The sequence below is a fragment of the Daphnia pulicaria genome, chromosome 8 (genome assembly GCF_021234035.1).
Source record: "Daphnia pulicaria isolate SC F1-1A chromosome 8, SC_F0-13Bv2, whole genome shotgun sequence".
Classification (NCBI taxonomy): Eukaryota; Metazoa; Arthropoda; class Branchiopoda; order Diplostraca; family Daphniidae; genus Daphnia; species Daphnia pulicaria.
In genome coordinates this window covers 8,520,872-9,608,034 of record NC_060920.1, presented here as the reverse complement: position 1 = coordinate 9,608,034, position 1,087,163 = coordinate 8,520,872, and the positions used below count along the sequence as shown (strand labels likewise).

Sequence of the window (1,087,163 nt, the reverse complement as noted above, 5' to 3'; positions counted from 1 at the left end):
TAACAGCATTTACCTTCTATTAGCTTCCAATGCTGCCAATAGCTGAGCTCCACGACCTCCAGCTGCAATTCTTCCTCTTCCTATACTACCTTGTTCAGACATTTTTATTCAAATGCTTCGTTAACTTAATTTTAAAAGGATTCCATAAGTGAAGCAAGTGCAACCGACGAATGAATAAAATACATGTATAGGAATCAAGGTCTGAAATGTGGTAAAAAGTGATCTGATTATGAATGACGACTTCGACTGATTGACAAAGATTGTCGAAATAAATCGCCTTCGACTTTAAGAGATACAATACACGTGCGACGTTCGCACGCAGACGGGTGTTTATTTCTGAGATTCTAAAGCACGAGTCGAGTGCACGACTTTTTTTCAGCAATTTTTTTTCTCGGAAACTATGAGGTTGCCATTTTGGTAATATGTGAATTCACCGGCGCAGTTACCAACTTGCTTTTTGTTTAAGAATGAAATTAATTGCACTATGCTGTGTTTATTTTCATTCATTTTTAATTTTAAATGTTGTTTATTAAATTTTGCTGAATTTAGAGATGAGCAGATAATTAATTTTTACTTTCTTTTAGCAGTTTGCTCATAAGACACTTCAGACGACAGATTTAAAATTGCACTTGCAAAATTTGTATTACTGAACGGCTTAACATTTTAAATACCCGCGCGAAAGTAACTTGATTATCAAAACGGGAAGTTAATGAAGACGTCTACTATTTTAGGCTGTTTACAACCAGCTCAAACGGCATATAAAACACGTAAAAATTTATGTAGGTACTGACATGACATGCGAGCTCTTAAATGTGACGTCGGATTTTTAAGGGGAAAACTAAACCTTTGCCTTCATTATAACATTCTAATGGAGAATCACGAAATTTTTAATGGAAAAATGGCAAAAAAACAAACAAAAAAACTATCTCTAGGTGGGATCATAGTGCCAAATATCTCCTTAAAATGAACAAATTTCGGGTGTTGCTAAAAAAATGATCAATCGTTGGTGGTGGATCCAAGACAAATACAACCATTCAATCTGTGAACCATACAGTAAACTGTTTGATTTTTTTCCGGTTGAAGCTTCTTGACGTGGACAAAACATTTACTGTAAAGCTTAACATCAGACGAACCGTTAACCAATTGATGAAGTGTCTTAGGGTCTATTCTTGTCAGGCGCACTTCACACTCTCTCAGCAATTTTTTATGCTTGGGGTCAATTTTTAGATCCTTTGGATCAATTTTGGGATCATCAAGTAGAATCACTTCATTCTCTTTTGGCTTTACAGTTGTGCTACGTGTCCTTTTCACTGACGCTAATTTCTTTTTGGTCACAGATTTTCTGGAACGAGATACTGGCACTTTTTCGGTTTTGGAAATATTTCTTACTGAAACTACTTCCGCGTTTGGATTCGACTCAAGACTATTCTCTACGACGGCTGGTTTGACTTTTCCATCTTTTATGATAGAGAAGACGGTTTTGGGAGTATGCGATGGATCTCCAGATTGGGTGCAATTGGGTTCCAGCATGCAGTCAGGATTTTTGCAATGTTCCACGGGAAGCTTTCCGGCATTCTGCAAACTGGAACAAATGCAACCCAACTCGCAGCAAAGTTTCTTAGTTTGGCAGGGATTACTTTTTGAAGTAGGATTAACAACCATAGGAGCATCTAGGAAAGAATTCGAATGTAATTTTATACACCACCGAGATTCTTAATTTATTACGAACCATATTGTTCTTCGTAAGGCTCATCCATGACGTTTTCCTCAGTTGGACACTCTTCTCCGGATGTGATTGGTATTTGGCCGTCTTCTATAGGAATATGATGGTAAAGGGGTGCTGAACCAAAGGCCTTTTTTGCACCACCGAAAGGGATCAGAACTTCAATAGTCAAAGGACAACCTTTGGATATAGTTGCATCCGAGTCACACAAAGATTGTTCTAGATAAGAAACACTACATTACAAAGGAACGATCCTTCAAGATCTTGGCTTATTAAAACATACCGGACTGCAACAGATTTTGCTGTTGCATTAATTCATCGTTTTGAAACTTCAGCTGGGAATAAGTTGACATCAAATCGCATGCCTGTTGACGTAACGTCGATATTGTTGAAGTAGCCTGATTATACGAATAATGAGAATAAAATGATTTTTTCGGTGATGCAATTCTTTACTTTTTGTAGTATGCTGACATCGTCTCGGCTATTGCAGTGGATAACTTCCGCTAATCGGCTAGTCAAGCACGGAAGAGAAGAATGCTTCCTATCGTTTGGGGGTTTTGGTACATCTTCTGTCGCTTCCGGTTGTGAATCAGGAGTAGTTGTAGGTGCCTCTACAATTGTTTGAGGAATCATTGCATCAGTCAGTGAATCTTCAGCGAACAGCCCAATGGAAAGGGGATCGGGGGATGTCAACCTATTTTCGATTCCTTTATTTGTATGTACCGCATCTGCTACTAAAACAGGGCTCTGCTTTTCAGTCGAAGATGGCAGCTTCCCTGTATCAGAGTCTTTTGAAATAGAAGTTAAGTTTCTGATGAAATAAAGAATACTGAACTGATAGATTTGTGTTGCATAACTCACCAATCTCCTTTTCAGTTCCCAACATACCAAAAAGCATGTCATTTACATCCTCAGTATCCATATTGCACACTAGTTCTTCTTCTTCATATTTATCAGAAAAAGGCACTTTTAGCAGCAGACTATCTAAAATTCAAGAAAATTGCAATGACTTAATTGGGTGAAACTTTTAAAATACACAGTAAAGAACAAAGAATTTGAGAAACAAATGAGTTTTATAATGTCTAAAGTAAAATTTACCAGAGCATTGTGTAAAGGGACTTCCCATGTCAATATCCTGATTACTGTTTTCAAGTTCCAAAACAAGGTTTTCAATTGAATTTGATGGAGATGTTGGTGAAGGAACCCCTGAAGCATCATTTTGTTGGAGAACCATAGGAAGGGAACTCTTCCATTCATCGGGTGACATCATATCACAAAATATGGTACTTGAATGATGAGTTTCAAGTTCAAGCTTGTGTTCACTGGATAGAGACATTTCTGAATGTTGAATAACTCCAGTGCTAGTCAGGTTGTGTGACTGTGAAATCCAGAGAATGTCTTCAGAGATAAGACTCTTCTGGGCAGCCCTGCAAGAACACCAAACGTTTATTGAACAATCATAGCTAATTACAGGAAAATATTGACTAATTCTCAAGGAACACAGCTGCATCATTCAAATAACATTAAAATGTTAATGCAGAGAATGATTTCTGGAAATAGTTTGCAATTGACAACGGGGATTACTGTGGAAATCGGAAGCAAAGAACTCTTAATAGTAGTAAGACTAACCTGACGGAACTCGTTGAACCGTTGTACTGCATGAAATCTCATGAAATAAAAATGTAGTCGCAAAGTAATAATCTTTAAATAGGCAAAAACTATCTGAAAACCTGAAGGGATTTAATTTAGACTTCAGATAAACTTTCAACACGTGTGTTTTTCGTTTTTATTTGAGCCTCTGGGACATCTCGACGATTACGCCACAATAAACAACCGCCCTCTTGAGTGGGAACTCTGAGAAATTCGAAATTCACGCTAGATTTTAATTTTTTTCATATTCGAATATAATTTTAAAAAATTATTATTTTCAATAGAAAATAAAAGGCAATCTTTAATCACGAAACAGTTTTTAAATTTGTTGAACTTTAAAATTTGATTGATATATAATGTTGATCTGGCAAACAACACCCCTCCATGTCCAGACGAGTTTGAAATTGCAAAAATTGGCTCTGCTCTTTTTTCTGAATTGTGAATTCTACGTTGTGTTACATCGAAAAGATAACAAATTTCTGCCTATAACTAATTGTTGGTGAATAAACTGAATATTTATCTCGATGTAGTATGGGACTTGAAATGAACCACTGATTGTGGGACAAGCTTTTTATGAAAAATGAATCGAAATAATCACGAAGCTACACCAGATCGACCAGATCGTGATGTAACTAACGTTTTTCGCACTCCTGTGAACCCCAAACCTTGTTCGTGGAGTCCAATTCTTCATGCAATTACTCCAGATTTAAATGCTCCAGACTCTGAATGTGAAGGCACTCCTTCACTGATTCGAAGTTTAGGTATTGATCCAGAGCTTAATGTTTCTTGGTCAGCCAACATGGAAACTCCTACTCAAACACAAGTGTCTCTTCCTGGATTCACAAGAATTGATGAACAGCAGAGTTTTGACAGCAAAGCAAAGGTATTGTTTTCAGCAAGTTGTTTTATATTTTTGTTATAAGTAGCTGTCTTTGTTTGTTTTCAGCCCTTACAGCCCCGCCATTTATTTCAAAATGAAAATAATCCAAACTTAGGCATGATGAAAGAAATGCTTCCTTCTGGTAAGGCATCTAATCAAAAAAAGTGTGAGAAAACATTTCAACATAATTCAAACACAGAAGATTTGTTCAGGCTTTTGAAAAGACCTGCTTTAAAATTTATTTATCCCCAACCAGTTTACGTAAATATTCATAGTAAAACCCAACCAATGTTTTCAACTAAACAGTTGAACAAACAGACATCTGGGATAAAAACAGAGAATCAATCAGTCACATACCTAGATTCACCACAAAGCAATTTACAAGAGATGAAAAAAAGTCTTGATTTTTCAAGTGAACCTGTGGTTAACGTTCTCCTTGATCGTTCAAGTCATACTCTACCGGCTGTCCCTTTTCAACAAAAAGAAGTTCATGTTATTGACTCTCTCCCTACCAAATTCGCAACTGACGACGAATGTCTGAAGCAAATTAGTTTGAACCTTGATGAGACCAAGGATTTACCCTTTTCAAGAAACCAAGGTGAGGCTGACTACTCAACATCTTCCAATGATGACCAAAAACACTGTGAAATTATAGCCTCACGAAATGTATTTGAAAGTGTTGGTTTCAGTACTGCCGCTGGTAAGAAAGTATCTATTTCTGAAAAAGCCATGATTCAAGCAAGAGCTAGACTTGAAGAAATTGATAAAGAAGATATTGGTTCAAAAACCAATCCGTCTATTCCAAAAGAGTCCAACATTTTAATTAAGAAACAGCTCACCGAAAAAAATTGGAATTCAGAACATACGCTTCAGAATTTTGACCATCTTAAAACTGTAGGTTTCAGCACCGCTAAAGGCAAGCCCGTTCATGTTTCTGACGAAGCTATGTCTAAGGGCCGAGCCATGTTTGCCGAAGTCAATGAAGCTCCATCATCAGACGTTCTCAAATATCAAGAAACAGTTGGATTTAGTACTGCCGGTGGTAAAAAATTCTCCATATCAGAAAAAGCTATGATCAGAGCAAGAGCTAAATTCGAAGAAATTGATGAAGAGGACTTAACCATTACGAAACATCAAGTAACCCGAAGTAACGCAAAAATCAATTATTCAAGAGAGAAAAGGATGGCAGAAAATGATTGGAACTGTGACAATATGCTGCCTCAGAACTCTGATATACCAAAGGCAGTAGGCTTTAGCTCAGCCAAAGGAAAGCCCATTCATATTTCGGATGAAGCAATGGCTAAAGGACAAACAATGTTTGCCGAAGTAAGTGGAAACCCGTTATCAAATCCATCATCAATTACCTCCGCATACCCCGAAACGGTTGGTTTCAGTACTGCTGGTGGTAAAAAAGTTGCCATCTCGGAAACGGCTATCGTCCGAGCCAAATCACTTTTCTCTGAATTTGAAGACGCTAATGTAGATCCTACTGAATTTCCTGCAACAGCTAGTTGTAGCAGGGCCAACGTAAAAAAAAGCGTTGTCTCAAAGGAAGCAATTGCTCGAGGTCAAGCTCTGCTAGAAGATGTTTGCGAAAAAAACACAGAAGATGAACACGGTGGAACTACAAAGACAAGTGAGAAATATGCCGCCGTCCCGAAACAAAATTTATCTAGGTCAGGAGATTCCAGGATTCGTGCCAAAACTTCCTCCTTTAAAGCGCCTAGGAGAGTAACGCCTGTGCCTGAACCAGCTTCTCATGGATTGGAAACTACCGATTGTAACCCCGTTCAGGTTCCACTCACTGTTGGATTCAATTTGGCAAGCGGGAAAGAAGTAAAAGTATCAGAGTTGGCTTTATCCAGGGCTCAGAAAAATTTCGAAGAACCCATTGTAATCGAAGAAATCCCGAAAATTGTCGAAACTGTACAGGCAGTAAACATCAACCACAACAGCAGCCCCTCACCTTTTCCAGTGAAAGACGAAAATGCTGATAAGAAGAGGAAAATGGAAGAGGAAGACGACAAGGATTACTGGGTATCTTCACCGACAATTGGCAAAACGAAAAAAGCAAAGAAGCGAAAAAATTTTACCGACAGTCCTCGATCACAACTAACCCAAATGGCCACCCCAGGAACACCGTCGGCGTTTGAATCTTCCACAGTGTCAGCAAAAATAAGAGCTTTGAGGAGAAAAGCACGCGAAGAACAAAATGCAGTGATCCAGCGCAAACGATCCAAAGGCAGAAAACCTTCACCTAAAGCCGGATATCTCTATCAACAAAAAAAAGACGGAACTTGTAGAAAAACATGGAAAGAGCTGATTGACAACTCCTCATTGCCCGAAATCGTAGCTCCATATAAATTATTAGAGGACCATGGAATGCTTGCTGCAGTGTACCAAGTTCAAGCTTCGAGCGCTTCATCGTTCAATTTTTGTGCGTGGGATCATTTCCCCATTGAAGATTGCCTGCAAAATTCAAAAGGCGTTCAACTTGGTAAGCTAAGATAAAAGACAAATTGATCCAGAATTCAAATGATTTTAATTTATAATAATTTATGGTGTTTACACACTTCATTACAGGTGAATTTCTGGTCATATTCACTGACGAAAATATAATTGGCTGCGAAGAAATTGGAGCTAGTCTACTTGCTTCTGAAAACGTCGATCCAACTCTAATCAGTTATGATTGGATACGCAACCATTATCGCTGGATCGTTTGGAAGCTAGCATCAATGGAGAAGAGAATGCCATCCCTCTTTGCGCGTACGTGCCTGACAATGAGCAACGTACTTGAACAACTTAAATATCGCTATGACAAGGAGATTGACCGCTGCGAAAGATCAGCACTGAGGCGCATTATCGAACAGGTGGAAAAATTATGCGTATTTTGCTTGTTGATCTTGTGTAAATGAATTTTGTTTTTTGTAGGACGACACTGCAGCTAAGACTATGATTTTATGTGTTGCTGAAATTCGATCCAACGGTCCGGCCATGTTGGAACTGACGGACGGATGGTACAGCATAGAAGCCCACTGCGATACGGCCATGCAGCAACTGATAGAAAAGAACAAAATATTCGCTGGTCTTAAACTAGTAATCTCTTGTGCTGAGCTGGTGTCCCCGGGTCCGTCTGCCCCGTTAGAAAAGGGTTCTGATACCTATCTAAAAGTACAGTATACATCAGCACATTTGATTCATGATTAAAACTTTTTCATCCTTACTATCTTCTGTATAGATATCGGCAAACTCCACTCGACGCGCACGTTGGGATTCCAAATTGGGATTTTATTCCAAACCGTTTCCGTTTCCTATCTCATTGGCATCAATTCTGCCAGAAGGAGGTGTCGTATCTCATATTCGGGTGAACGTCATCAGAGTGTACCCCATGATGTACATGGAGAAGGCAGCAGATGGTAATCTCCAAAACAATAAAATATCCTTGTTTGTGTTATTAATTGAAATGCTCTGCATTCTAGGAAAAACGATTTTCCGTGGCGAGCGTCAGTATAGAAGGATAACTGAGAGTGCAGCCATGCGATTTGAGCGAATGATGGAAAAGGTCGTGGAGGATATTGAGCGAGAGGAAGACGAACAAGAGAGAAAGAGAATACGAGCCGATGGAAATCGTCATCGCAGTAAAGAAATCAACTTAACAGATGAAGAAAAACGATCCCGGATTCTTGCCGAAGCCCAAAAGCGTATGCAGATGAGCATGAAATCGGTACGGCTTCTTAGATTACCTTACCCACGAGGAATTTTTTTCTGATTCTGTTTTGATGTATTTACAGATTGAAGGAGTACCAATGCTCAAGTTACGCTTAGTTGATTGTCGTGCTACTCATTTGAACTCCGCAATTATTTCAATTTGGCGACCCAACGAAGAATTGCAGTATAACATAAAAGAGGGACGAGCATATCATTTGTACAACGTCAATGCTGCTGGACTACGATTTGGAGAATTGCAGCTTAATGCGATGAAGAACACTATGTGGAAGGAAATGAAACAATCTAACCTCACTCCTGTAAATATTTCTACATTTTTAGCCTCGACGTATTTATCATGTTTTCTTTTCACTATACTTCAGGATCTCGACCGAAGTGTGATAGCTTTTTCCACGGCAAACCAACCTGGATTCAAGCCCATGTTCAATGAATTGGATATTGTGGGCTTAGTGGTTTTCGTTGGCCTTCAACAAAGGCCGTTTCAGACAGCAATATTATCCGATGGTAATTTTTTTTTGTGAAATATTATTTTGATTTTATAAATCATTTGTTATTTTTTTAAAGGCAACACTTATTATGGCGTCAAATGCTGGGCGAGTCTAGAGGATTACGCTTTGGCTGATATTATTGTTGTTGGAGCGTTCTTGGCCTTCTCAAATTTGCAGTGGAGAGCCACGGCGTGTAGGACCGCATCCAAAATGCAATTCGCTTTCATTCATGAAGGCACATTGGTCAGCTCTAGGTTTGTCCACGATTAGATAAGATGTTATGTTCCAGCTTAATCATTTGGGTTTCTGTTTTCCAACAGACCAGCGCTGAAACATTTAGATGCTGCGCTTAATGATCTCAAGCAATCAGTTAAGGACCCAGCCGCCTGCGTGGCTGAAGCCGAAGGGCAGGTGGACACACTTTTGGGAAGCGCCACTCCTCAGTCGGCCACTCCAAAATATGGGACTGAAGTTTCTAGGAGAGGTGGAATGTTTACTCCTACCGGTGTCGAATACTTTGGCGATGGGAAAAAGAATGAGACGCCTACGTCCTCAAATGTTGTGATAAACCGCGCGCGACTTTTGGAAAAATACCCGAATCCTCCAGCCTTGTCCCCTTGGAACGGATGTGCTTCGCCACTTGTTCGCCAAAAATTCAAACCTCCTGCCAGAAAACCACCTGCTGTGTAACTTTTGTAAGTTTGTTGTGTTAGGGAAATCGTAAGTCCTTAATTATGGATGTGTGTGAAGTTGAGTCAACAAAGGAGCCACAAATTGTTTGATTTTGGGCTAGTTTTTGTACCCATTCTGGTCTGTTAATTTATCTTTCACTTGTTTCAGTTATAATATGTGCAATCAGTTTCTCACCTAGACTATATTCTATCAACACAGATGTATGTTTTCTAATTTGGCGTTTTGCATTTTCTCTTTTAACCTTGACGTGTTAAATGATTTAACCTTTTGAAGGCTTAGGCTTATCTAGGCGAGTTTCAAAAATATGCGTGCGGCTGTACAAAGATTAAGAAAACCCAGGTTCATCTGGTAAAGGCGATAAAAGTATAAAAGTTTGTACTTCAATAAAAGGATTTGCGATAATTCAAGTTATAATAAGACGTTATATACGTGCACGGTGTATTTCCCCAGTCTAGACGAATGCCGTTATCACGAACAGGATGCTTTTATGGTATAAATTCCAAGCTTCCACTGAGAAAAATAAGTTTCAGTAAAAAAATCCGTTTCTCCGATTACGTATCATACTAATCGAGCAGTCCATCCGTCCCATCAGAAACCGGTAAGTACTACTTCCAACATTCCAAGAGAGAAATATCTCATTAAATTAGAGCCTGAGGGTATTGCATGTTATGTTATGATTGTGTGGGGATGGGAAAAGTCAATTCCGGATATCCAGAGTTGGCGCGTTTGCCACTAGATGGCCGAATGCTGGTAAAAAGGAGACTTCCGGTGGAGGAAGAGAAATACGTGAAAGAAACCGTCATTCAGTTCTTACCTTTGTTTTAGCGTCTCAGGTCTCGGAATCAACCGTGTTGAAAGTGTATCTGTTATCTGATGAAAAAAGAAGTGTATATTGAGTGTAGTCGTGAGTTTGTTACCAGGCAAGAATCAAATTTTGAGATGGAGTATTTATTATGAAAGTTGGTTTCTTCTTCTTATGGGCTGGGCATCTATATTTATCTCGGTAGTTTACGCTCACGAGCTTTTTCTAGCCCTTGAGCCGGGGTTGAGCCAAAAAATGATCTGGTAATCAAAATCTTTGCTGAAGATATTTCTTCTTTAAAGTTTCTCACAACCATGGAAGAATGGATGCTGAATGATCTATTGGAATGTTCTGTATGCCTAGAACGGCTAGACATTTCCAGTAGGGTTCTGCCTTGCCAGCACACATTTTGCAAGAAATGTTTAGAAGAAATCATCACCACTCAAAAAGAATTAAGATGCCCAGAATGCAGAGTTCTGGTTTCAACAAAGCTGGAAGACCTGCCACCCAATGTTCTACTCATGAGGATTTTGGAGGGGATGAAGAACGTTCCTAGAACAAAACAAGCTGGAGATACTCAGACAACAGTTCAGACACAAGAAACTACTCACAATGCCAACATACCAGTTGCTTGTGTTCTTCCTCAGCAGCAGCAGCAACAACACCCCAAGATTCATCCAGATGTTCATGGAAAGATAGAATCCACACCAAAGAACACAGTGACACTGCATCAGCCGTGTGCCAAAGCGCTGTATGATTACATGCCCCAAGAACCTGGAGACCTGGGTTTCAAGAAAGGTGACATAATTATTCTGAAAAAGAGAGTTGATGCCAACTGGTATCATGGAGAGAAGAACGCAAGCCAAGGTTTCTTTCCTGCTTCTTATGTCCAAGTCCTAACTCCATTACCCAATGCAACTGTACCCCAATGTGTTGCCTTGTACGATTTCAAAATGAGTGCCGAAGACGAAAAAGATTGTCTAACTTTCAACAAAGGAGCTGTAGTGACAGTCATACGTCGAGTTGACGAAAACTGGGCAGAAGGAAGACTTACTGAACGGATTGGCATCTTTCCTATTTCTTTTGTCGAAATGAATAGCGCTGCCAAATTACTGATGAAAATATCTACAAACTGTCAACCGGGTCCATCTCGTTCAGCTCCGGCTTTACCCGTCACTACTGCCAATATTCAAAATTCACTCAACAGTATAACCAATTCATCAATTTCGTCTTCGTCCACTACACCAGCGACCACAAGTTCTGATTCGTCCCCTTCAAGCGTAACTAATCGTGTTGTACCTCGTGAAAAGCGTTTCAGCCTCAATGTCAACCAACAGACGCATCAAACTCAGTACAACCGTCGATCAGTGGAAATATCAACTCGCCATCGAGGTTTGACGGTCAGCACATCGGAAAGTGAACTTCAACCATTGGTAATAAACAAAATATCATCAATAGTATCATCTTTAGAATTCAGTTAACGTGAATTTTGTTTTCTTTAAAGGTACCGGGTGTCAGTTCACCTCCTCCACCTGGCCCACCGTCATTCATGACTCCACCAGCTCTTTATATTGCACTGTATCCATACAAGCCACAGAAAGCTGACGAGTTGGAACTCAGGAAAGGCGCTTTGTATACAGTCAGTGAAAAATGCCAAGATGGCTGGTTCAAAGGGTCCAGCGTTCGCACACAAAAGATCGGGGTATTCCCCGGTAACTATGTTCAGGCTGTCCGGTCACAGCCACATACTCAGGTTAATCCTCCACCTCCGGCGCCAATCGCTCCTCAGGTTACTACTCCCGTTCGATCCACCAGCCAGCCAAGCACGATCCATCCGCCGCCCAAGCTCCCTCCGCGGGCTCTGAGTCCAGCTGCACAAAATATTGGCTCCGTCATGAGTCCTGTTCTTTCGTCGCAAGGCTACAAACCTATGTCGGCCATGACCGGAAGTACGTCTAGCTCGGCATCAGTTCCTGCAGCGGTCGTGGCACGATTGGCCACTACTCCTGCTCCTGCCCCGGCATTATCTCCTCGGGCCACCACGCTAATCAGCCCACCTCCCAATGTAGCCATAAGTGGAGGTGGAACAGAGCCGGTCGGCGCACCAAACCAGCCGGAAAAGAAAGACAAGGAAAAGTCAAGTGTCAGCTTGATGAAACGACTAACATGCCGGAAAAAATCTTCACCTCCACTCCTGCATCCGTACTCGATCGACAACCCAGTTTTTGAAGATGGTTTTCAAACGCACGTTGTCTCTAAAACAACTTGCCTTACTCCCACTCCAGCTCCCATACACGTTAGGTTTGTTATTTTTGTTGTATTTTCTCATCTTAATAGAAATGACGTTGTATAATTTGAACAATGCAGGTCCGGCTCGTGCCCCAGCCAGCTGTTGCAAGTCGTCCCGGGTCCTGAACGTTTGGAACGAGAAGCGGAAACCAGATCACAGGAAAAAGGAAGGCACTCGATGGGAGGTTCGCAACGACTTCGCTCGAATAAACACCGACCCAACATCCTCCCCGCTTCGGGCAACGTGTCGGTGTTCTCTCGTTCCATTTCGACAACGACCCCCGCCAGCGCCTCAAGTCACGAAGCGATGGCTGCGGCTTCCGTTGCTGTTGTCGCCCCCCGAGACAAGAGGGTGAGAAGCCCCGCTTCGCCCGTCGTGAGTGAGAGGTACGGTACTTACAAGTCAAGTGGCAGTATATTTATTAGGTGTCAAATTTCCTAAAATGAGAATTTGTTGTGGTCAATTCAGATTTCGTTGCATCACGCCCTACCCACCCAACAGCGAGTACGAGCTGGAATTGCGTATCGGCGACATTGTTTACGTGCACAAAAAGAGAGACGACGGCTGGTACAAGGGTACATTGCATCGCACAGGAAAAACAGGATTGTTCCCTGCCTCATTTGTTGAAAGTTGCTAAAAAAAAATCCGAGCCGGAAACGAGTATTTAAGTTTCTCGCGCCCTCCTTTATTTCTCAAAAATCTCCTTTTTTCCTAGAAACGCAGAGTAAAGAGTTTAGAAATCACGTCCTTCTATGATGAACTCTTCTCGAAGAAGAAAACAACAGTGTGCAATTTAGTGCCTTTAAAAAGATTCAATCTTCTCCTTCTCAAGTTGTTGTTTGTTCACTGTTAGAAGCTGAGACTTGTATGTTGGAAGGAACCGGTATGTTCACGCTTTCGTTCACAATTTTTTCTCCCCGTATATAATTGATTATGACGTTCAACTTGTTGCTGAAAGATTTAAACACAAAAAAAACAAAAAAAAAACTGTAAACTTTTTCTCCTCAATCTGATTCGCTCTATTGATCTTCTCTCCCACGTTCTTCCCCTAGCTTTAGGGCGTTATATGTATTTTCAGTTCATTTTTTTTGTATGTTCAAGGTATACCTGCACACTTAAACTGTCCCTGCTTGAATGCCTGGTTTTGACGTATTTATATTCGTCTGTTGATTCTCATTCAAATACACTTGATTCCACTTAATTCTATAGAATCGTGAAATGACTTGCAAAATAGTTGCTTGCAAATAGGCACAAGCTTTAAGGCGTTGATTTATTAAATTTTTTAGATTACTATACAATTACTATACAATTCCACATTTATTTCCTTGTAGGTGCGCACGAAATGCATTTCTTGAATTTTGTTTGGCGCCTTTTTTTCAAACGTTGCCAAAAATAATCGGAAACTGGCAACGCTGTGTTCAAGGCAGACGAAAAAAACTTTGTTAATTTTTGAATTGCTTTCGAAGAGCATTATTCTAATGAGCAGTTAAGCACGTTCTTGCCCATAATCGTATTTAATATCTAGGAAAAGAATGGCGGTCGTTAGATTGTGAAACTATGATGTAGAATGCATTTTTACACTAGTTTGATAACTAATAAAAGAATAGGCCTCTACCGAAATGCGTCACGAAGTGATATTGAGCACTTTGGAAGATAGGTTCTTACATTTACGACACGTGTGCTGAGCACTTTGGATACTTTGGATAGCTGGATTAGCTTAAGAATCCCCTTATAATTATGATGTAACTAAGCCCTTCGAAGCTGTACTCGAGATCGTTGGAAGCTTGTATACAGCCATACAGGTATTATTTACTGTGTTGATATCTAGTGGTAATTGCTGTCATATGTAACCATACAACTGCTTTCTATTCTAAGTATTCTTTAAATGCAGGATAATCTCATTTAACTATATTTATATTTCTAAATCGTAGATGCTGAAATTGAGGATATCAATATTCAACTGGTAATGGGCTCACTTTAACTTCGACAAATCCAGGTATTGCACATCTTTTGTAATTTTGACTTTGAATTATAACTAGCTCTTTCCAAAGCCTATTTGTTTTATTAGAAAATGCAATAACAAAATATCTCACGTTACGAGGTACTTCTGTAAATCTGTCCGTATATATTCAAAAAAAGTAAGACGATTTGTTGGATGCACAATTCGATTTATTCCTACCGATTGGGCCTTTCCAGTTTCTATAACAGTTGCTCATGGTCTGCCATGTCTTCTTGTCGACTATGGAAAATTGAGTATACATTTGACTTGAAAGATGGTGAATCTGATTATTATGGAAAGTGCCCAGTATATAGTAAAACAAAGTCTCTGGGGGGATTTGTTTTTCCTTGTCCAATTCTCATCTCTTTCCATTTTCGATTTCCCTTTTTTATTATCAAACATTCTCTTTTAGTTTTATTTGCTCTATCGATCGCGTTTCACACCGTATTGTTATCTATTTGTCTTGTTCCCAAGTTTTGTGGTGTCGTATTTTGTTATTGCAAATATCTGTTGGCAGGGACGTTTCTTTTTCGGGCCCTTTCTTTACGAGTGCAGAGCATAGCGCATTTTACGAACTTTCATTCGCTAGCAGATGGAATACATCTTTTATGATGGAAATCAATCTTGCAAGTCTTGCCCAACAGGAAAGACCTGCTAGGTCCATACATGTATTCCACATTATTTCCGACTGAAATGATCTGACAGGGATTACTTCTTATGAATGCAGAGAAATATTCGAATTTGGCCAACACAAAAGGGCTGTACATCTCTTTCTATTTCCTGTTTGCAAACGAAGTCCGAGACCTATAGTCAGTCGATGTAACATTGTGAATAGAAGCCTTTATATCCATGAGCTCATTATGCGACATTCATCCATCACCATCGATCGATTTCGTTATCGATCTATCATCATTCAGTTCCGTAGAAACTAGGTCTCTCTCTGGATTGCGGCCTTGATAGGGTGGGGAGAATTGAATGTCTTTTTCGTTGTTTAGAGTGCGTTCTAGAACTAGCAACTGGCCAGACTGGCTGTAAAGAAAACATAGTAAGGGGTGTTGATTCAATTAGCCCGTTCTCGCGCGTCCAATTCTAATGCTTATCGATTAATAGTCAGTGCCATGTCGAAGTAATAGAGGGTCCCGTGTCATCGACATACATCAGGAAATCGGATCTGATCGGAGCCCTGGTACGGTACATGATTGTCTTTCTCGCGCACCACCATCCAACTTGTCCTTCTTGTCGCTGTAATTTCATTGTGGTGTCACTTAAGTGATCGCTGGGGGGTAGAGAGGAGGAAGACTCCAATTAGCCAAAGAGTAGGCAGCCCATATCGTCTAGTATGTCGGTATTACATACACCACAATTGATTCGAGTAAATTTCATTTGCGCCTATAATCCGCTTCCGATATTTGTGAATAAGCCGGCCTTGACAACAGCTATCCCCCTCTTAGTTTTGATCGTTGTTTATCGTCCATTTCTCCGAGCGCAGGGAAAGACATAGGAAAATAGCCTATGCACTGTATAGATTTATGTGCCGTCCTTGTTGGAATTATTGATTTAGACGGCTGATGAGCTCTGTGCACGCTACAGACAAGGAAAAGAAAAGTTATGGGCATTTCATTTAATCAGGTCGGATAGCGAGAATAACGCGTTCACCTATACTCGTCCTTTTTCTCTATATAAGAGAGACTCTGCTTAATCAAATGATGTAGTTGTTGCCAGGCAACGCATCGACGGACGTTTCGATAAACCTCTTTGCGAAATTGCTGGTACCAGCGGGACGGGGCAAGTCAGGGGACAGTTTCCTCGACAGCTTGATATACTTGCCGGGCTAGAAAGAGATATTTTTCACTATTGTCCGACATCCGACCAATCAATCTACATTGACTGGTGGAGTTTCGCTCGAAAAGTGACAGCAGTGGCTATTTTATGTTTTTCAATCTCCTTTTTTTTTGTAACTTTTCCACATACTAAATGACCGGACGACGTTCAGCCGAGTTCCAGTTGAATTGATTTCGGTGCGTTTTTTTTCCCACTCGAGAAGTGTATCGAGTAGTCAATCGACCGTACTTTGTGAACCTCTCGAACAAATGCCTATGGATCTATTCTGTTGTCCTTCTGTAGAAAAGGTCAAGTCGATTCGAGAGTGTCTTGCATCTCTGCTGTTTGACAAACCCTCGAGCTCGATGTAACACCGATGGCCATATCTTTTTGATTTGGTTTCCTCGGTCCCGCGTTCCGAAAGCTTGGCACTTGATCGTTATCGATCGCCTCACGATCAAAGCCGAGCTGGTCTCGTCGTGCGATTTAACGAATAAGACAAAGAAAGATTTGAATTTCTAATCACTGTGACCTTTGATAGAACATTTCTATTTAATGAACTTGAAATCCCCCCCCCCCAGACTGTTAAGCTGCAGTGGGTTTTTGCGTGTGCTAGACGATGAGCCCCAACAGTTTTATAGAATGGACTTGCGTGTGATGTTGGAAGATCAAACAGAACATTTGGGGAGAAAAAAGTTTGGTTGTTGGCAGGAAATGGAATCCTTCAAACAGACGGGTTGGCACAAAGGTTATAAAGGTTCTTTTTGGTTTTTCAAACGGCGTAGTGTTCTACTGATATTTGCAACGTAATCCAATTATCCTTAAAACAAATTTGTGTCGTTTTTTCTGTACTGGAATGACTTAAACCGCCGGTATCTGAAATAAGATTAAATGTTAATAAAATATGATATTAATCTTCGTTAGCGCGTACGTGGCGAATTGATTTAAATTGGCCATTGGCATCTTCCCATCTCATGGGCTTCGCATCTGTCATTTTCACAGTTAGGATGAAAACAACTTTTTCTTGACCAATATCTCAGCACCTGGTTTCGCGCAAACAATCGTGCCGGAATCCAGCGGAATTGTTATCTGAATCACGTCAACAGGACTTTCAAATAATAATTAAAACATGACTATGTGTAGGTTTTTTTTTTAAATTGCTCGATGCGTGTACTTAATTATAACCAAGATTTTGTTTTCGCGAACGAATACCCGGACTTTAGTTACGTGGGACGAATTTATGAAAACCTCCTTGTCATAAATATTAATGATTTATTAATTAAAAATAAATATATGTTATCTAAACGTAAATGCCCTTGTCACTAGGGAGAATATGAGTAGTCACATTGGCTGTAAACGAATAAAGTAATTCCAATTCGTAGAGCATCGCAGAACCGTGAACCCAATTTTCTTATGTAATTCGTGTCATGTACTTTCACGAACGACCCCGAAGATTTTTTAAGGACGATTAAACTTGGTGCCGCTCCATGTTGTGCAAATTCTATTTTAATTCAGTCCTGAACCTCATGACCACTGATAACTAAATCCCACCTGACGTCTTGAGTGCACCCGTACTCTACGATACCAGGTTCGCCGATCTAAAGAAACTGCTGCGTTCATTGAGCTAAAAAGTTTTGTAAAGTGTAGAAACGAATCTATTTTTAAACTATAGGTTATTATGTGAAATATTATGCAAGTAATTCTTTGCGCTTAGCTCTTGCAGGTTCTGTGAAAACGACTTTGAATGGATTTAAACTGAGACACAAGTACTGGAAACAATTCAAGTGCAGAGGGGAATTTGGGACGCTCGAATCCAATAAAGTCGGAATTCTTATCGAATTCCGACACAATTATTTGCTGGTTTTTTTCAACCTAACCTTAAGAGCGCTGGGGAAAGTATTTAAAAAAAGTGTGGTTGAAGCGTGAAATTTACGGCGACGGTTATAGGGATAATCGCTTTTTTTTAATGATTATTTATTATTATAAAATGGCTCCTGATATTAATTCAGATTTTCTAATTCATTTCCTACTGTCCTTTTGATTCCCTCCAGTTGTGTAGGCTATCCTTTACGCATCATTTCTCGTGGCCATGTAAAGGAACAGCGCAGTTTTTTACGACAGGATGATGCCGGGACACGGAAGTCCTGGAACCCCTTCCATCACTAAATGATACTGCTGATCACGAACGTCGGACAATGACACCCGCCATTTCAACCTTCGCCTGACATGTTGCTTCATCGATCGACTAACGTGTGGCATTTATCCTTGTCCTAATTTTATTTTTCGTAAATTCAAATTAATTTTTTTCATTCCAGGTTTGAATTTGATTTTTCTAGGCTTTCCTTGTAGGCTAAACGTTATTGAACCAGACGTAACCGGCTTCGCTTTGTTTCGGGAAAATAAAAGAAAATCAAAATTTAATGTGTAGAGTTTTAAACGGCACCTTAAAAGGTATAGAGTTGACGTTATTATGTTTATTAATCTAATCTGAAGGAAGATCAAGTTTAATATCAACCGGTTTTTTTTTAGTTGATTATTTTTATCGTGTTTTCCTTTTTCAATTCAGTAGTGAGGCTCGTGACGTGAGAAGATCGTGACAAAGCACGTGCTTTTTTCCATTTTTCCACCAAACAGGTTTTTTCACACATCACAAGGTCAGTTTAATCGAGTTTTCTAGCCTGCTCTTGTAAACTGCGTTGTCATTTGTAATTTTTTCTTCACTTGTTGACGCACTAGCGGATGATCAAAGCAATTAAATTATGTGGCAATGATGCCAGTGAGCTGCTAGTTCCTGTAATAAAATTCGTGCCCGTAATATTATTAGAGGGCAAGATCTACAGTCGACTGCTGTACTCGATGAAGTAAATGTAAACATCAGCCGACTGTAAATGTGTGAAATTCGTTTCCATCCGCAGGTCAATTAATTTTTATGGTAATTGCGACTAGCAGTATACATAATTCATGATGATCCAGAGTTTCTTGATGAGTAGTTGCAATTGACTTTCGTAAACTCTCCTTGCTTTCATAATGCATACCTTAGACGTAACATTGCGCCATGCATTTTTGACACCGTTTTCCGAGCGCAATTTATTTGTCTTTCGATTGCACCCGGTCGGGAAAAACCAAACGAATTGGCGAGGGTACCAGTCTGTTCTAGTCACCGGCGAGCCGGTCATTACGTACCAGGCATTATAAAGCACGAAAGAAAAGAAAACCTCCGGAAAAAACCCCTTTTTAACAATGAATCCTAAATAACATTCCTTTTTATTTTCCTTGTCTTTTTTTTTTGTCATCAGCAACCGGTTGAACTCTATATCCTTTGGCTATACTTACGATAATCGTACCTTAGTTAATTTCGCGAAGCCTTGGCAACATGCCCGTCATTATTCAAATCTTTCTCCAAGTTTTTTTTTTTTTTCTTTTTAGGTCAGCCCTTTGTAAAAAGGCTTCGGGCTAGAAAATCAAAATAAGATCCTCGGACCAACACACACACACACACGGATAGAAAAGAAAAACGAAAGGCCTACAAGTAGGTAAAGTCTTGATAAAACCCCGTACATGGTGATGCAATTCTTCCCTGTATCTATCTTGGCCACTTTAGTTTTAATTATGCTGAATTATATTAAGATCTTCTTTTGCGTAGTGAGGCCAGGGTCAGTACGCGTCAATTTTTCCCGGTTGCAGCAGTATGTGACCGTGTCGAATGAATTGACAAGGAGGGCAATGGGAGCTTTGTGTGTTGCGGAATTCTGTCATCGCAGCACGTGATCTTTATTGTCATCAAGGCTATCGCTTTGTAGAACGTAATAGAATCGACGGAATCCTGCTGCTCAGAAAATGATTAGACCGGCTCCTTGTGGATAGGGAGTTGAGTGGACTGGTGTGTCGGGAATTGGCGGCCCGTGAGTTTCATGGCAACTTGATTGACGTGATCACAATATCACCGGGAGGGATAATCGTTGGGGTGACAGAATGTCGTTCGGGATCCAAGTCCTCGGGGCCAATCATCTCCGAATAATCCCAACAATCCCTGCTAGCGACAAGGAGCTTGAAAAACCTTGCGACGTTGCCTTCGCTGGTTGAAAAGTGAAGGTGGAAGAATCACGTGCATCGAGTCAAGGTCGAGAGACTGGGGAGCCCCAAGTCATTCAATTCTTATGTCATTCAATTTTGATTCGACCCATATATTCCATCCAGTTTGGAAGAGGAACCAACATTTAGATTTTGTTATTGTTGTTATGTTACGCTACACACCAATTTTTCTAGGGAGTCTATTGACCTTGCGAGCTGTTCACCCCCTGGGAGAGTGGGCAGGAGAAGAAGAAGGTGACCTCAACAACTAGCCCTAACCGGTTGATCTTTTGTTGAGGATTTTGTGTCTACTACCTACCATGTTCGTCATCCCCTCTCTTTCTCCGATGAATTCTCCCTACGTATCAATTCCACCACCTCTTCCATCCATCCGAGCTGTGGTGGATGCAAGAGGAGAAAATGGGTGGTAGAGAGAGTAGCTAGGGTCCTACAAAATAAGGTGTAGTCGTTAGACTAGACTCAACTATTCTCTATACATTTCATCCCACCAACCCTCCCGACTTACTTTTTTTTGCCCGTCCTTTTATATCTCCTCTACATTTTTCCCTTCCGGAATCTCTCCCTCCTCTCCTGTGCGCCTGTCTTTCGCTCCTCCCTCTTTCCCTCCCCGTTTCTCACTTGACTCCCTCTTTCTCCTCTCTCCTCCTTCCTTCCATTCCGTCCGCATGTTGGACTTAAAAACCGAACCGAGTGCCGGTTGGAGAGCTAGTCGACGCTGAACCACGTCCACCGACGCATCGGCCCCCACCGAGCCCTTCCACCCGTCACTTACCTAGACACCTTTGGGAGAAACGAAAACAAAACAAACCACCACTACCACCACCTAAAAGAATATTCCTTGTGTTGTTTTTTTTTGTTACCCCAGTTTGGATTCTCCATCCGTCTTCCCCACAAGCTTTCCCCCCTCTGAAATTCTTCCTCCGGCTCTCATTTCTCCGTTGTGTACCCGCCAATTTTCAAACAACACAAAAATTGGACTCGTTTCACCAACACCATCGTCTGGTTCTTCTTGTTCTCCTTCCAATCCATCCTGGGTTTTTCCCCTTTTCGTTTTCCCAGTGCCGTAACATTTTCAGTTCGGAGCGAGCGACGTATTAAATTGCCAGAAAAAACTAAAAGCCGTAAGTTTGTGTTTGACGTAATATTTAAATTTTCTTTCTTCAGGAGCTCCGATAGGACTCCTTATTCGGACGATACTACTTTCTGTCGAGTTGACTTGATATGGTACTATCCCATGTAAACTAATCTGTCAGACGTCGGTCAGTTTGCCGACATGTTGCGAAAGGGAGTCGGACATTCTGTCGTTTCTGTTTCTGGCAAAAGAAACAGGATACTGTGCAAAGCGTAACGTAGCAGCACCACCACTCGAGAATTGTATTTCTTTCTTGTTTCGATCATGATCTTTAGTCAATCAATTATCATTGATCTCTCGACTTGTCTACATCTATACCAACAAGTCGAGTGAAAGGGGTTAATGTATTGGAGCGACATTGTTGCACTTGTGTACAACTCGCTCCCTGTTGTCCGTCCAAAAGGAGATTTAGGGGCGATGTTGATCGAAAACTGTTTGTTTTGGCAGATTTATCTGCTTTTCCGGTAGACGTCGTTAAACGCTAAATCAAGGATAAGTGTGCACAGCTATCCCCCTTTTTTTCCGCTAATTATTTGTTGGTACTACTAGGAATAGAACCACTGCCGGGATCGAGGCTTATCGCCGTAATAATTATGGTGCGTACGATTCCCATATTCGGCGATCAAAATTCAGGACAAGGTCGCCTTCAGTCCGTTAGCCATGGTAGAAACGCGATAGACAAGGAAATAGGTGTGCGTGTGCAAGTTTTTGAATATATTTAACTTTCGCTTTTGATCCAATCTCTGTGGCTATCGGTCGGCTGTCGTCAGTCCGTCTAGAGTCTCCCTCCAAACCGGATAGTATTTCATCAAATCCGAAAAAATAATCTCGAGTTTGACGTAAAACATTTTTCTATTTGTCGACGTCTTATCCATTCATCTTTTTTAATTTCTTCTATCCCGTTCGCTTTGAAAATACAGTGTAAGAATGGTCGGTTGTCTCTAAAAAGTAAAATGATGGTGCAAATCTTGATTTCAGTTTGATGGCTCTATGCACTTCATGTCTTCTAAATGTTTCTCTTTTTTTTTCTGCTCCTCTTTTGTGATGACGTATTGTTCCGAGCTGCGGTCGGTCCGGGAGTTTTGTCGCAGAAGGGAAGGGAGGGGCTCGGAGACGTGGTTTCGCCTCTCGATCGATAGTCTACAGCACAGAGTCGTGACTGGCAATCGTTATGATCATCTCGCGCTTTTTTCTTTTCCTTATTGTAACACTTTTTTTTTTCCTTCATATTCCAGCTACTATGTGTGCTGCGCATACAGGGAATTTCGCCCGTCTATTCCACCTGTGTCGTCATTTGATCGTGTCACTGACTCTGTTTTTATTCTTTTTTTTAGAATGTCTTCCCGTCATTCAACGATGCTGAAAGAGGCCGTCGGGGTTTTCTCCATCCTCATTTTAATGGCTACCGGTGAGTTTATTGACACTTTTATTTTTCTTTTCCTTTTTTAAACTCTACTTGTTGTTCATAAGATCTCGCTTTAGTGACCTAATAATGTATTACAAGACTCTTACCCAACTCTCCCTCCTTGTCTACGCTCCTGACCGCCATTTGTCAACGTGACGCAACTAACAACGAACAAAAAGCCCCCCCCCCCCCCCCCCCACATTTTTCTACTACGGTAAACCCTCCCCTGTCTTAAAAAGAAAGAAAAAGCTTTTTTCTGTTTTTCCCGTTCCGTTCCCGGAAACTTATTTTTTACATTTCCGAATCAACGGGTGCGGTTTCTATCTTTACGCTGTCACGGTGCACCAACGGCTAAAGGTTGAATCGACCTTCGTTGATTAGTAGAACGCGTCGAGTTTATTTAGAAATATAACAGCAATACAAAAAGGAACGAATAAAACTTAAACAAAATAAAAGAGGCCGAGGTAGAAGGTATCGCCAATTAGCTCAATCATTTTTGATCCAACTCTAACCATGACCGAATTTGTGTGAACGAAATTTTGGGGTTTAATGGCCGCTGGTGATTGTTCAGAGACACAATTAAGGTGAGATAGAACTAGGCCATTGAGACACCCAACCAGAACGACCAAAATGTCATTCTAATTGTCAGATTTTCTAATTTGCCAAGTGCTTTTGCGTGCACAGCAGCCCAGCAGCAGCCTCTAATGTATTTCAGGGCTCTTTAGGCTACTGGGTGAAATCCAGAGTTTCCTTTTTGTTTGTTTTTTTTTTCTTTGCGTATCCCGCTGGCAACTGTCCATTGCCGGATAACCTTGCGGCTCTTAGTAGCGGACACACACGGGACGGAAACGCGAATAGGAATGACAGGAACGTTGGAATAACGACAGTCACGCACGTAGACAGTCGACTCGGCGGATACCGAATGCAGTTGAGAAGGTCGTTGTCTTTTGCTTTTTGTTTCGTGTTTTTATTATTGTCTGCAACGTGTCCGACAAAATCACGTCGACCTTTTCGATTATCTTGTTTGTTGTTTTCCCGTCGAGTTAATCCGTTAGAAAAAGAAAAGAATTCGCTTTGATGAGGAAGGCGAAATCCGTGGCCAAATCGGGTCTCTCGTGAAATGTCGGGCGGATTTTTTTGAATTGAAGGAAACATTCGAAAATGTGACCAGAGCGCGCCAAATTTGAATGTCTTGTGTGTCTTGTACCCGGAAAGAAAAACTCGCGTTTTATTCTTTTCTTTTTCCTGTTGGTGGTTTCTTCTCTCTTTCGTCCCTCACGCAACTGAAACAGTAAAAGACTTGCGCTGAGTGATTACTTTCCCCTTGTTTCCCCCCTCCACTTTTACTTTATTTTTTTTATACGATCCAATTCGTCCAGAATAACCCAAGAAGTTTGTCGGGCAAGTTTCCAGTTCAATCCAACCGTTTCCTACCGTTTTATTTATACATTCCTCTCGGAAGTGTTTCTTTATTTGCATTTTTAATGAGAAATACTCTACGAATTCAATCCCCGCGTATCCGATTGCTCTCCGTTTCCACCATCTCGCTCGGATGTGTTAGTGACACTGTAAGAGAACTACTGTTTCAGTTTCCACAAATATGTTTTGAATTGTGCACGATGAGTTGGAAGGGCTCCGTCGGCGGCAGGCGTAACGGTTTCATTCTCGTGACAATAAAGCGGTTATTCTTCTTCCATTGCAGCTGTGTGTCAGCAGAGGGGGAAAACCCATGGATAGAAACGCAAAGGTAATAGAATGGAAATGTGTGTTCAAGCAGCAGCCACAGGAATCTGATCGATAGCGCCGCCAAAGGGAGGCCTGTAAAAATCGGAGTATACAGCATACACACAGCCGTGCTGCTTTTATGCTATACTCCCTTTGTTATTTGCAGCACGTAGTAGAAGAGTCAAATATTAGCTTTGCAGTTCTGTTATTAGAAACCGAAGGGGAAATGTTGTTGTAAATCATTTTCGCTATCTTTACATGAGATCAAGAAGAGTTTTTTTATTATTATTTTTGTGTTATGTCTCCGCCTTGGAATTCGTTGTTTTTAGGGTTATCGAGAAATGAATCGCAAATAGTACTCGGAATCGGCTCTCCCCACAGGTCTCGTTTCTCTTATTTCTTGTTGATTACAGGGCAATTCGTTTCAAATTGTTGGGAAGCGAATCGAGTAGTGCTGCGTGTCGCCGTTGGGGTATATTATTTGGGGAGTGATGCATTTCCCCGAGAGGAATGGATCAATCAAAATGTATACGGCGAGAACGGGAGGGGGGCAAAGAGTCGATCTGGTAACTTGAGCCAAGAATTGTTTGGCTATGACAATAGTTTACTCTGCGTCATCGTCACATATAGAGGGATGACACTTGGTTGGAAATTCAATCCACAACCTGCCAAGTATTTCTTTCCCACTTGGAAGAAGGAGCTGGATGGAGAATAGCGGCCCGTTACTACTATTATATAATCGTACATGTCTGACGTCAAATCTTGATCTGGTGACAATGAAATCAAATTGCCGTTGGAATTGTGTTTATCCTGTTGTGCTGTGATTCAATAGCACTTGACCTGCGATCGACCTTTCTCATGAGATGTAACTGACTATAAAGCTGATGGATTTTCAAGTAGTTGCCGGGAGCGAGTCGGCGGCGGTCACGATCAGATTGGTTTTCAGTAGCCGGAATAAAAGGCGATTAGAGATTAATGGGAGTCATTCGGGTCGACTTTCCTTTTCAATTACTGCAATTGTAACCGGAACGGTCTCAAAAGACAGTAGGACTAACGAAATAGATAGACGTACAAGATTGACTTGAATTTCTACCGAGAAAAACATCTGTCCCATTTTCCGCCGATTGTACGTGAGAGACTGCTTCGTGAATACCACTCCGAATGAAGTCGAGCTCGATGATTATGTTGCGTGACGTAAGAGAAAAGAAAAAACAAACGACGAAATCGTCTGATTCTGACATTGACTCGTTGTCATAGACACCACCCACTATCTAGAATGAAACGCGTGGTACAGCGAAGTTCCACCTTTGCTCGGCCAACATTTCACGGTCGCCGAGAACGACCCAAGGCCAATGGGACGCGACCAATTGCTTGTGGCCTCTTCTAGTAAGACAACAACAACAGCCCGTAGAGAGAGCAAGAAATGGAACTTTGGAGGATCAGTTTCGCTTTGTCGCCTGTCGAGATGAAGTAAAAGAAAATGAGAGCTGACGTGAAGTAGTAGCAAAGTAGAAATAGCTAGCCCCCATCGTGTTCCTGTGTCTTTTTCTTTCGTGGGACTGCTGCCGGAGCTAGAGTGCATATAGTATTGATCGCCTCGCATCTCTTCATCTCTCGACGATGTAGTAGTAAGCAAAAGCAGTCGCCATAGAGTGGAGATGGGGATACGGCCTCGTCTATAGTCGGGAGTAGGAAAGAAAGAGCCGAGCAAAATGGGCGAGCTGGTTTAACGTGGGAGGACCGTCAGCCGTACGAAACTCTCTGCCTCTCTCCATATACGACTGAGATATGAGGACGGAAGCTACGACTACACACATTTTAAGAGATAAGATGTGCTCGTCGACAGTCGTCAAAAAAAAAATTGATTCGCTCCTATCGCGTCCGAGATGTGGTGGGTACCACATCTCTGATTTAGTCTCTGAAATCCCCCGGATTTCATCTGCTGTAAATCCAGCGGACGGCGTCTTATTCACGTCAAAATCTACCTCTTTGTAGATGTTGAGATATCAACTTGAAAGCCCTAAAATAACCCAATTATAACATGTGTGTAAAAGATCTTGACAAAAAGATGAGACTTTGAAAAAGATGTCATGTTCAGTTCATCGAAACCTTGAGAGAGAGAGTATCTCTGCATTAGATAGCGGGTAGAAAATTCTTGGGGGACATCGAACTGCGGTAGGCTTCTTCTCGGCTGTAGCTCCCGAACTGATGGAAACCTTGTCGATCGATAAAAATCCCTCGTCGTGAAAAAACCATTTCTTTTTCAAACATTTTGAACGGGGGCCAAAAATAACAGACGCACACTCGAAGAAAGAGCGGAATAAAAGTTTCTTTTTGATTGCGTTGCTCAAAACGGCGAGGAAAGCTTGCCAAATATTATCACGGTCAATGCTCGTATCGGATTTTCCCTTTCGTTCCTTTCACGGCCGAGAATTTCGATCAATTGGACCAGATCGACAGATCGTCTTCAAACCCCCCGCTCAATCGCCGAGTACGAACTTGTATAGTCGAGTGAGTATGTTGGCCATTATTTGATAGTCTTAATCGCCCCAAGGCGGAGCTCTCTTACTGGTTAGAGGCGCCCTGAAATCCTCCGGCGCGCAATTAAAACGAATTTTTTCCTTTGCCCTTTAGAATATGTGTGGGTGTAAGAACCTGTGTGCTAAGATTAAAAGGATTCCAAGTTAAAAGAATCAATAGCACTAAACTCGTGAATAAGATCAAGACCGTCATTATCTTGAAAGTATCAACAGCTCCTATAAAAGAGTGGAAGAAAACAAGGATCGGAAGTGACTCGGTGAGCTCGAGCCCCAGTCCCAGTGCTCGTTAAATCTTTGATTTATCCACATCGGATTCCACGTGCAATAAGCCATACATTTCCCAAGTTTCTCGTCCGGCGATTTATTCCAAAGATAGACGTAGATTGGGATAATAAGAAATACGGGTCCAGAAAAGTTAGGGTGACAAATAATGGGCGAAACGAATCAAACATTCAATGGATAGAGTAATAAAAAATAAATACAAGAAAAGGAGAAAAAAAATAAAATCCCGTTGAGGGGGAAATGGGAAATCAATGGCGGGTATAATATATTTAGGTTAGAGAGGCGCGAGACCTTTCAAATGCCTTTTGCCAGAGAAACTGGCAAAAGGAAACCGGGGTAGTAGTAGCAGCGGGACCGTGACTTGGAACTCTGATGGATACTACTACACCGTGGTAATACGGGGAAACGCAGCGTCAAAGAGTTTCTCTGCTTCTCCTTTTTATTTTTTAACACACAAGACTGGAGATCAATCGGCGATCGATAGATGCTGGGATAGATCAGCGAGAGCTATGTACAAGACTCTTTCCACAAGACCCATCCAACTCTTGTGTGTGTCTGTCTATGTGCAGGAAAAGCCTTTTTTTCTTCTTTTGATCTCTTTCTGCGCTGGAACGAGAAAAGCCATTACCAAACTCCCCTCTCGCCTGTCTTCTTCTTCTTTTTCGTGATAGATGACTGTTTCTCGTCATAATTACCACCCGGCCCCATCTTTATAGAGCAAAAGCAATCAGTGCTTTGACATGCACCCGTGTGTCATCTGTGTCTTAGTTAAGCTACTTATTAATAGCGACGTCATAAAAGAACCTGGCGACATTTCATGACGGTTTCAATTATTATGTGCAGGTATTCTGGCCAGTGGCGGCTCGCATCATTGGGCTTATTCCGGAGAGGACGGTAAGTGCAGAGTTGCCCTTTTTTTTTACACGCAAAGAAATAATTTGATTATCACTTTGTACTACGGTAATCAATTTTCACCTTGACTCTGTGTGACTTTATGTGTTGTATAGATCCGTCCCATTGGTACAATTTCTACGATTTGTGCAGTGGGAACAAACAGTCGCCGATCGACATCGTCCCATCCACAGCCAAGCCCCAAAACTTCCTGCCCATCCATCTGGGAAATTACGATACGATTGGCAAGTCCTTTACGCTGATCAATAACGGACACACGGGTATGTGTGAAATTTCTTAGAACTTTTTCAAACAATTAAAATATAACTTTTCTTGTATTTCGACCGACAGTTTTGTTGAGTTTGCCGAAAAATTACGCCGACTACCGGATGCCGTTCGTCAGAGACGGGGGTCTCACTAATCAGTTCATCTTCGCCCAACTGCACTTCCACTGGGGAGCCGAGGGTGACCGTGGCAGCGAGCACACCGTCAACAACAAACAGTAAAACCCAATTATTCGCAGAATGATTTCGCCTTTCCGTCAACCGTTCATTGTTGTTTGTTTTGTGTCTCTCCCCAGTTACGCCGCCGAATTGCATTTCGTCCATTTCAACAAAAAGTACGGCAGTTTAGGCAACGCAACTTCGCATCCGGACGGACTGGCCGTCCTCGGAGTCTTTGTCGAGGTACTGGAAATGGAAGCCGAGCTTGGCTGATGTCAAGATGGTCATCATTTAATAGTGTGATTATCTTAATTTATTGAACGTCTGTTTGCCTCTCTGTTTGCAGACGTCCAAGGAGGATAATCCGGCTTTCGACCCCATCACGTCGGTCCTGGATCACGTGGTGCACGAAGGGCACGAATGGGAGTTGAACGAGACTCTGTCGTTGCGCGACCTCCTGCCGGAATCGCTTTCCAAGTTTTACCGCTACATGGGCTCGCTGACTACGCCCGGCTGCCAAGAAATCGTCGTCTGGACCGTCTTTGCCGACCCCATCACGGCCTCTGAAAGCCAGGTCTGTTACAATTTTTCATTTTTCCGCTTTGGCCGTCGTCGTTTTAGATGCGCACTCTTATCGATTGTTGGACGAGATCGATGTCAAACGGAATTGTCGAAAGTGCTGACTTTTTATTCTACCATCTAAATACCTTTTCAGTTGGCCGAGTTCAGGCAATTGCTTGGCGAAGACGGAGAAATTCTAGTCAACAACTATCGACCGGCGCAGCCGTTGATGGGGCGCACCGTTCACGTCCGATCCTCTTCCACCAAGATGATCGCTTCCTTGGTCGCCTTCCTTCTGCCCATCGTCGCTGTTTTGGCTCTGTAATTTAACGATAACAAGAAACTTTAGCCAAAGGCCAAAGGGCCTCCAACATCGCAAACTAGTAGTCGATGGTCCGTTAAAAAATAATAAATGAAACCGCCAAACAACACGAAAAAACCCCAAGGGAAAAAAAAGAAAAAAAAGATGCCCTTAAAATCATTTCAACTTTGCAATCAAAACACTTTGTAAATTGGTTAAGGAGGAGCCAATAGTGGCCTGCGCATATACCCCTCTCCCCCATTTCCGACAACACCGAAACCGTCGTGTCACGCTACTTTAATCAGGTTCTCAATATTTTTCAAAAAAAAAACAAACTAGTATTTCAAATTTAAAAGACAGGGGGAATCTTTTCCCTCAACAATTCATCGCCATCGTGAAACTGCTTTGGAGCTTGAAATTGATTAGCTCCAAGTTTTTGTACATAAATAATTATCGAATTCTTTATCCGTTTGACTGTTTTCCTTAACCCAATAGTGATATTAGATGGTGATCTAACAAATAGCTGGACAAGGAATTCAAAGACAAGGCGATCAGAGAATTCTGCGTCTCTTTTTAGTGATTGAAAACAAAAATCGATTCATTTCAAGTTTAAAATTTGGACAAAACGATATGTAAAAAAAAAATTAATTTAAAAAGAAAAAAAAAGTGAAACCCTTACCGGTTAGGCTCAAGGTAGATGTGTAGTGTCTGCACAATCTTGATTATTACCATCCTTCCAAGTTCCAACGCGATTTAAAAAATAATACTAACCTCCAAAACGTTGCGCGTGACAAGTCCTTTTTCCTATTCATTTTTCTTTCTTTTTTCAAGAAAATCCGAAATGGTTCATTTAGAGTTTTCTTGACTTGACCCGTCCTTTTAAATTCATTTTGACTTTTATTTTCGTTTTGAATAATTTGACGTTGACTGTGTCGGAGACAATGCACAATGAGTCGCAGAGAAGATGTTAAGAACTGTGCTGAACACAAGTGGCCAATGATTCTTCCCATGTATTAAATGCATCCTGTTGTTGAGTACACTGGGTCAAAATCTTGTATAGACCTTTAAAAAACGATAATATATATATATGTAAATAGAAGACTAAAAAAAAGACCCTCTTCCCCACACATCTCTCCTGTCCGTTATTCTATCCCATATGAAATTTCAAAAGTGATTGACGACGTGTTTTGATTCCATTCTCTTCTGATTGATTATGAAATAAAAGCCGTCAAAAATATATATATATCTAGCTGTTTCTTTTGTCTCATTGTCTTTTGGGTTTGGCACAATGGCGAAAGTCTTCAGTCTGTTATTGATGAGACCACAGATGGGGAAGAGCTAAGGGCTCCTGAAACTTTGGGTTTCCCTTCACTTGGACGATTGGTTATCATCTTTTGAATGGCTTCTATTCCGAGTCTCTTTCTCTCCACGATTTCCACAAGGAACGCGGGGCGCGCTTATTGTCGTCGTCGATCGTCGTGTCAGCACGTTCTGCGGGCAAAAGTTGCCATCGACTGTTCATGCATGTAGACGAGGGCTCGGTTCCAAGAACTCTTTTGATGGCCGCCTGACGACAAGACGTGTTTGATTCAACGCAAAACCATTTAATCAACATCACCAAGGCGATGCATTTTCTTCATCTCCGTATTTTCTTCGGTATTATTCTCTTTCTTCTTGTTGGCTTTCCTCTAATATTTCACTATATGTACAGGCGTGCCCAGCGTTCGCAAAGAGAAACTCCCCGTCTGTTTCGGTTCGGACGGGACGACGTGACCGGCCTTCCGAAAAACATTCTGAACTTGCGTAACTTGACTGCCGAACTGTGAACGTTGAATAGTCGCCTAAATCCGGTGCAGCAACGAAGCGTCGTCAGACGTCAATAACCCAAGCTGGCTGCATGCGTGTTGCGTGATATAAATGATATTGAACTGAAGCACAAGTTGGCTGAGCGAGTCAGGGTCGGGCTATTATTTTAAAATAACTTTAAATGCTAAACTTTCTCTTCATTCTCCTGAATTTGATGAAGATTTTTTTCCACTATTTACGGCTTAATGAATGCGCTACTTTCAACTTTTTGGAGGTTTATGACTTACGCCAAACTCATCATAGCTGCAAAGGTGTAATTTTGCCACATTGCGGTTAGTCCCGATGGGTTAAATTTCTGTAGGAATTGTGCGCGAGTCGGTCGGTCGATGATGATGTGCAAAAGGCCAAAAGCCCGCCCTTAATGTCGTTTGAAAAAATCCAATTGAGCCACCTAGCGGAAATAGCTTTCACCGCTTTCTTCCCGCAATTTCTTCTGCTACTGCCAAAAAAAAGTTCGTTCGTTGCTTGCGGATCTCAAGATTCCCGGAGGTTTTCTAAATCATTTTCTGCCATCTCCACTCGAATCATTATACCGTTTGTTCCGTTAACAGGAAATTGAAAAGTTTCGCTTTCTAGATTTAGCGTAATTCCGCCAGCATGAACAATGGAAATGCTTATAATGAATCAGATCAAAGGTATTAGAAATGTTATTCAGTGACCCCTGCAGGAAGACAATGTCAATTCGATTAACCTGTTTTACACATTTATGAATTTATTTAGCCTTTTGGAAGAAATTGAAGCACTTGAAGCTATATTATTTTCTGAATTGGATGTCACGTATAGCCCTAGGTAATGCATAAATTTTACACAATTGCTAATGAATGCTAATTTATATGGACTGTCATCCAACTGCTCCACTTCTCTAGTGGAAGGCCAATAGAATTCCGACACACATTATACCCCTCTACTGCTGATGATGCCAATCAACATTATGTCTGCCTGACTCTAGTCATGAAATTCCCAGCTGGTTATCCAGACCAACCACCGTCAGTGAACTTGAAAAATCCCAGAGGCCTTGGAGATGATTTTTTAGCCAATGCTCTTAAGTTGTGCAATGAAAAATGCCAAGATTTTTCTGGGAGCCCTGTTATCTATGAAATAATTGAGGTAGTTATTTTCTCATCAAATTCTACACAACATTTCTAAATCATAACCATTTCGGACCAATACAGTTGTTACGTGAATGTCTTACAAATAGCAACAGACCCACAGGCCATTGCACCATCTGCTTGTTTGACTTTCATCCAGATGATGTGTTTACCTATACTCCTTGCTATCATCATTTCCATTCCCACTGTCTATCTCGCTTCTGTGAGAGTATGCAAACACAGTGGAAAGAGGAGGATGACCAAGAAACTGCCAATAATCCTAGGGGTTCCAACTGGAAGGAAAAGAAAACAAAACAAGTGAGAAAGTTTGCATACTATGCTAATTTATTTGTACAGCACAATTCAACCTCAATATTTTTGTTTCATTTTTACAGTTTACTTGCCCTGTTTGCCGCGAAGTGATAAACGTCGAGTTAGCTTCGCTAAAACTGGCACCTCCTCCGCATGAGGTTGAGAATTTTCAAGAACAGTTTAGTAAAGATGCCAAATTCACAGCTTGGAGAAAAGAAATGGATAAACAATATCACAGACAAAAGACTAGAGGAGGCATTATTGACAAAGACATGGAGGACAGTCGGTTTCTGGTTGTTACGGAGAACACAGCTGCAACATCCCCCTCAACAGCTGAAGCCCCCTCGTTTACAACGGAAAAAGTTGTCCAACAGTCACAGAGTCAACCCGAAATCAAAGCAGCTCCAGTTCAAGCACCTTCCACTAGTAAACCAGTCGCTAGTAGGCCCGATTGGTCTCGTCCACAGCAACACAACAGGAGACCGGTGCGAGGAAAATGGATCCGTTCATCTGACAGCAATGGCAAAGAACGGCCAGTCCCTGCTCAAAATATCGCACGCCCATCGAATCCCCCCAACCGACAATCGTCAACTGAAAAGCAAAATTCTCAACCCCGACATCGTGCAGAAGAGTCGACCCTTTCCGTAGCAGAACGTCCCTACGGTACGGCTCCTCATCCTCCTCCTGCGGCTCGTTCCAACGGTACGACTCCTCATCCTCCATCTGCAGCTCAAGTTCGTCCACCCCCAGGTTTTGCGCCGAGGTAAGAACTGTGTATAACATCACATGGTTTTGCGATTAGCTTTGTTACTCAACACCGTTATTATTATCTGGCGGAATCAGGTGACCAAAGTGGATACTCCCAGTGCTGTTTCCAGTTCATCAAACAAGACATTTGAAGCTCTGTAGATATCCTTTCTCGTTACTAGCCCGTATCTGGTGTATCGGGATACTCTCCACTTCCCTCTCTTTTCATTATTACCTGTTGGGAAATGCTGATTTTACGTAAAAATAAATGTCATCGCGGTATACGACAACGGTTAGTGGAATTCTTTATCTTCTAGTTTTCTTGCAGATTTGACTTTCAGTTGCCGTAACCGTAACGTTAGATAACCGCCATTGTTTATCAAGTGTTGAAATGTTACTTGTTGTACGAAGTTGGAAATAAGTGTGAAGCCACGCAGGTTAATGAAACAGCTGTGGAGCTGCGACGAGTGGAGCAAAACGTTTCACAAGCAGACACACATCCGTAATAGAGGCTTACTCCGTTTCGGAACGATGGTCTTTTTCCTTTTCCCGGAATCGGTCGCTTGCGTTCTGTGCGACTGCACGCTCGACTAACAACCCCTCCGAACTTCGAATTTCGTCGTTTTTTTAAAACTGAGCACGAACGTTATCATCGAAACAGAGTTATATTTAGTGAAAACTAAACGGTGTCTAATTCGTCGTTTCTGTTCGAGGCCGAACTGTTATCTCTGACTCATGTAGACCTGTCGTAATGGTTGGTATTTGTTTTTTTATTAAAGTCCTTATTTCTTATCATCTTTCGTATATGCTTGGCTTAGTTGCCTGCCGGTTCGCTTTCACTGCACACCACAAACATTTGTTTTGTTACGCACACATACCAAGCAAAAGTTTAAAAATATTCACCCGTTGCAAAGGTGAAAACTTTTCATTTGTCGATTGACCATGGAGCTGCAACAGTTAATTGAACCGTCTGATTTTATTGAAGGTATTGCTTTTGTATTCATACTAACGATATTTTCTTCCGATATTTAAAGATATGCTGATATTTATGCCCAGGTGTGCGCAGTCGTTGTGCCTTTATGAAAAATGACATCACGGCCTTGTCAAAAGGCTGCCAGTTTTGGAAAGTTCGGTCCGGAACAGATTGGTATCTACGTCGGTTTTGGTTAGATACGGAACGGATGTGCCTTCGCTATGTTCCTTCACAAAAACCGTTTTGGAATTCATGTCCAACGCACGGTAAATATCCGCTTTTTGTTTTTCGACCTATGCACGTTATAAAATGGAAATTTACTGACCTCCCCAAAACTGTTCACGTGATAAAATCAAGACAACATGCACTATTTTTGTTGGACTTTGGCAGTGTAATAATCATTTGTCACTATATTATCTCGTCTCCACTATTCTATATTGGGCATAAATCTCGTTTATTATTAATTTGAAATGAATTCTCAGTTGACTTGATGGATATCACGGAGGTTCGACGATGGAAAACGGATTTTTATCAACAAATTGAAAAAAGAGGAAATTCAAAAAAGTGGTTGGACTCGGCATTGAGCAAAAAAATGTGCTTCACAGTCGTATTTGGTGAACGTGAATACAATCTAATTGCTCAGGACGAAGACACGTCGAGCTTGTGGCTGTCCACTCTCAAAAGACTTGTCTGCATTGTTCGGAGCGTTCACCATGAAAATCAATATTGGATGTAATAAGTGCCTGAAAGAGAAGTCATGTTTTATTTAAACATTCTAATCCTTTTTTTTTTTCTTTTTTTTTTTTAAATGTTAGATGGTTGAGACTGCAGTTTAGAAAGGCCGACGAGGACAGGACAGGGGCACTGACCTTTAAACAAGTGCGGGATTTACTCGAACGGATCAACATCAAATTGAGTCGCAAATATGCAAAGGATCTGTTTAACGTATGTAACCTTTCTAAGATTTCAAGGATATATTAACGTATTTCAAAATTACATCGCTGTTGCAATTTTATAGGCTGTTAACGTGGACAAGAAACAGATGAACGGAAAACAGGTTTTAGACTGCCAAGAATTCCTCCAGTTTTTTCGTAACCTCACTAAAAGATCCGAACTGGAAGAGATTTTTGAAACGTAAAAAGCCAAATTTCTGATGGGTCCATTTTTTGTTGTAAAATCTATAACTTAAATTATTTAGATATGCTGTTTCGGATTCGGCAGCCATGACCGCTGATGAGTTGAAGATCTTCCTGGCTCAGGAACAGTTTTTGGCTGTCGATACACTCCAAGCAAACGCCCTGATTTCCAAACACGAAGTCTCTGACGCCAAACAAGAAGGACTACTCACCATAGCTGGTACAACAATCATGACAAATTTCATTTTTTTCTTTAATTCTGCTAACATAAGATGGCTACAGGTTTTACTTCATTAATGAAATCATATGATATCGCTATCGAAGACCACCAAAAACTGTTCCAAGATATGAATCAGCCGTTGTCCGCTTATTACATAGCGTCCTCTCACAATACGTAAATACTCTTCAGTTTTATTCGTTTGTTAATTTAGTGACCCTTCGAAAAAAAAAAAACTGTTTTGAAGGTTGAGTTTTGCTAAAGAAAAATTTGCACTCGCATTGATTGACTGTGCTATTTCCAAATGTTCACTAAGAGCGTTAACATTTCTCTTTACAGATATTTGAAGGGTAACCAATTAACCAGCAAAAGTAGCGTGCAAGCATATATAAAGGCTTTGGAGCAAGGCTGCCGTTGTGTTGAACGTTTGTTTTAAAAGCAATAATCACTCGATGGTTTCCTTATGGTAAATTTTACAATTGAATTATTTTAATAGTGGATCTTTGGGATGGTCCTGCCGGAGATCCGATCATCTACCATGGACATACTTTAACATCTCAAGTAATGCTAACGGATGTTCTGATTGACGCTATAAAGCCCTACGCTTTTAAAGTTTCACCATACCCACTGATTCTCTCTCTGGAGTCCCACCTTTCGAAAAAGCAAACAAGGAGACTGGCCTTCTTACTCAGCGATATTCTTGGAGGTCGTCAAGTTATTCACCAAGTTTTTGTTTTTAAATGTTTAATGTAAAGTCGCCTTCTTCCTTTTTTGTTAATAGATATGTTGTATGCAACGCCCGTTGATGATTCAATGAAAGCGCTGCCAACTCCCGAAGAATTAAAAAATAAAATCATCATCAAGGCCAAAAAACTTTCTGGACAAACCGATGGTGAATCAGAAGCCAACGAAAGTAGCGATGACGAAGAAGATAAAAACGAAAGTGACTTCGACGATTCTGATGATCCAGCTGATGGAGTTAAATCGATGGATAATACCGTTTCAGCTTCGTATGTAATAGAAGATTTAGATTCATTAGCCGATAATACAGCGAATGTCGGGCGCTCACCAGAGGAATGTGATTCATTGACGAATAAAGTCACCCCAGAAGAACTTTCGACTGAATACGCAACGAGAGACAAAGAAATACGAATGAAGAATCAAGAAATGGAAAATCAAAGAAAGTTGGGAAGTTCGGATATTGCAAAGTCATCAGATCAAAATTCAAGTGACGTTACGGACAGTGTAAGTTGCTACTGAAATCGTTAGGCTATTACAATTTTTCTGTACTTTTTTAAATGGCAATCAAATGTTTCTTACTCCTTAGGATGACCAATTGTACAATCTGTCAGATTTAGTAAATATTTGCGAAGCGAAAAAATTTGGTGGATTTCATCAAAATATCGAAACAGGTAACATAACATGGTCACTTCGCAAATCGAATGAATTCAAATTCCATCGCTATGATTAATTTCAGGTCGATGTTTTCACATCTCGTCACTTTCGGAAATAAAAGCAAAAAAACTAATTCGCCGTGAGCGATCGAGTTTCATTCAGCATACCAGTAATCAACTAGTGCGGATATACCCGAAAGGCTCGCGAACTGACAGTTCGAACTACGACCCATCACAGTTTTGGAGCGCAGGCTGTCAGATAGGTTTATAACTAATAATTTCCTTCTTACCGTAAAAGAAAAAAAAATTACTATCAATCAGTAAATTAAATTGTCTAGTTGCTTTGAACTACCAAACAAGTGGAATCTATAAAGTTATCAACGAGGCATTTTTTCAAGTTAACGGAAAGTGTGGATATGTGCTTAAGCCAGCCGTATTGCGTAAGCCAAAAATAGGTGAAATTCCGGAAGCGGAAGCTGGATTGTGAGTTTTTATTTTGATTAGAAATGATCGCGTAAAGAAATTACTATTTATTTATAGATCGGGTAGTAAGGTTGTTCGACTTCAAATTATAAGTGGACAAAATCTCCCAAAATTTGAAAAGAAAGTCATTGATCCCTATGTTACGGTTCAAATCATGGGTCATCCGGCTGATCGCCTTAAATTCAAAACAAAGCACGTAGACGATAATGGTATGTTTTGACAAATTTTAAGTTACGCTTTATTAATTTGCATTTTATATTTATCTCTGTCACCCAGGCTTTAATCCCTGTTGGAAAGAGACGACCGAATTTCGATTACGGCAGCCTGAATTAGACCTTCTTGTTATTTCGGTTAGGGACAAAGATCCTATGTCGGACGATGATTTAGTTGGTGTAAAGGTAGTCCCAATTAAAAGTTTAAAATCAGGTGTGTATAGAAGAAATATATGTGTATCTATCATTGAGAAAGTTAACATCCAAGTTCTCGTTTTGTGTAAGGTTATGGACATATTTGCCTATTGTGTCGAGAAGGAAATCCAATCCCGAACGCAACTATATTCCTTCATGTATCAATTCGTGATTTGCCTTCTGCATAGTAGGATTCTACTAGCACTTCTTCCGTACTTGGTTTGATGCCGTGCGGTAGGCGACCATAAAAAAACTAATTAAAAAACTATCCAATCCAGTCCTCAATAATAACAAACGTCCTTTTAATTACTGAAAAGCTTTTTGCGGATTGACTGCTGATGTTATGTCAAATCATTTCCTTACCCTTATGTCTAAAACTGTCCTTTTTTTGTTAAAAAAAATATAAATACATGTTTGTGAATAATTGAATCAAATTAATGAAGATGATGGGGGGGGGATCTCTGAAAACACCTCAGCAGAAATATCTGTGTTTTACACATTCAAAATATACTCTTAATATTTACCATAAAATGAATGGTTACTTGAAACAAATAACATATATTGGTTTGTGAAGCTTCTGAAAGAACATTGGCCAGCCATTTATTTTTTTATTTGTAATGCAACACGTTTCACCGCTCAACGAGCGGCTCACGCTCACGCAGTGTCACGCTATAATTTTTTTCAATGAAAAAATACACCTATTATTTATTAAGCTTAATTATTATAATAATAGTAAAAAAAACACTAGCATCTTGCTTACATTTATAACATAACTTCCAAATCGTTTTTTTTTTCAACCCTGCAAGTGCAACCTTTCAAAACATGGAGAAAATATTTTGACGTCCAATATCGTCTGCTAATTGCTATATTCAGTTACCTCACTGTCACCGGTAGCGTTAGCACTTAGCAGTTGTTTGAATACAAATTCTGCAGTGCTCCATTAGTAGTTTTGCATATATCACATTAGGATGGGTTTATTAAGTAATCCATCTGATAAACAATTGTCTCCTTTATTGTTAAAATTTGTTGGTAAGCAAAAGGTGCTGTCCAGCTTGTTTTACATTGGAAGCATTGTGTGGTTTGTTTGTCTTGCCTATCGCCAGTTCAACGCCGGTAAATTCCTCATTAAATTTCATATTTTGTTTATCATACATTGTTTCATGATAGGAACTTATTTCTCTGAAAATGCATTATTACCTGGTCTTGTACATTCCAATTTTAAGGAAGATTTCCTTGCCCGTCAGTATGTAGCTGCCATCAAAGTAAGACTAGGTTATTTCAAAATTTATTACATATTACATTTCATGGATTTTAACAATGAAATTTTTTTTGTCTCATGTAGGCAGAAGCTGAAAGATACCCAAATGGAATGCCCCATGCATTCATTGCTGCTCAGTTCAAACAATTAGGATTAGATACATTCACCCACAACTTTTCTGTCAAATATCCATTAGATGAAAATGAGGTTTTATTGGAAAATATATATATATATATTTTTTTTTCAAAATTTAGTTACAATGCCATTCTTTTTCTTAGGTTTATTCTGGCAAAAATGTTTATGGCATTTTAAGGGCTTCAAGAGGGGCTAGTACAGAATGCCTTGTAATGTCTGTTCCTTACCGACCTCCTGATTCTGTACTGACGGGAACCAATGCTGGAATTGCCGTTATGCTTTCCCTGGCAGCATCTTTTCGGGGTAATTATGAGTATTCGGATTGTCTATTGATAACCGTTTTTTTTTTTTTTTTAATTTATTATAATTTTTACATTAAAATATTGGGTAGAACTAATCAACGTATTTTTTTTTTAGCGGCCTCATACTGGGCTCGAGATGTTATTTTTGTTGTAACGGAGCATGAACAACTTGGCATGGAAGCTTGGTTAGAAGCTTATCACTATACATCGTCTGGGTCAAATTCAATTGATTTTGGGCAGTTGGATGCCCGTGCTGGTGCCATACAAGTGCGTATATATTGTTCTCGAGTTAACCAGCTAATCCATTCAACAAATATGCATATTAGGCTGCAATCAATTTAGAAATCCCATACGAAAAGATATCTCATATCGATGTACGAATGGAAGGGTTGAATGGGCAACTTCCAAATTTAGATCTCGTTAACCTTGTACATAGACTGTTCCAGCAGGAGAGATTTACAACCACTTTGAAAGAGAGGGTAAATTTTTGTATTATTGTTGTCATCTTGTGGCTAAATCTAAATAATTGTTCTTTTATAGGAGGACTATCCGGATCCACTTAGTATGGAAGGTTGGATATATTCCGCTTCGTCATTACTGACTTTAATGGCCTCTCAAGCAACTGGAGTGCCCACTGGGAATCACGGCCTCTTCCACCGGTCTGTGAAGTCCACTTGTATGTTCTACCATGAAAACAAATAGTGACAAATTTTTTGTTGCCTTGATATTTGTCTCCATAGGTTTGGAATTGAAGCCTTAACAGTGGCTGGCTCGTATAAGAGAGGGTGGCATGGATCAAATTTTCTGTTGATGGGAAGGTAATTTGAAAATGACTGAACGTAGCCAGCCATTCGAGTGATGTGCACTAATGTTATCATTTATATTTTTGCTAGAGCAATCGAGGGTATCATGAGAAGTTTGAACAACCTGCAAGAAAGATTTCACCAATCTTTTTTCTTTTATCTATTACCTGCTACCAATCGCTATGTTTCTATTGGTAGTCATATATTTTCCAACATTCAATTTCTGTAACTATTAATTTTTATTTTTTATTTTAAGGTGTATATATGCCGCCATTTGGGCTTATGATTGGCTCGATGTTATTACAAGCTGTTGCACTTTATATATCACGAAAAGAGAATCCAAATGAAAAACAAAATTGGAATTTCCTTAATTTAGGCTCGTTTGTGTTGTACAGTACGATTTGTGGTTTGCTTTTTTACTCGGCGCCCGAAAAACTTACAATATTTAATCGTTCTATGGCATTGGGGCTAAGCACGGAAGACGTTGTTTTTGGAGGATTTTGTATGCTCAGCGTAATTCATTGCATTTTAACTTCAACTGTTGGCGTCAGGTATTATGATTTTATTTATTTACATTGTTCTTATTTAAAACAAACACTTTCCTTTCACATTTAGGATGCTATCCATACAACGATTATCTGCCAATTGTGTTCAATGCGCAATTCTTTTACTAACATCTACTCTGATGTACGCAGTTGCGATGGGCAATATTTCCCTTGCCGTGCTCACTTGTTTTATAATCAGTCCGGTATTTTCCATTGCCAAGCCAGTTTCCCAAAGGTTTGCGTTCGTTTGTATTAAATTCTTTAAAACCTTGATAGCAATTTTTTCATTGGTATTAGGTTCTTGAAATATTGCCGCTACGCTGTGCTAATGTTAGTACATCCACTATCGCTGCTGTTTATCGCTACACTTATTGATACTTACAGAGTGTTTCCGGAAGAAATAAATCAACCTTGGAAATTTTTAGGCAAAACACATATAGCTGCCCAACGTGCTCTGATTTACGCGGTTGTTGATGGAACGTTTTATGGAAATTGGCTTTTCTTTGCTGTATCAACTCTTTACTTGCCGCTGTGGTCACTTGCCTGGGCAAATTTGAGTAATTTATCACGTTAATAAAATTTTGTCGCCCTTTGTTGTAAATTTTCCGTAAGTCATCCGATTAAATTTTCATTTTTTTATCATGCATTCACGTGTTTTTAGTACAGTTTGCCGAAATCTAGTAAATGCAGAATTGCAGACGTACAGTCATAAAATAAATGCGGCAATGAAACAATGATTAGGCCTACTCATTACCGAGAGAGGATATATCTGGTAGACTGAATGACTATGATGATTGATGACAATGTGACAAAGTGATTGTATTCAATAAAAAAACCCCGTTTTTTTACAGAATTTTGTGTTCTATCCGTTCTGGTTGCTGAAACTCAAAATACCTACAGGCTTAATAACTTCTAACAGATTAGCGTCTGCTCTGCTTCTTAATAAGTTCTGCCTGTCGAAAGTGTCGATCAAGTTATATCAGTGGTCAGCATTTTAACACTTTCTATCTCTAGATATTGTAGAAGGAAATTTATAGCTCAGCTCTTTTAGTTTAACATGAAAGTGAATGAAAAGAATCTCATTGCTATCGCCAATGCCTCTAATTTGGTTATCGATAAAGAAGGCTGGCTTAATAAAAAAGGAGAATCTAACAAGGGTTTCCAAAAACGCTGGTTTGTTTTGAAAGGAAACCTTTTGTACTATTTCGAAAAGAAAACTGACAGAGAGCCAGCTGGAGTGGTTATTGTTGAAGGATGTACTGTGGGTAAGTTGCAAATTTCTGACAAAGTTTAGCCCTAATTTATAACCATATGTTGAATTTGGTTACAGAGTTGTCAGAAGAGGATGAAGCATATAGCTTTAATATAACTTTCCATGGTCCAGGAGATCGCACTTTTGTTTTAAGTGCAGAGAACCAGGAACTGATGGAAGAATGGATGAAAGCAGTAACTTGTGCTAGCTATGATTATATGAAGGTCATGGTAACTGAACTGCAAAAGCAAGTAGATGAACTTACAGGTATTGTTTTTTCAGAAATATTTGTATTTTAACCAATATTGATTGATGCTGTGTTTGAACAGAGCTTGATCGGTTACATAAACTTGGATTGAATAGTGTAACAGATGGCTTGGCAGTACCACCTGTTGTTCCAGCCAGACAACGTCATAATCCTTTTAACTTGATAGAAAGGGAAACTAGTTCCAATGTAGCCACTCGAAAAGTAATAAAAAAACAAAATTTTACCTCCATTCATAATGAGTATGGTAAACAAATCAATAAAGATAGAGATGTATGGAAGAGGGAAAAGAGAGCTAATTTAACCAGTGTTATCAAAGAAGATGTGCTGATAACTTTGTAGGTCTTGTAATTAGATGTGATTGTAATAAGATTTGACTAATGTGGAGGAGCCATATGTTGCCTTCATATATGAACTTTTTAAAAGCATGTTATTTCAAAATAGTGTCCCCTTTTTGATCTCCTGATGTACTGTAATCTATTTTCACTTAGTGGCCTCTGATTCATATCTTCTTAATAGTATTGTCATGTTTCATTCCAGGTGTTTTCAATTTAATTCTGTTTAACAATATCGGAAAAATTTACGACTCAAAATACATGATAAAACAATGTTTTATAACATTTTTGGAATTCAACTTGTCCTTGGCCGCGTCTCTTAGCTAGTACAGTAGTACTCTATAAATATTCCTTGACTCTTACACATGTCCGTTATTTTGTCATCGGTCTCGTTTCAATTAAAATTGTTTTAAGAAACAATTAAATTATGGTTTGAAATTCGATTTTGGATTTTATACAGGGATGTAGAAACTAGAAAGAATCTGTCCGCATTTCGACCCATTTCTTAAAATTATACGGACAATCGGACATACACATACGGTGCTCACTTTGCGATTCATTGTCCTTTTGTAGGCTACTTGGTAGATAGATGATAGCAAAGCTATGGAATAATTATTATTTATTATATTACCTTTTACTCTGAGTTATCAAGGTAACTAACTGGTCATGGTATAAAACGTAAAAAATGTAGAATGAAAAACGGTTCTCGCACGGTCGGCATCGCCGCAACTAGCCCGCTGGCCGCGCCACACGGCGGGCACAGCAACTCTGGTCTCTGGGTACAGATTCGAAAAATGTAGCGTATATTTATCAAACTGTAGCGCAACTTCACTTTGGAGTTTGCATTGGCTTATCATCTTGTCAACTTTTCTTCAGAACATTGAAGTGAATGCACAGTCATGGCTCTCTTTGAAATTTGCGGAATTAATTCTCGTTCAAACTTCAAAAGCACTGAAAATGACGAACTAGAAGGCGTTATGACGTCTCTAAACACCATTGGGAACCCTTGTCAATTAGCCTTGCCACCATTGGGTTGCGTAAGTTCACACATTGAATTTGTCAGTTTTAGCATTATTTCTCAATCTTAATGTAATGTTTTTAATTTTAGCCAAGTAACACATACAGCAAGAACCCTGTTGATGAAAATGGCAGAGAAATGAAGATAAACTATGATCATGGTACCACAACACTTGGTTTTAAATACCAGGGAGGAATTGTCCTTGCTGTAGATTCTCGAGCAACTGGAGGACAATACATTGGTAAATATATTATTTTTCATCAGTGAGTCCATTGTTAATTGTATTTTTCTAACCCCACAGGATCTGGCTCAGTGAAAAAAATCATTGAAATCAATGACTTTTTACTTGGAACTATGGCTGGTGGTGCTGCTGATTGCACTTATTGGGAGCGTGTCCTTTCAAAGCAGTGCAGACTTTATGAACTTCGCAACAAAGAACGTATTTCTGTGGCTGCTGCATCTAAACTGCTTGTGAACATGGTATATAACTACAAAGGCATGGGACTTAGTATGGGAGTCATGATTGCAGGGTGGGACAAAAAGGTATATATATATTATATATTTATGAAATTATGACATTCTTCTAATTAACCTTACTATATTTGGTTTCAACTCACACAAATTTTCTCTAATTTTGCCTTAATTGTTAGGGTCCTGGTTTGTACTATGTTGATAATGATGGAACCAGAACTCCAGGGCAGGTATTTTCTGTTGGATCAGGATCACTTTATGCATATGGTGTGCTTGATTCTGGCTACAGAAATGACCTTACAGATGAAGAGGCTTATGAACTGGGTCGTAGAGCCATCTATCACGCAACCTATCGTGATGCTAGCAGCGGTGGTATTATTCGAGGTAATTAATTGTACAAAGTTATTTATTAAAAGAAAAATAATTATAGTTCTGTTGTTTTTAGTGTATCACATTAAGAGTACCGGATGGGTCAAAATTTCTGAACAAGATTGCACGGAGCTTCATTATCAGTACGAAGAAGCTGAGCGTAAATCCAAATAATTTTTTTTCCCATTTTCATACAATCTGAACATCTTCATTAACAAATAAGAAATACATTGAATGAAACCCTATGTTATAGCAATTATATAATTTGGAGTTAAAACGGAAACTGTTTATCCTCGGTATGTAACAGTTGAAGGAAACGATAGATTAAGTACCTGTTTTGTGCAAGTAAACCTACTCTTGTATATATATGATGTGTGAATGTTAATATTTTCATGCTAAAGCTCAATGGAGTGTATGTACGTACACATGAACCGAAAAAGGGTGTCAATAATTTTCATGGGGAAAAGAAGTAAATCTCTCGTCAATTTACTAATTCGTTTGTCAATATTTGAAACCTATAGGAATGTAATCCTCGTCGTCATCCACGTTCAGAGGGCATGTTTGTTTGTTGTTTCATCATGCGTGTTGCAGAGGGCGGAATACTTAACCGCAGTTCAGCTTTTAAAAGAACATTCAAATGAGAAAAAGGTAATAAGAAACTACTCGTCGTATTACTCGTATATATTAGTTAAGACTTTAAGATGTGGTCCATAAAAATGATTGTGTAACTGACACATAATCACAGTTATATAATCGTTAGTTTAACAATGTTTTAAACATTTTGAGTTCTGTTGCAGCTAAGGCTCAGGCCCAATCTTTTACAGTAAGTTGCCCCGTTTTCTCCGTCGAAAGTAAGCAAATTAAAAAAAAAAACATCGCGGCTTTTCTCCTGTGTTCCATTGCCAGTCAGGAAAAATGTTCTTTTCCTCAGAAAATTGTAAGTTTTATTTTTTGTCTTGACCCCCATACTACATACCTCCATAGACCTTATTCTAATCAAAAGGTATGGGTCAAGCCGACCCCTTTGCGTCGCGTTGCAGTGTGAAGGGGTGACGTGAACAGCAGATTTTTATTTGGCTCGCCCGATGTGGTTTGCGCATAGGCTTGTCGGGTTAATCGTGCCCGAGGGAAGAATAGGGAGGAAAGGAAAGTCTGGTCCCCTCTTTTTTTCATTCTTTCCTTTCCCTATTCTTCCCTCGGGCACGATTAACCCGACAAGCCTATGCGCAAACCACATCGGGCGAGCCAAATAAAAATCTGCTGTTCACGTCACCCCTTCACACTGCAACGCGACGCAAAGGGGTCGGCTTGACCCATACCTTTTGATTGGAATAAGGTCTATACCCTATAATCTCATCAGATTTATTTTTATGTGATGTGTGAAGCTTCGGAAACAGAGTTCGAAAAGCAATCCACCATTCCATCCGTTCTGTACAGCATGTGTACAGTCAAACGTGTTAAATTGTTAATCGTGGAGGAATCTTTTGGGTTTTAGCTGCAGGTAGGTGCCAGGTGGCTAAAATCATGTCCCCCAGCCACCAGGTGACGCGAGTGTCTTCGAGGGATTTGTTTCCGAGAGACCGCGAGACGCTGATGTCGTGCCGTGGCAATAGATTTAACCGATTATAAAGGTATTCCTAATTCTAGTGATGTTATACGGAACGGAACACTAGTGATGTTATACGAAAAAATATTCGACGTGTGTAGAAACTGCTGTCCATTTTGCCGAAAATGTCATCCATTGTTACCTTACCTACCATAGTATATGGCTTTATTTACCGTACGACAACGTCTCATCTCGTGCAGAAACACTTTAAGAGCTGGTAAAGTAATTTTGTTGATCAATTTTCCTTGCAATGCAATAGATTTTATTAGTTTATGTTCAGTTCGGAGATCCCTTTGCTCAACTAGTCAACTGTTGCAGAAATTGAGAACATGACAAATTTTGAGCTTTGTGGGTATGTTATATGTCATTAATGTGGTTTGGTTGCAGCTTGCAGCCAGCTGGTAAAAGGTGTGATTGAGTCAAGTTGAGCTGCAGGTGCTGCTGCTGCACGCAGTTTATCAAGCTGGTGTTATCCCAAAGTGTCACTGCAGGAAGACATCTTGAATTGGTATTATGATTGATATCATTGGTTGTAACTTGGGAAGTCTTGTGGTTTGGTTTCTTTCAATTTTGTATTCAACTGACAAGTTTAACTCTGATGTGATGTAGAAAATTATTGGTAATATTTCTTCTTTCCAAATAATTGTTTCCATTCAAAGATAGCCACATTGTTGGTCAGCTTACACTGAGTTAACAATTTTCTTCCAATCATACTAGAACAAAGTTCCCACTCAGTATTACCAAAGTTTTTATAACAGATTGGAAGTAGATGCACAGAATTCTTTCCTTGTTTCTTTTTCAATTTAAATTAGTTTTAAATTAAGTAAAATGTATTTACACCCTTTATCTCACATTTCAAAATGTTATTGGTTCGCTAATGTTCGTTTGCTTTGTAGGAGTTCATGGTCAGTTTGATGCTGTTTGGAGTACAGAGATACAGTGGTTTTGCAGTCCCTTTCTAGTTGAGAGATGCTCTGAAATGGAGCTTGTGCAGACTTGCAGTTCAACATCACACTTAAATGTGTCATTTGTCTATGTTAGTGTCTATGAAGTGTTGAACAGTTGGGTAACATAGTCATTGTTTCCTGATGGCTGTCGGGCTTATTTTATCGGCTCCGTTTTGTCGTTATGCCGTCTCTTGCTACCGGCGTTGAGGTAATGCTTGATGTACAGTCTCATTCAATTATTGACTTTTAGTTAAAATTTCCCTTCTCATTTCAGTTCAATCGTTTGCTGCCGAACCCATAGATACGATCCATTGGTGAAACTGAGGTGCTGAAATTCAAGACTCGTCAATACATTTTTTAGATGTAGGTCAATTACAAGTGCATATCTGGGCCCTTCTTCAGTGGCCCCGTTTCCCTAACTAACCAACGCCCGCCGGTGGGCACTCACTCGCGGCGACAACCAGGAGGAAGGAAGTGGACTGGTCGAACGGGGACTTGCAAGGTGTATGATTCGATGAAATCTGTTGGGAGGGTCATGAGTTTAAGCCGGAAGCCTACTAAGATTAATTGCTCTTGTAATAACTGTTCCTCGGCTCTCTTCGCTCTTTTTTCGGTTTCTCTTAACCACGGCCGGGCAATCTTCCTGGGCCAGTCAATCGAGGCAGCGTCTCCCCCTGCTTTGATTAGCTGCGTCTTGAACCGAACGGTTTGTTTAGTAAATAAAATTGAATATGGAAAATAAAATATAAACCATTATAGTAGTTTTAATTAAATGTTTTTTATTAACAAACATGTATAATTTGAAAAAGTTTATTCATTTCCTCATTGCATGCCTAAATGCTAGTCTATTTGTTTAAACTCTCACATGTAGTCAATCAAGAAAGAAGAAAAACTGTATTGATTGATTGTGCCAGAGAATTACCTGGAAAGGAAGAAGAGTGTGCAAGGGTGCGAAGCCATTTTAGCTAGGGAACAATTAGACATGGAAGATTTACAGGTTAGACTCTTGATGCTCCAGAAGTTTTCATCAAATCGCCTAAGTCCTCGTTCGACCAGGGCCCTCCTCATCCTCCGGACTGCTACAGACTATCCCAATGGGTGATGAGTGCTGAGTGCCCACCCGTGAGCGTTGGTTAGTGCTGTCAGTTTCCAAACAACTATAACGATTGTGAGAATCTCGCCTTGAAAGGCGAGAATATTTAGTTATAAATTTCAAACTATATATGGCAACAGCAAGAAATAATACCTCAAATCTATCAATGTTACATTGTCCTAAATTAGAACTAAGTGGCGGTCACCACAACCTCTTGAGTGACAGCATTATTTAGCTGTTATCTACAAAAGAGAAGAGATAGCAGCAAAGAATTGCATCTGGGGAAGGCATTAATATCTTGAAGATTTTACCAAAATTTGACAAGGGAAGTTAACCTGAAATATTATCATACAAATTTAATGACAGTAGAAACTATTTAAAGTATTTAGTTTTGGAAGACATAGTTTGCATTATTGGATTGGATAACTTGATTTCTATTGTCACAAGCACCTAAGTCACACGAAAACTTCAGCTGAAATTTAAGCTGAAACATTAAGTCTGAAAGCAACAAGAACCATTAGCTATATGTTGTGTTGTCTACTGATTAAACACAGTCCAACTTACCTAAAAATCCTAATCTAAATTTGTTTACATTTTTGTTTGTAACTTAATTACAATGTGTTTTGTATTGTGTAACTTAGGACCAGACGAAGCCAGACAAGCTGTCACATTCCAATGCTGCTCTCCAATTATCAATGGCCATCGAAACTTACAGAAGAAATTTATCACAGGTAAGGTTAAGTGCAGAATGACAGAAATAAAGCTAAAGGGGTGATACAGGTGATTATTAATTAAATTAGACGCCCAGTCCCTAGAGTGAGGATCAAATGAGCCAGGAACATGCTGTTGTTGTCAGATATAGGTGTGGAAAGGATTTTTCATCTTCACCATCATTGGTGATTGATTGACTTTACATTTGATGTGGCCTTGTAGTATGTAGCTTAGTAGAATGCCACAATGAATAGAAACACATTCTGAATAACTGGCAGGTTTTTACCTTATCAACCGGGTGTTTTCCCTTTCAGCAATCCACTGTCCAGCACTGTTGCCCAGGTGCCGAAACGTCATTAATCTGGAATCACTTGCAGACAACATGAACGGATATCTGTCTTGAGTGCCTTCTCTTCAGTGTAGGCTACTGTAGAAGTTGAAGTGGCGTTCAATATCACCTTGGGGATTTCGTATTTTGTGATTTGTGATGCTGCGTGGTGGATTATTGATGAAATTTTGCATGGACAATATTGCGTGAGTATCAAAGTTATTTGTTACCTACATGCTTTGTTTGCCAGTTCTTTCAAATTTTCAATTGAATGTCAAAGAGCTAGATCGGACATTGTTTTCATGTTACTGTTGAACGTTTCTTCTTTCTGACGCTAGACAGCATAGCTTTTGATCATTTTCCACACAGTTTAAATACGCTTACTTTGCACATCTCTGTAGAATTTTCTCAATGCTACTTCAAAAAAATGTTGAGTGATAAATGTCAGTTTCTGTTTCAGCAACAAAGCTCACTTGTTAGATTTTTAATAATGTGTTTTTTTTCCACTTCCGGTTTTCTCATTTCAGTCAGTAGTTCAGTGAATATTCATTCGACGCACAAAATAACCACATATTCGTGATCCTCGTCAAATTTGTGGTAAAGTTCATGTTTTCTTTTGTACGTTTTCGTACTTCCGGTTTTGAAAATTTTCCCGAAAGTTTTCCTGAAAGTGTTCAGGAAAATTCTCGATTTTGGCCAAAATCTGGATTTCGTTTAAATTACACATAATCGACCCCAAATTTCACGTAGATCACGAATATTTGGTTTATTTTGTCGGCAGCTCAATGGTTGAGGCGCTATCGCCTACTTCCGGTATACTTCCGGAAAATTTGCATAAAACTAGCAAGTGAGCTCTACTCTCTGTACAATTCTAAAGACTCCTTGCCAAATGAAGTAAACAGAAATGGTATTTTTGATTACTTTTTTGACTATCTATAGCCGGTCATTTAGATAGTGAGTTTTGGACGTGTCTAATAGATAGATAGAGCTATTTTCTTCAAGAATTACCAATGAATTTGTTGGTGAATTGGATATATTTTGTATGGAATTTGTTGGGCATCTGTTGTGTTCTTTTCCGTGTATGTGTTTAATAACCCTAACCCTAATATTTCTCATTCATTTCCAGGAGAAAATGTGAAAGGGGCATGTCAACTATTGCTGTAAATCCTGGGATCCTACTGAATGTGTCATCCAAATGACAGAGGTAACAACCAACAATAGCTTAATCAAGTACTGCGGAAATATATATTGTTCTCATCTTTGATTAGGATTCATCATAATTATCGGCTGATTTTTTGGACTTTCACCAACCCTAGAATGGACCAATCTCTCATTCCATCTTCTAGAGAACCTCTGATTGGTGTTTTTTTGTGTAAGTTTATTTTTCATGTCACTGAACCTTTCTGTTGCAGTCTAAAGTTTATTTTAAATGTTGTTCTGCACCAACGTCTATCTAATGTTTAAGTATAATTATTCTTTTAGATCATAGACATCAATCACATTGATGACACAAATTATATATTTTTTATATGTTATTTACAGGTTTCTAATTTTGCATGACAGAGTTAATGAGAAGTCATGCCCTTTGAAGAAAAGGGACAATGACTATACAGTCAACAAGGACCTTTGTTTGGTAACCCGTTTGCTGCTACCCTTCAACATCCCTTTTTACTTCCTTATACATGCCCTCTTCATTTGAGGTATTGCTTTCTTTTGCTAAAATCTCATTTGAAAATATTGTCATCCTAATAAAATGTTCATTCTGCCTACAGGGTAACTCCTTTGCTACTTATCATGGACTTCATCCATTGGTGAAAACTGATAAGAGAAAGCTGTAATTCAGATGCCTAAGCCGGAAGCCTACTATGATTAATTGCTCTCGTAATATCTGTTCCTCAACTCTTCGCTCTTTTTCCGGTTTCTCTTAACCATTGGCCAGGTAGTCAATCAAGGCAGTGTCTCCCCTGTCTTGATTGTGTGTGAGTTTCCAAAGCAGATTTATCACCCAAATGAAACAAAAGGAGTTTGTTAGGTTTGTTTTATTTGGGTATAAACTGCTTTAAAATTTGCACAGAACAACATTTGTCTTGTACCGGACGTTTTGTTTATTAAATTGCAACTATTTTGGCCAAAATGGGAAATTTTGAGTTAATTTAATTAACTTAATTAAATCAAGTTTAATTGTATTAATTTAATTAATTTAAATAATTTAATTAAATTTAATGATTTATTATTTGTAATTATAAAAATTTATTTTTTATTTAATTAAATTGGTAAATATGTTAGTTAAATAATATTGATTGTATTTTTATTTGTTCAAACATTTACATATCGTGATTTATACATAAAGTATAAATTTTCAACGCACAGCGAAATATTGCAAATTAACTTCTGAGAACTCTACAGAAATATTTAAAATACATATGGGTGAGATAAATATCAGGAGTGTCTAAACTAACATCAGATTGCGACATACCATAACAATTGGCAACAACCAACCATTTGATAACAAAATAGCTTAAGGTCACTACAATCACATTCTACATCGATATGATATTACTCAACCCAAATCGAACTGGCACAGTAACTTGATAACACCAACATCAGCTTTGGGGTAACACCAGCATCACAACTTCAGGATAGCAACAGCTTCAACGGGAGGCAGACTGCAAAACGACTGCACAATTACGCCGAGACCTATGAGAAGAAACAGGGATATTATACTAAGTAGACAGGAAAACAATGAATTTGTCTTTTAACTTTTTGTTAATAAAATAATCAAGGGTCTGCTTATAAAGCAAGGTACCATCACTTATTTCCTGAGTTGATTTTTCGACAGGACACAACATTCAATAAAAAACTAGACGTTTCCAAAGTCACAAATAATGTCTCAAGTCGAATTACCATTTCTTTTTCTTGCAACTCTTCTTCTAGTCTTACTACTCCACTTCTTGTTAACCATAATTGCATTAAGCAGATTGATGATCATATTGCCACCAAGTCCTGTTGGGAAAAAGAAAAATCATTAATTAAAATTTGAATGTGTACCAGCTGTAAAAGAAAAACATGTAGTGGAAGACAAGAAAGAAAAGTCTCCAAGTTTAAATTAAAAATAGCAGCAACTAATGTTTAAAATCGCAAGAAATTGCTTCAGAAGTTTTGGAAAAAGGAATACAATGTTCCAGTTAAATCAATAAGAAAATTACAATCAAGCAAAAGCTAGTTGAGCAAGCAATTATCTTTCCAGAAAAACTCTAAACCCGATATAATATTTAGATAGACTTTTTGAAGCTTCCCCAGTTACAACCAAATATCACAATTAAATTACCTATTCAAGATGTTTTCATTGATATTACATTTCAGAATAACACAAGCATTGTTGCCTGCTACAACAAGCTACAGCTCAACTTGAACTTCCTTCCACTGGCTGGCTGCAACAAAGCCACCTGCATGACAGTAATGAAGGCCTAAACTTTGCCGATTTCTCAAATTCATCAACAGATAAGAAATAGGAATCTTACCCTAACATGAACTGCACACCAAAGGGCAACGCATTAATTAGCTCATACATCTGACTATGTAAACCTACAGAGCAAAAGAACATCAGTAAACTGATGACAGTTAGATTTGTGAAAACAAATTCCAATGAAAGATTTACAAAGAAAAACAAAACTTTCAAGTTGAGCTTCAGACAACAAATATAAAATGAATGATTCAAGTACTTAACAGTTAAAGAAATGAAAATAATTCAAACCAACACCAGACAGCATGCAGCACTTCCCCACACCAGCACATGGTCATAATGTACAGCAAATATTTTTCTTTAAAACATTTTTTAAAAGTAATGAACACCCTTCACCAGTTGGCTGCATCAAGTCCATGTGGACATTCCACCGACATGAAAAAGCTCTGCCTCACCAAGCCGTTAATCCTAAAAAAAAAAAAAAAAAACTTAATTACTATACAAGAACAAGGTACTATGTAACAAAAATTTTATTATCTACATTTACTATTACTTGACAACCCCAAACAGAGACAAAAAAGTCTGCTGGGATGGGATAAGACTATGAGAAACAAAATATATCATAGGCATGACAGATTGACAAATATATTTTACAACTATTCTTTAATCAACTTTCTAATCATTTGTACATTCAGAAACCCTAATGAACTAAAAACTAAATTACCTTTGAGATTTTTATAGAAGAATGAAAGTTACAAGCCATGATCCCTGTAAGTTGCCCACAGGAAATATTTAAATTTAATAATCTTAAGGAATAAAGGTAGGAACTATTACCATGTCGAGAGAGAAAGTTGCCTGTAATGGCCAAGCTAAACCAACTCAGACAACAACTCCATTGAAAAAGATGATGTGAGAAAAGGCTCAGCCGTTGGATCATCCATCTCAGGGCCATCTCTCAATTAAACACCAGACAACACCATTAACAGCTCAAACTGAACAAGGAAACCTACAAAACAAAAAGAAATGAATAAACCAATGATATTTTCAATTATTAAAAGAAAACAAAGGAATGCTCCACTTGATCAATATTTCTCATCTCTTCACAACCCGACTTTTTTTCACAAGGTCTTATTTAGGAGCAGTAAGTACTTGACAAATAGATACAAAGAGTTCAATCTACAACCTTAGTGAATTCTAAGCAATCACACTACACACACAAGTGGCACACATTTGTAGACTTTATTTAAGAAAATTCCAACCCTGTTGGTTGTGTTTAATTATGAACTAACAAAACTTTTAACAAAAGCCGTCTTACATGGGAGTCCAAAATAAGATGTCACTTGTCTTCGACATCAAGAAGAAAATGCTAAAAATACTACTTGATAGCCTTATCAATTTAGCCTACTTGTGCGATTTAATTACCTTTTCGAATTTCCTCTTTTCATCTCATTCGTCTTGCAAAATAGTAGACTCTATTCATGACGAGGCAGCGATCACGTGCAAGTAATGCAATGAATAAGCTCACACCAGGCTGTTAATGGAAAAATAAAAAACTCAATTACTATCAGACAAAGGTTTCAAACATACAACATAATTCAAGTAACCACACGAAACACACAAAATTTAAATTCAGTAACCTTGATGAAAAAAACAGGAATTACCATTGAAGAAAAATATGAGGAAAGAACTTAAGAAAGTGACCCTCCATAAGCCCATGGTTTAGGTAACCTTCTCGGACAGCGTCTCGAAGAAAAAGAAAGTTCAGTGTTCTGTTCATGTAGAATGAAGAATTTGGCTATAGGGCTCTTTCACATCTGTTTTATTTAGCCGATTTATCTGGCAACGCAGCATGGCGCCGTCTTTTGGTAGGCAAAAACGGGGAGAATGGGAGGAATGGGAGGGAGGAGGGCGTCCTATCCTATCCTAACCGGGACTGTTATCCTCTTAACTAGCCATGGCCTCAAAAACCCAGCTAAGTGTTGATGAGGTTTCTGTCACTCCGTCTCCGTGAAGTTGAAAAGCATAAGATCAAAATCCTAATGTAGCTCACGTGAAAACACTCTCACGACACTCACAGTCACATGTTAACCAATTGCCCCCACAGATGCCCAGAACATGAAAACCCCTCTGCCAACACTTCAATAAAGAATAATGAAGAAAGGATTGAAGAATGATCACATCAACTTTGCCACCTTAACTTAGTGACAGCCAGAGTACATCAGAGTAACATAATAGAGTTGTAGTTGTACCCAGAGCTATAGAATTATAGCGCTCTGTTGTACAGACACCTCAGAAATGTCAGAATAATGCAATTATGTTATGAGTATGTCACAATCACAAACAAGTAAAAAAATCCATAAATCCAATCTCAACGTAGAAATGTGGTTGAAATCATATTTATTTTTTAAAGATTTCATGAAATTGAAACTAGATGGCGTAAAACATTCCTATCTCGTTTTATTTCTGCTTATTGTGAGTGTTGAAGTTTAGTATTGTTGAAGTTTTCCTCTTGAAATAAAATGAATGCATCTATGCATCGGTCTTCTATTTTAAAACTAAATAGTGATAAGTGAAATCCTGATTCTCAAATAAAAGTTTTCCTCTAAATTTCAACGTGGTTTGATCAAAATCAAAGAAAACAGTATAACAAAAAGAGATAAACAAGCAAAAGCTGGCAAAAGCACGTTGTCGTCTGTCTGTTTCTTCTGCTTGCCTTGGAAACTTGTTGCATAGTCTGCTTGTTGTGAAACTTCAGTAATTTTCCAAATAGTATTTGCGTACACATAGTTAATTTATAAATCTTTTTATCTTATCCAAAATAAAAATTAATAAGTCCATTTAGACATATTTGTTATCATTTTTATCGCTTAAAATATGTAATTGTACTGCTCGTAAAAACTAGTAATCGATTTCCCTAGCGTAAAAAATCGAGTTATATCGTGCTGGACCTGCGACGTATTGCTCTCCAGTTTCGACGCACTTTCCAGTTGTAAATAATAGACTGAGTTTTAATTTTTCCAGATCACCTGCCATACGCCTTCTTCATTTATACGCCGTAAGTTGAGACATATGGTGTTAAGTAAGTTGTTGTCCTATGCATAACATTAAATATTTAGTTATAATGAGATTTTGGTAGTTTCTCTTCGCATAGCAACACACCATATGTTTGATCGCCACGCGGTAGTTCATTATTTTGGTTATCACTATTTTTCTTTTTAGACTGCCAAAATGTCAGCGTCACCAATTGCTCGCCAGGCCGCTCAACCCCAAGGTCAAGCCATCCCAAGACGAATTCTCATCAATGATGCCAGTCAATTACCACATGATTACTCCAGTACACCCAATGGAACTCTGTATTCAACCACTCCTGGAGGTATTAAGGAATGGGTGTTATAATGTCTGGCATGCCCTAATGACAGGCACAGCTGTGTGGTTTCTAAAATAATAGTTATTCTTTAGTTTTTTATTCTTAAGCGTATTCATCATACCTTTCGTTTCTTTAGGTACAAAGATTATCTATGATAGGAATTTCTTGCTGCAAATGCGCAATTCCCCTGTTGCCAGGACTCCACCCAAAAACTTGCCTGTAATTCCTGGTGTCACATGCGATAGTCCTCACAAAGAGAAGTCCAAGTTGATCAATGGGCAGAAAAATGTTACTGTACAGCACAAACCTGTGGAGCTTCCAACTGTTGAAATTGAAAAAGGTTTTTAGAAACTAATTTTTTTATGAATTCATATCTAATAATACTTAATTTTATTGCAGTTGAAGACAAGAAACAGGAAGAACCTCAATTCGAAATGGATATTTGAATTTGTTTCAAGTACAAATGCAAATAATCTGTAGACTTCAATATTCTTTGAACTTGGTCAGCAAACAAGTTCTAAATCAAGATAAAGTGATGCAATTTTTCTGCTTGTAAGAAGCATTGAATTTTTTTTTTCCCAGTTAACATGGTTGATTTTTATGACATTTCACTAGAACATCAAATCAGAGTGAAAAAGAAGTCATGGTTTATTTTCCCTTCTTGGTTCAAGGAGAAGTTTTTTTTTTTATGTGGGGGATTTGTTTTGTGCTTCAAATAAATTGATGGATACAGAACAAGTGTAAACGCGAATACAGACAAGACATACATACATTTAGTAGAACGTTGCAAAGTAATTTAAGGAGAAAATTTTAAATTTAATCAATAGTTCATGCTCACCCTCTCCCGGTACCCGACATAGCCGACCACCTTTCTGCAGGTGCAATAGATAATGGCCATTATTTCTTGAAGATTGGTGAGGTAGATTGCACTGAACATTTCAGAACAGCTTGCCAAGATTTCACAGAAAAATGAAAATTCCACTTCCCCTTATCCATAATACAGGAAAAAAAATACTAAATACCATCGAGAGATTTCGTCTATATACACACGCTTGAAGCTTTTAAATAGAATCCATATTGTTAACATAACAATGGTAAAAACAGAAGCTTTGTCGTTGCTTCGGAATACGTCGTCAATCCATCGCTTTCCTTTTTACTCCATGCTCCGGGAAAGGTAGAGTTGAATCTCCTCCATCAATCCCAGACGAATCGCTGGAATCAGAGGATGAGTCAGAATCAGACTCTACCTCTTCGTCTGGGTCATAGAAGAGTTCAGCACCAGGAAACAGGTACCGACCAGGTTGGACGGTGAGATAAGTGTTTTCTGAATTTTATGCAAGGAAATGCATATAGATGACATAGACAACAACCGAACAAAAATAAATTACCTGGGAGTTGATCGGCAAGATTCACTTTGATTCGCGGCTCCCACCATCCGGTCATGTCATGAGTAACTGGTTCAACATCAGCAGACTCGGCTGATTCCATTTCTAAGCTTCCTGTAGACATCCCACTGTCCCGGCGTAAAGGATCGTCTTGATCTCTTTTGGGGAAAATGGGTGCAGGTACGGCGACAGAAGGAGTGGGGCGTGGTGGTAGGCGACTGATCTCTGTTAGAGGTTCGCGGTAACAAATGTCATCTTTCCATTGTGTACCCAGTCTGATTGTTACAAGAAGATTGGTGAGACAACAAATTTGGCTGATGAAAATTACTGTATACTTACAAATGACACAGTTGGTTGACGATAATATCGCAGTCCCCAAGCAGTTCAACATCAAAGACCATGTGGCGGAGGGGTTCGCGATTGATAAGAATTTGCGGAACATGATTCGGTAGGGCGCCTATTTGAATCAAGAGAAACTTATTGCACATGAACTTTAAGGTTACAAGATGACATTTAAAATAACTTACATGGGATGAGTGCGACAGGGCGGACTTTGAGCGATGACCCAATCACGATTATCAGGTCACATTCTTCTTTATCGAGTACCATAGCGCGATGAAATTCGTCTGGCATTCCTTCTCCAAAGAAAACAATGTCAGGCTTCATGATCGGCTGGGCCGATAATGCCACCGACGACGATGTACTGGCCTCGTCTTCATTTTTCGACACATCCGAGCATTTCGGACAAAGTGGAATGCGTTGTTCCATTATGTCTTTTTCTATCTCGTTCGAGGGGACGCGATGTTGGCAGCGCAGGCAAGTAGCAGTAGCAAACGAGCCATGGCATTGGATAACCCTTTCGATATCTGCTTGTTGTTCTAGTGTATCTATGTTCTGCGTGTAGTTGCGCAAAAGCTTGTTTTGTTTCTCTAGCAAACGAATGAACCTAAACAAAATATCATTTCATTAGCGAAATTTCAAAATTTTCAAGAGAGTTTGTTTACTTGTGGCATTTAGAAGGTGTAAACTGTCCTGGCCAAAGGTCTCGGGCGAATTTAAAGAACGGTCGGGGATCTTTTCGGAAGTAATGGATATCAAACATAGCTTGAGGATCGGGCAAGTCAGGGAAGTCGACGGCTAAGCGAGCGTAAATTCCGTCACGACTACGAAAGTCAGGAATACCACAGGAAACAGAAACCTAAAAAAATTGTGTTCAAATATAATAAGGTAAATTTTTTTATTACAAAAAAAAAAGAAAAATTATTACCCCTGCTCCTGTAAGAACTAGAATCTTTTTACAGCTACGGAGTAATCTGACGGCATCGGATATTGCATTTATGTGGCGTAAACGTTCCCGCCTTGGAGGTTCACTGACAATATTCACGATTATCTGTTTTATTCAATAATTATGATTAGTTGCCTTGACAATGCTACCAATTTATAATTTTACCTTCCAAAGTGTGACATCATCAAGATGAGTGGGGATTTGAGCATCATTTGGTACCAACTCATTCAGGATGGTTCGAGGATTGGTACCAAGAAGCATCTGTTGTTGCACCCAAGACATTGTCCCTGATGATGGCTCCCAGTCATGATTGCTCAAGTCACTCAACCCACTAATGTCTGAAACATCACTATCTGAGGAAGTATCATCATCTTTCTCCAAATTGCCCATTGAATCATCAGCATCTTGAATGGCTGGCAAAGCATAGCTACAAATAAATAAACAATAAAGTTGGACCATATGTTTGTACACAATAGAAAGAAGACATTACCTGGTAGATGGTAAATCATTAGTGAGATTTTCATCCTCGCTGCTGGCTAAAGACGTTAACTCGCTGAAGCCTGAATCCCCAGCGTTGAACATTTCACAGCTTCCTAGTTGTCCTGCATCATTTGCTGAAAATTTAAAAAAAAAAAAATATTTCAAGTAAGCTCAAGACGGATCAACTCTACAGCCATCACGAAATTTCAACTCAAGAAACCAAACAGTATTTGACAAGTGTTATCACACTGTTATGACATTCAAACATGCCGCCCCAAAATTTTGGCAACGCAGCAATCGACCAAAAAGAAGGGCGTCTCCCCTCCCCCCCCCCATCCGCCAATGGCCGCACTAACGAAGCAAAAGGCCATTTACCTCAAAACCGAATGCAATCTTTTGCTGACAATTTTGATTAGGTTCACAAGTACATTAAATGAATGAAATCGATCAATCGGGTACTTACAAAGCTGTTGGCCCTCAATAAAGGACTGTGAGATGTCAATCGGCAGCAAAGTTCTGCTTCGTTTTACGGGACTGTGAAAGTTCTCGCCTTGTTCGTCGGCCATTGCTTCGTCTTCCGTCGATCGTGGGGTAGAGGGCGCTTCTTCTTCTTCACAAATTTCGGGCCGCCAGGTGGCAGGTCAGCGTTGCCAGTATGAATCGAATTCGTCCCGAAACCGGAAGAAAATATGCGCAAGGACATGTTACATGAAATAGGAAGGGAATTAATTCAAGGCCTTTCCTTGCCGAGCTTTTATATCAACCTTAGTCCACTTTCCGCACGTTGCGGTTCAGACAAGGCAATGTGATTTTCGCAAGGAGGAACTGTTGGTTATAATTTTTTTTAATAGGAGGTTTATCAGATATGCAGTATCACCAAATGTACCTGAGAAAAAAATTAGTTCAAGATCTACTAAACATCACGAATGAGGTTACGCGATGGATATCGGGAAAATAATTCACGTATGGCATTTGTACTAGAGAAGCGACCCCGAGGTTTGACTGACTTATATTCGTGGACCATAAAACCAAAACGCATAGGGGTGAGCCCCAAAAGTTGTAAAACACGGTCTAGCGATTTGACGAACTTAATTAAATCTGATAGGCATGGCACACGGGGCCGCCCGATATGGCCGCTCTTGTTTGAAAGCGTGCGTCACAACAATTGCGCTGAGTGTGTGAGGATTACTAGTGCTGCGGGATCCGGTAAGTACTTGACTCCAGTCGAGAACGATCAGGCTTGATATACAACAGCAGCTCAGTTGCTGGATTTACCCTTCCGACAAGGAATTACTACGTTTTTTTCAATGTAAGTGAATTCATTGTTTTCCCACACGTAACCAAACTCAAGTCGTTCGTGTGAATTTTTCAAAAAGACTTTCACAGGAATGGATTTTTCAAACGTCAACTTCCCATTTCCTTTGTGGATTGTCCGTCCCACCTGGGAGTGCGCCTTGAAAATCGGATTCTTCGTTCCTGTCATTATCATCAGTCTGCTTGGAAACGGTTTGGTGGTTTACCTCATGGCCACCAATCGATTTTTGCGCACTTCCATCAACATCTTCATTTGGAATTTGGCCATCGCCGATCTTTTAACTATCCTACTCATCCCGTGGATTATTTTAATCATCGATCTCTACCAGATGTTCATTCTCGGAGAGGTTTCAATACCAGTCAGTTTTATTATCAAATAATTATAATTTCCATTACATTTTTGGGAAGGTTATTTGTCGAACCGAGGGATTTTTAAGAGGTAACTTCATAAAAAGAAATAACTGACAAATAATTCATATCTAATATCGATTTCAAAATTTCAATAGTGATGCTGATGTTGGTAGACGTCTTCAGCTTGCTGGCCGTAAGCTTTGACCGTTTCTTTGCCATCGCATTTCCATTCCGCCCGCGGATGGGCCAATCGGCAGCCTACATTATTTGCGGAGTCATCTGGATCCTTTCAGCGGCCATCGCCTCTCCACTCATCGCAGCCCGCGTCTATAAAGTACGACCAAGAAGCATTTTAAATTGATCATAATTATTTAGAGTTTTATCATCTGCCGCCGCCAATTTGGCTCGACACACAGGAACGACAATGGAAGGATATATTGGAGTCCTGGTGCATCGACAACGCTTCCTTCTCTTTCGTGTACTACATCTCCCTCGACGCTATTCTCGTCTGGTTTCCCCTCATCGTCATGACTGTTTTATTCATTTTCATCTTCATTATTGTATGTAGTCAGCTTCTTTTACATCCTCTTGATTGGTTAAAAGGGCAGCAGGTTTCAAATACGTTTACAGATGAAATCGCGGACTTCGACCTGCTCTGTCATTCAATTGAAGCAGTTGGCCCAGCGTCAGAAAATCATTCGGATGCTTTTCTTCATTCTGATTGGCTTCTTCATCTGCTACCTGCCTTTCACCATTTCCATCATCGTACGAAATAAAATCGTCCTGGGCAACAGCATCAATAGCGTGAGCATTGACTTTTGATTATTCACGAAAAAATGGCAATTGATTGAACATTTCAATAAAACAGATCCCAGATTGGTTGCGCTCCTTGTTGTACACGACGCGCTATGTCATGTGTGTAAACACAGCCATCAATCCTATCATTTACGGATTCTGCAACGATAACTTCAAGAAAGCGGCCGCCAAACAATTCCCGTCGCTCAAATGGGGTGTCACTCCGGTGGCCGCCACCATTTCCGCTGCATCAAACACAGGACGAGTCAATTCAAATTAAATCAAATTGAATTACCTTTCACGTCTAGATTTAGTTGTAGCTCATCTAAAACAAAAAACAATATTTAGTGAAACACATTGGAACGTTGACATTTGTGACTTTATCTAACGGCAAACACGTTAGATCTCTATTTGATTCAATGACGACATTCCATGAAACAAAATTTGCAGTGGAACAGAAATCATATTATATATTATTATTAATTATGGAATCAATGAACAAAATACACGAATCTTGAATAAGTGCAGTCATGTATCATTGAAAGAATTATTTTTTTAAATTTAATTGATTATTTTTTTTTTTTTTTTGGTATTAGCCTTCGGTGTCTTTTGGACTTATTTATACATTTTTTTTTTAAATTCTTCTTTACCATTTTCACCGCAAACATCCGGTGACAAGGTGAGGCGTCGTTGTCGCCGTCGATTTAAGAAATAAAAAAGAACGTCGTCGATCAAAATGAATTTACTGTATACATTTCTAAGAGCGGGCAAATTGACTGGTATTTTACGAAACTTTTTTTGTCCCCCACTTGTGTTTCCTTTTTGCTCTTTTTAACAATTTTATGTCCTCAGGCTTCCTTGGTTTCGTCTAGTAATCGACGGTTCCGGAGTAGTGAATTCAGGAGTAAATTGTCATCAAAATCATCTGCGAGTCAAGGACGAAAATAATTTAAATTATTGTCGGTCCCCTGGAACGTAACAGCAATTTTTTGTCATTACCTCTTCCAACGACAGGGGACTGCCTTTCATTTTCGAGTCAATGCTGAGATATCGCTCTGCGGGAGGTATTTAACGGAAGAATTAATTTATGTCTCGATAAAAATAGCAAATCTAAATGGAGCATATTCAACTTTTTTAAAAGCTAAAGGGCATCGCTGTACCCAAAGTCCGGACGGGAAAAATAAATCAAATTGCCACTAATTACCGTGGGCCAAATGAAGGCGGACGAGTGCCATGACGAAAGCTTCGGCTGTGAGAACTCGGTTTTTGGCGAAGCGCAAGACCAAACATTCGAGCACTTTGTTACTGACGGTCAATCCAGATTCCCACAGGATGGGTCTCAAATTGTAACTACTCGTCTTGCCACCGTGGGCTCGGTCGTACTTGCCAAAGGCCACCTGGAAAAAAATAAAACAAACAATTCAGCCGATGATGGGAGAGAAAATGATTCCAGTCAGACTAGCGCTTAAGATTTGGTTTCAAATGTTGTTACGTACCCGCCAAAAGTGTAGGGTGTGCAAGAGGGCGGGGACGTCAATCAGATTAATCTTGCCACTAATGTTGAAATCCCTGAGCATGATGAGACTTTTGCAGAGCTCCAGACTGGGCGGCTTCTCCGAGCCCATGAGTGAATTGAAACAGGGGACGTTGGCGCAGCATCCAGACGGACTGACGTTGCTGTTGACGCTGACGGGTCGGGCGAGATCGGCGCTGTTGGCCGTCGTTCGAAAACAATTGTAATTTTTCAGGATTTTCATCAGAATGCCGGCGTCAATCTCCGTCGGGTATTTGATGGCCAATTTGCTGAAATTACTTCGAACTTCCGGCTACAAAATACAAAAAAAAATTCACGGCGAAAATATTTAAAAATAAGTTTACTCCGTAATGAAATCCAATTCCAATTCGTACGTGTTTGAAACCATCTTCAAATCCTTCGGCAGCGACGTTCCTGAATATCATGTTGTCTTCGTTGACTTCCCTAAAACCAAAAAAACAAAATTGAATTAAAAAAATGGCCACATTTTAAATTTTAAAATGTAAAAATTAAACATGATTAAGTTAAAAATTTACCAAATGTTGCTGTGCTCGTCGGTAAAGATGCGCAAGAGGAATTTGCCCTCGCAGTGGGCGATGCCGGTTTGCGGGACGACCACGTAGTCTCCCGGCGGCAGCGTGAAGAACGTCACCACTTCCCTGGCCACTGAGTGATTGGTTACATCCAGCGGTTTCTGGGTTCAAGAAGGAAGTCGGAGTAACCAAATAAACAGAAAAAAACAACCAGAAAACCAAATAAATAAATAAACAAACAAAAGTATATAAAAGTCAATGACTCGGACAAACACGTGCACTTGGCCAAGACAAACCAGACGGACCGGTTTCACCGCGAAACACAAAAACTACAGTTAGCCATTTCCACCGAAAAAAATAGAGTCGTAAACCACAATTCCAAATAGGAAATAACGTCCTGTTATCAAGTCGAACAAGTAAATCAATCTAACCAAACAACAACAACAACAACAACCAGGGGGCAGAAAAATAAATGGGTTCAACTTCTTTAGGGACGCAATGACAAGTTGACTAGAATGTGAACATCTCGTCCGGCGGGAGTGACACGGAATTTCAAACGAGAATAAAAGGAAAACACCCAGACCCACCCATATCGAGACCCCCAGAAAACAGTCACCGAAATGGGTCCCATTGTTGTTGTCGCCGTCGTTGACCAAACATGGCGTGAGCGGCTCATTTGCATGCCGACCGCACCGCGTATTCACGTCGATTCAACGGTGACTTATAGCGGGAGCAACTTGTCAGATACCTGACGCTCAGTAGTGTGTGATGTGAGTAATAGCTACGAATGTGGAATGCAAATGATTATTACGTGCTCGGTGACAAAGTGAGCGGTGAGCCGGTTGACGTTGGGTGGCACTTCGTAGACGGCGAAACCGATGGCGTGCATCGAGCGGTTGAGAGTCGAGCCGGAGCCCGAGCCGCCGCCGCCACCGCCACTAGCGCATCCGCCGGCGCTGTTTTTCTTTTGTTTCCCGAGAAGGAGAAGTCCGTCACGGGTCTCGTAGTGCTGCGTCACCGACACGACGACGTGGCACTTGGAGCTGGTGGCCGCCGTCCTGGGGATCTGGACGAAGAACTGCGGGTTCATGGCCGTCGTCTCTGTCGAATTTCATCAAACGTCGTAAAAGGCAATGCAACAACAACAACAACAAGAAGAGAAAAATCAGAAAAATCAGGCGGATGGCAATATGCGATAAGTAATATCTTTCCCGATCGAAAATATAGAAACGACGTATCTAAAAAGTAAAAGAAGAAGGCGTGCTGTAACTCTCTGCAACTCTTTTTTTTTCTGGTATTAGATCCTATAAAGTCCCAAACTAGCGGCTCCTTCACCAGCCATCCGTCGGCTGTATATAATCATAGAATCCCCCTTCCACCAATATGACATACCCAAGTGATGTGGGCCTCCTCCGGCGTTGTATCCGGCTCGCCATCTTCGTCGAGCCAAAACGGCTCGCCAAGGTTTCTTAGAGTGCAGCGCTGGCTCGTTCATCCAATCATCCGGACCGATGTGAACCAAGTCCAAATGTGTAAATTGCTTGGAAAAGTCCTCGAAAGACATCCTGTGGCAATCAAAACAATCCATCAATCCAAAACATGACAATTTTATATTTTTCCCCCCGATTGGAGGCGTACCAGAATTCTCCCTCGTTGCGGACGCGGACCGACAGGAGCTCCTTGTCGCGTTCCGAGAGCGAATCCCACTCCCAGGAGCGCTCCGACCAGGGTCCGCTCCACTCTCCACGACCCCAAGGGTTCCTGAGTCGGACGAGCGGCACTTCGCCGCGGTTGCTGCTCCTGACGCGGGCCAGTCCCGTCACGCTGTAGGCCGTCTGCGACATGAGACCGTTGCGTAGACGCAGAGCCCGCGGCTGCTGCTTGGCGCCGCCCGACGACGAGGCCTCCTTCTCGCCAAAGCTGATGCTGGCGATGAGGAGCGTCGAGCGCGGGACGGCGCTGTTCAACACCTGGTACGTCAGGAACTTGTCCTGCTGCGACAGGCAAAAACTCTGACGGTCGACACGAATTTTTAAAGAAAGTCAGTCAACCCAATCCAAACATGGTCGATACACGCAATTTTTCTAACATTCCCAGGTTGTTGTTGTTTTTTTATTACCTGGACAATGCCGCCGGTCAGGTCTTGTAAGGCTTTGGTCGTGAATCCGGCGTGCAAGTTTTCGTACGTCCCGTAAAGTCTAAAAATGAAGAATATCCGAGACGTGAGTATTTATGCCGTCAATCCCGAAAGCAATCAATTGTTAACACATACTTGGCGTAAGCTTTCTCCAGTAGGGCGGCCCAAAACTCTTGCGGATCCGACGAATGCAGGTAGACTAGTTTGCCGCGCACTGTGGGCAGCTTGTCGTCGATGACCACTTCGACCCAGTCGCCAAAGTGCCAGAATCGGAACCTGCATTCATTTGATTATATTTCATGGGAGAGAGAAAAGGTTATTATCTCGTAATTAAAGATTTCGACAAGCTCCGACGGACTGGTCGTCGTTATTTATTCGAGAGTCCATTAAAAGATTCGTTTCATCGATTTCAACGTCATAATCATCCGCTTGAAACCCGATAACCATTGGCATCTACCTTTTTTCTTCGTTATTTCTTATTTTTCTTTTAATGGACGCATTCAGTGGGCAGTTAAAAAAAGTGAATTTGAAAAAGAAAAAGCCGCGCGGCTCGTTCGTCATCAATGGCATACGTAGACTGGCCCTTTTTTTTTTTTATTTCCCGACCCTGGGCCGGCCAATCAGTGAAAGAAAAATTCAACAAACGTTTCCGTTTTGGGAGTTGCCTAATAAAAAACAACAACAAGAAAAATGAGAAAAATGTTGGCCCTTTTTCGGGACATTGCGGATGACTCTCAAGTTCAAAAGGGACTGGGGGGGGGGATCTAGTGTAGCGCTGCATCAGCCACGGGTCGGCGATTATCTGAGCCCAACTAGCGCATCTCATTATGCATATAGACTCGTAATCGTAAACCTCGATACCTTTTATATGCCACTATAAGTGTACATCTATCTGGTATTTATCTTTTCAATCATAAAAAGAAGAGAATAAAAAGAAACGGGGGGAATGATATGGAAGATTATGCAAGAAAAAGAAAATAAGAAAAATAAGAAATCGCTCGGGACCTGAAGAGACCGCAGTAGTGGAGGTCGAAGGTCTGGTCGGGCGGGACGACTCGATCGAGGAAGCGCGGCGTTAGTGTCAGGGACGAAATGGCAGCCAGTAACCTGTTGTTATTTCGCCAGGCAAAACACATACACACACACAAAAAGAGAAGATGATTAGATATATAAGAGTGGCAGCAGCAGCAGCATCATGTTTCTGCCTTCCCATGTACATTCGCTAATCATTTGGCAGTCGAGAGGGGGGGGGGGGGGGTGAACGACAATCGTGTTAATCGTCGGGGAAATGAATGGGTGTGAGTCAAAGCGGAAATGTCCGCCAAATAAAGGTCGGCACTTCATTTCTACACAGCTAAGTACTAGTTGGGAGTTTGAATACCAAGGGTCGCCCAATTCGCCTTGCTCGACGTCGAACCGCGACGCTCCGTTGGCAATGAACGTCGGCCGCTGGCAAATATCCTTCAAAAAAAAAATTTCAACAAAAATGAAAATGAGACAAAATGAATTTTAAAAAAGTTCAATAATCTCATCATCAACGAGAAAAAACAAAAAAAGTCAAGTCGGTGCGGCGGGGAGATTTGAATTCGTGAATTGCCTCCCGCCGAATGAAGCAGCGGTACACATAGAAACACACATACGGTCACGGTCACGGTTTCCAATTAGGTGGAGACCGGAACGGTGTAACAAGAGTCGCACGGCTCGGCATTTTTGCGCCAAAGTTGTAGTGCCACAGAGAAACAACTGCGATTTGAAATATAATTGCCATTTCATAAGTCCAAAGATTTCCCATGTCTATCTGACGTGAGATGCACTAGTGATATCTTCCCCCCCCCCCCCCAATTTCTCCGAGGCCATTTAGAACAAAAGAAAAAAGATGGAACGATCAAGTTATGCGATGGAAAGGATAGACCGGCAGTTATCACGACCCAGCTCAAGCCCAGCTGATGAAATAATTGAAATAGCCTTAATTCCGCTGCCGTTCTCTCTCTCTCTTTGCTCATTAGTTCACTTCAACGTAACGGAACGTTGTTTCCCCCAATTTTTTTAGTTTTTTTTATTTGCCGGGTCGTCACGAACACACACGTAGTAAGGAGAAGAATAAAAATATGCCACTCCCACTCGCCTCCCATCCCAACAATTTTATTTTTTAAACCGGGAGATTTTGAAAAGAAAGAAAATTTTTTAAAACTATTTTTATTCTCTTTTTTTTTAAAAAAAAGCCCGCGGGTGCGGGATATTCTACCAAACTGCACCGCGCGGCCCCGAAAAAGTTCACGAAGAAAAATAATAAAAGCTTCTACCGTGGTACACGTTTTACCACACCCATTTTTTTTTTTTTTTTTTTTTTTTTTATTATTATCGGGATGGATGCAACTTATCTTATTATTTCCTTTTAAATGTTTTTTTCTTCCAGCTAGGATGATGGGTTAGAATAGAAATTGACTTAACACGGGAATTCGATTTGGTTGACTGACTGACCCCCAAAGAAAAATGTTGCGTCCTCGGTTATCTCTCGTGTAGAGAGAGCTCTTATCTCATCCATCATTCAGACTTTTTCTTCTTATTCTTCTTTCTATTATTAATCTCAAACTGATTTCCCCTTCTACTCCTTATTTTCGGGAAAAAAGAAATAATTTATCTAAATGTACATTTTCTATTTCGAATCAAAAAAAATCTCAAAATGTGTTACGTGTGGTCTGAGCCAAGTGATGGGTCCTCCCAAGTTGGCCGGCTTCTTGTTGGTGTAGAGCGATCGGGCCGTGGTGGGGAAGTCGGGATCGTCGAAGAGCAATCCCCTGTCACGGCAGACCCGTTTCAGCTGGTGGTAGTTGGACGGTAGGTGCCGGGCGCCTCCAACGCTCGTACCACCCGCTCCGCCGCTGGCCAGACCTCCTCGTCCTTGGTCCTTGGTCGTCTTTTCATTCGTCCAGTACCTTTTTTTTTTTAAAAAAAAAAAGGGAAAGCCATTCAACAATTATTTCAGCCTCTTTTTTGTTGTTGTCGTCGTTACTCTAAAGGTATGTTGTTGTTATTTCTTTCAAAAGGGGGAAGAGATGAATGACCATCAAAGTCAAAGCAATCAACAATTTAGCCTGACGTTTGGCGTGCTAACAACCGGGTTGAGACTGTGGAAACCTTGGTACCAATGGATGCTGAAGAGAAGGTCAATTCGAAATTTCATTAATCTTTTCGGATGTTATTTTTTATTTTTTTAACGATTATTTCAATCTGGAAAGGAATGTTTGTTTTTTTCTTTTTTCCAGGTTGTGCGCCCCACAGGTGTACAACAGAATGAATGGGCCATGTTCTTACCGCTCGCACACGAAGTTTACTACATACAACTTTTTTGTTTTTCTTTGACCAAGGGATGTTTATGTACTGGACGTGTGTACGTTGTAAAAAAAAAATACTCTGCTTTTTTTTCTCTCTCTTTTTAACTTACAAGAATATAATGAATAGCAAAAATAAAAACACGCAAAGTCCGTCCACCTTTTCGAGTGTAAGAATTTATTCCCCGAGAATAAGAGAAACCCCCGTTGAAAAAAAAAGAAATGTCCATTTCCATTTTATTATTGTTATTATATTAGCTGCTGCATCTCAAAAACTACCGGCATGCAGGCGTCTAGCTCCGCAAAACGGTGCATTGCGGGACCCACAACCAGTTATGGTGTGGTATGCAAGTCGACGGGCTAGACGTATGCGCGTGCATTTATCACACTTCTCATTTTTTTAAACCTCTATTTCCTTTTCTTTATTTTAAAAAAAAAGGTTTAAATTCTTTTTTCTTTTTTTCCCCCAAAAAGTATTCCGACTCTTAACGGTCGCTCCCGGCGCATCACGAACGGTTGATTGCAGCATGTTCCAATCAACAACAACGGTACACACACACGTATAAGAGTCTGGGAGAAATAGATAAGGAAAAATAAAAGAAAGAAAATCTTTTTTGGGTGAATGCAACAGCCCTGCGGTAGGGTCATTCGAAATCAGATGATTAAAAAAGCCAACTCGGATGAAGCGCAGCAGTGGCGGCTCAAACTTCACGCAGGATCAACGTGATTGGGAAAAGGCAAGCAGGTGGAAGAGAAGGAACAAGGAGCTATACTATCACTACTGTTGAGTCTCTCAGCTCAAACCTGTTGGTAATTTGTTGAACGTATCGATCGATTGTGTTGTCATCTATTAAATGCATCGGGATAAACGACTTTCTTTTTCCTTTTTTCCTCGTCAAGGATCAAGAGGGGCCCAGGTGTTTTCCCTTCGTCTGCCAAATGTTCAAAATGCTGGCACCTGGGCCTGGCCAATGACGGAACCCTGTCGAATCCGCCCGCATCAAAATTGTTGTCAAAAATGATTGCGGCGTTAAATGTTTTAGCGAGAAATTGGAGGTGAAAGTCCGACGAACGGCAACAATAAAACACAAGTCGCTGGACTGGGGGAATTTTTCTCCGGCCGGGAAAAAAATGTGAAGTGAACGACACCCACAGACATACACACCGCCGCCCTACCACATAAAAAGTTCCTCACCATCTCAACACACACACCGCCAATTACAAGACTATTGTTTATTTCTTAACATTCACGCCGAAACACGGGAGAATGTGAAGAATCAAATAGGAAGGAAGGAATAATAAGGACATTAAAGAAGAAGAAGAATTTATTCTTCCCAATGATGGAACATATGGTGGGATTGTTGTTGGGTAGGGTCATCCGAAAAGGTCACCCTGTTAACGAACCTTCTTCTTTCTCTCACTCGTCAGTTTTTTGAAAATGTTTCAAAATGGGGGGGAGACTCACCGGGATAACGTCGACTGTTTGTCTTCACGCGGAGGCGGCCATCCGTTGTTTGCCCACTGCGGTGGCGGCGGAGGTGCTGGCTGGTGCTGCTGTCGATGAACCGCTCCATCTGCTACACATTGGGAAAAATAAGGGAAAAAACAAAAAAATTCTTATTTGAGACCACCAACAATAATATTACGGCCACAAGAAGAAGAATAGGGATAAAACGTGTATAAGGAAGATGACTCGACACCGTTCCCCCCTTTGCCGATGCCAATCACTTGGCACCAGAGTGTTAACTTCTTGATTCGACTGGTCGTCGGGAGCTTGTCAAGTCAACAAAAAAGGCGCGTGTCTTGGCACAATTTGAAGCCCCACCAAATATTGGAAGGACAACCGAAATGTGGGTATATATACCGTACCATTAAAAAAGAAAAATAGAAAACTCGTAGCTGGCAAGAAATACAAAAGAGAGAGAAAAGAACGGGGAATGACTCGGTGAGAAAAAGATCGCGGGAGGAATGCGCCATCCAGCCCAGAATCTTCCTACCCGTTCCCTGAATCAACCAAGGGCCACTCAATGTAAAAACGTGTCGTCTGATAATTTCGAGATGGCCATCTTCTCTATACTCGCCCAGATTTAAAAAAAAAACCAAACAATTCACGTAATTTTGACGTTTCTCACGAACGAACCACATCTTCTTATTTCGCGGGAAATTGTTGACAACTCTTTTTTTTACAAAAAGGAAAACCCCCCTTTCCTTTTTTATTAAAAAAAAATCATATTTCCAAAACCGGAATGAGCTAAAGTGTTGGGATGAAGAAAAAGTGGGGGGGGGGGGGGGAGCCGCCGCCGGGAGGATCTAGTCACGCCACGCCGAACACGTCATCCCAAAAAACTACAGACACCAGCATTTTATTTCTTATATAAACCACGGCGGAGTGTTGGAATAAGAATAAGAGAGAGAGAGCTTTTGCCATCCATAAAGCACACACCTCCCTTTTAAAAAGAGAGAGAAGATTTTCCACTCAAAAACTTTTGCGTGAGAGAAGAAGTCGAAGGACACATACACACACCAAAAACTTGACTCTTCGCACAGCACCATCCAGCCAGAGACTAGTGTCATCCTCTATCATGTTACCTTAAAGTCCCGGAAGCGAAGAAATAAAGCCTTTCAAGAAGCACAAAAAGTAATACATTTCCCCTCCGTCTTTCATCCGAGCGAGGAGAATATTACGTGAAGAAGATGGACGAGATGTGAAATGACGCTGCGAGTGAAAGTTTTGTCGGTTGCCAAAAGAAAAAAAAAGAATAGCAGGAGTAGTTGGGAACGAGCGCCCTTTGACCGTTTCCCGAAGTTGGAGATCAAAAGTGAATCAGTCGCGAGAAAGAAGAGAATGAATAAATATTTGAAGGCGAGCGCCAGTTTCATTCTTATTCCCCCTTTCATTTCCTCCTCATTCTTCAGCTCGAACAATGAAAACAAACGACAAGAAAAGACCTCAAATGACACGCGAACGGCAAAAGAAAATGGAACGAAATAAAACAAGCAGACAATACTCAAGCTGAGACAACTCTCCGCCTGATACATAGTCGTGTATAAAATTTATTTTTCTTGTCTTTTCCTCGGACTAGGGCTGCACCTTGGGTTGAGCGCTGGGGGGTCAAGTGCATCAACATGGTCCGCTTTTGACTTGTATTTATTTATTTATTATTTTTTCCCGACTAAAGGCAAGACGGCGGCGGTACAAATCATTTCCATTAATTCCCGTTAAAATAAGCTTGGCTAAAATATTCACGTCTTACGTGTGTGTGTGTGTGCACAATGGAAAGTTGGGGCGCCGTACCGGAGAGAGAGAAGAGAAATCGACGACATTGGCGCGATTGATCGTTTGTAAATTATCCCTTCGTTTTCTTCTTCTCTTTTCCTATACGGATCCCACCCAAAAATAAAAGCTAAAAAAAGAAAAAGAAAAAGAAACAAATTTTCTTTTGTTCTATTGTTAGGGTCTTCCTACTCTCTCCTCATTACGATGATGATGATCTTGTTACCAACGGCTCCCCATTATCATTAGGGCCGCCAAATAACTCAAACACCGAAGAGATGGATAACATCCAGCTAGAGACAATTCAAAAATGGGCCGACGCCCTGACTGGATCTCCGATGGAGTTTTGGTTATTTTATTGGCACGATCGTGGCCAAAAATGTTGAACGGCAAATGAGTTTTTCGACCACCACACGACGAGTGGTGTGTGGTGTCTTAAAACAAAACAAAAAAGGGGGAAAATGATTTACCGATGGCGGCCGATCTCCACCTGTGCGGCATGGCAGATCTGATGATGAGGAGTAGGTTAAGGACAAGGAGAAGGTGGAGGCGTCAGCCGAAAGAGGAGGAGGACGTGGCGAATGACTGGTGGTGGACGACAAGGGTAAGATGATGATGAAGAGACTGTCAGCAGATCTCATGATGACGATGTCGGCCGCATCGGAGAGAAGTTCATCCTCTCCGTTTCGTGATGTGGCACTAGGTCAAAACCAAACTCAAACAACCCCCCAAAATAAAAAACCTTCGCTGCGACTATACTCTGGTCTATCGAGCAACTCTTCGTAACGAGCCAACGTAATAATCTCTTTCGCCCAATTCACAACGCACACACAAACAAACACAGAGAAATGGAAGGAACCAACTCAAATGCAGGGGAGAGGCCTTGACAGTTGGATATGAGGATAACCCCTTCACTCTCACGATTTTTCACTCTCTCTCTCTCTCGGATGCGGATGATTCGTGATGATGATGACGATGATTATATCCACAACCAAAATAACAGTCGAAGAGAATTCTCTGTAGGGGGAGGAATGGTTCAAAGGTTTTGTGTGAGGTTAAGTTACGAGCAGCCCGAGAGACACACAACACAACACCAACTCACGTCGACGAACCGACAACGACTGTGTGCCCAGCCAGTCAAAGCGAACCTCTGACTCGTGTAGAAAAGTGAGAGAGAGAGAGAGAGACCTGTTGGGCTCACCACTCCCGGCGGGTTCAGCTATACGTCTATTTTTTTCTTTTTTTAAAAAAATAGTCAGAAGAAGAGTTGAGAAAACGACTATAAAGATGCTCTTTTCTCTGGTGTGTGTGTGTGTTTGTGTAGAGTGTGTGTGTAGTGTACTGTAAGCCCCTCTGGGCCTCTTCTTCTTCTTGCAGCTCTTTGGCATGGGCACGATCGAGAGCCAGCAAAACTCGTCAATGGGAGACTCTAGGCACTAAACAATTAGCATAGACTATCTCGGCAGATTATTCGACGTTCCTTTCTTTATGACGCAAGATCCTTACTTGGGATTTGCGGGGGGGTTTGAGAGGAAAGACGATAGCCGGGGCCCATCTTGACCAGCAGCAGCAGCAGCAAGCGCGTCCGTATTCGACGGATAAAATGGCACAAGACACAAAGTGCGTTCAAACCCTCTAAAGCTCACACCGGATCCATCTTCTCACCTGACATTTCATGACCGGTTGCCCATCGACGCGCTTTTTTAAAATTTCTCCCGACGTGACGTCAGAAATTCACGCTAGATTTTGATTTTTAAAAAATCCGCGTGCGCAACTTGTTCCGCCGCGTTGTACTCTACGGCGATGGTCAGTGAACGAGTCTAGTGAACACAACAAAATGAAACGTCGTCGGACTGGATCAAGAAAAGAAAAGAGTGTCGACGTCATTTTTCATCTTTTTAAAGCGAACAAAAGAAACGCGACGAATGTTGTCCATTCTTTCATCTTCTTTCTATTCTGAAATCTTCTTTTAACCAAGACATTCCTCGAGAATGCCAACGTAAGATGCACGGGAAGAGGCCAATGGAAAGTGTACAGCAGCAGCAACAACAACAACAACGAGAGAGAGAAAAAAAGAACAAATTTGTTGCTGGTTGTTGTCGAGACTCAACATTTTCCCGCAGGGCGTCGGATATTACTGTTGTTGTTTTTGCTGCTCCTTCTGCTCAACAACCCCTCCAGTGCTCCCGGTTGTTGTTGTGTCCATCAAACGCTGGAAATAAATTAAAAGAAGCTCGCACACGGCCGAAAAGAATGCTGAAGACCCCAGCAGAATGTTAATAAATGTCAAACGGGAAATTTTTAAAAATCATCCGACTGAGAGCAGGCACCTGTCCAACTTTCGATTTCTGTTTCAGGTGCGTCCCAAAAATGAATCCAAAGGGGGTAGTAGGAGGTGTGAAGAAAGGGTCAAGTCCCGAGAAAAAAGAAAAGATGAACCGTAATTGGTTTTTACTGCTTTTCTTCAACTAATTAAATGTGTCTAATACACGGCGGCGTCGGTGTAAATGACTAACGAGGCTCACAGTGTGAATGTTGGCTCTCCCCTGTCATCATCATCATCACCTGCGCCACCCGCCGGTGTGTAGGGAACGAAAAATAAAACGGGGCGAAGAGGAGCAACAACAAAGTCGTTCGTCGTCGCATCTCTTAAACTAAAACCCGACTAGCAATTAAATGGAAAATTCTCCGAGCCATCTTTTTTTGGTGTAGTCGCCACCCCGCCGTGATTAGCTCACACAGTCGAGTAATAGCAGCAGCAGCAACACAATTCAGTGCGCAAAATATTTTTAAAAAATGTTTTAATGGCGAAGGAATAACGGAATCGGCGACGACGCCGAATGACGCTGGTGGATGGCGTCGTGTAATTGGACGATAGCGGGACGATCTCCAATTGCAGCAGACGCAACCCAAACGGGAAAGTCACAACCGACAGCAAAACAACAACAACAGCAACAAGAAGAAGAAAGAGGAGAAGGACCTCTGAGCTGAAGCTCCCACGTCATTCACACAGCTATAGGCTCATCTCATCCGCTACAATTCCGCCGCCCGGACGAACCACAGCAGAGTGTGTACCGACGCGGATGTGGTTCAACCAGTTTCCTTTTGACAAGCGCCTCAAAGAGAACGGAGGGGGGGAAGACCTGCGGTCTCAATTATTTCTGATTTCCCATCACTTGAAATATCGTTATCCCTCAACATTCCTATCATCTGTGGGGAAAAATAAAATAAAAATGAACAAGGTCTCTTTTCCCTTCTATCAATCTAAGCATTTGTTACATCACTAAAAAGTTCGTTCAACTACTATAAAGATAATATGATCGACTGTATTTCGACCGCAGGGAATGCGAATCCCTGCGCAACAACAAAGTTGCACACGAGACAATCAAATGAGATTCTGCGGCTCATCTCTCACGACATTCGTGTGTCGTTCTCTGCCTCGGCCGCTCGTTCCAACCGATTCGATATCATGAAAAGAGTCGCTCTTGTGTGAGATTTGATTATTCTTCTCCTCTCCCGTTGACGATATGGGAATGAATGAAAGGCATTTACCAAACTGGTGTGTGTGTGTGTGTGTGTCGAGGCTGGCTATAAGCCATGCCAACAAAAAGACGATGGAATCACACGAACGCACAAAAAGAGAAGAATAATTTTAAAAAGGAATACAAAAATATCAAAATGGAGAATGAAATAGAGAAAGAGAGAGAGAGAACAATGCTGCTGGGTGATTGAGCAGAAAAATGGCCGAGAGAAGCAGAGAGCGTGACTGGACAAGAATGTTTCACGTGCACAGGATAGATGGTCGTGGTGTGGTAGTACCACGAATTTCGCTCGTCAATTATTCTTTTGCCTACCATTTCGTGATTAGCGCAAAGCATTTTTACTTTTTTCTCTCCCGTGTACTTTTGTTCTTCTCGCCAGATCAAAACGGCTGACCAATTGGTGACTCACACCAAAAACTCTCTCAAGTGTCATCATCAAAAACTAAAAAAACTAAAAAAAAAAAAGTAAAAGTCGTTCCATTTCTGATGGGCCGCACCCCTCGGCCATTTAGTCGGTGGCAGCTGACGTTCGGCGTGACCTATGAAAAAACAGATCACGGACCTTCTTCCCAAAAGAAAAACAAATTTTTTCATTGGATGGAATTCCCTCCCTTTCGCCATGTTCCTATACAGCGTCCGTGTGTGTGCATATGATGGATGATTTTGTCGAGTATTCGATGGCATAGACTACTTTCTTCCAACCCGTCGAGATTTTCTTCTTCCTTGTATTTATTTTAACAGTGGATTCATCATCCGGGACGGAGCGAAAAACACCTCGTGCCACGCACGCGGGACTCGCGGCTGCGTGTTTTATTTTTTTATTTTATTTTTCGGGGATGCTGGAGCAGAAAAAAATAAAAAGTTTTCACTTTTTTTTTTTTTGGGTTGTTGTTGTTTGGTTAAAGAAAAAATTCTGTTGATCTCGAGATCTTTTGGTGTTGAACGAATTTTGTCTTTTGTTTTTGTTTTCCAGCTTCACTCTCTCGTCTTTTTTTTTTCATATCAAATTTCCATTTGATTGATCATCTTCGGAGGAGACGCGGGAGAGAGATGGAGCAACTCGAGTCGGGAGGTGGTGCGGCCGTGCATTCAATCCCGAAAGGAAATCTTTTTTTCGGGGGGGTTTGACGGTTGATGATTGGAGGCGCGTGGTACGAGTATAAGAAGAAGAAGAGGCTGAAAATAACAATTCCGACCATGTGATAAATAAATAAATAAAATAAAAAATAAAACAAAAAAAACGGGAGAAAGTTCCGAATAACCAAGTATAGTTATTTCTCTCATGTGTGAGCTCGGCTCGTCATTATTGACGTCCAAAATCGGACGGTGCGCAGAAAAATTTCTCTCTCGTCGAAACCAAAATAAAGAGCCCACGTCGACAATGAAAATGAGCTTGTGCCCAAAGTGAGAGAGAAGAGAGAAAGAAAAAAGGCGAAGAAGGGGGCACACCGGCACACACACACACACACACACACAAAACCTGCCTCTGATGGGCTTTCTAGCGCAGCTGCAGAAAACCTATAAAACAACAATTCATGTGTTTTGGCTATGCCCGTCTCACGTCTTCTCCCCTCTACAACTGGAAACGTTTTGAGCGAATCCCACCGCAAGGTTTTCGGAATCTAATTAACCCATTTTCTTCTCATCTCCAGCAGCAGAGGGGGCCCAATGTCAGAGTGACGTCAGCGGAATGCAGGTAGATACTTTTTAAGAAATATCGGGATAAAAAAAAAAAAGGTTTGGCGCGCACGGCGAAACGGTCCGGTGGCGGCGGCGGCGATTTCCCGATGGGGAATAGAATATCAGAAAAAAGAAAAAAAGAGTTATACATAATATACCTGTACAAACTACCTTATACTATAGAGCCGGTGAAAGATCTATCTGTTAACCATATAAGGCCAAGCCCTCGTTTCCCCACCAGCCAGAAAAAAAGAAGCTTTGAACATCGTCCCGATTCTCTTTTTCATTTCCAAATAATAACACACACACACACACACGGACAGTTGGACACATCGTTTTTTTCTGCTGGCTCACGCTTGAATTCACGTTTTTTAATATGGTGGAAAGAAGAAGCCCAACGTCCCACGGATCGATGAGCTCCTTATTTCCTTACACGAGAGGATTTCCAACAGTTTGACAGCCATTTTCAACTCAATCGTCTCTGCTCCGACTTTCCATCTTTTCTAAAAAAATTCTGAATGGAGAGAGAGAGAGACCCGTGTATAATTATATACGACGGGGGGAAAAATAAAAGGGACACGCGGGATAAATACAAGCTGAGGTACAACATGAGCAACGAGAATATTTTCCCTTTCCGAGAGACGTTGGGGCTTGTCGAGTTTTGGCCTCTAACCTTTTTGAACTTATTCCGAAATGTCTTCCATCCGCTGCTCCCCGCACCAGACACAATGTCGAGCTTGGTAGAATGAAAACGTGAACAACCAGCAGCACCCGACCGTACCGAGTGTTGTTTGACTTTGTGCTCCTGCGCTTGTCTGACCTCTTCTTCCCTGCCGACATGTACACAACACACAAGGTTTTTTTCTTTCTTTCTGGTCATTGTCTACACCACGACAGGCAGCAGCAGCAGACAGTGTGTCTATACTCGTCACGCAACGATCTTTAAACGCTCAATCATTCGACTACATTCGTTCAAACTCTTGTAGCTTCTTTCTCTCTCTCTCTTGTGCGGGGTGATGACCTTTAATGAGTGAGTCTATCCATTTCCACCTCGATTATGAGTCATTAGCCACCAGGTAATAGTGATGACTCGAAAAAAAAGTCTTCTTTTCTGTATTTTTCAATTGATTTGATCGATGATGATGGCCCATTGACTCAATTGCTTTGTGACAGTGCGTTGCCCTCGACGACGACAATTGCTCCGTTCAACTCGAAACTCAGCCAACAGCGTTGATTGGTTTCGTCTGATTGCTTATTGTTATTGTTTTGCGCCGGGGATCACAGATAAAACAGGTAAGAAAAAGGGGGCAGGTAGCAGCGCGTGCGACGGTCGGATATCACGCTGTGCCCGTTCGTTCTACAAAAACCAACGAATTATTTTGTTTCGTTGAAAACGACACACAGAAAATGGTAAGAAAAAAAGGAAAAAAAAATTACGAGCAACAGGCGCCAAGAAGGGCCAGAGTTCCAGTCATTGACTTTTGTTGTCTGATTGCACATAGCGATAGTTTTATTTTACCTTACAACAGTTGGTAGAGGGGACCCCGAAGAAAAACAAATTCTGAAACTTTTATTCTATCGTCGCCGCGGCCGCTGTCCGGGAGAAATAGGGCCGATTTAATGGAGTCGTTTATTGTGGGGCCGGTGTGTGTAACCAAAAGACAAAAAGATGGAGGAACGTGCGCACAGCCAGCCAGCGCTGGATGGGGGCGAGGCAGGAAATGGGGCGAAAATTATTTTCTTGTGGTTCCCCCCCCCCCTCCATTTTCTTCTGGAAATTATTTTGTTGGTTTTTTGTTTTGTTTTTTAAAAGGGATCTATCTCTAAATATTCCCGTCTTTATTGTCCAATATCATGGCCTAAGTGCAAGCGTGTGCCTTTGTCTATTTCTATTATCAACTCGACGGGCGGATTTGAGAGCAGTTTACGACCCTGGAACGAGTGTTCAAATGGCTGTCGTCGCCGGTCAACGAGCCTCGTATAATGACGACCAGCGCGGATTGACCGCGGACGGCCATCCTTGTCGTGACTGCAAACCGATAAAATTGGCGATAAAATTCTAACAGAGACTAACCAAAAAATAATACCAGATTGGAGAAAAGAAAAAAGAAACAGGAAGAAGAAGAGAAAAAGGGGAATAGCAACAGAAAGAATAGTGTTACGATTATCCGCATCATTTTATATGAAACACAAAAAAAAAACCCACCACATTCCAGATGGAACGATACGAGTCTTAATTTTCTTCTTCTTCTTCTTTTTTAACTTTGCGGAACTGATAAACAAAAAAGAAAAAACCGGACTGATGGGAAAACATTCGACCGATGAGATTTCAGTTTTTGATTTATGATTTTGTTTACTTGGCTTTGCGACTTTTTTTTTCTTGTATTGGCTACTGTTCGTGAGCGGTTTGGCGGTCAGACAAGGACGCCGAACCGAGGCCACATAGGAACAGAAGGCGTCAAACATATACCCGTCTGTCCACCCACCCATCCGTCCGTCAAATTCTAAATCACGTCCGTATAGTTTGGTTGGCCAGCAGCAACGGAACCATCGGGGGAGAATCCAAAAAGGAAATGCCATCCACCTCTCTGGCTGTGCTAGCTGTTCTTTAATTTTCTGTTACAATTTTTTTTGTTTTTGTTTTTGTTTTTTTTTCAAGCTCGACGACTTCATTTCATTTACCAGTTTTTAGTGCGATTCGTTAGCAAAGTGGGCGAGATAGGATCTCGTCGCCGCCCGGCAATTATTGACAAACAACAACAACACGTTCGACAGGTTCGGGAGGTTTTTTCTCGTTTCTCTTTCTCCGCCAGTGGAGCAGGAAATGTGTGCCATGTCATTAAAAAAAAAAAGCCAAACAAACAAACAAACAAACCCCCCGCCGTGACGTCAAGTCCAAATTGAAGAAGAAAAGAAAAGAAAACGAGAAACAAAAAAACATCAAATATAGTTAGATATGCAATGCGCGTGCATAGACGATGCAGTTCCAGTTATGTTAGTGTGTATAGTACCTTTCGACCTTTTTATTCCCTCCCGCAAAGTGTGTCGAGACGGAACAACGTTCCACTCGGTCGACGACTTTCCCCCCCCCCATCCACAGAAAAACAAAAAGGAATAAACAAGCAAACATAATCATAACATTACATTACGTGCATTCACGTAATGTACGAATAAAAATAGACATTCAAGTCTACCGGTAGCGCGTCATTTCCTTTTTTTTTTCTTTTTTCGTTTGACGGGAAGAAGAAGAAAAGAAATAAAACCAAACGATCCATACCAAAGAAAAAAACACACACACGGGAGGACTTGGCAATTTAATGACAGACACCGTCAGGATTGTTTTTTTTTTTTTTTTTTTTTCTTTGGTGGTATCTCATTTCCCGCCTGACGGGGGTGGATGGGAGGGAAAGTTACTGTTGTTTCATTTCTTTCTTATTTTCGGACAGGTGACACGACCGGAGTTGATGGGTACGCGCATGGCAGAGTCGCGTGAAAAAAAACTGAGAACCGCGACAGAGACGGAAGAAGAAAGAAAAGAGATTTGTTTTTTTTCTTTCCCTTTTTTGAAGGATTGCATGTGAAATTTTCGGTGAAAATATAAAAAACATCGGACAATGTTCTCACGGAAGGAGTATACACATATATATAATATTATATTATCAACAACGGCAACCCAAAAGTATATGGTTGTTGTAATATAGGGACGTGATGTGTGTTGTACACCGAGTCCACAAAAATCCATCAGCCGGTTGTGTGTCGTTAGGCCATTGTCTTTCTCATTTGTTTTTTGTTTTGTTATTCCTCTACTTAGCCGATCCCAGAGAAAAGACAATAAAAATGACTCAACTGCAACTACTTAACAAGAAAGTGGGAAAGGGATGAAACACAAAATAGCCGACCAAAAACAACATCTGTACACACACACACAGAATCTTGAAAGGCTTTTTCCTTTTCTTTTGCTGGAGAAAAGAGAGAGATGGGCGGTCCCTGTCGCTAATAGCCTGGTGCTGGTACATAAAAAAAAACTTTAATGGCATAGCACAAAGTCTACAACTACACTTCTCCGTGTCTATCTGATGACAACCTGTTGAGCGTGTTATCTTTGTGACTTTGGCGAGCCAATGTTTCCGATTCGATTCCCTTTGAAATATTTCAAGATAATACGAAAGTAAAATTCCAAAAGATATATTCAGGCGTGGAGTTAATCATATGTACAAGTCGTATACAGAGGTGTATATTGAATGCTCGGCCAGGGGAATGTGAAATACTAATAAGCCGTGAAAACTGATACCGGCACCTCAGCAGAACGTTGCCCATCAACGTTTCGCTTCAGCACCGCAGCAATAGAGCAACAGGGAAAACGGAAAAAAGAGTCGCCCGTCTGCTTTTCATACCGTGTCAAACCACCACCACCACCACCACCAGCGTTGAGATCAAGAAAAGATAAGAAAAAAATTCACGCGGAATGGACGACAAGAATATTTCGCGCTGTCATATTTGACTCGAAAATATTTTAAAAACCTGTCGGTTTGATGCCGAGGAATTCCGGATCGGCAAGGAAGCGCGTAAATTCAATTTGAATTTTTGTGTTTAAAAAAAGGATTTTTTTTTTCTCTTTCCTCGAGTTCGGGAAAATAAATTCCATGTATCCCGCGTGTGTGTGTAACGTGACCCTCTTCCATTCTTTCTCCCTTTCCGTCACTCAACTGAGTGTGTTTTTTGTTTTGTTTTTTTATTATTTTGTATTCGTTTGTTTGTTTGTTGTTTCATCACGTCTCGTCAATAAAATTATTTATGGAACTCTTTGCACGGCCAGAGAGTCATAAGTGTACGGTACATTTGCCGAGGTAAAAAAAGAAGTTTGAAAAAAAAAGAAAAGAATTGCTTTTACCTGCTGGTGGTGTTGGATGGACGGCCGGCTCGGTCGAATTTTTATACAACATCCTATATCTCTCTTATACTTGTACTAACGGCCACAACGGGTCACGAACGGACGAAGCTCAGAAAAAGCCCAAAACAAAAAATCGAGAAAAAGAGATTTATCTATCAGAAGTTGCCCTTTTTGCAGCGGCAGCAGCAGCAGCAGCAGTTGATGGAGAGGTAGGATGGCGTGTGTGGCCGCGGGCGGCTGATCGTCGTCGGCTCAAGAGACTGAACGAACGCACACCCAAACCGGCAGACAGACAAGACAGACACACGGCAATAAATATCGAGAGAAGAAGTTACGCCAGCCCCTCCACAACAAAACAAAACTCAATTCTCCTTGCGATGATTTGCCACCCAAAAGGAGAACGGCACTCACATAGTCGACCGGGTCGAAAGTTAAAAACAAAAATAAACACACCAAATTTACACTCGAGCGAGACGAGCGCACAGAGTTTTTTTTTTTTAAGTTTGGGCCTCCCGATGGGTATGTAACCGACCACCACCACCGGCCGACGCACGAAAACAAACACACAAAGTCCCGACCGTTCGTTAATACAAAATGTTTGAACGAAAAAAAAGAAGAAGAAGAAGAAGAACAGGTGCGCGACTGCACTGCTTCTAAACTGTTGGTGGAGGAATTTTATTTCGGAAAAAGAATAAAATAAAATAATACAAGTTCTTGTTGCTTGTTACTCTCAAGGTGGATGGTAACCAACTGACGACTGGCCCGTTGCAACCTGCCGGACACTACTACTATAACGACAAACCCCAAAAAATATAACGAACCTAACTAACCGACCAACTGGTCAGTTCTCTTGTTGCTCCCGTTTTCTTATTGTTGGACAAGAAAAAGCGCCGATAGCGCTATGTAGAGAGAGAGACAATCAGCAGTTGTGGAACAGAGGAGCGAAATCCTTGGTCGGTTCCGCGTCAATTCAACGCCAAAGAAAACGAAAGGGAAAAAAATAAGAAAGAAAAAAAAAAAGACTATTGGCCTTTTCGGTCGGCAGTCGGAGCGTGATCAATTGCCAACTGTGGGAAAATCTCTCCTCCCACATACAGAAAATGATGATGGAAAGAGAGGGAAACAATAACCGACGCTGCCGACGTCGTCGACGTCACGAAGGAGAAAACGACGACGACGAGTGCAGAGAAATGCCCCACCACCACTACCAGTGATTTATTAGCCGTCCGTCCGGCGTTCCGATGGCCGTAAAGATTATTTCTACGGGGCAACCAGAGAGGAGCCAAAAGGAGAGGAGAGAGATGAAAGGCAAAACGGATGGACGTTGATGGCCATCATCCTTCGTGTTTGGCTTCACGTCTGATGCGCCCTCCCATCTACGGTCATCATATTCAATCTCCATGTACGGCCCATCGCATTCCAGCGAAAAAGGGGGCCATGACTCGAAAACCTATTCTCCCGACACGGGTCTCTCCTCAAAACTGACCGAACGACCTCTGATTGTCTCCTATCGACAACTGGTCGGGGGAAGCCAACCACAAGAAAATCAAACAAGAAAAACAACAGCACAATTCAAATAAGAAGCAGCTATATCCAAACATCCCAAAATGCCATCACCAGCCAAGCATTATGATTATTAAATCGTTGGCCTTATGTGTGAGAGTGCCTTTCGGGGTTAGCTTCCCCGCTTCTGATTACCTATACACGACTGCACATTGTATGGGAGCTGCTACTACTACACAGCCAGTCGTCGTGTTGGTTCGGTGTACAGGTTAAGAGATTTTTCCCAACCACACAAAACAAAAGAACAGTTGGTTTCTCCCCCTGTTCATTTACTTATCTCGATATTTTATGGTAATTTCCTTTTTTAACGTCAACATTTCAAGTGATCAAGTATCGATTGTTTTTGTTGTTTTTTCCAAGACTTTTTATTCTTCTTTTAATTTCTTGTCTTTTCATGCATGAAATCCCGTTGACGCTACCCCTCTACCAGCAGGATGTGTAGCGATACCGATGAAATAAACGGGAAACACTACAAGAGGTGAGGTCCGCCATTGGAATGGGCCAGGTGGACTAGGCAGGCCGGACAAACGAGAAAGAAATACAAGGCGATCGGACAGGTTCCGTTAGTGGCCAGGGCCAGCAGGGACGCGCGAGAGAGCGGAAAAAAAGAAACAAGAAAACATGTATATATACGCGCCAATTGTGTAATCTAGTCCAACTGTTCTTAACTACTATCTTACTGCTGTATCTCGCCCACCTTAAAAGAAGAGTAATGTATAACCCATTGTTTTTCTTCCTTCTTCTTCTTCTTCTTCTTCTTCTTCTTCGTTACAAGACTAGCTTATCTCATTCGAGTCTTTTTGCTTGGCAAAGTCGTCCGGTTCTTTTATTTCTTTTCCTTGTCGGTATAAATCACAGTCACGAACCGCAAACGGATCCGACCCGTTTAAGAGAGAGAGAGAGAAAAAAAACGGGCCAAATGAATTCGGAGAAACAAATAAAAACTATTATTCGATTTCCCGCTGATAATATTTAATTCGCGGCGTGATGTTATCCCGTCAAACGAGTAGGAGCGAGATTCCCTGGGACGGGATTGAAAACGCCAAAATGGGGTAAACAGAGCAGCAGGCGAAATGGGCGACTTTGAAACAAAATTAAGCGATGCGCCCGAATGATAATCATCCATCAGCGAGTTCCATCAGTTTGTTGTTGATTTCCATGATTACGATTAAGGTCAGAAAATCACGACCAACCCGTTTCCAGTGAGGCAACCGTCGGGCTGCGGGATCTGCCGAAATCATTCCTTGTCACACATCGTGACTCCCGCGTCGCCCTTCGTCTCCCACGCCTGCGCCATTATTACAATCATCAATATCGAAACGCAATCGAACAGCCCAAACAGCAACCGAAAAGTGCGTGCAATCACGGTCTGGCTATATAGAATCTCGCGTTTCGGGACAACTGTTTCTCACAGCAGTGACTTTCCATTTTATCGATTACGGTCGAATCACGACGATGGCGACGTAATGATACAACAACAACAACAAGTTCAGTTTTCGCTCCGTGTCGCGCGTCACATGGTTAAGGCGCCGGGTGAATTTGGTCTGCCGGCAGTCGAGCGGAAAGATTTATTAGCCCGGCTCCCTCCCTTCCTCTATATCGCGCCATTGTTTCTTTTTTACTTTGCCTATAGGTGTACGCAATACGCATCGGAGAGTGAACTGAATCGGCAGGGCCATGTGAAAACGTCGCCACAGTGGGAAACGAGAATCGGAAATTTGTTTTCCCCGATTTTGTTTTTTCTTTTTCATTTTCATTTTGTCTCAGATACTTTACTGTGGTTCTGCTCGGTAATTTTTTGGTTTAACGAAAAGGGAATAGGTCGTGCGTAAGAGTTGCGCATCAGGATCACCAACAAACAGTCTACGATCTGTCACTCTACGGGACGTCTGTTTACATCGGTTGTTCACCTGGCAACGGTGTGTGTGTGTGTTGAGTGTGGGGGGGCTCTTTTTTTTGTAGTAGAGACAATAGACAAATGTGACGTTTCAAAGAAAACTTAAACAAATCTTTATTGACATTTACGTCACTTAAAAAATGATTGGAATGGGGGGCCTGGGACTGGATCTAGATTCTCTCAACGAATCGGTTGCTTCGAGCATGTCAGTTAGAGACATGTATTCCAACAGTAACCTGAACTCGGCTAGCAGTCTTTCTTGGGCCGATGACGTGAGTTTGCTTGGGTCTCAGAACAACAGAGCACCGCTATTTTGTGTCTCTCCCTAACGACTTGACGGGTAACTTATTTTAGACTCTTTTTTGTTTTCACAGGAAGTAGAAAATTATGCCACCATGAAAGTGCAGCACTATCTTGACAATCTGGAAGACTTTCTTCACACAGGCGATCCACCTAGTGAAAGATGTTTCAACCAGTCTGAAGCCGAACAGTGGATGCAGCTAGTCAATCATTTCAAGTAACAATGAGATCAAAAGTTTCAATTCAACCCCTGACTTCAACTTGAAAATTTGTGAAAAAGGTTCCACGGTCTGTTGAAGGAATCTCAGAGACAAGTCAACGAAGAGCAGTGGAGGATGAACCCCATCAAGAAAGAATTGGAAATACAAGGGCACAGGTATGCGAAAGAAAATGAGAAAGTGAGAATGTTTGATTCTAATCCTCTTTTTGTCTGAAAAAAACAGTTTTGTCAATTTGCCATCAAACAACAAGTATGGGATGAGCAGCACATCTATGGGCTACAGCCATTTTCAGACACCGAGAGTCAGGAGTGCCTACCCTACCAAAAAAGAAGTGCAACCAATCAGGATTAGAAGTGCTCATCCGCTCAAATCACCACCTCTGCCAGTCATCGGTCTGCGAACGGGTGCGAGATCCGGCAACGCCAACGAGCGTTCCTACTATCGTCCGCGGAGCCCGTCCAAAAACGCCGATTACATGAAAATTCTAGATGAAACAGCCCGCCTTTCCATCCAAAAAAGCATGAGTGTAACAGCTGGCGACGTTCCAGCCTTTAGCCACAAGAGCATATCGCCCAGCAAGAACTACACTCAACTGAAAAGGATAAAATTGCAGCCGTCTGCCCTTCCCAAGTTCACGGATAGCGTTACAGAGACCATCACCATTTTGCCTCCACTGGCCGAAGCCAAAAATTCTCATCCGCTCAGAAGCAAAGTCAAGCCCAAAACGAATCCTGCCGCGCTTGTGACGAATCTCAAATCGGCCAATGGCAAAATGAATGGAAGCGAGAACGTTGTTGGCAGGAAGCCCACCAGTGCCGTGCAGCCAAATCGGAGCATAGCGTCGCAATCAAAACTTGGACAGCAGCACCGCCAAATGTATAACATTCCTCCATCCACTTACCGTACTGGAAATAGTATCGAATTGGTTGGAACGAGCTTGTCGCTTTTCGATCCTATCGCCAGGTGTGTTCGCCCCATTTCAATACCAAAACTGCGCACAAATTTTTGAATTACCATTCTGTATTACCTTCGAAAATATCTGGTTTTTAAACTGTCTAGTCGTGAAAAAATTGCGATAGAGCAAAAAAAGTTCAACCTGTTCCTTGCCCGGCTCCTACCTCCCTTAATAATTGTTTTGAATGAATAGTTCAATTATTCAACGCTAAAATCCCCTCAGACAAACATGTCGGGCGCCGACGTGTCTAACTACTACTACTCTGTACATTGTGACGATGAATATAATCTAATCTATCTGCAGTCCATGGCTAAACACATTCATTTCGAGAACCGAAATAGAAGGGGCCGTCGTGGATCACACATAGACGGGCTAATTATACGACGGTCGGATGCGACGCTGTGCACAGCAGTTTGACGAGGGACGTCGATCGCGTTGCTAGTCGTTTGTAAACCCGCTGTGACCCGAATTTTTGCCCAGTTGGAAACTTGCGAGAAAAAAAGGGAAAAAATAATTAAAAAACACCTTTTTCGTCGTGACTAAACATGGATTGCAGTGAAAGTTCCTCATGCTGGACCATCTTTCTGCAGAACGTGGAGCTCGTAACGAGGATATGGGGTGTGTTCACTTCAATCGGTAAATGCTTACACTGGCTAGCTAGCTACTCATTTCTTCTTTTGTCTTTTCATTACGAAATGGGAAATCTTTCAACGTGTTGCGGATGCGGAATGATCCAGTGCACACACACACACACATCTTTTCTCTTTTTTCGCCAAGGAAAAGGAGGGAAGAAAAAACACGGTTACAACAGACGAAAGAACGTGATCAGCTTAGGATTGGGCTTGTGGCCAAAAGACTTGGGCCTTTTTTCCTTTCATGTTGTGTCTCATTTGGCTGATCTTTTTTCTTCAAAAACCCATCGGCTCTGAAAATAGACACGAAAGCTTCTTAAAAATCTAGTACGCAAGACGGGTGACGTTAACGGGATGTATGAGTTACAGTCATCACAAGTGTAGTTTCACTTCATTGTGGGTTGCATCGATTTTTCAAAAAAAAAGCCCAGCATTAATTGTAATAATAATTACTTGTTTCTTTTCGGTTATGATATTAACAGTCCTGGTTGGCGTCGGCGTGGACCTTTGTTTCATTCACCAGCTGGCGGGCGGATTCGCCATGTAAGCATAAAGACAAATCACCATCATTTATCCATTTCCCCTCGTTTCCTTCTATCTGAAATCGATTACGATCTGGCCACTTACAAAAGAGCTAGAGAGAGAAGAAAAAAATGAAAGTTGAAAATGAACGTCTCCTATTTCGTTGCGCCGCATAAATTCAAATCGTTTAGTATGCTAGCTACAAAGTGGAAAGACCGTGAATGACTTGATAATTTATGCCGCAGAGCAGCTGCCGTGATCACCCTATTCCTCGAGACGTCGTGGGCCGTGACTGTTCTCCTTCAAGTATGTCTCAGGTATTATCATCAAGTATTCAAAGAGAAAATAACAAGTGCCCTCGGTCGTTCGGTTCACTAATTGGACAAACGAAAAAAAAAATTGGAAAAACGTGAAATTTTAAAAAAGAAAATAAACGAATGTCAGGTATGAACACCATCCCATTTTTAACTGCTGGGACGCTGTCTTATGGTTGGATCATTGGAAACGGACTGTCATCTACACAATTTTGGCTGTCCTGCTCTTTGCACAGCCTCACAGGGCATGGTTTACCACCGTGGGAGGCCTGATGCTAATCGCATTAGGACTCTTGCACGCTGCCAGATGGTATCGCAAGCTCAAATCCGTCCCAATGTCATTAATTGAGCAACAAGACGATGGGTATAACATGTCAAAAGTTGAGCTTTCATACGCAATTTCTGATTTTTAACGCTTTCAATTGATTTCGAAAGCAGTTTTGATGACGACGCCGAAATCGACTTGTCTTTACCAGACCCCGTTCGACATTTGGACAACTATTCAACCTCAGCAACATTGGAGCAGCAGCAACCAAATAGTTACAACATTGGCGATAATCTGGAGAACGGGCATTTACGGGTCGTCGCGTGATAAACCAAATTACCGAACAGCAACAAAAAACGTCCTTTTAGATCATAAAAGAAAAGTACCGAAAAGAATGTGGTCAACACTGCCGTCACGGATGCAAAACCAAATCTCAACGGGTTTCGCTCGCTAGCACTTCCAACACCGCATTCTGTGCCAGTATACATAATATATATAATAATGAAATGAAAATTTTTAACTCGTTAGCTGCAGTTGGATTATTAAATTAACCGTTGGCGACACTACGAAGCTAATGACAAATAACAGAGAACTGTCAAGAGATTTTTCCTTTGACGGCAAGCAATCGGGCATTGAACTGAACAAGTTTCCTCCATAAAAATAACGAGTCACCTTATTACAATAAGTGGGCAAAACAAAAGTGGACTGGAACTGTGAACCGCGTGTTACACATCTTCAGCAAGTATGCAAAATATATGCAGAAACGATGTTGGAACTGACAAGACAGGGGAAAAAAGGCATTTTACAGAGTTTCATGTCAACCGTCACTCAGCCATTTAGTATTTGCCTACAATCTTTGACAATAAATCTAGTCAAAAGTCTGTGTCAATGACACATTAGTTTAGAGAATCAAGACCGGTCAAGACTCAAGGGAGAACACAGACTTATAGGGACCTCATGGCCACTCATGGCACACCGAGAAATCAAAATGAATTTGCTGCTGAGTGCAATCAACAACTCTTCTAGAAAAACTGGGTGGCCCACAGATACCAAAAAACCTCATAGCTCACTAGGCCATACAAAAGTAAAATTTTGCCAAGGGAACAATTCTTTAGAACGTTGTACAACAAGATTCATCATCAAGCAGATTCAAGCATGCAACTCGATCGGCAGACGAGAAATTGAATATATAGTTATGTGTTATATTTTCACTTACTTTACGATGTTCCTCGATGGAATACGTTTTCGGAAATCTTGCAATAGGCATAAAATCACTTAATTGTCCAACCTTTAGACTGTGTTCACAGTCACATGTTGGATGTGTCACATGCGGACACGAGGAGCAAGTCTTTCTCGTCTTTCTCTTAATCTCTTGCCGCCGTTTTACCGTGTGTGAATAGTTCATGATCAGACCACAGGGCGGCATTATTGCATGGAACCATACTCAAATGACTTCGTAAAAATTGATATTTTTTTAGGCTAAAAAACAGAAGTACAGCAAATTCAATGAAAGCTTCAATTTTATGCTTTTAATAAACATAAACTATTTACAACGACATTACAGCAATGTCTGACGAGGCAATTTTAAATTAGGTTAATCTGTTTTGGTAAATGGAATTCCTTTTGCATATTGCCCATAAAATAAGCATGACATCAGGTAACAATCCACTAAACTACAAACGATCGAGCGGGAAAAAGCGATCCATTTTCATATTACTAGACGTCACGTCTTACACCCATCAAATACCAAACACAGCAACTCGCTGCATAAAAGTGCAGTATAAAAAGCGTTTCTTGCTCGCTTTGCTCACAATAGTTAATGTATCCGTTGACTGCCTCAGACACGCAAACATGAACTGTCCCTTGAACATGCTTGTGTTTCCAATCACCATCGTTTTGGTCGTGAGTTTTTCTTTCTCTTTTACCTTTTCCTTATTCCTATTTTGGTTTTAATGAATTGTTTATTTCGATTTAGGTTATTAGCGGTACTCACGCAGCTTCCCTAAATACTGGAAAAGCATTTCAAAGTTATGTTCAAACTAACAATATTCCGATACAAGTTAATGAAGCGATTACTGAAAGAGCAAAACCACGAACAGTTGCCGACGCCATGCTTATTACAGAACCGATTCAAAAACCTCTTAAGGATCCACGTCTGTTTGTTCTATGGTGGTCTACTTTAACACAATCTATTCTGCAATTGTTACGAGAACGTACTTCGACCACTACTTCAAATCTCAACCAAACTTTCATCGCTACTACTCCTTTTCCAGTTTTCCAAACGGATGACCCCACTCATAACGTAAATGACGTTGCAGCTGGACTAGATACGATAATTGTTGATGCACCACCTGTATTTGATTCAATGCCATTGGAATAGTAAATGGGAATAACTTGGAACTGCATTTAATATACTGTTTAACCAATCGCAATCCAAAATCTGATTAGAATATTTTTTATATGCAAGCACTGCAGTTGTTCATTGCAATTAACTTTTAGGGACTTACAAAAATATTGTAAATAAGTCATGGGTAAAGTGACTAATGCTGACTATAAATCAGTACCCTAGGCTGTCTCAAAAGGAAGGCTTTTTAAAAAGAATACTGGAATTAAGAAAATTAGAAAAAGGGAAGCAGTAACTAGATAATGTGTTTGCAAATAGAAAAATTTGCAATTCAAAATACAAGCGTCTCCTACTTGGCGTGGCCGTTGGACACGACGTCACTTTTCAGGTTGTATATGGAATCCAAGAAAACGCTTGCAATTTCCGTCACCATTGAACGGTCAGGAATACTTTGTGCCATTCCATAGATAACAGCCTAACCATGCAATAAATACAGTTATTGAAACAAATCAAAGTAAAATTGGATGAGAAACTTACCGCGCCCTCAGCTTCGGCTTTTGGGGTCTTCATGATCTCCTCTACTGTAGCGCGCATATCTTCAACGAAGCGCTGGGCGACTCCATCACGAGTGTGAAGGTAAGTCACTGTCAAATGAATGCTGAAAGGACGTAAATATTATTTAGATAGTTCGCATAACTTGCTCAATGATTGAAACATTACCTAGAAGGAAATTGGAGAGGTGAAAGACTCCAGCCCTTTTTGGTCATGGCATCTGATACACGGTAAATGTTGAAGTCGATTGAGTCCACGGCAACACAGCATGCTTCGGGATGTCCCATGACGCGGATGCCTTTAATTTGGCGCAAACTAAATGAAGAAAAACATAAAAAATGTTGAAGAAGAAGAATATTCAGGTTATCAAATATTGCTTGCCCTCTTTCAATAAAGCGATGAGTTTCCACAATCTTTTTAGTAGCTTCTACATAACCGCTTCGACCATAGTACATCATAGATGCCCAGCAGGCAGCAATTAAGCCTTAACAAAATTAAATGAGCAATGAGTATTATTTTAAATGTGATAAGTCCACAAGTGTAAATTTACCTCCTGGTCGAGAACCGGCTAAAGTTGGTGATGCGTAAATACCACCAGGCCATTCAGTAGCAACAAAGAATTGTTGCTGGCGATATTTCGGATGGGAGTACAAAATAACGGAAGTTCCCTTGGGCGCATAACCATACTGTAAATGTATCGCATACAAAAATTATAGTGGAAAATCAAATTGAAAGCAAGCACTGTATATCACCTTGTGCGTATCGGCCGAAATACTGGTGACTCCTTTTACTCTGAAGTCAAACGGTGGCAAGCGGTAGCCAGCTTCTTCCATAAACGCGATTACGAACCCTCCCAAACAGGCATCAACGTGCACAGGGATGTCATATTTAAGACCGAGCTGGGCAATCTCTTCGACGGGGTCAATCACTCCATGAGGAAAACCAGGTGCTGATGCCAAAAGCTGAAAACGAAACAACATATAATGTAAAAGATCCAAAAGGTGACCTTACAAATCTCAATAATATTCAACAATATACCAAGCAAGTATTTTTATTTATGGCTTTTTCCATCGCTTTAATGTCTGCCTTCTGGGTTTTTGGATCAATCGGTACTCGAACAAGGCGCATCCTGGTTGTAGCAAGGGTGATTGGTATCAATTTTTTCAATCATTTTAAAATAAATAAAACCTATAAAGTTGAGAAGCTTTATCAAAAGCCGCATGGCCAGTTGCAGGAATAAGGATTTCAGGATTTCTTATGCCTTTTACATTTCGCGCATAGTCTCGATATGCTTTTACTGCCTAAAAAAGAAAGAGAAAAGAGAAAAAGATTAGAAATTTAATAAAATTAATATTTAGAATTGAGTAACATAATTTAATATCAATTTTCATTATCGAATTATTATTTATAGATTAAAATAAATTCATTTACTTACCAGTAAGAGCGATTCAGAACCACCAGAAGTCATCTATATTATAATCGCGTCGGATAACGAAAGGTTAGATAGTTACATAATAATTGGACATCGACATATTTTATCTCACAGTGCCGCAGGTATCGTTCCCTCCGTTAAACATGTGGATAGCCATTTGGACGATTTCAGCTTCCATTTTTCGAATTCCAGGGAATACTTCTGGATGGAGCGGATTAGTCCAAGCAGACATTCCATAAACTTGCGTAACAAGAGTAGTAACTTCTGGATCAACATTGTAAACACACCCTGAAAGTCCCCCAGCTTTCCAGTCACATTCTCCTATAGTTAACAAACAAAAAACAGTCTAGTCCAATCTATTTTCATGCAGGAAGATAAAATTATTTACCTAGCTCTAGATATTCACTAGCTTCTTTAGTAATCTCTTCAACTGATCTTCCCTTACTAGGCAATTGATAATAGACACTAAGGGATTTGGTGCATTTATTCATGTCTTCTTCCATCATATGTCTAGCCTTAAGTCTTTCCTCTTCTACTTTTTTTTTCACATAAGGTACCATACGAATCCATGAGAAGATATATCTCTTTGTCCTTTCCGTCACAGCTTCAATAAAAGAAAAACAATTATTGCATGAGGCTCTGAATTCTTATATAGAGTTGTCAAATATTTACACAATTCTGGATCCGTCAGAAAGTTCTGTAGTCGAGCAATGGAATATGCTGCTCCAGCTGATATCAAAATTACTTTCAAAGGAGACTGCTCCTTTAAACGGTAGTCTATATACATTTTTATTAGACTAGCAACCTCAATTATGTTGGGCTGTGATTAAAAAGAATAATTAGAATGCTTTGTCTTAAATTTCTTGATGGATAAATTTAGTTTTTAGTAAATTGACAGTATAAATACTAAGTACCTACCGGAGACATGGTTATGACAATAACCAAATTTCCTTTGTGGCTTCAACTGGCTAATTTCCAAATGAGGAATGATTCAACCTTGGATCAGCAGCTCAGTACCATACACTTGGACCTATCAGACAGTTAGGTAAAGTAAACAAGATAAAAAAAACACCAGCAATATCACAACATGTCAAGATTGATATACCTCTTCTACACCCTTGGACTGCAAACAAACAACCAGACTCATAGGATTGTTACATAAGAAAAAAAAATTACTTATAAAATATTATGATTAATGAATTTTTAGAAATGTACACTGTACAAATATACATAAAATATATTTTTATGTGTTTACAAACACAACTCATTGAATAACGTGCCATTTAACTTTGAGAATTTGATCATACTTCATAAATTCAGAAAGATACGTCTCAAATTTGGTTTTTCTGCATAATCATTCTATTTTTCGGTTTGAGTCATCATCACTCGAGCATATTTGAATACGTAGCGGATATCAGCCTAAATATTCACAGTTCCTCAGGGCCGATCGAAATCCGCTTTATGAAATCCGCAATTCGTCTGCTTCCGATTTCCTTGTTTTATTTTGTAAAATCTGACAACCATTAAAGAAGAGAAAGTGGCAACGCTGTGTTTGTTTGGAACTCGGTCGAATTTTTAATTTCTTTTGAGAAATTCTTTATTTTCAAATCTAGAAATGAGAAAGGATAAAGAGAAATATGGTATGAAAGTTTAATGTTTACATGTTTTGCTGAATGGCATTTGTACATCACACGAATTGTTTTATTTTATAGATCATGGGCATGAAGTTAGCACAGCCCGTGGAAGATTGGAAGGAGCTCTGCAAATTTTGATCGAAAAAACTGAATCTGAAGATAGCGATGAATCTGACGTAGATGTTACTGATTTAATCCATGAAGGCAGAAGGTACTAAAAAAGATACATTAAGAATTCAAAAAAATTTTGTATTGATTTCTATGATTGTGTAGTCAATCAGCATCTCCCAGGAAATCAGGAACAATAAAAACTCCATTAAGAAAAAGAAGGCGCCTAAATGTGGATAAACATTACAAAAATGACCAAAATTCTTATGTGCTTAAGCTTTATGACCGTAGTGTTGATCTTGCCAAATTCTCTCCTCAAACTCCCCTATATCCTGTCTGTCGTGCTTGGATAAAAAATCAACCAAACAACCAACAATTTGGAGCTGCAAAGTAATTTGACATTTAATTTCTAGCCTTAAAAAAGTATTATATTGTGTTTGATTTCAGTGCAAATTCCCCTAAAAAACTGGAGGATAAAGGAGCTGAGGTTAAAGAGGATTTAAAACTTGAAGAAAATAGTGAAGCTTTTGTAAATAGCTTGCCATTACCTGAAGCAATGCCTCTGGACGAAGAAGGAAACATTGTAGATACTAGGATTCCCCTTGATCTGAAGCCCAGTGGAAAGTCAAAATCACTAGATTTGCTGCTAAATGTGTGTGTAAGTGAATTTAGAACTTCTGTGTAGAATTTTTACTTAACTGTTTACTTTGTAAAAAATCATATACAACAGGAAGATGAGGCGGCTCCATCAGTATCATCGCTATTGCAGGAGGTGGGTAGAAACATTTGGTCGACCGAATGCAGTTTCACTAAATTGTTTTCTTTTTCATTTAACAGCATTGTTCTCATTGGGGTCGAGTACGAGAGCAATGGAGACGGGCGGCTAATGTCAATGAAGTCCGTTATGTTGAAAGTACTAAGATTCTTAAGAATATTTTAGTTCGCCCTTAAATTTGATGTGATCATCATATTTTTGTACTACTTGACAAAAATGCAACAACCATCAGCGTTTGTTTTGTGGGACGTGTGCTTCAATATTATCTTAAAACAAAAACATTAACTTATTGCTTTTAAACTATTCAGTTATAGTATATTATTGTCCAGTCATACCGTTTCCAATCCGATACAAAACAAAAAAAAAAAGAAACAATCAAACAACCTAACAATCGAACAAACAAAAAAGAAACAAATGAGATATTTGAGACAAACACGCACATGGTTCTCGTCAGTTAAATGTAATCAAGAGAAATCTCTTAACAGTTTGTCACACGCCAGGTCACAAATAGGTCGATTCCCCTGTAAGATAAATAAGTGCTCAATTGATCTTTCATTTCTTGGCCAAAAAATAAAAAAAGGTAGGTAAGTTTAAAGATTGGAGTTCAAAGAGATTTCATGTAATAAGAAACTGTAATTGAATGGAAAAGGGTGCAAATCTAACAAGAAAATGCAGTGACGACAGAGTACCAATGGAACTAATCAATAACGAAGTGTGGGAAAAATGTCGAACTTCGGACGCCAATTTTTGCATGGTGTCTCTTATATAAAGGGAGATCCAGGTCACATGTTTATTTCAACAATGAAAAAAAGATTAAACAAGAACTGGGAGGATTTGTTGCGTAACACGAGAAAATTAATGAGGGATCAGAGATAATGTGAAGAGGAGCATGATGATATTGCTCTATACCCTTAGCCGATCCGATTTTGTAAAGGAAAAAGAAACTATTAAAATAACTAGAACCATAGAAACAAAGATGATACGCAAGGGAACAATAAACGTGACCTATAACCCGCAACAGCCATCGCTCACGTCCAACTGCAAAATTGCAACGAACCGAGTACAAACTTTAAAATGCAAAATTTAGTTTTTTTTACGCATATTTCGGAAGTGCTGTTTTCTCTAAAGAAGCCGACATCGGGTAGAATCGCAAAACGTCAGCAGTAACTGATTGATTCTGTCTGGAGAAGGGGACAAAAAAAGGCGTAAAAGGCAGGAGAGTAATACAGAAGTGTGCCAACAAAGAGATAGAAGACGGAGAAAAAAGGGAACCAAATCAACATGCTGCTATTCAGGTGGAAGGCCAACCTTTCAGCGTAAGGTCAACAGACGATGGACTCAGACGAACTATTTCTTGAGTACCCCCAGAGGTGCAAGCCGAAAAGGAGAGTAACCGATAGCGACCAACAGGATCCGAAGAGGTGCAAGTATCATCTACCCAAGAACATACATAGAAACGCTTCAGATAAGGAAGAAAAGAGGAAAAGATGTAGACAATTTGAGGGGGGAAAGAATCGAGTGATGAAAAGAGAAGATAATAATTTAAAGAGGTACGAGAGTTGCTTGTTCATCACCGTGGATTCTAACAATCAATCCAGAGATTACGAACCTTGCTCGCCTTCTTCTTGCTCCTGGTTCGGTGGCTTCTGGAATTGGTTTCGCTCTGACCCTTCTACGTCTGAACTATCATTTTCGGAACTCCAAGTCTGGCTAGAGTCCGAATGGCGAGGTAATTGGTCATGTCCTCCAACTCCTTCAGTATTATTGATCTGAAATGAAAAGGTCATCACAATTTTAATTTGTTTTGATATAAAATTATACTGTGATTATAGATAATGGTAGTTAACATATTGTTTTAGATCGGATGTGAAATTAGAAGTAAAAATGTTACCTCTACGTTAGTCTTCGTTGTCGGATTAGCCCTCCAACAAATCGGACCAAGAAGGCCAAGATTCTGAGGAGGACTCAATTTAACCCCTGGATTTCCACTTGTTGCAATAGTCTTGGGTCGGTTTGAACCATTAGAAGTGGCAGAGGGGAAACGAGTGATAGCAGGACTGCAATTCATGACAGCCATGCTACTGCGGCTAGCCCGGGCAGCGGAATCCATATTCGGTAAACTTCCAACGGTGCTCAAAGGCACCTGTCCAGGACGAGTGAAGTACAATGTCGTCTATTTTTTTTTAACAAGGGGTAAATAAATAAAAAATTCTTGCAACTTAACTGAATACTACTCAAATGACTTGCCTTAAAATCCGAAGGGAAAATTTTATGGTTACTATCTTTGCAAGCTTTATCGAGCTCACGTTTCATTAACGTTACGCTGAGCCATTGGTTAAGCTCCGAGGTAGGCGCAGAGGAGTTTTCCGAATACACTGAATTCAAAGATGACGCCCTGAAAGAGAACAAAAGCATTAAAACGCAAGTTGTTACATCCACCAGCCGAGAAAAGACGCACCTGGATGAACTAGACAACAAGACAAGGTTCGGGCTGAGATGGTTGGTCGGATAACTCCCAGAATGTTCCGGTCGTTCAATTAATGAGCCTATAAATCGATTTTTCAAAGCTAATCCTTCAGCTTTAGTCATAGAAGCGGTACTATCCAATCCGTTGGATGTAAGGTCATTTTTCTCATTGAGAGTTCGACGAGACGATGGGGACGGTGATGGTGGGTGAGTTTGGTCTTTGACGAAATAGGTGTTGAACCAAAAATGAAACATCTTCTCTTTCAGCATTATCACGTTGGGTTTGTTTTTGAGGATCACCCGCACGTCGCCCTTGAGGCTCAGCGGTGTTTTCAAGGTAATGCGTAGCACGCGTCCGACTTTGGTCAGCTCAATTGGTGGGTTCAATTCTTGTTGGCTTTCCGCTTCAAATATGGTCAAAACGGGAACTATCGAAATAAAGAGAAGCGAAAAGGAAATTAGTTGGTACAAGTGCATGTTTGACTCTATCGTCTGCTTTACAAAACAGTACGCAACACACGAATCACTCTTCCGTCATACACTTATCAGCCGTACTAAGCTAAGAGGTTAGATAAGCCCTTACCACAACCACCACTCATATTGGGAATGGGCTGCAGGCGAATTTCACGCAACTCGAGAGGGCACAGTGAATAACCCGACCCGCCCTCTTTGAGTAATTGATCGTAATACTCAACATAGCGTCTCTGGCTAGGTATGGTGACACCCTAAAAGGAGATAAAACAATGATTAATGATTAACATAAAAATATATGGTTATTCTGCTATCAAAGTTTATATATTCATTATTATATTTACTTTAGTATCGTGAGTTCTCGTCTGCCCATAGTGTTTAAGGGCGTCATCTGCATTTTCGGCCCATCCTCGATGTAGTATATAACAGCATATCATTAAACCGGTTCTTCCCTATAACGAAAAAGAAGATTGACAAAAATGAAATATGATTGATTACTCTTCATCCTCAGCGAAATAGACAGAAGTTCAGGCTTTGCCCATAAAAACACATGTCCTAACACAAAATGTTAATATGAATTACTTTTCCAGCTTTGCAGTGAATAGCAGCAACATTTGATTGATCCTGATTAAGCCACTCATCCATGTCCTTACAGAATGGCTCTATCAACCCCAGTTTAGGAGGGTTGTGATCATCAAATGGGAAGGAAGAAACTCGATTGTTGAATCTACTGTAGTCATAGGAACGCTCTGAACACCTAAAAATTCAAAAGAAAAAATGTTTGTTTTCTATTTTTGGATTAAAAATTATTATAGTTAGCTTACAAGTTGTATATCTTGTAGTGATCTTTATGTTTTGTTTCCAAAAACTTATACACATCATCAATGTGATTTCGATAGACTCCTTCTAGCTTGGCAGCTGGATATCCCATGGCAATGACATTGTCAAATATATCTATTTGGAAGAAAAAAAAAGTTGTTTAGCATGAAATATAGAGGGAATAATAATACGGTGGACTTACAAGTCAAGTCTAGATTAAATCCATCTTCCTTATAGCGCTTCTTCTTGCGACTAACCAATCCTTTGATAGTGCTTGCCATTCTTTTAATGAGTTTCACAAATCAATAATCACCATCACTTATTATTTTAATTAATTGTCAACAATATCACACCCATAAAATTGGAAAAAGGCAAACAAGGGACAATTGCACAAACCGACGCACTTTCTTCTTTCAGACGGCACTTTTCTCCCCTTTTAACTCTCACTTGACAACAACTGACGACATGTAAAATTCTTTAAAGCAATCTACAGTCGACTAGTTTGACACAATTGACAGGTGCTTTGTCTCTCGTCTTTCACAAGAGATTATCGTCATTTCCAACCAAATAAAGTTTAAAAAGAGCAAACGGATACGATACAACAGCTTTGCCTCGACTTGCTTTGTTAGCTTGAAGAACAAGTAGTGTTAATACACGAGATAAGGCCAGACTAAAAATTAGTAGGTCGAGATTAGTACACAAAGCATCCGAAAAGGCGCTGCTAGACCGCCGCTTTTCACCGTCTTTAAGACTTACCTACACATTTCCCCTCAAGCAGTTGACTGTTGAGAATAGTTTGACGACGAAGTCAAGTCATATATTCAAACTCGCATTTTCAAAACAAGTAAAATGTATGTTTAATGCTCGCCTCCTTGACTTTCAGACTTTTAGACTTCCAGATGTCATCAACTCAACCTAATTTGTTATGCTATTTTTTAAGTTAACACATTATCACCAGTTTACAAAGAGTTTTGAACGGATGCTGCTATCTTCTCCGTAAAAGCACACGTTATGTAAGTTATGCAACCAACCAATTCAAGCGGTACTAACGGTACTGAGCGGCATGTTTGATGGGCGGTAAACAGTTTACTCCTAATAGATAGTACAATTAAGTACATTTATTGTGCATAGTGAAGCTCGAATATATAAAAAAAGATGAATACAAATTACAAAATATTTTAGATAAGAGAATGACGATATTTTCGACTTGTCACTTCTTCTACTTTAGATTGGAGATGGGAGGCGCGCAGTTGAGAATGACAATGAGACGCACCTTAACTTTTTGTATGAGATTCATGTTCGGTGTAGCATGCCGTGTGAATGTCTGGTAAAAGCGGATTAATATTACAAATCCCCCCCCCCCCCTCCGAGCTTATACTTCAGTATCCTATCAAGAACCATGTATACAGCTTATATCGCTTGAATAGGTCAAAGCATTTAATGTTAATGGAAAATCCGCCGTCAATTGATGTTTTTTCTCTAAAATCCTATATGTTTTCTCACCCCATGCGATTAAGGATGGCCAATAAAGTTCCCTTGTTAGTTGTTAGAAAATTGAGAGGAGTTTTTCCCACTTTCTTTCCGAGTTTTCGTCGAATGATGCTAAAATGTGCACAGGGGAAATACTATACGTGGAGAAATGAAGAGCGCCTGTGGAATAATTGAGTAGTAAATCATTTTCAAAATATGGCTTCATGACTAGGTAATAACGGAATACTTCAGTAGCATAAACTTTTCTTTCGATTATACAGTCATTTGAAATTCTGGACAAGACAGACTAACTCCGGCGAACCCAATTACCGGCTCTGTGCGGTTAAACTTACCTGATCGAATCTGACCTAATGTAATGGCTCTCCTACAATTTCAAGATTTAAAAACGGGCGTAAAATGTCATCGTTACTGTTTCAACGAATTGTACGTCAATACTCAATTACTTGATTGTGTTGAATATTTATGCTGAGGAAAACCAATGTGGAATAGGTCGACAATTTATTTTGCATTTGCGCGATCCTTTCATCACCGTTGACATGCCTGGAATTCAAATTGGTTAAAGGACACCTTATCTCTTATGCCGTATCGACCTTAGAAATCTCTTACACTCTATACCTGCCTTCTCTGTATGATCAACGCCACGTTTTTTGAGAGACGCATCCGAAGAAAGTTCAAAATCAAATTTCACATACGACGATTAACTTTGCACAGCATGTCCACTGTGCTGGAGTAAACTAGCCGGAACGAGATAGACTCGAAGGGAAAAACGGCCAAGAAAATAAATCGAACGCAGAGGGTTTCGACGCAGACGTTGGCAAGCTATTCAGATCGACAGTTGAGTGTTTTATAAGCCTCTCGTATCCAACTGTTAGGCTGCACCTACAAGTTCCCTTGCCATCCACCTAAAAATCCGAAATGAATTCTCTGATCTTGTGCTCGATTGTCCTGTCCACCTTCTTCATTTCCACTGGCAAGTTGCGGCATTCGTCCCTCAATTTAAAGTCAATCTAACGAATATTTTCCATTTTTGAATCTTGTTCCATAGGCGATGCCATTAAATGCTACGTATGCAACTCTGCAACAAACAAGACGGGATGTTCCGACACTCACACGTTAAATCCCAATTTCTTGAGGGACTGCAACGAACTGTCCGGAGGAGCTAAGCAGCACACTGTTTGCAGGAAAATTGACCAAGACGCACCAGATATCGCTGGAAGTAAGTCGTTTTACTTAAACTTGTTACTACTGACTGATCCCAACGATTTTTCGATCTTCTCATATTTTCAGTCGAGTCCAACGTCAGGGTGATTCGCGAGTGTGGTCAAGATGATGTGGCTACCAATGCTTGCACCCAAAAAACAGGAATGGGTGGTCGCCAATTTATTTGCACTTGCGATCACGACGGCTGCAACGCTGGCGCTAACGTCAAGATGGTTTTGTCCACTTTGTTTTCGTTCGCCGTTGTGGCTCTACTAGGTCCAAAATTCCTGTTGTAAATTATTAGATTATTTTAAAGAAATATCGAGCATGATGCAAAACAAACAAAAAATTAGAGCTAAATTAATCAGACACCGCACTGTTATAACATTTCAAACAATTTTGGTTTAAGGACGCAATGGATTTCTGACTATCTTGCTAAAAGAATAAAACGATACATGAGAAAACAGGACAGAGGTCGTCTAGTTGTGAAACAGAAAAGCGCAGCATCTACTGTATTTTTCTTCCGTGCAAAGTTCAACTGAAAACACGATTTTTACAAGAGTTTGTTCGTTTTACATCAAAGGATCTTCTTTAATAAATATTCATAGTTTCTTCATACGTATATGAATAGCGAGGCTGGATTTCCACATTTTCTGAGTGTGATAGAACTGAATACATACAGCTTCGTTTGGAGACTTTCTCTCGAACAGAACAGCCAATATGTTCGTTAATCAACGAATAACTATACTTTCTTTTTGGATGATTGCAAGTATGGTTATTTAAGTCATCAATAGATTTTGAGCGTGTTTTGCCACGACCAGAGAAGTGAACTAAGCTACGTAGTGAAATCAGATTGATTACTTAAGTGTCCTAAATATTAAGTAATAACAAAAAACAAAAAAATAATCAAATAAAAAATAATAATAATAATAAGGGAATGAGAAGGAGAAATGATTTATGCGTGGTACTAGCATCATCATCACTCGGTAATAAGAGTGATTCGTTTTTTCTTCTGAAGAACGCTGGTGGCATTACGTTTTTTTAGCAACTTTTTCTTTTTAACTAGCACCGATTTTGTTTGCGAGCGAGTAGATGCCGAGGTAGAAGGCTGAGAATAGTCCACATCTGTGGGATGATTATTATCAGAGGCAGCTACTACTGCAGCCGCAACCGCCGCAACCGCTACGGGTGATCCCTTAAACTTCCGTTTTTCTTTACAGCTTTCGCTGAGACTGATGGTTCTAGACTTGCGACGCTTTCGCTTAAGCAATTGCTTGGGCGGTGAAGCTGGAGAAGTAGCGTGTGGTGTAGCATTCAGTTCGACGTCAACGACTCCATCCTTCTTCACGACGGGTTGAACCTAAAAAAAAAAAGAAAACAAGAATCATCATTTCAGGTTTCAACCAGTTTGCGTATCAGTGTCACGGCCAAAATCAAAAGAAGAAATGATACTTACTTTAGTTTTCCTCAAAGACTTTTTCCTGGGAACACGACGAGCACTCGGCGGGCTTTTGACCTGCTTGGGAAAGTGCTGGTAGCTGGGTGAGGAGGGTGCAAAGTCCACCGGAGATGGTCCCTGTTGTTTGGGGCTCTGATTGGGCGACTCCTTAATCCGGGGACTGCCAGGCCAAGGCTTACGAACACGAACACGATCTGATGCAAACAAACCATGAAAGGGGTGGAAAAAAAAACAACAATCGACCGATAGGAGGAGTGGTGAGATTGAGACACCACAAAGTCCTAACAATGATACACCAGCAAATGTGGAACTCACTAGTTTTGTCTCTGGATTTGGGTAGTCTTTTCCCTGGCGAAAGTCTCTTTGCCGGCAAGTGGGACATGACAGTCGAAGCCAAATCGCCAGTCGTGGGTGTCGAAGTGGTGGCGAGGGCTAGAGAATCTCGCTGAGAAACCTGAAGAGTGCAGATTGCACGAGTTTGCAGGCAGTTCGTTAATATTAGTTGAATGAAATGTGCTTTGGCAACTAAACGCCACGTGAAAAGACTTCATAAAAGAGCAATCCAATGGGGCCCAGACGAAGGGAATGTATTGTGTTATCGTTCAAAATAAAAATATGAGGACGAAAAGAGTACAAACACACAAAGCGACGGACGAATGTCGAACGAAAATAAAGAGCTGTCAAAATAAAGTTAGGTGGGCTGTAAGCCAAAGCTTGCTGGGGATTTTTTTTTCTTCAAAACTTCGTACTTGTGGACTAGAAAGTGTTATTGACAATATCTATTTAAGAAACTAAAAGCTTCATTCCAAATAAAATTACTTTTTTCTTGGAAGGCAGAGGGAAGAATTATGTATCATTATTCTTGAAAGAAGACCCTATGGACGACATGGGTCGCTATCTTATCAAATCTTTAACAAGTGTACAATACAATTCTAGAATCTCAAAATCTCAAGAGTAGGGACTGTTAAATTTGTCGGTATAGTTGCAAATTTGAAACGATGAAAGCAAGACTTTTCGCCACGCGTAAAAGGTGTGATAATAGACGATAGAAAGGATTAAACGGTTGTAACCTGTTGAAGTGAGTTTGTTGTTGCAACGCTAGAGGGTAGATGAGAACCGGCACTTTCTTCGTCGGCATCGGCTTCCACAAAGGGGAATCGGCGTTGTCCTAGGCAGTGAAGTCGAATCCATTGACGAGCCCCTTCAACGTCTCCGTAAGTTGATTGTGGTAGACGACTCATTGGATTGGCCCCAATAAGATCAAGAAGTGACACGGCCATAGCTTCGCCAACCTAAGAGCGAGAGTCAGCTATTTACATGAAATTCTAAAAAAAAAACATCGATAGTGTTGAACATCTATGATACCTCCTGAAACGATTGCTCTGCATAAGGAACTGGTGGAGCAAATGCATCCGTTAAACTTGGTCCGGCACTGACAGTCCTTCTGCGCGATATGGTTGATCCCTCTAAACGTTCGTCATCTATACCAGAATTTTGTTAGTATTGGAATTTGACAAACAGTAGTGATACTGAGCCCGTGTAATACCTTTGGCATCAGCACTAGTTGCGTGAAACAGTGGAAACTTATCCGTTGGCAGGGGGCTCAAAATATTACGCATACGTCCAGTGTTATAGTTGCATTCGAGCGTGTAACTCCTCGGGATGCCAGTCAACTTCGAAATGGCGACACGACCGGACCCTTCTTTGCTTAATCCGTCACGTTTATCTCTGATAAACAAAATTAATCAATAAAATATATACTGCTGCTAAATTAATTCGACTAACCTTTGCCGCATGTTCTTTTCAGAGAAATTGCAAGCCCAGAAATCAAAGTGTTGGCTGTTGAGCGAGATCAATTTTGGCAGGAGAAGACACTCGACTTGCTGGTTTGCGTCTTTGAAATGATTTCCATAGATAAAGATGCCTACGACACCGAAGAAATTGAGGTTACACTTTACTAACAGTTCGCATGTTGGTGATAAAAACCTCTTTTAGACGCATGGCCATGTAAGTCTATGTAGGCAAACAGTCGAGATTTGCTGGACGGAACAGCTGCAGGGGATGTTGCTGGAGCGACATCAAAATATTGCGCACTAACGTCTCCCTCTTCGGCGCCCTCAAGTGTACTTCCACTAAGGATGGCTGACGACGACATCGATATAGCAGCTCCTTCCGAGGTATTTGGAAATTGAAGTCCAGCAAAGTTCGTGCGGCCGCCATCATTTTTAAAGCTAAGTGGCCATAATGTGTCCGAAGTGTCCCGGCAGTTAGAATCATCTGTTTCTACCGTCAGCGCATCTTTAACCTGTGTTTCGATCAAATATTAGTTTTGAAACAACAAATGAATCTATAAAACTTTATCCAACCTGCTGTTCTAGTTTACACATGGAATTTGTTTCCATAACCAAGTCCTCTTTGGCCAGATCTATCAAAAGCTGTTTGGTGGCAGCAATAGTCGGATGCACTTCAGCGTTCGTCTCAAGGTATACTCTGTTGAGATTAACTCCTCGACTATCAGTTCTGTAGTGTCCTCGGTACACTCCATCAGGATTAAGCATGGGGACCAGCAGAAAAATAAAATTCTCGCGCAGTTTTTGTGCACGGATATCGTCCTCTTTCAAAATAAAGTCCATGAAACCCTTCAAAACAAAACTCGAAGGTGTCTCTCCTAAAGAGAATGATAATTAGTTTACGTTACGGTAAACTACACCTACGAAAATGCTTTACCTGGATGAACTCGAGCGCTAACGAAAACAACAGGCTTATCACGACGATTTTCGTCTCCATTCCGTGTTACAGTTACTAAGTCAACCCGTCGTTGCTCCAAGGAATTGCACAAAAGCTCCCGGCCGAAATAAATGTTTCCTTCTCTGGCTGAAAATCGGGCATCCAGCGCGTCCAAATCACAAAGCAAGTCAGAATATGAGTAAGGATAGCAAAAGGCAAAGTAGACGGTAGAATTCTCCTCCAATGGCATGGTAAACTTAAAGCTTAATACAAAGCTTTGATCTTCCATCTGCAAAGAACGGTTAACAATATTTTAACTCCAAATTACACAAAGAAGGCGTATTAAATCTTACGCTGCACAATGGTTTGTCTTTTATGCGCTCCCACTGTTCTTGATGAGGGAGTACTTTGTATAGAGGCTTCATTCCTTGACTATACAGCTTTGCTTGTCGGTTAAGATTCATAATATTAAACTTTACTGTGGTATTGCATGGTCCTACACACATGAAACAATGTTAGGAATGTTCAGTTAGTGGCTGTGAATAAAAGCATTATTACTGACCTTTAACTCCAAAGTAGAACCATGTCCTGTTACCATTTTCATAAGGTGTGTTGGCACAGTCAGGCAGTGTCCAAAGATGAAATTCATTGTCATTTTTTTCGTTAATCACCACCTTCGCCAAGTTCCCAGAGTCAAAATCAGAGTGAAAGTGGAAACTTCCAATAGTTTCATTCATTCCTGTTACAATAAGCACAAGTAAATGAATATACTTAGACATAGATTGTACATCAATCACTAAAAGAGCAGAGGAAAAGTTACACCAGGATTCACATACCGAATATTGCTAATGAAAATGAGAATTTATGAGAAATTTCATGAATGTTTTTAAAAGAGAAAAAGGCTAACTAATCCAATTTCACAACAACAAGACTTTAATCTTGGTGATTAACAACTAAGAACTAAGAGAATGCTAGCAATGAAAATGTGTGCAATTCAACATGAGGTGAAGTGGTGAACATACAAGATATGCAAGATATTTTCTACATTATTTTGAACAGAGAAGGTTATCGATTTATTCACTACCAGCGGATGATCTTTCACTTCGATCAAAACCCCAATGCCCCAAATAATAAAGAACTAGGAAGCTTTACTAGATAACAGCGTACGGGTTCATCGCCTTTGTTAACCTTGAGAACACTGATACGAAGAAAGAGTTTTATATGAACCTTTTCCTATATTATTGTATTACCAATTCTGGGATGAATCGGATTATGAGCAGGAATGTTGCGAGCCTTTGAAATGATCTACAACTACTGTATTAATTATCGAAAACTAGAAGCAAGTTTTACTGTATCTCTCTTGTGAAAAATGAAAACAACAATGGCGTCTTTTCGTCTGCTATTACAGAAATGACATCTATGGCCGATCTACAAGAATTGATTCCACATTGTTAATTTAGTATCGCGAGAAAACTTTATCCTTGGGTTATCAACACATAATATTTTCGTAAAACGTGCGAGTTATGCTTCGTCGAAGAGTATTCAAGTTGTTCGGCAAAATATTTTAAAGATACGTGAAAACTTTGTCCATCGATGTATGCCTATGTCGACGTTACTGACTAAACCCTTGTTTAAAACTCTGACTGGTATTGTGTTCCCTTGTGCCTTTTTTTTATTGTTAAATTGTGACAAAACAAGTTACATTAAAAATCCTGAAATGGTAGATGTGATAACACAAATTGAATTGGTAAGTTATGTTTAATTTTCAGTTAGCCATCATGTCATGAGAAAAGGATTATATATCAATGTCAACAACATTTATTTTTTGCTTTCACCATGATCTAATGTTGTTTGTTTCAATTCTCAGACTGGTAACATTTAGGATATTGCAAAGTTTTCCTCCGTAACAAACAAGTCAGCTCCATGGCTTTGCTTCATAGGGCATTAGTTGCCTGGTTTGTAGCTCTGGTATTCCTGATACTTCTGGTTCTCCAACTTGGTACACAGTTTGTGACATCATCTAACAATTTTACATTTCAATAATCTAATATCTTTTTATTATTTATCAATATAGATCACAGAACCCAATGGAGCTGGTTTCTGGTCTTGGTGCCTGTCTGGTTCTGGGATTGTCTGATAATTGTTCTGTTGGCTCTTCACATTTTCTCACAGCATTGTTCTCAACACTTACGCTCTAGACCATGGTATTTTTGCAAGAAGCTGGTAACACTCATGTCCCCTATACTGCTCAAAATCACATTTCAGTGTCTTCTGTGTAATAGACTAGACAGTCCCTCTTCTGGCATTGCTCTCTATTATATTTTTATTCCTCTTTGGCTGTTACTCCTGGCTGCCATCGTTAAGTTGACCAGGATATTGATCCCCGTATGTCGCGAATAAAAGGAATTCAAAATGTTTATTCTTGGGCAATCTATTCAAATTAGGGTTGTTTATTTGTTAAAGTGATGATGATCTTCAAACACTTGACCAGGGTAAGACCATAGGAGTTGGGTTTTGAAGATAAGACATGACAACAGCAGAAATGGAAAGCCTAAAATGTTTAGAGGAAAAAGAAATGTGATTCAACATGACAGATAATGTGTTAAAAATTGAAATGAATTACATGAAGCTGCTGAGGATCTGTTTGGTGTCGTCATTGATTTTGGAACTGGCAAAACTAATGCAAGAGCAGTACAGAGCAGCCCAGGCACACCATTTCAACTGAATAAGTTTAATTTGTATCATCAGAACATTGATCAAACAGAATATTGTTGAAATAAAGAGATGTCGCTTACTCTCATCATCAACCCGCACATGCTGAAAACCATACCCAACACATTCATATAATCGGGAGTCAAGTCTTCTCCATTTTGATTCTGGTTGAAAGCCGATGCCTTGTAACTTTGTAAAGAGCAAAAAAAAAGTCTCATTGAATTAATCGTAATTAGAAAGCAATAATTAATATTGATTACCGGTGAATTTTGTCGGATCTTCTCGAATCGGAAGAGTTATTAACGCCAAACATTTCTCTAAGTTACCGGATGACGATCGAGTGTAATTCAATTAGCCAAAATATTTGCTTCAGACGACACAATCGGGCAACGTCAAAAAAACTTTGCCTTGACGTAACAAGCTGACGCCATCTAGCGGTGAAACTAACAAGCTTCAAACAAGGTCATGAGCAAAGTGGCGTGTTTTTTAAAAAAGAGATTGTGGTGTTCTTTTTTCGTCGAAGCGCATTCCTTCCTCTATAATTTCCGCGGCCTTTATTTGAATAAGTGTGTGTGGCAATTTGATGCCCGGAGTAGACCTTGATGACGCAGCTTCTACAGTTCAGCAACTTACTTGTTGTACGCGACGGTTTCAAATTCTCAATTTGGTTACAGTTGCCATCATCTCTCCTTCTCCTGCTTCTCATTCCCTTCATAGTGTGTTTTTCCTCTCTCTCGCTCTAAACCATCGCCATCGCTTTTTTCGACTCTTTTCTCCCTTTTTCGTTCTTGTCAACGTTCAACAGCTGAACCAACTCGACTCGACCAGCCGTTATTTGTGTGCTGTTGGCCGGTTGCTTGTTGCACGCATACACACACACAAGAGAGTGACGCGTCCTCCGATTTCTACAAATATTGACTAGGGAAAACTCCGGTGCCGTCGCCCTGCTACATCGCCAGCGCACACACACACAACACAACAACTCTACATGCACACAGTGCACAAGATCTTGACCTCACCCCCCCCCCCCTCCTCCGTCGTAAAACTGTCAGTCCATTTCTGCCAAAGTTTCAACAAGAAACTTGCAAACTTGAGACGATCGACTCGCCCAGGAAGACCTTTTGAAAATGACAAACCGACCGAAAAACACACACAGACCACATTTTGTTGTTTTCTCGCCAAGCAACACCACCTGGTGGTGGCGAAAAAGTTTCAGTGTCAAAGCCGCCCAGTGGACCGGACGAATCTCCTACTCTGTGTCGGTTCGTTGTCGCGCGTGAGCGTATCGTTTCACTTTTTTTTTTTTTTTTTTTTTTTAAATTTTAAATTTCATTTTTCTTTGGCTGTGCTGTGCATCATACTGGATAACCTTTCCTTTGGCGAATGCGGCACGTTTCCTTCTTGAGCTGTTGAGTGTGTCAAAAAGAGAAGAAAAATAATAAAAGAAGTGACGTCAAGAGGAAGTATGCAAAACACATCAAACGACTCGGAAACAAACAAAACAAAACAAAAGTGAGAAATGTTTCGTACTGGCGAGCGTAACAGCCGGCGAATCGGGAATGTGAAGGTTATTATCATTTCAATTTAAATCAAACAGATTTTCTATAAATTAGATTGTAATCGCAATTATTTTCTAGTGTCTACATCTCTCTTGGCGCATATTTCGCACCTCGCGCGCTATATAACTGTTCAAATAACCGCAATGAAGGTATTCGAATGGAATGATTGGCTGTACTGTGCAGAAAAGGAAAGAAAGAAATGTGTGCGAGTGTTATTTTACTTTTTGACTCTTTATTAGTTGACAGCCTGGCCGTGTGCTGCTGCTCACCACCCGCCATCGCTCCGCGTTCAATGGCCACCAGCCCCAGACGAAATTCATCGTCGTTTCAGTCTGCGGCCGTCAGCCGCTACGATCGGACGCTTCGGTTCGGGGTTGCGCTGGTGTTGTTGTTCGTGTTCTTTTTCGCGTTCGCTAAATAACACACACACACACATACATTTTTTTTTCTTATTTACACACAGGCACGGACAACACACACACAACACCTCTCTCACACACAAACACCCGAACACCAAATTTCAATTTTTTTTTCTATTTTGCGCTGTCCAGACAAGACAAAAGACTCACACACACACACACACATACCCAGTCTAACAGTAGAAAATTCAAAATTTGTATTTTTTTGGGAGGGAAATCTGCTGTACGATCGATATTATCATCGGAAACCGGTCAAACACAAAATCATTTCGAGTCATCGTCGTTTTGTCCGTTTTACGTTTCATTCATAAACTCTTGGACGAAAGTGAAATTGCCAATTTTGAGACCAAGTGAAATTCATTGACAACCCAAATCATCACTGCCACCAGAAGAAGAAAAGTGTCGAGTTCGCCTCGTGTCGAGTGTGCATGTGTCTGTGTGAGTGTAGCATCACAATCGCCATCATCATCCGACCTGTGGTGCCCGAGCCAGTGCGGATTCGATCCTTTTTGAACTTTGGCGCGCCGTCATTTCTTGGCCGTTCATCGCGCGGAAAAAGATTTTCCCGCAACCAAAAAGGGCGACTGCTGCTGCTGCTGCTGCTGCCATTCCATCGCCACAAACTATTATTAGGTGACTGAAAGGAGCGTGTATCTTTTGACTCATTAAAATAAAATAAAAGAAAGGCAAAGAAAACAGGGCGGAATTATCTCCTCTCGTCGCCCGCGTTCATTGTCACTTCCAAATTCGGATATTATCCCATACACGACCGGGTAATTATTCTGCAATTAAATAGACATTCTTTCTTTCTTTCTTTTTCATATGTGTGTGTGTGTGTCTGTCTGATTGCCACGTCCTTTACTCGATTTACGAAGGCCATTGTCTTAGTATTTTTGTCGGCATAACTTTTACCGCTGAAATTCGCCCATTCATTTCCACTTTTACAAGAAAGGCCTCAAGGGGGGGGGGCCTCTCTGTTGTATCTCTCGTATGAATGAGTCGACTTGAGAGTTTTCTGCGAACAAGTTTGTTTGATTGGCGCGGAATAACAATCCAGTGGGGAGTAGGGAAATGATAAGGTGCGGGAAATGGAACGATTAGTCGCTGGATGAAGGACACATACAGAGGCGCACGAGACGGCCAAAGAAGAAAGAACGGTTCCAATGCGGAAACGTGACGGGCACAAAACAAAACAAAAGGGAAGACATGAAAATGGAGAATTTCTTTTTCTTTCAAAATAATAAAATAAAAATAAAAGATGGCTTCTTCTTCTTCTACTTCTACTTGTCTGGGAACCGAGCCAAAAAGACTCAAAACGAACCGAACGCAGCGGGGCGCAGCTCTCGAAAAACCAACAAAAGAGAGAAAAAACACACAAAAATATGACGTTGGTTCTCCTTCCTCTTTAGTTTTGATACAAGTCGCCCAAGTTTTGTCATACGCGCGTTTCCCATTTTCTCACGAAATTTTCTTCTTCTTCTTCCCGTTTGTCCCGATGGGAGGAAAAAAAAAGAAAGATCCGTCATCGGGAGTCACGTAATAACAGATTGGAATCATCTTTCAATTAACCCCGTGCGCAGAAGAAATGGCTGGTCGCCATTTGTGACGGATTGAATCGTAAAATGATGTGGTGCTTGCAGCAGCAGCTCGTTAGACGTTACACGGATTCGTCCGTCTGTTGATTCAATTATGATGTGTTACCATTTGTAATTACCCCCCCCCCAACCCAAAGATACACAACTGCTGCTGCTACTACATCTGCTATACAATCCGCATAGACACACACACACACACACCGGTGGTCCATCGCATAAATCAAACTTAGTAGGGCCGCCCAGTAAACTATACACAGTCCGCCATAAACGGCGACCAGAGAAACGTCTGATTTCTGCTGTTGCGCTCACGCCGGCGGAAATTTTATTTTTTTCTCAGCTCACAAATTTAAAAAAAAAAGGAAAAAAAAGAAACAAAAAATTTTTATTTATAAAAAAAAAAAAAGAAGCGAGCGTGTGTGTGTGTGTGTTTGCACGGCATGTCTGGTCATCGTCTGGAAAAAGCGGCACGGCGGTTCGCGTGCTGTGCAAAATCATTAAAGAAATTTGAAAGAAAAAATAGGATTTTCACGCTGACGGGGCTTCACGTAGAGAGTCTCTCTCTCTCTATTTTACACAGCTCTGTACTACAGGACTGTATATACCGGCCGGCTAGTTAGACACATGTTTTTTGATTATCTTTCTTTCGACTATAATTCGGTCTACTTTTTTTTCTTTCTCTCTCCTTTTCTCTGTCGGTTTGTTTCTCTCTCTTGCCGAGCGTGTGTGTGTTATATAAGAGATGGGGGGGTGGCGAGTTTGGCTGCTGAATCCATTTTGCACGGTTTGTGCGGGCACGCGCAGCAGCCGCCGCCACAACAGTCGGGGAAAAAATGAGGTCAAGTCTCTCCTCTCTCTCTCTCGTGCACACTGTGCGGTGGTGGTGGTGGTTGTTTTTCTCTCTCTCTCTCTCTCCTTCTTTCTTTTTTTTCTGATATAATTAAAGGCGAACCCGCGCGAATAGAACCCGTCCGCGTGTGCTGTTGCGCCCGGCGCTCACGCTGGGTGTGGAGATGAGCCAAGGGTGGCCCCCCCACCAAAAAACCGAACGTCATATTGTGGGTGCTCGAACAACGTGCAGTCAAAAAGTCTGAAAGCTAAGAAGAAGGAGCTGATGTAGTCAACATGAAATTATGGTGTCAATCTATTGGGTATATTTTATTCTTCCTTTTCCTGTCTCGTCTCTCACTCTCGCTTATTTTTATTATTTTTTATATTCCCGCTGGCTTTGGTTCACGACCAATTCTCTAGCGACAATGTCAACGTTCAAAAGACGGGGAAAAAAATGTGTTTCACTTGGCTCCGACCCATCAAAACCCCCTCCCACGTCATAACCCCAATGGAGTGTAAAAACACTGGAAAACAAAAGAGAGAGAAGAGCTCAAACAATTTCAATGGCCCGGGGAATTAACAGCACAGATCCTGAATGATTAGGCCACAAACAGCTGCGCTAATGACCACTCGCCCATCTCTATCCGTCGCGTTTACATTCAAAGGGAGGGAATGCTGTTGCTGTTGTTGTTGTTGTTGTACTACCAACTAGCCTTTTGTGTGTCCAAAATCAAAACATCTTTTCTGAGTAAATATCCTAGACGCGGGTGAGGGTGGGGGACCGCCCCTTTGATCTCTGTTTATATGGTAAGCGACGGTCGGTCGAGAAAAGAAAAAAAGCTCATCAAAAATCATCTGAACCTTTTTTGGGTACATTTTTGTCTTCTTCCCAAAAAAACATTTCCAAAGGGAATATAATCCCCGTGAGCTCGGATGACGTCACATTTGTAGCTGCGGCCACGCCATATTTCTCTGATAATCAGGAGAGAGAGAAAATGTTGTTTCTTTTCTGATTCTTTGACCGAGCTACTCCCTTCACCTGGAGGGTGGAGGGATCTATTACAAAATGAATGATCCATCAACGTCCTCCACATTATATACAGAGACTCATTAACTCCTTTTTCTTCTTCTTCTCTCTCCCGTGTGACTCCCCCGAAACAAGAAAATTCCCGACCGAAAATGCGGGGGTCCATTCAAAAGTCTAGTAGCTGTTGGGCTCGAAAAGATAACAGACACATTCTACTAGTCTTAACTCGTGCACAGCTATAGAGGGGAGAGAAAGAAATCCATTTGGGGTTGCGGAGGACCCCAGTGTGTGTCACACATTCTTCTCCTAATATTTCCATCGACTTCATCTCTCCCTACGGTTTTCTAGAGGTTGGATCAGACTCGCCCTGCAGTCAGCATATCGTAATTCGACTTTGAGAAGAATGTGTCCTTCATATTTCCAGCTCAATATAGGAATGCACAAAGACGTAACGATATGAGGGTCCTTCTTCTTATTTCTTTTTCTTTTGGTTGTTGAAGGGACGAGAGTTGACACGCTACCGCTAAAAATGCGGTTACCCCTATGCACAGTAGGAAGTGAGCAGTAAATGTCACCAAGGGAAGAAGAAAAAAAAGCTTTTGAATGTGCCGCGCTTTCTCAATTTGAAATGGAGAGAATAGAAGGCGTCGTCGTCTTCAGTCGAAATTTTCCCTCCAAAAAAGGATGATGCGCAACTGTGGGAGAAATTTGATTGAAGACGGCCGTTTATCAAATTCACGAGTCTGTAGATGAACCCACTCGCCATTTTGGTGAACATTTCAAATGTCATTGCCACGATGACAGTCAGAATGTTGGGCGTTGATTAATGGACATATAAACGCATCCCTCGCCTCTCTTTTCTTTTTGTTGGAAAAATTGAATTTAAAAATATAATCGGCACTGTATGTTCAAGAAGAGACTGGCACTAGACTACGGGGGGCCATTGGACTCTCACCACCACCATATGGGCCGGCCGGCCACTTTGATGGAGAGCTGCGTGCGCAGAACTGCGAGAGCGAATTATTATTAAAAAAAAGAAACGGAAAATTAAATTGGGTCGACCGCTTGCGCAATGTCTCAAAGTCTCTTTCGTGTTGCAACTGACAACACACATAAGGAGGAGGGGTAGCCTAACGAGGTCTGGCAGCGCCAGCACCCGCTCCTACAACATATACGTACACGCGTTATTTTATTTTCATTTTTTAGGGGGGTTATTTAGAAATCCCGCAAATAGACGACGAGAAAAATGGGCAAATGCGTTTCCTCAACTTTCACAGATCAACGCAGAGGCAGCAACCGAAACCTTGACATTAGACAACTTGCAAACTGCTGCCGCCGGGTGGGTGGGTTTTTGATGGCGATGATTGACATCAAAGCGCTACTACTACTGCCACCCGAAAATATGTAAAAGTGTTTGTGTTATCTTGGTTAATTGGCGGGGGGTGTCGGGGGAGAGAAAAAATGGGCACCCGTTTTTCGTCCTTGACGTCGGTCAGATGTTGATTCCATCAGACGGTTAGTATTTTGCATGTTGTTTTTCACTTGGCGAGGTGTGGCAGGGGGGTAAGGAGAGAACGAGAGAAATCCGATGTTTTTCTCTCTCTCTTCTTCCACCTTATTGGATTAAATGCAGAAAATGGGCGGATATGGCGACTGCACACTGGCAAAAGGAACCCGAGTTGCTGAGAGCCTCTTACGTGTTGTGTGTACTCTCGTTCCTGTACGGGCGGCGGCCGGCGGTGGCGTCGGCCCGGCTGGTAGTCAAAGTGCCTTAGCGGCTCCAGTCCGCCGTCTTCCGGGAGGAGTTGTCGTTACATATATTATCCCTACCCCTCTTTCTCTCTTTCTTTCCTCTCACTGCCAGCGCAACCCACAGGGTGTGTGTGTGTATAGTTTGTTAGAACTGTATGTGCACATATCGTTGGTTCGTCGGGAGTTTATCCGATTCTCCGATTTCATTGGTCCATTCAAAAAAAGGAAATCAGTTGATGGTGGGGGGATCACGGAATCGACCCGACAGCTCCGACATAAATGGCCTAATGTGTGTAACGTCAGACGTCACTCACGAACTCAATCCGCCTGAAATTTGTCACCCAACCCGAAATTAATTATTTTTAATTTTATCCGCAGGAAGGAATAGCCCCTCCAGCAACAGACTGGAAATGTCATCAACTTGAGACGATCGAAATTCAATTCAACGCGCAGAGATCGGAATCAAAAATTTGAGCGAATTGACCAGACCCGAAAAGAAAAAGAAAAAACGTGACTTGATTGCCTTCGTCTTTTTTGATCGATCAGAGTGCGAACCCAATGGCCAGCCAGCCAAACAGTAGCAGCGGCGGCTACGAGATGAGCCAAGATGAGAAGAGACACAAGAGTCGAAGGTGGCGCAGCCTATTCGCCATCGCCATCGCCTCTTGCCTCTTGGCGCTCATCGCCGCACCCCTGTGGTCGCTCATCGCCGATCATCGTCAGTCCATCATCACAGATGACACGACCACCACCGCCACGACGGTAGACACCAACCCGAGGAGGACCAAACCCAACCCAGACGAAATGCATTTCACCTCAGGTAATTTCAGGGTTCAAATAAATTCGGGAAGAGAAATCGTACCCCTAAGACGGAAGAAAGGAATGCGGGAATTCTGGGCTTTGTCTTTCAGTTCCGAGTGTTTACGTAAGAAAAAGTGCACGTAGGTCGTACACCATATTTATTGAAGCCCTCCATTTTTCTTCTCTCTCTCTACAAGTTGGATCGGCGGATTATTTCTGTAAAAATAGGCTGGCGAAAAAATATAGAATAACATTTTTAATACGGGCGCTAGCGCTGGCGCCATTGTTCCGGCACGTGAACTTCAGCACGCAGCGCTCAGCGATACATGTACAGAGTGTTTGTTGTGGCCGGCACAGGACACGCTACTCTATAGCAGCAATCGCTTCACATTTCGCCCAGGGTGGGTCAACTCACTCCCGCACATGAGAGGAATAAATTCAATTTTCATCTTTTTATAAACCAACAGTCAAAAGTTGAAAATGAAATGAATAGGATAATTTATGGTTCGTGATTACAACAAGTTCGTTGACCCGTCCGAATGACTGGAACAAATTTAAAAAAAAAGATAAAAAGTTGAATCGCCATAACACTCAACGATCTACTTCCTCCTTCCGTTGTCGGGCGAAAAATAAAGAATAAAAATGTTTCCCACTTGACGTGGAGATGACCCCGCCCCGATCGGTCGTCCCATTTCTGGAATTGCTCCGTCGTAAAAGAAAAACAAAAAATAATAATTCCGACAGAACAAACAATTTGTCACTTTACATCTTTTGAGTGTCGTGTCGAGTTAGTCTCAATATCAGATAGACTATACTCGTCATTGGGGTTCATTGGCCCCCACCATCATTGGGCGGCCCATTCCGGATGGAATTGTAGAGAGAAATGAAAAATTGAGCAGACGATAAAAACAGACTCACCCTTGGGTTGGGGGGAAGAAAAAAAAGGAAAATATTTTCACGACAAATCTAAAATAAGGAATCCCGCGCTTTGTCTACATCTGCGAAAGAGAGAGAGAGAGAAAGAGAGCGAGCCATAGGGCTATAGCTCACTTGATATTTATATACACAATTCGAGGACGAGCTGGAAGGGCGGGATGGAAGGGCGAAAGAAAAGAAGGAAAAATCACGCGGGATAGTATATTCTGCGCGAACCGCCATTTTTATTTATAAATATACTGCAGATCCACGCACATCGCAAGGGTGGGCCAAAACGTCCGCGTCCAGATTTTTTTTCTTCCGCCCCGGTATGCGTGCGGATTTTAAAATAATAATAATAAAAAAAAAAGATAATTTTTTTTTTCTTGGTTCCCCTCCCCCCCCCCTCGTCGTTTTGCCCGTCACGGTGATGAGTGGGGCAGACTGCGGTTTTCTTAACCGCCAGCCGGCCCATTCTTTTGCGCTCTCCAATGAATCATTCTTCGACTGGGCAAGGGGTTGTGGGGGGAATATTAGCTCGTGATGAATCACGCCAAATGCGACGACCCGCTTTTTTGCTTGGTCCGTTACTATTTTGTTTTTGGCGTCATCCGCAATGATTTATATGCGCGCGAATTACGGAATGATACGGCGTTGATGTACACACATGCAGACGGAGGAGCGGGAGGAGCCGTCTATGTCTGGCCGCAACGGTTGGCCGCCAACGCCGACGTCGTCGTCCAGGCAACCAACGAGCGTCACTATCGTCGCCGGAGGGATCTCGTCTGGCATCCGCATCCTTCCTACCAGCTCACCCTTCAGGTATTCCTTCGCCCATTGCTCTCAGACTTGTGTTGTCCGTCTACTAATTCCCAATTGTCGTGGCATTTGATGTGTACCAACCCTACAGGACGGATCGTCTTGGGGACGGCTGGATCTGGAACCGGCCGGCGACGACCAACTCTTCGTCAGCGGACGGGCCGACGTGATCCAGCTCATTGACGAAGCCAACAACGTGTCGTCGTCAATGAAACCGGACGATTGGCGGCCACTTCGAGGCTGTTTCTACCGCGGTCAAGTCGTCCAGCACCCACCGCCACCGCCGAACCAGCAGGCAGGAGCGGCCGCTCCTGGCCGGGACTCCAAGGTCGTCCTCAGCCTGTGTCACGGACTGGTAAACTTAGAACGCCCTCCCCCAACCAAACCAACTAAACCCCCAACCCAGTCAAACAACCCAACTGCTGGCCGTCAGAAAGTGAAAGAAGCGAAACGGACCATTTGACAACGTCAAACGACTTGGGGAAAAAACATACGAACGAGACGAGGTTCTAAAATTGAGGTTTTTCTGCTGATGATGGCAAAGCCAAGCGTCTCAGCAGCAGTTGGCGTATATGGAGCAGAGAACGTCACATTTGGCTGGACAAGAAAAGAAACAAATGGGGGGGGGAGAGCCGGGCACAGAGAGGAATGAAAACACAATGAAACGTTTCGGGTATTTATAGCCAAAATCGTGAAATTGCACAACATTTCTTTCAGTCTGGAGGGCCGCCGGCACCGTTAAAGAGGGAGGGGGGGGAGCCCTTGGGCACAAGGATCGATACGGTCCGTCAATATAACCATGGCGGACCCCGCGTTGTTTGTTCAAGTATAAATAGTCAAATCGTTAATGGGTTTAGTGTATAAAATAACGGCCCCGATAGGGGGGTCGCTTTTTCTTATTGGGTGGGGTTTGTTTTCTTTTTATCGCCCGTTGTGTGACGTCATTTACACGGGCCACCAGGCCAGTCAGGCAGCACATAAAAATGTCTGATAATTATTCTCTACCCCCCGTCCATTCCACTCGATGTGTGTGTGTGTGTGTGTATAATTATCAAAGGGGGAAAATGGTGAAAAAGGAACTGCCGCAAAGCGTTAAGAGCACCTGGTCGATTCATCAAGCGGACACGCGCCTTGCCCATTAGATAACTTTGACCCGCCCAAAGCCGACAGGTCAACGTGAAGAGCCCCTTATTTTTTTTTTTATTTTCACCCAAAATTTATTTCAAGAGAATTTCACCACCATCTTATTTTGGTATTTTTCTTAGTGAGGGGAAAAAAAAAAACAACCCAAAAGGGCGGCACCCGGTCATCCTCCTCCTCTTGGGTTGTTCATTTAGGAAAATAAATCAAAAGGGGAAACAATTGTTGTTGCTGTTGTTGTTTCTTGGGATGGGGGTATTTGATGACCATCCCCTTCTTAATTGAGAAATTTACGTCGTCATTAACTGAGCGGGAAACACGAAATTTCAAAAAAAAAAACGAAACAAAATAGAGAAAAGTCATTCTGGAAACGGGGAAAGGGGATGACGTCACGGGCATTTGAGGAGAATGAGAAATCTCTCGACTCACGTCCGCACTGACCCGAGTTGTGTATTTTCTTGCGTTTTGATAAAAATTTTGGCGTTGGGAATCCATTGAGAAACGCGCGTCAGGCGAGTCGACGGGTCAGTGTCAGCTGCTGGAAAACAAAAAAACGCACTGCTGCAAAGACCCTGAATTGCTAATAACAAGGTCGTCGTCGCTGCTGGGCCCGCCTTCACTCCCGCAGCTGCACGCCAAAATGCACGTGCGAAAAATAGAAAAAAGGGAAAGGACCCCTCCCACCCATCTCACAGCAGCCTCACACTGTGCGTCTGTGTGTTATTAACAACAACCAAATGCGAAAAAATTTCCCCCTTTCTTTCCTCAAGGATCTTTTCTTAAAAAGAATCGGATGGATAAACTTGTGCGCCAGACGTCTGACTCTCTCTCTCTCTCTCTCCTCTCTGTCAACGACGGCCAGCTAGAGAACGAGCGCGCGGGCGATTTGAATTTCAGATTTCATCTGTTTTCTTTCGCCTTCGATCATCACACAGCCCCTGAACTCGCATGTGTGTGTGTGTAGGTTAAGGATTTTTTCTTTGGTGAGCAATGGAATAAATATCAAGAAAATAAGTCCTTGGGCAACGATGACGGCACTACCGCGCCTGTCCTTTTTTTTTTATAATCTCCCCCAAACAAAAAAAAGTATTACAAGTTCGCGTCTTATCGAAACAAAAAGTAATCGTTCCGGAAGAAAAACAACAAGGACTGTGATTTCCTGCCAAACTCGTCAGTCGTATCATTCAAAATTAGCCAAGGAAAGAAAAGAAGAAGAAAAACATTTGAATAATGATCATCAGCACTCGGGTGAACTGCAAAAGACTCTCGAGCTCTGCTTTGTTCAAGTTGGTTCGAGCTATTTTGGTTGGTGGTTGGTGTGCTTTACATTTTTCAGAGAAAAGAAAAGAAGAAGAAGAAGAAGAAGAGGTTTGTTCCTTTCTTCTTCTCCCGCAGCTCACGCGTGCAACTCTTAAAAAAAGAATAGAAATATGGCCAACTGTGTAATTCAGTTCCAGCCATTCACACGCTTGGCTCGTTCATCATCATACCAACAACCTCTTCTCCCAATGTGGCACTTTGGCGCATTTCTTTGAGTGGAGAAAAGAAAAAGTCCTTTCTGGTTGGGGGGGAAATAATTGTTCTGCTTGGCAGAAGTTAGAGAGGACCCAACTGTTTTCTTCTGAGAACTTAACAAACAAGTGCGGACCCACTTAAACTTGAAAGAACAACGCGATGAGTCACGAGCGGGAAATCAAATTTCCCAGTAAAAAAAAAAAATGGTTTCTTTTTGTCAAGAAGAAGATTTTTGATTCTTTTTGAGAATAAATCGAATTGGGCATTCATTTATTCACCATTTTTCTGCTCACAGACTGGCCATATACGGACGAGTGGTGGCAGTTTCTTCATCGAACCGTCGCCACTGACCGATGGCAATCGAGTGGACGACAGCCAAACGACAGGTGCCGTCCGCCACGTCATCTACCGCGTCCGGCACCCGTTCCGGTTCGAGCAGCCGCTGCCATCCAGTTCGACGAGTCGTCCCGTTCGAGCCCAGCGAGATGATTCCCACCATCATCTGCCATCCGATGGCGCACCTCCAGGTAAGGTCGCGCGCAAATTTCGTCTCGTCTTGTTCGTGTTAGTCATCCCGCGGGAGAAACAACAAAAAACGAAAAAAGGGTTACATCATCGGTGCTAACCGCTTGAACCAATAGAAACCCCTTGCAAGTCAAAGAGGACGAACACATTTTCTTCCCAGATTGTTGGATGACGTCAGACGGCGCGGGGGAGCCCAAGGCCCAGGCCGTTTGCTTCCTCATCCATCCGTCATGGAAACCAAAAACAACAACCAAATGTACAGAGAGAGAGAGAGAAAGACCAACAACAGCGGAGAGTTAAAGGGCGGCTTGTCGGCCGCATATTTGCATATCGAGTCTGCTGGCCAACAGTTCAGCCGATAAAGCCACGGACAATTCCCAGACAGTGAGGGACGATGTGAAAACCATGGATATGGCCAAAACAGAAAAAAGGGTTGCCCGTCGCCGTAGAGAATTCCCCCCCCCCACAGCAGCAGCTCGCGTCAATGAAGCGCAAATGAAAAATGACGTCACCCACCGCCTTAATAGCGCCGGCCGCTTGGCACACCGACAGACAGTTACATTTACAATCTCTCTGGCTAGTACCTGTAGGGCGAACAACATTCCTGGCATCCTCCTTTACACAGTTATTCGCTGCTGTCCGCATCTCCTTTTCCTCCAGTAGTCGATTTTCACTCCGCCAGGGAGAGAAAAATTGTTCAAACGTACATAACCACACAAGAGGAATGTCTTGTTTACCGTATAGTGGTAGTACACCGTCGTACTACTACACAACTATTACATCGTTTGTTTGTTACCGGCAAATAACAACAACAGTCGCTGGGGGAATGTTTTCTTCCCTTTGATTGGGTCCGCACGCCCCTACCACGTCAATGGCTGGCCCATCACTCTTGGTCGTCACGAAAAATAAAAAAGAGTTAAAAAATAGAAAACACAAAGAGAAATCAAGCGGACAAACGATATTCCTCAAAGGGGAGAAGCTTTTATAACAACAACTGAATCTTCCAGTTGTGGCGTGAAAGAAAAAAAAAACAGGTCACCAGTCGAAAACTGACTGACGTTCGTTCGCTCCCCCTTCGAACGAACGTTGACTATATAATTATCAAATTTTAATTCATTTGTTCCTTATATGGTCGTGATCTCTGTGTGTGTGTGTGTGTGTTTGGTGGTGGGGGAAAAATCGGATAGATAGAGAGATAGAAAAAGAGAAAAGGTGGACAGAACTGCTGCGGCATGCAGTGAGCAAGGTTCTTTCGTAGCTATACAGCTCGTGGTATAGAGCCATTCATTAATTTGGCTGATGATGAATGGATCGGTGATGAATGACCTGTCTCTGAATAATTTTCTTTTTTATTTATTTTGCTGAGAATTTTCAAACTTTTTTCTTTCTCTCGGCTCGATGACGCATTAAGAAACTACAAAATTTCCATCAAGTTTGTTTCAAATCAACTCATTGTTTACAATCAGTTGAAATGTTCATTTGCATACGTGATTTTACTCTCAACATTTTTCGCCTTGAAAAAAACAAAAACAGAAAAGAAATAAAAACATTTTTGGACGAGGGCCAGAAAAAGAATCAGATGATGATGGAGTCATCTACAGCAAAGGGGAGGCAGGTAAAATAAAACTTCCTTTTACGTCGGTAACCATCCAAGACTTTTGTGTGGTCTCTTTTGATCTGCATAGTCAGATGATTTGTGATGTGAGCCCAAAGATATACACTCTCTCTCCCAAAAAGCCATTTCGATAGAAAAGAATTATTCGGTTGATCGAATCAGATTAAAGAGTGGCAGTAAGGTGTCGGCGTGCCCATCAATAAAAGATGAAGCCGTTCGATACGGCCAGCCAAGCAAAAAGTCCATCTAGCGTCGCAGCATGATTTATATGCCGAGACTATTATTATACTTTCGGGTATGCAGCAGGTGGACGGGCCAATTTTGGGCTACACGACACACGGCCCGGAGGATGGATGGATGGATGGATGGATGGGCGAGGTAGAACAACAACAAAAAGAAAAGAACCAGTATCACTTGATATGGAATATAGGTAGTATTACATACTGGTATGGAAAAGATTGAAAGGGGGTTTTACCGTACGTGTACAGCAACAACTGTGGTGAGTCATATAGGAAAATATTTGCTTCTTTTTTGAACATTCAATATTGATCCAATCGATTCTTTTTCGCTGTTGATTTTGCATGAGCTTCTGACATATTCGGATATGACGTGGTCAAAGAAGTTTAGAAACAAAAAAAAAAGACTCTAGTGAGAGATAAGACTTTTTGTTTGAATGATGTTTGTTTGCCGGACACAATGCTCCCGGTCTACCTGCCATTTTCTCTGGTGGAAATGAGACAACATTCGAGAACAACTCAAAGTTTTACTATTATATATGACACCGGTGGCGCCGTTGGCTTTTTGGCTCACTGCTTGTCTTTTCTTCTGTTTTATCTATTTATCTGAAATGTCAACATGTCCATTTTCCTACGGGGGCCTTTTTTCTTTCGGAAAAGATTGCACAGCATCCGACAGCAATCTAAAGAGTCGCCTTTACACACGGCCAGAGATACGCCGCGTTGGTTACAATGTTGTTCAATTCTCTTGTCAAAGTTTCCACCCTTGTCGCCACGTCCGCCCTTTTGTCGCTTTGTCTTTGACGTTTTATACATTTCCCCATTTTTAAAATCCTCTTTGAAAAACGACATTTCCAAGCCGACTCTTAAAAAACGTCCACTTTGTAGGAAACATTTTCGTCGTATACATTTCAACAAACAATAAAAATGGCCAAGGTAATAACGTATACGGGAATTTCAGGACTCGCCACGTGAAATTTTCGAAAAGATTGGAGCCAACACGACCTTAGTTAATAGTCAAAATGAATCGAGACTTACCGATGATGATCTCGTCTCGTTGCTCGCCAAAAATCACAATGAGGTCTCCACGTCGTCCGCTCACCTGGTTCATTTGGCGCTCTCAGTTTTTTACTCGCAGTCGGTCAATGTTAAATTTCGTATTTTTGCAGTAATTTCTTCAGTCACTTCTGGTACAGTAATTTCTCACAAGAATACTTTCAGTTCGGGATAGCTGGAAAAATTCACACGACACAACTTACAAGTTGAGTGATTTGAGCAGCTTCTTTGTCACGAGGCAGACGACTGCCATTTTATTCCATCTGGTGGATATTTTTCGCAGATTACAGGGGAAAGGTCAGAAGAAATCGAAAAAACTAAAATAGCTGAAAAAATATTTAGGCAAATACATTAGACTTTAGTGAAATTCCATTAGATTAAACACTAAAAAAAAAACAGAACCCAAAAATTTTCTAAAAATGAATGGGAGATTTACCGATGATGATCTCGTCAAGTTACCCGCCAAAAATCACAATGTGTTTTCCACGTCGTCTGCACAACTAGTGTATTTGGCGATCTCTGATCATCAATAGCAGATCGCAGTGAGCCAGTGTTAAACTTTGTCTCTGCACTATTTTCTTCAGCCACTCAGTTTGATTTGTAAATTTCTCACAAGAATACTTACAGTTCGTTTGGGATAGCTGGAAAAATTCACACAACATAAATTACAGGTGAGTGCCCTGAGCAGCTTCTTTGTTCTTACCACGAGGCAAACGACCGCCATTATTTCATCTGGTAGACATTTTTCGTAGATTATTTTGCAATTAAAAGAGGTCAGGAAAGATCGAAAAATATTATGCAATTACATTAAACTTTAGAGAAATTCCAGCAATTTAAACACTAAAAAAAACTGAACCCAACATATTTTTGTTGACAATCGTTTCGCAGGGAAATGCCAACTCAAAAACGTCTGTTATTTTTTAAAATTACTTTTGAATGACCATAGAGGATGATGTGTGTGTTTTCACGACTTTTGAGCCGCACCTGGTCAGATTTGGGGCGAGTCGGACATTGCAGTTGAAGATGGACATTCGAGAAAACGTAATAAAAGAATCGAGAAAACATATGGGAAAACATGGCGGGACGAAAAAGGTGTGGGGGCCATTCAAACACGCCCTGGTGTTTCTTCTTTCGGGACAGCGCGTGCGTTCGTTCGTTCATCAAAAGGAAAAAGGTTGAAAAATAAACAGCAGAAGAAGAGAACGCCAACGGTAAGGCACAAACGTTGGTGTCCATTTCCAAAGGCGATAAAAAAGAAAAGGCAAAAGAAAGTTGAAAATCGATGAACTTGTAGATCTCGTAGAGTTCATGGCAGTCGTCATTCTATTTGGGTGGTGGGATTTTGCTCCTCTTGGCGTGTCATAAACCGAGCCGTCCCATTTCGAAATCAACATGCGTATGGGTTTGTGCTGCCCCAAAAGAATATCAGCCGGGAGAAAGAAAGGCTTTTGTGGAATTTTTAAATCACCCGCCCTGGAATCTGATTTTGGTGGTCTTGTGCTTTTATTTATCTCACCATTTTCTCTTTTTTTTTCTAGTTTTATGTTGATGAAAATAACGTCCGTGTGGGATTCTTCTTTAAATTGATCCCTTCCACATCTCGAGATTCTTTCGATTCCCAAAATGTCTGAACGAAATTACCTCCATCCATATGGAAATTTTGTTTTTTATTCATTCAACAAGAAGAATTGGTAGTCTGCTCCTCATCCATTGAATTCCTTCCTGTCACTACGCAGCCAGTGTCGTTCGAACCCCTTTAGTGCCCATCTAATCCCGCGTTCATATAATCAAGACATTCCCCCCCCCCACTTCTTTTTTTTCTTGTTGTTTATGCAAAACAGCTTCTTCTCCTTATTTTGATTGCACCGAAAGGATCTCTCAGACAGACACACTCGTCTTTTTTTGATTCCCCGAAAACAGAAAGTGGTTTTCTTGGTGAAGGGTCCAACACCAACAACAAACAAACCCAAGAATCCATCAAACATTGTTGTTGTATTTTCCTTCTCTCCTTCGAGAAAAGAGATAGAACCACTTTTTGAGTGGCACTTTTTGAAATGGTCTCTGCTCTTTTAGTCCCTCCTCCTCCTCTGTGTGTGTGTATATACTAGGAGATAAAGTAATAATGGGCCCACTCTATAATAACAAAGGCAACACTCGTTAGAAAACAACAACTTTGTTGGTGGTTCCGTCTTGTATGTTTGTTTGTTTGTTCAACCAAAATATCATCCATCACCGTCGTTTTTTTTTTTTTGTTTTATGTCGTGAGTCTTCTCCTCCTTCCCTCTGGGCTCGTTAAACAATTTCTATCCGGAGCGAAATTGATGTTATCAGATAAAAACTACTACTACACTGCAGAAAGGGATATGGCAAAACTAGTGTACAGCTTCTCCATTGTTTTTTCCCCCCTAATGGCGAATGTAATCAGCAACTCTTTTTCCCACTTAATATCCTATCAGAGGATTTTTAATAACAATAATAATAGCTTTTAATTCCTTTTTTTTCGTTTGTCAGGCGTCCAAATATCAATAAAGTCATGGAATAAAAGCACAGCCGGGAGTAAATTGGCTTGTTGCAAAAAAAAAGGGGGGGGGGGGGCTAGACCAGACATTGCGTGAAAGTGTGTTGTGTGTGAAAGACAATCGGACAAACCGAGCCAATCCAATCCGCCGAATGTTGTTGTGTTTTATTTGTGTGTGTTTTCTCTTTCTATACATCCGAGTGAGAGAGGCCAGGGCCCCGCAATGGACAGGAGCGATCAATCAAGTGAAGGTGGTGCAACAGCAGCTACTTGTAGAACTTTTTAGATCTCAGCTCAGCTGCTGGATCGAGAAAATCCTTGTTTACATTAAATAGGATAGTACATATTCACTTTTATTTTTATTTTGGGTTGGATGCATTGATCTTGTGCCAATTTTGGATCGGGCCGGACAGCGCTGTTTGCGATGATGAGACGCACAAGAAGTCTTATGAAACTATCCTCCCTCCTGTGCTATCCGGCCATTACTCCACGGCAACAGCTGCTGAGAAGAGTCTGTCTGTCTGGCTCGAGTGTTTTGATTTGTGTATAGTCTGGAGAGCCACAGCAGCAGAAGCCCGGGTCTGCCCAGTCCAGCTAGAGACCAGACATAAATGGACCCACAGTCTGGCCAACTAACCTGACAGAAAGCAAAAAAGAAAGAGAGAGAGAGAGCTGTTGCTGGCCAGTGCTGGAGAAAAATAAAATAAAAATAAAAACAACAGCTCGCGAGACGTAATTAGTCTTTTTGTTCTCATGGTCGACGAGCACAACAGCTACCACTCTCTCATGATGTGTGTGTGTTCTCCTTTTTGTTTGTTGTGTGGTTGGCCGTTGGGGGCCGGGAGAATGGGCCGGTCTGGCCTTGTCATTTTCCTGTTTATTTCTCTCTCTTTTCTTTCTTTCTCTGTTTCGTGTATACAACACATAGACCACATTATTTATTCTCTCTTGGTCCCTTTTTCTTTTTTGGACATTTGCAGATGAGCCAGAAGAAGAGGTTGACGTCGGTGGGCGTCGGCGACGTCGTTCCGTCTCGCAGGAGCGATTCGTCGAGATCCTGGTCGTGGCCGACGGCAAGATGGTCTCCTATCACGGCGACAACTTGGTCCATTACATCCTCACTCTCATGTCTGTCGTAAGTATCTATGACTCTCTCCCAAAACCCATAACCCCGAAGGGAACCTACGCAAACAACCCAACAACAACAACATACAACGCTAGTCGGCGATTAGATAAAACTGCCAATGTCTTGGGAGTTTTAAAAAGAAATCGATTCCTCCCATCGGAGATTTTTTCTTTAAAACAATAAAAGATTCACGAACGAAGAAAGAAGAGCTGTAGGTCGGGGCCGTAAACAGAGTGCCGTAGTCCAGGGACAGAAAAGAATCGATAACGAAAGCAAATGGATTGCCAGTTGAATCCGAGGGACAGGTCGGTCACTATGTGGATTACATCCAGTCGTCGGAGAGAGAAAGGAATATAATCCATTGAACAAAAGCCAATGTAGATTTATTTTTCTAATCACGGCGATCTTTTAAATCGATGAATAATTTCACATTTCTTATTTTTTTCTTTGTTTGTTTGTGTTTTCCGTACGTCCTCAAAAAAAGTCGAATCGAATTTCCCGAAATTTTTCGTTTTTTTTTCCCGCTTGCCCGCCCGGTTTATTAGCGTTGAGTTGGTTGGGTTTTCCTATGCGTGTCGTTTGCGGCGCTGGTTATAGCAGATAATTCGCTTCTCCTGTCTGATGGTGCGCGTTCACGCACAAATGTCTATAAGAGACTGGACACGAAGGCGAAGAAAGATTAGCATGATTTTATGGGCCCCAACTTTTTCTCTTCTTGTTTAATTCAACTTGCCCGCAGTCAGAGCTAGAAGAAAAATAAGAAAAGAGATTTCAAACTAAGATGTGGTGTCATCAGCACATGGCCTTAAATGGCGGACAACAAAGTTGCGGGGTTCTCGACTCTGTTGGTGTTCTGTTTGAGATTGAAATTCTCCTTTTTTTTCTGTTCGTGCAGTTTCTCTTTCTTCTCTCTCAATTAAATAATGACACGCCTTCACCCATCCACACAGCCCACCACTTGTGTGTGTGGTTGGAACGACAACATCACCATATTCTCTAGACTGTTTGAATGTTTCATCTGTCTCGGTTGGTGCTGGACTTGATTATGCCGCCGCTCTGATGATGCCATTCGTTTATTTGCACGCAGCAACAACTCGCGTCCACGTATCTCCGCAACTTCTTTCTTTTTCCCCCGTTATTACTGGACACTCGACTGACAGTTGTGTGAGTCGTTCCGGCTCATTGCCCTCTGCGTCTTCGGAAGACGCCGGTTCAGTTCATTCAACACAAACTTTGCCGGCCACCAGTCGCTGCTGACAGGTGATGGCCAGACGTTTGTTGTTACCGCACATCCCTGGCGTGAAAATCCGCCCAGTCCACAGCTCCGTAGTAACAGCATCTCATCCTTGTTTCTTGTGGTTCCGGTTATGTTGGGGTTCACACCAGACTGCTCGGCTCTCTTAGCTCGCTCTTTTTTGTTTGATTCAGAGAAATTTCTTCTTTTTCCCCATTTTCCTTGCGTGTTTCAAATCGAGCGCCGCTTGAATTTCCTCCGTTTGATGGAACTCCAACAAAGTTCTTTCCATATTCGTCCGTCCCGTGCAGGCGTCATATAACAATAAATACGTAAATATCGCCGAAGATTGCACTATATCTAACTTCAATAAGTAACGAAGAATTCAGGGCAGCCACAAGTGCAGGCCCAGCAAGAGAGCGAGAATAAGACAGCTTACAAGATTTATATACACAACGGGGACGTGAAAAAAGGAGGTGACGGGGGGAGAGCGTGAAAGCCAAATATAGTACCCCCCCTCTCCCTTTTGAGAGAGAGAGAGAAGACTACTGTCTGGCATTTAGTAGTACAACTACTACTACATCAGTACATTAAAAAAACCAGGTTTCAAGATTTTTCACGCAGAGAATTGCGTGGAAAATGTTGAAATGAGTCAAGCGGGAATTGAATCTATTGGCGCCAAAGTAATCATAAAAAACAATTCAAACAAGGAGATGGTGAATGTGTGTTGGCAGCTCCGATTTCCACATGTCGGATCTTTTTTCGGATGGAAAAAAAAGGGCTGGGCCAAGAGAATTCGCGGATCAACAAAGCCACATGAGATGGTGGTGGTGCAGGGGTTGTTGTTGTTGTTGCAATCCCCCCAAGACGCGTGACCCAATAAGTTGCAGCGATAATAAACTTTGCTTCTCGAAATACTTGGCCTAGATACTTTTGAGCGTCCGCGTGATTATATCGGCAATTTCACGAAGGAAAGCGAATCGATAGGAGCCAGAGGGCAAGGGCTTCCATCCTTTTTTATTTGTCTGCCAAAAAACCGCAGCTGCTGGCCCATGTTATTAACACCATAACGTACTTAACCCTAATCAAACTTTTAAAAAACGACCTCCATTTCTTTTTTTCAACCCCACAAAAATTGTACACCACAAAACGCAGGTGTCGCTGATTTACAAGGACGCCAGTCTCGGTAATCCTGTCCAGATCGCCGTCGTTCGAATGCTCTTGCTCAAGGATCAAGAGTTTGTATTGACAACAGCCACCGGTGACGACTCGGCCAGCAGCAGCAAAGAATCGCACGAAATTCTGGACAGCCGCCCCGGCAAATCGGCTTCGGAGATGTTACGTAATTTCTGCAAGTGGCAACGGGTTTTCAACGACATGGACGACTCCAGTCCTTACCATCACGACACGGCCCTCCTGCTGACAAGGTATTTGAATAATAATAATATCCCGCTGACCGAGTGGGAAATAAACAACACCCATTTTTTTTTTATTCCCACAGGGAAAACATTTGCCGGAATCCTCAATTGCAGAAATGTGACACGTTGGGACTAGCCGAGCTGGGCACCATGTGCGACAGCTCCAACTCGTGTTCCATCGTCCAAGACAATGGGCTCAGCGCCGCCTTCACCATAGCTCACGAACTGGGTCACGTGTAAGTTGTTGGTTTTCTTTTTTCTTTTCCTTTTTTTGTTTAGTGTGTCACACTGGAGACTTTGACATTGAAGACAAGTCATTCCGCATTCCACCTTCATTTGTTGTAATTTTGTTTTTCGCTTCGCCGGAACTTGTCTGATGTCGCATAAAATTTCTGCTATTCCGTCATCCGTTCAGCACCTTTTCTTTTGTTATTTGTTGTTTCATTCCTGACAACAGACTGAACATGCCACACGACGACGATTTCAAGTGTCAGCAATTTGTCGAGTCGACGGGCGGCGTTCACAACGTCATGTCGAGGATGCTGGATCACAACACTTTCCCGTGGGCCTGGTCCAATTGCAGCCGCTATTTCATCACCGAGTATCTCGAGTAAGTCACATCCGTACCAGTTTTTATCCTTTTTCTCCTGTTTCCCCTAGCGGTACATTTGATATTCACCAAGTTTCTCTCTTGTCTATCAAGTGGCGGTTATGGCGAATGTTTGCTGGATAAACCGTCGACGGATCTCCTGGATGCCCATCGTGCTGCCAAGAAACTGCCCGGCGAGAACTTTGACGAGAACAAACAATGTGAGCTGGTCTTTGGACACGGATCGAAAATCTGTCCTTACATGGTATAGGAAAAAGGAGTCGGGTAGTTGTTGTTGTTGTTCCGTGACTTGACCTTTTACGTCTCTCCTTTCAGCCGCCCTGCAAGCGATTGTGGTGCACGACGTCCGGCGGCGAGCAGGAAGGTTGCCGAACCCAGCATATGCCTTGGGCTGACGGAACGGCTTGCGGAAGAGGCCGATGGTGCCGGCACGGTACTTGCCTATCCCGCGATGTCAAAAGTCTGGAACCCGTCGACGGAAATTGGGGATCCTGGCAAGAGTAAGACGCACTCTGAATGGTTCATCAATCAATTTCCATTTCAAACAAATTTCTTTTCTAGATGGATGATGGGGACTTGCTCCCGGACTTGCGGCGGAGGCGTCCAGCGATCCACCAGGAACTGCGACAATCCAGCACCGTCCAACGGTGGAACTTTTTGCCTTGGGAAACGTGTCCGTTATCGGTGAGGTTTTCAGTCATCTGTTGTTTGAATTGCCAGTAGAGCGCGTCGAATTAATTGTTTTTTCTTTCGTTCAGTTCGTGTAACATCCAAGAATGCCCGGCAGGCACTCCTGATTTCCGTGAGAAGCAGTGCTCCGATTTCAACAGCAACAACTTCAACATCCAGGGACTTCCAGCCGACGTCAAATGGGTCCCGAAATACGCCGGAAGTAAATCCACCGTTCATTAACTCTTAACGATCGATTTCTAGTGTCTGGGAGGATTTGTCTAATTTCCTTTTTTTCCTTCTCTTTCGTTTCTGGATGGCCGACACGAAACAGTTAGTGTGAAGGATCGTTGTCGCCTGTACTGCCGAGTGGAACAGTCGAGCGCTTACTACCTGCTCAAGGATAAGGTAATCGATGGCACCAGCTGCGGCCCTGACACGGACGATATTTGCGTCAACGGCATCTGCAAGCCGGCCAGCTGCAACCACGTCCTCGGCCGCAAGGAACAACTCGGTAATGAGATCGTCTCGTCAGTTGATGGATTGTCATCCCCACCCCTAAAGTCCTTGAAACCGATCAGTTTGTTTAACGGCCAAAAAACCCCAACTTGTTATCGCATTCAGATCTTTGCGGTGTCTGCGGAGGAGACAACTCGACTTGTGTCATTCTCAACGGCGGCTATAACAGCACTCAGTATGGCTACAACACCGTGACGCGGATACCGGCCGGCAGCTCGTCGCTGGACATCCGCCAGCGAGGCTATCAGGGCTCCAACCGAGACGATAACTATTTGGCTCTTATGGACCCGCAGACGGGCGAGTACCTCCTTAACGGCAATTTCGTCGTCAGCATGTTCCAGAAAACGATCCAATTTGGCGGAACGACCATCGAATACACGGGCTCGGATGCCGTTGTCGAACGACTCAATTCTTCCAAGCCGCTCAAGAAAGATGTCGTCGTCCAGGTAATTTATTTTAATTAAGACAAGAAAAACAAATTTCAAATTCCCATTTCTTTTTTCTTTTTCTTGGGGGGAAATTCAGGTTCTGTCTGTGGGTAATCTCTACTCGCCGGATATTTGGTACCAATACGTTGTGTCTCGAGCCGAAGGCAAGAGTCCGTCGTACCACTGGAAGTTGCAGGAACAATGGTCGGCATGCAGCAAACTCTGCCACGGTATACAAAACATTTGAATCGAATAGAATTTTGAATCTTATCTGATGATGGCCATTTGGATTTCACAGGTCAGCAGTTCCGAAAACCGATTTGCGTCCAGGCAACGGGCGGTTTTCAAAAGATGCCGGAGGAATACTGTTCGGCCTCTCCGCCTCCTCCGCCCACCGAGACGCAACCTTGTCAGACCCAGTGCATCCTCAGGTGAACATTCTTCTTCTCTCTCCTCGGACGAAATTGAAGCGTTATCGTTAAATTATTTGTTTGAAAGAAGGGGGAAAAGCGAAAGCCGCTTGTCATTTTTTGATAAAACGGCAACTCCTCCTTGATTCCGCCCACTCCTTTTTACCAAAATCAATCTCACTCAGACATCCCTGAAGAGATCTCCATAGAGGGGGGGCTGGATCTTGTCGAATCCCCATCATTCCACTTGGAATTTCCAGGGAATTAAACATCCACCGTAGAGGCCGAATCGTTTAGAATTAAATTCCCATTTAGATTTAGAAATAAGGGAAAAGATCGAGCTGGTCTCCCGCTGTTATGAACCGCTCTGTCGACTCTTTCGGACGGATGGATAAATGAAATCAACGAATAGAAGATCCTTTTGTTACTATGAGAATGGAGAGAGAGAGCTAGACGGGGTTCAAAGTCAAACATGCGTCCGCGTACGTTCGTATGACACTGGTCGTCGTCATCGTGTTTCACGCTCGGCCGATCGTGAATATGATTATCATCGCTTACTATCCGTCCGTCGGTCCATCTGTCCCGTTTTGCTCGTTTCCATAAAGTCGTCGACCCATAAAGAGATGGAGGCAAGGCGAGCCGTTTCGGTCTGTGGATCCCCCCCGAAAACATCGTTTCAATCTTGTCAAATGGCACGCCAGTTCCGCCCCGCTTAGCCCAGCATTTTTGCCTTCAAGTGGTGGGGTCGAGCTTCAAAAAGAACAAGGTTCCTAGCTCTGCAATCCCGTTCCGAATCTCTATTCTTTTTTCCGCCCGAGTCGATCGATACGATTTGGGTTATTTTCATTTCCCAAATGGAAAGAAGTTAAAAAAAGAAAAAAATGTGCATTTCTCTTTTTATTGACAAGGGAATCGTTTCTCTGGATGGGATGGATTTATTGTTATGAGCGCAGACAGTTTGGGCCTGGTAGAAATTCGACAAGTCAGATGGGCCCTCGCTGCGTGTCGGATGGCCTCAAAATGCTAATTCGCCCATTGCCTTTGCCTCCCATCAAGCTCTCGAGAATTTCTCGTTGATGTGATTTTTACGGGACTTTTAACATGTTAATACGCTGGACGCATGTCGTGTGCCCATTTGTGTATTTCTTCGGATTATTGGTGGGTTTGTTTGTTGTAAAAATAAGCTACAAGTCCGTGACATATCGCTCGTTAATTCCTTTCCTAACCAACAATCAACTGGTTCCCTGTCTCTCAACTGCCATGACAGTTAAACATGGGCGGAAAGAACCAAAATAGTTTGAGACCAGCTGAATGGAGAAAAAGAAATCCCCCCCATTCCAATGAAAAATGATTATTACGTGAAACGCTTCAACTGTTACACGTGTGTGTGTGTTCTTTCCTTTGATAGATGGCGCGTGATTCACCATTCCGAGTGTTCGGCTCACTGCGGCATGGGCGTCCGCAACGTGACTAAACAGTGCGAACAAGAAACTCTGCTGCCACAGCAACAACAACAACAACATCCTTCGGCTCATACCGTCCCGGTCGACGATCGGCACTGCCGTCACTTGAACGACCCACCGCCAGACACGGAGCCTTGCAAGGGCACTTGCCACTCAGCCCATTGGCAATTCCATCCATGGAGCCAGGTATAATTCATGATAATATTTATTACCAAGGTGGTTAATCAACGGACTTTTTTTTTCCCCATTTGGCACAGTGTTCGTTGACGTGTGGGGGCGGAGTCCAAACCCGAAAGGCTCATTGCGTCGACCTCAACGGCCGCGTCATTGCCGATTCCAATTGCCCGGCTGAGGAGAGAGTCCTTCGACAGAGTTGCCACATGGAGAGCTGCCCGCGATGGGAGGTCGGAGAGTGGACCCCGGTAAATCACATAGTTCTTTTTTCTCCCTCTATCGTCACATGTTTTTCGTCTATTATTTGATCAGTTTTTTTTTAAGAGAATTTAAAGTATATTTGAGACATGTGACGGTGTGCACACGCACTCACCGCTGGTGGCCTGTATTTATTAATTGATAACTAGAATTACCAATTTTGACGAGTAGATTGTAGAGAAACAAATTAATCGTTAGAGCATTGGAGGATGATTTTTGACAACCAAATGATTAATGCGTATGACCACCACGTCCACCACTTTTGTCTGTCTCATGAATGAATACTCCCTCCCCGATAAAAAAAAGCAAAAGGAAAAATAGTACGACAAAAAAAAACAAAAAAAAAACAATATTGAATGTGTTAGTGTTCGGTGAGTTGCGGGACGGGCGAGCGCCAACGGGGCTACTGGTGCCAACTCGAGAACCACGTCATCGCCAAAAGTTACTGCTATCCGGTCCGGCCTCCCGTCCACAAGGAGGCCTGCCACATGGGTGACTGTCCCCAATGGCACGCCACTCAATGGGGCCAGGTACACCGCCAATCAGCCCATCCAAAATTTACAAAAAAAATTACAATCACAAAACTCCGGGACAAAAAACAAAACAAAATGAATGATGAACTTTTTTGTCCGCCGCTATTCTCCTTTTTCTCTCTGACTGTCGCTGATTTTTCTCTATATGGACAGATATACAGTATACGTATATTATATCTTTTTGCGCATCTTTCTATCGCGACTCTTATCTCTCTCTCTCTCTCTCTCTTGTGTAGTTCTCTTGTTAGCGATTCTCCACTGCTGTTTATTACTACAACTGTCTTCGCTCCTTCCGGATTCCGGCTTCCTTCGTTTGAACATAGCGGATGTGTAAATTGTTTATAGAGGCTGTCTGTAGCGCATGATGAATGATGAGCTTTTGAAAATAATGGGCGGAATTCCGGATTCGATTCCGAGTTTGTTAACTTGGAAAAAAATAGCATTTTTCTATCTTCTTCCGTGCATATCCATAACTACGGTTGGATTATTCTAATTGTCATCTTCTTTTATGACCCGATGCCTTCCTTCAGTGTTCCGTCACGTGTGGAGTTGGACAAGCCGAGCGGATCGTCGGATGCCGCATGGAGAATGGCAGTGTCGTCGATTCGACCTTTTGCGCTGGTCAGGACAGGCCGGCGTCCATTCAACAGTGTGTTGAATATCCGTGTCCGACAGAACCACCGACAACGACATCGACTTCAACAACCCAGGCGACTCCTACAACTCAACAACCATCCACTACTGCCATTTTCCCCACCAGTGCCGTTCCGGCGGCTTCTCTGGCTCTGGCCGGTTTCCGCCCACAGCCAATGGAGATCCACAATATCGATCCGGCAATTAACAGTCTCGATCCGACCGACTGGAACCCAGAATCTAATGATATTCCTCGTATTGTTGCTGCCTGGAGGACAGGAACTTGGGGACAAGTATAACACTCTGTTTTATGTATAATTCATCAAAAGATCATCACTCTCAACAATCCTAATTGATTTCAGTGTTCGTCGACTTGCGACGGTGGCTATCGGATGCGGACTGTCGTCTGTTACGACATGATGGCCAGCCGGGAGGTGGATCAAGCTCATTGCTCCGATCCGGCACCAGTTGGCGTCGAGAAATGCGCTGCTCACCCGTGTGCTGCCTGGATCCCACACAATTGGACTTCCTGTTCCGTTACCTGCGGCATGGTAATCGTTAATTATTTAAATTCCCAGGCGAAAACGTTCATTAAGATGCCCTTTGCTAACAGGGAGTATCCGTCCGCGTTGTCGAGTGTCAATTCCTGTTGAATAATTCCGGCGCACCGGATGAGATGTGCTCTGCGCTAGAAAAGCCACCCACCGAGAAGAGCTGTTCCGCAGCGCTGGCCGTTTGCATCGGATCGCCAATCTCGCATTCCGTTTCCGTTGAACACAATCACACTTCCAAAATGCCGCAGTGGAGGACCGGGTCTTGGGGTTCGGTAATGGCTTAATTCAATTTTGCATTCACTCGCTCCAGCAACCATTCAAATAACCTTTTGGTCTAGTGCTCGAAAACCTGTGGCGCCGGATTCAAACGGCGACAGGTTGTTTGCCACGATGAACTCTTCAAGGATTCTGATGGATGCATTCCGGCCAAACGGCCACAGGACACAGTTCACTGCAATACTGACCCTTGCCCTACATGGTCTTCCGGTGAATGGAGTTCTGTAAGTACTCGACCGTGTTTTTTCCGCTATTGAATTATTGATTCCTTTTTATTTTTGTTACTTATTCACTTTTGGTCGGCGCCCGGAATGTTAATGTTGGATGTCGTGTGAATGGTTGTTTTGAATGTTGAATGTTGAATGTTGATTCAGTGTTCCAAGTCGTGCGGAGGAGGGACGCAAACCCGGCCTGTCACTTGCCGTGATCACCTGGGTCAAACTTTGCCCGATCATCGATGTCATCCAGCCGGAAGGCCAGAGTACAGCCAGAGTTGCCACACCGATCCTTGCCCAACCGAGCCGCCAGTTCCGGAGAAAACCTACCGATGGAAAACGGCCGCTTGGACTACGGTAGGCGAACTGAATTCGACGTCGACGGAGACAACGCTTTCCGACGCTCGATCAGACACTAACACCACTGCGTCGTTCACATTGGAGACTTCTTTATCCTCTCCAACCAAAACGTTCGACTCTTTCGATGAGCAAACGACGACGGACCTTATCCCGACACCTACCACAACTGTCCAAATTGTCACTTTGACGTCGGAGGTTTCCGTTGCGGATAATCACACCACTGTCACAACTACCCCGAGCACGACACTAACAACTCTTTCGACTGCTTCCGACCTTGGTCCCCACATTACCAACACTTCCCTTTACGCCACTTCCATTACTGAATTCATATCCGCACCGGTCAATGCCACAACCATCACCAGCATCATACCTACCGATCCCGAGATCCCTGCCACCTTGACTACTACTACTACTACTACTACTCTTGCTAGTACATCGTCAACTATTACTGATCCAACTACAACTTATTCGACTAGCAGCTCTTCTACTCTTGGTAGTACTGTCAGTAGTGCTGAGCTTTCGCCGTCGACGGTATCGACGGTGACGATGGAACCGCACCGGCCAGTGACTTTCGACTGGAACAGTTTCACCAGCCCGTACGGTTCCATCACGCCTTCCACCCGACACATGTCTACTTCCTCATCCGCTCGACTGTCTCCCGTATCATTACCGCACCGTCCTACCTACGCTTATTTCGCCAATTATTACCGCTTCGATTCGCCAACTGTGAGACACTCACGCCGACCTTCCGACTGAATAATATTGTTATCCATCCATTGAATTTCATTTTAAATTTTTTTTAATCACGGTCAAAGCGGATGGGCAAGAAGAACAAACAAATTTAATCACACAATCCTCCCTTTGGTTGCATTATAATATAGTCTCTAACATTCTAACACTCATTGTGATAATTGGTTGATTGCTACACTCCAATTCTGGAGGGGAAAAAAAAAAAAAATCTAATAGCGCCCTTCTTTAAATGATAATCATCTTCATGTTCCATATATATTAGTTTTGTTTTCTGTTGGTTTCTTTCCACACACAGCCTCGTTTTTTTTCCAAATTGTCTTTTTTTTTTCTTATAGTCTTGTACGCAAAAACAAATTTTTGATTTCGTTTTTGGGATGGCATGCGGTTTCCAAAGAAACAAAACCATTTTTGATTGAAAACACATTCTTTAGATTAATCCAAATAAATCCACGGACGCCTACCGCCTTATTGATGTAGCTATACACTATGCTAGACGGTTTAGAATGGAAAAAACGCCAAGTTTGTTTGTGGTGGTGTGTATGTGTGTGTGGTGAATGTGGTGGGCGAAAGCCAAGAATAAAGCATCAGAGGTTTGGACGGTTATAACAAATATATATTATACATATACTACACCTAAAATTACCTTTGATTTCTTTTTCATTGTTTTTGGTTCTTCCTTCTTGACTGGAATTTACTCCTTTTTTTTAAATTTCCTTCTGGTTTCTCTCTAACACTTTTGCAAAAACACAATTTTTTGATCGTACATGTGAATGGTGAATGTCCTTTGGTGTTGGTTTCTACTGGGAGTTGCTCTTGATCTAGATTCCTCTTAGTTGTGTAGCTATGGACGGACATGCTGGTGAATGATGGCGACGGAATAAAAAAACCAAACCCTCAAACAATTGTACATTTTCTGCTGAATGTGACTGTCCTTGGACAACGGAGACTTTGTTTTGCCTCTTGTAGCGCATATATTTATACGCTGCGATCTAGTGTACATCCATATGCCGGGTGATTGATGGACACATTCCTCTAATCCCATTTCACATTTCTTCGACATTATTACCATCCACTGCTGCTGTGTGTGTGTATATCTCTAGACCTTTATCGCCAATCACCATGCGATAACGGTCTCTCTGCTGGCTGAGTGAGCGATGCTTCTCCGCGGGGCAAACTATTCCAATTATGACATTTATATTTTTTCTTTCTTTGTATTTGTCAGTATCAAGAATGTCTTACATTTATCGAGACACGTTTCCTGATTAATGAAATAACTTTTTCGCTCTTATCTCGGTGACGAATGACGGGGGAAGGAAAAGAGTCCAAACAATTCTAATTCCATTTTTTTTTTCTCTTTTTTTTTTGTTTTTCTCCCACCCGATTTGTGTTTTGTTCCTTTTCTCTTCTCTTCTTTTGTGTTTGAAACTATTTTAGTGCTCAAAAACGTGTGGCAAAGGGGACCAGTACCGTGAAGTTTACTGTCAGGAAGTTGAAGGTCGAGTGCGAGTGGACGAGAACCGTTGCCCGGAATCGAGTCGGCCTCGATCGCGGCGCGGATGTAACAAGGCCGCCTGTCCTTACTCGTGGGAAGTGGAGAATTGGTCCGAATGTTCCCATCCGTGTGGCGCGGGCATCCAGCACCGGCGGGTCACTTGCCATCGAGTCAACTCACACGAATGGATCGACCCGGAACCGGTTTCATTCGGATGCAATTCCACCCAGAGGCCGGCCGACCTGCAGGAATGCAGTCTTGGCAACTGTCACGCTCTGTACGCGTGGCGGGCCTCGGCTTGGCAGCCCTGCACCGCGTCCAAATGCGGCCGCCAGGGTTTCCAGAAACGATCGCTGGCATGCGTCAACAGCCGCACCGGTTCCAGGGTCTCGCGATCCTACTGCCCGCAAGAATTCCGACCCATCCGCAAGAGGCGATGCCGGGCCTCTCCATGTCAGTTTTTGCCCTGATTTCGATTGTGATTTCTATTGATTTATCAACTCGGGACAAATGTTGTGAACTACTTTGCAGGCGGCTACGTGTCGTGCAAAGATGTCCAGTTGCGGAGCGCCGCCGGCAAGGACCGGAAGACTCCGCCTGCGGATGGCCCGTACACTTTGATTGTGGCCGGCAAGAACATGACGATTTACTGCCATTTGATGAACACCTCATCTCCGCTCGAGTACCTCACGCTCACGACGGGACACCAAGATAATTACGCCGAAGTTTACGACAAAACGTACTAAACGCTTTTACATAAACTCCCACTCGCTTGAAAAACTTATATAAGCTCCTCCGTCATCATCACGTTGATGATATAAATCATTTCTGACTGGCCTCGTGATGACGACGACAAAATCATTTCTTTTTTATATTTGATAGGTTGATACGGCCTGATAGCTGTCCTTATCAAGGAGCACGCAAAGATTCGTGCGACTGTTTCTTGAACCGGCGTTCAACGGGAACCACCTCCTTCAACAAAATCCGGCTCAATGTCACCTCGTTGCGTGTCGACAGTAAATCCCGTTTGATATTATGCGCTATAAGTTCAAAGCTATTTTTTTCCTTTTCTTTTTTCCTTGCCGGCACAAAAGTTCGTCCGTCAAAGGAAAAAAGAAAAGAAAAAAAAGTTTCGTTTCATTTTCCGTTTTTCCCCGTCTGGGGTTTTTGATTGATTGGATCACAGGTCACGATTTCACGTTCGCCCGACTGGTGAGGGGCCACCAAATGGTGGGCTACGGCGAGGCGGGAGACTGCTACAGCACGGCCAACTGCCCGCAAGGCCGTTTCAGCATCAATCTGCAAGGAACTGGACTGCGTGTCTCGCCGCATACCAGCTGGGCCGGCCACGGTCATCGCTCATCTTTGTGGATCAACAGACTAGAGGTGAACGACAACAACATCCTACACCATCAAGGCGAAACATTTCTAATAGTATTCAAATTGTTAAATTTCTTTTCATAGGACAATCAAAAGATTCAGGGCAAGTGCGGCGGATATTGCGGACGCTGTAGCCCCGATCCTCACGCCGGTCTCAAACTGGACGTTGTGTGAGTCTACCTGTAGAAACTTAATCTTTTTTAAATTTTGTTATCAAAAGAATATCGTCCCCCGGGACCGGCTGTTATATATTCCGTGTCCCCTAGAACAAGTTCCTGAATGGAGTTGAATCACTCTAAAAACAATTCCCGTTTCAATTCAATGGGAGGGCTGTAGGAAGGGAGGAGGGAGTCGTCATACAAAAAAAAGCACAATCATAAAAAATAGACATAAAAAAAAGCTCGCCCAGATACCTGCTCTTATATAACTAACTACCCACTGCCGCGTAAATCAGGGAACAAAAAAAAGACGAGAAGAATTTGTGTTTTGAAACGAAAAAGGCGGCGAATAATGGCCCAGCCATATCATCCCCCAAGTGAATAAAACAAAAAAATCATTCGACAACGAAATTGAGAAAACTAGCGACCCCCAACTGCAAACTATGACGTGTAAAATAAAGAACAAATAAATACTATATGTAAATCAACACAGAAAAAAAAGAAAAAAAAATCTAAATAGCAATACGAATTGTATTATTAATAAATATTAACAATTGAGCCCCAACGAAAAACAGAATTGTATGTATTTTGCAGCATTTGTTATAATGTAAGAGGATTGTTTTTGTTTGTTTTTTTGTGTGTGCAATACTATCTGGACGAAAAAAATAGCAAATTGTTTTTTTGGAATTCGTTGTAACATTCTGTTGAGCTTCCCGCTTCACTTCCGCCAACACTAATGGACTGACTAGTCATCATCAAAACTTTCGTGCTCTCGACATTCGCGCAATTTGAGATTGTTTTTGATTCTCTTGTAAGGGGCTGCTACAGTATAATATCAACTCTACATGAAATTGGAAACAAATATTTCTATGATGTGTGTGTGTGCGTGTAACCTAAATGTATACATTTTGAAACCAGACGAGAAACTACACAGAAAACGATCAATCAAACAAATGAATGAGATGATCAATTCTTTTTTTTTTCAATTCTTTTGACACTTAAAATATGTGACCGTTTATGCTGATATATAATATTATCTCTGCCAAGCCGACAAGAAAGACAAACAAAATCCACCACTGCCATGAAAAATGATTTCCTCCACTCTCTCTCTCTCTTTTATTATCTAATATTTGTCTCCTCTTTCTCCTTCCATACCGTATTGACTTTTATCAAGTTGTTATATGCGGTACTTTTCCCGTCTTGATCCCTTCTTCTTCTGATTTCTTTTTCATCTTTTCTCACTCTCTCTCGCCGTCAGAAGTGGTTGGCTGTGTATGTCTGTGTGTTTAAGTGCGTGTTGTATATATATTAATTCGAATGAAGCCCCACATTCTGTCGGCCCGGCGAACGATGATGGACATGACGCGCGTGCCAAAATGTGGAATTTTGTCTCCGTCTCAAACAATGAACTGAATACATAATGACTCCCGAAACGAGAGCCAATAATAAAAATTCCAAGAAGCAAATTTCCACTAGTCAACGCTAATCTGATTTCCTTTCTGTGATTCTTTTTGATTATTGGTAGGAATTTGGCGCTTGTCACGAAAATAACCCCGGCCAGACACAAAAATGTTGTGAAAGAATCGCTTTTTATTTCTTCATTTGACAGTCACAGTTACAATAATTAAATAATGATTAATACGATCTTTCAGATCCTCTTTTCCTGGACGAATTTAGAAACGTCAAAGTTTCATTTGCCGATAGGAGGCAGAGGAGGCAGAGGTGGGAGGATAGACTGGATGGCATTGGTGGCATCAGAAAAAAAAGGAAGAGGTGGAAGAGACGGAAGCGTAGGAAGAGGAGGCAGAGAAGGAGAAGGCAGAGAAGAAACTGGAATAGCCGAAGAAACGAGTGCAGGCAGGTCCAATAGATTTGATGGCCCGGCTGCTGGAGATGCTCCCGAACTGGATGGACCGGCGAAATTGGGTGCTGTTGGAACCAAATTAGTTGCTGGAGAAGGTGCCGGAGCAGCCGAATAAGGTGCCGGAGCAGCCGAATAAGGTGGCGGAGCAGCCGAATAAGGTGCCGGAGCAGCCGAATAAGGTGGCGGAGCAGCCGAATAAGGTGCCGGAGCAGCCGAATAAGGAGCTGGAGTCTGATAAGTTGCCGGAGCCGAATATTGTGCCGGAGACGGAGTAATAGGTGCCGGAGTTGGGTAAGCTGCTGGGGCCGAATAAGGTGCCGGAGCAGCTGAATAAGTTGCAGTAGTGGACGGTTTGGTTGGGTATGCTGGATAAACAGTTTCGGGAAGAGCGGCAACGGCTGGGACGGCTGGCATGTTCAAAACGAACGAAATGTTTCCAGGTGTTGGCCTGCGTGGCTCATAGGGTCGCTGGTAATAGGGGCGCTTCGTCGTTGGTTTCAGCGCAGAAGGAGTCATCGGTTTGTTGTTGTTGTGGTTGTTGTAGTTGTTGTTTTGATTGTAACTGTAAGGTTTCATAGTAGTCGTCGGGAAGAGGAAATTCAAGAATCGGTCACTTCCGGCGAGACTTCTTCCCTGGACGAAAACCACCATCACGGCGAGTAACAAAATAACCTGCCAATTTAAAAACACCAAATTTAAAAACAATCCCAAAAGAAATTAGAAAAATTCTAATTGAAAAAGAAAAAAAGAAGCACAAATTTACCTTCATCTCTGGAAAGATATGAGAAGCTGATTGGAGCTGATGGAGTTGATGTGTTGAAGCTGAAAGAGCTGAGAAAGATGTGATGATTGAGTTGCAACAGCAGGCCTCTTTTTAAACTGTTTTCCACTCTCATCAAGAGCCGAGGTTCAGCCTACATTCTAAGGTCATTCATTCTATTAATAATTTCATAATCAGCTTTCACCTTGAAATTTACACACCGTTAATGTTTTCCGTGAACCCAATAACCAGCCGGCCGCTCGAGCCTCTTCTGCGTATGTGTTGTTGGTTTTTTTTTTTTTTTAATCCGGACACTCCCATTTTTCATTGACACGGCATGCCATTCGTGTCATTAAGGTAATCTAGTAATTGCTTTCGTAAGTACGTACCAAGAACAGCTCACGCCATTGTCGTCCGACGATTTTTCAATGTTGATCAAAATTAATAATAATCCGACATTCAACAGGGACATGAAATGTACATATCCCCCCCCCCCCTGTAGCAGCAACCAAAGTTCACTATAACACACGCTCGTATATATTCCAGAAGGTTAGATGGGCATGTCTGAACCATCTGGGTCCCCCAATTTCCCTTTTTCTCTCTATGCTGGCGTCTATATAGCCCGGAAAACAAATCTTGATTATTTGAAATGGATATGAAAGCTTTAAAATGGGGTTCCCATACACAGCAGTGAGTGCAGCTCTTATATGACTGCCGTATAAATGTTTGATGGCGATTTATTCCATGAAGCGTTCCAGGGCGCATGATGGGTAAACGTCTCGAGTCCCACTCTGCTTCTAGAATGCCAATGATGAAACTTGAATCATTGATGGGCGAATAGTCAACCAGCAACAGCTGAGTTTCGGAAAAAGTTGAAACGTCAAGATGTTGGGGGCTAACTATCAAACATTAACGAGAAATCCTGTCACCAGCAGCAGCGCGGTGCCTTTTTAAGGCAATGCTAAATGCATGAGCTTCGTTTTTGTTTTTTTTTTGTTTTTTTTTTCATGATTAGCGGAAAAGGATCGAGGCAATAGGAGCGAGATCCGGAGGAGAGAGAAAAAACAATTTGAGGATAAGACAACATTGTAAAACGCGTTTGTATATTAGATATTCCTTTTTTCTTCTTTTTGTGTGTGCAAGTGTCTAGTCTATAATGCAGACGCTTGTATTAGCACCGTTATGGCGTTATGTATAGTTTATTGACCTTTTGGGCCAATATAGGAGGAGCCGGAGAAAGGAGAGTGACGTTGTCTTCTTCACGAAGCGACCGGCTCTTGTGTGTACATCACGAACCAGCGAGATGCCACTCCACATGAATAAGTTTCCGGGAAGAAGTGCGGAGAATCCTTCAAGGATCGCATCCTCTTTTCTTCGCTGTGTATCGCATTTGAAACTCGCGGATCCAGAGAGGGGGGTAGCAAATGCCATGACTCCTGATGGTTTTAAGATGATGGCAAACGCGCGGTTCAGTTGGTGATCTAGTTGATTAGTCAGGTCTATATATGACTAGCGTTTGTTTCACATATGTTTAACAAGGCTTCAGCAGCCGGAAGGTGAGTTTATCTTATTGATCAACGACAGCATTTTTCGACTTTTTCTCTCTTTTGTGTTGCGACGAATTTCTCCAGTCTTTGTTTGACGTTTCTCTTCGTTTCCTCATCGTCCCCTAGTGCTCTCATCATCATGACTGGCTCGGAACGGGGCTGACAGGTCGACAGCTTTCCGATGATGGGCAAAAACCCTTCGTCGTAGTAGCCCCAAAATAAGGCTTCAAATGAATTATCGATTGAGCCAATGGCGCATCTCTGCGTAGCACTATTGTGTATATGTCTGGGCCCAGACTACTTGTTATAAACAGACTGGCCACTTAAGTTCATTTCAATAAGTCTAATGGTACTGTGTGAACGAGGAGGCGGGTGATAGTCCCACCCCGATATGCGCAGCTGGAACAACAAAAAAAGAGCCATCAAATACTAACGTTGCAAATCTAGTTTTGCCAATATCTAGTTTTATCGTATTATTCGGCTATATTCGATAATCGATTTATTAGTTTGATTTAGTTTTTATTTTACCCAATTATTATTAATGGATATTGTTTGAAATACAAAATTCAATAAAAAAAAACTCTAAATTAAATAAACAAACTTTTGAGTTAATTTTCGCAATCTGGCAAAAGCTGGCCATCACAGATTGCAGACAATTAAGCGAACGACACATGAAACGTGTTTTTTTATTTTATTTTGAGAGTGTGAGAAAGCAGAAAATACTAGAAATCATCGATAAAACCTACAAGGAAATAGTTCCTGCACTTCACAATTAACATTCTACTATTTTGGCAGGTATGTGTGTCTTAGTTTTGTAAAACTGAGTGTGCATCATTTTGTAGTGTAAAAGTTGGCAGGGGCAGACACAGAATGCATGGCTTTTGTTTTCTTGTCAGAGGCCAGGTCGAGGCCACCATGGCCGAATTTTAAAAGAATTATGAAGGCTTCAGTTCAGGCATCTCAGGGAACTTTTTCCTATCAAACATTATCCATGCAAGCAAGTTGCTTAGTGGTTCTTGTTGGTGAATCAACTGAAACACTCAGAACCAGTGAACCACACAGATTTTTTTAATTTATTGAGGACTACGATATTATTTATTTAGTTTAAAAACTCATTTTTTAAAACTGAATTATTAAATTTCATTTCGTTTTTTTTTTTTAAACTAAATTTGCGACGCTACGCAGAACTTTTTCAATCCCACTTCTTGTGTATATCCTTTTGACACGATCATCCATCAAAAAGTGACAAAACGAACCTGTGACGTGCATCGAGTGGCTGCTCTGTTCCAGCCGGCCCGTGTATATAATTCCCCATCGTCAAAATATCATACGCAAATAATAAAAAAAAAAAGAGGAAATCTCGAGTGGTTGTTAATACCAAAACTCGACTGCACAGGAAAAACAGGAGGGTTGCGTTTACGAGTTTCCCGTTTTTCTCTCTCGCCAAGTTTGGCCGTTGTAAAACGTACGCGTCGTTTTATAGGAGTAATCACTCTCTCTCTCTTGAAAGGACTTTTGCACCGGGTCATATTATCGATTGACCCCACAGCCCTGCCCTACCCCTCTATAGGCTCTAGCCCCTAAATAGACGAGTCCTCCTACAGCATGTATGTGTAAACGAGCGTATTGTGTCGTGTTGTCGGTCCCGCTGATGACGGCCTCACTAGTTCTACTACCTACTTACACGAGAGCACACACTCTGTAAGGCCTTTTCCCCCCTTCTGCCCACCTTCTATTTATTTATTTTTATTTTTTTTAAGGGACTCGACAGCGGCTAAAATGTAGACCGGGGAAAATAAAATCAAGGCGAGCGTGACACCTTGTCGTTGTCGATCCTTCAAAATAAAAACTCTTTCCCCCCCCCCCCCTTTGGCACCGGCCAAGCTTTTTTGGGGGGAGGCCGTCGTCTACATCCTGGAGCCTCCCATTTCGAGCTCCTTATATATATAAGCAACGGTCGTTATAATAAAACATGGCGTTGGTGGTAGCAGCGAATAACAAATCATCATCTATCTCGACCCAGCGATTTTGATCCCTTTGAAAAAATAAATAAACCGGCCTGAATGTTTTTTTTTTCTCGGGAGAAAACGGTCGGCGGGAGTGAATGTATATGGGCGAGCCGGTTTGATGTATTTGTCCCTGCCCTCCTCCTCCTCCTCCTCCTCTTGCATCCGCTTTTTTAACTCTTCCAGTTCACGAGCGTCACGAAGTGAGGAGAAGAGTGAACTGGCAAAGTCAGTCAGCCATGGTTATTATCCAACAATGAGGATCAATCAAAGAAGGGGGGGGGGGAGGTGGTAGGTAGGTCCGCCTCGGTTGATGTTTGTTGTTGTGACGCTACGGCCTCCTCTCCTTTCGTGAGTCCGTCTAATCGGCTAGGGCGGACGCCGTTTTTTTTTTTTTTTTTCCAATTTGAAACTTTTTTGTTATTTTCTTGTAACTCTGCAGCAGCAGTTGTCCGGGAATGAATTCATCATCTTCCAAATAGGGGATGGAAATCGATTTGTAAAGAGACTGGACAACACGTCGACCTTTTGACAACTCTGCATCAAATGCAATCCATAAAATACTAGAGAGAAAAACACACACACAAGAGGTGCTGGCTCCCGAAGAAGAAACGCGCGGGGCGTTGCCGCCAATTTGTACTGTACTCCCGAACGAGGAAGCGCAACTTTCTCTCTCTCTCTCTCGTCTCTTGTTCTTCCTGACACTGCATTACACGTGCCCGTCTACTGGTGCTCTGTTCCGTTTCATTTTTGTGCGCGTGATGTATTCACAATTGGATCGTGCCGACTTCTCTTCAAAGAGCGAAACCAAGAAGACCCTTGAACGCGTGTAGGCAAGAGAGTTAGAGTGAGAGAGAGAGAGAGAATTAATCATGTAGATGGGATTACATCCATTCCGTGTTCAAGAGATGTTTCATATGCTAATCGAGTCGCACCAAACGCATTCCGACATTGAAAATTCACTAGCGAGGTAGGGGGGGGGGGGGGCTGAGCTCTTTGTGTATGTTGATTATCAGTTACACGGCGGCGGGAGCGGGAGCGGGACAAAAAAATATCCAGCCGTTTTGCGGATGTAGGCGCGGGGGCGGGACCTATCCAAGTCGTCGAGGGGGAAATGAACGGACGCCAAAATGAGTCGATAAATAACATGAAATATGGTAGGGGCGTGTGCTGCTGCTCGTCTGGTTACATGTTAACACCCGCCCGTCGATCCTTTTTTGCGTCATCGCCAGGATCGAATTTCTCCGACGACCCAATGAAATGCCTTTTGATATCTTTGGCACACCGTTTCTTTTAATTGTTAATTAATGACGTCATAATCTGGATTGATCCGATGATTCATTATTCATGACGCCAAAGGCTTCGAAATGTTTTCCCTCAAAGTTTGTTTTAGGCGAGAGCCGATTAATTCACGATGGCGCTCCCGAAAGTTGGCAGAAATAGTTTCTTTTTCAATTCTTTTCTCAAGACAAAAAGTTAAAAAAACAAAAGAAAAATGGGCGACATCAGAAGGTCGATCCCTTGTTCCATAGCGGAGATGTAAGGAGAGATGCTGGGTGGAGGGTTTGTCGAGTGTCGTGCAAATGAGGATATCTCTCCGTCCATAATAATCACGCTCCCTTGTCGTCACCCACTTGCGAGTTTTTTTTTCACCTGCTGTCCTCTCAATTGTCTATTTGATGAAGTGCTTCTTTTTCTTTTTTCCATTTCCCCCCTCTGCTTTCACTTAAGCAACGCTGGGTGGTGCTAAACTTTTCCTCTGTACGTTTCTCAAGTGTTTTTGTGTGTCGGACGGAAAGTCGCGTCGTCGTTGGTTCGTTATCCTCACAGATCTTTCCGGAATGGCGTCTCTGTGTACATTATTATATATATCTTTCTCTCTCTGTGATCTCCATTCGCTCCTCCTGGCTGGCTGGCTGGCTGGCTGACTGTGTACTATACGCGTAGAGTATCTTATCGGTGTTTCACATCATGCACACTCGACTGCATCCACCCTCGCCCAGTTGTTAACTATCGATCGCCTATTGTTTTTTTTTTTCTTATTTCAACTTTTTCTTCTCTTTTATTATTCCGCGAACTTGTTTGCCTGTTTATTTCATTCAGATGCGCTACGTCTGAATCGTATGACCCTCTTTCAAATGTCATGCGGATTGCTGAGTTATTCACATTTCTCGAGGGCAATCTTGGAGGACATGGATTGAGGCCAATGTGTGCAGTTTATAGACGGTGGCGGCCAATGGGCGCAGGTGTTGCGTTGGCACTGGCAACTTGTGGATCTCTCTCCACCCTGTAATATGTGTGAGTCTGTTCGATTTAGGAGCCATCGCTATTTCTACAATGCAGATGACGTGTGTACGGCGTGGAAATCCGCAGGGTGGGAATTCGATTACGTCTCCGACATCTCCGACATTTGTCACATTTCCATTTGCCAAATTTGCATACGAGCATAGACAGTTGGATTAGTATTGGGTTACCGGGCACGACTAGCATCTCTCGCCCAACGGTTCTCAGATATCGCCGAAACAGACAAATGCGGAGAGACGATGGCAGAGTTATTGATCCGCATTTCCCTTCCTAAAATCATCATTGTTCTGTATTCAGTTGGATCTAACGTTGTACACACATACTCTCTCTAGCTATATGCGTGAGTGTATTTTCTACACAACGACTCCTCCCCCGTCTTTTTCTTTTCGGGATAGAAAAACAAAACAAACCCAAAAAGTATGGCGATCATCGCCGGTGAGCTGCTGCTTGCAGGAAAGGCGATCATTATCGTTTTCTCCGACCTCTCTCCGCGCTAGCTTCAAAAAAAGGGGAAAAAAAGAATCAAATCGTCGATTTTGCTTCTCCATAGTCCCGGGCCAAGACACGCGATTCCTTGTTTACCGGCGGGAACTTCCGCTCACGTTTCTCGCTCTAGATCCGCCCGATGGGCAAAAAAAGGAAGAAAATCGAAAAACACTTTGGTCGGCCGCTATGCCGCTGAGCACTGCCGCCCTGTGACCTGTTTGGATTTCCCGCCGAATCCCGAGAAAATGTTCCCGACCCGAAAAAAAAAAAAAAGAAATGGCCATATTTTTCCTTGTGCGTCTATAAAGTTAGTAGCCCCAAATAAGTTTTGATGGAACACAGGAAGGAAGTGGTGGCCATTTGATAGGAAGAGGAACAAAAGGCAAGAGAGAAAAAATGCCCGGTCGTCGTGTGTGTGTGACGCTCTGACGAACCGACGAGTTCCCGTTTGTGAACGCGCAAGGTTCGGCGTGTGTGTGTGCCGTCGGGAGGGACTTGTGGAGTCACGCGAACTGATAGCCCAAGACTGATACACACACATACACGCCCGGTCGGCCACCCAATAATATCAGTCCCGGAATTGTGTGTTTGAGAACGGATAAGAAACAAAAGGAGCCAGGCCCCACATACGGATGGATGAATAAGAATAATAATAAAAAAAGGTTCCACCAACTTTTCTATATCGTCGCATTTAAAGGTCCAAGAAGAAAAGAAATGAGAAAGAAAAAAGAAGAAAAAGGATGACGACGCGATGATGATCGAGTCCACCTAACCGGCTGCCTGCCATCCACATCTAACCGTCATAATAATAATAATAATAATATTACCGGTACTGCCGAGTGCGCTGCACAGTCCCGTATTTTTATTCACTGGCGGTGTGTGTGTGTGTGTGTGTAGGTGATATCTTTCTGCCGTGACCGTTTCTCACCCGCATGACGGACCTTTTATATATAAGAGACGGACCGTTTTCTAGCGCAGACACGATCCGGGGGGGGGGGGGGGGGAAGGAGAGCTAGACTGTCACGAACGTTTATCGTGGAGCAGCTAACCATCGCCCGCCGACCCACAATCTTTTCGACATTCTTCTTATATAAGAACAACATAAATACACAAATATATGGCTGCCGAAAATAGTAGGAGAGCTGGGAGAGGTTTGTCAAATGTTTATAATGTCATCCATCATCGCCGCAGAGTGGAGTGTACAGCAGTCCAACGTAGGCGATATACGTAGGCCAGCGCCTTTGTTTCGCTTGCTGCGAAAAAACAAAAAAGTTGATCGTCCGCAGTATATAAAGAAAAAAGTGCTGAGCTCATCATATCTTTGAGGGGTCCTTTTTTTCTTTTTGACAAATAGAATAAAAAAGAAATCACCCGAGGATATGATGAAATAGTATAAATATACTCCACGCCGGCGTATGTATCACAGGTGAACCATTTATCTTCATTGCTCTCTTACGGCTGATGTCATTAAGTGAGAATTGTGTGTGTGTCGTCGCTTCAACTTTATTGATTAATAGCCTGTCTATGAATTAGAAATGAAGTGCGTACAATGGCGACCTTATATTGTCGAGAAATGTTTGATGATGTCCAATATATCAAACGGCATATTACAACGTATACACAATTCAGAAGGATCACTCAGAAAAAAGAAAGTAGACGAAATGTTTATTATTATTATTATTACATAGCCATCCTCCCACACAGGGTTGCCGATTGAAAATTTTGAAAATAAAACGGGCGAAATTTTTATTTACCGGACGCCTACGCCGCTCGGATGATGTAAACCAAAGCCTTGGAAATCAAATGATCAATAATATGTTTCCTTCTAGATGTAGCGTCTGATACGTTTTCTTTCCTTCTTTTATTCCCCGCATTTCTTTCTTTAATTCAGGATCGGAATATTTGCCGAGAGCGATTCTATTATGTATAGTATATCTAATATCAGATGGGTAGGTGTGTAGAGTATTTATCACCCTCCCACCCACCTACACAAAGTTCTTCCTTCTATTCCCCATTTTTATATATGTGTGTGTATCTTCTTCTTTCTCCAGGAAAGAGAGAGCGAGAGCTCCAATCTTCTTCGTTTCAGCCCCCCCCCCCCTCTCCCAGCTGCTGGACGAGTGATTTATACAATGGGAGAACATGCAGAGAGAGATGGATGGTGATTCTGCCGAAAAACCGGGACTCTATAATAACAACACAACAGCTAGACCGTGCGCGTGAAATACAGCAAACGGTATCCACCTGTCTCCTCTTTCTTCTTTTCGTTTTTTAAAATTCACTTTCCACTTTTCTGGTTGATAGCATTATTATTATTATGATACGTAGTGTGTGTGTATGTATAGGCCTATACAGTAGAGGAGGATGCGCACAACAAACAATCGACAAATAGAGAAGAATAGAGGAGGATTGCGGTGCAACTGGGCGAGCGAAAGAATAAGGAGGGAATCTTTTTTAGATATTTTTATCGACTGTGTTATATTATTATTGTGTGATGTATACCGATATACGGGGTCGATCGGGTGGGATTATTATTTCCTTTTCTTTCGCTTGACGGGGCGAACAAATTGGATGGAGGAGGTGCAACACAACAAACATCCCAGGAACGAGAGAGGTGGGTGGGTGGGATAAATGTTCCCGGTGTAAACACGGCCAATAAAGTATCAACGTCTATGTAATGTGAGTGTCGACACGACAGAGTGCAAATGTAGTTTACAAAAAAGGGAAAAGTTTTTTTTTTTAGTTTTTCAGTTTTTAATCGGGTGTGAAATCAGAGTAAATGTATTTATATGTGAAACAGGTGAACTAATTATATTTGATTTTAACTAAGACAATAGGACGTCATCAGAGCTGTGAAGAGCGTCAGGATCGACCCCATCGCCCACCTTCCAGAGTTGACTGTAAATTTTTGTTTAAAATAATTTGAATTGTAAATTATAAATTCGAATTTTAAAATGATATTTACCGTAAATTAAGATTTCCGTTCGTAGAGTCAGCGATTGAAGAGTTTCGGCGCTGGCGACGTGGCGGCTGCGGAATATTCGCTCGCCGTGCTGGTGACTGTCGGATGCGATCCGCCTCTGGAACTGGTGCGCCGATTCCGCCACGGCGTTGCTTCCGCCGTTGGAGTAGGTGGACGAAGATGACAGAGTGGACCAGTAGGTGACGGAAGACATGGACGGTGCGGCCGCTGCCTTTTGAGTCGAGTAAGGGATGGCGGCCTCGCACGTCACCGTCGCCGTGTTGCTGCTGGAACTGCCCTTGAGGGCTCCTGACGATTTGCCGGAACGCGGGAAATGATCGCGTGACTGCAGTTCCAGGACGGAGAAACTCGTCTCCAATCCGGACGATGTCCGGCTAATGCTGGTCTCCTGGATCAGTTCCGGATTGACTGGCACGTTGTTGATGAGCCACCGGATCTGGGCGGCCGGCCGTGAGGGATCCGTCGTGCAGTTGAGTTCCACCGTTCCGTCTTGCTCGTTGATGACGTAGCCGCCGAAGATTGCCGGTTTCTTCTTGGGCAAAATGACAACCGACAGAGCCGCACCTCCCGAAACGGATCGAAAGGCCGGCCCTTCGCCCGAGGCCTCGCATCGGAAGAATCCCGCCGTTGCCGGAGTCACCGAGCGCAGAACCACCGCCTCTCTGACCGACCGTTCCCTCTGTCCCAAAAACAGAAAACGAGAGCAGCAGCTATAAGTATTTGATGATTTGAAACGCCCTTGGGAGCAAAAGAGAGAGTCCGCCATGTTGTTCCATGTTTCACATTTAATTGGGAATCGGAAATCCATTCCGGCTGACTCGGCAAGTCATCAACTGCGGACGTCAAAAAGTCACAGTCGATACAATTGACAAAATATTTTTGTTTTTTTTTTCTATTTTTTTCTGGTTTGGTTTTACTATTTTTTTGTTACGTTGCCATGACGAACCGGACATATCCTGCATCATGGATGCAGTTGTGCCCTCCTCCTATCTCTTGATGGAAAATTGACTTTTCTTTTTTTTTCCTTCTTATCTGTGTACAGATTTTTACTCATTCACCGATTCTTTCGACGAAAATGGCCGTCATTGCTGGATTGTATTGATTACAGGAAGATGGGTGCCTCGGGCAGTAGGATATTATTCATTGAAATCCTCACTAGATCAGATGGACCTGGATGTGGTTTTTCACTTCCTACTTTTTCTCGATAGCGCCTAGAATTTCCCAGTGAATAAGAGATATAGCTTTACTCCTGTCCATTGTTTGCATCCATTAGCCTCGGCACGTCCCACATGGATACCATAGGGGGGTCACTGTGGCGTCCTACTCTGGCACTAATCGTAACAGGAACGTGAGTGAGTCTTTCGTACTTGTTCTCTTGTTTCACGCCCTCCTTTTTTTCTCTCTCTCTATCTCTTTCGGGGCGTGGTGATGGCTGTAATCCAGCGCGGATTTCTTGGGCGACACAATAAGAATAATAACCCAGTCTGGGTCGTTCTTCTTCAATGGCGAGATCATCGACTGCAAGTCTGCAACTGTCACGTACAGATTTTTGGCTTTTTTTCCCATCAAATTGATTTTGTTTCGTGTAGTTTGTTCCATTCCAGATGGAAAGAGACAACTGGCCCACACGTATTGCTACATGATGTTGTACGGAGCTGGGCACAAAAAGTCGTCGGAAAGCCAAACAAGTGGTTTTGACACTTGATGAGCTGGCCCAGCAGTTTCTTATGTATACGTTGCATCCATTCTGCTCCCGATTTCTCTGAACAAATTTCCCCTTTTTTCATCAACCCGTTTCTTTTTTGTTATTCGCCTTTTGTTTCCTCTTTTCTTTTTGAAAACTCTGACATCGTTCGTTTTTAAATTTCAATGCAGACGCTGACAAGAGAAAATAAAAAGGAGGCAAAAGTTCAAAAAGGAAAAAATGAAAAAGTCGTCGGTTCGGTGGGGTTGGCCAATTTGTATGTCTCTCCCTCCTCCGGTCCGTCGGGACACACAATCGTGTAGCGACTGGGTGCCGGCGCGGTGCTGCACTGCAGTAGAGCGGCAATCAGCCGCGCTCTTGTGTTGATGAACATTAGCGAAGCGCGTTTCCTCTTTCCATCTAACCTCCTCCTTCTTTTTCTTTGCTTCTTGAACAGCCCGCAAATAAAAAAGGCTTTCATCAGTTATTCAACATCAGTTCAGCTGCTCCCTATTATTGTGTACGGATTGGGAAAACCTCCAATAAAAACGTTCGAGTTAAATTTCCATTTCGCTGATGCGCTAGATATTCCCTGTCTATATTCTGAAATTGGGAATTTACATACGTAAAAAGACATTTCTTCTGGATGGAACCGATTAGTGTCAGCACAAAGCCACAAAAAATATTTGAAAAATAAAAATAAATGGAAAAACCCAACCGGAAATCAATTAAATGGCAAATTTTTTTGATCGGTATTCGACTCGATGAAATTGGTTTAAATGCTAACGTATGCATAGAGCACACAGATTTTCTTTTTTAAAACGTGCGGCTTATTTTTGTGTTCAAAGATGAGCTGATTGGCTGTTTCCCCGTACGTCATATTATATATATATAAGCTAACGTGTGTATAGGCCTATCCAATTGAAATAGCTACGAAAAAACGGAATGGAGATTTCGAAATCGTTGCTATAGTGATGACTCTGTCGAGATTCTTTTGAAATTGCTGGATGATATTATTATCGTTCGGTGTAGAGTTTGTGTGTGTGTGTTGGTATACTCACGTCAACTTGGATGCCCTCGACGGGATAAATCTGAACGGAAGGCGTCCTTTTCGGCTTCCACTTTTAAAATGAATGTTTCCATTCGTATGCGCATATGAGATGTGTCGGGCCAGCAGCATCCAGATGACGTTGCCAATATAAGACACGACCGAAAACAGACATAACAATACAAAAGAGAGGGAGAGAGAAAAGAATCAGAAATGCAGGTTATTTAATTAATCATCGCTGGCCTTTATGTATCGGATTGCATGTCATCTTTGATGGCATATTAACTCGCAAAGGGCACACGAGTCTGTTTATGATCTATACGAGTCCTACGACTGCTGCTTACCTCGTAGAATTCCTCGCTGTCTTTGTACCACTTGACGGAGTAGAGTTCGTTGTCAAATTCCAGGTCGACGTCGCAGAGGAAAGCGGCCGGCTCGCCCACGGCCACGACGCTCGGCACTTCCACATGTTCCAGTCGAATCGACTCGGCTGCTAAATAAAATCACCAGGAAGAAGCATAAAAAGAAGAAAAAACAAATTAGCCGAAATTAGCGTTATAACCGGATTCCCTACGCCAGTTTGAACATTTTGAACAATCGGAAAATGATTTCACGTTCAAACGGCCCGCCAATTGATTCGGGCCAAAGCCTCGCCCTCCGTGGAATTGGTGACGGCGGATGAGGAACGCGCAGAAGAAAAGAATCAGATACACACAGAGTCTACTTAGATGTGAAATACGCACGTTAAATAATGATCACAACAGGAGAGAGGGGGAAAATCCCATCAGGGAAAAAAATGAAAAGGTGGAAAAAAGAGAAATACTGAGCGAAGAGTTCTCTCCAGTTGCAGCTGGCAAGTTGCACAACTGATTCCCACGATATAAATACATTGAAATAAATATCTATATCTTATATATATGTATAGAGCTATGGAGGTAGTATGGCAGCGTATACGTATATACGTAATGCAATAGAGGCAGCACGGCTGCCAGGTAAATATCGTGTGCGCTGCCATCAGCCCCTTGGAAGAGAAGAGAAAAATGAAATAAAACTGAAGAAAGAGCTCGAAATCCTATTATTGAATTCGATACAGACTATTTATTCCCGAGTTTTGAATCTACGTGTGTTATTGTTGTTTGGGGGGGTACCCGTCCAATTGATGCTGTCGCGCAAAAAAGCAATCGAAATAACACACACAGAGACGACGGTGGACTCTCTCTCTATCGGATTGCCGGGGGGCTGACAACACGCACATTTATTTATGTATTTATTCTTTTTCCACTTCGACGAGAAAAAGAGAAAGGGCCACAAATCGGGTTGGGGATGTAGCGCAACACGCAGTCCCACAATCGGGAAAATGGCATATCATGTATACCTCTACACACACACACATCCGTTGTTCTTATATAATAATTGATATTGGCTGGTAGGCAGCAGCAGCGAAAGAGACGGCGTTATATTCCTTTTCATCATTTGACGTCCATATAGTCCAGAGCTTCATTTTTTGGTTTTTGGTTTTGTTTTGTTGTTTTTGTTTTCTACCTTTTCAATTATGAAAGAAGGGGAAGCTGGGATGACAAAGGGCAATAGAGCCACGCAGGAAATACACGGGGAAAAAAAGACGAGAGAAAATCCTAGACGCATTTAATAGTAATAGGTGTAATCCTGACTACTTCTTTTATTTGGTAGTGGGGAGGGGATCAATTGGTGCGCACAACTGTATGGCTATTACACGTCATGGGCACTGGGCACTCTTGTATACTAGTAAAAGAGAATCGCCCAGGATATTTGTGATTAATCTTTTTGTTTTTTGTGTGTGTGCGGTTGTGTGTGTCCATCATATCTCCGCGGATTTGGTCGACTGGGGAGCAAAGGTGATGGCCCTATTGTATTCCTTCATTTTCTTTTCATATGACGATCATCCGGAATTGACGATATACGATCCATAATTAAAGATGTTTTCTAGATACGTCCGGATTAAAAGTTCCCTTTAACTTTGATGGCAGTAGAGATCATTCTAATGTTATAGTGATAAGAAAATACGTGCAGTGATGTGGAATTCAGATGTTATGTAACGATAATCCTTTTTTCTTACCCCACCCTTTTCATGTTACTTTGTTTTTTGTCAATTTTTGTTTCTCCGACCTTTTTTGCCTTTTTTATCGCATCATCCAACCCCCACCTCAGTCGCAGGTTTGGTTCGTGGACAAGTGGACAGATGAGCCTTTTCTCTACGACGCGGTGGGTTCAACGTGAATCTTTAATTACGTGAACTCTGTAGCCTCCCTACTGTGATTTTCGACTAGAGTTTTGTGTGTGTGATGGATGGGGTGTGCCTATCCAGTCTGGTTGGAATTTATATCTGGATTGTTATTTTGGGGTAAGTCATGATTCATTTAACTATGCATATATAGCCATGCCCACTGTTTGTATACGTAATCCCACCCACCAGCGTGGCCTCCCGTTTATTACCGCCCCCTCCCCCCTTTCGATTGTGGATTAAACGAAAGGATTGTAATCTATCAGAGACGAAAAGTTAGCTAAAAAAAGGTAAATAATCACAAGAGTGGTAATCTATACGTTTTTGGTTTTTGCCCATCTGTCAGATTTGACGTTGTTGTTGCTCGAGTTGTTGCTCGGCAGCCGATATTTTAAACAGTATGCACGTATCCTAGTCCGAACCGTGGGACCCCCCGAGCTCTCTTCCAGGAACCCAATAACAAGCAAAGTTCTTATCTTTATATCTACGCGTCGTTGAATTATCAAATAATAAAAAAACTCGCCGTCGATTGCGCAGGGCAGTTCAGTTTTCAGCCTATTGAACCTGCGATGTGTGTGGTCACATTTATCCTTCAGATATTGTTAGATCATATCCATTGGAAATTCAACTTGACTCCAGGCCGTTAATTGCCTGGCTCCAACACGGGGACGGACACGAATAAAGGGCGGCGGGAACACAAGTCTATACATGTGCTGGGCGCGCGGGATCGAGCCCGGCGGGATAGTCCTATAGAATCCTTTAGTCTGGGGCGTACAAAGATGTCAGCAAGGAATGACTAATAGAGCAGCTAGTGAGAAGATGTTCCGCCCAGCTGGTGCTGATCTCTATTTTATGCATAGGCTCATCCAACAACCGGGATGGGGTACACAATACTACTAATAAGACCTCCCACTGAAGACCAGCACAGACCGGCGGAAGAGGGGACACTGTTTTGACACGTTAGAATGATCAAAGAGCGCCGTGCGGAGTTGGATTGAAAATACAAAATAAAATAAAATTTTTCGGTTCTTATTTGACTTGGAATGGGAGGGGGGATGAATACATTTTTGTGTGTATCTGCTGTGCAAAGTCGGAGCGTTTCTTTATATGCCGGGAGAATGTATGTAAGACTCTGACGGACCCTTGTGGATGCATCCGCACCATTATCGTCATCCGCCGGTACACACACAGAGGGATGGCAACAGCAAGGGAGATGACGAGAGGAGAAAAGAGAAGAAAACGCCCAAGTGCCTTCCGAGTCCCCACTTGGACACAACGGGCCAGCCAGTAGACGACGAGAGTCCGTTGAAGAATCTGCTTCGCGAGGCCCTGGCGTACATGTGTGTATTTTATATACAAGAAGAAGAAGAACTTGCATCATTAAATCTTGTTTCGTTGACGAGAGCGAGAGAGCGACGCTTTCTGCTGGCCACTCCATTCAAGATTTCTTTGCCTTCATCCAAACGACTCCTCCTCCTGTTATTTCTCCCCTCCGTGCAGTACAGCACAGGTCCCCCGACCCATTGGATTTCGATCCTCTTCTTTTTATTTTATTTCCAAGTCATTGGCGCTTTTCTTAGTTTCAACGTCAGGATTTTTGGGCGTTTGCATCGTCACTTCATAAACGTGTTGGCTCTAATCTCTAACAAGTAAATCTCCCCCGGTGTACAGCACGGTTTATTATGCAGCTTAGTTTTTTCTTTTTTAAAAATTTAATCTTTTTCTTCTTACCCCAGCAGTTGCGTGACGGGGGGTTGTTGTGTAATGAACGGAATTTTCCCTCTCGCTAATTGCGACCCGGGGAATAAGAAAATAAAGGAGAGATATACACGGGGGTAGGAACAAGTGGGCGACGACCCTCATTAATCATTCTTCAGTTCCGCGTGCAGCCGTTGCGGATTTATTCAAGTCAGGGGAAAAGCTCAATTAAATTCCCCGCCATGAATTGTGGTTCTAATATTATCCCCTCAAATAATTATTTTCCTCCTATTTTTAATAATATTATCCCCTCAAATAATATTTTTCGTCATAAATTAATTTTTGCAAGTTCCGTTTCGATCATTATGATTGCGGAATTTAAAAAAAGGGGGGGGGGAATTGTTATTTGATTATTTAACAAATGTCTCTCGGCAATCGGTTGACAATTGATGTCCCGGGGCACCGGATCCATCCGCATTCAGTTGTGTTTGCTGGATATGAGTGTGTTTGTACACGCGCGTCGCGGCGGATGTTTAGAAAGGAATTAATGAGATCGGGCGCTGCTGGCGCGTGTACAAACATGGTGGGCTGGTGGCTCAACAGTCAACAGTCAACAGCAGCAGCAGTTGACTCAATAGGGCGGGTGCCGACTCTCTCTTTAGTTGTTGTATTGCCGCAATGTTGTCGAGTGCTTCGCCGCTGATACACACACACATATGCATACACACACACACACACTCGATGTGGTGTGTCAACAAATGTTCGTGTATCCGTCCCTGGCCAGCAGCAGCAGCAGCAGCGCGTTCTGCCATCCAATCAAGCCACGATGGTTTCCCATCGTCGGACGCTCTCAACGCAACGTCGCCCAGCTTGTCCGCCCGTGTAGACACACACACACTAGGTGTAATGTTACACGACGCCGTGTGACGCCAGCCAGCCACTAGCCAGCCAGCAGACACAAAGCAAAAGAGTCAATACGGGGATGGATGTGTGTTGACTGTGGGAAAAGCGACTAGGATCTCTACTGCCTGTAGTGGTGGTGGTGGTGGTGGCGGGGCTTTTTTAATCATGTCTAACGACGTCGTTTGCGGCTATAAAAGCGACTCGATATACTCACGACCGGCGCTTGAGCTCTCCTTGGCGTCGTCGGCAATTATCAAGGCCTCCTATTTTTCCCGCCCGCGCTCGCCCAAGAAAGATGATTAGTATTCAAAAAACAAAAAAAAAGATAGAGAGAGAGAGATGGATCGTTATTTTTTCGGGATCGAGAAAATGATCGGTTATATAAAAAGAAAGACGGGCGGTCGCTGGAAAACAACAACCCAAAATGTTGTCACCAATTGAGTCATCAACGGCAGCCATCCGAGACGAGTGCTGCACATTTGTCTGTTGATCCTTTTGCTTTTTTATCCGCTCAGAGTCATCCGATCCTTCACGGGAGTCGATGCGCTTTTTTTTTTGCTATTCACCCAAAACTTCCCCGAGCTGTGCATTATACATACAATGAGGGTGGGGTGGGGTGGGTGTCTAGGGTTACCGTCGGTTGGGAGAGAGAGTTGTTCTTACCTTCAAGTAGAGTGAGGAGCAAAAGAAGGAGCGGTAGGAGCAGTAGGGAGCGAGTGCTGCTGGTGGTGGTAATGGGTTGGCGGTGATGGATCAAGTTGCCGACGTCCATTAAAACCACCGCCGCCGTCGAGGAACAACAGCAACACGGTCTCTGATGTTGTCTCGCGTCGTCGTCCTCCTCCTTATTGGCTCCTGATCTCCTTCTTCTTGTTGTTGTCATAACGCCGGCGGATTAAGTTTCTGCCGGGGCGGAGTTGCCAACTAAAAAAACCAACACAATAGATCGCGGGTTGAGGGGGAGCACTTTCTGCGCCTATATCCAATTCACGGAGTACTAGTAGACAACGGCACTGCTCACGAAAAGTCATCCGATACACTTGCAATTTTTATTATTTCGCCAAGGAACCCCCCGAAAAATAACAGACGCACACACGGAGAAGCAGACGACGCCCGAAAGTTTGGTTTTTTGGTTTGTTTGTTTGGTTCACGATCCTCTTTGCTGGGACATGCTGGACGCCGAATGTGGAAAACAAAGTGCCCAACAGAACCCAATGAGAGTTTGTCCGTCTCTGTCAAAGTCTGGCCGTTGAATGTAACAAAGTTGTTGTTGTTGTTGTTGTTGTTGTTGCAGTTGCACCCACAGCACCAGCGGAGACTGGCTCCTTCAATCAAGCGCTGCTGAACGACGAAAATGCACGTCAGCCCAGCACGCCGGGAGTCCTGGAGATGGAACAAACGACGACGAGTGTCTAAAATAGAAGAAGAAGAAAAAAACAAATGGGGGAAATGTCGTTTTATCCGCAAGAAAAGTCTGCGAAAGAGAAAGAAATCAAAGGGAAAAAAGAAAAAAAAATAGACAAAACACAAAACAAAAAAAGGAATATAAATAAATAAACGACAGTAGGAACTTTTCTTTTTGTATTTTTTATTTGGGGAGTTGTTTTGTATTCCCTTTTGCTTCTTTATAGACGCGTAGTCCCCCTCCCTATATACCCTCCCTTGTTACATCGGAAATGAAGCGTCAGAACGCGCTTCGGCTGGCAGCACTTGATCACGCGCCTCTAATAGAATCGATTCCCCCCCCCCTCCCCTCTCCTTGTCCCGCAACGCTCTAAGGGCAGAAACAAGAAGAGAAAAGACGGGAGTCGTGTGAACATTTTTTCAAGCAATAGGAAAAAAAATGAATAACTTTCAGCTGCTATACACCATAAAAAAAAAAAAATAAATAAATAAATCGAGGAGTAATTAATTTCATTCAAATGAGTGAATCCCGCCTATTTGGTAAACTTTGAATTTTGATTTCCCAAGAATGCCGGAAGTCAAAGTTTTGTTTTCAAGTTTGCCTGTTATGTTTTCTTTTCCTTTTTTTTGGGGGGGGGGGGGGGGAATCAAGATAGGATCGTATTTCTATATGGAGCCAGGAGAAAGCGGAATTTTACGAGGGGCCCTGCGGAATGAAACCGGTTCGCAATATAAAAGAAAAGAGAAAATGGGAAAAATGGAAGGAAAGTCTATAAAGGTTTGAAAGTATCCGTCTATTGGGACCCTGGCCGCCTCCAAAAAATAAACCCAACTTTTCCTTCCTATATGTATATTCAAGGGTGTGCGAGTAGTCTAGTATATCTATACATCCTCTGTTTTTCATTAGATTCGGTCTACCCTTATCTCTGATTGGCCCGCGTCCCTGCCAAAGTCTAAAGGAGACAACTCTCTGGACACCTATCTGGCCGCGGTGTGCTCTTCCCTACTAATTCGGAACAGCTCCGACTCTCGTTTCCTCATTTCCTCGTTCTCATCTCTTGTTCTCCCATACAGCAATCTTCTACACACACACACCACCAGGGCTAGAGAGCTCTAGCTAGCTCGCCTCCTCCTGGTTTTAGTGAATAAGGGCGAAGGGGGGGGGGATAGCACATTTAATACGTTAGGACGTTCCAAAAACAGGAGCCGAGATCCAATCACTGGCCGCCGTTCGGGGAATGTGAAACAATTGGCAAGCCACAAGCGTCCGACCGTCCCGGCATCGCCCAGTGATCAGCGCCGGCCAACATCAACAGCAACAACTTGATTCACTAGCCGCGGCCACTAAATCACGACACTACCAAACCCCGCTCATTCCATCGTCCATTATTTACTTAAAAATAAAAGAAACACAACTGGAACACCAAAATAAAATCATCAAATATTTAAGGTTATTCAGTCAATAACAAAAGAGGATCGAGTTAAAACACTGTGATTAATAGGATCATTGGCCCGTCTGAAGAAACTGACCTGCAAAATGCCCCCTCGCCGCTGGACACGAGAGAAACCAGAAGGCCAAAGTGATGACGGAACGGCTTTGCTGCTGGGCGGGCGAAGAAAAAACTGGGACTGCTGACTGGACTGAACGTGAGTGATTAGTATTTAGTCGGCCGGATATTGTTGTATAGCCAGTTTTTTTTTTTTTTTTCCTTTTTTTCGTGTCCGTCTGCTGCTGTCGGTCTGGTGTTGCTCCTTTTATTTATTCTGTTGATGCGGAGAAAATGGTCAAAGAACGGTGCACACCGCCGCAACCCCGCAAGTCCGCGAAATTTTGTTTTTTTCTTTTTCTGGCTGTGAAAATGTCCCGTTCACGTTGAGCCGCACGACGATCTCGTGTAATAGAAGACGAACAACAGTGAGAGGGGAGACTGGCAGGTCGAGAGATGAGGGCAGAACGCGTGCAACGAGTCAGATGAACGTCGGTCGACTGAGTTAAGTCCCGAGCCCAGCCGTCCGACCAAGTCAGCAGCTCTTCTCCTCTCCCGTCGTCTGCGTGAGTGGAACAACGTGCGCGGGCACCACCTACCTCCAATGGGGGGGGGGGGGGAATAAAAAAAAAACGCCCGCTTACCCCAGAATCGAATTTAAAAAGGAAGGAAAAATAAAAATAAAGTGCGGGAGGGATCGACAAATCAATGGCGGAATAATCAGGAAAAAAGAAAAAAAAAATTATTCAAATGGCTTTCAAATTGAGCGGCGAAAAATGGGCGTCATTGTTGCCAAAAAGTCGCAGTTGACTCTTTTGCCCCCGCGTAATAACAAAGCTCTTTCTAATATAGCGCCCAAATGTGTAAGGATTCATTAATTAACTGACGTGGGGGTCCCTTTTTTTCATTTTTACGCCCTTAATATTAAATTCATCCTCCCCCCCAGAGAAAAACGGTGGTGAACGGATGAAACCTTATATCATAGTAACTTTAGCAGTTGGTATAGTCTGTATAAGGCGAAGCAGCAATCTGGAAAGACCCAATGAGAGATCGTGTTTGTGAAACAGCCAAGCCCCCCCCCCCCCCCCCCTAAAAAATAACCTCCCCAGTTAACAGATGCATAATGAAGGGCTTTTCTAAGGATCGGATTTGTGTCCTCCCGTGAAGAAAGGAGGAAATAAAAAGTTTCAGTTCGTTTATTAAGATATTATTTTGATCAGCGCAGAAGAAGGAGAAGGACGTCTCTAGCTGCAGAACACTTGACAATGGTTAAAGGAGAAAGCGAAAACGCTCGAGTGGGGATATCCAGGGATCCTACGTTTTCCTATCGGGCGAAAAAGATCCTGTGCGGACGCAGCAGCAGCAGCACCTTTGAATGCGCTACTCACACTCATCACGACTCCCGCTGTGTCTTAATTATCAGGGAGGAGGGTCGAAATAACACTATGCCATGTCTGTTTTGTTCAACATTTATTGTCCATCGATCGTTTCCGCCATGAGGAAACAAAAGGTTTCAAAAAAAAAAAATACTATTTAGTTTCTAGCCATGGCACTTGATAGACAACGGAAGCGGAAGTGAGTTGCCGGGATGCTGCGCGTGTGGGAGAGTTCGCCCGGTGTGAAACTTAAAAATGCATAGAAATCGAAACAATTCGTAAAGGATTATATTCATAATTTGATTTGATTTTTAAAAAGAATATCTTCCGCTTTAGCAGGTCAGCAAAGGCAATCGACTTTCACACTTTCTTTATTATTTGTTTCGTTGGGAATTTGTCAAACAATGTCCGACAGCAAACAAATAACCACACACGGCGGGAGGGGGGGAGTGATAGTTTGATGGATAATCAATCCCGGAGAAAGAGAGAAGGGGGGAATCCAGCGGAATTTTTTCGTCGGAAACTTCCCGCAGGGCAAATTTGCGTGTTTCTTTCTGTCGCTTAATAAATCCCGGAATTAAACGAACCCGGTAAAATAAAATTAAAAAAAAAAATGCGGTCCATTATCGACAAACGCCAAGTTACAAAAATAACAAATTTTGTCTTTTTTCTTCCCTCCAAAAAATAACCGAAAAATAAATAAAAGAGCTGGTCGGATAAGAAAATATCTATCTGACGTGCGTCGCTTGTTGATGTCCTGTACAATGGAGAGACAGCGGGCGGGGGAAAAAAAAAAGAGTGGGAGTAGCAGTAGCAGATAGTGGATGTAATATAAGCGTTCGCTTTGAATCGATGACAACAGCTATACACTTTCTCTCTTTTCTTTTTCTATCTATATACCCTAGTAGTAGTCGACTGGGCACAGAGTTGGTTGTATAGTAGTTATATAAGGCTACTGTAGAGTCGAGTCTATTGGGACTTGCAACTGCCGAACAACAAAAACGGCGCAGGGGGAAAAAGAAAAAAAGTTATGGCTGAACTGCTGCCCACCGAAATCCCTTTTTTCTATTCTCTGGCGTCTCTCTCTCCGATCAAACCAAGGGGTCATACAACAGCGGCCGTTATATATAAGAGGGAAAAATATCTATCTGAAAAGATCTCAGCTGTTTTGTGAAATCACGTAATTCCGCACAGCCAAAAGCTGCAGCAGTCAGCATTTGGCGGATGGTCGCAATATAGCTCTTGTGTTTTCTTTTTTTTGTGTGTGCCATCGATCAAAATTACTTCCTTCCATAGGGACGTATCAAGCGCTAAATTCTATTTAATCCTCGGTAAAACTCAACGCCCGGGGAAAAAAGAAATGGAAACATTTTGGGATTCTCCACTAAAATTTCAAAGTCTTCGAGATAATCCTGTTTTGCTAATCCTTCGACTCTAATGGAACGGGCAACAGAGTCTGCCGATATGCAAAACGGATCAAGCGGAAATCAGGACAATGTTGCCAAGGCAATCGAATTATTATTAGTAGTGTGGGGGAGGGTTCAAAACTCGGCGCATTTTGCCAGTCGTTCCTCCCCAACGAACATTACCTTATCGCTTGTTTTGTTTTTGTTTCCGGCTTGACGAAAACACCTTTTTTTTGTGATGCGCATCTTCTAAATTCATAGATTTACAAAGTCCACATTATTCTCTATAAATGGATTAGCCTTAAAATAAGGCGGGCATACACCAGCAGGATGGATGGTCTTTCTTTTTTGTTTTGTTTCCCTCCTAAGAGTCTCTCCTTTTTGGAGCTTCGGAAAATTCCAAAAGGCTTGACGGTCTCAGCAGTGCGCAGCTCTAGTAGAGAGCCTATACGTTTGATGGCAAGCGGAGCAGAAGAGAATAGTTGGATCAAGCCTAATATATTATTAAACCCGTCAGCGAGGCTAATCGAATCATTCCGTGCCTTATATTTATATCTACAGTATATCCCTGGATGTGTATAAGCGCGTACACTGTAGCCTCTGCTCCTGCTCCTGCTGCCGACGGTGTCTATAAGGCTCAAGTGTATTTAAGTTGCCGGCAACACAAAAGTTTCCAAACACGCCTTTTCACTCCCTGATCTTTTAGCATGCTAATTATTATACCAACGATTTCTGATGACGCCAAAGCGATCAATCTATTCTCGTCGCTAATCAGCGCCCAAAGTTGACCTTTCTTTGGTAGGCTGCTGCCGTGTCCGTCAGAGTATATCTTCAATTGTTAAGTACGACTGAAAGTTGAGCACCCAATCTTCATTCCAGCGCTGGATGGTTATGTTTTATTTTCAAATTACAGCTGGAAGAATAAGGAGACTCACTGCTATACCAGCAGAAAGTCGTCTAATGTATATATTGCGTAGTGATTTAATTAAACGTTTATATGCATAGTATATAACTTAGTGTCGGTCTATCCACACGAGACTTGGGAGAAGGTCTATATAACCTCGCATGGAGAGTTTGGTTGGGCCATGTAAGACGCAACTTTCAACTCGGCTTCCGCCGTCTTAATTGTTCAACTTGCTGGCGGTCGCCACACTCTGCGCTCCCTTTTGCGCAACGTCTCTTCTCTTATTCTGCGCGGGCCCAATTTTTAAAACGATATTTTGATTGCGGCCCACATGCATATCCGTACAGTGTTGAATCATTGCCAAAAAGTTGTTCGGCCCCTTTGGTCTTCTATTGGCCAATTTTGATCCATTCGCCGATTGATGGGAAAGCTGCAAAAATAAGTGGAAATATGTGTGTCGGTGGTGGGGGCTATTGAGTGGCTTTCTATTGCGTGCGTTAAAATGTCACTACAGACCCCTTTTGTCACAAACCTAAAGTCTAGTGTTTGTTTATTTTTTTACGATCCGTCACTCCCCCCCACCCATTTTTTTGGGGGGCCCCGGTCGAACCTCCCCCTCCACTTTTGGTGCCATACTTTTGCCATGGGGTCATGTTTACATAACATTTGAAACTGAATACCTGCATGCCTGTATATATGTAGCTCAGCTTGTCAGACCTACTTTTTCGCCATGCTGCAGAATATCTAGACCATCTGAATACCAAAAGTGTTCCATAGATCCAAAGGAAATGATATCATAGGGAAAAGGTCAAAATAATTTGCATGGGATTATGGTGGCTCACAGAGGTGCCTCTCCGTTCTAAAGTTTTTTTTTTTTTTACAAGTCTGAACTAACCCGGAGCAATATATTATATGCTACTAATGTTTCAATTTGCTACCCAGCACTGACGTAAGTCCTAAAAACGCGGTTAAGCTTGCCAAAAACGTTTTGTGATTATTTAGGTCGAAAAAGATCTCTGTGCTATTTGTGAAAAGCACTTGGACGAAAAGAATGTCCGCCGGTCGGCGACTAGATACACACAGCCATATTAGCTGCACATAAGTTCTCCCGCCGAGCCGGCGGATTGTGCAATATAGAGCCTGGAACGATCTACACAATATATACGCCCGGCCCGCTCTTTCCTCATCCTCGAGGATTATTTGTCTACCTGTCCAGCACCACTGGTCGTTTTCAATCGGAGAGTGTAAGCCCCGATATTATTTCTCCCGTTCTTTCATATATAATATAGCTAGTCTCTCACTTCTTCCCCTCCACGCACCTTTATTTACTTTCCTCCCACAGCAGATCGACGGGTGATTCTTGTTTGTTTTTTTTGTGTGTATCCGACAGGCATCTAGTTAGTCTGCCTTCGCCGCACAGGTTGCCATCATATATAACTCTGCGTCAGCATTTGCTCGACGGTGTTACCTGTAAACCAATAGCTATAGCGACTCATTTGTGTGCTGCTCTATCTTCTGGGACAAGCGTTCATTCAATGTCCAAAAGGGATTGTCTTGACTGGATCCATATAAACATCCCCCTGCTCCGGCTGCTGGATTGGAAAAGAGGGGGGCCAAAGCCAAAAGATTCAAAAAGTGATAACACAAGTATAAGATGAAACCCCTTCTTCTGTCGCGCGGTTGTTCTGGGTTCAATCCATTTTGCTGGGTGCTGGTCTTTACGGCTCGTCCAATAGCTCACGTTGTTCCCTCTATAAAAATGTCTTGTAAAAAAAAGACAGAAAAAGGAAAGAAAAGAAGAGCTGGATCGAATCTCATTTTCTATCTGCGCAGCGTCCGTCGTAAAATATAGGCCTCGTATACTACACAGGCACACACAGCAGCCGGTTTTGGTTATATACAAAACACAAAAAAATAAAATAAAAATACGAGACACCCAACGTGCTTTGGTTGTATTTCCTTCTGTCTTTTGGCCAGTCGTAACTTGACAACCAAATAGAAAAGCAAAGTAGAGAGACGGACTATTAAAGATTGACGACTTGTTTCGTTCTCAGGAGCAGCACTGCGTGTGTATCGTGTATCTCCTTTCCTTCTGAAAAGAGAGGGGGGGGGGCTTTAAGTTTCAAACTTACGGATGGCCGTGTGCACTGGCAACCATGGTATATTGCTCCTGTGTGTTGCAAAGGGGGTTTGTGTGCAACTTGTGTTTTATAGCTGCTACATATAGGCCTATATATGGGACAGTCGTAGAAACGACTTGCTGCCGCCAGATTTTCACAGTTAACAGCCAGAGACCTGTTGGGTGAGGAGGTTCGCTTATTCTGCTAGCGCCGATGTCCAAGTAGTTGAATGCAGTTCTTTGAATCGTTACGCAATCTATTGACTATCTACAATTATTAACAAGGACGACGCAAGTGCTCGGATTCGGACTCGGACTAAATATTCATTGACGTAAGTTTCCATCGGTTTCCATGAAATCCAACAAGTAGTTGTACCATTTTTGAACTTTCCAAAAATTACTTGTATGATTTCAACAGTCTATAGCCTAGTATCTGTTCAAATGTGTGGGAAAGCTTATCAATGGACGCAAAGATGTCATTCAAAATTTAAATCCGACAATCAAACTTCTTTCAAACCTAATCATTTTTGTCTTCCCTAAATTGGGATATTGTATTGATTATCTTGAAGGTGGATTTTTGATCTTGATACGACATACGATGCGTCCGGGAGATGTAAAATAAAGAACCGCAAAAAAAGGGGGGGGGGACTGCTGACGAGCGATGAATATACATCTTCTTCTTACAGTGCACTGTTCCGGGTCGATGTACGTACTATACGTATATACGTGCGGACGTGTGTAAAGTTTCCAAATCAGTAACACGAGGACATGTGGGATTCTCTCTTTTCTTTTCTTTCTGTACAGATGCGTTTTCATTGCCCGGTGTTTTGTATGCATTCGACACCACGATTTTTATGACACCAGAACAAGAGTGGGAAATAACTCGGTCGCTATTTCTTTTTTAACATAAACTACGTATAGTAGTGAACTAGACAGTCGAGCCGAACGGAGACACTGCTGGGATTTGTGCGCTGCGCTCTTTTTATTGCTGAGCTTTTATTCCGGAATTGCTGCATCCATGAACAAGATCTGCTGCAAGGTATATCCTTAATAGTCGCCGCCTCGCCGGGGAAGCAAAAGATATGACGACGTACAACTTGGTCCATCGTAAGTGTATAAATAATTCGTTTCACGGAATTACTTTCAATCCATCTGCTTGCATTGATGAAAAGACTCTTTTTAATTAAACACGGTTCCATGAATTAGGAAACCATTCGCTCATTTTCCTTTGAACGTGAAACATTTACGGATTTCTCAAAAGTCGATTCTTTTGTATTTTTAACTTTCTGTTTGTATTATTCGCGGCTACTGAGCTTTTAAAAAGCTGAAATTCCAAACTACAAAGTAAGTTCCAAGTATTGCTGATAAATAGAAAACTATAGACGTATAGGCTGCACAACTTTGATTAGGTCTGATTATTAATTGCAAAGAAGGAAAAAGAAAAGCGAAGCAGGTAATAAACTGACGTTCAAGGAATCAGAGCTACAGCAGCGTAATGTCTACGCACATGAGTCTCAACTATCTACAGCTCTGACGGATTCGGAGTTCGGAATCGGAAGTCGGAGCTATAGAGCTATAGAATACGTAATATGCACCCTATTCTATAGCTCTGTCGGAACTCTGATGTTCTCGGAACCAAATTTTAAATATTATTGCAGCACTAAAGCAACCAGGCATTAGCAACTTTGTCGTCTGCTTCTTTCAGGCATGGGATAACTGGATAAGGGAAATATTCTGCTTGATCTCGTCGAAACGTTTCTGTACTATAAAATTCCTAGAGATTGACTCCACAGGTTGCAATTTTATAGCTAGTTTTACGAAAAAAGCCTTTTGAAAATCAACTTATTTGGATCGATAATTTGTTTACAGAAGTAGTGTTTTTCGATTATCAGTTACCACTTGCTTAATGAGTAAACGTAAATCGCTCGATCACAATGCAAAGAGGTAGAGGAAGAGGTGGATTCGATCCATATTTTGACGAACTCGTACCGTGGCCAAAAATACGAACTCGAACTCGAAATCACAACCATGACCGAACAGACGGACCTGGTGGGAGTCGCCAACATAATTTTCACCCTGATGATGTACAGTTTCACAATCCGAGTAGAAATGCTGTGAACGAACATGGTTTTGGGTCACAAATAGGTTGCTTTGCTGTTATCATTAGTAAATATAGAATGCATAATTTTTGTTTTTATTTCTAGGAGATCCAAGGCAAGACTTTTATTACAACTCTCATTTGGCAGCGAGACCAGAATCGAACAGAATGACAAAGTTTATGCCAGATCCAAGGCTGCAGCCAAAGATCATACCTCATGATGTTGATCAGTATCCTTACTCATCAAATGAGAATCCAAACTACACGATGGAAGAACCAATATGTAATGCAAAAGGGAAGTCACTTAGGCCACCACAGTCTGGGAGCCCAGTTGTTGGAATTACAAGGATGGTGAAGCCAGGTGCAAGAAACGATGAAAGGAGGCATGAGCAGCACTCAAACGAAGGAAGATTTGATCGACAATTTTCTTCTATGAGTCACGAATCTTCAGTCGTCGACGAAAACATTCAACCTGACATGAATTTAGATTCACTTGTTCATAATCTTCTTGATTCATTGGATGATGGAATCGTTTACGATAGTCAGTCTCGCCACAGCAATGAGGAACCAGAAGAACCAGAAGATTTTCCAACGAGGTACGCGAACTACCAGAGGTCATTTGACGATTTTGAAAAGTATGCTGTAGCATTACCTTGCGACCCACGCTTGCAGAAATCAACAGTCACTTCTGGCCAACCATCGTCAGGACATTCAAAAAATGACTCTCATCTGACAGCTAGAGTTAAACCAGAGCCTAGGGAGAAAATAACAGGACCTCAACAGGATGTTAACATTCCTGAAAACAATTTAAAACAAGCATTAGAAGATATTCGTCAAAGGCAGCAAACGCCGTCGACCCCTGATCCGAACGTATCTAGTTACGGCAAAATCAACAAGGCCAAAAATAGCAACACTAGCAAGACTACGACTGATCCTCAACCAAAGAAAATAACTCCTCCCAAACCAAGTTCAAACAAGAAAGACAGCAAAGGAAATCACCAGTCGCCAGAGTTGAGCAGTGACAAAACACGTCGGAAGGTAGTCGAAGATTCAGAATCTAGGAATAGTAGTAGATCGAGTAGAAACAGTTCACCGGGAGCAGATCGGCGACGAACTGCTTCAAGTAGAATGGCTCTAGGTAGCCCGGAATGGCACCGTCAAGTCAGAATGGTTGATAAACCTGATCCTCGAAATAGAGATTCCCGCGAAAGAGAAATGCGACGTGTCAGGCGTTTGAGTCGATCCCGTAGTCGAAGTCGTTCGCGATCCCCAAGACGTACTCAGCGCTACTTTCGTTACGGTTCGCCGGAACGCCGTTCACGAAGCCGTTCTCCGCTATCCCGGCGACCCCGCAGAGTTTCGCCAGAATATCCTCACCGCCGTTGGGGACATTTGGGACCTAGCCGAAATTCACGTTCGCCTGTTAGAACGAGAGATCGCAGACGCTCACCTCCTGATCACAGCCATCGTAATGTTGTCGAACGGACCGTCATCATGCGCCAGCGAAGCCGATCTTTATCTCGTTCTCGATCGCCTTCTAGGTCTTCATCTCAGCAACAGCAGAATTCTAAACGTTTGAAGGATCATCACGACATGCCTGCAAGAGAAATTCAGCAATCGCAGCCGCCACCGTCGTCTAGTAAACCGGCTGTCCATGTTGATTCACCAGTTGCCCATCAGACAACTCAGTTGTTTACTCGTAATTATGTAGTAGCTAATCAGGTTGATCATGTTGCTCATATTGTTCAGCCAATACAACCGGTACAGCCAACAATAACCGCAGCAAGATATGTCGCGCCACCCAATATGGTACCTCCTAACGTTTCCACCATTCCGCCTTTGATGAATTATTACAACCACCAACAACAACATTACCAAGCAACGGTGCAGCAGCAAATCGACATTATAACTTACCAACATCAACAACAACATCATCATCATCACCTACAGCAACAACAATTTAATCAGCAGCAGCTCTACCAACAACATCTTCAACAAATGAACCAAAATCCCGTTGCTCACCATGCTCACCAATCCATGCCATCTTCGCCTTTGATTCCAATCATTCATCCAGCAGGTGTAGTTAATAGTCCAGCCCGACATAACATTCCGCCACCTCAAACCTTGCCAAATCTTCCCTCTACTTCGACACAACCAACAACAGCACCTACAACCAATTCAGAAGGAGGGTCTGTGGAAGAACAACGTACTCGGATGACCCGTGACGGTCTATTGGAGAAGCAAGCGAACCTCATCCATCAACTGTTGGTTCTTCAGGTGCAACAAGCTGACCTAGAATTGAAACAAAATTCAGCTGAAGATGGCGAGTATGAGCGTTTATCTAATAATATTATTGAAAAAGCAAAATTTGGGAAAGAAATGATGGTTAGTGCCCAGACCTTGGAGAAAATCATTCAGAAACACACCAATCAACTAAAAGAGGACCTTTCTGAGCTTAAGAAGACGCGTTCCAGTAATCGTTACAACTATTATGATCCTCAACAGCATTGGTGCGAATTGTGTGACGTCATTACAGATAAACTAAACGACTATCTCACCCATCTGCATTCAAAAGAACACGAAGAGAGGCTGCAGTCCACCGGAGTACAGTCTACGCCATGGCACAAGAAGCGTACGATAACCCCCGAGGAAAAAGGAGGAATCCGCATTCCCTTCAATGGATTACAAAACCTTCAACCGGTCAAGGCGTGGTATTGCGAGCTCTGTGATGTTTGGATGGGCGACCTTTTATGTGCTAAGCTTCACATGTCTTCTAGCTCCCACAACGATCAACACATGAAGAGAAGCATGGAACGACCCGAGTCCTTGTTGAATCATGCGACGAAAAAACAAGCGGCGCTACGACGTAATTTGGTCCGTAAGAGGGAAGAGGAAAGAGTCCGAAATCAGCAAAAGCAGGCGGACAAGATGAAGATGGAAGCAGAACGGAAAGAAGCGGCCAAGAAAAGAGAAGAGGAAAATCAAGAAAAACAAAGGCTGATGAAAGAAAAATGGCAGGATTTCGTTAGGAATGAAGAAGCTAATAAAGCCTCTGTCGTTGAACTCGAAGGAGAACCTACCGGAGAAAAGAGCGCGATCATTCAACGATCCACTAGCAGTTTGACTTCGTCTAGTATTCGACTAAACATACGTACTCCCTTGATGACTACCAAAACGATGGATCAAGACGATACCTCCGAGGCACCGATTTCATCTCTGATGGAAACATCTGATTCAATTGAAGGGCAAGTTATCCTCACGGAAAAAGAAATTCCAGCAGAGCTGTCGGCCAAACAAGTTTCCATTGATGGTTCGAATAAAGAGGGCTTCGAACAGCGATCCACCTTGGATGTACCAACGGACGAGCCGAGCGTCGTAAACCCAACTGAAAACATCATCAAATCCAGCGAAATCGGCATTGAGCCACCTCCCTGTCTTGATGGAGTCGCTGAGAAAGAGGCTGTTACCGACTCGTTGCCGATGGATTCCAGTGATAAAGAAGAGCCTGCTAGTGTGAGCCGTGAAGCCGAGGCGTCCAAAGACATTCCGGAAAGTAGCAACCCAAAAGCTGCAAAACTTTTGGTCGGAGAACAAAAATCGAGTGCAATCGTTTTAGAACAAAAAGATATTTGCGATCGAATGGATTCATCCACTTGTTCTAAAGTATCTATGGAGAAAACTGGTGTTAAAACTAATTCAGATTTGATCAATTCCCTTCAACAGATGGTGCCAATTAGTCAAAATAATCTTCCTTCTACAGCATCAACCATGGAATCAGAAGAAACAAAGAGTGCCGACCCGATGTTCCATGATCGTATTTCTGTTCCTGAACAAACCCAGCAGGTAGACGAAAATTCTCAAGAACCATTGGACACATCCGCCCAATCCGGAATGGACCCGGAATGCTTGGATGTCCAAGGAAACATTGAAAATGTTCAAGACTCTCTCGAAAATGCTGGAGTTTCTGCTGAAGTTTCGGGGTGTAACAGTATTGATGGCTCTCAACAAAACTCTGATTCCAATCTGAGCGATAGTCAGGAGAAAAGATTCGATGTACAAGATGGCATACTACTTCCAAAAATTGAACCAAAAGATTCCGAGGAGATCAGCGATTGTTGCGTCATTCTGGAGGTGAATCCTAAACTTTCCAAAGTACCAGAGCTGATTGATTTAGAGTCTTCAAATGAAGAATGTGATCAGCAGGCAGCTAAACTTGAAATGGAAACGAGCGAGAATAGTGAACATTGTGCGCCATTGTCTGAAAGTGGCGAAGAAAAGTGCGATAGTTTACTTGTCGGCGAGAATCGAGCTTCCACGCCGTGTAAAATTCAGTTTGGCGAATTTATTGTTTTGAGTGAAACTACCGAAGATAGTTCAGGTATCGATGCCGACAGTCGCGCCAGCATCAACTCGTCCTCGGAAATGTCATCAGGGGACCGTCTCGTTGTAGTTGAAGAGGCGCCAGGAGATGAAACGGAAACTAATAAAATTGTTTAATTTTCATTATATTGTGTACCCTTTATTTTTTGTAATCAGAAATTAGAATGTATTTTCAGAAAAAAAAAGAATTCCTTCAACTTTGTGTTTATGGCTGTCTGCGTGAACATTATATTTTGATTTGTGTCGTTTGTTATTTAGATCTCAGAAACTCAGGAACTCCCGTCTTATATATAATTTTCATTTACGCAAAGGTAAAGATTTGTGTTGCCATAATTCACAGAAAATACACACGTTGAACCATCTTGGTCAAACTCAAAGTGATTCAAGTAGGTTACAGAAATTATTCAAGAAACCGATGGCCAGATCATGAATATGTAACACAACGATGACTAGTAGAACGGGGAAGTGCGTCTTTTGTGTTGAAAATCTTTTACCCTCGAGACTTTTTCGTTGGCACGTAACTTCACGCTCTCACAGGCTCGTGATTTGAGCCCTCCATATGCAAGATTGACCATAATGAGGGCATTCACGGTCTCTTTTTGAGAGTTGTTAGTCCTTGAAAGCTCTTGGTGCGCTCGACAATTATAGGGCACTATGGATTGGGCATGAAGCAGATGCATGTAGAAATCGGAGCGGTTACACTGCTGTAATCATACCGAACGAGAGAAAGCGCAATCTTATTATTACAGACTACTAGGTATAGTAGCCACTTGTCCTTGTCATGGTTCATGGTGTCATCCTTCATATTTTTCTGGGATCTATTCAATTTTCTCAGTAGGGCGAATTATGGGGCGTGGGAAATGGTAATAGTTTCTCATATGGGAGATGTTTTTATGACAAAAATTCCTTTCACCAGTGCGTACGTATTCAACTAACTAAACACGGACACGAATATGTTTTTTATTTTTAGCTGGCAGCCTGGCTCGAGGAGATTCAGAATAGAAAGCAGACGAATTTGGAAAATTAGTGGAGAAGAAGTCCAGACAACAGTCGGGCATAACTTCCTTTTTAATTCTATCAAACAAAAGTGCTTTTGGCCAGTTGATAATCATGGGGAAAAAATCTAATGGTGACCCTAACCTTATTCGTAAAGGATTGACCCGAGGGAAAAGAGAAGAGTTGAAGAAATTAGTCGATGAACTATTGCAGAGTAAGTCCCAACTTTTTACATCAAACTGCTTATTAGCTGTCATCAAATTCTTATAAACACCAATTCTTCTTTTTTATAGAATGTTCTTACTCAGTAACATCACAGTCAAAAGATTTGGAAATCTACTCAGAATCCTGGACTCTTCTGGAGAAAATATCTGAAATGGAGAAAAGCTTGGAGAGACCGACAGTCAAGAGAAGCGACGCCTTGCCACCTTTCTTGGAGTGGATGACTAATCATGATGTAAAGATGGGTCCAGTGGAATTAGTTGAACTTCCACTCTATGGCTGCTGCGTAAGAGCCACAAAACAAGTTAGCACTGGTGAATTGTTGTTCTCTATTCCTCAAAAACTGATGCTGTCCAATGAAACTGCCAACAGTTCCACTATAGGTAATCTGTCGACAAGTTGAAGCCCTCATTAAGTAATGTTACTCATTTAAAACGACCTACATTTCAGGGCACTTTATCAACAATGATCCTATACTTAGCCAAATGCCAAATGTTGCTCTCGCCTTTCACGTATTAAATGAGCTGTACGACCCAAAATCGTTTTGGAAACCGTATCTTGACGCTTTACCTAGTTCTTATGACACGGTCATGTACTTCACTCCAGACGAGATCACCGAGTTGAAAGGATCTCCTGCTTTTGGTAAATTATAGTGATTTTTGAGCATTTTCACACATGTTTGTTTGGAAAAGAGAGATTGAATCACGATTTTCTCTTTCAGATGATGCCCTCAGGATGTGCCGCAACATTGCTCGCCAGTATTCTTATTTCTACTCTCTGCTCCAGGTATTCGAACTATATAATTTTTAAAGAGAAAATTTGAAATTTACACTCTATTGACGTGTGTGTTTGAAGAAAAACGTGGACCCCGCCTTGTCTAATCTTCGTGCAAACTTCACTTACAATGACTACAGGTAAGTTTCCAAAATTCCAACACATAAGGGTTTCGTGTATTTAAAAAAAAATGGGACAAACAATGAGCAAGGCACTACAGGATATTCACATTCACAAAGGCACACGCACCGGTGAGCAGTTCTAGAACCCAGCTAGCACCTCACAAATTTGGTGGATAAATAATACTAGTTGTCTCTTCGTTTCATAGAAGAGAAACTTTTTTTTTCCTTTTTTTTTTTCCTTTTTTTCCTTTTTAATTTGTTTAAAACAAAAAACTAAAGTCTATGAGTAATGGACTTCCATCTGTCTTACCGATCGGCGAAGGGTCCCCCATAGGGAACTGCTACGTCGCGGCAGTTTGGCGTAGCCGCTTTTACTAGCCGCATGGGAAGTTGGCGTCGTTATTCCGCTGCTGTCGCTTCCGTTGGAAGCGGTCATATCTGTCATTCCTCCCAAACCCAGTAAAGCGGCTGGGTGGCGGAGTCTAATGCGTGTTTTCTGTCGTATCCAGAAGACGAGCAAAATGACGAGAAAGACGACCAAACAGAAGCCTCCAATTGTTGAACTGACGATGATGGCGTTGCGAACGCTTACCGGAAGGTCGAAATACGGATCGTTTTCGATGAGTTCCTCCTCGTTGAAATGGGTTAGAATTGGTGAAGGGGTTGTTGTCGTTTGCGTGTCGTCTTCTTCCTCTTCTTCCAATAGAGTATTGTAATTGAAATTGAGCACTGGTCGATTTTTACGAGGTGGAGGGGGTGTCAGTCGTGACGTGGCTATGGGTCGTTGCATCCCGTAGCTTCCAATCATATTGTTGGAAGAACCTGAACGTGTGCCGTTATTATCTTCATCTTCGTCATCTTCTTCGAACGATCTGCCCAAATGAGACCCGTACTCTCCTACATTTGCTCCGGCCATGTAAGGTCTCTTGGACTGGATCACCATCTGTCGTGATGTCGTCCTTACCGTTGTTGTTGTTGTTGAAGCTGTTGTATCGTCAGCATCCTCTTCTACCGGTCGCCCTCCTCCAAAAATCATCGGCTTCAATTCACTCACCGATTTTGAATTCGTCGCTTTGCTCGGCTGTGAAGTGGTGCTTTTTGAACTGAATTCTGTTGGAAGCCCCTCGGAAGGAGGTGTCGTCGAAGCCACAAGGCCGACCAGTCCTTTACCCCTTCCAGCTGAAAAAGGAATAGGCATTTTGACTCCCGGTTTCAGCGTTGGTCCTCCGCCAACGCTGGAGGGTTTCTCGGTGCTAGAAAGGGCCAGATTGGGATGGATGATCTCTTGCAAAGTGACATTTTTAGCTGCTAGCAATTCTCGCAAACTAATGGGTTTAACCGAAGGCAGCGTGCCTGGACGGATTTGCGTATTAGTCATCGGTTTTGTAGTGGTGGTCGAAGTATTGGGAACAATCGGGGTCGCAGTAGACGCAGTAGTGTGCTCTACTTTCACCTGATTTTTTGCAGGGGCGTCAGGAGAAGAAGTTGTAGTGATTCCGCCAATAACGGGAGCTATTTGGGTACCACCTTTTAACAAATCGGCCAAACTCATACCCTTTTGCTGGAGGATTTCACTCAAACTCAAAGGTCCAGCGCTGCGCAAAAGCGATTTGATGTCAGGAGGTCCATTGGTCGCCGAAGGAGACACAGTTTTGGGTTTCAGTGTTTCGTTTTCGATCGTGGATGCTGGTTCTTTGATCTGGTTGGCCGGGTGCGTTTTTTCCTCCACCTCTTCCTCTTCAATGTCTTCTGATTGATTAGTGTCGGCATTTATATTGACATCTTCCCGTGAAGTCAGCTGGTCCTTCTCGTTTTGTATCTTAATTTCCGACTCTTTTTCGTTTGGTTTTATTGCCTCTGGTTCGATTTCCTCGTCCGTCATTTCCTCTAATGGCGGCTCATTTTCTGTTTCCGTCTCTTCTGTAATCAAATCCAAGTCTTCGTCCTCCTCCTCCTCCACGTCATCAACGTCATGCACATGCTGTTCTGGTTCAGTGTTCTTTTCCAGCGGCACAGTGGTGGTGCTCTTGACTGAAATTGGTCGCCGCTTATAAGGTCGAGGGACGACGCGTTGCCGCAGTCCTCCTGTTCCATTTCTATGCCGTAGGGAAGGCTGGATTCTTGCGTAAACCGAGGCAGCCGTCAACCCGTAACTAACCCGATGATTGTCGATCGCTTTGGGCTTGAACGACGGATGCTCCTCGGCTACGATGACCCGCTTACCTGGCGGAGTCGCTGGAGCCAGTAGCTGCGGATAGAGCTGCTTCCACGTTGGCGTGTTCTGAATGGATGCTGCGGGTGCTTTAACGTTCACCTGCTCTTTATCTTTATCTCCTGTGCCGCTTTCTTCGATGCGATGGGGCAAATTCGATAAACCTGATGTGAAAGCGCTCAGAATTTCCATCGTTTCATCTTCGTCCTCCCTCTCGGGCACTGAAATGTCGTCATTTGATTTAGGTTTGGCCACTGTCGAATGTTGGGACGGCGTTGATTCGAGTTCTACTTCTTCCTCGTCGAATAATTCAGAACTATCGTAAAATTCTTCCTCGAGAATCTCGTCGGATCGGCCATCGGAAAGGATGTCGCTCGTCTCGGTTGATGACGACAAAGCCGCGGGGTGATAGGTATTTTCTCTGGGCGGCTGAGCCACTTCTCGGTGCCACTCTTGACTGGAGATTGAGCCACTGGGCCCATCTCTGGGCGGCGGAATCGCTTGATGGTGTTGAGGCTGTTGCGGCCACTGCTGAATCGCTCCGTCGCTCGGCGGCAGTGGGCGATAGGACTGCTGGTATCCCGCATTTCGCTCCGAGTGATTAGGTGGTTGCTGCTGATTTTGTTGGTGTTGGTAATCATAATATCCTGGCCGATTCTGTCCATAAGGGTTCTGTCCGGAAGGATTCGGTGCTGGAGCGTTCCACTGCTGTTCCGCCGTCCTTAAAAAAAAATAAAAAAAATAAAGTTACGAAAATCATGTTACAAGTCCGTTGATTGATACTTTTCTGACATGGTTTCAATTTCATTGGCAAGTGCCGTGTCTGTCTCTCAGGTGGTAATTGCGGAGAGATGTAACAGGTGGGTGTAATGCAATCTCCCCCATTCCCGCGACCAGTAAAGCTCATTGCTCTCAATTGTACCCATGCATCTACATTCCACAGAATGGGTCTAGTCCCTTTGATTTTGTTGCAAATTCCCGCCCCATTTGGAACCAAAGTCGGAATAATGATGAGGTCCGAGCTGTCTTGATTCATGGGGGGGGGGGGGGGGACCTGCTCCGGCTTTGCATAGCGATGTTGACTTTTTCGTTCAACCTCTTGTTATGTAAAGAAAAAAAATGAGCTCAACTGGAGCTCAGTAGTCCGTGTCAGATCGTGGGAAATTCTCTGTCGCTGCCCATTATAATTCGGACGTTTTCCCCTCTTTAGTCACTTGTTACATATTCGGTCAGATCGTTCACGTCGACCGATCACAGATTTACTACCGTCCTATTGGCTTTTAACGTTGCACCATCCTTTTTAGAAACGGGGGGTTTCTTCTCCCAAAAAAAAAAAAAAAACTTGTAGTAGGCTTATTGGCGATATTGTGGGCCACAATTTAGCCGAAAGCAGTAGAACTGAGCCATGTTTCTTTTACAGCTTAATCAATAAATCAAAAAACGTCAGTCTTACCTTCGTGCGTTGTAGCTGTTCACGGGCATCGGGGGCTGAAGCCATTGTTGATGTTTCTATTGCCGGAGAGAGTGCAACAGCAACAACAAAACGACAACACAATGTACAAAGAATGATTAGGAAATTGTCGCACGCGGACAACAAAAAAAGTCACATCGTTTGAGTCGATTTCACTTCTAATGCACTGTAGGTGTTTCTTTTTAATCATCCTTTAGAGAGAAATTCACCATGAGAAGTCATAGAAATGTTTTACATGAGAATTTATGAAACTATTTTCTCTCCAAACTTGTAAAATAAGAATGATTTCTCCAATGGTGTTTAGCGATGAGAAGAATTTGTTTACCGTTACTTGTATAAATATCATGTCCTCGTTGAAGGAATAAATATTCTTACCTGTTGGCTGGGTTCCGGCTTGGAAAAATCCATCCAGTGTAGGGCTCTAGAGTCGAATCGGATTTCAGCCGCATTGAGGTTGTCGTGGTTCCTAGTCGTTAGGAGCTCTTGGCCTCCTGTTACCCCCATCATCACTGTCCAGAAGATGACGTATCTCATAGCTGCGGCCGCTCTGCCCATCGCAGTCTGGCCGGAGCCGACAATCGGCCTAATTCCCATGTTGCGAGGGTTGTTTTTGTGTTTTTGTTTTGTTTTTAAATAATATTGTTTCTTTTCTTTTTGTTTTTGTCTGTCGAGTAGTTTTCACGGGCGATTGCCTCCGGTCGTTGGGCTAACCTAGTTAGACTGCGCCTTCATCTAGGGAACAAACCAACAAACACACACACAACGTCAATCATAAAAACTTGTGGCTAACGTAGTACATTCTTCTCTGTAATTGCACATTTATAGTGTAAAGTACTCAAGGCCTTATCAGCTCTGAATCAACATGACAAGGTGAAAATCAAACATTCCCAAAATCATCTTTAAAAAAAAAAAGCTCTTTCTGGAAGTGTTTCTTTTCATCCATTCGGTCACGAATCGGATAGACTCATTTTTGGAGGAATTAAAATGCTATTATCATCTTGTTAGCGGTTTTGCGACCAAAGATTCTTTGAATAGAAAAAAAAGGGTAGCCATTTGAATTGAGATTGGTTGTAACACCAGCCGCCTTCTGTTGGCCTAGTGTTACATCTACCGAATCCCTCCCAACACACAAAGAAGCGTTAGATTCTTCTTCTTCTTTTTTATTATATTCTATATATTTTTTCTCTCTTTTTCTCTCGTTCCCTTTTTATGGCGCGCTCTCTGGTATCGGGTAGTATACACGCCATTGAAAAGAATGGATGGCTTCTGGGCTGCAGCGGCCGCCGAGTCAGCTGCTGTTCTAGGTTTCCGGGTTTCATCCACACCCGAAGGAAAACATGTAATCTCACGGCCTTGGCGGCTTGGTCACCACTATTCCATTTAATCGTGTATGCCCCCCCCCCCACTCAATTAGTAGGCCGTCGTTTAATTCGGGATTTTTACACGGTCATCACGGTCAACTGACTGTTTAAAAATATTTTTTTTTTCACGGGAATTTTTCAACTTGGAATTTTGAACATTCAAATTGGGATAGAAAGAAAAAGAAATGTGACTTACAGACGGTGCGGCCCGCATGATGCGTCAATGTCAGTGTTTTGTTGAAAAGCACAGGTGCACTACAACACACAAGACACTATTACACAATTCACTTTGGGGACACAGACGCACGTAAAAGACTAACCGAAGTAATAGTGGATCAAAAAGAAACAAATTGTCGATTTGATGGTATACTGTTGTTGTTGTTGTTGTTGTTCAAAAATGGATGTTGGATACCATCCGCGCGCGCGCTTAGCAAACGGGGGAAGATGTTACTCCGGACGAATTCCGTCAACGACTGGTCTCCATTGGTGTTACCACCTGCCCTGTGTCTGGACGATTCTTCTGCCCGTGGACTGGACTGCTGTCCCACTTATGCCTTCCTCATGGTGCTCACACACACACCAAACGCCGCCCCTGCTCCCATGCGTCCCTCCATACACAGTTACACACACACACACACATACGCGAGCAACAGATGGGATGCAATTTCATCGAGTTCAACACTCGACTGCCCATGCTGCTCCAGTCTTTTGGCTGTAGGGTAGTAGTGGCAGCCAGCGGTAGGCTCTAGGCAGACAGGGTAGGCAGTTGAGACTGAGAATAAGTCGGCGAGATAGATCGGATCCTCCCACCATCTTTTTTCGTCATCTACACTACTTGACCACTCACCTGTGAACGGCATTCGAACACACACACACACACACACGTACATACATAGAGCCGATTGGGACGCGTGTAATAATAACAAATCGAGGGGGTTTCTTTTTCTCTTTATTTTCACTCGCAATCCATTGTAGCCTAATGAGATTTGCATTTTTTAAATGGCTCCGATTTTTTTGGCTGAGATTTCGATCAATTTTTTTGCGTGCGGGGTTTTTTCCGTTTGTTTAGCTTTCCATTAATTGATGTGCATCGGAGAGAAGTTAGAAACTAGAAAAAGGTTGTTATCCCTTTGAGCGAGAGATTTTGATCTTGTTCGAGGAAGAGAGTCGTTTGTAATGGGAGAATGTTTCTCCCAACAGGCGCCTAAAGTTAAGGAAAAATCAGAAGCGATTAAATTAGATCGAGGCGAAAGTTTCTTATAAACATAATTGCGCTTTTCCAACGAGTTTGGCCAAGTCTAATTGCGCATTAAGCATGTAAATCAAGTCAGTGTGTTTCTTCTTGTCGTTTGAATTCGTTCTTTTCTTTGTCAAAGAGTGACCAAGAAGGCACTTTAGGGTACAGAACAATTGAAGAGCAAGTGAGAGGGGGGAGCAAATTGGTGAAATCGCCAGCTGTCAGTGGGGCCGGGCAGCGGCGGTCATTTGGTCCTCGCGTGGTTGCCTAACATCCATCGAAAGACCTAGATAGAGCGCAGTAGTATTTGCTCATACACACGGCTGACGGCCTTCGTGATCTCGGCAACTGACATGCCGCTCTCAGCGGACAGGTCTCGCATATCACGCGGAACAACGCTTTAAGGAGATAAGAAAATTTCATTTAGAAAGCTCTTTCGTTTTTTGGCTTTTTTGTTCTTTAACAGCGACAACAAAAACACGAAGAAAAAAAGCGGAGAAGCCTCCAGTCCTGCGTAAAAATAAACGATCCATGAGAGGAATTATTTTTCTAAAAAAAAAAAAAAGGGAGAGAGGAAAAAAAAAAATAAGAAAGATTTAAAAAAAAAAATTTTATTTCCTATCAGCCACAACAGGGAGCCACTTGGCGTGCAGCCCACATGACGCTCCCGATTTGCGGGGCTTGAGAATGAGGTTGAATTGAAGGAATTAAGAAGACGACGACGACCAAGAGGAAAAGAAATAGATTTACAAATGGAATAGAAATGACACTCGCTTGTTATGACATTGAATTTTATTTATATTTTTTATTTTCTTCAAGAATTCGTATTATATACTTGACGTATTTTTCTTATTGCCTTGACATTTATAAACTGCCGTGCAATCCGCAACGGTATACGAATGTCGAAATCACAAAAAGAAGAGCAACGGGACAAAACCTATCCCGAAGATCTAGATTGTATTGCCTGTCGTCGTCCTCTGGTCGCTCCCTTTCGCTCGACTTGGAAATGTCTCATTTTACACACGGACGACGTCTAACTGATTGCCGCTCGTTAGCGCCTTGAATCACCTGCGACATGGAACAATTTTTTCATGATTATTTTCGTATTTGCCTTTTTTTATTTTTAGTAAATGTAAGACAAAAAAAACAGCTGCCGTAAATGAAGAAAAGAAAAAAGAAAGAAAAAAAAAAAATGAGAATGAAACCGGCCGCGGGAAAAATCGTCCTCCTAATATCTGTGTCTTGGAGCCGGCTGTCGTCGATTGGCCACCCATGGTGGCTGCTGGTCTATGGTTGCTCTAATTCCGGACGCGATTCTTTTCTTCTGCCTCTTTAAGTGTGCAATACCAGGAAAAGGCAAAAAATGTGCGCACAGAAAAAGAAAAGAAGAAAACAAAAAGAGAGAAGAAGAAAACAAACAAGGAATACAATAAGGCCTGAGAACATATCCGATTGCAGATGAGTGAAACGATGAAATTTGAAACCAAAAGAAAACGATGAAACAAATGGTTATTTTAAGGTTTGCGCTTTTACCAGAGCCTCAAGTCGACTCGGAAGAAAAAGAAAACTGCTGCCATTTTCTCTTGTTTCTTCCCGTCGTATAATTGAAGGGATGTCGGTAACTTTCGTCGTTCTGGCACAATCCAAAGAGAAAATCCGATAGTTTCCATTCCTCGTTTAAAGGCACAATTTATGGTGATATGATTTGGTTTCCGTCTGGCTTCTCCTTTTTTTATTGGACATTTTTACTACAATGCATATGGTTTTTTTTTTCATTTCTTTGTTCTCTTCTTTTCATTCAACAGATGGGCCGTTTCGACGGTGATGACCAGACAGAACTTGATCCCCTCACAGGAAGAAATCTCAGGAAATGATAAGGACCAGCTGCCACCTGTCAACGCTTTGATTCCATTGTGGGACTTTTGCAACCACCAGGATGGACAGGTATAACACGTAAAGAAGTGAACACGCAACGTTTAAATAGCCATCCGAATTCTCGGTAGCCTTTCTCTTCAATAACCTATTGTGTTTTGTATACTTGATACCTTGTCATTTATAGTTTTCGACGGATTTCCAACTGGAAAGTCGGCGAACGGTGTGTCAAGCTGGCCGGGATTTCGGGCCTGGAGAGCAGGTCTTCATCTTTTATGGAACTAGAACTTGCGCCGAGCAATTCATTCATAACGGCTTTGTCGACATCAATAATGCGCATGACGCGTTAACCCTCAAAGTGGGACTCAGCAAGAGCGACCCACTAGCCGGCCAGAGGGCAACTCTTTTGTGTAAACTCCGCATTCTGTCGGGTAATCCACAACACATTTATAACGCCGCGTGCATGTTAGATATGGCCCATCACCGATGCTTTATAACCATCATTTATTTCATCTCGTGAATATGTAAGACGAGAAGATTTCGGGTCCGATAGCGTTCCAATTAAAAGCTGGGCCGCAACCTGTCGACGGGAAACTCCTGGCGTTCTTACGGCTGTTTTGCATGACGAAAGATTCACTCGGTAAGCTCGGCTCCCCCATTTCCCAATGAATAATTATGTACCCGATATTCTAATGAAGAATAATGTTTTGCGGTTGCAGATCGGTGGCTCCAGTCTGACAACGCGTCCAACTTGATGCACGAGGAATGTGGCATCGAAACAGAAGTGGATGACAAGTCGTGGTCTTTCCTGAAAGCCCGTTGCCAACTTCTCCTCCAGCTCTATCCAACCACAAAAGAGGTACGTACCTAATGCACACATGTACTGGTATTATATCACTAGTCGTAATGGCCGTGTGATATGTATACGAAAAAAGTATGATGCGCAAATTGGCTCACACAACTTGTGTGTGTGCCGCATATTGTTTCTGTGAAGAAAAAATGAATCCAGAGCGGATTTGATTTGGGTTTCTGGTTTGGCTACAGGCGGATTTGAAGATGCTGGAAGAGGATTTGAGCTCGCATCGTCGGATGTGTGTCCTCCTCCGTCTGGCGGAGAAACGAATTCTGCTCTCGGCCATCGAATGTGCTGCTCAAAGAATCAAAAAGTGAGCTATTTTACCACCTACTACGTCTATCTATCCTTTCAAGAGAGAAAAGAAATGCAAGTCCATGAACTACCAGCTGCTTTGTGATCCCGTTAACAGTTTTTTGTGTCAATTTCATCCGCCTTAATCATAATAAAAGAACAACATTGCTTTTTTTGCCTTCCAAGTAATAAGTTGACTTTTTTTTTATGGCCAGGAAAAATTAGCAATTTTCATTTTGTTGAGCTGCCGTTTAATTCCTTCAGATTTGGGTATCCAATCCAACTTTCGCGTTTTCGATTATGAACGGGGGGCACTATATATTTTACACAGCCGCTTTTCTAGGAAAATGACGATGTCCTTTTACGCTTTTTATCGCCTTAACTCGAGAAGCCTCTCTCTAATGTGTATCACTTTTTAATTTGAAGCCTTCCGGGAGAGGAAAGCGCTTACTGCTGGAAATTTTCAATGGCGCGACGTGATGATGGGAATTTTAATTTTTAACACCGACACAAAACTGATTCAGAGACGTAAAAATGTAGTGCTAGCCGTTCCGCGTTTATCTGACTGGAGGGAAACAAATTTGCCGTCACACGCTTGACGGTGAAATTTAAACATCATTTCTCAAAAGTGCTAGAAATTCATTTAAAGAAAAAATCAACTTGGGATAAAGCAATAAGGAAATATTTTTCTTCAATTCGATCCTTGCAAACGTCTCTAAGACGCTCATTGGTATGGCAGAACTGACTTTTACATCTCCTGGAAATCGTGGTTGTAGCTACTAACGATTTGTTTTTCGACACTATCGTGGTTTACGTGACGGCACGGCCGCCCTCCAATACTGAAACACATCCGGGTTAAGTTTCCTCCGCCCATCGCGATTATCGTGTGTGTTTGCTTAACTTGTTGTTGTTGATGGCTGATTATGATGTCGTGTGACGCAGTTTGGTCTGAACGCTTGACGCACGATAAGTGTCGTCAGTGATGATAAGCTACACAACTACCCAGATGATTACGCGGATTCATCCTTCCGTCTTGGTTTGATGCCCCAGTTTACTTATCCTTCCTTTTGCTGGGCTGATTCTATTTCCAGCATGGCACTGGCCTTGGGATGTCGCGCTGGGAACCAAAGAGTTTTTGAGCTTCAAAGAGCTGTGGAATATGGAATAGACCTCTAATCTCAGCTTTTATCTTAACTATATGTAAGTCGATTCGAGGTCAGTTGGTTCGAGTTAATTAGCAGTTTGATACACGAGAAGATAAACGTTTATGGTTAAAGCTATAAGCTGCCCTCTTTCTGGCAGGTCAAGTGAAAGTGGTTATTGCTTTCGGGCTTGAGGGGGGGTAGAAATGATTTCGATTGTCTGCCCACTTTTTTATTTCGATCCGCCCACTTTTTTTTCTTCTTCTCCGGTTTCTTGGTCGAGACATCCTTTCAATTTTCGGAAGTGGAGTCGTTGCGCTCAAAGAGATAGGTGATCCGGACCGGCAGGCATCGTTAAGAGTTAGCGCTCGCTAGAAAATCACTGGCTAACCTTCAGCATTTGGGTCAGATTAAACAATTCAACTTTGTGTTGAAATAATTAATTTACTATTCGCTTTCACTTCCTTCGTTTCGGAAGTTATCTCTCTCTGTTGTTGTTTATAAGCAGGGAGCCCTTTGTTTTAGTTAGCCTATCACGTAATACGTGACGTCAGAGGATCCCGCGACTAGGGGGGGTGGGGGGAACGCACGAACTTGTACACAAGTATTGGCAGCTTGACTGTAGACAATCTCAGACTGTGATTTGCAAGCGTCCGTGCATAGCGTGATGGAAACAGCAGCTTCTGAAGCGAGTTCCTTTTATCGAACTGGAGACGGTCACCATCATCACGACCACCTGCAAGGGATTGATGCCATTTTCTTCGACCTGGATAATACACTCGTCCAAACCAGAGCCGTCGACGAAAGAGCCTGCAATGAGGTATGTTCATTCATTTCGTTTTTTTTTAATATGCTCAGTTGCCTTCTCTCTTTGGTTGTCGTCGAGTATTAAGTGGACGTCTTCGTCTTTGATTCATTGGATCATCTGTCGTGACATGCGCTTGAACGCGCCGCAATAGCTGCAATGAAAAAGCGAGGAGTTCTATGTGGGTTACATCACGATGAAATGTAAGGCGAAGACAGGAAAAAAACAGCTGTCGCTCTAATCATTATATCCATGCATTCCCCTCCAATCTAAAAAAGCGTGATGAGGAGTGATTGCTGTGTTAGTCCCCGCTAGCAACCCGACGTTCGTTTTCCCCGGTTGGGAAACTGTGACGTCAACAAAGCAGCTGCTCTTACGAACGCCGTTTCGTTTAGCAGACGAATTTGGAGAAGCTAGAAAAAAACAAAACACACACGACAGTCGGGAAGCCCTCGTGTTTTAATTTGCCGCCCCCAAGAAGGCAAAATTCCGGCTGGAAAGCCTAACAGAAAAATCTAATTTTAGAAGTGTAGAAGAAAGAAGAAGAAAACGTTCATACGTGCAAGAAGCAGCCCTTTGGGAAATTCTAAAATTAGAAGAAAGACGCATCGGCACAAGAGTGCAACGTTTAAGACGGGCTGTTTTCATCTACCGGTTCACTCTTGAAAGCAAGAAAGTGTGGCCGGAAGACGTTGAAATTTTCCAAGTCATTTGTTCAACCTTGACAGTTTACGCGCAGAGAAACTAAAATTGTGCTTGTCCTTTGTTTAAAGAGGGACAATCATTTGATCCAATCATGAGTAAAAAAGAGAAAGTCCCTGAATCTGTCCTTCGCTGTGTGGTGGCCCTGAGAAGTGCCAAGTCTGACAATGACAAGTTCGCCTCATTGTTTGTTGTAACCAAGTTGATCAAGGCTGACGAGTGTGACCAGCACTCCCTCAAGCTTTTGTATGATGCCATTGGATTTGATTTCCTTAATCGTCTTCTCAAGTCCACTGAAGTTCCACAAGACTGCCCACCATTCATCTACAAATCGATAGCACTCTCCATAGTGAGTTGCTTCTGCAGTGTACCAGAGATTGTTGAATCTGATTCCATTCTGGGTATCATACCTGTTCTCCTGGATATCGTCAGCACATCTGACACAGATGACATGGAGGACAACTTGATGCTGGTCTCCGATTGCTACACCTGCCTTCAGGCTATTGCCTTTTTTGAGTCTGGAAGGAAGGCTTTGTTAACGAAAGGCTGCTTGCTGAAGCTGACAGAGGTTTATGTGGAAGAAATGTTTCGACATGATCAAGCTCTGCAATTGCTGGTCTACATCACATCAAAGGAAGGCAAACAACTCTGGGCTGGCCACGAAGAACCCTTCAAGCAACTCTTGAACAGACTTGCTAATGAATTCAACGGCGATACTACGGAAAAGAAATTTGAGCTATGCAAAATGCTTGCCGTCTTCCTTGCCAATAGTCCTCGATTGCCAGTCGTCGAATTGCAAAAAGAAGACTGGCCTCAACACACACTGCTAACACTTGAAGGCATCCTATGCAGCCGTATTGGGACATCGCAACGTGATAGCGCCCTGCAACTCATTTCCCGTCTCTTGGAACTCATGGGCATTGGGTGGGGTTTGAAGTTCGGACCCAATCCTCGCCAATTTTTGTTGCTGCTAGTCAATTTGGCATGTGTTGAAGTCCGCATGAAACTCGAAGATAGGACGCTAGAGCAAGCGATAGAATCGGCCGATATTTTAGTGGCTTGTTATTCGGTCGTCGAGCTGTTCATCACTTTCATGACGTCACAAGGCTTTCTTGATTTCGATGCCAAACAGAGAGAGCAAGCATATTGCGCCCTCAAAGGAGCAGTTGGGTCCATTTTGGCTATGCTGCACCGAACGGACGAAGAATCCTCGCACGAATGGACTCGTCCCGTCAACGACCGCCGAACGGAGTTCGTCTGCGCCTCCATTCGTATCCTTGGCTCTTGGCTTGCCGAAGAAACTTCCAGCATGAAAGAAGAGGTCTGTGCCGTCCTACCATTCATCATCACCGTTTGCTCCAGGATGTACGAAGAGCGTAAGTTGGGCTCCATCAGCGACATGCCTGATCCCTTACGCTTTATGCTTCCAGCCTTCTGTCATCTCGCAGCTGAGGATGCCCCTCGAAAAATCATGCTATGCCAAAAATTGCCGCAACTCCTCTATGACTATCTGCTCTATCAATGGGGTATCTTCTCAAAATGGCTGGCCCTCCAGCCCACCGTCGCTGCCGATTGGTTACACGTTCACACGACGCCAGAAGAAGATGACGTAGCCGAAGCCAACCGACCCGAGTCTGAATCAGCAATTATTCTCGTCTGCGGTGTCTTTATGAACCTTGCCGTGTTGGAACCGGAGCTCGTCGCCACCGACGTTGTCTTCGCCCAGCTCCTAAAATTCTGCATCACCAACCTCCCACCGTTAGTCCATCGGCAGGATTTTATCGTTTTGTTGGGTAACGTCGCCGTCTTGGGTCTCCTCCTCCTTCGTCACCACACCTGGAAATACGCACAAGGAGACAGCGCAGCTTTCCGGTACATCCAGGGCACCGTGTCGTTCCTGTGGGATGCGCACAACAGCGAGGAGTCGTGTGACTCCTTGAGCCTCGTCATTTCATTGCGCTACAAAAGGGACTGGCCCGACTTGGCCGAACTCTGGTTTCTCGGCATGCAAGGCCTTAGCAACGTCATGGGCAAATTGGACTGGATCGTCGAATTCATTGTCGATTCCGGCTGGCCCCATGAGATGATGAAGTCATTGTCGCGGATCGTTGCTGGCGCGATTGATGCCAACACACGTACCGCGTACGAAGATTTTCTCTGCTGCCTTTTACGTGCCCAGCCCGACAAAGTCAAAGCCGTCATTTTGGAAAACCGTGGTCGTCACACATGTCGTACTCACACCATGAAACAATTGATCGCTCTGCTTGATGACAACAACCCCGCTTAACTTAATGCGCTCATGTTCTCTTCCGTTTCAAGCCTCAATTCGTTCTTGCTTTATAGTGTAATTCACTTAAATTATGGATTCAATTACACTGCTCATACTCTAGTTGCGTACCAGACTAGGAACTCATTCGTCTTTTTAGTTTTATGTGTCCGATTTTTTTTAAGTTCGACTTTAATGGGCAATGATGCATTTTGAAAAGTGGGGCGTGAAATGACCAAATTTTCTTTTCTGACAGATGAAATTGCTGTTGCGTAAAGAGTGGAGACTTTCAGAGACTGCTGCCCAGAAAAGTTGCGAAGTCTTTCTACGCCAATTTCGCCTCCGTCCCGATCATTCTGAACTGGAATTAGATGCTTGGAGGACACTCCTTTGGGTTTCTGCACTTGGAGATTACCAACATTTAGCAGGTTTGTTTGTTCGAAATATCGTTTTTTATAATTATATTAATAATGTGCTTCTTTTTCTAAATTTATTTTTGCAGAAGAGGTTTATGAAGTTTGGAAGAAACTGCGCTACACTTACATGACGCTGGATGGACCGGCTGCAAACCTTTTGTCGGCGCTTCGCAAACATAACTACACTATCGGCCTGATTACCAATGGACCCTCGCGATCTCAGTGGGAAAAAATCGTTCAAATTGGAGCTGAAGACTATTTTGATTTGATACTAGTGAGCGGAGATCTGAATTACGAGAAACCACAACCGGAAATATTTCACCTGGCCTGTCAGCAGCTCAACGTTCGTCCAAATAAATCATGCATGATTGGCGACAAATTAGAAACTGATATATTGGGCGGCAAAATGGCTGGATTGGCAGCTACGTTCTGGATTCCCTTAAATCCTTCAGAGAGAGCAACGTGTACTGAAGAGATGCCTAGCTTCACCATTGAATCCCTCGCGGATTTGGCTCCAATCTTTGGGATCGCGCCGGAAGAAATCATCAGATGATAATTTTTTTTAAAATTAGTGTTCTACATTTTATTTTATTTTTTTTTTTAGAAAGAACTAGTGGTGACAATTATATACATTTTTATAATCTTCTGCCAACCGTCCTTTATGTCTGCCTTGTATCCCGCGTCTTTTTGATAACGGACAACAATGCCTTATTTTCTCAATTTTAAAGCTCAAAATCGATTGACTATTGTCTTTTTAAAAGAAGGTTTTGGATTAATGATGTTGGCAAATAAAATAAACACCACTTTGCAGAAAAAGAAATTAAAACAATCAATGAAAATCTGCGTCATCGATCAGATATTGTTTAGTACACTTTTTTAGATGTTGTTTAGTACATTTTTTGTTTCCACGTGCAGAAGGAAGCAGAACAAGGTTTTCAATAACAAGCGACATTAGTGTTTCTCAAAATTAATAGTCGAAAAGACGAAAACTGAATCAACTAAATCCATTTATAGTTTATGGGTGTGACATTTATGTGTTTAAAAGAGGGGTGTACTAGGAATTAAGTCTTCAAGACCATTACAATTATGGCTGGACCATTTGTCCATGAAAAGTTTGGGGCAGAATTGGGTAAGAAAGTATTGAAAAGCATTTTCTAGTATTGTAAGAAGTTATGAGTTAAAATGATTTTCTATGTTTACAGGATTTCTGGATAAAACAGATAAGTGGCGCTTGGAGAGCAGGTTTTTCCCAAGCAAAGTAGGTGGGAAACCTGCTTGGCTAGATCTATTAAATTTGCCTCCAACAGAACAACTACTGTGCAAGTTAGTATTTCCATTCTAAAATAACCTGTCACAACTGTGTAGCTGAATCACCTTGTGACAGACTCGTGTAAACTAAATTGCTCTATAATGGTGCTTAATTGAATATTAATGCCATAAATGCCCTAGTAATAACAGCAATTTAATATGTTTTCATTGTTTGACTAATTTTTACAGATGCTGCCAAAAACCTATGATGTTTTTAGCTCAGGTGTATGCTCCTGATGATGACGATGAAGGAGGAACCAGAGTTATCAAAGAGACATGTTATCATAGATCTATATACATTTTTTTGTGCACAACCCAACTTTGCAACAAGAAAAACTCAAATGAAAATTTTGTTGTCTTACGTTCCCAACTGGCCAGAAAAAATGAATTCTACCCACCTATAGACCCACCAGAAGACCCTGATTGGAAAAAAGATTTAGTTGTTTCTAAGTTCACCAAAGTGTGTATGGTGTGTGGTTGCTTGGGAACAAAACTGTGTGGAGGTTGTAGGGGGGTTAATTACTGCACCAAAGATCATCAAGTGTTACACTGGAAGAATGGGCATAAAATGCTATGCAAAGAATGTAAGTTTTCAATGTCATTTTCCTTTGTTAACTTACCTTCTATTTTATTATTTCATTATTCTAGCTGTTCGTGTTGAAGGAGAAGATTCAATGTTTACTCTACCAGGTAATCAGTTTTATCAATTATCTTTGTGTCGTTAATTTCAATTATTGATTTTAAATTTAGAATATGAAATCATCATTGAAGATGAAAAAATTGAGCCCCAAACTGGTAAACTTTCGACATCAGATGAAGCAGAGCTTAAAGAGTTTGAGAAAATTCTTAAAGCTAAAAATCCTACTTTTCAAAATGATGAATCTATTAACGAGTCGCTAGAAGAATCAGTTACAGATGTTAAAGAGGACAAAATGTTTTTGAAATTTAAAGAGAAAATTGACAGCTATCCTGATCAAGTACTACGGTACGGTAAAAATGAAACTCCTCTGTATGTATCAGACTCGAATATTCCGTCGTCTATTCCTGATTGTGAGCACTGCGGGTCTAAAAGAAGGTTTGAATTTCAGGTGAGTTTTTCTATTTCTTTACATTACTGAATACATGAATATAAGTTTATTTTTCTTCAAGATCATGCCTCAAATGCTCAATTATCTGCGACTGGATAACATTTCTGAAGAAGGAGTTGACTGGGGGACTTTGCTTATTTATGTCTGTAAAAATAATTGCGATGACGGTCCTGCCTACAAAAAGGAATTTATTTGGAAACAAGATTTTTCTGGACAAAACTCCATTTGATTATTAAAATAATAATAAACCTTTTGGAACATCAAATTTAAAAAAAGCAAAAATATGTAAAGATTAAAAAAAGCAAAAGTATGTAAAAAAAAATAGATTGATTTCACGTATCCTAGATGTCACTGTCAACACAAAGAGAAAGTAAACATCTGATCACGCCATATTAGCCGATCTAGTGCGACTAGCGCCAGCTTTCCATATTTTGAAACATAATAGCTACTAACTGCGTAGTGCGCCTGATTCGAGTTACTCAGAAGGCTGAGGAACACGAAGTCGATAAGCTGCACGTTAATACAGGCGAAATTTGGTAATTGTAATTCAGTTAATTATTTGCATTTAGTTACCACGTTACCGATGACTACTACTAGGTGAAAATGGTAGATAATATATATCGTACAAGATCTCTTGGCACTGCCGCGGAAGGATTGAGAGATCAATATGCTGATGGAAAGGCTGCCAGAGTTTGGGAAGTTTACATTGGAGACAAGAGCTCAAGAACTGAAAACTACAGGAATTTCATCACTTCCCTGTTGAAAGAGAAAAAATGTCATACTGTTTTGGATTTGGCTTGTGGCACTGGGTATCACCTAATATACTTTTATTCATGCAAGCTAGTTTGCTTGCAGATTATACACAAGAAAATTAATTATGATTTATTTTGCTTTACAGGATTGATTCAATAATGTTGTTGGAAGAAGGCTTTCAAGTTACTTCAATTGATGCATCTGACAAAATGTTAAAGTATGCTTTGAAAAAGAGATGGGACAGACGCAAAGAAGAAGCCTTTGATAAGTGGGGTAACAGACTGAAATTTCACATGTTTAAAAAAGCTTCTCATGCTATTTTCAATGTTATCTGTGTAGTTGTTGAAGAAGCCAATTGGCTTGCTTTAGATTCTGAGGCTGATTTCTTAAAGGAAGGATTTGATGCTGTAATCTGTCTAGGAAACTCATTTGCACATCTGCCTGACTTTGAAGGAGATTTGAGAAACCAAAGGTTTCTTTTATATAGTACTTAAAATATGTCATTTCTATTAACAATTCCTGATTTTAGGACTGCCATTGCTAATTTTGCAAACTGTGTCAAGCCAGGTGGTTTGTTGCTAATTGATCATAGGAACTATGACTATATTCTCAATAACTGTGCAACACCAGCTAAGAATATCTACTACAATGTAAACATTTGAAAGTTAAGTGTTCTATAAGTATTGTGGTGTTATAACAATGTGATGTTCTCTTAGAGCAACCACATCGTTGATATTAAAACTTCGGTTTTGTGCGTTAACAGAAGACCCACTTTGGTCACTATGGTAACAATAAAATTAATAGTTGTTATATAGTAATAACCTTAATCAATATACTCAATTCCCTTCCTGTAGGATTATATTATGAACATTCCATCTATGGGAATTGAACATGGTAATCTTTAATAAGAAGGTACGAGTATTGTTTCAAAGAATTATTTTTTTTCCGTTTTTTGTTTTTGTCTGCAGAGTCGTTTCGCTTGTCATACTATCCGCATCGTTTAGATGAATTCAAGGGACTACTCAAAGAAGCCTTTGGAGACTCCTGCAAACACACTGTTTTTGGTGATTTTAAACAATTGGAAGAAATCACTGATCCTGCCTTCTACATTCATTTAGTAGAAAAGCTGACTGAGTAAAGTAAACAAAAAAGTGATTTGCAAAAAGGAGGGGAAGAAATCTGCATTTTTTTCTTATGAAAAATTCTTTTAATTCTTATGTTTTGTGGATTTATATTTCAATAATTTTTTGGAAGGTTAAAAAAAATACAAATAGTTTTCGCGGATTTTCTAAACGCCAATTTCTGTCGATGGAATTTTGATGAAATAATAATTAATTAATAAAAGAAACATGTAATATTTAAATGAGCACCTAATGCAACGTTTTTCGTACGACAACAAATAGCACATAAGATATCAGGGGTCCGGTAAAAAGTTAACGTGAACGAGTACAGTGTGCAGTGTGCTTTTTTTTCTCCCCAAACTTGAACCAAAATTTTCTATCCTCGTAATGCGTCTCTACTTGCCAAGCTGTTGTGGCCACCTTATTAGTTCAAGAGCTGCAAAAATTAAAATATCAATTGCTCGTGTTTCTTAATTTTTTCACTTGTACGACATGTTATAGCAGTTATATTTGAATTTGTGAGTTTCAAAACACGATTTTGAAGTAGATAAAATCTTTGTGTGATCTGGTAAACAAGCTTAGACTTTATATGTAATATTTGAAATACGATTTTAAATGTTATAGGAAATTTGGCCACTAGATGGTCTGGTCTCCGGACTTCAATAGGCGTGACCATGGGCGCTACCTATTTTGAATATTAAAAATAAATAATGTTATTTTAAATATTTTTTTTTACCTATTAAAGAATTAATTTGAAATGTTTATCGATTGCGCCCCTCGACGATTCGACCTAGAAAAGAAATTATATATTTTCTAGATTGAAGAAATGCAACGCTGTCTGACGGTTAGGGAACAACCGAACGAAGCTATCTTCAGGAAGTGCCATCGTCTTTGATTTTCATTGTATACTCAATCTTCAATTTGCTAACACGTATGTAAAACAGTCTTGGTCTGAACACGTGGTTGTGACTTTTTCTTTGTTTTAGTTCTGTCTAAGTTTTGTCACTGTAGTTGTAGTATATGATGTTTATTTGCAACTCAGTAAACAAGATGGAATTTATATTTTCTACATTTGAATTGTTTTTGAGAGATTATGATGTCTGTCAAAATGTAGTACACAGTAAGGCACTGGCAAGGCAAGATAAATGTGATGTATAAAGCTCTTTTACTTGTTGAGTTCATCTACAATTTTTTCCCCTACAAATTCTTAAATATCCACATGTTGATCCACTTTATTATCTTTTATTTTATTATTACAGTTTGAAATCTTACGTGCCAGGTAGTGGACAAGTGCAGTGGGTTGGAGGAATAAGGGATGTGGTGCCTTGTCGATGAAATATTTTGAAGGTAAAACAATTTTTTTTTTAATGTGACTTAATAGACCTGATGATCCTAGGATTACAATGAAATTTAGTAAACCCAATTTAATATCTTGATTAAATCTCTTGCAATTTACTGCAATGCTAAGTGTTTTGTCATTAAAATTTGTACTTTATTGAACTGAAATGGTATGTAGATTTTCATGATCAATTTTATCTAGGGCGACTCCTGACCTCACTTGGTTTTGCAATGGCTAGTTGTATCTTCTAGAGTTTGCTGTTTTTAATGTAATCAAGGAATTAAGGTTGGCATTGTTAATATTGTTGAATATGCTGTTAGATTTTGCTGATGACACTCTTAGGACACCTAAATATGTACCCTGATTACTAAATGTGCTGAAAGTTTCGAGTGACTTAATCGTCATTTTGGTCTAGTCCTCGACTTAACGTTACTTCGTTTTTATAGAGAAGATTAGACATTTCGTAGACGATGGAAGTCGACTGTTCCGGCTATGGAGGAGGTATAGTCATTTTTACATTTGCATTTGAGCCTCAGAGTCACCGGTTTAACGCACATGTAGTATTCCGGTGCTAGAGGATCTCATAAATTAAACGTCGAACCACTTATGCTCGATCTGTATTTATTGCAGAGGTTGATCACCTCGGTTTGAGACAATTTGTTTTGACTTTACAGGAAGATTTAACATTTTAATGGTGTTTATTTTTATGTTTTTGCAGGCAGTGGGTGTGCTTTACACTAGACGAAATACAATCATGAAGGTGTTTGCGATTCTTCGGTAAGTGGACAGTTTTAATGGTTTCTTTTGGATTTTTGTGATGAACAACAGTTTCCTGTGTTTCTGACAACCATGAAGACCCACTCGAGTCCCTGATAATTCAGGCTTTTTAATATCATTTAATTGGCTGTAAACAAATATTGACGATTTGTTTACTTTGTTTATTCAGGTTGGCTTGTTCAACAACCGCAGTCGATTGTTGAGCTACTGGGCCGAAAACAATCGAGTTTCATTTTCTTTCGTTTCGAATAGTTTGCTGCTGGTGATTTCATGATCTACGTAATAGGTAAGAGAGCATTTCTTGGAATGTTTTCCGTTAATTGAAATGATGAGAACGCTTTAAAGCATTTTCCGAGTTCCATGATGATTCATTCTGCCTTCCTTTTGATCTTAAACTGAGTTGACGATATTAGTGATACAAACTGATGTTATAGATTTATTTTTTTCTGTAGGTTATGTGGTACTGCTTCTTGGTCAATGTCATTGGAATCCGAGGAGTTCATATTATACAAGGTAAAATTTATTTTCAATGCGAGACTCTCGGCAAACAGGTTTGTTTAAGGAGACAATCGTACGCCAGGTTTCTTACTGTCCTGTTTGCAACATTAAAGCGAGTCCCTGAGGCCTTTCTTGCTTTGTTCCCTTGAAGTAAGGGCTTGGGCAACCGGACAAATTCATCAAAATAACTGTTCTTTGTGTGTTCAGATGGACTGGTTTATTGTTCGGTGTTTTTTTTTTTGCCGACGTCATCTTCATAGGATACTAGGTAATAGCTTAATATGGGAAGGAATTAAACGTGCTTCTTATGATGAATAATTGTTTCCTGTGTTTCTGACAACTATGAAGACCCACTCGAGTCCCTGATAGATTATTAATCTTAATCTGCCTTTGAGCTGCTGCTTTCCACACTCTAACGATGATTTTATTTTTGTGTTTTAGATTGCTCGGCCGTTGGTCTTGGATTACTTGGTCGGTGGGGCGATTGGTGGGTATGTTGTGTTGTTGATTAAATTTTTCTTGTGACATTCTTAATCACAACCCATGATTGATATTTTGTGTACGAGAGTATCTAATTTAATGATGTGCTATATCTACAGGTCTGATTACGGCCTATTTGAAAGATCGTTGGAGATTTTGTGTATTGACGTTTTCGTGATAAATGCCTGTTATCGAGGTAAGATTGGTTCGATTATTGCGCTCTTTGGCAAATGATATTTTGTAAAGAAATTGCTGAACATCAGATTTCTTTTTGTTCAGTTTGCAATATGAAAGTGAGTCCCTGAGGCCTTTCTTGCTTTGTTTTCTTAAAGCAAGGGGTTGGGCAACCGGACAAATTTTTCAATCTAATAATTTGATTGTTTCACAGGTATATGCATGTGCGACGCTGGATTTAATAGTGTCGTCCTAGGTAGTTCTGAGGTAATGGAGAAATTAATGTCAAACCTTTATTGTAAATTCTGTGATGACAAATGTTTCCTGTGTTTCTGATAATTATGAAGACCCACTCGAGTCCCTGATAATAGTAGTGGATATGTTGGTGAAAAGAAATTGGTTTTCTCCTAACGCTATTCCATATTTTACTTCTAGGTGTCAATTTTCGATCCGTTGCTTTATGTCCGTGGGATGGTATGGAATTTTGAAACTTGCTAAAAGGTAATTTTAGTTCATAATACTCTAAATAGTTACCAGTGTGATGAAAACGAGTTACCGTTTGACCTTTATGAAACTATTAATATTGGCTGTATATAATCTGAACGTCCTTATGTTAGACATTTACTTTGTGTTTTATAAATTTTTCTAAAGCTTTTTTTTATTCAGGATGTCGCAGTTTTGAAGGTGTTTGGATTTGAATCGTGTAATAAAGTTTCGATATTATGGACGAAAAATTCAATGATAATATAGTGCGAGATGCGAGGAATATTAGTGCTGTATTCAATACAACTGAACAATGGATAAATTTGAATGATCTGTGTTTGTTTCTGTGCCCTTTTCCAATTGCAAAGTACAACATAATCACTGAATATAAGCGAAAAACCTTGATTTCCCCATATCTCCCCGTGGAAAGTTACGACTGACCAGGACAGCCAGCGCATCAAGCGGATGCCCCAATTATATTTTCAAGAATTAGCAGACGAAATGTCTAGCAGACTACAGTTCGTAGATTTCTTATTTATAGATTATGGCCATCGTAACCTACAGAAGAAAAGAAAGATCTATCACAGGTAAGGTTAAGTGCAGAACGACAGGAATGTAGCTAAGAAGATGATACATGTGATAATTAATTTAATTAGATGCCCAGTCCCTAGAGTGAGGATTGAATGAGCCAGGAACATGCAGTTGTTGTCCGATAGGGTAGTGTGAAAAAGATTTTTTATCTTAACCATCATTTGTGATTGGCTTAATGTTTGCTGTTGCCTTGTAGTATGTAGCCTAGTAGTGTCCACGATGAATAGAAACACATTCTAAGTAACTGGCAGGTTTACCTTACCAACTGGGTGTTTTCCCTTTCAGCAATCCATTGTCCAGCACTGTTGCCCAGGTGCTGCATGCTGAACGAATATCTGTCTTGTCTTGAGTTTCTCAGTGTAGAAGTTGAAGTGGTGTTCAATATCACCTTGGGGATTTCGTCTTTTGTGATGTGTGATGCTGCGTATTGGCTTATTGATGAAATTTTGCATGGAGAATATTACGTGAGTATCAAAGTCATTTGTTACCTTTGTTTGTTTGCCAGTTCTTTGATTCTTTCAATTGAATGTCAGCGAGGTAGATCGGACATTGTTTTCGTGTTACTGTTGAACGTTTCTTCTTTCTGACGCTAGACAGCATAGCCTTTGATCATTTTCCAAACAGTTTAAATACGTTAACTTTGTACATCTCTGTAGAGATTTCTCAATGCTACTTCGAAAAAATGTTGGGTGATAACTGTCATTTTTTGTTTCAGCAACAAAGCTCACTTGTTAGATTTTTAATAATGTGTTTTTTTCTACTTCTGGTTTTCTCTTTTCAGCCAGTAGTTCAGTAAATATTCATTCTACGCACAAAATAACCACATATTTGTGATCCTCGTCAAATTTGTGGTAAAGTTCATGTTTTCTTTTGTACGTTTTCGTACTTCCGGTTTTCTCGATTTTGGCCAAAATCTGGATTTCGTTTAAATTACATCTAATCGACCCCAAATTTCACGTAGATCACGAATATTTTGTTTATTTTGACGACAGCTCAATGTTAGAGGCACTATCGCTTACTTCCGGTATACTTCCGGAAAATTTGCATAAAACTAGCAAATGAGCTTTGTTCTCTATACTAATCTCAAGATTTCAAGCTAGGTTTAATAAAGCAAATAAAAGTGCGTTGTTCAAGTTATACAAGTAGCTAAAGAACTGAATTGCTTTAAGTTTATACATGGCAGATACAGAACTGCAGCCCTATAACCAGTGCGGTGAAAACATTTTCGGTACCTAAATATGTAATATTTCTGTTTTTAAGATCTACAATATCTCTAGGATTCAAAAATTTAATGCTGTGTCTCACACAACTAAAATTGCGTTTTTGATTGTTGGGACTTGGAGTGTCAGAGGTGTCCAATAGATGACATAGGCGTCGTCGTTTTCATGTGATGGCGGATTGTTGTGTCGAGTGGTTAAAGTTTTCCTATTTTTCCATGCAAATTATCGATGAATTCATAAAAGTAAATTCAAGTTTATTTCTGTGCAACTTGTTTGTGATGTCATTTATTCCGTATGTGTGCTGGATCAAATTCAAAATTCCTCAATCTAACCTGTAGGAAGGAACAGGAAAGGAAACAGTAGCATACAAGTAGCCTATCATCACTACCACCAACTCTTTTATTAAAAATCTTCATTCTGCTGAATGCATCATACAGTTAATACAGGTAAAAACCAATAATGTCTTAGTCACAATTTTTCTTAATACTTGTTTCCAGACTTAGTTAATATTCATCTAATTATCAGCAGTTTTTGTTGATCTTGGTAGGTCACTACCCCAGTGTGGACATATTGTTTTTCTGAACATGTTTTTCAACAAATAATTCATTGATGTACAAGTATTATTCTTCTTGTTGTTTTAAACTGTTATTTGATGTCATAGATTGTATTTTCTGTCATAGGGAAAGCTATGAAAAATATCATCATCTAGGCCATGGGTAATCTTCAGGTTTATTGCAGCAGCTTAAGAGAAAAATATGAACATATGCAGGGCACATACCAACATGTGTTGTATTTTTCTGAATGTTAAACACAAGCAGTAGGTAGGCATTAAATTTAGTTTATTGGATGAATGTTGGAATATTTATTGACATATTTCCATTAGATTCAACATGCCAAAGTTAGTTGGAACTCAACTCACTGTACGAGTGTACACACTCTAACCCAGATAACTGGTGCTTTTGCCTTTCAGCCAAAGGCAGGAAAATTATTCTTTTCTTCAGAAAATTGTAAGTGTAATTTTTTGTCTTGACCCCCAACATTTTCTGTTAATATTATAGATTTTTGTGTTGAAAGAGTTAAAAATTCTGAAAAGCAAACTAAAAACTGTGTGTATTTGTGTCATAGGGAAAGCTGCTGGAGTAATCTGGTGTTCATGCTCATTTGATTCATTTCGTGCCAGTTAGTGAAAGCCGAAAGGCATGTCGAATTCAATTGAGCCGTGCTGTCTCGAAGCAAGCAATCCAGCCGTTGCGTTCAGTCATTTGGAACAGGAATCTAATGGCTGTCAATAGGTGGCTATGAATAATGTCCACCAGGTGCGCGAGTGTCTTCAGGTGTGAATAGCGGCCATTTTTTTCCAAGACGCAGCAGAAATGGGTTGTTGGTTGTGACGTACCTCGCGATGAAAATTAAAAGGTATTTATTGTTAATTTCCTATTGTTATTGGATGTAAAATGTTGATGTGAAAATTTACAGGTGATTCAGCACGTAGAAACCAATTTGCCAAATCATTCAACTCAGACTTGGAAGTGCCTGTACATTTCCGAAATGGCGTGCCTCGTGCGTCTCGCTGCCTGTTCTTTGGCGTACGTCTCATCCCATTCAACAGCAAAAAGTAATTATTTTGATCAAATGTCTTGCAAAAGTACTACAGAATTAGTTAACATGACTAGAGAGTAGACTAATTTGCTCCGCTACTATGGAAATTTTGAATCAGATATCAAAGTTATTCTGTTGGACTGTGTAGTTTTCTGTTACTCTTTGTATTCTTTGGTTATAATGAGCGTACACAGTGCAAACATAATTTTCTTTTCTTAAATAGGTATAACAAACACTTCTTTAACACTGTTGGTTACCTTGTTGCAGCCGAATGGTGAAAGGTGTGACGAAGACAGATTGAACCATTGTATGCAGCATGTGGTTGCAGTTTAATCCAGAAGTTGCTGTGCTGTTGTAGCTGAGCTGTTCCATCTGAGTTCCTGACTTCAAAATTTTTGTGTTGTCATTTTCATCCATGCCATGAAATTGCTCTGTGCTAACTGCAGTATACGACTGAGGCAACCTGATCTATATCAGGTTTGACACAGTCGAGAACTGCTAGATTAAACAAGCTTTCTGCGCCAAACAAATAATAACTTGCATATAACTTGCATCATGTTATTATCGCGGTAGAGAAAGCGACAGGCCCCCCCCCCTGGGGGCCACAGGAATAATAAATATTTGCATATATTATAAAATAAATGTTGTATGCAATAAAATATTCGAAAAAATAAAATAATCTTTGTTGCAATAAAATATTTTTATAGAATATTTCGCGAAATTTGTTTAGAAACTTTTTGTAAGGGGGAACTTTTTGAAAATTTTTTTCAAAAACAAAAGTCTGGACTTAGCAGAAATAATAGGTATGTGGACTTTGAATTTTTAGAAAAATATTGGTTGTTGGACTTTGAATTTTAATGATAGAAAAAAAAATTATAAAACGGAAAGAGTAAATATTATTGAAATGTAATAATTTTTATTGTTGTATTTTGCAATATCAATTATTTGTAAGTTTACATAGCACACAAGTTTACACATCAGAAATAATTTCTCACATCATGCAATCATCAGCAGAAGGAAAGGTACTTCAGTAGAAAAGAGACATGGACTTGCTATTTATCAATCAATCTTGTATTTCAACACATCCAGAGAAATATTTCAGAACTTCGGTGTAGAGTTCAAAGCAGCTTGAGTAGTGGTGACATAGTCGGGAGAATTGCTGACGTAATACATATGAACCTTGGAAGAAGGCGGCTTCTTCGGTGTCGTACTTGAGGGCAGCGGTGTTGTAGCTAGGTGTAGCGCAGGTCGTTATGTAGTAAACTGGAGCATCTGTAGTGAAGTATTTTTGTTCAATGTAGTACCAAAGAGCAGCTTCTGTGTAGTAAGTCGGGACTGCGTAATACTTGGCCGCCTCAGTTGTGGTTGTGTAGATCGGGGCAGAATAGTACTTTGGCGCTTCGGTGTAGTATTTGAACGTTTTGGTGGAGTAACCAGCGGGAGCCTCGGTGTAGCAGCTGGGAACAGAGTAGTATTTAGGTAAATCGGTGCAATAAGTAGCTGAGAACAGAGTTATACTTAGGAGACTCGGTGTAGTAGGATGGAGCAGCATGCGTAGTCATGTAGTACTCCATCGCCTAGACGGTGTAGTAATTCAGGGTAGAGTAATACTTCAGGGCGTCAGTGTAGTGGCTCGGGGCAGCGTAAGCTGTGGTATAAAACTCCGGTGCTCTAGTGGTGTAGTACTTGAAGACCTCGGTGAGGGACGTTGCGTAAGTTGTGTAGGAAGGTGGCGGCGTCGCCGTTTGGTTTCCGCCATACCAAGGAGACATCGCTACACAAGCGGACGACCCAGCCATAAACAATACCACACCCAACAGGAGCACAACGCCATAGTTGACTAAACAGTAAATAAATTTAAGCATTAATATTGAGTATCAACAGGCAAATTAAAAAAAAAGAAAAGAAATAGAATTGATACAAAACTCAATGTAAAAATAAAAGTATTTACCCATAATTGCGAATGGATTACACGATGAGGAATGCAGTTGGTGACAGATAGGGCACTGCAGTTCGGGCACGACTTCTTTTTTTTTAGACGACTCTTTTAACGCACAGTAAAACTTCGGGACGTAGGTGTAGTAGCTCGGGGGAGCGTAGGTTGTAGTGTAGTACTTGAGCGCTTCAGTGTTGTAGTAATGCAGGGCCTTGGTGTAGTAGGTAGGGGCAGCATACATAGACGTGTAGAATCCAAGTGCCTTAGTGATGTAGTACTTGGGAACCTCGGTGTAGTAAACAAGGCAGCGTAAGTGGTTGTAATAGGCGGTTTCTTCGGTGTAGTAATTAGGGACTGCGGTGTCGTAGCTAGGTGTAGCGCAGGTCGTAGTGTAGTAAACTGGAGCATCAGTGTAGTATTTCTGTTCAACGTAGTACCAAAGAGCAGCTTCTGTGTAGTAAGTCGGGACTGCGTAATACTTGGCCGCCTCAGTTGTGGTTGTGTAGATGGGGGCAGAATAGTACTTTGGCGCTTCGGTGTAGTATTCGACCGTTTTGGTGGAGTAACCAGCGGGAGCCTCGGTGTAGCAGCTGGGAACAGAGTAGTATTTAGGTAAATCGGTGCAATAAGTAGCTGAGAACAGAGTTATACTTAAGAGAATCGGTGTAGTAGGATGGGGCAGCATGCGTAGTCATGTAGTACTCCGTCGCCTTGGTGGTGTAGTACTCAGGGCAGAGTAACACTTCAAAGCGTCAGTGTAGTGGTTCGGGGCAGCATTGTGGTTTAAAACTCCGGTGCCTTAGTAGTGACCTCGGTGCAGTAACTGGTAGTAACGTAAGTTGTTGTGTAGTAAGGCGCCGGCGTTGCGGTTTGGTATCCACCATACCCAGGAGACATCGGTACACCAGTGGTCGACCCAGCCATCAACGATACAACACACAACAGCGGGACCACGCCAAGGTTTACTAGACAATTAATCAATTTAAACATAAATATTAAATAAAAACATGCATACATAAAGAAAAAAGTAGGATTGATACCAATCTCAATGTAACAAACAGAATATTTACCCATGGATGCGAACTGGCAATACGGTGAAAAAGGCAGATGGTGACATACAGCGCACTGCAGCTGTTGCCGTGTCGGAGATGCTCACTCGACTGATTTGCCTTCGCGTTTTCTCTCTCCTTTTATACGATTTTTTTTTATCACCCTCACCTCTTAATTCTTGCGGCTATTGTACCTGTTTGATAATGATGAAACACGTCCATTTCTCACCCAACCTCTCCGCCGTCGCATGATACATTTTACGTAATGATCTCCGTGACCTTCGAGCGTCAAACTGGCCTTCCCTTCTGCAGTTTGAAGTTGTTGGGGATGGGTCGACAAAAACCAATATCAAAATGAATACCAAATGGTTATGGCTTGCAGCTATTTTACCTGCTTGATAATGATGAAACACGTCCCGTTCTTACCCAACCTCTACACCACTGTATGTAATGATCTCCGTGACCTTCTAGATTGAAGGACATGCAAACTGACTTTTCCTATTGCAGGTTGACGTTGCTGGGGTTGAGTCTACAACAAAATATGAAAATGAATACCAAATGGTTATGTAACACATCCCGTTCTCACCCAACCTCTACACCACTGTATGACAAGTTTTACGTATCTTTCCTTCTGCAGATTGTCGTTGCTGGGGATGGGTCTACAACAACCAATATCAAAATGAATACTAAATGAAATGGTTATGGCTTTAAACTCACTATATACCAATAGACATTTGAGTAATTTTATTCGTTTCTTCGGTGAATGAATAAATCTTCCATTTCGAATCGTTTTAAGGACAGTCGGCTTTTTTGAAAATATTCCTCTGCAACCTTATCCTTATACCTTATCCTAAGTTTCAAACACATGATCAATCCATACTCGTTTAATGATGTGCACACAGCTGAGCCTTGTTGGAAACCTCTTTTCTCGGTCAATAACGGTCAATAAGTTCTCAAAAGTTGCAATAATGTTAACACTGGAACAATCCTGGTACTCAGACACTCAGTCCATGAGTAACATTAGAAGAACTAGACAGGAGTGGAATCATGATAATAACAATGCTTTGTCCTTTAATTACATTTAGAGGCCAATATTGTGTGATCGATTCAGCAGATTGTGAACACTGAAAAGAGGTTTCGTCACGCACCATTCGTACCAGACGTAAGTGCAAACCTTGGCGCGCCATCATAGATCTGGTTGCGATCTTTTCGGTATCAACATACCGAGTTAATTAATTTAATTTAAACTTACAAATCAGGCAACTACTATTTAAGAATGAAAGGTGAAACCATGGTGATGTCGCCAGCAGTCCATGAAAGCTGTTTTTAAGAAGTTTCGTTTTCCAGCAGTGCCTCACAAAATTAAATTCTTCAGTAAATTATAATAATTTAAAAAATCATTAGAAAATATAAATATGCATATTTGTAGATAAGAATTCTAAAAATTCTACATACAAAATACACTATCCAAAAAACCTGATCTGGGTCGGGCACTGCAAAAACACGTCAGGACATTACCATATTTATGCCATATAAATAATATAATACCATATGTAAAAAAATTAAGATCCTGATTCAAATTTTTTTAAACTACTAATGGGAAAGATTCACTGTTTTAACAATGACGATTCAATATAACTAAAGACTATATATTCAATACAATATAGACTGCATGCTCCACTTGAATCAATCATATGTTTCATAAGCTAGCTGTAACAGAACCATCTGCATGATTGACAGCAATGAGGTTTAGAATTTGACCGGAATTTGCAGTGGTTTTCTATTAATTCTTCAACAGTTGAGCAAAAGAATCTCCTTCCTGAACATCGACTAATAAAATCTATTGCCTTATTGCAGAGATAGTGATCATCAAAATTACTTGAATAACACTCGATTGTTTCGCCATGGGATAAGACGTACAGCCAGCCCGTACAAGTAACAATAGACATTTCGGCAAAATGAACAGTAGTTTCGGCCCGCGTGATCAAATTATTTGACCATGTGGAAATTATAGGCTGGAGTACGATTACCTGTAAACTCATGCATAAATAAGTAACATTCAGTAAATTTAAGAAAGCCAAACAAGAATAAACCCATTAATTTTCGTGACACAAAATGTAAGACACCGTATATCAGTAATATACAAATTACATTTTCACTGTATCTCGGTTCTCGGAAACAAATCGCGGTAAATTAGTCCCTCACAAAAACAATCGCCCCACCTGGGGTCTAGAGGACATAATTTTAGCCACCTACTGACAGCCAACAGATTCATCAACGATTACGATTGAAAGGAAAGGAACGGTTGGATTGCTTTCCAAAGCTTAACTTAACATCTGATAAGTTTGTGACAGTGCGAAATAACAGAACAAATAATTAAATCTTAATTCGCAAATGCTGTTTTAAATTTCTTCAAAATTACTTTAATATCAATTTTTGCAAATTTAACTGTTTGGTTGGTGAAATGATGTTAATAAGGGAAACCATGAAAAACTCTAAAAATAAAAAAACTACTAAAATTTTAAACTTCATTAAGAGAAGCAAAACTCTCGTCGTCTTGTGTGATGTGTGACACGGTCAATATTTAAAAAAGAAATTATTCGGCAGCCAATAATGAAATGCTATCTACGCGCAGACAAAGAAAATCGCGCGTAGTGTCACAGCCCAGTCCGCCAGTCGGCAATATTTTTCTAAAAGAATAGGTTGTGTGCAGTTGTGTGAAAAGTGAAAACATCATCAGCTAATCTTGTTTCAAACATCTACAAGATGCTGCCACTGGATTTTCTAGTGGAAATGTTGGAGAAACTAGCCCCTGTAGTGCACTTCGAAGGTAATTCATTCAAAATAGGGATGTCGAATCTAAAATGCACAGTGATTTCCTAATCCAATGCTAGATTCTAAAGGAGAGGACAGGAACATTGCCCAGTTTGAACTCGACAATGCAGCTCAAACTGATCTAGTTAGTATTGGGGGCCGGGATTACACATGTGTGAATTCACCATTTCTACGTGTGGATTTTAAATACAGGATCAGTACTTGTGTTTCATGTCGGTGATAATGGCAGACCATGAGAAATTCGCTACTGTAGCTCGTCGAAGTGCAGCCTTTCAACTTCAGCAGCATTTGAACAGTAAAGATCCTGCAACGCTCGAGAAACAGCAAAAACATTGGAAGACGATTGCAGCCGATGTTCGCGACATGATAAAAAACAACGTTCTGATCGCTTTACCAACGATCTCGCCATTTTGTTCAAACGTCGCAACTGAAATAGTAGCCAGCATTGCGGTGATGGAAGTTCCGCTAAAAGATAATTGGCCTGATCTTCTACCAACCCTTTCCTACTACATACGTCACCTTAAGAACGAAGAGAAAGAATGCGCAATGGAAACATTAGAATTTGTCTGCAAACATTTGGTAGGTTTCCCTTCTTCCGAGTTATTTCATCTAAGATGGTCATGGTTTGATTTACAGAAAGCAGAAATTTTGGCCGAATATTTTACTGAAATAATGATGGTAATTGCTGGCTTTCACATGGACCAACTCTCAAAAAAACTTCGACTTGCAACACTTAATATTTTGTTGGCATGTTTCGAGTTTGTTCGTCCCTATTTTGAGAACTCGGTAAAATTTGAAATGCTATCATTACGAATTATAAAAAATAATGCATTTCTTTTAGGGGGAAGGCAGAGTGATCGTGCAAGCAATTTGTGAAGCCGCCGAATCGACCGACATCGATATTCGTGTTACTAGTTTGGCATTGCTGACCAGAGTTGCATCTTCCTGTTATCAGCATCTGAAAGACTACATCGATGTCATCGCTCCAGTAAGTTTTAATGTACAGTTACTTATTAGAAAGAAAGCATCGTTTTAATACCCAACTGTTTTACTTAATTAGATTACAATAAAAGCAATAAGCTCAGAAGATAAAGATATTCACAGAAATGGTCTCGAGTTTTGGAAGGCTGTGAGTCAGGTGGAAAATCCACGTGATCCTGACGGACGATTGAAAACGGGAACTGAAAGAAGCCAAGTAACATGTAGTTACGTCAAAATATCTCTGAAAAAACTCGTGCCCGTACTGTTCGCAGAATTAGTTAGAGGCGAAGGATTTATAAGAGCTGAAGGACTATCTGGGAATCCTTCCGTTTCTGACTCTGACAGTTTCAACGATGAAGCCCAGCCAATGGATTACGACTCATTTTTCAAAACGGAAAGTATGCTTCATAACGAGAATTCTTCTGGCATGACGGAGAACGAACAAAATCAAAACACCCCCAATGCAAACGTAAATAGGAATTTCAAAAAAAAAGAAAAAGAAACTTCACAAAACAAACAATTCCCTGATTGGTGGACACCACCGAAGGAAGTAATCATCTACTTTAGTGAGCAATGCGAAAACTACCCAGAAGCTATAGATCGTTACGTTCTACCTCTCGTCCAAAGAGAAATCCGAGTAAAGTTTTAAATTATTTTAAAATTTTTGGCGCATGATGATTAAAATCAAATAATCTCTAGCAGCACATGGACTGGAAACATCGGCACGCTGCTATTTGGTCGTGTCTGGTTTTTCTCAAGCAAATGGATTCACGCCACGCTGAAAATACTCTTCCACCAATATTTTCTTCAATTCGAGGTTGTGTAAGAGACACATCAAGCTCCAGAATTCGCAGTACTGCCCTATGGGCCATCAGTTGGATGGTCGAAAAGTGCCCGCTTTTACTATTCACTTCAATGACTTCACAAGATTTAGAACAACTCGTAAGCGACTTAGTAACTAGCCTCAATGATGATGAGGGTCGAGTGTCACCTTCAAGCTGCACCGCACTGACATCAGTTGTGAAAGCCGCTTATGCTATAGCTCAGCAAAAGGTGAGCATGTTATTCGACTCGTCTTAAAGTTTATAACCTCACAATCTGAAAACAGGTGGAAGAAAGTAAGCGACCAACTACCTTTTTGCTGTCACCCTATTATGATATGATCGCCAATCAGCTTGTGAAGGCCGCTAATAGACGTCTAACGGCTGCTTTTGACGCTCTCGGTCTGCTGCTACTGAACGCCCCCGACGATTGCTACTGGATTGTGTTGGAAACAATAGATGAATTGCTCCTTTTGCTGCGTAAAGTAAGTTATTTCACTTAAAATTCATGAAACGTATGATACCAAGTAAAATTTACCTTTGTATCGATATGCGTACAGGTGATAGAACTGCCAGATGCCCACCATGTGGGATGTCGCTGCCACGAAGCCGTTCAAAAGTTACTGTGTGGCGTTCTACGACGCGTATTAAGAATATTAAAATTAGGCGAGACTACTTCAAATCAACTTTGTCACAAGTTTATGACTTATCTACTGAGTCTGCTAAACAAATTTCCTAACGGACTAGCACGAGCAGAAGCTGTAATGTCTTTATCAACAGTTTCTTTACTACTCGGATGGGAACTTAAACATCATCTGGACTTTTTGGTCCCCTATTTAACATCAGCAATTAACAAAACTGCCAAAAACGATCCTGCTTTATCTCTTGTGGTGGATCTTATCGGAACACTTTTCCTTGTACTAGATTCAGAAGCAATTCCTTTTGTGAACAAACTTATTGGACCATTGTTAGTTTTAACTGATGGAAACCAAAACTTACCATTAAAAGTGAAAATCCATTGCGTAGCTGTTTTCGGCCAGATAGCGACAGCAGTTGGTCGTCCTGGATTTCAAATGTACATGGCGGCTGTCCTTCGACGCTTGCAGCATTGTGTAGAGCTTGCAATATTGGAGGCAAGAACTGAATCAGACCATGTAAAACCAAATTTTAGGTCTATTTTTCATTGCAGGAAATGTACGAGAGTGCCAACAGCAGAGAACTGAGAGAAAATTTACGTCAAGTTTGTTTAGAAACCTATTCCAGTCTTGTGAAGTCAATCCTACATAGAGGAAGCCTTCCCTTAACTCTTGAACTGTGCTCTAGTTCTCTGTGTCTCAAAAACATAGCAAAATTAACAAGGTCTGTTCTTACAAGCAAAGGCAAACTACCTGCCAAAACCTACACAGCTGCAGCTCACTTGATTGGGTAATGATTTTGTTTTAGTTTATCATAAATATTTAAATTTTCACTACTTTCACAATAAACAATTATAGGAATGTTACCCTTGAGTTTGGAGCAAAGAAAGCATTAGCCTTAACATCTCTGGAAGCTACTGAATGTAAATCTTTACTGGAGTGTGTTGTTCATCAGAACATTATAGACACGGCAGTTCATTCTATTTGTCAAGAAGCACTCACTGAGATAGAAATGGCTGGAATAGGGTTGAGGTGTGAGTGAAGAAATTTTGATTTCAATTTGTTAACAAAGAACAGAAATCATGCCTTACTAGAATTACTTCAAGACTTCTATTTACTAATACCTAGTCACCTTATAGAATTACAGAAATCTATCACGCACGTGTAATTGTAGCCGATTGTAGCTTACGAATGTGTGTATCACTGAGTGCAGATAAATAAATATTTCACTTTTTTTTCCCGGGCACGAAAACGTTTGCAGTCGATGCATATTTTCATAAGACAAGGTTGTCACACGGTCATTTCATAGAACTGTTAAAAAAAAAATTCAAAATAAAATAAACATTTATCTTTTCAGGTTCAGAGTTATTTAAAGAAAATGATATTTTATATATTTCTGAGACGAATGAGATGTTAAGTGGGGAACACTGATCACAGTTGATTGATTAGCTGTAAAGAATCTTGTCTTTATATTTAATGCAAGTTCTAATGTAGGCCTACATGATAAGTTTGCATATTATCTGGTTGTTTCCACTTAATTATTTGTAAGCTCTGGGGGACGGCAGTTGACTTGGCGAATAGTTGATCAATAAATAGCACGAATTCCGTTTCGTTTGACGGGTTCTGTAGTTTTAAAGGTATTTCAAAATCTTCAGCACTTTATTTCTATCAGGCTATTACCACTTCCATTGAACATCTTTAACAGAATGCCACATTAAAAAGGGCTTACCACCGCGCGCAGAAATAAGCAGTAAAAGCAACAAATTTTAAAGCCGCATATGTTAGTGTGGACTGTGGACAGAACATTACTTGAACAGTAAAGATCCTGCAACGCTCAAGGGACATAAACATTTTTTTTTAAGGCAATTGCAACCGATGTTCACGATATTCACGACGTGATTTAAATAGAAAAATTCTGGTCGCTAGAACAAAGATCTCATCATTTTGCCCGAAAGTCGCAACTGATATCGTACTATTTATAGCAGCCTGCTTTACAAGCTAGCAAATGGATTACGACTCATTTTCAAAACGGAAAGTACGTTTTAGTAAGAGACTGATGCTAGCATGACAGATAGAAGGAACAAAATCAAAACACTCTCTTGTAAAATTGTAAATCGCAAATTGCGATTCGCAATACAAAAAAAAATCTTTTCAAGCTGAAAAAATAAAATAAAATAATAAATTAAAAAGTTTTTATGAAATTAACAATTCCAAAATTGCAGCAAGATTGAACACAATCATACAATCAAATGTTCTCTCCTTTTAAACTTTTTGTATACTACAGGTACAGAATTATTCTTAATAAAAAATGTTGATGTTCTAGTTATGTATCGTACCAGCGTTTGAACTTATGTTCTTTTCTCTCCCTTCTCTTTCAGTCTAGGTGCTACTTATTAGAGAATGTAGTGATTATTGATTCCAGATTATTGAGCTCTATCCTTTTCAACAGAAAAACAATTGGCCGATTTCCGGCTTAATTCGCATTTGACTTTAAGGAATGCACTTCCTGTGTGTTACCCGGTGCCTAAATCCCAAAATGATTGCAATTAGAAGAACGTATTCTACCTCCCTTCTCGTTTTCGACTATAAAAAGATATTGCTCACACTGCTGAACGCATCAGTCAAGTAGGATTGACATAACTGTAAGTAACGACATACAGATATCACAATGAATCTTCAAGTGCGTTCTCAATCACTAAGTATTCTGGCCATCTTAATAACCATGGTATGTAATGTTTAGAATCTTAAATATTCATCAGTTCTTAAGGGCGCTAAACTAATATTTCAAAAAAATATTTCAAAAAATTAAAAGGTGAGTTTAGCAAACGGACATGGGCGGCTGCGCGATCCTCCATCACGATCTAGCCTTTGGCGAGAGGGCTTCAAAACGCCTCCCGATTACAACGTGAGTTATACAGACATAAGCGAGATATCAATATTTTAATTTTACGTTTGAAAATGCTTAATTTTTTTCCACCATAGGATACGGAAGGATTTTGTGGCGGTTATGAAGTAAGATCTGACAAACACGGTTTTAATCGATCTCAAATTTGATTGACACAATAATTTCTCGCAGAGGCAATGGCTAGTGAATAAGGGCAAATGTGGTATTTGCGGGGATCCATTCGACGAAGCTGTCAAACCGCACGAGGCTCCTGGTGGAGTTTTCGCCACCGGTATAATAACACGCACTTACACCGAGGGACAGATCATTCCAGTCAAAATTGACATAACAGCCTTGCACAAAGGTATATAAATGTGCTACACTAATTTAGATTCCAAAAATCTTTCCTCCTGGCAGCGACTAAAACGATTTCGCTTAAAGGTTACTACGAGTTTCGACTTTGCGTCAATAATAACGTGAAGCAAGATCCTTCTCAAGACTGTTTCAGGTTAGAATCGTCAATAAACTTCCAAGAAAACGTAATTCTTACACGCATTTAATAAAATTAGTCATGTGCTCCCTTTCGCCAACGGTGCCCCGTTTACCAAGTACAATGTAGCCTCATTGACATCTGGCGTCGATTTTAACACTCGGCTGCAACTTCCTCCAGGAATAACATGCAGTCAGTGTATCCTACAGGTAAAATCTAGTTCATTAAATCATTTTATTGTTTAAACTATCTTTATTCCTCCCATTACAGTGGACTTATACGACGGGCAACCGATGGGGGACCTGTTCTAATGGAACTGGAGCACTCGGTTGCGGTCCCCAGGAAACATTTCGAGCCTGCTCTGATGTGAGGATTCTTCCTAGAGGAGGGTCAGTCAAATCTAATTTTTCCCCACTAATAAAATGTGGCTTAAAGCAATAAAAATTTATTGTGTTGGGGGAAACAGCCTTTCAACTAGTACACCAACGAGTGAAACTGTCAGCCCAACGATGACTCCAATGACTCCGATGACTTCGATTACTACAGAACCAGCAGTAACAGCATCTACAATGACACCGACAATGCCAGCGACAGCCATTATGACTACTGAAGCTCCGGTGACTGTGACTCAGATGCCCATGATAACTAGGCCTACCCAGCTTCCCACGACCATACCGCCCCCCATAGTGGTTCCACCGTCATCCGGCGACTGCACCAGTTACATAGCTGTTCCTAGCCAACAAATTGTAACAGGTATGACGGAGTGGTGCAACACTAACTGTCGGCTTGGCTACTGCCCTTCCAGTCACTGCATTTGCATCCGATAAATGACTTAATTGTTTAACATGTACGGTACAGGGTTATCTAGATTTTATTTGGGGGAGGGGGCGGTTTTACTTACGTAAAAAAAAATGTGGGAATAGAAATAGTTGATCAATGTCAGATTAGCAGTTTAAATAAACAGCATATTCTAATGAAAACTTTGGTTTCTCTCATAATGCTCGAATGGTTCTCGGTGTAGCGAAAGAAAAAAATGAGTCCTTTTCAATTTTCAAAACAAAATCTTCCGTAAAATGAATTAATAAATTTCCCGCATCCCACGACGGGCGGAGCCTATTAAACATGTGTAAATATATAATACTGGAAAATGTTCCAAATAGAAGGGAACGTGCAAGCTCGAAGCTCCAACATGTTTAAAATGAAACAAGAATGATAGAGGGATTGGTGAAAAAGCCCAAGACTGCGCCGAAAGCAGTAGGGGAGAGATGGGAAATGTGCAAATAGAGAAATTGCGCCACCCGATCGATCAAACAGTTCAAAGATGGGCTCACAATAGATCGAGGTAGCATCGGCTTATTTAAAATCTCATTCAACAGCGATCAAAGGGGAAGATCAAATATGAACAGGAAGGTCAATATATGAAAGAATATACCAATATGCTAAATATAAACACTGAACAGGTTCTTCTAGTAGGTAGGCTAGTAGCAATACTACGGAGGTAGTCGAACGCATCTGCTTCAAGGTATTACATGTCCATGATAAAGAAAAAGATAACTCTTCTTCTTTGAACAACACGCTCCTATGATTTGAGCTTGTAAATCAAAACGGATATCCTTAATAATGGAGTTGACTACCCATGCTAGGAAAAAGTCAAATTTATAAGGACCTTTCAGAGTGTTTCCACAAAATGATCTTTGTGGCTCGAAGCACTGACGTTATTATTCAGTAAAGAGAAGGGACTTTTATTTAAAAATTTACAACTGAATGTCCTTTCCATTTGTCCTTTCGAGAATTACTTGAGTGATGAGCTTAGTTTTAATTGACCGGAAGGGCTCCAGCCTACTCGGAATTGCGGAACCTAAACTGAAAAAAGCCTACTTCGCCAGGTAAACCTAACCTACCCCAATACTTATCCTATCCAACAAGGGAAAGGAATCCGAACTGAGTTCAAAGAACTTCCAATTGTTATCTGTTCTTACAGCCAACAAATCATTTCCACCTAACCCCTAGAGTTTCATACCGCCCCCTCCCTCTTCCACCAATTGACTATCTACTTTCGCCAAAGTAACCTGATACAATGACACATGTTACATTTCACTTGCGCTGCTATATAAAAGACATTTGTTCCTATCGCAAAATATAATCCATTCCGTCAGGAACTACTGAGTTGATTGGAACAAGAGAGAACTGTCAACTACAACCACGATGAATCCCAAAACTCGATCCAAGTTTATTCATTTAGTACTGGTAGTCTTCACTGCAATGGTTTGTGTCTTTTTCTCTCTGTTATTTTGGAAGCGAGTTATTTGAGAAAGACTTTTTAAATTGTATCCGTCCCAGGTATGTCTAGCGGACGGGCATGCACGTCTTCGCGATCCACCATCTCGATCTAGCGCATGGCGAGAAAACTTCAAAACACCTCCAGACTATAACGTGAGTCTCATTCCATTTTAAGAAAAGAAAATTCAGAAAATTACGTGTCGAATAACCGAGTTAATGGATTTCTTTAGGATACGGAAGGATTCTGTGGTGGTTTTGAAGTAAGTCCCTTTCCAACACAAAAGTTAAGTTTTCAAACGATCCTTGAAATTATTTTTACTATGTTAATATCCTGGACGGGTTTGAATACAAATTGGACCTCAATTCCTTAGAGGCAATGGATGGTGAACGGGGGGAAATGCGGCATTTGCGGAGATGCGTTTGATGAAGCGGTAAAGCCACACGAAGCTCCCGGTGGAATTTTCGCAACGGGGACTATTGTTCGCAGATATACACAGGGACAAACTATTCCCGTCAAGATCGAGATTACAGCAAAGCACAAGGGTTTCTACGAATTCAAATTGTGTCCTAACAACAACGTCCTTCGAGATCCTACTCAAGCATGTTTTGACAGGTTTAAACCAAAGTTTGTACTTGTATAAAACTCTAGACAAGTACTAATTGCGAATCCGAACCAGATTCCCACTATCTTTTATCAGTGTCGAAGGCATAATCAGCAAAAGGATTTTTGTCGATTCGGTGCCTCAGGGCACGTACGCCGCTGAAATCATATTACCACCCAAAGTCACGTGCAGCCAGTGCATCATCCAAGTAGGTTTTAGCATTAATAATGGGCCATGTTACGTTATTACCAAATTACAATTAAAAACCGATTTTCAGTGGACTTACGTGACGGGCAACCGATGGGGCAGATGTCCTAATGGAACAGACGGACTGGGATGCGGACCTCAGGAGACCTTTCGCGCTTGTTCGGATGTAGCGGTTGTTTCTACTGACGAGTAAGTTTAATAACCCAGTCATCTTTAAGAACCTAAAGTTTTACAAAAAAACAATTTCTAGTTAGTACGGGTGGAAAACGATAAATTATATTAAAACATGTTTAAACTATTTAGACAGATTTCTTTTTATCGACTTACTTCTTCTGTTGAATTAACGTTTCATTTTGGTTTGTCTCAAATTCAAAGAATTCTTCCCACCACAACACAACCTCTTCTCGAAGGATCGACCACTTTCCAGTCAGTTTCGACAACACTTCCGCCAACCGACGTTACCCCATGCAAAAATTACGTTCCAGCTCCAAATCAGAAAGAGACACCCGGAATGGCGGATTGGTGTAAGAAAAACTGCTCCGGCAATAATTGCCCACCAGACTTCTGCGTGTGTTCTGAAAGCGACCAATAGCTACGTTTCAGAGGACGTTAACCATAGAAAACACCATCATAAGAGTTTATTAGAATAATTACAAAACCATAGACCGATTAATTTATATCTAGCGATAATTCAAATCAAGCTAAATAATCTACCAATAAAAAATTATGTAACATTCGAGATCGGTAAATAATTTGAAGCGGTGTTGTCTAAAAGTTTGAAATAGAAACTGATATAACATCCCATTATGCGTCGCCTTCATAACTGGAAAGAAAAGAGTCAGCAGCACCGAAAATTACAAACGAATAACAGACCAAGTAGAGAAAAATGTCAATAAATATTGAAGTTGATGGCGAAAGAAAATGCTTTCTGAAGAAGTGCATGAAAACTCGAATTGAAAGATGGACAATAGTGAACGCAGTTGAAATAGAATAAAGGAAAAATAGACGTCTGCCGAGAAGAGAAAGACTGAGAGAGACAGAGAATCAGAATGAAATGATTAATTTCCGATATTTGAGGGGGAAAACACTTAAAGGAGTAAAAATTGTTTGTGTGTTGTGAAGATTGGTGTCATTTATTGCTGACGTCTGTTGGCATTGACCGTGTCGGGCGCCCGATAAGTGATACCAAAAATGTCCTCCTGATAACGCCTCTCGTTCTGCGCGATTAAAAAAAGAGAAAATCGTCATTACCTCTGTTATGTTTGCCTTCTTCTAATTGACAAAACAAAGGATCCATACTCGCAGTTGCATGAGAAAGTCATCCGATTCTTCGGCATTCAAACTGCCGGCTTTCTGAAACACCATTCGCAAAGTGCTGGCTACGTCTTCGGCCATCGCGCAGTCGCCACACACATAAAAATGACCCATTTGCTGAGTCAACATTCGATAAACTAGAGGAGCGGCTTCCAGCAACTTGTCTTGGACATAAGTCTACATTCGAAAAATGATTTCAGTCTGGAAAACATATTTACAAAATTTGAATTATGCAAACAATATACCTTGCGAACGGGCGGGTGGCGGGATAGAGCCAAAAAGGCGTAGTCTAAAATTCCCGAGGCAACCATGGTCGATTTTTCTTCGACGAACAGATCGCAATCCGGAGAACGGTAGCCCGTGAACAACAGCATGGGCCCCATCTCCTTCCCTTCTAAAGTTGCATAACAGGTTACGGCGGCGATTACTTTAATGAGATGAAACTTGATAATTAGGTTTGTTAACTAACTCGATTGAAGGGCTTGTTTGTGTTGCCAAAAGCCACGGAAGGGAGCCACACCGGTACCCGGACCGACCATAACCACTGGTCTTTCAATTTCGGTAGGTAAGTGAAAATTGGGTGCGCTAACAAACACAGAAAAGAGAGCGTCAATATCAAGTTTTGGGTGAATCAATAGGGATGAATACAATTAATTACCTGCGAAAAAAGCACTGGATTTTATCGCCTTCGTTCAACTGAGACAGGTAACTGGAGCAAACGCCGTAATGCATGGGACCTTCGCCACCTGTCCGTTTCGTGGATGTAAAGATAAATGTGAGAACGATGACTGGCAAAAAAAAAAAGTTGTAGAGTAATGAAAATAAAAAGGACCTTGCGTTTTGAAGGCGATGACTGCTGCGGTAATATCGATTTGGAGTGGATCGATCAGCGGAGATGAGGAGATACTGTAGAAACGAGGTTGAAGTAGAGGAAGTTGAGACACGAGTAGAGCAGCGTCTATGGCAACTGAAGGGAATTCTAAAAGAGTTTCTAGCAGATGAGGAAAGCCCCAGTGTTTCCAATCTTCGTATTCACTAGCGTCCTAGGTTAAAATAAGGCACAAACAACTTCAATCAAATTGAGAGCAGCATTCAAAAGATAGCAATCGAAATACGGTTGCAAGAAGCTGGAGGCGTCGCTTGTCTTCCTCGGAAGAGGCGTGAGCTGCAAGCAGGGCCAGAAGGGTCTGTGACGTCGGAGTTGTGATATCCAGATAATGGGACAAGAGCGTCCGAAAACTGCAAGCTGGCAGGCGTTCTTGATTCTGCCACGTTTTCCCACCATCTACTGCCAATCGAGGAAGATAAAAAATATATCAGGCCATTCAAATGTCTCGTCCGCTCCGGCTGTACCCAGATGCAATAAGTTTGGTTAATAATACATCGCTCTTGAAAGGAGGCTATCTGTAGAACTGCACTGTGAGTGCACTGTAATGAGATGACATGATCACACCCCAGTGACCGTGGCCGCAAAAGCAGCCATACTCAACTTTTCACCAGTACGTTCTTATACGACATTGCTAAGTTGTCAATTAGTATCCCACAGCGGGCTGCCGACCCAAGTGCACTGCAACCCGAAGCAAAAGTTCTTAGCCTCCTCCCCTCTTATTTTTCATTTAGAAACTTGTGAGCAGCGCAAACGTCATCCAACACTAACTAAAGAAGCAATGGAAAGGACCATCTTCGTCGACGTCGATGGCTAATGCCGGGCATCATTTCTCTGCGCATCGCAATCAACTTTGGTTTGCCTTTCACAGCAGTAAACAAATTCCGAGAATGTCGAGCGAATATCAAGAACCCCCTTACGCAGTATTACCATACGGAGTCGTAACTTCCGTATGGTAATTCAATTAGATTCCCTTACTTGCCCTATCGACCTTGCGACAATACCTTTCTGCTCTGCAAGTGTTTGCAGCTGGAGAGGGCCGTCGGGTGGCAGGGTAGAATTGATGCCAAGTCGATCAATCAGTCCAGTCACTAGGGCCTGGTCGTTGACAGCGAACACGCCAACGTGATCACCCGGCTCGTAGGTGACCGCCGACGTCGCCGAGTTGCGAGTTCCGTTGATCCACTGGCTGGTGATTTTCAGTCCAACGTGAACAGTTTTACGACCATCAATGTCCTTTGCTAACGTCACGTTAAAGACGACAGGGCATTCGGTGACGTTCTTGGCGTGCGTCTGCGACAAGCCTGACGAGGCGATAACAAGATAAAATTTCATTGTCTAGGAAAAGAAACAAGAAACGAGGGGGAAAAAACAAGAGCAGCTGCTTCAAAAGCCGAGTTGATGTAGAAGCCTGTACCTGCAACAATATCGAGGATTGGTTTCTCCTGGGAGTTGACGATAGCGAAGCGAACCGTGTCCGAAGTAATAAGATCTCTGCGCAATGTGGCACTGACGTCGTCTATATTGACGTCGTCTTCCAAACAAAAAGTCTCGCAAGCCGTCTAAAAACACGTTTCGAAAATTTCAAATGGCATCGTTATTCAAAATCTGTATTTCTATTTGAAAGAAAATTAAGAAAGATGGAGTTTCTGTTTGACGAGGAAAAAACGTCAACTTCCCATTGACTAACGAGTGCTCTTTTTGAGGACGATAAAATAACGAAGCAGCATTCATTTCGATTGATAATTACCATCCGGGGTCCAAAGGGAATGTGAAACTTCCGACACCCAATTTCTGATTGTGACATTTGTCATATCGTAATCAGTCTCAAACTGTCAAAGGAGGGTGATTCCGCCAGAACGAACTTGGCTTCACCGTCACAAACTTGTCAAATAGTTAATTTTAGCTACTAGTTCCATAGTTGGCCTGATCACTTTATCCGAAATCGATAACGACACACATAACTACGAGGAAACACAGGGAAATGACAGTTTGAATGAATACGCACGTGGAAGACTTGCTGGGCCCATGATTTGAAAGTTTGCTCCTGGCCACTCAACTCGTCGCCGCAAATGACGGAGGCAAGCCTCTCGCCGCCGAGGCTTCCAAGTAGATCATCGATGTAGAGGCCGAAACCACAGAAATTTGGATACGCGCTGGATCCCAAAGCAAACACGGCAAACCTAATGAATTTCGACGTTAATTAAAATAGTCTTCCGCATTTAGCTTAAGAAGCGGAACGACAGGTCAAATTTTATTTATCTCTTCCATTCGAACTTTAATCGGATCAGACTTTTCCAAATGAAATTTTAGCACCAGAATGACAGCTTTAATGGCATTGAAAGCTCAACAAACAAACCTCTTTAACGTTAGCATGTTTAAGTGACTAAAGAAAACAGTTGAATCAATCCAATAGCAGAATCACAAACACAAGTCTCTTTACCTGACATTACTTAGAGGTCCGAGACTGTCGACCGAGGATTGTTGAAGCTGATCGAACGAAAAACTGCGCAAGCTATGCTGATCGCGGTTGAGAACTCGATTAAGAAGCGGAGTGCCGGTCTTGGAAGAACTTGTTCACATCGATAAACGGTTGCAAATTAAGCCTCTTATTAGAAAAAGTTGGCAACAGTGCAAAGAGTGGAGTGAATCCAAACATAATAGGAGACATTTACCCGAGTTGATATTTAGGTTGAGTAGCTATGGGATGATGTGAGTGGTGGTTGTTGGCCATTCCGCGCACTTCACGGGCAAACGCCTAGAGAATACCCGACAATCGTGTTCATTAATAACAATCCAACAAAATGGCGACGGAAAAGCAACGAAAGGCTCGCTTTGGATCAAAGTGTGAAAACCGCGGCGATAGGCCCTCGCTTGTTAAATAGTAATAGATTGCATAACAAATCAAGCAGTCAGATCACGTAAGTAAAAGGTTCCGTCTTATGATTACGTCGTCAATGTAGCTCTGCGACCTCTCCCATGGCAGATTCATACATTATCAGGTTTCACAATGAAACGTTTTCCATGCTCGATCCTCATTAATGAGAGAGAGCTAATAAGCAGCATCTATATTGATCGCTGTTTAACAAGGAAGACGTGAATCGTTTTGTTTTGGGGTGGGTTACCGACTGATTACTCTGTCCAAACTACAGACGAGAGACCGACACGAAAGGATTAAGAATTCCACGATATTCCGGAACAAAGATGGAAGAAAAGGGGAGGGGACCGGAGAATGAAGGCATGGGGGCGGACGGAGATTGCCAACCGAGATTATAAGAAGCTTTTCTCTCCTATTCACATATCCGCACCGCAGTCAGCAATGGAGAGGGAATCTCACAGCTCGCCGTCATTTGTTTCCATTCTTCTTTTTATTCTTTGATTTTCACTCAGCGGTATGTATTGTAATGTACTTTTAGATTTGCAATCAAGGGTAACCAACCTCTCCATTCTCCGGTGGATCTCCGTTGCCGAACGTCGACGTCACGATCATCACCAGCGCTTCGTGCTCAAGATTGATGACGTCGTAATCCGCCATGCACATGACCTAAAAAGATATAGAGCTGTAAATACCCATTGAACTTTCAACACACACACACACAACAGAGGTAAAATGCACGCATTGAAACCCACACAATTGCATGATTGAATTCAAAGGACAGTTAACAGCACGATACCAAACCAACCAAGAATTGCTGCTTGTGGTGTACGGTATTGTAAGTGCGGAGCGAAAGGCGGAAAAGTAACTCACGCAATAAACGGACTATATTGTGTTACTCACTTGTGCATTGAAAGCGTGGTTGAAGAGCTCGGCCAGCATGTGAGCGTACCTTGTTTGATTTGAGGGGAGAAAAAAAAATTTAACATTGTACGGATTGCGAAAGACTCTGTACGTCGTCGTACTACTTTAGCTGTTTAAAGGAGTTTTTTAAAAAAGGACCAAGTATAAAGGGGGGAAGAAAGAAGAAGAATGGAGTGTTCACTTTTCTGATTTGCCCGTCTCGGTGGCGTAGAGGATGGCGGCTTTGATACGACGCTGCAGGGCTTTGCCGAAAAGATTCGAAGTGAACTTGACGGCCCGTGCAACCTCCTTGAAACGATACTTGACACGACGTCCTCCCGCACTTCGTCCGACGGCCAGCAACCCCAACGCCGAGCCGGTATTCGTGTCTTCTTCATCCCACTGGAAATTCTTCCAAGCCACCTCCTTCACAATTTCGTGTGAATAGACAATATGAAATCAAATTCCGGAGAGTCACCAAAGTTCACGACATCATTTCAAGTTTTAAAAAAAAATAATAGTATCTTACATCAGAACATTACGAGTAATTGAAGGACTAATTTGGCAAATAGTACCTGATATTCAAACGATGGCTTGAGGGAATAGCAAACCATTTCCTGATGAAAAACGGGCGTCAGAGAACCGGAGGTTGGTGGGACGATCCAGACCCACTCGGCTGGACAGCCGCCTCTTAGTCGAAACTCCGTTTCCATATGTCTTCGTAGATTTTTTCCCCCCATTTCAGAGAGGATGAGGGATGAAATTGAGGTAAAACGAAAATGAGAGAAAAAAGATGAGAAACGCGGTCAAGTAAATCTACGGATTTCTAGTCGACGGGAAAGACAAGTGCATGCTGGACCAAATTTTCCTCTGGAGACGTAAAAGCCGCTTTCCTATCAGGATACGACACCGACTTCTCATATCGATCCGGTCGGCACGCACAGACATCTGAGAGCCAGCCCAAGCATGAAATAGCTCGTCAGAATCAACAAATTGAGTCATGTGTTGTTCGCACGCGGATTCGCTGCTGAGCCGGCTCCGGAAACGATTTACCAGCTTACACGACGAGCGAAAACGATCATGTCGACATGTCAACTTACTTCATAAAAGATTCGGAAGCTGTGTGATGATCGACGATAGTCACGTTCATTTTCTAAAAAAAAGCGGAAAATCATAAAATAGTAATTTAATAAGAATTTCCATCCGATTTCATTTTTCAACATGTAACTCTGCTGGCCAAGATCCCCAACCTGATAGCTGTAGAGAACGGCGGCGTTGATTTCGATGACAGCCCGATCCTTCCACAGGCTGGAGTGCGTCCGAGTGTCCAGGCCCATTCGCTTAGCCACAATCTATAATAAAATAGCCAAGCCAATTAAAGCACTATGTATGTAAATTGTGTCTCACACAGTCTCATCCAAGCGTTGTCGTGCAATGCATATTACATCATAGGGAAGGTCTATCTGGTCTACCTCAAGTTGATTATATCGATGCGTGTCGCCCAGATCGCGAGTGGCGATCTCGGTGGTCATGTACCAGCCGTTGAAGGGCACGGCCGTAAACTGGAGTCCACCACAATCAAAGGCCATGCTGGACACAGCTGGAAGGGCATACCAGCGAAGCCCGAGCTCGGCGAACCAATCGTACCTGAGTGGATGTGTTGCAAAGTGTACTCATTAAAAATGCAGTCTACTTGTTTTTCTCTTGTACATAGTCGCAGCCAACTTGCAATATAATATGTCTCACAAGCATCATTTGTATCTGTTTGGCTGGCTCTTCACGGTAGGCGCATCATTAGAAAAAACAAACAACAAACGACTAGGCGAGAGATTCAATTACGTCGGGTGATGGAGTGGCACTTCCATGACGAGTTCTGGCGGAAGGGTGAAGACTTCCGGATAGAGACGGTTACTAGCTTGAATGACTAAAGGCAGCAAGTCAAATCGCGTTCCCGCTCCGACCCATCCCAATTTTTGACACACCTATAAAACGTTTCGCGTTAGGCACCAAAAAAGCGGAGCAGCTTTGCACGGAGGCACAGCAATAAATCGTAAGTAGCTTACTTCGGTGAATTCCACCGTCGCAGGATCTCCTATGACGGTGCCATCTTCCATATTCCGATAACCTTAAAGCCAAAACAAATTGAAGAAAAAAAGAAAAAAATGAATAAAAATGTCTATGTCATGTCTTTTAAAATGTTTTGAAAAGTCAATCGGTAAATTTGGCTATCTAAATTTAGAGTACCTGCGTAACTGATCAATTGGGCGTTCCAAATGCGGTAATCACCCTGGCCCGGTTTTCGCTGGCAGAAGACGGTCGCAGCCGAACTAGACAAAACACAACCCAGTGTCGACGAGAGACAAAGGGGCTTTCATCATTATTTGGCCATTATTTTATTCATCGAAGCAGAAACAGTCCATTCAGGAATAAAGGCCACCGTGTTTCTTTGGAAAATTTTCTTTTCTTTTTTCTTTTTACAAAGGGGAAACTTTGGGAACAAAAAGGTTAAAGGGGAAATACACAAGATGGGAAAAGAAAACACGCGCCCCCCCCCCCCCCAAAAAAAAAACACAAAAAAGAATTCAAAATCGATCAAAATGTATAGAAAAGGTATTTTTACCGAATGTTGCCTTTGTTTGTCCCGTATTTGATATGGTTACAAAGAGCTTCAAACATGCCCTGTGCCGTGGTGACGTGACGTGCGTCAAACACCTTGTCCCCATCGATTTTGTCGAAAATAGAACCATTGAGAGAAATCAGGAATTAGACGAATGAATCACACGTAAACACTTTTTTCCCCCAATAAAATCGATAAGTAAAGACGCCTTCCTAACATGAAACAAAAAAGGAACTCCCCGTTTTCCCCGCGACAAATCCAGTTTTCTCTACAATATCGATCCACGACAGATGTTGAATGTTAACAGAAACATGATCGCATTTCTATCGGGCAAGGTATAACAATCACAAACAGCGACGACTCGAGAAAACGATATTTTCGTCCTTCCACCTTTGTATTCGTGTAGGAGGATGTCTAAATGAAATTCAATCTTCGTCTAACAGGACATGTTCACGTCCGAATGAAAACAGATCGGCAAACAAAAGAAATGGAAAAATGGAGGGAAAAAAAAAACGGAGGCTTCATTTGATTCTCCGTTTACAGGAGTAACACCATACGCAACACGTATAGAGTAGTATGCTGTGCATTAACTAGCGCTTTTCTCCTTTTTTAGATCGGAGACCGGCTGCTGAAGCGCTGATGGCCGTCACCTGGTCCGTCTTGTATTTGGCGATAAGGACAGATAGTAATCTCATAAAGTTGTTTATATCCGGTAGGCTTGAACGGTTGCATCAAAAGCGCTACAGCATTCTACACCTTTCGTGCCTATTTCTTTCGCTCATAAATCGTTTGTCGATATGTTTTCTTTTTTTTCCTTACTTCCCATCACGGTCTTTATTGTCGTTCGCCCTATTGCGAACCGTAATGGCGGATCGATTCCGTGTCGACAAAATTATGGGCATCCTATTTACTTATGGACTACTCGGAGATACAACAATGGCACTCGTCTCTGCAATGTCAAAGAATGACGCCCATTGTGAATCTCCATTAATCTCCAATCAATATTTGACAAATAAAAGCAAAAATTTCAATGAGCGTAAAATAAAGTCTAAACTGACTTGTAGTTTGGCCCACTGGATGCGGCCGATACAGCGGGCTGAATTCCTCCAGGCGAGTTTTGCGCCGAACGTCAATTCCGTCTCAGTCAGGTCGTAGGTGCCGGTCAGGTGAACGTCCCGACGTACAGATTCCCATCGGGCTCGATGTGATTCCGTGTCCAACCTATGTGATGTTGGGTATTCCATCGACGAAAAAAGTTTAACGCAAAATCAAATCTTATCCTTAAGCCACTGAAGATGCAGTGTACCCTTTATCCCATAAACTCGAAAAGAAACAAACAAACAAACAAACAACCAAAAACAAGCCCCCCCCCCCTCACCAAAAGAGGAAAGATGAAATAGATAAGCCTATGTAGACGCGATTTATATTCAAATGTTGGAATAGCAATTCAGCGCATTTGATGGGATCCCGATCTCCAGTGACCCAAACATAAAAGAGACTCGGGGAGAAAACATGTCCCGTCGAATATTTCTCGATAGAGTGAACTGCTTACGTCGGATTCAGTTATTCCAAAGGTAGAGAGAGCCCTGACGGCCTAGCAAGATAACAGTGACACGATACACACAACTACAGCGACGCCGAATCATTGATGCCCAATGCACGTAACTTCTCCACTTTTTTACCGACTGACGCAGTTTTCGCTTTATCGAATAGTCAAATTTTTTCGCCTTTGGATGGTCTCGTGAAAGACCTACGTGTCGTCCTCGACGGACGTCTTTTTCCACCCTGTCTGTGCATGCATAAATTTTGGTTATTGACCGATTCCATCGATTTTTAATTGCAGCGCCCCTTTCAATTTCTTAAAGGGCAGTAGACAAAGAGGGTCTTTGCCAATACGCCGTGCACTCAAATCGATCAGACCTCCACCCCAGCCCCATCATCACTTCCGTCCATCGGACAGGGAGCTCGGAAAAAAAAGAGTCAGTCGACCGGACACGAGCCTATTCATCGGGTTTTCGATCCGCATTGACACGCAACGAAGCACAATGTTAGTGCAGAGTCGCCAGATTCCTTTCGAATCTCTCCACATATATTGCCTTTTAGCCTAAAAAATGACTCTGTAATTGTCCGACAGCGATTGAAAATGGAGAAAATGTTCCACGTCTTTTGTGCCCCAGTAGCGGGGGAGTCTAGATATCAGATTAAAATGACTAAGCCTTAAATGATGGGAAGAGGGTTCTGCATCCAAGATCACTAGTTAGCTACCCCCCATCTTACGAATATTTTAATTTCGCACGCTCCTTCGATTATTTCGACCTATTATCAGGAAGCGAAACTGAAGAAAGGGAAATGACGGATTATAACGAGCTCATTCTAGCACATGTGAGGAAAAGGAGGGAAACAAAACAACAATACAACTCAAACTTTCCATTCGCTCATTATCCGGCGAGTAAGGAAGAACACCAGGAATGAACGTGAGCGGTGTACATGATACTAATAATGATGCCGTAACGCGAAAGTACAGTATGGAAAGCTCAAGTTTTTGAGCATGTTTGTTTGTCGTCGTCTATTATTCCGCGTTCGTGAAGCCGTAGACAAATAATCTGCCGCATCAAAGTAAATATCAGACGCGACTCCTCCCTCCTCTCCTCCCGTGCACACGGTACGGTACATGCAGTAGTGGTGCCGGCTTCCTTTTTTTTATTGTCTTCTTACTTTTCTTTCGTGTAGATCTTTCTTTGTATGCTGCAGAACCCCGAGTTTCTACATGGGTGCATTCAGATGTTTCGAGGAGAAACGCGGTTAATTGCGGTCAAGATCAATCAACCCCAGAGCCCCATATCCACCATCCAACTCGACTTTTAGCGCTTGCAACTCCGGTCACCGTGAAAACAAACAAGTTCTTACTGCTATAGATATATAATTAACGCCAATAACCATTATCGCCCCTAATGGGAGGCTTTCATGTCCGGGAGGTGGAAAAAACAAACAAACAAAAATCAAACAAAAATGTAGGTAGGCCGCAACTTGGCATGACCGAAATGTCTCGAGACGCGCCCCCGCTGTCGAATCGTCTTTGATGTCAAAGTTTTTTGGGTTACCTTGGTAATGGAATAGCAAAGTTTTCACACCGAAGGGAATTCGGACGAGACGTCGGCGACAAGAAGAGCGTAAAAACTTTGATCGACAACGCCTGTAAGAGTCTTTAAAGCAACCGTAACACTACCACTACTATTGAGATGTTTTCATTCATTTGAGTGTCGCTACTAACTCTGACTTCTAACTGTAAAGCAACTTAGTCCCTTATGCTCGTGGGGGGGGGGGGGGTTAACTACCAAGAAATGCGGAATGTGGCTGTGCTGCCATCACGAAAGGAGATGAAAAGAAACCAATAATAATAACATTTTACCTTTTAATAGATGAATAATACTGTTCGAGAAATTCTTTGGCGGAAGTGAGAAGGGCTTCTTCATCTTCGGGTAGTAGCTCCCGGGGTGTTGGATAAGACAGACGCGGGTCCGTCAAGTGCCAGATACTCGCCCGACAAACTTGCGATCCGCATCCGCTCTCCTGGTTGCAAGGCATCACATGGAAGATCAAAAGAACACATGCAAAATTATTATTCATGAGCTGTCTCTCTCTCGTTTTCATTAACATGGTAGACATGGAATTGTTGGAGACGGGTCGGGGGAATAATGGCGAGCGGTTCGCCACGCAATCGGGATACACAAGAAAAATCTCTGCCTAGAATCTAAATTAGGCGAAACGCTCTATAAGTTTTTGGATTCCTCAACTGTGATTGATGCTTTGACAAAGGATACCTTTCAATCCTGGATGCTCCTAGAATTCGTTTAGAAAAAGCTCCCTCACTACATGGGCACACACAAAGAAATCCTAGATTCGTGTTTCAATCGAGTTGCTGATCTTTTTGATGTAAAAATGGCATCCACTATGCCCTAAAAGTTCCAAACGAGAGCTGAATATCATTTCTGCCAGGCTTTTGACATCACGACGACGAGTGACTCAAATTCGATATGTCGAGCGTCATCAGCGGCAGGAGGAGGGAACCCATGCAACACACCGCGCTGTGGCATTGGGTGAATCAGTCAACAACGAGGTCATCAAAGATGCAAGGGAGCGCACGTGATGGCGGCTTATAACATGCTTTTGATCGGTCAATATAGCAAGCCGTTTATGTCTGACGTCATTTTGAATCGATGGTCAGATCAAGTGTTGGATTCAAGAGGGGGAGGAAACTAGAGAAGTTCACAAAGTCTTGTTTGATCAAGTTGAATACACATGCAAGACAGGGAGTTGTCCTCGAGTTTGAGTTGTCGTCAGCCACTAAAGACATGGAAAGGAAGACTTCTTTAACTCCCCCCCCCCCCGAGACACATGGGGCTTTTAGCTATCCCAATTAACTAATTGCTCGACGGGACAAAATTACGCGAATCGAAAAAGCTCCCGTGCCGCTGACTCCAAGCCAACGTGAAAAATGTCATTTCACGGGAAAATGGATCATGGAAGTTCTCGTGATAAATCAGGAAATGTAAAACAAAATTCACTGAAGAGAACGTGACAATACAGCAAGGAATGGGGAGTGAAACGGCGTCAAACGCAACCCTCCCCCAACACACACATTTGTTTTATTTCTATCTTCTTCGCTTTTGATATATTTGCCCGACACGAATAGCTAAACGTTTCTTTTTTTTCCATGACGCAGCCGTCACGCTCGTGGGAATATAATGGTCCGCGAGACCTCCCCAACGATGCGTACCTATCCACTCTCATCACTTTGGCTCGTGGGGTGTTGAATTAAAGATGACTCACTTAAAGCGGGCGGAAATGTAACAGCACTCGGCGCTATTAGCAGTCGAATGTCAATGAAGATGAGAAAAGAGGCAATGTTAAACCAAAAAGTATAGTATCTTAATCATGGTTCGATGATCTGTACAAGTAAGTCACCAGGTTTTCCCAATTCGATTATGTTAATTGTAGCAGCAGCCGGCCTGATCCTTTTGCTCCCTTCACGAAGGACGATGCTGCGCATCTCAAATTTTTACTAGCCCTCATGCTTTAAATGAAAGCCTGCTGCACGGACCTGATACGATTTCGACAAGCTTGTTACAAATCACCTGAAGATCATATTCTCAATAACATGAGCTTCGTTTAACCATTTTCTTTTTAACGGATTAGACCCATCGAAAACAACAAACAAAAAAGGAGCCGGATTAATTGAGTCCTGATTAGTCATTTGATTTACGTACCGGATTGGCTGTGCGGTAGAGACTGTCGTACGACTCGATGACAGCGGAATGATTTTTGAGGCGGATTGGTTTGTTGCGTGACGGCGGCGGTGGATGCATTTGCACCTGCTGATGCCCATCTTTCGATTCCAGGCCGCCATTTAGTTTGGAAGTCATGATTAGACTGACTGCTGCTGCCCGGTCTGCTCGTGACCGTCGTCGATGCAGTGGAAGAGTAAAAGTGAAGAGATTCGAGGAAACTCACGACAACTCGTCGGTCGTAGTACCCGCCTCCACCCGCAGCACTTGGCCGCATATCTCGCTCCTGGTGTTGAGGGCTGGGCTCTTCCAGCGTGGTGGCGCGCATGATCCAGCTGGCATCCACCTCGAAGTTGGAAGAATCTATTCAAAAATAATTGCTGTTAGAAAACCAAGAAGAAGAAAATGTCTCTAAACGCTTGTTGCTAAATACATAAAAAAATCCTGGCCTGCGGTTCGAGTTAGTAGGACGCTAAGAGCATTAAGATCTCGTGAGTTGCCGTCAAGAGGCGCCGGAGAACTCAACGGCAATGAGATTAGTTGATTTATGAATGAGGCACACGTTGACTGGCTCTGAGACAACTGTCAGCGTGCATTACGATCTTCGACGGCAGAATAAAGAGACGCGCTCTGTTGGACCTCTTTTTTTCCCTGTACCTTTTTTTTTTGTCTCGATCGATACGCGCTGCTTCTTCTTCATCGAAGCCACTCGTTTGATTGAGTTGTCGGAAGCAGTCGATCGAATCGTAAGATATGAACGTATTCCGACAATTCGTACGTACCTTTTCCCAACCAAATATTGATTAATATTTACAAATGAAGACGAGTCAAGGTATCCAGATGTTACCGTGTTGGATGTTGCCATCTTCCTAGTAATGGGATCAAAGGCACAACACTCGCGGTGATTACTGAATCACAAAAAGTTGTATCGTTCCGTGGTTGGCTATGCGATATTGACCTATTGTACACCATCACCGCATATGGTCTTGATTGGTTTTCTATTACAGTCTAGTGATTTCCCTAGTGATTTAATTGCAATTATTTCATTCGCTCCAGTAGAAGTCATCAATCGTAATTGTCAGCTTATGCAAGAGAAATGAAACTGGTGCATGACTGGATGGTTATGTGGAAATGTCAGTTCTCTCATGTTTTCAATGATGACAGAATCGATGCTAAGTATCACAAGAGGTTGAAGAAGAAAAATAAAAGCTTCCCATCGAGCCAGGTCCCTCACTGGAGAAAGTATTAGGGGCTAAATCACGTTGGCTAGGGAGATAAAAAAAGAGGGGGGGGGGAGGAATGAACACAATAAAAGGCCAAGGAGCTGGTGGAATAAAAGGGCTCCTCTTTAGGTTCACGAAAAGAATTTGGGTTCGGGAGATTGATCTTTCACTAAGTCACGTTCAATGCGTAAATAACATCCCTTCATCATCAAAGCGTTATACCCGAATCCCGATGCAAAGATTATTTCAGACGTCATCGCGTGTTCTACAGCCATCATCAACTCGACTTCCGTTCCGGCGTTCTTTTTTTTTTTAACAACAGGCTTATGGTGTACGTGGGTGTGCTACTTTGACGCCAGAAACCAGTTCTCTTTTAAATGAACGCTGAAAGTCAATTACTCAAGTTGCATCCCCGTTAGACATCAGCATCGCTAGTTTTGCATTTAGCCACAACTTGTTCCCCGAATATCCCTAGCAGTATACTACTGTACTGCGCAAATCGCTTCTAGCACTCGCTACTGACGTACGTTTACAACAGTAGGTCGTGGCATTGGCTCGATAACACACCTGCACCAATACAGATCACTCAAACCTATACAACAGTTGTATTGAGCCGGGTGTCGGATCGAAAAGATTGATGTCGAGGATTAGCTTTAGCATCGGGATAGACATTTTTTCGTGGTTGCCAAGGTTAGCATCTATTTGTCTGTAATGGTAGGCGTGAGCGCTATTAACTCGTGAAGGGGAGCCCAGTCCACAACATTCACATCCGGGGCTTGGGATTTTCTCGTGGGTGCTAATGCGCCCTCAACCGAGGGTTATCTATGTTGATGGATCAGGAGTAATATCGATCAGAAGCGTCAGGACTGTCTAAAAAGGGGGTCGTGAAAATCCCCACAACAGATGCGGGACGAATAAAAGAGCTTTGGTGGCTCACACAAGCGGCAAACGCATTCCATTTAATCTCTAAGGGGTATGGATCGTCATCTTCTAATGGGAAATCCCCTAAACAAACATAGGAGAAACTTATACATAGTAAAAAAATCATGATTAGGCATGCGTTCTTATATGATAAGCTGTTTGATTAAAACTTGTGCACAGGATTTCTTTTTTTTAGAGCTCATAGCTGGTAGTAAATTATTCATGGATCATGGTTCATGGGGTTTTGGCGACTAGGACCAGCTGGGTCGCTTTCTCCATACGTGTTAAACCAGTCTGGCAACACTGAAATCGAAACACGGTGTTTTCTCCGTTACCAAACAAAACATTTTTCTAAAAACCTGTTTTTGTTTGTGATATTTAAGGGCTTAACGCCCGTTTTTCTTTTTGTAAATTTCCAGTTAAAAAGTTTACTTCCATGGTGCTGGGTTGTTATTTCAGAATTCTAAAAGTCAATAACAATTCTTTATAATGGAGTCTGCCAAAGCTAATACACAGCACAGTACCAGAAGCAGAGAATTCTTAACAAAGTCACTTTTAGCAGGAGGTATATAACACAATAATTCTTTAAATCTTTGTTAAATTCTAATGTCTAAACTTTGATCAGGTGTGGCAGGAATGTTTTCTAAAACAACAGTTGCCCCTCTTGATCGAGTAAAAATTCTTCTGCAGGCCCACAACAAACACTACAAGCAGCACGGTATTTCTAATAAGCTGACTCATCATTTCATCAAATAATGTGTTTACAATAAAAAAAAAACAGGAGTGTTCTCGGGGCTGGTCAAAATTGTCAAGTTTGAAAATTTGTGGGCGCTGTACAAAGGAAATGGGGCCCAGATGGTCAGGATTTTCCCCTATGCTGCTACACAGTTTACCTCTTACGAGGTTTATAAACCTATATTTGGGAATTTGATGAGTCAACATCACTTTTCCAAATTTTTATCTGGCTCTGCAGCTGGAATTACTGCTGTGTTGCTTACTTACCCACTTGATACCATTAGAGCAAGGCTAGCCTTCCAAATTACAGGTGAACACAAATACTCTGGAATAACACACACCGCAATCACCATGTTTAAAGAGGTATTTGAAAATAAGTCCCTTACATCAGAGTAATTTTTAATGTTGTGTGCTTGTTAACAGGAAGGTGGAGGCAGGGCTCTATATCGTGGCTTCACACCTACTGTTATAGGCATGATACCTTATGCAGGACTGTCATTTTACTGTTTTGAGGGCCTCAAATATTGCTGCATGAAACACCTGCCTCAATGGACATGTGAGCCTTGTCCCATCAACTCTGGTACTAACACACAAAAAAACAGTTCTTTTTGTTTAATAACAACACATTTCTCAATCTAAAAGGTGGCCTGGTTTTAAAACTGTCTGCTAAATTGCTGTGTGGAGGATTCGCTGGTGCCATTGCTCAAAGCTTTGCATGTAAGAATTTCTTTGTTAGAAAAAACGAAACTAATTGAATGGATTTAAGAATGTTTGACGTTCACCACATAGATCCATTTGACGTCACAAGGAGGAGAATGCAATTAGCACAAGTGACTCCTGACAAGCACCACTGGGGGTATGCAATTTACCTAATACTTATAGTTCTCAGAATTTGATAAAAAGTATAAATTTTTTAAATTTTTACAGCCGTTTGGGAATGGTTGCTACTTTGGTACAAATCTACAAGCGGGAAGGTATAGTTTACGGACTATACCGAGGAATGTCTATCAATTATTTACGAGCTATCCCCATGGTAGCTGTTTCATTCACAACATATGAGCTCATGAAACAGATGCTCAAACTTGATACGGGTATTAAGATAGAGTGATATTTGTTGCCATCCATGGTTCAGTCCTTGTTTGTCAAGCTTAGAACGTAAACAAAATTTGAAATATTTTTTTAAAGGGTTAAGCAGACAAATTTGATAAAAATGACAAGACTGTTTTAACTTGTATACAAATTGTTCATACGATCACGAGATGCCATAGTGCTAGCAATAATGCTCTTGACTACAAACAGAAATGTTTGTTCAGAAATGTTGAAATAGAAAAAAGATTTGTATAGTGAATTGAAATAACTCATTGTAGTTTATTCTTTCAAAATTATGATTTGTTTCTTTTCTATGCTTTGTGGACTACAGAATATATAGATGAAATTACTTTGGCAAATTTTAAACTTTATTAGCATTAAATTGCTACAGCTTAAAGAAGCAGAGCAATAAAAATAGTTTCTACATTTCTGAAAAGTCCTTTACTAGGCGGAGAAATAAACTGACGTTAAGGGGCTCAATGTGTAACTATGCAGCGTAGCACGTTGCATTAGATTACCTACGCACTTAAAGGACTCGAAGCAGTGGGAGACGAAGATGTAATAAAATTTGTTACGACTAACGACCTCCAGCTCGTTCATTTAAAGATTCACGTAGCTCGCTTTAGTTAAATCGGACTCGTGTAAATGCTACATAGTAGCCTGTGGCTATTACGAACAAGAATTTAACTTTACACATACGCGCATGACGGAAAAAAGAATATTATGGATGTATTTCCTACCTTTTAATTGGTGTGAAAGGCCCGATGTGTGCTGATAAAATGTGCTGTGCCTATTATTGATTTAGGTTTACTGCAAGTGGTCATCTTATGTCCTGTAACACCGATCATGGAAAAAAATCAAAATTAATGTCTTTTAGTTTAAACATAAATTGAGGCCTCTCAAGACAAAGGTTTATGTAAAATTGCCCATCTGCTATATTAAAACAGGAAGGAAATGCAAATCAAATGAGATAAAACTTAATGCCAATAAAGTGAACAATAGAAACGACCTCGTGGTGATTAGATGTGTCAAGGTCAAGTAAAAAAATAGTAGATAGAAATTAAACTAAACAATACCTAGTAATGCCTTTCGAAATTCGTGAATATTTACCATACTTTTACTTCAAAATCACATACATTATACACGAGGTTGCTATTGTCATTCTATTGTGAGACTTCTTATTAGCTGACTGGCGAACTCATAACTCACAAAGAACTTTTGTTCTCATGAAAGTCTGCAACGGACCTATGGTGTGTGTGAACTGTGAATTTTGATTTGAAGGTTTTTCAAACAGCGTTGCATTTTTGAAATTTTCCATTAATAGTTTAGTTCAACAACGTCAATTCGCCAGTCACCCTTGTTGAATTGCTGGTAAGGCAGTTTCTTTCATGACATTAATTTTGTGTCTTGTGAAGCAAGATTAATCCAGATTTTGGCTAGATGTTAATAGATACACAATTTTCATTCACTCTGAAATAGTTTAGTTACGTGAATCTAGCCATTTGCAAAACAAAAATGGAGGCTGAACCAATGAAGGACGACGAGTTTCTAAGCATAAAATCTTCTTTGAAAGAATTCAGCGAGGTGAAATTAGTTTTTGATAACGTGACAGATAAGTGAAATGACCCTCATGATTCCCACCCACAGGCAAAGTTCAAGATGCTCGAGGACATTAGAGCCATTCGAATAAAAATCAAGGTGGCTCAGCAGCGTTCGTTTCGACTCCAAAATGAGCTTCAAGAAGGTCGAACTCGTTACGAAGAATTCGCTTCCCACTGCGACCGACTTCGTACAAGACTGCTTCAACTCTCTGGTTATCAGCGTGAGTATACAGTTAATTCTAGATTCCATAACGGCGATCATCATGTAAAATTACCGAAATTCCGTCTTGATTGTTGATTCCCCCACAGTGGAAATCTCGCGTCTGCAATCCCGTTATAGAGAATTGACCGCAAATCTCCATGCCAAGAACCAGGTACATGTGATAGAGTTTTTGCATTCGCTACATGCTGACCATAATTTACACGACTTTAACCAAAAAAGGAAAGCGAGAGCCAGTTGGAGAACCTCGAGGCAGAATTTGCCAGACAGCGAAATGAGACAACAACGGAATATGCAAGAAAGGGTAAGGCCAAATAGTCCACAACCTAAAATTGGATATCCCCTTAGGAAATATTTACCCGTCTATTACTTCCTATTGTCAGTGGAAGAGAAACGGCAGCAACTGGAGCGTGAACTGTCGTCCCTTCGTTCTGATTTAGCTGCTCACGACGATGACGGGATATTAGTGGAGCAAAAGCGGAAGGTAATGTATTACGACAATTCCATTCGACATAGCAAAACCATAGAGTAAGTCTACATTGATATTATTTATTTCTTCTACCAAGCACGACGAGGAGTTGGAATGTTTAAAGACCAACATAGCCATGGAAATGGAACAAGAGAAAGAGACTGTCCACCACAACAATTGCAAGTTGGTGAGTATAAATGTTCACTGCCGTTTCGCGTACATTTACCAAAAAGCTATTTTTCACTATAATTACAATAGAAAGCGAGTAGTTTACAAGAGAACATTCAAGAGCTGGAAACAAAACTTTTCATCCTCCGGGGAGGCCCTTAAAGTCTTTTCACACTTCACCGTCATTTTTTTGTGCCTCCTTTAAATATTGTGTAATCTACTCAGTCAGTTGGATAACAGATGGCATAGCCCACTCTATCATCAAATAAAACGCTAAGGAACCAGATCCATTATCTAACATCAGGAAGAGTCTTAAAGGATATTTGCGGTCATGAAATTGTGATCTTGAAACAAAAAATATAACCTCATAATAGTTATTTTGTTATTCCCCGTTTCAGAAATAACCAGCTAGCAGCCTAGCTTGGAAATGAGATGAGGCCACAGTACTTTGCGTTCGTAAAAACGTATTAATAGACTGGCGGAGGTAAATGTGACGACCTCAGGAAAGTAATTAGAACACGAAATAATTGCTCGGTGCACATAGACACAGTTATTGAGACAATAGCTTTTGGTTGTCGGAGCGCAATGTGCCGGCTGGCCTCGGCGAACTGCATGGCCTACTACGGTGGCTGCATTGAAACTGTAGTCAGCCCAAAACTCAACAATCGACCGTTACGAATAGAATTAAAGGGGTTAATTTCCGTTACTAAATTTGAACATGGCGAAGATAAAACAAGAAGTTTATATCAGAACAAACCCAACATCCTTTGGTTGCCAACACACACAAAAAAGGCACCTACAGTTATTGCAAAGAAGTAACAACTAGAGTCTGTAAAATGAAATCAAATAACAATATGAAAAATACAGCAATTACGCTGTGCTAGTCATTCAAAAAATTCCAATCAATTCTATGCGGTGTCGTGTTACAAGTTGCGCTCAATCCTCGGCTGAGTGTGTCCTGAATTCTAATGAAAGAAGCGGGGGGAAAAGAAATGAAAAGATTCGTGTTTAGATGGAACTGTACGGTTGGTGGTCCTACTTATTGCATTAACACGGTTAAACTTACTGGTAGCGCAAACTTTGGTTTTCTTGAATGACGACCATTGATTCACGAGCTTCATCCTCTCTCAGACTTAAGCTTGGGATATTGAGAAGGCTGGGCTCGCTAGCGGCATGCGGTTGATTTATCATGGACGTGCGCTGCCACAGCGTAACCTGCAAAATAAATTATGAGATGCCAGGGCAAAAGACTATAATCACAAGAAATTACAGCGCGTTCGAGCAGGGTCCAAACATCGTTCTGCCGTGAGGTTTGAAACACGAAAATTTGATCCTGAAACTGATCTATTTCATTCTTCAGAACAATTAGCTGCGGTAAAAAGCTGTCCACGTCGGCCGAAGCCTTCTCCACCACTCTAAATAAAAGAATTTTTAATTTCAACAAACACCAGGACCAAAGAAAAACCATTCGAACAAACCTGATTTGAGTGAAACAATCGGTGAAGAGTTGGCTACGGTTTTTAAATGCCTTTACCACGACTTTAGTCATGGCCACGTTATTCTCCATTTGCTGTTTCTGCTCTGCCGAACGTTTCTGGAGGTTACTATAAAGTTCAAGAGCTAATTGGCTACAGTTATCCAAGGCGACGGAGGGTTTGGCTAGGAAAACCCCAGCCAATTTAGCAGCTTCGGCTACGCCAGATACCGTGCGCTGAACCACTTGTTCCAACGTGGTGCATCTCGATTGCAATTCAGCCAACTTGTTGCTCAAAGTAACTTCTTCTTTGTTCCACTTTTCAAGCAAAGTACAAGAGGCTGTAAAAAGTAATAAACAAAGTTAAAAAACAAACTAATAAGTGGTTTCTGGATCGATATAAATCATTACGCAGTCCTCCTCTTTGAGCTTGCAACTTGTAATTATACTGGTCTTGTTTCAAGCTGCTGGTGAAAAGATCGTGACGTGAAACGGCGTGACGAAGGGCCCCATTGATAAAATCAGTTTGTTGTTTCAACAGTGACGCTCTCACCGTCATGTACGTTCTATCAATTATGAATCAAAAATGTTAAGTGAATACGGTAAGCTGGCGGGCAGCAATTTAGGCAACTGAAAAAAGGCTAGCAAATAAACGTACGAATGAATTTTCAGAGCGTGATTCAGCTTTCGGTAAAGTGTCGCCTGATGATTGATAAAGAAGACAGACTGAGCCCACATTCGTTTCTGAATTCGGTACTCGAATTCCTCTCTTGGATTCGCTAGCATAGTCTCCAGGAATTCCGGATATACTTGCGTCAACTTGCATTCCGATCCGTCGTTAAACTTGGAGAATAGGCAAACATTCCCGAGCTCCTCACTGCCGAAAAATTGCCTAGCGCTTTTCCCTGAATCCGACGCATATCCTCTTGGGAGAACCAACAATTGATATCGGGGGCTGATACCGGTGTCACGTTCGATCCACTCCGTGAATGTCTCCATGGTAACGTCGTCGCTGACAGTGTAGGATAAAAGAGCAAGGCCCTCGACCCAGAAAATGGATACAACCTCAGTAGTTAGAACCTTTTCTAATAAGCCGAAAGCCACGATAGGTCCTGGTGGACGACTAGCATCAGGTACCCAATGACGACCTCGCATCGCAGGGTTCCACTCCAACATCAATTTCAACCACTCTTCCATTTGCGCCTGCACGACACTACAAAAAAATGTTCATTTAGTTGCAATACTAACACATATTTTTTTGAAATAGAACAATCATGTAATTACCTGCTCAAATGATTTTCCTTAAATAACTTTGGGGAGAAAACAATTTCACCACTTGGGTGTGAATAAATGCAAATATCACTGTGCGTTTTCCGTTCCGCGTGCTGCATCCTACAACCGCCAAAGAACCAAACATTGGTAGTCTGTGACTGTATTATTTATTCAGGCGGAATACCAAACAACAGGGGGCTGGCCAGGGAGAAATGGTCGAACTCCTGTAATACACTCGTGGATGACGACTCCCAAACTCCAATAATCAACTTAAATCAAACACAAATGAATAACGTTGCACGCAACTGGAATTTTTAAATTCCTTTTTGTCTCAGGACATACCGGTATTGTTGTACTTCTCGCAGCTAAAAAGCTCGGGAGCCAAATACTGCAACGTTCCGACTAGCGTATGGCAAAGACTTTGTTTGTTCAAATTTTTTGCCATGCCCAAATCAATCAGTTTGTAAAATTTCTATTAAAAGAAAGAGGGATAATCGAAAAGGTAAAAATCTTGGGAAGAAATTATCAATGCCTAAATTTAATCGAACCTTTTCCTCTGTCTGTTGAATGACCACATTCTCTGGTTTTATATCCCTATGTACTACCTTGACTGAATGAAGGTATACAACAGCACTGGAAATATCACGTAAGATGTCTAGAACATCCTTTTCAGGAATTCCACAACAATTGGCTGGCTTGTTGAGTACTTGACGAAGATCCCCTCCATTGCAGTATTCCATACAGAGAATGGGTGCATCACAACTTAAAGATCCAAGATCTGGAGGAACTGGTAGAGAAGCAACTATTCCTGCATTTCATAAATTTTGTTGGGTATTACATAAGTTCAACAGCGGAATGTCAAATCAAAGCAGCAAGTTTTATACCTGGATGTTTTAAATGATGGAGAATGTCCAGTTCTTTGTCCCAATTGTTATCGGCGACAAAGGGAGAATCTCGATGGATCTTTTTGACAGCAATTTTTTCTCCTGTTTGTCTATTTATCAGCAAGAGTACTTTACCAAAAGCACCAGAGCCCAGGAGGCGTTCGAGTTTCCATTCTCCAAATTCAAGTTTCTCCATTTTGTTCTCCGCTTGATCCATTTCTTAACTGTCTCCCATTAATGAAATCAAATGTGGCAAACAGGAATAATCTCTTGGCCCATTAGCAATCCAGATTTCTCAATAATAATAATCCCATAGTCAGAAATTAATCAAGTATTGTGAAATTCTAAGATGTTGTTATTTTCTCTTGCTTCACGAGTTTGCTTCACAACGTTGCCAGGTTTTCAATGTCAACAAGGTACGAAATCATGTAAATTTTTTAACCATTTTCTAGGACAGGTGTTGGCCACCTGCACTAGCCTGAATAAATAAAACTAGCACGCGAACCTACAGACACACACACACACACACACACACACACACAAGTTTCGAAAATGAAAAAGTAAAAGAACCAGAAGTCGAAGGACATTTTTAGATGCTCTTGTATTTTTTTTTTTGGCTTTCTGAACCATTATTATACGCACACACACAAGTGGAACAAAAATCTCAGCAATCAATTCACCACCACAGTTTTTTTGTGTAAAAATGTATACATTCAATGATATAGATAACAGGCTTCCGGGAGGAGACAGACAGACAGAGAGATAGATAGAGAAAAATTGTTGTTGTTGTGTAGTAGTAGTAGTCAGTCGAAAGAGAATGGCGGAGAGAGAAAATGACAGAAGTTGAACGTCAGCCGACGAGAGAGAAAACAACATTTGGTCTTTCTTTAAAAAAACGTTGCATTTCTTCCTTTCTCTCTGCTCATTTAGCAGCCCCCCAAAAAAGACAATAGCGCAGAGAGAAAGAGAGGAGAAAACAAGTGTTTTTGGGTTTTTCTTCGTACATAACATTTTTTTCCTCCTCATCCACCCGATTTTTTGTTGTTGGAAAGAATTCGTCACACACCGGCCTCCATTATTGTCTGGAAAAAACTTTCTCGTAGTAATTGTAATTGAAGAAAAATAAGGGCGCGAATATAAATCCGATCGAACAAGGCCACATCATTTAACATCCAGCGGATAAAAAGTGATAAGATTGGTTTTTTTAGGCATGCAGTAATTTTTTCATCTCACAGAAATTTTTTGCCCGGATTCGAAAAGACTAATTGCCTCCCTTACAAATTCAATTTTTTTTTTGCATCTTCCGGCTGTGACCTAATCACATCGACTCCGTTAAGACGAAAACAAATTCAACAACTGAAAACGACGAAATCTTATTTTTAAAAAAAAACGTCCCAGAAAGAAAGATGAGAGAGTACCCAGATAATCTGTATAATAATAATAATAATAAGTATTTTTTTTTTTGCATTTTAAACTAATTCCCCCCTCCCAAAAATATGGACTTTTCTCTCTTTATTCTTCCCCCACACTATTTGTTGTATTTTTTTGTTAATTTATTGAATATTTTTTTTATTTTTTTATTTTTGGATTTTAAATCTCCCTCCAAAAATAGAAAAAATTTTCGAAATTCCCGCATTTGTTTAAATAGCCATCCAAAAGTGGATGATGTCGGAATCATTTGGTGGTGGCGGTTGGTAGTGGAGGAGGGAAGGGTAGTGTAGTTGTGTTACAAGTAAGTCTCTCTTGAACGAAAATCAACGGGGGGTATGTCTATATATCACCTGGCAAGAAAAGTGGGGGGGAGGGGGGAGAGGGCACGTCGAAAATTGGAATTATATATGGCTAAACCTTGGGGGGAAGGGCTTGGGAGGGCAGGAAATGAGAAGAATGAAGGGAAAAATAAGAAAAGGGGAGCGATTTGACCAAAAAACAATTTTGGTGGATGGTGCGCGAATGAAAGACAAAAGTGTACACGACGTGAAAGCCAAAAACGTAGAAAACAACCCAAATAAGAAAGAAAAAAATTAAGTTCATTTTTTTTTTGTTTTCAAAGGTGTTGTGTGTGTCTGTCTGTGTGTGTGGACAAAAGAGAAAATGCTGTTCAATGGTGGGGTATAGGAGGAGGGAATGACAGTTATATTTCCCTCACTTCTTCTGTTTTTCCTGTCGGCGAAGAATAGGAGGAAAAAAAAGGGAAAAAAATGGCGACCGCCTCATCTATATCGACTTTTGGACACAGCGAGCAAATAGAGAAAGAAAAAGCTTTAATTCAAAAAAGAAAAAATTCCATCCCAATGCGAGGAATTTTCTTGATTTCGTTTGGAAAATAATAATGATAATAAGGTACTGTACGTACTACCCCGACAACAACCTCCCCCTAGAAATGAATCAGAAGAATATCAAGGAGAGAAAAAATGAGAAAAACGGGGAGGGGGAAAAAAATCAAGCTATTATATGGGATTTGGGGAGATGATATCAACAATATGCAGCCAACAATTTTAATGGGTTCTCGAAATCTAAGCTACACACACACGCACAAACAAACGTTCGCTCGTTCGATCTTTCGCAGGCAAATAAACAAAAGGAAAAAGAAAAATGAACAAACAAACAAACACACACACACACAATCTTTAAATCCACCATGGGTTTTACGGTATTATCGATATTCGCGGTTGAAATGACGTGATGATTAGAGTCGTTTTTTTTTCCTATTGTCGTGATTTCGTCGTGCTCCCTTCTAAAAAAAACAATTGCGACAGAGTGCACCGCTACACACCTCGTCCCCACCCCGTTTGCCAAAACCACATCACACAGGGGGAAAAATAATATTAAGGGCCCCCAATGATTAATGAGCAAACCTAAAAAAAAAAAATTTCAACTAAATTTTGTCTTTTTTTTCGATTTTCTTCTTTTTTGTGTTGATGATGTGTGTGTGTTTGCTTGTTGTCTGTTTTGAATTAAATATGAACAAACTTCTTCTTTACCGACAATCTGTTGAGCCACGGCCTTTGAGAGAGATTGTGTAAGAGAGAGAGAGAGGGGGGAGGTGATTCTTTCATAAAGAATCTGGGCGAGAGAGAGAAAGAAAAAAGGAGGAAAAGAAAAAGAGAATAATTTCGATTGGAATCATTATCAAAGAGAGGACAGGGGAGCTGGAGAGAGAGAGAGGGATTGACTAAATCGCCATCATCAAAAGAGATAGGGGGACGATCGAAACAAACAAACTAGGGGGGTCAAGAACGGCAGGTCTGGGTCGTGTCCCATTCCAGCACGAGCCGCTTAATGTGGGCCAACTTTTCGTGAAGGTGATGGAACCGTCGCTTCGCCTCCCGGTACTTGTCGTCCCGCAAATTCTCCTTGTACTCGCGGACGATTTGACTTTTGATGCGCTGCGCGATTCAAAACAACCCGAGTTCATTAGCCATGAATTAGAAAACACACACAAATTACGTCGTTGTCTTTGTCTTTACCTGCCAAGCCGAGGTGCCCTCGTCCTGCTGTCGCAGCTCCTCTTCCAGGTGAGAGAAACGCTTGGAAACTTTGTCGATGGCCTTGTGCAGGTTGCGGTACTCGTTGTACTGCGAGTTGAAATCCTCCTTGTAGCGGCTGCGCTGCTCGCCAGAGACGATCGTTCGGTACTGCAGAGTGTACGGCTCGGAATCCGTTTCCGTTGGCGTCGTCGAGGCTGACAGGCCGACGCTCACGTCCGTCGTGTCCATCATGTGATCGGCCGACATGCTGTCGGGACTCGAGTTGGGCGTGTCGGGCCCATCCGTCGACGACGTGACCCGCGTCGACACCACGGCCGTCGCTTGAGTCGATGACGAAGTCGACAGCGCCAGACTTCCAGGTCTGTAATAATTGTGATTCTCCGATCGGTGGTGGTTGTGGTGATGGTTGTTGTTGTTGTGTTGCTGATGAGCTGGGGGCAGCTGCGGTGGCTGTTGCTGCTGCTGCTGCACTTGGTTGTGTTGTTGCTGGTGATGGTGGTTGTCCTTGTTGTTGTTGTGGTAGTGTTGTTGTTGTTGCTGCTGCTGCAGTTGTTGTTGGTGATGGCTGGGCGGAGAGGGACGCACTTTAAGAGACGAACTAGACCTACTAGCGGGTGCCATCTGCTGTTGTTGAGCGTTGCGAGAATCGGACACGGACGAGTGATGATGCGTCGATTGACTCGAATCGGGTTTCTTGTAGAGCGAGATCCTCTGCTTCTTGGCTGCCTTGGCGGCCGCTTCAACAGCGGCCGCGTCCAGAGCATCGAGTCCGGCCAAGACTTGCTGACTCGGCCGTTTCTCGCCCCTCTCCCGCTTCTCTGGCGCGGCACCAGTGGCCAGGCCGCCACTCGCTAGACCACCGTTGGGACTGGCACTTGTTTTATTGTTATGAATGGCGGACAACGAGGACAGCGACGATGACGACGAACCGACCGGAGAGCCGTTCGAATGCAAGCTACTAGACGGTGGCGAATGCCCACTTCCGCTACTCGAATCACTCACCGGCGGCGTCAAGTTCTGCGGCTTCCGTCTGCAACGACAAACAAAACAACACCCATGTAATGCAATCAATCATTCCCTTTGACTGACTGTTTCTTTCTTTCATTAATTCTCTGCCCTTTTGAATCAAAATCTCAATTAACGTGCTCCCAAAAAGAAAAAGTGAAATGAGCCATCGATCGATCGACTTTCCAAAGAAAAAAAGGAGAGAAATCGGTCACTAGAATTTCATTTCAACGAATGAAAAAATGAAATCTTCTTCTTCTTTACAAAACGGCCGTCCTCAATTCTCTTTCAATGCATTCTGTTCCCGTCCATTGAGTCGTCGCCGATTCAGTCAGCTTATTCGATCAGATTACACACAAATAGCTGAATCGACATCCGACGATGGCCAAACCAGATAATCCGGTTCGAATTTTTAGTTGAAAAATAAATAATATAAAAAAAAAAGACACATAAGCATCAATTCCCCTCGCCCTCATGGCGTAGCACACAAAGGCAGGACGTGCCAAACTGGCCCAGATTGCAGCAGCAGTCAGACCAGTCCCCACTCCCACTCCCCACGCACACAGAGAGAGAATGGCAGCCATGGCAAACAGACAGAGACAGAGAGAGAGAGAACAGGTTTTTTTCGTTCATTCGTTCGCCCCTCAATAAATAAAAGGGCGTGCAGCGCAGAGAGTTAGTAAAAAAAAGACTTTCACTTTGATTGCACGCCATACCTTTTGAGAATCTGCTTCTCCTGGTCCGTGTAAAATGGCCAGTCGTCGTGCACGTCGTTCCAGATATGCCGCGCCAGGTGGTACGCTTGATCCTTCATCAAGCCGATGGCAGACAAGACGTTCATAATCAGTTTCTTGTCCTTTTCCTTGAGACCCTCTGAATCAACGAAGAAGAAGACAGAAATGAAAATGAGGGGGGATGATGTAACACAAAGTAGAGACACTAACGTCATGTTTCACGTCAATCAAACGATCAAATTAGAAGCAGAAAAAACTTTACCTTTGTGTAATCGAGAAACGAGTTCGGGTTTCTTGTAAGATCGAATGGCCAACATGTGAATGAGTCTCTCGCGAAGCGGCCGCTTCATCAAATCCGGATTGGCTTCCACCATAGAACCCGAACCATTGGCGTATCCATCTTTCAATGCTGCAATTGCACACACAGACAATACAAGGAATTGGTAAATGTCACTGGACGAGGGGTAGTGGCTAACTGGGCAACAAGTGGCGGAGCGAATTGGATTGGAAACCATTCCAATTCTCTCGTACGCCCGTCTTCTTTCCCAGCCCAGCAGCCATAGTTAAATAAGGAAAAGAAAAATAGAAAGTTTACTGGAAGATGATGTCATTGACGAGTTGGACGAAATGGAGGAGGCAGTGGGGTAGGATGGCGAGGCGGCGGATCTCGGCAGGGGACTAATGGCATTGCTGGTTGTCCGTTGTCCGCCCAGCGACGGCGAAGACGTGCTACTCCGTCCGAGACCTCCCCCACCACCACCACTTCCGTTTTGTTGCTGCTGTACATGGCTACTGCTGTTGTGATACGTGGACGACGGATAGAGGGAAGATAACGAAGATGAGGACGAGGATAAGGAAGAGGTCGTCGACGACAATGAAGACGAGCCGCCCCGGTGGTGGTGATGATGCTGTGACGTCGGATGGACTCCTCCTCCGGAGGTGGGCGGCGACGTGTCGCCTCGATCCCTCCGAGGCGGAAAGACGGCAGCGGCTTGCTTCCTGATTTTGACTACGCGACCAATATCAGGGCCACAGGCGAGTTTTATCACACGAGTGCTATAGACATCGACCCCAAACAAACCCGAAAGAAATGGGAGAAAAAAAAGAGAAAAAAGAAAATGAGTAAATTATTGTTACATAATTGCAACTTGTCCAACGTCATCTTCGGCAATCATTGGCAGCCGACAGTGTCGGCTCCCAACTTTTTTTTCTCCGTCTTTTAATAAAACAAATTCGATTGTGCGTCTTGTTCAATCGAGATAAAGAAAGTCCGCCAGGCAACAACAAAAACAAAACACACAGAAAATAATAACCAGACCCGAGTCACGTAGGTCGCAATACCCACGGCCCAAAATATTTAAACGTCATCATAATACTCTCGGCTGATAGGTGCGAGAATGGAAAAGAAAGAGCGAGACAAAAAGAAAATAACTAAAGAGATAACACATGAACAAAAAAAACAAAAAAAGAGAGGCGGTGACGCATTTCCAGATTGTGACGCTACAACCACCAGGAGGCGTTGCCCACCAAAGTATTTGCGACGCGCACAGAGATGCCTAAGCAACTAAACAAACAAGCCAAGTCATAGAAAAACTCTACTGGACGAGAAGGAAATAAAAATTTGGAATTAACAAGCCTAGCGCTGTAGCAAAAGCGAATCAACTTGCCACTCACAAACTCTCAAATTCATTTTCTTTAGCTTTTGGCTAGTTCTTTTTTTAATAACAATAGTGAAAAAATAAATTGGATGCGAAGCCCATTGGGCAAGGCCATGGAGACGCCATCAGATCATCTGAAAATATGTGCGTAGAGTGACTAGAGGGACAAGAGCAAACACGCAAATAAAACGAGTTGGAAGTATCCAATTCTGGTTCTCATTTCTCTGCTACTCGGATCCACAGGGTTGGAATTATTTGTCTAGAGAGAAGAGAGAGAGCCCCCTCAAGCTGACAAGAACCTTGAAGTTCGTTTGGGAGCTCTTCGAAGGTTTGTTGCACACGTACGTGTGTTTGTGTGTATCCCATCCATCTATCTATTCGAGTCTCTGTGTTTAGAACGACTCGCTACTTGGAAACATTGACATAATTAAAGAAATAAAAGAAAAGCAGCCACCAATACACGAGACGCATTATTGGTCATGGTAGGGCCCCTTTTGGTTGGTGGGGGGGGAGGGTCCAAATTCCTCACTCGAGTGGAAGAAAAAACCGAACGGAAAAACAATGTCGCAAGATTTCGGTCGGCAGCCCAAAAGCCTTTCACTTCCACGAGACTCTTTGAATGAGAACGGATGACGTCACCCACCGCCTCGAGCCCGTCATAGACGCCGTTCGTGTTTCTTTCTTTCTTTCATTCGGTGTAATGATTTGTAGTTTCGTTTTTGATATTTAATGCAGGTTACCTCGGGTAAAAGGTAAAAGGGGTTCAAAAGGAGGCGTCAAAGTGTCTAATGAAATGTGTGTAACGTACCAGTTTTTCTTGCTCTCTTCCTCGGCGACAGCCATTCGTTGTCGCGTGGCTTCATAGACGTCATCTTTGGCTTTGATGTTCATCTTGAGACCCATGACGCCGAGCGATTCCAGCGACTGGTAGCCGCATTGTTGGACGCACTCGAAACTGCCTTGGGGACCGCCCGCCACGGACGACGACGACAGGTTGAAACTGAACGCCGAGCCGCGACCCTCCTCCGCGCTAGGAAACCACAGCCGCTAAAAATAATGAAAATGGAGAGAAAAAAAAAGAAACAAGTTAGTTTTTTTTTTCTTATCGGAGTTGAGTTACACAATAATAACACACAAAACAAAAGAGAAGAAATGAAAAGTCGCTCATAAAATGACATGAAAAACTCGAAACGGGGAATTGAGACCGAGCGAACGCTGCCCGGCGACGATCATTACGTTGGAACACTATTCCAATTTCCTAGTTCGATCGACGCCATCTGTTAACATCATCTTCCACATGACGTGGCGGCTCATACAGCAGCAGCATGTATGTACTAACAGTCGATCTACATTTGATGTGTTGTTTCTTCTCATGGCCGCCAGCCTCGTTGCCATGTTGATTCTCCTTTTTTTTTTTTTTTTCTGCAGATCCTTTTCAAACCCCTTGCCAGACTCTCTCTCGACGAGAAAAATCAGGCCGCCGCCGCTGCTGCAGTGGGCTACTCGCAGAGAAGGTTAGAAAGAAAGCTCGGAGCTAAAAGGGAAACAATCCAGAACCAAAAATCCAAGACACAAGAGAAATAGAAAGAAAGAGAGAGGCTGGTGGACCAGAGTCAAATACTCCAGACTCGATAACCGTTGCCCAGGTCTCTTTCTTTTTGTTTTTCCCTTCTCTCTCAGGTGCGCCAATGAATACAGGAAGAGACTGTCTCCTCCATCTCTTTTTTTAGGCAACATAGAAAGTTTTTTTTTTTTTTATTTTTTCCAATTTGAAATAAATAACACAAAGAAAAGGCCCTTTCCCTTCTGGAATAACCCCGGAAAATAAAAGACGAATAAATTGTCGAGAATTTATGGGAAATGTTGAACAAAAGATCCCGCTCCCCTTTATATACCTTTAGCCCCATATCCCCCGTTTTCTTTTTCTCTTATAAATAGATTAAGCTGTGTGGGATAAGGACTTGATTCCAAATGTGTCACGACGGGCAACCCACCGACATCTTCCTGGAGTCTCTCAATTCGTGTTCGCACTTTTCTCGCGACTTTATCCTCCTCACCGGGCAGGAGGGGGGGGGGGAAATATTTGGGCATTGGGCGAAAAAACCGAATGAGGGGAATATCATCAAAGTGTTGGAAGAAAAGAAACGAAAAGAGAAGGAGAATTATTGACAAGTAGGTCAATCGTTGAAGGGGCGCACACACGAAGGGAGAATGAAGAAGAAGAAGAAGAAGACGACGACGAAAGAAAGAAAAAGAAAAAACACAAATATCCCAGGCAAAGAGAAAGAGAGAGAACGGTATACGTCCTTGCCCGGTTTTGGGTGTGTGTGTTCAGAGAGAGAAAAGAGAGAGGGAATGATCCGTTAGTCCGAGGCGGCGACTGAGAAGAAGAACGAGACACTCGGAATGTCTTTTTAAAAAAGAGACGACGGTCGGCCGCTCGGTCGTGGTAAGTTGGTGGTGGTGGTTGTTGGCCAGCCGGAAAAATGGGACGGCCGAGCTTCGAGCTTAAATGCTCGAGGAGAGCTCTATGCTACTTTTCGCTTCGTTTTATGTGTGACGTCACACTTCACCACCACCACCGCCGCCACCTACGCATTGCTGCTTCTTTTTCTCGCTTATTACCACCACCACCCCCGAGTCGTCTGCTGCCGCATGTCCAAATGGGTCATTCCCGGTCAGTCAGCTAGACACAAGACAACATCTTTCTACCAGCGAAAAAATATATAAAATATAAAAAAGGAAATGGCAAATGCTTAGCGAAGAAGAACTGGCAGCAGCAGCAGCAGCAGTCGGCCTCGTCGCCAACGGTATCACCGAAAAGAAACAAGTGGAGAAATGAAAAGAAGAAGAAAGAAGTCGTGAAGAAGAGAGCTCCGGGGTATATCCAGGATGTTCGTGAAACACACACGTGTGTGTCGTGACTTTAGTCGGCTTCAGTCACGCTCCAAATTTGAAAATGTAGCGCCGCCACACACACACAGCTAGGCAGACATTCGTACATGTAGCGGGTCACTAGAGCGCGGAGCAAATCGGGGATTTTGTCACCCACCCGGCCGCCTCCTCCCAACGTCCCTGTGCCTTTGCTCTTTTTCTCCCCATTATATTTGTTCAATGTACAATTTTTATTTTATTTTATTCCCCCCCCCCTTTTTTTCATTCGACAGTTTCGTGAACATCTGCTTGCGTGTGTGAGTGCGTCGTCCTATATGATGATTAAACGATGACAGGTGGCCATTAAAATGCTAAACGAGGCTAGATAGTCGCTCGGGTTGAATAAGGACAACAACAATTACATCGACTATTGCTATGCACCAAACGCGGCTGCCTGCGTGATCTAATTTTGGAAAGTCGACGGACATAAACCACTTTCCCTTCTGAGGTAAGAAATAAAAATGGGAGAAGTCGCACACTGCGCAAAAATCGCCATCACAACTTCCTCGTTTTCAAGTGTGACGCCAAGCGGAAATGACAACCAAAAAATCAATTCTTTTCTTTTTACGAGAGAAAAAAGGGGATTATATAAGTATAGCCAGCAGACTTTTTGACAGATCCCCAGACCTTTATTCTCTCTTTCACTCGGTACCTCAATCCCTATAGTCGTTGGGAAAAAAAAGAGGAGAGAATTATCCTGGCTCAAAGATGGACGCTGAGCGTAGTATTGCAATACCCCATGCGGGTCAAAAGTGAAAGGAACCCAAAATCAATAAAGACAGTCGTTCACGCCAGCAAAATAACCACCTCTCTTTTCTCGCAGACCTTTTTTTTTCTTTCTTATTAAAAGGAGAGTTTGGAATCCTCCCCAGACACAATCACGAAGCCATTTTCTGTATTCTTATTTTTTTGGGGGAAAAATTCATCACTCAGCTTAGAGAGATGATTAAAACGACAAAAGATAAAAACAAAGTCGGGTTCTTTTTTTAACAATTGTTGTTGTTAAGGGGAGTAAGTGAAGGTAAAGAGGTTCGCCTCTCAACTGTGAGAAAAGATTTCAATCCTCGATAAGATCAAGGCCAATTGAAATTTTGAAAAAAACCCAAAACAAGAAGCCCAGTAGAGCCAAGTAGAAAAATAAATATATAAATCAAGAACGAGAAGGGAAATTCTGTTGGCGAGTACGTGGAAACCGCACCCAAGTTCACCTTGACAATCTTTGAAAATTTGACATTTTTCCAGTCTCTCTTTTTTTCTTTTCCACACTTGTCTGTGCGCCACGTCACACATCATGTCATCAAAGTGCCATCATAAAATTTCAGGTAAAGCTCCTTTATCTCCCCCCTTAACTTCCGCCTTCCCCCATTTTTCTTTTTCTACGGAGGTAGAATTTTGGTTGGTTTCGGTCCGCAGAGAGAGAAAGAGACAACTGGAAAAAGAGAGGCCATTGACATGGGTGTTAATTAACCTAGAGCTATAGCGTTAGATTCTTTCCTGCTTCTCTACAACCAGATGTCGGTAGACCTTCACAAATTTTTTCTTCTCCCACTAAGAAGCCTAAAAGATCAAGGTGGAAGATAAAAGATGAAATACAATTCAAATTGCCTCGGGTCCGCAATGGCCACACCCTTGATCAAAAAAGGGGAACTCGTTTTTGGGATTGTAATGGAATCCCACAAATACCCCTAATGATGTTGGTGTGTGACTGAGAGAAGAGAGCACAACTTTCTCTCCATTCAACAGAAACACAAATCATCGAAAGGCGATTGCGTTTGGTTTGGTTCTGAGAGAAAGGCCGATTCAATTTTGTTCCTGTCCGCTGTTACTTCACTTTCTAACCTTGCATCGGAGTGTCCGTAGAATATTGGCTAATACGACTATAGCAGCAGAACGAAGGAGCGGATGATATTTCTGCCTATCGAGCGGTCAAGTCGACTCGTGTGGAATAAATAAGAGATTGGTTTTCCATCTTGCAAGGATCTCCAACCCCCCTATTGGCGAGGTCATTCAGAGCAACAATCAAGGACTTTTGGAGTAAAAGAGTTTGCTGTGCTTGCCTGAATGCCTCTCTTTTAGCCCGTGGTGTGTGCGCCGCTGTTCACGTGATAACTTTGGAACGGGAGAGATAGATAGAGAGGGGGTTTCGGTTATTGCGTCACTCCATCCCAAGTCAATTGGATTATTACGCGTCCGCCTTCGTATGAGCGCGGTCGATAGATGGCAGAAGGAAAAAAAAGGCGCTGTACATTCGTTCGAGATAAGGAAGTCGTCTGCCTGTGACTGCACACACACGTATACCGGGACTGAGGAGAAGGGCACCCTCCCATGCAACTCCTCCTGGGTGGGGTATTGTCATCGAAATGGAATCCTACAATAAAGTTCTGTTCTGTAACAACAATTTTAAAAACCCCCCCAGCTCGAACAAAAAGGGGGACCGTTTTCCGTTCCGCCACGTGCATAATATAACGAGCAAAAGAGAACAGGAGAAGAGAAAATGGTAACCGCTGCTATTTTCTTTGCTTCCAAGAACCGGATTTTGGCCCAAGAGAGAGAGAGAGGACTGTGTGCTGACCTCGATAAGCAAGGCCAATAAGATTTCGTCAAGTTCGTGAATTCATTTTCTCTTCATTTAAAAAAAACAAACAGGAGAATTAGATTTGAGTCTCGGCTCTCGGGATTCCAGACTGGCACCACTTACTACAAGGTGAGTTTGGGGGAACAAAAAAAGCTGCTGCTGTCCCTACTAGCAGTTAACAAAGCTAGACACATATCTATTCTTTATTTTATATTTTTTTCCTATCCAGTGGGTGGTGAGTGAGTGATGGAAGAGGCCAATGGACTCGGGGCTCTCTCTCGGGGAGACTGTGGTGGATGTTGACGACGCCAAAGTTCATCCGACCTTGGCCGTCCGACATATTGCCAAGTCCCTCTGTCGACCAAAAAGAGCCAAAAGGGCAACTAACGATAAAATAGAAAAAAAGTAAGGAGCTCTCTGATAAGAAAAAAAAAAGACTTAAAAAATAAAAGAAAAACAAATCCAACCCATTTGAAAACTTGAAACTTCCTCCCCTGAAATATCAAATTATTATGGTTATAATAGTTAGGGTGAGAGAATGCGGCTTTCGATTGTTCCTGTTGATCTAACGGGAGAATGTTTTTCGAGACGAGGAATTTTTGTCGACTGAAAGAGGCCAACACGAACGACGATCCGGAAACCTACGTCAACCTGTTGCGTCACGACACGACCGGTTTCTTTTGTTTTTTTCGCGTGGGTTCTACCCACCCACCAATAGGTCAAATAAGGAATAAAATAGTAGAACTTACCCCTTCATTGCCAAGGAATTGTACACTGGGATGTTGTGACGTCTTCAACTGAAATAGAAAAGACAAACAACACGAAAACAGTTTAGTTACCGTCACTTTTTGGGGGGGGGAGCACAACACACAACACACACTTGTAGCGCCACCGCATTAAAAAAGGATTCACCAGCTCTCTTTTTTTCCAACAACAACTTAACAAAAATTCTTATCAAATTTCTTTTTATCGGTGTTGTGTGTGAATTCACATTGAGGATTCTAACGGTGGGGTATGTCGATCGCCATGTGGCCTTTTCGATCACGAAATCAAAAAATAAAGCAGCAAAATTACAAATAAAAATCCGCACGCTCCTGACTTGTTTCTTTTGGTGCAACCATCATGGACGTACAAAAAAGAGAAGGGGGGGAAAGAAGAAGAAGAAGGGGGGGGGGATTGTAATTTCTTTTATGCTCGACGTTTTCACTCGAAGAGAAAGAGAGGGGCCACTAGCGGCAGCTGCCACGGAAAATCGCCCAGAGCGACACACTCACACACACACCCGAGTTTTTGAAGAAAAAAGAAAAATCTCTTTTTTTTTCTTTCTTTCAACCAGCACATATATATACACTCTCGCACACACACACACACACACCATCAACGATAAAAGAATGGAAAAATAAAGAAACATGTCGGCCGCCATAGTTGTGCTGACAACGTACGCCAATCTCGGGCAAAATGCTGGCGCACACATCACACACACACAGTTACACACCGATTGTGTCGATTTTGTTTAAACGCAAGAGAGGAGACTGAAATTATCTAATTATGAACATTGCCTTTTTTGGCCATATTGGTGTGCGAGAGACAGAAAGAGAGAGAGCTGGGAGATTCCTTTGCGGGCGCTTAAGGGGAGCACACACACACACAGACACACACACACACACACACACGACTTTTGGTTCGACGTTTTTTCCACGTCGCGAAACATCCGGAGCTGCTGTGTTTTAACTCTTTTTTTTTATAATTTATTTTCTTTTTCATATTTGTGTGTCCTTTTTTTGTCAAACAATTCTGTCTCACCTTAATCCTCAGATATTCCTCAATGGCTTTGAACGACGAATCGGTGAGCTTCACGAAAACCAGCGATTTGTTCTCGCTGGAGTGGCCGTGCGCAGAGAGGCCGTATTGAACTCCTTCCTCAAAGGCAGCCATTCCTGAACTAAAAGAACTTTGCCAGACGACAGTGCTGCCGAAGCTCCAAGCTCTCCCGGCCACTATGGCGTGTGTGTGTATCGCCTATCCTATTCTCTCTGTGTGTCTGTGTTCCACTCCTCCATTTCTCTTTCGCTCACTGCACAGTCAGACGGCACCATAGGGGATACAGCGGATGTAACTTCAGACTGGGGATCGATACGCACCGGTTTTCTGGTAAACAGATCACATTACATCTTTCAGCATCTCTTCTCCATTTTATTTGGGTTGGTGTGATGATGCTAATCGAATTTCATTCAACACTTACACAGCTTACACACGAATCGAGAATCAATCGTCGACAACGACAAGTCTGTCCATGTGGATCCAAGTCTGTCGTGCATCGGGGATACTTCCATTCCTCCCGTTTTTTTTTCTTTTTATTCCCCGGCCCTTGTTTCAAAGCCGTCGTTTCGGGAAAGACCGGGAAAATCCAACGTACTTAAACTCCTGGCCGCCAGAGTGCTTATGACGCAATGAGTATATCGTATCGGCAGAAAAAAAGGGGAATTACAAATACGCATAACTAAATAACCAGTGATTTCCAATATGAAGCAATAGAGCCTATTAACGTAAACAAGACTCCTTCTTTTGGCGTTTTCAAAAAAAGTTGCATTATATTATGTTTGCTGCACCGAGAGGAAAACTCTTAGATTCATTGACGGGATTTGGAAAGCAGCTTTTGTACTGCTGCTGAATCCAGCCTTTTTTTCATTTCTAAATTCCAAACTTGTAAACACCGTCTTTAAGCTGCTGACGCAGTGAAAGTATGAACGCTGTATAGACGGCCGAATGTACTACTATGCTAGCCAAGTGTGCTATTATTTTTTTTTCTTCCTTTTTTTGGCTTAGGGAACCAACAACTGCAATTGGGTCAAGTTTTAGAGCGGAATATATAAAAAAAAAATACACCTGAAGGCTATGGGCACAAAGTCAAGCAGTCCCGGACACCAAAAAATAGAAAGGTGCAACTTGCACACCACGTCGCCTACCAGCAGCACTACATATCTATGTTATTCTCTTTTTTATTTAAAAAGAAGAAAGAACCTCATTGTCTTATGTGTAAAGGACGCAGATGGGAAAATGGATCGACATGCATATCACCCACAGGTCCGTGACACTGAAGCCACATTTCCCAGTAATCCATTAGTTAAGCATGATAAAAGATAGGAATTTATTTACCTTAGAGTCCTAGACCTCTTTCTATTGAGTGTGGAGACGATTAACAGTCATTTTCTTTGGACAGCATCTCAGTGGAAACTAATTGTTCCAATTTTATTCTAAAAGAATGCTTATTATTCTGAGAAAATAAGCTCACATTAGTCGTATTTAATTATTTTGGCATTTTCTTCCTTTTTACGTGAGACCTGAAGGAGGATTACATTACCGATTTACAAAAGTCATCGATAAGATCGATTTAAAAAAAAAAAGAAAAAGAAATTGATGGATTCTTTTATGGAGAATTGGCGTCGTTGTTCCCACGCAAACAGACGTCAAAACATTAGGCAAAAATGGCGACATGCAGCGAATCCCTCGTGGATAAGGTTTTGAATGAATTTATCACTGTCACAACGAAACCAGAAAGCTTTCTAAGGTAATAAATAGTTATATTTAATTTTCGTTACCTAAAACATTGTAAATAGAATTCCATTTCTTGTCGTCATCGTTGCTTTTACAAGTTCCTCTGGTTTGAACCTCGTGTTGATGTACTCTACTCATACTTACACTGCACCTTTTCGCATCTATTATATTGTTCTCTATATATTTATTTTTTAAAATTATATTTTCAGTGTACAGGCTGCTGCCAACACAAAATTCAAAGCAATTACAAAAGATCTCTATGATTCTGTTAATCAAAATTTCACACTGCAAGGGCTTACTGGAAGTCTGCCAGAGCTTTATACAGAGGGATTCGATGAAGAACAGATTTGGCAGCAACTAGAACTTCACAATGAACCTTCCTTCAAGATATTAATGAAAAATGTAGCCAAACTTCTTACAGGAAAAGACAAGAAACTTTCATTTTACAAAGTTGAAGTACAAACTGACGATGAAGAGCAAGAAGAAAATGGTTTGGAAAACGAGGAGGATAAAGACAGTGTTGCAAGTGACTTGTCTTTCCAACTTCCTTCTGATAGTGATAATGAAAACGAGGATGGAGACGACTCGGACCTAGACGAAACTGACGCATTGAAATTCGACGAGTACAAAATGCTCGATGAAGAACGCGAAGAAAGGCCAAAAAAGAATAGAGAACAGTCAATGGGGAAAATTCGAAAAACTGAGGTCGACGACGAGTTTTTTAAAGTTGGTGAAATGGAAAAGTTTCTTGAAAAGGAAGAAACTGAAAAACCAGTTAAGGACGACGACGAAGATTCTATCGATTATTTTGAGGACGTCCTTTCCGACGACGATGAAAACGTAAACACATTTTTATTCCTTTTTTCGGCATAAGATTGCTCATTTCCTTCTTTTTTCCTTTAAAGGAAGCCGCTGTCAAAGCCAAGTACAAAGATTTTTTCCGAGGATCCATTCCTGCAGACGACCAACAACAGGAAATGGATGAGGAAGATGAAGATCTGGAAGAGGGTGATGAAGAAATGGAAGATGAAGAAGAGCTAGACGACGACGATGAACCAAGAGAGAAACGTGTCAAGTAATTTTTTAAATAACCTGAATGTTGAATTCTTAAGTAATTCGTTTTATCTAGATTCGACTTGAATGGCTCCGATTCAAGCGACGAAGACGAGTCAGACACATCCAACGATAATCTCACGAAATCGGAAGGAAAATCTAGCTATGAGCTAAGACAAGAACGGTTGAAAGCTAAAATCCAAGAATTGGAAGACGAAGCTGTAGCGCCGAAACCCTGGCAGCTGATGGGTGAAACCAAAGCCGAACTCAGACCTGATAATGCACTTTTAGAGGAAGATCTTTTCTTCGATCACACAACAAGACAAGCGCCTGTCATCACAGAAGAGACCACCAAGACCTTGGAGGAAATTATCCGCCAACGCATCAAAGACCAAGCTTTTGATGACGTGGAGCGCAAAATCAAACCTGTCTACGACCCTACTGAATTCAAAAAGAAGTTGGTGCTGGACCAAGAAAAGAGCAAGTTTAGCTTGGCTGAAATTTACGAACAGGTTTGATTTAATCCATTATTAATAACTCGATAGAAACTCCTAACTTTGTACTGTTTAATTTCCAGGAATTCTTGAAGCAGCAAGAAACTCAAAAGGCAGAGGCTAAATCAAGTAGTCTTGCCGACGTGCCCAACGATGAAGCGTCCGAAGACCAAAACCGTGCAGCACTTCGCAAGAGAATGGCCACTGTATTTGCCAAACTAGATGCACTCTGCAACTTTAGCTACACCCCACGAGCAGTACGTATATTCTTGGTTGGCTTTCCGAATGATTATTTTCATTTTCAAACTTGCTCCTGTATAGCCTGAACCTGATGTCAAAATTGTCAGCAATATGCCTTCGATCGTTATGGAAGAAATTGCTCCCGTCACAGTCAGCGATGCCAATTTGTTGGCACCACAAGAAGTTCAAGGTCAATATTTGATAACCTGCTGCCCATTTTATCGTCTCAAAATAGTCTAATCTCCATGGTTGAACAGATCCCACGAGAGGCGTGTTGAAGGGCACGACGGAAAAAGCGAAAACGGACCGATTGCGAGAGCGGCGGAAGAAGAAAAGTGCCCAGCGAGTGCGGCATAAAGAACGAGAGCGTACCGAGAAGGCCGTCGACAAGGCTAATCCGGGGCTGGGTAACAAGCACGCAAAAGCCCGTGTTTTGCACAATTTACAGAAGGCGGAGAAGGAGGGTACCGTTTCATTGGTAAGTTATCGTTTTGTATTATTGACAAATTCTTTTTTGGGCGTATTTGAAATATTAATGAATTGCAATTCTATGTCGTTTATCATAGATCAAAGACAATAGAACTAAAGCTACTAAATCTTCGACGGCCTTCTTCAAACAATTGCAAGAAGATGTGTCGGCCAGCGTGGACGCGGTTAGACAGGGCAAGCAGAAAACCAATCTGAAAAACAAACGCAGCACTGGTTCTCAGTTTAAACTTTAAAATAAAACATAAACAAGACGAAAAGGCGACATAAAACTCTTTCCAACTCTATGCACTTTGTTGGCTTTCTGTTTCGTCTATACATGCTATTTTTCTTTTTCTATTTAGAATTCCGGGTTTAGTTCGGCTTATTTCTAGTTCCCGGTTCGTGATTGGATTTGTAGTTTTTCAAAACTCAGTTTTGCAACGCCTCTGGGTTTTCGGATAGCGCCAGCCAGAAGGACATGGGTTGAATGGTTGAAAACTTTGTCATTTAACTTCCGGTAAAGTCAGCTGTGCCATCTAGGAAGTAGAATTCCGAGGTTAACGGCAGGAACTAGCCATCAGATTAGCGGGATATTTCCGGCAATCAATGATTGTGGTACCAAACCCAGCAGAGACAGAAAAGTGGAAAAAGGAGAACGGTAACTAATTCATGTTGCATGATTCATCCACACATTTTTTTTCCCCCTTTCTTCGGTTGACGTCAGAGAGTCAGAAGCCCCTGCCTGTAGGACGTTGACAACGGCTTTAATTGATGCGAGTAGACGGGAGAAAGTGCCATGTCTCTCGGGGCTGTAGTTAAGCTTCAGCGAGAATAAGAAGAAGAAGAGATGGTGGGGGTAGTATATTGTAGGAGTTGGCGGGGTTGCGCGGTGGAGCGGCGCGTCGTTCCGGTGACGAGACAGACGTGAATCGGGTATAGAACGCAGTGAACAAAGTTCAACACCAGGAAGTAAGTGTGCGTGCGTTGTGTGTGTCCCCTTTTGTAGGAAAAAAAACCCTCATTTTCCTAGAGAATCATTTCAATTATTCACACACAAGATATTTGACACTGTCAGAAAAAAAAGTTTGAGCCCGCCGACTTTGAATTCCGTCCATATAGAGTCACAATAGCCCCTGGGCTGTGTTGTTGTCGGATTCATAGAAAGACCAACGAGTTGGAAGAGCAATCATCACCACCACTACAATCATCAAGGACTGACACCCTTCGGAGAGGAAATGAAGGAAGGAGACGGGCCCGATGTTGAACCATTGAACCATTGTAAGTAGATCTACTCGTCTGCCGGGCAAGTAGCCTTTTTTATTATTTGTGTAAGCCCTTCGTCTGTGGATGATTTGATTACGGAATCGACTTATTGGGTTCCGACAATCGATATTCCCGCTGGTCTTTTCGAGACGAATAATAACAAGGAAAAAGTGTTGCATTTCTTATAGTTAACGAGGAAAGAAGCTCGCGTAATATTGATGTGACAACGGAAGAATTCCGAAAATCAACCGACTGTTATTTTATGCTTAGAGCGTTATAGGCCCACCAGCTAAGTCTCTCACGATATAGTATAGACAGGAAGCTCTTTATTGATTTCTTTTTTCTTCTCTCTTTTGCGTGCCTTGTTTTCCCGGCGCTTGCCCGATACGCTCCCTTCTGACTCCCAGCTGCGTGTTCGGCAGAGAAAGAGAACTGCTGTTATTGACCAGACCTTCATATTTCCTTCTCCACCACCACCCCCCGGAGTGACGTCAACCGATCCGCCCCCTCTACCGTGTTTCTGAATTTTTACTAGTTCGCGATTAAGGGGTGGGGGGGGGGGGGACATGTGTGACGTAAATGACAAATCCCGAAACAGACCCGCCGTCTCTCCCGTGACAGAGAATGGGAAGAATCTTTCAAGTTTATAGGATTTGTAAGAAAAGAAAAAGATCTTATTCCAAATAAGATTGGATTCCTCTAAGGTCCTGAATGGATGGCCTCTTCTTTCTCCGCGTGTCTTATCGACCAAGATCAGGGAACCGTGTGCCATCACCTTGGTTACGCGGAACAAAGGGCGAGCCAGATATTCTGCCCCGTTTGAATAAAACATCTCAGCCAATTGACATATCCACTCTGATGATTTATCGTGTAGATATGTAAATTGCCGTCTAATAAATGCCGATAATGGGTTTCGCGGGAAAGAGAAACGGCTCATGTTTCAGCGTGTGTAAGAAATATACACCCGGATGAAATGACACGCTCGTTATTGCACAATCGGTATTGTGTGTGAGTCGGCCACTTCACTCAAAGACCCGAGAGGAGCGTGCGTGAGACTCGGACACGTGCAGGATCACACAAAACCTCGTAAGCTGCCGGGCCGCACACCGCATCGTCTTTGTTAAACAGGACAAAAAGCGGAACACGACCAGGATCGTTTATTTTCTTGCCAACTGGAATTCATTCCGGGCGATCCGATTGGCCGTTGTGTAGTCCGTAGTTGAGCTTAACTTTGCCCTCTATCCAAAACGCCATGATAATACAGAGCGACCGGTCCGCAGCGGGAGCGAATTCGTGTCACCAAATGCATTGTTTACGATCAATGCGGTACTTTATCGACGTTATTGACCTCCTTTCAGTCGGCCGTTATTTATATTCCGGTCCGTGTAGACTTATACCCAGGCTGACATCCATCAGGCAAGTTAAACTTTGAATGTTGCAGTTTTTCCATCTCATCGCATCACATTTTCATCAAGAGACTTGGGATAGAAAAGGGCCGACTACAAAGGAAGAAGAGCTTTTCATTCGTGATGTTATATGTATTTAGATTTATGTTGTACAACTCACCAAAGTCTTTCTAGTGCACAGTAGCTGCCTGACGGCTATCAGCCGTCGCAGTATAAAATTGAGCGAAATGTTCTCAGACTCTTTGTTGATGGGCAACTTCCTTCGGGGGAAATAGAGAAGATACATCTCATCTTCTTTGAAGATTGCAGCCCATGCCGACCTCGACAACCAACCCTCGAGAAAAATCAAACATGGGGCGGGAGAGAGAAAAAAGGCAACATTTTTCAAGGAGGAGCGCAGATCTCTGCCTAGAGTCAAGTCTGCGCAAATGGTCAATCAGCCGTCGGGCGATAACGTGAGCATGTCTTTGGCGGCTCCTTGTGCCTCCCGTATTTTTTTTTTTTTTTTTTTTTCTTGGTCCTAGTGCACACGCCTAGAAAACATCGACCAATCCTCGACGGTGAGGACGCACACTACGAGTCCTACGAGATTAGAGCGGCAGGAGCGCGCGCTCTACACGCTCCTCCTCTCTCCTCTTCCGTTAAGCTCCCCGTCTTGCTCCCGCTCCCGTTCAGTCGATCTTGCACAGTTGGGATAAGTTTGTGAGTGTTGATGAGAGAACGTCTTCCATTTTTTTTCCCTGTGTGTGTTTTTCGTCTTCATCATTTTGCCAGCGCGGGACAACTTATAAATTGCACGCGACTCCCAGTTTGGGTTTTCTCCAGACTATTTCATATATACCATAGGTGCAACAACATGGTTATCACAGTTCTTGTGGATATTACCAAGTTCGCCGGTAAGTTGCTTCGATAACTTTTCCCCCCTCGACCAGAGTTATTATTCAAGTTTGTAATAACATCACGAACCAACGGGAACAGTTGTCTGCAGCATAGGTTTATGTGTATGAGACATGTAATCATTGATCGAATCGCTGCTATTTTCTAAAAATTAATTTTCCCTCCCATTTCCTCTATTTTCTGACTCGTTGAAGGACTTGATGGAATCAAATGGCTATTTCTTTCCTAACCCAACTGATGGGAATAAAAGGAACTCATTGTTGATCCTCTGAAAATATTTTTCCTAGTACCCTGCTAATTGGACTAGGGACGCCTCTTCAACTGATCCAATCAATGGCGACATGTAGTTCTCTTTTTCTTTTGTATGAATGCAGTGCGCGTCCTCCTTTCACTCCATTTCCCATCCGCTTCATCGCATACATGTCGGAGTTGATGGATATCGAGTTTTCCATCAACCCCGACTTGGTACTAGCGCACTCGCTCGTCTACCAAACGGAAACTTCTTTTCCCGACCAACGTTTTTCTTACGTTTTGATGAACGAAGTAGATAATGTGCTCTGCAGATCTATCGATCCAATAAAAAACATATAACACACACACGCTCCCTTTTTTTTTTATCATACAAACATTTTATTTCGTGTAGACTCGTTCGTTCGAATGTTTTGATGCGCTACCTTCTTTTTTTTTTACTTGTAATTGTGATGCAATTATGTTGATGAGGCGGAAGAAAAAAACAAGTCGAGCGTAAACGAGCTCCTTTGAACAGCATCCGCTCGATCCCCTTTTTTGATTTTAGTTTCCCAGCAGCCGAAATATCTATGCTACCGTCGAATAATTATCAAAAAATGTACCTGTCGATAAATAACAGAATTCTAATTTTGTTTTTAAATCTTTTTTGTATTTTATTTTTCTCCCGCAGTGAGCACTCCGGCGGTCGTGGGAATCTGTCTCGGAGGTGTTGTGCTCCTGATCTCCGTCGCCGCCGTCAGTTGTTTTTGTTATCGCGGACATCACCAGCAAACAAGGAGCACTAAGAAAGCGCGGTCGCCCGGCAGTCACATTGGATCAGAGAACAGACCGTTGGCTTTCCGTAAGCCGGTGGCGGTCAAAAGCCCCAACAACCCGCAGCAATTGACTCACTCGTATCCCGTCAGCGGAGGATCATCGGTTGCCATCAGCCACCACCTCAAGAAATCGCCAAGTCCGACAGGAGCCAAAACTCCTCCCGGCTCCTGTCCCATCGGCAAATCTCCTAGTCCACTTTCCGGTAATGAAGGACCAAAACAGTTTCTAATAGTATACATGGTTTCTAATTGCCAATGTCATTTCAGCGACGACGCCTTCGACGCTGACCCCAACTTATGAAACGAGCAGCCCGCAGGTGAGCCGGAAAAACTCTCTGATCTCGGGATGTTCTCGTTCCGTCATCAACGCCCTCCAAGAGGAAGGGCAGCAGCGCGAGTCTGTCATCCGCTTTCAATTGGAGAACGAGGTCACTCATCCAGCGGAATTGATGAAAAGTGACTTGGTGGCATCCGCTTCCGCAAACCTCCCCGGCGGAGAAATCGACTTGGTCAAGATGGAATGCGGAGGCGGATCCAACAAACTGGGACAACTCTACTTTAAAGTCAGGTACTATATCAATTACATGTTGTGGGTCTTTATTTATTACGTGGGAGGCGGTGTGGGAGGAGGAAGCTGAATGATGAGTGAACAGATTTTGACAAAACGGTCCGCCCACTCTCCAGTTCCGAGTGCTCCTTACGCACACACACAACGTTCAGTATAAGTAAGAGGAGCAAATTGAATGTAACAAAAGAATAAAAAAAGAGCAGTCGAGCGTATAGTGGGCGAAATGAGATTCTTTATGATGACAAAGTCGATCGATAACTCGTTTAGCGTGGTTTGATTTGTTGCAGCAACATTATTATATGTTTTATTGTGTCCCCCTTTGCATCCTTCCGCTTTTTTCGCCAAAAGAGATTCCCCTCGAGCGATTGGGCAACAGAAGGGGCGACTGTATTCGTCGGGGCAGTGGGGAGGGAACTGGCATGGGGTTATTGTGATGGTAACTTGATCCTATCCAATCATGCGAGTATAGAAGAGACAGGTCCGTCTCTTTCCGGTTCTTTGATATTGACTCACGTTCCAATGCTTCTCATGTTCCGGAATTGGTTTCTTTTCTTCTTTTTCTTCTTTTTGTGTCTGCCAAAATAATCAAAGCCGATTTCTTTTCGCATAATAAGGCACAATGTTGAAAAGAGTACGCTCAACATCACCGTGGTCAGATGCCAAGGTCTGCCGGCTCGTGATTCCAACATCGGTTCCAGCGATCCTTACGTCAAACTCCAATTGCTGCCCGACAAACACCACAAGGTCAAGACCCGCGTCCTTCGTCGCACTCTCAATCCCGTCTACGACGAAGACTTTACTTTTTACGGAATCGGAGAAAACCAACTTCAGGTAGACCAATCCATTTGTCTTTCACGCACGATGGGCAACGGTCGAACGACACGCGGGAAGTGGACTTGTTATACGACCGTCATTACCGGTATTTTTCTCTTTCTCTCTCTATTTTCAGAGCTTGACGCTCCATTTCGTCGTTTTATGTTTCGATCGATACTCGAGAGATGACGTCATTGGCGAAGTGTTGCTGCCAGTTAACGAAGCTCTGGAGGAAATGACAGATTCAGTCGATTCCAACAATACTGCAGACAACGGAAACCACTCTGGTGCTCTACTATTCCGAGATATTGCGCCACGCAGTCATAAGGTGAGCCCCATCGTGTTGGAAACGAGAGAGAAAAATGAGAAACCACGAAATGCCCAGGTCGCAAAGGGGCGTGTGGTTGTTAGGGAGACACGCAAATAATCCAGCTGCTTTCGTTAAAGTTATAGACCTTTTTCTTTTTTTGAAAACCATCAAAATAGATGAGAACTCACGGAAGAGGCGAGCTTCTGGTGTCGCTTTGTTATCAACCGCAAGCTTCTCGACTAACAGCCGTCGTCCTGAAAGCTCGCAACATTCCCCGCATGGACATGACCGGCCTTGCTGGTACGTTGCCCTCCCTCATTTTTTCCGTTACGTCATCCTCTTGTCATCAGAGTCTTATTATTATTATTATTATTATTTATATTTACTCAAGATCCTTACGTCAAGATTTATCTTGTGCACAATGGACAACGAGTGGCCAAGAAGAAGACGCACGTCAAGAAGCGCACGCTGAATCCCGTTTTTAACGAGTCGTTTGTTTTCGACTTGCCGGCCAGCGCCACTTCACTGGACAATATCAGTCTCGAATTTCTCGTCCTCGACTGGGATCGCGTCACCAAAAATGAGGTAATTTTTGACGAGTGCCTTATTAGAGTGGGGTCGGAATAATATTTCGAACGTAATCTTGAGCCTTTGGATTTAAAACAGGTGATTGGACGTTTGGAATTGGGCGGAGCCAAGACGATTGGAACGGCCTTGCATCACTGGAACGAGGTCTTGAATTCTCCACGTCGTCAAATCGCCGAATGGCACAAACTGAAGGATTGAATCCGGCCGCATTGATCACCCATCAAAAGGTGAAACCATCGCGTCAACTCCAACCTTTTCCCTCCCATTGGAACATATTATTTCCTCCCCTCGAACGTTATTATCTATTTAAAATATATACATATTTACTTCTTACACGATTCGATCTATGTTTGCTATTGTGTCACGGATTCTATTGCTGCTCGCTGTAGACTGGAAAGCTTTTTATACGTGAACAATCCACCCCGAAATGTTTCCTCCTTGCTGTCCACACGCCTCTTTATCACAATTCAATTCGCTCCTAAAAGCTATACACACTTTTCCATCCACTGAACTATATCAATCGGAAGAACCGGCGGCCACATTATTTATTTTCGTTGCCTGGACGAAATGACGAAGAATTATTTCTATAAATACAAGGAGAGATTGACGGCATCTTTCCTCCTGTGCTGCTACGAAGAAGAAAACGTTTTCATCGGCTCCTTTGTTTCCCCCGTTTTTGTCTGGTTCCGAAAACAGAAATTGTTGACAAAAATTTTCATGTGATGACGAAATTATGTAAAACGCGACAATGAAGAAATCAATACACATCAGTTTATTGGGCAATGCAGCTGCTTGCTTTCTACGTCTATAAAAGAAGTAACCCGACCAAATATTTCATCCACTTTACACAAGTAAATAAGAAATGGGAACTGCGATTGCGCAGTCGTCGGCTTGGATGTTTGATCCATATCGAATTCCTTTATAAACACCTCATAAAACTTGCATCAAAGCGCTGTGAAGTAGAAGCTGTCACGTTTCACAGTCGCTGCTTTAATCTGAAACGACGTCCAAAGGGAAACTGCCAAGTGAAGCGAAAATGTCAGAACGTTTGGCGGGCACTTCGTTTTCGCTGTTGAAATATGACAATCCCGTTCTGGTGCGTGAGCCGAGTGACGGCAACAAGAGAAGAGTAAGGAACTTTGTACTGTGTCATAATAAGGAATCCTTTGTTTCGTTGGCCATCGTTTTAATTCGGTTGAGTAACTTTCGTTTACAGGTAGACGAGTTGCCGCAATTGCAACCAGCCTCCACTGGGCTAACCGGCGGGAATACAAGTCGATCCATCATAGCAACCACTCCCGGTCCTGTCCCAGATCCGCCCTCTCCTCCTGGGGGAAACAAAAGTCGTGACGCAATTCGACGTGAAGCCCAAGATGCAATCAACGCAATTCTGCCTCCCAAGGAATGGACCGAAGACGACCAGATATGGCGGCAGTTGGTACACATACAATTGAAAAAATCAAATTCAATATAGTCTTCATTCCGGGAAAGAGTCAAAGCGCATTTTCGTTATGTTTGTATTCTTGCATCGTCGGTCTTTCTGTTTGTGATAAGGTCTCGTCTACGCCGGCGACGAGATTGGACGTCCTCGCTTTGCAAGAGCAGTTGGATTCCAGACTCAAGCAGAGACAAGCTCGAGAAATTGGAATCTGTCCAATCAGGAGGGAGCTCTACTCGCAGTGCTTTGGTACTCGCATGGCAACTTATTTTTCTACGATCGATAAAAAAATAAAATAATAAAATAAATAGACGATGTAGTAGGTATTAAAGAGACGAAATTACTGGTTTCAGATGAACTGATCCGACAAGTGACCGTCAGCTGTTCCGAGAGAGGCTTCCTCTTGGCTCGAGTTCGCGACGAACTCAATTTGACACTGCTTTCATATCAGACCCTGTACGAGAGCAGCTTGGCGTTCGGCGTACGGAAAGCTCTGCAAGCCGAGATAGGACGGGGAGAAATGGAGGACCAGATTGAGCAGTTAAAGCACGTTGAGCAGAATCTCGAATGTCAAAAGACGGAGCTGAAGGTTGAGCTGGAACGGAATGCAAAAAGAGCTCAAGAGGACATGGATTCTCTGAAAGAGCAGCACGCACAAGAGGTGGAATCCTTACAGCAATCCAACAAACAGCTCAAGGTAAACCTTAATGATGACCTATTGTTGGAAGAATAAGATGAAATAATTAGGTTAACTCGTTATTTCTTTAATTTCTAACGTTCCAGGAACTTTTGGAGGGAGTATTGACTGGCAATAAATAAAACGGGACCATCTTTGTAATATTAAAACATTTGAGTTTTTCTTTGTTAAATACACTTTTGAGCATCACAGAATTTCGATAGAAATATGAAGACGAATACTGACAGAGTTGTTCACTTCAAGACAAACAGGAATCCAAATGTGCGTTGATCTGACTGAGGCTGATAAGCGACTGGCAAATTGGGCAGGGCACTTTTTTTTCATCTTCGGGGCTGTCATCGGCGTCCAAAGAAACTATTTCAACGACCTTTGGAGTTTCCTTTTTGATGGATGATGTTGAAGGATTGGCCCAAGGAGTGTTGACTTTTGGTGGGCCTCCACCCAGGAGTCGGCCTTGTCCAGTAAAAGGGATAAATGACGTCATAGATGGAGGCTTGGACACAATGCCTCCTTGAGTCGGTCTTGCATCATTTGGTTCACTTGTTTCTGTTGATCCAGAAGATGGTGATGTAACCGTTATTGTCGAACTCCCTTTGTTCTTCACCGATCCTGCAAAGCCGGTGACAGTTTTTCCTTTGCCCGAAGTGGTGGAAGTAGTAAAATATCCGGATATAGCTTTCCCTTTGGGAGGACTAACGTTCTTGCCCGAAAATCCTGTCCAAGCTTTCCCTTTCACGGGATTATTGGTTGGCAGTTTCGGTTGAGAAGTAGATAGATTCCCAGTAGCAGTTACTGCTTTGTTTGATGGTCCAGCAGTAGGAGAGTTGAGAAACCCCCGAATATCGCGTGCACCTGATGGAATTTCAATCTTTTGCTTCTTGGGGTCTGAAAAATAGACGACATACACGGTAAATAATGAATAGAAAACAGGAGATCTTCATTTCTAAACAAATACCTGGCCCTCCCTTATTTTCATTACCTTCTTTTTTCTTTTTAACACCATATCCTTCAGGTTCTTTTATTTTTACATAGGAACCACCACAACTTGCTTGATGAGCAGCCCACCAGTTATCATGAGGTCCAGGAGCTCTATTCATTGAGCGCTTTACTAGTCCATAGAAAGGTTGCCTATGTTGGCAAGGGCCTGTACATTTCCACCAATGCTGTTTGTACAGTTTTACTTCATCGTGGAAGCTGTGATAAATCTGAGAGAGAATAAATATTTTAATTTTAACCAATAAAAAAGTCTAAAAGAAAATACAGGACTAACTGTGATTTTAGTTCCACTTTCTTGGTTGATTCTGTGCATATGAAATTGAAATTCTGGACCATGGCCATCCCTGTCCCTGTTGTTGTTCGTCAGGAACAGGAAGGCGTGGATCATTTCATGCTATTAGAAATAATAGTATTAGTATCAAAATTTGAATTCTAAGGAAATTATTTGTTTACCAGAAGAGTTTCAACAAGATCCTTTCTTGGTCTCAATTTCAAAAGTGGTACACTAAGGCTGATGGAGCAATGCCCAGATCTCCTTCCTTCATACCTACACAAACCAGCACACCTACAAACAAATTCATTAGAATACACTTCTATGGTTGTTGAACTGATTCAAACTATACACAGTCATTCTCGGGCTCCATTTCACCACAACGCTCTTTAGCTCGCCACTAAAGAAGCGATCGTCAAATTGAATAAACAGACTATGAATATCGGGGGTGGGATCCAAATATTCCCATTCTTCGTCCACGATAGAGTTGGGGTACATTCCATTTTTCTGTTTGCTTATCAAACTCATTTACTGTTCTTGATTTTAAAAAAAATGTACAGTGGCCAATGGAGTACTGATCAAAGTCACCCGGAAGTCCGGAACTATTTACAAATTTTTGAATCGTTGACGTTCTTGATTTCGTCTGCTAATAATGTTTCTGTGGCAACACAGGTAGCGGGGGCCGGGGGCCATACATTTTGTTTTGAAGTTTTAATTACTGAATCATAATTATTCAAGGATTTAATCTTTTGGGCACCTCTTTGAAAAAAAGATTTATTTTCCACTTTCCCAATTACAAATACTCAAAAAAAGTCAGAATCATGGTCAGAATTATTTTTTTTTAATAAGGAGAGGCGGAGAGCAGCAGATAATGGCGGATGGCAACGTCGTATTTACACTTAAATTTAATAAATTCAAATTTTAGTGTTAAATAAGAAAATATATTGAAATATAAAGTCAAAGGGGAAGGTGGTTTGGCTTCCTCATTAGGTTGAAATTTGGTGCACGCTCGTACTCCATTGAACTGCATAATGGAACTTAATTGAGCCACTGTGCGTTACCAAGTGAACGGTAACGGGCCACGATACTCAATCAGGGGTTAATCGTACGTCTGAAAGACACTACTTCGGAGCGTGAGACTAACTAGCAGAGTCACCAAGGTTGAACGGGTTACAACCTTTGTGATAGACATCCTTTACAGCAACCTGATGCTTAAGTTAATAGTTCAGAAGGAGTTATTTGTGATTTTTTTGGTTTAATATTTGACTATATATTGATGTATAGAAGATATGAGATATGCAATACATGTTTTACATTAAAAACAGATTCCAAAACTTGTTCTGAAAAGTGAAAACCATCCCAACTAAATAACGAAAAAAAAACAAAAAAACAAATCGACCGCTTTGTTTAGTGTCCACAGCCGCCGCTTGGCTTTCATCGTCTGCTGCCGGTTTCTGTGGCAACTAGGCGCCATCCGAGTTTTCAACTTTTCAAGCTGATAACTTGCTTGACGTTTCAGGCATTTTTAAAACGTATATTGTTACAAAATGGAGAATAAAGATCGAAACGATGGTTCGAGTAACAAGAACAATGAGAATAAAACACCTTTAACAGTCGATCAAATTAATTCTGATCGAATCACACAGGTATCAAATCTGTTGCATCAAAACCTTCACAACCTAACACATTTTCTTCAGGTTGCATCAAAATACTGGGCACCACAAACATGTGGAAATCACATGGATTTTGACGCCAGCATAGTTGACCAAATTTATCACCAAGAAGTTCAGGGTGCAAAATTCATGATTCGCCGGATCATGATGCTTGAGTTTAGCCAGTATCTGGAAAATTACTTGTGGCCAAACTACAAACCCGATAATTCCTCTGCGTCACATGTGTTATCAATAGTAATCATGGTTAATGAAAAATTCAGAGAACGTGTATCAGCATGGCAGGTGTGTGTTAGTTCTGTTATTCAGATAATATGTTAATTCACATTATTTATCATGTTGTTTTTGTTTTAGATTTTCCAAAAACTTCCAGAAAATTTTCCGAGCCTTTTTAAACAACTGATGGAAATGTCCCTTGATGAAAAATGGGGACTTAGTTTTAAGGAACGAACCATGATCCTCATCTTTTTTAACCATTGTTTCAATAGCCTTGAAATTGATCTGATCCGTGATCAAGTTCAGAAATTGGTCTCATTGTCTATTTGGACTTGTTTACCAGAGGTCAGTAAGATTCCAGTAAAAACATCTTTTTCAGACAATTCAAGAGATTACTAAAAAATATCTTGAATACATTTTAGGGAAGAAGAGAACAAGAACTCAATGCTTTTCCTAAACTCAGAAAGTTTTGGAAAGTTATTCAGAAAAAAGACTCCAAAGAGAATGAGGATTCCAAAGCTAAAGCTGATTTTGAGCGAAGATTCCTTCAGCGTTTGATGCACAAATTTCTCTCCCTTTTAGCTACTATTCCGTTAGAAGGTAAAGATTTTTATTGTATACGATTTTGAGAATTGTAATTAAAGCGTTATTCCAAAATGATACGTATAGGAGACATCGACGTAGAAGCAGTTCACTATTGCGAACGTTTTTTGGAGTTACTGATTGACTTAGAGGCTTTACTGCCCACTCGCCGCTTCTTCAATGTCGTCATGGACGATTGCCATCTGGTCACGCGTTGCCACCTGTCAATGTTGAATCAACGAACTGAAGGGAAACTTTTCTCGCAGGTCAGTGTTTTCACTTTCAGTGTATTTCATTTGCGATTTTTTAAAATACGCCTCGAGTTATGTAAACGTACAAAAGAAACAATAAGCATCGTCCACGCAGTGTTAAACAACAAGGCTAGATCGGAGTTCCGAGGGCCATCATTTCTTCGCCGTAGTAGTGTCCCCGATCTCTTGTTTTCGGTGGGAAGCAGCGGCGACAAAGCCAACATTGCGACATTTGCAGGCGTATTTTCAAAAGGTGCATGACGCGGCGTCCCTGCAAAATCAAAAATAATTTAGATTCGCCTCCAATTAACGTGCTTATCATCCATTCTTTTTACTTTGAGGGCGGCCCAAAAAATGAGAAAAGGCAGGACAATGTCAGCCAAGATCCGTAGGCCGACTAAAATAGGATATTGTAACCAAGAAAATGTTTGGATTATCCATACGGTTTCGATGATGAGGAAGAGACGGGTGTAAGCCTGAAAGCTAATGCAAATGAATGTTTTAATTACATTTCTTTAACTCAAAGGAGATCAGGTTTTTCTTACTATCCCTTGGTGCGGTGAAATGTCCGTCCGTAGGCCGTCTGATTACTAAGAGTAGAGCGAGTGGCAAAGTACACGTAAATATTGACCAGGAAAAGGAAGACGCAAGTCGAGCAGAATAAGGCTAATCCCAACCACCCTGTAGAAAATGATTTCCTTTTAGCAATGTGAGATTCGCTTAAAACTTGTTTCGCGATTCTACTTACCAATTCTGTACCAAGTGAAGAAACTGTGAGGTGAAGTGGTCCCGTGTGACTGGTCTTCAATGAAAAAGTGCACCATAACCGCTAGACCTGTCACACAAACCGCTGAACCCCACGAATACAGTGAATAAAAAACGTAGCGCTTTCCTTCCGGTCGCATGGCTTCTTTCCGTGGGTATCTATCAAATTGTAAAAGGAAAAAGTCGTTGGTTTCATTGAAGTATTAGTGATATCAATTTCATTTAGATTACCTGACGGCCGTCCATGCTCGGTGTCCGATGGCACTGAGCCAAAAATGAACGGCAACGTCTGAGCCATGAACCACCGACTCCAAGAAAAGTAAATTGAGGTATTGGCTAGGTCGAGAATCGGCTGATGAGAGAATCAGGTTGCTAATCATGGTGACGATCATTGAAACGACGAGGCTAATGAGCATGCAACCACTCAAATCCCTTAATTCTTTGAGAACGAGATGAATTCCTGTGAGCGTGAGCAATACCAACAGGCCGACACCTAAGCCGATGGGGTAGAAAACTCGCACAAACATTTCGAAAAAGTCGCTCTCATCCAACGGGTCCGGCTCGCAGATGAGAGCGTAGTAGACCGGGCCGTCTGACGGAGGCGACAACGGTGCTGAACTTGTGTTTTCGGCACCGTTTGGTAATCCGTGTCCGAAATGTGACACGGATCCCAAAAGTCTAACACCGTCCACGCAATACTGATCAAGTGGATATTCGTGGTGACGAGGAACCTCAGCCAACTTGTCCACCACATGACGCAGGACACCGAAAGGTCTTAGTTGTAAATCTTCCTGAAATCCGGCGTATGTAAAGATGGGCCAGGCTCGAAACTAATTTTTGCGTATATGGAAAACACATGTCATTTTCAGGAAAATGTTGAATGAATTAGTTTAGATTTTTCTTTACCGGTCCACATTGTGGTTTACCCACGATGGATGAGATGCAAGGCCCGTTTGGAATGCAGAATTTGGTGATGTTAAAATCCGAATCGGCACTGTCTTTGTCCAAGCTTCCCTCAAAAGACAGGAGGTTGTTATGGTTGTCTAGGAAATCGGGTGCCCACCGGAAAGATGTATCGTTTTGCAATTGACATTCAAACTTGGAGCCAGTGCTGTGGGTGGTGGCCGTGGTTCTGCTGGCTACTTCCACCATCATGTGAGCTTCTGGACAGCATTTCTGAACGTGAATCCAGTGACCCACGACTGGCCCTTCACTTTCCAGATTCTCTAAGCCTGTCGATGACGCCAACTGATGGATCAGCAAAAGCAACAGTGTAGCTGTCCACTCGGACATGATGACGCAAGGACGACGCGACCGCTCCTCTTTTTGAAGCCCGTTACAATCTCGAAGATCTTCACAGCCTCATGACATCCTCCTGTCTGGCTACGTGGAAATGTAACACTTTTGAGCACCGAGTTGTAATTTGTGGCCGTTTCCAGAAGTGAATTGAACAAAGTGTCGAAGCTTTCTGTCTTTTTCTCTCCCTCGCTGTCCAAGGGAACAACAGACGACGGAACGACAGGGGAGATGAAAATGAGCGTAGCCTATAGTCGGTACACAGCAGAATCGAAAATGTGGTCGACCAAGCAACCTTGTAGCCTGCGGCGGAAATAAGAATAGGTAGAAAGTGACGGGCTTTTGTTCTCTTTGGGAAAAACACGCCCAGGTGTGCCGTGTTCCAGCCGCTTCTCTTTTCGCTTATCGCTCCCAATCCCTTTTCAAGGCTTCACTTAAATTCAAATGGAAGGGCACGTTCCCCCTCTTTTTTTCTCTCACTTTTTTCTGTGTTGTTCTTCTATTCTCCAATTTCGAAATAGAGGAAGGATGGCTTATAATCCGGACTGATATATATTCCGGTTAGTTTCCTGAAGGGTGGAAATTTTTTTGTTTTATCCTGCTGGCATTGTCTAGATTTTATACGCAGGTTCATGCAATTTTCAAACATTTGATCAATAATTTAAAAGTTTCTTTTCCCATGAGCTCGCCGCTATGCATTATTCATATCCTGTTTACACTTTATTTATTTGTTTCCTCACTATTCTTTTTGTTTCAGTTGTTGGACATGCTCAAATTCTACGCCCGTTTTGAAATCAATGATCAAACCGGCGATCCGTTGACGGACCACGACATGATGCAACTCCACTATGATCGCATCACAGCACTCCAGAAGGCCGTGTTTGTCAAATACTCTGAATTGAGGCGGTTTGCGCTGACCAACGTGGCCAGCATCAATACCCGTGAAGCGCTCACCAAGCATTTCGAAAGCCTTAGGTATGTGGAATTTGATTAGTTTTTACTCTTCAAAAACTTGTGGCGTGAAAATTACATTTTACTTTGTAATTTTCCAGTACGACGGTATTGCAAGATATCGCGGCTTACCTCAAGCTATTGCCACCCCCAGACAATTCGGATAATGATGAGAAAAACAAACATTTCCTTATGGAGCTCTTGGTGAGTAAAAAATAGTTTAAAACATACGAGCGTAATTCAGGAGAAAGTACAGGCTGTTGTGTTGTTTTTTATATACACCCTTGGAATTCTTTTTATTACAGATATCCCGTCATGAAAGGCGCGCTTCCCAACTGGAGGCACTCAATGAAATGCCGTTGTACCCTACTGAGGATATCATCTGGAACGAAAACATCGTGCCGACTGAATACTTTTCCGGCGAGGGCTGTCTCGCTTTGCCCAAACTCAACTTGCAATTCTTGACGCTACACGATTACCTGCTGCGTAACTTCAACCTGTTTCGACTGGAGTCGACCTATGAAATCCGACAAGACATCGAGGACTCTGTTTTCCGCATGAAGCCGTGGAAAGGTGAGGACGGAAACGTGGTGTTTGGCGGATGGGCCAGGATGGCTCAGCCCATCACTGCCTTCTCCGTGGTCGAAGTAGGGAAACCGAATATCGGTGAAAAACAGCCTTCACGCGTTCGCGCCGATGTCTCGGTCATCCTCGACGTCCGTAACGATGTCAAGTCCGAATGGGAGAACTTGCGCAAACATGATGCGTGCTTTCTTCTCACTGTCCGGCCACCTGGCCCACCCGGAACACACTTTAACTTCAGGTATTTTGTTAAACAAGTTTTGGTTCTTGTTCTAGATGAAACTAACGTTTTTTAATGAATTCAGAGAACCATTCGTTCCGCAAGTTGGATTAGTCTACGTCCGAGGCTGTGAGATCGAAGGTATGTTGGATCACCTTGGAAGAATTATTGAAGAAGGACCAGATCCCAGACCGAAAATTCCAGGAGGACAGAGAACCTTCCGCGTTTGGTATGTTTCAAATGAGATTGTTGGTGTTTTCAATCAGACTTCTTTATGCATCAATTTCTTTTGTTAAGGTTGGACTGCAATCAATACAAGATGGACATGGATCGCGTCTCGCAAAACGGGGAGGACGTTTACGATTCATTCAACATCTTGATGCGACGTAAACCAAAGGAGAATAACTTCAAAGCAGTGCTGGAAACAATCCGAGACTTGATGAACACGGATTGCGTTGTCCCCGAATGGCTTCACGACATCATTCTCGGCTACGGCGACCCAGGAGCGGCTCACTACTCCAAAATGCCCAATCAAATTCCAGCATTGGATTTCAACGACACATTCTTGGACTATGCCCATCTGAAGGAAAGCTTTCCAGAACACGAAATCCGCACTAATGAAGAGGACGGAAAAGAGAAAGAAGGGCGAGACGGTTCGACGAAATTGGCCCCACCGTTCCGGTTAACTTTCAATCTACAAGGAAAAGATATTTTAGTTGAACCTCATGTTATGCCCAGCCGCGGCCCTTACCCGTTTAATGAGCCCAAGAAGAATGCCGTGCGTTTCACGCCGACCCAAATCGAAGCCATCCGTTCTGGTATGCAGCCCGGTTTGACAATGGTGGTCGGTCCGCCTGGTACGGGTAAAACGGACGTTGCAGTCCAAATTATCTCCAACATTTATCACAACTTTCCCGAACAGCGGACCCTTATCGTCACTCACTCGAATATGGCTCTCAATCAATTGTTCGAAAAGATCATGGCTCTAGACATCGACGAGCGTCATTTGCTCCGTATGGGTCACGGTGAAGAGGAGCTCGAAACGGAAAAGGACTTTAGCCGATACGGTCGAGTGAATTACGTGTTGGGCAAGCGCTTGGAGCTGTTGGATCATGTTCAGCGATTGCAGCAATCCCTCGGAGTGGCCGGTGACGTGGCCTACACATGCGAAACAGCTGGCCACTTCTTCCGCCTCCACATTTTAGCTCGCTGGGAAGAATACCTGGCCCGAGTTCGGAGCGACAAGAGCAGCGGAGTCACAATCGAAGATGTCGGTCGCCTTTTCCCGTTCGCCAAATTCTTTGAAGATGCACCTCAACCCATTTTCAAGGGTCGCAGCTACGTCGAGGACATGGAAATCGCCGATGGCTGCTGGCGCTACATTCGGAAGATTTTCAGTCAACTGGAAGAGTTCCGTGCTTTCGAGCTATTGCGAAGCGGACTTGATCGATCGCGATACCTGCTGGTCCGTGAGGCCAAGATTATAGCCATGACCTGTACGCACGCGGCCCTCAAGCGCAGGGAGCTGGTGGAGCTCGGCTTCAAGGTGAGCAACGTCAAACTATTCTTTGCGGATGTGTTCATTTTTGGAAATGTTTGAACAATTTCCTATTTTATTTTTTTCTTGTTTTGTTTTGTTTTGTTGGTTAATCTCTAATCCATCATGCAGTACGATAACATCTTGATGGAAGAAGCGGCCCAGATCCTGGAGATTGAGACTTTCATTCCATTGTTGCTGCAGACGCCACAGGACGGCTTCAACCGTCTCAAGCGCTGGATCATGATTGGTGACCACCATCAGCTCCCACCCGTCATTAAAAATATGGCCTTCCAAAAGTATTCCAATATGGAACAGTCGCTCTTTACCCGCGTTGTTCGCTTGGGAGTGCCCACTGTCGATCTGGACGCACAGGGACGTGCTAGACCGAGCCTATGCTCCCTGTACCAGTGGCGCTACAAGAAGCTAGGCAACCTGGAACACGTCATCAGTGGACCCGAGCACCGGGTGGCTAACGCCGGATTTGTCTACGATTTCCAGCTGATCAACGTTGAAGATTTCCAGGGCATTGGAGAATCGGAACCGAATCCCTACTTTTTCCAGAACTTGGCCGAGGCCGAATATGTCGTGGCCGTTTTCATGTACATGCGGCTCTTGGGCTACCCGGCCGAAAAGATCTCTATCCTGACAACTTACAATGGACAGAAACATCTGATCCGCGACGTCGTCAACACTCGCTGCGCCAACAACCCGCTCATAGGCCGGCCCAGCAAGATCGACACGGTCGACAAGTATCAGGTATGAGATTATTATTCAGTCATCCATCAACTTCCGTCCGTCATCTTCGATCAACAAAGTTTTGTGTTACAAACTCACACGTGTCTTTTTCTTTTCGTTATCTCTTCGGTCAACCCATGTCGACTTTAGGGTCAACAAAACGATTACATTCTCCTGTCGCTTGTGAGAACCCGAGCGGTCGGTCATTTACGTGACGTCCGCCGTTTGGTTGTGGCCACATCCCGTGCCCGTCTTGGTCTCTACGTCTTCGCCAGAACGTCATTGTTCGCCAACTGTTTCGAACTGACGCCAACCTTCCGGTCGCTCTTGCAACGACCCACTGACCTGAGACTTCTGCCCGTAGAGACCTACCGGACAGAGCGGCTCTCCACTCAGGAGCCAGATGCGGATGCTACCCTGGTGATCAACGATATGCCGCAGATGGCAACGTTTGTCTACGACTTGTACCGCAAAAAAGTCGAGGCCATCGCCAAAGATCCAAACGTGAGTCGAATTTCTTACATTTTTCTCGCCGCTAGATGGCACTCGCGTCTATTTTTCTATTGATATTTTAATATCTGTGCTCCTTTTTTTTTATTATCTATTTATCTCGTGGTAAAACCTTGTAATAAAAATGAACTTGAATGCACATAAAGGCGGAGAAGCCCTGGGCTAAGCCGATCGAGCCCATGCAGGAGGATGTGAAGCAGCCGGCAGCGGAGGAATCGGATTCCGACTCGTCGGAAGCGGAAGTGGAAGAGGTCAGGATCATCAATGAAATCGAAGAAGAAGAAGCCCCTGGGCAAGAAATGCGACAGGAATCTGTCAAAAAGACGAAGAAGGACGAAGAAGTCGAAAAAAAAGAAGAAGAAGAAAAAGAAGAGACGGCAGCGGTGGCATCCACGTAGGAGGGTCAAGACTCTTTAAGGAAATGACTTTGAAGAGGAGGGGCGAGAGTAAAAATGGAAGGAATAAACGATCAATACATTCATTCTTTTTTTCCCCCCCGCAACTGTGAATATCGGGAAAAATGGATTGCCTTTGACGTTTTGTCATTGATGAACTTGGCGAGAACGTCTGGTTTATTGGTCTGAGACACTGGCCACTGGTAAGATGTGGTCGGGGGGGTCTACCACATGCGAGGAGAGAGAGGCGACGTTGTGTTTGTAGCACGCGCAGAATTTAAATGCGCCGTAAATTGAAGGGAAGGACAAAGAAGAGATAGGAGACAAAAACAAACAGAGGCTGTGTAGAAATGAATTACATCGACTGTCGCGACTTTAAGACGAGCCATACTGCAAAAATGTGTGCCAACGGGTCTTCTTCTTCTTGTTTTTCCTCCCTTTTGAGCAGGGTTTGTTTGTTTGTTACCAACCGGAGCCATTATTTTGATGAATGGGCGCCGATGGAATCCAAGAGATTGGACACACAAAAGCGACTCTTTACTGGACTGATCCGGATATGGAAATGATTCGAAACAAAACAGTACGTACCACCAAACACGACAGTGCGCCAAGGAAAACGTTTTCTTATTTATTTATTTATTTCCCTGCTTTTTTATTTTATTTTTTCAGATAGAAGAAGAAATAAAGAGGGGGGAAGATATGATGGGTCTAGTCTCGGTAGGGGTTTTTTCAACTTGACGAGCCCCGGTCCATAATTCACATCTGGTCGCTACTTCAAGAAAAAAAAAAGGTGAAAGAAACGAGTCGTGCGCAGAGGAGGATGACGGTGGATGAATATCATACACAGGTCTCAGCGCGTTTGGTTGGTGCATGTAACCCAGCAACTGCACACACACATACCAAAAAGTGTTTTCCTTAAAAAGGCGATCGCGCATCGTCAGCGCAGAAGCAACAAACGGCAGGCAGGGCAAGCGCCACTGAGCAAGTTGAATGGATTTCTTTTTGTGTGTGACTGTATATATACTCGGGTCGGGGGAACACAACAACAACAACATCATCATCATCGTCCAAAAGTAGAGAGAGAAATCAAAAGGAAAATATTGATAATAACTATCCAAAGGAGCAGCTTTTATATTCCGTTTCGGATGATATTTGGTACGCGCGCCGTTTCGAAAATCCCTCCAAAGTGTCGGCCGGACCCAACGGACCTCACAAACATCTTTTTTTTTTCTCTCTCTTCTTCTTCTTTTTGTTTGTGACGAGAAGAGACTTTTGGGCGAGAGGAGAAATGATAGTTTATTCCTCGGACGCTTGTCTGTCGAGCCTTTTATTCAAAGGAGCAACTTCTCTCTCTTTTCATAAACTTTTGTGACCGTTCCAAACCATCAACAGAATGGAATGATTCGGAGGAATTTTGGCTGAACGCGTCACCGATTTCTCCTCCTCCTCCTCCTTCTACTCCAGACGGGCGACTCGTTCCGGGCCAATGGCATCGATTTATTTGTCCATTACGTTACAAACAGAAACAAAAAAAAGGAAAAAAAGGAAAAAAAGGAAAAAATGAATGCGGATGAGATCGGGAGAAGAGGAGAAGAAACAAAAAAAAACTGAATATCTTTATCCATTTTTTGGGTTTTGGTTTTCGTCAGAAACAAAATAAAAAATACATAGAAATTCCAGAAGGTAGAGAGAGATAAACCAAAAACAAAAGCCAAACGGAAAAATAGTTTGGGTGTTTCGGTCGTCGTCCGCAACCAGGGTTAAAGTAAAGTGCATTGCGTGTGTTGTGTGTGTTCCAGAAATCTTGTCGGGAGGGGGAAAAAAAAGACTGGCCCGTTGCAGCGTGACAAAGCGAATGAAGAATCCCGGACGTGCCGGTCTTATCAGGAAGATTCGATCAACATAGACGCAGTATCTCTCTGTGTATATTCGATACGCGGATCCAGTTACTCTCGTGCAGGTAAGAAAAAACTGAGGAATGAGCCTCGAGTTCTTTTTTCCTTTTTTTTTTTTTTTTGAACGCATAATTAGACTTGCGCCAAAGGTGGCCGGTTTTTTATTCCATTTACGGCTTAAGTATTATGTGTGTGTCTGTGTGTCTGTCTATATTTGTGAGCGAAGGGCCCGTGTGTGATAACAAATAATGAGCCGAGATATTTTGCAAGAACGTCATCGGCTCTATTTTTTATATTTGGAGAGAGTTAGGATCGGGAGGGAACAAAAAATATGCCGAGACGTGACAAAATGTACCGCAATTGTTGAAAGAGAGAGCCAGTTTCCTATTTCATTTTTTGTGTGTGTGTGGGTTCTATTATATGAAACATTGATCGAAGAAACTTTCCATTCTTGAGCTTGACTGATCTGGCCGGGTGGACTTGGTGCGTTTAATGAGCCTTCGTCCACCTGGGATCGTTTTTTGTATTTTTTCTTTCCATTTCTTCTTCTCGCCCCTCCATGTTCTACAGTTTCTCTTTGAGATTTGGTCTTTCACTTTTACAGACTAACGGGGCGAGCGCTTTGTTTTTCAAGTGTCACTTTGACTGATTATCTAACGGTTGATTGGGAACTTGAGGACCGGGTTTTTCTCTCGCTTAACGGTCGGTAATAATTCACTTGGTCACCACCAATTAATCGGTGGACTCGAACACTTCAGATGTTGGATCTCCGCGTCATTCCATTTTCGTTCGGAAAGTCTTTTGAAAAATGTAAATTTTTTATTTTTTAAATTTAAATAATAAAAAAAAAAAATCTTTTTCTTCTCGTTACACTGGAAAAACAGGTAACACATTTTCTCCTGGAACTGTAACGAACAAAAACTAAATCGAAATTATTTAAACGGCATAATAATAATGGTAATCATACACCCACCGTCGAGAACTATATAGAAAGAAAAGAAAAGAGAAAAAAAAAAACAGAAATAGACGAAACCGGTTGCCAGTGTAGCGCAGCGTAAGCTAGATAGAGAACAGATAGAGATTGATCCGGGAGTTTTAATCTGAGCGGACAACTGTGAATCGTGGGAAACGAGCGAACAAGTACTCGCCATCGTGGCGTATACAAGAGCGGGTGAAAGGAAACAGATCAAAGGCTCGGATAAAAGGTAGCAGTAGGTTATACCAACGTTTCGAAGGTGATGCACACATGTTGTATATACCCACGCAGACAACACAGCGAGAGGAGCCAGCAACGTCTTGTTCTTCTATACATTTCTTTGGCCAGCTATAGGAGAATAAGATGGAGAACATAATAAGGAGCGCATTCCCTCGTTGAACCCCGTCATCATCTCGAGGTTAATTTCTCAAATGAGCAGGTTTGTTTAATGGAGGCGGAGGATGCAGGGCTCAGATAAGACCAACTTCTCCAGAAAAAAATGCAAACAGAAATAAAAGGGAAAAACCACGACATAATATCATTATATAACTGCATTAAGAACAGTAAAGGGGGGGGGAGGTGATTTTACTTGACGTGTGTTTTTTTGGGGGGCCGGTTGGAGCGTGAATCGTGACCGATTTGTTCGGTAAGTGTTGAGAGAAACGGAAGACGAAAGAAAATTCATTTTCTATACTCTGAATATAATCCCGTGGAAATGTGTGTGTGTATAAATACAAAAGTTTTATACGTGCATACAAACACGCTCGTAAAAATCGTTCGAGTCTATAAAAATTCTCTCACACGGATTTATTTTTATTTTCGAAACATTTCCACTCGGTTGCATTTTTGCCGGATGTTCCGCGGACATCGATGGATACAATAATAATAATCTCAGCTCTCTATATCGCCACCGTTTTTTTTTTTTTATAATGTGTGTGGTAATCGTTTTATCCCTCTTCGGGAAAATTCAGTTGATTTCGTGGTTTTTCTTTTTAGTGTTTTTTTTCGCCTCCCCGTCAAGTTTTTATCGCCTGTAATTAAACTGATGTGTGTCGGTCGCTTGCGTTTGCGGTAGGGCGCCGATATTATTTTCAACACTTTCACGCTTTTTTGCTTATTGTTGTTTTATTTGATTTTTTTTTTTATATTTTTTTTTTTATTTTTTTTTTTTTGCCACCAGATTGTTTAGACTACAAAGAAAAGTCTATCGGACGCTGCTGCGTTTCATTATTTATGAATTGAATCGACGAAAATTTCTCTTTGGAATTTCCTAACCAACTCACCTCGAATTTCAATTAAGAAATCACGAGGATTGTTTTTAGTTTTTAGTTTTTTTTTTGTTTGGGTTTTTACCGTTTTCGGAATCTGGTTTGTTGTTACGTCAAAAAGCACGAGCTGTGTCACATAGACGTCGCATTAATCCAGACACACTTGGCAAAATCCAGTTATTTCTTTTTTTCGAAAAACAAAACAACTCTTTTTCTTTTGTTTTGTCCAAGTTCCTCACATTTTTTAATCCTTTTTTTGGCGACACTTTTGCGCCAAACAAATTTATCTTACTGCATTACCCGCTCCGTCGTGAGTTGCGAACGGGAAAGAATTACGGACAACATTTTTTTTCGTGTGTGTGTTGTCTTGTTTGCTGGTGGACTCACCGACCCCCATTATACGCGATGCTTTAACAAAAAGATTCTCGAGCCGTTTTTATATACAATTTCTAGTCCTACAATCAAGGCAGACGTCACTTGAAATGAAGTTGTTCTTCCTGTTGGCCCTTGACAGATGATTCAGTTCCAGTCGGTATTATATGGATGGATCTAAATTGAAATAGTTTCCAACTCTGTTCACGCGCAGTTGACGAGTCAATGAATTCAAGATGTGAAAAGAAGTGCCGGCACGCTCTCTCTCTCTCATACGTGCACGAATTACACATTCAAACACAATCAGAAAAGGCTCACACACACACAAAAAAGGGACATTTTTCTTCTGCCACCAATTCTTTAAAGTGCACACCTGAGAAACCTCTTCTTCTTCTTCTTCTTCTTTCTCCTTAATTCAAACATTACACACAAACCAGTCAGACTTCACCATTTCATTTTTTCCCATCACTAATTCTTTTCGTTTTTGGCCAGCAAGTTACTCTCTTCTTTTAGTTGAGTTTTTTTATTTCTTTTCTTAACTTTTTTGTGGAAAAAGAAGCGTTCCGCCTCTCGAGATGTGCTGACGTGTCGTCGTGTTGTCATTCACGCCGAAGAACGGAAAATGGAAGAAGAGCTTTATATTTAAAAAGAAAAATAAGGGAGGGGAGTGCACAGCACGTTCAACCCGAGTGTGACGAAGAGATCACATTGCCTTGGCCCTTTTTTTTCTCTCCCTCTCTTCTGTACACATCAAACGCGTTGCGCATCAAACCGTGATGGCCTCTTTTTTTCTTAGATTATTATTATTATTATTATTATTCATATCGTCGCTCTCGAACAAAAATTATGGAATTATTATAATTTTTTCTCTTAAATTCCCTCGTCGATTCTTTCGAGGGAATTTCCTGGAATTGGGAACCCATGTATTACATCCATTAACGGACTACTCCTCTGTCGCCACTCTCTTGTGTTTAAAAATTTTCGTTGCCAACTCGGCTCCTTTAGAGCGTCGGATATTGTAGCCAAAATTTTAAACGCAAACAAACTAAGCGAATGAAAGAATATGACAATTACATTTTGAAGGTTTTTCTTTTGTAGTATCTTAGAAAAGAAAATCGTAGAGCATTTTTTTTATTTTATTATTTTTCCGTCTTGACTTTTTCACTCCTGTCAACCCGCGTTGGGAACGACTTGACGAATGAGTTTGGCCCGGCTGCGATTCGGTGGTGTCTTGGTGATCTGTGTGTGTGGGTCTGCGCCTGGAGATGGAAAAGTTATTCATGTGAATATAGTGAAAGAGAATGCCGCCGAGTGAGTGGCTCTGATCCATCTGATTACCGACTCTATAGATCCCCAGCAACAAGCGTCTCAAAGCCGAGGAAGAAAAAGAGACAGCACGCCGGCCTATATCGCTCGCAGACGGGGCGTGATGTCTGTGTGTGGCGCATTCACTCCAATTTTTCTTGGGATTTTGATTTTTCTCTCTTTTTTTGTCTATCCGTAGATTGCGAAATGTTGTGTCACTGACAAATGTCCACCGAGCTCAAGAATAATGTCTTCATTGATGGTCTACAATTTCGGATTAGAAAAATAGGGGCGACGGAAAAAGACAGGACGATAAAAGAACCAAACCCATGATGATCAAGATGAGCTGAAGATCCATCAACAGCCCAACAGTATACGTACATATATCCTGATCAGAGCTACCGCCGCCATCATCGTCGCTCCACGATTGATTGCTCGACTGACGGCCTTTTGTTCTTTTAGAGACCCTTAAAAATGATTTGAAAAAAAAAAACGTCACCGGAGTTCTTCTACTTCTTTTTGTCATATAGCGCCAGGTTCTTTTATTTTCTATTTCGTTTCCTACCCTATAGGCCATCAGGATCGGTAGTAGAAAAGAGAGGCCCCTGATGATGGCGATATCTTTTTGGAAGGGAAAAAAAAGTCATCCAAACCCGCTTCTCTTTTAAATTCTTTGTTAAGAAGAAGAAGAAGAAGAAGAAGAAGAAGAAAAGTCTTTGACAGTTGCCTGATGTAGACATTAGTAAAAGCCAGCCAATCAATTCCTTTTAGGGACCGCGAGAGACTCTGCTTTTTATTTTCTTTGGCTTTGGTTTCTATCCCCACCACCACCACCACCACCTTTCTCCATTTTCGAATGTGTGAGATAGTCAAATTGGAGGAAACCAAAAAGTAACTCGGACCTCGAGTGATCCCCATTTCAGTTTTGATCGTCGTCGTTGCATCGGCAAACCCGTTCGACCTCGGCAGTATATGGCGTTGTTGTCGTATAGTTTTTATCTGTGACTGATGCGCTGATAGGCTCTGATCGGGTGGGAGGAGCAATAAGGGCCGAAGTAATTGGCCCGATCAATCGCTCGCCAAAAAAAGAGATTATTGATAGAGGCGAACGTAAACAATATAAAAAATATCACGAAATCAATTTCATCCTCTTTCAAAACAAAAGACTAATGAGATGCCATCAATCCTCCTCAGCTTTGGAGAGGAACCTGATGCCGTTGGCGATTTTACAAGACGACTCACGCGCCGATATCATGCGCCAACGGGCGTGTACCAGTCAGTCAGTTGGTTTTTTTTTTAATTTTTATTCGGTTGGTGCTTGGGTTCATTTGACTATAGAGATTTGATATCCAGCCCAGATGGGGCAGCGTGATTTCCCGGGAAAACACAAAAAGCAACGGTAAAGATTTTTCATTTCGGGGTGGAATTGATTGACGGACATCATTAACATAATTCGAACCGTTTGGGGAGTGGGTGGTGGGCGGGATTTCGATCGTGAAGAAGGTTGGTAATATAAACTCGTTTGTCCAATATACATATATTTCTAAGTTGGCAAATGTTTTGGATGACGCTAGATTTGTATCCCGCCTCCTTCCTTTATTTTTTTTTTGACCATCATCCCTTTCCTGTCGCTTGTCGTTTTTTTAATGTAGTCACAACCAACAAAATGATATAAATTGATTGGGAATCGAATAGCCGACAGCGTCGCCCCAACGTCTGCATAACTGAGCAGCTCTGATTGGCGCAGCACGACCTTTTCTCCTCCGCGCATAATATTATTATTACATAATCGTCCCTCCTCAAACCAATCCTGGCCAAAATGGAAAAGAATTTCGGGCGACTTAATGTTGAGCATATATCTATGTAACATATCAAAAACCAAGTCACTCTGTTTGAAAGGGTCATCATCGTCGTCGTCGTTGTTTCTTGAAATCGAGTCAATTATCTGAAGAGCAATTATCTAGACTCTTATGAGCTTCTTTTCTTCCCCCCCCCCCTCCCGGTTTTTGGTTTCTGGTTCCGGATAGTAGACCGTCGGCATCTGGATAGGATATGACTAATAATATTCTCTCATCTGCCCTGCAACATGCGGGCACTTTTGGTTTCCGTGGGTTCATTTATTTCCTTTTTTAAAAAAAGATTTTTTTAGAAAACTTTTTTATTTCTTAAAAAAATCAAAAATCAAAAAGTTCTTTTCGGAAATATTTTTGTTCATACGCAATTAAATCGGTGATTGCTATTTCGAAAATCTGGCCAAAATCTTAATCGCAGTCGATGACTTCATTCTTTCTCGTTTCTATATCCCGATAAGGAAATCTCTGAAAATAAATTGAAAAGGATTTTTTCCGAAAAAAAATTCTCTGACTATTTTCGTTGATATTGAATATGTTTGTTATTGAGTTATTTCTTCAAATCATTTGATTTTCTGGGAAATTGAAGAGGCCGCCGCACATGTGGCCAAACATTTGCGGCGGCGGCGGTTTTTTAAAAAAACAAACAAAAATAAAACCGACAGACAGACAAAAGAAGAAAATGATACGTCTCTGGAACACTTTCAAGTGGTCGAAATAGTATTTAGTATTATTAAACGTACACATCAGCTATTCTTCTTCTGTCTGGCCTTCTGGAGTGTGTCGCACTAAGTGGGGGCGAGTGTTCCTTCGCCATTATCCAATAATGCGCTTGTTATCAGCGACTGTTGCCGGCCGCCTTTTTTTTGAAAAATAAAAGGCGGCACAGGGTTGAATTTTGAAATCGATAATAATATTTTCTTTTTCTTCCCGTTTGACTGAATTTTAAACAAACAAAAACACATCCATTGTTTCGAATAGGGGAAATGTTTTGCTTTTTCTTGTGTGTGTGGTTCTGTATGGAAGGCGCCAGCCTTACATCATAAACTTGAACCAATATATACGTCTTATTATCCCCTTGCTATAAGGGACCCTGTCGGAGGGTCTTGTATGGTCCCGTTTTGAATAACATTTGCCTCCAACAAGTTTCAAATAGGAGGTGGCCCTCCGAGTCGACCTTTGACAAACAAACACAAACTCTCGAATGACAATAATCACGATCGTATAATCACGGCGTTTATTTATTCCCTGGGACACGCTGCTGCTGTGGCTTATAATATTTCTTCGCTTGTTGGTTTTTGGGCTTCTTAAGAACGACATTACTCGAGCGAGAAGTGGCACTTTGAAGGCTGTGTATATACGATTCGCAACGTCTGTAGGCCTCATATCGTTTCTGCCCAGTTCACTCAGCTGTCACGGCTCTCTGCTGCTGGGCAATTAGATTTCAAACGTCAAGAAATTCTTGATGCCACTTTTTGGGGGTTTGACATTTCCCGGGTGCCAAAACTTGTCAACTGTTTCTCATTATTCAGTTTTTTTTTTCTCCCAAAATGTCTTGTTATGTCTTACATATTTAGTTGGAGACGCTGTGGGACCGTATATATACTCAAAACTAGACTTCCTTCACAGACCCATGTTTAGGATGTCTCTCGTTACCGGACCCAAAATATGACTATAGGGAGGGGGGATTTCTATTCCCAGATTTATTATTATCGATTTCATTTAAAGGGGATTTCCATTTTTGAAGGGAAAGTGGGAGGGAGCCGCTGTTATGTATTTCCGATACTACATCATCATTATTAGTTAGTAGAGTCAGTTGTTGGTTAGACAGAAGGAAGCAGATGATTTCCATTTTAAAAAAACCCCGAAAAATCGGCCCGTCGGCCGGCGCTCGTGCCAACAGAAATTTCAATTTCGGTTCCTAGACTTCCTTATGTACCACTTCCGGCGGCTTTTTTTTTATTTTCCCGCACGATACCAGTGGTTAAACATAATCTCGTGTCAAGTGTTTACTGCACACAGGCCTATACAGCCTATACACGCTCCTGCACAGCAGTTCAACTATTTTTTAAAAATTTATTATTCATTAAATCAAAGCTAGAGCTTTTACCCCTCAGCCGCACATTTAACTCGTGCCCCGTCTGCACGACCGCGCTCACCCAAAAAAGAAAACCCCTTTTGAACTGCGCGCGCGGTGTATTTACGACAGGAGTCGCACCCGCCTGGTTCCTGCTGGCTCGCATGAATTCGTCAACACTTCTATACACAGCAGTGACATGTTTCTCCCGGTTGAGCAATTTCTCCCGTCTAAAAGAATTAAAAAAAGAAAAAGTTTTGACTAAATTATTACACAAGGAGGACTTGAATTCTTCTTTCTTTTGTTTGGCCAGTTTTGTTTTACATTGGGTGTGAGTCACATATCGCTGGTGGCGTTGCGCAATGCCCCGAGTGAACTCATCTTTTGTTGACTTGGTTTCCCATTTTTTAACATTTCGTTGCGCAAAGTTATTTACTTCCCCCCCCTAACAAAAATGGGAAGCAACGAGAGGGGGGAGATTTTGAGTTCTTCCAGGTCACGGCCACTAAAAGAAAAAAAAAACCTTGGGGGTCACCATGTGCGCTTGCACAAGATGATTGTATATGCGTGTGTGTGTATGTACGTCGTCGTCGTCGTCGTGCAGAGGCCTACATGGCGCGGGAGAAGGAGACAGCAGCAGCAGACCCTCCATCGATTGAATCAACTCGAAAGAAAATGCGTTTTTCTTCTTCTTCCCCTGCGCTCGTGCACGTCTGAGACTTGTGGAATGATATGTACAATGTCACCTGCAACTCGAGCCTATATAAGCACAAGAGGAGAGAAAGTCCGTCGTGTGGAACTGGAGAGAAAGGAGGGGGGGGGGGACCAGAAAGAAACAAGAAAAAGATGGATGGATTGTCGAATGTGTATTGAAAAACTCTGGTCGGGCGCGGGGTCTCATCCGAGTTGACGTCGCTTTCCGTCGTGATGGAACCGCAAGAGTCGTGAAGGAAATCGTCGTCTCTCCCTCTCATTTCCTCCTCCTCCTTCTTCTTCCCCTCCGAACGTTTCCAACAGTTACGAAATGAGGTTGAACATCCCCCCCCCCCCCAACTAAAAGAGAAAAAATTGTACGACACTAGTCGAAACCAACCCGAAATATAGTGGCATCCATCAGGTTGGTCTCTCTAGTGATCGATATATTCACGTATACGGCGAAGCGAAGCTATTCCATCATTAAATGTTGTGAATGCCTTCAGAATTTCCGTTGTTTTCTTTCAATTTCCTTTGAGAATGAAAAAGCCAGTTTTCTTTTTGATTCTAGATTGTCCGAGTAGATAAACGGTTAATTCCGCGCATTGAATAATAAGTCGCCATCGTCGTCCGCTCTGATTCCAGCAGCGATGACGACGCGGGAAAATGCCAACCATTTTGAGAATTCCCCTGGACAAACATTTTGTCATCGCCTCTTTGGCTTCTTCTTGTTCTGACGACATTATTCCGACCTAATAAATAGATTGGTCTTATTATTATTTCTGAATTAGAAGGAAACGATGATTCCGGTTTGCGCCTTTTTTGTCCAGACTATTTCATCAAAGAAATTGGTCGCCCAGGGAAAACGGGACGGTTATTATTACCCGTGGATTACAAACTGATGATCCGTTTGGATATTTTTCTCGGAGAGTCTTTTTTTTTTCTTTTCATTGTTCTCCATTGAAATCAAAGAGTCGACGACTCGCTTCACTGATTCTCCCCTTTCCGATTATCATACCAGATAAGTCGGACACATTGAAACCAGCGCCGCCGCTCTCTTCTTTCCCTCGAGTAAATAATAGAACCTCATTTATAAATTCACTTTGCTTCGGTGGCCCATTCATAGAGAATCGGAAATCAGAGAACAATCTCAACCTTTCAGCAGCACTTGTACGACGGCAGGTTCGTTTCCTGTCGGAATTATACATTAGCGAATATCACGTGCAGACGAAGAAGAAAAGAAATGAGATGCTGGCAGCCTCGGCATTATGATGTGACGCATTCCGTTGCCGTTTGATGGAACGAGAGCTGCGGCAGGTGACAAGAACCTTTTTTTTTTTATTTACTTGTTCTTCTTTCCCTAGCCGAAAAAAGACAAGAATAAATAACTCCTCTTTTTCTTTCACCTCTACATAATACAGACGACACAAAAGATAAAATGGGCGATAGCCACAGCCTCCGCCGTGCGGATCTTTTTTTTTTTTTTTTAAATATAATAATGGCACAGTGATAGTTTAAATTTGTTATTGTCTGCGATGAATAATCATTTAACTGCTGGGCAGAACCAAGAACAAAAAGAAAAAAAAAACCCAGGAGGTGAAAGATGAGTATTTATTTGTTATCTCTTTTATCCGTTTCTATATAGTTGTTCGGTCGACTTTCTAAAAAAATCTGTGTGAAATATTATTTTGTTACCTGCTTCTGCATCATGCCAAGTCTTATCGTAATTGATCTCCAGAGCTCTCTCTCTCTCTCTCTCTCCGGAGACGGCGGTTGTTCAACATTTTAAATAAAAAGCTCAAAAGGAAATAATGTGGATAGAACACAACAACCAACAGCAACAACATCCAGCAACAACGTCACGAGATCATTTTTTGAGAGTTGAGTTTCCTTTTGGCTGTGGACGTTTAGATTCGACGATGATGATGATGATGAAACGCGGGCCCCTTAATATCCCCATTGTGTGGCGCGGTCTCGAATTTCATTTCATCACACACACGCGGACGGACGGACGGACGGACTCTTTAAATAATTAGATTCTTTTCGGCTAACGTGCAGGGCTGGTTTCCTGTTGCAGAGCTTTTCTTTTGAAAATAAGAAAGAAGAATGAAAACCGCATGTTATGTATTATTCATCAGCGCCTGCCACACGGGACACAGGGCAATTAAAGCACAACAAAGACCATCGAGTTCCTTACATCATCACAGAGCAGCGGTCGAGTGTATTTTGGTTGTTGTTGTTGTTTATTTTTACCGCAAACTTCTCGTCGTTCCGCACAACGTAACATTCGAATTTACCGGGGTTTTTCATTTTCTTTCTGGCATCGGGCACGATTGTTTCCGACGCCCAGGCATCGAGTGACTGCACCGGCAATCGCAATAATATTATTATCGTGAATTTTCCACGTTTAGATTTTGTTGTTTTCATTCATTTTTGTTTTTTCTTTTCTTTTCTTATTTTTAAAAAGTGGAACTCGCTGCTGAGGTTCATTTCGTTCGCTTGTCCAATTCGATTCTTTCATTAAGACAAAAAACAAAAACACACGCTGGAGATGGGTTCGTGTCGAAAGAATTTTTTCCGTTTCCACCAACAGCTCACGAAACGTTTGTGTAGAAAGAAAAAAAGTCTTATCCGTGTGTTGTTTGAAAGCTTTTCCTATTTCGTGCATTTTTGCGGTGGCGGGAATAGTATATCTAATAATATTTGAACCGACGCCTTAGCTAGCTCTAGCTAGCTCTCTCTGCTGGCTCCCACTCGGCGTGTGTTTATAAAAACAACGGTTCAAAAGTTCATCTGTGGCTTTCCTGTTTTCGCTCCGGTCGTCGGCCGTGAATAGTTTTTTCTTTTTCTTCTTCTTCTTCTGTTTTTCTAGAGATAAGCACATCGCCCTCTCTCTCTGGTTGGCTGGATGGTTGGGCTTATTATTATTATATTTTCCCCCTCTCTCTTCCGAAAAACCCCAAGCTTTTTTTGGTGTTTTCTATTGTTTTTGTCTTCTTAACTTTGCCCAGTTAATGACTTAATTACCCGAGCCATTACACCGAAAACCAAAAACAGTTATGACACTAGCAGAAATGAGGAGGAATGATTTCCTGACTCTGCGCTGATGTTTTCGAGTTTAGTTTTCATTTTTTATTTTTTCTTCGATTCTTTTCGATCATCTCCGTCGTCGTCGTCGTCTCGTGCTCGTCTCATTTCATCAACGTCTCCCAAAACTCAACGAGCCCAAAAGTTGACATTTTCGTCGTGCGGGCTCATCATCAACTGCTCAAGTCTCCCGCCGACCAGAACACACACTAAAAAAAAAAAAATAATAATAATAATAAAAAAATAGACAGAAAGCGCTCGCGCGTTGACAGCTCTTAACGTATTAATATTCAACAGGGAGAGAGAGATGCCCTTTGGAATAATTTAAAAAAATATATAATTAATATCAGAAATTTCTTTTAAATGGCGGCGCTAGCGCGTTTATCTAATCTCGATCGAAACCAACATCAATAACACTTAAATAATAGTTCAAAATTAACAAACAAGAAAACATTGTTGGGTGTTGTCCTTTTTTTTTTCTCTCTCTTTCTCCCGAAATGTTGTAACCCCACCGTTCCCGCGATATTGACCTTTGCGTGCGGATGATTATGGGACTGCGAACCCCCTCAAAAAATAAAATAAAATAAAAACCCCAAAAAGTTAAGGATAAGAAAATAACGTCATAATAATAATAACAATAAAAAATAATAAAAAAGAAAAATTAAAAGAAGAATAAAGAATAAAGAAGAAGAAGAAGAAGAAAAAGAAGGAGAGAATTAAAAAAAAAAAAAAACAACACGGTCATGTGAGAAAAAATAACGCGAGCAGCGCACGTCACGATCCAGCGCAGGGATGCCGTGTAATAATAATAAAGGGAGATAGAGAGAGAAAAAAGGAGAAATGATACAACACACACACACACACACAGAAAGAATAAGAGAGAAAAAAAAAATAATTCAAACGTTCGCGGTGCGTGTCGTTGGCTCTCTCCCGTCACACGATTTACCCCACCACCCACCCCACTATGTATGTACTGTGGTGGTTTCCTCACATGATACCCCCCTAAAAAAAAAAAAAAGTTTTTCTTTTTCTTTTTATGATTCCGGTTCGGATCTTCTTTCTTTTTCTTTTTTGACGTCATATTTTTTTGTTTTTTTAGGAAGAAACAAAAAATTGAAGGGAATTTTTATGATTGCGCGTATAGGTTTCCTCGTGATTTTTGTAATATTACCATCATGGCAGAGAGAGAGAAAAACTTGTGAGACTATATGGCTTCTTGCATGTCTTTTTCTATATTTTATTATTGAGTTGGGCACGTCAAAAATCCACTGGCACGCTCACGCCAGTTTTTTTCTCCCCCCCCCCCCATTTTTAATGATGTGCTGCTCCTATTGTGTCTGTCGATGCAACCGCAAAACTCTCACCGTCCCTCGACATGATACACATAGTATAGAGTTGATATACTTTGGGCCGCACCACGGCCAGTAAATAACAATAAAAATGTGTAACAGTTCCACCGTGTCATTCGATATCGAAAATAACTTACAAGTCTCAGTTATTTCGACTTTTTTTTTACGACACTTCCTGTGTGTGGGTCCATCGGGCGATGATGTGAACTGATTAGACGACCGGCAATAAAAAAAAAGATATTTTGTTTTTCGGGGTGGAAGAAAATTTCATTTTGGGGAATATAATAAATGGGTCGATCGTAAAAATACAAAGAAATGAAACAAAAAAAAAAAAAAAATAAAATAAAAATCATTTCAACATGTCGCCCACCATAGACATGGGCGCACATTTTAGAAAAATAGACGACTGATGATTATAGATCCCATTTCTGTCTCGGGTCGGGTCGCGCAGGTCGGGTCGCCTCTCTATTCTTAGTAGTGCGGTTGGCTGTGTGAATGAAAAACCCAAGTCAATGGCTCAATTATAGACTAGCTCTCTCTGTGCTCCTATGGTAATTTACTATGCGTGTGTGTGTGTATATATATAGCCCTAGCCCCTAGCCCCTAGCATGTGTGTTATTGTTATCTTTTGGCGAACAAACGCAGACGATCGGGCGCGACTGGATCCCAGTGTTTTTCGACTTTACGAACAACTCGAAATCATCATAATAATAATAAACAAGACCGGATGGGTCATCAATCCCCACCCTATTAGCCTTTTCCTTCTTTCTTTCCCCCCTTACAACCAAGGAAGGGGGTGCTCAGGCTTATGATATTGCGGTAGGCCCATATTTCTAAATGGCCATATTTATTGATATCCGATCTACGTATGTATATATAACCCCCCGAACAAAGATTATTTCGACACGATACAGATGTCTATGGCTGCTGCTATACATAGCCATTGGGAAGAAGAAGGTGGTCATCCGACACTTTGTACAGTAGTCGTTTTTCCTATATAGATATTGATGTGTGTGCAACTCTCTCACAGACAGCGCCAAAACGATAAAGAGGAAAAATCCTGTGACTCGGTGGAACCCCGACCCGACTTAGGTGTCACATTTTGTTTCCTATATAGGAAAGAGTCTCTCATCCGCAATTGGGGGAGGGCCAAAAAGAGCGGATGGGAAATAAGGGCCTAGTCCAGCAGCAGACCCGACATGTTCGCTCAGACTACAAGGTCCGGCCGTTTGTTTCTCCGCCTTCTTCTTCTTCTTCCCCCCCCCATCGAACTTGTGTGTCTATAACCAAATGGGTGTAGTAGGCTCTTCTCTTGGTCCGATGGCTGGGAAATTAGCGCCCGTTTCCCATGTTCGACACGGATCACTTGGTCTCCTTTTGTTTTCCTTTTTTTCTTTTTCTGACTCACTTGTTTCACACAAGTTGTCGCCTTTCTCACGCTAGTCACACAGGGGACATCATACAGTCCGACACACATTACAACAATCGTCTTCTGTTTCGCCCTAAATGGTCGACTTGTGTCGTTTGACATTTCAAATGACTCTCTGGGGGGGTTGGCAGAGATTCCACATCTAGGAAACGATTCCGTTCAATCTGGAATTGGATGTGTCCAAACTTGTTTGCACTGGCCAGAGCATTACGTCAACTGTCAACGTCACGTTGTTTTTTAGAACGAGATTCGGTCGGCCGAATGCGGAACAATTCAATTATTAACGACATTAAACGGAGTGGCTTATTGTGTTTTTGCCCAGTCGGTCGGAGAGGTCAAGATCAAAGGAGTTTGAACAGACGAGACAGGCCCAGAGCCCAGACATAATAAGAGCGGCAAGAAGAGGAAACGAACAAGTTGATGGCCACAGCTGGTGCTGCTGCTGCTAAACCGTCGCCACCAAGCGGTGGGAAAAGAGCGCGCGGACCACATGGTCGTGTGGTGGCTGGCCCTACACCTACCTACCACTCTCTCAGTTGGTTTGTTCCACCACCCTCTCTCTCAATCAGAGCCTCCCACCACCACCACCCAAGGAAGGCGCCCTTCTCCATTTCAAGAAACGTGAAGGGGGGAGCAGCAGCAGCACTGCAGCAGCAGCACTGGGGCAACATTTGAAAAAGCCACCAAAAAGTCTCGGCTCCTCCCCCTTCCTACTCCTCCCCTCCAGGGGGGGTGGTCCTGGGGGTTGGGTAAGGAAAAATAAAAAAAAGGCGCTTTAACTTTTCCTCCGTCCCGGCCTTGCCGCCTTGGTCTTCAGTTCCGAGTTGAATGTCGTTCGCTTCACAGGTGTCGTCTCCACGCTCTTCCGCTTTTCCCACCAACGACCATCGATTCAAAAATATATAACAACCGACAACAACCCCCATAATAAAATCAAAGAATTAAAAAAACAAAAACAGAACCAACTCGTTCGTGATTTTCGCAGTGTGTCGTGTAGTGCTTGTAATTGTGTGAGTGTTGCCAGTTGGAAAACTTGGAAATTCGTTTCCCCACACGCCACGTTGATGCTTCGACTTTTGACAACGTGATCGTTTGAGTGGCCCGTGAGATGATTACCACGACGCCGAGTGTCTGAAATTTCAATTTTCGAAACCGCCAATAATATTCGTCGTCTTGTGGACACGTGTGTGTGGGCGAGCGCGCGATCGGAGGATTAAAAGTGAAATCCAGCCATCAACAATTTTGTTACGAGGTGGGAAAAAATCAGAAAAACGAATTGTGAAGGTCTTCCCGTGTGTGCTGTGCTGTGCTGTGTGTGTGTGAGAGTGTGTGTCGATTTGCATAACGAACGCCTTTTTGAATGGAGGCGATTCGGCGACCGTGTCGGACGATCTCGACAGTCGAGTCGACGACGACGACAATGAAGAAGAAGAATTTCTGCCAAAGTTGTTGTGCCGGTCATCAGAGTCAAAGAAGGAAAAGCAGTTCGTGTTTACCGTCGAGTTCAATGTCGTTCACATCATCCGCCGTGATTTGGATAGCCCTACTCTTATCCACCGCTCACCTGACGGTATGTTTCTAATTGCTTTTTGCGTTAGCCTATGAGGTCATTTCATTATCCAGAAGAAATGAAGAGCAACACTGGTAGTTGTAGTAGTAGTAGTAGTCTATTACATGTACTATATAGCAGGCCGTGGATATGTTGAGTTTACGATCCTACAGGAACTTTTGACTCCCTCCCCCTTTGCCATTACCTCTCATTTTTATGATATATAAATATGTTTTCTTTTCCAGATGAAACCCCCCGTTTCATCTTATTCTCTCCGGTTAATGAGGAAGGGCGAACAAAACAACCGACGAAAGAAAAAAAAAAGCCAATTGGCATGCAAATGAAGAAGCACGCCGCTTCTTTTTTAGTTTAGTTTCGTTTTTCCTTTCTCTTACCCTCAGTTGAGATTTTTGCGGTGGGGTGAGGAAATCGATATCGAAAGGGATGCGAGTTCATATCTATTTTTTGGTTAAAGCAATCAGAGCAGCAACAATTCCCCGACTATGAATAAATTGACATTAGTAGTCAAATTGGATTGGTCTTGTTTTTTCGATGGGTTTCCTAAATGTTTTTCTCGTGGATCGAAGAGTAGACGTATGGGTTTTTGATGGGTGGCAATCAGTTGGAGGGAAGATGCCCACCACCACCACACAGACGCATACAACACGCCAACAGGTAGCTTTTTCTTCTTCTTCTTTGGCTGCCCATATGAATAATAGATCTCCATAACCAGATTTGAAATGATCGATGAATATACACACACGTTTCAGCAACACCCCGACACACAAGGCGGACAGAAAGAAACCGGTCGATTTGCCCAGACTCTATAATACCCTCTAGTTTTTTTGTTTGGGGTTTTTTTTAAATGGAACATGATAACACAAAATGAAAGGCAATTTAAATGAGAGAAAAAAAACGTATTTTAACTTGGGAGACATTCAATCGTCAAGTGAACAAACAGAAAAATGCTATAAAAGACAATCGGAATTTCGATTTTGATTCGTAAAGGGTAGAGAGAGAGTTGGAATGTTTGGTGATTAATGAGCTTTAAAAAAACATTTTCTTTTCAAAAGAGAACAAAAAGGGAGGAGGTAAATATAATAATAGGAAAAGAGAGAAACTGTTTTTTCCTCTTCTTCTCCCAATCTGACGACGGCCATGATGATGATGATGGCGGCCGCCACTGTCACACCTGTTGTACTAAAAGTGAGAGAGAGAGAGAGAGAGAGATAGAAAAAAAGTCTCTTCCTCTCTGTACCTATCCACCCCCTGGTTCTTTTCATCCAATTTTTTTGACCTTGTGTCGGTTGAAAAGGTAAAAAGAAGAAGACGAAAAAATGGTGTGCTGATTCTTTTATGGCTGTGGGAGAGTGTACAAGAAGAAGAAGAATGGAATCTCTTGTGTTGTTCTTCTTCTTCTTGTTCTATTGTGTACCAACTACTCTACTAGTACCCCCCCATCTTTCTTTAGATATTTCATGGCAAGGTGAATGATTAGCACAAAAAGAAGAAGTCGAGAAGAGGACGGACTTGTCTCTTTTTTTCTTCTTCTTAGATTTTCCCTTTATTATATACCTGCGAATGCGCCCGCAAAAACTCCTCCCACTCACTTTTTTTTTCTACTCTCCTGACGAGAAAATCGGTTTAAAATGACACTGATCCGATTTTTTTTTCTTCTTCCCCATTTGAAAACAATGGCGGAATTTTAATAAAATAATATTATTTTTGCTTCACCAAAAAAATACATGTGTACTAATCTCATTGATGTTTGGGTCTATGTTTTTCCAATGTGTTTAGTTGGCAAGCGCGTCGGGCTTCTTCGAACTGGAAGTGGTAGCGTTGCAGAATCCTCAGGGTCGACTGGCCAATGGCCAATGCTGTGGACTAGTAGCCGGTGAGGAGACCAGTAGCACCTGTCAACGTGAATGCGCCACTCATTTCCGACTGTGCCTCAAGGAGTACCAAAGTAACGTGACCGTCTCAAGTCCGTGCACCTACGGCAATGCATCAACTCCCGTCCTGGCCGGCAATTCCTTCACGTTTGTCGAACCGGACAAATCCAACGCCAGACTCGTCATCCCCTTCTCTTTCCGCTGGCCGGTAAGTCACAACAAATTTCATTTTTTGAATTTTAATTTATAAGAGAAAAGCAGAGGTGAAAAGGAAATGTGCAAAGGGTTATTTTTAGTCTATCCGAAAAGGTGTTGGGTGCTGGGTTAAATGTGCGTGTCTGTCTTTTTTCTTTCTTTATTATTTTTCGTTGGTCTGGTTCCCACGGTTTTGTCACACCTGTCGGTTTGGCTACCGGACCCAGTGGTCTTACCTTATCTCTTTCCTCTCTCTCTCTCTTGAAATATTGACAGACATTAGAGGGTGTCTGATGATTTTCTTATCACTTTTTTGTGTGTGTGTGTTTGTCTTTGATTTTTTCCATCTCTCTCCATAATAAGTCGAGTAGAGAAAGTGAGTGACTTGTCTTCTCTCTTGTCTCTGTGTGGCCGACTTTTCTAATTTTACCGGTCAAGAGCGTGAGAAAAAATTGCAATCCCGGGAGGGGCCGATAAACTTTCGGCGCCTGTTGGACCTTTGGGACCTTTTTTGACAGATCCGTTTCACATATCGAAATGATTTTATTTTGAGACTCGAGTGCCAAATCAATGTCGGGGATCCACCCTCAATCCTTTTCTCAGTTGACCAACACGCCACCATTTGGTTGTTGAGACTGCGCACCTTTGAGAGTGGTAGTAAGGAAGATTTCAAGTCAGTGGGGGGGTTTGAGGTTGGGTCACACCAGCCAGGGGTGAAGAAAAAAAGGGAAAGAAAATGTGGATCGAAAATATTGTGAAGTACATATAGACTCACTTTTTTTTTTGTTCTTGCACGGTAGTGAGTATCTGGTATAACCTGGTTCCCACGCAAAACCCCCTACTCCCTCAAGAAAAAGGTGGAAAAATGGGTGTAGGAATGATGGCTGAGGGGGTGGTGGATGGATATTATACGTCCTCTCTTTTACCTGGGATAACAAAAAAATTATTTTTATTTTTTTTTGGGACTTATTATCATCAAAAAGGGGAAACTGAAAGAAAAGGGGAGCACCAAAGCAGAAGCAGAGCGCCTCTCTATATATCAAGGTGTGTATACACACGAACGGAGGTGGTGGTAGTAGGGGGGGGGAGAAAAGGTAAGAACAGGTGGCCGAGTAGGTAATAACCGGTCATCATTGTTTCTTCTCTCTTTTTATCCCCCCCTCAAAGTCCACCCCCAAACTTCTTTTTATTTGATCGCGTCTTCTTGGGTTTTTCTTATATTTTTCAACCCCCCCCCCCCCCTCATCTTTCACTTCTTATCTCGTCAAAAAGGCGAGGCAAATAAATCAATCGACCAGACTTGATTGGATTACAACCACTTTTCTTTGGTTGTTTCTTGTCGCTGCTGCTGTGGTTTTTTTTTAGTCTAGTCCTATACGCAGATGGCACGCAATTCCGGATGCGTCCGGAAGCGTGCAACCCTTTTTTAGCGGAGAGAAAACACGTGATATTTAAAAATATCCAAGGAAAAATACTTGGCGGTTTTTTGGGTCGGTATGAACACATTTTCCAGTTGGGCAGAGACGCTGATTACATTTGTGTGGTTTCCGGCGGAAAATACCTCTCCCCCCCCCTTTTTTTTGTAGTGATGATGGAAGAGTTCCTCATTTTCGCCCGTTCAACCGTGAATGGCGAACCCAATCAACCACGTAAAAGGGAAAAATACAAGTTTCACAAGAGCACACGGGGAGAGGGAGGAAATGTGGGGGAGTTGTTCGCTAAGAGTTTTTTTGGTGGGTATAATGGACAGGGGTAGGGGGTTGGTAGTAGAGAGGAAACGCCCCAAAAAAACATATGGGTTAGAGGGAGATATTTATCTTTTTTACCTTTTTTTCGTTTTACCTTCTTCTTCGTTTCATTTCAAACGATAATGAGCTTCTTTATTGGATTTTTCTTTACCTTTGCGTCATATAATTTGGTTTTGAATTTCTCGTTCGTGTTTGCATGTCGGAATCTTTAACAATTTCTCTTTCGACTTTTTTTCTGTTTGTTTGTGCGTACGAAAAAAGAAGAAGATGGTGGGGTGGAATGCCGCTCATCTCTTCTGGGATGATTATTTATTTATTTTACGGAGGGGAAAAAAAACGAGAGAAAAGAGTCTAATAATCAGTGCCGTGAAAGAAGAAGGAGAAGAAGCGGTTCAATCTATTTTAAATAGACCTTCGAGGAGTCGGTAAGGAGGATAATAGGGTGTGTAAAAATGCGCGGAAATTCAAATGTAGCCTTTATCCGAGTCTCCGTGTGTATACAAAGAGTAGATTAAAGAGTGAGGTTCCCCCCCACACAAGAAGAATGAAAGTTAAGAGGTGTAATATCCTCCGCCGCTCTTTTTTCTTTCCCTTTTTTTCCTTTTGGCTTTAAAGGAGCCATTAGAGAAGATACGGCGACACATTGAAAGTGCGTCCGGATAGAAGTGTCTTGGGGAGGAAAAAAATAAAATAAAAGAATTGTGTAAAAACCTTTTACCGAAAATACTTCTTTTTTTCTCTCTTTTGATCTTTTTCTCTGTGTGTTTCTTTTTTGGCGTCAGCTGTTTTCTCATTCACTGATGCATTCGATATGGATTGGAGGACCTCATTAAATAAGCTCCTCTTCTTTTTGGCGTTTCCCAACTCCTCCCACTTGCAACTAAAAACAGTAACTGTCTTTCTCATCTTCGTTTTCTTTTTCTTTTTACCTGTCGGTCGCCTTCCATCTCTACCTGAGTGTGTGTGTGTGTGTGTGTGTGTGTGCCAGTTGATTGCTTCCAGTTCTCCCAAAAGCTTCCGAGAGTCGTCGTCCTCCTCTAACAAGTCATTATTATATTCGCCAAGAAAGAAAAGAACAAAAAATAGACCCTCCATGTTGAAGAAATTCTCTCTTTTTCTTTTTGTTTTGGGCTGGCTGGCTGGACGTGTATATAACTTTGACCGATAGCACACGCACAGTACAGATATACCTGGACCCATTTTAAAAACCAAAAAATATAAAGCTGCTGCCTTTCCTTTTTTGTTTTGTTTCGAGCTTTGATGTTTCAGGAGCCTCTTTTGCTCCTCCTTCTCCACAAATTAGTGATTAGTCTTTGGCATCTGGTAGCAGCAGCATTTCAAAAGATGCCGTAAATCTTTTGCATCAAAAAATAAAAGCCAATTTGCAAAAAAAAAAAAAAAACAATCCGAGAGAAAGGGGTTAATTTTCAAATCTTTTCTTTTAACAAATGTTTTTTTTTTGTTCTCCTTCCAGAAATGTTTTCGGTTTGTTTTAATTGTAATGAGAATTTGGTGTGCGCCAGACTCTTTCTCTAGTCGCTCACCTAGGCAGAGAGACTGCTCCCATGATGGATGGATGTGTATCATCGAGTGTTATCTCTCGCTGGATCCATGTATACATCTTTTCTACTCATTTTTTTTTCTTCTTCTGACCACATTTGTTTTTGGTCATAAAAAAAAGATGAAAAGAACTTTTTACCTTCCCTTTTTTTTTTGCTCTCAATTAAGAGGAGCAACAAAACTTGTTTTTCTTCCATAGCCTCAAAGCTCTGGAAACCCACACATACACACACGGGAGAGAGAAAAGTTATTTTTTTGATAATAATGAACCTTTGAACCCCGACTTTATTTTTTCTATATCGCTCCTAGTAGAGAAGAGATGGTCTTTCTTTGTGCCCTCCTTATTTCCCCCTCGCCATCATCATCATCATCATCGTCTTTTTATGTATTCTTCTGGTTTGTTTTTTCCTCCGAAAAGAAGCAGCCGCGCTTTATAAGACGAAACAGAAATTCCCGGTGAAATTGAGTTGAAAAAAAACTAAAATTTTCTTTTTTAAAAATCAATCGAGCGGTTAGTGATTCAAACGGACGAATGAGTAGGTTGGAAGATTTTGTCTCTCTCTCTCTCTGCGTCTCTTTTCATTTGGGAGGGAAAATGACACCGTCACGCTGTAATAGGACCTGGGCCAATGACGGGCAACTAATACACACACCTAACCTTACACCACTGACCCTTGCGCCTGTGTCGCCCAGGTATGGGCGCCCCCTGCTCCGGTGTTTCTTCTTCTTGTACCAAGAAAGAAAGAAGAAGAAAAAGACAAATGACAGAGCGCGGCAAATATTTGAACAAGGGTCGCCCCGTGAGTTGCATGTGGGGGAGGAGCTGGTCTCTTGTCTCTTTTATTTTCTGATTTTTATTTTTATTTTAAAAGATTCTCTTTCCAACTTTCTTGGCTGGGCACACTGATTGCTACAGCGCTATGGATAGAGGAGGAGGGGGGACCCTTCCTTCTTCTTTACCTTGTATATCATTAAGCATTATAAAAGAAAGGAAGGTGAAAGAGGAAGAAGGAATAGGATAGAATGGAGAACTACTATAGCACCATGTGACTTTTTTGGGACGAGAGAGAGAGAGAGGCGGATGATAATTGACGAGAACTCGGATGGAACACGAAAAGGTAGAAGAAGAAGAAAAAGGAAGGGGACGACATTACGGGCACGCCAAGTCGCCTGATGCGTCATTACCCCCAAGTCGTGTGTGTGTGTTTGTGTGTGAGAAGTTGAGCCGAGGTTTTAGGTTTTTTTTTCGGCGTGTCTTGCGACAGTATTTCACGACACATTCCTATACCATCCACCCCCTTCGCGTCCGGAACGGATCGTTCAAAACCCGACACCTAGTGGCGGGATATGATTTGTGACTTGATTCCTTTTTTCTTCTTCGACTACTTAAATTTTTTGAGGGGGTTTTTCATCGCCTCCAACGAATAAAAACGCCAAGAAAGAAGAAACAAGAAAAGAAAAACCTTCAAAGTAAAATACGGGCGCCCCCTTTGAGGCTTCCCTTTAGCCACAGGTCGAGCAATCACCAAGAGTACGTGTGTGTGATTTTTTCTCTCCCCAAAATTAAAAGAAAACCAAAATCTTTTTTAAGAAAAAAAAAACGCGTTCACGTATGAGGCGCTATCGGCGTTGTTTCTCTCATTTCTTTTTTTTTCGGGTTCAGTCAAATCATCTTTACGCCATCAAGGAGAGAGTTACACACATGGTTATTTATTATTAATCATCATTTCGGTTGGTGTGCCGAGGTGCGTGGCAGTTGTGTCTATACCTGTGCAGTGGTACCGTAGTAGATCTATTTCTTTCCATCAGCAGACACACATACGTGTTCCAGATCAAACAATGCCCCCCTCTCAAATCATAAACTGGATGATGATCGTGTGAGCTTCTCTCTCTTTTTCCCCCCACCACCACCATTTTTCCAACTCGACTCGCAACAAAATGTGATTTTAATTGCTCCCAAACGAGATCTCTCTCTCTTTTTACTCTGTTATCTTTTCATCATTTTTCTGTTTTCAATTCTCCGTCTGTTGTTATTACGTTGCGAAGAATTTCGAGATGATGGCACTCGAATCGGGATCCCCCCTCTCCCAACAACCAAAAAATTGAGGAAATGATCGTACGTGGAATTAAAAGTGGCAATCAAACAACAAGGAAATTTACCAGACCGTGAAAATGTTGTTGTTATTGTTCTCTCTCTCTCAGACCACAACAGATGTGGTGTCTATCGATTCGTGATGGACATATAATAGAAATGGGCTTTTGTTGGATGTGTCAGGACTTGGTTTTGTTACACGAATGGTCATTCAAACAGAAAAAACGGGGGGCCCCCTACTTGAAAGCTGTCGCAACTCCCCCTATCAACTACTTGATATCTTTTGTTGTACTTTGAGTTATTTTTTTTTATATGTGACGGTTTGATTATGATGTACGTGAGGGGATTGATATCGGACGCATTCTTTTGCGGCGATGATGTGGCCACAGCTGCTGCTGGCGCACAGGAGAAACTGTCAAAAGTGGCCCAGCATCAAGAGAGCCGAGGGACTTTATAGAAGGAGACAAAGACAAAAGGTCTAGTCAGTTATCTCTTTGTGTTTGTCTGTATATTTTTAGATATATATTTTAGCAACAATCTTTTTCTTTCTTCTGCGATTGAGAGAGACGATAGGAGAAGAAAAGGAAAACTTGTTTCTCTCTTGTTTTTGGAGAGAGAGAGAGAGAGATCCTTTGGCTACGATAAATTCAAACTTCCTCCACCTTCATCCCTCTGTCTCTTCTATATTTGGTGGGAAGAAGTCTTGGTAGTTTGGTTGGTGGTGGTGGGGGGATGGTGTAGGTTTTTGCCCGGTTGTCGCAGCTGGAGCTTTGCGTCTTTTTCCCCCCACCAGTTGGAAAAAGAGTTTTTTCTCTTCTTGTGCCGTATGTGTTGCCCAGGTAAGGAGCTGTTTCGGTTAGCCCCAGCGCCTTTGGAGAGAAGAAGAAGAGAGATAGTCATCATCTGGTAGAAAAGAAAGAATATAAAGAAGAAAAAAAAAGAGAAAGGTATATCACAGAGAGATCAGAGAGACACAGATCATCTTCGTCCGTTTCCCGCGACCGTCCGTCCCGTTGTCTACCCCGAGAGAGTCGACACACGAAGCGCTGCGAGTCGTTTTGTGTGTCTGTTGTGGCGTTTCCCAATGGGAGGCCTGGCATTTTTCGTCGCTCCTTCTCTTCTTCTTCTTCTTCTTCTTCTCTTCTTCCATCCCGCGTTCTTCGCCATGGTCCCCGTGTGTCTCCAAAAGAGCTGCATACCATCAACCGGATACCATAGGGTAGAAGAAGGTCTAGAAGAAGTTCCACATATTATTATGATTATTATTATTATATCTCTTCTGCTCGGCGACATTCCTGAATAGGCAGTTCCATCATCCTTGTCCTTATGCTATGCCCCTTCGTACCCCCTCCATCACCTTTTTTATTTTCTTTCTTCTTCTTTTACCATTTGGTCGCCGTTTGCTTGTCCCCCCGAAAAAAAGTGCCGCAAAAGAAACGCGCGTACCGCAGTCGATTTCGATTTTTCGTCTTGGCATTCGTCCGAGAAGAAGGAGAAAATAAATGTCGTAATGTCTCCAAGGGCCAGACAAGTAGCTCCCTTGATTGTATGTAATGTAATATTATTGCCCACTAGCATCGCGACCTCTAACAGCTCAATGAACGATGATTTATTGGAATGGTAGGACACATCCCTCTCTCTCTCTCTCTCTCTTTTTTCATTTTCTTTCACGGTCCTTTTTTCGGTCGGGATTCCTTTTAAAAAAATAAAAGAAGGTGAGAAATATCTCGCCAGAGAAGAAGGCCGTGCGCACACCTGATGAATAGACCTTGCGCGACTATATCCAGCGTGAAAGGCTCCGCTGATTGAAAGTAAAAACGCATTCAAGTCTCTTCTTTTTTGAGTTCTCGTCGATTGAACTTGACTTGAATCGTAAAAAAATGTTTTTTCTCCTTTCTTTCTGTCTCATATCATAAAAGGGAAAATAACACACAAACACACAGACTGTGTCCATACATGGGAGTTGTTGCCTTCTCTCCCCTCTCTGTGGAACTCTATAAACCACCGGTGCATCCGAAAAAGAAATGTAAAATTGTTTGCTAGAGAAAAATGAATGAATGAGAGTGGGGAATATGTGTGTGGGGATGAAAAGGTGTGAGGTTCAAGAAAGAAGTAGCCCCATAAGAATTGCGCTCTAATGAAAGTGCCACTCAGTCTTGACTCTTGTCTTGTCCCGACTTCATTTTTTCTTCGGGGCTGAAATTTATTTATTTAAAAAGAAAAAGAGCTTGAAGCGGGCGCAACTTTTATGATATATTTCTCGAATATTAATATGGTTCCATCTTGTTCCCCCCCAGTCGAAAAAAATGAAATGAAAAAAGATGGAGGGGAAAAAAACATTTTCAATGTGCGCGCGATAAATTTTCGCCCTGGCATCTCGGCCTCTTCTTCGTCTAAGAATCCCCGAAATGTTATGCTGTGCTGCCGCTACTAGTAGTGGTAGTAGTAGTAACCGTCGCCGCCCCAAAACGAAACGAACCGATCGTATTATACACCCCGCTGATCGCTCTAATGAAACTCCACTCACACAATCCACGTAACCGGTATAGAACTCTCTCTCTCTCTCACTGATGTAGTCAAAGTAATCCACCACCTTCTTTCTTCCATTCTTTCTCTCCCCCCTTTCTCGTGTAACCTGGCTCTTTTTTCCGTTGTGCGTGCGCATGTGTTTTATCATCTCGATCATAAAAAATTATTAATTCATTCCGAGAACACAAAAGAGAGAGAGAGAGAGAAGAAAAGAGCGTTTTTTTTTAGTGCCTGGTTGTTGTTGTTGTTGTTGGTAGTTCGAATGAGAAAAACCACCCTAGGAAAAAATGTGAAACGACCAAGCAAAACGAGAATATGATTTTGGAATTTCAAGAGTGCGATTTCGTGTTTTTCCATTGGGCATTCGTGTCGAGATCGTTCTTGCATGAATCGACCCATTAGAAACGCAACTGTACTTAATCCCGATTAAAATGCACGTGTCAAAATCTTCTTGTACTCTACCGTTTCTCTTTTTTTGTGTAAGTCGTTGGCTGAGTGAGAGATCAACGTTTTTCCTTTTTCTTCTTTTTAAGCCACTCGCATTCTTTTCTTTCGTGTCAAAGAAAGAAGCGGATTGAACCGAAGAAAAAAGAGAGTACACACACATCTAGGAGTATAATACTCGGGACATTATGCCCCGGCTGTAAAAGGGAGGGTGTCGGCGGTGCGGGTTTTTTTTTTCTTTCTTTTCTTTTTCTATCCACACACACACAGACACAAAATCCTCTGACGCGGTGGTGAATGGTTTCAGGGGTTCTTATATACTTAGATGTGTATACACACACCGAGGGATGATGAAGAAAGAGACTTACCATAGAAGATGAAGAAGAAGGGCGTTCCTTATGTACCTGTTAACAAAAGAGCAAATAATCCCGACTCTTCTTCTTCTTCTTCTTTTGAGCCGGCACTCGACTCTTTTTTTTTCCTTTTTCTTCTTGTTGTCTCGTCAAATGCCTCGGATTGAGGATGTTTAACATTGGTTAGAGAAACGTGGGGGCGCGAAATTCAAAACGGAAGAAGACTCACAGTCTTCTGGTGCCGGCCGTGTGAATTTCCCCTCCCAAACAACAGAAAAAGTGCCTTTTTTGTTTTCTCTCCTCTTCTCATTCCAATTGGTGTGACGTCACGTAGTTGTCGGCAGCAGCAGCAGCAGTGGCGGTGTTTCATTCAGTCTGGGTCTCTTGTTTACTCTTGGCCCGTGTTGACGCAAGAAGAAGGGAAAAGGGTCTCGAGCGTCTTGGTTTAGCTATTTGACACTGGTGAAACAAACAAGGGCTGGGCTCCCAACTTTTTTGTTGTTTTTTCCATCTGGAGGGGCCGGCTACTCTCTTCACAACGCCGACGCCGCCGCTTCCCTTTTTGCCGCTGTTTGAAATTTTCTTTTCCTTTTTTCTAAACTTTCCACGGAAGAAGCTGCTCGTGTGTGTACATTACACGTGTAAACCCCCCCCCTCCCCCCCCTTGGAATTAATCACGGTCCGAGCGGTTTGGTTGGGAGATGCAATTATTAATGGACGGTCAGGGATTTTTAAATTTCTCTTTTCGGGGGGGTTGCATCGCGCCATTTTCGCAGCGGGGTCCAACTGCAGTTCTTCAGCAAACCCACAGACAAACGGTCAATTTCTCCTCAAAGGGGGAAAACGAAAAAATAAAGGATAAGAGTTAAAGGGGGGTAGTAGATGCCACTATAAAAAGAACTTTGGATATCGTTTCTCTCCCCTGCATTTGCATTCCGACACTCGGGCCAGCACTGGCCAACAGCAGCAGCATCTTCTTCTTTTATTCTCTTTGAAAGATGTTAAAGAAGAAAACGAGAGATTTTCTTCTCTCCTTAAAAGTTACGAGGGGGCAGGATGAATAGAGGGGGAACCGAAAATCAGCGTGAGACTTGGTGATGTGTAGTTTGTTGTCTGTGTGTGTGTAGAGCGAACGATTGGAGCAGCGGGACCCCCTCCCGTTGGGCCGCCACCACAATCCCTGGACCGTCCACCACTTCAACCCGTTTACAATAAATTATTATAACGTAATATTAAAAAATTTTGAAAAAAGAAGAAAACTAAAAGGTTAAGGAATGAAGAATGATGATAAAGAATAAGAAGAAGGTCTTTTTTGATAAACAGCCCAAGCTGCCCAACATATTATCAAAATGGGAAACCTTCGTCAGCAACGGCAATAGTCATAATATAGACTTGTTGTTTTTCCTTTTGTGCTCCTGGTTGCTTTGTATTTATTTTTTATCTTTTATAAAAGCATATCTGCGTTCGTCTGTCGTGTCTCTCTCTGATGGCCCGTTCGAAAATACGTTTGACATTCAAAGTTGGGCAATGGGGAAAGAAAAGATTCTTTTCTTGTGGTATTTTCTCCCTTGGACCATCATTCTTTCAGATTTTTCTTTCCCCCCTTTTCCCACTAAAAAAGAAAGAAAAACCCTTTCTGAAAAAGATGGGTAGTCAAAGACGGAAGTGTACTATTCCGGGGCCACCTCCTACTTTTTTTTCTTTTTTCCATCTGTGACTTTTGTGACCCATCGGTCGCCCCCCCCCCCCTTCTTTGGCTTTTGTTCTTTTTTTTTTTTTTGATTTCTTCAGGAATAAGTACTAGACCTCCTAGCTATGACAGCTGGAAGATCTTGTGTTTTTTTCCTACTTTCGGAGAGACTGACACTCGGTGTGAGGTGATTTTTTCTAGGGCTAGAAATAAGGTAGAGCTTCTTTTCCTTGTCTGGCCGTTGCTAATTTCTAGGTGGCCTTACCATCCATTAACAGTTTTGGACAGCCCTTTTTTTTCCTTGGCTGTCCGTCTGTCACATGATTTGGTGCAGCAGAAAAACCAGGTGGTGGTGGTGGTGGTTTTTAAGTTATTGGAGGCGCTATAAATTCATTTTGATCGATTTACCTTTGGCTATTGTTATACACAGGTGTGGGTGGTAGAGTGAACTTTTTTTTTTAACTTCCCAGTTTGGGAATGATTACACGAAAGAATTTTAGGGTTTTTGTCTTTATCTCTTTGAAAAAAAAAATAGTCTCGAGGGCTTGAAACTGTTTTTGATTTTTCTGGCTGTTGGCTTTTTTCTTGGAATTCATCTACTTCTTCATCTCACCTGATTAACATTTAAAGTGCAGCAGCAGCAAGCAGTCCATTTCAATTGAAACTCGGGTACACATAATCTGCCTTTTTCGGCCGGGCTCTCTGTGTTATTGTTGTATACAAACGGGAGGAGGGCCGCAGTGTAGTACATTATCAAGAGCTTCTTCGTATTTCCCCCCCAGTCTATACGAATATATCAACTGCTTTGCTTTCATGATGGATGAAGAATCCAGCTAGGCAAGCGCCTCACTTCTTTTTTTCCTTTTATCTCCGACTTGAAATCTTCTTATTCTTTCATTCTTTTCTCCCCTTTTTTCTTCTTCTCCCTGTTTGCTCCTAGAAGAAGAAGAAGAAGATCTTGCTTTTGTCATCTTGTCAGTTTCTTTTTCGAGCCTCCTCCGTTTGGGTTTGTGTCGTTGCACACAGCAATGCGCAAGCCGCGCTTGTGCTCGCCTTTTTGTGTGTGTCTCTGGGGGTGTCGCTCTGAAAACAAAAAATGTTGCATACATAATCCGAAAAGAAGAAGAAAGAAAAGGGAAATGTAATATACTACTACATGTAGAGAGAGATATGCGTATAAAAATGTTGTCCTTCTCTTCTAGCCGTTTGTTGTTTGGTCGATGGCCGGTCCAGATTAGAAACAAGACAAGTCCAATCTCTGCGTGAGATTCTTCTCTCCGTGTACCTTACAACAGCAACAACAACATATCATAGTACACTCAAAGAGATAGCCAAACTAGCCGTATTCCCTTGAACACAGTCCAACAATAATAATCCAATGAAAATATGATTTATTCGTCATGTACTGCTTGGGTAGAGATGGCCGGAAAATCCTTTTGCGGTCGCGTCTGTCCTTTTTTGATGATTTTGGATAGTCAAAAAGAAAATGTGTGTCTCTTGTATTATCGGAGCTTGTCGCCGGAGTTAGAGATGATCTTAATCGTCTTGAGAAATGTCCTCGTGATAGACTGCTGCGCTTGATTTTCTTTTCCAGCCGACACGATGCCAAAACGATAGGAGACGAAAAAGATTTTTGTATTTTATTTTTTTGGTGGGGGGCGATTGTCGTCTAGTGACAAACGGCGCTGACAAGTGGATGCGGCGCGGCATTTTTCGAATCCACCACACAATTTTACCTTTTCGGTTATTTTTTCCTTTTTTTCTTCTTCATTTTGTCCGGCCAACCCCCTGCGAAAGAAAGAAAAAAAAGTAGAGATGATGACATCACATTCTGTCAGACGGTTTTTTGTGTATTTAATGAGCTCTCCAGTTTGTCCTCCCCCTCTCACTCTCACCCAAGTTCTTCACCTGTGTGAACGCGGTACACAGGTACACGGACACGGTAACAGCGCCAGCGCGACAAGACGAAATTGAAGAAGAAAGAGGATAGTGGAGAAAAGATGAGGGCGACAGATAATTATTAAGGGGGAAAAAAAGACAAGAGAGAAATTTTTTCTTCCTCTTTTTCCTGAAGAAAAAAGCTTTCAGGAGAGACCCTCTTACGTCATTATCGTAAAAATACGACAACTAAAGAAGAAGTTGTCAACTGTCAGTGGCAACTTTATCATCGTAGACGTCGGTTGGTGGATAGGATTTTTTCTTCTTCTTCTGTTTTTGTCTTTGGAGAGAGGGAAAAAGACTGAGGCACACACACGAGCCAAATCGGATGATCGGACCACCAGCAGAACAACCAGCAGCATACCACCACCGACTCGACTACCTACTGATGGCCATCATCATCATCTTTTCCCCTGCCTTTTTCTTTCTTCTTTTCCATCGGGGGTTTGGTCGGTCGGTTGGGTTTCGATTTCGCCGATTGCTATCTGACAACAACTGGGCAATGGAATGTCGTCCTTTTTTTCTTCTTCTTTTGTCTGTCGCTGCTGCTGTTGTACACCGAAAATAAATATATAATACGTAAATATCTGTGTGTACACATTGAGGGTTGCTGCAACAAAGTTTTTTTCTCTTTTTTCTGACCAGTCATGGGAAAAATAAAGACGAGAATAGAGTGGCTGCTCCTCCTTGGCTCCTCTTTGTGATTTGTGTCGGTTTCAATGGGGGAGAGAGAGGGGAAGGAGGACGGTGGTGAAAGGCCAAAGATGATACTGGGCATAACAGAATAAGAATCGGTACAAGTTTTTATATCTTTTTTTCGAATCTGTCTTTGAATGCGGTTTTCTGGAGGGGAAAAACAACCACGGAATAATGTTTTCAATTATTTGGGGCTTTTTTCTTCTTCTTCTTCTTGTTTCAACTCTGGAAATGTTTGTCGTCATTCGATCATCTCACGGAATGGACTGCCTAGTCCAGCCAGTAGATGATGTGTATAGAAATGCCATTCTCCGTCCTCAGTGCACTCGACCGTGATCGGAATTCTTTTTATTTGAGACTTTTGGAGACAAGAAAAAGTCGTAAGAGGAGAGAGAGAGAGATTGGTTGACCGCAGAAATATGCTGTTTCCGTTCAACTGTATAATATTCGAGCATACATGTTTCTGTATTTACATATATATATTCGTATCGTGAATAGTTTGATTGTGGACTCCGAATTTCCATTTCCAGTTTTCGTAATCTGTCCCGAGTCTCTTTGATGTCTGCGTTTCTTTTTGAAAAATCGCTCTTATTTCATGCGATAAAAATTTTACTTCGTTGTTTTCTGGTGCTCTGCCACGGCGTAACGACAAAGTCAATATCTTTTTTTTTTCTTTTGTTTTCGAAATGGGCACTTGAAATAAGAGACTTTGAGGAAGTGAATCCATCATCATTATGGATGGTTGGTCCCCACCAAATAAGATAAAAAGCCAACGAGAGAACGCACGCGTGATTCGAAACATTCCCCTGACGAAAACTGATATCTCGAGATAACGCGGTAAGGAGGAGGAACCACCATGTCGTTGTACCACAAGAAAAAACACGAGTCAAAAGACCCCCCTTAGTAAAAAAAGAAACACACTTCAAAACGATTTGTAAAATTTCTTTTCGTTTGATTTTGTTAAATGAAATTTTTGCTCTTTTGGAGCATGTGTAAGATAGATGTTGATCTCGTGTGTGTGTTGTAACATACCCTCATCATCATCTCTTGATAGAAAACAACACGGTTGGGCACCGGTCGCAGGCAACTCAGACATTCCTCTCTAACGAGCGCCTTCTCTTCACACACACAGACGGGCATAAAGAAAAACAAGAACAACATCATCGTAATGGTGGGCGAGTATTAGAACCGGAGCAGACACAAAAAACAAAAGGGGGGGAAAACACACAACAAAAAATGGTCAAATTATACAACCATTCCAACTCTTGTGTGTGTGTGTGGGTTGTGTTAAGTAGAGAAGAAAGACCACCAGTTTTGGTTGTCCAGCTTGTATCTCTCTATGCCCCTACTTTTTGTCTGGGAGATAACTTTTTTTTGGTTTGATTGATTTCTTCTTCCTGCCACAACTTTGGCCAGTTATTTTGTCAGATTCGGATGATCATTTCCAGTTTTTTTGGGTCTCTTTTGTCATCATCATTGTGACCTGATTTTCTGGCCGCAAGAGTCTCTCATGTTTCCAAGAGGAACTAGGACATTCTTCTTTTTGAAAATGCGTGTTATTATAGAATTTTCATCTGGACTTGGCCGGATGATGCGGCACTTTTTTCTTGCCCCCCTCAATGTTCCTATTGTGTGTACGATCCTTCCTTTTTTAAACTTTTGACGAATTGTTTGATTGATCGCGGGAAATTGGGAAAACGGACCCGAGTTGTTGACACAATAATTTCTCAGGGGGCAGAATTTTTAGTCTTCCGTCTTATTTGAACTGGCACTCGGTGGTTGTTTGTCCAAAGACACCGAGGACGACTTATTGACACAATGGGTTTTGTGAGTTGTTCTTCTTCGAGTCAGAGAGGTCCCTGCAATAAGAAGGAGGTAAAAGAAAAGAAAAGAAACGATGGTGACGAACCAAGAAAGCGACATGGTCTTGTCATTCCTAGCGGAGGATCGCCAAGAGATTCCTCACCTGCCTGTTGCTTCAATTTCCCTTGGTTTTTTCTTTTGTTTCTTATTTTCCATTTTCTTGGTTGTTGAGCTGTTGACTCTAAGACTTAAAAGTCGGGAGTGTATAAGCCTTAGACACATATAAAATTCCCTTGCAGTTCAAACATCAACACAAGTCGGGGTCGTGATTTCTTCTCCAAGGAGAAGAAAAAAAAACCGAAAAAGAAAAACTGAAATTCTCCACGGCAGCGCCAAATAACTTTGGTGTGTGTGTCTTTCGTCGACCTTCTTCTGTCTCTTTTTTTTTCCCGTTTGACTTTTTTGTTTTGTTTCCCCTTCTTTCTTTGATGTATCTATCTGTTTCTATCATTCCTTCTCTCTTCTTTGCTTCGTTTTTTCTTCTATTTCTTTTCGGGACTTGATGACTGCCAGTGCTTGAGACATTTGAAACAGTGTCGACGTTGGACTCTTGCGCGCCCACTCGCCCGCTGTGAAAATGGAAATCTCTCGACAAGAAACAACAACAGAACTTGAAAATCTTCTTCTTCTTGTCTTTCTTGTTCGCATTTTTTTCTCGGGCTGGGATCACGATTTCCTTTTTATATGCAGACGCAGAAAAAAACCAAAAAACAAAACCAAAAAATAAATATTATATCGTCGTCGTCGTCGTCGTCGTCGTCGTCGCCGGGGAATTGTGTGTGTGCGCCCGCAGTCGTTTCTGCTTGAGACGTCATCACTCGTGCGTGAACTCTTTGGTACGTGACGAACGAGGGGGGGAGACTGGAAGAAAAATAAACGGCTCTCTCTCTCTCTCTGCTATAGTTTACATCCTAAAGATTGGGTGACCGTCCGGCCGGCCAGACAGACAGAAGAAAGACGCATGCGTTGCATTCCAGAGGTGTTTCTTTATGGCCCGTTTTATTGTGTCTTTTGATTGACTGTGGCGTGGCCACGGAATGAAATAAAAAACAAAAAGACGAGAAAACGCCAGCAGCAAACTCTAGAAAAGTTTTCTTTGTGTAAGAAAATTGTCTGGCCATTTTCTTTGCCGAATTTCCGAGTCGGGAAAAACCCCTGCGTCGTCGGCCATTTATTTCAGCTGATCCAAATGCGACATTTTGAACGACCCGAAAAAAGAGTCGAGCATAAATGGCACTCTAAATCTTTGGCTAATTGTTTGTGCGTTTCAATAATCAATGGCGCCCTTTTGATGGCCAAACATGGGGCTGCTGCTGGCCCATTGGGCGCACGCAAGAGAGCGAAAGAATCTCTTTGTCTGTCTATACTTTGATGCTAATGAGCATCGAAGCAAGGAAACAAGGACAGAAATCATAATAAATGACGTCTTTTTCTTTTCAGTCCTTCTTCTTCTTTATTTGAGGCTTGCGGGGGCGGGGCCTTCTGAGTGATCCTGATTTGAAATGATGGCAACGAAATTTATCATCATCTCTTGTCAAGGCAACGAAAAAATGGAGGACAAACGCACAAAAAGGCTTTTGTTTCGTCATCTTTTATTTTTTGTGTGACTGTGTGTGACCAGTGCGTCTATCTATCAGATCGAGAGAGAGAGAAAGAAACTTTTTGGTAATCAGATAGATCGATGCATATCTGTTTGTACTGTGACTTTGGAACGTACGTGGGGGCGACTCTCCACAGGTGTCCGTTTCTCTTTGAAGGAGAAGAAAAAAAGTCTCCTCGAATTTTTCGTATTTAAATTTTTGTATTATTTTTTTTTTTATTGTTGTTTTGTTATTTCCGTTTGGACATTTTTGTTGTTGGGCAGCAGCAGAACGAGCCAAACGGGTTGATCTTCCCTGTACTACGTTGGGAAATGTGTGTGTGTTCGACACAAAGATTTTCGTTGACTGTTTTCTGGCTGCTGTGTGATGGCTCCTGGCTCCTATTAAAGAAAATGGGGGTCTTTCTTTTCTTCCCCCCGTCGCTCGTAGAAGAAAAGAGAAAAATCTTTTTGGGGATTTTTCAGTTTTTCTTTTTTCCTTTCCCCCCCTCTCATTTTGACAGCCGGGAAGGCCAGCAGGAGCAGGAGCAAGCAACACACAGATCACAGGTAGCCAGGTAGCTTCTAATAAGAAGCGGGAGACTTTTTCTTTCCATGGAAGAAGCAAAAGATGATGAAGGAACCCCACACTACCCCCTGGTGGTCGTGTGGTAGTCAGTTCTTCTTGGTCCCCCCAAAAAGCCATCAAATTTTTAAATGTCTCTTCTTCTTCTTCTTTTGGGGGGGATTGTCACATTGGGTCCCCACCATTTCCTCCGTACACTCACAACTTATAGCCAATTAATCACTTTATTATCTGTCCTTCTTTTTTTCCTTCTGGGGAGAATTTCTTTTTCCTATACAAATTCATTTCTTCCCACCGTGGAAAAGAAAAAAAGAATTTTCTGAAAATGATGGGGGGACACAAAAGGAAAGATTTTTTTTTTCTTTTCGTTGGGTTTGAAATAAAAAAAATCACACCCGTAAGGTTAAAGGCCCTCCGAGAGTTGGCTGCATTTTCGTTTTTTTTCTTTTCTTTTTTATCCCGAAAAGAAGAAAAATCACGAACGGTCGACCTTGGAATTCCAGGTCTTTTTATGCAGTACCGAACCACCAACCAACCGACCGACCGCGTATTAGGACAAGTACTCACCCACAATTGAGAGAAAGGGCCCCCTGGAACACACACACGCACGTAAAGGGTTCTCTTCTCTCTCTTTTTCCTTACTAATTGCTGTGGCCGGGAAGAAGAAGAAGAAAAAATGGCTCATGACCTCGTCAAATACATTTTTTTTTTCTTCAAAATCTCGCGGTTAAGAGTTGTTTTTTCTTCGGAACGATAAGAAAACGAAACAATAAAGCAAAAGAGCACACACACACACACAAATATTTAAAAATAAAAAAGGGCTAACGGAATATTTTCAAAAGATTTCCGTTGTAAATGCGTCGCCGGGAATCGATCCGTTTTTCTTGTTTTTATTATTTCAAGAAGAGAGAGAGAGAGAAAGAAAAAAAAGTGGTTCTCTTGTATCCTATATTCCCGACCGAATCTTTTTTTGATCCATTGCGAACGGCGGCCGGCGTTGTCTCGACAAACTTTCCATTGTCTACTACTCTTGACTGCTGTTGTAATACACTCTGTAGCGGGCGAGAGAGATACATATATATATATGTATTATATTATAATATAATATGTATCTCTCTCTCTTTTGGGGTTTTTTTGTTGTTGTTGCTGTTGTTTTGTTTGGTACCTGTGGAATGCGCGTGTTATCTCCTTGGACAATAGGGAGCGCGCAAAAGGGGTTTGTGAGTATTACAGCGATGGCCACTCGAGAGCGAGAGAGAGGGGGGGATCTCATCCATTATATATCCTATCGTATCGTGTGTATATATCCTTTAGTGGGTGTAGGAAAACCAACCTCTTTATATTTACTTCTTTTCTTTTAAGTGGAACGAAAAAACAAAAACAAAAAAAGGAGTCTGGAATTTTCCTTTTGGCTTGATGCTGCTGTTGTTGTTGTTGCGGAGCAAAAGAGTCGAGCCTACAGCGCACCAAGTTTTTCCTTATTGTAACGCACGCCACATATATAAATATAATATACATAACGAGCTCTGATTTCCTTTTTTTCTTCTTCTTCATTCTTTCCTTTTTTTCTTCTTTTCTTTTCGTCTTTAATAGACTTGATGGAATGCTGCCAGGCTCTTTGATGGTTGTTGCCCATATCGGCCATCATTAGATACTAATCAAGAGACTGATATGGGCCAACACACGTTCATTTCCTTCTCGTTGATTTTCCCTCTTCGCGTCATTAGTAGACCAGAAAATGATCGGTGGAGTTTTATTTTATTTTATTTTTTCGTTGCTGACGGCCGATGAAAGAATTTCGTGTGCATTACGTGCCCGCACTCTTGCAATGCTCGTCAACTTGTTGCCACCATGTTTTTTTGTTTTTTTCAACGGGCCGGACGCTGTTGCCCGACCGTGTTTCCTTTCACTCCCTTCGTCTTGAAGAATTTTCCCTTTTTTCTTCTATTTCTTCTAAAAATATTATTTTGTGAAATGATCAAATGCGCCATTGCGTCACAATGACTAAATTTGTTCTGTTTCTCTTGTTTCATTTGCAGAGGTCCTTCACCCTGATGCTGGAAGCGCTCGACTACAGAAACTCTACACGACAATCAGGTAAAATAGAAATGCAACGCAACTATTAGCTCATTATCTCGAGCATAAGGGGGAATGGAGGGAAGAATTTCACGTAATTGGCGGCGCTGACTGGCGATTGGCTAAAAGCAGACGGGAGCGAAAATAACGGCGATTGTGAAATCGGACCGTCCAATTTGTCGCTGGCGTTTCAATCGTCTGGACTCGCAATGGAAATGAGTTTCAAAAGCTCAAAAAGTAAAATGTTTAAAAAATAAAAACGGTCACTTTAGTTTTGGGGAGTTTACTCCGACGCCGACGTCCGCCGTCCTTCACTTCAAATGTGCCGCGCATGACGAATGGCTCGGTTCTTTTTTTCTTCCCCCCCCCCCCTTCCCGTTTTGTTTTGTTGTTGGTACGAAATGGACTCGCGCATGACCGGCCATATCAAATGTCTTCTTGGAACCCCCCACCCCCACCTACTCCTCACTTGGGAAACGTGGGAGGAGGTTTGAGATATTCGAGCGGGGCCCCACTCAGTCACTCGTAAAAACCAAACGCACAGACACACTTAAAATCAAAATAAAGGCGCGCAAAGTGAATTACATCCTAACGGTTGCGTAAAGCCGGTGCGTCGCCGCCGTCTTTCCGTTTTCTTTCCCCCCGTTCAAACCGGAACGGGCGGCGCCACATTCAAACGATTGCACGGGAGAAAAAGAAAATTTATGCGAAAAATGGGATTATACTAATAAAAGAGCTATATAAACGTTAGAGGTTTAACCGGCGTGTCCAAATATTGAAATAAAATAACAATTCTTATGAAAAAGCCAGAAGAAGAAGAAGAAGAAGAAGAATGTTTTGAAAAACGTAATCCAACCTGCGGGGCTAATTGCTATTTGATTGAAATGATCTTTTTCCTATAGCCCCGCGCCGAGTACACACATACACACACACACAATATGTATATCTGCTGCTGCACGTCTGCACAGAGAGAGAGAGAATTGTGGGCGTCACGGAAAAAATCGCCGATCGGAGAGAAATCTTTGGCCGCTGCCTCCTCCTCGTCTTCGATTCAAAGCTGAAAGGGGTTTCATTTTCCCGTTTTCGGCTATCTGTATGCACACACACTAGTCGTACATACTACAATCGTTTTGCCTCCACCGTTTCACATAAATGGGGCCATCTATAATCCGATCCGCTACTCCTCCTCCTTCTTCTTACTCCCCCCTATTCCTCCTCCTCTTGGATAGCGTGTGTGTGTGTGTGATGAATGATGAAAGGGTTTTATCATATCATCCAGAAGGCTCTCGTTCGTTCGTTCACGAAACCAAAACCAACGACTCGAACCCACACAGCAACAAAAACCAAAAACAAAAAAAGCTGAAAGAGAGTAAGAAAAGTGGTTTGGAATATTTGATTGTATATCCCTCGCAGCAACTTTGATCGAATGCTTGGCCGGCTAAATCATTACAATAAACGCTTAAGCGTTTGATGAAAGGTTTTCCTTTTTTTTTCCTTGGGGGCATTAAAAATAAAAAAAGGGTTTCATCGGTTTGGTTGATGATCGACACCCGTCATTATGTAAATGTTATATCCCGAATCGGATGATTTCCCCCGCATTTTTGATGATGGATTCATTTATGACTATCTAAACATGTATATATATATATAAAACGTTTCCCGGTCAATCAGTAATCACGTGTCTTTATTTTTTTCTTCTTCTTGTATTTGAACGTTTCCAGGTGAAATCGAGCGGGCCGTTTATTCGGGAATTTTGGAGCCGAGCGCCGATTGGCACTCGCTGACTCACGAAGGATCGGGAGCCAACAGCGACTTGCGGCTCACGTACCGCGTGAGGGTTCAATGCGAACCGCACTACTACAGCGCCACGTGCACGAAATTATGCCGGCCGAGGGACGACCTGTTCGGCCATTGGGAATGCGACCGCAACGGCGATAAGACCTGTATGCCGGGATGGACTGGGACCAGCTGCGATACAGGTCGGGTCATTTTCCAATTTCTTCAGTTTTTTTCCGTTTATTCCGTGAAAGGATTGCATTTCTGTTTTGTTTTTTTTGCTCGCCACCAAATGAGAGAGTCTTGAACAACGACTAAGGAGCCAATCCAGGCTCTCCCCCTTAATATTTTTTCAAGGAAAACCCGAAAACCAAAAAACAACTAAAATAGCCAAAAAGTTGACTGACTTGTTTTTTATGTAAATTGAAATTTCGGGTCCCGCATGTAATCGCGCAACTGGCACGGAGTGAGGGGGGGGGGAGGAGGGAGGGGTTTTTATGGCTGTTGGACTACCAAGTAGTTTTGAGTGCTTTGTCGAGCGAAGGAAAATTCCAGACGAGTCTGCTACTTGATAATTTGGGAAGCCGAGCGAAACCCCTCACTCACGAAACACGTAACCAACACAATTGAATTAAAAAAGAATAATATTCATAATTCACAGACGTCTGAATTCAATAGGCTTTAAAAAGTAGGTGATAAAAATAAAAAACAAGCGTGAGGCTGTAAAAAAAGGCCAACAATTTTCTGTTCGAGCAATGATCTCACTTAAATTTTTAACGAAACCATCAAAAATGGAAATTTGTGTCGTGGTGGTGGTGGTGTGTGAAACTTTTTCGGGTAGACTGGTTGACACAGGACACGTTCATGGAGCGCCCGAGCCTATAGCAACACACACACACACAATGGTGTCTAAATTATATGTTACGATAACAAACGAATAAAATCCAACACTCTGTTTGCTCAGGGAGTCTGGGATTTCATAACCGCTCCCCCCCCCCCAAACAAGTGTTGAAATAACAAATCAATTTTCAATTCAAATGTTTTTTTGTTTTTTTTTTAAAGAATTTCTTTTATAGTAATATCAACATTAATAAATTTTTCTTTTTTTTCCCCCAATTTTTGTCTGTGTTGGTGTTCAAACAAAACAGTTGTTTGCAAAACTGGCTGCCATCCCATCAACGGCGACTGCAAAGAACAACCCTTAGAGTGCAGGTATACACACATCATCTTTTATTTTGTACCTTATTTCCCATTTTGTGTGTGGATGGGGTGGGTATGTTTCCTCCGCATTCCACGCATATTATTCCAGCGGCTCTTTGAGACTGCGTCTGTGCTAAACGTGTGGTGGATTTTAAATACCGTGCCATATTCTCACGGGCCTCCCCCCCCCCCCCTCCCCTCCCCTGCCGACCACACAACGCAACGAACCGATTCAAACGAGAGAAAATTCCCTTTACACGACCGGAATTAGCCAAAGAAAAAGTGGTTAAGAATCCGACTGTTGATGACTTCATCTCCAAATGTTTGCTGCATTCATTCGAGCGTGAAAAAAAAGGAAGAAAAAGAAAAAAAAAAGCACATGAAAGGGATTTTCCTTTTTCATTTTATTTCAACCCCCTCTTTATTTCTGTTTGGTAATCAGCTTGTCCAGCGTGGGAACACGGTCCACCTGTGTGTTTGTGTGTCGTCGACTTCATCAATATTCCAAGCATGCTCTCTCTCTCTCTCTCTCTCTCTTCTTTTTTCTTCTTACCTTTTTTTTTCCTTCAGTTTTCTTTGGCTTTGCTCAAATTGAAATTCTCGCAACAATTGAAACATATCCCCTATAATATTCCCGCGCTTGGAATGAGTCTCGGCAGGGGAAGAAAAAACAAACAAAACATGTCCGTTATTGCGTATCCCGCATTCCCTGTGTTTAGGATTCTTTGGATCGAAAAAAGGAATGACGATGTGTTCATTTTGATTTCTCGTTTTGTTTCTAAATATTCTCATTTTGTTCTTTTTGTTTGAATTTCAATTGCAGGTGCCGACCGGGTTGGCAAGGTGAATTTTGCGACCAGTGCGTCACTTACCCGGGCTGCAAGCACGGTTACTGCAATGGCCCGTTTCAGTGCCTCTGCGAGACCAACTGGGGTGGCTACCTCTGCGATCAAGGTACGCAAAATTCTCTCTCAAGAGTTGACGTTATGTTACACGACGTTACGGGCTCTTAATGACGTTCGAAATGCATTTCATAACAAGTGTCACGACGACGACGGCGACGACCTTACATATTCGAATCGTTTGGGAATTTATCATTCGAGAAATGAACTGAAAGTCGTATTACCCGCCGTGGTAAGAAAAGAGAAAGAATATACAGTAGGGTGGGTTTTTGGAATAGGCAAACCCGTTTTGTTCTCAATTCCCATCATCATTAAGTTTGTTTTTTTCTTCTATTTCTTTTCAAGACTCACTTTTTTTGTCTTGTCATTTCGTTGAGTTGTGGGACATTTCCCTTCAACGTCGAGTCGACTTGTCTAGTAGCTCCTCTCGACTCGCTAATTCCTTAAAAGCTCTCTCTAGCCGGGTTTCCATCAACTTGTTGTCTAGTAGTAGTTCCCCCGTTTCTTTAACAAAGACATAACTGGAACGACATCTTAATTGGCGCCGAGAGCTCTTATGGCCTCTGCCACACCGTTGGGGTAAAGAGTTTGTACTACTACTACTACTACTACTACTTTTACCTTAACCTACCTGCGCTCTTTTTATCTTTGGCTCTTCATCTTCTCGCTCCTATTATACGCGTACAAAAGAGCTTTCGAAACAACAAACAACAAGAAGAAAAAAAAACCTTTTTTTTCTATTTTCTATCTTCTTCTATCACTGGGGCAAAGGAGTTTCCATTTCGGAATGAGAGTCGAGTCAGTGCGGTCTTATAATCTAATAAACTCTCGGACGACATTTGGCACTTACTCGGACGACAGAAAGAAGGGGGCGACAGACAACTTTGGAGACCCCGGTAAGTCCCCCCAGTTGAAGTGACGGACCATCTGACGTTTTTTCCTTTTTTTTTTCTTGAGTCCCCACTTAACAAAACATGATCCGATTTGCCATTTATCAATTGGGAACATGGTAGGGGAAAAAAAAAGAATGGAAAGAGACTTAACCGATAATCCACTTGAATTTTTATTTTTCCGAGTGCAGATCCTGAAAAGGGACCAGACGGTAGGCGAACACAATATCCCCCCCCCCTTAAGTTTATTTAAAAAAATTTAAAGCTTAGATAGACATCAGGTATAAACCGTATAGGCTTTCCCTAATGTGCTTTCCATTTTAACGATCTTTGCTGGATGATTAGAATCGTGACGTCATCTGGAGTAGATGTGGTAGTGGAGATTATGTTAAGCAGCAGCAGCAGCACTCTCTCCCATGCTGGGCTTGTTTCTCCGGTTTCTTTTTGAATCTTTTTGATGGATAATTTCATTTTCCGTCTTTTTTCTTTTTTGTTTAGATTTGAATACTTGCGGGACTCGGCAGCCCTGCCGCAATGGCGGCACTTGCGAGAATACCAATCCGGACCAGTACCAGTGCAAGTGTCCCGAAGGATTTTCCGGCATCAACTGCGAGGTGGTGGACAACGTCTGCGCCACGGCTCCTTGCCTTCACGGCGGCACTTGTACCGTTACAACCACCGTCGTGACCAATGGCATCAGCGACAGCACCGGAGGAGGATCATTCAACTGCACTTGCCCGCCCGGATGGACTGGAGACACCTGCCAAATCAGTAAGACCCTTTTTTCTTTTTTTCTTTATTATTTAAACGCTTTTCAACTCATATCCATCATCCCTCCCGGTAGTTTTACGTTTGTTGTTTGTAGTGTTATGTCTTGTTGTTTGAGTTTTCTTTCGGGAAAAAATTCATTTTGTCTGAAAAGAAAAGAAAATGGAAAAAATTGTGTGGGGGAGAATCAGGTGGGAGGAGAGAACAAGTAAATTTTCCGAGAGACAAGAAAAGAAGGAAAAGAAAAGGAGCAATTTAGTCGGGACTTGTTGTTGGCCGGAAACTGTAATGGAGTTAATTAAAGCTCTAGAACATCATCATCAATGGAAAATGAATGACATTACTACAATAGTCCTACTACTTACTATTTCCCAGACTCTTTGGTGAATCGTGACTCGCTTAGAGGAAGGAGGGAAATATTCTTTTCATTTTTCTTTCGGGGTTGTTATTATATTGCGTGGTTGCGAGCTGCTGCTGTGTGTTCACTCGGGAATGTTATAGCCCTCCTCTGAACGTCATTGCCTGCACCCGACCTTTTCAACCTTGACCCGCGTTCAACCTCAGAGTGTCGCCTCCCTTTTGATCTTTTCCATCTCAAAAATGGGGGGAAAAAAAAGAATAAAATAAAAACGCTCTGATGAAAATTGTCGTGAAAGGTGAACGCCGTCATTTGTGAAATATTTGGCTCTTTTTCCCAGTGTTTTTTCTAGGATCGACTTAACCGTTTACGTTGTTGTTGTTGTTGTTATTATTATAGAGGTGGACGAATGCCAGTCGTCGCCGTGTCTGAACGGCGCGACCTGCGTCGACCTGGAGAACGGCTACCGCTGCCAGTGCACGGAAGGCTGGCAAGGCGACACATGCGATCAAGGTAAACTATTTCAAACCATCCAACTCTGTCGTGTAACAATTTAACGACGAAACCAATTTTCTGGAGGAAAAAGAAACCTCATTCGCTCTCATTACGTCTCGTTTCCTTCCACACGCTATTGACTTTGTTAGTTGTTATTTTCTTTCTCTCTCTCTCTCTCTCTTTCTCTCTGTGTCTAATGCCATGACAACTGGCGACTGTTATTTACATTCTTGTAAACGCTCAAAGTTGTAGAGTCGTGAGATTGTCCACGTCTGTTTGATTGAGCTGAATCAGAACGTTGACAAGTTTTCTCTTTTTCTCTCTTGACGTGATGGCTGGAAATGATTGACAATGAGAATAATAATTATGTTAATCTTTTGGCTTTTGATTTCACGTGCAGATGTGGACGAGTGCTCGATGCCCGAGCTGTGCAGAAACTCGCTCGGCTGCGAAAACACACCTGGCAACTACACCTGCCGCTGCGTCACGGGCTTTCACGGCCGCCAGTGTCAGTACAACGTCAACGACTGCAACGGACATCACTGCTTGAACGGAGCCACTTGCATTGATCTCATTGGCGAATACCACTGCGCTTGCCGACCCGGTTTCAACGGTAAATCAACATTCTCTTCTCTCTTTTGTGTTTTTTGTTGTCAAATTGAGACTTTCGTGTCAACTGGTTAGACTGGCGAAATGTCATTGCGCTTGATAAGTGTCGATGATAAGTGATTTCATTGTCTTTTTTATTAAATTTTTGATGAAATGTAGGTCATCGGTGCGAGATCAACATCGACGAATGCGCCAGCCGGCCGTGCGCTAATGGCGGCGAGTGCGTCGACCTAGTCGACGGCTTCAAGTGTATCTGCCCTCTAGGCTACACCGGCTCCCAATGCCAGGTCAGTTTAAATGAGTTCGAAAAATTCTTGTACTCCGATTCGTCTTGTTTTGATTCTCATTTGCTGCCTTGCATTCGCCTCGGCTCATAAATGGCCGCCGCAATTGACGGATGAGAGAAGGATGGTGAATAATGTATCGTTCTTTTCCATCAAGCAGACGGATACGGATTTGTGCCATCCGAACCCGTGCGCCAACGGCTCGCCGTGCTTCAACACGCTCGGACTTCTCGGCGGACCCGACTACTATTGCCTCTGTCAGAGCCACTGGCAAGGCAAAAACTGTTCACGATACCGGCCGCCCCCTCCGCCTCCCCCGCCTCCATCCAGCCCTAGTCTACGTGAGTTTTCTCCCTCAAAAAAGAAAAGAAAATCTTATTTTGTTGTTGTATTTTTTGTCTATTTTTCCTTCCCTTCGTTTTCCTTTCAATTCGATTCGATTCATCACGCGGCCATCAAGCCGCGGCACGTTCCATCCTGTCTCGTTTGGGAGCCTTACCATCATCTGGCGGTATTATTAGGATTATTATTCACGCATCGTCAAAAGGGATTTTTTCCATTTCTCTCTCTCTTTCTCGCTCGCTCACTCACTCGAGTGGGGTTGTCAAGTCAACTTTTGACACACAAAAATTACAGATACTTTTTTTTCTGTTTGAAAAAACCAACGGCAAAGCACGCATTTTTTCGGTGGTGGGGGGAGGAATTCGGGAGAAGAGAAAAACATTTTTCTTTTCGGGAATTGAAGGATCATGTCCGATGACTGTGTCGAAACTATGCAATAACTACGACGGGCGCTTGCAAAGAGAGATGCGGGAAATCTCGTGTGATTGCGCCACCAAGGCGCATTTTGGGAGCTTGTTAGCGCGCATGATGGCGCTTTTGACAAGCTTCTTCTCTTTTTCTTATTCTTTTTCTATTCGTTGATGCCGAATCGTGCCGTCTTTGGTGGCGAATCATCCAGAAAAATAGAAAGAGAAAGGGGGCACACAACAAGTGGCATTCCACAGATGACGTGGTGATGATCGGGTTGAAAGAGAAGAAAAAACGTGATGGAGAGGAGGTGCCGTTTTTGTCGCCCGTTACTTATTGCCTCCCAATTGTCGAGTCATTGGAATTGATGGAAATGCTCTCGTTGTTCATTGGCGCATTTCTTCAAGTTAACTGGCCGTTTCACAATTTAAGGATTGGGCTGCCTTTTGATCAACTGGCCAAATAAAAGCCATTGAGTCACATTTTGTTGGTACCAGTATCGCAACTTTTTAGGGTCAGTCATATATAATCTTTTCGAGTTCTCAGAAAAAAATGCTATCAAAGCTTTTGTTGGTGATACTTCAGAAATAATTTACATTCGGCTGGTTTTTCTTTTTTTATTATTTGTGGCCAGTCTTTTATTTTCATATCGCTGAATGTATCAAAACTGACAACAAAGTTCTTACGAGTATGTATTTATTTTTATTTTATTTTATTTTTGTGTGTCTGTGTGTGTTATTTCAAATCACAGAGGCGGGCAGTTGTTGGACGTCCAAGGGTGCCGGACATTGCGTCCACGGTCGTTGCGTCGCGTCAGAAGATGGATCGACTTTCTCGTGCCAATGCGATCCGGGCTATTCTGGACAGTTTTGCACCGACAGTAAGTCTTTTTCTTCTTCTTCTTCTTCTTTGTCTCTTTTGAGAAGAAAATAAAATAAAGTTTCCACTTAAAAAAAGAAAAAGGGGCCAATGAAAAATCACTGCCCGACCATATACGAATAGCTCCACTAATCATTCGGTATCGACTCTGTGTCTTATGTTTGACTCTGATAGACGTTAACGACTGCGCTGATAGCCCTTGCCGAAATGGCGGTACCTGCATCGACGGCATCGACTCGTTTCACTGCGTCTGCCCAAAAGGTTACGACGGACTCACCTGCGATCACAGTAAGTCGCCGTGTTCTTTTTATCCGTTTTCTTTTCTTTTCTTTTACGGTGGGCCAGAAATGTGTCATTTCGTAATGTTTGTTTTTTTCTTCTGCTTACAGACGTGGACGATTGTGCCAGCAGTCCGTGTCGTCACAACGGCACCTGCGTCGACTTGGTGGCCGATTTCGTTTGCCGCTGCGTCGACGGCTGGAAAGGCCGCACTTGCTCCAACCGCAACCAGCACTGCCAGGACGGAGAGAATCCGTGTCTCAACGGAGCCACCTGCGTCGATGACTCAGATCCCGAAGCCGGATTCACGTGCCGCTGCTCCAGCGGATGGAAAGGCTCCATCTGCCATCTCGGTAAATACAGATATCTCTTCTTTTCTTTTCTTTTTTATCAAATTCTTCCGTCATTTGGGGGCGGCCATGTTTGTCTTGATTCGATTCACTTTGCCGAGTCACCGCTGTGCGTGAGCTCAGCCGATTCCGTCATCGTTTCGCTAATGGATTGCCTGGGTATTGACTTTTGTCTTCTCCTCTCGTTGCAGCGGAGCACATGCCTTGCGATGCTCATCCGTGCCGCAACGGCGCCACCTGCTTGAACACGGGCCAGTCGTTCACCTGCGTCTGCAAAGACGGATACGAAGGTCAACACTGCCAAATGGAGCAGAGACAAACGGCGGCGTCGACGACGACAAGTCCGGCAAGTTGCCAATGGTCGGGCCGCCTTTATCCGGACAACTCGTCGTGGGACGATGGATGCAACAAGTGCCAGTGCCGCGCAGGCCAGGCCGTCTGCACTCGCGTGTGGTGCGGGCCAGCCAACTGTCTCGACGACCCCATCAATCACGTTGGCAAATCTTGCGGACCCTCGGAAATTTGTCTTTCGGCCCAGTCTGGATGCTTGCGACCGCCTTGTCCGGCTTACGGACAGTGCCGACCGCTCAAGCCCGGCAGGCTCTTACCCGTTCCCGCCGCCACCGCTTCTTGTTGGCCCAATCTGACGGGCAACCGATTGGCTCCCACCTGCGCTCGCCTGACTCTGGTTCTCGACCGGTACAGGGCCCAGCCGGGATTCTCTGTCCAGTCGTTGTGCGGTCATTTGCGCAAATTGGCGGCCGCTCAGAGCCATCTTTGGGACAATTTCCCCGGGCATCAGCAGCAACACATGGAGAGGCCGTCGTTGGTCATCCTCTGCGATCTCAAGGACCACCAGGACGATGTCGTTCAAGTCACTATCGTAAGTCTCGTGCGCTACTTTGGATTTTAATTTAAAATTTATTTCAAGCGTCAAAATGGCAGAGATTTTAATCATTCTGGTGTTGTCGTTTGGTAAAACAGTCCATGTCGGAGACGTCGATGGAACTTGGAGGAAGCCGGGCGACGGCCGCCGCCCGGGTACTTGGCAACGTGCTGACGGCCTACTACAAGGAAGGATCGTCGATGGGAGCTGTGGTGGACGTCAAAGTTGAAACGCCTTACTCCGATGAAATTGAATTGGTGCTGGACTCATCGTCTGCCCAGAATCATCCTTCGTCGGACTCGTCCGGCAGTAGCAATTACGTCGTGGCAATAGTCTGTGCCATATTGGCCGGTCTGGTCGTCGTGGCCGGTTTGCTCCTCTTGCTCCTGTGGAGACTCCGCAAGCGCCCGGCTCTCCACTCGCCTTCGCTCAGCGTCAACAGCTCAATGGATCGCACCGTTGAAAAGTCCAACAATCTTCAAAACGAGGAGAACCTGAGGCTGCAGCAGCGTCGCATGAAGACCCTGAACGTGGCCGAGCTGGTCGACCACCCGGCCAAAGGAAGTAGTCTGGGCCTGTCGAAGAAGTTGAGCAAAGTGGATGACGTCGTGGTGCCGCACGACGACTCATCGTCGGACGAGTACGGCCGGAGGGACACGATCGAGTCGAGTCCCATCTACAAAGCGCCCATCAGTGTCGATGTGCGGAACAATATCCACATGGCGGCGAGAGCTGGCCAGATGATGGACAAGGAGCTTAGCCTCAAAGTCGTTGTCGTGTGAAAGAAACAAAAAAAGAATGGGCGCTCCCGTTTCCTCTTCCTGTCCAATCGGATTCTGTCTCAAGTCCAGTGAATTTCAATGTTGTAAAGAAGAAAACAAAACACAAGGAGGATAACACACAACAACAACAAATAAAACAAAACAGCAAAAAAAAATTAAAATAAAAAGTCGCACGCCATTTCCGGCTCCGGAATCGGATTCAAGTATCTCAATAGTTGAGAAAGGGAGTTTATTATTATTATTATCATTATTATTATGAATCTTTTTTTTCTTTTTCTGTTTAACCTATATATATATATAAAACATGTATATAAGGTCTGATGATGTAAGTATCCTAAATATTTTAAAAGAAGAAAACATTTGTATATAAATATTAACATTTGATGGTTGTAAAGTGTTGGTAAATGTTGATGATGTGCACATCTGCCTCACGAAAATTTTGTTTCACCACCTGTAGTTCACTGGAAGACGACAATCCACCTCCCAATTTCCCCCCACAGCTACACACACCCAATCACAATTAAGAATGTTCCAATCAAATCCGACCCTTTCTATCGAATTTCACATTTAAAAAATTTAATTGAAAAAAAGAAGGAAAGGAAAACGGGGATAAAATGATGAAAAATTACAAACAAAAAAAATAAATAAATCAAGCCGACGGCTGTCAAAATTGAGCATGGGTTTTCGATTTGACAGCGAATGTTTCGGTTGGGAAAAAAAAAGGAAATAAAAAGTTTCAGTTTTTTTGGGGGGGAATTCAAAGAGAAATAAGTTAAACGGTCGGATTTTAATTACGAGAGAGAAAACACATACCCACACACCCTGACTTTTGATTTAAGTTCTTTGCCGATACTTAACATTTTTTTTTGTCCTTTCCAAAACCTATTTCGTTACCGTTGTATGCAGTCCGTCATTTGATTTCAGTTTATAAATTTTTTGAAGAAATGTTGTACATAATTTTTTTGGGTTTTTTCCTACAGCGACATGATGATTCCTCTTTATTGTCTGATTTCCGCTCGCGTTTGATCGTGTCACTGTGTCAGAGCTGCATGCACATTTTCAACTCCCTCTCCCCCTCACCCAATCCCGCTCCATCTTTCTCCCCACGAAATGATGAAACGTCGTTGAAAAACAATAAACTATTTTTCCACAATCGGTATCACTCTTTTGTTTTTTCTTTTAATTATTAATCTTTTTAAAATTTCAATTTACGTCATTCGACAGGAATGTGAACCGTCTCGGATGATTTGGAAAATCCCACGGTTTTCAACGCGCGGCGCCCGCAACCAGAAAACAATCAGCGTGATCACACGGTAAGTATATAACAATAATATCAGTTCCCGTTTCCTTTCAAAGATAAGTATCTGGATGACTGAAAGGAGGTGGTGGTATGTAGTCGCGACCGACCAAAAAAAAAAAATACCAATTTGCCCGTAACACGTACAATTAGATTATATTCAACTCCAAGCCCTCATTTGGGAGCTCTATTTTTTCAGTTTTCTTTCTTTTTTTTTCAAACGGAAGGGAGAAAATAAATTCGAAAAAGGGAACGGGATGAGGTTTAATGTAACAACAACAAAAAACCCAAAATATACTTACATCTAGGCTCGCTTATATTCGCCCCCTGGAGGTTGTATTCACCTGTTATGTGTGTGCTCGGGTTTTTTCTGTGTGTGGCGCTCTCGAGACGAGAGAGAGAACGCTTGCCGTCAAGTGATCGATCATGTGTGTGTGTGTGTGAGAGAGAGAGGATGCGGGATTGCTGCGGAGGGAAGAACTATCTCCGTCTGCTTTTTTATTTTTTCTTCTTCTCAGGAAGAAAGAAAATGTGTTCCAGGGACCAGCCTAGCAGCCAATTACACGGCACGCAATTAGACGGGTGAAGAACACAGAACGAAACTTATCTAGAGCCGAGCTCTTCTCTTCTTCGGGTCTAACCTCATTCGTTTCTCTGCTGCAGTTGGAAATCACATCATCCATCAGTTGGAGGATTTTTTTGTTGTCGTTGTTGTTGTTGTTGTTTCTCTCCTTCCTTTTTTTTTCTTTTCTTTCTCCCACCTCTTTTCTTTCAGATTCGAATAACCACACCTTTTGGGCTAGGTTGGAAGTGTAGTATCCGCCGAACTGTGCGCGCATGACTCTTTTGATCTTGATCCCGTTGACTTGCCTGATTTTCCATCATCGGGTTTTAATTAATATTCGAAAAAGCCACGGTTTCTCATTACGACCTCCAGAAATGAAAGTAGAAGCGCCCTCGGTTTTTGTTTCTTTATTTCTAGGTCGTCACACACTCACACACGTCATGTGAGTCGATTTATTTCCTTGACATTTCGTCTCCGGGTTCAGCAGATGATTATACCGGAGAAATAATAAATACGTAATATACCACCTCCGCGTGATGTGCTCTACGGCGCTTTTACACATTACAATATGTATAGCATTGCCCCTGTTTAGTCGGCCATATTCCCCCCAAAAAAGCGGGCCGGCTCGTTTTTTCTTGCGTCATCAAGTGTAATTAAACCGCAGCATTATACCTTATACTACCCACTATGGGATGGTTGAGGTTGCGCTGCGCTTGTCTTGTTGTTGTTGTTTTTTTTTTCTTTGTTTTTTTTCCAGCAGCAGATATAGACGCACACTTTACTCAATGCATATCATTCATCTCGTTTCCTCGGCTGTTGACTTTTCAGACAAAGTGCTGTAGGCCGTGCCTACCATCTGGCGGTTGTTACTGCCGCTGCTGGGCTCACGCTGCATTTATTCCGTACCGTTTTCCAAAAGTCTTTCGTGTATATACTACCCAAAGAGTATTACATATAGACATTCCCTCTTTCTGTTGTTGTTGTTGTTGTTTCTTGTCCTTTTTTCCCCCCCTCTTCGCCCGAGTGTTGCTTTTAAATCGCTAATGCATGTGGGCGAAGCTCGGCATTGCTTTAAAAAGTAAGCCGTTATTACCGCTGCAATCTCGAAAATAAAAGAAAAAAAGGAGACGTTAATGACTGGGGAAGACTTTTGACTTTGTCTACGTCCTAGAAGACTCGAACTCATCAACAGCACACCAGCAAAAAAAAAAAAAACTTGTTGTTTGAGGGACGCGGAACATGAATGATGATATTGATAGCGCTGTGATAAGGTAGTAATAAAATCGAAATCGTGGTAGTTCATTTTAGTAATCTGTTACTCTGTTGGCTGTTTATTTATTTGGGTTTTAAACTTTCCCAACGAATCGGTTGACTGCCCACAGTTGCAATAATAATAATAGCCGGGCCTTTTCTTTCAATCGCAGCGTTTTATTCTTGAGACAAGAGAATAAGTTTTTTGAGGGTTTTTGAAAAAAATTTCTTGCTTTCGTGTAGCCTACATGGCGGAAAGAATATAAGAAACAAAAGAAAAAAAGAAAATTTATCTTTATTCTTTTGGGCCATGAACATAAAGTTGAAAGTGAGTTCTTTCTCATTTGACAGTTGCATCGCGTACATTCTCACAGTGAAAAGGTTTCTAGCCGAATAATTATTATTTTAAACTAATGCAATTTAGTCTTTATTCTGTTATTCTATTGATTTTAAATCCTAATTCCTAATCCCCAACTTAGTGTTGAAAAATTAACAATTGCATTTTTAACATTAATATCTGTTTTTTAGTCACGTTCAAGATATTTATATTACACAATCTGAAGCAATTTCTATGACAAATCATTACGCATAATCGTTCTTATCGTTGGCTTTTCGTTGGTGAGAAGTGTTTTGATACGAGGCGAAATTCTTAAAAACTGGCAACGCCTTCAGAAAATTGACAGTTCATTTTCTACCATATGGAGTGAACCACCCCTCTCAGAGTGTTTCCTTCAACAACCTAAGGTTCTCGTCCGGGCCGTGCCCGAACTTTAAGTTATTAAATGGTTAAGAAGGACCCAACAAATCGAGTGACTGCCTTTTTTGAGTGGCTGTGGTTTGAATATCTCATATTTACTGCACTGTACATGCTTGGAAGTCGGGAGAGGATAGTCTTTAGTAAGCCCAACTATTTACCGAGTGTTATTTTATCATTTTTGTATTAACCTGTTCATTTACCGGAAACGAAAGCTAGTTGTTTAGTTGCTTTCCTCGCCACGGCGAGCTATTCGAGCTACGTGTTCCTTCCTCATTATCTCGGCTCTCTATTCCATTATCTGGGTTACTCTGCTGTCCAGAATTGGGAGTCAGAAAACCATTCATAAAAGTACAATTCATCCTACCTTTTCACATCCAAAATGGGCTCAAAGTCTGTCACTACAGAGGTAAAGTCATAACTGTGTGATGCAAACATCTTTATATCTTTTAAAACATTCTTTGTTTCTTACAGATTGAAAAGAGAGAAGAAGAAATTAAGCAATTTTATCATCGGATAGAGACTGTAGAGAAAGCTCTAAGGCTCCGAGAACTCACCCCTGATCAAAGAACTGAATTTGAGAAGGAGCTTGATCTGTTAAAAACTGTGTTGAAAAATAATGAAGAGCAGCTGAAATCTCTTCAAAAGGAAAACTACAAAACAGGCTTCATTGCAATGGCTCTCATCTTTATTTGCTTTTTAGTTTATGGTTTACAAGTCATGTTTTGGAATAAATCTTCACATTAATGCAGCCAGCGTATCATCCACATTACCTCCTTGAAGTTCAAAAGCTTGGATTACATTGAGACTTTCAGCGCTGAGTTCAAATTGCAATTGATCAGTCACTTGCTGGGTGGAGTCAGAGCCAACAACTTGAATTTCAATTGGTCTTCCGTGTTCGTCAGGAATGATGATAGTCTGGACATGAGACGTGTCTTGATTATCCATTCCGAGGCCGAGTTCGTCGGCGTTTTGAATCTCCAATGTGCCCCATTCCATGGGATCAGTCTCTGGCTCCATCTCGTGACCCGTAAGAACTTGAACAATTTTAACAGCCGCTCCTGCTGTTTCCGGGTCGCCATGCCCTTCCTCCGTCAAATGCTGAAGTAAAGCTGGTTTCCTCATAAAACTCAAGCCGCAAACCTAACCAGATTGAACAGGTAATCTAAGGTACGAATTAAAACAACTGTTGATGGAAATTTACCTGGCACTCGTATGGTTTGCGATCACTGTGAGTGAAACGATGACTATTCCTGTTGTCCTTAGAAGAGAAAGTCTTGCCGCATATTTCACATGCCCATGGTTTGATTCCAGAGTGTGTCATTAAATGCTTCTTGTAGTGTTCCGGATACACGAATGTGGCATTACAAATCTCGCAGATGTACGGGCGTTCTCCAGTGTGGACGCTTCGGATGTGGTACTGTAACAATCTTTTTCGTTTGAAAGTCTGCGAATGACAAGTCAGTTAATAATAATATATTTGACAGCTACTTGAATAACATATACCTTTTCGCACTCGTCACATTTAAACCGCCTTTCTTGCAGATGAACGTCTCGATGGTGGCTATCTAGATTCGACCGTTGAGCAAATGTCGCTCCACAAGCGTCACACTGGTACGGCTTTTCTCCCGTATGGACTCGCATGTGGCTCTACATGGTAAAATGGAAATTAGGGTCAGATTGTGATATTAAATCCCATAACCAAATTTTACCTGAAGTTGCATTAATGACACGAATGTTTTTCCACAAACATTGCATTCCACATTCTTCTTGTACTTCGCGTGCGTTTCCAGATGTTGTTCTAGCACTACTTTCGTGTCAAAAGCTTTACTGCATATTTCACACCTAAAAATTTAAAAACATTAGAACATTTTATTTTTTAAAACAGGGTAGCAATTTCCATACTTGTGCGGTCTGTTGTGGTTTTTCAAGTGGGTATGAAGATTCTCGGCTGACACAAAATGTTTACTGCAGAGGTTGCAATTGAACCTTGGGTGTTCACTGTGGAGTTTTTGATGTTTAACACACGAGTGACTGGTGCGAAATGTTTTATTACATCGGTTGCAAGCGTAGGGCTTCGATTGATGATTGGCCATATGTTGATTGAGTTTTCCTTCATCGTCAAATTTTCTACCACACTGTGCACAACCAAATTTCTTCTTCATTTCATGAAGTTTGTTGTGTTCTTGAAAAGCTTCAAATGTTTCAAAACCTTTAAAACAACTTCCACACTGGAAAGGGAGAGGAGCATCATTAAGGTGTGAAACACAGTGCTCTTCTAATTCACCTTTCAAGCGAAACTCTTGCCCACAAATATCACACTTGTGTAAGAGTCTACCATGGAACTCTTGCATGTGATTAATAGCAAAGGCAGAAGTCACAAACTCTTTTTTACAGAATCTACAACCATAAATATTGTTTGCCCTTTTCAGATCAGAGATCCCTTCTACGACTTCAAAGTCAATCTCTGTGCCACCATTTTCTTTCTCTGTAATAGTGATTTCAGCATCCATGCTCATAATGGATTGTAGGGAAAGACCTCCATTGTGTGCATTTTCTTGACTGTGGGTAGGGATAGCTTCTTTAGTTATTTGCAGGACCCTCACAGAATCTTTATTGGGACCAGCAGCCTTGTTTTTGCCATTCTTGGTGTGGAGCCCACGGCTTTCAGTAATCTTTTTCAAAACTTCTGCTTGTTTGTTGCTAAACGTTTGTTGCAAATCAGAGAGAGACGAAATTTCCCTGAAACAAGGCAGGCATGCATACTCACCACCAAGTTTTCCAGCTTTGGCTTTCACACTAGAACTTATCACCAACTCTGAAACCAAATCAAGCAATGATTTTTTTCCATCTTTTCCATGCCGAACTTCCTTCAAGTTTTTCCATCTTGTTTCTCCGAGAGAACAGCAGCAAACGATACACGATAACATCACTTTTTGAAAGTTTCAACTGTTAAGAACTGTTCGAACCATCGAAGCTGCAATTTTAGTTTGTTTTGTGCGTCTGCTGTCAACACGATTTCAGCGTTGCCTTATTGGCCCATTAAACTAATCACGGTCCACGGATATTTTGTTATTTTCTTGGTCGTCTCAGAAATGTATAAAATATTATTTTCCATAAATAACTCTGAACCTGAAAAGATAAATGTTTAGTTTATTTTGAATTTTTTTTAAACAGTTCTATGAAATGACGGTGTGACAACCTTGTCTTATAAAAATATGCATCGACTGCAAACGTTCTCGTTGCCCGGGAAAAAAAAAGTGAAATATTTATTTATCTGCACTCAGTGATACACACATTCGTAAGCTACAATCGGCTACAATTACACGTGCGTGATAGATTTCTGTAATTCTATAAGGTGACTAGGTATTAGTAAATAGAAGTCTTGAAGTAATTCTAGTAAGGCATGATTTTGTTCTTTGTTAACAAATAGAAATCAAAATTTCTTCACTCACACCTCAACCCTATTCCAGCCATTTCTATCTCAGTGAGTGCTTCTTGACAAATAGAATGAACTGCCGTATCTATAATGTTCTGACGAACAACACACTCCAGTAAAGATTTACATTCAGTAGCTTCCAGAGATGTTAAGGCTAATGCTTTCTTTGCTCCAAACTCAAGTGTAACATTCCTATAATTGTTTATTGTGAAAGTAGTGAAAATTTAAATATTTATGATAAACTAAAACAAAATCATTACCCAATCAAGTGAGCTGCAGCTGTGTAGGTTTTGGCAGGTAGTTTGCCTTTGCTTGTAAGAACAGACCTTGTTAATTTTGCTATGTTTTTGAGACACAGAGAACTAGAGCACAGTTCAAGAGTTAAGGGAAGGCTTCCTCTATGTAGGATTGACTTCACAAGACTGGAATAGGTTTCTAAACAAACTTGACGTAAATTTTCTCTCAGTTCTCTGCTGTTGGCACTCTCGTACATTTCCTGCAATGAAAAATAGACCTAAAATTGTGTTTTACATGGTCTGATTCAGTTCTTGCCTCCAATATTGCAAGCTCTACACAATGCTGCAAGCGTCGAAGGACAGCCGCCATGTACATTTGAAATCCAGGACGACCAACTGCTGTCGCAATCTGGCCGAAAACTGCTACGCAATGGATTTTCACTTCTATTGGTAAGTTTTGGTTTCCATCAGTTAAAACTAACAATGGTCCAATAAGTTTGTTCACAAAAGGAATTGCTTCTGAATCTAGTACAAGGAAAAGTGTTCCAATAAGATCCACTACAAGAGATAAAACAGGATCTTTTTTGGCAGTTTTGTTGATTGCTGATTTTAAATAGGGGACCAAAAAGTCCAGATGATGTTTAAGTTCCCATCCGAGTAGTAAAGCAACTGTTGATAAAGACATTAGAGCTTCTGCTCGTGCTAGTCCGTTAGGAAATTTGTTTAGCAGACTCAGTAGATAAGTCATAAACTTGTGACAAAGTTGATTTGAAGTAGTCTCGCCTAATTTTAATATTCTTAATACGCGTCGTAGAACGCCACACAGTAACTTTTGAACGGCTTCGTGGCAGCGACATCCCACATGATGGGCATCTGGCAGTTCTATCACCTGTACGCATATTTATACAAAGGTAAATTTTACTTGGTATCATACGTTTCATGAATTTTAAGTGAAATAACTTACTTTACGCAGCAAAAGGAGCAATTCATCTATTGTTTCCAACACAATCCAGTAGCAATCGTCGGGGGCGTTCAGTAGAAGCAGACCGAGAGCGTCAAAAGCAGCCGTTAGACGTCTATTAGCGGCCTTCACAAGCTGATTGGCGATCATATCATAATATGGTGACAACAAAAAGGTAGGTGGTCGCTTACTTTCTTCCACCTGTTTTCAGATTGTGAGGTTATAAACTTTAAGACGAGTCGAATAACATGCTCACCTTTTGCTGAGCTATAGCATAAGCGGCTTTCACAACTGACGTCAGTGCGGTGCAGCTTGAAGGTGACACTCGACCCTCATCATCATTGAGGCTAGTTACTAAGTCGCTTACGAGTTGTTCTAAATCTTGTGAAGTCATTGAAGTGAATAGTAAAAGCGGGCACTTTTCGACCATCCAACTGATGGCCCATAGGGCAGTACTGCGAATTCTGGAGCTTGATGTGTCTCTTACACAACCTCGAATTGAAGAAAAGATTGGTGGAAGAGTATTTTCAGCGTGGCGTGAATCCATTTGCTTGAGAAAAACCAGACACGACCAAATAGCAGCGTGCCGATGTTTCCAGTCCATGTGCTGCTAGAGATTATTTGGTTTTAATCATCATGCGCCAAAAATTTTAAAATAATTTAAAACTTTACTCGGATTTCTCTTTGGACGAGAGGTAGAACGTAACGATCTATAGCTTCTGGGTAGTTTTCGCATTGCTCACTAAAGTAGATGATTACTTCCTTCGGTGGTGTCCACCAATCAGGGAATTGTTTGTTTTGTGAAGTTTCTTTTTCTTTTTTTTTGAAATTCCTATTTACGTTTGCATTGGGGGTGTTTTGATTTTGTTCGTTCTCCGTCATGCCAGAAGAATTCTCGTTATGAAGCATACTTTCCGTTTTGAAAAATGAGTCGTAATCCATTGGCTGGGCTTCATCGTTGAAACTGTCAGAGTCAGAAACGGAAGGATTCCCAGATAGTCCTTCAGCTCTTATAAATCCTTCGCCTCTAACTAATTCTGCGAACAGTACGGGCACGAGTTTTTTCAGAGATATTTTGACGTAACTACATGTTACTTGGCTTCTTTCAGTTCCCGTTTTCAATCGTCCGTCAGGATCACGTGGATTTTCCACCTGACTCACAGCCTTCCAAAACTCGAGACCATTTCTGTGAATATCTTTATCTTCTGAGCTTATTGCTTTTATTGTAATCTAATTAAGTAAAACAGTTGGGTATTAAAACGATGCTTTCTTTCTAATAAGTAACTGTACATTAAAACTTACTGGAGCGATGACATCGATGTAGTCTTTCAGATGCTGATAACAGGAAGATGCAACTCTGGTCAGCAATGCCAAACTAGTAACACGAATATCGATGTCGGTCGATTCGGCGGCTTCACAAATTGCTTGCACGATCACTCTGCCTTCCCCCTAAAAGAAATGCATTATTTGTTATAATTCGTAATAATAACATTTCAAATTTTACTGAGTTCTCAAAATAGGGACGAACAAACTCGAAACATGCCAACAGAATATTAAGTGTTGCAAGTCGAAGTTTTTTTGAGAGTTGGTCCATGTGAAAGCCAGCAATTACCATCATTATTTCAGTAAAATATTCGGCCAAAATTTCTGCTTTCTGTAAATCAAACCATGACCATCTTAGATGAAATAACTCGGAAGAAGGGAAACCTACCAAATGTTTGCAGACAAATTCTAATGTTTCCATTGCGCATTCTTTCTCTTCGTTCTTAAGGTGACGTATGTAGTAGGAAAGGGTTGGTAGAAGATCAGGCCAATTATCTTTTAGCGGAACTTCCATCACCGCAATGCTGGCTACTATTTCAGTTGCGACGTTTGAACAAAATGGCGAGATCGTTGGTAAAGCGATCAGAACGTTGTTTTTTATCATGTCGCGAACATCGGCTGCAATCGTCTTCCAATGTTTTTGCTGTTTCTCGAGCGTTGCAGGATCTTTACTGTTCAAATGCTGCTGAAGTTGAAAGGCTGCACTTCGACGAGCTACAGTAGCGAATTTCTCATGGTCTGCCATTATCACCGACATGAAACACAAGTACTGATCCTGTATTTGAAATCCACACGTAGAAATGGTGAATTCACACATGTGTAATCCCGGCCCCCCATACTAACTAGATCAGTTTGAGCTGCATTGTCGAGTTCGAACTGGGCAATGTTCCTGTCCTCTCCTTTAGAATCTAGCATTGGATTAGGAAATCACTGTGCATTTTAGATTCGACATCCCTATTTTGAATGAATTACCTTCGAAGTGCACTACAGGGGCTAGTTTCTCCAACATTTCCACTAGAAAATCCAGTGGCAGCATCTTGTAGATGTTTGAAACAAGATTAGCTGATGATGTTTTCACTTTTCACACAACTGCACACAACCTATTCTTTTAGAAAAATATTGCCGACTGGCGGACTGGGCTGTGACACTACGCGCGATTTTCTTTGTCTGCGCGTAGATAGCATTTTATTATTGGCTGCCGAATAATTTATTTTTTAAATATTGACCGTGTCACACATCACACAAGACGACGAGAGTTTTGCTTCTCTTAATGAAGTTTAAAATTTTAGTAGTTTTTTTATATTTAGAGTTGTTCATGGTTTCTCTTATTAACATCATTTCACCAACCAAACAGTTAAATTTGCAAAAATTGATATTAAAGTAATTTTGAAGAAATTTAAAAACAGCATTTGCGAATTAAGAATTAATTATTTGTTCTGTTATTTCGCACTGTCACAAACTTATCAGATGTTAAGTTAAGCTTTGGAAAGCAATCCAACCGTTCCTTTCCTTTCAATCGTAATCGTTGATGAATCTGTTGGCTGTCAGTAGGTGGCTAAAATTATGTCCTCTAGACCCCAGATTGTTTTTGTGAGGGACTAATTTACCGCGATTTGTTTCCGAGAACCGAGATACAGTGAAAATGTAATTTGTATATTACTGATATACGGTGTCTTACATTTTGTGTCACGAAAATTAATGGGTTTATTCTTGTTTGGCTTTCTTAAATTTACTGAATGTTACTTAATTATGCATGAGTTTACAGGTAATCGTACTCCAGCCTATAATTTCCACATGGTCAAATAATTTGATCACGCGGGCCGAAACTGCTGTTCATTTTGCCGAAATGTCTATTGTTACTTGTACGGGCTGGCTGTACGTCTTATCCCATGGCGAAACAATTGAGTGTTATTCAAGTAATTTTGATGATCACTATCCCTGCAATAAGGCAATAGATTTTATTAGTCGATGTTCAGGAAGGAGATTCCTTTGCTCAACTGTTGAAGAATTAATAGAAAACCACTGCAAATTCCGGGCAAATTCTAAACCTCATTGCTGTCAATCATGCAGATGGTTCTGTTACAGCTAGCTTATGAAACATATGATTGATTCAAGTGGAGCATGCAGTCTATATTGTATTGAATATATAGTCTTTAGTTATATTGAATCGTCATTGTTAAAACAGTGAATCTTCCCCATTAGTAGTTTTAAAAAAATTTGAATCAGATCTTAATTTTTTTACAAATGGTATTATATTATTTATATGGCATAAATATGGTAATGTCCTGACGAGTTTTTGCAGTGCCCGACCCTCAGATCAGGTTTTTTGGATAGTGTATTTTGTATGTAGAATTTTTAGAATTCTTCTCTACAAATATGCATATTTATATTTTCCGATATTTTCTAATGATTTTTTAAATTATTAATAATTTACCGAAGAATTTAATTTTGTGAGGCACTGCTGGCAAGGAAAACGAAACTTCTTAAAAACAGCTTTCATGGACTGCTGGCGACATCACCATGGTTTCACCTTTCATTCTTAAATAGTAGTTGCCTGATTTGTAAGTTTAAATTAAATTAATTAACTCGGTATGTTGATACCGAAAAGATCGCAACCAGATCTATGATGGCGCGCCAAGGTTTGCACTTACGTCTGGTACGAATGGTGCGTGACGAAACCTCTTTTCAGTGTTCACAATCTGCTGAATCGATCACACAATATTGGCCTCTAAATGTAATTAAAGGACAAAGCATTGTTATTATCATGATTCCACTCCTGTCTAGTTCTTCTAATGTTACTCATGGACTGAGTGTCTGAGTACCAGGATTGTTCCAGTGTTAACATTATTGCAACTTTTGAGAACTTATTGACCGTTATTGACCGAGAAAAGAGGTTTCCAACAAGGCTCAGCTGTGTGCACATCATTAAACGAGTATGGATTGATCATGTGTTTGAAACTTAGGATAAGGTATAAGGATAAGGTTGCAGAGGAATATTTTCAAAAAAGCCGACTGTCCTTAAAACGATTCGAAATGGAAGATTTATTCATTCACCGAAGAAACGAATAAAACTACTCAAATGTCCATTGGTATAAAGTGAGTTTAAAGCCATAACCATTTCATTTAGTATTCATTTTGATATTGGTTGTTGTAGACCCATCCCCAGCAACGACAACCTGCAGAAGGAAAGATACGTAAAACTTGTCATACAGTGGTGTAGAGGTTGGGTGAGAACGGGATGTGTTACATAACCATTTGGTATTCATTTTCATATTTTGTTGTAGACTCAACCCCAGCAACGTCAACTTGCAATAGGAAAAGTCAGTTTGCATGTCCTTCAATCTAGAAGGTCACGGAGATCGTTACATACAGTGGTGTAGAGGTTGGGTAAGAACGGGACGTGTTTCATCATTATCAAGCAGGTAAAATAGCTGCAAGCCATAACCATTTGGTATTCATTTTGATATTGGTTTTTGTCGACCCATCCCCAACAACTTCAAACTGCAGAAGGGAAGGCCAGTTTGACGCTCGAAGGTCACGGAGATCATTACGTAAAATGTATCATGCGACGGCGGAGAGGTTGGGTGAGAAAGGGACGTGTTTCATCATTATCAAACAGGTACAATAGCCGCAAGGATTAAGAGGTGAGGGTGATAAAAAAAATCGTATAAAAGGAGAGAGAAAACGCGAAGGCAATTCAGTCGAGTGAGCATCTCCGACACGGCAACAGCTGCAGTGCGCTATCTGTCACCATCTGCCTTCTTCACCGTATTGCCAGTTCGCATCCATGGGTAAATATTCTGTTTGTTACATTGAGATTGGTATCAATCCTACTTTTTTCTTTATGTATGCATGTTTTTATTTAATATTTATGTTTAAATTGATTAATTGTCTAGTAAACCTTGGCGTGGTCCCGCTGTTGTGTGTTGTATCGTTGATGGCTGGGTCGACCGCTGGTGTAGCGATGTCTTCTTGGTATGGTGGATACCAAACCGCAACGCCGGCGCCTTACTACACAACAACTTACGTTACTACCAGTTACTGCACCGAGGTCACTACTAAGGCACCGGAGTTTTAAATCACAACGCTGCCCCGAACCACTACACTGACGCTTTGAAGTGTTACTCTGCCCTGAGTTACTACACCACCAAGGCGACGAAGTACTACATGACTACGCATGCTGCCCCCTCCTACTACACCGATTCTCTTAAGTATAACTCTGTTCTCAGCTACTTATTGCACCGATTTACCTAAATACTACTCTGTTCCCAGCTGCTACACCGAGGCTCCCGCTGGTTACTCCACCAAAACGGTCGAATACTACACCGAAGCGCCAAAGTTTTATTCTGCCCCGATCTACACAACCACAACTGAGGCGGCCAAGTATTACGCAGTCCCGACTTACTACACAGAAGCTGCTCTTTGGTACTATGTTGAACAAAAATACTACACTACAGATGCTCCAGTTTACTACACAACGACGTGCGCTACACCTAGCTACAACACCGCTGCCCTCAAGTACGACACCGAGGAAGCCGCCTTCTTCCAAGGTTCATATGTATTACGTCAGCAATTCTCCCGACTATGTCACCACTACTCAAGCTGCTTTGAACTCTACACCGAAGTTCTGAAATATTTCTCTGGATGTGTTGAAATACAAGATTGATTGATAAATAGCAAGTCCATGTCTCTTTTCTACTGAAGTGCCTTTCCTTCTGCTGATGATTGCATGATGTGAGAAATTATTTCTGATATGTAAACTTGTGTGCTATGTAAACTTACAAATAATTGATATTGCAAAATACAACAATAAAAATTATTACATTTCAATAATATTTAGACTCTTTCCGTTTTATAATTTTTTTTCTATCATTAAAATTCAAAGTCCAACAACCAATATTTTTCTAAAAATTCAAAGTCCACATACCTATTATTTCTGCTCTGCTAAGTCCAGACTTTTGTTTTTGAAAAATTTTTTTAAAAATTTCCCCCTTACAAAAAGTTTCTAAAAAAATTTCGCGAAATATTTTATAAAAATATTTTATTGCAACAAATTATTTAATTTTTTCGAATATTTTATTGCATACAAAATTTATTTTATAATATATGCAAATGTTTATTATTCCTGTGGCCCCCAGGGGGGGGGCCTGTCGCTTTCTCTACCGCGATAATAACATGATGCAAGTTATATGCAAGTTATTATTTGTTTGGCGCAGAAAGCTTGTTTAATCTAGCAGTTCTCGACTGTGTCAAACCTGATATAGATCAGGTTGCCTCAGTCGTATACTGCAGTTAGCACAGAGCAATTTCATGGCATGGATGAAAATGACAACACAAAAATTTTGAAGTCAGGAACTCAGATGGAACAGCTCAGCTACAACAGCACAGCAACTTCTGGATTAAACTGCAACCGCATGCTGCATACAATGGTTCAATCTGTCTTCGTCACACCTTTCACCATTCGGCTGCAACAAGGTAACCAACAGTGTTAAAGAAGTGTTTGTTATACCTATTTAAGAAAAGAAAATTATTTTTGCACTGTGTACACATGCATGCTCATTATAACCAAAGAATACAAAGAGTAACAGAAAACTACACAGTCCAACAGAATAACTTTGATATCTGATTCAAAATTTCTATAGTAGTGGAGCAAATTGGTCTACTCTCTAGTCATGTTAACTAAATCTGTAGTACTTTTGCAAGACATTTGATCAAAATAATTACTTTTTGCTGTTGAATGGGATGAGACGTACGCCAAAGAACAGGCAGCGAGACACACGAGGCACGCCATTTCGGAAATGTACAGGCACTTCCAAGTCTGAGTCAGTTGAATGATTTGGCAAATTGGTTTCTACGTGCTGAATCACCTGTAAATTTTCACATCAACATTTCACATTCAATAACAATAGGAAATTAACAATAAATACCTTTTAATTTTCATCACGAAGTACGTCACAACCAACAACCCATTTCTGCTGCGTCTTGGAAAAAAATGGCCGCTATTCACACCTGAAGACACTCGCGCACCTGGTGGGCATCATTCATAGCCACCTATTGACAGCCATTAGATTCCTGTTCCAAATGACTGAACGCAACGGCTGGATTGCTTGCTTCGAGACAGCACGGCTCAATTGAATTCGACATGCCTTTCGGCTTTCACTAACTGGCACGAAATGAATCAAATGAGCATGAACACCAGATTACTCCAACAGCTTTCCCTATGACACAAATACACACAGTTTTTAGTTTGCTTTTCAGAATTTTTAACTCTTTCAACACAAAAATCTATAATATTAACAGAAAATGTTGGGGGTCAAGACAAAAAATTACACTTACAATTTTCTGAAGAAAAGAATAATTTTCCTGCCTTTGGCTGAAAGGCAAAAGCACCAGTTATCTGGGTTAGAGTGCGTACACTCGTACAGTGAGTTGAGTTCCAACTAACTTTGGCATGTTGAATCTAATGGAAATATGTCAATAAATATTCCAACATTCATCCAATAAACTAAATTTAATGCCTACCTACTGCTTGTGTTTAACATTCAGAAAAATACAACACATGTTGGTATGTGCCCTGCATATGTTCATATTTTTCTCTTAAGCTGCTGCAATAAACCTGAAGATTACCCATGGCCTAGATGATGATATTTTTCATAGCTTTCCCTATGACAGAAAATACAATCTATGACATCAAATAAGAGTTTAAAACAACAAGAAGAATAATACTTGTACATCAATGAATTATTTGTTGAAAAACATGTTCAGAAAAACAATATGTCCACACTGGGGTAGTGACCTACCAAGATCAACAAAAACTGCTGATAATTAGATGAATATTAACTAAGTCTGGAAACAAGTATTAAGAAAAATTGTGACTAAGACATTATTGGTTTTTACCTGTATTAACTGTATGATGCATTCAGCAGAATGAAGATTTTTAATAAAAGAGTTGGTGGTAGTGATGATAGGCTACTTGTATGCTACTGTTTCCTTTCCTGTTCCTTCCTACAGGTTAGATTGAGGAATTTTGAATTTGATCCAGCACACATACGGAATAAATGACATCACAAACAAGTTGCACAGAAATAAACTTGAATTTACTTTTATGAATTCATCGATAATTTGCATGGAAAAATAGGAAAACTTTAACCACTCGACACAACAATCCGCCATCACATGAAAACGACGACGCCTATGTCATCTATTGGACACCTCTGACACTCCAAGTCCCAACAATCAAAAACGCAATTTTAGTTGTGTGAGACACAGCATTAAATTTTTGAATCCTAGAGATATTGTAGATCTTAAAAACAGAAATATTACATATTTAGGTACCGAAAATGTTTTCACCGCACTGGTTATAGGGCTGCAGTTCTGTATCTGCCATGTATAAACTTAAAGCAATTCAGTTCTTTAGCTACTTGTATAACTTGAACAACGCACTTTTATTTGCTTTATTAAACCTAGCTTGAAATCTTGAGATTAGTATAGAGAACAAAGCTCATTTGCTAGTTTTATGCAAATTTTCCGGAAGTATACCGGAAGTAAGCGATAGTGCCTCTAACATTGAGCTGTCGTCAAAATAAACAAAATATTCGTGATCTACGTGAAATTTGGGGTCGATTAGATGTAATTTAAACGAAATCCAGATTTTGGCCAAAATCGAGAAAACCGGAAGTACGAAAACGTACAAAAGAAAACATGAACTTTACCACAAATTTGACGAGGATCACAAATATGTGGTTATTTTGTGCGTAGAATGAATATTTACTGAACTACTGGCTGAAAAGAGAAAACCAGAAGTAGAAAAAAACACATTATTAAAAATCTAACAAGTGAGCTTTGTTGCTGAAACAAAAAATGACAGTTATCACCCAACATTTTTTCGAAGTAGCATTGAGAAATCTCTACAGAGATGTACAAAGTTAACGTATTTAAACTGTTTGGAAAATGATCAAAGGCTATGCTGTCTAGCGTCAGAAAGAAGAAACGTTCAACAGTAACACGAAAACAATGTCCGATCTACCTCGCTGACATTCAATTGAAAGAATCAAAGAACTGGCAAACAAACAAAGGTAACAAATGACTTTGATACTCACGTAATATTCTCCATGCAAAATTTCATCAATAAGCCAATACGCAGCATCACACATCACAAAAGACGAAATCCCCAAGGTGATATTGAACACCACTTCAACTTCTACACTGAGAAACTCAAGACAAGACAGATATTCGTTCAGCATGCAGCACCTGGGCAACAGTGCTGGACAATGGATTGCTGAAAGGGAAAACACCCAGTTGGTAAGGTAAACCTGCCAGTTACTTAGAATGTGTTTCTATTCATCGTGGACACTACTAGGCTACATACTACAAGGCAACAGCAAACATTAAGCCAATCACAAATGATGGTTAAGATAAAAAATCTTTTTCACACTACCCTATCGGACAACAACTGCATGTTCCTGGCTCATTCAATCCTCACTCTAGGGACTGGGCATCTAATTAAATTAATTATCACATGTATCATCTTCTTAGCTACATTCCTGTCGTTCTGCACTTAACCTTACCTGTGATAGATCTTTCTTTTCTTCTGTAGGTTACGATGGCCATAATCTATAAATAAGAAATCTACGAACTGTAGTCTGCTAGACATTTCGTCTGCTAATTCTTGAAAATATAATTGGGGCATCCGCTTGATGCGCTGGCTGTCCTGGTCAGTCGTAACTTTCCACGGGGAGATATGGGGAAATCAAGGTTTTTCGCTTATATTCAGTGATTATGTTGTACTTTGCAATTGGAAAAGGGCACAGAAACAAACACAGATCATTCAAATTTATCCATTGTTCAGTTGTATTGAATACAGCACTAATATTCCTCGCATCTCGCACTATATTATCATTGAATTTTTCGTCCATAATATCGAAACTTTATTACACGATTCAAATCCAAACACCTTCAAAACTGCGACATCCTGAATAAAAAAAAGCTTTAGAAAAATTTATAAAACACAAAGTAAATGTCTAACATAAGGACGTTCAGATTATATACAGCCAATATTAATAGTTTCATAAAGGTCAAACGGTAACTCGTTTTCATCACACTGGTAACTATTTAGAGTATTATGAACTAAAATTACCTTTTAGCAAGTTTCAAAATTCCATACCATCCCACGGACATAAAGCAACGGATCGAAAATTGACACCTAGAAGTAAAATATGGAATAGCGTTAGGAGAAAACCAATTTCTTTTCACCAACATATCCACTACTATTATCAGGGACTCGAGTGGGTCTTCATAATTATCAGAAACACAGGAAACATTTGTCATCACAGAATTTACAATAAAGGTTTGACATTAATTTCTCCATTACCTCAGAACTACCTAGGACGACACTATTAAATCCAGCGTCGCACATGCATATACCTGTGAAACAATCAAATTATTAGATTGAAAAATTTGTCCGGTTGCCCAACCCCTTGCTTTAAGAAAACAAAGCAAGAAAGGCCTCAGGGACTCACTTTCATATTGCAAACTGAACAAAAAGAAATCTGATGTTCAGCAATTTCTTTACAAAATATCATTTGCCAAAGAGCGCAATAATCGAACCAATCTTACCTCGATAACAGGCATTTATCACGAAAACGTCAATACACAAAATCTCCAACGATCTTTCAAATAGGCCGTAATCAGACCTGTAGATATAGCACATCATTAAATTAGATACTCTCGTACACAAAATATCAATCATGGGTTGTGATTAAGAATGTCACAAGAAAAATTTAATCAACAACACAACATACCCACCAATCGCCCCACCGACCAAGTAATCCAAGACCAACGGCCGAGCAATCTAAAACACAAAAATAAAATCATCGTTAGAGTGTGGAAAGCAGCAGCTCAAAGGCAGATTAAGATTAATAATCTATCAGGGACTCGAGTGGGTCTTCATAGTTGTCAGAAACACAGGAAACAATTATTCATCATAAGAAGCACGTTTAATTCCTTCCCATATTAAGCTATTACCTAGTATCCTATGAAGATGACGTCGGCAAAAAAAAAAACACCGAACAATAAACCAGTCCATCTGAACACACAAAGAACAGTTATTTTGATGAATTTGTCCGGTTGCCCAAGCCCTTACTTCAAGGGAACAAAGCAAGAAAGGCCTCAGGGACTCGCTTTAATGTTGCAAACAGGACAGTAAGAAACCTGGCGTACGATTGTCTCCTTAAACAAACCTGTTTGCCGAGAGTCTCGCATTGAAAATAAATTTTACCTTGTATAATATGAACTCCTCGGATTCCAATGACATTGACCAAGAAGCAGTACCACATAACCTACAGAAAAAAATAAATCTATAACATCAGTTTGTATCACTAATATCGTCAACTCAGTTTAAGATCAAAAGGAAGGCAGAATGAATCATCATGGAACTCGGAAAATGCTTTAAAGCGTTCTCATCATTTCAATTAACGGAAAACATTCCAAGAAATGCTCTCTTACCTATTACGTAGATCATGAAATCACCAGCAGCAAACTATTCGAAACAAAAGAAAATGAAACTCGATTGTTTTCGGCCCAGTAGCTCAACAATCGACTGCGGTTGTTGAATGAGCCAACCTGAATAAACGAAGTAAACAAATCGTCAATATTTGTTTACAGCCAATTAAATGATATTAAAAAGCCTGAATTATCAGGGACTCGAGTGGGTCTTCATGGTTGTCAGAAACACAGGAAACTGTTGTTCATCACAAAAATCCAAAAGAAACCATTAAAACTGTCCACTTACCGAAGTATCGCAAACACCTTCATGATTGTATCTCGTCTAGTGTAAAGCACACCCACTGCCTGCAAAAAAATAAAAATAAACACCATTAAAATGTTAAATCTTCCTGTAAAGTCAAAACAAATTGTCTCAAACCGAGGTGATCAACCTCTGCAATAAATACAGATCGAGCATAAGTGGTTCGACGTTTAATTTATGAGATCCTCTAGCACCGGAATACTACATGTGCGTTAAACCGGTGACTCTGAGGCTCAAATGCAAATGTAAAAATGACTATACCTCCTCCATAGCCGGAACAGTCGACTTCCATCGTCTACGAAATATCTCGAAAGAATCTTCTCTGTAAAGAAGTAGCGTTAAGTCGAGGACTAGACCAAAATGACGATAAGTCACTTGAAACTTTCAGCACATTTAGTAATCAGGGTACATATTTAGGTGTCCTAAGAGTGTCATCAGCAAAATCTAAGAGCAAATTTTTACAATGTTTACAATGCCAACCTTAATTCCTCAATTAGGCCTACATTAAAATCAGCAAATTCTGGAAGACAGGAAGCAAAACCAAGTGAGGTCAGGAATCAACCTAGATAAAAATTGATCATGAAAATCTACAAACCATTTCAGTAAGATACAATTTAGGTCTACACTTCAGTATATTGCGATAAAGATTTAATCAAAATATTAATTTAGGTTCACTAAATTTCATTGTAATCCTAGGGTCATCAGGACTATTTAGTGTATTTACCCACATACGGCAGGAATTTGTTTTTACCTTCCAAACTTGTCATCTTCAAGGTACTGATATAGATGCATAATTTGTCTCACAGCCCCACAAAAATTGTACCGGATCCTTGCACTCATCTGCCATCATCCCTCTTGGCATTAAAGATATCAACCTAAATTTAACAGAATAGGAGATATGATCAAACATGTTCCTACATGAGGCCAATCAACAACTTATATTGACAACTTAGTTACTAGACAAAAGGAAATTTCACTCGCCTCATGACCCTCACTGCAACATTGATTTCAGGTTGAATTTAGAATTTCACTTAAACTACTTTTTATTGAACTTGTCCATTTTAACCAAAGAAAACCCAGACCAACCTGAGGTTTCTTTCTCTATATATTTAACTTCTTAGTACAAGTAGATTTCATTAGACTTCATCCTTACCAAAGCAATGCACATATAGACAATAAAAAGGTTAAGGCTAATTTGCTTTGTTAAGAGCATTAAACCATATCCTACGATTACGTTTGCAACACTTAAATCAAAAACTAAAAATATTGAAAAACCAGAATAACCACGAGTTGGGATAAACTTACATGTTCAGCATTTGAAGGATTGATTTGAAATGGAAGGAAGTGACGTTGGCACTTCCATATGTAAACTTCGTCCCCTAACCGTTAGACTGCGTTTTACGGTTTCATTTTTCTACCGCCCGATGGCTCTGCAACACCTTGTTGTTGCATTTATTTAGATACGTCAATTCTGTTTCCCCTTTATTAAAAAAGAAAGAAACGCGACCTCTTACTGAGAAGCAGGTGTGTTTACTTAATTAGGTCAAAGTTTTCTTGGCCGTTTTGTTAACCAAGAAAAATGGGAATTGAAATAAATCGATTTCAAGGAGAAGTTGATGAAGAATTGTTGTGTCCAATTTGTAGTTCAGTGCTCGAAAATCCGTTACAGGTAATAATGACAGTTCGCTTCCAAAAGCGAGAGTAGCAATAAAATTTCCCCAGAGGGAATGTGATGGATTTAATAGACTTGTTATTTCAGGCACCCAACTGTGAGCATGCATTTTGCTCTGCTTGCATTCACGAGTGGCTCTCGAGACAGCCAACTTGTCCTGTCGACAGACAAAACATAACCCCTCCTCAACTGAGACCTGTTCCCAGAATACTTCGGAACCTACTATACAGGTTGTCGGTTTGGAAGTTTGAAACCTTATCAGTATGAAATTGTACCATTTCTCTATTATTTTTCTAGGCTACAGCTCACTTGTGATAACTCTGTTTATGGGTGCACTGCAATATTGAAACTAGATGCCCTAGAGTCTCATGTACAAGAATGTGAGTTCAATCCAAAGAGACCGGTGCCATGTGAGCTCGGCTGTGGGCTAGTTGTGCCAAAAGACGAGTTGAAAGTAAGTGGGTTGTTTTACAGGTTACAACTTTAAATGGTACCTTTATGTTGATTGTATTTCCAGGAACACAACTGCGTGCGAGAGCTGCGCTCGTTGATGCAGGCCCAGCAATCGAAACTAGTTGAGGTGCAGGCGGAAGTAGCCGAGGGCAAATTTCAGATGAGCGAACAGAAACGAGAACTGCAGCTGCTGAAGGACTACATGCTAGCCATGCGGAACGCCAATCCTTCGCTGCGGATTCTGGCAGATCAGATGGAAGCCGACGAAGTGAGACGCTGGGCCGAAACTCTACCCAAGGCGAGAGTCCTGCGCTGGGGTGGCATGATCTCGACCCCGGACACGGTGCTACAGGTAATATCCTACAGCTGGCGAGCTCAATACATTCAATCAAATACGATAACCTTTTAAAGTTGCAGGCAATGATCAAGAGAGCCCTTTCCGAATCAGGTTGCCCACCGCACATCATCCAGGATCTGATGGAAAACGCCCACGAACGGCGGTGGCCGACGGGATTGTCGTCGTTGGAAATCCGCCAGCTGAACCGGCGTCAATACGAGAACTATGTCTGCCGGAGGATTCCGGGCAAACAAGCCGTGGCCGTCATGGCCTGCGACAACGGACATATGAATCCAGATATGATATTGGAACCGGGTCTCATCATGATTTTTGCTCACGGTGTAGAGTGACACCCCGGAATTCTTGTCAGATTATTAATCCAACAACATGTCCGTCTTCAGTGTCCTCGCGACCGGCTGGACCACTCCAGCGAGCTGACACTAATGAATTTGTCCCTTTTGTCCTTTAGTTCAGAAGCAGCAGTCCTCTCAACTTACTTAAAAGAATCTGATTTATCCTTTTTTTCTTTCGAAAATTGTTTATCGTCATCAATTACTTTCATTGAATCGTGCTCAGTTTGGGGGCTAGGTGTAGGTTTTTATTTGAAATGTTTCTCAATTGGTGTTCCCGCTCTTCGGCGGTTGTAAATGTTCAATACTTGATTAAAGATGGCAAAAATCTTGTTTTCTTTCATCAACTTTCATGTGCAAATAATGATAGTATATTCCGCCGATGCTGCGGTATAATAATAATAAAACAATTACTGAAAAGTCAATCGTATGGTATAGACAGTGTGTGTTTGTGTGTATTTTTTTTTTATCTTTTCGTCAATTATTTTTCTGTTATCTTTTTCAAACCGGGTTTACTTCTTCTCTCTTTTCAGTTATAATCACATCATCGTCACACATGTTATAATGTAACATTGTTGTTTTTTGTTTTTTCAAAGTGTGGAAATGGGTTGAGGGGGGGGGGGGGGAGGTTGCTTTTGGAGATGTAATCGCACTACATCACATAGCCATGCTCATCCGAGTATTTAATCACATCACTCAAAAACACTTGCTTTTTTTTAATGAAGTTGATTTTCTTTCTTTTTCGAAACTTTGTTTTCGTCTCCATTCGAATGGCGGAGGGGAAGGATCGGCGGGTAGTGAAACAACATGATACGGGAAGCTAAAGAGATGATTTCAAAACAAGTTATTCACAATTAAGGACAAAATCGATGAGCCAGAGAGAGAGAGAGAGAGAGACATAATAATAAAGTGGTTGGATCGAAATCAAACGTCAAAGAAAAACTACATTGTGTTTGTTGTGTCTGTGCGAACATGTATATACAATTCTTGTACTGAGCTTCTGGAATCTGAAACACACACACACGCCATGGAAAACAAAAGACAAATGATTGGCTTTTGTTTCGACGTAATAGAATCGATAATATAATATATAAATCTTCTGTATATCTATTTAGAGAGAGAGAGAAAATAAAAGATGGGGGGTGAATCAAACGGTGATTAAAGTTTGTAGGGGGTGAGCGAGTTCAGAATGAAGGAAAAAATGGGGGGGGGTAACCGACGATCCCGAATCTGCTGACAATCGGATCTGATCTGTGAGGTCCGTTCGGTGTTAAACAACAAAAAAAAAAGAAAGAAAATGAAATAATCCAAAAAAGCCCACAGTGCGCAACTGCAGCACACAATTGTTTGTTCTTCTCCTTGTCGCTTTAACCTCAATAATTCTTCGTCTCAAATTGGGTGGGGTCGGGAGAGGAAAGAAGCGCAGCAAGACGTCGTCGTCGCTCCATAATGACGGCCAGTGAGCTCAATCTCGCTCGCGCGAGCACGAACACGAGAGAGAGACAGAGAGAGAGAGATAATGTGGGTAATCACGACACGACTTGTCCACAGACCCGCGCAACCAGCACACACGCTGGGAGGACAACAAAACCAAAAAGAAACGGGTTGAGGAGGAGGTGGAGAAATGGTTGTTGTCGTCGGCTCTGTGGTGACAATTTTTGAACACAGTCTCAGGTAATTTATACACGGCATGATACAATCAGTCGATGGGACTCTTTTTTGTCTTTTCTTTTTTTTTTTCAATACATCCAACTCGCTAATTAGAGGTGGAAAATCAAAATACGTGTGGTGTGTGTGTGTGTGTACTCACTGCGTGAGTCTGTGCGGAGTGGAAACGAGGAAAGAAGGTCAAATAATCGAAATGGCGACATAATAAGACACGGCCAGCGGATGGTGAGAGCAACAACAGCGGAGGTTATAAATGGAAAGACAGTTACACACACACACACACACCCAGAGAGAGAGAGAGAGAGAGAGAGAGATACTCAGGTCATCGAGTCAACGAATTGGAATGGAGCAAATTGGGAGAGTTGGTTGCTGTTGTCGATGGAGAAAACGGAAGCTCCACCGCAAGAAATTGCGGATGAATGCGCTTTTCTATTCAATCCTCCATTCGGAAGAGAATAGGAAAACCAAATATGAAATCTTTTTCACGGAACAACAACATCATCGCCATCTTTCTTGCCTTTGTTTAGACACACAACCGCAATGTGAATTGGAATTCAGCCATCCGCAATCCATTCCGGATCCACCCTCCCTATTGGTGGGAGGGGCCAAAAAGAAACGAGTAGAACAAACGAGATGTGTAGCAAAGACACACACAAATAATAGAAAAAAAAAAACACCCAATCAATGACAGATTATTAAAAACGGGTGGGGGGGGGGATGTCATTCCGGAATTTTTCTTTTTTATCCGGAATCTTTGCACCGTGGATCGGAGACATGGCCCAGGTCCAAGTCTTCGCTGCGGGTGTGCGTCCTGAGGTGCCTGGTGATCATGTCGCGTCGGCAGGCGGCGTAGGAGCACTGCGGGCAGCGGTAGGGCTTCTCGCCCGTGTGCGTCCGCTGGTGGGTGCTGAGGTGATCGGAGCGTGAAAACACCTGGCCGCAGATGCGGCAAGTGTACGGCTTGAGACCCGTGTGCAGCCGCATGTGGCGAGTCAACATGTCGCTGCGGGCAAACGGCCGCTGACACACTTCGCACTGGTAGCCCTTGACGACCACGCCGGAATCGGCCGAGGAGACGGGTCCAGCTGCTGCTGCTGCAGCAGCAGCCGACGATGAAATGGTTGGGGTCGTGGCGCCACTGGTGGTGCCACCGTTGAGCAGGGCTGAAGTCCTTTGCAGTTGGACGGGCAACTTGTGCCGCGACGTCAAATGTTTGACCAGCCGGTCGTGCTGGTCGAAAATCTGGCCGCAAATCTCACAGCCGAAGGCGGCCGGATGGGGGCCGCCAGGAAGCAAAAGCGGAGCGGCCATGGAGATGGGCGAAATGGCCTCGCTGTCGGCCGACAAGTCGACGGACGAGGAGGAATATTCGACGGCCGAGAGGTACTGCGACAGCGACAGGCTGCGCGTCAGAGCTTTGAGTCGCGACCCGCGCGATTTGCCCACACGCGAAGACGTCGCCGTCAGATGCGACGGATGCGACGGAGGCGGCGTCTCCAGTCCGCCGCACAGCGGAGAGGAGAAGGCCGACAACAACTCGGACGACGACACAGAGGCCGTGCTCGTGTTGGTGCTGTTGGTCTGGTTGGGGCTGTCGGAGCTGACGCTGCTGCCAGAGCGGACAGACAGGTCGACGGGAGACTCTTGCTGGCCAAAGAGCGGCGACCAGCTGTCGGTCGAGTCGGACGAGTTGCGCTTGAGCGACACCATCAGCGGCGGCGGCCGCAAGTGTTCCAGTCGGCTCAGCCGCTGGTGGTGGCCGTGACCAGCACTGCCACCACCGCTGCTGCTGCTGCCGCTGCTGCCGTTGAGCGACTGGGACGCCGCGGCGGACATGGCCGGCGTCAGGACCCAGGAGGCCGGAGCGGCCAGAGGTGTTGTCGTCGTTGTTGTCGCCTGGTGATTCGACGAGGATTCGACTTGACCGCCGGACATCAGTCGCTCCGAAACGGAATCACTGCACAAATCCGAGTCGGACCTGGCCCGTCTGCGGTTCGACGGCTCCACCACGTCGAGGAGGAGGGAGCCGCCAGAGACGGGAGCTGCCGGGCGCATGGGCTGCCCCGTCAGGCTGCTGATGTAATGATGAAACGGCGAGCTGGAGGCGTGAGGCGGAGTGATGGCCTGATGAAGATGATGATGGTGGTGCTGGTGGTGCTGGTGCGGATGATGATAATGAGCGACTCCTCTCTCCTTGACTCCTCCGCTGGTGGACAAGTTGAGGGGCGTGGCCGCGTCCGGCACGGTGAGCGATCGGCTGCGAGTGAACGCGGTGGCCGACGGGTCCGTCTGGTCGTTGGCCGGCGGTTCGGCGGCGAAGCTCAGCGGACTGAAGGAAATGCCGCTGGGCGAGTCGACGAAGGTGGCACTGCCCTGACTGCACGGGCTGAGTTGACTCAGCCGGTCAGAGTAGGACGAGGTGAGACCCAATCCGGGACTGAACACTTCCTCCTCGCCTTCCTCGTCGCTCTGCGTCATGCTGGCGCTGCGCTGGGCCGAGCAGACGGCCGCTGCCACGACGGCCGGCATGACGTGGTCGAAACTGAACACTTGGCCGCCACTGTGCTGGTGCGGATGCAGGTGGTGGACGTGCTGGATGTGTCGCAAATTGCCCCGCATCCGCAATCGAGACATGGACATCAAAGTCTGTTGTTGCTGCGGCGACGGAGACTCGCCACTTCCAACCGACGACTCCATGCTGACCGACACGGGTTCTTCTTCTTCTTCTTCTTCCTCCTCTTCTTCTTCTTCTTCGTATTCTTCTTCTTCCTCTTCTTCTTCCTCGGAGAGACTGACGCAAATGCGTCCGCGTTGATCGATGCCTTCGATTATCTCCGGCTCACTATTGTTGTTGTTGTTGTTGTTTTTGTTGTTGTTGCGGAGACTACTATGATTACTACTACTGCGGATGTTGTTGTTGTTGCGGTTCTTGTTCCTGGCGACGGGACCGCCACAACCGACACTGGAATGAGCGCTATTAGTGATCCTACCAATGGGAGCACTGCCGACCAAGTGGGCGATTCTGCCGACCAGCTGATCCAATCGTTGGCGTTTGCGCTGCGTCGTCGACCTTGCTGGCCCAACGACTGACGTGGTCGAGATCATTCTTGTTTGGGATTCTGGTGGCTGGACAAGACCTAACGGCTACTCCGACGACGGCCAGCACCAACGTGGCCGTGACACTACAACTCACAACTCGGGTGGACGGGCGATGATGATGCTGGGCAACTGGGCGAACCAATCCAACTGCACTGGGCCACTTTGTGTTTGAGACAGCAGCAGCAGCAGCAGTCCTGCAGCATCCAGGGAGACCACTGGTTGGCCCACCAAGAGTCTTCCTGCAATATCGGGGAGAGAAAAAGAAAAAGTGAAGACATGAGTGACATTGGATTCTCAACAGGGATCTTTCCGCCTCTCTCTCTCTCTCTCTCCACGCTTCATGTCACTGTTCATCCCCCCTTCACTTGTCTGTTTGCCACATTAGCTACAAATAATGAGCTCTTGTGTGAGTGGACAGTAACCAGTACGCAGACACACACACCCACACACAGACATACACAGTGTGTGTGTGTGTGTGATGGACAAGGCGAATTCAACGAGACCGTGGCAAAACGGAAAAGAGAAAACTGCTCGACGTCTTAATTTCCCGTCTAAACATGTACAGTCGACGCACACATAGACACACACTAGTATAGTTTCTTCGATCTTCTTCCACTACTGCTCAGTGAATAAGTTAAGTCTGCTGTGGCTGGATACTTAGCCCAACTCATTAACTAGGGCTGGATGAATCTAACCTGATTACGTTGGTCTAATTCCCGCAGGCAAAGCCTTTGGTCTCTCGGCCGTCTAGAGAGGCACATGATTTCCGTGAGTCAATTCCTTATTAAAAATCACGCGGTGACAGTCGCCGGAAGAAGAAGCCGACGAATTCGAACTGTCAAGTTGTGCCAAACGAAAAAAAGTTGGTGCGGCGTTGCCACACGATTGCACCAAAGCGACAAACGCAGTCGCTAGCAGAAAGAAAAATCATTTTCAAAAAGAAAAAGGAAAAATAAACGCAATAAAAAAAAGGGAAAAATAAAATAAAATAAAATAAAAAAGTCTTAAATAAAAAGGTGTACACATAGTCTGCACACGTATGTTTCGGGCGGGAGTCTCTCTCCCGCTATTGATTGCCATACACCAGTATTGATTTCCAGGCGTACATATATATATATATATATAAAGCGTATAGGCCTCTCGGTTTACTACTACTAGTCCATCTATCTCGGCGTCTTCTACATATTTCACCGGATGGCAGACTCTAAATATGTGAAGGAAAAGAAAAAAAAAAAGTTTGCTCTCACTCACTCACTCACTCTGCCTTCTTGTGTATAGCTTACAAATAATAAATAAAGAGGGAGCCAGGAGCCAGTAAGAGTTTTTCCTTTTTTTCCCGAACGGAGGGAAAATGTCCCATCCAGTCGATGGAAGAAAGAAGAAGAAAAAAAAGTAGAAGGCTCATCACGCAGAGACTATTTTTTTATTTTTTTCTTATCTCAAAGAAGAAGAAGAAGAAGAAGAAGCAAATGATAGAGGGGATGAAGAAGACTGTGATCTGCGTCAGCAGCAACACACTAACGGGTGAAGCCGAACGTGAGGGAGAAACTCACGAAAAAAGAAATAGACACACAACATTCTTGAAGATCAAGGACACGCGTCCTCCCGCGTTACTTTTCCTTCTTCTTCTTTTTCCCCATCATCAAATTCGGGATCGAATTTTCTTTGACGACGGACACACATAGTGTCGTTAGCAGGGCGTCGTGAATGTGAGACCGCGATGCGGTCAATCATCCATCTTTGCCGTGTCTATCAAGAAAAAAGGCCCCTCCCACCACCAGGGCGTGACGCAATGGCCAGGTGTCAAAATGGGCCACCAACGTGTCAAGAGGACGACTCTTTTTTTTCCGCCATCAAAATCTCTCCCAATTGAAAAAATTGAAAAGAATCAAGTGACAAGTCGAAAACTTACATCCTGGCTGACATTTCAGTGCACCGTCCCGAGGAGCTGCCAACCCCACAGCCCGTGATTGTACAACTCTTTGATGGCAAATCGCAAATGGGGGTTGAATCACCAACAACAACAACAACCGCAACACTCAAACGACAATGTTGTGTGCGGTGGTGGTGGGGAGTGGATAGTGTCTGACTGGTCCGCACATACACACAAACACACACAAAACAACACGACAAAATCGTTTGATTCGCTCACGATCGAAAATAAGACCCAAGGAGATCGAGTGTGTGCGGGAGTCACTGGAAACGCCGAAGCGCACTCAACGACGTCCCGATGGCACCTGCCTGGAAATACGGCGACTACACCGAAGGCTATAGACGGACGGACGGACGGGAGTGGCGGTAGGGGGGGGGGGGGAGCACCTTCATCACGACGCCGACGCCATGCAGCATCGCCAACCCCCCCCCCCCCCCCTTTCCAACCTTTCCACGTCCAATCTCTCAAACTCCTACTTTTTTTCTTCTTCTTTTTTTCTTATTTGGCTGTTTTTCCGTGTTATATACCAACGGTTTTCTCTATCCCGCCCCCCCCCCTCCACTTCTTTTTTTTTTTTTTTGGCCCGAGAGGTGGAAAAGAACCGTAAGAGGGGTTGGGAGGGGGGTGGTGGCGGGAGCGTAGAGCAAAAAGTGATGACGTCAATGGCACAAGCTCAAGAATCAATACCAGGTTCTCTGCTGCTGCTGCTGTGCTGTTGGCTCCTCAAAGGGCGTTGGTTCCGCTCCCGCTGTCGTCGTCCCTCGACTCCCGATTCCCGTTTTCCTTCACGAAATGTTTTTTTCTTTTCTTTTTTTTCTAAAGAAGAGAGAAGAAAAAAAAGGGGGCCTCGATCGACATCTGACATGGCCGCCCCGCCTAGCGGCCATCAATCTCCCGCCCCTCCGCCATTGCAAAAGATGAGAGGAGAAATCAAACGGGAGAGAAATTTAATTGCGCCATGGCCAACCATTAAGACAGAAAAATAACGTCATCTGTTGGTCGTCTAATGCACGCAGACGAATAAATTGTGACGTCTGGCGCGCGGCACTTGTTGGCACGCGGCTATTTATTCAAAGAAGTCGAGCGGGAACAGGGCGGGAGCGGGAGCGGCCATGTCTGTATTTGTCTACCATTTTTCCACGGGGGGGTCGTGGTTGGACGCTACGCAATACCGGCAGAGAGGCTTATTGACTTTGTCTCGGCCAAACTTAGTCAAACAAAATGTGTTCAGCTGGGCACTTGATGTATGTCGGTCATTGGCACCAGCACCGCCGCCGCCGCCGCCTAATCCCGTCAAACTCTCCCCAGTGTTTCACGCTACGCCTTCTAGTTGAACGCGGCCTTGGCCAAGGCCGTGCGGCTAGCTGCTCCCGCCAGGGCGCAGGACCATCACGACTTGAATTCAAAATAGGCGCCCTGAACTTGTCAAAATCTCCGCCGATCGAAATTCAAATTTTCGGCGCCAAAATTTCACAAACAAAAATAAATAAAAAAAAATGTGGGAGGCTCCTGATTGCCTCCTGTCCAGTCGCATTAGATGAAAACCCCGTGACGTGCCTAATAAAAAAAAACAAGAGTCGGACATGCACATATACGCCGCACAAAGAAAAATAGTACTATATCTAGTGTGTAGTTGTTGTTGTTGTTGTTGGATAGATGATACGCCCCACCTACGCAGACTGGCGAGTTGCAGCTTGAACTTTTCCCTGGCTGAACTCACACGGAATGGGTGTGGGTGTGTGTGTGTGTGTGTAAAACACTCGTCGAAACAACACACACACACACAGCTGGGCTGGCTGCAGCGTTGCGTATGTAACGTGTCGTGCGGGATTGTCGCCCCTTTTGTGATGAGCAGCAGGGAAAAAAAAAGGGGGCAGAGAAAGACGAACGCGGAACGGGATGGAACGAAACGGAACGAACCGAACAAAACAAAATTCTTTTTATTTTTCGTTGGGTGGCAAGAGGAAAAACGAACAAAAATTTCCTGTTTCCTGTTGCTGGTGATGAGCTCCTGTCGCTTATTTCATCTTCCAACATTTTCAATTGTGTGTGACGTACAGAGGCGACCCAAATAGGATCCCCGCCGAACGCCAAAAAACCAAAAAAATGATTCCCGCCCGAATACGATCGACATGCCCTGGCCAATAACCAAATTTATTGACCAACCTGGGCGACCCCACGATTTATGGGATCTGCTTTTTTTTCAATTAAGTAGATGCAACAAGTCGCCAGAGGAGAAATGGAAAAAAAAAAAGAAAATCCCAAAAGGAGGAGGCAGAAGAAGAAGAAGAATTTCTCAAAACCCACAAGACGGCAGGGGCAGAGAGACAAGACCCTAGAGGGCACGTACGTCTAAGTCTAAGAGGAGCAACAGGTGGACCATCGCCTCTTTCTTCTTTCTTCTTCTCTTTCCTGGGCTGCTGATATTTATACACACACGGCGTGTGTGTGTGTGTGTACCTGTGTGGTGGTGGTGGTGGTGGCTGCCGGGCTATCCACATATCTCTTCGCCTCATCTCAAGAGTTAGACTATAGCTCCCAGCCAAAGCTTCAAACAGACACACAGCCACCACCCTCTTTTCTACTTCTTCTTCTTCTTCTGCTTTTGCTTCTTCTGCTTCCTATTTCTACACACACACACACACAACCTCACTGTTATGTATCAAGTCCCTTGTCCAAAGTTCAGTCACAGCAACGGCACGTCGCAATAACATCACGGCACCAATTTGGCTCGAATTTTTTGGCGGGCCTATTTGAAATGCAATCGACTTACCTCGGATTTCGATGGGTTGAATAATATCAAATGACGGGTGAGCACCGGTAGAGAGAAAATGATGAGCACACTTTGTCGAAACGTCGTCAAAAAATATTTCAAAAAACTTGAAGCGTCGAATCGAAACAACGGAAGACGACGATAGAGTAAAAAAAAACAAATGATAATCGTCAAAAATATGAGGATGATGGATGGGAGTGATGGATGGATGGATGGATGGATGGATGCGCGTGTGCGACTAGCGCGGCAGTGCGGGTACGACTGAAGGGCACCGTTGCGTTGCTGCCAGTAGCCACCGCCTATAAGACTCGAGGGGACACACCGCTGCCGCCGCCACCATCGCGCCCGCCCGGGTCCAACGCGTCGGCGGGGCGGGCGGGCGGGCTGGCGACCGGGGCCCGGCACAACAACTTGCCTGGGTATAAGGAGCCCCCCACTCGAAGGGTCCGCCCTCTTTTTTTTCTCTCTCTCTCTCTCATCTCACCAGTGATTGTGGAAGTAAAATAAAATAAAAAAAAGAAAGGTAATAGGGATGGAGTGTGTGCATCATGTGGGTGGAGGAGGGAGGTGGGAGGATGCAAAGGTCGTTCCATCTTCTCCTGAAAAAAGAAGCTACTACTACTACAACAACAACAACCCAAAGGGAGGAAAACATCAGCGTCCCGAAACAACACGAAGGCTAAGGCTGCTGCTGCTGCTCCCGCTGCGTTTTCTTTCCATCCTCAACTTCTTCTTCTTCCAACATATTCAAAAAAATATAAAAAGAGAAATAGCCTCCCTATTTCCTTTTTAAACAAAATAGTAGCCAAGCTTCTTAGCTTATTCATTTCCTAGCACACAAAGAAAAACCCCAAAAAATTTATTTATCTACTTTCATCGGGAGAAAAAATTTAATTTCATCAAAATGCCCACCCGTTTCAAATTTCCGAGTTGGAGAAGAAGAAGAAGAAAAAAATATTTTTTTTTTCTTTTTTCACAAAAGGTAAAAACGTGTTTTTCACCTGGGGGTTTTGGTGAGGAGTCACATAAACACACTCTCCCACACAACACGTATGCATAGTATACACACACACAGGAGAGCAAAGGTAAAAAAAAGAAAAAAGATATGTGTGTGTGTGTGTGTATAAAAAGAGCGCAGAGCCTCGAGTCGAATAAGCTTCTCACGCAACGCTCAAAGCCCCGGGAGAAAGAAAAGAGATATGAAATCAAATAAGAGAGAGAGAGAGAGAGAGAGGGGGCGGAGGACGAGGTGAAATGGGGGAGAGAATAGAGAACATGTACACATAGGCTTCTTCTTCTTCTTGTCTACAGATATGTGTGTGTGTGTGTGGGAGCTGTGAACGGTTCAAATGCGAGAGAGAGAGAGGGGGAGAAGAGATGGAATGAAAAGCTTGGCGTTCCGTCACCGGCCGCCGCGCTACTGTTACGGCGGATCGACTATACACACCGGTGGTGGTGTGTGGGAACTCGAAAAAGCCTCCCCCAACTCTCCCACACATCATCGGTTCTTATTTTTTTTTTTTTTTTTTTTTTTTTTTTTTTAAATCTTTGGGCTCAAGTAAATACATGAGCATCCAAAGTCCTGCGTTATTTATATCCAGGATTTGACATTACGAGAGCTAAATTTATATAGTGTCAATCATTCGGCGATTACCGAATCCTTCACACCGTTGGCTCTGCTGTGTACAGACGATCACGGGCAGAGATAAGACAAGTTGAAAGTCCTCACTGACTCAATGACCACAACCTCATCAAAAAACGAAAAAAGGATCTCTAATACGCACGCATTGGATGGAGACGGCGAATCCTAATAATAATCATCATCGCCGGGCTGTCTATAATCTAGCTTGATAAATTTAGACCAAAAAAATATCCATTTGTGTAGGATTACATTTGTTGGGGGATGTAAATGTACGTCAATCGCTGACTAGGGCTTTACAATCTTTCAATTGTCTCCAGTGAACCTTTCGTCTGTTTTTGTCGTTTGTTTGCACGTTCTAACGCACACACAAACGGCGGCCAGTGATGCGATAATTTCATTTTATTTTTAGGACTTTTTTCGTTTTCCTGATTGCGCGTGTAACCTATTTTAAGCTTGGGATATCTTTTCGGGCTGCCAAAACACGGAATCAAAGTCCACAAGGACCTGTTGCCGTCACTCTGTTTCTTCCTTAGTGAAAATCGAGCCACGTTATAGAGTCGAGTCTCACCTTAGAATTCTCGTTTTGAGGTTTGCTTGATATCGCCCCACCATCAAATGAAAACCTGAATTGGAAACTGTAACGCGCGCCAAAAAAGAATCAGGCAGAGATGCGAGTCCATCCTGTGGTGATGCTGATGATGGATTCACGACATTTACCTAAATGAAATTCCAGCTGATGACTCACGCCCAGTCATTATTATTCCCACCCGTAATTACGCGCGTGTTCTATTTGGCTAGCAGCGAAAAAACAACCGAAATACGAATCAAATAAAAACCTGATTCATCATTTCTATAAATGTGCCGTTATAGAGTTGTTGTTTTTTTTTCAAATCTGACCGGCGCTCAGCGTGAAAAAATTAAAGATGAAAAAAAGAAAAAAGAAATCACGTCAAGAGTGATTTCCACGAATGTGTGGATCGCTGGCGTCGGGATTTTTCCATGGCAACGGCAAACCTTATTTCCCCCCCCCCCCCGTTTCTCCAACCTGTTCAGTGTAGACTCTGCTGACGTCGTCGCCGTCGGATCTCATCATAAAAGAAAAGCGTCGTCTCTACACTAGACATACTAAATGTCACAAGGTTTTGGGCGTCTCTGCACGTTGTGATGCCAAGCGCTCGGATCATCTCCCGGGCCAACCGAATCCCGCGGAGATGCAACAAACACACACGTACGTACGTCAAACTCTTGTTAACATTTCATCCCGATTTTCTTTTTTACCCCCCCCCCCCTTTAGTGTATGCCGTTTTCTTGACATTTTGTGTTTTCTTTTTATCCCCTTGATATCATCACGTCTATTATTTCAACGGCGTATTGCATATTATATTATGGAGTCGCTGAGGCGGAACACGGCCAGAGACGTCATCTTCCTCTTCACGAGAAATCAAAAAGTTGGCGCTTTGACGTCAAACGCACACAAGTTGCTTCTTCTTCTTCTGATGTACAAGCCCGAAATGATTAGACGCATGCCGTGATTAATTTAGTGCGGACTACTTACTTACAACTCGACAGACGACGCGGGTAATTTAAAACAAAAAGTGCGCGCGGTTGTTGGCGAAATCTATATTTTTTTTTTCTTTGATTTTGTAGTCACGGGGAAACTGATTGTCAACTTGTCGCCGGGAGGTCCGTCCATCTCATTTGCAAGTCAAATTCAAGCGTTTTCGTATATTTTTCTTTCGCGTTCCAAATTTGCGACTCGTTATTTCTTTTCACCGCGTTGCCACCGGTTTATTTGTAGGGACTTTGTGTGTCCCGTCTAACCCCCTACGTGACGGCTGCACGCGTCTAAACATGTGCAACTCTTTTTATATATTTTTTCGTACCCGTCGTTCACGCCAATCCGGTAGTCGAAATTTATAAAAACAAACTCCCAAAAAATGTACTTGGTACCCGGTGGCGGTTTGTTCGCTTCTGTTTGTCGGGTCACACCACGGACCGAGGTGTGAGAAGAGGAAGAAATTCTCCTTTGACTTGAGCCTATACCCCCCTCCACCCTATTGGTTGAATAATTAAACATGTAAATAGGAAAATCCTCGACAAACACGCAAGGATCCAATCACCCAGGTGATGTAGGTGAACGCGTTCTTCCAACGATATTTGACTACCACAAACGTGGTAGCAACACGCCAACATGATTCGACTAAAAACAGTCGACGGTTAAGAAATGACCATCAAAAATTTTAAATCAAAATTTCGCGTTTAATTTTTTTCGCATCAATAAAAGTCGATTTGATTTCAAATGATGTAAGAAATGGTAACCGCAAAGTTTGTTTAGTTCTTGTAAGAAAAAAGGAAAAAAAAAAAAAAGTTGACCCCGCCATTGCCCCAATCTCTCCCAGGGAAAAAAAAAAGAAAAGAAAATGAACGTCGGGCGGCTTCCTCAACTTCTTTTTGGGTTGGCGTGTCGAGAAGAGCCCAGCAGCTCCTCTGTGGCCTCTCCACCTTTTATTCCATCCACCTCAGTGGCTTTTTTTTTTCTTCTTTTAAAAAAGAAAACATATTACTTTCTTTCTTTCTTTCTTTCTTTTTTAAAAATGATTATAAAAGAAAGTCTCCAGCAGGAAAAAAGATAAGCAACAGCCCTCCTCCACCTACTCCCTTTTTTTTCTTTTTTTCTCTCCGTAAATTTATTCATCTTCTTCTTCTTTCGTTCGGTTACGTGTCTGGCGGGGTCTTGTGTGGCCAGGAGCCAGAAATCGGGAGCTACTTCTTATATATGGGGGCGGGCCACCCCATAACCCCACTCCACCCATCTCCCCCCAGCCCCTGAAAAAAGAAGAAACTGAAGAAGAAGAAGAAACACACACAACGCCCGAAACATTCCCCCCCATCTCCTTGATATTCCTCCTCCACCTCCTTCTTGTGAACAGCAGCAGCAGCTTCACCAGGAGCACATCGGCGTCTAGCCGCCTCCTGTTGATGCATGTATGTCGGTAGCCGTGGGCTAGCGGCCCAGTCCACGCAGGTAGACTCGCATTTCCATCCAGCAGCAAAAGGTGGAGGAGGTGGTGGTTCTTTTATATAAGGAAGGCAGTAGCTCCATAAATGGGACATGCACGTCTTTTCTCTTTTTTCTTCTTCTTCTTCCACTTGTACGTCCCTTAAAGTCCAACTAGATTTTTCTACGTGTGTCTTGTTGCGGGCGTTTGTTAATATCCCTCCCCCTCGCAATCATGATTATTATGATTATTATTTTCTTTAATAACCTCAGACTCCCGCTGCTGGCGTTCGTTTCTTTTTTATATTTTTTAAAAAAAGAAAAAAAAGTTAAAAAGGAAAATTTATCATCAGGTAGATTTTTTTTTTCTTTTTCTTTTTTTTTTTTTGAACGGAAAAGATGGGAGACAAGAGCTAGGAGCCCGTTCGTGTCACGTCTACACGCATAAAAAGAAAGAAAGGCCATCAGCATCTAACCGAAAAAATAAAGAGAGAGAAAAAGTCTAGCGGCCGTTCGTTTACATTCCCGCAGTCGGCAGCGGCCGGGAGATGTCGACCAACGCCCCCTCCAGCACTATTTCATAGACGTCGGGAATATCAATCTCTTCTTATACGAGAAGAACTTTTACACACACACAAAAAAGCTTTTTATTTTTTTTGTTTTGTTTTGTCGTCGCCCACTTTCTACCCCGGACGACGTCCCTGTGTCGCCATGTATCCCCATCAGGTATGTAGGCTACGTCACTACCAACACGAAATGTAAAAAGAAAAGAAAAATCAAATGTCCTCCTCCTCCTCCTCCTGCTGCTGCTAATGTGTGGCGAGACAAATCAAAGCACCCAGCTTCTGTTGTTGCTTGATGGTCTTGGGGTTCAAACCGATCGCGCGTAGGTCTTGTCGTCACGCGGCCCGCGGGATTTGAACAACAACAACCCGAAAAAATGGCCGCCGGTCTTTTATTCTTTCCTTGCTTATTATCTTTTTCTTCTTTTCTATTCTCGTCATAAATAAAAAAAAAAAAAGCTTTTTCCTTTTTTTCTCGCGGGGCAAAACGAAAATCAGAAAATTTCATTTTCTCTCTCATCTCTGGACGCCAAAAAAAGAAAATCAAATTTGAACGAATAAAACAGACGCCATCGTTGAGGATTCGATTGAAAATGAAATCAAATAAGATTAAACCGAGTTGCGCGTGATATTACGGTGTGCGCCACTAAACAGACACACACGCTCGGAAAATAAAGGCCAGAAATACCGAAACTAACCCAAAAAACGAAAAGAAGAAGAAGAAGAAGAAAAGGAACAATGATGGAGAGCAATATCTCCTCCTCCCTATTTTACAACCTCCTGGGCTCCTGGGCTCTTTTTCTAAAAAAATGTGTTTTGTTTTGTTTTATTTTCTTTGGGAGGGACCCCCTGCCGCTAGTGGCTCATCTACGGATCTCTCTCTCGTCCCCCCCCCCTACCATTTTCCGCCCACTGCTTCTGCTCCTGCACTTTTGACTCGATTCCTCATTCATCATCTTAAATTCTTCTCCATCAGAAAGAATCCTCGGTGGAAACCGCGCCTGGCATATTCCATTTATTGCATAATTTATTGAATGGAATCATAGATTCCTTCAACTTGCGTACGGTCACGTTGGGAATTTGCAGGATCGTGAGAAATGATCCTGCCAAAATCCTGCGGCAATGAAATGACAAGTCTGACTGGGTTCACACACCTCCGTCTCTCCCACGACATTTCAATGCCAGTCCAAAGGTACTGCGTACTGATGACTGGAACATAATCACAAAAATAACTAGAGGTGGAAAAAATCTCAAAGAGATTGGAAAAATCAAATGAACACGGCTAGACCAAAAAAGGGGCGATCCTTCTTTGTGTGTTGAACCCTCCCTATATTCAGTTGAAGGGAGGGAGGGGGGTCCACCCCTTGAAAACTTTCATTGCATCACTTGATCTCGTATACAATAGACGCCGATGCTTCGGAATGGAGGAGAGTAGAGGGGAATGAAATCTCAATGCTAATCGCTCCGGTTGAATAGAGAGAAACGCCGACGCCGAGAGGGGGGCGTCGGTGGGAAAATATCTCCCGTTGGAATGCCACCCCTACCGACGTCCAGTCATCCCACGGAGGGTTCACAACAAAACAAACAAAATTTCTTTTTCTATCAAACATAAAAAAAGAAAAGGGAGGGGGGACATCCCCCCTCCGAGTGACACATTACTCCGCACATCCAGCAATGACGGAATGGATGAGAAATAATTCCGTCACCGAGCGTCGCCGTCGTGTGGGAATCATCGGACGTTCCCACATTCCACCCTCGTCTACATGTTCCTCCTATCGGCCATTGTGTGCCATTTCTCTATCAGAGAGAATAGACGAGTGACGCAATGTCCCATGTGGGAGAGTTTCTCATAGCGTGCGAAATCAATGACCTGCTGGATTCCCGGGGACCCTGGAGGGGGAACCAAATAGACTCGGCCGTGATCATGGGGTTGTGTGTACATGTGAAATATCAAATAAAAGCAAAAGCAAAAGTAAAAAAAAGATAAACCGCCCTCGCACCTGGAAATGTGTCTATGCCCCTGTCCATCCGTGGGAAATTTGAATTCCCACGTATTTTTATATGACTGGCCAATTTTTTTTTTCTTTCCATTTCGGCTGATTAAAGTTTTTAACACATTGCCAAATCAGCCCTGATGTTATTACCGCATAATTTATGCCGTTTTTTTTTTGTGCGCCCGTTTTGATCGATAGGGTCGAATCGCTCACGTTTTCGGTTGTTCTAGTATTTATTAGGGAGGCGTGAATTTGAATGATAGACATTTGGCGATTGTAGACATGTGATATGCAAATATACTATGCATGTAGTTGTATATAGTAGTGGTGGTAGTAGTAGTAGAACAGACTTTAATTATACGGTCGATCGATGTTATCCGACACACGATCGCCCCAGTGTGTTATACAACACTCAAAACACTTTCTTCTTCTTCTTCTTCCCCCCCCCCCCCCAAGAGTTGTTGGTACATCGACGTCATCAGATCCTTGACGTCTAATTAACTTCTCGGCCCAGAGACAACGGTTGGCATGGCGGCTCATTCAATTGGCAACTCAACACTGCTTCATATAATGTCATATTGTCATGGCAATCGTCGACTTGTACAACACTTGAAGACAAAGTACGGACTGTGAGCTTTTCCCTTGATTTCCTAATGATTTTACGTGTCAAACGTCGTCCTGTGTTAGCCTTTTCTCTCCCTCGATCATCGCCGTTGATTAACTTAGCCAATCAAAAAGAAATGACATTCTCTATTGCGCAGCAGGGAGAATTAACCTTTAGAATTTTTAGGATCTGCAACCGATTTCCTATACGAGAAGTTGGCAAGTGGTGATAGTACCCTGACTGAATAAACAAAAACGGCAAGAGAAAAAACAATTCTAACCGCCTAGCTCGGGAATAATCGTACCAATCGTATACGGACGATTTACAATCAACGCCACCAATCAACAGTCAAAAAGGGAAGAGTAGAGAGACGCTTGTCCTACCTTTGAGCCTGAGAAATACGGCCAGACATTCCACAAGTGCTCCAGCTGCTGAAGAGTTGAATGTACACCAGGCGGGATAGGAAAAAGGGGGTCCTCGTGAATACACCCACACACACATGGGTGTACACGAGGACAAGAAGGGATTTGAAGAAAGGGGAAGAAGAGAGATGTAAGTCGAACGACATCGGTAGTTTCTCCAATGCTGTTTCTAAATAAAAAATGAAAATTGGGTTACGATGAATATTTCCATAAACAAGTAGAGAAAAGTTGAAAATGAAACATGTGGGTAAACCTTAATTTTTAATAAATAGAAGAATTGAAGGTTTCCATAAACTGCATTTATATAATTCAGGTCTCATTGAAATATCTACCAGGCCACAGGTTAATAAAAGTAACGAAAATTATTACCCAAGGGCTGATGCTGAGATTGTTGCTGAAGACAGGACCAGCACTAGCAAAACTTGCAAATGTTCTTGTAGCTACGATGACTGGCTCATGCCTAAAATCTGCACAAAGGAGAAGGTTACATTGTGCAAACAAACTGCCATGCTCGGCAGGGGGCTTACATGAAAATGTTATAGTCAGGATCTCACATTTCACAATTTTGGAACAGGTGAACTTTTCTATTTAAACTCCCATAATCATTCTATTTTCAATCTTAGTTTTATTTTTACCCGCCAAACAGCATGCATGGAGTGGAAAGCGTAGAGAGCATGGAGAGCCACGACACCAAAAATCTTCACGCGACGACCACATTTTTGAAAAATTTGTTAATTATTATTGTTTTTGTTAATTATTATTGTTTTTGTTAATTATTATTGTTCTTTTTTCGTGCAGCCACGTGAACAATTCCAATAAAGTGATCGTTCCGTTTCCTTTGCAATCTGAAAGTCTGAAACCACTTTTCGTTTTTCTTCGAAACTTGAAATCTCTGATTTGAAAGCAGACGACACTAATATTCTAATCATGAATAATAAGATATCGATTGAAATATTAAAAATCGAATCCCGCAGATAATTACTAGACGGACCAAAACACAATAAGAGCTGCTGATGTCATAGCAACCGTCGAGACTTGTATAACACTTCTATAGTTTACGGACTGTAAGCTTTGGCCTTTATTTCTTAATGATTTTACGTGTTAAACGCGTCATGTGTTGGCCTTTTTTTCCCCTCGCGATCATCGCCGTTGATTAACTTATCAACCGATCAAAAAGAAATGACATTCTCTATTGCGCAGCGTTTTTTTTAATTTTTTCTCTACGCACCGTCGGGGCTTTGAAACATTTGACGTAATGTTTCTTCTTCCGTATTTCATGAAAGTACAAAGTTGAGCTCGGAACAAAAACTAATTTTCTTGGAAAAACACACGCTCCCGCTGCACCCGGTTTGTTTCCTATACATATACATCAACTTTTTTCTCGAATAGAGAGAGAACTAGTCGCTTCGGCGATGACGTCTTTTAGCCCCATAACGCCCACGTCTATACGTTCCCCTTTTGGCTGCCCTCGATCCTTATGTGTGTTGTATACCTACTCTCTGTACCTACTTATTTTATTTTTTTTTGCTCCGGCTGCTGCTGATATTTTGTAATGACGCACGTGGATGTCTAGAAAATCGCTCCGTCGGCTTATAAGGGCGGTGCTATATAGCGTCGAGCGATATATACACGGTTGACTACACATCCTGTCGCGCATTGATCTGGTTATCTTTTTCTTAGAGAAGAAGAAAAAGAAGGAAAAGGCCCAACATTTATCCACTGGCCCATATTGTAACCTGTGTAAGTCTTCCTAACGACATATTCGTCATATGGACCTTTCATTCAACAGTTGGCTAATTAGTCTTTGATGTCTACCTATAACGTAATTGACAAAACAAATTAGAACCTATTTCTCTTATTCTTATCGGGAGAGAGATAGAGACTGCAGCTAGTTGCTCAACGTTTATAGAGTCACGTGGAGTTTATGGGTGAAACACGAGTTGATCAGGGACGACGTTGAGCATAGTCCGTCGTCGCTCATTAAAAACTAGTCGCTCTCGCTACAGCGGTCAGGAGTCCAGCCATCCCGAAAATAGATCACATCCCACACATCATATTATGTCTGATATCTTTGGGCTGATGGGCTTTCCGCGTTGCGTCGATTTCATCTGATATTATATACAAAATGTGTGTCCCATATCGCCCGGATAAATATAGACCTGCGGCTGCTGCCGTTATCTCTCCGATATGACAATCATCTGGATAATATAAATCAGACACCCTCCCACCCACCATTTAAAAAAAAGGTGAACGGTGTACACGATGTGGGCGGGCGGCAACCAGGACCTTGTCTAAATTTCATCATATCTAAATGTCCACCAACACCGGGCCACTGATTACAGCCGACGACTGGCCAGCGTAACTCGGCACTATAAGCGTGTTACAACTTTTCTAGACTTGATGATCTTCTTTTTCACTTGCCGATAAGTTACACAAAGGCGTGGGCTGAGCCGAGATACGAAACTTTACATGTCGGATTAGAGAAAAAATAATCAAGACGTCCGGGGTCTCACTCGAGTGGACTGTGAGGTTGATGCATTTATCGGGAAAACAAACAGAAACGTGGTAAAAGGTGAACGACGGTACGTTCTCTTTTTTATGTCTCTTTAATTGGCACGTACTCTTGGAGATTGGAGTTGAACTTTTGTTTTGTGCCCGGCTGCCATGAATACCCGAGAGAAAAACAAAAACACAAAGAAATCTCGAAACCGCAGGTTGACGGGGTACGCACCTTGTCCCGAACGAAAGTCGTGCGTGTGCACACACACATCACCAGTTCATCACGATGCCAATTTGATGTTTGTTTTTTTGTTCTGACGGTCGATCGTTTAAATCCACGGCCTGATAAACTGACAGACGTCCTTAAACATCTTCTACATTATCCTTTTTCCTTGTTATACACGTGACATTCTCCCACGACGACGACGGGTTTCACCATGGCGACGCGGTAATTGTCAGCCAGCACGGCCTCGGTGACCCAACAAATGAAGAGAAAAACTTCATCATCACAGCGCACAGGTCTTTTTCAACCATTTCTTGTCCTGCTCTCCTTTTCATTATGTCGATTCTTTTCTTCTCGCAGTTTGTGTGCGGTGATGGGACGCGGACCGCTTTTTTCTTTTGTGGCCGGCCAGCAAAGTTTCACATCGAAACAACTCGCCGAGAGTTGTTGGTTGGTTATGTCTCCCACAGAAAAACTGCTGGGGGTTCCTATTATTCTCCTGCATAGAAGAAAAGAAAAGGAATCCGTGTTGTGGTTTTCATCACTCAATAGATATTCTTCTTTATGTATGTACAGAGCGGCCCCTCGTCTATCTGTTCCTTTTTTTTTAAATTCAATGTGGCATGTGTAATAGAGGGCCGGCCCTATTATACTTATTCCTCCCACCCGTTTCATTTCAATTTGTTGAATAAAATATAACACAGCCCAGCAAATTCACTAGCCCCCCTTTTTTTTATCGTATGACGTTTTATCAAATCAGTCGAGGTGCACCATTGAAAATCCCATCGGACACCGTACACCGTCTCTTTTCAAATTTTTATTATTTTTCTTTTTTTCTTTAAACTGAACCTGAATACATCAAGAACGGTGTCTTTTGCATGTTGCTGCTATTCTATAGAGATAAAAGCTACAAGAGAAATAAGAAATAAGCAATTTGATCGGTCATCCATGTTTTTGTATTATTAGTATACATAGAATGGATTCGGACGGCTTCATCTTTCATTGCTGTCGAGTGAAATTCATTTAGAGCAATTTAATGGCGAGAAACTTTACGTTCGTATTTTCCAAAAAGGAAAATACATTTGTCTCGAGAAATAGTTGGTGAATCCTTTTGATTAGGTGCTATAGGCGGCTATAGGCAATAAACACGCGGCAATCAAAACACAGCCATAACATTATTCCGAATCAGAATATAAGGATTGTGCGACTGAAATGGCGGCGCGGCTTTCGTATCGATTTGCGGGTGTTTTTTTTTTTTTTTTTGGGGGGGGGGGGGGTTCACCGGTGAAAGTGATTCACTAAAAAGTCAAAGATGCTGCATCCAAAACGAGCTGATGAATAAATGCTATCAAACCAACCCGTGTAATACCACCATAACACAAAAAAAAGTTGCACGTGAAATATAGTGTCCCCCAGCACTTCGTGATTGATCAAGTCGACGATTTCGCAGGCCAAACCGCAAAGGGGGGGGAAAGAAATAAAGAAAAGAAAAGGAGGCTCTATGTGGATTGAAAAGATTAATCCTTAAACTCATAATAAAATGAACTCAACTGCTAATGCATAGTCTATATAAACTCTCCCGGGGTCCCGCGCGGATCTGAAACTCGCTGCCGTGAGCTGCCGCGTGAGTGCTGCACCGGGATATCCAATCAATGCGAAAGAAGAAAAAAAAAGAAATGGCTGTGTAAATATCAGAGTGGAGAGCGCTGCTGGTTTAACATTGTCGTTGATCTACGTGGAAAAACGGGCGATGGAAGACGTCAGCCAGCATACGTAACAAGTTTCAGCTGCTGTAGTATATAGTGACGATGATCACTTCTTCACTACATGCATAATGCCATCCCGAGTTTCTCTCTTGGCCTCTCTCTGTGCGTATGGTAGTATTAGGATCTATACATTATCTAGGCCTCTTTATAGGATCGTTATTGCTGACGTCAGTCGTCGTCTTAATCCCCCCCCCCCTTTTTTTTTAGATAGACCCACACACAGCGTCATCGACGGTTGGCCCGGCAACTTCTTTTCGTATCTCCACCAGCCACCGTGTACACTGTAGGTGTGTCCTGCCCGGAGAGACCGCTCCTTGACATTTGTGTCATCCATCAAGTGACATTATTACTGTGTAATGCTGCACACCTGTGCTGTTCTTTTGTTATATTGAAAAGATTCGAGACTGGCTGCCGCCCTCTCCTGTATATCAACTTATTGGAAAGTTGATTTGCCTTTTTCACTTTTGAATTCCTATCGGGATGCTCCTAGCGCGATATCCTTGGAGATTTTTTCCTCCCACTCTCTCAGTGTCTATATAGTTCAGTTTGCTCTGATGGATCGATATGAAATTCAACTTCAATCCGAAAGGGCTGTATACTATATCAAATTATAAATGATTCACTTTGATTCGTCCTCCAGACTTTCGCTTGCTCCCGCTTTTTCGTGTCAACCTGTCGTGATCATTCCTCCTCCTCAACAACTTCCCGGTAAACAGCATATCTGTTTATTTTATTTTTTTCATAATCCTTATCCATTTTTCCCTTTTCTAAAAACAGAATACTTTTACCTGCTGCAACCAAACTAAACGGATGTCCAGTCACCTTCGGCATGGAAAAAAGTTGTCCCTCCTGTTGAAGAATAATAAGAAGGGCTCCATAACCAGAAAGAAACCAGAGGAGCTGAGGCACTTACTCTTTTTTTTTTTCTTTTATGACTTATGGAACGGTTGTTGGCCTGTCGGTTCATATCACTCCCTCCTTCTTCTCCTTTTTCTTTTTCTTTGTCGCTCTAGACGATTCCCTTATGTGTGCGTGGGTCTGATGGCGGCCATATAAACGACCCTCCTACCTATATCTATCTCGTCTCCTGATTTTTTTCTCTTTCCAGTTGGCCTTTTTCTTTCTTATATGTGTTTACTCTCTGGTATGGTAGTAGTATGTGGGACGTAGACAACAACAACCTGTGGCCCCCTTCGAGATTCCTCCCCCGCCGTCTCTCTCTCTGGCCTGTCCGTCCCGTGTCCGTCGTCGAGGGCGATCAACATCTACGACCAGACAACGCACATACACAACCGTGGGGCCTCCTCTCCATCCAAGATGACTATATATGTCTCGGGGCCTCTCTCTCTCTTTCTTTTTGACCCGTTCGTATCAATGTCGGAATCGTTTCATTGGAACTGTCATTCTTCTTTCTGTCTTCTTCTTATATTTCCAGTCCATGTTTTTCTCTCTTTTTCTCGATGCATAAATGTATACACATTTCTTCTCTTTCCTTTAAGTCGGAATATGAGGAGAGGTCCAAACGATTTTCTTCGATTTTATTTTATATTTTATTTTTTTCTTAGCTTGTCGGGCTGGGCTGCGCGTTATTATAAGCTCCAGAGAGATTGTCGGAGCCACGATATGGCTGGACAAGAAAAAATAAAATAAATAGGGCCATTTGAGGGTGGACCGCGTGTGTGCGTGTGTGTGTTCACCTTTCATCTTTTATATTTGAAGATGCAACGAGATGACCTAGATTTATTCCCAGTCGTTTGAGGCCAGCACCATAGGATTTATTTAGACCAAACGAAAAAAAAAAAAAATAAAAAAAAGGGACCACAGGAATAATATGCCGAGATATGCGCTTCGGCAATTATTTTGATTTTGTCGCTCGTTTTTCTAGCCGATGATCAAACGGAAGGTACCCCCGAAACGTCCAACTCATCGTAAACGTTCCATACACTCTCTCACCGACACAACATTGGAGTCTGTGTGTCTTAAAAAGAAAGAAAGAAATGTTCGTCGTCAAAGCGCGCGCTGGATGTGTGTGATTATTCCTGGTACACTTTGAACTTTTCGAGTCGTGTCACGTAGGACCTCTACGTCAAAGGACTTTTGGACCCGTGGACTAGACTGCGGAAGTAGTTCAACACAACTTCTAACGCAAACCGTTGACAAATTTGCCTCTTTTTTATTATTTTATTTTTAAAAAACTTTGTCCGTTACCTCGAAGGCTGAAGCCATCTAGCGGCCAGATTTGAACCACGTACAAACTCAAGAAACCTGAAGCCGCAACAACAAAAGCGGAAGCGCTTTATTAGACATAATAATAAAACCGTTCAAACATTTCCAGGCAACCGTTTCTTTATATGATCCTCTGCATTCAATTTCTCCGAATGGTTATCGATTGTTGATCTTTTTGACGTAATCCGGCGGATCGTATTTCTCCGCACTTGCTCCAGGGCGGATCATTTGAATGACAATGGCCGAATTTGTATTGGTCCCCTTTGACAATGATTCCCGTAATCCGCCGGATCACTCCAAAGCGCCGGTCTGCGTCGGAAGAATAAGAGCTAGGGTAGGGAGAGGCGAGAAAAAGGGGCTGCTCGGCCGCCACCCAGACGTGTTGTGTGCTGGTGTCAGTCGGAGCAGCGTCGAGAGAAACCCGTCCTGAATATCTGATACATAGTTTTCGCCTGTTGCGTTATATAGTTGTCCTTATTCTTTCTCTTTCTCTGCTCTGCCATCCAAACCGAAAGAAACAAGAACAAAGGCAAAAAGAGAGAGAAAGAGAGGTTCGATATTATTCCTCCGGCCCTTGCAACACACCCGCCAGCCCACCACCCCTCCTCCCAAAACAAAAAAGAGATTTATGCATAGACGTTTTCCACGTCTCAACTCTCCCCAGCGGATAGCGACGCAGCAATCGTCTTATCGCGGAGCGCGACATGTCAAACCGGCCCAGCACTGCAGCGACAGGGGCAGCAGCTTTCTACCCGCGAGACCTGCTCAACGACCGCCAGGTGAGACGACGACTCGGCTCTTTTCTGGCCCTCATCCCAAACGCTTTTGGACTCTCTTGGGCTCTCTTTTTTTAATGCTGCCTGATACTTTCGTTATTTATGTTGTACGCATATCGCCTTTTTGATATAATACGACAAACTCCGTATTCGGGGGCTGCTCCTGCTGGTCAAAAAAACAAACAACCAACTGAAAATCGCAGGTGAAAAGCTGGGGAAATGTTCCGAGAGAGAACCTGCGGGACCTGCTGGACCGCATCCAACTCAAACGTCAAAGTGGAGCGGCCGTTCCATGTTCGACTACTACGACGCCATTTTTCGCCAGCGATTGGAAAACGTCAATCCTTATGGTAATGGGCTGTCTGCTCCTGGCCCAGCAAGCCACTTACTCACCCTTCATTTGGCGGGCTGGCTCAGCTCTGATTTCGACACTTCTGGCCGGCCGCGATAACTACCAGCAGGTTAGTGCCACCCGACTGGCGCAACGCCGTTCTCCCCCCCTACCAAAGTTGCCCGGGACTCTGCATGATGCTGGAACCGGTCGTGATTATAAAAACCTGATGCCAATATAATTTCAATTATTACATTAACCGGATTATTATTGTATATATACTATACTCAGTGTTACATCCAAATGCCAGTGGACAATCGAAACGTATTCCGGCCGCCCGTCGACTGCAATTTTTGCCGGGACGTCCGTCAAGTCGACATTGTCCAGCACATTTCTCCGCAGGATTTTGAATCGACGTCAGTTCATTTGAAAATGATTTCACATTTATTAAGTATCGTCCCTTTTTCAAAATTTCCCGGGTTCTTTGTATATGTAGTTATGCGTACAGCGGGCGGCCGGTGATCGTGAAAGATGCGCAGGCCAACTGGACGGCAGCGGACGTGTTCAGCTACGAATTCTTCAGCGAGTTGTACACGAAAGAATTCGGCGGCTCATCTTCGGCTCGATCTCGTCATCAGCGATGTCAATTCTTCCCGTACAAGACGGAATTCCGCTCGCTCGACGAGGCTCTGACGATGGGCGACCGGCGCAAATCCGAGCGGCCCTGGTATTTCGGCTGGAGCAACTGCGACTCGCAGATGGCCGACGTCCTGCGACGCCACTATTCCCGCCCTGACTTTCTACCCGAACGCTCCGAGTCGTCGCGCACCGATTGGATCTTCATGGGTACCAGCGGATTGGGCGCCCACATGCACGTACGTACGATAGAAATTTCTTTTTTCCAAAATAACGCCAAACAGCAATCGGGTCATTGATTGGCAGTCCAGTGAAAGTGGCTCAAGGAGTCCGCGTTGTTATTTAATTTGGTTTTTGAAAACGAAGGTTGATCACGTCAGTTTGCCCTCGTGGCAGGCGCAGATCCGCGGACAGAAACTCTGGTCGCTGGAGCCGCCGCCCGAATGTTTCTACCAATGCCAGTCGATGGAAATCACCGTGCAACCCGGCGACACCAGTGAGTTGTTGACAATCCTTCTTCTTCCGCTCTGCTTTATTTTTTGGGGTTTGTTTTTTAATTGGATAAATGTCGTGTTGCTCGGTTGCAGTCGTTCTGGATACCAACATCTGGTACCACAAGACGAGCGTCGTCTCCGAGGATGTCAGCATCACCATCGGCTCCGAGTACGACTGAGGAATTCCGTCATTTCCACTTGACTTTTAAAAGAGCACGGCCTATTCTTTAGTTAAAGACGTTTATAATTGTATTGGCGTTGAGCGTTAACGTACAAGTTGAGTTTGCCAAAGACATTTGTGATTAGTTATAGTCATATAATTTCAGCTAATAGGATCAATGTTGTAAGGTACATTTTTGGTTGGGCTGATTTATCGGCCATAGCTGTAGCCCAGCGGATAGGGAATCACTCCACCGTAGCCACCGTAGCCACCGTAACCATAGTAACCGCCATAGCCCGTAAGTAAAGGGTATCCCACTAGTACAGTTGCTCCGGCAAACGGGTAATATCTTCGAGCAAGTGGCAATGCGTAACCTGGGAGAGTTCAATCATTTCCGTCATTTTTCTTTAGTATTTTATTTTTTTTTTTATTCGTCTTTACCGCCATAGCCGTAGCCAAACCCATTGTAGATCTTCACCTTGGATTCACTGGGCTCCATGTCGAGGGCCGTTGAAGGATCGTCAATGTGTTGCTGGGCTAAATCGCCAGCTGCTGCCGAAATGACGGCCAGCAACGACATCGAGACCAACAGCAGGAGGACAGTCTGTTGAAACAAATGGAGTTTCTGTGTTACATGTACTCAAAACTTTCCCTTTGGATGGAAAACAAATTATTTTCTCTTTTGCTTGTTTGAATCTTACCGGAACAAATAGCTTCATGTTTTTCTTTTAAGTGATATGCCGAAACACTATTCCGCAAGACGTGCTGGAGCTCTAGACCTATATTAGTAATATATCTAACAGATATTAAAAGTCGGTGTTAACTGAGGACTTGACCGGTAGAGACTGTGAAATTTCCTTGGCTGTTATCGCCCAGCAGCTTTCTTTTCTCTTATAACTTTTTTGAATTTCGTGATGGAATGGTGAACGGAAAACAAAAGTCAGACAAACGGGGCATTACTTTTCCAGCTTTCTTCCTGGCCAGCCCAAAGCTGATGGATGGATTTGCGCAGAAAAATGTGCGTCACAAACTTGTTATGAAGGGCGGATTCTATTAGTATAGACCAAAAAAACAACATTTCAAACGCCCATTTTGGTTGTTCTGAATCAGCCATCGGTCAATGAAAGGTTGCATAACTGCTTGTCAAACATGGGTATAGTGTTACTGTTGTCTTGATGTTGTCATATGTTTCTATTCGCTGTGTCGCTATATTATCCATCTGCGTCTAGAAAATAAACTGCTGATCTGTAAAATCTCTGCTTCTGTGCATTCCTTGTCGAGAAAAGTGTCGCACATATCTGTATCGAATAACATTTGTATATTTGCGAATAGAACTTTAATGTACATGGATGGACGAATAATAATAATTCATAATACAATATAATAGAGTTATAGTACAATGCAATAGTTAGGAATTGAGAGATTTATCTTCGGTAACCAAATCCTCCTAATCCTCCATACCCTAAACCTGTTCCGTATCCGTACCCTAATCCCGTGCCATATCCCCCTAATCCAAGTCCCGTGCCATATCCACCTAATCCTGCTCCGAATCCGCCCAGTCCCAAATTTAATCCGTTCATTCCGCCCAGTCCGTACCCGTATGTGAGTGGGTAGCCAATAAGCGGATACGATGGGTAGCTAATGGGAATTGGGAATACGGGGTATCCACCGAAACCATTGCCGTCGTTCTTTTTGTCCGTCTTTTTGTAGTATTTCTTTAGCCAATGCTCCAACTTGTGTTCGATGACCTTTAGGCTGGACTCGCTGCCCTCCATATCGGCAAATGCGGAATCATCGCTGGACTCAAGGCCAGCCGTGACGTCAGCATTAGGAACTGCGGACGCCTCTTCGATCGGCTGACTGGTACCAATCATCACCAAACTGAATAAAACAGTCTATAATAAGACACAACAAATTAAGTAGGCCTATCTACAGGAAAATTATACACTGGGATTAATTGAAAGTAAAATGTAAACCTTACCGTAACCAATAATGACTTCATTCTCGAATTATTTTGGTGTCGTCGGGATCACAATCTTGTGCAAGATGATGTACGCGAACGAGCTTGTTTCAACTGATATCTGAACTGGACATAGGTCGCCGACTGTATGCCGTTTTTCGTTTCACTTTCTGTGTGTGTAGAATCCAGTGAAGAAAAAAGGGACAGAATGAAAAAAACGGCCAGGATGACGATACTGTTTTCCCTTTCCTTTTTTTGCCAAAGGGTGGACATGCGCAGATTGATATAAAGCCAATGCCAGCCAGCAGAACCTGCTCCTAATGGGCGGACGTACATTTACGGAAAGGGAAACCAGTTCGTATCCAAAACGGGAAACAGGTCAAGGCTTTGGAATGAAACAAATTTTTGCTGCCACTGCGCCGAGGTCTGAAATAGTATTCTTTAGCTCTTGCATCACTTTTTGTATTATTACGAAGAAATCGCGCCAGCATAATGAATTCAATCCGAATTCAACGAACCCATCAAGCTAGCTACAGCTAGAGTTTTGGCTGAATAAATAGTAGTTTATTCATTCGAGATCTAAAGAGCTTTCTGCTTTCGACTCTTTCGTCGTCGGAAACTTTCTACTGGTGTACAAGGGCCATTTCGTACTTGAACGCGCTGTCATTCCTTATATACACACAACGGGATGTGCCTTTATTTGTAAAGTTGTCAAATGAAACATTTTGAAAGCCAGTGACACAAATTGAAGTCAAAAAATGTATTAGCGTTGATAAAATGTACAAGTTGGGTGGTGGCACAAGAAATTTGTATAAGTTAATTAGTCGGGACATTTTCAATATCCGTACCCGTATCCACCCAGTCCGCCGAGCCCGTAACCTGCGCCGTATGGTGAGGCACCGTATAATCCACCGTAAGACGATCCATAACCTGATCCATAGCCACCGCCATAAGATCCATAAGAGCCATAAGATCCTGATCCATAGGCTCCAGCTCCACCGTAAGATGACCCGTACCCTGATCCATAGCTGCCGAGATAAGGAGGGGTATAAACTGGGACGGGCGTATAAACAGGAACAGGAACAGGAACAGGACGGACACCTCCGTGTCCTCCGTATCCGTAACCTAAATTCAATTTGATAAATTATTAACTTAATTAAATTACCAGTAATAATATAGTTATTTGCGTCATTCGTACCAGTCGAGCCGCAACCTCCCTTTTTGTAGCATTTCTTCAACCAATGTTCCAATTTGTGCTCGATAATTTTCAAAGCTGATCCACTGGCCTCCATGGTCTCCTGGTCGGGATTAGCCTCAGCAACAGCTATGACGGATGCTTCGTCAACCGGAACAACAGCAGCCGGAGCAGCTGCTTCATCGACGGGCTGGCCAGCAGCAAAAGCCACTACACCAATAAGGGCGACCTGGTTGTTGTTTTCAAAAGAATAAGAAACTTATAAGCAGTTTTCTCCGTTTGAGGTTCGACACTCAATTCGGACTATTACCAGAAGGAATTTCATGTTGTGCGGATCACTTCACTTGAGATGATGTTGAATCTTGTAAGAGAGTCAGTGTTCACTGATGGTTTTCCTCATTCAGTCTCCGGTCTTTATATACTGTGTTGTCGTTTTTTTTCCCTCCCTTGGCCAACACAGCAATAACAGGTATACGTTCTGAAGGTAACGTACTTGACGAACTGACGCAATCCGTTTTTTCCCTTTCGTTCATATTTTAAGTTGCCAAACATTTTTAAAAGAAGTATACAATTGTGGGCAAAAACCAGCTCTGTTGGTAAGGTGCCCCCAAAGCAAATGGGATATCCTGTTTAAATCATAAACAGGTCAAGGCACACATACTTCCTGACTTCCTGTTGCCGAAAGGCTATGTCAAAGATATGCAAAAAAGAGATACATCCGATTTCCCGATTATCTAAACACACCAACCCCGTGCTGGCTATTGATTTCTTTGTAGGAGATTATTTGACGCTTACATTTCTTTTTTTATTCTATGACAAATTTAATCCGCCGACCGGATCCAATTTTCCTTGCGGATTATTTTAGAAATAAAAACGCGGGACTTGATAGGTTATTTATAAATCAATTCATTGTGTTTGCGTGTATGCAATCACGCGCACTGTTCATTTGCAATAAAATCAGGTTAAGGTCGAATTGAAACTTGTTTCCGAAATGTTATCTGTAGGTCATCACTGTTAGAGACTCCTTGGAATTTATTATGCAGAATAAGGCGTTAAATATTCTTCGCGTCTTGCAACTTGCAATCTGTATAATCGAGGCTAATTATGTTTTAATTTGATGTGTTTATTATTGCTGGCTGTCACGTTTGCAATCGCTATCTGAATTATATGCCATATTTTCCCTTCCAGTTTATCAAATGAATCTACACCGGTTTCATCGTCGTGCCAACACGTTGTCTTCGTGAAACTGGACGGAATTTAGAGGTGGTAAAACATTTTTGTCATGTCACAAACAAATTATGAAATGGAATTTGCATAACACATGGTGGAAATAAAAAAAAGGGTTCATGAATAATGTATCTTGTTTTTTTTTTGTATAAATCCATCTTTCCTGCTGATGGTTATCATTAAAAAACACCAAAAGAGATTACACAAATTTATTTGGCTTACAAAAGTTCACATACAAAATACAAATAATTAAAAGAGTTAACAGATTCATTTAAGATCGATTTTCGATTTCAGCGGTTACCTGCCGTACCCGTAACCACCGAAACCACCTAATCCTCCATAGCCCAGTCCAAATCCTGGATAACCTCCTCCAAGACCATATCCACCTAATCCGCCAAGCCCTAATCCGAATCCTGGATATCCACCAAATCCTCCGTAGCCAGCACCGAACCCTGGATATCCATATCCGTATCCATGGCCGATTCCGTGATGTCCACCAAACCCGTGTCCACCAAAACCGTGTCCACCTAAACCGTGTCCACCAAAACCGTGTCCACCGAATCCACCGTGATGACCTCCGAAATGTTTACCCAAACCGGATTCGCTGGCCATTAAATCCGAATCGACGGATTTCTCAATCGCAACTTTGTCAGCATCCGGAATAGACGCAGCAGCAGCGGGGGCGACAGGTTCCACAACGGGTTGGCTGGCAGCGATGGCCGCTAACCCCAATAATACAAGCTATAATAAAAATCAATCCGAATGCAAAGTTAGATTTAACCACAATAACGTCAATCAAAGCAGAATTTTACCAATAAAAACCTCATGGTGAAATGTTGTTGTTGTAGAGATGGAATGATTCCGTATGTGCCTTGCCAGAAATTCTGTTGTTCACTGATGACAAACCGGTTGCGTCTATGGATTTTATACTAGGACTAGCCTCCTACATTCTTCCAGCAGCATCAAACGGGCTGTGGGGAATTTTCAAGGTAGCGTTTAATATAAGAAACGGACGATACCATCCCGCCCTCTCGTTCCCTGGCACCGTTCTCAAGGCAGGATTGCACCACAACGTGGCCAGCAATAAACAACAGGCTTCAAAGGGTATATAAACAACGACATTTACGGTCATCCGTTATCGCTGCTGTGCCAACTCCCCAAAGACCTTGTCATAGGATTTGTTTTTTTGAAGTTCCTCGATGCCCTATCGAGGGTTAACATCGAGGAATTGGTCAATCCTTTTTCCGAAATGTTCCGGAATTACGACAGATCCGAAATCCGTGCGTGTATCGTGAAACAGGTCAAGGCTCTATACTGATGCCGACAATCTTACAAGTCTCCATCATCATTCAAAGTGTCTATATAAGGCCTACCTACTTAGGTACAACTTTTTTTGTGAACATTCTTTTTTCATAAGCCTAGCTTTGACTTCCCAATGTCAAGCGTTTCCCACAGGCACAAGCTATAACTTACAACTCAACTTACGCCAAAAGTCTTAAAGCCTTCATTTCCCAATATGACGCAATTCTAAATTATCCATCACACATGTCGAATTGACTGCAAGCAGATTAGACCGACCACACAGTTACGTGAATAAGAGTGTGATGGCTCACAAAAGGTTAATAATCGCCATAGAGGAATAGCGTTAAACAGAATAAACACTATAAGGGAAAGGTGCTACTGCGACAAACGGAATGACAAGGTTATATACGATCAGATAGTAGGTTAACAATTTCTTTTTTTTTCCTAAATGTGATCGAGACTATTTTTCCTCTTTCTTTTTTATTTTAAATGGCGGATTGCCACTCTACTGTCCATCCATCCACATTCAAAGTAAAAGTTGGACACGTCACCAGCGTGACAAGTGGTCTCACAGATAAATATCGCTTCGAATTAAAATCCCGTTCTATGGCATCCGTTATCCATCCAATGATTTAATTTAAATGAAAACGTGAATGCAACTTGTAACTCGGTCAGGCGTGCAATTAATGTTGTTGAGCAATTTGTATTTCTTGGCTGATTGCGTGGAAACGGAAATGTTGAATCAATTCATCAAATCTGTAAAACAAATGCTATCTATTGTTCTACTCGTGAAAAGCGGGAGACAAATATTTCTGAATTACAAAATTATGTAATTAAATATTTTAATATATATTATAGACACTTTGATAGAAAATTGTAAATATAAATAGTATTCATAATATCTTCGGGGCTGTTAAATTTTCGATCATTTCAATTATTTCGAAGTCTCACATTTAGGGAAAGGAATCATAATTAAGGCCCGAATGAGCCACAAGTGTTGCAGAAATGTAATAAATGGGGAAATTTTATGCCAATTAACGTTTGGTCTTGGATCCACCTTCTTTTCCGGACCCGCCTCCTTTGCCAGATCCACTTCCTTCCGACCCGCCTCCTTTGCTGGATGCACTTCCTTTGCCAGATTCGCTTCCTTTGCCAGATCCGCTTCCTTTACTGGATGAACCTCCGCTCTCGCCTTTGTATGATCCGGAACCACCGGAACTGCTACCACTTTCATCCGATCCACCGCCTTCGCCGCTTGATCCGCCGCCCGATCCACTTGATCCACGGTATCCTTCCGTGGATCGACCGTATCCACTTCGTCCTTTGCCTTTACTTTTGATTACGTAGATTTTACCTTTCGATCCTCCTCCATAGCCTCCATCATCGTCACCCCCCTCCCCCTCCATATCCCCCACCCCCTCCTTTGCCTTTACCTTTCGATCCTCCTCCATAGCCTCCATCATCGTCACCCCCTCCCCCTCCATATCCCCCACCCCCTCCTTTGCCTTTACCTTTCGATCCTCCTCCATAGCCTCCATCATCGTCACCCCCTCCCCCTCCATATCCCCCACCCCCTCCTTTGCCTTTACCTTTGCTCTTCGTTGATCCTCCATAATAGTCATCACCCCCTCCATAGCCCCCTCCTCCTCCTTTACCCTTACCTTTGCTCTTCGTTGAACCCCCATAGTCTCCTCCTCCACCGTAACTGTAACTTTCGTAACGATCTAAAATGACATAATGAAACGCAATTTGATTGGAAAGTAACAAATCCGTTATTTAAAATAATTTGCATACCATTACGGCATTCGCCTTTTTTGTAGCATTTGGCAATCCACTTGTATTTAAAGTACTTTAAGATGAACTGTTCAGCTTTCATGTCGACCATGGGATCATATAATCGGACGGTAACGCTGGGGTCGGTGTCTGAAGAAACGTCGACGAAAGATTGGCCAACAGCGACCGTTAACACTGAGCCCAACAGGGCGGCAGCCTGTGGACAATCAAATCGTTTCCAGAATTTCCGATAGGAAATCGAAAAAAATCAAAATTAAATCTTACCAGTAAACCGAGCTTCATGGTGAGAGAAGGAACTGAGCTGGTGCTCCGCTTAGTGAGCCAGCTTATTTGTCAACTGATAACTGGAGCGGCTGTGTCGATGTTCTTTATAATCTCTGCCCTTTTCTTTTCACTTTCGTTGATGGTGTACGCGACACTATCACCATTCTTGTTTTCTTTTCGCCTCTGCAAATGTAGTCCAGCAACTTCAAATAGACTCCATTCTACTATTTTTAGAAGTATTTCGTTTTAAACTGGCATATCAAAGTAAACAAAAAATCTTATGGTATAAGCTGTGTCGTGCATAAGAGAAACAGCGTTACGGTAATAAGTGACGAAGCATCTAGTGATTAAGGGAAGTAAATCATCAGTTATTGACATTTCGAATGTAATGAAAACAATTGGGTCAGGGCCAAAGGTAAACGGAGAGAAAATTGAAAGCATAAAACTTAACTTTCGATGTAACGGTCGCGATGAAAATTTAAAAAAAAATCTCCTCTGATTGTTATTATCTCCAGAATTCACACTAGCTTGCCACTGCCGTTTTGTTTACGTCAAGTTAAAAACAAATTGGCATTTTCTCTTTTGCAGGAATACGTTCAAAATAAAAATCAAAACAATTCAAATAAATATTTAAAAAAAATTTGTCACAACTTATTATTTTATTTACTGCTTTTTATTTTTACAGTATACATAATTTTATAAATTTATGAACTTTTAAATTTATAAATTTGCAACGTTGATGTTTATGCAAATCTGTAGTAGAGCACATTTTTACTTCTCCCGCCATTATAGGCCGAGCTGCCTTTGCTTGATATATGGTCGTCGTCGAGATGTTTCTGGTGAAGTAGTGAAACAAGTCAGATTTTTTTCGACAAAAAACTTAAGTGTTAAGCCATTTGTGCAAAATACATTAGTGTGAGACATTTTCTTCCCTAGGGATGGGACAACACGTTGATCACCAATTCATCACAGAGACGCCTGGAACATGTAAAAGAATCGTCAAGTAGTAAGTCGTCAATGTTTCTTTTTTCCACGTCTGTGCTAGTGAAATTGGATCTCTGTAAGGTTTGGCGAAAATTTCTTTTGTCAATCGCACACACACCTGTGTTTTTCTTTTTAAGAAATGTAAATTATTTTGCTAAATTTCGACTGTCTGAAAATGGACGACGCTTTGAAAAGCCTGTATAGAAATTAGAAATCGTCAAAGGTCAATCCGATATTTGTCGACCACGTTTTCCCGGATTTGACGATGCAAAACCGGCTGTGTCATTGTCAATTTACCATCACATTTAAGGTTTTTTTGTGTGACAGGACCTCTGTTAGGCAATTTTTACACTCGGTAAACAGATTAACAGATTATTCATGTGAAAATTTCTAGATTTTAATTTGAACGAGGGTTGAAGCTCATAATCTTTTTCCAACTTACTTTTCATTTTCCAGTTGACTGGAAAACACAAATTTGAATTGAACGAATCAAATTTAATTGTATTTTGGGTGTGTTTCAACATCACATTTGCCCTTGTCCCCTTTCATTATTTTTTTACGCCGAGATCTATTTTTCTTAGAAAAAGTTGTAGAAGATTCTAAAAACCTGTTAGGTAACCTCGGGACAGGGCTTATTGCGGGAATTGACTTAAAGGGCCCGGGAGAATGATTTCCTCCGTGAAAGTTATTCATTTTTTTTTTAAATAATACCACCATCTTGAAGAAAAAAAAATATAGCTCAGCGTGTTAATGCCGTGAGCAAAATTTATTTTATTGCTACTGCAGAATTTGTATTGTCAGCCTTACTACATAATCTAGAACTTTAGGGGGGGGGGGATTGACTTTAATGTAATAAGATAACTTGGATTGCGTCTTCGTTTACTGGCGGCGAATGACTTTGGAAATGGTCTACGCTGGTTGATTGCCGGCCAGCCAAGTGCCAATTTCACCCAGGTTCAGCGAAACCCATTTGATGTTTGATTCCACGGTCTGGATTCCTTGTTTTACACTGTTGGAATTGCCCAAGATGACTGAATGAGCGTCCCTTAGTTGAATAAGCTGAAAAGAAAACGGAAAAAGTCAGTGATTTTAATTGTCATCAAATTTTGTTCCATACTTTATCAAGCCCAGCTTGAGTATTTTGACGGGTGCAAACGTAGCGGTACCAGGTAGCAAAGTAAACGGAACCCAAACTGTAAAAATTCGATTTTGTTTTAATCGTCGTAACTCAATTCAAATCAAGTATTACGCATTTTGAATGTCGTCCCATCGATTGATCAAGAAATCTAGAGCAATCTCGTTTCCAATCGGGTTGTTTGCTACGTTGTTGAAGACCGTGTTGACATCCGAACTCAAGATGCCCGAAGTAGGATCCAGCAACATTTCGAGCAACCTGTATTTTTTTTTAAAATTTTAATTGTTTGGTCGATCCTGTTGATTTTTTTCATTTTCTTTTTACCCAGATAGTACAGTGGCTTGCTTACTGGCGCACATGGCCACAAGGAAGCTGGTGTCCGACTTTGTTTTGTACTGGTTGAAAGCAAAATCGTATTCGGCCTGTCCGCCATACTCGATGGCCGTCCGCAGGATCGTTGACTTTTCGTTGGGCGAAACGATTCTTTAAATTGAATTTTTTTTTTAGCACCATTGTAAGCAGTTCATATACTAATTGATTGAGGATTTACTGGACGAGATTGTCGGGTTGGCTCATCAAAGTAGCGTATGTGCTTAGCGAGTTTTGGACACAATCAGCCACTCCCAATCTGCAGGCCCAGTTCATGGCATCGATGCGGCAATACTTTGTCAGGTGAGGATCAGACTGGGTCTCTTGGAATCCGATGAAATTGTAGTAGGGCTCGACCAGGCTTGTCATGTGAGTCTGCGCATTAGCGATCGTTTTTTTTTAATAGGGAAAAACACGTTTGAATATTGATTGTACGACTATACCTTCCAGTTGGAGAACTCGGCAAAGTTGTAGAGCATAATGTCGACGTAGTTGAGTTCGGAAAGAACTGCGTGCCATGGGACGTACTCTCGTTCGTATTTCAGGTACAAAGTGAGATCGAGTGCATCAGTGTATGGAATCAATTCGGTCAAAGCCAAGTTGAAAGAATCGTCTAGGAGCTGAGCTCTGTTGTTGGCGGAGACGCGTTGGTGGTCGGCTATGAGCTGGTCACGGATCAGACCGTAGTTGGTAGGATCGTAAGCCACTCGGTAATAGTCTGCGTTCGTGCGAAATTGCATTGAAATGTATACAAAAGATGCGAGAAATTTAGAATTTAATTTTTTTCTTTTGAACTAACTCTGTTGATCGACGTTGAAGATGACCCATTGGTTGGCGGCAGCTCCTAGATTGGGCAATGACTTACTGAATTCATCGACAGAGAGCCAGTCTCTTTGCTGTGTCTGAGTGTAGTCGCTGGTGTACGTTAGAGGGACCCACCATTGATAGACGGTCGGATCGGTGGTGTCATTGCTCTTCCGCAGCAGGAACCGGTTCTGTCAAAACAGTATTGAAATTTCTTTGATTGTTTCAGGGTCTTTGACTGTTCCCGTCTCTCTCCCCTTCTAATGCTAATTAAGGCAGCGTCTATCCCGTTAAATCAAACCTGAATCACGACAGCGCCGCCCGTTTGGTAGTTGCGGATCACAGTTACGTATGGGAAGCCCATTTTGAAGGTCCAAGTGTCCATGATCTCCTTGACCGTCGCAGGGAGGATCACATTTTCTGAATCCGCCTGAGTTTGAAGGGCAGCCCACAGGTTGTCTTGACCTGCATTGCCATACGCACTGTCGCAATCACAGTCGATTATTTGAAGCGATCATCAATCAGCATTTTTTTGTCGATAGAAACATTTACTTGTCGTTGAGATAACGTGTCAATCCCCGCTGGAACGTTTCCAGTCCGATTATATCTGCGCACATCCTGATGACGCAAGAGCCTGTAACATTGTTTAAAATTATTTTTCAATCCATTTGGTGTAAACGCATTTATTGATGTTTCAGCAAAACCTTTTTCGTAGGAGATGGCGTCAAACATCGAGTTGATTTCGGCAGGTGTGTTAACTTCGATGTTGATGGGTCGAGATGTTTCCAAAGCGTCAATACCGAACACGTATTGCAAATTTTCAATGATAAACTGGTCGTTCATTTTAAAGTCAGGCTCCACCCAAGGGGTCCGCAACTCAAATTTACTTTTTATTTTTTTTACTTTTTCCTTGCTTTATTTTTCCTTTTTTACTTTTGAGATAGGCTTTCCTTCAAGCGAAAATAAAAGGGTAGGGAGGGGATGGGGAGGAGGGGGGGGTTCGTTCGCGCGCGCCCTTCTTTTAGCACGTAAAGTAAATTTCCTTTTTTTTTCCTTTTTTCACTTTTTTTCACTTTTTTACCTTTTTTATTGTAGTAAATTTGAGTTGCGGACCCCTTGGCTCCACCTATATGGCATACGTGAGATCGACGAAAAGATTGTTGCATAAACAGTCCAAGACGAAATCCCCGCCAGAGTCGAAGCCGGCAGATTTCTCCAGATTAAATAGTATGTCATAAAAAGCGTCTCATTTTTTGGCATTCAAGTTTTCCCCCCGACGCGACTACGTGATTATTCGATCTTGTGCGTTGCAGAAGCCATTTTAATAGAAATTTCCAATTTTCAATCAACTTTCTTTTGTTCCTGCCAAGATTATAATCTTGAATATTGACTCTTTTTTGGACTTGTTCCTTCATTAGAAACTGACTCAGCTAGAGAACTCGTTTTTGACTATTAATTAATCACGTTCGATGAGCTCTATTTTGGCAACATAGGAGATGACTTTCACTCGTCGACTGATGCAATTTAGAGCAGCTAAATGACGTCTACATATGTATCATGCTAAGCAGCTTTGAACGAGTGACCGGGGCTAATAGGCTAATTGATTTTGTTTTAAATGGATTAATTTTATTACCGCATCAGTTCCGATGTACTCCATGTATGATGCGAATCCTTCGTTTAACCAAAGAGCGTTCCACCTAATACCAATGGTCATTTAATCAAAGAAAACCACACTTCAATAAAAGACAAAATTACCAGTCCATTGTTACGAGATTTCCAAACCACTGATGGGCCAGCTCATGAGCGCTCACCACTGCGGCCAGTTGGACTGCACGGGCAGTGGCCGTACTGGGATCGATAAGCAGATATTGCTCTCTAAAAAACGGCAGTTTCACTAAATATTGTTTTAAAATTTTGGCTATAATTTGAATCGCGGGTACCTGTAGGTGATCAATCCCCAATTTTCCATGGCTCCTGTTGTTTGATTTTAATATGAATTCATTAAAAAAAAAATTAAATAATGTTAAATGTGCAGACCTGCGGCAAAGTCTGGAATAGCAGCCATGTCTTGCTTTGGCAACGGATAGTCGATGTTGTAATAACTCTCGAAAAACTCCAAAATCCGGGGCCCAATGTTTCGTGCGTAACTGTAGATATAGTTATAGTTAGCGTTATTTTTACATATAGGTAGGATCATCATAAATCAAGATAGAAAGTCGTTATTTACTCGGTGAGGTTGCGGGCTTCCGGTCTAGCCCAAATGCTGAATTCCACGTTGCTGAGTCCTGGTTCTGCTGGGATACCAATGAATTCCGACACCATAAACGCCACAAGGTACGACGACATGGTCACCGACGTCTGATAATTGTCCCAAACGAATCCAGGCATTCCAACACTAACCCAATTTATTTTTCATTCAAAACGAAGGAGAAATCGACTGGAAGTTAGTCGACAGTCAGTAACTTTTTCCTTTAATTTTTTCTTATTTTGTTTCGTATTTTTGTTTTTATTGAGATCTTTATATACTCACATGGGTTCTGTTGTGATGAGCGGCATGTTGCTGACGGAAGTCCATGTCTCTTTGCGACCAACCGTGACAGTGAAATTGGCTTTCATTGTGGGCTCGTCGAAGCAGGGGAAGGAGCGGCGAGCGTCCGTTGCCTCAAATTGAGTCACGGCTAGATACCTTTCCAATGATTTAGCGCAAAGTCAATAAAAGAAATATCTCGTTTCATCTTATGAAGCGTAAATAAATACTTGGTCACGCCGTTTTCGACGTAAGATGATCGATAAAATCCCGCCAATAAAGCGTTTAAAATCGAAATGAATTTCATTGTGATTTTGTACTGTTTGCCGGCAGTCAATGGCCGGGAGACTTGAATCGTGATGATTTCGCGAGTCGATTGCTCATCGATGAAATCGACAACGGAAATGGGATTGCCGGTCTGTTCCTCCGTCACCTATAGTTATAACGGGGGTTAATTGTTTACAACCAGTTTTTCGATTTCTGATTTATTTTGGGCGTGGCATATACTGTTATGGAAGCCGGATCGATGGTGAGATCTAGACTGTTCATGGAAATGTTAACGGTCGAGATGATGCAGTCGAGAAATATTTCCACGTATCCGTCGGTGGTCCAGTTGCCAACTTCGATGAAGGGCAGAAGACGGACATTATATAAGCGGGGTAAGACGTCGCCCGGTAGCCGTAGATCCTCGCCTTGCCTTGGCTGAGCTTGAATATTTTTCGGGTATTTGTGACGGTAAATGTGGGCCTTTCGGGAAGGAGTGTACCACCAGCGGCTTACTCCGTCTACCGGATCGGGAACGACTGCCGGCTCCAATAGCCTCAATTCGACCTCATCAGGGCCATCGAATTGCGTTTGGATGTTGCCAAAGGCCGAGGCGACCGCGATCAGAACAAGGAAGGGCAGCAAGTTCCTCATTTCTTTATATCGATTAGGCAATTATTGTTTCATTAAATATTCAAATGTAATATTTACTTGACTTACTTGAAATCCTACTTGAACTGAGTTACTCCAACTTCGTCAATCGAGTGATCGTACAAATTGAAATTGAAAGACAAAACCCAACGCCATTTATCATTTATCATTATTTGAACGAGATTATTTTGAGCATCAAAGCGTGTACTCGTTTGCCCATCCGGGTCATTTATATTGATATAACCATCACCTGTCGAGATTGTTATTGTTTCCTTTGACCAAATATTTTTTTATTTTTACACAAGTACAGACTTGTCGACGTGATAAAGTATTTCGAGCTCAGCGAGAAACAACAAATTAATCCATGCATGTGCTTATTTTTTAAAAAGCGGTTTTAACCTGATTCTGTGCCGAAACTACATTTTTACTTTGTCTTGTTGCTCCGTCGAAATCATTTCCAGATTATTGAAGTTTGTATGTTAGTGAGATTATTGTTTTTTTTTTTTTTTTAATAATAAAAACGAGAATCCAATTTTGGTTGCTTTCCAGTGAAACCTGAGAAAGGTGAAGGACAACCATCGGACTTGTATATCTCGCATCTGCGTTGTTCAGATTCTAGTTGCTTCTTCATTTTCCCATTGTTACGGTCGACAAAACACAACTCGCACGGCGAGAAGCAACCCTTATAATTTTAAACCATCCTTTTTCGAAGTTGTTGTTGTTGTTGGTCGCTTCTTAGAATAGGAAAGGCTCACCGAGGTCCTTCAACTCCCCCCTAGAACGAAAGAGAATAACAACAACCTTCCCTATGCATACACTTAGTATGCCCATAGCTTAACTTGTTATGAACGCCGAAATGCCGCTTCTCCGTATGGAGACGGCCGACGGCTATGACCTCGGTCTAGCCCATACATGGACTTGTAGAATGAAGATACGGTTGGTTATTATTTGTCTTTCAAGGTCGTGTTGAGCCTACCTGAAATGTGCCATTGTTTGGAAAGACTTTAAAAGCTAGTGTGTATACACGGTTCGTGTGCACCGGTGTTAAATGCCAACTATCCCTTTCTTTGTTGTGGGTCTTTTATTTTTTTCACTCTCTCTTTCGGTTCCTTGTCGAAATTTGTTCGAAAATTGAGTGCCTGTTGTCTGAAGGCCGTTTTTTCAGAGTTTTATTGCTGGTCGTAAAAAAAGCGAAAGATGTTAAATTGATATGTATAACTCTCCGCTGGGATTGGAGTTGACCCACTGTTAGCGCAGCGATATTGATTTCATATGTCAAATGAGGCAACAGTTGTAATTATTCACGTTTTGGAAAATTTATATTTCATTCAGAAGAGATAGGGTTTAACATACAGAACGATTAATTGAGCGAAATGAGGGAAAAGGTGACACTTAACCACAGAAAAGTATCGTATGATATGAAACTGTTTCGTTCAACGGAGCATATAGAGAAACATTGGGAAGTCAAAAGGGAGTGAGGTATAGTCAGATAACGGCACAGCGTGATCCAACGTATAACAAAAAAAACACAAGCGAGTCGTCGTTCATCAGTCAACAGGAATTGGGTAATAACATCATGCACATACTGCGTGTCAAGTAGCTATTCCAAAGTTCTTATTTTCTACCGTAGGAATAGTCGGGTGCCTTCTCTTTCTTGGGTTTGCCGTAAGAGGACTTTGGAGCTTTTGGGGCCTTGGCTTTAGGGGCACCGTAAGCGGCTTTAGGTGCTTTGGGAGCCTTGGCTTTTGGAGCACCGTAGGATGCTTTGGGAGCCTTTGGTGCTTTGGCTTTAGGTGAGCCGTACGACGATTTTGGGGCTTTAGCTTTGCCGTAACTCTTGGCGAACAATTCGGCCGTATCCAAATCGTCGACGATGGCTCCCGTTTCGCCTTTTTCGCCCTCCAACGGAACGGAATGAACCATCACGATGGCCATAAAGAGCGCGATCAACTGTGCCGCAAATGAAACCAAACAAATCAAACAAATGTTATAAGTGGGGGTGAAGAATAGATTGACCGAAAGTTGAGAGAAAGACTTACCATGAGGAGCTTCATTTTGTGGTAGTACTCACTAGAATGTTAAACAGGAAAGTGTGTGCATTTGAGGGGAATCGGCCCGTTTTTATACGGTAGATGTGCCTGCAGGGCGGGCTTGAAGAAGACGAAAAGCGAGTTTCAATAGTAGCATTTGTCTTCCCTTTCTTTCTCCTTTTCTCCGCCCGCCTCTTCGCCCATCCGCTGGCCTCAGAGGTACGTGCATAGTGGAGTAAAATGCGGTTGTTGCGCTCCGGATACCGCTGCTGCGCCAGCACGACCCAGCGATGGATGGCGGCCCGTCTTATCCTTCAGTAATGCAAGTGGCCTATAGGCTATAGCTACACAACCCAAATAATAATGCTGCTGGGCTAAGTAGGAAAAACGGCCCCCAAAAAAGTTGGGAGGAATGCTGAACTGATGGGTAATTTCCGATAATAAATAGCGCCAGCAACAAGTATATAGGAAAATCACCTGCCGGCCTTGAACTAATTGTTTTTTCAAGAGTCTCATGTGAAAACAAAAGTTTCGTCACTTGATATACCTAAACAGCAGAAATACCTATGCTAAATTCCTTTTTACATTTGTGTTGAGATGGTTTCCTCGTTTCATGTCAGTTAGCTTGGAACCGGCCCATCTATCGAAAGCTGAATCTTAAGTTATGCATTGTCGTCGTCGGGTTTTTTTTTTGTCCTTCTGTTGTCGTAGATTGCTGTGGCGTCATGTGTAACAGACAAGACTTCTGGTTCGATCCGTTTCACATCGAAAGAAAGAAAAAAAAAGGGCTCGCCGAGTTCCTTGTTTGAATAGACATATTTTTCTTGGAAACTTTCACTGCGTTTGAGAGCTACCAGCATTTCCTGTTGGGAAATTGGAAAGCTCGCGCGTTTCACGCATATTGGCCATCTGCTTTGCCTAATTTCTCTGCGGATTTCTCTCTAAACTTCATCAACTTGCTGCAACTGTTGTCCTCTCCACAAAACAAATAGCTTGGCCACAACAGATGAGGCCTTCCTTTTCTTCGTCAATTGTTTGGCATAGCATCGGAGAAAATGACGTGAACAATGTTTGCTTTTATTTTCAAAGAAAACTTGTATTTAAAAAATCGTGAAAAAAGGTAATGCCGTAAAACGTATTGCGCGTAACAAGTTATTTAATGATTGACAGGTGAAAAGAAGGATGCCTTTGTAGAGAAAGCTCGATGTGTGTGCGTGTGTTTTTTTTTTTTTTGTTTGGTTAAGCTCTGCATGCCTGTTTTCATTCACTTGGAAAAAGCTTGAGTTCCAGATAAACGAAGTCTCGTTAACCCTTGTGGAACTTTTTGTGGTAAACTGGAACTGGGTGGTAGACGGGACGTGGATGGTAAACAGGGACCGGATGATAAACTGGAACTGGGTGATACACCGGATAGGCGTGGTGCTTGGAATGTTTCTTGTACTTTTTCAAAAAGTGTTCGTCTCCGACAAGATCGTGCTGGGCATCGCCGTCGACCGCTTCAGTTTCCGTCGGATTGGCCAAAGTAACGGCAACCAAGACCACCAGAAGAGCAGCGAGGATCTTTAATAACATTGCAAATAATTCAAAATTGTAATTAAAATTCAAAATTGTAATTAAAATTCAAACATATTTTTTAAACATTTAAGTGACTTACCATCAGTAGCTTCATGATGTTGTAGAGTAATGTAGACTGTGGTGTTAACGCTGGGATACTCCAGGCAGGATTGTGATGATTACTGCCATGTTCTGCTGCCTTTTATATACAGCTAGCACAACTATTAGCCATCTAGTTGGCGACGATGATTTTTACGCAACTCGCATTGGCTGTGTCGATACTAAAAGGTAACGTGCTTGTTGAGGCGTAGCAAGGTAACAATGAGTTCCGCCTTCTTATCCCGAATATATCTCAACGTCCATGCCACCTAACCTTGAGACGCATCTCGTTCAGGTACATTTGAAAGCCATGAGCAGTCGGCACTTTTGTGTTCAAGGGAAACAGCGACGATGTAGTCCAGGCTGTTGGAACATTGCAACTCCAGCATGCACGATTTTCATTTTATTTTAAGAGACACAAATGTCGCTCCAATCCCTTCAGCCCCTAATGGGTGGCGTTCAGACAACCGGCCTTGTTTTGATCCCATAAAACTCAATAAAACTCAAAAGGTCAACCCATATTATTCGCGTCGTCGTGTCAAGTTTTGTACAAAATAGGAAATGCGTAATACATGTGTGCCCGAGGAAAGTGAATGTCTTGGCATTGAAATCCCTATCAAAGCGTTTCGTTGGGTATTTCAAATAGTTCGGATTTTTGAGACGGAAGCAAGGGTTACATGGGAGAATCGTTGAACCCTACCCAGCATTTTGTCTTCCAGTCTTTTTGTCAAGGTCGTTTTGATGGCCATCGGAAGCTTCCCGAACGCAAGGCTGTGCTACAAAAAAAAAACACGCAAAATCATCGTGAGGCGCGAGAAGCTCGACAAATTATGTAATGGTAACACACGGGAGGAGGGTCTTGCTGTATATATAGAGGTGGTCATCAGGTTGATATTCATTCCAATTTTGTCCAAGATCTTGTAACGTAGACAGTTCTTTCGCTCTTACGCAAAATGAAGCTCGTGATGGTAAGTCGCTGTTTTAGAACTTTAAAGGCATTTTGATCAACTTTTGAAATATCCTATCTTGTGTCAAGATTCTTGTTGCTCTTGTGATGGTCTGGGCGACCGTCTCTTTGGCTAATCCAATGGAAGGTGCTGAGGTGGGCGAGGCGGTTGGTGGTGAAATCCACGATCTGGCCGGAGACGAACACTTCTTGAAGAAATATTACAAACATCGTTCATATCACCCAGTTCCGGTCTACCGTCCCGTTTATCATCCACCCCCGGTGTACTATCCAGTTCCTGTTTACCACAAAAAATATCACAAGGGTTAATCAAATCAGATCAGAAAATCATGCCAAAAGGCAAAAACTGTGCTAACAAATAACGAGCTTTCTCCATCCTCATTCTCTTGTCCTCACTTCTCAATAATTGAATTCTTTTGACCAACTGGTTAAGCTCAATGCAGTTTGGTTCATGGATATACTTTGTTAAATTTTCGTTTCAATAAAAAACAAAATTCTTTCATATGATACCGTCTTGCCTCTACTGGTAACCTGAAATTTGATGCTATAAAAAAAGAAATTGTGATTTGTTTTTCGACGGAAACCATTTATTACTAAGTCAATTAGGAATCCAGTTTTACTGCTTAATTTTTGAGTTAATTAATTTTTGGTCTCTAACCGGTTATAGTTAGTTGTCTTAGTAAGACTTCAGTTGCAATCGGCAGAACAAATTGATGTAATTAACGTGATACTTGCATATTTGCATACTCAGCAACTGATAGGATGCGAGACAAATGCTGCTTTTTCCGCTTTAATACGTTTCACTTCAGCAGTTAAAATTTTCTATTTTATTCTTGACCAAGGTCGAAGAACTTGATAAATGGCCAGCGAAGATAAATGGCAGCTAACTTATTTTTTTACGATCTTCTCAGTTTTCATTTTTTTTGTATGGGCTGACAGACAACTAATTGCTTCATAAACTACAAAACTACCGAATTAGCCTATCCAGAATTGCGAGTTTTTTTGTTTACTATTGGGAAATGTCACTCATATTCGGATTTATGGTGTATTTTTTTTAAAGGACCTTGCCTTGTTTATTGTAAACGTGGACATTTTTCGGATGTTGTCTATTCAAACCAAATAAAAACTCCGTTACGTCATTCTGCATGGCAATACAGATTTAGATTTGACAAATCTGTGAAAACCAAAATAATATATTCGAGCAAATAGGGTTTACTACGACCCCTTAGTGTCGACGTAGTTTTACTTATTCTGGTGTGAATTGATTTGCCGCGGTCTGAATGTTGTGTGAGGGATCTGGGGAATTCGACGGGGAACTTTTCGACTGACAGTCTGACACGTCTGAGTATTGCCATTATCCTGAGTTATAACTGAGGGTGGAAATACCCTATCTTACACCCTACCTTAGTTAACCTCTGGCTGGGTAATGTGTTGGGTATTCAGATATGTTTAATCTGTACTAGATCCAGCGCTATTTTACTTAATGTGACATGCGGTATGAAACTTATAGTACTTGATTGTGGAATCATTAAAATTGGTTTCCTTACTTTCCTAATTACTAAAATGTTTTGAATTTTGACTGCCTTTTGATCTAAATTAAGCTAACACATTGAAGAAATACTTGTAGAAAGCAATTTTTATTCTTAGATATTGTTTTTTCACCTCCTTCTCTTTTTATTTGAATTTTATGAACGTATTATAAGAACAGCGATACATGTGTACTGAGTACGCTATCTGATTCTGTTCTAATGTAAGATTCATACTTAAACGATTTATTTTATTTATTAGGATGCCCGGTCAGAAGACCAGGCTTTCGAAAAATTAGTCATATAGACTCATCAATTGCTCCCAACCACGGAAATCTTTAGTAAAAGGCGAAAGATTTATCCGGGTGTTGATTGGAAACCAGAGTGCTTTATAAACGGAAAACTTCCAAAATATATACCGTTGCCCATCTCAAGGTAGGCTAGCGAAATTTGTTCTATTTTGACATGCTAAACTACAATCCTTTTGAAAATACTTTTTTTTACATATAAATTTTTGTTAGAATGAAAACCGCCACACAAAGTTCACTTACCACTTTTTAAATATTTCTCTTTATCTAATGTTAGCTGAGTAAAAAGTTAAATTTTTAGGATAAAAGTGTGCTTTAGCATTGAGAATGCAGTAGGAAACGCCCCAAGCATTCTAGAGGTTGGGCATGGGTTGGGAACGTACGATGCGTACGACCGATTTCCTTATTATCCACTTATTGTTTACAGAATTTGAAAAGGATATGAAATTTGTTTTTCAAATTTTTCTTATGATAGAATTAAATATTTAAAAACTTTAAAGTAATTGAAACTATTGCCATAAATTTGATCCGTCAACCTCGCGAACGAAATCAGTCTATTCGCTACTGCTGTGCAATAACAAATATGGCGCTTTTACGGTAGAAATTAAATATAAAACAATTTTTTAAAATTTTCCTAATATCTATAACCAATTGTTTTCTAAATATGTTTTTAATTTTGTTTTTATTAGTACCATCTTAAAAAATACTACCCAAACCCGGCTACTCACAGCAGCTCCGGTCAAATCATGGTAGATGTTTTGGTGAAGGATGATTAAACATATTTTAACGTTTCCCCCTCGTAAATTGTTGCAGGCAACACACTGTGTCAGCCTCTACCTTCGGAATTAAAAGCGTGGAAGCAAACCGTGCTAAACCCCTTTCAAATGAAAACTTTGAAAACAAGAATAAGAGGCTGCAACGGCCCATTTCTCCCCATCTATCTATTTACCAATTCAATTCCAATATGGCTGCGTCCATTACACATCGTTTTACTGGGCTTGCACAAAATGGACTGATGTATGGTCTAGCTATTGGTAATTCATCAATCAATCTTTGACATAGATCACTAACATGTTCTAATCAACATTATGTGTAATCTGATAGGTGCCATGGTATTGCCTGCATCATTTCCACATTATTTGGGAATGTTGGAAGCTGCACACCTTCCACTGGTTGTATTGGCGGGGAAGTTTCTCATTGCTTTTCCATTTTCCTATCATTTGATTAATGGAATGAGACACCTTGTGTGGGACACTGGTTTCAACCTCACAATTAAGGGAATTAATAGCACAGGCTATGTTGTCCTGGCAGCTGCTGTTTCATTAGCATTGTATTTAACATCCCTTTGAACACAGTATAAGCAATCCAATAACTGCATTGTATTTACAGTTCAATTTGTGGGTGGGTGTGAATAAAGGTAGTAGTCTGTTACAAAAATAATGTTTTTTCATTTGAAAATATTTGCTTTGTAGAAGCTCAGTTCCATCAGACTTTCTTTTATGTCATCCATAGCTCTATGAGTTAAGGATTTTGGGGGAGCATTTTTCAAAACATCTGGATTCCACCTCCTAATTCCAGATGTATATAAATAATAATAAAACAAGTTTTAAATTAATTTATTACCTTGCCAATTCCTTGATGGTTGAAACATCTATTATCCGGTAGTGCAGATGGTTTATGAGTTTGGGCATGTACTTGTACAGAAATCTTTTATCTTCACCAATGGAATTCCCAGCCAGCGGGCATTCTCCGGGATTTGTATAACGACCAATAAAATCAACAAGCTGTTCTTGAGCTTCTTCAACACTGATGTTACTATTTCTACATGCTTCTGTTAACCCAGACTGAAAGAAAGTAAGTGTTATGATTTGGATATACAGTATTGAAAGAATTATTTAAAACCTCTCCATGTGTTTTTTTACACCACTCTCCTAATTTTTAAATGAATTAAATAATTAATAAATTAATAATTTAAATAAATTTTTTACCCATTCCATCTAAAATACTATCAGGTTGATTAATGATTATGTTGGGACCTTCAGCAACAATGTTCAAGTCTTGATCAGTGATAAGACAAGCAGCTTCAAGAATGTGGTCCTTGGTGTCGTCCAACCCCGTCATCTATAAAGAAAATTAGCTTATATTTAAAAAAAAACTAATTTATGAATTGTTCCTTGGAAACCAATTCACCTCTAGATCCATCCATACGATTCTGTTTCTAGCGGCTAATGCTGCGTTGGTCATTGTGCGAGAGTATATGTAACGTGAAACCAATCTCAAATTATTTGTAAACATCCGGAAATTAACGGTACGTAATCTAAATTATTATTTTTCTGAAAACTCTAAAGTTAACAACCTTGTCTCTTTTTCAAGATACCTACCAGACGAAAAGCTATTGCAAATTTGTTGAAGTAAAGCTACTATTTGTTTGGAAAATTTCCAATTTTCCAATTTTTCTAAAAAATCGGAATTTTAATTCAGAGATATAGTTTATAGTAACAATATATCTGCTAAACTTTTGAACTGACCACTAAGATTAGTATAGTTGTAACCATCAGTCTTTTTAGTCTATTTTTTTTTCATTAAGACTAAAGAGAAACCCAAAAGAAACCAATTGAATGGTCATGTACAAAACAATTTCTCTTTGTATGCCACGGAAATGTACAGGAAAGTGTTAAATTGAGCTTCAGAGCTTTATGGGGCAATAATTAATCTTTCACTGCATCTTCCATTTATTCCATTCGAGGACGCTTCTTCGGTTTGGAGGGTACGATTGCAGTTCTATTAAGTTTGAATTCTGTGTTGCATGTGGTACAAATGATGCTAAATTTGCAGAAAACTAGAAACAAGCAATAAGTTACTGAAAGTGAAGAGTAATGATAAAAACCATTAACTCACTTGAAAGACAAACAGAGCAGACCCATCCAATATCAACTAGTTTGTGGTGGCAGAAGCAAGCTGCTCTGTAATCAACTTTAGTAGGAGGTGGCAAGACAATTTTGGATCTACAAGATGGACCTGGAAGGAAAACCCACAGCAAATACTCCAGTAATCCAACAACAGTAGGAATTCGTAAGTATTGCCCTCCAGTTATGTCACAGCCTTGTTGTAGTAATCCAGAATCAGTATCCATCATGCAACAGTCAATCACAACATTCTGTAAAAGAGAAACATTCTTAAAATTTTCTAAAAGAATATTGAATTTAAATTAAGCATATTACCTCTTTCTGAGCTGTGAAGAACACATTCATAAAGGTCATGTACTGCAGAGCACTGTCCGAACTGCCACTAACAACAAGTATGCGTGGTTTTAACTGATGACTCAAACTAAGTTCCCTTTGAACTTTATGAATGTGGCACAGAGCACGAGCCATAGCTCCCCCTAATAATGAGTCTGATGTAGTAGAATCATGGTCAATTGAATCGTTCAAGATTAGCTCTGAAAGGCCATGACGAATATCAGAATCAACTTTTGCAAACATGTCATACTGCCCAGGTCGGTTATGGTAGGATTTAGAATTCCCATTTTCAGAAGGGTACAAAAACTTTCTATACAAAAATATAAGATAGTCTTGTCTTATAAATAGGTCTAAGATAAAATGATTAAAATCACTTACGTAGACTTGCTGTTGCAGGCAATGACCGCCAGTTTGTTGTGAGAACCTTGCATCAAGTGGGCATTTCCAAATCCAATCAAGGCATCAAAAATTCTATTCATCATTGTAGATCCATTATCAATTATTGCTTGACTTGCGAATTTTTTGGCAGGAGTGGCATCAATCACAATCGCCACTAACGGAGTTTCAATGCGCTCTGTAATCACAATTTAGATATTTTAGTCACCACAATTATTTATAATTAATGAAATTCTACGGTTCACCTTCTTTATCTTCCATTTTGCATGAGAGTCTATTCTATCTAATCTTTAAAAAAAGTGGAATTAACAACTGCATGAACAACTGGAAGGAAGAGAACACTACTCGATGCAAACAACAAGTTTTAATGAAGCCTCTTCTCAGTGTTTCGGTTACAAAACAAAATTAGGCCCGGCCGGCCTGGCACATCCCGCAGGCCACATCGCCCGCATTTAGGTAAAGTTGGATACCTTTTGGATGTAGCATCTTAAACGTAACAATTAAATTAAAATTTTATTTTTTAATCTTCCAAACTTTTTCACTATCTATGTTTTTATAAAGAACGCAACAATCAACACTTCAACAATGCAATCATTCAAATGCTTAGTCATTGTGGACAAGTATGGAATAGCAAGGCCACTTAAAAAAACACGCAAAATTAACTCATCATAGTCGCTCGGCTTCAAAATTTGTGGGATCGGTATTGACGAAGATGATGCGACTGTTGCTCCCTTTAGTTTCACCTTTATCAAACTTTCACCATTTAGGGCACTATGTTTGCTGCGTGAAGAAAAGCGAATGTAAAATTACATTTTTGGACATGTGTAGACCTAGTGACGCAAGTATTTTCATTTATGAAGACTATACCAGAAAAATGCGCGATATAGAAATATCGTGAGTCTTTCATAAAGCTATAGTGGATAAAGAAAAAAGGAAACGACAATTCAAATATCCCACACCTTTATTTGAAAATGAGGAAATAGCACAACATACTACGTAAGTGAGTTCTCCCCTCATTCTCTCCCCCCTTTCCGCTTCCTCTTTATTTATTTGCTATATTTGCCTGGCTACGGCGCGCGAGCCTAGGCAAGGTTATCTTTCATTTATCTTTCTCTCTTTGTTACTTGTATGCATGCTCTCTGATCGCCCTCTACTGGATTAAATCCCTTCCTCTTATATTACCCAAAATATCGTCAGTAGCGGGCGGGAAGAGCTTGCCATCAGGGCGAACTACTTAGGTCGTGTCAAACTCAGTCTCTGTATTGTGACTTGTGTGTGTGTATGCGTTAAAAACTTAAAAAGGCTCTAGTCTCATTTCTACCTGTTGCCTCTGACAAGAATTGGCCTCCCGTACGTCGTAATATTGACCGACGTGACGTAAGTTTTTTGTTGTTGGACTGGAATGTCATTATCATCATGTGTAGGAGACACGCCGATTTAGTAATCGTACGCTCTATCGGATGAGAAATCACACATAAAAAGCTTTCGTCTCGTTATTGGTCGTAACATTGTAATGGTTGAGAGAATGAGAACAAAGATTAGGAAGTGGAATCTGCCGACCACGTGTAATAAAATTCTTGTCTAGCCCTTATTTTCTTATTTCCAGGTGATCGTGAAGGGATATTACTGTGCCCATGTACACAGGGATCCTAAGGTCGCTATGGCAACCAACGACTATTGTGAGCCAGATAACGAGAGCAGCTGCAGCAGCAGCAGCGGCAGTGCGCAATCGCCGAGCTGCAGTCCCACGAAGAGAGCTACGTCGGCTGACCAGTTGTCGTTGATCACCAACAAACACACTAAAGCACTAGCGTTGAAGAGCTTGTTTGTGGAAAAAGTTCGTGGCGTCAAAGAATTTGGACAGCGTTTGAATAAACTCGGCCGTCATCTGTCTACCTCGGATCAATCGGAGCTCGCTGCAGGTCCCCGTCTCCTTTCCATTTCGTCAATCGATCCCGACTCCGAACTGCCTCGCCTTGTTCGAACCAACGCCTTCAAAGTGAGTTGTTACCCTAGTTATAACTGTAAATAACACACGTCAAGAGCAAACGTCATGTTTCAATTTTCGTTTAAATTAGGCCAAACAACGAAACTCACTTACTCCATCGACTTTATCTCCAATCACTCCTCATTGCAGCAGTCCGAACCCCTCTCATCGATCTCCAGACGGACAGCAGCTAGAATCTGACTCTGATCGTTCTAATACATCGTTTAGAACTACGCACAGTTTTGACGCATTTTGTGCAGCTCGAGTGCTGGAGGCCAACAGCCAATCTAGCTATCCGGAACCAGTGCTGCAAGACGCGGCACTATCTGATCAACAACAGGCGTATCCAGTTAATATTGATTTATTAGATAAACAAAGGAACGACGAAAATAATGGATACGGAGATGATCTTAATCCGGAAGGCACCATCGAAGCCCTTAACGTTGGCTTGTCAAACGATTTGCCCTTGTTGCTAATAAACGATCAACCTCTGACGCTCGACGATCAGTCCCGCTACGCTAAGGTAGAATCCATAAACTTTTAAAATTAATGTGACATTATTTTCTATATTGTGGACTATATATTCAGCAGGAAGATTGGAATGGAAACTTGGTTGATGACTTGAGCGACTTGGGCGACTTTGAAAGTTGCAGCTCGTCGATTCCCGAAGATAAATCGGGTAACTCTGAATTAGAAAATTCTCCGTTTTTCCGAAATCGCAGCAGCTCCGACTCCGCAGCAATGGGCAACAAAAGTAGTTCTAGTCAAAAAGCCAAGGGGCGGCTTATTTCGAATCCGCGGGTTGGAACCGAAAATGGTGGAACCGAAACCGAAAAAGGACCAAACCCACCTTTCCAAAATGAGCTTCCAAACAACAGTGGTTCGTCGTCTACACTGTCGGATGACAGGACAAGAGATCAACAAGAACAGAACTTTTCACCTCAACGATTGTCCAAAGTTGTTATAGGGAAGTCGTTAACATCAGAAACTCTCTATGCTGATGTGGACGAGCCTGAAGAAGATCCGTCCAGTTACCAAGACATCGCTCATCACCACACCTGGACGTGTGATGAAAATCTGCTGATCGTTTCCGAGACATCGGATAGCATTAATGTACCTGATCTTCCATTGGACAGCAATACCGAAACTTGCAGTTTAAGAGAAGTCTCAGAATTTGAAAATGCTGGAACTGTTTCATTGTCAAGTGGTTTTGAACAACCGACAAGTGATAATATTGAATTGGATGCTGATACTTCATCATATGCAACAGAACTGTGTTCAAGGTCAAATGAAATAGAACAGTTACAAATCAAGGACAATTTCCAGCAGTTTGACAAGAAGTTTTTTGCCAAGCATGAGAAGAGTTCCTGCCAAGTAACTCCACATCAATATCTTGCTAGAGGACAGCTAAATTATCTCTCCCTTGAAGTCCCCAGTCTGTTATTCTACTACGCTGCAGCAGCAAAATATCATATTTTCAAAATATATGCTGAGAAAGACAAGTCAGTAAGTTTGATTTTGTGGTCATTTGTTAAAACTTATAGATTGTATGTTTAATGAAGGGCTGACAAATTTTTCCTTGTTATTTTCTAATATAGGCAAGCACTACAAAGATTGAAATTGACATGCCAGATATGATGCACCTTGGAGGACATGGAGGCTCCTCATCGGGGCATAACAATAATGGAGCTAATAGATCTTCTAATGTGCCCAACAATGGGCAACCATTTACTCTTACAAGGCATAAGAAAGTGGAAATTCCAGCCACAGCAACTCTTAGTCACACTCAAAATGCCACTAGACGCGAGCCTAGTGATCTCGGAATTCCGTATCCTTCCAGTAATTATTTTTTACTTTAAATGTGTACTAACCATTTCATAATATTTATTTTTTTTTTCTCCTTCGTCTCCATAAATTATAGCTTCTGGAGAAAAAGAATCTAATGTGTTACGAAAGGTGGCAAGCCTTACGTATGACTTGGCCATGGAACAAAAGCAACAACTTAACTCACCAAAAATGCGTACTTCACTTGAACGACATGATCTCAATTCCTTAGAAAATTTTGAAGGTATAAACTTATTCAATTTGATGTTAAACATTTATTATATCACAGGATTTGATTGTAACACAGGGCAAATGCTTGTTTCAAATTTACTCTCTTCTATTGATGAGGATCATTACTTGAGGCTCCTTATTAGCAACCAAGATCTGAGGCTTTTGATGAGTCATTTTGTAAATTATTTATTGAATATTGGCATTGTTTACCCTTTGGAAGATGGGCAAATGTGCGACAAATTTATGGTTAGTAATTGTGCAATTTCAGACCTCCTGAATGTTTTGTATCGGAATAACTTGCATTTTTTCTCAGATGGATCGAATGTATAGATGGGGTAGACCTGACATGAATAGTAAAGGAACTCCTCGATGTAAAGGAGAGTATTTATCCATACAAGAACATTTGGCAGCGTTCCAACAGGCACGACAAGATCATGATGCGGAACTTCTGCGAATTCAAGCTGAATTCCGTCATAAAATCAAAGAAATGGAGGAAACGATTGCCAGTTTAACTAAAGAAGTCACTGTTCTTAAAAACCGGCCAACTCTTGAACCTCCACCTTACGTCCCACCTCCAAGGTTGCTACAAAAAACAATAATTAATCATGTCAAAATTTGATGCATCATGATTTATTGTTGTTTTTATTAAATTGTCCAATTGTTACAGTTATTCATCGACTGCTCCACCTCCGCCGCCCCCTCCACCCCCATTCTCGTCATCAGATCATTTCCGGTCCGGGGTTTCCCCCGCTCCACCTCCGCCTCCGTTTCCGACATCGTTAGGGGGACAGGTACGTTCATGATATCATATGATATACATTTATAAGGATTTTTTTACCGCATTGAGATTATTTTTCGCTATTATTAATGGATTCGATAGCCGCCGCCGCCACCTCCTCCGCCTCCGATGATGGGAGGACTACCACCCCCACCTCCTCCACCCCCAATGATGGGTGGACCACCTCCTCCACCCCCTCCTCCAATGATGGGGGGTCCTCCTCCTCCACCCCCAATGATGGGTGGACCACCACCTCCTCCTCCAATGATGGGTGGACCACCACCTCCTCCTCCAATGATGGGGGGTCCACCTCCTCCACCCCCAATGATGGGTGGACCACCACCTCCTCCACCTATGGGAGGACCACCTCCTCCTCCCGGTAATTAATATAATAAAATAAATTTAATAAATTATAAAATTGCTAATTGTTTGTATTGAATGTTTTTTCCCGAAAAAAAAAAATAATATGTTTCCTTAATTTATTTTCAAACGGTCCCGGAGGCCTTGCTTCCCCTCCGTCGCTTCCAGCTCCACCCCAAGGGGGTTGGAATTTCAACAGAACCGTTATCCGAAAGGTAAGTCGTTATAAAACTCTTTGCCGAAAAGAATATTTAGAAACATATGATTTCTTTAGAACCCAGTTGATCCCAAGCTACCGATGAAACCTTTATATTGGACAAGGATTTTAATACCATACCAGCCCCCGATGACTGTCACACCAAACACAGTTGACAGCAAGTAGGTTTTGTTGATCCAAAACGTTTAAAAATCAATCAAGCATACTTTATTACTTGTCTAGCTCGACATTGTGGGATAAGTTAGAAGAGATCGCTCCCGAAAGTTGGGATGACTTTTCTGACCTATTTTCGCGACAGGTTGTTGTCGCGAAACCAGTGAAACCAAAAGCCGAGAGTAAACCGGTGAAACAACAAACTGTCAAAAGTGAGTAAAGAATCAGTTATTCTGTTGCCTTGGTATTTTTATTTATTTTTACTCCATTTTAGTTTTGGACAATAAGCGGTCTCAAATGGTTGGTATTTTAATATCGAGTCGCCACTTGGATGTCCAAGAAGTGGAAAGTGCCGTTTACAACTTAGACACCTCTGTGATTGACCTTGAGACTCTTCAAAAGATTTTTGAATTACGAGCCACAGAAGATGAATTAGCTACAATGCGCATAACTTTGGAACAACAGCCAGATGCTATCATGGACAAGCCAGAAAATTTCCTACTCGAGCTGGCCAACATACCAAGTTTTTCTGAGCGTGTAGCGTGCTTTATGTTTCAAAACAGTTTCTTTGAAATTCTCACCGCCATCTCAAATCCGCTCAATAATCTCAAAGTAAGTATTTTGAAATCTAGCAGTGAATATTTTTTTATTCACATTTTTCCCATGCTTACTTTATTTTGGAATTTATTCTCAGCTAATATGTGACAAATTGATGACGAGTGTCGAAGTTTCTCGTGTCCTGGGTATCATTCTTGCGCTTGGAAATTATATGAACGGAGGCAATCGTCAGCGCGGACAAGCAGATGGTTTTGCTATCGATATTCTTCCAAAAATTAAAGATGTAAAAAGTAAAGACAATACGCTCACTTTAATTTTCTACGTTGTCAAAGTTTACATTCAGGTAATGCTTTACATGATTTAAAATTGTAATAATTGTGAAATAATGGATATCGTACTGTGAGATTAGAAATTCGATGAAAAAGCTGGAACGAATGATGCTCGCATGCCGCTACCAGAGCCGACTGACTTGGATAAAGCTGGACACTTAAAATTCGAAGAGCTAGAAGCTAGTCTTAGACAGCTTAATAAAGAAATTGAAGGTACGACTTTTTTTTATGAGGTAGCTAATTCGAATCGCAATTAAATTTATTGTTATTTTTTGCAGGTATTGAACAAAAAGCAAACCAAGTAATAGCGGCATCGGAGGAGATACATTTGGAGCCATTTAAGGAAAAAATGGAGTCTTTTTTTGTGCAAGGTTTGGATCTCATGAAATGAGTTTACAATTTTCTTGTGTTTTTAAATCTATTTTTCTTTTAGCAAAAAAGTCACTATCCGAGGAAGAAGAAAATTTGACAGAATGCAAACAAAGGTAATTATAATAGGAAGAAGTTTGGCTATTAAATTGTCATTACTGGACATTTATTTTCTCTTGTAGATTTGAAGCCGTTTTGAAATATTTCAAATTCACACCGAAAAAAAATTCAGAGCTCGACCCAAAGGATTTCTTTGGTTTGTGGTCTACGTTTGCGTCAGATTTTAAAGATATTTGGAATCGTGAACAGCAACGTATTATCAAAGAAAAGTAAGCCTTTTTTATATTTTATTAATTTTATTATAAACACAACAATTCATTCTTCTTTCGCGGATTCAGTTTGGATAAAGCTAAGCAAGCTGTGAAACAGAAAAAATTACAGAGTAGTTCAAGTTATGCTAAATCGAAAACTGACGAGGGAACTTTGGTAAGTCGTCCAGTTTATTTGCTCTACTGCTTTTAAGATATGGTCTAACAAATGTTTTTTGCAATTTTACAGAAAGCAAGATTGCTTAGTAAAAAAAAGAAATAATGTTTGGAATTTCACTTTTGCCTTTTCATATTCATATATAGCTTCTTTTTCCACCACGACACACTTACTTTTGTCCAATACCACTATGATAAAGTTGAATTTCTCGTTGTCTCGTAACACTTAGCTGTCGATCAAAGGCTTGGTTTGTCCATGTTGTTATTTATCCTCTCAAACCTTATTATACTGATAAGTCGATATATGCGGCTTGTCGGATTGTTAAAGCATTCCAATGAAAAATAACTTGTTAATTATGCAATAAGTCATGCAGTTAAATTCTTTCCAAATATGAGGTATCTGAGTAGTATAAACAATGTTTCAAGTACAAAAGTAAAGAATGTAAGGATGGTACTGATAAATAATAATTAAGAAAACAGTAGAAATATTTCAAATAATACACTTCATTAAGCTCATTCTAGAAATCAAATTTTGTATGTATTAAATCAAATTTCACAAACAATCTTCTAAGAGTATTCTCCATCTTCTGAATTTGATGGAACATCTCCCTGTTGTTGCTGCAAGGACATTTGAGCCTCTGCTTGAAGTTGTAGCCACTGTTGCTGCTCAGCAGCAGCTTGTTCTTCTCTGGCTTTGGCAAATAATTCCTGCTGTCTATATAAAAAAAAAATATGCATTAGACTAATTAAATCATAAAAAAATTATAAAACTTACTGTCTCAATAGCTCTTCTTCTGGAATTCCCAAGTTTTCCAACCTTGTACTTTGGCGCCTCCTTTTGGCAGCAACAGCTTTACAATCTTTCAACACTGCTTCAGCATCAGTACGGTAGTCATTGAATCCAAGCCTATCTAATGCTACAACCATGTGTGTTAGATTATTTTTCCTTTCCATTACTTTACAACATTTGTAACAACTACCTCCAAGTATATGCTCTGCATTAATAGTCTTTTTCTGTTGCTGAGTACAAATTTCATTAGCCTCTGAAGCCAAAAGGTGTATGAACTCAGAACAACAGTTAAGAATCAATTCTCTAGCTTCATTGGCAACTCGGACACTGGGTACAATCTCTTTAATCATTTTGTTCATAGCAGCTCTTGGAATGGTCAATTCTTCTTCTGGCACAGCTTCTGCCATCTTTAAGCCTGTATATCAGAAAAAAACCTACTGTCAACAAACAGTAAAACTTTATGAAGAGCAAAGGCTTTATGAATGTCAGCAATACTAGAAGGAAACCGTAATATTGAAAACAAATTTATGACTCATTATATACCAGAAAATTATATATGTAGAATTAAAAGAACAGCACAAACGGTAAGAGTATGATCCTAAATTCTTTCAAAGTTTTCACTAATAATTAACTTTTCTCTCGTGCAGAAGAATGCAATCCAATGCATAAACAAAGCAATACAACAAACTACACCAAACACTAGATAAGAAACTAAAATGAATCGCTGAAATAACTTTTTTATATGCGCCTCTACCAAACTATACAGGTACTAGGTTAGGAATGTCCAGAACCTTATCCATCTGGCGGCTGCGACTAGTACTTCGTATCCGACTGATAGAATGTCAGCTTGCGCAATTAGTTAGGCAATTCAAATTCATTATCATTAGGCATTAAGAAACAAAAAGACCATTGTTTTTTCCCAGCATAGTTCAGAATCAGGTCATTTTTTTTTGTAAAATTGCTGTCATCCCCCTGTGATTTCCACGCAAATCTTGAAATGATTGTCGGTTCGTGAGGAATTAGAGGAAAAGTAATTGACAAAACCAATAATACGCCTAGGTCGACCACGGCACCACGCAAGGACAAGAAAAATTCCGGGTAAAATATCTAAACTTCATTCGTGTTGCTTATAGCAACTCGATCTATTGAAGGTTTTTGACAAGCAGTGTTATTGTGCGTGTTAGCTTTGTTTTTTAAATTCGAAATTCAGAGACCGAGTGTGATACTGTGATGCTGTTTGCGCTGTTTGTTTATTTTATGGTACCCCATAAATGGGGAATGGTCATTTTTTTTAAATTTTTTTTCTAAAAATCGATTTACAATTTGAAATTGAAAATCAATTTGAAAAACGCTTTGCAAATTAAAAACGAAGTTAAAAAATTAATCAATATTGAAACAAAATTCGAAATGAATTTCAAAAATCAGAATAATTTTGAAAGTAAACTCTAAAATTAAAAATGGAAACAAAATAAAAATTAAAAAACAACATGATTATTTCAAATAAAAAATTATATTCGTGACAAATTTTGAAATTGGAAAATGAATTTAATTTTTGAAAAGAATCCATTTTTGTACGAAGAACCAGGGGTATGGAGAGGTTAGGTAGGTTAGGTCTCTCCATGCCCATGGAAGAACTAGCAGCTGCTAGCACTAGCAGTGTCAGCAGCTTCACATGCTTAGACACGCTCTATTTCTATGCCGTATTGCGGAATGCGGATTTATTCCGCATATGCAACAGATAGATATCATTAGACGTCGCCTCGTGGCGCCACCGTCCTGACCAGTTGAATAAAAGTAAATTTTCTGTTCATTATTTATATTTGGTTTTCAAGTTCAAATGCGACAACTTTTTGATTTTGATTTTTGAGTTTACTTTCAAAATTATTTTGATTTTTGAAATTCATTTCGAATTTTGTTTCATTATTAATTAATTTTTTAACTTAAATTAAATTAAATTAATCAATATTGAAACAAAATTCGAAATTAAACGTAACGCATTGTATTACTCGAGATAATGCAAAAAGAAAGTTAATTAAAAAAAAACTACATATGGTGCACAAACAACATGATATATCCCATATATACGGCCCGACAGCGATCACGAAGGTTTAGCAGACCTGTCACGAGAGGACGGACATTCGACTCCATTTTCTATTTGTAAAAGGCGGTAAAGGGTTTCGTGAGATGTGGGACTTAAATTGTACACAAAGTTTATTTTCAAAATGGGACTATTGCTATATTACACAATACTTAGGAGTGGAACATGAATCGAGTAACCATCGACAGCGTTGCCAACGCCCAAAGCAATGCGGAAGAATGGTAGGAATGCGAAGTGTTCAAATAATTTGCTTCGCTTTTGTAACAAGGAGTTTTCTTGATCATTGAATCTATTAAGCCTTCAACAACGTTGGCTGGTGTCGGGTCGGAACACGTTTTCAAACCGTTGATCACACATGCCTTCATTTTGGTTTCCAACCTGTCAATCGTTAAGTAAATAGATATCAGTGACTATTTAGATAAGATAACTTACTAGACGAAAACCGATAGCACATTAGTCCAAACAGCTTTTCTTTTTGTCTCTTCTTTTTATAATTACCCGCAGTTGGTATCGTCAAACATTGAGGTGTTGGTTGTTTGTATACCCTTTATTGCATTTTCTAATTCAGGCAGACTTCCATTGAGACACGTCGCGATGTTGTCAATATTTGACAAAAAGCAATCAGTTCCGTTTTCAGACATAAAAACTGTAAATAAAATATTCGGTTATTACTCTATCCATATTTTAAATTTCACCGGAAAACAATACTTGCTATCCGCTCCCCTCCTTTATAGCACATGAAATCTACAGCTGCACTAATGGCTTCATCGAAGATTTCAAGATCCTGATCAGCTTGATCTGAAAGACAAACTTGCATAGCCAATATAACTGGTTCTCTACATTTTTTTATCGCTGAGATTTGACTGTAAAGTAAAATATTTTTATCACACGTGAACTTCACATGGCAGTTAGTTTTCTTTTAGAAAAACAAATTATAACTCACTCGCAATATTTTGCAAAAACCTCGTCAAGGATTCCCTTGGGAGACGCCTCTTTAATCTCCTCAGTTATGTTGTGAATATTGATTTTTGACGATATACAATCGGTCAATGCCGTCACTGATTCCTGTTGTTAAATATAAGATTATTCAATAATTTTGATATTTATCTGAATGCAAGAATAGTGAGATAGACTAACACGAATATCTTCGATGGCTTCGCTTCCATTAACCCTTTCACACTCGTCCATCCACTGCTTTGAGTACGAGTCCAGGTTGAAATCATGCTGAGCCTTTTCTAATTCGCCAGCCCAGTTATGGGCATCTGCAAAAGGAACAAATTATTAAAAATTTTCAACAAAGATGCATACGTCTTAGCGACAAGGGCATGATTGTTTTATTAGCGCTTTATGCTACTATCAAGTGGCGTTCTATGTGGTGTTAGGAAATGATGCATAGAGATCAAGTTTATTCAAGGAAAGAGGTGCATCCAAATGAAAGCTATAAAAAGGGTTCAACCATTTTTAATTTATTTCCGTAGCAACATCAATATTTGGTTGATGAAATCAGAAAGTTATGTATACTTCAATCGACTCGTATCGACGTATCGTGCATGGAAATAGGTATTCCTGTATACGTTATAACCAAAAAAGGAAACGCAATAGTTGGTTAAGTAATTATACACCTGCTGTAAATCAAACCCGTCCACTCCGGTAGTCTTACGCAAACCTTGGAAGCATCTATTTCTATTCCGGATTTTTCCCTGACTCATACTCTCCTTGAGCTAAATGTCAACTAAATGTTAACTACTATACTTGCTTGAACTATAAATGCTAACAGCCATATGTTTTTTATGAACATGGATACTAAAGTGTACTCAGCATAGTCAGCAATACTCTCATTTCTTTTTTTTTTTATTAATTCTTTGGACATTGTTAAGTAATTTAAAAAAAAAGAAGTGCAGAGTTACAGACTGATTTTTAAAACATCAATTCAGAGAAGCTCATGCCTTTGTTTGTTGGATTCCATATTTCAAATACACAAATGGCTGCCATTGATCAACTTTCTCCTAATTCAATTATTTCATGAAAAATTCAAAGACATGCTCAGTTGTGGTAGTAATTAATAGAATTGTGTGTACAAATCACACACAACATTTTATTGCTAAAGGGCAAGCTTACAGCATTACATCATGTTTCTAAAGGCAAAAGAATATTGACACTTACCCTTAACAGATGGTATAACACAGTTAACTTGACCAATTACCAAAACGAAGGTCAAAAACAATGAATAATTCATCTCGAAATGGTGTGTACTTTTGTACACAATACTTTGGGTCAATGTGTTTGGAGTTTGAACAACAACTGGCCAAATACAGGTAGCTTAAATTTTTTACTGTCACTGTCTTAAACAAACAATCTTGGAGCTGCAATCTCTCCTATCCGGGCAAACGACGCCCCGTACTACCAAATCATCGTGGTTTGTCTTTCTATTTTGTTGTTTTCGCCTTTCACTTTCACTTGACTTGATCAGGGAGGAAGCCACCTATGGACGATTGTTGTATTTGAACATCACAATCCAATCGATTTTCTTCTTGATCTTTTGAACGGCAATTCACGCAATCAGGAACGAATTCAGTAAAAGGGTTCAAACAGGACCATTCATAAAAAGTGATCACGAAATGTTTTCGATCCGATTAACCCGTTCCAAGCAAGAATAAAATCAAACAATTTTTAATTAATTAGAAGTTATTTTGGTTTCCCAGCATTTTATGGGTATTTGGAATTTTAGATAGGGAAAAGCTACGCTTATGTAGCTATGTATTGCATTACATTCATGATTACAATTACAACGTTTCTTTTTTTCCTTTCTTTTCATTTATTTACAGATAGCTAAAGGCCGGTTGGGTACTGGCCTACTGGGGGGAGGAATTGCCAGTGCAGTTCCCAAGCGGAATTTTTTCGAACTAAGAAAAGTCTACCAAGATGGCGGTATTGCCATCTCCGACTTTAGTAAGAAATATTATTATTTATTTCGTTAAGTATTTTAGAAACTCGTGAAAGTGGTATTTAAAAAGCTGTGAGATAGTGTAGATTTTCGTATTATAAAAATTTTTCCGGCGCACGCCATGTTTTCTTGGTGAAATAATGCGTCTTTACAGTGCTCAACTTTTTTGACACATTGATATATTTTCAAAGAATCTAACAACTTGAAAATATTCTTTGATGTTTCAGGTCGCTGGACAGAACTATGCAATCTTCGAGGCTTGGTATCGGCATGTAAGTAACATTTATTTGTTACCTCCACAGAAACCTTAATCTGATCCCCGTTGCTGGTTTGGTGTTTATAGGTGGATCCCAAAAACCTTGGAAGTATTGGTGCACTTGATGCTGCTAATTTTCTAAAGAAATCTGGATTACATACTTCTGTGCTAGGAAAGGTATTTTTTTTTCAAATGTTTACATTAGTGTTTCTTTTTTTTTTAAGTTTATATTATTAACTTCTAGATTTGGGATCTGTCTGATCCTCAAGGCAAAGGATATCTTGATCAAAGTGGATTTTTTACTGCATTGAAACTAGTAGCCCTGGCACAGAATGGAATTGAAATTAGTATGAGCAACATATCAAGAGAAACCACACCACCAGAAATGGTAAATGCTCATTAATGGTTTCTGGGTGTTATGCAGGATTACTTTCAATCCCACATTAGTGTCATTCGTGATTTAATGAAAACGTAATTTTCAGGGTGAACAGCCACCAGCTGTTATACAAAATGCAGTGACTACTACTTCACAGGGATCCTTTTCATCTTTGACTTCCCCAACAGGAAATCAGCCCAAAACTTTTAATTGGGTTGTCACTGCCACAGATAGATCAAAATATGATGCACTTTTTGATTCTTTAAGTCCTGTTGGTGGAAAATTACCTGGAAACAAGGTTTGTTGTGATGGTAATGTGCCGCACTCAGTGTATAATTGTGTTGTATTATGATTTAAAGGTGAAAGAAGTGTTGGTTAACTCGACCTTACCACTCGAAAGCCTAGGGAAAATTTGGGACCTATCTGACATGGACCATGACGGAGCGCTAGACCGGCATGAGTTCATTGTGGTAAGATCAAAATTTATTGTAAATCACTTTACCCATATCTTTAATCTTTCCGCCTCAAACTTTGTAATGTTTAAATTATTTTAGGCAATGCATTTGGTTTACAAAGTCTTGGATAATTACCCATTGCCGGTAAGTTTACCACCTGAATTACTCTCAACCGTGCAAGAGTCTACTCTTCGACGTGGGTCGTCTCTTGCGGGGTCGGTAAGCGTCCTGCCTCCAGCAGTTTCATCTCCGGAAAACGTTAAAGTATTGGAAATACTGCTGTAATAGCTTGTTAGTCGATTCCAATGGTTATGGTTTTTCTTTTTTAAATATAGGATATTGCGTCTAACGGCCATGCAGTAACCTGGGTTGTCAGTGAAGCAGAAAAAAACAAATATGGAGCTTTATTTCTGCAAGCAGATATGGATCGCGACGGTTACGTATCCGGCTTGGAAATAAAAGACGTTTTCTTGCAATCACGTCTACCGCAACCGATTTTAGCTCATATATGGTAGACTTCACATTACTTTTGAATCTCAACGAACCCCATTAATTTTTGCTGTTGAAACAATCTAGGGGGTTGTGTGATGTTGGGCAGACAGGTAAATTGAATAGCGAGCAATTTGCCCTTTCAATGTGGCTTATCCAACAAAAGGTTCAAGGAAGAGAATTACCAACTGTGCTAACTCCTGAAATGATGCCGCCTTCTCTCCGCGCGAAAGACACCAATGTTGAAGAGCTGACTCATTCTGCCGAACTTGAGCAAATCGCCAAAGAAATTGAGAGTCTTATTCGGGAGAAGCGTCAACTGGAAACAGATGTGGCACAAAAGGAGGCAGACATCCGAATCAAGAATGGTGAAGTTCGTAATCTCCAGAGTGAACTCGACACTTTGTCGGCTACTTTGAAGCAGCTGGAAGTTCAAAAGAAGGAAGCACAAAAGAGACTGGACGACTTAGATGCACAGGTTTCATTCTTATTCCATTATTTGTTTGACCCCTGTTTCTTTGTTTTTGCTTTTATTTTTTTGTATGCTCACATAATAGCTGACTTGGGATTGTTTGAAGTGTGCCGACGTATTATTTCCATTGGCTTTCACAATTTTCCTTAGTTGTTTACGTTCCGTTTTATTTTTGGTTTATGTTTTAAATTTTGCATGTCATCGGTAGCGCTCAGCTTTGGAGCAAGATTTACAAGGAGTAGAGCGACAAATTGAAGAGCATGAAAAGCAGGTTAGAACATTTGATTTTGCACGGCAATTTCTTCTGTTACTTGGTTCACTTACTGCTTGTATCCGATTATCTAATTTTCAAACATTTCCCTAATCGAATTTCACTCATGACTAAGTAACTATTGACCTGCCTTTTAGGTTCGTACATTCCGGACCCAAGCAGAAGAGCAAGAGAACACGCTTCGAACACAGGAGGCAGAAGTTGCGGCTAAGAAACAGGAACTTAATAATTTACGCAGTGAAGAACTGCGCATGGAGCAACAGATGCAAGCGGCCAGCCTCCAACTTGACAAGCTCCAGAATACACTGCAAGATACTCACTTGCAAATTAGTCAAATTAAAGGTTTACTTGGCGGAAATCTTTTCATACTGTGTCCAGTAAAATATAACAATTTTTGTTTGGGATTTTCAGCTCGCATGACGGTGTTGCAGGAACATCAACATCAGATTGACGAGGCCTTGGTGGCCTATGACGAAGCCTTAGAAACGGGAGATCCCTCTCGATTGGGCGATAACGTCCTCCGCCCTATTGCCTCAGTAGCTTCCGATTCCGATATCTTACTCTCGCCAAACTCTGACCGCAACAAAGTGAACGGGGGAACGTCGCATTTTAACGTAATTGAACTTTGGTTTAGTTTTGTCCAGTAAAGATCATAATGTCTTTTCCTTTTATTCGAAATTTTTATAGGATGGAGCGTTCGGTAGTGATCCATTTTCTAGTCTGAATGGTCAGAATCGTGGGTTTTCTGACTCATCTAATGGGGACCCTTTCAAGGAATCGGACTTCTTCAAAAAGGCGGCGCAGCCAACTTCGTCTGTTGATCCTTTTGGCGCCAAAGACCCATTCGCCTCAGCCTTTGGAGCTCCTGCAAAACCAACGGTACGTGTTTCTATGAATCGTTAGAAAGTATTTGAATCCTGACTAGTTTGTAAAACGCGTAATGCATGCTGAATTTTTCAGAATGATCCATTCGCTTCCGCGTTTGGTCAAGCAAAAAGCGAACCATTTGACGCCTTCGGTCGTAGCAAATCGGTGAGTAATTAGAATCAGACTAATTGGGGCGGAACTCGAGCGCTAATTGACTATCAATTTTTGGTCATTGCAGCCAAACGTGGGTGCTGATCCGTTCGGTAGCGACCCATTTAACGCACCTAATTCTCCCTTACCTGCCGGTCGAGTGGAAAGCCCGACTCCGGCCTTGCCTCCCAAGAAGTCGAAACAACCACCTCCACGTCCAGCTCCACCAAAAGCTGTGTCTAGTGGTGTGAAAGGTCCCCAGCGCCCGGCTCCTCCCATCGGCGCCACAAAATCACCTGATCCTTTTGCACCATTGAGTGATCCGTTTACTTCGGCTGGTGCGTCTAAGGATCCTTTTGGTGGATCGGGTTTTGCTGATTTTGCAAGTTTTGAATCTAAGGTACGTCTCCGATGGATTTGATGGTCTTTTGTTTCACAATTTTCTATGTGTAGTTTATTTTATTGGTAATCCAGAGAGCATGATTAACTTGTACTGCGGTTTATTTTCCTTCGTTTCAACTGTGATTCATTTATACCATTCCTTTCTTTATACATAAAGCTAAACTCCATTATTTTTATTTTACGTGACATGTGTGTGTGTTTTCTCTTGTTCTAGAACAATCTTTATTTAGTTAGGCGATTGGCAGCCTGCTGGGTCGTGAATTATTTAATTTCGTCTTCGTTTAGATTTGACTCGGTTCATTTGGGTTCTCGTTTCCGTTTCCCGTGTTCGATAAACATGTAAAAAAAATCACAATTTGGAATTTGATTTCAGAATGATTCCAGTCCATCGGATCCGTAAAGTCAACTAAACTTTCTTGCCTTCTTCTTTCTTTTTTTTTTCTTTTTTTACGCAGCCATGAGTCAACTCTAAGGCATTTTCCACTGGTCTGAAATCTGACCTTTCGAGCGTTTAGAATTAATATTTTTACCGTCTTCTATATATCTACCTGATATTATTTTAGTTTAGTTTTGTATTTCGAAATTTTTCTGTTGTAATTTATTTTAAGTTTTTTTTTTTTCTGTTTTCCCTGCTTTCCTTCCCTGCTTTGGTTTGTGTTTTATTGCCTTAGTTTTCTGGCTCTTCAACTGGCGAGAGCTTTGATGCATGGGGAAGCACCAGCACTAGCAGCACAAAACCCACCAGCGAGTCACAACAGCACCGGTATGCCGAGCTAGAATTCACTGAAGATCCCTTCAAAGATGTCGGATTTGGCGATCCGTTTGCCTCAAACACAGATGATCCCTTCGCCGTTCCCACCATCACCAATAACGGAATAAAGATCAAGAAGGATCCAGACAATACGGACAATTTCGATCCGTTCTCCGCAGACAAGGATCCGTTTGCCTCTTCCACATCTCCTTCTAAATCCACGATAGAATTCGACAGTCCGTTCGGTAGTTCGGCATGGAACGGGCGGCCAGATCCGTTCGCTGCTGCCACAGCTGCTGACAACAATAACAAGTCTCCCTCTAGTTGGGGCAACGATTTCAAGTTTTCCTCTCCCACCTCTAGTGGTCCCACTAAAAGTCCAACATCGATTGGCTCGAGCTCGTTAAAGAGCCGATCGTCTTCCTCATCGTCACCGATGAAAAGTAGCAAAGTGTCTGCATCTGAACCATTGCCCAAGTTGAGCGAAGACGCCCAAATCGCTTGGGTGGCTGCTGAGAGTGTCCGATCGGAGCAGGAAAGGCGAAGGAAAGCGGAGATGCAGGAAATGGCCGATCTGGAAATGGCGATCGCTCTCAGCAAATCTGAAATGAACAGTCGGTCACCACCGTCTTCAGACAGATTAATTTGACCCGTTTGAAAGCTGGCCACATCTCTTTCTTCTTCCTTTCTATTCCACCACACCCTGTTTTTCCTTCTTTATATGTAATCTACGTGACCTACACAGTTTTTTCACGCTCCTGTTTACGGTACTTCCTTGTTTTCAAAGGCTAAATATTCAAATGAGCTTTCCTTTGGCCTCTGATGTAACAAAATTCAAAAATTACCAAAAGAATCCAGCAATACTTTGACCGCAAAAGGTAATGCATTGACCCATGTGCGAGAGTGAATGGTGAGCCGAAAAAATTTATTTCCTTTGGTGTTCAATCTCCTTTATTCCATCACCCCCTTATTGGTCATATCCCCAAACTATTTATAACGGCAACTGGAGGGCAAGACTGCTGTGTACATTTTACTCGCACTTTTGTATCCTTGCATGTTGCCTTTCTTAGACTTACTTCCCACAATAGTAATAAGAAGAAAAAAAGTGTCGCTCCAATCGCTGACGAATGGGAGAAAGGCGAGAAAGTAGTCGGTGTGCAAAGTGGTGGTAGTTATGACAACAGGAGTGTGCCATAGTTCGCCCGTCAGTCGCTCGGAAATTTTTTTTTCTTTAGTTCTTACATCTTATCTCTTAATAGTACAATATGGTCCCATCCATCATCACCAAACAGATCTGTCTGAAGAATGAAGAAATAAAAAAGCGTTATTTCGATGCCGTAGTTGTTTTGCTCTTGGAACGTTATTTTTGCCGTAGCCTGAACTTTTTCTTTATTTCAACCTCTCCACTGCTACCAATTTCTCCCCGTTTTTTTTTCTTTTCTTTTTTGTAATTTAATTGTTTCGGTATGATGCCCAGTGGCCACACGAGAGTTACTTTTTCCCACAAGTCAATTTTTTTAAAATGAAAGTAGCTCTAAGAGATGTACCAGTATGTTTGTTAGTATCTCTTTTTCTTCTTTTTTTTTGTGAATGTCCTTGCGTGAACACGATTGTTAATTTGCCTCAAGAGTCCGTGTTTTCTCTCTCCCCCCCCCCATCCAAAAAAACCAAAATGTCTCTCTATCTGTCTCTTTTCTCTCCTCGATGTAGTAACATTATCAACTTTCATCAAGTACTTGTGTACCTCCTTCGACCGTTTCTCTCACCTACCTGAAGATGGTTACTCAACACGGACGTCTCCCATAGCGACGAAGGGCAAAAGAACAACAGAAAAAAACAACAACATTTAGATGAATACAGTCTTGGCCGCATCCAGTATCATTCGGCGGGTATCAACGAGTTGTATAAGAGCAAAACCGACACGATGTGTACATTCCAATTTCTTAGCTTTGAACACGCCATCCTTATTATTCTGCCCTTCTTTTTTCCTATTTCTATTTCGTGTTATGCTGCTCAGTAATACGCCACCTAGTTTTTTTTCTCTCCTTGTGTTCGTTTATCATTTTTCTGTATCAAATTTTTGTTCCTCTTTTCGTTATCGTCGGGGTAGGCCAGTCGTGTCGTTACGCAAAGATCATGGTCTCACCCTGTCGTGTGTATAACTCGTGTGCTAGACTGATAAAGATTGGTTCTGTCTATCCTCTCAATGTGTAGAACAGTACACGTCACTTTGGTACATGTCAACCGGTCAATATCCTATCACATCATTGGGATTTACGTATTCAGATTTTTTGTTTAAATCAAGTTATTTAAGCACATTGACGTCAGTCAGGGAAGAGATACTGACACGCGTAACGGAAACCCGGGCCGGGCGAAAAGGTTTCAAGAATCAAAAGTTAACCTTATTCTTAAATATTTAAATTTAAATGCGATTTGGGATCCACAAATGAGCAGTGTCGATTTTAAAACTTCATGTCGCAGGTTGGAAGTCTCGAGTTGGAAAATACGTTTTAGAGTATTTTTATTTCTCAAAGGTTGATGGGTCGATTCGGGTTGCTGGGTTGTACCTGTTTATCGTATAAAAGTTCTACAAATAATGAGAAGATCGCTTCTACGTACACGGCTGACAAACCGAATTATTTAGTTGTTTGCAGTTTTGGCGAAGTTCTAGCTATTTCTTGACGCCGACTTGACGTAATATGAGAAAACCACTCTTGCTTGAAATATTTCACCATTTTTCCACTGGTTCCATTTTTCTTGCCTGACATCTGAATATACGTGGAATCTAAACATTTAAAACAGTGTTATACCCAGGGCAAGGGAGACTCTCCTTTCGCGATAGTGGGAAGCGGATGCATTTATTAGACTAGGTAATGGATAGTGCTGGGCAAACTGGTCATACCGAATACATTGAGGGACGAAAAATGAGCAAAGTTGTCGAATACTAATTTCTACGGATATCGATGTTCAAGTTTGTTTCTTGATTGCACACACCATGGAGGAGCATTGAAGCAGTAGTGTGCAACTTTTTCGCTGCTACCTGACTTGGTCTTTTCGCGCATTGCCAATGACTTTCGCGAGTTAACTTTGAATTTGTGAATCATGAATAAATAGAAACCTTTGGTTCCCCGCGGAAAAGCGTGCCTTCGTTAGGCTTTGTGTGACTTTTTTTCTTTCTCAAAACACAGTTCTCTGGAATACTCAAGAAAAAAGGAAAAGTGCGGGGAGCGTACCGATCGATAGCGAAAGACGATGCATGGCAAACTAGTTATTAGAAGTTGAAAACAGTTATTATGTACTGGGGTGGGTAGCTAAAGAAAAAGAATATTACAAAAGTCTACCTAGAAAATGGTCCGCCATTCATTATTTTTATAACTAGCGTCTACCTATTAATCAATAACGTCGCGGTACTAATCCACCCAATTGTAGAGTATAAAATGGGGTAGGGGCGGTAGGCAGCCTAGCGCCACGACCCATTTGTTGTTTTTATTAAATCATAGCCATGCAGCGGCGGTGGATGTTTACGAATTATTCAGCCTTGAATAGTTTCCGTACTATACAACCCCTATAACACAGTGCTGATATGGAACGAGAAAAATAAGGCCGCCTTATTCTTCTGCCTGTTAATGAAGATGTGGCGAGTGCACTTGTGGCACAGGCTGTTGACTACGAGCCGTGAGCGAGTCCAACTTTCACGTACAGGGGGGAGGAATAGGCAAGTCGAAGTGGGCGTATGGAAAATATCCGATGAGACTCCCCGTGAGTTCGACGGGGTTTGCGGACAACATGTGTTGCACGCTGATCGATATCCTTCATTACATCATTAGTTCTGCTGCTGTTATAGAGCGTCGTCGTCGCCGTCGTCGGGTCTCACTTACTTCGCTGTGCATCCTCGCTCGGTTTTGGCAAGACGCCATAGACGAACGAGGCTCATCTCTTCTAACCAATTAAACGCTGTCGTTGATGTTACTTCTTTCACCTCTCTTCGTAGCGATCCGATTACAAAATGATACCGTGTACACGATTAACTATCAGTCTGTGCAAACAAGGCGCTGTTCGGTTGACGGAAGTGTCGAGTTAGCGAGGACAAAAATGGACAATTATTCCCCCTATTCTTTGCCCCCGCCAAAAACCCAACTCAGCCTCGTGCGGTATCGAGTTTCAACACACACGCAACCTTGCGCCGTGCACGTTTCCTGTCATTCGCTTGCCATATCCGCATAATCTTCGCAGCTCGCTGAAAGCCTTTTTCTGCTTTAGCATTCGCTAGTCACTTGAAATCTGTTGATAGTCGGAGGAATAAATTGAGACCGGCAAAGTCTCATCGACAATAGAAAAAGGGATTGAAGAGGAAAAGAAAAAAGAGAGAATCGGGGAAGAATAGGGAATGATAAGTTTATTATCTCCAACTTGCAACTTGGATCGGATGAAGCGAGTGGAGAACGGTGTTAAATGGTAAAGTCTCCAACAGTTGTGCCCATCTCGAATGCAGCGCCCACATGCTGCAAGCAAAAAGACGGAAACGCTGCTGGGTAAAAAGAAGAATACGGCGACCTTATCGTTTGCTATCACTTTCTCTCCAACTCCGCGTTTCACTCGCTTTTTAGTCAACTCCAGAGCAACAACTTCGCAACGGACAGACTAAAAAGTTAGAACGATGAGCTGAAACTATATCAACAAAACAGCGACTAATCACGATGAAACCCTTCGATACTAACTCAACAGTCTACAGTATATAAACGCAGAGTAATTTCATTTCATCCGCGAAAAGAAAAACACCCCAAGCAATTAAGCGACATTTTTCAAAAAGTTCTAGACAACCTGGTCAATGTTGGCAACGCGGATCGTCATCTCCGTGACCGTACTTGTCTACTTTTTATCCGTTTATCGTCGCAACTTTGGTTCTTTTTTTTTGTTTTTTCCTGTCAATTATATCGCACGTGCACTTTATCTTGGCGCCATTCCCGATGAGAGAGCTTGGTTTCTTTCTTCCCCATATTTCCTCGTTGAAGCCCGTTACTACTACACCACAGCAGTAAAAGGTCACCGAGCTCTTATAAGAATTATAGTTGCAATTTAATGTTCGATTGGTCTCGGAGCGACAGTTGTATTCGACTTGTATGGCCTTATGTCATTCATACGTGTTGCCCAACGCTCTGCACGGTTGGGAAAAAAGTTGCTGGTCTCAAATATTGTAAAAGCCTTTCGTTCTGCTTAGGAGCCTGAATTTTAGAAGCGCTTTAAAAGCATCGATTTCTTTGGGAATTTCATTCAGGTACCAAGTGCATCAGGCCAGACCGTTGGGCTGCATTGGCTAGCTGTATCTTGACTAATTGATCCAATAATTATCATCCAAGATAATGTTTCTTTGTCTGTATTAGGATACCCAGTAGTGGCAATCTCTTCCACTGAAGAGTCAATTCGATTGTTTCTCAGGGCGTTACTACTAACGAATCTAACGACTCTGCCGATATACACACACCCCTTGACCTTGATCTCTTGAAGCTCTTAGCTTTTTGTGCTCCCATTGGGATTCTGGCCTCACTGGCCTGTATCTAATGATCCAGCAGGCGGCTGTAATGACTGGGCATCAAGTGCACACTGCAATATAAATGTTGGTAGGTTCCTGGGTCTAGTTTCTACTAAGAATGGTTCTCTCTTGTTTTTTTCTTCTCTGACGGACTCTTCCCACATTGTTTCTTCGCGTCCCTTTTTTATTTCTCTTCTGTATTAGTTTTTGTTGTTGTCGTTTAATTAAAGAAACAATAATTTCCGTGGCAGACTCGTAAAGAATGAAAGCGTGTCACCTCAGCGAATATCCCGTGAATCCCAGAGAAAAAGGTGATTGTCTTTCGATCGATTGCCCGACGGGTTGATTGTACCGTGCCAGCAGATCACGTGCGTCCCTTTCTTAGGCAATATCGTCTTCTATTCGTAACAATCACGTGCCTTCCACCTCTTTAGCCTTTCACCGTTACCGTCGTTATAATAACTCACCACGTCCTCTATAAATTCAAAATGGTTTCCGCGAAGTTTATGGTCTCGGGTTTAAAATACAATTATTGATCAAGACAGAAAAAATCTTCCTTTTGCGTGTTTGCTGATGCCCGGGGGGATTGGATGGTAAAAAGTACGAAGTTTTTCCAGGCTTTTTCCAGGCGAAACACAATCACATATAGATAGCGCGAATAATTTAAGAGCCCATTATCATCTCCAAGAAGCGGATAATAATGTAAGGTGATGGGATGTTCCTATATTATTCGAATGATTTAAAAAAATTCTATGTGTTACATGATTGCTTTTCTTCAAAGGAATCGAAGATTGTGTGTGGTAGGTACTACGTGATGAGGCCCTTATTCGTTTTACAAGCTAACGAGAAAAAATCTCAACCAGAAATGGTCGCCGTGTACCAGCACACAAGTCGCTCAAATCACAATTCAATCTTGAAAATCAAGCGCAAACTGTGCTGCTCGTTTCTTCCCCCAATGAAGTTTGATTTCGATTCGATTCCAGAGAAATGGTACACTAAAAAATGGATTGATTTTCTCATATGTACGGGCAGACGGGGGGAATTTCGAAAATATTGTTGGAGATTTAACTGGAAAGCGCGCGGGCGCCGTTTGCGGAATCAAATTAAAATATGAAGTCACACGCTGATGACGTGCTGTTCAACTCGATTTACAAAATATACAGTAACACCATATGAAATTATTGGAAAAAAAGAAGACGGAAAACTTTTCAGCAAAGATTTAAGCGTGGGGGCTCACAAAATTGTAAAGTGAAAGGCTGAGCTCTCGTTGATGATGGCTTACTTTTGAAGTCACGTCACGCTGAATCTATTAAAATGCAACCTATTTTGGGTTTTCCCAATCGACTGACTATAGGTCTTTATGCTCTTGCACATTCGTCCTAATGAATATACATTCCCTATGCACTCTATATATATATACAAGACTACGGGGGAGTAATCTGGAATTGGAGTCTCTCAATTGCCGTTTGCATGCTATGAATCGCCAGTGGCACCAACTAACTGGCTACTTTGGTTACAAGTGTTCGACGCTCGACTAAATTGCGGGGGAATCCAGGAGAACTCAAATGCAACTTTCTCAAATGGGGACGCAACAACCGTTGCTAGGCAGTGAGGCGAGATCCTGAATAACAGATAACACGTGCCCACACCATTCATGAATGATAATGTGGACGATCCTCTTAGGATTGAAACATCAACAAAAATGATTTTTGCTCTATACATCATCACGCGTCTTGTTCGGTAGGCGAACTTCGTGTGCGTGACTTGTGTGATCGATCACACATAAATGGCCGTCAGGCCATGTACATGGTTGGCATTGATGCCCTATATAGCATACACTATATTGGCACTATGCTTTGACTCATATCAATAAAGCTGTTATGTATAAATGCCATATCCCTAGCATACAATATATATATAGGGGCCTGACGGCCTGTGGACTTCTCTGCTTTGACGTGTGTGAAGCACTGCTGCTGAGCGCGATGGAACTCGCGTTATGTGATTTTTCCTGCAGGATTTCTAGAGACAAGGCGCGGAGAATTAAAGTCAGATGAGGAAAGGAGTATGGTCGGATATTCAGCAAATAAATAATGATTCCAACAACAATCTAACTCCGTCTAAAATGTCTTGCATTCATACGATAAAAGATCGGGAGACTGCTGTCGCTGGTTTGAGTTTTTGATTTTATTCTTGTATTTGTTTTTCTTTTTTCAGCTTACACACGGAAGCTATATAGCAATTGTATCCCTCCTTCGCCAGCATCTATATTTAGATGTGTACCAACTTGTTAGATATTCTATTTCTTCATTCTGACGTTAGTTCGCTCACACGCACCAGCAGCTTACGGCTGCTAACCTGGAGCTTGTAGCCACGGTTTGCTGAGCAACTCGTGTCCAAAATATACCAAAAGAATATAAAGCTAGAAAATTGCTGCTGCCTTAACTCCGGCTGACATTTGATCAGTCTACCATGGTGTTTGCACTGTCAACGTATATTACGTGTCTGCCAGTTAAACCCAGCTCCAATTGATAATTGTTTTTTCTTGGAAAAGAAACTCGCGACTTTTATAAACACATAAATATCACTTTAAAGGTCTTTTTCTTTAGTTTGTTTTTTGAACCTTGATCTTAGTCCAATTTGCGCAACTTTATTCATTCATTTGTATCAAAAGAAAAGAAAAAGACTGGCTGCGCTAAGAGACCAATCTTATTCACTCTGCAAAGGGCTCATGCATGATTGTAGCGAGTGCGAGATCCTGACTCTGCTTTAACAAATGCATCTGAACATATGCTTAACAAAACACCATTGCCAATGACTGTATATGCAACGTTTTAATACACGTATGGCACAGGACTCAAGGACCCACTGAACCCCTCGCTTTTAAGGAAAGAAAACATTTCTTTACAGATTCCTCTAAAGAAAACTACTGCGCATTGTACACCCAACAAGTATACTACCGTGTACACAGCTCACTGGCAAATATCAATTCCCTATCGTATTTCGCTTTGAAGCAATAAAACGTGCACGTGAAAACCTTTTCTCTAGAAACGACTGACTTATCGCATGAATAATATTATCGTTGTAATATTTTTTTCGGGAACTACGTCTGCTGTGCACTTAGGTAATTCTCCCCGATGTATATATATGCTACATGTTTTATTTTGTTGCCTAAGCCAAAAAAAAAAAAAAGGTTTTCATTAAAAGTCCGCCATTATAAAAGCGAACCTGACGGTAAGACTGATCGGCCTTTGGTCGTATGTACCAAACGTCTGATCTAAAGAAGCACGCGCCGAGAATTGGACTTTGAGGAAAAACCCATTTTCCCACGAGTCTTAGAGTAAATTCGTGGATATACCTCAGGCCGATATTTGAATGATGCTATACATTAAAAGAGATTGGTGGTCGTCGTTTGGATTCCAAGGACACGAAAAGAACGTAGTAAGATGACGTTTTACGTCGTAGAACATGCCACTGGATCGGTCAATCCTCTATCGCTCCATATCGTATGTAGCCCAGCAGCCTAGCTACTACGTGGTTCAATATTGCAGTTACTCGGACAACAACATCGAGGAAAAAATATCAACTACTCAGCTAACAGATTTCAAATATAGTTCACCTAAAGCTGTCTCTTATGTTTATGTATGGTGACTCTTTGGACGAGCGACGCCCACGCAAAGTTGATGGAAAGATCAAAGATGATAAACAAAAGAATTCATAGCTAGGTTCCGGTTCTGATGTCTAAGCAGGTGTAAGGGCAAATACATCAACAGTCTGTGACGCCCGTGAAACTTACCGTGGGCTTATTTTTTCTTTTAAATTTCTTCCTCGATGATCACGGAAAGGAAACAAGTCGTGACGAAAGAATAAAGTTTTTTCCTTGAGCACTACAGTTCTTGGCACTTTTCCAGTCCGTGCATTAAGCCAACATCTTCCTGGACACGTTTTAAAGGTAGTCCCCCCATAAAACTTATCTCTTCGTCTGTATGAAGCTACTTTTTTTTTTACCCTTGAGACTAGTTACCTCACTGATATGACGGTTAAGCGACGAATTTACGTTAGTGCAGTCTCCACGAAATTTTTTCCGGGGGGACACATAGTGGGGAAACTTTGGGAATTAGGGTGGCCTAACTAGACGAAAGGATAGTAATCAAATCATACATCACGTTCTATCTCCCTCGTAAATACAGCAATTTTAAAGTTTTGCTGGCCAACAATAAATTGAATAGGTATAGGGATGGGGTTCAACATGAAAGAGCAGAGCAACGGTTCTGATTATAGTCTCGCTAACTTGTTCGTAAATAAAAGAATAACAGAATTGTTTTATTTTCGACATGGAACGAGGTGCCGGTGTGGCGGCAGGTCCCTCTGGGTGAGCTCTTTGATTAAAGTGATTAAAGTTCAAATATTTTCGAATGTGATGGTTTTCTACCCACAGAATTCAGAAAAAGTTGTGAGGTACAAAACAAAACAAGCCTGATCTGCAGTCGTTCGACAAATCAGATTTTTAGTGAACCCTCACTGAGAAAAAAACAAAAATGAAGAAAGAAAACAGTTGCAGTCAACCTTGCAGTCAACCGCCTAGCTCAGGAATACACATAGTCCGTGACTACGTAACGATTTATAACCAACCCCACCAAAAACTGTCAAAAAGGAAGAATAGAGATCGATTTTGTCCTACCTTTATGCCTGGGAAATACAGCCAGGCATCTCTACAGTTGCTCCATCCATCCGCTGAAGAGTTAAATGACACCAGACGGGATAGGGTAAAAAGGGTGTCCTCATGAATACACCCACATTCACATGGGCATACACGAGGACATTTAAAGAAAAGGGAAACAGAGAGATCCGTTACTCAATGGACAATGCATGCGATTGCATTCCAATGCAATGGGATGCTTTTTATCTAAATTAAAATAGAAAATGAGTTACGAATTAGTATTGAGAGAAACAACAAGTCAGGAAAAGTTGAAAATGAAACACTGGGTAACTCTAATTGTTAATAAATGGGATAATTTAAGGTTGACGTGTAAAACACTGCATTGATGTAGGTAATTAAAATATCTAGTAGGTCACAGGTCTATTAAAGTTAAGGAAATTATTACCCAATACAATGATCCTGAGATTGTTGCTGGGTATACAGGTTAACACCTGCACAAGAAAAACTTGCAGATTGTCTGGTTATGATGACTGGCTCTGGCATCAAATCCGCAAAAAATAAAAAAGGTACATTTTGTAAACAAACTGCCCTGCATCGACTGGGCAATCACATGAAATATGCTAGTCAGGATCAAAGAACAAACATTTCACAAAATTGGAACCTAGGTTTAACTCTTCTATAGCTCCCACTATCGTTATGTATTCCTAGTATTATTTACCTGCTAAACAGCATGGAGTATCACGATTATAAAAAACAAATAAATCTATAACAATATTGAACTTTGTCTCTGAGACTCTGACTCAGTGACTATCGAAATTTAAAACTAAAAAAAGCAGACGACACTTGTCTAATTTTCTTCTAAAATCAGCATGCTTACGATAATACGATATCGATAGAAATATCAAATATGAAATGATAAAAAATCAAACTCCCCCCTCAAAATACAAACCGCTCAAAAAAAATGTAAGGGAATAAGTTGAGGGAATAAGTTTTTGCTGAAATCTAATACCATTTCTGTTTTGTTTGGTATTTAATTCCCCGGTAGAAAAATCGACCCCAACCCCCTACCCAAAAAAATCGACCTCTTCCTTTAAATCCAAACTTCCAAAAACGATAAAATTCATTCAATCGCCAGCGCTCAACACCCGCTGAACGGATCGGGATTGTTTGCATATCAAATTATTCGTTTTATCAAATTTGATTAAACCCACCTTTGACTGACAAGATTCAAATAAAGTCTGCATGAAATCCGCAGAAAGACCGAAATAACACCCCCCCCCCCTCCCCAAAAGAAAATTCCGGTCACGTTGCTCGTGCGTATGCTGACGTATGCTACGCTCTCGATGAAAAATTTATGAACCTCAAAAAGATTAGGTTAATCTCATCTGGTCCATTTTTTAAGGTAATTGCCGGGGTAATTACCTGAGACCTAGTGCGTCGACCTGGTTTGAGTTTCTTTTACCTGTACGAAATACAATACGTATTGCATAATAAATGCAAAGCACTCCGTGCTCATAAAGATTTCAACCGGAACTCGTTGACTTGTTGAACTTGGGTTGAAATAGCGCTCAGCAGCAGCTGGTGTTTATACATAATGAAGTGGCCTGGGCAGCCGGAGATCCAGCATGCACTCTTTAATGATTGACAATGGATTATTATGACAACCCTATAATGGCGAGTGATAGGCCTATATACAGCAGCATCTGATTTACGGAGGAAACTACTTCCACCATTTGGATTTTTCATTCGAATGCCGATCGATGCCCATAGGTAATTCACCGCGCCGACGAAAATAAAGAAGGGTACATTCAGACACACTATATGAACTTTGGTTTTCAATTGGAAGGAGAAAGGTCGGCACGGGAGCCAGCAGATTTGTGTTTCTGGGGCGTAGGAAGACGATGGTATTGCACGACGGAGTGTAAAATAATCGACAGCAAATCTATACATTTCAATCAAAAGAGCTGTGAATCGATAATTCGCCTTTTTCGTTCACTAATGGTCCTTTTGTTCTTTTTTTTTTTTTTTTTTTTCTTCCTATCTTGGAGATCTTCTTCCCCGCCACTCTTGCTGGTGGTAATAATTCTTCGATGAATATCATTGTGTCTTATAGCTATATGTTGCTGTGCGTTACAGTCTAACATATCCTCCTAACAATAAGTAACAGCCAACAACAAGAGTGTATGTCGCATATGCGAGATAACAAATTATGACGTCAATCGTCGAGGATTATAAAGATTCGACGATGCAACAATGCCCCCGTGCGCATTCTTTTCGTGGAAACTGCGGCGCTTGGAGGAAGCATTCGACAAGTGAAGGAAGAGGAGGAGACTGACGGGAAAGCCAAGTGGGCGGCGACTGCTGATTGGTTGCAGGATCCCCCGGCTGTGAACGCAACTAGCGCCGAGAGAGCAATATACGAGCTTGTGAGGTCACCATATAACAGCGACTGCTGGAACACGCCAAGGCGACACATCTTCTTCAACCCGCGTCTGGTAACTGTTCCGTTCTCGTCGCCCAGTCTCCATCTCTCTCTCTCTTCATCTGAATTCAAATATACCATTCGTGATTCTTCATCGAGCGACTGTTCTTCCCCACATCACCCAACACTCCGACATTATAAGGTAAAGTAGCAACACAACTCCTATTATTTAACACTGACGATTTGTAATCCGACAAGGCCCAAATTCAATCTGAGAATTATCAACGCTCGGTATGATGTTAGGGGAAAAGGCCATACCGTGCAGATATAGCAAACTGTTACACGATCGGACCTGCAGGGCGATATTCCAGGAAAACCCGTGCCGCTGAGAGTAGGTTGTGATACCATATCGGTGGTTGCACAATATTAAATATCTGTCAAGTTTACTTATATACCAGCCATTTGTTAACATGCAAGTTATGAACATGTCGTCGATCCTCAAGAATCCTTTCGGAGACTTAAATCCTTTTAGTGTTTGCTCTCTAAATACATATAAGACTTAACCAGTAATCCACAAAAAAATCGAGAGATTAAACGGGAAATCTATGGTGATGCATTTATTATTTTTTGGTTTTTGGTTTGTTTGTTTTTGAGACTAGAAAAAGAAAGTGCGTAGGTTGACTTGACAATTCCGTCATTGACAACAATAGCCATTTGATGCGGTACGAGCTTCAGTACAAATTCAAACTTCAAATAGAAACGCTTTAGTCGAGACTTGAATAGGCATTTTACAACTATCGGGGGGATTTCATTTGGGGTTCGGGGTTGCATACAGAGTAGTGGCTGAAATAGGGCAGAACGACCTGAATGCGAAAATCTCTGATTCTGACGAAAATGCTGACTTGACTGAAATTCGGACTTGACTTTGACTTGACTTGACTATACCAACATACAGTTGAATATTATATTCTTCATGTAAAATTTCAACCGGCCTGAGCGGTGCGGAACTCTGGGGAGATGAACCAGCACAGGTGAAAAACCCCGCTTTCTCTCCTCATCATTCATTCCATCAAAACCTAATCGAATTAACTTTTAAAAGCTCCGTATACGAATGCTTCTTTGAAATAATAGAGGGTAAAGGAAAAGTAAGGACGGAGTGCGGGGGAGAGTCCATTAGAGCGTACTCCGTAGTGAAATGTACGAGTTTTGAGTGTAAAGCCAGTCAAAGGTGTCATTCAATCATCGTGTTGTGTTTGATTTAGAAAAAGGTTTCCTTAGATGGAAAAAAAACCCGATCGATCCTTGTATTAAGAAATCAGTATTGTAGTAAGCCTTTACGAGGCCATAGAGTAGCATGCTATGGCTAATGAAACTTATAGGTGAGTGCGAACGGATGGTATTAGCAGCAGTAGAGACATAAAGTTGAAAGTTGAAAGCATCAATTCTATGAATCCAGAAAGGACCTCACTCTATACTATACTATAAATGGGGACTGCTGTTTATTTGATTTGGTGTCTTTGACGTACTGTATGTTATAACCGTCAAAAGCTGGCTAATGACATTTCTGCGGATCAATTCCAGTTAGCCATCCATCAATTTCCGCTGTGTGGACGGCTAGCTAGCTCTTCTATATAAAGGTTCTATTCGCCAGTCAAGGCACGAACGTACTCGACCAAGGACCATCGCTGGATAAGTAGTCTGATTCAACTAGACTGGTCTTATAATGCGCTTAGTCGCAAAACATTATCTGGAATCTTAGCCATATCTCCCCCTCCCCATCATTTAAATATCATATCATCAAGTGCTATTACGTGACTTCACTTCGTAATTTTGATTCAGTCTAGGACTTGTAAAGGAAAAATGATTTAAATCACGCTCAATTATTTGCGCCGGTAATAAATGTTGACTATAATTAATTATACGTAGTTATTGTTAATTGCCGAGATGTGTTACTATAACACGGGAGTGTAAACGTAACAATTAACTTTTCAAAGCAGAAATCCCAAGAATTCCAAAAATACATAGCATTAAAACAAAGTTTCGCAAGGTTCATTATCACCAAATTGGCTTAGGAATCGGTGGAGATCCACCTGTGCGTGAAAACGTCCTGTTTGCTGTAAACTTGTTGCGCGAGCGTCTGCCCCTTCCGTTAATTAGCTACCACGTATATATCTAGAAAGCTAATTTGGATTTTGATTTCTGTTGATAACAACCGTTATACGGCGAATCAGAAAGTTAGCATCGGAGAAAACTCAAACTTTGAAACTGCACGTATCAGGTCGGGAAACCCAACTCCTGATGTATTTCACGGAAAGCGCGCTTAGTCGCCCTGGGGCGAGAAAATGTCTGTAACAAGTGTTTTCTGGAGAACTGGAGAAACGTACCGGAAGCATAATAAGGGTTTTTAGTAGCTTGTGGAATAAATGTCAACCAGCATCCCCCATCGAATGGAAGCTGAATGGTTGGTGAGAAATTAGCGGCCGAGTCGGCGCCGTAGTTTCCGTTTGCCTGCGTATGTTCGGCGGTGGCGAGCTTTATCGATCACGTAATGATCTACGTACTTAAAACAATAGCCCGATTCTTTTTAGACCGCGACTCTCTTATAAGCCGAGTTCATTCAGGATTGATTCCTCCGGCCGGTCTTGGTCTATAGATTATTCGCTGCGTATATTAGTTGTGAGTGATGTGACGACAGCCAGGGTCACCCAGTGCGATGATGATTAAGTTTGGTCTTAATAGATGTTTTGATTAACTTGTTTCCGTCCGCCCCTGCAGGATGAAAGGGAAAGGTGCGTTTCTGATGGTACTGGCTGGATGGGGATTGATAGGCCTGATGATTTTGACGACAGCAGTCGAAGCCGCGCCACATCCCGCCGACTACACCAGCAGCAGCGTCAACAACCAGCGCGACTTTAGAAGTCGGCGCGGCTTCAAAACGGTCGGCCTGGCGACGGCGAGGGGCTTCGGTAAACGCGCTCCGTCACTATCAAATTTCAACTCCTTCCAAGATGCAGCCGAACAGATGATGCAACAGCAGGAGGAAAATCCAAGCAGCGATCCCGACGTGTAAGAATAATTCCTCTACATACTCTTTGTTTTTTCTTTTGATTTATTGATTGCCCTTTGAGTTCCCTTTGTTTTATTTTGATATTTTTATAAAACATCACGTTCACTCTCCGATAGTCTAATTGGGTTTCTAGTAGCTGAACTTTATATAATATGTACTTTTTCAACATAGATTTTTTTATGGGAGTGTGAGGTCTCGTGGTTGTTTCGGAGAATCCTTTCCTTTAATAAAATAGACATTTCCTAGTCACCGGCCCATTTTTAATTCATCATCGAGTCAGATTCCCTTTTTTTTTTTGAGCTACTCGTTGTTAACGACATTAAATATGGAAATATCCGGATACTTTGATCCGCTTTCTTGTTGAACTTTCCGTTCGGCACGGATGCTTGGTTGGTTTGCACAGCGAGCATATACCTATACACGCCACTTCAGTTAAAGAATAAGTTATATAAGTAGATCTAGAGTGGGTAGGTTTTTTAGTTGTTGTTTTAGATTCCTAGTAACGGTAAAGTATAGCATTAACCTTATACTGCACTTCCATTTCCCTGCTTAGTTTTTCTTCCGTCATCCACAAAGTTATCATTTATGCTTGTTCGCTATACGATTTAACCATTTTTCCTTGGATGATTATGCGCGTTATCTTGACGCTGATTAAATTAAATGCATTAAATGCAGTTTCCCTGTGGACTGGCTGGTGAACTACCTACAAAATAAGCCGGACGTGATCCGCTACATGGTGGAGCACTTGCTGGATCACAACGGCGACGGTCAGGTGACATCTCAAGAAATGATGACATCGCTACAGCAACAGCGGGAAGATTGAATTGATGGTTCCGCGGTGTTCTCCTCTCATGACGATCATGACGCTACAGCTTCCCCAATTCTCTCACGTTCTAAGAAGGATGTAATATACAATTTAAAAATGGCTGTACTCGAAATAATAATAATTAAAAAAAAAAAATTCTAAACAAAATAGACTTGAAAAAAATAAAAATTTGGACTTGCTCCGGGGGTGAATAGAGAGAGAAGTATCGAAAAGAAAGGAAGCGAATTCTTGTAACTTTTTATCCATAGATCATGGCTTTATTGGTTCATCTTATTTCTTCTGTTGTCTTGACGATATAACCTTTATATATATGTTTGCCACTTGTCAACAACTTCTATACACTTCAGTTGGAAATAATAAATAATACTCTCCTATTTCGCTCCTGTGGCATGTTTGTCTCATCGCCATATGTATCCTCTCATCGTATATGTCCAACCAAATACCTGTATACATGAAACTGGATAGGGCGCTATCATTTTATGTTAACAGTTCACCAATACACTATATATGAGGCTTCCCATGCTTCCGCTATCCATTTTTTCGGTTTCTATATTATATTTCTCTCTCTAATTCTATCTGTCTTTCTCTCTCTCTCTCTCTCCCAGTGTTACTCTCTTGTATACGTTTCTTTTTAGAATATTCATCTGACATTTTTTTGTGTATAACTGCCCATGGCGTATTATATAGAGTATATAGGCCTTTGCTTTATTGTACTGTACTGAACTCTGAACTATACGTATACGTCTCTCACAGCTATCCATTATACACACAGTTCATATCATGCCCAGCCCACGGTGCGGTTTGTTTGTCTGACGCCTTGTTTATTCGGCAACGTGTGATAATAACAGTTCCCATTTTCCAAGGCGCCAACTTATTCCCCTGCAGGAGGTGTCGGGAGCCGAATGACATCCTGCGTGTAGGCTTGACTGTGTCTACAGTACAGCGCACCTAAACTCATTTGGAAACTTGTTTCATTTTTCCCCCCTGTAGAATTCCCACCAGCAGTCATGAATAAGCGATTGCGGCATTGAAAACCCAATGCCGAGGAGGACGTAATATACAAACAGCTGGAACGATCAAATCTGTCAATGGCCGATATTTGACGTGACGTTTCCATTCCGTTATATGTGTATATATGGTTTCAGCCCCGCAAAACTATATGTCGGAAACACATGTGTTGCCACTGTCGAAATTCTCGTTAGTTCGTATAGGCTGAGATCGACCCACGCGTTTGGCGTATTGTTTTTGCCGCTCCACTTAATCCCTCGAGGAGTTTACGCATGCAGATCCTGAGACAGAAAGAAGACCGCTGGCAACATCTTCGTTGTGATATGACGACATGACGTTGACTGACTGATGTTGTATATATGTATAGTTAACCTATCCATCCGTGTAAGATTTGTCTCTCTTTTCCTTGAGATGAACGTCGTCGCAACCGGAAGAAGATCCATGAGTTTGTGGAATAAGGTATAGGGAAGAATGACGCAAGGATCTATTCAAATATTCATTGGCTTCTGGACCTGGCGGGCAAAAACAGGACGGAAATATAGTCATGGGAGGAACGGGAATCGGAGAATAGTTTGTCGGAGTCGAGAGAAGCCGCCTGCACTGGAGAGAACAGAATTTATGAGAAGGTTATACACTTATACTCATAACTACGTTATCAAGATGTCCTTCCGGTTGACGATTGGGACTCTGAAAGGATATCTTATGCAGTAGGTGTATACCAGCAACTGGATGCCTTCCAGCAGGAGCTTATCGCCGAGTATTTATTCCAATGGTCGTGAATGAATTATTATCCCATCTATTCTTTTATTATTTTTTAAATTATTCCCTGAATCGAGACTCCCGCGCTATGGCGAAGGGATTCCAAAAAAGTATAAGGCCATCCACTGAAATATGGAGTAATTTTTATTTTTATCTCGTAATGTATAGCGTTGGTAATTACAGCGAAGGGGGGGAAAGGATGGAGAGAGAGCGAGAGAAAGAAAATAAAAATGAAAAATAGTTAAACAAGATGTACAGGACACAACACATCACGTTGACCGAAAAGTGGGTATTTTTTTATTTTTATAAATTTAGGTATAGATTAAAAACGGCACGAGAGTTGTGTAATGTGTATGTGTGTGTGTGGGGTGAGAGGGGGGGGGGTAACTTTATTGGGCGCGGTTAACGTGGGCGTCTGTGTCGGTGTTTGTCCCGCGCCGAAGGTGGGAAGAAGGTCGTTAGTCTGGTCGTTATAATGTGACACCACTTTACACAATGATATAAGACGGCTTGCGGGGGGTGGGGGAGGGAGGTTGGGAGGAGGATAACACGTCTCGCTATATAAGAGAGAAAAAAGATGGAATGAATAGAGCAAACATTGTCACATGAATAATAATAAGGAAAAAGGTTTTTCTTGTCTTTGTGCATTAACAAGTTCAAAAATGGAAAGAAAAACAAAGTTGTTTCTTTAACTTCCTCTTTCAGACGGGGAATCTTGTGTGGAAAGTCATCACGATCAATTTCTTAGGGGGGTCTATAACGCAGAAAAAGGGTCTCAGCAAAAACCCGGAATGCCAGTAGACAAATTTCACGATGTTGAGGACACTTGGAGAATTTATTATTATTACTATTTAATATATTCCTTTTTTTGTTGTTGTTGGGCGGGAGACGACTTCAACATGAAAGTGTTATATAAGTGTGATACGAATGATTCAATGAACGGAAGGAGGGGGTGTTCGGGAGGGGGGGGATATTGATCCGGAATGTTTTACAATATCAAGAATGACACAGACAGAGAGTGAAAACACGGAGAGAGAAAGAAAACGGAAATCAAATATTGAACGTCCAGTGGCCACTGATGAACGAGCGAACGATGAAGTGGGGAAAAAAGAGAGCACACAATCACGCTGATATGGATGATAGAGATATATATACCGAGTCACCACGTCGTAGCAAAAAGAATTGTAAAAAAAAAAGTTGTTTTTTGTTTTTGTTTTTTAAAGAGAGAGAGAGAGAAAGAGTAACCGTGCGAATTATTCCTAATTTTCTTTTTGTACACGGCAGGGAGACACACATTTTTACAGGCATTCCTGGGTAATTTGGGTGTGGCTGTCACTTTAGTTGACCTTCAGGTGTTCACAATCGCAGCACATAGAAAAAGGCACGCATTCACACTCGAAGAAAACATTCAAATGACCGGGAAAGTGAAAATCCGATTTAGACACGCCTTGTCTAGTTGTAAACGGGGGAATATAAGGGTGAATCAAATGAGAGTGGACGAATGACATTGATTGATGAAATTATACAAGACTGCACTCTCCTCCAACACTCGCCTTCCCTCTCTCTCAGACAGATTCATAATACAATTATCTGCCACGATTTATACGACGTTTTGTTGAATAGTTTTTGGTCCCACCATCAATACTGAGCGGTCCGCCCTTTGTCCGAATCGAACAAAGGTTTTACCGTCAATTTGTTTTTCAATCCTCTAGTTCCTCATCCATCAGTGCGATACAAAGAAAGAACGAATCGTGGAGCTTATTCTCATCCCCCCCTCCCTCTCACTCAAACAATCCGCGTGGCTCCAGAATGGAAGACGTAAGGTACAAACATGGAGTTAATTACAGAACTAAACCGTGACGTCCCCGGAATTGAATGCGATTTTACGACTGTAGAATGGCCGATTCCTCAGGTCGAACTTCCGATTTCATTTTGACGAACTCCCGAGCCACTTCGTCGTTTGTGCGTTGTGACAAGATCCGCAGGATCGTCCAGCCAGTTTCATCCATGTGGCAACGCTTGCCCAAAGCCAACCAACAGGCGCAAGAACCCTGTAAATAGACAATTCAATTTCCAAGTTTTATTATTTCAAATCCTGTAGAAGAATTGGGAATTCATTTTGCTTTTACCTGTTCAACAATGTCTTTCAACTGCATAACGGCAACACCCACAAGGCTGTCATCTCGAGCAAAGCAATAGTCCTTGACGCAGATGTGAAGTTCGAAGGATTCCAGAGTTTCCTCGTTGCCGATGGCACTATGCGTCAAAATAACATTACATTCGCAACTCGATCGATAAATCATTTCAACATTTAAAAAAATGAAACTTACAAGTGAAATGTCTCGTTGTACTTTGGTGACCAGGTGTTGGACTTGGACTTTGTTGCGAATTTGCGCTTCTTGTCAGCCAGATGCGGACCGACCAAATTGGTTTCGACAAACGGGCGGAAAATTCCCTGTTGAACTAGCCATTTGAGATCGTTTGCCGCCACCACTATAATACATGGGAGCACCGAAAGTTATTATTTAATGCAATCATTTAAGAATCACAATTTTTCCCAAATTACCTTTGACGGTGACTTTGTGCTCGCCGGAGCCGGGGTGAGTGAACAAGTCAACTTGAACGCTCACTTCACCGACGCTACCTTCTTCCACGCTTGGCAAATCTACGCGCAAAAAGAATATAAGAAAACCAAATTAGAATCGTCTGTCCCCGATACGGACGGTTGACCATTATCCAAAAGCTGGATGCGATCTCTACGCTGATGTCTAATACATTGACTATGTAGCGGCTAATCAAAAAAACTAATAAAAAGAACTAGTATATAATAATAATGATAATGATAATAATGATAATAGCGCGGCGAAGCTATTTGAGTGCTTCGTCTCGTTTGTCATTCAGTCATTCAAAAAATGATTCTGCCTTTGCTCGTTTTCGGCGATGCCATTTTTGAGGCCACTGTATATATAGATAATGAGATAGATATAATCAAAGAAAAGGGAGGAAAAAAGCGGCTACCACAACGGCTAAAAAAAATGTTCCGTCTAGCGGAGTACTATCATCCAGACTCTGCTTCAGCCACAAATACCACTGGGAGGGAGGATTTGAGGAGTCGCATTCGAATATCGAATACCTGTCCCCGACTGCTTGGATTGAATCTGTATGCTCTTTTTTTTGGACGGAGTTTGTTGACGCTGGTCGCCGGACTGTTCATAGGAATCGCCAAGCGTTTCGTCATCCGCTGTCTCCTCTTGATCGGCTCCTTCCTCGCAGTCGTCCTTGTCTTCGGACCGATCCATCTCGACAGCGATTTCGGCTTTCTTCCTCCACTCGGCTTTGGCGTTGGTAACGGGAGCTTTTGGGGTTTGTTTGGTTTGTTAGTTGTCATGTTTTGGTTTTTGTTTTTTTTTTGTTTGCGTTCATTTAAGATCAATGATGTTATTTGTTTGGTGGGAGGAAATGAAACTAAGAACGAATCGTAACTATCACATCACGCAATATGACACACTACCACGAAACGTATCACGTGTTTCATTTTTTTTGGGGGGGAGAAAACAAACACGAGAACCAAATTTCCAGAAACAGATAATCAACTCTAGGATCAGAAACCTTGGAACCATTGGGGTTCAATTTCATAAGGTGAAGTCGTAAGAGGCATCTCAGTTTACCACCGTATTGAATATGTGAAAACGTGTAAAGAAAAATGAATTTGATTGTAATGGAATAATATTCTTTTCGTCAGCTGTTGAAGACACTGAGTCCCGGGATGACCGCAATCGTCTTGATTATGATTGTAAAACAATTAGACCAACAAAAACCAAGTGAATGGCGTTACCTTGATTCGTTTGAGTGGTGACGAACGTTTTGATGAGCGTGTCGGTCGTTTGAGTGTAGAGAGACAGAGCGTAGCGCAACGATTGGAGCTCGAGTGATTTCTCCAGGAACGTCTTTTTCAGACCGCTGCCACCGGCGTGGAAATATTGTTTGATGGTGTCAAGGGCCACGTCCAGGACGGCGCACTGTTTGGGCGTCAAATTCTTTTCGAATTCTTTGGATATTTCCTGTAGAAACAAATAAGACGAAACCGTATTTTAAACCCCAAAACATTTTACATCGATGTCAAATAAAAGATTAGCCATTAATGGCTGTAATCAGACCATGACACCGCTGAGGGCGCTCTTGACATCCTGTTTGCCAGCAACGCTGTTCTTGAAGAGCCGTGACATGTCCTCGATTTTGGCATTGGCAGCCAAGTTCTTGGCGTTGTCGGTCAAGTTCTTCAGGATCATCTGTTCCGTCGGGGAGCAAAATACGATTGGTGAATGGAACGATACAACTCGTTACGTAATGGGTGAACTTACGCTCTTGTCGGTCATCGGTGGCAGAACGATGGTTTTCTCCATGGTGTGCATGACAATCTTCCACAATTCCTTGAGCAGACGTTTGAGCACTGCCTTTTCGCAAGACTCGGCGTAAAGCGACAACGAACCTGAATTAAAAAAAAGAAGTCGGCAAATTGCCACAGAGTGAGAGGGGAATAATCAATCATCGTTTTCTGTCGTGTCACGTACCATCGAGCAAATCCATGAGGGGTTTGAGCGAGTCTTCCGCTTCCGTCGAGACGGCGTTTCGTTGCGACGGCTGAGTCAGCGAGACCTGACCGCCTCCTTTGATGTGCGACAGCAAATCGCCCACTTCTTTCACGCTGACGGTGATCTTCGGCTCCAGACTAGACACAGTTGACCGGAAATCAAGGAAGGAAAAAAAATACGTAATCAGATTATTCAGTAGCCGAAAAAGAAAGCAGAGTCTCGTATCGCGCACCTTTTGGCAAACATGGTAGCCAATTCGTCAAGGACGTTGTTGAGCGATTGCTGAAGCTCCTTGAGAATGTTGGCAGCGTCTTCTTCGAGTTTGGAGCCTCCCATTTGCTCGAATAACTTCTCCAGCTGGACTCGAAGCTGCTGGATATTGTTCATCAGAGTGCAAGCCTAGAATACGAATGAGTTGGTTATCAAGATGGATCCTTTTGAATGCAATCAAGTCCACTTACGATGCGTTCATCTTTGGTCAGTTGGGGGAACTCCTTCTTGGCCGTGTCGGCGTATGCCAGCAAGACTTTGACGATGGTCTTGGCGAAGCGTTTCATGTACCGCTTCCAGATTTCCGGGTCGGGGCATTCGAGCTTGGAGACGACGTCAAAGCACTGTGCCAGCTGCGTGAAAATGTCAACGACCGAAGTCGAGAAGAGGGTGTGCTCGCTGCTTCTTTGGAACTATTGTTTGATACAAAACATCCAGAAGGCGGGGTATAATCGAGACTGGATAATAAAAGAGAGAAAAGGAGAATATAAGGCTATTTAGTTACCCCGTCTTGTTTGTCTCGCTTGAAGGCGCCGTGTAGGTACTCGAGGGAGACGTCGTCGTTTTCGTTCAGCCACTGCATGACGAACGGCTCGAACCATCTGCACACCCAAATTTAAAAGTTAACAATCGAAAGCGAATTGGCTGTTTTCCCTCCCGCCCTTTGAAATCGGGGCAGTTGCCAAGGGTGGTGGGATTCACGTACGCGGGATATTCTGGGACGGCTCCCTTGTATTGCGGCAAGTCTTTGACGTAGTGGTTGTAGAGCCACTTGACTTTGAAATGAAGGTTCATATAGGCGGAAGACTTGCAGAGTCGTTGCTGTTCGTGCTCCTCCAGAGCGTACTTCATGTCGACGGCGAATTGAGTCCACATGGTGTACGCCGAAAGCTATTAACGATACAATCAAATAAAATGTGACTTTCATTTCCTCCCCGTCCGTTATCCTTGACGTCCTCTTCATCTTTCATACTTGACCGATGTTGAGCTCCTGCGGGAACTGATTCAAGACGGGAGCGTAGCTATTCTTGTCTTCTTCTATGACCGAAACGATCAGAGCGATCAACTTGTGCCAAAAGTCAACACTGTCCAGCCTGGGGCCGTGGTCTTCTGGATCTCTCTTGGCCTCTCCCGGTTCCGCCTAAACAGGAAAAGAAGAGTCGTGATTGCTTCTTGCGGAAGAACCAAATTATTTCCGAAAGTTTGCTATATACTGCTGCTGAATGCATTTTCATTGGCAAACTTTGGGAAAATTTAAAATATGGTGATTAGTTGGCGAGGCCGACCTGATACTCCCGAGCGTAGAGTTCATAGCAGTTTTCGAACAAGAACTGATAGGTGGACTTGAGACAGGCTGTAGCGCAATCCTTGACGACCGTGCTGGCTCTCGGCGGTGAGCTGAGCTCTTGCACCTAAAAGAAAGTTGAAGCGTCGCGAATGTCAGGCGCATGTGAAAATGAGGAGACAAAAAAAGTAGAACAGACAAGTTAGTCGAAAGCAACGTCTCAAACTTTATGCGTTCGATATTTGTTTTAAAAAAAATGGACGATTGAATAATGGATGAGGTATAGTAAGTACCCTTGGTAAAGGGTCTCAACTAAAAATAGAAAACATCACAAGAGTGAGTCTCTCTTTTTTTTCTTCACCGAGAATCACACTGGTGACACGCAAAAGCGAAAACTATCGATCGGGCAAGCCGAGAGACTTTCTCGTATAGTGAAAAGAAAAAAGAGGAAAAAGGGGGTTGTTAAAATTAAACACGGACCCGAGTTTGCTTTACACACACAAAAAAAGGGGGGGGGGAATCTCTGAAAGCGACTCGGTGGGATCTAGATTGGATTGCAATTGCAATTTCCCAGAGTCGGCTCACATTATGTTAAGGTAATAAAGCAAACAAAGTAAACGGACGAACGAACTTTCTCCCCTCCCAGCACGACTCATGTTGGTACAGTTATACATATATTACCTTCATACGGAAGAACGTGATTGAAGTGAGCAGATCGACGGTAGACTTGAGATCCATCAGTTTCTCCTGGGATGAAGCCGGAAAGTTGTTGCGGTACATGGACAGATCGATTCTCAGCGAATTGTGCAACTGGTCCAACAGCTTGACAAATTTCTCCTTCTGCAAAGAAAAAGATAAACACTCAACGTCAATAACGAAGCTCAACGCATCATAGTCACCATTTCGGCTAATGAAATGTCAACTAAATGTTTGAACTGACGTTGACATGTAAAACCGGCAGAAATTGGATCAATAACACACTACTACACCCATCGGAACCCATGTCTTGGTAATTCCATCATATCTCTTCCTCCTCCCCCCCCCCCCTCCTCCCAAATTCAGCTACTGTAAATGCCCTAATGTAATTACGCTTCGTCCCAACTGTTTATTATTGTAGTATCAGCCTCAAAGAAGCCAATGTTTTCCGGCCCATCGCAAGTGGCTAGTGTCAGTGCAGGCTCTTGTCAATGTTATCTATCCATTATATCCGCATAGTTACTCGTCAGACTATTTACTGTGTAGTTACGACCAAGGATAGAAGAGCAACTCCACTCTCGAGAACTAGGGATAGACTGAATGGATGGATTCGTGATGAATAGCCGGGATAATTAAAGACGACTAGACGAGCTCCGCGAAGCAACTCGAAATTTCAAAGACTCTCCATTGATGAAAAGGCACATCCTGTTTATGTGTAGTAGCTGCTGATGTATAGTGTGTGCGCGCTTAGAGAGAAGACCCGCTAGCGAAATAATATAGTCGACGACGTACTCCAAAGTTTGAAGCGGCGAATCGATCGGAAGCGGAGACGGCCGTCGAGGCGGTCGTGTGAGCGTAGAAGGCGTTGATGTTGGCCAATAGGGTGCTCATGACGGCCGGAACACCCGGACAGAGGTACTTAGTAGAGAGGCAGTGGAAATTTGTCATGGCCTGGTAGATGGGCTCGATGCCGAAACGCATAGCAAACTCTTCGACCAACTCCTGCGACGGTTCGTCAAAGTAAATCTTCCAGCTGTCGTCACCTTTGGCGACCGGAAGTTTGACTCCGCCATGGTGCACCTGTTCCGATAGGTAATGGAAAAGGTTCTCGTGCAGGCAAGTGTACTGGACATGGTAGGGGGCCACCTACAAAATGTATTTGAGAGAAACATTACGAGTCAATAAACGTTAGATGGAAATGGAAGGCGTCAAAAATGGACAAACCTTTTCTTCTCCCTTGATTTCGACGCTGATGTGAAGCCGGATGGCGCCCGACACGGCAGACTTGTCCGTCCGCTTCTCCAAATTGTACCAAACGTCCATTTCGCCCGAAAGGGTTCGCACCTATAGCACAGAAAATAAAATGAAAAATAAAACAGAAATTGTAAAGCTTCTACTTAAAAAACGACACATCCCCCCCCCCTAACAAAAAAAAAAAGGATTTACTTCAATGATTGTCTGTCCAAGAAAATCGTCCGACTCGCGGGTGAACTTTTGACGCATTTTCGACTTAAAGTCGTTATCTTCGTCCCAGACACGAACTTTGATCCGATCCGAGGAATTGTGACACTCGCTGTCGAAGTGGACAGAATTGGCATTTGAAATTCAAAAGGCATTAGCGTAACCGAAAACAACGTTCAAAAATGGCTTAAGACTTACAAGTAGAATCGCTCATTCCAGATGGGATTCAATTCCTGGGGCATAGTGCGGGTCCGCTTTTTCACTTTGCCCACCTGGACGGTGACGTAAGGATCGGACGTCCCGCTTTTATCTTTGGCGATCAATCCCTGGGCGCAAATCACTGGATTCCCAGTCGAACGTGTGAGGGAGACAATAGTAGACAAAATCGTTAACATCATCGATAATTCTTTTTCTGACCATCACGAGTGTCCGTGAGGTTTGTGACACAGTTTCATTGGGGGGTGTGCACAGGGAAACCTAGGAAATATTTCTTTTGGTTTGTTTGACAAACAAACAAACAAACAAACAAACAAGGTTACAAGCCATTGCCGTGCAGCCCAAAGTCTCGAACACGAAGAGGGACAGATAGCCGTCCAATATATATACAAGCCGATAACCGCGCACTAGAGCAAGATTTCAAACAAACAAGCCAAAAGAAAAAAAGAAAGAAAAACAAAGGCCGGGCAAAAACCCGAAATAGAAAAAGAAAACAAGAATTACGTGATACAAACAAGGAAATAAGAGAACATCAACAACAATAACAAAATGACATGGAAAAGACGTACAAGCTTTGTGTCAGACCAATGTCGTTGCCAAGCTACTCTTTTGTGTGTGTTGTTTTTGTTTGTTTCTTTTTTAGATGGTCCGCACATTATCCGTATTCAATGCGTCGTCCTATTTGCACCCAAAAAGCTGGGCTGTAATTGAGCAGGACTCGAATCAAGATGAGTATGTAGCAGTATAGAGAAGCCGGGAAGAATGGGAACTATGTCTTATGTATTCTTTGCCAGTCTATCTAAGCTACGGGGAAACCCAAATCCCGCTCGGCAGAGCCTGTTGGGTGTCTCCTCCTACTCCCTTATTTTTATGAAAGAGGGGGGAGAGAAAACTTTGACTCTAATCCTGTTTTATTATTATTATTGCCATCGTCATCTCGCGGGGCTCTAAAGCAGGTAATAGAGACGGCGGATGGGAAACGGTGGGAGTCACGCTGACATTTACAGAGAAGATTTCAGGAGCGGTTGGAAAGAAAAAACAGCGGCGTCGTTCAGCCATGCTCAGTTTATGTATATGCTGCGCTGAAGAAATGGGTCAAAAGTTAAGAATATCAAGACATGGCGAAGAAAGGCGGAAAGGGGAGAAAGAGACGGAGAAAGAGAATAAAGGGACAAAGAGAAAGGGCTACGGGGAATAGAAAAGGAGAGAGGCGCTCTTTGACGGAAGAACTCGCATGATATCGATCCGAGAGGCAGCGCCCCGAAACTCTAAAAAAAAAAATAAAAGCGGCTAGAAAAAAATAAAAATAAAACCTGGATAGGGGAGGGGGCCATTGCATGGCTACAGGTCACGATCGGCAACTTTGATGCAAAACAATGTCATTCGTAAGTTGACGGGACTGAGAGGAGCATAGATGGTGGAGCTAGAGAGAAAGGAGTTTTCAAGCTTTCAGCCAGCCAACCGAAGCCATGAAATATATACCACACATGGGGTTATTGTGTATATGCAGCACTGTTGGCTGGATCAACCGTGGTAGGCGAAGGTATATATATATTTGGAACACGCAAGAGACGGTTACAATTGGGTGCACTGTTTCACATGTCAACGAAGCCATTTTTCATCGTTCCCCCCTCCACTTTGTTGAGAACTACCATCATCACCTGGATGATGGTAGCCCCGGTTTCATGATTCTCTTTCGCTCCTTATTATACGGACGGGCGGCGCAGCCTTGACGCAAGCATGTTTTCAAACAAACATAATATGGTTCTATAACGGTCCTATACGTCTTCAAAATTGCTAAAAAGTCTTGTCAATAACAGTCGATTTAAAAAAATAAGAAAAACTTTTTTTAAATAGGAAACATAAATAACGGCGCTTCCCCGAAAGAAAGAAAAAAAAAAAACTAGGAACTAGCGAACTTCAGATCGGATAGTGTTCTAAATAAATTCATGCACATTTCTTTTTATCAAAAAGATCAATAACGCGCCCAAAAAAAGGCGCTTTCGAAAAGCTACTTGGGATGCCGAAGGCTACCGATATGTTTTCTAGACCGTATGCACTATGTCCTACTAAATTAATTTCCCTTGTTTCCTACCAAGTGCGAAACGTGTTCTTCGAATTGGGTGCTATAAATGGCAGTTTCTTTTACCAATGGATAATATTTCTTTTTTTTTTAAGAAAAATAAAAATTAAATAAGTAGATAGGTTGTACAATTTCAAGCATCTGAAGAGTCACACACACGCGCACACACAACCAAATATACTGGGGAAACCGCGTTTGATTCAAATGAAATGAAACGGAGACTTGAGAGCAGGAGATATTATCATAAAAAATGCAGCAGATCAAAAGGGAGGAAATAAAAAAGAAAGACAATTTGGGAGAGCGGAAGAAGGTTTAGATTTTTTTTAAAATCAATTGGCGTGAGTTTAAAAAAAAAGAAAAGAATAAAAGGTTCAATGGGGTGGCATGTCTGCTATACGGCTCTACTTAAAGATGATTTTTGTTTGTTTGTTTTTATTGTTTTTTTAATTGTTTTGTTTTTATTGTTGGTTTCATGTTTGTACCTGTGACGGCAATTTTGGCGGACCAGTTGGCCGTGCCTTCCAGCACCGCCAACTCAGCCTGTTCTATGGAGTCTATGTGGGTGTCGGGATCCACATTAAATATCACGCTGTGATCAACGGAAATTCAGATAAAATGGGGAGTTGCAGGATCGCCGAAGAAGCCGCACAACAGCGGGTGTTGCGAGATGAAGAGTTAACCAAATCAAGAGACAGAGAGAGAGAGAGAAATAAAGATAGAGAGATAAACAAAAATTAAATTACAGTCCCATTTTGACTCCGGGCGCCGGGGCGCCCTCCCACTCCAAAATTTTTTGTTCCATCTCTTTCTTGTTTGCTTCTCACGTAACAAACTGCACTGCGGACTCTATTATTGATTTCTTTTCGCATATATATGCATATAAAATCGACATTTATACGAGAATTCAATAGCGTGCTCTCCGTCGTCTACGCGTCAGAGAGCGAGCTCGAACTCACCAGTGGACTTTTCAACTGTCCCCCCCCCCTCTGGCGTCATATAATGTTATAACTTATTACAATTCGATCGTTAAACTTTGCTAGTATCGGTCCGCCGACGCGTATCGAACATTCCGCGCGGTATTCAAAGTTCCAAACCGTCAACACGGATAATAACCACCACACTTTCACTTCACGATCATTTTAAAACGAAGCACATAAAGAAACACGTATGAATAATAATAATAATAATTAAAAAAAACAATCAATAAAAAAAACGTGACACCGAGAAAAGCACATTATACCAAACACCATAGTGATACGTAGAGTGGATTTAGAAATATTATATGTATATATATATACACATATACATAGATGTATATATACTAAAAGGAGAAAGAGAAGATGATTGAATGTAACAGCCGAAAAAAAAAAATCCACGAAAACACCGATAGAATATATATATAGAAAGATGGCGGGATGACGAGTGCTGAATGACACGAAGATTCTTCATTCCGTATGAGAGGAAGACAAAGGAAAAGCGCCCCACATAATAATAACATCCCTTTGCACCGAAATAAAAAAAAAGAAGAAGAAAAAAAAAGCCAATATATGCCCATCAGGTAGTGATATGAACAGCTGGTGCAGATGGACGCACCCCCGCACGAAACACGACGACTTGCGCTTCCAGTGCGTTACACACATCCGGGTGCGGGTTGGTTTCTCTCACGTATTAGTTTTTTTTTTGTTTTGCGACGTTGTTGGAGAATTACGGAACCATTGTTGTTGACGTCTACTGTTTTTACTGCACCACCGAAAAAGGGAAATTCGTCACTGTCGCCCGAAAATAGGGGCGAAAAATAAAAGGGAAAAAAGAGGAGGTTTGTTTTGGTATTCCCAACAAATTGCTAAAAAAGAACTTCTTACTGTTATTAATGTTGGTATATACTAGACTGCAGTAGTACTGGGGGATTCATGGCAACTTCTGATTGGTTTTTTTCTCGCTTTGTTATTAGAGTGGAAAGTTTGAATGGAGGGGAAGAAATTCGGGAGATTGGATACGTCAACTACTTTGGTTTTGCTTTACATTCGTTTTTTTTCTCTTCTTTCTGTCGTCTCTAAAAGTTTCCCGATGGTCGTCGTGTCTGTTTTATTGCACGACACGCGCTCAACAGAAGCGCCCCCCGATTTATTCATTGGCATTAACGATGATGGAGTATAGTTCTAATCAAACGAATGAGAAACAGGATGTACTAACAAAATGGTTCCGCCGCTTCTCCATTTTCAGACGCGAGTGCTGGAAATGTTTCAACCACAAAGAAACCGAACAAACAAAGGAAAATCTGATCGATTTCGTTCATTTGTTTTGTTCTACTTTGTCTTGTTTTCTTTTTTATTTGTACGAGAGTAGAAGAAAAAGGGAACGATGGCCAATGTCTGCTATTTACAGAAATCTAGTTAAGGCACAACGAAACATTGGGTGGGAGTTCTCTTGGAACATCTCCAGCACTCTTTTACGTGACCCCCTTGTGTCGTGCCCGTGTGGTTTGCGTTTCCTCTGGAATCTTTTATTTTTTTTTATTTTTTTTTTTTTTTTTAAGGAACGATTCTGATTGTCTTGTGATCATTTTGTTTTTGAGATTCATTCAGAGGGGAAGAAAAGGTGTGATAGCCAAATAGAGATAGAAAAGGATAGAAAACATGTTTTGTTTTCTGTCGGAATGACGAAGAACAGTTTTGGTTTTGTTGCTGGATTTTACATAAACATTTATAGACGGACCTGTAATAGCTATTTTAGCTGACCATTTGCTCGTCCCGTCCAGAACGGATTGCTTGACGGCTTTCATGTGACCGTTATGACTGCGTTCCTCAACTCCGAAGACGGCCCTATACATTTGTACGTTTGAGGATTTGAAATTAAATTTCACATGTCACATCACATTCCATCATCACAGCTCCGGTCCTTTCATAATTCGCGCTTCGCAGAACCGAATCTGCATTCACAGTGCAGGTGAGACAACAGTTGCATAACCCGGTTTATCTATGCAGATTACAGACACACTCTTCTCGCCGTAATTTCTCATTCGATTACGAGTTGTCGCGGTTTCACGTAATCAACAAATATTATTATTTTTTTTTTCTTCAGCGGAGGCGATAATTAATTTGGTTAAACTTTCGCGAAAATTAAAACAAATGAGAAAAGGGGAAAAAAGAAAACAAGCGTACCGGATGAGTTCGAAGATTTCGGGTTTGGTGCGCTCCCGCTGCTTCATCCTCTCCTTCATGGCCGTGATGATGATTTGCGTTTTATCCTCGGCGCCGTGCTTGGAACTCTTCTCGGCCGCCCCTTTGCGCGAAATTCAAGCCATTTTCAAAAGGAATTGGAAAATCAATAACAGACACACACACAAGAGAATTCATGTCATCTGCTCTACGCCGAATATGCCAATGGTTGGCGCCAAGCCCAACGCGATATACGAGAATGAAACAAGTAAAGAAAAATAAATAAATAAATAAAAGAGCGCAGGGAAATAAAAAATGTCAAGAAAAAGGGACGGAAAGGAATTGAGCGAGGAAAAGATCTTCAACTAGCGGAACGATCGTTTAATCTAAATGGGTATTCAAATGAGCTTTTGAGTCAAATAGCATATGGTCCATAAGCACATCTATCAAAAGACAGGCATTAGGGGCGATGAAGAGTTTAATCTTCTGGCAAAGTTGTTTTAGGCAAATGCGTCTAATGGCCTCCTATGAAATAAAAGTCGGCGCCAAGCGAGCGGCGCTCGCTATTTGAGTATTTTGGAGACTCTGACCTATGTGCATGAAATTATTCAGTAAACTGGAGTCGTCGTCATCGAAAAGGATTCCTAAAGTCAACGGGCGACGTGTTATTTTAGTCTATTACATTTGTGATGGCCGGACGTGATCGAGGCGTGTCAAGACTTGATCATTTGTGCAATCGATTGTATACTTATATAGAATCGGGTTAGTTCGTCTCTCTGACTATAGTTCGTGCCCACTCACTTTGGAGACAGTCGGCGTTGAGCAAATCCTTGCACTTTTCGTGGCATTTGACTCCGCATTCGGTGCAGCGGACGCCCTGGCGAGCGATGCCCCAGAGTAGACCCTCGCACTCGTAGCAGTAGGTCGGCGAGGAGGCCGTCCACGGCTGGAAATTGTGCGGAGTCGTGCTGGAAATCGGGTAGATCAAGCCCTGCAGCGTTTTCTTGTAGACGTGCATTTTCTGCATGACAGAGAGGGGAAAGGGGACGCACAAAACAATTCGATAATGTATTGAGCGGCTGTCCGTCAAACGTGGCCACCGCCACCCACATGAATTCTATGCATTATTCTTTACCAGTTCTTCGTCGTTGAGTGTGGCTCGAGGCAGAACTGACGTCAATCCGGCATTGCGCTTCGTCGCCGCCATCGTCTGAAAAGTTACCGAAAACCACCGTAATTCATTATTGCGTGATCGCGACAAGTTTCGTGTGGGTTGTGTCGTCCATCAAATTGGGGTAATGTCATGCACTACGTTTAGGATCAATTGATATCGATTAAATGGGTGGCGTATTGTATATACTGTACCTTGAGAACCTGGATGAGCCCAGTGTGGGGGGAACGCGTGAATCGAGTAACAATATACAAGTTAATAATCAAAATTTAACGACATAAGTAGGCCATCATCAAACATTGTCAAACAAACACGGGGTAACTATTTGAGGCGCGCATTTATTGCCCAATAAACTTGCGGGAAATGGGCTGGGTCCCAATCGGCCCGAATGATTCTGCCAATGTTTCTGTTTTAAAAGTCAATCTGAACACCTGGGTTTTTTTTTTGTGTTCGAAAACGAGATTGACGTGGATTATTATTCTGATTTTAAAATCTCCTCAACTGCATCAATCGGCAATCGACCAAGTATTTCGGTCACTTTCAAGTTTTATCCGTCCAGAATACGCAATACGAAAACCCTCGAAATGACACTGTTTTTTGTAGCGGTGTTAGTTTCTCCCTAAATCCTAAAAAATAGCTCACACTATTGATGGGTTTCTTTACTTTTTCTTTATCCTCTTTTTTTTTTTTTTACTTCCTCGTAATTTTGCCAAGATTTATAGGTGTAATTCCCCCCTCCCGCTCTTGTTCAAAGGGCAGGCATGGGCGTAACTTGCATAATATCCCGTCAACTAGGCCTCTAAGTGCTTCTGTAGACGGCGAGAAAAACAAAGCCTAAGGGGGGCTCCGTTCCACCGACTTTATTCACGTCTACAAAAAATGAAGAAATGAAGGATTCACGGCGGAAACCATTGCGGAAGGGGAGGTACGAAAGCGCTAGGTGGCCGTTTAGAAACACCAATCAAGTGTGAAAAGTGCCCATTTCAGCAAGTGATCTCAACTTCCCTTCGCCGCCCTTCACCTTTTTCCCATTTCCCCAACCCCCCAGCCCGCCCGTCCAGTCAAACGCAACTCTAATAACCATTGACATTGAGCCAAAAACCCAAGCACGCGGAAAGACGTTGTCGTCATGGTTACCATCACAATAATTCCCGTATAAAAAGCCCAAACAAAACAAAACAATGGCTATCGACTCAATAGAACGCGCGTATTAGATAAAAGATTGTAGTAGATGGACTGTGTACCAGCTCAGAGACGAGAGGGATCGATTTCCTCCGGGGTCGTATATCTGGCATACTGTCGATGTTGCTGTAGAACGGATTATCACCGGGCAGCCTATTTGTTATGGTTTAAAAGAAAGTAGAAAAAAGAAAAAAAGGCAAAAGACAACAAAAAAAAAATGATTAGCGAAAATCTCCGCATCTTTCGTTCTAAAAAAGAACCCCAGTCCAATCACTGCAAACCCTCCTAAGAAAAGACTATGGAAAGATTGAGTATTTTTACGTTACCCATTAGCTCGACTGCCGCGTCCTCCAGCTCCACCGGATCCATTCTGAAATGAAGAGACAATCGGAAAATTAACATCGAGTTCATGATCGAAATACAAAGAGAAAATATTAAGTCTGGCGCTCCCGACTTGATCATCTCCGGCAATATTATGGATATGCAAATAAGAGTCAAAACGGAATGTTTCCTCTTAAATCTAGAGGATTGGATGGGATGGAAAACGGGTGGGGTTGGGTGGGTGTGTTGGCCGAGTAGGAAAGAGCGGGAGCAAGCAGACTACTGCCGGATAGAATAACTGTCGTCCGAGACACACAACGTCGCATGGTGGCGTGTAGTTACTTGTGCACACTCACGACTACTAATGAGATGACGAAGAGAGCCTCCGGGGGGGAGATGTTGAAAGTGTTAAGAGCCAGGCAAAAGAAACTTGGGGAACGAGACTGAAGCGCGGGGCTGGTAGACATTTGCCGGTGGGAGCGCCTCGGAAACGAACGGTCTCATTGGCAGAGATAGTCCCGTCGCTCGACTCCCGCGTGACGATAAGACCGGTGATAAGAGTTTAAATCGGAAGATATTCGCAAGCGAGAATATTCCCCGGGTTTTGGCTTCAAAATCCTTGGGAATGTTTTTACAATTCCGCCCCCCCAAAATTCAGTTCATCAGCTGGAGTAGTTCCGGAATGCGGCTTTTGTGTTACGCCCCAGATTATATCGAGGCCCTTTAACGACGAGGTTTCCGCCTTTCCATTGTCAACACTCAAGAAACATCACGATCTTGTGGGGGGAGGGGTTTCGGGACGATTTGCACAGCGATGCAGGCGAGTTATATACAAGTCTCCATAGTCTCAAAAAAGGGGGGAAATAAAATCAGAGAAACCAAACAAGCAGGCATAATCAGCTCTGTCAACATCTTCCCAACACTGCCAACTGTCAACTTCCTTTATGCCAGTCGATAAAACTGACTACTGCCAAGCTCGGGGATTTTTAAAGGCTGCTGCCCTAGATATACAAGTGTCAATGCTTATTCTGGCGAATCAAAAGAAAAGTCTTTTCTTCTTTCTGCCCCCTTTATCTCTATAGGCCTTGCAAAGTGAAAATGTATATTGGGAGTTGCCGAGTAACGGCCAACGGCAACTATAAATCCAAATCGAAGCAACTGGAATTGTTTATTGATGTTCTGCCTCTGTTCTCGTTGGGTGGACAGATTTGACGACGCTGTCTATACGCCCAATAAACTTCCGCCTTTCTTTTTATTGTATTGAAAGTCGTCGTGGCGACGCGACGATCTCGGCGTACTTGGTTCCATTTTTCAATTCACTGTCGATGCGTCTACAGAATCAATATTTTATTTTAGCTGCCGCCTTGCTGTCCAATAACATTGTATACATGTCGTCGGGGGGGGGGGATTGATGGATAATTTAAATATTAAAGCGATCGTTATTTGAAGAATGCATCAGAGAATAGAAGAGCAGTCAACTCATGATCCTATGTGGACTAAAGTTGCTCAACTAAACTTTTTTTCCCCCACTGACCCCTGAGACTATTATCCGTGCTCCTCTCCCCGTTGTTAATGCCAATCCTTCCCACTGTTCAGTGTGCACTCCCTTCGCTTCCGTTTTCATCATTTAATATTATATGATCCCGCTTACACACACAAAAACAAAGCAAGCATAAAGGTAACTAAGTGAGTCATCCATCCGCACTTGATGACGGCTTGCATACATACAGTCTTTGCAGTAACCCAGGGCCAATTGTGCTGCTAAACAGCCTGGGCAGATTCCATTATCTAATAAAACAATAGCGGCACCTTCTGTATAGCGTAGTGGCATCCAACAATAACGGTAAGCAGCCCCCCCCCCCTTTTGATAGCCCCTTTAACTAAGTAACCGTATATTCCGTTAGTATAAAGCGGCTGAGTTGGCACAGCCGAAAGCGAGTTAAACGCGTTCGAAAATTCCATTAGGCAAATTGCAGTTAAATTTCAACGCCCTATTTATTTAACGTCTAATACCATTTTTTAGAGCCGTGGATCGGCAGCTCGGCGAATCCAGTGCCGCAGTAAAAAATAAAGTAAAAAGCTGTTTTCCCTTGCGACATCGCAATTTTGTTTCGGACGTAAAAGGAAAAAAAAAAAAGTTGAGCTTGAGATATAAAACTGATAGTCCGATACAATAGGGTTTACTTTGCTCCTCTCTTCCACCAATACTTGACATGGATACTTCCCTCCACAAAAAAGGAGATGGGAAAGAAAACACCCTGTGATCGACGGTCAATATTGAAAGGTTGGCAGTGCCCTCTTGGACACCAAATGAAGAAAAAAACAAATATAAAAGGGGAAATCCGACCTCATCAAAAAAGCCGAAAAAAGATAAGAGACGAAGTAGATGACGTCAGTACATTGATATCACCTGAGCGTGCGCGGTACCCTGGCAGATAGTACCTATACTACATACATACATATATATGTAGTATATATATACATACGTATACCCTTAAGACTTTATCGATCGTGGCATTGCCAGCTTGATGCTGCTGGGCAGCAGGAAATGCGGCGGCGACGACGACGAGAATCGGTTCTAAAAGTTCACCATGGACGACACGAGTTTTTGCCGACTAGACTGGAAAAGATTGGATATTGGGAAAATCTGAATGCAGTATTGACTAAAAAAAAATGAGCGCGAAATTGAACAAGTCCACGAAATTTCTCAGTCTGTTTCGGGTGATTGAAATCATCGATTGGGGGTCGACAATTGGACGACAACCCATCACATCCCTCCTCGTCGTGGACCATTTTCTATTAATAAAACGTCAGAATTTGATCAGACGTAACGTATGTGGACACACCCAGAATATCTATTTCTGTACATGTTTACATAAAAAGAAAGTATACGGAGGGACGACAAGGAAAAGGTTTCTCGAGTTGCCAGAGATCCATCAAGGACAGTTGGAGTCTTTCCCATGGCCATCCGGACGGTTCCTTCGCACTGTCTACTACTATACACCATCCAGTCTTCATTTCTCCTGGGTCGGCGTCGATGGGGGGAAGAAGGCAATTACCCAACTTCCAATTGTGTGTGTGTGTGTGTGTGTCTGGGTGTGGTACTATGTATATATTCTTTTTTTTTTTTCTTTCCTGCTACGTTCGTGCGTGCCCATTTCCTGACGCAAGACGACCTGACGCCGCTCATCTTCCTCTCATTTCAACTCCCTTTTTTCCCCCCTTTGCAGATCATCAGACATGATTCTTTACTCCCATTAACAACTTTCCTCTGTCTTGTCAAGAGATGAGTCTAGACAAGTGCTAAGAGAGCCCTTCATTCCCTTGACGAACAAGGAGGCCACCGAACTCGTTAACCCCCCGCGCGGTAACAAGAGTTTCAGCCAATGTTCTTTAAATAATCAAGTTGCGGACTTTCAATTTCTGAACACCGACACAATATCAGCCAGTTCACGCTAGGCTGCCCGTCATATTTTTTTCCCTCCTTTACTCTCTTTCTCTCTCTATAATCTTCATCTTTCAGCAGCCCCACAATGTGTCAGCAAATGGCCAAATCCATTCTATATAGATGGCTGATGTCGGGTGTCGTCTTTTGTTGTGTGTCGTGTAGGGTTTTGTTTTGTTTATACTCTCTCTCCTTCTTTCTTTTTATTTATGTTTTGTTGTTTCTCCCCTCGTATTTAGTTGGCGTCACAAAAGCTACGCACGAATGCCTGCTCAGGTTTCTGTTTTTTTGTCTGGATGTGTGTGTGTGTTTTTAGAAAGACTATTCTACCATTGGTCCATCCTTGTATATACATTCATCCATTGCGACGTCCGCATATAGTACTACTACAGCTCAGTTCGTATTGATCTCCCTTTCTGTGTCTGTCTGACACAGGCGCGCGCTATCCCGGCGACACCTTGCGAGCGCTGGATTTTTGTTTCTTCGATCGCTTCCCCCCAACTCCCCCAACTCCCATAAAAAACCTCAAGAGATCCCGACAACAAATTTGTGTTCTCTTCTCTTGATGGCGAAAGAAAAAGGTCGGAAAGCGGATCAACTTTGTTCGTTTTTGTCTAGTTCCTCGTAAAAGTCGAACGAGTCGAATAGTAGTAGTAACTGGCAGGCCATTACGACTAGCGGCGTGAAGAATAAAAAATAAAGAAAAAAAAAACGGAAAATACGTGGCATCAAAAGAGAGACGAGACTTAAGTATGATTACTTTCAGTCTTTCGCCATACCCTCTCTCTCCCCCACTCTTTTCGCTCGATCCTTTCCTGTGTACGTGTTTTGCCTTCTGGATTATCCTCGGGGGGTGTGAGAGGCTGTTACTTCCGAGTTGTGGGGTGGGGAGAGATAGAAAGAGAGAGAGAAAAGAAACCAACCGCCACCAAATCGGAAGGATATGAGCTACAGTGGAAGCCCACCAAGAGGCATTGCTATTCTTGTGCCAAGGGGGAAAATGGATACCAACAACTCCACTCTCTATTCGAAGGGATCGATAACGAGTCGATTTCTAGGTAACTCAAAGTATACAGTTACACAAACCAATTTGTCAATTCCGGCAGTCGGGTAACGTCAGATTACGATTGTCAGATACCGACACATTGTACGAAAAAAAGAAAAAAAAGGGGAGAAAAAATTTGATTACAACAAGGGGGGAGGATTCTAGTACATTTCTGGTGTCGAATTTTGTTATTTTTTTTTTTTTTACATTTTAAATGTCTGAAACAGAAATGCTACTTTCGGAGCGAGTGATTCTCAGCTCTTGGTGCTACCTAGAAATTGGCCTTGGCCGCCATCTTGGCATCGAGTGGATGTATCTCTAAAAGCCTGACTGCAGCGAGCGACTTGTGCGTCTTGTTGTAAAATTTAAGAGCTGGTCGAATAAAGTTACAGGGAGGGGAGGCTATGGATCGACCGAGTAAAAGATGGCTAAAGCAATAAATTATTCAGTATTCGGCGTGACCGTTACGTTTCGTTCCAGCGGACTGATGGCTAACGCCCAGGGTTTTTTTTTTGTTTTGCTTTTTAGGGGGAGCAGCACAACTCGAACGGGAAAAGTTTCTCTTACCGCCTCGTTATTCGTCGGACTGGTGGTCGCAGTCGTTGCAGCACCACTGGCCGTTTCGGCTTTCTTATCTCGCAGTGTCTTGACTAGTTTCCATCGAGCCGCGCTACCCTTGGTAGTCAGCGTGAGCATTTTACGCTGCTCGGGATCCAACGCGTCCATGTGATCATCGCCATCTTGGGTGTAGTTGAGACCGGCCTCGGCAACTTGTCCGGGGGATTCAACGGTCGTTGTTGCTGCTACCGCTGCTGCTGATGCTGTTGTTGTTATTGCAGTCGTTGGCGCCGCTCCGGCAGCCGCAATATTGTTCGCGCTAGTGTAGTAGACATCCGTTCCGAACGGCTGCGGTTCTGACGCTTCTTCGTTTCCGTCTTTGAGCGCCGTGGTCGAGGTGAAAAATGAAAAGACGGACGAAGCAATGTTGCTGGCCGTACTTCCGGCGGCTGACAGGATGTTACCGCTGCTTGGAAATAAGTCTGTTGTTGAACCGCGAGATCCGGATATAGAATGTCGGTTATTCGGGTAAAAACCAGCAGTAGCCGGCGCTGCAGAGGCCGCCGTTTCTATCGCAGCCTCGACCGTGTGTCTAGTTGGCTCGTAGTATTCCCGTTCTTTATTATTGCTCACATCGTACGGATAAAAGGGCTCGTTTCCGTCTTCGTTCTCGTTATCATCGTCAAAACTCTGATTATGGGGACTATCGGGTCCGCTAGTTTCGCCGGAAGAATAGTCGTCGTCGTCTTCGTCGTCTTCATCTTGCGCTTTAACGCTGACTTGTTCCAATCCCATTGCGGGTTCTTGAACAGCGAATCCGGCTCTATTTGGAGAACTGGTGTAAGCCGCCCAGTCGTCGTTCTCTTCTTCTCCCACAATGGGCGCAGGCTCGGCACAAATGGCCGGATCGTAAACGACTGCCGGGACGGCGTAGTCCCAGTTTTCTTGGGCCGGCGGCAAGTAGCCGTAGCCTTCGTCGGACGGGATGACCATCTCCTTGGCGATGGGTTGGCTCCTGTAGGCATCGATGGCTGGATAAACTGGAACTCTGGCTTGAAGTTCGCCCAAAACTGCCTGCATTTGGTTGTCGTAGGATGTTTGTTGATTGTATTGGCGAGCCGCTTCTGCCAACAGGTCGGCTCCGCCGGATTCCGCCCTGCGTTCCATTTCCTCCAGCTGCATCATGCCGTAGCGATACCATTCGTCATCGACGTCAATGCTGTCTTCCGTGCTCTGCCAGCGCGGGGCTGTCCGGTTGACGTTGGCCAACGGCCTTGGTGAAGCCGGAGCACTCTCAACACTTCCGGCGGGTCGACATTGATCCGGTTCCAAATAATCCGCAGGTTGAGGGTGCGGCTCAACTTGGACCGTCAAAGAGCATTTCGCAGAGTCATCCGCCGCAGTGCTGCAGGCATCACTTTGACTTCTCTTGGGGCTGGATTTGATGGCAACTTTTGGGAAAAAGATTTCTTGATTGTCAAACTCTTGCTGCTGGTCGTAGTCCCGTTGCTCATCCGCCGATAAATGGCGGGCCATGAAGTCCAAATTCAAACTGAGACTGAGACTCGTATCATCATCTGAACCGGATGGTCGACGCTCCTTGCGGCGATTCTCCGGCTGACTGCCGCCGCCGGATGAGACGATTGCAACGTCTGGCAGAGTCATCGCGACCGGAGATGTAATGGTAGTGGCAGCTGCTTCAGCTGCCGCCATTCGACGGTAGCGACCCAAGGCTCGGGAAGCGGCGAATTCTCCAGTGGAGGGACCACTTGGCCGCCTCGTCAATAGCGAAGGATCCGAAACCGGAACCGTTCCAGGAATGGGGGCAATAAGAGAATTCTCGGACACTCGACTCGAGGCGCCTCCAGTGGCTACTTGGCCCGACATTTCATCGTCCCAATCGTTGCCGGAATCGAAACCTTCGTTACAGTACGATACAAAAGCTCGACTAACGCCGTGCTCTCCCGAATGATTGCCGACGACGTCCAGCGTCCGAAGTGGCCGCCGAGACACGGTCGTCCAATCGTCGTTCGATTGAGGCAACGACTGGAGGCTTCCGGGTCTCTTGCCATCATTACTTCCTCTTCGCCCACCGATTATGTTTGTCAGTTGCTTCATCATTTTTTTGCCTTTTTTCAAGCCGGGCAGTGAAGACGTCCGACTGAACGAAAAGCGTTTCCCGTCGTCCGTCCCGCCCATTCGCCCAGTGCTTCCGCTGGCGCTGTGAGGCAAATGCTGCCGATCCATCTCCTGCATAGCGTCGACACCCGGCAAAGAGACGGAACGATTTTTGAGTTTGGGACGATTGAAAATTTGATTGACGGCAGTTCGAATTTTCTTGCGCGGGCTATTCCGCGGCTGCTTGCCGGGAGAGATCGGCCGGGAAGGCCCGCTGGAAGCAGCGATGGAAATGTATCCGCATTGTGACACAATCACCTGGCTCGAAGTGGTGTAAGCGGGGAAAGAGGACGGCGAATGGCCGAAAGAGGAGGACGATTCTTCTTCTTGTCCACTTTGACGACGCGTCTCGTAGGGCGATTGTTCTTCGTAATTAGGTAGCGGATTGCGGAACAAATAGACTCCTTCCTGGCTACCGTAAGCACTATGATTATGTTCCATGTAACAAGGCTGCTGCTGATACTGCTGCTGCTGCTGCTGTTGTTGTTGTTGCTGAGCTAGCGATGATGGCGTCTGGTAATAGAGATCGTAGTAATCGATTGATGATGATGAAGATAATTGCTCGGCTGGCGTCGTGGTTTGCACTAATCGGCCCGGTGATGAGAGCTGATGTTCCAGTCGTAGATTCGGATGTTGTTGGCGTTGATTGTCCTGTTGTTGATACCGTTGGCTCGTTATAGACGACGTCGGCGACGAGTGCAGCCGGCGCCTCTGTTTCGGAGAACAACCGGCCGATTTGGTCTGCTGGATATAATTGGAAGGATGCGATTCGAAATTGCGAACTAATTCATCCTGACACGGCTCGAAAGTCAGAGTAGGATACTGGAACTGTTTGGGTTGTTGCTGCTGGTTGAGTACGTTGGCGGGTTCTGGAACGAAATGGCCTTCGGGCAGGGAGCCGGGAGCCGGACTTGGCGTATTTGATCTGTAGTGATGCTGATGGGGTGCAGTCTGAGGGTGGACAACGCCTCGCGGGCTGTACCATTCATCATCCAGCGTCGTCGGCAAAAACGGGTTGTCAATTTCGGTTTCCAGCCACGTTGAATTGTTTCGAGATAAATTACACGGCGCCGGATGATTTTGTCGGGATCGAGGTCCATCTGGCGCCTCGTGGGGATGATGAACGGAATCGGGATAAGGATCGGCCCGTTGATTGGACCCGGCAGCTGGAAATGCTGCTGTCGCCACGGAACAAATGGAGCCCTGGACATTCCACGTTTCCGTTGTTAAATGTGGCTGAATTTGACTGGGCTGAGACCGGGAACGTGCGGAAGGAGAGGCTGCCGGTTGTTCGTACATCATTCGGCTGCTCGGTCGAGCGTTTTGACCGTCGGCGGGAGCGGGAGGAGGCGGGACCGAATTAATCAACTCGATTTGCTGTTGCGTAGATGAATGATGTCCGGCCAAGACCAACATTTGACTGGGACTGACGGGCGATCTTTCGGGGTCCATCGACGACCAATTGCCGCTGAGAGAAGAAACCCCCGAATCGGATCGCATCGAGTTGACTCGATTGACTCGGGTTGGTGATAAACTTTTCTGCGCTCGACGGCTGGGCGAGCGAGAAGCGCTGGGCACCTTATTAGGCGACCTCGAGCTGGCAGCGCTCAGATAGTTGCCCAAACAATTTGGGGCAATTTCTTCCGACACGCTCCTCGTTTTAATGATTGGTGTTTTGGTCTGCGGAGTCGGCGATTTCTGAGCCGATTTTGAGCGCTGGAGGAGAGGAGAAGTCGGGTTCGAAAGTTTGGCGGCGTCGTTGTCGTGCCCAGCAGTTTGCACTTCGATCGGCGTCCGTAGGTACGAAGAAAAACTGGGTGAAACATTGTCGGAGCTGTTGCTCCGCCCTAGATGTAGCGGATCGATATGTACAGGAGCTCCCACTATCGCCGACGAGGAACCGGGGTAGATCGATGGCTGTTGGGTGCTGGAAGAGTAGCCCAATGAGTTGGCTTTGGGTGGCTGAACTTGCTGGCGCTGATGGAGTCGCGCCGATTTCTGCCGGGCCGATTCCAGGAACGCCAGTCGCAGTTGTTCGTGAAGATCGTTAGCCGGATCAGCCGGAGCATGTGGCGTTACATGCTGCGGAATACTGGACGACTGGACCAGTCTCTCACGAAGCTCTTGAAGCCTCTGTGAATCCCTCTTCAGTTTGCGACTCACTCGTTCGATTTCGCGAATCTGTCTGGCGCAGTCCGAGGAGCTGTCCATGTTGTTCCTCCACATCCATTCATCGTCTTCGGTCTGCGAGTCATCGCCAAGGTCGTCCGGAGGCTTGGGCTTCTTGCCCTTGGACCAAAGGTCCGGCTGGCCACTGCCACTCGTCGTATTACTTCGCCTGTAATGACAGTAATCTTGAGCGCTAAAGACGTGGCCAATTGATTCCTCAGACTGGCGGGCGGGATCTTGATGAAATGGCTGCTGGCCGGCGGAGGCCGACTCCCAAATCATTCGCAATTCGTAGTCCGATTCGGACATCATTGACGGACTGTCGCGATGAGCCGAATTGAGGCTGCGATAAAACGCTTCGTCAGCCGACAATCGACTGGCCTGACGACTGCGACCCACCGACGTAATCGAGTAAGGGTGGTGCTGCTGCTGCTGCTGTTCCGACGACTCGAGAGAGCGAAGCTGGGCCTCCACTTTGGCGGCGAACCTGTCGTCATCATCGTCGTCGTCGCCCTCCTCTTCTTTGACGTGCGACAAATTGGGTCCATTATGGAGGTGGCCGCCCATGGTGGTGGAGTTGGCTTCGCTAATAATAGCAGAGGCGTCGACCGACGACGGCTGCTTCTCGTCCAGCGCTCCCGCGTCGCCGTACGTCCCGACTAGCCGGGCGATAGTGGCTTGTTGCTGATAGAGCAGAAGCTCGACCGTTTCCAACCTTTCCCACATGGCCAGATATTCGGTGGAGAGGAATTCAAGGATCTGCCAGGCACCGAGAAATTCCGCCTCTAACGCGCTGATTTTGGCTTGCAAAACGTCAGCGTTGACAGCTGCGGCCGGCTGCTCCTGACAACAAGAAGCCGTAGAGGTGCTGGTGGTGGCGGGCGGTGCGGAGTCGAGGGCGCAGCCGATGACAGAGGCGCAGTCGACTCCGTCTTTATTCAATTCCATCATTCGTCATGGTGTTGATGATCGGGGCTTATGGGTGTTCATGACCTGATCAGATTTTTCCCCCCTTCCTCCGTTCTTATCGACGACTTCAATCGAGTCGGCGGCCACACAGACGAAGAAGAAGGTCAACCATGACTAGTGCAACATGAGGCGGCCAACGCAACCGCATTACACCAATGGAAAATCGATCGGCTGCCAAGGGGGGGGGGAGGAAACGCACACAGGGCCACTCGAGCGATAGAGTCGTCTCTTTAGTTTACAGTCTTGTTGACACTTGACGTAGATGAAGACGACAGCGTAGATAATATTAACCGGCTTTGGCTGTCGGATAGGATGACATGGCGCAACTTTTGTCCGAAAAGGAGAAAAGAATAGAAGAAAAAAAAAATGTTGCAGAAAAAGGAGAAGAAATGCTAAAGATAAAAATCGAGATTGGAAACCAAATCATCATCTTTCTCTCTTTTTTTTTCGGGTGGCTTCTTTCCGGTTCACCAAAGAGGAACACGCCTCGATTCTTTATTGACTTTTCAAGGAGAGAACTTTTGACGTCTTTGCGACGATCAAATGAAATCTTTCCGTCATCTCTCTTGTCTCTTTGACTCTTTCGACGGGAAAAAAACGTTAGTTGGAAAAAAAAAAACTATTTTGGGGTTTTTGGTCACTTTCGATGTGTGTGTACTCTAGCAATCCATTCAAGCGAATGAATACGATGAGACACTGTCCAACTCGCAACTGTGGGAAACTCTCTATTCTGGCGTAATACTACAGACACTATAGAGAGAGAGACAGACACTCATTCAAATTCCAAATGGGGAGAAGCTGGGCGGAGCTGCTGTGCATAATGGCAGTAGAGAGAGAGAGATCTCAGCCCCAATGCGGAAGTTTCAATGCGCACAAAACAAACGACTAGGCGACACGACAGCATCCCATTTAACCTCTCGCGCTCAAAGAGAAAAGAAAAATAAATAAACATAATCAAAAGGGTCGGTAATGGTAGTAGTCGACTCGAATTTCGGGCACACGGAATGGGTCGAGCAGTGACGTTTGCTTTCATGAATTATTATCCTCTAACTGGGCGTCTTTTTGGCGTTTTGTGTGCAACCCACACGTTGTCGTGAAATATAGTGGAATGCATAATACGCCTTAAATCGCTAGTAAAAACAAAATAAAGAAAGAAAAGAAAACAGCTGATTGATAAATCTATATAAACCGTCAACCAGGTTTTTCTTTTGAGCCGATAAAAAAGCGATCGCAATCGGCCGAGAAGGCACGAAATTTACGAATCAACCGACGGGGGTTGGGAGTTTTATTTTTAGTGCTATACTTCCAGTAAAGTAGAGTTTGGATGGCTCAAAAAAAGAAGAAAAGTTCTTTGCTCAAAGTTGTGACACATGTTATTTTAGTTTTCTCTATAATGTCACAAAACATGTCAAAACTCGTTGCCTGTGATACCCTCCCCCCCCCCCAGACCGGACATGCTGTGTGTGTGTATTTGTGTGTATATGGCCCCGCGGACTGCTGCTGTGTTTACTAGGAAATTCCCGGACTTTGCTGCCACAATCGATCGGCGACGAGTTCAAGGAGAGAGAGATTACAAAAGCCAAACACTTTTAGCAAGGAAAATGGGCGAGCACACACACACACACACACACACACACATAGGGCAAGCAAGTTAAGGGACGTCCCGCAATATCAACAACGGCAGACGGCTAACATGACAAGATGGAAAGTCTGGGTGAAAAGCTTGCGTGCTTGCGGAAGAAATTTGAATGTGTGTGTGTGTGTATTTGCCGTCTGGTCGCTGATTCTTTGAGACATTGGAGGCAATTGAGCGCGGAGTCGAGAGAGAAAGAGAGAGAGAGAGAGAGAGAGCAAAGACGGCCGGAATCATCGATCCGTCCCGTGACGGGAAAGAAGCTTTATACACCCACAACCATCGTAATCAATATAAGAACAAAAGTTGTTGTTTTCACAAGAGCAAGCATCTCGTGAAAATTATACAAGAAAAATGGCAATACATTGCGCTCTGTCGACCCGTGAAATGTCTAAAAGTATTATCCAGTGGAGCAAGCGCAATTCCGGATGAGAATTCACTGAAACACATGGGGCGTCCAAGCGACGGTCGCGCACAGAACAGACGAAGGAGAAAACACACTCACACACACAGACACACAAACACACGAAAAATATTGGACACACACACACAAGGGGGTGTGTGAGTGGTCGTTGTCGTTATCTGACCAACGTACCACGACAGACTGCCGTGTTCCTGGCAGTGCGGACGGCGTCGCTAGCGATTCCTTGAAAGGGAAAGTGGGAGGAGTTTGTGTTCTTCGCCTAGTTGCGTCGAGACTTTACCAAGCGACTGAGCTGGCGCAACTCTGCTGCCCCCTTTCTCTCGCTCTCTCTCTCTCTTCGCCATCCGCATGCACACACATACAGTACACTAGACATCCAGCATAGTACATTGTATTCCAGGTCGATAACCGACGTCCCTGCAAAAGAACCCTCTATCTCTTTCTTACTACCCCTGGGGAGGGGATCCACCTCCTAAAAAATAAAAAAATAAATAACGCTGGATGGGATCATCAGCACTAAACTACGTGAGCAAGTTGGAAAAAATAACTCCTCAGCACAACTGTCAGATGCCGCAGTTTCGTGCAGGTATGTTTTTAAATATCACATCGACTTTCTTTCTTTCTCTCTCTCTCTCTTTTCTTTCTGGCATCCGCTGGATCACGATGACTTTAAATATTAAGGCCTTACAGAGGAAGTAGAAGAAGTATATTTAGACCGGAACCGCACTCTTTTTTATTTCATTTTTTCTTTTTCATTTCTTTTAGGGAGTCCCGCAATTGAAAGTCTTCATTGGCAATCACGAAAAGAGAGGTAGCAGCACGTTTGGGGTTTCGCCTGTTCATTGATATTCGTATTGGCCCTTGGGGTTGGTTGGGCCCGAGCCGAAAAGTTGGGTCATACGTACCATGTGTGAGGCGGAGCGGAGAGCGACTGTACATGCAGCCGGTGCAACAATAGCCAGTCTAACAACAACGGTTGCTAGGGGTGAAACCAACAGATTCACAGTTGCCTTTATCAATAAAACAACAAGTCCATCGAAGGCACGCTCGTGCGTGAGGGCTGGGCCCTTCTCAGCATCGTCCCGAAAATATACAATAATGAATTTTACATTTTTCACCAATCCCTGCGCTATTATTCCCATAGCCGTCAGCAGCTCTTCCACCGTATAAAGGTCTGCTGACGACGGCTCAGCGAGCAAGAGTCATCCATCTGACTATGAATTCATAGCTTGTCTAGTTTTCGAGCCTGGGGGGTAACACGGTTGGCTGCTGCGGGACGAAAATGAGCGTCACGTAAAGAAGAAATTCATTTGCGTTTCAAAAGGAGACCAGGCGCGACCCTGTGTTACACTATTACGTCAATATCAACACGCACTTTGCGCCGGGGGGGGGGGGGACATTGATTAAATCTATTAAAACCGAGAGGGGTAGATTCAAAAGGCAAATCGACGACCTTTGTCACTTGACTTTTTCTTCTGGCGCTGAATCGACCGACCTGTTAATTTTTAAAATGTGGCCGGCCAGGGAGTGCCTGCCCGTTTTAATAACGAATCTCAAAATAGCCTGTTCTGATGGGTCGCAATGGAGTCAGAAACTCTGTCATTAACGTTGCCATTAGGAAAGGGGGGAGGCTCCACGTTCCGTAAGCTGCTTTTACCGACTATCTACTTCGTGTGACGGCTCCGTGGAATAAACGATGATGACCAGCTTCCACCGTCCCCGTTAAATTCGCCATAACACGCAATGTGTTCCAGGAATATGGGGTCGAGAATTCTGGAAACCTTCAAGTTAAATAGAAAAAAAAAAAGATTTGATCGCTATTCGCCATTATTTGAAGGCCTTCAGTCTTTTGGGCAAATTCATCGTCTGAATGCATTTGACCTGCTTTTATACTTTTCCTCCCTTTTGTTTGACGAGATTGTTTCAAAGTTCCGCCTTCTTCCATCGAGGAAGGTTCAAGTGTTTGTGACAAACAATGGCCCCCGGCGGCGGCGAGAAAGGGGTCTGAGGAGAAAACTGGTCATCCAGATATAAAGTGGTCGGTAGTAGCCAAGGCCAGATCGATACGATTCCCAGACATTCCCAGATTCTTTCAGGATATTACACGAAGGCTTCGCTGGGCGATAGAGGGTAGAAGGGATCAATCGAATTAGTCTCCCATTTTAACCAGACAAAAGAATAAGGAGGAAAAAATTTCTATTGATTATAGGGGGGCAAAGCGGATAAAGGCGATGGCGGGCGAGGCTACGTCAACGGGCGTCCGGGCGTCTAGCTTTCTTCTTTACCTTCTCTATCTTTAGATATGTACACGTCCAGCAGCAGCTCTCCCTTTATGTGAACTGCGTGTCCCGCGCTGCGCTCTGCTCCCATGCTCCCATGGCCATAGGACCTGATTCCGACCGTGTACACCGCAACGTATAATGAACATACACACAGAGAGGAGAGAGAGACACGCGCGTTCGTGATCCTTAAATCGATAAGATTTTCCTCATCACTAATTCAAACCCAGCAAGAGTTTTTCCGTCTACTGGGATCGCTCCTTCTCTCTCTGTTTCTTGATTGGCTCCTTCACAATTTCCCTGGACAGTCTGCGAACGAGGCGCACGATATTGCGCGATCTGACTATGTGGCCGCACGTATACACTCCCCCGACTCTGTGTGTGTGTGTGTTAGTTGATCTGCGTTCAATTTGTGTGTATCCTAGTCTCGAATAGCCTTGGCTACTTTTGCAAATCGACAGAAATTGAATGTCGCGCTTGGATTGCTCGCCTGGCGATTGGCCCCGAAACGAAAAGGTCACGGTGCACATCATCCGGAATTGGGATCTCCAATATCCAGCAGTCTAGGACAAAAGGACGTGCACGAGTCGTGCGACATGCCATTATCTTGGAAAAGATTTCAAAAAAGGAAAAATAAAAATAAAAAAAGATAACATGGAAAAGGAAATTGTCGTGACAAGGTCTCTCTTCAGGTAACACTAAAATAGGAGCTGAAGACATGGCGTGATGCGAATATGGTGGGCGCTGCGACAGAAAATAAATAATGGCCGATCGGAAGATAAATCAAAAACCCTGTGCATTGTACAACCAAGTCTCTGTGCCATTCGATTTCTTTTCTGAGGCCTTTTGACCGCCCGTTCTACTACGTCAGTAGTAACAAATTGAAATCGATTATTCACGCCGCCGCTAGTTCTCGGTACCAAATATGTAGGGTGAAAGAAAAAAAATATATATAGAAATAAACGGAAGCGAACACGACTTGCAGGGCTTCCCTCCTTGTCACAGATTTCTGTTGGCACGAATGTCACATTTTCAAGTTTCAAATGTCACGCACAGAAGGCATATTCCTGCTCCATCTCACATCAATAGGCCTCAGCGAGTCCCCAAATGAAGATGAACGAACTTTTTTTATGCGCAGCTCTCATATGTGATCCGTTTAACCGGTCCCCACCGAAACAAAGAAATAGTGTTCGCTGATGTGTTTGTATTATTTTGTTGTTTTTCTTTCTCTCTAGTCTCTACCCTCCCCTTTCCTATTTTACAGTCTCCTTTTTGGCGTGATCCATTTCATATGTGTCCTGAAAGCATCTAGACATTTATTAGGTCATCATTTTCCCTTTCTTCTCGCAGATGAACTCCCTCCCCCATGGCACGGTTATAGAGCCATTTATTTTACTCCCACCCGGCTCGTCTGGGACTGCCGACCTCTGTACACAACCCATATATATAAATACACAAGAGTTCTTCTTCGCAGTATTATCTTTCTGTCTCACATACGGGTCTAAGACTCTGGGAAATTCATAATGGACTGGCAAGTATATATAATATATATATATAGGAGCCCAGCCTCGTATAGCAACAGATATCTTTCTTTTTTTTTTACCCTATTTCTCTCTCTCTTTTCCTTTTTCCCTCTTTATTATTATTTCGGTGAAGCAAGCACTTCTGCTTTTGATCGCCGAAAATGATGAATGGATTTCCGACTTTGATTTATTATTCCTAGATCCGGGTGGCGCTGGCGCTTGTGTGTTGTGTGTGCTCAACTCAAAGGCCAATGCGATCCTTTGATTTCACGACGATATATAATAGGTTTAATGCAGAAACAGAAAAAGAAAAGCGGAACAGAATAATAAAAAAAAAAAGATGAAAGTGCAGTGCGTAGTGTGCATGGATGTCTACGCAGACATGTCTAAAAAAAGAAAAGAAAAGCTCGACGAGCTGGGGCCTCTTTAACTGAATATGTATATATACATATATATATATATATATATATATATATACATAGCAGCTTTTATTGGTAAAGACCCCAAACACATAAACGTACAAAAGACTGAAAGAATATTTTTCCCTTTTTTTTTTTCAAAAATTACTTCCACCGGAGCATATTGGATTTGCCCCAAGTGAAGCGTTCTCTAACGAGGAGCCCAAGTCGTTGCTGCTGTGATTGAAACTCGCGGAGCAGGGGCCGCAACAACCCCCCGGGCAGCACAATAACAACATTGCCAAGGCATCCAATAGGAAAAAGAGTATATATATATATATATATATAAAGTCTTTTGGTGTATACGTCCTCGCGGGTGTTCTTTAGACAGAAGATACGGAGCCAAAAACAAAAAGATTGGCCATTGAAGACAAAAAACAACAGAGCCAGAAAAAGTCCGGATCAACGACTAGCCGACTACTACTCTACATGATAGGGAGCGTGTGTGCCTGTAGTGAAAATCCAAGTAGATTGCAGTTGAGGCAATAACACTTGCTACACAAAATAACCCCTCGCTAAAATATTGGCCTCACATCATCGTGAGCAGGGATTTTGGTGCGTACAAAACAACACAAAAGTCAACCGATATGGAAAACAATTGAAATTTAGGAGCAGCAGACAGGATTGAGAATCAGGCTGAAAGCTACTCGAAATTTCTTAGGAAAAATAAAATGAGTAAACGTAAAAGGTATGGCGTTATCATACGCCTAGAGTCGAGATTAATATGCAGACAAGTGGGCGAGGCCGCCGGGGAAGTAAAAGTCAATCCCCTCCCAATAAAAAAAAAACTCACGAAATATTGTTATATAGAAAAAAAAAACAATAAAAATCAAACATCATTTACTTCTTCCGTTTCGTTCGCACTTTAGAAACATTCGAAGCCATCCGGTTTTCAAAGGGCCTATTTTATTCAAGAACAAAAAAAGTCAGACAAATCGATCCGTAGTCAAATAGATTGCCGCACCCCCGACTTTCCTAGTATTCCCATTTGCATCCACACACGCGCTCGTGTGTCTGTACCCTTAACTTTCACTGCCTGGCCTTTATGTTTATTTAAAGATACTATTCCCAGATAGAATATACAGACAGAACGAATAGTCTGATGCTGCAGAAACTGGCTGCGAAGACGTTATCGATTTTCTTCCAATCACTCATAGACGGGGGGTAGGGGGGAAACATGGGAGGCACTTTGCATAAATCAGGCAGTCCCGAGAATAAGTTGCTGCCCATTTTGCACTCGGCCTGGCAGCATTTCTCGTCCTTCATCAACAAGCGGCCGTCTCTATCTTGAAAAGTAACTCTGATGGAAGCAAACTCGCCAGCGGGGGATAAAAACTACCGAATTATTCAAAGTTAATTCGAATGGAGAGCACTCGTCAGCCGGGATCACGACCAACGTAAAATCAACCTCCGGCGTGGTCTCAAAAAAAGAAGAATAAGAGCACAGACAATAAAAAAAAAGACGAAAAACGCCAACGAAAACAAGAAGATAAACAAACACAAAACATGGTGGCAATCGAGTCTCTCAACCATCTTCGCAATCCGTTTACAACCGCGGTTATAGCAAATTGACTTATTATGTAAATTTGGCGGTTGAGTTGGCCATCGACCGCAGACGTGGGGGTCTACACTGTCGTTCACCCTTCGTGAAAGAAGATTGGCACTTGACTTTTCATTGGCGTCTTGTGGTCTCTAGACGTCGTTGCCTTGTAACCACCTCATATCCCTCTGTCGGCGCGGGATGACCTATACACTGTTTACACACAGACACTCAGTTTTATGGGATCCTTTTAACCCTACCGATGTTGTGCAACTCTTCTATCCACCCTTTGAATTTATTTTTGTCGTTGTTTGCGTCTCCCAATTCTCACAGAAATTGATCCCATCATCGATCGCGGGACAGGGGCAAAGCAATTTGAAATTCTCATCTCTTTTGTGTTTGGTCGTACAAAAGATGACGAGATGCAAAAAAAAATAAAATAAAAATAGGAACTGGGAACAAAAGACCATTTTTTAAAAAACACTGAGCACGTCAAACTCGGCCGATGATCTAAAAAAAGTTTTTCGATGAAAAACACAAATAGAAAAAAAAAACTAGGAAGGCATCGGGGTGTGTGTGTGTGCGCGTCTTTAGCGTTCGTATTGTTGCTCGGCTCCGTCGCATACGTAATAGGATGCGTATACATAGGGGAAATCAATATAGGGATGATGTTCGCTCTTTGCTCTCTCTATCTCTCTGCTCTGTGTGTGTCTTGTTTTCTCTTGGGGACTCAGTTTGTTTTCTCTTCAATTTAGTTGTCGGCATCCGACACGACATTCACCGCCATTTTGATCGTTTCCTTCTTCTTTCTTATTTTTTTTTAATTCTATCCTTTGAATTTTATTTTTTTTTAGGAAGTGCAGGACAAGGCGGCGGCCGGATCGACTCGACGTCGTCAGCGTCTTCTTCGAGGATACACAATCACGGACCGTGCTTTATTGATTGATAAGAGAAAAGGAGCTACGAGACAGGAGCGCGCATGGGGGGGGGGGGGGATTTCTAAAAAAAAGGGAGACCAAGAGTTCAAGTACTGGACTGATGATCAAATGAGACGTTCATCATGACACGCATGCCCATGTAAGGTGGCTGAATGTCGAGTGGGTCCCACCCTTTTGACACGTCTCCAACTTTGTACAACCGTGAATCACAAGATGCCCTGTGAAAATTTGTCGTTCGTGAATGAAAGAGTGGGGGAGAGAGAGAGAGAGGAAAAAAACATCTGATTATTTGAATTGGCCCTGCGGGCGTAGGGGGGAGAGCCTCATTAAAATTGGAACTACACACAGAAAAAAGAAAAACTACAGCCAGCGATCCTAACCAACGGACAACTCGCTTTGTTGGCTGGTGGAGCCCATATTGCCTAATTACATTAGATGAGGGCCACTCCCTCTCTTCCCCCCGCCCTCCCTACGGCAGGTGACAGACGAGTCAATATGTGGTGTACGTAGACCTCTTTTTCTTTTTCCTATTTCTGTCTTGTAATACTCCTACACATCTATTCTCTTTAAGTCCGCCTTCATTCTTCGTTACGAGCGCACGGATAAATGAGAAAAAAAAAGAAAAGAAACTGCTCGTTATTTTTCCTGGAATGGAAATCCAGTCAATTTGCAACTTCCATGTGTGACACAATAAATAAAAACCCCACCCAAGATTATTATAATTTTTTTTTTTCGGCGGTGGTGGCAAATGTTCAGCCCCAAATCAATTTTGAGATGTATTGTCGATTCGTCACGAGTGACGTTTATTCCTTCGTCAACTTTAACAATAGAATACTGTAGCGTAACTCTAATTTGATTTTCTCTTTCCAGCGTTGAAGAGATGACGTGTTCGCCTGTGTTCATCGATCACGACAATAGAGGAGAACATGACGTAGATACACACAACGCGAGTGCAGAGAATACCCCAGCAACGACGACGACATATAGGTCTCTTTTGGCGCGATTGATTTATCACGAATGAAAAGGATGAAGGATTTAAAAAAAAAGGGGGGGAGAAAAAGTTCTTCATCCTCCCTCGCTCCTCAATATCCTTTTCACAGAAGAGAAGAAAGAGAACGTATGTCGTAATATCACAATTTTTCTTTTTTTCCTTTTTCTTACGAAAGAACACGGAAGAAAGTCAAATGTGGAAACGTCTGGAACGACACGAGCGGGTAGATTCTTGGCGATACACACGACTCGCCTCATTTTCTCTTATCAAAGACTAGGAGGAAAAGAAGAGTTTTTTTCCCTTCTAGGAATGGAGAACAAATAGGATCGTCTCCCATTTTGAAGAGAGAATCCGAGGACCGTCAACAATCAAGTCGAAAAGTTGTGTAAGCACAAGAGCAATTCTTCAGAAGAAGTCATCAACTCTATGTGTGTGTGTGTGTGTGGGGACCAGCCAAAGTGATGGGAAAGAGGAGATAGACAACTTGGTCGTTAGCTGCTCTGTGGTAACTGTTGCAAAAGTTGCAATCCTGCCGGAAGGAGACAACCGGCCACGCACTCCTAACGGGCCTAAGTCTAGAAATAATACAATGAAGGAGAGTCCACAGCAGCACTCTTACGACCGCCTACCATTCTACTCGACGCCTTTTTGCCCAACTTTTTTTCTTTTCTTTTTATTTTAGCCCACGCTATTCTTTTATTCAAGGAGGATCGACACGACGCCGTCTCTACTCTCGCATAACAAAAATTGCTTGAAACAAGAGTAGGAAGTGAGGACCATGAGTTGGATGGGGGGGGATAATTCTCTAGAGCAATAACGGCAAGCATAAAAATATAACGACCAAATTTTATTTGATTTTACGTTCGTCTTCGCCAGAACGGCTGATTAAATAATAGGCGACCCCGCCAAAAAATCCACCCGTCCGACCTTTTCACACTAATCGATGGCTGTGTATAAAGAAGGTTATACAACTCAACGCACACTCTATCTAAGTACAATGGAGACTAAATAAAAGAAACTGCTATAAATTTCTAGGCGAGCGAGACGGCAGGATGGAAAATAAAAAAAGAAACGAGTGTCACGGCCAGAAGTCAAAGGAGGATAGAAGATGGGAGGATGATGGAGAAACCTGTGGGGAGTCATCGATCCAAGATTATTTCTTGGCCCCTTGGCCTCAACTTAATCTTGCAGCTGGTCTCCTAGCTGTCACCCACGCACCCTATATATGCAACTTCGGACCCACCCTAGGGAAACATCTCAAACGATCCTTTTATACATCCGCATAACATATTCACGGGGCATCGTCAGACAAGCATTTGCTAGTCTTTTTCTTCAACTTGGTTCCACCTCGCCCATGTACCAACTTCAACTTCTTCAGAGACACTGTACAACAACTTGGGAGACGACCCAACTCAGAAAAATCGACCGAGAGAGAGAACCATCTGGCGGATGCAACTTCAACAAGTCAATGGAGGGGAAAGGATCGATTTGAATGAGAAAGTGGAAATGAATGGGACTAGCAAATTCGACTTGAATCTTTTTTTACCGCAATGTCCTCGGCGTGGCGTGAGCAACGGCGCTGTCGTTTACGGATGAGGATCGACAATCTCTCGGTTCGTTCCGTGATGGACGGCGGCCGAGTTCTTCTAGGGCGACGGCTAGCCCTCAATTCGCAAAGACCGTCATTCTCTAATTCCTCGCGTTCGTCTTCCTCTACGATAACGTCGTCGCCGCAACCGACGCAAAAAGGATCATCCTCATAGTCTCCATTACTCATCCGGCCGTCCATCACGCTGTCGGAGTGGCTAATGGGACCCGTATCTTCCTGAGCGGAAGAGGCAAGGCGTTGGTGGCGGAAGACGTCGTCGCTGTTGGACGAAGATACGACAGACGGCGTTGTCTTTTTACGAAGGATCGTCTCCAATGGCACCGCCTCGGCTATGCTGCTCGTTCCGCTCATCAGGCTCCGGTTGCTGCCGTACAACTTTAAATTGATCATGTCGCCAATGCTTCCGCCTCTCGTACAAGGCTCCAGCGGCTGTTGCTGCTGCCCGTCGAGCAACAAAGACCAAACTCTTCCATTTCTATCGCCTCGCTTGCCGGACGGCCCGTGCTCGCCGATAGTCAGCAAATCAGAGGAGCGGATGATCCGCTCCTTTTTCAACAAACTGTCCAAATCAGAGAGACTGGAGCGTCTCCTCAGCTGATGGCTGGGTTTACTATGGGCAGGACTGTCAGTATCTTCAACCATCGCCTTGTAGTCTACCGAAGGAAGCGCCACATCATCTTCTTCTTCCGTCTGCTGAGCCTCCGAGACGCTTGTCTTCGCACTGCTCGGAGGAAGATCAACCGGAATTGCACTGGTGGATTTCGCCGGAAAAAGCGAAGCTTTCAGAGAGGGAAATAACCAATCCATCTTCGTTTCAGTTTCTACCAGCAGCGCGCACACACACAGACACACAAAAAAAAACGTTGTCACGCGGGCAATTCAGAAAACTTGTTCAACCATCACTTTCAACGGAAGAGTAGAGAGGAGGGGGTAGAGTTTTTTCAGAAGTAGTCGGGGCGGTAGTTGAATATCATTTGGGTCCTGATTTGCTTAACGGCGCACGTAATGTGTATACAAGATCGCTGGAACGAGTTAATGAATGTGTCGACATACAGCGGGAACGTCGTCAACGGACTGAGAAGAAGCGGAAGCGCATCGGCGGCTTTTAAAAGAAGGAAACTCGCCCGGCAAGTTAGAGCGATACAACAAAAAAGGGGGGAGTTGGGAGGGCAGGAAAAGGGGGTGTTGACTACGGTGAGGAAAGAAAGAGAGACTCGACTTGATTAACCGAAAACCGCACAGCCCGCACACACACACACACAGAGAGAGATACACAAGTTCTCCCTGGAGCGCGCGGGTCCCGCAACAGGCGGTCGCATAGCGTCCGCATAAAATGGAACACGCCACCATCACACCACAACAACCGAACGCCTCACTCACGCTCATTTTCTCCGCCTCTTTTGGTTAGTTGTCGTTTATTTTTGCGGATATTGCCCTCGTATTTACACACACGATAGACTGGGTTAAAAGCACTTTGGTGTAATTTCGTGCCACTCTGCAGTGCGCTTATCAGGCTTCAGGTTTCCGTAAAATGTCGTATCGTTTCCGCTTAAATCTACCCGGCTGTCTACTTTGATTAACACAGTTTGGGGGTAAGGACATGGGCCGTATGAGAGAAGGAAAAAAAGAAAAGAAAAATGTTATGGGGTCGACAATGTAGGGCGGTAACATTTATCATTGTATTGATATACTTCTGCGGCTGTGTACCGCCCCATGTGGGCTTGAATAATGACATCAGAGTATCGCAGACTCCCGCTGTTGCAGACTGCATTCGACTGTTGTAACCAGGCGCACTATATACAGTCTGGCGGACCCGACCGCCATTGCACTTACACCCGGCGGGATTCCTTCGGCTATGAGGACCGACGTCGTCCTCTCTTCTCACTTCTTTTTATTTTTATTTTTTCCCCCCGTCTCTTCTAATCAATAATACATTACAAAAGCTGGCTAGCTATGTGTGTTATTAATTTATCGTCGTCTCTAAATGTCAGATTCCCAATAAGGAATGACTAACATTTTTAGAAAGAAAATTGCTTTCCAAATTCAATCAAGAAGCAGCGACCCGTGGTTATTGCAGTCGTGACAAGGGGAACTGTCAAGACTCAAAGGAAAAGTCAACGACATTCATTATTTAGCACAGAAGGAGGAGGGAAAAAAAATTGTACCAAGAATCAAATTCGGTACGCGCCAAACGGTTTTTCCAGTTGTTATCAAATTTCAAAATCTGCAGGTTTGATTTCAACAATGGGAAAAAACCATCATCTTCTTCCGGGTTAGAACTCTTTACTCTCTCTATTATTGATCAAAAAGGATCTGCATAAGATTCCATTTCTTCTTACATAAGGAGGGGGTTTCTGCCATCTGTTGGACGATTCAGATAGCTGCAGAAAAAGCGGAACCAACCACACACGACGGAACGGATGTAACAATGCAATATATAATAGAGCCTATTGAGTGTACGCCATCTAGTCTCGAAGATGCGGAACGGAAAAAGACGCTTGACAAACGACAAATCAAAAGTATTATGCAACCACTTCCTGGATAAAGATGAGCGTCATCGATTCTCCCGAGAGACGACGTCTGCACTTTGAAGCTTAGACACACGACGGCCAATGAGACTATTCCGGTTCTGAATAGCGACATCGTTATGCGCTGAAAATAGCATTGCCATCAAACCGTGTCGCATTACATCCACTGTCGTTCTCCAATGGATTAAATCGAGTGCATACAGCGACAGACGGATGATCAAGTCGGAACGCAATCCGCGGAGGAATCAACTAGAATTGAATTGAGGAGGGACTTACCATGAGTTGAGCGCAGATCTTGTTGAATGCCCACAGCCATTTTTGACGGGGCGTCAAATTTTGACAGGGGCGGGCGACTGGGGCAGGCGGCGCTGATATGACGGAATCCTGCGGCGGAGTCGTCGGCGGCGGCAACTGATCCAGCTGGTCGATCGACTGCATTCCGCCGTCGCCCATTTCATCCAGGTACATGTCCTCTTCTTCGAAGGAAACGCTTTTGTATTGCGACTGCGGTGGAAACGGAACTTGGGTGGCAATCGGCGTCATGTCGTTCATGTCCAGGCTGAGGTTCATTTCATTCACTGGAGTCCGCTCATCGTCGTACGAATTGTACGGGCTTGCGTGTTCACGGTCACGATCACGATCACTGCAGATGCTGGAAGAACGACGACGACGGAAGTGTTCGGCCCTTTCCCGCCTCGACTGCTGAGACATTTGACTTAAACGTGACTGGATGGAGCCTCGGCGGTGATCCAGCGGTTCGATCGTCGGGCCACTACCGGATCGGTAATCATTCATGAGTGGTTGGTCCTCCTGACCTCTGGAAGTCAACATGTCTGTCTGTAGCCGATCCAGTTCGCCCATCATCAGAGGAGATTCGCTGTTCATTCCGCCAAAGTTGCCTGGCATTTCCTGGCCGGTTGGCGTCGTGACGCTGGCTATGCTCTCCCGCCTTCTCACCATGGGCTGTTCGCTCTCGACGCTTCCGCCACTGCTGCTCAGATCGCCGTGATGCATCATCGTACTCCGCTTGGAGAAGATGTCCCCTAAAAACTGGAGAGGTTTGAGTGGAACTGCATCTTCCAGGATCGTTTTCATGATGGCGGCTGCCGGCGCTGTGATGGACGACGATTTCTGAGGTGGCTGCTTCTGAGGTGGCGGAGCAGTGGTTTTCGCCGGCAATTCCGGTACGTGATTGGGTTGCACCGGTGTCGTGTAATCGTTGGAATAGTCATAATGGTCCTGCTGCTGTTGTTGTTGTTGTTGGCCGTCGTAGTTCTGCTGAGACCAATTGGATGTGGCGTCTTCCGTCGAGTAGTTGGCATCGTAATTGGCGTCGTAGTTGCCATCGTACGAGTACCACTGGCCATCATAATAATATCCGGTTTCGTCGTAGTACCCGTAACCGTGGCTCTCCTTGCCGTCATCGATAACTGCGGCGCCACTCTCATTGTAGTTTGTCTGCCCTTCGCTGTAGCCGTAATTGTAGTCGTAATTGTAGTCGTATTCGGATGTGCCAACGCCACCGCTGCCACCGCCGCCACCGTCGTATTGCTCGTAGGTAGAATAGTCATCATAGCCAGCAGCTGTTGAGTAGTTGTACTGCTCTTCTGACTGAGCATCATTGCCAGTTGGGTAGGACTGGCGTTGATGTTGTTGTTGTTGGCCAGGCTGTTGGTAATTTGTGTAGCCTTGAGAGTATGCAGCCTCGGTTGAATTGTTAGACTCTTGTTCATCATAGAGAGTGGACTGTCTGGCAAGGCTTGGTTTTGGACCTAAATGTTTTCCGTTGAAGAAACAAATCAAGTTTTCAAATCGTAATCATCCTAAAAACTTACTAGGTGTGCTTGGCTGTATACAACCTTTGGCAAAGTTGGTTCGATTTTCACTGGCTGATCCTGAGCGCCGATCGGGACTGTATTCATCGTTTAAAAATAGGTCCAATTCGATTAAGAAACAGTAGAATAAATGAGTAATGTGTTAAATTGAATACCTGTCGTAACAGTTGGAAGAATTCTTATATTGCCTGTAAATGTGGAAAAAAAAGAGTCAGAAGAAAAGCACTTGATTTGATTGTTTTATAAGTACGACACTCAAAGGAATGAGATCATTCTGTGCTATGTTAAAACTTTTGTAGGATCTCCAAGAAATAGTGATTATCAATGTGTTAGAACCACGAGGTGCCGGTATGGCGGCAGGTCTGGTGTGTCTGTCGTCTGCATAGGGCTTAACAACGGATTTGAAAATTGAAACAAAACGAAAAGCAGACGACACTTTAACTAGGGGGAGGGGGAGGGGAGGCCCTTGATTTGAAAATAGAATAGGAAAGTATGTATTGACATAAAAATGCCAACTAGCCACTAGGAATGGCATCTATGCAGCACCCATTAGTTAAGAATTACCGTTCATGGAATTATTTAAGAATCGTTTTCCACCGAAAATGAGATCTTTTTATGCTTACCTGGTGGATTTGGATTCTTTACTGGGCCTGCTGTTGTAATACAACGGCTCTTCCGTAGATCGAGGCCATTGGTCCGCCTGAACATACATTTCTTCAGACTGGTCGTAATTATAATCGTAACCGTCCTCCTATATTGCAAGCACAGAAAAGAAATACGCATCGCATTTAATACACAAACTGGATTTTCTTAAAATAAAAAAGGATTACAATATGATCCTTTAAAGAACTTTATAGTTCTCATTCCTGAAAGGAAAACCAGTTTTAATACCTCCTTTGTGTACCGACTACACTCATGAAGTGTGTACGCAATTTTTAAAATTCTCCATTACAGGTACTATAACCCTCTTTTTAAAATGAGGAAGAAAAAAAAAAAGTGTTCTATACATACTTGTGTGGCTGGATAACCGCCGCCATAATCGTAAGCCCAATGCCGCTGATCCGTACTGGTATCGTTTGTTTCGTACGAATTTTCCCGACTGATTTCGGACGATCTCTGCGGCGATGGGTATTGATGAGCAACGCTCAGGTACTGCGAGGCCGACCCGTTGGCCTCGTGATGCTGGACCAGCGGGTAGTTGACCTCGCTTGTGTAATCGCTGTCCTCCGACAGACCAGCTAAATGGAAATCAATTTTGTAAGAATCAACAAGTTAGTCACAGAAGCGAAAAAATGCTTGGCAAAATAATATCGCCAACGCGGGGCGTTATTCAACCATGCAAATCATTCAATTGGCAAATTAAACTGCTAGTTCGAATAATTTTTTTTTTCTTGACAGTCAGCTGATAATCGGATATCGACAGGCCTACACATAAGGAAAGAGACAAGGCAGTGACTAAGGAAAAGTCTTGCAGTACAGCGAAAAAGCAATTAGTGACGGTGCTGCAATAGATGGGGATCAGTGATCAAACTAATGAGATAATGGCGCATCGATGAACTGTAAACGAGCGTTGCTGGTGTTTTCCGGACGATGATCGCCTGCATCTCTCACTCTCTCTATTGATTGCGCTGAAAACTCGACGGTGAAGCGATTATTGAGCCCCAAGACTTTTATTTCGTCATATCTGCACAGCGATCGATGGCGATGTGGCGAGCTTTTGTGCTGCCAGCCAGCAGTCGTCGGTCCGTATGCCTCTCGGCCATTTCCAATAATTCCGCCCCCCGCGTAGAAAACAAAACAACCAAAGAAGACAACAATAGCAGAAACTACTACAAAAGAGGGTTCTTATATACGAGCTCCATAAAACCTCGATTCGACGAGAAAATCCAATGGGCACTATATCTAATAAGTTGACTGGCATTGTGCGAAGGAGGAAAAAAACTAGAGGGGGAAAAAAGAATCTCAATATGGCATAAAACCAAATTTATTTATTTTTTTTTTTTTTTTTAGGGATGTGTTTAAGGAAAAGGGTTTTTGATGTTGTTACTATAGGGAGGAAAAATCTCGACATCAATCGATAAGGGGTATATTTAGAGAGCTTCGAGTATTGTACGCAAGACCACAAGGATTATTTATTTTGATTAAAAGAAGAGGGCAAATGGTTGGCTCTACGGCACTGCGGGAGCAAAGGATTATGCAGCCTTAATGGCGCTGGTAAGACTTCACATTATACATCGTTTTGATTGAAACACGGACTTTTGATGAGATTGTTCCTTTCTAAGAATCCTCTCTACGTCTTCAAGTTTAGCCTCTGCTTCCATTTTCCTTGCTTGCCAGTCAATTATTATTAAAATATGAACAGGGAGATGGTGGAGGGTAAAACCGACTCCTCGGGGATAATGAAACTTCCTCTGCAGCTTTCCTTCGGAGTTGAAACTTATTGTACAATGCCCGACAACTGACTATGATGGCCGAGTGACTGACACTATATAATCACGCCCATTTCCATGGAAACATGCAGTACAGCCGCTCTGGTATTATAAAGATTTTGTTTTTGTTTTTTGGTTGCGAGCTTTGCGGCCGCAATGGATTAGAAATACGTACAGTGAATGAGGAATTGTTGCTGGCGCCGCCTTCCGCCGTCTCGCATCGACGACATCTCTTGGTCCAGCACGTGGTTGTATGCCTCCAACTTACGCTGCATCCCGCCGGGGTCCACGTCTTCAGAGTCTTTATTTATTTGTGTGGTAGATTTTGGTTTTTATGACAATTTTTTTTCTTATTTTTTAATTAGAATTGTTAGTGGGAAAATAAAAGATAGTACTAAAAAAAAGAATCGCAATTGCTTTTAGCTCTGAAGGATATCCAAAGAAACAATCAATTTCTTTCATCAATGTCTCAATCAAACTTAATCGGCTAAGCGTCTGAGCAAAACTAGAAGGTTTACATCGGCTACAAGATTCAGAGTTTCACGAGACACAATGGTGGATATTTACCCCGAGTATGAGTGACATGTCATTTACTACTAAACTGCCTTTGGGGTATAGTGCGTAACACGCAGTTAAACTATAAAAAAGGGCAACTTGTGGATACAAAAAAAAAAGACAAAAAAAAAACTGGACAACCGTCACTACGACAATGTCCCAGAACTACTTTGATGGCTCGACAGCTTGCTAGAAGATTATAGTATATAAGTGTATAGATGTGCGACATGACCAACAAAGCTGGATGACGAGATACGGAGATTGTAATGATATATAGCTATTAGGGCTATGAAAAGCTTTACCGTAAGGCAATTCGAAGCGGCAGTCGATGAGAAGGTAATCGCCAGTGGGATTTCGGGTCCCGACCACCACTCCGTTTTCCATGATCTGCTCTGCATCCAGCGACATCCACTGACCGGTTCCTTCCTGCTTAGACCCGCGGTAAAGAACGGGTGTTTTAGTTGGTACAAAATTCTGGCGGTCACTTTATCGCCAACTCTATTCATCCGTCAAGAAAATTCACATGACGGGTTGGTGGTTTGACGGGATCGGGGGGATCGCTTGGCTCGATTTCTATCGATTGGCTTTCGGGCAAGCAACTGGAAGAGGGGTCCGCATAGAGAGAGAAGGAGAAAGTTACTAACGAGAGTCACTTGGTCAATTGTCTCCCAGTTGCTGAATGCAGGCGACTAGCGAACTCTAACGAATTGGATGCGAATAGAAGGCCCGTTAAGTGCTGACTAGGCGATCTGGCTTGTTTACCGACTAGAGTAGTATGAAGACTGCCATTGATGCGTCAGGACTGAAAACAGGAGGGACGAACCAGGAGGGGGGGGGGGAGTGGAAGATGAGGATATATAACGACGGCAATATATAGTGTGTCTGTGCCCTGGCTTTTATGAGGGGCTAAGGTGGTAAGAAGATAGAGAAATAATTGAGAAGAGGCAAAAGAGCCGTACGTGGGACGACAAAAACGAAGGGAAAGCCAAGATAGGGCACCAAGAAGGATGGACTAATAGGATTGGTGATGTACACTCCCCCCCCCCCCCCCAGCTCAAACTGGTAATGCGTTGACAACCACTGGCCTCTCGTCCGCTCACGTCCGCACATTCAAAACCGAGAAAATCTTACCGTTTCGACGAACTCTAGCCCATGGACGTTATGCTGCTAGACAGGGGAGCGACTGGAGTCTAGCTGTGTCCCTTCTACACAAGAAACACCCCGCGTTATACTGATTCCTACACGTTATTGGCCCCTGTCACCTCTAAGAAATATCAGACACAGGATAAGAAGTCAACTTTAGGTTTCATCAGATTGTCTAATGTACTGAGCTGCCATCCGCTTCGGTAAAATAAAAGTTGAATTAAAGGGGTGGAGGGAGAAGCGGAAGGGTTCTTCCTGTCCAATCGATTTCTTTTAGCTCCAACGATCAGGATTCAAACTAATTTGAAAAGGAGGGCCGGCCCGGTGCGATGTGCGTGAGTTTTCGGTGGCACTACGATTTGATCAATTGTTAATACCGCACGAGCGGATCTCTATTTACATCTAGGGAAGACCCAGTCAGTAGTGTAGAAACCCAATATACAGTTGTACAGATGCAATTCTGCGTGTACGCATTTCCTCCCTCCATCGCTCACGGGCGAGATTGTTTTCGGCCATGCCCTGCGTTCGACTTAATCCAAGTTGAGTCAAATTAAGAACAATCTGTCCTACACTCACGACATCAGCTGCACCAACTAGGGAACGATATAAGAGTTACGCACGAAAGGATGTCGTGCGTTAAAGATAATGACAGAGTCGAGCTAGAGAGAGAGCAGAGAACCGAGGATAATTCCACAAGAAATGATGGCGGCAGTATATACTTCGTTTGAGTAGGGGACTTGGTGAAGTGGAAGCCAGTAGTGTCCCATGGCTTTGTCCCAAATGAGCCCTTTGTTCCAGACTTCGATGAGTAGACCCGTGTCCAGACAGTTGGTCTCGCTGAGTATACATACAGAACAGAAAAGCAAACAGTTAGAAGCGAGCATTCACAATCTTGCACATTGATTATCTATAGGTCATGTACTTAGATTATTTGCTATTTATTACAAGAGGCATCATCTGAAATTCATTTGTAGGATGTTGAAATGTTTCACGTCTACATATCGTCTAAAAATATTCCAAATCAATTCTTAAAGATACATGTAGGATCACGTAGATCGCCATATTTTAGTTTTTCTCGACGAAATGAATCTTAAAGCAACTTCTAATTGGATCAAGTTTGTCTGAGCGTCATATCAAACGGCAACGTCACTTCTCCTTTGAAACACAGCCCGGGAAAATTGCCCGAAGCACGCGTTTTGTGATGCTGATTTCATTGCGGAGAAAACTCGAGTTTGCATGAATACATTATGCGCAATACTGCCTCAGTTCTACTATCTACACTGTAGAGTATACGTTGCGCGTGCTATAGAATAATATTGTAATGCACAGAGTATAATGGCAGACATAGTCGTTCACAGTTCAGACTCTATATCCCTGAGCGAATCATCAAGCAAACCCGTTGAAAAGTTTGTTCCTGGAAATGAGCGTCGATTGTTGCAGAGCGCTGCAACAGCGGGTCGGGTATTATATGGAAGTTGGCCATAAAGCTTTAGTCACTTGAAGGTCCCTTGAATATGATATCATTCGAGTCAGGTCTTGTTATGAGCGAGTCGCTCATCACGAAAGAAAAGATGGAAAACGAGACGAATAGAATTGAGATAGTAGTTGCCAAACACGAGAGATGTAGAGCAAGGGCATATCAGCTTAGTGTGTATATATCGCTGACGGCGGAAGGCCATCAGGGCTCGGTGGCGTTCTTGTTAATTTATTATTTACAAGCGTTTTGTTGTAGCAGCAAAAGCTAAATAGAGCAGAGCCGTTCTATAAATACTGTGACTAGTTTTTGGACTGGCAGAGCAGAGCGATAAGAAAGCATCCATCAGTCTGTCGCCGGAAAAAAGAGAGACTTGATGAAAGGCCAACAAATAAAAGAACAACAGAGAAAACAAATGAGAAACATATCGTCTCTGTAATCCAAGGCGAAAATAAAAGGCGTCGTATATTAAAGTCGATGCATTCTTAATTAAATAACAAATTTCTTCCCCCCGTGTAAGCCGAAAGCCAATAGAGTGATCTTTTTTCTGGTGAACGATTTAGTGCCGAAATGATCATCGGGCGAGATATAACGAGAAAATAAATACAACTCCAGTAAATTCAAATTAAATGTTGACTGTTGCGATACAGCCAATAACAATATCTGGCTTCTCCTACATAATGACGAGTTTATACGGCTTGTCGGAGCCCTGCCGCAATCATCTTTATTGTTCTTCGCTAATGATCTGTTTCCGCAACCCAATGGAGAAAATCCCGATCATTTCGGCGTGCCAAATGCTTCACACATGGGTGGAGTTTCGAGCGGGAACTTCCGTCGGAAGTGGTGCGCTCTTCCAAGATGATATTACACTTAAAGATTGTGGCTCTACATCTACGAATGAAACTTTGGCCAATTTAACGCAGTTGCAATGTATACTGCGCATCTATCTCTCTCTCTCAAAGTCTCCGGCGACCTAAGGCAAATTACAAACTCAAGCCCGAATCCGTCCATCCAGCTGCTGCATCCGAAACCTTAGTTTCGCCTCCCACCCACTTGCTCTAACAATTTTAATGCGGATTATTTAAGTAGCTAGCGTGTTTTACGGCTTTGTCCCACCTACGCCAATATGCTAGTCGTCTCGCTGGTAGATTTCTGTGACTGTCAGTCTGCTTCTATCTGCCCCGTCTAATTGGCATATTCATTGGCATTATAGTTTTGATGTGATGACTTGTCTCTGTTACGCTGATCCTCAAAGCTGACACGCGAGACACACAGTTGATGATTAATAAATGAAAAAAAAAAAATATCTTTCTCTAGTAGTAACCCGCCTTCTTAGCTTCGACTCTTAAAACAGAATCAGCGTACGTATATCTGTTTGAAAATCGTCGGAATAACTAGATCGATTTTTATCTGATTGCCGAGGAAGAAAACAAATTGCCCAGCGCTGATCGCCTTATTCACATCCAGGCAAGGATTTTACACCGTAGTGAGTCGAGGAAAAATAAAAATAAAATAAAAGTCTGAGAAGCCTTTATTAGAATCCTATAGCCTGCAAGCTGCTCTGCGGAAGAAACTATAGATAGACACCGATACTATATTTATATCCACCTTCTGTTGACGACGGAACTGTTTTCAAAAGGCAATCAAAGGGGCTTCGTGAATAATGCAAAAAAAAAAAAAGTTCGATGGCATCGCCAAACAAGCGCTAGATTTCCCACTCGGCTCAAACCTTCGGGGGGAGGCGTATAAAGGAAATCGTGCTGAGAGGGGGGGAGGAACATGTGGAACGAAACTATATACATTCGATCGACATTTTCACATTGGCAAGTCCCGAAGATCGCCCCCCTGCTATCTCTTTCGTGAACGCCGGATGAGTTCCCTTCATTTTCACAGGGTATTACACACTGGGGCTTTACACGATTCGCCTTTTATTTCGCCCAACAACTACGAGGTGTCGAAAAACCTACAGTGTCTAAGAGAGTCTTTACAGTTTACACCATAGTACTACTACGACTACTACTAGCGGTGTAGTTTTAGTTTGTCAAGTAGGAACTGGGCTGTAGACGTGCGTCACTTCCCAGGCTCACTCGACCAGCACTCAGCACTTTCTACATCGATCGTCTTTCCTTTGATTTTTCTCCTTTTTTGTGTGTGTGTGTGGCTCCGATGTGATTCCTTTGCCAACAGTTCCGGCCGTCTGGCTCTCAGCCCCCCGCCCCCTTTGTTCTGTTTGTTCCTTTTGTGTATACCACTGATGGCCTTCTTTCGTTCCATTTTGTATTTTTCTGGTGGGTGGAGGCAAGTTGTTATTGCAGAAACTCTTGCGACGGTTTTTTGTTTTGTTTCTAACGTGGAGAACCTTGCCATCCGATCCCACGCGATAAGTTGGTGGCTTTGTGGCACGCTCAAAGGTCGTCGCAATTGATAGCTTCTCATTGGTGACCTACATTGTACGGGACAGCGACGCTCTCCGCTGGGCCTATATGTATTTCATTTTGCCAAGGAAATGCCAATCGTTCATGAATCTAGACAAACCGGACATGACTATATCGGCTTACTTTTGTGTCGTGATATATTTTCAATTGTTTTCTTTTTCGAGGGCTTTTCAGCGCGTTCGCCCATAAGACACACGCGGCTATAGAGCCCAGACCCGTTTGTGTATGGCGCGACACACGACATACAATAACAGTTGACCGTCGTTTTCTCGTCCAAAAGGTGGGTTGGCGTGTCAGGCGACACGCCAGCACCCAGCAATGACAGCGTCCAATCGTGATCCATCAGATGACCGGGTCACAGTGTCACCAACATCGCGCTTTAGATATTAAACAGATGAAAGAAGTGCCCCCAATTTTCTTTTAGGCGACGCAATTAAAAACAATCGACTAACATGTATCTGTTTACGCCCAAGTCAATTCAAACGAAAAATTAATTGTTTTCAACAGATAGAAACCCCCAAAAATCAAACCGCACAACCCTGAAAGCAAACTTTCTTTTTTGAACGTTCGTTTTTCGTGAAGCAATAAAAGGAACAGTCCAAACCGATAAACCTAAAGTCCGCTGGATTGGAAAACTTTTGTTACCCCCCCCCCCCCCGTCGATGCTTTTGCGATGCGACCCAATAAGTTGTCAACATCGTTACACGCGCAAAAAGGTCCCGATCTGCCAGAGTATATTGACCTACATTTCTAAACGCGGCTTCTGTAAGCCTTTTGTACGTGTATATCGCACACAGCGCACAATAGCCGTCCGTCCAGCTCGCGGCGATGACGTCAGTCGACACCAGCTCAATCTTTTTTTATTTCTTATTGCCTCAACCGAATAACTTCTTCTTTGGGGGGGGGGCAGCAGCTCTCGTGTGATATTATTCAATTTCGGGACCCGTCGTTTGACGTCGGATGTAAAAGACTCGTTATGGCGTCGAACTGCGCCAACTCGCCCTTTACACAAGACTGTATCGAGCCCGGCTGAGATGGCGCGGAGTGACCGTTGAATAAAGAGGCGGGTCGTGCGGGTTTCGTGACACGCAAACGCAATGACAACACAGTCAATCGGATCTATCAATTTCAGCGAGCGACGCCTGCAGTTCTCCGCTTTCGCCAGTTTGGCCAACATCACTTTAATATGGACGGCGGACGAATTATTGATCTATTGGCTAGATACTACACACAGACGAGATAACGGGACCTTTCCCGGACGGACTTGCCAATTCAAAGCGCATTTCTTATTATGCAGGTTTTATGATAACATCAAATACAAAACTACGTATGTAGCTATAGTATAAATATAGAGAGAGAGAGACTTCAACAAACATCAAGGCGGTTCCAATAATCAAGGAACGAGGAAACTCTCTATATGAAAATCAAGTCTACTACTCAGACTGAAGTCTAGAAATATAATTGTAGGAAAAATGGTGACTTACAATAGAAAGTCTTGTTCCCAAGCGGGATTGGCCCCCTTGACGGTGATCGTGGTGGACTTGACATTTTGCAATTGGAGAGTCACGTACGTGTTGAGCTGGTTGGCTGTGTTGTTGTGAACCGAAAACGAAAAATTGAAAAGAAAAGAAAACACGATAAGTGGACAAACGAATATGAGCAACTACCTTCCGTGGGAACATTGTCCCCATTTGACTATCACCCATTCTGGGTCACAGGCAGTTTTATACAAAAGGTATATTACGACGCAATAATACTTGGGAAAAAGAAGAACGACGACGTATACGACGCTAGGCATCGTATGTTTACACGGGTCAAACATAACACAATCGACAAACCATATAGTATACTATAGTTATAGGCACTATCACATAAAAGAAAGGGAAGTAGAGTAATCATGGAGCAGTGTTGGCCCCGGCGACATTACACACACACACACACACACACAATCGAGAAAAAGCGATCCTCGACGGCTTCCTTTATCTCCGATTCAATTTCCTTCATACACTTGCGGAGGTGGTGGCCAGCTGTTTCTTACTGACCTTTTTGAGAGCCATTGCCATTGACGCAACGGTTTGCTTTTACCTTGATGATGTATATACGTAGAAACAGACTGCCCCCCCTCTTTCACTCTCTCCTAGACACGCTTATTGCTCTGAGCATCCACGCTGAAAGGCTCTCTTTAATACCTATGACAAAAGATCAAACGAACCAACCAAGGGGGAAATGAAACAAACAAGTTTCGAGTCTTCTTCGCGACTCGGTAATTGTTTTTTGTCGGCGCAATGAAGACGACGGCAAACATCGGTCGTTCAGTGTTTTGGAAACCAAATCTACGAGCAGATCTATATATATGTAGGGCCCCCAAGTTTCTTCTATATACTCTCACTCCCTCCCTGGGCTGCGTCTGAATATAAACGGGGTTCGTCGGGAACGTCGGGGTTCCAAAATAAATCAATTGCAACTTGTCTGCTCTGTATAACCTGAACGTCTGCAAGTCTTAATAATAAGAGAACGTCTTCTCTGTCGTTGGAAAAAGCGAGCAATTTTTTCGGGAGTGGAAGGTGGTGGTGCTGGTGGCATCAGGGGCGTTTGCTGACATTGAACCATCTCGCATAGATCGATAAACTGTTGACGCAATGCCGTTTACTCTGTTCGTTCCCCCCCCCCCTCTCTTTCGGTGCACATCAGACGCAGCGCGGCGGGAAAATGGAAATGACTCCCGATGCGCATCCATTATCAGCGTGAAACAGCTGGAAATGGAGAATGTCGTAACAATCGTAAAAAAAAAAAGGAAAACAAAGGAAACTCTCTTCGCCTAATCAGAGCGGCCCTGCATACATTTGAACGCCGAGCCTGAAATTTAGAATGTCAAAAAAGAAAAAAAAATTCCCGCGCGGAAATCAAAAGGGATCAATCCCGCATCAGCGGGGGCGTAATGCGTTAAAAGTTTTTCTGTTCCTTTTAGTGTGTGTGTGTGTGTGGTCTGGTGTGTCGTGAGTGATGGCCGCGTGAAGAAAAGCAAGAAAAGAGCCAGTAGAAGAAGTAGACGATGACATCAAACCGACAGCACAAAAGGAAAGAACGTGATAAGACTCACCACTTGGTCCCGCGAACTTGGCCCGTTTCACTGTAAAAAAAAACGACAGACAAAAGGAGCAACGTTAGAAGTCGGTCACACTCGTACAATACACAAGACACACTACTACTATAGCGTACACACATAGTTGAGAGATGTTAACGCCGGGGTATAACAGACACATACAGGAAATGGCGCGTTGTATGATTGAATGATGTACGAAAATCTTGTCAATAGCTTCTGTCGACCTTTCGGCCTTCCGAGAATGCGCATCATCACGACCTGCTCAGGAGGAGCCAGCTCCTAATCACTGACACGACAAGGGGGGAAGAAGAAAAGAGCCTCAGATATATACAGATAAAGTGTATAGCAAACGTGCCGTATTAGTCTGCGCCAAAAGGTCAAAAAGTCTCTCAGGAGAATTCCCACCAGGATCTTTTTTTCTTTTACCTTTACCCTTTTATGAAACAGCTCCTCACTGAGGGAAAGAAATGAGCACAGACTAACGGTGGGGTCAATGGCTATCCTATGAAGACCTCTAGACACACTAATTACAATCGAGATATTATTTACATCAGACTACAGTTACATGAAAATTGACGAGTGTAGGATGCTAAGAGCATTCAAACAATGTAGAGAAAGTGGGGCTTTTCTAGTTGCCCGGGCCTGTTGAGATCCAACAGGCAGAGACTAAGATGGTTGGAAATGTTTACGTTGCGTCGATTACCAAGGGGCGTTCTTATTACAAGAAAATGTTTTTCTAGACGGAAACATCGGTCGCAGAAAACAAAAAAAAACAACTTACTAACTCGAACGCCATTTCATAATGGTTCAAGGAACATGATTGATGATGATGGCATTTTAAGTAACAGATAATGCTGGATTATTTAATTATGTTCAAGGAAAATTTCTACTATAAACACTGAACTAGACTGTCATAATTAGCGGACGCCCCAATCTGACATTTTGTAATTTGATTTGCGAGTTATACAGAAAATCAAGAGATACGAGAAGCAATCTGACCACCAGTGATTTTGTTTGTGAGGGCCATCTATCACAAACAGAGAGCTCTTTCTCGCTCGCCACTAATGCGATACTAAAGACGGTCCGAGAAAATGCAACTCAAATTAATTAGCCGGGATGATGAGAATCAAGAGGGGAACTTATCCGAATACCCCCCCCCCCCATCGGTGCTGCTGACCACTTCCCACTCGCTAATGCGATTGCGAGATGCTGTTTGAGCGTAGAAAAGGGGAAAAAAACAAGACTTTATCAAGACAATCATCTTGCCACTGCCATGTCCGAGGTATACTCATCAACCTCCATAAGTGCTTAAATCAGCTACTAGGAAACTGAGAAAATGGAAATCCCCACTGATGACCGCGCGTTCTAGTCTGACGGATGTACACTAGATTTCAATTTATGTTAAGTGCGTCTGCAACAGACAAGCCTGCACCCTCACCTAGCAACGATGTGGCGTCGCCACCGGAGAACAGATTTATGCCACGAGCTTGTCAACAGTCGATGTGATAAAAGGGAATTCGAGGAACACATGTAGAATCGGGAAAGTACAGTGCGTTTACGTAAGATTTAGCTATGCAATTAAAGGTTGGAAAACAATTACAGCTGTCGTGACAACTCTTGTCCACACCATATCAAAACTATGGGGAAATAGTTTTTTTCGATAACAACTGTTATTTATAGGCCAAGAAAAAGAGGATATTCCAAATCAATAACTGTGTGATTTGAAATTCAATACAGTCCACAATACAAAAAAAATATGGGTAGAAATGGAAACTTACTCAAATGAAATTTGGCCTCAAAATACTTAATGGTCCATCAAGTAATGAGAAATCGTGAAAAAAGGCGCGAAATGATCACAAGAAAATTATCATCAAACTGCTTCACCGACGAACAATACTTCAATGAGGCCAAATGTACTAATGGGGTGGGCCGCCAATTCACCCGGGGCTGTGTTGCAACTTCAACAATAATTAAATATGTATTTATTATTTTTCGAAGATAAGTACAATAAATATTTTTTAAATAAAACTCTTTAATCTACTGACCATAATTTAGATTAAATTATTGTTATTCAATTATAAATATTGTTCGTGGTGGTATTTGACAACGTGGAAACGTCGGGATGAGTAATGTCCGAGAAAGAAAATGGTGTGTGGTGTTGAGAAAATTTGTTACAAGAAAAATGAAAGAGTAAAAGATTACTAAGATTTTCTAATAATGTGAGTTAGTTGAGAAATAATAATCTAGTAATTGGGCAATTAATGTCACTTTTACCCCAAATTCTTGTTTTTTTGCTGCCTGATTGAGGGATTGACTAATGGAAACAAAGATAATTAATCAAGTAGATTTTTTTGTCCCAATAGGGCTCACAAAGAACAATAGTGATTAGTCAAATTATTGGGCTGTTATTAATTAATTCTCAAAATGTGTGCACTAAATAGGAAACCAAACTTTAAATGTCAGATCACCAAATAAAAACAGTCAATAGTTTTTCGCTACTAACTAATGTGGTATGTAAAAATCATATGATTTATAATCTCTACAATAATATAACTATAATGAAATTTTGTAGCTCTTTAACTGACACGACGAGTAAGGCTTCAATTCCCTGAGATGTTAAGGAAACCGACGTCTTTAATGCCAAGTGTGTCACTACTCCGGGTAACAACCCAAAACTTTGGAGAACATGAACGCACTCAACCGGATGGAAATGCGTACCTCAAATCGCCCAGCAACGATTGATGATCCACATCCATCCACTTCAAATCGAATGCGACATGGCAGAAGAGAACAAATTAACTCAAAACTAATATGTGCCGCCGCAGTTATGCAATTGTAAATAATATGCAGCGGAGATGAGTGACTTGATCATTTTCGCTTTTCCTCGGAACGTGCTACGAGGGTTTCATTAATGTCTCAAATATTTACAGGGTCGGCGATACGGGGGGTGAGCGAGCGGTTCAATGTGCGATAGCGAATATGAAACGTTTACGAACTGTGACATCATCATCCATCAGACGGCAATTGACGTCAGCGAGGACGTGATCACTTCCCAAACTATACCGGAAGCCATACTACTTTATAGCCCCTGCGATCGTGAAACTTTGATGACGTGTGTTCAACTTACTTACTCCTCTTATTTAAAAAGTTATATATTTTTGCTTCAATCTTTGCTGAAACAACTTTTCTTTTCTTTAATCAAACGAGGGGGGCGGAAGCTGAGTGTAAAAGATACGATCTTTCTTTATCCTGAAATATTTTGGATCCAGTTAATTAGAAATATTGTATAGTCGCCGAGAGCGAATGTCACATTATATAAGTAATAAGAACGCTGCATGAAACATGAATCTGCAGGTGGAGATTCATAGGAAACAGGATCCAGCAAATATATAGAACCTGGTATTATTATTACAGAGCGACAATGCACATTAGATAATATCCCGATCATATCTAATGACTGCGAAAAGGCTACATAACTCGTTGAAATCCAACACTTTGCATGGCCGACTTGGTTTTATGAATTCATTTGAAATGATACTACGCTTGATATTTTCTATGATTAAAACCCATTAATCTCAATTTAAGTCTAGGCTCAAACCTGATTCTTCCAGTTATTGCCTAGCTGTGGGAAAGTGGCCTCGCGTGATTTGTAACGTGCGACGACCGTCAACACCTACATTAGCCCAATCGCCGATAACCGCAGCTTAACGGGACTAATGACGTGTTAAAAAGGATCAGGTAATATAATATCCACGTCTAACTACGTCATAATAGAAATATATAGCCGACGGACTATTAGCTCGGGGATTATCCCCAACAGTGGGTGGGCAATATCCATCCCGGCACGACCACCCACGGCCAGCACGCGGAGACTATATAGGATATACATGTTCGCCGAGCGCGTGTTGTGTGTCGTTAACAGCGAGGGGTCGGCAGCTCAAAAAAGTAAGGTTTTTGGCGGTAAAAAAGCCAAAGAAAAACGAGAAAATGTTACAGATTGTTTTGAGGAAAGAAAAAGAAAATGAAAGGTAGAAAAGGCAGAAATGGGTGTTACAATAGGAAAATAAGCGGGAATTTAGGAAAAAGGATAAAGAAAAGGGAAAAAATAGATAGAAAAGGTGAAAATCCGGTAAAAAGACAAAGAAAAGGGGGAAAAGTTACGGAAAAGAAAAACTTTTCCATAAAATGCAATTGATGCAAATCATGGAAATGGGCCTAAGGGCTGTCAGCTGATTTTGTTGAATACGCCCAACAACACCAGCTGGACTCATCAACTTAGTTTCTGGCGTAGTGTTTGATCCTGATCCACACGTTGGGACTACTGTTTAAATAGTGAAGTGAGGGATTTATTAGTTGTGATGGCTAAGAGTAATTTGGAGGAAGATATTTTTAACGTGTTAAAACAACGAGGTATTGAGCTTAACACTCACGTTGAAAATATCTTTCGGTTTACTGGATATAATAATGCAAGGACTCTAGCCAATTTCAATTGCGCAACCGGTGTGCAAGAAATCGAAGAATGTGTGCGCTCCACTTTGGGAAAAAAGGAACGCCATGTCAAGATGGACAGCCAGAAGAGAACGGCGACTTTCGGCGAGTGGTTCGCCGATGACCCATGCGATTTTATTTTTTTCCCTGGTGAACGCTCGGCAATTTTGCTTGCTGTTGACATGGCGAAGACAATTGTTGCCGAGTATGATCAGCGGAAGCGAAAGTTTGTTTCGCTGGACGGTAGTAGTAACAAACGACATCGGTTAGAAGACGGGAATGATACGCGATTGACAAGTTCTACTTCATCTTCATCTACTCCTTCAAATACGGAACACACGGCTGGCTCCAGCAATGCGACCGGGAGTCACACATCAATTCCGTCTTCTGACGCAACGCAAGTTACCAATCAACAATCTTCACAACCGCTTATGAGAAAAGGCAAGACATTAGCTGATTATCTTTTCAGTTGGTTGGAAAAAACGCAATATGACATTGCATATGATTCGTCGCAGTGCCAAATTGACTTGATAAATCCCCGAATTACGTGTACTGCTTGCAAGATTCGCAAACCTTTCCAAGTCTACGAAGCGAACGGTTGTTGGAAGTTAGCAACAAACTTTGTCAACCATTTGAGAATGTGTCACAGATCGGTGCCTGCAATCGGAGCTGAGCCGAATGTAACCCCGGCCCCGGCCAACGAATCGCCCGTCTTGCCAATCAATGAGCCAACAGAAGGAGCGCCGACTGTGAATTTTCAGTAACTGAGGGTAACTTTCCAGCCGTTACTCTCAGTGAAGAAAAGAAAAATTTGCTGGATCGGATCAATGACCAAAGGAAAGCAATGGAAAGCAAAAAGAAATATGGATTTAGGTATCGCGACGATGTGTTGAACACGTTTTGCATGCTTGCTTTCCTCACCGGAGGAAGACGTTTCTATGAAATGCAATGTGAAAATTTCCCCGGAGTTTACCCCAGCGTTCGCACTATTCAAAATCAAATAAAGAAGTATGATTTTTCAGTTCCCGAAGGCACACTTAATGTGAAAGGTCTTAAACAATTTTTGATTTTGAACAACTTGCCTTTAACGGTGTGCATATGTGAAGATGCGACAGCAATAGTAGGCCGAAGGGAATATGATAGTGGGACCAACAGTGTAATGGGATTCAGCCTGCCGATGGAACCAAATGGTTTGCGCAACGCTAATTTGGCAAAGGTGAAAAACGCTGCAGATATCGTCCACCTGTTTGAAACTCTTCCTCGGGCGTCCGTTGTGGTCGTCGTTATGGCGCAACCCCTAGCTGATGTTCCCGGTTTACGCATTTGTAGTTTTGCTAGTGATAACCGATTCACTACGGAAGATGTGAAAGCGCGGAAAGCGACCATTGCAGCAGCTTTAGAAGCAGAAGGGATTTTTATGCTCTCCTATTCAGCGGATGGCGACGCAAGAGAGCTCAAAATGGAGCGACAAGACTTGGAGCTAGGGAAGAAACCTCCAAAAAGTATAACATTTCATCCGCTTCCAATAAAATGTTAAATTTACAATCAATATTTTACAGGGTGTAGTACAGAAGAGGCCTTTATGTATTCATTAAAAAAGTTATGGCCTTTTTGGGCCGCAAATCGTATTTGCCGAGGTATTTCGAATCAAGACACGATCCACGAAGGTACTACTTTTGTTAACGTTTTTATGCCCCAGTTTAAATAAAATCACAAAATTTTTTTGTATAGCTGCCAAAATGAGGGCCAGAATATTAAGGGCCGAAAAATTCTTGGCAATTGGCAATAAAATAGCTAGTGTTGCACATTTGAAATCCCTTTTACAGATGTTTGGTAAAGACGTTCATCTGTTGAAGCCGGAGGATTTAAACGCTAAAGACAAAATGAACTATGCTTCATGTGAGAGACTGTGCCAACCGCACGTTCGAAAGCTGTTGAAGGAAAATGTTCCCAGTAGGTTTATTGTACCTTGCCAGACTTTTTATAAGCAATCGTTACAATCAATAACGCTTCCTATTTGTGCGCATAGATTCTGAAGGAACACAGTTCTACCTCAAACTAATGCATTTTGTTACCTCGAGCTACCTCGATAAACAATTGGATCCGGAAGAAAGAATATACCGCATTTGGTTTGTCGTATTCAGTTTTCGTTTATGGCGCTACTGGATTTGCTGTGACAAAATGTACACACTCTCCGAGAATTTTGTAACTTTAAACTGTTACCTTTCGGCTGAGATCAATGCCCATTGCCTTGTGCTAGTTATTCTTGAGTTAACTGACCGACCAGAAGATTTCAAACCATGGCATATCAGCAGCCAGCCAGCGGAAAGTTACTTTAGGTTGGTTATTTTAATGCTTCCTTTACAACACTCCGTATTATAATCTATATTTTTGCAGGTCTGCTCGATCTCTTAGTTCCTCGGGGTCTACCCAAGTCAATTTTACAGCTAGGGACTGCTTTGTAACACGCTTTGCTAGGGTCGATGCACATAGTGCCCTAACTGCAAAAGGAGTAAAAGATGGTCTCAATTTCCCCAGGTTTACGCGTTCGTTTGAAGACACGCGAAGCCACCCAAGATTTACGATGCCAGGAATAGAGCAAATCAATGATGTCCTTTTAAGAGCACGAAACGATGCTGAGAATGCACTGGCTACTTTAGGTATATAAAATAGTGAAATTCTCAACGCTCTTGCACATACGTTGCCTATATCACAAATTTATTTAGGCTTACGTGCCAAAGGAAAGGATAAATTTGACTTCCCACATGATTTGAGTCAACAGCTCAATCCGACAAATGCCAAGAAGAAAAAAATAGTCCCCTCTACTGCAGGTCATCATCCTCGCAATTTGCATGGTTCCACGTTACTTGATGAATCCGACGATTGCGAGGCAACAGAAGCCACTACCGAGTCGCCTTCTACAATTCCGTCCGTACTGTCTACTCTACAAAGTGAGGTTCTTGAAGAGTCTTTGCTAGGAAAAGTCAACAATGCATCCTTCAAAACAGATTTTTCTGATGCGCACACCTCCAATCTAGAAGAAACGCGATACGCTCTGGTTACCAGTAATGCTGGTAACACAAGGACAGTTCTCAAACAAACCATCACCTGGCTTCTGGAAAATTCAGTAACAACACGCAGTTCCGAACGACTAATCCGCGTTAAGCAACCTGCAAGCACACCGGATTTACGGCATTTACACGTCACAACAGTAGAAAAAGCAGCCATCCAACAAGGCGATTGGTGTGTTTTTGAAACGATCGAAAGAGACGACTATCTCCTTGGTAGAATAGAAGTGTTAACTCATGTTAACGGAAGAACGAATGAGAGGTTTGTTTCTGAATGGAGGTGGGATGAAGCTGGGGAAAATTGCGATGTTCAGGCTCTTTGCTCTTGGTTTAACATCCAACGGTCTGATGGAACTGTCACAGGAAAAGTTGAGGAGACCGCAATGATAAGTAACGGGTATTTCCCGTGTAAATATTATGTATGCAGTGTCCCTATGCCTATTTTGGACGAAGAGAAGTCCCTTCGCTTGTCAGAATCGACAACCGATCAACTTAACCTTTTTTTGAATTTACTTGAGAAATAAAAAAAATTGGCAACCTAGCTTTAGCCTTATCATTTTCACCGTTTGTGCAAAGAAAATGGTAAACAGTGCAACAAGAAAGACAAAAAGGGGATAGTGCAACAAAAAAAAGGCAAAAAGAGAAAAAAGAAATAAAATAAAGACAAAAAAAGAACGAAATGAAAAAAAGGGCTAGGAGGGGTAAGAAAAAGGAAATAGGGGGAGTAGAGGTTTCGGAAGATAAACAAGGGGCGAGAAGCGCTAAAAATTACATATAAAAAGGGAAAAAAGGCACACCATTTTTTGTACTTTTTTGAGCTGCCGACCCCTCGGTTAACAGCAGCATGTGTATGTATATAAAGGATGTAAAAGGGGCCTTTTATGCACACACACAATAGGACTCGGTACACACAGCCGGAGAATAAGCACCCACACAGCACAGAAAGATCCTCTCTAACTGCACACACACACATATTATAAGGACCGCTGAAAGTATATAGCGCCGGGAGTACATAGTTGGCTGACTCTCCCGGAGTCTTATATAATGTTCTCAACTGATATGGAGGATGTCACAAAAGGGCGGGCCCCGCTAATAAATAGTCGACGTTGTCGGGATAATATAGAACTCATCCAAGTGGAAATCGATTGGTCGTGACATGTTACTGACTTAATCAGTTTGACTCTCCTATAGCGGGAAAGGCAACCCTCCAAATAAAAATTAGTTCCGATATTTTATCAGATTTTCAATCCGTCCCGATCATTTGACGTTTAGTCTATTTGGGTCCGTGCCGAAATAAAGGTCTCTGAGTATACCTCACACTTATAGTTAACAAAATGTCTTGGTCTGTATTATTATATTAATAGCGGCGGCGGTGGTTGTGCTGTGATGTGTGTTTACTATTTGTACTTTAAAAGCTAATGTTGTCTCTCCAAACGTTCGCTTCGGTTACGTTGCGAGGGACGGAGCGAGCGAGCGGCCACACAACGTGCGGGATATTTCTCATAGTCGCCGCCCGTTGTGTGTGTGTAGCTGCGCTGCGCGCTCGGGTTGCCGTGGAGAATCCTACGGCGCACGTCTGAAATTCTTCTGACGCATATTATTGACATAAAGATTTCCCTCCCCCCCTTCTTCTCTCTACTACACACATATACCCCTTTCTCTCTCGTTGGCTATTCTCTACGGAACTCGAGACTCTTTTCGTTCGTTCGTTTTTTTCCCCCATCCAGCTTGCGCAACCCGCGTTTATCTTCTTTTTCTCCCCCCGGTTACATGTACGTATATGTTGAATATACTAAACACACACACATTTTCTAACCAATAAATGCAGGGCGGAACCCTATATTGTACACTATATAGACGTTGTATTCTCTTTTTTATTATTTTTTGAATTTTCCAACTGATGCGGCAAACCGAATTTTTGAGTTTTTCATTTATTTCTCTTTAATGCAAAATGGCCGCCGTCGATATTATATACCATCCTGGCTGTATACATGCAGCAACTGATGTGCGCTCTCTCTCTGCTGGTGTATTGGTTCTTCTTTCCCTTTATCCTCTTTCTTATTATACGACGCGTGCTAGATCTCTTATATAATATAGCTGCGTACAGCAGTCAGCCACAGCAGCCATAGCCATAGCCCCCTCCCGCCGGTTCACCACCACTGCACATCCATATGCTCTTCTTTTTTGCCTTCGATTCTTTCAATCACGTCGGCTGTTTCTCCTTCTGTTCAACACACACAAGATCCCTCCTCCTCCTCCCAGCACATTCTATATATTATCCCTTTTTCTTTTATTTTCTGATTTATATTTTATGGACAGACCGCCGTCTGCACTACCTCCTCTTTTGTTTGCGGCTTTTTTTTTTTCGTCTCTTCTTATTTTGGCAGCTCCAAAACGCGGACGACGTCTCGCGTGAATTCTATTATGCAGTCCCGCGTGATCACAACTGTGACAAAAGAGAGAATAAAAGCTCGGAGGGATATATACTGATCTCTGCGGGAGTCTTTAAAATCTATTTTTTTCTTTTCTTTTTGTATAAATCATCGACATCTCGGGAGTCACACAATAACCCGCGAAAATTTGAAAACGAAAACAAAAATTGGTCAACTTTAATGCGCGGTTCTTTTGGACGAGTATCTGTGTTTGCGTGTTTTTAGCTTTTACTTTTTCTGCTCCTCGACGTTGAAATTGACAAAAGAAAACGGGAGCGAAACCCCACAAAACGTTCAGCTGATGCCCATCAATGGCGGATGTGTTTATAATATTCACCGGTCGATGTCGTTTTTCGACTGTCGGTTTTTGTAGAGTTTCTGTTTTACCAGCGCCGTGTGCTGTTTATATTCTTTGCTGGGTGGTGGGTTCGTCAATAAATCACGTCGACACCCCGATAGCCCGACCGTCCGGTTGACTGTTGTGTAGTACATCCCATATGATCTTGTCCTTGACTCTTCTCCGATATCTACATTAACTATGCATCGTTGTTTAGATCAATAATAAAAATGGAGCGGACGTTGTTTTGTATGCTGCTGCTGGAGACGCTCCCGATGACCTTTTTTCTCTGCTGTTTCTTTCTCTCCGGAGTCCGGATTGCGCTCTATCGTTTCCCGTGTCTGTCAGCGATGCTCCACATTGATCAAACAGCTCGAAAAAAGAATAAAGAGAAGCGCAGCAGCAGCAGCACAACTATTCACATCATTATACATAGTATCGGCGTGATGAATAATAATCAGAGAACCAAACGACGACATTGGCGCGTAATACTCAAAACAGCAGAAACGAAAAACCAACGTCAATTAAAATCACAAATCCACGTTATTATGAAGCCAAGACGAGATCGCCCTTGTTATTATATGAATAATTACGGAACTCCGGAATGAATAGATATTACATAACGGTAATCTATAACAACGAGTTGATGTTTATCTCTCCATCAGCTGAATAATAAATCTCATCAGATTTTCGATTTCTCTCTCTATAGTCTAGACAGGTCGACGAGCCTATATCTTCTTATAGGAGGCTATCATGCTCCACTATTGGATTACTCATCCATCTCGCGGATGGCGAGTGCCCCTGCCAGAGAGAGCGACGAGATGGAAGGAAGATGTAGGCTATCCTATAAGATGCTGTGTGTGTTGTGCATATAGGGCCGAGATTGGCCGTCAACTTCATATATCCCTCCGCTTCTTAGCTGCTGCTGGAAACATCTTGGCTGGCGGTGGTGGTGGTTGAACCGCGCGGCCTCGTTTCATCCGTGAGTGGAATAAGAAGGATCTCTCTCATTCTTGGTGATGGGAGATGAGAGAAGGAGGAGCCCGCAGAGCGGAATGAACAAGAACCTCGTCTCAATCCTATACTATACTTGGCTGCTACCTATGTACTTGTCGTTCGCTTTCATTTCTGAAACCCAGCAAAACACTTGGGCAAATGGGTCGCTAACCTCTTCGCCAAGTGCTCCTGCCACTGGGCTGGCACGACTTTGGAAGAAATCGCTAATTATATGCACTACAACTTGACTTATTTGATTGGCCGCTAAACGGTTCCAATAAATTCTTTGATGAATCAAAAGTCAAATGACCAAGAGTCGGGATTACCTGATTTCATGATTCCCACAAGTTGGACAGGTATAAGAAAATATACTTTGACCAAGTTTGTTAGATTATTATAAACCCCTAAATGAAAAGTCTAAATAGAAAACTAGTTGATTTGTTTGATGTGTGTATAGCAAATCAAAGTTGCTTGCGTATGTTCGCATACGTCGATGGCGCGCGGAATAAATAAGCCAAAAGTTCGGCCAACCAGTCCAAGTCTCTATAGAGAATGCGAGGGAGGCAAGTTTGCAGTAAGTACACGTATTATTATTAAGTCGACGTGTATATAGTTTCACGTTCAACAGTAGTATATAGAAAAGTTCAAATCTTTCAAATCTAAAAATAAGAAGAAGGAGGAGGAGGTAAGCAAAAAGAGACTTTTTTCTCGGTCCTCTTGGAGTCGCTCTTGACTTTGGACTGATCCGCTTTTCTGTTGCTGGGCCCACCCAAGTTTGAGAGAGAGGCACGCGACGCCCTGCAGAGCGTGGGAGCGTCTTTATAGCCTAAAACCCCCACCACCATCAACTCCTTCGCCATCGAAACGTGCGCGCCTTCCACGGCTACTTGTTTGATCTCCTCCTTATTCTTACCCCCACCTACCCACCCACCGTCGGAAGAAGTAAATAAACAAGAAATGCTTAAAAATGTAACATTCTTTGACTTTAATGCTGATGACCTTTTTCATTTTCTTTCGAATCTCGTTTGCAAAAGTGAATTTATTTCAGACTCGGGGAACTGAATTTCTTGGATGCTAAATTATAAGCGTTCTGAGTGAAATGCTTGACGTGTATGTGGGCGTTTCTGTTTAACACTACGCAGTTTATAAAGGAGTATAATGTGAATATTTAATGATGGAATCAAATTTGAAATGTAATAGCGAATACCTTCAGATGAGATGATCAAATGAGCTTACAAACTCATCATTCTATAATTGCAAGTGTATGCCTACAAAACTCCTTGGGGAGTGACAACCTTGTTAATTATTTGATGGCCCCTAGGCACCGCGGATTTCAATCTCTTATAGATTTATTTCGCCAACGCGAAATTCAAAGGAAAGCTTTTTTTTTTCTTTTGGGCCTTTTTCTTTTGTAGTAATCAGACTGCTATTCAACGTTCACGTGGCCATCATAATTGATTACTGGACAATGAACACGACACTTGGAATTGATGGCTGTAAGAATATGCCGAGAAATCAAGTCTAATATGGATCGGATTAATACGCCAGCAGTTAAATTTCAGTGAGAATGGCGAATCACCGCCAGGAGCAATGGTTGCGCAATCGGTCGGTTCACTCGATATTGTTCGTTAAATAAGAAACTATCAACAATCCGATGAGAAAACAAGTCAAACCGATGCAAAGTTCATTTGAAACCCTTCTGTCTAAATTATCAAATGAAATTTAGTTCCCTGAATTCCCATCAGCGATAGTCCTTCCTTCATTTGTCATACGCGATGAATATACAGTCAAATATCTACACGTTGTTGCCTCATAGCTAATCGGCTCCTAAATTGGTTTAAAAACAAAACACCCGCCTTTCACACGACCAAAGCTAATGAGATCGTAAACCCGGCTACTTTGATGTCCAATGTTTTTAAATGGGGATGCAATACTTTTTAAAAATTCGGCCTTAGTTTGTCATACTTTAACTTTCGATCTCAATTTTTCCTCTGCCCTTTATTACCAGTTGATGTCATCAGACTCCACTTCTTTGAGCTATGATTGCTGTACAGTGGCCCATCAATAGACTATACTATATATAGACTCAATTTGCACTATAGTCTTCTTTTTTGTTTTCGGTTTATAGATGAATGGTTGATAGAAAAGAAAAAAAGATGGCAGGGTTGTTTTTATGTTGTGTCTAAGGTCTATCTGAGCCAACATTTGTTCAACTATTATTATTGATATATAAACAGCGAGAGAAGAGACGAGCGCCAACTTATTGATCGGGCGCGGGTTCTCACCGCTTTCTCTGCATACAATATAATACACATCCCAGCAGCATAGCACTCCCGACACGACAGTACGTGCTGTAAATGTGCATATCGACATTAATACACGAGGAGAGAGAGAGATAACACAACGCACTCGAAAGTTATTTTCAGTTATATCCGATATGTGTGTGTATATATTTATTATTACGGAATTATTTTTTAATTAGAAAAAAATAAGAAATTGGACGTCACCACCACCACCCGGAAACATTTTTTGTTCTCGTCTGGATCGGACGGACAAACAAAAAAAATCATTCCGGATATTTTTTTTGGTCAATGCTGGGCTGGGGGGGGGGGGGGAGTGAACACACACATCACCAAACAACAAAATAGAATTTTTTCTTTCATGGAAAGAAAATGGACCATATGTTTTTATAGGTCGTCTGGATTGAATGGTAAGAGAGCGATAGCCTTGCGGCTATGTGTGCGTGATGGGATATACATTCAGACGCCAAAAATATTCCCGAATTCTTTTCTTTTTTTTTTTATTTTTTACATATAGGACCGTAGCAGTTAGACATAAATAAGAGCTCGAGATGTTACTGGCCTGCTCCAACTGTGGGCATTGATCAAACGAAATTCATCCAATATGTGTACAGAACGGGAGAAGAAAAAAGAAAAGTGGGCGAATTGAGACAGCAGAGGGAGGATCCTCAAATCGGAAATCCATCATCGAGGCCAGTCGACACCAGACTGCTGTGCAATCGCCCGATGACATCATCATATAACGAACGATATATATAATAGAGAAATCCGAATTTTATATAGATGATCCCTTTGACCGGAAATCAAATCAAATGTACGTAGTAGTATATAAGAGATACGTCTCCGGACGTGACGCCGATGTTGCGTGCGTGATAATAATCTAGCCGACGGATCTTGTCGCCTTTTTCTCTCTCTGCAGCACAGACAAAGTGTGTCAATCTATACAGAGCGCGCACCAGACGCACTTCTCGTCTCGCTCTTTTGTTTCAGGAGCGCTGGCGAGGAGGATCTCGCCAGGCGCTGCGCAAGGATCAGAGTCGCGAAGGAGGAGTAGGCACTTGCTCCAGCATCTAATCCATCCGTATATACATTCATAGTTTGTAGGGTGTCCTAATGGCCAGGAGCCAGCCTATATATATGAGACACAAGACATATAATCCCAAATATAGTCTTTTATATCAAGTGTTATACGGGGGCTATATATAAACATAGGACATGGACGTCGAGATGGCAAGAACCGATTAGGAGCCAGAGAACTTGGGTGTGGAAATTGGCCCTTCGGGACCCATACCCTTCTTTCTATGGGGTTTTTCTTTCCTTCACCTTTTTATTTTTTCGTTTCGGGATCAAAACATATAAGGCCTATCAGGTTCCTTTTGGCGTCACACCATTCCACACACATGTGACTAGGTTATACAGGACAAGAGTCGCCAGGATCCAGTGGCCGCCGCCGGTCATCCTGGGCATCATCAGGAGCGATCAGGAGCTGTTGTATTCGTCGAGTCAACATTTTATCAATCGATTTCGGGCGTCTTAACGATCGCGCGCGACTCTCACACACACTTTTCTATCTCAAGTTTCAGGATCGCGGCTGCAAGTTGAGAGATCCTTCTTTTATTTATATGTTAGATATAATGTGTATTATATAGAAGGAGAGATGAGAGACTAGTCCTAGTATATCAACGCAGAAGAAGAGTCTTATTCTTTCTTCGTTGGTTCGTCCATCTTTTTTTAAATAGACGTGAATCCACTTTGACGGATCCTGGTTTTCTTTTTCTTCGTGTATATTTATTGACATTTTTTCACCGGCCACCGCTTCTTGCCTACAACCTTTTTACCTTTTCTTTCATGTTCACCAATGTATTATAAGCCCAGCAGCACGCATGGCTACTATATAGTAGGCTTTTATATGTTAATGACGTTCTAAAAAAATAAAAAAACTTTACTCTTTTCTTTTTCTAGATACCCAACGGCTCATCTCCCTTTTAACCTTTCACTCACCAGCATTTCTTATTTGCTCCCCCCACTCCGTGTATTTTTAGCGACACTTAACAAGTTTCCATCGGTTGTGTGTCTAGGTACTATATATTCAACTGCGACGTCTCCTATTTGTCTATTTTGTGCGCTTTCAATTCCCCAGCATCTTTTAGTTGATTTGTCTCCGAGCTTCTTCTTTGCTGGATTTCTATTCTCGTGCGCGGCAGGATCGGTGGGGAGTGAAAGATTCATTGGCGACCAAAGAAGAAGAAGAAAATCTAATAGTAATATGTATAGAGAGACTAGAATGAGACCCTGATGCGACCGAGTATACAGGGATGGCCGGATCGGAGGAAAGCGGAGGGACAAAGGCGGAAGGGGGGGATAGGAGTGTGTTCTCTGATTGTTTCTGAGCCCTCGGGACGACAATCCCGGCAACTCGAGAGAGAGAGGTCTATATACGTAATAGTGTGCACACACACACACACAGCTGGCAAGGCATACAGGGCCTCTCGGACCCGTTGCTGGCTGTACTGTGTGGCGGCCGCAGCCGATTGAACGGTCGATAACGCGTTGTGGGGGGGTTTTTGCTGGCGCTCCAGCAGTGAGAGAAGCTCATGGTCTATAGTGTATGGGGAAAGAGAGATCATCGATCGACAGCACCCAGCTGTTTGTTATTCCTCACGCTATAGATTGGTAGTATATAGACGTATAGTCTATAGCAAAGCTCCTTTTTTAGATTTGTCAGAAACTCCGAGCTCTGTGTGTGTGTTTCTAGTTCCATTGGTATATTGTCTCCTGTTGTTTTGCCTATGGGGTGCGTATCATTTGACACCAAAAGATTCAAATGACACACGCACGCCGAGCCGAAAAAATGTCCGCCTCCAACATCATGCCGGTCCCCTTTTAAAAGCCGGAAGTAGTAGGAGTCTCATCGTGATGACATCACGGCTCTGCATGATTTAGCTCAACGTTTCAAAACCTTCCGAAAAATCTAAGCCAACGATTTTTCCCACCTTTTTGTTTGTTTGTAAAAGTTTGCGGTTTCTTATATTACGTCAAAGATTGTGGACGGCTGTGTCAATCAAAGCCAACGGTTCGCCGAAACGCTGAGAGAAAATAGGAGCCGCGGGGAATTTCCGGCGAAACCATGGGCGAATTACAGTTATAAGGAGAGCAGTAGCCTTAGATATAGATCGTGTACACATCTATCTACACCATTTGGCTGGCATGTTTGGGATGTATCGCTGGCGTACGTGACGCAAAACGACTCTCACTTCTAACTGCACGTCTGTTACACAATCTAGCCGACATCCTATACTATATAAGGTTGTCATGACTAGAGTGTCGATTGATGGCCGCAAACAGCACTGTCGATGCAACAACAAAAACAATACACACACAGATAAACTAGTCGAGATTTGATCGAGTTGAGACTTACCCGTAACGCTAAGTAGAGACATAGCTAATGCGACGAGACCGATGGTTCTGACTAGTTCCAGACCGTGGGTTCGCCATGGACACGTCTAATTTCGTTCAAGTTGTTTTTTTGTGTGTCTTTGAATTGATTTGGTTGTGGTCCGTTTTCAAGATATTCCACCACCAACTAAATAAATAGAGGAGAGAGAGATTCGAAGAAAGGCTATACACCGATGCGTGTGGTGGCGTGCCAAGTGCAATCCGACAACACGGTGGAATAATAAAAGAGAAGATATTTTTATTTCTTCTTTTATTTTCTTTCTACTTTTTCTTCTCCAAATTCACTTCACACAGCACACACAACACTGGAGAAAACTTCACGATCACGCACGGCAGCGGCGGTGGTGGCGGGACTGAAAGTTGGGCAACACGGACGTCGTCACCGCGTCCGAAAAAAAACACGACGCGTCGAGACTGATTGGTTTGGCGGTTATTTTTTTATTTATTTCACGGGCAAAAGAGTTTGGCTCTTCTTCTTCTTTATTTCCTGCATGTCGGACGCTTCTTCTGATTGTACCTCCTGTGCATGTCTAGATATTCGCGTCGCACCTCTGCGGCTGGCCCAGCAACCTTTTTTTGAACGATTGGCGCGGGTATCCCTGCGGGACTGACTCGTCGTCAAGGAGAGTAAGCCGACTCCTGCCTAGGCCGTGAGTGCTAGCAGAAAAACAGCTGGAAAAACCTGGGCGATGCGCACGTTTTATTATCGAAAAAACCTGCCGAGTATCTAACGATCGGCGTCTGTGTTGACACGTTTCTCTTAGCTCTTAAAAACGAACCCGTGTCGAACGAACGGGTAATCAAACAGTGTGACTCATAACACAGGAGCCAGTGCTACACCGACGCACACACACAAATGGCCTCCCCCAGAAGAAAACTGGGGAATGATGAAAGATAAAAACAAAACCCCCCAAAAAAGGGGTTTGAACGTTAGTCCCGGTGTCTGTGCTGCTGCTGCTTGTTCAGGAGCCAGGAAGTAAACACACACACGCACACACAGATGCACCAGCACCACCAGGACACAGCACACACACTACTGTCTCACAGGGACACACACTGGCGCACTGTGGCAATTCTGGCAGCGGCAGATAGGGTCTGGTCTGACGTCGCGCACGATCGGGTCCAGCGCTGCCAGTTCTTCTTCCAGGCACCACTTTTTCTGAGATCCCGCGCTGCACGTCTCTCGGCCGGCCTTATTGGTAGTCGGAGCGGGTTATCATCAATGTTATGCATGTGTGTGTGTGTGTGTGGGGTGTTTTCTTAACTTTCTAGGATCTTGGCTCCTTCCAGGAGAATGGATGGTCTCTCCTCCTGGATGTGTGTGTGTGGCCCAAGTTGCTTGGGCCCACCAATAAGGCCCCAAGAAATGTCCAGGGTAATAATCTAACCCGAGTAGGAGCAGTGGAGTAGAGTAGTAGCGTAGTACGGCTCCTTGTTTTCTGACTAGGCGATCGCCCAAGGTCGGATCGGCTCCTATATTGCCACCCTCTTCCGCCTCCCCCCCTCCCCAGCTCTTCTTCCTCTTTGGTAGACCTCCCCTTTTATCGACCCCACACTGACGGGGAGATGTGTGTCGTCAGAAACTGGCAGCTCGTTCATCGGGGCCCAGGATCGAAACCTCGCTCCCAACAATTCCGACCATCAGAGCAGTTGGGGGGCAGCTCCTTTTTTTTTTTTCTCTTATTTCCTTAAAATATTCGCCCCGCGTGTTGGTGGTGCCGCTCTTCTACTCGATCCGAGCCCTTTTTCACGCCGTGACCTCCAGCTGTCGCCATCTACGAACGGCTACACTCAACCGACGGGGGAGAATAACACTGTAGGGGAACAACAACCAACAACCAATAAAATAAAAACAACAAAAACGAATGAATCACGCTGCATCGATAATATCACGACAGGTAAAATTGGCGATTTCGAGTTGAATCGGAGAAACGGATGAAAACGGAAGAGCACATCGACGTCGAAGATATGGCACTCTCTTTTTGACCAGACGGGAAGGTGGTAGCAGACTAAAAACACACAAACTGTTTGACGGAGTTTACACATCCGTCTCTGGACTATACTTCATCCTCACGCTGTTTTGAATTCGAAATTTTCTGAGATTGAAATGACCCAGTCACTGGCCAACCCCCAAACGAATTTCAATTGTTTTCCAGTTGGCCTTCCACACGGACAGCACAACTGACTTTGGAACAGCTAAACGGAATGAAAGGCAACGACGATGGCGACGATTGAGCGAACTATACAATAGGAACGGAGCGGCGCCGACGCCTTCTAGTGGACGACGTCGCGGTGCTGAACACAATTGCACGCGACGCCCAAACAAGCCGACGAGTGGCGCCGCCGTCGATTTACCACCACATCGACGACTGACCCGATATTAGGACTTATCCGTTTCCTTTTCTTCTTTTGATTTCAATTCAATTCTCTTTTCTTCCTCTTCATTGAATGATATTACGTATAGGCCGACATGTTTCTATGCAATTCCAATTTTTCCGATGGGGAGGGGGGGGGGGAGGATTAGGCCTATTCAATAAGCACTTAGAGCATCGCCATAGGCAACTCTATAAGTTTCATTTCGGGACTCATAGAGCGCCCAGAGAGAAAGAGAGAGAGAGAGAGAAGTTATATACACCATTATTGATTGGCGAATAGGGCGGACGGGGTGGAGTTGGTGGGGTGGGGGAGAAGAAAATGTGAAGAGGGTGGAGAAAGGGGGGGGGAGGAGGAGATTGGATGAGCCTGGTAGACACGCAACGCTGGGGAGTATATATACGTGTGTGTACACGCAATAGCCGACAATCTATCGTCCATAGAAGCCCGACTGATGACGTCAGTAATATTTCATGTAGGGCCTAACTCCGTGAGAGAGACAATATACACACACATCCAAATCGCTTTTTGTGTGTTTGTGTGTGTGTTTTTCCACCTCTCCTGCCGATCAAAAAAGAACGAAAGGGATTTCCAGTTCTATCAATGTCGTGACGTTTTATCAAGTATATGCGACGACACGCAAATAATCGGCCAAATTCACTCGCCATCTTTTAGTTAGGATTTGTTTTTTGTTTTTTTTTGTTTTAGATTTAATGTTTATTATTGAAAGCTGTACAACAACTAACTGGGCCTGTTTTACTATATAAATTTTGCCTGGATAAATAGACAAAGAAACGCGCATTGACGTCATCGACGTCAGAAATTGAATTGGAAATGTTTACGTGGCAATGAATAAACGAAATACAAAACCCATTTCAGTGTTTTTTATTTTCTGTTCGACAAATAAAAATATATATCCAGGAAATTGTATTCACAAAGAGGAACTAGGTTTTATTATTAGCCGCCTAAAGGATATTTTTGTTCTTTCTTGGGCGTGCGCAAGAGATTGTGCGCCCGAATTTCACGTGGTTAGAGCCACTGCATAGGCATTGGTCTCGTTGAATGTCAGAAAAATCAGTCAGCTGCGCTGTGCTCGAGAACGTCTCTAAGAGTTTTCAGGCCAAAAATAAGGGATTTTGTTGTCACTAATCACGACTGCGATCATCTCGACTCCGAAAGGTAATTGTCGTTCGAGTTTGTTCATTCAAATAACTGTTAAATGTGTTTTAATCGCCATTGGAGCAGCTCCCCTTCCCCAATTCCCAACCATGTTGTGTGTATTGTCTACGCTTGGCAGAGTCGAAACAACTGCCGACAGTCTCTTATTGATAAATCAATACCGGCACTTTTAACCCTACGCCTCGGTTGCAAGTGATTTGCCCTTATAATCGCTGGGAAATCTGTATCAATTCCCTTTGCTCAACTTTGCTCCCCATCCACAGCAGGACAAACTCTTTCCGACCAATGCTGGCAGTGAAATTCAACGTTCAACTTGCCAAGAATGTCCTGCCACAAAACTCTTGTTTGACTTTACCCACTTTGAATTGGGCTGCCACTTTTTTTCTTTCAACGCAGACCCAATGCGAAATGCAAAAGCCCCAAAAGTCCATGACCACATCAGGTCTGTTTTCGTGCACCCCACTGACAGTGCAAGTTCGATTAATCTCCAGGTGGCTTCAGATGTAAAGAGACACACCCCAATGCCAAGTCTTTCCTCCCCCCTCCTCTTTTGCACGCCAACGGCTCGGCCTAATTGCAGTCTCATTCTGCCGTCCAACACAAATTGGTGTTTAGGATCAGATTGGGAAACAACGATCCTGTATGGAGCAGAGCAAAACTCGGTGGCAGAATCGAGATGGTGTCAGCACGTCACGGATTACCACCGCAAGTGATTGGGATTTTGGGGACAGGCCAACGATCCAGTTTGACGCCACTAAGACACTTTATAGGCCACCACCTATCCAAAATAATAATAATAAACAAAACAGGACTATTTTTCCAGGCTATTTGGTTTTCCAAAAAAAGAAAGACCTTTTTTTTTTTACTTCCAGCCAATGTACGTTTTATATTGTGGTCGCCACATCGTTGCCCCGTTTCACTTCTTTGCCTCGAAGGTTTCATAGTACCTTCTCTCCCTCTCCTTCCGGAAGTAGTTATCGATCGGGTATTTTTTTCGTGCTGTTGCTAACGAATTTGATCCCGATGCCACCATTTTTGTTGGAAGCCATCCCTTGATAACTTTTTTTTTCTTTTTCGTTGTGACCATCTGGACTTGGACTGTCCCAACTTTTTTTTCCCTCCAGTCCCGGCCACAAAAGAAGGTGGTGGTAGTTCCCTAAATGGCAGGATGAAAAAGCGTCGTAAACCTTTGGGGTCTGAAATCCGATCCTTCCTTGTTGTTGTGTTCCCCCCTCTCATTTTGATAGGCAACAACAAGATGAGTCGGTCCGCGTGAAACGTTGTATTTAAAGAAAAGAAGAAAACTTCTTTATTTTTTCCCCCTTTCTTTTGAGGTTTCGAGTTCCCCCACCACTGGTGCAGCTTTGCATAACATTGCGTTTCAGTTCAGGCGACAAAAAGAACATCTGAAAAAGTTTGTGGCTTTTTTTTAATGTAAACATTCTCCCCAGGTGAGACTTACACATGTATATTTGTGTTTGTATCCCGTTGGGGCGGAATGACTTGATGCTCGGTCAAAGTTTCTTCTTTTCTCTTGTGTCTGTGTGTGTGTGGTTATTTCTATTGTTTTCCTAGTCCTTAAATGGCCGTATCTCTCCCAATGTATGTACGTATGAGCGTGTGTTATCTTTTTGGTTGGCGGACATCCAGCCGGGGCATCCATCGTTCTCCGCCCCCGTATTCAACTTGTCCATTTTCATAACTTTTGGGCCGGACCAACCCAACACCGAATGAAAGGTTCGCTCCATCATAACTCTACGGGCGGGATCTGCCGAGTTCCCGTAGCGGCTCTGATGGAGACAAACTCCAGGTGATCTTGTTGGCGTTCCCATAGAGAAATTCTCGGGGCTGATATTTATCGTTATGCGGTCCCCTTTTTTATCCCCTCGAGTGGGAGAGGAACGAGTGAGAGCAAATAATCAAAAGTGGCAGAGTTTCCGAGATACTTTTAGCGTTCGCGGTGTAGTAGTAGTAGTAATAATAGTAGTATATATCTTGCGCAGCTCACCGGTAATGTAATTGCAAATGTCGACGCCGTCGGAGCAAACCCGTAGCTCACATCGATCCGCTCTCCATTCACAAGCGGATGCTGGAAGCGTCGGGATCGTCGTCCGCAATAAAGAGAGAGAAAGACGGTTTTCTTTTTCTCTCTCTTCTCGCATGGGCAAAGAAGAAGTTTTTTTTTTCCCAACCGATGACGAAAAAGATTTCTGGCTGATTATTCTCTAGTGTCCCACAGTCTCAGTCCCAACCCGTACAAGATGGTGCAGGACACATTCGATCCGTCTGCTGCCCTTTTTTTCTTTGGGTTGGGGGTTATTATTCTGTCGAGTGATGGCCATTGAGCGGAATGCTCCCTCCCCGCCATCCAAACGTTGTTTGAAATTGCCCCCACAACCTCCCAAAAAGGAGAAGAAGAAGAAAAGTTTTTCTGTTATTTGTTGTTGGCTTTTCCATTCTTGCGTCTTCTTAACCGATGGTGACACAACCCGGCCGCTGGAAACGGGATTTTTTTGATGGGCGCCATTCTTTCATCCTTTGGGATGGTGGGTGGATGGGGGGTTATATTGTCCCGCCACTGCTGCTGCTGCTGCATGGGCTAGCAAGAGATTCGTTCAGGCTTTTTATATATATATATGATACTTGAAAAGGCCCGTACAGCACTCTCTAATGCTGAGGTCCAAGGTCCCGTGGGTCGACTGGGTTGTGTCCCGTCCGCTGGGTGTGATGATACCAACATGGGAAAATAATGGGCCGGCAAAAAAGGCCGTACAGACATAATATACTATTCGGCTCGGGAAGAGAGTAACGTGCGATGATACACTGCATACAACCGACTACTATGTGTGTGTGCTTTGTTTCTAATATGGGGAGAAAAGACAACGACGAAGAACAGGCAAATGCCGTTGTCATAGAAACTATAGACAAGCCGCCCAGTTGAACGTGGCGCAGATGCGGCCCGTCATTTGTTTCCGTTCCTCGCTCCGCTGGATGATATTCATTTTCTCACTCAACAAAATACGACGACGACGACGACTGCGGCCTCATCGGCGGACGGTTTGCCGATTTGGGACACACATCGATCCTCCTTTTTTCTTCTTCTTCCTCATCTTCTCCCTTTTGAGATAAACCCTTTTATTTTCTCTCTTCTTCTTCTTCTTCTTCTAACCATTCCACTGCACACGCTCCTTGGCGTTCCGGCTGCTAATGACTAGGATCCATCCTCCCACCACCAAGTCGAAAGGTGTAGGCAAAAATCTGGAGCATAGGCGGGAAGGATTAAAGAACGAGTGACACAAAAGAGATTGGAACGAGGCCAGCAGACAGAAGGGAAAAGATTTCCGTGGCGGCCAAGCGAACGGAACGCAGAGAGTTGCTGCTGGACCGGTTACCAGCGTGAAACTCGTACCATGAGAGAAAGAAGGATCGTTAGGAAGTGCCGTTCAGAATCGATAGAGGGCAGTCCTGCAACACACAACAAGTATCCTTTTTTTCCCCCGTTGGAAATCGATCGACTTTGGTGCGGCGGCGGGTTCCCGGACCCATCCGGCGCTTGCGCATCAATCTATTCCTTCCATTCCTGTTCTCTCTCTCTCTCTCTCTCTCTCTCTCTCTCTCTCTCTCTCTCTCCTTCTCTTTCCCTTCTTTTCCTTCCTTCCTTCCTTTTTGGCCGTTGTTAGAAGACATTTATACGGGGATTGAGTCTAGTCGAGACGGCCAAAGTGGTTGCAGCGGTCTGGCATTGACGTCGTCGTTGTCGTCGTCGATGTTGATAGATGGTTGTTGTTCGCTCGCGACACAACCTCTTCTACTTCTTCGTTTTTTCCGTCAACTCCTCCAAGCTCCTCGTGACGCTCCTGAATCGTTAATTGTCGTCGAAAGTTTGCTCGTTTCTTTTTCTGATTTCAGTTCCCTTTTTCTTTTCAAATCGTTATTATCGGGTGAGTGAAATCATTTCCGTTTTATTTGTTTCATAATTTTTCTTGTCTCCCGTCCAATTTGTTTAGCTCCTTTTTTTCCGTTTGATTTTCCGGTGCATTTCAATCGAGTGAGGGGGTTTCATCCAGTGCACAACATGACGTAACGACCTTCTCTTTCCGTCCTCCCTCCCCCCACTCATTGTTGTACTCGTTGCTGCCTCCCACATCTGTCGTTAATTATTCCTCTCGAGCACTCGTTGCTTGTGCGATTCGTTCAAAATTTCATCCATTGTTGGGGATGCATGTGTGCAGACACTGGGCGCGGGGAGAAGGGTCCATGGGAAAATTCCATTCGACAGGCGAGTCAAGATTATGAAGGAGAGAGAAAATTGCCGCAGTGGCGATGTTTCACTGAATGGTCGAAAGTTTGATATAAAAAAAAAGGAAACAAGACACACACACATAGTGGCTCACTCACGAAACTCTCTGCCGTGTAGAAACGGTTGCTAGGTGACCTATTGCCCCGCTCGTCACATTTTCTCTTTTTATATTCCTTTGGCATTCCCGTTGATAGTCATATGTGGCGTGCCGTAGAGTTGGCACTCGTTGTCGACCAATTGCCAGATGGAGTCAACCGAGGAGCTCTAGGAGCGCCCAGTTGTCATCAGCAGCTAGGCGCATTCGAGCCCCGGCACTCGGGGGTAGGGCACCATGATCCTGATGTGGGAGGAGTCGGTGGGATCTATGCGATAGGCATCTGTGTCGTGACAATAGCATCTCGTTAATGAAGCCCACGAATTATTCCAAACTTTGGGTCCTGCTGCTGCTGCTATACTGGCCTGGCAAACATTCTCCGCTCAAAGATGTTGAGCAAAGATCCTCGAACCTACTCACCCCCCTATCTTTTTGAAGGAAATAGGAGTGGCAGTAGTGGCAGTCCTTAAAGGTTTAGGCGATTAGACGATTACGGTTGAACGCCTCCGTCTAACTCTCGGGCTAACTCTCCTGGATCTGAAAACTTGCTACTCGCAGTCCCTACATTATACAGTTGCCTTGACGTCGAGTTTTTGAAATGAACACCCGGATATTTGCTCTCAATTCCATGTATTCGAGTTACTTTTGATGTTCCACCTTTTGTTTTCCGAAAAGGCGAAAACTAACAATTTCTTCTTTTTTTTAAAAAAATGATGGCTCAAATGTTTTAACACGAAATTTCTTTCTTTTCTCTTTCGACTTTCATTCCATCGTGTCAGTGTGTTTTTTTTTTAAATCTTCAAATCAACCCGCATAACTTGTGTGTGTGTGTGACTGAAAACTGTTGATTGGTCGAAAAAATCGTTTGAGCGGTTCTCCACGAAAAAGCCAAGGAAAAAAAGGGAAGCCCGAAAACCGGCCGCAAACTGGGCGAATTAGCGTGCCATGTGCCACTTGGATCGACCATGGCCGCCGACCATCACATTCAGCAGCATCAACCGCATCACCAGACGCAACATCACCAGCAACAACACCACCAACAACCCACAACAACAACATCGTCGTCAGCCGCTCGACGTGATGACAGTCTGGAACGCTTGTTCCCTCGCTGCCGCCTCCGCTCGCCGCCCGTCGACACGGCCGTTCTCATCGATCTGAGCGACGACAGTCACGTCGTGCAAACGAGCGGCGCTCCTCTGCCGCTCGCCCTCCACTCGCTGGCCCGATCGACGCCCATCACTCATCCGGACGACGGACACTCTGACAGCGATGCGTCGCCACTCCGCCGGCCACCCTCACTCAAGCTGAACGTCGCTGGCATCCCTGGCGGCCAGCAGCAGGGACTGCAACAGCGTCGCTACTGCCCGTCGGTCAAGTACAGGACGGAGAGTGCGGAATTGCGTCGCTCCAAGCTCCTGCGCCGGCCGCGGACCGTCGACCACGGCAACACGTGGAATCTCTACGGCGACGTCTATGGCGGCGGCTACGAGCCCAGCTCGGACTCTGAGGACAACGACAGCGACAATTTTGGTTTCCCGTCGGGCGGCAAGTCCGCTGCCGCACCGCCGGCTCCCTCCTCGTCCAGCTCGTCGTCCAGTTTGAGGAAATCGAATTCGCCGGCCGTCCGCACCAGCGCCTCTGAATCTCACATCGCCGGCCACTGGAAGAAAGGCGGCCACAATGGGCACGCGGACGGAGCGGCCAGCCATCAGCGGCACTCGCGTCGTCGTGGCGTCAAGGAAATCTACGACCTGACGCCTACCCGATTGGATTTGGGTTCGCCATCAGCAGGATCGGCTTCCGGCGGTGGCGGCGGAGGCGGCGGTGGAAGTGGAGTCATCTCCTCTCAAGTCGACCCCACCCGAATGGAAATCGCTGGCGGCCGCGAGATTGTGTCACTTTCGAGAGGCCGGACGCGGGGCTCCCAGCGGAAGCAGCAGCGCGTTCACTCGACGGTCGATCCAGCGCCGCCGATTGACAGTCCGCCAAACAACAACAACAACAACAGTACGCCTTCGAGTAGTAACCGGAGTATCAACCGCTACAGCGGCGAGGTCTACTACGAGGAGAGCGTGGGTCGTTACGGGTTCCATGTTGGCGGAGGCAACACCCTGTGGGGTAGCCAAGGGCTGGAGCCCAGCTTCAGCATTCCCAGCAACTTGAACGAGAAGCAGTACTCTTCCGGCATTCCGTCGGGAGTCGCTGGGATGGGCGACGCCACCACCGCCGCCGCCACCACCACCGCGGAGCATCGCACGCAAAACCACGGACTGAAAAGGCCGTTGTCTTGGGCTGGAGACGATCCGGTGACGGACCGTCAGCTGGAACAATTAGAAGAGCCGCAACGTCAGCAGTTGGCTAGCACTTCTAGTCAGGATCGCGAAGGAGAATCGTCGGATCGAGAAGCCAAACATTCCGTCATGGTCTCGAACGGCCTCTTGCCGGGAATCGAAGAGCCGCCACCTTGCCCGCAAGTCAAAACCATCCACGGATACTTGACGGATTTCTATCCGGAAGTGGTTGCAGTCGAGCAAAGCAGCGCCGATCCATCATCGCCGAGCCCTTTGAATCTTGACAACTACCTGTCGGAACAATTGAACCAGTTTGCCCAGCAGTCGGTTAGGAGAGAGGCCAGCGAGGTGGAAGAAGCCTCTCAACTTCTTTTATCGCAGTCGCCGCCGGCCCAGCAGCAGCAGCAACAACAACAACAGCAGCAGCAATTGACGGTAGCCACGGTAATTGGCGGGTTGACGATCGCTCAGTATGAAGGATCGCCTCGTCGTTACGGTGTCAGGGCTCATCCAGCAGCAGCAGCGGCGGCGGCGGCCATTAACTCCAACGGCCAGGATGACTACTCGGATGATTCCAACAAACCCAACGGGCCGACGATGATCATCGGTTCAGTTCCCACTCGGCCCCTAGTTCCGGGATTCCCGAGACGTGTCACCTCGAGCCCGAATCCAGCTCATCCGCAGGCCACGTTCAGTCCGTCGGCTACCAGACAGACGCTGGTGGATTTGGCTGCCGGACCTGCGGCAACGTCGACGCCTGTCGCTGCCACCCCGGAAGGCTCGTCCGCCAATCACCACATGTCTTGGCATCTGGACGAGGCCGACGACAGAGACGTCCTGCGCTCATCCAGCCGGCACCTGGATCGAGCTGACGTGATTTCTCTCAACGCCGAGACGGACCTGGGTGAGACGGAAGTCGGACTGGAGATGGGCAAGAGCCGCAATTTCACTCTCTCGCCCGAAACGACCGACTACGACGATTCCGAACTGGACATCAACAACGGCACGGAGCTCTCGGTCTCGGATATTCCGGGGATGAATGGGGGGGCCGACGCTTCCGGGCCGCGTCAAATGGAGCCGTTCGACGCTGTGGCAGGAGGCGTCGAAACGACGGGCCGTCGGCGAAGCAGCAGCAAAAGCCAAAACGGCCTCAAGGGCCAATTCAGCAGCATGCCCATTTTGGAAGACGGCCTGTCGTCCGGCCGGAGCAGCGTCGGCAGCGGCGACGACATTAGCGTCGGCAGCAGCGCCAGCGTAACGAGCGCCAGCGACACGGAAGAAGACGCCGTAACAGATCGCATCCCTCTCATGGCGGATCGCCGGATGAAACAACAACCATTGTCCGCCCTACAGCAGCAGCAACAACAACAACAGCATCCATTGCATCCGTCGGTCAATAACGGCTGCCGCAATCTGGCCGGCGCCAGTCCGCTCCAATCGTCGATCGCGGGACTTTCTGGTGCCCGTTCGACCAAGAATTCCGCTTCTTCTTCTTCTCATCATCAGCAACAACAACAACCACAACAACAATCGCAGACGATGTGGGCCAAGAAGTTGTCGGCTGCTATTTCGGATTGCGACCACCGCAATCATCAGGATTCGGCCATGATCCAGGGGTCTTTCCGTAAGTTCTCTCGACTCTTGTGTGTGTTCGGTCAGGTCGACGTTTTTCTTTTGTTTTATATCGAAATCAATTTGTTGTAATTAGTTATTTTTGTTGTTGTTGTTGTTTTTCCCCCGATTCTTTTGTTTCAGTTTGTCTCGGTTGTAATCATCTCTTTTTTTTCTTTTGAGTTGTTTGTGTTTTTTTGGTATCATTGAATCTGTTCTTCTTTTGTTTTTGTCCCTGGCGGTTCCGTTTCTGTTCATCATGTTTTGATTGACTTTGTACTCCCTCTTGGTTTGCTTTACGTTGTTGTTTTCCTTGTTATTGCAGATGATTCATTTCCTCTATTTTTTTTTGGTTGTTGTTTAAGAAAAAAGAAAAAAACGGAATCCCCTCAGTGCCTGGGATTCTATATAGTGGGCGTCGGGGTTCGTTATCCGGCTGGAGAAATAGCGGATATAATTCCGCCCTACATTTCTTTTCTTTCTTTTTTTGATTATTTGAGATGCCTTTCTGATTTGATTTGGTTACGCGCGCTTCTTATTTTTTTTTTTTCCTTTTGATTCCCACCCATTTTGTTATTTCTATTTTTATTTTTTTTTTTGGGACGTTGTCGCTTGGATTATCTTTACGCGACGGGAAGAATCTACTGACTAGGCCGGCTTGCATGGCCGACCTCAATCTCGTCCCTCGTACATCTTTTAGTTTTGACTCTCCATTTTTGTGTCATCTTATTCCCTTTTTCCTCCTCCCCCTACTCAGTTTTTTTCCGTTGATGTGATTTCGTCTTTGATTTCTTGATTAAGGTTTCTGATTATGTTGATTCGCTTAGGATCTTGGGGTAATCAATACCGGCATTTCTTGTGTCGCCCCGCTCACCACGAGTGGGATTTTCATTATTGCCGCTCGCTTCCCTCTTCCTCTTCCTTCTCCCCCTTCGATCCCGCGCCCCAAAGACACGGGATAACACTCACGCCGACACTTAATTATGATACTGTTCCACTTGGTCAAACATCACAGGAGCCAGGGATGCCACGCCTCCCCCGCCGGCCCCGCTCGCTCATCGGCCACCGGCGTCCTCTCAACACTCTTCTCTGCAGACGGCCACGACATCTCCATCGACGAGTGTGAACAACGTGAAATCGTTTTCGTCCGCCTCGGCGGTGGCCGCCGCCGTCGTCGTAGGAGCCGCTCAGAACCGCAACCACCAGAACAACAGCCACGCTAGTCCGCTGAGGCTCAGTCCAGGCCCGGATACGCCTTCCATTACTTCCGGCGGCGCCGGCGGAAGCAGTAGCAGCAGCAGCAGTAGTAGCAGCAGCAGCAGTAGTGGTGGTGGGGGTGGCAGTTGTAGTAGTGGAGTCGGTTCGACTGCCGGCAAAATGCAGAACATTGGCAACAGCAGCAGCAGCAATCAACAGACTAAAATGGGTGGGCCATCGCCGGGCGATTTGAGTCTGCACGAACTGGGCGAAGCGCTGGATCACGGATCGCGGATGAGAAAGGCCAGTTCCATGCCACCTCAGGCTGCCATTGGTTCAATACAATCCCCCGTTTCTCATTCGCCGCCCGTCTGGGTCCCCAGGTAGGCAACATCCAATGTATGCAACAATAACGATCCGTACCCGACCACCCCACCCCGCCCTTCCCCCCCCCCTCCTTGTCGTCGCGTTCGGAATTAAATTCCGTCCCTGTACACCTGATGATAACCGAGATTGTTGTGTTGAAATTCCAGGCAGAGTAGCGACTACTGGGTCAAAACGTCACCGTCGTCGACATCTCCGAGGTCGAGCAGATGCAAAGTGGGCGGATCCGGATCGGGAATGCATCCGGACGGAAGCAAAATCAACGGTAAAGAATGATAAATAATATGTGCATCCCCCTCGGCATCCTTTTGCTCTCGAAAACGACAAAACGTCAATCCTAAGAAAGGAATTCAATTTGTCAAATTTGTTTGATGTGTATTTTTATTATTTTTCCTTGAAATATTCAAATTGACGGACGTAGACGACGACGACGAACGGGAAACGGACCAGCTGCTGCGCGATCCTGACGACCAGGGCTTCTTCGACGAGCACGTAAGTTCTTATTTCTTTTCTCTTCTCTTTTCTTTTTTTGTCGGGGGAGAAATGGTAGCCTTTCATCGCCCCTCATCCCCTATCCCTTGTGACAACAATATTCCATTGTATATATGATCCATCCATCCATTCGGCAGCTCCTTGGCTCTCCCATTTTTTCCCTCCCTTTTCTTTACTTGTGCGTCCGGAAGAGACTAGGAGCTAGAAGAAGGGCGAAGGGTCTTTCTCCGTTCGTAAGAAACAGATTTGCTCCTCGGCCGATGATCCATTATGACGTCAAAGAGCATGTGAACTTCTCATCCGACTCTTCCATCCAACCAAATGTCTTGTCGAAATCTTTTCTTCTCTCTGGCTCCTTTTTCTTTATATTTAAAATGTATGTACATGATTTTTACCCGGTATACGACCCGTCCATATCGGCTCCTTAAAATGAAGAAAAATGGTATACAGAATACGAGGGGAGGAGGGAGGATCTTTTCTATTGCTTCTCGCCGGCTGCCAAAAGACGCCCTGGTAATCCTTCGGCTAGGAGCGAACCCAAGGAAAGAGGAGAGGGAGCAACCTTATTTTTTCTTCTTTATCTCGTATCCATCCAGCGACAGACTCCTTCTTTATGGATGGGAAGATCCAGGAGATCAAATAAGGAATCAACCTGGGCTTCACTCTTTCTTTCCTTTCGATATCTCGTCTGCTTTTAACCGACGTGTTTCCCAACTGTCTCCTGTTGACGCTAAGGATCGTGTCCCGCAGCGTCGGCTTCCATCTCCGTTCGGGTCCCAATTCCCTCGGAGGACAACAACTTTTTTGGATTTTATTTCATTTTGAAATATCGATTCGCCCTCGGTGAAATCCCACAACCAAGGTCAAGAAAAAGAAAGACGAGATAAGAGGCTAGTAGAAAGGTTGCGGTTACACTGGGAAAGTAGAGGAGCCATAAGGAGGAGGAGTTGGCAGGGGGGGGTGGAGTTTTCAATATCTTGTTCAAACTTTTAACCGCCTCCCAAGACAGAGTCGCTAAGTCGATGAATAGTAGTACTCAAATTCTTTCCACGACTGGTGGTGGTGGTGGTGGAGTTGGTTTCATATTAAAATTGTTCCGAGTTCCTTTTTCTTTCTTTTTTCTATTTCATTGTTGCCGACCGGATTCTTCCTCCCTCATTTTTATCATGACGAAGCTAATCATTTCCCTTTTTTATTTTATTTTTGGCTCCCCTTTCAATCTTCCTCCTCCCTTTTATTTTTTTTATTTATTCAAATCCGATATATGTATGTTTCTACATGTTTATCGCTTCTTGCACGTTCGGTTTCAATGGGCGTGAACAAATCACGTTGAAGACGTTCAGCTCCTATCGCTGAAAAAAAGGAGCCTCCCAGTCTTTTTGATTCCTTTGTTTCCTATTTATGTGCTCCTCTTTTTTCTTTTCATCCGACAGCAAATGCGCACCAAATTTAGGAGCTCGACTTGCGCTTCCACCCACTCCCTGCCCCTTTTCTTCTCTTTTTTTCGTTTCCTTTTCTCGGCCCCACCCTTCGATTTATTGCAAGACGGCCGGATTTAGAGATTGATCCGCGCGGCAGGTTCTGGATCATAAAATCCGTGTGTCTCTCTCTTTCTTTCTTTCTCTCTCTCTCCATGTTCGCCGGGCAACTACAGACACAACAATATAGGGCCAAGTATAGCCCTCTCATATTTTGGTAGTCGTCGTTATTTGCTATTGGTTTGGTACAGGCAGGCAAACTCATCATCGTGACACACAGTGTATTGATTTTTTCGCTTTTCCGATGGTCGTTAGATAGTTATTGTTTGTTCTATGACGTTGAAAATGGGGGGGGGGGGGATGGCGGAGGTGACGGCAGCGGTGGGGTTGGGCGATTGAATAGGTTAGGAGAGGAGGAGACGCTGCTGGATGTGGATGAGACTCTGCCTCCTGAGAAGGCAGCCCTCGATGGCCAGCGGAACAGACGAGTCGAATTCTGTCGTGAAATAGTTAATGGCCGTCGGCTGGCCGAGCCGGTGAAGTTGGGCGAATTTCCGGGCGCTGAAACGGGCCCTCGACGCCCAATCGCACGGCTCTGCGTGCGGCAACCCCCTCGTGTTGATGATTGATCCGTCCGGCTGCCTGTGGGCCAGGAAGATGAAGCGATGCTGGCCGCCTTTATGCGACGGCAGTGGGCCAAGGTATTCCGCCAGCACATCGCCTGTGTGTACACAATCCAGCACAGGCAAAAGATAAAACAAAAAACAAAAAAGAAAAAGCAAATGAGAAAAGAAATAAAGAGTGAGTGTTTATACTTGTACAGCCATCACCACTTTCACTAGAGCTGGGAAGGAGGAGAAAGAAAGAAGGAAAAGAAGAAGAAGAGTGTAGGCAGCAGCACGAATGAGGAGGAGGAGAAGAAGTTTATCGATTTGCGCGTTACCAGCTCCCCATTTTCCCGTGCCTCTCAGCCGATGGGAAAATCGAGGGAGATTGGAAATCAATGGAAATGGCTGGGCTCCCCCGCTAAAGGCAAAAAGATCTTTTACCGCGGTCGGCCGGCTCGTATTAGTTCAGTGCCATTAGGAAAACGGCTCTGATCATGTCGAGGGGGGGGAGTGTACATTTCAACCGCATAGTTTTGAAAACAGGAGCCTTGTATAGAAATAGATAGATAGATACACTCTGTGTGTGTTTGGACTGACCTCGTTCGATATCCTCGTCAGGGATGTTGACCACCAGCCATTGTAGGAACTCTGAGTAAATGCTGTTGTTTCGACTAGGCACGTCCGGATCGATGGCCATCAGCGTGAAGAGTCCTCCGCTTCCATTAGTCGGGAAACTGTTAAGCCCCGGCGGAAAGAAAAGATTTTTTGTCAGAATATTCAACACACATTAAACAAATTTAGTTTCAATTTGCTATACAACACCCCTTTTTATTTTCATCTCTTTGGCCCTGTGATCTTTGGCAACAATTTCATTGAAATGAAGTTGAAAAGAACCTAGTCTTGTTTCTCTCTCTCTCTTTCTTCTTGGTATTCCGGAAGGATACGTATGCTCACATCAATATGAAAGGAAGTCTAACTGCGAATCATATTAGCCCGGGTATTCCAGTTAATACCATGGCCTGGACCTATCTGGAAGGGAGGTACCGGTACTACAAGCGGAGCTCAAAAAATGGGAGAATCAATAAGGAACGAGAATATTTCTTTTTTTTTTTCGTTGTTGGTAAAGTCATGAAGTTGAAAATAAAATTGAAAAAATAAAGGGGGAAAGTGAAGACCTTCCCTCGTGCTCTCTCGACGAGGTTGTCGACCGTGAAGGAACACGGCCGCGATGGGGGGGGGGGAATCCCGTGGGAGGGTAAAGAAGCGCTTGAGTGATTCCCTCCCATCTTGAAATCCATTTGTCTTGTTTTATATCATTTGCGATTCGAATGGGCCCTTCCGCCATTCTCCGTCCTCCGCAACTTGTGGGGCTTACACGCACCGGTTCCCGACAACCGGCCGACGTTCCCTCCCCAGTCTCTTTAGTACACGTGTCGTGCCAAGTCACCATCAAGTGATTCCAGGCAACCAAAAGGCCCACTAGACTAACAGATGAAGGAGCCTCTTGGTCGTGCTGTTACACTTGCGGGAGAGACAGTAAAAAAAATTGTGTCGGTGTCGAATAACAAACGGTTACTAACGAAGCTGCGTCGCATAGGGTTCCCGCATCAACTGGGTTAGTAGTAGTAGGATGAGGTTAGGTTGAAACGGTTGAATCGAAACGTATCGAATTACCCAAGTTCTCTGAATAGAAAGCTTGCTCTTTGGCCAGCCCAAAATGTGCTGGAGTTGGTTGATGTGTAAGGTGGAATAGATAAATGAGCTAGTCGGGAACTCGAAACTCACTTGACTTGCTGCGGCTGAAGTTGAGTTTGACGTGGGACGAGCTGATTGCCCATATGAACGCAGGCATGGTCGGCGTAATCAACGTTGACTATGTAGGGCGGTACGGCATCGACAATCTGGCCGAGGACGCCGTGACGGCGCAAGTCGTCCGTCATCATCTGACGCCACTCTTCGTCCGAGATTTCTTCGGCTTGAACCTTAAAACCAAGAAAAATAGAAAAGAAAGAAAATGTTTAACCCCGTCATCGACTCCTTTTTTTGAATGTTTTTTTATGTTTTCCACGTCCCGACCCTCCTTTCTCTGCCGTCACTTTCACCGGATCTGTGACACACTTAAACTTTCACTACGGGACTGGATGGAGAAAGTGAATATTTTTTAGTCGGGTCTTAAAAAATTCTTCAACACACGGACCTCGTTCGCTCGCCCTTCCAAATAAGGTGGCGGTGGCGAGAAAGAAAAAGTTAAGAGAAGATCAACGCGAGTAGATTGTCTGAGCTCCGCGTTTCTCCTTTGGGGTTTTTAGTTATTTTTTTTTCTTTCCACCGTAGGTTACGTCAGGGGGTTTAAGGTTTATTATATTTGGGAATTATTCATTTATTACGGTCGAGCGGCTCGGTTGGTCGGTCGACTTTTGCCCTGAAACTTTCCTTCAAAGTCTGGGCCCCGTTAAAAGGATCAAGTTGCCGGGCTGCGGATGCCGTGACTCTTTTTACTCCCTGGCGGGGTATTGTTACGCTCCAGCTAGGATCCACACAACCCGACATGGCAATCAATCGAATTGGGAGAGAGAGAGAGAGAGACCCTTTGTCTCGATGCCTATTGGTTTTTTTTGTTTTTTCCTGTCCCCCCCTTGCGCAATATATCGTGGTTATATCTTCCGATATTTGGCGGGCCGTTTGAAAATGTTTGAGAGAAAATCAGGATTAACGACTAGCTATTGTCTTTAACTGCGCTGCCGAAGGGACTGCGTGGGCTGGGCTGGGCTGGGCCCCGTAGTTTCTTACGGCTCTCCGCACTTGTCCAATAAAGCCGCTGCGGATCGTGGACCGACACTGACGAATTTATTCGATCCATCCACTTCTCTCTAGCGGGTCGAGCGAAAAAAGAAACACCGCTAAACATACGTCACTGACAATACCCCCACCTCCCTCCTCCCCATTTCCTGTTGTTGTTGTTGTTCTTCTTCTTTTAAATGAATGGGGTGGGGGAGTGAGGACAAGACTGGCGCTATCGCTGGGCTTAGAGCCTCAGCCACTTCAAGGCTTTACTTAAATCTATGTATGAGAAAAGAAAAGCCCAGTGAACACACACACACACTTCGATCCACTTGTTAAAAAAGGAGTCGCCAACGGGAGTTAGCGGGAGCGGTTGTCTTGGAAAAGCGAAAAAAAAAAAAAAACTTGAAAAAATAGAAAGTCAATCTGTAAAGAAAAGGAGACATGTCTCGAGCGAAAAACACAGCAACAAGAAAAAAGTGGAATGTAAAAGAGACGGGGGCGAGTTGCTTACGCTGAAAGGCAAATTGAATTGCGCGGGTTCCCACGGGGATGATAGGAGCTGGACGCGGTCAACCTGTTCCGCGTTGGCGGTAGTCGTCGTCGTCGTTGACGTCGACGATGGCAATGGCTCTGAATGGGCGCCGCCTCTGGACGGCGAAGAGGAGGAATCGGGAGTCGAATCCGTCCGAGATGAATGAGACAGCGGATGAGATGAAGAGGGCGAAAGAGGAACGAGCGGCCCTAACGACGAGGAGCTGTGATTCAATCTATGCGGCAGCGGCGAACCTAATGACAAGCCAATCAAGTTGAGCGCCAGCAAGGCGACGGCCACCGGCGTCTTCCCTGACATTTTCCTCTTTTTGCCTGGGATCTGCGGGACTTTTTTATCTTTTTTTTTATGTTTTTAAACCGTCGAAAAGAACGAGATTGAGGGGCGAGAACAAAGCGAGAATATCACTTACGCTCACATAGAGATCGCACAGGGCACTGAATCACATCAAGACGCCCAAAAAAGGGACGTCGGGACTTTGTCACTTGATGAGATGGGACCGTTCCAGAAGCTTGGCAAAAAGGCAAGCGACGATTGCACTTTTTCTCGCTGAAGAACGTGTATCACGCCCTTTTGGTTCTTGTCTTGTGTTTTTGATGATTTCCTCCTTCACACTGTGCGGATGGCAAGTGCTGCACTAAAAGCCGTCACTATTTAGTGTTTTGAGTCACGGACCAACGACTTGTTAGGACTCAATAGCCTGGGCTCTGTTGTGTGGCGGCGGCGAAGCGGGCGAGCGGATTGCCAGTCTTTTTTGAATGTGTTCCACGAAACTCTAACGTTCTACTGCTGCTCGTTTGTGTGTTGTTAGCAGTTCTCTATCATTCCCTCCCGTCTCTTTTTCTTTCTTTTTCTTTCTTTTTCTTCGTCTTCTTTTGGCCATTGAGACGAGTGAAAGTGGGACCCGTGACGAAGAAGGAGGAGCAGGTTGTGTGTGTGTGTGTGTGGTTGGTTTGGGGTCCTCGATTTTTTCCGTCTCCCTTCTACTTTGCTCGTTTTTTCTTTGACATTTTGGGTTGTTTTGTTTTTTGTTTTGAAGGGGGGGGGGAGATCTTCCGTCAGAGTTCCGGGTCGCACTTTTTTGGGATAGATTTCCAGGTATAGGTTTTTTGTTTTGGAAGTTGATGCAAGGAGGAGCGAGAGAGCAGGTGATGCAACAGCTGATTGATTGGAGAGAATAAAGGAAACCGGTCCAGTAGCTGGTAGCCCCCCCTTGGTTCACCTACACCAGTCATTGTTTTTGGTTGTTTTGGTTGTGTTTTTGTTTTCCAGAGCACACCCCCCGTTGAGAATTCAACCAAAGGCGACCAAAGGGAACAGAGATAGATGTTGGGTCCGTATAGCGGTGACGGTGTTATCGTCATAATCATCCCATTCCAGCTTTTCTCTTTTTGTTTTTCCCCGGCCTTTCCAGTAGTCTCTCATTTCGTATGAGTTTGGTGTGCTTCCCTCTGTTCACTCTAAAATGGAGGGGAAAGAAAGAAAGAGAGAGAGAGCTTTCATTCGTTAAGTCAAGTTTTCTCCCATTCAGACACCGAAATAAAATCAAATAATAAGCTGGCGATATAAATTTCATTAGTAACTGCGACGTACTGCTCGCTGTGACCGCAATTTCTTGTTGGGTATTCTGTAGTAGTTCTGTAGTACTGTACTGGTGTCGTCCGATCCAGATGGGATTTTATTTATTTTTTAATTTCCGCTCGGCCGAGTATCAAGAATACCTTCTAGCTCTGTTGTCGCATGATTTGATTCGCATCTAATCACATCCATGGCCTGAAATTACGACACGAATTTTCCCTCTTGTTAAATTTGTCAAATAGAAAAGAAAAGAAACAAAAATTGGATTTTATTTTTTTGGGGTCAGTTTGGACAGTTTTTCCGACCAATCAAGTTGGGATGATTTCTGTTGGCGTTGCTGAATGAGCGCAATGCGGAGAGCGTGTTCCCAGAGTCCGCGTAGTTTTTATTTTAGTTTTTTTGTTTATTTTTTTAGATTTCCCCTTCGTACAACGGGAGGGGCCGCCCTATGAAATACGCTTTTCTCTCTCTTTCTACCTTTTTGGGCGTTCGTGTCTTTGACTTGATTCCAATACATAATAATGTGTTTGTGTCTTTCTTGAGTTGGCTGGTGCCAGGGCTGTCGCTATGACGACGGTCGCGGACACAGCGACGTCATTACGCGCACAAATATCCAACAAGAAAAAGGGGGAAAAAAAGAGAACCGGCTGCTTTCGAATCTGCAGCAATTCAAGGCTTTTTCTTTCGTTCTCTCTACGTACGTGCGGGTTATTTTTTTGACGGTCTGTTATTACGTCTGTTTTAGGCAGCCCCGCCCTTTTTATTTCTTCTTTTTTTTTAGAACGAAATAAAAAAAAAGCCAACGCGCCAAGTGTAGAGAAATAAAAAATATAAAACGGAAACCAAAAAATAAGCTGCAAATCAACAGGGACCATCTGGCTGCCGTACACCTGCGTCCTCATTTGCCTCTCTGTGTGTGTGTGTCTGTTTGATTATTTGGAAGTGCGGGCGACCTATCGCACGAGCGCTCACGCCAAAGCCGAGTGTGTGTGTGTATAGAGAATACGGGATGTGTGTATCAAAACGGGGCAGGCCCCCGCCATTGGTCTCGTATTGCACACAACAGGGACCGAAACGGGCCGGCGTGTTGTCTCGATAACTGCAGATGTTGCACATCCAAAAAGAACTGGCTTCCGCCGTTGCTTTTTCACGATGATTTTAACTGTAAGTCTTATTTCTCTCTCATTTCTTTCTTGCTTTTCCGACCCACCAGCAGCCGGGATGGATCCTATTTGTTCGTGTAACTCTGACCATATCATCTATTTTTATTGGCATTTCTGGGCCTATTCTTTTTTTTTTCTTGCTTTTTTTATCCGGCACATGGATGAAGGGCAGAGGCTTGCTTTTATTACAGTGCCGTTATGTCGCCACCACCAAATTTTTCTTCTTCGTCGTCTACTTGGTGGTGGTGCAAGATTTTTCCTCAATTTTGGGTTTGGGTTCTGGTTATGTTTTTCTCGCCTTTTTTACATCGTTTTGGCAATTGATCGCCGACGGTCGGCACGGGTCCCTTATACTATATACATTTTTTTTATTATCATCATCATCATTCTCTCGCGTCTTCTACTTTTTGGGGCCGACTTTCTCTCCAGCCCGTGACGATGTCGAGATGAGATTGGCGTGCCGTGCGGGATCCCTTCATTTCTTTGTGGCTCGTTGGGTCTTACCATCTCCTAACGACGACGACGCCAACATACGGGGCCTTGGCGACCGAGTCCGGCCGATGGGGAAATGATAGCGAGAGAAGGAAAGTCAACGGCCGTCGACAAGTTTGAAAAGAGACGGGACTCATTAAGAACATGAGGCAGGACAAAAAAAAAAAGGAAAAATAATAATCTTACATATCCTCTACGGTCCTCTTTTTCCTTTTTATCTCCATCTCTCGAGCTCGTGGACATTTCTGTCGTCATTCCTCGTCTGCTCTTATACACACACACACACAACGTCGTCTGTTAGTTTTCGTACGACAACAAGAAAATAAGTCAAGGAAGAGCGGGAGGGGCCAACAAAAACTTTTGTGATGGATTTTTCAGTTTTCGTGGAATGACGGAAAGTCTTTCTTCCGTGTTTGGATGGCAACTGATGGGGCTGCTGCTACTGCTGTGTCTATCTTGATCCTATACATCCATCTTGATATCTCTGGACCGTCTCTTTTCTCTCTTTCTGGCTTTCCCGACGACTGGCATCTCGGGTCTTTTGTTTCAAACGACAATAAATGAAATTGTGAAGGCGCGCCCACCCGTTGCTTCGGATGTCGGGCGAGCCCATCCGACGACGAGGATTGGGGCCGCTCCTGTGCCGACGTCTTCATCACCGCCCACTCCGTCGTCGCTGAGATCGGCTTCGACGGCGTCGTCGTCTACTCGGTCGTCGCCACAACAGCAACAACAACAACAGGGACAACAACAGCAGCAGCAAGTGCAGCAGCAACAGCAACAGCAACATCTTCAACCGTCGTCGACTGTGTCGGTGGCAGCGGCCGCCACGGCAGCGCTGACCAACGGGACGGCGTCGAGCCCATCGTCTTCCACCGGAGGAGGCGCCCCTCCGCCGTCTCGCCAATCCGAACCCAAGGATCTCAAATACAGAGAAACGACGCCGTCAGCCAAGAAGAAGGTGACATGCATCGTCCGAGCGCTTCTGAGCACGTCACCAGCATCCCTCGATCCTTTTTCGATCGTTGACGATCGCCTTTTTTTTTCGATCCTTTTATTTTTCGATCCTTTTTTCCTATTTTGGCCTTGTTGCTGATCTGCTCCGGGGGTTTGAAGCATGCGGATTTACCCCCGGCAGTCACTTTTGACTCGATTGCACGCTCGTTATCTTGTATTTTGTGTTAATTCAATCGGACAATCAGACATAACAATAGAAGTAGAAGAAGAAGAAGAAGAAGAAGAAGCTGAGCCAAGAAACTTGAAGGCGCACTCGTCGGTTGCGCTCACACACAATGTCTCACTGCGGGAGCATTTTGCGGTGAGGCGGAGAAAACAATCAGCGTCATCATGTCGGGCGCGCTCTGAATTCTTCTTCGTGGCCAGTTGTTGTAGAAGAATGTTGTTTCGCGTTGAATTACATTCTTTGATTATTTCGTGAAACGGGACAGAAAAGAAGACATATGGATAAACACTTTTCAAAAAATAATAAATGTCTACTCTTGCCGTGTATAGTTATTGCATGCGGCGTTGGCGAGCATGAACATGTCCCGTCTATTATCGCTTTATCTGCGTCCCTTATTTTTTAAAATTCATTTTTATTCGTTTATTCGCCATTTTTTTTTATTTCGTCGTGTGGCTCCGGAAGGAAAACCATTTTTTTGTTGCCATTTGCCCGTCACATTCTGGATGTTTATGCCTTGCGTGTTTACCCGTTTTTTTTTTTATCATGAATGTGACGACCCGCCCCCGCTGTGTGTGTGTCGCATCCATAACGTCCGAATGATATTCCCATTTCGGATAGTTTATAATCCATTTAATTTCTCCGTTTTGGCATTTTCAAATCAACTTATTTTGTCGTTTTTTTTTTCTTCTTAGGATGACAACTCGAGCCAGAGCAAGAAGAAAGGGAGGAGCAAAGAAGGTAACGTAATTTATTTTTTCCCTTATTCTATCTCAGAATGCAGACAATCTCGAGATCAAATGCAAAATAGATGGGTACATATTTATACATTTATAAAAACATATATATTTCAAGTATAGCAAATTTTTTTTAAAAAGGATTCCCGAGTTTGTATTTGTTTGTTTTTGTTTGTTTAAATTAAATTTCGGCTTCACTCGCACCATTTCCCATTTGGCAAGCGTGGTTTTTATAAAAACACATAAACAAAAACAAACCAACAAAAAAAAAACTAAAGCAAGAATTTGTATGCGTACATATCTAGTAGAGTTAAAGAAAAAAAAAAGAACCCTTGTTTCTATATATTTTTTTTTTCCTATCTTGATATCTTCCTTTTTATTATCTTGGGCATCGTGGTCGACATGATTTGGCTGCATCGACCTTATTTTTCTTTCTTTTTTTCCCTATCTTTCGCACCGCCATCGTCTTATTATTGGCGGCCTCTTGAGGTTTTTTTTTACTATTATTCTTCCTTTATAAATTTGAATTTCAACAAACCCCCCCAAAAAAAACAAAAAAAAAAAAACACCCATTTCTTTTTGCAATTTGCGGCCCCGCTAGCTGCTTGACATGCTCCAACGAATCAATCGTGATTTTGCCAATGAGTTGTAACTTGTTCAATTTCTTTGCTTGGTGATAAGAAAACAGCATTAGGGAGGAGAGAGAGAGAGAGAGAGAGAGAGAAGGGAAAAGAGGCCATTGGGCCAGTACTCCTGTAATTATCTTAGAATTTCTAATGCCCGCTTTCTTTCTTTCTTTCTTCTTCTTTGATTCGATTTATTCTCCACATTTCCTTTTATCAGATTATCTTTGATTGAATGCCACGTATCACACACACTAGACATTATTCAAGGCCGTTCGTGTATTCACACTAGCAGTAGTGAAAGTTCGTAATTGTTTTTTTGTTTTTTTAAAATCATGATTGATTATCTTTCACACATTTTTATCGCAAAAAAAATGTTCTTGGCTGGAAATCGCCATCCAAACTTTCCCACGGCTAATTATTATTCCAAACAGTTTGCACAACTGTTCACTACGTAAATCACTTGCGTATCCGTTATGTTTTTTATTGGACGGTTGTACTCTGCCACCCGATCATCTAAACCGTAGCGAACAAATACTACGCTCTGCACAAATAATTGGCTTTCTAATTCGATTCCCCACCGACTAATGACGTTGGCTATAGTACTTTCTTGGGCGAAGAAAATTCGAACAGCACCTCCTTGATCACCTCCCCCGGTGTGTTTGTACCTGTTGGCACAACATCACGACGAATTTGAGCTATGACGTAGTAGAAATTTGCTGTAGAAAGATGCACATTCAGGAGCCAGAATGAAATGAAATAATGACCATTTTTTGGAATTAAGCGGGATGTTAGCTGAGACGTCCCCAACATTTTCGCCGATTGTCTTAATCACTGCGTGCGTGTGTGTGTGTGTGTTGAAAACGAAACAATTTCGCTTTTCTGTTTCCATTTTCGGTTGTTAAGTTGGTTCGTTTCCGTCGTGGGTTAATGTTACGATTCCCCCCTTCCGATTTCATTTGTTTGATTTTTGAATTTTTTTTTTCTTTTTTTTCTTTCTTTTTTTTCCAAACAAAAAAAACAAAAATCCAAACAAACAAAAAACAAAATTTCACGCTGATGGTGGGGGTACATCTGTTCTTCTTCTCCTTCTTCCCATGCGTTGTCGGTGAGCATATATATTATACACATCCAATTTTAATGCCCGTTTTGCCCGTAGACTATTTCACTCCTTCACTTTTTATACTTTTAGAATTTTGTAGTTTCGTTTGTTTTTTTCTACAATTCTTCACCTCAACTTAAACAACGAAATTTTTATTCCTTAAAAAAAAAAAAAGATTTATTCCTTTTTTTTGTGCGTGTGTGTATGATATTAAACGCGGAATTAAGGAAAAGAAAATCCAATAATGCCTGCGTGTCCGTCCATTTTCCCCCCTCCCATTTTCAATACGTCTCTCATCGTCCTCCTCCTCCCTCTAGCCCCCCGTGTTTCATCATCGCATGCATGACATGCTTCTTGCATTTCTTCTCTTCACCTTTATTTGTTATTTGACGATGGTGTCGAGCATGAGAGACATTGCTGCAACCCACAAACCCGATTGCCATTTGCCATTTTGTGAGTCGAAAACTTGTCCGCTCGTGACCGTGTCCGTCAAACTCAAAGTTCGAATTTCAATTCGTCGTCTTCTATTGCCAAATAAAAATCTAATACAAAGGCGGTTAATCGTTTTTTACAGCATGGCATTATTACGATTCGGTTCCAAATTTTTATTTGTTTCTGTTCTTTTGTCTCTTTGGTTTGATTTGGTTTTTCTTTTCTTTTTTTTTAATTACCTGTTTTGTGTGTTTCCGCTTCCGGATGGTGGATTCACGGATTCACGAGAACACAAAAGTTCCGCCAACATTCCAATTAGTTGATTCTTTAATTTTCATTAATAAATTAAAAACTAATCAAGATTTTTTTTCTTTTTTTTTTCTTATTATTATCGGTTTCTTTTCATTTCGTTTGTGTCGTCGACGGTTGGGCAACAGTGATGGTTCACGAACCTGCAGTACTCATCGAAGGTGTTTTATTCCGCGCCAATTACCTGGGCTCAACGCAGATCGTCTGCGAGGGGCAGCCGACCAAATATACTCGCATGATGCAGGCGGAAGAAGCCGTTTCCCGCATCAAGGTAAAAATCACATCACCTGCTTTTATTTGCTACCATATCAAAAAGTTCCTTCTCTTTTTGAAATTGATTCAATAACCAAACGGTCAAAACGAATTTCATAGATTTGATGAAATTACGCACTTGCGCGCGCATATTATTCTACATACACACATTTAAACTCTACTACACACACGTACACACGGAAAAAAAGAACAGTTAAAGAAATGCAGTTACACACACACACACACACACAAACCACAGGGAGAAAAAAAGAAAGAAAGGAAAGAAACGGAGATGCTAATGATTCCCCATAATTTTCCCATTTACCCCCCCACCACCGAACCCGCTCTTCCTGATTTCCCCAGACCGTTCCTGTCCTTTTTCGTTACAACCCTCCCGCTGGGGGGGCATTCGCCATTTGCCCTTCCTATATAGGTCTAATACTACTACTACTACTGCTGCCACTACTACTACTACTCTTTTGATCTTATAACCTTCCTTGTGATTTTAAAGAAAAAAAGAACTAACTCTTGACTACCTTTAACCCATGAATTATTTTTGTATTTCTTTATTTTTCTTGGTCTGGTGACTGGAACGGAATGTTTAAGTTATTCTTTTTATTTTTCCTTGGGCTATTTATAGTCGGTCAATTGTAGTCTGTCGGATATACATGGGTAGTTTAGATTCACTTTTGAATGTTGATATCAAAAGTAGTAGAAGAGAGATCCGTGTGTTGTCTCCCGTTGCACACTTTGCCCCTTCGTTACTGTCATTGTGTCTAGAAACAATCAACACGAAAGATTCAAAATTCGTTAATTCGACTCGCGGGAGGACTTCTAAGTGCAGGATCGAATGCCATTGTCTTTCCTTTTTTGTGTGTCTGTGTGTTGGGGGGGGGGGGTACCGTTTTTCTTGTCACATGATGGAATGTATCGATCATCGCCCGGTAGGATCAAGACATTCGTCAACACAATCGCGAAACGGCCAGCGATTCGTCGCCGGCCTCCATTTCCTTCGACGACGATGACGAAGAGGCTGATGACGCCACCACGGCCGCTGATGAATCGCTGCCGCTTTATTTCAATGACGAAACGCAGCCGGAATCGAGCGCCGACGTGTCGGTCAGCAACAGCAGCAGCACTCGAATTCACGTGAATCCTCAGAGCGAGACGGACGTCACGTCCCGATCGTCTTGCGACTTTAACGCCAACGTTCCGTCTTGCCCGCCCTGCCAGGAGCCTCAGACTCCAGTCTCCCCCGTCCCGCAATCCGGGGGGTCTCCCCATCCGGCTCCGCCGGGACGCTTTTACCAAGAGGAGGATCCCGACGAGGAGCGGCTGGACGAAGAGGAGGAGGAGGAGGATTCGCCGTGTGCCACCTCGTCGAAAGTGATTCACGGCTGCAGTTTCCGACTGCTCTACCATGGATTGTCGGAAATCGACGAACTGCAACCGGATAGCTCGGCGGCATCCGGCTGCTGGAAGTACCGCACTAAAAAGGGCATGGTAGAAGAGGCTGTGCTCAAATTAAAGGTCGGTCATTGTTCCAAGCAAACTCGACGGAAAAAATTAAAAAAATTAATTAAAGAAGAGAAACAAAAGCAAAAGACTTTGGGATGGGAGAAAACTTAAAAGTGGGTAGGGCGGAATTTATTTATTTATTTTTTTCTTAGGGTTGGATGGAAACGTTTGGAGAACGGGGGGGGGAATATTGGAAGAGAGGAGACAATGTTATTCATGTTATTGGCACGTTTACACGATATTTGATGATGTTGCTCTGTCGCTTTTTCTTCTTCTTCTTTGCTACTTGCATGGCTCCTCTCACTTTGGCCGCCGATATTGTCGTCCCCCCTGATATTGTGTGTTTTGCACTCGGCTGGATGGCTACGATGTCGTCGCAAAGAACGTGACTTGCTCGTCATTTCTCCCTTTTTCCTTCAGCTTCTTTTGTTGTCGATATTGTTGGGCGTCGCCCAATTTTGACGGGGCGCGCCCAAATGTGCTGGGTTGCACTGAACTCCCTCCGCCCTCGAAAAGAGAAAAAAGACGGCGACAATAGGATGGAGGAGGATGTCGAGAGGGGGGAGGCGAACGAACGAGAAATACATTGCGTCGAGAGCTCCCGTAATATGGGGCGTCGAGGCTCATTACCAGCGTGTTTCCTCTCCCGCCTTTTTCTCATTTCGGCTGCTTTTTCTTCTTCTTCCTTTCTGTCCCGCGTTCCAGCTACTGGCCTCCCGAAGATGTGGAGAGCCATATCTTGCGAGACGGCCATATCCCGGAGTCTTGACACATCAAGTCGAGCTCCATTCCCCTTGAGTGTTTCCAAACATGCCAAACTCCGCCCTCTCGATGGTAATCAAGACACTGTCTATTATACACATGCATATGATATACACACAGCTATATCTATTTTCCCTCCTCCTCCTCTCTCCTGCGAGATATTATACGCGTCCATGTTGTATAATTCATGGGGTCGGGAGTGATCTCCATCGGGCCTTTAGTCGCCGGGAATTTCCGATTTGATCTGCCCCCCCCCCTCCCCATCTTGGCATTTGCCAACGGCAAAGAGAAGCGCGACAAAAAGGGACTCTCCTATTCAGAAAAAAAGGGTTCTTAAGGGCTAAGCCTCTTTTTGGAGCTCATATTCTTCGTCTTCTTCTTCTTCTTCTTCTCAGCTTTTTTCTTCTTCTCCTTTTTTATTACTTTGAGATTTTCCTGGTCGCCCATTCTCCGGCTAGGAGCGGCTAGGAGCGGCTAGGAGGATTGAGCTAGGGACAATTGAGGGATATTTATTCACTTTTCTTTTTTTTCCCCAACGACTTTTCAACACCCAATTGAGTGAATGGGACCATATTCTTTAGGGCATTGAGATCAGTCGGTTTCAGTCGCTAGTTGTTTGCCCGTTACTTAAGAATTCAATGGCGTCGAAAAAGGAATAGAAGGGACTCTCTCCGTGTGTCTACTCACTTTTGGCTTCTCTTTCTTTGTCGTGTACACTCTTACTGCTGCTGCTGCTCATCCAATCATGCTCGGGAGATTTGAATTGCCTCGTCTGTTTGCGAATGTCGTGTATTATCCCATTCGTCGCCTGCCTCTCACTCATTTGTGGACCACTTGAATCCGTTCCGCCTTTTCCAGCTCATTCCGCTCTCCCTCCGCAATCTCCGGAATAATTTTCTCGACTATAGGTAGACCGAACACTCGCGCGCGCACACACACACACACACACACACACACCGAAACTGATGCCAGACAAAATGTTTTGACATTTTTTGATTCAAAACGTTTCACTCACTTTTTGATTTAGCATATGCCACACAGGCACACACACGCCATCGAAAAAAAAAAAAAATTAATTAATTTATAATATTTTTTTTTGAACCACAATATTTAGTTTGACACGTCAAACATTTAACAGAAAAAAAAATAATTTTGGGAAATAATTATTATGCCGTATTTACATATGAATATTTTGTCTATTTTTATTTCTTTTGTCTTTCTCTCCCTTTCTTGCTTGCCCTGTCGTGCGGTAATGGTCTTGTTTGCTAGGCCCTGGTGAGTCCATTATCTCCTCTCTTTATCTCTTGGTGTCGTCTGTTGTTGTTGTTGTTGTTGTTGCTGTTGTTGTTTCGGTCATCGCCGTCTGGTGTAATTGTGTGTTGAGAGACGTACGAAAAAAGAAAAAAAAAAAACGGGGCGGCTACCTACTCCCTCTGTGTATCCACACAAACTCTTTGACAGCGACCGTTGTCCGCCCGTCTGAGCAGCAGCCGCCGCCGGTTGAAGCGCTCCGCGTCTTGCGTGTCTTGTCGTCCATGACAGAGACATGCCACCACCGCTCCTTTGCTCGACTCTTCTCAGCCTCAACTCGACGTGTGTGTGTGGTGTTGTATTGATTCAATCAAGGGGCGACCACCACCCTCACATGTATCCTGGATGTAAAGTTCTTTATACCCAAAAAGAAGAAGGAAAAAAAAAAGACCTAATTTAGTCCCTTATTGTTTGTTGAATGGATGCTGGGAACGGATCTCTTGAACGTCGACAAAAGAAACACGAGCGAGAGAGGACGAACGGGAAAACGGTCTGAAAGAAGCGGAGAGCAAAGCAGTGGTCTGAGAACAAGTCTTTCGACAGACATGATCCCACGCAAAAATCGCGGAGCGCATCCAACGAAGACGCTTGTGGATATACAGAGGGGGGAGGAGGATTCCTCTGGATTTAGTTTGCCAACGGCCGATATTAATTTTTGTTTGCGCTCTGCTCGCCGAGAAAGAGAGAGAAAGAGATCCGTAAAAGAGAGAGAGAGAGAGAAGAAAGAAAGAATGCAGACATACCGATCGTGAATGGAATCTTTTTTGGCTATCTTTCATTTTCATGACTCCTCTGTTCATCCTCCTACTTCTTCCTCGACGGGAAATGATGAAAATTAGGCGCCGGAAGGAGAAACGCAGCCGACGACCGAAGTGGACCTCTTCATTTCCACGGAGAAAATCATGGTCCTCAACACGGAATTGAAAGTCAGTTGGAGATGAAATATTTGATCATGATTTTGTTTTTCTTTTTCTTTCTGCATTTCTTTGACGTTTTGTTTTCGGTTCATTTCTTCCGCCGCACGTGCTTTGCCTGGCAAACGGCGACTCGGACTACCCAAATTGATGTCTTATTATTTCTCTCTGGTTCTCAAAGTCTCTATATAACATATCCTCTTTGTCGTTTCTCTTGTGTGTTGTCTGCCCATCTTCTCCAGGAAATTATGATGGATCACGCCTTGAGAACCATTTCCTACATTGCCGATATTGGAGACCTCGTCGTTCTGATGGCCAGGAGGCGGATGATAACTCAGGATGGTGAAGATTCCAGCAACAAAATTGCCAAGACGCCCAAAATGGTCTGTCACGTCTTCGAGAGTGAGGAGGTAACAAATGCTTTGATGACAACCGATAGATTCTGATGCTGTGCTGCCATTCGACTGAGAATGATACTCATGCGACGGGCCGTTTGTCATCGTTTTATTTGGTTTTGTTTGTTTCTTTTACAGGCCCAGTTTATTGCCCAGTCCATTGGTCAGGCCTTTCAAGTTGCCTATATGGAATTCCTGAAAGCCAATGGCATCGAGGACCAGAGTTTTGTGCGCGAAATGGACTATCAGGAAGTTTTGAATTCTCAGGAGATATTTGGCGACGAGTTGCAAATGTTCGCCAAGAAAGAGCTGCAGAAAGAGGTACGTATTTATTAGCATAATTGCCCGTTCACTGAACCCGAACGGCGACCAAGCCGCGTGCACACGCGGGGCTCTTGGGTCTGCATACTTTATGGATGCGTTCCAATTGCGTTCAGGTCATCGTGCCGAAAGCCCGCAACGAAATCCTGGGAGTCGTGATCGTCGAATCGGGATGGGGGTCGATGCTCCCGACTGTCGTCATAGCCAATCTGGCACCGGCTGGAGCGGCTGCTCGATGCGGCCAGCTCAATATCGGAGACCAGATCATCGCCATCAACGGCATCAGCCTTGTGGGGCTGCCCCTCTCCACCTGTCAGACTTACATCAAAGTAAAGACTCAATTTGACACATTTTGACCAAGGTCTTCAAGTCATCTTCAAATGTCTCTCTAAACTTCTGGCGGGCTTTTTGGATTTGTCTTTTTTTGCAGAACGCCAAGTCGGCGACGGTGGTTAAACTAACTGTGGTTCCTTGCCCACCCGTGGTCGAGGTGAAAATCAAACGACCCGACACAAAGTACCAATTAGGTTTCAGCGTCCAGAACGGAGTGGTCAGTTGCTTTAAGTTACTTAATGAGTCCTGAACTCTCCTTTTAGCATTTTCGGAGCTTAACGAGTCGTCGCGTTTGAACTTTTTTTTTCCGGCAGATTTGTAGCCTTCTGAGAGGAGGGATCGCTGAACGAGGCGGAGTTCGTGTCGGTCACCGGATTATTGAAATTAACGGTCAAAGTGTCGTTGCCGTACCTCACGAACGCATCGTTGGTCTTTTGGCAACTTCCGTCGGAGAGGTAAAGAACTGAAAAATTGGCCTTTTCATTTCATCAATGGCTCCCAATTGAAAATGTTGAATAACTTGAATTTGATTTCATTCAGATAAACATGAAGACGATGCCCACCTCCATGTTTCGCCTTTTGATTGGCCAGGAAACTCCTGTCTACATCTGATAGTCACAGAAACCTTGTTCGTACTTTTCTGCTTATGTTTTGAATTGACCCCGTCGAGAGCTCTTCACAGTCTCGCATCTCCCCTACGGCGTCGTCAATATTTTTTAAATATTTCGGAACCGTGAAACGAAACGAAGAAAATGGAAGACAAAAAAGAAAAAAAAAAAAAAGGAATCATCGTGTATTTCACTACCAGTGTGCTGCGATGACTGATGGTAACGTGTCGGTTATTATTAGCATGTCGTTCAACAACGCATTACGAACCTTACGGTACCAGAGACGACCGAATCGTTGACGTCGATCGAACACGACGGCCATCGGACCCATTCAGCGCCGGTCAGAACTTCTCTATCCACGTCTTTTCTCCATACCCAACTTAAAATTTTAGGTTTCGATCTAGTCTCCGTTGGTTTTAATTGCTGTATGCTCGTTTTCCTTTCATTTTTCCAAGTCATTTCAACAGAGGAGAGTGAAGAAAGCAAAGCTCGTATTCTTTCTTATTTTTCACAAACCATATCTCATATCAACCGCGCTTTGCTACTATCGAGATGTAAGCTTTCTGTATTATGCGTGTTTGTTGGCTTCCTACTGTACAGTGTCGCCCACAAATACAAACGTAATGGCCATTGAATAACATCGACGACTGAACTTTATTCGACCGAAACTTCATCGCACTATTATTGGCCTGCAATCTTCTGCAATCATTTCAAAGTGAAATTTCCCAAAATTCTTTACAACGAAGTTGAAGAGAGTAGTCTCATTAAAATAAAATACATCTTAGTTGCTCGTGATTGTTTAACTGCCGCATTAATTAGTAAATTCGTAATTTTTCACAAAACTATTCATCAGTCACTAGTTCACTCTTGGAACCAATACGTAGACTCGTCGAAGTTCATTTTTGCGACGATACTTATTGAAATAATTTGTTCTCTCTTGGCTTCCAAGAGGGTAGAGGGTCTTATTGTGGCGGTATTTGCTTTAATTATCTGTGGGTTTCGTGTAAAAATAAGTTTTTACTTTTATCTTGACTGTGGTAGGGGGACTCAGTGTCACTTGATGAGACGTACTAATAGATACTCAAATAGCGCGGGTGAAAAAACCGCCTTTATCGGGAGTCGATTTTTAATTCTATCGATCGATATCTTAGGCAATAAGACATGGCTAATTAGAAGATTAGTGTCGTCTGCTCTCTTTTTGCTTAAAAGTATAAAAAAAGAGACAAAGTTTAAGATATAGAAAATGGAACGATTAAACATTTAACTGTTTTAAAAACGTACGTGGCTGCACGAAAAATCGGGCAACAAATAAAATTACCTGTGGGCGTCTTGTGAAGTCTGGTGTCGCGGCTTTCCATGCTGTTTCTATCAGGTAAATAAAACTAAGACTACATATGGAATAATTATGGGAGCTTAAATAAAAGATTTGAATCTGTTACAAATTTATGAAACATTAGTTCCTGATTAGCATTCATCATGAAATCCCCCTGTCGATGCATGGCAGTTTCAAGTTTGTTTGCACTTTCTACCGATGTAACCTTTTTGCAGATTTGAGGCCTAAGCCAGCCGTTATAACACCATGATATGCAACTTGGTTTGCTTTTGCTGGTATTAACCAGTTATCAACAACAATCTCACTATCATCGCTTGGGTAATTATGTGTGTTACTTTTATTCCTGTGGCATGCTATATTTGAATGATGCAATTACTTTCAAAAATGCAGTATTATTACTGGAAACTTGAAACTCTCCCATTTATTAAAAATCAGGGTTTACCCACTGTCTTCTTTTCCCTACTTGTTGTTTATGTGAATATTTTTCGTAACCCAATTTTTCATTTTATATGTTTAGGTAAACAGCATCTAGTTTGATTGGAAAAACTCTGTCCTCGTGTACACCCATGTGAGTGTATTCACGAGGACGCCCCCTTTCCGTCATTGAACTTTTCTGCGGATGGAGCACTTATTGTGGATGCCTGGCTGTATTTCCCAGGCTTAAAGTGTGAGAACAATTTATCTATTTTCTGCTTTTTTGGTGGCGTTGAGTCTAAATCGTTGCGTAGGAAGGAGTACAATTATTCCTGAACTAGGCGGTTCACTGGAACTTTTTTCTCTTGCCGTATTTGTTTTCTCAGGAAGGGTTCATGAAATAACTCACATGTAGAACGACTGCAGATCAGGTCCACAACTTTGTCTGTGTGTGTAAACAACAAATTCAGAAATATTTTAACTTTAAACATTCAATCAAAGTGCAACTAGAAAATTGTATGACCAAAAGGGACCTACCGGCACCTTTTCGTTCGAAAAAAAAATCTTATTCGTCGAAAAGTCAACCGACGAGTTTGGAATGTAGGTTTATACTAGATTTAATTTTGCAATCGATTGAGTTTTTCATTCTCAAATCAAACTGAATTCTCGGCAAAAACGATATGTATGTAAATTGTAGATTCAAATCTTAGAATCAAAGAAATCGAACGTTACCAGAGTTTCATAAGTAAACTTTCACAATACTGAATGTAGATAAGTAATAAAAAACGACCACATACCGGTAGTAAGGTTTCCTTTTCACAAATGTAGCGTTATTGATTGAACTGCGAATGTTCTAGAACATTTTTCGCAATTCGACCAATTAACTAGCGTTTATTAGAACTGGTTAAAAAAAAGGGTAGCTTTTCCTGTTTAATATTAAGCTGTGCTGGATCCTTACAGAAACCTATTTTAATTTAGATTTGGTGACGACCAATATCTTGTCAAATCATTGTTCGTTAAAATCCATTAACGTAATTCCGGTGTTCTCCGAGAGCACTCAGTACTCTCTTTGTGCTGCACAATCTAATAATGCGTAATCCACGTCATTCGTACAAGAGATTTTCCGTTTGCGTCATTGTCTGCTTCCTTACATCAGCAATCGTAATAAAGCTCAAATTGTGTAACGAAAGGTTTCTATAGGAAACTGCGTTTAAATAACCACTACAACTTCCCCGCTTTGTTCAGTAGGGCTACACAGAAATCTCCGAATTACATATTAATCATCGAAACTAGGTAAACGGTTAAAACCATAAAAAAATCTATTTCCACCCAAAGGCGTTCTCTTTTCAGTCTACTGTTTGCAGAACTAAAAAATTTTCCCGATACCCATTCGTTTAGCATAACGCGTTTCATTGGTTAAAGTGAAAGATCAGAAAGCATTTCGTTGGATTCTCAACAAAAGAAGCGGTAATCGACTTTGAAAATCGGGCAAACCACAGAGCATCACCCGTCGATTGCTATCATCATGCTGGGTTATTTGCAACAAGGTATATAATTTATTTGGACATTAAGTAACCAAGTTTGGGAAAAAAGTCCTACACCACCGCTGATGTGGGTCGTTACATTTTAAGCCCGCATGTTGGCCAACTTTTACATTAATACTAAGCAGATTGTTTATGAATCTGTGACGCACGATAAATTCGTCTGTTGACACACCTGAGCCAGAAAGATACAATAAGAATCGATAAAAGTCGACGGAAGATACCGCGCAAGTGCAAACAAAGTTGAATGGTACTTGGGCACATGCGCAAAAGCGACGTCGGGCCAAGCAATCCATTACTTTGGCAATCTAAAGTTTCTTATAATTTTACCTCGTATCGTGTAGCTGTCTGCGAAGTTGCGCGCTACGTAAATAACACACGTATGTGATTTGTAAGAGGGTTGGAAGGAGTAAATCATGCAACATTCTATTAACGATTATAGAAAGAGGCAAACATGCCCGGAAAATGTGCATGTAATCTTCGTGCATTCCAATGTCTAACATTTCATGCACGTGCAATTAACAGCGCCGACTTGGCGTTCTCCTCAACGGCCTCGTGAGTCTTGCACGGGAATTGATAAACGAAGAGTGTTGCTTATAGTTCTAGAGTCTCAATCGGTGGGTGCGATAGGGAAAGATAAAACGATCCGAGGGATGTATTTGTTTCAAAAAACAAAAAAGGCAACAACAAAAAAACAGAGTGTGGATTTCTCAGTGATTTGCTCGGCGCAACTGCGACTCCGTCATCGGGAAACTATGAGCTGGTCTTCAATAAAAGCGGCCAATGGGGAGCGCTAGAAGGATCCAGAAATATTTCAGCTGTAGATGTCGCTTCCGAGTTGGGTTTGGGCTGGGTTCTGAAACGTTTGCCTTTCGGAACCTTTGACGGAGAGCTCCGGGAGAGCATGGACGTAGTGTTGCCACAGAACGACGAAGTGCGAGTGTGTGAAAGGTGTTTGGAGCTCTAAGGATCGCGTTTTTTGAATGCTGTTTTCGGTAAGCTCCTTCCTTTGTCCTGTCATCTATCTTTAGCCCTTGATACATCAAATATTCACGCAAGTTGCATATTGTATCATGAATTCATCGTCAATTGAACACATCAAAGAACTTGTTTAAACCGGTAGCTTCCTTCAAAGGACTCGATGCGACTCCAAAAAGTATTGATTCGATTCCTGCCGCCTATCCCTTGCATAGCTTTGTCTATATGCTCGGCTTTGTCAGCCTCTTGTAATCAACGTGCAAATTATTTCTCCTTGTTCCTAACGGGCGCTCTTGTAATTCGTACAGGTCAATAAGCACGCAACTGCACGTTGTATCAATCGAGGACCAGCCTGGGACGTCTAGACAGCAGAGCACTTCATCGCTATAAACAACACTCGGCGGGGTGGTGGAAAACTGTGATTTTTCAACAACAATATCAACCCAATTGCACAATGGACAGTGCCGTACGTCAACACAGGTAAACGTAAAAACAATTCCATCTGAATTAATTATTGCTGGTTGTTGCGTTGCGCATGAGTCACATCAAACAGTTGTTGCGAGTGTGTATAAACCTCTTAAGTGCTCTTACTGTACCATTTTTCCATCTCCTTTTGGGTGATCTTCAATTCATTCGCCTTTCTGGCGGTCATCCCGTGTATGGCCCTCCAAAAAGTTTGCCTTTGTTATACAATTTCGATAGGATATTATTCATCCGGTATTGTCTTTTAGGCTTTATTGGCAATTTCATTGAGAAGAGCTTTGTTGAATTGAATTCATTATTGCCGTCTGAAATGCTGACTTTTAAACGTCTCGTCCAAAAGCAACTAACTCGAATGAGATTGAAGGAGCCAAGGAAGACGCTTAAGAGAAATCCCGTTCTATGAAAATGGAAGTGGCTTTCTTAATATAGCATCTAGTACCATTGCAGGAAGGGTGAGGCACACATGAGAGCAAGGATTAGCGACCTTAGAGCTCCATGGTTTCGATTATAACGGGTCTCCGGTCTCTTGTGTTCTGGGAATTTGAATACGAAATCCATGGTTGGTAGTGCTGCCTATGATCACTATTCAAGCGTATATGTATATGATTTCGCTAGATTTTGATAGCATATCGTAACATCGAATGGAAAGAAAAAAGAATTGCAATTTTATTAGTTTGAAACTTGAGAGCGTATATACCATATGCTACACGCTACGTGTTTCAAAAAAACAATAAGAAGACCATAGTATACTTTTTGGGCAGACAATTGCATTACAGAACACTGGAGAAGGTTTTAACCGAATTTCTCTGGTAAAATTCGATTTTCACGAGTTTTCCCTGGAAAATGGTTAGATAATTCGTTTTCTCGGTTTCAATGCACTTAACGGGCGACAGGAAAACATTGCCTTTTCCACCTGATTTACCGTGGGCAGAAACATTATTAAAAGAATGTTCAATGTATTCCATGCACCAGGGGGGAAAAATCTAAATCAAAGAAACGTGTGTTAGATATTAAAACACGATCTCACAGATTGCGTACTCTGCACACTGCAATAATGTACGGTACCTTTGTCGTTTTCTGGCCGTATTGATCTTTAATCATTCTGGTACGCTGGACGCCTGGCGACTGCCCTGTCGACCATCGTAACTAGCCAAAGACAAACAAAAAAGTATATCAGTACTAATGATGTGATTATTATTCTGGGCAACACAGAGATCGTCTTCCATCAGTGGCAATTCCTTGCGGGGATGCGAGCCTATGGTCAGTTTTGAAACAAGTCATCGGAAAGGAGCTCTCCAAGATTACCATGCCCATTCAGTTTAATGAGCCTCTTTCATGTAAAGATTGCACTACGTTATTATTATTAAGCAAACGATAAAAAAAAACCCCAACATTTTTTTTCTTTTAAAATTTTAGTTTTACAGCGCCTAACAGAATTTATGGAATATTCTTATTTGTTGAACAAAGCGTCGGAAGCAACAGATCCTGCTGAGCGGATGCAAGTAAGTTTAGATTTCCTTCGTGTGTATCTTTTAAATTCAGTCAAATAAGTCGTGAATATATATTGGAAATCTGTGGTGCGGGGGGAATCGCCCCTTGTACGTAGTGAATCTCATTTGAATATTCTATTGATTTGTTAGTACGTGGCATCTTTTGCCGTTAGTGGTCTTGCATCCAACTGGCTTCGTTTGGGCAAACCTTTCAATCCATTGCTTGGTGAGACGTATCAAGATGAACGACAAGATTTTAGGTTAGTTTAGTTTTACACTTGATACATGGGCGTCATTTTTAATTTTTCACTGCTCAAGTCCGAATGATTATTTTGTAATTTTTTTTTTTTTTTTTTTTTTTTCCTGGATTAAAAATGCAGATTTATTTCCGAGCAAGTCAGTCATCATCCACCTATCTCAGCGTTTCACGCTGAATCGCCGGCTTTCCGCTTTTACGGTGATATAAATCCGAAAATAAAATTCTGGGGGAAAAGCGTCGAAATTCAACCCAAAGGCATTTTCACGGTTGAGCTACCCAAGTAAGTGACGTCGACAGAAAGCCGTAGAAAACCGTGAACAACATGGGCTAAACTTAGTCGATTAACAGATGGAACGAAACGTACACATGGTCAAATGTCAGCTGCTATGTCCACAATATCATTGTAGGGAAGCTATGGATGGAGCAGTACGGAACGATGGAGATAATCAACCATTCTAACGGTTAGTTGGTCCAATTAAAAGCTGGCTATTGGCGGGTTTCTCCTATATGTATATATTGTATAATACTTGGTTTGAAGTTCACGGACATCATTTCTACATTGCACACTCATAGGTTATCGATGCGAATTGAATTTCAAACCAGCAGGCTGGTACTGCCGTGATTTGCATCGCGTCGAAGGTTTTGTTCTCGATTCAAGGTATTTTATACGTCTTCCCAATTCTGATTATTTTAAAACATTTGGCTGGCAGTCTGCGATGTATCGATTTCAATGATACCACAATACGTCATTGTTTCATTTTCTGATATGCAGTAAAGCGCGGAGGTTGTTCTTGTACGGCAAGTGGACAGATTTCATGAAGTCAACCGACATAAAATGTAATGACTAAATTCCTTCGATAAATAAGTAACAGTTAAATGATCATATTTTAATTTTAGCTTACGATGAATACAATACTTCCAGTTCTAACCGAGGATTAAAGTATGTCGTAAGATGACTAATGCAAAAAAAAGTAGAAATTGGTTTATAATAGGATTTCGATTTTATTTACATTTGTAGCAGATCGGAAAGCTCAAAGGAAAGTGTGACGCACACGCCACGCAAAATGCTTGCAAAACTGAATAGCTTAACTATTGGCTCATTTAAGCATAGTACAGATGAGGTAAATCTTCATTCTACTTTAAAAAAAAAAAAGTGCCTTGTATTTTTGCGATGCAAAACTAATCATTGCGGAATTATTATCGGGAAATTAATTTCATTTTTGCTATAGGCGAATGGCTCAGACGATGGACATTGTCCGCCCGAACCTCCTGATGGCGAAATCCCCAAATCTAGCTCAACCATTTCACTGGAAATTCCCAACTCGACTACTTTGTGGATAGCTGATCCTCGTCCTTCATACTCAGCCGAGGTACTAGCTTAATCTGTAATCGTTAAACATGTCTGCGTTCTCTCGTGCAGGAAATCGATTAGCTTGCTTAATTTTCGTTTAAACTCTCGCAGTATTACCACTTCACGCTGTTCGCAATGGCTTCGAATGAGTTGCCGCCGCCAGAAGCGGGAATTAAAATCTGTCCAACGGACAGTCGATTTCGACCGGATATTAGACTGATGGAAGAGGGTCAAGTTGAACCAGCCGCTCAAGAGAAAACTCGATTGGAGGAGAAGCAGCGGGACGCCCGTAAAGCTCGTCGGAATCGCAAGGAAAAGGAAGAAAAAGCACGGTAAGTTGGTTTTAACTCATTTATAATAATTGGAAAATGATGATGAAAAGTCCAACTCCCTTAACACCCGTAGATGGTTTAAACCCTCTGTGCATCCACTGACAAAGCAAGAGTGTTGGTTCTACTCTGGAGGATTTTGGGAAACGAAAGAATATCAAGCAATCAATATTTTCTGAACATGATACCAATCAAATAGCTGTATACAACTATATTCGTTTACGATGATGTTTAGAAGTGACAAAAGTAGATCTATAAAGAGACTGTGGTTCATAGACGTGCGCAGTAAGAACCCCTTCTTTCCCCCCCTTGTACCCCTCGCTCGTCAAGGTCCATTCTGTCTCAGCTTACATTATAGATGGCACAAGCTGGTGACTTGCAATGGAATCAGGGACACGTACTGTAACCGCTAATGTATGTTGTGTATTCCTCACCCTAATCAGTAATCGTCGCACATAACTACCTGCCACAGTCCTATACTAGCACTGTAGGTCATGAATGAAAATATACGTTCACCATAATGTGAATTAAAAGCTTATTGGATGACAATAATTATTGCAAATATGTGAGCCTGATTATTTTTGCAGGATTATCGGCACCAATTAGCTTTTTTTCGTTGACGGTTAATATGTAAGACAGGTCCCACAAAATGTATCTTGCATTTATTTTCTGAAGTTATTCTCAATATTTTGATTGGGACTGCTCATGGAATAACTTTGATAGCTAGATATGCCATGTGCCGTTTTAAAAGAAACCATGGTTCGACCGATTTTTACAGTTTCCGAAGCCAGCCTGAAAACGGCAACATTTCGTGTTACGTGAAAAGCGACGCTCGAGATAGTACCGATATGCTTCAACAAATCAGCGTTTTTAGCGATCAGTTAAAGAAAACCCTGCATTGATCTTGGCTAAAATCGATACAACAGAAACTTCCCGAGGTCATATTAATTGACAAAGGAAAGTAGAAAGTTACGTAACGAGGTATACATGTCCTTACTCAGTCTCTAACAATTTTATTACACGACAGAGAGTAATAGAGAATTAACGACATAGACCATGTAGTGTCTATGTATCATTATCGAGCGGCCTGGTTAAAAGACAAACGTCTGACAAGCGCATCGTGTTTATCCAATGTTACTTTTTGGCCTCCATTTCCTAAACGTATGGTGTAGCGCGGAACGAAACACGCAATTCAGCCTCGTGGGTAAAAGGAGCTTGGGGTATTGGTATGTCAGTTTCCGACCAAATTTTCTCTTAAACGGATGTATTGAAATTGACTTCCTAGCCATGTCAGCTGCTAGTGAGACCATTGGCTCTGCGACAACGTCTTCTCTGTTTGCGTCAAACACTGTTGTTCCAGCTGATGTGCGTAGAAATGCTTGGATTGCTGTCGATATCACACCACCGAACGGTGTAGTCGACCGTTTTCAGACTACAGTGAATAAATTCTCTTCACAGTTCTCTCGACCGCGTTCACTATCGCAATCGGCTCAAAAAGAAAAATTTTCCCTTCTTCTTCAACTTTGGAAGAGATTCGCTCGAACAACAACGGGGCACGGCTTCGCTAGAATGGTGGACAGTGACGAACCCAAATCTATAAGAATATTTTGGGTGGTAGTAATAGTACTACTCATATCGGGACTTTTCATTTCAATCGTCATAATCAGCTACGAGGTACTAGTAGTGCGTGGACTAAGAAGAGAATTCATCGTTCAGCATAACATAACGATGTTCCTGCCCGACATCCATATTTGTGACACGTCGCTATTCAACCCTAAAGCTCTTCAAGGTAAGTTTTATCTCAGATTAGACGGATGATGCTAATTTCATTCCAAAATTCTAAAAGATTTTGCATTATTGGTACATCTCAAAAGTGAAGATTTTTTATTTTCTAGAGATGGGTATCAACAACACGATGGCTTCATATTTGGCTTTGGCTCTTTCACATTTGCTAGCATCGCGAGCCATAATGGAGGACATGGAAAAGCAAACACGCCTCAACAACGAATTCCGGCGTCTGACTCAAAATCTAACGACTAAAGAAATCTTTGACCGAACGACGCTAGGGTGAAACACGGCAAAATGAAATTTGAAACTATTCGTTTGTGTGTAATTAACTTCTTCGTATTCGACAGGTGCGAAGATATAATTCTAGGGTGCACGCACGACCGCATTCTCTATTCCGGCAAAGATTGCTGCACCAAGTTCTTTGGCAATCGCCGCTTCGTCACCAATCTGGCTACGATATGTGTCTCAACTCATTTTCAACCACTTCTCGAAGAAATTTTCGATACTCAAATTTATGGTTTTACGGTCTACTTAAAAACCAACGTTGTGGGTCGATTCGGTACCTGATTCGCTTTGTTTTAAAAATTGTCTAATCCAAGAAGCACGCAATAACGCTTTATTCTCTTTCCGTTGGTAGAATTTGATTCGACTATAATATCGAGCAATGTGGCATCAAGACGTGGAATTATTTACGCTGTATCGGATTCCATCACAGCCGTTAACCCCACAATATCTACCTTTGGCCGCTATATCGATGTTGGAATCATTACTTTTTCTTTAAAAATTCAATTACGATTACTTTGATTAAATTTTCCCTGTTGAATTACCATACAGCCCGGGACATGGACATCAGTCTCAATCTCTCTCACCAGGGTAAGCTTGGTTGCATTTTTCATCAAAAATTAAATTTTTGAAAGGAAAATATTTATTCGTCTTCCGTCTAGACCGACAACACGGAACTACAAAAGGGACTTTTGTCGACTCACTCTTGCGTGTCTCCAGATTCTCCCGACCACTTATATCTCGTCCCCAATCATAATGTCTACAGCCAGCGCAACTGCGTCTTCTCCGCTACCCGCACAATACTTGAAGCGAAGTTGAATTGCTCTCTCTTCCGTTTTAATAGAATGGGTTGGCTTAATGAGCAGCTAATTGTCGAAAAAAAAAATTCTCTCGACTCTTTGAAGTTGGCTTACAATGTTACTTTTGAATTAGGTCCTTTGGAGACGTGCTATCCAAATGTGATGATTGACGTACATTCACCCGAGCTAGCTAACGAAATCAAACAAAAAATTCAAGGTGAAGTTTTGAGAGCATTTTTTTAATGTACGGTAGGAAAGATAAAAAGAATTTACCTTTTATGCAGAATGTCCGGAGGATTGCATTTCGGACAACTATCACGTTTCATCTTCGACAACACATTTGGATCTAGGAGATCATGATGACATGCACTCAAACGAGAAACACAATGACCATATTCTTCACTCAGCTTTACAATTCTATTATTCATCTTTTAGCTTCACAGTTATCAAAAATCATCCCGAAAGCCTCGTCAAGTGGCTAAGTAAATCATCAAACTGCTATTAACTTTATTTTAAACAACTAGTATACCGTATGTTACTTCATAATTCATTCATTCATTGAATTCAATTATTACGTAATACGTATAGGTGACGTGGGGGGGAACATGAGCCTCTATCTAGGGGCCAGCTTAGTGACACTTTTGGAGATGATCGTCTTATTATTTCGCTGCACTCGTAAGTGTATTCGTCGAAAAATGGGCAAACAAAATTTATTTACCCAGTCATTTGATTCTACACGAAGCTAATTTAAGTTGCCAAAATATTTTAGTCCCTCACAAAAAAATCCTTAATCAAGACATAAATAGAATACAAGTATAAACAACGTATCAATTCAAAATGTAATGTAGAATTTTTATTCTTTGTATCCCGGAGCGCCGAAATACACCAACTCGATGGGACAGAGAAACGAAAATTCGTTAGGAAGTCCTTATATCAACCATAATCGAGAAATTTAATTTCACTTCAGGTTTCATAGGAACAATGCGTACTAAATTTCAAACCCGCAGGCTGGTACTGTATGGTAACTTGGCAAGCGGTGGCTCATTCAATATGTATCGTATCGTATCGTAAGTCATTTTCCGTCCGACTCAAGGGCCGTCCGTCCGTGGTGCGTGGATGCTAAGGCCTGTCACTAGGTGGCTAAATATTTTAGTGTGTTTAGGGATTGAATTATTATTATTCAGCCCTGTGTATTGGTATTTTAGATTGGGGACGGGTCATCAAAGAAACAAAGATAAATTGCTAAAACTTTTCCTTTTAGTTTTTATCTCGTTCTTGGTTCTTTTCATCGGAGACGTTGTCCGTGGAGCTTTGGTGCAGTCTTACAGGAAACTCTCTCAGTCTCACCTGACATTTTTCGGCTCAAAAATGGTAAGTCCTGATTTTATTCAATGAGGTTATTAAATTAAAATTTTTGTTTGGTAAATTTACGGGTAGGCTTAACATGGCTTTCAATTACGACTGGGCAATTCCATCTCGTCATGTTGGCTGCTGTACTTTTCCCCAAAGATGTCGTCTCTTGCTGCATGTTGCACGTTTCGTGACTTGTAGAAGTACTTCAAAAGTAATAAAGTAATGTTGATTTACTTAGAATTAAGACTTTCTTTGAGTTAAAATTCTTTGACTTTGTTTCTGATAGAAATTGAGCTTTTATTTATCTTTTTAAACAGCCTGATGAAGTCCAAGCTTCTTCATAGCATTACACGTACTTGATAGCTGCCGTGGAATTAAGGTTAGTCTTTAAGAGGGTCTCTACTCTCTAATATATTGTGAGACAAAATCTAAATAGGAAATGTGAAATGGAAATAATGTACTTGTAGGATAAATCAAGGGTTAGCATTTTGCCTTAGATTTGTCTAATGTCTATGTATGTGTGCTGCCCATGCATCTTAGTTAAGAATTAATTTAATTTAAACTGTAACATTAATTTGATTTAAATGAAGTAACTGTTTCCTGCTTCTAAGCAAGACAGCGTTCATGAAAAGATCTTCATTAGCTTGTAGAGATTTGCAATTTTATGGGTTGGAACAGGAATTGAAATTCCCATTTTCTTAGTAATCCTAAATGAAATCTTTGTGATGTGATAATCTTTGACTAATTTATTGATTTATTTACTCAAGTCTAATGTAAATTTGAAGTTGATAGCTGTCAAATTAGATTGCTTAATTTTACAGTTGTAAGCTTATGTTAAACTTTTCTTGTTTTAATTTAAAAATTGTATTTTGAAATCTTATTTTTCACGTAATCAATGTTATTGGTTCTTTGGCATTGTGCTTATAGGTTTTCATGGACGGTTTGATGATTGAGCTGTTTGTTTTGATGTGTCTGTTTGGGGTGCAGTGGTTCTCCAGTAGAGATGCGTTGAAATGGAGATCTTGTGTACTTGTTTAATGGTAAATGAATTATTTCATTTCAACGGAAAAGAATTTTTTTGTTTTAGAAATCGTATTGGCTTCAGAGTTTCCCCACCAAGGGACAACTTCCTGATGTTAACAACATATGGCACCAGCAAGCTTATGCCGCTGACGTCATTTCTGTTGCGGGTGCTGTCAGTTACGGTGTTCGTGGTCAGTCAACTTCAACATTCTTCTTCACAAATATCCTCAAGGTAATTGAGGTTTTAATCCATTAAGGTTTCTGAATGTAAAAATTTTTCATAGACTTTTTTGGTAATTCTAGGTATATTATACTATATTTCCATCTTGCACTTGTAGATTCATTATCAAAATTTAAATGCTGAGGTTTTTGAAGAACAGTGAAAGAACTTCAGCTTAATTCCTAGATTCTTTGGGTCTTGCCCATGATACACATCTGTTCTTGTCATTTGAATTCTTTTTCTTCTTGGCTTTGTTGGCTAATTGTTGGATGGTAAGAAATAGGAGTGATCTAGTTAACTTAATACTTTGTCTTTTGATGTTTCTTTTCAAGTAGGATTAATGGCTTGGTGAAGTCTAGCTTTTTCAAGGCAGTCCAATGTCCACTTGGATTTGTTGCAGCCAGCTGGTTAACGGTGTGGAGAGCTGTTGTATGAAGACCATGCGCTGTTGTGATGAGCTTCTGCCTGCAGTCTGTGGTGCTGGTGGAGGAAGTGCTGTCTTGTAGAGTGTGGTGCTAGCTTTAAATTAGAAGAACTCACTGCATTAACAATTGGGTGTTTGAATCATTCATTTTATAATTGTGAGTTTAAGTTACAATTTCAATTCTTTTATTTAATTTGTATATTATTGTTTTTTTTTTTTCATATTTCATGGTTACTGGTGTTAATCAATGTTCTTTTGCTCGTTAGGTTTTCAAAGTCAGTTTGAGTTTATTTTGGTGGCTTTATTTGGTCTGCAGTTGATGTTAGGGTAAGATATTTCTTTCAGTATCTTTTGAGGAATTTGGGAATTTGGTAAACTTTAAGCTTCATTACTGTCATGCAGGTGGTTTTGTTGCAGCCAGCTGTTGGAAAGTAAGTCAAATTGAGCTGAAGGTTTTGGAACCAATCTACAACGCTGGTCTCATCCTGAACGGGGACATCATCTTGAAATGGTAATTTGATTGTGATATTGGGTTGTTATTTGGGAAGTTTATAATTCCAATTAAAATATTGTAGCGGGTCTAGAGTTTTTGTGAGATCCTGCCCATCAGCTTTTGCTGGATTGTAGTTTTCTTTTTGATGTATAAATAGAACATGAAATTCCCTATCTTTTTACAGAATTTTGATGCAAACTCATCTTGTAATTAAAATAATAGGCTTAAATTTGATCTTAATTTCAATTTAAACTTCACATGAATATATTCTTTTTTCTTCCATGGTGTATTTTACATCTGTTACGAGTTAGTTCGTAAATGAATGATTTCTCTTTTTCGCAACAGGACTTATGACAAACCGATTCATCTGCCTTGGTAATAATGATGTATCAACCTGCTGCATGCAGTCTATGCAGCTGGTGTTCTCTTGAAATTGAAAACTTGAAACGAAGCTGCAAGAATATCTGTTGAAATGGTAATTTGACTGAATTTATTGACTGTTACTTTTAAAATGTCTAGTTTTCTTTTATAATACTGTGTTCAGTTATTTTTTTCTCTCAAGAGTGGGGAAAATGTCCAGCGATTTTGCGGTCTGACTCTTGTTCAAGTTTCTATCCTGAATTGCGCTGAAGTCCTTTCAGTAACTGATTCTGTTGCCATCCTGATGTTGCTGTGCCAGTGGAATACGAGTTTATGAAAAGTTTTCTGTATTTGTGTTTCACCCTGAGTATGTGTTGATGAACTTAACGTATGTAATAGAACGCTCTAATCTGATATGTTGCAACATAATTTATAACTGTGGTAATTGTAGATGATGAAATTGCCTCAATCCTAATTAGTTCATTTACAGATTTTGTATGAAAGTCAAGTCAGATTTTTATTATACTAGTAAATTTATTATTAATACATTTTTTTATTCAGATTCAAGGGAAGCAGCCAACAGGTTACCAAACAAGGTAGTGTACCTTGTTGATTGTCAGTCAGTCCTTTTTCTTCAACATGACTTTTCTTAAAGTCTGTCATGCAAATTTAGAAACCTAGTTTCAAACCTGTAAGTAAAAAACAAGAAAATTGCCTTTTCTTGTTAAGTAAGAAACTTGTTAACAAATTGTGTCATCAATGTGCTTGACAACTATGGATCTAAACAATAATTAAATAGGTAATCAGTATACTGCAGTTGAAATCGTCTTATAACATTAGATAGATCAATACTTTGAATACATATTAGACTGAACAAAGAAAGTTCTGTGACATGACAAGTAAACTTACACATGTAACCACCAAACAGTCCGCCAAGGTTCTCTAGAAGATAGAATGAGAGATTGGTCCGTGATGGGGTTGGTGATCTAGCAAGTCCAATTCTTACAGCAGATAATAATGATGAATCCTAATAAAAGATTGTATGTTTCAACAATACTGTAATAAAAGCTAGTGTTGGTAGTTACCTGTGTCATTTCGATGGCACATTTTGAACAAAATAGTTAACGGTAGGTTACGTTTCCTCCTGTAAGTTGATGAGAAACACTAAGGTTATCCAATATGTACACTAAGGTTATCCAACATGTACACGAAATAGAACACATCACCGACAAGTTACATACGAAATAACTCGAAGTAACCTATGTGTTCATTTGTAACTTTCGAAGAAAATAGCTGTAGCTGAAGATAGATTTAGACAACGAGTCGCCATAAGCCCACATCTGTTGACAACACTGTAAGAGATGGTAGACAATGAATCTCTCACGATAGTAATCGTACCGATAGGTACCCGACAAATAGATCGCCTTAATGGCAGGGTCGCCTTAATGGCGTTACACATGCAACACATGAAAGAGACAGCTCTTACCTGGCCAGTAGATGATTAATTAGATTAACACTTAAGTCACTTGTGGAATCTGCTTCTATTGGGAGAGTCTTCTCCACATGCGGTAGTCAAGTACAGTGAGATGACAGAAGATGTGAAGAGACAGAACAGTGAGAGAAGCAGACGACGGCTCACGCCAGGTAGGCGGTGTTGCCAGACTATACACGGTGGGCGGTGGAGAGAGAAAAGATGTTGCGTAGAAAATGCGCAACATCCTACAAACACAATATCCTTCATGCCATCTATTAGACACGTTCAAAACTGACCGGCTTTAGATAGTCACAAAAGTCACAAAAATAATCAAAAAGACCATTTCTGTTTGCTTAAACTGGCAAGGACTCTTTAGAATTGTGCAGAGAACAAAGCTCACTTGCTAGTTTTATGCAAATTTTCCGGAAGTATACCGGAAGTAAGCGATAGCGCCTCAACCATTGAGCTGCCGACCAAATAAACCAAATATTCGTGATCTACGTGAAATTTGGGGTCGATTAGATGTGATTTAAACGAAATCCAGATTTTGGCCAAAATCGAGAATTTTCCTGAACTATAGTTCAGGAAAATTTTCAAAACCGGAAGTACGAAAACGTACAAAACAAAACATGAACTTTACCACACATTTGACGAGGATCACGAATATGTGGTTATTTTGTGCGTCGAATGAATATTTACTGAACTACTGACTGAAATAAGAAAACCGGAAGTAGAAAAAAAATACCAATAATTAAAAATGTAACAAGTGAGCTTTGTTGCTGAAAATAAAACAAAATTTTTTTGGAGTAGCATTGAGAAATCTCTACAGAGATGTGCAAAGTTAACGTAACTAAACTGATTCTGACAGGTAAAAAATGATCAAAGGCTATATGCCGTCTAGTGTCAGAAAGAAGAAACGTTTAAATTAAAAGTAACATGAAAACAATGTCTGCTCTAGCTCGGTGACACACTCAATTGAAAGAACTGACAAACAAAGGTAACAAATAACTTTGATACTCACGTAATAACGTTCTCCTTGCAAAATTTCACCAACAAGCCACCATACACACACAGGATCACAACAGACGAAACCCCCAAGGTGATAATGGACGCCAGTCCAACTTCTACACTAATTTTTCATCGTATTGAACCAGTTCGCAATCATGGGTACATATTAATTTATTTTAGTCGTGAATCATTTCTATCTCGTTTCTAGTTGTTAATTTGATATGACCAGTTTTAATTGAAAGTTTATTTTTGAATTGCTTATTGTATGGTTATTTAGTTATCCATAGCGTCTTGCTGCTGGTGGGTTTTGTATGGTTGATGGCTGGGACGACCACTAGTGTACCGATGTCTCCTTGGTAAGATGATACCAAACCACAACGCCGTTGCCTTACTTCACAGCAACAACTTGCGTAATTACCAGTTACTACACCGAGGCCCTCAAGTACTACACCACTAAGGCACCGGAGTATTATACCATAACTAACGCGGCCCTGAAGTATTACTCTGCCCCGAGCTACACCATCAGAGACCGGAGTACTACACGAATACGTATGCTGCCCCAACCTACTACACCGAGGCTCCCAAGTGCAACTCTTTCCTCAGCTAAGTACTACTTTGTTCCCATCTACTACACCGAAGGTCTAGCTTATTACACCCCCGAAGCGTTCTACTTTTACACCGAAGCGCCTAAGTACTACACTGCAACCTACGCTGCACCACGGAGCCATCGGAATACTAAATCATGACCTAGCCTACTACACCGCCCCGATCTACACAACCACATCTGAGCCGGACATATTTTTAAACAGCGCCTTCAATTTTCTAGTAAGGTGGTAGTGTCTTATGTTAAGGATTTTGAATTGGAATTGGAAAAATCCCAAAAGTTTTCTGTTCAGTACTGGTTTTGTTGCAGCCGATGCCGATATGAAAGAAATTTTGTATTTTGTTAACTTGATATTATGTACAGTTTAAACAAGTTAATTAACTGTTATTAAACGTTTATATGTAAAGAAGGAAAAAAATTATGAAAAATTTACATGGTAATGTAGATTGAAAAATTCTTTAGTAAACACAAATTTAAAAAAAAACACGTATAGATAAACTACTTAAAAATTGTTGAGTAATCATCCAATATTTTTTTTTACGTCAACACAATTTAAGCTGCAATTGCAACAATCTTTCATCGATTAACAAACATATGTCAGCGGCGACATATTACCTAAAAAATAGTAGATTTAACCATGTTATGTTATGATAGCAAAGAAAAACCTCAAATTTATCGATCTTACATTTTTATAAATGAGAACTCAGCAAAATGTAGTCACAGCAACCACTTAAGTAGAACTTCAAAGAAGCATTGTCGGAACATGAACGGATAACTGCCTTGAGTGCCTTCTCCTTAGTGTAGAAGAAGGAAGGCACTCAAGGCAGTTATCCGTTCATGTTCCTTGTCTGCAAGTGATTCCCGACGTTTCAGCACCTAGGCAACAGTGCTTGGATAGTGGATTGCTGAAAGGAAAAACACCCAGTTGGTAAGGTAAACCTGCCCGTTATTCAGAATGTGTTTCTATTCACTGTGGCATTCTACTAGGCTACATACTACAAGGCAACAGCAAATGTAAAGTCAATCATGTAAACGATGGTGAAGATGAAAAATCCTTTCCACACTACCTGGCCTCACAACAACAGCATGTTCCGGGCTCATGTGATCCTCACACTAGGGACTGGGCATCTGATTGTTTTGATAATTCACCTGTATCACCCTTTTAGCTTTATTCCCGTCATTCTGCACGTTACCTTACGTGTGATAAATCTTTCTTTTCTTTCTGTAGGTTTTGATGGCCATTGATAATTGGAGAGCAGCATTGGAATATGACAGCTTGTCTGGGATAAAAGCACTACTAATTTAATTAGTTTAAATAACACAAAATTTAACTAATGATTCTTATTGCATTCTTGGCTCAATGTTATCAGAAAATTTCAGCTGAAGTTTACCTAGGTGCAAACAGAGAAAACAGAGATCAAACAGGACAATCCAGTGCAAGCTGTGTCTTCTAAAGCCAAATAGTTTCTATGTGCAAGGTACTTATTTTATCCAGTATTTAAAATTATTACTGTGGCATTTAATAAGTATCACATTTCAGGTTAACTTTTTGCATTCAAGTTGTTGTAAATCTTCAAAATATTGTTGCCTTTCCCAGATCAAATTCTATGTTGCTAACTTGCTATTTATTTTGAGGACAATTGACAGACAATGCTTCTTTGAAGTTCTACTTAAGTGGTTGCTGTGACTACATTTTGCTGAGTTCTCATTTATAAAAATGTAAGATCGATAAATTTGAGGTTTTTCTTTGCTATCATAACATAACATGGTTAAATCTACTATTTTTTAGGTAATATGTCGCCGCTGACATATGTTTGTTAATCGATGAAAGATTGTTGCAATTGCAGCTTAAATTGTGTTGACGTAAAAAAAAATATTGGATGATTACTCAACAATTTTTAAGTAGTTTATCTATACGTGTTTTTTTTTAAATTTGTGTTTACTAAAGAATTTTTCAATCTACATTACCATGTAAATTTTTCATAATTTTTTTCCTTCTTTACATATAAACGTTTAATAACAGTTAATTAACTTGTTTAAACTGTACATAATATCAAGTTAACAAAATACAAAATTTCTTTCATATCGGCATCGGCTGCAACAAAACCAGTACTGAACAGAAAACTTTTGGGATTTTTCCAATTCCAATTCAAAATCCTTAACATAAGACACTACCACCTTACTAGAAAATTGAAGGCGCTGTTTAAAAATATGTCCGGCTCAGATGTGGTTGTGTAGATCGGGGCGGTGTAGTAGGCTAGGTCATGATTTAGTATTCCGATGGCTCCGTGGTGCAGCGTAGGTTGCAGTGTAGTACTTAGGCGCTTCGGTGTAAAAGTAGAACGCTTCGGGGGTGTAATAAGCTAGACCTTCGGTGTAGTAGATGGGAACAAAGTAGTACTTAGCTGAGGAAAGAGTTGCACTTGGGAGCCTCGGTGTAGTAGGTTGGGGCAGCATACGTATTCGTGTAGTACTCCGGTCTCTGATGGTGTAGCTCGGGGCAGAGTAATACTTCAGGGCCGCGTTAGTTATGGTATAATACTCCGGTGCCTTAGTGGTGTAGTACTTGAGGGCCTCGGTGTAGTAACTGGTAATTACGCAAGTTGTTGCTGTGAAGTAAGGCAACGGCGTTGTGGTTTGGTATCATCTTACCAAGGAGACATCGGTACACTAGTGGTCGTCCCAGCCATCAACCATACAAAACCCACCAGCAGCAAGACGCTATGGATAACTAAATAACCATACAATAAGCAATTCAAAAATAAACTTTCAATTAAAACTGGTCATATCAAATTAACAACTAGAAACGAGATAGAAATGATTCACGACTAAAATAAATTAATATGTACCCATGATTGCGAACTGGTTCAATACGATGAAAAAGGAAGTTGGCGACAAATAGTGGGCTGCGGTTGTTGCCGTGTCGGAGATGCTCACTCGACTGATTTCCATCCCCTTTTCTCTCTCCTTTTGTACGATTTTTTTTCGCATCCTAACCTCTTAAACCTTGCGGCAATTATACCTGCTTGATAATGATGAAACACGCCCCGTTATCACCCAACCTCTACACCACTGCATGAGACGTTTTACGTAATGATCTCCGTGACCTTCGAATGTGAAGGCCATGCAAACTGGCCTTTCCTTCTGCAGGTTGACGTTGCTGGGGATTGGAATAGGTCTACAACAAGTCAACAACCAATATCAAAATGAATACCAAAAGGTTTTGGCTTAAAACTAACTTAATAAATAGCAATTGACATTGAAGAAATGAGATGAAGAAAGATTGAAGAAATGACTTAGCATGTAAAAACTAAAAAGGCCTTACACACAGTCAGATACTAGTTAACAGCCAACAACACTTCATTGGTTATTCTATTCAAAAGAATTCCTGCAGAAGATAAGCTTCAGTTTGGCAGCCCATGACCTGCACACATTTTAACTATACCAACAAATTCTAACACAAAACCCTACATGACTAAATGTCTTGTTATGTAGAACTTCTCTAAAAATAAGTCAAAGCATTTTTTTTTTCATATACAAAAAGAATTTTCTCTGTCCTCCCTACTTCCCACTTACATTAAACTTAACAAATGTTCCAGAAATTAAGTGTGTATATGAAACATGAGAAAATTAAAGCAATACCTGTTTCCATTTCTGACTTCACCACTGGTACTTCACCACGCCAACTTAAACAACAGAATGCTATAGGTTTTGAGCCTATTAAAAATAAAAGAAACTATTATTAGCAGCTTCATAATTAACATTAATTATACATCATCTTTTATAGACAATTGATTTTATTATTTATTGTTTACTATAATTTAATTTCTATTCGTTTAAAAACAATGTTTCACTTGAAAATATTAAAGAAACAAATAATTTGTAAACATTGCATCAGCTGAAACATTCGGTAAGTAGTACAAAAATCACGGAGTGTCACGGATACGCGTGAGCACTTTACCTTTACCAATTACTGTTAAATGAAAACAAGAAATATTGATGATGTCGCCAATAAACTCACCAAGTCGCAGGTATCAACTCTTTGTAATCTTGATGATCTAATAAAAGTTGTGGACTTCCGTTACAGTCAGACTTGAGGAACAGCCAGGAGCTCTTGTGGGTCTGCAACTTCCGTACAAAGTTGTGTAGTTCCTCGTATTCGCGAGTTCTCAGTGCTGGTTGCAGCAGGTTGCGATTAGGTTGGCGGTTCGTTGACTGGGCGGTCCTCAAGGATGTAACATGTTTTGTGCCAGCATTCAATACCCAAATTGAAAATTATGTCTGCTAGTAAAGGAGATTGGGATTTCGATTAATTGGGGGACCACTGCTTTCCCTCTGATGGTGACTCCACCAGAACCATTAATGTTATCAACATAAGAGTGTGCCAATGTAATGACAGTCTCGAAGGGGGTAGAATAAGTTTCACTTTTTCTTTCTCCACTTTGATGACAGTCTCAAAGGTAACTCTAGCCACTTCTTCGTCAAAATTCAGAGAGGATTTTTTTTGCCTAAAGTTAAGTGTAACAAAACATTAGTGTGTTTTATGACAAAAACCATGTGTTTAATTGTATGCACCTTTATGTTCATTTTCAACTTACCATGGAAGCCACCTGCTTCAATATGCATTGCTTTTATTGACTAAGGGCTTTATCAAATTCTGTCATGGCCAAATCTTCCAGTAACTGTTGCAACTGTATGCACCTATATGCTTGTTTTTTACTGTACTGAGGGAACCACCTGCCTCAAATTGTTTACTCTTGACATGGTGCTCTTGATAAAGGGCTTTTTATCAAATTCTGTCTTGACCAAATCTTCAGGCAACTGTTGGATTTGTTGGGGCTGCTCGACAATATCAAATCTTACGGTCCTCCCTGTCAATAGTTTCTTCACCACCGCCAATTTCTCCTCGACCACAATCCACACTCACTGTGCTTTTGTTGTTTGGTAATAGGCACGAATTGTTGACGACTTGACGTAAGCGACTCTTACTCGACTCGACCAGTCGATCCGACACTCGCAAAAGTCGCAGCGTGAAGTGAAAGACAGGAGAAACAACGACGTACTAAGAGTTTGATATCATGCTGAAGCCGGCTGGAACTAAACCGCTTGGCGGCGCTGAGCGGTGGTAGGGCAGTTTTACTTTTTGTGTTTACAACATTAGTAGAAGTTAGCTACTGTAGCAAAGTTTTATTGAATTTTCAACATAGCTTCAGTGAATTTATTTTATGAAGAAGTGAATTTATGTTCTCGAAATGCCTATTTGAATCTTTATTTCCCTTCCCAGTTCCCACTGCTTTGCAAAACTGCCCTACCACCGCACAGCGCCGCCAAGCGGTTTAGTTCCAGCCAGGCTTCAGCATGATATCAGATTTTGGTCTGTTAGCCTATTCCGTTGTTTCTCCTGTCATTCTTCTTCATGGTCGCAGTGTGGTCGCCATTTTCAGGTCCAAAGGTCCAATCAGAAACAATGTTAATTTCCATGACTGCCGCGAGATGGGGCATATGTTTGTGGATTTCGCCATCTAGGGTGGAGCATTCGAGTAAGATTTACTATACCGTTAACGGTTTAACGGAATAACGGACACGCTAGTTCCAAAAATATTACAAATACCAGACGAATAAAAATACACAAAACGGTAGTCGAGAAATCGTCGAGCTACTACAGGTTCAATGCAGATTCAATGGAAAATACGGAATTTCAAAGCTATGGTTGAATGAGCCATCTAGCTACGGGATTGCACCAAGTCTAAATAATGATTAAATCGTGCATTGTAATCTACTGTATATAAACATTACTGATGTCTTTAATACGGTGTTTTTAATGTTATTATTTGGTCATGTGCTCTTTACGAAGCTCTTCGTATTACTTTAACCAGCATTACGTAGCTGTTTGGCATTGGCATTAGCATTATTACTTCTTTAATCTTACCTTTAGATTTTTCGTGAAATGTGGCACGAACGGATTGCCAATAAGAAGTGCTCCGATAATTACCTAGACTCTAAGACAGTTAGTTAATAAGGTACAGATCCTTTCTCAGTCTCCACCATAGTTTTATTACAAAAAAGGCAGGTCAAATTTAATGATGTTGATCAGAACTTTCTGTGTCTGTGTATCATAACGGTATCGACGAGCGACTCGCTTAGAAGAAAAAAGTGTGACAAGCACAAGCGCATCCTATTACCCAACATTATTCCTTTGCCACCATTGCTTACGTATGGTTTAGCGCAGAATGAAAACTAGAATTCAGCGGCGCAGGTAGATGCTCCACACAGTGTCAAGGTGTCAGTTTCCGACCAATTTTCCCCTCGAACGGATGTATCGAAATTCTTCGTCTTCCTAGCTATGTCAGCTGCTGGTAAAACCATTGGCTCTGTGGCAACTACTTCTCTGTTTGCTTCAAATATTGTTGTTCCAGCTGATCTGCGTAGAAATGCTTGGATTGCTGTCGATATCACACCGCCGAACGGTGTAATGCAACGTTTTCAGTCAACGATGAATAAAATCCCATCACAGTTCTGCCGACCACGTCCACTATCGAAATCAGCTCAAAAAGAAAATTACTCCTTTTGCTTTCATCTTTGGAAGAGATTCGCTCGAACAACAACGGGCCATGGCTTTGCTAGAATGGTGGACAGTGACGAACCCAAATCTATAAGAATATTTTGGGTGGTAGTGGTGGTACTACTCATATCGGGACTTTTAATTTCAATCGTCATAATCAGCTATGAGGTACTAGTAGTTCGTGGGCTACGCAGAGAATTCATCGTTCAGAACAACGGCACAATGTTCTTGCCCGACATCCATATTTGCGATACATCCCTATTCAATCGCACTGCTCTTCAAGGTAAACTTCATCCTATTCCGAATGGCTGAAAATGAAGCTATTGGCGTTGTCCACCTTTTAGCGGTAACTGAATTTTTTCTCCCCTTAGAAATGGGTATCAATAACACGATGGCTTCGTACATGACTTTGGCTCTCTCACACTTGCTAGCATCACGAGCCATAATTGAGGACAAGAAAAAGCAAAAACGCCTCGATAAAGAATTCCGGCGTTTGATTAAAGACAAAACTATTAAAGAAATCTTTCACCGAACGGCGCTTCGGTAAGCAGCGAGAAATGAAATATCATTCAATTCAACCTTGTAATCAGTTTTGTACGACAGGTGCGAAGCCATAATTCTCGGGTGCACTCACGATCGCATTCTCTATTCTAGCAAAAACTGCTGCTCCAAGTTCTTTGGCAACCGTCGCTTCGTCACCGATTTGGCTGCGATTTGCGTCTCAACTCATTTCCAGCCGCCGCTCGAAGAAATTTTCGATACGCAAATCTATGGTTTTACGGTTTACTTAAAAACCAACGTTGTGGATCGATTTGGTACCTAATATGCTTTGATTTAAATATAGTCTTATCTTGATGACTCAATGACGCTTTCAATTAACAGAGTTTGATTCGACTATCATTTCAAGCAATGTGGCATCAAGACGTGGAATCATGTATGCTGTCTCGGATTCAATCACAGCTGTTAATCCCATAATCTCTACAGTTGGCCGCTTTACTAATGTTGGAAACATATAACATTTTCCATTGTCGTTTCTTAATAAGTCAATATAATAATAACGCAATAATTTAATTACACATTTTTTTTAAATTTTATACTTCAATTTAGCCTGGAACGTGGACATCTGTTTCTATCTCTCTAACCAGGGTGAGCTTAAATTGCCAGCATATTTTTTCAATTATACAGGAAATATTTGCTTGTCTTTCCAACCAGACAGACAACACAGAACTGAAGAAGGGTATTTTATCAACTCACTCTTGCGTGTCTCCAGACTCTCCCGACCACTTATATCTCGTCCCCAATCATAATGTCTACAGCCAGCGCAACTGCATCTTCGCCGCGACCCGTACAATACTTGAGGCGAAGTTGAATTGCTCTCGTTTCCGTTTTGATCGAATGGGTTGGCTAAATCAGCAACTAAATGAGAACAAAAGACTCTTGACTCTTTGAAGTCGGCTCACCAAATTACTTTTAAAAATAGGGACTTTGAACGAGTGCTATCCCAATGTGATGATTGACGTACATTCGCCACAACTGGCTAACGAAATCAAACAAAAACTACAAGGTGAAGTTTAGAGAATTCTTGGAGAAAAAAAAAATTCAATGAATCAAATTTTACTGCAGAGTGTCCGGAAGATTGCATTTTCGATAACTATCACGTCTCATCTTCGACAACACATTTGGATCTAGGAGATCATGATGACATGCACGTAGACGAGAAACACAATGATCACATTATCCACTCAGCTATTCATTTCTACTATTCATCCTTTACCTTCACAATCATTAAAAATCACCCCGAAAGTCTCGTCAAGTGGCTAAGTAAATCCTCCCAACTATTGTCAACTTTATTGCTGGTTGTTTGAATAATTAATTTTCATTAACAGGTGACGTTGGAGGAAACATGAGTCTCTACCTTGGGGCCAGCTTCGTAACGCTTTTGGAAATGATCGTCTTATTATTTCGCTGCACTCGAAAGTGCATTTGTCGAAAAACTTACAAGAAAGATTTACTGACTCAGTCATTTGATTCCACATGAGGAATAAGTGACGCAAAAATAGGAAAAGTCTAGAAAAATTTTCACTTTATCGCTGTAAAATTTGAAGCAAGGAATTATTTTATGTGTTCCAGTTAAGCTCTATTGCAAGGACCTTACTGATATGCCCATTTAATTTAAAGTCATAGCCTATTCATCTAAAAGTTTAATTGAGGCGAAAATTTTCTGAATTTAAAAAAATTATTTGCATCTAGTTATAGTTTTACCATTATATTGATTATTTGAAATGAAGAAAGCATCCAGCTTCGCACGCAAAGCGCTATTTGCCAAAATAAATTGAGCTACATAAAAATATATTCCCTAATTCAAATATAAATATAGAGCATGTGTCTAAATTCAAGAATTAAATTCAAGAATTAAATGTAGAATTTTTCCCGATAAAGTTCCTGTTCCCTGATGGTGGTCCTTAAGGGCTGTAATACTACACTATAGTTCGATTGGAAAGAGAAACGAGCGTGTTGTAAAGTTTATGGTATTAAGCAGACGGGAAATTTCTTTTCACTTCTGTTATAGGAAAGGAATACATAAAGGCAAGATCCATAAATCTAACTATAAATCAATCTGACGATTCTCCGAGTCCTTGCACATTCGTTTCAACGAAAGCCTTTCGTACTAGAATGACCAACAATCGATTCACATACAAGCAAGTGCATCAAACGAAAAAGGTAGAATGACGTTCAGGGCAAAACTAAATTCACTTTTCGTAATTGTAACCTTATTGTCTTCGTAAAATAATGATGAAATTCACTCATTTGACTGAAAGCCACTCACGTTTTGGAAGTCTACACCTCAATTTAAATGTCTATGAATAAAAGTGTAAAAAAGCTGCCCTCATTTCATTGCACTTCTTCCCTCTCCACTTTTTATTTTCTTCTCTGACGTGCGGTTGATATTCGTAAAGAACCCATACAACACGTACCACGCAATATGTTTGCTGTTTGGCAATGCATATAGTGCACATACAGTAAGTGCAAGAAGCCTATACCCCTCATCCAAAGAATAACAAGTGTATTATTTGTGTTATGGCACAGCTGTAATAGCAGGAAAGAAAAAAAGCTATAGTAAATCTTGTCCACGCAATGTTGGTGTAACTAAATCAGAAAGAATTAAAAGGGTACTTCACTCAGATGAATTTTAAATAAAAAGTTAGTCAAGGAAAACGCATAAAAGCCAAGTATTACGTACATAAAGCTAAGAGATAAATCTTTTCTCGGCTCCTGTTGATGCTGGGGACTCGGACATTGCGGAATAAATTGCGCTAAAATAGAATTCCTTCCTCGAAGCCTGAGCCAAGTCTATTGTATTATTTATCGTTCATCTTATATGCATAGGTCTTGTGATGAATGAAAATGCACGATTGGTTGGCGGGATCAGTTTAGCGCCGGCGCCAACTGTGTTCACTTGCTACGTCGTAAATCTGTGTCCGTACGCATCAGCCTCCGACGGTGCAGTTATTCCTGCAGCAATAGCAACATCCCGACGCCATATTGAAGGCCCCTTATTCCAGTGTAGCCGTTCGCAATGGAGTGTCTATCGGAAATCAAACTGGAGACAGAGAAAGACACAGCTGAAAAAACCAACTTGCAATCGACAGGTTCCGAAGACAACCCCGAGAGAATCATCGATTTCACGAAAGCAGGTAGTTACAAGACCGGGAAACAAAGAATTATTGAGGTGAATTCGCCGGAATTTGCTCCCTTGAAACACTATCTGAGCACCTTGTACGGTTTCACTGACAGTGATCCTCCTGGCTCTAAAATATTGTGCATAATTGAACCAGTAAGTCTATAATTGTCGTACAACTATTTCTGTTTTTAATCAACATTCATTACGTATTGATACACACGTAGAACGAAGACGATTACTCTCTCCTCGCCAGAGCTGGACAGAATAAAAGCGAAGTCGAATGTTGGCACGTACACCGTCGATGCTTTGCCTGGTCATTCGGTGTTGGAACATTGATTATCTTGCTGGGCTTGACATGTCTCCTCTTGGGTTTCCTGCTGCCTCGTCATTCGGCACTCGTTAATAACCCGATGGAAAACGACGAGAAGATGGGGACAAATGGCCGCTTCAACAACAGCGATTCGTCCATCTCAGCAGTCAACATGCTTGACCGTAAGGCTATCGAACACAACAACATTCTCGATACCCTAAAGTTAAGCGGAGGGATGGCTTCTTGTTTTGGTTGCTTGTTGCTTCTTATGACTTTCATTTTACCTCCCGAAAGCCATCCGCCCAAGATGTCGGACGAAGAACAGCCACCAACGAACATCAATCAGCTCAACGAAGCTCTCAGAAACTGCGGATTTTGATGTCACGTAAAATTTCCGAATGTCCGCCCCCCCCCCCCTTGTGTCCATATTTGTTGAGAAACCATCTCATTGGCTCAGTTATTGATTGTTTACTCTTTTCTCATTTACTTAACGGAAGTTTTGGCATTTCTTGTATGCACTGTGGATCAGAGGGAATCGTGTCATTTGAGGAAATTTTCTAATTCATTCGTAGCTTGCGGTAGCTCGATCAGTGTTGGGGGAAAATCTTTACCTGGATACAAATTCCGATATTTTTTTTTTTGCTTAGCATTATTCGCCACTAATTTGCGTTGATTTTACATTTGAAATTTGAAAATATGTCCTAACAGGGAACTGATTACCGGTAACAACTCAAACTTCGCTATAGTGTTATGAAGTAAAATTATATTATCACTCTGTTTTAGATTTTGGATGGGTTATTGTTGCGAACTTACTACATTAATTTTATTGTTACTATAAAATCTCAATGTCATATCAGAAAAATAAACCCTTTATCAACGCAATTATCAGTCATTTACTAGAACTTTGGAATAACTAATGACTAATGACAGGTCTAATTGGTTGACTGGGATTTTTTTCTCGGCTAATATACCAATCAGAATGACGTTTGATGTGACATGGATTCTTGTTGAAAGAGTAGAAGTCCTAATTTATCCTTTGGTATACGCTGCAGATAGATTTTTACCCGGATAGCAATGGAATCGGATCAGATGACTGACTAGCAACAACTAACTTTTGTATAAACACTTTGACCAACGAAACTGTCAGGAGCAGTGACTGTTGAAGACGTGACTTTGCCACGGGCAACGCTTCCGTGCAGTAGAACTTATTCGGAATTATTTACATGTCAGTTCTTCTTCTAGACGGGAGTTGACATCTGCCCACACTAGCGGCAATCGACCGATTCGAACTTCGAAGTACCAGATGCCAGGAGGCAATTTTACCGGAAAAAGTACGGATGACAAAAATGGGAACAATGCCAACTCCCAGGCAAAAACAAAAAAGTTCAGACGGCAAATAAATATTACTTTTGCCCATCGTGAAAGCAATATGTTGCAGGAAGTGCTGGACTTCCTGACAGGATATTTGCCTGGCAACCGACTTGGATATTCAGATTACTTGGTTATTCTACCCAACTACAAGGCGATCGTCAGATCAAAGTAGAGTGGTTGCTTTTGATTGTTACGCTTTACATATCACGCACTAACGGAAGTAGCGCACATGACAGGACAAGTAGCAGCAGTAGAACAAACCATTAGCGAACATAGATATCGATTCTTGATGAATTATTCGCCCATTAATTTCTACACAATCGGGCGATCTTGTAAATGAAAAAAAGCTTTGTTCCGTACACACACTTAAAACAATAGAGCAATCATGCAAAAGATCAATTAGCGCACGAGAACACGACCCCAATTTAAAGAGTCAATTCACAGGAAATTGTCAAATTGGAAACACTATAGGGGGGGAAATAAGCGATTACAGCAAGCAATCGTTCAAGCCCAAAAGAGGAAGAAGACCATAAAAGTAGAATTAATGAAACAAATCCATCCAACGAACAACAATGTTGCGCAGTAAATTTGAATAATATTCTATTTCACTAAACGAAAAAGCAAAATTTAGAAAAATTACACTTTTACTGTCCTCGCATTGCTGTGTCACATTTTACGGCATTGATCGCAGGACTAATATAGAGTCCTATAAAAATAACATCATCTACACTCAACGCTATACCAATAATCCAACCTGCACGCCATCGCTCCAGAAAAGTCGCGCAATATCTTGTGACAACTGACATCTAGTGCATTATTTCACGAACGAAACCCATTATCCTCTGCCCTGTACTATTTTATGTCGAACTTATTTGGCTAAAAGCCACTCAATTTTTCGATAAAGTACAACATGTAGGCTATTTATTAGTCTTTTTAATAGTAGCCGCCTATTTAAAAAAATAAGTTCGTAAACTTCGGTCAGAACGGAGTACGGTAGGTTATTGGGGATTCCTGCCGTTTAGGCGGGTTCGAGTGGTGCGAGTTTTGGGTTTAGTCGTTTTAGAGCAAGCCTTCCCCTAGCCTCACTGTAATTCTCCTCCAACGAAATACCCGTAAACTAAAGAAAACATCGAGCATCACGATTCAGACAAAGATGTCTCTCGTGTGTTACAACTGCCAGGCGGAGATTGACCAGAATAGTAAAAATCGTCAGAGTTTCCTCAGCCGAACGAACACTTTTAGCACGTCGGGAGAGTCGGAAGAGCCATCTTTCAGCGACAACGGTGAAGGAACTGATCTCGTCACCAAGATTCCAGAGGTAGTCATCAACACCAATGGTAAGGGATGTGGAGTTTCCTCAATGGAGTTTCCCCGGAAAATGGGAGAAAGCCACAACAGTCCCGCATCTGAAATTTGGCGAAAGTTCGTCCAGACCACCACAGGTCATGGTTTCGCCAGAATGGTCGACACCAACGAACATTGGCATTTGAGAGCCTTTTGGATGATAGTTGTCGTCCTGCTGGGCGCTGGACTGTTGACCTCCGTCTCTATGATCAGCTACGAATCTTTAGTGGTGCGAGGATTGCAACGCGAGTTTATCGTTCAATATAACAACACCATGAACCTTCCCGACATCCACATATGCGATACATCCCTCTTCAGTCTTTCGGCACTCGAATGTAAACCTTAATATCATCTCTTCCGTTTTTTTTTTTTTTTTAAATAGCGAACGTGTTGCAATTAATTGAGATTGTCTTTTTGATTTGTACTTTCTAGCCATGGGCTTCAACAAGACCATGGGTAGCTATTTGGCGTTGACACTCTCCCCAATGTTGGCTTCCCGTTCGCTGAGAAAAGACAAAAAGAAACGACAGCAACTGGAAAGCCTTTACCGTCGCTTAATGGCCAACAAAACAATTCACGAAGTCTACGAGAAAGCTACCCTCAAGTATGAAAAGCCTTGATATCGGTGCAGAGAGTGAAAAATTAATTATGTCAAGCCAAACATTTTCAGATGCGAAAATATCATCCTGGGATGCACTCATGATGTAACCTCTTACAACAGCGTTCAGTGTTGCCACAAAATCTTTGGCAACCGAATCTACGTCACCGACTTGGCTACGATGTGCGTCTCCACCGCTAAGCAGCAGCCGCTGGAAGAGATATTTGCGTCGCAAGTTTACGGACTGACAGTTTATCTCAAGACGAATACTCGCGATCGATTCGGTAATACACCCAGTTACCTAGGGAACGTCCTAAAAATAAAAGACGCGACAAATGTCTTTGTTGTACATTTTCTCCGCCTGCTGATGTATTGTCTCTCTATCCCTTGTCGAGAACACAGAGTTCGATTCGACTATCGTAAATAGCAACGTTGCATCCCGACGTGGCCTACTTTATGCCGTGTCCGATCCGATTACGGCCGTCAATCCCATTATTTCAGCAGCCGGTCACTATATGGCACCAGGTGAACCGGAACAAACTTAAGCGATTTTCTACGTGACCTATATATATATAAATAATAACGGATGAATCTATTTGTCTCAAACTGTCTTACAGGAAAGTGGGCGGGTGTTTCCATCTCGTTCACTCGGGTACGCTATAGCACACTGATGATCAAAAATTTCTTTGAAAATTTGACAAATCGTATCTATTTTTCTACATTGTGTCGGGGAATTTATATAGACAGATAACTCGGAATTGCAAACGGGAATCTTATCCCCTTACTCTTGCGTACCATCTGGAGCCACTAGTCATGCACACTTGGTGCCCGCCTATGACGTCTACAGCGAGAGGAATTGCATTTTCGCCTCGGCTCGAATTGTGTTGGAAAGGAAATTCAACTGCACCATTTTCCGTTTTCGTAGAACCCATCACCACCACGGTAAGGCATAGGCTATACAAAAGGAGACAATAAGCGTAATGAACGACGACGACATTCACTGACTGATGCAATTTAGATACACCCTGTTGCGATCCTGATATTATGATTGGAGCCTATTCAGTTGCCCTGGCTCAGAAAATTAAGAAGCAATCAGCTGGTAAGAAAAATATATGCTCTTGATGGTAAATGCCGCTAGTGCAATTCACAAGACAGTTGATGGGTACTTCTCGCGGTAATTTGAGAACGACCCGGGAAAATTTTAAATGTCAGCAAAATTTTAGAAGTTTCTATACGATTTCAGGTTGCCCGATTGACTGCGTCGTGAACGATTACCATTTGTATTCAACGCCATCGCAGCTCTATTTGGGCGATCAGGACGAATTTTTCGAAGGAGAAAAGCACGGAGACGAAATTGTGCACAGTGCTATTCATTTCTTCTACCCGTCTTTCAGTTACACGGTGATCAAGAATCATCCCCAACGTCTTCTCAAATGGCTCGGTATATAATATTACTAGACGTCCTTTTACATCACACGCATCACACGAATGTTGTTTGTTATACGACTTGGGAGATCACCTAATAAAACTTCTGTTTGTTTGACAGGTGACGTAGGCAGCAATATGAGTCTCTATTTGGGGGCCAGTTTTGTAACTCTGTTGGAATTTATCGTTCTCATCTTGCGCTGCGCTAAAAGGTGGGCGACGCAAATTCAATAGTAGCTAGCTTTGACACTTCGTGTCGTCATAACATGTACTGTAGTCAACAAAATGAATCCGCAAAAGCAGTCGCATTTTAACAAGCGAGCGATTCACGCGTAGCCTAATGCTTTTTACTTGATTGAATTAAACAGACTCCATCCCCACACGCGATCTCTCCAACATTAAATATGATTAAACAATTCTCTAGTTCTAAAAATAATTCTATTTCTGACTTTGAAACAATTTTTTGATTTAAAAAGGATGACGACGATCGATTCCCCGCAAGAGCGCCACGATTCTATAAAAGTAGAGAGAAAGAAGTGTCATAGAAACTTGGGATAGCAGCCGTTCCCACTCTACTCTTTTCTTCTTTTAAAATACAGCGCTTCTATTAGGAGACTATATATAACTCCAGCACGAGCCTGTCGAAAACTAACCCCATATTTACGAACAGCGCGGGCAAGAACTCTTACGAACAATACGCATTTGTAGCAATTCAAGTAGAAGATGGAGTGGAGTGCGTTTCGCGATCGAACCTCAATCACTCTTACTTCAACAGGGCTCCAAAGTATCGGATAGCGATGGTTAGCACACAGGGCCAGACTATTCCTGGAAGGGATTAAAACGAGATAAGGGAGAAAAATATATCTTGACGGTGCCCCCAAGACTCTTTGGCGTTACACAAAAGACTATTAATTCCCATTAGTTGGTCATTTCTTGTGACCCTACGATGTGTAGTACTAACGTGAAATCTGCGGTGCTAATTCCGTTTCTGAATAAAAAATTTCAAAAAGTTACTCATTCCGAGTTGTTGTTATTGATCAAACTGGCGCAGAAAAGCTGTTAACATGAGTTACACATTCATGTGGCCAGCAGATGTAGCAAAAGGTTGGCATTAGCAAGTTGTTAGACGAGGTGGTGTGGCAGGTCCCTCTTGGTCATAAAAATTTTCTAGTTGAAATTACTTTAGTGTACAAAGTTTAAGTATTTTCAAATTTGATTGTTTACCCAAACAAAGTTGTTCAAAACAAAACAAGCCTGATCTGCAGTCACTCTTACAACTGAGTTATTTAATGAAGCCTGATTGAGTAAACGAAAACTGCAAGAGGAAAACCGCCTAGCTCAGTCAACCACCTAGCTCAGGAATAATCCTAAGTACTCAGTACCATGTCACGATTAATAATTGTAATATGTAACGATTGAATTTAAAGTTTACCAACAGGCAACGCTGTGAGGTTTTAAAAAAAATAGGGTCTGATCTGCAGTCGTTCTACAAATGAGATATTTAATGAACCCTAACTGAAAAACAAAAAAGGCAAGGACAAAAACAAAACAGTTTCAGTCAACGGCATAGCTCGTCAGGAATGATCGTACTCCGTAATACATAACGATTTAAAATCACCGCCACCAAATAGTCCAAAAGGAAGAATGAAGATAAGTTTTTCCTACCTTTAAGCCTGGGAAATACAGCCAGGCATCCAAAAATCCTCCGAGAAATGTTGAATCCATTGATCAGAAGGGATAGGTAGGGGGTCCTCGTGAATACACCCACATTCACATGGGCGTACACGAGGACATTTAAAGAAAGGGAAGAAGACATCCTTTTCTCGAGTGACACCGGACGTTTCTCCAATTGAAGGGGATGCTGTTTATCTAAATAAGAAATTGAACAATGAGTCACGAAAACATAAAAAGCAAGCAAAAGTTGGAAATAAGACAGTAGTAAACCAGGGGTATACCCTAATTTTTAATAAACAGGAGAATTTAAGGTTTCCATTTAATACACTGCAATTATGCAAGTCATGCACCATGTAAATATGTGGCAGGTCACAGAAAAAAAAGTAATGAAAATCATTACCCAAGCAATGACACAGAGATTGTTGGTGATGATGATGTCAGGTCATTACCGGCACAAGCAAAACTTGCATTTCTTGTTGCTATGGTGGCTGGCTCAGGCCTCAAATTTGCACAAAGGATGAAAGATTACATAGTGCAAAGAAACTGCCATGCATTGATAGCTTACATAATGAATGCTGTAGTCAGGCACTAACATTTCAAATATTTGCAACAGGTTTTAACTGTTCTATTTAAGCTCTCATAATCAATTAATCATTCCATATATACTTATATAGTCTTAATTTAATTTACCTGAGAAACAGCATACCATGGAAACAGCATGGAGTATGTATTAAGGTATGCGTTAAAGAGACGCGACCAGAGTTCACACGACGACCAAATTTTTGTCATCTTATTAGTTGCCCATTTTTCGTGCAGTCACGTACGACGTTTCGAAAAAAAATGATTTCTTTGTAATCTTTAATTTTGTCTCTTTTCGAAACTGTAAAACAAAACGAAAGGAAGCAGACGACGCTAATCTTCTAATTAGCCATCTATTGATTGAAATCGATAGCAACGATTAAAAATTGACCCCTCCCCTAAATCCCAGCCGCTTAAAAACGATCAAAGCTCGGTTTTCTCATTCTCTGAACGAATCGGGATCATTTTAGGATAAAAGAGTTCGTTTCAACAAGTTACACTAAGCCCTTACCCTTTATACCACAGTCAAGTTAATAGCAAAAATTTGCACGAAGATGATTACTTTGACTGAAACCGCCACAATAAGACCCTTCACGACCCTCTTGGAAGCCAAAAGGGAATAAAACCATTTTCGTGATGAAAATGGTAGCCATCTGAAAGCGCGGGACGAAGCTCAATGACCCAACATTGAAATCACTTTTGGTCCGCTTTTTCATTCAACGTTTTGCCAATATGCCATGCATGAGCTCGCGGGAGATGGTTATTTGAATATATCAAGCTCTCGAATAAGCCCAGTAGAAATGGCCCCAAATATACAGCTGAATAAATGTACGGTACTCAGTGCTCCCGCGCGGAAATAACGTTTCGGTACGGCTGTATACATTCCTTACATTTACTGTAGTTCATACAAATCACTCTTCATCTGTTGATGAAAGTTACGGTATAGAAGGCGCGGGAGTCTTATATAGCTACGGGGCTTCCGAGTTCGTTGATGATCTATCCCGCACCGCCCAGTGCAGTATTACACATCCTTCTTAGTCTCGCACGAATGCTGCACTGCTACTTATTCTCTTGATTTGGCAATAAAATGGCAGTGCCGACAGTTAATCAACGTTCGGCGTAGTATAAACGTTAATGGCAGAATCCATACAAGCGAGAACATAAAGAGCGTCGTTGAAGCGTGACTGATAAATAAAAAAGGACGCACTAGGATGGAGCAAAAACTATGAAGGTTCTCATCAAGGAGAACGTCCTTCATTTCGTACGGACATGAAGCATTTGGGCAGATATAAAGCGCGTGGCTCTTATCTCGTCTTCATTATAACTCCAAATGTAGACTCATCACAGATGTTTTCGCATGCAATTTCCCAGCTGAATTTCCAAGTCCTAAATTGTGAAACGTATTTGAATTCCAAATGGTAGACACTAGAATACGGTCGATAAGAGAAAGAAAATACAACTATGAGGAGGAACGAGACGGAGCGACACTTAATTGCAATAACACACTACGACGACAGATAATATTTTCGTAGAATTATATTGACCAAACATCGTGACGAATTATTGCGCGCCATGTTTCACGTCAAAACGACGCCGGATAGGCTGGAAAGGCGTTCACACTCCGATACTGTCGTCGTGAATGATTGAATGTAAATATACGAAAGGCGCAGCCTATACCCACGGGTATAGACTTATCCGCCTGAGAGAACAGAGCCGGTGTCGACATAGTGTGTAGCTTGATATAGTGATCTCATTTACACTTTATCAGATTTTTCGAATCGACTGGAATTAATACCACAGGTCTAAATCAATATTAATCAACATCATATTAAAAATATAAAATATAATAAAATACAGCTCAAAAAGAAAAAGGGAAAAATATGGGATCATTGCCAGCTCCAACTTTTTAAAAGTAAGATCCGCAGTATACCAGCAGCCAGCAGCACTGTGCATTTGATTACTGCTGATCGGAATGTATGCCCGTTCGTGACGTCTATTGTGGTTTATACGATTAAATTAGCTGCCCACATCGTCGCTATCCGCTTATAGCAGGTCTTACGCCAAGTCTTGGGTACGACGGTCCTGTGCACAGGAGAAAAAAATTCCGGAATGCTTTTATCAAGGACTGCGCAGGCGGATTCATAATGTCGAGGATGAAAGGGAAAAGATTCCAAGCGCGACGCTTTCAGACATTCCATATCGTGGCATTAATTACAGGACAGTCGGTTCTGATAATTGCATTTCATTTTACTCGTATACTAAGCTGCGGTTATTGCCCTATACGCGTTATTCGTACACACAAAAAATCGGACGCGGAATGCAAGGACAATGGCTGAATTGTTCACTGAAGCTCTACCGGAAGTCCCTTGTTTGGGGTTCAAAATGTCGACGAGATGGACATTTTACTACAGTGTAGGTAATTTCACAACTTTAATCAATTCGGCTTCATCTTTCCAGTGGCCTTTTGATGGCGATGATCAATGCAGGGTATGTGTAAGCCCTCTTATGGAGCTCACGGGAGGACTTGACGGTCTTTTGCTGGAATCTCTTTGACTGCCGATTGTGAATTTCTCATTAATTCCGTGGATTCAGCTCCGAGCTTTCTTTCTAGATCTATCGATCCCTATTTTTTTTTTTTCGTTCATCAAATGAGATGACTGAATTTTCTTTTTGTTTTCCTATTCACATTCTAGAAAACTCATTTTATTATTCCTCTCGTGGGGCTTTGGATGATTCCCAGTCCAGGCTTGTCTCCGTTTCTTTGGGCGCCTGCGTCACTCTGCTCCTGCAACTTTTACCGTCGGTTAAGAAACGCATAAATAGTCGATGGATGCCTGACTCGCTCCGTACTCTTCGTTTCCAGCTGGTCGCATGCTATAAGCTTAAGCCAGACTTTTCGTTGATAATGCAAGTGCTTCGCTATTGAGAGCCACGCGCATTGTGCACGTAGGGAGCAGCGGCGAGTCAGCGCGGATGTTGTTGTTCTTCTTGCTCCGGAAAACACTCTCTCGAAAAAGTAACAACAAAATCCTCCAACAGGATCAGTTCAGAAGAGTCTGAGTGAAGCGCAAATACACAGGTGGGGAAGATTGGAAGGGGGGAAACAAATCCGATCCATAAGAACAGGAACCACCCTGACATAGGGGCGATGAATGTAACCGACGTCATTCGGCCGGGGTAGTTTTGCGCCGACGCCAACAACCAACCCAACAACAGCGATGACGTCGTCGGTATCTGTCAGCGAGCACCAGCCTCCGACGGTGCCCTTGTTCCTTCAGCAGCAGCAGCAGCAGCAGCAGCACACTCGCCGCCATATTGGACGCCCCATTCGTGTTTGGCCGTTCGCGATGGAGTGTCTTGCAGAAACCGAGGCCGAGACGGAGCAGACAGCCGAAACGACGACCGGACACTTGGGAAATTGTGAAGGCGTAACGGCGGCCGTCGTTACGTCGTCGCCGCAGCCGACCGTAAGCGCCAACAAGAAAGACACTCACATCAAACAAGCAGGTGCCAACAGCCAAAGTAGAAAGCAGTCGCTGGACGGAACCAAGAAAATTGTCGAAGCCGAATCCGTGGGCTGCACTCCATTCTTCGGTGTCAAGCACTACCTGAACAATTTTTACGGCATCACCGATGGCGATACTGACGCCAAAATAGTGCGCATCATCGAACCTGTAAGTCCAATTTCATTTTAGAATTATTTCCTATTCCATAAATCGCTGGGCTCAAATTGCTGATACTTTCTATTTACCGACAATGTACAGGAGGACGAAGATGATTACTTCGCTATAATGACGGCCGGGGCCGGCCAGAGTAAAAGCGAAGTCGAATGTTGGCACGTACATCGTCGATGCTTCGCCTGGTCATTCAGCGTCGGAACACTGGTTGTCCTGTTGGGCGTGACATGTCTCCTCTTGGGTTTCCTGCTGCCTCGGCACTCGGCGCTCGTCAGCCAGATGGAGGACAATGACGTCAAGATGTGGATGTCGGCCCACTCCACCAACAGCGAACCGTCCATCTCCTCGCTCAACATCATTGATCGCCAGGCTATCGAGCACAACAACGTGTTAGACACACTGAAAATGGGCGGCGGGATCGCCACTTGCTTCGGCTGTTTCTTGCTCCTCATGACTCTCATCTTTCCGCCCGGTAGTCATCCGTCGAAGTGGGCCGACGAGGGAGAGACGTCACAAATCAGTCAAATTAATCAGGCTCTCAAAAATTGTCTACTCTCGGTCCATTCGAAAAACCATCCAACCTTCTTCTACTCCGGGCTGGTCGCATCGACTACTAATGAGAAAATACCCGTTTTCCAGCAACTTCAGTCCGTTCAGCCCAAAGATTAGTCGAAAAGTCTGAGCCCACTGATCCTTAAAATTTATCAAAACACATCAAGGTATACATACTATACTACCGCAGAAGGCATTGAAGAAATTCTCGTTTGATTTCGTGGCTAACAATCAGCATATTGTCCCCGTCGAAATATCAGGTCGTGAAGAATGCAGACCCAGCATTGAATACGTTTTCCCGTAAACTGTCGCCGTTCAATGTTCTACACACATATAAAATTATACAAAAAATAAATAGACATATGATTAATTATTATTAATTCTATACAGTTATACATGTTTGACGAATATAATTTACAATAGATACTCGTGTGCACAGTGCAGTATATACATATAATGAAGTGAACCGGAGAGAAATATACAGAGCATGGAATAACAAGGGTGCGCCAAATGTTGGTAACATTAGCCTTTGCCATTAGCAAAAATTGTGATCGATCGATCAGGCATGGAATACAATATCGGACAAGAGAATAAAAGGATAAAAGGATATGGCTGGTGCAATGGCTAGTACGTACGGTATTTGATACCTTTTTTTATTAATTCGGCGATGCGCTTATATAATGCCAGTAGTGCGTAAATACGGAGCGGCCAACCATATGGGCCGCAGACTACTGCTACACCGTATATTGCTGCGTAATTGTGTGTATGCACGAAAACGCCAGTGAATACAACAGCAACAGCAGCAGCAGCAGCAGCCGTCGCCGTGCGCTCGATCGTCAAAGGGGCCATTGAATTGTGACGCGTATACAAAAAAGCATTGACGTCATCGCTGCGAGCCGGTCAATAAAACTTCGCCAATTACACGGGACTTGGATACACCTCGACATTTTCAGCAACAAGACAGAAGGCGCTGTGAATTCGGAAAGGACCCATCATAACGGATTCAAACGCTGGAGGATATCATCGATTGAAATTCAACATCGGCCGACCCAACGCAGTAATGATGAGACGCAGTAGGGAGGAGGGAACAAGGTCATAATGCATGGGCGTAGCAACAACAGCGAAAGGGATCGATAGATTCTCGATAGCGAGCATCAATGTCCCCTGCTTCCTCTCTTGTAATGAGAACAGCTGTTAATGCTCTTAGAGCACAACGCCCGCCCTGTTAGTGGAGATACTTAAGTTATTCACAGGACTTGATGCAAGGTTGTACATTTAAAAAGTCAAACTACAGTTGTGGACACACAAGTTCAACTCAAAACCTAATGGAACGCATATCTCTGTATCTAGCTCAAAAGTCGGAGTGGTTAGTAACAGGGGATGAAGTTGGGCGAGATATTACTAGATATAAAAGAGCGAAAAAAAAAAGGAATATGATTTCAGTTTTCGTAGTCGCTGTAAAATGGTATAAAGGTTGAAATGACATTCGCGTAAGGACTTATCATGTGAACACGAGCACAAGCCATATTTCTAAACCAGGATGAACCGGATGAAGGAGAAAAGCTATTCAGGACAACCGATCAATCGTGTTTGTGCGATGTCAGTCCATTAGGGACGAAAGGACCTCCATTGTAGATTGAAGGAGCGTTCTCAGGTGAACTAACGCAAGAAAAGAAAAATGCCGAGTCAAAGAATTATCTTAGGCCCGATCGCTAGGGATTCGCAAGGATCAATTTGGACAAGTAGAAAAAAAAACCGCAATCTGGGATATTTTTAGCACTTCACTTTGTAAACAAATGGGTTGATTCCTTATTAATAATGAGATAAGAAAACCTAAATTGAGATGCATGAATTATTTCGAACTCTGCACGGTTTGGACGGAGACTTGCGAAAACTTTCGAAACAAGACGTTTTTTTCCCCCTTGGCAAGTAACTCTAATTCATTTTCTGTCTGAAGAAAACATGGTTAAATCACAAGGTCGTTAAATGTTCCTTAGGGACATCTTGTTGGCCTTAACATTTGGAGGATAAAAATTGGGGCTAGGCTTAGTTAAGACGGACAGGTTCAAACTTGGAACCTTGACATTTGCCGGGGTTTTTCCAAACAACTTGACTAAATCTCTCAACTTCTTTAGACTGACAAACAAAAACATATACCCCCTCTTCAATTAACGTTCACCCTCCCTCCCCTACACGTCCTTGGCAAGTCCTTCCTCTTTACCTGAGCGGACAAGAGTTGCACACAGTATAAATTTGTCAAGTGGCCCTCCTAAATTCATTTGTCGTCTCAGTCAACATGGGTCAAGGAGTGCTTCCAGTCATACCAAGTGCAAAGGTTAGTCCAGCGTTTTTTCTAAAACATAGTTCATGCTAATTCTTGTAAATATACTTATTTTAAATTAATTGATAACCTATACGCATGAAATAGTGCAGACATTTTAAATTAGTATCGATTTCCTGGTTACAGATGAGTTTACTGCTGATTTGGGCTCTTACCTTTACGGTCATTTCGGCTAGACCACAGTTCTTTCCGTCCGAATCGGTCGTAGAAGATGAAATCGAAGGAAGGCATTTTATTCATAATCATCGTCGTCATCCTTATAATCAAGGGCGGCCATTCATAGGACAACGTCCCTTTGGAGGTAACTTCGATTCTTTTGGCGGTACACCCAATGGTGGCTTGTTCTCATCCGGAGCTGGAAATTTCGGACCAAATGGACAGTTTTTCGGATCAAGTAAGGAAAACTGAAAAATTTAATAAAAAAGAAAATTAACTATTACATTCATCATTATTGAATTTTACCAGACATGGGCGGTGGATCAGCGACTGGTGTTGGAATTGCAAATTCAGGAGGATTATTTGGTGGATCTTCGGCGGCTGGCTTTGGATCGGCAAGTGCAGGAAACGGCGGAGGTTCAGCGATAGGTTTTGGATCAGCTAATGCAGGAAACGGTGGAGCACAAGCTACTGGAATCGGAATCGCCCAAGCACCACTTGGTGGCTTTGGGATGGGTGTTGGCCTGGCAGTTGTTACACCCTTTGGAAATATAGCACAAGGGCAAGGATTTTCTACAGGCTAATAAAAACATTATTAAGATAAAATAACCTGTGTCTAACCTGTGTCAACCTTGATGAGAATATTGATTTAATAAATTACTGAAGCAACAATGTTTTACACATTGTATTTGATGTGCAAACATAACATATACAACCCAATGACAAAGAATTCGTAACTCTAAAACATCCATTCACCTATGTTGAATTGAATCATAATAAGTTATTCAGCGCTCAAGCTGGGATTTTTGAATTGCATTCTCCACTGAGTTTCTGAGAAGGGCAATAACTTGGGAAGGATCTGTTGCCCCAGTAATTGCTGTTCCAGAAACAATCATGTTTGCACCTGCCTCAGCTACAACATCAATAGTGCTGGGTCCGATTCCACCATCGACTTCAATATCCAAATCAGGAAAGTTTGTTCTCAGGTACTGGACCTTGCTCATCATATCTTCCATGAATCTCTGACCTCCAAATCCTGGTTCAACAGTCATGATCAATACAACATCAAACAGATCTGAGTATGGCAGGATTGTTTCTACAGGTGTTCCAGGCTTTAGACCAACGCCAACTCTCATGCCAGATTCTTGAATTTTTCTGCACAATGCGGGAATGTCTTCACAGGCTTCAACATGGAATGTATACTGGTTTGCTCCAGCATCGGCCATACTTTCAACCCACTTCTCGGGATGCTGCACCATCATGTGCATGTCAAAGTAAACATCTGGCATTTTTGGCCTCAGACACTTAACAATTGGATGACCAAAAGTGAGGTTAGGGACGAAATGTCCATCCATGACGTCCAAATGCAAATAATCAGCTCCGCTGTGTATCATTCTGCGACACTCGTCGGCTAGGCATGACAAATCGGCACACAGAATAGACGGCCCAATCTTGCAACAAGGATGAGTATGCCCTGACATCTTGGCGGTAAAAACTTGGTGATAGCGTGTTTCTTCAACAAAATGCAATGTTCTAATGACTTAGGACAGTAACAATTTCTACTGACTTGAGCTACTTTTACTCTACCATTATCGGTTCTAGTTCTACGGTTTTAACCGCAGACGACTCTAAGCAAATAACCTTGAAAACAAACACTGATGCCATCTATCTATTAAAAGAGTACAAACTAGCGATTGGCGGTTTATTTAATGTTACAAATTAAATTTGGATCCTTGGCCTCTTTTTTCGCATAGCTCTTCAACCATTGCGAAAATTCAGACTTTTGCGCGTTTAAATTCGTGTAGAATCTGTTGAATTGTCAAATTCGTGCGTTAGTTAACGCACGAATAGCGTAACTATTGAACAGTTTTAAAAATAACTACACAACGGAATCTACTGAATTTTTTTTTGCCAACCTACTAATTGCATATACTTATTTTTAATTTTAATTTTTCCTAGGAAATTGAGTAGATCTGTTTCATGACTCTAAACCCACAAATTTGAAATTAATCCAGCCCGATATAAGTGAATGAATGATGAAATGTAATGAGAAAGTTCTTCCATAACACGTACAGCAATATTAAAGCACAAACATCGTTACAAAGTCGCCCAAGCGTCAGATTCAGAGGATGATTGCAGAGAAATGGAGGTTGGTTGCAGACCAAATACCAAACTGATAGAACTGACATGACACATAAATAATTTATTGCTGCTAATGAACAGGAATTTATAAGACTGGAAAACAGATATCTTTACCAAACAGTGAAAACTGGGTAGTAAAGCATTGAAATCGCTTCTTTTTCACTACCAAAGAAACTCCCATCACAACAGAGAACATTTATTTCTGTAAGAAGTATATTTTAAAAACGGCGAGGAAAAAGAGAAAGCGAAATTGTTTTAATCTAAGCGCCTAATTCCAAAAAATTTTCCACCTCCAACTGTGTTAGGAAATCAAAAACGCGGCGCTCTTCATCGAAATGTTTGGCCATTTCAATCATTCCCAGAAGTTTTTTGATTCCGATAAAAAGCCTTTAAAATAAGGACAATAAGCATTTTAGGTAAATTACAGTAGTCAACTAAGTTCAATTTGCATTACCTTCTATTTGCAACTTTTCGCGCAATAGCAGCGATCTGACTCTTGGAAAATGCGTCTGTCTCTTCCAAAACCGCAATTAGTTGCTCACACGTTGAAATGTTAGGAACACGAAGGACAGCAGTGAAAGTGGAAAGCATTTCCATCTCTTCCAAGACTTGTCTAAAAGTAAATGTTAATAAAATAATGGCGTCAGACATTTAATCCTTCTTATTCTTGTGATGAATATTCTAACCTGCGACTGGTCGTGCAAAACACGAGTAACTTTCGTCCTTTAGGGGGCTGCTTTGTAAGCAAAACCAGCAGGGCTTGAAGGACAACATTGGAATAACGGGGACCAATCGCACCATAGTCGAGCAGTCGCTCGATGTTATCAACTAGAATACAACTCAATTCTGAGCGGTAAGCATCGTCGAAAAACTAAACCAAGGAGAAAACATGAAAGTGATGCTGTTATTACTTAGTAATAGTTTTGAATTATTTTACTTTGCGGATTTGTAGACACTTGGCTGATTCAGAGAAGCCAACCATGTCGTCCGGGCTGCAGATTTTGATGAACGGAAAGTCGGAATTTTTAGCCAACTGAGCAGCGAGTGCTGTTTTGCCTGCATTCGGTGGACCCTCCACCAGTACGGAAACCAAGCCTAATCGCAAACAAAAATGTTTTATAAATAAAAGAAAGAGAAAGAATTTGAAGAAAAAGTAATCGAAATTACCAAAACCACTTCGCGCCTGTTGTGTCAGAATGACTCCGTACTCCAACAAACTCCTGATTGGCTCTCCCCAGTTGATTATTCCACGAGTGATGTACAATTCCAACGCTTCCGAGCTGGTACCAAACGCCTATAAATGAATGACGTAAAAAGAGGTCACGACAATTGAAAGAAATGAATCAGAATATACCGTGAAGACTTACAGGTTTGATATCAGTTTCAAGAGCGTGAAGAAAATCTCCACGATCGACCATAAGCTTTTCACCGGCTTCAGGGTCAACTTCCACTTTGTTTGACGCTTTGATCAACCGATTCAACGCTGTCGACTGAGCGGCACGAACCAACCCTTCAATCTCTGCTCCACTAAAATTCTTCGTCAACACTGCCAATTCCTGCCAATAAATAAATTAACAATTGGTCTGGAAACAGTAAGCCTTACTTTTTTATATATATAGTACCTGCAGGTCAACATCTGAAGCTATCTTCTTGTTATCTCGCATGCGCGCAGTATGGATTTTCAGAATTTGGGCTCGACCCGTTTCGCTCGGCAATCCAATTTCCATTTGAACCTAAAGAATCCAAGACACGAAATATTTGATCGTGAGAACATGCAGGTGTTCTAGACGAAATGTTAGATGGGAAAACGGTTAATTAGCTTACTTCCATGCGGCCAGGTCGTAAAAGGGCTTCATCAATCATGTCCCTTCTGTTTGTCATACCAATTACGAGAATGTTGTTCAGTTGTTCCACGCCATCGATTTTTGCCAAAAGCTGGTTTACAACGGTATCATGAACGCCCGACGCTCCGGCCACTGAGCCACGAGATTTGCAAATGGCATCGATTTCGTCAAAAATAATGATGTGGAGACCGCTGTTGGGACCCAACTAGAATAAAGGGAGAACAACATTTTTATTTCACTAACTGCATTTGAAAAGGGCTGTCTCATGAGGACTTACTCGTTTTTCCTCTTCTTCGGCCTCGGCAAAAAGTCGCCGAACATTAGCCTCAGATTCACCGACGTATTTATCCAAGATTTGTGGACCGTTTACAATCTTGGGCTCACGGGCGTTCAACATTTTTCCAATTTGGCGCGCCATCAGAGTTTTTCCGGTTCCGGGCGGGCCGTAAAGAAGAATACCTTTGACGTGCTTGCAACCTACGGAGCAGTAAATCCACATGAAATTCATATAAAGTACCCAGATAAATTTCCATGAATAGTGACATCTTACCAAGCTGCTCCACGATCTCGGGTGGGAAAACACGGGAGGCGAACGCTCGACGGAAAATGGCGTTGAATTCCGTGTCCAAACCACCAACTCCCATGTTTTGAAAATCCCAATCAGGATTGATGATGGAATGATGGACCGTCTTACTAATGAGCAAAAGTTTGGAAAATCATTAAAGTTCATAGCAATTCAGCACGGCGTGCGTTTTTCATACCCCTTCGACTTTCCAACTAAATTGACTGAGGATCCTTCTGATTTATCAAAGACAATCATCGTATTGGGAAAGCATTGACCGATGCGGACCTTACGAGACTTAATTTCCTTGGCGCCAGAACGCATTGCGTTAATATCCGCTCCTGAAAAAAAGAAACAAAAAAGAAAACGACCAAAATATGACGGCAGAATAAGTATTGATCGACCAGTCTGTCTTAATCATTATATGCATCAGCTCGTGTGTTATACGGTACACGCAGTTGGAGCTGCACACTAGAATTTGAACTTACCCTCCAGTTCCTTGACAATTAATATAAGAAGTTTTTTCTCTTGGAATTGAAAAACAAGCTGCTGTCCAACGGAGAAACTTTGGTGATGAAACTGAGCCAAAAACTCACGCGCCATAGCATCGCTATCGTAGGGCTCGAGCGTTGTGCTAAAAATAACACAATAATATTAGAATGTTTTATAGGACGTTATAAAGCCAATGGCAAAGTAAGAGAGTGCGAACACGGAAAATAACCGCGTGATACAGAAAGTTTGCATGTTTCGTTTTAATGGGATATTTTCTAACTGGTTAGTAGGTATGTAACGAGTCATGCCATCGCAACTTCACCATTCAACAAAGACGCCCGAAGGCATATTTCAACAAAAAGATCGACGGGTTAGACTATGAGTTTACTACTGTACTACTATTTCCACTGCGTCTCAGTGTTAGTAAAATCCGGAGGGAGAGGAAAGGGCTGGCATGTCATTTTCATGCTACTCATTCGATATTCGATCTGACAGAGCTTGGATAATCAACAGACACCAGGGAATAGCAACCCATCATAGGATTGTATACCTCGGTTAGATTTTAAAATTAGATAGAACTATGGTAAATCCTCTAGCGCATTCAAAAGCATAGTACAAGAATACAAGTGATGAGATGAATACTGTAACATGAATCAATTTCCATCCAGGATTCACGATAAAAGGAGCTAATAGTATTCCTTCAAAGCGCACAAAAAGGGAGGACATGATTTCTTTATGGGGTGTTTTTAATGGTCGATAAAGAAAATCAATACATGTGGCAAAAAGTGAGAATCGCAACTGTAAGAGATTAGATAAGCCCCCGTCATCTAGTTTACCACCGATCAATAAGTAAGAGAGGTATACGTGCAGCAATGCCTACACTGCAGGGTTCGATGCCCATTTGATCAGTTTGACATGCAACGTTCTAGGGACCCATGGCAAGGCATGCACTTTCATTCTAACTTATGGGTCTAGGCCTCTAGGCTGTTGACTCACCTTTTCTTTTGAAGGAAATCCACCTCGAGGACAATATTAGCTAGGGTGTGTTGGTTGGTATCGAATTGAAATGGGCGAACGTCGATGTCTTGTAGAAGAGAAAGAGTTGCCCACTTGCGCTGAAGCAAACTGAACCCAATGGTTGACGGAGGAACATCCCGATGGCTCTTGACGGTGAAGACAAAACACTGTCCCGGCGAAGTGCTCACTTCGACATGCCTAAAACAATAAAATCACATAGATGAAAGACTATTTATTTATTTTAATGTATTCCATTCAATTCATATGCCTAACAACCCAAAACTATTTCTAATATTATACAGGTGAGGCGCGTTTCCCCTTGTGTTCCCATCGGAACATTTTGCCGTTCGAAAGGATCCCAAAGATTGCCCCCCTTGATCCCTGCGCCGATACATGCCTTTCGGTTCTGAAGTGGATCAATAAATGGATCACAAATAAACAACCATTAATTGAGCAACCAATCGATCTAATTTGGCAAATTACGGTTGTCCTGTGCGGGAACAGTTTTACTGCAGAGTACATCAAATCCCATTCCCCTAAAATCTTTATCTATTATATTATTTATTACTGGATTATCTGAAAAAAAAAAAAAAATACTAAAATAAAATAAAGAATACTGACTTGACGGAATCGTTGAAGTCCTGAGGATTTACCACGGCGCAGTTCGTGAGGGAAAGCTCGTCCGTAGGGCATTTTCCCGCTTTCATCCTCTGCAATAAAGAATAAAAATGATACAGCAATTGAATGATGTCAATTGAAAGTGTCGCCTAGTAATTCTGCTTCAATTGCTCAGAATGGAAAAATGCAGTGCCAACAAGAGCGGCCATTGCAGCCTTTCATCGATCGATGGATCGATATCTTGGCTTCCTCGTTGCAAACTAAGAGAAAACGGGTCGCGGCTCTATTGTCACCTAAACCCATACTCGAGCTCATGGTCTGAGAACTCGGCTTCCTGTCTTTTAAACTTCGCAGTAGGTGTTTGGTAGCTAATATAATTTATTGTTTACCACCTGCTCCTATACAGACAACGGCACGAGTCAAAAACAAATGCAAGCATGAGTTTTGTCTCCTCTTTATTAAGTTTTTAGTAATAAATAATCGTAAAAATCAGCTTTCCCAAATCAACGACGATTTTTTTGTTTGTGGGGGGGGGGGGGGGGGTTAATCTAAATCGGTTCAATAACATGGTTAATTTTGATACAGCGACGATACAATGAATTAACAACGATTGCTTAGTGCTATTCTTGCTCACTGTTTCTCACACGCAATATATCCTGCCACGTAGTGCGAGCTCAGGAAAGTAAAAGTAAACTTCAGTGACGCCCATTCTTGGGCACTTTTTCTAAGGTTACAGTCGTATCGCAACAAACTCATCACAGATAAACACGAACTCAATAAATCAAGAATTAAACTAAACGAACTCGTTAAGTTAAAATTTATATCTCTTATCGAAGAGGTCAATTTTGCATTAGCTTTTAAAAAATAAGTTAAGAAATGAACCGATAAACAAATCTCAGTAAAATTTATAAATTAAGTATAAAACTACTGCTAACACTACAGTTATACAGTTTAATCCTATGTGTTTTTTAAACTCTGCTTTCCGTAACAATCTCCAGAAGCATTCACCAGCATGAATGATAGTAAACAATGAAAAAATATAAATGCAATATAACAAAGCGAGCAGGTGTAGCAATCTTAAATGTTATACAAACAGACACTCCCATTGTTTACGTAACTGATTTTCTGTTTAGCAATATTTCTTCCTGCAATATCATTAAAAAAACGTTGTTTGTTTTCATATTCATTTCACAGTGTTTTGGTAATAAGGTTCAGGAAAAAGGTTACCAAAAACACATCATTTTCCCCCGTATTTTTTAGAACTATAAACAGAAAATAAAAATGTTTACCATGTTCATCCTTGCAGTTCTAACTTGGAGGAATGGCAAAACAAATAAATCACCACTTTCTTGTCACTGTCAGAAATGCACTTGTACTCAACTAAGAGACAAAACAAGTACTCCACGAATTTCACGAAAAGCGTCTGATCTAAAGATTTTGTCTCTGGTAGTGTTTCTCTGCGCAAAAGCGAGAACTGCTGCTCGTCTTTTAGAACTTGCTGTCGCAGAAAACCGAAACCTGTCTCTGTCATCAAAAGAAAAGGTTCGTTCCAAGTTCGTCTGCTCCGATATGTCGTCATGCTGTTGCGTAATGTCATCTACTGATAGTGTTTCAAACTAAATCCGATTATGACTTAAGTTTTCGGATTCTTGATAGAATATAATAATTACAATTTATTGTTTTTAATTAAATAAAATTAAAGTAAAATATAAGTATATAACTGAAGAAACTCTGAAGTTTGAAAGGTTTTTTAAAATTTCCGTTAAATTGGATTACCTATCATCTGGTGGCCATCTTTCGAACTTGATATCATGGTCTGAAGTCTGATTTCAAAAAAGTAGATTTCAGAATTCGACGATTTCGATAAAGTTCATCATTGTCATCACAATTTAACTGCTGCTTTCGTGCAAGGGTCGAACATACTGGTTTTAGTGTTTTTTTTTACATGGTGTAGTAAACTAATAAATAACTGTGATGTCGGGTAAGTGAACGACTTATCTTTTGACTGTGCAATCATTGATTTAAAAGACATGGTTAACAGTTTTTTAATGGATTTCGTATTTCTTTTCCGTTTTTCCAGGCATTCCTGTTGATACATTAGTAGAGATTGATAATTCCTATGACAGATTCTCTTCACTACCTTATTTTCGACCTTCAGAGTTTACACAACAGGATGATGACCCTTTTGAGCTATGTTCTATGCAACATAAGCATTCCAAGCCAAGACAAGGCATAGATCTTGGGCTCGAACTTGGACTTGCTTTAGAGAAATCTATCAAATTACGATCCCAATCTCAGCATCAAGACTCCCCATCCTTGTCAGCAGGTGGTTAAAGCAACAAAATGCATAGAAGCTTTATTACTTAATTTTATATTGATACACAGGGACACCAGTAAACTCAAATCAAACTGATTTAGGAATTTTAATTAATTTCGATGATAGCCCAGACAAAAAAATTCTACCTGGACAGGATAAAAACACTTGTGAACATCAAAATGTCAAAGATTCTGTTTTTACCCACACTGCTTCTAATCCATTTGAACTTGCTTGGGATGTTATTGAACAGGAAGCTCTGAATTTGGCTGATCACATTCAATATGACAAAGAAAAGACCATCAGTCCTCGAAAAAGTAAATCTCTTGTTTATTAAAACAGTATATTTCTTAAGATTCCTAATTTCTGTTTCATTTTAGTGGTGGATTTGGCAATGAAGTTATCCCCAGACTCGATGCTACTTTCACCTCGTAGTGACGCAAGGGATGAGGAGATTTTGATCCATAGTAGCCCTGAATTAGAAATGAAGAAAACGCCTAGAGTAATCAACTGTATATTTTTTTTTCCATTGCTGACCAATATTCATCTTTTAAAAAATTATTTATTAGTTTACCAAAGCTTCACAGCAGACTAGAGGAAGGATGAGTGTTGGATCCAGCCCTGGTTTGTCCAACAGGTCTTATGCAACTCCCTTACGGACTCGCCCGTCACTTGCTGTTAATCCTAGTCCACTACGAAGAAACATCAGAGAACCTATGACGTCACCTGCCAAAAGTGCACCACAGAGAGCCACATTCAAGTGATTTGACACATTTAATTCAAATTTTTTCCTCGCGATAAGTGGGCCGCTTTATTTTGAAGGACTCCGTTATTAAGGTCTTCTTCCGCGACAGCTCCTAATAATTACGGGCCACCTCCCAAAGCCCCTTTATTTCCAAAGACTGGTGCTATGAAAGCCGTTCATCAGCAACAGCAGCAGGTCCCTCCGCCTCCTGCCCCTATGAGGGTTCCGCCAAAGCAACCAGTGAATGCACCTGCTCCACCCCGACGGTATTGTTTTTATATGTCTTTGAAATATAACTAACCTCTACTTATCGTGCCAAAAAAAAAATTTACTTTTCCAGCTCGTTGGTACCTTCAGCGCCAACACCTAGTCTGACATTTCAATCAAAATTGCGAGCTCCATTGAGTCGCTCTGAATCGGATGCACTGAACCAATTGCCCACTAATAAGGCTCCCGAATTTCAGCGTCAAGGCTCTGTGCGTCTTGGAACCAAAAGGGTGTCGGTGAGCCACCCGCCGTCTTCCGCCCCTGGCAGCAGTAGTAGCAGCTCCCATTCAAATCGTCTTGCTCCTTTGACTCGAACTAAAACCAAAGGACGCGAGAATGTTGAATCGTGATTGTATAATCGTTAGAATTCCTTGTTTGATTTATGTGGTGCTGGGTAATATTCTTTTAAATTTATGGAGTTTTCTATCTATTCTTAAAACAATCAAATACACGGGTTACATTACTCTTGTTTTAACAACACTAATGTTTCGTTTCGATTTCTTGGTTAATAGCGAATCCCGTTTTGTTTCAATTTAGTCTTGGCGTCAGCCTTACCTGTTGAGACCCTCATACGAAATTTATTGTCACACGTCTTTTTCACAGGCACATACAGTATGTATTTAAACATTGCATTAAGGGCGTTGACTAGGTGTGCGTGTTAACACCAATAATGGGTGTCAGCTTGTCCCTTTTTTGGCTTTCTCTTCATTGAATTCTTCAGTTGACCATGTCTTGGTACCACAGAACGTCCGTTCTTGTAGTCATTCTAGCTATTTTACCGGATCATATAATGTTATCCACCAAAGCTGAAAGTAAAAAAAAAAAGTATTATAAATCATTCTATCTGATTTTATCTGTCATTTTTTTATCTGTCATTTGTCTCTCCTTTTAACGGTTTAGGTACGGAATTTAATGAGCTGCTGAATGGGAAAATATTGCGTGTAGCCGCAGTCGAAGTAACGTAAACATAACCTTTGAACATTTCCAACTTCGCATTGATTAACATAATTTTGTGATTAGATTTCTCCATTCGTTGAATTTGTACGAGATGAAAATGGGATTGTCGTTGACGGAAAAGGCTTTTCTTTTGAAATCCTCGCTGCCCTTATGGAAACCTACAATTTCTCGTATATCCTTTAAATTTTGTTCTAATTAGAGTTATTCAAATGAAGAGAATTTTCGAACAGGATAACAATTGAAGTCCCAAAGGATAAAGCATACGGAGCGCTTTTGGCGAATGGAACTTGGAATGGAATGATTGGAATGATTCTAAATAACGTAAAACGAATTTCGCATGATATGTGCTTCGAATATCTTCTTATCCGTTTGACGACAGGAATCGGATGTCGGCATCGGTTCATTCTCCGTGACGCACGTTCGCAACCGCGTTGTCGACTTCACGGTTGCTTATTACGAAGAATCCAGCGGCATTCTGATCCCTGCTCCGACTCTCGGGAAGCAAACGTCAGCCTTCGTCAAGCCTTTCCATTTTCGAGTATGGATAATTTTGATAGCGATCCTTGGAATCCTACCGTGCATCATGTGGGTCCAGTCCAAAATACTAGCAAAAGCGAAAATGTCGATGGCCCGAAAACGAGAACAACGGTTCATGCTTGTCTACGGAGTCCTTCTAACGCAATGCAAGTCTAGTCCGTTGTCATACAGAATTGTGTTCCGATTAGCCTTGCTAAAAAATTACTAAATAACATACAACGCAAATTTACAGCTGGTCAGAGAATCCCAGAACAGAATCATTCTTTGCGCTTTTTGGCCATGGTTTGGTTTTTGTGTGCATTGGTGTTCATTCACGCTTACATCGGAACTCTCGTATCGTTTTTGAGCGTTCCTAACATCAAGCCAATCATACGATCACTAGAAGAGTTACCGTCATCTGGACTAGGTTGGATTGTTTGGCGTGGATCAGATTTGGAATCCTTATTCATGGTAAGTTAGAATTTTATTGTAAACAAAAATATTATTACAAATTTTTACTGAAACCTATAGGAAGCAAAAGATGGTTTAAACCTTATCATTGGTGATAAATTACGCAACAACCCGGAATGGTTAGTTGACTCCTTTGTCGATGGAGAACAAGCTGTCGTGGATGGAGATTTTGTGTACATGAATGTAAATATTTCCACATCTTCGATTGAAGTGTAGTCCATAATTGCAGTTTAATAACTTTTTTTTTATTAACTGAGAATCAAGCAAGAATTAGATATGCAATCGAGCAAAACTTTATTCAATCCGGAAAGCAGTGCCATTTGAGCATGGCTAAGGAAACATTTGACAAAGTCAACCAAGCATTTGCTTTGCCGAAGGGAAGTCCCGTTGGAAGTTTATTCAACAGAAAGTAAGTTATTTGTTATGGATTGTCAATCCGATATAAAAACACTAACAAACTTGGGTCTTTTTATCAAGGATGCTCATGATGATGGAAACCGGATTGATGGAACATTGGCGAATGAAACACCTTTCAAGAAACGACCACTGCAGCGCATCTTTTTCTTACGGAACTGTTTTGCGCAAGCTTACTTTGGAAGATGTTAAAAGCGCTTTTCTCATTTGGTTTGTCGGGTTAAGTATTGCATTTGCCGTTTTCGTGGCGGAGAACGTAGTTTTTTTCGCCGGGAGAAAGTTCCGCAATTCATGAACGAAATAAATCAAGGTTAATAAAAGAAACGTCAAGTTTTTGTTGCTCTTGCGTGTTGTATCTTGAATGCTGATGGCATGGCCCACGCAGCACGTTGTCGTAGGAGAACCCCAACACTTTTCCCCGGTTTACATGTAAAATCAATATCTCATGCGGATGCAGTCTATATATATGCAGGCCTTTGTTCCTTATTCGGTTTATTGTTGACTGAGAATTCCAAGAAACTTGAACAGAATCGGATGAATTACTTCCAGCAAATGAGATCAGATGTTTTTCTTTTTAAATACTTCAGATATTAAATAATTGTTTACGGACAACCGCATTTCAGGCTTTTTCTTTATGCTTGTTGCGTTGCATACCCTTGGGATTGTGTTCAAGGATTGCTGTTGGGATCGATACTTTATGGACACTATTGATCTCAGCGACAGAATGTTCCTATATCTATTACAATTGCGCATATGCGCCTACAAATACCATCACGACTTGACAGCATATCCTCAAATCTGATAGCGTTTGCTCTTTTGTGACATATATTTGTTTTTACTGACTGGATATGCCTCACATGTATAATTTCTGTATAATTTCAAATATGCTACCAAATCCCAACAACAGTAAATGAATCAAAAGATATTGAATTATTCGGACTAGAGTTGGATCTCTTCCCATATCCCTCCTGTCAAGCCCTTCACAAGAGTTGAGTGATTCTGGGGTTGCACAGCTGCTTATCATTCCACTTCGGTCTGCTACTCGACCTCGACAGTACTGTTGAATTAAACAAAGACGTATTCTCCCAATTGAAACGACACAGCGTTGCGTTATATGTGACACTGATACAAAAGTTTACTATTGCGTCCCAACTCACAATAAGAAATCATACAGAATTCCGTGTGAATGACAAGTACGCTCGCGGCGACTAGAACGAGTTCTCGAAACCCTATTAAATGAAAAGAATTCTTTATGACCGCTTTATGAATGTCATGCGTACTATTTTATTTATTTGAAGAGTGTGGGGGTGCAACGCTGAACAAAAAAAGTAATCCGTAACGCTCAATAATTTATCTCCACGATATAGCATCGGTGAATAATTTTGGTGTTTCATTGCATAGCTAAATATGCAATATGCTCTAGATGGACCACCGCTATAATATCTGATCAAACTCGACTTTCATTGCTCTATTTATTAAACTCACAAACATATGTGTGTTGACATGTATATCTGTTTATTGAAACTGGAATCTTTTGTACGCTAAACAAATGACAATAACGGAAATAAAGACTGAACGATCGTATAACAAACGGTGATATGTAATCGAAATGTTCTGCGTTGAAAGTAAATGTGGTAGACTGGTAGGGGATGAATAAATTAAGAGGTAACAGTAAATATCTTAAAATAAAAGTGTGGTGTTTGCACTTTCGAATAATTGTGATTAGTAATAAACCAAACTCAGATTTTTTTTGTTGTTGTTTTACCCTTGCATGATTTGTTTGAAGAAATTCGGGAAACCGTCCGAAGGGTTGGTGAAAAATCCGCTGGAATCTTTATTCGCTACCGCTGTAGATAGTGGTTTTGGGATGTAAGCCGGCTCAATTGGAACTTTGTACTCTTCCTTTGGTGGGTTATACTCGGTTTTCTGGGGTATGTTTTCTTTTTTAGGTTCGTCATATTCTTTTTTTGGTGGACCGTACTCTTTTTTAGGGGGGCCGTACTCTTTTTTAGGGGGGCCATACTCTTCTTTTGGTGGACTGTAAGCAGGAGGACTGTAAGAAGGAGGACTGTAAGCTGGAGGACTGTAAGAAGGAGGACTGTAAGCTGGAGGACTGTAAGAAGGAGGATTGTAAGCTGGAGGACTGTAAGAAGGAGGACTGTAAGCTGGAGGACTGTATGCAGGTGCACTGTAGGCAGGAGAACTGTATGCAGGAGGGCTATATGCTGGAGGACTATAAGCAGGAGGACTGTATGCAGGTGAACTGTAGGCCGGAGATTCATAACTTTTTACAGGTGCGCGATGTTGTGACTTGGGGGGACCATATTTGCCTTTGGGTTTGTGGTGTGCCTTTGATGGTCGATGAGGTTTGGACGGTTTGTATTGCGATTTGGGGGCATCATAGCCGGATTTAGGCCGCTTGAGTTTAGCTAGCAACGATTGGCGATGTTTAGTGTGGTGTCCGTGTCCGTCGCGTGAACCAAATCTCTCTTCGATGTCATCGCTTCTCTGATTTCGATATCCAGTGCCGGAATTGATGTCCTTCAAATTACTTTCTGCCGATACGTTGAGGTCCGATTTTAGGATAGCTAAGACCAACAGAGACAATAGGACCGGCACCAGAAACTAAAAATAAAATTGAATAAAATATAATTGGATTAAGGGTACCGTACTCAAATATACACACGGAATAATTTAACTTACCTTGAGAATTTCAAATCTTCCTGCCATGTTTTTATCCAAAATTTTGCTGCCTCGGTACTTATAGTTTTACCGAAAGGAGACAACGATCAAATCAGACTCAAGACCTTCACTAATAAAAATACGGCTTGCGCTGAGGCTTTTATTCTGTTTACGAAGACTCCGCCTTTTCAAACGAAACCCATCTATTTGTCCTATGCAATTCATTCCATTTCCCGTCATCGCTCACGGTTGTGCCACTGACCTCTTTGTTGCTCCCATATTTCTTGTGGCTTTGTCATCTAACCGTATCCATCCCCATATTGGTGAAGAGTGAACCAAAGAATGCCTACGTCAAGAACTCATCAAACTAGTTCTACCATCTCAAGAAGATTTGCGCGAATTGCTTCCCTTTCCGTTAGTGAGACTTAACCGCGGACGTATTCAAGAAAACCCAATGTAGCCTGTCTTTGGGTTTTCTTTTAACATGTAGGGTTGATGTCATTAAAATTGACCACAAACTCATTTACTCTCGAACATCATGGACCGATTGTTTTACTGTACTCGTTACTCGTTCTCTTTTTTATGATGCAAACATCTGCAGCAATGAATATTTGGGGTACTTAGGTTTCAGTATTTAGTTGGTTTTCTAGTTGTTAACTTGGTGGCGTCGATCCGTCATGTTTCCGATTCCGGGTTTCCGCTTTCTAGTCACCAGAATCCGGCCAAATTATTACGGTGAAAACTAAAGAACTTATAACTGTAATAAAGCCACATTCGTGAGTCACCTCTAGTCTTTTAAAAAATAAGATTTATATGTTTTAATACATCCCATTTGTAGCAAGAATTTTCAACATAGCGTTAGAGACAGAGAGTTTGAACTTTGATGGTCCACCCCCATATTATAACTCTTAGGTTACAAATTTCTTCGTCAAGTCGCTTTTGCCAAAGTAACAGAATAATTTACTTTGAATATTCTCAGTGTTGTTGTTTATTCAAATTACGTCGTTAACTAATAACTATACAATACAACCATTTTGCAAATTTCACAATTCAAAAATCCGGTGGACTGGCGCCTTTATTGCGTGGGCTGCTGTTTAATCATACCCGCCAATAAGCGTTTGAAAGTCAGCGTCGTCTGGTCTATGTTTTCATTTAATTTGACACACTCAAAGGCCCTTAAAGGCTTAAACCCAAAATTACCACTTATGATTAGAGTAAAAACATTATTTAAATTTTAAAAAGGTTGGTGGTATCTGGTATGTATGCAATTACCAATGCAATTTTGTTGTCAAAAAATAACTTGCAAGCATTTACGTGTCTAGCTAACGAACCCCTAATGGCCTAATCTGTCAGATTAGGGGATCAGAATTTATTAACTTTTTTTGGGGATGCTCGTATTGAAACAAATATGTGTATTAAGAATTTTTACTTATGGGAGGATCACAAGCATTGATCAATAAATATTAACTTCCAGTTGTTTTACAGGTTGAAACAAATCGAGAGATTATTGACAACCAGCCAATATATACCTCATTTTATTGATAGTGTTTCTTCTGGGATATCAAACCTCTATTTTCAAATATGGATAAATTTTTAATTAAAAAAAGCAAAGAAGTGTCGTCATCTGGATCTTCAAGAAGTATGAAACAAGCCCGTCTTCATCAGCTTGGTGGAGTTGTGGTACTTGAAGACTTGGCAGCTGCCAACAAACAACTCTCAAATCCTGAAGTATCACCTGAAGAAAAAGTAACTATCTTGAATAAATTAAGAAACAAGAAGCCTGCAAAAGAAATCCTTAAATCTACTGGAATTGGGAGAACCGTGCATCGTCTTTGTAAAGATAAGAACCCAGTAATTTCATCTGCAGCTTCTGAAATCTATGAGTTTTGGAAGACTCACGTCCTACATATTCTCCGCCGGAAGCCTATTGAAGTGGAAAGTGACGCAGAAACTCAACGCGGTCGAACCAGTGCAAAAAAAATGATTCATCTAGCATTAAATGACTCAGTGATTGCTGAAGAGATCGAAATTCATGTTTTTAACAAGTGTAAAAAAATTATGAATCGCACCTACAATCGTGTAATAAGAAAAATTCATTTTTCTTTCAAAAACAATGAAGAACAAAGGCGACGAGTGATAGAAATGAAAAGTGATTTGACGGAATTTGTGGACGACATGTACCAGGATGTGATAAAAGTGTATGCAAAATAAAGCGTGTTTTTTAAATAACTAAATTTAAATTTTTAAATACACAATTTTTAAAATAACTACATCGATTTTAAAAATGAATTCCTCTCGGTCAATCATTTGTCTTATTTGCCAGTCTTGCCGAATGAATCGGATGTATCTCAGATCAGGAACATGACGTTGAACGGGCAGGTCCACCCTCGATGTAGTTCGATGTAGTTCTATTAACAGACATTTAAAATATTCAATGGATTTCTTCTGTCGGTCATGAAAATAATTTTGGTATCGTTGGAGTTCTATTGTCAGGCACTGGAGTTCTATTGTCGGGTATTTTTAATAATATTAAAAAAAAGGAGTTCTACTGTCGTTGGAGTTCTACTGTTGCATACAAAGAAATTTTTTGAAATTATTTAAAATATTGGGATTCTATTGTCGGTGGAGTTCTTCTGTCCGATTTTTTGTCAAATCTCACTTCCTTCACTTCATTTCCTTATTTGCATGTTAATATTATTATCTGTTTCTAACTAAGGGAAAGTATGTATGTGTACAAGAATAGAACTTGATTCATGTATTTCTGAACCTTTTATTGCCGGTCACAAAAGAAATCAACATTATAACTGAGAGGTTGGCAACTGTTGAAGAAATGTCGCAACCGCAACACTTTTTGCCGAGTTAAATTTAATGCCGAATTCTGTTCTCTTTCACTTTTATAAAATCAGCGCGCGACTCAGCTTGGAATTGTCAAAAATTTGCCAACCCCTTTCCACCTACTGAAACAAAAAGAGCAAAAAAGGAAACGTAACAAACGATTTGGGAAATAAATATTCAAAGAAATACCATGCAGCGATGAAAGTATACAACTGAGAAAAGAGTACAAGACTAGTTTACGGTCTTATTAATTTAAGTTCTTAAATAAAAACGAAACCCACATCAAACTTAAATATTTTGTTACCAAAACCAGCTCTAAACTCTTATTGTTAACCTTGCAATAATTGTTTGAAAAAATTTGGAAAGCCTTCGGACGGGCTACTAAAAAATCCTTCGTCATCTCTGTCCTTTGAAATCGATACGGGAGATGTGGAATTCCCCTTAGGCGAGGTTTTCGGCGTGTAAGCTGGCTTGATTTGAACTTCATTCTTTAACTTAAGCGGAATAATCATCTCTTTTTTGGGTGGAGCAGATTTTTTCTTTGGTTGGCTGGATTCGGTCTTTGGGGAGCTAGATTCCGGAGCACTGGAAGTGGAAGAATCGGAAGTGGAAGAATTGTACGCAGAAGTGCTGGTATCTATCGGACTAGAGGTTGCAGTAGCTGTAGTACTACTACTAACAGGAGCCGGAGAACTGTACACTCGGGTACTGGTAGTAGTTGAAGGACTGGTTGTTGTGGGAAGTGAAGTTGTAGGATATGTGGGACGATGAGAAGATGGGCGGGGTGAAGTTTTGGGACTTGTCGGAGGTGAAGTTTTAGGACGGGTCGGGTGTGAAGTTTTGGGACTTGTCGCAGGTGAAATTTTGGGTGGTGTCGGAGGTGGCGTCTTAGGGCGTGTCGTGGGTGAAGTTTTAGGTCGAGTTGGAAGTGCTGATTGGGGATGTATTGGGGGCGAATTCTTATATTGAGGGGGTGCAAGGTGGGACGGACGATGGGCAACTGAAGCCTGAGGAGATGGGCGACGTGGAGATTGAGGACGTGAAGGTTGCGGACGCAAGGCAGAAGCACGAAGGTGTGCAGATTGGCTGTATACAGGTAGACTGTAGGTCGGGTAGGTATTGTAAGCTGGAGCTACGTAACTATAAACTGGACCTAAACTGTACTGGGTCTTCGGAGGATATTTGGCATGAGGTTTGCTTTGTGCCTTAGATGGTGGGTAATAAGGTTTGGACGCCTCGTATTGTGATTTGGGGACTCCATAACTGGATTTGGTATGTTTATGTTTATTACGCAGTTTTCCCGGGCGTCGTCTACCAATGTGTCCCTTTCCTTTTCCGCGAGAAAAATCAAATCGTTCTTCGATGCCATCCAAACTGTCACCAGCCACATCAACATACACCCCCATGAGATTACTTTCGGCCGACACGCTGATATCCGATTCAATGATTGCGAAGGCCAACGCAATCAGCAAAATTGGCGCCAGAAACTAATAAAGTAATGAAATGAAAAAAAAAAAAAAAAAAATTAGTTTCGTCAGGTATGCTTTGAAATTAACTTTAACGTTACACATCTAAAATTCACCTTAGAAATTTCGGGTTTAGCCATGTTGTTTAGCGACCCGAAGATTCGACAGCTGAACTTATTAAGCTGGAAAAAAACAAAGATATTAGAATATGTAGTGAAGCGAAGTCGGGCTCGGAGACAGCACTGATGCAAATATGATCCTCGCTGTTACTTATATTCACGGAGAATAAGGTTCCGCCTTTTCTGCACCCAAAACTCTTTGTCGAGTGAATTTCGGAATTTCCCGGATACAATCGCTCATGGTTTGTGCCACTAACCTCCTTGTCGTTTCAATTTTTCACTTCAATCCAATAGCAAGTTGCGGCTTCTCTTCTACCAGAATTGATCCTCTTATGAGCGGAGATGAACCACAGAAAGCGTCGTCTCTTCATTTCCACAGCTCATCAGGCTAGGATTTACCCAGCTAAGGAGATCACACCCGATCGATGTGCTTTCTATTACACGCCTGTAAGGCTTAATCACTTGTTTAGAGAGCTCAATGTGACCAAGGTTTCCTCTGAGCTATTCGGTTGTCAACACTAAAACAACCGCAAAACTCTCATTATTAAATCCTGAAATAGTTGGCACGCATCGTAGTGTTGGCGGAATTTCCCGACTTGTTTTATGGCACGAACAGTTGTGCTGAATGTATACGAGATCAACGCATTTTCTTTAATAGCCACCCACAGCTGACATTTCTACGAAACAAATAAGAGACGTAAATTAATGCAGCGACTTAAGGTTTTGATAATTTGTGGGATATACACAGTGTATCCAGTTGATCGTGTAGGGTTTCAAAACAGGAAATGCAGAAATGTAATATATGTATATATGTATGGTGATTACCCATGAGAATAGGAAAGAAAAAATGAATTCATCTTCTTGAGTGAAACCATAGAGAAGAGTGAACATGTTTATCGCGTGACGCCTGTCAAACATGCAAGCGTCACGAGATTTAATTAAACAAACAAACTTAAACAGTAACGCCTAATTCTCCTAGAATTTCTGAAAGGCGCTCAAGATGACGAGTGATTTCGTTTGAAGCCGTACCTGGGCGACTTCTGTTCAACAGCTCAAGTACCTGGATGTATTCCAATTCCGTGTACTGAGATCCCCGTTCGAGAATACCGTTCAAAATTTCCTATCAAACAAATAAAAAAAACCCAAAAAGGAATTACAAAACAATCCTCTTAAAAGAACTCGCTTAATCAGCCGCAAAGATAACTTAACAAGTAAACATGCTTAAAGCTACACTACAAATACATTTCTTACTTCCATTCCTTGGGTAAAGGTGTAATCCTTTACAAATGCAGCGTTAAATAATGCAAAACTTGTTGTAAATATTATAATGAATGACAGCTTAACACTCTCACAAAAATATCGAATACTTATAAATGAAAGAAGATTTTACCTCTGGGGTAGTGCAAAGCAGTTCGAAATATTGTCGAGCGTGGTCTAATGCTGGTTCGCGGGCCAAAGTGATGCTAGTCAACGTTTGTTGCAGTGAAAAAATATTGCGGCACATTTTCTTAACGCCATTTTCGTTCATCCGACGGATATGTTGGACTGAAGACATAATGATGCTGGAAACAAGGTGGCTAACTCCCTCGAAAATGTACTAAAATGCGACAGAAACAAAAAAAGGTGAGTTTTAAAAAATTGAATTTCATTTTCAGGGAACGTACGCGATGTTTGCGCGGTTGAATAAATGCCGACAAAGATTCGTCGATGGCTGTCAAATCGCGACTGAGTCGACCAATTTCAGGGTCAGGCTCCTGATTATCGCCATTCAGCCAAAATTGCGCTTGTCTCCCAAGCGGCACCAAATGGTAAAAGCAATGAACACGCACTTCCAAGTGCAACACTAAAAGGCAGGTATCGGCTAGGTCTTCAAAATCTTTTGCTAGTTCCAGCAACGTCTGGACGTTGGATTCCGGCAAAGCTAGGAGAGATTCGGAAGCCCCAGAGCGGGTTATGACATTCGCTAATTCTTGAATATGAGCAGCAAACCACTCCTGTGGAATGTACAAAAATTAGAGACATGATCATTTAATAACCAATGCATTATTTCCTTACCAAAGATTCTTGGAGCAGGGCCAATATTCTCATTTGCGCTGGATCGGCAAGAATCTCATGCGGAGGAATGATGGCGTCGCCAAGATTACCCGTCAGGATCTCCGTTTCTTTCGCACTTCGCTGCTTGATTTCCTCTGGACTGTCTTCATAAGTCTCACCATCAGTAGCCCCAGAATTACGATGGGCTCGAACAGTTTGCAAAGCCGTCCAACTTGGAAGAGACCTAGTTTATATGACTTAGAATCAACGACTCTCATTTGCCCCACAAAATGGAATAAAAACCTTAAAAATCGATGGATGTCTTCATCCTTTGCCCACGTAGCACTGATCACACGTTTGTCCTCCGAGTCCGGTTGAACTAAACCTCTGTAGGCTGCTTGACATGTTTCACTGTATCGGAGTAGCATGTTGCATGTCATTCCTAGTAAGTATGAACAAACATTACATCAATAAGAAAACATTAACAGTAATTTTTCTCGCAGTTCTAATTACCTAGAAAATGTTGAGCGAATTGTGGAAGAGCTTCCATCAATTGGCGAATCTCCATTAGACAACGATAGACTTGTACAGTGCTCTAAAAAGAATTGAAAACTTAATAACATTTAAGGCGAAAACAATGAAAATGACTTTACCTGAAGCAAGGGACGAGTGGCCTTAGTACTCTGTAACGATTCAGTAGGGTTCACGGACTTCCACATATCTAGCTTTCGCGTAGCTTCATCTAGAGCGGTGCCCATTTCGATGTGAATTTGACTGAGGAAGACGTCACGTGTAAATACGGTGATAAATACATGAAGCGCGCAATGTGTTCTGTTGAATATATTAACATACGTGTTTATGGTCTTCTCGGCTATAGATACGCATGATTTCAAAACTAATTAAATACATACCCTTGGGAGCTACATCCCAGAGCAGTTTCAATTTCTTGAACAAAGGCCATCAGTGGTTGGTATATTTCAATCACCAGACGTGCGTTAGGCTCGACAATCAAAACCCGATCGGAACCATCAAGTCCATGTGAGTCTTGCTTGTAGTGATCGCTGTTCGAATCGTTCAAGCTGATGGAGTGCAGGGATCCTTCAAACCTGAAAAGCGTCGTTTTCTGCGCCCTAAATCATTTAGAAAGATATTGCATTCAGATTCTTATCGCAACAAATAATAATATGGCCAAAATTAAATCACGAGTAATTACTAAATTCTTACCTGGGTTGCCTTCTCCTAGAAAAATAGGCGTTTAAATCCGCGGCTGCCAACTGCGAATTCGAAGAGAAACTACCACCCGAATTGCTACTCTTCGACGCTGTACTACCGATATCCCAATACTGTGACAAAAGTACCTGAATCTAAGGTGGGAAAAATTTTACAATTCAAATGACATTTATGTGTTATAAATCAAGGAATAACTTAACATACCACAGTTTGTACTTGGGACCATACATCTTCTTTTGTGTACATAACAACATCATTATTGTATTGCTGGTCCTTCAGTAAACCTTTTACACTGTCAAGCACGACTGCATGCGCCTTCACTATCCTTCTCATTTGCTCCATTACGGCCTCAAAGAGTTCTTTCAAAACGTTTTTGTTGCTGGAAGGGTGAACTTCGCTGACTTGCTGGGCGGTTTTTCTTGTGATCGCCGTCATTTCCGTTCCCATGCCACTTTTCAAGCTCTAAGGAATGTAGAAATGTATGCGAAATGTCAAATTTTGCTTTCATTTTGCCATAGATGTAAAGGTTGCACATTACCTCTAACGTTTCGGGTAATTTATTCACTAGAGCGAGGCACTGGATTATATTTGAAATGCATTGGTTACTGCTTTCATCTTGAGAGCTAGAAAACAAATTGGCATAATTTATTTATAGACCATTTCGTGAATTTCAATCTTACTTTTGACTACTGCCGACAATTTCTAGCATAAGAGATTTCACTTTTGGAGCGTCGCTCTTTGTCATCATGTTTCCAGAAGCCCTACCAGAGGAATTACGACCACTAGATGCTCTTTGGAAAGCTGGTTGGGCATTGGCAGCACGTTTCCACTGCAGTACATCATTTGACGATTTCACGTAGATATAGTGACTCAAATCTTCCAACAATATCTTATAGAAACGCTAAAGATAAAAGTAAACCATTTTAAATTTTGAACAAATAGCAGAAATTTAAAACTTAATGTATACCTCTTGCTTTGTAGCAAGATCACTACGGACATCTTTCAAAGCTTCAACATTCTGAAGCGGGCCTTGTAAGTTCTCGTGGGCTTCAACAATAAGCTGAGCAGCTGCTATGTAATTCTTCTTTGCTATATTCTCGTTGATTTTATCAGGAATTTCCTTTAACTTTTCGCTGAAAGGGTATTGATAAGTTTATACATTATAACCCAGTCTTGATGATTGCAAATTGAAATGTTTAAGTTACATTTGATTCAACATTAAAAGAACCTGCTTATGCTCCACACCTTCGAGCCACAGCTTCTTAAGTTCATCTCTTCTGCAATGTAACAGTCCTCTACAAGCAGCCAATTGTCCTTTTACCATAGCTATCCGAGTTCTAGCGTCATTGATGCTAACAGAAACTTTACTGTAGATCTGCATCACATTTGCCAAGTCTCTGTGGTGTGTGGTAACGAGTTTCTCCAATCTCTGGTCGCTTAGTTTAAATTCGCGTTCTAATTTCGCTTTCTCTCGGTCACGTTGCTCATTTGAAGATAGGGATGAGAGTGTCCCAATAACATTCATTAAAAGTCCAGACTGTGAGGATACAACATTGAAAATTCATGATATAGAAGTATACTTGATTTATAAAAAGACGCTTACCGTTTCCTTTGCCATCTTAACGATTACTTCTTGGTTTTAGATGTTTAAAGCACTGGTCGATTTATTATTGTAGCCTACTAAATGAAAAAAAACAAGTTGGATGTGACACTAGCTCTAGCTGACGACACCCCAGAAGGCCAGAAAGGCAGAAACATAACAATAGGAAAATTCAGTTGTTGCCTAAATGCCTGGACAGATGTCGTCTTAGCCCGCCAAACTTTTGAAAAAAAAAATTTGCATACTTCCAAGCTTCTGCTTAAGTTTTCAAGGTGAAAAAATCTGGGGGGGGGGGGGGGTAATGGCGAAATCAGATAGGGATCCATGAAAACAAAACAAAATGTAAAAAAGGGGAGAGGTACGAAAAATTACGCAGGAAAGGGATAGCTCTGCGGTGATTATGAATAAAGATTGAGGCCAACAATGTTTCTACTTTTTCACCTGTGCCTTCGTAATAACTTCACATTAAGAATTTATTCAATAATTTTGTATTGGATTCAGTCAAGCACATTGCCGTATAAATGGACTAAATTTTTCTTCACGATCTAATGTATATTCATATAAAATTATCTGTAAATGAGGAAATGTACAATTTATGAGCACTTAATATTTAGGATAGGCAGGAGCGGAGTACGCTGGGGCTTTGTAGGCCGGGGTGGGGGCTTTATAGGCTGGGGCAGAGTAAGCGGGAGCCTTGTAGGCGGGTGCGGGAGCTTTGTACTCTGGAGCCTTGTAGGCTGGGGCAGAGTAGGCCGGAGCAGAGTAGGTCGGAGAAGGGTAAGCTGGCGCTTTGTAATCGGACTGCTTGTATTCGGGATGTCTGGCCTCGCCTTCGTACTTGACGTCAGCGTTGTAACCATAGCTGTCGGCCTTGTAGGAAACGATCTGGGTGCGGCCGTCGGGGAGAGCGACTTTGTAAGAGCCAGTGGTTACTTTTCCGTCGGTGCTCTCGGAATGGATAAAGTCATTGTAAGATGGCTCATCCTTCACGTTGTACGAGTAGCTGTAGGGCTGGGCGGGCTGATGATGCATAAGACAAACCAAAATCATATTGATTATTAATAATCTTGAATCCTTGATGCTAGCGGATCAGACTCACGTATTCCTCCGGTGCGGAGTAGGCCGGAGCGGAATAAGCTGGAGATTTGTAGGACGGGGCAGAGTAAACAGGTGCCTTGTTGTAAGCATTATTGGCAGCAGCAACGGCGAAAACAGCAGCGAGAACGATAAACTAAAATCAATAGATAGAAACGCAAATAATCAAATTGATTATGTTCCAAATCAAAATTGACTTGTATATTTGTATGTTTACCTTCATGTTGGGAGTGTGATGTGAGGTTGTCTAGACTTGAAACAGTGGTAGAACTGATGCTTCAAAGTCGACCAGCCAACGGTTTATATATGCTGAGAAATCAGTGAAATCACGATAGGTGGGAGGCGCTTTGCGTGATAATTCAATCGAGCGAAAGTGAATGGCGAAGAAAAGTCCACGGCGGGTGAATGAAAGAGAATGGAACTATAAAGATTGTACCAGATTTCTAGCCACTTATTTAGTATCTAGACCTAAAGTTGCACAGGTACAGCAATCTGAGTGCTCGTACAAATGGCACATAAGAGTATAATTTTCGTTAAAAATAATGAGCTATAATTTATTTTGCGAAAGACTTTGCTCCCGAGGCCAACCTTGAGAGATATACTGGCGACTTTTGAGTGAGTTCTTTGACCTGTTCGTAGGATTGGCAAGCTCTTCAGTTATTTGACCTTATTACATTTCTTCGTAGTGGATTATTCGCCTCTGACGGATATACACAAACAGAGCAGAATGAAAATGTCATTAGTTTTGCCTGAGTCTAATGAACCTTAAGCTATATCCTAACTGAATCCTTTGGCCAGCATTGAGTATTCGCTGATTAGAGTGATGGGTGGGATGATACATTTCCAGTCTATATGTGGACCTATAATCCATGTAGTACGAAACAATGCTTTCTTGTTTTCTATTTTTATCATCAGCTTTTTGAATGTTTATAGCGCCTGCTGTGTATATAGGGTGATCGAGCTGAATCGTATTCAAGAACTTAAGCTGTTGACTATTGCGAAGTTACAGTACCAGCATTTAGTGAAATATTGCAAATAAAAATTGGCGAATAAGAGAAAACACATTTCAGCGGTCGTTCGGCACTATCGGCAGTAAGTGGTAAAGGCCAGCCAAGCAACAACTATCAAAAGCTTGATCATGCAAAACGAATAAAAAGAAAGGACAAGAAAAGAAATTTAGCAGACGTACGTTGTTAAAAGGGACGATTTCTGCGAACGAAAGTGAGGTAACTGGCACGATAACAATAGGAAATATTTTCTCAAACGCACCAAGGTAATCGGAGATGGCTATAGGCGATAACATCAGTTCCTTCAAGTTGTTGCTTCATGATGGCCCTGGCCCGTCTTTGGGCAATGATGTAAAAGTTATTTTCTGCTTTTTTTTGGGGGGGGGGGGATCACCCTGGCTGTCGACCTTTTAATAATTTTTCAAGCTATGGGGTTCCAGTTCGTCAGCTATCATTCCATCAACATCGACTATGTGCTACACCCATTTTGTCAAACTACCTTTCGGTAAGTCACGTCGGTAAGTTCGTCGGAAAGAATCACGATGGCAACGTCACAGCTATAATTAGCACAGCAAATTGACCCGAATGGATGGCGAAGTGAAATTCTGGTAAGATTGAACGTAAAAAATTCGTGACGTGCAAGGTCGAAACGACGGCTCAAGTTAACTCAGTTTTTTTTTCCATCTCGAACAGCTACTGCTCTCTTGAACTCACTTATAATGGACGTGAAAGTAGTACATGCACGTAAACAGATCAATGTTGTAACCGCTGACGATTAGACGCGGTGCGTTGAATACAAGCTAATAAATAAAAGGCAATACATTGGATAGCGTTGTTTAAAAATAGCAGAAACAATTTTTATTTCAAGATACCTTTTCAAAGTTTTCATGATCACGATAATTCGTTAAAATGTAATCATTTATCTCCTTGTAAGAGTGACTTTGTGAGGTGAGTGATCCGACAAACCATGTCTATATATTCTCATCGTGTCCGAGGATTGGCAGTTCACCAACGACGGCAAACACGCAATGAAAATCCAGTTACGTATAGTACGAAAGATATCTGCTGGTATACATAAATACTTTGGCACCAAATAAGCATATAATTAATTCAAAATACAATTGAAAAGTTAAGCGCTATTTACAATCCGAGTACCGGTATAATGACTTATTATTAGTAAAACTGAGGAATTTTACATTAGATAAAGAAAAGGCCCCATAGTTCAAACAAACTTGTCGATAATTTAATATCTGATGATGATACAGGACCGCCCTTCTTTCCATACAATATAGAAATCATTAAATCAATGTGCGTTGTGACAACGTGATGGGCCGTTGAATGGAGTCAATAGAATTTGGTCGACTGCTGAGGTATGTGCGCAAGTCCTGAAAGTAAGAGATGGAAAATGTTGACGTTAAGATTTTATTTTTTTTTAAATAAGATTGTTTTCGCTCACCAATTTCTACAGTAAATCCCAGCTCTTTGAAGGAATGTGATTGAGGTTTGTTCCGCCAAAGAAAAAGTTGATATCGACTTGCGCAGTTTCGCTCTTCATTTTGTTGGTTTCTAGACGTTTGCCGTTGCGGGATGCGGATGTTGAACTCCAGTGGCGCTTAGAAACAGTCCGAAATAATCCGAAATTATGTTGATCTTGGACGATTATTGCTCAACCGTACCAGTAATTTAATCTCCGGTAGCTGAGCATGCAGCTGGCTTGTTTACGTGTACAACCAACGCATAGTCGAAATGTGGGTCCTGTTTGGATGGAATCTGTTAGTGTCCGTGAATCCTCAATTAACATCACCCACTAAAATGTTTTACCTGCCGGTTACAAAAGATGAACAGGAATTTGTTTCTGTCGATAAGGGGTTTTGACGGAGACGATAGTGTCCAGATCGTCGGTCATCCAAGGCTTTCCGGTTTCCTCTTGTCTGTTGAGCGAATGATAATATTGAACTCCAACGACGATGGGCTTGTCGATATCCGAATGGGTACAATAGTTTATGTGAGTAGATTCATTTTCCCGTTGAGTCCAATCTGCTGCTTCAGTTCTCTGTAATACGTTTGCATAATCAACAAATCATGTTTATAAAAAAAAAAAAAAAAAAAAAAAAAAAACGAAAAAAGTTGCCAAACAGTTTTAAATTATAGTTTATAACTTACACGATAAGGTGATGATGCAGAGGCGTGATTGAGGTGCTCCGGAAACTGCTGTTCGTGAACTAAATGAAGATTATATTCCGATGTTATTCACTTCGAAATCTTAACAAGAACACGCTTTGAGGAATAGTTTCTTAAGTCACATAAGTTTCTCTCACAATGACTAAGTACAAAGTTTTCCGGAAGTTTCAATTCCAACGAAACGGTACTTTGCCATAGTATTAGGTTTGTGTCAATTTCTCAAAGCTGGATAGAGTAGAACCCTGACAGGCAAGTAAGACCTACCAGAATTACTATTAATGATGATATCGGGATCTTCATTATTATGTTGAAGCTCATCGCCCGCGTTAGCGTTGACAGTCATCGTCGTATCATTTATTCTATCCATTTTAATGGGATGATGACGTTCGTGGTTCGGTTGTTGATTTTGTCGCCGGAACCTGGCAGTCAGTCCTATGGCGATGCACACAATCAGGATCGTGGCAGACACGCCGCTAGCAATACCCAGAATCGAAGCCCAGTCCCTTGTCTCCATAATAACTGGACCGAAAGCAAAAACAACAAATTACCCACTACAGTGAACAAATGACTTATGATGAGGATAAATCAAAATAAGGAAACAAATCAGTTAACACCCTTGGGAAATTTAGGAAAGTGTTTATTCTTACCTGTTTGTTTGTCAGCGATTTTGATGGTGTATGCCTCCAAAGGGACAAGTGGCGACCTACCCCGTTGATTGAATGCCGAAACTTGAATGAAGAGCTTGATTCCGGATTCGAGGTTGCCGACGCGCAAATGCGGATACCGTCCGGATTTGTTGTAAAGGAGAACGGCCGACTGCGTATCGAAGATTTCGAATTGAAACAGTTGCGGGTGACCACCGTCGAATCCCGGCCGGCACCAAACTTCCACCGCCTCAGCCGTTTGATTCAACACCGAACAATTGCTCGGTGGATCCGGACGCACTGCAACACAACAGAACGTAATGTATTTCCCTATATCTTGATATTATTTCAGGCTGGAATTATTTGGGCTGCACCTCCGAGGAAAATGCGATAGACGCAAGGCTCCCGTTGCTCGCCAATCACGTTGCGCGCCCAGCAGATGAGGCTGCCGTAATCGCGATCCGATTGTGGCGAGTAGGAAATGACGCTCGTCCCGTCCCCCTCTGCACCTTCCTGTCGTTCGTGAAATTCGTTTAATATTATTTGGTTTTTTCACGTCTTATTATTCTGATCTATTGATGGAGAGCAAATGACACGAAAATATCTCGAAAGCACATATCAAGTCATGAGCGAGAATTCATTACTTGTCCAGTTTTACTTACATCAGTAGGGCTGGTTGTTTGAAACATTTGATTGTCCTGTAACTCGACGACGTCTGACAGGGAGGTATTAAACTCCCACCGGTGCGAATGGGCCTGTCCATTTTAATTAATTTTCATTTACTTTCATCATTTTAATGCAAATGCATATTGATACAAGGAGCTTTCATATTATACCGGTGGAATGGCGTCTGTTTGGCACTGGACGACGACCATTTCATGTTTGACCACTCCGTACAAGATTTTCTGACCTGGACGACAGACCGGCTGGACTGGACACGCACAAAGATAAATGGACAAGGACACATCGTCATGTTCCATATGATTTAAAATAAATAAAATAAAAAACAAAATAGCAATTTTCAATTTGCCACTTACACATGACGCGAAGTTGGACGGTGTTGCTGACTCCACTGCCTTCGGTGTTGACCGCTGTGCAGGAATAGCGACCGGAATGAGAGCAAGAGACTCGCCGGATAACTAAACTTTGTTCCACAATGATAACCCCAGCAGCTGCGTTTTCTCGTATGGTCTGTCCCTAATTTTACATTGTTGATACTTTGAATTATTGGTATGATGTTTGTAAAAAAAATAACGCAAAATCAAGAGATCATTTAATAATGTTCTTAAGGTTAAAGAATTCGTTTCCACAAGTTAAATATAATACGAGACAAAACAGAATTTTAAAAAAATGTCGTTGACTATAGTCAAATCGTAACCTCATGAGTCCATAAGAAGCGCAGCGGTGGTGGATTGGAGCGAATGCGGCAATCAAAGTAGACGTCGTTGCCCTCAGCTATCGAGTCCGGTTTCAGATTGCGTCCCAGTTCCAGTTCTGCCGTCGGAGCAACTACATCGAAACACAAAAAGCATTATGACCAACTATAACGACTACGACAGTTATTCCAAATTTAACAATGCATTTGCTACATTCTGAAATAGTTATAGAAGCTGAGGATACAAGCAAAATCGTCATTTAGACATTTGCCACTCGTTTCGCCGCGAATGAATAGAATTGTCCCGATTGCGCTTATGTGCAACGCTATAAAGGGAGTGAGAGGAAGCGACCGAATTCTAGTCGTGGGAGATCCACTAATTAAAGTGTGATGTGCACGCCAGACAAGGCGTTGGCAAAAGGCGTCGGCTGGCAGAGGAGAGGACGGCATGCAGTCTATTGGTACGTGATGCGCTTGGATGGAGAGCTAATCACACGGGCATTAAACAGAGAGAATGTAGCATCAGCATCAGAGATTGTGCTGGCCTTGCGGCCATTTCGGTTTTATTACATGTATCACTGAAGCGGAAAAAGAGAGATCGATGGTTAAAGAGCGGGATTTAGTGAGGCGAGTAGTAATAGTACCGCCACACTCGAGTCTCCCATCGATTGACGTTATAGTAGCTATCTTTTCGAAAGCACTTCTATTTCAATCATATAAAGGCTGAATTGTATAACGAGCCCAGAAAGTTGACGAGATTGTTTCCATCACGATCTTTCAGAACTTTTAGATGACAGGTGAGAAGAGTGGGAACACATGCCTGGCTGAACAGCGGCAATAATAAAGAAACTTTTTAGAGCCCAATTCTCAATTGTTGGGTCTATGATACGTCAGATAGAAGCGTGAAATGATAAGGGGGAAAGAGCAGCGAAAATAAACGGATGTTAAAGAAAGTTTTGTAAAGCAATGCAGCAGATCGAGTCAGGCACTTTCATGGAGAATTAGTTTTCGGGGAGATTCTTCGCCTTGCTTTAACCAACCATCTTTCCAATCCAATTCAGTGACATTACACAGAATGGGCTTAAAGATGATGAACGTCATATAGTGTCTCTGTACAGCAGATCTTATGTTCCTAAAGCTTTCGCTTTTCCTTGAAATTTGCTGTTGTTATTTTTCCTTGTACAGAAGCAGACGAAGTAGATTTAGAAATAGCACTGCAACACTAACGAGTTTGGCAGGAAGAGTGCCGGAAGGGGGGCAATATGAGCAAAAGCTATTCATCTATCGATTTTCCCAAAAGACGTGGCAGAATGTGTTGGTAAGATGCTACCTTATAATCATATTAAAATCTAACTTGAGCTCTTCTAAGGAGACTGCTAACGGTAATAAAATTAATAAATTCCAGAGGCGTTAGCGAAAAAGAAAAATTATAACGTCGATCCTTTAAACAATTGTACGATTGATATGTTAGAATCAAGTTTAGTTTTAAATTAATTGCGTTAGGCTAAGGCTAGAGATAAAGATGACATAATTGCCTTACAGTGTACGACGAGTTTCCGGCGGGTCTCGACGGAAGAAATGGTCCCATTATTTTCAATGCTGCCGTTTCTGACGGCCAAAACCGGATTGATGGCCAAGCAGATCAGTTCAGCATCATGGTCCTTGGCCGTAGGCATCAGCTTCAAGGTGCTCGTTGTGTTGCTACCGTCCATCGTTATCTTCATCATTTCATTTAGATGTCCACAAACAGAAAAGATAAGGGAATATTAGAAATATGATTTTGTGATGCGCTTAATTGTTTTTTGGAAAACAATGCTTCCGTCATTCATAAGCGACAGGACATCAAACATCTTCCGACAGATATATTCCAATCGTTAAAGAAATGCTATTCAACTTCCAGGAAAGGGAAAGATCAACCGAAAAAAAGCTGCTCGTATAACTTTAATCATGGAGCATTTCGTGTTTTTGTCCATAATACACTTGTGCATTGTTGCGTATGGATGAGACAAGTCTTATTTATTGGGAATGTCTGGGGAAATCTCTGTAAATTACCCGCTCCTTGGCTGGCTGCTGGATGGAGTGAAGATACCAGCGAACGTTGACGGAGGGACGAGATCCGCCAGTGATACATTCGAACGTGTAGGATTTGCCGACCGATAGTGGCTTTTCCACGCCGTTGATCAACACCCACAACGGCCGAACTGAAAGTGTGAAACGTTAAATTTGTAGTCATTAACTCTACCACAATATTGTCTTTATTATTAAAATACAATAAAAGAAAAATTATCAAATAAAATTATCTTTTTTTTTTTCAAAGAAGGCTCGGTTCGAATTTTGAAGGAGAGTTTGATTTTTTATCATTTTTACTTTCTATCGATATCTTATTATCGTAAGCATGCTGATTAGAAGAAAATGAAAATTAGACGTAGAAACTTGGACAAGTGTCGTCTGCTTTCGTCAGAAAGTCAGAGACAAAATTCAATATTGTTATAGAATTATTTGTTTTTAATAACCGTCATACTCCATGCTGTTTATCGGGTAATTATAACTAAGAATACAACTAGAATGATTGTGGGAACTATGGAAGAGTTAAAACTGTTCTAAATTTGTGTAATGTTAAATCCTGACTGCTAGCATTTATCATGTGATTGCCCTGTCGATGCATGGCAGTTTGTTGTACTATGTAACCATTCTCTTTTTTTGCAGATTTGAGCCCAGAGCCAGCCATCATAACCACAAACAATGTGCAATTTTTCTTGTGCAGGTGTTGGTAACCTGTCACCAGCAACAATCTCAGGATCATCGTTTGTGGGGTAATGATTTCATTTACTTTAATTGACCTGTTACCTACTAGATATTTAAATGATGCATGACTTGCATCAATGCAGAACATGTAAACCTGAAATTATCCCATTTATTCACAATTAGGTTTTACCCAACTCATTTTCAACTTTTCCTGACTTGCTGTTTCTGTCAATATTTTTTCACAATCAATTTTCTATTTCCATTTACAGTACCTACACAAAGTTTGGAAACACGGCGAGTATTTCCGCGCTTCTAACACGGCGGCTTACGGGCCAAAGTGTCTCCCTTTTTACGCGATAACTCACGTTTGAGTTATCGCAAAGCAAATTTTAAAAAATCTTCTTGGTGAGGAAAGAATTTCCTTTCACCATGATTTTTTGCAGATTTTAGTGAATTGAAGTTAATCCGCAAAAGAGTAGATATAAAGTTTGGAAACATCGGCGCGCTCGCCATGTTTCCAAGCTAAAGTGTATGCTAGTTAAAAAATCATAAAAAATTGAAATTAATCAATTTTTACTTGAAACTTTTACCAACGGTAGACGACATAGTCGTCTACATTTGGACAAAGTTTCAAATTTTTTTAATGAAAAGCTGATTATTGCCGATTTTTTAAAGAAAACATGCCGATTAATTTTGGTGGCGCAGGGACGAAATCCTAGCCCGGGGGAAGAATAGAGGGAAGAGAATAGGGGAGAACAAAGGGGTCCGGCGGTTTTCCCTCTTCTATTCTTCCCCCGGGGCAGGATTCGCTCCACGCGACGTGAGAAGAAAAATCAAAATTTAATAAAAAATCGGCAAAAATCAGCTTTTCATTAAAAAAATTTGAAACTTTGTCCAAATGTAGACGACTATGTCGTCTACCGTTGGTAAAAGTTTCAAGTAAAAATTGATTAATTTCAATTTTTTATGATTTTTTAACTAGCATACACTTTAGCTTGGAAACATATGGCGAGCGCGCCGATGTTTCCAAACTTTATACCTACTCTTTTGCGGATTAACTTCAATTCACTAAAATCTGCAAAAAATCATGGTGAAAGGAAATTCTTTCCTCACCAAGAAGATTTTTTAAAATTTGCTTTGCGATAACTCAAACGTGAGTTATCGCGTAAAAAGGGAGACACTTTGGCCCGTAAGCCGCCGTGTTAGAAGCGCGGAAATACTCGCCGTGTTTCCAAACTTTGTGTAGGTACTGTAGATAAAAGGCATCCCATTGCATTGGAATGCAATCACATGCATTGTCCATTGAGTTATGGATCTCTCTGTTTCCCCTTTCTTTAAATGTCCTTGTGTATGCCCATGTGAATGTGGGTGTATTCACGAGGACACCCTTTTTACCCTATCCCGTCTGGTGTCATTTAACTCTTCAGCGGATGGATGGAGCAACTGAAGAGATGCCGGGCTGTATTTCCCAGGCACAAAGGTAGGACAAAATCGATCTCTATTCTTCCTTTTTGGCAATTTTTGGAGGCATTGGTTATAAATTGTAGTCACAGACTATGTTTATTCCTGAGCTAGGCAGTTGACTGCAACTGTTTTCTCTCCGTTTTTGTTTTTTCACAGTGGGGGTTCACTAAAAATCTCATTTGTCGAACGACTGCAGATCAGGCTTGTTTTTTTTTTGAACCTCACAACTTTTTCTGTGGGTAAACCATCACATTTGAAAATATTTGAACTTTAATCACTTAAATCAAAGTCCAACAAGACAATTTTTTGACCTAAGAGCGACCTGCCACCGCAATAGCACCTCCTTGTTGCATTCTTAACATCATTTCGAAGCTGAATCATTTAATGGCAAATAAAAAGTTTTCTGATTATTAAATATTTTCTCAAACGCACCAAGGTAATCGGAGATGGCTATAGGCGATAACATCAGTTCCTTCAAGTTGTTGCATCATGATGGCCCTGGCCCGTCTTTGGGCAATGATGTAAAAGTTATTTTCTGCTGTTTTTTTTTGGGGGGGGGGGATCACCCTGGCTGTCGACCTTTTAATAATTTTTCAAGCTATGGGGTTCCAGTTCGTCAGCTATCATTCCATCAACATCGACTATGTGCTACACCCATTTTGTCAAACTACCTTTCGGTAAGTCACGTCGGTAAGTTCGTCGGAAAGAATCACGATGGCAACGTCACAGCTATAATTAGCACAGCAAATTGACCCGAATGGATGGTGAAGTGAAATTCTGGTAAGATTGAACGTTAAAAAAAATTCGTGACGTGCAAGGTCGAAACGACGGCTCAAGTTAACTCAGTTTTTTTTTCCATCTCGAACAGCTACTGCTCTCTTGAACTCACTTATAATGGACGTGAAAGTAGTACATGCACGTAAACAGATCAATGTTGTAACCGCTGACGATTAGACGCGGTGCGTTGAATACAAGCTAATAAATAAAAGGCAATACATTGGATAGCGTTGTTTAAAAATAGCAGAAACAATTTTTATTTCAAGATACCTTTTCAAAGTTTTCATGATCACGATAATTCGTTAAAATGTAATCATTTATCTCCTTGTAAGAGTGACTTTGTGAGGTGAGTGATCCGACAAACCATGTCTATATATTCTCATCGTGTCCGAGGATTGGCAGTTCACCAACGACGGCAAACACGCAATGAAAATCCAGTTACGTATAGTACGAAAGATATCTGCTGGTATACATAAATACTTTGGCACCAAATAAGCATATAATTAATTAAAAATACAATTGAAAAGTTAAGCGCTATTTACAATCCGAGTACGGGTATAATGACTTATTATTAGTAAAACTGAAGAATTTTACATTTCATAAAGAAAAGGCCCCATAGTTCAAACAAACTTGTCGATAATTTAATATCTGATGATGATACAGGACCGCCCTTCTTTCCATACAATATAGAAATCATTAAATCAATGTGCGTTGTGACAACGTGATGGGCCGTTGAATGGAGTCAATAGAATTTGGTCGACTGCTGAGGTATGTGCGCAAGTCCTGAAAGTAAGAGATGGAAAATGTTGACGTTAAGATTTTATTTTTTTTTAAATAAGATTGTTTTCGCTCACCAATTTCTACAGTAAATCCCAGCTCTTTGAAGGAATGTGATTGAGGTTTGTTCCGCCAAAGAAAAAGTTGATATCGACTTGCGCAGTTTCGCTCTTCATTTTGTTGGTTTCTAGACGTTTGCCGTTGCGGGATGCGGATGTTGAACTCCAGTGGCGCTTAGAAACAGTCCGAAATAATCCGAAATTATGTTGATCTTGGACGATTATTGCTCAACCGTACCAGTAATTTAATCTCCGGTAGCTGAGCATGCAGCTGGCTTGTTTACGTGTACAACCAACGCATAGTCGAAATGTGGGTCCTGTTTGGATGGAATCTGTTAGTGTCCGTGAATCCTCAATTAACATCACCCACTAAAATGTTTTACCTGCCGGTTACAAAAGATGAACAGGAATTTGTTTCTGTCGATAAGGGGTTTTGACGGAGACGATAGTGTCCAGATCGTCGGTCATCCAAGGCTTTCCGGTTTCCTCTTGTCTGTTGAGCGAATGATAATATTGAACTCCAACGACGATGGGCTTGTCGATATCCGAATGGGTACAATAGTTTATGTGAGTAGATTCATTTTCCCGTTGAGTCCAATCTGCTGCTTCAGTTCTCTGTAATACGTTTGCATAATCAACAAATCATGTTTATAAAAAAAAAAAAAAAAAAAAAAAAAAAAACGAAAAAAGTTGCCAAACAGTTTTAAATTATAGTTTATAACTTACACGATAAGGTGATGATGCAGAGGCGTGATTGAGGTGCTCCGGAAACTGCTGTTCGTGAACTAAATGAAGATTATATTCCGATGTTATTCACTTCGAAATCTTAACAAGAACACGCTTTGAGGAATAGTTTCTTAAGTCACATAAGTTTCTCTCACAATGACTAAGTACAAAGTTTTCCGGAAGTTTCAATTCCAACGAAACGGTACTTTGCCATAGTATTAGGTTTGTGTCAATTTCTCAAAGCTGGATAGAGTAGAACCCTGACAGGCAAGTAAGACCTACCAGAATTACTATTAATGATGATATCGGGATCTTCATTATTATGTTGAAGCTCATCGCCCGCGTTAGCGTTGACAGTCATCGTCGTATCATTTATTCTATCCATTTTAATGGGATGATGACGTTCGTGGTTCGGTTGTTGATTTTGTCGCCGGAACCTGGCAGTCAGTCCTATGGCGATGCACACAATCAGGATCGTGGCAGACACGCCGCTAGCAATACCCAGAATCGAAGCCCAGTCCCTTGTCTCCATAATAACTGGACCGAAAGCAAAAACAACAAATTACCCACTACAGTGAACAAATGACTTATGATGAGGATAAATCAAAATAAGGAAACAAATCAGTTAACACCCTTGGGAAATTTAGGAAAGTGTTTATTCTTACCTGTTTGTTTGTCAGCGATTTTGATGGTGTATGCCTCCAAAGGGACAAGTGGCGACCTACCCCGTTGATTGAATGCCGAAACTTGAATGAAGAGCTTGATTCCGGATTCGAGGTTGCCGACGCGCAAATGCGGATACCGTCCGGATTTGTTGTAAAGGAGAACGGCCGACTGCGTATCGAAGATTTCGAATTGAAACAGTTGCGGGTGACCACCGTCGAATCCCGGCCGGCACCAAACTTCCACCGCCTCAGCCGTTTGATTCAACACCGAACAATTGCTCGGTGGATCCGGACGCACTGCAACACAACAGAACGTAATGTATTTCCCTATATCTTGATATTATTTCAGGCTGGAATTATTTGGGCTGCACCTCCGAGGAAAATGCGATAGACGCAAGGCTCCCGTTGCTCGCCAATCACGTTGCGCGCCCAGCAGATGAGGCTGCCGTAATCGCGATCCGATTGTGGCGAGTAGGAAATGACGCTCGTCCCGTCCCCCTCTGCACCTTCCTGTCGTTCGTGAAATTCGTTTAATATTATTTGGTTTTTTCACGTCTTATTATTCTGATCTATTGATGGAGAGCAAATGACACGAAAATATCTCGAAAGCACATATCAAGTCATGAGCGAGAATTCATTACTTGTCCAGTTTTACTTACATCAGTAGGGCTGGTTGTTTGAAACATTTGATTGTCCTGTAACTCGACGACGTCTGACAGGGAGGTATTAAACTCCCACCGGTGCGAATGGGCCTGTCCATTTTAATTAATTTTCATTTACTTTCATCATTTTAATGCAAATGCATATTGATACAAGGAGCTTTCATATTATACCGGTGGAATGGCGTCTGTTTGGCACTGGACGACGACCATTTCATGTTTGACCACTCCGTACAAGATTTTCTGACCTGGACGACAGACCGGCTGGACTGGACACGCACAAAGATAAATGGACAAGGACACATCGTCATGTTCCATATGATTTAAAATAAATAAAATAAAAAACAAAAAAGCAATTTTCAATTTGCCACTTACACATGACGCGAAGTTGGACGGTGTTGCTGACTCCACTGCCTTCGGTGTTGACCGCTGTGCAGGAATAGCGACCGGAATGAGAGCGAGAGACTCGCCGGATAACTAAACTTTGTTCCACAATGATAACCCCAGCAGCTGCGTTTTCTCGTATGGTCTGTCCCTAATTTTACATTGTTGATACTTTGAATTATTGGTATGATGTTTGTAAAAAAAATAACGCAAAATCAAGAGATAATTTAATAATGTTCTTAAGGTTAAATAATTCGTTTCCAAAAGTTAAATATAATACGAGACAAAACAGAATTTTAAAAAAATGTCGTTGACTATAGTCAAATCGTAACCTCATGAGTCCATAAGAAGCGCAGCGGTGGTGGATTGGAGCGAATGCGGCAATCAAAGTAGACGTCATTGCCCTCAGCTATCGAGTCCGGTTTCAGATTGCGTCCCAGTTCCAGTTCTGCCGTCGGAGCAACTACATCGAAACACAAAAAGCATTATGACCAACTATAACGACTACGACAGTTATTCCAAATTTAACAATGCATTTGCTACATTCTGAAATAGTTATAGAAGCGGATACATTTAGACATTTGCCACTCGTTTCGCCGCGAATGAATAGAATTGTCCCGATTGCGCTTATGTGCAACGCTATAAAGGGAGTGAGAGGAAGCGACCGAATTCTAGTCGTGGGAGATCCACTAATTAAAGTGTGATGTGCACGCCAGACAAGGCGTCGGCAAAAGGCGTCGGCTGGCAGAGGAGAGGACGGCATGCAGTCTATTGGTACGTGATGCGCTTGGATGGAGAGCTAATCACACGGGCATTAAACAGAGAGAATGTAGCATCAGCATCAGAGATTGTGCTGGCCTTGCGGCCATTTCGGTTTTATTACATGTATCACTGAAGCGGAAAAAGAGAGATCGATGGTTAAAGAGCGGGATTTAGTGAGGCGAGTAGTAATAGTACCGCCACACTCGAGTCTCCCATCGATTGACGTTATAGTAGCTATCTTTTCGAAAGCGTTTCTATTTCAATCATATAAAGGCTGAATTGTATAACGAGCCCAGAAAGTTGACGAGATTGTTTCCATCACGATCTTCCAGAACTTTTAGATGACAGGTGAGAAGAGTGGGAACACATGCCTGGCTGAACAGCGGCAATAATAAAGAAACTTTTTAGAGCCCAATTCTCAATTGTTGGGTCTATGATACGTCAGATAGAAGCGTGAAATGATAAGGGGGAAAGAGCAGCGAAAATAAACGGATGTTAAAGAAAGTTTTGTAAAGCAATGCAGCAGATCGAGTCAGGCACTTTCATGGAGAATTAGTTTTCGGGGAGATTCTTCGCCTTGCTTTAACCAACCATCTTTCCAATCCAATTCAGTGACATTACACAGAATGGGCTTAAAGATGATGAACGTCATATAGTGTCTCTGTACAGCAGATCTTATGTTCCTAAAGCTTTCGCTTTTCCTTGAAATTTGCTGTTGTTATTTTTCCTTGTACAGAAGCAGACGAAGTAGATTTAGAAATAGCACTGCAACACTAACGAGTTTGGCAGGAAGAGTGCCGGAAGGGGGGCAATATGAGCAAAAGCTATTCATCTATCGATTTTCCCAAAAGACGTGGCAGAATGTGTTGGTAAGATGCTACCTTATAATCATATTAAAATCTAACTTGAGCTCTTCTAAGGAGACTGCTAACGGTAATAAAATTAATAAATTCCAGAGGCGTTAGCGAAAAAGAAAAATTATAACGTCGATCCTTTAAACAATTGTACGATTGATATGTTAGAATCAAGTTTAGTTTTAAATTAATTGCGTTAGGCTAAGGCTAGAGATAAAGATGACATAATTGCCTTACAGTGTACGACGAGTTTCCGGCGGGTCTCGACGGAAGAAATGGTCCCATTATTTTCAATGCTGCCGTTTCTGACGGCCAAAACCGGATTGATGGCCAAGCAGATCAGTTCAGCATCATGGTCCTTGGCCGTAGGCATCAGCTTCAAGGTGCTCGTTGTGTTGCTACCGTCCATCGTTATCTTCATCATTTCATTTAGATGTCCACAAACAGAAAAGATAAGGGAATATTAGAAATATGATTTTGTGATGCGCTTAATTGTTTTTTGGAAAACAATGCTTCCGTCATTCATAAGCGACAGGACATCAAACATCTTCCGACAGATATATTCCAATCGTTAAAGAAATGCTATTCAACTTCCAGGAAAGGGAAAGATCAACCGAAAAAAAGCTGCTCGTATAACTTTAATCATGGAGCATTTCGTGTTTTTGTCCATAATACACTTGTGCATTGTTGCGTATGGATGAGACAAGTCTTATTTATTGGGAATGTCTGGGGAAATCTCTGTAAATTACCCGCTCCTTGGCTGGCTGCTGGATGGAGTGAAGATACCAGCGAACGTTGACGGAGGGACGAGATCCGCCAGTGATACATTCGAACGTGTAGGATTTGCCGACCGATAGTGGCTTTTCCACGCCGTTGATCAACACCCACAACGGCCGAACTGAAAGTGTGAAACGTTAAATTTGTAGTCATTAACTCTACCACAATATTGTCTTTATTATTAAAATACAATAAAAGAAAAATTATCAAATAAAATTATCTTTTTTTTTTTCAAAGAAGGCTCGGTTCGAATTTTGAAGGAGAGTTTGATTTTTTATCATTTTTACTTTCTATCGATATCTTATTATCGTAAGCATGCTGATTAGAAGAAAATGAAAATTAGACGTAGAAACTTGGACAAGTGTCGTCTGCTTTCGTCAGAAAGTCAGAGACAAAATTCAATATTGTTATAGAATTATTTGTTTTTAATAACCGTCATACTCCATGCTGTTTATCGGGTAATTATAACTAAGAATACAACTAGAATGATTGTGGGAACTATGGAAGAGTTAAAACTGTTCTAAATTTGTGTAATGTTAAATCCTGACTGCTAGCATTTATCATGTGATTGCCCTGTCGATGCATGGCAGTTTGTTGTACTATGTAACCATTCTCTTTTTTTGCAGATTTGAGCCCAGAGCCAGCCATCATAACCACAAACAATGTGCAATTTTTCTTGTGCAGGTGTTGGTAACCTGTCACCAGCAACAATCTCAGGATCATCGTTTGTGGGGTAATGATTTCATTTACTTTAATTGACCTGTTACCTACTAGATATTTAAATGATGCATGACTTGCATCAATGCAGAACATGTAAACCTGAAATTATCCCATTTATTCACAATTAGGTTTTACCCAACTCATTTTCAACTTTTCCTGACTTGCTGTTTCTGTCAATATTTTTTCACAATCAATTTTCTATTTCCATTTACAGTACCTACACAAAGTTTGGAAACACGGCGAGTATTTCCGCGCTTCTAACACGGCGGCTTACGGGCCAAAGTGTCTCCCTTTTTACGCGATAACTCACGTTTGAGTTATCGCAAAGCAAATTTTAAAAAATCTTCTTGGTGAGGAAAGAATTTCCTTTCACCATGATTTTTTGCAGATTTTAGTGAATTGAAGTTAATCCGCAAAAGAGTAGATATAAAGTTTGGAAACATCGGCGCGCTCGGTAAACCATCACATTTGAAAATATTTGAACTTTAATCACTTAAATCAAAGTCCAACAAGACAATTTTTTGACCTAAGAGCGACCTGCCACCGCAATAGCACCTCCTTGTTGCATTCTTAACAGCATTTCGAAGCTGAATCATTTAATGGCAAATAAAAAGTTTTCTGATTATTAGTTATCTAACAACGAATCAATTAATGAAACCGGACGGCACCGTTCGTCACAGTAAAAAGCTTAGGTGGGTAGGAATAAGGTGGAACTAAAACAAAGGATCCGAAGCTATGAGTTATGGGCTTCCTCTTCCTAGTTCAATAATTCAATGTCTTTGTCAGCGATTTTCTGGAATATTTTTTACATAGAAATTAATTTTATACAATCTGGACCTGGGTAATGTGGGGGGAATTTTCCTTTGTTATTAAATTCGTTGAAATTCAGAAATATTAACGGATAGAAACTTGACAAAATAGGAACTTCTTCGAGGTAAAATTCTGAAAACTAAGCCTTACGAAACAAAACTAAAAGTTGTGCTACGCTCGACTCTCACATTTGCCTAATTCGCTGGGATGGGGAGGAGATAAAAGTGAATTCCGCAGAGATTTTGAAAGACGTTAGTATTATTTTTCAAATAATACTGCATGATGCTGAATCGCAGTCGACATAACGGCCCTATTTTCTTTCTGTCCGCGTATGCTGCTGTGTCTCGAATCATCAAAGTCAAAACATCCTAGAAAAAAGTCCGCCAAAGACGAAAGTTGAGGGTTTCTGGTCCTTTTGACGTCCGACCGATCGCAGCTATAAACCCAACCCAAAAGTCAACAGTCTATTCTCGGTCTGAGATGAAAGAAAAAGAAGTCTACACTATACTTCTTTGTGGTCCGTCTTGGGATAGTAACGAGAACACGAAGGATTTCTGCCGGCACCGGAACGACTCCCCATATAATTTGTTCAAGTTTGACCATTTCTTCCACCATTTTTAGCTTTAGCATTCCAGATTTTTACTTCCGCGTTTATGCGACTGGCTCCAATGACCATCCTCGGTTCGTTGATGTTCAACTTTTGACTGCGTTTCTCTCTTATCATTTTATGGTCAGCAGCAGCAGCTAGTGACTTTTTCTAAATCCACCCAAAATCTTAAAATTTCCTCGATTCTCTTCACATTTTGTAGCTCTTGAGCCTTTACGCTTCGAGTGTGCAGCGGCACCAACAAGAATGAACAATTGCGGATGGCAACGGCACAGAAATAACATCATAAGTGGTTAGAAAAATGCACTGATTCTATCGAATCTATCTGAGTCAATATGACTTATCTCCTACTCTCTTTCTTGTTGCCCTTTGCGGGAGTCATATTGTCTATACATCTGAGTTTGTTTGATGATATCGCAGACCCTCAAATGGACACTCCAATCTCCAGCTGCTCTTTCTCTCCATTCTGGGCTTCTAGTTGTAATCTGCTGAGACGAAAGTTTGCCTGTTAAAAGAATAAAGATAACATGGCTGCGCGCAGAAGACTAGATTCTGGCTGAAAGCTTTGAACAATACAGCAGCACTCTTTCTTTAATCGCGGCCAATCTGATTTCACTTTCAGCGAGAGATGGATTTGCACTTTTTCGCTCTCTGACAAAAAATGAAAGACGTAAAGCTATCAGACTCTTAACACATCGCTCTCTCTCTCTATTGATATTTCTCGTTGCTTAAAACGTCTTCACTATAATATCGTTTTCCATTTTTATAGTTCTAAAGTAATTGTTCGTCATCTTAAAAAATGGGAAATATGGACATGGGAAATATGGACGGAACAAAATGTCTTGTGCGGATATTATAGAGGTTTCTGTCTTTTGTATATACGCGCAGTGAACAGTGTTCAACTATTGACGCAATAATGCAGCGAAAATTACCCCGAAAGAGAATACCCCGTGCCAAATATTTTGGCGTATCCATTTATTCCAATACGCTACCCATATTTAGATTAAGCATTTAGAAATTCTCTACTCTGTTGAAACGTATTGAAGCATCTGCTAATATGTTCTTTTCTCGTTTTTGGATAAGAAACGTCGATCTCCGTGCAATAGGGAAACGTAAAGCCATATCATGCAGTCCCGCGGGGCTCCTCATTTCCCTTCCACTCGTGTACACCGTATTGATGTCTTGATGGTGTGTTTAATCCCAGAATAAAGAAGCCATAACAAGAGAAAACCCCCACAGCCTTTTGGTTTCTCCATTGCCCATCGGCACCAAGCGCATTTGACTTTGAACCCCCATAAACACCTAAAGCGCCCATACAGTCAAATTGCGCACGCTGGCACACGGCCGATTCCCCTTTAACTCTTATACCAATGAAATATCAAAATGGGCAATTTCAGCCTAAAAGGCGATCAGCTCGTAAAGATTTAAAGATTATTGAAGGCCTGGCTTTTAACGAATAATACATGATGGCAAATTTTACGGTCGATTTATCACTGCGGAAGTCGATACTTTATGCAAAGCATTTTAGGTTTCGCACTGTTGCATCACACAGACCGTCGTAGTCAATTTGTCATTGCTAGGCTAGTACAATTATAAAAGGGAATAATCTGTTTTCACTTACGGTTGAGATCGAGTTGAACGCTGGACACAATCGTGTGCTGTGCATGTCTGGAATGATGAGACGATGAAGAATGCTGGTGTTTCGGGTTTTGCTTTTTGTACCCGTAAGATTGAACGGCAAAGGGCGGCGTATTGTTGTGGACACCGAAATAGTTGGACGCCTGGCATCGTAGAATGGCGTGCAAATGATGTCGTTCCAGTTGCGGGAACACTAGGATATTCTGGACGACATTCTCCGACGTGGCCATGTAAGTGTGGTCCACTAATATGTCGTTCAGCCACCAGCTCACCTCTGGACGTGGTCGACCTGTTTTCAACGAAACAGTAACAAGTTCAGCAATAAGTGGTCGCCAATTACCGAAAACATCCAATTAAGGAGCCAACTGGATTACCTCCAGTCACGATGCAGTTGAGCGAGAGTTGGTCTCCTTCGTCGTAAGGACCAATGACGGACGAGACTTGTCGGTTGTCTTCGATGATGCGGATTTTTTGCGGAGGCACTGAGTCATAACGAAACAATAGGAAACAATCTAGTTGACATTTCGATTTTTTTCATTATACACAATTGGGTCGTCAAGAGACGGAAACACATTCAAATGTGAAATTTTCTACTCTTGTCAGCTCCGATGGAATTCCATCGATTTCTCTTTTTGTCAGTAAATAATATTCCCCCCCCCCATGTTTTGGCTTGTTTATACATAATTGAGATTCTGATGGCAGGGTTCGTCGAATCGCACACAGAGAACAAAAAATTTAGTAGAGGAATAAGAAATCAATAAAGAATGGAGCAATATGTGCTGCTTACCGACAACCGTGAGCTGAACGAGAACGTTGCGCGTTGGTGAGCGACCAAAGTCAACTCTGCATCGATAGTCGCCCTCGTCAGGATCGCCCACATTGCTCAATAATAAAAGAGCGGGATGACTGTCGAATTGGAAATGAATTCGGCCGGCCGATGATTCTTGGCCGTGCTGCTGTTGTTGCTGCAACAAAAACATCTGGTTGTCGCGTTGAGTTTCTTGCTGCCGGTAGCTCTCTCGCGAACGCCGAGCGTCGTACCTATATGCATCAATGTTTTACTTCCTCAATTACATAAGATAGGCCTAATTTAATTTTTGCGTACCACATTTAATATTAAAACTTTCATTTCATTATTTGCCATAGTCTTAAAAAAGTAGGTTTATTCATTTATGCGATAGAATTTCGACTTACTTGTAAATAGGAAAGTCTGAGTTGTTTTTGTACCACAGGACGAGGTAAAGGGAGTCGAGAGTTGGCGGTGTAATGTCGCACGGCAATTCGGCTGTCCTCCCGCTCAATACCGACACCTTCTCCAGTTTAACTGCTACAAATAAAAATATGGCATATTGAATATTGGCAATCATTGCTCCTTTCGAACTGCATAATCTGTTTTTTTTTATAGACTTTCATTTGATTTGGTAAGCGTTGGATTGCTCGGTATAACGGAATATCGCTCTTCAAAATGTGAAATATAAATACTTTTGGGTGTGAATATGTTAAAATTCGTAGTAAAAGGAGCGAAATAAAAAAAAGAAGATGACGTGGGTGTTTTTCTGCCTTCCTTTCATCCTTGATATGAAAAAGCATATTAAGCATGAGCACCCTTCCATCAGATACCGGATACCATCCCTCCGTCGCCCTTTTGATGACGTCATGACGACGCGTTTGTATGTGTCACTTCTATTGTGATCCCCATAAATGAAAACATATATACGTATATTACTATGCGATGAAGCCGTCATTCTTCATTCACATAAAAAGACGCACGATTCACATTATTCAGTGTCAGTAAAATTACATTTAATCTACTCTCTCCTTCTGTAAACGCAGTCGGAAATTCCTAGCAGATCCTTTTCACCCCTTTTTAAAATCTGCTACAAATGATTTATGATTGCGAATGCCCTCTTTGTTTCTTTGATGATTGTATTCGTTTGTTCGCCGGTATTTTACTCGACACAGAAGCCATGAAAAAAAGGAAACCTTTAACGTTAGTGTACGTACAACATAGAGGAAAAAGAAAAAAAGCTAGAACTGCACATGGCCAAGCATTTTCGTTGTTTTCTTTTACGTCATGCAGTGTCCCACACACGGGGCATTTTGTGGAATATGTCACCCACCGCACAATGTATATTGGCAGGCTTATTTTATATGCGGTAGACGTTTTTATTCACCCCCCCCCCCCACCCCAGTGGTTTCGTGCGATTCCTGGTGTATTTCTGCACAAGAAAAACGGACGAACACCATCAGTCAACCAGCTGTCCGCTTTCCCAAACATCCAGCCAGCCTGGACCGTCGCCGTTATTTCTGTTTTCCATCCCGTGGTCTTGTCCTTTTTATGGATGACAATATCCCGCGGCGCACACACACACACACAATATGATTGGATGTCACAAAACAAGAGAGATGGAAGAATCACCAAAACTAGGAGCGCGGACAAGACGCATGATGGCGTCGTTATCATCACGCACGTCCGCTACATCTCTCCCACTCTAGCCTACATGTATAAATTTTCATCTTTCTAGGAGGAGGACGACGGGTCTGTTATTTATTGTTAAATAATTGAATAGAAGACAACATGTTTCCTCCCGATGTCGTCTGTGCGATAGGGTCGAGCAATTCGTCCAAATTGTCAGTAAATTCTCAAGAGGAATATAGTAGGCCCGCCGTCTCCAAGGTAACGGGAGCACGTCTTTTGTCGATTTGTGTTGTTGTCGCTATTGATTTGCTTTGGGGCTGAATCGCCTTTGATTAATTCGAAAGAGCGCAGAACATCGCGCACACTTTCGGATTACCAAAGAAGTTTGGCGAAGCACTTCAAAACAAGTTTGCCCGCCACCGATTGACAATAAGTCGAAGAGTACATGGACAAACTTGGCAATAGATTGCCAAGAGGCAAGAGCCAGTGAGTGTCCCAAACCAATGACACAATATATATAGCCTATGGTTATCCTATAGCAAGATTCAAGTTGCACGTTATAATGAAGTCTCTCAGCTTCTTGTGCAGAGTACATGTATACTTTGTATACATAGACGAGCAGTGTACGAAGTGTATTTACCTCGCCTTATAAAGAACTCGTCATGTTTGCGTCGTCACAAACAAGACAACCGAATCGACCAGTAGGATGGAACCGTATGTATAATTCACATCCTAGCGTATATGAAGGTTCGCTAGCTCGCTAATGACTGAATCATTATGATCTGGAGAAGCTTCTGACGTAGAGGAGAAATCATTTCGTAATTGCAGTCATCCTGCGCTCGTCACCATATCATCAGATGGATCATTCGGATTAATCGGATAATGTGTTGTCAGCTATAGTGATGACTATGTATAGTCTGCTCCGTTTATGGATGCGACTGACATAAATACACAGAACCGAGGTGAGATGGAGAGCAATACAAATTAATAATCTGCTCTTCTATGCGGAGTGGAAATGTAAAGCAGTCTTCCGGCTTTCCACTATACCACGAAAAGGCATTTGGAACGAAACTTGGAACGAAAAACTTCATTCACTACCATAAACAAATATAGCATTCAGGCTAAATCTTTCACAGACACGGATAATGTAAAAGCCAACATTTTTAACAGTGGCATTCTAAAAATAAAAGACAAACTTATTCACGTCCCATATTTTTCTCTTACGGTGCGAACAAATATTCATAAGCAGAGATTTTGTTAATGCACCCTACCGCAACTGCATATATTTCTTGGAATTATTTATTTTTATTATTTATTTTATTTGCAGCGCAACATACCCTTGAACGTGCGCCTTATCGATTTTCTTTTCAACTATTGTTTTCTCGTTGCCAAGAGCTCAATTCGCTTTACGACATAAATTGTCTCAGCACTGGCATCCATCAGTGATATAATGTCTGTTCGTAATACACACGCACATAAACTACTACTATACTACGTACGCTCTCTGTATTATCGCGGGCCAGCCAGAAACAGTGTGACAGGGTTGACGAGATAGCGCAGCACATCGTTCAATATCAATAGACAACTATTCGGCTTAATGAGAGACGGTGATGAGGAAAGAAGGTGAAGAGAATGAAAGTAGTCTCGAGGGAAATAATGGGATGAAAATAAGGATGACAATTATGGGAACCATCATCCATGCAATATCTATTATAAAAGAATATCAAGAAGAACTATATTGGAATGTCATTATGAAAAGAATCCGGTACAAATTCCTAACCCCGAGGTTTGATTACTGGAAACGTATTGATTGCAAACCAAATCGCGCTGACTATGGAATCTGAATAACAACTGTCGTCCGCATCATTGTGTAAACTATCTCAACAGTTTAGAGTCAATAAAAAATAGAAGGAGAATTGGGACTGAAATTTTCAGAAAATAAATCAGTTTGATCAGTTTACCAATTTGTCACATTTACAGCACATTAGTTCTGAGAAACACGGTGAACCAGCAGCAGCATTTCCGTTGAAGTAGAGAGTCTCTTAATGAAGGAACATAAAAATTTTTGTTTTGTTCAAGAAGTGTCTTGAAATCACTCCCCACTTGTTTTCATTAAGACAAGCGCTTAAATTGGATTTGATAAGAAGCGCACCAATGAAATAAGATAGTACCGGGTTACCAAACGACTCTTTTTTGTTATGAATGAAACGACCACGTACTAGTTCACTCTACACTGATCTTATTTCTGTTTCCATTCTTCCTCAAAGAGAAAAAATTAGAAACAATAAAACATGGAGTCGCCGAAATTGACATAATTTGCTATCTCTCAACAGCAATCCGCGGAAATCTTTCGTTTAAGTGATTTTATCCCTACAGGACATTTTCCTACAGCACAGTGTCTCCATGGTCCACCCAGGATACAGCACAATATTTATACTGGTACTTGGTACGTGCCTTTCGCTGGCTTTTCTGTCCTGCCAACTTGAACACAGAACTCTACTCATTTCCCGGATTTATCTCGTCTTTTTCTTTACTTTAGCGCTAGATCTCCTGTTATAATCTAAAGTGAAAATATAAGGAAAACATCACGCGCTCTACGTGCCCTATTGATCGTGATGCCGTGTTTAAAAGGCGTCCATTGTCGTCAGCTCCTATAGTAGCCGTCGTTGTCACTTTCTTCTCATATTATATGTCCGCTGTGAGTGGTTGTCAGTGAGTGTTGAAAAATGCGTCATCACTCATCACCTATTCAATCAATAAATCAGGTTTCAGAAAATGGGAAGTAGTGCTGGCTGAACTCATCAGACATTCAAAGGTTATGTTCTAGGCATCTCAGAATTAAGGCTTAATAACAAGAATGAAACGGACTTGGCAGAAACGTTTAACGATGAGCTCAAACGATCAGAAAATTTCTAATTAGATAATAATTCCATTGACAGAAAATTAGAAAGGTGACAGTTATCCCGAGGGTGACAGACATTAGCTGATGAGATGCACAATTAATAAATAGTAATGAAAACAGATGCTCCCGTAACTAAAATATTCCTTACAATTATTTAGTCCAATAAAAAATTATGGCGCAAGGGTGGAGGAGCGGTAGCATGGTCTATGCTGCTGCTGCTGTAGCACTGGTCTTGTTGCAACACACTATACGGTTTTAGAACTATGCATCAGAAACTCTTATTCCAACGAATAGAAGTTTAGCAAAAATGTAAAAACACAGCCCGGCGTCCAAAGTAACGAAGATCGTTATCTCTCTCTTTTCTATTCAACGGCTTCTTTTCCATTTGCTCTTTGTACTAAAATCTTTTTTCTGATAGGACGATGATGTGGGTAGATTTAGATCTCCTCTTCGTCTACTGAATATAAGTATTCTAATTCTGAGCAAACGACTTGAAAAAGTGCCGATGGCTACTAATTAGAGGAACCAACGTCACCGTCTATTAGAAACGGCTCATTAGCCAAGTTTCGTCAAGAAATGAAGAATAAAGACAGTGTAAGCAGCAGTACTGTATCGCGCCCAGTTCTAAGTTTGTAGGCCAGATACAAAATCTCAGCTGAATCTTGGGCCCAAAAAATCAAGAGCCTCATTCAGCTGAGAATAAAAGCTTCCGGATCCGAACGATTCGTATGATAAGCGCATCGCATCGTTGTAACAATAGACAGAGAACGGGGGTTTATCAAAGAACTTACAATCGTCATCCTCGGTGGCGACAACAGCGACCAGGACGGCCATGACAAACTGGGCAAGAATCATTGATCTTTGTCCATGTCGATCCATCATCGATGTCAGTCAATTGTTGATGAAAACGGGAGTCTATGCGGTAAAGTTGCAGCAGCAGTTGTAGAAGTTCCTTGTCTTGCGGTGACAGACCAATAAGAGGATGATGATGATTGATTATAGACTGGGACGAATCTGACCCCAGATCTGAAATCCGCCGGCTGAATGGATATTAGGCAAGAGGATATCAGCCTAATGCAAATATAAAGAAAGGGAAGAAAAGACAATGATTAATGAAGTCGCTGCTGCACTCATTCTCAATTCGATAACTATTTTCGTATTCATTTACAAAGACTAAAAATAGTTCAGGTCCGCTGTCGTCGGTGGATTAGATTTTTCCCAAAACTCTTGCAATTCGTCACAACATACCGTACTGTACCGTTCCATACCGTTCATCGCCAAGGTATTTGGCTATTTGCTAACGCTGAATGGTAATTGCAAATAATGGCAGATCTAAAGCGCATCCGTGTTCCTTCCAAATTACGTCAAAAGTTATTGCCATTTGAATTCCATGGGTCCCACACAGAGTCAGCCGGAGCATGCGAGAAATGAAAACGGAATTTCTGCTGCCAACTTTGGCCTCTTATTATAGAATGCCAGTGAATCAATAATCAGCCCAGAATCATCACGATCACGAATTGCGATGTCAACTAGCCGTTTGGACTTGGACACGATTCTATATCATGTCATGACTTTGCTCGCCATGTCATTGGAATTTGCTCCCAGCACTGCTGTCTGTTTTATTGTTGTTTGTCAGTTCCATTTTAGTTTGTGCCTGTTGTAGATGCAGTCCAGCTCTTTTCTCAGGATGTTATTGCCATCAAAAGTTGGACAGAATAAGTTCACGCTATTTTCCGCTTTCCAATGACTTGGATCAAATATCTTCGTCGAAAATAATCATATTAGTTACCAGCTGTTTTGTCCCATAATTTGATGCAGATTGATACTTTTGCCCGTCATCATTTTCGCTAATCGAACGATGTCGCGCTGTCTGTCGTCGTTCCCTCCTTCTCCTAAAATAACAAATGTTGTTTGAATGTTTAATGGACGCAGAAGACATGTCCGAATTTGCAACGCTTAACTTGTCATCCTCTTCTTCGTTTACTACGGTTTATTATTCTCTGCGTTTCAGTAACTGTCGCTCGTTTTCTTCCAAGTGCGGACACTCATTTAGCGCGTTGCTTAACTCGATGGGATGTGTCGCCCCTTCCATTTCTTCTCGCCCGTAAAGAGTGTGGCAGATAGTCGGAAATAAAATAAGAGAGTGGAAACGCTCACGCTCGTGGCTCCCGCTACACCCGCCCATGAACTTGAAGCTGTTAGCCAACACGGGGGACTCAAGGCGAAGACGAGGGAGGCAAACCCGGTGACGATAATGACGGCCACCCTTTTGTGTGGATTGCCATGCAGATGTCCAGCACCGTGGACTACCCAAGTTCCTCGACAGATATTATGCGCATATAGTGGACTCTATGGTTAACGCCAATAGACGAGGAGAATGAGCCTCTGCTGCTGGTTCCAACAGAACCAACAATTTTGTTCCAATTTATTCAAACGACCCAGTCCGGGAAAAGAAAAAAAGGAGCCGGAGGAACGGAATAGTCGACGAGAAAGAAGAAAAAGGTGGATCGTAAATAAAGGACTTTAATGTATTGAAATAGATGACAGGGCGGCGGATAACCCCTGACGATTTACAGGAACCCATTTCAAGCATTTCAAGAGAAAGAAACAGAGGCATTCAGCACAGATGGTTATATAACACATCGTCCCGTTTGTATTCAACGGGCGATATGGAGACACCGCTGTGCTGGACTGAATGCCTAAATCGACCACGGCCCCGCGGGTTATTCTTGATCTCATTTCTGGATCCAATTTGTTCATAGAAAATGCTGGAATCCCTCATTAAAGAAGAAATCGTACCGTGATGCCTAAACAGCCGCAATCTTATAGACACTTTTTAAACTAATCAGCAGAGGAATAACTTGTATTGATCATTGCGTGCTGCTACTTGCTGTGCCTCTTTAGCTCCGTCATTATAATCCAAGTCCTTCAACTTCAGCTCAATTTCTTATTAGTAACAGTCAAGTTTGCCATAGTGTCGTGTATAGTACGGAAGGTGTCATGCTAAACCATCGGACATGCGTTACATTTTAGGACCGTGGAGCTAAAACATATTAAAGCGGAGGAACGTGACTTGGTGGCGCTCTCGGCGTTCCAAACACGATGGCAATAATGGGGCGACAACAGCCAACCAGTCGACGGACATGTACATAATAACGCCGCCTGTACAACAACTTTTTTGTTTCTGATTCTGTTTTTTCTTTTACACGAAGGAGCAAATGTCCACGGCCGGCACTCGAAATTGGAAGAGTCGAAGAAATCGATTTCTTGAAAAGATTCGCCAGTTGTTGTTCTCCTATTGCCGTTGTAGGGGCCACACGGGCCAGTCTGCAGTCTGTTGTGTAAAGACCGTAAGTCACGCGGAATCGAACTTGCTGAAAGTGGGTGGCACCGACCGACCCCCCAGCAGGCCAGCAGGTTCACGAGAAAATTGCTGCCGTCGTCTGGGTCCACTGGTGGGCCCAACTCAGAGCAGAAATAAGAAGAAAAGAGAAAGGCGCGGACGCCATTGCTTATTGAACGCGAGCTAAATGGATCAGCAGCAGCAGATCGGCGTCAAAGGAGTCAAAATAAAGTCAGAATGTGCTGGACTGCTATACATAATAAGTCGCAGCAACGTACTCGCAATTGCTATACAGCACTCGCTTATTCGCCAAGCAACTCGCAGAGTCACAGCATGCAGCAGTTAATGACATTAGACCAGAGTCACTAAAGCCCCAGCGCGTGTAGGCGATGTTGTCAGATCGAGTCACTGATGGGAATATTAGTTGACACGGAAAGACGAAAAAGAAGAGGAATGAAACAGAAAAGATCAGTTATTCGTATAAACTAAGAGCGATGATCAAGGCCGAGTTGAATAAGGAAAAGGCAAAGTGATATAAGGACCGAGAGAATTTATTAAAAGGCTGTAGTACTGTATTAGGCAGCAGAGTGTGTACATACCTTACGAGTGAACTTTTGACGATGTGTATATAGTGGCTTTCAATTTCCGAGAACCTCTCTAATCGAAACCTGAGCTAGTAAGGAAGCAACAAGCCGGCAACGTGTTTGAAACTTGTGAGTCGATCATCGGAAATCGAAAAGTCCTCTATCAGAGTACAAGCACCAAAACTTTTCAGCTCACCGCTGGCGTCCATTTCCAACTGCCTTCAACTTGTAGTCTATTTTTTTGCGAGCAACTAATCGACTTCTGCCTTGAATGTTGTCTCATTCAAAGCTTCCCATTCTGATTCTCTTTTCGAACAGCCCCACTTCTTCGACTCAAGTTGATATCCTAAACCCCACAATTCATTCTGAAAAAGAAACAAGGTTGTAGTTATTACACTGCGCAAAGTGCGGACACGTGATGTAGTTTTGCTGCACGACGTCTGGCGGTTGACGGCCAACTGATCGGGACCAGCCCCCGTCACGCCTTTTAAACCCTCTGTTCCTGTAGTGTACCACCTCCTGCTTGGCATGTTATTTTGATTCCCCCCACCCCACCCTATAGATCCGGCGCAAGCTGAACGGCGTGGCTCCGTATGGTCTAAAGAGCCCTGGAAATGGATATACTATACCCGCCATAGCGTTAAGAATGCATGTACACCCAGTGTAAGCTCGGTTCGATCCCCCGTCCGTATATGAAAAGGTTCTGCATTATTTTGTTTGATTCTGTATGGGAGTTGCCTTGGAACAAGCCAGCTCTGCCAGCAGTATATTCTCTCATCTGATTGTTAAATTCTTAATAATAATAGAGCAATCTTTTATGATGATACGTCTTCGTCAAGAAGGAGATAGACATACACATGTCTTTGGTTTGTGGATATGGGCATTGCATATCCAGCCTTTTGAAGTCGACGTCATTTCATGAAATGCAGTCGATGACGAATGAATGCCGTGTTCGCTTTTCGGACGATGAGATTGACAATAAGACTCACATCACGAAGAAACGAAAATGAGGGGTCGTCTTTTTGTGCGTGAATTGAAATGGTTGGCAATCTGCTTTCAATGTTTTAAATTACATAGGTCGCCAGGCATGATGATGTGCATATGCGTCGACATAATAGTGCTTCGTTTTACATGCATGCTGCATGGTGCTTTGATGACATATAGGTTGTTCTTCGTCTCTCTCCGAAAACAATGGCCACAACCGACAATGAGAGAGCCCAGATGAGCGGAGAAATATAGAAGCAGGTATGGTAGTAGTAGTATACTATGGGTCGGTAGCGGCATGAACACAGTCCTGAGTATGTTGTATGTATAGCGAGCGATGGATTTGAAAATGAGAAAGGCGGGCTGGGTTGTGCAGTTTCGCCGTCGTCTATATCGGAATTCGATGAACTTCACGATTCAGTTTGAGGTGCAACGAGTCACGTACACACTGTAGATGTATGGTGCCCTACACCGGTATCCGTTTTGGGACCATTTCAAGTCGAAATTCAACGCCCAAGAATCAGCACTTGCTCGCTATTCTCGCTGGAATCCGGAATAAATCTACACCGTGGAATTTTCCGGTTTTAATGACGGGCGGAAATAGCTGGCATCACAACTGCTAATGCCCTTGTGTTTTTGTTGTCGTCCAGCATATTGTTGGTTGATTATTTCGTCAATAACATAGTGCAGCGGGAGGAAGGGTCTCTGACCTTCAACGACCAATAACGGCGGCACGCGCATAGAAAATGGATCCCGATCCAACAGGAAAAGTATTATAGTCCCGCTCTCCCTATGATTTGAATTGGGCCCATCTATTAACGTAATTTAGTGATTTCTATTATACGCTTATTGCTTATACCCGCACGGGTCGTCCAAAAGTCCAAAAGTTTATGCCCTCGTCTTATTTATACCGGGCATCCTTTGATGCTTGATGCTTCCCCTTCCGCACGCCATTATGTAAGTTTTATAAGCTTATTTTCCGAAAGAGAGTCAAAAAATAAAAATAAAATAAGTCTGGCCGAAATAACGGGAAAATAAGAGACTTTTCTGCTTATGGGGTGACATGGAAGCTATTTATATCCGCGTCCATCAAGCGTATTATATGGGCTATCCTGCTGCTCCTGCTGCTATCGTATATAGCTTTTTATTACTCGCGACTTTTGTTATTGTTTCTTTCGTTCGTGTTACGGCCGTTCGAGAGCAGACAGTAGGATCGTAGCAAAAAAGAGGCGTTTCCTTTCATTCTTCCGAATTTTCCTTTTGAGTTATTTCTTTTTCCCGCTTCTTTTTATTCCCTTTTAGACTTTGTCGTCTTCCGTGTTTTGTTTTGTGTCTGGTACGGGTTTCCCTATTTTTGCTTTTTAACCAATCCGAGAGAGGAGAATGCCTTGTGATCCTTTTGTTGTCCCGTTTAGAGTTGAGACACAATGTCCTTTTTTCGACATCGATAGGTTTGTAGAATAGGCCTTTATATGTCGGTGACACGGTCGTCGAAAGAAAAATCACGCGACTCAGTTGACGACGCCACGAATTTGCCCTTTTCCAACCAGTTGGCAAACAGCTGCTCTGTGCCATATAGTATACACAAAGTGAATGGCAAAAGAGACGACAATGTACGACAGCGTCGACTGTTCCCTTCGACCTAAAAAATACAAAAAAAATAAAAAAAAACGTTGGCTGCATCATAACTACTACAATATAACAAAAGAGCCTATATAATATGTACGCACTGCTGGCGATCGGGATCTGACCCCTTCCTTAGATTGTTGTGTTTCATCAACGTCTACACAGCAGGCCATCATAGTCCGCCGTACATGCTGTATGTAATAGGTTCGTTAAATCGCTTTTGATAAGCCATTATTGGCCATCAGCGACCATCATATAATATAGAGGAGTCAGTATATATCATGGCGCCACGCGCATTCTTTTTATACGCGAAGCCATAACAAAGCGCAGGGCAGCACATACGGGAAATGTGAAGAGAAAAAGAAATGGAAAAGAACTGGATTATATGGCATATAGTCTACTATAGAATAGCTGCTGCACTGAACTCCGGTAGTGTGTCGTGCTAGATGATAGAAGATATGGGCACCAGAGTGTAGCTTATATGGCCTACAGCGTATTATGGACACTAAACGTACCGTAGATAACCTATGGCACATTGTGGAATTTGATGCGTGTCCATATTTCAATAGCCTACATATACAGAGTGCACACGCTGCCGACTGAGTTGAATTACGCGGCTATTTACGGTCGGGACTATATGCATGCTCGGTGTCGTGCAGGGAAGGTCTGGAGATTAGGTGAACTCCGGTATAGTCACAAAACATGTACCTCCTGTCAGATAACTAGATGAAAACAATCCCATATAGCGCAGCATATTCATTATTCAAGTGGATAGGGTTTCAGCTGGATGCGGAAATCATTAGCCTAATCCTAATCATCAGCCCCGCGCTGCTGTCTAGCTTTTAAATATTTAATGTTTCTCTATAGGACTCAAATTGCCTCAGACTTCTTTTCCGGTGTGTATGATGTAAGTTTCCATTCTCCATTCAGCTTCATCACTCATAAAATTAGTTAGAATTCAAAGCATTTGTCAAATTAATCACGCGCGAATTACGGATTCGTATTGAGCAATTCGCCTCAAAATAGTTTCTTTTTGTGTATGGACATTGAACATTGAAAGCAAAGTGTTGAATTGACGCAGCAGACATTCAAGCTCATTTAAAGAAGGAGCAATAAGTTGGGAATACTGCTGATTGCCCTTGATTCATCTTTAAATTGTATCACTCGGAGAGTTATGTTTCAAAAGGCACAATTTCGGGGCCGGCACACGTCGTCGACAACATTATCTTCTCCCGATCTGGCAATGACTGATGCTAGAATTTAGCGACATCTTAAAAAAAAAGACATACAAAATACTTTATAGTTAAAACACAAAAGTTTGTCATTATAGTCAAAGTTAATCAAACCTTTTCGTGACCGAATGAGATACAGGAAATATACAGTGTCAACCGACGAGCGAATTATTTCTGCATATCGGATGAGATGGAGCGTCACGTAACGTCACGTAGTCCATTCCGCGTCCAATACGAAAACCGATCCAACTAAATGATTTGCCAGATTTGGAATATTGATAACATCCGTAAAGGTGTTTATTCAAATATCGCCCGTGGTTGAGGTAGTGCGCATGTGATGCTCCTCTCTTCGCGCCGACCCATCGCTACAGCTCGCTGATTTGAGTTTGGCTATAGGGGTATAAATTTCGAATGAATTATTTGCGCTTCTTAATGGAGTTGGGATTTAGAATTTTACCGAGAAAAAATGTGTCCGCCATCCACAATTGTGAAACGACGGTTGAATTTCTGTCGATGAGGCGCTTGAACGGAGATCTCCTCCAATGTACTACACTCACTCGGACGATAATTTTGGCCGTTGATGCGACCGACGGACAACCGAGACTGGCATATCGCGATCCGAGTCGAAAGGTTTCTCAACATCGCAATGGCTGCGATAATTTCGTGTAGTTATGGAATTATATTCATATGGGTTGTTCCTATCAGTTTCTTCAGTTTTCTATAACAGATGTGCAATTAAAAATGTAGCCGCATTTCGACTGAATGAAAGAAACCCTAAATTTTGCAATTTACCTGTTCGATTGGAGTCGTTGAGATGCGACTCCGCTGTTCCTGCACTAATTGACGAAACCGAAATATAGCAATACATCAGAAGTTTCTTATCTTATTCCTTATTATATAAAAGCCTGACTTACCAGAATTACTATTAATGATGATATCGGGATCGTCGTTGTTGTGCTGATCGACGGGATTCGTTGTTATTTTCAGATTAGATAACCTGTTGTCGGTTTTATTTGGATGATGGCCATCTTGACTTTGACGGTGGGACCTGTACGTTACAGCAATGGCAAAGTACACAATAAGGATCGCAGCGGAGATGCCACCAGTAATACCCAAAATAGAAGCCCAATCTGTCGTCTCCATTATGACTAAAAATAAACAGAAGAATGAGAGATGATTAATGAACTAGCGATAAACAGAAGAGAAGACATTAAGCTTGAGGGGATGAAACAGACCATTTAATGAGCAAACATTGATCGCCACATGGGAAATCTAAGAAAAAGCTTCTGCACTATTCGAGACGATGCTGAGATCTATAGGGTCAGAACTTTTATACAGGAAGAGCCATCAAAGTGGATTTCGTTCTCTGTTGATGGTCTCCGAAGCTCATGTTTTTATAAGGCACTTGGGTACCACAAACGATCAAAAATTATGCAATACTGCGTTTAAACTTGTGATATAACACAGCCCAACAGAAAAGTTGGCGAACTCAATTTGAGACTCTTCAAATCTGACTTTGTCAATAATAATACTTTGTGAGCTGCAGTACACAGAGTAAACTTTCAAGTTTTTTTTTTTTTGTGTGGGTGTGTGTGTTTCAGCAGTCTAACTACTTGAATACATTACGAACCGTAAACGAAAAAGAGAAAAGCCTAACTTCGATACCTTATATCGTTTTTTTTTTTTTTAGATTGTTCAAATGCTATACGAATTGCAAAGATTGCATGTTATAGTTCCTCCTTATTGGCTTCTTACCTGTTTGTTTGTCAGCGATTTTGATGGTGTATGCCTCCAAAGGGACAAGTGGTGACCTACCCCGTTGATTGAATGCCGAAACTTGAATGAAGAGCTTGATTCCGGATTCGAGGTTGCCGACGCGCAAATGCGGATACCGTCCGGATTTGTTGTAAAGGAGAACGGCCGACTGCGTATCGAAGATTTCGAATTGAAACAGTTGCGGGTGACCACCGTCGAATCCCGGCCGGCACCAAACTTCCACCGCCTCAGCCGTTTGATTCAACACCGAACAATTGCTCGGTGGATCCGGACGCACTGCAACACAACAGAACGTAATGTATTTCCCTATATCTTGATATTATTTCAGGCTGGAATTATTTGGGCTGCACCTCCGAGGAAAATGCGATAGACGCAAGGCTCCCGTTGCTCGCCAATCACGTTGCGCGCCCAGCAGATGAGGCTGCCGTAATCGCGATCGGATTGCGGCGAGTAGGAAATGACGCTCGTCCCGTCCGCCTCTGCACCTTCCTGTCGTTCGTGAAATTCGTTTAATATTATTTGGTGTTTTCACGTCTTATTATTCTCATCTATTGATGCAGAGCAAATGACACGAAAATATCTCGAAAGCACATATCAAGTCATGAGCGAGAATTCATTACTTGTCCAGTTATACTTACTTCAATAAGGCTGGTCGTTTGAAACATTTGATTGTCCTGTAACTCGACGACGTCTGACAGGGAGGTATTAAACGCCCACCGGTGCGAATGGGCCTGTCCATTTTAATTAATTTTCATTTACTTTCATCATTTTAATGCAAATGCATATTGATACAAGGAGCTTTCATATTATACCGGTGGAATGGCGTCTGTTTGGCACTGGACGACGACCATTTCATGTTTGGCCACTCCGTACAAGATTTTCTGACCTGGACGACAGACCGGCTGGACTGGACACGCACAAAGATAAATGGACAAGGACACGTCATGTTCCATGATTTAAAAAAATAAAATAAAATAATTAAAAAAAAGCAATTTTCAATTTGCCACTTACACATGACGCGAAGTTGGACGGTGTTGCTGACTCCACTGCCTTCGGTGTTCACCGCTGTGCAGGAATAACGACCGGAATGAGAGCGAGAGACTCCCCGGATAACCAAACTTTGTTCCACAATGATAACCCCAGCAGCTGCGTTTTCCCGTATGGTCTGTCCCTGATGAAAGAATGTTAAGATTAAAAAGTTAGTCTACGTTTGAAGTCCTCTTAGTGTAGGGAATAATAATTTTAAAAGTAGTTTTTTATACGAATTAAAATTCTAGGTGATTATTATAGCCCATTCAACCTCATGAGTCCATACAAAACGTTGAGCTAGTGGATTGGAGCTGACGCGGCATTCAAAGTAGACGTCATTGCCTTCAACAATCAAGTCCGGTTTCAGATTGCGACCCAGTTCCAATTCTGCTGTCGGAGGAACTGTATTACACGAAAAAAGGAAATGCAGCTATAAGTTCCACTTGAGCATTTTAAATCTTAAAATAAAAGATTAATTGAATTCCCTACCCAGCAGGTAGGGAGTAGGTAATGAAATATTCGGGATAGTGCGTATCACGCCTCTCCATATAAAAAAAAAAAGCTCGCTGACAAAATTTTGAGATCAATTTATCCAATTAAAGTGCGATGTGTGTGCAAGACAAGGCGTCGGTGGCAAAAGGCGTCGGCCGTAAAGGCGTAATATCATGTATATGCATGGAATACTTGAAGAGAGCCGTGCTGGAGCGCGTGGCTGGAGAGCCAATCACACGCGCATTACCCACGTAAAGGCTGAGATGGATAATGTAGCAACATCAATACCACCTACATCAGGGAACGGATCTTGCGAGAATGTCGTCCTTTGTCGCCTTTATTACAAATGTCATTAAAGGAGAAAGAAAGATCGGAGATATCAGCAGGAGACTCATATCAGACGGGTAGTAGTAATTGAACCCCCACGCGCCCCCTCGTTACGTTCTCACGCAGACTTTCTTATTAGGCGAATTTAAAATCAGCGAACCTAACATTTCAGATTGTGATCGACTGGTGCTTTTTCCACACTCATGTATAACATGTGAACCAGTAATTTAATTTCCAAATATCGACAAAAGATGAAGTGGAACAAAAAGAAGATTTGTTTTTCCTTGCTACATTGAACAAACATACATGCACATTGCCCATTAGGACGTGCCAGTGTTAGCGAACGCTCCATGCACTCAGCAGGTGAGAAATGAAAGTGGGACGTGAAAGAAGAAATTATCTAGTGAAAAGGAAAAGGAAAAAAAATATATGTTCATTGTTTGTTTGTTTTTTTTTAAAGCTAAACGCATCAATTGCAGAATTTAGCTTTCTGGTAGACGACGAACAGCACATTCATTTTTCCTATCCAGTTCAGCGACGGCGACATCTTAATTGAATTCATGAAAAACAGTCGGAACTGTATAAAGGCCCCATTTTTCTATTTATGCTGTGTTTTCTCAGTCTTGCCATTTTCTTTTATTTGTTGTTACACAACAGTTGACGAAGTAGATTGTGAACTAGCGCTGAAAACTTCAGAATTAGCAAGTTTGGCAAGAACGCAAAGGAAAGGAGGCAACAAAAGCAAAAGCTTTTTATCTATCGATTTTTCAAGGACATGGCAGAGTTGGTTGTTCGCTATATTACCTATTCATCTTGAAATTAAAAGTTTTCACATCTAAGGAGATTGCTGACGGTAATGCAGTTAAACCTTAGGGGCGTTTCGACGAAGCAACATTAAAATCAATGTCGATCTCCTAAATTGGCAATTCGATTACAGTTGATACAGCCAGGCTGCCAGCGTCAAGTTGAGTTTAAAATGGATTGCGTGAGGCTAAAGTGAAATGAAATAATTGTCTTACAGTGTACGATGAGCCTTCGCCTGGTCTCGACGGACGAAATGGTCCCATTATTGCCGATGCTGGCGTTTCCGACAGGCAAAACTGGATTGACGGCCAAGCAGATCAGTTCAGCATCATGGTCCTTGGGCGTAGGCATCAGATTCAAGATGCTTGTCGTGTTGCTACCGTCCATCGTTACCTTCGTGTCAATTAGATGTCCGCAAAAAAAAAAAAGATACGCGAATTAAAGAAATTTGATGTCTTTCATTTAATTGATTTTGAAAGAAAATGCTTTCGTCGAGCAGAGTTATCTGAAAAGGCCGCTCGGATAACTCTGTAATCAGGGAGCATTTCGTGTTTTTGTCCATAATACAGTTGTGCATTGTTGCGTATGGATGAGACAAGTCTTATTTACTGGGGATGTCTAGGGGAATGTCTGTAAATTACCCGCTCCTTGGATGGCTGCTGGGTGGAGTGAAGATACCAGCGAACGTTGACGGAGGGACGAGATCCGCCAGTGATACATTCGAACGTGTAGGATTTGCCGACCGATAGTGACTTTTCCGCGCCGTTGATCAACACCCACAACGGCCGAACTGGAAGTGTGAATTAAACGTTAAATTTGTAGTCATTAACTCTACCACAATATTGTCTTTATTATTAAAATAAAATAAAAGAAAAATTATCAAATAAAATTATATATTTTTTTTTAAAGAAGGCTCGGTTCGAATTTTAAAGGAGAGTTTGATTTTTTATCATTTTTACTTTCTATCGATATCGTAAGCATGCTGATTAGAAGAAAATTAGACGCAGAAACTTGGACAAGTGTCGTCTGCTTTCGTCAGAAAGTCAGAGACAAAATTCAATATTGTTATAGAATTATTTGTTTTTTTAAATAACCGTCATACTCCATGCTGTTTATCGGGTAATTATAACTAAGAATACAACTAGAATGATTGTGGGAACTATGGAAGAGTTAAAACTGTCCTAAATTTGTGTAATGTTAAATCCTGACTGCTAGCATTTATCATGTGATTGCCCTGTCGATGCATGACAGTTTGTTGTACTATGTAACCATTCTCTTTTTTTGCAGATTTGAGCCCAGAGCCAGCCAACATAACCACAAACAATGTGCAATTTTTCTTGTGCAGGTGTTGGTAACCTGTCACCAGCAACAATCTCAGGATCATCGTTTATGGGGTAGGCCTAATGATTTCCTTTACTTTAACTGACCTGTTACCTACTAGATATTTAAATGATGCATGACTTGCATCAATGCAGAACATGTAAACCTGAAATTATCCCATTTATCCACAATTAGGTTTTACCCAACTCATTTTCAACTTTTCCTGACTTGCTGTTTCTGTCAATATTTTTTCGTAATCAATTTTCTATTTCCATTTAGATAAAAAGCATCCCATTGCATTGGAATGCAATCACGTGCATTGTCCATTGAGCTATGGATCTCTCTGTTTCCCCTTTCTTCAAATGCCCTTGTGTATGCCCATGTGAATGTGGGTGTATTCACGAGGACACCCTTTTTACCCTATCCCGTCTGGTGTCATTTAACTCTTCAGCGGATGGATGGAGCAACTGTAGAGATGCCTGGCTGTATTTCCCAGGCACAAAGGTAGGACAAAATCGATCTCTATTCTTCCTTTTTAGCAATTTTTGGAGGCGTTGGTTATAAATTGTTACGTAGTCACAGACTATGTTTATTCCTGAGCTAGGGAGTTGACTGCAACTGTTTTCTCTCTTCATTTTTGTTTTTTCACAGTGGGGGTTCACTAAAAATCTCATTTGTCGAACGACTGCAGATCAGGCTTGTTTTGTTTTGAACCTCACAACTTTTTCTGTGGGTAAACCATCACATTTGAAAATATTTGAACTTTAATCACTTTAATCATAGTCCAACAAGACAATTTTTTGACCTAAGAGGGACCTGCCACCGCAATAGCACCTCCTTGTTGCATTCTTAACAGCATTTCGAAGCTGAATCATTTAATGGCAAATAAAAAGTTTTCTGATTATTAGTTATCTATCAACGAATCAATTAATGAAACCGGACGGCACCGTTCGTCACAGTAAAAAGCTTAGGTGGGTAGGAATAAGGTGGGACTAAAACAAAGGATCCGAAGCTATGAGTTATGGGCTTCCTCTTCCTAGTTCAATAATTCAATGTCTTTGTCAGCGATTTTTTGGAATATTTTTAATACCTATACAGTATCTACATAGAAATTAATTTTATACAATCTGGACCTGGGTAATGTGGGGGGAATTTTCCTTTGTTATTAAATTCGTTGAAATTCAGAAATATTAAGGGATAGAAACTTGACAAAATAGGAACTTCTACGAGGTAAAATTCTGAAAACTAAGCCTTACGAAACAAAACTAAAAGTTGTGTAACGCTCGACTCTCATATTTGCCTAATTCGCTAGAACGGGGAGGAAATAAAAGTGAATTCCGCAGAGATTTTGAAAGACGTTAGTATTATTCTTGCAAATAATACTGCATGATGCTGAATCGCAGTCGACATAACGGCCCTATTTTCTTTCTGTCCGCGTTTGCTGCTGTGTCTCGAATCATCAAAGTCAAAACATCCTAAAAAAAGTCCGCCAAAGACGAAAGTTGAGGGTTTCTGGTCCTTTTACGTCCGACCGATCGCAGCTATAAACCCAACCCAAAAGTCAACAGTCTATTCTCGGCCTGAGATGAAAGCAAAAGAAGTCTACACTATACTCCTTTGTGGTCCGTCTTGGGATAGTAACGAGAACACGAAGGATTTCTGCCGGCAACGGAACGACTCTCCATATAATTTGTTCAAGTTTGACCATTTCTTCCACCATTTTTAGCTTTAGCATTCCAGATTTTTACTCCCGCGTTTATGCGATTGGCTCCAATGACCATCCTCGGTTCGTTCATGTTCAACTTTTGAGTGCGTTTCTCTCTTATCATATTATGGTCAGCAGCAGCAGCTAGTGACTTTTTCTAAATCCACCCAAAATCTTAAAATTTCCCCGATTCTCTTCACATTTTGTAGCTCTTAAGCCTTTACGCTTCGAGTGGCAGCGGCCTCAACAAGAATTAACAATTGTGGATGGCAACGGCACAGAAATAACATCAAGAGTGGTTAGACCAACGCACTGATTCTATCGGAGTCAATATGACTTATCTCCTACTCTCTTTCTCGTTGCCCTTTGCGGGAGTCATATTGTCTATACATCCGAGTTTGTTTGATGATATCACAGACCCTCAAATGGACACTCCAATCTCCAGCTGCTCTTTCTCTCCATTCTGGGCTTCTAGTTGTAATCTGCTGAGACGAAAGTTTGCCTGTTAAAAGAATAAAGATAACATGGCTGCGCGCAGAAGACTAGATTCTGGCTGAAAGCTTTGAACAATACAGCAGCACTCTTTCTTTAATCGCGGCCAATCTGATTTCACTTTCAGCGAGAGATGGATTTGCACTTTTTCGCTCTCTGTCAAAAAATGAAAGACGTAAAGCTATCAGACTCTTAACACATCGCTCTCTCTCTCTATTGATATTTCTCGTTGCTTTCAACGTCTTCACTATAATGTCGTTTTCCATTTTTATAGTTCAAAAGTAATTGTTCGTCATCTTAAAAAATAGGAAATATGGACGGAACAAAATGTCTTGTGCGGATATTATAGAGGTTTCTGTCTTTTGTATATACGCGCAGTGAACAGCGTTCAACTATTGACGCAATAATGCAGCGAAAATTACCCCGAAAGAGAATACCCCGTGCCAAATATTTTGGTGTATTTATTCCAATACACTACACATATTTAGGTTAAGCATTTAGAAATTCTCTACTCTGTTGAAACGTATTGAAGCATCTGCTAATATGTTCTTTTCTCGTTTTTGGATAAGAAACGTCGATCTCCGTGCAATAGGGAAACGTAAAGCCATATCATGCAGTCCCGCGGGGCTCCTCATTTCCCTTCCACTCGTGTACACCGTATTGATGTCTTGATGGTGTGTTTAATCCCAGAATAAAGAAGCCATAACAAGTGAAAACCCTCACATCCTTTTCGTTTCTCCATTGCCCATCGGCACCAAGTGCATTTGACTTTGAACCTCCATAAACACCTAAAGCGCCCATACAGTCAAATTGCGCACGCTGGCACACGGCCGATTCCCCTTTAACTCTTATACCAATGAAATATCAAAATGGGCAATTTCAGCCTAAAAGGCGATCAGCTCGTAAAGATTTAAAGATTATTGAAGGCCTGGCTTTTAACGAATAAATACATGATGGCAAATTTTACGGTCGATTTATCACTGCGGAAGTCGATACTTTATGCAAAGCATTTTAGGTTTCGCACTGTTGCATCACACAGGCCGTCGTAGTCAATTTGTCATTGCTAGACTAGTTCAATTAAAAAAGGAAATGATCTGTTTTCACTTACGGTTGAGATCGAGTTGAACGCTGGACACAATCGTGTGCTGTGCATGTCTGGAATGATGAGACGATGAAGAATGCTGGTGTTTCGGGTTTTGCTTTTTGTACCCGTAAGATTGAACGGCAAAGGGCGGCGTATTGTTGTGGACACCGAAATAGTTGGACGCCTGGCATCGTAGAATGGCGTGCAAATGATGTCGTTCCAGTTGCGGGAACACTAGGATATTCTGGACGACATTCTCCGACGTGGCCATGTAAGTGTGGTCCACTAATTTGTCGTTCAGCCACCAGCTCACCTCTGGACGTGGTCGACCTGTTTTCAACGAAACAGTAACAAGTTCAGCAATAAGTGGTCGCCAATTACCGAAAACATCCAATTAAGGAGCCAACTGGATTACCTCCAGTCACGATGCAGTTGAGCGAGAGTTGGTCTCCTTCGTCGTAAGGACCAATGACGGACGAGACTTGTCGGTTGTCTTCGATGATGCGGATTTTTTGCGGAGGCACTGAGTCATAACGAAACAATAGGAAACAATCTAGTTGACGTTTCGATTTTTTTCATTATACACAATTGGGTCGTCAAGAGACGGAAACACATTCAAATGTGAAATTTTCTACTCTTGTCAGCTCCGATGGAATTCCATCGATTTCTCTTTTTGTCAGTAAATATTATTCCCCCCCCCCCCCCCATGTTTTGGCTTGTTTATACATAATGGAGATTCTGATGGCAGGGTTCGTCGAATCGCACACAGAGAACAAAAAATTTAGTAGAGGAATAAGAAATCAATGAAGAATGGAGCAATATGTGCTACTTACCGACAACCGTGAGCTGTACGAGAACGTTGCGCGTTGGTGAGCGACCAAAGTCAACTCTGCATCGATAGTCGCCCTCGTCCGGATCGCCCACATTGCTCAATAATAAAAGAGCGGGATGACTGTCGAATTGGAAATGAATTCGGCCGGCCGATGATTCTTGGCCGTGCTGCTGTTGTTGCTGCAACAAAAACATGTGGTTGTCGCGTTGAGTTTCTTGCTGCCGGTAGCTCTCTCGCGAACGCCGAGCGTCGTACCTATATGCATCAATGTTTTACTTCCTCAATTACATAAGATAGGCCTAATTTAATTTTTGCGTACCACATTTAATATTAAAACTTTAATTTCATTATTTGCCATAGTCTTAAAAAAGGTGGTTTATTCATTTATGCGATAGAATTTCGACGAATTTCGACTTACTTGTAAATAGGAAAGTCTGAGTTGTTTTTGTACCACAGGACGAGGTAAAGGGAGTCGAGAGTTGGCGGTGTAATGTCGCATGGCAATTCGGCTGTCCTCCCGCTCAATACCGACACCTTCTCCAATTTAACTGCTATAAATAAAAATATGGCACATTGAATATTGGCAATGTCGTAATTAATATCTTTAAATTTGGTTTCATTGCCGGAAGACCGCAATTTAATAATGAACACGGCCACTTAATAAAAGTAAGTCTCGCTTGTAAGAAATGTCATTATGAACAGAATCCGGTACAAATTCCTACTCCAAAGTTTGATTACTGAAAACGTATTGATTTCAACCCATGTCAATGGAATCCGAACAACTGTCCGCATTATATAAACCACTAAATAGTTAAGGTCTGATTTAGGTAGTTTAGTTTAAATCAAATGTAATTTTTTTTCATTTGTTTTTAAAGTTCAACCTAATCAGTTTACGGTTAATCGGCAATGAATGGAAAGAGACGCCTTAAGTTTCTTCTAATCAATAATTTGTTTCGTTAAGGTATAGAAGTAGGGCCTATACAGAAACAAACTTGTCAACTAAAGTTTCTCCATCCACTCCGTTTGCACATTTCAGTTCTAACAGACATGCGATCCTGCAGAATTTCCGTTGAAGTAGTGAGTTTTAATGAAGGAACGTAAAATCTTGTTTTGTTTGTTTTTTTTTTCAAAAAAGAAGTGTCCCGAACGAAAGTAAAATCCTGCTAGGAAGAGCATAAAGTGAATTTGATAAGACGCACCAAGAGTGAAAGAAACCAATTCTTTGTTTGTTATGAATAAAGTGAAACGTACCAGTTCACTCTTGCATATCTTTTTTTTTTTTTTTTTTTCGTTTTCATTCTTCCTCATAGAGAAGAATTTAAAACAAAACATGGAGTTCTTGAAATTGACATAATTTGCTATCTCTCAACAGCAATCCGCGGAAATCTTTCGTTTAAGTAATTTTTTCCCTACAGGACATTTTCCTACAACACAGTGCCTTTATGGTCCACCCAGGATGCAGCACAATACTTATACTGTTACTTGGTACGTGCCTTTCGCTGGCTTTTCTATCCTGCCAACTTGAACACAGACATCTTCTCATTTCCCAGATCTATCTCACCTTTTTCTTTACTTGCTCTCTCCTGTTATTCTAAAATTAAAAATAGGGAAAATCTCACGCGCTCTACGTGCCCTATTGATCGTGATGCCGTGTTTAAAAGGCGTTCATTGTCGTCGGCTACTAGTAGCCGTCGTCGTCACTTTCTTTTTAGATTAATATGTCCTTCATCACCTATTCAATCAATTAAACAGGTTTCAGAAAATGGATGTAGGCTGCTGAACTCGCCGGGCATTCAGCAAAGGTTGTTCTATAGGCATCTCAGAAAACAGAATCAAGGCAAAATTACAAGAATGAAACGAACTTCTCACAAACATTTAACGATGAGCTCAAACGATCATAAAATTTCCAATTAGCTAATAATTCATTTGACAGAAAATTAAAACGTGATGTGACAGTTATCCCGAGGGCGAAAGTAATTTGCTGATGAATAATTTATAAATAATAATGAAAACAGATGCCCCGGAACTAAAAATGTAGCCATATTTTATTTAGATAAAAGTAAAAGACATTTTAAATAATAAATTTAAAAGATAAAGACATCTTTAACATAACTTTCAATCTAATAAAAAATTATGGCGCAATTTAGGATTTGTAAGCGGCTTTATGTTGCACATCAAATGTTGCAAATTGTACGGTACGGTGACAACATAGTACGGTGTTAGACCTGCTGCTGCTTTAACCTTGCTAAGAAGTTTAACAAAATAGTAAAAACATTGTCGATTCATAGGAGCACAAAGTTATCTCTCCTTTTCCATTCCTTCCATTGCCTTCCATAAACCACTTTTTCTATTCTGACAGGACGGTTGTGTAAGTGTAGTTCTCTTCATACTGAATAGAAAAGTAACGAAATTTTGAGCAAGCGATTTTAAAATGTGCCGATGGTAACTAATTAAAGAAGCTAACATCGCCATTCACTAGCTATTAGAAGCGTCTCGTTAGCCAAGTTTCGCCAATAAGTGAAGAATAAAGACGGGGAAACCAGCAGCACTGAATCGATTTCAGCCCTAATAAGTTTGTAGGTCAGAAACAAAATCTCAGCTGAATCTTGGGCCAAAAAAAAAAAATCAAGTACCTCATTCAGCTGAGAATAAAAGATTCCGGATCCGAACGATTCGTATGATAAGCGCATCGCATCGTTGTAACAATAGACAGAGAACGGGGGTTTATCAAAGAACTTACAATCGTCATCCTCGGTGGCGACAACAGCGACCAAGACGGCCATGACAAAATGGGCAAGAATCATTGGTATTTGTCCATGTCGATCCATCATCGATGTCAGTCAATTGTTGATGAAAACGGGAGTCTATGCGGTAAAGTTGCAGCAGCAGTTGTAGAAGTTCCTTGTCTTGCGGTGACAGACCAATAAGAGGATGAAGATGATTGATTATAGACTGGGACGAATCTGACCCCAGATCTGAAATCCGCCGGCTGAATGGATATAGGCAAGAGGATATCAGCCTAATGCAAATATAAAGAAAGGGAAGAAAAGACAATGATTAATGAAGTCGCTGCTGCACTCATTCTCAATTCGATAACTATTTTCGTATTCATTTATAAAGACTAAAAATAGTTCAGGTTCGCTGTCGTCGGTGGATTAGATTCTTCCCAAAACTCTTGCAATTCGTCACAACATACCGTACTGTACCGTTCCATACCGTTCATCGCCAAGGTATTTGGCTATTTGCTAACGCTGAATGGTAATTGCAAATAATGGCAGATCTAAAGCGCATCCGTGTTCCACCAAATTACGTCAAAAGTTATTGCCGTTTGAACTGGGTTCCACACAGAGTCAAACGGAGCATGCGAGAAATGAAAACGGAATTTCTGCTGCCAACTTTGGCCTCTTATTATAGAATGCCACTGCATCAATAATCAGCCCAGAATCATCACGATCACGAATTGCGATGTCAACTAGCCGTTTGGACTTGGACACGATTCTATATCATGTCATGACTTTGCTCGCCATGTCATTGGAATTTTCTCCCAGCACTGCTGTCTGTTTTATTGTTGTTTGTCAGTTCCATTTTAGTTTGTGCCTGTTGTAGATGCAGTCCAGCTCTTTTCTCAGGACGTTATTGCCATGAAAAGTTGGACAGAATAAGTTCACGCTATTTTCCGCTTTCCAATGACTTGGATCAAATATCTTCGTCGGGAATAATCATATTAGTTACCAGCTGTTTTGTCCCATAATTTGATGCAGATTGATACTTTTGCCCGTCATCATTTTCGCTAATCGAACGATGTCGCGCTGTCTGTCGTCGTCCCCTCCTTCTCCTAAAATAACAAATGTTGTTTGAATGTTTAATGGACGCAGAAGACATGTCCGAATTTGCAACGCTTAACTTGTCATCCTCTTCTTCGTTTACTACGGTTTATTATTCTCTGCGTTTCAGTAACTGTCGCTCGTTTTCTTCCAAGTGCGGACACTCATTTAGCGCGTTGCTTAACTCGATGGGATGTGTCGCCCCTTCCATTTCTTCTCGCCCGTAAAGAGTGTGGCAGATAGTCGGAAATAAAGTAAGAGAGTGGAAACGCTCACGCTCGTGGCTCCCGCTACACCCGCCCATGAACTTGAAACTGTTAGCCAACACGGGAGACACAAGGCGAAGACGAGGGAGGCAAACCCGGTGACGATAATGACGGCCACCCTTTTGTGTGGGTTGCCATGCAGATGTCCGGCACCGTGGACTACCCAAGTTCCTCGACAGATATTATGCGCATATAGTGGACTCTATGGTTAGCGCCAATAGAGGAGAATGAGCCTCTGCTGCTGGTTCCAACAGGACCAACAATTTTGTTCCAATTTATTCAAACGACCCAGCCCGGGAAAAGAAAAAAAGGAGCCGGAGGAACGGAATAGTCGACGAGAAAGAAAAAGAAGGGGGATCGTAAATAAAGGACTTTAATGTATTGAAATGGATGACAGGGCGCCTGACGATTTACAGTAACCCATTTCAAGCATTTCAAGAGAAAGAAACAGAGGCATTCAGCACAGATGGTTATATAACACATCGTCCCGTTTGTATTCAACGGGCGATATGGAGACACCGCTGTGCTGGACTGAATGCCTAAATCGACCACGGCCCCACGTTTTATTCTTGATCTCATTTCTGGATCCAATTTGTTCATAGAAAATGCTGGAATCCCTCATTAAAGAAGAAATCGTACCGTGATGCCTAAACAGCCGCAATCTTATAGACACTTTTTAAACTAATCAGCAGAGGAGAGGAATAACTTGTATTGATCATTGCGTGCTGCTACTTGCTGCGCCTCTTTCGCTCCGTCGTTATAATCCAAGTCCTTCAACTTCAGCTCAATTTCTTATTAGTAACAGTCAAGTTTGCCATAGTGTCGTGTATAGTACGGAAGGTGTCATGCTAAACCATCGGACATGCGTTTCATATTAGGACTGTGGAGCTAAAACATATTAAAGCGGAGGAACGTGACTTGGTGGCGCTCTCGGCGTTCCAAACACGATGGCAATAATGGGACGACAACAGCCAACCAGTCAACGGACATGTACATAATAACGTCGCCTATACACCAACTTTTTGTTTCTGTTTTTTTCTTTCCCTTTACACGAAGGAGCAAATGTCCACGTCTCACTCGAAATTGGAAGAGTCGAAGAAATCGATTTCTTGAAAAGATTCGCCAGTTGTTGTCCTCCTATTGCCGTTGTAGGGGCCACACGGGCCAGTCTGCAGTCTGTTGGGTAAAGACCGTAAGTCACGCGGAATCGAACTTGCTGAAAGTGGGTGGCACCGACCGACCCCCCAGCAGGCCAGCAGGTTCACGAGAAAATTGCTGCCGTCGTCTGGGTCCACTGGTGGGCCCAACTCGGAGCAGAAATAAGAAGAAAAGAGAAAGGCCCGGACGCCATTGCTTATTGAACGCGAGCTAAATGGATCAGCAGCAGCAGATCGGCGTCAAAGGAGTCAAAATAAATTCAGAATGTGGACTGGGCTATATACAATAAGTCGCAGCAACGTACTCGAAATTGCTATACAACACTCGCTTATTCGCCAAGCAACTCGCAGAGTCACAGCATGCAGCAGTTAATGACATTATAGACCAGAGTCACTAAAGCCCCAGCGCGTGTAGGCGATGAAGTCAGCAGATCGTATCTGACGGTTTCTGATGGCAAAAGCGAATGAAGAAAAACACTTATTGGTAAAGGAATGACTAAAAATCGCAATATGTTCTATATGTGTTTGAACATTTATTTTTCATCCCGATTCAGCCTTCCGTTGCACATCCCAGTTAAACTGTGACGTTAAACTCTCATTCGCAAGTTTGAAAACGAGGATGGGATTTTGTAACCTTCTACATCTAGCCTACAGCCTACACCTATGCAGCGCCTACACATTTGTTGTGTGTCGTCAGCATGCTATAGCAAAGGTTAAGTGCGGAACGACTTTTAAGTGTTTCGGTCCCATAAATTTTTGATGTCCATCTAAATCACCAATTAGCATACGGCGAACGTTACATTTCAATTCCTACCTCTCTGCCAGTGGAGACTGTTTCGTTTTCTGATCGTCAAAAGTTACTTAACAGTTTCCATCAAAATCACTTCCGCTGCATACGGCCGCCGACACGAAGTCGTTCTGCTCTTCAAATCAGGTCGAAGTGTGTAAGTGTCTTTATAATGTCGCCCAGATGTTTGTGTGCTAAACGTGAATAATGCACTGCGCGTAAAGTGAAAGGATAAATAATTTCGCTGTGTCGTACGACGTGACGCGGCTGACAACCGACTGGTCGGGTCTGATTCCCACTTCGCCATATATATATCCGCCTTTTCTCTCTGTCTTCACATGTATAACACAGCGTGGATATAGACATTCTTGCCATACGTCCATGTAGTGTCTGCTGGCATGTGCAGCGCAACCCCCCCGTCGACGCGCGAGAGCCATATAGATTTATAGGCTAGATATATGTGTACTAGTGGATAGTGGACGCCGCGCAGCTGGGAGCTTTTCGTCCTGGACACGCAGTTCACTTCATTCCCTGGCACTGTGTATTAAAGCACCGGTTCCCTTTTTTTATTTCTTTTGATCCTGTCACTGTGTTCCGTTGGTTGTTGGACGCTATTTTCCGTCTCATTGTTGGTTCTGTATAATAGAGCAATCTATTATTATGTTACGTTTTCAACAAAATGGATATGTACTAGACGTATAATACGTACCCATAGGAATAGGACGGATGGAAAGTCTCAGAAAATAGCGCCTGTCATCCTCTTTTGAAGTGCGGAACTCAGTCAAGAAATGAACGTCATGACGTCTTTGAATGTCGCAAGTCGAGAAAGTCGATCAAATCACGAAACGACCAAATAAGGTCCTCAGCCCTGTTTGACAGATTGAAATGCGACTATGGCGTTGTGCGATGCTATTCAGATGAGGACGCGGCTCAACAGTGCTGGCATCCGCGCACAGAAGAGAAGAGGAAATGGAATAGAAGAATGGAGGATTTCCAGGAAGGATCGGAAAAAAAGTTGAGTCCGACGAGTTTCTGGATTGGGTTCCAACGCGGCGGATCACGTGCCACTGGTGTCCGCTACAAGGCGACACCCCACGAATCTTGCCGAGTCCATCTGCTGCTGCGACGTTGACGCATCGCAGTGCCAAAATCGCACATTCCCTCGCTCTACTACACTCTCCAGCAGGGCGCACTTCCAACAGATCTATAGTATGGCTTCTGTAATGTACACGCGGGATTGGGGGCGGGATTCCCCCTTGTTGTGTAGCTGCTTGTAAAAAAGTATCTGATAAACTTCTTTTTACCTTCCCGTTTTTTTATGCAACTCAATGAAAAAAGAAAGAAAAAGAAGAAGCGAGTGCGGGATTCTGAACGATACAGTATATCACGATCATAATAAAGATATTATGAAGGTCACAGTTTGGATAAGGCTCAGTCAACTGTACACCAACTCCCAACTGTACGCTCATCCGGAAACTGAGCAGAAATTGTTAGAACTAGGAAATTTACTATCGCCTTATTTATTTTATTTTATTTGTTGTTGTTAGTTTTTTAAGATTATTTTGTTTTTCCCTTCGTGGCCAATGACCGAGCAGAGTACAACTCTTGTCGCGGATGTATCACTCCCACCCAGGCGGTCACAATAACCGACACACCACAGACAATACTTCTGAACTGTCGCAGATACAGAATCGAATCGATCCACGGGATTCCTGAATCGGCTCGAATTTAGTATTGTTGTTCATCACATCATCGGTCGCTTATTCAGTTCGTCTGTATAAACGGAATCCAATTTGTAATACTCAAGTAAAATCAATTCGAAAATTCTAAAACTGTTTCCGATATAATTTTCCCTTTTCGTTATTTAGCTATTCTAATTAATGTGGAACATTGCAAGTATGTAACACATGGATTATAGAGGAAAAAAATGCTACAAGTTAATTCAAGCTTAAACGGTTATTGACTATATTATCCCAGCTCGCTTTTACCAAAAAAAAAAAAAAAAAAACTTTCTTCTGGGCTTCTCATTCGTTCAAACACACAGAACGAAAAATAAACATAGCCTTTAAGCTTATTTGGTGAGAAAAAAGCCAGTTCGGCAGTAAACAGAAAACGGGTATTAACGCCCATCAGTGTCGCTGTGCTTTTATTTTCCCCCCGAACCTTTTTTTTTATGTCTCGCTGTTACAACCTTTTATTCCTCGTGACCGCCCAATGTTTTGTTTTTTGTCTTTTTTTTTCGTGCGAGCTGCAATAGTCTCGGTGCGTGAATAGGCGTTTCTTTCATTGTTGCCCATTCCATGTTATTTTTATTTTTAACTTTGGCTTCCTTGTTTTGTTTCTATTGGATGAGGTTTCCCTTTAAAAAAAGAAAAAAAGAGAAGACTGTCTCGTTATTTCTCCATTCAGCTGGAACACAATGACTTTTTAAAGTTTTTGAGTCTACGCAGAATGAGATATTTATTGTGATGGGATCGAAGAAAGAAGAATCACGCGACCAGGTTGACATGTATAGACGTAAAGGTCTCGAAAGTCGACCCGACGAATGGCTAAACCGGCACAGTTGGCCAGCAGCTGCTGCGTTCTCGTCCGCCAAGTCAATGGCGATGAGCCGAAACCTTCAGTTTCCAACCGAAAGTAATGTCAACTCTGCATCATAACAACAACTTCAGAAAAAGAATCCATAATACCAACTGCAAACGACCGTCAACTGCTGAAGCGGCCCGCGCTCAACGGATTGTTGTCGACAAAGAAATAAAATAGCTATCCCTAATCGTCTGGGTATAAGCTATTAATATAACGGTCGTATAGAGGATAGAAGGGACTGGGTGGTGCACTCGGCGATGATTATCGTCCCCTCATTCCTCTCAAGTTTCGAGCCATATATTTACAGAGCACAGAAAAAAAAATCGAGAAAGTAACATAAAAGTCGAGCTATGTGCTCCTCTTTCTAATGTTATGAAGATAGAAAATGTGAAGTTGATGGCTTTCCCGTTCCGTACAGCTTTTATGTACTGCCGCAGATATCATTGGCTCCATAAGTACATTAAATTGGCCCCTTTACAGTCAACATCAACTTCTTGATGACTGACCCGAGTGTCAGGCCGTACGATCAATCGGTTTTGAGTGTAGCCGAAAGGTATGTATCCTTATTTCAGTAGCATTGTCTTTCCTTAACTTTTCTTATTCCGGATAAATAAGCGTAATTTTTATTTTTTGTTGTACCGCGCATCGTGTCACAAAGTTCATTTTACAAATTTATTGAAAAAGTCTTAAACTTAGGACTAACATGATGATGGAGAGGGCTAACAAAAAGAAGGGAATCCTCGACTTTTCACACCATCTAGCGAAGACGGTAAAAAGTACGGAATGCTGCCATCTAGCATTAGCAATGTATAAAAAGAGAGCAGCATCGTTAAAGCTAAAACCTGGCAACAATGCTTACAAATGCTGGCAAACAAAGAAACAATGCGGATTGGACACTAGACACTTACGGTTACGGTTGCATCTTCTCACGAAGCTCATCACAGTCACAGGTAAATGAAAGTTGTGAAAATTGATCAGAGGTCTAAAGTTTGGTGTTTCGGTCTGTATTGATGGTAAAGTGTGTTGTTATGTTGGTAAACCGTTATGAGTGAAGATCGTAGAGCAATGTGTTCTCTATGAAACGATTTAATATTTTCATAGCCATTTTCAAAACGTCTAGTCAGATGTACGACAACTCAGTTGCATAGATATCCATTTTTGTCAAGCAAAATGGTTGTATACCTAGATCCTTGTGGCATGAAAAAATGATGTCAATGTTTATTGAATTTGATGTTTAAGAATTTCCATTTCCACCCATGATGCAACAACATGCCACTTTACAGTGCATTGTCCGATTTTTGTGACAAATTGTCATTTCTCATTGATTAGACAAAGAAATAATGGTAAACCTTAAAAAAAAAATTCTTTTTGAGCTACACATTTCTAATCGTTCTTCCTATTTGAAACTGGGTTGTAGGAGCTCCAGGGATTGCAACTGTTGATTTGTTTCAAATAGCTTGGCTGATCAGATTTTGGTTCAACTTCTTTCTAATTCAAGTTTTAACAGAGCCATGAAAACACTTTCTGTTGCCAAATTTGATAGATATTTGTATTCTCTTTCCTAGTGTTGGGCAATGACTAACTAGCAACCGAGTAATCTCAACCTGAGATAGCACTTCAGTTTCGTTTTATTGTTACATAATTTTCTTTATTCAGATTACTTTTTCACAGTTAAGTTTTGCTTAATCTCCAAGATATTGAAGAGCCCGTAAAATCAAATTCTTTACTGCCACTTTTTTTTAGTGAAAAATTAGAGAGAATGCACCCACTAAGAAGGTTGTACTTGCAGTGACCGCTACTTGAGTTCTAATTTAGGCTGATCTAAGATTGATTGATATTAGGTATTTCTTTTGGATGCAACTGTCTGGTTTGACATTATTTTCATCTAATAATTCTTCCATCAGGTTAGTCTCTTGATGCTGTTCCACATCGATATTTTGGACTTGATATCTTTTGGAAAGCAACATTTTCTTAACAGTTTCCACAGGTTTTTTAGTCTAATGTAGAGTAACTTTTCCCAAAATGTTGTCTCTTGCTTGCATGTACCTGCTGTGTACGGTTCGCGTTCGCCACGTGCAGAAATACAGCAGTAATAGTAAAAGTAGTCATGTTTAACTTTTAACCCCAAGGTTATACATTTAACTATTTGATGATTTTGTTTCTTATTGTAATTGAGTTTTTATTTTTCCATTAACAGGCTGGTGAAGTCTTAGCTTCTTCATTGCGTAGAGGTTGAGTGAGAACGGGAGGTGTTTCATCATTATCAAGTAGATACAATAGCCACAAGCCAACCTGCAGAAGGAAAGGGGAGTTTGCATGTCCATCCTGCTCGAAGGTCACCGAGTTGAACTCGGTGACCTTCGAGCAGGATGAACTCGGCGAGTTCATTACGTAAAACGTGTCATGCAGTGGTGTAGAGGTTGGGTGATAACGGGGCGTGTTTTATCATTATCAAGCAAGTACAATAGATAGCCGTAAGACTTAAGAGGTTAGGATGCGAAAAAAAATCGTATAAAAGGATAGAGAAAAGGAGGTAGAAATCAGTCGTGTGAGGATCTCCGACACGGCAACTACTGCAGTGTACTATCTGTCACTAACTGCATCCTCATCCTCATCGTGTAACCAAATCGCAATCATGGGTAAATATTCAGATTTTACATGAAGTATCGTATCAATTCCACATTTTTTCAAATTGTTGATCTAGTTATAATTGAAAAATTCACCGATGACAAGTGTTGCATTATTTTCAGCAGGTACAATTGCCGCACGGCTCGAGTTGAAAGGTGAATCAGGAGAAGTCAAAACTTATTAAACGAGATAAATGTCGATAGAAGGCAGTCAAATTCTTACTTTTTGTATTTAGTGTATCAATCCCATTTTTTCTCTTTTTGTTAGTATGACAGTTATTATTGATTATTAATGTGGAAATTAATTGCTCAGTTAACCATAGCGCCGTGCTGCTGCTGGGTGTTGTATCGCCGATGGCTGGGTGTACCACGAGGTTACTGATGTCTCCTGGGTATGGTGGATACTAAGCATCAGCAGCGAAAGAATTTTTCACCCCTTCGCCGCCTTTCTACACAACAATCTCAACATACGGAACACCTACTTACTAAACAGAGGCCACCAAATTACTACACCACCTAGGCTCCAGAGTATTGCAAGAAGTATTACTCTGCCCCGAACTACTACACCGATGCCCCCGAAGTATTAGTCTGCCTTGATTTACATCACCAAGGTGCCTGAACTGAATGAACTGATTCTCCTAAGTACACCACTAAAGCTCCAGAGTATTACACTACAACCTACGCTGCTCCAGCATACTAAACTGATGCTCCCAATTACTATTTTGCTCTCAGCTACTACACCGAGGCTGCAGCCTTTTACACCACCAAATAGGTCGAATACTACACCGAAGCGCGCCTAAGTGCTACACTGCAACCTGCGCTACCCTAGCTTACACCACCAAGGCGCTGGAGTGTTACATTATCAAGACACGTTCGCAATCATTGGTATATGTTCTATTTTTTATACGAAGTTTTGTATTAATGCTACTTTTGACTAATTGTTAATATGCCAGTTATTGTTTAATATTAATGTTTAAATTTATTAATTTTCCTTGTTAACTATGGCTTCGTGCTGTTTGGTGTTGTATCGTTGATGGCTGGGTCGACCACTGGTGTACCGATGTCTTCTTGGTATGACGGATACCAAACCGCCGCCTTACTACCCAAAAGCAACTTACGCAGCGACCAGTTACTGCGCCGAGGCCTTTAAGTACTACACCACCAAGGCACTGGAGTATTGTGCCACAACTTACGCTGCTCCCAGCTACTACACCGACGCCCCGAAGTATCACTCTGCCCCGACCCGACCTACACCACATAGGCCGAGTACTACACGACTACGTGTACTGCCCCATCTTATTAAACCACCAAGGCCGAGTACTACACGACTACGTATGCTGCCTATTACACCGAGGCTCCCAAGTACTACTCTGTACTCATCTACTTACTACACCGATGTATAAAGTAGTACTACTCTGTTCCCAGCTACAACAACGAGGCTCCAGCTGATTACTAAACCAAAACGGTTGAAAACTACACCAAAGCGCTCAAGAACTACTCTGCCCCGATCTACACAACCACAAATTAGGCGGTCAAGTATTACGCAGCACTAACTTACTACACAGAAGCTGCCTTTTCGTACTACGATGAACAGAAATATCACACTGATGCTCCAGTTTGCTACACCGCTACCTATGCTACACCTAGCTACAACACCGAAGCTCCCAAGTACTACACCGAAGAAGCCGCATATCACACAAGTCAACCACGTTCGCCGCCCCGGTTTACTTCACCGAGGAACTCAAGTATTACTCTGCCCCAAGCTACTACCAAACTAAGGCTCATAAGTACTACACCAGTACACCAGCATCCTGATTATTACATCACTACTTACGTAGCTCCGACCTATACACCGAAGTTCCAAAGTATTCCTATGCCCCGAGTTACTAAATTACTAGAGCACCAGTATATTACACCACAACTTTTCTTCTTCGGTAATTTTTTGTTTTCATCCAGCATTTACATTGAAGCTAAAGATAATTAATGATTTCACTTCATTTTGTTTCTAGTTTACTGTTCTGATAGTTGCAGTCATGAAATGTGTTATTGCATCATATGTTGGTGAAAGATTTATGAGCATCAAATTTAATTCTGCCTGTTAATTGATGTTTGGATTGTCGATTGTTATTTAAAAGTTGCATTCAGTATTTTGTTCAATGGGCATTTCGTCTATATTGTTTGGATGCCAAGATTTAAGAAGGAAGGAGGAGGAAGTTGAAGAGGGGAAGAAAACATTATTTTCACATGTCTCATGCCGATTAATGAAAAAAACATTAATTAAATATTCGATAACACAGTATATTTTATTCTATGTCTATGTTTACTATATAAAATTATCCGTCATAATACACCGTAATACCCCAAATCTATCTATCTTTTTCTTAATTAAAACTTAATTAAATGATACTCACCACAATTGTTCTGCATTGTCTTGCAATTATCTTCAAAATAAATAACAGCAAAAAATTGGATCTGGGAAATGTAGCAATATTTTAAAGATTAACTATGCCTTGAATGCAAATGTAAATTTGAAATGTTGTACATTAAATGCCAGTTATAATATTTAAATCCTGGACAAAAGAAGTACCTTGCAAATGCTGACTATTTAGTTTAGGGAAGACATAGCTTGCATTATTGGATTGTCCCGTTTGATCTCTGATTACGCAAGCACTAAGGCTGTGCACACCTAGGACAACTTCAGCTGAAATCTTCTGAAAACATTGAGCTAAAAATGCAAAAAGAATCATTAGCTAAATTTTGTGTAATTTGAAACCAGTTAAACTTACCTCGAAATCCTAATCTGAATTTGTTTTTATTTTGTGAAGTAACTTATGATAGTTAGTTGAGTACTGTGTAACTTAGGAGCAGACGAAGTTTCCCCAAAGGAATCTATTTAGTAGGGCTTTAGCCCAGACAACCTGTCACATTCCAATGCTGCTCTCCGATTATCAATGGCCATCGTAACCTACAGAAAAAAAGAAAGATTTATCACAAGTAACACAAAGTGCAGAATTACAGGAATAAAGCTAAAGGGGTGATTATTAATTTAATTAGATGTCCAGTTCCTAGAGTGAGGATTGAATGAGCCAGTTACATAATGTTGTTGTCAGATAGGATAGAATTTTTCATCTTCACCATCATTTTAGAGATTTACTTAACATATAATGTTGCCTTGAAGTATGCTACGTTGAATAGAAAAGCATTCTGAATATTCCTGGCAGACACTGTCCAAGCACTGTTGCCCAGGTGCTGAAACATCTGGAATCACTTGCAGACAAGGCACATGAACCAATATTACTGCCTTGTCTTCAGTGTAGAAGTTGGACTGGTGAAGTTGTGTGGTTGTTGAAGTGTGTAGAAGTTGGACTGGCGTCTATCATCACCTTAGGATTTCGTCTGTTGTGATGCTATGTGGTGGCTTGTTGGTGAAATTTTGCAAGGAGAACGTTACGTAGTTTGAGTATCAAAGTTATTTGTTATCTTTGTTTGTCAATTCTTTCAATTGAGTGTCACCGAGCTACAGCGGACATTTTATGTTACTTTCAAACGTTTCTTCTTTCTGACACTAGACGGCATAGCCTTTAATCATTTTTTACCTGTCAGAATCAGTTTAGTTACGTTTACTTTGAACATCCCTGTACAGATTTCTCAATGCTACTTTTAAAAAATTTTGGGTGATAACTGTAATTTTCTGTTTCAGCAACAAAGCTCACTTGTTAGATTTTTAATTATGTGTATTTTTTTCTACTTCCGGTTTTCTACTTTTCAGTCAGTAGTTCAGTAAATATTCATTCGACGCACAAAATAACCACATATTCGTGATCCTCGTAAAATTTGAGGTAAAGTTCATATATTGTTTTGTACGTTTTCGTACTTCCGGTTTTGAAAATTTTCCTGAACTGTTCAGGAAAATTCTCGATTTTGGCCAAATTCTGGATTTCGTTTAAATTACACGTAATCGACCCCAAATTTCACGTAGATCACGAATATTTGGTGTATTTGGTCGGCAGCTCAATGGTTGAGGTGCTATCGCTTACTTCCGGTATACTTCCGGAAAATTTGCATAAAACTAGCAAGTGAGCTTTGTTCTCTGCACAATTCTAAAGACTCCTTGCCCAGTTTAAGCAAACACGGACTTGGTCTTTTTGATTACTTTTGTGATGACTTTTGTGACTATCTAAAGCCGGTCAGTTTTGGACGTGTCTAAATGTCTAATAGATGGCGTGAAGGATATTGTGTTGTCAACAGATGTGGGCTTTTGGCGACTCGTTGTCTAAATCTATTTTCAGCTACAGCTATTTTCTTCGAAAGTTACAAATGAACACATAGTTTAATTCGAGTTATTTCATTTGTAATTTGTCTGTGATGTGTTTTATTCCTTGTACATGTTGGATAACCTTAGTGTTTCTCATCAACTGACAGAAGGAAACGTAGCCTACCGTTGACTATTTTGTTCAAAATGTGCCATCGAAATGACACAGGTAACTACCAACACTAGCTTTTATTACAGTATTGTTGAAACATACAATCTTTTATTAGGATTCATCATAATTATCTGCTGTAAGAATTGGACAGCCCATCACGGACCAATCTCTCATTCCATCTTCTAGAGAACCTTGGCGAACTGTTTGGTGGTTTCATGTGTAAGTTTACTTGTCATGTCACAGAACTTTCTTTGTTCAGTCTAATATGTATTCAAAGTATTGATCTGCACTCATGTGACGTCTATCTAATGTTATAAGACGATTTCAACTGCAGTATACTGATTACTGTTTAATTATTGTTTAGGACCATAGTTGTCAAGCACATTGATGACACAACTTGTTAACAAGGTGACTTAATTTTCTTGTTTTTTATTTACAGGTTTGAAACTATAGGTTTCTAAATTTGCATGACAGACTTTAAGAAAAGTCATGTTGAAGAAAAAGGACTGACTGACAATCAACAAGGTACACTACCTAAGTTGTTTGGTAACCTGTTGGCTGCTTCCCTTGAATCTCCCTTTTTACTTCCTTAAGCTTGATTTGAGGTATTGCTCACTGTTGCTCAAATATTGTTGGAAATTATTGTCAAACTAATAAATGTTCACTCTGTTTACAGGGTAATTCCTTTGCTACTTATCATGGACTTCATCCATTGGGGATGCTATAATTCAAGACTGATAAATTGTGTAGTTGTTAGATAAAACAAGTGCAGTCAGTTAAGGCAGTATCCTCCTGTCTTGATTGACTGTATGTGCGAGTTTCAAAAGCAGTTCATCACCCAAATGAGACAAAAGGAGTTTGTTTTATTTGGGTATAAATTGCTTTAAATTTCCACAGAAATACAGTTGAATTGTACCGGAGGCTTTGTTTATTAAATTTCAACAATTATGATGTAAATAATTAACTGCAATCGTTTATAATTAATATAATTTTATTATTAATTATTAATATTATAATATTAATTATTAATTAAATTTTATTCTAATATCTTTTTTTTTATTATTTTAAAATTTGTAATAAATGTTTTAAGATTGATAATATTTATTGCAACATTCAACATAATGTAAAAAAGATTTCGATAATAAATTTACAAATAAAACAAAAATATAACAGGTTTGACTTTAATACACAAACAATAAGTTATGACCTTATCAGGGTTGAGGTAATTTCATCTAGGATTACCACAGTTTTTCTAATGCAAATCACTTTCACCAAAATTTATCTGGTCACTTATCGCCTGCGTGAGTTTCGAGTTGAACTTGTGATTGAACACGGTATTATAAAAAAAAACAATACATTTTCAAAGTAACATTCAATAAAATCTGCCAAATTACCATTTCTACAAATATTCCTGCAGCTAAGTTCCAAGACTTACTTAAAATTTCTGGAGAACACCAGCAGCATGAACTGCATGCAGCAGGTTGATAGATCGTCATAAGTCCTGTTGGGAAAAGATATATCATTCATTTAAAAATAAACCTGTACAAGATATTAAAACATAATGAAAAAAAAAGAGAAAAGCCATGTCAAGTTTAAATTAAAATTAAAATCAAATTCAAGCAACAGCAAATTATTTTAGTTAAGACTAGGTTGCATCAAGATTTTGTAAAAAGAAATGGAATTTCATGTTATAGTTATATTGAAAAGAAAATAACAATTCAGCAAAAGCTGATGAGGCAGGTAACTATTTTCACAAAAACTCTTGACTCACTACGATATTTTAATTGCAATTTCTAATTTTCCAAATTACATTTACGATATTTTAATTGAAATTTCTAACTTTCCAAATTAAAACCCAATATCACGATCAAATTACCATTGCAAGATGCCAAGACGACTGCATTTCTGTTCCACTTCAGGATGACACCAGCAATGTAGATAGCTTCCAAAACCTGCAGCTCAATTTGACATGGAACTCCCTTCCAATAACTGGCTGCAACAAAACCACCTGCATGACAGTAGTGAAGTTTTAAGTTTACCAAATCCTTCTAAAGATAATGAAAAAAATCTCTTACCCGAACATGAACTGCAGACCAAATAAAGCCACCAAAATAAACTAATACCGACTTTGGAAACCTAACAAGCAAAATAACTTTAATAAAAAAATAACATTTTAAGATGTGAAAAAAGTAATAATAAAATAAAATAGTTAATAAAATAAAAGAACTGAAATTCTAACTCAAGCTCACATTAATAAAATGAATGATTCAATCACCCAATTGTTACTGCAGTGAGTTCTTAAAATTTTAAGCTAGCACCACACTCCATAGACAGCATGCAGCACTTCTCCCACCAGCACCACAGACTGCATGCCACAACAGCACACGGTCTTCATACAACAGCTCACCACACCGTTAACCAGCTGGCTGCAACGAAGCGAACAAAGTAGACTGCCTTGAAAAAGCTCAACACCAAGCCTTTAATCTTACTTGAAAAAAACTTGATCAATATCAATGGACAAAGTGTTAAGTGACAGGGTAAATTAACTATTCCTATTTCCTACCATCCAACAAATAGCCAACCAAACCTACAGGGAAAAGCCTTCCAATGACAAGACAAGAACAGATGTGTATCACAGGCAAGACCCAAAGAATGTAGGAATTAAGCTGAAGTTCTTTCACTGTTTTTTAAAACCTCAGCATTCAAATTTTGATAATAAATCTATAAGTGGCAAGATAGAAATATAGTATAATATACCTAGAATTGTCAAGAAGTCTTGTGAGAAATTTTTACATTCAGAAGCTCTAATGAATTAAAACCTCAATAACCTTGAGGATATTTGTGAAGAACAATGTTAAAGTTGACAGATTGACTGACCACGAACACCGAAACTGGCAGCACAGCAGCCGTAACAGAAATGACGTCAGCGGCATAAGCTTTCGATGTTGCCAATTTGCTCAAACGGTAAAACCAGGAACTTGCCCCCTGGTGGGCACACTGAAGCCAATACGATTACTAAAACAAAACAATTATCCTTTCCGTTGAATTGAAATAATTCATTTACCATTAAACAACAAGTCTGCACAAGCTCCATTCCAACACCTCTACTGGAGAACCACTGCACCCCAAACAGCCACAGCAAAATAGCTCAATCATCAAACCGTCCATGAAAACCTGTAAGCACAATTCTAAAGGAACATTCGTGAAGCAATAACATTGATTACGTGAAAAAAAGATTTCAAAATACAATTTTCATATTAAAACAACAAATGCAAGTTTAACATAAGCTTACAGCTGTAAAGTTAAGCAATCAAATATTTATTAGTTAAGTCAGCTATTGACTTCAAATTTACATTAGACTTGAGTAAATAAATCAATAAGCTAGCCAAAGATTATCGCACAAAGATTTCATTTAGGATTATTGAGAAAAAAGGAAATTTTCAATTTCTGTTCCGAGCCATAAAATTGCAAATCTCTACAAGATGTCAAGCTGAAGAAGATCTCTTCATAAACGCGGTCTTGTTTAGAAGCAGGAAATAGTTACTTTATTTAAATCAAGTTACTGTTACAGTTCAACTTCAATTAATTCTTAACTAAGATGCACACATTCACAGACATGTAAGGCAAAATGCTAACTTTGATTTATCCTACGAGTACATTATTTCCATTTCAGATTTCCTATTTACGTTTTGTCTCGCAATATATTAGAAAGTAGAGACCCTCTTAAAGACTAACCTTAATTCCACGGCAGCTATCAAGTACACATAATGCTGTGAAGAAGCTTGGATTTCGTGATCTTCATCAGGCTGTTGAAGATAAATAAAAGCTCAATTACTATCACGAACTAAGTCAAAGAAAGTAGTCTTATTTCTTGGTTAATCAACATTTTACTTTTATTGTTTTGGACGTGCAACATGCATCAAGAGACGACATTTTTTTTTTGGGGGGGGGGGAAGTACCGAGTCGAAATTGAAAGCCATGTTAACACGTAAATTGACCAAACACAAATTTTAATTCCATAACCTCATAACATAAAAACAGGACTTACCATTGATGAGCCGAGGTGAGAGAGTTTCCTGTAAGACTGCACCAAACCTTCACGGACAGCGTCTCCGATCAAAAGAACGAGATAAAAGAAAAGGTGTTAGAAATTTATCTTTGATTTTTGATTGGTAAAATACCAATACACAGGACTGAATAATAACAATTCAATCCCTAAACACACTGAAATATTTAGCCACCTAGTGACAGCCCTTAGCATCAGGACGCCTTGAGACGTAAGCAGACAGCCAGACAACCACACACAAGTGTCAAGTACACGTTCACCAGTCACCACATATTCTCCAAGTTGAGTTTAGATTTAAAGCCTGAAGTAAAAAAAAAGTTCGTAGTTATAATATTTTGTTTTCTTGATGTTTCATATAATTATTTATGTAATGTTATCTTTAGAAATCATCATGTCTGAAGAATGTAGTGTATTAGACGATGCTGCAGAGGCTCCAGGTGTATCTGTTAAACCCCAGTATTATGTTACTGAATCGGGTTTGCCTGTTGGTCCGAAACCAGATATGGAATACCCATTGACAGTTCTATACTGTGGCAACTGTGGACTGCCAACTGAGGTAGAATATCATGCATTCATCAAGTGGACATTTTCTAGTCTAAAAATTTCATACTTCATGTCTAGTATTGCGAATTTTATGCAGAACATGAGAAGTGCAAGTTGTGGTTTGAGAAAAACTTACCTTCCGAGTTTGCCAAGCAAGCAAGAATTGGTAATCAATTGATATAATTAGTGCTTAATTTCCTGACAAATAACTAATAACACATTCAAATTACATGTTTAGGTGAGAATGAAGGAGAAGAATTGAAAGAAACTGATGATGATAAGAAAAGACAGAAACGAGGAGGTAAAGGGCTATCGAAACCTAAAAAGAAAGAAGGTGGACCAAAAAAAATCAGTTTGAGTGTTGCTCCTCGTGGGAGAAAGCGCCTCACATGTGTTGTTGGTTTGAAATCATATGGTAAAACCAAGTTGAATTTTTTATGATATTTGATTAAGTGTGAACTTCTTTGTTATAGATATTGATTTGAAGACAGCAGCAAAATTCTTTGGTACAAAGTTTGCGTGTGGAGCGTCGGTTACAGGAGATGACGAGATTGTCATTCAAGGTGATGTTAAAGATGATCTATTTGACCTTCTTCCAGAAAAATGGTCTCAGATAGATGAAGATTCTATTGATGATCTTGGAGAAGTTAAACGGTAAATGTGATTCATTCATTTGCAATGACATTTTGGGAAATATACAAGTTGGTTCACTTTATATTTGAATCAAAATTAAACATCTATCTCTATCTCGGGCTTTCGGTATAGTTTTCTTTCACTCTTTAAATTATAAAAATATCCTCGTCTTTTCTTCTCCCCTGCAAATCTAGCAAATGAAAATGAAAAATCGTAATAATGAATTTGTTCTCATAGTAGATTTCTGGGAAATCTGATATACCTTATGTCTATCGCGCGAAAACTTAAGTGTAGTCAAGAAACGGTAAAGAGTAAATACTAAATAGCTAATTAAAATCAATAAAACTTTAAATGAGAATTTAAAAGTCGCGCTGAGTTTATTTGATTATTTTAAAAATTAAGGGTTAAAACCATTAAATGAAGCAATCATGTGTCAACTGTGACATCAAGTCAAAAACATAATTTCATGACTAATCAGTATTAGCGGGAAGTTTTCTTGAGCAATGCCAAATAGGCACAGAACCGAAAACCGAACATTAGTGCGAACAAACATCCAATATCGCGGTAAAAGTAAATCTGTTTAAAAAATAAAAAATATGCAGTATTTCATTAGAAAACCGAGTATGTATAAGAAATAGCTAAGCTTGTTTTACCGGTTCAAAGTTGAGACTATTCAAGACGTCCTCTCCAGTACATGTTTGGCCAGCGATAGTGAGGTTCGCATTGCACAATGGTGAATCAAATGTTACGCCCTGCCATTGAGTGACTGTTAGAGCGCTATTACCGTACATAAGCCAAGAAATATAGCGTAGCCATTGAAAGTAAACTGGCACTGATCCATTATTGAGGAAAAAACCTCCAAATAGCATCAGAGGAATAATCAGAGGAGCAGAGAGGGCAGAAGATATCTTTGGAGACGAAGCCAGACAAGAAACAAAATATCCTAAAAACAAAAATACATTAAAATAGCACTACTTTTTTGACACACAAATTTTGCATTACCAAATGATGCGGCAACGCTTGCTACAATAACCATTATGGCCACAGTTATAAGAAATCTGTTGATGTCGGGATTAAAACCGATAGGGTAGTAGGGGATAGCGATGAATAGAAAAGAGTATAATAACTGGAAGGGAAAATCCGCCAGCATTTTACATATAACGTAGACATCTGTTCGATACCTTAAAATAAAGCAATATTTAAATTGTTATAAGAATAAATTAATAGAAAATAACATTACATTCCGTTGAAGTGATCACGCAAGAACATCGGTTGTTCCATGGCAAAAACCTGAAATTTCCAAATAAATTGGGATCACCAGTCATTCAAGAAACAAATATTATAAACTTAGGATATTCTAAAAATATCGCGATACATACGTTAACCACAGCGTAAACATTCTGAAAAGTGGCGTTGGTCAAGAGGATGAAAAGAGCTCCGTTAATATTCATGATGTCGTCAGCATCAGTTATAGTTTGCCCTTTGTAAATTAGAGCAAGTAAAGCTGCAACAAACTGATGGGCAAAATTAATAAAAAATAAAGCAATGTTTTAAGAAATAACATAACAAAAATCATACCATAGTCTGAACGGCCTTCATACGAAGAACGCGTGGTTCCCTAAGGACTGTAGTCCAAGATCTCCAAAGTACAGTACTAAACTGTGTTGGCCATGAAGCTTTGTAGGGAGACCGTTTGAATTGAATGTTTGATGGAGTTGAGACCGAATCACCACCATTCGTGTTGGCTGCAACGGGCTGATTATCTTTCACCATTTGCAGAACATCCTTCCCCATTTCGGAGGATTCAAATGCATCACAAATTTCTTTTATCTTTTTACTTGATTCCTCTTCTTGACCGGGGATTGAAGCCAATGCGTGGATATAAAAATCACTCGGATTGTGATTCGGTGGGCACGGCAGACCCTACGAAAACGAACATTTTTCAAAACTTCGGCCATTAAACTCATCCATATCGGTGCTTTTTAATCACCTGACTTGAGAAGAAATCAAGAGCTTTGCTCGTAGGACCCATGAAGGCCGCTCGCCCTTCGGCCATTAGCAAAACGTGATCGAACATAGCGAACACTTGAGATGACGGCTGATGAACGGTGCAAACGACAACTTTACCTTTGTTGGCCATGTTTTTAAGAACCTGGACGTTGTAAAATAATTTTTTTTTCATTGGAGAAATCGTAACTAAGTAATGCATCATTAAAGTTAACTTGATACCTCAATGATATTTTGAGCCATGTAAGAATCAAGCCCCGAAGTAGGTTCGTCACAAAATATAAGCTGGGGATTGGTAAGAATCTAGGTGATTCGTAAATTAAGATTAGATAACGATTTCAAGATGGGAGGAGACAGACGTTACCTCCGTAGCAAAAGCCAATCGTTTCTTTTCACCACCAGAAATGCCTTTAATAGCTCTTTCTGGCTCACCAATCAGAGTGTCTGCACACTTGGTCAGCCCTAGTTCACCAATTACTTCCTAATTTCTAAACGGTTAGTTGATTGGTTTATTGATGGAAATATACTAACTTACCTCAACTCGATTCATGCGCTCGGCGTATGTTAAATGCTTATCCATTCGAAGTAAAGCCTAAAAACAGTTAAGTAGATAAAACACGAAACTTTTAATTTAACTAAGAGCTTCGTAGAATATACCTGAAAGCGAAGAGTCTCTTTAACAGTTAGTGTACCAACAAAGAGGTCGTTTTGTTGATTGTAACTAGAGATACGGGCAAGTGAGTCAGGATTAACGACAGAACCATTTAGGAATCTTTCTCCAATAATGCTGAGCTTTCCCGTATTACGGAACGTCAAACAATTCAGAAGAGTAGTCTTTCCGGCTCCACTAGCCCCCATAATAGCCAAGAACTCTCCTTGTTGAATAACCCCACTAACTATAGAGTGAGAATGTAAGCATTTTTTCATAATTTACATGTGGGTTTATGCTTACCATTATCTAAAATCTTTTTTTGAATCGGTGGCGATTTTTTGCACAAGCTACTAAAGCAACTACCGGATGGCATGTTGACGTAAGCCGTCAAATTTTCCCAACTATATGTAATTTTCTGTGATGAGGGGGCAGTCATTGGAATGATCACCTCGTGGTTATCGCCGGTTTGGACAGCTTCATATTGCGAATCCTAAAATTTTATTAATATTATAATTTTTTTATAAGAAAACTGAATAAATGTATTGGCTGTTTATTTAAGAAATTAAGCGAAATTATACCTTCATTTTTGACATTCGTGAACGTTCGTCGTCGTCTGAATAAAATCCTACCCAAGACAGCAGGTGTCCTACAACAAGAAAAAATTTATTGATTTATGGTTAGAAAATTTGTACACACATTTAATGTCTCGTAAAGGGATGGTTTAAGAATAGGATGGCTAGAACAAACAAGAAAATGACTTAGTAGGATAGGAAACACAAGATTCTTGGAAAGAAAAGATAATGGTGTTTTTTCACTACTCCCATTGAGAATTGTATCTGATTGATATTTACACAAAAAACAACTATTTCTTAGATATTGCAATGTAGTATAATAAATACTACAGATGAGCAAATAAATTTTAAAAAAATTTCCCTAGAAATTCAACAACGTACAGAAAATTCTTCAACGAGGATTCTTTTTGAGATTATACCACTCACACCAAATCAAAGCTGACGAATAGTATAAATGCTGTGGCACGTCTCGAATAACATGAATATCTCGTGAGTAAAAACGCCCACAAACAAAGGCAACGAAGTATATATGGTGAAAAAATACGATGGCCGGTTCAATGGTACAGAGTAATTTTCAAATTTTCAAACCTGTACCGTAATGTCACGATTGCTGTCTAAATGATTTCACAAGGAAAAGTTTTGTAGAACAATTCTAACTTAGGATGCTGAAAGCGGCTTTAACCCTTGACACGACCTTTTGAGTCGTATCAGTTCAAACTATTTGGATAGCTTATCTTGTTTCTGTTTAAAGGCGCGCTGTCAAGTAGCGAGTTAGTTCTGACTTCTCAACTGTTTATAGTTTCCAGAAGCTTTCTTTCACAACGGCAGATGGCACGAAAGAGCGTTCTACGCTTTAACCCCCCCCCCCCCCCCCCGCCAAAAAAACCCATGTACGTTTCGTTTGCCCAAAACAATGAAAAAATATTGAAATTAAATAAGTTAAAGTGTTCAAACAAACTTACTTTTTCAGAAATCCAAATATGTTTGTTAATGTTGCTTATTCTTTAAAAATGTTGACGAATAACCTCAGTAAGACAGTAAAAACCGATGAAAATTATGTAGACACTAGCACTAGCAGACCCAGCATCTAGCTGGAGGAACAGAAGCGCGATTTTAAACTTGTTCTTGAATTCTCCGCAGTCCTATGGATATACTGTCGGGCCTCACGAACCCACAAGGGATGGGATTTAACATTTTATGTGACCTTACTTTTAGTTTATAGGTACCTACGGTCAGTGACCTGTAAAAAGAAACTGCTGTCACCTTGAATAAAACTGCAAGGCTGCGATATAAAGCTTAACATACGTTGAACAGTTCCGTTAAAAAAGTAGTCGGCTTCAATACTTAGAAAGAATGAAATACTCAACCTCCAAAGGGTTGGAAACTAAAATTCGGGCATTTTGTCTCATCCGTCGCCCTTTTCTTGTACCACATCAAGATACCTTCACCTCAGTTTGCTTCTTGCCATAGAAAAGAGTATAGCTACACCGTTTGTTGATTACAGTTGATTGATAAGCACTTTCTCGTGTCAACTGTTTACGACAAGTAGAAATGATTAATTCTAATATTTCAAAATTTGTGTTCTCAATTTTTTGTTTACCTGTATTCCATTTGCTGCGCTGTACTGTTACAAACGTTTTGCCATCAACTGAATTACCACGAAAACGACGATTGTTGGATAGATGGGTTTCGATTGAACAAGATAATGGACGTTATACAAAGTTATTTTTCATTGTTTTTATTGGTAAATAATAATCTAGCATCATGAATTCCGTAGCGAATGGACGAGTTAGTGAAGCAAAACAACAAAAAGAAACTAGAGAGAATCATAAACTGAAGTTAGTTTAAACATATTTTCAAAACGTTGTTGTAGTCTTGCGATCGGTTTCTTATGTACAAGCTGGCGAGGTTGGCGGACAAGGAAAACTGTTGTTTCGAATTCCATCTGCCGTCGTCTACATCTAAACGGGAAAGCATCATAAAAACAAACGGTTAGTTACTTATTTGAATAAATTACTATTGTAGGTTAATTACCTCAGTCATGGGCATGTTCTTGTGAGACGGCGAAGGAGTAATGGGAATCAACTTGTTATTCACATAGAGAGAAATAGGCGTCATACTCGGGTACGGACATGACTTGGATGAGGTCAGAGGTGACGACGGAGATAGCGTTACCGAATCAACGGACTCGGTGGTAATGGAACTGTCAGATCTTCCGATACGGCAGTGGCCCGATTCTGGGTCGTCATAGCTCATCGACAGGTCGGCTAAAATTCCCGACTCTACATTCCCAGGAGAATATGAAAAAAAATGAGCGTTTACACACCTCAACTTTACACGTTTTCTTTCACGTTATATTCCGCACAAGGCAAACAATTACCTGCAGAGCATTGGCTTTGGTTGGTTTTTGATCTGTGATTGTGTAGATTGGCTACTAAAGCAGTTGATGCTGGCGAATCTTGATGTCCGTTACTGTTGGAACTACGATTGTCATTGACACTCCCGCTTCCGGATGAGGCCGAAGAGGCAGAGGAACTGACTGAGATTATCGAGTGAGGCCGCTTACTGCTCCGACTGTCCGAAAGTATTGATCCACATACAGAGTGTCGAAATTTCGGTGCTGTAAATTCAAGGGGAAAATGCATTTAAATTTTATTTGAGATCTAAAGAAGGACAAATCGGCAATGCAATTTAATACCTTTAGCTAATTGCGCGTAACTGATGGATCGATCATTAATTTGATCCTGACTTGGTCGGATATCTAAACACGGTTTGTTACCAATTCCCATCTCCGCCATCTCAGTCATACGTAATTCTGTTTGAATAACATTTGAATTAAGAGTATTGAAGAAGGCCAGAACGATAAAATGGATAGTACCTCTATTTCTTAACGCTTGTTTCCAGAGAATGCGACTGATGTCTTCAACCCAAGTCTGTTTGATGTCTGGATTTGTTGCTTCCATGACAATCGTCTCGTTTGGCTTCCGCTTTCGAAACCATATTTCAAACCTGGTACTTGATTCGCCCATTTTGGCTGTGAAACCAATGTCGGATGTCTTCATGCTATGCTTGTAGATATAAATATCCAGATTCTATCGTAGAAACAAGTAAGATTAATTTGACTACATTTCACTGTACAAATCCTATGAAATCTGATACGTACTTTGCGTTCTGGATCGCGTTTGGCCTTGCTGAAGAGGATGAGATCCTCAAAGAGAAAAACGTGTCTAAGTCCCTTCTTTCTACCCTGCCAACAATAGAACTCGCTTTGTCGCAGCAGACGGCCCTGCTCTTTGACGTTGATGTCACAGTCTCGAAGCGAATCCATGGCCAGCAGGTCGTTGCCGTGACGCAATTGAAAACGAACCATTTGCTCAGCCCCCAAAAGGTCGACAAATTCAGGTTCCTTGTCACCACTTTCTTTAAGCAACTGCTTCAACAGCAAGGCGTATTTGCCCATTCGCTGGACTGGTTTGAGCAAATAACTCGCCAAATCCATTTTATCTCCCAATTCTGTCTGCTTCCTCTGTTGAAAAAAATAAAAACCAAAAAAAAAACAAAGAAAGAACGACACAAAGTGTCAGTGAGTTACATTGAAGCCATAGCGGTGAACCGAATGTTTTGTTTGAATTCTATTATATCTGTGAATACCCTAAAGAAAGCCGTTCCATATTCAGCCATCAAAGCGTCGGATTTAGGTTTATTCTTGTTGTAGAGGGCGTAGAGATAGAAATGCTGTTCGTGTCGGAGGAAACACTGGCCCACTAGGAAGGGTACGTTGTGGCAATGCTCCAGTTCACGCAGGAAGTAGTGGTGGTGGAAGCCGTAGATTTTTTCAATGTTACCAAAGATGACATTGCGTTTGCCACGCAGGGCTTGGGGTATATCCTCGCGTGACAGTTCCGGGATATAATTCTAAAAAAAAAATTGTGGTTATACAAGCACACCCTCATTAATCTCTTGTTACGAAATTGTGTTATTTTCACACGTTCGAGAAAAAAAATGAATCGAGTTATTATCACGGCTGAATTCCTACCTCTATTATATACTCCAACGAGCGGACATAATCGCGCTCAGTTTGAATCATTTCTCGCATGATGAGAAACAAAGTCCTAGTAATAAAGACATGAATTATTGTTAATTTAAAAAAATTATTTGATTAAATTTAGGAAAATAATTTTACTTTTGAGATTTAATGTTGTCCTCGGTGAATCCTGATTCTTGCATTTCGGCAATGGGCAAGGACAAGTCGATGGATGAAGCTCGACACTGCAAGTGGCTGTTGACGGAAATTGGAGATTGGCAGACGGAAACATCCTCTGAGTGATCCTCTTCCTCTTCTGTTTTACTACCCGTACTGTTCACTCCATTCCTAATCCATCAATCATTCAATCAGTCCAATTCGCAATTTCCTCGTAGCGGATAGCCAATTAAAAAACAACTCTTACTTATCCATCTTGCTTTCATCCGAAACATCGTCGACAGGCAATGTTGGATCAGTGCCGGTCGATGAGAGTTTCCGGTTCATGGCCAACTTCATTCGCGAGCTCCAGCTGGTCGACGATGAGGCGTAGCTGGAGAGTGACGTTCCTGAACTGTAAGAAGTTGTCCCGCGTAGCGGATGCGGCGGATAGGCGGCCAAGCTAGAACTTGGCTGTTGTTGCGTCTGTTTGGCTAACGCATCAGGGCTAGAATTCTTTTTGACACGCAACAAAACACAATTGTTGCCGTCTGCTGCCCTCACCGACTGGCTGCCGGCGTCGTTCTTCTTCCAGACAGGGAAATCCTTGTTGCTGCATCCATCCACTTTGTCCTCGCAGGTTGACGAAGCATTCAACTCGGCTACGTTCTCGTAGATATTCGATTCGACCTATCAAACAAAGAGAAAAGTCTTCTGTTATCTCCGGCTGGCTTATTAAGCTAACTAGGTGTGGCTTTCTATGCTAATTGATTGTTTTTCTTTACTATTACTGCTAGCAAAATTATTCTACAGAGAACACTTAATTGTAATTAATATTCATTGTTTTTCTCAATCCCAATTCATCACTTTTTGTTAATCTTTAGAATTCTACCTCATGTTTGTCTTGCTGTTGCTGCACCTGCTGTTGTTGTTCCTGTCGTTTGATTTCATCTTCCTTGACGTAATCGGTCAAGATTCTTCGGCGAAATTCCAGCAGCTCCATAGTTTCTTGACATCTGTTCTGAGCCAACTGAGCGAAAAAAATAACAAATTCATGAATAGAAGTTGATTATGTAACTTCAATAGGAAATCGACCAAGGGGAAAAAATAACCGGCTAATTCTTTTTTCAAGGTTTGAAAACAAGAACTGGATTTTACCTTGAAATTTACCAATTAAATATTTTGAAATGATTTGTTGAAATGTCAGTTGACATCTTGATCGGAACTCGTTTTCATTGGTATGACAAGAATGATAGCAATGGTAAATGAATTCATCGAGCTCGAGGGGAGAGAGAAAAATTTCGAAATGGACAAAAAACAAGAAGAACGGAGACATTTTGTTTCATCGATCGAGTTACCTTGCACTGGTCAAGTAATTTCGGATTGTCTAGCTTGCGAGCCAGGGTGTTGAGGTCTTCTAGTGCGGTTGGATGCGACACCTTATCGGCGGCCGATAGGAACGCATCCACCTGGTGAAGAAGGTGACTGGCCACGGACGGAGGACAAGGTTGCTGGTCCAGCTTGAGTTTCGAAGCTAGTTTCATAGCCTCTACGCCCCATTCGTAGGCCTTTGTGGTTCGACAAACATAAAGAAAATAAAGGGTTATTACTTTGGCTAGAATCGTCTCATTGTTCAACAAAGGAGAAAGTCGTCCTTCATTTGCATTCCTCGTTCTTTCCATCTTCTCTTCAAAGGCAGTTAATAATTTTTTTTTTAACCCGCGACTCGCCACCGAGAATTGGATAATAGCCTTCGAGGTCGTCTTTCTCTCTCTAGCCACATCTACTCAAGGTTGTTACCAGTTATTTTCTCTTAGCTAACTGATGGAAAGGGAAAGTTTCTCCCTTCCCTCGGGCAGATACAACAACAACACACTCTCCACCCCAAATATACAAAAGGCTATAGTATTACAGTCCTTAAAACGTTACATCAGAAAACCAAAAAATTGTCTTATCATACATATTCCAGGTTCCAATTTTGTTCTTAGAAACAAAAGTTGAAACCTGGAAGACAGAGCTCTTCTTTGATGACATTCTCAAAGTTCTAAATTTTATCAAATATTTATAGATGCCGTTCAAAGCCATTCGTGGACTACAAGGACACGCAATGGAGAAAAATGTCTAAAGTTCCGATAGGGATCTTGATTGCCGAAATGTCGGCGAGATAAAAACGCGCAACGGGCCAATGACGCAGGATGTGTCAAGTGTTGCCTGGCCCGTGACACAGCCGCTGAACGGAGTGGGTGGAGGATTGAGAAACAATGGAGGAAGGAAGCAGCCGCATACCCGTCGTCCTGTGGCGAAATCAGCGAGGCAAGTTGCCCGTGAAAGGCGTTCCTCCGCGTCTTTCGGCTCCGTGAATGTTTATTAAATATTCCGAAAAAGTCTTGTTTGATAGAAAGAATAACGAAATAACTGTTTGTTGGAGGAGAAAAAGGCGGAGAATAACCAAGAGTCTCCTCTTATTCTTCAGAAAGGCGAAATATAATCGTATAAACAACAATTGCCTTTTAGACTTCCTCTCTTTCTCCCCGCCTGGTTCTCAAGTCAAGGGAGCTACTTTGCCACTCATTTCCGTGCTATTCAAATAATAAACAAAACAAAAAAAAAATAATAAAATAAAAATATGGACGATGGGGGAACAAATAACAACCGTTTTCTCGCGTTCCACTTATCAGCGCATTCAAACAACGACGATAAATAAAAATTTCCAAGGAAACTCTATGAGATTTTTCTTTTTTTAATATCGTGCTTTATCCACACAAAAGAAACCCCCGAAAAAAAAAAAAAATAAATAAAAAATCAAGATGGCTGGCGAGGTGTTTTATCGGCCTGCACTGAAGTAGAAATGAAAAAATTTGTAGTTTATTTTTTTTTTCTCTTTACCTTGTCAAGGAGTTCGTAGCAACGGGAGGTATCTTCAAGTCGCTCGCGGGTGTCGTCCAGTCGGTGACCGAACTTGGACAGCTGAGTCTGCAACGAAGAGGCAAGGTCGAGGATGCTGCTGTTACTGTTGTTGTTGCTGCTGCTGCTGGGTCGTGTACGCCCAACGCTCGAGTCGGTTTCGGCGACCGCCGGCTGTTCGTCTCTCGACTCAGCGGGAGTCAGGGAGGCCGACGTGGTAGCGACGCCGGAATCCCGCTGCAAGTCTTCCAGCAGTTCCTTGCCTTTGACGATTTGTTTCTGGGGTGCCCAACACGAAGAAAATTTTTTATTTTTAAAAACAAGATGCCACACATATGAGTATACATCTTGGTTAATGCATTCAACTTGTCTCTCTTTTTTCTTCTTCTTTTCAAATGGGGTAGATGGAGAGATGCAATAAAATACGACCCAAGTCACTAAGGTTTTCTGTGCATGTTATATCCGGGGGGCAAGATGGTTGGGACAACAACAAGGAAAAATAGAAAGGGTTAAAGGAGAGAGAGGGACATAGAAAAGAGGAGTATCAATACAATGGGATGTTTTTGTTCCTGGCCTCTCTCTCTCCGGTAAAAATGCGGAGGGGATGCTGAGAAGAGAAAGTGACCGGGTGAGCGTTCGTTTCGTACAAGAATACAAAAATATATACACGCAGATAGCACGAGAGTCATGTAGACGCAACGAAACCTTAGAAAGAAAAAAAGACCGGGAGGGAAAAGTGAAATCGAGCGACCAAGTGAACGCCAAGTTCTTTATTTTTTTTCTCCCCTTCAAAAAAGAAAATAAGTTAACGAATTTTTGGCGCCAGATTGAAATCTCGAAAGAAGATGGAAACTTGACACAGACAACAAAAACCCAAAGGAAACAAAAATCGCTAATAAAAAAAAAGATGCGATTTGATTGTTTTATAGACGGTTCGAGAAGAAGTCTGCTCACGCTTACGGGAAATTGATAGGCCGCTCACGAAATATAGCCAAGCTATAATGCCGTTGGTTCGTTCTAGTGACTACGTTGTGTTTTTTTTTCCGAAAAAAAGTCCGCTGCTGAAAAATCCCGTTGCGCGTGAATGATTTTTGGGTTCTTGATATTCTAGCGGATTGCGCTACTAATAACTTTTCGAGAGAGAAAAATAACGACTAAAAATATTCCGAGACGATCTTGGGAGTCGTTCGAACAACCGGACCCACCGAAAAAAAAAAACAAAAACAAAATAAATAAAATGATGAACTGCTCCATTATGCTACATGCCAGAAGGGCCATATTCCAAGTCGACATTATACGGCAGCGAGTCTAGTCGGAGCGAATGACTTGAAAGAAGAAGAAGAAAATAAAATGGTTTGGCCGTCATCGCCCGGACTGCATAGTAATAAATTGGAACGCAGCAAAAGGTTCAACTAACGGACTTGGCCTATTCGCCTTTTCATTTCGGTGGTAGCTGGTGTACTACGCTCTCGTGTAAATACAACACCACCACTAGCCAGCTGACGCTTCTCTTTTTTTTTATTATTATTATAACTCGTTCGATCGCTCATGCAGTCGGCGTTCGGTAGACGCTATACCACTGGTTGTCTGCTGGCACCTGAGCACAAAGGCGAACGCAAGTACCCACCGGCGGCAACGTCAGTGAGAGATGATAAGCCAGCACGGAGAACAGTTAGGCGGAGAGAAAACGACCTTGGTAGAAAAAAAGCCCTCACGATGTAGTATAGTCTTCCGTCGTCATCATCATCATTGCGGAAGATCGTCAACGGCTCGAATCGGGAGCAAGGACGTTGTGCCCGATCGACCGGGCGCCTGTCTTGTCATCGAGGATCGGCAAGGCCGATGGCGGTTGGCGTATGAACGGACCAGCATTGGTCCGGAAAGGCCATACGGGATGATGATGATGACGGCGGCGGTGGCGGCGGCCTGGTCTATTTTAGACTTACACAATCAAACATTTTTCTCGATCGCTCCTGAAGGGTGATGCAATAGAGTTGCTACTGCGCTGCGGTCATAAGGGCATCAAGTAGGGCGGATCGCCCTCAGTGGGGGTCACTTTACACTATGGGCTGCTGGAATATGGATTCCTGGCGTTCGTCAATGATCCAGGTCGTGTCTACAATGAAGACCCCCAATCAATTATAGGGGCGCCAGCAGAGGGGTCGAGTGAAAATAGCTTTCGCTATGGCTGAGCTATAGGAAATGACGAAATAGATCACTACAGCGACCCCAGAGTCTTTCTTCTTGTCGTCGCCCTCCCCTGCTGTGCGCAAAGTGCGTGCACAACGCGTTGACAGTCCACAGATATTCGTCACATCTGTAATAAGTGCTGTTGTTAACAAGCCTCCTCGTCCCGGATGCACGCGTCCCCCTTTTTCACTCACACTAATCAAAAGAGAGGTCCTCCCCTCTCTCTATCTCTCTCTTTGGCTGATGCTCTTTTCATAGGATTGTAATCGATTAGAGTTGGACACCACCAACAGAAACGACACGCATGCTGCGTACAGCTTCTTCCCTGCCATTATAATATTATGGATGAGCAAAGAGATGTGCGCTTGCCAACATCAAATACATATCTACATTGTAGTTGTACTACTACTAGATAATCATTTAGAAAGGCTTTCTCGATAACGAAATTCAAAGAAACGCGTATGTTGTTTTCCCTGAAAAATACACACAAACTACTGTGTCATCGTGCGCAGGTGTTGGAGCGGTAGCCAAGTTGGCACAGTTCTGCGGCGGCGGCATCGGAAGAATTGGGTGCGAGTTTTTCTCGGTTCCCTCGGAGGCACTAAACTCTGAACGGTTGTTGCGAGATGCGATAACCATCTTTCGACGATCATCTCTCTGCGTCCTCTGGCTGTTAGGGCCTATCAGCGTGTGGGTACAATGTAGTAGAGTAGGAGCGGCAGTGCCTATAAACGCCTAGCGGTATCGTGTAGGTTACTTGGACACTGAAAAACAGACGGGTTCTTTCTTTTTTTGCCCTATCAAGAAAATACCGCTGCTCCAGCTAAATGGTTTATCCTCGTGATTTTCTGACGGATAATGGATCTCTAGCATGAGTTCTTTTTTTAAAAGATTATACTCAACGTATTTATATTTGTTTTTTTGATTCTTTTTCTGAAACTCTTTTGGTTTGCTTTTTAAAAGTAATTTTTTTTATATTTTAATGGATAAGGAATACCCAGGTATTTGCCCGGAAGGATGGACGAGGTCGTCTAAGAGCCTTCGGTCGCGGATGCTTGCTTCTCGCCGAGTCCGCCGACATTTCGGTGATCAAATCAAAACAAAAGACAGATAAAGAGCGCGGGACATTTTCAAACCCGTTCAAGAAACTCCATTTGGGATGAGTGAACCATCGAGCGATCGGAATGTTCCCAAACAATCACGAATTATATAGAGAGCTCTGTAAGAATGGGAAATTGGGAGAGGGGAGAGAAAGTGCCAGGTCGTGCATTCGATTCGACCGAAAAAAAAAAAAAATAACAATCACGCTGAAATCCAAGTTCATCGTCGCTAACAACAACAACAACAAAAAGAAAAAAAAAAACTGAAAATAAGAATAATCTAAGGCACGTTTGAAAACTTGCCACTTGGCCGCCCGGGCCGGATATTTAATGGGAAAAACCGACAACTTTTCTCCTACGAACAGCCTCCGGCACACGAAAATCCCGAGGCTAAAATTGGCCCAGCTTTACTTCCATCTCTCTATTGATTGGTGTACGCGATAATAAGGCAAGAAAATCAGACTCCAATCAGTCCTGAAGGAAAGAGAGTTTGGCAACTTCGAAATAGAATAACACAGGTCTTTCAACCCATTCAAATTCCGTCGATTCGCCGATCCGATTCGCTCACTAAATTAGACGAGCCATTAAGAAAAAGTCAAAACTTTGAAAACCAGAAGAGAGGGGAAAAAAGAAAAAAAGGGGTCGTTCAACCATCACGTCATTTTTTATGAAATAATCCAACTATTTACGGCCGGTGGAATGAGTCGTTAACAAAACTGAAAGGAGGGGAGTGTTAGAGACGTTCCCCCCAGTTGGCATTGGAATATTCATCGAGAATTAGCAGTGGGAGAAACGTTTGACACGCGCCAGAGATCAAGTCGATATTTATCTAATAAATCCATAATTCAACAGTTGGTCCGATGTTTGTGGGGATGGAAAAAGTAAAGGGCTGCACGCGCATCGGAGAGATTAGCGTGTGTGGGCTGGGCTGGCTGGGCAGCATATGGCCAGGGTGTCGCCTTATTCTCACAAGGCCCCCTCCGCCACATAATCGAAGGGGAGAAAAATATATCCAGCCGGCGATTGTCAACGGAATCCGCACGCATATTGTTCATATTATATTAGATTGTTGGCAAGAGTTAGGAGACAGCGCTCGTTGTATGTTCACATTTCATCTGTTGTGCCAGCCCCAAAGTTTTTGGGGGCAAGCTGACCCTCCCTCCGACACAGTCCGTCAAATATAAGCGACTAAATTAAATGTCGGAGGAAAAACTTTTGCTTTGTGCCGGGCGAGAATGGGGAGGACGCAGAGTATTGGAGAAAGAAGAGACGCTCTCAGCTTTCCTCTAGTTTCCCAATTGCCGAATAGAGCGTACACAAAGTCTAAATATACGGCGAGATGGGGGGGGGGGGAGAGAATGTACACAAGTTCCTAGCTGTCCTATTCTTTTCGTTTAAAGAGGGAAAGAACCATCTGCCGGCTTTAGTTACGCCCTCTTCGATAACCCCGACGACGACCCAAACACGTGACAGATATACATAAAAGGCCGCCTCGACACAAAGAGAAGGGGATCAAAAAAGAAAAGAGAAAAGAGGGGGGATCCTCCTTGTCCCGATCGCTCCCTTTCTGTATGTAGAAGAAGATACAGCCTCCTCCTTTCAGCGAACGAAAAACCCTCTCGTGTAAACATTCATCCGTGTGGATGGACCAATAGACTCGTTGGTGAAAAAAAAAGTAAAAGAAGAGAATGTAAAAGAGAATATCCGGATTCATCCCCCTCCCCCCCGTTGAGCTGGAAATGATAAAAAACTTTAGCTGTCAAGAGCATCGGCGAGAGTAGGTCGCGTAACATACTGCACGCGTAATCTAAGCCGTACTTATTTTGATATGTGACGTATCCCAGGCAGCCGCTATACGCTCGTTCAAATCACTTGATAGACAAGAGAGGCTCATTGGCCAATTGAGTGATTTGAAGCCTCATCACGCTAAAGGGAATCGCGCCACTTATTCAAACGAATTTCACATCGGATTATCACCGAATCCCGTGCTTTGCCAACCATCAATTTCTCGGAACGAACAAGAAGAACGAGGAATGCGATGGCGGGGGCCTTACGGTTCATTCGATACGCTCCCGTACAAAAAAGAAACAAGGAAAAGGAAAGATTACCATCATGAGGCGCCAAAGGGATATCTCATGTCTTAACGTGATGACATCCTCGTTGGTTACTCAAGCCGCTGAATTGCAGGCGTGGTATTTCATACAGACAACAAGACATGTACGAGCTAAGGAATTTGAACCGCACCATCCCGTCCGGAGTTTTCGACGTCCGGAAGGTGACTACCGTGTGCGCCATCACAACAATCCACTCATCACAAATGGAAAGTTGAGGCCCATTGACAGCGAGCTAACTGACGAACATGTAACAAAAATAGCCTAGAAATGGAAGCTGGAGGTTTTTTTGATTTGGCAGTTTCTCCTGATCGGCGATTCACTATTTATTTTCTCTCTCTTTCGTGTGTGTATTTCTTTTGTTTTGTTTTGTTTTTTGTTTGGAGGAGGCTGCCTGCTGTTGTTGATGAAGGGGCGACGCAATGTTGTTGGTTGGGAGAAAGTTACGTGCTTCTCATAGAGATCGATGCGATTCTACACTCTCGCTCCGATCTCAGCTTTCTCGAAACGCGGAAACGGCACGATAATCCCGGCCGCGACCTTTGGCGCACCCCTTTTGTTTCCTTATACTTCTCATATCGATAAGAAGACGCTGGGGAAAAATAACAAGGGTGGTAACAAGCGACGAGAGAGGTTGATATACGGAAACCCTTGCCTCGCGAAAAAATAAAATAAAATAAAATAAAAATTGGAAGGAAAAAAAAAGAGAGAAGGGAAATTTTTGTAGAGCAGTGCATGCTCCGGCCATAGTTTTAGTGGGTGATTGAAGAAATCTAAAAACCGCAACAACTAATACAGAGAATCGTTATGTTTTCATGATAGGAGCTCGTTATATTTATTTATTTTTTTGGTTGGGCTGCCTTTGCTTTCACCCTCAAACGAGAATCCAATTTTGTGTGTTGTACAATGTGTACATTCTCTGCTCCGTAGGCCAACTGGGTGGCTGGCCACGGTCGCTCCAACCCCAAAAAAAAGAACCAATAAACCAACGCTAATGACAATGGCGATCGTGTAGCGTCATTTTGGTTCTCGTTATCGCGCCACTAGGGTATATATAGTTGACCATAAGGCCAACAGAGATTAAGCAGCCATGATGAGCGTGCTTCCAAAGATGATTACGACCAGGGACTGGCCAAATAGTGTGGGCCCGCGGAAGATTAGGGCGGTCCTAGCGAGATTTCTCATTATTCCCCTCTTTTGTATTGTTGCATAAAGAGGCAGCAGGAGCTGATTTCTTTTGTTCCAGTTATGGGGTCGCGCGCATCAACAACATTGGGCTTCGTGATGACTCGAAGGTGGACGCGCATCGTTGATCATCGAGTTCACTAGACCTTAAACATCACGTGAAAGATGCAGGTCTCTCTCTCTATCTCCCACCGTGTAAAAAGGGGCGATCTTTTTTGGCATCGCTCAGGTGGTATGCAAATGCCCTGGTGAGTTTTCATCTGAGACGTCCAGAGCAAACAGTATGTACAACAGAACCAGACAAACTCGGGAACGAATTTAAAACGAGAAGAAAAAAAACAAAACAAAGGTCTAATGTCCAGCAGGTAAAATTGGCGTTTTTTGAAAATGATGGATCTCCTAGATAACTAAATAACGCCAAGCCTAAAGCGAGAAGATCTTGGCCGGTCATCCAGCAGATGTTGCCCGCGTGATCTAGCTCTATGATGATCGTACCTGGTGATGATAGGGCGAGGACTCGGCGACGGCGGCGAACCTATTGGCGCTGTACCACGCGTCAGAGTGCCTCTGGTTTATCCAAATGCGATTGACGCCCGACGGGGCGGAACTGTTGCGCAGCGTGATTGGCGGAAGATAACGCGGCTGATGCTGATTCGTAGGAGTTTTGCGAGTGACAGAAATCGGATGCTGGTGGTGGAATTCGCTGGAAGGCACGCGTTTGATCCGCACCAAACGACACCCCGTTTCACTCGGCCTGGCGACGCTCATTTTCACGTGATTTTTCTCTTGTCCGGCCTCAATGAGCCATTCGCAGTTTTGCCTTTCAACTCGTATTCCGCTTCTCTTGTTTGTTATTGGTTCACTGCCAGGAATTTGGGTCGTTGGTGTTGGTTTTCTACCACCCACGATTAATAATTGAACGTCACTAGGTCGCCCACCTCACCGAATGGAATCCGTTAGGCACACTGTGATCAATTTGGGTGAGATGCATCAGCAGCATCCGTGGATGCCACTGTCGAGACGAAACGGAATCCTCCCGGCGATGGGATATGAAAGGTATAGTCGTCGTCGAATGAATGATCAACGGACATAACGGCTAGTTTTCTCCCCCAAACAACACAATTTTCTGGCCCGTCTTGCACGTTTAATATACACACGAGAGTGGGGGAAAACCAAATTGGAGAGAGCGAGAAATTCGTGCGTACCGAACTGAGCAAGGACGGCGCTGAACTGTCAGATAGTACCACCGCAGGACTCGAACATACCCCACTAGTCTGCTAACCCTGAGTCGCTGGGAAAGAGAGAGAGAGAGAGAAAAAACACTCGGCGTCAAGCCAACAGCGCTACGAAAAGAAGGCGGACTCTTGACTGGCTGGAAACGATCAAATTTTTTGTCTTGACTGTTATTATTTGGTTTTTCTATTTATTTTTTGTTGTTTTCTTCTTCTTCCCATTCGATTTATCATTTTCTCTTTCCTTTTCTGGAGGGTAGTAAATGAATAGAAACAACTTACTTTTTTCCTTTTTTGTCAGTTTGCTCTAGGTATTAGCTTAATGCATTGGTAATCGCAGAGAATTTGGACCGATTCCGATTTGATAAGAGGAGCCAATTCAACAACTTGGAAAGCCAACAACTACTCAACAAAAGCTCCTGTGGGATGAGAGAGTGGTGGTGGTGGGGGCTTTTAGTGCTGGTGAACGTCCTCGGCTCTCGGCTCGTTCACCTTGCCACGTCTTCACGCTATTTACACGCACACACAAACGGCTGGACAAGACAGAGACAGACGAATCTCTCTCAGCAGTTTTGTTGCTGATGTTTGCGTTTGTACATGTTTTATTTTTCTGGTCTCTTAAAGAGCTTAAACAGCATGAGATTAGCATCGTCAGCATCCGCCTTAATAACCAACTTTTCACAAAGGCCCTATCGCTGGCATTCCGACAGGGTCGAAGAACAAAAGATACAGGCGCGTCATTTGACTGGGGCTCCAGCGCCGGCTAGGCATATACACATTTCGGGCTCAAAAAAAAAAAAAGCACTAAACAAAAATTTCCCGCTCCGAAATCGACTAATGAAGTCCCGTGGTTGCGTTCATCATACACACACGTACCGCTTCAAGCTAACGATCCAATGACGTGACTGTCTTGTTTTGTTCCAACTCGTTTAATAGCTCATTTCTGCTGTGAAACACACACACACACCGGAGAAGAATACAGCAACAAAAAAGGTATCGGCTGATGGAGCGTGAATAATCAGAGTCGTCCCAGAAACCCGACGCCCGAACGAGCGAGCTGCGGCGTCGACGTCGACGACGACGACGAACGCCGGCCCGTGATTTGATCAGCTCACGTTTCCGACTGGGTTTTTTTTCCCATGACGATAGGCAAGCCAACCCCGGGCTGAGGCCACGCTGACTGATTTCGTGTACAGAATTTGTTGGAGAGATGATGTCGAACGAGATTCTACGCGCAATCTTATTACACGGTGAGTCTTACAGACTAACCCAAAAGAAAAGAAAGCCAGAGGGCTGGAAATAGAAGGAAACGAACGATTCCCAGGTTCTACGGTCGAGCGTACACGACGATCGAAGCAATAACCTAAACACCTATAAGCTGTGACAAGGCCGGCCGTGTGTACTAGCAAGGACTGTGGGGCGGTTGGAGGATCTTGACCGCAGATAGAATAGTGACCACTTAAATGGCGTGACGTTCGCCTGTACACTCGCTTCTATCCACCACACAATTCCACATACATAAAGTGCATATGTGTGTGAAGGATACGTGTAACATAAAATAAAATAAAAAAGGCCAAGATTCGGACAAACGACAGATGGTAATAATGCTGCTGCTGCTGCCTCTTGTATACGTGTTTTCCCCTATTCTATTGCTTCCCCCCTCTTCATCTTTCTATTTCTTATTTTCTTCTCCTTTGGAAAATGCGCAATAAATCGCGGCCGCTCCGTCACGGTCAGGTGAGTGAACTTCGCAATGGCCTTCCCTCTCTCTCTCTCTCTCTCTCTCCTCTTCCTCCATCAGCATTTGGTTCGTTGATTCACGTTCAAAACGACCCGTCCGCTTCTCCGGCACTCCGCCCCAAGTTAAGTTATTTTTCTCTTAAGCTTCTTCTTTTGCTTTCCTAACGTGAACTATGTTTGGCATATTATACGCGGTATGTACATGCATAGCCATATGCGAGTAAAATTGACAAGAAGACCTAAAATGTTGGGGGCTGGTTATGACGAACTTACAAGCAGTACAAGTGCTTCGAAAAAATTCAAAGGAATTCCAAAAAAAGGGAGGGATCGTAATTGTGTTTGTTTTACTCTTTGATGGTGCTGTAAATACTGTGGGAATCCAACTGGAAAGTAATTGGATTTTCGCAGTTTCGCACGTTTTTCTTTGGTGTTTTAGTTTTTTTGTCAAATCTTCCTATACACGATTTTCTCCATTGTTACGCATTCGATCGAAAAAACGCCTTAAAAAAAAATAAAATTCGAAATCAAATTATCTGAAACGATTAACATGGAGACCTTTTGATAGGGCCGTGGATTCATCACGGTCGTAGTTTACGACTGTGTAACAACAACAAAAATGAATTAGGTCAAGAAGTTCTAGAAATGTCGCAACGACCAACGGATCTTTTTATCTCCAGCCTTAAAAATCATAAAATAACCAAGCAAGACAGTTTCTCGAATATGACACTGCCGAAAGAATCTTTTCTCTCCCCCTTTTCTTCTTCTTTGACAAAAAAATTTCTGATCTTTTCTGGTGAAATTCAAACGAAAAAAAATTGTGGAAAAGGAAGATGTCGTCCTCTTGTTCGCAAGAGAGGAGTGAAACCGGAATTATGGGCCATATTTTCGCCCCGCTCACGGTATTCCGTGTCTGTCGGTTGAGGAGACGTTAATTGCACGCTTTAAAAAAAAAAAGGATATACAGCGTGTACTGTACGTGTAGTAAATGCTGTAAATATCTTCTTCTTCGTCTTCCACCATTTTATCACCTTGTACTACACTTATTTCATTTAGCGTTGAGTACGTTTTCCGAAATCGGGTCAAACCAGGGCCAATTTTCGTGTTCACATTTCCGAACGAGAATGATTATTGTGGAAGTAACGCGCCCTGCAACCCAAACGTAATTCGCCACCGCACCATGTAGACATCTGTACCTACTACAGTTGCTGCATACACAATTTTCCCGGATTACCTTCCTCCTTTTTCTTCTTTTTCTTTTTTCCTGGTGTTGGCAACGGTCCAAACCCCCCCCAAAAAATCCCGGGTAAAAAAGAATCGTAATACGTGCCACGCAGGAATTGCTTACAAGTTACAACCAAACAACTAAATGAACAACAACTCCAACATGAGCACGTACGCTCATTTCATTCCACAAGCGTCTCTGCGTAGTACATTTTTCCTCTTGGGAATTTTTATAGCGGCCGCTGACTTATCAAAACATTCTGCGCGATTCCGGCAAAGAATCGATTCATCATGGCGCTGGTTGTAATTTTTCAAAACTTATTTTTCCATGCGAGTCAAGTGTTGGGCGGACGGGTGGGGTGAAAGGCGGCCCATACATATCACATGTTTGCTGGCTCTCACCAAACAGGGAATGACGGCGTGGAAATGTGACGCAGCACACATTTCGCCAACGGCTGCCGGATGCGCATTCGAAACTCGCGCAGCACGCAAATAGTTTCTTTCCCGGCCAAACAAAAAGAGAAGATGAGCGAATTCAATCCGATCGAGACAACAGGAATTAGCGTCTAAATGAAGCTGACGGGGAGATAAAAAAAAAAAAAAAAAAAAAAACGAATCGCCTGGATCCAAGGCTCCGCCAGAAGAAAAGATTCTATTACACTTTCTACCAATAGAGGAAGTTGTTGTTCAACATGTCTACAACACGGGCAACATGATCCCCGCTTCTGTTGTCTTCCGCGTACCCCCGCCCACGTTTCCTACTACAACCAACTTGGGCGTTTAATAGAACCAAGTATAGACATTTGAGAGAAGCGCCCAGACACACACAGTCACAAAACGAAATCATAAGTTACATGGGGCTGTCATACGGCGATGAGCACCTTTATGAAATAATTGACGTGAAGGCTGTGAAAAGTGCGGCTTCGTTTACCCGAACCGGGTCACCAACCGCTGCCGCACGTAGTAAAAGACTATCCTCGACAACAAAACAAAAAATTTGATTTTTTCAAGTCACAAAACAAAAATTTGAAGCTCGGGGAGTTCAACCTCGGCGACCTCGTCGGTATTTTTCAAAAAAAAAAAAAACCTCGACCCGTTGATGTGACGTTCGGTCCCCTTTTCTTTTTTCTCTCGAGCTGACTGACAATGAAACCAGGCCGACACATTTCCCACCTGCCGATGATCGCTCGACTTGCCTCTCCCAATTCGAGAGCGTCACGTCTATAAGCATAGTGTTCAGTCGTTCACGCCTTGTGCCGTTTCGGCCCCCCCCCCTCCCTCCATCTTTTCTCTCTTTCTGACTCGTATTCGTACCTCTTCTCACGACCGAACTGATCCGACAGGTTTTATGAGCAGCGGTATTATTTATCACCATCCGCCACGAGCTGCGTCTTACTATTAACGGCATCGATAGTAGTGAGGTTGTGGAGGGCTGGGTCACACACACACAGACACACAGACATCAGGGAAAAAGTGAAAAATCGAAATAAAGAATGGAACATCAAAGTCCGTTGACTTACCTGGGCCAGAATGAGAAATCGCTGAAACTCTCGATGTTGCGACTTGGCGGCGGCCAGCGAATCGGCCAACGTGACGTGGTAGCGTGACAGCGTCTCCTCACCTTTCCGACACAGCCAAGAAAGGATCTAGAACACGGAAGAAAAGAGGATTTTGAATATTTCTTGCGATTGGAATGTCGATCAAGTCAGGAGCAGACGTAACTGAAACGAGATTCACATAGGTTGAACAATGACGGATAGGTGGGCGAAATCGACCCAGCTAGTACTTTCTTTCCCATATTGCGTTGACGCAAGTCGGCAGGTGTCGCTTGCGAACAAAGGGAACGGTTCAACAGGTGCGGTTTAGCCTCAAAAGTTCCCTTTTCCTTTACTGCGCTCATGAATTCAGTGGATTTGCATGACAGGGACGACGTCTTATTTAAGCGCTCTATCAAATACAATGACGTTTTACACTCCTTTGAATGTTGGCTAATCAAGAGAGCCAACAGAGGCTCTTATCCTCTTCCCGCGAATTCTAGAAATCCCGTAATAAACCACCACGTCCCCTGGGCGAGAATAGCAAACACACCTTTTCCATTTCAAGTGGTGGCCGACGAATCGCCAAAAGACGATCGTAACCACCCTCACCTGGCAGTTAACACATGGAATGTATTGTATACACATAGCATACACACACACGATGCAAATCTTAATTTCTGTATGGTAATGCCATCTGCTAGTTTCTCCGAGGGGATTTCATTTTTTTGTTCAACGTTATTAAATTCATTTAGATTCTGACATTTTTAATGGATCATGTCGAAATATTTCTAGACTACGCCAACGATAATTAAAGATCGCAGTACGAATCCTTAATTATGAAATTAAATAACCGGCCAACGGGGTTCCCTTTTTTTTTCAATTTTCAAATAATAAGAAAACTTTGCGCTTTTGCTTTTGAACGACATCTGGCGGTGGTTTTAAGAAGTACACACAAAGCCATCTAGCGGTGAAATGTAAAAACCGATGGCTTGGTAAAGAATAATCCGTTTAGCGTTCCACCAGCCTGCACTTCGAACACGCAATTTCGAAAAAAGAGTATAATTACCATTTGCACATAATGCCATAATGAGCAACAATTGAGTAATTTTCAGAATGCATTTCCACGCAATAATTGCCTAATTGTTAACCTACTGTCGATGCATAATTAAATTATGCTCACGAAACTTTTCTTTTGCTTTTATCGCCAAAAAACAAAAACAAAAAAATAAGGGAAATAATAAATCAAATTAATAGCCCAGAGTTAGTTTGGAATGGCTTCTCGGAAGCCCGGGATAGTCTCCACACTAAGTACGGCAATTAATATTTATTTCGGTATTGCACCAGCAGCGGTTGTCCGCAGAGTGAAAACGATCCGCGTGAAAGCTGACCACCGTCACCACCGCCATTTCGGCACCCCAAGAGATGGGCCGTCTCCTACGACGAGTCGTGAATAGAGCACACACACACACGTTCGACATGAACAAAGTAATATAGAGCTCACGAGTTCCATATACACAAGCCTACTAGTTCTAGGTCGCCAGAAGAGACATCAGAAAAGGGAAACAATTTTTGTTTACCCGCAAACTAAATAGCCTACGCACGTGAGAGAAAGAAAAGAAAAGAAAAAAAAAGGGAAATGGGGTAAAATGAGAGCCAGCAGAAGAAAAAAAATGTGGAACACGTGTGAAGTACATTGTGCGTGGGTATAGTATGTACATGCACGCAGACGATAGGGTGCGAGCAAACCAGTGGCTGAAGTGCCTGAACAGCAGGAGCCGCGGGCTAAGGGAGCGGAACAACCGGGACAAACTAACGGTAACGGGCTTCTTCAAACTGATTCACCTATATATTCATATATTTATAGTAACTGGCAAAAAAAATATTTATATAAATATATTACGTGCGAACCTGCAATTTTGGTTTACTTGAGCCAAGTTTTACAGCATTTCATTCGCTTATTAAAAGCCCCAGGAATTTGAAGAGATTAACATAGTGTGTGTGTTTCTCTTATTTTATTTCTTTGCAGTGGTAAATTGGTAATTATGAAACGAGATTAAAAACTATCCCGTTACGACCAGAGATTCAACAGGTTCCCCATTTGTACAAAAGATCACCCCATCAGGCCAATTGTTATTCCCACCTAGAGATGGAACGGAACAAGTCCGTTTGACCTATGAACCCGAGCCATCAAAACCTTCGTAACCGGTTTTTACCGTTAGTTTAATTAAAAAGTAGCGACAAAGAGCCACGAATAATGCAAGCTTGTGTAAACTCTTAAGTAATCGGACTTGTTATAAGACCATCAAGATAGGTCCCAAAATACTACACATATTAACGCGCTTCATTAGACGCAGCTGGGCTTCCGGTCGGATCGGTTCAAACGGTACATTAATGCGCTGTCTGGTATAAAGTCTCAATGGAAAGATAAAAGACAAAATAAACACAGCGACGATAACCCAGTGCGACACAGGATCGCTATTGAATAGAAAAAAGCTCTTCGTGGTCGTCGATTGTGCATATACGTCGCATTCACCATGACCGTATTCCTTATCAACAACCAGACACACATGTTGAACTTTTGGCTCGGGACCACACGCGTCATTCGCTGAAGAAAACCCGAAAAATAAAAAATATCAAATAATGTGCACGGCCTAAAGAATGGGGAAATATGCATAGGCAGATGGTTAAAGAGCATTTCTTTGATCGATGGACACGTCGTTCGCTCGATCAGCCGGGGATACTAACGAAATACCAATCGAATAATAATGCGTGATGTATGGGTTTCGACCAGCCCCTTAAAATTAAAATAAAAGAAGAACGCATTCGATTTCTCTCTAGCGGAGAACATTCCCACAAAGTTGCAAAGCCATTTGAAAAAAAAGACAAGAGATGATGAACGACATGTAGAGCATACCGCATGCACCATATGTAGATATATCAAAAGGTCTAGGCTAACTAAGGCCAGCTTTCCAGCGTCCTTTTAATGGACTCCTTTTTTATCAGGCCAGGCATTTATTCGCATGCTAACTAGAGGAGAAAATGGAAGTGTAAATCAACTATTAAAAAAAAGGCACAACACCACTAGCCTACTCCATCTAACAAGCCGTTCACAATTCGACATCACGCAGAAGAACAAAGAATATAAAAAAAAGGAGCCGAGAGAAAATGTGTTGGGGAAAGAAAAAAAACAAAACAAATCCAATGGCAAATGAGGGACCGACACAGAAAAAAAGGAAGACGGAACCATCACGCTTCGAAGAGCGTGACGAGGTACTAGAAAGTATTACAACTCTCTGTTGTCCACTTCCCATTGAGATGGACTCTGAACGAGTTCGTTAGAAAATGATATTAGGTAACAACTACCTACCGAAACCGCCCTATTAAAACAAATTAGCAGTTCTTAGCAGCAGTAACGACGAAATCCAAACAAAGACCAGCGGGAAGATTTTTTTTTACGACGAACTTAATATCATTTCAGATTGTCTACACTCTCAATCGATTGAAACGCTGATCATCCGGATTGTTTGCCACCCACAAACAATCGAGAGAAATCTCGCCTTCCAGGGTTGGGATGGATATCGTACACTAGTCCGACTAGTTCCAAATTATTCAACCTCTGTGTGCTGGGTAATTTGAACGTGTCGGGTTCAACGATGAGGATGTCACACGATCTAAATGAAAAGGGGCAGCGGCGCTAACTGAGCCGTGATTTCCTGCTGCCGGCGTTTAATTCGGGAGGGCGACTGCACGAGGAAAATAATATTTAAAAAAAAACAACACTAACCGCGTGAGAAACGCGAACATATCAGACATTCACGCCCATGAAGTTGTGCCGATTCGGCGAGATGGCTTTCCCCCTAACGATCGAACAACAACGTGTGGGTGTGTATCTGCATGTTTCAAAGATGGTGTTGAAGAAGAAGACCGTCACCTCATTAACCATTCTCACATGACCAAAGAAAAAAACTCATTTTTTTTTCTTTATCTTATCTTCAGACATCATTTTCCGTTTTCATAGTTATTTCCCCCCGCTGCATCTTTTATATACCGTCGTCGCGCCTTTTCCAGTAGGAGAAGCAGGAGGGATAAATGTGTGTTGTACCCGCCACCAGCATTCAAATTTAACACCCAACAGCCGGAGTTTCCAAACTGCTTAAGACTCGTAAAAATGTTACCCTATATTCTCGGGTTTTTTAAAAATCCTCTTTCCCATCTAACCCGAAAATCTACAGGCAATGTAGGGATGAAGAGGAAACCATTGACACGCAGTTCTAGTACATGTAAGGAAATGGTGCTACTGACACAAACGTTCTCCATCAATGATTTTCACGACTTGCAACTGCCAACAAATTTGTTTGATCAGGCTCCTTTTTTTTTCGCCCGGCATAATAGTTCCCACTTCCCAACGAGGGTATTTACCTATTTATTAAAAAGACACACGCGTTCTCTTTCTCCCCGCCACTTGTTCCCCCTCGAAGGATGACTTCTTTACAGTCGTGTTTTTTCTGTACTTTTTGGAGTCCATCGTAATGATGGACTCCCCTACTGATCATTACACGGACGGTGGAACAAAGACGACATGACCAAGTTTCCGCGTGAATCGGATACTCTCTCTTTTTCCTATTCTTCGGCTCATTATTCGAACTAGTAAACCATCAAACTATATACACAATAGGAGCGGCGGCCAGAAATCTATTGACATACTAACAGAATGCAAGTCCTATATATAGTCAAACCCCACTCTCTACGCAACAGGTATCCCCTATATACACAAAGAATACATTAAGTCTAAAGCGCTGCTGGTTCTCCAATCCAATTTAATGTACGGTATAAAACCTTGTACGTATATAAAAAAATATATATATAATATTTTCAGTAATTACCGGTATCCAGGAGTATTTGCCCGGCAGGGAAAGCCGATGTTGAATGGGCAACAAATCGGGGCGCTGACGTGTGTCACGGAATAATAATCCTTTCTGTATGTCAGGTCGAGCCATGGTTGACAATCGAACGAGAGACACTCCGATAACGGGAATGATGGATAATTTCAACTCAAACTCAAGAATAGCCGATCAACAACACACGTGGGTTCCGGAAACCGAAACTTTTAAACGCGCATTTCCGACACGCAAAAGGGGGATGTTGTACAAGAAAGAGAGAGAGAGCTAGGCACGATGTGACGTCGTTGCAGCTGGACGAGCGACTGGCCAGTGGTAGACTATCGACGCTTGGTCACATGGGCGCCGCCAGCGATCGGTATGGAACCCAGCATTGGAGGGGTGGATGGAAACTATACGAGGTACAACCGTGAGACCTACTGAACGACTCGCCCACCGCCGACCCCACAACTCATTCACAAGGTTGTTTTTTTTTTCCTTTTTCTTCTTTATCCATTAGCCAAGTCGAGGTGGAAGTCATAATTACATTAGCCATAAAACTTGTCCAAAAAATTCAGGTGGCCGACGTCAAGAATTAAATATCGCGATGGAGTATCGCACTTGGCCCTGATATTCCCAACATAAAATATGCCAAGTTGATGACAACGCAGACAACGGCCTGTTTAACCGACTTCTCATTTTCAATCGCGATAATAAACCTGGAATATGTTTGCAGACTAACAATCAATCAGCTCAGTGTTGGACTCCTTTTTTTTTTACTGCTGGAATTTATCCGGAATAATTTCCAATTTCCTCGTCATTTCCTTACTGTACCTGGGTTACACGGTGAACTTTTATCCTATTGTTCCGCTCCCCCCGCAACCCCTCACTTTTCTTTCATAATAGACCACGACATCCTCTCATATATAAATATTTGAATACAATACTAAATAGCACTCTAGAGTTTTTCATTTTCTTTCTCCCTTCTCATCTCTTTTTTCTGTTTTGAAATGTGTCTAAGCCTGTGTAACGAGGTAAAAGTCGTTAGAAAACCAACGGATGGATTGTGTCTAATCCTTTAATGGTGTGGTCTCTCGAAATACACTGGTCTATAACCACCCAAGAAGTCAACGACCAGCCAAGCCCCTCCGGAAGACCAATTTCTCTTTATCCCTACGCCCCCGCACTAACACGCCAAGAGGGGCGGACTAGCTAAAAATCCCCTTAACTAATAAAAAGAAACAAAAATTATTTAACAAACCATCAAACCGACGTGACTTTAACCCCTCAACGACCATCAACTGCGGTTTTTTCCATATTCTTTTTCCTGTTGAATCCGTAAAAGCTCGAGAGTCTAGAGGGAAGGTGCGTGTCGAGATGTTCCCGACGTGACTGTGAAGCAAGAGTACCTTAGCCCTTTGGCCGAGGCCCATCATTTTGACTTGATCGCGCCGTTTCAAATAAGTCATGTAACATTCGACTTCGTCCCCCCTACTGAGCCCTAAGCTATTGGCTTCTTCCATTCGGTTTTGAGAGGTCAGCCTAAAAGAGCTCGACGAACTCTGACGTCGCCGACGTCGTCGTCTTTCAATGAAATAGCGCATCCCTTTTTTTTGAATACGCTCAACATGCACGGGCTTTGTAGAGAGAACGGCCCATCGTAGAGATATTCCAACTTTGCAGTGTCACGCGTTTCGAAACGAATTGTATGGGGTAGGGTTGGCCGCCAGGGTTGCCCGTATCGGCGTCCAAAGTTTCACACAGTCACACCTTGGTTCGGAACTGACATCATTCATTCACCAGATGACAACTGGCTTGAGATTTATGAGCGTTACAAGACAAGGAGGATGAGAGGACTTGGAATAATAATAAAAAAATATATCCCTGTTACGGCAAACGAGACGAATCGATCAGCGTCTCTTTATTGTTTTGTTTTTTTTTTCTCTTTCTTCCCCTGCCGACTGATGGCATCGATAAAAACCGCTGCACTTTCTTATTTATAACTCTCGGCTTTTTTTTTCTTATTTTTCCCTTTATGATTCCTTTGAAGCGCGGGCAACGAACGAGAGAAGAATGGTAAACATTTCAAGACAGAAACGAAAAGGATGAGAGGGCATTCGAATTTGCCGGCACGCTGCTCGTGTGCGTACACACCCATACAATAGCTGGCGAGATGACATGGGGAGTGGTGACGGCGATAATGGTGGCTAGCTAGGGGGATGTTTTCCGTCTTTTCTCCGACTGACAAGACTTGTCTTACGAGGGGGTCGTACCTTTTCTTTCCACTTTCGACGGTCCGAACGTAGCAGCACAACGGTTCGATATGTACCGCTTGGTGGGTTTCATCCTTTTGTATGGAAATGAGCCAGAGCCAGAAACGGGCAAAAGGAGGGATGACCAGCAAGTCAAAAAATAAAATTGAACGAACTCGAATAAGCCAGAGACATTGAGAGAGAGTTCCCTCTAGTGGATGGCCGTGATTTGCGGCCGACAACCGACCCTCCCCCGCCAAGGGTTTTATCTTGATTTTTTTTTTTTTTTCTTGGTTCATGTTAATGTCGAAGGGTAGAAAAAGAAAAAAAAACAAATCGAAACCCCCCAGTATCAAGACGAAAATGGCGCCACTCCTACCAACAAGACGGAAAATCCAAATAAAACAAAGAGACGGAATGCCCATGAAAATCCTCTGGCAGTGGACCTGAGCCGGATAGATTGCTCCTTCGACGATAATGTCTACAGAAATGGATTTACATTCCTATTCATCTGACAGGTTTTCCTTTTGGGTTCGGCAAGTTGAAACAACGAAGCGACAGGCCGACCCAACACAATTTTTTTTTTTTAAATACAAGAGCAATGGGGAAGAAACAAGAAAAGCAACACGATCGTTAACATTTGGAGTGTAGAAGAAGAAGAAGAAGAAAAAGCGAAATGCCGATGTCTACTGTCGATAAATTAACACCTCATCGGGCTTGTTTTCGTTTCTCATCATGAATATTCATCTCTCAAAAGGATTGCGGCCTAACCTTCGGGGTCTCTGTGGGGAGTCTTACGACTTTTCGTTAAAAAGTACCTGAGCTTATAAAAGAATCCAGCGTCCCATTTTTTGTTTCTTTTTCCAAGATCTACTACTATAAAGTCGCCCAGTTGAAGATGAAAATGTGTCTTTGTTATTTCCTACCTGCCGACATGCCGAGACCGAGTTGCCATTGTCGATGCGTGCGTCGTCGACGTCGTCGTCGTCACAGTCTTCCTTGTTGTTGGACGCCGCCGGCGGCGGAGGCGACGGCAGGTGCTTTTCCAACTGAGCTTTGCGGCGCTCGCAGACCCGAGCCAGGCGGCCCACGCTCCGCTGGACTTCGGCATACAGAGCTGAACAGCGCTCCATGGTTTCTCTAGGAAACAAAGTCGTAAAAAAGTTTAAGAGAGAGAAAGAAAAAAACACAGACGTAATGTTACCCATATCAACGTCGTAAATTTCTGTGAAAGCCCCCCCGAAATGTCAGCTCTTTCTCCGTTAAAGAAATGGAAAACCAAAATATATAACAAGAAATTCATAATAAAAGGTAGAAAGGAATTCAGGCAATTCTCTCTATTCGATGAGATTATACGTAGAACAATTTCCAGCCAGAATTATTTTTGTGGGGATCGAACCGAGTGGGGCAATATCAGTTTGTCATTGGCCTTCATGATCGCGCGCCCGACTTTGGAGCTGTCAGCTCAACTTGTTCATCTTTCACTGGAAGGGAAATAAGTTTTTTTGGAAATGCACTTTTGACCATTTCGAGATGGTTTCGTTACTCGGATGACGGTTCATGGTCGAGAGCCTGGCAACCTATTTCGGAATCCTCAAGGATAAGGATCTAGAAAACTGGGCCCGGCTCTCTAGCGCTAGCGCTTGACAGTCTGTCGAATTAATGGGTGGGCGTTCCATGTCATCTGGCCGTCTGATTAATGCGGATTTTCAGCTACAAAGAAAGAACTAATTCCACAAGAATGCATGGGAATGTGGAAATCCCTGCCATTGCGCATTCCGTTTGCTAAAACGATACGCGTCTTTGCCAAGAAAAATAAGAAGCGAGTCCTTCAAAGCTCGCATATAACACTGACATTCCATTCGAAAAATTAAAAAGTCAAGTTCGTTCCACTGCGCCTAGATGGCGCGGTGATGGAGCGTGACAGCGGGAAAACAAATATCAAAACTGGAAAACACAAAACAGCCTTCCCGTGTACCGTTAGCTGTCGGAACGAGAACTACAGGTGAACTAATCACAACAAAAAACAACAACGAACTTGAATTTACATTGAAAACTTCCTCGAGTTTCGTACCCGCACATCACCTGACCGAGACACGTTCGTGATGATTGATTAAAGTATGTTAAAGAAGACGGGACTCACCTGGCATCGACGTTGTCGCCACCCAATCTGGTTTTGGCGTTGCTGACCTCTTGGAGAATTCGAGGTCCCTCTGCTAGCAGGCCGATCAGATCCGGATGGCAAGAGCTGCTGTTGTACAATTGATCCAAATCTTCGAGCGCCGATTGAATTTGGAGGGGCTCGCTCAGCGGCGGACTGCCCGACGCCATTTTACTCCGGACGGAGCTAATGACTTGGTACAAAATTTTACTCTGCTGGCGGCATGAACTCAGAAAAGGTTCCACAATCTGTTGAAGAAGAGACAAAACAATGATGGATCGCTATTTTATTTGTGTGTGTGTGTAGTACATCTACACCTCAGCAAGAGTGGGAAAAACCCAACAAGAATCAAACAAAAAATGGCGCCAACCGCACAGTCCAGGTCATTCACGACACAAGTCGTTCCAGACTGTGTCTGTTTATGCACAACTCGTCGAACAAGGAGAGGACCCGGTTGTCTCTTCGTCCCCCTTTCAATTCTCTTTTCTTCTGTGTGTCTGTCACTCCCTCTTTGTCTCCCAAAATCAATTGAAATTCCAGTCAGCTGGACTTTGACACGCAGCTTTACGCCCTAGCCAATATTCCCGATGCATAATGCGTACATACATATATATATATATTTCTACCCGACGAAACAGAGTATTACTGGTTTATGTACTCGGCTATACAAAGCCATTTATGCCGACAGTTATCAAAACGATCGAGACCCACTTCGGCACGCACCTTCACAAAACCCAGCCCTTGAAAATGCACTATAGCAACAGAGAATGGCAATCTGTTTCGTTTACAATGCTGCATTTTTATGAACATTACTATAGCCTCAGTAATAATCATGGAAATCGGTCGGGCAACTCGACAAGACACATGTCACGAATAGCATTTTTGGATCGATTCTTTCTTTCTTTTTCTTTTTTTAAATCCGCAATCTTAACGCGGTCGAGTTGGTCGACGTAATTTGAAAATATTTTTTCCGATGTCGATCTTATTCACTTGTGTTATTTCTCTCTTCTTCTTATATTTTTTTTTTTTTTGGAACCAGAGTGTGGGAGAAAAATGAGAAAAATAGGTTGATGATCAAACCTTGCGGAACGCGATCCAGTCGTGCTGATTGTGAGCAATGGGACCACCGCAGCAGCCCAGCGAAAGCGCCGAGGCCAGCCTCTCGCGCAGCTGACCGATCGACGTAATGACGTCACACTAAACATCCAGGGGAAAACAACCAAAAAGAGAAGAAGAAAACGATGATCAGTTTTGCATTTTTAATTGATTGGAAAGAGAGGGTTGGGTTTTACAGCATCCAAGATAGGCAGCAAAGGATGATTAATTCAGTATTTATTATTCAACATTAAAAGGAAAAAAATTCCTACCGATCGACCAGACAGTCTCAAAGGGGTTTCCGGGGCAGAACCGCCTTCGCTCCAAATAATGACGTCGTCAATGCACTTTTGCTGGCGATCCTAAACCATCCAAAATAATAAGAAACGAAAACAAGATTAGAAAAGTATTTTCATCGTCAACGTGATTTCATTCGAATAAATTTGATCCAATTGACGCACGTGAAAATGGCACAAGAGTTGCTCGATCAAGGCAAATGCGTTGCTGTACTGGTCTGGTCGTCCGACAATAAGTAAGATGAGTCCGTTCTTTGCGGCCGATTTTCGGGGCACGGTCTGATAATAGGTTACCAGCTGGGCCAAGTGGGAGACGGGCGGTAGGTGGCTCCGTAGGAGGGACAGTTCAGCCACGACCATAGCACGACCGCGGTGTCGGCAACCCGGCAGGTAAACGCCGCAATCCATCACCAGTGGGTTCAGACTCTCGACAGACAACGGCTCAGCAGTCAACCGCCCAGCCGTCGTGTTCATCGCCATCGGCGCCGCATCCGCCGCTAGATTCTTGGGCATCTCTTTTTCTTCTTCTACAGTTACAAACACACACAAAAGAAAAAAGATAAAACGGTCAGGTTGGTTTCGTTGACATTTCGACGAACCTTTAGATATACTACTGCAGATATCGGCGCCTTTCTTCTCCCCTTTTTTATTTAAATCTTAAGACCCTATTCTTCTTCGTATCTCTGGCATCGTTGGAAAGGGTCCAGCACCCCCCAAAAGTATTGCGACTAATGAACGATCTTGTATTCGGATTTGCGTAGCTTTCGCTTTTGATTATCTTTTCTACATCACGTTGGCGAGACCGAGTCTGTCTTTCCTGGTTTCCTTGCTTGCACTAAATGGGCTAAATGGACTAGATGAGCTGCGCTTAACTTGCGCAGAGTGCTGGGATCCCGGATGGCTAGCTATCTATATTTCTAGGCCGTGGCATCGGCGGCAGACTCACGACTATCCACTTTAAACGATGCAAGCATTTGCCGTTTCCCCCATTACGGCCACGGACATATATCAACGAAACATGTGCTGTTCGTCACGGTCCAAACGGCTTGGAAAAATATATATATATACAAACATAAGATCTTTTTGTATCCGTTACGACTTTTGCATTTTGATTCCTTATCTCTTGGTCGTGTTCCAATCCTCATCCGTCCCGAAAATTCAAATCAACTCGATAGACTAATGAAAGAGTAGTCGCGCTGAAAGACGCAGCGCCGTCACGGTGAGAGAAAAAATAAATAAATAAATAAAATCTCTTTTACCTTTGATTGTTGTTGGTTGAGTTTGTTCAGGCTGAACAATATTCGTTGGCTGGGCGCCAGGGCGGGTTTGGTTGCCGCTGGCGGAGGTGAATTCTGGTAATACTAGTCCAGTGGCGTATTCCTGGGATTCGTATTCGCAACAGTAGCCGTCGTCGTCGTCGTCGCTGACATCACTGTCGATATGCGGGAGCGATTCGGCCCACCGATCAAGGGCGCAAGATTGAGTCATTGCATCATCTTGGTCGCCGTCGTCGTCAAAAACAGGAATAGCATAACTATTAGCAGCAGCAGCAGCAGCAGCACTTGTTGCTCCACTATCCTCGGCGCTCTGGTTGCCGCCCGGAAGCCTGTGCCATGACAATTGGCTTCGAAGCCCAGCAGTAGTCGTCGTCGTCGTAGTATTCTACAAGGAAATACAAGAAACAAGACACAAAATGAGCAATTTGAGCTGCAAGCAAGCAGAAGGGCAACGAAATTTACACTCGAATGAGCTGTCACGTTTGGACAATCTACTCTATTTTCAACGGTTCAAGCGACGAGAGATATAATTGCAGTTTCGGCAGATTAAGGTTAAGAAACTAGTCCTGTCACAATGGAGCCATCCTGAACCGCTGCACCGCTGATTGTTTCATGCGTCAAACGTCCAAATTATCAAAACAAAAAAAAATTGGGGAAAGAAGCAAACGGCAATTTGTTGTTTTGTTTTGTTTGGCGTATTCATTTAATTGACGTTTTTCAGCATTTGTCATTGATAAGATCTCAAAGAAATGGCGGACTCTGTAAACACAAGTTGACAACTTTCACCCGTAGCGGTTGACACAGTGCCGTCTAGTGTCGCAGGTGAAAGTGCAGAAAACGAATAGTAGTGGGTATAGTACTGGGTAGACGGTACGTTTTTGGGTTCGTCGATTTCCCTCGTCGGCCTTCCCCAGTCGTTGTAACCATATTTCCTTGTCAGTTGGTTAAAAAGAATAGAATTGTATAGATGGACCTCGCAACCCAGCTAGAAGCCTCCTCACTGTACACAACTGATCACACAAAAGAGTCCTATAGTACCAGCTAGAGGAAATTCGAGTGTCACCATCAGAGAGCTGAGCTGCTGCTGAGTCAACACTCGTTGCTAACTTGGAAGGGTGTTGGATGACGAGGGCAACACCACAACTCTCCAGCAGTTCAGCCAGTTTTTCTACTCTTATCTCCGCTTAATATTATTCCTAACGGCAGCCGGCCAATTGCCGATCGCCCGTGATTGGATTGTGTCGGAGCTGTTGTTGCTCAACCGCCAGCTGACAAACCACACATGGTGTGTTGATGCGCCATTTGGTGGGTTATAATGTATACCCGAGTTCAAAGTCGTATTTGCTTTTCGTTTGCATCGTTCGATGACTGCTTGTTTTCCTTTTTACTTTTCCCCTTTTTCACTTGTTCTTTTTTTCTTCTCTCTCTCGTTCGTGATGGGGTCACGACGAAGAAATATACCCGGGGTCGCTCGTCGACGAGTACTAACATCCGTTAGTTAAAAAAAAAAAAATCCTTTTTAAAAACGATCGAGTCATGAACTTTTGCGGTCGCCTCCTCTTTAACACGCACAACTCGTTGGGACTTTGTCGTTATATTACGGGGCCGATAACCCATTAGTAGGTCTTTCTCCTAATCCCGTGCGGTCAGACCGTACAGTCTCAGCATATCCTAACATTAGCCCGTGAAAAATCTAAAAAAGGGAAACTAAACAAATGAACCACCGGCGATCAAAAAAGTTTGTTGAAAGCTCCGATTTTGCCTGCCAGACAAGCTAAACCCTCATCTTTCTTTTCATTTTCGCAACGTCCAATCCAATCGCAAATGATAATTATTCCCTGACAGCTACCGTTAAGTCGGAGATGATGGATTCTTTACAATTCTTTTGTTGAATCGAAGATTGGCCGTCTCGGCGTTTCTTCTTTTTGGTTACCGCCGCCGGGATCAGCATCGAACGGGACTTCCGTTATTACTTGCAAGACGTTAGTGTCATTACGTTCAACGTTGGGTAGAGTTGTTGGACGGGTGCGTGTGTACACGATGCGGCGCGGCATCATCATCACGTATGCATAGGGAGAGACGTCGTACCATAGACGCTGCTGGCGACTCAAAAAAGATCAAGTTGGTTACAAGTTAACCGCCCTGTTATTCAGCAGCTGTACGTTCCCCCCCCCCTTCCGTCGTCCCACCCTCGTCCGCAAGGGTCATCAACACTGTTCACGACACTCGTACTGCACATAAATAACCGAAGGGGAAAAAAAAAAAAATGAAGAGAAAGAAAAGGGAAAACTGGCTGGGCCGTTTTTAAAAGGTGAACGGAATCCAAGTCAAAGGTTAGAAACTTAATCACGACAGACGAGAGGAAAATGTGATTACATTTCTGGTGTCGAGGGAACAACGGTTCTCCTGTTATTACAAGACACATTTCATTTTCAACTGTCTGAGAATAGGAAAAAGAAAAGTCAGAGTTTACTCGGTGATAAACGGGATAACCTCCTTCTATCAATTCGTCAACCAATCATGCGTAGCTACCAAGTCGGTTCAAATCCAAATTGGCAGTCAACCAGAGTTTCTACGTGAAAATGAAAGTAAAAAAATAAAAAATGAATAAATCAAAAGTTGCAGTTTAAAAGGACAGAACGACCCTGTTTCTATTTACATGCTATCGTTTGTTTTTCCATTCATCAAACCAGAAACTCGATATTGGAAAGTTTGGATTCTTTGTTTGTTTATTCATCAATCAATGGTCTCAAATGCTTTTTCGATTTGGCTTTTTTACGATATCGACACGATCAGTGGACGGAATGGCAAAAGTATTTCGTGTCTAAACGAAATTGCCGCGAACTCTAATAATGTGGGCCTTAGGAAAATATAAACGAGGCGCATTTGAATGTTTTTCCCAAACCGTCAATGGCTATAAGAGAAACGGAGAAAGTGGGTGAAGGTACCCCATTTTGATTTTTATTTCAAAAAGAGTGCAGAAACTGCAGGCGGCCTTCGCATTCACGCTGATTAAGAGTTCTCGCAACCAACTAAAAAAAAGTGCTCGGATTTTTATTAGTAGACGACTAGACATTGCGTCGTCTCAGTTTTCTAATTTGCATCGACTAGTCCAGCGCGTTCTTCGATCTGATTCCTGTTTCTTCCATTTCCTTAATGGCAAAAACCATTCGAATAAAAGAAAGAAGGAAACAACACAACAGGGAATGGGAACCCAGCGGCCGTTTGCTTCTTGTTCCTCTTTTCTTTCCAAATTAGAAAAGAAAAAATTAAGGCGAGTAGTATCGCCTTTTTGTTTGTTTATCCGCTAGAACGTTGCAGAGTTGGTTAAGCTCCGAGCGTTTTTCTTTTTTTTCTTACAAGGAAGCCACCCGCATACCAACCGAGTTGATCGACCTATCTAGCCAAAAGTCAAGAGCCAACCCGTGTGTAATAATCATCGTTCAGTTTGAACTTGAAATGACAATTGGAAAATCGCACGACCTCTCGACTTCCGTTTTTCCTTCTACCGGGCAATCGTTTCCTTTTTTTTCCCAGTGTGCCAGATTTAACCATTTGAAATTGAAAACAGACAAAGTCGAAAGAATTACCTGAAAGGAGAGAGAAACCAGCTCTTTTACGCCGCATTTTTCTACTTAAAAATGTTGTGTCATATCCAGTCCGGTTTTTCGACTGTGACAGTCTGAAACGACGACGGGCAGAAATAGAAAGTGAACCTATTAATCAGGCAGATAAGGCATCATCCACTCACAGTGAGGGTTACGATGACCAACCCATTTCGTGTCTCTCGTCCCCCATTTCATTGTCGTGACACACATATTGTAATTCTACTCCAGTTCCATAAAAATTCCCAGCAGCTCTCAGGGAAAAACAAAAGCTATTCAACCGAGATCTCCCCCTCAAGTTATTCTTGACGGAATGAATGAGCCCGCTGCTGCTACTGCTGCAGCTGCTGCCTCTTTGGCCTGTCCACATCGCCCTTGTAACCGCACGAAAATGGGATCGCAGGATAAAAAAAGTAACCACGGGCTTCATCACATGCGATCGATCGTCTTACATACAAGAATCTTCGGGTTCTAAATATATTCTCCGCCGACTGCTGTGCCGTAATGCACATCTATCTCTACAAATATATTCCAATGCCGGTCTTGCTGGCAACGCGCGTGGCTATGTTTGAGGAAGTCGATTAGAGACTTTACTGGTGGGGCCAGCCGTTGCGCCACCACGTCTTCGGGATAAAAAAATATTTTATGCATAGAACAGGTGCCCAGTCGATTTCGTTCTCCTTGGTGCAATCACGATATCTCTCAGACGTCTCGCATTGCTTCGGAAACAACTCGACATCGACATTCTATTGTTATTTTTTTTTTCTTTTCATTCCACTGATCCATCAAGCAGCGGTAAGAAATCCGGGGAAAAAAAAGTGGGGGGTTGGTGGAGGAAATGCAGCGTGATTACACAACGAGCTCTTTTATATCCCTCACGGTAGGGGGGACCAGCACAGCAGCGGTTTAAACAGTGTCTAAATGGAGATGTAACGCAAATACCAGCCCGTACAATAACTCGGCCTCTCTCTCTCTCTGATGTGCCGGCATGCCAAACGCCAGTCAATCCGTTACAAGTTGGAAAAGACGTGATGAAAAGGAGTGGCGTGTGCGAGCACGAACTTCTAGCCGGGAATTATTACGTGTAGCTACCAGTTACCAGACTGGTGTGGCTTCTTTTTCAAGTTCATCCTCGTCATGGAATTTCAACGCCTTGACTCGTTGAAAAATTTTCCTCCGCGGACTATACAGTCGTACACCCCAATGTTAAATGATATTTTTACCATCTGTTGAATCAAGTGGGAGGTAACACACACTCACCAAAAAGTGAAAGCCGCTGCAGGTGTGAAGCCTCCACCCTTTTTGTGAGTGAAGAAACCCCAAGAAAAACAAAAACAAAAAAATACCGAAATCAAAATGAAAAATAAAATAGGCACGCTCGATCCATCACCGTCAACCTGGACTGTCAACGTTGATAATGACAATAGACTGGAGTTGCATTCAGTTAACTCCCTTACTGGAGAAAAAGACAAAGTCAAGATGGGCCCCATAAAAAAAGAAAAATAAAACATGCCTAAGTTTCGATGCCACAAGTCGTGACTAGAATTCTTCAATCAGATGATATTCAACGGGGGGAGAAAAGTCGTCGTTGGACAGTGGGGGTGGGTCTCTTATCTTCCCGACATAAAACAACCTGCAATGTAATTACCCGAGACGTGGGGAGGAGGACGGGGAGGCTCTTTGTTTTCGCTGGGGCTGGGCCTCGTCAAGACGTCGGGAGAGACGAGTTGACGTTTGTCTTTTTCAGCTCTTCTTTGAATATTAGTTTAATGACACCGGGCCCAGGTATCACATATCTTTATATACACCCCCGTCCCTGCTATGCTCTAACCTTCTAAGGAAGTTGTAAAAAGAGGGGGGGGGGGAAAAGAAATAATTTTTTTAAGTTGTAGAGAGAAAGAAAGAAAAGATCGTGGGAGCCATTTCAGGTTTGTCTATTCTTTCTTTTCTTTTCTTGTTATTCTTCCAAGTCTTTTTTTTTTTCTATTTCGGTGAAAAAGGGCAGCGAAGGTGGCGGCTAAGGGAAACGCGACTCCTGCGGGTATATATACAACAACAACATACGAGTGTGTGCTGTTGCTGTATAGACGTGAGAAAAAAAAAACTTCATTTTCATAATTCAAAAGGCATCGTCTTGTGTTTAGACTGAAGGCTCTCTCCTTCTCTCTCTCCTTCCTGCACTTGAATTAAAACACGCCGGCCGGTATGCGTCTTGCGTGCCTCATCGACATACCGATTTTTATTGATTATCCCAGTTCATTAAAGAAAAGAAAAAAAATCTGAATATCGTAAGCAGAAAATAACTTCTTTTTTTTACTACATCACGATCAGTAAAGAGACGACCCGGAGTGCAGGACTCGGAGTTTGTTTAAGATTCTGTCCAGAATCCAGAAAATGTAGTTTAGTCAGCTTCAACATTTGATATTAAGGCCTGTCGTCTTCTTCTTCTTCTTGATGGCTCGTAAGGTAAGTTCTTGTTTGTTCTATTCACGATCAGGCGGAGAAGGTAAAAAAAGAACATTCACGGTCGTTCGTTCAGGCGGTTGTTTTTTTACCTTCTCTCGCTTCTTTTATTTTTTTGGACTTGATAATTGGTTTCCTTTTTCTCTTATAACTCACTATGACCCGGAGCACTTCCACCGCCTTAGGATGCGTTAGTCATTGAGAGTATCCAACTTTTTTTTCTCTCTCCCCCCTGCTCAATCCCCCCCCCCCCACCCCCCTTAGCTCAGGTATTTTGTACTTTAGACACGTTTCCAGGTGTATTACGGATGTACGAAAGTTTCAAGTTTTTGTGTTTTTATTTTTATTAGATTACAACTGGGATCGTTTTATTACAAATCTAGTGGGGGGAGAGCTACTATTTGCGCGAGGCCCATTTCCATATAGTTTATACACGCACGTTCCCAGCATTCCTCGACAGTGGCCGCAGAAACATCACGATTCAACACACGTGAAAGAGGAGATGCGGGAGATCATCGATGACGTACGATCGCCAGTCTCTTTATAGTCTCAGCACACAAAAAAGAAAAAGAGCACAAACGCTTTCTAGGAGAGACTGACCGACAAAACGGCGTTGCCAACTCACCGAGCCCATTTAAGGATCCCACAGATACGACAAAATAAAAGCCCAGTCAGTCGTTAAAAGAAAAAAAAAACGCAACGAAACTGGGCGCACCGACGGCCGGATTGATGGACGGCCAAGAGATAGACGAAACATTGAAAAAAGTCTTCTTCCAGCGACTCGCTAAATTTCAAATGTGACACGACTCAATATATCATGTTTGTTGAACGCTATGAGGTGCTCGACTGTTTACTTTCAGTGTTGCGGGCTGAGATTTTTCCCTTCTAGAAAACTAAAAATGACCAGCAGGAGGTCGACGATGACTTCTGAGAGTCTTCCACCGACTTGCGTGCAAAATCAACAGGCGCAATGTCGCTGCCGCCCTTGAAACACTTCTCTACACAGTCGTCTGCTCATTTAGACTTTACTACTCCCTTTCTATGTGCATAACGCGGCGGTTACGACTTACAAAAGACACGACGTTTTTTTTTCGAAGCTGTGAAATTTGGAAAGTCAATAGACGACACACGGCCCAGCCAAGCCAAAAGTCAATACAGAATTCCTTTGACAAGAAAAAAGTCGCCACTTGTGATGTCTCCGTTGTGTGTCCAGCAGCAGCAGCCGTTTACACTGACGAATTCAACCTTGATGTGTCATTTTCGTTTTTCGAGTGGCTACGTTCAATGTTGGTTCGAAATTACGGCGTCTGACGTCATTTATTCCCGCCCGAATTCAACAATAAAAAATAAAAAGAGGGTAAAGTTTCGCCGACCATGTCGGCAGTTAATTGGCCAACTATAAGGAAGAAGCGTATGTGGGGGGGGGGGGGGGGGGGGAGTGTGTGGGCAGGTGTGCGTGAGTTTACCTACTGCCGTTCTTTTTCCCCCAGAACAAAAAAATAAATAAAAATAAAACGAGTTTAAGCAACAGGCGCGGATGACTGGCGTTATGGATATGAGCTGATAACTATAAGGGTCGTAACCAATAAACACGGGGGGTTATTCTCCGTGTGTTGTTGTTGTCATCTGTCTGTTCAAACCAGGAATTGGGGGGAGAAAAAAGAAGAAATCACAATGCGGTGTGAGAGACTGATGGGCCCACATCCCGTCCAAAGGGGGCACCCACTTTGTCATTCTGTCCTACCACTCTCTCTGTTGGTCTTTTTCCCGACCAAAACTCTTTCTTCCATCTCCTACGAGATCACTTGGATGTAAAATGGTCCAGGCTGGTCTTCTTCTGGCGTGAATATCGTCTACCTATTGGCCTTGTTGTTACACGCCAGTCGCTCGGACATCTCTGATGTTTTAAAATGACTTTTTGCGCGCTCCAGTTTCCTTTTGAGAATGTGCCAACAAGGTAACTATGCATGTCTGATGCATTTTTAATGACCAAAACACCAATTGCCGTGAATAATCGACGGCCGACAAAAAGTGACGAGTCGCCCGGCTTGGCCCCAACATCTTGCCGCCCACCAGAGAACAATGAGCCCACGTTTTCATCATCCATCATCTCTCACTACGTACGTACAAAGCCAATCGATGCATAACACATATACGCACATCGTGTTCGATTTGGGGTCTGACACGAAAAGGGCTACGAAACCATCACTAGTGCACACATACTAAAAGGTAATACGATTGTAGGTTATTTACTTACAGAAAGACAAGCTCTGGGGATCGTAAAAACAGCAGCAGCAGCAGCAGCAGCCGGTACAACGAATATTCCACTATTTCGGAGTTTGGTCGCTGTTGAAAAGTCAACTAGGACATGAGAGTTCACAAAAGAAGAAGATAACGTTCCAGTCTTCTTTTCGTCGAAGAAAAACACAAGCAAGAGAATCTCACGCGGAAGTTGGACTATAAAAACCAAAGAGATGACAAAACACGTGCGACTGCTAGCCAAGACGTGCCGCTTCGGACTGGCGAGAAGATGGCCAAGATTCCCCTACCATTCAGAGAGAGGAGGCGCATGTACCGTTCTACACTCTCCGTCAAGGCAAAAGATCGACACGACAATGGCGCCTGCCTCCATTGTTCGCCCAAAACGGGTGGGAAAGGCCAATGGCCGCTTCGGTTTCCGATTGATTCAGCGTCGAACCAGGTAGTATCAGGTTTTCCATTGGACGATCGCCCTGCCATCATTACGAATTGGTAATTTAGATGGAAATCAAAGTGATTTCCGACCAGCTTGATTTCGATTTTGAGAGCCGCGTGTGACCCATCAACGGTGGAACGTTTCGATGCATCAATCCCCTCTCTGCGCTTGTCGAAAAACGTGCGGTACGCAAAGGTAAAAATTTAAAATCAAAAAGACGACGACGAGAAGAAAAGAAAGAGGAAATTCGAGAGCGTGTTGAGACTGCGAGACCTGGAGAAGCTATTTCACATTCCGACCCAGCCATCAGCAGTGTGCACGCCCGAAAAGAATGAAAGGAGAGAAACATGGGCCATGTGTTCTGCAGATTCAAATAGCCACCGTACACACAGACACACATATACAACGTGCGCATTACAGATGACAAGCAGCTAGAAAGAGAAAAGACGCGACACAAGGAAATCTATTGTTGGACATTCCATGGTACCAAGCACAACTGCCTACACATCTTCTCCCCCTTATTGTCAACATTATTGTTTCCCAGTCGGCGGCCTCAAGTTTAACTTGTTTGGCCAGTCACAAAAAGATGGAGGGTTCATATATAACAGAACAATGGCGTAAGTAGCTTTAACACACACAGACTTTCGCGACTTGGCTAGTAATAAAAAGCTCAGAAGAAAATCCTCGATCGGTGTCAGTGGACCGTACGAGAAAGAGAAAAAAAGATTCATTTTCTCTTGGATATTCTGCAACAGCAGACACTATCCAAAAGAAACTGAAAGAAAAACCTTTGACAGGTCCAGCCCACCTAAGCCAAAGGTGTTCTTTTTGGCAGCTGAATACACCCAAAAAGTTACTAGACACCGTCTACTACTATACATACAGTAGAGCTAGGAGAAAATCAATGATGTTTGAAGGAATTTGGCGAAAGCTGGTCATTAGCCCGTCACCTATAGGAATCTGAGCTAAGATGAACGAATGAATTCATCATCACGCGGGGGGAAAAGGTGGGAAGAAAAAAAAAAGCAAAGTGTAATTAGCGCAAGAACGCGCTCGACTGTGTTTGGTGTTTCACTCCATTCTTCATCTTGAGAAACGTTTTTATCGAGCAATCTAATGTGTGTTGGAGCAGTTGTCACGGTGTTTTAGTACGTCAGCAGCCGAACGCGTTCATCGTGAAGAGTAGCTTCTTTTCTTTAAGTACGTACGCACTCTCTCCTATTGTGTTGAGCATGACTGGAGCCTTTTTTTTTTGTGTTTCTCGTACACTCTATATATACAGCACAGAGTCTATTTTCTTTTGGCCCAAAAGGGGAAAAAATATTAGACGCCACCACCACGAAGAGATATGCCAGCATCACGCATCGCCCCTCAAACTCCGTCATTTGACTTTCTTCTTTTTTTTCCTCCATTGTCAGCGTTGTCCTTTTGTTTGCGGGTGGTTCCGCACCCCTATTCTCGAATGTCTGCCATGTAGCCTGATTTCCTAGACTCTCTAGCATCAGCATATACCAATAATAATAACAACAACAGGATATGAACGTGCGTCAAGTGCAGAAATCCATTGTTCCTATTCTTCTGCTACAATTAATCGGCGAAATTTTTACTTTTTTCTTCGTACACATTATTATGGATGACAGCAGAGAGAGACTGGCTGTTTTCTCCTGATCTCTGTGTGGGTCATTAGTTATACAACGGCGGATGGTGATGATCTGTGGGAAACGGGCTGGTATGGAGTTTAAGGGGCGCTGATGAGAATCAAAATATACAACGAGCGAACAAACGGTGAAAGGATTTAATTCCCATCGGTCAACTGATGACCTCAATATTATCTTTCTCCAGAGTAGTACATCTTTTATACTACACAGTGTATAGTGTAATACACCTTAGCAAAGAGATTGCGTTGATGCTGCTGGTCGATCTCTTTTCTCCGTCTGTGCTCCGCAGCGATTTTGGAAAGGTGATCGTTTCGTCATTGTTGGAGATTTTTACCTGCACTATCGCGGGACCGGCAGCTTTTGCTACACTTACGTCAAGATAAAAAGAGAGGATCATGATAGAGGAGAAGGCAGAACGTAGCAAAAAAAAATAAAAAGAGCCTTTCGGGAAAAAGTGAAATTACTCTCTATACTGTTGTTGCTTTCACTTGATGCGGGATTCTTATTATTAGAGACGCGCACGCCGTGTGTGTGTGTGCACGATAGGAGTACAATCACGTTGATGTTGTAGCCCCGAGAATCAAAGAAACAGGTTTCTCGGTTTGCTCATTACAAGATAGATTTCGTTTTATTATACCTTTAAGATGGGCATATCAAAATGAGTATTGTAATCATTGTTGAATTGTCTCAAATAAGGGCAAAAAATGACGCTCTCCACTGTGTACTACACCATTCTCTTTCGAAAACGACCAGTTATTTTTCCACGTGAACTCAACTCGTTGCACAATACACACTTTTAGAAAATCATTTTGTTTGCCTTAAGATTTTCGCTCTAGTAGATGTTTTCTACTGGTAGATAATAAATGCCCCCTTGTTTCTTATATACCTGGAAATGCAAATGCGTTTTTACTTTTCAAAGAAAATTCTTCCTGCTTTGTAAAAAAATAGCTACCGGTACTAGTGCTGGGAAAAAGATTTGTCTGCCAAATTTTTTTTGCACAAATAAACTGAACTGATTGATACGAAATAGGGTCACATCAGCGCGTCATAAATCAGCCCATCCCCTTTTGATTGTTGGGTGCTTTCGAATGTACGAAAAATAAGAAAAGAGAGAGAAAATGAAAAGTCAGAGCGATGTTGGACAAGAGGAGAAACGGCCCACAACAAAAGAAAGAAAGGTGTCGATGTAAAGTATATAATGAGGCAAAAAAATCACACACAAGAGATATATACCTGAAGCGATCTAAGGCGCCGACTGGTCAAAAGCCGGCCGGTTGGGCAGGCAGCTCCATTCTTCTATTGCGCTTGAACCGTGAAGTTTAGTTCCATCACGGTATTCTTCGCGGCCCATTGGCAATACATATAAAACCCAGAGAGACCAGACCGCGGGGTCATCGAAACCATCGTCATTTTCCCCCCAACCAAGGAATTGCCCATTTCCACGCTCCTGCCAAAACTTTTTCTTGACCATCGCCCATTATTTCGCATCAGGACTATTTATCGTTTTTTTTTTTTCACCTTTTCAAAGTGAAGTCAACCAAGTTAAGTTCACCTATAGGACCGGCCGGGGTTCAAGCAACTGAGCCAAATGCGTGTAATCGGAAGAGGAAACTGATGGTGAATGTGCATTTCACGGGGTAAAAAAAGGAACCATATGAGTTGCGACATTTCAAGCGGACCGTCAAAAAGACATTCCCTCCCAAGAAGTTATATAATATGCAAAGTTGTACGACACGCACTTTCTCGGCCTGGCTGATTGTAGAATTTTTATTTATATACTCTGACTTTTCCGCAATCGCTTCAAAAAATTCGTAGTTCATATAAAATTAGCCGTTGGTATAATCAAATTTAGCGAGAAACGAAATCATTCCAATTTGGCTCAACTTTTGTCTTTGTTTTATCATGATGCAGTGCTGTGAGCAAATGTTGTCTATAGCAAAACCAACAGCGGACATGTACGGTCTCTGTCTACCCGTATTGTCTTTTATGATGTACACAATCAGAGTTTTCTGTTGGATCGATAGGGGCGCGCTTGCACTGGAGAAGAACATTGGGGATTCTGACGTCACACTGTTGAGACCTCGATTAAATTTTTAAATGAAATTGATCGTCTTTTATCTGCACACACAATCGATCATAGAAAGCAAAAAAGAAACTTTGCCGATTTATAAAAGATGCGCTATTGCTAAATTCATCGCATGTTACCTGGTGCTGGTCGTAGATCGATGTATCGAACGATACGAGGTTCTGGATAGATCCCGCTGTTCTGACTCGTTGCGGAATAGGCTCCGAGGGAAAGTGCGTCTCAGAATAGGAGCGATTTCCGTCTCCAACTGGGAGAATATAACAAGAAACAGGTCGTCTCATCTTTTTGGGATTCCAGCGACGTGGGCTTTCGGCCAGCGTCAAACAGCTCAGGTGAAAGTCCGCAACTGCTGCCGGTGTGACATCCGCAACTTTCATGCGTTCCGATTCGGAGGAACCCGGCAATAACTTGACTTTGCATGAATCTTTAGTACCAGTACTTTTGCGGTCTTCGCGTTGCTGATGATGATGATGATCGAATCGCATTCCCAACCAGTTCCACAAGCTCGCCGACCGTCCTCGCTTGAACGTTTCCGCAGTCATTATTTGCTGGTCCATACGGTAAATGCGCGGGAAGGATTGAACGCGATAACCGACTGCTACTGACGGACTGAGTATGCGTGTGTGTAGAGCGTTATGCTGCCATCAGAACTGGCGTGCTGGGCACAGCAGGTCAAAACTCAGTCCATCACTGATGCGATGTATCGAATCCGATGGATAATAGCACTCGAGCAAATCGAAGAATGTGCGTCGCGCAATCCGGCAATTCCAAATGTTTAGTATAACTGTTCATTGTCCAACGACTTGATATGCTGTAAAGACTATAGTATATACACTTGACCGAAAACGGGTTAACTTTCAAGAAGCGGGCAGAGCGCCTGGGAGAGAGAGAGTTGGGCAGGACACGTTAGTATCCACGGCACGTCGCCGATGAAACTGAATATTCAGTTAGATTTTCCCAATAAGGTCGAGCAAGGCCAACCCGATTCTGTCTCTATGGGAATTAGCTAAGGAAAACAAATGGACGGCTAGAAAGTTTAAACCAGGTCTATAGTCTCACGATGGAAACAAGCGAATGAATATACAAGCAACACCGCATGTGTGGCTCCACCTGGACGGGCGAAACAAAAATAAACGATTTTCATTTACTCGTCGCTGGCGAACGTTGAAAGAGCCGCCGAAAAAACACTTCCGTCTGTTGCTGGGCGCTCTACACTTCAAACCAAACATCCGTCAAACGGGGGAGTTAGAAGATGTTGTAATAACAGTTGACACGGCAAGACGGTTACGGGCGCTTGATTGAGCGTCACTATACTACTGCTTTGGACGGCGGTCGTTAGAATACTGCAGGTTTATCTGACTGGAATCGGCATGAGACAGTGATCCGATAATGGGCATGCGCCTCTAGTAAACCAGGCAGTGCCGGTGTGGCGGCAAGACCCTCTTGGCAGAAAAAAAAAATTGTGATGCAAAGTTGCACTTTGCTAAGTTCAAATATTTCTGAATTCGATTGTTTACCCACAAATTTGTGAGGTACAAAAACAGGCCTGATCTGCCGTCGTTCTACACGTGAGCAATTTAAAGAACCCTGACTAAGTCAACAAAAACGCCAAAAGAAAACCAAGTTCACGTCAACCGCCTAGCTCAGGAATAATCGTACTCTGTACTCCGCAACGATTTATAATCAACGCCACCAAACACTGTCAAAAAGAAAAAATAGGGATGAATTTCTCCTACCTTTAAGCCTGGGAAATACAGCCAGGCATCCACAGGTGCTCCATCCACAGAAAAGTTGGATCCACCAGGAAGGGACTTGGGTAAACGGGAGTCCTCGTGAATACACCCACATTCACATGGGCGTACACGAGGAGGACATTGGAATGGCAGTCGGCATGGGCAGACACTGGATGTTTCTCCAATTAAACGGGATGCTGTTTATCTAAGTAACACATTTCAACAATGAATTACGAAATATGTTTACAGAAACAATAGCAAGCAAAAGTTGAAATTGAGACAGTGGGTAAACCAGGGATATACTCTGATTGGTAATAAACAGGTGAATTTAAGGTTTCCATGAAATACACTGCACTTATGCAAGTCATGCAGCATTAAAAAATCTGGCAGGTCACATGCAGGTAAATAAAAGTAACGAAAATTATTACCTTGGTGATGATGCTGTGATTGTTGCTGATGACAGAAGGTCATCAGTCAAATCTTGTGAATGGAGGTCCAGTACAAGCAAAACTTTGCTGTTATGATGGCTGGCTCAGGTCTCAAATCTGTACAGAGGAATAAGTTACATTATAGTTCAAACAAACTGCCATGCATCGACAAGAGAATTATAGATAATGCTGGGCAGGAAGTCACGGAACAATTCACAAACTTGGAAAAAGTTTAACTTTTCTATTTAAGCTCCCATAGTCATCCCATTTTCATTCATAGAGTATTTACCCGCCAAACTGTATGGAGTAGAGAGCATGGAAAGCTGCGAGCCTGCGACACCAAAGTTGACATAACGATGACCACATTTTCGTAATTTTATTTTTGAGCATCCACGTCCCAAAAAGTGTTCGTTCCGTTTTATCTATACCATGGTTTTTCTATGAAATCTTAGTCTCTTTTTCGAAACTAGCATCACCATGCTTGCATAGGCCTACTTGCAAACGAAAGCAAGCAGACGACACTATTATCGTCTAATTAGCAATTAAGATATCGATTAGAATTTAAAAAAAAAAAAGGTCTGATAAATAAAAAATAACACACTCCAGAAAATCTATGCCCTCTTGGAAGCCAAGAATTGGAATAAACTCTTGAAAATCTGAATAGTGGAAAGTTCGGCCGTCGAAGTTCTATTAGGTGCATTTCGTTCACTTTTCCATGGACGTTTCACATCATCTAACCCTTAGCAGGCATCCCATTTCCTTTGACAGGTGTTTCTTTTCTCTCTTAACGTCCCTCCACCCTTTGCGGAATCATATTTCAAATCTATGCCCTGCAGCTTCTTCACTAACAAAAAGCATTAACGGAGCTGTACGTGCCGCAGCATACGAAATGACCGGATGCATAAAAACGGTTCACGACCGTGTATTCTAACACGGTGATGGGGTTCAAACGTTCGATTTAAAATGTTGGCAAAGATTTAGTGCTACTAATAATAACAGATTTACAAGAAAGTCCCAGAATATCAGTCTTGTAATAGCATTTATTTCCAAAATTCACCGTTTAACAAACTAAATAGATTTCTACTGCAGGTTTGAGTTTTGCTTTTTCCCCCAAAGGTTCTGTTAAATATATACAACAGTTGATTAGACTAGATTAGCTATCCCTAATTAAATTGTTGATGCAGCGGGTAGCCTCTTGGAAGCTCGGGCGAAGCTTTCGGACTTCTGTCTTGACGATCGGATAAGACAGTTTGATTTCTCGGTGAAACAGGCTGGATGCCAGGATTTGGCTTAAATAAGTCTCCCATATGGTAAAAGGTGAATAATGAGCCTTTAATTATGCTAAGCTGGAGAGCGTATTGCAAAACTAACGCCCCCAACCCTTTGTACAGACCCCACCTCCCTTCTTCGCGGGTGATTGTATTCCAGCAGTCGAAAAAGCCATCATAACGTGTTAGAATTGGTATAACAGACGCACCGGTGTCCAAATTATCAATAATAGTACGTGTTCCTTGAATATGCAGCCTGTTGAAAATTTAGAAGGCGTTTTTAAAAGTTTATTATTTAAATTAAAAAAATGAAAATAATCGTACCTATGGAGAACTGTCTCGAAGGGAAAGAGTATTACGTCCGCCACTAACGACCCAGCAAATCTTGAAGACAAGTCAAGATCGTTTGCTTCGACGAAACTCACTTCTTTAGAAAGGGCACCCTGAAATCAAGTGAATAATTATTTCAAATATAGAAAATTCCGAGCGTATTGAGAATATCAGAGTCAAATCAATAGTTACTATAAAAACCAACCTGTTTACGCTGTTTACTTTTTTTAGCTGAGGTCATTCCCCAGCGAGTCAATCCTGCTGAAAGCACTGAGACGATGTAATGAACCGTCCCACATAAAACAGCAGGGCACAAAATAATCCATATTGGTAACAATCGACCTAAAAATATTTTAAATGATGCAATAGAGAATCCTAGTAAATATTTTGGAAAAATGTTTTACCTGTTTGGGGGGCAGACCAGCTTAAGAACCGATAAATCCCTTCTTGAAAAACATCAAAGATACCCGGCTTTTCACTTGCAATATCAGATTGAACAGTTTCTACAACACTTGCTGCATAAAATGGGATCACGACAGCCAGGGAAACGCTAGGGAAACATAAAACAGATAAAAAAATTCTTTAGATATCTGCTAATAATTGTCGTATGACAATTTCAATGTGGTTATTGATTGTGATACCTTTTCAAGAGGATGTGGTGTCCAATTGCTTTCAATGAACTGTTGCGATCAATTTCTCTTAAAAAAACAAGTGAATGATTATTCTGTCAGTCTTAATATAAACACACTCTGGCTATTTCAATGAACACATGGCAACATTTGCCACCATATATGCTAAATTACTTTGGCCATGGTGTTATCTTGCTCAGTACATCCTCAATGGCTAATGTGAGACCTCTCACAATTAAAGCACTGCCAATTCCTTTCCATAACACAGTCATGCTTTGTCTTTGGTGTAACCTAATGACTACTGGGACCAAGCTGAAGGGTAGTGTATGGTATTTTCTAGAAAATACATTAACCTAAAGATAAGCAGTATTAAAAAATGTTCTATCAAATTAACATAAAGAATTTTTCACCTGACACTGTCTTCGCAGAACTAAAAATGGATGGCATAGTAGATTTTCAGCTGCTAGTCTCATAATACCAAAACTGGGATTTGGGATTCTACTTGAATCAACCATATCATCTTACAAGAAAATAAAAACTATGTAAAGCCAAAAAATGTGTGATGATAAAAGTCACTGTTAATACCATATCTATATTTCGGCGACGTAATAGCTTTGTTTTCATGTTGTATCCTACCATCAGTTACTGCAGAAGCAGCAGAATCAGCTTTTTTTATCCAAAAGGGAGAATTTTCTAAACTGTAATAGAACGAGTAGTCCTCAGTTCCAGCCATACTAACCTGTACACTTGATTTGATATTAATGTTTATGAATTCCAAGTAAAAAAAAACAAACTATTATCGTATTATGGTTAACTTCTTCTTTCGTGATACGCAGCAGACGAATAACTACTAATAATGAGCTGCCATCTGATGATAAACTAAACAACTTTTCCGTTTCTTCGCGAAGGCCAAAGGGGCCAAAGCAGACGAACCCACACTGCGCAATCGTTTTATTAATCTTCAGAATCCTTGTTCTGTGAAACCAATTGTATTCTTATTTAACCCCAGGGTCTTAAGATTCTCGAGTAAATTGATTATTCAAGGAATTTGAAACTTTGTCCTTCATTTACGATACGAAAAACAAGTAAATAACTTAAGGTCTTTTCATTGCTATTGCCAGTAGTCATTGCATGATCGTTTGTACGAAGATCAGTTTTGGTTTTCTCCCGTTGAACTTGGAAATAGGGACTCTGGCTTTTTTTGTAAAATTCCTATGATCCACTTTTTGGACTTTGATTCAGCTGTTCTAATAACTGCACAAAATGTCTCTTAAACCGAAGCGTGTAGACTTTACCACAACTTGGGCTGATTTAAAGGAAACAGTCAAAGGTGTTGTAACTCTGGGAAATGTTCCTCATACTATATGGTATAATCGATTCAGTGATGTGTATTCCCTCTGCGTGGCTTACCCAGAACCTTTAGCTGAGAAATTGTACCAAGAAACTAAAAAGTTTTTGGAGGAGCATGTTAAATCTCTTTTCATCCAAGTGAACGGCACCAGTGAAGAACAGCTTCTGACTGTGTATTACACACTTTGGCAGCAATATAGCCAAGGAATGGACTATTTGCACAAACTTTACTCGTAATTTATTAATTTATTTTCTCTAATAAAACAAGTTAATGCATGCTTTTAATTCAAATACAGATACCTTAATACCCAACACATCAAGAAACAAAAAGCATCTGATGCCGAGCTTCTTTATGGGACATTGTCTTATGAATCACCTGAACAAATGAAAGAAATCGGAGAATTGGGTAATCACTATTTGTAATTTTTTTGGTGTACTGAATCCTTATCAAAACTTGCTTGCTAGGTTTGGATTTGTGGAAGAAGTATATGATAGAGCCATTGAAAGCCGACTTGCTGAGATTACTTTTGGGAGGCATACATTGTGACCGAACTGGACAATCTTTGTATAATGAAAAGTCATCAACAATTCAGGGTGTGATTCAGTCATTTGTTTCAGTCGAGGAATACAAGAAGAAGAACACCCTCGAACTTTATGAGGCTGTTTTTGAAGGGCCATTTCTTGAAGCGACCGGTGAATACTACAAGTAAGAAATAATTAAAATGTTAAAAATTTGCATATTACAGTTGTTTGTCAAATTTAGGCAAGAAGCTAGTCGCTTGTTACAGGAATGCACAATTTCCTTGTATATGGAAAAAGTTTTGCAACGTCGGGACGAAGAAGATTTACGTAGTCGGAAATTCCTGCACCCAAGCTCTTACAGTAAAGTTCGAAGTGAATGCGAAAAACGAATGGTAGCAGATCACTTGGCGGCTATCCACAACGAGTGCCCGACAATGGTTCAACAAGAACTCCAACAAGATCTTCGAAATGCGTACGCGTTGTTGAAGGTGAGAGCTTATCTTATTGCCTCGTAGTATAAATTTTAATTGTTTTCTAAAATTTGTTCAGTCGATTCCGGGAGGTTTGACTGTTCTGGTGTCGCACGTCATGGAACACATCAAACAACAAGGATTGCGAACAGTGACTAACCTGTCAGGAGACAACATTGCTGTCCAGTTTGTAGAGGGCATGCTTAGTGTCCACTCCAAGTACAAGGAGATCACCAACACTGTTTTCAGTAATGATCAGCTATTTAGCAGCGCTCTAGATATGGCCTGTGCTGCAGTCGTCAACCATCGCTTCAATACTAAACAAAATTGTAGGTCTCCAGAACTACTTGCCAAGTATTGTGATACTCTCTTGAAGAAGTCAACAAAAGGCGGTAGTGACACCGAAGTTGACGATAAGTTAACACAGTGCATTACTGTATTCAAGTACATCGACGACAAGGATGTTTATCAAGCTTTTTACTCACGGAAGTTGGCACATCGATTGATTTCACAACTGAGTCAAAGTATGGACGCTGAAGAGGCAATGATCAACCGATTGAAACAGGCATGCGGATATGAGTTTACCAACAAACTTCATCGAATGTTCACGGACATGTCCGTCTCATCAGACCTGAACAACAAGTTTAATCTGCTGAACAAAGATCGGATGATTGAATTAGGTCTCAACTTCTCCATCTATGTCTTGCAAACCGGTGCGTGGCCTAGACAAGTCTGCCCTACCGATTTCGCCGTACCCCAAGAGTTGGAAAAATCGGTCCAAGAATTTGAAGATTTCTATCGTCTACAGTTTAACGGCCGGAAGCTTGCATGGCTACATCACTTGAGTTACGGAGAGCTGAAACTGAACTACTTGAAAAAGCGTTACTTCATCACCATGGGAACCTTCCAAATGGCAATGCTTCTTGTCTTTCAAGAGACCAATTCCGTGACTTGTGGAGAACTCATGGAAGCCACGAAGCTTAACTCGGATCAATTCCAAAAGGTCCTTCAGAGCTTAGTCGACTCAAAGCTTTTGGCAGTAACTAGTGACACTGTCGAAGTTTTCCAACCATCTACAGTCATTTCCCTCAATATGGATTATAGTAACAAACGAACCAAGTTTCGTATTAACAACACTATCCAAAAGGAGACTGTCCAAGAAACCGAGACGACGCATTCTTCTGTAAACGAAGACAGGAAAATGTACCTTCAGGTAAGAATTATACGAATATTTTAGCGTAATGCGTTAGAAATCCGAAAACAAACTAAAGTTTTTTTGTTTTTTTTTCATTTGGCTTTCCAAGGCTACAATCGTTCGAATCATGAAATCTAGGAAGATTCTTCGCCACATGGTGTTAATTCAGGAGGTGTTGAGCCAGTCCCAACCCCGATTTGCTCCTCCCATTGGCATGATAAAAAAGTGCATTGAGACATTGATTGACAAGCAGTACCTGGAGCGTACCCCTAATTCAACGGACGAATATAGCTATGTGGCATAGAAAATGCAATCTCAACGTTAGTTCGCAATATCATGCTGTAATACTTTGGCGTGAATTTTTGAAATTGTTGAAAAGAAAACCGCGTCGAGATGGTAAGGATTGTTGGGCCTTTGGGGTATTTCTCATATTGTACATGAATAATTTTTCCATTTGATATTTTTCATCGGTTTTTTTCCCTGCTGTGTGAACTTAGAAATTCTTACTTACACACTTTGAACATCGTTTAAAGTGCAGTATTAGAAATACAAAGCATACAAAATAAATGTTGGCAACTACGGAAAAGATTTTTAAAAGATAAAATGCACTGTTATAGGCAAGAAATTGTATTATAGGTAAAGTTAAACAGCTTTAAAATAGTCTCAGATACTACACTACTTGTAAAGTTTGGCGGACACGTGATTGATATTACAGACAAATTAAACGAATAAAGATCCTTGAGCGAGAATTGATGATAAGAGAGTCTTGTCCTTAAGTGTGGATTCCACTTCACGCTCGTCAAGCCGTAGACAGATTGGCGCAAGGCGGGAATTACTCTTTTTCTTCAGGGTCACGATACCTCGGCTCTCGACCAGAGAGCAAGTATGTGAAAATTCATCGAAGTCTATTTTAGTCACACCGTACTTGGAACAAACTTTGCTGTATGACTCGTGTAGTTTACCCAACGTCACTTGTTTTGCCTTCCCGAATTTGACTACCACGAGAAGTGTCACAATAATTAGCTTTTGTTGCAGAGGGGTTTCATCTACATCGTCGTTGTTCGCAGAAGAGAATGCATTACTTTCAACTGAAGCCATCATCTTGCAGAGAAGAGGAATGTTCACACATTTGTTTGTCGGTATTGATCCGCTATTTTGAGGTTCCGAATTCGATGGTGCCAACACTAACTGCTTTTTGGCGGAGGTTTCGGCCAACTCGACTGCTCGTCTACAGATGTCAATGGCTTTACGCAGATCTCCAGATGTAGAAGATATTTTGCCACCCAAATACTGCAGGGCTGAAGGAGCTATTAGATTGCCTACATCTTCAGTAACCACTTCTCGGATTCGCTGGCTCAGAATGGTTACAATATCCTGCTTTGAATAAGGCGAGAAATTGAGAAGGACGGGCTTAAACTGTACACGGCTTTGAAGTCTAATCAGGGCTCGGTCAGTCAAGTCTAAAGCATTAGCCAGGCCAATCAAAATAAGGCGAGAATTTTTCAACGCTGGCAGTTCGAAGAGGGCGTAAAGGACTGATTGGTCTCTCGTAGACATTTGGTCAATTTCATCTAAAACCAGAACACTGAAGAAAAAAATATATATACATTTAAATTTCCCTGTACAACTGCGGTTTTAGAACTGTCTCGGTTCTCGACTTACATCATGGGTCCACTCTCTGTAAGTTTGTCTTCTAGAAAAGATAAGGCTTCTTTGGCAACTGCACTCCACTTAGGGTCCAACTGCTGAGCAATTTGTTGAAATATAGAGGAAGGGGTATGCAGTAGCATACAATTGATGAAAATGGATTTGAATTTTCCAGAAAACTGAATGACAAAAAAATTATAAAAAAATTTTAGTTCAAGATTGACCAATGATATTCTTTTCAATGACAATACACTTACATTCCTACAATTTGATAGGATGTGTGTTACACATGCAGTTTTCCCTGTTCCTGGCCTTCCAGATATGTACATGCTTCCAGGTTTACTCATTTCAATGAGAGGTCTCATGAAATTCTCAATTACAGCCAATTCTTTGTCTCTGCAAAAAATATTGCTTGGGGTGGAAGTGTGAAGGGCTTGGCGTGCTTTGGCAAAATTGGTAACTGTATCAAAATAAATTACAAGCTGCAACTTATGAGTTAAAGTTTGAGGCAATTTTTACCATTTGGATGACTCAATTTCATCTTGACTGGAGAATTCAATGAGGCAGACTTTGTTGGCTTATTTACAGTGGGTAAAATTTCATGATTCTCTTCATTTCCTCTTGAATGTGTTTTTTTAGGGCTGTGACTTCTGAATGACACACTTGATGGAGCTTCTTTGATAGGTGAAGAAGTATTAACAGTTTTGAAAAGATTTCTAGAGGTCTTCTTGGGACTTGTACAGATTCTGTGGGGTTTCGAAGGAGTTGGTGTCTGTGCTCTCCTAGATGCAGAGCGTGTCAACCTCACAGTTCGATCAGCCTCTTCAACATCACAGATATCTGTAACACAATTTCAATACATGGCGTAATTGAAAATCTTAAATTGATTTTATTGCAATAACATACCTTTACGAGGAGATTTAGCAGGGCTGACGAGATCATCATCAAAATCCATCTTTCGCCGAACACTCATTTTTCGGCATGGGAAACTAATTTGTTGCTGAACACCAGGAGCCATCTCAACAGTTTCGGGTAAAATAGTAAGTCAATAAATATAGCGGAAATCTGTTAATAGTGTATAAGTGGGGTATAAAACCAAATCAAAGTTGACTGTGGAGCGTATTTTGCAATGACCGTAAGCTCGTAGTTGAAAAAGTTGACTAAGAAAGGGACAGAGACGCAAATGGGGGGCGATGTTGGCGGGTAATTTGGCGCGCTTTGAAGCACACTGTTGTCATATCGAATCTGCTTTTTTCGCTTTTTTCCAGCTTTTTTCTGGAATTTTTTATATTTTTTACATAATGGCCGCTAATGGCTAATGCTAATCACTTTCAAGTTCCAACACAGAGAAAGACAACAACCACTACGATTCCATGGTGACATGGTGATGAGGCCATTAGGGAATTGGATAAATTGATAAAAATTGATAAATTGGATTCTTCAAATTTGACGCAACTCAGGGCAGCTCAGGGTCAGGGGGAAAAGCAGAGTCCTCTATGCCCCCCATGTATTATATGTCCCTCTGCTGCTGCCATCCGGCGCATGATATTTAAATAGGAAATCAGGATGTTCTTTAGTCTATCAGGATAAGATAAAAATGAACATTTATTAACAACAAATTAATTACATCTGGGAGTCAATTAAAAATTTGAGAGTTATTTAAATTTGAGAGGATAAAAATATTGTTATTACAAAAATTTGTATTTCACTTGATCATCGATTGGCAGTCTTTGGCCTACTAATAAAGGAGAACACATTCTAATATTATTGCTGAGGTGTCTTTTAGGAATTTGATGCATTTCTCATAAATGTTATGCGAAAATGAATCATTGTTTTGGAAATATTATATTTCTTTTGTTTCTTTGTTGTTCTTTTGCTTTAGAAAATGACTTGAGCTATTTGAAAGCTTTTGATGATTCTATCATCTATCGATTAGCATGGGAAAAAGAACATGAAAGTTTACTCAAAGAAGTTGAGAGTCTTCCAACTGTGACTATGGTCACATCCAGAAAAGAGAAATATGTCTGCAGTATTCCTAAAATGTTGGAAACCAAAGAGGTAAGTTCCATAGCAATTAGCTTTCTTTTTTTTGGTTCTGTTGATAATTGTATCATTCACGGAGAATACTGTTCACGATACCAACTGCACCAAACAATTCTTTGATTTATGTTAAAGGAAGAAATTCCCATCTATGAGGGACCAAATCCATTGCAGCTTTTATCACCATTGTTTACACAGATGTCATGTTCTTACAGAGTAAGTAGTTTAAGCTAGATAATTATTTTGTTTCCATTACCAAAAATCCTTGTTCTATTTTAGTTGGAAAGTTTCTGGACTTATGAATTATGTCATGGAAGATACATCAGACAGTATCACGAAGAGAGGGATGGAAAGAAAGTAAAACTGCAGGAGTATTATCTTGGAAAATTTGACAAAGAGAAAATGGATCGTCAAAGTATAATACCAAAATGAAATCTCAATTTACAGATATTGCATTGTTTTATTTTTATTAGGTGCTGAAATTGATGCAGAGATTAAAATAGGTGAAAGGCAAGAAGTACCAGTAAGAAAAATCGAAGGCCTTTCTTTGCCATATTTGCTAGTTACTATGGACAGCGGAACCCTATGTGATCTAAACGGGAAGCCCCGAATGACACGTGTTTACTATGTTTGCTATCCAGCAGGCAAACATGAAATATTTTCATTAGAAGAAGCATCAAGTTGTGAGTATGAAATAGTGGTGTTAACACCTCATCTCTGCCAGCACCCGGATTACAGGTAGTTTTAGACACTCGGAACCCCTAACTTTTGTATTTATATTCATTAATTTTCTTACAGAGCTAAAGAATCAGAAGAAAATAAAATTAATTGTTGGGCAGTAGAAGGTTCTCCGAAAAAACCCTCTTCCCTATTGGATATAGAAAACGAAAGTCTTATGCTGCAGCAGCAACAGAATCTGCTTGTAATACTTATTTGTCTTAAAATTGTTAAAATGCAAATCGCTCATCGATTCTGTTTTGTATTTTTCGTTAATAGGATTCGTTAGGACTCTCTGATTCGAAATTTAAAGTGGAATTCCGTCAAGTGGATGATGTGACTGGGCAAGGTCAAAAACAAACGGTTGCCTTTATCACTCCGTCTGGTGGTGGAACCAGTGGTCGAAAAGAACTTAATTCAGACCAACAGAGTTCAGGAATAGCCAAACCCGAAACTGAAACTAGTCCACGTCTGCAACCACCACCAACGCTACCCCCTCAGCCCGTGTTTGATTCAAAACTAGTCGATGACTTCTTGGCCGGAGAGTATTGTCTAAATGGGGTAAAAAGAAATTAATAGAAATTTCTCATTTACTAATTTGCAGGAATTTTAATGTTAGATGTTAAATTAGGGTACAGGGTGGTGGAAGTACGAGTTCTGTTACGGAAAACGAGCTGATCAGTATCACGAAGAAAAGGATGGTTCCAAAACTTCTATCCAGTTGGGTGTGTTCAACAAAGAAAAACACCTAGCGTGGTTGGAAGAAAATCCGTCTAAGCGACCGAAAGCGTTGGTTGGAAGGAAACAAGTATCACACATGTACAGTGACGGAGGCTATTGCGAAATGACAAGTAAATGACTTGAAAATATATTCACTAATGACATTTGCTAACGTTATCTCTTTTTCATGCTATCGCAGATTCGCGTCGCAGAGTGGAAGTCAAGCTCAAATGCAAAGAGATCACGCAAACGGAACATCAACAACAGTCGTTCACTCATTCGATGAATGCCGTTTCCCTCTATTTGTTAGAGCCGCAACCTTGCGAATATGTTTTGGGAGTTGAAGCCCCTTTCCTTTGCCCACTGATCGACGCCGCCGACGCCAACGGACTTATTCAGTTAAGTGATGTAAAGATGGCAAATACTGTTAAAACTACTTTGCCAGAAGAGCAGTAAATAAAATGTAAAGAAACTTGAGAAAGAACTCGTCGTGCAGTTTTCAAATACACATTCCATGAATGGTATAAATAAAAATGTCCTTTCAAAGGCTTAATTCGTAGAGGAGTTTTTCGATTTTAGGGGAATGTTGAAAAGTGCTATTTTACAGTATGTTGACGTTAAACAAGGACACCATTATCATTTGGTACTTGCAGCTGAATAAATATTGGGGGCAGAGAACTGGACTGGACAGTGGTGCATATTACGAAATTTTATAACACAATTTGAGCGGCTTTATCTAGATTGCGTTTTCAATATTCTGACGAAAGTCTTCTAGGAATCTCACCTAAGGAGGATGTCCACGACGTAATAATCAAATTCAAATGCAGGAAATGGGCATTTAATTGGAATTACCGTTTATGATTTCAGGAATTATGACTAATGCGACAACGAAATTAATGAAGCTATCATATCACAGGTTTGAAAGCCAAATTATGTTTATTCGATTCTTAAAGAAGAAAAACAATTTTAAAAGGATTTTGCAGTTGTTTTCGTGAATGATCCAAAATAAGCTTTCAGGGGCTAAGTTATTTTTTTTTATTCGATTTGAGGGGAATTTTTATGTTGACGTCAACTTGACGATAGTGCGCCATTGCTTGACGGGCGATATCTTTTAGTAAGCTTGACGTAGATTCAAGATATGGAGAACCATAACACTTTTTGTAGGACTTTGGATTTCTTTATCTTTGCTCGTTTGTTTAGTCCAATCTCTTACCTATTTTAACGTAGCAGATTCACGAAGCGCTTTGAAACGTCCCTGCAGTTTTTCGTTTAGTTAACAAAATTGAATCGCGGTGAGCAGTACCTTGTTTGACTTAAAAACATGTCAATGGCGGGGAACAAAAGTCTCTTCGAGTGCTGCGTGTGTTACTCATTTTATAATCGGGACTTTCGCAAACCCAAGTACCTTATATGCCATCACACAGTGTGCCTAGATTGCATCTATGTAAGCCCTGAGCATATCAAATCATAATATCTATATTTTATTGGTTACCGTAATTAGTTTGGCTATAATAGATTTAATATTTTTATTTTGGTTCTGAATACAAACAACCTACAGAAAACATTGGAGTCCTCGGATTCCTCATTTTTACAAGTAAGATGTCCGTTATGTCGCGTATTGACAACAATCCAATCGAAAGACATCAACCAAGCTCTGCGAACCAATCAAGATATTCTTGACTTCATGGACATCTGGATATACAAACTGTCGAATAATGTTGATAGGTATTAAGGGTCAAATTTGAAGAAGAAAAAAATAGTTTTCTTATTTTATAATTTGTTCTATAATCCTCAATTTACAGTCGATTGTCCAATCTCTGTCAAGTCGTTATCAATCAGAATTGCGAGGAAACTTCCTCGGGATTAAAATGGTGTCGCGATTGTCAGGATTTAGCTTTTGATGCTTGCCACGATAATAAGCACTGCACTGTGACAGTTTCTCCAACCATTTTGAAATTTGCCGAGGAGGCATTAGCACATGGCCGCCAGTCGCTATCAAATTGGAAAAAGGCTATTTCTAAAAGAGACGATTTGCGAGCCATAGTCACATCGATTCAATCCTCGGTAAATCGTCTGAAGGAGCGTGTCGATGGTTTAGTAGACGAGAATGATCGCGCTCTGGTTACCTTGCGTGACTGCTTCGAAGAAATCAAACAGTCTGTGGCCACCCTGGATCCGTTAACTTCTGATGTTGACTTCAAGGGATTCGTTATTCAGTCAGAACATGACTTGAAAAATGCAGCAGAAACACTGGAAACGTTTTCTTTTTTCGACGGAGCCCTCGTTTCAGTTTTGTTACAATCAAATAACCAACGAGAATGTGGGATGTTGAGTGGAATTATTCGTTGGGATGACACCCCATCGAACGAGATTGAAATTAGAGTGAATGAAACGGCAGACGATGAGACAAACAGTACTTTTCTATTGGACGCCAGACGGTTCATAGGATTTCTCTTGGCATCAGTTCCCTATACATCACTACCGATCCATCGTCGGAGCAAGATAGGGTCGAAAAAAAATAGGAAAATATACCTCTCGCAGCAGTCTTCTCCTTGTCTTTCTACTAGAGAAACAACTGCAACTCCTATCACAGATGTATCCATCTCGCGGCAGTCTTCTCCTTGTCTTACTAGAGCATTAATTGGTTCACAATCTCCAACTCAACTGCGACCCGCAACTCCCATCAAAGATATGTCAGAATTCTCTTATCCGCCTATAAATGGTAAAATTATCCGCGTAAAAATTCATTAAAAAAATAAATTCAAAATGACGGTTTTTCTCGTACTACATGACAGAATGCACGTCTACCTGTGCGTGGAATCCTACTGAGAATATCCTGGCTTCCACCAGAAAAAACGAATCAGTCTGTCTGAATTTCGGTTCCAAATTAAGTGACGTCACACCTCTTTTATTCGAAGGAAACAACCAAACATCGCAATCGGGTGGCCAAGACCATCGCTTAGCATGGAATGTAATATTTTCTATTTCTACTATGACAGCAGCTTGATTTGTAATAATAAAACGGTCCTCCATTAATTATTGATAGTCTAAAGGAACGCAACTTGCCACAGGATCCAGAGAAGGGTGGATTTCCTTCTGGACATCCAGTGGAACCAATCTTTATCGACAAAAGCAACACCACGGACAGATTCTGGCACTGAAATGGAGCCACGAAGGGAAATTCCTGGCAACCGGTGGACGTGACACGGTAATCATATATTCGAAATGTCTTTAATCATTTGTTCAAAACAACAAAAAAAAAATAACGAAACGTCTCCAATCAGCTCGTGAAAGTCTGGAATGCCGTTGGTCAGAATTGCGTCCAAAATTTCACATACCACAAAAGCGCTGTTTGGGATTTTGACTGGCAGTCTGAAAACACGTTTGCATCCTGCGACATGAGCGGCAAGATGTTCTTTGGTGATATTAGGCTGGTCGACAGACCCCAGTTCGCCTACACAGGACACCAGGTAAACTGCAATAATTTTCAAATCATTCAGCTTCAACAAACGTAACCATTTGTTTATCTGAATCCGTTATTTAAGGGCTGGGTCAAATGTTTGCAATGGGATAATGAGCGATTCCTATTGGCTTCATGTTCCAGTGACAAAACTGTAAAAGTAAGTATAAGGTTCACATTGGATTACATGTAATTCTTCTAGATTATCTTTTGGCGAATTCGCTCAATAATGGGCTACTATTTTCAAAGATTTGGACCCCATTCGTGCCACCCTTTTTGCAAGAATACACAGGTCATAAAGGACCGGTGAATGCCGTTCAATGGAGTCCCGCGGGATCTAATCGATATCTTGCCAGGTATATTATAATTTGGAAATTATATTATCAACAAAATCGAGCTATACATTATTTCTTTCTTATTGTGACAACAGCTGTTCGGACGATCAAACAGCTCAAATTTTGGACGTCAAAAGGCAATCAATAGTCCACCGACTGGAATCCAAGACGAAACCGTCCAAAATGACTTGCCTTTCGTTCTCCTCTGATGGTAAAATGCTCGCAACTGGCAACGAAAACGGTGCAGTTGAAATATGGAACGTCCATGTAAGTATATTCTTATCATTAACGTTGCCCAATATACTCTCATTCAAATAACTAAACTGGTTTCGTAATAAAAGCAGCTTTTCCCGCTTTTATGAAATCATAAAATCGAGAAACTCTTATCTCGATATAGATAATCAGCCTGAAAATAGATATGCAATCTCTTAATCTACATTTGTATTCCTATCTCCTATAGAATGGTCGCATCGTTAGCACATTTAAAAATTTTGAAGCACCCATCAACAAAATTGCGTGGCAAAAGGGCGGAACAATTCTGGGAGTAGCCAGGCACGGTAAAACTGTAAGTTTTTACTCAACGCTATTTTTAGTCAAATCATTTGGTAATTTTTCATTTTCTCTTGAAGTGTGTGATGATCGATATCAAGAACAACAAAGTCAAGTAGGCCTATACACATAATCGAACGGATTATTGGCCCTAAATTTTGCATTGGTATCGAATTGAACGGATACTTGATTCCATTCACGTTACGTGTTTTGTATGTTATGAAGCCTCTACAATTCCCCCCCCCCCCTGTCAACTTAACACACATTCACTTTTTTCAGCGCCGCATTCGCAATTAATATCACAACAAATACTGGTGATCAATTGGGTTGGGTTTCACCTTTTCATTGATTCAATTCATACTGATTGTGCTGCAGTAGTTTAAATAACATCTTTGGTTTTTTACCTAAGCGTAAATTCATTGACAAATCTGAAATTGTATGGCAATTAATTAATCGCAATTGCAGTTTTTTCTGTGGGGCAATATTAACGCAATATAGTCGGGAAATATATAATAAACAATTGACGCAATAACAATATGATTTCGGCTTTTCCTAATCCTCTTATGCCCTGGTCCCTTGTGGGTATAGCAGCGCATTTGTGTAACTGAGCCATCAGCTAGTGATGACTATCAGAAACCAGCAGCACGAGTCGACAAATATCCGTTTTGAAGAATGCGTTTCCGCTTCATTTCCGGGATGAACTTTGATAGTCGAGTCCCCATCAAGTGGGAAATATCCGGTTCTGCGTGTATCTGCATAATCTGATATCCGGACTTTGGTTCTTCTTCATTTGTCAAGAGGCCCGCATTAATATAGAACACTATAGCTGGCTCTTCCGCCTCCGCTATCTCGTGCCACCGGACGTCAATAACGTGCTTAACCGTTTCCTTGAATAAATAAAATCTATTTCTTATTTCTAAATTCTTTCTTTGTTGGTCAACTGCGTTGTAGAATTCAAACTACGCGCCACGTTTCGTATACATACAATGCAGGCTATAAACAAGCTCTTTTCTGGCACGAGTTTGTTTTGTTCGATCAATTGTGAGAGCTGAACACAGCAGAAAAAAAGGGGGAGACGTCAAAAAAAAATAAATAGACGCCGACGGTTGACATTACGTCAAAAAAGTGTAGCAAATAATTGCTACGCCAACCCGATGCCACGGTTGTATATATACCTTGGAGAGTAACGAGCACAGCATATATGTACAGACTCTCTTTATTCCCCTTGGGGGGAGAGTGTGACGACTTGTGACTCCAACGTAACGCAACACCGCTTACATCGCCAGTTTCACATATTTTTGCTGCCATAGTTTCTGTCTTCGACGATCATTAAAGCGTGAAAAGGGGGGCGGGTTAAAAATCTCAGCAGACACATTCGGTTGTATAGCTTAGAGACATGTTTGATAGATGCAAAAGCGCCCCTTTTTTATTCACTTGTGTTCCGTGATTAGCGGAGAAGTAAAGTGTCGCGTACCGGACCGCTAACGAGCTCGCATCAATGACAAGTGGTGCTCTCCATCTAGGGTGCTAGATTTGTCGTCTATATAGCTCCGATCGGACCCGGCAGCGCGTGGGGAACGTGAATGAAACCCGATGTTGGTTTTTTGACGACGCTCTATAATATCGGATGACTCTACAGCCGCCACCGCCGCCGCCGCCGATTTCCCAAGTGATTTCAACCAAAACGCAGAGAAGGAAAAACTCCACGCCACCGTATAGGGAGGAGACAGACACTCTGGAGGAACATATATAAAATGGTGGAGCCCTACTTTCTCTCCCACTTGAGAAAAATCTGGAGCCGTGCGAAAATTAAAAAAACCAACGAGCGCTCGGCAGAGCAGAGCCGACGAGCGAACTCGATCCGTCCCCCCTTTTCCGCACTGTTTCTGACGGGAGAAGCGCCCAGTTCTCGTAAAAGCCAGCAGCCAAAAGTTGCCATGTTTTTAACAGGAGAATACATAGACACACTGTGCGGGTTTGTTTTTCTCGAACGAGGTGTTGACAGTTATTTTCTCCGCGGCGCGGATTCGTCCGCCGTAGTGGAATGCGTACCAGAGAGAGAGAAAACAAATCCCACGAAAAAAAAAAATAAAAGCCAAAAGAAAGGCGGAATGCGCCAGCAGCAGCTCAGCGACAAATCCTATAAACAAACAAAAATCTTCTTCTTCTTCCTTTGAACAACATTTTCTACTGCGCCATCCACCGCCTTGCAGGAGGAGAGCGCCAATTCCTTTGGCTGTGGGGGCACTGGATTCTATCTGTTATGGCGTTATTTATTTGCATGACCCGTTAGTGCTGTATTATATAGACGCTCTTCTTGTTGGCCAAACAATAAATTGACTTTGCGTGCCTTTTTACCCTCGTGCGCACCGGAAACTATTTTTGTGTCTACTTCCTTTGATGTCGACTGAAAATCAATATTGGCTTTTTCAAATATATCTAATGCCCGTGTGTGTTTACTTGATGTGGGAATCTCTCTCTCTGCGCCAAATAATATTCTCTGCAGAGCCTCGAATTTTATTTTTTCAAAAATGCTGTCGAGCTTCAAAGGCAAAAGAGCCGAAAATGATTCCGTTTCTCTCTCTCTTTCTCTCTCCCCCTTGATGTGTGCGCCACTCGCTTATTTTTGTTTTTTCTTGTCACGTTTTGAGTTCTATATCGAGTTGATGGGATTATAAAGTACCTGATAGCATCGGCTTTTTTATACAGCACGGTTGGAAGACAAGTGTGTAAACCTCTGGTTGGTGGACTGGTGGAGGACTGGTGGGTGGTCGCCTTTTCCAAACAAGATGGAAGGGCGAAAAGATCGGAAGCCTGATTGAGAGAGACTTTAAAGGCGAGCGCTGGATGAAGTGTCAAGATCCAGAAAACCAAAGGAGAAGAAGAAGAAGAAATAAAAATAAAAAGGGACGACCGAATTATTTCCGCTTTTCTAGACATCTTCTGAAACGCCGAACAGTCCAGTTATAAATAATTTTTTTTAGATTTTTCTTTTAAAACCGCACTCGCCCCGCAGCCATGTCAAGATAGTCGAGTATATATAATTACAAGAGAATTCCTTCAGTATGAATTTATGCATTTTTTTTACAGTACTAAACTACGCGAGTGTCTACGTCCAAGATTTTTGCGGATGGCTGGATGAATTCCCCTTGTACAAAATAAAATAAAAAAGATCAGGGTCGGATCGAAGAGAGATAGCGCCATATAGCCATCACAGGCGAGAGACCTGAAAAGAAAAGTGTGAGGGGACAATGTGAAAGCTTCCATGTGAAGTTTTCCCGTTTTTGCTTTGGCTTGTGTGTATACACACACACGACTCTTATCTGCTGCTGCTGCTGCTGTTGGCGGGGGGGCCGGCTGCGTATTATGGCAACGATGCAGAAACACAAAAACACACAGCCAACCGTATACCCAAGGTGACAGTCCATCTCTTTCCAGGTAGTACACGCAGGAGAGGAGAGGAGAGAGAGAGAGAAAAAAGGAAAATCTAGGTCGATTGGTATATTTCGGGTTTGTGTTGTGGATTCAATAGACATCGCGGAGGGTGATGGGGCGCTCCATAGGATTATAGAGCCCCGGCTTTTCGCTCCTCTTATATCCGCTAAATACACCATCACACACACACACAGTCAGCTCAAATAAACACAATCTGTGTTGTGTATATATTATTAGACTGTCGTCTGATATTTTTTTTCTCTCTCTCTCTCTCTCTAGAAATCACACGTGATGACCACCTCTAAGCGGCTCAATCTCAAAACAAGCCCCCCATCGACTTGATCCAGCACCAAATCTGGACCTTATGTCTACTTTGTCGTATATACTGCCAAGCGCCATATAGACTCATCATCGATACACAAATAAAAGCTCGACGGGGTTTATCTTCTTACTTTGCCATTTCTAAGAGAAAATTTTTGCCGTGAGAGGACAATGAGAAAAACCCCAAATAAATAAATACAAATAGAGGGATGATCATCACCTGTGGGTAATATTTTCCCTTCGTCGGATATATATAAGAATGGTCGAATATATATAAATCCGGTCAAATTCGCGACTCTAATCCTAAAATGCCTGGCACGTATAATATACAAGTTCAACATTCCCCCCTTCTAGTTTTAGAAATTGTTTAGATATCCCGCCAGCGTCCAGCAATCTCCAAGTGTCCTAACCAAAATCCTTTTTCGCCCTTGTATTTTATTTTATTTGTAACGTTTGATTCTTCGTTGACTCTCAAAGTGTTGGACGACAACAATCTACCGCCTCGATCAATCTTTTTCCTACGCAAAAGTCTGGCCGAGTCTCTACCAAGAAGTGCCGGTGTGCGGTGTGGCGACAAGACCCTCTTGGTAGAAAAAATTGTGTTTAAGTGTTTCAAGTTCAAATGTTTTTTTAATTTGATGGTTAGACAAAGTTGCGTGGTACAAAAACAGGCCTGATCTGCACTGGTTCTTCACACTATGAGCCATTTAATGAACCTTGACTGAGAAAAACAAGAAGGGCAAGGGAAAACAGTTTCAGCCAACCACCTATAGCTCAGGAATAAACGTACTCAGTACTCCGCAACGATTTATAATCAACCCCACCAAAAATTGCCAAAAAGGAAGAATAGAGATGAATTTTTCCTACCTTTAAGCCTGGGAAATACAGCCAGGCAGCCACAGGTGCTCCATCCACAGAAAAGTTGGATCCACCAGGAAGGGATAGGTAAACGGGAGTCCTCGTGAATACACTCACATTCACATGGGCGTACACGAGGACATTGGAATGGCAGTCGGCATAGGCAGACACTAGAAGTTCTTCCAATTAAACTGGATGCTGTTTATCTAAAAAATTTCAACAATGAGTTACGAAATATGTTTACAGAAACAAAAACAAGCAAGGAAAAGTTGAAATTGAGATAGTGGGTAACCCAGGGGTTAACCTTATTGTTATTTAACAGGAGAATTAAAGGTTTCCATGAAATATACTGCACCTGTGTAAGTCATGCATCATAGGTTAATAAAAGTAACGGAAAATATTACCTTAGTGATGATACTGAGATTGTTGCTGATGCCAGGAGGTCATCAGTCAAATCATATGACTGTAGGTCCAGCACAAGCAAAACTTTGCTGATACGATGGTTGGCTCAAGTCTGAAATCTGAAGAGAAGAAAAGGTTAAATATAGTGCAAACAAACTGCCATAGATAATGCTAGTCTGGAAGTAACAACTCGTCAATTTCAGCTCCCACAGTCACCCCATTTTTATTTTGAGAATTTACCCGCCAAATAGTATGGAGCATTGGAGAGTATGGAAAACTGCGACACTTCAAAGTTGACATAACTGACCACATTTTCGTAATTTTATTTTCGAGCATCCACGTTCAAAAAAGTGATCGTTCCGTTTTATCTATACCACGGTTTTTCTATGAAATCTTAGTCTCTTTTTCGAAACTTGTACCTATCATCATGCTTGCATACTTGTAAACGAAAACGAAGCAGACGACACTAATCGTCCAATTAGCAATACTTAAGATATCGATTAGAATTTATTAAAAATCGACCCCCCCAATCCAATCCGCCAAAAAGGATAAAAGCGGTTTTTCTCCCCCTGCGCTCATACATCCGCTGAACGGATCGGGATTATATCCACATCCAATTTTTCGTCTTAACAACTTTGATTAAGCTCACCCACCACAGACAAGTTAAAAGTTAAAGTTTACACGAAACCCTTAAAAATCGTCTGAAAAAATAAAAGAAAACGTGTCAGTCTTTGTCAACGTTTGTCGACAAATGTTATTGAACCGAGTCACACAGCGTTGGTGGGTGGTGGATGACCCGCGCCAATGCCAACGCCCACTTCACTATCTGACTGGTATACATAACGAAGAGCTGATTAGCATATCTAGACGAATCAAAAAAGAATAAGAAGAGCTCTCGTAGCCGCATCCGAGTGAATAAAAGACGAAACAAAAAGGAATTGAAAATATATACATAATCCAAAGAGGATAGAGAGAGAGACTGGCGTCGTGCGCCCTCTTGAAAAGTGGCACCACCAGCAGCCGCTGGTGATGAACTGGTTCGACTGATCTCCGGTGCGGATGGTCGTTGAGTACGCGCTGCTCCTCCTGCTGGTCTGTGCCAATGTTGAATATCAAAGAGGTGACGGAAGAGCTCTTGGACTGGCCCGACTAAGCAAATCAATTCAGTTCGACCCCCCCTCCATCACCTCATCTAGTCCTTAACGCCACATATGCAAATCTGGGCCGGAGAAATGTCTTTATACAGTGAAAGATGCACACACGGAAGGGGGGGGGGAATCGAGTGTGTACTACTACCGTACATGGGAGAATAAAAAAAGGGGGGGGGACGGCGTCGACGACGTCGCATTTGAAGAGTTGCGAAGCTGCTGGAAGCCACTTCAACACGTCGCTGCGAGCGAAGCGGATTGAGAAAGAACATTGAGACTTATTTGGTGGGGATATGACAGACGGAAACAGGAAGGAAATTGGGGGAAAATGTCGAAATAGTTTAGCGCTCTTGTTATTGTTTGTTGCCCAGTCGCTTTTCTTTGGGGGGGGGGGGGGGTATATGTACACTTATAATATTCCATGGAAAAAAATTCATTCTTTTTTTTAGAATGTATGCGGATTGTATACAATGTTGGATCTATACGGCGTAAATGGTGCGCTGTGTGTGTTTTTGGTGAATTCGGGCGGTGAATTCTTCGTCGCCTAAACCTTTGGGCTCTTTTCCGACCGATACGACGCACACACACACACAAACATCGCGTAATAACGAGAGCCTATTGAGAGTCAAAGCGTAGGGGGTGACAAAAGGGGGACCGAGAGAATAGGAGAGAATCAAACCGGCGGTCTCGTTCGTGATGGCGGCTTGATTGAATCAATTGATAGCGAATGTAACCAACAGCCAGAATAAAGAAGAAGAAGAAACCGCCGAGCTTCTTCTTCTTCTTCCTTCACACCCGCTTTTATACCCGGTTATATTCTCCTCTAGCTCTCTGCTGTGTTTATAATATTATATAACTAAATAAATATACAAGAAAACGATCGTTTGCTCAGATCTTTTCATCAGATTCTCTTTTTTAATTATTATTCCTGGAGCTGTGAGAAAGCGAAAAATCATTTGCAGCGGGACTCGAGTGATTTTTTTAATAAGCCACTTTTGCCTTGTTTAGTGTGTGTGTGTGTGTGTTTGCCTATGTATAGCCCCGGCACATCCTGACCTCTTGTGCTGTTGGTTATCGTCTATAGCGCTGATGTGGCTGCTGGTCGGCGCGGGCTAATGAATCACCAGAACTAATTGGCTATTCGATTGGATATGCGGGCGCCTCTGACGATGAAAAGAGAGTCGCCGGTAGCCGAGAATTGCAGATGTATATAGCGCCTTTAACCTCATCATCATCATCATCTGACGGTGGGAGTTGATATTTATAGTCAGTCTCTGATATAAGCGACGACGATGATGCGCGTTATTTCTTTGAAGAGCGAATCAACGAGCTCGAAATGATGGTGAAAAGCGACTGTACTATCTGCTTCGTAGAAAAATCGCCATCTTGTAATATTTTCGTGTTGTTGTCGTGGAAATATCCGCCCATTCTAATCAATAAAAAACCACGAACGCTTCAGTGATGATGGTATTCGGAACAGTCGACATTGGCAACGGCCGCGCGGTATCTATTTTATCGTGCGAACAAGTTTGATGTAGCCTGGCTTAGCTGGCAATAACATTGGCGCACGGCTGTGTTTGCAAACGTACATGTTTTTCCACACGCCGGGAACGACATTTTCGGAAAACCCAGCAACTGCATTTGTTATAAATATTTTTTTTCCTTTTAGAGCTACTACAATCATTGGAAAAGAAACCCCGGGGCAGAACCTGTTTGAATTAGATCTAAATATCTCAAAAATATAATCGTAACACAAAACACACCGGCTGTGGCGTAATATATAATGAACGCGGCCAGCGGAATTGCCTCGCGTGCCGCCACCACCTTTTCTTGTATGTACAATTCATTGAAACAACGAAACCAAAAAATCTCAAAATTGAAATCGGTTTGCCCGCGCTCTCGGAGCGGAAACAAATTGTTACATCGGGGTCTAATATTTTATACCGGTACTAGACTCTCTCTACTAGGCTGGCTGGCATTTAAGTTTTCCACGGTTGCTGCTGTTACATAGCTTTAGCCGCCGTCAGCCGATTTCTCAAAATCTAAAAAACACATCACATCGTCGCGGGCGCGCGGTCATTGATTTTCGAACCGGGACTCTTTTGCGTGTGTCGTCGCACTAATGAGAAAACGCATCCAGCAGCGTCGTGCCACCATCGGCAGACTCAGCGCTCGCTTTATTATGTGTGTCTTTTTTGCGGTTGCGTAAGCTGCTTTTCTATACACACAATAATAATAATCACACTGGCGCTCGGAAATCATTCATCAAGTTGGCGAGCTTTTATTGAACGTTATTGTGACGTCAATCCTTTGAGCGGTCGTCTGATTCTTATTCCCAGGATATTCACGGGAAAACACACACCCGCACGGCAGATACGATTCACGTTTTACCTATGGTATTTTTCTTGCTTTAACGGGTAGGCCTCAAAAAATGTTTATGTCCTTTTTTTTATTTAATTTTATTTTTTTGGGGTCGACAAATGAGACGAAATTGCGCGGCATTCCAAGTGAATTGCAGCAGCCAGATGGATATGCCGTACACAATTGTACATCCGAGAAGTGAACATGAAAACGCTATCACTTCACCACCCACCCACCACCCTCCCCAACCCCCCCCCCCCCCCAACATCATCTCCCTATAAAAAAAGAAAGAAAGAAAAGAAAAGAAAAGAAAAAAACAAAAAATAATAATCATAACAATAAAAATGCATTTAAAAAGAAAAGAAAAGAAAGAAACTCACAAATTGAGAGAAAAGCATTAGCGGTCGTGCTCGGAGAACTAACTAATAGACGGCCTCGAGCGGATATTCCGAATGATTACGACACGCGGTGGTTTTTAAAGATGTACACACACACACACATACGTACACACAGCACACACACACGTACTGTATAGAGAGAGCTACTAATGCGCGACTGAAATGGTTCTCACCTGGGCCACATCGTCGTGTTAAAAAATAAAAGGACACAGAGAAAAAAGATAAAAACTTGCCACGGTAGTGGCACAGGTAACACAGCTCATCGCGATATATAGCGCTGGAGGAATGTTTGTGTTATAGGACAAGAAGAAAGAAAGAAAGAAAGAAATAAGGTTTTTTTCTTCCTTTTTTCTTTCGATTTTATTTTTATTTCATTTTATTTTATTTGGCGCTCGCAGGGGGGTCGCTGCATGGTGAGGAGGAAGATGAGGCTCTATCGCACACCTGTTCTCGGTTCTTTAGCGCCGCGCACGGTTGTTGCGTATACACATCTACACACACATCTACACACACATGTACATATATATATATATATCTATGTGTGTGTGTGTGTGTGTTGTATATATCTGCGCTTGGCCGGGACACGACGACTTTCAAGGCGCTCAGGGGGCTCCGCTTTGAGGGCCGTCACCGCCTCAGCGGGAAACGGGCAGGAGAAATATGGCGGCGACCAAATGGTCGCAGCCCTGCAGTGAGTGTCGACTTGGGCACACCGACAGGCCACAGCACAACCATCACCAGGATATGCTGTGCTGCGTTAAAAAAAAGAAAAATATCAAAATTGAACCCCAAAAAATAAGGAAAAAAACGCTTTTAAAATAAAATGTAATAACGCCAGCAAAATGTCTAATGATGATTCCAATATGAATGTCAACCGTTTCGGTTCTAGGTCAAATGAGCTTTTCCTTGCCTATTAATAATAATAGACGTAAAAAAAAACGTTTTGATTGAGTCGAACTCATCGCTCAAACCAACAGGCAACTCTCTCAGTTCCACAAATTTACTCACCCAAAATGAGTTGTTGGAAATTATTTTCGGCGTGATGATTAATTGAACACCCAGTCTCAAGTTCAAAAGATTTTCGACTGGGTCCGACATGCTGTGTGTGTGCACTTGTGGGTAGATTGTAAGGGGAGAGCGGCCAAATGGCACGTAATGGCATTTGTTCTCTCCGCTTATTCTCGTGCTGTGTGCTTTCGATTATTATTCACGTTTCAATTGCGAGTGACGTCTCGTTTCTTTTTTCTTTCGGGAAGCTGCGCGTTGCTCATTAAACTACGGCGCGCGGGACTCTTATTAAATTGGCGTTTCCTGTCTCTCTCTTCTATTTAGTATTTTATGCAGGCGCGCTTGAGGGTCACAACTGTGTATAACAAACGCGGCGGTTATTTTGTTCTCTCATTTTTGTCCGATTCATCACAACTTTTGTGCCAGGCAGATGGTTTTAATTGACAACCATTTATATATGTAGCGACATTAGACACGACAGCGGGGAGCGAGAAAGAATGAGAGAGCCTAACGAATGGACGGGACTAATAGTCACATACTGTACTATTATGCGGTAACGTCTGTAGTTTGTTGTAGAATATTCGTTCTGCGTTTTATCCCCTTAATGGAAATGAGCAGAGCTGCTCGCACGGTTAACGTTTGGCTAAAATTATTACGTGTGGATGATCAACTACTGCATTTCAAAACACTTGAACTGGGCGGGTATTTGCTTGCACAACGTGCATTACACATTTGTGTCTCTGAGCTGTCGACTGAGTCTGTACTGTACATATATATATAAATACAATATTGCCACTTTTGTTTCCCGCTGGTCAACTCGGCAATTTATTATTATTTTTCCACCGTCGTTATTACATTTCCCCTTTTTTGTTTTTTTTATTTATTTTTCCTTCTTGTAATTCTTTTTGTTGTTGTTGTTTTATTCTTTCGCCTTGTGGGGAATGAACAGCTGCGCCCGCCCTTTTTTTTTGCGCTGGAAATAACAACTGGGAAAAAGAAAAAGGAAAAACCTTTGGCGGTTTGTTTATTCGCCGATCGAGAGAGCCCAACACACACACACAGCAGTCAGAAAGAAATAATCAAAACAGGAACGCGGTTATTTTTTTTTCCTACATCCTTTTTTAGTTTTCAAACGACATGACGAACAGAAGGGGGCGACTGGGCGGTGGGGGTCGAACTGTGAAATTAAATCAAGCAAAAGGGCCCCTGTTTATTTCTAATCTTTGAGTTGAACAATACAACCCCCCCACCCAAAAAACACACACAACAAATTGTGTATCTTCTGTAAATATATTCCTCCCCGGGAATGGGGAGGAATACAACGGCTCTCATCCGAACTCCCACTCGATTATCGAACCGAATGATGCGGGTGGTGTGTATGGGAGGGATTGATGGGCGGGCGGGAGCGTGTCCCCCCCTCCCCACTTGTATTTGCGATCTTGTGTGTAGATTAACATGTCGAATGCGGGGGCTGTTTGTTGGCTTACACTCTCAAAAAGTCGAGCACAATCATAATAATAAACGTATCTGTCCGTTTTAATAAATAACATGTTGGATAAGGACGGACCTGGCCGTGATGTCCTACAAAAACCTCGGCCGTTTTTTTTTTTATTTTGTCACAAATTTTGGTTATATCTCGGCCGATAATCAATGCCCACCTCTTCAGCTTTGGAAAGAGACGGACACTCATCTGTCGATAAAGCGCAAACACCCCCGCCGGGCAGATTGATTCCGAACCGCGATACACACACACACACACATAGTCCGTGTTTTTTTCTTTTTGTGGAATAAACTGATTCATCATCGCATGTACTGGGAGAATTGGACAATCCTATCTCATCTGCCCTTGATTATTCCCTGCGGGTGAGGGGATACAACAGCAGCAGTCTTACATTTATAGAACCCCCCTCAAAAAATAGACAATCAAATGTTTGTGTTTATCAGATCTAACTGAGATTGACCGTTTTTGGTAATCTAGAACTCAAACGTTATATTGATGTTTCTATAATAGACAAATACACACCAAAGTGGGGCTCTCATTGCTCAAATGTTTTTGAAAAAATAATAATCAAACTTGGATATTATATCGGACCATTGTCGTGATTTACCCACAGCAGCAGCAGCCAGAAGCCGATGTGCGGGGTGGTTGAGAGATAGACATTGTTCGACGTCTCTCTAATACACATTTATAGCTTTGTAGAATAAACCAAGTGGGTAGAGCCTCATCATCAAAAGCTGAACTGCTCCTCCGTGTGTATGTGTGTGTATGGGCGACTGCTGGTTGGGCGCGTTCAAGAGGGCTGCTTGGTTGAGCGCAGCAGTACAAAGGTCGGCGCGTTTTGGAGCAAAAGGAAAATCAGATGAAGAGAGAAAAAGCCTGTCGTCTCTTCTTCTTGTGCCCCCCTCCACTCCTCACGCCATGTTGGTCACACAATGGCAGCGACGTTGGATATACAACAGCACAAAGACGCCAAAAGAAGAAGAAGAGAGCCAACCACACACACACACAAAAAAGCTGCTTCTTCTTCTTCTTCTTCAAGGCAAAAAAATACATCTATCTAGATATTTATATTCATAATATAAATATATGCTCAAGGGCTACCAGCATTGGCATCTTGATGCCGGGGCGACTCGTGCTCACCACCGTCCCTCGCCTGCATCATGTCTATACCCCCAGCCAAAGAGAAAAAACGTAAAAAAAGAGGCTTGCCTATGCAGAAATGGGGCTGATCTGTCGTCTTCTTCTTCTTCCCTTTTTATCCTTTGTGGCTTCGAGTTGCCTTCGAGTCGAGGGCCCTCCAATGCTGGCGCAACGTTGACAACAATAGATCTCGTGCTTTGACAACATAACAGAGCCCCATCGGTCGCGTGAAACGTTTCTGTTTTCGTCTCTTTTCTTTGTATTTAGACCCCGCACTATTAGATGAAATGGGGGAGGAGCCCTACACAACAAATCTCAGGGTGAACGTTACAGGCCTATAGTGATCAAGACAAATATTGGTTTGGGAACGCTCGAAATTCCAGGCAATATAGAAACTCAATGGGAGAAAAACAAATCGACAACAGCAACAAAGAATAACGGGTTGAACATATCAAAGCCACGATACAAAGGAAAGAACTTTCGCGTATAGGGAATTTAGAGATTCCACCACTCGGCGAGTCTGACACAATACAATAACAACAACATCTTTCATCCCTTTTTCTTTCTTGTGTCATATTTTTAATTCCTCGAGAGTTTGTGTGTGTGCTCCTGGTGCTTCTTCTTCATCATCTCCAGCAGCAGCAGCAGGAGCGGAATAATCTGAATAACACAATGGACCAATTGAGCGAGCGATTCCTACATTGCGCAGTGTGGCACCCACCACTCGAGTGAAAAAAAGAAAAAAAACTTTCCATTGATGTTTGCACAGAGAGACGTCTGTGCGTCAATATATTCGCTCTGCTGTATCGCGATGAACAACACACTCCAATGTCCTGCCATCATCAACAGACGGCGAGCTCAAAAACACTCGCGTCGGTACCTCTTTTCTTAGACATTTCTCTTTTGGTGCCCCGGTTGTGTTTGCTTTCGTCTCAAGCCCTTTTTACCTTCAGGTTTCGATTGGCAGACAGACGAGTCTATTATACATTAGCTTGTGTATCTTATTCTTTGATTTACGGTCAAAGGGTTTTTTTTTCTTTTATTAGTTTCGTATTTTTCGAATTTTTCTAGACGTTTCGTATTGTGTTTGAACCCAATAATAATACACTCTCCAGTCGATATACTCGTTCACCCCCGACAAGCCGACGGGTTGTTTTTATACAACTTCATTTCAAGGACTTCAATTATGTTCGTACGGTAGAATTGTTATTCTTTTTTAAAAGAAAGAAAGGGTGGATAACATGTGGGTTTATTCGAGTTTCTCCAGGCCGAGAGCTGTTTGTAAGACTTTGTAAGACTGTGTAATTCAACCCAACGTTCCTCCACATGCACAATATCCCACTTAATAATGCAAATCAACTCATCACTTGGATGTAATGCGGTTCGAAACAAGCCGCAATCAGCAGCAGTTGGGTTTTCACCTTTTCACAGAATGCCGTTCCGTTTGAATTTATTGCATAACAAATATGCATGATCCTGCTAAATAACGTAAAAAGCTCTTATAGAGTCTGGGTGACACTGACACTCGTTATTTCTTTTGTGTGTTGTGCTGCACACCGGTCGTGGAACTGTATAAATACTCTTCCAATCAGATCTCTAAAGCTTTGGGCAGAAAAATATGAAAAGGAAACACATACCACCCACTGATCTACCTACACATATAATCGTGCGCAAACTATAACGACACGGGGACGACGTAGTAGTATATAATACACCAATATTTTCCCATTTGATAGAGGGGGGAATAAATATTCCCCTGTGTTCATTGCGTCACGACCGTCTTTATATAATGTACACGTTCAAAAAATAAAGCCAGCACCCCATATTTATCGGATTGACGTATCAGGGTAGAAATAGACTTACAGACAAAAAGATAAAGAAAATAGCTCACAGTGGCTTGTCTGCTGTGTAAGCCGTGAATTTTCCGATTCGTATTATTTTTTCAGCCAGCCAGCCATCGTGTTAGCTATATACGCTGCACACATGTAACAGTGTATGTAACTGGGTGTCGTCTGTACATGAAAAGAGAGCAGCGGGGGGCACCCCCTGCGCTATAGCCGACGTATTCTTTCTCTTGGTTCGTTCTATAGCTCGTTTTCCACCCAGCGTCCATTGTATTTGTGTATATGTAGACGTGTGAAGAAGAGGGGGGGCGGAGTCGGGGATCTGTATACACACACACACACGAATCGACAGCTTCCTCATTAGCGCTCGACTCTCAGCTATGCTGTAGCCGCTCCCTGCAATGTTATAATATCGGTTCCCGTCGAGTGTATTACATGTACGTACGTATAATATAGCAACATGTAGTATGTCCATATAGAGTTAATTTAGATGTGATTAAAGCAAGGCGCAGGAATAACACGGACACGTGACCTGACCCCCCCACCCCTGTTTTTCTCAATTATTTGACCCGACATTTTTTTAGTTGTGCTGTTGTCCGGGCCCCGCCTTTCACGTGCTAGGCTCAAAAACGGATCATTAAATCATAACGCGCGGGATTTATTCCAAAAAATCTCACTCCCCTGTGTACAGATGAAGCGAGGGCCTAAAGGGGACTAGAAATGGGGACCTTTAGTTGACCAGCAATGTCGAGACCTCCGACTGTTTCTTTTTCTTTCTTTTTTGTTGGATAAAAGGGGGGAAAACAACAAGCCGATCCGGCGGATGAGGACGGAATAAGCGCGCTCACACCGTATTATTTCGTTAACGCCATTATATCTTTGGCGGATGTGATTGTCGCAGTCGTAGCGGCGGCTATTTTCTCTACACATCAAAGAAACGAATTTTTTTCAACGGAAAACTTTTCAAATGAATTGAATTTACCGCGCCGGCGCTTCTATATGGAACAATTCCGTCATCACCACGGCAGCAAGAGTCAAACTCATTCAACACCCAAAATCAAATTTGGTTATGATTCGTTTGGCTATTAGATTTTGTAATTAAATCGAACTGTTCAAGTCCTTTTGAATTTCGTGACCAATTTCTGGTCACAATAGGTTGACCGCTTGTGTATCTGCTTGTGTCTGGCCCTTGATTGAGTCAGATGAAATGTTTGTAATCCCATTCGATCAGGGCGCAAACAGACGGGCCCCAAGAAATAAAAGAAATTCAAAAAAAGAAAAAAGATTTTGATGGCTGGGCGACCGCGCCGTTTGCTGTTGTTGCTTGCCCGCCGGGTGCTCGGCGTCGCAATGAGTTAGTGGCACCAATCGAGAGACAAGTCGCGCAACGAAGCTAATGAGGATGTGGCGCATCAAAACCGTGGGATGATGCGGGTCGCCTGTGTACACACACACAACAGCAGCAGCAGCAGCAGCAGCGGTTGGCGGGTCCCGCTGGCCGCAGAGGATGTTGCAATTGAAGTCATCGACGAAAGCGCAGCAGAAGCACAAAACTTGCTGCGAGTCTCTCGTCTAATACATTTGATGACGTCTCGTTACCAACCGGACGCGTTAGTGTCTAGATATAAGCAGCCGCACGCTATATAGCTCTCTTAATCATCTAGAATAGGAAAACACGAGATTTATCTCTCCTTCTTCTTCTTCTTCTTTTGGCTTTGTGGCCATACACCACCACCAGCACATCACCAGTCTGCATCTCCTCCATCAGTTGACACGTTCGTCTAGCCCTCCCAATAACATGCCACACGGCTGGCTGGCGGAGCTGTGACATCATCAAATCGTTCAGCGACGCCGGCCGTCTCGACATCACACAGCAGTTCAGCCAAAGACCAAACAGAATAAAATCCAGTGAAAAAGTTGATGCCTTTGAAGTCTTATCAAACTGGGGCGTCGAATCGACTTTGAATTTCCTTTTTTGACGTTTTGACGTTTTGAATTGTGTTGGCTAATCAAATGGGAATGTAGAAAATCAAAGCAAAGCAAAGCAAAGCAGGAAAGATCTGTGCTACCGCCACCGATAAATCTGCTTGCACGAATCAAAACCCGACGACCCAAACAAAGACAAAACAATTTGGACATGTTCCTTCCTGTGATGTTTGCCACGACTTTTTTTTTGTTTCCTGTTTTGTTGTTGGCCCAGAGATCAGACAGCAGATCATTAGATGGGCGATGAACGAAGAAACTTATTATATCATGTACAGTTCGTGTGTAGATGTTTAGAATTTGAAAAAAACAAAATAGAAAAACCGGCGTCGTCTCGCCGCCATTTCCGTCGTCGCTGCTGGCCGGAAAATATTTAGAAAATCAGCCCCAAAAACTCGTCGCGGCTGTCGGCAACATTTTAAGAAAAAATAAAGGAACCGCGGCGCCAATTAGCGAAGAGGGGTCCAGAAACCGCCTTGAAATAAATATGTTTCGTGTCACAGCAGAAAACAAAGATGCAACAGCTTCCCATGCAACAGCAGCAGCATAGTAGCTTAGTAATGTGTGTTCTATCTAACGTCTATCTCTCGGCCCAGCACAGATCCCGCTGGGCTATTTACCCATCCTTGAACTATAAGGAGAGCCGAAAAAAAGCCGGGCTTTTGTTTGGGCGGACCCAAACTATTGAAATGCTGCCGGATAGACTAGCAGCCGGCACACAGACAACCGGACTGGTCGACGAGTGACACTCACCATCGACTGATGTGATGCGGTCGCGGGCGAATGGGAGATCTAAGCTCTTCTGGCGGCCCATCAGCATATTATGATACCCGACACAAAACAGCACAAAGCTCATAATACATCACTACATATAGTTGGGCCTATAATCGCGCGTCTATATATCTAAAGATGATAGTGATCAACAAGCCTATGAGTATAGCACTATAGCTAGAGAGGCCAGTAGGATATGATATTATGTTGAATAAGAGCTCCGATTGATTTCCGGCTAGCCCATGTGTATATCTGATTCCGTTTTTGGTGGAAACAGCAGCAGCAGCTCTAACTTTATAGGCGTCCGTCACAATAGGGATGAGAACCGGGCGGCAAAACAACACCGGATTTTTCAGACGGACCAAGAGTGTGAAGTGTGAAAGAAAGCGAAAAAGACGCCGGTTTTCTTCTTTAAACCGCGCGTATACACAAGACAGCAGTAAATGTATACTACTATATCTAAATGTGTGTATATTTTATTTACAACGTTTTTAGGTAGAGTGCTCGGATGTCTCAATAAGAGGTGCCAACAGATGACGTTGTATACAAATGCTGGGTCGCCCGTCTATATCTACTGCAAAACACCCCCTTAAAAACAGCCTGCCCGGCCGGTCGGTGTGTTGAGCTTGTTTGTTGAAATCGCATCCGCTGTGTCTATATACTGCGGCCACCACCACGAGTGTGCGTCTGCAGAAGCCAAACAAGCCAAAAATTTCTATACCCAACAACCGGAGCTTCTTCTTTTTTCGCTTTTTTCGTTTTTGGCGAGAAGAGAATTTGTAATAAAAAAAGTCTATCGACGAATGGGGTGATGCGCTAGAAATACACAAACAGGATATAAATACAAATGCGCATGTTCTAATAATTCTAATCATCTGTCTATAGGGTATATTATATGCGGAAACCGTAGAATCTCGACACATGTACAAATACCAAAATAATCTACCGTCCAAGTGCACATGAACCGATTTTGACGAGAAAGCCAGACAAGAAAACGTACCGAATAATAATCAGAAAAAAAAAAGAAAAAGACACGCACACGTGTATATTCTATTGTGTATACATTTCGGAGAAAGGACTCAACTCCGCCCACTGGACGGAAGATCCTCCTCCGAAATGTTCCTACGCAACACCCAAGTGTGTATGTGTACCTTTTCAGAGCTGATATTTCTAGCTCCATTTTCAAATAGAAATGAAACAGCCGTTGGTGGAATTGCCCAAAGTTGCGGATATTGAATACACCGCGCTGTTAATCGCCTTTTCCTACGAAAAAAAAAAAGAAATTCCCCTTCTAACATTACACTAAGGTTCTATATAGATGGAAAAAAAAAACAGTGGTCCTCTTTTTGTCTAAACATCTGTGACACTAAGGCCCAACAAAAGAAACAACCATCATAGAACCCCAGCCAAAAAAGATGAAGAAGAAGAAAAAGAAACACGACCGGAACTGGCCAGAACAAGATTTACAACCTTGTGATGGCTTTCTTATATATTAGAGGGCAATTAGGACCTCTGACCATTGAGGAGAAGAGTGCTCCACAGTCCACTTTTTGAATGAAGTTCTTTTTTTCTTTTTTTCTTTTTTATAACCGGCCCCGGACAGTCCGCCCTTTCCACTCGAGGAAATAAAAGTGGGGGACGGTTTGTAACTTTTTGGGTGAAGAGATAGTATACATGTATAGGCGACTGCTGACTTTCCTATATAATATAAGCCTATATCCAAACGCTTGGGCCTGAGGGGGGTGCTTGACCATTCTTATTCCTTTTTTTTTATTTTATTTTTGTCTCGATTTTCTATTGTCATTTCTCGAAACGGATGGGGTCTGAAACACTGGTTTGCTAATCGACTTTGACAATGGTGTCGAATTGGAGACCTCCCATTGTATATCTTCGGCCCGTCTATCGATACTCTCTCTCTCTCTACGCTCTGTGTCCATATCTGCCATCTGGACCGTGTGTTTTAATTGTCTAGCTATAGGGCACTCGACCGGGGGCACCCACAGGTCAGCAGCAGCTCTACAAACTCGACTGAACTGTGACTTTTTGGGTATACTGAAGTGGAGAGACATGGTTTATTACGAAACTCGTTTCTTCTGTGTGAATGTGTCGTCGCCACGTTAGTTGCCGATCAAAAGAATCACTCTTAATTCAACCAGAGTCAGCCATTTTTGGGCCAGCAGAGTCAGACTTTTCCAACACTCTACGCGCGTTGATATTGTGCGTCAAAGTCGGGAGATATGACGGTCAGAAGAGGGAGTGACCCCCCCCCCCTCTTTCGGATTTATCATTTTCACCGTTCCGCTCTGACGTCAGAATTCTATATAGACCCCCGCCAGCATCCCGCCCGGCTCTATATACAAGATCTAACAAACCAGCAAAACGCCAAGCTCGTTGACACAAAAGACATGCACGATTATTATATACATACATGCCTGTTATATAAAAAAAGAAGAAGGAGAATCCCAGCCCCCCTTTTTCGCCCCTATAACCCCCCCCCCCTATTACATAGAGTGGATGGACCATATATTTCTATACTGTTATAAATATATGTATATAGAGAGAAGAAAGAGACAGTGGCAGTTTCTCTCCAATCCGTGTCAACCAATTTATTGAGCATCCGACAGCTGGTGCTGTTAAACGTGCGCACATCAAAATCCCTCCCCCTCCCGGCCTCCCTATTTTTTCCCCGTGTACATATTTGCTCCTCTTGATACATCGAGAGTCACGCCTACCGAATATGATAGGCCCGAAGAGGGATGATGTGGCCAACAACACGTATACACACACACAAATTGCTTCATTAGTGTGCGCCGAGCCCAGCACATATACTACTACATCACTCTGACGGCCATACATAACCATAGGTCGGTTGTATGTACATATAGAGTTGTCACATATCATCAAGAGCCGGCCCGGCGAACATTCTTTAAAGATATTTCCCAGCCAGTGTGTGTGTATACGTCCAACATCTCCAGCTGGGTGAAAAGAAGAGAATCTCTACACAACACGCTGATGTTGTTGTTGAAGTTGATTTATTTAGTTGGAAAAGGGCGCCGCCTTAAATATTATTTCGAATTTTTTTTTTTTTTTTTCATTCCTTTGGCTTCGCTATAAGTTTCGCCTTTCTGGGAGCGACGCTATTCCTCACTGCTGCTGCTCCGAGAGAGAGAGATTGACAGCACCACAAGCGTTTGTCTTTGTATTTATCTGAGCTGCGGACCGAATGACTTTTGGGAGAACAAGAGAATAATAAGCTGAGGCTGACTGCTGGGCCCCAGTAAACATTAGTTTGCGTGTCATGTATGGAAAGACGAGTTGGCTGCTGCTGGAGAAACAGGAATGACTAACAAGAGTCACGCCTATCTTTCCCTAGAAGCTCTATACACATAGTGTGGCGTGTATGTTTCTATTCCATCTGACTACTGGCTGACCACCACTATACCACAGCAACAGCTCCGTGTGAAGAAAAACGAATATATTTATGCATACGGGCTATAGCTGGAAGAAGAAGAAGATTAGATCGCGTTTCACCAAGAGACAAACACACACCAACTGGGGAAAGAAAGAAAGAAGACCGCGCCCCCCTTTTGGTGATGCAGCTCTATCCAAAAACCGTCACATCGTTTAATCAGCTGCTGGCTCTTCCTATCCACTGGGTTTTTTTTTTCTGGGTTGACTCTGTTGGAGTTGTCACTCGTTTGAATATCTCGGCGGCAAAAAGCGGAGAGAACGTCTTTTTCTCTTTTGAGTAGCGCAGTGTCGGTGAAATTGAAAAACGATAGCCTTAGTGGAGGATCTACATCAAGACATTGTGTCTGTGTGTGTGTGTATAGTTTAGACGTTGGTAAACAGCTGACACACTGGTCGAGATGACTATCAGAAAAGGGGACCAAACTTTGAGATGGAGACATTTGAACTGAAGCGTCCAGTTGTGATAATATCCGCCTTCTAATAATCGATTCAAATCTTAGACGCGCACGACTTTTCCAAAGGATTGATCACGCCCATCATACTATATGTAATGTGAATTTGTTTATGACTTGGAAAAAGCCCGGGTCGTTTATTTTTAAATTTTGACCAGGGCGGAAATCCATTCAGATCCATCGCAGCGCGTCAAACTGACTGGCCAGCAAAAGTGTGAACACAGTCCAGAGCGACCAGCCAGTCATATATAGAGCTGTAAGAATTTTCAACTGAAAGCAAATATAGTAGAAATGAAGGGGGGTCGACAGAATAAAAACTAGGGGTTCAAAAAAAGAGAGGAAGCCATCATCCAATAGAGAAATCAATCTTCTTTTGATTCCGGCAAAAGGCCTCAAACATTCAGCGAGCTGTGCTGAGCAGCATTGGCAAAAGAGGAGAATATAATCGGACAACAACTGAACGAGTTCCAGTAGGGGACAAAAAGGAGAGTGGCCGTATACACACACAACAACAGTCAAGTGATCTAGGCCGATTTGGGCTTCTCTCTGTCCGTCTCTCTCTCCTGCGTGCGCGCGAGTGGAACGATCAGCAGAGAATCAAAAAATAAAAGAGAAAAAAAGATCTCACGAGCGAACACAACTGTGTGTATAGGGTGACAATGGCAGCGTCGTTTGTACACGCCGCGTGGTTTCTGACCTGGAAGAAGAAAAACCATTCAAACAAAAATCAGAAGAAGAAGAAGAAGAAGAGGACCTCTTCTTTTCAACTTCTTCCTTCTTCTCTCTTCTCCACATCTCGGTGCGGATGTGTATAATAACCCCAACTGCGGGGTTGACTTGTACACATATCAAAAGAAGAGTCAACCATGCGAACCAGGGGACTCTCTACCACCAGTCCGTCTGTATACTACTACTTACATACGCAATATGGCCGGCTACTGGGCAGATCAGAGTCACAGAGTCAGCGCTTATTCAATACAAAGTGAACAAACACCGTGTATATACACTATGTATATGGGGGGAAAAAACAGTAGGGAAAAACGGAACCAGATCTTCATTGGCCAGGATATGTGTACAGCAGACTAAACAACGTTTAATCCTCCATTCTTATATCGGCGGGCCTGTAGAATTTGTGCAACGAAAGAAAAAAGGAAAGAAAAAAAGGGGGTTGCAATATGGTTGCATGCTTCAGCACCCTCAGACCAGGGACAAAAAAATACACGTACACACAACATAGAGAGAGAGAGCTAGTATATGTATATGTGTGTGTACCTTCAACAACAAAAAAAAGCTGGAATCAAAAACACACCAGGACATTTATATAAAAACCCCCTGCTGCATATCCAAGAACCTTTAGGGGACGATGAATTTCCGCCATTATGCTTTTTTTTTCTTCTTCTTCTATTTTCTATAGTCTATGTGTGTGTGTGTGTGTGTCTACCCTCTTTTTTTTCTTTTTATTATTCGGCCTGCGGTTTGTCACAAGGACAAATCGGCCAGCACACACCGAGCCAACTATAATACAAGAGGGAGAGTTTTGAGCTCACACAAAGCGGATGCATGATTTCCTCCGCCGAGATGATCACTTCAACATGCGTTTTATTTTATGTTGTGTATGTATGGGAATATGCACGGGAATAAAAAATGAGAGGTACCAGTGTGGCGGCAGGCTCCTCTTGGTAAAAAAAAATGTCAGATTGTTGCACTGCTTCAAGTGTTTAAAATTCAAATATTTTCGAATGTAATGGTTTTCTACCCACGGAAAAAGTTGTGAGGTACAAAACATTACAAGCCTAATCTGCAGTCGTTCGACATGAGATTTTTAAGTGAATCCTCACTGAGAAAAAACAAAAACGGAGAGAGAAAACAGTTGCAACCAACCGCATATGGCTCAGGAATAAACATAGTCCGTGACTACGTAACGATTTCTAATCAACCCCAATAAAATATTGCCAAAAAGGAAGAATAGAGATAAATTTTTTCCTACCTTTATGCCTGGGAAATACAGCCAGGCATCTACGTCAGTTGCTCCATCCATCCGCTGAAAGAGTTAAATGACACCAGACGGGATACGGTGAAGGGTGTCCCTCGTGAATACACCCACATTCACATGGGCATACACGAGGGCATTTGAAGAAAGGGGAAACAGAGAGATCCATAACTCGATTGACACCGGACGTTTCTCCAATTGAAGGGGATGCTGATTATCTAAATGAAAAATAAAAAATGGGTTACGAATAAATATTGAAACAACAAATCAGGTAAAGATGAAAATGAGACACTGATGGGTAAACATTGATTGTTAATAAATGGAAGAATTTCTGGTTTACATGCAATACACTGTATAGATGCAGGTAATGCAACATTCAAATATGTAGCAGGTCACAGGAAAAAAAGTAATGAAAATCATTACCCAATCGATGATCCTGAGATTGTTGCTGGTGACAGGTTATTAACACCTGAACAGGAAAACTTGCAAATTGTGTAGTCATGATGGCTCTGGTCTCAAATCTGTAAAAAAAGAATAAATGGTTACATAGTATAACAAACTGCCATGCATCAACAGGGCAATCACCAATCACATGGCAAATGCTAGTCAGAACTAACAATTAACAAATTTGGAACTGGTTTATCTCTTCTATAGCTCTCACAATCATTCTATTAGTATTCTTAGTATTTTTTACCCGCTTAACAGCACGGAGTATAACAGTTATCAAAAAGAAATATAGGCTCTAAAAGACATCTTGAACCATGCTTAAACTTTGTCTCTGCTTTGTCTTCTCGAAATTTTCAACTCAATAAGAGCAGACGAATTTTATTCTAATTAGCATGCTTACGATAATAAAATATCGATATAAATTAGAATTTTATGATCAAAAACCAAAATCCAAACGACTCAAAAACGATAATGGAATAAGTTTTAGTTAAATTAAATTAAATAATTCAAGGGGGGGGGGAGGGGCAGCCGTGAGTTGGCCATATGAGAAAGAAAAAAATCCAATTCTTTATTCCACCACTGGCTCCGGCTCTTTTCTCTCCAACATTTTTAATTCGACTCAACAATCAACGTGAAAGGGCGCCCGTCGGTTTAACCGGTTCCAGTTTCATTCTCCAGCTCACAATTATTTTCTATTCTCTTGATTTATTTATTTCTGTTTTTCCAGCTGTGCAATTGACGAAACGATGCCAATTGATGCCGAAAGTTCAAACGGAATACAGACACGTCATTCATTCAATTTCAAAGTCATAAGACAATTGACGCCAACTTAAAAAAATAAAAATCTGAAAAGGCATCCAGCTTGATCGCACTGATGGGATTTATAAGACATGATGGGGGGAGAGAGAAAAGGCAAAAGAAAGAAAAATACAAATACAAAAAAACCTCTGGGAAACCGAGTGGAAAATGCCGTTGGAACCTCGTCTCAAAATATTAGAAAATATTTGTCAATGTTGTACGGCATAGAGGAGAGCCAAATGTGTGTGAGTGTACACCTACTCGCATCTCTCTATAGCCGTGCCAAGTATAGAGACGTCTGAATGTGTACACTATGGATGGGATAAAATAGCCACACAACAAAAACACGTATAGGAGCAAGGATGGATGGATGGATGGAAAGTGTAAACGAGGGGAGGGAGGTGTGTCCTGGAACATGGAGCTTTCTAACGCGTCTATACACGTATACACACACACACAGTGTGTGTGTAGACAACAACAATAAGAGTATGAAGATGTTTCACGTCGGGGGGCTCTTATTTTTCCTGTACATACCCCGACGGCCCAGCAATTTTTCTCTCTCCTCCGCATCTGTGGGAACAAGCCAGAAAATAAAATAAAAATAAAACAGGGAACCTCCCCTTTCCGTTCGAGCGAACGCTCCGCCCTCAGCCGGAGCCTCATTGGCGGCTGCCATGATGGTGGGAGGGGCCGGACCGACCGCCGGAATGGTCTCCTTCCATCCAGCGAGAACGAAAAGGGGGGCGAGTCTTAAAGACGACCCTAGCCAACAACACACAACCAGCCTTACAAAAAAAGAACTTTAGGTCCCGCCCACCTGGCCAAACATTAAAACTGGGAGCCCATCTGTGGTGTGGACATTATTCGGCTAGCCAGCGCTGATCAGGACAGACGTACTCTTCTTGTTTCGTTGCCCAGCAAAGTTTGGTTTTTATTTCACCCTCTCTCAGCAGTTGTCAACTTTTGACCTTTATCTCAAATTTTGGCCAGTTGTTGTTGTTGCCATCCGTCAACTCGGGTTATATTATTTATAACTGACAGCTGTCCGTCTACATTCGATTCGCAGCTCTGCCCAGACTACAAGTGTGAACTTGCGACCAAGTTTAGTTTTTCAACAGCAAAAGTGCTATCGTTATTGAATTTTGTGTCCAGCATCGAGAGGCAGCAAAGGCCGTTAGCGAAACGCTGGACTCGCTTCTCGAACTGGCTTCTGATCCCAGCACTCCCAGGACGACGACGACGACGGGCAGCAGCAGTGGTAAGATGGTCAAAGTGGAGGGCCCCCAATCTCTGCCACAACCGGCCATGGCCCGCGCTCCGCCGTCCTTCTCCATTTTGTCTCTCCTGCCGGAAACGGCCGTCCACCACCGCCACCACGAGACGGCCCCGTACCTGCACCACCAGCAGCAGCAGCAGCACCGGCCCGACTCGTCCACCTCCTCGACGGCCATGAAGGAGAACGTGTACAGTGACAACAGCGAAGTGGACGACGTCTACACCGACGAGGAGCAGGACCTGGACGTCGAGGGCATGGAGGCCGTCAGTCCCCTGCGCTCCGACGAGAGCGAAGAGGAGGCCAGTCTCAAGGATCTCAACTGCTCCTCAGAGTCGTCCAGCACCATCAACCTGAGCAGCGGAGGCGGAGGCAACAACAAAGCCGACAAGCCGTCCAGCAAGAGCCACAAGGGCGTCAAAGGCGAAACGGGCGACGAAGAGTGTGCGGATGGGCCGACCAAGACGTCCAGCAAGAGTTCCAGCAGCAATAAAAAGGACGGCCAAGACGAAAAGTCCAAGAAGAATGAGAAGCCTCCGTTCTCCTACAACGCCCTGATCATGATGGCCATCCGGAGCAGCGCCGAAAAGCGTCTGACCCTCAATGGCATCTACGAGTTCATCATGAAGAACTTTCCGTATTACCGGGACAACAAGCAGGGCTGGCAGAATTCCATCCGCCACAATTTGTCGCTCAACAAGTGCTTCGTCAAGGTGCCCCGTCACTACGACGACCCGGGCAAGGGCAACTACTGGATGCTCGATCCGTCCAGCGACGACGTCTTCATCGGTGGCACCACCGGCAAATTGCGCAGGAGATCCACCGCAGCTTCCAGGTCCCGATTGGCCGCTTTCAAGCGCAGTTTCGGTTTCCCGTCGTTGGCCGGCTTCCCTGGTATGCCGCCCGTCCATCCCGGCATGGCGGCCGCCGCTGGATTCCACCCAGTGGCTCCCAATTCGGCCCATCATCCGGGATCCGTAGGCCAGCATCCGCATCATCCTTACTCGACGCCGACGGGAGCCTGGCCCGGTCTGGCCGCTTCGCTCTGCAATTCGGCGGCCGCTTTGTATCGCTACAGCACGGCGGTGGGTTACGCGGCCTCGGCCGGCTACGGCAATCTGCTGGCCCATCCGGGCAGCCATCCGTCGGCCCACCATCCGTCGCAAGTGCCAACAGCTCTGGGCGGCGGCTTCAGTTCGCCGCTGGCCGGCAACAACAAGATGGGCTCGATCGGCTCGACTCCGCCAGCCCACCACCACCACCACCCGGCGCACAGCTTCTCGGTTGAGCGGCTGCTGGGCTCGGCCACTTCCGACTCGCCCGTCCGCCACTCGGCCATGCCGCCCAGCTCGCAGCAGGCCATGGGCAGTTCGCCTTTCGGCATGCTAGGCCATCCGCTGTTGCAACAGGCGGCCGCCTACGCCGACTTTTACGGCCAGGGCCATCACCTCCGCTTCAACACGGGACTGATGGGCATGGGCCTACCACCGTCCGTCTCTCCCCAGCAGCAGCAGCAGCAGCAGCAGTTGGCCCGTTCCAGCTCGACCTCACCGCTGGCCGCCACTCCCACCTCGCCGCCATTGATCTCCAGGACCAGCTAGAAAAATCCGTCATCGCGACGGACATCACCAAAATGACCCAGTTGACACACACATAATTGACTTGGCCGCTTGCGGTCTTGGTTAACTTATACATATGTAATACCGGATGGCTGGGTTCGAGCTTCTTCCTGTCCATTTTTGTACATTTCATTGCGTCTCCTATTCAAGAAGATTAAGTCTTGATTCGAATTGTAATTCAATTCGAGTCTGCTCTCCAATCTCTCCTCACCTCTTTATCCTAATTATCAAACCAAACTCTTGAATTATGGTTTCCGCGTCTTCAACCAGTTCTATTATATTATTACCGAGTTCAATGTTATATTTGATTAATGCAAGTAAATGTGCTCCCTCGCGTCTGTGTGTGTGTCTCCTGTACGTATTTGCAAAGACAAAGTTGATAGAGTCTACCTATTCAGTTGCCACTGTACTTGTACATAATTTATAACGATATTATTAATTCAAACTCCTCCCTCTCCCCAAACAAATGGATATGCGTGTCATCTCAGATCAATTACAAAGCGTGTTGAAAAACTAAAATCCAAACGTCTTTCGAGTTTACTTGATTTCATTTCAACTTTAAACTGAATCGGTTGTGCCATGTCAAAGGAATTCCAATCGAGTTTGGAAATTTTTAATTTTTTTCAAGTTGGTTATTTCAACGGAAGCCATGGAAGATGTTGATGAGACTTGCAGCTTTGATGAAATGATTACCGACGGCCGAGAGTGCTGCTGGCCCCGTCCAATCTCGTGCACAGTAGGCTAATTGCCTGGGCCGAAAGAGAGAAGAAGATGATGAGGTGTTGAAGGGGGGGCATCTGGTTATGTTGTACTACACCAAAAGGTGTGCCAGGACATTGATTAAGAGATAATTTATAGCGTCGGCTGCTGCTGCTGCTGCTGTTGGGCGGATCGAGTCAAAAGAGGAATACACATATATAAACCCGTCTTCATCGAGATTATGGGAAGGATATGGCAGCAGCAGCAGCAGGAGAACTCCTATCGCTCTCTCAAGTCGAGTTCAAACCAACGCGTACGTATAAGAGCTTTTTATTTTTGTTTTCTTATTCATCGGCCGGTATAGCTATACTATCTCTCTCATCAAGAACAAGATTCCGGAGTTTGATGGCTTATTCGGACAATTCCCAGTCGGCTTGTTGTTGAACAACACCAGAGGCCGCTTTTATTCCATACATTTTACAAGATCTCCAGCAGCAGCAGCCATATAAGAAGAAGAAGATGATTAAGTGACTGTTAAAGTGTATAAAGCAGACCAAATGGAGAAAGATATTTAAAAAAGAGAGAGATGTGATGCTGGCAGCCACTCGGTGCGTCCATTTCTCTCATCACCCGAACTCCTTGATCAAATCTTTTCTTTTTCTATATGACGTGTATAGTTGGCCCATAGATCCCAACACGGAAATAAAACTTGCAACCCCGCGAATCCTTCATAGAGGCTTATAATACGTATTACAATATCCAAATTGTCTTTTTTCTTTTCCCCAACTGTATTACACGCACTTGTGTGTATATAGTTGAGGTGTATCTAGTCGATATAAAAAAAGCGGTAGGGTAGGGAGGAAAATGGCTGGCAGCAACAAGTCGACAGATTTAATGAAAAACGCTAATGATGTTACACAGAGGGCCAGCGCGCAACACAACGGACGCCCCACCGCGAGGGTTATAGTCGAATATGTGTAGACGTTAGGTAGGTAGGTAGTATAGGTAGAGAGGTGTAGATAGATATAGGCTGGTGGGGCTCTCCTCACACAACCACCAACCACCTCCTTTTTTTCTTCTCCCACCTTCTTCACATGTTGTTGGTTCTCCCTCGACACTCTTATATGTTTGGTGGGGCTTGTGTGTGAAGAAGTTTTGCCATCGGGGCGGCGCGGGAATCCACACACACACACTCTGCCGGTGCCAAGCTGTCTGGCCCGTTCACCAAACCACAATTCTTATGTACAAATATATTTTTTTTTTTTACGTTTTTTCTATTTTATTTGGTGTTTTTCTTTTTCTTCGGGTATTTCTTTTGTTATTTGACTTTTTTTTTTTCTCTGCCAGGCAACAAGTGCCCTCGTCGGTCGTCCTCCCACCGGGGGAGGCTCTATATATTTCCTCTCTCATTCTCTTTTTCTTTTCTTTTAGTTCTTTTATTTTTTCCTTATGTTCATTCTCTTATACGCCAGCAGCCTGGAAAATAAGAGAGAGAAAAAATATTATTTCATATAATACAACAACCAAAAATATTATTTAAAAAAAATGAATGTGTTGGAAGAGATAGAAAAAGGGAGCCGGGCAATTGTACATTTAGATTTTCTCTTTTGGGGTTATTCCATCATCCGCCTCGATTCATTTGGATTATTTGTAAGCTTCGCTATTATTTGTCCTCTTGAAAGGAATTGTATGGACGGCGATGCTCTCTTGCTCTCTCTGTGCATGGCCGACAACAACAACAACAACAACTGGCCCGGGATGATAATCAACTCGGAATAGAAAAGGAAAATCGCCGCATCCAAATGAGGAGAGAGAACTGCAGCTGAGTTTTCTTAATCAACCAATTGCCGTTCCCTTTTTTCTGTTGTTGTTGTTGTTGTTGTTCCCAATTTTTCCCCGTCAACTGGGAATATTCAAAACATTCGGGAATAAAAGAAACAAACAAAAGGGGAAGGCACAACGAGGATAACGATGTCGGCCGTTCCCATCCATCCGGAAGCGCGGCTTTTTATCCAGTTCACCAAACCGATGATACACGTAATAGTATAACCAGGCCCGGCTCTCTATTAGCTAAGCTGTATTCAACGTACTCTACAACTTGCGTGCAAGTAAATGGCCGCCAGTAAACACCATCCAGCGATGGAATCCAACGTCCACCTCCAACGGCGATTTAGTTTTTTGTTTCCTTTTGTTTCTCATTTCTACATGTGTGTACGTACGTACGTACGTGTGTGTTATTTCGTTTCTCTTTCGCTGGCTGTTGGCTGCTGTTGTGTGCGTGTATTTTTATTACCCCGGCGGTTATAATCCACGCCAATTGGTTATTGACCATATACTCATTCCGGTGTTGCCGTAAATTCTCAATGGACACCATCCATTAAAAAGAACAAACAAGACAAAAAAACCCCAGAAAGAAAGAAAGAAACACACACAGAAAAATGAAATAAAATAAAAGGAGGAATGCCTTAACCGCATTTGGATTCGGACCGCGCGCTTCTATGGGTCTCTCTCTCTATCTCTCCGGTCCGGCGTACTCGGTCATTTAATTGCAGAAACGCGCGTGCAGGTTCACCGGCTTTGGTGTTCACGAAAGAAAATAAAAGAAACAAAACATGGGCAGGGAAAAAATAAATAAAAAACCCTGAAAGAAAGAAAAAACAAATAAAACAAACAAATAAATAAATAAAATAAAATAAAACAACCAGAAAAAATTTAAAAAATAAAAAACCGACTTATTATTACTATTATTTTTCGTTCATATAATTAATGGGAGAGTATGTCCGCGTCCGCACAATCGTGCGGACACTCTGCTGCTGGCCAGGTTTTCCGATAGCCCCGGCCCATTTCCTGATTGGGAGGTCCATTTGTTTGGTCCCGATGGGCATTTTGGAGCTTGTTGTTTTCTCTCTTCTTACATGTTGTTGTGTTGTTTGTCGTTGTCAAATGCCGTTGAGCAGCCGGGCCAGCAGCAGAGAGAGGAGATGATGATTAGAATATCAGTTTCGTGTGTATTATTCAGAAATGTTTTCACAGGGGTTTTTCACGGGCAACGCTTTAGACAGACAGAGACAAAGAGGTGAGAGACACAAAAGCCGGGCAAAAGAATATCAGAGGTGGAGCAGCCCGGCAGTCGACACTCGGCCGTCACTCAACTCAGCAGCTTTTAAAATAAATATAAAAAAAATATATATATATATTTATTCCCCAATCAAGTTGGTCCCCTCGAAAACTTCTTCTAAAACAATTCCGGTTTCTCCGGTTTCCAACCTCACGGCCAATTAGTCGACAAGACACTACACACACAACAACTAGATCTAGGAATGTCAGTCGTGTACCCACCACCACCACCAAGGTCTACCAGAAAGAAAAAAAAAACAGATCAATATATATATAATCAGCAGGATCGTCTTTCAGGTGTTTTGGTCATCTTGTTTATTTTTTTTCTTTTATTTTTTCGTGTCGAATTTCAAAAATTTGTACGTGGCCATTGTGTATATTGCCCGGTCTTTCTGGGCATGGGCTGCATCAATGGAATCCAAAGCCGCCGAATAAAAAAAAACGTTGGGAAAAGATTCCTTGTACATACATGTACTCCTACGTTGCAGCAGTGTGAGTGTCGAGCGTGGAAGATGTTATTTCCCCTAGCTGTTTGAGTCGCACAGGTGAGAAGAAGAAGAAGAAAAACTAAAATAAAAGGGGGGGAAAGAAATCATAAAAAGAAACGGGAAACACAAAAAAATGAAATAAAAAAGTAAAATAACACGACAGAAGAAGAGAAAAGGACAAGAATGAAATAAAAAAAAAATAAAAATATAAGAAAACGGGCCAAGTGCTGGATAAGAAAAGAAAAGAAAAAGAAGAAGAACCCTAGGAGGCCCGTTGGGGGTGCCACGCAGTCTGGAACAGTCGGGTTATTAGTGGCGGCGGTGGCGGCTTGGGCTATACTACTACTACTACGCCAGGCAGGCCAGGCAGGCCAGGCAGGCAGGGCTATACCACAGGGTAAGCCAAAAGGGACCTGGCAGGGTACGGTACACACACAGAGAGAAAAATATTATAAGAAGCGTCAGCCAGAGAGATATTATAAGTTGTGTAGAGAGTCGGCACAGCAGCAGCAGCGGCAACCGAAGAAATACGGACGACGGTTGTTTCCCCCCCTCTCTCTCTCATTCGCTTGGAATGTGTTTCTCTCTCTTTTCATGTTCCTCCACACCAGCAGGCTACCACCACCACCACCACCACCACCACCTTTTCTTCTTATTCTTTCCCGTTGAATATAAGAAAAAGGAAAAATAAAATTAAAAGAAAATATATATTTGATCCACCTTGCCCCGGTGCGGTTGTTATTACGTGGCGATGATGATTATATATATCCCCGTGTGTGTGTGTGTGTGTGTATGCTGCGGTGTGTGTGTGTGTGTGCAAGTGTTTGGTATTATAGAACGGGGGCTGGCTGGCTGCTTGTTGCAGCGGAGCAGAGCAACAGCACAGAGGAGACGCCCTGTTGCGTTTTGATTTCTCCGGGGCTTTTTTCACGATCTACGCTCCTTGTGATAATAAAAACAGAAGAAGAAAAAGAAGAAGAAGAATTAAAAAGATGGAAGAAATCATCATCATAAAAAACGATAAGCTTGGGCCGTATCCTCTTGTTCTCAAGAAACAAAACGGGAGACACACACACACAAGAAATGTACAAGAAACAGAAGAAAATTATACGTGTCGAGAGATACACACGCGGGCGAGGTGCTGTAAATGAGCTGCTGGAGGTGACAAGGCGGTGCTTCCAACCAGGTCCATTAGCCAACAGGTGCCGAGTGATGAATGAGCCGCCCGCCATTCACTGCGGCTGCTGCTGTTCTTGTGTCTATATACACACTCCAACGCTTCCCATGTTTTACACATCTACCACAGTCGTAATCATAATAATGTACAGACTATAGTGCACTACATCGTCTACTATTATTACTATAATTCATGCGTTGTTGTGTTGCTTATCAATACGCAACTATAGCCGACAAAACCCGCTTGTTTGTCCTTACATCATTTCGAATTTTTATTCTAGCGGCCATCTTGGCGACACCCAGCTTAGGCCTACATATTTTTAAAAAATGTTCCAGTGACAAAGTGCGCTCATGCCAGCAGTCCCAACTTTGTAATTTACCCTGGAAGGTGAAAAATAAAAAGGAAAAAAAAATTCTGAAAATAAAAATAAAATGTTAATAAATAAAGACAACAACAACAACAACACACACACACACACAAAAGGGAAATAAAGTTGATGTGGGTTGTGGTGTGTCGGCTGGAGAGCGGCGACAATGGCGGAAACCGTGACGGTCATCGTGATTTATATGCGTGCTGCGTCCAACCCCCGAAAAAAGAAAGAAAGAAACAACACACAGAGAGAATAAGAATCATCATAATCAAGGCTCATAAATACGGCTGTCCTATTATTTCCACAGGGAGAACGAGCGCGGCCAATCGAAAAAGCAACTTTTTTCACCGGCCAAACAAACGTCGACATAATACACAGCTAGACGGGCCACAGTGTGTGTTTGTACACAGTTTCTTATATAACTGTGCGGCCGCCCATGTATACATCCATCCGGAATGCGCCAAGTTTTCAATCATCCGCCGCGCGTAGGAGCTCATCCACACATCCGATCCGCTTTGACACATTTGAGATTCGGACATGTCTACTTTTAAAAAAATAAGAAGATTTTTCTTTGAAATAAAAGAGGATGAAGAAGAGGTGTGAGAAGACAAGAAAAAGACCATCCTGGTGGTGGTGGTGGTGGTGGTGGTGGTGGGGGGAGGTGTCAAGAATTCTCCGGACCGGAAGGACGGTCTTCTTTTAATCAACACCACACACACACACACACAGGGGCAGCACTCAGTGTGTGTGTATATACATTTGTGTTTTGTTTGCTGGGCCATGGCTATATGTGTATCCGCTTTAATATAGACCTTTTTTTTTTCCTCCCCCCCCCCCCCATTTCTTAATATCTATTTTCAAAGTCGCCATTCTCTCACCGAAAGAATTTTCAGCTTTTCGATATAAACACGCCGCTCTATGCGCGGATTTCCGTTTTTTTTCCGGCTAAAAAAAAAGGTGTCGACTTATAAGAAAGGGGATAGAAAATGGCCGCCAATCCCATTGAGTCGACAGAGTCTTGATAGCTCAAAAGATTTCGCCGCCAATCAACCCCCCCCCCCCCAAAAAAAAAAAAAAGACCATCACCAATCTGCTGACACAAAGTAGAGCAGATTGCTAATATGTTAATCCGATTGGTGCAACTCGACATGTTGGCCAAATCTCTATACTTGGAATATCCTTAAGACAATTTTTGGGTATTTTCTCACTGCATTTCGTTGGTTCCACGACTCTGCTACATACATACATATAGGCCTACATGTACAGTACATGGTAACACGTTTGTAGAGAGAAAGAAAAATAAAAGGGGCCTATATTTCAGGTGGTAGTCCCCCCTCGGCTTTTGGGTTGGTGACGGAAGAGATAGTCAATTAGATCGCAATGAGCAATAAAATAAAACACAAAAAGAAACAGATAAGAAACGAAGAACAAGAAGAAGAAGGGGAGGTGGGCCATGTGGGACCAGGTGACGTTACATGTTGTGTGTAGTATATACGAGTTACACACACACACACACACAGTGTGTGTGTAGAGAGAGAGAAAGAGAGAGAGAAAAGATATAGAAGCGTTTGCACAGCATGGAGTCGGCAGAGTCGTATAATCCGCACGGAGACAGCCACATTTCCGCCATCAACTCAGCGTGCGGTGTGGAACGCCAGATGATGAGAGAGAGAGAGAGAGAGAAACGAAATGAAAATAAATAAATAAATACAAAAGAAATATATATAAAAAAAAAAAAATGAAATGAAATAAAATAAAATAAAAAAGAAGTGCGCACCGGCTTTTTTTCTTGTCACCTTCTTTTATTTTATTTCATTTTTTAAGTCACACACGTCTTTCTCTTCTTCTTCTTCTTCTTCTCTCTGTTCGTGTGTGTGTTGTTATACATATGTATATTGTGTGTGTGTGTGTGTAGTTTGTGCGTTCTTCTTCCAGGCTATTGTGCAAGTTTCGACACCATGTCGGCCGCGCCGGAGCCCAGATGTTGGTTAAACAACCTTGTATAGCCGTGACTGAGCTTATCGCGATCATCGCTTTATATTTTTTTCATTTCTTCTTCTTTTTCTTTTTAACTTTTTTTCTTCCTCCCATCAGAGCCATATGCAGCAGCTCTTATATACATATGTCCTATATCCCCCTGCCACTGCCAGCAGAGATGGTATATTATAAATATTTCTGTGTGTAGAGTCAAAGAATGAGCGCACTGGTTTTTTTCTTATTCGGTCGTCTCAACAAATCACCGAGCTCTTAATCAAGTCGGTTCATCTCGCGCTGCATGTGAAATAAATGCTGTTGGATATACATTTATATATGTGTATATATCTACCTGGGCAGCAGCTAGTCTCACCGGTGTGAGGTTCTTTAGACGCGTCCGGCGATTGAAAGATGAACAGAACACCTTAGACATTTCTCACAGCTTTTTTTTTGAGTTGGGAAGGTGTTCTTCTTCTTTTTTCTTGTGTTATTATTTGGATTTTTTTGTAAGTTCTTGACTTCTCTCTCAACTGGCGGATGACAGCTATTAATGGAGGTGCCACAAGTCCATACACACGGCACAGCGAGAGTCGCCCTTTTCTTCTTCTTCTTCTTCTCGCTCTTGATGCTGATGGCCGGCCCCGTTTTCTTTTTTTCTTTTGGGCTCGGCGATACAATCGCCCAGCTGAGACTTGCACATAATTGGAGACCGCCTATCAGATTGTCGGCTATTAATTAGCCGTGGTGTGCAGCACGTCTTTATCAGCAGCACCAGCAGCAGTTTGGTGAGGGGTTGCTGTTTGTGTAGTTGCTCGCCTCCATTCCTCACACGGCCGTCCACCTTGATCCGTCCAGCGCAACAACAACCAATCCGCTTTATCTTATTTTTCTTGTGCAGAGTGTATAACATCCAGGAGGAGGAGGGGGTATTTTGTTATTCCTTTTGTCGTTGCGTTATTTTCTTCAGCAGCCGCTTGGCCCATTTGTCATCAAGGCGCTTGCCCAGCAGCTCTTGTATATACCCCGTGCGACTCTTTCTTATTCGACTTGCCATTGTTGCCGGACCATCTCCAGCACGGTGAAACATTCAACACCTTTTTGTTATACATTTCCCTCGGCCATCGACTCCCCATCGATCGATCCCCTTCACCTTCTCTATTAGGCCTATTTCTTATATTTGTAACTTGTCCGCGGATAGTACCGTACTATATTTATACTAGAAGACACACTGTAGTTTAACCGATTCTTAGATACGTGTGTGACGTGTATCAGAGGCGATGACGCGTTCACATCAGCGGCAACTTTTTTCCTTCTGCGGTACATCCAATTAAACTGGACAACAAGAAGAAAGAAAAGGAATGCCGGCCATTGTTGCATATATTTATTTAGACCCACAAATTGCCCTCCTTTTCTTCTGTTCCCAATGGGAACAAGAAAAGAAACGGCGGTCGTTTCAAACACACAACATCGGGACTTGCCATCTTGGCTCTCAATAGAGCTCTGCTTGGTCACCGGCTTTAATGAGAATCTAACGCTCACCTCCCTTAACCATATGCATAGACGGTGATGGCCGAAAGGTGTGTGTTGTCCGTACTTTTCCATCAAATTCCAGTCTATTATATATCTATATAGATAGATACAGTGTAGATATAATATACTACTCGGTTTGAATATAATGCCGCCAATCTATATAGTACAGCAGCAGCAGCCCCAGCGACGATGTGTCTAAGAGAGCTACCGAGCTGAGCAGCCTGGGGCTGCCTTAATTGTAGGGTTTTCTCAACCTGTCATCCGCTTCTTTTCTCTTTTCGGTTCGGCAGTTCTTTTGGCCGACCGAGTGGCAGCCCCCGCGCCATGGCGGCAGAGCTGGCAGCCGTCATGGCGGCAACCGGCAAGTCTATTACGTCACACACTCGCATTGCAACCAACCCCAACTAACCACCACGGGTGAGAAAAAAGTCGGTTGCCCATCATTTGATCAAAAGAAACGAGGAATTCTCGTGTCACAGCAATTTGTGTAGAAAAATATGAACCCGCCGTTTGTGTGAGAGTCAATTCATTCGTCCGAAATTCCTTTTGAGAATGATTTGATTTTACCTTTTTCTTTAGACTCCTCCCCATTTTTCGCCTAGGAGAGAAAGAGAAGAAGAAGAAGAATGGGTGTCGTATAAACGAACGAGGAATACATATATATTCGTCGTGCCATAACCGCGCGGGAATAGAGACGCACGAAAAAAGAGCCGCCGCCGCCGCCGACGTGAGCTGGCCCAGAGAAGTGGGCGAGTCCGAAAGCGACAGGTCGGACTATAGTGTAAGAGATCTCTTCTTTTCTATACATTTCTTTTTCTCAAATCTCCGCCTTCTTTTTCTCAAAAGAGAAGGAAGAAATAGTCTCTGTGTATGTGTGTGTGTGTGTGCATAGAAAATGAGAGACGGTCGTTGTGGCGACTCGATGAAAACATCTCGCCACGGCCATCAAAGAGGCGGAGAATAGACGGCCCTTGTGTGTATATTCCACAGTGTGTGTGTATAGGTGCGAGAAGAAGAAGAAAATATAGCCGCCGCTCATCAAATATTCATGCAGCTATTCCCGAACGAGCGGCGGCGACGCCAATGGCCGAGCTCGTTCCAACATTATTACATCACATCTCAAAAGGAATAGACACACACAGCTTTAGATAGGATAAGGAATGACTATATTTAGATGATATTGTAGATATACTAGATACGAGACTAGATATGCCTTGGTGTTATAATTGATCAGCACGGATCCGCCCAGCGATCGAGCATTCCCGCGTCCAGCCGAGGGAAAGAAAGTGACAGGGCAAAGGGGGGAAAATGGCGTCACCCTGTATAAAATAAAATAGACGCGTCGCTCTTTGTTGCACATTCAATCCAGGGTGATGACGTATGACAGCCGAGAGCCAGAGAAGTACATATTATATACTATATAAGAATTTATCAAATCACACCCGAATTTTTATTTTTGAAAAGAAGAAGAAGAAAGAATCTTTTGGTGGAATGCCCCCCTTAAGGTGTCTGCTGGGCTGACACTATCGATCGATGAAAATAAAAAAAAGGAAAGAAGAAAAAAGAGCGAGAGATGGATAGATATGTACCACGTACTACGTATGATATTGCCTATATAGACTCACCAAATTCGAGAGATGGAGATGAAGATGGCCGGTAATGGATTCGTGATGGATCCCACTTGCGCGGGCGCTCCTAAACGCTCATCTCCCAATCGATCGATAGGAGAGCCATCACCTCTCCCGTGTACATCAGACATTCCCGACATTCCACCTCACACTTGCCAACATGTATCTCTATTCTCTGTCCATCTATCTAAGAAAGACGGGATGAGATGGATGGATACAGACCCCCACCACAGAGAAAAAGGGCCGGCCCACACACCACCTACCAAGCTACTCTATAGGCCTGCTATATGTATACACACACAAGGTGAGCGTGTATCAAAGGGTCATCAGAGGTCCGTTTTATGATGACGGATGATGATGGCTGGAAATCCCAAAAAAATGGAGAACGTGGCTGCTCGCATTATCTTCTCGTTCCAATTGATTTAGTCGACTACGACGAGGAGGTGGGCACCGGAATTTTATTGCCCAGGATATCGACTCTCAATATATTATTAAAAAAAGGGACGGACAACAAACAAACGGTGTGGGCTGACGAGGATTGTTTCTTCTTCTTCTTCTGGGAGTTTTATAGGGAGGCCAGAGCAACGGATGTAAAACAAAAATGAAATCAACCCCCCCCCCCCCCCTCATAGACACACACAGAGAAAATGTTGATTGTATTTTGGGTTCGTTGGGGGGGTCATATAAGGAGGAAATGGCCAGGGGGATTTGCTTCTGTGCGTGTGCCTTAGGAAGCTGTTGCTTCCATGGTGGCTGCTGGGCTGACCATCTTGAAGAAGATCATCAACTTTTATGATCAGGGAGCAGAGCATATATATATATTTATTGTCAATGGGGGCAGAGCTGTCCAGGGAAACTGGGCAACACCAACAAGACAGAAGAAATGGACTAAATCTATTCCAAAGAAAAAAGAGACGAGAGAATAGTTAATGGCATCTATATACTTTATTATAGACACAAAGGCTATATGTACAGTTTTCTTTTTTTGGGCCTGGGCATATCAGTCCGGCCTCCCTCTGAGTGTCCATTTTTTAAAGAAAAAAGTTTGCCACTCTCTCTCTTATATATTTCCACTTGTTGCTCGTCGTTTTGTTTCATTCTGCTGCTGCCGGCCATAAATGTGTCATCCGATGGCTCAATCACTTTGTGGGACGGATTCAGGTAGGCCTAGACGGCCATATATTTAGGTTCATCTTTATTTTCTCCTATATACATGTAGGCCCGTCTCTCTTGTGTGTACATATACACAATGCAACTACATCGCACTTAGTGTGCACCTCGGCTGCTATTATGACTGGGCGCGCGACACAACGACGAGTGGGCCGCTCTCAATGTGTCGGCCGGCTCCGACTGCTGATGGCCAAGTCTGATGGCTCCTAGAAAATAACTCTATAACAATGAATGAGAACATACAAGAAGAAGAAGAACAAGGGCTTGTTCCTTTCCCATTCAGGATGGACCCCGTCATTGGCTTTGGACAAGACTGTGGGCGCCCAGCAAACTGTTGTAACACATCACAGCTAGAGAAACGGACAACATGGCAAACAAAAGCAGGGGGGCCGTGCTGCAGACGGGCAGAAAATAAAAGAAAAAAGATAACGTGATGTCGTACAATACTTGGGGCCCCTTTTTCTATTATCATTTTGTGCTGCTGAGCTTCTTTTATATTTCGTCTTCTTCTTTCCCTTATTCCAAATGACGCGTTAGTTCTTCTTCTTCTTTTTGTCCAGCTTATCGCGATGCTCTGCTGCTGTTACAAAACCGGCCCAATGGTCTCCAACATCTTATTTCACCCCCCTAGCTGCTGCTGCTCCTGCTTGTCCAGCCTTTTTAGATTTTTTCTTTTCCCGAACAGAACGGTTCGTCAACCCGATAAGCTCTTTACGAGGACATTGAAAGAAGAAGAAGAAGATGAAGATGAAAGTTTGTCTCTTTTTTTATTCTTTATAGTTGAGACGTTTGTCCGCTTGTTCGACCTTTTTCTCCCGTCTTCTTCTTCTCTTTCGCCCGTTTTTTTCTCACCTGGGCGCAGACGGGCATGTGCTGTCATTTTCTTTGACTCGGCCTCGTTTGGCGGCGGCCAAGTTTCCGACCGTGGGACCAGCGCGTTATTCTTCTTCTTCTTCTTCTCTTTGCGCCCTGGTGGAAATAACCCCAGCTCGTAGAGACCAGCGGCATCCACACTAATTCTTCTGACGGTGTGTCTAACACAAGAAAGAAAAGGTGTCGCATCGCGCGGCCAGCAGCAGGCCAGCTCTCTTGCACCCCCGCCGTACATAGCGATGTACATGTATATGTTCCAATTATGCAGGGCCAACGGGTGGGCCACTCCCTATGGATGGGGGGAGAGACGAGGAACCAGCGGAGACGTCAACGCGCATCTCTTCAGCTGCAGCGACAATGGCCGTTGACGACGCCCCCGTTGCTTCAAAGTAAATCGCCCAATTTATACCTATACATTATTATTCGGGCGGGTTTTATGCTAATTTTTATTTGGATCTTGTCCGTCCAGGGTGGGATTAATCACATTTTTTGAGACGAACAATTTGATGTTGAAAATAATCCCGGCCGATCGTCTTACCGGGGAATTACATACCAAAACAGAAATCAGAAATGGTACTAGATTTCAACTAAAATTTATTCCCTCAAATAATTCCTTTATCTTTTTTAAGTGGTTTGAATTTTGAAGGATTTATTTTTTATCATTTATAATTTCTATCGATATTCATTATCGTAAGAATGCTGATTACAAGAAAATTGCGCGAAATGTGTCGTCTGCTAGCTGTAATTGAAAATTTCGAGAAGACAAAGACAAAGTTCAAGCATGGTTCAAGATTTATTTGTTTGTGATAAAATTTATTCCCCATGCTGTTTAGCGGGTAAATAAAACTAAAAAATACCATAGCATGATTGTGGGAGCTACAGAAAAGTAACCTGTTCCAAATTTGTGAAAAGTTAAATCCTGACTGCTAGCATTTAACATGTGATTGCCCTTTACATGGTTGGTTGGTTGGTTGGTACTATGTAAAAACCTTTTCTTTTTGCAGATTTGAGGCCAGAGCCAGCCATCAAAACTACACAATTTGCAAGTTTTTCTTGGGCAGATGTTAATAACCTGTCACCATCTCAGGATCATCAATTGGGTAATGATTTTCGTTACTTTTTTTCCTGTGACCTGCCACATATTTGAATGATGCATGACTTGCATCAATGCAGTGTGTTGCATGTAAACCTTAAATTCTTCCATTTATTAGCAATCAAGGTTTACCCATCAGTGTCTCATTTTCATCTTTACCTGACTTGTTGTTTCAATATTTATTCGTAACCCATTTTTTATTTTTCATTTAGATAATCAGCATCCCCTTCAATTGGAGAAACGTCCGGTGTCAATCGAGTTATGGATCTCTCTGTTTCCCCTTTCTTCAAATGCCCTCGTGTATGCCCATGTGAATGTGGGTGTATTCACGAGGACACCCTTTACCCTATCCCGTCTGGTGCCATTTTACTCTTCGGCGGATGGATGGAGCAACTGTAGAGATGCCTGTCTGTATTTGTATTTCCCAGGCACAAATGTAGGACAAAATCAATCTCTATTTTTCTTTTTTGGCAATTTTTGTTGGGGTACTGGGGTTGGTTATCAATCGTTACGTAGTCACGGAGTACGTTTATTCCTGAGCTATAGGCGGTTAACTGTAAACATTTCTCTCTCCGTTTGTTTTTTCTCGGGTTCACTAAAAATCTAATTTGTCGAACGACTGCAGATTAGGCTTGTTTTGTTTTGTACCTCACAACTTTTTCTGTGGGTAGAAAACCATCATATTCGGAAATATTTGAATTTTAAACACTAGAAGCAATGTGCAATGTTCAAAACAATTTTTTTACCAAGAGGAGCCTGCCGCCACACCGGTACTCATATATTCAGGCCTATATGGACAAAGTTATCCTTTTGATTTAATCAAAAAAGAAAAAAAAAACCCGCCCTTTTTATTCCTTGTCATTTTCAAGCTGATGTGTCTCTTCTCTTTTTATTTTTATTTTTTTCACCCGATCTTTTCCATTCAAGTGTACATTGAACGGCTGCTGGACAAGAGATGGGTGGTCATTATTGACCGTGACAGAACAATTGACTATGTCTATTGTGTTGACCAACAGCCGGCTGGTGATTAGCTAGCTTGAAGGATCGGCCTGGGCTGGAATCGTACAGAAAAATAAGAAAAAGTTGAGGGTGGACCCCGGCGGAATTAGACTCTTTCCAGGGGTATACTGTTTAGTAGGCGGGGTCGTCGTCACACACACAAACCAAAAAGAAAGAAAAAAAGAAAAAAAAAATTAGTTTTTTTATTTTTTGGCTGGTGCTGCTGATGTTCTTCTTCTTTTCCTCCTACTTTTTATTATTTTTACAGAGGTGAAGGGAGGTTTTGTCAATTTTCGTTTGGAAAAAAAAACTTATTGAATGGTTCTTCTTCTTCTTTTGAGCTTTCCAGTCTAGCAGCTTCATTAGCGACCCTTTTTGGCTTGACCTTTTTGTCTTTTTTTTTTCTCTCTCAAATGGTCCGGGGCTGGGGTGCACAACAGGTCAGTCCTCCTCCTCCTCTTCCTCAGCCCTTCCAAATGCATATACAGTTGTCCGTGTCGACTGTCTGCGCTAGAGGCGAGATAACCGTGTCCAATGTGTATATTATACGTATTGAACGACGAGAATAGATGGATATACACATAAGTGCCTGTAGGATGTATTACCTGTGTTGGCTTGTGTGGAGACAAGATGAAACTGGTGACGGCGATACGGTCGGCTGGTGGTTGCTGGTGGCGGTGGACGGACCAGATGGATTTGTCACACCCGCTCATGGGAAAATTATACATACTATATACCTTTGGGTCAAAACGTCGGCGGAGGTCTACATCGGCGCTTCTACTTTGTGTGTGTGTGTTGTACATGTAGACACTTTGATATTTTTAGCCAGTCACCAAACAGCCAGCACCCTTCATCTCCTCTACAGCTCATGATGGCTCTCTTTTCTTTTTCCTTTTTGACTGTATATTCCTCCAGCGCGGCTAATACATTCGAAAAGGCCATAGGGTCCTCAGAGAATACGGATCTATCATATAGATTCAACTGTATCGGCAAATACGAAGAAGAAGAAGAGCTCTAGAATCGCATAGATAGCGCTCTTTTGATTCGTTGTATGTAGTATAGCCAAACAACGATAATCGGTTCCGTTGCCGCCCCGGAAACCGCCTTGCTGCTGCTGCCACAAAACAGCCCAATATGTTTTTGCGTGGCTATACTATATTCATTTATATTCGACGATCCTTTTTTTTCTTTTCTTTCTTTAATTCATCGACGTATGGATTCACTTCTCATCTTTAACTGTCCATCGACCCTGGACCCCCTCTTTTCTTTTTCTTTTGACACGCGGATGGAGATATTTTTCCACATTTCTATTAGAGGCCTAAAAGTCTCCGATGAAGGGCCGAAAGAACAACTCAAAAGGAGCCCTGTATAAATTTCACACCTTAACGGCGGTGGTGGAAAGAAAAAAAAATGAAATAAAAGAGAAGAGTTTAATCGTCTATTATTGATCTGATGGGATATGCTACACAATCCTATTTTACCTCCACTCGAATGCGCCCAGTTGAATGAAACAGCCCACACCATTTCCTATAATATCCATCCGATCGACTAAACATTTAGGCCTTTTTTTCTCTTTACTTTTCTGAGCCGGCCCTGCCATCCTCTATATGGGGGCCATATAGGCCTGTAAATATGTCTCAACTATACAACTGTTGTTGCCCACTGTGTGTTATCCATATCCGGGCGAGAGCTGTGCCCTGCATTGCTGCAACAACTCTACTGCTATTATTTTGACTTCTGTTAAACTGAACTGGATTCTCTTTTTTTTTTCTTTTATTATTTCCTTCTTTTTTTCTTTTACGACCAGTCAGCAGCTTCTTTTGCCATGTCCAGGGTCTGCTCTGTGTGTTGTTATGAGCCCTGAGCTCGTTGTAAAAATTGGAACCCCCCTTTTAGAAAGGAAAATAAGAAGAAAACAAGTGGTGAGCGATTGCAGAAGCGCAACAGCCAATGTCCGGAGTAAATCTAGAGCTAGCTCACTTTTTTCTCCCATCATTTTTATGATACTCTGTGTGCCTAGCTGATACTCTAGAAGGGCTGTAAAAAATAAAAATGGCTATTCTATTATGCATCAACTGGTAAATACGTGGCACTAGCCGAAACGGACTCGCCGATGCGAGTCAGATTGGTGGGAAATGGAGCTCGATGGATGTTTCTAATTGCTGGAGCTCGAAGGTAAAAACTGAATCGTCAAGAATGTGTCTCTCTTTCGTCACAATTTTTTTACGGAGAAAGAAGGCAAAGAAATGTCGCCCCGTTTATTAAATGCCATTAGCTCTGATTTCCAAGCACGCTTGGCTGACGCCTGTCTCCTTTATCTTGACCTTAAATATCCTTAAATATATATTTGTTGAATCATTTTATAAACTCTCCGGTTAATAATGACCCAAACTTCTTGCCCTGCGCATCCTTAGATATTATTATAAATGAATCCGTTTTCTATTGTTGTCGCCTTCATAGTCTATCAAATTGATTTTTTCTTCTTCTTCTTCATTCGCTTGGCTGTGCACACAGGTTTTTTCTTTGGTTCTATTTCTCTTTTTTGACCTTTCCTTGTTTGTCTTTTTTTGATGCCTTGTTAAGTTGATGGGGGTAATCAGTGAGGAACGGGTCCCCGGGATGTTCCTGCAGCTGCAGAAGATATAGTAATATCAGTCACCTTTTTTATTATTTTATTTTATTTTTGAAATATTTGTTTGTTGTTTTTGGTTTTTTCTCCGGTGGTCTCGGGAATCTTTTGAAGGGGGGGGGGGGGGTTTCGGACAAGTTGACATTGTTGGGATAGTTTTTGGCCGGGCTCGCGCGCGCTCGCGTTTGTACCTCATATGGGAGATTGACGTGCGCGAGAGGAGAGAGCTGGGCTAGTCTCTGGTCTTTGGTAGGAAAAAAAAAAGAACATTAGATTGAGAAAGTGGCTGGGATTCTTTTTGATTTTCCCCCCGTGTACAACAACAGTGAATGTAATGTAGAAGGGGGGTTCTGATGTTTGACGTTTCTCGGCTCGTTTTGATGCGCGTTAGTCTTGGACTGCGCACACAAAATGTGGGAGAGCTGCGAAGTGAGTGAGATGGAAGGAGGGAATGAAATAGTCAAACGTCAGAGAAATCCCCCCTTAGAGTTCCTTATGTCCGTTATGGTATTTAAGGAAGGGGAAAAAAAGAAAGAAAAGAAAATGGGAAATCAAAATAACAACAACTCAAAAACATTCCCAACAAAAATCAAAAAAAGGTCCAAGACGAGCTGAGAGAAAGAAAAGCCAAGAATAAGAAAGAGGAAAAATAAAAAGGTCCAGGGTAATCGGGCGGTTCTTGATGATAAAGATCTTTTGCTTGGGTTAGAAGGAAAAAGGACCTCCTACAGCGCGTCACCTTCGTTATATGTTATACATCCAGCACACACACATACACACACATTTTCATTTTTTTTTGGCTGGGCGCTTGCTCTGCTCTGCTCTACGAAGAGAGCCGGGCTGGCGATTGCTTTTTTGGGGGGGTTGTTTCTGGATGGATGGAGAATCTATCGTCTCGGAATTCAGTGGTGGCTGTTGTACTGTTGTGTGTGTGTTCTCAACTCGTTTTGATTGACAGCCTTTGCATATACACACATCACACACAACATTGCTGGCAGCCACACGCCGGAGCGAAACATCAGGATATAAGAACAACAACAGCAATGACAACAAGTTTCGAGCGCGGCTGTTTGTCAATCACAAGTCCCAATGTGTCTAATCTATTAAGAATAAAGGCGGGAGATACGAATTTACTTAACAAACCGAAAGAGAAAAAAGAAATCCGAAAGACGAAAACAATAGGGAGCACCAACCAACCAAACAAACAACCAAACGAGCTGTGTGGAGCGGTGCGATGAGGCTGGAATTTGTGTATCTTTCGAAACATTTTTATTTTGGCGATATGACTAACGAGAACAGCAGACACACATCCACTCGATCCCGCCAAGCCAAAAAAAGAAAATCAAAATAACCGGATTTTCTCGAATGCAATCGTCGACTGTCTATATTTGTCTGGATATTTGTGCATGTAACAACGAAGGTCGCGCGGTTGGCTTTTGTTTTATTTCACATGAAAAAAAATTTAAACAAAAACAAAACTGGCGAATCTATAACAACAGGTGATGTGTGTAACGAAAACAAATGAACAGATAAGGGGGGAAATCAAGTAATGTGTATAGGGACAATCGAAATGAAATTTCCAAGTTGATAAATAAATAAAAATGTTGAAACGAGAAAAACCGGACCGATCCGGGAAGAACCTTTTTTTTTTTGTTTCAGTGCTGTCCGCTAGTTTGTTGCACACACATACAGACGTCGTCGTGTGAACCACTTCAGCCCATTCCCTGTCCGTCGATAATCGATTGTGTTGATCGCAGCTCAATTAGTGTAGACGTGTTATTTTTTGGGGGTCGTATACATCATCCATCAAACATTATTTTTTATTTTTCTCTCTTTTTTTGATTGTTAAGAGAGTCTCTATTGTCGTTGTCGTTGTTGTTGTTGTTATTCCTTTGGGCGCTGAACCGACGGTGACTGAACTGTTGTTTGGCACGGCGATATCAACGCCCGCGGGAGTGACTACATCCATGAAAAAGAATCTCGTGGCTGTTTTTTTCTTTCTCCCCCCAGTGCGGATGAGAAAAAAGAGCCAATTCGCCAATTGTGCATGTTCGTTCCGTATTGATGGCGCCCCCCACACACACAAAAAAATACAACAACAACCGAAAAAGAGAAAGAAAAAAACGAGAATAAATGGCGATATGACTTGGATCATCCATCAAAAATAAAAGGGGGGGGGAGTTGGATAGAAAAATGAGAAAAGAAGGTCCGTGAAGAATTCGCCATCCGCACAACAGCAGACAGACACATGTACACAAACGAATCGAATGAAAAGCAACGCAGTAAAAGAGATCTCGTATGCTCACACACACACACACACACACACATTGAATGGCCTTTTTTTTCCGACATTCAAAAAAGGCCCTTTGGGAACGAAGAGAGAAGAAAAAAGCAAATGTCTTTTCAACCGTGAAAAACCTGTGTGTCGATTAACCCTTTTTGTGTGTGTGTGTGTTGTTGATTGAGACGTCCGGGTGCTGAGAAACGAAGCGAGCGAAAGAGAGAAAAAAAGAGAGAAACATATAGATAAAAGAGAGAGAGCCATCATCGATGCTGGCGTGATATAGAGTTGTATATGTATCTATCTACTATTGGGCGGCACGCAGCATGGGGCTCTCTTCGGAGCGGTTTTGTCACGCCGCAATCGGCCGGCTGATGGATGGGGATCGTGGCCATTGGTTCTCTTTGGTTCATCCGTGTGTTTGGCTGGGCGCCGACCACACATTCACACCTATCACACACACACACACACACACTGAGAGTTTAGAAGAAAACTTCTTCTTCTTCTTCTTCTTCCAGCTTTTTGGGCGCTTCAAGTGCTGAGAAGAAAATGTGCCGCCGCCCGGCCGCCCGGTCCGGCCCAAATGATGTCTCGTTTGTTCCTGCCCCCTACCTATAGAACCCCCCCCTCTCTCTCTCTCCTTCCTTCCTCGCTGTGTTATTCACATCCAGGTGCACTCTGCGGGGGTACACGCATCGCCGACAGATACATATATTTATATACATCGTTCTCTTTATATCTAAATATATACGTGCGAAGGCTGTAAGAGAGAGAACCAACTCGTCTGCGTACCTCAATCATCCACGGCTTCATTTCTTCTTCTTTCTTTCTCTCTTTTTTCTCTCCAGTTGTGGCTGGATTGTGGCGCGCGTTCCATCTATCTGAACTGGGCCTCTTTAGCTGGGGGGAGATGGCGAGAGACCGTGGAAATTGAGGTTGTCCTTTTCATTTGCTGTGGCTGCTGGCCCCCTCTAACACATCTCATCAGCTAATGAAATGTTTCTCTATAGCCAAACTTGCCGTCCCGGAATGTGTATGTTTGCTGGAAGCCAAAGCAGCTCTCATCTCTCTTCTATTTGAGCCGCTTGTTGCGCCGCATCTCTGTTTATTAACCGGAGAACTCTCGCAAGAAAGATCTTTGATTTTCTCCCCCCACAAAAAAATGTCTTTTGAAAGAGACTTTAACAAATGGCGACGACATTTTCACAGGTAGAGAACTAGAGAGATAGGAAAAAGAAGAGAAAAAGCCCAGGCCAGTTTGGGTTGGACAAATCAAGTGATCATGTTGTATTATTATTGAACGGAGAAGAAGAAGCGCGCGGAGGAAGTTGTCGCCCGCTCTTCTTTGCCATTGTGTGTCCTACACGTCCCTTGCAATCCGCCGCTGGATGCGGCATGTACATCCTTCTTCTTCTTTTTTCTTTCATCGGTAAAAACCACCGAAAAAAAGAGAGAGACTTATGGCCACTGATTTCCGAACCCATTTTTTAGTCTTTAAAAAGTAAAAAAAAAAAAAGCATAGAGACATCATTCCTGGAAGCTGATGGAGACTTTTTCTTTTTCCAAGTTGTACAGCCAAGGACATGTATTTACGTGTGCCGGGCTTGTATTGTATTCTCCTAGAGCTGGCCATACCATCCACACACACACACAAGTCAGTCGAGAGGAAGTTAAGGAAGAAACAGTTTGGAAATATATTTATGACCTATTGAAAATCATTGGATCTATTGTGGTACCTTTTCCAGTGTGTACCTTCACCTTTTTTTTTTGGCAGAAACTCTTCTGCGAAATGCTGGGCCACCGAAAAAAATATAAAAAGAATAAAAAATAAAAGAATGTGAAGCTCTCAATTGTGTGTGTGTTGTGTGTGTGTGTATGCGCGCTGCGGATAGGGAAACACGACCGACAACAAGGGCTGCAACTTCGACACTTCTTTTGTCAGTCGACGGCAAACAAATTTATTAGCCCGTCACCTCAGCAGCAGCTCTTCTCTTCTCTGCCGTGTGTGTGTCTTCATTCTGTGCTGGGTCGCGGCAACCGCGCGCCAGGGCCGCCGGGGCCGGCCGGGCGCTTCGATTGTGCCTTATACGATGAAAAAGAATGAAAAATCGGCCCGGCAATTGGGATGTCAAAGTAATTCATCTTCCCTTTTTCTTGAATTTTTTTTCTTTTTTTTTTTTCCTTTTTTCCTTTTTATATTCTTCATTCCTCCTCCTGGCTTGTGTATTTACACTTTCCAAGGGCAGAAAAAGGTGCTGGTACCACAAGCCGATGAGGCTACAAGAGCTAGAGAGCGCAGCTATATAACTCTATTTCCACTATTATTATTATTCTATAGGAGTCGAGGGAAAATAGATTTATGAAAATTTCCCTTTTTGGGCTTTTGTCACCACCAAAACTCAACAAATATGTACACATACACTAACGTCGACTATTGCTAGCAACATACAAGAAGGGGAAAAAATATGACACATCTCAGCTATATAAGCAAACAGGACAATATGTATAATAATACATCGGCCAACGGGAGTCGCCTAGCTATATATATATAGAGACGAAAGTTTTGATGTATTTATTTTCACATGGACCGCAGCAACGGCAGAGGCAGTCATTCACACCCGACGACTTTTTTTGAATGTGTTGCTGCTTTGGCCCTTTTTTTTTTTTAATTTTCTCATCATTGCCATCTCTTTTCCTTCGGTTCTTTTGATATCATATCGGCAAACGAGCGGCGGACCCTCTCGCGCGCCGCTAAAGACTTTTAATATCTTGACATCTTTCTCGGACGCTTGCTGCTGATGGTTGGAACTGTTGTAAAAACGTTTAGAGCCCTTGTTATAGCGATGTGCTTCTTGCTATGGCGTATGTGTGTGTGTTTGTGTGTGTTCTATCTACGTAGTACGTGTCGAGCGCTGCCATATTCCAGAATTTCGAATATTATATATTTACATGAAACGAATAAGACGTAGATGTAATTCGACTTTGGCGCTTGCCAACACTTCTTTGACTCTCGTTATTTCCTTTCACGTCTTTCTATTTTTATTATTTTTCGTATCCCCCCGCCATTTTTTTTTTTTATTATTCTCCCACCCCCCCCCCCCTTTTTTTTAAATGGATATTTTTATTTCGTTTTATTTCTGAAAAAAAAAAATGAAATAAAATTTTGTTTTGAAAGAAAAAAAAATTGTGAGTAAAAGAGAAAATTTTTTATTTGTTAACTCGTATGCGGCTTGCTTGCACTGCCGTTTGTTGCTGCTGCTTTTTTTCTTGCGAGGCTGGCAGCTTTTGATATACAACCTTGTTATTCATTCCGCTTGATAAACACATCAGCCATCAGTTGAGGCGACAGGACTCATCTTTATTCTTTCCCTTCTTCTTCTTTTATTTTTATTTTTATTTTTTTACTTTCCTTTCTTGATTTTCTTGTGATTTCTTCCATAAGCTATGGAAGGGATCCCAACAGATAGACTCGTGAAGTCTTGACATTTGTTGGTGTTATGCCTGGACGGTAAAGGGGGCGCCCACTCGATTAGCCGCACCGCAAGTTTTGGATTCCAACTTTTTTTTGGCTCCGTTTCCACCGAAAACGAAACAATTCGTGAATGCAAAATGGCGCCAAAAACAAATGGGCAAAGGATATGGTTTTTTTTTTTAAATATTTCACATAAGCCGGGAATATTATACGCTGAGGTACGGCTGCGAGCTATACATACAGGCGGGTGCTGAGAAAAAAGAAATGGCCCCGTTCAACCCGTTTGTTTTGTTGTTATTGTTCTTTTGTTTTCTTTCTTTTTTCTTCTTCTTATTCTGTCTCTTTCTCTCTCCGGAGTTGTTTCTTGATGTGTTTTTACTGCATTGCTCTGTCTCTTGTTTCTCTCTCTCTCTCTCTCGCATTTCCAAAGTTGATACGATCGTTGAGGTGCGACCGCCGGCCACAGGAGACACCTGTCAAGACGTACGACTCGGACTGTTTGGTCTCATTTGAGTGGCGGCCTTTCGTAGAAAATGCTCCGATGGCTTCAAAGTGATGCCGAAAAAGACAAAAACGGGTTCCCCGATTTATACTTTATATTTCTTCATTCTCTCTCTCTCTTGGCTTGGCTTGGCCCGACCTGGCCTGGCCTCCGAGCCAGCCAACTCCCGCCGCCGTTTGACAAGACGCATTCATAATTTGTCCCCCAAATTTTAATTGCTACGTGTCTGTATACATAAACTTGTTTTGTCTGTTGGACGTACATCCAACAGCCGAGATAGTCCGTCAGGCATGAATCAACGTCATCCAAAGCGCCCCCAAAAAAAGACAATCACACGAAAAATAAAAAATAAAGGGGACGTGCTGGCCTTTTTTGCCTCTACCCCCCCCTCCCACTGATCCGCTATGCTGGACAACTTCATCATCGATCCGATTTCCATTTTTGTATTTGATTATTTCTCACCAAACACACCAAAATAAATAAATAATAGGGTGTACAGAAGAAACAAAGCGGCCAACACACAACCCAAAAAATAAAATAAAATAAAATCATCTAAATATGCAGATAGATTTCAAAAAGTCAGGTGTACAGTGTCTATTGCCCGTCTTCAAAAAACCAGATGCGGAAAAAGAGGCCGCCAAAGGTCCTACTAGGAGATCTATCTAGCCAAATCAAAAGAGAGAATAAGAAAATAGACAAGACCGGAGAGTCAAGAGAGAGACACTTGACAGTTGGGAGATGTGCACAGTACACACACACACACGCGGGTTCAGTGTCGTTTCAATGGCCGGCTGTTATTATATTCCTCTACACTATCTACACGGGTGTCTCTCTATCACCATATCGCAGGTGATTTCCAGGTCCCGGCGTATATACATACATATTTGAATAAGAGAGCGATGGGCGGTTCAGCAGCAGCCACCACCACCACCAACTCTTAAGGTTGCCGCTCCTCTCCTCCACCTACTTCAACCCTGTGATTAAAGTCCTGATCGCCGCCGACCCGCGTGCTAAAGGTCTTTTATTATTTTTTTTTTCTTTTTCCTTTTTCCGGCTCTTTATAGTTTGGTGTCGTCGTAGTAGTTAGTCCGGCTTCTTTTTTTTTCCCCTTGTGTGTGTAGGGGATATACAAATATTACACAAGGAGAAATGAGATGCGTAAAAGAAAATGTGTATAGACCATTCGGATTGGGATCCACCCTCTTTGTACACGTCTTTTAAATAAAATACGGAATCAAATCTAAATTTTTGGAGAGACGACTGCGGACTTTGTGTGAACTGTGAAGACATATCCCCCCCCCCCCTTTTTTCAACATCTGTCTTTTTATTGTGTGTGTCGTCGAGTGTCGTATTACACCGAGGCCTACATAGGCCTATACATGCACAGATCTCACCTTAACGTCGTCCTCCTCTTTTCTAATATATAATATCTTCTTTTTTTTGTGAAGAGTTAAGATGTTTCTCTTCGGCTTGGAGCCTGGCGATGATGTTTGCCCAAATCGGCTTTTTGACTTTTGATTGCACAAAAGAAATCAAAATTTCATTTTTTTTCTTTTCTTTGTCGGTGACTGATTCAAACGCCGGGAAATAGGCCATTAAATTCCACGGCTCAGCGTTGTATTATTATTATCGTATAGCTTTTTGAGACATTCAAACGACGCAGATAGTTACAGACGTATTACATGCCATTAATGTTTGTTCGTTGGTTCCTCTCCGTCCTTCAGCCGCCGACAGGATATGCCCTGCGATTCTCTTGATTGCTGGCCCAGTCAAACGAAAAGGTCGCCGTGAGATTCCCGACGTGAACGGAAATCTGATTCGACCCAACTGCTGGTTGCGTATACTCATTTTGATGGGATGCTTTTTAATAATCACTTGGAAGGTGAGAGAGAGAGAGATGAAAGAGCTGATAGACACCGACACACAAAGCTCGCGGAGATGATGGCCGATCACAATTTCCAATAGAATAAAAAAAGGAAACATTTTCGTGGTAAAGTCCGTCGGAGACGGTGGGGAGTCTTTATTCTCATCCAACTGCACAGTCTCACACACACAACAAGAATTCAAAGCATATAGTAACCTATAAGGTGAGATGGAGAGAGAGAAGGGAGCCAAAGGGAATTATCTGGATGTGCTGTATTTATAGAGACCAGTGAGGGGGTGCTGCCGCGTAGATGGAATGAAAGACTAAATAAGCCCTTTCAGACCATCTTATCAAACCATAATATTTTCACAGCCTTGTCCGTCTGTTTAGCACAAACAGATGCGATTTGACGATCTCTCTCTCGCCACCATTTGTGCCGATACAATTTCTATTTTTTGAATTTTTTTTTTTTTTTTTTTTGGCGCGCTATGCTTTTGACACATTTGAAAAAAGGCGAAAAGAGGAGGGTTCGTCGAGGCTTACTGTACATCTAATATTGCCGAATTCCGATGACGCAAACCCTCCCATCCGTGCATACATATACCTGAGCTTCGAGTGACAACCGCAGAATTTGATTGTACACACATCTGTTTGTAAATTTTTGTTTTCTCTCCCCTCTATCTCTTCATAATGCGCGGCTTGAGTGTAACGCAGTTTGTTACAGTACTATGCAGCACTGCTGCAGTCGCCAACACACACACACACTCGATACGGCAGTCAGTTTGTTTCGTCACCATCGCCGGCTCTTTTGTCCGCGCTATCAAAAGAGTGTCGTGTTCTTTTTTATTTTATTTTTATTTTTTAGATTTTTTATTCACAAACCATTCAATCTTGCGTGTTTGGATGTATATAAATGTATCTACATTTTTTTTCCCCCCTTCCTATTTCTTCTTTTGTTGGGCCTGTTGTTGGGATTAAAAGGACGTGTGAAGACTGAAGCCCCAAACGTTCCAGACAGAGAACCAATACAAAGGGAACGTGGTCGAACTCGATGCAACAAACACAACAACAACGACCCCACGGTTGAAAATATTGATTTTGACGAAATTCGATAAAAAAAAAATAATCATCATCTTCATTGAATTCGGCTTATCAACCGGAAGTTTTTCTTCTTTTTTCTAAAATAGAAACATCCGACTGGTTGTATAGGGCCCTGCATCAATATCGGTATACATATATACCCATGGCGTGTCATGCCACTTTCTATAATGGTCCGTTCCCAAAACTCCCAGTCTAGATTTTTCACATAGAAAAACACACTTGAAACGGCTTGAAATAACTATAACACCGTCGTGAAAGAATATCTAAAGGCTGAAACTTTTAAGCTGGAAAGAAAACGTGTTTTTGTTGTTCTTGTGCGTCTATCAATCCGGACAAACAAATTTAGTACTTCCCAGTCACCGAATGCTTATTTTGTGTCGTTGAATTGTAATGTTGCGTTGTTGATTTTTTGAAAAAAGAAAAAGAAAAACGTCCGCTAGGTATTTTGAAAAAATAAAAAGCTATGGGCCTTACGTGGTAACATTCTAACCCCATCCTCTTATGCTAATCCCACCACACTGGCGAGCATTAAGAAAATAAATGCGGCCCACAGTCAGCTGAATCAACACATTGACAATGATGGCGCAGTGCTGTGTTTGTGAACTGGGCTTCTCTCGGCCGGAAAAAAAAATTATTCGAGAGCGCATAAAGAAACCCATGTCCTATTTTTACTCTTTCTCGTCTCCCTTAGTAGAATATCCAGCCGTTCACTTTGCTGTACATGTTTCTTTTTCTCCCCTTAAATGTGTAGGCTACGAATGAAATAGATTTTGATCTACTCAAAGTCATCGGCGAATTAATTGGTCGACCTGAAGAGAGAGAAAAACTTTTAAGTCTTTTAAATCTCGTAAATGATAGAAAAATATACCGACCGCTTTGATCAGCGGATTGTATATGCGTCTTAGCACAGAGGGACGTACAAGAAAATGATTGGGAATCCTCCGTGTAATCCCCCATGTACTCTCACCCTGGCTCATTAGAGACCCAAACAACAACTGTACAGGGGAGAAATGTAGAACTACACTCGCAAGTCAATCAGAATATTCTTTTATCCAGCGCTAATACACTCGTGTCTTTTCTCTTTTGGGGGGGGGGAGACGAGTGATGGCGATTGTCGCAAGGGCTAATACCCTCCCCATCGGGGTATTTCCAACGATATGTCTACTATTAAGTGTAGATAAGACGATTTCAAAATCTATAATTTACCTTTTGAGACCTTTTGTGGATGTGTATGGTCACTTTGGTTGTTCCATTCCGGTCGATCGGATTCGCATATCCATCTGGTGTGTTGCCCTGGTTTCCGTTTGTAGCGGAGCGAAATATCAGTTGTGTGTGTCGGCGAAACACATCCCCCCCCCCCCCCACCACCACCACCACCAAACAAAGGTGCAGATTAAAGAGTTTTACCTGGGTCAAACAAAACTGTATATATTGTCTATTTCCCCTGGCCTTTTTTCGCTCATCGCAAAGGGAAAAAAAAAACAGCTGGGCTAGTTTTTTTCTGGTAAGCTTCTTTTTAAAAAATCGCCGTCAAAGTCACTCATTCGCGCGCTTTTTCTTGTTCAAAAACCCCCCCAAGAAAAGAAAAGCGTGTGTTACATGTTATCATAGAACCGTTGTCAGCTCATGAGGGATGATGTCGGCCAATCAGGGCGCTAACGCGGAAAACATGGAAATGGAGTTGAGAGCTTACTGTGAACCCCCTCCAATTACCATATTTAAACACCTAATAGCTCTAAGTGGTCAAATACAGCCTTAGCCGCTCTACTCTATTCATTGAAAATGAAAAGAACGAACCCAAGCCCAGCCAGAAAACGCCATGTGTTGGTATTAATGACGATCTGCTTGCAGATCTAGATGTATAATATTCCAAGGGTCCGTCATCATCTTGAGTGTCCCCGTAGAGGAGGGAAAAGGAAAAGGCCGACACACATATAAGCGGCTCCTCTTTTATCTTATTTCCTTCTTTTACATTTTGAATCTAAATATCACCTGCACACATGTGTACATACACGGCGGGCTGTGCGCGCGATGGCAGATTTATGATTTGATTTCCGGAGACAAAGGGCGTCTAATTAGGCAAGGGGGGGGGGAATCATCCAGTGTGCTCTCACTGTATATCGTCTTTCCACACTAAAAAAGCGCCCAGCCACGCTGATTGGTCGAGCTGGAACACTACGGCAACACCTTCGTTTCCTCCGCATCACGACTTTTGATATTCTATACGAAACAGCTCCTCAGCACCGTAGGTCCGTCTCTTGGACCCATGTATCGCTCCTTCCCCCCTGTTTTCGGTTGTTATGTATCCAACTTGTAGGCCTATACGCGCATTGTGTGTGCATACAGCTCTCTCTCTCTCTGTTGTATGTATGTATGTTTGTAGCCCATTGGGAAGTGACACTGAGTGCTGGATGTTAGATACGGTCCTTGTTGTCACCGCACGACCTTCGCTTGATGTTTTTATAGTTTTGGGCGATGTACGCAGAGAGCAGAGCTATAATAGCGCCCCTTTTTTCAGTATAACGTTGCTGGTTTTCCAACAGATATCCTGTCCCCCCCCTCCATCTCTTCTTTCTGGTACGTAGAGGCGAAGAGGTGGAGGCTAGCGCACAATCCGGAGGGTCGTTCCGCATTTCAGCATCCAGCTCTCCATCCTTCTTCTGGTTCTTCGTCCAGAAACTGGCTATGATCTGCTGCTTTTCCAGAAACTATTGAGGACTATCAGAAAATAAAAAAGGGCCGGCCCCCCCATGTCGCATTGCCTCAGACGCACACAAGACATCTTTATACTGAGAGCTTGTCATCTCTCCGTTTTAATGTTCCAGAGGAGCCTGGACGTTCTTTTTTTCTTTCCATCAGCTCATGTATAAATTGGTGGAACGGCATAAAAACCGGAACATCTCCTTTAACGATTCCCTCCACATTTTTTCTTGGGGGTGTCTGAATTTCGAACCTATCATCTCCGTGGGACAATAAAATCAATAGGAGGAGAGGACTGGTAGAAGATGGGCGCGCTATCATCTATACACTGTAATAAGTCGCACTAACTATCCACGTCAACCCCGCCGGATTGCAGCACGGTCTAACACGGGAGCCGAAACTATGCGGCGCAACGACCTCCCAGCTGCGAGACTCTAGCTATAGCATCCTTTCCGACTGCTGGAATCATGATTGCAATGAATGTCACAGACTCACAGTATAGTACTATTCTCTGCTGCCAGACTTCGACGACAGGAGAGAGGACGTGGGAGAGTTGCAAGAGTGTACAACTATAGAGTATAGACCTCTCTCTCGAGTATTGGTAGTCAATAACTAGTTTGCCATTGTCTTGCGAGCTTCTTCCTCGGGGGGCAAGACACTGCCAGCAGAGATACAAGTCCCACGACAAAGAAGGTCGACAATTCTTTTGTGAAATCATCTGCTTCTCCTCGAGAGAAAAGAGGAAGAAAAATAAAAAAGGAAGATGGCCTATACCCCTCTGAAAAAAAAAAAAAGATTTAGCCTAGGCTTAATAGTGTATATACCGTACGGAGGATATTCTTGTATGAAATTATTAGATGCCGTCTGCTTACAAGTCCGACCAGCTAGGGACTTACCTCCCACCGTCCCATCATCCAAAGAATGAGAAATCATTATCGGGCGGTGAGTCTTTGGCAAACATCAATCATACATGTTCTTGTCCTATAGATGTATACACATGCAGCCGACCAAGAGACATGAAATGTGGGAACCACGACCTGTTGTAGATCGCGGTCTAATGACTTCCGAAAATCTCGTGATGGACGTGTTCCATACATACACAAAAACACCCGACCACCACTCCTGATCCTGTCAAAGAATTGTAGCCGAAATAATTCTATTTCATTTGCCAAGTACTAGACACGACGAAACGAATGTCTATTACTGGTGGATGATGACTTTGGTTGAAATCGTCAATTCACCAAAGTTGTAAACACGAACTGGGTCTCAGTGGCGGCTAAGCATTGGCTTCTCTTGTGACACAGCACGCCTTCTAAAAATGCGCTTATACACAGAGCTCTGCTGAAATGCACAATATCTTTTCTTTTTTTTCTTCTTCTTTTTCAAACAGGACCCAGGTCCCCCCCTATACCTTTGCTGGGCATGATAGGGTCATAGGCTAGCTCGTTGACTCCAATCCCATCGTCGAACATTCCTAGCAGCTGTTATTGCAATCATTGGAAGGGCTTCACAGTGGCCATTTGGTGCGCCTATTATTACAGCAGTATTGGAACACGCTTTTTCAGTCTAAAGAATATTGTTCCAGCAGCAGCAGCCGAGAAGAAGAAGAAGCCTTCCATAAAAAAGGATACAGACCTGACAAGATCACAGTGAAGAAGTGCTGTTCCACATCTCGTTTTACACGGTTCCAAGGCAATGTTCGACTCACCGGGTGGCAGCAGTGACTCTTTTTTCTCTTTTTCTTTTTCTCTCTTGGAAGAGTGTGGAATGGCAGCATCAGGGGGCTGAAGCCTCTCTCTCCATATAGGCGCGCATATATTGCCAGACGTTTTATGGCCGAATTGCTTTGGTGACACTATGCACACTCACAGCCCAAAAAGAAAAGAAAAGAAAAGAAAAGAAAAGCCTGGACGTTTTACAATGGGCTGGCCCAGCGCTCAGGCCTTCCGCTGCGACTCCGTTACGCGTATTTTCCGCCCGCGCATCCACGCGCGTCACGGACAGTCAAACAACACAAGGGCTCGGCTTTCCGTTATTACTCATTGATGCCGGATTGCTGCTGCTGCTGCCCCTGATCCAGCCAATGGTAAACTAGTTAAAGCGCAACCTGCAGAAGCTGCTGTGCACTTAAAAATCTTTGACTTTTTCTTTTTTAAATGACAGCAGCCACCGTTTAGAGCTCTCATCATCGCGAATGTATCGGTTATTTGCTATGGTGCATAGGATATTTCCGTTTCAACTAGAGATTTAACGGTCAAGTATTCTTTGAATATTTCTGTCGTTTTCTGCTCTAAGACGAATTGCCTAAATCAGTTCGGCTTTTTTTTTTCAACTTAAAAAGCATTTGACTTTGTATATTGACGGTGGCTACATAAAGATTAACTCGAAGCCAGTTAAAGCAGGAAGACTATATAACTTGAATCGATATTTTTTTTTATGGCAGAGAATAAAAATTCGACTAATTCGATCAAATGGAATTTTGGTTTTTTAAAAGAAAGAAAAGACAAAAAATACAGAAAACAGGGAGAATGTTATGGCGGAAGTGGCTATCATTAAGGCTGTCAGGTGGGAGGAGTGTGAACAATGGTCATCAACCAATCGGGAGAGTTGGCTGCCCGCAAAGTACACACACAAAGCGCCGCTCTCTATACACTTTGCTACACACACACTCGAAAAAAATAAAAGGGAAACAAGTTTTCAAAATATATCCAAGTTGAAACAACAGAACTACACTACCTGAGGATTACCACTTCATTCACTGGTGGCGGCCCCAAGTGAAAGGCGGGAACTGCTCTGACCATCACCGCCGCTATCCTAATTCTTTTCCTTGGTTTTGCTTCCCACCTCCCAGTTCAGCAATTGCACATCCCGTCTCTATTTTGGTATTTGATTATCACTCGAAATTCAAATCCGGCACCTCCTGCTTCTTCTCATCGCCAACTCGATTGTATATTTAGAGACTTGGGATTTTCGTTGAGAGGACAAGACTCCAGAGAGAGAGAGGGTCCAGCAGAAATTGATGGAAAAAAAAAATGTAAAATTGTGCCCAAAGTATATCATCATTCTCCATCGCCAATGTATATAGACGAAGGATTTGTTTTCAGTCTATTTTTTCGAACCCTCGAGATCGTTTTTATTGCATCTCTGGAGACTCTCTGAAACATTTTGGGTTTGCAAAGAGTTGAAACTCCTCCCCGTTTCCCAGCGCTGATGTGCCTAGATGGTCACATTGACTGCGCACACACATATGCCTGCCTATGTGTGAGCGGAGACTTGAGAGACGATCTGTCATGGAACATTGCGGTTTCCCTTCCTCCCCACACGTCAAACAAGTCTGCTAGTCGTTTGGCACTTTTCGTATATACACACACACACACACACGTATATAGACTCGTCGTTCTCCGCACAGGAAGTCGACCATAAATATATATAAAGAACAATACCATTCGGGGCTGTGCGCGACAGGGCTCTGCTCCATTTCTCCATTTCGCTGCCCTCGGCTAATTAGTAGGCGGTTGTATTTCATTATATCCACACACAGTCAACTGTGCAAATGGGTCGCTAGCTAAAAAAAAAGAAAATTCATTCATGTTCATCTCGCTGAATGTATGGAGTGTGTTTTTCTAACACTGTGCTGCTGTTTTGTCAAAACTTAATTTAAGCCTTTTTAGCCGTGCCAAAAACGAAAGGGTTCTTTGACTCTTTCTATGACTTCCAATTCTAATGCGTCGGTTGAGACTCGAACATGGGTCAAGTTCAGGAAACCTTATTTACTTATTTAGAGTCTACTGAATCTCAACCACTTGTTTTGTTGTACGATGCTGGCCAACGTACACATTTATTTCTATCATTCCGGTTATAATTCCGGAGTATATACATGCGTCCAAGCCGATGAAGGGATATCTAGCAACCTGGCAGCAACTGATTTAAATGAATATATGATTGAAGAATCATCTGCCAAACGGCCTAGATAGTTTATATTGTTGCCAACTTGTGAATTGTTTGAAAGAGAAAAAATAGGCACATCCATCTTGGAGAAACGCCAGATCATCAATGAATATTTTTTGGCCCTTTTGAGAATTCTCAGTGCCGAGTACCAAAAGCCCCAAAAAGGAAATTTGTAAGAAATGTAGTGATTTTTTTTTCTGATGGTTCAATCGAACTTTTGGGGGTTTGAAGGCGATGGCACAAAGAAGGGCAAAGGAACAACGACATTGAATGAAAAGAGCAAGAGAGGGCTAACAGCCGAGTGTACAAAAAAAAAAGGCAAAGGTTCTCCTAACATCAATCAACTCGGGGGGGACTTTGAAACCTCGTTAACCAACCTGCCGCCAAAGCCATTCAACACGTTGGCTCCTTGGTGCTTCTTGTTGCTGCTCCTGCTTCCATTCATCTGGATTTTCTCTCTTATTTTTTCCAGGTCCCTTTCTTGGCAACTTTACTACATTTCCATCAGCATTCGACTCTCTCGTTTTCACGGGTTAAACTCTAAACTGCCGTGGCTTTTTCAAAATCACACAACGACGATAACATGTATTTGAATTCTATCCTTTTTTGAAGCATTTCATTCAAACTCAACGCATATAAGATCATGTCTTTCTGACAAAATACCCTTTTTTTCCCCCTGGCAGCATTACGAGATCACTGTGTGTGTATATTCCTTAGCCTGGCACTAGAGTTGTAATAAAAATAACAGCTCTTTTATATTATGGTCCCCTCCACACTCTCTCGGTGTTAACATTATAAAGACTTGACGAACCGCTTAAAATCTCTCCAACCTGTCGGGCACAAGAAGGTCGCAAAGGCTTAAATAAGACATGGGGAGACGAGTTGGTACTTTTGCCGTTCGTTTTGATTCACAACTTACCTTTTACGAATTCGAACCCGAAACGCTCTCGAGTTTAATTCAAATGAATCAGGTGTTTCTGAATGAATTTGCCAAGACATTTCAATCGATTGATCTCTTTAAATTGACATTTTCTATTGAAATAAAAAGAAAAGAATTGAATTGCTAATATTGCACAACTGCGATTGAAAAAAAAAAAAATAATAAAATAAAATAAAAGACGGCGGTAATTTTGAATTGCGTTTGAATTTACCTAGAGAGGTTCCTTATAGACCAAGTTATTATACCGTAGGAGACTCAATCCCTCGATAGGCTCGAAATTCTTTTTATACGATACTTCACAGTGTGTAATTCATGCCAGAGGACAGGACAATGGAAACCGACATTGGCCGGTCAGAATGCGATAAAAACAAAACAAAGCGCTATATTAAAAAGGAAGATGAAGAAACAACAGTCTCACGGACGGGTATAGGATCAACGTAAAAAAATAAAGGTGCATTCGCACACAATGAGGTTCTTATCCAGACTCTTTTCAGGTGGTTATTTGATTCGGTTGTATTCGATAAACAGCAGGTCATAATCCTCGGATTGTAAACCAAGAATGTTGTTTTCTCAGCTATGGTTTTTCTTTCTTTCTTTCTTTCTTTTCCTCAATGAGCTTGTTCAAAGATGGGAACACGAATAATGGATATAGAAAGCTGGATGAGATTCGATTATATCGGTAAATCACCCACCGCCTGCTGTTTGGCTGTCTTCGACTGTCTTGAAGGAATTTCGCGCACGTTACAACTTACTTCATCTTTTTCCTTTCAGCATCCATAGGATGCATGCCCTGGGCAGTCTTCACATTTCCAGGTGGTGGGACCGTGAGATATTCTGGATTTGACTTGGGTCGCTATAAAACATAATTTGCTGGCCACTGCGATGTACCTATTAAGCGTCTAAAGAAATGCGGCAAGAGAGTAGCGATGATCGTTGAGAATCGGAAGAGGCTGAGCCAATCAACCGCTCATCGTGGGGCCGGTCTGCATGTGTGGCCACACAGGTGGGTGTTCCTCAACGATTGCTTAAGAGACGACCAAATTATATCAAGGCACTTTTGAAAGGGGGGAAACATATTGGGATAAAACTGCAGCGATCATCATCACCACCTTCACACACACAGCTTTAACACTATTACAAATGCTATGAACACACCACTGAGGAGAGAATGGTGCAGTTGGCCGTAACCATCTGGCACTCATTCAAACACACAGTGAGCGCAACTTGCAAGCTCCAAATGCCTATCGTCTAAATGCGTGTAACCCGTTTTTTCTTTCTTTCTTTCCATTTAATTGAGATGCCAACCAGGTTTTGTGGAGTAGTCAGACTGTTACGTTGAAGAAGTTAAATAATTTAGAACAATCGACTTTCTACTTTCTAATATGTTTGACTTTTCTCCTTTTTTCCCCCTGTGAAATTAATAAAGCGGCAGGAAGATTATTATGTCACATGTGACGTTGTTATGCAGAACAGGTGCAGCGCTTAAGATGCAGATGATGATTGCGTACACAGATGTGCGTGATCTACATATAAAACTGTAATACTGTAGCCGACTTCGCACAGAATCATAGGGAAATCAATGTGACATGCATTTGTTTTTTCTCGCCATTTCCAGCCTGGTTGGTGAGTTTTAACTTAGATAAATGTTAACCAAGATGTTGTTGTTCCCTACCAAATGACATCAGAATATAAAAGCAAATTTGACTTAATCTTGATTTGCGTTATAAATGCCCACGTATAGTATAATAAACCATACAATAGCATTCCGACCATGGATTTTGTCTAGATGAAAATCTTTTACGTAACAAAATAGTGGACTAGCTAATTCTTGTAGAGGGAAGTTGACTTATTTGTAGCCTCCCCTGTTACAGTTTGTCACTTTTGTCAGTGTGAGCCATAACCTGATCACCGGAAACCTTATACAAATCAAATGAAGTAGAAGTACTCGGCTATTTTCAAATGACAAGTGTCACAAAACCTGCACGAAACCTTGACTATGCGTTGTTAATGTGTATGTTGGTTGGATTCAAGAATCAAGATACAACGCCATACCAGCAAAAGACTCGAAGGAATACATCTAAATTCGTGAGCCTCATGAATAGTTGATTGCGATCTAACATTTGAAGGTGTATTGAAGCTGACCAACAGTAGGAAATCATTAGCTATTCAGGCTTTGTTGAGCTTAGGTTGTGGAGATCGCGGATCTGTTTTTTTTGTCTGGTTTCCGTTATGGTAATATCTTATATATACAGGGAAAAAAGTCCTTGGGAAAAGATCTAAACTACAACAACATAGGCCCTACTATTTGTGTCACCTTTACGGCTTTACCCGTCTTGTTTGTCACTCGCTCTTTTTCTATGCGCTTTCATTATTACCATATTACTGATATATATTTGGTTTGAATTTGAGCAATCTTACACATACTACCTATAGGCCTAGTTAATAAAGTTTTAAGCGATGGTAATACTGATTAATAAATAATAGACTAGCAGTTGTGAGGAGAATTTTCAATATGATAATATGTGTTATGTAGAGTTGTATACTTCTAAATTCAAAAAAGTTTGCTTTTTAACTATTAAAATATGTTCAACGCCATCTAGGGGTCACATTTGAAGTGCAATGTAAAAGGATGGCTACCGCTACCCTGCAATTCTTTTTTCCCCCGTTATTTATTTCATTTTTCAGCAGTGAAGTGGCTATACTTTTCCATCATCTCGTTGTGTTGTTTCTTGTTTGGCCGATTGCTTGCTGCGCTGAAATCGTAAGTTGTAGTGAATTGTGTGTAATGTGGTGAGTGATGTAAAATGTTTTAAACACTTTGGGTTGCACAATTCACGTTTTGTATGTGTCATCTTATCTGTGTCTTTGTTAAATAGTTAAGTTAAAATCTATTGCACTTCACGTGGGGGTACTAGAATGTTGGAACCAAAGATAAATACCAACTCTTTATCACAAGCAAATGTTAATCAAGATTCAAGACTTTTTTTATACTAAAAAAAAACTGTCCAGAATTAGTAGGAATCTTAAATTAAAATGTAGCTTAAAGGATTTAATTAGGATTCTGGAATGTTTTATTTAAATAGAATATAAAACCTATAAATATAAAATTCTTTAAAAGTTTTACTTCATATTATTTATTTCCTACGGGAACCTCGCACACCGGAACGGGATGCCAACATGAACCTCAATTTTTAGGACACGGATCCTAAAAGTCTACCACCGTCCGTTTTTTAAATCAACCGTATTCGACCAATTGTCAAATACTCGAGAGTCTCGAGTTGAGGCAGTTTGCGCTGACCAACGTGGCCAGCATCATTTACTCGTGGAGCGCACACTAAACATTTCGAAAGACCCGACTCAGGGTATGGAATTAGCTTTGATATTCTTTTTTTTTTTTTTTGCTTCTGTAAACCTGTGGCGTAAAAATTAAATTTTACTTTTATCATTTTCAGTTCGAATGAATTGCAAATTATCGCGGCTTACCTCAAGCTATTGCCACCCCCCTCCCCCCCCCCCCCCCCCCAGACAATTCGGATGAGAAAAACATTTCCTTATGGAGCTCTTGGTGAGTGAAAAATATTTTGGAAATACCAGTGTAATTCAGGAGAATGTACAGTTTTTTTTTGTTTTAATATGTACACATACAACCTTACAATTTTTTTTATTGCAGATATCCCGTCATGAAGAGCACGCTTCCCAACTTATAGGCACTAGCTGAAATGCCTTTGTACCATACTGAGGACATCCACTGGAATGAAAACATCGTGCTGGCCATAGTTTTCCGTTGAGGGCTGTCTTGACTAACTCAAACTCAACTTTTGCCTGCTACGTAACTTCCAACAGTTTCGACTGGAGACCGAGGATTCCGTTTATCGCATGAAGCCGTGGAAGGGCTAACACGGAAACGTGTTGTCGGATGGGCCCAGGAAGTCTCAGACCATCAATTCCTTCTGCGTGCGTCTGAAATGGGAAGTCTGAATGGGAGAACGTGTGCGTTGCATGCTTTCTTCTCACGTTCCAGCCACCTGGCTCACCCGGAACACACTTTAACTTCAGGTATTTTGTTCTAAAGCTTAGTTTTCGAAGTTGCAACTAACGTTTGCCAATCGATATAGTGAGCCATTGGTTCCTCAAGTTGATTTTTTCTTCGTCCAAGGCTGTGAGATCGCCTTGGAAGAATATTAAACAAGGACCAGATCTCAGACCGAAAATTCCAAGAGGACAGAACCTTCCGCGTTTGGTATGTTTAAAATGAGCTTGTTGGTATTTTTAATCAGACAGTGTATTAACTTCTTTTATGAATAATAAAGGTTGTACTGCAATCAATACAAGATGGATATAGATCGCGTCTCGCATAATAGAGAAGGAGTGAACGATTTTTTCAACATTATGTTTCGACGTAAATTAAAGGAGAACAACTTCAAAGCAGTGCTGGAAACATCCTAGACTTGAACACGGATTCTTGACTACGATGACCCAGGAGCGGCCCACTACTCCAAAATGACTAATCAAATTCCAGTATTGGATTTCAACGACACATTCTTAGTTTACTTAGACTATACTTGTATGAAAGAAAGCTTTTCAGAACCCGCATAACGGAGAAATTTAAAAAATTTGCATAATTCACGGACATTAAAATTGTCCAATACAATTTTCGGGTAAAAAACTTCTCCTACAATCCTAAGAATTTGCAACTATGTTGGGACGGATTGGTGCAAGTATGCAAACATTCGTACAATTATCATATCTTCTCCTATCTAGCTCATTCTATATTGGCTATAAAATTTTCCTATCTTGAATATTAGCTACAACTGTGATGTTTCAAGGTAAACGTACCTTGCCTATCTTTCCTTCTGAAAACTACCGACTTAAAAAAGAATATAACTGTTGGAAAATTTAAAATGGCAAAAAACTGAAACGAAGTAAATAGATAGCAAAATATGCATTTTTTCCAAGTAGATTTTATTGAAAAATCAGGTCATCTCTTTTTTAATTTTTAAAAGCTATGTACTTATGTAGAACTTTCCGGGTCCATGTAAAGTTCTTGGTTGCGTCGTTTAAATTTCTTTACGGTAGTAGGTACATCTTGATCAGCTACTTTAGCACTTGAATCGTTTTCATCCAAATTCCCGCCTAAGGGAGCTTCCTTTTCCGCAGTGTGTGGTTCTTCCTCATGTGTTTCATTTTGCGGCTGCGGTAAACTCATTTTACTTCTCTTCAGCGGTTTGGTATCGACAAAGAATATACCATTGTCCTCCCCAGCTACCTCCTCAGTATGGTCAGCTGTCTCTTCTTCTTCATCGTCATCTTCAAGAGCAATTTCGTCTGGATTAACTACGGGAGCAGTGAGGATAATCGGTTTCCCAATCAATTTTTCGAGGGGATCGTCGATACCAAGCTTTTCGCAAAATTGTGTAGTTTGAGGATTCAATTGCGGTTGTGCTTGCTGAGCGTTTCTGTTGTAATTTGGTCGAGGCTTAAATGGTTCAGCAGTTAAGGAAAAATTTGACGGAATTTTGTAGTCGTTGTCAAAGATGGTTTTCACTTGTTCTATTTCTTCTTCGTTTGGATTAAAGTTCCATCTAACATAGAAAAAGGTCAGCATCCATAAAAATAAAAATTAATGCTTTTGTTTCACCTTTCAGTGCATCCAGGACCTCCACTCGGCATGTACTGAGTAGTTGGACGAACACTCATTAAATGGTTAGTTGACCGAAGAATTGCTAACCAATGCGGATCATAACACAACTCCAAATTTTGGGTGGAATCATGTGGAATTTCCACCAACTTTAAGATATGCCCAACAGTTAAATTGTTTGATTTTTTGAGAATATTCTGAATTAAATCTTACTTCAAGGTACTGACGTCTTGGAAGACACTTATCAAGTGCTAGAAATTGAGTTGATTGTTTTTCATTATGTTGGATTGTAGCAGCAAACCTACAATGAAGGTGGGCAGCAAACCAATGTTTAGGCTTCAATTCATGAAGTAATGTTTCTCCAGCTTGACTTCCCAATACATTTTGGGCTATCTCATCACTGGAAGGGGAAAGAAAGAAATTTGTAAGTTGAATTGTGTTTTGAAACAATTAGGAAACACTATTTCAAACCGAAAGAATGGTTTCCAATGCAGAAGTTCTCTGGTATCTGCATAATTGTAGACACCACGAGGCCAATCATGTGAAATAAAAATATCTATTTCTTCTTTTAACTGAAAATCAAAAGACTTTTAATTTTTAATCTTTAAAACAGTCAAAATGTAATTACCTGTTTCAATCGAAATACTTCAAGACTACGAACATGATAGGCTGATCTCATAGTGCTGTTTGTGTAGGGAGGTTTTTCAAAATGTCCTTTCAAGTAATCATGTCCTTTAAAGATGCCTGATATTCCTGCTATTCTGATGCCACCAAACTTGACTACACCAGCATAGCCAAGATAATATATATTTGGAGCAACCCAGCCTCCATATGCAAGTTCTTGTAGATAGTTTGATGCTTCATGATTGCCTCCAATGAAAATAGTTAAAATTGGTGCTTTCAATTCACCATTATAATACCTGATATTAAAAAAAAAACAGTAACAATTACAATAAACTCTTATTTGTCTAATACAATTATAAATAAATACTTGTAGAATGTACAGATATGACGGAATTTGTCAGGTACTGCCATGCATTGTAAGTCACTTTCGTTTCGAACAGCTTGAAAATCTCCACAACAGATGAGCAAATCAACTTTGACATTTCTTTGCCTCGCCAAATTCTCGACAGACCGGTAAATTTGATCAAGTTCACCATGAGCGCACCCTTCAACAGCAATAATCATGTTTTATACTGTCTTTAACTTGATATTTTAATATAAATGTCAAATGCTGTTTCAAAGTTGATAACTTGCTTAGTTGCTTTCAACACAAACCCAATATTTTGAAGTTGTTTACAGTTTTACTGGAAGCCGAATCATCCGTGGCTATTGTCGTCTGCTTAACACCTAGCGGCAAAAACACAGCCATTTTCTGACTTTTATAATTTTTTTAAATTTTGTTGACAAATTTAAATACTTCAGTTTAGAAAAATATTTATATTACAAGATAAAAAGATACAGATGCACAAAACCTTTGATAAAACTTTAGTTTGAAAAGTTAATTTCCTGTTAAGAAATGTATTCGGAAATGAGTTGCAACATCGCACATGGCGTCACTTAGATATCCCTAGAATTGTCAACTACAAACGTGCAAAAACATTTGTTCAAGTTTTAATTGCATCTTTTCCCGAATTCAATTACGTGTTAAGGTTTAAAAAGCCAACAAGAAAATGGTGAAGTTGACGGCTGAGGTCATTCACTTGAGTCACCAGTACACGAATGCCATCAAAGAAAGAGAACTAGATTTAAGAGGTATGTAACCGGCGTTCAGCTTCAATCTCATTCAGTCAGTTAGTAAAGTTCAAAAGTTTTTTGTGTTGGCCTTGAAAAAAGTGATTTAATTGTAAAAATATTTTGTGAAAATACAGCTATTTTTTGTCATAATTTTAGGTTACAAGATTCCTGTAATTGAAAACCTAGGAGCAACTTTAGTAAGTAAATTTTTAGTGTAATCGTGCTGAACAGTTACTGGAGTGTTTTCTTTTTTCAGGATCAGTTTGACACAATAGATTTTTCAGATAATGACATAAGGAAACTGGATGGTTTTCCCTTGCTGAAACGAATTAAAAGTCTTCTCCTAAACAACAACAGAATCTTGTAAGTTTTTTTTTTGATTATTCACAAATTTAATTTCATGCAAATGATTCTTTAAAATCTGTAGACGCATTGCTGATGGATTAGGTGAAGTCATTCCAAACCTCGAAACCCTTGTCCTGACAAATAATCATCTGCAAGAGTTGGGCGACCTTGACCCATTAGCAGAATTCTCTAAACTCACCTATTTAAGTCTACTGAGCAATCCTGTTGCAAATAAGCAACATTATCGTTCATATGTGATAAACAAGTTGCCAAGCCTGAGGGTGTTGGATTTTCGTAAAGTAAAACTTAAGGTAATAATGTTCTACCTGACTTCAGGAATTTTCCTCCTTATTCATGTAAAACTTGATTTGAAGGAGAGAGAAGCCGCCCGAGACCTATTCAAATCAAAGAAAGGAAAAGTATTGGCGAAAGAAATCGCCCAGAAAAGCAAGTTTCTTTCAGCTGAAGCGGGAAATAAGGCACCGATAGGTAAAAACACAAATGTTTTGTTTTGTTAGCCTAAGAAATGTTATTAAATTATTTTGTGTAGGTGGTGCATCTGCGGAGGAGGCTCGTGCAATCAGAGAAGCTGTTGCTAATGCCTCCACCTTGGAGGAGGTAGAACGTCTAAACCAAATGTTGAGGGCAGGAGTCGTACCTGGAAAAGCCACCCAAGGTTCCAGCAAAAACGGAAATGCAAATGGTAAATTCACATCCTGTCTTCAACTTCCTTGTTTCGTTTGTTAAAACTTTTGAATTGTTGTAGGTGAAGATATGGAGGAGGAAGAAGATGAACCCATGGAGAAATGACAATGCCATCACGGGTAAAAATTAATTTGTATCAAGCTGTTAATGTGAATGTGGGACTACACTTTGATAATAAAAATATCGCTACCCTAGAGTAAATAAGGTAGCAGAAAGATATTTTTGAAATTACAAATTGCCCGTCTAATTTGTGTCACAGTTAAAAGACCGAGAAGCGATTAAATTTTGGTCATTTTAACAAAACTGTGTTGTGAAAAATGCCTAGCGAAACCAATTTTCAGTCATAGAATTAGATATGCTACATAGTGTGTATAACTGTATATCCTACGTGTATTCGGAAGAGGCTCATCTGCCATTTGCGGAATGAGTCATGCATAGAAGGCGGATGTGGGGGTGTGCGTTATTTTCAGCCGGACATGACGGGTTAGGAGTAGCTTGGAAACTGTAGACGATCTAATTTAGAGCGTTTCTTGTCCTTTCATTAACGAGCGTGCCCGTGCGTAAGTTTCGTTGTTTTGAGTAAGATTTTTGGCGCCCACTCCCATTTTTCCCGATACCACATCCGGAATACATGAGCTAACACAGCCATGATGATGTGATAATGGCAGCAAACTTAGTTTGTAGGTTACAACTTACAGCTATACGAAAATCCAGGACTGATCGTTTTCAGTTCCAAATTCTACTAATATTTAAAAATCAATTATAAGTATTTAATAATATCCAGCATCGTTGGAGTCTTGGAGACAAAAAATTTATTGAACGAATACAGCATAATACGTTAGTATATGGAATATATCGGGTTTTCTCTTTCAGATAAGAGATAAGTAAAAAAAAAACAAAAATTTTTCTTATTTTTTTTTTAAATGTGGTGTTGGCTTAAGGTTGTAAGAAAGCTACAAATTTGTGAGAGCCGAGTTTTAAGCTTTTTCGACAGTGAATGGGCGGGGCTTATGTTAGTCGTCTGCTATTCGTTTGTACTCTTGTGGCTCTCTATTCTCGAAAGACTTGACGCACAGTGAAAGCTGAACAGTCAGTGGTGTTTCATTCGTGGCTTGAGTAAGACACGAAGAAAGGTTTGTGTTACACCAAACAGGAGATTAACAAATCTAGCAGAGATATTACGTACTCTTGTGGTTGATCTTACGTGAGGGGAACTGTGTGCACTGCAGACGACGCCTCGACTATCAACCAAAAATGCCTGTTTTTCACACGAAAACCATCGAAAGTATTCTCGAGCCAGTGGCTTCTCAGGTAATTGAACTTCCAAGAAAAGTCACTGACTGGAATTTTTGTTTTGTTTTTGACAACATGTTGGTAACCAGACGTGTTCATGTCTGTCGGTTTTAACGCTATCGCCCTTGTGTTTATCATCTGCTGGTAGTTTTTCTTTTTGTTGTTTGTGTTCGTCGCTAACCTCTGGCCCTCTCAATGAGTCTAGATGTGAAAAAGAAAAAAACCTATTTTTACTCGCCAGTTCCACTAGAAGAAAGCCGTCGAACCTCCGGCTATATTTAAAACACTCGGGGTGAACCGTCTCGAAGAAGAAGAGTCAGAAGCACTGGGACTTTCGTGGGGTCGAGATTCCTGGTCGAAATTCACCCTTATTTAACAAAAATACCTCCCCTATTAGGTAGTCAACCAATCATTTTCATGCTGGTCGTGATGACCAACGATTTTAGGGCGTTGTCTCTCATCGCCTTCTCGTATGGAATGCAAAGAGATGTAGCAGAATGTTGTTGGTTTGGTGGAGAGTTGCTGTCGAGCGGATGAAGTGGAGCCCCGTACGGTATGACCATATATAGTCAAGGTCGACTGCGCTCCTCTGTTGTTATGATGAAAAGGTAGCCTGTAACTTACCTAGAGGCCACAGCTGTGTGGTTTTGTTGTCTTGTAAATTCGGTCTTCTCTGGGACCTTAAACTCTATGCAAATTGCACAACGTGTCTCGAAATAGGCTTAAGACTTATTAACGTTCGTGATAGCATTGCCAGTCGCTTCCGTCAAAGATTACCCAACATGAGATAGTCGTTGTCAAGTGGTTCCGTTTCCTACGCGCGTTTCTTTCCCTACTCTTTCAATAAGTCATAAAGATATGCGTGTGGGGGCAGTCTGTGTGTGTGTGTGGAATAACGAAAACAAAGTAAAAACGAAAACCCTCGAAGCGATTAGGTGTCGGCTCATTGAAAGAGCCTAGCAAACGAACCTTCTATGGCGATGGCGACTGTTTTTTTCCCAAAGTGGTTCCACCCTTTCTGTTCGTATGTGACTTTGATTTTCTCCCTTTTTCACGAATTTTTAAGCAACAACTCGATAAAAGGCGGAACTGATTTTAAATTAAACCTTGTTGTTTCTTGATTGGCAGGTTGAACGACTTGTTATTCTACATGAGGAGGCCGAAGATGGAAACGCCATGCCAGATCTGGAAAGGCCTGTGCACGCTGTATCGGTTGCCGTCACCAATCTCGTTAAGGTCTGTGTATTTTTTGGCCTTTCAAGGATAAATCCCGTGAAATCGAACATTTGTCTGTATTCAGGTTGGCAAGGAGACCATACACAGCAGCGATGACGCCATCCTTAAGCAGGATATGCCAGCATCATTACACCGAGTTGAAGGGGCCTCTAGATTGTTGGAGGAAGCTTCTTCCATGCTGAAGGCCGACCCATATTCGGGACCCGCTCGGTAAACCATATAAAAACGCGCAACAATATTAATGTGTTTCTGTTAAATTAACGCCTCGTTATAAAAACAGGAAGAAGTTGATTGAAGGATCCCGTGGAATTCTCCAAGGAACGTCATCACTTTTGCTTTGTTTCGATGAATCTGAAGTTCGCAAGATCATCCGCGAATGCAAAAAAGTTCTGGACTACTTAGCCGTAGCTGAAGTCATTGAGAGCATCGATGATTTAGTCCAGTTCGTCAAGGATGTGAGCCCGTGTCTCACGCGCGTTTCGCGTGAAGTTGATGCGCGTCAAAAGGAGCTGACGCACCAAGTCCATCGTGACATCCTTATCCGCTCACTGGAACAGGTCAAAACCCTGGCTCCTATTCTTATTTGCTCCATGAAAATTTTCATTCAAATTGTTTCTCAAGGTAAATGAAAGAAAAATTGAAACTGAGTGAAATTCAGTAAATTTAAATTTTCTTTGTGATTTTGTTTTAAGGTGGCAAAGGCAATGAAGAAGCAGCAGAAAACCGTAACTACCTAGCCGGTCGTATGACGGATGAAATCAATGAAATTATTCGTGTCCTGCAATTGACTACCTACGACGAGGACGAATGGGACGCTGATCAATTGACCGCAATGAAACGTGCTTGCAATGCATTGGAAAGCAAACTTCAAACCGCCATCGATTGGCTTGAGGTAATTATCATTTATACGAGTAATAGTTGTAGTTATTTTCTATTGTTTTCATTCCTTAGGACCCCCATGCTCGCGGTGGTGGAGTAGGAGAGAAATCCATCCGTCAAATCATTGAATTGGCCGAGAAAGTTGCTGAGCATTCGCTACCCGACGACCAAAAAGCTCTTCGTAAGCTTTGCTCCGAATTGACGTCTCTGACTGACGCCCTGGTTGAATTGCGCGGTGACGGACAAGGTGCCACCCCCCAGGCGGAAGGTCTAGCCCGCAGTATCCGCCACAAGTTGGGAGAGTTGAACAATTTGGTTCAAACGGCTGTCGCCAACGCTGAAAAGTATGGAATCCAACAACCAGCTCACACAGTGGCCGGACGATTAGAACAAGCTCGCCGTTGGTTAGCCAATCCTAGCGTCGACGATCGTGGTTTAGGACAACAGGCTATCGCATTGATTGTCGAAGAAGGAAGAAAGGTAATCAAGCCTTGCTTTCAAAACTGAGGTATTTGTACTTAAGAAAGAATTGATTCAGGTTGCCCAAGGACTTCAAGGTGAACAACGTGCAGAAATTCTTGCGCTATGTAATCAAGTTGACTCGCTATCTCGTCAACTCGGAGATTTGTGCCGCTCTGGACAGGGCAATTCGCCTCAAGCACAAGCAGTTGCAAAGTATGACATATTTGTCGTGACTGATTTTAAAATTTTTTTAAATAACGATAATTTTTTCTTCAGGTTGTTGTCGCAGAAATTGGACGAACTCAAGGATAAAATCCAGGGAGCTTTGGTCGACCGTGTTGTTGAAGACTTTATTGACATCACTACGCCGTTGAAACAGTTTACCGATGCAGTATTGGCTCCAGAAGGTAACAAAGTCGCGTCAATATTCGTCATTTGAAACGATTTTGAACAATTTGTATGCACATTAGGAACTCCGAATCGTGAGGAGAACTTCAAGGACAAGGCGGGAGCATTGAAGGGATTTTCAGCTCGTGCTGCTCAGACGGCTCGTATGGTTGCTGCTGGTGGTAGCAATGGAAACAAGAAGCTCTCAGAGGCTTTGAACAGCTCAGCAGGCCAGGTGGAAAGCTTGACACCACAATTGGTTAATGCTGGTCGCATCCGGATGACCTACCCAGAAAATAAGGCCGCAGATGAGCATTTTGAGAACTTGCGTCGTCAGTACGCTGATGCCATTGCCCGCACTCGTCAGTTGTGTGACGAAGCTATCGATTCGGCCACATTTATTCAGCAGTCGGAAGAACTGATGCGTCGTTGCACAGCCGAATGCGAAGATGCTATCGGCCGCCAGGAAGCGCAGCGGTTAGTCGACGGCACATCCCAAATTGCCCGTCTGGCCAATCGTGTGTTGATGGTAGCCAAGCAAGAAGCGGACAACTCGGAGGATCCCAAGTTTATTGGAGAAGTGACTGGTGCTGCAAACCTTCTGCAAGCCAGTAAGTTTAGAGTTTTTCCGCATTCTTTCTGTTTGTTTTGTGAAAATTTCTAACTTTGATATTTGCTGCAGACGTAACTCCAATGGTTCAGGATGCCAAGGCCGTGGCCACCAACATGCGAGATCAAGGTTCGATCAATCAGTGGCGTGACTCGAATAAGAAACTTCTCGAGTCCGTCGGTAAAGTGCGCAAGGCCGTAGCCGGACCTGATCCGGTCCCACCGCCACCTGACATGTCTTCACTTAATCTGAGTAAGAAATAATCGCAAATTGGCAAAAAAAAAATTGTACAATTAATTTAATGCATTTTCTGGCAGACGCACCTCCTCGTCCACCATTGCCTGGCGGTGAACATCCTCCACCAAGGCCTCCTCCTCCTGAGACGGATGACGAAGATGAAATGTTCCGACATGCACCACAAGGAGACCAGCCCATCTTGGTATTTACATTTTCTCAGGAAACGTTGAATTTGATTAATCTTTTGAATGATTATTAAGATGGCTGCTCACGGTTTGCATCAAGAAGTGATGCAATGGTCTTCCAGAGACAATGAGATCATTGCCGCCGCCAAAAGGATGGCCCTCTTGATGGGTCGTTTGTCCCAGCTGGTACGTGGAGAAGGTGGCAGCAAACGTGATCTGATCGCTTGCGCCAAGGCCATCGCTGAGGCGTCAGAAGAAGTGACGCGGCTGGCCAAGGAATTGGCCCGGGAGTGTACAGACAAGAGAATGCGCACGGTATACTCTATTTGTGAATCTTTTGGATGAGCGAATATAAATTTCTGACATGTCTTTGTCATTCGACTTTTAGGCACTGCTACAAGTCTGTGAGCGCATCCCGACCATCGGCACTCAACTGAAAATCCTGTCGACTGTCAAGGCTACAATGTTGGGAGCGCAAGGAACAGAAGAAGACCAAGAGGCAACTGATATGTTGGTTGGTAACGCTCAAAATTTGATGCAGTCAGTCAAGGAGACTGTGCGCGCAGCCGAAGCTGCCTCGATCAAGTTGCGCACAGACGCTGGCATCCGCATGCACTGGATCCGTCGCAACCCTTGGTATCAATAGTATTGACGTAGCCAAGGGGTGCACGCGAAAACGCACTGCCAATGGAAGAGGATCTTCTTCGTCACCTACACGATTTGTTGAAATTTATTCTTTGAACGCTTTGGCGCCATCATTTTCATTCATCCAGCCGCTTTTACTATACGTTGTTATCGTGCAGTGCCACACACATAAGAATTCCTCTAACCACTCTTCTACACATCGTCTTTTGTTGCTCCTCGTTATGTGGTGCTCTTTTTTCTAATGATATCATCGGCCTTTGATAGAACTTAAAATCTTCCTGTAAGGGCTCTATTTTCAATTTTCTTTTCTTTACGAACATCGAATTAAAAATATTTCCGCGTGAGCTGAACCAACGTAAACCAACAGAAAAGCAATCAGCCGCCGATCAGACGTGACGTGCCAAACTTCATATTGACGGCGACGAGTTTAATAATAACATTTTGTAGATCTACTCCCGCTCATTTTGGGACACGATCTGCTATCTTATTGTTGTAGCCTCAAAATAATACACACGGGATTTTAATATCAATGTGGTCACACACCCTGTCTGTCCTGTTATTATAAAATTCATGGGCGCTGCACTGCCGTGAATTGTTAATTTTAGACACTATTATCATGAAGTTACGGCAATTCTGTTGTATCCGTATCGTTCCAACTTTGGATATGGTTTCAACCAACTTCCTTAGAAGAACTTTTTCGTAAGAAAAACTGGAGGATTCACATTAAGTTTAGTATATTGTCATTTGCTAGGAAATATGTGTATTTAGGGAATACAGAATACCTCTAGAGAAGCTACAATGGCTATAGGAAACTTGTTTTTATGGATATTTCTTAAACCGTCGTTCAATAGTAGATTGCTATTCAAATTCGGGAAAATTTTCCAACAAATGTCCATTCAGCATTGCTAGATGGCAGCACTTGCCAGTACACTTCGAGATGTTTCACGGATCTTTCACCCAAAGCTGAAAATCAAAGCGAGCCCTTCATGAGAACCATGATGGCCGCCTGACAATCAGATTTCTCAAAGTGACACTGTTTTTATCAGACGATGAATGATTTCGTCGTGAATTTATAATAATTGAATCTCGGACTAGCGGCATATTTTCAATTTACACTGTGCTGATCGAGACGTACTGTTTACAGCGAAAGGACTCGTGTGGAGTGGACGCATTTCCGGATCTATTGTGTTCTTGTGGGCTTCACTCTGACCAAACGACCGAACTGCTGGATTCGATTCTCGAAATTCTTAGTTGGGAATACGATGACCATCTGATTTCGATGACAAGCTGTGCAACTAGTTTGAAACCAAGTTTTACACTGTTTATACTCATTGTTACATTATTTTATTCATTTGCATTTCATCAAATTGTTTGTGATGATGGCTGCTAGCAATGTGAATTCAAACCACAGCTCAGCTCACTTGTCAAAATCAAATGCCACATTTTCTTCAACCAAGACCACAGAACAAACCAATGCCATGGATATCGAGCAGCTTCAACACATGATTAATTGCACTGTGAAGGTTTGTCTTTTATCATTTGTTGTGAGTCTACTTGTGTTTTGTAATACTGAATTCAATGCTCATAAATAGAAAAACCCAAAAGCTGAATTAAGCAAATCCGACTTGCTTCGTCTGTTGGGCTACCTGGAAGGGGAGCTTCAAGCCAGAGATGTGGTGATTGCAACATTGAAGGTAATAGCAATAAAATTATTAGCTATATGATGTTTATATGATTCAGGGAATTGATTTATATTATTATTATCCAGGCTGAACGCGTTAAACAGCAAGTCAGCCATGCTCGTTATGGACGCATTCTACCCGTCAACGACCCGTTCATCGCTCTGCAACGTGATTCACGCTCTGCCACAGTTGGTGGTTCGTCTACCGACGACACGGCTCTTTTAAAAGCTGTTACCGAAGGTCCTATGGCAGCTCTGGAAGCCCTGGTAGTCCAACATAGAAATTCTCACGTTAATCTCATTCAAGCCATGCAAGACGCCGAAGCACGCCACTCACAGGTATGTTAACTCGTTGATTCCGACTACCTCGTTAAATTTTCTGCATGCGTCACGCACTTTGGTTTTGCATCTCTGCCGATGAACGGAAGACTTTCCCTGCACGTCCGATATTCCAGACACGGTTCACTTTTTTTTTTTCTTTTCTTTTTTGCATTAACGGCTCGGTGATTTGTGTTCAAAGACATGTTAAACCTCGTCTGGAATATCGTGACGCCTTTTATTAATTTATTCATATACATTTTTTTTTTGCTTCCTGTCAATTGCCGTTTTCCCGTATGATCCTCAATTGATCAGTACAGAAGTATAGACTGTAGTCACACACGACCCTTGTCTCTGCCACACTTTCCCTATTTTCTCTTGGGTTTCTTACCATTAGGTGCTTCGTGAATTAGACGACGAGAGAAGGAAGCATGAGCATGACACTGCCCAAGGTGACGACATCACTTACGGATTGGAAAAAGAACGGACGAGACTTCGGGAGGTAAGTCAATAGGAAGGACGACCTGACGCGCACACCTACGACTGTAGTTTCGGGCGTAGGCTACCCACTTGCTATTCCCTTCTATAGTTTCAGTGTATACTTTTTCCTTTTATTTTCTTCGTCTTTAGTTAGCAAACTATTTGAAGGGAAATAAATGGATTGAATGTTATTTAAAATAGGAACTGGAGGTGGAGAAGCAATCAAAGAAGAAACTCGATAAGGACATGAAAAAGTTGCAGGAAACATTGGACGAAGAACGGCAGAGACAAAAACAAATTGTTTTGTTGTTGTTGGCTGAGCGCAAAAAACTCATTCTCAAATACGTCGAAGAAAGGAATAAATCAGAAGACTTGGCTCAGATCCTGGGAGAGGAGAAGGGACGGGTCGACACGATGGCTGAAGGTTTGGAAGAAGAGAGCCAAAAAGCTTTGCAAATGGAGGCAGAGTTAGAGAAACAGCTGGCTCTGTTTGACACTGAAAGAGCCCAACTTAAAGCCCAGCTGCAACGCGAAGAAAAGAGGACTAAGGAACTGGAAATGATTATTGACAAACTTCACACAGAGGTCGACAACCTAAAGAAACAACAAGCAGAAGCTCACCAAGTGGCCATGTTCCAAGCTGGACTCAATCAGCCCAATAGTCCTCCCAGAATTACCACAACTAATCGAAACAGTTTACCCCCGGGAACTTCGACCCTTATATCTCCAGCTGGAGGTGGCGCCATGGGACCCCAACTTCCTTCAAAACCCACAGTTGTCCCTCCGCAAACTCCTCCGCGTTCCGTCAATTCTGCGGGTAATTAATCATGTGACGAAAATTGGGAATGGTAAAATAAATTTGACATTGTAATTATAGTCGTAAGTAGCAGCCCAGTCAGTATACCACGTACAAGCCCGTCAGCTCCAATTCCGCTCAATTCGGCTACTGGGCTCGTTGTACTAGGCACAAGCGGAAAAGTTGTTCAGCCAATGGCTCTCGTTAGTAGCACTCCAGTCCAGGCACCAAGTGAGTTTTTTTTTTTTTTTTTTTTTTTTTTAAATACATGTACCAGGGATATTATTGTGATATTCCTATTCTAATGATTACTTTTATTTTTGAAGCAACCGGAATTGCCCGAGCTGTTAGCCCTGCCTCTGGAGGAATCCGCAACATGCAATATAATTTAGGAGGGATGAATGCAGCTAACATTAGTTCATCCGGGTCTTCCAGAACTCTGCCTCCACCACCGGTTTCGACTGCCACCACAAATAATGAAGTTGGCGAATTGACACCGGTAATTGAAAATTGTCCATTATTTATGGAAGCTTGAGTAAAGATTACATAGTTGATTTTTTTACATACAAAAGGCGAGCCGTGGATCTTCCGCTGGTACAATGCAGTCAACTTCACCGCGAGTGGCCGTTTCAGCCTCTGCGGGCACGAAAGTCTTCACTACTACCAACAATGAAGGCAAAGTTACTTTCCACGTCACGACGAGCGCCACTTTGCCGACATCCACATCTGCTGCATCCGCAACTGGAACGGCTACGTCTGCTCAGCCCACAACGCCCAAAAAGTCGGCTGCTCTTGCACGAGGCATTCCACCGCCAGTACCACCCAACAAGCCGGTCATTCCTCCGAAGAAATCTTCCACAGCCACTGCAACATCCATGGCCAGCAGTTCCGTTTCAGGTCAGATGATCAACCCGGTGGTTATATCTTGTTCGAATAACCCACAGGTGACTACTGTAGACCATGGCCGGCCAATCAGCTTAGAAGTGCATCCAGTGCACAAGGCTGGCCAAGTGGGTTCGCATCAGGGTCTCAAGTTCGGCATCACCATTTCGAAAGATAAGATTCAAATCAGCAGCAATCCTCCTGAACAGGGATTAGCGGATCAAGAGGTCCGTGAAGCTGTCGTGCAGGTGGGTGATGGTGTAGATGATGGTAGCCGTGACAGCCAAGCGCCCGGGCATGAGATTTCTCACGACAATTCTTCTCATTCCCCTCTTTCTCCCTCGTGTCTTGCTTTGCTGGAGAAAGAACTGGAAGAATTCCAGCAGCTCCTCAGCAGCATGGCTACTACCCCCAATTCTTCTTTCGCCCCTTCATCTCTTCCTTTATCAGGTAGCTGGAGAGCCGTCTCACCCCTTTTTTATAGCAGCACTTTGCTTCCAAACGATCCGCGCTTTCACTTTGTACGTCTGCTTCGTTCCGGTTTTAAAGGAGGTGGCTCCATGTTAGCAGGGGACCTTTTTACAATGTAGGTGTCGTCAAAACTGCCACATCCGTGTGGAAGTACATCGTGATTGGTTTTGGGCGGCCACTCCTTGATGGAGAACGTCACATTCGTGTCGGTTGTTTGCCATAATGAATTATCTTTATTTCCTGTCCTTGGTGCATTCCAGGTATACTAGTATAGTCTTTCCTCATTCAAACTCGTTCTGACGAACAGAGAATCAAGTTAAAAACGGGTTACAATCGTTTCTGATATCATTTTAAGTGAACTTCGTCTGATTTTTGCTCTATCTTCGGAACGTGTAACATTTATTTTGTACGGGAATTTGACGCGTTTTGTTAGTTTTTTGCCTATTGATTACGTGGACGGACGTGATGTTTTCGTTAACGTATGCTTTGTGTGTCTTAACATCGTGTCCAAGAGGTTGCGAATGCTTTTGAAACAAACAGACTTGGATTCTTGTGTTTTAAAGAAAATTAATCCATTGAAATAATCTTGAACACTGCTTTTCCATAATTTTCCGCACTTAACTTATTGCTGCAAGAGTTGAATGGGTTATAATCCATAAGCCCTTTTATGTGAAAAATTCCACAGTAGACAAAAGTTGCTGTAAATTAATATTTCTAGCAATGATTGACAAAATGCATTTGAACCCAAGTCTGGTGCTGTGCTGATTTGAATGTTTACAGTGAACAGCTACTGTTTTTAATTATTATCAATTATTGTACGAATTTGCACATCTAACCTCATTTTTTTTTCGCTTGATCAGGTCCCGCTGGTTTGACATCGTCCGCATCTTCCAGCACTCCTGCGGAAGAGAGCAGCGGCGTTATGCTGCATATGGGTGTTTGAGATGGCCCACATATAAAGGACCAAGAAAGCCACTTAAAATATTTTACACGACAGTTGCATCTTAAGCAAAATTGCATTGTTTTTAAAAATTCAATCGTGAAATATTCAATGATTGAGGATAAGTTAATGAAGAAGAAAACGCGTCGGTTTTATTCGTCGTGTCTAGTCGTTTTTCATTTCCATCCTCTGCAAAATTACTCGCTCTCCTCTGTCTCTCTTATCTCTCTACCCCCATCTGTTTTAAGTAAATTGGGCGTGAATGATTACCTGACGACCATCACTTCTCATGTGCACGATTTCAATTGTTATTTTAAATGAGTACTTCCTAACCTGGCGACTTTACAAAAAAAAAGAGCAAAATGTTTGTGTGTATGCGTGTTATAGGCATATCATGTAATTCGAAACTGACGTACTATATATAATTACCTCCCCCGGATCGGTCCTTCCTTTCTACATTTATACTCGGAGCCCCATATCCTTGTAAATATTTATACATAACATTATCTATACATAGACATGATAAGCGGGAAAGCGGCAGCTTCACGAGCTTGGGACATCAGGCGAAGTGAATTCCAATGTTTCAGCACACCCATTTTGTGACTTGACGTGAAAAGACGACAGACCTCCCCTAAACTGAGTCATAATTCTTGTTGTTACTGTATTTACTGTATAAATAAAAAAAGCTAGGAACGTAAATGACAAGTAAACATGGAATTTGACGACGTTCAACATTTCAATTTTATTAACCTGCAACAGCCGAAATTTTCTCACAGGCATCAAACACACGCATACACGGGGGAAAAGAGGATTTCACAAGTAAAAAAAAACAAAAAAAAAAACAGTTTTGACGAAATTCAGGGCTCTTCGGTGACGATTTCTTCATTCGACTGTACGCTTCCTGTTCGCTCTCCGATTTTTTCGACTTCTTCTACATCTTCGGGTTTGCTTAATGATACTGGATTAATTCTCTCGTTCACGTTTTCCTCGGTATCCTCTTCCGTCATATCTTCATCACTGGAGTCGGATTCGTCCCCGTTTTGAACGACTTCATCTTCATCGTCTGGTGATTCGCTGGATGAACTAGAACATTCTTCACTGGAAGTATCAGTAGAAGGATTTCTCAGTCTAACCTGTGAAATCAAAATGTTTTACTTGGATGTTTCTTAAATGAATTAATTGGAATCTTGTACCTTTTTCCCATGCATGGGACACCAGACTCTGAATTCTTTGATTCTTCTATTCTTGTCCTGCATGCACACTATCCGATGATGCATCTGATTCATGTAGACATTGGAGTCACACATTGACAGTTGCTGTTCAAGGTTTTTCACACGCTCCTCTAGACTTGATATTTTCTCAACAAGATCTTCTTGGGTCCAGTCAATTGTTGTTTCAGCTTCTCTGGTGGTCCTGTACACATTTTCAAAATCTTGCTGGAAATAAGGAGACCAACCAACATCATCTCTGGCACCAGGTGGGGTAAAGCCTTTATCAAAGTCAATAAAAAATGCTGAGTTCTCATGATCATCTATGATGAACTGTGTTGAGTTCTGGGGTGCTTTTGGGACTTTAGCAGGTCTCAGCAACCTTCTACCTCCACGAGTTGCCAATTTGTGAGGATGTAACAGAGGATGGGTTTCTTTGTGTAGCATTTTGAAATGTTTTCTTAGTGGTTCACCATCTTCGAGTAACTGTCTTTCCGTCTGTGGGGCGACCACTTCGGGGGTGATTGGGTCTTGATCACTTGTTGTCTCCAGCGAACGATCGTTTTTGTCTTTTCGTCTTTTACCACCCGCTTTACGTCGATGAGTTTTCTTCTTCGTTAAAACTTCAGCATTCTCCATTTTTGACATCAATGTTTAAATTTTTTTTTCTTGCAAAATCATTAACACTGAGTGTGTAGGCTAAACAGTAGATATTCAAATGTTATTAAAGTACAAACAAATTCTTTCACCAAATGTCGAACTTCGCAGAAGCGAATGTCGAATGAAAATGTGTGCAGTTTTAGTTCAAGGCCTACCAAACGTCCATATTCTATTACTACATAAGTATAGTTTCCGAAGGCCCATTTGCTTTCGTATGGGTGTCGGGCAATGGATGGAACAGAACAGCAGAAGAGTCTCTCAGCAAGTTTGCAACCCAACTGATTTTTTATCGAGTTTCTTCTCTACTTGCTTGTTCGTATTTGTTCGTCAAAAAAGTACTTCTTCTTCACACAAGAGGCGCTACTTGAACGTGTTCTTCGGCAGAGAAAGCATTGTTTGGCCTTTCTAGTACTCGGAGCCTATAGATCAACCAATTTAACAAATAATTAATAACGAACAGAAATGGTTTAAGAAAAATATTTTTTTTGTATTATGTTATTCACAACCTCCGTTTATGAGAATATTTATAGGGGGGAAATATGACAAAGTAAACATCCGTCATCGATTCTTGTTTCTAACGAACGGCAATAGCGCATGATTCTTGATTTGTTTTTTTTTCGACTGAATAGCAATAGTGAATTTATTTTGTGGGATTCCTATTAGGCTACAACCAGAACGTATTTTCATCATGAATAAAATGCCTTATAAATTGCGATGTTCCATGCCAGGACATTCGAAGGACGTTCGGAGTGTTACTGTTGGAGATTTAATGGAAGAATGCATCGTATCTGGTTCCAGGGACAAGACTGCAAAATTATGGTTGCCGGAAGGGTATACAAATTGATTTATATACATTGTCATTATTTGAAATAGCTTGATTACATCTACAATCATTTTTCAGTTTGGGATTTGTCTGTGATCAAACATACATTGGAAGTGAAGGTTATGTCTCTGCTGTTGCTGTTGGTGGATGCTCAGATAATTTCCCCAGTGGATCTGTCATAACTGGATGTCAAGATGGGAAAATTAGAGTTTATAATCCAGGTGCAGTCAATCCAACATCCACCTTGACAGGGCATACAGACACTGGTTGGTTATTATATTCTTAAAATTTCATAATATTTTTAAATGATATCATATTTTTTTTGTTTTTTTTTTTTAGTTTGTGCTCTGGTTACTCGCCCTGGATTCTTATTAAGTGGTTCATGGGATAAAACTGCAAGGCTTTGGCAATCAGATGGTTCTCCAGTTGTAACTCTTTCTGGACATTCTGCAGCTGTCTGGGCTGTAGAATTTTTGCAGTGCAGTAGTTCTGCATCTGAATCTATACTATTGACAGCATCTGCAGATAAAACCATTAAAATGTGGAAAGGTGATTCACCATTTCAGAGTTTTAAGGGGCACACTGACTGTGTCAGAGCACTTGCTGTCTGTGATTCCACTCGGTTCTTGTCTGCTGCAAATGATGCAACTGTCAGATTGTGGGTCACAAGTGGAGATTGTATTTCTACTTTCTATGGACACACAAATTACATTTATGGGTAATCTTTTTGCTTTTTACAATCTGAACTTCCATTAACTGCTGGACTTTTTCTTTTAATTAGATTGTCGATGATGGCTGATCGCAATACTTTCGTCAGCTGTGGTGAAGATCGTTCTCTGCGCATATGGAAATTAGATGTGAGTGATGAGTGTCAACAAACAGTCTTCCTTCCTGCGCAGAGTATTTGGTCAGTCAGCGTTATGAAAAACGGCGATATTGTCACAGGGAGCAGGTATCAGTTAAAATCAAGAAAGTGATTTCAAATTGAAATGACTGCACGTTTTTCTTAGTGATGGATTAGTTCGAGTATTCACACAGAGCTCAGAACGAACAGCTAACCCAGAAGTGTTACAAGCTTTTGAGGAAGAACTGGCTGCCACGTCTTTAAATGCACAGTTGGAACTGGGGGGTATCAAAGCTTCAGAGTGAGTTTATCATCATTTTTATCTAAACCCACTTCATTTGGAAGGAATAATTTACTAAATTTATACGTTTCTCCCATAGCTTGCCTGGTCCAGAGAGTCTTTTTGAACCTGGTACTAGAGAAGGTCAAACAAAAATGGTTCGTCACGGAGAAACTGTTTCCTGTTATAGGTACATTTCATTTTAGTCACAAGGATTTACTTTTTTCGTCATTCATTTTCTGCTTTTACATTAGCTGGTCGTCAAGTGATGGTCAATGGACAAAAGTGGGTGACGTAGTCGGTGCTGCTGGTCAATCAGATTCAACCAAGAATCTCTATGAAGGGAAAGAATACGATTATGTTTTTAGTGTCGATATTGATGAAGGCAAACCGCCATTGAAGCTTCCTTATAACACCTCCGAAGATCCTTGGTTAGCCGCTCAAAAGTTCATACACAAGAATGATCTCAGCCAGTATTATCTGGATACAGTGGCAAACTTCATCATTACCAATAGTAAGAGCGGAACTAGCAGTGGTGCATCAGAGAAATCAAGCGAAACATATGTGGACCCCTTTACTGGTGGTTCACGTTATGTTCCATCTTCTGGGAATGCTCTGTCGAATTCAGCAATGTCTCAGGGAGAAGATCCATTTACTGGTTCTGGTCGGTATATCCCACCCGGTCAACCAAAGAAACCGGAACCTGCTTTGTTCCCAGTCAAAGAATTCCTGCGCTTCGATCAAGCGAATATTGAAGCTATTTCAAGTATACATTGGTTAAACATATTATTGTAGATCAACAACATCTATATTTTTTTATTGTTTTAATTAAATAGCCAAACTAAAAGAGTTTAATGGCAAAGTCGATCCGAAACTGCAGCTGGCTGATTCCGATTTATTGGCATTTATACGATCCGCTGATCCCAGTTCTACTGTTGAAGGAATTCCTCATTTAGAAACATTTCTTCGTTGGCCATCTGGTAATATTTTTGCCATCATGTTTTGGAAAGAAACTAACTAAATAATCTTATTTTACAGATAAGATGTTTCCTGCTTTGGACATTTTACGACTAGCATCCCGCCATTCTCGGGTAGATCGAATGTTAATTGAAAAGGAAGGATTGCTTGATGTAATGCTGGCTATTTCTCGCTCGACCGTCCCGAACTGCATGATGATTTTGAGGACAATTGCTCATTTACTCATCCATAATTCTTCACAGCAAATACTAATGGATTATCGCGAAACAATATTTGCAGCAATCTTAGCGGTAGTAACGGAAAGTGACCCCTCATTTTTAAAACACTCCCAATGGAAACACGTTGAAATATCTGTTTCGACCGTTATTCTTAACTATGCCGTCCTTATCCATCTAAAACCTTCATTCGCTACAGTAGAGGCTAAAGCAAGTCTGATGAGCGCAATTGGCGAAATTCTATCAAAACTTCAGGAGGAAGAGGCATTGTTTAGGACTTTAGTGGCAGTTGGGACTCTTTTGTCAAATGCTGATGACTCAGTTGCCATTGCACATTCTTTAGAACTTAAATCTAAAATTGACTACTTCCAGAATATTTCTGGTAAAGTGGGTGAATGTTCTAAACAAGTTTTAATCCTTTTGAAATAATTTTGTAATGCATATGTGAATCCTGTATTAACAAAGTGAAAACATGAAAATGAATACAGTTGGAAATTTTTCCTGAATTAATTCTTCAATTTTAACTGATATTGAGTTCAGTATTAGCAGAACTGTTCAAATGTTAGAAATTTTCAGTTTGCTGTCTCACAGGCATCAATCCAGTCATTATAAACATCCACAGCTTCTGATAGGAAATTGATAGTAGTCTGGAAATCTTCAAGGCAAACTCTGCATGTGATTCGACCAGTGTTGCGTGTTTTATCCCTGAAAATAAAAAAATGTCTTCATATCATCTGTTGTAAAAATATTTAGATTTCAACAGCACATGATCAAGGCTTAAACTTACATTTTTACTTCACAGGACTTTTCGTGGTTGCAAAATGGGCAATTGAATTGCGTGTCCAAGGGCTCGATGGCTTTGCGCTTAGTGGGAGGCTTCCTTTTACTCTTTCTCTTTCCCATTGTTCGTTCAATCAATCGGATAAGCGATATCAGTTAATTTGTTTTGTACTGTAAAGTAAATTGTGAATTCAATAAATAAGAAGAAACAATATCCAAGAACAAGCAAAAAACCTCGACCGTTGAGCGTCGTTCTTTAGTAAACAATCCCGATGTTGCCAGTATGTTTTGTACTTGGCGACACGAATTTTACTTACTTTGTTTCGTTTTAAAATCCCATTTGAAATAAAAACTTATTTTAAAATTATTAGCACACGTTCTTATTTTAATTAATGTTCTTAAGCAATAAGAATTTGAAAAATAAATGATAAAATAAATAAACTTGACAACCCTCTCAAAGACCCACGCCTGGCATTCTTGTCGTTCGAGCGAAAACATTTTCATTCCTCTATTCCGTTGCAATTTTTTTAAGAAGTACATCAAATTATCAAGAATGGACGTCAGACCCAACAGCACGATTTACATTAATAATCTCAACGAGAAAGTCAAGAAAGAAGGTACGAACTTGACATAGTATTTGGAAAATATGAAAGAGACGTGTGAAGATGAAATCATTAATGTGTTTTTGAACGTTAACTACCTGAAAACCTTTGTCTGTGTAGACACGAGTTATTCACACTTTTCTAAATAATATCTTATTACATTTTTAGAACTGAAGAAATCATTGTATGCGATTTTTTCCCAATTTGGACAAATTCTTGACATTGTGGCTTTAAAAACTTTAAAGATGAGAGGACAAGCCTTTGTCATTTTCAAGGAAGTAACTTCAGCAACAAATGCCCTCAGAGGAATGCAAGGCTTTCCATTTTATGATAAACCTATGGTAATACATTTTATTCTTTCTTTTTTAGTTAAAAAAAACTATGCCCTGTGATGATTCTTATCCTTGCTCTCTCATGTTTAATTACGTGTGTCGAAAAATCTGGCCCCCTCTTTAGGTGCTTGTGTTGCCCTTTAGTGGGCTGAGGGTTTTACTAGTAGATTCAATAGGGTTACAAGTGTATACATACTTGTCTCTTGAATTTTTACATTTTTTTTTTTTGCAGCGCATCCAATATGCAAAAACAGATTCTGATGTTATTGCCAAGATGAAAGGAACATTTCAAGAGCGTCCTGCCAAACCAAAGCCTGAAGGAGAACCCAAGAAGAAGAAGAAGAAGGAAAGTAAACAACAACAAGTTGTCACTCCTGGAAGCTTTGGTGGCCCAGCTACTTATGGATATCCAGCAATTGGAGGAGCTGGAGTTCCTGAGCAACCCCCTAATCAAATCTTGTTCTTAACCAATTTACCAGAAGAAACTAATGAAATGATGTTGTCAATGCTCTTCACTCAGTAAGATTTTTAAAACCCTAACTCGAATAATTTCCTAACTAATCGTTTTTTTAAACAGATTTCCTGGATTCAAAGAAGTTCGATTGGTTCCTGGTCGTCATGACATCGCCTTCGTGGAATTCGAAAACGAAGTTCAGTCAGCTGGAGCTCGAGAATCCTTGCAGGGATTCAAAATCACTCCAACTCATTCAATGAAGATTTCTTTTGCTAAGAAATAATTTTGTGTTTATGGACTCATTGAAATTGTTTCTTGAATTGACAATTATAAATGGGAAATACATGCATTGCACCCATTGCTTCTTCTGACCGAAGAGCATTGCACAAATGGGCATCACATCTGTGATACCTTTTAACTACTAGTTTTGTTTAATCATTTTAAATATTCAATTTTGGATAGAAACATACAAGATATGTACTTGTTTAATCTCATGTAAGTTGAATATGTAGGTGTGTTCACTGTGTTGTGTGTGGAATGAAAGTAAAATTTGATAAGGGCGCGCTAATGTAAGGCAACAGTGGCTACAGAATGGGCCAGCAAGTTGCACTGTACCGTACTAAATTCTTGGAGGGGATTCTACACCTTTTCATTCTTGAGTATTTCAGAAAATGACTCATTTTCCGTTTTGCTTTCTGCATGCACATAGCGGGTGCCAGCATTCCAACAAGATGTGAATTTAAGACAGATATCCGTTCATGTTGTAGTTGTCAAGTGATTCCAGACGTTTCAGCACCTGGGCAACAGTGCTGGACAGTGGATTGCTGAAAGGGAAAACACCCATTTGGTAAGGTAAACCTGCCAGTTATTCAGAATGTGTTTCTATTCATTGTGGACACTACTAGGCTACATACTACAAGGCAACAGGTCAATCACAAATGATGGTGAAGATGAAAAATCCATTCCACACTACCCTGTCTCACAACAACAGCCCCACTCTAGGGACTGGGCATCTAATTAAATTAATATTCACCTGTATCACCCTTTTAGTATCACCCTTTATTCCTGTAATACTGCACTTTACCTTACCTGTGATAAATCTTTCGTTTTTTCTGTAGGTTTTGATGGCCATTGATAATTGGAGAGCAACATTGGAATGCGGTAGCGCACTAAACGAAACTGGCAGCTCTTCAAGAGAAATTTCGTCATGTTAAAATTATCATAATTGACGAATATTCAATGTTGAGCTTGACCATGCTTGGAAAAATTGACGCTCGTCTTCGTGAAGCCAAAGGCAACAACCTTTTTTGTGGTGGGCTGACTGTTATTTTGGCTGGAGATCCAGCTCAGCTTCCTCCTGTGGCTGCTCCTTCCCTCTATTCCCAATCAACAGCACCGTTTGCCAACGAGGGTCGGGCCGCTTACTTGGCTTTCCAATCCGTCATCAAGTTGACAGAAGTTCGACGACAACAAGTAGAAGATGGCGTCATTGACCAGCAAACATTCCTGGACACACTCAACTCTTTGAGAGAGGGAAACTGTTCCATAGACCAGTGGAAATTCCTTCAAGCAAGGAATCCGGAAGCCATTGCCAACTTTGGCACTGATTTTCAAGATGCGACCTACTTGTTTGCCACAAACGAAGCTGTAAATCGCAGAAATTACTTAAAACTACCACAACTTCAAATGCCAATCACCCTTCTACGGTCGGTAAATATGCCTTCAAGTGGCAAGTCAAAGCCATCTGATCAGTTTCGAGGGCTTCAAGTTGAACTGTACCTTGCGATTGGAGCCCAAGTAACGTTAACATCCAACATCAACACGGCTGTGGGTCTCACTAATGGTGCCAGAGGTACCGTGGTTGACATCGTCTATTCCAAACAGCCCAATGTTGATCTGCCTGATTTCATCGTTGTTAGATGGCCTGATTATACCGGTCCTCAATTCTTCTCTACAACCATGAATAACGGCGTTTCAACTCACAACTGTATACCAATCCCGGCCATATCCATACGGTCTGATGACACGAGCCACATCAACTGTATTGAATATTAACCCTTCCGTACACAAGTAATCCAAAATGTTGCTACAAATAAAAGAAATGTGTATTTTTAAAACTTACTTTTCATTTTTTTTTCAAATTACAATATACTTACTCGACTTCTCGTTGCGGTAATTCACCATGAACACGTTCCACGACGACTGCTTTTTCAATTCCAATATCATTTGTTTCTGCCTGTAAAATATATATTTTTTTAAACCATTGTAATATAACAAGAAAACTTTTAAAAAACTAAACATACTTTAACAATTGTGTAGATCAAACGTTGTTGTGGTGCTAGGGTGATAACAGAGTTTGGAAGTTGGGAATCGCTGGAAGCGTTATTCTTTTTCAACTGACGTAGTTTCATTCTTATCCATTGTGTCTCCAGCAAATGCGTCGTGATTTCATTGGCACTCGAAAGTTTCGATATATTTAGTGCAATCACATGAGTGATTCCATCCGTAACTTTAGGAGACCCAACAACGCGACAAAACATTCCTTTTGAAAATTTAGTGTTGTGTGAGTCAATCTTTTAAAAACACAGTGAAAAGTTTTAAAAATTAATCAGAAAATATATAGATTGAATACATTAGTTTACCGCAGATCCAATGTCAACCCAAAGTAAAACCTCGATCTCGCCCGTATCGTCTCTTATCATGTAGGAAATACAATTAATTTTTGGTTCAATTTTTTCTATTGTACCAACCAATGTGATCTGAATTACAAAAAAATACAACGAAAATTGGTATTACAAATAAAATTGATGTACATGGGAATATCGTACTAGTTTGGCTTCACTGTCTTCGACGTAAACTTTCCCATTGGAAGACTGTAGAACATCTATAACATTAACTGGCATCATTATAGATAGAAAAGTCTTGATCCAATTGAGATGAGAAGATATAAAAAAGAACTCAATAATATATCAGTAATTACTGCTGTGAAAGCAATTTTAGATGGGAAAGGTAAACTGCTACAACTAGAGCAATTTTTCGGGAAAAAAATGGAGAAGAGACCATGAATGTTCAGCAGAAATAGTTGTAGACAAAGAAAGGATATTACAACATTGCCAAGTTATTCTCTATTGCAACAGCGTTGCCATTTTAATGAACATTTAAAAAAGAATATTGATGAAATTTCTAAATTCTGTGTAACACAACAAAATCAAATAAAAAAAGAATTTAAAATGATAATGTTGACACATTGGTACTATTTCGAGACATTTGGCCAACTGTGAAGCTTTTTCTGTTTGTTCCAACACCATTACTGTGTTTTACGATAAAAATCTGAAATTTCATCCTGTAGGATAAAAAAATTAACTTTTCACCTAAAATTGAAACTTTTATAAAAATATTTACCAAAATCTTCTGATCCTTTGTTATGATTGTGTTGTACCTCGTCGATATCTTGAATCGATAAGCATCAGAGGCAACAAACTTTTTGGCAGACTCCGCCGTTTCAAATTCCATTAACGAAGACACACCATCTTCGGTTTTCTTGTGCAAAAGAATGTTTGCAATGCGTCCAAATCTCGTGGCGTGTTTCAGCATTAAAAGAACAGTTAAATTGGGGTCGTGTCCCTTCCAAAATACAACCTTTCCCTTTACAGATTCCGTCATCTTTGGCGCTTTTGGACGTGGTGGCCCTTCATTTCCATCAACTTTTTGGGCGGGTTGCACACAAACCAACGCGGTTGCACACGATGGGGATTCCCGTAGAGTTTCAGAAGGGGAGATTGATGGATCGTTTGTCATGTTGCTTTCCAAACATTCGTCATTCACAACAGAGATTCTCTGTAGCACAACGGAAATATGTTCCCATTTTGGACCAGCGTGAATCACAGCTTCTTGGAAAAGATTCCTTGTTTCGGTAGCTGTGTTTCCGGTCATTTGAATTCCGTTGATGGAAGTAACGTCTCGAAATCTGAATGTGTTGTTAACTTCTTTGTTGACATATTCCATAAACTTTGTGAACTCACACTTTAATGCGACGCTTGCACGAATGTAGTGAGGAATTTTAAAGACAACAGTCTGGCACAATTCAACTGATAATGGCAACGACATCGTTTCCCCAGCTTCTTTTTCTAGAAAAAAGTAACAAAAATTATGAAATAATTAGAACACATAAATTGAATTAAATTTTACCAAAGTGTGGCAATTCTGAAACAGGCAAATCTGGGTGAAATCTAGCCATGTGAGTTTTCAAACCATCTTCAGTAAATGTTGTGATGTGGCAACTTTCGCAAGGATAACCCATTTTAAAAACATTGTTGTTGCAATTTCTCTCATGTCGTAATAGATTATATGAATCCTTGAATTTCTTTTTGCAGTCTCGGTATTAACAATAGTGTTTCGCTACCCTTTTCTTCGGCTTGTCAACAGTCAAATAATGGTAAACAGTATTCGATTCTTCCACTGAAAGGTTTTTAGAAGTTTCTGAAATTTTTCTGTTCAAATTACGAATTTGCAAGTCTACGACAGATTGTTTCTCCAATTTAATTTGCCGTCTTCTCATTTTCTCACTGTACCACAGTGATTGTTCGTTTTCGTTCATGGACTAGATAAAAAATTCATGGCGCATTAGATTGGGAAAATGCAACTATCAATAACATTTAAATTTGGTTTGGCAAGGTAGAAAATATTACCAGCCATAACTCCCTTATTGGTTTACACATTCTTTTGTTTAGGTTGATACCAGTAAATTCACCAAGGTAGTTGGCCATTGTCTGACATGCGGAAAGTTCGATGCGCTCCAAATCTTGTCTTTTGTGAATAAGAATGTAAAGCTGCTTCCATTGGTTCACCAATTTCTTTGCCGTTTCATTTCCCATATTGGGCTGGATCTACAATAAATAAATGGATCTCAGGTAAATGGACGTAACAGATGTAATTGCATGAGAGAGCTGACTATTCCATTTAAAAATCTGCTGCAAGACGAGCAGTATGAATAATAATTCTGAAAAAATTACAACACAACCATGGTGATATCCTTTGTTGAAAAGATTAAAACTTGCTGCAATTTTAGCAAAACAAATAAAATAAAATACTGCTACTGTAAGAGAAATTAATGATAACTTTTTTGAGACATAGAAATATAATTAAAAACTTTTGCAAGTACATTTCAAAAAAATAGAAGATTAATGGACTATATTTGATGGACTTTATATATGATGGACTATGCCATTACGATCACAAGTGATTGAAATGAGTTACTTACAAATTTCAAAGACGGATCTGGAACAAGTGGGTTGAGGTTGAGAGCGATAACTTCTACAATTAATGTAGTAAGCTCCACGTTGTTATGCGTTCCCGTAATGGTCAAAGAGTTTCCATTAAATTCAAGTGTAGTTTGAGATGCAGTTTCTATTTTTTTGAAAATCTCATCTTTTAATTTTTTAGTGGAAGTTCCAACTGGAATAGTGACAGTTGTTGAGATAAAACCTGTCGACATGTCTTCCACAACCAACTGGGCTTCCTCCTGAAATATAATTTACAAGAAAACTATTATTAAGTACCCAAATGTGACAAATATAATTTTTATGTTTACCAAATCAATTTCTACTGGTCGAAATGCTTCATCAAAAAAGATACTCGTACCAAAATTATCAATGGTTTCCCATACAACGTCCCGGAAATTCATGTAATTGGATTCAGTCACCAACTGGAATACTTTGTCCCCGTGCTAGAAATTACATAAACAAGAAAAGATACATAGCGTGTCACATGAATATTTAAAAAACGCAATCAATACTAACTTTGTAAACGGTACAGAATATATGATCAAAGAGGAAGACACCAACTTCTCCATGTGTCATCGTTTCACAAATTTCTTGCAACCCATTTTCGGTTAGTGTTATAGAATTGAGAAAAAGATCAAGTTTTTCCATTCTTGGCAAGTCTTCGTCAAGACCAAAATATCTTAGGTTCACCAGCTCTTGTTGAAGCTGCGAATAACTTGAGTTACCTACCAGCGATATGGTTTCTGGCTTGTTTGGTAACCACGCATGGTATAACGAAATGTCTAACATGGCAAACAAGTCTCGTTCCATAGAATTCACAAAATGTGTACTTGTAGTAAAAATTGGATCAATCATTACATTCTTGGAAAGGAGGGCGTTTATAGTGGCTTGAATTGTTGATGGATTAAAAACCAAGTTTTGTTGGTTTGATCTTTTGGTTTCCAAAACATCCTGCACATAATTTTCCAACAAACGTTCAATTTCGAAAATGCTAATTTTTCCATTAACCACTTGTGGTAACTCTACTTGCTGTCTAATCAACAAAACGTTTACCAATGCAATCAACGCGCAAGATCCCAATTGGTTTTGAAGCAAAATGGTCCTAGTCACACCGTTGATTTTAATTTCTTTCAATAGAAATACATTGTAGTTGAGAGACGAATTTTTGAAGGGTTCATCACCGTCAAGACTCAACGAGTCAATTTCCATGTCGTCTTCCAATCTGTTGCTCATCTTTGTTTTAAAATTTGATATGATCAATTAGTACAAATACTGCTGCGTGTAGAGCAATAAAAAATTACTGAAAAAAAATTTACTGTTGCTACGAGAGCAACTATGTAAATACACACTTGCTATTTCAGCAATTGGTGCTAAAATTAACTTTTGCTGCAAGAGCAACTTTGCAATTTGAGCAGTTTTAAATAAAGTCCTAAAAATGACGGCACGATATTTTGATTTCGTTAAAATTTGGATTAAAAATGGGATGGGAACCATGAGGAGGGTGCGATCACACGACGTAGTGCAAAACGAATGATCGGTTATTGGTCACAAAACGACAGTGGTCGGTTATTGGTCCTGGAAGAGATGCATCGCTTCCAAATGAAATGTTTAAACGTTTTAGAAAACTATTTTGTCATCACAAATTTAATTAATATTTAAATATTGCTCTAAAATATTTTTGTTTATTTAAGTATTAAATAACTGGTGAATTTTGATGCGAAATAATATTTGTGGCAAGGTACTTATTTTCTGTCGAGTTAACGAATTGTGTTTAGGGATTTATAAATTTGGGTATTCTTTCCTAGATCCGATTCAACCGTTTCTTGTTTGCCTAAAGCAATTCTCACAGTTCACATTTGTTTTCACGTTCATCCCGCAAGTTCTCTTCATTGCTCGCACAACGCAGCAGTTTTGATTCGTGACGTCTGAAATTGCTCACATCGCAGCAGTTTTTCATCCTGAATTTTCTCATCATTGCTTGGTAATCACAGCAGTTTTCGTTCAAACCTATCAAATTGCTCACATTGTAGCAGTTTTTTCACAGTGAATTTTCTCCTCATTGCTCGATCAACGTAGCAGTGTTTTGGTCGAAACCTCTTAAATTGCTCAAGCCGCAGCAGTTTCTCGCCATACGTCTTGTTCTTCAATCTGTAAGTCTACGTGCTTTGTATATTTCGTATCAAAATGTCTCTGAAAAAGAAAACGTCACGTCTAGCTCAATATTTGTGTAACTAAACTCGTATTAATTTTATAGTTTTTCATTTTCATTTAATTTTTGCCATTCGCAGTCATTAGTTTATGGATGCCCCCCTATAGAAGCTAAATTATTTTTAAATCAACGAGACCCACCCTAAGCTTCTTAATTTTTTCGTTCCATTTTTGCATTTTCTTGTTTAATTAAGTTGCGTCTTTGTCGCCAATTTTATTGAGAGTATAGTGCTTTTAAGTTATTTTTGCTCCAGTTTCTAACAAAAGTAGAATGGTTTTCATTTCTTTGCTCTAGCAGCAGAAAGATATTTTTACTTTTTTGTTTTTTTGCTCAAGTGCAGCAAATTCTTGGGCACTCCATTTAGACTTTGCAACATCCACGTCCAATGGTTATCCATTTCGAAGGAGAAATCAACAGTCTGCATCACTGTGAGTTGGTATTTCATGTTTCAAATAACGTGCAAATGATGATGACTAATTAAAGTATTTGCATTTTCAGGTCCCAAACATGGAATCCGAGCCAACTACAATCAATCGACTGGAAACGATATTGGAACTGGAATCGACCGGTGCCCAAGACATCATTGCATCGCTTTTGTTTGCCGATATCAGCTATGACCATAGCATCCAAATGTCTACACTTGGCTTGCAGCACTAGAACCAAGCCATGGATCTTCGTTTTTCTGGTAAGTTGCTTTTTTTTTACTGTGAATTCCTATTTTCAAATACCTTTTTTTTCTTTTATCCAGGTGAACCTCTGCTGCCAAAGACGCCACACGTCTTCGTACCATCTTCAGCCTCCAGCAAAGTTTTCGGCTCAATACAAGAGCTAGCGTCTGGTGCAGAGCTTTTAATACTTTTCTCGAAGAATACCAACGGCGCTGCGTGGAAGGTGATGTTGACGAGTGGAGGTTGGAGTTTGAAAACAGCTTAAAACTACAATCGCTTCTCGTCCTACGAAGAATTTGTAGTGCTGCCAACAAAGTGGCCTACATTGGCAGTTTGTTAGATATAGCTATTGATTTGTGGAAGCCATCACCCATCCAAGATGAACAACAATTTATTGATTTGTGTTGTGTTATTTTTGAGGAGTTTATGGGCGATCATTTTCACAACAACTGTTGCCAATTTTGTTCGAAACATTCGTAAACATTGTGTCTTTTTTTCACAAATCATGTTTAGATTTAGCTGATGGTGACCATTTCCCAGTTGCATATCTTAAATTCTTCGCCACGTCTACCAAAGTTATGTGTTATTTCCCAAAATTTTTCCAAGATGCGGAAGAGATGTGTGATTTCCAATTGCCATCACTTCAGAACGGTCATGCCATTGAAGAAGTATGGGATGTTGAATGTTGCTCAAGTTTTGCAGAGCTTGTCATGTACCTCCTTGTTGTTGTGAAAACGATTTCCCCAATGCTGCCCAGCCAACTCAGCCACACTTTGAAGTGTTACTACTCGGAATTCATTCGCTTGTGGTTTCCAACCCGCACAACAAGCGTGCTACATGCGGCAGTACGGGATCCCTTCAACAACGAGAAGGTCAAGCTTATGCTAGAACTCGGAGCTGACCCTAACGCCATCGACCAAAACGGACGCACTCCTCTTCACCTTTTGGCCGGCAACGAAGACATTCATTGGGAACAAAACGTGTCCATGTTCAAGACTCTGGTGGACGCAGGTACACATCTTGACATGGCCGCTGATGATGGGAAAACTATTCTCGCTGTCTTGGAGGAAAATGTGGAAAGAGTCACAAAGAAAAAAAAGTCCCCAATCAGCCCATATCTACATTTGGTACCACGCACCGTTTTCCCTTTATCCTGCCTCTGTGCACGAGTTATTGGTCTGAAGAAAATTCCATACGACGAAGATCGGCTTCCTATCGATCTCCAAGAATATATATCTTTTGCTGATTGTCAATAATTGTACTTTTAATATTTTGAAAACTTTTAAAATGTCATGTACTGTATTTGGTTTTAATATTTTTCATTTTTCCTCCACAGAACTTTTCATGGAAAGGTGCACTACCTTTTCAAGTGGGTAGGGAAAGATGAGAGGGATTGGGTGCCGGCAGCTAACGTGGCAAAGGAATTTAAGAAAGCCACTACGGAATTCAACAAAAGGTATGTAATCCCATTAATCGTCCATTTGGACCAAGATTACTTTCAACTCTTGTTTAATTCCCCTTAGGATAACAACAGAAAGATTTCAAAAAGTGCATCAAAGATTGAGTGATCTTGGAGGCAGAATTGCCAGATGCTGCACTGACTCTGAGGAGGGATTTGTTTTCTGCATTCCCGAAAGTGGTCCTGGACAGGTGAACAATGAAGCTGTGGTTGCAGTGGACGACGGGGGGGCTAGGGCGGAAGATGTAGAAGGGATGGCACAGCCAGGTGCCCTGCAAGTTGTCTACCGTAAATAAAGTTGTTTCAATACAGTTTGTAGAACCCGTTTGTTGTCTTGTATCTGGTTTTGTGAACCCGTTTAGATACGCCTATAAAGCGCAATTAAACTGTCTTGAATGAAGTTCTAAAACGGATCCAAATGCGTTGGATCAACCCCTAAATAAAACTGGGTACAAATAGGTTTGAAAACGGCAAACGTGTACGGAATTTTTTAGCGCTTAATGTTAGTATTTCCAACGATATATTATCGTATGTCAAACTGCCAATAAACTAATATTCAAATTTTTACCAGTGCGCGCTAATTTACCAATAAAAAAAGCATGAAATTGATTGGTTCATTGTATTTATTGTTGAAAAAGACAAGTTCAATAAAATGTTACAGCTTTGAACACAACAAGTGAAGTTGTCAATTAACTAAGAAAGAAATGAAACAAAACCGAACAAAACGGAGCAATTAACGTGCAAATAAAAATGGTGGTAACGATTACATAGGAGTTTATGGCAATTTAAATTCATTCATTAAACCTTCTAATTTTGTAATATTTTGACCCAAAACGTAATTCGGCTTCTCATTTTCTTTGTCGTGGATCTTTTCATTTCTGGGTGGTCCAACACCGTTAATTTTTCGATAATTGGCCGCCACATTTTTTCGTAGATTTTGCATCTTGTTGATGATCTCGGACACTATCAACCTCGATAGGTTGCGCGAGTCTGAAAAATGATGGATGGCGACTGCAAGTAAAAAAAAGAACGTTATAATTAATTTTTTTTACTTTTAAGTAGAAATTGTCTTTACCGCCAAAGACCGTCAAGATATTGGAAAGGTTCCCCAGTCCCGGTTGTTTCGAATCCGCCTTCCATAGGATAAGATTGCTCGCGCAATCGCTAATGAGGGAAGAATACACCGATCTTAGGAATGCGTCGATATCCTTCGATGGTGATTGAAATTTGGATACAAGATCAAAAGTCTAGAATATGGAAACGAAATATTTTAGAAAATAAGAAAGAATTTGATTTAAGAAATTGCTTACCAAACTAATCATCAATTCGTTAAAATTGAGAAGAGAATTCAAAGAGAGTAGAGAGTCGGTTGAATCACACGGTATAAACGAAACAATTTTTCCATCCGCATTTACTGATTCAAAGTACTTCTTCACTACACCCGTGTGATAACTTGACACGGGTGTAGTGTTCTCCTTTGCTTCCATTCTTTTAACAAATGCATAAACATGCTTCAATTGATCACGCATCTCACGGAATTCAGTTTCGAAATTAAATCGACCATCATCGTCACAAAAGACATCCGTCGTCCTCCTTCTCTTTTTATTTGAACAAGGTGTGGCATCAAAAGGTGTGGCAGTTGCCACGGCAGAAGATACTGCAAATGCTTCGGAATACCCAGCATTGAATCCTGAAAAAAATCAACAATCATGATCAATCACATATGCTTTTAAATAATCATTGTGGCATTACCTTTATTATAATCATCAGAAGAAAATTGCAACGAGCCCGAGCTTATTGAGGATGACTGGTCACGATGTTCGATGGTGACTGGTGGTGGATTCACGATGTTCATCGGCGGATCTGGGCACGTTGAAGCCAAGAGAAAAGGATCATCATCAGCGTACGCCATGGATTTTTCACAATCTGTCACAAATCAAAATAATGGAAAATATTAGTGTCAATCAGTATTTTGAATTGTTTGTTCAGATTAACCTGATTTTTCCTTAATCGGACTAGGGGTCGTGACTGTTTCAGGATCTGCATAATGAGAAAAGATGCGTGTTATCAAAACATTTTTCTCGTCAAGAATGAGAATAATACCTTTACTTTCTGTCAATTCACTAATCCCGTTATTGGATCCATCAGCTGTGGCCGCGACACTGATGACTTCGTTTCGGGTATCTGTTCATTCAATTGAGCAATAGAAATAAAAAGATTTAGTCAAGTTTATGCGAAGCTTAATATAGATATTGTATAGAAACCTCTGTTGTTTGACGCTCCTTTTTTCCACCGACGAACCTTCGTTACTGCACAGTCATAGTCACTGAAATTGACTGGCCGAACGTCGCGGGTTCCATTGACAATCAGCTCGCTCCCAGATTCCTCCCACAATAAGCTGGGATTTGCTGTAAATCTTTTTACCCTTTTACGAGCTTTGGAATAAGACTCTAAAATAAAGAAAAACATATCATTGCATGTCACTGTAGATGAAAACGTTTTAAATAAAAAACCATACTTTTGTCTTGTAGATTTAGAACTGCCTCCAGTTTCCATTCAAGATAGTTACTCGTTGGGAAAAATCTTTTGCTGAACAGCTCAGCCCCCCAAGCTTGGGGATTGTTAAGAGGGTCTCCAAGATTAATTCCAGGATATAGAAAGTACTTCTTGCAATTAGACAGCCATGGTGGTGGAATCATGTAGAATTCTGGAATCTTCTCACCGGCCTCAATGGTTAGTTTTTTTACAACGTAGAACTTCCATGATTTTGGGATGCCAGTTTGATCGCAGTCCAGTCCATCATAACTTCCACACCAAGCATCTTTTGGAAATCCAATATTCTGTCGTATAAAAGTTAGATGTCACTAAACAAAGATTTACACATTCATAACATAATAAACATTTTACCAGTGTTGAAGGCTCATCTTCATCCATTTCTGAGTCCAATCGAGAGATAAAACGTGGAGGAGTAAAATTCCAGGGAATATTTGAATCCATACGAGCTAGGTTTTTCTTGTAGGTCCAACTTTTAACTGTTATCTAATACACACATGTTATCAGTAATTGAAATATGCGACAATCATAAAACATAGAGCAAAAATTAATACCTGTAATGAGATGATTTGGATTTGAGAAAGACGAAATCTGAATGTTACGTACACGAAATCCTCCATGTCAGGTTGACAGCTGTAGAATGTTATAGCGGTGGCGTGTGCAAGTTTTGACACAGCCACAAAGCGGTTATGTGGCTCAATGTTGTAACATCTTATAGTCAATGTGACAACGTCTATAGAGGGACAGATTGAATTTAATGGCGGGAAGTTGACAATTGAACAGTCTGGCAACTATTTTTGTTTCAGTCTAGTAGTGTCAAGCTTGACAATGAGTGATACTAGAGTCACAGCCAAAATTTTTAAAAAGCAAATCAGTGACTATACAGTGGAAAAAGTTTTAGCAGTCATAAATTTTCAAAGCAAAAAAACATTTTGCGATCTAACAAGAAATCACAAAGAACGACTTCGTTTAAGTGTCGCAAAAAAGATTATAGAGTGGCAACAGCAAGGAGTGCCATCCAATCAATTTGAGGAGTTAAAAAAAAGTGATTTGATAACAAAATTCAATTTAAGGACAATAGTTGAGCTAGACACTTTTAACGAAGCTAGGGGCGATTCGTCATGTTATTCAAAGCCTTTATCTGAAGTAAAATTTACTTTTTGATTTTTATGATAAATATGTTATTTTATTAGAATTGTGAATCTGTTTAAAGGATGAATCGCGTGGGGAGTTAGAAACCTACTCAACAGCCAGTAAAAGTTCTAATTGCAGCTCTTCGGATTATACTACGTCACCTACTACTAAACGGGCTCGCTTTGAAAGTTATTCAGATAATCCAGATGTTCTAAACTCTAGTGCTGAATCTGATGACGACCTTTTACTCGATCCCGGAGAAGTAGACAGTTCCACTGTAACATTTCTAACTAACTCACAGAAACAAGGTAATTTTGAATTTTACGTAAAACACAAAAAATTAGTACGTTCTAATTTTTTGTGAAATTAATTAATGGGGGGAAATCGAATACAGAACCGAAATTTTCCTTGAAAACCATACTTCAACATTGGGCTGTCTCTACTGATCAAACGCAAATGGCTTTGACTAGTCTTTTGACGCTTCTAAAAGAAAACCGACCAGTGCCGGACTACAGTTCTCTTCCGTGGACTGGCAAAGCTCTGCTTTCAAAAGACTGCTTTCGCCCAACGAAAGCAGTTGTGAGTTCATCTATTGATGACTCCGACGATGATAAGTCTAATCACTCCGTGTCTGAATATTCATCTGGAGATGAGACTGAAGCCGTCTCTTCTGGTACGGAGGAGGAGGAGGATTCTTTGTTAGAAAGTGACAATGCTGAAAAATCGTCTAGTGAAGAAGATTCTGAAAAATCACGCGGCGAAGACATACCAGCCTCACAAACTAACACAAACAAAAAGAAAAGAAAAAAACGTCCATTTCCTTTGCCTGCTCCACGAATTTTAGAAGGCTTTGGGACATATGTTCATTTTGGATTAGAGAGCGCTTTATTGGGAAAATCGCCAGGACTATACTATAAAAACGCAGAACTGATCATGTTCGCTTCTATTTATAAACAGAATCCAGAATATATTCACTCAGAAATGAGAGATAAAGTAATTAATATCGAATTAAATAATGAATCAAATCTTAATTAATTTAAAATCAATTTTACAGATTGAATCCTACAATGAAAAATTTCAATTTGAAAAAGCTTTAAATCAACTTCGTGGTCATATCGACGAGTTGGATTTGGTCCCGGCTGTATTACCACACTACAAGATTGCCGGTAACATTGATGGTGTGTTCGTGTTTAAAAATACTTTACAGGGGGAAGTTATTCCAATTTTGTGTTACATTCACTCCATCAACAAATCGGCTTCTAAAGAAGATGAAAAATATGAAATTATACTAGAAACTAGACTGCCATGTATAGTCGGATTTTTTCATGGGAAGCAAAAGCCTTTAGTGGAAGACTTATGTCGTGACTTTGTGGCTGAGTTAAATCGTTTAGACCCTAACAACAATGGCCCTGAAACTTCTGGCCGAAAATTCACCTGTTCGCTGTACTGTATGAGTTGTGATTCGCCAATGAGGTAGTATAAAATGTCTCGGAAATTCTGATGTGATGATAATATTTTTTTTTATAGATACTATCTGAAGAAGTGCAAGGGTAATGGTTACTGGGGTTGCGAAAGATGCATCCAAAAAGGAAGCGAAAAAACAATAACCAAGTTACTAGGGGAGACTGTGGTTGAATCTATACAGTTTAAAGACCTTGACGCCCCATTACGGACAGACGAAGACTTTTTAAGCTATTATAGTGATAAGAAGAACAACGTCGAAGACAACCACTGCAAAGACAGCGTTTTTCCCAGTCCGTTTTACGAACTAATTCCCTTGGTGCGCGGTTTTGCATTAGACCCCATGCACACCGTTTATGCTGGTTGTTATGGAAGAAGAATCCAAGGCTTCCGTTCTGAAAGAGGTGAAGGAAAGCTGTCGTCAAACCAAATGCACCGAATAGACAAAAGAATACTTCTTTTTCAGAAATGCAAACCATCAGACTTCGACCGAAAACTTAGGCCTCTGTCTGCTTCCCAGAAGTATAAACACCATGAACATCGCAATCTTCTGATGTATTACCAATTCCCTGCCTTCGATGGAATAATGAAAGAGGAAGATCTGACTACCATTATGAAGCTGCAAAAGGCAATGATTTTATTAGGCGGATCCCAAATTACGCCTGTTCCAAAGCCAGACACGGAAGAAGCGCGTCTGGATATCAAATCATACATTCAAGATCTGAAGGACAACAAGATTCCGATAAACTACATGACACACGCAACATTACACGTTCCGGACGACGTAGATTTCTTTGGCGTCGGGGTAGAAAGAATTAGCGCGTGGATTTTTGAATCATTTCAAATTTTTGCCAGGAATGGCGTTAGACAAGGTAACAAAGTCTGCGAACAAATTCGCAATAGACTAATGGAGAGATTCTTGTATTTGTTACCAACACACGCCAATGGAAAAATAGTCAGCAGCGAGGAAATGTTTGAGCTCGAGGTAGCTAAATTTAAAAACAAAAATTCTAAAAGCCGTATAGTAATAGACTTTAAGATCGGGCGTGGCAAGAAACCCCAAAAAACTGTAACTTTTCCCGGTTTTACCATAACAAACAAATTTCCCAATAATGTTTTTTTGCTGCAGAATGGTACTGTTGTTGTTTGTTTTGATATTCTAAAAGAGGCTAAAAGCGATGTACTACGAATCGGCGTTAGAAAGTTTACTTGTCTAGAAAGTGCTTTTAAAGTACCTTACGATTCTACGAGATTTTCAACATTTCTGGGATCTAAGTTGTCTGAAACGGTAGATCTTTGGAACGTGAACAGTATAAAAGGAAAGATGTTTGCCGTACCGCATGCTCTGGATAACTATTCTAAATTACCCAAAATATTCACATCCTTATCTACGAAATGGTTTCTGACGCCTATTCGTCACACTCTTCTTGTCCCTTAATTAAAAATTATAAATAATGATATCCTATTACCTACATGTTAAATGAAATTACTGCTGTAAATATAAATTAAACACCCGTCGTGGGTACCCAACAGAAAAAAGTTGAGTTTAAACACTATTAATAATTTAACACAAGAGAACACCCGTCGAGGCTCTTCATTAAAAAAAACGCTACTTTACAAAAAGTAAGACGAAAAATATTGAGTGACAACACTCAAATTCAAACTGTGATACAATTTATCAGTCTTGTAAAAAAGATAACAAACAGTTCAGTACTCACATATCATCGTCGTCAGTAGCCAATCAAACGAAAGATCAAAACTCCGCGCTGTGTTGAGAGATGATAGCAAGGGTAGTAAGAGTCAGCGAGGCATGAAGTTGATGTCTTCGGTTGGGTAGCCGAATTAAATTGGCCTGGTAGGTGGAGCAGGCATAACTAACCATGCCTTGAGGCGACGGGAGAACGGCACGCATTTGAGATTTATTGCTGAATATCAGCAAACTTATCTCTCATCATCAGTTTCCACCAATGGATTCCATGTATGGAATAGCGGAGCATGATTAACCTGAAACGAGAATGGAAGTGACTTTAGATTTTTTTACATAGCATGTAAGTAAGTGTAACGACAGCAAGAAATATTTCTAAATAAGAGTGGGCCTATTCCAAGGATATAAGGATTGAATGTGTAGCAGCCAAGGGGTAAACAAACAAAGAACTTTGTTGACCATGTTGGTGGTGGTCGGTGGTGTTGGCCTTTTATTTTTCACGAAGGGACAAACTGATAGCTCTCAGTCAGTCTAAAGGCAAATCTAAAGCGAAATGAAAATTAGAAATAAACAAAGAATAATGATAACTATTGCAATAACCTACAGATCGCTTTCCATCAACACACATGAAAGCTTGGATGATACACGAGTAGTGGCAAGTTTGAGCATGGTCAACAAAAACCCTTTTTTGACCATGGTGTTGGCCTTTTATTTTTCACGAAGGGACAAACTGATAGCTCTCAGTCAGTCTAAAGGCAAATCTAAAGCGAAATGAAAATTAGAAATAAACAAAGAATAATGATCTGATCCAAGATCTTCTGTCTTTGATACACCTTCATGTATGTAGGCAGCTACCTGATGAGTTGATGGCATAAAACCAACAGTGAGGTTTGAGTGGTTTTCATCATGATGTAACAATAACACAAAATACTTTAACATGCCAGAACTTACAAGTGTGCTGAGAAGACATGAAAATTGAAAATTCCAATGAAAAGAGATGACGACGAACTATCACTTGTCAACAATAACACGGCCGGCTGGCGGCTGCTGGTAGGTGCGAGAGAGTCCCCCTAGCGGGGGCTAATAGATTTTTCCCTTTCCATAAACAAACACACACACAGTTTCGCCACCCAATCCGCCGGAATCGCTTTCCATCAACACACACGCAAAATATTCACCACAATTCCCAAAATATTTCAGCTGGAACGCCTTCCATAAACACACACGCACACACAAATTTCTTTTTCGACTCACACAAAATGTCACCCAAAGCTAATAAAAAACGACCGGCAGCAGTTCCTTCTCGCAACTTCACCAAAACGCGACTGATGGCCGCTATCTCAGCGTGGTGTGGTGGCGCTGGTATAGACTAGACTCATCTTCAAAGACGTTGCCACATAAATACGATTTCTAATTGTGTATAAATTTTTATTTCGTTTTATAAACGGCACGATAAGCGTTTATAAAACAGCTTGAGCAACATGAAATAAACAGCGTTTTCCATTCTCTAGTTAAACGAAGTTTTAATCGCGTTTGACAAGATAAAAATAAAACTGCACTGATGTGTATTTTAGACGTTTAAACTTTCAGTCACAAGATACTTTTATTACGTTTTTGGGCCGTTCGATTCCATAAACGGAAACCTAGAAGGAAGACAGCTTGTAGGGTGTTACTCAAGACATGTTGTTTATGGCCGACAGAATTGCAGCAGCTGATTTGAAAAAGAAGAAGAGGAATAAGACAACTAAAAACCAGAAAAGAAATAGGACGACCTGCAGCAGGTGCAAAGTGCTAGGGCACTATCGGCGCGAATGCCCAGACAAACCGCTTGTCAAGTAGTGGTACGTACAAAAAACAATCCATGCCTAGTAATGCTCTTTTTTGAAATGATAAATTATATGCATGTCTTTTCTTTTAGGGACAATCCAACGCCATTGGCCCGGAGGTGTTTTTTGTCTTTTCCAATTCCGTTTCATGTAGTGTACGTGAAGTGTAATACACAAACTGATTTTTCTTTTCAAATAGACTTTTGTTTCACGGTCAATTCCATACTTCGTCATTCATATACCCACGAATCACTAGTCGCTAATATATATTGCCATTTGCCATCATACAAGCTAAAACTTGCAATGAATCGGCGAAAACCGGAATTGTGTTTGAGCTTGTCACTTGTCAGCAGATCTGTCAAAAATCACAAGAAAATACTAAACAGCATCCCAGGCTTGGACTTTCTTTAATTTTGATGGGTAAACTAAGCTGAATTATACATTTCAAATTACTCTATAAAAAGCAGAATGTTCTAAACAACGATAATTCTGAACATTTCTAAGATTAGATAAGTAATTCTATGCTTAAATAATAAAAAACCCGCTTTCTACTATCCCCACAACGTTAAAAGGACCCGTTGGCGCACGATCCTAATTTAGCGGTTGTGCAACTCAGCATCCCGAACTTGTCTATTGCCAGAATGTCATTAATTAACATTTACACCTGAAAAAACATGTAATGGAATAAAGGAAAAGTCACGTCAAGTTTAAATTAAAAATTAAATCCGAGCAGCACACGTTTAAAATCACAAGAAAAAGTTGCATCAGAAGACTTGCAAAAGGGAATGTAATGTTCTAGTTAAGTAAAAAAGATTACAATTCAGCAAAAGCTAGCTGAGCAAGCAAGTATCTTTTCAGAAAAACTCCATACCCACTATAATATTTAAATTAGACTCAATGAAACTTCCCCTTTTACAACCCAATATCACCATCAAATTACCATTTCAAGATGCTTTCATTGATGTTACATTTCAGAATAACACCAGCATTGTTGACTGCTTCAAAAGCTGCAGCTCAACTCGACTTGGACTCCCTTTCAGCAGCAGCAGCTGCAACAAAACCACCTACATGACAGCAATGAAGCTTAGACCTTGCCATTTTCTCAAATTCAATAGATAGGAAAGGAATCTCTTACCTTAACATGAACTGCATACCACAGAGCAACAACATAATTAACTCATACATCTAACTGACAATGGAAACCTATAGAGCAAAAGAACATCAATGAACAGAACAACATTTTGAAATGTGAAAAAAAATTCCAATGAAATAATTTTCAAAGCAAAACAAAAACTGCAAGTTTAACTTTAGCCAACATACGTAAATGAATTATTCAAACACTTATTAGTTAAGACAATGAAAATAACTCAAACCAATACCACAGACAGCATGCTTAGAACGCATGCTAGCACTCCCCACACCCACACACTGGTGTGGGGACACCAGCACATGGTCGTCATGCAACAGCTCACCACATCCTTCACCAGGGCTCGCTGCAACAAGTCAAAGAGGGCGGAGACCCTCTTATTAGAGAACCTGCATTAAACGGCAGCGATCACGTACACGTAACGTAATGAAAAGCTTGGACTTCACCAGGCTGTTACTAGAAAAATAAAAACTCAATTAACTTCAGAAACAAAGTCATAGAATTTTAATTTAGAAACAAAGTCTTCAGATTTCAAAATTAATCAACATTATTTTCTATTATTATTCCTAAGTACTTCTCAATGTGACGAAACGTGCAACATGAACTAAGAGACGACATTTTGGGGGAAATGCACAGCAGACCTCATGACCATAGAAATTAAACCATTAGATTAAAGAACTATTAGAAATTAGCCATGCAAGTACAAGTTAAAAACCAGGATCCCCATAAGTTTACCACACAAAATATTTAAATTTAATAACCTTAAGGAATAAAGACAGTAATTATTACCATTTTAAGACTTATAATGTCAAGAGAGAAATTTGTCTGAAAATGCCAAGCTAAACCTTCTCAGACAGCATCTCCATAGAAAAGGCAATGTGAGGGAAGTCTAGCAGTTAATCATCCATCTCGGGGCATCTCTCGACCGAATGACTGCAAAACCACTGCACACCAGACATTCAGACAACACCATAAACAGCTCAAACTGAACAAGGAACCCTACAAAACAAGAAGAAATGAATAAACCAATGATATTTTCAAATATTTAAATAAAAACTAAGAACAAGAAAAAGTAGCACACATATGTAGGCTTAAATTTAAGCAAAATTCTATGACTCATTATATACCAACAAAAACTTTTCACAAAAGCTGTCTTACATGGAAACCCGAAATAAGATGTTTGAATTCAATAACCTTAAAGAATAAAACAATAATTACCATTGACGAAGTATGTCAGGAAAGAAAGCCGCCATGATCCAATGGCTAAGGTAACCTTCTCGGACAGCGTCTCCAAGAAAATGAAAAAAAATTGTCCTATTAAAATTTAAAATTAAATGTCGTTGTTGCTGATCGACAATTTGATGACCCCCCCCCCTACTTCCTCTACCAACACACTAGAGCTGAATAGTTAAATCCCTAAACACACTGAAATATTTAGCCACCTAGTGACAGCCCTTAGCATCCACTCACGAATTATTCAGCATCTTTGGTAGTGTAATAAGTTGGACGATCGGTTCAGCAACTGAAGCAGAAATTCAATATGCAATAACAACTGTCATATTAACAATAAAAAAAAGTAGAATTAATTCACAATTCTTTGTAAAAACATAACATTTACCCATGACTGCGAACTGGTGATGATTGCGTACTCAGGAGCACTGGTAGAAGCTTGAAGAATACTTGGGTTCCTCGGTGTAGTAAACTTGAGCAGCGTAAGTGGTCGTGTAATATTCGACCTTCTCGGTGTAGTACTTCGGGGCTTCGGTGTAGTAGTTCGATGTAGCGTAGGTTGTGGTGTAATAAACTTGAGTCTCGGTGTAGTATTTTAGTTAAATGTAGTACGAAAGAGCAGCTGTGTAGTGATTGGGGGCTACGAAAAACTCCGTCGCCTCAGTTATGGATGTGTCGCCCGGGGAAGAGTAGTATTTAGGCGCTTCGGTGTAGTATTCAGACGTTTTCGTGGTGTAGTAAGTTGGATCATCAGTGTAGTAACTGAAGCAGAGTTTAATACTTGGAAGTCTCGGTATAGTCGGTTGGGGTAGAACACATAGTTGTGTAGCGGGAGCCACTGTGTAGATACTCGGGGCAGTATAAGTTGAAGTGGAATATTCTGGAGCCTTGGCGGTGTAGTATTTGAGGACACCAATCATCAGCAGCACGACACCATAGTTTAACAATAAACATAAACAATAAATAATTTGAACATGAATATCCAATAACTAGCATACAAATTAAAAACAAAAAGAGAGTTGATGGACAACCCCATGTAGAAAACAGAAAATTTACCCATGATTGCAAATACGACGAAGAATGCAGTAGATGACTAATGGTGCACAGCAGTTGTTGTCGTGTCGGAGATAATCACTCGACTGAATATTTCGCCTTTTCTCTCCTTTGATGCATCTTGTAATATTCTGAAGCCTTGGTGGTTTAGTAATTTGGAGCCGAGAGGTGTAATAAGCTGGAGCAGCGTTGGTTGATGTCGAGTAATAAGGCGGCAGTGTTGTGCTTTGATATCCCCCATACCCAGGAGACATCGGTACACCAGTTCTCGACCCAGCCATCAACGATTCAACATCCAACAGCAGAACATAGTTTACTAGACAATAAATAATTTAAACATAAATATGCAATAATAACTGACCTTCAACCAAATCCAAAGGAAATAATACTAGTCGATTAGTTTAATTAACGAAACATTTCCCCGAACAAACCAAAACAGTACTTAACTCTAAGTGTATAATTAACTGTAAGACTATAAAGAAAGAAAGAAAAGACGAGAAAAGAAAAAACAAGCGGTTTTCAAAAAATGGTGACAAGAAGACACGACGTCACTAACTTGAAGGCGGAGCTGCTTAATGGGATAGGTATTTCATTGATTGTCTTATCACGTTATTGATGTGTCTATATTCAATATTTACTAGCATATTAACGAGTAGTAAAAAGTAGCATTCATACAAAACTCCAAGTAAAACATAAAATATTTACCCATGATTGCGAATTGGTTGCACGATGAGATGAAGGAGGCAGTTGATGACAGACAGTGCGCTACGGTTGTTGCCGTGTCGGAGGTGCTCCCTCGACTAATATCTGTCGCCTTTTCTCTCTCCTTTTATACGATTTTTTTCTCATCCTAATACACATCTTAAGCCTTGCGGCTTTTTTACTTACTTGATAATGATGTAACACGTGTCGTCCTCACCCAACCTCTCCGCCGTCGTATGACACGTTTAACGTAATGATCTCCGTGACCTTCGAGTGCGAAAGAAATGCAAACTGGCTTTTCGCCGCCTTTCCTTCTTTAGGTTGACGTTGCTGGGGATGGGTCTACAAGAACCAACATCAAAATGAATACCAAACGGGCAAACGGCTGAGCTTTGCGGCTATTGTACCTGTTTGATAATGATGCAAAACGTCCAGTTCTCACCCAACCTCTACACTACCGCATCGAGTTTTACACGTAATGTTCCCCGCGACCTTCAAGCGTGAAAGACATGCAAGCTGACCGGCCAGTCTGCAGGTTTAACTCTACAATGGTCATTGAAAAATAATGAATTCACACTGCATTATTTGGAACATGTTGAAAATATACCACAATTTAATTCAAAACATTCTAAAGTAACGTACAAGCAGCAGCTTTTTCGTTCCTCTAATGAAAATGCTTAGCAGTAACCTAAAGTTCCAAGCCATGACGGGCCATGACGGGCGACTTCCCTGGCCGTTTTTATTCCATGCTTTTGTTGCTGGCTTTGGTCGCCCTTTCTTCTTAGCGCGACATGCACAGCGGGTTTGAACTTACAAAGCGAATTCGCTCAAGGATTTGGGGCAGTCTGTGCGGAAAAACGAGTCATACACCCAATCAGGCGAGTTATTCTTGGGGCCATGATGGAAATCTTGAACGACATCGGGCTAGATGTTTCACTTCGTGATACGGTCGAACTCAATTGACCGTAAAGATGATGGAATTCCATCTCCTTTGTGTTTCTAGATCTGTTGAAAAGAATAAAATACTGATAAAGTTATGAATTCAAGAGAAATAAAAGAAATAAAAATGTTTCCTATTACCTGGTGCTTTAGGCCACTGGTATAATGTAGGTGATAAATGTTTGTTGCCATTTGCTACAGCGATCTTGTTCAGCTGGGCCGGACGCTGAAATCGTAAACGCGACCCTATACGTTTCATCAACGGACAGAGGTTCATAAAAAACCAACGAAAAATAACATAATAGACTATATCAACGAAAATTTCATAATAATCACAAAATCTAATAAATTAATCTTTTACCCGCTTTTATCACAGTTCAGTTTCGAGATCGACTGGAGCAGTGGCTTCAGATGTCGAATGGTGAACCGACAACGATCTCATTTAGTTTTGATTTGTATGCCCGTGGAAAATGCGGATGAGGAGTAAAGATTTCTTAGCTGGATTCCCAAATGGTGGGGTGAAGCAGCGAGGTTGCTCCTGGGCGAGAATAAAGTAGATTTGACGTTAGAACTGCGCGCGCAAAAGAATTCGAATCTATAGAGAAAGGAGATCGACCTCTGGTGTTAGAAATAAGTGCATATTTCTATCTAAACATTAAATAAAAATTTTATTATAACAAAACCTAATCTTATATGGGCGTGGCGTATGGCGCGACGACTTTGGTGTGGCGGAGGCTTCCTGTATTGTACTTTGCACAACAAGCGACAACTTGAACTTTGACCAGTAACCCTTGTAACTATGATATGCACGTATACAAATATCGACTATCTACAGTAATCACGGAAAAACCTGTATATTTAAATCAAAGTTAGTTAGTCGCCAGCACTAGTAACTGTCGGAATAAAATAAGGATGTCGTTCCATTGCTTACTTGTAATTAGTTTATTTCTGTCGCCAGTAATCGATGGCCTCAGTTTCACGACAAATTTTAAATCGGAATTCGACGAGCGATTTATTTACTCGAGTGTTCCAACCGCATCTGCTGCTTCAAATGCAAGTAAAACATGTCTGCAACATACAGAAGAATACCTAACGGCGCTACGTAGTCGACTTCCATGGGCAGTCAAAAGTAAGTTGTGATAGCTTACCACCGTAATGCTAATATTTTCTTAAAGTAACATTTTCCTATTGATAAATCAAATTGTTACAGTGTACGAGTCCTCCGGGAGACTGGTGGAAGATTTGATTTACATGGAAGGAAGCGAAATCCTTCACCACGAACCAGGATTGTTTGATGAATGTCTATCGGTTCAATCCGATGGAATTCCTTTCCAAGGACAATATTGCACCGTCTTCTTTGAACTGAAATTAATTTATCAAAAAAATCGGCAATCAAAGATACATATCTAACACGCCAAGGGAAGAAGAGCACAATGGTCGAGTCGAACATCTGGAACATCTCTACTTTTACCAAAGGCCCAGTGTTGGTTTCTGTTTACCGTCGACCTGCAGTGCATGTGATTTAACATCTGCAGTTTCCCAACATGTTGGGCATCGCACTATCAAAGGAACAAATTATTCTATAGTCGCCATCGCCAACGAGAATCACTGTTACACTCAAGAGAAAATTAACATCAGTAGGACGACGTTTGATAACGTCACTATCGCCGTTATGTAAGTCCAATAGAAAACTTCTTTAATTTTGAAACGAATGAGGGCTAATTACATGTTCCACTAATCTCGTGCATAATTTAATATTTCAGGTTCGCATTTTGTCTTTTGGGCATTACAGTCGCAACGGCGACAATTCACGATAACTGGAAAGGAAACGATTCTCGACAATCGTTCGCTATTCAGTTGCTTTACTGTTTTTCCGCTAGGAAGAACTGCAAAACTTTATTTTCGACTAAAGGTGCAAAAGATAACTTATCGTGTGTAAACGGGATACGAGTTTTGTCAACTTGCTGGATTGTTCTAATCCATTTTGGCGGTGCGTTTACGTTACCAAGATTAATATACAACCGACAAATGGCTGTTGAGGTAATTTCAGTTAACCGTTTAAAAGTTATGTCAGCGACGGAAAAAAAGCATGTCTAAATATTCTGTTAACTGACTGGAAATTTTTTACGCAGAAAACATTACAACTGAGTTATCAGTTCATAACAAATGGATTGTTCGCAGTTGATACTTTCTTTTTACTGAGTGGCCTACTAGTTGCATTTACACAATTGCGCCAATTAGATCAGAATAACGGAGTTTTCAACCTCAAGCGATTTTATCTCCACCGCTACATCAGGTATCGAACGAGTGCCACGCTAATTCACATTTTGTGCTATCATACTAATTGAAAAATGATGAATTAAGACTTACCCCAGTGTATGCAGCTTTAGTGGCGTTCATTTCGACACTGTATCCGTACGTGGGAACTGGTCCTGACTGGAATTTTGTGGTACAGAAGAGCAAAGCTTTAAGAAAATCCTGGTGGGCCAACTTGATGTACATCAATAACTATGTGAAACCAGTAAGAAACTGGGCGACAAATCCTGAAATGCCTTCCCCAGAGACTTGGTATCTTGCCTGCGACATGCAAATGTTCTTGATCAGTCCGCTCTTCATTTATCCAATTCGGCGCTAGAAGAGGGTCGGAATCATTTGGACAGCGTTCAACCTTTTAGTTATGTTGGGAATATCCACGATTGTTTTTGTTGTTCACGATCTACCGGCAACAATCTTTTGGTTCAGACCGTAAATTTGCTGCAAATATTTTATGAATGAAATAAGCATTAAACAATTTGTTTAATTGATTAGATCTGACGTTAAAAAAAATTATGTCTACGCGGATAAACATTACTCGGAAACATTTGCACGGATGCCTCCATACCTGATAGGAATTCTACTAGGGTGGCTACTCTACAAGACGAAGGATAAAACAGTTCGCATCAATAAAGTATTTAACTCGAAATAATCATAAGAATTACAACGGGTGTGTTAACGGTACCCTTCATTGACAGTTTTTGGTAGCTGCAGGTTGGATAATCCGAATGGATTTTGATATACGTAATGATAATATAATATTAGGTTTGTTATCAAAGTGCTTACTTGTTTCTGCTTTAAATACGAACTATTCATTGCGGCCAGCCGGCCACATCTCTTCACCTGGAAAATTAATAAAAAATTTCGGATAAATTAACAGTCGTTGTTGACATCATGCCAACACTTTGGCAATCCTGTTGGTGAACACCTGCATCTTCATCATGGAGCTGAGAATTCGAACGGCATTTTTCTGGATCAAGATTCCTCTCCGGTTAGCGAAAATGGACGACTCACTGGTGCACGTCTCGTCGTTCACATCGGGGGCTGTCAATGCGAAAGCAACGCTTTTGTCCTCCATATTGGATTTGATGAAAGCCGTGAAATTCAAGGCTAACATGTTGAAAATATACCTAAATTTAATTTAAAGGAAAGTTGCGTAGTTTCTCTTAATTGCGAGTGTCCAGCGACCTCGTGTTGAGTAGTAACAGGCTCCCGGCGGCTCACAATCACATCACTCTGATTACTACTGACTAGATGTTTCACTTCGTGACACGGTCGAACTCAATTGACCGTAAAGACGAATTCCATCACCTTTATGTTTCTAGATCTTTTGAAAAGAATAAGATACTAGAGAAATAAAAGAAATAAAAATGTTTCCTATTACCTGATGCTTTAGGCCACTGGTATAATGTCGGTGATAAAGGCTTGTTGCCGTTGGCTACGGTTGGCTACAGCGATCTCGTTCATCTGGGCCAATACGCCTACTGTCTGACGTTGAAGTCGAAAAACCAAAAAAAAAACCAAAATAACATAACAAATAAAAAAAATTTGCTAAGCTTTTACCTGCCTTTATCGCCGATCAGTTTCCAGATCGACTGGAGCAGTAGCTTCAGATATCAAATCTTTTAATGGTAAGCCGACAACGATCTCATTTAGTTCCGATTTATGCGTCCAAATGCGGCTGAGGAGACCTGACAATCTGAGTATTTGTTTCCAAGAGTGTATGTGATAATCATCTTGTTTAATACAAATTTCATAAGAACAAAATTAGGCAATGTGTTTAATTTAAATAGAAAACCTTAAATGGATACAATTTTTCAAAATATGATCTGACGTAGGCTATAGTGTGAGTTTCCCACTCCTGCAACCGGGAGTACTTCATCGACATTTATTTTTCTGGATTACTGAGGATATGGAAGCAGCAACTTTCTACGTATTCTAACAGAGTAGTTCTATTATAAGCTATAACATTCAATTGTTTGTCTTCTTTTTCTTCTAAGTGATATAGGCTTCTTGGTTGATGCTAAGAACATCCCTTTAACAAATGAGTATTCAAGTTCATTTTAATTTAGCTTAATAACACCAGTAAAAATTCCAAGCTTACCTCAGACTTAAGAGTGATGAATTTGTAGGTGACCCTTATTTTCTAAGAAGATATTTGCTGATCTGTATTGGCTGGGTTCTCCCAACAATTTAGAGGGTTCTCTTAAAAGCCGAGATATTTACTCCCATTTGGTGGCAATCCTTGTTCGACGAACGTGAAATGTCTGACGTCCTTTTCTTGCTGGTCTTCTGCTTCAGAACGGAACGTTTGGATTCAGCAAGAATTTCTTGAATAATTGCATCATCGGATTGCATCAAAATTGATCCGCCTTCTTCAGTGAACGCAGAATGATCGGTAACTCGGGTACAATTTCTTCCGTGCTTCGATTTTCTTTTTGGAGGTTCTTGGCAATCTTTGTCTAACATCGACAAACGCGAAATGGGCATGACACGTACTTTACTTTCTTTCTTCTTTACTGATTTGTTCCTGCTAGTCTTCTGCTTCAGAATATCGCCTTTGGATTCAGCAAGAATCTGTTCGATAAGTGCGTCAACGGATTCAGATGAAGTAAATTCGCTTTCTTCAGAAAATACAGACTGTTGGTTGTGACAAATTCCTTCAGAGGATCTGTGCTTCTTTTCTTTAGAGACAGTTTTGTTTGTAGAGACAGCGACTTGACATTCCAACGCGGGCAACTCCTTTAGAGTAGAAGTGGTTCGACCCTTTTCATATGAATTACCGTCTACAAAATTCGTAGGCGTGAGCGTAACCTCATTTTCTACAGATTGGTTATCCTCGACTGGAATCGCATTTAAAGCGGGGAAATGTCCAATTCTGGCATGAATTTTCTTGAGCTTCGATTTTGCTTGCAAGGGTTCTAGGCAATCATTGTTTGCCTTCGACAAAGGTGGAATAACAGACAATTTGGATTTTATCTTCCTTTTCTTTTCTGACTTCTTGCTAGCTTTCTCCTTCAGAATAGTGCGTTTAGATTCAACAAGAATTTGTTCGATAAGTTCGTCTGCGGATTGAGATAAAAGTGATTGATTATCTTCAGGTAACACAGAATGTTTGTTGCAACCCGTTGCTTCGGAGGATTTGCCTTTATTTTTCCTGGAACTAGTTTTGTTTGTAGAGACACTGAGTTGGCGTTCCATCGTGAGTCTTGATTTCAAACTTACAGGAAGTATACCCTTTTCATACGAAACGTAGTCGACAAAATTCGTGGGAGTCAGCGTAACCTCCGGGTTTAGTGATTGTTTTTTAATTTCTTCGAGCGGAATGACATCTGAAGCTAAAGAATCCCTTTCTTTGAAACAATTTTCTCTCTTCTTTAATTTTTTTTGGAAGGGTTCTCGGCAATCTTCATCTAACTTTGAGAAGTCAAAACACGCAGAAAGTTCACTTTTTTTCTTCTTCCTCTTAGTCTTCTGCTTCAGCATAGTAAGTTTGGATTCGGCAAGAATTTGTTCGATAAGTACATCCGCAGATTGAAATGAAGGTGATGATTCACTTTCTTCAGGAAACAAAGGACTTTGAATCGATGGAATGGCAAATGAAACACGGGGATCTTCTACTTGAGCATGATCTTCTCTCTGTTTCGATTTAGTGTCTAAATTTAAAAACGCCGAAACGGTAGGATATGAGTCAATCATCACTTTGGCATCAGGTGTCAAGATTTCTTGAGTAACTGAAGGCGAAGATATCGTTTTGGATTCGGGACAATGATGTAAAGTGTTCGAAGAAAAACACGACTCCATTTCAACTCTTTCAAACAACGAACCTTGTTGTGGTAGACACGATTGCGGTGATTTATCTTCTATTAGGATGTAAGCTTTTTTGGAGGGGAAGTCGTGTAATGAAACACTCCATCCACCCGATTTCAATTTTCTGGAATTGATCCTTTTCTCAGAACCGAATAGATTTTTAGATAACAAGCTCTTCGACGCATATTTATCCGCTTTTTTCAGTGAAATGTTTGTAGACAATGATGATGTCTCTGGACAAACTTGCACAGGTGTGGAAATGGCGATAGGAATAGGAGTGGGAAAAGGAGTAATTGGAACACTAACAGGCGTTTTGTTAGGAATGAACAAGCGTGGATTCTTTTCTGCTGGTAGAATTCTTGTGAAGTTCAGATGATTGTTCATTGGAGAAAAAATCTCATTTTGGGAGAGGACGCTGCTTTCTTCGCAAATTCCCATACTTGAGCAGTCGATGTGGGAATGGACATACTCTGTAGAATTGACTGCCAGAATTCCATCACTGCCCACCCTAGGCAATGAAGATACCGTAGTGCATGTAGTATCAAGATTTTCTTTCGTCACACTCTTCCTTTTCAAAACATTCTTCGTGGTAACTGGTGCATTTTGGTTGAGATAAGTAGACAAAGAAGTATCGCACTCTTGAATAGTTGTGCCTGAAAATTGCTCGTCGCTGGAAATGGCTGTCGGAGCGATTACCGATGTTGTTTTCCTTCTTTTAAGCGACTGCTCAACTTGTACGCCAATCGGACTGGTAACTTTCTTTTTCATTGTGCTTGTAGTGGCAGTCTCTGAGTTGCGGCTGTTCTGGTGAGTCAAGCTTTCACTAGTTTTGTAATTATCCGTGGTCAAATCATCTGAAAGAATATTGAAAAAAAAAATCGATATAAGTACTTAATATTTTTTTATGTTTCACTTATGATTATTGAATAATTACCAACAATAGGTTCAACGGTGAAAGATGAGGAGAGCTTGACAGAAGCATGATTAGATGACACAAATGAAGAAGATCCCTGAGTAGGATTGAATACTAATTTCTGTTTTGATGTCGATGAACGGCTCGAACCAGTAACAACGTTGGTGAAAGTAAGAGCGAAAGAAGTCGATTGTTCGATTTGATGTTTTGCAACGGGGAGCTTTACCACTGACCCCTTTACTTTGATTCCATGAACTTTGTACTTTTCCAGGAGTTCACAATAAAATGTTGAGATATCAAGGTCACTGTTTCGGATAATTTCCAGGCATAAGTCAGAGATGATGGAAGAGTTTCTAACAATATCAGATTTTTCGGGATCGTTGAATATGAGCGCGTTGGTGCGTATACGAAGAACATCGTACTCGACTGCAGCTAAGCGACGATAAAAGCGATGTTCAAGTCTAGCTTTGATAGTCGAAAGATCCATTGGGTATTTGACAGTAAAAGCGTAGGCAGGGAACAATTCAAGGTTGACGGGTGCACAAAAATGTTTAGCCTCATAAAGACTCATGACTTGGCTAATTCCTTTGGATATTCGATCACATTCGAAATCTCGATCACCTAGGGGGGGCCAATCACACGTTTGGGGTGTGTACAACGAGCTACAAATCTCAATCGGCAGTAAATTAACACTGGCACCAGTCCTACAAGGTCTTCTACCTGGATCAATATTTTCCAATTCCCATGGGCTAAGACGTTCATGATCACCATTATCCCACCTGTGAAAAAAAAAATAATAAATAAAAGAAACGCTACCCTTAGTGATTAGTAATGAATGTTGAAAACAGACCTGACGCAGTAGCACAAGAACATGGACTCAGGAAACTTAGCGTCCAATGGTTCACTTTTTATGAATTGTCCTTCCCACCACATTTGAACTCCGCAATCATCATTCATGAGACTTCGGAATTGTTGCAAACGCTTCCAGGGGCGCTTAACGGCCTTATCATAATCCTGTTTTAACACCAAGAAATCCTGAATGTCGTCCATATCATGATATTCGATAGAAAAACATTTTCGCGTTAACAATCCACTGACCGGATCGATTATTCCGAGCTGTAAATAAAACGTATCAAATAGAACATAGAACCCGAAGATACTGTATAGCAAAAATAAACTAATACCAATTCAACTCACTTTCAAGCATACAAGTCTCGGTGGTTTGATCTCAAACTCTATACCAATGATTTTAACCCACTCTTGTTGCTGAATGATCTGTTTAGTCCAAGGAAGTAAATCTGGGTTGATTTCATAAAGATTTTTTTGTTGCACAGCAGCTACATACATTTCATGACCTATGATAGGAATGAAGTTAATTTAAATTTAAAAATAGCTAGTTAAATGAACATACCTTGTTTAAAGTACATGACTTCATCTCCCACTTGAGGATAGAAAGGTGATTTACACGGCTTTATTGAAGACAACCAATCTGTTGGCTGGAAACACTTCAGGTCCACCCTTCTTTTTCTTTCTTCTCTCTTGCATTTTGGTTCAGATACTCTGGAAGTAGGATCTTCTAAATTATTCTCCATTTCATCAGTCTGGTCAGAATAATCAAATGATTTTCCACATCTTTTCAAATTTGAATTATTGCTACTTCTTTTGCCAGTTTCACACCCATAAATATTATTTTTTATGGGGCTTCACATGGTCTGACATGATGTTGTGAGGGTACGTACCTTATTTAGTTTCAAATTTTCATCTCTGCCTTTGAATTTGTGTACACATCTATCAGGCATAGAACCCTGCTGTTTAAATGTTGGTTGCAAACTTTTTCTAACACTCCTGGAACGGGTGCTCATAATGCTACCAGAATATTCAGATTCCTGGCAGTTGCCTGGCCTCCCCAGTCTTTTAGAATCGCAGCTTTTTGATCGTGCAAGGTGCAAGTAAGTTCAAATTTAACCTGTGAAGTAAAATGCTACAATTATAGTCATGTCAAAATAATGTTGTCCTTTACTTGGTGACGCTATGAGTAATAAATCATCTCTGCTATGAATTTTAAACACTCAATCATTTCTCATCTAAATGAAAATATAACTCAGCACAGGAATACTACACATTCTTTTACATAAACATTTTCATCAATCTAATTTGAATTTGATCTAGACTAATCAGTTAACATGCCCATTCTCAATATTTGTTTGTTGTGGACACATATTTTTTTAAATTAAATTAGTGGATTTCAGATGAATTTCGATCGTCATATGTTCCGAAAACATATTTCTTATTTTTTCTAGCTTATATTATCTTGAATTAATACAAAAGTAATACTGGTAACCTTAAAAATTGTCAGAATCTTACGCCTTTACACAACGAGGATGATGAGTACTTCAGTAGATCGGCCATCTTTTATTCTTTTTTCCCAATGTTCTTGAAGAACATTGAAGACGGTAAAACTGCGGACTAACAAAATGGAAAATTAAATTGCAGGAATAATGTCATGGCAACTAAAAATCCTCGGTCTTCTATGGCTCGTGGCTCCACACACTTCATCTTTATTATACCGTGTGTCCATGTCTTCGGTTTTATTCTTAACAACACGATTTAAAAAAATTGCAAATAACACACACACAGTTAAAACATTCATTTGTATTCAGTCGGTATTTTCATTCACTTTAGGTTAAAACTAACACATAATTTTATTTTAGCCGCGTTCTGCTGTTGAAATCAAATGATATCACACGAATCCATAGCAATTATTTCAGCAAACAACAGCGTCGTCGTCCTAACACCGGGAGGTTCCTTTGGATTTAGGAAATAAAATCCATTGACGTTTATAAAGTACTTTTCAAGCACCGCATCTTCGACGAAACCACTCTACGCATTGTATAAAAAAGAAATGTGACAGTTAAACCAAGGATACCTGAAATAATTTAACCAGACAGCACAAGGACTCGGATCGTGGTTCCGTGAGTTGGGGCACGGAAGCAAAAGGCGGTAAACACAAAACAACTTAATCCACGAACGAAACAAAACATATTGTTAAATAGATACCCTTTAATATTTTTTTTAAGGAATAACAAAATACCATTTCCGATAAATCTTCATTGCTTTTCAAAATCTAATTAAATCAAACGTGCAGTTCGGCAAAAGTGGCAACAATATTATTTCTGATTTCAACCAATAGGGATATTATTTCAGAAAAAATCATATGACCTAGTTTTCTACATTCTATTTATTGTGGAATTCAAATATGATGATTACGGATTTCCAAGGAAATCGAGAACATCAATTTTTACATTTTTTTTTCAAGTTGTTTTGTGACGTAAGGACTAAGGAGCCAGATATTTTCGCTTACGCAAGCATAAGCATCGCTAGTTGTTACCAGCTAAATCTAAAAATAATAACAAGAACCACCGCCCAAATAAATTTGCGAATCACATGATGGCAGTATTGGGTGACTTGACACATTTACATCAGAAATTTTTCCCATGATGGCCGAAGCACCTGATACTGGTTTCATTTTAAAATTTTGAAAGCACCCGCGTGAATCAGGATTATTTGAAACAACGAAATATCTATTTTCTTAAAATATATTCATATAAATCTGACATATAAAGAAACGATTTGATCAAACAAATACATGCACATGCTACACTTTGGACAGTTAAAAAATGTTGCAATGCATATAGCTACCATATACTTTAACTAATTTTAGCTCAATTAAAATTAATGTTAGGGTTTTCAAATTACTTGCATTGATAAAAAAAATCCATTTTCTGTAATGGATTGATATTGGAGACGAATGAAAAGTCGCTAACCCATCACGCTTTAAGCCTTTAACACAAATAATCAAAACAAAACACGCTTTAACATGACGAGTTGTTATTTCTTGATGCCGACCTATTTTTTTTAACTAAAAAGAAAAACAAGGCCAACTAGATTTAAAATTCACTGCGATCATCTTTAAATAAAGAATTCTTAGACAAAAAGATGGAAGGCTAGCCCCGGTGATCAAAATAAATTAACGAATTGAAATAGAATAGAGAACTGAGTAAGATAGGCATAACGAAGACATTTCGTTTTTGTTTTTTTTTCTTTTTTAAAATTGGGTTTACATTTTGGTTACAAATTCATTAGCTCATTCTTCACCAGCAAGGTTATTGGAATCTATATGTTAACAGAATCCGTAATTATCTCGAGACTGATCCGACTGGTACGACCTTAAGACTCCTCCCATTGTAGCCGACTATATAATCATGTCGCAATTCGCTAGATTTCTTCATTCTAGGAAGTGACAACCGAGCATCAAAGATCAAAATGAAGTGCTTTCTCTTTTTTGTCTTGGTCCTGGGTGTTCTTACTAGTTCGATCAAGGTAATTTAAAAATTATTACAACATCTTTTGCCTATTTTTCTTATTTCAAACAATTGTTCAGGGGTCCACTACCGAAGGTCAGGCAACGCATCATGAGGCTGAAAACGTAGCCAAAAAATTGGACGATGTTACCTCAGCTGTGAAGTCTGCAGCCAATTCGACTAAGACTGAATCAGTAATATTAGCTACAATCGTCCCAGTCCGCAAAGAACGAGGGGTCACTGCTGCGCCGCATACTACTCCAAAGGCTGTGACCAGGAAGTCCCGTGAAGCCACTGCTGCCCCGCATACTACCCCAAAGGCTGTGACCAGGAAGTCCCGTGAAGCCACTGCTGCCCCGCATACTACCCCAAAGGCTGTAACCAGGAAGTCCCGTGAAGCCACTGCTGCCCCGCATACTACCCCAAAGGCTGTGACCAGGAAGTCCCGTGAAGCCACTGCTGCACCGCATACTACCCCAAAGGTCGTGACCAGGAAGTCCCGTGAAGCCACTGCTGCCCCGCATACTACCCCAAAGGCTGTGACCAGGAAGTCCCGTGAAGCCACTGCTGCCCCGCATACTACCCCAAAGGCTGTGACCAGGAAGTCCCGTGAAGCCACTGCTGCCCCGCATACTACCCCAAAGGCTGTAACCAGGAAGTCCCGTGAAGCCACTGCTGCCCCGCATACTACCCCAAAGGCTGTGACCAGGAAGTCCCGTGAAGCCACTGCTGCCCCGCATACTACCCCAAAGGTCGTGACCAGGAAGTCCCGTGAAGCCACTGCTGCACCGCATACTACCCCAAAGGCTGTGACCAGAAAGTCCCGTGAAGCCACTGCTGCCCCGCATACTGCCCCAAAGGCTGTGACCAGAAAGTCCCGTGAAGCCACTGCTGCACCACACGCAACTACCGCTAAGACTACCGTAAAACATTAACTACATAAACGAATATTTTTTCATGGTGACTTTTAGATGAAATATTTTAATTAACTGAGGTATGTTAACGATACGAAACAAATGGTGACAGTTCTTCTATAAATTTATCTAGTTGGGTTCGTATGTTTTAAAAGAAAAAATACAAAGAAAATATGTGACTACTTGCCTTTTCCAGTTGTTTTTAGAGTGCGATGCGTTTGAAATTCGGTAAATTCAATAAGGCATACTGCAATTATTTCGCAGATCCAAATTGGCGTGTTTTATGCATGACCACCGGCATACCCTTCAAATTTAATCTGGTTATCACATGAAATTTACAAAAATAAACTGGAAATAGATTGCTTACTTTTCCTGTGAATATTCTTGGTAACTCGTCGACTTTGTCGCTTAATTGTTGAAAGAAAATAAACATTTGTGCGAATCATGATTTCACCGGTATCTTCACGTCTAATTCTGAATCGGCTGGCATGGGATAAGTTACGTCCTAATTTTCCAAAGTTGACTTCTACATATTCGCCTATTCAAACGTCGTCCGTAAAGCAACGGGAAAGGAAAACGAGTGTGGATATTCGTGATGTGCTCGACTAGAACATTCAATTCTATATTCTGCGAGTTAAAGTTGGGCAATCAAACTGCTGTGGAGCAAAAGTAAACTTGCATTAATTACCGGAAGTTTCTTAGAATAATTTTGCTATTGCGTAAACTTGGCTAGATTTTACCGTCGTTTCTCAACAATGAACAACAAATAACTCGTGATCACACGACAGGTGACACTGGTGACAAGCATATGACTTTTCACGTCATACAAATTTCGGAATTCTGGTTTTTTTTACGATAACGATTATTACCACATTCTGACTGGTAAATTTTTCAAGGAAAAAATTGGGATACAAAGCAAAGTCCTGTTACGGCGATGTAAAATTCAAATATCGAAATTTTGCAGCTCACTGATTCGTCAACGACATGTGTGTCAATGGTGTCAATAAAATAGCGAGATTCGAGCTGTTTCTATAAATGTGGGTTTTCCAGAAAATAGAATTGGTATTCCGGATAATGAACAAGGCTAATGCCGAATGGAATTCACGTGATGGCATTTATTAATATAGAGAAAGTCTGAAAGTTAGAAACGCACAAAATTATCAAGTCGCCATCACTTTCTAACTTGAGTATAAATATGAGAATCACATTGCTGATGTGAGTGCTTAAAATTTTCCACAATATTGTTGTTTCTTCGACGGATATCTTGCTTTATTGCGCTCATACAGCAAGTTGCAGTCCTAAAGACAATGACCTTAATGGTTTCAACTAAACGAACAACAAAGGAATGGGAAAAACGATGTTGTAACTTACTTAGTCATTAATCGTCGTTAGTATGGAAGGCGGCAAACTATAGATCCAATACACGATTACAGAATGGATTTTTAAAAAAAAGTTCGTGTCATCCTACCTATACTAACTCTGTCCAAGGTGACTATACAGGCGACGACCTGCAACTCTAAAAATGTTGGCCTCATAGCATCCGGTAAGTTAATATCGACATGTCAGCGGAATCCTTAATGAAATGACGATAACTGGCGCGCCACAGTGGGGGGACTCCTCCCATTGGAGCCGGCTATAAAATCATGTCCCGATGTAACATTTCGATCATACAAGCGTCTCAGTTCAGAACATCACCATGAAGTGCTTGTTCATCTTTACCTTGGTAACGGTGGGTGCCCTGACGTGCCCCACAGAGGTACAATTATCTTATAAATAAAAAAAGTCGACTAATCTTATTCAATTAAAAATCTATATTTCAATTGCAGGGATGTATGTCAGAAGCTCATAACGCGAACCAAAAATCTAACAGCAACGACAGCCACGAGTCACATGAGGATGAACACGTCACGACGGTCAAATCCGTCCCTGTGGCAAACGGAGCTCATACTTTTTCCATTATCCCAGCCAAATCTGTCGTCGTTATTGCTTCTGAGAAAACCGCAACTGTTTCTGAAACAACGAACAAACCTGCAGCTCCCGAGATGATTCATTCAACCCCCCTGACCGCTACCCCAGTTATCTCGACCAACACAGATCACATTCAATTGAATGCAACCACCGCTCTGCCAGTATCTTCCACCCAAAAACCAGCCCTTGTTTTTGCCGAAACAACCAACAAAGCTGTCCCGACTGCAGTTACTGCGCATCAGATTATCACGGCGACTCCGATGGTCGAAGAAGTGATGTCGGTGAAGCCTGCCATTCTTTCTTTGAATGCTACAGATAAATCTGTCAATGTTACCGTTGAAACAGTTAGCAAAGCAACCTTCACAACTGCCGCTCCGATGGCAAACACAAATGCGGCTATTGCTGAACATTCGACTGAAAAACCAGCAGTTCAGGTTGTTCCAGAGATAACCAAGCTTACCACTGCTGCTTTAGTCAATTCCACTGAAAAACCTGCAGTCCAAATTGTTCCAGAGATGACCAAACTTACCACTATTGCTGCGGTAAATTCTGATGAAAAACATGCAGTCCAAATTGTTCCAGAATTGGCTAAGTTTACAACTGCTGCTGAAATAAGTTCCACTGAAAAACCTGCAGTCCAAATTGTTCCAGAGATGACCAAACTTACCACTGCTGCTGCGCAAAATTCTACTGAAAAACCTGTAGTTCAAACTGTTCCAGAGGTTACCAAGCTTACCACTATTGCTGCAATAAGTTCTACTGAAAAACCTGCAGTCCAACCTGCTCCAGAATTGGCCAAGCTTACCACTGTTGCTGCGGTAAATTCTACAGAAAAACCAGCAGTCCAAATTGTTCCAGAATCGGCTAAGCTTACAACTGCTGCTGAAATAAGTCCTACTGAAAAACCTGCGGCCCAAGTTGTTCCAGAGATGGCAAAGCTTACCACTGTTGCTGCGGTAAATTCTACTGAAAAACCTGCAGTTCAAACTGTTTCAGAGGTGACCAAGCCTACCACTGCCGAAACTACTGTTGCTGCGCAAAATTCTACTGAAAAACCTGCAGTCCAAGTTGTTCCAGAGATGGCAAAGCTTTCCACTGTTGCTGCGGTAAATTCCGTAAATTCTACTGAAAAACCTGCCGTCCAAACTGTTCCAGAAATGGCCAAGCTTACAACTACTGCTCCGCAAAATTCTACAGAAAAACCAGCCCATTTTGCGGTGGAGCCCGTCACGGTTGTCTCTGCAATTCCAACTGAAAAACCAACTCACGTAGCCGAATCGATGAGTAACAACACAACTGCCGAGGTAACTACAGTTAAGACGACTCCTTCCACATTTGTCGTTAATACTGAAGTTCCTATGCCAATCCGGCGGGACAAAAGACAAGCTAATAACATGACGACAAAGAAGCCTGAAACTATCACGATGAAGCCTGTCGCTACCACGAAAAAACCGATTGCTACCACAAAGAAACCCTCGGTACCAAGTAACACAACTCCGGTTTTCGGTCGAAAAGTTTCGACTAGGGCCCCGATCCCGGTGACACGTCGAGCTCGCCAGGGTACGACCGTTCGTCCAAGCGCCACAGGATCACGTGTGACGACTAGAAAACCAGTCAACCCAACAACTAGACAACCAGTTAAACTTTCACCAATGCAGTCGACTGTCAACACGCCAGTAACGACGAAGCCGCTTCCAGTTACACCGAAAGTCTAACGCAACTTTGAGGACAACAGAAATTCTAACGCTAAATAATTAAATATAAAGCACTAAATCCTTTCACTAATTTAACTAAAAACTAACGTTGAACTTTTGTTCAAGCGGAGCTAGGTTCGATTCTCTTATCAGTTTTCTCATTGGTGAATTTGTCAATAAAATTTGAACTAAACTGGATATTCTTAAGAACAAGTTAATTTGATCCTACCTTGCATTGGCTGAACTCCTCCAAATCTTCATTCGATTAGTATCCGGCGGCTATACCAAGGGTTATCTACTATGAGGAAGAAAAAATCTTTGTAGCTATAAGTTTTTAATTAAAGCAATTCTCGAAATTAAAAAAATAACAAAATTTCAGAACTAGTTTTAGAATTCAAAGGACTTACCTTGCATGTTGAATAAATCATGACGATAAATCTGCTGACGACTGCAGCAGTGTCCACATTCACCTTTAGGAAGGGGGGGGGCATCGCTCAGTAAATCTCTCATTAAGTAGTTTCCAGACGTTTCAACAAAACTTTCAATTTTGGATTGCGCATTAGTTTTCCAGCAACGGAAAAAAAAGATGAAGACTGCAGGTGGAGACTTTTGTTAACAAAATGAGTGGGTGTTGTCTATTGAAACCAGTTTTACAAGTTCTAAAAAGTATTTAACACAAAAAAATAAGTCGCGAAAAAAATAAGAATAAGACACACGAGCTCACGATATCATAATAATAATTATATATATAATATGTATAAATCAACCGGTTAAATCGATGCAATCGGGTTGTTCCCCTTTGACGCGCGGAATAGCGTAGAAATTTCGATTGTCACGTTTCAATTCTGTTTTTCATTTCTTTCGAAAATGATGGTTGCTATTGTTTGTTTTGTTTTTGTGTGTGTGTTAGGCAATCATTTGCAAATCAGATAGTAAATCTCATGCTAAGAAATAAAAAAATTGAGAACGAAAGGCAATGAATGATTTCACTCCTTTTTGTGTTTCGTTCTTCACAGTCGCTTATTAAAAGCCGCCACCGTTGTACTTGTAACTGCCTCGAAAAAATGTTTCTTCTCGCTCTACTAAAAGTCGTGATAGCACCGAAAGGTAGAAAGACAAAAAAAAAAAAAAAAAAAAAACTGATTGGCCTGCATCAACGACGCACACATACGAGAAACAAATTTCGTTCCCAAACCGACAACAAAATAACCAACAAATAATATAGAGACTGTATAAGTGATTGAAAAAGTGATTAGGAAAAAAAAAAAAGATATTCAACTTGTTTTTAAGTGATTGGGAGGGTAGTGCGCTGCTGGGTGTGTTGGCAGCTGGATGGCCCAGGCCGCGAACGCGTCAAATGTACAAGACCCGCTAGCCAAACGATACAAAAAGAAATACAAAATAGTTGGGTGAAAATCAAGATACAAATATATCAGAACTGAAAAAACAAAAAAAAACAAAAAAACAAAACGAATCAATCAAAAGTCACATGAAAAAGTTTGTCAAAGCAACGAAGGGGCAGCGTTGATTACACCTGAGAGCTCCAGGGTTACACGTACACATGTGGTGATTACATATAGCGGACACTAAGAGAAATTAGCAGCTTTAAATTGAATCGAGGGAGGAAGAAGAAGACATGAACGAAAAACAAAGTGATCCTATTTTTTCTTGGCTCCTTCCTGGAGAAAAAAGGCCCATCAGTTTTTGATGTCGCAAATTCACCCCCACAGACACGCACAGATTAAGAGATTGGGCTCGTGATTGGACGCGATAACGTTTTTCTTTCCTTTTTTTAAAAAAAACGAAGACACACAGACACACACACAGACACACCCGGCGCAAGATAATATCATCGTCGTTGTTAGGGATCCAATAACGTGTGGATTAAGACAATTAAACAAAAAAATAGGCCTCACACCCGCTCAAAAGTTTGGTTTTGTTGCTCACTTTCTCAAATTCTTCTCGTCCAGTAGTCTAGTTGTCTTGTTTCACTTGACAAAAAAAAAAAAATAAAAAAAAATAAAGCGACTTTGGAAAAAGCTGCTGCCGATTTTGTTGAATCGGTGAATTATGAATTGCTGCGGAGTAGACGAAGTCACATCGCTGTCCCGGAAAAATCAAGATCAAAGGACACTTTCACAGGAATTGTTTTAAAAATAATTAATGAAGACCACAAAAAAATCAGACAAAAGGGGAGAAAAGAAAACAAAAACTGATAGCTGAATCAATTTTCATCGTTGTTGCTGTTGCGTTTGAGTTTGTTGGTTGTGCTGCAGGCAGCGCTGGATGGCACATTCGACGGCCTCTTTGACTTCGTCAAAGACCGGGATTCCCTCGCGGTTTGCCAAATCGGAAAGGTAATTTCGACCGCGGTTGTAGTCCTTGATGGCGAAAGCCGAAAGCTGATCACGACCGAGAAAAAATGAGAAACATTTATGAGTCATGTGAATTGTGAATGAAAACAACAACAGACGGTGGTTGTTGCTGTTTTTGCTCTGGCTGTTTTTCTTTGGCCATCAACCAACCCGATCTCCGTTGATTTCCGCATTGTCGGGCAGCCGCTGGATGCAAAGGACCAAATTGCAGCCGAGTCCGATGTAGTGGGCGGCCAAGGCCATAGACGAAAGGGAACGGGTTTCACGCGAGACAACAAACAATAAGACCCGGCTGGCGTCCATGGCCGCCGCCTCGATCGGGATAAATCGCCGACTCCAGCCGCACGTTTGCGGATTAAAGTATGTCAGCCCACTCTTCCTGTGTACAATGAAAAAAGAGGATGAATATATTACCCCAAAACATCCGTTTAACGGACAATTCTTTCTCGGTTACTTGAGTAACGGGATGGCCGTCTGTTCGCGCCAGGTGGTGGACCCGCAGGATCCTCCCAAATAGATATCCCGTGCTCCGCCCACTGTCACCTCTGGCGAAGAACTGTCGCATCGCGCCACTCCTTTTGGACTGGGTCGGCCTGTATCCATCAAACAACAGTCAAAAGAGTCAAGTTTCAACTATTCCCCAAACGAAAAAAAATCTCATTTTGGCGTTACAGAGTATCCGAGAAACGGGCGAGACCACCGAGTAGAGCAAGGTTGCGGCCTTGCTGACCATCACGTCCCACAAGCGTCTTTGGTTATCGGGTGGCAGGTTGCGAAACTCGGTCAAAATGCAGCAAAACTGATCGAAAGATACCGAGGCTTGCTCTACCAAAATTTAGGCGGAAAAACACACGTCAACACCCAAACTCTGCTGATTTTTGTTTTTATTAGTCGTTAAAGAGTTACCGTTGCTGCTGGCCACAATGTTCTTCAAATCCTCGACCGAGAGATCTCTGTTGGTGAGAATGCGAAAGGCCATGCAGACCTTTTTTTTTTAAAAATTAATTTTTGGAAACGGAAAATGAGTTCAATGACAGTCGGGCCAGAAAAGAAGGAGGCGCAATCAAAACTTACATCCGCCATGCTGATTTCACCCGAATTGCTCGTATCCAGTGCGTTGAACGCATCGCGCAGTTTACTATATAACAACGCCCGTCGGCATTATTTTTAAGAGAGAAAAAGAAAACGAAAAAAAATAGCATCATGGAAAAATTATTCTCTCGGACGTGTTTACGGCAAAATAAAAAGGTCTTACATCAACTTGTCGCCGATGGGGTAATGAGGATATTTCAACGGATTAATGCCATCGCTGAGTCCCAGTTCTTGGACAGTGATTCGTTCTCGTAATATCTGCAATGATTGTTATAATTGAATGTTGTGAAATGACACAAGAAATGTTTTCTCTACTCTAGAACCTTTGCAGTGCAATCAAGCGCAGATCTGATATTATTAAAAACAGGTATGCCCAGCCGTTCCACCATATCTTGCAGGACGAGTTGGCCCGTGGCTAAATCTTCGTATTCCCTTTTGTTTTTAAAAATAGCAACGAAATTAGAAAGGATAATTAAACTTGAACAAGAATTCCTGTTTTTTGTTTTTTATGTATTTACCGTTCCGTGATGGGCTCACCCTGGATGAGCTGTCCAGGTCCATCCAGCGGATGAATGACGAGGACAAACGTCTTTTGCGCTGCCGTGTAATAAGCGGCTTCGACGATGGTGGCCACACTCCGCGTCTGTCGGTCGATGACGAAAAACAGGACATCGGCCGTCTGTTTGGCTTGGTGCTCCTTCTCGATCAATTCCGGCCCCCATTGCGGCACTTGCTGCTAGTCAATAATGGATTATTGATTAGCGTCGCCACTTTTTTTGATGAATTTTAATTTAATAAAAAAAGGAAAAGGCGATCGTACTGGATTGAAGTAGGTTAAACCCCAATTCTTCAGGAGCGGAATGGCAATGTCTTGCCTCCACGTGGTTGGATTGCACGAACCGCCCAGGAAAACCTGATACTTGGCGGCAGATTCTGCACGAAAAAGAAATTGGCGAATCGACCCACATTTCAATTAAAAAGAAAAATAATAATTGAAAATCTGAAAATAAAACCAACTTGAGATCTTGCGGTCGGTCATCTTCTTGTCGTTGCCCTTGATGTCGACCAATTTCGACAATTGCGTCGGTCGAGGTATCCTGTGGCACGCAACCAGAAAAATGTTTAAATACATTTCGAAAAAATAAAAATCATAACCGCTTGATTCTATATATTCCTAAAGGGCCTTTTTTTCCTACTAGTATTATCTCGAGAGTCAAGTTAGGAGGCTTATGGCGCCATCGACCGGTTCTCCCCCAAAGCCAGCCGATACCATCTCACGTGAAACAAACATTCATCCAACTATTACGTTAGTGGCCATAAATACATTTCACAGTCTCTCTTTCGTTCCTCTCTATGTCTACATCATAAATAATCAACAGACAAAAAGGGTAGATGGTTTCGCCCACGGCCACCGAATTAATGAACCACGTAGTGCCCAGTCGTCTCTCCCCTCCCCACTGCCTCCTCTCATCATCCAGCCCAGTCCAGCCACCAGAAAAAAAATAAATCATTTAAAAAAAAAAAAAAAAAAGAAAAAGGCCACACATTTCACGTTTTCTCTCAAATAATTGACTTACTCTCGTTCGTAGCATTTGCGCAACTCGTTGGCAAAGAGGCAGAATTCACCAAACGTCAAATAGTTGCGCTGCTGGAGTCCTCCTCCACATCCGTCCGTCTGGTCTTTGGATCTCGACGAATCCCGAGGATCGGTCGGTGAGCAATTGACGGCGGACGTCATGACGGCCGACGCCGACGAAGGGACTACAACGGGCTCCTCCTCCTGTTGAGATTGGCTTTGCTGCTGCTGCTGCTGTTGCTGCTGTGGTACCTGCACCAGTTCGCGCTCTCTGGCGCAATGGATCATCTCCAGGATCTGCGACTGCGACGGGTAGACGCTGGCCTGGTGGAAGAGCGATTGCAGCCGCTGGGTTTCACTGACGACGGCGCTGCCGTTGGGCACCACGCGGCACCATATCTCGTACAACTCTCTGTCAAACGGCAACAACAACAACAACCCACGGGGGTGCGGGAGAAATGGCAAAAAAACAAAATAGAGTGTGGTGAGCCGACGACGTCTCAAACTCAACTGAACGAGAATTCACTGGAATGGCGGCAGGTGAAGAAACGAGGAAAGGAAACAACAACAACAACAACGAAGAAAGAAAACAAATGAAAATTGAAAAGAGAAAATGAGGCAACGACTACAAACGAGACAAGTGAACGAGCGGAGAGCAGATGAATACTAAGCAACCGCAAGAGTGGGAAGAAGAAGAAGAAAAATAAGAAGGAGAGAGAGAGAGTGTGTGAGAGAGGCGTAGTAGAGCCTGGTGTAGTAGTTATAGATGACGTGGGGAGGATAGAGAATGAGCCTCCCATCCATTAGCCAACAGGTGAACCACAACGACACCACAAGGGGGGGAAAGAAAAAAAACAAGTTATCGCTCAGCCACAACATGGAAAAAGATAGCGATGATGACCTCAGCCCGGTGTGTCAGAATATCAAAGTGAGTCCAACCAACCAACAACTACCTAATACCCTATTTTAAAAAACTGATGATCTAACTTCTTTTCTGTGTTGAACTACACCACCATAGTAGTCAGCCAGCAGCAGCAACAGCAGCGGAGAACAACTTAAAAGGTGACGACCCATGACAGATTAGGGTTGGTGTCCCGAGGCAGCGTTCAAATCGCCCGCCCACACACACACACCGGCCCCGGCAGTTTTATACATTACACGCCAAATGCAGCGCAACTTTTGATAGGACTGTATAAATAAAACGGGGCCGTTTTCTTTCTTCTTTTCTTTCTCGAGCGTGTAGAGGAGATTCCATTTAAGGTCCCGAACCCAACAAAAAAAAAGGTGGAATATGAACGGACCCGATGATTCGGGCAACAAAAAAACAGAAGAAGTTAACAAACTCAATCAATCGATCAACGTCCGTTGCGATTCTCGTACTCGTCCATGTCGAATCCTGTTTTGTTTTTTTTCGAGCCCACATGTGTCGTATATTCCAGTCCCGTCTTGTTCCATTACTTGAAGCCGAGTTCGAGATGCGGTGGGGTCCCACCAGAGCGCCCACGATGACGGCATCACGCGGGATTCTTTCTCTTTCTTTTTCTTTTTCCTTTTTTTTATGATTATTTGACTCACCGCTGAAGTCATCGAAGCCTCGAGGGTCAGAAAAAGTGCACACGAAAAAAAAAAAAAAAGAAACGGACAGAGAGAAACTGGACAATCGGGCACTTGAACGCAACACACAAGGCCATTGGCTTTTGCCTTCTGTGTAGTGGTAGCGCGGGATTTGAAATCTAACCGAGCGAAGCACAGGTGGAGTAAGTGGCGGATCGAGAATAAGAATCTTATATTTTTCTGAATAAGAAAAGGGACGGTGGTGGCGTCATCGCACGGAAAATGGACACCCTTTAGATAACGTTCGAAATGATTTCTTCTCGGTTTCTGATTCGTTGATTGTTGTTGTTGTTTCCACCCGTGCGCCGACGAGGTGAGCGCACAGCTGCATCTGCAGTCTGACTTCATCATTCCGATGAAAATGTACATTGTGCACTCCACCCAATCTCCCTACTACCAGAAAAAAACATTTCGAGAGGGGGGGGGGAGCGTGATTGAAATCGTTCACAACGCCCCTTCGTGAAATCTTTTTTTTTCCTGGTTTAGAAACAAAAATAAATAATAAAAAAGTATCAAGTAGGTAGGCCTTGGCAACACAGTGGGAGGAGGCACCACCAGGTGTGCGTATAGACACACACACACGTCTCGAGTGTACGTAATCGGGATGGCGCAACAGGATTTTAAAAATGTTTGTCTTTTTCTGTGTCAACAATAGCGTCAACTCTCACGTCGGCAATGATGATGTCACGACTGGCAAAAATAATAATATCATCCTCGTTTCGACCGAAAAGGTACCGTGCGAGCGCGCAATAATTCAAAACAATTATTTTCTTTAGACTGCGTATTCAAATTTCACCGGGAAATAAAAAATATCGATGCCGCTTATTGTTGCGGTGTTGTGTAATATTCCGAGATATTGACTCAGAATTATTTCCCCCCATCCAAAAGAGAGAGAAAAGTTGTGCGATGACTATTTCAAGTTTTTCCTGACGCTCGTACCTGGCACCACTGGCCAGTCACCGCGCGATTATAATCAAGTGATTCATTTCCTTTTCTGCCGAAATTTTTATTTCATCGCATTCGGACTCCGGGCTCCGACGTTTGATGGTTATTGCCATTCCTTTCCGCACCGAAGAAAATAAAATAATAAAACAACAACAACAACACGGAACGCCGGTTTTAAAAATCAACAATAAAAACGCAGGTAAGAGAAGAGAAGACATTGTACAATGGACTACGCCTACAGGTGATCCGATATGGAACTGACACAACTATTCAAATACTCGAAACTCTATCAGATAAGCAGCAGCCTCTATGCACACATGGAGGCAACGTGCGATAAAAGTAAAATGCATTTTCATGCCAGTCAACGTCATCCTTTCAACGTGGATTATCTAATCCACGAAAAAAGTTTCTCACTGGATCACATTTGCTCGTGAATATCTTCGCGATGCCTGTACGCAATCCATCACACACACAAGTCCACTATTGTGTAAATTGTATAGTATACATACGTACGGCGTGTGACGCAAGACGCCAGCTGTTTGCTACCTACGTCCGTTGACTTGAGAGAAAGAAAAAAACAAACAAACAAACAAAACATTTTCACCAATTCGAGCCGTTTTCCTTCCTTTCGGGTATTTCAAAATGGGGCGGAATGATGACGTAACTGCCGAGCGTACGGGTTTTATTTTACGCTCGAAACCACCGCATTTGCGGTCAATGAAAACGCGCAACATTTTTTCGTTGCTTAAAAATAAAATTTTTTAAGAAAAATTGCACAAGATCCTAGGCGGACAAACGAAGGGAAAAAACAGAATATAACCAAACTCGTTTCGCCATTGGCGCGCGGCCGTGGTCGTTAAGAGGGAAATCTAGGAGCAGACGTCATCGTCGGAAAAATAAATGAGCGAGACTACTATGTGTACAAAAGTCTTGTTATCTCTGATGTGCTCGACACACGAGTCCCAAATACACACAACCGGACCCAGACGGAGACAATAATAAACGTTTGACGAAAATATCAATGACATAAAGATGTCGAAGCGAAAACAACCAACGAAAATGCTCAAGCGAAAAGTTTGACCCAATTCCAATGTCACGTCGACGACGTTGCCATTCTCCAGCTGATCCGCTTTTTGTCATATTGCAAACGGGAAATCTTTTTGCACGCAAGTTGAATGGCTGGCGACTGTGGCACGCCGGACGTCGACGACATCCAAGCTAACGAACGACGTCGTCCGTCAAAAACAAACGGGAAGAGACAACAACCAAAAGCCAAACGAGACATTGCCAAAAAAGTGTTGGAGCTCAAAACTTTTGCGTGATTGAAAATGACAACTGACGGATGTTGGATGGGGGGGATTCGCTGGGGTTCGGGTGGCTCTTAAAACTATCCAACTTGATCCCTATAGCCGTTAAACATTTTGACATCTGGTCTGGATGGTTTCGTTTCTTTTTCATTTTTTTGAAACATTTTTGTTTATGGGGAGGGAGGAGACGAAGGAAGAAGTGACGTCATTCACGAGGAGGGGATGACGGAAGATGATTGACTACAATGAAGAAAGCAGGGGAGAGCCAAACAGATACTCTTTATATATAGGAGACAGGACTTTTCCTATGTGTGTGTGTGTGTGCGAGTTTGTAATTTCTATTTAAGGAGCCTTTTGGTGTGGCGACCAACGCCCATGAATGATGACGACGATAGGCCAGAAAGAAGGGAGACTTATTTCATTGTCAGTCGATCATTATCATCACGCCAGGGCAACAACAACAGCAAACGAGTAGAGAAAGATGACCTTTTACGGCGACCAAATTTGATACGCCGCACAGGATTTTTCTCCCCACTGGTTTGAAGCCAATAAACGAAAAAAGATATGAGAAAAATATATCAAAAGCGATTAGGTCATCACGCTGTTCATTTTCGCATTGGTCACGTGTGTGTTTCTTCTTGGAAAACCTCTCCCTCTTCGAGTGTGTCCTCTAACAAGTGATGACGTCAAGACGAGATTTTCTCGAGAGCAATTGACACGCAAACATCGACGGCGTGAACTCCTACGGCGTGAATCATTTGACTGTCAAACTATAAAAGGTGTCGATGGGCAAAAATGCCGACCTTGTCCTAGTCAAACGAAAATTCGTTAAAACATTTCGGCGACTGGAGAAAAACAAAACAAAAAACTGAAACAGAAAAATTCTGCACGAAACACAAGAGCGAGTCGAGTTCCTCGACGCGATCGAATGCCTTTGCACGCCAGCAGCTCTCTCACGACGGATGACATCATCATCATCATTAACCATCGCCTCGACTCTCTCTGGAAATCATTAAAAGCTCATCACACAGCCGAGTGCGGGGGGCGGGTCAATTGAATTTGAATTTTTTGGTTTCCCGAAAGAAGAAATCGTGACTGGCGATCGGGAGCGCGTTCAATGGATTCAGATCAGTCGTCGGTTTGTTGGAAGAATAAATCTTACGGAATGGCGGTCGTTATACGAAATGAGGATCGGAAAAACAAAAATGTGAAAAATCAAATTCTTCCCTCATCTTTTGCCCTTTTTCGATGTGCTGCTGTCGGCGGCTACTACGACAGGAGGGGCGAATCGCAGCGTGACGACGACCTCCAAAGTCCAAAGGCACAAGTCACACGCAACCTTGGCACCGATCGCTGGTATAATATCATTCCTTTTCTCTTCTATTTGACTCGCTCGATCTCTTTGCTCTCCTCCTGCATCGGCCATCAAGGACTCGACAAACACAAAAATATTTCAAAAAAGAAAAATAAAGAAACAAACAAAAAACGAGCCCCCACCATTAGGGAAACGTTCAATTCCAATAATTCTTAACACGTACGTCAAGTGTCCAAACAAGGAACTGAGAAAGACTCAATCGGTTTCACAGTCTGTTCCTTATCATTTCTTCCCGACGAAAACGACCAGCAGAAAAAGATGTGAAAAGGGGAGGACAACAACCCGACGGTATTACATAAATCATTTTCAAATTTCAAATAAAACTTTAATTTCCCTTCATTTTGTGTGTCTCCCCTTTTTATCCGACCCCAAAACAAAAATGGCTATCAAAATAATCAACGAGAAAAAAAGGGAAAGAAAATATCCGCGACGAAAAGTAAAAATAAAAAGATGACGGGGTTTTCGGATATTTTTAGTATCCACCAATACGGAAGGAGTAAAGGCATAACTTTTTTAAAAATGTAGGAAACGAAAAGGCAAATAAATAAAAAGAAAAAAAAAATAAGGTACCCCTGCAGGAATCAAATCGAGAACCGTTCAACACACATCACGAACAGACGAGCTCGGTCGTTCGCGCGCGCGCTCGCGCCAGAAAATGTTGTTAAAATAAAAAGGAAAAAGATCTAAGTATGTCGATGACGTGAGCGGCTCAACTACGCGGCTCTGTGCCGACGGGGCGCTTGATTTTTGGCTGGACGGACGGGACTCTTATTCATTCCCTTTTTCTCTCTTCTTTCGCTTCGTTCGTGAATGCAGCAGCGTGTTGTTTTTTTCTTTTTTGTTCATTCCCCCTCTTTTGGGTGGATGTCCTAACCGAAACCAAACCGTATATATTAAAAACCCGCAAAAGCTCCCCCCCTCTTCTATCGTGCCCACCCCACACCGGATGGGAGAGTCACCCAAACAACACTGTCTCCTTCCATCATTTCCATCGTCCGGATTTAAAATTTAAAAAAAAACTTAATGATGAGCAAAAAGTAAAACGAGACATTGTATAGAGTTTCAAATAATAAAAAAATGGGCAAATTTGCGGTGGAAAACGAAAATGCGGGACAAGTTTTTCTAGCGGCCAGAACATTTTTCATTTTCCATTTGCGTGTTCATTTTTTGACTCGATGCCGAGCCCTTTTTTTTTTCTTTCCCCATCTCTTTAAAGGAGACTCTTCTTCTTCTTCTTGCTGTTGATCGTCTGTTGCTAGGGACACACAGTCAAACTTATTCCGTCTCATTTCTCTTTTTCAAACTGCGCGCCCCAGAGTCTACGGTTGGTGGTGCGCAGTAATTATTCAAAAAGGGAGAGACAAGGTGGGCGATTACATCAGAAACTGTCTCGTCCCATGTGCCTTTTCCCTCCTTTTTCTGCTTTTGACCAAAAAAAGTCAAGTTTGGCACGGCCGTTGTACTACCGTAGAGACGCGTGTGACATCAACAGTCGTGATGTCATCGCCCAGCAGTCCGAACCTACACGGAGAGTTCCCGAGTACCGAAACATGCGATACGCGCCAAATTCTTATTGACTAAACTGCTTCATCATCACGTCTAATCCCGGTCTCACAATCTCTCTCCCCAATTTTGGCCAAATTCAGAGAAGCAGAAAATGGCCAGTGCCGGCGAACGTTCCGCCATGTGATATAACTTTTCTTTTGTTGTTGTTGTTGATTGCGTCGGCTTAATCATTTTGCGACGCTATAGTTGCCAGTGTACATACACGACAGACTTGGCACGTCCCAAAGTCCAAACGTCAGGCAGAACGTGACGGCCATTCACGGACGGAATTTCGGTCGGCCGAGTCTCATGACAACTGGAAATGAATTTCGGCGGCTTCACCTTCAGGATCACTGGCCTTTTTTCTTCTTTGGCCTGGGCCGACGCAAAAAGAATTGGACGGAAAAAGTGTACGACCCGGTCTATTCTTTTCTTCCTGTTTTTTCTCTTGTCGGTGTGGGTTACTCCAAGCTCGGCCAGAGCGGCTATTGATAGAACGGGAGCGCGCGGTTCACCGGCCCCCCTCTCGGTCCGTGAAAAAAGACATGGCGGCCGGCCCCTTTTACCCGCGCGCGCACACACACACACACAAGGCAGAAGAAAAACGAATCACAATGACGTCGGCTTCTATTTTTAAAGTTTTTTTTCGGGTGGGGTGTGTGTTATTAGAAGCGACGCTACAAGACGTCACGTCCGACCAATAGCGAGTGAGATCACGTGAGATAAGGCCAAAGAGGAAAAAGAAGATAAAAACAACGAATGAGAGAGAGAGAGAGAGAAGGAAACCGATAACAACTGGAAAAAATTAAGGAATGCTGTACGTAGGAGAGAAAGAGAATCGCTTATGATTTATTTATTTACCTTGTGATGTCTCCGTAAATGAAGTTGTCGGACATCGCCGTCCGTCCGGCGATGATGTGACGGCGGGTCGAGTCGGGCGCTGGACGCTTAGACGTCAACGTCAATCGCTTCTTCTTATCGTCGAGAACGTTTTGCAGCCGCTTGGGCAGAGCTGACGGATGAAAGAGGAAAGCGGCCGGCGTGCCAATGTGGTCGCAACAACTACTACCGCTGGAATCGACAACAACAACCGATGGAGAGCGAGAAAATGAGGAATATCCGCCTTCTTTCTGCAGTCGCTGCTGCTGCTGCTGCTTGGGATTGGACGACCCGTTGACGTTTGTTGGGTGGTTGTGGTTGCGGGCAGAAGGTTGTTGTTGTTGTTGTTGCTGTCGGGATCGCCGTATAAGCGAAGAGGCAGAACGGCCATGGCCTTTCGTGTCGTGCGGACACGACAGGGAAGACGAGGCGACGGCGTCGGCGGCGGCTACGACGACGGTGGATCGCAGGTTGGGTGCCAGGGCTCGTCTTTTCGTGCGGTCCGCTATTCCGCACCACTCGACAATCCAGCAACAGCCACCACCACCACCACCACCACCAGCCAATCCAGACTCAATCTGGAAAACAACAAAAAACACAACAAATCAGCAACGGAACAGAGAATTGGCACTCGACTCGATTTTGGTACTTTTGACTGAAATCATTTGAATCTGCCACGGAATATAAAACGTTCTCACGTGCACGTCGGTGTACAGAGATAAACGCGCAAAATAATAACAATAATAATAATAATAATAAGAAAAAAAAAACAAGAAAAATTCCGGGAGCGAGAAAGACCCGCACCTGTTGGACGGCAGACGCCAAACTGCCAACTGAAAGGTGGAATGGTCCCGCTCTCCACTTTTAGAACTCTCGACTCTTTCTTCTTCTCCTTCTTTCTCTCTCTCACGGACGCCAGCCACACACTTGAACGCGCGCCCTCACTAGTAGTGTGTGCTGGACTCCAGCGGCGCGGCTGGAACCCCGTAACCGATTGGCGAGATTTGAAAAGAAAAGAAAAAAAACGAATTTTAAAAAGGCAAAAATTGCTGCCTGCCTGCCTGCCTGCCTCTTCATTTTGCCAAAACATACTCTGCTGGCTGGTAGAGCTATAAAATCGTGCAGACACAGCCAATGGCTGGTCATCGTAAAATATATACGAACGAAGGCCCTTTGGGGGCTGGTGGTGGTGATGTATCGATTGTTTTCCTTTAATACATAAAGAAGAGGAATGAAACAACAGAAAAAGAAGAAGAAGAATAAGAAAATTAGCCAAGGACGTTGAAGGCCTCGAGGGCATTCACGAAGCCGGTTGAAACACAAAACGCCATAAGAGATGATCACGTATTGAATGGCGAAAAGAAAACAGACGGGATGAGAGGACCCAATCAGATCGGATGACGGCGTTCGGGTCGGCGTCGTCAATTGAATATTAAACGACGACACACGATCATCACAAAAACACGCGTGCGAACAACAAAAGGAGCCCCCACCACAACAACAAGCAGACGGGACCCAACGGAATGTTTTTCGGGGCGTCTAAATTACCGATTGGCATTCAACTGACGTCATCGTTACCAGACGGCCAGCCAGCAGCCTTGCCATCAGATTTTCAAAATTTCACCTTGAAGTTGTCGATTGTGTTTGCAACAACAACCGACACTTGCATAGGAAACGAGCGGGGCGTTTGAATTCAACAAACGACATTGGCTGACAATTTGAAGAAGAATTAGTCGAATCGGTAAAGGTCACAGAAACCAGTTAGCCAAGTTGATTAACGTCTTTTTCCCGAGTCAATGGAATACAAACAGAAGGAGAAAAGAAAAAAAAAGGAATAAGAAAGTGACAAGACAAATGGAAAGAAAAACTTAACACGACAACTGGAAGAAATGGACAAAGTTATTCGACTTTTTTCAAAAACAATTTCTAAAAAAGATCTCCATCTCTGACTACCACCACTACTACTACACTGTGTACTTAGATTATAACTCTCTCTCTCTCTCTCTCTCTCTTTGGCTCCATCCATTCGTTATCCTTACATGTATAATGACCGGCGCCGGTATTATATGATGGGTGGAGCTTGTTGTTGTTAAAGTTATTCGGCTGGGAGCAGCTGAACGAGAATCACTAAAAGGCGACCAGTATATATACAACACGCACAAAAAATAAAAAAAGGAATTTGTTGCTTATATTGTGTCTATCTAATCAACAGCTCTTTCCGATGAGGTCATACTCCGCAAGAGGACACGACAAACACGAAAATAAAAGAAAATAATCGCGACTTTTTTAGCAGATCCCTCGAGGGGCTTTGTTATGTTGAATATTTTGTTTTTCTCTCTCTCTTTCCAAAATGAAAAGAGAAAATTTTCAAACTAAGGATGGGACAAACATATATTCGTGTTGTATCGTGATTACCTGGTCGTCGGTTGGGTTTCGTCGGACGATGAAATTCAAGCACTGCCAAGGTCGGTGTGGTTTTTAAGTTGAAAATTTAACGACAATTGTAAGCCCATATGTCAGGCCCACATCGGCTGGAAATGCACGTCCTTAGCTGTGGCTGTCGTAGTCCGAAACACCATCACGCTGCTGCTGGACCCACTGAGTGTGTGTGTGTTGCTGTCCTTTTTTATTTCTTAAGGCGAATTCGATCCCTTGCCCCACAGTTTTTACCACACACTATCAATGGGATTGCACACACACACACACATACAACTCGTACACATTCACAGTCGTGATTCGTCTGTTCGCTTTCAATGACTGAAACTTTTCGGCTGCTTGGTCAAAATTAATAACACCTATGTGCTGACATCTGGTGAGAATCAACAGCACAGCACAGCGACGCTTTTTTTGCACGAGTAGCATGCCAAGTGTTTAGGCCAAAATGAAGATGAAATAAAGACAATACGTTTAAAATATTTTATATTTCAAACTATTCGAATAAAATTAATATTTATTTTCATATACTGATCTTTGAATTCTGTTAATTTTTAAAAAATATTATAAAATTTAGGTTTCCGGCAAACGGTTCTCTGATTGTGTTTAGGGATCAATCATCGCCGTCTTCTACAACTGCCTACTTGCTCTCAACCGGATTTAGTTCCCATTCTTCTTTTTCGGCAGACCGAAGGTATCACACGTGAATTTATCATTTTATCGTAAGGATTTTAATATAATTGTGCTTTATTCGTTCATAGACGTAGCAGAGAAATGTCGTCGCCTCATCTTCAGTGGCTCATCACCCGTAAAAACAGCTCCTTCATCCTGAAGAAGCGTAATGTCAAGCAGCCTTTCAGCACGGTAAGAAACCGACAGACCTCATTGCCGACCATATTTACTCGCTGAAATATCATAGTGATGCTTTCACCAAGATCGCTGAAGCTACTGCTGACAAACCTTGAATCCTGAATGAATTTAAACAACAATTTGTTTGTCAATGAAATATCTGTATTATCAGCAATGTTAACGGTATTTGTGTTGTTGGCAGGAACCACTTCACTTGACAAACAGGCATTGCTACAAGTACAACACTTTGGTCCACAAAAATGTCATTGGTGTTGAACCAGCCAAGGATAAAAATGGATTTGTCGTTGCTATGAAGAGCAAGACGAAAGTGGTATGTATTGTTCCATGTACTCTTCCCTTTTTGTGTGTAGTACATGATGATTTTTATTTATCACCAAGATCGCTGAAGCTAATGCTGATATCCCTTAAAAGCTGATGTTTATTTGACTTTTTTTTAATAGGTTTGTTGAGCAAAGTAATTCAACCCAGTTCTTTTTCCTTTCAGTTCAAGCCCAAGGCATCCATCATCCGATTCCAGATCAAGTCTGGTCCTCGTCACACCTTGGCTAAGCTTCGTAACATTGTGAAGGCTGGTTACCGCAAGGACTGCAGGAGTGCAGTGCTGAAGAAGGCCTCTGCCATCATCCGCTCAGAGAAGACCCGAGTAGCCAAGAAGGCTAAGCCCGCGAAGAAAGCTGAATAAGCCACTGTATTACAAGAGTTTTAACTAAAATAAATTCTTGTGGGTACAAAATCTTGTTTACCAATTTTATTTTAACAACCATAATTATTTATCTTAAGAAAATTGTTGCATTGTACAAACCTATTCAATTATATTTATGAACTAAATTCAGTAATTGATATTTCAATAGGGTTTATTTATGTTACATAGAGGTTACAAATATTCTCTCACTCATAACCAATGAGAAAAAGTACAGGTGATGGATGAGTGAGATGTTTAGCATAAAATTCACTAGTGAATAATTCATTGAAATCACAGTTTCGCACAATTGGAATGTTGTCTCTTTAAAAGATGTCAATAACATTTTGGGCATTACAAGTAAACAATAAGTCATCAATCCCGATATAAGTGAAAAAGAAACGCTGCAGCACTTTTAGCCTGTCTCACCAACAGGACAAAAAAAGAAGCTGCTGATTAAAATTAAACGGTCGCAGACAAAAAGAGTATTCATGTGCTACGAAACAAATAGATAACGAAAAAGAAAAGATTGCTCAGAGTGTGATTATGACGTAAGATTTTCAACCGAGGTTCTTGGAGAGAATCGCAATTCTAACTTGCTCATATCTTCGTCGTCATCGGACGGATCGGAAACTTCTTGCTGATGTGCTAACTTGGAGAAGCCATTGGTACCGCCCAGTTTCCGATTGACGTGTTCTAATCTTTGAATCTGTCAGAAAAAAGATGATGCATCATAATGCAATACAAAGTTACTTAAATCCATCATGACTCATGCGGCTGATAGCCAGACACACATTAGCCAATTCCCAAAATACCTCAGCTTTTAAATCACCAATGCGATCTTGTAGTTCCCGAACTCGATCGCTGTCCTCAACCATACTTAATTCGCCTTCAGTTAACATTTGTTCATTCTGCACTCATCAACATACATCAAAAATATGATTACACCATTTGATAAATGAATGACATTCGTGAAAAATACGTCGAAACAAAAGCTGTCAACAATCTACCTTCATTTCGAGTTGGGATATTTTCTGGCTCAATTCGGCGACGTGTTGCGAGTGTTCGGCGTCATGAATGCGAGCCAGCATGGAATCTTCTCTCATCTGTCGACCAAATAAATAATATGAAATTTCAGTTCACACCCGATTCGTAGCTGACGTCACGCTCATCGTCGTGATCCGTTACGAACCTTGGCCTCTAGGTCGGCATATTTCCGTTCGTGCTCCTTAATCTTACTCTGGTGCTCCTTGTCGAGCCTTTCAGACGCCTCCGTCTTGGAGACCAAGGCCTTGATTTCGTCGTCCTGTCGCTTGAGTTGATTGCTCAGCACTTGGTTCTGTGAAAGTTGATAGAAAACCGGTTATTATGGCCTCAAATAAGTCCCAGGGTTTCCCAGTGGGACAACAATAAAAACAGCTGTTTTTCTTCGATTTTCAATTACTTGAGTTTCCAGTTCCATGAGACGCAATCGGAGCTCTCGTAATTCAGTCACGGCTTCCATTTCCCGTAGTCTAATAGTCATCAATTCGTCCGACTTGTTGCCAGCCGATGACGACGATCGATTATTCTCCCAGAAGAGTAATTTCTTTGGAGTGGACTCGAGCGAAGTCGGTTGGTTTTCAGTCGTGTGCTCCTCCTGTGGACCACACGTAGACAAATCAAGGTTAGAAATCTTCTTCAGTGAAATCGATCGACGTATAGATACACGCAACTCTTGGCTCATTGGAGATTCACGTCGGAATCAAATCGATTCCGTCGCGTAACGTCAATCGCCTCATCGATCCATTCTTGAAAGAGCTTGGCAACGTCAAAGACGATCGATATTGCGTGTGTGCCGTCACATTATTCCGCTTCTCAACTCTGCCTTGAGAAAGGACGTTGCTGGGGGGAGTAAACATGATTACAATCTCACCTGCAGATGGCGGAGCCATTGAGAACTCAATTCAGAGATTTTGGGACGCAGCTCTTTCAGGGCTAAAGTGGCTTCAGCTTCGCGCAGTTTGACAGCAATGAGCTCTTCCTGTAGAGCTAAAACTACATTGTCTGGGGTGGCTTCTCGTAGTCGCTTCTTGTCCTGGAGTTGAATTTATGATAGATATATATTTGTTTTCCGTATAGAGAAATGTAGGACGGAAGAAGTTTCAGACTTCTGCAGTTGAGCTAGGATCGGATATAAAGTTACCTCTTCGTGTTCATGAAGCTGATTCTTCATGTCACGGATCATGGAATCCATTTCAGCTTGGCGGAGGCGGCCGCCAATTAACTGCTCTTGAAGGCACTGGATGAGTTCTTCCTTCTGCTTGAGCAGTTCGGCTTGCAGGGATGGTGATGTGGTAGGTTCCATCTCTAGGGACGACTGCCTAGAATAGTTCTATCGATCCCGGAAGGGAAAAAGAAAGGGGGAGAAAAAAAAGGAGTATTAATTGAAAGGCGAATAAAGTGAGTGAGATGGATGAGATGAAAACCTCTTGTTCCATGTGTTTGAGACGCTGCTGGAGCTCACGCAGGTGAGCAGTGTTCTCAGCGTCACGTTGCCTGGACGCTTCCAGTTCGCGCTTTAAGTGGAAAGTTGTTTCTTCCTGATCAGCTCGACTGACTTGGCCGCGTACCAGCCGTTCGGCCAGCTCACTTGACTCCGTTTCCAGCATGGAGACTTTCTGGCGAAGCATACGGTTCTCGGCTCTCAGCCTCTGTCGAATCGGAACCAATGAGAAAAGCCACATGCGTGAATTCCTGCGTCGGCATCTCAAGTAATCCACAAATAAAATATAATAATACCCGGACTTCTTCCTGATCCTCTTGCTCTTTCGTCTTGAGAGCTGTGTATTCCTTTTCCCACTTTTTCATGCGCTTGACGCTATATTTGACGTTGTAGGCGGCGACAAAAAGAGGATCTGGGCACGGATCAAAACGGGCCGGCACTTCTTTTTGAAAATACTGCCGAAAACCAAATCAAAATGACACAAGAAAAATAAAAGATTATAATCCTGTTATCTACTAAAATGAACAAAACGAAAGAAAAATACCTTGAGCATCCCCTCCATATCCTGGGAGAGAAGGTCTTCTTTGCCGAAGTTGAGAATGGCCACGGCCAACCGGAAAATAATTTCCATGCCATCAATCAAAAAGGCGTCCATCACCCTTGGTAACAGAAAAACCGAAAAAAGAAAAAGGAAAAAAAACATGAATGAGCATTGTCGACATTTTCATGTTTTCCTCTCCGGTAGTTTAAATGCATTTGAACATGTTAGTCACGATGTTCTCCGACTGAAATAGCAGTGCACGCCGGAATGCCGATAAAAAAGGAAAGAAAAAGGAAAGAAAAACTCAAAAGGAGGAAAAAGTTAGTCTCGGCTCGACTGAATTAGGAATTGGTGGGTGACTGTGTGGCGGCGACGCAATCGTACAAGGAGGAAAGAGATGGAAACAATAACAAACGACAGCAATTCCGGAATAGTTGGCAAAGAACCCACATTTGTTTTCCCTTAAATACTTTCATTATTTCGGTTGCCCACAAAAGGGAAGATGAGAATTCCAGCCGACAGAATTTTCAAAGGTCCATGGCATACTTTTTTAGAAATATTGTTACTATGACTGCGGTAGGATGTGGGGGCGTAGGAGATTTCCATATTGGCGTGGGTGGACTGCTGCTGCTGGAAAATGACTTTCCAGAAACGGTCAACCCCCCATTTTAGCTCGGCAGTTGGCACACAACGCCATACAACTGGGTTTCTGGGTAATTTTGGTGTGCATTTGCATTGTTATATTACCTGCAAGCCACCGAAAGGGTCAACGTGGTGCTGAATAGGGTGAGGAACCAGCTGCTGGCGTACATGCTCGTGTCGAAACTCTGTGACAGGAAGTGGGCGTGGAGATCGGGCAACAATTCCTGCCATCACAACCGAAAACCACAACAAAGACCATGGAAATCAAGATCATTTTCTAGCATTCAAAATGTACGATAATTTTAGCGAGTTACCTCGACGAGATTCTTGAGTTGATACAAAACCAAACCCAACTCGGCCATGGAAGGTTTGAAAATCTCTCGCAATCGATATTCCTGCATCAATTTGACCACGACCGCAAAAGCTTCTTCTTCGGGCATCTATTCATTCGAAAATTGAGACAACAGAGCGTGAGCATTATCAAATCTTAATAGAATTGAAATAATAATCAAAAGAAAAAGAAAGAAAAAAGTAGCCAAAAAATGAGGGGGGAAAACATGACCAACTACACCATCCCCTTACGGTTGATATCTTTCATTATTTTTGAATGAAACGATCCATGGAAAGGCATTCCTTCACGGCATAGTGGGCGTGAGTGAATGATGGATGGTGATTACCCACTACTCTACCAAGGCGATGATCTTTTTCCTTTTCTTTTATAATATTTACTTCTTTCTTTCTTTCCTTTTCTACCACCGGATTGTTTATATGGACTGTACCTGCATGAGGAGGATGCCGACGATGAAAGCAGATCCCTGGCAGTAGCCCACCTCACGGTCATGCAACGAGTAGGCTTTCATGACGTTGAAGAGACTTTCCTGGCCCAGGCCATCTTTCTCTTTGAAGAAGTCGTGTTCGGGGTACGTGCGCGCTATGTCGCGACGGATGACCTATCATACATTTTTTGTTCGGGAAGGATGTGTTATATTATTATCATACCATCCACAGATCCATCACCGGATTGAAGAGATGATGAAAGAATGAAAGATAAAAAAGGATGGAAACCTTTTCACAGGCGGATGTGGCTTTGATATACTCGGCGTATTGCGACTTGGCCGGCGAGTCATTGGCGCCGCACAGCAGTGGCCAGACGACGCCTCTGAAATGATGCGGGATCCCTTTGCGGACGAGGTCCTTGACGTAGGCATTTCGCTTCTTGTACGTATTGGCCCAGTCGGCCACCAGACGGCCCCAAAGGCTCCACTGATCCTCTTCGTTGTCGTCCGAACGCGCCTCTTGACTGTTGGCACTGGAACCTGTCGGGTTAGTCAAAATGCCAATATCCAAATTTTTAAAAAGAAGAAGAAAAATAACAAGTAGTCGAGACCACGACGACTGAGCTACAAGAGCTCTAGATATTTGCGTCGGTATATATAAATATCACATGGCATCATGGTAAACCAGATCCTCCCCTGCAGGGTATAGCCGCAGACCCGGGAGCAATGAGATAAGGCCGGCCATCTGCTCAGTTAGCAGAAGCTAACAACACACACACACACACACACACACACACAAAAAGATCAAATTCCAGAGCTCTTTTCTTATATTCGGAGCGAGTTCTATTTTTCATCCGCTGCGCGAAATGAGTGGGGTCTAACCGAATCTTTCAAAGCTTTTCATACATATTTAAAACCGACGAAATTAAACTTATCAAATGGTAACCAAGTCGCGGCAGAGAGAGAGAGAGAGAAGATCTAATAATTTTATAACTCCCACGGGCAAAACGAAGAAGAAGAAGAAGAAAACTTTTTTGATTGGAAGTCCAAAAACGGACAACAACAACAAAAAGGCGAAAGAATGTAACAAAATGTCTACATTTCAAAACATAAAAAAAAAAAAAAACTAAATAAGAATAGATAAAAAGAAAAGGGAAAAAAAGTTCGAAGGGTGAGGCGGGCTGATATCAGAGTTTCCTTTTGTGGATTTATACTGACGTCAGCCCGCTAAAATAGCCTTAAAAAAAGGGGGCTATAAGGCACTAGAAGTAAAAGTAAAATAGTAGCAGCCATAAAAAGGAAAGAAGAAGAAGAAGATCTTTACCAGAGTTCAAAGAGATTTGCGACGCATCCGAGCTCTTGCGTGAATGTCCAGACGCGATACTGGTGCCAGTTCCGGCCAACGAGTTCAGCGACTTGCTGTCCAGCTCGATCATCCTGTTAAAAAGAGACACCAGTCAAAATAATAACAACAATAAAATCCAAAAAGTATAAAAAGAAAATAGATGACGAAAGAAAAATAAAAGGGGCGCATCCCATCAATCACTAAAGAAAATGTTTTATAAATAGTCTACGCCAACCGATCCAACCCTGGCTTACAGCCGGAATAAATATTGAAACCACGCTTCCACAACAGCAACAACAACAACACTGTTTGTAATCAATAATTCATGAGCATGTCGTCCGAGCACGAATACTTTTTTTTCTTCTCCGAATTACTTAGTTGATTACTAAGAAATTTACAAGATAAACTAAAAAACAGAAGAGAAAACCGGCCACGAACAAAATAAAAAAATAAAAATAAAAATCGAAATGGGGGGTCCGTCCCTCCTACCCCAAAACAAAGCCGTCCGTGCTGCTGCTGCTGCTGCTGCCCAGTGCCAGCGAACCTTTCACACAAGGTGACACGGGCAGTCGGAAAACAAATGGAACTGTCAACGAGCGCCGTTTTTTGCCTCTCTCAGACTGGCAACAAGACATTTCAGGCGAGAGACGGGCAGAGATGGCGGTCACGACTGTTGCCGTGTGTGTCTCTATGTGAATATAACTAGTTGATGGGCGGATAAGGGCACGCACACACACAGAGCCCCGGATGTGCCAACCCAAAAATGGGAGAAACCAAAAAGTCGCCGGGAATGTTTAGGAGTTAAGGGGGCTTGATGAAAAGTCGTGGAAACGGGAGAAACTAGTCGGATAACGCACGTGACACAATCTCCAGGCTTTGCGGGAAATGTCGGTGCTGCAAATGGGCTTGAAAAGCAAAAAGAAAAAAACGAGAGAATCCAGCGCGCTAGAGAATAACAATAATAATAATAATAGCCGGCAATAAAAAGCTTCATGTTTTTTCGTGAAGGGTAGGAGGGGGTGGTGGTGGTGGACACGAACGTGACGGCGTGTAGCCGAAACAAAAGAGGGGAGAGAAAGAAAGAAGAAGAACGTGCTCGTTTGTTTTTTTGTCGCCGTTGTCGGTTGGTGGCGGTAAATAAAATGTGATTTTGTTTGTTGGTTCCTCACCGTTCAAAGTCGACAACATCGGGGACAACGGCCAAAAGGCTCAACGGATTGTGGAAGACGAAGTAATCCTCCTCGCCAGTGTCGTCGTCGTCGGATTCGTCACTTTCTCTTCCATCTGCTCCTCTGTCGTCATCCGAGTCTAACTCGCACAAATCCGGCAACACGGGCGCCATTCATCTACTACTACCCCAAAGAGTTTCAGAGTTTGCCGGTAGTAATTCTTCTTCTTCTTCTGCCCCTTTCGGTTAAATATATTTTATTCATCCGGTGATGATAAACATCAATTTTTTCGTCCCCCCCCCCTCTCCTTTCCTATTTGAAATGTGTCGGACGTAAAAGGGAAACAACAACCCGAATTCATCCGCTCCTAGTTCCCAAACTGAACCCCATAAACTACACACACCCTCCTACCCCCCTGGAGCCAAATCTCTTCTTTCTCCCGAATTTGATGTTTTCGGCTTTTTTTTAGTTTTTTACCTGTTGGTTACACACAGGCAACCAAAACACCCAAAAGACAAACTCCCAAAGTTTTTATTTTTCCACCCCGAAAGCCCCAAACTAAAAAACAAAAAAAAAAATAAGAAAGTAATTTGGGTCGTTCCTTTAAAAAGCAATTTCGGTTGGCCTAGACAAACACATTGGCGCTGCAACAACAACAACAACAACAACAACCCGCAAAGAACGAAACCAAAAAAAATTGGGAGACCCCAATACGGCCACCCACACAATCAGGGTCGAAACTGATTCGAAAACACGCACCGCGCTCCTTGTACACACACACACACTAGAGACTAGAAAAAAGGCAGCAGCAGGACCGGCCAGACGGACATGCTACACACACACGACCAGGCAGTGGGGCGTGAAGCCAACGACTGGCGTGAGTTGGTTCCTTTTTTTTTATTCTTTCCCAAACAGAGAGATTGACCGACCGACTGTGTGTGTGTTAGTAGTAGTAGTAGACGTAGTAGACGGTTAAAGCCGACTCTGGTGTGTGTATAGGGGTCGGTCCTGTATATATATCCACGCCTTCGAGCCATTTGCCTGGGCCACTGGTTCGGGCGAGGTCCCAACCAATCAGGAGCGAACAATCTTCCCCTCCCGCTTGTGTGTGTGTTTTTCAAGGAAAAAAATCTCGGCAGACTCTCTCAAGAGAGAGGAGAACAACAAAAAAGATCATCATCATCATCAGCGAAAAAAAAAGGGACGTTAACGTTAACTTGGCAACGTTAACAAGAGAGAGAAAGAGAGTCGAGCCAAAGTATCTATGGAATTTCTTCTTCCTCGTTGGGAGAACTTTGTGCGCTGCGGTGATTGTTATTGTCACTTCCCCCAACCATCTCACACCCGAAAGAAAAAGACCCAATATGTGGAATGTGCGTTTCATTTCGGCTCCTAATGGAAATTGAGATCGCACGTTTAATAATGAACGCGCCCCGAAAATCTGTCGCGCGAGAAATTAAAAAAATGAAACAAAATTGAATCGACACAAATCGTACGGATCCTGTGAGACATTTGTAATAGCGTGTTGTGCGGCTGGTCCCGCGTGACGCCGGCAACGTCATTTAATTGAGAGAACTTGATGATGGAAATCGGAACAAACGAATCAAGGCATCACAAATCACCAACGACGAGCGCCATCAAGGGAAGACCCGTCGTGTGCGGTTGGATGGGAGGTTTCTCCTATTGTTAAAGATAAATCTAACGACCCCGTTCAACCGAAATGATAATTAACTTATTTTCCCCCGTTCTGGTTTTCTTTTTTCCGTCGTTGCATTTCCCCCCGTTTCACAAGTAAACGAAGTGATGATGAGATTCTTTTCTTATTTTCCGACGACCTTACCGCTGATTGACACGGCCGACGTCATGCCAAGTGAAAAAAAGTCGTTAAAGCTAATTAAGATCATGCGCACTTAATAATGGTGCACGCCCCTGCCGCTAGCAGCTCACGTCCTGTGATGGGCTCCTTAGTTAGTCCTTACCTATTGGCCTCCTCCAATTTAGCCAGAAGAGCGGCTTCTTCGTCTGGAAGAGCAGCCGGCGTCTCGGGTGATGACGGACTGTAGAATCCATTGGTGCCGTTGTTGTTGTTGTTGTTGTTCAACGAGCACGGCAGACTGCAAGGCCGGGAGCCACCGAATTTCACCTGACAAAACGGGAATATTTCCAACAAGACAAAGGAAAGAATATTAAATGAAAAAGAAATATTATTATTTCAGTTATAAGACTCCCATCATCACGTAACCGCTGTGAGTGAAACGAAACCGAGCGAGCGCTGGATGTCGATGACACCAAAGTCCAAACGTGCGGTGCTCCAGAAACCGTAATAATAACGCGACCGCACCTTATAGCCCAGTGAGCGATCGGTCGTAATCTTCTCCTCCTATTCTCTCACGTCATTTTCAAGATAAAAAGCCAAGCCAACCGAAACTATTGGAATTTTCTTTCTTCCAAGACTTCGACACGGCCGTATACGTAATAGCGTTTCGATGATGTGATAATAATATAACTCAATTGTTTGTCCTCTCCGCGGGCCATCCCGGTCTTGTTATTAGACAACTGTTGACGATCTTCTTTTTTGGAAAGAGAAAAATTTACTCGTAAATTCCGTGTTCAACAACCAACAAAGAAAAGAGCCGAGCCCCTGTGTGTCTTGTGGGAGGTAGAACGCAGCGGGAAACACACACCTGATTCTTTCCCGATTGTGTCATCCCGCCCAGTCTGAAACCAAAACCCATCTTTCATATTATTTTCTCCGCCCAGAAAATGTCATTTTACTTGGGTAAGGTCAATGGACGGGCGATGAGATTTCATGCGAGTCCTGGCGTCGTGTTGAATGGCTACAACTAGAAGATGGCCGCGGTAGGTCTTTTATTTACGCCGCTTCACAAAAGGATGTAAAAATAAACTCGAGCGGCCAGCGGCCTTTTTGCCGGCCGCAAACAAGCAGAAGGAGAATGCCCACATGGCCCCCCTTTTTTATTCGACCGACCGTTGTTGTTGTACTAATATCAAGTCTCGTTAGAAACCCAGAAGCGAAAATAAACGAGACGTTTAAAAAGAAAACCAGAGAGAATGATTATACACGAATGATTGCAACGGGATTTTTCGTCGTGAACGAGGGCCGTGTGATTGAGATTCACAGACGAGTTGGTCTGAACTGGTTGTCGTGTTTTTTGCTCATGTTCAACCCGGAGTTAAGAATGTCAGTTCTTGGTCGTTTGTTCTCAAGGATCTAAGATGGAAGGGCTTCTTTTCTTTTCCTTTCTATCACTGTTAACAATTTGATGAATCATTGTGTTACTAGTTCTCCAGTTGTTTTCTCGCAAAGAAAAGTTCGTTTCCCAGGGAGCTCGGGCAATTCAGGTAAAGGTGGGAGAGTACCTTTTCAACCTTATCGTCGTAAATCTTTTGTAACGTTTCCCATACGCAACGGATTTCAACCATTATTTTGTTTCTTCTTCTACTTTTCTTTCTTTCCCGTTTATGGATAGAAAAAGAAAATAACGTCCGTTCCAGAATGTCCAACAATCAAATGGATTCGATACATAGCGGGGCCCGAGCGAAACCATGGTCACGTATTCAACCCCATTCCTTCCTTGCCTGTTCCTTACTGGAATTCACGACTGCTATCAGGGCGGCGTATTATCATAATAATAAAATTAGCATTTATTGGATTTTTTAAAAAACGATGTTGGTTTTGGTGATTTCATTCATTCATACCGTTTCAGCGGCGCTTTGCCCGCCGCGCCCGGCATCGTCAACCTGGCAGTCTCCCCGGTAGATGTCCTTCTTGACGGGCTTGGGCGTCGTCGTCATTGTCGAACTTCCATTGACGTGCTGAGTCGACGAAGATGACGGAGCAGATGATGAAAAGACGGCAGAAGCGATCGCTTTGAGAGGTGACTGGACTGAACTGGTCAGAGACGAAGTGGAAGCCATTCCGTCTTCAGTGACTTCTTCCTCCAGGGCCATCAACACCGGCCTGTGAATCGTTCCCAATCCAACGTCATCGCCAGAATTCCTACTGAGAAGACCAAATCAGAAATAAAAATTAAATAAATAAATCATCAATCGATATGGCTTATCATCCAACAGCCAAACATTCAATTTGGAAATTTTAAAAAATATTTTTAAAAGAATAAAGGCGGGGTTTTAAAAAACCAACAAACTGACAACTATTTAAGGAAAAATGCCTTTTTCTTTTTGGGCATAATTATTGATCGTCGGCATTACTATTTAATGCTATGCATAGGGTGCAGCAGCCAGCTAATTATAATTGGACTCTTCTTAGCTAGTAGGTACTACCCCCTTTAAGGATGGTCCGTGTTGTTTGTGTGTACACCGGTTGTTGTCCCGACCGGATTTTCCCATCGTGACCTACCGTCATTTCCACCCGTTTTTAATAAATTCCACCCAAAAGAACTCTGGGTCATAAATCCCGGAAAGAAATGTAAATGCCAATATCGTTGACGTCGTCAGTTGGTCGCCGGGATAGCGATCGATGAGCAGCAGCCCCGATAAACTTTTGATTGGTGTTTCGCCAATATCGAGACGTCGTCGTCGGTGGGGGGCTACGGCAAACGGTAAACTGCACGACGCCTCGTGTCGCGGGAGGAATGTCTCATCCAGTTGTCGACTGCCTCGTCGGAGAAAATCGGGGATAAGAGGATAAAGGCCACGCCAAATGCAATGGACAGGGACGATAGCAACTAGAGGCAGCCGTCGTCTTTCTCAGCTCTTATTCGCCAGACGCCGTCGTTTCTCCTTCTCTCTGTGTGTGTTGGATCCATTCGTCCCGATGATTTGTCCCGAAACGCAACGCACAAGTGGGGCATATCGATCCTGGCTTCCCTTCCCCCCCTTCTCAAGTACTCGGTCGTCGTACACGTCGACGTATACTGTGCTGCTGCTAGATATACTACTTGCGTTTGAAAAGAGAAAAGAAAAACAGAAATGTTGCACAGACTCTTTTTGGCTTAGCGCGCTCGAGTGAGATGCCAGATTGCCAGATTGTCATGAAATATAGTATTTTATCACGATAACATCACGAGAAACGAACGAAATAAATTTTAAAATAACAAGGGGATCCCTCCTGTGTTTCTTTCTTTTTCTTTTTAAATCCCGGCCGTGATTTTTATGTTTTTTTCTTCTCCTGGGAAGACGCAACATCTAGAAAGAAGAAGATTCACAGGCGTGGTTTTTTTATCTTTTTAAATAGGCGACTAATTGGAGTGCGGTGCGACATCACGCTCCGGTGGAGGCACAGGAGGAGGAGTCGCAGAAACAAAAAAACATTTCACCCGACACTTTTAAACTTTTCGTCTCTTTTTTCTTGGGTGAAGAAAACATTTCGAGCAAAACGGACGACCGAGAGAACGAACGCACAAAGTCACGGAGACACAAAGGAACCAAAAAAAAAAAAGGGAGGGAATGAGGGGAGCAGACAACCGACGATGGCGTGACCGGCGGTACGAAAGTTCATTTTGGTGAATTTTTCCAGAGAAAAAAAAATAAGTCTCTAGACTTTTGCCTTTGGTGGTGTAATGAGTAGAATTCTACTGGGGAGGAGAGAAACTTTTTCCAAGACTATATGCAAATGGCGTGGCGCGGCTTCATTGAAATTCATCTTCTGATTCAGCACAAACTTGGGCGTACTACTAGTTTTACCCCGTACTTTTCTTTCTTGGGTGCTGCTATTCCTCTTTGCTGTGTGTCAAACCCACTAGCCGCTAACAAAGAATCAATACTTTAAGGGAAGACTGGGGAAACTCGCTCAATTCACTGTCGGGACTTGTCAAACGTAATCAAGTTTCCCGGCATCCATTCCAATTCGAGATTGCACACGAGATTTCTCTCCTTTTCATTGAATACAAACGTAGAGACGTTGATGGAAAATAAGCAACTCGAGTTTCCTCTTAAGAATCACCATAAACATAAAACTCGACTGTAAAAAAAGACCTTTGAGATCGATTCGGCCTCCCTTAACGTCCTACAACTACCGGGAATTTCAAATGAAATTTCATAAGAAATTCAATAGCACTGAGGAGAAAAGGAAAAACTGGAATTATATTATTTTTTTTGTATCCCCAGTCTGTGGAATTCCACCCCAATAGCCCAGTGACCGAACATTTTCAATAGAAAAACTACCTGGAAAACCGGAATGACATCAAAGAAATGTCTGTCACGACCGACTAGCGGGGCAGTCGGTCAGACATTTGATTTGTCCATCGAAACCAACGGAAATGACTCCCGAAAATTGAATAAATGATTGAAACCGACAGGATAAAGAATAATCGACATCATACATATTTCTTTTTCGATTTTTAATGAAGGAATAGACGAGTCACGTGTCTCTATTTTAGAAAAATCGAAAGGAGAAAGTTGTCGTCGTGGCCTTTATAATCAAAAGGATCGATCGTGATATCTACTAGATACGTATTTTTGTTGTTTTTGTTTTCATTGTTTCAGAAATTCAATAGAAGCCGGCCCCAAAATTCTTCCGACTACATCCATCTGTCAGTCTATAACATTTAATTCTTTTATTAGTACTAGAAATATAACGGCCAGCTGCACAAAAAAATGTCAAGAATTTTCTCTCGTTCATGGCACTATTTTTCGCTCAAAAGGAAGGTCACATTTTCGGCGTGTTTTTTTTTGAGCGGGCGTAGTACCGCGGGAATGGGAGCCCCCCTTTCCCTCTCATTCAGGACAACAATGAACGAGATTTGTTTTTATTGCCGATTCGTTCTTATTTCTTTTTCTTTCCGTCGACGACTCGATAAAATTTGGCAACAACAACAAGAAACAGCCGAAAACGTTCGACTCTTTTAATGGACGATCTAAATTTAAAAATAAAAATATAGAAAAAGATAGAGAGAGCGAAGCAAAAGTTTAACACGCACTGCGAGTGGGAGCTGCTGCTGCTGCTACTACTTGTACTCCCATCCATCGGTAAACGTTATTTTTGCACGCTTTCCCTCAAGGGGCCCATCAAAGGGATTAGGGCGTCGGCCGGGCTAACACGAGCCCTTGTTTAGTATATCTACCAGCTCCGCAAAATGTTATAATCCCAAAACAGAAATCTTTCTCAAAAACAAGTATTAAAGTAATGGTCACGAACGTTTTCGGGATCTCTCGACGCGTCGTTATTCACCGATTCTCCCGTGATTTCTCATTTGACCTTTTTTCCTTTCACCAGGAGAAGAAAAAGCGAACCCAACTCCCAACCCCCCTTGTAGTAATCTCTCCTTTATCTAACGTAATAAATGAGAAGAGCAACTGATCGGCTCCGTTCATCATTCACGACGCACTGATTCGACGTCATCCATCACGTCACGCGTATCCCCCCTCCCTCCACTCCGGTGATGGGACTGTGCATATGAATGATGCAGTCGATGAATCGCCCGTCTCTTTTCTTGCCTGTGTTACTCAGTAACACAAGTACTAGGCTCAAATAAAAAAAGGACCAACGGGGATTCAATGGCCAAAACATTATCGGGATTGTTTTTTGGCGCGTGGGAAAGCGGTTCACTTCACCCTGACACGAAAAGAAGATGAGGAGCAAAAAACCAGACACCACCACGCAAAACCAAAAAATAGAAAATTTGTTTTTTCGCTTTACCAGTTTGGCGATGGTGGAATTTTCTGAACGGCCTTGTAAATCCATAACTTTTGAATCACCATAGTGTTTCGATGATTGATTGTTTACGTTTCCAATCAAATTTGCATTGGCTTTTACCAAGAAAACACTTTGCTGCCAAGAAACAAAATAACCAGCCAGAGACAACACAACTGTTCGGCGAGCTGCAACGATAGCGACTGAGGACCGTTCACGAGCAAACTCAACGTGTTATTCCGGCACAAGAAGAAGAAGAAGACAACACACAAAAATAAGATTGGTGGAGTTCCCGTTCATCGAACCAAGTGCAACGACTCAAAGACTACATCCAGTCTCGAACCAACATCGTATATATATATAATAATACCAACGTAACGAATTAAATGGCAGAAGCCCCTAGGCGAGTGGGCCGGTGCCTCCTGGCTAGCCGTGAGAGAAGGAGGAGCTTGTGAAGGGAGAAAAAAAAAAGATTCATTTGATTTTTCTTCAGAAAAGTTTCTATTGCGAGAAACTAATATTTTTTTAAAACCAAACCTTTCACTAGTTGCGCGCCATTCTTCACTTCTGGCGACTACTTTACCCGACGATGATGATGATGACAACCTTTCACCCCCAACCACCAGTCTCTTTTTCTCTGGGCTGAGAGAAAGCCGTTTGGCAACTTTCACACGTCTCTCCCCTCAGAAATTGCTGGGCTTCCTTTCCCTTTTGATACACATTTCCCCGGCAATTCACCGTGCCCAGTGCCAAAGTTCCTGTGCAATTTGAATTGCAAACGAAACAGAAAGAAGAAGAAGAAAAAACAGGCGGTCGGAGAAAATTGTGTCGCGTGCGCTATCACGCAATTTCTCCAAGCCTATCCTCTGTGTGTGCGTATAAAATCTAAATGCTAATTGCATCCTCCTTCCTTGACCGCGGACGGAAACTCTCGGAAACATTCTCAGCTGCTGCTGCTGCCGTCGATTCTACAAAATGAACAAGAAAAATGCTGGAACAGACGGCACGCAGGAAAGAAGAAAAAGAAGAAAAAACGCACAGGACATGGACCTCATTCGATCCACTTGAGTGCAAACGAATTCAAAAAACCAAAAGTCGGCGTCCCCTTTTTTCTTCGTTGTGCTAGAGGAGCCTATATAATCAAAGGACATGCCTCCGGTCATGGCCATTTCACGCCAAAAACAAAAAGAAAAATATTCTCCCGAATGGTAGACATTGCAAGAGCCGGACGACCATGACACAATCGGTGATGAAGGGAGTCCCGCGGCCTGGCCCCTACCACTAAACAGCCGCACTTGCTGGGCCGCTCGATCGTTTATTACTTGGCAGAAGAGGCTTTCAAACAGAGAGGAGACGACAAACAGCAAAGCGAATCGGTGCCGCGCATCCATCAGCCAAATTAAAAAATACGGGGCCGTCCTTGTGTGGGCACCGCAAACATCCCTTCAGCAGCTCGAAGGAAATGCACAGGCTATTTGTTGGGAAATGTTTTCCCAACAACGACGAACGAACGCCAAATGCCCATTTCGACAGACGCACGTGTTTGTTGGGAGCTCAGCAGAAAAGGGTTGATATCATCATCATCATCATCATCACGCGTGTCCTTTTTGAGAAAAAACTGATGATGAAAACATCGATTGAGGACAAGTCCTAATAATTGAGGACAAATGATGATTTATAAAAGAAATAAACGAATAAAACAAAATAGTACCAGTCAGAAAAATGGCTCGCAAAAATATGACCGTCGTAGATTTGAAAAAATACGACAGGAATTATTTTACCCACACAAACATGAACAACAAGAAAAGATGTAAAAGAAAAAAGAAAAATAAACTCCGGTAGATAATACGAATATAAAATCCCGCCCATAAATGCGCCCGATGGCTCCACAATGGGAGGCTATCAAGTACATAAACATTTTGGTCGTCCTCTTTTTCTTTCCCCCCCATTTTTCCTCCTTTTGTTGTTGTGTGAGGATGATGCAAAAATTCACGACTCTAGTCATAAACTATTGGCCTTTTTTCTTCTTTTCTCCCCCTCCTTTTTTACTACATTTTATATTTTATCCTTGCGAGGAATATATCACATCTGTAATGTGTCGTATTTACACCCGGAGCGCGGACAATAACCCTTTTCACGCCGGATCCTGTCTGACCCGGACGTTTGATGAAAATTCACGACACAAATGTGGGGGGAAATTGACTCACACGCAGCTAGGGAAAAAATAAAATACATTTCTATATTATTAACTCTTAATCGATTTTTCGGGTGTGTCGACGACCGCACCCCGTAGTAGTGCTTTGCGGATGACGTGCCAACGACGTCAGCGCGTTCAAAAAAAAATAAATGTTATTTTTTTCCCCTGCCGTTTTCCGGGTGTCAACAAACGAGTTTTTTGGCTTTCCTGGAACATTAACCAGAGTTTCAGCCCTCCTCCGTTATGATCGTAACGCGGCAACATTTTGTGTCGAGATCGTGGATGATAAAAACGTGTTGGTTTTTCCTCTTTGAAAGAGAACTGATTTTAAATGGAATCAAGTTACTTCTACTGTATCTTATTTTCCCTGTTTGTATTGTTTGGCGTTTACGCCATTTGTCGACATTGTTTACCAGAACACTTGCATTCAATCAGAGTCGATTGGAATTGATTCCCAGAAGTTCCGCTTCACATCGCCCAAATCGTCGACGCTTTTAGCGTTCAATCAACTCCGCTCTTGATGGGAGCGAATTAAGTAAATAACATCCCAGAGTGAAAGGAGTTTCAAAGAAAATTGGTCCAAAAAAAATAAACAAAGAAGAATTACCAAGGGGGGGGGGGGGCGAGTGAACCAAGACGAAGCCAAGGGAAATTAATGATTAGAGAAGAAGACTGTGCAAGTTCGCCTGGTAGAATCATCATCAAAGAGCAATCAGGAGGTAGACTAGCTAGCCACAGCCTCTCTGACAAGTTGATGACTTTCTGTGCCCCCCCCCCCCCAAAAAAAAAAAGAAAATGAGAAAGACATACGTTCTCTTCTAAATTCCACATAATGTTCATGGTTTGTTATTTTCGCTCCTTTTCCCAGTTTTTTCCTTTTTTTTTGCGCTTGGTCACGAGTTAATGACGGCTTTTTGAGGGATTCTTCGTCTGACGAAGAAAATACAATCCTCTGGGAGGGAGGAGGAAGGGAAAGAGTGCAAGAAAAAGCTTTCAGATAATCACTAGTGTCTTTCTATGGTAAAAGCCAGCCAAGGGTATAGAGAGAAAGAGAGAGAGAAAAGTCTTAGCAATCGATTTTCTCTTCTTCTCTTTGACAAGGACTGGACGCCAGGGAATGCGGATCAGGACGGGAAACAAAAAACAGAACCCCCCTGCGCTGTCATTCAGACAATTCATTTCGCAGTTAACGATTACGCATCTATACCTTCAGGGACAAAACTGAAACAAAAAACAAAACCTGCAACTGCGTCAAACACGCGACAATTATCGGGTAACAAGGGAAAATGCAAATGTGACGTAGAAAAGATTTTCGGACGAAAGAAATTTTGACTGAGGAGAAAAGCCATTAGTAACTATGATGATCTTATAGTTGTGTGTGCATATTACTCTGTGTGGCAGAGAGAGAGATAAAGAGTCGTCCGAGCGGAAGGACCGCCTCCGAAACACAAAACTTGGAAATGGCCGGAGAGTGCAATTCTGAATAGAATACTGTGGGCGAAAAAAAAAAATAAAAATAATAAAAGCGTTTTTCCATCCAAAACTTGCACATCTCTCTCTCTCTCTTAACTTTTGACGTGTGCATAGTGGATGCCCGTTGTTGCTATTACTGCTTACCCCCCTCGCCGTCTCAGTCCTTTATTGGCTGACTGGTACGAAGAGGATCCATCAAAGGAGCTTTCAAGTCCACACACACAGACAAACATACAGAGGGAGAGATATAGAGTTTGGCAGTAAAAAGAAAAGAAAGAAAGGAAAACAATAATATATATCTAGCTTTCAAAAATAAGAGAAAGATGGCCGGATCGATGCCGGAGCAGAGTTTTTTTTTTTCTCTCCTTAAGGCTACAGGCCATGTATGTTAAAAAGTGTTGCGCAGGCAATTTCTCGCAATGTTATTTTAGTCGATTTTTTCGAGGTTTTCTATTTTCCGACCCAACAAAATGTGTGTGGGGAGAAGCTGAACTGCTGCGTCAGCTGGGGGGAATTGGTGTGCAATGCACACGAACGAACGAACGAACGATATATAGGTTTCAAGGATGAAACGCCCCAGTGACCCGACACTCTGGTTTCCTCCCGTCGCCCACATTTGTTTGTTTTTGTCTTTCATTTCGTGAGTGCGGTGCCTTATACACGCTCTTACCCCAATCCCGTTTCGAAAAAAATTTCGTTTCAAAACAAACCTGGATTCGGTGGAGTTGTACATACAACAAGTTCCATCTCGAGGACACAACTCGTTATATTCTATTCAGTCAAATAACCCGAATCTTCATCGACTCGACTCTGGCGGGGTACGTGAACTCGATCGCAATCATAAACTTGATAAAAGCGGAATCGACGTGAATGCGGAGAGATTGTTACCGTTACTAACCGGATACAGTCGAGCGAACATCACAAAAAAGTTGTACGAACAAAAGAAGAACAGTATTATCGAAAGGATATATATCTGGTATGAAAAGAAATGTACTTCTTTTCTTATCCTCTGAGAGGAAAGAAGAAGAAGAAGTAGAAAAAAGGCGTAGTCGATTCGGCGGCGACAAAGTTAATCAAGCCCAACAGGACGCCAGAGGATTACGATTGGACGGCGTGATAATAATAATCATCATCATAATAATAATAATAGAGCCTTTTGACTCTTGGAAAATCCCAGCTAAAGCTCACGTGACGCTCGATTTATCCAGCGGATGATTTCCCAGATGTCACCATCAGCCCAACGGAAAGGGAAAAGAGAATAAGAGTTAATATAGTACATTTTGTGATGTACCGAGTAACGGTGAATGTTGAACATCTCGTGATGTCGCCCCATTACACCCACGTCCAATTCTATATGGATCCCTGGTAGCTTCTGGTTTTATCCTTGACTCTTGAGAGGTTCTTTTCGAGGACTAGAAGAGAAAGCAGAAACCTTAAAGCAAACGGGACCTTGGGAGTTTGTTTTTAAAAGTCAAAATCGCGAAAATGAGTCGCGGGGCAACCGTCACCCTTGGCTGGAAATCATTTGAGACGGGAGAGAGAATTCACGTGCGTCTGACGACGATACGCATGTGACACCTCGTCTATTTTACACACGCGCCAGAGGTTCGTATTACGTTTTTACGTCATTAAAAAGAAAAAAGACTCGAGAGCTAAGGACAAAAGTGGGTTCGTTTTGTTTTGTTTTTTCGGCGGAGGGATATTTGACCAGCTGCGTTGTGTTATTTACCGTTAACTGGGGGGGGGGGGGGGAAGAATTGAAAGAGAGGAAAAATGCATGTCCCGTTTAAACGAAATCGTTCAGCGTGATCTATCAGCTGGAACCGTGTTTGGGACTCTCGTGAGAGAAATGCGGGAGTGATTACGAAATGGCCATCCTCCAAAGTCAGATGGCGAAAACCAATTTTCAAAGAAAATTGCCACAAAATTTCATTTTCAAAGAGGCAGGGAAATTTCACATCGAAAATCGCTGGACGGGAACCGATGAGAGGCTGAACCGAAGCCAAAATTTGACCAAGCGATGCGAACATCGACTGGCGTTCAGAACTAACTAGTAGATGGAACGAAAAAGGAGTAATAAAAGTCGCCATAAAACAAAACACAATAAAAAGACAAACCAAACAAACTAAAAAAAGGGAAAAAAAAGAAACAATGGGTGTGTTACTGTCACTGTGTGTGTATGTGCGGAGGAGTTTTCCATGTGAAAAACAACCAGACAGTATTGGCTACGCCCATACGGGTACATGCGTAACACCACGTCAATTATCCAACTCTCTCTCTCCCTTGATTAAAGTGAGAGTTATAAATCTTCTATTTAAATTTAACAAAAAAAAAAAAAAAGGGTTGGGGAATTATTTCAAGCCCTCCAAAAGACTCGCACACAACATTTCAAGAGTTGAAAAACAAAAGATGGCGCGCAGGCGCGGCATCCCCAACGGACAATACCTTGACATGCACAACAGAGGGCTTCTTCTTGGTAAACTTTATTTATAATATAAACAAAAGCAGCCAAGTTCAAATTCGATTGGCAACTTTCGATGGGGGAAATAGAACAATAAAGCTTTAAACTTCTTTTTTATTATTCGCCAGAGACATCATCACTTCCGGTGGGCGATGGATGTTGTTGGGCAACATCTACTTAAACTCTTTAAAACCAAACTAGGAAAGAAAATAGAAAACGCAACACGGTTGGGTTGATCCCATGGCCTCGCGGGTATATCTTTTCCACGCAGTGCTATAACCAAAAGGAAAACTTTCATTGGCCTCCCCTGAGCTGCACTGCTGCTGGCCTGCGTGAAATCTAGGACATAACATCCACCTCCTATACCCATTGAATAAACTAAGAATGGACTAGATGGGTCGGTCGTTGGAGAATTTGCACACCTGGCGTCACTGACGCACCTGCACACACATGATGAAAGCATTTCGATCGACTCGACTAAACACTCGTTTTGAGAGTGTTTTACACGGGTGTACATTGCTACCAAGAATGGAGAAAAAAGGATGACACCTAACCGAAAGAGAAAGATGGCTTTAGGCTATCCTTCTAGTCATTAAAAACTGTTTCTACCTTTCCCTCCCTTTCTAGCCTCTTTTGGACGCTTTCCGTCAGGTGAGTGAACTCGCACAACGGCTCAAAAAACGTTCGACTCGGCCAAACACGGAACAAGATAAGCCAAGAAAATTAAACATTAATGTTGTGTGGACACTCACCTTTAAGATGTGGTCTTTGTCTGGATGGTGGCTGGAATGAAGATGTTGTTGAATCAAGGTGTGTGTGTGTGTATGGAGAGTTGCAGGATAGCAGACGAGTCACAGAAATGTTAAGAGTTGGGACCGCTAGTTCATGTGACCTCGGACGACGTGGTTTTTCATAAATAAAAGGGGGCAACGAGTGGAGCTGCAGCACACACCAACAACACACCAACCCACTCTGGTCTCTGCCGCCGCCTTCAGTTCGGTCTTGCAGCTCACGAACGACAACGGTCCGGACACGTTCTGCCTCAGAACACTATACACACACATTCTGGGTGTCTCTTGCCTTTTGGCTTAGTTCCCAACCTGCGCGGGCCGGGCATTCTTTTTTTGGTCAGGTGATTTAGACATCTAGCGGTCATTTGAGCAAGTTTCAACTGTCAGTCAATAGGTGGCGCTGGGGAGTCGAATCGTCAACAAAAACAATCGTGCGTCTGTTTGCATCAGAATTGAGAACAACCGTTCGTTCTTAAGGTTTCTTTTGGACACATCCGTACGCCAACACACGACACGATGTGTTTAAAACAAGATCGTTTGCACCGGTTGGTACACACGCACAAACTCTGTGGCGTTGTTTTTCTCTGGCAAACAACCGAAAAAGGGGGAGAAAAAGGAAGACCTTCCCCAGTCAAAAACCGGGAAATGATTCCAGCGACCGGGAATCCTCTCCTCACCTTTCTCGATATCCTGCTTCATTTTTTTGTTTTTAAGTGAACACGACAGTTATCAAGTAGAAGAAGCCAAAGATGTTTCTCGGAGGGTTGTCGAATCAACGGGATATTTTGAATATGCGAGGGAGAGAAGAAGAAGCTCAAAACCAGGGCACGTAGAACATAATATACCGCAAAAGGGGTTCGTTCATCCCTTCTCCAACCCTGAAAATGAGTTATTTGACGTAATGTCAATGTATTAAGGCAACGGTCCACAATATGTTGACAACGACTTCTTTTTTAAACAGAAAAACTCCTGCAACTACAGCACTGTACGGTCCGTGTCCAGTGGGCGGTATATTACGTCAGGGTGCGCTCAGGACGAGCCAAGAAAACCCAGCTGACATTCCAACCCCGAATCTCCTGTACACATTCTTATGGGGACGACATAAAGAATTCTCTATCAGGTTCTTGTTCAGAAACGTCATCCGGCTAGCGCGGAATCGATACACAAGAGACGCGGAAATGAGCTTGACACAAGTCACATAATGTGTGCCGTTGTCCTGACAATCTTCCTTTACCAAGTGCCAAATAGACAAGAAAAACGTGTCGAACAGAAGAAGAAGAAGAAAAACCAGAAATGAATACAAATTTTGGGGGTTTTTATCGCTTCCAATGTTTCCGACAACTACATAATCTTGAGGACCCGTTCAGGACGGCTGCAATCCGTTTAGAACTTTTAGATATGAAATTCTTCTTCTTCACGGGGGCGAAATGTGATTATCTGCGCACGATGACTTTGAAAGCTGCTGGAAATGTTTCATTTGAAATTGTTGGAAGGCAGCAAAACGATGAGACTTCTGGGATTTTTTTTTTAAACAAAGAACAGAAGGTATTATACAGAGACGACTGTTTATATTTGAACCAGTCAAAGTAGCTCAGAAAGACTGGGGGCCTGCTTAACAATAGCTAGCTCTTTCAGCAGCAAAAGAGTTCCTCTCTATATCTCTCCCCCTCACTCAGTCATTCAAAAATGTCGGTTTGGAGTTTTTCGAGTGATGAGGAAGGGAGAGGGGTTCCCTGTCCGTTGAATAGCCTCAGCACGTTCCAGCTGGAACGATCTATATATACGAGCCCTATAGCTGAGAGGGCTCGAGTCGTTGCCAGTGTGTGTGAACATTGTCTGAAGGTATAGATAACAAAATCCCTGTGCCTAATTAGCGCGTTAGTGTTACACAAGAAAGACGAAAAGGAACCCAGCAAAAGTCAAAAGGAACATCGTCACTCGTCAGAGTCTTTGATTTCCCGAGGTCAGCAGCATCCAGCTGCTCGGCGTTGAAAAGATAAATGCATTTTTACACAAATCTTTCTTCGCGGTCTCAACTTTTTTGTTCTTCAGCAATCAGCTTTTCTTTTTTTCCCGGAGCAGGGACTAGAACACAGTCGGATGTAATTTGTTTGTTCAGCAGCAGTTTGCTAGATCTAAAAGTCGCCAGAAATCTCATCGTGCATCTCCAGCAAAGCGAATCGAACGAACGACCGCGATTGTGTAACGGCGCCGGCGTCAACAGCAGCAACTCTGTATAACAATGAGACTCTAACTTCTTCTTCTTCCACTGGTATTCTTATATGAAGATACAAGGAGGAAATCTCAATGATAATTAAAAAGACAGCAACACGAGACGTTACATGGGTCTTCCGTTTCGTGAAAAAAGAAACTGTGACATTTGATGAGAGTAGGAAACGAGTACGACGAACTTGTTTTTCTTTTTCTCTTTTAATATTCAGAGTTCGGCAACGCTGTTGGACTAGAGCTGAATTTTGTAGATGGCACTATGGCAGCCATACACCGGGGGCTGGAGTGAAGTCTCTCGTATTTGAAGCTTTTTTAGTCCGAGACGTTTTCTCGGTTCACCGTTGACGTTGAAACCAAAAAAGAAACACACCCTCGTTTTTCAAGTCACAAACATTAGTCGTTGTTGATCGGGTTTTATTGGAATTTGGGTGTGCCGCAGTATTTGTTTTTAATCAGACCTGGATTCAGCATAGTTGTGTGTGTGTGCCGTCGCCCTTGGAAGAAATAATCAACACAAAAGCCTATAGCTCTTGTCTGCTATAGTCTTTTTTCCCATCAAAGTGTAACACTCCAGTTTCGTTTATGCCGTTTGTCTCCATCGCCTGTCATCACAAATGATACCTATCTAGACAAAACTGATAGCCAGTTTGACTGTAAGTGGATTATTCATCACACACACAGCAGAGAGCCTGACCCAAGACATAACCATCTGATTCATCCTCTTTCAGTTTGCTGCTCTTCCCAGCTGGCGATGTGCATACATTCAGGGCAATGGGAGCCCAGCAAGGCAAGGAACGAGAGCGGACATCCACAGCAGCTGGCTCCCTGCACTCGCTCACCCTCACATCTACAGCTGGTTCTAGACCGGTGAAGCCAAAAACCAACTCCTTGAGACCGGCCAGGGAGAACTCTTCAACTACTCGTTCTCAGGCCTTCAATGTGTTTGTCGAACACAATGGTATGTCAATTGTCTGTTTATCTTGCCACGATACTCTTGTGCCGTCAACCAGGCATGTGGTTGTTTGCTCCTGTCAAATGAGTTCATGCCACTGCAACTTGCAGCAATCCAACCTTGAGATTGTGAATATGAAAACCCCCTTGTTGTCATTCCTTTAGAGTTTTTACTAGGCCATGGAAACCAAACCTACTGACTAACCTACATTCGCCCCTGGGTTCCTGAATCGCTCCGTAATCGATAGACTAGATTATGCAATTTGATTGGTCACACAGTCTGCATTCGCCACCGTGAGGTGTTGTTGTGGTTGATCTGTCACCATAGTGACAGGGCAGTCCGCCTACTTTCTATGCAGATCTGAAATCGCTTGTTGGAACTGGTGTGACTCGAATTATGCACACGAGGCCAGAGAACGTCAGATAATTTATTTATGATTCGACCCACGAGAGACTCGGTTTGTCAGGTGATTTCGTTCAGGCTTTTCCGTCTATCGTGCCAACTTTGCATCAAGAGAGAAACCGTGAGAATTGACATAGTTCGTTTGGTTGACACACAACTCCAAAACTCCCCTTCAACTCCCAAGAGTGATAGATGATGACGAAGAAGAAGAAGAAGGAGGAAGAATCATGGGGAGGTTCAATTACTCAGAGTGTTTGGAGACCGGAGTCACGGCTATGGCGCCCGTCTTCCTCCTTCCAGATGCCTTTTTCCGTTCGAACGAAAGAAAAAGAAACAAATTCCCAACTTAATCTGATTAGTGTACAAGAGACTCGGTTCTCCCATCTCCCTCGCACCAATGAACGGGCCAAGAATCGCTCTTTTAAGTCTTTGTGTGTCTGTGTTGTGTTGTCGGAATGGCATTATTGCAGCTTTCGGATACGACGAGGCTCTTTAACAAACCGTCTGGACGTTGTCCTAAAAAACAAAAAAAAAAAAAAATCTGGCATTTCGGTCTGCGATGCTCTTTTCTTGGCTTCCTCATCATTTTTCCCAGCTGCCATGTGAGATTGCCTTGGCCGCCAGATTGCGTGTCCATTGGCAGATGCAATCTCGTCAGTTTCTTATTCATTCATTCATGTTTTGAAAGTTTTATTTCCTCTGACTTGTTGTTGTCTGTCAGAAAAATTACATTTCTCTTCAATTGCTGAGAAAATGGGATTTTTCCGTGCACTTACTACACAACCACAACAACGACGACGATTTGATAAATCGCATGCAGGGTGCCCTGGACCACTACACGTTGCTCGTATGTGTGTCTCTCTCGACCAGCAGCGACCGGAACGCTGAAAAATGACGGCCAGATGTCGTGCTGCGTTTCAGGAGTCGACGGTGGGAGGGACCTGAAAGGGGCCACCGCAAAAAAGAAAAGAATTAAAGAGAAAAGAGGAAAAAGAAATAACCGGTGGTGCCTCGTCCAACCGACGATTCGTTCTAATCACGAGCCGCAAAAGGAGATGAGAGGAAATTCAGTCTCTCCAGTTACTCGTCACTGGACGGACATTATCCAGTCCTTTCTCGCCCTCTCCTTTTTCGCTCTATGCGTGAGGTGTAGTGAACTGTTGTGTGCTTTAGTGTGCAGCCTAGAAGAAGAAGAAGTAGTTATCTGGTTTCGGGCAAAGTTCCTTTTTCGTGAAAACCAACCCAAAAAATTGCCAAAAAAGAGAAGAAGAAGACGAGTCAAAGAAGACGCTGCTGCTGATTTGGTCGGTTTGCGCCATGTCGAATCCCGCCCTCTTGCCGCCCTCGGTCATGCGGCTCCTTCAGATCCTTTATCCTCCCGGTGCCAAGCCTCGACTTGGTAAGAACCTCCTCACAAGTTACGAGCAAAAGTAAAAAGAAAAGTCAAGAGTCAGCCATTATTGATCGGCTGCTGTACCTTATTATTGATGTTCCGCCTGACTTATTCCTTTCGATCCTGTTTGTACTGACCAAATGCTGCGGGTCGAATTTCTGGGAACCGATCCTATCCACCACGGAAGATTTGACTTATTTACTCTCAATGGACCCGTCTACTTTGGTGTAATCATGTCCGCTACTTTTTGTTGTTGGTTTTTTTAAACGAGAGAAACGATCTAGTCGTGTCGGGGAGTGCCAATTTAATCGTGAAAAATGCGGAGACTACAACAACAGTTTGCGTAGTTGGCAACTTTAGGGAAACTTGTAATGGTAGCCGTTGTGGAACAAACAGATACTTACCGAACAGCTGTTGTGCCGTGACGTCCGACCGGTTAACTGAGGTCAAAACGTGAAGATTTTTCAATGTCTTATTTTGAAAACTAGCAATTTCTAATGCAAATCCTTCGTTAACGACGGTATCTGGGGGGATTATATGGAAGAAAAGAAAAAAAGAAAAGAACACGACACACAACAGATGAGGCCAGCAGCTTGTTGGAACAGGGGCGAATTAAAAACCGGCCCTGTCTTGTTTATTACCGTTACATACACTGTGGCATTGCGTGCCAGCCATTGGCCTAGCGGTTTGAATAGTTTCCATATGAGGGTCAGACATCTTGCATGTTTCGTTCTGATTTCTCCCTTTGTTTTTGTTTCTCGTGTTTTCATTTATTTTATCTTTTTATTGTATTTTATTCTTTTTTTTTTTGTTTTGTTTCCTTCTCGATTGTGTGTCACACAGAGGCATTGTTGCAGAACCGGCCACTGCCAACGCTGCCCGACTTGGCGACGGGCACGTTGGACATGGACGGTGGCGGATCGTCGGGACTAGGAGGCGGCCACTGCGGTACCACCTTTAGCCTTGAATCGGCGCACCGATGGACGTCGAGAGATAATCTGCTCCATACCGAACCCGACGATGAAGACCCGCAACTCTTTGTCGCTCTTTATGACTTTCAAGCTTCCGGCGATAACCAGCTCAGCTTGAAAAAAGGTGCCGCTTTAAAAAAATTTTCATATCAGCCAGACATTCAAACGTTATTTTTTTCTTTTTCCCCTATTTTTTAAATCTCTTTTTTATTATTATTATTATTATGATCATTCTGTAGGCGAACAAGTGAAAATTCTGAGCTATAATAAAAGTGGAGAATGGTGCGAAGCTCATTCGGGTTCGGGCAGGGTCGGCTGGGTCCCGTCCAACTATGTGACTGCTGTCAATTCCCTAGAGAAACACTCTTGGTATCACGGACCAATCTCCCGCAATGCAGCTGAATACTTGCTCAGTTCGGGCATCAATGGCAGCTTTTTGGTTCGGGAATCGGAAAGCAGTCCCGGACAACGATCCATCTCACTCCGTTATGAGGGTCGGGTGTATCACTATCGGATCAGCGAAGACTCGGAAGGGCGGGTAATAAATAAATCCAATCCTATTGAATTGCAAACCTCCCCCTCTAAACTTGTTTGAATGTTTACTTTACTACTTTTTTTTTAATTTTTTAATTTTAAAGGTCTACGTCACTTCTGAGAGTCGATTCCGGACACTGGCCGAGCTCGTCCATCACCATTCGGCCAATGCCGACGGCCTCATCACGCAATTGTTGTATCCGGCCCCCAAACGTCACAAACCTCAAGTGTTTGCTCTTAGTCCCGAGCCGGATGAGTGGGAAATTGAGCGTACGGACATCGCAATGAAGCAGAAGCTTGGAGGAGGTATTAATTCATTTCGGCCTAGGTGGTGTCCGCTTTCTCTTACTGCTCGCTGGGTGTTTGCGGTTGTCATCGTGTCGATTACGACGTGAACTAATTGAAGCGCGGGATGATGATGATGATGAACCGCGGCTTTCCCTTCCTGGACGATTTCGAAACCCCCCTTAACTTTTGGTTCTTTTCTATTTAATTGTAGGCCAGTACGGCGACGTGTACGAGGCCATGTGGAAGAGATACAACATGACTGTGGCCGTCAAGACGCTCAAGGAGGACACAATGGCGCTTAAAGACTTTCTAGAAGAGGCGGCCATAATGAAGGAAATGAAGCATCCGAATCTGGTTCAGTTGCTAGGCGTGTGCACGCGCGAGCCTCCATTCTACATTGTCACCGAATTCATGTCGCGAGGCAACTTGCTCGACTATTTACGAAGGGCCAACCGTGAAGAGATCGACGCCATTGTTCTCCTTTACATGGCAACCCAAGTAGCGGCCGCCATGTCCTACCTGGAGAGCAGGAATTTCATTCACAGGTGAGAATTAGCTAGGGTCCCGGGGAAATTTGATAGACTGGATTGCGCGGGGGTCTCTTAACTGCTGCCGCGATGTGTTTCATTAACCCGAAAACGTTTTGCTTATCATCTGAAGGGATCTTGCCGCCCGTAATTGCCTTGTCGGCGAGAACCACTTAGTCAAAGTGGCCGATTTCGGATTGGCGCGTTTAATGCGTGACGACACCTACACGGCTCACGCCGGCGCTAAATTTCCCATCAAATGGACCGCACCCGAAGGCTTGGCGTACAATAAATTCTCCACCAAGGTGACACTTTCCTCCTCTTTCTTGCGGCTCCCGTTTTTCCTCGTCATTAATCGTTTGTGTGAAAATTTTTCTTTTTTTCTTTAGTCGGACGTCTGGGCTTTTGGGATCCTTTTGTGGGAAATTGCCACCTACGGGATGTCCCCTTATCCCGGTATCGATTTAACTGATGTCTACCATACCCTGGAAACAGGTTACCGGTGAGTTATTGTGTCGACTTTTTTTCTTACGTTTTCATTTCAACAGCTGAACTCGATTTTTCTTTTATCTCTCTCTCTCTCCCTGACGATGGGGTTTCCTACACTAAAGGATGGAATGCCCTCCAGGATGCCCGCCCCGGGTCTACGATCTCATGCAGCAATGTTGGCATTGGAGTGCCAATGACCGGCCGACTTTCCAAGAGATCCACCACGGCCTGGAAAATATGTTTCAAGAGTCGAGCATTAACGAAGGTTCGCCATTCTACTTACCAGCTTATCAAATCGATTGGAATAATTTTCTGACTGGTGGGTTGTTTCCAATTAAATTGGTTCGACTAATTAGAAGTCGAGCGGCAGTTGCAGGGTAGCAGCAGCAGCGTCGGCGTCAGTTCCTCGAGTCCACGCCTGGCCTCCAAAAAGGCCGCCAATCAGGGACAAGCTCAAAATCAGAATCATAATCGACCATCAGGTGCTGGTAGTGGTGCCGTGATGACTAGTCGTTCCAATACCGCCCCGGTGCAAATGAGACGGGCCACCAACACGAAAGGAAAGCCCGTCCCGGCCCCTCCTAAACGAACCAGGTACAATCGTCTCTATTTTTTCTTTCTTTGGCTCGATTTAATGTGTGAAGAATGTAAACGAGAAGCGTCACCAGACTGCAATGAATTATAAATGAGATTGAAGAAATAATTTACAAAAACAAACAAAAAAAATATTTTCTTGTGGCTTGGTGCGACGCACGCATTCTCATTTCGATTCCACTTTGCTCTCTGCGTTGTTTGCCTGGCTAAAAAAGAGTTTTCACGCTGCTGTTGCGTTTGTTATTTTTAATTTTCTTTTTTTTTGGGTTTTAATTTTTGATTCAACCATTTTTTCACGCCCTTGTTTGACTCATACGTGTGTGTTTTATTTGGATTTTTATTCCTAATATTTGTGTTCTTTTTTTCCTTACCCGCTCGTCACTTGCCTTGACCGTTCATAGAGGAGGCAAGCCTAGTAAGGTGTCGGACAAATTAGGGCACCTGGGTACCGCACCTCCCAGGTAACTATTAACCAAATTAATCTTTGACACGCAAACACGCCGAACAAACAAACACCACCACCAACACATAATTATGACGTTACTCTTTCATCTTTTTCTACGAGTTGTTTTGGTCAATTTTACTACTAACGTGTTGCTGGAACGTGTAGCCATTTAATAATCGGCCGCTTCTCGCAATGTTTTTTTCTTCCTGTTTTCTAACCTATGCACACACGTTCTAGTGCTCAGTGCAAGCATGACACACCCTTTTCGATACATGATGAACAGAGTCGTCTGCAACTTGCCTTTTTATTCTTTCGTTTTAAAAATAATTGGTTTTATCCCTTCTCTCTTTTAGTAGCTCATTCCGTGACAGCTCTTATACGGATCAAGACTTTGGCGGACCTGGCGACGACGGAAGCGATTCCAACGGCATCGAACATGTCTTCGAAGGTAATAGACTTTTCCTGTGGCTCTAAATAAGTCGTCCGTTGTTTACCTTTGGGTTGTGGATCGATAGGCATCAATAGGGATCTGCAAAGTTTGAACCACGGCGACGAGTCGGACGGCGATGGCAGCGAGGGCGAGGCCGTTCTCACGGCGCAGTCTGGTGGCAAATTTCTGCGGCAAATGTCTGAGCAGCCGCGCGGGACCAGCAGCTCCAACCGAAAGACGCGGACGTACCCACCCAAAGAGACGAGTCCCGTCTCCGACCTGAAACCCAAACCGCCGCAAAGGAGCAAGGTCCAAGTGGCCACACTCGAAGTCCACAACGTCAAGAAAGCCATCAACAGGTCGGTTATTATTTAATTACACGTTTTCTAATGATTATTAGCGGTTATCTGATGTGTTTTTTCTTCTTCTGCGAAGGTATGGCACTCTGCCGAAAGGAGCGAGGATAGGCGCTTATTTGGAATCTCTTCGTCAGAGTGGTATGACGGGCGAGCCACCGGAAGGTGTCGACCTGGAACAGGGAAACAAGGAGGAAGATTCGCCTAAATCTGGTCACGTTTCTCTGTTGCGCCAAGCGGTTAACCACAACCGAACAGAAGATCCTCGGCTCCGACCGGGAGTCAAGAATGCTGGCGGCTCCTCTTCCAATCCGACCAAAACTCCTCCTACGGTTAGAAGTCACTCAGTGTCTGGTGAGGGACCTCGAACGCCTAGCCCTAAACTCCGCAACAGCGGCCTTCGATCCAGCAGCAACCCCCAGACGCGGAATCCGCGGGAAAATTCTCCGGCTCCCAACTTGGCCGACTTGGAGTTCCCTCCACCTCCTCCACCGTTGGAAGACGACGCGGCTTCCGCCTTGGATGATAATTCGTCTGCAGCTTCTCACGACTCGATCGACGGTCCCAAGCCACGGGACCACACCCCGCCAACTCGTCCTATTCCTTCGCCCCGGGGTCAGATTAAAACGTCGTCTGTCCAAATGCGCGCCAGTTCAGTCGACCGGGTGGGCGGTGCCCGTCAGTCACTGGAAGATCAATTCTTTCTCGGCGAGGAAGTCAGCATCGAGGAGAATTCGCTCAAAAGAAACATTGATTCCAACCGAGTCAACCGCGAGTCCGTCAATGACTCTCCCAACACGACCACGGGGAGCGCCCACTCCGGCGGTCTTGTCACCAGCAAGAGCGCCGATTCCCTTTCTTCTTCCGAACTGCTGGAGAGGAAAAGTGGCGGCACCCCTTTCCACTCGATGGAAGAAACGGGCGGCGGTGGTGGCGGAATCATGAGTCAATCGATTTTCGGCATCCTTCGCTCGCCCAGCCCGTGGGAAGACAACCAGCATGGATCCGATCCGCCTCCAGAGCCGGCGCCGAGCTTGGTTCCTGCGGCTCTCAACCAAAAGACCAAACCGTCGACGCCGAGAGGCTTGCGCCATGTGGATGCCCAACTAGTGGCCGAACTCAAGGAGAAGACGGACAAGAAGCCTTCCGGCGGATCGTCGATGGAGAACGTGGGACAGCAGAATCCTCCGTCAGTCCACCTGGTCAGCGAGCTCTTTGAAAACTTGCGGCTCAAGGCCGGCAAGAAACCGGGCTTTACCAATGAAACGCAGACCACTCCTGAACCGTCGTCTGCCCAGCCCGCCGCCGAAGTGATGGCTCCACCTCCTCCAAGGCCCGTTCACCCAGCGCCTCAACGACCCGCTTCGCATTCTGTAACCAAGAAAGTAGATCTGACGGCCGAGCAATCCAGTTCTCAAGACCAAACCAATTCTTCAATTGTTGCTGCAGCTGCGGCGGCGGCCAATAACGGAGATGGTGGAGTTAAATTTGATTTCAAGTCTCGTTTACGCAAGGTTGCCAACGAGAAGCCTGAAGTCGAAGCGGCCCCCGATCAACAGCAGCAGCAGCAGCAGCCTGTCGCAATTAAGCCCGTGGTGAAACCTCCGGCTCCTGAAAAGGCTGACAAGTCTGCTGAAAGCTCCGAGGATTGTGACGACAAACGTAAGAGCTCTGGCAGCATCAACAGTTTGAAACGGATGTGGGAAAAGGATCAGCAAGTGCAACAACAACAGCAGCAGCCGCAGCAACAGCCGCAATCTCAGCGAATCTCTCTCAAAAGTGGTGCCAACAATGTAGAGCCGACAGTCAACAGTCGACCTCCGCCTCCTCCGCAACAGCAGCCCGACAAGCCGGCCGTCCCGGTCAAACCGAGCAGCGTAGTGATGAAGCCGCTGGGCAAGAACTCGTCAGCCGCCATCTACGCCACGCCGACTTCATCTGTGATCAACGCCAAGCCTCCCGTGGCCAACCGGAGCAGCGCCGTCTATGCCAAAGGCCCTGCAGCATCCATGGTCATCCAGAGCAGCGTCGGAGGCAGCGAAAATGGCGACGGCGACCGGCAGAAGATCGTCGCCTTGTGCTCCGAAGTGGAGCAGGTGCTCTCGCAATCGCACGCCACCCCCAACCAGTGGATGGAGCTCCTCTCCAATGTCCACTCGTTGTGCCAGACGTACGCCGACTGCATCGCCCCGCACGGCCGCTTCCATTTCCGACAGCTGATCGCCAAGCTCGAAACTCAGACCAAGGAGATGAAGCAGACGAGCTGCGGGCCATTGAGGAATTCTTCCGAGCACAGCCGGCTCGTCGGCGACGTCAAGAACACGGTCCGAGATGTGGCGAACGCCTTGCAACGTTGAAACTAAACAAAAAAAAAGAGAAAAATTTGAATACTTGCGTGATTGATGGCATGTGAAACTACTACTACGTACGTTGTCCCCCCCCCCCTCCACCACCACCACCACTTGGTTTTGTATTGTTTGTTTTTCGGGAGGGAAACTTTTTCCTTGAAATGTCCGGCTGACAAGAGTTGGGTTTTTGTTTCATCACCGCAAAAGGAGAAAAGTAAAAGAAAACTTTGGTGAATCAAAAAGAAGGAAAAAAAGAGTAACAACTAAAATTCAAGTGCAGCCATTCCATGTTTTTCGATTTCTTTTTTGAGAGGAGGAAATGACACAATCCGTCGTCTTACAGTAAATAACAGTACGCCAACGTACGTGTGTCTTCGAGTGCCAGCAGATAGCGCAGCTTTTAATTGTTTGTGAGAAAGCAAGTAAAGTGTGAGTGATTTCGCATTTCTTGCCATATTGGAAAAGAGCTCGTGTAATTGTGTGTGTTTTTCTATTCATCGCGTCAAATCGTCAACTATTTCTCTCAATCTGTCGTCTTAACTTTATATATCCCCATAACTCTGATCATCTATCAAATTCTTCCCTTAATGCTATCTTACATTTGTACTTTTTTTTTAACTCCTACTAAAAGAAAAAGTGATTCCTCTATCTCTTCGATCGAACGTCGTCAGAAAAAGAAAAAAAAAACAACGATTCTTTTCTTTCTTTTTTTGTTTTTTTGTTTGTTTTTGTTTGTTTGTTTCTTTTGGTCTTTTGGAAAAGAGAAATGGGTGACGTAGCCGCCCGTCGCCTGTCCCCGTTGTATGTCTAGTCCCTCATAACCGTCTCTCTCTTTTTTTTCTCTCTCTCTCTCTCTCAGCTCTACCTTATTCTCTCGTCTTATTTCTTTGATTTAATTCGCATATCCTCCGTCATTGGTTCTTCTTCTCCCCCCTCCATTAGCCAACTTGTCAGAGAGATAACGAAAAATGTTTATAACAGAATAAAACAAAGTAAGGGAGAAATTTTTGCTTACCAAATTCGTCGACCCCACCCAAGGATAAGAGATTTGTAAAGCGTGTCGGCGGGGAAAAAAAACAAACAATTTGGGGGAAACTTATCAAGTCGCATCTCTTATATAACAATTCCTTAAATATTCTTTTGTGTTCCATATAGTCCCTCCTCCCAGCGCACGCACTGTTGAATTTAAAACGGACTCGATTGCTTGATTTTTCGCCCTTTTTCTTTTTATACTTACGTGAAATGCCTATACACATATACTGACTGTGTACATGTCAAATGCGTACGTATATCTCTCTATATCCATTTCCACTTTGCTTGTCTTTCTCCTTTTGTTCCGTGTGTGTGTGTGTGTGCATATGGCTGGCGAATGCATGTCTAGCTCGCTTTTGCTATCGAAAAGGGATCGAGTCTGACAAAGTGTCAAAGTGCGTGTTTATTATACATAAGGTGGCATACTCACTTTAATCCTATTAACACGTGTCATTTTTCTCATCGCCCTTGTGTATCGGTCATACATAAGCTAAAAACTATAGTTCGTGTGCTACTTTGTGTGTCTGTGTGTGCGTGCCTTGTGTTTTTCTTTGATTCATCCATCATTTCGACATTTCCCAAATTGAGCCTATTCTATACATAGTTTAATGGTGTACTTATTACCAGGTATTCCTGATACTAAACAGAAAAGAAAGACCAAACTACAGTGCTATCGTGACCCGTTGTCTTGGCGCACGTTTTATACGACTTGTTCTTGGGATTGATTATGTGGATGGCATCTAAGAGGATAATTATGACGACAGTTTCGTAATCTTTAGTGGGATTTTTTTGTTTGTTTTCAAAATTAAGTGAGTCCGTGTTGTACCGAGTTATGGAAAGAGAAAAAGCGGTCGTGTGTATTAACCTAATGGGCAGCAATTGTCTTCCATTGTTGAACGACTTGAAATCGATAGGCAAATACGGGGGGAGCATCCTCTTCCTGTCGCCACAATGTCGGCGATTGCGCCGTCCGGTAGGTTCCATCGACGGCCGATCCATCTGACCAGCATCTGTCTATCAAAATCGGGGTTCCGCATGCGTTGAATGACGATCTCGGGGATCTTCATATCGATTTCGGTCATCATCGAGGATCCTGCTGTACTCCTCTGTACCGCAACTCGGTCGGCTGCGTCGACGATCATTTCCATCAAAGCCGATTGTTCTGTAATGGACCGCAAAAGAGTGCGCTCCGTTAAGTTTGGACGTTACCCAACCATTTAGGCGTATCGAATAAGCAGCAATCAATGATCAATCGAAAGATAGAAACTCGGTGGAACACTTACCGCTGGAATCGAGGTTGAGAAAGAAGATCTGATCATCTGTTGGCTCAATCGGATTCGAACTGGCCACAAGGAAACAGGCCAAGAGAGTTAACAGCCGAATCGCACGACACATCTTGCAGTAATTCAATTTAGTGGGTCGGAGAAAATGTTGGCTGCTGCTGATCAGTGCAACAAAAGCGAAGTGACTAGAATGCCCGAGCCTTCGGCAAAGCCTCCTTTTAAAGGGCTCGTCGTGGTTTCATCAGTTAATCTTGGAAAAAACCAAACACTCTGAGCTCATCTAGGCAAATGCCAACAATGGGGGCAATCGAGTCAACAAAGACTTTGGGCGCAAGAAAAGTTGTTTTGAAGCTTAAAAATATCGTTGTATTCTACACTTGACACCGAAATTTATGACCTTTGATAAAACTACGTTGGACGATGGATTAGTCGTGGCTTATGGGATTCTGTCATCCGCATAGCGTTCTGTTTTTATTTGTATTTCTTACGTGATGAAAACAGTGCTTCTTTTTATACAGATAAAGTCAATCAAACCAACACGATTAAGTTGTCATCGGAATAGCTCGAAACGCAAATGCCTTAAATCAGTTGGTGAAATACTGGAATGCCAGCCATGGCACATGTAATTCGGTAACAGATGTCTTGCCCGAGTCATAGGTCTTGCATTTTAGCTTTAATTGCCTCGGCGTGATTAATCTTAGGAGCAATCAGATATACGAATTTCGGTTTTATGACTTGGGATTACTGGGAAGGTTCCGGTTGCACATTAACTTTGTTTTCGGTGAATACGAATTACCGCCAAAGTTATGTGACAATCTAATCCTGCAAACTGTTTGCTTGCTACAACCTGTTTACTTGTTTGGAAATGCAGTCTGTACTCTGTAGTCTGTACATTGTATGTTGCCCCGGCTATATCCTCGAAGAAGGAAAACACAAAAAAACGTATTGATATGTTAGGCTTTAATATGCGTCATTTCGGTTATCACGACGCAATAAATTTCTTATTCCAAAAGTAATGATGAAACGTACGCCATCGTTGGTAAATTCCAGGGCTCAGAGTATTTTCTTATCTTACATGGATCGCTTTAAAAATCTTCATTTTGTTTAACCTCATAATTCCAAAATCATGACGAGTAAACCCACAAGACTAAACTCACAAGGAGCTAATCGATTGGTATTTGAGCTTTCCAAAATCTATTTAAGTATGGGTACTAATCTTGAATAACCGAGAGATTGAGAGTTTAGTCAACTTATTTTCGCAATCCATTTTATACATAGGTTTTTTATATTGTGGTACAATCTATTTAGTTTAAGGTTTTTGTTTGCGTTACAAACACACAGACACACGCACACACGCTTTTTGTTTTCAAATTTTGGTGCGTTTTGTCAGGTTTTGTAAAGTACGATGATTACAAACGGTACTATTGGCAACAGCGTAAAGAGTGAATTTTCCTAGCAGACGAATATCTAGGTAGCTTTTACTCATTTACTGTTTTAGGAATTCCTAAATAAAGGAAAAAAAGGTTCATTTTCTATCGGTAATTTTTTACAATTTTTATTATCTGGTACATTAAAAGTTATTTGAAATAAGATAAAGTTGATATTTATAGACCAGTAGGAATGAAAACATGTTTTAGAACAGGAATTTGAAGGAGTTAAGATGTCCAAATTGATCGAGTTGTACACGTCTGCAACTTTTCGTTTTCCCTATGCTCAAACAGTTTTTTCCCCCACTGATTGCGTGGATTGTTTTAGCTTCGCCATTTTATGTTATTCTTGAGATCTTTTAAATAATGATTCTTCTCTAGGTGAAAAATGGCAAATCTGGTAGAACCCATTCTTCGGACCCGTTTTACTGATATGACAGCCCCTGTGCTCTCTTTTCAAATGCATCCATGCAAAGAGTTTGAAATGAGGTATGTTTCCTGCATGGAAGCTTATGGAAAATCTTTGGGAAAGGAAAAGTGTATGGACTTGAAGTTGGATTTAAATGAATGTGTTTTTAGCGACAAACAGGTATGTTAAGATATTTTTTCCAGTAAACTGCAAGCACATAAAATTAATCAATAAATTTAATTCTAGTTGTTCCGAGTTCTGGCCATGCAAAAGGAACGTGAACGTCAATATAAGGCTGGCGAGCGTACATCAGAAAATTACTATGGACCGATCCCTAAACCTGATAGCTACTAAAACAGTTAAATGAATAGAAAAAAAAGGATGATTCCTGTTTAGAAATTTTCTAGTACCAGGTTTTGTACAGGTGTGGGAGTACACTTTATTCAAATCATTGAATGTTTTTTTTTTTTTTTATTTAGATTAATTTAGTTAATCAGTCTTTACTGAAGGTGAATGAAGAATACATTTTTGAAATAACATGAGTTAAGTAAACAATAGGTACTTAAGATTTTACAAAATTATAGTTTTTCAAAGAATTGAGGAGAAAGGGTAGCTATGTAGTTGGATTGTGATTTTTACATTAGATCCTACATTGTGCGTTGCAGTCTATTAGACTTTGGACGACAAATATTCATGGATAATGAAAAAAATATTATCTCCGGCTAAAATAATTTATGAATAACCTTTATAGGAACTTGTCCAATGATTCGTCGTGAATACTAGCTCACCACACACAGCCTTAAAAGCATTAAGCAGTCATGGCATCCTTTATTAAGCAGTTCAGTTCAAGTCTAACCAAGTCAATTTTTTTAGAATCAACATATTTTTTGATTCTCACCTTGGATTTTGATGGGCTTTTCGCCGTTCTTGTTTTTATTTGTGTCATACGGGTGCCTGACAAACGATTTGCGTGAAACCATTCGTGTAGAGAGAACGAGAAGAACCATTACTTCCGAACATTAAGCGAAACCAAATCCCAAAGTACTTGAACAAAAAATTACACGGAACAATTTACTCCGTTTTGTTGCTTTGCCAAACAACTTCACTCGTCAGCCAGAAACGCTTATAGATATCGCTGTGGAAGAATGCACAATAGTGCTTTAAAAAACGCACAGAGTCGACGCCAATATTCCTTTTTTTTTTAAATAAAACAAAATGCTTTTATCAATTACATTCGCAAATTGATATTGGTGCAGGAAGCCATTAAAGTACGAAAAGGTTTCAGTAAAAAAAAATAGTAAATTTAGAAGTTTATGTAGAACTGGAAATAAGCTGACAAATCAATTTGTGATTTTTTAATTGAAACAACAAGAAGGGTCGGTTGGTATCCGGCATGAATTCACGCTCGTTCTTCCTTGTGCCAACCAGTAGTGTCTACCCGGAGGCCAGAGATAAGGCGCGTTTTTGTTACAGCATTTGCCAATATGGGTGTAGAGACTAGAGAGATCCCATGCTACCAAGGATGTTACTGCATGACTACCTGTATCCACAACCATAGATAAAGACCATCCACTTCTTCCGTCGTCGTCGTCTTTTAATATATGCCACAACATGAACATCCAGTATCCACTTCCGGTGAATTGGTTTGGTTTGGTTGATTATTTACTAAATAACTATTTCGATTAAATTAAATATTTCGACTAAATAACTAATGTAAACATTGTAGAATAGTAATCGTAAAGTGATACATGGGCAGCATGGTCGAACCACCTGAATAGAAAAGTTTCTAACAACAAAAAAGATAAATTTTTATTTATGAATTTCTGATTTCAAATCTGCCGGGTTTGCAGAGACTTCGTTTTCTACCACTCTGTATTCCTCTCTCTTCTAAGACTAAGCAGGTTCAAAAATTAAACACACGTTCTTCGTGCAAACCTTAGGCCTTAGGTTTGTTTTCTATATTGTTAACAAATTTTCTGGGCGAAGAGATTTTTAAGTATATGCTTCCGTAAAGAAAAAATGCAACGACCGGTTAAGTTTGGAAGAGTGAGTCGTAGAATAATATTATGTTAATAATGAACTGATCTTTTAAAAAATCTATAATTTGTGTAGATTGAATATGACGTTGAAGAACACAAAGTTTTGCAGTCTACGCTTCGCAAGTATGCTAGTTTACTGATTAAAATAAGTCTAGTAAATATGTATGTCTAATGCAAAAATTTACAGAGACCTTGCTCCTGAAATGGTGAGCCAAAGGCATGGTCCAGGTGGTCAGAAACTTGCCTATATTGAAGGTTGGAGATTGATTGCCCTTGCCAATGAAGTATTTGGATTTAATGGTTGGAGTCATCAAGTTGTTCAACAAACAATTGGTAACTTTTTTTTCAGTGGTTTTGAAATTATCTACATTTTAGTTTGTGGAATTAGACTGTGTTGATCAGGTTGACGACAAGTTTTATGTTGGGGTGTCTTCAACAGTAAGGGTTGAACTCAAAGATGGTTCCTTTCATGAAGATATTGGTTATGGTGTTTGTGAAGGAATGAAATCTAAGGCTCTAAGTCTGGAAAAGGCTAGAAAGGTTAGTTAGATTTTCTTTTACTTTCATACTTTAACTCATCTGACACTGTAATTGTGATTATATATGTATAGGAAGCAGCAACAGATGGGTTAAAACGTGCATTGAAAGGATTTGGAAATGTTTTGGGCAATTGTCTTAATAACAAAAACTACCTACGTTGGGCCAACAAATACCCTGTTACCACACCAGCTCCACCTCAGAAAAATGAAACTGTTTTAGAAGTTCCCCCGGCTGTGCATCGAAGCCGTTATAACGCTATGGTAATGAATTTTTTTTTTTTTTAAATTCAAGCAGAGCTATTAGAATACTAGATTTAGAAGAATATAGAATATGAATTCTATAGCTCTGACTCAAGGTTCTTTTCATTCATTTGTCCCTTGAAGGAGGAAAAAAAGCGTGGTATAGAGGCTTTAAAAACACCTTCAGCATCAACTAGCGTTCCTATAAAAGAAAAAAATGTTGATGCGACTCATGAATCAACACACCCAATGCCTGCCCCTCAAGAACCTGCTCCTCAATGCCCTGGTTTACCCACTGGGCAAAAGTTGATTTCCACTAAGGAGACTGCGTTAACATCAATTAAACCGCCTAATATTTCTGGAGCTCAAAACGGCGAAACCATCAATAATTCCGCGCTTAAAGATGATTTATTAAATGAAAGTGATCCAGTTAAATTGGAAAGAAAACGGAAACAACAGCAGAAAAAAGAGGAATTTTTGCAGCAGTTGAAGCGTCAAAAGCAGGAAGATGGTGCCAGAATTTCTACGGTTAGCATAAAATCTGAGCAAACTTCTCCCGTACCTGAAGGTTCGTATTTGTTTGTGTTCAGTCTAATTCTCTGACGTGTTCATTGAAAACATTTGGCTAAAACAATATAGACGAACTGAACTGCAATCATGAAAAAACTACAAGAATTAAACGTTAATTTACAGACGACAGCGAGAAATGGATGCGGGAAGTAGATCCAGAATCTTTCGCGCTGATAAGTGGAATTGATTGGAGTGATGAAGAAAATCCTGCACCAAACCAGGCAATCATCAACAAACCGAACGTCAACACAGTCACAAAACCAGCTCCACACAAACCAGCTCAGGCTGTCCCCAAGTCAAATAATTTCAGAAAGTAAGACAAAACCAATTTTTTTTTTGTTTTTTTTTTTCAAAATATTTTGAAGTTGTTGTGTATTTAATTTAAACTCCCGAAATTGAAATAATGATTGCTTGGATGATTTCTTATTTCTTTTTCAATCGAACATGCTTACTTCAAACTAGTTTATTTACCATAAGCACCTCCCATACTCGAACTGGAACCTGTACTGTAACTTCCTGCACCGTATGTTCCTGCCCCGTAATTGTTTGCTCCGAATTGGTTTATTCCGTGGTTTGCTCCGTATCCGCCATACGTCCCGACGCCGTAGCTGCTAACGCCGTGATTTCCGTAGTTTCCAATATAACCTGAAAAATAATGATTGGTTGAGGACATAGTCATCTCGGAGGGTTGGTTCTAACTTGTTTTTCTATCGAATTATTTACCTCCCCAGCTAGGGCGTGGGTAGAAGTATTGTTGTTTGAAATTTGTAAAAGTAGTTGGGTTTGGATCTTTCAATGATACTCCTGGTAAGCCTCGACGATGGCGAAATGGAATGGCTGCCAAGACTGTTCCAAGAAGAGCAAAAGAGAGAATAACCTGAAAAGTAAAGTTTAGTTTATGCACCGTTTTAACTTGTACAAATTTGCAAACAATTTTAAAATATTTTACCGTAGATAGCTTCATGTCGAATGCAGAGCTCTGGGTTTCTGTGCGTTAGGCAAGAATCTTGGCTCTTTATATACCTTCTCTTCCTGCCCACGCGTGTTTCTGACGGGAAGGATTTAAGTCCTAAAGGGAGGAGGGTTTGATGTTTAACTACCAAACGTCATGCTGCAGGGTAGTTCATCCCCCTCTGATAAATGACCACCCCTTGTATGATAAATATAACGCTTTAACAAAACTTTCAAGGGTAAAGTAAAACTTTGTCGAAGGGTCAATGACTTGTCTTTTGGGATCGTGATGGAAATCTAGGAGTTTTGATGTACATGAATGGGTGTGAGCATCAACCTTGAAAACGAAAAAAAATGTGTTTTTTTTTTTTGTTTTTTTTTCTTCGTTCTTCTACCCTTATTTCAGCTGACAATCAATCAATGGATTTACATTTTACAGCCATCGTTTCTGACAGAATTGCAATTTAACAGGGTTAAAAAAAAACTTTGTTTCCTTCAATTTTCGTTAAAAATGGACTTTAAAACTTGTTCAAGCCAACACAGGATTTATTTTCCAGACTTTCCCTCTTTAAACCTTAACATTAACAACACATTAACATTTTGAATGTATTGTCATAAAATATTTTCAATTATGTAAATCTAAACAAATGGTATCCTTAAGGCTTTTATAAACATACCATCAGGTTAAGTGTTATTTACTTATTTACGTCTTCTAATGCCATTAATGTTCGAGCTTTTGTTTCACATGACATTACATCTTGTCGTGCCTTCTACATTCAACCACCCTATATGTTTGAGATTTATTTCTTCTTTTCATTTCATTTCGCACGAGAAGTCGAAATACCTTTTATCTTGTTAAGTACTTTTACATTAGAGGAAAATTCTCTGATATGCCGTAATTAATTCAGAAAATTTTTTTTTTTCTCAAGTTGTTTTTCTTGATTTTGGAAAGGCAACAGTCAATCAGGTATTAGTAATTGTATTGAAATCAAACAAAAGTCAGTTCAATGTGAAATCACAGAGATTAATCATCTGTTTTATTTTTTATTGTAGATATCAGTATAGCCGTTAAAGTTGCCACTGTAGCCGGAAGAGTATGGGTCGGGCATTTGACCGTAGCTGGGACGTCCAAAATTGGGCCCCAAGAAATTCGCATAATTCGGTCGAGGACTTGAATTTGGTCTTATGCTTCCAGGCACATACGGTTTTCGAGGAGGGCTTAACAATTCGCTCAAGTTAAAGAATTTGTTATCTTCTTCTTCGTCGGGATTCTCTTCCGACATATCTGGCCCGTTGCCAAGACGGTATCCGTCATCCGGCTGGATAACTCCGTATCCAGTTTGAGGAGCGTACCCGGTAAATCTTTGAGGTACGTACCCTGTAAATCTTTGAGGTACGTACCCTGTAAATCTTTGAGGTACATAACCTGCTTGCATTCCATATCCCGATGGATATCCGTAGGGTCGTGGTCTCATGTAGTTGGCGTAATTCTGCTGAGGTCTTGAGTATGGTCTCATATTTCCAGGAACGTTAGGCTTTCTAGGAGGACTCAACAGCGCCGCAAGATTAAAGAATCTATTGTCTTCTTCCTCTTTTGCCAAGTTTTGTTCCATTTCCGGAAGCATGGAGCCATAGTATTGGGGTCTCATTATGTAAGCGTAATTGGGTCGAGATATTTCATCCCGAATTCCTGAAGCTCTAGGTATTTCTGGTTTCTCTTCCGAGATAGGAGCAACTAATATCTCTTCCGATTTATTTGCAGTTGAGTTACTTGTTGAGAGAATTAGATTCGGCTTTGTTTTTTTCAAGTAAACGGAAATTAATGGCGAGCGAGATTGTCGGGTTTCGCTTACATCGACAGGTTCACTATGGGGGTAACATCAGCACAAATTGTAAACTTATTGAATGAACAAATTAATTAATTAATTTTTTTCATTACCTTTTCGTAATAAAATCGTCACTCTCTTTGGGTTCTTCGCTGGAAACCTTAACTGCGGATTCAGTAGTCGAAGATGCTTCTCCGTTGTCTTCGGTATGCGCTATTTCTTCCGAATACTCTGGGATAGGAGGGAAAACTGCCAAGGCAGTACCCAAAATCGTGAAAACGATTATCTAATGGGAAAATGGAACGAGATCAGATTGAAATTTAGTTAAATGAGGAGAAATAAGTGTTACCAGGGAGAGGCTCTTCATCTTGCGTTGTAGTTCGTTGCGATCTGTTGCTAGTCGAGCCAAATACTCTTCCTTTTATACTGCCCTGTTTCCCCTATAAGGTTTTTGCTCTTTCTGGTTTCTACCTTTCAGTCTCTTACCTCCTTTGTTACATGCTCTTTATTACCTGATATTGCCTCTACTGGAAAACTAGGGGGTTGTTGGGGTAGGCACAAAGAATAACCTAGAAAATGAATTTCGGTAGTTGACCTGAAGTAGCACAACAATGGTTGGTTCGACGACCTCATCGATGACATCAGATCCATTTTTCTTGAGGTCAGTAACTTTCTCTTACCAATGCTATTTCCCAGGTTACTTAACTTTTACGCATCAATAGAATTAAGCTCAAAGCTTTTGTAACCTTCTTTTTAGTTTGATAGAAAATATTTTTTATGATAACATTTTCGCACAGAATGAGACCGTTTTCTGTTTATTTTTCATATTTTCAAATTAGCCAAATTATTGCTATTATTCATCATCTTGAAAATAATTTTGAGAAGAGAGTCTTTAAAAAACTCAGTCTAAGACCGTAGTTACATATAAAAAATGAATAATTAATCGTTTTAGAACTTCGATTCACGATTTCAGAAATGTTATTCATAACTTAAATCGTTCATGTAACAACTGTGTGTATTTATGTAATTGATTTTGTTCGGAAATTTCTCCCCAGTCTTCATCAAATCATTGGGTAACTATAAACGCTAGAACTATGTATACAATTATACAGATTTGTGTTTTTAAACCGTTTATTTGTTTGAACGATGTAGGTTCGAGTACATATTGTGAGCAAAAAAAGCATAAATGTCTTTAAGTCGATTAAATTTTCGCTGTGATGGTGACACACAGTTTGGAAATTTGGTACGGTTTTTTTTGTTTTCTGGTTTTACCAGCGTCCTCCACCTCCATAGTAAGGGCGGTACCCTCCGCCATACCCACCCCATCCGCCGCCTAAATAATTCATAAAGTAAATAATTTGTTATTTCTAATTTGTTTTTAATTTAGTACCGTATGGTCTTCCGCCCCAACCTCCACCTCCTCCGTAAGGACGACCTCCGCCCCATCCTCCTCCACCTCCGTAATAAGGTCGACCACCCCATCCTCCGCCCCAACGCTGCTCTTCAGTTTGTTGGTCAATTGTTGCATGAAGAAAAGTGCGTGGGTTGATCGCGATCGGAGTTAAAGTTTCATGAACAAGGCTGCCGGTCGAGTCGTCGTCCATCAAAGTCAGTCCATCAATCATTCCTATAGGAACAGCATGGCGACTTTCGCGAACGGTTGGGTTTGCCCAGGCAGCACCCAGGACAACGAAAAGGCAAGTAATCTATTTCACAAGTTATTTTTAAATATTATTTATTTTACAACAAAATTAAAGGTGATTTAATTTATTTACCAGGCAGAGATTGTTCATGATGAGCTGTTGAGTTGACCAATGGAGCTGGTCTGTTGCTGATTTGATGGAGACTTGGAGCTTATATACCCACGCTTACTAAGAAGCTTCGTCGTACCAATGGATCTTCATGAAACAGGTAGGTGGCTCGCTATTGGCGTATATTTTACATGCTTATACCTTATAGTTAACAGTTGCTGACCTACAACAACAAAGACCGTAAAAATTTGCCCAAGTTCATTCCCCCCATGAAATATTAGGTAACTTTCTAGACTGTTGTGTCCTTTAGACTCTATAGTGTTTCTCCTAAAGGTTTTTAGCGCTACCTGCGTCCAAAGGTTATTCTGCGGTCACCCTATAATTCTTCCTTTCCTTCCTGAATAATTTCTTATTCGATATAATTTAAATAACTATTTCTACCTTTCTTCGCAATAGAATAAGAAAGTTTTTAGCCTATTTAATAACTGTCCGACTGTCCGTAGCCGCCTATTTTTGAAACTGAACACGTAGTATAAGTAAGATAGATTGGAATCTTTCTCTCGTTTTATGTTCAATAACTTCGGCAATCGGATAAGCTTAAATAATCCTTATTTTGCGTCCATGTTAACTATATTATTTCTTATTTTCGATGGGAGAAAATTACGTGAAGTCATTCTTGGGTAAATTTTCGTTATGCGATATCAAAAAAGTTAAGCCAGAGTAAATGCGTTAGATTTTATGTTCATTTGGTTCATTTTTTGTCTAAAAGATCGAATCTTTAGCCTACCAGAGAAACATACTTTATCTTTCAGTTAAACGAAGATCGAAATAAATGAAAGCGAACTGTATCTTTATGTGTATTGGAACGCAACGACAGTGAGAATTTCAGGCAAATTCGAAAAAACGAGGCATTTTTTCATGCGTGATTAAAAGAATGTAATTGATTTCATTTTAGTACCATCAGTTGTTAAGTTAGTGTATTGGGAAATAGCAACTTAATAAAACAAACGCATTTCATCGTTTGAATACGGTTGGAATCCGTAGCTGGGACGAGAAAAAGTAGGACGGAACTCATTTGAGTAATCAATTTGAGGTCCATAAGGGTTAAATCCATAACCAGATTGAGGTTCGTAAGGGCGAGCTCCGTAACTTGGTTGAGGTATGTACGAAGGATTGTATCCGTAATCAGTAGTCGGGAATGGATAAGGACGGGGTCTGTAAGGATAATCAGGACGTCCGGGAAATGGCGGGGCAACAAAAGCTAGTTCAGGAAGTTTGATCGTGCTTGGCTTCATCTCGGATAGCTTTTGGCCGGTGACTTCTTCTTCTGGCAACTTCGGTCCGCTACTTGTGATTACTTCAGGCAACTTAGGGTGACTTGCGTTGTTAACTTCGGGCAACTTTGAGCTACTACCGTTGATTACTTCAGGCAGCTTTGTGCTGATTGTGTCCTCGTCCAAAACGACAAATCCGTCCATCATGCCGATGTAAATCATCGGCCGATCCTCCTGGGTAGTAGTTGGGTTTGCTAAGGCAGCGCCAAAGATTACGAAGAAGCAATAAATCTGTACATTAATGTATTAGTTAGTTAGATCGAGTTTCATTTCAATCAATTAAGTCATCAAAAATATATTCACCAAAGCAAAATCGTTCATGGTGAATAGTCTATTGTCGTCCGAATTGTGATACCGAATCGAACTAGAAGTTTGAACTTATATAGCTGACCAGCCTACCTAAACCCTGCTGGCAGTTTTCAAAGGCTGCTAACCAATTTCCATGTTATTTTTAAAACCAAATTTAGATTGAGTAAAATGCTATTGGCTATTTTTTTTTCAGGTAGTAGTCTAGCGATTCTCAGGGTTCTGACCTACAATAACAACAGTGAAAAGTTCATTCCCCCCTCCCATAAATTTGAGTAACTTTCTAAACTGTTGCGCTTTTTAGCCCCCCTGTTTCTAACAAAGAAATGTTATCCTTTCGCCATGTTGAAGGTTACCCAAATCTAAAGGTTATTTGGTCAATCACCGCCACATGGCCCAAACACATAATTTCCTGTCTCAAATAAAAATAACTTTATTTTTTTTATTTTATGGCTTTAAAGCTGTAGATATTAAAAATATAGCCTTGGTACTGACAAAAAGTACAGTAGTTTACGTTAAGGGAAGGGAACACCTCTCGTGTTTAAGAGCCGATGTCGCACAAAATAATAAAGTTTATTTCCTTTATAATTCTTTTTTTCAGGATCGATTGTTGCATCTCTGTAGTATCTGTACGACCACTGAGGGAACAATCATGTGTGTAGGTACGTATTCTCTCTACACCCCTGACTGGGGCGAACTATTGTAGCTGTAGTTTCATCGTTTGTCTGGTTTCCAAAAAAGATTTCGCATAGTATACTATTACTAGAAATGGATTGAGACATTGGTGTATTACACAAATCAAGTTCGCGTTTACAACATTTTACTGCATTGTAAAGTGTGTGCTTTCATTTTGTTAAAAATTAGTGAATCACCACCATGGACGTCCTCCGGACGGGCGTCCGAATCCACCTCCATATGGATAACCGAATCCACCAATATAAGGACGATGGGACACACCACCCCACCCTTGACCGAAATGAGGACGACCGATGTAACGCTGCTCTTGAGTTTGCTGATCAGGTGCTACAAGGGAGATGACTTCAATGTCGCTGATGATGGTCGGATTGATGGCATCTTCGACTGATATGCTGCCGTCGCCTTCGTTCAACATTTCCATGAAATTCTGGCGATTTGCGACTGCATTCAGGTCCATTGCGACTTCGGGCTCATCTGTCCTTGCCTTGCGACATCCGCCCGTGCAATTGCGGCAAATAGAGTTGCATTTTCCGATGCCACAACATGGATTTGCTCTAGAACCATCTTGACAATAAGCGACAGGCCTCCACAGACTTAATACCTTCACCACTGGCACCATCCTGAACTTTGTTGGGCCACAACGCTCGGCGTTGACTATGTACGATATCATTGACAGAACAGAAAATGAAATGAAAAAGCGTAGCAGCGTCATCTTCAAGATCCTATTGCTGTAACCAATTTAAAAAATATTAATTTGTTATAAATGTAATTCAAATTTCATGATTTCACAGCCACGCTGCTGAGACTTACCGAGAAATTTCTCGTCGACGACTCGTACTCGCTGTAGGACGTAGACCTACTGATCAGTTTAAGGGGAGATATTCTCTTTTAAACGAAACGGTAAGACTGTATTCAGTGAGAAGTCATATACTATTGTGCCGTCATTGTTATGTTATTTGGCGTTCCTTCCAGGTAGTCTTCGAGATCCCCGTAGAGGTAGTACCAACCTACACCAACAATGGTGTTTTAAGTTCATTCCCCCCTTGGTTCGGTGAGTTGTTTACTCTTATATTTCCGGCAAGTTTCCAAGGTTATCTGAAAGGTTAGATGTAGGTTCATCTTGATTGTTTCCATTATGATTCTATCGTTTTTTTGTGTGTGTTTGCAAAACATTTACTCTTTTTAAAGTTTCCCTCTTCAAGGAAGCTTTGATACTTGATAGACTACTTATTAAGTTAACGACATTTTATTTGAATGGCTGGATATTTACTTTGTAGGTTCATTAGCTTTATGACACGCATTTCCAAGCCTTTGTTATGTGTCCAAATGTGCATCAAAAGTGCGTATTTAAAATAATTATAAATGGAGTACAAAAATCATGCAAAAATCAATGTATTTTCACTAAAGAGTTAATTAAGAATTGAGAGGGCGTGTATGTAGTGTGAGCAAATGATCGACCATAACTATTTTCCGAAATTATAGTTGGGACGGATGCCATATCCGTTAGCGAAGCCGGCGCCAGTGGTGTATCCACTACCGATTCCGGAGGCATACCCACTTCCAATTCCGGAGCCATACCCGCTTCCAATTCCGGAGCCATACCCACTTCCAATTCCGGAAGAATATCCGCCGATTCCGCTTCCGATGAGCCCACTTCCATATCCAGTGCCAAAGCCTCCATTTCCGTAGTTGACAGTCCCTCCTCCGCTATTTCCGTTGCCTTGTCCATTTGAAACTCCGCCAGCATTCGACAAACCACCAAATTGACTGTAGCCTCCAAAGTTCGGAGTATACTGACGACCAAATCCGCTTGAATATCCAGTGCCATAACCTCCACTTCCGTAGTTGACGGTCCCTCCTCCGCTATTTCCATTGCCTTGTCCGTTTGAAACTCCTCCAGCATTTGACCAACCACCGAATTGGCTGTAGCCTCCATAGTTCGGAGTATACTGACGACCGAATCCGCCACTAAATGGACGACCGAATCCGCCACCAAATGGACGACCGTAATAGCCTCCTGAATTTGAATATAATATATATAATATAATAGTTTATATAATATTTGAATAAACATTAATCATTGATTATCATTTTAGGATAAATTATAATAAGAACCTCCGGGACGACCGCCATAGTATCCTCCGCCGTACGGTCTTCCGTAGTATCCACCTCCGAGTGGTCGTCCGTAAGACCCTCCGCCGTACTGGAAGCGTTGTTCTTCAGGTTTCTGATCAGTCGGTGCATCAAGAAGGATTTCAGTATTGCTTGTGGCTAAAACTGTCGGAATAGCAATGCCATCGCTCATCATCGCAGTGCGAGTATCAATGTTTTCATCCATTAATACTTCGCCGTCGTCCATCATCACCACAGGAACTACATGGCGACTCTTCCGGCTCGCCTCTTCGTCATTTTCCGCCAATGAAGTACCGAGTATCACGAAAAGGCAAGTAAGCTAAATCACAAATTGTTAAGATAAAAGAATTGGGTAATTTTAAAAAGTTAATCTTCTAAAAATGCAGTAAAGAAATTGTGTGTTACCAGAACGTGTGTTTTCATGATGATCCGTTGAAAGTTGTCTTGACGATGCTAATTCTGGCCATGCGTCGAAGTTTATATACCCAAGCGCCTGACGGCAGCTCTGTTACTAATCGATTGCACAAATAGGGAAGAGATTTAAAGCCGTTCGACTGAAGTTCTATTGGTTGTTCTCTTTTTGCAGGTAGGTTCGAGGTTTTCAGGGTCGAGACCTACATCAACATAGGCGCAGAAAAGTTCATTCCCCCCGTTTATAGGTAACTTTCTAAAAGTTACGCTTTCTCTTCCGTATATATTTCAGGTAGAGTTGCGCTATATTTTTGCCAAGGTTATGCAAAGGTGATGCGGTCATCGCCATACTATCAGATTCTATCTTTCTGATCACCTTTAGCTAGAAATCTTCCGCTTTTAACAGAAAATGAGGGTTGCTAGACTACTTTCCTGGTGGATGCCTCATACAGAAAAATTTAAATGAGAACGAATGCAGGTTAAAATTTATTTCTCTCTCTTGATATTTTATTTATATTCGTTTATTTAACTTAAAATTATGGCGAGCTTGGTTGGCTAGCTTTACGTTAGGGACTAGTCCGTTTCAATAATTTACTGTATCATTATTTAAATGATTTATCATTCTTTTTTATTTTATTTTAACGATTAACACTAAATTGTAGTAAACATATCAGCATTTTCCGTGCAATAGCTTTACTTTTGGACTAGTTTCAATAATTTATTTCATCATTATTTGATTTTTTTTCGTCATTTTTTTTTATATTTTAGTAAAAAATCAACACTTATTATGTATCAGAATTGTGTTTCATGGAGTTCCGAAGTAGCCTGCTTTGATTTGCCACGATTTTGTTTATTTAGATGAGTAGTAATAGTTCTGTGATTTTGCCTTAATAGTCTACTAGCATTAAGAAAATTATGTTCAACAATTGGAGAAGCGGCCATGTACTGTTAATTTTTTATTTAATGAATTTCAAAAAGAACGCGTTTGGATTTTAATGATTTATTGTTTTTCGCTCCAGTATTTTTGCATAAAACAGGTTCAATTTCAAAAGCATGAGTGAAGATTATCGTTGAAATGGCTGTGACAGTGTCCTGTTATGTGAAATTGCGATTTTGCGTTGCAAACCAGCGATGTTTTTGCTGATGCTACCGGAAGTGCGAAGTTTAGTAAGGACCCCATGGGCGATAAGGTCTGTATGGACCCCAAGGCCTGCCATAAGGTCCCCATGGTCTTCCGTATCCAGGACCCCAAGGTCTTCCGTATCCAGGACGACCGCCGTAAAAGCCGCCATATCCTGGACCTCCTAAACTAATGGATAGACGCTGTTGCTCTGTTTCTTGATCGAACGGGACGGCTCCGGTGCTGCGTGCGGATAATATGGTTGAGACTGCGCCATCGCTGGACAAGACCCTTTGGCTGTCTACCGCATCGTCGTCCACCAAGACGAGACCGTCAACGATCCCGACAGGAACCGCATGGCGACTTTCGCGAACGGCAGGGCTTGCCAGGACAGCGCCCAGGATAACAAAAAGGCAAGTGATCTAAGCCAGCGCAATTTTTAAGAGCATTAAAATAATTTCAGGACTTGCGTATTCATTTCAAAACTAAGTTTCAACTTACCAAAGCGAACTTGTTCATGTTGAATGATTGTTGACTGAAGAAGGTAGCCAAGTTTATGCTGAATCGGACGAGCAGTTGGAGTTTATATAGTCACGCCTAGTGGCACTTTGGTTACGGTTAAAGATTACGCGGGTTAAGACCCAACTGCTATTGGCCGTTTTTGCGCAGGTAGGGAGGGATTTTCTTTTGTACCTGACCTATGGCAACAAAAGTGTTATGAAGAAAGTTCATTCCTCCCAACGAATTTGGAACACAAATTTGTTTTTCTTTTGTAGTTTTTGTATTCGTATTTCCATTTATTGCCAAGGTTATTTCAATGTTAAAAACGAATCCCCTCTTCCTGGATGGCGGTTCAGGTGAAAAATGACCTGTCCTAAAATCTTTAGATGTTGCTCAAGTCTAGCGTCTTTAAATGTAACAAGCGGATATTTTCACAATCCCCTAAATATGAAGTCTCTTTATCTTCGTATGGGAAATCATTTTTATGGGATATAATAGAAGTGGTAGAATCAGGTTAGCTTCAAGTCATTTTCAGTGAGAACTAAGTTTATTATTCCCAATCGATTACAGACATCAGATAAGTCCAATAGTATTAGACATAAAAGAATAGGAAAGAAAATGGAAACGATTTTTTTTTCTGATTTTTTTCAGTAATGGCTGAACGTCTGTAAGTGCGACCATTTAGGACCAACTGGAATTTCAATCCAGCTGTCCCTTGGAAATTCGCCATAACCTCGATCGCCATATCCTGGAACACCGTAATCACCACCGTAGACTCGACCGGCATAGACTCGACTGCCGTAACTGCTACTCATCAGGCCACCTAGAACAAAATAACGTAATTTTTAACATTTTCAATCTTCTAAATGATAATTAACGCTCTACCGTTGTAGAATCCTTGGTTTTGAAAACTGGTTGTACTATGACTGCTGTAGTCAGAATTACTAACCCAACCATCCACAATATGCTTTCCTCCGCCATTGTTGAATTCTTCGGTAACGAATTTTCCGCCACTATTCAACCCAGCATTACCGAAATAGTCTCCTCCAAATCCTCCGTCCACAACTGCAGCATTATTGTATCCAGCAAAACCGGAATTTGAACTGTAGCTAGCAGAATTAACGGCGCCTGCGTAACTAATTAACTTTGATGAAGTAGGAACGGATACGACGTAATGAGTTACGTAAGGAGAATTATTAGGCAGAGCCTTGGCATCTGACTGGGATGCAAACAGTGCAGTCAGTGCAATCGAAAAGATCTATTCAAAACAAAACAAAAAACGATTATACTTTTAAATGGTCCGTAATCATTCTTTGAAAATCAATAATCAATACCCATTTCATTTCCATTTTACAAAACACTTCTTCTCCTTTGGGATGTCGCCGTAGCAGTGGTAACAAAAACACTCGAACTTGGGGCCTTTTTTCTTTTTTTAGTTAAAACAAGGAAACACTATTTTCATTCGCAGTTCAATGTTATTACTTATACATAGAGGCGTGACCTAAAATCTTGGTTGACAGTTTGAATTATTAGGAAAGCTCTCAGTGTTCCTCAAAGAAAAATATGTTGAGGGGGTCAGTGGTTATTTATCTTTTTACCTGCGAAAAGGAGGGGGATGTCAGGTAACTTTTTACAGGGCTGCAACAGATGGTCAAGCTGCGAAAAGTCGTTTGGGTCATTGACCAGCTTTTCCGACCTTCCGTAACATGTTATTCGTTATCTGTTTTTAGCTTTCTTTTGTTACATCTTCTCAGTCAACGAACTCAACGAACTCGGGGTCAAAAAACCATTTCATTTTGCGTAGCGGCCTATGTCAAATTGCCTTTTATTTTCTTCCTTGTCGGCTGAATCCGTTGGCGTTTCAAAATAAGTAAAATGAGGTTGTTGTAATTTAGTAGGATTTTATTCCATTAGGTTGAGGGTGCAATCATACAAGGGGAAAGCCACTCGAGGTCCATCGCAAAGTATTCGACGAACCCCAAAAAGTACATTAGGTCGCATACCATTGCTAAATGGAGTACAACAATATCTTATGCCACTAACATTTAAATGTTTCAAAATTAAAATTTCCAGGGGAGGAATCCGCAAATGCCGCCATTCGCCGGTTGACGAAGATTTGGTGATGAAATATTTTTCAAGTGACAGTTTCCATCACGCCAACTGAACGCGTTGCATTGGAAATTAGCGAAACAGATGCTGCTGCAATCCTTTTCAAAACTTGTTTGGTTGCTGATGTCATTTGCAGGAAAATCACAGTTTGGGAAGACTTTGACAGTACTTTCATAGTAAGCTGCAGTTTCTGGGCCAAAATCGACAGTCCCTCCGCCACTGTTACTATTTCCTTGCCCATTTGAAACTCCCCCACCGTAAGATGTACCGCCAATCTGACTAAATCCTCCGTTATTGATTATTACATCTAAAGCAGGGGATAACCTTCCATTTGATTCTGCCGTTGTCACCAGGTCTTCCTTCCTGTAATTCATCTTTCCGGCAGAACCGCCAGAAATCAGCGCTGGTACAACAAACAAAACATTGATGATGGAAACTAACATCATCTTCAGAATTGCAGTTTTTCTATGGTAATCTTTTACATAAAATAAGTTATGATTAATTTACTAAACTTATTTATTTATTTATTTATCTGTAGTACTTGTGGTAAAAGGCTAAAAGCTGAGGCTGAAAATTTGAAGTGATTCACGCAACCTTCTGATCGACTCACCGAGAAGACTACGACTAACATCCACTGAGAAACTGCGCAAGTGATATTGTCTCTTCTAAATTAAAAAGGTAAATCTAGCACAAGATATGATAAGAAAGGGTGTAGTGCTTAAGAGGGCGTCGTTTATCTGTTGCTAACACAGACGGAGATCAATGGCCAAAAGGTCAGTTACTTTGTGAGGTCATTTGAGCATTTTGTGATTGAACGCTTTTGGTTTTTAAAATTTGGATTTTATATTTCTTCTTGTACAGTTTAGCGAAAGGTTTGGTCTTTGCTAAAGTTTCTAAATGACCGGAAAAAAGAAAACAGCGAGTCATCCCGCTAGGAAGAATTTGTATTGAAGCGATTTAATAATTTTTTGCTAAGCATAGCGTGCGGAGATAGTCATGTTTAGTTTGTTAAAGCGAAATGGAATTTACAATCGCCAGGGTACGATGCCACACATCCCACCGTTGATAGGTTTTCGTCGAGTCGTTAAAGATGCCTTTTTCAAGTAACAGTAACCGTCGTCATCGGGATGGTGAAAGTGGGTACATTCTGGATTGGCCTTACAGGCGCTTCCACATTCTTCTCCCGAAACTGCTTGGCGTCCAATATCGTGACCGGGAAAATCACAATTCCGGAGCCATTTAACACCACCCTCGCCGTCATTCCAATTTTTCCTCCCTTGTACAGCACAAACATGTTAATAGAAAACAAGTAGACTTGTGAAATCAACAGTTGTTACGATACCGTCGAAATATTCTGTTCTCCATGGGACGAAACCGCACATCCCTCCGTTGATGTTTGTTGGAGATGTTGTTAATGTCGCCTTTTTCATATAACAGACGCCATTGTCAGGACGACTAAAGTGAGTGCACTCTAAATTGGCAACGCAGATTCCTCCGCATTCTTCTCCACTACTTTCTATTTGACCAATATTATTCCCTGGAAAGTCGCAATTGAGATTCCATTTGACACCGCCTTCGCCGTTATTGAATTGTCCGCCCAAGTTGTTGGTGTTCGTTACTTGCACAGTCCCACCTCCACTAATGCCGTTTCCCGGTCCGTTTGCAACACCGGAAGCCAGAGAAGTACCGCCTATCTGACTGAAGCCTCCACTGTTGCTGATGATAAAAATACCAGGGAAATCCTCGTCAATTGGAGAAGAATCGTTGTTTGATTCGCTCGTCAAATTATTTGTCAACGAGGTTGTGGCATTTTCAACCAGATCACCGTCTCCGCTCTCGTCTGATCTTATTTGACAAATTCTAGTTGCCACGTAGAAAACAGCGAATAAAAGAGACACGCTTGGTTTCGCCATCGCCGTCTTGTGATCAAGTACGTACATTTAAGTGCTAAATGATAACGTTTTCTTTTATAGATGATGCTTTACCTATAGACACAGAAGAAGAGCAACTAACAAGAGTGAAATTAAGAACGAAGAACTTGTCAACGACTAATGCATCGTACGTTAACTAACTGCCACTTCTTCAGCTTTCGGTTTAAGCAAACTAGAAGGTTATCTATTTTCTTTAAAGTAAACAGATAGCAACGCTAGCTAATATTAAAGAAAAGGCCGACAAGGAAAATGCGGTGGGATGGTAGAATGCTGATTTGTTGCTTTCTTATAATGATTAGAGTTAAGAAGGTCAGGGATGATAAGTTTTCAAACTAATGCTGAACTTTATACTTGGGGAGTATTCTTTTTTTAGGGGGTCATTTTCATGGGTAAAATTATTCCTTTCTTCAATAGCGTTTAAGTTATAAAAAAATAATAAACTTTTATCCAAGATAGCAAAGTCCCAATGAATTAGATTGTATTGACACAAAATTATACGATGAACAAGACGAAACAAAATTTAGTGGAAATAATCCTTCAAATTGTAGTAAAAGATTACGAAATTCTCCAACTAATGGTTTCGATGATGTCATTGTATTTGATATTTCTAATTCAGATGCTTCCGAGTGTGAGATCCGGGCTTGAGTTGGTTGTTAGTGGCCGCCGATATGGCCGTTTTCTCCAGGTGCGAAATTGGTCCCTGGCGCAATACCTCCAACGTTAACTGCGCTTGCACTCGATGAACTGGCAGCAACGTTGCCTGGAAAATTTCCTGATGATGATGAAGCTGATGATGCTGCCGATGCTGCTGATGATGCTGCTGATGATGCTGCCGATGATGCTGCCGATGACGCCGATGACGACCCGAAACCTGGGGATCCTGAAGCTCCACTTGACAATGCAGCAGATCCACCGTTTGATGATCCACCAACATTAACTGCACCAACACCGAACGACGATCCTCCGTAACCTGAGTTAGTACTTCCACCGTAGCCCAAATTGCTTCCACCATAACCAGCCCCAAAAGAGCCTCCGCCAATGTTAACTGCTCCTACTCCTACGGGCAATCCACTTGCCAATGGAGCGGAACCACCGTTTGATGATCCGCCGACATTAACTGCACCAACACCGGACGATGCCCCTCCGTAACCCAAGTTATTCCCAACATGACCAGTTCCAGAAGAACTTCCGCCTATATTAACTGATCCTTCTCCCGGCGATCCACTTGAATGTGCAGCGGAGCCACCTGACGATCCGCCAACATTAACTGTACCAGCTCCCGAAGATGGTCCTCCGTAACCTGAGTTAGTACTTCCACCGTAGCCCAAATTGCTTCCACCGAACCCCGCCCCAAAAGAACTTCCACCAAAGTTAGACAACCCTACTCCGGATGATCCTGAAGATCCTGACGATCCACTTGACGATCCGCCAACATTAACTGTACCAGCTCCAGAAGATGCTCCTCCGTAACCTTGGTTACTTCCAAGGTATCCAGTTCCAGGTCCTAAAGAACTTCCGCCTATATTGACAGTTGAACCGATTCCTGGCAAATTTCCTGTGCCGTAACCTGCGCCAATTCCAGATGCAATTGCAGCAGCGTTATTTCCACCTGACGAGCTCAATCCAAAGTAACTAGTTCCAGGTCCAGAGAAACCGCTTCCTCCGTAACCTGTACCGAATCCAGAAGAAATTGCGCCAACGTTGACTCCGTTTGCGTTGGTGGTCTCCGGCTGATTGCCTCCAAGGTAACCTACGTTGATTTCGGCTTGGCCTGCTCCAGCATAAGTACCAGCCCCGCTTCCAGATGAACCTCCGATATTAACGAAACCTCCGCCTACATTAACTCCTTCAATAACAAGCAATTAATCTTAATTTTTTTATATTTTAAAAAATTTGATAGGCATCCTACCGTTAGCATAAAAGGGCATGCAGTAATACCCTACTGCTGGTACTCCCTGTCCATTGTTTGAAACACCTCCGTTGTTTACAAATGCGCCATTATTGGTATAACCCTGACGTTCGTTATCAACACCTTTCGATGCCGTTTTGGGTTCACCAGTTTCGCCAGAGATAGTGGGAAGCAGCGCCATAGCTTCTGATTGGGGTGAAATCAATGCAATAAATGCAATGCAAATGATCTGAATAAAAAAATATATACATATTTTTAAATTTTCAGATAATTCTTCGATTTTTAAAGAAAGTTACCGATTTAATCTCCATTTTAAAGACAGTTCTTCTCGTTCAGGTTGCCGTAACAGCAGTGGTATGAAATATCCGTTGACTTGAGCTTTTATACTGTAGAGTGTAGACCTGTTGAGAAGTCAAACGGTAAAATGCTCTTCCGGCAATTAATCAGCTCAGCCCCTATTCCAGCCCTCTTCTTCAACCATCCCAAAAGCTTTCTCAAAGAATGAAGTATGCAGTATACATTAGTATGTTATCCCATTTTTCTAAACAGCTTTAGACAAAAAAAGAAAGTAGGGACCAGTCCAGTAAATTTTAAAAATCGAATTATTATCAGAGACGATTTGTTTACCTGCCGAAATAGGGGATACAAAAAATACAGCTCTAAAATTAAGCCGAACCAGCAAAGAACGCACATCCACCTGCAGTTTATTTAATTATGTGATTGTAATGTACCAAAAATTTTCTTCACTTGTTGTTTTGCTTTTCTTTTTTTAATTTCGCCCGTAAACGAATGGCGATGTAGAAACTTTTCGTGCCTATCTGAAAGCATCTTGGGCATACGTCGTGATTTACAGGTAACATTACGGAATTTTGCTAAAAAGAATAAGGTTTCGATGCCAATTCGTACATTATTGTATGACACGCGATGTAAATAACTTACAAGTTATTAGTCTCCATTAATATAAGCAGAATTTGTTTAGAATTAATGTAAAGTAATAAGCTGTAAATATAAATTAAGCCCACAGGTTAAAGTGTCAACCATTAATACGAAAAGCAAACCTCGTCGTTGATAGTCGCTCTCTAGCGATTGTTTTATATGAATTTTTAAATAGTGGATCAACCTTGCAGCAACCTTAGTATGGGCATTTTCTAACATGCGACATAATTTATTATTCAAGTTTCTCTCGGCATTGTCGTCATACCATCAGCCACACCCAAATGCGACCAGGTCAAAAGAATCCAATTAACCCGGAAAGGTACCGTAGGTAATTCGCTGGTGTGTGTACTTTTACTATAAATAAGGACCATCTCACCTCATACCGTCATACGTCTGTCAACAACAGGGAGAACTGTAGGATTTGAAAAAATGTTTGCGGCTTGGACTCTCCTTTTAACTGCAGTGATCATCACAGCAGAGTTTTCCTTCGAAAAAGTTGATTATTTAAATGGGAAGCATTTGATCGTTGCAACGGCTGACGTATGAAATATTTCTTTTGTTTCCAATAATAAACTTTTTATTCACCAATTTTATTTAGCTTAATCCATACATGTACATTTATCACGATTCTAATGGCACTATCCAACATGCGGACGGCATCGTCCATGAGATGATGTTGTGGTTAACTCGGAAATATAACTTCACGTAAATTACACTTTCAATTTACTCCATAGAAATTTGATTTATTCATTGTTTCAAATTATTCTAGATTTAACTACGTGGAACCTCCCGATGGTTATTTCGGGGCTTTTGTAAATGGAAAATGGAACGGTATGGTAGCGATGGCTATCAGGATGGTACGTTTTGCTCTTTTTGTTACGGAAAAATATAAAGAAAACAATTGTACACAAGTTCTTAATGGTATATAGGAGGTTGATCTCATTGCCACTCAGCTAACAACAACGTATGCTCGTTCAAAAGTGATTGATTTTACTACGTCATTCAGCAAAGATCCAATGAGTGCCGTTATTCCCGCCCCCAAAGAAGACAATTTTATGTCCGCCATAGTAAAACCTTTTCAACCTGGCGTAAAAATTTTTCATTTTAAAGATTCTATAAATTAATTTTGTTCTTATAATATTTTGTTTTTCAAACAGGTTTGGGCTTTAATTATTTTTTCGATGTTCTCGGGAACAACAGTCACATGGATTTTAATGAAGTTAATTGACAAGTACATGCCGGAACACTATAATGGAGGAATTTCCAATCTTCAGTTTTGGGAAAACTTTATGTACTACTTTGGAATAATCAGTTCGCAGGGTAAAAATTGCAGCAAGTTGAAGACTTTGGTTAGGTATTAATGGTACTGGACAATTTTACTTCCGTTTAGCTGGACGATCAATGCCAAGTGTTGGTCCATTGGGTCATGCGGTACGAATAATAGCGGCAGCTTGGTGTTTGCCTTCCGTTGTGTTTATTTATCTCTACAGTGGATGTCTAACTTCGTTTATTACCATTCCAAAACTGTATCCGCTCATTGAATCGTTGGACGACCTAGCAACCAGCGCTGATTTGAAATTAACCATTTTAAAAGATACCGTCTTTGAAACAATGATTTTGGTAAGAAACGAATTTTTTGTTTTACATTGTGTTAAAAGCGGATTTATTTCAAAAAATTCAATTTTTATTAGGAAGCAACATCGGGTGGTTTCAAAATGTTAGGGGATTCTTTGCGGGAGAATCCTAAAAATCGCCTATCTAAGGATTATTTGGAACCTGAAACATTTCTTAATAAAGCATTAACCGGACGTTTCGCTATGGTCGAAGTAAATTCTATTTCACATTGGTACTTAAGGACTTTTTCAATTATTGCCATTTCTATAATATTTATAGCAAAAATCGTTCCTTGAATACGTTTTAAATTTGGCCTTTAAGACGTATGGGAAATGTGAAGTGACTTTGATGAAACAAGAAATCGTTACCTCGTTGGACTCGATGGCTGTCCAAAAATGTAGCCCATACCTCGCCCAAATCGATCAAGGGTACCTACAGGAAAATTAAATTTTAACATTAAATTAAACATACATTCTTTCCATTTTATTTTTTAAGATTTCTTACTATGGCTGCACTAGGACTCCAAGACTATTGGGAAAAACGTTTTTTAAAAAAATCAAAATGCGAAGGAAATTTCGACAAAGGGATAGCAAAGCCAAGATTAAATTTAGCAAACCTTTTAAGTGTTTTTCTTCTCTTGGTGGCTGGAATGAGTATTTCGTTTTTCGTTTTTCTCATTGAAAATTTCCGGTTTTTTTACAACAAAAGGAGAGTAAAGAAACCAGTAAATCATTAAAGATTGTCTCAGTATCAGTAGCACTAGCACACAACAGAAGAATAATGTTTCAATTTAAAATAACAGCTAAAAGTAGAATATAAACCTATTTATATTATTATTTCTAAAAAGTCAAGTAATTTCGCTCTATATCATAGCATCACTTAATAAATCAAAATTATTGTATTGTCGTGAATGTAATGCTTAATAAAACTAAATGCCACATTAAATAATAAATTGCGAATGATGTTTTTTTTTCAACCTTTTTTAAAAAATCCATTAAAAAGCTTTAAATTCATCTTTGTTATTTTTTGAGTAGGAAATAAAATATAATAAACCATAAGTAAGATTTTTAAAAAATTCAAAAAAGGTCGGACTAGAGGGAAACTCGCGAGCGAAGCTAGGGGTCGGAATGGGATTGAAAAAACAAAAAAAGGACATTACAAAACAATGATCGAGTGAGCCGTCTAATTGCGGGACTGCACTAATTCTTAATAATGATTAAATCCTGCATTGTAATCTATTGTATATAAAAAATTAATGATGTATTTTTAAAACACTGTTGATGATGTCATTATATATTCGGTATTACAAACTCTGTATTGTGCGCTTTACTTTGCCATTAGCGCTACTTTAACCATTACATATCTGTTATTAACTGCTGTTATTAGACATTGGCATTAGCATTCTACTAATATACTAATACTACTTTACTCTTCACGGTCTTTTACCTTTAGGTTTTCCGTGAGTGGCTTGCGCTTTACCATACTCAACGGGCAAGTCCTGTGGTGTGTGGGAATCCGTACAGGTAGCGCTGTAAGACAACCTATAGTTCCAATAATAAAAAACAGCCGTGTTGTTTGGCCTTCGTAAACACAAAGTATTTTTGTTACTTGTTAACCGTTAATGTCGAAATTGAAGAAGTCTAGACTCTAGCCATCATAGGTTTATTAAGTTTAGCATATTTGTATGAGTAAACGACAACTAAACAATATAGTTCTCTTTTCAGTATAACATGGTTAGTTCTTTTTCATTTTTAATTTATGGAACTGATTTTTATTGAATGTTATTGTGATTTCAGATCTGGAATCCAGAATGTGACTAAAAGTTGTCACATGAAGCTGATCATAGACTATAACTTTTCTGAAACAGATCTAGAATCCCATGAAAAAGTGAAACATAAATCTGTGAAAAAATATTAACATAAAATGGATGAGCAGAATAGAGAAGAGGAGATAACTGTATCTAATAACGATGGTGAAAATACTACCATTTTCATTCAAGTTCGACGATCACAGAGGAAAAGTATTAAATCTTCTATATTTTCTTTATTAATGGACAAATTACTAGTTTCTATAAAACTTGGCACATACTACCTTGTAGTAGACCTTAATTATGATGGGTATTTTTAACAGGCAAGAAAAAAAGCGATCCCAATTTCATTGGAGATGATAAAACAGAAGCTGTAAAAAGTGACGATGAGCCTGTAATTTTTGAGGTGAGAGAAATTTCTGGGGACATTAAAAGGGAAAGTGAGGAAGAAGCAGAAGAAAATTCTGTTGTTGCAGCAGAAGGTATACCTGAAGGGAGCTCGAATGGAGATGATGATGTTGACTGGGAAGCATTCAACAAGGTTAGAATTTTAATAAAATGTCTTAATTACTAATGCTAAATCCACATTTTCTTTACAGGAATATCCTGAACTCAGTGAAACAACACGTCAAGGAAAATATGGATGTAAAGACTGCTCAAAGTCTTTTCATCACAAGAATGATTTGGTACGACATATGAATATCCACAATGGGACCAAGCCCTACACCTGTGATACATGTGGGAAAACATTTTTGCGCAGTGATTATTTGCGACTTCACGTCATCAAACATCAGGGAGTGAAGCCCCTCAAGTGTGACTTGTGCGAAAGGCGTTTTTACGACCGATCCAACTTACGTCAACATATGAGAACCCATACGGGTGAAAAACCGGCCATGTGTCCGTACTGTCCGCACAGATGCTCTCAACTGTCCGACATGAGAAAACATTTGACCATTCACACGAAAGAAAAAGCATTTCAGTGTGATACATGTGGTGTGTAACCTCAGAATATTTTTCTTCATAGCTTTATCAAGATTTTTAATTGAAATATAATTTAATCAAGGTAAAACTTTCTCGCTGAAGACTGGATTAGTTGCCCACCAGCGCTTACACACGGGAGAACGTCCTTTTGCTTGTGAATATTGCCCTAAGCGTTTCCGTGATCACACGTCTATGAGACGACATCGGCGAATTCATACAGGTTAATACTATCATTTAAAATCTAAAATGTAACTTTGTTTGACTATTGAATCCTTCCATTTATAGGTGATAAACCGTTTTTGTGCACTCAGTGTGGTAAGACATTTACGCAAGTTGCAAATATGAAGAGACATATGCTGACGCACACATCAGAAAGCAAAGGACGGCTATATCCCTGTCCTTTTTGTGGTGTTGAGCTGGCATCGAAGAGCGACGTCCGAAGCCATGTGGCCAAAGAACACGAGCAGAAGAAAGAGAGTCAGCAGCCCAAGGCCACCGGATCTTCAGTAGCAGAAGATAATCCTGATGGAGAAGCTAACAATGAGTTCATAACTGTTTACGCGGACGAAGACAAATCTATCAAGACTACCGTTGAAGGCGAAGAAACTCACGTGTGCAACCTCTGTGGAAAAACTTTTCCCATGGACGCGAGCCTTCAAGAGCACGTCAGGACACACCTTAATGCATCTTCCAAAGATTTCCAGTGCGAAACGTGCGGGAAAACGTTCTGTCAAGCTTCCTCTCTCAAGGCGCACCAGCTCGTTCATTCGGGAATAAAACCACACACTTGCAACGTTTGCCAAGCAAGTTTCCGCAAAACCCATCATCTTCGCCGGCATTACCTAGTTCACACTGGCGAGCGTCCCTATCAGTGTGATTTCTGTGACCGGACATTCACCAGCAGTGGTAATCTGAATAAACATCGTGCCATTCACTTGGGAGAGAAGAACTTTGAGTGCGAATTTTGCTCCAAGAAGTTTACCCAGTCTTCGAATTTGTCCAAACATCGAGCTATTCATTTGAGACAACAAGCGGTGGTTGGAGAAAATGGACAATCTGGAGATCAAATTATTAGCGCTGCTCCTGCGGTAGCTAGAAAAGGTCGAGGCGGAAAGAAGAGAAATTCAGAGCCAGAAAAGGAGGCTATTCTGACCTCGACTGTCGATGAGCTCCAGCAAGAAGATGAAGGTCATGCAGCAGTCCTTCACATTGTCGGTACAGGGGATGAAACCCAAGGCGACCATGAAACCGAGGTGTCGTATGTTACGCTGTCCGATGGTGATATCATTATTGAAATTTGATTTCGCCAATCTATGCTTGGAGAATGCCCATTTTGGGTTTCCATTGTTTCCTTTACACAGTCTCAAATGGAGGGTTAAAGTACGTCTGTCATATGATGTTGCAAATAATTGAATAGACGGAACAGTATTCAAAATGTTAAAATTGTTAAATGTTAAAACGGGATTAAAATTACGTCGTCGATAGTTTTTACATTGCGAGTTTAAAAAGTAAAGGTATAATGTAACGAAAATAATTATTTGGAAAACTTTAATATGGATATGAAATGTACGTATGTATAGCAAAAATTATATCGAGAAGTACAGTATACCCGATTATACCATCATAGTAAGTTTGCTGCGTACAGCTCAAAGTTTAAAAATCAGTATAATGACCACTAAACAATAATTCGCAATAATTACGGTGAGTTGATTCTCTAAACTGTTTGTTTGTTATCGAGTAAAGAAAAATCGTAATTTAAACATTTAAGAACAGAACTGGTTGCGTTTAGCGGGCAAACCCCGTTTATTTAGAAATCAAGTAATAAAGAAAACAATTTTGATTCATCTTCTTCCAGTTTACCTCAAGCTCTAGCTGACACCTACAGCACGTAATAACTTGGCTCAACGTCTGAGGCTAGGTCGCTTGGTACGACGAAATCACCTTGATGCAGCTGCAATCCATTGACACCGATCTCGCTCGGGCTGGCGGTTGGCTGTTCAGAAGGTAAAGATTTTTTAAGTTTCTCTACTCGCCTCTTTTCCCGTCTCCTGGCAGCCAAATCAAAGTTCTTTTTCGCCTTTTTGGCCTTCTTCTTTGCTGCCCTGATTTCATCGTCTTCTGTTGGCGATATTACAGTATTTTCGATACCGCCAGATAAAACCGGGAGAACGGATTCGATTTTCTCATCCATCTGATGTGGCATGGTATGGTATGGATGAACCTCTGTTGATTCGGATGCTGCATCACTCGACTTTACTTGTTCGTCAGAGACGTCCATTTCAGGCACGAAACAAGTGACCAGAATCGTCATTCCATAATCAGGTATACTAACCATGTCCGAGGCCGCTACGATATCCGGCAATGCAGGAACAGACAGCGGAACAGATGGAAAATCCTCAGTCGTCGAAATGACATCGATTTCCCTCGAGTTGGAGGTTGGTTGTTCAGACGGTAAAGACTTTTTTAGTTTCGCTTCTCGCCTCTTTTCCTGTCTCCTGACAGCCAGATTGTGGTTCTTTCTAGCCTTTTTGGCCTTCTTCTTTGCTGCCCTGATGTCATCTTCTGTTAGCTATAAAACAGTATTTTTAGTACCGCAAGCAGATAAAACCGGGAGAACGGCTTCAATTTTCTCTTCCATCTCCGTATTTACGTGAAGTATTGGGATAACGTATTCGTTCAGTGATCTTTCGCTAAGCTTACTATAAAACTCTATCTCTATGACTCTCATATGATCTGTATGGTTTCAACTTTCAAATGTTTTCTACTTATGCCTTTTCAATGAACCCTTTCTGTCCTGCAAGCGCCCGCAAGTACTCCCGTGTACACATTTCTTCAAATTTGTATTTATCTTTTATCAAGCAATGCTGATTAGTTTAGAAATTATTCATCTACTGGTTTTTAATAACATTTTTCAATAATTTTTGAGCAACTGTACTATTTAGAACATAGTTATAAAAAGAACAATAAAAAATTGATTTTGGTAATGGATAATAGCGCGTACGATGAGTATTCATAACGGTAGAATGATCATCAATTCATCATCATGCATGATCCATGATCATTCATACTTAAAAAAAAAACTTTGCAGCTCAACGTGTTGACCTAATATATTTTGTTAGTTAAGTGTGAATTTATCTATGAAATTATTCTATTTGAATGAATAACTTCCTTGAGTTCTTCTTTAATTAGAAACAAACATAGAAATTAATTAGATAGAATTTAATTAGAAACTGTTATTGCCGCAGTGGCGCTTCCCGGCACGCAGCAGCTCACACCAGCTGTTTGACAGGCCTGTAGCCCTGTATATTTAGTAGTCGTCCACGACTACATTGTATATTGTATTTCTGAGTTGTAGCGAACTGGGCGACGACTAATATGGCTGCGCTTTTAAAGAAATCTTTGCTTCATCCTGTTCTTCGTAATAATGGAGTCGCAAGATTACAGTTTGTCAGATTAGCTGGGTGTGAGTAATTACTACATAACTTGTTTAGTGATGTTTTCATGATTCAAACCATGGTTTAAAATTCAGTTGCTTTTTAATCATTTCTCTGTACAGTAATTTATGTGGTTAGTTGAAAGATTGATATTCTAAATCTAAAATTGCATTCTAAATCTTATAGATTGGAACAAAGATTGGAAGCCTGGTCCATATCCCAAGACAGATGCTGAAAGAATTGCCGCAGCAAAGAAGTATGGTATGCTTCCTCAAGACTATGAACCATATCCTGATGATGGACTTGGATATGGTGATTACCCAAAGCTCCCATTGATTTCCAATGATATGAAAGATCCATTGTACAACTGGGATATGCCTGATCTGAAAAGAAATTATGGCGAGCCTGTAAATATTAATTGTTTATATGTTTAACTATTAATCACTTGACAATCAGGAAACATAGGACAACTTAACTTAAATATTTGCTCTTGCAGATCCATACCCAGTATGATGCCTATGTTGAGGAGAGGCTAAGCAATGCAAGAATACAGTATACTCCAATGTATATGTTGTCCCGTTTTCTAGGAATAATGGGTGCATTTCTTGCAGTTCATCTATTGTTTGAATACAATGATTGGTATCTGAAACATCCATGGGTAAGAGTAAAAGCTAGAAGTAAAATTGTTCTATTTGTTCAGTCACAAATGCTTTGTATTATTTTAGACTCCACCACAATATGTTAAAGAAGGAAAAACCCACTACACTTTTGAGCCATTGGATTAATGCATTGTGAATTAATGAAGAACTTGTAATAAAGAGTGTGACATAATAAAATAAGTAGATATTGACTGAATGCTTTATTGAACATATAACCAATTTTGTGGATTAAATAGAACACCATACCTTTCAAATGAAAGACTGGTTGTCTACCTAATTAACAAGCAATGAAAAGTAATTTTAAATTTCATCTAGATTAAACAGTAGCAAGAGATGACAAATAAGGAATTGGGGGCCTGAACAAATGTGGGGATGGTCTGTTGCTTGAGAAATAACAATCGAATAAAGTCAACAACTCCTGGTTTTAGTCTGTTGCTTATTAGTATGGAGCCTGGCGTGAAAACTCTTGGAAGAATCATACTCATGCAGATAATCATTTGAATTGTGGCACTGTGGGCATTCAGTCAAATCTTGAATGTAGCTAACCTGATGAAGAATCAAGTAAATATGATTTTAGACTTGGAATTACTTTCATAGTGTTAAAATTTTCATACGTTAGGATGTTCTAAACATTTAATTCTCTTCCGGCAATTACTGAGCCTGTATCCACAGTTACGACACATAACGGAGACTAAAGGCCTTTGGCAAACACATGTATCCGATTCGAAATCGGGGTCCATTATGGACTGTAGTGAGGACATCTTAAACTGAAAGAGACCATTTAGATTATAAGCTTACGAATACATAGTGCGTCAATAAAACATGGTGATAGATAATTGACTTTAATTACCGAGAGCTGTGTGAAAATAACAAGCAGCAGACTTGAGAAAAGTTAACGTGGTCTGATGAGGAGTTTCTGGTTTTGTTACGCCGACGACGACGTTAGTTTTGTGTTTTGTCGCGCGAATAAAATGGTGGGAAAACAAATGACTTTAAATTTTTGTTTGTCTATATTAATCAATCGGATATATTTACCATCTCATTGCGTAAAGCTTTGGGGGAAAATGATGAAATAAATTGTTAGAATGTAATATGCATGTATACAAATTGTTTTTAAAGCTGCAAGTTGGCTTACAGTTTACATCAATCTACGGATTAAACAGATTATATGGAAAATTGTAAAGAGTTGAAGCAATTGAAAACGTTGAAGCGCACCGAATTATAGATATACGTAGGGAAATGCGTTTAAAAACAGTCATTTTAAAAGAGGATGCTTGATAAAACCATAAAACATTACTGGCGTAGATCTAAATTTGGAAATGTAATTTATTGCACGTGAGATATTATTACAATCATCTGCAATAAACCATGCCCATATATTCACAGTGCAATCCTAGTGATTGAAACGACGTATAAGAATTTATATTTCGCAGGGCATAAACATCAACCATATTTGAATTGGACTTCATACAGCGCGCATATTTTGAAAAGTTATGCATTTATATTTTATAGATGCAAGTAGCAGGCTGGATAAGTGATAACGAAAATTATTTACACAAGATCTTGTCTCGGATTCTTTTATTTCTATAGCGGAATCAGGAGGAAAGGTTGGAGAGAGCAGAGCAGGCCGGCACTTGTCATTTTGTCAATATGCGAGACCCCTGAGCTTATAACAACAACTAGCGCCACTGCACATCAGAAGAAGAAATTGATGCTGGCATTTGGCAAGAAAAAAGAAGTTTTTTGGGGCTTGGTCGGATTGTTATACACCGAATATTTCCATTTCTTAACTTGTCAACCATTTTCGGTTGGTAGTATTTCATTAAAGGTGGCTTTATTAGTTTCATTGGAAACCTGAAATTCAATCAAAGTGAAACGATTTTGATTGGTGAAGTAGAACCCAGTGCTATCAACATCTCCGGTGTAAACACCAGTGGACACAAGAACCTTTGACTGCATTTCGTTCTGTCGTGTTTTATTTTGGTCGTGTCGATCTGATCCTGATAAATTTTCATCTTGTGCTACTTATCAAATCATTATTACATGTGGTTGAAGTGGTGAGTGTTTAGTTCCATGAGATTCTACCTTTTAGTGTGTATTCACTATGAGAATGTGAACATCTAAAACTTTTGTTTTTTTTTTGCAATAACTGAAAAGAGAATTACATTACTTTTAAAGGCATTTTCTAAGTTTATATTATCTCAACTAAAAATGTTTGTCAATTATCACTTTTTGTTTTAAACATTTGACATAGTATATATACACACACACCTTAAATTGTCTCAGCCTAATACAACCTATTACTTTGCTCCCTAGAGTAGCCCCTTATATGGTATCTTAGTTGTCAATATTGAGGTAATTTATTCCATCATCAACTTCAATCATCTTATTTATCCCCTATATTCTAAAAGTGAATGTGACTGAAGATCAAACCTGTCTTTATGGAGACGTGTGATGCAAATTATGGTTATTTTCTTGTTTGTAATTGTCTAGTGGCCAGTTATCTGCATGGAGTTTACATAAAAATAATGAGAAAAACTCCCAAGAATCGAAACACCGAATTTCCACCTTCAGCTGCTGCTGCTGAGAGATTAGCTGATTACAAGGGTGAGGGGAATCCACTTGGTAAGATAACAACATTAAGTTGCCAATTATTTCCTATTAATTTATTTGAGGCTATTTTGATCCTCTAAGGTGTGGCAAATCTTACTTCTCCTGAATTGGACATTCATCCCATCCTACCACTAAGCGAAATGCCCGAAGTGAACGAAGGAAATCCTGTCCCGTCGTCTAGTTCCAGTTCCAAAGACAACAAGGCAAGTGATTTTGAATTTCAAGAGAAAAAAGAACAAAATTGTTGTTTTGATTGTTAACAATTGAACCAAGCCAAGGAGTAAGCGGCGGAAAAAAAAGTCATTTTAGTATTTTATGTGTTTGATTCCATTTCCATTTACAGACTGGTTTTGCTAAGTCTCCACAAGCTCAAGCTCATTGCCAACCAAGAGTCATTGTAAGTGGTTCAGATGAATTCACCCTGTTTTCGCAGTCTAGTGACCCACCTCCACTGATATTACTCCGTTTTCCATATACATTTTTACCGGATTCCGCCCATCGCTTTGTTACTATTCCCTATTCAGCTGCAGCTATAACTGATGCAATAGCATGAGCATGACCCAGTAATAGGACTTTTGATACCTGGTAGCTTGGCACCAACCGACTATCTAGAATGGTTTGCTTTTCTGATACTTACCATCCACTCGCAGTATACCTTATCACACGCGCCAGAGCAGTTCAGGTTTACTTGAGAAGCATGAATTTAATATTTCTTAAATTATTACAGCTTCTTCCTATAGCTTCTACTGCGCCAGTTTCTTCATGCCTTAGGGGAACGTTTTGTTTTGTACTAATGCTAATAATTGGTATTGTGCCTTCTCGTGTAGGAAAAGAAGCTCTCTTCGGGCTCTTTAAGTTCTGGAGGCTGTGATGGAGCGCGCCCGAAGGTGGTCACTGTTAAGCATCCAGAATCGAACAAACCCAAACCCACAGTTAAAAAGAACAAGCCAATTCAAGCCGACCTGGATGTTGCCAAAGAATTTACTCGTTGTAAAGAAGAAGGTATTTCACGCTTTTTAAAAATCATATTCTTGTACAACATTTTAATGTTTTGCTAATGAAAATTCAGGAAAATCACGACTGGACTTATCTAAATCAAGTGTGACTTTGCTACCTCCTTCTGTCCGGGAACTCACTCATCTGACCGAATTCTACCTCTACGGAAACAAGTTAGCATGTCTGCCTCCCGAAATTGGGTGTCTAGTAAACCTTTCGACATTGGCACTCAGTGAAAATTCCCTGACAGGCCTGCCAGATAGTTTAGCAAACTTGCGCTGTCTACGCGTTCTCGATCTGCGACACAACAAATTGCATGATATCCCTGACGTAGTTTACAAGCTACATTCTTTGACTACACTCTTTTTGCGCTTTAACCGGATCCGTGTGGTTGGTGACGAAATTCGTCAACTCACTCATTTAACCATGCTGAGCCTTCGTGAAAACAAAATCCGCGAACTGCCAGCAGGAATTGGTCGGCTGACCAATTTGATCACCTTTGATGTGTCCCACAACCACTTGGAGCATCTTCCCGAAGAGATTGGCAACTGTGTCCAACTATCGTCACTGGATTTGCAGCACAATGAGCTCCTAGATATTCCTGAAAGCATTGGTCAACTTCGTAATCTCAATCGACTGGGCTTGCGATATAATCGTCTGACTAGTGTACCCAGATCCCTGAGTAATTGTGTGCATATGGACGAGTTCAACGTCGAGGGCAATGCGATTTCCCATCTCCCTGATGGCCTTTTGTCTTCACTCAGTCAGTTGACGTCCATCACCTTTTCACGCAATTCTTTTACCGCTTATCCTTCTGGTGGACCGTCCCAGTTTATAAACGTACATAGCATCAACCTGGAGCACAACCAGGTGGACAAAATTCCTTACGGTATATTTTCCCGAGCCAAACATTTGGCCAAACTGAACATGAAAGAGAATTTATTAACGTCGTTGCCATTGGATATTGGGACGTGGGTCAACATGGTCGAACTTAATCTCGGTACCAATCAGCTTAACAAAGTCCCCGATGACATTGCCCTTCTTCAATCTCTCGAGGTACGTTCTCTCTTCGCATTCAAAAAATGAAATGCATTAACCCTTTTTTTTATTTCTATTTAAAGGTATTGATCCTGTCCAATAACAACCTTAAGCGAGTGCCGAACAGCATTGGGAATTTGCGAAAGTTGAGAGTGCTAGACTTGGAGGAGAACAAACTTGAAACCCTGCCCAACGAGATTGGATTTTTGCGTGACTTAAAGAAACTGATCGTCCAATCGAATCAACTCACTTCATTGCCACGGGCGGTAGGCCATCTTTCTAATTTGACCTACCTGAGTGTAGGTGAAAATAATCTATCCTACATCCCGGAGGAAATTGGGACGCTTGAGACATTAGAATCGCTTTATCTGAACGACAATCTGAATTTGCACAACTTACCATTTGAATTGGCCTTGTGTTCCAGTCTACAGATTATGAGTATCGAGAACTGTCCATTGTCGCAGATTCCGGCTGAGATCGTGGGGGGAGGTCCATCTCTAGTTATTCAGTTCCTCAAGATGCAAGGCCCTTATCGTTCTATGTAAAAATGGGCAGATCTAATTCACTTTGATCGCATCCGTTAGATTTTGCAAAATGAAAAAAAAAGGCTGTCGCTATATATCGCTCTCTCGATTTCAAACCTTTCGCTCTTGTTCCCGAGAAAGATCCATCCTTCCTCCTCGTCATTTTATGGGCGACTACATAAGTATATTATGTGTGTTGTGTGCCAATTTTGTCTCTTTATTTCCTTTGAGATTGATTCTAACCATTTCGTGATGTAGCTTGATATGTTTTTTTTTAAACATTTCTATTATTCTAACTTCGAATGAAGTGGGAAAACGTGCGCAGAACTTGATATCTATGGTAATATCTGTTCACCACAGTCCTCACATCTATATACTATTTTGACTGGCTAGGAAGCATGTGTTGTGTTAAAAAAAGGGGGAAAAAACTAGCAAATGGGGCGAGTGTTTTGCTCAAGAAAAAGTAGCACATTTAACAAAATAAAAAAAAAGCAGACATCCTTTCGTGTGCCAGCAGAGCTTGGAATTGCATATCGTGTTTGCCGATTTCCTCAGCATTAGACACCCAGCTTTTGCGGGTTAAAGCACACTATACATAGTTGTCCTGTTGAAGTGAGAAGTTGAGTCTAACTGACTAATAGAAAAAAAGAAGAAACATGATTCGTATTCCGAGTCGCCGTTTGACGTGTGCGTGTTTAAAAGTGCCCAGGTCTGACCTTCTGTCCCTACTCGACCACACACTGACACAATTAAATAATTGTACACAGGATCCTTTCCTCTTTAGTGTTCAAATTCTTCAACTGTGTATCAACGTTTGCTGTTTGCCAGATGCTACTCGTTTATATCCCTCTGATGTTGAAACATTAAAACAATTCAAATTTAAAAAAAAATGTAGTTACGTGTTTGTATCTACTATTATTCCAAACTGGTATATACACATGTTCATGATTCTCTGTGCTCCATATTCATCCTGCTCGTTATGTGTTATCCAAGTTGTGACAGCATAATTGTTATTTCTCCTTTGTAAAAATACGACTTGCGACCTATCAAATTGCTTTCTCTTCAAATTTATTGAGAATCTTCGCTACTGCTACTCGTATAATTGCAGAGGCTGATCAGTTTTGATGGACTGGCATTAGCTGCAGACGATGTGCTTGGCATGTCTTCTGAGTCGCGCGTAGCTTTAGATTTTAAACTTACACCAAGATTATGGCGGGTTAAAGTACTGCATTTTGTCCGTGAATTTGTCACAAATGGGTTTGGAATTCCAATTCTTTTTGGGGTGCCATCGTCCGATGAATTGAAAAGGGGTCTAGAATCAATTATCTGTCGAACGTCTTGTTGTCTTTCCTCCGGAGCTGCAGATAATTTATCATTAGGAAAACATTATATTTAAACAAATTTTGAATTACACAAACTTACTTTGTGTTGGATTTAATCTTAGCAAGGAAGCAATTTTTTGGTCATCCTCAGACTGTGGTAAAAGTTTGATGTCTAATGAAGATTTTGCCAAGAGTGCGGCATCAACCGCAGCTCTCGCTTTCAACTCTTTCTTTGCTGTCTGAAAATAAAAATAAAATTTATAAGCGGGGGTATTTAGGATCGTTCGAACAGAGGTAATTTGATGAATTTTTCTTGAAGGAAATCCATAAAAATTCAAATATATATTACTACTTACTCTAAATTGATCTCTCAGAATCCGATTAGTCGTGTAATCATCTCGCCATCGTTCTCTATGATCTTGTAAACGATCAATTATCGGTGCTGCGTTCTTTGATTTTAAGGCATCCTTCTCTCCATGTTCAAGTTTAAACATTGCATCTGTAGCCAGTTTTTTACTAGTACTTTTTTCCTCAGGGACAACCTGAATGAAATTCATATACATACCTATTTTAGTTATTCAACAATTGATCTATTTATAATTTTGTCTCACCTGTTCATTATCTAAAGGGTCCCACCTTCTTTCTTGTCTTCTTGCTCCACTGACAATAACATAATCCAAGTTCTAAAAAATTCTACAATTATTTAAATTTTAAGAAGAAATGTGCATAAATAGCTTACCCCTGGATCAGTTTTCATTACAATGTAGTTGGGGCAAAGATGACACTTGAAACGAAATTGGTAAACAGGAGTGGAATAATACATTCCCACCTTAGTCTTTTCAGCATTGTACCTTCAGGATCAAAACAGAATTATTTTTCTGCACTAATGATTTTAAGTTTGTGTTTGCACTGACCTTACACCCATTCCGATAGGGATAGATTTATCTGGACAACCTTCACACCAAATGTTATATGGCATTTCAAACCTAATTATAAGGATGCCGAGGTGGAGTTTGTTGGCTCTTTCACGTAATGCATGAGTACCATGATATCTGTAATTTTAAATAATTATAAGAGTGAGGCTTTTTATTATCTTAACAACACTATTTTTTCACAACTTACTTGTTAATGGAACCCATTTCTGGCCTCCAATCAGGGGGGTAATATTTGTTGACACCTTTTCTTTCACCCTAAAAATCATTTGAGAAAAATAAGTTAAAGATTGTCCATGTTTGCAAAGGTACAAGGACATATAAATGCAAATGGCAATAATACTAATTAGTTGTTAGTAAACAAAGAGTGAAAATGAGACAATTTGTGAGAATGAGATGGCTCATGGTAGTTTATAATACATTATTTTACCACTCTAAATTTTAAAATGATGATTTTAAATAGTTACCATTTTTGTGTGTGTTCTTGTTATTTAAAAAGTCAATAAAAATTGACGCAATGGTCAGCAAAAAGCAAAAAGGAGCACGTAAACAACCTAGTCGAATCGAATCCGAGCTGTCGACTGCGCTTAACCACTTAGTCTATTGTGTAATAAGTGGATTTGGGTTAAAATGCAAAACGCTGATTGCGGAATCTGGAACTTTACCTATGGTACGAGCACTGTAGCACACGAGCACGAGAATATTAGTAGAGAAAATTAGCCTCTGCTCTCTGATTTATTGTGATTTCCTAACTGCTAATGTAAGGCTATTCTTTTCAAATTTATTTTCGTGCTTGCATAATGCATCGGTGCATCCTTCTTTTTAGTACGTATCCTCTACAAAAACTTTTAGGTTGTTTTTTTTTTTCCAAGCCAGTTTTAAAATAACCCAGCGCTAAAATACATATCACAAAAAATTACTCATTCTCTTATTTTCCTCTTTCGTACGAGGTAAATTAACAGTAATTGAATACAAATTTTTAGTTCTACACAAATTCACATTAAACAGTTTATTCAAATGTTCAAGTGCGTGTTAAACTTTCGATACAACGATGCAAGCTGCTGAAAAAACTCACTTTAGTTTTTGGAACACTGAGTTTCGTTCTTCTTCAGTCCCCTCATTATTACTATTGATACACGTTTGAAGGAAATCTAAATCTGCATATGGGAAAATAATGTTAATAACGCGACGCAACAGAGACCCGAAAGAAAATATTACCCGATTTTTGATCCGACGATAGAAATAGCGTAACTGCACCGATTCGCTTGACTCGAGATAAGCCAGTCAACCATGGAAGAATAGCATCTTTTCGTGGAACAAACTCCATTTTCAAAATTTTAATAATCCCGCCGAGAATGTCAGTTTCAAGAGACTCACGAAATAGATCGGGGAGCTTGGCAGGGTTAATTTGCTAGAATATAATAATAAGTTTAACATTGGGGAACAATAATGAAAAAAAAATAAGTGCAGCAAATGCTAAATAAAAATTGATTTTACCTTTAGATATTGGTACTGCAAATCAGAATTTTGATCGAGCCTGGTCCAATCTTGATAAAATTGGATGCAGTTTTTGGGTGAAGGTGGGATAATTTCAACGATTTTCGCCGTTTGGATTTCAATAGTTTTCAACTCAATATTCTTTTGACCAGAGAGTTGGTTAATAAGTTTATCAATTCCAAGACTCTCCTGTTTGCTGTCGTTCACGACTGCAATTGAAATTTGAACGTCAGGTTCCGTCTTGCCGTTGTTTGGAACAGGAACAAACTCATTTACGACTGTCAGAGATGGATGCTTTAACGAAAGATCGATTATCTCTGAAGCGCCTTTTAATGGTTCAATTTCAACAGCTTTCTTTGTTTGATTGGTCACTGACTGGTCGAAGCTTACTCTCTTTTTGCTGTTAATTTCTTTGCTTTTTTCAATCGCAGTAGATTTTGAGGAATCCTTACTGAATTTTGAGAGGCGTTCAAATTCTTGCAGCGCAGCTTTGTTATGCGGTTCTATACTTAATACTTTCTTAAAGTCATCAAGTGCTTGTTCCATCTTTCCTGTGTGAAATCGGGCTGTGCCGCGACGATGATATGCTTTCACAAAGGTTGGATCAAGTTTTAAAGATGTGTTACAATCTTCTTCAGCCTCTACAAATCTTAAAAATAAAATACATTTGGTAGATAAAAATACAAAATCTTTGACAGGTAAAAAAACATTCACTCACCTTTTTACTTTAATCAAAGCAATCGCCCGATTTGCAGGTAGTATGGCATCAGAAGGATCAAGTTCCATGGCTTTAGAATAGCATTCTATTGCTTTCTCATATTTCTCTTCTTTGAAACATTCATTCCCCTATAAAAATTGTTCAATTAGCAAACCCTAAAGCAAAACAAAATAAACTTTTTCATAGGCTACTTTATTTTTTTCAAGCACTGCCTTTTGCCTGTTTTGATGATCTGTTAGGCCTCCTGAATTTTGAACACTTGGACAGTTAGAGGTAGGGTTTTCATTTGATTCAAATATTGTTTTCCTGTTACGTATGGGGAATTCCTGGAAAAAGTAAATTCACGAAATAGTTTAGTGGAAATATACTCTTGGATGTTTTATTACATCATAAACATATCAAACAAATGGGAAACAGCTCAGTAGAGTTAACGTTGCCGACTTGGCTTCAGAGAAAAGATAAGTAGCTAAAGCGTACCTGCTCTCCAGCAATGCTAGGGGATTTTGGTGCATTTTTAAGCAGTTCATCTTTTACTTTTATTTCATTTTCCCATTGATACAAATCTTTCAGATAATTCTGATAGTCTTCAGCATTTTCTCTCACCTCACGTTGCATTTCTGCTGCTTTTGCGGACATGTTCAATTGTGAAGTATTTGTTACCTATGCAAAACTGCAAAAACAAATTTTGAACGTTGTTTAGCAGACAGGGAAAGGTTGCTATGGTTATTATCACAACAAAACGTCGGTGCTGCCACGATGGGGGCAAAACAAAACTTTTACAATTTACTTAATAAATAATTTTAAAATAATTTATCATTCTCTAAAATGCATGATTTTAATTTTCATCATTAAATTTATCGTTGCCATCAATTTTAGAAAATATCGTAGAAAATAACTAGCTAGCCCTAGGCCTATGTAAAATAAAAGTTGATCTAGCCTCTAGGGCCTAGGCTAGCAGACGATTTCGACAAATGATTTATCGTTTGTTTACTTTTATCAAGGAGCTTTTATTTGGTTTATTAGGAGGGCTATGATTGTTTTTTGCTTATTAGTGCCTGAGATAGTGAGATACATATGAGTTGTTCTCATATGAAAACTGTGATGGTCAACGATAAGGCGAAGGTGCGTCGTAATTCAACCGATATTGGATTGGATTTTCACTATTGACGTTGAATTTTCCCAAATTCGTCATTGCCGTGATAAAGCAACGAAGAAAATTTCGGCATTTCTACTCATTTACAAAAGTATCTCAAGTTGCTTTAAAAATGAAGCATGTAATAATTGTTGGTGCAGGAGCATCTGGGTTGGCTGCAGCCTCAAGGCTTGTTGAGAATGGTTTGAGCACCACAAATATTACAATCTTAGAAGCTCAGAATCACATTGGAGGAAGAGTGCATACAGTTACAAATGATGGTAATACATTTTCATTTAATCTCAGAAAATTAAATTAAAATTGTGAATTTTCTTTTATATAGGAAATCCATTGGAAATCGGGTAATTTTGAATGAACCTCTTTATCCATGTGCTGCTGTTCTTATAGCTGTTTTATCAATAAGGGCACAATGGGTACATGGTCAAAAAGGAAATGTTGTGTTTGAAATTGCTGAATCAGCTCATGAGCTTAATACCGACATCCAAACTTTAGAATCTAGTGGATTTGCCGAAAATGTGGTGTTTGGATTTGAAGACTACAAATTGAATAAAGAACAAGTTCAACAATTTATGCAAACAGTAGATTCACTTGAAGAGATTTCTAAAAGTGAGTTGTCTGGATGGAACAAGTCTTTGGGAGAATATTTCGAAGAAAAGTAAATCCTCCCGCGTTGTTGCTTTTTTAGTCATAACACTTATTTAACGATACATAATTCACCTAAATTTCTTTCTAGGTTCAACGAACTTATTCTTTCTAAATGTTCTCACTCTGAGTTTGATCGATCTACTGCATTAGCCTTTCTCGATTGGTACCATATAATGGAAAATGTGATTGATGGAGCAGATAACTGGAAAGAAACGTGCGGTTCCGGCCATTTACATTACAAAGAATGTTCTGGAGATCCCTTAGTTACATGGAAGCGAGGATACAGTACTCTTTTCAAAATTTTAATGGTAATTTTGTGACATTGATGTTTAGAGGTCTCAAACTTTATTTCTGTTGGTTTTACTTCAGAAAAATCTATCGAAATCGCACAGTGACCAGCAGCTACCTCTTTCTGATCGTATATTTCTTAACAAGGCTGTGACAAGTATCGATTGGGATAGTGAGGCTACATCAGAAAAACAAATTCAAGTTACCTGTGAAGATGGATCTCTCTACCCAGCCGATTTTGTTCTAGTCACTGCTTCCCTTGGATTTCTAAAATCTAATATGCATAGCCTATTTATTCCCGCTTTGCCACCTTATAAAAAGAGAGCCATTCAGGTAAATTTAAACTGTCATAAAACTTATCAATGTTTCCAAAATCTGTAATTATTTTCACTTTAGGGTCTCGGCTTTGGGACTGTTGACAAAATATTCATCAAGTTTGAGAAACCCTGGTGGACAACAGACTGGGGAGGGATCTCTCTTTTACGCCAGCGTTCACAAGAAGCTGACAGCCATTGGTCAGATCATTTATTGGGTTTTTACACGGTGCGTCTTCATCCGAATATGCTCATAGCCTGGATTACAGGAAAAGCTGCTCGCCAAGTAGAGTCATTACCAGAGAATGAAATTCTTAAGGTCTGCTCGGACCTTTTAAGGAAATACATAGGGGCGGATTTCCCTTTCACAGAACCCGTCGGATTGATTCTCTCCAAATGGTTTAGCAATCCTTTTACGGTTGGCTCGTACAGTTACCGGTCGATGGAATCCAAAGAGATGAACGTTTGGGCAGCAGACCTTGCTCTACCGGTATACGATTCCAATGGTTTTCCTCGCTTGTTCTTCGCTGGTGAAGCTACACACGACCACTTCTATAGTACTACACATGGAGCAATAGAAACCGGATGGAGAGAAGCCGATCGTATTGCCAAATACTGTATCGGTTTTCACAACGCAAAACTGTAAGGTATTTTTGTTATCTTTCCCAAGATTATATTAGCTATTGAATTTAAATGTAACCCCTCACCGAAAGTTCGCATTAAAGAAAATTGAAAGAAAAGATTGTTGATCTATTTGCGTCAGTGCAAATTTATTAGAAATAGAAAATCATAGTAAAACTGTAAAAGTTTGTTTAAATTCCTTTCATTAAAAATTATCTAAAATTTTTTATGAAAAGAGTACTAACTCTAGTAGAAAAATAGCGCGAATAATCCTTCTTTAAATTCGTTTTCAACAATCAAATCGATTACTATTTTAAGAAACTAACGTTCTAAACATGGGGAGAGAACACCTCGCGCAGTTTTCCCAAAATTCCGTGCACGTGCTTGTGTTCATTTCCTTCATGCAAATCAGGCGAAATCTTGTGCTCCAAATTCTCCTCTTCTTTCTTGCTAGTTGGTAAGGTAATATTTTCAGGATCATCTGTGTAAAGATCAAAATGAGATATTATAAAGCATGCAAATGAACATTAATCATTCATTCAATGAAATTCACATGTAAAACTTAGTCGCAATATGGGCCAACTGTAGAGAAATATGGCATAGGTATAGGAAAATAGTAAGGGAACACTCCAGAATTCTCATCACCATATCGCAGCGTTGCCGATGGTTCCTCCTCCTCTTCCGCTTCTTCTTCTTCATCGTCGTTATCATCGTCGTCTTCATCGTCGTCTTCATCCTCCCATGATGTTTTTTCTCGTTTCGCCATCTCATCCTCTAATTTCTTCACCAAAGATTTTTCCTGTCTCCGTCGGTGTTTTACGTTCTTCTTTGCCAACAAGTAGTAGTCACGCTCGTTAAGCGAATCTTCTTTCGAAATTCTTGGATCAAGAATTACTTTGCCAACTTGTCCATGCTCTTGTACGTGCTGCAGTGCTTCATTAAACTAATCATATGTAAATCATCATTTCAGATTAGTTTATCAAGCACAAAAATGTAAACGGGATATATGCTTTTGGATTACGTCATCAAATTGAAGGATGCAATCGAAAACGGCTTGAATTTCCCCGTCTTGCCACATTTGACAGACTTTGTCGAATGTTTCGCGGATGTAGCGGCGATCCTTCTGGAAGTACAACAGATTACGCAGGTTGAAGCCACAGACACTCTTGTTCTCCTCGTAGAGTTTCAATGGCGTTACTTTTTCCTGCCCCAACCACTGCAAATAAAATTGAAAATAGAAGATTTTTAATTTTCAGACATTGGTAAGCCAGATAACAGAAATAATTATACTTGATCCTACTTACAGATTTTGCGGTGTCGAAGAGTCCACCGTTAGTTGTTCGATTTCCGAAGAGAACATATTTGCCCATGGGACTCAGAAGATTAAAATCCCGATGGAAATTAGACTCGTGTAGACCATCTAAGACTAAATCAACTCCGTGTGGGTAGCTGTTACGGATCTCAGAAACATAGTCTGTGTCACGCTCAATGTAGTGAACTGCATGATCTGATGACTCGACATGTTTGCCATTCATCCTTTCCGCGGTAATTTTAAAGATGCGAGTATTGGGCACGGTGCGCGCCATTTGAGTCACCAATGTCCCCTTCAAGAAAACAAAACTTACAATTACCGAATTAAAGATTAGTTATAAATTCAGTTGAACATTACCAATCCCCCAGGAGTCGAGTGTAGGAGAACAGCTTTGCCGGGACTTAGATTACCCATTTGGAAAAGCAAAGAATGGGATACGATTCCATCGACGGTCAAAGCTACAGCTTCGTGATAGCTCATCTGATCAGGAATTTTGAAGCAGTATTCCTCGCGGCAGACAACATATTCACTCCAGGCTTTGCGTTCCGGTAGAGCCATAACACGATCTCCTAACTGCAAGGACACAAGTCATTCGATCAGGTTTTTAGTTTCATACATTCGATGGATAAATGTATAGTTACCTTCAAATCAGTAACATTCTTTCCTAATCCAACGATTTCACCAGCGACTTCACTTCCCATAATGAAAGGAGGCTTCGTGGATCGAACCCAGTTGTCCAGAATTCCGTTGCGTGTCATAGTGTCGTGGAAATTAACTCCACTACGCAGGATCAAGTAAATCATTTGAATCTTACGTGAATTTAACAACATAATTACCAGGAGTGAGAACGAATGAGGACATCGCCTTTCATCGGTAAGGGTAGCGGTACTTTGTCCGATTGTATATTTTTCGTTTGACCGAAGCGAGTCAGCTGGACGCACTTCACTTCGTTAGGCACAGTATGTTGACTAAGCAAAAGAGAAAGATCTCCTCCATTCTGGATCAGGTGTTGGTCGATTCTACTCCTAACAAATTGTTGCTTAAGGCGACACTCTTCTTCATCTCGCCGACGGAGTTCTTCAATTTCTTCTACATTAATTTTAATTACGTTGAATGAATTAAGACAAGGAAAACGTACGTTAATGTTAAAAATGTTACTCTGAATTTCCTCTGATTGAAAGAAGGAACCTTCTTCCTGACGACCTTCGGATGCTGTATTTTCCATACATGTTGGTAATGGATTTTCACCTGATTTTTCATTCACATCGAGGACATCTCGACTGCTGTACAGATTCGATGGGGTTTCATGCTGTTCTTCACACAACATATTGATCGGGTAAGTTGTATCTTTCGATAATCTGAATGATAGTCTATACGATGTTTTGTCACTAGAATGTGCGTTAATTTATGCAATGAAAATTGCTATCACAAGATAGCGCTTTGACTTCTTCAATAAGTACTATATTCATAGACCATCAACGAACGACTGCGTTGGCTGTGTTGCTTTGTGCTGAGTGTACAGTTTTAAACCGTCAGGACAACGTTGGCAATACTTAGAAAAGCAATTTTCCGTTAATTGTTTTTCTGTTTTCCCTTGCTGACAATTATCGCAACAGTTTACTCATATTTCGCATCTTTTCAAGTCAATTAAAGCACCGATCGAAACACAGCCATATTGACGCACGACAAACGTATAGGGCTACTCTCAAACTATTAGTATTATTTTTTTTGTGCATTGTATTGAAAAAATAATTTCTTCGTCGAGCGTACGACTTTTATTAATTTGTTAACCTCTTTTTAATCTCTTCTCGCAACAGCTTATTAAATGATATTTAGTCATAAAGCGCCGATCACGGCCACATCTGGGCCACATATATACGATGCATGCCAGACGTTAGATGTTCAGGTATTTGTAATAAGAATTTATGTCACATTCCTGCGTCTACATTTAGCTGATCGTTTTGCCAAGTTCCTTGCTTTTGCTTAAGAAGAAATTTCCAATTTATTATGAACGTTTGATGTCATGGTAAACTCGAAAAAGAAAAGTAAAATCAGTCAATTAATGCGGTATTTTTGTATTTCCAACCGAATCAAACTATTCTACTGTAAAACAATATTTTCTGAAATAAGAATCTGATTTAAGGAATTAATTTTCTTAGTCGCTGAGGCCACCTGATGAAACGTTTTCTTCATGTATATTTATTCACTACCTATAAAGTGCGGGGAAAACAAAAATAACACAATTAATTTTATATGCAAGACGCTAGAATGCATTGCCACAACCCGCGACAATTTAGTTAGGTTTACTAACGAGAAGGGAAGAACTCACGAAGTTTTTCCATGAAGCCCGTGTGCTGTTTTCTCTCTTCCTGAAGAGCTCCGGGAATTTCCTCCTTGAAATCTTTCATTTCTTTAGTGGTCATCGGAAGCGTCAACTCAACTTTACAGATTATTTATTAACTGATTAGTGTGCACTCATATTTTTATTATAAAGAAAAGAAAAACAACGTACCTTTTTCTTTCGATAGAATGGGTTGCTGCGTTTCCATTGATGGAAAGCCCTGGGGTGAGATCGTCGACGTAGGAGACATCAATGGTTCGTTTGAACTCGATATGTGGGATAGTACTTGAAATACGCATAACCATAGTTTAAATTCAACTAATCGAAAATTGTTTGAAAAAGAGATCGCTTACCGTTCTCAACCGAATAAGGAGATAATGGTGGTGGGTTCGGCAGCTGGGGAAAGGTGTCTTGATTAGTAACTAGTCGTAGTAGTAGCGCAAATAGTAAGGTCATTATTAGGGAAAAAATTAAATAGTTTAAAAAATACTACAGTATGCATATTATACACACCTAATGTAGGCTCCCCAATTATCATGCCAACAGGGGCAAATTCTACCGTCTCAACGCGCGTTTGCGGCATCGTTCCTTCTACAGAAATTAATAAACGACGTTTAAAAATCAGCTGGAAATTAAATAAAACCTTCAATAGTCTTCTATTGTTTACCTGATTCTCTAGAGAAAAAACTTGGAGTTAGCTTTTCTTTGATGGTGTCCAAAGTGGAACGTTCGTGACCGCGAGCGCTTCCTACCGGAAACAAATTCGGCATTAATCCAGTGGTATGTTGTTGTTGTTGTTGTTCCAGGATTTTCTTCTGCATTTCCTCTTGCTGTTGCTGCCTGGCACGCTCCTTGTTCTCTGCAGCCAACTCCTCATCTTCGACCAATTCGCCCGGCTCAGGGAATCCTAACTTGTTCAGTAAAGGTTTCTCTTGCCAGTGTCGCTGTTTCACGTTCCTCTCGGCCAACACGTAATAGTCACGCTCGTGAAGCGATTCTTGTTTTGTCATTCTTGGATCAAGAATGATTTTCCCGTTTTGTCCGTGCTCCTGCATGCGCTGCAGAGCTTCAGGGAACTGTATCAACATTTCATATTAGTAAAGTTACTACTGTTATTGCTAATTATTTTGATTACATCATCGAACTGAAGGACGCAGTCATAAACAGCCTGGATCTCGCCGTCTTCCCACATTGTGCAGATTCGGTCGAACAATTCGCGGATGTAGCGGCGATCCTTCTGGAAGTACAACAGATTACGCAGGTTGAAGCCACAGATGCTCTTGTTCTCCTCGTAGAGTTTCAATGGCGATACTTTTTCTTGGCCCCACCACTGAGAAGAAATTATAAAAAAAAGTTACAAGTTACATTCTGAAAACACCTGACATGAATTCTTATTTCTACTTACAGATCTAGCGCTGTCGAGAAATCCGCGGTTGATAGCTGCCTGAGTTCCGAACAGGATATACTTGCCCATTGGTCTCAACAGATTGAAATCCCGCTGGAAATTGTCCTCGTATTGACAGTCAAGTACCAAATCAACCCCATGAGGTGAACTATGACGGATTTCGGTAACGTAATCAGCATCATGATCAATGTAATTGACGATCTGGTCGGCAGACTCGCCTTGTACCTCTTCTTTGTTCATGGCAATTTTGAAGATGCGAGTATTGGGCACGGTGCGTACCATTTGAGTCACCATCGTACCCTATTATGGAAAACAAAATATTCAAATTTAACTGGAGTTAGGAAACCCCGAGTTTCAATAATATTACCAATCCCCCAGGAGTCGAGTGTAGGAGTACAGCTTTGCCAGGGCTTAGATTCCCCATTTGGAATAGCAAGGAATGGGCTACGATTCCATCGACGGTCAAAGCTACAGCTTCGTTGTAGCTCATCTTTTCAGGAATTTTGAAGCAGTATTCCTCCCGACAGACAACATATTCACTCCAGGCTTTGCGTTCCGGTAGAGCCATAACACGATCCCCAAACTATTTGAACACGATTTTATAGTTTCTAGAGCGAGATTCAAATACGAGTGGGAAATGTGATTTATTACCTTAAAATTTGTAACGTTTCTCCCCAGTCCGACAATTTCACCAGCAACTTCACTTCCCATGATGAAAGGCACTTTTAGGGAGCGGACCCAAGTGTCCAACATTCCGTTGCGAGTCATGATGTCATTGAAATTGACGCCGCTGTTTTTAAATCAAAGTACGCTTAAGCTTTAAAGAATAAGGCTATAAATTTAAACGCGTTCGAATAATTACCAAGAGTGAGCGCGGATGAGAATTTCGTGATTCAAGGGTAGCGGTAGTGGGACCTTCGTGGTGTGGACGTTCTTCGAGACTCCAAAGCTGGTCAGCTGAACGCAATTCACTTCATTGGGAACATGTTGACTAAACAGATGGGCCAAGTCTCCTCCGTGCTGGTTCAAGTGGTTATCGATCCTCCTCCTAATCTCTTGTTGCTTCTTGTGAAATTCTTCCTCGTCTCGCTCACGCAGTTTTCGCATTTCCCCTAAAAAATAGCGATTAAAATCACATTAGACAAATTTTTAAAAAAGTAAATAAACAAAGAGAATGAACAATTACTTTGAATTTCTGCCGATTCATTGTATGGCTTTTTCCCTGGACGATCCTCGGTTGGATTTTGGATGACCGTTGGTTTCTCGCCTGCAGTTTCGACCAAAGTATCTGGATTAAGACTGGGATAAAGACTAGGGGTTTTTTCACTCTCCATTTTAACTTCAATGTTTTTCACTTTCAAAAGATTTTACTCAGACTGCAAGATGCTCATAGACCACCAAGTAATGGACTGTGCTTTGTGGCGCTTTGCAATTTGTTTTTATACAGATGGGGGTAGTCAACGTTGAACGAACTAACTTACTTAGAAACGCAAGGGTTCGACCTACGTCTAGTTTGTCTCTGGTGGTTTATCTATCGCTTATATTTTCACATTTATAAGAAGTATCAATGTAGTGAAAACTCGGGATTCAAAATGGTAATCTTAAATTATGCTTTGTTTAATTTTACAAGACGAATTACGGACGTAAAATTTATTAAATGCAGAAACCAAAGAGAAGATTAGAATTCCGAGAAAAAGAAAATGGAACGCCAAACTTTCGTTGGCCGCTATCTGCTACAGTGCACATTTTCTAAGAAATAGTTGGGATTTTTCCGGATTTTTCTTTTATTAGGTCCACAAAGAATTTAAATGCCAAGGTTACCCTGTCATTGACGACACAATGAAATATTCTTTCGCCACTCAATGAGTATTAGCGTGAGCACAATTTTTTATTTATTCGCCCTCACGCACCCTAATAATCGATTTAGAAATTCAATGAAATACTCTTTCGCCACTCAATGAGTATTAGCGTGAGCACAATTTTTTATTTATTCGCCCTCACGCACCCTAATAATCGATTTAGAAATTCTTAAAAGAATAACATTGCGCTTGAACAAAACCATTTATTTATACTGTAGATTCGTTGGGGGGAAAAACGACAAATAATAGTTTTGCGGAAAAAGTTATTGTTGGTATACAGAAAGCATTCTCCGAAAAATAATTTTAAACTCAGCTTCATACTTTTACGGAAGGTTGATAAATAATTGAGTCAACTATTCGTCTATTTTTATTGGTTTTTCTCAATGTTTCAGTTGATATTTTTATTCTTAAACTCTTATTATCATTAATAATTTCAAATGATGCAGAAAAAGGTGTTCTTCTATTGTAATAAAATTGTATTTTCTCAATCAATAATCTTGGACTTCACTATCGCAGGAAGCTTAACACCACAACGTAATAAAATCAATTTCCTCTACTGAATGTTTCTTTGATGTTCTCCACCATGCCTTTGCCCTTTTCTTGGATCGTTCCTGTAGTGTCGGAGATAGTATCTTTGATTTTTCCCAGCATTCCTTTGCCTTGTGCAGATGCATCGCCAGCCGCTTGCTTGGTGCTGTCAGCAAAATGTTGTGCGTGTTCTTTAGCCGATTGTCCCCCTTCACGACCGGCCTGAGCAACATCACCAGCACCTAAAACAAAATGACAGGAATTAGAAACTGAATTGGAAAAAAGCATTAACCTTGCGAAAAATTAACCGTACTTTTCTGGGCTTTCTGGCCGGCAGAAGACAATTTATCGCGTGCGGTGTCCATTACTTTAAAAAATCTTTTCAACACTTCCCTTATCTGCAATAGGAAAAATGAAACAGGTGACATTGATGACTCGTCTGACTCGTACAATTATTTTGCAGTATAATGGGAAATAAATGGTTGTATAATTACAATATTTTCAGAGCGAAAAAGTAGCGATTTCGACGAGCACAGGAAGACTGATGACAATAACTGTGAACCATGGACTTTTAAAGAGCTTGGCTTCGAAAGAAATGTATACGTTGATACTAAGTATGGGGCTTTCCTGAAAACAAATGACGCGAACAAAACGTTTTCTATTTTGTTTATCAATTCTAGTGAGTTGATTGAGACGTTGACTTCGTGGAATAGCGTCAGCACTAATAACAAACCATCGATTTTTGAGATAAATTGTGTCGCTAATGAAAACCAAAGCATTTCAAAATAATTTACGTCGTGAACTCTGAAAAATATTCAACGCTAATTTATTTCACTACATGCCTACTGCTGAATACATTACATGACTATGCTTACATTTGCTACATGAAATTTGATGACAATTACAATCTCCGCGCGCAAAGCATGAGATGCGAAATTAACAATGCAAAATAATCAAGGTTTTTTTTTTAATTTTTTTTTTCCCACCATTTGTAAAGAGAACATACAGTAGAACTAAAAATTAAGAAAGTAAGAACAGAAGCATATAAAGTATAAACATATACCATGGTAACTATAAACATGATATAAATGTAAATGAAAAGTCGAAAACCAATTTCCGAACAAGTAAACTTTGACAACTCTGCCAGACCTGTATTAGACGCGTTAGCAGACGATTGTTGTGTAATGACAGCATGAAGCCATTATTTTGAAAACAAAAAGTTAAAACGCCGATAACGTTGCGAGTTTCTTGCAGAATTTGGAACGAGTATCATTTCTTTTAATGCTTAAATTTTGGTCAGTGTTTGGAATAAGTTGTATTTGTTTTATTGTCAAATAACAAAAAGGACGAACAGTATGAATGAACGATCAGAAAATCCGGTGAAAGGCATTCAGTCAAATCCTGATGCAGAGAAACAAGGTAAATTTGGTTTTAAATCATGCTATTTTTCAATAAACAGCAGTTTTGATTCTACTGTTTGTTTCAGGTGTGAACACATCTTTGAAAATGGGGGTTGTTTCTACTGATTTAGAAAGTGACAGTTCAACATCAGCAAGTACAAGTTGTGTACAACACCGTTTTTCTACTGACAGTAGGCCTACTTATAGAGGTATAGTTTCAAGTTCCATAAAGTTATTAGCATATGAGCATGTAGCTATAATTTTTTGGTTTCATGTTTACATTTACAGGAAGAGGACCTTTTGGAAATCCTGGTCCAATCCCCAACAGGTTTGCATATCTTTTAACTTTTAAATTTCATTAATATTTAATATTTGCTCTTATATGTAGGTGGGAAAATTATCCCAGTATTGGAGAACCGATAGAAGGATTACCCATCTTAGCTTGTAGAGTTCCTTTAAACGAGGTTTGATGACATTTATACTTTTTATTCTATTTAAATAAAATTTCCCTTTTCATTTCACAGCACTTGCTTCATTTTAACAATGTTGATCTTGAGCAATGGTTCACCCCCAAAAATTTAATGGAAAAGGTACCAACCGTTGGTTGTATTATTGATCTTACTGCAACAACAAGGTATTACAATCCAAAAGTGTTCACTGATTCCCAAGTCCAACATGCAAAGATTCATTGCATAGGGCATGAAATTCCAGATGACATTACAATCCAAAGGTAGAAAAAGATTGGTTAGATATTTATAAAAATGTTACAGTTTTTTAAAGAATTTGTGTATTCAATGCAGATTTTTTTCAGTAATGGATAATTTTCTTCATGACCCTATGTCACGTGGGAAAGTAGTAGTTGTGCATTGCACTCACGGCCTTAACAGAACTGGGTATTTGGTGGTAAGGTACCTAGTTGTGCGAAGAGGTTATCAACCAGCGGATGCGATATCAGGTCTAATTTATTGGCTTATTTAGTCTTCCAGTTTTAACCCTTCACATTTTTACCTTTTTTTTTTTTTTTTTTTCTTTGTCATCGTAGCTTTTAACAAAGCTCGGGGTTACCCTATGGAAAGGGAAAACTATATTGAGAATCTAAATCAAATGATTCAAGAAGTTTGTCCTAATCCAGTCCCACTGTTTCAGGAAAGGTATAAAAAAATTTTTTCTTTCAGGATAAGATGTTTATAGTCTAGGTACGTAGGTCAATTGATTTAATATTTAATACTCATTCTCAGAGATGATAAAGTCGAAGTCAACCATCAGTGTGAATCAACAGATTCAACATATCGACCAGTATATAACCAACAAAGCCGTAACTATTACGGTGGAAGACCTTGGTACGAGGTTAGTTGATACTAGGCTTCAAATCAATTCAATTCGAGTTTTTACATTGTTGTCGATTAAATTTGATGCAGAATAACTATCGTGGCAACCATTACCGTGACCGACCTTATGCCGACAGGAGAGATCGCCAAGACCGTCCTATTTCAGACGAACTGCCATCAAATGATGTGATAAAAATAACTCGTTTCATCTATTCGATTTTCCTTATAGTAACGCCTTTATTTAGATACGGAATCACCGCCCGGACAGCCGTTATCGCCACCAGCCTGCAAGGGAGAGAAATAGTGCAGAGAGTCGAAATTATAGAGAACGCGAGAATGGATCATTGAATACAGATAACCGACTCCAACGTGATGATTATCCGCGCCGAGTCAGCAATGAAGATCCCAGAAACCAATCTCCGGCGTTCTAACAGTGGTATTCATTCAGTGGTCATAATTACATTATTTTTAGTTCGTGGTATATCACTCCATTCAATGAAGATTTTTTAATTTTTTATTTTAAGCATTTAAGAATTCATTATTGAAGTTCGTATCTAACACTCGTATCCATACTAGACAACTAGTGTGGACGATTTTCGACCAATTACTTGAATATTTGAAGCTTTGAACGAGAATTATAATGAATACACACTTTCATCAACAATATTCAAATTACCGACATAACTTAGAATACTTACTGCGTTCTTAATTCTAAAGAAAACTCAAGTATTTATGTATTACGCTTAGGAAGCCTTCCTCATGTTAAAAGGCGTTTAATACGCGATGTAATGGCGAAGGCTGCGGAAACTAACATACCGTGTTCTCTACTTCCCACAAACCTATAAATATTATAAACGTCAATAGAAGTTACAGCATTATTCAAAAGATGATTAGATGAATGGCGTCTTTGGTAACATTACCCTACCTACAACTGATAACTATTAATGTTTCATCTTTGTTTTTTTGATCGAAATTATGGGAGTGATTTCAACATAGGTTGGATAGAATTTTTGTAGTGTGTGTGTAGACATAAACATCTAGTCAGTAGTAATCAGAGTAATGTGATTGTGAGCCGCCGGGAGCCTGTTACTAATCAACACGAGGTCGCTGGACACTCGCAATTAAAAGAAACTACGCAATCTTCATTTAAATTAAATTTAGGTATATTTTCAACATGTTCCAACTGATGCAGTGTTTATTAATTATTTTTTAATTACCATTGCAGATAACTTTACACCTGCAGACCAACCGGCCGGCCAGTTTGCATGTCCTTCACGCTTGAAGGTCGCGGTGAACATTACGTGTAAAACTGTCAATGCGGTGGTGTAGAGGTTGGGTGAGAAAGGTACGTGTTTCATCATTATCAAGCAGGTATAATAGCCGCAAGGCTCAGCCATTTGGTATTCATTTTGATATTTGTTGTTGTAGACCCATCCCCAGCAACGCCAACCTAAAGAAGGAAAGGGCAGTTTGCATTTCCTTCATGCTCGAAGGTCACGGAGATCATTACGTAAAACGTATCATGCGACGGCGGAGAGGTTGGGTGAGAATAAAGGTACGTGTTTCATCATTATCAAATAGGTACAATACCCGCAAGGCTTAAGAGGTGAGGGTGATAAAAAAATCGTATAAAAAGGAGAAAGAAAAGACCAGAGATATCAGTCGAGTGAGCATCTCCGACACGGCAACAACTGCTGTGCCCTATCTGTCACCATCTGCCTTCTTCACCGTATTGCCAGTTCGCATCCATGAGTAAATATTCTGTGTCTACAAGGAGTTTTCTATTAATGTCAATTATTTTCTGTTTGTTAATATGTAAATATTATTGAATATTTATGTTTGAATTGGTTTTCTGTCTAGTTAATAAGGAGTCGTATGCAGTTGGGTGTTGTATCGTTGATTGGTGGGTCGACCACTGGTGTAACGATGTCTCCTGAGTATGGCGGATACCAGACCACAACGCCGCCGCATTACTACCCAAAGGCAACTTACGCAACGACCAGTTCCTGCACCGAGGTCTTCAAGTACTACACCACTATAGCACCGGAGTTTTATACCACAACTTACGCTGCCACGAGCCACTACACTGATGTCCTGAAGTATTACTCTGCCCCGAGTTACTACAGCACCGAGGCGACGGAGCAGGACTACGCATGCTGCCCCATCCTACTACACCGAGGCTCCCAAGTATTACTCTGTTCTCAGCTACTTATTGCACCGATTTTCCTAAATACTACCTGTTCCTAGCTGCTACACCGAGGTTCCCGCTGATTACTCCACCAAAACGATCGAATACTACACCGAAGCGGTAAAGTACTACTCTGCCCCGATCTACACAACCACAACTCAGGCGGCCAAGTATTACGCAGTCCCGATTTACTACACAGAAGCTGCTCTTTCGTACTACGTTGAACAGAAGTACTACACTGATTCTCCAGTTCACTACACCACTACCTACGCTACACCGCAGCCTCCAATTACTACACCGAAAAAGCCGCCTATTACCCAACGACGTATGCTGCCTTAGTTACTACACCGAGGCTCCCAAGTACTACATCACTAAGGCATCGGAATTCTAAACGTCTATGTATGCTGCCCCTGCCTATTACACCGAGGCCCCGCATTACAACAGCAGTGAAGCGCTCAAGTACTACACTACAACCTAGGCTGCCCCGAGCTACTACACCTACGTCCCGAAGTATTACTGTGCGTAAACGGAGTCGTCAAAAATAAAAGAAGTCGTGCCCGAACTGCAGTGCCCTATCTGTCACCAACTGCATTCCTCATCGTGTAAGCGATTCGCAATTATGGGTAAATATTCTTATTTTTACATTGAGTTTTGTATCAATTATATTTTTTTCTATTTGTTGGCATGCCTGTTAATATTTAGTATTAATGTTTGAATTTGTTTCTGAATTGTCTAGTTAATAAGGCGTCGTATGCTGTTGGGTGTTGTATCGTTGATGGCTGGGTCGACCGCTGGTGTAACGATGTCTCCTTGGTATGGCGGAAACCAAACCGCAACGCCGCCGCCTTACTACACAACAACAACTTACCCAACGACCAGTTCTGCAACCGAGGTCTTCAAATACTACACCACTAAAGCACCGGAGTTTAATAGCACAACTTACGATGCCCCGAGCCACTACACTGACGCCCTGAAGTATTACTCTGCCCTGAGTTACTACACCATAGGCGATGGAGTACTATACATTACTACGTATGCTGCTCTTCCTACTACAGCACCGAGACTTCTAAGTGTTACTCTGTTCTCATCTACTTACCGCACCTATTTTCCTAAATACTACTCTGTTCCCAGCTGCTACACCGAGGCTCCCGCTGATAACTCCACCAAAACGGTCGAGTACTACACCGAAGCGGCAAAGTACTTCTCTGCCCCGATCTACACAACGACAACTCAGGCGGCCAAGTATTACGCAGTCCCGACTTGCAACACAAAAGCTGCCCTTTCGTGCTACGTTGAACAGAAATACTACACTGATGCTCCAGTCTACTACACCACGACCTACGCTCCTAGCTACAACACCGCAGCCCCCAAGTACTACACCGAAGGCGCCGCCTATTACACGACTACGTACGCTGCCTAGTTTACAACATCGAGGAATTTAAGTATTACCCTGCTCCAAACTACTACCAAACTGAGGTTCATATTTATTGCAATTCTCCCGATTATGTCACCACTACTCACGCTGCTCCGACCTTTACACCGAAGTTCTGAAGTATTTCTCTGGATGTGTTGAAAGATTGCTGAATACAAAATTGATTGATAAATCACAAGTGCATGTCTCTATTTTCTCCTCAAGTACCTTTCTTGCTGCTGATAATTGCCTGATGTGAGAAAATATTTCTGAGTGCTATGTTACAGATCTTGCAAAAAACAACAATAAAAATTCAATGTTTTACATTTCAATAAAATTTAACTCTTTCCCTTTTATAAATTTCTATTCCATCATCATAGTCCAACAACCAATATTTCTAAAATAAATTCACCATCTCTGCTAAGTCCAGACTTTTGTTTTTGAAAAAAAATTTAAACAAATTCCCCTTACACGAAGTTTTAAAAAATTATAAAGCGAAAAAATTTGATACGAATATTTTATTGCATACAAAATTAATTTTCAATATCATTTATTATACATTTATTTTTCCTATGGCCCCCAGGAGGGGGGACCTGTCGCTTTCTCTACCGCGATAATAACATGATGCAAATTATATGCAAGTTATTATTTGTTTGGCGCAGAAAGCTTGTTTTATCTAGCAGTTCTCGACTGTGTCAAACCTGATATTGATCAGGTTGCCTCAGTCGTATACTGCATGATTGAATTAAAACTCAAAAGACAACATAACAAACTTTTAAGTCAGCACAGTTACCACACAGCAATTTCATGGCATGGATGAAAACGACAACACAAAAATTTTTAAGTCAAGAACCCAGATGGAACAGCTCAGCCACAACAGCACAGCAACTTCTGGATTACACTGCAACCACATGCTGCATACAATGGTTCAATCTGTCTTCATCACACCTTTCACCATTTGGCTGCAACAAGGTAACCACCAGCGTTAAAGAAGTGTTTGTTATACCTGATAAAGAAAAGAAATTATTTTCGAGAACACAACTGTGTACACATGCATACTCATTATAACAAAAGAATACAAAGAGTAACAGAAAACTACGCAGTCCAACAGAATAACTTTGATATCTGATTCAAAATTTCTATAGTAGCGTAGCAAATTGGTCTACTCTATAGTCATGTTAACTAAATCTGTAGTACTTTTGTAAGACATGTGATCAAAATAATTACTTTTTGCTGTTGCATGGGATGAGGCGTACGCCTAAGAACAAGGCAGCGAGACACACGAGGCACGCCATTTCGGAAATGTACAGGCACTTCCAAGTCTGAGTTGAATGATTTGGTAAATTGGTTTCTACGTGCTAAATCACATGTAAATTTTCACATCAACATTTTACATTCAATAACAAATTTAACAATAGGAAAATAATAATAAATACCTTTTAATTTTCATCGTGAGAAACGTCACAACCAACAATCAATTTCCGCTGCGTCTTGGAACAAAATGAAGACACTCGCGCCATCTGGTGGACATAATTTCAGCCACTTATTCACAGCCACATGTTGACAGCCATTAGATTTCCTGTTCCAAATGACTGAACGCAACGGCCGGATTGCTTGCTTCGAGACAGCACGCAGCAGCTCAATTGAATTCGACATGCCTTTCGGCTTTCACTAGCTGGCACGAAATGTATCAAATGAGCATAAACACCAGATTACTCCAGCAGCCCTATGACACAAATACACAAAGTTTTTAGTTAGCTCTTCAGACTTTGTAACTCTTTCGACAAATCTATAATATTAACAGAAAGTGTTAGGGGGTCAAGACAAAAATTAAACTTACAATTTTCTGAAGAAAAGAATAATTTTCCTGCCTGTGGCTGAAAGGCAACAGCACCAGTTATCTGAATGTATGTGAGTTGAGTTCCAACTAAATTTGGCATCAAACAGTTAGTCATGTTGAATCTAAAGGAAATATGTCAATAAACATTCATCCAATAAACTAAAGTTAATGGCTACCTACTGCTCGTGTTTAACAGAAAAATACAACACATGTTGGTATGTGCCCTGCATTTGTTCACATTCGTCTCTTAAGCTGCTGAAATAAACCTGAAGATTACCCATGGCCTAGATGATATGATATTTTTCATAGCTTTCCCTATGACAGAAAATACAATCTATGACATAAAATAACAGTTTAAAAACAAAAGAAGAAGAATACTTGTACATCAATGAATTATTTGTTGAAAAACATGTTCAGAAAAACAAACATGTCCACACTGGGGTAGTGACCTACCAAGATCAATAGAAACTGCTGATAATTAGACGAATATTAACTAAGTCTGGGAACAAGTATTAAAAAAAATTGTAACTAGGACATTATTGGTTTTTACCTATATTAACTGCATGATGCATTCAGCAGAACGAAGATTTTTAATAAAAGAGTTGGTGGTAGTGATGGTAGACTACTTGTATGCTACTGTTTTCTTTCCCGTTACTTCCTACAAGTTAGATTGAGGAATTTTGAATTTGATCCAGAACACATACGGAATAAATCACATCACAAACAAGTTCCACAGAAACGAACTTGAATTTACTAATGAATTCATCGGTAATTTTCATGGAAAAATAGGAAAACTTTTGACAACCACTCACACAACAATCCGCCATCACATGAAAACGACGACGCCTATGTCATCTATTGGACACCTCAGACACCCCAAGTCCAAAACGCAATTTACTTTGGTATGGCCTATGGCGACCGTAGAACTCCAAAGACATAAGAACTCCGCCAGTGTCCGGGGACTGGCCTCAATATCGCTGGCCTGAACGTCACACATCCGAAACTACTGAGTAATTATAAACTGGCGATCCAGCTTAATTATTAGAACTCAATGATGTAGAAAATGCAGAAATAAAGCTGCACTTAGCCATATATTTGGTGTCTAATTAAAGACGAGTTCGAAATATTTTGCCACCATACAGAGGAAACAAAGGTGAACGAGCTGCAGAAAAATGCACGGACACATCATTGTACATGGATGCGTATTATTTATATAAATATATAATGCAATGAAATGCGCGACGAAGGTTTCGAGGGACAGGACAGTACAGTGAGACACACAAAGAAAAGCAAAATAAAGAGGAAGAAGAATTTGTCTAATTTTGTCAATCGGAGATCGTTACAAAGTGCGAATTCATTTGAGCCTGAGATACATTTGATAATATTCAACTCAACCTACAATAGTCTTCGGTAATGAATTACCCTTGATCCCATCCCATTCATACACTGTTGAAAATTGTCATAACAATCTTAACCTGTCAATTGGATTCTTCCCAATCCGAAGAATAAATGGAATTGCGCAGAAAGGGAAAAGAAAAGAATATGATTGTAAAACCGATGTGATTTCCTTCTTAAAAGAAAATTGTGCAGATGTTTGACTAGAGACGAACGAAAAGAACAAAAAAAAAATACACAGAAGGGAACGAAAAAAAAGGGACACAAAGAGGGAGTATATAAAGGGAGCAAGGGACGAATACTTTAGCAGCAGTCTTGCACTCACTGGTGTTGCACCCATTTTTTGGCACTCGTCAACGTGGCGAACGAGAGACGAAACCGCCGAAGAAGAAAGAACCTCTCCTTGGCATTGGCAAAGTTTCACACGACGTCCACCATTTCTTGCTCCATACCATCCGGTGGTATTCTGAAACAAACGACGTCCCCATTGGGGCTGGTCGTGCTCGGAGTGGTGCACAATGGCGGAAGTGACGTCAAACTCACCGTGTCACCAATACCGCCGCCAGCATAGCCATTGAGTTGCAGTGGCAAGCTGAAGGAAGTATGGAGCGTTGGCGGAGTGGAGGGTGGCACGGGCAAGTGATGGTGCAGGGCCTCGACGCAGCGGTACAGAAACATGTAGTCGTCCCGCGAAGGCCACACGTTGGGTCGCTTACTGTGGTACAACTTGGCGTACATGTAGACATCGACGTGCTGGTCACGAGATAGCTGCTGCACCAACGTCGTCAACGCACAAAGCGTGGCTGCTTCTGTACCACCAAAACGGTCGACGACTACTACGGGCCCGTTCTGATACTGCTGGTGTGAATCAATCACTAATTTAGGCAGACGGAACAGGGCAGCCAGGTCTGGGTTGGCGGCACCACGATACGGCCAGCTGGGGCAGTAAAAGATGCGCACCCGCAGTTCATAATCATCCTATGAATAAAAGTGAACGGAAGCAATAAGTACATTAGAAAGTGTTTTGTGGAAAATGATTGTCCAATATGTTATTACCTGTAGAGACTGAGCGGCAACTTCAATCTGGGTCACGTACTCATCAGGATGTGCCGGATGGTTGCCAACTGCTGGCAATTGAATTTTATGTTCGTCAATAAACCGGACGCGAAAGTTTTCAAATTCCACATCCGCCTGCTTTAGCGGCCAAAACACTTGAAAATCGTCGTCTGCTGTGTCTGAGAGGACAACGACCGTTTGCGAATTATGATCCCAGACCATCTGCCAAAAGTCGCTCACTGTTGCCTCCAGCGGATGCTGAGTAACGATGAACTCTTTTAATTTTTGATACCCTGCAAAACAAATTTATAGTATGAGCACATTTATCGAGAAACAGTTTGTAAAGTGAAAAAATATACCTTGTAACCATGTCGCATTGATGTAATCGCTCCCTTCAACTCCCGGCTTTGGTGTAAGATAAACTCTGGCACTTTCCACGGATACAAGTGCAGCGTTGCGGTTTTTATGGACGTTGCAATTTTTCACGGCAGATGAAAGGTGAAAATCTTGGACCAGAAAATTGGTCACCAGGTGGAACTGATGATCGAGCAACAGCCACAAATCTTCTTGGCTGCCAATGGAATTCATCGTCATGGTTGTAGTGGTCGTGTCTAGTGTACTCGCAGTCGAATTACTTCCTATAATCTTGTCTGACAAGAGCGAAGCCGGCAAACCGCTCTGAAAAACAGGACAAATAAAATGGAATTAAGATCTTGTTTCGCTTCCAGTTTTATCAAAATGAATATTACTTGGAGAAGCTGGAGATATCGAGTCAATTGACTGCTGTGGACATTCGTATTTCCAGCTTGAATTGCTTCTAGCAGAGCATCGTGGATGAATATGTATTGCTCTTCGGTTTGGACGAGAAAGTTGCGCTGATTGCGGATGTGACACAAAAAGCCGCGAATATTTATTTCATTTTTACATTCGATTTGTTTTAACATAGCATCCAACACTATGTACGTTCCTGGAAATGAGGAAAAAAAGGGGCGTTGATTTCCGGGATCTAAAAATTGACTCATTTTTTAAAAGGACAGTTTGACATACCAGTACGTCCAACTCCGGCGCTGCAGTGGACGATGATTGGCCCAGCTCCAATCGGATTAGCTGCTGCCGATTGACGAACAAAGCTCAAAATAGGCAGCGGATGTTCCGGAGTGCCGTGATCGGGCCAGTTGGTGTAGTGAAACTGGAGGACGACTCGCTCTGCACTCTGAGATTTCTTCTTCTTCAACTGTTATTTAGAATACGTTTTTTTGTTGTTGTTGACACTCAAGGCCATAAAATTTGCCAAAACTATAAATACCTTCAGATGCTTAATCGAAAAGGTCCGGATTGTGTAGGTGGCTCTGGCGTCTTCGTTGACTAATTTGACTTGAATAACTCCGTGAGTTTCCACCCCTTCTTTGGGCCAGTACATATCACATTTTCTCTGTTTGGGAAAATATTAATAAATGATTTATTTTTCTTTGCGCTTTCGTATGATTAAAACACTTACTCGTCCGCGTTCCACTAGGTTGGTAATCATAACGATAACAGCTACCCTCTGTTCCCAAATCATTCTCCAAAAAGCGTCAAAAGTGGACGGTAGTGGCCCTTGCGTTCCAATATAACCTCTGCATTGCTGAAAGCCATCGATGTAATTAGCGTTTATGTAATCCGTTGACTTTTTCTGGCCTGGTAAAGGCCTCAATTGAACCCGGGAGTGATCGTCTGTGAACAACAGCAAAATCCGATTGTTAAATAACGAACAAATAAATAATAAATTCAATAATCATAATCATAAAAATAAGAATAAATTCAAAAGACCAGAAAAAGAAGCACAATGTGCGGAGAGTACAACTTACATGCAACAATATTCAAGTAACGGTTCTTATTCTTGTTATCCTCATTCATTGAATGCTCAGAATTTAGTTCTCCTTGGAAAGAAGCGTTTTGAACAAATTCATATTCTTTTGAGAACCCAATGTCACCGTCAGCATGCAGCGTCGCCACATGTTGGGGGAAAAGCGGCACTGGAATGGGCCCTGGAATGTGGGAGAATGAAGAAATTATTAGCATTCATTCAAAAGTATGCAAGCGACTAATGCAGCCGTTGAAAGCTTTCCGCATACCTTTGGCATTGACGCCATATTCCTTATTTTTACTTTCAGCAAAGTCTGAATCGTCATCGACGATTACGGTCATGTTATTGTGCGTTGGAGGTTCACCACCATCCCACGCTGGCTGGTTGAGCGGGGGTGTTGTGGGAGGCCCATCATCAAGATAATAGTAAGCAGCCTGTAAATAATAATATGGCAGAAGTTGAAAAACTGAACTACTTGAGTACAATAAACAAACTATCATTCGTACCTGAAAATATTTCCGCCAAAGGACAAATGCCAATACTAAGAGAAGTATCGCAAATGACGCGCAAACCATGGCAGCAACCACGCCCGCGCTTAACTCGATATCCTGACTGAAAATCTCGCTTCCGCTCTGAACATGAGACAGAGAAAGCCGATCGCAGTCGAGAGCAACAAAAATCTTGCGGGATTCCGAGAAAAGACCAGGGTAGATTTTAGAGGGCGAAAAGAGACTTCGAGTAGCTCCTCGAATCTTCACTTCGTACATCACATTCGTCGTTAGATTAGGAAGGAACATCTAGGAGGAAAAACAAAATATTCATTAAGTTTCATGAAGAGATTTTCCCGGAAATGTTTGGTTTACCATGTGATCCAGGCGATCAGTTGTGGTTGCCACAGCCAATTCTTCAAAATCCCATGCATCTTCTCTCCTACAAACCATAAAGAAATAAGTATTTTGGCTCTGTTTCCCAGTTACAAAAAATGTTAAACACCATACCTGTAGTAAATGTAATACAAATCAATAGATTTGTTGTAGATAGATGGTCTGTGCCACTGTAAGAACAGTGTGTCTGCATTGTGACAGGTTAGGTTGGCAATACGAGGAGCACTTGGTCCACGAACATCAGTCTGAACAATAATTGGTTCAGATGGTTCACCCTCGTGTTTCCAAGTAAAAGCTTTCAGCCAAAGTTTGTATTCCATGTAGGATTCTATAAAGAGGGTCACAGATTATAAAATTATCACTTTGTTGAACCAGCATTCAAGTCAACTTACCTAGGTCAGTCAGAATAAACTTCTGAAATTTTTCTCCATTACGGACTGTCTGGACATCAGTGAAATTCTTCCTCATGAAATAGATTCGATAGCCTTTGATGAGCCCATTTGGATTTTCCGGCTCAGACCAGCTGAGGGCAATAGTGGAATCATTAACATCGCCAATTGATACATTCAGAGGTTTTCCGGGAACTAGAAGCAACATCAAATGAGAGAAGAGGAAGTTTCATTAAGCCAACGTATTGGGATTATGAGGACACCCGAAACTGACGGGAGTTCATGACCGATAAGGCCGTAATGCTAGAGGGTACACAGACAACAAAATCACTGGGGTTCTCTCCATCAAGCTTACCCTCAACTTTAGTTTCTGATTCACCAAACACAAACACGTTGAGAAAAACGACTTGGCAGATGATGAGAGAGATCAAGAGCGTAAAACGCTTTTGACTCATCTTCTAAGCTTACTCTAAAAACTGTTTTACCCCAGAAAATTCCCTTTTGATTCTAGACAATAAAGACACAAGACACAACTTCCTGCCCTGCCAGACAAACTTTTCTGATGCTTTCGTTCCGTGCAGCCATCTAGCGGGCTGACACCAACCAGAACCGGTTGATGATTGATTGATGATGACAGCGCACGGTCTAATACATTTCAAAACCAGGTGGGACGACTTGGAAAAGTCAAAGAAAAAAAAGAAAAAATAAGTTACCTCCTTCGTCGGTCATGACGATTACGGTGGAACTTGGCCCCAATCCTTCCGGATTAAACACTTGGAGCGAAATCATGTACTGCGTGAACGTCTGCAAGCCTTGAATAGCATGGCTCTGAGATTGAAACGACAAAACAACCAAATAATTCACGTTAATTCAAAGAATACGGCAGTTGGAAATAGAAATGTATAAACACATACTTCGATGCTGGGATCCCTGAGGAAAATCTCCTGGACCGATTCGGGACTGGTGTCGTCGCGTGGCTTGTAAGCCAGTCGGTATCCGAGAAATTCGCCGTGAATGCTGGATTTCGGCGGCGGCTTCCAGTTGAGATAGATCGACGTCGAGCTCGAGTTGTGGGCCGACGTCACTTGCGGCTTGCCGTCAGGAACTGTCAAAGCCAAAGCAAAAGAAGAAATCAAGACGAGAACAACAACAACAACCGTATCCACACGACTGATTGATCACTCTCGTAAACAATTGTCCGGATATACGCCCAAAAAGAACTGGGAATACATATATGTGTACATAATACATATATGTGTGTGTATACATCATTTAATGTGTACACTTTTGCAGTAGCCAGAGCGCGCAAACATTCCTCTACGCGTCGTCAACAATATTGAGAGCTCCATTGAATAATAAATCACTGCGTGTCTACACATATACTTACGTATACAAGGTTAGTAACTTAGTAAGTCCCCGAAAAAGCACAGAGCTGGTAAAAACATTCGCTGGTGCCACGTTGTTGACGATTCCAAACAATTCGAAAAGCGCAGATTTTTCTTATTTCTTTTCTTTTTTTTATTCGCCGTCGTAAAATTCAGTTCCACGTTTGGTTTTACAAGCAATAAAAGATTTAAGTTTGGGATCAACGACTGATTTATGTTGTGTTCTGAGAGCGATTAACTCCATTGTTTCTTTCCTTGAACTTTTTTGTTTGTTTTTTTTTTCTTCTTTTCGTTTAACGAAATTGGATTTCGGGACCCCCGCAAATGTTGACATATAGACCCACGCCTAAAACATATTAGGGATTTCAATATCGCTGATGGATATTTGCAGCAAGCGACTCTGAACCAGACCGAGACTACAACTTAGCAAACACCCAAGAATTTCAAACATTTGGCTCAATAGTTTTGGGGCTTATAGTATTTAATAGACTATACACCGATTAGAAATGATATAGTATATATATATATATAGAAATACCTTCTCGGAGTGTCACCATGTAATAGGATTCCCGGCTGGGCGTGCTCGGCCCAAGCGAATTGATGGCCACAACGCGGAAGCTGTAGACAGTGTAAGGCAGCAGCCCGATAACCTGCGAACTAGTCGCATTCGTCAATGTCACCAGGGCGTTCTGCACATCCCATTCGCCTTCTTCGCCAACTCTGTAAAAATTTGAATCAAAAACATTTTTTTAAAAATTCCTAGAAAATATTTTTCCAAAAACGGAACATTTTTTATTCTTTTCCTTTCCAATCGATTAGCACATCCGCCAGACACGGTCGGATAGAATTATTGAATTTCCCTGGGATTGACATGTTTTTCAACGCATGGGCGGCCATTCAGGTGGTGGGGGAATTTTTTTTTCAAGAAGAAAATATCAAAGGGGGTCGAAGAAAAATCGGGGGGAACCGTTCAAGTGAACAAATGAAGCCGTTACATTCTTTTGATCTAGTCGCCAGTTATACATCTTCTTGCCTAGCTTCTTTCTCTTCCAATGTGTACATGTCTATAATAGTCGGAATATGTGTGTGTGTGCACTGCGCTGGGCAATCCCAGCGCAGACTGTGTAGAGACTAGAGATTGGAGAGAAACGGGCTGAATGGAGATGGATCGAGCGGAACCTATAACGATTATAATCAAAACTGACAACCGTAACTTAACAAATATTTTCCCGGACCGCTCGTCGTCTGGGCTAGACGTCGTTCGTACCTATACGGGGAAAACGAAATTCATGTATTTTACAGAGAAATTCCCTCCCTCTTTTTGTCTCCCTTTTTCACCTGACTTGATGTTGGAAACGTTTCAATCACTCGATACAAACATTGGAGATCTTTTTAAAAACTTGAGAAAAATGAAAATAAAAAATACAGGAAGGGGAGGGAAAACGGCCATAAATTGTCGATTGACAAGATGAGCGCTGCTATTCGGTAGATTTTTTTTTTTTACCTTGTTATTGATCATTTTTTAAAAAATAAAAAAGGATAAAAATAATTTTTTCGAAAAAACATGGCGACCACATATTATAAATATAAGCGGAAGGTTTTGTGTTCAGCGCCAATAAAAATAAATAAATTCCCGGGACATATTATGCGCAGAGATGGATACAGGCCCCCTGGGGGTGTGTATATCTTATAGCATTTCCTCCTCCTACATAGACGGCGTATAGGTGCCAGTTGAAACGTGTAATGGAATGCCGTTTGTGAGGGCACACACACACACACACACACACAAATCTAAACACACATAAATATCTGAAAGGTGGAACATAACATTTATTACCTGGTATGGATGATGTAATGGCTGATGGGACTGCCGTGTGAACTGAGACTGGGCGCCCAGGAGAGGTTGACCGATCGGGACGTGAAGCCCATAATTAGCGGCCTGCCCGGTGGATCAGGAACATCTGTTGTGTGTGTGTTATAAGACATATACTTGTAATTAGAACGTGCCCGGACCTATGCACACATAACCCAGACAGACATGCAGAGATAGAGACACAACATGTTGGTATATAGACAGTCGGAAAAAGAATCTCTTGGTCCGTCCGTCTGTCCGTCCCCTCCATCCCCGGGAATAAAAAAAACACGCCCAAAACACACAAATAATTAGGGATTGCGCTTTGATCATATCAAAGCGCTTGACTCGCTATCCATCTTCATCACGACGGATGATGGCTCGGCACGGTTCACCATAAAAAGGGTGGACGAGGAGGAAAAACCGCAAAAAGGGGTTTTCTCTTTCTAGGAAAGAAATGTAAAAAGGTTTCAATCCCGCAGATTGGCCCGTCTCTCTTCTTTCATTTCTTTGCTCAATTTTTGATTTAATAAAAAAAGAGAGAAAAGTTCAGTAGACTTCGGACGATTTACTTGAAAGGCCTCTGTCCAGTTACATGAGTCATTGAAAATAGAAAGAGAGAAAAAGAAGAAGCTTTCAACTAAATTTGGAAATCAAATGTTATGTCATGTTTTTTTCGGTCTAGAAGCCTAAAGGCATTAGACGAAAATGAAAAAAAAAAAAAAAATGTTCAGCAACTATAGGAAATGCGACTGGCTATCCTTATTGTACTATGTACATAAGAGAGGGACACAATCTCCACGGTCTACATAAATCCAATCTCCTGATGTTAACACTGAACGATTTTTCTTTTCTTCCGGCCGGACAACAAGTTTTTTTACAAGGGAAAATGGAATCGAGGGGGGAGGATGCATCTAAAAGGTCAGAGAACTTGTTGAAAAGGCAGCCAGTGAGTAATCGATTATTGTATTCAGCTACACATACAAATACACACTGTGTGTGTCCGTGTATTTGTGAATGTTGGATAAGAACATCCTGGAAGGGAGTAAAAAGGCCTACACGAAAACCTCTGAACTATTTGTCAGACTTTGTGCTGGGCAGCCAATTCATCAGGATTCCATCAGGAAACCGGTGGGGGGAGAAAGAGACGAGGAGGTTGTACTATATTTCTGATTCAATTTGACAATCCAACAATGAAGCGAAGAGAGGGTCAAAAAAAAGGAGAGAGTTCCGATAATGGAAATCCAGAGCGGCAAGTGGATTTCCCTATATACACTTCCTCCACTCTGCACACACCTTTTCATATAGGGACGGGCCGTCTCTCTTAGTGGAAAGAGATTGTTTACGTCGTCAAGGTGATGCCGTCGAAAACATCATCAAACCGCGTCTATATACCATCAATCAATGGGCCGTCGAGCATTATTACATTATTATATCAAGTTCCAGCGAACGTCACATGAGAGACGATGATGATGATGATGGCCAATGATCCCCCTGGGTTGAACCCCCTCAGACAAGTTTCCATCATCCATTCTTCAGTGATGTATACCATGTACCTGACATTTGTCAATTTCCTTAGTCGAGTAGATCGAAAAAAGAAAATCATCAATTTCTTTTGCGTCGGAGGGAAAGTTGCTGGCGGGGCATCAGTCTCTCAGTGCCCGCCCCCGCACCTCCTTCGCTATTACATGGAACGTTTGACCTATCGCTGTGGGGGGACCTGCTCGGCGGCTGCTGCCAACCCCCTTGATTCACGACTGGCCAAAATAAGAAAGAATAAATAAAAAGAGAGTTCCGAGAACTATCGATCCATCCTTCAACACAGAAAAGATTGTCGACGATGATCCTGTTTGCTATATGGGAGAGAAAGTGAGCCGTCAAACAATAATGGAGTTTAAACTGGATTTCTGCGTGCCCATTTCACACGCCCCTTTATTTATTTTTACAAAGGAAGAGATGAGCAGCACTAGGATCATCATCAAAAAATAAAAAATATAGTACACATCATTGAGTCTAAATTGGCTCGAGATTCTTGTATCCATTTATTTATTTGTTTTGTTTCCAATTTTTCATTGGCGTCGTTTATCTTTTCTCCGCCCCATCCTTCCACCCTCTCCTATATATAGGCCGTTGAATTCAGTTTCGGTTGTTGTTGTTGTTGTTTGTTTCTTGTCCGCCCCGAAAAAATAGAAAAAGGTAAAACACCGAAAAGGAATCAAGAAAAAAAAGCGAAGAAATCGGAGATGATACGGCAGACAAACATCAATAAATAGTAATAGTATCCATCCCCATTCGTTTCGTTAGATATACCCAACGGGGAGGGTCTCCGTATAATAACGACGGGCTCTTTGTTTTGCTTGTTTTATATATAGCATATATATAGAGAGAGAGAAAGATGAAGAGAATAAGGATCTCTCTCTCACTACTGCCATATAATGGGGGGAGATGGAGTGGGTGGATCTGAAATGGATCCGCCGAGATTTTCCAGGCCTGGCAGAGCCAATTTACACACTACCTGTATTACATCTATAAATACGGATGGGACTATTGCAGTCCCATTAAAAAACAAACACGGGATAATATTAAGCCTCTTTTTTTTTTTTAATTTCGTCGTGACGGAAGAAGAGAAAATAAGTCGACGCGATGAATAATGAAGGCAACCATGGAATAAAAAAAATAAAAGTCACCCAGCCAAACTTGTGTGTGTATATAAATCCACGTCTGCGCTGAGAGGAGAGGAGTCCCCGCTCGACGTGATGGATGACGTGCTAATACCTCAACGCCAACACCGAGACAAACATGTCGCCATGTAACAACTCGATTCTTTTTTTTCTACACAGAAAATATACTTGCGCCTCTCCTTTTTCTTCCTTCTCACAGCGCCAGTCCTTACGCCCAGCAGCAGCAGCAGCCGTCACTGAATAGCTTCTGTAGTCGGAGAAAATGTGTCGTTCTAGCTGTACATACTTATTGCTGTCAAAGACAGTGCCACGCTTGCTCCTGCAAGTCCCTCACAACTTGCGTCACTGTGTTGCCCAGTTTCTTCTTCTTCTTCTGGCTGGGCTCTTTTGAAAAGAAGAAAACGTTTCTCCCCCCTTTCCATTTTGTAGTCGAAATGAACGTCTGCAGTTGACAGATATCTTTTGGTACAAAGATATGTTTGCGTATACGTATGTACGTAGATGGCTTGGCTCTTTGCACTCGGTGCTGGTTGCAGCAGCAGCAGCAGTCGCCCTTTTGTGCATTTTCATCTCATCATACATTTCGGCGTCAGCCCATTCAGGACTGGAACCCCCCCACCGAATTGGGGTCGTGTGTCGTCAACTCAAAACGGGGCTGTGCTGTGCTGTGAGCTGCAGACATTCAGAAACAGAAAAGAAGAAGAAGAAAAACGGGAATAGCTATAGGATGCGATCTCCTTAACCTCTCGACTCTCGACCGTGTCCCGTTTAGAATACACAACCTCTATCTCTATGTGTGTGTGTGTACACTACCGTCGTGTGCATAGTTGTAGGGGGGGAGTTCTTATTAGACATCCGCTTCATATCTCTTGAATTCAAAATTTCTTTTTTCTTTTTTAAAAAAAGATTCAGAAAAACGGGAATGTGTCGTCATATTCCTGCTGTTCTTGGCCCAACGTGTGAACATAACGACCTCGTTTGCCGCTCTCTTTTTCTCTTCTAGCTGTTGTAGACAATTCAGGCCTCTTGTGATAGCAGATGATTTCATTATACAAGCGCGCGTATAATCTTTTTTCCTTTCAGGCCCAGCAGCTGAGCGGGTCATGAGAAATCAACAGACGACCCCATTTTTTCTTTCTTTTTTCCACCCGAAAATTTCACGGTATTGTAGCGGGTTTTGTATAACTGGCTTCTTTTTTTTTTTATCTTTGTTCAACTCTGTTTGTGTGTGTGTGTATTTCTGGTTGATTGTCTGATTTGTGCTGCCGCTGCGCCAGCTCACTCGCGTGCGCTTTATAATATCGGGTGTGAGGCGCCCAGTATGAATTGACTCGACTCCATTGTCTCGTTTGTCTCTGCAGTTTGGAATCGGATGATCGAACCCGATAAATAACTAACCCGACTAACTATTTATCCGCTGCCGAAAATAATTAAGCGAATTCTTTCGTGGAAAAAGAAAAAGAAATCCATAAATTATGAATTTCTTATTATCATTATTGTAGTGGTGGTATTATTATTGTTCGAGTCAGGCGATCGACAGCGACGTTCTTTGTTGTTGTTTCTCCTATTGTTAGGACGTGAAATGAGCGCCATTAGGAAATCTATATACCTGCGAGCGCATAATTGAGCGTGACCGATCAGATGTGTGCGCGCATACGCCGATGGCAACAACCCGCAACGGGGCCCCGGCACACACACACAACCACCGCAACAACAAATCACTTGGGCCCTTTTGTGTGCTGTGATTGTGTGTGAGGCAACCGTCTTCTAAAAGGAGAAATATAATCGGTGATGGGGGCTCGGCCGGGAAATCAAAAAAAAAGTCTCTATACGCGCGCTGATTATTTATGCATAATCTCAACTCTCACATGAAAATGAAGTCAGAGAAGAGGAGGAAGAACTCGGCCGTCTGATGAGAAGAATGGCTTCCATCCTTCAGTCGCTTCCTTCTCTCTCATCGTTTGGTTTGGGTTGGTTTCCGTCGTTAGTCAAATGAAGAATTCCCCTTCGTTAAATTATTAGAAGGAGAAAATCTATAGCTTTAAATACGAATGTATTCATTTTGTCTTCCAAAGAAAGAAAAGATAGAAAGAAGAAGAAGGGTTATAAAAGAGTTGAGGGGTACGTCTATAAGCTCTCGCGGGACTGGCGCGGGATCAACCGTCTCCGGAATAAATAAGAAAAAGCCAAAAAATTCGGATGGTCTAGCTCGGAGAGATCGTCATCGTCATTAGGGTGCGCGCACGCTCTGACTGTGGCTGCGGCTTAAATATATTTATTTATTTTCTTTCTTTCTTTCTTTCTTTTTTCGGTCGTGTTTTATGGTGCGTGCGGCCGCAGCATCGCGGCCGCGTGCCAGTGCAGCACCGGGAGCAAAGCCATTGAAGAGAGAAAAAAAAAGCCGTCGGCTACATATTTAATTGGTCCCCTTTCCTTATTCGACATCCAAGGGCAAAAAAAAAAGGACTGAGACACCCAAACATTTCAGACAACAACCCAAAAAGAAAAAAAGAAAAAAAAGAAAACGTCACGAAATGATGTAAGCCGCACTCGAGTTTTCATTGCCCGACAATCCCGCAGACACGTACGGCGGTCTATAAGAAGGAAAAACCGCGGGAGAACGCAAATCAGCTGATGATTGGCAACACCAAAAAACAAAAAACAAAAAAATTCGGGCGCCAAAATTTAAATAATTCAAATCGATTTTGGAGAGGAAAAAAAAAAAGGAAAACTAAAATGATTTGATGGATTGGATGACCATCCGCCGCCGCCGCAGAGTCGCTCCCTCGTAGTAAAAAATAAAAAATAAAAACGAACCGCGGCAGACCAAAAATTTTTTCTTTTTTTCGGCCGTGATCGTTTGTCTAAACAAGCGGGACGGAGTTTTATTGGAATGAAAAAGAAAAAAAAAAGTTTTTATGTGTACGATGCAAAGCCAAAACTCTCACTGTGGCCTCTCACGTTCCATTGGGTAAAAAGAAGAAGAAGAAAAAAAAAATGAAATTTACGACTCGACGTATATAAAAACATATACGCGCGCCTCCCGCTCGCGGCGTTCTCAAAAAAAAAAAAAAGCATCCATCGACGGAAGAGGAAAAATAAACGACCGGCGACGGAATGTACAATATATGCTATATATCTATATAGCCCTTTTTACCCCTGTGGTTCATCACATATCACTTAAGAATCGAGTCGTTTTTGATCCACGTTATAGTATCTACGAGGGAAAAGTACTACTAGAAGATGAATATTTCGGAGCCAGGAATTTGATAAGGATGTAGAGAGCAGCAGCCAACCATTCCATTCGCCAGATATATCTCTCATAAGGTAATAATAATAACCAGACTCTCTCCGCCTCTGTGTGTGTAATATGTATACAGCGCAGTAGCTTGGCCTATAGCTGGCCTATATAGAGTCGCAGACGAAAAAATATCTAAAGGTCGACGACGACGACAGGCATCTCTCTCCTTCCGTCGTCCTGGTGAGAGGGAGAGGGTTATTATTATGACATAAATATAGAGGACCTATGATAGGAAACGAAAAACTAATGTGTAATCTCATTGCAGAGCGCTGAGGCTGGAACGTCCAACGGGACTATGAAAGCCGATCTCCCCCGTCTCGCCCCCTACACCCATCAACTCCCTCTCGTACCTCACATTAACGGAGGGGGGGGGCACTGTACATATTCTCTATACATATAGAAGAAGCGTCTGTGTAGAGAGACAGGATCGAGTAATAATGAAACATAGCTCATCCCGAATATACGTATATATATAGGTTTGCTGGCCCGCTCCGGCCTGCCATGTTTGTTGCCCGTCTTTCATTTTGCTGTGCGCAACAATAGGGCTCTTCTCTCTCCTCTGTATATAGCCTAGAGACAACGAGAGTCACATTCAACCCGAAAAATCTTCTTTTTCCTTGTTCTTGTGTGCCATCCATCATCCGGTGGGTCTCGAGTATCAAACAAATGTGGAGCCTACGATCAGACATATTGGCTGGGCCGTGATGTATGGGTGCCATTTGCCCTCCCGCCGGGAGTGGTGGTGCTGATGATGATGGTCTAGTGCCAAGAGTGCCAGAGTGTCTGTCGAGTTATAAATTTACTTATAAAGAAGATATGTGTGTGTGATGTAATAACGTGCCCTGATCTAATGCACTTTGGTGCTGGCTGCTGGGCATGAAAAGAAAAATCACGGGTCTAATAATTCTTTTTTTCAAAATAAATACCGGAAGAAACAAATCTCTTTTTTAAAAGGCCCAACTGGGAAATGGGAGACGACAACAGGAAGTTTCCAATCTTCTCTTCTTCTTCTTCTTTCTTCATGATCAAACTGTCTTCTTAAATCTACTCGGCAGAAGATGCGGGGATTGATTTACTTTCAAGAGCTTATGTAGCTCGTCATTTGACCGTCTAGGTGAGTCCGCCCAACAATAAGATGCCCGTGTAAAATGAGATGGGGGGGCCAATCGTCTTCCCTACATGAAGGAGGGGGGGAAATGAATTGTAAAGAAGACGGGCATCATCAAAAAAATGTAAGAAGAAAGAAAAAAGAAACCAGATCAGCAGTTGCGCTTGGGTCTTTATTGGAAAACGAGACGGACTGATGGGGGGGTGAACCGGTGCTCCGAATAGAAAGGCGAAACATGGCCGTCTGTGGATAGGTAATGGTCGTCGTCCTTGTGCCATCATATCTCTCTCCCATTTTTTGATTGCCATCAAAACTGCTCGGATCAATGGGGGCGGTTTGATGGGTCCAGGAGGAAAAAAGAAGAAGATGGAAATTGCTTATCCTTTTTGCTCTCTCTCTCTCTCTTTTCCTCCTTTACCCTATAATAATAATCATAATAATATTAAGAGCTTGGCGTCCGTCTCTATATAGTTCTTCCCGGCCATCAAGACTCTTGATGTGGAGAGAAGTCTCACACACACACACACACGGAATATAATCAAATGAATAAATAAAATAGGCCCGGACATTCTTCTTCTTCTTCTTCCTTGAATCAAAATAAGAAATAAGTTCCCCCCTCACTAAAAATTCGTTTCCTAAGGGGGATTTCTTTATTGTCGTCTTATGAATATACGAGATCCCTACAAGATCAGTTTCTCCGCCTAGTATAGGCGGATGGCGCAACAACAACAACAACAACAAGACGGCAGCTATATACAGATGGATATATATATGTGTACAGTTGTGTGTGTTGCCTGGGCGCATATTAATATGGTTGCCTGGAAATATACTATAGGGTATAATACTATATAGTATATACATATAGGCGGGCCGTCGTAAAACATGCATGCATGTAAATCTATCGAGAGGAAAAAGGAAGGAAAAGAGAATTAATACATTTCTCTTATATCTTCTACTTCTTCTTCTTCGTCGTTTTTTTATTGTCGCCCATCTTTCCAAGTGAAAAAACTTTGGTCGGCGACGGAATTTTTTGTGTATTTTATATTTCTTTCTTTTTTCTTCCTTCCTTGTCCGCTCTTATTTTCCCAACCGGAAATTGATGGACTATCCCCAAGTGGCCGGGGGTGGGTGGGAGAGAAGACGACTCTCTGACTCGACTTTGCCATGTTGTTTGATGACGTTACAAAATTCAACATGTGAAATTCCCCATCCGATATGAGCCCCGGCGATACTTCAAGATTGATGGGCGCCGCCGTCCTATATAACCCCCACCCGACAGAAACTTTTTCGCTTTCAAAAATCCCCCTCCTTCCAAAACTAGCTTGGGCCATCAAAAAAGTGGAAAGGAAAAATCCCCCAACGGTCGTCCTTGTTATCATCTCTGATGAAACTTTCGTGAGTGGCTCCTGATCCTCCTTGCGTCTGGCCAATGAATTTTTCGACTTTATTTATTCATCCGCCCCAGTTTTTTTTCTTTCTTTTCCTTCTCGTGTCCAGCCATCGACCGGAGCCTTAACGAATCGAAAAACCGAACCGACAGAATAATTCATTATGGGGGAAAGTAAAAATAAAAATAAAAAGCGAAAAGAAGAGCTGCTGGCTGCTCACATCCAAACGGGAATCAAGTTAAGCCGAGGGTACGCAATCATCTGGATGCGTGTCAAGCGTCTTCCCCAGAGACTCTCTCTTCTCTTCTTCTTCGTCTATCAAAAGCGGAGATTCCCCTTCTTATTCCTTTTCCTTCCGGAGACTCCAGCTCCACCCCACCCAAGAGTTGCTTCCTCCTTCTCTTCTCTCTCTTCTTTTTCTTCTGTGTTTTGAGATCGAAGGAAATAAAACATACATAGAGTAGAAACAACATGAATGTATGTATGCTGGAGTTTGTAGCGCCAGGAGGAATGGAAAGGGGATCACGATGGGAGGCTGAGACAACGAAAGAAGGAGCGGCGGCGGGGGAGTGAAGAAAATGCAATCGTCCTCCTCCTCCTACTCCGTGAACCGCGCCCGCCGACGCGATCCTTGTGTGTTTCTCTCTTTTTTCTCCGCCATCAAAAGAAATTCCCTCTCAAGTCTAACAGGCACATAAAAGTTGTTGTTGAGATGGACCTTTTCCAGCTCTTCTTTCTTTCCTTCTTTTTTTCCTTCTGTGTATTTATTTATTTATTTATTTCTTCTGAGATAGAATCCCGCCCGGCTCTAGATGCCTTTTCCGCCTAACCCTCACTTCCTCCTCCTACCCCCCCCCCCCCCTTGTGATCTATTACGGCAATGGCTACTGGGCCTCGGCCGGCCTATATGCGATCTGACGATGAAGGGCGGGCGCGTAGGGTGTAGAAAGCATCGAGAAATCCAAGGAGGGAGAAATTCGGTTTGATATCAAAAAGAGAAAAGAGGGGGGGGGGGGGGAAACGGACTGAGGGGTGAGAGATGGCCGGCAAGAAGAGCCATTTCTGGCTTGATATGTGAGCGATAGAGGGCGGACGGACGGGCCAGACGGGGCGAAAGAGAATTACGAGCATATAGAGGGGGGGGGGGGGGAAATCGGGTGCGTCTCTATAGCGTGCGGAAGCCAAAAGCTCGCAGTTGGGAAAACAAAGAAATCACATGGTCTTGGCCAGCAGCAGCAGCAGCAGCAGCGGCCACCAATAAGGAACAACCCGCTCGAAAAGAAATCAGAAAAAGAACCCGAAAAAGCAATAAAAAGATATCGCCCAACCAGAAAACTAAAGGGAAACTTGAAACCGATTGCGTTTGCGGACGAGGCGAGAAAGAGAAAAGGAAGAAGAAGAATAAAAGAACTTCTTCTTCTTCTTTCTATTGTTATACTACGCACAGTACTGGCTATAAGTACACATCTGATTAAAAAAGCTTCTGCTCTTGAAGAATGCCAGTGGCCAGCGGCGGCCGGTCGCTCTTATGTTCATCTAGAGATTGTCGTCCACTGATTGGATTTCAAGCCCGTAACAAGTGCAGGATAAAATCCAAACTCACGTATATGACGTCCAAACCTCAATCAGACCGTTATATGGCCAGCGTTTTTGTCTGTCTGACTCGATGACGTGTGTCGACACGTTTTCAACTCGTTTGAATCATTTGAAAATTTTTAAGTTGATGGCCTTTGCCAATTATCTTCGACTCGATTCACTCGAATTGGGGGCGCAGTTGTGTGTACATTTATCGGCGCATTGCATCAATGAGAACTTTCCTAAAGAACGCCGGCGTCTATATACTTCATCTACACCTTTTGTTGTTGCAAGAGCTTACAACAGCCTTTATTGTTCCTCTAATCTTCCTCTTATGTTTGCCACCCTCCACCTACTCTGTGCAACAGACGAAAAGAAAAGAAAAAAGGAGAAGGCCTTTATGTTTTTTCCTCTCTCTCCAATATGGAAATCAATCAACCCGAAAGGTTAGCGCATTTTCTATCTACGACTATTCTCCTTTTTTTTTCTTCTACCAAACTGATTATAGAAAAAATAATCTGAAGGGCCCGCCAAGTTGAAATTTCCTCCCATTTCCATACATCAAACTATTAAAGAAACTCAAGAAAAAAACAAAGATGCCAAGAGAATTTGTAATTCGTTTGGTGTTGGTGTGCTGCCTATGTGGTCCCGGTGCTGTGTGTGTGCTGTCGGATATAATAATAATAATACGCGCCCAGGCCAATACCGAAAATCACCCGTGATGGGAGCCCAGACTCTTTTTCATGATTTATCGCTGTGTGTGTGTGTGTTTGTTGTTGTTTTTTTTTCGGTTTTTCCCAATCTCACATATATATTACCCCACCTCTCTTTGATAGAAGGCCAAGCGATTTCAGATAAGAGAGACAATTTGTTTGGTATTTTTTCCGTTGTTGTTTAGTTCCTTATTATTTTGTCGAGATTTCTTTTCTCCTTTCATATATCCGAGACGTTATTATTCCATCCATCGATCGGAATAAAAAAAGGAAAACAACTATGCGTGTGTGTGTGTCCGTGTCGAGATCTACGCTCATCTCCGAAAAAAGAGTGTCGTAAATTAAATCCACACTTTGACACGTATAGACTGGGAAAACGGGAAGGGGAAGGGAAATTCAAAAAAGAAAAAGATCGGCCCGCCGTGATTGGGCACGTACACCGCAACGGCGATGATTCTCCGTGTGAACTACTCAACACAGAAAATTCAATGGCGCGCGCGCGCGCGCATTCAAACAGAGTTTGACAAGAGTTGAGAGAAAACAATCAAATCTACACACAACTTGTATACTGTGTGTTTCCAGTTCATTTCATTCAATATAGTATAAAAAGGAGCAAATCAATTCTTGTCGCCCAACTTTCAACCCCACAACAATCAAACAAAAGTCCCCCATCCTCGGTCCGTGTCGATAAGTGTTACACGACAGCTACAGGATAAAAAGAAAATGAAATAAAAGAGAGAAACTAAACACATCATATCTCTATGGGGTTACGAAACAGCTGCGACCCTTCAACTCCCCTTTATTATACAGGCCGAGACAGATGATGAAATAGATTTTTCGCTTCGATTTTTTAAAAGAGAGAGAGAGAGAGACGGGGGCAGATTTGAAAAAAAAGGGCGCCAAATATAAATTGGGTACAGGCTGGCGGCTGGCTGCTGGTTGGGGGCTGATAGGATGTATGCGGGCGGGGTTGGGCTGTCGATAGGCCGGTAAAAAACACGACGAGGCAAACGGCGCGTGCACAACACGCAGCAGCAGTCGGATCGTGTGTGTGTTCATCTCTCACGACGCAACTCCCTTTCAACCCCCCGCCTGTCGGAATAAATGGTGCGGACGCAGAGAGGGAGAGATGGTCCGTTTTGATTCCGACACCGAAAAAAAAATAAATAAAATTGTTGGAAAAGGGAAAGAAAAATCGTCGGCAGCACGCGTGTCGTGTGCGCTCGTTTATTGGCAGTTCCCTGCGGTCGGCCGAGCGGAAGAAGAAAAAGAACAAAAAGTGAAGGGGGGAAAGAAACACTCGTGATTATTTGGCGCCATATTTGAACTCTGCGCACCGCAGAGCGCGCGCGTGCCCTGCATATATCTTGTTCCACATATCCAGAAGTGAGAAAAATAGTCTACAGAGAATTTTTTTTTCGTGTTACATTTTTTTGTCCAACACACGGAGGACGAGTGGCTGGGCAAATAAGAAACACACAGGCGTCTGTGCTGATGCAATACGGCTCTATCAATAAATTATACTATAGAGAAGGAAGCCGATAGAATTCAAAATGGAGGTGGAAAACGACAGATTGCTACACACACTTTTTCAATAATAAAAAAAAAAGAACAAGTACCAGAACCATGTACATAATACACGCACTGGAAATTGGAATATTGGATCGAAGGCCCTTCTTTCTTTGAAGAGGGTTAAGGCCTCCCTTTTGATTCTTTTTCTACTTTGACTTTTGCCAGTCAAGCGTAAGAGAAAATAAGGGAGCCCGAGTTGGGTAAATAAAAAGGGAGAAAAGGCCAAGTTGATATTGCCGAGATGACTCAGCTAGCGCTGCTGCCAACATCCTTTTCTCAGCTGAAGCGTATGAATTTCACAGCGACGGCCCTTGTGTTGACCTTTTCATATATCACCAGATTCCTCCTCCTCCCACCCACCATCCTCTTATATATACGCAATCGATTTTTTTCGCCATTCAAATTAATTTTTTGTTCAGGACTTTGTTGTTGTTGTTGTTGCTACAAACCCCAGGAGTCCTCGTGCTCGACTCGAAATTCTATTAGTCGCACCATGTCAACCGCTTTGTGAGTCTCTCCATCTCAGATATTGATTGGTTTTACAAAAAAACATTTTTATTTCCTTTTTTTCTGGAAATAGGCCCAACAGCTGGGCAACAATTGCCAGACACACACAGTTGCGTGCATAGAATCGACGGTGAAAAACCAAAGAGGGTAAAGAGACAAATTGAGTCAACGGAGAGAGGGTGACGTCTGCGCAACTTTGAGACACCAACGCCTATACAGATATATGTACACACAACAAGAGCATCCCAAAGCAAGAGGAGGGTGTTGGGCCGCGCCCTACCTAACTGCACAGTTTGGCGCACCCCTCACAAAGTGGTGACTCTACTACACCGAGAGAGAGAGAGTTAGAGAGAGAGATAGATGGGTCCACATTTGTTCAAGGTGCCTGGGCTCCAGGCTCCTGTCTAACATGCAGGGGGTCGGAGAGATACAAACAGGAGTAAGAAGAACATAAAAGGTGATGCAAGTTAGCGCGCCAGAGTGTTGGCATAGAGTTGGAACGAGGGTGAAAGTTGACAAAGAAGAATTTCTTCCTCTCCACATAAAAGAGAGTCCCCCCCCCCCCACCCCTACTGTTCCTCCTCCTCCTCCTCCCTCGAGTATTTCCAGCAAGACGGAAATGTTGTCGACACCGGGAAATGTCTGTGTGTCGTATATATATAAGATCTCAAGTTAACTGGTCACGTCACAAACACAAGGATGAGCACACACGTGCGGATGTGTTATGCATGTAAATCACATTTTTCCGGAATCCCCCCACCTTTTTGTACTGTGTACAGCTCCAGTATTATGTGCTAAACTTTAAGAAGCTTAGAAGACATCTAACACTCCTAAGACCTTTGTCGACTACGCTATCCGTCATTCCGGAATGCGGAGTGCGTATATAGTCTACACATTTCCGCAGTGTGTTATTATTGTGTGTACAGTTTAAAAGATGAGCCCGTCGTTGACATGGGCAACGGCCACAACAATAGGGAAAAACGACCATCAACCAAAAGTGAGAGATGGATACATAATCTGATGGGCCGGCCATTACCCATTGTCCGAAAAAAAGAAAAAGAAGAAGATCAGATAAATAATAAGAGTAAAAGTAAAAACGACTCTCTCTCCCCCCATACATCATAGGCGGGTGGCCCCTATGGCACCTACTTATATGAAGGGACTATTGCACGGTCGTCAACCCTCGTTACGTGATGCATGTTATGATTGGTGGGGAGGGGGAGGAGGAGGAGTGCGGACCGCAGCTGTCGATTTCCATCGCTCGTCAGCTCGTCACCGTTTTGTTCGCAGCGTAAAATGATAAACATCGACGAGCAAACGACCAAATAGAAATAAGCAAATTTGTTGTTGTTGCTTCTTACCTTGAACGACGAGGTGGATGATGGTGTCGGGCCGGCGTCGCTCGTTGACCAAACAGGTGTACTCTCCGTGATCGTAGTGCCGGACGGGGAAGAACTGGAGGGCGTAGGTCTGAGAGTCGAGCGTCATCCGGTCCTGGTTGTTCCAGACGACGACCGCGTTGTTGCTGTACTCGACCAGTTTGATGGCCGACGTTTCGCCGTGCAATCCACCGCCGGACACACTCCGAGTTCCGTTGGCCGCCGATGAGGAAGATGATGATGATGAAGAGGATCCGGACGGTGGCAAATTACATCCTTGGCAGCGCCATTCCAGCGCTGAAATCAACGACAGTTCACTCACTCCCGGACATGTCAAGTTGACACTGTGGCCAGCTTTGACGACGACCGTCTGATAAGACAACGCCGAAATATCTGTGCACACATAAAACAAAATAAAACAAGAGAAAATGTTTAAAGTCAAAGTTACCCGTAGCTCACACGCAAATACAAGAAACTACCAAAAGAATACGAGCAGGTGTAATTCACTCTGACAGCCAGAAAACACAACAATCAGCTGTCAAAACAGCTGATCGCTATCCTTATATTACTAAAAAGCAATAGCCAAGGGCATGTTTGCCAAAATGATTCAATACAACTTCCAACAGAAAACATCCTTCATTATGTGTACATTAGAGCTTTTATTTACAAGAGTCTTATGATTTGTGCTGTTTAGCCAAAGTATTAAGTCTGATCTATTTGATTTGAATCGGCTTTGATATAAATAAATAGCCAAAGTCTACTCTAGCAAAGTCCACGGTGGAGAGAGGGGGCTAATGAAGCGGTATTATCTGTCGGTCAAGATAATGCGGGTCGGAGATGTGAGCCCACTGATCCGTGTACGGACCGGACGCTCCGGGACCAGCGGTGGGACCCAGCACAGACAGACGGGAGGGAGAAATTATAAAAAAGAAAAGAGGAGGGAAACTTGTTCGACTTGGAGTAGTAGAGTAGTACTAGGAGGGGGGGGGGAGAGTTTTTGAAGGATGGAAAATAAGGAACTCGATCAAGTCTATACCCAAGGAATGAGGAAGAAGAAGAGGAGGGGGGGGGGGGTCAGAGTACGTAGATATATATATATAAGCTCTCATTATAAGGAGAAATCGAGCAGAAAATCCCCTACATCTTCTGTGGATAGACATTAAAAGGAAGGGTGGCTGGCCCCCTACCAGCTGCGCCCGTCATTTTCTTTTCCGCCCCCTCGACGTTAAGAAAACATCCAGCTATACTATACGGCATGGCATGGCAGCAGCTATCAAAACAACAATGAAAAGAAATATCATCCGCAGTTGATGATCAAAAATTTTGGTCTCGATCGATAAAACTCGTCCATCTCATTTCGCATCTCTTCTATTATTATTATTATTGTCATCTTCTTTTATGATTTTCATATCCGGATGGATTGATACGTTGCGAGCCGGAAGAACATGACATGTACAAGGGGTTGAAAGATTTTTCGACATGATTCTCTTTTTTTTTATGAAATAATAAATAATGACGCAAAAAAAAAATAATAATAATAAAAAAGAGCTCAGATTTATTCCTCCCCCTACGCCAGTTTCCTTTTGACTTTTTTTTCCGGGGGATTGATTATTACGGCGCCATGTCTTTATTTGGTTTCTCGTCACAAGGGCTACACCAACCCAGGGAGGGGCTGCTGGGCTGGCAGGCTCCGGCTTAGCACGTCAAGTCTGACTAATGTCAGACGTTCCTTCTTCTTCTTATATATTATCAAATATATAATAATATACAGCTCTTTTTTTTTATTTTCGTCTGCGACACATCTTTCTCCATTCGGGTCCGTTTGGCTCGAATGGAGTCTACCACGCGCCTAGATATATTTCGATTCCATATATAAAAACTTATTGCTCGAGAGGGGGGAGAGTCGTCATTTGTATTGTGAAATTTATAATGCGATCAGGATTTTTTGGGCGAGGACGACCGGCCATTGTAATATACACAAGCACACCAATCCTTTTTTCTTCTTCTTCTTTCGATGTGCGTTATAATATGTACAAGTGGAGAGAAATTCTTTCATCGACTTTGTCACATCAACATGTTCGACTGAAAAGGGAAGAAGATGTATAGGGACGACATTGTGTAGAAGGAAATCTCATATATCCCGCGCTCTTCTTTTTATAGATAGATCTGCTGTTGAATTCGGCCCCTTTCCAAAAAGGGCATCTCGAAATTACATCTCCGCGCTCTAGAGATGTGTGTGTGTGTGGCTGTGGCTGGCGGCCGATGGGCTCTATAATCGCATGCAAAAATAGCTGAGAATCTCTTCTCTTTCCTTCTTTCTCTCTCCGCTTTGGAAACATAATCAAATAGACGCTAAGTATTTAGAAAAAGGAATCAGGAAATCAGACGTAATCATCGTGTGTTGTACACATCATAATAATAAGAGGAGAGAAACATTATGTATGCAGGTGTGGTCGCAGCATTCGCTCATATATAGACGCGCGCGCGCGTGTGTAAAGAAGAGAAAAGCCCAAATGGAGCCCGCTGCTGGGCCACCATGGGGTAATGAGAGGGCCAGCAATTGCCGGCAACACTCGAGAGCTCGTTGGCATTCCCTCTCTAGCGCCTCATTACAGGTATTGGTTTTGTACCGGCCTCTACAGCTTCTTTTATTTAAACTGTAAAAAGAATAAAGAATAAAGAGAGAAAAAAAGAATAGACAACATTTTGGTTTTGCTTGTGGTTTTTCCGTCTTTCACTTTGTTGGGAGTTGGCGTTTAGTATCTCGATTGTTTTGGAGGGCCATCGGCCTCTTGGCCGACTTGACCCACTCGTAAAAAAAAGAAACTCAAAGAAGAAGAAGAAGAAGAAGACGGCCAGCTCGTTGTGGGGGATCGATCGATCGTCACGGGCGTACAAAAGAAACTCTGGCGATTAGCGACGGCCCGCCAAGAGATATGAACAGCACTTCTTTTTCCTCTTCTTCTTCTTCTTCTTCTTCTTTGAATGTGTAAAAATAAGCCACGACCTGGTGGCGGCAGGAGCGGCACATCGTTCACACCACCCGACACTTAGAGACGTACCGATTGCTGGTCGGTGAAAAGGACGGCAAATCGTTATTATCGTCCGCTATATGTAAGAAGAAGAAGAGAAGCTTGCCACGGGCTGGCCGGCCGGCTGCTGAATGGGATATATAATAGATATAGAAATAACCATCAGCCAGCTATTATTTCCTTTTTCTCTTTCTTTTTCTTTCCCCCGTTGTTTCACATATTTCGTCGACTATCGTTGCCGATTCCTGATGAATGGGATGTGCTGCCCAGCAAGCAGCTTTATCGAATTTTTCGCTCACAAAAGAAATTGTGGAGATAAAATATGGAAGGAAAGAAAAACATTCATCTGAAACTCAATAAACAAATGGCTCCGGCGGAAACCCGCCAGCTCCTCTGCGTGAATTCTTAGGGCCGCTAGAAAAGATGACCGCCCCCGTCGTCATCATCATCCCAGTCGGACGCTATACGCAACAATTTCTCCGTTATATATTTTTTTTTCCTTTGCGTGTGTGTTTTTTTTTTAGCGATGACGAATATCTACAGAGAAGCGCGAGGAAGAATGAAAACATCAAAGTGTGCGCAACGGTTCTATAAATAAAGAAATGAATGTTGCATCAAAGAAGATAAAGGCGGAACAATGGGCCGCACATCTTCAGAGAGAGAGAGAGACGTCCGTCGGGTGTCGGTCGGGTTAAAAGACATATATACACATCGCCTTTTTTTTTCAAGAAAAAAACAGATATAGTCTCTCTACTGGTAAAGAATAAGTCGCTGAAACTGCTGCTGCTGCTGCAGCTGTTTCATCTGTGTCTCTGTTTGAATTTATTATTCATGAGCAAGTTTTTTCCTTTTTTCCCAAAGAGGTCGATTTCCCAAGACGACCCCGCATACTTACACCTGCCGCAGGTGAGAGAGAGAGAGAGACCATATCTCCTATTCGAATTTGCGTAAAATGGAATTTCAACCGAAAAAATACCACGGCGCATTGGGGGGAGAAAATAGCTGAAATGGCGATCAGTGGCCATGATAAATTTGAAAAAAAGAAATCCTTTTGGTGCTGCTGCTGCTGCTGCTACCCTCCTATATAGGAAGAGAAATATATCTAGGTATGTGGTGTCGGCTGGCGCGTCGACTATTTTTCCAGCACCTTTTCTTTTTTATTTTCTTTCTCGTCCGGTTGAAAAATTCCGAGTTGATGGCACAACTTTTTTTCTTCCTTCGGTACAAGTATCGGTACGTCTAAGGGCTATACTATTTTCTCAGTGGTCCTTATATAATCGAATGAAGAGAATCGGCGGGTCACGCTCCTATCGAAGACTCTCAATAGAGGCGCTCAAGAAAAAGAGAGGGGGGCCGTCTGTTGTGTGTATGCAAAGGAGAATGGGACGCTCTTCAACCCAAAAAAGATATCTATTTATCGAGTCTCTTTTCTCAGAGGCCAGGTGAAGAAGCGGACCGACTATCCTTTCAACTTTCGTACAGAGTACAGACGCATATACACAACGGAAAAAAAAATTGTAAATTGGATGGGACAGTCCTGCTGCAGCAGCGCGTATAATGTACACACACACACACACATGGACGGGCTTCTCTTTTTGACTTTCCAGCTCTTGACATCATCAAAAGAAAACGAGCCGGCCCGGGTTCTCAGTGAACAAAGCAAAGGAGGTTCTTCTTCTTCTTCGTTTTTGAGCTGCTCCTTTTTGGACCTCGTCTATAGCACACAGGACACACTCGACCAATGACTATAATCCCTCCCCGCCTTTTATATTCAAAGAAAACGGCGGCCAATTTTGACTCTCGAGGAAAATTTATTGAGATTTCTTTCCACCCTTTTTCTCTTTTTTTCTTTTTTTTCCTTTTTGAAGAAGAAGAATAAGAAAATCCATTAGTTATGACTAACTTCTTATTATAAACGTGTGGCGGTTCGAGAGATGCCACCCTCATGGAAGCGCGACGGTGCGGTTAAACTCCTTAAAGGAAATATGTACTTTTCATTCCGGACCTTTTCCCCTCTCTCTTGGATTATGTCAATTGCTCAGGTCAGAGCCGGACAATCACGGCCGCATTCAATGGGCGTTCGTACGTAGGCGGTTGCGACAAATTTCAGTTTAAATTTAAAATTTAAAATTTTTTTTTTTTTTTTTTTTTTTTTTTTTCCAAAGAATTTTATGGAAAAACAAAAATTAAGTCTATAAGCCCGTCCCATAAAAATGCAGACGGACAGACGTGGACGACTATATATACATCTGCCTTGTAGTGCCTTGTTTGGCCGTGTTGGAGAGAATCGAGATAAGCCAAAGGATGGCATCACATCGTTGTTTATTTATCGAGTAAAAAGAAAAAGAAAAAAGAGAGAAGTTGACGACTGGTGATAACAACCTGCTCCGCCGACCGACTCTCATCCAACCCAAAAAAGAAAGATCATAAGGAGGAGGATGATGATGTTTCTTCTTCTTCTTCTTCTTCCAAGATGGCCAAACGAGATTTTCATCCAAATAAAAACTGTCCAACCAGAGTTGGGCTGGCAAAAAAAAAAAAGTGTCTAGCTCATATAAAGATATTTCCCAGCTAGAGAGAGCTTTCACAACCTCAAAAGTTGATCACCCACAAGCCCAGCCACACACACATCATTGGATATATTGTCGACATCAGCAGTTTGGTTGAGGAGCTGATGCTGGGGGGGGGGGGGGGAAGGAAGAAGAAGATTGAGGATCATGTCTGTGCAAGGCAGTCAAAGTCGACGACTGCATAATAAGAATACAAGAGATGTTGGCCGCATTCAAACCCAAATGAAACGGGCCAGAGAGAATATGGAAGAAATCAAAAAAGAGAACTCCCCTTTACAGTTGATTTGGTAAATACTGCCAACCCACCCCTTTTTTTTTGGTCGGGTGTTATCTGGTGATGCGGTCACGTACCATGTGGGGGGGGGGAGATGTCACAGCCAGTTTTCATAGTCAACAGCTATATAGCCCGAAACACAGCTCATAATATCAGTAGACATGACGAGCCTTCGTGACATTGTTAGGCTACATCTTTATATACAGGGGGACGGGCGGAATAAGAAACGGCCGATATAAAAAGAAGAGGCGAGGTTTGAACGAGAGCAGAAGGAGGGGGGGAAGACGACAAGGAGACAGATTTATCCAAGCGGCCATCAAACGGACGCGCGCAACAAATTCAGAGGACAGAGTTTGTGTATAACCTTCATGCTGGACTGTTCTTTTCTGTCCAGTCGGGCATCAAAAAATCCCGACTGGACAAAAAAAAATAAAGAAAAAAAGGGAAACAAAAGAAACGCGCACATTCTTGCGTATGGAGAGAGAAAGAGAGACGGACCGGCGTTACTCCTCGTTGACTATTTCATCAATAGGGCCATTAAAGAAGTCTCTCCCCAAAGTGCGCGACTGGGCCAAAGAAAAGAGACGGCCCCTTCTATCAAACAACAACTATAGGCCCCTGATTTGTTGTTTTGTTGTTGTTCCATCACGGGACGTTGATTTCCCAGAAAGAAAAAAAAAAAGTTTATTCACAAGTTTAACGACGCAGCAATCTTCTTTGATGAACGAAACACACAAACAACAGACGGACGGACGGACGGACGGACGGGAAAAAAGGAAAAAAAAACAAAATCTAACCAAGCTGATGCGCAATAATAAGGCCCTGAAGAAGCTTCTTGAGCCCATCATCATCATCACGACCCAGGGCCGGCGCAGTATTAGTCTACACACACACTCTACACACACCTTATTTTATTTTGTTTTCTTTTGTTTTTCTCTCTCGGTTGACTGTGATGTTTCGGGGCGGCTGATGGCGGTTCCGCTTCGTTAAAAGAGAAATAAACCGGGCGCCTCGTGCCAGCACGTCAAACACCAAAGTCGCACAATAGGCAAAACATCACAAGGCCCTTTTTTTTTCTTTCTTCTTTTTTCCTTTTTAGTGTGTCACAAATAAAAAGGATAAATAAATAAATGGGCGGCAGAAAGATTGGAAATCAGCAGCAGCCAGAAAGACACAAGAGAATCAAGTCGTTCCAGAGATTTTTCGAGCGCGGGGTTTTTGAATGGCGCAAGGAATTTTTTTTTTTTTTCCCCTTCACAATTTCATATCATCTCCCGTCGAGTGGCATCATCTTCGAGAGAGGAAAACCAGATATTTCTTTTTGGGCCTATTCCAGTGTGTAACTATTGACTCTCTCTCTCTCTCTCTATCTTTTTTCTTTGAAATCTTTCCCAGGTAAAAAGATATAGTCGCGGCTGACTGTGGATTTTTGTGTATTTTGAGAACCTTTTTTTGCCCGCCACCATCTCTCTATGCTGAGAGAGTCGGGCCGTCGAGTCAGCAGCTTCTCGAGTGGCCATTTATAGTGGTAATAGCGTAAAATCGCCAGGTGGTCATATGCCTCCTAATCTTGACGTCCATTTCCAATTCCACATGCGGGTGGTAGGACCTATTCTTCTTCTATCTTGTTTCTTTTCTTTTTTTCTTTCTTGGCTAGAAACCCCCTGGACTCTATGCCCGTCTCTCACTGCTGGATATGTACGTATAGTCTCCTTTTTTTCCTTCTTCCGCGCGCTGCATTGGTGCAACTCTTTCCCCCCACCATACAAAAACTGACATTTTGACTTTTTCCAGCTCCCCCTTTGCTGCTTCGATCAAGATAGCGCCAGCACATCCAGCCATCGATTTATAACTTTGCTTAGACGCTTGGGCATTATACGGCCGATAGTAAAAAAAAAAAAAAAGCTTTGGCCTATAATCCTAATGTAATTGTAAATATATATACTAGGCCCACTTGATTTTTATTTATTTTTTTAGTGAGCGACCGCACACACAAGAGTTTGAAGACAAAAAATCAAACATTCCCGGAGTAATCGGAAACTGGACGCGGAATGTTGCGTCGCCAGATTCCTGTGCGCCTTTGACAAGCCAGCGGAGAGACGCCAGCACCAGTTGACGGCCGAAAAAAACAGCGATGATGGATGTCAAAACCGCACAAACAACAATCTGACAAACATGTTGTAAGAGATGATCTACGTGTCTACGTTTTCTATTCCCCCCCAACCGGACGGAAAACAAAAAAATTTGACATCTTTTTTGTTGTGTTTTTCTTTTGAAAAAAGAGATCCGCATCGTGAATACGTAATCTGTTATTTCCCAGCGCATAACATTCGCTCACGAGTATATATATTTTCACTGGAAAAAAAGGAGGGGGGAATTGCAACGATTTCGTCAAGATTCGTATCGCAGGGAGATCAAGACAAGGCCCAGCCATCTGGCAAAAGAGTTTTTCTTTTTCTTTTTTCCACCCACCGTGATAGATTCACGCCGGGTGTATTATATGTTTGTCTATACCGTCCGACTATGTCGTAGATTTCCATCTCTCCGGGACCCAAGTTGACAAGTCTCAGCCGGGAAATTTTCTTTTCCCCCAGAAAAAATAAAACCAACAGTTGTAAGACTCAAAAGTCATTTGAAATATTCCGTCAGTGCTGGGCTACACCCCAGATGGCATTCCGCAACGGTTCGTTTCAAAGTTGTTTGGTTTTATTTATTTTTTTTCCAAGTGAAGAAATTGAAAAATAAAGGCGCTAAATATAGGTCGTCCGGCGTGTAACAAAAGAAAAACGGACGGTTAAGATTTAAAAAAAAAGAAATCTGCCCAAAAGATTCTTGTTGTGTTATTTTTCCCTGGCTGTATGTACGGCCCCGCTACGACGTATGTGCTCAGCAATAAATAATGATGCGGCGTCAGCGGCTACACACAAGACGGCGGCGTCGGTTCTGGTATAGAAGAAGGCGGGCGGCGGTTGTTTTTGCGGCTAAAGAAGAAGAAGAAGGGCGCGGAATGTGCCAGCCAGAAAAACTGTTAGACGTGTACGCGGACCAAAAAAAGAGAGAAACTAACGATTCCCCTCGCAAGTATTTCAGCTGTTGAAAAGAGAGAGAAAAAGAGGATGAACTCATTTGCTAGAAATGCCGCCCGCCTTATTTTCGTTTGTGCGCGCCGAATCTAAAAAATTTAAAAAATAAATGCCCGTCCACAGCATAAAGTTCTCACTGGGCGCGAAATGGGGGCGACATTAGTCTAAGCGGAAAGGCCGTCTGTTATTCTATTCCAAGGCGCGACACATCCACCAAGACAAACGACAAAATATGGCCGTTGAGGCAACAATAGAAACCACAACAACAACAACTGTGAAAATCTCCAAGAAAAACAAGACGGACCAGAGGAGATACCGGACAGACGGCGGATACATCCCCAGCAAACATTTCGTTGATTCCCCTATTGTCACTGATCAAAATATCTTTGACGGGCCGATGGATGGACACCACAAAAGTCCCATAGTAACGGATCAATGAACTTGCACACACAGCAGAGGCCGCTCCCATTTTTCCCCAGTCAAAATGATAAAAATGTTTTTCCTTCTTATTTTTATTGATGTAACAACAAGACCGCACGATGTCAAGAAAAAGTTGAGCCGCGATGAGCCCAGCCGAGGGATAGGCCTCGGTACTCTATACATTTCGGGTTTGGCGAAGAGAAAAAGGGAACCGAGCAAGCGGATGAAAGCCAAGCGATGACACGCTCAGCCGAGCGTGGACGGCCGAATTTTTATTTTCTCCTCCCATCGCCCAGTCGCGTGGTGTTATTGCGACTGGGGGGAAGATTCTTCAACAAGAGCATCTGAAAATACATAAAAGGAGGCAACTACTAGGAGCTTCCCCCACCACCACCACCATTTTTGACGCTCCTGAAAAAAAATTGGGCTCCTTCATTGTCCAGCCGACCGTTTTCTCTATCTCTTTGCTCCTTGATTCTTCACATACTAATATATAACTCTCTGGCTGGCTGGATGGCTGGCTGGCAGCTCACGGCCCCTTGATTGTTAATTGGATTGGATTTTCATTAGAGGAAAAGCCGAGATGGGCAGCAGACATTTCAGCGAGATTGACAAGGAAATTTGTCCGACCCCGCAAAGGCGCCCGCTCTCCTCAAAGCGGTCAAATTGCAAAAGAGGTATTTTTGTTCCCCCCCCCCACCCTTTTTATAATATACATCTGCTGGTTGGTTGCCCGGCAACTATTACACATAGTGTGGCACTCACGACGAGTCACAACGCCACCGACATAATCAAGCATTTTCAAGCCCCCCTCATTTTATACATCAATGTCCCACCCTTTCGTTTGTAATATTAACAAAATGAGCGACATTCCCGGGGCTGGCTGCCCGCCCGCCCGTTTTTCCATCGAACGGGTTGCGTGGCGAATAATTCGAGCGACATTGGCATTTTCCATTCTATTACGTACGTCCCACCATTTTTTCGCCCCTTTGATTTTCCGTTTGATTTGATTTGTCTTTTACGACGGATAACTATCACAGAAATATACTATAACTCGGCCGGCCCCTTTTCTTTTTCCCAGTTAAGTATTAGCTCTTACGCACAGTCCGTCTCTCTCTCTCTCTCTGCTGGGCGCTTCACACAACTCGCGAAACCGTTGAGGGGGAACCGATGGCTGGGGAGGAGGAGGTCGCTAGGGCGTGTAATGTCCGAGTCACTTCCTGTGTGTCAGCAATCCGCCTCGCTTCGGTCGTCATTCTCAAAATTGTAACGGACGACACTTTTTGTGTGTGTGTGTGTGTGTGTCTAACACGAACCATCGAACTCGGCCCGGCTTTTTAAAAAAGAACCGAAACAAAATTTTATTTCAAGAAAAAGAAAAAGAAAGAAAGAAAGAAAGAGAGAGAGCCCATAGCATAGACTTGTATACTCTATTTATATCTACCGGTATAAATTTTTATCTGACCAGAAGAGAAGAAAAAAAAAAGAATTTTTAGTTTTTCTTTAAAAAGAAAAAGAAAATCGCCGTGACCGATTCGCTCAAGGGGCTTGTGTGTGTGTCCTTTATTTTATTACGATGATTATCTTTTTTTATGATTATTTTTTTGTTTTGTTTTTTACCTTTTTTTCCCCCGTTTTCTTCAGAGGTTGTCCTGGACACTGGAGATCTTGACGTTCTTATGGTTACAACTTTTTTTTTTTTATTTTTTTTTTGGTTATTTGTTCAAATGGGGACCCGGGACCCGTGTTCGGCGATTGAGCATTTCGATGGATATGGGCCGTATCGGCGAATGAGCTCCACCCCATTAAATTAAAAGGTTCTTTTAACTTTGAGTTGGAAATTGCTTTAAAAAACTCTTTAGGAGAAAGTTGCGATCGATTTGTGATTCTTTGTGTCCGATTCGTTTTTCAGTTACAAAATTCAATTTGGCCGAGGGCAAGCAAATATATACCCAACAGAGTATCGTGATTGATGACGCAACCTTGTCAATAATAGCCGAAAGTATTGCAAAAAAAATTTCCATTCGAAATGAATTGATGCGGGCCCTCGGTCCCGAGGCTAATAATCTATAAATATGTTACACATAGTAACCCCCTTTGGCTTTATCACAAGACTTTGTTTTTTCTGTATATAGACTCGTCATCGGTCACAGGGAAAATCGACAGCCCGCTGGCGTTTGCACGCGCGGCGGGAGAGCTGGGCAGCAACGGTCGATCGAAAATGATTGCGTGACACGGGCTCTGAAAAACAACAACAACAACGAAAACAGCATAGCACAGCACACCGGGCAGAGTCACGGACGGTCTAAAATGAGCTGCTTGAACAACTTGAACTGCCGCAATGGCGAAGTTTCGTTTTCTATACCGCCGGTCCCCCGTCATCCATGTCATCGACTCTCTCGTCAAAGTGAATCGTTTGATTTCAAAAATGGCGCCAGTACAATACCAGAGTATATAATACCGTACTCGGTACATACACAACATGTTGTCGGTTGCTGGGCTTCCCGCTCTACTCTCTCTAAATGTACATAGATATATATATATACGGCACGGGCAAGTGTAATCAGTCACGCAAGCTGCTCGCAATAGAACCTCCATCGACTGATGGCCGACGACTCGTCGCCGTCCCTCACAAGTGCAAAGTGGGGGAAACAGTCCGACAGCAGACGCTAAAACAAACAATGAGGTCGTAAAATGCCATTGCCAATTGGCTGTACTTGACAACTCAACTCGGCGGCCGCACAGTTCCAGAGTGTGTGTGCTGGGCTGTCCAGCACCAAAAAAGAAAAGAAAAAAAGGGGGGCAACAACAATAACAACCAAAGAGAAAAAAAAAAGAATCGACGTTGTTCCGGCCAAACAAACGGCCAAATAAAATCAAATTCAACCCGTCACAAAAGAACAAATGACCACGTATATACTACAAGTCTAGAGAAAGTCTCACGCTATTTTCTCAGCCGTCGCCTTTTGATTTCTTCTTTTTTTGTTTTCTTCTTAACTTTTTACTTTACTTTGTTTTTTTCGTTGGCCGGCTCACAGGTGTGGCAGCAGCAGTAAGCTTAAAAGTCCCAAGTTCCCATGGCTTTTCCTTTAGTTAACATTAAGGGCCACAGCAATAAGTCGAAGCTTTTTCTTTTTGTTGTTTGCTGGTCAAGTTTTTTCCTTTGGGTGGACACTTGGTATGTGTGCAGTGTCTTGAGGCTATTAGGACCTACGTGTTGTATACCGTCTATATATTATCGACGACTTCCGGCCGGGATAGATGTAGCAATATAGCAATTCATTCCCGTTTCTTTCTCGGTCTCTCTCCGGGCTTCCGGCGACTTCCGTTTCTCACGTCCCGACAGAGACGAACGAGGGGGAACTACTACACGACGTCCACCATCGGACACGCAATTTTCTCACACGACCGGCGGCCAGCAGTTACATTTTTGGGGGTTTTCTATAGTTTTTTTTACAAAATAGAATCGAGCGCGGGAAATTCAAATGAGAAATTGGCGTCCGCGCATTTCCGATTTTTACGGTCGGAGGGGGGAAAGCGGGTGCAAAAGTAGTTCGCTAATTATATTGTACTTGTAAGAAAAACCAAATAAGGGCCGTCTCAAAAAAAAAAAAAAAAAAGGCAAAAGATAAAAAGGAAGTCACACGGACCGAAAACTTAAAAAATAAAAAAAAAAGAGGCTCACAACATCCGGAGCTCCGAAAAAAAAGTGGCGCTTGTTGCGCAACACACACACACGAGAAATTACAAATCCCAACACGACGAAAAAATAAAAAAATACAAGGAGAGAAACAAGCACCAAACAAATTTTCATATCGAGCGGCGGCCCAGCAAGACCCACGAAAAAAAAAAAAAATAAAATAAAAATTTGGGGTTCTCGGAAAAGAAACCCCAAAAAGGTGGAAAACCGTAGGAACCGCACGAAATTCATGGAGCGTGACAATGAGATTGGTTGAAAAATAAAACAGTGTAAAGAATCTTGGCAACCCGGTTCTCACACGTAGGTAAAAAACAAAAAAATAATCCAAGCTCTCGGTCGTGTAGATATGGTAATGACGCAACAGCCTTCACCCAAAATTGCCACCGCAAGATTTAAAACCGTGCGGGTGGTAGTGCTCTACGTCTCTTTCAAAAGTCTAGATATTTATAGGGAGAAGCCCAACACGGGACGGACGGACGGACTCCCGAACCGGACGCGCACATATTACATCTATTATTTATTCCGTCTACACGCAGGATCGTGCCAACTGCCAGAAGAGCCCACCAAGTTTCTCCTCAATAATCTACACGTGCCCAGAGCTCTCCCCCTGAAACTTGGGTCTAACTTGTATCAAGTATAAACCTGACGCCGATATATATGTCTAATCATAACTTGTTCATTGAACCAGTACCCACCCAACGAATATCGTATACACACAGAGGATAAAATGGGCAGGAATCCATATTTCGGCGGCCTGGATCTCTCCTGTCAACTTATTGCACACACACACAGACTTTTGGGTCTTTTCATCTACTACCCATAGACTTTCGCCTCCGCTTTACCGAAAGTTTTTAATTGGAATCCCAACTCCATTACTGACTATAGCAAAAGTCATTCTCGGTGTTTTTTAATTTGGCACCATCGCTAGGTAGAGTGACGTACTATGCCTACAAGATGGAAAAACTTTGATTGCGCCAGCGCAATAAACAAAAAGAAAAAAAAGTCCTTACACGGGCAGTTTTGGCTGGCGTGTGTCGCAAAGTCTTTTTATATTTTTTATTACATGACTGTGGTGGTGGAGGAGGCTCTTCTTTTTCAATCTGGTGGCGTGCTGGCCTTAAAGAGAAGAGTGTTATAGAGAGAGAAAAGAGCTCAAGACCGTGAAAACTCATCTTGCCCGCCGGGACTATCTTCTACATCTTTTTCCTTTCCTTGAGCTGGGCATGTTGACTTGTGTATACCGACGGGGATATAGGGAGGAGGACTGCTGCTGGCTGTAATCAAACTGGGCGCATTGTATGGCACACCACTGCTGCTGAACGCTGCGCTCTATATTCCCATTGGGCGCGGTTCGTTTTATATTATACGGAGGGGGGATATCTATGCTGATGGGCCACACAGCCTTCCGCTGTTACTTTTCTCTCTGTCGAAAATGAATTGATCGATAAAGGCAATTGGAATAACAGATCAAGTCCCCCCACCCCCGGTCGTGAATTATGACGCAAGAAGAAGATGAAAAATTAAGACAACAACTTTTCTCTCTCACTCGTCGGCCATCTCAAGATATAATGGCGGCGGCAAAATATTTATCAGAACTGGCATCAGTGAAAATAAAAATCATGGCCCATCCGTCTTGTATATATTTCCATATGACCAGAGCGACGCTCTTTCTCTCTCTTGTAGGTCTTACAGTATATAAGAGAGCGCCCTGATATTTAAAAAAAATTAAAAGAAATAGACCAAACCGCAGAAACCCGACTGGCCGGAAAGCCTATAACCAACGCCTACATATATCCAGTTGTTTGTTTTATATTTTTTGTTTCCCATTTTTTTTTCGCAGAAACTTTCAGGTTTGTCTGTCACACCGTTGCTTTGGCCCAACTCTTTTTCATTCTATATTACGTGCTTACATGCACTTTCGTACTCTAATGGCCAACATGTTTCCGGTCGGACGGACCCACGGTAAAAAAACAGAAAAATATAAGAACAAACTTTTTTTTTTGTTTCTCTCGAAGGGAAGTCGCATAAAGAAAATACACCTATAAGGTTTTGCTATTACATATAAATTCAGGAAACAAATAAACAAGCTTGACTCTCTCTCCTGTGTAATGTTTCCAAGCTTTTTCTTTCCTTCCTTTCATTCTTTCTTTAAAAAAAAAAAGTTTCAAATTGCCCAGCTGAGTGTGTTCTGGCGAGGAGTTTGGAAAACGAATAGTCCGGTCACGTTGTCACGCTACAATTCAGCTGAATTTTCTTTTCTTTCTTTCTGTTCAAACGTCCGGGTAATGAACCGTGCACACTATATAAGTTTTTTTTTCCCCTTCCTCTTGGGTTTCTTCGCCCATAGTAAATAGCAGTTGGTCACACTGTCGATTGTCCATTTTTTCTTTTCGAAATCATGAAACAAATAAACCGCACAAGTGCTGGCGCAACGGATTTTTTTTTCCCGTCTGGTCCAGCAAAGCGGCCAATTAAGTGCCAGAGGGTTTAAGACAGACAAGACAAAAGATAGAAAGCTATCCAAGTGTAAATTTGTCTATTTTTTCAATGGAATAATAAATAATTCGTGTGTGTGTGTGCCAAGCACCGTATTGAAACCGCTCCAATTTGTTTGACGGATAGAACAAAAAGTCTCCCGCATCGCCATTTTATCGGTACAAAAATAAAAAAAGTAAATAACAACAAAAGAGTCGTGAAAAAAAAAAGTTGCGGGTATCGTTTGAAGGAGAGACCCCTCGGCTTTCAATTGACACCAATCCCCCCCCCCTCTCTCCCGTATTACTAACTATTACACGTTTCTTTTGATACGCTGCCGGACTACTAAAAAGAAAAAACTCACCCCTACCGTATGGGCCATTAAAATAAAAATAAAAAAAACAAGAGCTTGTATATATCTATGATGTAAGAGGTTTTATATCGAGTTTGGCGAAACACTCAAAAAATAAAACAGCAGATAACTATATGGCTGCCGTGTCAGTGGATATGAGCATCTATTAAAATAAATGCTAGACGGCCCGGCATGTATATAGAGATATGAAAAAAAGGGAAGAAGCTAGTAGCGCTTTTTCCCTTTTTTTTAATTTTTTCAAATGCGCTTCCGACTTTTCAATCGAAATTGTTCGGTTCCGGCGAGTGAAGGAGAAGGCGTGAGTGGGAAACAATTCGAGTCGATCCATCTCTTCTATGTCTCGGCGATATGTACGTGATTGTATTTCGTGTACGAGTTCGGTGGCAGTTGGAAACAACAACAAAAACCCAACCGAAACAAAGAAAAGGAGGAAAAACAAAAATGGTTGAAACCGCACACATCACGTAAAAACAATAACCAGGAACTTTGTCTGCGACAAAATTCGATTGTTACACACAGAAAAAGTCGGCTTCTTCTATTGTTTTTTATTTTCTTCCATCTGGAAAACAACAACACAAAATTTCCATTCGATAATTCCCAAAATTCAAAAAGAGATTGAACGCGAAATGGGTTTCGCTCATCCAATTCTTTTCCATCTTTAATTTCTTGCACAGAATTTTTGTTTTTTTAGTGGTGGAGTGGCTGATTTCATTATTTCTCACCAAAAAGGAGAAGAGCTCTAGAACTTCTTCTCTCCTTTGATGGCACCCAAAACGCATTTTGTGGGTGGAAAAGTTTAATAGCCCGCCAGGGGCGAATCCGAAGGCGGACCATGGCGCGGTATAAGAACCGCAGGGCCGGCAGTAGCCCAGTCAAAAGAGAGAAAAAGGGAACAACCGGAGGGCCGGATGGGTTCGATTACCAAGAGGGAGCGGCGTGGGAGGGAAGGTAGGTAAAAACGCAGGTCGAAATCAGAACTTGCGGTACGATTTCCTTCATCAGGTGGTCAACAACCAGAAAAAAAAAGAAAAAGACACACACACACACAGGAAGTCCGGCCGGCCCTGAGTATTTTTATATTTTCCCTATTCTTATTTTTTTCTGGCCAGCTTGTCCACAAGACAACTCACGATGTTGTGCGGCGTCCAAATAACCCGCTCCCATTCCGCGCCCATCCGCTTTACTTACGAAAAAACAACAAGCGGAGGCCCTAAATATTATCTCAACTCTTTTTCTTTTCTGGTTCAAAAACGAAAACTGTGAACCCCCAAAGAGATTTTTTTTATATTTGTACAAGCTTGGGTTGTTGTTGTTTTCTATATAATCCTGGCACTCGTTGGCTTCTCTGTCCGTGTCGTTCACGTTTCGGGGTGACGGAGAATGTTTCGTCCTACGTACATATGGGCCAGCAGCAGAAAGAGAAACTGACTTTCTGCTGCTGGCCGTGTAGGCGATAATCTCGGTATAATAATAATACAAAAGGCGCGGATGAGAAAGAAAAACATCCGGAATGGATTTTTTCATTGGCTGATTCAACATGGACTGGGGCGCACACACGACCAAGGACGGACAGATTTAGAGTGGCGATTACTTGGTAATCGCCAACCCAATCTCCAACAAGAGCTACACACTTTAAAATAAAGTTCAAATGCCCGATACAGTATACGTAGTATTTCTCTTTTAAAAGGTTTAACGAATTAAGAATGAAATGTTTTCCCCCCTCTTTAAAAATAAGATAAAATAACATTTTCAAGGAGAGAAGCTTGTGCACGCCCAGCAGGAACAATGACACGACGGATTTCTCGTTCCACCTTTTATTTTTGTTTCTCCTCCTCCTCCTCCTTCTTGTGTAATGAAAATATACAGAGCGCTGGCTGGCTGGCTGGCTGCTGGCTGAGCAATGAATAGGCTTTCAAATTGGTTCGTGGAATAAGTTGGTGAGACAAGAAGAAGAAGAAAGGTGAGCGCACAAGAGCGTGCGCCATCGAAAAGTCAAAATAAAAAAATGAGCTCGGGCCAAAGAAAAGAACCAGGAGCAATAGAGAATCATCGTCCATCTGTCTCTCTCGCTCTCTTCTCTAGCTCCCTATCCGATTATCTATTATGTTTCACTATATATAGTTCAGCACAAGTGAGTGGACGAGCTGCGCGTCCATCCAAGGACGTAATGGCCGCACGTCAGAGCTGCTCTCTCCTTTTGGAAAAAAGAACTGAGCTGCTTTGACTGCGATGTATACGCAAGATATGACCCAACTGGAACTTGTACCTATGTTGATGTTGGCTCGTTTTTTTTGGCTCTTTGACGTTTGATTCACCATCTTTTTCGCTAGCCAATCAAAGCAGTCCAGCTTAAACGCACTTGCGAGATATCAGTATATACTTTGAGCGCATTATCAAAGAAATTCGCTACTTAAGAAAATGTTTTTTCCCCTCGTAATGTCGAACAGAAGTTTATGTATACAAGAAAGCCGCAACTGGATTTTGAGCTACTGCAAATATATAAAAAAAAAACTGTTTGCACTTCTGGCGCGTGATTTTTCCCTTTTGGCACAAGGAGAGCCTCCTGTTTGTGTGTCTTTCTTTCGGACAGAGCGCATCTGCAGTGGCATCCATCTTGTGTTGTATGTACACAGTGGTAAAGAAAGAAAAGAAAAAAGGTCGTTTTTTTTTTGGCTTGTTTCACGAAGAAGCAGCGGGTGGCAGTACATCACCATCTGCTAGTTCCTGGTGAATCAAAGTCGTTGGTATTTTGCGCTCCCTGTCGATCGTGTACACACCACCAGAAGAACAACAACAACCAACCCCCTCCAACTCAGAAAAAACAAGCAAATCATCGAAATATAGTTGGGCTCTCTTCCTTTTTCAACCGATTGCCGCGGTATAAAAATACACAGAGGAGAGAGAAAGTTTGCCAAGAATAAAAATGAAAATACGTGGCCTGCCACTTAATGATTGTGATATTATGTGAGAGTCCTTCAAAGAATCTCTGTCCCCCCACCGTGCCCATCTCCAAGGCTTTTTTTCTGTTCCTATTATGAAACTCATCGTCCTCGTACATATATGTACACACACGGAGCGATAGTGTATATATATACAATAGGATATTGAGAATCAAGACTGTCAATATTTATTCCCCCCCCCCTCGTCCTTATAGGTATAAGAAAAACATCTTTTTTTTTATTTTTATTTTTCGGGTCCCCCCCTGAATCGCTATGACGTGGACAGAAAAAAATAGAAAGATCCGGCATCACGATGTTAGTCGGTCGTAAATAACCGCAAAGGTATTTATATGATATTTTCTACATTCGGTTGCAAAAAGAAAGAAAAGAAAAAAGAACAATCATTCGGATGATCGGGCAACGAAAAAAAAAGAAGAAGAGAAATAGTAAGTCAAGGCAATATAAGAAAGCTGTACAGTCTGCTGACACCCAATATACCCCCGTCTAACCGAAATACGTGCACTAATTCAATCAAGGAGAAGGGACCCCGCATGACTATCTGCACCGCAGAGAGAACAATAAGACAACAACAAAAAAAAGAATCTAAGCCGATAGATATGCTATACATTTGCGATCAGAAAAAGAAAAAAAGAGAAAACTGCTACTGTTAGACTTGGAATTTGGGTCTCGAGAGCGACAACTGGGGACGAAGCAGCCAAGAGGAAGAAGATATTATAGTCGGTATATATCTATGGCTAAACGAGCGTAAATAGTCGCTAATGTACCAGTCTATCCCCCCTTGAAAAAAGATATCTACCACCTAAAGCATTTTATTTTTTATTTTTTTTGGGTGAAAAATGAAGAAATTTCTTTTATTCTCCATTTTTTAACCATTTTCTTCTGTGTAAAAAAAAAGATGACAAAAGACGAGTCCGGAGAACCCCCCTCTTAACCATTATTGTAAATATGGTCTAGAGTTTCGAATTTCTTCAGCTAAATGTCCGACGGTCTCCCCCCTTTTTTCTCTTTTCTTATATTCATAGAGCCCAAGAATTCTATAGGTACTTTTCTTTCCACAGAAGCTAGACTAAAGTGAGTCCACGGCTGGCCAACAAAATATTATATGACCCGTAAGGTTTCTTTTTCTCGATATATACCTGTTTTTCTTTTCAAACAAACAGATACATGTCCGTCCGTCCGTCTCTCTCTGCTGCTGCCCAGTTTGCTACCTGAGCTAGTGGCGAGACTAGTCCCAAGAAAAATGGTGGTAGCTCGAAAAACTATTTTCCATCAATAGATACACACACATAAGGAGAGGGAAAAAAGAGAAGAGAGCAAGGTGAATAATGTGTTTCAGACGAAGCGCCGATCCGCACAGTTCAGAAACGAAAGTTTCAATAGAAAAACGCGGGGGTGACGGGACAATAGAGTAAAAACGAGTCGACTATATATATATGTAGGTTATCAGCGAGTTCTCTCTTCTTTCTTTCCAAAGAAATCCTTCAAAGCAGATAGGGAGAAAGAGATAGCTATAGACTGTAATGTGTGTGTGTAGATACGTAAAGTGTTATCAGGCCCGTTGAACAAATACAAAAACATTTTCTTTCCTTCGAAAAAATTTTTTTTTCCGCTTCTGATACACACAGTCATTGATAAGCGTCTTGGCCCCCGAGTTTGTTCTGTCAGAGTATTTTTAAAAAGAGAAATTCAATGAAATTAAAAAAAAAAAAGCGCATCCAACGGAGGGGGGTGCTGCCGGCGTCATGATGACCGGCCATTTCGCTGGTGCGCACTAGGCCGTGACAAAACAGAAATATAAACAACCACCCAGTATATCTCTGGCTCCTTGTCGATTCGACCATTTACGGACAAAAATATTTATAACCTCCTTTAAGAGCCGGGCTATATGCGCAATCCAACAGTTTGAGATTAGAGAGAGAGCCCATTCGATACTTGTGGGTGCGCACACACGGCCGCAATGTTTGTCTTTGGCGATAACAGAGAAACCCCCCAGACGCCAAAGAAGAAACGTAATAATATAAGGAGAAAAATAACAATTTTTTCTCTCTCAAGACTCGCATTGAGTCATTTTTCCCCTCTCCAGAGACTCAAGATACATGTAAGAAACGTAAACCTTAAAGAGGGAAGAGGGGTGAGCTCATGTATAGGTTTCACTGGAATATTACTAATACTCTCTGTAGGCTACTAACCACAGTAGGAGCCTCTGTGTGTTACTCATCTTATAACTAAACCCAGATTTTTCTTCCGAGGGAGAACTCCGATGGGAAACGAAAAGATGGGGGGAGTATATATCCGACTAGACCGGCCATCGGTATATATGTACACGTGTAGAAAAATGTGTTTTGATTTTTCCCGAGAAAAGAAAAATCAATATCATTTCAAGTTATTTTTCACCATATCACTCGACGGGGGAGAGAGCTTTCGCTTATCTTTTCCCATCGCAATACTGTACATACACACGAGGGGGGGCAGTCCATCCCACACGGACGGACTAGCGTGTCAATAACGGACGGCCGAGCGGACACAAGGCAACGTTCGTCATCGTTTCTACACACGTATACACGTCTAAACTGGATGAAATTCAATTTTCTAGCTCTTTCTTGCCGGTCCTTGCTTTTTTCTTTTTCTTTTTCTTTCTCTCTTCATCTCATTTTCCTGGCCGTTGCAGATCTCTACTCTCCAAACTCACAGCCAGCATCTACCGGATTGAATTCAATCTTTGAAATAGATGACAGAAGCCCTCGCCAATCGCTTGGCTGCTCCCGAAGCGGAGTCGCTTCGACGTGTTAGATACAAAAAAATTTCTCCATATAAAACTTTTTTTTCATTTCACTAAAGTGGAAGCCGGCCGAGTGTTGGAGCCTGTTCTTCTTCAGTCCCGCCACATTAGGCCGGATCAAGGTCCGTCGAGTGGCACTTCTAGAGGCCGCTCCATCGCTGAATATACACTCAAAAAGAGAGCCAGCCAGCAGAGAGAAGCTTTAGGAGCTTTAGATACAAACTAAAACGTTTTCAGAAAAAAATAAAATGAAATGAAAAAAAGTGGAACTTTTTTTTCTATTCACGAAAGAAAGAAAAATCGCAAAAGGATTCCGAGGAATTTTTTCTTCCGGTTTGATGACACAAGACCATGGCCGGGGCGTTAGGTGGGGCGCGATAATGCCAATACTAGAGTAAAGAAGCCGGAATTTTTCTTTTTGGGGGGACAACTATTCCGATCGTGTTTTATGCCATCCGCACATACACAACAAACAAGATGATGAAGTAGTCTGCTGCCTCAGGGCTACGATAATACTTTTTTTTTAAAAGTTCCACATTTATTTTAGGGAGATGTTCTTCACCTACATATTTCTCTCCCTCCCGTTTGTTTTTATTTTCCAATGGGTCCGTGACTCACGGAATAAAGTCATGAAAAAGGGCGGGTGGGGCTCGACTATATAATTGCGCAACTCCGGGTGCCCCCCCCCCCTCATCCAAACACACTCGGCCACACCAAAAGTTTTGTTTTCTTTTTTCACTGGTGGTCGAAATTATATCCATACAACACGACGACGCATAAATGATCCAAAAATAAAAAGAAGGGGGGAAAAATGAAAGGAGGGTAGAGGCTAATTATTCCATCAATTTCTTTTCGTTCCCCGGAGGAATCGTGCGACGCGTCGGCACGGCCGCCGCCGCCGCCGCCAACGTTCCAACTCTTGATCATTTGCATTCGAACGAAACCATCATCGGGAAAAGTCGTTTGGGTGTGTATGGGACCCCCGCTTTTCAGATCCCCCCGTTTCTGTTCCAACTATGCGGATGACTGTGTCTTGTCTCTATGTCTATGCGCCTTATAATGACATGTAGATTCACTTATTCAAATCCATCATGAGTGTGTGTGCCAGCGCTCAAACTTCCTACCGCCCTATTGATTTTTTCCCACTCTTTTTGACTAGTACAACTACACCAAACGACGAGATCTTCTTTCGGGATATTAACGTTCAATCGTTGGGACGTTAGACTTTCCCAGTCGAGACGAGACCCGAGTGCGTACACAGTTACAGCCCACGCAGCGAGAGAAATTACCGCGGCGGAAGATAAAAAGAAAGACACACACAGAGAGAAAGAGAAAACAAATCAAATGAAATCAGAAAGAAGAGTGGAGAGGATTGTCTGTGGGACTTACCGAAGATGTTGGCGCCGACGGACGAGATCAAGTGGCTCGCGAGAATCAACGCCAGGGCCGGCAGCAGCATGAGCGTCATCTTGAGCTGGCACTTCATCATGGCTGTTGAATCTATTCAGAGCGGGCGGAATCTAAACAAAAAGAAAAAAAGACAAAAAAGAATTTATAAGATAAAGCGAAAACAGCCTGAGAAAATCCGATATTTAATGACCGAGTGACTGGAAAAAAAGACGACGCTGCTGACTGCGAAGAGTCAAAAAGAAACAGAATCTGACTCTTTTTAAAATAAATGATACACACACACAGAAAAGGCTTTTCCTTTCCATCCGTCAAGAACGAGAGTGGAGGGAAATAAAGAAAAGAAGTCTCGGGAAAATTAAATTTTCTTTTTTAAATAAAAAAAAGGAACTTCTTTTTATTTAAAAGAGACGGCACTTTTGGGGGTCAGTAATTCATTCAAAAAGTACAAATTTCTATACAAGGAGGAGGTGTGTGTGTGTGTAGAGACTGACGCGTGTTCGTTTTTTCGTTTGTTTTGAAAGGGAATTTGTTGTTTCCTCTTGCGTGTCAATGGGAAATAAATGGCCGTTGCGCTTTTTTGGACAGCGCCAACACCCGGGCCAGACCGGGGCCCCGATGTGGGACACTCGGAGATGAGCGCAAAGATCTGATGGTTATCTGATCGCAACCCCTCGACAAAAGGACTTGACAAAACGGAAAAAAATAGGAAATGTGGGCCGGACAAATATTCTTCACGACGTGTCACACGCACAGCACAGAGTCGAAGACGAAGATGAATAAACACCGGTCAGATACAAATCGTCGTCACCACCAACAACAACAGCCCCCCTCCCTATAGCGAGTTCGACAACAGCAACAACAGGTATATAACAACCGAACCTCATTGGTATTCTAGAGAAACACTGTAAAACTTGCTCGCCGATATTCTTCTTCTTCTTTTGTTCTCTTCTGTCTTTGATTGTTTGACGGGCTAACACTAAAAATCAAAAAAACAATTTCTCTTTTCTTTTTTTCTTTCTTCCACCCGAAATTCCGGAATGAATGGATGGAAATAAATAGAAAAAACACGCGAAACATTTATTAATCAGCTGCGAGTGTGGGAGAAGATATTTGAAACGCCGATGGTGGTGGTTATGGGCGCCCATAGCACTTAAGAGATTTGCCATTATGTTAACCTTTCACTTTCAAGAGCTGTTTCTTCTTTTGTTTTTTACCTTGGAAGGATTTTCGGGGTGTTGCTCCTTCGTGGTCGCCTTTTTTCGTGAATGATGATGGGATGGGCCTTCGACGTTCAACTTGTCGCCTCTTTCCAACTCTCCTTATGGAGATTTTTTCATAAAAGCATCACGACTGGGGCCGTTGAACAACAACTAATCGTCGATCTCTTTCAGCTTTGAACGTATCAAAATCAAAAAAGAAACACAACAGAAAAACACCAAAATTTCCCTTTTTGTTCTTCTTCTTCTTGGCCTCTCAATCGAATCGAGCGGCCACGCGTCGGCCACTTGGCTCACGATCGCAATCCACAATCATGATTTTCACTTGGGCTTGTTCACTATCAAATCAATTTGTAAACCGAACGACAAATTGATCCAAAATAAAACAGTCCTCACAATTTATCCGATCAACAAAAAAACAACTGGCAGGTTAAATAAAAGCCAAAAGAAACTAAAATTTCCCAATTATCTCGATATAAAACCGAAATCAAAATTGGGATCAAAAGAAACCGGTTGTCTTGCGATTAACACTTGAAAGATTAAACAAACGCCAAACGCCGAAACAATTTCGATATAAAAGAGAGCGAAAGAGAGACACAATCCGGCGTGTGTTATCAGTACGACGGCAGGTCGACAACTGAAGGCTTCCACCGCTCTACCCGTAGCTTTTACGCCACACACAAGACACATGGCATAGGGAAAAAAGGAGGGGAAATGGGAGGAGCTCTCTTGTAAAAAAAAAAAAAAAAAAGAAAAATTCTCCGTAGGGTTTCCACCACGCGTCTAGATGATGGGCCAGCAGCAGAGCTATATGGTCCTCAATTTTTATTTTTTTTCGGGAATATGGGGGTTGAAAAAAAAAGGGACCGCAACCCAAAAGTGTAAAAACGCGTTGTAACCCCGTGGAGCATCGCTTCTGCTTTTGCTACCATTTCCATCGAGGTGTCTCTCTCTCTCGCTCGACATCGACACACACAAAAAGGTATAGCTAGAAAACAAGAGCCTCTTTCTTTCTTTTTTCTAAGGGGTTGTATATCTTTTTTTCGTTCAAAAGACAGCACGACTCCGAGGAGGACTCGAGCTCAGTAGGTGGCGGTTTATTTTATTTTTTTTTTTTTTCTCTCGGTTTGTTTCACCTCCTTCTTCTCCTTGTTGTTGTTGTCGTAAGGAATTCGGTTAGGACAACACAATTTTCTGCCAAAAACCAGAAAGAGAGAGAGAGAGAAAATGGAGTTGCGGCCGCAACAACTCGTGCCCAAAACGTGCCGTACTATTCTTCTACATGTTCTATTTTTATTTTATTTCATTTTTCTTTTTTTTGAAATGTTATAAATAAGGTGTTCAAAAGTGCATGAGGTTTTATTGGTCAAAACAGGGGAACGGTGGGCTGCTCAACTTTGTGTCACGTTGGCTGGTTCCGTTGGCTGAGTGTGTAACCAGAGATCGGGATTAAATTCGGCCAGTTGTGTGTTTCACGGGCCGGAAATTCCTTCGATAATACCTTGGGTCCGTCCAGCACACACACACACAAAGAATGGACGGGAGAAGGGGGAGGGAGGTTTACCGTTTACTTATAAGTGGCCCTGCGTTGTTGGTAGTTTGAGACTTTGTCAACCGTCTCTTTTTACATGGCGTGATCTTTTTTTCTTTTTTCTTTTTCTTGTCGGTTCGTGTGTTTTTCAACACCTCCGTTCTACACCCACTTCACTTGTTGCAGCTCGGTTAAATGCATTAGTAGCCTACCCCAATTTATAACAAATACGTGTCGGGACCGCACTCAATCGACTCGAATTACACAACGAGGGGGTTCGACACCAAAGTCTTCCAGGAATGAAGTCGATTTGACACTACTCGTTCCCAAAACCAGCGAAAATGAAATGACAATTACATTCAGATTACGTTTGAATTAAGAGATTTAAAAAAGCTAGGCAAGCATTTTGCTTTTAATTTTTCCAGATATTACCAAACTTAACAAATGACCATGGCTAAGAAAAAGGCAGGGTTTGATAGCGAACAATCAAATTAGAGGAAGGTTTTTCCAGAAAATATTTTTTTTACCTTAAAGGAAAGAGAAAAAGCCTTAACAAAAGGGGCTTCCAGTAGTTGGAAAAATACAAAAAAAAGTTTTGAAGTACAAACTTTTTCTTTCGTCACCATTTTAAGCAAAAATCTGTCATTAAGAAAAAGACAAAAAGCTTTTTGACACCTTTTGGATTGACACCCCTTGAATTGCATCTTCCATCAATTTCAAATGAATTTCTTTTTTGCGTTACACCATTTGAATGAGCCGCTGCTCGCAATGTAATACAAATTATCTTTAGGGTCTATAGTTGATAAAATTGGCAACATTATCCAATTAACGTGCAGGTCGTACTATCTAAATTTGAGCTCTCCAATAAAGCCAATTTGCGAAAAAAAAAAGAAAAGAAAAAGAAAAATTGAAGCAGTAGAAAATCGGTGAGAAATCAAATAAATTCAGCCGTCGGTGCGGCGCTGACCCTTTGTAATGCAAAGGGCTTCTCCCACCGCAATTCATCTCTATTCAAATATCGCGTACACACACACACACACACACGTATAGAATATAATAGCTCGCCGCCATTCCTTTATTTGTCGAATCTAATTTGAATATGCCGTATTTACACAGGGACACCGCCAGCGTGTGTGTGTGTGTACATATACTTGCGGCTCGGTCGTGTAATGCAACACGAAGAAACGGAGGAGGACATATGAGGCTATTTATCCCAGTGTCATATTGCACTTTACACGGCACAACCGAAATAAAAAGGAAATCCTTCCATGTGAATGGAGAAAAGAAAAGAAAAAAAGTGGTGAACTCTCTTCCCGTAAGGAGAGATTGTGTGCAGCTGCGAACGCGTCTATAGAACCTACACACGCATAACAAACAGATAGACGACACAGACCATTTCAAACAAAAAAAAAGGGAAAAAAATGAGGGGTAGAAGAAGGAAGAGCTCAGTTGTCGTGTCGACAAGCGTTTTTCGAGTGTCAGACTTCACTCCTTTTTGTCAAATGTCTACAGCTATGCAAAAGAACCCCTTTTGAATCCTTCCATTCATCCGCACCTATCCGTCCCTCCCACTTTTTTTTTAAACGGCGTGAATTTGCGCTCGGTCGTACATATCAAATAATATCAGGAAGGGGGTCCCACCCACCTACTTCTTCTTCAGCATTCACACAATTGTCATCCCCGTTCACACTACACATTTCTTATTATACATTTCCCCTTTACCCTCGAGCTCTGCTCTGCTCTGCTCTGTCGTGTTGACATCGACGTGTGAATCGAGCACAATAGGGCGTGTCACAATCGCGGAGAAAGAAAAAAAGATCCTGCGATGACATCAAAGGGAACAAGCAGCAGCAGCAGCAGCAGCAGCTAGAGGAATTGAGAAGTGCAAAGTTGGTCGAAGAACACAAGAAGCTCCTGTGTGGATACTAGATATATTTTGACTGTTATAGTTATGCGCTGTTGTGCGGGGGAAAAAGAAAAAAGGATAGAGGGGAAACTCCACCCGACCATGTCGCATTTGATGCCCATCAAACGCTTTGACTTTGAGATAGAGAGAGAGAGAGAGATATAAATTCGTCGCTAGATACATGTATACGTGTGGGAGCCAGAGAAATTGGACCATGAGAAAGTAATGCAGCTGCTGCAAAGACTGGTGATGTGTGTGTGCATCATCTTTCCAGCGTTTCGGTTGTCTTGATGAGCTTTACAGCAAATCTTTTAGATGATGCGCACAACGAGATTCCTAACCGGCTCCTAACCGGCTTTGCGCGGTTAAGAGCTCGACGCGGCCTCAGCAGCAGCGGGAGCGGAAGGCAATCTACCGCAATCATTTTTAGATCCTAAAAAGGAGCCATTCACGGATAAAGACACACACACACAACCGCTCACGCAGAGCTCAACGCTTATATCAACTGCTCTGTGGTGTTCAACGTCGGCCGCATTTATACGTAATGTTTAGACGGTGTATAACTTATACATATATACGTAGTAGCCTATATTTCTTTGATCTCCCCACGCGGGCTATGGATGTGCGCGTCTGAAACAATAATATACGAAAAATGCAACCGAGACGGAATTATTAAAAAGAATAAATATGTTGGGCGCCGCCCACAAAGAATGTGTGCGTCCTATCATCTAGATTTGGCTTTGACGGGCACCACATCGTTGCTGGTGCTGGCCGGTATTATTATAGCTGGATAGAAAGTCGGGCGAGATTGTCGGCGTTGTCAAGGCGACCCAAAGAGCGCGGACAACGGGATATAGAAAGCCAGGGAGGGGGGAAATGAACAAATCATCAAGACACGCAATGAAACCGGAAGTGCTAGAGCCCCCCCAAAAGCCAATGGAAGCAACAGCAGACGAGAGAGAGAGAACAATAATGAATATGTAAGTTAAGAAAGATCAATTCAAACGTTGAAATCTTTGAAAAGTATACATCTTCGCCGGACGGTGAGACTCTCTTCCATTAGCGCTCAACATCAGAGACGCAGAGATTTCTATCTCTAACTTATTTAACTGGCAGGGTAAAGTTGCTGGCTACACAGGCTCCATCACTTCCGATTCATTATTCTTTCCGGTATATATGTACCATCCAAAGGGTATGTACAGCAGTCATCGAAATGTAACAAGCTAAAAGTGTCCCGTAGCATATGAGAGTAGAGAGAGTACATATTGTACCGGTCGTGAATATTGATCGCTCAGTTGGCTGGTCCTCGACTTCTATGAACCTTTTTCGATTAAATCCAGCCAAAGTACAGAGAGAGAGAGAGCGGGGGTCGAAATAGAAAAGTCCGTTGCTGCTCTCGTTAAAAATTTTGCCATGGATTTTTCACGTTATAGTCCCGGATTCAACTTGTGTGCGCCTTGTGCATTTCCCCGAACATTTTCTAGCCAACGCTACCCACATCCAGCGCAGCAAGAAATATATATAAATGTATAGTACGTCTTCATTCTTTTATTTTCCATCCCCCTCCATCCGCATCCGAGCTTGCGGAAAAGCCATTCTGATGATTCGGTTTGTTGTTGTTTGCTTTTGTCATTGTTGGGAAGAGATCCAACTCCGGGGCTCTCTTATTATTGGCTCTACGCAACGTACGTATATATTTTTATAAATAAATATATAAACCATATTTTTTTCCAATTCTATTTTCTGCGTTGTCTGTAGAATTTTTCTTTTTTCCCTTTTTTCATAAATAGGAAAACGTATAAATTCTGATTTGATTTCGCGATACATCAGCGCGGGAGGGAAAAGAAAAAGAAGAAATATCTGTAAATATAAGACGACGTGGCTTCTGGCCGAAGGGCTGCCAGAAAAAAGAGAAAAAGAGAGAAAAATCAACCGGCGACATATCATATCCATTGGGTGGGAGTGGGGGGGAGAAGGTTTTTGTCGGTTCAGTCAACCAAACGGTTCGACCCGTTGATACTACACGATCGGAGAAGCGGTGTATATAGCAGAGCACAAACGGATGAAGGGAGAGACCGAGAGGAATTCAACCGAAAAGAGACGACGAGTCGGACTTTTTTTTAGAGAGAAAACCTACCCGATGATCAGGTCTCCTAGTTGATTCAAATTGAAAAATGTACACACACACACAGAGAGAGGGGAGAGATATAGTCTGAAGAATCTGTATGATGACTAGACGACAACAAGAGCTATGCCAGAATTCTCTCTCTACTCGAGATGAAATTGAAAATAGTCGCCGTCTTTTCTTATGCGTATAGGTCGATCTTGTGCATATACACTCTACTTCACCGTATACTACACATTGTGTAGAGATGGAAAGAAACCAATAGATGCGAGCGCATCAGCGAGCCCGCGAGAGAGAGAGAGCTCTAGAATCGATTATGGGGTCCGAGCTAGATAGAGAGAGAGCCGCCGCCGATCTCTTGGAAGCCCATCGGCGCGGAAAAGAAAATGAAAAGCTCGGCGGAGATGGGTGGGGGCCGGTCGGACAAGAGGCCGGCGCGCCACGGAATCAGATGAAGAAGAAACAGCAGAGTAAAAAAAGAAGCTGAAGCGTCGACTATGTGTGCACCAGCACTATATAATATAAGAAGAGTGGGAAAGATCAATCTCTTTTGCCCTGTATAAAAAGAGTGAGTAATGGGAAAGCTGCAGCACAGCAATAGTCTACACCCGCCGTATACAAGATACACACACTCCATATACAATGATTCGTTTTCCGGCAGTCTGATGGTGTTCATCATCATCAGATTGATCTAGGCCTATATATCGTCGGCCTCTTTTATTTTTATTTTTTTGTGTGTTTCCTGTTTTGTTTTGACTGTCTGTCTGTTGATGTTTTCCTCCGCTTTTATTGATAGCGCCCTGTGTTTTGATAGGCCCTATTAGAGAGAGTTGGTGGTCCCTTCGTATCCTATAAGAGTGGCAACGGACTTTTGGCACGGAGGACTCGGGTTGTAACTCACGCTATTGACTCGATCTGTTGATGGAGTGATAAGGGGAATCGGAGAAAAGGGGCTCTTGTGTAATACTCACTTCTAATTATATGGCCCTTCCGTATAAAGCGCAGCAGCTATATAGAACTCGAGCGCGCATTTATGTCGAGATCGGGCCAAACTTTTACATATAATTCCGATTGCTGCCGCTCGGATTTGATGATCCATCACCGCGGCAGCTCAAATAAAAAAATTGTCGTCGCCTGGAAACGGGTGCTCTAACTCTTCTCTTTCACCAGCGGTGTAAATTTAAAAACGGCGCGCGCATAGCAACCATTTGGGGGGGGGGGGGGAAACAAAAATCGGTTGGCATAGACGCGCTGAATCAAAGAGCAAATTTAATGTGAGATATGCAAATTGAAAGAGGATAAATAAAAAATGGCCAATCAATCGTCGCTGTCATGCAACTGAACTAATTATGCCAAGTTGGGTTTAAGCGCGTCTCCTTTGGTCATCAAAATTTCCAGTTGCACTTGGCTTGAAGTGTTCAAGTTCAAATATGTTGAAATGTGATGGTTTACCCACAGAAAAAGTTGTGAGGAACAAAACAAAACAACCCTGATCTGCAGTCGTTCTAGAAATGAGCAACCACTTCCATTGCTTAATATTTAATGAGCCCTAACCCGAGTAAACAAAAACGGCCAGAATAAACAGTTCCAGTCATCGACGTCACTCAGGGATAATCGCACTTCGTACTACGTAACGATTTAAAATCAAAGCCACCAAATAGTCAAAAAGGAAGAATGGAGTAAACATTTTTCCTACCTTGAAGCCTGGGAGAATACGGCCAGGCATCCCCCACAAGTGCTCCATCCTCAGTATAGTTGACTCCACCAGGCTGGATAGGGAAAAAGGGGTCCTCTTTAAGTGTTAATTCAACCTGTTTCAAGTTTAAATAATTTGTTATTTGATTGTTTACTCAAAGAAAAATTGTGAGGTACAAAACAAAAACAAGCCTGATCTGCAGTCGTTTAACAAAAGAGTAAAATCAACCCAGATCAAACCTAAGTGAGTAAAAAAAAATGGCAAAAGGAAACATTCACAGTCAACGGCAAAGCTCTGGAATAATCGTACTCCGTACTATATGTCACGATTTAAAATCAACTCCACCAAAAACTGTCAAAAAGGAAGAACAGAGATCAATTTTGTCCTACCTTTATGCCTGGGAAATACAGTAAGGCATCCACAAGCACCACAAGTGCTTCATCCAAAGAAAAGTTGAATGACGGAAAATGGGCGTCTTCGTGAATACCCCCACATTCACATGGAAGTACACGAGGACAGAGTTTTTCCAATCAAACTGGATGTCTGGATGCTGTTTATCTAAATAAAAAATTAAAAAAATTGGTTACGAAAAATTATTGACAGAAACAACAGGCAAGAAAAAGGTGAAAACGAAACAGTGATTAAACACTCATTGTTAATAAACAGGAGAATTTGAGAAATCATTATGAATTTATGATACCTAGCAGGTCACAGATAATTAAAAGCAACGAAAATCATTACCCAAGAAATGACTGAAGAGATTGCTGCTGATGGCAGGTCAATACCAGCAAAAGCAAAACTTGCATATCATGTTGTAATGATGGCTGGTTCAGGTCTCCAATCTGTACAAAGGAGAAGCCAAGAAGTTTATTACCTAGTGTAAACAATCTGGGAATCTGCCATGCCATGCCTTAACAAGGGGCTTACATGATAAAATGCCAGTCAGGAAATAATATTTCACATATTTGTAACAGGTTTAATCTCTTCTATCTAATAAGCTCCCACAATCATTCTGTCTGTATTCTTAGATTTACCCGCCAAACAGCATGGAATGGAGAGTGTGGAGAGCTACGACACCAGAGTTTGCATTACACGATCACGTTTTTAAACCTTTAATAGTTGTGCTTTTCATCGTTCAGCCACGTACGTTTTAACAAAAGTTATCGTTCCTTTTCTACATCTTAATAAACTTCAGCACTCACTTACTTACTAAACAGTAAACTCGTCTCTTTTTCGAAACTGTGTAACAATGAAAGATGAAACAAGCGAAACAAGCGAAAAAAGACCTGCAGACGACACTATTATTCAGATTTCAGACTAATTAGCCAGAGTTAAGATATCGATAGTAATTATAAATCGACCTGAAAATGGTGATAAAAATCGAATGATCAAAGTTGATTTCTCTCCCGCACTTGACATCCGCTGAACAGATTAGGATTATTTTATCCAATAGTTCGTCTCAAAAAGTTTCAACTGGGGTAACTAATTAACTATATCCAGTTGGGTTTATGAGCGTACATTGGAATTCTATTTTGGTTCGCTTTACTTTTATACACGCTAGTTCGAGAGCGGTATACTGTGGTCCATTTCGATAATTTTATGCATTCATAGGAATTAACAAACGATAACTGATGACATTAGGTTTTCAAACAATGAACTTTATTCGAAGTCATATAATTTATCATATTTGGCATTAAAATTAAGTATACCCACTGTGACATACAGCAATCGCCCATCCCTGCCTTCTATTCTTTTACCATCCAATGTTGTGAACAGCTTTGTTTTAATTCAGGGCTATGCCCTGTTGAATGTACGATGTGATCTCAGATAATTCACGAAGAGGAATCAAACACTACAATCAACAACCCAAGTTCTGTTATTTCCTTTTCTTTCTTGAATATACTGAGACATTTAATCCAACATAAACATAAAACAGATCAATATGTACCCGCCGTCTAATATAATAGCTGTTGCAATTCTCAGAAGAATTGTGCAATCACTTGTGGAAATTTAAAAGATGATGGACAAATCAAATTGTACAATTCTACGCAATACACTGGGATTGTCATTGCTCATTTAGTGAAACATTCAAAACTACTCAAGTTATAAAGTTGTATTTGAAAGATTTCCTTTAGACTCGTTTCTTCAGTTAGAATCATAAGTTTTCAAAAATGACTTATACCTAGTCCCCGAACCCGAATTCCATTCTAAGTTAATTTCCTTCTTTTTTTGCGAAACTGTGAAACACATCATACTGTACCTATGACTGTGATGGGTCATGGGTGCAACCGTGAAAGTGAAACAATCTAAAAGCAGACGACACTAATATTCTATTTAGCCATACTTAAGAATTAAGATTTCGATATAAATTATTAAAAATCGACTCCCCTTAATCCAAACTGATCAAACATGATAAAAACGTTTTTTCTTATGTCTGAACGGATCGAGATTATTTTAGTATTTAACTTTATATTGATTTGTCTCACCAAGTTACATTGTGCAAAGTCAACAAAAAGCGACAAAAAGGCTGCTCGTTTTGAAAGATCAGGTATATCAAAATTGGATGCGGGAATTTATAGCACATTATTCCGTGATAAGTAATCTCAGCATCATTCCGATTATCTGAACTTATGACGTCGGGCAGCTAGCCACTTGACCATTTTACAGAAATTTAGCCCTTAGTACCTAATCTCGCGTCCCCGCATTAGTGAACAGCATTTAAATTATTACATCACATGTTATGCGTTTATTGGAAAACGACGAAGCAAATCATGTAGTGCAACGAGGCATAATTGAATAATCACTGCTCACCAACTCTCATTATGCGAAGTGTCAAATAAAACTCAATGTGAAGCTGCATCATCTAAAAATGATTATAAAATTCAAAACATTCGCTTATTGACCCCACAGCTAACACGGCATAACACCTGCTTTCCATTATCCCTACGCATTTATGTCTTCAATTAGTTATCGGTAACATCTTTCGAAAATTCGGCCAAACATTCATTGATAAAATATGAAAAAAATCAAGCTCTGCCATCAAGTAACTGAACTATTTACATCGTTTTATAGTCTTACCTTTATTACGACGCGCTTTATCTCCGCTTTATCTTACACTTGAGCACGCGTGATTCTTCTTCTTTTCCTGATATGATTATTTCTCAGCCCACATCAAGTGATTGAGTGTGAATGATAACAATTTAGATACTAAGATAATGAACTTTGTGTTAATTGACTTGACCTATCATGTTGTTAGACTAGATTCAGGAGAAGTTGTTGCGTCAGTCAGTTTGAGTCTTTCCTTGTTGACGCCGATTTGTCATCAGATATTACGAACGAATTAGCTTTAAGTTTCATAGTTATGCAACCACGATTTTGATGTAAATTGTCATAAGAAAAATGGAGATGTAATAGCAAACACAGAATGTAATGTCTTGTTATATAACTTCCAAATTTCACAATGAGAAATTAGAAAAAATAGAAATTTAAGTACTGATGAATCTCGTTACCACCAGTGGTAAAAAAACTTAAATTGTTATGTCAGCTACTGTCTGTTTAAATAAAAATTACAAAAATCCTAATGTAGTTCTTTGCAGCATTTTGGATTATTCACTGCTCATTTGTGCAAAGCGTTAAATGAAGCCCAACGAAGTTGTTCTAAAAATTTTAATGAATGCATTTACCCATGGCCTTATGGCTAACCATGTAACCCAAGGTTAACAACCACTTTCTGTTTTCTCTTCGCAATATATATTGGTTTATACATTTTTTTAAATAAATATCTTTTCGAAAATTCAATCAGGTGATTCGGATGCCAAGTAAAAATTTAAAACAAATAAGTGTTGCTCTTATTTAACTGAAGTAATTATATTCAGTTGGGTTTATGGGCGTACATATGAATTCTATTTTGACTCTCATTATGTTTTAGACGCAAGTTCGAGAGCGATATACTGTCGTCCATTTCGGGAATTTTATGCATTCCTAGGAATTATTGAACGATAATTGGTGATGTTAGGTTTTTCAGTAAATGAACTTTATTCAGTGTCATGTCACTTTTAATAATTGGCTACCCAATTAAGTATACCCGCAGTCACGTACAGCAATCGCCCATATGAACAGCTTTGTTTTAATTCAGGGCTGTGCCTATTATAATTTTACGCAATTAACTCAGTGTCATACATGGAAGATTATATACGCCGAATCGAAATTCAAGACGATGATGGTTTCGGCGTAATTTCTTCATGATGCTGAGCCATACAAATACAATCAGGAAATTTAAACAAGTCAATATGTACCCGCCGTCTGACATGATATATATTGATATATTGCAAAGCACTGAAGGATTGAGCAATCACCTGAAGAAATATAAAAGATGATGGACAAATCAAATCGTACAATTATACGCAATACACTTGACGAGTCATTGCTCATTTAGTGAAACATTCAAAACTACTCAATTTATATAGTTGCATTTGAAAAAAATTCCTTTAAACTCGTTTCTTCAGTTAGAATCATAAGTTTTCAAAATGACTTATACCTACTCCCCGAAACCAAATGTTGATTACTTCCGACGCAAACTTCGAAAAATTCACGCAAATAAAATTGCAATTATACAACACAATCGGCAACCCACCGTGATTCTAATTTATTTTTTTATTTTTCCGTTTCTTCTATTTTGCCTCGCTTTACTTTAGCACGCAAGTTCCGAGAGCGATATATACACCGTCAATTTCGGGAATTTTATGCATTCATTGGATTTGACGAACGATAATCGGTGACATTGGGTTTTCAGTAAATGAACTTTATTCGTAGTCATGTCACTTATCAGATTTGGCAATAAAATTAAATATACCCACTGTGACATGCAGCAATCGCACATCCCTACATTATATTATTTTACCATCTAATGTTATAAACAGCTTCGTTTTAATTCAGGGCTATGCCCTGTTAAATGTATGATGTGTGCTCATTAGAAAAGTGAATGAAGAGCCTTCCACTATCTGAAGGTATACTATAATTAGCCAACCAAATAAGTGTTGATTACTACCTTATTTCGTGTTCGTTCTCTTCATTCATGATTCTGATCCATGAGAAACGTTATAAAATAAAAAGATCAATCTGTACCCGTCGTTAAACATAATAGCTGTTGCAATGCACTGAAGGATTAAGCAATTACCTGAAGAAATATAATAGATGATGGACAAATCAAATCGTACAATTATACGCAATACACTTGACGAATCATTGCTCATTTAGTGAAACATTCAAAACTACTCAATTTATAAAGTTGTATTTGAAAGATTTCCTTTAGACTCGTTTCTTCAGTTAGAATCATAAGTTTTCAAAATGACTTATACCTACTCCCCGAAACCAAATGTTGATTACTTCCGACGCCAACTTCGAAAAATTCACGCAAATAGAATTGCAATTATGCAACACAATCGGCAACCCACCGTGATTCTATTTTATTTTTATTTTTCCGTTTCTTCTATTTTGCCTCGCTTTACTTTAGCACGCAAGTTCCGAGAGCGATATATACACCGTCCATTTCGGGAATTGTATGCATTCATAGCAATCATGGGAATTGACGAACGATAATCGGTGACATTGGGTTTTCAGTAAATGAACTTTATTCAATGTCATGTCACTTATCATAATTGGCGACCAAATTAAGTATACCCACAGACACGTACAGCAATCGCCTAGCCCTTTTTTCTATTATTTTACCATCCAAAGTTATGAACATCTTTATTTTAATTAAGGGCTATGCCCTGTTGAATTTACGAAATGTACTCAGTATCATCGATGAAAAGAAACAATGTCAGCATTACGAATTACAACTTCGTTTGGGTTTATCGATGTCTTCATGATTCATCTTGATAGTAAGCCATACAATTAAGGAACTGAATAAATGAAATAGGTTAATCTGTACCCGCAGTCTGATATGAGAGCTATTGCGATGCACAGAATGATTGAGCAATCACCTAAAGAAATGTAAAAGATGATGAACAAATCCAATCGTACAATACTGTGCAATACACTTGTCGAGTCATTGCTCATTTAGTGAAACATTCAAAACTAATCAATTTATAAAGTTGTATTTGAAAGATTTCCTTAGGTTCGTTTCTTCAGTTAGAATCATAAGTTTTCAAAATGACTTATACCTACTCCCCGAAACCAAATGTTGATTAATTCCGACGCAAACTTCGAAAAATTTACACAAATAAAATTTCAATTATACAACAAAATGGGCAGCCCACCAGCAGCTACACAGACCGAAGATACAATTTGCGAGCCGCAGGCGATTCTGCCGCGGTTTATTTCCGACGGCTGTGTGTTGGCACTTGGCACGCGCATAAATATAAGACTATTTTAACAGTCTAAAGAGAGCCAACAGCAGTCTTTACAGACCGCTATATAACCGACTAACTTGTCCTAAAAAGAATCCAACAGCAGCCGTCCACACATGGTAACGACAGTTCAGCTAACTATTAGTCAACTTCTATGACGACGGCTCGGCTTACATATTTCCCCCCATAAAAAAATGGCTTTTTTCACTTTTCTGCTGTCTATATAACCTACAACACCAAACACATAAGGACCCCGTCTGCAGCCGGCCGGAGGTTAAAACTCTTCTTTTCTGTATGTGTATACTTATAGAGTTAAGAGTATCTAGTGATTTATTACATCAGTCTTTCTCTCTGCTGCTGCTTGCGCCTGTGATATTCGAGAACTATAGGGAAAATAACTCGTAAAAAAGTGTGGGGGAGGAAATAAAAATGAGTTTTTAGAAATAGAATATGAGCGCCAAACTCTTTTCTATTCAAAAAAATAAAAACGTGTGTTCCTCCTTCTTCAGGGGGGAGACTGATGCCCACTCGAAAAATAAAGAGGAAAATTGTATTATACGCACTATAGTCTAATATGTATACGTTAGATATATATTTCGTGACTGTTTGTTTCCTCCCACACTCAACGGGCACCAAAGGAGTTATGACCCGCGTGACCCAACTCTTTTTGCCCATCAACGTATTATATAACAGTAGAGAGAATATAGAGCTGGACGGAAACTTATTGCATACATCACCCGTTTTTCACGGAACACATTCATGGCTCTTGACATGCTGGGCTTCTTTTTTTCTTCTTCTTTGGTACATACTACAATGTCCACCAAGTTTATTCGCTGATGGCCAACGACTCGGTCTAATATCGATTCAACTTGTCGTTTTGCGTTTATATACACTCGGCCCAGCAGCGCCGAGCAAAACGACGAAAAAAAACGGACGTCGCAGCAGGTCGTTTCTCTCTGCTCTCCGTCTTTCATCTTTTATATTTGTCATTTTCTCCAAGAGTTTCTTTTTGAGCCCCCTGGATTTACTACAGTTATAGTATACTTTTTCCATTTTCTTTTTTTATTATTTTTCCCATTCTTTTTTTTTTGGATGGGTGGGGTTTGACTTGGATGTGAGCCTGGATATAGCAAGTAAATCGCCAGGAATAACGATATTACGTCCGTTATAGACAAACGGCTCGTGTGCAACTCTGAGAAAAGCGAACCAAAAAAGTAAAAACGGACATTTGGTTCTCCTCGATTGACCTCGCCCTTGTGTGTGATGACTTCCAGTCTATATGGACTGCTGTTTCTTATAGGTTTCCTATTTACACACTCAAGCGGACCCAACTGCAAACTGACGATAGATGTGTAGTACTCGGACTATACATGTCTATGGCGACAGTCGGAGAGAGAGGGTCTTCCCTTTTCTAGAGCTCGTACAACAGCCGGTCATCATTTTGAACTGGGGCCATCAAAAATGGAAAAGGCGAACTGCTGCTGCTGTGACGTGCAACTCTCCCTCCCAAGCTGCTTCTAATACAACCCGTGTTATATATACGAAAAGGGTATACATAGAGAAGGCCGCCCTTTGTTGTACTACACATAGAGAAAGCGGACGCCAATTTCTAACGTCGGATTGTCTATTTGTGTGGGCGAGGGAGACAACGCAGAGGGGGGAATCAACAGCCAAGAATATCAAACCGAGAGGGAAGAATCTGCGGCTTAGAAAAACAAACTCAACTTGCGTATACATACGCAGTACAAATCGGCTCTTTCTCTCTGCTTAGATTCTATATAGCTTTCCGATGTCTATAACCCCCAATTGTCAGCATCAAAAGTATATATAGAATGGCGAGCGGATGAAGATGAAGAAACGGGTGGAATATACAAGAAGAAATGATATAAGGGGTGAACCCAACCAAAAACACACAGGCATCACAACCGGGAGAAAAACCCGCCTATAGACCATTAGCTGGACACAATACGCCTTTAATGGTTCCGCACGGAAAGAGAGAGAGTGTGTCTGTGTGTGTGTGTGTGTATTCTGTACAAATCTACACGGGAGAAATAACAAACCGGGTTGTGTGTGAGTCAGCCTCAGCCCATAAAGAGTATTGTAGAGAGGCCTAACCCCCAGTAGCTCACCCCATATCGTTTGGCCGTGAACAAACATCAACAGCAGAGTCCGAAAAACCTTCACCCCCCTCTTATATATGTACGTTTTGAGCCTCTCCCTCTTTTATAATACAAATAGGAGCGTATGCTCTTACATGTACCTCCACTGTATAGAGACATAAAAACACAATATTATATTAGAAAAAGTCAAATATACGGTAGAGGGTCTATACTCTTTCGCTCGAGTTCATTCTGGATATCTCATTATACCTTTTCTATTTAACATGACGTGTGTGTGTGTGTACAGGCCAGGACGACATGGATCAAATCCAAAACTCAATCGCTCTTTTCTTTCTGAAAAAAAAAAGATGAGCGACGTCGTCATCACTTCCGTTCTGTCTCCTGCAATATACTGATGCATCTTCGTTATTTTCAGTCGCGGGGACTCGTGGTGGTTACATCTAATATACACCCCTGCGTCTATAATACAGCGATATATTCTTCTCTTATAATATATTAGCAGGCTAGCTATGCTGGGCTATAACATATACAGAAGTTGGGTCCTTATAAAACTAGGGCCGAGCTCAAGTTCCGGCCTTTTGCTGTATCATCCGGAGTCGATCGGTTGGCTATATATACTGCTGTGTGCTTACATGATCGATCATAGTGTCGCCTCCTCACTCACTAGCCCTTTTTCGCTCTCGTTTATTTCGTTTTGAATTTCAACCTTCTCCCCCCTCTTATATCATTCTGTGTACGCATGCGAGAGAGATGAAGCGAATCGGCCAGTGTTTCCCTTTTTCTTTTTTATATGCACAGAGCACACGGGGTTATTATGTGTTACACAGTACTACGTAGACGTATAGGGATTCTCCGGACACTATCAATAACCGACTGCACACTCCCGGAGCTACTTTCCCTTCTTTGACTCACCCCCCACCGCCCATCGCCCACTCTCCCTCCAATGTTATCTGTTATGCAGTTCCCACCCTGGGAAAAAGTATCACACTATAGAAAAAATTTAAAAAAAAATGAAGATTAAAAGAATGTTATGTGATGGATATTAATGACGGCCGTCATTTTCGTTGACATGGTTATTACACGTATCCGTGTTTATATGTTGCGCTTGATGCCCTTCATCCGTCGATAATATAAACTGAATGGTGATTAATGTTATCAATTGAATAAGCTCGAGCCTCCCCTTTAAATGTCCGTGCCGCAGTATTGTGTGTGCCATTCCAATTCATTCGCTGTTTAATGGAGCGCCAATTTCAATCATTTCATTCAACGGATAAAACGGGGGGAGAGGGTGGAAAGTAAAAGGGCGTCTCCACGCTAACTGACATATTTATAGATATTTTTAAAATAATTTTATAAAGGACAAATTATTAGAGTTATGGGTCATAAGAAACCAATGACTTACAACACTTTCCAACAGAGAGATTGAGACGCAGATGAGCAGCAGCAAATGAGCCGAAAAACGATTAAATTAATTAATTTGTTATTTCTTGTCAAAATTCAAAAAGCCCTAGCCTTGCCTCTTGCCACGATAGAGTTGGCCGTATTACGTCAAAACACGACGCCAAACTACCGTGACTCATTCACAACAACATCCACACACTAAGACAATCAGCGATGTCTTACATAATGACGCTCCCCCCTCCCCCCTCCAGTTTTCTAACAAGTCGAAACGACGTGCCGGGTCTATAAAAAGCGCCTGGCATTGGCTACTTAGTAGCGCACTTTAGATACAATTATTACCGCATCTTCTTCTCTTTTCCCTGGGCCCCTCCCCTCCCGTCATTTTGACGATCGTGAATCTAAACAATTATGCCTCGGAACGACTTGCAAGCCCGCGGCTGTGATGGATCAACCGTTGATTAAGGATCGTTAAACATCCCCAGCACGGGCGGCACGCGCTTCCTTGCCCGTCTCCATTTATTTTTCCCTTTTGTCTTTCACCATTTTTATTCTAAAGAAAAATTTCGAAAGAGAACGAATACATTCAAATACTATCGAAATTTTGGCGCGCGCATCAAAGAAGCGCCTGGATTATTATAAGCGCAACCGACCGTCGCGTGACGACCAGCCAGTGGCGATTGGCGTGACACGGGCCGATAAAAATTCCCTTTCATCCGTCTCGGTTTATTCGTGTGTCTGTGCAACACTTTCTCTCTTTTTCCCGCCAGTGCGTGAGTCGCTCCCGTCAATTCCCCGTACACACAGACACAGCACGGCGTCCCGTCGTGACAGTTCCGCGTTCCGAGCTCCTTCGGACATCATCAGCACGCTGACATAACCATAAAACGGGCACGTACTTCACTATTTGACACACAACACACACACAGCTAATCACTAACAAAAAGAAAAAGGTACATCTCTAGCGTCGAGTGTAAACACGGCGGATATTTGGGAGTTCAAAAAATAAAAGGCAACAGCAGGTCCTGATTGAAACGGGAAAAAAAATGTCGGGTCCCGAAGAAATAACGATGCGTGTTTTACTCTGTAACGGCGTCTATATAGATTTGATGGAGTCGCATCAAATATATATATATAACACACAACCGGTGTATAGTGTCTATTCTATACGTTACATAGAGGAGAGAACAAGCCGTAGACGTACACAACAAAGAGAAATAGAGAATAAGTCGGGATTTCTCCCTCTGACAATAGAAACATATTGAGCTGACACGGAGATTTGTTCTCTCTCCCCTCTCTTCTAGCTGGTGCGTATTTTCCTACTCCTGCCAAAGACTTTATCGACAAGGAGACCTTCTATTCGACTGCAAATAAAGCTTAACTCTCTCAGACATGTTTTAGACTCTATACGATGTAGAGAGCGATGGGAATATTTAGTACACAGCCGATTACAATCAGCCTATCTGCTGCTGTTGGAGGGGAGAGAAGAGTTGGTTGGGGCTCGTCAGGTTGTGTAGTAGTATCGAACCCACATGTTCTCTCTCCCTCTCGCTCTTTGCTCTCTTCTGTGCTTCTCTCCCATCCAGCAGTGGAATCTAATTAGTACAATGAAGCTCCTAGTCCTTGATTGGGAGTTGAGGGGGACGGAAAAGAGCGTCAGGAGAGAGCGACAGGAGTGAAGGGGTGGTGTCCATGATCCCGGCAAGCAGTGGCGCTAATCTATCCTTGACGAGAACCGAAACTATAGTCAATTGCCTGTCTTGCATACATCTTGACGGTCCGGATGGATGGATGGATGTATACCAGAGTCCAACAGGGTGGTGGTCCCATCCGGTAGTTCCCTATACTCCCAGCAACCAAACACAAAAGCGGAAAAGACACGATGGAAAATCCTTTTTCTCAAATGTTCTTTATAGACTCGATAATGACGCACTAGACTTCGGGAGCCTCTCTGGCCGTTACATAGTCGATTGCTTGTTTGTTCTCTCCTCTTCTCTGGCCTACTCTCTAGTTACCATCGTCGGATCTAGTCTTGTTCTTCCAGTGTTGTTTATCTTATTCTTGTACCACTACACGGCAACTGCGACGAGGCCGTTCCCACTCCAGCAACTCTCGGCCGCACCGAGAACTCTCCTCCACCTCTTCGGAGGGCTAATTACGGAGGAGATACAAAGTTGGCTGTTGCGTGGAGAGGGGTGGTTTGCCGGAATAAACTATATAGAGGAACTAAGAATATGCTCGAAAGAGAAGAAGAAGAAGAAGATCTTCGGCAGACACGGCAGGATGTTTTCTAATAAGTCCTTTTTCGTCTGGGTTGTCACGACAACGACGGCTTCGTATAGACGTTATAATAATGGGCATAACTGAAAGTTTTTCGCCTCCGCGTCTTTCTATTCGGGCGACGACAGTCACCGTAACTTTCACATCATCTTATCTTATTACAGCCTCCAAATGCTGTCGATAACACACAGCATATGTTGTATATTTTCCTTTATTAAATAATATGCGCTAAACCAATTACGTTTGCTTGGATTATGTTTCGACACTAGACACGCCGGTTGACATTAGAAACCACCAAACAACAAATGGTGATTTGCACGTCGTGTACCGGTGTACCCATCATGTGCCACCGCATTCGTCAGACAGATTAGTAGCGGATAAACACTGTCTATACTTGTACTACATCAAGGTGATGTTCTCTGCTCTGACTGAATCCGTACAAGAATATAAATGCAATGGATATATTATACCGCACATACTATATAGATGCAGGCGCGTTGGTATAAAAGCGGTACAAGATATATAACATCATGTACATAGCCAGCAACGTGATCGAAATAAAGTCTACACCGAGTACTCTACGCGCGTACAGGAAATACAATATTCAAACGCATTTGAATTTTAATGTCAGAAGCCCTAACGAAGTTTGAGCTGAGCTCTTTCACTGCTATTTCCCCATTTTCTTTTCCCGGGGTTGCGTACCATATTCACGTATTATTATCTCTGACTGTAGATCTGTGTGACACACAAGCGCGGATGTGATGTACTACTAGCTCTCCGACACGGAAGTGATCAACAACACACCGAAAAGTCTTATCTCTTTCATATTCTTCCTGCTCCCCCCTCACTTGGTCGATCCCTTCTGCTGTCGCCATACCCCCCTCTCTCTTTTTACACTGGATGAATACGTAATTTGCTTTGCTGGGGAGGGAGGTTGAAAGGGAGGGTGTATATAGATAGAGGGCAGAGATCTGCGCGGGATTCTCGAACGACATGTATAGACGGGAGGGCACGCAGCAGCTATCGCACGCACGAATTACGGAGCAATAGTCACCTGTGAAAGGGCAGGCCAGTAGATATACGCAGTGAATATATTGATGACGAGATGTCAAAGTGGATCTCATTCCGTCTAGTAACTAAGTGATTAAAACTCGTCGGCCAAGCGTAACTAAATCGTCGCATCATATAGTATGTGCGTGTGTGCAGCAGTGATGACACAAACACATCCGTCACAATAATATTCAATACGCCCACGTAACCCGGGCCGAGATCAAACATTTGCGCAATTCAGAAAATAATTATTACGACTTAATCTATATTATGGATGGAGGACGTCATCTTTAGCTGTATTGATTCTCTGTCGTGTTCCCTATCTCTAACGAGTCTCTTCACATGATGAAAACCGCCAAAATTCACATAAAATATAAAAGATTGTAAATGCTGCTGCCAAATTAATATAAAGTGATCTTAGTTGTCGGCTTAATCAAAATTTGGTTTGAGTTCACTTGATGCTCCATGACGTATTACCGCGTATTACTTTAGACGATTCACCAGAGTTTATGGAATCAGCGAAATAAATGTTGGTTTCCACCCCACCAACCCAAATCAGTCTACACATGTAAACTAAAATAGTAAAATTATGTGCCAAAAAATAATAACTCGGATAACTCAAAACGAGGAGGTACCGGTGAGGCTTGGTCAACAAATGGTCTTGTTGAACTTTGCTTGAAGTGTTCAAAGTTCAAATATTTTCAAATGTGATGTATTACCCACAGAAAAAATTGTAGGTACAAAACAAAACAAGCCTGATCTGCAGTCGTACAACAAATGGGATTTTTAGTGAACCCTGACTGAGAAAAAACAAAAACGGAGAGAGAAAACAGTTGCAGTCATGAACACGCCTAGCTCAGGAAGAAACGTACTCCGTGACTACTGACTACGTAACGATTTAAAATCAATCCAAACAAAAATTGTCAAAAAAGGAGAATAGAGATCAATTTTGTCCTACCTTTGTGCCTGGGAAATACAGCCAGACATCCACAAGTCCATCCGCTGAAGAGTTAAATAACACCAGACGGGATAGGGTAAAAGGGTGTCCTCGTGAATACACCCACATTCATACGGGCGTACACGAGGACATTTAAAGGAAGGGGGAAAAGAGAGATCCGTAACTCGATTGGCATCGGTAGTTTTTAGGATGTTCTTTTATCTATATAAAAATAGAACATGGGTTACGAATAAATATTTACAGAAACAAAACAAGTCAGGAGAAGTTGAAAATGAGAAACTGGGTAAACCCTAATTGGTTAACAAATGGGAGGATTAAAAGTTTACATGTAATACACTGCAATACTGCATTGATGCAGGTAATGAAGCAATGCATGCAATTCAAATATCTAGTAGGTCACAGTCACAGGTCAATTAAAATTAAAGGAAATCATTACCGAAGCGATGATCTTGACCATGATCCTGAACGAGATTGTTGCTGGTGACTGACACCTGCACCATGCACAAAAAAACTTGCATATTGAGTGGTTATGATGGCTGGCTCTGGCCTCAAATCTGCAAAGAGAAAAAGGTATTAAAATTACATAGTAGTAACAGACAAACTACCGTCCATGCATCAAAAGGGCAATTAAAATTGATAAATGCTAGTCAGGAAAGTTCTCACATTTCACAGATTAATTTTAATTAAGCTAGGTTTATAATGATTTTTGATATGATTCACAGCCAGATTCACTTGATCTACTGTCCCGACTGCTAATGCACGAATGAATAAGATTGGCGTGAAATTTGAAAATAAAATAGCAAAATTCGGTGCCAAAAAAAAACTCGAATAACTCAAAATAACATGGCATTAGAGCCACTGCAATCATCGTAGGCAATGCTGTTTGTAGGTGGAGCCACCATATTCCTGTAGTTATGGAGGATGGTTGATTTGCTTATTGTGATTCTATGCCCAAATCAATCCATCTATTTCTTTTCCTGCTTGCTACATGTTCTTTTTTAGTTTGCTTGTATTATAACGAAATCGAGAAGAATGTGAGTCGAAGATTTGGGCCCCATTTGTTGGGCTCTAATCTTCGAAACTTGCGCTCAAGTGAAGATATCTCGGGATTGACAGGTGCAGTGCTCAACAATGTCACGCCCTCAGCATCTGTTCAACATGGCGATGAATACCAGAATAACTCTGCCCTTACTTACTACAGTGCCAATACCAAGAATGCCAATGTTTCGTCGACGGAAGCCATTCATCTTGCTGTGATTTTCTGTAACGTTGGACAAAAGGCTGCTCTAAAATGGAATTTCAAAAAAATGACTCGTTCACTCATCAAACTCTGCTCCAAAAACATTGCTTTGCATTTTCATTTGGTAACTGATCCAAGTAGCTGGGAAATAGCCAAAGAGATTATTCATAATGAATCAAAGAAAACTCAAATCAATATACAAGTAAGACCTTATGTGAACTTTGTTGTAGAGGTTTTTTTAATGCTTGTTTTCCATTTCAGGTATCAGCCTATTTTATAGACTCTTTCGTCAAGCAGTTTGTCACCACTGTTCAAGTTCTTCAGCAATATTTTAGTGTTAAACAAGGGACTTATTACAGTCAAGCACTGTTCTATGTATCTGTGCAACTACCAGATATTATCCCTTCTGATGTTACCAGACTCATATTTGTGGATGTGGATACAGAGTTCCGGGACAGCGTTGAAAAGCTCAACCAGCAATTTGAATACTTTGATGATCAGCAACTGCTTGGATTAGCTCCTGAATTGTCACCAGTTTATCGCCATATACTCTATGTTTACCGGAATCAACACAAGACTTCATTACTAGGAGAACCTAAAGGAAAAGGCTTTCCTGGCTACAATAGTGGAGTGGTGTTGATGAAATTAGACAAAATGAGGCAGTCTGTCATCTATCAGTCACTCCTCACTAATTCTTCACTAGGTAACTTGACAGACAAGTACAGCTTCAAGGGACATTTGGGTGATCAAGATTTCTACACACTTGTTGCATTGGAATATCCTCAATTATTTTATACACTCCCTTGTAACTGGAATAGGCAATTGTGCCAATGGTGGAAGTCAAAAGGCTATGATGACATATTTGATCAGTTTTATGAATGTAAAGGTTTTATCAGTTTGTATCATGGGAACTGCAACAGTCAAATTCCTGATGCCAATAATTAATTTGCCAATTCATGTTTAGCTTAACACATTTGCTCTCTACTGGTGCCATATATATATTTCAGAAATTATACAAGATATGCTTTATCTGGTTAAATCTTTTGTTAATGACTATTTTACTTGGCACACACAGCCTACATCTTTCCCAGCAATCATCAAATGTTCTCCACTAGCGGTCCAATCTGCACGATCTGCTTTTAGAGCTGAAGCAATTATATTGGTAGGTCGAAGATCCGTAATAGCACTACCCACGGGTGTCCAGGCATAGAAATTACCGTTTCCACAGACGGTAGCTAAACGAGGATCAGTATGGGACCATTTGAAACCTAGATGATATTTCATTTATGTAAAAAAATTTATGGATGAGGTAAGAAAGAAAATACATCTGATCGCGGAGCAATGCACCAGTACACTTTTAAGCGAGAAATAAGGCAATTCCCAAATCCATAATACACGGGGTCGTTGTTGATCGAAGACGGCCAAGTATCGTGCGTCAGAACTAAAGGCCAAAATAAGTTGCCCAACGGAAGATTCGCCTGGTAATGTAAAAGGTCGATCTTCAACGATTTGATCTGAGAAGAAAGAATTTTAAGAATAAGAAACTGAATTGAAGAACAACGTTTTTTAAAAGAACTCACATTTCAGTTGGTCTTCAGACTCGCAGTAAATAACGCAGGCGCTTTCGCGAATCTTGGCCGGATGATTTAACGTTGCAATAGGATTCCAAGACAAATGATTTATGAGCTTTACCTATGAGACTATAGGTATAGGAAATGGAATGAAAATAAATATTTAAAAGTTTGTACTTTAGAACCAACAGTTGCAACAGCAAGAATTTGCGCACTGGGTGACCACTCGATACTATGAATCCCAAAAAGGTTTGTTATTTCGGCTAACTGTGAGCCACTGATTAAATAAATCCCAAGCTTTCCCGAATGACTTATTCCGTCCCAGATTGCTATTTTGGAACCGTCTGGAGACCATTTCACACCACCAATATCGACGGCTGCGCAATCTATTAGCTTCGAGCAGAAGATTACAACGAGGGAATTAGAGAATCAAAAAGGTAATATTTAAAAACTTACAGTGACTTGGGTCCATGTATCACATGAGTAAATGGCGACACAATCCAGAGCCATTCTTCTTTCGACAACAGCCATGTGAGTCCCTCCAACACAAAAATCTATACCTGGATTGGCCGCTTTTGGTAGATTTATATGGCAAACATTCTGATCACTAAGGGACCATATGGTTATTCTCAACTGCAGCGGAAAAAGAGAATGATGCACATTTTGTAATCAACAAAAGAATCATTAATGTAGCATTGTGTCTACATGTAGTCTTGCAGTTGTAAGGACATGACGGGAAGAAGGAGCAAACTGTGCTGTAATAAGTCCAAGGCTGCCAGTTGATATTTTGCATTTCCATTCTGGTTGAGCTACTGACCACACTTCAAGTTTACCCTTTTTAATGTAGGCACTTAATAAAAGCTCTGAATCAGTGCTCCATTCTATTTGCTTGATTAAAATGGGTGCTCAAATTATTTAAAAAAAACTGTTAAATGTATAGTTGACTGTACAATAAACCAACCTCAACAATTTCAGAGCACTGTATCACCCGAATTGGTTGAAAGTCTGAAATCAGGCATACAGTAAGTCTTTGTTGATTACAAAAAGCAGCTAAGAGTCCATTTGGTGAGAATGAGAAAAGGCCATTTGACAGTCGAAACGAATGACACTCCATGAAAACTTCCGTTTTGTTTCATGCCTATGTGTAATACAGGATATACAAAAACAGTGGAAAACTGCAAAAAGAAATTGAATCATGGATAAGTATAACTTTGTCGTTTACGTATTACAAGTTCACAACATTAAAAAATCCATACCATGAAATTTGTAAATTATAACAGTAGGCAGTAGCACGTAGCACTGTCACATAAATTCACAAAAGCAAGAGGTAAGATGAAGTTGACTTTAACCGTTCAAAACGCGCACAAACACAAAAAAAGGAACCATGACCAACCATGAATTAAAAATAAATTTCAATGTCAACAAAGCAAAGAAAAGAGCTTAAATAATTACAACTGAGCAGACGATTGTAGGCTGTAGCTGCAGGCTGTAGGGCTGTTCCTGTTGGCATGCTTTTGGGTGGTAGCCTGTGTATGTAGGCCTAAAAAATTCATGTGCTCCTCTGCTCTCTCCCTCATCGAATTGGCCGCTACACCTACCACCTACACGCTACACTCGTTAAGTCGTTATCTTATCACAATCACACTAGCTTATTCCATAATTATTACATAGCGTCATTAAGTTTCATGTGTGCGTCATATGTGACCAAATATAACCTCCAATATTAGAATCTCACAAAGGAAACCCTTTCGCTTATTTTTTTTATCGACATATTGTTTTTTTTAAACTACAGATGTCTCTGAGCTGGCTTGCCTTTCCTTATAAAGTTATGGTCGAGTAAAGGGCGACGTAACCTAAAGGCTAAAATCTGATTGCAGAAGGGACTGGTCAGGTGACTTCCACTGATCCCGTGACTTTTTCATTTTCCTTCGTTCAAATTTGAAAAATATTTATCACCTCGTGGGTTTTTTTTCATTCTTTTGTTTTCTTCTAGTTCGACTTTAACCTTGTTTTTGGACAGTAACAGGACATGGACAGCCTTGAACAAGGAATTGGGAATAGGTACGTTTTCAACCTCTTCATTTTCGATTGCATTATCGTGAGTAGTCTGTAAGAGTTCTGGCTAAGAACAGCTTTGTTATTGGCTTCAAGAATTGTTTTAGCATGGCTTTGTAACATAAAGTTAACTAGGCATTGATATGTTTATAATCTGACTTCTCTCATTAACTGATTGACTAACTGTATTGTTGGTCTGATGTAGCCCTGACAAAGACAGTGTAGATGATCCTGAAATGTTGGTTGACAACCGAATTCTTGCCCCTGGAATCACTATAGTAGAAGAAGAAGGAACTTTGACTTCTGCTGACCTTGATGGAAATTCAGGATCAAATGAGAGTATGTTATTTTTATATTTACATTTTTTTACTTGTTCATGTCTTTTTAATACATATTGTAATCTTATTTTGTGCATTAGATGCTGTCATGTATAGGGTAATGCAAGTTGGCTCTTCTGGTGAAATGATAGAATTACCACAAATTGTAACTGGTAATTTCACTTCTGGAACTACCCAGCCAGCACTCATAAACCCTCTCAACAGTAAATGTATTTGATATTCCATAATGGATAATAATTCATTACTTTTTTTATATCTAATTTAGCTGGCCATTCTACGCAATTCTACATTGTTGGTGCAGCACCCGACATGTTGAATACAGGTACACAACGTACGATCGCTCCCAGAGGCAGTGTTCCAGAGAGGACTATACCAGTTAGTCGCGAATCTTCTGGTTCAAGAGCAAGTGCTGTGCACGGAGAAACTGTATGTTTATTTGTCTTTGAAATTGTATTCACAAAAATTTAACCCCAATTTTCTCTTCGCAGAGAGACGGCCAATTTTTCATTGTTGGAGCAGCCACAGACATGTTGACTGGAGGAACACCACGTACTATTGCTCCAAGAGGCAATGTTCCAGAAAGAAGTATCCAAAATAGTCGAGAATCTACTTCTTCAAGCGCTGGGCATGGAGAACCTGTAAGTTGTCTTTAAAAATTATAGACGGGATGGATGTAATTTTCCTATTTTCCTTTTATAGAGAGACGACCGCCGTAGAGTAAGCCATAACGAAGTTGAACGCCGTCGAAGAGACAAAATCAACAACTGGATTCTCAAGTTAGGAAAAATCATGCCCGATTCCGTTCACAATGACGCAGGAAAAACTGGTCAGGTAACAAAATCTATATTTTTAGTTGAAAGCTACCTATTCCTTTTTGCAAATCTTGTTAAAAAAAAAACTCGTGTGTGTTCTGCTTGGGCGTTTTCATTGCAGCAGAGTAAAGGTGGAATCCTTTCCAAAGCGTGTGACTACATCACCGATATCCGAACTGCCAATCAGCGATTAGCTGAAGCACTTCGCCAGTCAGAGCATCACGTGGAAGAGTTGCAAGCGGAGAATGCTGCCTTGAGAAAAGAATTGGAACAGTTACACATGTCGGGAATTGGCAAAGGCTAAATCGGTATAGGTCACGACCCTTTTGTTTGTTGGGAATTTGTTTCGTTAACTTTTAAATGAATAGTGAACTTTGCGCGTGTCGTCTGTATAAATTAGGATTGAATGTTTGTTTTCATTTTATGTCGGTGAAACAAAACACAATTTGGTTGTTTGCATTTCCCACGGTCTTCGGTAACTGTTACTCTATACCTGCTGCAATGTTTTAACTTCTGAACTGACCATAGGAGAACCTCTCCCGTTTCTTAAATGAATGTAAAGTAATCGCGTTCAAATTACTTATTTGAACATATCCTTGTACAATTCAACCAGTCAAAATAAGAAGGTAAAACAAAATGGTTTAATACTAGACAAATAAACTATCCAGCATTGTTTAAAGGCTTCGTTACACTATTCGGAAGAGTCATTGCTCTAATTTCGAATCTGAAAAAATAAAGCATTGTCAAATAATATTATGAAACAGCTTAAGCTTAATATATTAAGCGATTATTTTTTAAATCAATACCTAATCGACTCGGGTAAGGCTTCAACATTAAGCTTGTGCTTTATAACGTTCGTAATTGCCATTGTCTTTAACGTAGGCGCTGAAATGTAATTGAAAGAGTTAACGAGATGATAAGTATACAATATTGTCAACTGCCGCTTACCAAAATCAAGAACAAATAAATCATTGTGATCCATCAAACGGGCTTCAATAGGTTCCAATCCAGGATAGTCGTCACGTTGCTGATTTGCAGAATTCAGATTCGGATCAGGATGTGGGCTAGACAAGGACAACAGCTTCATTACATAAAACTGCTGCTACAAGATAAGTTATAAAACCAAAATTTATCAACCTAGTTCCGCCGAAAAGGAAGACTCGGTCACCGATAACACAACACGATTGACGTCGCCTTGCGCATGGCCCATGACCTCTTGGTCTCACAACAGACCAACGACAATTTTCTGAAATTACAAATGAAATTACAAATGAAATTCAACGTGAAATCGGTGGTATTTTTCCAGCAATCGAGGTTGAGTTCAATTCATACCAGGATCATACCGCAACAGATCGTTATAATGTTTCTGAAGAATGCCGTTGAATCCACCAAAAACAAAAAGGCTGCCCTTGTAGGTAACTAAAACAACATAGCAAAAATCGCATGTATGAGCGTCTGTTCAGGGAAATAAAACCGTATATTCCTTACATGCTGAATGGCTTCTCCTTCCAAGAGGACGAAATCCTGTTACACTAGGCCGATGCCATCGCTGCCCTCGAGTATCCAAAAACACGATTTGATCACAGTAAACTTCGTCCTAGCGGATCATTTGAGATGACTTAAGGATGTTTATAAATTTTAAGTGACTTTTTTAACTTACTCTAGAGTGATGTGGACCCGACTGGTTACCGCGACCACCAAAGATGTACATGTAGCTGCCTATTGCTGTGGCTGAGTGGAAGTCCCGATAACTAGGTGGCTCCCCCTTAAAATGTCAAACAAATGTTAGTACGCTGAATAGGCTGCACGCACAAAATAAAATATTTACTTTAATCTTCAAATGTCTCCACTCCATTTTTTTCAGATCTAACATGTGCACATCTTGAGAAAACTGGTCAGTATCTTCTTCGTACCCACCAAAAACGTACATGCAATTATTAATAACGCAAGCAGAATGCCCATCCCTGGCTCCAGGAATGTCTCCGCAAACTTTTGGTTGTGACCACATGTGATTAGTCGTATCAAAGCAGAATAATACATTGCACGCGGCTTCATCATTCCGTCCACCCCAAATAAATACCTAGACATATTAAAGTAGAACATATTAATTAATTTAGCAATTAATTATAACATAAAACAAGCATACCAAGTCATTTTGCACAACAGCAGTATGTCCATAACGTTGATATGGTATTAAATAATACTGAGGACTACTGATATCTGGGGTTTTTACAGCATTCCATCTGTAGTTAACTGTTGACAAAAAATAATGGAAAATGAAATGGAATTGTTGTTACAATTGTATGTTTATAGAAATCATACCAGTGTTCAACACATGAACATCCATGGGCCTTTTCAATTTATAATCATCACCAGTGCAGTATCCACCAAATGAGAATATTTTTTCATGTACAGCAACCGCAGCATGATTTACCTATAAGGACGAAATAAATAAATGTCTAAGTTGTTGGTACTTAGTAGGTCTAATTTTTAGCAAAATATTAAAGTGATTTCTAAAGTAAATAGGTAATTGTAAATTAATATGTGAAAATAATAAGTTAACATACAATTCAATATTAAGTAAACTGTGTAAATTGCTGTTAAAAGATTGCAAATGTTTAAATGTACTACTTACCCTGCGAGGACCCCCTTCTAATCGGACCGTCCACGGCATCCCTACCTACTAATCAACACAAATATAAACTGAAAATCACATCACCAAGAATTTGTAGGTATAAATATGTAAGAGGATCTAGACTCTTAACTCACAAGTAAATAATGAAAAGGTTTACTGCATTTGCAAATTGCACGAAATAAGGCACATAAATGTCTTTTCAATTCAGATCTCTGTTGAGCGTCCACGAGACGAGAAAATTTATCAACATTACACACCGAGAATGAACTCGGAAGGGTAACAGCAGACGAAATTCATGCCCACTTCACTCATCACTGCTGGCTGGAGGGGCCGCAGGGCGCTAGCCGGTGCCAACCCCTGGCGGATATTCTCTAAAGTCGTCTCGAAAAAATTAATTCTTGATATAAAATAATTATTTCATCTATAATTTTAGAAATTTTGACGTACTTCAAAATGTGTACTCCATATCTAGTATACTATCAAGTATATTTTTGCTTTTTGTTCAAATTTTTTATATTGCTTTTTTAGTTGTAAATTTTTCTAAAAGAGGGCTTCCCTGCAGCAGACGAAGATTGAAAAGATTCATTTTCAAAATCAAATTGATAACTCGTATCAGCTATTTTTCTACGAAAAATCCAGTTCCAGATTAAAACGTTTTCATTAAAAAAAAGCAATCGAAGAAACAAATTTTATTCGAGTGATGGTGTTTTGATGTGTAGTTACTATTGACTCGATTGAAAATGAGTAAAAAACAACAGACGTTATTTCAGTCATGGCAAAATGGTCCTAAATCAACAGATCCTAATTTGTCAAGAAAAGCAATATCAAATAAAGCTTCAGCGACACTTGACAGTGATGAAGACGATGATTTATTGCGACAGGCCCTCGAAGAAAGTCTTAGAGAGTATGAGTCAAATAACAATAAAAATGTGGTGTCAGCAAAATCTTCAGCATCTTCAACATCTGGCTACTCAACTGAAACCACTGCAGCAACTCTTGAAGAACACTTGCCAGGATTTGATATGGGAGCAGGGGACACCTGGTTTTATCCCACAAACAAACCAGTAAGGAAATATCAAAGAGATATTGTCGAAACTTGTTTGTTTCACAATACTTTGGTTACTCTACCGACTGGATTAGGTTAGTTACAGACTTTTTTAAACATAACTTTTTATGAATCTACTTCACAAATCTTTATTTAGGGAAAACTTTAATAGCTGCTGTTGTGATGTACAATTTTTTCCGATGGTATCCCAGAGGCAAAATTATTTTTATGGCTCCCACAAAACCACTGGTTGCTCAACAAATTCAGGCCTGTTATGAGATCATGGGGTAATAATATAATAATATAATAATCATAATATATAATAATAATAATAATAATCATCATCATCATAATCAAACAGATTGCCCTTAGATTCTACAAGTGAGATGACTGGAGCAATGAGTCCAGCTGATCGGAAAACACAATGGAGAGAGAAAAGAGTGTTTTTCCTTACGCCACAAATTCTTACCAACGATATCAGTCGTGCAGCTTTTCCAGCCAGTGAAATCAAATGCTTAGTTCTCGACGAGGCCCACAAAGCATTAGGAAACTACGCTTACGTTCAGGTAGTTCAAGAACTGTGCAACCACGGAGCTGTTTTCCGGATTTTAGCCTTAAGTGCTACACCAGGTAACTTTTTCTGAAATGTTTTTTGTTCAATGCATAATCATCCTTATTTTATTCTTAAGGGAGCGACCTGAAAGCTATTCAACAAGTAATTGTGAATTTACGCATCGCAAAATTGGAAGTACGTAATGAAGAATCTCCTGATATAGTGCCTTACGCTCATGCTAGAACAATGGATAGAGTGGTGGTACCTCTTGGACCTGAGATCACTCAAGTCCGTGATACGTTTCTTAACATATTTAGCGTGTGTGCTCGACGATTGATAGAATCAGGCGTTTTTTTCTCTAAAGACATTGGTTCTCTATCTAAGTACATGCTGCTACAAGCACGTGATAAGTTCCGGCAAAATCCACCCGACAACTTTCATCGCAGTCGATCGGGGATAATGGAAGGAGATTTCGCTCTCTGTATCACTCTGACTCACGCCTTAGAGCTTCTACTGCAGCATGGCATTCGCGGATTCTACAACTTCTTGGCTGGAAAGACAGATGCAGCTGATGGTGAAACTGGCCACAATCGAACTCGAACAGAATTGGTCAAAGTGACCGGATTCCTCGAAATGATGAGCGATCTTAAATCCAAATTTGGCAACGACTGTCAGATAGGCTCTGCCGTCAGTCACCCAAAGTTGACAAGGCTAAAAGAAATTGTACTTGAACATTTCCAAAAAGCAGAAAAGGAGGGCAGACCAACACGTGTGATGATCTTTAGTCAATATCGTGACTCAGTTAACGAGATCGTGGCGCTTCTTGAAGAATATGCTCCTCTCATTAAAGCCATGTCCTTTGTCGGACACGGTAACAGCTCGGGTGGCGTTAAAACTAAAGGATTCACTCAAGCCGATCAGATTCGCGTCATCAAGCAGTTCAGTGAAGGCGACTATAACACTCTGGTGGCAACGTGTGTCGGCGAAGAAGGACTGGACATTGGCGACGTCGATATGATCATCTGCTATGACGTTCACAAATCCCCTGTGCGCCTTGCCCAGCGATGCGGCCGTACCGGTAGGCAGCGTGACGGAAGAATTGTCATGTTAATGACGGAAGGCAAGGAAGAGCATGCATACAATCAGAGCATGTTAAAAAAGAAGAATCTGCTCAAGAACATCGTCGGAAATCCCAAATTGAAAGAGTTTCTATTGAAGCAAGAACCCCGTTTGATTCCAAGACATTTGTCGCCGCGCTGTCATGAAATGCCCATGCATATCGCAGCCTTCCCGCCTCCGACGAGCCGTCCACAAAAGACCAGCGGTCCGTCCGTTAGCAGCAGCAACTCCACCATCACCAGTCGAAGACCCCGGACAACCAAGTGCTACTATCTATCGGACACGGAGACGGATTATTGGGCACGCAACTTTCAAACCAATCAACTTGTGCCGGTTCTACCCGAATCCAATGCGGCTGGTTCTAGCTACGAAGTGATAAATGACGAACCAACGCTCAATCTGAATAAGTGGTCGCTATGGCAGCACTCACTTCAGCCTTCTCTCACCGTCGGCCATTCGACACTAACGAAAAACTATGTCAACATTCTCGAGTACATCCAATCGCGACGAGACGATCGAGATGACAATTACCAGCAGCGGGATAAGACGGATGTACGAGAATTTGACGGCGACGTCATTTCATCTTCCATAGAGCCTCCCTTGGATATTAGGTGCGACGTTATCTCCCCGGACGACGTCAAAAAGAACTTCTCGCGGGATTCAAGAGCTCCAGATTCGTCAATGAGCCACTCTGGACTCTATAGCCAAGACTTTCTCAATTTATTTCAAAGAATGTCCACGAAAATCGATTGCCCACATGTTCCTAGTCCGCCGCCATTTTGTTTCGACGTGTCGCCAGACAAGTTAAGCCCGAGTCCATCTTCATCTTCCAAGTCATTCCATCAGCTTGTAGCTGGAGAGCCGACTACTCCAGTCGTGTTGCAATCGTCGTTCGTCCATATTCTGCCCAACGGCTTGACATCAGATCGATTGCAGGGGAAAGCCGGACAGACAAACACTTCAATTAGTGACATAACAACCGCACGGCTGCCTTTCAAGTCTTCTTCTACTCCTTTGCCAGTTGCAACTGCCTCATCGTCCGATGCCACTAATTCCGTATGGAAGCGGGATAGCCTTTGCCATTATGACGCGAAATTGGACATGAATTCATCAAGCGTAGCCCAGACGCCACCAATATCTGAATTAGAATCCTCTACTTGGTTTCTGGATCCGTCACCTATACTTTCTCAGCGCCGCAAGAAGGGACCAGTCAAACGGTCGTTAGAGTGGGGGGCCACTTCCACACCAGCACCGGCCAAACGGCTTAAAATGGATGTGAATTCTCCTATTTTGCGACGAAATCAAGAAGAGAATACTCCATGCTGTAATGGGGAACAAGATGGTGGTACAACGGATGTTCAACCGTTGCATGACGCAGATCAAAGTATTTTATCCGTCACTCAGATGGTGCATATACTGGAAACGTATGATGGCCCTGCAAACGAAACCAAAAAGGTGAAGAACGTTCAGCCGAATTTTGAGCTGGAAGTAGATTTTCTCGACAGCTCTGACAGTTCATCTTCTTTGCCCAGCTCTCCAAAGGCTGTTAAAAAGGAGACTTTTACTACTGCTTACGTAACACCACCCAGGAGAAACGCAGGACCTTCCCATTTGTCGGAATCACCCGTTTTCGATTTCTTGGAAAATACCCCCTCTCCATCGCCGGTTCGGCCCAAGCCGAGATCCCCAATCCGGAAAGAGAAGACACCAGACTTTAAGGTGGTCCCAAAAAGAGAAGTTCCAGTGGCCGTCAAGGCGGACTTCTCACTTAATTTCCCCGACAGTTGGGACGATGATGATGTAATTGCACCGTCTCCCATTCCCGAGCCGGCCCAATCTAAACTAAAGTTCCAACAGCCAGTGAAATCCGTCGCACCACCTATCCGGCAGCCAGTCAAGTCCATCGCAGCACCTATCCAACAGCTTTCACTAAATAAATCAGCAGCCGTCGACTTGAAATCTGCCTGGGACGAAGGTTTCGAGTTAAATCTCAGTGACTTGGAAGACATTGAATTGGTGGAGAAAGATCACTCGGATAAAAAGACGCTAACGAAGACGGGATCACCTCCTTCAAATCAAGGCATTCCAGTTTCTAAGGATAAGGTGAAGCAAGAGAGTCCTTTGGAAATCCACCCGGCAGTGACGGCTCAAGATTCCAGCGGCATCCGAAGAGAAATGGAAGACATTTTCGGCCCAGACACGGACGAGAGTTCGATACAGTTTGTAGAGAAAGCGGAACCTGCCAGGCAGGCCACGCCGCCGATTTTTACCATTGAATCCGATGAAGACATCATTGAAGCCACTCCGCCGAAGCCAGTCAATATTTCAGAATTTACTCCGCTGCGGCCCATTCCGGCTCAAGCTGCCCACCAGCTAGTGACGAGCGACGAAGACTCTCCACTGGTTTGCCGGAAGCTGAGGACAAAGCGAAACCCGCTAATGACGCAGTCTACTCCTATTGCTCAGAAACAACAAGATCCAACTGCCCGTGGGAAGGCTTTGGCCAAGCCGGCCAGAAAAGCCGCTTGTTCCTTCTTCGACGATGAAGCAGAACTCTCTCTGGTCGAGGGTTCGTGTTCCGCCGACGAACTCGAAGAAACGAATAACGGAGACCGTTACGAAGGCAGCTTCGTCGACGACTTGGGAACTCAGGCCGTCAATGAAACGTAAGTAGCTTTTAAAAATAGATTAATAACGCAAATCTAAATTCGATTGGTTTGAAAGGATGCGAGCGGTGTATATGGAGAGCGTCAAGAGCCCCGTGGCGCGACAGGGTTTCATCTTCCGCCAACCAGCCAAACAGATGAATCGTAGCGAAATATTTTCGCAAGCCGTCGTCGATCAGGATTCTGAATACGCGTTCGACTCCTTTTGTGTTGACAGCGATGGCGATGTCGAAAATATGGAAAATACTCACTGGGACGAACCCCGCATGACGCAACTGCCACCTCGGGCGGCTCGGACCCGAGCACAACAGATTCAAGCCAATCGACCACAGATCCCAGCCAATAGAGTGCAAACCACTTCGGCCAATGTCCGGCGACGCAAAAGAATTGTTTATGCCAATTCTTCCTCGGACGAAAGCGAAGATGTCGCCCCTCCTCCGAAGAAATCAATCAAATCCGAGGAGTCGGTTGTTCCACAGAGGAGCGCAATCAGACCAACATCAGCCCTGAATAAATTAGCCTCAACTCGAGTTGAGCCTACAACGAAGCTGAGTGTCAAAGTGGAAGCTATTCACCGGCCTGTTAACCCGACTAGTATGGTGCCAGCTAGCGATCGAGCCGTACTTCCACCGATGCCCAGCAGCAGTGCAGTCAAACATTTGATGACTGATAGCTGTAGTAGTAGTGGTAGTAGTGCCTCTAGTAGTAGAGCTGCTAGCTGTAGCAGCAGTGCCACGAGTAGCACTGTCTCCAATGCGACACCATTATCGCCTCCTCGAACGTTGCTCATCAGTTCAAGGCAGGTGGCAACCACTACTCAAGTCATCTCCTGCCTGCAAGTCAAGCACCGATGCCTTACTCACGTCTGTTCCTTCGATGTGGCCGACTTTGTTCTCAGCTCTCAACTTGGCGTCATCCGTAAATTACATTCAGGTAAGTTGGAAGTGCAGAGAAACTAGTCGGACTTTTTTTTTTTTTTTTTTTTTTTTTAAGGGAGGGGGGGGGGGGGGCTCTAGCCTCGGCCCACCAATTCCCAAGTTGCCTTATTAACGACTATTTAATATTCCATTCAGAATTCACCAACGGGTCCAGCCGCTGCCGACTGCAGGAGCAGGTTCGCCGTTTGGCGCTTTTGTACGATAAGCCGTATTTGATTGTGGAGGCGGATCGGACAGCGTCGAGGGATCCGCGGTTCAAAGGCGACTCGTGCCCAGCACTCGATCCTTCATCTGTCATCTTCAAGCCTAATACGCCGTATTTTCTGCAAACGCTGGCCGCACTGGCTCAAACGGATCTATCCGTCTTGTACAGCGAGTCGCAAGGTAAACTGTTACGTTTTTTTCAATTTCCGGAAGCGCCGAAAATAGCGTTTAACTTTCCCGTCTTTGACACTGATAGAACACACGGCCCGCCTGCTGAACGATTTGGGTCGTCAGGAAACACTCCGAGGATTGTCTCTTCCAAGAATGGAAAAGCTGAACCCAAAACAAGACGGAATTTCAAAGTTTTTGCAACGCATCCCCGAGATCAACCCGGCTGTGTCACTACTTATGGCCTTTCAGTTTAAGTCTCTTCGCGAGATTCTATGCAGGTTTGAAGCTCAACGCCTACTCTCCCTCGTTGTGTAACTCTCTGTTATGCACACACACTCTTTCACCAGCTTCTGCTTCGTTCGCTTTCTATTGCGGATTCTGAAATTTTTCCAATAACATGGAAATTTTTCTCTTGCTTTCTTAGCTCTTCCTTTCTTCTTCTTTTCTTTCCTCCTCCCTGAAAGCTACGGAATAGGAATGCGTGCCTTCCTTTTGTTGTCTTAAACTTCCTTGATCTTATCGGCTCATCAGTTCCTTTGCTTTCACTTTGTTAAATTCAAATATGGTTTTTTTTTTGTTTGTTTTTGTTTTCAGTTCCGTCGAAATACTCTCCCAGCGATGCAAAATCTCCCCCGGCAAAGCCAGGAATATCGTTCAAGCCTTTCGCGTTAACCACGCGCCATGAGTGGTTATCTTGAGTTTGTGCTTTAGCAAAAAGCCACGAATAAAAATTTGCACATGATGAATTATTGCTGTGATAAATTATATTACGCGATCAACTCTTGGCTTACATATGTGAATGAAATGTGTTGGTGAACGCGTTTATATTTATAATGTGCTTTTTAAGTGAAAACCCGAATTTTTAGAGAAAAAAGTAAAATTGATTAACCATATTATTATTTTTTTTACTTATTTTCTTTTTGTTTCATCCTGAACGAAGATAAATCTTATTGGGTAGACCTTGTAAATAGAATTTCAATACATGCACCTTATTATTTTGTCATGTTATATATTTTTTAAAACAACAATTCGCTCGTTGAGTTACAAGACTAGCATTACACAAAGTTCTGAAACGGCTTTAATAACATTGAAAAATCAATAGTCTGCATAATGAAATTGCACCCAATTAGAATAATTGTTACACATTTTCTGGCGCTCTGCGCAAGAAGAAAGCTCACGACAATAAGACGACGTGTAAGCGACAGAATTTTGAAAGATGTGAAATGCAATCTTCTTTTCACTTCGCGTATGAACTGCAGTCTAAAACAATCGCCACCGTATTCACATGTGAAGCGTTATTATTTAGACCGGAAAGAAGCCCGCCGGCGGATTTCCTTTACGATGACACTAAGACATAACAAATTGTGCGCTAGACGCTAGCGCGCTAGCTGGATAATAGCCCGCTTCTAAACTAGAGATTACGTTTCATAAAATGTACAAGGAAATTGTGAACATCGTGAAGTAAATAGAGAAAAATAAGAATAGACTTCGGTTGGTGATCGATTCACGAAAAACAAAAGCTCTAGCTTGATTCGGTTACTTTTTCTTATCGTTATTAGGAGCTCGTAAGTAACCAACGCGAGACTGTCACGTACACCACTTCCCCAAGACATAGGACTCGAGTACCGGAGGCTCAAGTCACTCGTCCCGTTCTCGGAGGCGACACATCGACCGTCAACTTGACGGAATCAAGTGCACGATCGAAGGCACTCGTCCGCCACTCATTTGAAACCCGTCCAGCTAGCGTATCCCGTTCCCTGCTCTCCTACGTTTAATTAACTTATTTCCAACCTTGAATGTGAAGATAATTCAAGATAATTCAACTATTTCACCAATTTGATTTTGACATCAACGGTGAAAGATGACTGTTTGGAAAAAAAACTCGTTGATGGGACGATCGGATTGATCTTGTGACATCACGGTCGGCCGACGAGGTTTCTCAAATCTTGACTACGATTCTAAGAAGAACGCAATATAGCACGATGGTTAGTAAAAAAGCATGGCGACTCATTTGACGTAACAAGATCCTCTCCATGAGTTGAGACAGCTGTCGTTTGGTTGGTGCTCAGACAAATCAATTTTTGTAATTATTATTATCTTTCTTTCATTTCCCGTTTGAATTCTCCCTCCAGGAAACTGGTTCCCCTACGCAGTTTGAACGGTCAGTGTTATACTATACACCTATATATATAATAGTTAATTTTATACGATATGTCTTGAGAGCAGTGGCACTGAAAATGGCGGCCGACAGCCGTCGTATGCAGCACGACAAGAAACGGGAGTGTGCCTAGGTCCCGATCGTGCCAGTAGATATAGTCGAGTGCGATTGGTGTTTCTCCAAATAAAGACGAGCAGGAGAACCACACAGCAGAGATCAGGATGACGTCCCGTCCAGTATAAATATACACTCTCACCAGCCGAATAGGCAATATCGACATTACATACCGGTATTAAACCTCCATAGTGTCCGATGATTGGATTTGCGGCGGCCGCCGCCGCCCGGAATCAAGTCGATGGATAAATCTGACAGAAGAGTAGTAGCGTCATTTTTTCTCTTTTCTCCCGAAACGAAATCAACGTGTACACATCACGCGGTCTTTCATAAAGAATTTCCCACTCGGTCTGGCGACTGACAAAACACACGGGTGGAAATGGGAGGGGGTGGTGCGGTGATGCCATTGGCAGAGCGAGCCAATATCTGTTGGCGATGGAAGAGTGAAAGGAAAATAAAAGAAAGGCGCGTCGGAGGAAGAAGAAAAAGAAAAAAAGAGAAAGCAAGTCCGACTTTTGGTCCTATAGATGCTGCTCAAGCTTATATGTGTGTGTGGTGGTACAGTGAAGTACGATATATATATATGTTGAATATCTCGTGACCGGGTCGGAGGGTGTAATTGGTTTCTTTCAGTCGGCAATATCCTCGAGGCTTCTGTCTCATGGACGAGTAGGTGGACGGAATCTCCGCGTCACATTCGCTTTTCTCTCTTCTCCATCCGCTCCGTCTGCCTCGTATAACTCGTGATTCTCAACGTCTCAATGGAAACCTTTGATGCCCAGTCTCATTTTGTGTGTGTATGTGTGTTTTGGTTCTCTACGGTAGGAATCAACGGCCAATACCCGCCATTCCTTCCATATCCCAATAAAACAAAACATACATGTATATTGCGTCACGCAAAACCTGCATTTAATGTACAAAATATGGAAATAATAAAATTCGAGTCGAGTTTATACGTGATAGCCAGCAACCTAGCACGCGTTTTATTATCTTGCCATGAACAAGAGGGGATCGTTAAAGTTAAATTCCGGAGAAAATTGAATTGCAGTGATCAGGAATACGTACAAAAGGATTCAACAGGGTCTAAGGAGACAGAGAGAGAGAGAGTAAGAGCGTGGGACGCGGTAATAATAAAGAGAAACCACTAATTGGATGTCATTTATTCACGAACTAATTCACTGCGCACACAATGGCCCCAGCAGCTCTCTCTCACGTTCTTTGCTCGCTATAGAGAGAGAGAGAGACTAAGGAAGTGGATCAAAGAGCACGCCAGAGAGAGAGAGAGAGAGAGAGAGATGCAGGTATGTTTATCAAATAAACAAAACTCTATTTGTAGGAAAAGTGATTAGGGCCCTGGCTATGTGAAAAATAAGCAGAGCGAAGAGAAGCAGCAGCAGCCATCCATAAGGAAACGTTATTATTAAGAAATGAAACAAAAGCTCAAGTGGAAAGCAACAGATAACATGAGCCAAAATCCTGTTGACTGCTTTTCTTTTTTCGTTTCTTCTTCTTCTTCCAACAGCAGCGACAGGCAGACCCCTGAAGTAGCTAGATACAACAGCAGCAAGAGAGAGGCTTATAAAAAGTTGAGGGGGATTTCGGGATTTTTCTTGAACACTAATGCATCATGAAGATTCCCCCATCGTGAATTCTCCACCGTTACATTAACGCCTGCATTATCAATGAGATCGTTTCGTCAGTGATTATAGAGTTCGGGACCGAGTACGGCAACTCGATGAGCGTATAATATATGAACGGATCTATCTATAAAAGAAAAAAGGTCTAAAACATAGCTCAATGTAGCGTACATCTAGCATAAGTTGGAAGTTGGGAGGCATTAGAGTCCGCAGCAGCGGAAGCCGCCTCACTCTAAAAAAGGAACCTAATGCTCGTTACCAATTGATATACACACACACAGCGGAATGATTTATTTGGGGGCCGCCCCTGCCCAGCTCAATGGGGGAATCAAGAAGACGGCACAGAGCGTTTTCGTTGTGCGTGTCCCATAGACAAAAGAGAAAGAAGCAAAACTCGAATCGAGCGAGCGATATTACGAAAATCCCGGAAAATCCTGAGAAGCCGAGAGGGAGCGGGCGGCGTTTTCACCGAGGCAAATATAACAGCGTCCATACGTACATACGTCAAAAGGAGAAAAAAAAATGACAGCTGTATATAAAGATTGAGAGTGCCCGAAAGAAAAGCCGTAAAGTGTCCGTGTGTTTTCTTTTTTTCTTTTCCGAGAGATGAAAAATTCAAGATGGGACAGGGTATAGATTCGAAGCCCCGGCCGTGATCTGGTATGCTGCGCATGAATTTTTGAAGGGCGCGCCATATATTCTTATACACCTTTTTTCTTTTCTTTTTCCTTTGTATATAGCTAGTATAGGCTACACAGCATCCAAGGCTTGGGCGTTATTGTGAGCTCATCTCTTGGGCTATGTGTCCTTGTCGCCATTGTATTTGTTGGCAAGCGCCGCCGCCGCCGTCTCCGAAAATAACCCCGAAAATAAAAAGAAAATCGCAATGTTGTTCTGCACTGATTATGAGCTTAAACGACGTACAAAGACCTTTCTTTTTCCCCCCCAAGGAAAGGATATATATGGTAGTCGAGGCGGCACAGTAAAGAGACTCCGGCAGACTATATACAGCACACGCTTCGCCAGTGCGAAAGGTGCCGTTCTCTTTCTCTATTCTCCGGGCGGCCAAATTGCGCGCACGCGGCGGTGTCGGCGCTATATAGATGCGATCTTTTCTTCGGTGTCATTATTATTATTATTATTATTCCCTTTTTTTTCTCTCTCTCCTTATCAGGAAAGGAAATAAGAAGCAAAAAAGGGAAAGGAGTAGGCGGCGGCTTCGTGTCAGGTTCTGGCTTGGAAATCATCCGAGACGTGCCCGAGATTAAATGACGGGACTGGAGAGGGAACGAACGCTCGTGCAAGAGCAGAGCTAGAGCTAAAATGGCGAGATGCGCTTTTAAAAGCAATCAATAACCACTGTGCCGCACACTCACGCATAGACGCACGCTCGAGTGTCGCGCGCGGCGCTGTCTTCTCTCCCTCGTCTCGTTTCACTTCTCTCTCTCTCTCTCTTCCTCCTTCTATACTTTTGCTCCACTCTACTTAACTCTTCTTCGCTGTATATATCACTCTGCGCAGGGACTATAGTCTTTCGAATCAAACAGGCCGTTTCCAGGGACGCTACTTCCTCCTTTTCTCTTTCGGTTTGTTTGCGGGCCCATTCCTTTTCCTTTACCAAACATTTTCTTCTTTTTTTCCACGCCAGGCTCTTATTATTTTTCATTCTAAAATGCAGACAGTGGATTGTAGTTATGTAATTTTTTTTAAGGAAATCGGAAACAGCCGACGAAGCGTGTCCAATATTCATTCAGCGCAGGGAATTTTCCTCCAATCTCTCCATATTATAGGATTTGATAAATAAAAAATAAAATTGAATAGGCGAGACTCGGAATATCATCGACTGTAATCCAATTCTATTTGATCAAAAGTCAAAAGCGGGCAATTCGATTCGACGGAACGGGGAGCATGCATATTTTATGGGCCTATACACAAAATGATGGAATAATACACCAGTGTCTGATATAAGGAAATGTTCTGCATACCCAGATCGAAACTAAAAAACAAAAAAATTACAATCCTGGATATCGAATTACCTTGCACCACGACATATATATGCCTACCGGCTTGAGACATTACGACGACGACGAAATTCGTGTACAGTATAATCAGAATGTTCCAACGCCTGATGCTGTGGATATGGAATAAAAAGAAAAGTAGGCTTATAAGAGATTCTAACGTCGTATTAAGCAGACAATTGGGAGGGGCCTGTCGAAGAAAGAGACTTGAATGGGAGGTACCCGTTGAAAAGATGTGCTAATAGAACTGCGCCATCGGGAGTCTAGACAGATCACGGGGTTGTTACGTCAGTGGAATTTTGGGTGGGCTTATAAGGACAACAACCCTCCCACACGCTTAAGAGCACACAGGGTGGTGGAGAGTGCCCAAAAGCGTCCTTATCTCTCTGGGATAATGGGTTCGGAAAGAGGCTAACTGGTCAACCTATTAGACTAAGAGTGTTGTGCGGACACAACTCACACAACTCACAAGTAATAGCCTCCAGGTATTGTGTGAACCGTGGAAATCATCCGGCACGCTCAAACGTACAGACAAATGGAATAAAACAAGGATTTATAGTTTATTTCAAAATAAGGGATGAGGAGGTGCCGGTGTGACGGCCAGGTCCATCTTAGTCAAAATATTCTTGTTTCACTTTTGCTTCAAGGGTTTAAAGTTCAAATATTTTCGAATGTGATGATTTTCTACCCACAGAAAAAGTTGTGAGGTACAAAACAAAACAAGCCTGATCTGCAGTCGTTCAACAAATGAGTTAATTAATAAACCCTGACTGAGAAAAAACAAAAACGGAGAGAGAAAACAAATGCAGTCAACCACCCAGCCCAAAAATAAACATATACTCCCTGACTACGTTTCCGCGATTTATAATCAACGCCACCAAAAACTGTCAAAAAGGAAGAATGGAGATCAGTTTTGTCCTACCTTTGTGCCTGGGAAATACAGCCAGGCATCTACAGTTGCTCCGCCATCCATCCGCTGAAGAGTTCCATCCACACCAGACGGGATAGGGTATAAATAAGGGTGTCCTCGTGAATACACCCACATTCACATGGACGTACACGAGATCATTTAAAGAAAGGTGAAAAAGAGAGATCCGTAGCTCGATTGAAAATGCATTCGATTGCATTCCAAGGATGTTTTTTATCTAAATAAAAATAGAAAATGGGTTACGAGAAAATATTGACAGAAACAACAATAAGTCTCAGGATAAGTTGAAAATGAGACACTGTGTAAACCCTAATTGTTAACCAATGGGAGAATGAAAGGTTTACATGTAATAAACTGCATTGATGCAGGTAATGCAGCATTAAAATATATAGTAGGTCACAGGTCAATAAAAGTTAACAAAATCATTACCTTGGAAGTGTTGATCCTGAAATTGTTGCTTTGACAGGTTAACACCTTCACAAGAAAAACTTCATGTTGTGTGGTTACGATGGATGGCTCTGTCCTCAAATCTGCAAAATAGAAAAAGGTTACTTAGTATACAAACAAATATAAACTGCCATGCATTGACAGGGCAATTACATGATAATTAATGCTAGTCAGAAACCAATTAACATTTCACAAATTAGAAACAGGTTTAACATGGTTTTATCTCTTCTGTATAAGTTCCCAAAATCATTCCATTCTTATTTTAAGTTTTATTTACCTGAGAAACTGCATGGAGTGGAGAGAAAGGGTAATAGTCACGACGGCCACATTTAATTCCAAACTAGTGATCCGTTCAGTTTTCTGTAATAAAAAATATCTGAACCTTCGTCTCTTTTTGCTTTTTCGAAATGACAGCAGACGACACAAAAATATTCTAATTAACTACGCCCTTAAGATATCGGTATTAAAAATATGTTGCCCCGCCTCTCCCACCACCCTCCCACCTTGAAAGCCAAAAGGGAATTAAGCAGAGGAATTAAGTCGCTATTATAGTCTTATAGAGAAAAAATAAACTATCAACATTTCTTAATTCAATCATCCATTAAGATTTTTCTTCTGAGCTATAAATCTGCTGGCTTCGTTTCGCCATAGCCAAGCACATATTTTATTGATTGAAAATTCGTGATAAAAATGTGTCGTCATTCGTCAGCGGATATCCAATCGGCCATACAAGAACGAATGCTCCGTATAAAGTTGCGCGATTTTTTTTTTAAAGTAGCTATATAATGGACCTTATATAATAGCGCATCCCGTTATTGGTTTGCCACTGCTGGGTCTTAGAGGCGATTTCATCCCTACATAAACTAGGTGTCATGTCCTCATTGCGTTTCTCGCCATTCAAGCGATAATGTGTCAATATAACACTGATGCAAACAGACCGACTGGCTGAAAGCTTCCTCCTCGCTCCCATGACCCGATTCGCGTCCGTCTCTTTTATTTACGATCATCTCGACACCGGTCTGATACACATAATGTAAAGCCGGATTTTCTTCCAGGGCTCTTCTTCTTCTTCTTCTTCTTTTAGCTTCCAGATATAGCATTTCGACGACAGTCTGGAGAGTATATCTCTTTATTCGACACCGACTGGGAAACCGGAGAGAATAATAAGAGGCTGGCTGGTCTTTTTTCTTCTCTCTTATTCTCGTCGCCCATTCTGTATTAAACCTGAAATTTTGAGTGAAACGCCAAGATTAATTGGCTTTAGCCCAAAGTGTCGCCAGACACACACGTCTCAGGCATTTGGGCATGGCGCGTTACATTTGAATAAGCCGGAGAGTATATATATAGAGAGAGAGCGGCGATTATTTCCTTTTCATTGGAGCTTCTCAATTTCTTTTATTACTCGTATTTCTAGACCAACACAAAGCCCCTCCTTTTTTTTCTTTTCTTTTTTCGCCCACCCTTATATCCGCCAAAATATATAAGACGCGGAAGTTCGCTTGGCTCTGCTCCGTCGACTGCTCCTAGCGATAGCCTCACTCCTTGTCAATTCCTCAAGGCAATGCGGTTATTTCTTTCCTCTTCTCCTTCTTCATCTTCATGCAGCCTCTCGTTATTCCACAGCCCCAAAAAGAAAAACCAATCGATTTCTAAATAGATGGACGTGGCAAATCCAGACCGAGAGATTCCATCTCACGCCGCAATCGATAACATACCAAATCTATATGTGCAAGATGATGGGGGATAGAAAAAGAAGAAAAAAAACCTGTTTCAATGACGTAATAAAATATCAGAGGTCAGCATCAACTTTCATCTTTGACAATCTCTTTTCTTTTTCTTTATTTGGTCCAACATTCAGAGGCGGGGACCGCCGACGTATGAAATACATCACAGAGACGTGATTGATGTTGTATACCGCATATTATAGCTACTGCTGCTATACTCTACTACTAGTCGGTAGTTTCCATCATTAAAACGGTATAGAGTTTATGGACTCTAGACACATATCACTGTACTACGCAATACTTTCTTGTTTTTGTTTTTTTATACCCTCGAGTTCATGTTTTTTACTCGTTTCGGTGCCTCTATGACTTTGTCTGAGACAAAACGCGACTCGTTTTTCCCACAGATTGATAAGAAATTTAATATTAATTACGATTAACTAAGAATAAATAATAAAGATAACTATTACACTATTACGCACAGGATATTATTTTATCAGAAAGTTTATTCGATGTTATGAAATTAATGATATGAAAAGTATTGATGTTCAAAGTGGTTTTTTCGTTAGGGTGATCTTGAAATTCGGACGTCGCATTGTTGGATTTAGCACAACTTGCCTCCTTACGAATTGTGCAAAGTATTTCGACTGGGCAGTAGAACGCCAGATGGTTCCTGGTAAAGGAAGGTCAATTCTAGATTTTAGATTGATATAAAAATCACGAATTGTTTTTGCTGTATCAACACTAGAAATCAAGTAGCAAACCTTTTCCCAGGAAAGAAGCGTGGCTTCCCAATCGCTCAATATCAGCGGCAAGTTTGCATGGCAAACCATGTTTCGCCCGTCTTTGGCTGTTTCGATGATTTGGACATTCGTTGTCATGTCCGGGTGTAGTGGCTGTAGCAACCATTCTTCTAGTCAATCAAAAAGCAAGTTTTGGCAATCGATTTCTGAGTTCGTTCGGATTGCGCCTTTTCGTCCAAGATGTTCTGAACGCAGAGCTGGTACTAGGTTTTTGACCATACACTTGTAGAGTGCCAGCTTTATCCTGATGGCTTTTAAATACTGTGCCCTGGTTAGATCGTTTTCTTTTTTAAGTCCTGGATGCACAAAATCGGGTTTGGTGAAAGATTCAATAACGATATCCATTGGCGTCTGGGAGCCAGAGATGAGCTGGTCGTAGATTTCTTGGACGGTTGAAGCTGTGGCGGGCGCATCAATCATTTTTAAAAGTTCGATCCACGATAATAAATAGGACGCCCAGTTTAAAGCCACTTCATCGAAATACCCGTGAGCCACAGCTAATCTTCCCTTTTGAGACATCTCCAAGTGTGTCAAATCCGACGGTTCATTCGTTGTAAAAAACGTCGAATCGGCCGTTCTACGATCGATGAGAGTTTTGATAAATTCATAGGAATCCACGGCGATTGACTTGGGATCATTCAGTAATTTTTTGGTTACAAAGTTCCATAAGGCGGGACCCAAGTGAAGCGACAGAATGCAAAACAAGACATAACACATGTCTATTGCGGCATTTTCTTCATAGATCGACATCGGGTTAAGCGGCTGATAAGGCTGGTGATGAACTCTCCTTCTTCGAATCATGTTGAGCTTTTGCCTTCTGTTAAGCGGCTTGACGTTTTTTCTTACTTTTTGTTTAATACCCATGATAATGATATGATGTTTATAACGAGGTTTATAATAATTCTTAGATAACAGAAATCATATAGGTTAAAGCATCACATGTTCAATATGGTGTGCTCCCCTAAGATAGAAAAGCAAGCTTATCAGCTCGCCGCGAAGGGATAATCGTAAGCCAGTTGAAAACTGTCTTAAATGAAAAATTCAGGGCCTATTGTTAACTCGGACTTATTCACAGTTCACACTTTTCTTCACAGACTTTTTGGTCTTAAAACGGTATTTTTCTGTCACAGTTCAATATCCTTGCAAGTTATTAACGTTTAGTTTGCTTAACTCTTATTTTCCAATTTTTACACATAAAGTTCAATAATTGAATTTAAAAATAACCATCTTTTAGTCAAATAACTGCAAAACATAAATGCAAATCTGGTTGTTGCGTCATGGATGGGACATCAAAGATTGCGTCATCACGGCGATACTACGGACATCTGGTGGTGATTTGATTGGGCGGAATATATTCGTAAAATTATTTTACTCATGTTTAACCATCCATTACGAATATATTTCAATAAAAATTATTCGACGAGAAGGATGAATTTTAAACTTAACACGTTAAATAAATGACACTTACATATGTAGTGGAAAGTGAAATTTAAACCTAAGGTGAAAAAGTTGTAGTCGCCACCGCCAGATGTCACTAGTCGTTAAGCAATTATTTTAACAGTTTTTCATTAATTACAGGAGAACTAATTAAGTAAATGAAATTATTTTTGTTCTGGTTGCACCGCATATTTTTTGTTTAATTTTTAAGACCAAAAAGTCCTAAATGTGTCGTAAAACGCCCGAGCTATGGAGCGTTACATACATACATACATACATACAGACAAAGTGACATGGCTTTTTTTTTCTGCGTATGCGATTATTAGCTTCGCCCTTCGGGCTCGCAATTATATAACTTCTTAAGTGAGGGCATGGACGTTCGCACTCTAAATCGCTCCCATACATTTTGATATAACGTTATTTATAATCAAATTACACTAACGATAATTTTGTTTTCGTAAATGTTAGTATTTTTCGCAAGTTGTTCAATTATTTTTAACATTTGATTTGATTTCTATTAAAATGTTATAGTCGGTTTTTTCTGACTGACACACAGCAGAAAGTACCGAAGTAGACCATTGGCTCACATGCTGATGCAATCGCAGCAGCTTATTTGATTGGACTGCATACGGTGTGCCCAAAAATAAGGTTGATTTAACTTTAAAAATAAGTTTAAAAGTTAAACAATAAAGAACAATATTCAAAATTAATAACCTTTCCGAAAATATAAATAACATTAGCGTAATTCAGTCATACATGTACGAGTATTAAGTACATAAATAGTAACGATTAACAATAATTGTGTGGAAGCCAGTAGGTGAGTCGGATAAGGCGTCGCAGGGTGCTCGGGGGGCACCTCGGGATCCGAGTTCGAGTCTCCTGGTGAGCTCAAAATGCAGAGGTCTAGCTCGTCAATGGAATGGATGGTCGTTGGCTTCTTCGGAAGCGAACGAGGGTGCTCTAGTATCTGTGGAACTATTGCATACGAATCATGGCTCAAAACATACATACAATGTCCTGTAACCGAGGTGTATTGCATTATATGCGATTATCTCCAAGTTGATCAATGGAATCCATGGTAATCCTTGGTCATACGGGAAGCGCTAGGCTGTACTTGATGTTGATGATTGCTAACTTTGATTGGGGATTCTTCGGAATCCCAGTATCGTCTACGTAGGCGATACTAGCGAACACCTCTTGCATTTTCTTCCCCTTTTATTTCTATTCTATAATTAAATTTCTACACACCCGGGGTGTTACATAAGGGACTTGTATTGTCCGCTAAAATGAAATAATGTTAATACGAAAAATTACGCGTTAAGATTATTTTTTTCAGTTAATTTTCCGCAGTTTTTAGCTGAACGTTTTCAACAATGCAGTTTTCATGTGTTTTCAGGTGCCAGCAAAAGAGAACATAACAGGTAAATAATAGGCTCTTCGTACAGCACACTGATAGACAGATGGATTGCGTTAGTGGCAATCCATGCAGCAAAGCAATGCAATGCAGTGACGTTACCAGCTACAGAGGTATATATAGACTGCTGGACTAATCCTTTTTTTTTTAAATAAATTATTTCTCTATATCGCAGCTTAGATATCCGTCCCCGTAGATATCCGTCCGAGCCCCACATAGTACATGGGCCGGACCAACCAGCGTCACAACACCCAGGACATACGTCGTCGTCGACTGTGCAGCCACCTGTATTTATTTGGCACAAGCACACTCGCTTCACCATGTTACGAACCATGGGTGCAGCCTTGGTTGCATTCTATTTGTGCGTTATGTATAGTCTGCTCTGCTGCTTAGTGTGTAGTAGTATATCCGCGAGCTCAGTATTATATACATATCAACCCTTTAGACGCATATTATCCGTTTTGAATGCCTTTTGTCCACCTGGACGGAACTGCAAACTATTTACTGGACAAGGCCGCGACTAAATAACAGCCCAAAGTTGATTCCCTATTTTTCACTCTTGGCGACTGGCAGAAGGGGGGATATACATCCATATATAGAGCGGGTGAATGGGATGGGAAAAGGGGCGCGCTTGAACCGGTGTTGTGTTTACACATTTGGTCGGGTTTCAACTTGAGACAACAGGCCTCTGAGAGAAGCTCTGGGCTCTCCGGCTTCTGCTGTATATGGTTCAAATTGCTGCTGTTGTTGGGTCTCAACATGATTGCTGGAAGCTTTGCTTGCAGACTGTAACAGCATCCCTCAGCAGCACTCTAAAAAACAGCAAATTAGTTGCCGATTACGATGCATCGATAAACACATTCAAGGGCGAAAAGAGATGTCTGGAAAAAAAAAATAACCATCAGTTCGCAGAGAAAGATACTACACTCCATGTATAGGCCATCACGAGAGAGAGAGAGAGAGCCTGAGACTTTGCTTTAGGCAACGCTGGTGCGCCATCAGGGAAGTATATTTCATGTTTCACGATGCTGAGAGACGTGATGGCGTAATACATATAGCCTATAAATATGGATAGTCTCTTTTTGTATATTCAATGATAGTTCTCCAGGCCCAGCGGGAAGTTCTTCTCTATTTGGCGCGCAAATTTTGTTGCTTTTCTATTTTCATGTTATTTACATTACGCACCGTGAAATTATTTATCACGATTCAAATGTGTTGCGGGTTTTTCCGGCGGGTGTTTTATATTACATCACCCGCGCGCGCTATATTTGTCCTTTTTTTTCCTTTCCTGTCTCGGCTCAAGTGCATTGAAAGCCTTCATTTCTGGCCAAGCGGATTATGTTCTTATATATACGCGGTTTTGTATTATTTACAACTCGCTGTGCATTTGATTTCTGGCGCTGCCCACGCCCAATATGAGGAGGAATTAGTTGGCAGGTAAAGTCGACAGCAGGAGATTCCACATGAAATTGTGTCTTTGGGTTTATAAATATTAGAGAATCTAATCTGTTTCTGTTTTTCATTAAAATACATAAGCATCGACTTCCCTCTGAACTCTGCTTTATTATAGTTTCATATCTCCGTTGTTCTTCTTCTTCCTTTTTCATCCGCTCCACAAGGAAACGGAATAGTTTCATCGAGAGCCATAGACGTTATTATTATTAAGGAAAGTAAATGGAGCGCGTTGCCGAGCACCGGAAGCGCAAAAGAAGAGACCAAAAGGCGATCAAGTGAAAAGCACAGGGAATCCTGTCGTCCCTTGCATGTAGGCCTATATGTCTGTTCAGCTGTCTTGTTTCTCTCCAGTCGTTTTTCTTATTCCTTCGATTTTTCTGCAGTTTTCTTTTATTCCTTTTGCTTTTTCCTTACATAGTCATCTCATTCGCGGTGTGTTGACCGAGTATAGCTGTTTCATGTCCCCAAGGTGGTGGATAATAAATATCTCAAAGATCTGGGCCCCACATCCAATTGGTTCTCGCAACATTTTTGGAATCACACCGTAGGGCAGAAAGCCTTGCCATTCTTTCTTCATTTACTTCATTCTTTTTCCAGTATTTTTTTACTGCTTAATTCTGCTCCATCATTTATTTATTATTGCAAAAAGAAGAAGAAGTAGAAGAATAAGCTCATCCTGCGCAGCTCTCCACGGGAGATATGGCAGGACGCGGGGATGCTCCTATATTTTATGGGGCGCCGTGTGACGCCGCCAGACCAAACAACATCCGCCGACGGTTCCAGCACCCGCAGCTTTAGTCCGGATGGCGTTTTCTGGCTAAAGAACAACTCGATCGCGTTTTTGCAACCCAAAAAAAAAATTCGTACCGGAGACTGACAGCATATTATAACTGACGTTGTATCTTTTCTATACTTGGCCGGCTATTACAGCACCTATAGATATATTCTACAGCAGCAGAAGCAGAATTAGTTAGTCTCTCGCTCGTTCCGTTTTCTCTAATGCGCTGTACCTTCCGATCGATTGTATCCGAAAGATTGAGCCGAGGGACACCTACAAATCACACACAAAACGCCGCAGCGCCCAAGTGATTCTTTTCTTATACATTTCAAATAGATCGGCATATCACTCGTCTCTTACGATTTCCGTCCGATTGAATCCGGAACGCCGACCCATTTGTTTTCTCTCTCTCTCTCTCTCGCTCTCTCTCCGCTTATATTCTCACGGCTGCGCTCTGCAGCTTTTGACGGTTGTTTTGTGTTATCGACTATCCAGCGCGCACCAACGCATATATACGATAGACTTTTGGCGAAAAAACTGCTGGGCTCTCTGCCAAAAAATTGGAACCCACCAGCAGATCTCACTCGCCTGCTGCGTGATGGTGTTTGTTGTGTGTGTGTATTTATACTATTGCTGTATAATTGTTGTTGGCCTCTCGGCATTCTTCCCCCGTATCCTGCCCTAGATTCTCCCCCTCTATCAATCCAAACCCGTGCCGCCCATTCTCCGACGTTTATAGACGAGAGAGTTTTCTCGCTTTGATATTCTTGAGACGCCCCGAATTTTCCCACGTGTGTGTCTGAGCTGCTGCTGAGACAATATAGGGGAGGGGAACGCACTTATCGTAATGAACGACACCAATATTATAGAGCCCGGCCAAAAACTTTTATAGACATTCCATTTTCCCGAGATGAGATCTGCTGTCTGCAGAGACCCCCCCGTTTTCCACACATGTGAAAATGAAAAACCGGGTCCGAATTTGTTTTTCGCGCTCCGCCTTATATGATGGGACGTGGCTGTTTGAGCTTTTATGAGGATGAAAGTTGGCATAGAGTCTATAGAATGAATGGAAGATAATATATCATTACTCTGCAGATTGATATTTCTTTTTCTCCAGCAGAATCTCCGCATCAAACCCATACCGAAAGAATGTGTGTACATACAAGGCAAAAGATGAGTATTGCGGGCCAACGAGATATATAATAACTTCATTTGTTTCTCGGAAACGGATATCTACTCACAGAGCGTCGGCCGCCGTCGACGACGGACCCTGATTTGATATTTTCTCAGATACCGGACCGATATTAGATATTAGATGGAAGCACATCAGCAAGCGACTAGGGTGGATCTCGCAACAGCTTACCATACGTAGACGTATTTCCGTCTCTAAGCGGATCGGGATTTGGGCAACACGAAAAAGCCCTTCATCAGAATAATGTGATGCCGGAAAAACGCGGAAAAAGCGATATATACGCACTTTCATACTGATGCCATCGCAGGACTTCCTTAATCAGCGAGTGCTCGCGGTGCTGCTCGGAATTTCCGCTGGAAGCGGTATTAGCCCGCCTTTCCTCTGTACATAGAAGAGAGATGACGAAGATTCTGTTTCTATAATCATCGTCAAATAACTCGATTAAATAGAAAGCGACGAGGACTGAAAGTGACGAAGGGGAGTGATGAGCTGATCAAATAATATACAGCGCCCAACAGCCATCCCTTCCGCTCCATTCCGCACGTCGGCACTTGTTGTATGGATGTCTTATGGATATTCAATTATCTCTTATCGCGTCCGGGTTTAGTTCTCTCTTCGCAACTGTTTAGCCTACATGGAAAACTTGAATTCCTTTCATTCGCGCTCCCCGATGCGCTTTCGTCTCATTCGTTGCCGTGCAAAATAATGGAGGGTGTAGTAATACGCCGTGCAAGAGACCCGGCACATTCAACCGGCTCACGTGTTCCGCATCGTGATCTCGGCAGCAGCACCAGCGGGATGAAAACATTTCCAGGAAAGAAAAAGGCGGTATACGTGCATAGCTCGGCTCAGTGTGCAGCAGGTACTATACCAATACGGATAATTAAGTTTCGCAATATCGTTCCCATTTCCCTATCGCTCTTCTGCGGAAGGAAATAAACAACGGACCCGGGTTTTACGGAGAAATATGAAATCACTTTTTCTTTTGTATAATAGATCTGATGCCGATGCTGGTCTGATGAGATCCGATGGTCTCCTCGGTGTAACCGACTGCAGCTGCAGCCCATCAATTGCTGAAGAAAGTGGAGGTTGAAGAGTAGTATGCTGCCCTTCGCTACATACACATGGAGAGATGGTTCCCAATGAGCAATGACAGTGTTAAATTTCCCATAAGGGGATTCGACGGGAAGCTAATTTTTTACTAACGACTTTTGCATGGAGGCATAGGGAGGTCTCTCAGACGGTGGCGTCATCTAGGCTCTCGCGGCATATAGACATACCGAGAGACCTTTTTGTAAAAAAAGCGGACAACCCCTTAGGGGAAATTTAACATGGAGACTGGAAACCATCTCTCCATGCCCGTGATACAAGCGCCAAACAAATATATATCCGTCCGCATTCTCTATTGGCAACTCCGCAGCGACTGCTGCACTGTTGGCTGGGATATCCAACAGGAAATTCGATAGATAACGAGGCGAATAAAAAAAGGGAGCCTGAGATATACAAATATGATGATAAGGTCACTTGGTGCAAAGGTTCTATAGGGCTAGTGGGGGAATCAGTCGAATGGCTTCGATTGCAAGAAAGTGTGAGAAAAAGGAAGGTCGTGACACGATATGATCGCATCATTTCCCTCTTCCATTCTATCCTTGCATCCTTATACATAGACAATTGAACGTATGTATCTTTTTTGCTGTAGTGCTCCCTCCCCTTTTTGTAGCTACTCTTTGTCGGACAAGAATCCTAAGGGCTGTTGGCCTCCATGAATCTATAGCTTGGCAGGATCGTAGAAGTTCATCAGACACATTTCAAAAGAAAACTGAGGGTCACACGCTTTATCGCAGGTGGTTCAGTAATCGACTTGATACAGCATATTTTACCGACATTTGTCTTTTATTTTTCAAATTCCTTTTAATTTGTATCTTCATCATATATTATAGTTATAAGTGTATTGCTAACCCAAATAAAATACACCACTAAGATATGATGGGAATGCTTTAACAAGGTCTATAAACTTTTTTGAAATAACACCAACACCTGGCCACCTGGCCTGGTTCGTCCAAGAAGTTCCCGGTTGTCATTGAAGTTTCAAACGAAATGTCAGAATTCGGTTTTCGCTAAAGTAGAAACAAAATTTTAAACTGAATTATTTCACCATCTTAATGCTTTGATGATATTCAATGTTTCATGCAGTATACCATTGATCAAATTGTGTTCTAAAATATTCAATTTAAGTGAATAAATGATGCAGAATTTTTAGAAAAAAAAAGGAAGCTGTTACTGGTATACCAACTTGATTGATTGTCGTTGATTGTCGGGAAAACGTTTGCAACAAGTAACCTGGCGGCATAATGAAGGACGACATCGTAAGTTGGTATACCAGTAACAGCTTCCTTTTTTTTTCTAAAAATTCTGCATCATTTATTCACTTAAATTGAATATTTTAGAACACAATTTGATCAATGGTATACTGCATGAAACATTGAATATCATCAAAGCATTAAGATGGTGAAATAATTCAGTTTAAAATTTTGTTTCTAATTTAGCGAAAACCGAATTCTGACATTTCGTTTGAAACTTCAATGACAACCGGGAACTTCTTGGACGAACCAGGCCAGGTGGCCAGGTGTTGGTGTTATTTCAAAAAAGTTTATAGACCTTGTTAAAGCATTTCTTTATTCATCTTTATTTCTTTACCTATTTTATTGTCATATTGGGAATACACATATATAATACATATAGACTGGCAATCCTTCGAATGATATGAAAGCAAATGAAAGTGACGTCTGCCCATCTAAGATCCTATCGCGAAAAGAAAATTTAAAATAGAGGGAGGATGACTGTGTTATATCAGCGACGACTATATAGTCCCGAGATTCTCTATAACGTCAACCGCTGAATACTAGGGTATAGGCTATTGGATAACATGGGCAGCCATGTAGTGTCTATCTCTAATATAGGCCTATATTGTCGAGTGGACGAAATGGGCGGCCAACTGGGTCGAGGACGAATGCGTGCAGTCGTCAGCTGCTCCTTGATTCGGCTGTTCTGCTGG

The 1,087,163-nt window shown here is 41.8% G+C and overlaps 145 protein-coding genes, 23 long non-coding RNA genes and 1 other non-coding gene across 332 annotated transcripts in view; 91 read left to right on the top strand and 78 right to left on the bottom strand.

Annotated features, from left to right (window-relative positions):
• Positions 1-352, bottom strand: part of LOC124310909 (piwi-like protein Ago3) — a 4,148-nt gene extending 3,796 nt beyond the window's left edge. The window contains exon 1 of the mRNA XM_046775062.1: positions 14-352. Within this exon, the coding sequence (XP_046631018.1) occupies positions 14-102 (89 nt within the window). The 5' untranslated portion in view covers positions 103-352. The remainder of the gene's footprint in view (positions 1-13) is intronic.
• A 264-nt stretch (positions 353-616) lies between these two features.
• Positions 617-3,653, bottom strand: LOC124311060. Its single transcript, XM_046775338.1, has 7 exons — positions 3,353-3,653; positions 2,822-3,150; positions 2,585-2,707; positions 2,177-2,511; positions 2,007-2,121; positions 1,730-1,942; positions 617-1,670 (listed from the first exon to the last, which is right to left on the bottom strand). The coding sequence occupies exons 1-7, from the start codon at positions 3,382-3,384 to the stop codon at positions 997-999; spliced, it is 1,821 nt and encodes a 606-aa protein (XP_046631294.1). The 5' UTR covers positions 3,385-3,653; the 3' UTR covers positions 617-996.
• Positions 3,654-3,738: 85 nt separating this feature from the next.
• On the top strand, positions 3,739-9,377 carry LOC124310848 (breast cancer type 2 susceptibility protein homolog). Its single transcript, XM_046774927.1, has 10 exons — positions 3,739-4,256; positions 4,320-6,750; positions 6,837-7,123; positions 7,185-7,424; positions 7,492-7,669; positions 7,733-7,977; positions 8,045-8,278; positions 8,342-8,483; positions 8,544-8,721; positions 8,788-9,377. Exons 1-10 carry the CDS (start codon positions 3,954-3,956, stop codon positions 9,155-9,157), a joined length of 4,608 nt encoding a protein of 1,535 aa, XP_046630883.1. The 5' UTR covers positions 3,739-3,953; the 3' UTR covers positions 9,158-9,377.
• Positions 9,378-9,903: 526 nt separating this feature from the next.
• Positions 9,904-13,450, top strand: LOC124310950 (E3 ubiquitin-protein ligase SH3RF1-like). The gene is made up of 4 exons (XM_046775138.1): positions 9,904-11,395; positions 11,467-12,263; positions 12,330-12,638; positions 12,721-13,450. The coding sequence occupies exons 1-4, from the start codon at positions 10,277-10,279 to the stop codon at positions 12,887-12,889; spliced, it is 2,394 nt and encodes a 797-aa protein (XP_046631094.1). The 5' UTR covers positions 9,904-10,276; the 3' UTR covers positions 12,890-13,450.
• Positions 13,451-14,186: 736 nt separating this feature from the next.
• LOC124311299 (carbonic anhydrase 2-like) lies at positions 14,187-30,683 on the top strand. Of its 4 annotated transcripts, none has more exons than XM_046775736.1 (12): positions 14,187-14,248; positions 18,124-18,322; positions 18,388-18,523; positions 18,639-18,726; positions 19,499-19,605; positions 22,631-22,704; positions 28,092-28,142; positions 28,256-28,420; positions 28,491-28,641; positions 28,720-28,825; positions 28,929-29,156; positions 29,298-30,683. In XM_046775736.1, the coding sequence occupies exons 6-12, from the start codon at positions 22,632-22,634 to the stop codon at positions 29,466-29,468; spliced, it is 945 nt and encodes a 314-aa protein (XP_046631692.1). In that variant the 5' UTR covers positions 14,187-14,248; positions 18,124-18,322; positions 18,388-18,523; positions 18,639-18,726; positions 19,499-19,605; position 22,631; the 3' UTR covers positions 29,469-30,683. The 4 variants fall into 4 exon arrangements, with proteins under 4 accessions (XP_046631692.1, XP_046631694.1, XP_046631691.1 ...); XM_046775738.1 differs by having other exon boundaries at positions 14,213-14,248; positions 18,132-18,322; XM_046775735.1 differs by lacking the exons at positions 14,187-14,248; positions 18,124-18,322; positions 18,388-18,523; positions 18,639-18,726; positions 19,499-19,605 and adding an exon at positions 20,862-21,285.
• A 1,020-nt stretch (positions 30,684-31,703) lies between these two features.
• Positions 31,704-33,747, top strand: LOC124311201 (E3 ubiquitin-protein ligase RNF25-like). Of its 2 annotated transcripts, XM_046775581.1 has the most exons (7): positions 31,704-31,799; positions 31,862-31,945; positions 32,031-32,099; positions 32,177-32,417; positions 32,483-32,716; positions 32,794-33,473; positions 33,554-33,747. In XM_046775581.1, exons 2-7 carry the CDS (start codon positions 31,908-31,910, stop codon positions 33,555-33,557), a joined length of 1,266 nt encoding a protein of 421 aa, XP_046631537.1. In that variant the 5' UTR covers positions 31,704-31,799; positions 31,862-31,907; the 3' UTR covers positions 33,558-33,747. The 2 variants fall into 2 exon arrangements, with proteins under 2 accessions (XP_046631537.1, XP_046631536.1); XM_046775580.1 differs by having other exon boundaries at positions 31,737-31,945.
• LOC124310937 (1-phosphatidylinositol 4,5-bisphosphate phosphodiesterase delta-4-like) lies at positions 33,663-38,509 on the top strand. Of its 2 annotated transcripts, XM_046775114.1 has the most exons (18): positions 33,663-33,749; positions 33,869-34,211; positions 34,276-34,442; positions 34,514-34,696; positions 34,913-35,162; positions 35,246-35,375; positions 35,449-35,564; positions 35,629-35,786; positions 35,849-35,960; positions 36,123-36,208; positions 36,280-36,489; positions 36,565-37,028; positions 37,111-37,195; positions 37,261-37,440; positions 37,516-37,660; positions 37,718-37,869; positions 37,937-38,086; positions 38,158-38,509. In XM_046775114.1, the coding sequence occupies exons 3-18, from the start codon at positions 34,400-34,402 to the stop codon at positions 38,253-38,255; spliced, it is 2,562 nt and encodes an 853-aa protein (XP_046631070.1). In that variant the 5' UTR covers positions 33,663-33,749; positions 33,869-34,211; positions 34,276-34,399; the 3' UTR covers positions 38,256-38,509. The 2 variants fall into 2 exon arrangements, with proteins under 2 accessions (XP_046631070.1, XP_046631071.1); XM_046775115.1 differs by lacking the exon at positions 33,869-34,211 and having other exon boundaries at positions 33,672-33,749.
• Positions 38,510-38,935: 426 nt separating this feature from the next.
• On the top strand, positions 38,936-41,756 carry LOC124311049 (glycosylphosphatidylinositol anchor attachment 1 protein-like). The gene is made up of 12 exons (XM_046775319.1): positions 38,936-39,180; positions 39,235-39,329; positions 39,410-39,532; positions 39,604-39,763; positions 39,878-40,029; positions 40,089-40,241; positions 40,303-40,421; positions 40,503-40,580; positions 40,656-40,759; positions 40,822-41,116; positions 41,181-41,345; positions 41,408-41,756. Exons 1-12 carry the CDS (start codon positions 39,036-39,038, stop codon positions 41,682-41,684), a joined length of 1,866 nt encoding a protein of 621 aa, XP_046631275.1. The 5' UTR covers positions 38,936-39,035; the 3' UTR covers positions 41,685-41,756.
• Positions 41,757-41,975: 219 nt separating this feature from the next.
• Positions 41,976-43,241, top strand: LOC124311396 (sesquipedalian-1-like). The gene is made up of 3 exons (XM_046775869.1): positions 41,976-42,375; positions 42,441-42,629; positions 42,692-43,241. The coding sequence occupies exons 1-3, from the start codon at positions 42,168-42,170 to the stop codon at positions 42,967-42,969; spliced, it is 675 nt and encodes a 224-aa protein (XP_046631825.1). The 5' UTR covers positions 41,976-42,167; the 3' UTR covers positions 42,970-43,241.
• Positions 43,242-43,800: 559 nt separating this feature from the next.
• On the top strand, positions 43,801-45,065 carry LOC124311348 (proteasome subunit beta type-5-like). Its single transcript, XM_046775801.1, has 5 exons — positions 43,801-43,999; positions 44,071-44,221; positions 44,282-44,523; positions 44,631-44,835; positions 44,897-45,065. Exons 1-5 carry the CDS (start codon positions 43,862-43,864, stop codon positions 44,992-44,994), a joined length of 834 nt encoding a protein of 277 aa, XP_046631757.1. The 5' UTR covers positions 43,801-43,861; the 3' UTR covers positions 44,995-45,065.
• Positions 45,066-46,400: 1,335 nt separating this feature from the next.
• On the top strand, positions 46,401-48,118 carry LOC124311677. Its single transcript, XR_006910118.1, has 4 exons — positions 46,401-46,643; positions 46,814-46,934; positions 47,323-47,581; positions 47,648-48,118. It is a non-coding gene; the product is annotated as an uncharacterized LOC124311677 (long non-coding RNA).
• A 600-nt stretch (positions 48,119-48,718) lies between these two features.
• LOC124311678 lies at positions 48,719-49,822 on the bottom strand. The gene is made up of 4 exons (XR_006910119.1): positions 49,740-49,822; positions 49,473-49,667; positions 49,031-49,174; positions 48,719-48,964 (listed from the first exon to the last, which is right to left on the bottom strand). It is a non-coding gene; the product is annotated as an uncharacterized LOC124311678 (long non-coding RNA).
• A 1,980-nt stretch (positions 49,823-51,802) lies between these two features.
• On the bottom strand, positions 51,803-53,292 carry LOC124311615. The gene is made up of 4 exons (XR_006910006.1): positions 53,027-53,292; positions 52,834-52,951; positions 52,410-52,508; positions 51,803-52,202 (listed from the first exon to the last, which is right to left on the bottom strand). It is a non-coding gene; the product is annotated as an uncharacterized LOC124311615 (long non-coding RNA).
• A 2,582-nt stretch (positions 53,293-55,874) lies between these two features.
• Positions 55,875-57,107, top strand: LOC124311502 (eukaryotic translation initiation factor 4E-binding protein 1-like). Of its 2 annotated transcripts, none has more exons than XM_046776030.1 (4): positions 55,875-56,023; positions 56,188-56,341; positions 56,472-56,675; positions 56,735-57,107. In XM_046776030.1, exons 2-4 carry the CDS (start codon positions 56,197-56,199, stop codon positions 56,779-56,781), a joined length of 396 nt encoding a protein of 131 aa, XP_046631986.1. In that variant the 5' UTR covers positions 55,875-56,023; positions 56,188-56,196; the 3' UTR covers positions 56,782-57,107. The 2 variants fall into 2 exon arrangements, with proteins under 2 accessions (XP_046631986.1, XP_046631987.1); XM_046776031.1 differs by having other exon boundaries at positions 55,899-56,047.
• On the bottom strand, positions 56,960-60,094 carry LOC124311061 (NAD-dependent protein deacetylase sirtuin-1-like). Its single transcript, XM_046775340.1, has 9 exons — positions 59,949-60,094; positions 59,496-59,619; positions 59,171-59,432; positions 58,988-59,110; positions 58,725-58,918; positions 58,248-58,666; positions 58,060-58,177; positions 57,724-57,995; positions 56,960-57,659 (listed from the first exon to the last, which is right to left on the bottom strand). Exons 1-9 carry the CDS (start codon positions 60,049-60,051, stop codon positions 57,469-57,471), a joined length of 1,806 nt encoding a protein of 601 aa, XP_046631296.1. The 5' UTR covers positions 60,052-60,094; the 3' UTR covers positions 56,960-57,468.
• A 445-nt stretch (positions 60,095-60,539) lies between these two features.
• LOC124311938 (neuropeptide FF receptor 2-like) lies at positions 60,540-62,225 on the top strand. Its single transcript, XM_046776305.1, has 7 exons — positions 60,540-60,794; positions 60,862-61,146; positions 61,208-61,238; positions 61,306-61,484; positions 61,567-61,710; positions 61,781-61,954; positions 62,019-62,225. The coding sequence occupies exons 2-7, from the start codon at positions 60,874-60,876 to the stop codon at positions 62,223-62,225; spliced, it is 1,008 nt and encodes a 335-aa protein (XP_046632261.1). The 5' UTR covers positions 60,540-60,794; positions 60,862-60,873.
• A 539-nt stretch (positions 62,226-62,764) lies between these two features.
• On the bottom strand, positions 62,765-88,440 carry LOC124310943 (calpain-9-like). 3 transcript variants are annotated; one of them, XM_046775127.1, is made up of 16 exons: positions 88,330-88,440; positions 70,947-71,058; positions 68,842-69,085; positions 67,531-67,610; positions 67,155-67,256; positions 66,285-66,425; positions 66,132-66,210; positions 65,651-66,024; positions 65,405-65,577; positions 64,824-65,113; positions 64,016-64,173; positions 63,854-63,923; positions 63,442-63,771; positions 63,150-63,342; positions 62,945-63,000; positions 62,765-62,870 (listed from the first exon to the last, which is right to left on the bottom strand). In XM_046775127.1, exons 1-16 carry the CDS (start codon positions 88,382-88,384, stop codon positions 62,844-62,846), a joined length of 2,484 nt encoding a protein of 827 aa, XP_046631083.1. In that variant the 5' UTR covers positions 88,385-88,440; the 3' UTR covers positions 62,765-62,843. The 3 variants fall into 3 exon arrangements, with proteins under 3 accessions (XP_046631083.1, XP_046631084.1, XP_046631085.1); XM_046775128.1 differs by lacking the exon at positions 88,330-88,440 and adding an exon at positions 82,869-83,637; XM_046775129.1 differs by lacking the exon at positions 88,330-88,440 and adding an exon at positions 73,226-73,897.
• Positions 86,385-88,106, top strand: LOC124311245. Its single transcript, XM_046775653.1, has 4 exons — positions 86,385-86,600; positions 86,703-86,845; positions 86,909-87,004; positions 87,072-88,106. The coding sequence occupies exons 1-4, from the start codon at positions 86,469-86,471 to the stop codon at positions 87,856-87,858; spliced, it is 1,158 nt and encodes a 385-aa protein (XP_046631609.1). The 5' UTR covers positions 86,385-86,468; the 3' UTR covers positions 87,859-88,106.
• Positions 88,441-91,237: 2,797 nt separating the features above from the next.
• LOC124311483 lies at positions 91,238-91,969 on the top strand. The gene is made up of 2 exons (XM_046776003.1): positions 91,238-91,439; positions 91,513-91,969. Exons 1-2 carry the CDS (start codon positions 91,389-91,391, stop codon positions 91,915-91,917), a joined length of 456 nt encoding a protein of 151 aa, XP_046631959.1. The 5' UTR covers positions 91,238-91,388; the 3' UTR covers positions 91,918-91,969.
• Positions 91,871-100,910, bottom strand: LOC124311095 (sphingosine-1-phosphate lyase-like). The gene is made up of 14 exons (XM_046775393.1): positions 100,899-100,910; positions 94,784-94,888; positions 94,538-94,685; positions 94,254-94,469; positions 93,978-94,186; positions 93,869-93,901; positions 93,622-93,734; positions 93,472-93,562; positions 93,186-93,395; positions 92,984-93,119; positions 92,815-92,917; positions 92,602-92,748; positions 92,419-92,539; positions 91,871-92,356 (listed from the first exon to the last, which is right to left on the bottom strand). Exons 2-14 carry the CDS (start codon positions 94,790-94,792, stop codon positions 92,231-92,233), a joined length of 1,662 nt encoding a protein of 553 aa, XP_046631349.1. The 5' UTR covers positions 94,793-94,888; positions 100,899-100,910; the 3' UTR covers positions 91,871-92,230.
• LOC124311375 (protein lin-37 homolog) lies at positions 95,367-96,663 on the top strand. Of its 2 annotated transcripts, none has more exons than XM_046775848.1 (6): positions 95,367-95,505; positions 95,578-95,710; positions 95,773-95,997; positions 96,055-96,259; positions 96,338-96,379; positions 96,445-96,663. In XM_046775848.1, the coding sequence occupies exons 1-6, from the start codon at positions 95,481-95,483 to the stop codon at positions 96,556-96,558; spliced, it is 744 nt and encodes a 247-aa protein (XP_046631804.1). In that variant the 5' UTR covers positions 95,367-95,480; the 3' UTR covers positions 96,559-96,663. The 2 variants fall into 2 exon arrangements, with proteins under 2 accessions (XP_046631804.1, XP_046631802.1); XM_046775846.1 differs by having other exon boundaries at positions 96,055-96,265.
• On the bottom strand, positions 96,681-100,799 carry LOC124311062 (phosphatidylinositol 3,4,5-trisphosphate 3-phosphatase and dual-specificity protein phosphatase PTEN-like). 2 transcript variants are annotated; one of them, XM_046775341.1, is made up of 10 exons: positions 100,341-100,799; positions 100,144-100,273; positions 99,902-100,076; positions 99,664-99,771; positions 99,432-99,573; positions 98,841-99,276; positions 98,630-98,777; positions 98,274-98,555; positions 97,992-98,151; positions 96,681-97,816 (listed from the first exon to the last, which is right to left on the bottom strand). In XM_046775341.1, exons 1-10 carry the CDS (start codon positions 100,417-100,419, stop codon positions 97,674-97,676), a joined length of 1,803 nt encoding a protein of 600 aa, XP_046631297.1. In that variant the 5' UTR covers positions 100,420-100,799; the 3' UTR covers positions 96,681-97,673. The 2 variants fall into 2 exon arrangements, with proteins under 2 accessions (XP_046631297.1, XP_046631298.1); XM_046775342.1 differs by having other exon boundaries at positions 96,681-96,903.
• Positions 100,911-102,365, bottom strand: LOC124311725. Its single transcript, XR_006910176.1, has 3 exons — positions 102,245-102,365; positions 102,073-102,169; positions 100,911-101,993 (listed from the first exon to the last, which is right to left on the bottom strand). It is a non-coding gene; the product is annotated as an uncharacterized LOC124311725 (long non-coding RNA).
• A 70-nt stretch (positions 102,366-102,435) lies between these two features.
• Positions 102,436-103,295, top strand: LOC124311488. The gene is made up of 3 exons (XM_046776010.1): positions 102,436-102,599; positions 102,675-102,845; positions 102,917-103,295. Exons 1-3 carry the CDS (start codon positions 102,545-102,547, stop codon positions 103,123-103,125), a joined length of 435 nt encoding a protein of 144 aa, XP_046631966.1. The 5' UTR covers positions 102,436-102,544; the 3' UTR covers positions 103,126-103,295.
• LOC124310930 (cytosolic carboxypeptidase-like protein 5) lies at positions 103,232-108,525 on the bottom strand. Of its 5 annotated transcripts, XM_046775100.1 has the most exons (14): positions 108,266-108,525; positions 108,168-108,213; positions 107,578-107,754; positions 107,369-107,511; positions 107,016-107,304; positions 106,655-106,956; positions 106,275-106,593; positions 106,074-106,212; positions 105,835-106,016; positions 105,654-105,769; positions 105,359-105,580; positions 104,604-104,742; positions 104,286-104,482; positions 103,232-104,189 (listed from the first exon to the last, which is right to left on the bottom strand). In XM_046775100.1, the coding sequence occupies exons 3-14, from the start codon at positions 107,750-107,752 to the stop codon at positions 103,809-103,811; spliced, it is 2,604 nt and encodes an 867-aa protein (XP_046631056.1). In that variant the 5' UTR covers positions 107,753-107,754; positions 108,168-108,213; positions 108,266-108,525; the 3' UTR covers positions 103,232-103,808. The 5 variants fall into 5 exon arrangements, with proteins under 5 accessions (XP_046631056.1, XP_046631054.1, XP_046631052.1 ...); XM_046775098.1 differs by lacking the exon at positions 108,168-108,213 and having other exon boundaries at positions 108,243-108,525; XM_046775096.1 differs by lacking the exon at positions 108,168-108,213.
• Positions 108,526-109,468: 943 nt separating this feature from the next.
• On the bottom strand, positions 109,469-110,151 carry LOC124311521 (protein Asterix-like). Its single transcript, XM_046776050.1, has 4 exons — positions 109,988-110,151; positions 109,811-109,916; positions 109,639-109,736; positions 109,469-109,566 (listed from the first exon to the last, which is right to left on the bottom strand). The coding sequence occupies exons 1-4, from the start codon at positions 110,038-110,040 to the stop codon at positions 109,491-109,493; spliced, it is 333 nt and encodes a 110-aa protein (XP_046632006.1). The 5' UTR covers positions 110,041-110,151; the 3' UTR covers positions 109,469-109,490.
• A 554-nt stretch (positions 110,152-110,705) lies between these two features.
• LOC124310828 (A disintegrin and metalloproteinase with thrombospondin motifs 9-like) lies at positions 110,706-144,173 on the top strand. Of its 3 annotated transcripts, XM_046774877.1 has the most exons (32): positions 110,706-111,294; positions 111,365-111,435; positions 111,526-112,478; positions 117,286-117,727; positions 119,297-119,445; positions 119,534-119,797; positions 122,393-122,624; positions 129,028-129,182; positions 131,563-131,834; positions 131,909-132,061; positions 132,283-132,435; positions 132,529-132,679; positions 132,751-132,935; positions 132,997-133,119; positions 133,194-133,327; positions 133,439-133,618; positions 133,729-134,069; positions 134,149-134,281; positions 134,350-134,482; positions 135,870-136,110; positions 136,182-136,346; positions 136,722-136,886; positions 137,420-137,815; positions 137,885-138,073; positions 138,136-138,348; positions 138,415-138,576; positions 138,727-138,924; positions 141,112-141,622; positions 141,701-141,908; positions 142,052-142,185; positions 142,356-142,555; positions 142,634-144,173. In XM_046774877.1, the coding sequence occupies exons 4-32, from the start codon at positions 117,466-117,468 to the stop codon at positions 142,721-142,723; spliced, it is 5,892 nt and encodes a 1,963-aa protein (XP_046630833.1). In that variant the 5' UTR covers positions 110,706-111,294; positions 111,365-111,435; positions 111,526-112,478; positions 117,286-117,465; the 3' UTR covers positions 142,724-144,173. The 3 variants fall into 3 exon arrangements, with proteins under 3 accessions (XP_046630833.1, XP_046630834.1, XP_046630836.1); XM_046774878.1 differs by lacking the exon at positions 136,722-136,886 and having other exon boundaries at positions 110,707-111,294; XM_046774880.1 differs by lacking the exons at positions 110,706-111,294; positions 111,365-111,435; positions 111,526-112,478; ... (2 more) ...; positions 119,534-119,797; positions 122,393-122,624 and adding an exon at positions 126,049-126,200.
• Positions 144,174-144,296: 123 nt separating this feature from the next.
• LOC124311344 (predicted GPI-anchored protein 58) lies at positions 144,297-145,463 on the bottom strand. Its single transcript, XM_046775794.1, has 2 exons — positions 145,335-145,463; positions 144,297-145,243 (listed from the first exon to the last, which is right to left on the bottom strand). The coding sequence occupies exons 1-2, from the start codon at positions 145,338-145,340 to the stop codon at positions 144,398-144,400; spliced, it is 852 nt and encodes a 283-aa protein (XP_046631750.1). The 5' UTR covers positions 145,341-145,463; the 3' UTR covers positions 144,297-144,397.
• A 2,075-nt stretch (positions 145,464-147,538) lies between these two features.
• On the top strand, positions 147,539-154,770 carry LOC124311689. Of its 3 annotated transcripts, none has more exons than XR_006910134.1 (4): positions 147,539-147,673; positions 153,726-153,910; positions 154,505-154,574; positions 154,651-154,770. It is a non-coding gene; the product is annotated as an uncharacterized LOC124311689 (long non-coding RNA). The 3 variants fall into 3 exon arrangements; XR_006910133.1 differs by having other exon boundaries at positions 154,665-154,753; XR_006910135.1 differs by having other exon boundaries at positions 154,505-154,603; positions 154,665-154,733.
• LOC124311227 lies at positions 154,391-163,575 on the bottom strand. Of its 2 annotated transcripts, none has more exons than XM_046775626.1 (5): positions 162,914-163,575; positions 157,734-157,882; positions 157,403-157,462; positions 154,640-155,336; positions 154,391-154,572 (listed from the first exon to the last, which is right to left on the bottom strand). In XM_046775626.1, exons 1-5 carry the CDS (start codon positions 163,131-163,133, stop codon positions 154,496-154,498), a joined length of 1,203 nt encoding a protein of 400 aa, XP_046631582.1. In that variant the 5' UTR covers positions 163,134-163,575; the 3' UTR covers positions 154,391-154,495. The 2 variants fall into 2 exon arrangements, with proteins under 2 accessions (XP_046631582.1, XP_046631583.1); XM_046775627.1 differs by having other exon boundaries at positions 157,734-157,879.
• A 7,557-nt stretch (positions 163,576-171,132) lies between these two features.
• Positions 171,133-177,786, top strand: LOC124310849. 3 transcript variants are annotated; one of them, XM_046774931.1, is made up of 3 exons: positions 171,133-171,278; positions 171,868-172,053; positions 173,151-177,786. In XM_046774931.1, the coding sequence occupies exons 2-3, from the start codon at positions 172,029-172,031 to the stop codon at positions 177,539-177,541; spliced, it is 4,416 nt and encodes a 1,471-aa protein (XP_046630887.1). In that variant the 5' UTR covers positions 171,133-171,278; positions 171,868-172,028; the 3' UTR covers positions 177,542-177,786. The 3 variants fall into 3 exon arrangements, with proteins under 3 accessions (XP_046630887.1, XP_046630885.1, XP_046630884.1); XM_046774929.1 differs by having other exon boundaries at positions 171,751-172,053; XM_046774928.1 differs by lacking the exons at positions 171,133-171,278; positions 171,868-172,053 and adding an exon at positions 172,662-173,091.
• A 626-nt stretch (positions 177,787-178,412) lies between these two features.
• LOC124311146 (actin-histidine N-methyltransferase-like) lies at positions 178,413-189,023 on the top strand. The gene is made up of 10 exons (XM_046775475.1): positions 178,413-178,634; positions 178,714-179,025; positions 179,093-179,284; positions 179,364-179,428; positions 179,498-179,556; positions 187,625-187,763; positions 187,879-188,122; positions 188,221-188,331; positions 188,411-188,550; positions 188,736-189,023. Exons 1-10 carry the CDS (start codon positions 178,535-178,537, stop codon positions 188,859-188,861), a joined length of 1,488 nt encoding a protein of 495 aa, XP_046631431.1. The 5' UTR covers positions 178,413-178,534; the 3' UTR covers positions 188,862-189,023.
• Positions 179,571-185,197, bottom strand: LOC124310894. The gene is made up of 4 exons (XM_046775030.1): positions 184,779-185,197; positions 183,597-183,953; positions 183,204-183,259; positions 179,571-182,471 (listed from the first exon to the last, which is right to left on the bottom strand). Exons 2-4 carry the CDS (start codon positions 183,813-183,815, stop codon positions 179,819-179,821), a joined length of 2,928 nt encoding a protein of 975 aa, XP_046630986.1. The 5' UTR covers positions 183,816-183,953; positions 184,779-185,197; the 3' UTR covers positions 179,571-179,818.
• A 2,164-nt stretch (positions 189,024-191,187) lies between the features above and the next one.
• On the top strand, positions 191,188-198,602 carry LOC124311545 (neurochondrin homolog). The gene is made up of 9 exons (XM_046776079.1): positions 191,188-193,703; positions 194,256-194,443; positions 195,477-195,492; positions 196,126-196,167; positions 196,228-196,462; positions 197,848-197,968; positions 198,035-198,103; positions 198,173-198,212; positions 198,287-198,602. Exons 1-9 carry the CDS (start codon positions 191,582-191,584, stop codon positions 198,454-198,456), a joined length of 3,003 nt encoding a protein of 1,000 aa, XP_046632035.1. The 5' UTR covers positions 191,188-191,581; the 3' UTR covers positions 198,457-198,602.
• Positions 198,603-199,311: 709 nt separating this feature from the next.
• LOC124311571 lies at positions 199,312-202,527 on the top strand. Of its 2 annotated transcripts, XR_006909899.1 has the most exons (13): positions 199,312-199,370; positions 199,699-199,786; positions 199,980-200,063; positions 200,225-200,279; positions 200,497-200,555; positions 200,725-200,841; positions 201,008-201,068; positions 201,261-201,321; positions 201,495-201,553; positions 201,653-201,729; positions 201,922-201,974; positions 202,143-202,208; positions 202,374-202,527. It is a non-coding gene; the product is annotated as an uncharacterized LOC124311571 (long non-coding RNA). The 2 variants fall into 2 exon arrangements; XR_006909900.1 differs by having other exon boundaries at positions 199,316-199,370; positions 200,497-200,841; positions 201,495-201,544.
• A 403-nt stretch (positions 202,528-202,930) lies between these two features.
• On the bottom strand, positions 202,931-206,386 carry LOC124311700. The gene is made up of 3 exons (XR_006910147.1): positions 206,376-206,386; positions 203,044-203,097; positions 202,931-202,985 (listed from the first exon to the last, which is right to left on the bottom strand). It is a non-coding gene; the product is annotated as an uncharacterized LOC124311700 (long non-coding RNA).
• LOC124311578 lies at positions 203,103-206,211 on the top strand. Of its 7 annotated transcripts, none has more exons than XR_006909923.1 (8): positions 203,103-203,245; positions 204,340-204,447; positions 204,549-204,618; positions 204,682-204,822; positions 204,885-205,008; positions 205,127-205,417; positions 205,478-205,616; positions 205,824-206,211. It is a non-coding gene; the product is annotated as an uncharacterized LOC124311578 (long non-coding RNA). The 7 variants fall into 7 exon arrangements; XR_006909926.1 differs by lacking the exon at positions 203,103-203,245 and adding an exon at positions 204,229-204,243 and having other exon boundaries at positions 204,527-204,618; XR_006909925.1 differs by lacking the exon at positions 203,103-203,245 and having other exon boundaries at positions 204,250-204,447; positions 204,549-204,612.
• Positions 206,387-206,889: 503 nt separating the features above from the next.
• LOC124311356 (extensin-2-like) lies at positions 206,890-208,262 on the bottom strand. 3 transcript variants are annotated; one of them, XR_006909798.1, is made up of 5 exons: positions 208,188-208,262; positions 207,552-208,126; positions 207,318-207,440; positions 207,119-207,248; positions 206,890-207,057 (listed from the first exon to the last, which is right to left on the bottom strand). XR_006909798.1 is itself a non-coding variant. In XM_046775810.1 (4 exons), exons 1-4 carry the CDS (start codon positions 208,229-208,231, stop codon positions 207,178-207,180), a joined length of 813 nt encoding a protein of 270 aa, XP_046631766.1. In that variant the 5' UTR covers positions 208,232-208,262; the 3' UTR covers positions 207,119-207,177. The 3 variants fall into 3 exon arrangements, 1 of the variants encoding a protein (XP_046631766.1); XR_006909799.1 differs by having other exon boundaries at positions 207,318-207,374; XM_046775810.1 differs by lacking the exon at positions 206,890-207,057 and having other exon boundaries at positions 207,119-207,241; positions 207,311-207,440.
• A 2,870-nt stretch (positions 208,263-211,132) lies between these two features.
• Positions 211,133-215,100, top strand: LOC124310897 (importin subunit beta-like). Of its 2 annotated transcripts, none has more exons than XM_046775034.1 (11): positions 211,133-211,415; positions 211,480-211,544; positions 211,613-211,999; positions 212,057-212,206; positions 212,262-212,408; positions 212,481-213,038; positions 213,104-213,454; positions 213,510-213,707; positions 213,783-214,355; positions 214,412-214,647; positions 214,716-215,100. In XM_046775034.1, exons 1-11 carry the CDS (start codon positions 211,352-211,354, stop codon positions 214,897-214,899), a joined length of 2,913 nt encoding a protein of 970 aa, XP_046630990.1. In that variant the 5' UTR covers positions 211,133-211,351; the 3' UTR covers positions 214,900-215,100. The 2 variants fall into 2 exon arrangements, with proteins under 2 accessions (XP_046630990.1, XP_046630989.1); XM_046775033.1 differs by having other exon boundaries at positions 213,101-213,454.
• A 1,392-nt stretch (positions 215,101-216,492) lies between these two features.
• On the top strand, positions 216,493-218,188 carry LOC124311550. The gene is made up of 8 exons (XM_046776083.1): positions 216,493-216,582; positions 216,670-216,762; positions 216,840-216,869; positions 216,934-217,105; positions 217,183-217,249; positions 217,311-217,440; positions 217,502-217,620; positions 217,698-218,188. The coding sequence occupies exons 1-8, from the start codon at positions 216,526-216,528 to the stop codon at positions 218,056-218,058; spliced, it is 1,029 nt and encodes a 342-aa protein (XP_046632039.1). The 5' UTR covers positions 216,493-216,525; the 3' UTR covers positions 218,059-218,188.
• A 1,205-nt stretch (positions 218,189-219,393) lies between these two features.
• Positions 219,394-220,912, top strand: LOC124311325. Its single transcript, XM_046775771.1, has 7 exons — positions 219,394-219,496; positions 219,572-219,664; positions 219,742-219,771; positions 219,883-220,124; positions 220,189-220,321; positions 220,391-220,509; positions 220,696-220,912. Exons 1-7 carry the CDS (start codon positions 219,437-219,439, stop codon positions 220,910-220,912), a joined length of 894 nt encoding a protein of 297 aa, XP_046631727.1. The 5' UTR covers positions 219,394-219,436.
• A 31-nt stretch (positions 220,913-220,943) lies between these two features.
• Positions 220,944-239,392, bottom strand: LOC124310869 (nitric oxide synthase-like protein). Of its 2 annotated transcripts, none has more exons than XM_046774974.1 (28): positions 239,279-239,392; positions 238,909-239,000; positions 234,183-234,563; positions 232,325-232,485; positions 229,974-230,136; positions 228,919-229,010; positions 228,543-228,625; positions 228,362-228,423; positions 228,138-228,280; positions 227,771-227,945; positions 227,549-227,650; positions 227,399-227,451; positions 226,874-227,015; positions 226,501-226,724; positions 226,299-226,347; positions 225,960-226,064; positions 225,196-225,278; positions 224,964-225,092; positions 224,529-224,703; positions 223,938-224,082; positions 223,525-223,824; positions 222,750-222,922; positions 222,467-222,677; positions 222,293-222,380; positions 222,104-222,219; positions 221,880-222,028; positions 221,620-221,811; positions 220,944-221,537 (listed from the first exon to the last, which is right to left on the bottom strand). In XM_046774974.1, exons 3-28 carry the CDS (start codon positions 234,336-234,338, stop codon positions 221,454-221,456), a joined length of 3,555 nt encoding a protein of 1,184 aa, XP_046630930.1. In that variant the 5' UTR covers positions 234,339-234,563; positions 238,909-239,000; positions 239,279-239,392; the 3' UTR covers positions 220,944-221,453. The 2 variants fall into 2 exon arrangements, with proteins under 2 accessions (XP_046630930.1, XP_046630931.1); XM_046774975.1 differs by having other exon boundaries at positions 222,750-222,919.
• Positions 236,635-238,517, top strand: LOC124311290 (graves disease carrier protein-like). Its single transcript, XM_046775724.1, has 7 exons — positions 236,635-236,909; positions 236,970-237,062; positions 237,126-237,442; positions 237,503-237,659; positions 237,722-237,796; positions 237,869-237,935; positions 238,007-238,517. Exons 1-7 carry the CDS (start codon positions 236,834-236,836, stop codon positions 238,185-238,187), a joined length of 966 nt encoding a protein of 321 aa, XP_046631680.1. The 5' UTR covers positions 236,635-236,833; the 3' UTR covers positions 238,188-238,517.
• A 16-nt stretch (positions 239,393-239,408) lies between the features above and the next one.
• On the top strand, positions 239,409-240,912 carry LOC124311408. 2 transcript variants are annotated; one of them, XM_046775886.1, is made up of 8 exons: positions 239,409-239,539; positions 239,648-239,752; positions 239,816-239,990; positions 240,079-240,143; positions 240,212-240,293; positions 240,373-240,473; positions 240,556-240,645; positions 240,717-240,912. In XM_046775886.1, exons 2-8 carry the CDS (start codon positions 239,684-239,686, stop codon positions 240,786-240,788), a joined length of 654 nt encoding a protein of 217 aa, XP_046631842.1. In that variant the 5' UTR covers positions 239,409-239,539; positions 239,648-239,683; the 3' UTR covers positions 240,789-240,912. The 2 variants fall into 2 exon arrangements, with proteins under 2 accessions (XP_046631842.1, XP_046631843.1); XM_046775887.1 differs by having other exon boundaries at positions 239,514-239,539; positions 239,609-239,752.
• A 437-nt stretch (positions 240,913-241,349) lies between these two features.
• LOC124310983 (inhibitor of nuclear factor kappa-B kinase subunit alpha-like) lies at positions 241,350-244,687 on the bottom strand. Its single transcript, XM_046775197.1, has 11 exons — positions 244,257-244,687; positions 243,921-244,180; positions 243,715-243,844; positions 243,557-243,641; positions 243,385-243,492; positions 242,759-243,313; positions 242,512-242,666; positions 242,105-242,441; positions 241,897-242,041; positions 241,693-241,841; positions 241,350-241,591 (listed from the first exon to the last, which is right to left on the bottom strand). Exons 1-11 carry the CDS (start codon positions 244,471-244,473, stop codon positions 241,507-241,509), a joined length of 2,226 nt encoding a protein of 741 aa, XP_046631153.1. The 5' UTR covers positions 244,474-244,687; the 3' UTR covers positions 241,350-241,506.
• A 565-nt stretch (positions 244,688-245,252) lies between these two features.
• Positions 245,253-258,680, bottom strand: LOC124310952 (RNA polymerase II elongation factor Ell-like). Its single transcript, XM_046775139.1, has 8 exons — positions 258,457-258,680; positions 257,403-257,450; positions 251,953-252,191; positions 250,082-250,542; positions 249,749-249,895; positions 249,469-249,625; positions 247,727-248,777; positions 245,253-247,645 (listed from the first exon to the last, which is right to left on the bottom strand). Exons 1-8 carry the CDS (start codon positions 258,586-258,588, stop codon positions 247,490-247,492), a joined length of 2,391 nt encoding a protein of 796 aa, XP_046631095.1. The 5' UTR covers positions 258,589-258,680; the 3' UTR covers positions 245,253-247,489.
• A 1,390-nt stretch (positions 258,681-260,070) lies between these two features.
• Positions 260,071-262,768, top strand: LOC124311024 (U3 small nucleolar ribonucleoprotein protein MPP10-like). The gene is made up of 8 exons (XM_046775266.1): positions 260,071-260,221; positions 260,418-261,048; positions 261,114-261,283; positions 261,338-261,773; positions 261,839-262,012; positions 262,077-262,185; positions 262,253-262,473; positions 262,562-262,768. Exons 1-8 carry the CDS (start codon positions 260,139-260,141, stop codon positions 262,715-262,717), a joined length of 1,980 nt encoding a protein of 659 aa, XP_046631222.1. The 5' UTR covers positions 260,071-260,138; the 3' UTR covers positions 262,718-262,768.
• Positions 262,769-263,196: 428 nt separating this feature from the next.
• On the top strand, positions 263,197-270,159 carry LOC124311086 (synaptotagmin-4-like). 5 transcript variants are annotated; one of them, XM_046775379.1, is made up of 9 exons: positions 263,197-263,432; positions 263,583-263,741; positions 266,949-267,296; positions 267,361-267,661; positions 268,276-268,492; positions 268,611-268,802; positions 268,961-269,084; positions 269,176-269,369; positions 269,433-270,159. In XM_046775379.1, exons 2-9 carry the CDS (start codon positions 263,699-263,701, stop codon positions 269,568-269,570), a joined length of 1,557 nt encoding a protein of 518 aa, XP_046631335.1. In that variant the 5' UTR covers positions 263,197-263,432; positions 263,583-263,698; the 3' UTR covers positions 269,571-270,159. The 5 variants fall into 5 exon arrangements, with proteins under 5 accessions (XP_046631335.1, XP_046631334.1, XP_046631336.1 ...); XM_046775378.1 differs by having other exon boundaries at positions 263,355-263,741; XM_046775380.1 differs by having other exon boundaries at positions 263,358-263,741; positions 269,451-270,159.
• A 249-nt stretch (positions 270,160-270,408) lies between these two features.
• Positions 270,409-271,684, top strand: LOC124311937 (33 kDa inner dynein arm light chain, axonemal-like). Its single transcript, XM_046776304.1, has 5 exons — positions 270,409-270,501; positions 270,589-270,810; positions 270,927-271,059; positions 271,164-271,507; positions 271,594-271,684. The coding sequence occupies exons 1-5, from the start codon at positions 270,409-270,411 to the stop codon at positions 271,627-271,629; spliced, it is 828 nt and encodes a 275-aa protein (XP_046632260.1). The 3' UTR covers positions 271,630-271,684.
• Positions 271,156-273,411, bottom strand: LOC124311191 (DNA-dependent metalloprotease dvc-1-like). Of its 3 annotated transcripts, XM_046775568.1 has the most exons (6): positions 273,127-273,411; positions 272,957-273,068; positions 272,778-272,897; positions 272,463-272,712; positions 271,733-272,392; positions 271,156-271,525 (listed from the first exon to the last, which is right to left on the bottom strand). In XM_046775568.1, the coding sequence occupies exons 1-5, from the start codon at positions 273,300-273,302 to the stop codon at positions 271,746-271,748; spliced, it is 1,305 nt and encodes a 434-aa protein (XP_046631524.1). In that variant the 5' UTR covers positions 273,303-273,411; the 3' UTR covers positions 271,156-271,525; positions 271,733-271,745. The 3 variants fall into 3 exon arrangements, with proteins under 3 accessions (XP_046631524.1, XP_046631523.1, XP_046631525.1); XM_046775567.1 differs by lacking the exon at positions 271,156-271,525 and having other exon boundaries at positions 271,627-272,392; XM_046775569.1 differs by lacking the exon at positions 271,156-271,525 and having other exon boundaries at positions 271,627-272,392; positions 272,487-272,712.
• An 801-nt stretch (positions 273,412-274,212) lies between these two features.
• LOC124310850 (RNA helicase aquarius-like) lies at positions 274,213-282,573 on the top strand. Its single transcript, XM_046774932.1, has 13 exons — positions 274,213-274,420; positions 274,472-274,729; positions 274,799-275,005; positions 275,083-275,260; positions 275,330-275,508; positions 278,312-278,529; positions 278,607-278,709; positions 278,811-279,328; positions 279,393-279,536; positions 279,605-280,853; positions 280,977-281,603; positions 281,733-282,086; positions 282,239-282,573. Exons 1-13 carry the CDS (start codon positions 274,322-274,324, stop codon positions 282,488-282,490), a joined length of 4,386 nt encoding a protein of 1,461 aa, XP_046630888.1. The 5' UTR covers positions 274,213-274,321; the 3' UTR covers positions 282,491-282,573.
• LOC124311116 (probable G-protein coupled receptor Mth-like 5) lies at positions 275,510-277,840 on the bottom strand. Its single transcript, XM_046775430.1, has 6 exons — positions 277,165-277,840; positions 276,490-277,088; positions 276,242-276,417; positions 276,039-276,174; positions 275,829-275,976; positions 275,510-275,764 (listed from the first exon to the last, which is right to left on the bottom strand). The coding sequence occupies exons 1-6, from the start codon at positions 277,549-277,551 to the stop codon at positions 275,624-275,626; spliced, it is 1,587 nt and encodes a 528-aa protein (XP_046631386.1). The 5' UTR covers positions 277,552-277,840; the 3' UTR covers positions 275,510-275,623.
• A 17,024-nt stretch (positions 282,574-299,597) lies between the features above and the next one.
• LOC124310862 (protein jagged-1b-like) lies at positions 299,598-332,914 on the top strand. 2 transcript variants are annotated; one of them, XM_046774961.1, is made up of 16 exons: positions 299,598-300,358; positions 302,135-302,437; positions 321,542-321,599; positions 323,300-323,557; positions 324,503-324,566; positions 325,378-325,508; positions 326,845-327,117; positions 327,872-327,985; positions 328,368-328,580; positions 328,736-328,863; positions 329,021-329,201; positions 330,362-330,490; positions 330,664-330,777; positions 330,879-331,121; positions 331,310-332,001; positions 332,103-332,914. In XM_046774961.1, exons 1-16 carry the CDS (start codon positions 300,149-300,151, stop codon positions 332,784-332,786), a joined length of 3,795 nt encoding a protein of 1,264 aa, XP_046630917.1. In that variant the 5' UTR covers positions 299,598-300,148; the 3' UTR covers positions 332,787-332,914. The 2 variants fall into 2 exon arrangements, with proteins under 2 accessions (XP_046630917.1, XP_046630916.1); XM_046774960.1 differs by having other exon boundaries at positions 329,018-329,201.
• Positions 332,915-336,577: 3,663 nt separating this feature from the next.
• Positions 336,578-337,404, top strand: LOC124311565. Its single transcript, XR_006909889.1, has 3 exons — positions 336,578-336,796; positions 336,869-337,062; positions 337,128-337,404. It is a non-coding gene; the product is annotated as an uncharacterized LOC124311565 (long non-coding RNA).
• LOC124311031 (zinc finger imprinted 3-like) lies at positions 337,253-339,734 on the bottom strand. Its single transcript, XM_046775280.1, has 5 exons — positions 338,559-339,734; positions 338,366-338,498; positions 338,160-338,303; positions 337,858-338,100; positions 337,253-337,796 (listed from the first exon to the last, which is right to left on the bottom strand). The coding sequence occupies exons 1-5, from the start codon at positions 339,581-339,583 to the stop codon at positions 337,392-337,394; spliced, it is 1,950 nt and encodes a 649-aa protein (XP_046631236.1). The 5' UTR covers positions 339,584-339,734; the 3' UTR covers positions 337,253-337,391.
• A 164-nt stretch (positions 339,735-339,898) lies between these two features.
• Positions 339,899-344,177, bottom strand: LOC124310896 (importin subunit beta-like). Of its 2 annotated transcripts, none has more exons than XM_046775031.1 (11): positions 343,585-344,177; positions 343,456-343,520; positions 343,001-343,387; positions 342,794-342,943; positions 342,592-342,738; positions 341,962-342,519; positions 341,546-341,899; positions 341,293-341,490; positions 340,645-341,217; positions 340,353-340,588; positions 339,899-340,284 (listed from the first exon to the last, which is right to left on the bottom strand). In XM_046775031.1, exons 1-11 carry the CDS (start codon positions 343,646-343,648, stop codon positions 340,101-340,103), a joined length of 2,916 nt encoding a protein of 971 aa, XP_046630987.1. In that variant the 5' UTR covers positions 343,649-344,177; the 3' UTR covers positions 339,899-340,100. The 2 variants fall into 2 exon arrangements, with proteins under 2 accessions (XP_046630987.1, XP_046630988.1); XM_046775032.1 differs by having other exon boundaries at positions 341,546-341,896; positions 343,585-344,176.
• A 2,066-nt stretch (positions 344,178-346,243) lies between these two features.
• On the top strand, positions 346,244-347,286 carry LOC124311486. Of its 2 annotated transcripts, XR_006909824.1 has the most exons (4): positions 346,244-346,403; positions 346,509-346,823; positions 346,885-346,995; positions 347,070-347,286. XR_006909824.1 is itself a non-coding variant. In XM_046776008.1 (3 exons), exons 2-3 carry the CDS (start codon positions 346,780-346,782, stop codon positions 347,276-347,278), a joined length of 438 nt encoding a protein of 145 aa, XP_046631964.1. In that variant the 5' UTR covers positions 346,244-346,403; positions 346,509-346,779; the 3' UTR covers positions 347,279-347,286. The 2 variants fall into 2 exon arrangements, 1 of the variants encoding a protein (XP_046631964.1); XM_046776008.1 differs by having other exon boundaries at positions 346,885-347,286.
• Positions 347,287-347,561: 275 nt separating this feature from the next.
• LOC124311709 lies at positions 347,562-351,026 on the top strand. The gene is made up of 3 exons (XR_006910156.1): positions 347,562-347,572; positions 350,860-350,913; positions 350,972-351,026. It is a non-coding gene; the product is annotated as an uncharacterized LOC124311709 (long non-coding RNA).
• Positions 347,966-1,039,762, bottom strand: LOC124310854 (tyrosine-protein phosphatase 99A-like). 13 transcript variants are annotated; one of them, XM_046774937.1, is made up of 30 exons: positions 1,039,538-1,039,762; positions 1,039,245-1,039,345; positions 1,038,893-1,039,061; positions 1,038,504-1,038,618; positions 1,030,008-1,030,138; positions 1,006,935-1,007,345; positions 992,714-992,837; positions 991,415-991,596; positions 990,406-990,596; positions 990,205-990,319; positions 989,495-989,686; positions 989,217-989,430; positions 989,082-989,148; positions 988,725-989,015; positions 988,487-988,652; positions 988,220-988,399; positions 987,871-988,085; positions 987,679-987,804; positions 987,420-987,606; positions 987,122-987,339; positions 986,732-987,050; positions 986,373-986,665; positions 984,676-986,294; positions 349,510-349,617; positions 349,339-349,408; positions 349,135-349,275; positions 348,949-349,072; positions 348,540-348,830; positions 348,337-348,479; positions 347,966-348,121 (listed from the first exon to the last, which is right to left on the bottom strand). In XM_046774937.1, exons 5-23 carry the CDS (start codon positions 1,030,105-1,030,107, stop codon positions 985,737-985,739), a joined length of 4,149 nt encoding a protein of 1,382 aa, XP_046630893.1. In that variant the 5' UTR covers positions 1,030,108-1,030,138; positions 1,038,504-1,038,618; positions 1,038,893-1,039,061; positions 1,039,245-1,039,345; positions 1,039,538-1,039,762; the 3' UTR covers positions 347,966-348,121; positions 348,337-348,479; positions 348,540-348,830; positions 348,949-349,072; positions 349,135-349,275; positions 349,339-349,408; positions 349,510-349,617; positions 984,676-985,736. The 13 variants fall into 13 exon arrangements, 1 of the variants encoding a protein (XP_046630893.1); XR_006909724.1 differs by lacking the exons at positions 347,966-348,121; positions 348,337-348,479; positions 348,540-348,830; ... (24 more) ...; positions 1,039,245-1,039,345; positions 1,039,538-1,039,762 and adding exons at positions 982,971-983,087; positions 983,309-983,439; positions 983,518-983,807; ... (2 more) ...; positions 984,300-984,392; positions 984,472-984,579 and having other exon boundaries at positions 984,676-984,694; XR_006909726.1 differs by lacking the exons at positions 347,966-348,121; positions 348,337-348,479; positions 348,540-348,830; ... (24 more) ...; positions 1,039,245-1,039,345; positions 1,039,538-1,039,762 and adding exons at positions 982,971-983,087; positions 983,309-983,439; positions 983,518-983,807; ... (2 more) ...; positions 984,306-984,389; positions 984,472-984,579 and having other exon boundaries at positions 984,676-984,694.
• Positions 354,852-356,653, top strand: LOC124311294 (E3 ubiquitin-protein ligase NRDP1-like). Of its 2 annotated transcripts, none has more exons than XM_046775727.1 (5): positions 354,852-355,085; positions 355,176-355,318; positions 355,386-355,542; positions 355,606-355,893; positions 355,953-356,653. In XM_046775727.1, the coding sequence occupies exons 1-5, from the start codon at positions 354,996-354,998 to the stop codon at positions 356,226-356,228; spliced, it is 954 nt and encodes a 317-aa protein (XP_046631683.1). In that variant the 5' UTR covers positions 354,852-354,995; the 3' UTR covers positions 356,229-356,653. The 2 variants fall into 2 exon arrangements, with proteins under 2 accessions (XP_046631683.1, XP_046631684.1); XM_046775728.1 differs by having other exon boundaries at positions 354,853-355,085; positions 355,959-356,653.
• On the bottom strand, positions 357,953-374,034 carry LOC124310956 (dendritic arbor reduction protein 1-like). Of its 4 annotated transcripts, none has more exons than XM_046775151.1 (2): positions 373,886-374,034; positions 357,953-361,234 (listed from the first exon to the last, which is right to left on the bottom strand). In XM_046775151.1, exon 2 carries the CDS (start codon positions 360,999-361,001, stop codon positions 358,638-358,640), a length of 2,364 nt encoding a protein of 787 aa, XP_046631107.1. In that variant the 5' UTR covers positions 361,002-361,234; positions 373,886-374,034; the 3' UTR covers positions 357,953-358,637. The 4 variants fall into 4 exon arrangements, with proteins under 4 accessions (XP_046631107.1, XP_046631105.1, XP_046631106.1 ...); XM_046775149.1 differs by lacking the exon at positions 373,886-374,034 and adding an exon at positions 365,702-365,974; XM_046775150.1 differs by lacking the exon at positions 373,886-374,034 and adding an exon at positions 362,908-363,841.
• LOC124311236 lies at positions 380,666-383,118 on the top strand. Of its 3 annotated transcripts, XM_046775643.1 has the most exons (6): positions 380,674-381,417; positions 381,618-381,875; positions 382,034-382,161; positions 382,242-382,620; positions 382,748-382,877; positions 382,969-383,118. In XM_046775643.1, the coding sequence occupies exons 1-6, from the start codon at positions 381,343-381,345 to the stop codon at positions 383,052-383,054; spliced, it is 1,056 nt and encodes a 351-aa protein (XP_046631599.1). In that variant the 5' UTR covers positions 380,674-381,342; the 3' UTR covers positions 383,055-383,118. The 3 variants fall into 3 exon arrangements, with proteins under 3 accessions (XP_046631598.1, XP_046631597.1, XP_046631599.1); XM_046775642.1 differs by having other exon boundaries at positions 380,666-381,417; positions 382,037-382,161; positions 382,748-383,118; XM_046775641.1 differs by having other exon boundaries at positions 380,668-381,417; positions 382,748-383,118.
• On the bottom strand, positions 383,102-383,879 carry LOC124311516 (shematrin-like protein 1). Its single transcript, XM_046776045.1, has 3 exons — positions 383,737-383,879; positions 383,477-383,639; positions 383,102-383,409 (listed from the first exon to the last, which is right to left on the bottom strand). The coding sequence occupies exons 1-3, from the start codon at positions 383,752-383,754 to the stop codon at positions 383,246-383,248; spliced, it is 345 nt and encodes a 114-aa protein (XP_046632001.1). The 5' UTR covers positions 383,755-383,879; the 3' UTR covers positions 383,102-383,245.
• LOC124311468 (keratin-associated protein 6-2-like) lies at positions 384,337-385,232 on the bottom strand. The gene is made up of 2 exons (XM_046775974.1): positions 385,017-385,232; positions 384,337-384,930 (listed from the first exon to the last, which is right to left on the bottom strand). Exons 1-2 carry the CDS (start codon positions 385,035-385,037, stop codon positions 384,460-384,462), a joined length of 492 nt encoding a protein of 163 aa, XP_046631930.1. The 5' UTR covers positions 385,038-385,232; the 3' UTR covers positions 384,337-384,459.
• On the bottom strand, positions 385,741-386,613 carry LOC124311454 (protein suex-1-like). Its single transcript, XM_046775954.1, has 3 exons — positions 386,501-386,613; positions 386,194-386,419; positions 385,741-386,120 (listed from the first exon to the last, which is right to left on the bottom strand). Exons 1-3 carry the CDS (start codon positions 386,513-386,515, stop codon positions 385,831-385,833), a joined length of 531 nt encoding a protein of 176 aa, XP_046631910.1. The 5' UTR covers positions 386,516-386,613; the 3' UTR covers positions 385,741-385,830.
• On the bottom strand, positions 387,613-388,391 carry LOC124311481 (keratin-associated protein 19-2-like). Of its 2 annotated transcripts, XM_046776001.1 has the most exons (3): positions 388,230-388,391; positions 387,975-388,158; positions 387,613-387,944 (listed from the first exon to the last, which is right to left on the bottom strand). In XM_046776001.1, the coding sequence occupies exons 1-3, from the start codon at positions 388,242-388,244 to the stop codon at positions 387,715-387,717; spliced, it is 429 nt and encodes a 142-aa protein (XP_046631957.1). In that variant the 5' UTR covers positions 388,245-388,391; the 3' UTR covers positions 387,613-387,714. The 2 variants fall into 2 exon arrangements, with proteins under 2 accessions (XP_046631957.1, XP_046631956.1); XM_046776000.1 differs by having other exon boundaries at positions 387,613-388,158.
• On the bottom strand, positions 392,535-397,675 carry LOC124310903 (aminopeptidase N-like). 2 transcript variants are annotated; one of them, XM_046775049.1, is made up of 19 exons: positions 397,581-397,675; positions 397,104-397,516; positions 396,827-397,029; positions 396,600-396,755; positions 396,297-396,464; positions 396,107-396,216; positions 396,010-396,043; positions 395,825-395,944; positions 395,703-395,766; positions 394,774-394,930; positions 394,622-394,703; positions 394,371-394,551; positions 394,065-394,260; positions 393,709-393,983; positions 393,447-393,640; positions 393,221-393,379; positions 393,011-393,154; positions 392,879-392,954; positions 392,535-392,820 (listed from the first exon to the last, which is right to left on the bottom strand). In XM_046775049.1, exons 2-19 carry the CDS (start codon positions 397,512-397,514, stop codon positions 392,671-392,673), a joined length of 2,880 nt encoding a protein of 959 aa, XP_046631005.1. In that variant the 5' UTR covers positions 397,515-397,516; positions 397,581-397,675; the 3' UTR covers positions 392,535-392,670. The 2 variants fall into 2 exon arrangements, with proteins under 2 accessions (XP_046631005.1, XP_046631006.1); XM_046775050.1 differs by having other exon boundaries at positions 397,572-397,636.
• LOC124311513 (histone H1.3-like) lies at positions 398,812-399,650 on the bottom strand. The gene is made up of 2 exons (XM_046776042.1): positions 399,551-399,650; positions 398,812-399,461 (listed from the first exon to the last, which is right to left on the bottom strand). The coding sequence occupies exons 1-2, from the start codon at positions 399,563-399,565 to the stop codon at positions 399,126-399,128; spliced, it is 351 nt and encodes a 116-aa protein (XP_046631998.1). The 5' UTR covers positions 399,566-399,650; the 3' UTR covers positions 398,812-399,125.
• Positions 403,952-404,075, bottom strand: LOC124312715. The gene has a single exon (XR_006910631.1). It is a non-coding gene; the product is annotated as a U5 spliceosomal RNA (small nuclear RNA).
• Positions 404,469-405,428, top strand: LOC124311451 (succinate dehydrogenase cytochrome b560 subunit, mitochondrial-like). Its single transcript, XM_046775951.1, has 4 exons — positions 404,469-404,592; positions 404,685-404,744; positions 404,809-405,029; positions 405,100-405,428. Exons 1-4 carry the CDS (start codon positions 404,579-404,581, stop codon positions 405,342-405,344), a joined length of 540 nt encoding a protein of 179 aa, XP_046631907.1. The 5' UTR covers positions 404,469-404,578; the 3' UTR covers positions 405,345-405,428.
• On the bottom strand, positions 405,353-406,385 carry LOC124311421 (oligoribonuclease, mitochondrial-like). Its single transcript, XM_046775907.1, has 5 exons — positions 406,186-406,385; positions 405,984-406,116; positions 405,898-405,926; positions 405,619-405,839; positions 405,353-405,563 (listed from the first exon to the last, which is right to left on the bottom strand). The coding sequence occupies exons 1-5, from the start codon at positions 406,288-406,290 to the stop codon at positions 405,443-405,445; spliced, it is 609 nt and encodes a 202-aa protein (XP_046631863.1). The 5' UTR covers positions 406,291-406,385; the 3' UTR covers positions 405,353-405,442.
• Positions 406,618-408,016, bottom strand: LOC124311323 (general transcription factor IIH subunit 3-like). Its single transcript, XM_046775769.1, has 5 exons — positions 407,876-408,016; positions 407,613-407,808; positions 407,217-407,544; positions 406,894-407,152; positions 406,618-406,834 (listed from the first exon to the last, which is right to left on the bottom strand). The coding sequence occupies exons 1-5, from the start codon at positions 407,889-407,891 to the stop codon at positions 406,728-406,730; spliced, it is 906 nt and encodes a 301-aa protein (XP_046631725.1). The 5' UTR covers positions 407,892-408,016; the 3' UTR covers positions 406,618-406,727.
• LOC124310851 lies at positions 408,803-415,437 on the top strand. Of its 2 annotated transcripts, none has more exons than XM_046774933.1 (21): positions 408,803-409,007; positions 409,237-409,629; positions 409,709-410,140; positions 410,206-411,123; positions 411,216-411,456; positions 411,539-411,685; positions 411,749-411,918; positions 411,986-412,251; positions 412,340-412,463; positions 412,553-412,827; positions 412,941-413,025; positions 413,085-413,188; positions 413,250-413,392; positions 413,455-413,792; positions 413,875-414,081; positions 414,148-414,280; positions 414,346-414,438; positions 414,501-414,552; positions 414,619-414,765; positions 414,835-414,922; positions 414,995-415,437. In XM_046774933.1, exons 2-21 carry the CDS (start codon positions 409,291-409,293, stop codon positions 415,025-415,027), a joined length of 4,335 nt encoding a protein of 1,444 aa, XP_046630889.1. In that variant the 5' UTR covers positions 408,803-409,007; positions 409,237-409,290; the 3' UTR covers positions 415,028-415,437. The 2 variants fall into 2 exon arrangements, with proteins under 2 accessions (XP_046630889.1, XP_046630890.1); XM_046774934.1 differs by having other exon boundaries at positions 412,553-412,829; positions 412,952-413,025.
• On the bottom strand, positions 415,438-416,430 carry LOC124311462 (protein Dr1-like). Of its 5 annotated transcripts, none has more exons than XM_046775969.1 (4): positions 416,255-416,430; positions 415,902-416,126; positions 415,697-415,832; positions 415,438-415,636 (listed from the first exon to the last, which is right to left on the bottom strand). In XM_046775969.1, exons 2-4 carry the CDS (start codon positions 416,116-416,118, stop codon positions 415,489-415,491), a joined length of 501 nt encoding a protein of 166 aa, XP_046631925.1. In that variant the 5' UTR covers positions 416,119-416,126; positions 416,255-416,430; the 3' UTR covers positions 415,438-415,488. The 5 variants fall into 5 exon arrangements, with proteins under 5 accessions (XP_046631925.1, XP_046631923.1, XP_046631922.1 ...); XM_046775967.1 differs by having other exon boundaries at positions 415,697-415,838; positions 415,902-416,144; positions 416,253-416,425; XM_046775966.1 differs by having other exon boundaries at positions 415,697-415,838; positions 415,902-416,167; positions 416,255-416,425.
• Positions 417,908-420,249, bottom strand: LOC124311346 (27 kDa glycoprotein-like). Its single transcript, XM_046775795.1, has 6 exons — positions 419,973-420,249; positions 418,947-419,071; positions 418,753-418,874; positions 418,518-418,672; positions 418,308-418,455; positions 417,908-418,187 (listed from the first exon to the last, which is right to left on the bottom strand). The coding sequence occupies exons 1-6, from the start codon at positions 420,043-420,045 to the stop codon at positions 417,962-417,964; spliced, it is 849 nt and encodes a 282-aa protein (XP_046631751.1). The 5' UTR covers positions 420,046-420,249; the 3' UTR covers positions 417,908-417,961.
• LOC124310886 (epidermal growth factor receptor substrate 15-like 1) lies at positions 420,638-426,760 on the top strand. 4 transcript variants are annotated; one of them, XM_046775009.1, is made up of 16 exons: positions 420,638-420,758; positions 420,981-421,025; positions 421,097-421,186; positions 421,254-421,397; positions 421,492-421,683; positions 421,745-421,855; positions 421,940-422,104; positions 422,176-422,351; positions 422,417-422,807; positions 423,010-423,072; positions 423,210-423,414; positions 423,484-423,686; positions 423,760-423,951; positions 424,033-424,104; positions 424,178-424,489; positions 425,163-426,760. In XM_046775009.1, the coding sequence occupies exons 1-16, from the start codon at positions 420,732-420,734 to the stop codon at positions 425,889-425,891; spliced, it is 3,117 nt and encodes a 1,038-aa protein (XP_046630965.1). In that variant the 5' UTR covers positions 420,638-420,731; the 3' UTR covers positions 425,892-426,760. The 4 variants fall into 4 exon arrangements, with proteins under 4 accessions (XP_046630965.1, XP_046630968.1, XP_046630967.1 ...); XM_046775012.1 differs by lacking the exon at positions 425,163-426,760 and adding an exon at positions 424,947-425,126; XM_046775011.1 differs by lacking the exon at positions 425,163-426,760 and adding an exon at positions 424,865-424,945.
• LOC124311487 (allatotropins-like) lies at positions 437,872-442,447 on the top strand. The gene is made up of 3 exons (XM_046776009.1): positions 437,872-438,053; positions 440,627-440,917; positions 441,594-442,447. Exons 2-3 carry the CDS (start codon positions 440,628-440,630, stop codon positions 441,739-441,741), a joined length of 438 nt encoding a protein of 145 aa, XP_046631965.1. The 5' UTR covers positions 437,872-438,053; position 440,627; the 3' UTR covers positions 441,742-442,447.
• On the bottom strand, positions 443,638-476,535 carry LOC124310811. Of its 6 annotated transcripts, none has more exons than XM_046774823.1 (30): positions 472,308-476,535; positions 465,004-470,636; positions 459,952-459,995; positions 459,688-459,778; positions 458,638-458,646; positions 458,408-458,482; positions 458,074-458,293; positions 457,863-457,916; positions 457,276-457,396; positions 456,830-456,936; positions 452,014-452,155; positions 451,801-451,927; positions 451,579-451,698; positions 451,147-451,500; positions 450,340-450,498; positions 449,660-449,785; positions 449,347-449,514; positions 449,080-449,264; positions 448,879-448,975; positions 448,565-448,786; positions 448,336-448,502; positions 448,083-448,240; positions 447,873-448,000; positions 447,669-447,800; positions 447,347-447,572; positions 446,645-446,866; positions 446,078-446,176; positions 445,842-446,004; positions 445,641-445,767; positions 443,638-445,562 (listed from the first exon to the last, which is right to left on the bottom strand). In XM_046774823.1, exons 2-30 carry the CDS (start codon positions 470,290-470,292, stop codon positions 445,395-445,397), a joined length of 9,300 nt encoding a protein of 3,099 aa, XP_046630779.1. In that variant the 5' UTR covers positions 470,293-470,636; positions 472,308-476,535; the 3' UTR covers positions 443,638-445,394. The 6 variants fall into 6 exon arrangements, with proteins under 6 accessions (XP_046630779.1, XP_046630780.1, XP_046630781.1 ...); XM_046774824.1 differs by lacking the exon at positions 456,830-456,936 and adding an exon at positions 454,597-454,703; XM_046774825.1 differs by lacking the exon at positions 457,863-457,916 and having other exon boundaries at positions 472,308-476,530.
• On the bottom strand, positions 487,086-499,092 carry LOC124311456. Its single transcript, XM_046775957.1, has 7 exons — positions 498,986-499,092; positions 497,205-497,234; positions 495,589-495,691; positions 490,915-491,032; positions 489,355-489,481; positions 488,673-488,798; positions 487,086-487,306 (listed from the first exon to the last, which is right to left on the bottom strand). Exons 3-7 carry the CDS (start codon positions 495,650-495,652, stop codon positions 487,214-487,216), a joined length of 528 nt encoding a protein of 175 aa, XP_046631913.1. The 5' UTR covers positions 495,653-495,691; positions 497,205-497,234; positions 498,986-499,092; the 3' UTR covers positions 487,086-487,213.
• LOC124311660 lies at positions 499,340-501,124 on the top strand. Of its 2 annotated transcripts, XR_006910096.1 has the most exons (5): positions 499,340-499,588; positions 499,649-499,717; positions 499,780-500,042; positions 500,138-500,319; positions 500,798-501,124. It is a non-coding gene; the product is annotated as an uncharacterized LOC124311660 (long non-coding RNA). The 2 variants fall into 2 exon arrangements; XR_006910095.1 differs by lacking the exon at positions 500,798-501,124 and having other exon boundaries at positions 500,138-500,374.
• Positions 517,682-548,290, top strand: LOC124310830 (serine-rich adhesin for platelets-like). 8 transcript variants are annotated; one of them, XM_046774884.1, is made up of 17 exons: positions 517,682-517,836; positions 523,010-526,145; positions 527,148-527,712; positions 527,863-527,978; positions 528,135-528,205; positions 537,433-537,819; positions 538,734-538,779; positions 541,391-541,512; positions 542,442-543,023; positions 545,043-545,048; positions 545,924-546,010; positions 546,241-546,408; positions 546,532-546,714; positions 546,831-547,043; positions 547,145-547,264; positions 547,362-547,502; positions 547,588-548,290. In XM_046774884.1, the coding sequence occupies exons 2-17, from the start codon at positions 523,196-523,198 to the stop codon at positions 547,657-547,659; spliced, it is 5,829 nt and encodes a 1,942-aa protein (XP_046630840.1). In that variant the 5' UTR covers positions 517,682-517,836; positions 523,010-523,195; the 3' UTR covers positions 547,660-548,290. The 8 variants fall into 8 exon arrangements, with proteins under 8 accessions (XP_046630840.1, XP_046630838.1, XP_046630839.1 ...); XM_046774882.1 differs by having other exon boundaries at positions 517,683-517,836; positions 541,370-541,512; XM_046774883.1 differs by lacking the exon at positions 545,043-545,048 and having other exon boundaries at positions 517,683-517,836; positions 541,370-541,512.
• LOC124311285 (OV-16 antigen-like) lies at positions 529,948-534,661 on the bottom strand. 2 transcript variants are annotated; one of them, XM_046775720.1, is made up of 5 exons: positions 534,038-534,661; positions 533,587-533,954; positions 532,077-532,273; positions 530,889-531,025; positions 529,948-530,404 (listed from the first exon to the last, which is right to left on the bottom strand). In XM_046775720.1, exons 2-5 carry the CDS (start codon positions 533,923-533,925, stop codon positions 530,088-530,090), a joined length of 990 nt encoding a protein of 329 aa, XP_046631676.1. In that variant the 5' UTR covers positions 533,926-533,954; positions 534,038-534,661; the 3' UTR covers positions 529,948-530,087. The 2 variants fall into 2 exon arrangements, with proteins under 2 accessions (XP_046631676.1, XP_046631675.1); XM_046775719.1 differs by having other exon boundaries at positions 533,587-534,647.
• On the top strand, positions 548,861-556,371 carry LOC124311174 (oxysterol-binding protein-related protein 2-like). Of its 3 annotated transcripts, XM_046775540.1 has the most exons (15): positions 548,861-549,027; positions 549,506-549,655; positions 552,230-552,401; positions 553,617-553,741; positions 553,821-553,906; positions 554,045-554,154; positions 554,275-554,433; positions 554,502-554,614; positions 554,727-554,811; positions 554,926-554,990; positions 555,051-555,093; positions 555,172-555,274; positions 555,383-555,523; positions 555,616-555,836; positions 555,910-556,371. In XM_046775540.1, exons 3-15 carry the CDS (start codon positions 552,376-552,378, stop codon positions 556,010-556,012), a joined length of 1,380 nt encoding a protein of 459 aa, XP_046631496.1. In that variant the 5' UTR covers positions 548,861-549,027; positions 549,506-549,655; positions 552,230-552,375; the 3' UTR covers positions 556,013-556,371. The 3 variants fall into 3 exon arrangements, with proteins under 3 accessions (XP_046631496.1, XP_046631497.1, XP_046631495.1); XM_046775541.1 differs by lacking the exons at positions 548,861-549,027; positions 549,506-549,655 and adding an exon at positions 551,603-551,938 and having other exon boundaries at positions 555,175-555,274; XM_046775539.1 differs by lacking the exons at positions 548,861-549,027; positions 549,506-549,655 and adding an exon at positions 551,605-551,938.
• LOC124311039 lies at positions 556,454-559,530 on the top strand. Of its 3 annotated transcripts, XM_046775294.1 has the most exons (9): positions 556,454-557,622; positions 557,729-557,900; positions 557,969-558,180; positions 558,259-558,377; positions 558,456-558,494; positions 558,566-558,752; positions 558,837-558,920; positions 558,988-559,185; positions 559,292-559,530. In XM_046775294.1, the coding sequence occupies exons 1-9, from the start codon at positions 556,965-556,967 to the stop codon at positions 559,447-559,449; spliced, it is 1,827 nt and encodes a 608-aa protein (XP_046631250.1). In that variant the 5' UTR covers positions 556,454-556,964; the 3' UTR covers positions 559,450-559,530. The 3 variants fall into 3 exon arrangements, with proteins under 3 accessions (XP_046631250.1, XP_046631249.1, XP_046631251.1); XM_046775293.1 differs by having other exon boundaries at positions 558,566-558,920; XM_046775295.1 differs by lacking the exon at positions 559,292-559,530 and having other exon boundaries at positions 558,566-558,717; positions 558,988-559,122.
• On the top strand, positions 559,810-563,138 carry LOC124311435. 4 transcript variants are annotated; one of them, XR_006909814.1, is made up of 10 exons: positions 559,981-560,074; positions 560,374-560,435; positions 560,984-561,096; positions 561,162-561,311; positions 561,418-561,571; positions 561,632-561,856; positions 561,990-562,050; positions 562,126-562,234; positions 562,562-562,691; positions 562,779-563,138. XR_006909814.1 is itself a non-coding variant. In XM_046775928.1 (4 exons), the coding sequence occupies exons 1-4, from the start codon at positions 559,820-559,822 to the stop codon at positions 561,434-561,436; spliced, it is 576 nt and encodes a 191-aa protein (XP_046631884.1). In that variant the 5' UTR covers positions 559,810-559,819; the 3' UTR covers positions 561,437-561,450. The 4 variants fall into 4 exon arrangements, 1 of the variants encoding a protein (XP_046631884.1); XR_006909813.1 differs by lacking the exon at positions 561,418-561,571; XR_006909812.1 differs by lacking the exon at positions 561,418-561,571 and having other exon boundaries at positions 559,982-560,074; positions 561,635-561,856.
• LOC124311653 lies at positions 566,474-567,787 on the top strand. 3 transcript variants are annotated; one of them, XR_006910084.1, is made up of 3 exons: positions 566,474-566,590; positions 566,650-566,813; positions 566,891-567,787. It is a non-coding gene; the product is annotated as an uncharacterized LOC124311653 (long non-coding RNA). The 3 variants fall into 3 exon arrangements; XR_006910082.1 differs by having other exon boundaries at positions 566,650-567,140; positions 567,203-567,787; XR_006910083.1 differs by having other exon boundaries at positions 566,650-567,381; positions 567,452-567,787.
• Positions 567,925-568,744, bottom strand: LOC124311936. The gene is made up of 3 exons (XM_046776303.1): positions 568,512-568,744; positions 568,315-568,393; positions 567,925-568,249 (listed from the first exon to the last, which is right to left on the bottom strand). The coding sequence occupies exons 1-3, from the start codon at positions 568,651-568,653 to the stop codon at positions 567,925-567,927; spliced, it is 546 nt and encodes a 181-aa protein (XP_046632259.1). The 5' UTR covers positions 568,654-568,744.
• On the top strand, positions 571,550-572,854 carry LOC124311394. The gene is made up of 2 exons (XM_046775867.1): positions 571,550-572,507; positions 572,596-572,854. The coding sequence occupies exons 1-2, from the start codon at positions 572,006-572,008 to the stop codon at positions 572,769-572,771; spliced, it is 678 nt and encodes a 225-aa protein (XP_046631823.1). The 5' UTR covers positions 571,550-572,005; the 3' UTR covers positions 572,772-572,854.
• Positions 575,176-577,196, top strand: LOC124311377. Its single transcript, XM_046775850.1, has 2 exons — positions 575,176-576,059; positions 576,131-577,196. Exons 1-2 carry the CDS (start codon positions 575,802-575,804, stop codon positions 576,593-576,595), a joined length of 723 nt encoding a protein of 240 aa, XP_046631806.1. The 5' UTR covers positions 575,176-575,801; the 3' UTR covers positions 576,596-577,196.
• Positions 578,127-582,159, top strand: LOC124311381. Of its 2 annotated transcripts, XR_006909804.1 has the most exons (3): positions 578,127-579,266; positions 579,364-580,970; positions 581,076-582,159. XR_006909804.1 is itself a non-coding variant. In XM_046775854.1 (2 exons), exons 1-2 carry the CDS (start codon positions 578,741-578,743, stop codon positions 579,549-579,551), a joined length of 714 nt encoding a protein of 237 aa, XP_046631810.1. In that variant the 5' UTR covers positions 578,127-578,740; the 3' UTR covers positions 579,552-582,159. The 2 variants fall into 2 exon arrangements, 1 of the variants encoding a protein (XP_046631810.1); XM_046775854.1 differs by having other exon boundaries at positions 579,364-582,159.
• LOC124311272 lies at positions 585,772-587,935 on the top strand. Of its 2 annotated transcripts, XR_006909780.1 has the most exons (3): positions 585,772-586,881; positions 586,972-587,603; positions 587,697-587,935. XR_006909780.1 is itself a non-coding variant. In XM_046775703.1 (2 exons), exons 1-2 carry the CDS (start codon positions 586,426-586,428, stop codon positions 587,551-587,553), a joined length of 1,038 nt encoding a protein of 345 aa, XP_046631659.1. In that variant the 5' UTR covers positions 585,773-586,425; the 3' UTR covers positions 587,554-587,935. The 2 variants fall into 2 exon arrangements, 1 of the variants encoding a protein (XP_046631659.1); XM_046775703.1 differs by having other exon boundaries at positions 585,773-586,881; positions 586,972-587,935.
• LOC124311432 (ATP-dependent RNA helicase glh-2-like) lies at positions 588,694-590,605 on the top strand. Of its 2 annotated transcripts, none has more exons than XM_046775925.1 (3): positions 588,694-589,771; positions 589,904-590,150; positions 590,243-590,605. In XM_046775925.1, the coding sequence occupies exons 1-3, from the start codon at positions 589,733-589,735 to the stop codon at positions 590,515-590,517; spliced, it is 561 nt and encodes a 186-aa protein (XP_046631881.1). In that variant the 5' UTR covers positions 588,694-589,732; the 3' UTR covers positions 590,518-590,605. The 2 variants fall into 2 exon arrangements, with proteins under 2 accessions (XP_046631881.1, XP_046631880.1); XM_046775924.1 differs by having other exon boundaries at positions 588,696-589,771; positions 589,904-590,171.
• On the bottom strand, positions 590,604-591,569 carry LOC124311387 (ribulose-phosphate 3-epimerase-like). Its single transcript, XM_046775860.1, has one exon. The coding sequence runs from the start codon at positions 591,412-591,414 to the stop codon at positions 590,719-590,721; it is 696 nt and encodes a 231-aa protein (XP_046631816.1). The 5' UTR covers positions 591,415-591,569; the 3' UTR covers positions 590,604-590,718.
• Positions 592,122-598,171, bottom strand: LOC124310982 (vesicle-fusing ATPase 1-like). The gene is made up of 15 exons (XM_046775196.1): positions 597,898-598,171; positions 596,612-596,700; positions 595,970-596,188; positions 594,970-595,115; positions 594,681-594,822; positions 594,470-594,612; positions 594,197-594,396; positions 593,900-594,124; positions 593,698-593,808; positions 593,443-593,631; positions 593,243-593,369; positions 593,013-593,170; positions 592,762-592,946; positions 592,530-592,688; positions 592,122-592,462 (listed from the first exon to the last, which is right to left on the bottom strand). Exons 1-15 carry the CDS (start codon positions 597,904-597,906, stop codon positions 592,336-592,338), a joined length of 2,229 nt encoding a protein of 742 aa, XP_046631152.1. The 5' UTR covers positions 597,907-598,171; the 3' UTR covers positions 592,122-592,335.
• Positions 598,425-600,414, top strand: LOC124311198 (pollen-specific leucine-rich repeat extensin-like protein 2). The gene is made up of 7 exons (XM_046775577.1): positions 598,425-598,589; positions 598,689-598,934; positions 598,994-599,239; positions 599,303-599,424; positions 599,492-599,682; positions 599,745-599,933; positions 600,008-600,414. Exons 1-7 carry the CDS (start codon positions 598,583-598,585, stop codon positions 600,282-600,284), a joined length of 1,278 nt encoding a protein of 425 aa, XP_046631533.1. The 5' UTR covers positions 598,425-598,582; the 3' UTR covers positions 600,285-600,414.
• LOC124311935 (glutamate receptor ionotropic, delta-1-like) lies at positions 600,526-601,636 on the top strand. Its single transcript, XM_046776302.1, has 5 exons — positions 600,526-600,746; positions 600,835-600,890; positions 600,955-601,061; positions 601,122-601,212; positions 601,271-601,636. Exons 1-5 carry the CDS (start codon positions 600,662-600,664, stop codon positions 601,634-601,636), a joined length of 705 nt encoding a protein of 234 aa, XP_046632258.1. The 5' UTR covers positions 600,526-600,661.
• Positions 601,665-602,625, top strand: LOC124311392 (ionotropic receptor 93a-like). The gene is made up of 4 exons (XM_046775866.1): positions 601,665-601,878; positions 601,939-602,061; positions 602,136-602,287; positions 602,356-602,625. Exons 1-4 carry the CDS (start codon positions 601,708-601,710, stop codon positions 602,585-602,587), a joined length of 678 nt encoding a protein of 225 aa, XP_046631822.1. The 5' UTR covers positions 601,665-601,707; the 3' UTR covers positions 602,588-602,625.
• LOC124311329 (repetitive proline-rich cell wall protein-like) lies at positions 603,787-605,092 on the bottom strand. The gene is made up of 2 exons (XM_046775776.1): positions 604,996-605,092; positions 603,787-604,917 (listed from the first exon to the last, which is right to left on the bottom strand). The coding sequence occupies exons 1-2, from the start codon at positions 605,020-605,022 to the stop codon at positions 604,054-604,056; spliced, it is 891 nt and encodes a 296-aa protein (XP_046631732.1). The 5' UTR covers positions 605,023-605,092; the 3' UTR covers positions 603,787-604,053.
• LOC124311635 lies at positions 606,097-607,241 on the top strand. Its single transcript, XR_006910055.1, has 2 exons — positions 606,097-606,230; positions 606,460-607,241. It is a non-coding gene; the product is annotated as an uncharacterized LOC124311635 (long non-coding RNA).
• On the bottom strand, positions 607,715-610,039 carry LOC124311229 (extensin-like). 2 transcript variants are annotated; one of them, XM_046775630.1, is made up of 3 exons: positions 609,546-610,039; positions 609,392-609,457; positions 607,715-609,296 (listed from the first exon to the last, which is right to left on the bottom strand). In XM_046775630.1, exons 2-3 carry the CDS (start codon positions 609,413-609,415, stop codon positions 608,139-608,141), a joined length of 1,182 nt encoding a protein of 393 aa, XP_046631586.1. In that variant the 5' UTR covers positions 609,416-609,457; positions 609,546-610,039; the 3' UTR covers positions 607,715-608,138. The 2 variants fall into 2 exon arrangements, with proteins under 2 accessions (XP_046631586.1, XP_046631587.1); XM_046775631.1 differs by having other exon boundaries at positions 609,652-610,039.
• Positions 610,128-614,413, bottom strand: LOC124310917 (exocyst complex component 4-like). The gene is made up of 15 exons (XM_046775073.1): positions 614,262-614,413; positions 613,864-614,195; positions 613,626-613,791; positions 613,339-613,559; positions 613,197-613,281; positions 612,863-613,120; positions 612,653-612,792; positions 612,340-612,558; positions 612,082-612,259; positions 611,942-612,023; positions 611,732-611,870; positions 611,450-611,672; positions 611,059-611,388; positions 610,785-610,991; positions 610,128-610,514 (listed from the first exon to the last, which is right to left on the bottom strand). Exons 1-15 carry the CDS (start codon positions 614,274-614,276, stop codon positions 610,347-610,349), a joined length of 2,763 nt encoding a protein of 920 aa, XP_046631029.1. The 5' UTR covers positions 614,277-614,413; the 3' UTR covers positions 610,128-610,346.
• Positions 614,792-615,681, bottom strand: LOC124311441 (repetitive proline-rich cell wall protein 1-like). Its single transcript, XM_046775936.1, has 3 exons — positions 615,571-615,681; positions 615,358-615,489; positions 614,792-615,278 (listed from the first exon to the last, which is right to left on the bottom strand). The coding sequence occupies exons 1-3, from the start codon at positions 615,574-615,576 to the stop codon at positions 614,862-614,864; spliced, it is 555 nt and encodes a 184-aa protein (XP_046631892.1). The 5' UTR covers positions 615,577-615,681; the 3' UTR covers positions 614,792-614,861.
• Positions 617,193-622,755, bottom strand: LOC124311102. The gene is made up of 13 exons (XM_046775409.1): positions 622,613-622,755; positions 622,101-622,278; positions 620,564-620,694; positions 620,223-620,382; positions 620,022-620,116; positions 619,848-619,940; positions 619,560-619,698; positions 619,189-619,485; positions 618,806-619,060; positions 618,524-618,582; positions 618,182-618,413; positions 617,817-618,115; positions 617,193-617,745 (listed from the first exon to the last, which is right to left on the bottom strand). The coding sequence occupies exons 2-11, from the start codon at positions 622,270-622,272 to the stop codon at positions 618,189-618,191; spliced, it is 1,626 nt and encodes a 541-aa protein (XP_046631365.1). The 5' UTR covers positions 622,273-622,278; positions 622,613-622,755; the 3' UTR covers positions 617,193-617,745; positions 617,817-618,115; positions 618,182-618,188.
• On the top strand, positions 623,073-624,703 carry LOC124311756. The gene is made up of 3 exons (XR_006910206.1): positions 623,073-623,098; positions 623,267-623,373; positions 624,561-624,703. It is a non-coding gene; the product is annotated as an uncharacterized LOC124311756 (long non-coding RNA).
• LOC124310924 (protein turtle homolog A-like) lies at positions 626,154-641,358 on the bottom strand. The gene is made up of 18 exons (XM_046775084.1): positions 641,097-641,358; positions 636,179-636,311; positions 635,772-636,025; positions 635,359-635,466; positions 634,968-635,273; positions 631,182-631,330; positions 630,670-630,847; positions 629,149-629,279; positions 628,808-628,967; positions 628,607-628,701; positions 628,433-628,525; positions 628,145-628,283; positions 627,774-628,070; positions 627,391-627,645; positions 627,109-627,167; positions 626,766-626,997; positions 626,401-626,699; positions 626,154-626,329 (listed from the first exon to the last, which is right to left on the bottom strand). Exons 1-16 carry the CDS (start codon positions 641,185-641,187, stop codon positions 626,773-626,775), a joined length of 2,673 nt encoding a protein of 890 aa, XP_046631040.1. The 5' UTR covers positions 641,188-641,358; the 3' UTR covers positions 626,154-626,329; positions 626,401-626,699; positions 626,766-626,772.
• Positions 631,642-654,395, top strand: LOC124311749. Its single transcript, XR_006910200.1, has 4 exons — positions 631,642-631,667; positions 631,836-631,937; positions 643,687-643,689; positions 654,102-654,395. It is a non-coding gene; the product is annotated as an uncharacterized LOC124311749 (long non-coding RNA).
• Positions 647,866-664,231, bottom strand: LOC124310934 (hemicentin-1-like). The gene is made up of 19 exons (XM_046775109.1): positions 663,997-664,231; positions 660,676-660,954; positions 658,354-658,486; positions 657,937-658,190; positions 657,519-657,626; positions 657,128-657,433; positions 653,144-653,292; positions 652,718-652,895; positions 651,151-651,281; positions 650,862-651,021; positions 650,663-650,757; positions 650,489-650,581; positions 650,201-650,339; positions 649,830-650,126; positions 648,989-649,222; positions 648,867-648,910; positions 648,532-648,792; positions 648,189-648,464; positions 647,866-648,112 (listed from the first exon to the last, which is right to left on the bottom strand). The coding sequence occupies exons 2-17, from the start codon at positions 660,764-660,766 to the stop codon at positions 648,628-648,630; spliced, it is 2,577 nt and encodes an 858-aa protein (XP_046631065.1). The 5' UTR covers positions 660,767-660,954; positions 663,997-664,231; the 3' UTR covers positions 647,866-648,112; positions 648,189-648,464; positions 648,532-648,627.
• On the top strand, positions 667,576-668,895 carry LOC124311714. The gene is made up of 3 exons (XR_006910162.1): positions 667,576-668,396; positions 668,460-668,684; positions 668,753-668,895. It is a non-coding gene; the product is annotated as an uncharacterized LOC124311714 (long non-coding RNA).
• LOC124311628 lies at positions 668,941-669,373 on the top strand. The gene is made up of 2 exons (XR_006910047.1): positions 668,941-669,194; positions 669,306-669,373. It is a non-coding gene; the product is annotated as an uncharacterized LOC124311628 (long non-coding RNA).
• Positions 669,396-671,276, top strand: LOC124311616. Of its 7 annotated transcripts, none has more exons than XR_006910008.1 (4): positions 669,396-669,417; positions 669,496-669,845; positions 669,915-670,067; positions 670,293-671,276. It is a non-coding gene; the product is annotated as an uncharacterized LOC124311616 (long non-coding RNA). The 7 variants fall into 7 exon arrangements; XR_006910010.1 differs by lacking the exon at positions 669,396-669,417 and having other exon boundaries at positions 669,425-669,845; positions 670,293-670,544; positions 670,608-671,276; XR_006910013.1 differs by lacking the exon at positions 669,396-669,417 and having other exon boundaries at positions 669,425-669,845; positions 670,293-670,927; positions 671,021-671,276.
• On the top strand, positions 673,415-674,276 carry LOC124311656. The gene is made up of 3 exons (XR_006910090.1): positions 673,415-673,663; positions 673,722-673,825; positions 674,046-674,276. It is a non-coding gene; the product is annotated as an uncharacterized LOC124311656 (long non-coding RNA).
• Positions 674,706-677,778, bottom strand: LOC124311476. 5 transcript variants are annotated; one of them, XM_046775992.1, is made up of 8 exons: positions 677,655-677,778; positions 677,342-677,412; positions 676,671-676,794; positions 676,435-676,621; positions 675,682-675,742; positions 675,483-675,614; positions 675,001-675,107; positions 674,706-674,924 (listed from the first exon to the last, which is right to left on the bottom strand). In XM_046775992.1, exons 4-8 carry the CDS (start codon positions 676,537-676,539, stop codon positions 674,859-674,861), a joined length of 471 nt encoding a protein of 156 aa, XP_046631948.1. In that variant the 5' UTR covers positions 676,540-676,621; positions 676,671-676,794; positions 677,342-677,412; positions 677,655-677,778; the 3' UTR covers positions 674,706-674,858. The 5 variants fall into 5 exon arrangements, with proteins under 5 accessions (XP_046631948.1, XP_046631947.1, XP_046631945.1 ...); XM_046775991.1 differs by having other exon boundaries at positions 676,671-676,780; XM_046775989.1 differs by having other exon boundaries at positions 676,435-676,605; positions 676,671-676,780.
• On the top strand, positions 677,876-678,930 carry LOC124311418 (density-regulated protein homolog). 3 transcript variants are annotated; one of them, XM_046775901.1, is made up of 5 exons: positions 677,876-677,978; positions 678,056-678,228; positions 678,294-678,381; positions 678,454-678,630; positions 678,689-678,930. In XM_046775901.1, the coding sequence occupies exons 2-5, from the start codon at positions 678,064-678,066 to the stop codon at positions 678,871-678,873; spliced, it is 615 nt and encodes a 204-aa protein (XP_046631857.1). In that variant the 5' UTR covers positions 677,876-677,978; positions 678,056-678,063; the 3' UTR covers positions 678,874-678,930. The 3 variants fall into 3 exon arrangements, with proteins under 3 accessions (XP_046631857.1, XP_046631859.1, XP_046631858.1); XM_046775903.1 differs by having other exon boundaries at positions 677,885-677,988; XM_046775902.1 differs by having other exon boundaries at positions 677,887-677,953.
• On the bottom strand, positions 679,201-683,219 carry LOC124311027 (protein white-like). 5 transcript variants are annotated; one of them, XM_046775273.1, is made up of 14 exons: positions 683,042-683,219; positions 682,086-682,153; positions 681,808-681,997; positions 681,513-681,751; positions 681,391-681,447; positions 681,220-681,336; positions 681,078-681,158; positions 680,839-681,000; positions 680,427-680,771; positions 680,228-680,362; positions 680,089-680,138; positions 679,851-680,029; positions 679,502-679,791; positions 679,201-679,424 (listed from the first exon to the last, which is right to left on the bottom strand). In XM_046775273.1, the coding sequence occupies exons 2-14, from the start codon at positions 682,098-682,100 to the stop codon at positions 679,329-679,331; spliced, it is 1,956 nt and encodes a 651-aa protein (XP_046631229.1). In that variant the 5' UTR covers positions 682,101-682,153; positions 683,042-683,219; the 3' UTR covers positions 679,201-679,328. The 5 variants fall into 5 exon arrangements, with proteins under 5 accessions (XP_046631229.1, XP_046631226.1, XP_046631225.1 ...); XM_046775270.1 differs by lacking the exon at positions 683,042-683,219 and adding an exon at positions 682,668-682,863; XM_046775269.1 differs by lacking the exon at positions 683,042-683,219 and adding an exon at positions 682,674-682,863.
• On the bottom strand, positions 683,802-727,322 carry LOC124310844. Of its 2 annotated transcripts, none has more exons than XM_046774912.1 (21): positions 726,065-727,322; positions 713,421-713,823; positions 712,327-712,691; positions 712,138-712,227; positions 711,851-711,967; positions 710,753-711,018; positions 709,536-709,749; positions 701,463-701,588; positions 689,146-689,442; positions 687,618-687,827; positions 687,152-687,289; positions 686,528-686,949; positions 686,263-686,451; positions 686,116-686,191; positions 685,731-685,994; positions 685,243-685,605; positions 684,958-685,171; positions 684,778-684,894; positions 684,460-684,699; positions 684,114-684,361; positions 683,802-684,040 (listed from the first exon to the last, which is right to left on the bottom strand). In XM_046774912.1, the coding sequence occupies exons 1-21, from the start codon at positions 726,500-726,502 to the stop codon at positions 684,035-684,037; spliced, it is 4,803 nt and encodes a 1,600-aa protein (XP_046630868.1). In that variant the 5' UTR covers positions 726,503-727,322; the 3' UTR covers positions 683,802-684,034. The 2 variants fall into 2 exon arrangements, with proteins under 2 accessions (XP_046630868.1, XP_046630869.1); XM_046774913.1 differs by having other exon boundaries at positions 712,327-712,688.
• On the bottom strand, positions 729,129-731,169 carry LOC124311205 (solute carrier family 25 member 46-like). Of its 2 annotated transcripts, XM_046775586.1 has the most exons (9): positions 731,073-731,169; positions 730,919-730,978; positions 730,744-730,853; positions 730,508-730,686; positions 730,346-730,402; positions 730,109-730,254; positions 729,910-730,046; positions 729,699-729,817; positions 729,129-729,630 (listed from the first exon to the last, which is right to left on the bottom strand). In XM_046775586.1, the coding sequence occupies exons 3-9, from the start codon at positions 730,846-730,848 to the stop codon at positions 729,270-729,272; spliced, it is 1,104 nt and encodes a 367-aa protein (XP_046631542.1). In that variant the 5' UTR covers positions 730,849-730,853; positions 730,919-730,978; positions 731,073-731,169; the 3' UTR covers positions 729,129-729,269. The 2 variants fall into 2 exon arrangements, with proteins under 2 accessions (XP_046631542.1, XP_046631541.1); XM_046775585.1 differs by having other exon boundaries at positions 730,919-731,169.
• Positions 731,261-734,437, top strand: LOC124310979 (cullin-2-like). Its single transcript, XM_046775189.1, has 6 exons — positions 731,261-731,916; positions 731,980-732,089; positions 732,149-732,389; positions 732,447-732,693; positions 732,755-733,888; positions 733,980-734,437. Exons 1-6 carry the CDS (start codon positions 731,597-731,599, stop codon positions 734,172-734,174), a joined length of 2,247 nt encoding a protein of 748 aa, XP_046631145.1. The 5' UTR covers positions 731,261-731,596; the 3' UTR covers positions 734,175-734,437.
• On the bottom strand, positions 734,482-736,701 carry LOC124311094 (cell division control protein 6 homolog). The gene is made up of 5 exons (XM_046775392.1): positions 736,424-736,701; positions 736,037-736,357; positions 735,775-735,977; positions 735,533-735,696; positions 734,482-735,455 (listed from the first exon to the last, which is right to left on the bottom strand). Exons 1-5 carry the CDS (start codon positions 736,533-736,535, stop codon positions 734,591-734,593), a joined length of 1,665 nt encoding a protein of 554 aa, XP_046631348.1. The 5' UTR covers positions 736,536-736,701; the 3' UTR covers positions 734,482-734,590.
• LOC124311111 (endoplasmic reticulum lectin 1-like) lies at positions 737,263-739,518 on the top strand. The gene is made up of 8 exons (XM_046775426.1): positions 737,263-737,575; positions 737,693-737,773; positions 737,837-737,972; positions 738,031-738,295; positions 738,356-738,479; positions 738,554-738,835; positions 738,906-739,125; positions 739,194-739,518. Exons 1-8 carry the CDS (start codon positions 737,339-737,341, stop codon positions 739,448-739,450), a joined length of 1,602 nt encoding a protein of 533 aa, XP_046631382.1. The 5' UTR covers positions 737,263-737,338; the 3' UTR covers positions 739,451-739,518.
• LOC124310981 (F-box-like/WD repeat-containing protein TBL1Y) lies at positions 739,614-743,870 on the top strand. Of its 3 annotated transcripts, none has more exons than XM_046775195.1 (12): positions 739,614-740,438; positions 740,553-740,719; positions 740,797-741,564; positions 741,631-741,716; positions 741,790-741,965; positions 742,041-742,202; positions 742,279-742,464; positions 742,540-742,614; positions 742,704-742,810; positions 742,885-743,056; positions 743,250-743,354; positions 743,419-743,870. In XM_046775195.1, exons 1-12 carry the CDS (start codon positions 740,316-740,318, stop codon positions 743,455-743,457), a joined length of 2,166 nt encoding a protein of 721 aa, XP_046631151.1. In that variant the 5' UTR covers positions 739,614-740,315; the 3' UTR covers positions 743,458-743,870. The 3 variants fall into 3 exon arrangements, with proteins under 3 accessions (XP_046631151.1, XP_046631150.1, XP_046631149.1); XM_046775194.1 differs by having other exon boundaries at positions 740,797-741,569; positions 741,636-741,716; XM_046775193.1 differs by having other exon boundaries at positions 740,797-741,716.
• Positions 768,544-771,064, top strand: LOC124311105 (fork head domain transcription factor slp2-like). Its single transcript, XM_046775417.1, has one exon. It carries the CDS (start codon positions 768,930-768,932, stop codon positions 770,538-770,540), a length of 1,611 nt encoding a protein of 536 aa, XP_046631373.1. The 5' UTR covers positions 768,544-768,929; the 3' UTR covers positions 770,541-771,064.
• Positions 809,077-809,483, top strand: LOC124311621. Its single transcript, XR_006910023.1, has 3 exons — positions 809,077-809,169; positions 809,229-809,353; positions 809,424-809,483. It is a non-coding gene; the product is annotated as an uncharacterized LOC124311621 (long non-coding RNA).
• On the bottom strand, positions 810,106-812,099 carry LOC124311141 (lariat debranching enzyme B-like). Its single transcript, XM_046775469.1, has 6 exons — positions 811,743-812,099; positions 811,380-811,671; positions 811,223-811,323; positions 810,965-811,151; positions 810,752-810,900; positions 810,106-810,695 (listed from the first exon to the last, which is right to left on the bottom strand). The coding sequence occupies exons 1-6, from the start codon at positions 811,937-811,939 to the stop codon at positions 810,125-810,127; spliced, it is 1,497 nt and encodes a 498-aa protein (XP_046631425.1). The 5' UTR covers positions 811,940-812,099; the 3' UTR covers positions 810,106-810,124.
• Positions 812,289-813,769, top strand: LOC124311370 (U2 small nuclear ribonucleoprotein A'-like). Its single transcript, XM_046775842.1, has 7 exons — positions 812,289-812,506; positions 812,645-812,685; positions 812,745-812,851; positions 812,916-813,144; positions 813,208-813,322; positions 813,384-813,536; positions 813,600-813,769. The coding sequence occupies exons 1-7, from the start codon at positions 812,425-812,427 to the stop codon at positions 813,641-813,643; spliced, it is 771 nt and encodes a 256-aa protein (XP_046631798.1). The 5' UTR covers positions 812,289-812,424; the 3' UTR covers positions 813,644-813,769.
• LOC124310907 (vinculin-like) lies at positions 814,589-820,002 on the top strand. The gene is made up of 13 exons (XM_046775059.1): positions 814,589-814,849; positions 815,960-816,067; positions 816,132-816,277; positions 816,348-816,688; positions 816,760-816,959; positions 817,019-817,426; positions 817,485-817,621; positions 817,685-817,815; positions 817,879-818,406; positions 818,478-818,657; positions 818,723-818,844; positions 818,903-819,142; positions 819,216-820,002. The coding sequence occupies exons 1-13, from the start codon at positions 814,793-814,795 to the stop codon at positions 819,471-819,473; spliced, it is 2,856 nt and encodes a 951-aa protein (XP_046631015.1). The 5' UTR covers positions 814,589-814,792; the 3' UTR covers positions 819,474-820,002.
• Positions 820,425-825,479, top strand: LOC124310933 (CTTNBP2 N-terminal-like protein). 6 transcript variants are annotated; one of them, XM_046775102.1, is made up of 9 exons: positions 820,426-820,995; positions 821,065-821,166; positions 821,241-821,492; positions 821,869-821,973; positions 822,153-822,768; positions 822,829-822,978; positions 823,074-823,246; positions 823,320-824,215; positions 824,961-825,479. In XM_046775102.1, the coding sequence occupies exons 1-9, from the start codon at positions 820,849-820,851 to the stop codon at positions 825,106-825,108; spliced, it is 2,589 nt and encodes an 862-aa protein (XP_046631058.1). In that variant the 5' UTR covers positions 820,426-820,848; the 3' UTR covers positions 825,109-825,479. The 6 variants fall into 6 exon arrangements, with proteins under 6 accessions (XP_046631060.1, XP_046631058.1, XP_046631062.1 ...); XM_046775106.1 differs by having other exon boundaries at positions 820,427-820,995; positions 823,320-824,079; XM_046775107.1 differs by having other exon boundaries at positions 820,429-820,995; positions 823,320-823,877.
• LOC124311303 lies at positions 825,758-827,201 on the bottom strand. The gene is made up of 2 exons (XM_046775741.1): positions 826,234-827,201; positions 825,758-826,173 (listed from the first exon to the last, which is right to left on the bottom strand). Exons 1-2 carry the CDS (start codon positions 826,894-826,896, stop codon positions 825,898-825,900), a joined length of 939 nt encoding a protein of 312 aa, XP_046631697.1. The 5' UTR covers positions 826,897-827,201; the 3' UTR covers positions 825,758-825,897.
• On the top strand, positions 827,495-830,554 carry LOC124310961 (phospholipase A-2-activating protein-like). Its single transcript, XM_046775157.1, has 9 exons — positions 827,495-827,739; positions 827,810-827,997; positions 828,071-828,449; positions 828,513-828,683; positions 828,742-828,876; positions 828,956-829,045; positions 829,110-829,621; positions 829,692-829,835; positions 829,894-830,554. The coding sequence occupies exons 1-9, from the start codon at positions 827,597-827,599 to the stop codon at positions 830,475-830,477; spliced, it is 2,346 nt and encodes a 781-aa protein (XP_046631113.1). The 5' UTR covers positions 827,495-827,596; the 3' UTR covers positions 830,478-830,554.
• On the bottom strand, positions 830,478-831,056 carry LOC124311538 (transcription elongation factor 1 homolog). The gene is made up of 2 exons (XM_046776072.1): positions 830,836-831,056; positions 830,478-830,753 (listed from the first exon to the last, which is right to left on the bottom strand). Exons 1-2 carry the CDS (start codon positions 830,949-830,951, stop codon positions 830,621-830,623), a joined length of 249 nt encoding a protein of 82 aa, XP_046632028.1. The 5' UTR covers positions 830,952-831,056; the 3' UTR covers positions 830,478-830,620.
• Positions 831,286-832,634, top strand: LOC124311388 (U1 small nuclear ribonucleoprotein A-like). The gene is made up of 4 exons (XM_046775861.1): positions 831,286-831,445; positions 831,599-831,771; positions 831,995-832,281; positions 832,340-832,634. The coding sequence occupies exons 1-4, from the start codon at positions 831,382-831,384 to the stop codon at positions 832,497-832,499; spliced, it is 684 nt and encodes a 227-aa protein (XP_046631817.1). The 5' UTR covers positions 831,286-831,381; the 3' UTR covers positions 832,500-832,634.
• Positions 834,369-835,294, bottom strand: LOC124311934. The gene is made up of 4 exons (XM_046776300.1): positions 835,045-835,294; positions 834,859-834,975; positions 834,520-834,789; positions 834,369-834,452 (listed from the first exon to the last, which is right to left on the bottom strand). The coding sequence occupies exons 1-4, from the start codon at positions 835,120-835,122 to the stop codon at positions 834,369-834,371; spliced, it is 549 nt and encodes a 182-aa protein (XP_046632256.1). The 5' UTR covers positions 835,123-835,294.
• Positions 842,517-845,094, bottom strand: LOC124311063. The gene is made up of 10 exons (XM_046775343.1): positions 844,942-845,094; positions 844,742-844,873; positions 844,353-844,674; positions 844,099-844,284; positions 843,938-844,018; positions 843,830-843,874; positions 843,587-843,760; positions 843,145-843,524; positions 842,910-843,081; positions 842,517-842,845 (listed from the first exon to the last, which is right to left on the bottom strand). The coding sequence occupies exons 1-10, from the start codon at positions 845,005-845,007 to the stop codon at positions 842,610-842,612; spliced, it is 1,794 nt and encodes a 597-aa protein (XP_046631299.1). The 5' UTR covers positions 845,008-845,094; the 3' UTR covers positions 842,517-842,609.
• LOC124311515 lies at positions 853,328-854,922 on the bottom strand. The gene is made up of 2 exons (XM_046776044.1): positions 854,649-854,922; positions 853,328-853,833 (listed from the first exon to the last, which is right to left on the bottom strand). Exons 1-2 carry the CDS (start codon positions 854,650-854,652, stop codon positions 853,490-853,492), a joined length of 348 nt encoding a protein of 115 aa, XP_046632000.1. The 5' UTR covers positions 854,653-854,922; the 3' UTR covers positions 853,328-853,489.
• Positions 856,977-858,385, top strand: LOC124311379 (nose resistant to fluoxetine protein 6-like). The gene is made up of 4 exons (XM_046775852.1): positions 856,977-857,258; positions 857,348-857,624; positions 857,717-857,880; positions 857,949-858,385. Coding segments are annotated over exons 1-4 (714 nt in total). The 5' UTR covers positions 856,977-857,256; the 3' UTR covers positions 858,220-858,385.
• Positions 859,604-866,862, bottom strand: LOC124310857. 2 transcript variants are annotated; one of them, XM_046774943.1, is made up of 9 exons: positions 865,547-866,862; positions 864,962-865,500; positions 864,360-864,586; positions 864,032-864,221; positions 863,818-863,975; positions 863,471-863,736; positions 862,642-863,399; positions 860,181-862,561; positions 859,604-859,735 (listed from the first exon to the last, which is right to left on the bottom strand). In XM_046774943.1, exons 3-9 carry the CDS (start codon positions 864,480-864,482, stop codon positions 859,715-859,717), a joined length of 3,897 nt encoding a protein of 1,298 aa, XP_046630899.1. In that variant the 5' UTR covers positions 864,483-864,586; positions 864,962-865,500; positions 865,547-866,862; the 3' UTR covers positions 859,604-859,714. The 2 variants fall into 2 exon arrangements, 1 of the variants encoding a protein (XP_046630899.1); XR_006909731.1 differs by lacking the exon at positions 859,604-859,735 and adding an exon at positions 859,863-859,932 and having other exon boundaries at positions 860,002-862,561; positions 864,962-865,425.
• On the top strand, positions 866,917-868,077 carry LOC124311317 (mucin-7-like). Of its 3 annotated transcripts, none has more exons than XM_046775762.1 (3): positions 866,917-867,000; positions 867,062-867,247; positions 867,302-868,077. In XM_046775762.1, the coding sequence occupies exons 1-3, from the start codon at positions 866,944-866,946 to the stop codon at positions 867,914-867,916; spliced, it is 858 nt and encodes a 285-aa protein (XP_046631718.1). In that variant the 5' UTR covers positions 866,917-866,943; the 3' UTR covers positions 867,917-868,077. The 3 variants fall into 3 exon arrangements, with proteins under 3 accessions (XP_046631718.1, XP_046631717.1, XP_046631716.1); XM_046775761.1 differs by having other exon boundaries at positions 867,062-867,787; positions 867,842-868,077; XM_046775760.1 differs by having other exon boundaries at positions 867,062-868,077.
• LOC124311037 (proteoglycan 4-like) lies at positions 869,525-871,755 on the top strand. Of its 2 annotated transcripts, XM_046775291.1 has the most exons (3): positions 869,525-869,651; positions 869,722-870,396; positions 870,463-871,755. In XM_046775291.1, exons 1-3 carry the CDS (start codon positions 869,592-869,594, stop codon positions 871,576-871,578), a joined length of 1,851 nt encoding a protein of 616 aa, XP_046631247.1. In that variant the 5' UTR covers positions 869,525-869,591; the 3' UTR covers positions 871,579-871,755. The 2 variants fall into 2 exon arrangements, with proteins under 2 accessions (XP_046631247.1, XP_046631246.1); XM_046775290.1 differs by having other exon boundaries at positions 869,722-871,755.
• Positions 872,401-887,087, bottom strand: LOC124311042. Of its 4 annotated transcripts, none has more exons than XM_046775301.1 (14): positions 886,681-887,087; positions 884,248-884,843; positions 876,602-877,012; positions 876,042-876,121; positions 875,845-875,957; positions 875,543-875,757; positions 875,348-875,456; positions 875,188-875,282; positions 875,007-875,070; positions 874,839-874,917; positions 874,605-874,757; positions 874,387-874,525; positions 874,083-874,311; positions 872,401-873,959 (listed from the first exon to the last, which is right to left on the bottom strand). In XM_046775301.1, exons 2-14 carry the CDS (start codon positions 884,280-884,282, stop codon positions 873,789-873,791), a joined length of 1,893 nt encoding a protein of 630 aa, XP_046631257.1. In that variant the 5' UTR covers positions 884,283-884,843; positions 886,681-887,087; the 3' UTR covers positions 872,401-873,788. The 4 variants fall into 4 exon arrangements, with proteins under 4 accessions (XP_046631257.1, XP_046631259.1, XP_046631258.1 ...); XM_046775303.1 differs by having other exon boundaries at positions 884,248-884,847; positions 886,684-886,703; XM_046775302.1 differs by lacking the exon at positions 886,681-887,087 and adding an exon at positions 885,070-885,164.
• Positions 887,292-888,301, top strand: LOC124311495 (60S ribosomal protein L28-like). The gene is made up of 4 exons (XM_046776021.1): positions 887,292-887,392; positions 887,460-887,562; positions 887,750-887,878; positions 888,053-888,301. The coding sequence occupies exons 2-4, from the start codon at positions 887,473-887,475 to the stop codon at positions 888,248-888,250; spliced, it is 417 nt and encodes a 138-aa protein (XP_046631977.1). The 5' UTR covers positions 887,292-887,392; positions 887,460-887,472; the 3' UTR covers positions 888,251-888,301.
• Positions 888,409-910,004, bottom strand: LOC124310906 (ecotropic viral integration site 5 ortholog-like). Of its 5 annotated transcripts, none has more exons than XM_046775055.1 (18): positions 909,704-910,004; positions 898,926-899,226; positions 897,185-897,348; positions 894,016-894,128; positions 892,981-893,231; positions 892,695-892,865; positions 892,230-892,355; positions 892,021-892,139; positions 891,277-891,391; positions 891,029-891,187; positions 890,716-890,940; positions 890,433-890,621; positions 890,163-890,324; positions 889,692-889,886; positions 889,440-889,586; positions 889,258-889,353; positions 889,063-889,158; positions 888,409-888,956 (listed from the first exon to the last, which is right to left on the bottom strand). In XM_046775055.1, the coding sequence occupies exons 2-18, from the start codon at positions 899,175-899,177 to the stop codon at positions 888,792-888,794; spliced, it is 2,745 nt and encodes a 914-aa protein (XP_046631011.1). In that variant the 5' UTR covers positions 899,178-899,226; positions 909,704-910,004; the 3' UTR covers positions 888,409-888,791. The 5 variants fall into 5 exon arrangements, with proteins under 5 accessions (XP_046631011.1, XP_046631009.1, XP_046631010.1 ...); XM_046775053.1 differs by lacking the exon at positions 909,704-910,004 and adding an exon at positions 902,827-903,101 and having other exon boundaries at positions 898,926-899,229; XM_046775054.1 differs by lacking the exon at positions 909,704-910,004 and adding an exon at positions 902,827-903,101.
• LOC124310846 (tyrosine-protein kinase ABL1-like) lies at positions 912,211-923,234 on the top strand. 4 transcript variants are annotated; one of them, XM_046774924.1, is made up of 14 exons: positions 912,211-912,624; positions 912,700-912,929; positions 915,562-915,813; positions 915,929-916,227; positions 916,328-916,529; positions 916,723-917,056; positions 917,172-917,343; positions 917,428-917,540; positions 917,650-917,792; positions 917,884-918,121; positions 918,523-918,582; positions 918,923-919,014; positions 919,082-919,355; positions 919,432-923,234. In XM_046774924.1, the coding sequence occupies exons 2-14, from the start codon at positions 912,743-912,745 to the stop codon at positions 921,707-921,709; spliced, it is 4,644 nt and encodes a 1,547-aa protein (XP_046630880.1). In that variant the 5' UTR covers positions 912,211-912,624; positions 912,700-912,742; the 3' UTR covers positions 921,710-923,234. The 4 variants fall into 4 exon arrangements, with proteins under 4 accessions (XP_046630880.1, XP_046630879.1, XP_046630881.1 ...); XM_046774923.1 differs by having other exon boundaries at positions 918,920-919,014; XM_046774925.1 differs by lacking the exon at positions 918,523-918,582 and having other exon boundaries at positions 918,920-919,014.
• Positions 925,431-926,388, top strand: LOC124311554. Of its 2 annotated transcripts, XR_006909838.1 has the most exons (4): positions 925,431-925,553; positions 925,824-926,031; positions 926,098-926,264; positions 926,331-926,388. It is a non-coding gene; the product is annotated as an uncharacterized LOC124311554 (long non-coding RNA). The 2 variants fall into 2 exon arrangements; XR_006909837.1 differs by lacking the exon at positions 926,331-926,388 and having other exon boundaries at positions 925,432-925,553; positions 926,098-926,302.
• Positions 927,596-929,665, top strand: LOC124311228 (DNA repair protein RAD52 homolog). Of its 2 annotated transcripts, none has more exons than XM_046775629.1 (7): positions 927,596-927,897; positions 927,964-928,013; positions 928,078-928,223; positions 928,279-928,430; positions 928,502-928,690; positions 928,814-929,237; positions 929,309-929,449. In XM_046775629.1, exons 1-7 carry the CDS (start codon positions 927,871-927,873, stop codon positions 929,353-929,355), a joined length of 1,035 nt encoding a protein of 344 aa, XP_046631585.1. In that variant the 5' UTR covers positions 927,596-927,870; the 3' UTR covers positions 929,356-929,449. The 2 variants fall into 2 exon arrangements, with proteins under 2 accessions (XP_046631585.1, XP_046631584.1); XM_046775628.1 differs by having other exon boundaries at positions 927,613-927,897; positions 929,363-929,665.
• Positions 929,703-930,749, bottom strand: LOC124311514 (keratin, type I cytoskeletal 10-like). Its single transcript, XM_046776043.1, has 3 exons — positions 930,189-930,749; positions 929,963-930,116; positions 929,703-929,884 (listed from the first exon to the last, which is right to left on the bottom strand). Exons 1-3 carry the CDS (start codon positions 930,201-930,203, stop codon positions 929,703-929,705), a joined length of 351 nt encoding a protein of 116 aa, XP_046631999.1. The 5' UTR covers positions 930,204-930,749.
• On the bottom strand, positions 930,573-932,406 carry LOC124311275. Its single transcript, XM_046775707.1, has 3 exons — positions 932,366-932,406; positions 932,130-932,302; positions 930,573-932,056 (listed from the first exon to the last, which is right to left on the bottom strand). Exons 1-3 carry the CDS (start codon positions 932,381-932,383, stop codon positions 931,228-931,230), a joined length of 1,020 nt encoding a protein of 339 aa, XP_046631663.1. The 5' UTR covers positions 932,384-932,406; the 3' UTR covers positions 930,573-931,227.
• LOC124311933 (ctenidin-3-like) lies at positions 933,384-933,919 on the bottom strand. Its single transcript, XM_046776299.1, has 2 exons — positions 933,792-933,919; positions 933,384-933,722 (listed from the first exon to the last, which is right to left on the bottom strand). Exons 1-2 carry the CDS (start codon positions 933,807-933,809, stop codon positions 933,384-933,386), a joined length of 357 nt encoding a protein of 118 aa, XP_046632255.1. The 5' UTR covers positions 933,810-933,919.
• Positions 934,763-935,435, bottom strand: LOC124311932. The gene is made up of 2 exons (XM_046776298.1): positions 935,405-935,435; positions 934,763-935,332 (listed from the first exon to the last, which is right to left on the bottom strand). Exons 1-2 carry the CDS (start codon positions 935,420-935,422, stop codon positions 934,763-934,765), a joined length of 588 nt encoding a protein of 195 aa, XP_046632254.1. The 5' UTR covers positions 935,423-935,435.
• On the bottom strand, positions 937,524-938,679 carry LOC124311322 (glycine-rich cell wall structural protein 2-like). Of its 2 annotated transcripts, XM_046775768.1 has the most exons (4): positions 938,642-938,679; positions 938,219-938,555; positions 937,935-938,120; positions 937,524-937,778 (listed from the first exon to the last, which is right to left on the bottom strand). In XM_046775768.1, the coding sequence occupies exons 1-4, from the start codon at positions 938,657-938,659 to the stop codon at positions 937,567-937,569; spliced, it is 753 nt and encodes a 250-aa protein (XP_046631724.1). In that variant the 5' UTR covers positions 938,660-938,679; the 3' UTR covers positions 937,524-937,566. The 2 variants fall into 2 exon arrangements, with proteins under 2 accessions (XP_046631724.1, XP_046631723.1); XM_046775767.1 differs by having other exon boundaries at positions 937,524-938,120.
• Positions 939,799-940,305, bottom strand: LOC124311503. The gene is made up of 2 exons (XM_046776032.1): positions 940,269-940,305; positions 939,799-940,189 (listed from the first exon to the last, which is right to left on the bottom strand). The coding sequence occupies exons 1-2, from the start codon at positions 940,284-940,286 to the stop codon at positions 939,812-939,814; spliced, it is 396 nt and encodes a 131-aa protein (XP_046631988.1). The 5' UTR covers positions 940,287-940,305; the 3' UTR covers positions 939,799-939,811.
• LOC124311704 lies at positions 940,924-944,215 on the top strand. Its single transcript, XR_006910151.1, has 5 exons — positions 940,924-941,106; positions 942,342-942,553; positions 942,691-942,847; positions 942,916-943,055; positions 943,815-944,215. It is a non-coding gene; the product is annotated as an uncharacterized LOC124311704 (long non-coding RNA).
• On the bottom strand, positions 944,962-946,595 carry LOC124311930 (glycine-rich cell wall structural protein 1-like). Its single transcript, XM_046776297.1, has 3 exons — positions 946,514-946,595; positions 946,218-946,446; positions 944,962-946,154 (listed from the first exon to the last, which is right to left on the bottom strand). Exons 1-3 carry the CDS (start codon positions 946,526-946,528, stop codon positions 944,962-944,964), a joined length of 1,437 nt encoding a protein of 478 aa, XP_046632253.1. The 5' UTR covers positions 946,529-946,595.
• Positions 946,996-949,717, top strand: LOC124311173 (glutamate receptor ionotropic, kainate 2-like). 2 transcript variants are annotated; one of them, XM_046775538.1, is made up of 10 exons: positions 946,996-947,070; positions 947,395-947,693; positions 947,752-947,858; positions 947,923-948,010; positions 948,083-948,241; positions 948,311-948,473; positions 948,544-948,773; positions 948,845-948,979; positions 949,047-949,195; positions 949,263-949,717. In XM_046775538.1, the coding sequence occupies exons 2-10, from the start codon at positions 947,583-947,585 to the stop codon at positions 949,501-949,503; spliced, it is 1,383 nt and encodes a 460-aa protein (XP_046631494.1). In that variant the 5' UTR covers positions 946,996-947,070; positions 947,395-947,582; the 3' UTR covers positions 949,504-949,717. The 2 variants fall into 2 exon arrangements, with proteins under 2 accessions (XP_046631494.1, XP_046631493.1); XM_046775537.1 differs by lacking the exon at positions 946,996-947,070 and having other exon boundaries at positions 947,090-947,693.
• Positions 950,365-953,719, top strand: LOC124311053 (zinc finger protein 2-like). 2 transcript variants are annotated; one of them, XR_006909753.1, is made up of 7 exons: positions 950,365-950,500; positions 950,564-950,787; positions 950,898-951,115; positions 951,174-951,567; positions 951,638-951,775; positions 951,841-952,935; positions 953,411-953,719. XR_006909753.1 is itself a non-coding variant. In XM_046775326.1 (6 exons), the coding sequence occupies exons 2-6, from the start codon at positions 950,691-950,693 to the stop codon at positions 952,854-952,856; spliced, it is 1,863 nt and encodes a 620-aa protein (XP_046631282.1). In that variant the 5' UTR covers positions 950,365-950,500; positions 950,564-950,690; the 3' UTR covers positions 952,857-952,990. The 2 variants fall into 2 exon arrangements, 1 of the variants encoding a protein (XP_046631282.1); XM_046775326.1 differs by lacking the exon at positions 953,411-953,719 and having other exon boundaries at positions 951,841-952,990.
• LOC124311453 (NADH dehydrogenase [ubiquinone] 1 beta subcomplex subunit 8, mitochondrial-like) lies at positions 954,853-955,839 on the top strand. The gene is made up of 4 exons (XM_046775953.1): positions 954,853-955,018; positions 955,176-955,396; positions 955,486-955,647; positions 955,715-955,839. Exons 1-4 carry the CDS (start codon positions 954,931-954,933, stop codon positions 955,772-955,774), a joined length of 531 nt encoding a protein of 176 aa, XP_046631909.1. The 5' UTR covers positions 954,853-954,930; the 3' UTR covers positions 955,775-955,839.
• Positions 957,326-961,770, top strand: LOC124311043 (leucine-rich repeat protein soc-2 homolog). 4 transcript variants are annotated; one of them, XM_046775306.1, is made up of 8 exons: positions 957,326-957,705; positions 957,965-958,003; positions 958,142-958,273; positions 958,343-958,464; positions 958,605-958,658; positions 959,089-959,263; positions 959,331-960,313; positions 960,379-961,770. In XM_046775306.1, exons 3-8 carry the CDS (start codon positions 958,177-958,179, stop codon positions 960,838-960,840), a joined length of 1,893 nt encoding a protein of 630 aa, XP_046631262.1. In that variant the 5' UTR covers positions 957,326-957,705; positions 957,965-958,003; positions 958,142-958,176; the 3' UTR covers positions 960,841-961,770. The 4 variants fall into 4 exon arrangements, with proteins under 4 accessions (XP_046631262.1, XP_046631261.1, XP_046631260.1 ...); XM_046775305.1 differs by lacking the exon at positions 957,965-958,003 and adding an exon at positions 957,795-957,826; XM_046775304.1 differs by lacking the exon at positions 957,965-958,003.
• On the bottom strand, positions 961,701-963,678 carry LOC124311278 (coiled-coil domain-containing protein 130 homolog). Its single transcript, XM_046775710.1, has 8 exons — positions 963,541-963,678; positions 963,264-963,331; positions 963,056-963,193; positions 962,881-962,992; positions 962,753-962,824; positions 962,498-962,683; positions 962,242-962,380; positions 961,701-962,177 (listed from the first exon to the last, which is right to left on the bottom strand). Exons 1-8 carry the CDS (start codon positions 963,541-963,543, stop codon positions 961,888-961,890), a joined length of 1,008 nt encoding a protein of 335 aa, XP_046631666.1. The 5' UTR covers positions 963,544-963,678; the 3' UTR covers positions 961,701-961,887.
• Positions 964,068-966,008, bottom strand: LOC124311182 (RNA polymerase II-associated protein 3-like). 2 transcript variants are annotated; one of them, XM_046775550.1, is made up of 6 exons: positions 965,766-966,008; positions 965,480-965,614; positions 965,289-965,416; positions 964,571-965,219; positions 964,292-964,484; positions 964,068-964,230 (listed from the first exon to the last, which is right to left on the bottom strand). In XM_046775550.1, exons 1-6 carry the CDS (start codon positions 965,922-965,924, stop codon positions 964,145-964,147), a joined length of 1,350 nt encoding a protein of 449 aa, XP_046631506.1. In that variant the 5' UTR covers positions 965,925-966,008; the 3' UTR covers positions 964,068-964,144. The 2 variants fall into 2 exon arrangements, with proteins under 2 accessions (XP_046631506.1, XP_046631507.1); XM_046775551.1 differs by having other exon boundaries at positions 965,892-966,002.
• LOC124311133 (peroxisomal N(1)-acetyl-spermine/spermidine oxidase-like) lies at positions 966,280-970,934 on the top strand. 3 transcript variants are annotated; one of them, XM_046775455.1, is made up of 8 exons: positions 966,280-966,701; positions 966,764-966,782; positions 966,845-967,096; positions 967,175-967,394; positions 967,456-967,707; positions 967,771-968,330; positions 969,280-969,571; positions 970,803-970,934. In XM_046775455.1, exons 1-7 carry the CDS (start codon positions 966,554-966,556, stop codon positions 969,341-969,343), a joined length of 1,515 nt encoding a protein of 504 aa, XP_046631411.1. In that variant the 5' UTR covers positions 966,280-966,553; the 3' UTR covers positions 969,344-969,571; positions 970,803-970,934. The 3 variants fall into 3 exon arrangements, with proteins under 3 accessions (XP_046631411.1, XP_046631413.1, XP_046631412.1); XM_046775457.1 differs by lacking the exon at positions 970,803-970,934 and having other exon boundaries at positions 966,281-966,701; positions 967,771-968,335; positions 969,280-969,363; XM_046775456.1 differs by lacking the exons at positions 969,280-969,571; positions 970,803-970,934 and having other exon boundaries at positions 966,281-966,701; positions 967,771-969,267.
• Positions 969,449-970,948, bottom strand: LOC124311929 (synaptic vesicle membrane protein VAT-1 homolog-like). Its single transcript, XM_046776296.1, has 6 exons — positions 970,780-970,948; positions 970,458-970,710; positions 970,263-970,401; positions 969,979-970,194; positions 969,610-969,913; positions 969,449-969,525 (listed from the first exon to the last, which is right to left on the bottom strand). The coding sequence occupies exons 1-6, from the start codon at positions 970,946-970,948 to the stop codon at positions 969,449-969,451; spliced, it is 1,158 nt and encodes a 385-aa protein (XP_046632252.1).
• On the bottom strand, positions 971,681-974,701 carry LOC124311928 (synaptic vesicle membrane protein VAT-1 homolog-like). Its single transcript, XM_046776295.1, has 12 exons — positions 974,554-974,701; positions 974,230-974,479; positions 974,019-974,157; positions 973,735-973,950; positions 973,368-973,667; positions 973,098-973,292; positions 972,632-973,038; positions 972,476-972,558; positions 972,316-972,384; positions 972,134-972,247; positions 971,933-972,061; positions 971,681-971,831 (listed from the first exon to the last, which is right to left on the bottom strand). The coding sequence occupies exons 1-12, from the start codon at positions 974,699-974,701 to the stop codon at positions 971,821-971,823; spliced, it is 2,061 nt and encodes a 686-aa protein (XP_046632251.1). The 3' UTR covers positions 971,681-971,820.
• LOC124311536 (late embryogenesis abundant protein 1-like) lies at positions 975,685-976,348 on the bottom strand. The gene is made up of 3 exons (XM_046776068.1): positions 976,249-976,348; positions 976,068-976,152; positions 975,685-975,996 (listed from the first exon to the last, which is right to left on the bottom strand). The coding sequence occupies exons 2-3, from the start codon at positions 976,117-976,119 to the stop codon at positions 975,770-975,772; spliced, it is 279 nt and encodes a 92-aa protein (XP_046632024.1). The 5' UTR covers positions 976,120-976,152; positions 976,249-976,348; the 3' UTR covers positions 975,685-975,769.
• Positions 976,882-982,201, top strand: LOC124311240 (RNA/RNP complex-1-interacting phosphatase-like). Its single transcript, XM_046775647.1, has 16 exons — positions 976,882-977,173; positions 977,241-977,363; positions 977,443-977,482; positions 977,543-977,618; positions 977,679-977,884; positions 977,955-978,109; positions 978,197-978,305; positions 978,393-978,501; positions 978,573-978,668; positions 978,728-979,643; positions 979,708-979,827; positions 980,119-980,234; positions 980,343-980,669; positions 980,730-981,293; positions 981,407-981,740; positions 981,802-982,201. Exons 1-10 carry the CDS (start codon positions 977,110-977,112, stop codon positions 978,911-978,913), a joined length of 1,164 nt encoding a protein of 387 aa, XP_046631603.1. The 5' UTR covers positions 976,882-977,109; the 3' UTR covers positions 978,914-979,643; positions 979,708-979,827; positions 980,119-980,234; positions 980,343-980,669; positions 980,730-981,293; positions 981,407-981,740; positions 981,802-982,201.
• Positions 1,039,763-1,053,544: 13,782 nt separating the features above from the next.
• Positions 1,053,545-1,054,938, top strand: LOC124311232 (xyloside xylosyltransferase 1-like). The gene is made up of 2 exons (XM_046775637.1): positions 1,053,545-1,054,101; positions 1,054,161-1,054,938. The coding sequence occupies exons 1-2, from the start codon at positions 1,053,607-1,053,609 to the stop codon at positions 1,054,842-1,054,844; spliced, it is 1,179 nt and encodes a 392-aa protein (XP_046631593.1). The 5' UTR covers positions 1,053,545-1,053,606; the 3' UTR covers positions 1,054,845-1,054,938.
• Positions 1,054,880-1,057,203, bottom strand: LOC124311209 (WD repeat-containing protein WRAP73-like). 7 transcript variants are annotated; one of them, XM_046775599.1, is made up of 9 exons: positions 1,056,923-1,057,203; positions 1,056,727-1,056,812; positions 1,056,432-1,056,645; positions 1,056,176-1,056,358; positions 1,055,927-1,056,103; positions 1,055,648-1,055,863; positions 1,055,480-1,055,591; positions 1,055,225-1,055,413; positions 1,054,880-1,055,167 (listed from the first exon to the last, which is right to left on the bottom strand). In XM_046775599.1, exons 3-9 carry the CDS (start codon positions 1,056,582-1,056,584, stop codon positions 1,054,953-1,054,955), a joined length of 1,245 nt encoding a protein of 414 aa, XP_046631555.1. In that variant the 5' UTR covers positions 1,056,585-1,056,645; positions 1,056,727-1,056,812; positions 1,056,923-1,057,203; the 3' UTR covers positions 1,054,880-1,054,952. The 7 variants fall into 7 exon arrangements, with proteins under 7 accessions (XP_046631555.1, XP_046631556.1, XP_046631554.1 ...); XM_046775600.1 differs by having other exon boundaries at positions 1,056,727-1,056,769; XM_046775598.1 differs by lacking the exon at positions 1,056,727-1,056,812.
• Positions 1,057,204-1,057,267: 64 nt separating this feature from the next.
• LOC124311315 (upstream stimulatory factor 2-like) lies at positions 1,057,268-1,059,354 on the top strand. Of its 5 annotated transcripts, none has more exons than XM_046775756.1 (8): positions 1,057,268-1,057,361; positions 1,057,464-1,057,531; positions 1,057,731-1,057,864; positions 1,057,944-1,058,066; positions 1,058,129-1,058,289; positions 1,058,352-1,058,501; positions 1,058,563-1,058,694; positions 1,058,797-1,059,354. In XM_046775756.1, the coding sequence occupies exons 2-8, from the start codon at positions 1,057,500-1,057,502 to the stop codon at positions 1,058,977-1,058,979; spliced, it is 915 nt and encodes a 304-aa protein (XP_046631712.1). In that variant the 5' UTR covers positions 1,057,268-1,057,361; positions 1,057,464-1,057,499; the 3' UTR covers positions 1,058,980-1,059,354. The 5 variants fall into 5 exon arrangements, with proteins under 5 accessions (XP_046631712.1, XP_046631715.1, XP_046631713.1 ...); XM_046775757.1 differs by having other exon boundaries at positions 1,057,283-1,057,429; positions 1,057,497-1,057,531; XM_046775758.1 differs by having other exon boundaries at positions 1,057,283-1,057,429; positions 1,057,491-1,057,531.
• LOC124311230 (kelch domain-containing protein 3-like) lies at positions 1,059,241-1,061,599 on the bottom strand. Of its 5 annotated transcripts, none has more exons than XM_046775634.1 (12): positions 1,061,445-1,061,599; positions 1,061,311-1,061,378; positions 1,060,998-1,061,109; positions 1,060,822-1,060,928; positions 1,060,504-1,060,755; positions 1,060,336-1,060,440; positions 1,060,164-1,060,272; positions 1,060,008-1,060,094; positions 1,059,813-1,059,921; positions 1,059,624-1,059,739; positions 1,059,482-1,059,560; positions 1,059,241-1,059,399 (listed from the first exon to the last, which is right to left on the bottom strand). In XM_046775634.1, exons 2-12 carry the CDS (start codon positions 1,061,347-1,061,349, stop codon positions 1,059,336-1,059,338), a joined length of 1,179 nt encoding a protein of 392 aa, XP_046631590.1. In that variant the 5' UTR covers positions 1,061,350-1,061,378; positions 1,061,445-1,061,599; the 3' UTR covers positions 1,059,241-1,059,335. The 5 variants fall into 5 exon arrangements, with proteins under 5 accessions (XP_046631590.1, XP_046631588.1, XP_046631589.1 ...); XM_046775632.1 differs by having other exon boundaries at positions 1,061,311-1,061,358; XM_046775633.1 differs by having other exon boundaries at positions 1,061,311-1,061,355; positions 1,061,445-1,061,598.
• Positions 1,061,600-1,061,889: 290 nt separating this feature from the next.
• Positions 1,061,890-1,069,004, top strand: LOC124310829 (Fanconi anemia group M protein homolog). Its single transcript, XM_046774881.1, has 8 exons — positions 1,061,890-1,062,450; positions 1,062,513-1,062,642; positions 1,062,717-1,062,985; positions 1,063,045-1,066,693; positions 1,066,752-1,067,626; positions 1,067,767-1,068,015; positions 1,068,092-1,068,284; positions 1,068,601-1,069,004. Exons 1-8 carry the CDS (start codon positions 1,062,051-1,062,053, stop codon positions 1,068,689-1,068,691), a joined length of 5,856 nt encoding a protein of 1,951 aa, XP_046630837.1. The 5' UTR covers positions 1,061,890-1,062,050; the 3' UTR covers positions 1,068,692-1,069,004.
• Positions 1,069,005-1,071,225: 2,221 nt separating this feature from the next.
• On the bottom strand, positions 1,071,226-1,075,700 carry LOC124311479. 3 transcript variants are annotated; one of them, XM_046775996.1, is made up of 4 exons: positions 1,075,586-1,075,700; positions 1,075,291-1,075,393; positions 1,074,856-1,075,078; positions 1,071,226-1,071,949 (listed from the first exon to the last, which is right to left on the bottom strand). In XM_046775996.1, the coding sequence occupies exons 1-4, from the start codon at positions 1,075,597-1,075,599 to the stop codon at positions 1,071,855-1,071,857; spliced, it is 435 nt and encodes a 144-aa protein (XP_046631952.1). In that variant the 5' UTR covers positions 1,075,600-1,075,700; the 3' UTR covers positions 1,071,226-1,071,854. The 3 variants fall into 3 exon arrangements, with proteins under 3 accessions (XP_046631952.1, XP_046631951.1, XP_046631953.1); XM_046775995.1 differs by having other exon boundaries at positions 1,071,226-1,071,826; XM_046775997.1 differs by lacking the exon at positions 1,071,226-1,071,949 and adding an exon at positions 1,073,798-1,074,046.
• A 10,571-nt stretch (positions 1,075,701-1,086,271) lies between these two features.
• On the top strand, positions 1,086,272-1,086,847 carry LOC124311551. The gene is made up of 2 exons (XR_006909834.1): positions 1,086,272-1,086,474; positions 1,086,655-1,086,847. It is a non-coding gene; the product is annotated as an uncharacterized LOC124311551 (long non-coding RNA).
• The last annotated feature ends 316 nt before the right edge of the window (positions 1,086,848-1,087,163 follow it).

Excerpts from the sequence above, each read along its gene's own strand:
- LOC124311387 (XM_046775860.1), bottom strand. The coding sequence starts at position 591,414 with ATGTCAGGGCATACTCATCCTTGTTGCAAGATTGGGCCGTCTATTCTG.
- LOC124311201 (XM_046775581.1), top strand. The coding sequence starts at position 31,908 with ATGAACAATGGAAATGCTTATAATGAATCAGATCAAAG. Across the intron at positions 31,946-32,030 it reads TATAATGAATCAGATCAAAG|CCTTTTGGAAGAAATTGAAG; the intron begins GTATTAGAAATG and ends GAATTTATTTAG. Across the intron at positions 32,717-32,793 it reads AGGAAAAGAAAACAAAACAA|TTTACTTGCCCTGTTTGCCG; the intron begins GTGAGAAAGTTT and ends TCATTTTTACAG.
- LOC124311346 (XM_046775795.1), bottom strand. The coding sequence starts at position 420,045 with ATGAATTATTCATTGTTTTTGACCTTCGTTTTGGTAATTGGTCAAGTT. Across the intron at positions 419,072-419,972 it reads TGTTATACCATCTGTTAAGG|ATGCCCATAACTGGGCTGGC; the intron begins GTAAGTGTCAAT and ends TTCCTTTTGCAG. Across the intron at positions 418,673-418,752 it reads GTTTTTGCAAAATATTGCGA|TCAAATCTCAGCGATAAAAA; the intron begins GTGAGTTATAAT and ends TTTACTTTACAG.
- LOC124310828 (XM_046774877.1), top strand. The coding sequence starts at position 117,466 with ATGGCCAGCCAGCCAAACAGTAGCAGCGGCGGCTACGAGATGAGCCAA. Across the intron at positions 132,062-132,282 it reads GCTCACGAACTGGGTCACGT|ACTGAACATGCCACACGACG; the intron begins GTAAGTTGTTGG and ends TCCTGACAACAG. Across the intron at positions 132,680-132,750 it reads CGAAAATCTGTCCTTACATG|CCGCCCTGCAAGCGATTGTG; the intron begins GTATAGGAAAAA and ends CTCTCCTTTCAG.
- LOC124311392 (XM_046775866.1), top strand. The coding sequence starts at position 601,708 with ATGGTTTGGTTTTTGTGTGCATTGGTGTTCATTCACGCTTACATCGGA. Across the intron at positions 601,879-601,938 it reads ATTTGGAATCCTTATTCATG|GAAGCAAAAGATGGTTTAAA; the intron begins GTAAGTTAGAAT and ends TGAAACCTATAG. Across the intron at positions 602,062-602,135 it reads GAGATTTTGTGTACATGAAT|AATCAAGCAAGAATTAGATA; the intron begins GTAAATATTTCC and ends TTATTAACTGAG.
- LOC124311394 (XM_046775867.1), top strand. The coding sequence starts at position 572,006 with ATGTCAGCTGCTGGTAAAACCATTGGCTCTGTGGCAACTACTTCTCTG. Across the intron at positions 572,508-572,595 it reads CAATCGCACTGCTCTTCAAG|AAATGGGTATCAATAACACG; the intron begins GTAAACTTCATC and ends TTCTCCCCTTAG.
- LOC124311240 (XM_046775647.1), top strand. The coding sequence starts at position 977,110 with ATGAATGAACGATCAGAAAATCCGGTGAAAGGCATTCAGTCAAATCCT. Across the intron at positions 978,110-978,196 it reads ACCAGCGGATGCGATATCAG|CTTTTAACAAAGCTCGGGGT; the intron begins GTCTAATTTATT and ends TTGTCATCGTAG. Across the intron at positions 978,502-978,572 it reads GTGGAAGACCTTGGTACGAG|AATAACTATCGTGGCAACCA; the intron begins GTTAGTTGATAC and ends AATTTGATGCAG.
- LOC124311024 (XM_046775266.1), top strand. The coding sequence starts at position 260,139 with ATGGCGACATGCAGCGAATCCCTCGTGGATAAGGTTTTGAATGAATTT. Across the intron at positions 260,222-260,417 it reads AAACCAGAAAGCTTTCTAAG|TGTACAGGCTGCTGCCAACA; the intron begins GTAATAAATAGT and ends TTATATTTTCAG. Across the intron at positions 261,284-261,337 it reads CCAAGAGAGAAACGTGTCAA|ATTCGACTTGAATGGCTCCG; the intron begins GTAATTTTTTAA and ends CGTTTTATCTAG.
- LOC124311379 (XM_046775852.1), top strand. Across the intron at positions 857,625-857,716 it reads ACCGACAAATGGCTGTTGAG|AAAACATTACAACTGAGTTA; the intron begins GTAATTTCAGTT and ends TTTTTTACGCAG. Across the intron at positions 857,881-857,948 it reads TATCTCCACCGCTACATCAG|ACTTACCCCAGTGTATGCAG; the intron begins GTATCGAACGAG and ends TGATGAATTAAG.
- LOC124310811 (XM_046774823.1), bottom strand. The coding sequence starts at position 470,292 with ATGATGGAATTGAATAAAGACGGAGTCGACTGCGCCTCTGTCATCGGC. Across the intron at positions 448,976-449,079 it reads GCCGTCCCAGAATATCCCGC|ATGGTTCGAGCCGTTCGTCA; the intron begins GTACGTGAATCC and ends TTGGGTGTGCAG. Across the intron at positions 447,573-447,668 it reads GCGCCCTCAGCGGTGTCATG|GAAATATCCAAAGAATTCGA; the intron begins GTCTGATTACAG and ends TTGTTTCTACAG.
- LOC124311095 (XM_046775393.1), bottom strand. Across the intron at positions 93,563-93,621 it reads AAAGCTTCTCAACTTTATAG|GATGCGCCTTGTTCGAGTAC; the intron begins GTTTTATTTATT and ends TGCTACAACCAG. Across the intron at positions 93,396-93,471 it reads TAAATAAAAATACTTGCTTG|CTTTTGGCATCAGCACCTGG; the intron begins GTATATTGTTGA and ends TTTCGTTTTCAG.
- LOC124310930 (XM_046775098.1), bottom strand. The coding sequence starts at position 107,752 with ATGAATGAAACTATTGGAAGTTTCCACTTTCACTCTGATTTTGACTCT. Across the intron at positions 107,512-107,577 it reads GTTCTACTTTGGAGTTAAAG|GACCATGCAATACCACAGTA; the intron begins GTCAGTAATAAT and ends TCATGTGTGTAG. Across the intron at positions 104,190-104,285 it reads AGTCTTTGAGGAAAACTAAA|GTTCAACCCGTCGTGAAGAA; the intron begins GTAAGTATCATT and ends TTTTTTTTTTAG.
- LOC124311037 (XM_046775290.1), top strand. The coding sequence starts at position 869,592 with ATGAAGTGCTTGTTCATCTTTACCTTGGTAACGGTGGGTGCCCTGACG. Across the intron at positions 869,652-869,721 it reads CCCTGACGTGCCCCACAGAG|GGATGTATGTCAGAAGCTCA; the intron begins GTACAATTATCT and ends TTTCAATTGCAG.
- LOC124311322 (XM_046775767.1), bottom strand. Across the intron at positions 938,121-938,218 it reads CTATGGCGGTCGTCCCGGAG|GAGGCTATTACGGTCGTCCA; the intron begins GTTCTTATTATA and ends ATTCAAATTCAG.
- LOC124310849 (XM_046774928.1), top strand. The coding sequence starts at position 172,881 with ATGCAAAGAGGTAGAGGAAGAGGTGGATTCGATCCATATTTTGACGAA. Across the intron at positions 173,092-173,150 it reads TGGTTTTGGGTCACAAATAG|GAGATCCAAGGCAAGACTTT; the intron begins GTTGCTTTGCTG and ends TTTTATTTCTAG.
- LOC124311514 (XM_046776043.1), bottom strand. Across the intron at positions 929,885-929,962 it reads CCCACGCCCTAGCTGGGGAG|GTTATATTGGAAACTACGGA; the intron begins GTAAATAATTCG and ends ATTATTTTTCAG.
- LOC124310961 (XM_046775157.1), top strand. The coding sequence starts at position 827,597 with ATGAATAAAATGCCTTATAAATTGCGATGTTCCATGCCAGGACATTCG. Across the intron at positions 828,684-828,741 it reads GATATTGTCACAGGGAGCAG|TGATGGATTAGTTCGAGTAT; the intron begins GTATCAGTTAAA and ends CGTTTTTCTTAG. Across the intron at positions 829,836-829,893 it reads ATTTCTTCGTTGGCCATCTG|ATAAGATGTTTCCTGCTTTG; the intron begins GTAATATTTTTG and ends CTTATTTTACAG.
- LOC124311479 (XM_046775995.1), bottom strand. Across the intron at positions 1,075,079-1,075,290 it reads TCAGGATCAACACTTCCAAG|ATAAAAAACATCCTTGGAAT; the intron begins GTAATGATTTTG and ends ATTTTTATTTAG. Across the intron at positions 1,071,827-1,074,855 it reads TGTATTTCCCAGGCACAAAG|CTACTTCAGGGGTCTGCCTG; the intron begins GTAGGACAAAAC and ends TGTTGTATCTAG.
- LOC124311329 (XM_046775776.1), bottom strand. The coding sequence starts at position 605,022 with ATGGCAGGAAGATTTGAAATTCTCAAG. Across the intron at positions 604,918-604,995 it reads GAAGATTTGAAATTCTCAAG|TTTCTGGTGCCGGTCCTATT; the intron begins GTAAGTTAAATT and ends TTTTATTTTTAG.
- LOC124310956 (XM_046775151.1), bottom strand. The coding sequence starts at position 361,001 with ATGATCTCGACCACGTCAGTCGTTGGGCCAGCAAGGTCGACGACGCAG.
- LOC124310869 (XM_046774974.1), bottom strand. The coding sequence starts at position 234,338 with ATGACTTCCAAACTAAATGGCGGCCTGGAATCGAAAGATGGGCATCAG. Across the intron at positions 228,424-228,542 it reads CCAATTGATCAGTTACGCAG|GTTATCGGAATATGGAAGAT; the intron begins GTACTCTAAATT and ends TTTGGCTTTAAG. Across the intron at positions 227,651-227,770 it reads ATCGATATAATCAACTTGAG|ATTGTGGCTAAGCGAATGGG; the intron begins GTAGACCAGATA and ends ATTTTATTATAG.
- LOC124310937 (XM_046775114.1), top strand. The coding sequence starts at position 34,400 with ATGGAGCTGCAACAGTTAATTGAACCGTCTGATTTTATTGAAG. Across the intron at positions 34,443-34,513 it reads ACCGTCTGATTTTATTGAAG|GTGTGCGCAGTCGTTGTGCC; the intron begins GTATTGCTTTTG and ends ATTTATGCCCAG. Across the intron at positions 35,961-36,122 it reads ATAGCGTCCTCTCACAATAC|ATATTTGAAGGGTAACCAAT; the intron begins GTAAATACTCTT and ends TTCTCTTTACAG.
- LOC124311061 (XM_046775340.1), bottom strand. The coding sequence starts at position 60,051 with ATGGCCGACGAACAAGGCGAGAACTTTCACAGTCCCGTAAAACGAAGC. Across the intron at positions 59,620-59,948 it reads TATTGAGGGCCAACAGCTTT|CAAATGATGCAGGACAACTA; the intron begins GTAAGTACCCGA and ends TTAAATTTTCAG. Across the intron at positions 57,996-58,059 it reads GTCAACCAACTGTGTCATTT|ACTGGGTACACAATGGAAAG; the intron begins GTAAGTATACAG and ends TGTAACAATCAG.
- LOC124311381 (XM_046775854.1), top strand. The coding sequence starts at position 578,741 with ATGTCTCTCGTGTGTTACAACTGCCAGGCGGAGATTGACCAGAATAGT. Across the intron at positions 579,267-579,363 it reads CAGTCTTTCGGCACTCGAAT|CCATGGGCTTCAACAAGACC; the intron begins GTAAACCTTAAT and ends TGTACTTTCTAG.
- LOC124311053 (XM_046775326.1), top strand. The coding sequence starts at position 950,691 with ATGGATGAGCAGAATAGAGAAGAGGAGATAACTGTATCTAATAACGAT. Across the intron at positions 950,788-950,897 it reads TCGACGATCACAGAGGAAAA|GCAAGAAAAAAAGCGATCCC; the intron begins GTATTAAATCTT and ends TATTTTTAACAG. Across the intron at positions 951,568-951,637 it reads ATTTCAGTGTGATACATGTG|GTAAAACTTTCTCGCTGAAG; the intron begins GTGTGTAACCTC and ends AATTTAATCAAG.
- LOC124311043 (XM_046775304.1), top strand. The coding sequence starts at position 958,177 with ATGAGAAAAACTCCCAAGAATCGAAACACCGAATTTCCACCTTCAGCT. Across the intron at positions 959,264-959,330 it reads TACTCGTTGTAAAGAAGAAG|GAAAATCACGACTGGACTTA; the intron begins GTATTTCACGCT and ends ATGAAAATTCAG. Across the intron at positions 960,314-960,378 it reads CCCTTCTTCAATCTCTCGAG|GTATTGATCCTGTCCAATAA; the intron begins GTACGTTCTCTC and ends TTCTATTTAAAG.
- LOC124310982 (XM_046775196.1), bottom strand. Across the intron at positions 593,171-593,242 it reads ACAGGCGCGAAGTGGTTTTG|GCTTGGTTTCCGTACTGGTG; the intron begins GTAATTTCGATT and ends GTTTGCGATTAG. Across the intron at positions 592,463-592,529 it reads CGAAAAGTTGCAAATAGAAG|GCTTTTTATCGGAATCAAAA; the intron begins GTAATGCAAATT and ends CTTATTTTAAAG.
- LOC124311516 (XM_046776045.1), bottom strand. Across the intron at positions 383,410-383,476 it reads GTTTGGCTACGGCTATGGCG|GTTACGCATTGCCACTTGCT; the intron begins GTAAAGACGAAT and ends GAACTCTCCCAG.
- LOC124311521 (XM_046776050.1), bottom strand. The coding sequence starts at position 110,040 with ATGTTTGGCGTTAATAACTCTTCCGATTCGAGAAGATCCGACAAAATT. Across the intron at positions 109,917-109,987 it reads AGATCCGACAAAATTCACCG|TTACAAGGCATCGGCTTTCA; the intron begins GTAATCAATATT and ends CTCTTTACAAAG. Across the intron at positions 109,567-109,638 it reads CAGATCCTCAGCAGCTTCAT|GCTTTCCATTTCTGCTGTTG; the intron begins GTAATTCATTTC and ends TAAACATTTTAG.
- LOC124311317 (XM_046775760.1), top strand. The coding sequence starts at position 866,944 with ATGAAGTGCTTTCTCTTTTTTGTCTTGGTCCTGGGTGTTCTTACTAGT. Across the intron at positions 867,001-867,061 it reads TTCTTACTAGTTCGATCAAG|GGGTCCACTACCGAAGGTCA; the intron begins GTAATTTAAAAA and ends ACAATTGTTCAG.
- LOC124311146 (XM_046775475.1), top strand. The coding sequence starts at position 178,535 with ATGGGGAAAAAATCTAATGGTGACCCTAACCTTATTCGTAAAGGATTG. Across the intron at positions 179,026-179,092 it reads TGCCAACAGTTCCACTATAG|GGCACTTTATCAACAATGAT; the intron begins GTAATCTGTCGA and ends CCTACATTTCAG. Across the intron at positions 187,764-187,878 it reads GCAACCACCAGGATGGACAG|TTTTCGACGGATTTCCAACT; the intron begins GTATAACACGTA and ends TGTCATTTATAG.
- LOC124311133 (XM_046775455.1), top strand. The coding sequence starts at position 966,554 with ATGAAGCATGTAATAATTGTTGGTGCAGGAGCATCTGGGTTGGCTGCA. Across the intron at positions 967,097-967,174 it reads GGAGAATATTTCGAAGAAAA|GTTCAACGAACTTATTCTTT; the intron begins GTAAATCCTCCC and ends ATTTCTTTCTAG. Across the intron at positions 967,395-967,455 it reads CTCTTTTCAAAATTTTAATG|AAAAATCTATCGAAATCGCA; the intron begins GTAATTTTGTGA and ends GTTTTACTTCAG.
- LOC124311375 (XM_046775846.1), top strand. The coding sequence starts at position 95,481 with ATGAGAAAGGATAAAGAGAAATATG. Across the intron at positions 95,711-95,772 it reads TTAATCCATGAAGGCAGAAG|TCAATCAGCATCTCCCAGGA; the intron begins GTACTAAAAAAG and ends ATGATTGTGTAG. Across the intron at positions 96,380-96,444 it reads TATCATCGCTATTGCAGGAG|CATTGTTCTCATTGGGGTCG; the intron begins GTGGGTAGAAAC and ends TTCATTTAACAG.
- LOC124311550 (XM_046776083.1), top strand. The coding sequence starts at position 216,526 with ATGAATCTTCAAGTGCGTTCTCAATCACTAAGTATTCTGGCCATCTTA. Across the intron at positions 216,583-216,669 it reads TGGCCATCTTAATAACCATG|GTGAGTTTAGCAAACGGACA; the intron begins GTATGTAATGTT and ends AAAAATTAAAAG. Across the intron at positions 217,441-217,501 it reads GCAGTCAGTGTATCCTACAG|TGGACTTATACGACGGGCAA; the intron begins GTAAAATCTAGT and ends CTCCCATTACAG.
- LOC124311937 (XM_046776304.1), top strand. The coding sequence starts at position 270,409 with ATGTCAGAACGTTTGGCGGGCACTTCGTTTTCGCTGTTGAAATATGAC. Across the intron at positions 270,811-270,926 it reads ACCAGATATGGCGGCAGTTG|GTCTCGTCTACGCCGGCGAC; the intron begins GTACACATACAA and ends GTTTGTGATAAG. Across the intron at positions 271,508-271,593 it reads AATCCAACAAACAGCTCAAG|GAACTTTTGGAGGGAGTATT; the intron begins GTAAACCTTAAT and ends CTAACGTTCCAG.
- LOC124311421 (XM_046775907.1), bottom strand. The coding sequence starts at position 406,290 with ATGTTTACAAATAATTTGAGATTGGTTTCACGTTACATATACTCTCGC. Across the intron at positions 405,927-405,983 it reads TAGTATTTTAGATGGAATGG|GAGAGTGGTGTAAAAAAACA; the intron begins GTAAAAAATTTA and ends TTTAAAAATTAG. Across the intron at positions 405,564-405,618 it reads ACCATCAAGGAATTGGCAAG|GAGGTGGAATCCAGATGTTT; the intron begins GTAATAAATTAA and ends ATCTGGAATTAG.
- LOC124311495 (XM_046776021.1), top strand. The coding sequence starts at position 887,473 with ATGTCGTCGCCTCATCTTCAGTGGCTCATCACCCGTAAAAACAGCTCC. Across the intron at positions 887,563-887,749 it reads TCAAGCAGCCTTTCAGCACG|GAACCACTTCACTTGACAAA; the intron begins GTAAGAAACCGA and ends TGTTGTTGGCAG. Across the intron at positions 887,879-888,052 it reads TGAAGAGCAAGACGAAAGTG|TTCAAGCCCAAGGCATCCAT; the intron begins GTATGTATTGTT and ends TTTTCCTTTCAG.
- LOC124311205 (XM_046775585.1), bottom strand. The coding sequence starts at position 731,066 with ATGGCTGGAACTGAGGACTACTCGTTCTATTACAGTTTAGAAAATTCT. Across the intron at positions 730,255-730,345 it reads CACCACATCCTCTTGAAAAG|CGTTTCCCTGGCTGTCGTGA; the intron begins GTATCACAATCA and ends ATGTTTCCCTAG. Across the intron at positions 730,047-730,108 it reads CTGGTCTGCCCCCCAAACAG|GTCGATTGTTACCAATATGG; the intron begins GTAAAACATTTT and ends AAATATTTTTAG.
- LOC124311435 (XM_046775928.1), top strand. The coding sequence starts at position 559,820 with ATGCTAAGGCCTGTCACTAGGTGGCTAAATATTTTAGTGTGTTTAGGG. Across the intron at positions 561,083-561,143 it reads CGTTGAAATGGAGATCTTGT|AAATCGTATTGGCTTCAGAG; the intron begins GTACTTGTTTAA and ends TTTTTGTTTTAG. Across the intron at positions 561,312-561,382 it reads TCTTCACAAATATCCTCAAG|GTATATTATACTATATTTCC; the intron begins GTAATTGAGGTT and ends TGGTAATTCTAG.
- LOC124310862 (XM_046774960.1), top strand. The coding sequence starts at position 300,149 with ATGGAGGCGATTCGGCGACCGTGTCGGACGATCTCGACAGTCGAGTCG. Across the intron at positions 327,986-328,367 it reads AGGCGACACATGCGATCAAG|ATGTGGACGAGTGCTCGATG; the intron begins GTAAACTATTTC and ends TTTCACGTGCAG. Across the intron at positions 332,002-332,102 it reads ATGTCGTTCAAGTCACTATC|TCCATGTCGGAGACGTCGAT; the intron begins GTAAGTCTCGTG and ends TTGGTAAAACAG.
- LOC124311454 (XM_046775954.1), bottom strand. Across the intron at positions 386,121-386,193 it reads GGGAGGTTGCGGCTCGACTG|GTTACGGATACGGAGGACAC; the intron begins GTACGAATGACG and ends AATTGAATTTAG.
- LOC124311062 (XM_046775341.1), bottom strand. The coding sequence starts at position 100,419 with ATGGCAAGCACTATCAAAGGATTGGTTAGTCGCAAGAAGAAGCGCTAT. Across the intron at positions 99,772-99,901 it reads TTCACTGCAAAGCTGGAAAA|GGAAGAACCGGTTTAATGAT; the intron begins GTAATTCATATT and ends TTTTCGTTATAG. Across the intron at positions 98,556-98,629 it reads TTTTCCCTTCGGATTTTAAG|ACGACATTGTACTTCACTCG; the intron begins GCAAGTCATTTG and ends AAAAAAAAATAG.
- LOC124311191 (XM_046775568.1), bottom strand. The coding sequence starts at position 273,302 with ATGAGTTTGATAAGCAAACAGAAAAATGGAATGTACCCCAACTCTATC. Across the intron at positions 273,069-273,126 it reads TGGAGCCCGAGAATGACTGT|GTGTGCTGGTTTGTGTAGGT; the intron begins GTATAGTTTGAA and ends ATTTGTTTGTAG. Across the intron at positions 272,393-272,462 it reads TGAAAATAAGGGAGGGCCAG|ACCCCAAGAAGCAAAAGATT; the intron begins GTATTTGTTTAG and ends TCTATTTTTCAG.
- LOC124310917 (XM_046775073.1), bottom strand. Across the intron at positions 612,793-612,862 it reads GGTCCCAAGTACAAACTGTG|ATTCAGGTACTTTTGTCACA; the intron begins GTATGTTAAGTT and ends TTCCCACCTTAG. Across the intron at positions 611,871-611,941 it reads ATTCGCTCAACATTTTCTAG|GAATGACATGCAACATGCTA; the intron begins GTAATTAGAACT and ends CATACTTACTAG.
- LOC124311502 (XM_046776030.1), top strand. The coding sequence starts at position 56,197 with ATGTCAGCGTCACCAATTGCTCGCCAGGCCGCTCAACCCCAAGGTCAA. Across the intron at positions 56,342-56,471 it reads GTATTCAACCACTCCTGGAG|GTACAAAGATTATCTATGAT; the intron begins GTATTAAGGAAT and ends TCGTTTCTTTAG. Across the intron at positions 56,676-56,734 it reads AACTGTTGAAATTGAAAAAG|TTGAAGACAAGAAACAGGAA; the intron begins GTTTTTAGAAAC and ends ATTTTATTGCAG.
- LOC124311141 (XM_046775469.1), bottom strand. The coding sequence starts at position 811,939 with ATGATTATTGCTGTTGAAGGGTGCGCTCATGGTGAACTTGATCAAATT. Across the intron at positions 811,672-811,742 it reads CATATCTGTACATTCTACAA|GTATTATAATGGTGAATTGA; the intron begins GTATTTATTTAT and ends TTTTAATATCAG. Across the intron at positions 811,152-811,222 it reads CATTGGAAACCATTCTTTCG|TGATGAGATAGCCCAAAATG; the intron begins GTTTGAAATAGT and ends TTCCCCTTCCAG.
- LOC124311462 (XM_046775967.1), bottom strand. The coding sequence starts at position 416,118 with ATGGCAGAAGCTGTGCCAGAAGAAGAATTGACCATTCCAAGAGCTGCT. Across the intron at positions 415,839-415,901 it reads TGCAGAGCATATACTTGGAG|CATTAGATAGGCTTGGATTC; the intron begins GTAGTTGTTACA and ends ACATGGTTGTAG. Across the intron at positions 415,637-415,696 it reads GAAGAAGAGCTATTGAGACA|ACAGCAGGAATTATTTGCCA; the intron begins GTAAGTTTTATA and ends TTTTTTATATAG.
- LOC124311174 (XM_046775540.1), top strand. The coding sequence starts at position 552,376 with ATGGACAGTGCCGTACGTCAACACAG. Across the intron at positions 554,615-554,726 it reads GATAATCAACCATTCTAACG|GTTATCGATGCGAATTGAAT; the intron begins GTTAGTTGGTCC and ends GCACACTCATAG. Across the intron at positions 554,991-555,050 it reads GAAGTCAACCGACATAAAAT|CTTACGATGAATACAATACT; the intron begins GTAATGACTAAA and ends TTTTAATTTTAG.
- LOC124311451 (XM_046775951.1), top strand. Across the intron at positions 404,745-404,808 it reads GCAGCTCCGGTCAAATCATG|GCAACACACTGTGTCAGCCT; the intron begins GTAGATGTTTTG and ends AAATTGTTGCAG. Across the intron at positions 405,030-405,099 it reads GATGTATGGTCTAGCTATTG|GTGCCATGGTATTGCCTGCA; the intron begins GTAATTCATCAA and ends GTAATCTGATAG.
- LOC124311468 (XM_046775974.1), bottom strand. The coding sequence starts at position 385,037 with ATGAAGTCATTATTGGTTACG. Across the intron at positions 384,931-385,016 it reads TGAAGTCATTATTGGTTACG|ACTGTTTTATTCAGTTTGGT; the intron begins GTAAGGTTTACA and ends GTCTTATTATAG.
- LOC124310933 (XM_046775102.1), top strand. The coding sequence starts at position 820,849 with ATGATGGCTGCTAGCAATGTGAATTCAAACCACAGCTCAGCTCACTTG. Across the intron at positions 821,974-822,152 it reads AACGGACGAGACTTCGGGAG|GAACTGGAGGTGGAGAAGCA; the intron begins GTAAGTCAATAG and ends TATTTAAAATAG. Across the intron at positions 824,216-824,960 it reads GCAGGGGACCTTTTTACAAT|GTCCCGCTGGTTTGACATCG; the intron begins GTAGGTGTCGTC and ends TCGCTTGATCAG.
- LOC124311325 (XM_046775771.1), top strand. The coding sequence starts at position 219,437 with ATGAATCCCAAAACTCGATCCAAGTTTATTCATTTAGTACTGGTAGTC. Across the intron at positions 219,772-219,882 it reads GATTCTGTGGTGGTTTTGAA|AGGCAATGGATGGTGAACGG; the intron begins GTAAGTCCCTTT and ends TCAATTCCTTAG. Across the intron at positions 220,125-220,188 it reads ACTCAAGCATGTTTTGACAG|ATTCCCACTATCTTTTATCA; the intron begins GTTTAAACCAAA and ends AATCCGAACCAG.
- LOC124311086 (XM_046775376.1), top strand. The coding sequence starts at position 265,845 with ATGAGAGAACGTCTTCCATTTTTTTTCCCTGTGTGTGTTTTTCGTCTT. Across the intron at positions 267,662-268,275 it reads CAACTCTACTTTAAAGTCAG|GCACAATGTTGAAAAGAGTA; the intron begins GTACTATATCAA and ends TCGCATAATAAG. Across the intron at positions 269,085-269,175 it reads GGACATGACCGGCCTTGCTG|ATCCTTACGTCAAGATTTAT; the intron begins GTACGTTGCCCT and ends TATTTACTCAAG.
- LOC124311278 (XM_046775710.1), bottom strand. Across the intron at positions 962,993-963,055 it reads CCTATCGGAATGGGTGTAAG|GTACAATGCTGAAAAGACTA; the intron begins GTCAGTGCAAAC and ends TTGATCCTGAAG. Across the intron at positions 962,178-962,241 it reads AAGATTAAATCCAACACAAA|CTCCGGAGGAAAGACAACAA; the intron begins GTAAGTTTGTGT and ends AATTATCTGCAG.
- LOC124310896 (XM_046775031.1), bottom strand. The coding sequence starts at position 343,648 with ATGCTGCCACTGGATTTTCTAGTGGAAATGTTGGAGAAACTAGCCCCT. Across the intron at positions 342,944-343,000 it reads AATTTGTCTGCAAACATTTG|AAAGCAGAAATTTTGGCCGA; the intron begins GTAGGTTTCCCT and ends TTTGATTTACAG. Across the intron at positions 342,520-342,591 it reads ACATCGATGTCATCGCTCCA|ATTACAATAAAAGCAATAAG; the intron begins GTAAGTTTTAAT and ends TTACTTAATTAG.
- LOC124311094 (XM_046775392.1), bottom strand. The coding sequence starts at position 736,535 with ATGGCTCCTGGTGTTCAGCAACAAATTAGTTTCCCATGCCGAAAAATG. Across the intron at positions 736,358-736,423 it reads TGCTAAATCTCCTCGTAAAG|ATATCTGTGATGTTGAAGAG; the intron begins GTATGTTATTGC and ends ATTGTGTTACAG. Across the intron at positions 735,456-735,532 it reads ACAGAGAGTGGACCCATGAT|TGTTCTGGTTTTAGATGAAA; the intron begins GTAAGTCGAGAA and ends TTTTTTCTTCAG.
- LOC124310857 (XM_046774943.1), bottom strand. The coding sequence starts at position 864,482 with ATGAGCACCCGTTCCAGGAGTGTTAGAAAAAGTTTGCAACCAACATTT. Across the intron at positions 863,737-863,817 it reads CGAGACTTGTATGCTTGAAA|CTCGGAATAATCGATCCGGT; the intron begins GTGAGTTGAATT and ends TTTTATTTACAG. Across the intron at positions 863,400-863,470 it reads TTCTTGTGCTACTGCGTCAG|GTGGGATAATGGTGATCATG; the intron begins GTCTGTTTTCAA and ends TTTTTTTCACAG.
- LOC124310934 (XM_046775109.1), bottom strand. The coding sequence starts at position 660,766 with ATGATGGATCGACATGGACAAATACCAATGATTCTTGCCCATTTTGTC. Across the intron at positions 653,293-657,127 it reads CGTTCAACTCGATCTCAACC|TTCGGCCGTTGTGGGTGTTG; the intron begins GTAAGTGAAAAC and ends TCACACTTCCAG. Across the intron at positions 652,896-653,143 it reads AGCAGCCATCCAAGGAGCGG|GTAACGATGGACGGTAGCAA; the intron begins GTAATTTACAGA and ends ATTGACACGAAG.
- LOC124311315 (XM_046775756.1), top strand. The coding sequence starts at position 1,057,500 with ATGGACAGCCTTGAACAAGGAATTGGGAATAG. Across the intron at positions 1,057,532-1,057,730 it reads GAACAAGGAATTGGGAATAG|CCCTGACAAAGACAGTGTAG; the intron begins GTACGTTTTCAA and ends GGTCTGATGTAG. Across the intron at positions 1,057,865-1,057,943 it reads AAATTCAGGATCAAATGAGA|ATGCTGTCATGTATAGGGTA; the intron begins GTATGTTATTTT and ends TTTGTGCATTAG.
- LOC124311236 (XM_046775641.1), top strand. The coding sequence starts at position 381,343 with ATGTCAAACCGGCCCAGCACTGCAGCGACAGGGGCAGCAGCTTTCTAC. Across the intron at positions 381,418-381,617 it reads ACCTGCTCAACGACCGCCAG|GTGAAAAGCTGGGGAAATGT; the intron begins GTGAGACGACGA and ends TGAAAATCGCAG. Across the intron at positions 382,162-382,241 it reads CCGCAGGATTTTGAATCGAC|TTATGCGTACAGCGGGCGGC; the intron begins GTCAGTTCATTT and ends TTGTATATGTAG.
- LOC124311929 (XM_046776296.1), bottom strand. The coding sequence starts at position 970,948 with ATGTTGTGTGAAGAACAGCATGAAACCCCATCGAATCTGTACAGCAGT. Across the intron at positions 970,711-970,779 it reads TCAATCAGAGGAAATTCAGA|AAGAAATTGAAGAACTCCGT; the intron begins GTAACATTTTTA and ends AAATTAATGTAG. Across the intron at positions 970,402-970,457 it reads CTCATTCGTTCTCACTCCTG|TGGAGTTAATTTCCACGACA; the intron begins GTAATTATGTTG and ends GATCCTGCGTAG.
- LOC124310829 (XM_046774881.1), top strand. The coding sequence starts at position 1,062,051 with ATGAGTAAAAAACAACAGACGTTATTTCAGTCATGGCAAAATGGTCCT. Across the intron at positions 1,067,627-1,067,766 it reads CATCCGTAAATTACATTCAG|AATTCACCAACGGGTCCAGC; the intron begins GTAAGTTGGAAG and ends TATTCCATTCAG. Across the intron at positions 1,068,016-1,068,091 it reads CTTGTACAGCGAGTCGCAAG|AACACACGGCCCGCCTGCTG; the intron begins GTAAACTGTTAC and ends TGACACTGATAG.
- LOC124310844 (XM_046774912.1), bottom strand. The coding sequence starts at position 726,502 with ATGGACCAGCAAATAATGACTGCGGAAACGTTCAAGCGAGGACGGTCG. Across the intron at positions 689,443-701,462 it reads GATTTCTCATTCTGGCCCAG|AAACAAATCGTCAAAGGCAA; the intron begins GTAAGTCAACGG and ends TGGGCACCCCAG. Across the intron at positions 686,950-687,151 it reads AACAGCAAGACAAACATGAG|GTCGAATCGAATATCTACGA; the intron begins GTAGAATTCTAA and ends TTTGTTTGATAG.
- LOC124311453 (XM_046775953.1), top strand. The coding sequence starts at position 954,931 with ATGGCTGCGCTTTTAAAGAAATCTTTGCTTCATCCTGTTCTTCGTAAT. Across the intron at positions 955,019-955,175 it reads GTTTGTCAGATTAGCTGGGT|ATTGGAACAAAGATTGGAAG; the intron begins GTGAGTAATTAC and ends TAAATCTTATAG. Across the intron at positions 955,397-955,485 it reads AAAGAAATTATGGCGAGCCT|ATCCATACCCAGTATGATGC; the intron begins GTAAATATTAAT and ends TTGCTCTTGCAG.
- LOC124311063 (XM_046775343.1), bottom strand. The coding sequence starts at position 845,007 with ATGGAGGATTTCGTGTACGTAACATTCAGATTTCGTCTTTCTCAAATC. Across the intron at positions 844,874-844,941 it reads TCCAAATCATCTCATTACAG|ATAACAGTTAAAAGTTGGAC; the intron begins GTATTAATTTTT and ends TGTGTGTATTAG. Across the intron at positions 844,675-844,741 it reads AAGATGAGCCTTCAACACTG|AATATTGGATTTCCAAAAGA; the intron begins GTAAAATGTTTA and ends TTTATACGACAG.
- LOC124310943 (XM_046775127.1), bottom strand. The coding sequence starts at position 88,384 with ATGGTCCAGCATGAGGAACTTTCACTGCAATCCATGTTTAGTCACGAC. Across the intron at positions 71,059-88,329 it reads GTTTAGTCACGACGAAAAAG|CAGATGGAGCGGTTCATCGA; the intron begins GTGTTTTTTAAT and ends CCCAATGTGTAG. Across the intron at positions 62,871-62,944 it reads GTCCCCTGTCGTTGGAAGAG|ATGATTTTGATGACAATTTA; the intron begins GTAATGACAAAA and ends CTTGACTCGCAG.
- LOC124311396 (XM_046775869.1), top strand. The coding sequence starts at position 42,168 with ATGAAAGTGAATGAAAAGAATCTCATTGCTATCGCCAATGCCTCTAAT. Across the intron at positions 42,376-42,440 it reads TGTTGAAGGATGTACTGTGG|AGTTGTCAGAAGAGGATGAA; the intron begins GTAAGTTGCAAA and ends ATTTGGTTACAG. Across the intron at positions 42,630-42,691 it reads GCAAGTAGATGAACTTACAG|AGCTTGATCGGTTACATAAA; the intron begins GTATTGTTTTTT and ends GTGTTTGAACAG.
- LOC124311456 (XM_046775957.1), bottom strand. The coding sequence starts at position 495,652 with ATGTCAAGTCCACCACGATCACCGTCAAGGGGGCCAATCCCGCTTGGG. Across the intron at positions 491,033-495,588 it reads TGGGAACAAGACTTTCTATT|CGAGACCAACTGTCTGGACA; the intron begins GTAAGTCACCAT and ends ATGTATACTCAG. Across the intron at positions 487,307-488,672 it reads GCAACAATTCCTCATTCACT|CTGGTCTGTCGGAGGACAGC; the intron begins GTACGTATTTCT and ends ATTTCCATTTAG.
- LOC124311027 (XM_046775273.1), bottom strand. Across the intron at positions 681,448-681,512 it reads AAGAGACTCTTCGCTTTCAG|GCTTTACTTCGAATGGATAA; the intron begins GTATATTCTACG and ends AACTGTTTTTAG. Across the intron at positions 681,337-681,390 it reads AGCGCATGAATCGAGTTGAG|GAAGTAATTGGTGAACTAGG; the intron begins GTAAGTTAGTAT and ends TTTAGAAATTAG.
- LOC124311272 (XM_046775703.1), top strand. The coding sequence starts at position 586,426 with ATGACGTCGTCGGTATCTGTCAGCGAGCACCAGCCTCCGACGGTGCCC. Across the intron at positions 586,882-586,971 it reads TAGTGCGCATCATCGAACCT|GAGGACGAAGATGATTACTT; the intron begins GTAAGTCCAATT and ends GACAATGTACAG.
- LOC124311042 (XM_046775301.1), bottom strand. The coding sequence starts at position 884,282 with ATGTCCGACAACTTCATTTACGGAGACATCACAAG. Across the intron at positions 877,013-884,247 it reads ATTTACGGAGACATCACAAG|AGAGTTGTACGAGATATGGT; the intron begins GTAAATAAATAA and ends GCCGTTTGACAG. Across the intron at positions 874,758-874,838 it reads CATTGTGGCCAGCAGCAACG|AGCAAGCCTCGGTATCTTTC; the intron begins GTAACTCTTTAA and ends AAATTTTGGTAG.
- LOC124311039 (XM_046775293.1), top strand. The coding sequence starts at position 556,965 with ATGTTACTTTTTGGCCTCCATTTCCTAAACGTATGGTGTAGCGCGGAA. Across the intron at positions 557,623-557,728 it reads CAACCCTAAAGCTCTTCAAG|AGATGGGTATCAACAACACG; the intron begins GTAAGTTTTATC and ends TTTATTTTCTAG. Across the intron at positions 558,495-558,565 it reads TCTCAATCTCTCTCACCAGG|ACCGACAACACGGAACTACA; the intron begins GTAAGCTTGGTT and ends TCTTCCGTCTAG.
- LOC124311934 (XM_046776300.1), bottom strand. The coding sequence starts at position 835,122 with ATGATGCCAGTTAATGTTATAGATGTTCTACAGTCTTCCAATGGGAAA. Across the intron at positions 834,790-834,858 it reads GGGTTGACATTGGATCTGCG|ATTGACTCACACAACACTAA; the intron begins GTAAACTAATGT and ends TGTTTTTAAAAG. Across the intron at positions 834,453-834,519 it reads TGATCTACACAATTGTTAAA|GCAGAAACAAATGATATTGG; the intron begins GTATGTTTAGTT and ends TATATTTTACAG.
- LOC124311049 (XM_046775319.1), top strand. The coding sequence starts at position 39,036 with ATGGGTTTATTAAGTAATCCATCTGATAAACAATTGTCTCCTTTATTG. Across the intron at positions 39,764-39,877 it reads CCTGGCAGCATCTTTTCGGG|CGGCCTCATACTGGGCTCGA; the intron begins GTAATTATGAGT and ends TTTTTTTTTTAG. Across the intron at positions 40,030-40,088 it reads CCCGTGCTGGTGCCATACAA|GCTGCAATCAATTTAGAAAT; the intron begins GTGCGTATATAT and ends TATGCATATTAG.
- LOC124311116 (XM_046775430.1), bottom strand. The coding sequence starts at position 277,551 with ATGTCCGAGTGGACAGCTACACTGTTGCTTTTGCTGATCCATCAGTTG. Across the intron at positions 276,175-276,241 it reads CTTCACTTGGTACAGAATTG|GGTGGTTGGGATTAGCCTTA; the intron begins GTAAGTAGAATC and ends CATTTTCTACAG. Across the intron at positions 275,765-275,828 it reads TTTTTTGGGCCGCCCTCAAA|GGACGCCGCGTCATGCACCT; the intron begins GTAAAAAGAATG and ends TTGATTTTGCAG.
- LOC124311536 (XM_046776068.1), bottom strand. The coding sequence starts at position 976,119 with ATGGACACCGCACGCGATAAATTGTCTTCTGCCGGCCAGAAAGCCCAG. Across the intron at positions 975,997-976,067 it reads CGGCCAGAAAGCCCAGAAAA|GTGCTGGTGATGTTGCTCAG; the intron begins GTACGGTTAATT and ends ATTTTGTTTTAG.
- LOC124310897 (XM_046775033.1), top strand. The coding sequence starts at position 211,352 with ATGCTGCCACTGGATTTTCTAGTGGAAATGTTGGAGAAACTAGCCCCT. Across the intron at positions 213,039-213,100 it reads TCGTCCAAAGAGAAATCCGA|CAGCACATGGACTGGAAACA; the intron begins GTAAAGTTTTAA and ends AATAATCTCTAG. Across the intron at positions 213,708-213,782 it reads TGCTCCTTTTGCTGCGTAAA|GTGATAGAACTGCCAGATGC; the intron begins GTAAGTTATTTC and ends ATATGCGTACAG.
- LOC124310886 (XM_046775009.1), top strand. The coding sequence starts at position 420,732 with ATGGCGGTATTGCCATCTCCGACTTTA. Across the intron at positions 421,684-421,744 it reads GAAAATTACCTGGAAACAAG|GTGAAAGAAGTGTTGGTTAA; the intron begins GTTTGTTGTGAT and ends TATGATTTAAAG. Across the intron at positions 424,105-424,177 it reads CCTTCGGTCGTAGCAAATCG|CCAAACGTGGGTGCTGATCC; the intron begins GTGAGTAATTAG and ends TGGTCATTGCAG.
- LOC124311275 (XM_046775707.1), bottom strand. Across the intron at positions 932,057-932,129 it reads GACGATTTTATTACGAAAAG|TGAACCTGTCGATGTAAGCG; the intron begins GTAATGAAAAAA and ends TTACCCCCATAG.
- LOC124311303 (XM_046775741.1), bottom strand. The coding sequence starts at position 826,896 with ATGTCAAAAATGGAGAATGCTGAAGTTTTAACGAAGAAGAAAACTCAT. Across the intron at positions 826,174-826,233 it reads GTCCCATGCATGGGAAAAAG|GTTAGACTGAGAAATCCTTC; the intron begins GTACAAGATTCC and ends TTGATTTCACAG.
- LOC124311060 (XM_046775338.1), bottom strand. The coding sequence starts at position 3,384 with ATGCAGTACAACGGTTCAACGAGTTCCGTCAG. Across the intron at positions 2,512-2,584 it reads GGGAACTGAAAAGGAGATTG|ACTCTGATACAGGGAAGCTG; the intron begins GTGAGTTATGCA and ends CTATTTCAAAAG. Across the intron at positions 1,671-1,729 it reads GCCTTACGAAGAACAATATG|ATGCTCCTATGGTTGTTAAT; the intron begins GTTCGTAATAAA and ends ATTCTTTCCTAG.
- LOC124310854 (XM_046774937.1), bottom strand. The coding sequence starts at position 1,030,107 with ATGATGAAGTGCCAGCTCAAGATGACGCTCATGCTGCTGCCGGCCCTG. Across the intron at positions 992,838-1,006,934 it reads CATCCACCTCGTCGTTCAAG|ATGTTCCTGATCCACCGGGC; the intron begins GTAAGAAGCAAC and ends CACACACAACAG. Across the intron at positions 990,320-990,405 it reads TCAGGGATCCCAGCATCGAA|AGCCATGCTATTCAAGGCTT; the intron begins GTATGTGTTTAT and ends TTTCAATCTCAG.
- LOC124310903 (XM_046775049.1), bottom strand. The coding sequence starts at position 397,514 with ATGAGGAACTTGCTGCCCTTCCTTGTTCTGATCGCGGTCGCCTCGGCC. Across the intron at positions 394,261-394,370 it reads GCGGCGCTGTCGTGATTCAG|AACCGGTTCCTGCTGCGGAA; the intron begins GTTTGATTTAAC and ends CTGTTTTGACAG. Across the intron at positions 392,955-393,010 it reads TGGGACGACATTCAAAATGC|TTTGGGTTCCGTTTACTTTG; the intron begins GTAATACTTGAT and ends GAATTTTTACAG.
- LOC124311290 (XM_046775724.1), top strand. The coding sequence starts at position 236,834 with ATGGAGTCTGCCAAAGCTAATACACAGCACAGTACCAGAAGCAGAGAA. Across the intron at positions 237,063-237,125 it reads CAAACACTACAAGCAGCACG|GAGTGTTCTCGGGGCTGGTC; the intron begins GTATTTCTAATA and ends AAAAAAAAACAG. Across the intron at positions 237,936-238,006 it reads CCTGACAAGCACCACTGGGG|CCGTTTGGGAATGGTTGCTA; the intron begins GTATGCAATTTA and ends AAATTTTTACAG.
- LOC124311348 (XM_046775801.1), top strand. The coding sequence starts at position 43,862 with ATGGCTCTCTTTGAAATTTGCGGAATTAATTCTCGTTCAAACTTCAAA. Across the intron at positions 44,222-44,281 it reads AACTGGAGGACAATACATTG|GATCTGGCTCAGTGAAAAAA; the intron begins GTAAATATATTA and ends CTAACCCCACAG. Across the intron at positions 44,524-44,630 it reads TTGCAGGGTGGGACAAAAAG|GGTCCTGGTTTGTACTATGT; the intron begins GTATATATATAT and ends CTTAATTGTTAG.
- LOC124311486 (XM_046776008.1), top strand. The coding sequence starts at position 346,780 with ATGACTACGCATGCTGCCCCCTCCTACTACACCGATTCTCTTAA. Across the intron at positions 346,824-346,884 it reads TACTACACCGATTCTCTTAA|CTGCTACACCGAGGCTCCCG; the intron begins GTATAACTCTGT and ends CTCTGTTCCCAG.
- LOC124310950 (XM_046775138.1), top strand. The coding sequence starts at position 10,277 with ATGGAAGAATGGATGCTGAATGATCTATTGGAATGTTCTGTATGCCTA. Across the intron at positions 11,396-11,466 it reads AAAGTGAACTTCAACCATTG|GTACCGGGTGTCAGTTCACC; the intron begins GTAATAAACAAA and ends TTTTCTTTAAAG. Across the intron at positions 12,264-12,329 it reads CCAGCTCCCATACACGTTAG|GTCCGGCTCGTGCCCCAGCC; the intron begins GTTTGTTATTTT and ends TGAACAATGCAG.
- LOC124310846 (XM_046774923.1), top strand. The coding sequence starts at position 912,743 with ATGGGAGCCCAGCAAGGCAAGGAACGAGAGCGGACATCCACAGCAGCT. Across the intron at positions 915,814-915,928 it reads CCAGCTCAGCTTGAAAAAAG|GCGAACAAGTGAAAATTCTG; the intron begins GTGCCGCTTTAA and ends ATCATTCTGTAG. Across the intron at positions 916,530-916,722 it reads GAAGCAGAAGCTTGGAGGAG|GCCAGTACGGCGACGTGTAC; the intron begins GTATTAATTCAT and ends ATTTAATTGTAG.
- LOC124311323 (XM_046775769.1), bottom strand. Across the intron at positions 407,545-407,612 it reads GCCTGCAACAGCAAGTCTAC|AAAGTTTTTGTACCCTTCTG; the intron begins GTAAGTGATTTT and ends ATTTTTGTATAG. Across the intron at positions 406,835-406,893 it reads CTGCTCTGTTTGTCTTTCAA|TTTTCTGCAAATTTAGCATC; the intron begins GTGAGTTAATGG and ends GCTTGTTTCTAG.
- LOC124311408 (XM_046775886.1), top strand. The coding sequence starts at position 239,684 with ATGGAGGCTGAACCAATGAAGGACGACGAGTTTCTAAGCATAAAATCT. Across the intron at positions 239,991-240,078 it reads TCAACTCTCTGGTTATCAGC|TGGAAATCTCGCGTCTGCAA; the intron begins GTGAGTATACAG and ends ATTCCCCCACAG. Across the intron at positions 240,144-240,211 it reads ATCTCCATGCCAAGAACCAG|GAAAGCGAGAGCCAGTTGGA; the intron begins GTACATGTGATA and ends TAACCAAAAAAG.
- LOC124311488 (XM_046776010.1), top strand. The coding sequence starts at position 102,545 with ATGAATTCTCTGATCTTGTGCTCGATTGTCCTGTCCACCTTCTTCATT. Across the intron at positions 102,600-102,674 it reads CACCTTCTTCATTTCCACTG|GCGATGCCATTAAATGCTAC; the intron begins GCAAGTTGCGGC and ends CTTGTTCCATAG. Across the intron at positions 102,846-102,916 it reads CGCACCAGATATCGCTGGAA|TCGAGTCCAACGTCAGGGTG; the intron begins GTAAGTCGTTTT and ends TCATATTTTCAG.
- LOC124311418 (XM_046775901.1), top strand. The coding sequence starts at position 678,064 with ATGTCTGAAGAATGTAGTGTATTAGACGATGCTGCAGAGGCTCCAGGT. Across the intron at positions 678,229-678,293 it reads ACTGTGGACTGCCAACTGAG|TATTGCGAATTTTATGCAGA; the intron begins GTAGAATATCAT and ends CTTCATGTCTAG. Across the intron at positions 678,382-678,453 it reads TGCCAAGCAAGCAAGAATTG|GTGAGAATGAAGGAGAAGAA; the intron begins GTAATCAATTGA and ends TTACATGTTTAG.
- LOC124311938 (XM_046776305.1), top strand. The coding sequence starts at position 60,874 with ATGGATTTTTCAAACGTCAACTTCCCATTTCCTTTGTGGATTGTCCGT. Across the intron at positions 61,485-61,566 it reads TCGCAGCCCGCGTCTATAAA|GAACGACAATGGAAGGATAT; the intron begins GTACGACCAAGA and ends CTCGACACACAG. Across the intron at positions 61,955-62,018 it reads TGGGCAACAGCATCAATAGC|ATCCCAGATTGGTTGCGCTC; the intron begins GTGAGCATTGAC and ends TCAATAAAACAG.
- LOC124311935 (XM_046776302.1), top strand. The coding sequence starts at position 600,662 with ATGTCTTGGTACCACAGAACGTCCGTTCTTGTAGTCATTCTAGCTATT. Across the intron at positions 600,747-600,834 it reads GTTATCCACCAAAGCTGAAA|GTACGGAATTTAATGAGCTG; the intron begins GTAAAAAAAAAA and ends TTAACGGTTTAG. Across the intron at positions 601,213-601,270 it reads TTGGAATGATTCTAAATAAC|GAATCGGATGTCGGCATCGG; the intron begins GTAAAACGAATT and ends GTTTGACGACAG.
- LOC124310850 (XM_046774932.1), top strand. The coding sequence starts at position 274,322 with ATGGAGAATAAAGATCGAAACGATGGTTCGAGTAACAAGAACAATGAG. Across the intron at positions 275,006-275,082 it reads TTTGGACTTGTTTACCAGAG|GGAAGAAGAGAACAAGAACT; the intron begins GTCAGTAAGATT and ends AATACATTTTAG. Across the intron at positions 281,604-281,732 it reads ACACGGTCGACAAGTATCAG|GGTCAACAAAACGATTACAT; the intron begins GTATGAGATTAT and ends TGTCGACTTTAG.
- LOC124310830 (XM_046774882.1), top strand. The coding sequence starts at position 523,196 with ATGGCCGCCGACCATCACATTCAGCAGCATCAACCGCATCACCAGACG. Across the intron at positions 528,206-537,432 it reads AGGGCTTCTTCGACGAGCAC|GCGCGCCCACCCGTTGCTTC; the intron begins GTAAGTTCTTAT and ends GAAATTGTGAAG. Across the intron at positions 546,409-546,531 it reads ACGTCTTCGAGAGTGAGGAG|GCCCAGTTTATTGCCCAGTC; the intron begins GTAACAAATGCT and ends TTTCTTTTACAG.
- LOC124311232 (XM_046775637.1), top strand. The coding sequence starts at position 1,053,607 with ATGCCCAAATCAATCCATCTATTTCTTTTCCTGCTTGCTACATGTTCT. Across the intron at positions 1,054,102-1,054,160 it reads AAACTCAAATCAATATACAA|GTATCAGCCTATTTTATAGA; the intron begins GTAAGACCTTAT and ends TTTCCATTTCAG.
- LOC124310983 (XM_046775197.1), bottom strand. The coding sequence starts at position 244,473 with ATGGATCAAGCGGAGAACAAAATGGAGAAACTTGAATTTGGAGAATGG. Across the intron at positions 244,181-244,256 it reads CCATCATTTAAAACATCCAG|GAATAGTTGCTTCTCTACCA; the intron begins GTATAAAACTTG and ends TATGAAATGCAG. Across the intron at positions 242,667-242,758 it reads CACGCTCTGAAAATTCATTC|AACGTACATGACGGTGAGAG; the intron begins GTACGTTTATTT and ends CATAATTGATAG.
- LOC124310979 (XM_046775189.1), top strand. The coding sequence starts at position 731,597 with ATGTCTCTTAAACCGAAGCGTGTAGACTTTACCACAACTTGGGCTGAT. Across the intron at positions 732,694-732,754 it reads ATGCGTACGCGTTGTTGAAG|TCGATTCCGGGAGGTTTGAC; the intron begins GTGAGAGCTTAT and ends AAATTTGTTCAG. Across the intron at positions 733,889-733,979 it reads ACAGGAAAATGTACCTTCAG|GCTACAATCGTTCGAATCAT; the intron begins GTAAGAATTATA and ends TGGCTTTCCAAG.
- LOC124311538 (XM_046776072.1), bottom strand. The coding sequence starts at position 830,951 with ATGGGAAAGAGAAAGAGTAAAAGGAAGCCTCCCACTAAGCGCAAAGCC. Across the intron at positions 830,754-830,835 it reads AAGTCCTGTGAAGTAAAAAT|GGATAAAACACGCAACACTG; the intron begins GTAAGTTTAAGC and ends TTTTATTTTCAG.
- LOC124311299 (XM_046775736.1), top strand. The coding sequence starts at position 22,632 with ATGTCTTCCCGTCATTCAACGATGCTGAAAGAGGCCGTCGGGGTTTTC. Across the intron at positions 28,143-28,255 it reads GGCTTATTCCGGAGAGGACG|ATCCGTCCCATTGGTACAAT; the intron begins GTAAGTGCAGAG and ends TGTGTTGTATAG. Across the intron at positions 28,421-28,490 it reads GATCAATAACGGACACACGG|TTTTGTTGAGTTTGCCGAAA; the intron begins GTATGTGTGAAA and ends TTCGACCGACAG.
- LOC124311227 (XM_046775626.1), bottom strand. The coding sequence starts at position 163,133 with ATGACAACAACAAGAAGAAGGAGATCAGGAGCCAATAAGGAGGAGGAC. Across the intron at positions 157,883-162,913 it reads GCTCCTCACTCTACTTGAAG|CAGCCGAGTCGATTCGACTG; the intron begins GTAAGAACAACT and ends GATTTTATTTAG. Across the intron at positions 154,573-154,639 it reads AACGGAAATCTTAATTTACG|TCAACTCTGGAAGGTGGGCG; the intron begins GTAAATATCATT and ends AAAAATTTACAG.
- LOC124311487 (XM_046776009.1), top strand. The coding sequence starts at position 440,628 with ATGAAAGGGAAAGGTGCGTTTCTGATGGTACTGGCTGGATGGGGATTG. Across the intron at positions 440,918-441,593 it reads CCAAGCAGCGATCCCGACGT|TTTCCCTGTGGACTGGCTGG; the intron begins GTAAGAATAATT and ends CATTAAATGCAG.
- LOC124311173 (XM_046775538.1), top strand. The coding sequence starts at position 947,583 with ATGTTTGCGGCTTGGACTCTCCTTTTAACTGCAGTGATCATCACAGCA. Across the intron at positions 948,474-948,543 it reads TGGAATAATCAGTTCGCAGG|CTGGACGATCAATGCCAAGT; the intron begins GTAAAAATTGCA and ends ACTTCCGTTTAG. Across the intron at positions 949,196-949,262 it reads CTCGCCCAAATCGATCAAGG|ATTTCTTACTATGGCTGCAC; the intron begins GTACCTACAGGA and ends TTATTTTTTAAG.
- LOC124310848 (XM_046774927.1), top strand. The coding sequence starts at position 3,954 with ATGAATCGAAATAATCACGAAGCTACACCAGATCGACCAGATCGTGAT. Across the intron at positions 4,257-4,319 it reads GTTTTGACAGCAAAGCAAAG|CCCTTACAGCCCCGCCATTT; the intron begins GTATTGTTTTCA and ends GTTTGTTTTCAG. Across the intron at positions 7,425-7,491 it reads GTTCTGATACCTATCTAAAA|ATATCGGCAAACTCCACTCG; the intron begins GTACAGTATACA and ends TCTTCTGTATAG.
- LOC124311388 (XM_046775861.1), top strand. The coding sequence starts at position 831,382 with ATGGACGTCAGACCCAACAGCACGATTTACATTAATAATCTCAACGAG. Across the intron at positions 831,772-831,994 it reads CATTTTATGATAAACCTATG|CGCATCCAATATGCAAAAAC; the intron begins GTAATACATTTT and ends TTTTTTTTGCAG. Across the intron at positions 832,282-832,339 it reads TTGTCAATGCTCTTCACTCA|ATTTCCTGGATTCAAAGAAG; the intron begins GTAAGATTTTTA and ends TTTTTTAAACAG.
- LOC124311432 (XM_046775924.1), top strand. The coding sequence starts at position 589,733 with ATGGGTCAAGGAGTGCTTCCAGTCATACCAAGTGCAAAG. Across the intron at positions 589,772-589,903 it reads CAGTCATACCAAGTGCAAAG|ATGAGTTTACTGCTGATTTG; the intron begins GTTAGTCCAGCG and ends TCCTGGTTACAG. Across the intron at positions 590,172-590,242 it reads TGGACAGTTTTTCGGATCAA|ACATGGGCGGTGGATCAGCG; the intron begins GTAAGGAAAACT and ends GAATTTTACCAG.
- LOC124311483 (XM_046776003.1), top strand. The coding sequence starts at position 91,389 with ATGAACTGTCCCTTGAACATGCTTGTGTTTCCAATCACCATCGTTTTG. Across the intron at positions 91,440-91,512 it reads CAATCACCATCGTTTTGGTC|GTTATTAGCGGTACTCACGC; the intron begins GTGAGTTTTTCT and ends ATTTCGATTTAG.
- LOC124311230 (XM_046775634.1), bottom strand. The coding sequence starts at position 1,061,349 with ATGCCGTGGACGGTCCGATTAGAAGGGGGTCCTCGCAGG. Across the intron at positions 1,060,756-1,060,821 it reads CTGTTGTGCAAAATGACTTG|GTATTTATTTGGGGTGGACG; the intron begins GTATGCTTGTTT and ends TAATATGTCTAG. Across the intron at positions 1,059,400-1,059,481 it reads GCCTTACCCGAGTCGATTAG|ATTCGAAATTAGAGCAATGA; the intron begins GTATTGATTTAA and ends TTATTTTTTCAG.
- LOC124311031 (XM_046775280.1), bottom strand. The coding sequence starts at position 339,583 with ATGTTATCGTGTATCGTTTGCTGCTGTTCTCTCGGAGAAACAAGATGG. Across the intron at positions 338,499-338,558 it reads AACCACAACAGACCGCACAA|GTGTGAAATATGCAGTAAAG; the intron begins GTATGGAAATTG and ends TTAAATTTTTAG. Across the intron at positions 337,797-337,857 it reads GCAAACCATACGAGTGCCAG|GTTTGCGGCTTGAGTTTTAT; the intron begins GTAAATTTCCAT and ends CAATCTGGTTAG.
- LOC124311930 (XM_046776297.1), bottom strand. Across the intron at positions 946,155-946,217 it reads CATGCCCTTTTATGCTAACG|GAGTTAATGTAGGCGGAGGT; the intron begins GTAGGATGCCTA and ends TTGTTATTGAAG.
- LOC124310924 (XM_046775084.1), bottom strand. The coding sequence starts at position 641,187 with ATGATGGATCGACATGGACAAAGATCAATGATTCTTGCCCAGTTTGTC. Across the intron at positions 636,312-641,096 it reads CGCCACCGAGGATGACGATT|CAGTTAAACTGGAGAAGGTG; the intron begins GTAAGTTCTTTG and ends TTTTATTTGTAG. Across the intron at positions 635,467-635,771 it reads CGTTCAGCTCACGGTTGTCG|TGCCTCCGCAAAAAATCCGC; the intron begins GTAAGCAGCACA and ends GTTATGACTCAG.
- LOC124311229 (XM_046775630.1), bottom strand. The coding sequence starts at position 609,415 with ATGGCTAAACCCGAAATTTCTAAG. Across the intron at positions 609,297-609,391 it reads CTAAACCCGAAATTTCTAAG|TTTCTGGCGCCAATTTTGCT; the intron begins GTGAATTTTAGA and ends TTACTTTATTAG.
- LOC124311111 (XM_046775426.1), top strand. The coding sequence starts at position 737,339 with ATGAATCATTGTTTTGGAAATATTATATTTCTTTTGTTTCTTTGTTGT. Across the intron at positions 737,576-737,692 it reads AAATGTTGGAAACCAAAGAG|GAAGAAATTCCCATCTATGA; the intron begins GTAAGTTCCATA and ends TTTATGTTAAAG. Across the intron at positions 737,774-737,836 it reads AGATGTCATGTTCTTACAGA|TTGGAAAGTTTCTGGACTTA; the intron begins GTAAGTAGTTTA and ends GTTCTATTTTAG.
- LOC124311209 (XM_046775599.1), bottom strand. The coding sequence starts at position 1,056,584 with ATGGAGTGTCATTCGTTTCGACTGTCAAATGGCCTTTTCTCATTCTCA. Across the intron at positions 1,056,104-1,056,175 it reads TTACAACTGCAAGACTACAT|TTGAGAATAACCATATGGTC; the intron begins GTAGACACAATG and ends TTTCCGCTGCAG. Across the intron at positions 1,055,864-1,055,926 it reads ATACATGGACCCAAGTCACT|CTAATAGATTGCGCAGCCGT; the intron begins GTAAGTTTTTAA and ends TTCTGCTCGAAG.
- LOC124311370 (XM_046775842.1), top strand. The coding sequence starts at position 812,425 with ATGGTGAAGTTGACGGCTGAGGTCATTCACTTGAGTCACCAGTACACG. Across the intron at positions 812,686-812,744 it reads AAAACCTAGGAGCAACTTTA|GATCAGTTTGACACAATAGA; the intron begins GTAAGTAAATTT and ends TTCTTTTTTCAG. Across the intron at positions 813,145-813,207 it reads TTCGTAAAGTAAAACTTAAG|GAGAGAGAAGCCGCCCGAGA; the intron begins GTAATAATGTTC and ends CTTGATTTGAAG.
- LOC124311377 (XM_046775850.1), top strand. The coding sequence starts at position 575,802 with ATGGAGTGTCTATCGGAAATCAAACTGGAGACAGAGAAAGACACAGCT. Across the intron at positions 576,060-576,130 it reads TATTGTGCATAATTGAACCA|AACGAAGACGATTACTCTCT; the intron begins GTAAGTCTATAA and ends ATACACACGTAG.
- LOC124311182 (XM_046775550.1), bottom strand. The coding sequence starts at position 965,924 with ATGTCCGCAAAAGCAGCAGAAATGCAACGTGAGGTGAGAGAAAATGCT. Across the intron at positions 965,417-965,479 it reads CAGTGCTTGAAAAAAATAAA|GGGAATGAATGTTTCAAAGA; the intron begins GTAGCCTATGAA and ends CAATTTTTATAG. Across the intron at positions 965,220-965,288 it reads GCTTTGATTAAAGTAAAAAG|ATTTGTAGAGGCTGAAGAAG; the intron begins GTGAGTGAATGT and ends TTTATTTTTAAG.
- LOC124310851 (XM_046774933.1), top strand. The coding sequence starts at position 409,291 with ATGGCAACCAACGACTATTGTGAGCCAGATAACGAGAGCAGCTGCAGC. Across the intron at positions 411,457-411,538 it reads CGGAATTCCGTATCCTTCCA|CTTCTGGAGAAAAAGAATCT; the intron begins GTAATTATTTTT and ends CATAAATTATAG. Across the intron at positions 413,793-413,874 it reads ATCCGCTCAATAATCTCAAA|CTAATATGTGACAAATTGAT; the intron begins GTAAGTATTTTG and ends ATTTATTCTCAG.
- LOC124311228 (XM_046775628.1), top strand. The coding sequence starts at position 927,871 with ATGCAACGACCGGTTAAGTTTGGAAGA. Across the intron at positions 928,431-928,501 it reads GTCTGGAAAAGGCTAGAAAG|GAAGCAGCAACAGATGGGTT; the intron begins GTTAGTTAGATT and ends ATATATGTATAG. Across the intron at positions 928,691-928,813 it reads GAAGCCGTTATAACGCTATG|GAGGAAAAAAAGCGTGGTAT; the intron begins GTAATGAATTTT and ends TGTCCCTTGAAG.
- LOC124310894 (XM_046775030.1), bottom strand. The coding sequence starts at position 183,815 with ATGGGAATTAGGCCGATTGTCGGCTCCGGCCAGACTGCGATGGGCAGA. Across the intron at positions 183,260-183,596 it reads AGCCGGAACCCAGCCAACAG|AAACATCAACAATGGCTTCA; the intron begins GTAAGAATATTT and ends CTCCGGCAATAG. Across the intron at positions 182,472-183,203 it reads AACAGCTACAACGCACGAAG|GACGGCGGAACAGCAGTGGA; the intron begins GTAAGACTGACG and ends TTTTTTTTTAAG.
- LOC124310906 (XM_046775053.1), bottom strand. The coding sequence starts at position 902,888 with ATGGTGATTCAAAAGTTATGGATTTACAAGGCCGTTCAGAAAATTCCA. Across the intron at positions 891,392-892,020 it reads ACCCTTTCGGTGGCTTGCAG|GGTGATGGACGCCTTTTTGA; the intron begins GTAATATAACAA and ends TCTGTTACCAAG. Across the intron at positions 889,354-889,439 it reads ATGCCGACCTAGAGGCCAAG|ATGAGAGAAGATTCCATGCT; the intron begins GTTCGTAACGGA and ends TTTGGTCGACAG.
- LOC124311441 (XM_046775936.1), bottom strand. Across the intron at positions 615,279-615,357 it reads ACTCCGCACCGGAGGAATAC|CCCGCCCAGCCCTACAGCTA; the intron begins GTGAGTCTGATC and ends ATGCATCATCAG.
- LOC124310907 (XM_046775059.1), top strand. The coding sequence starts at position 814,793 with ATGCCTGTTTTTCACACGAAAACCATCGAAAGTATTCTCGAGCCAGTG. Across the intron at positions 818,407-818,477 it reads TGCAAACCTTCTGCAAGCCA|ACGTAACTCCAATGGTTCAG; the intron begins GTAAGTTTAGAG and ends TATTTGCTGCAG. Across the intron at positions 818,658-818,722 it reads CATGTCTTCACTTAATCTGA|ACGCACCTCCTCGTCCACCA; the intron begins GTAAGAAATAAT and ends ATTTTCTGGCAG.
- LOC124311936 (XM_046776303.1), bottom strand. The coding sequence starts at position 568,653 with ATGCGAAAAAAAATCGTACAAAAGGAGAGAGAAAAGGGGATGGAAATC. Across the intron at positions 568,394-568,511 it reads GAACCAGTTCGCAATCATGG|TTATCCATAGCGTCTTGCTG; the intron begins GTACATATTAAT and ends ATGGTTATTTAG. Across the intron at positions 568,250-568,314 it reads AGTGTACCGATGTCTCCTTG|TTACTACACCGAGGCCCTCA; the intron begins GTAAGATGATAC and ends CGTAATTACCAG.
- LOC124311294 (XM_046775727.1), top strand. The coding sequence starts at position 354,996 with ATGGGAATTGAAATAAATCGATTTCAAGGAGAAGTTGATGAAGAATTG. Across the intron at positions 355,086-355,175 it reads TGCTCGAAAATCCGTTACAG|GCACCCAACTGTGAGCATGC; the intron begins GTAATAATGACA and ends TTGTTATTTCAG. Across the intron at positions 355,894-355,952 it reads CCCCGGACACGGTGCTACAG|TTGCAGGCAATGATCAAGAG; the intron begins GTAATATCCTAC and ends AACCTTTTAAAG.
- LOC124311285 (XM_046775720.1), bottom strand. The coding sequence starts at position 533,925 with ATGTCAGGGAAGACGCCGGTGGCCGTCGCCTTGCTGGCGCTCAACTTG. Across the intron at positions 532,274-533,586 it reads AATTCAATTTGCCTTTCAGC|GTTCAAGCCGAAGAAATCTC; the intron begins GTAAGCAACTCG and ends CTTGGTTTTAAG. Across the intron at positions 530,405-530,888 it reads TGACGAGGATATCGAACGAG|GCGATGTGCTGGCGGAATAC; the intron begins GTCAGTCCAAAC and ends GTGTACACACAG.
- LOC124311102 (XM_046775409.1), bottom strand. The coding sequence starts at position 622,272 with ATGGACGGTAGCAACACAACGAGCACCTTGAAGCTGATGCCTACGGCC. Across the intron at positions 619,699-619,847 it reads AAACAACCAGCCCTACTGAT|GAAGGTGCAGAGGGGGACGG; the intron begins GTAAGTAAAACT and ends CACGAACGACAG. Across the intron at positions 618,414-618,523 it reads CTGCATCATCACCTTATCGT|AGAACTGAAGCAGCAGATTG; the intron begins GTAAGTTATAAA and ends AACGTATTACAG.
- LOC124310981 (XM_046775193.1), top strand. The coding sequence starts at position 740,316 with ATGTCAATGGCGGGGAACAAAAGTCTCTTCGAGTGCTGCGTGTGTTAC. Across the intron at positions 742,615-742,703 it reads CCAGTGACAAAACTGTAAAA|ATTTGGACCCCATTCGTGCC; the intron begins GTAAGTATAAGG and ends CTATTTTCAAAG. Across the intron at positions 742,811-742,884 it reads TCTAATCGATATCTTGCCAG|CTGTTCGGACGATCAAACAG; the intron begins GTATATTATAAT and ends TTGTGACAACAG.
- LOC124311356 (XM_046775810.1), bottom strand. The coding sequence starts at position 208,231 with ATGACTACGCATGCTGCCCCATCCTACTACACCGATTCTCTTAA. Across the intron at positions 207,441-207,551 it reads TAATCCATTCGCAATTATGG|TCAACTATGGCGTTGTGCTC; the intron begins GTAAATACTTTT and ends TTTACTGTTTAG. Across the intron at positions 207,242-207,310 it reads CCTTCCTACACAACTTACGC|TGCCCCGAGCCACTACACTG; the intron begins AACGTCCCTCAC and ends CACAGCTTACGC.
- LOC124311105 (XM_046775417.1), top strand. The coding sequence starts at position 768,930 with ATGGTCAAAGTGGAGGGCCCCCAATCTCTGCCACAACCGGCCATGGCC.
- LOC124311198 (XM_046775577.1), top strand. Across the intron at positions 599,425-599,491 it reads AAATGAAGAAAACGCCTAGA|TTTACCAAAGCTTCACAGCA; the intron begins GTAATCAACTGT and ends ATTATTTATTAG. Across the intron at positions 599,934-600,007 it reads GCACCTGCTCCACCCCGACG|CTCGTTGGTACCTTCAGCGC; the intron begins GTATTGTTTTTA and ends TTACTTTTCCAG.
- LOC124311928 (XM_046776295.1), bottom strand. The coding sequence starts at position 974,701 with ATGGAGAGTGAAAAAACCCCTAGTCTTTATCCCAGTCTTAATCCAGAT. Across the intron at positions 972,559-972,631 it reads AGTTTTTTCTCTAGAGAATC|TGTAGAAGGAACGATGCCGC; the intron begins AGGTAAACAATA and ends TTTATTAATTTC. Across the intron at positions 972,062-972,133 it reads CATTCTATCGAAAGAAAAAG|TTGAGTTGACGCTTCCGATG; the intron begins GTACGTTGTTTT and ends TAATCTGTAAAG.
- LOC124310952 (XM_046775139.1), bottom strand. The coding sequence starts at position 258,588 with ATGGCTGCCTTTGAGGAAGGAGTTCAATACGGCCTCTCTGCGCACGGC. Across the intron at positions 257,451-258,456 it reads AGGAATATCTGAGGATTAAG|TTGAAGACGTCACAACATCC; the intron begins GTGAGACAGAAT and ends TTTCTATTTCAG. Across the intron at positions 249,626-249,748 it reads CGTTTCTCGATTACACAAAG|AGGGTCTCAAGGAAAAGGAC; the intron begins GTAAAGTTTTTT and ends TCGTTGATTCAG.
- LOC124311545 (XM_046776079.1), top strand. The coding sequence starts at position 191,582 with ATGAGTAAAAAAGAGAAAGTCCCTGAATCTGTCCTTCGCTGTGTGGTG. Across the intron at positions 196,463-197,847 it reads TATCCTGATCAAGTACTACG|GACTGCCATTGCTAATTTTG; the intron begins GTACGGTAAAAA and ends TCCTGATTTTAG. Across the intron at positions 198,104-198,172 it reads GACCCACTTTGGTCACTATG|GATTATATTATGAACATTCC; the intron begins GTAACAATAAAA and ends CCCTTCCTGTAG.
- LOC124311245 (XM_046775653.1), top strand. The coding sequence starts at position 86,469 with ATGATTGGAATGGGGGGCCTGGGACTGGATCTAGATTCTCTCAACGAA. Across the intron at positions 86,601-86,702 it reads GTCTTTCTTGGGCCGATGAC|GAAGTAGAAAATTATGCCAC; the intron begins GTGAGTTTGCTT and ends TTGTTTTCACAG. Across the intron at positions 87,005-87,071 it reads TTGGAAATACAAGGGCACAG|TTTTGTCAATTTGCCATCAA; the intron begins GTATGCGAAAGA and ends TGAAAAAAACAG.
- LOC124311476 (XM_046775992.1), bottom strand. The coding sequence starts at position 676,539 with ATGCCGCTGACGTCATTTCTGTTACGGCTGCTGTGCTGCCAGTTTCGG. Across the intron at positions 675,743-676,434 it reads TCTTCACAAATATCCTCAAG|GTTTCCAAAGTCGGTATTAG; the intron begins GTTATTGAGGTT and ends TTTGCTTGTTAG. Across the intron at positions 674,925-675,000 it reads CAGGAATATTTGTAGAAATG|TTCAACTCGAAACTCACGCA; the intron begins GTAATTTGGCAG and ends TTCAATCACAAG.